The 1,153,433-nt window shown below is 38.7% G+C and overlaps 3 protein-coding genes, 1 non-coding gene and 4 pseudogenes across 9 annotated transcripts; 4 read left to right on the top strand and 4 right to left on the bottom strand.

Moving 5' to 3' along the window:
• Nucleotides 1-194,677: 194,677 nt before the first annotated feature.
• On the top strand, nt 194,678-330,010 carry FAM13C (family with sequence similarity 13 member C). The gene is given in 15 exon segments (XM_037803805.1): nt 194,678-194,829; nt 201,018-201,074; nt 204,184-204,385; nt 250,712-250,830; nt 279,211-279,274; nt 290,979-291,012; nt 291,015-291,062; nt 306,079-306,289; nt 307,467-307,605; nt 311,876-311,957; nt 313,326-313,537; nt 321,368-321,463; nt 322,774-322,970; nt 324,802-324,903; nt 328,343-330,010. Coding segments are annotated over 15 exon segments (1,749 nt in total). The 5' UTR covers nt 194,678-194,767; the 3' UTR covers nt 328,467-330,010.
• PHYHIPL (phytanoyl-CoA 2-hydroxylase interacting protein like) lies at nt 329,656-779,449 on the bottom strand. Of its 4 annotated transcripts, XM_037803807.1 has the most exons (8): nt 778,692-779,449; nt 657,349-657,504; nt 516,521-516,644; nt 408,060-408,116; nt 340,465-340,661; nt 338,425-338,599; nt 335,491-335,608; nt 329,656-330,896 (listed from the first exon to the last, which is right to left on the bottom strand). In XM_037803807.1, exons 4-8 carry the CDS (start codon nt 408,070-408,072, stop codon nt 330,362-330,364), a joined length of 1,038 nt encoding a protein of 345 aa, XP_037659735.1. In that variant the 5' UTR covers nt 408,073-408,116; nt 516,521-516,644; nt 657,349-657,504; nt 778,692-779,449; the 3' UTR covers nt 329,656-330,361. The 4 variants fall into 4 exon arrangements, with proteins under 4 accessions (XP_037659735.1, XP_037659737.1, XP_037659736.1 ...); XM_037803809.1 differs by lacking the exon at nt 408,060-408,116 and having other exon boundaries at nt 778,692-779,447; XM_037803808.1 differs by lacking the exons at nt 657,349-657,504; nt 778,692-779,449 and adding an exon at nt 608,743-608,842.
• LOC119509801 lies at nt 550,694-551,561 on the bottom strand (annotated as a pseudogene).
• On the bottom strand, nt 611,285-611,970 carry LOC119509802 (annotated as a pseudogene).
• An 18,864-nt stretch (nt 779,450-798,313) lies between the features above and the next one.
• On the bottom strand, nt 798,314-1,152,603 carry BICC1 (BicC family RNA binding protein 1). 3 transcript variants are annotated; one of them, XM_037804390.1, is made up of 22 exons: nt 1,152,132-1,152,603; nt 1,033,275-1,033,321; nt 946,204-946,273; nt 851,230-851,309; nt 848,590-848,748; nt 847,330-847,383; nt 846,607-846,801; nt 846,133-846,384; nt 835,113-835,244; nt 832,619-832,805; nt 830,683-830,844; nt 829,915-830,111; nt 829,644-829,776; nt 828,320-828,476; nt 826,233-826,398; nt 823,603-823,642; nt 823,051-823,205; nt 815,748-815,904; nt 812,639-812,799; nt 806,244-806,343; nt 803,408-803,486; nt 800,826-800,954 (listed from the first exon to the last, which is right to left on the bottom strand). In XM_037804390.1, the coding sequence occupies exons 1-21, from the start codon at nt 1,152,319-1,152,321 to the stop codon at nt 803,431-803,433; spliced, it is 2,850 nt and encodes a 949-aa protein (XP_037660318.1). In that variant the 5' UTR covers nt 1,152,322-1,152,603; the 3' UTR covers nt 800,826-800,954; nt 803,408-803,430. The 3 variants fall into 3 exon arrangements, with proteins under 3 accessions (XP_037660315.1, XP_037660316.1, XP_037660318.1); XM_037804387.1 differs by lacking the exon at nt 803,408-803,486 and having other exon boundaries at nt 798,314-800,954; XM_037804388.1 differs by lacking the exon at nt 803,408-803,486 and having other exon boundaries at nt 798,314-800,954; nt 826,233-826,395.
• LOC119511015 lies at nt 958,192-958,298 on the top strand. Its single transcript, XR_005212107.1, has one exon. It is a non-coding gene; the product is annotated as a U6 spliceosomal RNA (small nuclear RNA).
• On the top strand, nt 1,039,099-1,042,537 carry LOC119510708 (annotated as a pseudogene).
• LOC119511049 lies at nt 1,076,594-1,076,716 on the top strand (annotated as a pseudogene).
• Nucleotides 1,152,604-1,153,433: the final 830 nt, after the last annotated feature.

The following is a 1,153,433-nucleotide window of genomic DNA, read 5'->3' as shown; positions in this document are numbered from 1 at the left end:
TTTTTTAAAAAAAATCTGTTTTGCCAGTCCCTGCCTTTTTATTGGAGAGTTTAATGCATTTACAATTAAAGTATCTACTGATAATGCAGAACTTTCCTCTGCCATTTTGCTCTCAGGTCTTTTTTGTTCCTCAATTCTTCCAATAATGCCTACTTTCATATTTATTTATTTTTTAATCTACTATTTTGTGTTCCTTGTTATTTCTTTCTGGATGTATTCTTCAGATATTTTCTTTATGGTTAACATCGGGCTTAAATTTAACATCTCAAATTTATAACAATCACTTTTTAAATACCAACTTAACTTTTTTTTTAAATGCAATTTTATTGGGATATGTTTGTATACCAGAAAATTATCCAGAGTGTACAATCAATGGTTCACGGTGTCATATGTGGTTGTGCATTCATTGGTTGTACAATCAATTTTTGAACATTTTCTTGATTCCCCCCCCAAAAAATAAATAAGGACATCTAAAACATCCCATACCCCTTACCCCACCCCCCCACAGTATTTATTTATTTTTTGTCTTTGTTTTCTTACTCATCTGCCCATACACTGGATAAGGGGAGTGTCAGTTACAAAGTTTTCGCAATTACACGGTCACTCCTTAAGAGCTATATAGTTATACTATACACGTCTTCAAGAATCAAGTCTACTGGATTACAGCTCTACAGTCTCAGGTATTTCCTTCTAGCTATTCCAATACACTTAAAACTATAAAGGGATATCTATATAGCACATAAGAATGACCTCTCAACCCCATTTTAAATCTCTCAGCTGCTGGAACTATTTTGTTTCATTTTTCTTTTGGTCAGGAAGGCTTTCTCAATCCCATGATGCCAGGTCCAGGCTCATTCCCAGAGTCAAGTCCCATTTGCCAGGGAAGCCTCATTTTTGACCGGAAGAACTACATGATGTCTCTGTCTCAGTCTTAACAAGCAAAAGATCCTTAAATTTCTCTGGTATATCACATGGGAAGTTTCTCCATGAGTTGTATAAAGGAAAACCAACCTAATTCCAATGGAGAAGATATTTGTGAGCTAAAGCTAAGGTTGACAGAAACCATGGTCTCCATGGAAGGGTGGAAAAGGACCAAGGGCTGTGGGTACAGAGTCATTCAAAACAGCACATCATGCTTATTTAAACACCACTAACCCCAAAGAACAACTGGGTGGCCCCAAGTAAATGAATTGATTCTCCCCAAAAAGTACGTAAGTGAATGACAGGGTGTGCCAGTCTGAATGTATTATGTCCCCCCAAACGCCATTGTCTTTGATGTAATCTTGTGTGGGCAGAGGTATCAATGTGTTGATTAGCTTGTAATTCTTTGAGTGTTTCTGTGGAGATGTGCCCCACCCAACTGTAGGTGATAACTCTCATTAGATAATTTCCATGGAGGCGTGGCTCCACCCATTCAGGGTGGGCCTTGATCAGTGGAGCCATATAAATGAGCTGACATAACAGAAGGAACTCAGTGCAGCTGTGAGTGACATTTTGAAGAGGAGCTACAGCCAAGAGGGACACTTGAAGAAAGCACAGGAGCTGCAGATGAGAGACAGTTTGAAGACAGCTGTTGGAAGCAGACTCTTGCTCTGGAGAAGCTAAGAGAGGACAAATGTCCCAGGTGCAACTAAGAGTGACATTTTTGAGGAACTGCAGCCTAGAGAGGAACATCCTGGGAGAAAGCCATTTTGAAACCAGAACTTTGGAGCAGATACCAGCCACGTGCCTTCCCGGCTTCAGAGGTTTTCCGGACACCATTGGCCATCCTCCAGCGAAGGTACCCAATTGCTGATGTGTTACCTTGGACACTTTATGGCCTTAAGACTATAACTGTGTAACCAAATAAACCCCCTTTTATAAAAGCCAATCCATCTCTGGTATTTTGCATTCTGGCAGCATTAGCAAACTAGAACACAGGGTCATAGTTAAATTTTCATCTGGGACAAAATCTCCATCATGTGGAATAATTCAATGGGATCTTTGTTGCAAAAGAAACTTCACAAATAATCACTTTTCCCCCCCAAAGTAATGGATAATGAACATATTTATTAACTTATTTTTATATGTACTTTAAAAGTTGGGTACTTTGTTTTTCTGTTCGAAAAAATTCCCTGAAAAGGACTTTCTTGATTAGCAAGAGCTGAGAAGCACTGATTACCAAAGAGAACACCAACAAGGAAGAAGTGAACCTCTGTCCATTTACATATTATCAAAGTGCAAATATTTTCTGTATTACTTTTCTTCTGCTCTGTGACACAAACTTCAACACCTGTATTATCTCTCACCCTCTATGGGTTTGGATTCCAGACACTGCTGACCTGGGACCTCTGCTCGGAGTTTCCCAAGGCTGTACCAAGGCACCAGGTAGGGCTGTGCTCTCATCTGAGGCTCAGCTGGGGGAGGATCTGCTTCCAGTTTCACGTGGTTACTGGCAGCATTAAGTTCTTTGTGGACTGTCAGACAAGAGCCTCGGTTTCTTACTCATTGTCAACCAAAGGCTTCCCTTGGTTCCTTGCTAAATGGGCCTGCCCAGCATGACCCCTTGCATCCTCAAAGCCAGCAACGAAGCAAGTCTCCTCTCAAGACAGCATTGCAGTCTCATGTTACATAATTGTCAAGGGCTGGGCTGGAGAGAGAGCTGAATTGCTGGGACTCGAGGTGGTCACTTACTGGGATAGCATAAGCAAGAGGTCATTAGAACGTGCTGGGTCCCCCATGTCCCATTTGTCCCCACGAATGGTGCTGGGTGGGATTCAGATGTATCAGTGCAGTCAGGGGGCTGACACACTGCCAAGGCAGCCCCAAAAAAAATGCTGCTGCCATTTTACAGACCCAGTGTCTGTGGGAAGCAGGAGAGAAATGGACTAGGAATGGAAAAGTACTGAGTCAGAGTGGAGAAAGTGACTTCAAGGCCCCCCAATAAGGAGATCTCTGCAGTGGCACCCGGGAAGGGCCTCAGAAGGCCTCCAAATGGAGGCATCTGGACTAGGAGTGCGGCTGTATGTAAGAGCTTGGCCTGCCTGGGGTGAGGTGGGGGGATGAGTCTCCCCCATGAAACCTGCCAGGAGAAGCTTTTGTAATTGCCTGTGTCGGGCCTGAAAGATCACACATAGGCTTTTGGCCTAGAGTTGGACTCCTCAGTGATCACAAAAGTGACATTTCATCACCTTTGCCACATTCTATCGTTTAGAAGTAAGTCACAGGTCTTGCCCAACTCTAGAGGTGGGAGTACACAGGACGTAAATATCAGGAGGCAGGAAACATTGGAGCCAACTTCGAATATGTCTGCAACAGTCCCTTCACTGTTCTCTAACCATTCACATCCCTCCCATATGCAAAATGCATTTCCCCGCTCCCAAGACCCCCAAAAGGCTCCATAATGTCCGTAACACTATTATTTAAATCTGGCCAGAGTGCAGATCAGACTGCCTGAATGTAGTTCCTCTGACAAGCTGTGAAGCTACAGAGACAGATTATCTGTTCCCAGCACACCCCATACACAATGGTAGGACTGGCAGAGGACAATGGCTATAGACATTTATGTTCAAAGAGGGGAGAAATAGAAGGGACAGAAGAATCAATGTTTCATACAAATTCTGAAATCCAGCCAGGCAAGTGTTGGGAGTTTCTTGATTTAAGTTTCAAAGCCTGGGCCCAATTCTCCATTGTTCTCAGCTCTGTCCTCTGGGGTCTTGGTTCCACTTTCTGAGTCATCCTCCCTTTTTCATGAAACGTAGCTCGGGTTTGCAGCAGGAATAGTTTTATCATCCTGCTTCCTGCCAGAAGAATTGTGGGTGTCCAATGGCCTCCATTCATTTGTAACTTTCTTTCCCTTTCCGTCCAAGCTGGTGGTATTTTTTGGTGAAATAGCTTTTGGAAACTTGATGAGTCATCCAAGGATTTCCTCAGGCTTTACTCCATTAGACACCCACAGATGGTTCTGAGATAAGCCCTTCACCATCAGATCCTGCTGAAATAGATGGCTGAGTACTCTATTTGGGGGTCTCAGGAGGCAACAATTAAGGATAGGCCACAGCTGCAGTGTTATCTGTGGCTCCGCTGGGGAAGGAGCTGTTTCCTAGGCCATGTGCTCACTGACAGCATTCAGTTTCTTGTGCGGTATGGGACTGGGGGCCTCAGTTTTTTGCTGGTTTTAACCTCGATTCCTTGCCAGATGGAGCTTCCTGATATGGCTGCTTGCTTTCTCCCACTAACTTAACTTTAATGGCATATAGAAACATTGTTCCTATACCCCTCTGTTCTGGTTTGCTAATGCTGCCAGAATGCAAAATACCAGAAATGGATTGGCTTTTATAAAGGGGTTTTTTTGGTTACAAAGTTACAGTGTGAAGGTCATGCAAATGTCCAAGCTAATGTGTCAACAATAAGGTAACTTCACTGAAGGAAGGTCAATGGTGTCCGGAAAACCTCTGTTGGCTGGGAAGGCACATGGCTGGTGTCCACTTGCTCCCAGGTTGCATTTCAAAATGGCGTTCTCCAAAATGTTGCTCTTGGGGTGTTTTGTCCTCTCTTAGCTGCAGCTCCTCTTCAAAATGTCACTCTAAGTTGCTCTCCAAAATGTCACTCTTAGCTGCTCTGTGGTCCCTCTGTTTGTGAGCTCCAGTGATCTAATCAAGATTCACCCTGAATGCGCAGAACTACATTTCCATGGAGACATTCAACCAAGAGGTCACAGCCTAATCAAAGGTGTCACTCACAGTTGGATGGGTCACATCTCCATGGAAACACTCCATCAGAAGTTTCCAACCTAATCAACATGGATACATCTGCCCCTACAAGATTGCATTAAAGAATATGGCTTTTTTTAGGGGGACATAAAATATACAAACCAGCACACCCTCCATCCCCCCAGCTTTTTTTGTACTTATTACAAATTATATCTCTGTACATTATATGTCCCAAAACCTAAATATATCATTAATTTTTGTGCATTTGCATTTTAGCCCTGTAGGAAGTAAAAAATGGAATTACATACCAAAAATATAATAAAATAATACTGGCATTTATAATTACCCATATGATTACATTTACCAGAGGTCTTTATTTCTTTATGCTGCTTTGATCCACTGTCTAGTGTTCTTTCCTTGTAGTCTGACAAACTCCCTTTAACAATGATTGTGGAGCAGTTCTAGTGGTAAAGAACTCCCTCAGCTTTTGGTGACCTGGGAATGTCTTAATTTCCCCCCATTTTTTTGAAAGAAAGTCTTGCCAGGTATAAAATTCTTGGTTGGCAACTGTTTTCTTTCATCACGTTAGTATTTTATCTCACTGCCTTCTTGCCTCAATGGTGTCTGATGAGAAATTGGCACTTAATTTTATTGGCACTTTTCTTTTGCAGCTTTGAGAACTCTCTGCTTGTCCTTGGCATTTGACAGTTTGAATCCTATGTGTTAGGGTGTGATTCTTTTCAAGTTTATCTTGTTTGTTGTTTTTTGGCCTTCTTGAATGTGCATATTCATGTCTTTCATTAAATTTTTGATGCTTTCTGCCATTATTTTTTTGAATATTCTTTTTGCCCCTTTCTCTCTTTCTTCTTCTTCTGGGACTCCCATAATATGTATATTGTTGTGTTTGATGGAGTTACAAAGGTCTCTTAGGCTTTGTTCACTTGTTTCATTTTTTTTTCCTTCTGCTCGATAGCCTGAGTCATTTCAATTTTCTTGCCTTTGAGGTCATTGATTCTTTCTTCTAGCAGCTCCAATCTGCTGTTGAAACTGTCTAAGGAATTTTTGATTTCAGTTATTGTGGACTTCAATGCAAGTAATTCTGTTTGGTTCCCTTTTAAAATTTCTATCTTTTTTATTGAGGTAAATTGTTTATTTATCATTTTTCTGATATCCTTTCTCTGCATTTTGCTTTATCTTCTTGAGCATATTGATCATTAAAAAAAATCTTTGGTATATCAAAAGTCTGGTATTCTTCATTAATGAGCCATTGTTTACTGTTTTTGTATTTTGTAATCTTTTTTTGTACACCATACATTTTAATATTTCAATCTGTTAACTCAAGGATTTAGTCACTGAGCTGTCTCTTCCTTAATTCTGTATCCAACTGGTGACATGACAGGGATTTCTTTAAATGCCAGGGGCTGGGAAAAACAAATGAATGCAAAAAACACCTTTCATATTCTTTTCAAATTGACTCTGCTTTAGCTGGCGCTCTCCTTCAGAGTTTAGTTCTCCTCTCAAGAAGATCAGCCTAGGGTAAAAATGAAGTGCAGTGTCCTCTCCATATTTTCTGAGTCTGTATCTTGTCCTGGGCTTGTGCTTGCTTGTGGTTTTAGGAATCCCCCATTTACAGGAATCCAAATGTCCTCTTTACTCCCTATGGAATAGACTTTCCCCTACCCCTCGTGCTCTACTGTATATGTTAAAGCCAGTAATCCTTTACCCAACCTGCTTTGACTCAATTGTTTCTTCTATTGCTTTAGGTGTCTATAAACTGCTTCTGCCTGCAGGGCAACTTCTGGGAGGGTGAACCCTAGAGGAGTTTCCTTGTCCAGTCTTTCAGGTGGCCACCCAATAGATTGGCACCAACACACAGATACCCTAGTAGGTGCATAGTGGTTACTCTGCTCCCTCCAGAACTGGACCAAGGACTCACAATGGGAGTGCCAGCTGGCTCCATACTGTTTGGGAGGGGCTTGGGGAGGAGCCAGCAAGGGTGCCATGAGCTTCTCTTACTGTTGATAAAGCTATGTTTTCTTGATTTGCCATTTGCCCAGTTATTGCTACACTTTAACTGTTTTCTGGAGTTTTGAGGAAGATGGCTCTGACAGTTTTTTCTAGATGTTCAAAAATTCTATGGGAAAATGGCACCCAGAGCATCTTACACTGCCATGTTGTTCAACCAGAAGTAAGTTGTTGAATTTATTGGCATAAGGTTATTTACAATATTCCCTTATTATTTTAATATTTGTAGAATTGGAAGTGATATCATCTCTCCTATTCCTGATAGTGGTAACTTAGGTCTTCCCTCCTTTTCTCTGGATTACTTTAGCTAGTCATTTATCGGTTTTATTAATCTCAGAGAATCAACTTTGATTTCATTAAATTTCTCTATTGTGAATGTTTTCTTTTTCACTTATTTCTGCTTTTTTCTGTACTATTTACTTTCTTCTGTTGAATTTGAGTCTTATTTCCTCTTCATTTATTAATTTTTTAGGTATACACTGAGGTCTTTGATTTTAGACTTTCTTTTTTTGCATATAGGCATTTAGAGTGCTATAAATTATCCTCTAAACACCTTTTTACCTGTACCCCACAAATTTTGATATATTGTGTTTTCATTTTTGTTTTGTTTAAAATAATTTGTAATTTTCCTTTTGATTTCCGTTTTGACCCATGGGCTATTTAGAAGCATAGTTTATAGTATCCAAAGATTCACAGTTTTAAGTAATTTGATTATGTGTCTTTTTCTAATTGCTTTTATGTTCCTTTTGATTGGCTTTATTGATCTGTATGTGTATATTTTTGACCAAATTTGGATATATTTCAGCTATTATTTCTTCAGCTTTTTTCCCTGTTCCCTTTCCTTTGGAAACTCTACTTAGAAATATATGAGTTGGCTTGAAGCTCTTCCACATCTCACTGATCCTTTGTTAATTTTTTTCTTTCAATCTTTTTTTTCTGTTTCATTTTGAATAGTTTATATTGCTATGTCTTTAAGTCCTCTGATCTTTTTTTTCTGCAGTGTCAGAATTCTCTTTCTGTGCATCACTTTCCTGTCTTGCACTGTGACTTGCAAGCTCTGTCTTGTTTGGTCTCCTCAGGCCCAGTTCCATCTTCTCACCTCACAGATACTGCCAGACTCTGCTTGGGTCCACTTGCCTTTTTCTGAGGCCTGACAATTTTTTCTAGGCTCTAAGCTGGGGCAATTGTATGGCTTTCTTCATTTGTTTCCCATCTCTCAGGGATCACTGTCATTTGATGCTTTTTAACAAATATCTTTAAGATATTTGTTTCTTTTTTCTAGTTTTTTAGTTTTGGATGGGAGGGTAAACCTCTATAAGTCCACAAAAATGCTGATCTATTTTTAAAAGTTAAATACAAACATTAAATTTTTCATATAATTAAGAACTCTTCATTTATTGAAGGAGAGTGACTTATTATTATGTAAATTGTTCAGAGGCAGGGAGTAGGGTCCGCTTAATCATGAGAAAAAACAAAGCAAAGCCAAATGAGCCAAATAGAAGCGATTGCTAGATCATGCTGGTCAAGTAGAGACAACTCCCCGCGTCTCCATGTCTGATTCTTAGTTTCGGAACCTCACCAGCTAGGACAGCATCAACTATCGATCTGGTGGGTTTGCTTTTTGAATGTTTGAGAGAGTGCAAACACATACCAATGACGTTAATAATGTGGCTGGGAAGGCGAGAAATGGTACAATGGTTTGTCTCAAATAGAGCTTTTTCTAGTGTGTATTCCATGAAATCCTGGTATATCACATGATGTTAGTAAGCATTCAAAAACACCAACCGCAAAATACAATTTCATGGTCAAATAAGGTTGGGAAATTTATAAATAGTATCATCATTAATAGGGATTTACAATGTACTTGTACTCTGAGCATTTTTGCAGTTAACTTTAAGTCAGATAATCAAGGACTTTTATATAATTTTTCCTTGTTTTTTTTTTTTTTTCTGAAATAGCTGTAGATATTTTAAAAATTTGCAAATAAGACATCTGACTGTCCTAACCAGAACCAAATTCGTATATTTCCTAAAATTATGAAATTCAAATTTGCATATATCTACAGTCATTGAACTGATATTGCTTTTGATCCAAGTCCTCAATGAGGAAATTGTAACCTGAAACAAGAAAAAAATATTGCTTGCAAAGTGAGCAAGATCTCAAGAATATCAAATGTAAAAAAAAATGCAAGATTCAGAATTTTCCAGGCATAATGGTTCCATTACCCACCATTATGTTTAGGGAAGCCTGGGTACAAACTAGACATTCAATAAATGCTTATTTATAGGTTCATTCATTCAATAAATATTCATTTAACACCTACCATGTGTTAGGGCATGTGCTAAGCATCAGATACATGAAGTCAAATAAAAATTAGTCCGTGATAGAAAGGACCTCACAATCCTTAGGAATGACTAGTGAATAAATAATTATTGCTGGTTAATCCAGAAGGAAGTTTTCTCTCCCTTCTTTCCTCCCTCCCTTGTACCTCCCTTCCTTCCTTCCTTCCTTCTCTCCCTTCTTCCCTCCCTCCCTCCCTCCTTCCTCAGATATTAATTGATCACATATTGCATCCAAGCACTGCTCTAGGGTCTGGGGGACAGGGATAGGTCTCTGCCCTAAAGAGAAAATGATTTGATGGAGTAGACAATTTAGAAAGTATTGTATACTCTAGTAACAGAAGTAAACAGTGCTCGGGAGCATGAAGCAGGGCAACCTAAGCTGGGGCATCAAGGACACCTTCACTGAGGAAACGGAGACCTAAACAATAAGTAAGGGTTAGTGACATGAAGGCAGGTGGGCAGCAAGGGTGTCTATGCAGAGACTTGCATGGAAGAGTTCTGAAGGTGGGAAGGAATATGGTTGTTCATGCACCACAGATAGTCAGTGTGGCAAGTAGCTAAAAATAAACTGGAGCGAGAGATGGGATTAGATAATACTGGTCTTGCAGGCCATTTTAGGATTTTGGTTTTTATTTTAGGAGCAGGAGGTAGAAAGAGAGTGACAAAAGCAGATTTGCCTTTTAAAATGATCCTTCTGTAATTATACTACGGTTACATGAGAGAATGGCTTTGTTCTTAGGAAACACACTGAAGGGTTTAGAGGTAATGGAGCATGACATATGCAATTTACTTTCAAATGATTCTGAGAACAACGTACGCGTGTGTGTGTGTGAGAGTGCGAGCACGCAGGAGCGAGGGCATAACTGGGTTAAAATGGAAACTGTTGGGAAGTCTGATAGAGGGTATGTGGTAGTTCTTTGTATTACTCTTGAAACTTTCAAGTTTGATATTATATCAGAATCCACCCCCTCCTCCATCACTTTGGTTGTAGTGTGGAGAACAGATTGATAGATTGCAAGGGTCCTGTGAGCCACTATGGAGACAGAATTTAGGAGGTAAGTTCAGCCAGTAACAGGCAAGAGAAGCTGGTGGTCTCTGGTGGCAGCAGCGCTAGAGATCACTGGAATGATTAGTGCTGGTGTTTGGGGAGGATGGGAAGCTCTGCTTTCTTTTTCCTTTTCCTTCTGTTTGGCTTCCAAGAACAGGGGCAGACGCTGGGGGGTTGTTAAGTGAGAAGGCATCCGAGAAGGCTTTTGGTTGCCTGGCTGTTGATTGACAATCCCTAGAGGGGCATGATCAGAGGTGATATGGGTCTGGTCACCTGGGAACCCAGGTCACCAGAGAAAGAGCAGTTACACTGTTTTCTCCACACAGTTTGGAAAAGGTTAGTGTGGGTCCCCATTTCTCTTTACATGAGAGGAATTGATGCCTGTAGGTTTTCATGACCAGGCTTGTTTTCTCCCCACGTTGCTTTCTCAGCACATGAATCTCACTCCCCATCAACATCACCCATCTCAGCTGCCACAGAAAATATGTGGGTTTTCTCCTGGGTGTTCTGACAGCTGAGAAATTTGTCAGGCCATGCAATGAGAGCTGTTTCCTTGCAGTGATCACTCCTTGGTAGCCTTGATATTTCTGGAATGATCTATGAGAGACAACACATTGTGAGAAATAATGACCATCTGTGATGAGTAGCAGACCAGAGTCTTATTCAGTGAGTTACATGAAACTCCAGTGTGTGCATTTTTAGCCACAGAGAATGCAAATTCCTTATTTTTACATAGCCCTTCTATTCTCAGCCCACTTTGTGATGAAGTTAAAGAAAATGAAGTTAAAACGTTATTTTAATGCCATAAATCTCATGCCCATCTTGTCAGTTTTCTAATTTTGAACTGATGTGCAGTAGTCAGGACTTTTGTTTACCAGTGACAGAAACTTAATTTAAAGAAATTTAAGCAAAAGGGAAAATATTTTTGGTTAACAGAACCAGGAAATCCAGGGATATATCTTGCTTTAGGCATGGCAACTTGCTGTTACTCTTTTTCTTTTCTTTTTTTTTAAATTATTTTAAAAATAAATTCCATGTCATTCATTTCTTTTCTTTACCTTTGAAACTCTGATCTTTTTCCAACTCATGATAAGAGATCCCAGAGAAATAAGTGCATCCTCTCTGAGGACTATGAGTTGTGGGTCCACCGTGGAGCTTAGCTCACACAATATGAATTAAAACTGGGGGAAGAGTTGTTCCCCAAAGAGATCCAGAGCAATTTCCCTGACAAAAGCTTGTCCACTCCTTGATATAATTTAATAGCTGATGGAAAGGAAGAGTCAAATTAATTATGTGGATTAAAAATAGAAGCAGTTAATTTTGCTGTCTCTTTCTCTGAAAGGAAGAAAAGGCACATCACATCTTTAGTGACTGTCTATGAAAGCAATAAAGCTTGGAGGAACTTGTAGAGCAGGCCTTTGGAACAGTGATGCTGCCCATTCCAGGAGCCCCAGGGCATTATGGCTGATTTTCATCTCTTCCAACAGAATTTCTATAGTGGGCTGTAAGAACAGTAATTTTTCTCCCTTTTATCCTGTAAATCTATTATATTTTATTTAATGCAATATATCCAAAATCTTATTTTTAATATGTAATCAATAAAAATCATTAATGAGCTATTTTGTATCTTTTTGTTCCTGTTAAATCTTCATAACGCAGTGTGTATTTTGCATTCACTGCACATCTTAATTTGGACCAGCCACAACATTTCAAGAGCTCAGGGGTTAAATAAATATGGCTCCTGGCTGCCATGCTTGATAGTGCAGCTATAGGTTGGACAAATCCCAATCAAAATCCCAGCAGATATTTTTGTAAAATTTAACAGCTAATCTTAAAATTAGAGATGGAAAGGGTCCAGAATATCCAAAGCAATACTGAAAAAGAAGAGGAAAGTTTGGAGGACTCACAACACCTGGCTGCAAACTTTACTGTAAAGCTCTGGTAACAAAGACAGGGGCATTGGTATAAGGACAGATATAGAGATAAATGAAGTAGATATAAAGCCACACATTTACAGTCAACTGATTTTTAACAAAGGTGCCAAGATAATTCAATGGGAGAAAGGATAGTTGTTATTGGTTTTTGTTTTGTTTTGTTTTGTTTTTGACAAATGGGGCTGGAATAATTGAATATCATTATGCAAAAAGAAAACAAAAAAACCTTAGACCTTGTCCTCAAACCACACCAAAATTAACCCAAATTATATTGCAGATCAAATTTGTAATCTTCTAAAACTATAAAAATTCTAGAAGAAAACGTAGAAGAAAATCTTTGTGAACATAGTTTAGGCAGAGATTTCCTAGAACACCAAATGCCTGATCATTAAAAGAAAGGTTGGTAAACTTGATGTCATCAAAATTAAACTTTTGCTCTTCAAAAAACATTAAGAAAATGAAGAGACAGCCACAAATTAGGTGAAAAATATTTCCAAATTATATATCTGATAAAGGACTTGAATTCAGAATATATAAAGTAATCTTATAACCCAATGTCAGAAGACAACCCAATTTAAAAATGGGGAAAAGATTTGAACAGACACCACCAAAAAAAGATACATGAGTGGCAAAACAGGCAAAAATCCTCAACGTCCGTAGTCATTAGGGAAAGATCTAAGGGCTGGTAGAGACTAGAGAATTGAACTAGTGTTAATATCAGCCTGTTGGCTTGGAATGGAGACCACCTTGGTAAGATGAAACTTCTGGACCTGTGTGGTCTCTGTGTGGCCACTCTCTACAAGAGATAGCTCCATGGTTGCCTGAGCTTGGATAAGGCAACTCCCGCAGCAATTTGGTTTGGGGCTAATACTTCAGCAATACTGTGACCTGCTTCCGTGCCCTATGCTCCAACTTTCTTCAATGTGTATTTTCTCCTTTTATCAGGATTTGTAGCTGCAATCAAGTGTCCAATGTCATAGGGAGGATGCAGCTGCCAGCACTAAGCACCAACAGCCTTTAGCATGGAGAGACTAAGCTGGCCATGTGTTCATTGAGGGCACCCTGGAACTCCTTTGTAGGTCAAGCAGTTGAAGGGCACCATTAAGCATCAAAGGCAGCCCTTCAATATCTGTCAGGAACACATCACCCAGTGTCACCCTTTGTCATGATTTTCTTCACTAATCACAAACGTTGATGGCTGAGCCCAATGAGGGTATTGGATGTGAGCGTGTCAGCTTAGGCTGTGAGTCAACGTAGGTCAGAACTTGCAGCTTCCAAAGTGCAGTTTATCCATCAACATGGTCATCATAATGCTGTTATAACTCAGAGGATGCTGTTATAATTGGAGGATTATACTTAAAAATCTTCTTGTAAAGAAGTTTGGAACAACGAAAATTGTTAAATAGTTGACCGTATGAATCATATAGATCCATCTGCAAAATGTCCTGAAATACTCAGAACACCTTTATAGAGAGCCAATTACTGGATACACCTGGGAATGCAGGGCAATGTGAGAATGCCTCTTCTTGTATGTGTGTGAGTGAGAACTTGAGGGCAAGAAAATGGAAGCAATTGTGAGAGAGAGATTTGCCATCCTGAGCATATTGCGAAGAATTAAAGCATAAAAACATGAAAAGATGCTCAACATAATTAGTTTTTAGGGAAATGCAAATCAAAACCACAATGAAATACCACTTCACATCTACCAGGATGGCCATTATTAAAAAAAGGATAGCTGTTGGTGAAGATGTAGAGAAATAGGAAACCTCATGCATTGTTGGTGGGAATGTAAAACAATGGAAAACAGTTTGGCAGTTCCTTAAAAAGTTAAACATAGAACTACTACATGACATGGTAATCCTGCTTCTAGGTATGTACACACAAGATTTGAAAGCAGAGACTCAGACAGATATTTGTACACCAATGTTCATAGCGGTATCATTCACAATAGCCAAAAGGTAGAAACAACCCAAGTGTCTATCAGTGGATGAATGGATAAACAAAGTATGGCATATACATTACAATGCAATATTATTCAGTCATAAAAATGAAATGAAGTTTTGATACATGCAACAACATGGATGGATCTTAAAGATATCATGTTGAGTGAAATAAGGCAGACACAAAAGGAAAAATATTTCATAATCCCACTGATATGAAATAACTAGAATATGCAAATTAATAGACAGAAAGTAGATTGCAGGGTGGTGGGGATGCAAGATGGGGAATGGGGAAATTTTTTTTTAATGGGTATACAATATTTGTGTGGGGTGATGGGAAAATTTTGGTAATGGAAAGTGGTGATGATAGCAAAACATTGTAAAGTAATTAACAACACAGAATTGTATATTTGAAAGTGGTTAAAATGGAAAAGTTTATGTTGTATTCATGTTACTATAATAAAAATTGAAATAAAAGATTTAAAGCAAACAAAACAGCCAAGAACCATCAATGTATCAACAAAGGCTGAGTGGGAGATTGAAACCAAATAATATGAAAGCTCATGGTCATTATCTCCTTCAGTCTCAAGCTAAAAATAAGGTCAGACAGAACAATCTCTGCTCAGAACTAGAGAAGTGGAAAGTCTAGAAAGCAAGCTACTGAACTTGCTTCACTATCTTTTCTCTAAATGTGAGTCAACTACTGCAGATAACCCTGGATAGTGTCACTGGTTGTGAAAGCTCAGGTCAGGAAACATGGCATTACAGAACCTCCTTGAGTCTTGATAAGTCTTTCTCAAACAACCAACTTCTACTTTTGGAGCACCTTATGCTCATGTAGGTGAGATGTTCATATTATTAACAGCAAGTGTGCTGGTTTGAAGCTGTTAGGTACCCCAGAAAATACTATGTTCTTTTAATCCATTCCTCTGGGTGCACACCTATTGTAGGTGGGACCTTTGATTAGGTTATTTCAATTGAGATGTGACTCACCCAATTCAAGGTGGGTCTTAATCTTTTACTGGAGTCCTTTATGAGGATAAAAGAAAAAGCCCAGAGAGCTCAGAGAGAAACATCCAGAGAGCTTGGAGAGAAAGGCCCCAGAGGTGCTAAAAGAGGATCCAGAGAAGCTCAGAGAGAAGCCACTGGAACCAGAAGCTGAAAGCAATGAGACCCAGGAATGAAGGACCAGCAGATGCTGGCCATGTGTCTTCCCATGTGACAGAGTTGTCCCAGATGCTGACGGCCTTTCTTCAGAGTCCAGGTGTCATCCTGTTGATGCCTTAATTCTCATGGCCTAAGAACTGTAAGTTGTAAGTTAATAAATCCCCATCATGAAAGCCATTCCATTTCTGGTATACTGCATTCTGGCAGCTTTAGCAAACCAAAACAGATTTTGGTACCAAGAAGTGGGGTGCTGCAATTTGCAAGTACCAAAAATGCTGCATTGGCTTTATAAATGGATAAGGGGAAGATTCCGGAAGAATTGTGAGGAGCTTGATAGGAAAGGTTTAAATTACTTTGAAGAGACTGTTGAAAGAAATATGGAAGCTAAAGATACTTCTGACGAGGCCTTAGACAGAAATGATGAATGTGTCATTGCAAACTGGAAGAAAGGCTATCCTTGTTTTAAAGTGGCAGAGAATTTGGCAAAATTGAGTCCTGATTTTGGATGGAATGCAGAATTTGAAAGCAATGAGCTGGAATACTTAGCTGAAGAGATTTCAAAATTAAATGTGGAAAATGCAGCTTGGCTTCTCCTTGCAGCTTACAGTAAAATGCAAGAGGAAATAGATAAGCTAAGAACTGAACTCTTGGGTACAAAGAATCCAGAAATTGAAAGTTTGGAAAATTCTGAGTTTTTGGAAAATGAGTCCCCAGAGAATAGTGCCCCATGTGAGGATTTAACCAAACACTGAACCAGCCAGCCATTTCAGGACAAGCCAGGATTGGAGATGGAGTTATCCAGAAAGGATTTGTGGAAAGTCCTATTGTCTGACATTTGGGACCCCTTGTGCTGCATGTGAAACTGATGAGTTTTCTGTGAGGTCTGTATCAAGGGAACCACTGTCAGCCTGGACTAAAAGGGACAGATTGAAGGAAAAATGGCTTCAATGACAGAACCATGGAAGTCAAGGTCTAGAACCAAGAAACCTTGTGCCTTCTGACCCTTATTTGGTTGTGAGCAAGTGACCTGCTCTCTAAACCCCCTTCAACCTATTTGAGCCACTCTTTCTTCCTTAAGTTGTTATTCCATGTACTATTTTCATTCTGATGGGAAAAGATTTGATTATATAAGCAAATTGCTGCAAATGGATTAACTAATTAGGGTGTTACATTCCCAAATGAGAGGGGGAGAAAAAAAGCCTTGTCCAGCATAAGACATAAAAATTCTGGAAATGTCAGGCAATTTGTGTGTGTGTGTGTGTGTGTGTGTGTGTGTGTGTTGTGCTTATAAGGCAGAACATCTGGCTTATCAGGCCCAAACCACAGTTGCTGCCTATTTGCCTGTACATAAATTTACATCAGTTTCAGGCAGTCAGATCAAGTGTTACTGCAATGTTTGAATAAAATCAGGTTTTTTAAGCCCGTGATGAGGTTTAACCAGCAAGCATTTGCCACTCTTAGCTTCAGAGAGCTGATAAAATTAGGTCAGATAAAGTTTTAAGAGTTCATATTGTTTCAAAGCTTACTACAAATTAAGACAGTGTGATACTGGCATGAGGATAGACATGTAGACCAATGGAATAGATTTGGGAGTCAAGAAATAGAAAACATTGGTCTACGGTCTGCTGATTTTTGACTGGGCTGCCAAGACCATTAAACGGGAGAAAGAAAAGTCTTTTCAGCAAATGGGGCTGGGGCAACTGGAGAGCTACATGCAGAAGAATGAAGTTTGATCTTTACCTCATACCACATACAAAATTAATTCAAAATGGATCCAAGACCATTGAGTATATAGAAAAACTCTTACAACTCAATATAAAAAGACAGCCCAATTTAAAAATGGGCAAAGAACTTGAATAGACAATTTCTCCAAAGAGGATATACAGGTGGACAATAAGCATCTAAAAAGATGCTCAATGTTATTAGCCATCAGGGAAATGCAGATCAAAACCGCAATGAGATCCCACTTCTTACCCATGAGGATGGCTAAAATAAAAAAGGTAGACAATGACAAATGGAGAAATCAAGGGATGTAAAATGGTACAGCCACTTTGGAATACATTCTGGAAGTTTCTTCAAATAATTAAACATATTCCATTCCTAGGTATTTTCCCATGAGAAATGTTCACCCAAAAACTTGTATATGAATTTTTATAGCAGCATTATTCATAATAGCACAAAGTAGAAATAACCCGAATTTCTATCAGCAAATGAATGGATAAACAATTGTGATATATCCATACAATGGAATATTACTTGGTCATAAAAAGGAATCAGGTACTGATATATGACATAACATGGAGGAACCTTGAAAACATTACGTGAACAAAGCCAGTTATGAAAATCCACGTGTTGTATGATTCCATTTGTATGAAAAGTCCAGGACAGGCAAATCTTTAGAGACAAAGTGGATCAGTAGTTGCCAGGCACTGGAGTGGATAGGGAGTAGGAGGGCGGTAGTTTAATGGTGTGACTGTTTTTTTGAAGTGACGGAAATGTTCAAAAATTCATTGTGATGTTTGGATGTATCTGAATATAGTAACATCTATTCAATTTTCACTTTAAATGGATGAATTGCATGGTATATGAACTATATCTCAATAAAGCTATTTTTGTTAAAAGAATTTGTGTTGAATGATGGGGGATATTAATTAATTTGTTTATTGATAATGGATCAGGAGGCAGTGGAGGAGATGGAGAGAACTATTTAGGATGTGAAATAATCAAGATTTCATGGATATTCTTTCCAGAAAGCTTCAGGGAACCTTGGTGGCACCGCCTCCTGGGTCTCCACCCCAGCGTTTTGTTCTCAGTAGGGCTTGGCTACCCTCCTCATTTCTCCTTTCTCTCCTGCTACCAGCTGACTCCTTCTTCCTCATAATGTCTCACTCTCCTAACTTCAGCTTGATCATTCTGGTCAGACCTTTTAGTCACAGTTCCTACACTCATGCACTAACTGTTTTCTATGTGCTTTGGTTCAAATTTTTGGGAAAGTTAGTTTGGTTGACTCAGGTTATTGTTTGGAGCAGGGCCACAGAGGATTCTGTGCAGGGATTGGAGTGGTGACCCTTTTGCATCAGCTGTTGCTGAGTGGGCATGTGAGGGTCACATGAAATGGTCACTGGAAGAGCTATAGTTGTCCACTTAGTAGAAGCTCTGAGTGGGGAAGTCACCCTTAGAAGGAGATAGAGTTGGGGCAAACTCAGTGACTGCTACACCAGAGTGAGTTCCATGTAAATTTAAAATACTTCCAATTAATATCTCATTTTATGCACACAACGGTATTGTGAGGTAGGCTCATCAGAGATTATTCCCATTTTACGGACAAGAAAATAGAAATTCAGAGAGAATGCAGTTCGTGGAGATAGGTAAGGTCAACAACTGATTTATATTTTTGATATCTTTTCTCAGTTTTAGAATATTAGAGAGGGGAAATTAGATTCCAGTCCAGCCACCTATCTCCCCACCCCTCACTTGCACCAAGCACCTTGTTTTACAGATGTACAGAGACCCACAGAGGTCACCGTGAGTTGTTTACTGTAGAATTTATCTATTATATTTACATGAAACAAAGTTAGAAACTTCAGATTTTAGTCAATGAAACCTTAGGAAAGTAGCTGGAGTTCACAGTTATAAAAATGTTGGCTGAATTATAAAGCTTTTTTTCTTTTCCTTATCCTAGTGTCTCCTCCCTTTACAAAGGAATAACTTGAGGTCACAGAATGAAAATTTGAGGCTATGTAATGGGATTTTCCTGAATCTCTCAAGAGTCTGTTGCTTCTCTGTATTCTTAACTCTCAATTTAACCAGCAAAACTTGGTTCATTCCAGTTGGGTTCCTATAGCAATCCCAAACATTATTTGATGTTGCTAATTTAACCCCCCATGTTTCTGCAGAAAGCAGAAGTTTTTCTGGCCAGTCCAAGCCTCACCAGAGCAGATCAGCCACTGGACAGAGAAGAGAAATTCCCGAGAAGGGGTCCAGTCAAGTTAGCCTAGGATTTTCATTTGATTTCTGTCATCACAGACAATTGTTTGCAACTCCTTCTCCTTTACTCTATTAAAGGCCTGAGGTACTCACAATTCCACAACAAATACAGTCCAAAAGCACATTTAAAAGCCTGAAGGAAGATTAGGATTTGCAGGTTTCCCTCAGAGATTTAGGTTAGGAATGGCCGTGAGACAGTTTTATTAGTATTTCTTGGCTCCATGTGAGAATCTCGGGCCCCTTCTCTCTTTCAGGCTCTCCTTGCCCAGACATCATGGAGGCATATACAGATGTGCTTTGCTGCCAGGGAAGACAGGGTTGCTGGGAGGGCAGCATGCAACAGATGAGAGGTGGCAGAGCCTCATAAACCAGTGTTCACAGCAAATCCGAGTTGGCTTGCCAAATGTAAGCCAAATTAAGAGTTTAGAAGGAGTGTGTCAAAATAAATTTTAAAAACATAGACCATATGCAATAAGCTGGGGAGCTGGGAGTTCCACTGAAGGAAAATGGTCTAGAACATTCTGAAATTTGGCATATACTAAAGAAGCAAAGGAGAAGAAAATGGAGAACTAAAATGCAGAGAGGGCTATAGTCAGGAGTCCAGGAATCCAGCTGTGGTTCTGCTGGAAGTCTGCTCCCACTAATGACTTCCTAAATTAAATGTCTTTGGCAATTAAATTACGGTTTTGGACTAGATGATCTCTAAAGTCTCTTTCAATTCAATGATGTTGTGAAATTCATGACAGGGAAACTAATTCTGCTCGTGACCACATTCTCTCTCTGGCCTGAATGCAACTTCTGAGATCATAAGTAGAACCTAATTAGCTTGTGTTGAGAAGGTTATTCACAGTGTACTTTAATCATCCTGAACATCTTGTTCTGTTCTTTTAATCTCCTCTCTTATTTTTTCCTGAGGAATTTTGAGACTCATAGCTCATACACTTCATAAACTGGATATCCAGAGAAGTGATACATTTTAAAAAATTGGAATCACCTTTTAATATTTTTGCAAAAATGTATTTAATTCTAGGAAATGAAAAACCAATCTGATTTATACTTTTCTTTGCATAATAATTTAAATGCAGCAAGGCTTGCTTATTGGTGCTAGGAAGAAAAGGTAGACAAGAGCTATATTTATGTGCTTATCTTGCCTTTAAATTAATCTCCCCCCACATTTTTCCTGAGCCCTTTGGTTGCCATAGAAACTGGCATGGCCTCCAACCGAGATTCCTCTGAGACTTAATTGCATTCTGAGTTTCATAAACTCTCTATTAACCTTTTCTTGACAGATATGTGTATGATGCAATATGAGCTAGATTAATAGTTTAGTCTGATGTTTACATTCAGATTTCATGTGCTCAGTGCTCTCTTTCAGCCAATTAAACATACTTATGAAAAATTGCGGTAGTTTTACTGCTGATGTGTTTCTTCCTTTTTAGAAAATGCCAGATATAATATTTGCATGTCTAAGAGATGAGTATTTCTAAGGGATGATTCACAATGGAAGCTGAATATATCTATACATTTGAATATATTGGATATACTGTATGTATCTCTTTATATAATATATATTTGCTATGTGTCAGGCACTATACTAAGTATTTTACATTCATTAACTCATTTAATGCTCATAAGGACTCTGTGTAGCAGACATGGTTATTTCCCCTTGTTTTAGTTTCTGTGACTGCTCAAGCAAATACCATGCAATGGGTTGACTTTAACAATGGGAATTCACTAGCTCACAGTTTTGAGGCTAAAAGAAAGTCCAAATCAAGGCGTCATCAAGACGATGCTTTCCTTCTGAAGACTGGCATTCTGAGGCTGGCTGCCAGTGGTCCTCGGTCCTTGGCTCCTCTGCCACATAGCAATTCACACAGCAGCCTCTTCTGGTCTCTCAGTTCTCTACATGGTTCCATTGAATTTCAGCTTCTTGCTTCCTGTCAATTTGTCTCTCTCTGTCTGAATTTCATTCTGCATGCAAAGGACTCTAGGAATAGGATTAAGAGGCATTCTGATTGAGTTGGGCCACACTTTAACTGAAGTAACTCATCAAAAGGTCCTTCTTATGATGGGTTTACACCCACAGGAATGGATTGAATTTAAGAACATGTTTTTTGGGATGCTTAGCTCCAACCACCACATCCCCTGTTCCGGTTTGTTAGTGTTGCCAGAGTGCAAAATACCAGAAACAGATTGGCTTTTATAAAGGGGGTTTATTTGGTTACAAATTTACAGCCTGAAGGTCATGAAAATGTCCAGTTTAAGGCATCAATATGGGTATACCTTCACTGGAGGAAGACCAGTGGTGTCCAGAAAACCTCTGTTGTCTGGGAAGGTACATGGCTGGTGTCTTCTTGCTCTCAGATTGCATTTCAAAATGGCGTTCTCCAAAATGTCAGCAGCAGCTTTCAATGGCCATCTTAAAAATGTGTCCCTCAGCTGTAGCAGTGAGCTCCTTCTATCTGAGCTTTTTTAGGGCTCCAGTAAACTAATCAAGACCCATGCTAAATGGGCGGGGCCACACCTTCGTGGAAATAATCTTATCAAAGGTATTACCCACAGGTGGCTGGGTCGCATCTCCATGGAAAAAACTAATCCAAAGATAACAACCTAATCAACATGAATAGTCTGCCCCCACAAGATTGTGTCAAAGAACATGGCATTTTGGGGGATGTAATACATCCAAACTGCACACCCCCCATTTTACAGTTGAGATAACTGAGGCTTAGGGGAGGTGAGGGTTCTACAGCTAGTAAGTTGAATAGCTGAGATTATAATCCAAGGCTGTATGACTCCAGAGCTCATCCATTTTGGTTGGTCCAAGACAGTACCTTTGGAACCCACCTGGGGACTGTGTGTAGGGTTCCAGAGAAAGTCTTATTTCCTAGGTGAATTGCTCATGCACTGATACTATCAGGTACTAGGCTAGGGGCAGGAGAAATGGATGGGTAAGTCACAGTCCTTGTTCTCAAGGAAAGTCTGGAGAAGGGAGGAATGTGAGATGGGGAAAAGGACATGAAAATATAGTTACAACTTGATAAGACTTGCAAGAGAGGTGTCCCCAGCAGAAAGCCTCAGTTAAGTACACTGTCGCCCTCAAAGAAAAAATAGTCTGAATATAGAATGATTGGTAAACAAATTCAAACTCTATGGAAAGTTCTTTAAGAATGCCAGAGCCAATCCCATTTATACAGCATAGCAGGGCATCTGCTTCCTCCCCTTCCCACGTATTTCACACCTCCCCCCAAAGCCTTCTCCTGTTTCACTGCAGGCTCCCCCAAATTCTCTCATTAACTTGGTGCATGCCGGTTTTCTTGTCACTTTCCACTCCCCTCTCAATCTCATCTCTTTCTTATATAAATCAACTTAGCCTTTCCGATTGCTTTTGCTTTTTTTTTTTCTCTCATTATCCAAGATTTGTATAATGTAGACAAGCTTGGGATCTGGCCAGAAGCTGGAGTTTTCTTCTTAAAGGAGAGGTGGGTTAGGGAGAAGACAACTCTTTGCCATAGAGGAAGGAATTGGGTGGGGAGTCCAGAGAAGGGAGTGCAGTCTTTCTCACCTGGGGAGGGAAAGAGGGGACTTTTCAGAAGCTGTTCTGGAAGGATGAGTGAGTGTTTTCCAGGTGGGGAGTGGGAGGGAGCCATTCTCAGCTGAAGGAGCAACATGTCCCAAAGTTGGTAGACATGAGCAGGCATGGTGTATTTGGAGAAGAGATGACTCCTTCTGGGATAAATACCAATTATGTAGAAGCAGTAGAATTATAAACTGGCCATTTTCTAGAAGCAAAGAAAGTGGAGCTAAGAGGGTAAGAGAGAATTTAGTCGATTCTTTCCCATTTTACTGTCAAGTTGCTGGAGGCCCCAACAAATGCATTGGAACTGAGTCTTCTCATTCTGTAAGACTGCTTGCTTCATGGGCTTGCTCCAGCCCTTTTCAAAGAGTCCAAAGTCAAATGGTCTGCTGCTAGTTTTAGAGGATGTTCTAACTTCAAACAGGAAGGCCTTTCTAACACATTTTATCCAGAGAAATTTGTTATTCATATTCAACCGTAAATTTAATGGAGAGATTCCTTGAACTCAGATATAACTGGTTTATTGACCTATCTAAACTTGTTAGGGTATGAAATTGAATAGTTAGTTTTCTGTTGTCACAGATCCCGTTGAACTATGTTAGTCTCTCTTCCTTACTAGATAGCAGATCCCTTAATGGCCTCTTAGGAAAAATTAGCAATTTCCTTGTCACTTAGGTTATTAAAAATCTGACTTGTTTGAGATTCCAATCTCACATCTGATTCAAAAATTTTCCCCTGTCACACCCAGGCTTGCAGCTCTAGGGATTCTAGTGATCTGTGTGTGTGTCGTGGGGAGGGGTGCGATCTGTTCTTTCATTCCTCTAGTCCCCACCCCCCCACTGGGGGGCAGAATGAGCTCATTTAGCTTCCTCCCCTCCCTTTTCTGGGCTCTAACCCTTCATTGTGTTGGAACAGGGAGGAGGGAAAAAGAGGACAGGGGTCTCTTACTTGAGTGGCTGGTGGTGGTGGTCTCTCTGCTGGTTGTTGGTGCTCTGCTGGCTGTCACTGACACCTGACCACTTGCCCGCGGTGTGGCCTGGCAAGCATCTAAATGTTGTAAGCATAAGAGGCCCCAAGGGGGAAGCATCCCCAATGCTAGTTCCTTGGCATAGGAGATGAGCCTCTCGTTCAACTTCTCCGACTCTCTCTGCTCCCTGCTTCTGCTCCAGGCTCTTCACCTCAGATTCTGTTGTTGCTGTGGTTTCCTTCTGTAATTGAGATTCCTGGATGGCGAGATGACTAAGCCTTGCTACCTTGAGTGATGTCTGTTTGACCCATGAACCCTCACATATCTTTTCTATTCAAGCAGGGAAAGCCACACTGCTAAGAAATTAAAGATATGAAAAGCAAACACACAGGAAAGTAAGAATTAAAGCTGTCTAAACACTCAGAGAGCATAATCAGTTATGTAGAAACTTCTATGAATGAGTTTATCACAGTTGCAGGATACCAAGTCAATATACAAAAGTTAATCATGTTTCTGTAAACAAGCAATGAGCAATTGGAAATTGAAATATCATATATGATAGCATCAAAAAACAAGAAATACTTAGGAATAAAATTGATAAAAGAAGTTCAGAACCTGTATACTAAAATTACAAGACATTGCTGAGAGAAGTTAAAGAAGGCCTACTTTAATTACATCTAATCATGAATTCATGAGGCCTTCTTGACCATCTCTGAAATTACTGTGATTAAATTGGAGGGTAGGACCTCAAACATGAATGCATGGTGGCATCTTGACAGAAGTCCGTTATGATGGTATTTAATAATCAAGACCATATTTTTATGACTTGGTTGTCCTTGCATAATACTACCCATTATTTGCTGGGAAACTAAAACAGGGGTGTACATAATTCAACATTTCCCAAACTTGTTTGACTACAGAATTCCTTTTATCTGCAACATCTCATTGGATTTGTATTTTGCAAAGTGTGCTTTGAGAAATACTGCCCAGGGACAACTCAACAATAGGGACAGCTTGTCATCTTTATTTCTCCTTTCCCTTTTCTGCTCTACTTTTTCCCTTTCAGCATCATGTTCTTCCTTCACCTTACTCTCCAATAAATATGCCTTCAGTCAAACAGTACCTTCGTAAGCTTCCGTCTTTACCTAAAGTTTCCCATGAAACACCCAGCCTTCCTCAGGGAGGCCAGAAGCATAGTGATGAACACATTGGCTCTGGCATCCAACTACGTGGGTTCGAATCTTGTTAGTAGTTTATGCAACTTTTTAGCTGAATCATCTTGGGCATATTGTTGTAAGGATTAAATGAGAGTCCATATAATGTACCTAGCACTGTGATGCACACTTAAGTGTTCAATAACTGACACATATATATATATTTTTTTTTCCACTCAATCATTGAATCAACATTTATTGAAGGCCTTCTAAGTGCCATGCACTTGGCTGGAACTGGGATAAAATGATGGAAAAGATCCAGCTCCTGTCTGCGAAAACCCATGGTTTATAATATTCTTGCCGTTTTCTATGATCTTCGTAAAGTAGCATAAAGCCCACTGGACAAGGTGTCAAAGGCCTGGCTTTTACTCCCCCTGCCTTTGTGTATTTGATAGCTTCATTTTCCTTATTTATGAAATGGGGTGAGGTGTGTGTATGTGTCTCACTGGATTGTTGGAAGGATATATATAGAGAGAAAGCAGAAGGATACCTTACAAATATAGGTATCGTATTTGTGAAAATGTGCCTGCCCAGAGTTCCATTCCCTCGGGTCCCTACTTAGACACAATCTGATGCTTGTACTGGAGTGATTTTGTTTTATTTTATTACTTAATTTAATTTAATTCAATTTTATGTTATTCTCTTTTCTTTTTACTTCTCTCAGCAAGATTTTGCATTTCAACCTAAGCCTTTGGAAACTGAATCAAACTAGATTATAATGGAAGAAATTCAGGAATGGTGGAAGAGCATGAACAGGTCATACCTGGGGTGCAAGGAGCCCCTTTTTTTGCTCTTTACTATACCATGTAGGCAGTGGGCTTTTTTGCTTATGTATATGGTCAGCCTCACTGCTGTCCCCTATAGGGTATGGGAATTGGTTGGGTATAGGTGGGTAAACTTTTAGGTCAATATTTTGGAAGGGTGAAGCAAAACTGCTATAGTATTGTAGCTACTTCAGGAAAAACAAACATGGTTTTTAGCTTTATCTTGTTTACTTTCTAAGTAAAAACACTTTTGTGAGTCCTTTGGAAAAAAATGTATATTGCTACAACCAGGCTTTGTGCAGTACTTAATAGAATACTACCAATGAGAAAATAGTCATTACTTTTTTTAAATGAAATTTTATTGAGATATATTCACATACCATGCAATCATCCAAAGTGTATAATCAGTTGTTCACAGTATCATCATATAGTTGTGCATTCATAACCACAATCAATTTTTTTTGAAAATTTTCACACTCTAAAAAATATAACTAAAAATAAGAATAAAAATAAAAGTGAAAAAGAATACCCAAAACATCTCATACTCCTTTTTCCCTCCAATTATTCATTTACTTTTTGTCCCCTTTTTTCTACTCATCTGTCCAGACACTGGATAAAGGGAATATGAGCCACAAGGTTTTCACAGTCACACAATCACACCATATGAGCTATGTAGCTATACAGTCTTCTTCAAGAATGAAGGATACTGTACTGCAGTTCAGTAGTTTCAGGTACTTCCTTCTAGCTATTCTAATAAAGTAAAAACTAAAAATGGATATCTGTATATTGTATAAGAATAACCTCCAGAATGACCTCTCGACTCCATTTGAGATCTCTCAGCCACTGAAATGTTACTTTGTTTAATTTCTCTTCCCCCTTTGGGTCAGGAAGTTTTTCTCAATCCCACAATGCTGGGTCCAGGCTCATCCCCAGGAATCCTGTCCCATGTTGCCAGGGAGATTTACACCCCTGGGTTATGTCCCATGTAGGGGGTAGGCAGTGAGTTTACCTGCTAAGTGGGTTTAAAGAGAGATGGGTCACATCTGAGCAACAAACGAGGTTCTCTGAGAGTGACTCTTAGGCACAATTATAAGTAGGCTTAGCCTCTCCTTTGCATTAACAAGCTTCATAAGGGCAAGCCCCAAGTTGAAGATTTGGTCTACTACAATGGTAGTCCCCTGTGTTTGCAAGAATATCAGGAATTCCCCAGGTGGGAAGTTTAATGTTTCCACAATTTTCTCCAGGCCCTCAAGGGGGCTTTGCAAATACTTTTTATTCTCTGCCCCAGTTACCCCAGTCTGTTTGTCTGAAAATATTTTAAACTCTCCCTCATTTTGGAAGGACAGTTTTGCTGGATATAGGATTCTTGGTTGGCAGTTTTTCTCTTTCAATATCTTAAATATATCATGCCACTGCCTTCTCACCTCCATGGAGGTTATTCTTATACATTATATAGATATCCCTTTTTAGTTTTTACTTTATTAGAGTAGCTGGAAGGAAGTACCTGAAACTACTGAACTGCAGTACAGTATCCTTGATTCTTGAAGATGATTTCTACTGAGAAATCTACACAGTCTTATTGAGCTTCCTTTGTATGTGATGGATCACTTTTCTCTTGCTGCTATCAGAATTCTCCCTTTGTCTTTGATGTTTGATAATCTGATTATTGAGTGTCTTGGAGTTGGTCTACTTGGATTTATTCTGTTTGGGGTCCATTGCACTTCTTGGATCTGTAATTTTTGTCTTTCATAAGGGGTGGGAAATTTTCAGTGATTATTTCCTCTGTTATTGTTTCTGCCCCTTTTCCCTTCTCTTCTCCTTCTGGGACACCCATGACATATATATTTGTGCACTTCATGTTGTAACTCAATTCCCTGAGACCCTCCTCATATTTTTCCATTCTTTCCCTATCTGTTCTTTTGTGTGCAAGATTTCAGATGTCCTGTCCTCTAGTTCCTGAATCCTTTCTTCTACCTTTTCAAATCTGCTGCTACATGTCTCCATTGTGTTTTTCATTTCTTCTATTGTGCCTTTCATTCCTATAAGTTCTGTCAATTGGTTTTTTTCAAACTTTCAAGTTCTTCCTTATGTTTGCCCAATGTCTTCTTTATATCCTTCATCTCTTTTGCCTTATCTTCCCTCAACTCACTGATTTGATTTTTTTTTATTGAATTCAGTTTTATTGAAATACATTCACATATCATACAATCATCCATCGTATACAATCCACTGTCCACAGTATGATAACATAGTTATGTGTTCATCACCACAATCCATCCCTGAATATTTTCCTTACATCAGAAAGAACCAGAACAAGAATAAAAAATAAAAGTGAAAAAAGAACATGCAAATCATCCCCCCATCCCACCTCATTTGTCCCCTAGTTCTTATCCCCATCTTTCTACTCATCCATACACCAGATAAAGGGGGTGTGATCCACAAGGTCTTCACAACATTGATTTGATTTTTTAATTGATTTAGCATATTTGTTTGAAGATCTTTAATTAGTTGTTTCAACTCCTGTATCTCATTTGAAGTGTAAGTTTGTTCCTTTGACTGGGCCATATCTTCATTTTTCATAGTGTGATTCATAATTTTTTGTTGTCTAGGCATCTGGTTTCCTTGATTACCCCAATCAGATTTTCCCAGACCCAATGGGTCTGTGTCTCAAGAGGCTATATTCAGTATCAGGTTTACCTGAGGATGAGACCCAGAAGGTTGTCAAGACTTTCCTGTGAGGCCTCTGGACTCTTTGCTTTTCCTATCCTGCCCAGCAGGTGGCACTTGTCAGTCTGCAGCTTCCAACAGGCATAAAGAGGAGTGGTGCATTTAATTCTCAATGGACCCTGTCCAGGCCAGGGACTGAGGGTGTCAGAAGCCAAGCTCAAGCTGTTTCTGTCCCCAACCACCCCAGGCCCTGGGGTCTGAGTTCTCTCAGGGAGGGCTGCCACTTGAACTGCCCCCTCTTTTCTTAGGGAAGATAAACCCTTTAGGGAACTATCTTCTACATTTGAGTTTTTCCTTTGACTCTCTATCTTAACTCCACCCTTGCCTGGGTCAGTGCTGACAATTGCAAATGTCTGAGGCTTTCTCTAATGAGCTACTTAGAATGAGAGAAAGAAAAAAGGAAATCAGAAGTCCCCTTTACAGAGCCAGTCCCCAGCCCTCCAGTTCACCAGGCAAGAACCAGAGATGGTACCTGGTTCTGTGTGCCTCTTTTCCAGTATTGTGAGCTCAGTTGACTCCAAAAGCCTCTGTTTTATTTATATATGTATTTTTTTTTCCATCAACCCCACCTCCTCTCTGCCAGGAGGATGCTTGGAGTTCCTTTCCTGCTTGTTCCTGGTTTATCTGTGCTCGTAACATGTATTCAGTAGTCCAGATTTGTTAATTGAAACTGCAATTGGAGGTTGGTTGAGCTATATTCCCTTCTTCCCAGCAGGGACTGCTGCTTTTTCCCACAGTGAAGTTTTCCAACTCAGCCTGCCATGCTAGTGGGGAAAGGGCACCAGGCTTGCTGTTTAGGGGCTTTACTTATAGTTCTATGCTGCAGTCCCAGCCCTTCCACCCACTCCAGACTGGTGTATGATGTCTGTTTGGTCACAGATGTCCCCTCATCAATTGTTTCAGATTATTTTCTAGTTATTCCTGGTTATTTACTAGTTGCTCTAGGGTACTAACTAAATTTCATATCTCCCTATGCTGCCATCTTGTTGGCCTCCTAGCAGTCATTACCTTTTAAGCTACTAATATTTCAGCATCATCGAGAAATCATACCATGGGAAGATTCATTATATTTTCATCCTAAAAAGTGATTGTGAACTATAAGAAGAAATCGGGCAGGCTTCATGTATCTTACTCTGTGAATATCGTAGGTAATAAGACTGAAATTTATTATCTAATTTATATCTAATTGTGATGCTGGTGCTTGACACACCCTACTCCTATGGGATTGAAGGCCATCAGGGCAAAGGTAAGTAAATAACAGGAAGGTAAAAAGGAAATTAGAATAGATGTGGTCCCTATTAAAATCTGTTTTTGTGTAAACAAGGAATTTGAACTTGATTTTCTGTCTTTTCTCTTAGCCAAAGAACTGAGAAGTGGGAAGCAGGCAGTTGAGAATTCATGAATTATTCTGTAGGGAAATGTTTATGTGTTTTCAGCACTCGCCTCCTAGCAGGAATTTGCCAGGTCTTGGAGAATGTCACAGCACTGTTTTATTTGAGGACAAATATTAAAGAAATGTGTTACTAGAGTTGGAGTAAAATCAGAAAATAATTTTCAACCTTTTTCTTTTTATTTAAATCACATCTAGAGGGAAAAGATGGATCGCTGATTGGCTATGTGAAAATGCTAATTTCTTGTGGAAGCATATTCGTTTCTAAACTCCAAAACTTCCAAATTATTCAGTGAAAACTTGCAGAAACAGAGGCTAAAATGTATGCTTTATCTTGCTGTCAGAATCTTTTCTTCTTACCTCTCCTCAGAGTACAAGTTAAGTTCATCATCACTATCAGTTTCTCCTTCAAATATTTACTGATGTGTAAGGGATGCTGAGTAATATTGTATAGGACACAATCTTTTAAATAAATAATTTTACAATTTTAGTTGGGGAGATAGTCATAAAAAAATAAGGCTACTATTATTAAGTACTGGCTATATTCAGGTCCTGGACTTAGAGCTGTTTCCTTATTTAAAGGATTATCAAGGTATGATAACTATTATCCCCAAAGAGGCAAACTGACTTGCTCAATGTCACCCAGCAAATAGCCCTAACCGTGGTCAACCTGACTCCATTGTCCATTCTCTCACTCATGGGCAGAAGCCATACAGGCAGCCAGAAGCCAAAATGACAAGTGAAAGGGCCGAGTCCTGAAACCGAAAACAGTCCCAGTGTCCACGAAGAGTAGAACAGAAAAACAAACTATGATATGTCCATGCAATTGAATATTACTCAGCAATTAAAAGGAGCAAACTCCTGTAGCACCTAGCAATATGGATGAATCTCAAATGCATTATGTTGCGTGAAGAAGCCTTGCACAAAAGGGTACATACTATGTGATTCCAATTATGTGATGTTCTAGAACGGGCAAAACTAATCTATGGTGGAAAAAAATAATATGGTGCCCACCATGTGCTAGATGCTCAGTTAGGAACAGGGCACTGAGCTCCCTGACCTTTGTTGGTTCAGGGTGATGGAAGCAGATCCAAGACTTGTTCCTTGCATGCTTGTTCCTTTTCTGCTGGGTAATCACAGCTGGGAGTGGAAGGGCCTATAACTGCCACAGGTGTTTGCTCACCATGGTTTTGCAGCACCCGATACAGTATATGGCTCATAGCAGTCCCTCAATATATATATTTGTAGAATGATAGAATCCACTCAAACTGGGTATGTCTACATGTTTATGTTCATTATCCCTGAATTCCTGCAATTTGTGCCCCATAATTTAGCTCTTGATTGTATACCATATGGTAATGTTCTTTGTGTGTCATTTTATCATCCAAATCATCTATACTAATGCAGTGAACAAGCAAGCATGAGAGTAAATTGACTTGAGAGGTTCTGAGGCGATTATGGCAATGTGTAGCTAATTAATATGATGGCACCAGTGATTCTAGAATTGCTGGAAGTTTGTGATGACATTTCAAACCAAGTACTCTGCTAGGCACTGAGGCAGAACACAAGAGAAGCAGAATGCATGGTCCTTGTGTCTGAGGACTTCCCTTCCATATTGGGAAGATAAGATAAATAAAATGCAGGAACACACTGTTGGGATATGTACTAGGAACCTCCCTGTTCTCACTTTCTGTGCTCATGGTGATATTGCCACTTGACCATGACACTCTTTCCTAGTGCTATGGGTTCAACTGGGTCCCCCCAGAAACCTGTGTTCAAATCCTAATGCCCCAGTCCCATGAACATGACCTATTTGGACAAGGGTCTTTGAAGATGTCATTAATTAAGATAAGGCCAAACTGGTATAGAAAGGACCCTAATCCAATATGATTGGTGTGTTTACAGTAGGGAATTTGGATACAGAGACATACAGTACAATGGAGAAGAGAGAGGCAGAGATTGGAGTGATGTATCTATAAGTCAAGGAACCCCAAGGATTGCCAGTAAACTACCAGAAACTAGGAAGAGGCAAGGAACTATTCTCCCCTGTAGTTTCTGAGGGAGCATGGCCCTGCCAACACCTTGATTTTGGACTTCAAGCCTCCAGAACAGTGAGACAATACATTTCTGTTGTTTCAAACCATCCAGTTTGTGGTGCTTTGTTGCAGCAGCCCTAGGAATCTAAGACTGCTGGCTCAGTAGTCTCCCACACAGTCCTCCAGTCAGCCACACAAAACAGCTGGAACTGGTAGTTGAGACCAGCACAGAAAGTACAAGAAGATGAGGGGAGGCAAGTCATGACCTGATTGATGTGGGTTTCAGAGGTCAGCAGAGCCTTCGCAGCGAAGGTGAATTGATCTGAACATGAATCCTGGCTTCACATGCTGGGACCCTGTACCAGCAGAAGGTTTTACCACCTGGAGCATCGCAGTCACTTCAGCCTCAGCACCTCTCCAGAGGGCTGCGCTGTCCATTGGCTCCATTCTGGTGCCGAATCCTCCAAACCGAAGCTTCCCCCTTGGTGAGGCCACCGTTGGCCGTGGAAGGGAACAAGGTGAGGTGTTAGGGGATGGGTCAGGGTTACAGTGGCTTGTCATAGCACAGCAAAGGTTTTCTGTCTTTTTGGTGCTGTCTGCTTAGTGTGCTTAGGCAATGATTGCCCAAAGTGAAGCATCTCTGAGAGCGGAGCCATCCTGTGTGCTTCTGCTGCTAGTCCCCACACCGCGGAATCTTCGGAGCAATGGGAGCTTGTCTGTGCTGGGAACAGGGCCGCAGGGTGTGCGATGCTCACGTGATGTCTTCCTGTTAGGCTGCTGACAGTCTGGTCTTTAGAGGCAGGTCCAGAGAGATGGTGCCTGTGCTTCAAAGTTGTTTGTTGTGTTGGCTTGTTTAGTGGCCAGTCTGCTCGGAGAGAGGGAGAAGAAATTGCTGTGTCAAGGTTCTGGCTTTAACACTTTTTTTGTAGCCACAGAATTGTTTCAATAATGAAGGATGAAGGCTTTTCCTTTCAACTTTAAAAAAAAAGCAGCAGAGCTTTCTGCTTTAGCCACCACCAACTCCTCATCTAGTTTTATTTTATACTTTGCTTGCTTCCCAGGAGTACATGAGATGGCTTGAAATAAAAGCAAATGTCAAGACTATTGAGGAAAAAAAACCCAAAAACGTGGGGAGTTTTGTCTCAGGAGTTTTTTCCTTTCCTGTTCTTGGGTGTCCTTGGGGAATTTTTCGGATGCCCAATGCTACAATCTCACCTTCCTGGCAACGGCCTGAGCTCCCTACCTGCTCTCATCTCCCCCTCTGACACCTTGCCAAAAAATTTACATTTTGAAATAGAATTCTTGTTGATCTAAAGGAGATATTCTCTATTGTAGTCTAAGGTTGTGTGAGGGTCAGGGAGAGAGAGGATTTACTGGGGAGGGTCTTTGCTAGACCACTTCTCATATCACAGGGCCACAACTTATTCTGCTAAGATTTAACTTTGACCCTAGCTTTGATTTCTGAAATTGCTAATTTCAAAGTTTTCCAGTAGGGTCAGTGTCTATATTGAAAAAAAAAAATCTCTTTTCTTAATTAAAAACAAACAAACCAAAACCTAATTTCTTGCTGTGAAACCTCCCCCAACATTAGTGCCTTAATGTTTTTTCTAGAACAGATGATAGATGAAGCCAAAGGATACAGCCTGGTCATAAAAGACATATTGATTCAATCAGAACACAACTGCAGAGTAAAATCTAAAAGGTGACTCAAGAAATCAAGATGCTGCTGAAGCAGTTTCTTGACCGGGAATCTTTTGGCTGCTTCTAGTCTCAAGTCCTTTCATTTTGCATTTTGGGAAGTGACTCTCAAATTAAAGCCAAAATCTTAAATGCACAAAGATAAATCAAAAGCTGTTTGCTACAAATTCTATTTCCCTTGAATCAGTATCCAAGAACCAATTTCTCATATGATAATTTTGTGTATTAATGAGAAACAGAATTAATTGGGTTCTAAAGGGGCCAACTTTAGCTGAGTTTAGAGGAAAAAATACTTTGGAGCCAGAAAGGACTTTAAAGAGCATCTAATTTAATCCCTTCATTTTATGGGATCATAGTGGGCGAGAGCCTGGCCTGAGCAACGCAGGATTGTGACAGCACCCCAGACTCCTAACCCAGTGGTCACCGGGGCATGGGCAGGTCAGTTCTGCAAACTTTCTGACTGTTAACCACAAGACTGTCTGCCATTATTTACAAAGGAATGTCACAAGGACAGAGATTTTATTTCCTATAACTGATGGTCGGCAATAAAGAAATTATGTCACATGTGCAGCATTCACACCCAAAAGGACTTCTTTGTTTAAATAAAATGTGAAAGCCAGTGTGCTGTTTGATCAAATTCACCTGATGTCCTAGGTGGCCTTGTTTGTGTAAAGAGGTTTAGTGAGATTTGCACAGTGTGCAAAGCCTAAATCAAAAGACACAGATACTGAACCCAGAGGAAGGAGGCCCTGCCAGATGAGACATGGCATTGGTGTTAAGAGCAAATCAACAACACTAAAAAGGAAATATTGAAAGGGCTTGCTGCAGTAGATAGCGTACGCAGTGATAGATCACGAGGTTACCCGGCTTGCAATGTGCAAAGGCTGTGAAACAGGCCAGTCCTCAGAGCTGGCTGGAAAGCTTCAGAGATGCCAGACACTGAAGTCCCTGAGGCCACGGACCCCTGCTCTTTCCTTCTTTGTCACCTGGGGAAATTGCATGTGGCTAAGATACAAACAAATGGCCTGTTCCCTTCCAGGTTTGTCTGACCCTCTGTATAATAATCCAGCTAATGGATTAGTTTGTAAAAACTGCAAATGATAAAACCCAGTTACTTTCATTTGTATTTTTGTGATAGAGACCAATTTGCTCCCCCCACACCATTTTTGTAATATACATATTGCAATGTCCAATAAGGATTTTTTTTTATCATTTTACTTTAAGGCTTACATTGAAAGATGTCTGACATCATTGCTCTTCTCATCTGTTATTCAATATTGGATGTATTCCAGCTGGACAGAAAGACAGACCTATCTGTTTTCTGTCTGACTCATTGTTGTTAACAGTTGTCAGGGAAGTAGAAACCTTCTACAGTCTATTGATGTGTTCCAGCTGTGCAAATCTGGAAACTGAATTTCCACTGAAAAAAGGGTTGGTAACTCTTTAATGTCCCTTCCATTAAAAAAAAAACAAAAACAAAAAACCATAAAACAAACAAACAAACAAAAAAAACGTTTGACATCATGGGATGTCAATTTTCAGTTTTCAAAAAGGATTAAAATTGATAGTCCTGCAAACACAATTGAGTTACACTGAAAAGAGCTTTAGGCCCTAAAATAATTGCTGGAATTCATGCAGAACCTTTCAGAATGGCTCTGAACACACAGCCTCCAAACCAAAGACATATTTGATGCATTGATGGCTTTTATTTTTATTTTTTAAAACAGTTTTGAGACATAATTTATATACTGTCCAATGCACATTTTTGTGTGTTTGTGTATTTAGAATTGTGCAACCATCACCACTATCTAATTCCAGAACACTTTAATTATTCCAAAAAGAACCCTATTCCCTTTAGCAATTATCTTCCCAATACTCCCATCCCCCCTAGACCTAGGCAACCACTGATTTACTTTCTGTCTTTATATATCACAAAAATACGAATGAAAATAAATGTCTGTTCTGGACATTTCATAAAAATGGATCATACAATATATGGTCCTTTGGGACTGGCTTCTTTCACTTAGCATGATGTTTCAAGGTTCACACTTGTTATACCATATATTAACACTTCACCCCATTTTGTGGCTGAATAAGATTCCATTGTATGGAAATGTATATTTTTCTTATCTATTTATCATTTGGTGAGCATTTGGGTTTTTCCACGTTTTGGCTATTATGAATAAAAACTGCTAAAAACATTTGTGTACAAGTTTTGGGCTTCCAGTCCACTGGCACCAGCCAGCAGAAGGGGAAAGAGCAGGGGAAGGTGCTTCCTAATTGTGTCACCCAGAAGTGGCACCATCCTTTCTGTTTATGTTCCGTTGATGAGAATTTGTTGCATGGCCCCACATAGATGAAGTATATGGACATTTAGTCCTGGCTAGGCGGAGCTTCTCAGTGGCAAGTGTATGCCCTGAAAGGGGAACCATGAGTTTTGGGGGAACAAGTAATCTTCTCTGTCCACAGAGAGGTTTTTAGTGGTATGATCACTGTTATTTTGATGGCCTTTTGCATTTTGCCAAATTGTTACCCCTCACTTTGAAATAGTCTCATTTTATTTATTTCTGATTATAAAAGAATGCATACTTTTGGTCTTGGTCAGTTAATTGCAATAGTCTATCCATGGGACAACTTGAGAACTAATGTATATTCTATAATAATTTAATTTTTCTTGGGCTATTTTTGTTTTGTTTTGTTTTTGGTTTAATGTTTACACTACTCTGGTTAATTATTTTTGACTTCTGTTAGTATGTGGAGCAATTAGTTGAGCCCTTGTCAGTGATGCCACGTGAAATAGCAGGAAGAGATTGGCTCAATCTAATCTGAAAGGATTAAAAGAGAGCCAAGAACCAAACAAATTGGGTTTTCTCCAAGGAGACAGAAGAATTGCAAAAATATCAGCTTAACTATGGGATCTTATTCAAAATGTAAAATAACTTAGTATTATCTGAAAAATGTTTTCATTTATCATTTTTCTTGAGCTAGTTATTTTGTATATAACTGCTGTAGATTTCAAGAATGATTATAATTAAGATGTCTCTCTTTCTGGATGAATTCTTTTTGGTGCTTCTTTCTCAAAGTTTCTAAGACTTAAGCTTTTGCTTAAAATACTTCCCCCCACCTCTTCCCCCCAACCAAGAAAAAAATCAAAACAAAACCCAAGTGTTTTAAGTGTTATTTTGACTGTAATATTGTAGTTAGAAAAATAGCAAACATTTCTAGTCAGCCAAAATGAGTCTCAATTTTATTTGCCCCTATTCGTATTATTTTTCCTTTGGGAAATTAAAGAATATGATAAAGTTAATGAAGAAAAAGAAATTTGGGATCAGGTATAGATGCTTAATTGGATCTCTCCTAGATGACTGACCAGGCAAATTTCACAGTATAAGGGAGGGAAGCTGCTGAGGCAGAATAAGGGAATTGTGCAAGATTCAGTCATTCATTTGATTCATTCATTTAATAAATATGTGTTGAGCACCTGCTGTGTGCCAAGCATCATTCTAGGTGCTTGGGGTACGTCAGGGAACAAAACCGACAACTGTTCCTGCATTTGTGAGACTGACATTTTAGTAGGAGTTGATGATAAGCATTATAAGTAAGCAAATCACATATTCAATTAAAATGTGGTACAGACTGAAAATTAGCACAGGATAAGGGGATTTTGAGTGCTGGGGATGGGGCTGCAATTTTAAATGAGGGGGCCCTGGTAGGCCTCGTTAAGAATATTACGTTAAGTGCTGAAGGAGAAGGTTGATGAGTCAGGCACTTATCTGAGGGAAGAGATCACCAAGCGGAAGGGACCAGGACAAAGTCCCTGAGGCAGGAGTGTGCCTGGGATTTGAAAGGCAGCAGGAAGGTCAGTGTGGCTGGGCTGGAGGGAGAGAGGAGGTGGAGGAGGGATAGCAAGTGATGAAGTCAGAAAGGAAACGGGATGTTAGACAGATAATTTAAAGTCTTATAGACCATTGTACATTGTAAGGACTTTGTCTTTTGTTTTGAGAGAAATAAGGACCCTTCAGAGAGTTTGGGGCAGGGGAGTGTCGTAATCTGAATTACATTTTCACATGATCATCCAGGCTGCTGGGCTGACAATAGCATTAACATTAGGGAAACAAGCATGAAGGCCAGTTTGGGGCTATTGCAATATTCCAGGCACATTAGAGCAGGGAGGTGGCCATGAGGGTGATGAGAAGTGGTTGCATCATAGATATATTTTGAAGTTAGTGCCCACAGGACTTCCTGATGGATTGTATATGGGGTCTGAAAGAAGGAGAGGAGTCAAAGATTTTGTGCTAGCATGTATTATTGTCAAAATATTTGCTGTACTGTCCTACTGGGCCTGTCCCTCTGGGAGAAGTATCCTTGTACTCCACTGACATGAGGCTTGGACTTGTGACTTGTTCTGCACTTTCCAGCAGAATCTTTACAGGTTCTACCATCTCGCTTTTGTCCCCTGCCACGAGAAAGGCAATGTCCTGGAGTTGGGGGAGAGGGGCACTGTTCCTTCCCTCTGGATCCTGGAGAGAAGAGAATGTGGAACAGAATTACGGCCCACCCTCAACCTATGTGTTAACACGAGTGAGGAATAAATGTTGTAAGCTGCTGAGATTTTGGGTAGTTTGTTACTGTACCGTAACTCAGGGAAAGCTCGTGGAAACCGATGCTTTCAAGGATTTTGTCATGAGCAACTGAAATGATGAGGTTTTCATGGACTGAGATGGGAAGACTGTGGGAAGAGCAGGTTTTGAAGAGAGGGTTAGGAGTTCAGTTTGGAATATGTAAAGTTGGAGATCTCCATCGTACATCTAGGTGGTGCTATTGAGTAGGCAATTGGGTATAAGAATTTGGTTCAGGCTAGAGACAAAAATTGGGGGCTCCTCAGCATCAAGTCAGTAGTTTCAAAAGCAGTGGGATTGGGTGAGATCATGAAGTAAATGACTATAGCTAGAGAAGGATTCCATTTGAGATCATTATGGACCTCATCAGGAGTATTTTCTCTTGAATTGCAGTGAATGTGAGAGAGAATATGGAGAGAGATTGAAACAGCAAGAATAGCTAATTTTTTTTGAGTTTTTCTCTAAAGGCGAGCCAAGAAATTGGCAATAACTGGAGGAGGAAATTGGATCAAATGAGGGCTGTTTTAGTAGGATAAAAATATCAGGGCATATTCTGTTTTTGAATAGTTGAGAACCACCCTTTTATTTCCCTTGGCCAGTTTATCAGTTTCAAAGAACAGAAAGATGCTAGCATTTCCTGTACATTTAAAAACATGCTGTACAGGGCACTAAGCACATTCACAACCATGTTGTGGTGAAGTGACTTAATTAAAGTCACAGAACTAGTTCATGGCAGAGCTGAGATTCAGTCCTTCGTCTTGATTTTGTCAAAGCCCATGCTCTTTATTCCATGGTAATTGCCTTCCAAGAAAGTGAAAATGTTCTGTGAACCAAATTCCACAAACATTTCCTGTATTACTTCTCAAAAGCAAAGTATGGAGAGATAAAATTGCCAATAGAAGGTGACTTTGTGTTCACCACATCATTGTCCAACCTTTACCATTAGTCTAGGTTCTGCTCCTGTTGACCCTTAAATTAAAAGTCCCTACCCTACCTGAATTGTCATATTAAACTCACCAATTGGTGCCATCTAGAAAGCTCCAAACTCATGAAATGCAGGTGAAAAATTCAGTTTTTCCTTTGTTCAGGCCAAGATAACCAGGAATCAAGCTAATAGTTTACTTTAAAGTCTGGTAGCAATTTCATGAATTCATAATGATGATTAAATATATATGATATAAAGCTTAAAATTGATGTCCTGGTGCAAAAGCTACTTCTGCTTCTGTTGAAAAGATGACAGAGATTGCAATCTCTGTCTTACATTGGATAAACATGGGGAAGCATCACATCTTCAAGATCCGGAAAACAATGGAAAAAAACTTGGTATGAAATAAGAGGAAATTTAAAAACCTCATTGCTATATAAGAACATGGCCCTGTACAAGATCTAGAGATATTGCTTTAATGATTAAAATAACGTAAATGTGTAAAGATGAAAACTTTTCAGAAAAATTTTTAATTTTCTAACAAAGTTAATTTTATATTCCATTTCACTACAACCAGACTCTCCTATATTTCTCTCATTAGTTTTTTTCATGTTAATGTCCTAATATACATGAAGATGATGGTATTAATAATTTGTGGTTATGTTATAAATGTATCATTTCAAAGGTTTGAGTTTGATTAATGTTCCCCCTCATGGTTAAGATTCTGCCAGCTGGTTTCTTGCTTAGGTAAAAGGAAAACAAACTAAGAAAATGAAGAATGAAGCAATGCAATTTGAAAAAAAATGATTGCACCTTTCTGGCTTTAATTTGAATCAAAAAAGAAAGAAAGAAAATTGGAAGTGTTAGAATGTTTAGACAAAAAATAAGTAATAGATGAAAACAAGTTAAATGTATACTCTAAGTTAAATTCAGTTACAGAAAAATTATTTCAAGACTATGTCCCAGTTTGGAGTACATTTGGTAGACTATATGCTCATTTTTTTAAAGCATAACATTTTTCTGATTCTGTAAAAATGTCAGGATGTCCTACTTGCTTATCATCCTTCTTCTCATAGATGTGAATGGAATTAGCTGTCCTTTGGTTACCAAGAAGTCCAAATGTGCCCCTATTTAAGGAAGGATGAATGATAGAGAACCAGAGGTTGTTGCAGAGGTGGAGAAGAAAGGGAGCATAGACCAGAGGCAATGCTGCTTGACAGAAGGTTCTTTTCCTTCCAAATTAGCACCATGCCTCAGACTGTAGATTACATGCCCTAGCATCCTAGGGCTAGGGTGGCACGTGGGGAAAACATTTTTTTTTTTTCCCATCAAACCTGGTTGTGAATTCTAGTTCTTACACTTGCTAGTTATGTGAATGTTGCAAATTCCTTAACCTCTCTGAGCTTCTGTTGCCTCATCTATAAAAGAAAGTATTGACAATATTTTCTTCCCTAAGCTAGGATCATGTAAATAAGAGTAAGCTGCTTCATGATGCTCAAGGTGCAAGATGACTTCTTTTATGCTGTAAATAGATTCTACCTCTGAGCCTCACTTTCCAAGGTCAAAACCCAGTGTCAATACAACGGGGTGGTGAGTGTTCAAGGCCATGGGTTACCAGTCTGTCTTGGTCACTACTGGAGTTTGTGCAAATGGATGACTCTAATCATAGTAGAGAGCACCGGAGGGACCTTACTAATGCTCCCCAAGGATCTTTGCACCCCTAACCCCCCGAGGCTCCACTTCCTAAAGGAGCTGCAACCCTCCCATTGTAGACCTCCACGGTTTCAGGGGAAACCATATGGGGGGTTAGGATCCTTTTCCTTCAACCCTTTTCCATCCACCCAGCCTAATCTCTTCGAGGGCCTTGAAAAAAATAGGCCTGTTAATTCTCCAATGGGATGAGGGAAGTACGGATCTCCAGGATGCCAATACTCTCTTTATTTGTGATTGTAGCAGGGATAACAAGGTAGCTGTTTGGGATTGAATCATAACCCCCACAAGACATGTTCGAGTCCTAATCCTCAGTGTGGGTGTGAACTCATTTGTAAAGGGATCTTTAGATCCTAACCCCAGGTCCTGTGAGTGCAGATTCATTTGTAAATAGAATGTTCAAAGATCCTATTAAGGTGAGGCCAAACTGAATCAGGGTGGACCTTAATCCAATGTAACTAAAGTCCTTATAAACAAAGGAAATTGGACACAAAAGCAGAAGGAACAGGAGAACACAGGAGACAGATTGCCATGGGATGGAGGCAGAGATTGACTGCCAGCAGGCCACCGCCAGCATGCTACAGACTTTGGAGAAAGCACAACCTATCAATCCCTTGATTTTAGACTCCTGGCCTCCAAACCTGTGAGACAGTGAGTTCAGTAGCTAAATTCTCAAGCAGGTTATTCAGCCACATTAACTTTTAAGAAAATTGCCCAGCTGTGAAAGCGACATAGGTTTTTGTACTTCAGCTACAATCCAGTGAGAACTTGAGTGGCTTAATTCATACTCAAGTCAAGTATAGTTTGGGAAGAGATTTTTAGTAAAGCAGAGGAAGGAGGACAGAAGAAAGGAAAGAAGGGAGAGAAAGAGAGAGGGAGGGGAGAAGGAGGGAGAAGGAAGGAAATGAAGAAAAAGATGAAATTTTTATTCCCCTTAGAAATGTTCCATAACCTAAGGAAAATTACATCCTAAAAGTAAATGAACCTGGTGAGGATGTGAAATACATTGTTTGTGGAAATGTAAAATGGTACAGTCACTGTGGAAAACAATTTGGCAGTTCTGCAAAAAATTAAACATAGAGATACTGTATGACCCAGCAATTCCACTCCTAGGTATATACTCAAGAGAAATGAAAACATATGTCCACTTAAAAACTGTGCATGAATATTCATAGCAGCGTGATTCATAATAACCCCAAAGTGGAAACAACTGAATGTGTATCAACAAATGAATGGATAAAGAAATGGGGTATATCCATATCCATACAATGGAATATTATTCAGCCACAAAAAGAATATTGGTAGATGCCACAACATGGATGAACCTTGAAAATATTATGATAAGCGAAAGAAACCAGACACAAAAGCTATATGTTATATGATCCTATTTATATGACATTTCCAGGATAAGCAAATCTATAGAGACAGGAAGTAGATTAGTGGTTGCCAGTGGCTGGGGGCCTGGGGGAGCTGGGAGTTATTGTTAATGGATATCTTTTGGGAATGATGAAAATGTACTAGAATGTATTGGTGATGCTTGCACAATGTTGCGAATATACTGAAAACCACTGAAGTGTACATGTTAGGAGATAAATTTTATGGTATGTGAACTTAAATTCTCAATTAAAAAAAAGAACCATATAGAATTTCCAGAATTCCCACCAGCCTTGCGGATGCTACATTTCACAGGAGCCTTAGCTAATAAGTTAGCTAAACTTCACTTTCCATTCTGATTCTTAAAACAAAATGGCAAGGTTTGTGTATTATTAACCCCATTCTATAGATGAGGAACTGAGGAGGCTCAGAGAGGTTAAGTGACTTGGCTGAGGTTTTGTGGTAGGTGTACTAACTGGACAGCAGACTGATGAAATACCTTTGGGAGCACAGGTCTTGTGAATTCTATTCTGGAGTCTTCTACCACTCCTTGTGGTCCTGGCCCTGTGCCCAGTGTGATTTCACCTTCTCAGTAGGTTTGTTCTATTTGTGAATCTGGCTGCTGAGGTTCAGGGTCATTCGGGGCTAGGAGGAGAATGTCCCGGCCGGCGGGACGTTCAATGGAAGGCTCCAAGTCCTGTGAGGGAGGAATGGTATGGGACAAGAGACACGAGGAATGACAGCAAGACAAAGATTCTGATCAAGCTGCAAATCTTTATTGAAGGGGCAGAGCACATATACTCTAGGAGAGACGGGGAGTGGCTAGCAAGGGCGGGTGGCGGTCTAGGGTTGGCTGCTGCTGTTGCTAGGGCAGATGGCAGATGTAAGGCTAGCACAGGATTGGTAGCTACTGTTGCTGGGGTAGAAGGCAGATTGTAAAGCTAGCACTCTAGGCGCGAATCTTAGGCGCGAACGGCTATCACTTCCGTAAAGAAGGCTGAGGGCAACTTAAGCCGTTATTGCATCAGCCCTAGCGGCCATGTTGCATATCTCCGGCATCGCTGAGGGTGGATTTTATACATGCTACCTTAATTGTCCCCAACATCTCCTCCCTTTGTTTTTCAAAAGGATGGAGGAAGAATGCTGATCGAGCACTCTTTTGGCATTAACCTGCTGGGGGAAATAGAGGCCTCATTCCCCAAGTTGTTTGTGGCTCTGTTTTTCTGGGGAGGGGAGGTTTTTTGGCAGAGCAAAACCCCTATGCAAATGAGGCATATTTCTCGAGGAGCTCGAAAATGGCCTTTAATTATTTTGGCCCTCCTTTGCAGTGCTTTGCCTCGCACCCAGCGGTACCAATCATAGCATACGCTAGAAGCATATTTTCGAGTTATATGCTGCTCCCGTAGGAGGGGGTTTCTTACCCATAAGGGTGGGTAGCAGTCAGATGATCTGGATCCAAACCCTGGTCAGCGAGGTGAAGCCGGTGATAATGCACTTGAATAGGCTTGCTTAGGGCAGAGTCAATTTGGTCCTTAACTAGCTGTACTATTCTTTTTATGGCCCAAGGTGCAAAGGATATTATAAGGAGTATGGTTACTAAGGGGCCTAGTATAGGAAGGAGGTAAGGGAGGATTCCGTTAAGCCCCCAGGAGATACCCCCTTGGGTTTCTCGCTCACGTTTGCGATTTTCAATTCCTTCCCTAAGTTTGGTCATAGAATCCTTAACTATGCCAGAATGGTCAGCGTAAAAGCAACATTCCTCGCCCAGTGCAGCAGAAAGCCCTCCTTGCTTAAGGAAAAGCAGATCTAAGCCTCTCCTGTTCTGGAGAACAACCTCCGATAGGGACGTAAGGGATTTTTCAAGATGGGTAATGGAGGTTTCAATGCGGGCTAAATCTTCGTCTATAGCAGCTCTTAGGTGGGAGAAGCCTTGGTTTTGGAGAACGATAGAGGCAATTCCGGTGCCTAGGCCAGTAATACCTAAAAGAGAAGCAATAATAACAACCGTAACAAGTTCTCTTTTCTTTCTCAGCGTGGCTGGAGATTGCGCGACCAAGTGGTGATAAAGGTCTTCCTCTGTATGAAAGAGGACATGGGGTAACACAGCCACTAAGAGGCACATTTCCCCTGTTTCAGTTAGGGCTTTTGCTGATACGCAAGGAGTAAGCCCCATAGAAGAGCACAGCCATTTTGCCCCTATTGGGGGAATATAGAATTTACCTTGCGATGGAAAGGACGACTGTGCACAGGCCTTTTTTAAGGAGGCGGAAATGTTACCAATACAATGCCCAGAGTGAAGAACGGATTGCATGGTGAGACCGATTTTTTTGTTTGCATTCCAAGGACATTGGGGAGGATTGTCTTCGTTAGAAATATTAAATGAGGTATTAAGGGCTACAGCGTCATAATAAGGGGGCTTGCCAGAGAAACATAGCCAACAACTGCGAGTAAGGTTAGGCTGGGAGGAGTTTAGAGAGAGAAAGGTGGCTTGTAGCACTGACCAAAGTGAGTTATAGATTGGCTTAAGCGCTGTGGAAGAGCTTGAGGGTGACAATGTTGGGAAGTTAGTAGGAGAAGAAGTAGCGGGATGACTTTTGCTAGGCGTGCGAGAGGTAGCGGATTTGCGAGGAGGGGTAGTTGGGGGCGGGGGCGCGAGCACCACATTTGGCCCAATGGCGGATGGTTTTTGCTGTACTGCTTCCTTTTTTATCATGATAAGACTCCCTGGGTCGACTCCTTCCAAATAGATTCTGAAGCCCCAGTTTCGACCGATTAGCCAAGAAGGATCAGTAGGGAGCTGTACGGTGAGATTTAGTTTTTGACAATTGTATTTATCGTAATAAGGATTGATGGAATGGTCATGGGGCTTGCAGCCAAGAGGGGCCCATTTTAAAGTTAGGTAATGATCAGGGGCGAGAGGTTTCCAAGTAGTGGCTAATGTTTCACACCCCCAGTATGCACAGTAATATTGGTTGGGAGTATTGCAGTACTGTTTCCCGGGGTTTGAGGATGGGCACATGTAATACTGGGCTTGGTTAAGGCAAGGTGTGCCCTCCGGGAACAGGATTAGGTCACAGGCGTAAACAACGAAGGAAGGGCATCCTGCGGTAACGTGGGTTTGCACAATTTTGGAATCTTCCCATCGTTCTAGGGTCCATTTCCAAGGCTGGTGGGGATTGGGATCAAAGATAGCGATAACTTGGCTCACTAAGCATACTTTGCAAGAGAAAATGTAAGGTGGCAACTTTAAATGGCAGTAGGCTTAACAATGCCATACTAATAGGGGCTATAGGTTTTTTTTTTTTTTTTTTTTTCCGTTAAGGAAAGCAAGCTAGCAGAATGATGCACCCTACAACGCACAAATATGTTATAGCAAGCAGGATTCTTTCTAACGGGTTCCAATCTTTTGGGGCAACGGTTGCTAATCCGGCTGCAAACAGCAAGGCCAAAAGACCAATTAGTAAAAGCCAATAGTAATTCAAGTGGTAATTCATGTGATTAGTGATGGAATAAACCTGTAAGCAGGGCTTCTTTCCACTTCCGGTTGTGTGCGGGCTGGTCGTCTCCGGATGGGTTATAGCAGGAGTATATTGATGCGCTGGAAGAGAGAAGAAAGATATTTTTCTCAGGGAGAGGCTTCTACCCTGGAAAGGTTATCATTAAGAGGAGGGGAGGGAAGCGTCTCAGGGGTTTGTTTCGGCAATGAGGAATTAATATGTTTTATCAGCCGTTCTGGAAGCCAGCGAGGACCTTCCCTCTTTTGATCGTCCCTCTTTTGATGCAAGCAGAGCCTCGTCCCCAAATAATCATGGGGTCAGGCCCATTCCATTCTGACGTTAAGGGGTCATGCCACATAACAGTGGCTTGTTGCGTTTGTGTTTTAGGATGCCAATGTCTGTCAGCTGCAGATTGTCCTTCATCATCCAGAGTTAGGAAGTTAAGAACAAAAAGAGCATGATGTAAAAGGTCTCGAGGTCGTTGTTTTGTGAGATTGAGAGTGCTTTTGACTAAGCGGCACAGGGCATTTTTTAAGGTGCGATGTGCTCGTTCTACTATTCCTTGCCCCTGGGGGTTATATGGTATTCCCGTAGTATGCTTAATTTGTAATTGTTGACAGAAGGTTTGAAAATTTTTTCCAGTATATCCAGGCCCATTGTCTGTTTTAATGATTTTAGGTTGGCCTAAAATAGCGAAGCAATGTAGTAAATGAGAAATAACATGCTTCGAAGCTTCTCCTGTTTGCAAACTAGCTTGAATAAATCCACTATATGTGTCAATACAAACATGGATATATTTAAGTTGCCCAAAACCGGCAAAATGGGTGACGTCCATTTGCCAGATTTCATTTGGAATGAGTCCTTTTGGATTGACTCCCAAATGAGGGACTGGCAGTTGGGTCACACAATTTTTGCAGGTTTTAACAATTTCCCTTGCTTGTTCCCTTGTAATATTGAATTTTAAGCGAAGGGTATTTGCATTTAGGTGGTGTTGAGCATGGGCTTGAGAAGCTAAAGTTAGAGAATTAGAAAAATTAGGACATATTAATTGGGTGGCAACATCTGCCATTGCGTTGCCTTCCGTTAAAGGGCCTGGCAGGTTTTGGTGGGCACGGAGGTGTCCTATAAAAAAGGGACACTGTCGTTTAAGAATTAGTTTTTGTAACTTTGAAAGTAAGGGAACTGCATTGGTGGATGGTTTGATAAATGGAGTTGTTTCTAATAGCGGTACAGACTGAGCTATATACGCGCTATCAGTATACAAATTAAAAGGTTGGTCTTGGAGATGGGAAAAGACCTGCAGGACTGCATAGAGCTCGACGAGTTGAGCGGAGGTATAGGGAGAGTGCATGGAAAATGCCTGGCCTTGGATGACATATGCTGCGGTCCCATTTGCTGAACCGTCAGTAAAGACCAAAACAGCAGGGTTTATTGGTTTTGTTTTGGTGACCTTTGGGAAGGTGAATTGATGGATTTTAGTGAATTGGATTAACGGATCGCTGGGGTAATGGTTATTAATATCACCCAGAAACGAAGAGCATGCGATAGCCCATTCATCGTCGGTTTGGAAAAGCCAATGGATTTGATCTTGGGTGTACGGGATGATAAGGGAATCAGGGTCTTTTCCAAACAACTGGCGACTAGTTTGTCGGCCTTTAGTTATGAGGGCAGCTATAAGAGAAATATACGGTGAGAGCACCTTTGTTGGAGTAGCAGGGAGGTGAACCCAGAGCAATGGGTGACCTCACCCGTTTGGTGATTTTAAATTGGATTGCCAGAATACACCTGTAGGTGTATGGGTTGTGGCAAGAACTATAAAGACTAAAGGCTGGTGGTAGCTTATTTGATAGCAAATTTGATTTTGGATAGCCTGATTGATGATGGTGAGCGCCTGCCTTGCTTCTGGAGTTAGGTTTCTGGGAGAGGAGGGGTTTGCGTCTCCTTTTAGAATATTATTGAGCGGCACAAGAGTTTCAGTGGGTAGCTTTAGATAGGGGCGAAGCCATTGAATATCTCCTAAAAGTTTTTGGAAGTCATTTAATGTTAAGAGATGGGAGATTCGCAGTTGAATGCGGAGTGTTAAAACTTGCTGGTGCCAAAGTTCGAATCCTAGATAGGAAAAGGGATCTGAAGTTTGTATCTTATTAGGGGCTATTTGAAGACCTTTTGCTGTTAGATGTTTAAGAAGGTTCTGAAAGCAAGAATGCAGTTTAGATATGTCCTGGCCTGCTAATAGAATATCATCCATATAATGGAGAATGTAAATTTGTGGCCATAGTTGTCTGACAGGGTTAACGGCGTCAGCAACAAATTTTTGACATAAAGTTGGACTGTTGGCCATGCCTTGCGGTAAAACCTTCCATTGAAATCGAGGCATAGGGCCTTGAAAATTAATTTGAGGGACACTAAAGGCAAAATATTGTCTATCTTCCAGGTGAAGGGGTATGGAGAAAAAACAATCTTTTAAATCTATAACTATTTTGTGAAAATTAATAGGGATAGCAACTGGCGAAGGGAGGCCAGGTTGCAGTGCTCCCATAGGTACCATAGCTTTGTTTACGGCTCGCAAATCTTGCAACAGTCTCCATTTACCTGATTTCTTTTTTATGACAAAAATAGGAGTGTTTCAAGGGGACTGAGTGGGTTCAATATGTCCGGCATTAAGCTGTTCCTGTACTAACTTTATAGCCGCGAGGGTCTTTTCCTGAGTCAGAGGCCATTGATCAACCCACACTGGTTCCATAAATTTCCAGGAAATTTTTTCAGCATGGGGTACAGGGATGTCAATGGCCGTTAGGATAAATTTTGGGAGAGCCCAAGTCCTGTTCTAGCCGTATTAGGTGTTACAGAGATGGGCAGTTTTATCCCTTGATTAGTTTTGCCCAGGCCTTTGCCAGGGAGAAAATTCATTTTAAGCATTTGAGCAGTGACTGTATCACTAGGGCTGCACATAAAAACCTTCATTTGATTTAATATATCTCTACCCCAGAGATTAACGGGGAGATGGGGGATAACATATGGTATAACTGTACCAGTGTTTCCTTCCTCATCCTCCCATTTTAGGGTTTGTGAACTCTGTAAAGGATTTGTGGCTTCGCCTATTCCTTGTAAGTGGGTGGCAGCGGCTGTAAGAGGCCAGGATTTAGGCCAGTGATTTGAAGATATAATTGTGGCGTCAGCCCCTGTGTCTAAGATACCTTCAAATGATTTACCATTTAATTTTAATCGTAAGATGGGCCGATTATGGGATATTGGCTGTGCCCAAAAAATATCGGAGGATCCAGGGGCCTCTGTAGGGCGCTGGAGTTTTTTGAAGTTCGAGTTGACATGCTGAACGGGGAGTACTATAAGTTGTGCTATTCGAGTGCCAGAAGGAATAGAGATAATATTGTTTGAGGTGGCTGCGATTATTTGTATTTCACCTCTAAAGTCATTATTTAGCACACCTGGGGTGATTTGAACTCCATGCAGGGTGACACTAGCTCTTCCTAGAATCAGACCAAAAGTATTAGGGGGTAAAGGTCCATAGACTCCTGTTGGTATGAGGAGAGGACTGGTTTCTGGGGTTAATATTGATTCGGAGGTGGTACAGAGGTCCATTCCTGCGCTCCCTGCTGTTGCTCTCCATAAGTCTGAGATATAGCAGCGTGGTTTATGGTCAGGAGCGCGGGTACTGCGACTGGGGATGGCTGAACAAACCGTACTGCCCCTGGGTTCGTTCTGGTTGGGGCCTGGGGCCGGCCCCATTGGGAGTTTCCCTGGGGCTTAGGCTTAAGGGGTTGGCCGTTTATGTCTGTCTGAGAATGGCATTCAGACGCCCAGTGAAACCCTCTTTTACAGCAGAGACAAATAGAGGGCGGCAATAGGGGTTTGTTGATAGTGGGTAAGGGGGAATTAATCCGCGGCACGGGGCAATTTTTTGAGAAATGGCCAGGTTGCTTACAGTTATAGCATGTTGGAGGCCTTGCTTGTGCTGCAAAATTTTTGTGCTGCGCTGCAAAATTTTGAAGAGCGGCGCCAATAGCTATTCCAAGGGTTTGAGTGGGCCCGATGCCAGAACAGAGCTTTATGTAATTATTAAGATTGGTATTACGAAAGGGACGGATTGCTGCTTGGCAAGCAGCGTTAGCATTCTCATAGGCCAGGTGTTTGATAAAATCACTTTCGTTTTCGCTAGCCCCAAATAAACGCTCAGCCATGTTTTGCAGACGGCTAAGGAAATCGGTATATGGCTCATCAGGCCCCTGTCTTAATTTAGCGAGAGAGGCAGTGGCGGTACCCTTTTGCGGAAGTTTTTTCCATGCCCTAAGCGCAGCCGTTTGTATTTGCGCTAAGAGACCTGGGGGGAATTGAGCCTGCTTATCATTTTGATGGTAGGGACTTTGACCTAAAAATTTATTTAAGGTCCAAGTTTTAGAAGTGGTCTTACGGGCATTACGGGTGGCATATTTTTTACAATGCTCCTCATATTCAGATTTCCATAACAGGAAATCACCGCCAGACAAGGCAGCTCTGGCTAGCTGGAACCAATCGTTAGGAATAAGTTCCTTTTCACTAAGGCTTTCCAGCAGGGCGAGCGTGAAGGGGGCGGTAGCGCCATAATCACTCACTGCCTTTTTTAATTTCTCTAGATATTTTAGACTAAGTTTTTTATATTTAGCTGTTGAGGTGGAACTAGCTTCCTCCTGCTCTCCTTCGCTAGAGTCGGGGGAATCTGATTTATTACTCTCCTCGCTATCGCTACTAGAATCGCCATTTTTGGAGCCGGCGACACCATTTTGGGAGCCGGCGGCGCCATTTTGAGAATCTTGAGTCTGACTACGCGTAACCGGAAAAACATAGGCGTGGCGAGTACAATGGAGGCGCGATGAGCGGGCGTTTTCTGGAAGCGCAAGGGCTGCAATGCTTTGAGTTGCCGACCAGAGGTCGGCGAGCAAATCGGCGGCATGCTGCCGCTCCTGTTTAAAAGTTTCTCTAAAATTATCGGCGTGTAGCCGGAGATTTTCTGTGGCTTCTTCTAAAGCGCAAAACTGAGATAAGGGTGTGACTGGATAAAAATGAGAATATGGTTTGAGAAAATCGGGTGCATAAGGGGGTGGCCGAAACGGAGGAAGGGAGTTATCCTCCAAAGAGGGAGAAATTCTAACCTCCGGTTCCTCCAAAGAGGGAGAAATTTTAGCCTTTGGTTCAATTTCGTGCTGATCGGGCGACAAACTGACTTGACTGGTTGGGGTATTTGGCCTATCCCTGTTAGAATTTTCGTTTAAGGGATATTCAGGCATGTTAATAATTACTGAGCCGCACGCTGAAGCAGGGTGAGAGTGCTCTCTCAAAGCTTCCTCTCCTAATTTACAGAGGTTTTGAACGTCTGGAGCTGAAGAGTGGACTTTTAGAATTTCATTAATTAGGTTCCAATAAGAAAAGGCAGTAACCGGGACCTTTTCAGGACCAAAGGTTCGAAAATAATCTTTTAAACAATCTCCGACTCTTAGCCAGCACTGGTGGGCTATAGTACCTTCTTGAGGGAACCAAGGGCAGGTTTTTAAGAGGAAATTAAAAAAGCGCGTCAGATCTTTTTTCTTTACTCGTGTTCCTCGTGCCTTGAGTGATTGCTTAACTTGACTAACATATAATTCATGTTGGGAAATTCCTTGTCCCATGATTAGGGTGGGGGCTTACCTTTTGTTGCTTTCTTTTCTTCTTCTTCTTTCCTTTCGCCGACACTGATCGACTGGTGAACAGATCTGTCTCGCGAGCGCGCTTCCCCGCGGCGATCCCGGGTGCGGTGAGTGTGAGGTACCTCTCTCCTTGAGTGCGGCGTTCCGTCTCTCACAGAATTCAGGGCCCCACGTTGGGCGCCAGTTTGTCCCGGCCGGCGGGACGTTCAACGGAAGGCTCCAAGTCCTGTGAGGGAGGAATGGTATGGGACAAGAGACAACGAGGAATGACAGCAAGACAAAGATTCTGATCAAGCTGCAAATCTTTATTGAAGGGGCAGAGCATATATACTCTAGGAGAGAGGGGGCGTGGCTAGCAAGGGCGGGTGGCGGTCTAGGATTGGTGGCTGCTGTTGCTAGGGTGGAAGGCAGATGTAAGGCTAGCACAGGATTGGTAGCTACTGTTGCTGGGGTAGAAGGCAGATTGTAAAGCTAGCACTCTAGGCGCGAATCTTAGGCGCGAACGGCTATCACTTCCGTAAAGAAGGCTGAGGGCAACTTAAGCCGTTATTGCATCAGCCCTAGCGGCCATGTTGCATATCTCCAGCATCGCTGAGGGTGGATTTTATACATGCTACCTTAATCGTCCCCAACAGGAGAAGATCCTGGGAAATGAGAACGGCTCCTCCTATACTGACCTCAATAAGTTCTCTGCATTACACTGAACCTGTTTCTCCATTGTTCTGTTGGGGTAGGAATGGTAAGTGAGGATAGGAGAAAAAGTTGGAATGACATGAAAGAACATACATGTGGGGCATCCTCTCTGAAATGGGCTCAAGGATTGGAGAATTAAAGCTGCCAAAAGGGAAGCTAGAAGGCTTCCTGTACACTCCTTCCCCACCTCACATACTGAGGCAACCTGCTTTTTAGGGTTCCTTTTCCACACAGCCCCAAGCTCAGCCATCAGAATTTTTGCTTTCAGGAAATGATCTCTAGGAGAATTCTCAAGTTGTGGTGCTATTTGCTGTTTGGAAAATGAAATGCTGAGCAGACTAATTGCCATGATGGATTTGTTAGCCAGGGAGAAATTAGCATCGAGGTTTTGTTTAAGGGAATGTTGAGCCAATGTAATGCCTGCCAAAATTGCTGTTCTCTAATGAAAGTAGTATATGCTTCTGGGTAGCTCTGAAGACTGCAAATTACTTCTTTCCCTTTGAGGTGCCTGACAAATCAGAATACTCATCTCCTTGTTTTGCTGCATGTTAACAAAATGAATTAGTTGGGCGATGGGTCTCTAAGTAGTGAAGGGCAATTTGAGTTATGCGAAAAGACACAGAGTTGGAAACAAACATGTATTTATGGGGCACTAATGAAGTGAAAAGAATACCTGAAGTCAGGGAAGTTAAATGCATGCTTTTTCTGTCCTTTCAGATATGGAACTTTGCTTTTCTATAACAATCAGATTCTGCAGACTGCTTGTCATTTGTCTGTAAAATGCTAAGATTTCTGGCACTTCTTCAAGAAGGGGGTGCTAAAAAGAAAAGGAGAGAGTGGGTCAAGGAAATCATCAATGCAGTCAGCTTAGATAAAGGGAAATACAAAATATGGTCTTTTCATACCTCTTAAAGGGTAGAATAGGGTAGATTAAAGCCACAAGGTAAAGCATGGGTCTTCGTTAGTTAATTTATTCAATTAACACTTATTGAGCACCTACTTTGCCCCAGACACTGTTCTAGACATTGGAGATAAAATAGTGAACAAGACAGATAAGTTCCTGCTTTCAAGAGCTCATATTCTCCAAGCTAGATATTTAGAATTGATTTGTTTTTAGAATTGTCCTAAAATTGGGTCTGCATTTGTGGATGCTTTTAAAAATGAGAAATTGGCTCTTGTTAGAAAAAATCTAGACAGGTACATAGTACTTATAAAGTGCTCTGGGAAAACCAAGGAAGGAGGGATTGTCTGGACCAATGGAACAAAAGGAATATTCTGCACAAAGGTGCAGAAGACTGGTATCTCATTGTAAAATGATAAACAGCTCCTTGTGGCTGATACGTGATATGTGGGGGGTGGGGGTTCACGGGTGGTACAACTGGACAAGTAAGAAGACTTGTGGTTATACTAAAATATATATAAATGAATAAAATATCTTCTTCAGGGAAAAGGATAAAAGTGATTCTTTTGCCTTTTGTGGGAGGTGAATTTTCTGTTAAAAGTACATCTTAAGACATTACCAAAATTTTCTTCCAAATTTGCATTTATCCACCCACTTTTGTTTTTTTGGTGGTTGCAAGCTGACTGTCAAGCAGGTTTTTGCAGGCATAAAAAGCTACAGTTATAGAAATGCATCACTACATTGGAGCAAAGGAATCACTAGTGGTCACAAGGATACATATATAAATTTTTTTCATCGTTTTTGAAGCTTTTATAACCACAGTCTTTTACTTAACCAAAAAAGTCTGTAGTAGAGTCAGGCTAAAGTACAAATTACAAGGAGAAATTAATGTGAAGAACATGCTCAGGCTACTTCATTGTCTCTGTGAGCATCTGTTGGTCATCAGAGACTCCGCATCTGATATCCCTGCACCTCATCCTAAATGTCAGACAGTGGCTACTCTGGATTTATCTGAATTTTTTACATAAATGCTTTTTTCTTTTGTTCTTGTTTACTTCAAATAAAGAAGGCTTGAAGCACTGTCTTCTGAGTCCTCATCTGACTGTCAAGCATGGTCCGTCTAGGAATCCATGCCCTGTCCTGCCATTTCTGCTGGACCACACATGAGAAGGATGCTGCCTCTTTTTTATTGTTGTTGTTTTCCCCAAAGGACACATTCTCTTTTGTCTTTTTCCCACACTCTCATTTAAAAAAGCATCACTTGAATCAGGACTAGCAGGAGGCATCCAGGAGGAGCAGCTGCTGAATTAGCATTGCTATCTGGAAACCCAGGCTTGAACCAGGCTTGGAGCAACACGAGTCCAAGAATAAAAACCTGGCTCTCACATGCTGACAATCCTAGGTAATCCCATGTTGGGGATACTACCATGTGCTTCTTTTGAAGGAAGAATAGGAAACCTACTAAAACACACCAATCTCCTTGAAATGTCTACAGCGACAGAGCAGTGAGAATATTTGCTTTGCCTCATTCAGTCATTCATTTCATTCATAGAGGACCTATGAGCAAAAAACCGAGAAGAAATTCTGCTCCAGATTGTAGCATCAAATCCTGCCTGAGGTTCCAGTTGCCATACTGATTTCAGACTTGCCAGCTTCCGCACAACATCCTGTTTTGTCCGTGCTTCAAATTGTGGCTTGCTGTTTGCTCCCTTTTTTCCCTTCATTTTTCTCCTGCTTGCTCCTCCCATCGGAGACCCAATTTCAAATACTTCCCTGATTTTTCTGCTTTATTTCTGAAATAAGGTCTCACATGCTGTCTGCACAGAGTAGTCTTCTCACTACAGACCTCGCTATAATTGACTACCTGTAAGCTTCACACTGGTGAACTTCTTTTAAGAGCAGCCCAGTAAGGACTAAGTATCCACCTGACCCCCCTATTGGCCGTAGATTCTGTTCAGTGAACTCTAAATATACATTTAGTTAATTCTTTCCAGGACTTTTGGTCTAATATCCAAATTTAAGCCAATAACCTACTAAAATATGTCCACTATTTCTCATCTTTCATCAGTCTTTAGCACTAATATCCAGAAATATCCTGGATTACAGAAAAATCATCCATTCTAACAAGACAAGCATATGGCCATAGATGTTATGCAAATTCCATATACCATTGAATTTGCATGATGTTTTACGCACATATACACAGTTCAATAGACATTTTTTTTTTAAATATAAAAATTCAGGCGAATCGATCGGCCACCCATTCTGCTAATGATTTCTTTTTAGTTCCCTTTGCCATTGAAAATGTGTTCATTACACCACTTAATCTATTGCTTATAAAGGGGCATTGATTGATTTCCTTAGCATCTTGGTTATTGACATTGTTAGTTTCACAGAAAGTTAGATTTGGAGGGATCATAAAGGGCATGTAATTTCCCTTATTTTACAGATGGGAAAAGTGAGGCCCAGAGAGTGTAAAACTTGGCCAAGATCACACCACATGAATCATGAGGGCTGCAACCAAGTCTTTTGTGTCTCAGTCAAGTCCCAGGTGATCTCATATCTACCTGTGGACTGGCTACATCGTAACACCTGGGGAACTAGTGAAAAACAAAACAAAACAAGCAGATTCCCTGACGAACATGGCATATTCTGAGATAGAGCGGGCCTGGGGAGGAATTGGGGAGTCTGTATTTTGAATAGCTCCCCCTATGACAACTATTTAGGAAAAACTACTCAGAATGCTATCTATAAAAGAACCTAGTCCACCTTTTGGCCACAAACTTAAGAAGGATCATGGGTAATCAAAAACTGCCCACACCACAATTTTCATCAAAAGAGCAAAGGTATAGCCTAGATTGCTTTTCCCAAATTTAGTCCAACTTCAAAAATTAAAAGAGCAAAATAAATGCTTGAGTAGTATGTAAATAAAAAAGATGCAAAGCTACAGACTATAAGAATTTTGGCTGATTATGTCCAAGAATTCAATATGGAAAACTGCACAGTGGCTAGCAAATGCGCTGGTTCTTTGTGCAGTGAGCCCTGCAAACACCAGTGGTCAGTGGCCCACTAACAGAATCAAGGTCTTAGCCATTTGCCCTTCTATCAATGCCATGCATTGTATCTGCTGATTTGCCCCCACTGCCTTCCTTCACTTTTCCTTTCTCTTGCAAGTGTATCAAGTGAAGTGAGCTCCCGAGCAGAGTGTGTGTTTTGTGACTGCCTCATCTTAGGTACTGATGACAGGCATAGTTCAGACTACACTTACCTAGAAGAATGCAGCTTAGAAGGCATAAATCATGTTACAAATGTGAGGTGTACAAACCAGAGTCAATTATTGTACATCATTGCCTCCACCAATTATCAACATCCAGTCTTGTGGACAGGCCATTCCGAAATGTAGAGGGAATTGGAAGGTATTTGTTGAAATGAGTGATCCCTAAAACATCAAAAAGATAATTAGATCATTCCAACATCTTTATCAGAGTTGTTTAGAAGAAAAATTGAGGAACGTGACTAGGGAATCTGGGAGAGTTCAAAGTTTTTTTAAAAACCATTTAATAAGTTGAACTCAAAATGATGAGTGCATTGGTGGGAAAACTCTATATTTTGCCTCTACATTTTTGCCTCTTAATTATAATTACCAGTAACACATGACTCTTCCTGCAATGCAAAGGTGAATGCATGTCACAATGAAATTCTGTACATTTTGGTAGTAAAACAATTTTTTCCCCAGTGGTTGAAGAAACGTACTGATTGACCCTTGATTATTAAACCAGGAAGTAATTTGGAAAGATTTACTCACTCCCTGATTTTACAATTCAAGAAAGGAAACAGAGTCCCTGAGAAGTTATGTCTTACCCAAACAGAACAAATTCCTAGTTTACTGACCCTTAAATTCACCATTTGTTTCTTCCTCCTACCTATGTCTCTGTAGGAAAAGAGAAAGAACTTAAAGTTTTTGAAATTCTTTTCAAGTGTTGGTTTATAAGATGGTGAGGAATTTTTTGCCAGCCTCTGCAAGTTATTTTTCTAAATTTATTTATTTAATTATTTAATTTATTTTTTAGAGAGTAAATTTCAAAGAATGTTATGGGTTACAGTTCCACAATTTCAGTTATTTCCTTATTGTGAAGTATAACATATATACAGAAATGAGATGACTTTCAAAGGACAATTCAACAAGTAGCTATAGAGCAAATTTCAAAGCATGTTATATGTTACAGTTCCACCATGTCAGTTATTTACTTCTAGCTATTCTAGTACCCTAGAAACTAAAAAAAAAAAAAAAAAAAAAATTATATCGAGATTCAGTATTTGTAATCCTATGTTAAATCTTATCTTGTCAGTTGCTACCCCTCTCTCTCATTCGATCACCTTCTCAATCTTCAGGGATATCTGGACAGTGATCAGCCTAACTTGTTCATACTGAAAAGGGGTGTCAACATTACAGGGAAGGGGGATGCATTTGGTTGATGTTCTTGAAGAAGCTGTTGCTTCTGGGTTTTGGGACTTAAGGAGATTTAAGTTTCTGAAAACTAAACTTAATGAGTGAAACTTTTATAGAGTCTCAGGGGCCTATAGGATCTTTAGGATTTTGGGGACTATTGTTGATTAGGTCTTGGCATACTATGGGCGTTTGGAATATCTAGCTGGAGCTTGTGTAAGAGTAACCTCCAGGATAGCCTCTTGACTCTATTTGAAATCTTTCAGCCATTGAAACCTTATTTTTTTACCTTTATTTTCCTCCTTTTGGTCAAAAAGGCACTCTCAATCTCTTGATGCCAGGGCCAGGCTCATTTCTGGGAGCTGTGTCTCTCATTGCCAGGGAGATTCACTCCCTTGGGAGGCTGGTCCCATATAGGGGGGAGGGTAATGAATTTATTTGCAGAAATGGGCTTAGAGAAAGGCCACATGTGGGCAACAAAAGAGGTTCTCTGGGGGTGACTCAGGAATAATTATAGGTGGGCTTAGCCTCCCCTTTACAGCCATAATTTTACAAGAGCAAGCCTCAAGATTGAGGGCTTGACTTAGTGAGTAGGGGTTCTTAATTTCACATAGCGTATATTTTGTCCAAGATAAAAAATCAATGTCTCACATTATCTTCACTTAATTGTACAATCATAATTACTCTCAATTTTAAACAATTGTCATAAACCAAATCACTCCAAAGCTCTTAACAGCCCTTTATTATTTATCCCTAGTATTGGTTGATACCGGTAAGGTATTCCTATTAAACATATTCTGTAATATACAATAGGTAGTTTTTTCCATAACCACTCTATTGTTAACTCTTTGTACCAGTGTCATACCTAGAAGTAGATCATGCAAGCACTTATTTCTATTTTAGTGCTAGTATATGAGATACATACTTTTAAACAACCCCTTTCAATCATGTTAGCCTTCAATGCAGTACTGATACTTAAAATTCTGTTAATGAACTATCGTCACCTCTGTCCATCCCATACCTTTAAGTTCACCCTCATTAACCTGCCTGTACATATTAGGTAATCATTTCCCCTTCTCTAGCATCTATCTATCTACTAGTTCCCCTATATTCTACATTACAACAAACTGATTTTACATTATTCAGGGAGTTCAAATTAGTGATAAAATACAATATCTCTCCTTTTGTGTCTGACTTATTTCACTCAGCATTATGTCTTCAAGATTCATCCACATTGTCATATGTTTTAGGACCTCGTTCCTTCTTACTGCTGCATAGTAATCACATTTTGTTTATCCATTCATCTGTTGAAGGACGCTTGGGTTGTTTCCATCTCTTGGCAGTTGTGAACAATGCCACTATGAACATTGGTGGGCAAATGTCTGTTCGTGTCACTGCTTTCAGATAGATCTTCTGATATATACTGATAAGTGAAATTGCTGGATCATAGGGTAACTCGATATCTAGTTTTCTGAGGAACTGCCAAACTGTCTTCCACAGGAGCTGTACCATTATACATTCTCACCAGCAATGAATAAGAGTTCCAATGTCTTCACATCCTCTCCAGCATTCATAGTTTCCTGTTTGTTTAATTGCGGGATACTGATTACGTGCTTCAACTTGGCGGGCCTGGGCCGGGGGACCGGATCCGCCCCTGGGGAGGGTGGTGGGCACGGGCGGTAGCGCCCTCCACAGCCCCCCGGGCCTGAGAAAGTGGAGTTGGATGCAGGCCCCATTTCCTCACCCAAAATATCTTGCCCCATGTTGGGCGCCAGGAAGCTTGCCAGAGAAAACCGCCCCCCTTATCTTGCCCGCCACCCCTGTTGCCAGAGCAACTCCCGCCACTGCCAGTGCGCATGCACCGTTGCCAGAGCAACTCCCGCCCCTTTTTCAAACAACCCCTGCCCTCTATGCCAGCCTATATAAACTTGTACTCTCCCCTAATAAAGGCTCTTGGCTTTACCCTCCTCAAAAAAGTGTCCCGCCTGTTTCCTCTCTCCGCCCTCCACACCTTGCACGCCACCGCCGGGGACCTGGCCAAGTCCCCCGCCTCGCCCTCGCCTCTGGGAAAGAGCCCCCGCCGCCGGTACCCTCCGAGCAACGCCGAGAGCCGAGGGTTCAGCAACCGGCCGCCCCCCGACGCATTTAATGATAGCCATTCTTATTGGTGTGAAATGATATCTCATTGTGGTTTTGATTGGCATTTCCCTAATAGCTAGCGAAGATGAACATTTTTTCATGGTGTTTTTTTGTTTGCTTGTTTGTTTTGTTTTGTTTTTTGTATTTTCTCTTTGGAAAAGTGTCTTTTCATATCTTTTGTCCATTTATAATTGGGCTGTTTGTTCCTTTGTCATTGAGTTGTAGGATTTCTTTATATATGCTGGATATCAGTCTCTTATCACATATATGGTAACCAAATATTTTCTCCCATTGATTTTGCTGCCTCTTAACCTTTTTGACAAAGTCCTTTGAGGTACAGAAGCTTTTGATTTTGAAGAGTTCCCATTTATCTATTTTTTCTTTCATTGCTTGTGCTTTGGATATAAGGTCTAAGAAGCTACCTCGTTTTTCTAGGTCTTGAAGATGTTTCCCTACATTATCTTCTAGGATTTTTATTTTACTGTCTCTTATATTGAGGCCTTTGATCCACTTTGAGTTAATTTTTGTGTAGGGTGTGAGATAGGGTCCTGTTTCATTCTTTTGGATATGGATATCTAGTTCTCCCAACTCCATTTGTTGAAGATACTGCTCTATCTCAGTTTGGTGGATTTAGGGGCCTTGTCAAAATCAGTTGACCGTAGATCTAGGGGTCTGTTTCTGAACTCTCCATTCAATTCCATTGATCAATATGTCTCTTTGTGCTAGTACCTTGTTGTTTTGACCACTGTGGCTTTATAGTAGGCTTTAAAGTCAGGAAGAGTAAGTCCTCCCAATTTGTTCTTCTTTTATAGAATGTTTTTGGCAATTTGAGGCCCCTTTCCCTTCCAAATAAATTTGACAACTAGCTTTTCCAAGTTGGCAAACTAGCTGGTTGGAATTTTGATTGGAATTCCATTGAATCTGTAGATCATTTTGGGTAGAATTGACATCTTAATGACATTTAGCCTTCCTATCCATGAACATGGAATATCTTTCCACCATTTAGGTCCTCTTTGATTTCGTTTAGTAAAGTTTTGTAATTTTCTGTGTAGAGGTCTTTTAGATCCTGGTTTAGTTTATGCCTAGGTACTTGATTTTTTTTAGTTGCTATTGTGAATGCAATTTTTTTCTTGAATGTCTCTTCAGTTAGGTCATTTCTGGTATACAGGAGCATTACTGACTTTTGTGCATTAATCTTGTATCCTGCCAATTTGCTGAATTTCTTTGCTCAAGTGGTTTGTCAGAGATTTCTCAGGATGTTCAAAATATAAGCTCATATCATCTACAAATAATGACAGCTTTACTTCTTTTCCAATTTGGATGCCTTTTATTTCTTTGTCTTAAAGGATTGCTCTGGCTAGAATTTCTAGCACAATCTTGAATAATAATGGTGAATGTGGGCATCCTTATTTCATTCCCAATCTTAGGTGGAAGGCTTTCAGTCTCTCACAATTGATACTATGCTGGGTGTGGGTTTTTTCATATATGACCTTTATCATATTGAGGAAGTTTCCTTCAATTCCTACCTTTTGAAATGATTTTATCAAAAAGGATGTTGAATTTTGTTGAATGCTTTTTCACCATCTATTGAGATGATCATTTGATTTTTCCCTTTTGGTTTGTTAATGTGTTGTATTATATTGATGGATTTTCTTATGTTGAAGCACCCTTGCATGCCTGGAATGAACCCCACTTGATCCTGGTGTATGATTCTTTTAATGTGTCTTTGGATTCAATTTGCAAGTATTTTGTTGAGAATATTTGCATCTATATTCACTAGGGAGATGGGCCTGTAGTTTTCCTTTCTTGTAGTATCTTTATCTCATTTTGGTATTATAGTGACATTAGCTTCATAAAATGGGTTAGATAATGTTCCTTTTTCTTCAATTTTTTGAAAGAGTTTGAACAGGAATGGTGTCAGTTCTTTTCGGAAAGTTTGGTAAAATTCCCCTGTGAAGTCATTTGGCTCTGGGCTTTCATTTTTAGGAAGCTTTTTGAGGAATGATTGTATCTCTTTGCTTGTGATTGGTTTGTTGAGGTCTTCTATTTCTTCTTGGGTCAGTCTGGGTTGTTCATATGTTTCTAGGAAGTTGCTCATTTCCTCTAAGTTGTCTAGCTTGTTGGCATGCCGTTGTTCATAGTATCCTCTTATGATATCTCTAATTTCTTCAGGATCCATATTAATGTCCCACCCCTTCTCATTTCTGATTTTATTTGGGTCTTTCTCTTTTTGACTTTTCCAGTCTAGCTAAGGATTTGTCAATCTAGTTTATCTTCTCAGAGAATCAACTTTTGGTTTTATTTATTCTCTCTATTGTTTTTTCCTCCATATCATTTATTTCTGCTTTAGTCTATGTTATTTCTTTTCTTCTACTTGCTTTAGGGTTTGTTTGCTGATCATTCTCTATATTCTTCAGTTGCTCAGTTAGGTCTTTGGTTTTAGCTCTTTCTTCCTTTTTATATGTGCTTTTATAGCTATAAAATTTCCCCTCAGCACCACATTCACTGCATCCCATAGGTTTTGATATGTTGTGTTCCAATTTTCATTTGTCCCTATGTATTTACCAATTTCTCTCAATTTCTTCCTTGACCAACTGATTGTTTAGGAGTGTGTTGTTTAACTTCCACATATTTGTGCACGTTCTGGTTCTTTGGTGGTTATTGATTTCTAGTTGCATTCCATAATGGTCAGAGAATATGCTTTGAATAATTTCAATGTTTTTAAATTTATTGAGGCTTGTTTTGTGCCCCAGCATATGATCTATCCTGGAGAATGTTCCATGAGCACTCTAGAAGAATGTGTATCCTGGTAATTTGGGATGTAACACTCAATATATGTCTATTAAGTCTAATTCATTTATCACAGTGTTTAGGTTCTCAGTTTCCTTATTGGTCCTCTGTTTGGTTGTTCTATCTATAGAAGAGAGTGGTGTATTGAAGTCTCTTACTATTATTGTAGAAATGTCTATTGCTCCCTTCAGTTTTGCCATTGTTCATCCTCATGTACTTTGGAGCACTTTGATTGGGTGTGTAAACATTTATGATTGTTATTTCTTCTTGGTGTATGATCCCTTGTATTAATATAAAGTGTCCTTCTTTGTCATCTATAACATCTTTGCATTTAATGTCTATTTTGTCTGATATTAATATTACTACCCCTGCTTTCTTTTGGTTTCAGCTTGAGTGGAATATTTTTTCCCCACCTTTTCACTTTCAATCTCTGTGTTGCTGGGTCTAAGAGAGTCTCTCATAAACAGTATATTGATGGATCATACTTTTTAATCCATTCACATTCAAAGTTATTACTGTGATGGCAGTTTTGAACCAACCATCTTATCCTTTGGTTTTTATTTCTCACATCTATTTTTTCCCCTCTTTTTTCCTTTAAGTTACCCTTACTAATAGTCTTCAGTTCTGTGCCCTTCTCCAGACCCCACTCTCCTTTCTTTCCTTCTTTCTTTCTTCCTTTCTTTCTTTCTTTTTTTTTTTTTTTGTCCAACAAAACTCCCTTTAGTATTTCTTGCAGGGCAAGTCTCTTGTTAACAAGTTCTCTCAGCATTTGTTTGTCTGTGAAAATTTTAAACTCTCTCTCAGCTTTGAAGGAGATCTTTGCTGGATAAAGAATTCTTGGCTAGCAAGTTTTGTCTTTCAGAATCTTAAATATGTCATACCACTACATTCTCATTTGCATGGTGCCTGTTGAATAGTCAGCACTTAGTCTTAAGTGTTTTCCCTTATATGTGGTGAATTGCTTTTCTCTTGCTTCTTTCAGAACTTTCTCCCTTTCAGCATTTGAGAATCTGATTAGTATGTCTTGGGGTGGGTTTATTTGAATTTATTCTATTTGGAGGGCATCTTTGATTTGCAGATTTATGTCATTTAGAAGGGTTGGGAAGTTTTCCCCAACTCTGTCTTCAAATACTCTTCCTAGCCCTTTACCCTTCTCTTCTCCTTATGAGACATCAATGATCCTTATATTTGTGTCCTTCATGTTGTCCATCATTTCCCTGAGATCTATTTCAAATTTCTTGATTTTTTTTCACCATTTGTTCTTTTGTGCATTTGCATTCATATGCTCTGTCCTCTAGTTCACTTGTTCTTTCTTCTGCCTCTTCAAATCTGCTGTTTTGTGTCTCCAGTATATTTTAAATTTGATCAACAGTATCTTTTATTTCCGTAAGATCTGCTATTTTTTATTTTTTCTTTCAAATTCTTCTTTATGCTATTCTAGAGTCTTCTTAATATCCTTTATGTCTTTAGACAACCCATTGAGGTTGTTTTGGAGATTTGTGTGTACTTTGATTAAATGCTCCAAGTTCTGTGTCTCTTCTGGATTTTTAATTTGGTTGTTTGGCTTGTCCATATCTTCTTGGGTCTTCATGTGCTTTGTGATTTTCTTTTAGCTTCATAGCATTTGTTTATCTTGATAAGGTTATTTTGGGAAATGCAGCATTATTTGAACATTTATATATATTTTTGTCAGTGCCCCTGCTTGCTGGAGTGTACTTTCCCAGTCTTCCCAGCAGATAGTGCTCTTAAGTCATCTGTCATCCTCAAGCCAGCTTGCCCCCAACTTCACCTGTGCACTGGGCTGGGTCTATATCAGGTGGAAATCCAATCAGCGCACCAGTTCTCCATATGCACTGGGGACTTCCAGGCCTGAGGCTGTGTGGTGTGGGCCCTGTACAGTTTGGCAGGAAGTCTGCTCAAGGGCACCATGGATCTGGTTATTCCCAGGCCTCTGAGTGGATCACTCTCAGTCTGTGGGGCTGTGCATCTCAGTCTCCAGCTCAAATGTGCTCCGCTTCTGCCTGCTGTGCTCCTGGGAGCCTCTGTGGTGTGGGATGGGCTCCTGGTGCTTCTGTGTGGCACCCTCATCTTTCCCTGCCTCCCACTCATTCACACCATGGGCTTCCATGGAGGGAGAGTAAATGCAGTCGACACTGGTCCACTGTTTCCTGGATTTCCTCAAAGGAGCTCCCAGCCATATGACTGAGGAGGATTATCTTCCCAGCTAATTGCTGAGATAGGTGCCTGGGAGTGGAGAGCTGCTCCCTCCCCTGCTCAGTGGTAGTCTCACTGCTGCCAGCCCACGGTTGTGGTCCTGGCTGAATAAACTCACCCCATCCTTTGAGATGCAGTTTCTCCAGTTTTTTGTCCTAGTCCCCACCTCATATTATAGAAGACACTCTATGGCCACCACAGCCTGAATGTGCTGTCCTGGGTGTTCTCTGCCTTTTCTCTAGCTTCTTTTGTGGAGGATAAGTTTGCTCACTTCACCTATTCTGCCATCTTTCCGGAAGTCTAATTTTATTTTTTAAGCAATACATTATATTTTTAAATTTTGCACCTGGGTTATCTTCTGTTTAGAATGGGCAGATGTTTAGTAGTCTTTGAATACTATAATACAGTCCCTAAGCAGCTTGTAGGTGAGACTCTTGGGTTAGATTTTTTCATGAAAGTATTAAATTGACAGATAATGAATAATTGAAATTGGTATAGATTGAACTCTGGTAATAGGTATTTAGAGCATACACTTCACAGTAAATGCTCATTTTTTCCTCTGAAGAAAATTACATGGGCCTCAAGTGAAACTCGAGTTCATTTGAGCTTTGATATGTATTTTTACACAAAGGAGGAGAAGAGAATATGTATTTATGCCTGGGAGGAGGAGTCCTCATCCATCCAAAAGGACCCAGAGTATGGGTTTCCTTCCATTTCGAGTAAGTCACTGCTGGGAGAGAGTGTTGGTATTTGTGACTGCATCTACTCTGAAGGTTCTACAGAGTTCAAATTATGTATTGTGCAGCTTTGGCTGGGTATGAAATTGGATGAGGCCTAATTATTTGATCATGCTATCAAAAGCTTTTTGTTACTTCCTTTTCCTCAGCTTTGTCTTATACAATAACAAGTATTTATTGGATTCTTAAGGCCTCTGGGAAAAAAATATTTTACCTTTTATTTTTTGTAAGCAGGTCTATGGTCTGATCAATCCTTTTCATTAAGCTCTTTCGTATGTCTGACCTAAATTTCTCCTTACATAGTATAAGCCTTTTTCTTCTCATTTCTGAGTAGGTATATGTGGAGTTAGTTGCTGTAGTTGTGTCAGTTTCAATAGAATTTCAGCAAATGATCACTTTATTACTTACAGAGCACACAGGGTCCAAAAAAGCAGGGGAAGAGATCCCATCATGGCTGGTCTGCCAGGGAGGCCAACTGCTTGGATCCGGGTCGGTGGATGGCAGCTCCACATGCCCCACTTAAGGTTGGGAAGAAGAGACAAATCTGTGCTGCCTCTCGAGGGTGGGGTATTTATACAACCCAGGGCGTGGGGCCATGCCAGGGAGAATTTCTGCATTGATAAGCAGCTGGGGATGTTGTTCCTGGGTTTAAAGTATGGTCAGGTGACTCCAGGAGACCTCACATCTCCCCTGGGCTATGGAATGGAAACATATTGAAACATCTGCCCACAGTAGAAAAGAAGGGGGAGGTACGAGGAGTAGGTGAGGGCTAGTACTTGGCCACTAGGTGGGTAGGTGATTCCCCAATACAGCAGCCTATCTGTGACACTTAGCAAGCATTTCATTGTCTAATTTTAGGGAGGAAAGGAATTTATTACAGTAAATCAATATTATTTGTAATAAAAATTTATTTGCTTTACTCTGTAACAATTTTGAATTGAAGTTTGGCATGTGGAGGGTTAAATCATGGTTAAGACATGGTTAACCTGCTGCTAGCCCCACCTGAAGGGTCTGTGGATTACCAGAGCCACTGACTAAGAGCTGCCTCCTATGAGACTTGGCACCTGGCACCTAGAGACACTCACAGCTGGAGAAATTATATGCTAAGTTTACCTGCCCTACTCCACTTCTGGTCCCAGCCCAGAGAGAAGGTGAGCAGAACCTTGGCCTCCTGCATTTTAAAGGCTGCCCATGACTGGCCATACTCTATCCATGCTTATTTCAATAAACTCACAAATTAAGTGTGATGATACAACCTAGCAATTTGGTTTTGCTTTAAGGTTCTTGTAACTTAGTGTCATAACTACCAAAATTTGGGGATGCTGCCTCCGTATCTGTCTTACTTTGGCTAAGCCACTTGCCTCAACACTAACCTTTGGCCTAGTTGATCGGTAGCTTTCCAACCCTGTAGCATAAACTCGTCCAGAGCCCAAACCCACATCTGTGGCTGTCATCCCCACATCTCACCCAAAAGCCACAGCTGGTCCTGAATGATAAGCTAACCATCCTCGTCACCTTCAGACCCCCAATCCCTTCATCTTTCTGTATGCTAAACTAACCAATCCTTGACACCCGTGAGAAATCTAACCTCCATCCCTGGATTGCAATAAAGGCACAAACCATGGATCCTCTTGCCACCCAAGCCAATCTCCTATCAGCCCCTCATGGTACCCCCCTTTCTCTCTGGGACCTGTGAGTAACAAACTGTCTTTTCCCATTGGTTTCCCATTGTGTTGCCCCTCACCTCCACTGGGACCCAAATTTAAAATCCAACTTGACTAATTCAAAACACACAGACTTGCAGAACCTTGAGCAATTTAGGCAGGGCAGCTTATATAAACTATGGCATAGCAATACAATGCATAAAAGAAATGAGGTAGACCTATATATACTGACGCAACAATATTCTCAAGGTAGACTGTTGAGTGAAAATAGAAAGCTATAAAACCATGTGATAACTATAAAACAGTATGATAATTTTCTTTAAGAAATGATATCACATATTACAGATATGTTTATATGTATGTAAGTCTATAATAAAAGATCTAAAAGGTAACACATGGAACTGATAAAGTAGCTATCTCTGGTAGTTATGTCCAGAAGTCAAGTAGACCTCTAGCCCGTTCTGTAATGTTTTAACTTTACAATAAAAATGTGGTGGTAGGTGGAATTCTAAGATGGCCCCAAGATCCCTGCCCCCTTGCATACATGTCTTGCGTAATCTCTGGGACTGTGAATTTGATGGCTTTTCCTCCTCTGTGATTAGATTCTTAATTACTCCCATGACTAGGTTATGTTATACAGAACAATTGACTTTAAACAAGGGAGATTATCCAAATGGCCCGACCTAATCATATGAGCCCTTTAAATCAGGGTCTAGGGGTCAAAGTCAGAGGAAGTTAGAGATTCAAAGCACAAGAAGGATTCAAAACAGAAGTTTTGTATTGCTGAGGGGGCCACATGTCAAGGAATTCCTACAGCCTCTCTGGGCAAAGAGTGCTCCCTGTCTGACAGCCAGCAAGGAAACAGTGACTCAAATCCTGTAACTGCAAGGAACTGAATTCTGCTGCAATCACATGAGCTTGAAAGAAGACCCTGAGCTCCAGATGCGATAAGCAGCCTGGCCAAAACCTTGGCTTTAGCAGGCGAGTCCCTGAGCATAGAACCCAGACATGCCTGCCTGCAATTCTCACCTACAGAAACTGAGATAGTAAGTGGATGATGCTTTAAGCCACTTAAGGTTGTGATAATTTACTATGTAGCAATAGAAAACTAATACAGACATATTTATTAGTTTAATTTTTAAAAATTGATTTAAAAATAATAAAGTTTAGTTATCTTTTTAGTTTCCCAGATGCTAAAACAAATACTATACAATGGGTTGGCTTAAACAACGGGAATTTATTGGCTCACAGTTTTGAGGGTAGAAGTCCAAAATCGAGGGATCAGCAGGGCAATGCTTTCTCCCTGAAGATTGTGGCATTCTAGGGCTGGCTGCCAGTGATCCTTGGTCCTTAGTCTTTCTGTCACATGGCAATGCACGTGACAGCATCTTCTCCTTTCTCTTCTAGTTCAGTTTACTTCCAGCTTCTGGCTGCTCCCCGTGGCTTCTCTCTCTGTGGCAATTTCCTTTGCTTATGAGGACTTCAGCCGTATTGTATTAAGGCTCACCCTCATTCGGCTTGGGCACCCCTTAGCTGATAACATCTTCAAAGGTCCTATTTACAAATGGGTTTACACCCACAGACCAGGGGTTGGGACCTGGACATGCTTTTGGTGGGGAGCATGATTCATCCCCAACACTCTATAAATGCTACCTAATTGCACTTAAGCCCACCAGTGCACTGTGGATCCACTGGGAATTAGCACCTTAGCGGTCACTTGGTCCAACCCCCTAGAGGCTGGCTCTGATTTATAAGTGGTCGGCTAGTTGGAGTGTGCATCCTCCACAACAGGGAACTGACAATGCAGTAGAGACCACCCTCCGTTTCAGACAGCTGTAACTGCTATTAAGTTCTCTCCTACAATTTGTGTTTTTGCCACATTCACTTTTGGCATTGGCTTTGCCCTTTGCAAAGTTCTCTCATAACTGCTGGTCCTTCAAACACTCTAAGACCTCATTCATATCCCCTGTAATCTCCTCAAAGCTGAACATTTTCATATGGTCTCATTATTCCACAATATAAAAAAACAAAATAAAACAACAAAAATCTTTCTTCTATAAGATCCTCACTCTCGTTAGAGAAGTGGTTCCGATTTATAAGTTGAATATTAATTTCTCATGGTTAACTTTTAGTGGAGATACACATTTCTCAAGGGTTCCGGGAAGTTGAGAAACAAAGTAATTTTGTCACCAAAAGATTTATGAATCAGTAATGATGAGGTTTTTTCAGTGCCCTCAGTATAGGGGAATGCAAGAGCTTGTCCAAAACAAATAAGAACAAGGCGTTTCCAGTCTACTTAGCAAACGTTTTATATTTGACTGCTTAGAGAGTGACTTTGTGGCCATAGCCATTGCCTATAGCAAAATCAAGTATCTCAGAAATGAAATAAATTAGAAGCTTTAACAATCTAATCATCTTTCTGATACTTTAGTCCTTATTAAAATACTTTAGTCCTTATTAAAATAATCCCAGGGTTTCTTTGAGCCCCTCTGGTGACAGGGAACTCATTACCTGATATGGCATTCAGGTCTATTTAAAATTTTTTTCTCATAATTAGAAACTTGTTTTTATATTGATTTTAAATATACTTTCTTTTAATTTTTTTTTAAATTCACAATCCCAGTTCTGCCCTGAGACTAAACATAGATCCACATAACTCATCTTCCTTTCAGAAGTTTAAAGGTAAATCTCATGTCCTCTTAAGTTTCCTGTTCCCAGCTGAACACCTTCAATTCTTCTACATTTAATTAAGGTGCCCAAGGGAATATGAATTTTATTTTGTGCATATGAATGTGTGTGTGGTGGGGGACATACTTATTCTGTCTCTTATTGAACTTGCTTTTCATTTGGGCTGCTAATAAGACATTGCTGAGTCTTCTTGCTCTCCTGCTTTGTTGCAGAGAGCCAAGGAGAAGTGAAAGTGCATGGTATTAACGGTTTATCAGCCAATATGAAAGCACTTAAATGAAAGTCATTTCATTTCATTCTCCTCCTAACTCCTGTGTGAAGCTTAGGGTCTACCCATTTGACTTCCAGAGCCTGTTACTGGAATCCAATTATCAGTTTCTAGTCATTGTTGCAAAACTTATTTCAGATATCAAAAGGTACAAAAGGCACAAAATTAAAATGATTCAAAAAGATAATAAAAAGTAACTGTCCCTTGCTCCAGTGCCCAAAGCACCCAGTGACAACACTGAGACAACACTGTCATACCTTGTGTATGCTTCCAGAGATTGTTCTATGCATTTACAAATATGCATATTATATATATATATATTAACACAATGCCAAGACACTGCACATACTCTTCTGCAACTTTTTTTTTGTTTTACTTAACTATGTATTCTAGAGATCTCTTAACATCAGAATATATAAAGTTGCCTTGTTCTTTTTAAAGTATGGTATTCAACTGTATAGATGTATTCTAATCATTTAATGATTCCCTGTTGGTAGATATTTAGGTTATTGCCTGGGTGTTTTTGTTTTTTGTATTTTGTACAATTACAAACTACACTGCAAAATACTTTTATACACATGTCTCCCTCAACAGGAGCAAGGATATGTCTAGAACGAGACTTCTCAAACTTTGGTGTATGTAGAATCACCTGCCTGGCTTGTAAAAGCACAGTTTTAGGTCCTATCCCTGGAGTTTCTAATTCATAGGTCTGTATGGGGACCCGAGAATTTGCTTTTCTAGCAAGTCCCAGGTGAAGCTGACGTTGCTGGTCCAGGGTCCCCCACTTTGAGAACCATACTCAAGGCTATCCAGAATGGAATTGCTCTATCAAAGCTGTATTCTTACTTTTGATAGATTTCACCAAATTACTCCTCCTAGAGGTTGTACCAAGCTAAATTCCTTAAAGTAATGTAAGACGAGGTCTGGTTCTCGCTCCCTTGTCTTATGCTTTCAACTTTTTTATCTTTGCCCATCTGCTAGGTGAAAAATACGACATTGTCTTGAGATCCATGGGGAAGGAAGCAGTGTGATCTTGTAAGAAAGAGCAGTAAACTGGAAATTGGGAGACCTGGGCCTGGGGAAGTTACTTCTCTCACTGAATCACTTTGGTCAATTCTTAAGTTCCTGGTGCTGGATATCCCCATGTGTAAAAAGGAAGTAACAAAGATCACTAGGTCACAAAGCTACTGGGAGTGAAAGTGAGTAAATATTTATAAAGCACTTAAAATTGAGCGTATAACAGGCAATCTCAGACTCTGGTTCGATATTGCCTGTGGGTGGCTAAGCTGTTTGTTTTACATGCAGAAAATATTGTTTTGAAACCAGCTTGATGTTTCACTGTATTCAGTGAATAGATGGTATCTATTGTATAGATGCAATCAATTGACTAATGAGTTAAATACCAGAAATATCCTCACCCTAACAATCAGACCAGTACTTGCTTTACCAAACAAGTGGATACCATAACCTGGTCAAGTTAACATGTGAAATTGATCATCCCAGGCCCTAAACCCTAAGCAGTGGCTGCATCATTGCATGTTTAAGAAATAAAAAAGGCATAGATAATAGATAACTACATTGTCTGCCCCAAATACAGGTTTCTACTGCAGGAAATCTGCACATCAACACTAATAACCCATGGGCTGCTCTGGCTGGGAGGATGGCAGCTACTGTATATGTAGGATCCCAGATTTGGGGCTGCGAAAGGAGATTTCCCTAAGCAAAGGTTGATGCTCACGGAGGATCAGTGTTACATATGGGGATGGCACCTTAGGCCAATCCTCAGGTCCGGTGAGCCTGCTCCTCTTCCCTATCTTGGGATTAAATGTGCAGTTTGAGGTTGACTGGGTCACATAGGAGCTGTGTGACCTTAGAAAAGTTACTTACCATTTTGGGCCCCATTTTTTTCCCAGCTGTAAAGTGGGGGTATTTATATTCCCCTTACAGGGTTAATATAAGAATTAGGTGAGGCAATGGATATGCAATTCTTAGCCTAAGATCTGACAAGGATAAACCTGCAATAAATGGTAGCTGCTGTTATTATTTAAGGTAGACACCCTTCTCTCTTTTTTTATCAGAGAGGAATTTTTCTTTTTTCCAGTAGCTACCAGATCTCCCTTCTTTCTCTATGGCCAGAAGAGTGTACATGGCTATACCTAAACCACATTATTTGTTGATTAACTGAATGAGTCCTAGACTGGTTCTCAAAGGTTAGATTCTGCAGCCTGCAATTCTTCTGTCAAGAAACCTACTGTATTCCAATGATACACACTCAGTGTAGGCCTTAGGTATCAAACCAGCAAACAAGCATGGATAATAATGGCCACAACCACCACACTCTGGAGCAGGTTCTGGTTCTCAGAAGGTGGGATTCCACTAAGGACATTGTAACATACATGAACTTTTGCATTTTCCCCCAACTCCTCCCTTTCCCATGGGTCCTAGAGAAGAGATGTTCTATTAGTTAGCTTGAGGAAACCAGCAGTGGTGTCAGAAGCTATGCCTTGTGAGATAAACAGCACCACCATCAGAAGTTATGTCCAGGAGAAAAACATAAAGTGTTGTAGAAGCTTGATAGACCAACTTGTAATCCTTAATTTGAATGCATACACAGTCAATTGTACTGCACCAAAGCCTCAAGCCCACCTCCCTTTGTTCAAATCTTATAAAACTTTGCCCTGTCTTCTGGTCAGCGTGGACCATCATAGCAAGGAATTGCTGTCTCTCCTCCCACCACGAGGATGAGGACCCCACATAAGCCCCAAATAAATGCTCTATTTTACTTGCCAAGCTGGACTTGTCCGAGTCACTCTTTGGTCTCTCATACCCCCGCAGTTCGTGGGGGGCTGTCTTATTACACAGCCCCTCGCCTTACTCGGAACAGACGTGGATGAGCACATGGCTGTGTCACGGGTGGCCTGTCTCACATTCCCAGGCCACCTGCGGTGCAAATGCCCAGCTGACGTATTTCTCTCAGGCAGATCCATGTGGGCCTTGACCTCCCTGAGAAGGGCCTTAACCTGAAACCACATCACTGCCCAACTTTGCAATTAAGCTCATTAGATAAAAATGTTAACCTTAGAAAAATACGTAGACAGTAATGGTGGCTTGTAATTCCAACCCCAGAAATAACCAGTACTAACAATCCTCCCGGCTTCATTATTTGCATATGCTATGATATAATAATTTTATATTTTATTAAATAGGATTTCAGTTAAATAGAATTGAATTAATCATAATCCTTGATTTTGGATACACTGTCGACACAATGATATCCTTGTGAAGCTCTACTTTATGGTATTACAACTATGGAAGCTGGTCTCCCAAGATAGCCCCCAGAGAACTAACCTCCTGGTACTCATGTCCTTTTGCCCCTCCCACATTTAATCAGTGCTGGTTCCAGGACTCATCTTAACCAGGAGACAGCAGTAGAAGGGAGGCTGCGCCAGCCTTAAGTCCAGATAACTTCTGTTCTTGCATATTGAGAGCCCTGTGGCATCATGTAAGAAGTCCAGCGATCCTACTGGAAGGGCCATTTGGAGAGACCAGGTGGATTGGTCAGTGGAGAAGGAGAGGCCCTGAGACCGCCCCCCCACCCCCACCACAGAGAGAGAGAGAGAGAGAGAGAGAGATCAGAACCCCACAGTAGAATGTTGACTACCAAGTGGTACATCTGCCCATGGGCTTCTCCCCCCCCATCTCCTGCCTTTGCCAAAGAGGTAACCACATCCTGAATTTTGCATTTGGTGAATTTTGTCATTCAAATTTTGTGAGTTTTGCAATTTTATCCCTCAGATTTTTACTAAAATTTATGTATGTTTTTTGTACCTACTGATAGCCGTATTCCACTGACTGACTATGCCACAATTTTTCCATTCTTCTACTAATGGACCTTGAGATAGTTTCCAGGTTTTGCTCTTAAGAAAAAAGTTGCAACAAGCATTTTATACATGTCTCCTAGTGTTTATGCACCAGGGTCGTTCTTGGATCTATACCTAGGAGTAGAAGAGTTAGGTTGTAGGATATAATGAAGTTTGATTTCACAACATAATTTTAAATTGATTCCATCCCTCCCCCCCCTTTTTTTTTTCATGAAAATAGAACAATATTTTATTTTTCTACAATTTTCCTTAGGTGTCATTTCAGGTCAGTACTTTCAGAGCTATCTTATTCTCTTCTACTTCAATACATCAATTATATGGATATGCTGTGATTTATTTACTCAGTTATCTATTGATGGGTATTCATAGCGTTCCTAATTATTTGCTGTTACAAATAAAGCTGCAACAAATATCCTTTTACCTTTTTTGGGTACACACATCTAGGAGAGAATTTCAAAAGAATACATTGCTAGATGTTGAATTGTTTGATTGAAATACATAACATTTAAATTTTAAGAGATATTGTCAGATTACCTTCCGTAAAGTGATAATGATTTACAATTTCTTTTGGAGGGAATGAGACAGCCTTCTTTGTTACGTCTTTGTCCATACTGTGCCTCGTTAGATTTATACACTCTTTCAATCTGATTCATGAAAAGATTGTTTTAATTTGCAATTCTTTAGTTATTAATGAGACTGGACATATATTCATATGTTCATTGACCATTTGTTTTTATTCACTTGACAATTGACATTCATGTTATTTAAACATTTTTTTCTATTAGATTTCTTATTTATTATGAGCATTTTATACATTACCCCTCTCTCTGTCATATTATGTATAGCTAATTTTCTTCCCTGTGTACTGTCATTTGATTTTATTTAAGATTTTTAAAAATTAAACATAAAATTGTAATCCTCATGTCAGTATTTTTTTTAATAGCTCTGAGATTTGTATAAAACTTGGAATGACTTTTCCCTCCTTAAGATTATAAAATGTCATGTGCTTTTTCTTGAACTTTTACAGTTTATTTTAAATTTAAACATTTATTTTTAAATAATAAATAAGGAGGGATTTAGCTCTATTTGTTTCTTGTTTTATGTGTAATCTTAAGCATGTAACAGGCCTTCATGTATAATTAGAACAATAATTCATAATCATAGAACTGTTAAAAGGATTGAATAATGTCTTTTAAAATACGTGAAAAAGAGGACACTGTACAAAGAGATGGCACTGGGGATTTCTTTTGTGGTGAAGGGACAGTCCTGTATTTTGATTGTGGTGGAAATTACACAAATCTGTTCATGCAGTAAAATTACATAGAATCACATACATAACACCTGAACAGATAAATGAATGCAAATTTTAAAAATAGCGAAAACTGAATGAGGCATGTAATCTAGTTAAAAGTAATGTACCAACGTCATTTTCCTGTTTTTGATATTGTATTACATCTATATAAGATGTCAGCACTGGGGGAACCCAGGGGAAGCTAGAGGAAGCTTGGGGAAGGCTACATAGGATTTGTTTTTACTTGCTGAAGTCTATAATTATTTCAAAATAAATGTTAAAACATGTGGCATAGTGCCTGGAGCATAATAATCCACCAATAAATGTGAGTTCCTGTCCCCTCACTTTTGCCCTAACCCTGTCTCTTAGTGCTCAGATTAAATGTGAAGTATGTGTGTAAATATGGGTAAGTGAGGCTGGCCCCTGGCCTGTCCCTGGGTGGGGAATAAGGTGAGGGGAGAATAATCAGAGTACAGAGCTTGGACCCTGGCTGCCAATCTAAAGAGTTATCCTTCCGTGCTCTCAGCCTAGCATCTATGATGAGAGCTAGAGTGCTGTTGAGTGCAAGCTCTCGGGGCTGTCAATTGCTCTTTATTGTCTCCTTTTCTGCTAATATGGGACAGGAAAACGACCTTGGCAGTTCTGTTTCCTCTGGGTGGTGGCTCTTTGCCGAACCAACCAAGTCAGGTGCTTGTAAATTATTTTGCAATGCAGATTTGTATCAGGATGGAAAGGATAGTTCTGTCATTGTGAAGATGTCATTGCGGTCATGCCTCTGGTATATCCCCGGGTCCCCCAACACATTTCTTCTTCTTTTCTCTAACCTGCATCTCAGATGTTGTAGAAACGATATGGATAGTTGAATACTTACTTGGCACACAGTTACTCAACCGAATAGCTCTGTGCTGTCTCCTCCATTTTATAGATGAGGAAACAAGCTGTGAGTGGGGAAGCTAAGTGGCAGGGTCAGAATTTGAACCCAGGTCTGTTCAGTGGTGAGCCTATCATGTGCTATCTGCCTGCTCTACCTCCTCTCATGTGTAGTAGCAGTGGTAAAGGTCAAAGGCAATGGTGTGATCTGGGTGACCTAGATGTGGCATTTGTGCTTGATGATTGTCAGTTAGTCTTGGCAGAACAGAATGAGTCCTCGGTGTCTCTCCTCCTTTCCTCCAGGGTGCCTCTCTGAGGCAGGGTTTGTTGTTGAGCCTTGCCACTCGTGACTAGCATCTCACCCTGAGAACAGAATCTCAGGTCCGGAAGGGTCTTCTATGTCAGTGCTTATGTTTCTGTTTCCTAGAGGGAGGGAACCAAGGGAATGGGAATGTCAGAAGGAGAAGTGGACTCAGGCCACCACCCAGCACTGAAGGGCAGAGAGAGCTTGGCTTTTGGCTCAGATCCCAGCCCTTCCATTCATTTGTTCTGAGACTTTGGGCCTTAGTAGCTGGATGGTCACCCTCTTTTCTATAAAATAGCTATCAAAACAAAAGGCAGTGCCCTCTAATGCGGGATTTCCTCCATGTGCCTGATATGATGATTTAAATTTCAGATTCCTAGGCCCTTCCCCTAGAAAATCTAGGTAAGAGGATGGAAGTTGGGGTCCAGGAATGAGGCTGGCCAGGATATAAACTGGAGAGGACCTCATCTGACCCAGGAGCACCCCTCGATCCCAGTGTTACATATTCCAATGGTAGGTAGGTCCTGTCCACTATAGCTTACCCAGGCACGAGGAGGGTCATTATTTAAGGCTCTCAATGCCCTCCGGCCCCCATGCCCAGGCAGGCTAACAAAGCAGCCAAGGCCAAGTACTTACTGAACTTAACTGCTGCAGAACCCAGACATCTTTGGGTAACATTCAAATAGGCCTTCAGACCTGCCATAGGACCTATCCAGATGGCACATAACTGGGAATTTGGCTATATGGGTCAGCGAGGAGAAGATGGGGCCTGGAACTGAAGTGGAAAGAACAGAGTGCTAAGAAGCAGCAAGGACAGTTTCAAAAAGGAAAGCAGAAAATGTCCCAATGTGAATAGGAAATTATAATAATAAAAATCGTTCTAACGTTATTGAGTGCTTTGTCATTGTCTGAACTGCTTTCTACAAAAGTGAGGATTTTTCAAAAGTCAAAATTAATTCCTTGACTCTCATTTTCACTGACAATGCCTCAAAGGACAAACAGCCTGTTCATGCCCTTCCAAAATGAGCTGGCCCTCAATTGTCCTGCACACGGTTGCTGTGCTCTGGTTTGGTGGCAAAAGCTTCAGGAAGTTATCTCCCCAGTGTATGGCCTATACATCATATGCTCATCAGAAGAGAACAAAAGAATGCCAAATGCATCATTCCATTGCTTAGCAGATGCAGAGTGAACAGCATTTGACAGCAGGTCACAGTCTGTGAGGAAGAGTGACTACATTGGGAAATAACATATCTGACCCGTGGTTGTTGCTGCCACCTCAGAAATTGAAATGGGAATGAGTCACAAGAATGCCAACACCCTTGGGATAATAATTTTTGTGCTGTGCCTGCCTCTCATTACCATTGCTTTTATATCCACTGCCCAGAGGTGGGAGGTGGCTCCATTTGGATGTAGATGACAGTTTCAGGATGATTAGTTATTTGAAAAATATGTACTTGGGTTTTAAGCATAACAAATGTATTTTAAAGGGAAATTTTAATTCTATAAGAAAGTGGAAGAGAATTTTAAATTAAACAAAATGAAAGAAAGGGAGTTTCTATAAATAGCCCAGAAATAGATGCCTCCCCAAGCCTCTCCCTCTGGGGTGAGTGCTCCGGGGAAGATGGTATTTCTCAGACTACTATCCTTTAGATGCTTGCAACAACTTTATTAATGAGAGATAAAGGTCCTTGAGAGAATAAAAATTAAAAGAGGTCCAAGTAACTGTAAATATGACATTGGAAGTCTGAAGGTAAAGCAAAACCATACACATTCTACTTGACTCTCATTCTAAAGAATGGCACAAAGACCAGGATGAACTCAGATCCTCAATGGATGATTTTTGTTGACCATTTTTTCTGCCCTAAATTAAGTCTCCTATTTTAAAGAGATCACCCTGCAGGGCACATAGACAACTTGGTAGTAAGAAGCATTTTCTGTATTCTTTAAGGAATGCTATGAATTGGTCTTCCAGAAAAGACTGGAATAGAAGAAATAGATTAAAATGTTTTTTTAGAAGAAAGAGGTGTTTCCTTTTGGTAAGCTTGAGTTCCCTCCAAAGCAAAATTCTTGAATGAAGTGTTAAATAGATGATGCAAGAAATAAAATCATCACTTAAGGTTGATATGGGTTCAACCCAAGGGAAACATGTTCCACGAAACTAAGTTCCTTCCTTGATAGGGTTATTAGAGCAATAAATTTGGAGAGTGCTTTGATGTAGTGTGGCTGGACATTGAAGAGGTCACTGATGATGTCTTTCTTGCTATCCTTGTAGATGAAATAAATAAATATGGGCTGTGTTACAGTTAAGTAAATTTGTTATTGATTGCCCAAGAATGATGAACTTGGAAATAAGTCTCTAGTAATTTGCCACAGGACTCGACTCTCATCTCTGCCTGATTCATCATTTTATTAATGATTTAGCAAAATATATTAGTGGCAGGCCAGTCAGGTTTCAATGAGGTAAGAAACTGGAAGGATATTTAAAGGAGAGACTGTGATGAATGAGTGAGTATCTAAAAAGTCTTGACTGTCTTAAATGATAAACTGAAATCTAGCAAAATAAAATTGAAGTGGAATTAATGGAAAGATCTGTGCTTGACTCTAAAAATGTAGCTGTGGCAATGTAGTTTAAGAGGTCCAGATCCTGGCCCTGCCACCTATCAGCTGTGTGTCCTTGGACAAGCTACTTAACTTCTCTGTGCCTCATTTCCTCGGGTATAAATTGATGATGATAAAAGTAGTTGTCTCTTGGTGTGTTAGTAGGATTAAATGAGTTAATATCTACACAGTATCTATGAAATTAGCACAAAATATGCAGTTATTATCATTCTTGTTGCAGCAAAGAAATGGTTTTAGACGACTCAGTTTTCAATGAGTTAGTGGTATAGTGGGTCTGAGAAGAAAGGTGAAACTTGGCTTTTATTGATATAATTATTGTTTAAACTTGGGTACCTGAGAAAGCACAGCCTGATGCAAAAGCTTGTGTTCTGTTTTTTCAGGGTAGTGGGGATGAAAGGAAAGGTGAGTGAGGCTGGCGAGAAGGAGAGACTTTAAGTGGGTGTCTTTCAAGCCTGGCCACAGCTTCATATCAAGAAGAACTGATGGTTAGATCTTGTGAGGTCTCTCAAGTTGTCTTCCATGAGGCCAGTGGACAAGGTGGCTGGTCTGTCGTGGGGGAGGAAGTAGGAGAATTGAACTGTGAGCTCCAGTCTCGTGTTGGCCAAATGCTTGTCCTGTGGGTGTAACCTGGGTAGGCACTGAGCAGGTCTGCAACATCTCCAAGTCTCAGAATCACAGCAAGTCAAGAGATGCAGGGTGTGTGTGTGAGAGAAAGAGAACAGGGCGCTGTCAGGTTGCACCTGTGCAAACTTGATCAGAGAACATAGATGCTGATCACTGCGGCAGTTAGAACAATTGGCCAGAGGCTGCGAAGACAGATGTAATGGTTAAATTCATGTGTTAACTTGGCTAGGTTGGGGTGTTCGGTTGTTTGGTCAAGCAACCACTGGCTTGATTGTTACTGTGAGGGTATTTCATTTATTTAAATCATTGGTCAATTGATTGTGTCTATGGCTGATTATATCTGCAGTCAACAAAGGAGATTGCCTTCAGCCCTGAGAGATGTCTCAGTCAATCAGTTGAAGGGTTTATAAGGAGAACTGATGATTTCAGTAGCCAGAAAGAATTTCTATTTCTACATCAGCCAGTCAGCTTCTCCTGGAGAATTCATGGAAAACCTTCATCAGAGTTCTCAACTTGCGGCCCCATCTTATGGAATATGGAATTGCCAATCCCCAAGGTTGCATGGGACAATTCCTATAAATCTCGTAATATTTACATACACATCTGTGAGTTCTGTTCCTCACTAATAAAACAGGGGAAGCCAAGATGACCTGAAGAGGCCCATAAGAGGTGTCAGATACAGCTTTAAAGTCCAGAATGAGAGAGGTGGGGTTCTAGTTCCCCTGAGAGCTAGTCAGTCCACCCCTGAAGATCTGTATTCAGTGGGTAGGAACTCATCATGAGAGAGGAAAACAAACTGAAACATGTCCAGGTGACAGGGTTCAAAATCATGTACCTAAACACTGGAGTAGTGGAGGGGGGTCACTGGAGTTTAGTCTGGGAAAAAGCCTCTGTGTGGACTAGAAGGCTAGAAAATATTTTCAGGCATCTTAAAACCTGTTAAGTATTTTGTCTGGAACTAATGGATGGAAGTGACAGAAAGGCAGATGTTAATTCAATGTGAAGAAAAGCATTCAAACAGCCCCAGGGGTACACTGATGGGCAGTTTGGTGAGGTAGTGAGTTCTCCTAGTTGGTGAGGGAAATTGTGTAGACTATTTAAGCATCGAATGACAAGTAAACCAGCTGAATACTGGGGTCCTGTATAAACGAATCATCAGGAACGCTAGGAAACCAAATGCCTTTTCAAAGTGCTTCTGGTGAGAAAGGTGTTTGATTTCTTACTTTACAGAGATCTGTCTAAGGAATCACAAAAGTTACTATAGACAAAGACGAAGGCTAGAGAGAGAAAGACTGGCAGCCAGGTTTGGAAAAGCATGACTGTTTTAGCTGGATTGTTCTTAATAAAATATTCATTTGATATTGAGAGTCCAAAGTGAATAAAATCTATAATTCCGTATTTTACAAGGTATACAGTTTGGCTACATTTCATATAGCTCCTGAGCAAGCTTTTTTGCAAAGGATCTTTTTTTCATGTTTTGTTCTCTTTATCATCGTTTAAAACATGAAGGAATTGGAAATGTGTAGCTACTTAATTTAAAATTCAGAAGTGAATGGGGATCCCACATACCAAATGTTGTGAACCACCAACCCTATGCGTATCACCAAAGGAAACACACATAAATTTGTATTTGGATTTTCTCTCATTCCTTTCTGTCTCAGGACAGAAATTTGGTAAATAAATATAGCTTGTTTTTAATGCAATTTTATTGAGATATATTCACACACCAAATAATCCATCCAAAGTATACAATCAATAGATCACAATATCATCATATAGTTGTGCATTTATCACCACAATCAATTTTAGAATGTTGTCATTACTCCAAAATAATTGTCGCTTTGAGAAGAGGTTATATCCAGCTGCAGAATCAATCTCTTAATCAGAAGGAATTTTACAATTCCAACTATTTCTGATGCATGAATCCTCCTTAACAAAATTACCCCCAAGGATTGTCCTGCTTTTGCTTGAATACCTCTGGCAACAGGGAACTCGTTATCTCCTAAGCCAGGAATTCTACTATAGGGTAGCTCATCTCAGAAAAGTTATTATGGTGAAATGTATTTGTAAATGTAAAATGTAATGAGGGGGGAAAAAAAAAACACAGCAAGAGGTTAGCCACTTTACAAAAGAAATAGCCAGACATCCCTCATGGAAAAATTGATTTACTATAGGATGTGTATTGCCAAATAGTTAAGCTTAATGATTTTCCAAACCAGTGGGCACTCTATGAAATAAAATAGAGCAGTGTTTCTAAAGTTGCTTTTCTCAAAAAGCACCAATTGTTAAAAGTTCCAACACATTGCAGATCATACGTGGTCCTTCAACACATACTTAATACACAGCTGGCTGCACAGAAGCTCACTATACAAGTTCAACTACTCGCAAAATGACCCACACCCTGTTCAGTTAGATGAGTTCCTTGACCACTCACTTGGAGGTCCTGCACTGACAAGCTGTGATAAGAGTTATGTATTTTATTTACTTACTCTCAGTTTCTGTATTTATCTTTTCACATACCAGAAACAAATGTTTGAGGATTGATTCATTACCAGATCTTCCTCTGAATGCCACTGAAGTCAAGAATACACTAGAGGGTTCTGTTGTCTTAATGTTTATTCCCAGATATCCAGACATTACTTAGCTTTATGGGAAAACAAGAGTCATATGTATTTTTAAAAAATATTTATATTAAATTAGTCTCCATTCAGTTCCTTCCTTTTCCACACTGCCACCAGTGCAGGCTCAACAGGTCATGTTGTTTTTTTTTATCTAACCTGTTGCTGCTTAATATCTGATAATACAGTGCAAGTACATAGAAATCAACTGTAAGGAGAAATTTCTAATCCTACAAAAGATGCAAGATTTAACACAGATGATAAATTGATGTTGAACCACTGGACAAATTACGCTTGAGCATTGACAAAGAGGATCTGGAAACGATGGTAGAGAAAATCAGCAAGAGCTATGACATGACAAGTACTTCAAAGAAAGATAGTTGACTATTAAAATATTAAGAGAAGCCCTTTGGAAAGCTGATGAAACTCCCAAATGTTTTTGCAAAAATGATTCTCTTCATATTCATGTTGCAGAAGTAAAATATATGAGAAAAGAAAAAATTATATATTAAATAATCAATAAAGCAAAGCAATGAGTGGTTAAGAATGAAAATGAATGGTGAAACTGTTAATTTGCTTCATTTTTTCATTCATTTTTTCATTCATTCCCCAACTTATTTTAGAAAGGTAATGATCCAGACCAAGTTTAACTAGGTTTCAGGGAATGAGGGAGATCAATTGAGGCTGGAGTGGTTACGGAGGGCTTCTTGGAGGAGCTGCAAGGTGAGGCGGTCCTGATGGTGATGTAGGATTTCCATGGAATTGTGTGGGAGGAATGAGAAAGTTACTCCATGCAGGAGCATCAGTATGGCCAAAGGTAAGGTAGTGGGAATGACACCCTGGGGTTTGTAGGAAGTGATCACCTGGTGGGAGTAATGGGACACCTGATGGTATCTGGAAGAATGGAGACATATTACAAAGCACCTTCAGTGTCCATCACTTTAGTCTTTGTTCCTGGGGTCATAGACCATGTGGAACCACTGACGTTTTTCCAGCAATGGAGTGACAGAAAAATGGATTCTAGCTCCTAATTAAGTAATACATCACCATGGCATTCGTCCTGCAGAGGAGCAAATCCCCACCATCTATCCTCTGTCTGTCTTGTGAACAGACAGTAAAGCTTTCTGTGACTTTGCTTTGTTTATCCCCACAACCCCATACTCTCTTTCCTCTATTTCTCTCACTCCCTGTCTCCCTTCATTGTTTTACGCCCCCCCCCCCCCCCGTTTTCTCCCTCTGTCTCCCATCTGGCCTTCCTGTTACTTCTCTCCTTCTCCTCCTCTGTCTTAATTCCTATTAAGAGCCCACAGTGATCTTGCTCCAGCAAGGGCTACATAAAACTTCTCTAGCTGACAGTGAATTTCATGTTTCTTGTGTCACCGTCTGTTTCTTTGTTGCTGCCTTTATTTCTCTAGAAATGGAGTGTGCAGTGACTCTGCAAACATATTCCACATTTAAGAAAAAGAAAAGCTATAAACGCATCAGTATGGTAATGGGGAGAGCTGGCTTTAGGATTCCTCAGCAGATTTCTGTACCAGCCCTATTCTTGTTACCTTCTGGAGAAACATAAATTTCAATTGCTGCTTGGCCTATTTTTATCCCATAAAGCTTAAGACATAAATTCTTAAGGTTATAGAATTTTTCTTCCAGGTTTAATACTATAAATTGTTGGTTGTAGGAAACCTGGGAGAGAAGACATGAGTTTGAGAAAAATTGGTTGATATCCCCAGAGCATTAGGTTGGTGGGGTAAACTAGATAAACTAAATTCTAGGAGGGGAAAGCCTCGTAGCCTGAGGAGAGATTCCAGAGGCAGGGATTGGGTGACAGTGACATTTTTGGATTGCCAAAAATAACAACAACATTGAGGGAACTCGTGCAGATAATTGTGTCATTTTTGAAAGGTTTTGTGATGCTTGAGAATTTCATAAGCCTTCTTGAAATAATTAGTGATTGGTGATACTCTTAAAATGCTTATAAAAACAGGTTCTAATACCCCAATGTCTTATCCAGTAATACTTCATTTACGTAGTAACCTTGAAAGCGAGATGTACACACAAATTTCTTTTCCTGATAACTAACACTCTTTTCTTGATTTGAGCCATGTTGGATGTAAAGACTTCTGAGGCATTTTGCACAACTTCATAACTTCCTTCTCAATAAAATGTATCAGCATGTTTTGTATGAAAGTACAGAAAACCCAAATTGTCTTAAACAAGAATAGGCCTCTGTTGGGTCTTTTAACAGAAAAGTCTAGAGCGTGGGCAGGTCCGGCATGAACTGATCCAACGGCTCAGGGGCATCAATGAGAGCTCAGTGTTTTTCTGTCTCCTACTTGGCCCTCCACGCTGTGGACTGCATCTCCAGGCTAGCTCGTTCTACAACAAAAGACAGCTGCCAGCAGCTCTGGATGCTGCTCCCTCGTTTACTCCAATAGGAAAAAAAAAGTGACTTTCCACAACCATCTAACAAAATGCCGAGCTGCAGTCTGATTCAGCTAACTCAGGTCAAGTCTGCCCACCGCCCACCAAACACCATGGCCGGTGTAGAACCATGCACTGACTGGCTGGTGCCTCGATTGGATGCCAGTTCTTGCCTCAGTTGCTGGAGCAAGGGATGAGCAGCAGGTTACATTCTAGAAGCGTAAAAATTTTCTGTGTACTAATGGTTCATCTAGTTGTGATACTCAGAGCATCTCAGTATTTATCATTAGTAAGCAAGTACAGTGTAAAAGCCTGCTAGAAAAGGGAGAAGAGTGACTGACAACTGTTAAAACCTTAAGATGCATACATGAGGGTCCACTGTGCTATTTTCTCAAGTTTTGTGTATATTTTTAATTTTCCGTATAAAGAGTAAAGAAATTTTTTTTAAAGTCTGAGGATACTGTGGTTTTCATGCATTTTAGTATTATTTGAAAAGGCCTTTGGCCAGTTTTAGCCTATATCTCCAGAAAAGCAGAGCCCATGTCCAGGTCTTAGGTTATTTATTTAGGGAAGTGATACCAAGGCTCAGGTGTAGGAGTCCAGAAAAAGTGAAACAGGGAAGTGGGAAAGCTGGTTGCTGCTGTGGGCACTAAGGAGCCATGTAGAATGAATCTCAGAATTGCTTCTTTCAGGCAAGAAAGGGCAGTGTTTATCCAGGGACTCCCGTTGGCCAAGGGCAGCTCACACTCCCAGCTCTGCACATGCATCAGAATGGCTGAGAAGTTTCCAGCAGATGGCAAAAGAGCCTCGGGTGCAGCTGTGATGAGTGGGTCAGCTGAGCAAGGTGCTGTCAGGTTGCATCCAGGTACAGCTCCTGCCACAACAATAGCTGGAGTAAAAGGCAGGCAACAGGGCACACTAAATGTCTGATACAGTAGCACGGCCTGAAAACTTGGCTTTGTATTTCCAAGGACAGATCTGCTTCTGGATTCATGCCCATGATAGAGGAACAGAATCAGGTATTCTTTGCCCTTACATTCAGTCATAGGAACCATATGTAGCAAGATTTTCTCTGAATATGGAAAAATTTGATGTAATGTTTTCTAGCTTCTAGTCTTCCTCCTCCTCCCACCATCCCCAGCCAACAGTTCACCTTTGGAATTTTGCTGCAGGACATTAATGCTCCAGGAAACACACAACCATGTGAAAGGCCCAGCTCAGTGGTGAGGGATGCTGTATTGCCACTAAGAGAGACAGAGGGGATGAATCGCTGCTACTTAAGAAAATGTCACATCCTGTGTTTTCACCAAACACCTGGAAACCACAGGGTACACATATCACAGTTTCCCTTCTGTTTTTCATTTCCTCTGAAGTATATGAAGGACAAATTATATGGTTCCAATTAGTTGGTAAATATAAATTAGAGGTTGAAAATATGCCTTGAGCTGCTATTTCTACATAATTGATTATATTTTGGGATTTGGGGTGTACAGTATTATGTAGTAGGATTATTTTGAATCCTTTAACTAATTCACCTGTGTTAAAAGTTAAAGACTCCAACCCCTCATCACTTTTCCCATCAGGGTATAACTGGTAGAGAACAGACCCAGGAATTGGTGGGGATCGATACATCAGCATTATGAACGGTGTCCCAGCAGTGCCCAACACACAGGGCTCCTGGGAAAGGCTGGGCTGGAGGAAATGGCCAAGAGTGGGATCAAATTTGGGACATCCTGTTAACATCTGCTCACACTGAAGCCTTGACCTACTGGTGGGAGAATTGGAGGAAAATTAGACCCTGAGTTCACTCACCCAACAAGCTAAGTGGAGGACCCTGACTCCTCACATAGAGCTTTGCTGGCAGATTCAAAGGCACCAGAGACATAGGGACCTTCAGCTTTGTGTGCAGGAAACAAGCCATGTCCACTGTGCCTTCTGCTTGGGAGCAAGAAAGGGAGGACGGCCCACTGGCCCTCACAGTTAAGGAGTGGGGATTTATGATCCCCTACTTGAGGGTGGAATATTGACGTAAATTGGAATTCTTCTGCATGGGACAGTAATCTAGTCTTCCCATTTACTTATTTATTCATCGTTTATTTATATCACTATGAACTCATGGATATTTATTTTATACTTTGGATTATAATGCAATAGCATTTCATTTTGTTGCTTATTTGTTCCAATTTTGGGCAATTGGGGGCTCTTTCAGTTGGCATACCCTCTTCATTGTAGGTGGTACTTGTTTGTTTCTTTGTGTTTTTTTTTTTTTTTTTTTTTTTTAACACTTCCTTACTTCTGGGCACTATGTGATGTTCAAGGCTCCTCTTGTATATTCCATGCACCAGTCCTATTAGCCATTTTTCCAAAGATCGCTGCTTCCTTTTATTGAGGAATGGTAGAAACCAATATCTGGGTGCTGGGTGCATTTGTTGCTACCAGAGTGTCATTGCTTCTAGGCCCTTTCAGCTGACCAAGCAAGGTACTATACATGTGGATGCTAACTGGTATATATGCACTTATATATAAATTTTTCTATATGTAACCATCTGTATCTATATTAAGTTAAACATGAGTTCTTACTGATAACCCCATTTCTAATCCATTACCAGATGGATCATTCTAGTTTCCTTCCCTTGCTTATATGGAAATTTCCACTCCAACAGTGAAAAACCTGGTTCTCGCCATCTGCCATTCATTTACTTAATTGTTCAATTCCAGTATACATATATAGCAGTTTTAGAATTGTTAACTCTTATCCCTCGTAGGCAAAAACTTGATCAATTAGATCCGTCAACAGTGCTCTGTTCGGTTCCTTTTGCCTTTAGTCTTACAGACTCATTTCTTTCCTAAGATACTGAGGTCAGCAACCCTTCCCCTTCTCCTTAGACTGTTTCATACATTTGTAATACAGTTAGATTCTCTTGTTGCCACCTGCATTTCTTCCTGGGATCCCCCTACTTCCTAAAAGATTTTTTTTTTTAATTCATGTTCATGCAGGCTCATGCTTTGTGCTGTGAAGTCCTAAAGGTTTCAAAAAATGCAAACTGTGATATGTCCACCATTGCAGCATTATACAACATTACTACACAGCCTTAAAAAAATCCCCTGTTCTTAACCTGTTCAACCCTCCTTCACATCTCCTGAACCTCTGACAAATACTGATTTCTTAATGTCCATGGTGTTGCCTTTTCCGTAATGCCATATAGTTGGAACCATACGTTATATAGCCTTTACAGACTGGCTTTTTTCACTTAGCAGTATGTATTTAAGATTCATCCCTGTCTTGACATGGCTTTTAAGCTCATTTCATTTTTTTTTCAAAGAAAGAAAGAGTTTATTGCTAGACACAAAGCAGCCGATCAGATGGCCTAACAGCCTAAAAATCTGTCTCTTGGATATATTTTTTTTAATTGAGATTGTTCACATGCCATACAATTATCCATAGATCCAAAGTGTACAATCCATTGCCCGTGGTACCATCATACAGCTGTGCATTCATCACCACAATTAATTTTTTAAAATTTTTTGAACATTTTCATTACTTCAGAAAAGAAATAAAGACAAAAAAAAAAAAAGGAAACTTAAATCTTCCCTTACTAACTACCCCCTCCTCCATTATTGACTGTCAACTCATAGTATTGGTATAGTACATTTGTTACTGTTGATGAAAGAATGGTAAAATACTACTAACTGTAGTATATAGTTTGCAATAGGTATACTTTTCTCCCTATATGCCCTCTATTATTGACTTCTAGTTATAGTGTCATACGTTTGTTCTAGTTCATGAAAGAGATTGCCAGTATTTGTACAGTCAATCATGGACATTGCCCACTACAGGATTCACTGTTTTATATATTCCCATCTTTTAACCTCTAACTTTCCTTCTGGTGACATACGTGACTTTAAACTTTCCCTTTCTACTGCATTCACACACCATTCAGCACTGTTAGTTATTCTCACATAATGCTACTGTCACCTCTGTCCATTTTCAAACACTTAAGTTCAACCTAGTTGAACATTCTGCTCATAATAAGCAACCGCTCCCCATTCTTTAGCCTCGTTCTATATCCCGGTAACTTATATTTCATGTCTATGAGCTTACATGTTATAATTAGTTCATAGCAGTGAGACCCTGCAATATTTGTCCTTATGTGTTTGACTTATTTCACTCAATATAGTGTCCTCAAGCTTTCTTCACCAACCTGTTTTTTTAAGATGGTTTTGTTCACACCCCATACATTCCATCACACACCCATACATTCCATCCTAAGTAAGCAATTGATGGTTTCCTGTATAGTCATGTATTTATGTATTCACCACCCTCACCACTATCTATATAAGGACATCTCTATTTCATCCACAAAGGAGGAGGAAGAATCAAAGAAGGTAGAGAGATGAAAGAAAAAGAAAAAAGAAAGAATAAAAGCATGACAGCTAGGAAGCAACAAAAGGAAAAATAGCATTAAACTAAAATGGAATAAAGAGTCAGACAACATCACCAATGCCCAGAGTCCCAAACCCGTACTGTATGCCTCCCTCTTTTAGGCATTTAGCTTTGGTATATTACCTTTCTTACAATAAAGGAAGCATAATACAATGTTTCTATTAATTATAGTCTCTAGTTTGCATTGATTGTATTTTTCCCCCAATGTCACCCTATTTTTAATACCTTGCAAGGCTGACATTCATTTGTTATCCCTCATTTAAAAACATATTTGTGCATTTTATCACAATCTTTGAGCACTCTAGGTTTCGCTGAGTTATACAGTCCTAGTCTTTATCTTTCTTCTTTCCTTCTGGTGTCCCACATGCTCCTAACCTTCCTCTTTCAACCATACTCACAGTCATCTTTGTTCAGTGTACTTACATTGCTGTGCTACTATCTCCCCAAATTGTGCTCCAAACCTCTCGCTCCTGTCTTTTCCTGTCTGTCTGTAGTGCTCCCTTTAGTGTTTCCTGTAGAGCAGGTATCTTGTTCACAAACTCTGTCATTGTCTGTCAGAAAATATTTTAAACTCTCCTTCATATTTGAAGGATAGTTTTGCCAGATATAGGATTCTTGGCTGGTGGTTTTTCTCTTTCAGTATCTTAAATATATCACACCACTTCCTTCTTGCCTCCATGGTTTCTATTGAGAAATCCGCACGTAGCCTTATCAAACTTTGTATGTGATGGATCGCTATTCTCTTGCTGCTTTCAGGAGTCTCTCTTTGTCTTTGACATTTGATAATCTGATTATTAAGTGTCTTGGCATAGTCCTATTCAGATCTATTCTATTTGGGGTATGCTGTGCTTCTTAGATCTGTAATTTTATGTCTCTCATAAAAGACGGTAAATTTTCGTTTGCTTTCGTATTGCTTCTGCCCCTTTTCCCTTCTCTTCTACTTCTGGGACTTACATGCATTTTATGTTGTCATTCAATTCCCTGAGACATTGCTCATATTTTTTCACTCTTTTCCCTGCTGTATGTCTCCATTGTGTCTTTCTTCTCTTGTGTTGTGCCTTTCATTTCCATAGATTCTGCCAGTTGTTTTTTCAAACTTTCAATTTCTGTCTTATATTCACCCAGTGTTTTCATTATACACTTCATTTCTTTTGCCATATCTTCTCTAAACTTTTTGAATTGATTTAGCATTAGTTGTTTCAATTCCTGTATCTCAGTTGAAGTGTAAGTTTGTTCCTTTGACTGGGCCATAACTTTGTTTTTCTTGATGTAGGTTGTAGCTTTCTGTTGTCTAGGCATCTGGTTTCCTTGGTTACCCCAATCAGGTATTCCCAGACCAGAACAGGCTCAGATCTCAGAAGGGGGCAATATTTGGTATCAGGTTTCCCTGAGGGTGTGTCTTAGAAGACTGACACACCCTGTGAGGCCTCAAGCAACAGTGCTTTTCCTAACCTGCCCAGCAGGTGGTGCCTGTCAGCCTGTAGCTCCTGACTGGTGTAAGGAGGTGTGGCCCCCTTAGTCCTTAGTTTCTGTTTTGGCTGTTTTCCCCCAGGCTCTGGGATCTGGTTCTGAATGGGAGGCCAGTAGTAGGGCTGGGCACCACTTCCTTCCTCTTAGGGAAGATACAGCCCCTAGGGAATTTTCATTTGCATTTAAATAGGCTCTTTGTCTCTGTGACTCTGCTATCTCCATCCTTGTCTGGGTCAGAGAGCTGTGAACTGAAAATGGCGGTGGCTTTCTCCACTGAGCCGCCCAAGTTGAGAGAGAGAGAAAAAGGACAGAAAGCCCCCCTTCAGGGCCAGTTCACAGTCCCCCCAGCTTCACCCACCAGCCAGAGATAGCACGTGGTCCTCTGGGCTCCCCCTCCCGGCACAGAGAAGTCAGCTGACTCTTTAAGGCCAGTCATCACTAAAAGCTTCTGTCTGCTTGTTGGGGATTCATAGCTTGTATTGAGCAGTCCATGTTTGTTAATCAAAACCCCAGTTGGAGCTGGACTGAGGTATATTCGCTTGTTCAGAGAGTGCTGCTCTCTAACACAGTGAGGCTTTACAGTGCAGCCTGCCATGGGGGAGGGGCTCTCAGTGCAGTTCTGCAGCTTTTACTTACAGATTTTATGCTGCAATCTCAGGCATTCCTCCCAATCCAGTTTGGTGTACAATGTGTGGATAGCCCTGTTTGTCCCTGAGCAGTTATTCCAGATTATTTACTAGTTGTTCCTGGTTGTTTATTAGTTGTTCCGGGGGAATGGACTAACTTCCAGTCCTCTCTGTGCTGCCATCTTCTTTCTCCTTCTCATTTCATTTTAAAGCTGAATAGTATTTCATTTTATGGATGTACCACAGTTTATCCATTCACCTATTGAAGGACATCTGGATTGCTTCCAGGGCTTGGAGACTATGAACAAAGCTTCTATAAACATATGCATGCAGGTTTTTGTGTAGACATAAATTTTCAACTCAATTGGGTGAATACCTAGGAGTTCAATTGATGAATAATGTGGTAAGTCTGTGGTTAGTTTTGTAAAAATCTACCAAACTGTCTTCCAAAGTGACTGTAACATTTCACATCCCCAGCAGCAAGGGGTGAGAGTTCCTGTCTTTATCAGCATTTGGTATTGTCAGTTTTTTGGATTTTAGCCATGCTAACAGTGTGTAGTGGTATCTTGAGGTTTTAACTTGCTATTTCCTAATAACAAATGATTTTGAGCATCTTTTCATATGCTTGTGTGACATTGAAGTGTCTTCTTTGGTAGGTGTCTCTTCAAAATTTTTGCCCATTTTTAACTGGGTTGTTTTTTTACTTAATTTTTTTAACTCTCCCTTCCTCGTTCCCCCAATCTCCTTGTTAACTTCTAATTTGCTTTCTGTCTGAGAATTTGCTATTTCTCATCATCTCTTACAGGTGGTATCATTCAATGTTTGTCCTTATGTGCCTTACTTATTTCACTGAGAAGAATGTTTTCAAAGTTATTCCATGTTGCAGCATGTCTTATAACTTCATTATTTATCATGGCCAAATAAAATTCCATTGTGTTTTTGTACCACATTTTGTTTATTCACTTGTTGGACACTTAGGTTGTTTCCACCTTTGGGCTATTGTGAATAGTTCTGCTATAAAGATTAGTGTACAAGTATTTGTTTGAGACCCTGTTTTCACTTTATTGTGTGTTATTTGTTGGGTCATATGGTCATTCTACATTAAACTTTTTGAGACACTACCACTATGGCTGCACCGTTTGACATACCCACCAAAAATGCACTAGAAAATATCCACATCATAGCTATCCTTATGGGTGTGAAGTGGTATCTCATTGTAGTTTTTATTTGCTTTTCCCTAATGGCTAATGATGTTGAGCATCTTTTCATATGCTTATTGGCCATTTGTATATTTTCTTTGGAGAAATGTCTATTCAAGCTTTCTGTCCATTTACTGAGTTGTTTGTCTTTTCATTGTGGTATTGTAAAAGTTCTTTATATAGTCTCCATATTAAGCCCTTATCTGATACATGGTTTGCAACTATTTTCTCTTATTCTTTTGATGGTCTCTTCACTTTCTGGGTAATGTACTTTGATGCAAAAGAAGTTTTTTATTTTGATTAAGTCAGATTTACTTATTGTTTCTCTTGTTGCTCATGCCTTGGATGTCTTATCCAAAATACATTTCCAAGTCCCTGGTCATAAATATTTGCCCCTAAGATATTTTCTAAGAGTTTTATAGTTGTAGCTCTTATATTTATGGTGATCCATTTTGAGTTGATTTTTGTATATGGTATGAAGTAGGGGTCTGATTTCATTCTTTTGCACATGGATATCCAGTTTTCCTAGCACCAAATGTTGAAAAGACTATTCTTTCCCCATTGTATGTATTTAGCACCCTTGTCAAAAATCAATTGGTCATAGATGTTTGGTTCTATCTCCAGACTTTCAGTTCCATTTCATTCGTCTATTTGTTCTATCTGTTCTATCTTTATGCCAGTATCATGCTATTTCGATTACTGTAGCTTTGTAATAAGTTTTGAAATTGGAAAGTGTGAGTACTCTAAATTTGTTCTTTTCAAAGTTGTTTTGGGTATTCAGGCCCCTGCAGGCCTGTATGAATTTGAGAATTGGTTTTCTGTTTTGTCAAAAGGCTGCTGTAACTTTGATAGAGATTGCATTTAATCTGCACATCATTTGGGGGAATAATGACATCTGAATATTATTAACTCTTCTACTCCATAAACAGAGGATGTCTTGCCATTTACTTAGGTCTTCTTTAATTTCCTCCAGAGAGTTTTGTAGTTTTTGGTATACACTTCTTATATCCTTGGCTAAATTTATTTCTAGATATTTTGTTCTTTTAGATTTTTTCATAAATGGAATTGTTTTATTGATGTTCTCTTTGGATTGTTAATTGCTGGTGCATAAGAACACATTTGATTTTTTGTGTATTGATCTTATACTCTCCCAATTTGCTGACTAGCTCTGGTAGTTTTTTTTTGTGAATTCCTTTGGATTTTCTACATATAAGAACATCTCATCTGCAAATAGAGATAGTTTTACTTCTTTCCAATTCTGATACTTTTTTTTCTTTTTCTTGTCTTTCAGGCTTCTGCCAGTGCACATATGTTAAGGATTCCTACATATGCTTTGAAAATTGGTCATCTTGTCTTTATGTGGTGCCCCTCTTTATTCCTGACAGATTTCCTTCTTTCTGTGTCTGCTTTGTCTACAGTTAATATGGCTACTCCAGGTTTCTTTTTATTAGTGTTAGGATGATATATCTTTCTCTAAACCTTTACTTTTAACTTATCTGTGTTTTTAGATTTAAAGTGAGTTTCTTGTGGCAGCATATAGTTGGGTCTTGCATTTTAATCCACTCTGGTAGTCTCTGCCTTTTAAATGGTATATTTATACCATTCACATTTAAAGTGATTATTGATGCAGTTGATTAATATCTACCATGTTGTAGCTGTTTTCTATTCATTGCACTTGCTCTTTGTTCATTTTCCTTCTCTCTCTCTCTCTCTCTTCTCTTTTTTTCTGGAACTTCTCTTCTTTTAAAGAAGCAGTTTATATGATTCCACTTTCTCTCCTCTCTTAGCATATCAATTATATTCTTTTTAAAAGTTTTGTGGTGGTTTCCCATTTACAGTTAACTTAAGTCTACTTTCAAATAACACTATAAAACTTCACAGACAGAGCAGGTACTGTGTAACAGAGTATTCCAAATCCTCCCTCACATTCACTGTAATATTGCTGTCTTTGATTTCATTTATCCAAGTGCTATAGTCAAACAATACATTATTACAATTATTAGTCTCAAGAAACCATATACCTATTAGATTAAGAATAAGAATGATAAAAGATTTTATTTTATCTCCTTTATTTCTTCTCCAGTGCTTTTCATTTTTTGAATTTAGATCCAAGTTTCTGATCTAGATCATTTTCCTTTACCCCTAAAACACTTCTTATAACATTTCTTGCAGGGAAGATCTGCTAATGATGAATTCTTTCAGTTTTTGTTTGTTTGAAAAATCTTTATTTATCCTTCACTTTGTAAAAATATTTTATTTTGAAATAAATTCAAACTCACAGGAACAGTTGCAAAAACAATACAAACTCCATACACAGAACTCCAGCATACCCTGACTCCCCTCTCCCAATACCCCGATCCACCACCTTTAACATCCTATCACACCACCATTTCTTTCTTTCCCTCCCTCCCTCCCTCCCTATCATCCATCATCTATTGCTCTGTCTTCTGAACATATGACAGCAGGCTGCACACATCCTTGAGCAAACAATATAATTCACATATACATTTCCCAGGAACAAGTACATTCTTTTATGCATTCCCATTAAGCACAGCTAAGAAGTTCAAGAAATTCAGCATTGATACAAAGCTTACATTCTACATTTCCCTTTTTTTTTCTTATATCCCAACTGTGTCCCTTTGAGCCTCCTCTCCGCCATCCTCAGATCCCATCCACGATCATCCTTGGCATTTAATTGTCATTGTCTATTTAGACTGTCTTTTTTTTTTTTTCCGCTTGTGGAAACATATACAGCCTAAATCTTCCCATTCCAACCCCTCCCTAGCATTCCATTAGTGGGATTAATCACATTTAAAATGTTGCAATGCTATCACCTTCCCACCATCCTTTACTAGAAATTTTCCTTCACCCCAATCAGAAACCCTACACTCCTTTCTTAACTACCCATTGCCCCTTCCCCCGCTTCTCATGACGCATACTCTATTTTTCATCTCTGTGGTCATATTCTCTGATAATTTCTTTGTGTTTACTGTGAGGCTTAAATTTAACCTCTTAAATCTATAACAATCTTGTTTTTCTTTGATACCAACTTAACTTCAATATGACACATAAACTATGTTCCTTTACTCCTCCATTCCCCCACCTTTATGAATTTCTTGTCAAAAATTACATATTTTACATTGGGTCCAAAATCACTGATTTATCATTACAGTTTATGTATTGTAGATCCTGTAGGAAGTAAATAATGGAGTTACAAATCAAAAATGCAGTAGTATTGTTATTTATATTTACCATGTGATCTTTACTGGAAATCTTTATTTCTTCATGTGGTTTCAGTCAATTGTTTAGTGTCCCTTCCTTTCAGTCTGCTCAATTCCCTTTAGCATTTCTTACAGGACTGATCCGCTGGTGATGAAGTCCCTCAGCTTTTGATTATCCAGGAATGTTTTCATCTCCCCTTCATTTTTGTCCTCCAGGTGTTTGTGAATTCTCCAAGTCTCTGATGGTTATTGACTTCTATTTGTATTCCATTGTGGTCAGAGAATGTGCTTTGAACAAATTCATTTTTTTTTTAAAATTTATTGAGGCTTGTTTTATGTTCCAGCATATGGTCTATTCTGGAGAAAGATCTGTGATCACTAGAGAAGAATGTGTGTCCTGGTGATTTGGGATGTAATGTTCCATATATGTCTGTTAAATTTCTCCATATCTCTCTCTCCTTTCTTTGTTTCTCTGTTGGTAGGGCTCCCTTTAGTATCTGAAGTAGGGCAGGTCTTTTATTGGCAAAATTTCTCAGCATTTGCTTGTGAAAAATTTAAGCTCTCCCTCAAATTTGAAGGAGAGCTTTGCTGGATAAAGTATTCTTGGTTGGAAATTTTTCTCTCTCAGAATTTTAAATATGTCATGCCGCTGCCTTCTCACCTCCATGGTGGCCACTGAGTAGTCGCTACTTAGTCTTATGTCGTTTCCTTTGTATGTGGTGAATTGGTTTTCTCTTGCTGCTTTCAGAACTTGCTCCTCCTCTTCAGTATTTGACAGTCTGATCAGAATATGTCTTGGAGTGTGTTTATTTGGATTTATTCTATTTGGAGTTCCCTGGGCATTTATGCTTTGTGTATTTATATTGTGTAGAAGGTTTGGGAAGTTTTCCCCAACAATTTCTTTGAATACTCTTCTAGACCTTTACCCTTCTCTTCCCCTTCTGGGACACCAGTGAGTCTTAAATTTGGACGTTTTATTTTATCTATTATATCCTTGAGATCCATTTCTATTTTTTTAAAATTTTTTTCCCCATTCTTTCTTTTGTTCTTTCATTTTCTGTTCTGTGGTCCTCGAGGACACTGAGTCATTGTTCAACTTCCTCTAATCTTGTATTATGAGTATCCAGAGTCTTTTTAATTTGGCCAACAGTTTTTTTTATTTCCATAAGATCTTCTTTTTTTTATTTACTCTTGCAATTTCTTCTTTATGCTCTTCTAGGGTCTTCTTTATGTCCTTTATATCCTGTGCCATGCTCTTGTTGTTTGACTTTAGTTCTTTGATTAATTGCACCAAATACTATGTCTCTTCTTTTGATTTGGGTGTTTGGGATTGGGTTCTCCATATTGTCTGGTTTTATCATATGCTTTAAGATTTTCTGTTGTTTATGGCCTCTTGGCTTTTGCTTTACTTGATAGGGTTCTTTCAGGGCCTATAAAATACCAATCTCTAATTTGTCAGATCTATAGCTTGGTGGCGTACACTTTCTCTAACTAACCAGCAGATGGCGTCTGTGAGTCACCTATTCCCCTCAAGTCAGTTCTCCCCAGCTTTGGTTTTGTGGTGTGTGGGGGTCTGATTCTTGTGGGGTTTGGTTGGTGCACCAAGTTTGGGTGTGTTGTTGGTGCTTTCCACCCTGAATGTGGGGTGTGTGTCTGAGCAGTTAGGGAGGCAGGGCAGCTTTAATAATCAAACCTCCTAGGTGTTCCTGGAAATTTAAAGCTGTTGCATGAGTCCAAGCCTTCACCTCAGTCCCGCCATAGATCATCTCTGCCACTGACCCACAAGTCCCTGGCACTGGCATAGGGTCTCTGGGATTTCCAAGTGGGTGCCCCTTCTCAGCCGTGCTCTTCCAGGACCCCTGCCAAGGGAAGGCTGTACCACTTCACAAGTGCTTGCCGGCCCTCTAGGGAAGCCCTGTGGTGCCGGGCCATGCAGGGGCATTCCCAGCCTGCTGTAAAGGTGGTTGAATGGGGCATGTTAATTTCCTCCTCTTCACACAGCTCCGCCTTCCTAGCTCTGGGACCATTAGCTGTGGGTGCCCTAAAGGTCACTGTCCTTGGCCGATATTGTGGCATGTGCGTGGTGCTGCAGGAATCAATCCCTGTCACACGGGGTTTCTTGGCATGGCTCTGGGCTGTGGGTCCGGCCCTGGTGGGGAGTGTCCCCAGCCCGCAAGGGAGATGGTTGCAAGGGGCATGGTTTCTTTCTCCTTTTGGCTCCCCTCTGCCCCATGGCCCCGAGACAATCAGCAGCGGGTGTGGGAAGGGCTATCCTCCATGCCAGACACAGGCGTTGATACAGCCTGCTCCTGCTATGCTTCACTGCGCGGTTCTCCCCGTTGTATCTGCAGCTGCTCCCGGTTTTTTTTTGTTTTTGTTTTTGTTTTAAAAAAGAACTAGTCCATCTCCAAACGCCAACCCATGGTTTCCCCATATGACAGCGTGGCCACCGGACTTTCAGCTGGCTTACTCACTCGTTTCGGAATGCAGACTCCCGGTTTCACCAAATGCACAGTACCTGTGGATTTAGCAGACCTTGTCTAGCTGGTGCATTGCTGGAACTGGTGTTCTGGGCCACTTTCTGGCTTTTATCTAGTATTTTTCAAGGAGGTGTTTTTTTGCTCTGTCTTACCTAGCCCACCATCTTGGGTTCTCCCCTCTCCTTCACTTTTAAAGGACAGTTTCACTGCATATATAATTCTAGGTTGGTGGGGGTTTTCTTTAAATATTTCAATCTACTATTTTCTTTTGGCATGGTTTCTGATGAGAACTCAGCTGAAATTTTTATTCTTTTTAACTCTATAGGTAAGATGATTTCTTTTCCCTTTGGTTTCTTTCAAGATTCTCTATTTGCCTTTGGTTTCTGCACATTGAACATGATATGCCTCAGATGTAGATGTTTTGATTTGCTTGGTGTTCTCTGAACCTCCTGCATCTGTGGTTAGTCTCTGTTATTCTGTAAAGTTCTCTGTCATGACTACATCAAATATTTTTTCTGTTGTATTCTCTCTTTCTTCTCCTTCTGATATTCCAGTTATGCATATGTTATATATTTTTTAGTTGCTTGATAGTTTTTGGATTTCCTGTTCTGTATTTTTGCATTTCGGTTTGGGAAGTTTCTATTGGTACATCTTCAAGTTCAGTGATTCTTGTCCTTAGCTGTGTCCAGTCTACTGAGGAGCCTATCAAAGGCACTCTTCATTTCTGTTATAGTTTTTTGATTTCTTGCATTTAATTTTGATTCCTACTTAGAGTTCATCTCTCTGCTTACATTACCAGCTGTTCTTGCATTTAGTCTACTTTTTCCATTAGAGCCTTTAAAAAATTAATCACAGTTATTTCAAGTTCCTTGTCTGATAATTTCAAAATCTGTGTCATATCTGAGCCTGGGTTTGGTGCTTCATTTGTCTTTTCAGACTGTCATTTTGCGTGTCTTGAATTTTTGTTGAAATCCAGTCATGATATATCAAGCAGTAGAAACTGAGATAAATAGGCCTTTAGTGTGAGGTTTTATGATAATCTAGCTAAGAGTTGGGCTGTATTTAATGTTTGCTGTAGCTGTAGTTGCCAGGGGCTTCAGGTTCATCTAGTTTCCTTGTCTTTGTCTCCCCTGTTGTCTTTAGTTTTCCTTAGAGACTCCTTAAATGGAGTCTGAGCCTCTCAGCTCTTTCAGGGGTAACCCACTATAATGCTGGAGCCCTGTTCATGTTGTTGTAAAGAGTAGGGGAGAGGATCATTCTATATTATTTTGATTAAATCTCAGTGTTTTAGGGGACCTGTGTCCCCTTGGCTGTGTCCTTCACAAATGTTTTTTACCTTTCCCTTTTCTCCCCTACTTGGGTGAGACAGGAAGACTAAAGGGGCCTGGAATTGGGTAATTGTCCTCTGCCTATGTCAGATAAGGCTCTGGTAAAGTGTCTTTGCTAGAAATTAGACCTTTGTTATGGGAAATGCACTGGGCATATATCAGAATGCTTTCTTGTACCCTTTCCTTGCCAAAGACAGGAGATGATTTTTCTTGGATCTTAACTATGGGAACCAAATGGGGTTGGATGAAAAAAACTCATGAAAATGTGATGGCCCCCCTGAGAGTGCAGCCCCCCGAGTTTCTCACTCTTAATCTGGTCCACACTCAGCTATCAGCAATTCATCAAAATTACCTTTTAGTTGTCCTTACCAGTTTATTACTTTGGTGGCTTTTGTTCCCGCTAAACTGACCTTGGCTATATTTCTCTGTATTGGCCTATCTCCCCAGATTTTAGGGCTGCAATTTGCCCTGTGACCTCAGTTCTCTGATGGACCAAGAAAAGTAATTAATTTTCAGCTTTTTCAGCTTTTTTCTTGTTGTAAGAATGGAAGTGATGACTTCCAAACTCTTTTCATGTTGGAGCTGAAACCAGAATTGTCTTTAACATTTGCTTTTTAGTTTTCAAAAGCTCCTTCAAACAGGAGGCTGTGACTAATGGCCTTTTATAAATCTAAGGTACAGTTATTGTTAAAATGTGAATTTGAAAGCCTATTGTCATCTTGGAAAAGGAAGAAAGTTATTACTGTATGAATGGTGAAAAAATAGCTTGCTTCTACTGCCTGGTTGGCTAGATAAAGATGTGCTCTCAATATAGATCACATTTAAACCTTCTGAATTTGAGGTGAAGCGATTGGAAAGATGTGAAATTTTGTCACAATTAGAGTGTAAGTGTAACAGCATGGATCCCTTATCCCCCTTTGGAAGGTTGCAGAGAGGAACCCTTAAAAATATTCTACCTTTGGCAAAATGTACAGCAAATAAAATAGTATTTCCTCTGGCCCTGCCCCAATCTTCAGGCATCAAACAAAAGGAAGTGAAAATGGAAAACAACAGCATATCTGAACTACCAGGAAATATAATTCAAGCTTGCTGGCTGGAAAATTACTTGAAGAGTGCATATGAAGTCTTAAAGAGGACTTTAACAGAAACAGAGCCAGTCTAATTTGTTTCCAATCGTGTCTGCAGTTCTATCAGTGAGAAATAAAACATGTCACCCTGATGAGATTAGTAGATATTCAACTAGGCTGCAAAACCATGAAATTTCCAATGGAGAGAGACCTGCAGGGGAGCGCTGGGGTGATTTACTCTGTAAGATTTTATCAGAAGCAGCCAGAGGGCAGCACAGCAGTTTGGCTATAAATGCCAAAAAAGCTCTCTAAACGGACCCTTATGCCAAAGAAATGAACTACAGATGGTGTTTCTTATTCCAGGTTCACAGATGCCTCCCACAAATACCAGACAAAGATACAGTCAGGCATTCAAATGAGAATAAGAATAAACATCTAGAATTCAGAGAAGCTGTCTGAGAAAAAATGGCAGTAAAACTTTGATCAACTGATCACAGAAGCCAGCAGAAACCTGGGCACATAGAAGGTAGGTGACAAAGATTTATCAAATAGTACTCTACTAAATAGAACCACCAGTTAACTGGAATCCTTTAAAAGAAAAGTTAAAAAGCAAATGGGTTTATGGCTTGTATATAGTTTTTTGAAATTTGCGGCCTCAAATACTTTTTAGAAACTGTTCTTTCAGTCCAGCTTTAGCCCAATGGCTGATACTGTCTGCCTGTGTATCTTCAGAAGGACCCTTGAAAAATTAAAGTATCAAATGATGACCCTCAACCCATAAAACTCTATTTCATTGCCTTCACTATATCTATACCCTTAAGAATGTCTCAGGCATTTCAGAAAGTTAATTTTTTGCCTAATTCTAAGGTAATCAGAAAATCTGCTGAATAATATTCCATTATTATTTAGTATTTTAGTTAATGCATTCTTTTATCCAATGTCCTTTGGTCTAGACTACAGTGAAGTAAAGAGTCAAATATTATCTTCATGAGCATTTGGGATGTAACATTCAGTCTATGAAACAAAGTGGGTTAGCATGAAGATTAACTCTTCTTAGTTACAGCAACATAATAAATTGAAACCAAGCATACAATCACTAAGAGTCTGCCAAATTCATTCATTCATTCAAGTAAGGTTCAGCTTTTCCAGATGTTGAGGCATTCAAATATTAGCAGATCATCTGGTTTGAGTTGCTTGGTTTCTGCACTTTGCAACTGCTTGACATATATAAAAAGAACTTTCCCTAAGAAGAAAGTGGCCTCTTAAATGTCACTGTGATAGAGAAGCATGTTTTTCCTTCTCTGACAACTGCCCCTCTTAAGTCTGGGCCCCAGACTTTCCACCAACTGGCCTTACCTTAAATGATGTTTTTGACCAGTCTAGAATCTATAATTAACAAAGACAAAAAGCCTTGGTTGCTTCTGATTCATGTTAAGGTCAATCAGTGGAAATAATAGTTCTAGGCCAATTTATGAAGGCCCAAGAATGTCAGTAGTTACTCATTTTGGAAAAAGGAACAGATAAAAATAACAAAGATAGAGGCAAGGGTTTAAGGCTTAATATTTTGAGGTTTCTTTGGTGGTTGTTATGCTTTGGTTTCCTTTAGGAACAGCTGGCATGTCTTGAATTCTTTCAAAACATGAATGTAAAGACAAGAGATTGTTTAATTTGATGACATATGGAAAGCTACTTAGGGATCTTTAACCTTTTGCATTTTAAAATGGTTATTATTGTTATCATTAATGCTATTACCCCCATGTCTGGCATTATTTTATTTAATGCTTTCTTTCAACAAACATTTCTTAACATCTACTAGTGCAAAGCTCTGATGTGACTGGCCTCCTCCTCCCTGTTCTCTTACCCATTCCTTTTCAGGCAAATGTTAATAACCATTAGCCATTTTTGGCATTTGTTATTATTTATTCAATAATGTTTTTTGTTTAAGTATAAGGGAATAGAAGTGCAAACCCTGTCCATGGTCTGAGCTAGTCCTGCGTAAAATACTGAGGCACAAAAATGCATTCTTTCAGGAGGAGGTGGGCACCATCCCTCCTCTGCTTTCAGTATCATCCCTCCCCTAATACATACCCTCTTCTGGTACCCCAAATCTTCTTTCTTTCCCTGCTACATATCTGCATCCCAGACCCAAAGGACTTTACTAATCTCTCCAAGATCTGCCCAGATTAGCTTAGAGTGGCCTCTCTGTTATCATTCAAAGACATTTTCCTAATCACTGGGAATATTTGAAGAGTAAAAGCTTTTGAGATCCAAAGCAATAAATCTCTAATGCTAAAATGTCACCTTACTTGAGGGCTTGCTGGAGAAGGATTTCTTTTTGGCCAGAGGATTGGTGCACCTCATTTCACACCAAGTCATCCATTACCCTCTCCCTATAATTAAGGCACATCTGGCTCTCTTTGTTTATAGTAATTGACAGCTGAAATTCCTTCAGACTCTGGCCTGCATACATTCTGGGAGCAGTGTATTCAACTGATGTGGAAGGGAAAAGAACAAATTCGCTAAAACTATACTTAAGAGTCCAAGTGTTAATCCTTTCAATAACAGATTGTTTTGTTTTTGGATTCTGCACCAGCTCCAGGTTTCACTTATGGTAGTTGTGGATTATATAGTACTTTCAGAGCAGAGGTTGGATTTCTACTGATTCTAGTGGTTAAGAGATATTTGAATTCTTATCCCCTTCCTTGCATTCCTTAGGAGGCCTCTGCTGCCACATGTACACAGGAAAGTTCTCTTTGAAAAACTGAAATTAGTTTTAGGCAGCTTGAAGAAGAGCATGTCTTGCTTTTCTGCTTACCCAGAAGGATTTGGAAACCATTTTCCATTTATCTATATAGTCTTTATTTTCCTTACAGAAACACCCCACTTTCTAGAAATACCAAATAGATATTTGCTGAAATCTGAATCATGATGAATTTTGTGTCTGCTAATAATAATATTATCGTATGTGCAGTAGGAGTAAGATATTTCCAATTTAGGAACAAGGCTTTTTCTGCAGGAGGAACTGCCATGTGGGTTGGACTTGGGGGTTGTTCTTGAATTATCTTTTTGTGGAAATAGATCCATTTGCCAATTTAACTCCAATTTGTATATCTCTAGGTTTGCTGCTGAAGAAGGAGGAAAAACTAGTTTCTTTAATATTTTTATAAATAGTTCACCTGATTGTGTTTTGAAATCAAAGAATTATAGTATCTGGAGCCAGCAGGAATTACAGACCATAAAGTCTGTGGGTCCTTAGCCTGGGATACTTGGAAGAATGTTGGGAGTTCATAAAACCTCTGAAATCATTTGCAAACTGTGTGTGTGTATATTTTCCTGGGGGGAAATTTTCAAAGCTTTCATTAGATTGCCAAAGGAATTCATGTTTTAAAAATGGGGAAAAAATCACTTAAATTCCTCATTTTATAAAGGAACAAACTGAAATCCAGAAACCTTGCCCAAGGTTAGTAGAGCAAAAGTTAGACGCATCCTCCACCCCAAATCCTCCTGCTAGGCAATTGGAACCCCAGGGTTCTACCCAGTGGTGGACTGGCCAGTGTTTAACATCCGCCTCTCCAAGTTACACAAATATAACTTCATTATAAATTTTATTGACATAAAAGAAGTAAAGCACATAATATGCAAATAATAAAATAGTACAAGTCACTTTATTATAAATTCTATATACATATAACTTCAGGTTGATTTGCTATTTCTTGCAAAATCCACTATCAATTTTCATAATTCTATTGCCAGCAATAGTGTCACAAAATCAGACTATTATAAAAGCTTCATTATTATCCAATTCAGCAAAGAGGTCACTTTGTGTGTAGTTCCAACATAAATGTTGCTGGATATACAAAAGTGAAACCACTCATTTGACAATGATGTGAGTTGACTTTGCTGAATTTGATGATTTTCAAATACTGTGATAGTCACAATGTAATGACTATAGACACACTCATTTTAAAGGTTAATTTGCACTATTAATGTTTTCTTCATTACTTTATTTTTAAACCTAGATAATCAACCAGACAAAAGCCCTGATTCATAGTGAACATTTGTCAATTTCCATGGTGTAAGTATCCCTCTGTGGCTGATTTCAAGCCACCAATGAAATATCACTGGCTGAGGAGTTGGTAATAAATGCTTTGTAGCACACATTATATAGTTGTTCACTATTCAGATACCATAGTTATTACTTCAGTAGCATAGATAATAGTAAAATGTAATACATTATTAGGAAGTGAATAATTTTGCATATTTGTTACCCTTGTTTTTAATATAATTTGATTGTAGGTTTATATAATTTAATTTTTGATAATAGCTGTATAATAGCCAGTTTGTAACATTCCTGACGTTTTAACAATTGGCTCTTGTCTAACCCACCACTGGTTCTGTCCCTGCAGTGGGTTTTTGTTTATGTTTTACCAAAAGATGAAAAATCCAAATTGTTTTAATGAATGCAATGATTTTTATCTATCTTGGTATACTCTATTTTGAATATTCAAATCCTAACCCAATATAACTTTCAACGTCTTTGATAAATTGAAATATAAGCAAAGATTAGGTATTATTTAATTTCTTCTTTTGCATTTTCCAACCCTCTGCATGGCAAATGTATTATTTTCATAGTAAAAAACTCACATTTAATTTTATTTTATAAAAAAAATCACATAAATCTCTATGTTTATAAATCAATTAATTTTTGACAAGGGTGCCAAGACAATACAATAGAGAAAGAATAGTCTTTTCAACTAATGGTGCTGAACAAGTGGAAAACCACATGCAAAGGAATGACGACAGATCTCATATCAGAAATTAACTCAAAATGGATCAAAGACCTAAACATAAGAGCAAACTAAAAAACTCATAGTAAAAATCATGGGAGTATATCTTTGTGTCTTTGACTAGGCATTGGCTTATTAGAAATGACACAGAAAGCGAAAGAAACCAAAGAAAAGTAGATAAATTGGACTTTACCAAAATTAAAACTTTTTGTGCTTCAAAGGACATTATCAAGAAACTGAAAACACAAGCCTCAGAAGGGGAGACTGTATTTGCAAATCATACGTATGATAAGTGTTTATTACTCAGATTCTATAGAGAACTACAATTCAACAATGAAAACACACACATACACACAAACAATTATTTAGTTCACTGGTATATTCGCGGAGCCTAAAACTGCCTGTGACTTCATAGGTGCTGAATAAATTGTTGAAGGCATGAATTAGAGAGTCTTTCCAAATTATAAGGCCTTCTTTCCCAAATTCCTACTCTTTTATAGATCCTTTTTCCTGCAGAAAGATAGTTCCAATTTTTTTTTTAGCAAAGCGAAGCCAAGCATATGTAAATATTCTAAAATCATTTATTGAAAGAGAATCACAGACATGGGTCTACAAGAGACATATACATCAAAGGAAAACAGTATCAAAAGCATTATAAAAGAGAGGAATGTTAGTAGAGAGGAGATGCAAGGGAATCAGACGTGAGAAATACCAGCTCACCAAATAAAAGCACAATAGGTATTTAAAGGGAAAAATGCAAGATTTCAAAGGTTACTGATTCATAACAGTCTGAACTTGTGGAAAAAACTAATTTCTCACAATTGTCATAGTCAACACCAGGTATTTCTTCAGATATCAGTATAAAAGTCGGGGATAAATTTATTTCCTTGAACAGGAAATGCTCAATGTTTCCTTTATTTCAGGGACCAGAACTAGACAAGCTGACCAGTTATTTTTGTTTTTTTCTCGGTGCAGAGTGTATTGTTTTCTCTTTCTTTTTGAAGGAGGGTCATAATGTACCAAATTTATAATGGCATAAAGGCAATGTGTCAGTTTTCTTTCACACGCCTAAACAAAATGATTTGGAAAGATTAATTGTAAAAGACTAGCAAAGATTCATTTGGCAACCACAATCCAAAGGAAAGCATGTGTCACTTTATTAATATCAGAAAAAGTCTGATTTGCACCTTTGTGAATACTGATATTGATGATCAAATAAATTGGGAGAGTAAATAAAAACTCCCACAGGATATTCTTTGATGGAAACAGATTGGCCAGAGAAAGAACTAGATTTGGTTAACAATCAGTTTATTGTTATTTTGAATTAATCTATTGATACCTTTCATAAAGTCCAAACTTCAGTAGTGGAGGGAGGTAAAGCAGTTGTCAAGCTTGTGCATGATTATGAGTAAGTCTGCTAGAATATTTGGTAAATTGAAATGTTTCTTTAAAGCAATATCTAAACCTCACTAATACATGATTAGTATTTTGGTGTTTATCCTTCTTCTCTTTCTGTGATATAAATGATGTAATGTGTACAGAAAGAAAAATAAAAAGTATTTTGTAACTAAGAAAGCTTGACCGAGGGTCAGAGATCGATTGTGTCAGTACTTGGTTAATCTCAGCTGTGTTTATCCCTGTGCATGCCTGGAACCATGATGCTGTCCCATGGCTAAACCTAAAAAAATGTACTCTATTCCTGTGCTGGGGTCTAAGACAGATCAGGAGCAATCTGCACCAGCTTTTCAGCATTGTTTATAGGAAAGTACCAATAGATTATTTGCACTTGGTTTCTGCTTTTGAGCCTGGCCAACAGCTTGGTTTTGGCTATATGACCAGTGGGATAAAAAAGACCCCTTTTGAAACAAGTGGTTCTCTTGAGATCAGATATCATCCATGTATCTTGCTGGTATATAAGCTGAAGACAAAGCACATCCAGGCAAACTGAGATGTGCACCTGAAGCTGCACCTGGAAATTTCATTCCTCTCTGGTGCTTACCTGGTCCTTATTTCTCCGTCTGTACTGCAATCCTTTACCTATCAAAGCCTTACATGGGTAAACCCTGAGGAACTCTGTGAGTTCCTTTATTTATCTGATTGTGTATAATTGCTGCAGCAATGTGTCAATATTACTTCCATGCACCTAAACGAAGTAACACAGAAAGATGGATTGTCAAAGAATAGGCAAAGTTACATTTGGCAACTGCAAAACAAAGAAAACAGGTATCACATAATTAATATCAGAGAAAATTTGATACGTGGATAAAAGCATTAAATGGGACAAAGAACTTACCATTTTATAAATAGTAAAATTCACAGTGATAATATAACTGTGAGTCTTTTGAAACAAATACTTATAGGAACGTTACTTTAAGACAAAATGCAAAATCAGAAAGGTAGATGGCAATACGCTCACTGAATGGCCCCTCTACCTGTGTCCCCTTGGCCCTGAGGCCAATGTAGCACAGCAGTTATATTCTCAGGCTCTGGAGGCAGAGAACCAAGGTTCAAATACTAGCTCTTTCATTTTCAGCTATTCAAGTTACCTAATCTCTCTAAGGTTTTTTCCATATAGCCAAAATGGGGCTGATAATAATAGTACCCACTTCAAAAGTTATTGTTTGGGCTTAATGAGATAATATATGTAAAAGTTCCTGGCATATAGTAAGAGCCAAATAAAAATTAGATATTGTTGATTTAAAAATTATTGCAACAAACCTCATTTGATGACTAGTATCTTTTCCCCCAAAATCTTTCTGGATGTTCTAGCCATTGGGATTGAGGAAATGAAAATTTACTTTTTTAACTCCATTTACTCCATAATTTAAGAATACCATCACATAGAAGGGAGTTTCCAACAAAGTAGACTGCTCTCTTTAGATGCATGGTTTTAAAAAACAAATTGCTTCTTACAACTCTAGCCCCCAAAGATACTCTGTTGTATCATATTCTTATTCCCCTATTTAGATGGATTCCCACCAAGCTTTTAAATCGCGATGTCTAAGTACATGGAACATAGTGACTGGATTCTCTTGTCCTTATTCACTTTTTGTCACCTAACAGATGAAAATCACTTGAGGATATGTAACAATTTTACATGTCCTTTGGAGTTGAACCCAAGAATGGATGCCAAAAGCCACAATTTAGTACATAAACATCTTTGTAATTTTATTTGTACATGTTTTATTGACCAAAAACATTCTGCTGTGGAAAATGATATTCCACCCTTAAAGACTTTGTTGGGAGCATTTAAAAAAGACAAATGACAACTATCCTTCTCTTCTACTTTGCACTAAAAAATCATTACTAAATTAATTCATTATCTTTGGAGAGCTACATATGTGAATTAAAATGCCATCATTCCATTTTACTGCATATAACCTTATTGCCTCTTTCATTTTTCTTTTGAGACCTATCAAGCAAATTCTTTGGGGAAGTTTGAATTTGAGATAATGCTTCTATTTTCACTCACAAAAATTTAATTCCTTGCTGGCTATGTTCAAAGGGAACTAGAGTCAACTCAAGATCATTATAGAATAAGGAGACCTAGATTTTTTTTTAAATTCATTTTATTGAGATATATTCACATACCATGCAGTCATACAAAACAAAGCATACATTTGATTGTTTACAGTACCATTACATAGTTGTGCATTCATCACCAAAATCAATCCCTGACATCTTCATTACCACCCACACGAAAATAACAAGAATAATAATTAAAGTGGAAAAGAGCAATAAAAGTAAAAAAAAAAAATACTGGCTGCCTTTTTTTGTTTGTTTGTTTGTTTTCCTTCCCCCATTTTTCTACTCATCCATCTATAAACTAGACAAAGGGGAGTGTGGTCCATATGGCTTTCCCAATCACATTGTCACCCCTCATGAGCTACATTTTTATACAATCGTCTTCAAGATTCATGGGTTCTGGGTTGTACTTTGATAGTTTCAGGTATCTACCGCCAACTACCCCAATTCATTAGAACCTAAAAAGGGTTGTCTATATTGTGCGTAAGAGTGCCCACCAGAGTGACCTCTCGGCTCCTTTTGGAATCTCTCTGCCACTGTAGCTTATTTCATTTCCTTTCACATCCCTCTTTTGGTCAAGAAGATGTTCTCCATCCCACGATGCCAGGTCTACATTCCTCCCTGGGAGTCATAGTCCACGTTGCCAGGGAGATTCACTCCCCTGGGTGTCAGATCCCACGTAGTGGGGAGGGCAGTGATTTCACCTGCCAAGTTGGCTTAGCGAGAGAGAGAGGGCCACATCTGAGCAACAAAGAGATATTCGGGAGGAGGCTCTTAGGCACAATTACAGGGAGACCTAGCCTCTCCTTTCCAACAACAGTCTTCCCAAGGGCAAATCCTGGGGTAGAGGGCTCAACCCATCAAACCACCAGTCCCCTATGTCTGTGAGCACATCAGCAACCATCGAGGTGGAGAAGCCCAATACCCCTGCATTCTCCACCAACTCCTCAAGGGGGCTCTGCATATGTTTTTCATTTTTTTTTAATTAACTCTTTTTTTTAAAATCAACTATATAAAAAATAAAAAAAATTAAAAAACATATAATAAAAAAACATTTCAAACAGACCATAACAAGGGAGTAAGAAAAAGACAACTAACCTAAGATAACTACTTTACTTCCAACATGTTCCTACTCTACCCCAAGAAAGTAACCTAATATAGCAACATTTCTGTGAACTTGTTCCTACTATACCCATCAGAAATTAACAGACCATAGTCATTCCTGGGCATTCCCAGAACGTTAAATTTACCCACGATAGCTTATCTGTTTTTATTGGATTATCATTCCCCATTCCTTACTTGCTCTCTGTCACTAGTTCCCCTACATTCTACATTATAAGCCATGTGTTTTACATTTTTCAAAGTTCACATTAGTGGTAGCATATAATATTTCTCTTTTTGTGCCTGGCCTATTTCGCTCAGCATTAGGTCTTCAAGGTTCATCCATGTTGTCATATGTTTCACGACATCATTCCTTCTTACAGCTGCATAGTATTCCATCATGTGTATGTACCACATTTTATTTATCCACACATCTGTTGAAGGACATTTGGGTTGTTTCCATCTCTTGGCAATTGTGAATAATTCTGCTATAAACATTGGCGTACAGAGATCTGTTCATGTCACTGCTTTCAAGTCTTCCAGGTATATACCAAGAAGTGCAATCGCTGGATCAAAGGGTAACTCTATATCTAGTTTTCTAAGGAACTGCCAGACTGACTTCCAGAGTGGCTGAACCATATACAGTCCCACCAACAATGAATAAGAGTTCCAATTTCTCCACATCCTCTCCAGCATTTGTAGTTTCCTGTTTCTTTAATGGCAGCCATTCTAATTGGTGTGAGATGGTATCTCATTGTGGTCTTAATTTGCATCTCTCTAATAGCTAGTGAAGCTGAACATTTTTTCATGTGTTTCTTGGCCATTTGTATTTCCTCTTCAGAGAACTGTCTTTTCATATCTTTTGCCCATTTTATAATTGGGCTGTCTGTACTATTGTCATTGAGTTGTAGGATTTCTTTGTATATGCAAGATATCAGTCTTTTGTCAGATACATGGTTTCCAAAAATTTTTTCCCATTGAGTTGGCTGCCTCTTTACCTTTTTGAGAAATTCCTTTGAGGTGCAGAAACTTCTAAGCTTGAGGAGTTCCCATTTATCTATTTTCTCTTTTGTTGCTTGTGCTTTGGGTGTAAAGTCTAGAAAGTGGCCGCCTAATACAAGGTCTTGAAGATGTTTTCCTACATTATCTTCTAGGAGTTTTATGGTACTTTCTTTTATATTGAGATCTTTGGTCCATTTTGAGTTAATTTTTGTGTAGGGGGTGAGGTACGGGTCCTCTTTCATTCTTTTGGATATGGATATCCAACTCTCCCAGCCCCATTTGTTGAAAAGACCATTATGGCTCAGTTCAGTGACTTTGGGGGCCTTATCAAAGATCAGTCGGCCATAGATCTGAGGGTCTATCTCTGAATTCTCAATTCGATTCCATTGATCTATATGTCTATCTTTGTGCCAGTACCATGCTGTTTTGGCAACTGTGGCTTTATAATAAGCTTCAAAGTCAGGGAGTGTAAGTCCTCCCACTTCGTTTTTCTTTTTTAGAGTGTCTTTAGCAATTCAAGGCATCTTCCCTTTCCAAATAAATTTGATAACTAGCTTTTCCAAGTCTGCAAAGTAGGTTGCCGGAATTTTGATTGGGATTGCATTGAATCTGTAGATGAGTTTGGGTAGAATTGACATCTTAATGACATTTAGCCTTCCTATCCATGAACATGGAATATTTTTCCATCTTTTAAGATCCACTTCTATTTCTTTTAGTAGAGTTATGTAGTTTTCTTTGTATAGGTCTTTTACATCTTTGGTTAAGTTTATTCTTAGGTACTTGATTTTTTTAGCTGCTATTGAAAATGGTATCTTTTTCTTAAGTGTCTCTTCAGTGTATTCATTTCTAGCATATAGAAACATTACTGACTTATGTGCATTAATATTGTATCCCGCTACTTTGCTAAATTTGTTTATTAGCTCTAGTAGCTGTATGGTCAGTTTCTCAGGGTTTTCGAGTTATAAGATCATATCATCTGCAAACAATGACAGTTTTACTTCTTCCTTTCCAATTTGGATCTCTTTTATTTCTTTGTCTTGCTGGATTGCCTTGGCTAGCACTTCCAACACAATGTTGAATAACAGTGGTGACAGCGGGCATCCTTGCCTTGTTCCTAATCATAGAGGGAAGGCTTTCAGTCTCTTACCATTGGGTACTATGCTGGCTGTGGGTTTTTCATATATGCTCTTTAGCATATTGAGGAAGTTTCCTTCAATTCCTACCTTTTGAAGTGTTTTTATCAAAAAGGGATGTTGGATTTTGTCAAATGCTTTTTCAGCATCTATTGAGATGAACATCTGATTTTTCTCTTTTGATTCGTTAATGTGTTGTAATACATTGATTGATTTTCTTATGTTGAACCATCCTTGCATGCCTGGAATGAACCTCACTTGGTCATGGTGTATGATTTTTTCAGTGTATCTTTGGATTTGATTTGCAAGTATTTTGTTGAGAATTTTTGCATCTATATTCATAGGGAGATAGGCCTGTGGTTTTCCTTTTTTGTAGCATTTTTGCCTGATTTTGGTATTAGATTGATGTTAGCATCATAAAATGAGTTAGGTGGTTTCCATTTTCTTCGATGTTTTGAAAGAGTTTAAGTAAGATTGGTGTCAGTTCTTTTTGGAAAGTTTGGTAGAATTCCCCTGTGAAGCCATCTGGCCCTGGGCATTTATTTGTGGGAAGCTTTTTGATGACTGATTGGATCTCTTTGCTTGTGATTCGTTGATTGAGGTCTTCTATTTTTTCTCTGGTCAGTCTAGGTTGTTCATATGGTTCCAGGAAATTGTCCATTTCCTCTACGTTATCCAGTTTGTTGGCATACAGTTGTTCATAGTATCCTCTTATAATTTTTTAAATTTCTTCAGGATCTGCAGTAATGTCACCTTTCTCATTCATTATTTTGTTAATATGGGTCTTCTCTCTTTTTGATTTTGTTAGTCTAGCTAGGGGCTTGTCAATCTTGTTGATCTTCTCAAAGAACCAACTTTTGGTTTTATTTATCCTGTCTATTGTTTTTTTGTTCTCTATGTCATTTATTTCTGCTTTAATCCTTGTTATTTCTTTTCTCTACTTGGTTTGGGATTGGTTTGCTGTTCATTTTCTAGCTTCCTCAGTTGATCCATTAGGTCTTTGATTTTGGCTCTTTCTTCCTTTTTAATATATGTATTTAGTGCTATAAATATTCCCTTCAGTACCACTTTTGCAGCATCCCATAGGTTTTGGTATGTTGTGTTTTCATTTTCATTCATCTCTATATATTAAGCAACTTCTCTTGCTATTTCTTCTTTAACCCACTGATTGTTTAGGGGTGTGTTGTTTAACCTCCAGGTATTTGTGAATTTTCTAAGTCTCTGATGGTTATTGACTTCTAATTGTATTCCATTGTGGTCACAGAATGTGCTTTGAGTAATTTCAGTTTTTTTAAGTTTATTGAGGCTTGTTTTATGTCCCAGCATATGATCTATTCTGGAGAAAGTTCCATGAGCACTAGAGAAGAATGTGTATCCTGGTGATTTGGGATGTAATGTTCTATATATGTCTGTTAAATCTAATTCATTTATCAGATTGTTTAGGTTTTCAGTTTCCTTATTGGTCTTCTGTCTGGTTGATCTATCTATAGGAGAGAGTGATGTGTTGAAGTCTCCCACAATTATTGTGTAAACATCAGTTATTTCCTTTAGTTTTGCCAGTGTTTCTCTTATGTATTTTGTGGCACCTTGACTGGGTACATAAACATTTATGATTGTTATTTCTTCTTGTTTAATTGCCCATTTTATTAGTATGTAGTGGCCTTCTTTGTCTCTCATAACATTCTTGCATTTAAAGTCTATTTTATCTGAGATTAATATTGCTACACCTGCTTTCTTTTGGCTGTAGCTTGCATGAAATATTTTTTTCCATCCTTTCACTTTCAATTTCTTTGTGTCCCTGTGTCTAAGAGGAGTCTCTTATATGCAACATATTGATGGTTCATTTTTTTTTTGATCCATTCTGTGAATCTGTATCTTTTAATTGGGGAGTTCAATCCATTTACATTCAACGTTATTACCGTAAAGGCATTTCTTGAATCAGCCTTCTTATCCTTTGGTTTATGTTTGTCAGATATATTTTTTCCCTCTCTATTAATGTCCTTTAACATACCCTTACTGCATCTCTTTAGTACTGAACCTTTCTCCATCTCTCTCTCTCCTTTCTTTGTTTCTCTTTTGGTAGGGCTCCCTTTAGTATCTCAAGTAGCAGGTCTCTTGTTAGCAAATTCTCTCAGCATTTGTCTGTGAAAAATTTAAGCTCTCCCTCAGATTTGAAGGAGAGCTTTGCTGGATAAAGTATTCTTGGTTGGCAATTTTTCTCACTCAGAATTTTAAATATGTCATGCCACTGCCTTCTCACCTCCATGGTGGCTGCTGGGTAGTCACTACTTAGTCTTATGCTGTTTCCTTTGTATGTGGTGAATTGCTTTTCTCTTGCTGCTTTCAGAACTTGCTCCTTCTTTTCTGTATTTGACAGTGTGATCAGAATACGTCTCAGAGTGGGTTTATTTGGAGTTTGCTGGGCATTTATGATTTGTGTATTTATGGTGTTTAGAAGATTTGAGAGGTTTTCCCCAACAATTTCTTTGAATACTCTTTCTAGACCTTTACCCTTCTCTTTGTCTTCTGGAACACCAATGAGTCTTATATTTGGATGTTTTATATTATCTATCATATCCCTGAGGTCCATTTCGAATTTTTTGGTTTATTTCCCCATTCTTTCTTTTGTTCTTTCATTTTCCATTCTTTCATCTTCCAGGTCACTGATTCATTGTTCAGCTTCCTCTAGTCTTGTACTATGAGTATCCAGAATCTTTTTAATTTGGTCAACAGTTTCTTTAATTTCCATAAAATAGTCTATTTTTTATTGACTCTTGCAATTTCTTCTTTATGCTCTTCTAGGGTCTTCTTTATGTCCTTTATATCCTGTGCCATGCTCTTCTTCATGTCCTTTATATCCTGTGCCATGGTCTCATTGTTCATCTTTAGTTCTTTGATTAATTGCTCCAAGTACTGTGTCTCCTCTGAACTTATGATTTGGGTTCTTGGGCTTGGGTTATCCTATCATATGGTTTTTTCATATGCTTTAAAATTTTCTGTTGTTTTTGGCCTCTTGGCATTTGCTTAACTTGATAGGGTTCTTTAGGATTTGTAGACCAATTAAAACACTTATCTCTAATTTGTCAGATCTACAGCTTCGTAGTGTACATTTTCTCTAACTAACCAGCAGGTGGCGTCCCCGAGCCACCTATTCCCCTCAAACCAGTTCTCCCCTGCTTTGTCTTTGTGGTGAGTGGGGGTGTGAGTCTTGTGGGGTCCAATTGGTGTTGCCCACCCTGAATATGGGGCGTGTGTCTGGGCACTCGGGGGGGGGGGCAGCTCTAACTGTCAGATCTCCCTGGTGTTCCTGGAGATTAAAGCTGTTGCAATAGTCTAATCCTTCAGTTCAGTCTTGCCACAGTTTGTCTCTGCTGCCGACCCACAAGTCCTTGGTATTGGCGTATGGCCCCTGAGACTTGCAAGTGGGTCCCTCTTCCAGGCCGTGCACCCCCAGGTCCTCTGTTGAGGAATGACTGTGCTATGTCACAGGTGAGTGCCATCCCCTCAGGTGGTTCTGGGCTGCAGGCTGTGTAGGGACATTCCCACTCTGCTGAAAGGATGGCTGAATGGGGCATGTTAATTCACAGTGCTCTGCCTTCCCAACTCTGGGACAACCAGCTGAGGATGCAGGGAAGGCTAATATCCACGCCTGATTTTGTGGTGTGTGCGTGTGTTGTTGGAAACACTTTCAGTCACACTGGGTTGTCTGGGACAGCTCTGGGCTGTGGGGCCAGCGACTGGCAGGAGTGTTCCCTGCCCACCAGGTAGATGGCTGTGAGGGGACACCCCCCTTTTCTTGGGAAGTTGTGGTGTTTAGTGAATTTTCTCAGCCATTGGACTTATTGCCTTGTGTCTCAGAACTCTCTTAGTTCTACTCTTGTCTTGAGTTGCCGAAATTGCAAGTCTTTGAGGCTTTCTGTATTGAGCTTCTTAGAGTAATTGTTGTAGAAAAAGAGAAAGAGATTAAAAAAAAAAAAAGGGAAGGGCCCTCCTTGCAGTTCTAATGGTGTATTGAAATGCTAAGAGACAAGGAGATTAGGGCCATTAAGAAACACTCAAGGGAGCAGAGAAACCAGTTTTTCAGACAAACTCGCCTTCTGGATTTGCATATGAGCTTGACTCAGCCTGAGCTCTGCCTTTCCCCATTCTGTGTTCACCAGAACTCCAAAAAGTCTCTGCTTTTATTTTGGGGTTTTCCTTGCTGTTTTTGCTATCCCTATCTCCTCTCTGCTGGGCTGGCTGCTCCTGGATTCTCTGGGCAGGGGTGGTTGCAAGGAGCCTTTGGAGAAAGTTCACAGATATTACATTAAATGACCCCTTCCCCTTGCTTCCTTCTTTCAATGTAGACTTAATGTCTCCACTTTTATATAATGGCCATCTTGCATCTTTGGACCTCATAAGAAGGTGCTCAATAAAGATTTGTAGACTTGAATTAAATTTTTTCCCTTTTTTTCCTGTTGGTGAAGGTGCTATTAACAATACAACCCCCCCCCCCCCAAAAAAAAAACAAAAACAAAAAAGGAATACCATTCAACCTATACTTGGGTGCTTGCTTTGTGCTAGGCTTTAGGCTATACCCTGTGGGAGATACTGATGCCCAAGATACAGTTTCTGTGTCCAGGACCTTACATTATAACAGAGAAGACAGCCATGGTCAAAATAAAGTATAAGGTGGGGCCAAACTTCAAATAAAGTGCTGTGGTGGTTCTTACAACTGGAGAAAAAGCAAACAAGAAGAACAAAAACACCAGAGTCTGGTTTCATTTAGTGGCTGAAAGAAAAATCTTTCCTGCCCCTAACTTCCCAGGGTCCATGCTTTATTTTCTGGGAACCATGTTCAGAAGGGACCCTTATGGTGTGAATAACAATTAGCAACCTTAACTTTGATAGCACTGTTCACTGGAAAATTAATAATGAATGGTTAGAGGCACTGAAATTTAAAATCCCTGAGTCATTATTTGGCTTCTCCGAAGTACTTATCACACCATAAGTTCATATAAAGAAATTATTCCTATAATTTTATAGCTAAATCTGAATGGGAGTATGAGATTGATGGGAATCAGACCAAGTCTTTTGAAATAAAGGAGCCTATGTTTTGAGGGACATAAATAAAAAATAAACAGTGTGTCCTTTTCAAATGGAAAGAGGTTTAGAGAATGTTTTCCTTAGGAACTTTCAAAAGTTTATCAACAATAAGCAATATTTGGCTTGGTGTACACCATCCTTTGAATGCCCTTGAGAGTGAACAAACTATCAAATCAGGACTGGCTTAAACCTCTTCTCGTTGGACCATCTCAAATCCATTGTTGTCTATTGATCGTATCTGCAATTGGAGTTGGAAAGTGTGAGAGGAATAGGAAATGTATTTTTTATTGGCTATTTACTGCTTAAGAATATAATGATTTTTGGCAATGACCATATCTCCTTTCTCTAAGAAAAAAGAAATAAACAAGGGAGCCTTTTAGGTTATCTTTGGTGGTCACAAATGGGCAGAAAGCAGAGTAAAAGCCCTTTTACATAAGTGCTCTCACTTTATAATCATACCCAACTGTCTGAAAATGTTTTTTAAAGTTCTTATTGCAGCATAAATGACACTACAGATATGGTGAACTAATAAGTTCACTAAATAAGAAGAGATTGAATACAGCCAATTATCAAAGAATAAGGCAGCCAATTATCAAAGAATAAGGGGAAATGAACTAATAATTCTAAAATTAACCAAGTCATTTACAATTTGTAAAATTAGACTAACTGGCATTTGAGGTAATCTAGGACTATCAATATGGTTGAACTAAACATTCAATATGACCTTATTCCCACTCTTACTTTAAAAGGAAGCTTCCTGGAGATGAAGCTTTCCATGTCTGTGCATTGCATTCGCTTCTGCCTGAACTCAATCTGTCCTTTCTGTGGCTGGTGGTTTTCATAATTTCCTGACGGGAGAAGACATGAAAGCCTCAGACACTACGATGGTCTGAGCAAAAAAAAAAAAAAAATGGTTGTGGAACAATCAATGTTATAACAAAATAAAATATCCACAGTCATGTGGGGCTTCTGCTTTGCCTAAACCTCCAGTTTTCTTCTCCACATCCCAAGAGCTAGATCCCTTTTCAGCAAGGAGCAATTCCTTATCTTATGATCAAATTCTTGCCCATCAGTTATCCCACCTTTACCAGAGGGGAGGGCCATCGTGCAGGTTCCCTCTTGCTCTTCCATCTGCTCCGGCAGGGGGCATGTAGGTGAGTTCAGAGATTTTTGCTCTGAAGGCTTAGACTTCTCTTCCTGGGTGGAATGGCTCAGGCCTTGTCTTAGTTTGCCAAGGCTGCTATGACAATACGCTGGTTGACTTCAGCAACAGGAGTTTATTGTCTAATGGTTTTGAGGCTAGAAGTCCAAAACCATGCTTTCTCCAGGAGTCTGTAGCATTCTGGTGCTGGCTTGCCATAATCCTTGGGTTCCTTGGCTTGCATCTTTGCCTCCATCACGTGGCTTCTTTTTCTGGCTTTTACTTCTGCTGCCATCAGAAAACATGGTCTTTAATAGTTACACCCATCTGATCCCACATTAAACAGAGAAATAAATCTCTTTGTCTTGGTGAGAAGGTGAATTTTATTGAGAATGCATGCATCCACAAGAAATTGGAGGAAAATCTTTTCAAGACCAGTTTGAAGTGAAAAAGGTGATTTGGGTTTTTATAGCCCAAAGAGACAAAGAAGTGGCAAGGGTCCAGAAGAAAACAGAAAATCAGAAAGAAAGGGAAAAAAAAACAAAACAACAACTAGGTACAAGTCACAGGATTCATTAAAATTGAGTAATGTTACCTGCTTCATTTTGTTTGGTCAGCATTTCCTGTTATCTTTTATATGTTCTCTTCTCTTTGCTGACCATCCAGGCTTTCATCTTGTCCTTCATAGAGAGGAAGGTGCTGATTTTTTAGTCCATATGGTGTTTCTGGTACCATTTCATCCTGCTTTGGATGTTATCTTATCCCTGCAAGCAAAGTGGGAAGGTCTCATTGATGCAACCAGGAACAGAGAGTAAACTTTTGAGATTAGATCACAGCAAACTATGCCAGTAAGTGCTTTTAGGCCTGAAACGAATCAAAGCTGCTTGAGTGAAGTGATTATAATAAACGTCTCTAGCTACCAAAGACTATACTAAGCATTCTCTAGCTAAAGGGTTATATTGAGCATTTTCTCAGCTATCCAGCTATCACTTCCACTCATTTGTTTGTGTTATAATAAATGTCTCTAGCTACCAAAGACTATACTAAGCATTCATTCTCTAGCTAAAGGGTTATATTGAGCATTTTCTCAGCTATCCAGCTATCACTTCCACTCATTTGTTTGTGTTGTCCAGATTTCCTCCCCTTATAAGGACTTCAGTCATATAGAGTAAGGCCTACCCTGATTCAATTTGTCCTCATTGAAAGAGGATCTTTGAAAATCCTATTCACAAAAAAGTTCACAACTTAATTAATGATAATATCTTGAAAATTCCTATTTACAAATGGGTTCACACCCATAGGAACGTGTATTAAGACTCGAACATGTCTTTTGTGGGTGACATGATTCAATCTCCAGTAGGCCCTTTCCTGCAAACTAGCTGTCTACACAGGTGTCTGTGAGAATTCAGGATTTAGCTTCAGGAGGCAGGAGAAGACCAAGCCTCTTGCTTGAATTCAGTTCTACCACACCTCAGGCTTAGGGGTGTCCCATGCTGGCTTAGAGGGTACTTTTAAATTTCAATCTCACCATTGTTCCTTGAGTAGGAGGAGCCTTGTGGAAGCAGGAGGGAATGGGTGGTAACCCTTCACATTGCTGATGCCTGGATGTACCAGCACTGAATAGCCTCAAACTGAATTATTCCCCATAAGAAATGTAAATTGGTGTGACCAGCTTGGATAGCCCTGTGGCAGTATCACATAAAGGTGGATAGGCACATATCATGTGGCTCTGGATGTAGGGCTGCAGACGCTTCCACATATCACAAAAAGCAATGTCCAAGAAAGTTTGTTGCAGCTTTGTAATAGCAAAAAAAAAAAAAAAAAAAAAAAAAGGCTGAAAACAACTTAAATATCCATCAATAGGAGAATGGATAATTGTGACCTGTACATACACTAAAAAGTTATTCAGCAGTAAAAAGTGAATGAGCTAAAGGTCCCATACCCGTTATTTATAAAATACTATATATTTCATGAAAACAATGCTATATATTTCAATGGGTGCATGCCTATAAATTAAATTAATGAAAATGAGAGACATTAAATTCAGGGTAATTATTAATTCTGAGTGGGGATACCATGAAATAGGATCGTGGAAAGGTGCAAAAGGGTTAATGTAATATTTTATTTTATTAGATCATGTGTGGGATACACAGATGTTTGTTATATTATCCTATGTACTTTTTCATATATCTGAAATATTTTAGTTCTAAGATTCTTCCAAAACCTCTAACAGATTCTACACATATCACATATTGATCATTTATAAAAAGAGGGATATGTTTTAGATCTAAATACAAGGAATGACATCTTTCTCTTGAGGAACTCTTGTGTTTTCTCTTCTCCAACAAGGTAAATCAGTCAGGAACAGGTTTTCCTTTCCCAGCTGCTGGAAGCTCAGAGCCACATTTGAGCTTCAGCTTCAGTTCCCAAGCAGGGCCCAGGGCTTCTGCACTCTTCTTTCTCCCTGAACTTGATTTTCCACCAAAGTGTGATTTCCCTTGGCCCTGAGATTGTTTATTCCATTTTACTCTATTTTATCATATTGTGAGCCTCTTCACATTCTTTGAGGAACAAAATGAGTTATAAATAAAAATACAAAAATTATTTTTATGTTCTCATTTTCCCTCTGTTCACATAAACATTATTTCTGCCCGGGACTGCATCTGTCCTCTTCACCTCTCTGCACCCTGGTGTCTGGCATGGTCTCTGGCACATGGTGGGATTTCAATATTTGCTAATTAAATGAGTTAATATACCCACAAATTCATGTTTAACAAGGTCTCAAATTTTACTCAATATAGCTTTAGTAAACATCTTGGGGAATATAGTTTTAGATGATTTCCTAAGGCTATTTCTTCAGGGGTAAGATTACATGGGTCAAAGGATTAAAGACCATTAAAATGTTTTCCCAAATTGCTCTCCAAAAAAGCTTTTTATCAGTTTATATACAGCTATGAGCAATGTATGAGGGTATCATATTCCAATAATGCTGTCTGTGTTAGTGCAGTATTTTGTTTTGTTTTCATGTGCAATTTAATAGATGTAAACTTATAGTTTAATGCAGAGCTATAAATATTCTAATTGTTAGTTTACCTACCATTTGTATCATCTCATTTTAAATCACTACCATTTTTATGGTGATCCTCGTGTGCTCTTGTGAATCAACTCATCAGACTTTTCCATGCCTCATCATAGATGTTCATTATTTTTTACAATCCAGCAGATAAAAATCATCCATGGAAACTATTGATGCTTCTTAATTCCCAGAACCACCTGTACGACCCCTTTGGACTTCAGTTTCCTCACCTATAAACTGGAGATAATATCTACCTTGGAGGCCTGTTGGGAGGAATAAAGTCATTTATGTAAAATATTTATCACCTCATGGTACATAGCAAGTTTTTTAAAAAATTATTTTCTGTAAAATTAATGTTTATAGTTTAGATGAACCTTGAGTTTATTCTTGGTATGTGTTTATAAAGAACAAATATATATTAATTATGGATTATTTTGGTAATCCATCTTGAACTATCTTAAGCAAAAGTGGGATTTACCATCAAAGGGTAGAATGATCGGGAAGAGGAGACAGCAGGTATTCAGCTGGGCCTTCCAAGCATAGGAGCCAACGACCCTAACGTTGCCAGGATGTTCTTTCCTCAACTCTTTTTTCTGGTTCTCCATTCACCTGAGCTCTGGTCTCTTTCTCCACAGGTGGACTTTTCCCAGACAACTGCCAAAAGCCCATAAATTTTACACCTTGCAATTTCAGATTCTGAGGAGAGATTTGGCAGAACAGTCTCTCAGTTTCCAAGTCCATGTACTTTAGGGAAGGGCTTTTTGGTGCAGCTTGGCTTAGGTGACCCCACCCTAGGTCCAGTCATGTCTGGCTGAGGTAGGGATGAGGTTGTGTCACATAAGAATGTGGCGACTTCTACAGGAATGTCAGGAAAAAGAGGGTACTATTCCTCGAAATAAAGAGGGACAGTCAGTGTTCACCATAAAATGGTCTATGAACTCCTTGGTAGAGTGGGGAGACCCTTTGGAGACTCAAAATCTCTTCTCAGCAGGTCTCTAGTGAAACCATGACTAGAATGAAGAATAAGGTTCTAAGTCAGGAACACTAAAATAGCAGCTGGGTAAGTGGGTGCTGTATAAGAAAGTTACCTGTCCTCTGTGTGTGTGTGTACATGTGTCTTGCTAGTTATCCTCCCTGTTCTGGTTTACTAAAGCTGCTGTTATGCAAAATACCAGAAATGGATTGGCTTTATAAAGGGTATTTATTATATTACAAAGTTACAGTTCTAAGGCCATGAAAGTGTCCAAACTAAGGCATCAACAAAAGGACACCTTTACTGAAGAATGGCCGATGGCATCTGGAACACCTCTGACAGCTGGGAAGGCACATGGCTGGTGTCTGCTGGTCCTTTGCTCCCAGGTTCTGGTTTCAAAGTGGCTTTCTCCAAAACATCTCTGAGCTTCTGTCTCTCTTAGCTTCTCTCTCTCAGCTCTTGTGCATCCTTGCTTGTTCTCCCAGGGCATTTCTCTCTAAGCATCTGGGAGTCTTCTCTTAGCTTTTCTGGGGTAAACTGTGAGCATCTCCAAATGTCTTTCTGTCTGCATCTCAAGTGTCTCCAAGCATCTGGGTCTGTGTCAGCTCTCTTAAGGACTCCAGTGATCTAATTAAGACACACCCAGAATGGGTGGGGTCACACCTCCATGGAAATGATCTAATCAAATGGTCTTACCTACAGTTGGGTGGGTCACATCTCCATGGAAACAACCTAATCAAGTGTCTCACCCTAATAAAAGACTAATAAGTCTGCCCCCACAAGACTGCATTAGAGAACATAGCTTTTGTGGGGGCATAATAGATTCAAACCAGCACACTCCCTCAAAGTGCTCAATAAATGTTGATTGAGGAAAATTTTCATAAAGTGCCAAACATAATTCCTGGCCCATAATAAGTGCTCAATAAACATTTGTTGAATTAATAAGTGATTGCAAGCCTGGGTTACACTCTGGGTGTGATTCTAAAAATAAGAGTGAAATGCTACCCTGATGTAACTAGGGAAGAGAATCCAAACAATGGGCAACACAGGAACCAGTATAATCCATGCAGATAGTGCTGAGCAATCAACAGCAACTCTAGGTAAGCAATTCCAGCCCACGCTGAGACAGTGTATCAGGGGTGACTGTGAGATCTGCACAGCACAAGCCAGTCAAGGCAGAAAGACAAACTACCTGAGGTCATCCCACTATGTTCTCTCAGGGGGCCTATGGGTCCTAAGTCCCTGTAATCAGGAGAAACTGGTAATGAGTCCACAGGCAATGACTTGCTATCATCAGTATCAAATGTTTTTGGTCTTCCAGAGAAGAACTATTAATAGCTGCAAAAAAGAATCTGTACATATGAGCATTTAATTCACTCCATCTTCTCTAGACTTTTTTCGATCTAGACTCCATAATAGTGTATCACTTCAATGACTCTTCTGGGTCCCGTGATTCTTCTGCCTCTCTGATCTTTTGCATGCCCATCCCTGAATAAATCCAAAATATATGCCTTTTCTGCTCTTATGTGCAGGTTCTCTTGAGCACATCATACAGTGAGATGGGGACCACCAAAAAAAAATCAAGGATTTTCAAACTGCACTGGGCCCATAGGCCTATTTTACAGCCCTCTTGTCCCTGATCATTTTCCTTTCCCATTCTCCTCTGGTGCTGTTCTAAGCTTTAGCCTTCTCCTTCAGTCTCAATGACCTAGGCACCTATTTTCCTCCAAGAAAATTAAAGCCATGTGGTGTGAAGTATCTCAATTTTCTACTTCCCCTCCTTAACCTATATCAGTGGTTGTCAACACTGAGTGCACGTTAGAATTATCTGGTGGGCTTTTATAAAAAGCCTATGTCTCACCCTGATATTCTGATTTCATTTGTCTGGGCAGGGCAGGGGCATTGGTATTTTTATAAAGCTCCCCAGATGAGTCTGTGTTCAGCCATAGTTAAGAACCACTGAACTATATCCATTCTTCCTTCATTCTCCCCAGTGTCTGAAATAAGATGTCAATGAGGTCAAAGCAAACTTCTTCCAGAATGTTTCGGTCTGTCTGTTCAAATGTATTGATTCCCTTTGTTGATGGATGGGGAAATCTGGGCAGAAACAGTAGACCCACAGGCTTGCACATAAGTCTGGTCCACTGAGCCACTCAGATACGTTACTCCTTCCAGATAACTAGAAGAAAGCATGACTTACATGGCAAGTGCAGATAGTGTCTGAGAAGGCAGGTGAGGTACATGGGCAGTACCTGAGGTTCTAAATCTAGCAAATAGCTAGGAGCACAAGTTTGGGGTCCATCAAACCAGTTCACTTCCTGCTCTTCTTCCCACCAGGTGTATGATATTAGCAAGTTCTTAGTTCCTCTGTCTCAGCTCCTCTGTATCCTTGCTTCTTTCTCCCAGGACATTTCTCTCTAAGCATCTGGGGGTCCTCTCTTAGCTTCTCCCAGGAAAAACTCTTGGGCTTCATCTCTTAGCTTAGAATCTCCAAATGTCCATCTGTCTGCATCTCCAAGCATCTCCAAGCATCAGCAAGCAACTGGGTCTGTGTCAGCTCTTAGCTTCTCTCTTAACTACTCCAGTGAACTAATCAAGACCCGCCCTGAATGGGTGGGGCCACACCTCCATGGAAATAATCTAATCAAAAGTATCACCTACACTTGGGTGAGTCATATCTCCATAGAAACAATCAAAAGTTCCACCTTAATCAAAAGACTAATAAATCTGCCCCCACAAGATTTAATTAATGAATATGGCTTTTTGAGGCCATAATATACCCAACCAGGCCCAGAACTTCCAGTTACTTCTGCGACACAGTGAAGACTATACCTCAGAGCTATCCCAAAGGAGGGAGCCAGGCATCCACCAATTTTTGTCAACCATTTGTTGAGGGCTGTTCTTAGGCACATTAAGCCCTCAGCAGTTCTTGCCTGCTCTGGATGAAGAAGGAGAGGGCTTTGGAGGCCAAAGAAAATCCTCAGGTTCGGTGTCATGGGTGCTTGTTAGTGGAAGTCACTGGTACCCTGGATTGAGTGTGAGAGTTATGAACAGGCAATGGCAGCAGCTGCTGTACTTCTCTTCCTGCTCCTACTTCAGTTCTGGAGGTGCCAGAGGCAGTCTTATAGTGGAGAGAGAGGAACAGAAACACCTGCCTGGGAAATAGACAAGAATCCAACTGTGTCCTCCCCTCCACTAAAGTCCCAAGTTGAGGGAGGGGAGAGGTTCTAGATTTGAATGGAGTCTGTAATTTTTACTTTTACCAGAATTGGGCATTTTAATGCCTAAAATGAGTATTCTTGGGACTAAAAGACCAGAAGGTGATTTGTTTCCTGACAGTCACCAGCAAAGTTATGGACCTGTCCTAGATTTTGTCGAATATGTGGAGAAGAACTTCCTCAAAGGAAGGGCTGAGTGGGCAGTGGAGAGTGGAAAATGTATTGGTTTTCTCATTGCATGAGTCCCACTTGTTCTACTCAGCTAAAGAATTAAAAATTCAGTTATCCAGATCTTTAATCTATAGAATATCAAATACTAGCACGAGTCCCAAACATTTATTGAGAAATTTCCATGAGGCCAACTCTACATCAAGCACTATGGGGGATATTGTGCAGGCCTATCCTCACCCCTAAGTGGTATTCACTGCAATCTAATTGGGAGTCAGGACTGCTGGCAGAATTTTCATTAATGACTGAGCAATTATATAATCTCAAGGACTTATTCTTCATCAATATTGTTGAACTATTAGTAATCAAATAGACCCTTTAATTCCTGCTGATACAGCAAAACATTAATTATACTTATTGGTTATTATCAATGCTTTCAAATTTCTTAGTGGGAAAGAGACTTAAGGTAAAGTACAATCACAAATCTGGGTAAGATTATACCAAGTATTGGCTATTTAACTAATTTGAGTCTATAATCTCCCCACATGATTTTGTTACTGGGGATCCTGAAAGCAACTGAGATGGTTTGTTAGACTCAGATGTATCATGAGGTCATCACAAAATAGGCTATCAAACATTTTCAATAATATTTTCTCCTAAAATTAATATCAACACAAGTTTTCAAACAAACATTAAGTCACTGAAGTTTATATAAAGAAGAATATGGAACACAATAACATGCTTTTCGTCCAACTTTCAGTATGAAAGTACTCAACAGAAAAGCAATCCTGATCCACACTGGATAGTATAGCTCTTTTCCTTGGCCTGCTTCAGAGTGAACTGATGTCTTTCTGGATGGCCCTGAGACCCCTAGATAATCTAAGGCAGGGAAGGAATAAGGACAGAGGACAAAATCCCCCTTGGACATGGGTACAATGCATGTAGAATTGTCAACCATATTATAGTGATGGAATGCCTCGGATGGAGGAGGAGGGCCTTGTGGCATAATGAAAGAGCAGGGGTTTGCTGTTAGACAATCTGGGTTTGAGTCCCACCTTTTCCCCTTACTCTTTATCTGATCTGAGGCAATTCACTTAACTTCTCTGTGTCTCTATTTCCACATCTGCAGAATGGGGATGACAATAAAACTGAAAGCGATATCCTAGGTTCTGGTTCATATACTCAGTGTGCCTGTCGAATGGGGTGGCAATCAGAGAGCTAGTGAACCTGAAGGGAAGAGAAGTAAGTCCCAAAGTGAGATATAAACTAAAGGCCTTAGTTATATATGGTAGCCCCACTCTGAGAACTGATTTAGTAGGTCAAGGAGGAGATCCAGGGAATAAAAGCTTCATGGTAATTTTTGATGTGTAGCCATTTTGAAAACCACTGAGTTAGAGGGATGGGGCTACCAAGAAAAGTTCTTCAAATAACTGTCATACTTTGGCTATGAAAATGAGACAAATTCAGCTGTGATCAGGAAGGAAGAAGGATAAAATCTTAACATGTGGGGTTGCACACAAAGCATTTAAAAACCATGCTTGTCTTACAGATCTAACTGGGAGATCCATGTAAGAGTAAATTTGCTCTCCCAAACTGGCAGTACCCCTGAGGTCCCCTCAGTTTCTGGAAGATAGATATGCTAAGCAAGAGAAGCACAATCTGCCTAACTGCTCCTATCCCAAATGAAAATGGATGGGAATGTTTATAAATATCAAAGTGTTGCATTATTGTGAGATGGCAGGAACAGCCCATTGTAGAGTGCAGTGGACTGGACTTCAGCATTTATCTACCATCCAGTCTTTGTTAATGCAATATAGCATATAATTACTTACTGAGCACTTTCAAGTTGGCTTCAAGGTTGATAGCATTGTTATCCCCATGTGAGGAAACCAAAGTTCGATGAGGCAAAACATCTTGCTTAATGTCACCAAGTCAACAGGAAGCAAGTTCAAGCTAAGACAAGATTCCAGTTCTCTTTATCCCAAATCCAACTATAAGAGCACTTGCTCAAGAGAGTGATTTGGGCATGTCCAATAGCCAAGTCTTGGATCCAGTCAGAAAAGACATTAGGGAGGTAAAGAATGCCAAGGATTGGGAAATCGCATGAACAACAGAGAAGAGAAACAGGAGGATGCTGGCTAAAGCATCTAAGATGTCAGATAAATAGGAGGATAAGAGGTAAGCCAGAAAGTTTCTATCATCCAAGAGAGGAAGTCAGCAAGAGGCTGGGAAGCCCTGAGATTGTGACTCTCCATTCTTGAGCAGATATAAGGCTTGATAGTAGAGAGGATTCTGACCCTCACCAAACAAAAATAGTCTCTTTCACATTAATTACTACAGTTAAGTTCACAATAAGAGGAAATGTCAGTCTCATTAGTTGAATAGCAGTTGCATTCAACTCAACTGATTCCTTTTCACTTTTAAATTAGGTGCTTGGTGTTACCCAGACAGAGCCTATCAGTTTCATAAGTTTGAGCTACTGAGTTGTCTACCCAGTTCCTCAAGAAGTAGTATTTAAATACAACTATCTTAAGCAACAAAAACCATACCAACCATATCCATTAAGCACATCTGATTTTGCCATGGACGCTATCAAAGTCCAGTGTATAATTTGGTCCAGCATCATATTCACAGAGCAAATAGGTCCAGAGATGTTCAGTCGTTTTTCCAGAACCAGGAATTAAACCTGTTTCCAGATTCTCGTGGTTGACCAGCCTTTTATTGTTCCAAGCCAATTAAATAAATCCTTGAGAATAGTAGATATGGTTATGGTTAGTGTTTTGGATTGTTCTGAGAAAATATTTTAAATTTAGTAATAAATGCAATTAAAGAAACTTCATTATAAATGTGTTCTCACTTGGAGATAGTGATTCATAAGCTTGTTTGCTTCATGACTCATAGCTATTGGAAAAGAACAAGATTCCAAGGAAAAATTCATTTTTATTCAGAATTGGTCAGTTTTTTAATCCATTTTTACCTCCTGCCTTTTGAAAAAGAACAACAACAAAAAACACTATAACCAGGTAGAATGCTTTAAAAAGCATCAATATATAAATTGTCATTACCTAAATTGCATAATGATAGAACTTCTTAATTGTGCTCATACATACAAGAATTGATAATAGTTATTATTGAAAAAATAGATATAGATGAGAGATTTTTAAAAAATAGAATTAGGAGAGTATTATAACAGATAACTATTACTCATTATAAGTATTTCCATTGCTATGACTCATTCTTAATCCAGGTGTCATTCAGAACCTGCAGTACATTTTGAAGATTAGATTTGTCATAACACAAATTGGAATGGGTATCTTAAAGTATCAGAATTCATTCAAATTGAGAGTGCACTAGATTGTGGGGTGAGTAATAAAATGTGCAGGAGAAAATTCTCTTGAGATAATAAGCCTCCCTCAACAACTCCTAGAAAAGAAAAACAACTTGCTGTAAAAATATATCTTCTGTTGGCTTCCCAAGTAGGAGATTATTTAAAGGATATTCAGTATTTGACACCAATGCAGAATCTCTTCTTGTTCTTTTCATATTTTTTCTTGCCTCCTATTGTAATCTAGGATGAAAATGAAAATGGAAAACTTGCATAAGTCAAGTCAGCTGCAAGTAATAAAAAAGAATTGGCAAAATCTCAGCTCAGACTAGATTAAAAAGAATGAGTGACTGGCTTATACACCTGGGAAGTCCAAGGGGAAACCAGACATGGTTTGGTTCAAGGACTCAAAGGATGCTGGCATCTTTGGGTATCTAATGGGTGCCCTTCGCTCAGGTCTACTTTCCCCCATGCTGGTCACATTTGGAGGCAGACTCTTTCCTGAAAGTAAGAAAGATTACTTCATCCAACTTCCAATCTACCAGTTTAGCAATCTGAGGGAAACAGAGTACTACTTTTCCAATAGACCCAAAGAAGCACTGGGTCTCCCATGGGACTGGCTTGGGTTACATGCTCACTCCTGGATCAATCACCGAGGCTAAGGAAATGGATGAAGGTAACGGTCAATCCTGAAATGTGACTACCATACTTGGGGGTGTGGCAGAGAAGCGAGGTCTAGCCCTCTGTGACCCACCTCTCCTGAGAGCAGAGGAAGGGAGCCACGTCTTCTCATACTGGAAGAAGAGATAGGCAAGAACAGTTGAAGTTTACTGCATAGCCTGATGATTACCAAGTTTTTGACCTCAAGTTCTCCCCTAGAGCCCAAAGCAAAATCTTCTTTCCTATAACATTGCTCCTGAAGGGCAAAATGGATACTAGAGGCCCTCTCTCTCTCCTCTTGACAGCCTCTGTTGTGCCTTCATCTTAATCAAGCCCTGGGCTCAAATTCTCCCTGCTTTACCTGCCCCTTACTGGTTTCATCACATCCCACTTGGCCAACGAAGTAACAATTTTCTCTAACCCGCCTGGGGTGCACCACTATTAAACTTAATATGAAAGAATCTAAGCAGATAGTGAAGAGGGAAAAACTGATTTTTCTCCCCAACACATTACATGAATTCATGTTGATTACATTTCCTTTTCTCAGAGAGTCTAATTCCCTATCAGTCTGTAGCTACTAACACAAGTACAAGAGACTGTAAATGGTGTAGGATTTAAATCACACTGTAGCATAATTTATCTTTGCTGACAATCCTGATGTGCCAGACTTATCTTTTTCAAATGGATGTTGCAACAGTTTTCTTAGATTTAAAAGAATTATACTGTTCAAAGAATGTCAGTGCTCAAAATCAGATAATACATCAAATGGAAGAGGTGAATTAATAAAAGCTCTGCCATGGTTTTACTCCTTAAACTTTTCTCCTTAAGGAATTTATAGAGAGTCTCCAAATGGAAAACAGATTGATGAATATTAACATTTATTTAACATCTAGTTCATGTTTTCTGTGCAAACCAGAATTCAACTCACTGTTCAGATGAGTGTCTGCTTTGTTACGTCCCTGCTGTGTTAAATGTTTGGAAATTGGATTGAATTCACAATGAAGGTGCTAAGGCATTTTGCTCTTCTGGAAACTGAATACAAAACCGCAGAGATGACAGTTTTTAATTTCTTTTGGCTGTAGCTTCCCAGATTGTCATGTTCTATGCGTACAGATGCCAAGTACCCGCTCCCAATGAGAAGGATGGACTTGGCAGGTGGCCAGTGGGTTTAACTGGAAGATTCTTCCTGTGCTGGGCTGAGATGAGGCCCCAGTCACTGGCATAACATTGGAGCTTGATTTGAGTGATGACTTAGAAAGAGACAGCATTGAACAACTGACTCACCAAGTGAGTCACCCTTGCTGAACTGTGCACTTTCATTATCCTCAGAAAGCTGTAAAGAAATCCTCTCATTGCCTTCCTGATACAAATGGAAATGCCTAGCATATTGATGCTGCCCCTAGTTTACTCTTTGGATAGAGAACAATCTTCACCTGGGGAGGGTGCCAAAACCCTGCTGGGGCAAAATTGTGAAATGGGTAGCAATTATCTTCCAGCAGCTTTTCTCAAGACCCCTTGTGTATATTTATCCTACATCTCAGAAACATAGTCTGTTCTCTCCCCTCCCCTCCCCTTCCCTTGTGCACACACATACTCCCAATTACTTCCTGGGTCTTAAGAGTGGGGCACAGGGGCTCTTACCAGGTGACATCTTCTGCTCTGAAACTTTCCCCACTCCCTCTCTCCCTCTGCAGCAAATTAATCTGTCCTCTAAGTCCCTCTCCCTTGGCCTTGCTAAATGATTGAAGTTAATTTGATAAGGATAGATTTGAGTATTGGGTTAGGTAGTTGATAAGAGATACTTACATAGTATTAGAGAAACAGCATATGGAAGACGCAAAATTTTCAATCAGGTTGGCATATGCATGCTTGGGACCTCCATAACTACTATTTGGAAGGCTATCTTGCTGCAGTAGAAAGAGCACTGACCAGCAGTTAGGCAGACTGTGTTCTCCATCTGGGTGATTTTGAATAAATCGTAACTTTTTTGAGATTAGGTATTCTTAAACCATAAAAAAGGAGAACTGATACCTTCCTTTCTTACTACAGTGGCCATCTGCTGGTTTTGCCTGCTTGGCAGCCATTTTCCCTCCTTCTCAATTTTCCTTCGTACAACCCACACAAATGCACAACACACACACACACACACACACACACACACACAAACACACAGTCTGCACTTTGAGGGAAACCTGGACCCTAGTCAGTGCAGAACAGTTAGAGTTAGCCTAGGTACCCTTAGTATGACTACTTGAAAAGAGGGGAGCTCTTTCCACCAGTAGCTTCGAGTCACCATCTTTTCACCATTTGGGGAAAGCTGTACACCTAGGGCACACCAGGTTAGCAACCCCTGAAGAAGGGTGCAATCAGCACTTTCTCTTAGACTCTATTGACCACAAGATTAGCTCTCATTGGGTCAGAAGCCCCCCCCTTGAATCTAATTATGTCTGTTACCACAGCTAGTCCTAAATTTCAAGATCCAGTATGTTCTTCTGTTTGCTTGAGCTAAGTATGAGACGGGATTCTGCCAGAGACAAGAGGTCCCAATTAATACAGCTCAAAAGAACAATAACAAGAATTCCATGAACAATGATTCTTGCTCCATAGCAGGGTTTGGCAAACCTTCTGTAAAGGACCAAATAGTAAATATTTGAGGCATTGCAAGTTATAGGGTCCCTCACAACTACTCGGCTTTGCCACTGTGGTGAGAAAGCAGCCATAGACTGTGCAAAAATGGATGAGGGTGGCTGTGTTCCAATGAAACTTTATTTCTGGACACTGATATTTGAATTTTGTATCATTTTTACATGTCATTAAATATTATTATTGTTCTGAGTTTATGAATCATTTAAAAATGTGAAAACCATTATTAACTCACAGACGGTATATAAACAGGAAGTGGGCAGTAATCTGCCCAACCATGTCTACAGAAATAATCAACTTCAAGAATCCTAGCAATTATTTTTCTGGAGATAAAAAATGTTCGATTAACAAAGGACACTTAGAGCTCTGTCTAGAATCACTGGATCAATCATTTATCAGTGATTCTGGGTTTTGTTTTTTTTTTTTTTTTTTACCAGCCTCACAGCTAACGTCTATCCAGCTGATAGGATTAGCCTCACAATAAATTTTATTTGAATGTTCAAATGACCCAAACAGTCATATCCCCAACCCAGTGGCCTTTTAAATTATATAATCTACCAAGACAGTGAATTGAAGAGACCCACACTTTAGCAAACTCATAGATGTGGTAAATAAAAACTAAAGATACAACTCTTAGGGAATAACATTAAAAAGTACTTATCCATCAAGAAGAATAATTGCAACTGATTTATGATCAAGATCTGAATAAAAAGGACAGTGGCTAAAAGAGGAAGGTAAAGTATGAAAGAAGAAACTCTGGATACTGAAATAGCAGATTTACCAATGTAGAGTTAATTATCATTATCATTAACACTCTCCTATTGTGTGCATGGCTATGTGCTAGGAGCTATTTACTGATTTAAAGGTACATAAATTAAACAGATAGTTATATGGGCAACTTTATGAGTTAGTAAATTAAGTAATTTCAATTGAAGTTTGTTCAGGGACTTAAGACAGAGAGAAACAAACATTAAGATTTCCAGATAATGTTCAAGCATGTGAGAGTCTGAATTTTCTCATAAATTAAATAACCCAACATCCCATTAGCTCTCTTTTCAAATGGTTACGGGAACTGTTGTTCATGGATTATCAAATCAATCTGAACAAATATAATTGAAAGACATGCTGAATACTTGAACTGACTTAAAAGTAATCTTCAAGAGCTAACCCTAAGGTCCACCTTTCATATAGACGAACTCCTTAGCTGAAAAACACCTTTAAAATAAACATAGGTGTGAAGCGAGAGAGAAAAATGCTTGTATATCAAAATACCCTGACTCTAAAATGAAAAGCAATTCCATTTAAAATTAAATGCCCTTTATCCTCTGTGCAGTACTTGAATTTTATTAAGATAGATATGTTCTTTACACCAAATCCAACTTAATACCTATAAATAAAGCAGACTGGGAGAAAGTGATCCTCTATTTTCTTTTGTTGCAAGGAAAATCTGAGTCCTGAGAATTGGTGGCTTTTGTTTTGATTTTTTTTTTTTTTTTTAACTTTAGAGCAGCAGAGTTTTCTTAGGCCTAGGACCCTTAATTCCTGTTGGGGACAAAGGGACAGGGAAGGCAGGATATCAGTCATATCAGCATTGGGCAGTAGTTTCTACAAGTAAAGACCACTCATGGTGAAAGAGGTGCTTAGATGCATAATATTAAAGGCATGCCTATTCTTAGCAAGTAGAATGAAAACACAGTGGTAAAATAATTTCTAGTACCAACATCTTTCCCATCTGTTTTTCCATCATTTCTAGACCTAAGTGCCTAAAGTGCTTTTCAAGAAAAGTTCGCTCAAAGTTGCCTCCTTTATCTTTTCTATTTATTTCTCCTTTTTCTATTCTAAAATCACTGCTCTGACCTTGTTACTTCCCCACTGAAAAATTCTCAGAGACTCCAATTGGCTTTAGGGCACTTAAAGTTCAAACTCCTAGCACAATATTCAAGACTCTCCACATGGGATTTGAACTTGCCTTTCCAAAAAACTAGGTTTCTACCAGTGTCCATCAGACATTATTAGGACACTCAATAAGAAAATTTCACAATTCATGGTCATGCCCTGTCTTGTTCCCCCTCCAAACCGTTTTTCACACAGTTTCTTCCCATACCATCTGTTGACATTCTATTCATCCTTCAAATTTAGTTCAAATGTCACTTACCCTAAGAAACCTTCCCAGATCCCCAGCCAGGATTTTGCTCTCATTGTGTTCCCACAGCACTTCTTTATAGCACCCATTTTACTCTATGTTAGATTATTTTTATTTGTGTATTTTTTTACATGCCATCTCTCCTACTATAAGACAAAGGTGTTTGAGGAGAATAGCCTCAATTAATTATTGCCCTAGAATTTTGCCTTAAAACCCAAATAGTTCCCAATATGCTTTTTGTTAGAAAATAAGATAATGTTTATTCTCTTTTCTCTTTCATTTTCCCTCTTTTCATTTATCGCCTTCATTTCTTCTCTCAATTTTCTTTTTTGACTATATTTTTGCCCTCTCCAATTCTGTGAGCTTACTTCTTTTCCATTTTCCTTGTTCTTTTTTTTCTTACCTGTTTCTTCTGCTTTCATTTTTTTATTCCTCTGCTTCTTCCTTCTCTGCCCTTGATTTTTATCTTCAATGTTGCAGGTTTAGCATAATTTTTTCTACCATCTATTTGCCTATCCTTTGATGTTTTTTACTGGAAAATATTTCCATGTTCTGAATCAAATTTTGGCAATGTATAATTATTCAATAGCTTATTAATTCATTTTATTTTATTTCATTAAATAAATATTTATTGTTTAATTACTATGTACCAAATACTGTTTTAAGCACTAGAAAGCTAAATTGAATAAGACTAACAAAGTCACTCTTAAAGAATTTATCTTATCAGCAGTTGAGGCAAAGGAGACACAGAGGGAAAAGAAATCCCATTAGGAAACAAAAAATGTTCTATATTGATGAGTTTTAAGTATAAAATTTAAAAATAGACCTTAAGTGACCAATTCACAATCCCAGCAATGCCAGGGTTATGGGTATCATAAACAAATGTAAAACTCAAGAGAATATGTGCTGCAACTCTTTTCAGGTATCAATTACTAGACATTATGGGGCTGTTATCCTTGAAAGGAAGGAATATGTTCCTGTGCTGCTCACATGAGGTGAGCAACTTATTTACCCTGGATTTCTGATTAGGAACACTTTCCAAGCCATAGCACAGTGAAGTAGAGCCCAAACAGAGACCAAAGGTGTCTGTGCAAGATAGGAGTTAAGAGGTTTGTGGTGGCTGGAATTTGTGAAGCAGATTAGTAAAGAGGAAGCAACTGTTTAGAAATGAAACCTCATAAATAAGTCTTGGCCAAATTCTCCTTGAGCCACTGGCTGAATACTAAGCTCTGTGCTCACAGGGCACGACTCCATGTGACTCAGAAGAGAACAATTCCTTAAGGGCTATGAGCAAAACAGAGATTCCAGGAGTTGTATAGGGTTGGGAAACATCAGAGGTCCAGTGAGTCAGAGTGGTGGGACCTTGCTGAACACATTGGGCATTCAGTTGAGATGACAAAAAGCCACATCTTAGGGATAGGCCTGTTCTAGTCCTAAAATAAGAAATTTTGAACCAAGCCTAAAACCAAGCCTAAAGAGAATCATATCGAGCCACTAGAAAGACTGTGCAATACAGACTTTCAGTAGTGTAGCATCCTCAATGCCTAGCATAGAATAGAGAAGTGTCAGTCCCACTAGGACTTTCCCATACAGTCACCCATCCCAAATTGCTGCTAGAAGTCTGAAATCCGGGTGTTGGCAGGGCTTCCTCTGAAACCTGTAGGGGAGAATACTTCCTTGCCTTTTCCTAGCTTCTGATGCTTTGTCTACAATCCGTGGGGTTCCTAGGCTGGCAGCTGCAGCACTTCAGTCTCTGCCTCTGGCGTCACATGGCATTCTCCCTTGTGTCCATCTGTGTCCAAATTTCCTCTCCTTTTAAGGATGCCAGTCACTCTGTATTAGGACTCAGGATAATCCAGTCTGGCTTCATCTTAACCAATGACATCTTCCAGAACCCTATTTCCAAATAAGGTCACATTCACAGGAGTAGGGTTTAGGACTTGAATGTATCTTTTTGAGGGACATAATTCAACCCATAACACCCAATAGAATACATTATCAAGAGGACAGGGACTCTTGTGTGTATTTTGACTATTGCTAAATCCCAAAACTTGGATCAGTGCCATTCAACAAATATTTGATGGATGAATTAATGAGGACCACCTATTATTTCTGAGCTGCATCTCTAAATAAAGTGATGATACTCACTACCTGCCTCTCAAAGCAAGGTTTATAGAGAACAATTGGTATATTTGCCAGGCAACTTTACTATGTAATTTTCAGTTGAAGAAACTCAGTTTTATTTACTGAGGAGGTGAGATAAAGGAAGGGTAAGACTTACATCTGAGATAGGAAACTCAAAAGACAATGGGGGCCAAGTGGAGAATATACACAAATGCAACTAAGTGTAGGATAGAAATATTAACTCCACATAGCCAGTCTAGATGGGACAGCCGCTACCCAACTGCTGCGTAGGAGTGCAGACACCATTTTACCAGACCCAAGGAGCTTATTTTCCTGGTTTCTCTGGCTAGAAATATGGAGTTTCTAACAAAATTATTCATGTGCCACCTAGTCTGGGACTAAGGCTTACCTTCAAAGGAAATGTCAAGAAAGCAAGAAAGGAAATGATGGGAAACTCACCCTTGTACTGTCACTTCAATTTTGGGTCCCTTCCATAATCTGTCTGCTTTTTATAAGTTTTGAGTGTCCTCAGATAGATGTTTATGTATTTTGTGCAGATTTTTAAATTGTAATTAGTGAGAAGGTAGGCTTAGGAAACCATGTTGGAATTAGAACTTCCATTATAGTCATTTTTATTGAATTCAGAGTTGACTCTCATGCTTTTCACAAACATGAGTAAGTTTTCAGTTTCCTTGTTTTGTGGTATACCAAGATGTTCCAGGCTCATCACTCATCATGTGTGTATGTGTATGTATATATATATGTGTATGTATATATATATGTGTATGTGTATATATATATATATATATTTCTCCATATTTGGAGCCAAAGAACCATGGTTTCTCTTAATTTAAAATGGCATTACAATACAATATATAGGTTATAAGGGCAGTTGCATCAACTGGGCTGGTTATTGTTTTTAGGTCATTGTAGTAGCTAGAAGTAGGAAACTTTTAGAGAAATAATACATTATGAGTTTATAAGATATTTTCAACTTTAAATTTGGATTACAGGATTTTATTCAATTCTTTGTTATATTTTTATCTCATTATCTCTTACCCCACTATATTGTTTCTTCATTAGATTAATATATTTATTTATTTGCTTTGTTTTATAATCTGCACAATACTGTCAAAATAGCGATAACATTATTATTAGCTAATATATGTTTACAGAGGATGGTTTAATATTTCTTTTCAGTTACTTTTATCCTTCTGATATATTCCACTAAAAATCTACAATCAAAATACCATGTTTAAAAATCTCTTGAAAACTAATAAATGACCACAGCAAGGTAGCAGAAAACAAAATCAATATACAAAATCAGTTGTATTTCTATACACTAACAAGGAACAATCTAAAAAAGGAAATTAAGAAAACAATTCCCTTTAGCAATGGCAACAAAAGACTAAAAAACTTAGGAATAAATTTAACAAAGGAAATATAAGGTGTATGCCAAAAGCATTATTGAAAGACATTAAAAAAGACCTAAATAAATGGAAAAAATCCCATGTTCATAGACTGGAAGACAATATTATTAAAATTGCAATGTACAGCAACTAAAAGAATCAAATCTATAGTAATAAATTTAACACAGAAAACAACAAATCATTACTGAAAGAAATTTAAAAATACCTTAATAAATGGAATGCTATTCCATGCTTATAGATTGGAAGAATTAACATAATTAAGATGCCAATACTACCCAAAATAATTTACGGGTTTAGTGCAATCCTAATCAATATTCCAACAGTTTTCTTACAGAAATGGAAAAGCTAAGCATCAAATTCATATGGAAGAACAAGGGACTGCAGATAGTTAAAAAAATTGTTGAAAAAGAAGAACAAAGTTGGAAGACTTACACTTTCCAATTTCCAAACTTATCACAAACCTATAGTAATCAAAACAGCGTGGTGCTGGCCCAAGGACAGGCACATAGACCAATGGGAATAGAAAGCACAGAAATAACACCCCACACGTCTACGGCCAACTGATTTTTGACAAGGGTGCCAAATCCATTCAGTGGGGAAAGAATAGTCTCTTTAACAAATGGTGCTGGGAAAACTGGATATCCACATTTTCAACTAAAAGAATGAAGGTGGATACTTAACTCATACCATATACAAAAATTAACTCAAATGTATCAATGACCTAAATATAAGAACTAAAACTATAGAACTGTTAGAAGAAAACATAGAGAAATATCTTCAGGACCTTGTAGAAGGTAATGGATTCCTAGATTTTATATCAAAAGCATGAGCAACAAAAGAAAAGACAGATAAATTGGACTTCATCAAAATTAAAGAAACTTTTGTGCATCAAACATCATTATCAAGAAAGTGAAAAAGAAAACCAAGAGAATGGAGAAAATATTTGGAAACTATATAGCCGATAAGGATTTAATATCCAGAATATATAAAGAACTCCTAGAAGTCAACAACAAAATGACAACCTAATTTAAAAATGGGCAAAGTTCTTGAAGAGCAATTTCTCCAAAGAAGATACACAAATGGCCAACAAACGCATGAAAATATGCTCAACATCATTAGTCATTAGGGAAATGCAAATCAAGACCACAATAAGATACCATGTCATATGTGTTAGGATGGTTGTAATAAAGATGAATTGCAAGAAATGTTAGCAAGGATGTGGATAAATTGGAATCCTCACATATTGCTGGTGTTAATGTGAAATAGTGCAGTCTCTTTGGAAAATAGTTGGGCAGTTCTTTTTGAAAAGTTAACATAGAATTGCCATATGATCCAGAAATTCCACTCTAAGGTATATGGCAAAGGGAATCAAGGGATTTGCTTCCTCCACTCAGATGGCTTTTATTTCTTAGGACAATCCTCCTTGTTTGACTTTTGTCTCTTCTCAGAAGAGTACGAGAGAGGAAGAAAGCAATAATCTTCTGGAAATAGGGAAGGGAGACACTGAGAGCCTCCTGAACATGGATAATTGTATATACTCTCAAGCAAAATTGGGGAGTGGAGGAAGGTACTTACATCTAGTGATTGGTATATCAGACAAAATACTTTAAGACAAAATTGTTAGTAGAGACAAAGGAAGGGCATTGTTCTGGTTTGCTAATGTTGCCGGAATGCAAAATACCAGAGATGGATTGGCTTTTGTAAAGGGGGTTCATTTGTTTATAGAGTTACAGTCTTAAGGCCATAAAGTGTCCAAGGTAAGGCATCAACACAGGGTACCTTCACTGGGAGGATGGCCAATGACATCTGAAAACCTCTGCTAGCTGGGAAGGCACATGACTGGTGTCTGCTCTGGAGTTCTGGTTTCCAAATGGTTTTTTCCCAGGACGTTCCTCTCTAGGCTGCAGCTTCTCTCCAAAATGTCACTCTCAGTTGCTCTGAGTCCCTCTGTCTGTGAATTCCTTTATGGGACTCCAGTGATCCAATTAACACCCACCCTGAATGGGCGGGGTAAATGTTTCACTCACAGTTGATTTAGTCACATCTCCATGGAAATACTCAACCAAAGAATTCCAATCTAATCAACACCAATAATGTCTGCCCACACAAGATTGCATCAAAGAACATGGCGTTTTGGGGAACATAATACATCCAAACCAGCACAGGCATCTTACATTGAAAAGTGTGTCAGTATATCAAGAAAATGTAACAATTACAAACATGTATGTATCTAACAGAGCATCGAAATACATGAAGCAAATGCTGCAAGAATTGAAGGGAGAAATAGACAATTAACAATAATAGTTGAATTACTCCACTTTCAATGTTGTATAAAACAATTAGGTTGAAGATCAACAAAGAAATAGACTTGAACAACACTATAAACCAACTAGTCCTAACAGATTTCTATAGAAACTAACACGGCAGAATACTAATTGTTCCTAGGTGCATATGGAACCTTCTCCAGGATGGACCATATGTGAGGCCATAAAACAAATCTCAATAAATTTAAAAGGATTGAGAACATACAAATATGTTCTCCAATCACAAAAAAATGAAATTAGAAATCAATAGCATAAGAAATGTTGAGAAATTAAACAACACATTTCTAAATAACCAATGGGTCATTGAAGAAATAAAAAATTTAGAGTATACTTTGGTTTGAATGGAAATGGAAAAACAATGTATCATTTTGTATGTATGTTATATTTCAAAATAAGGAAATAACTGAAACTATGGTACTGTAACTCATAACATGTTTGGAAATTTCCTATATAACTATTAGTTAAATCATACTTTGAAAGACATTACCTTTTTTACAATAAGGAGATAACTGAAACTGTGAAACTGTAACCCATAACATTCTTTGAAATTTGCTCTCTAATTACTTGTTAAATTGCACTTGGAAAGTTATCACTTCTATGTATACATGTTATATTCTATAATAAGAAATAAAAAACTTATGAAATGCAGCTAAAGAGGTACTTAGAGGGAAATATTTAGCTATAAATGCCTATATTAGAAAGAAGGATTTCAAATCAATAATCTAGCTTTCTACCTTAAGAACTAGAAAAAAAGAACTAACTAAATCCAAAGCAAACAGAGAAAAGAAGTAATAAATATTAGGGCAGAAATGAATTAACAGAGACTAGTAAAACAAGGGAGAAAATGTAGCAAAACCAAAAGTTGGTGCTTTAAAAATTTCAACAAAATTGACAAACCTTTAGCTGGATAGAACAAGAAAAAAAAGGGAAGCACTCGAATTACTAAAATCAAGACTGAAATAAGGGACATTACACACTGACATTACAATGATGAGGGAGAGAGTGATTCCATAAATCATTTCTGCCTTGGGCTGGACAGGCTTAGTAAGACCTGCGCTCAGTGATTAAGGAGGACATAATGATTGAGGCATGGCTGCCTGATTGGCGGGGTTTGTGAACAGTTATCTGCAGGCCAAATTGAGCTGGCAGATTTTTTTTTTTTATTGGGAATGTTCAGATACCGCACAATTATCCAAAGATCCAAAGTATATAGTCATTTGCCCCTGGTACTCTCATGCAACTGTGCATCTTTCACCACACTTAATTTTTGTTCAATTTTTAGAATCCTTTCATTACTCCAGACAAGAAATAAAGTGAAAGATGGGGAAAAAAAAAAAAAAAAAGAAAAGAAAAAGAAAAGGAAACTCGAATCCTCCTATATCCCTAACCAACTCCCCTCAATTGTTGACTCGTAGTGTTGGTACAGTATATTTGTTACTGTTTATGAAAGAATGTTGAAATACTACAAACTGTAGTATATGGTTTGCAATAGGTATATATTTCTTCCCTATATGCCTCTCTATTATTAACTTCTAGTTGTATTGTCATACATTTGTTCTGGTTCATGGAAGAGTTTTCTAATATTTGTACAGTTAATCATGGACATTGCCCACCATAGGATTCAGTTTTATACATTCCCATCTTTTGACCTCCAACTTTCCTTCTGGTGACATATATGACTTTAAGCTTCCCGTTTCCACCTCATTCACGTGCCATTCAGCACTGTTAGTTATTCTCACATCTTGCTACCAACACCTCTGTTCATTTCCAAACATTTAAGTTCATCCTAGTTGAACATTCTGCTCATACTAAGCAACCACTCCCCATTCTGAAGCCTCGTCCTATATCTTGGTACCTTGTATTTCATGTCTATGAGTTTACATATTATAGTTAGTTCTTATCAGTGAGACCCTGCAATATTTGTTCTTATGTGTCTGGCTTATTTCACTCAGTATATTGCCCTTGAGGTTTTGACATCAACCCGTTTCTTTTTTTAAGGTTTTGTTCACACCCTATACATTCCATCCTAAGTAAACAATCAATGGTTCTCTGTATGGTCACATATTTATGTGTTCACCACCTTCACCACTATCTCTATAAGCATCTACATTTCTTCCACAAGGCAGGAGGGAGCATCAAAGAAGGTAGAGAGGGAAAAGGAAGAGGAAAAAAATGACAGCCAGGAAGTAGCAAAAGGAAAAGCAACCACAAATCAAAGTAGGGTAAAGAGTCAGACAACACCACCAATGTCAAGTGTCCAACACACCTTCCCTATCCCCCCCTCCTATTTGCATTTACCTTGGTATATGGCCTTTGTTACATTAAAGGAAGCATAATAAAATGATTCTGTTAGTTACAGTCTCTAGTTTACATTGATTGCATCCCTCCCCCAATGCCTCCCCATTTTTAACACCTTGCAAGGTTGACATTTGCTTGTTCTCCCTTGTAAAAGAACATATTTGTGCATTTTATCACAATTGTTGAACACTCTAGATTTCACCAAGTTACACAGTCCCAGTCTTTATCTTTCCTCCTTTCTTCTGGTGTCTCACATGCTCCCAATCATCCTCTCTCAACCATATACATAGCTATCTTTGTTCAGTGTACTTACATTGCTGTGCTACCATCTCCCAAAATTGTGTTCCAAACCACGCACTCCCGTCTTCTCCTATCACTCTGCAATATTCCCTTTAGTATTTCCTGTAGGGTGGGTGTCTTGTTCACAAAGTCTCTCATTGTCTGTTTGTCAGAATTGAGCTCTCCCTCATATCTGAAGGACAGCTTTGCTGGATATAGGATTCTTGGTTGGCAGTTTTTCTCTTTCAGTATCTTACATATATCACACCACTTCCTTCTTGCCTCCATGGTTTCTGCTGAGAGATCTGGCAGATGTTTTTCAGCTGGCTTACCCAGTGATTTTTTTTTTTTTAATTGCAAGAAAATTAGTGTTTTGTAATAATCAGTACATTTCACATTTTTAAAAAATTCTGGCTTCTCTAGAAAAATCTAAAGTTTAGGCAGCCATTAGATGGGGCCAAGAAGCATCATGCCCTATAGAGGGGACACATATTTCCAGTTGGTTGCAACCCCAAGCAGACCCTTTTATCTTAGGCCTGGCCATTTCTCTCTTCTACTCAAACTTCTAGTCCTTTTAAGCATTGAGTTTTCAATCTCTGTTTACAGAAACAGATCCATGAGCCTTTCACCCCAATATTCTGGGTATGACAAAAGCTCATTTTTCTTAGTATCAACCTCAAATGATAGTTTTAGAGAATATCAAATCCAACTCTTTTTACTTCTCTTGGCAGATGTGTAAAACAAAGTCTTTGAACATAAAATCCTTTCCCTATGTTCACACAGCCAGCTAGTGGCAGAGCTGGGAGTAGAACCCAGGTGTGTCTGCCAATTCCTTTCCACTACACTCGGCTAACTTTCCATGTCTTCTAAATCTTTTTGACAACTGTTTTGCCCTAATGATTCGTTGAACTGTGAGCTCCATGTATTAATAGTCTCTGTGTAAAAAATGCCTCCTTTTAAATTGTCTTAAATTTGCCTCTTTCCAGCGATGATATAAAGAAATTTGGTCAAAAAAATATTCACCCCTTCTCTAGAGTTTCTTATTTTTATAGGGTCTGATCATTTCCCCCCCAGACTTTGTCTTTTGGAACAAAGAATTCTGACTTCTCAGTGCTGTCTGCCGTGGCTTGTCTAGAGTTGAGTGTGCCATAGATTTTATGTTTTATGTTAGGGAGACTCGAGGGCCCTAAGGCTGTGAGATTGCTCACCAAACCCTGGATGCCTCCTTGCAAGGACCACTCTGACTTCAAGAGGCTCAGCTCAAGAGCTGTTGCCTGGGCTTTAGCCCCTTCCACTGGGGCCCAGCCTGTGGCTCTGCCATTTCTTTACAGTGATTTCTCTAAACTTCAACTTTTCATTTTGATGGCCTTTAAACATAATTTTACTTAATCCTCTTTCTATTGGTGTTTTTTCCCATGTATTTTCTACTTTTACGTTTTTATCTTTTAATTCCTGTTCTTAATCCTTAATCTCATAGATTTATATGGGTTTTGTTAAATATTTTATTTCATGGCGTTTTATCCTTTATCTGTTTTGCTTTTAGGTTTTTAGTTTTTAATCTCGTTGACTTCAAGGCTTTAATACTTTATTTTAAACATCATTTATTTTCTGATTATTTTTAACTGTTAATCTTTGTTGGGATTTTTATTCTCCCATTTTAACTTGTACTTTGTTCTTTTTCTTTTCTATTTCCCTTTATTCTCAGTGTTTAGTGTTACTTTCTCTTTAATCTCCCTTTCGTCCTTAATTATTTAAATTGATTATATACTTGTCCTTAATTAATTTTTCCTCACACTGACGAGGAGTTGATCACAATGGTTGTAGCCACAGAGAGGGCTTGTACTGGACCTGGGGGGAGAGGGGAGGGAGGGGCTGAGAGCTTTCCTCTCCCCCCGCCCTGCCCTCACTGACCCCTTTGGGTAATATCATTTGCTCATCTTTCATTGGATTGTTTATCTTTTTCCGACCATTTCATGAGAGCTTTTAACATTTACTTATTTACTGTTTCCCACAGCAGAGTTATTCATCCCCGGGGACCTGAATCCTAAGTTTAGTTAGCCATGACACAATAGAGCTCTGCTCAGAATCAAGGGGAAGAAGAAAACTGATTCTCTTTGGAAAAAAAATTTTTTTTTTTTGTAGATTGTAGGTCACAACATTGTTTTTAATAAAGCAGTTTTACTGCTAACTCTCTTAAGTAAGTAACTTCAAATAAAGCACACACACATATGCATTACATCAATAGCATTTTTTACTGAATTCTGTGGAATTTCAAAGAAAGACCCTGAAGGCACTGATTGGGATAAGGCATATGCTGTCAAGACTTGCACATGACTGCCAGTGCAGATAAATGCTCATGTCCTGCTCAGCAGGGACAGCCCTACTTTCCTCTCTTCAGTTAATTCTGGAAATTTCCAAATCCCCTGGGTTATATCATGACAATATTGAATAAAGACATTTTTACTGAGCCTCAGATTGTCAATTTAGTTGGCAAGAGAGGGGAGAGGAAGATATTGGGAGGAGAGCATTTTTTATGGTATATCATAGTCACTTATAATCTTTAAGGAACTTTTCACTTTTAAGTATGAGTACACACATAATTTATTTTTCAAAATTAATAATTGAGGAAATAACAGTTGAGAAAATGTATAAAATTTTTTTACGTGTGGTGAAGAAGACAGGCGGCCTGCTGTATATGAGACGACCACGCTTAAGCTTCTTCACAAAGATTTCTGTGCTTCTCTGTTTTCTATCAAGTCTTTAACCTTTTATGATGAGTATTTAATTAAAATTTACCAGTTGCTCACCTGCGTTTCTTCTCTGGAGCTGGTGCTTCCTCCATGTTGATGCTACTTTCCCTTTCTCTAAGTTGATCTTGATGTGCTTGAAAGAATATCAAGTCAAAATGGTGACCTAAAAACGTAAAACCTTTTACTCTAGAATATGATATAATTATATGATATAATTAGCTTCAGGAAGCTACAATAACACTAATACAAGGATAAACACCAGCTTAGAAACTGGTAAGCAGATTAAGTATCCAACCTACATCATTCTTGTGTCTTTGGCAAGAATACAACTGACGTGACAGGTTCCTTGGGAACAGAGTCTTAGATTGGATAACAGTGACTTTTTTCAGATACTCTACTTCCCCAAGAGCCATCTAAACTTACCATCATCTTTCTGTCTTCACCTCAGGCCCCCATCTGTGGAACAATCTTTTAGATGCAGATGTATTATTAAATGAAAAAAAATTTTTCAAATATAACTATGAACTGAGATGATGGTGGTGTACATAGTAGCATAGGAAAATAACTCACAGAATCTTCACTCCCAGCGCCACTGCTTTGCAAGTGTGTCATCTACACAGACTGATATAAACAGTGCCTCCTGGGCTTGTACAACTCTAGCATCCTACGTCTCTATCTTTGAGGTCAGCACCATCTTTTGAATCAAGTTATCCTTTTCCTTGGTATGATTTCTTTTTTCCTGGGATAGGAAATACATAACACTTTAATATGTAGCCTAATCATCCCGGAGTCCATTGTTCATTTACAGACCAGGAGCTCAATGAGCTGAAAGAAGTAAGGTGGACCAAAGCTTTAAAATTCTGTTGAGACCTGTTGTTATCCAAAGCCTGTTTAAAACTCTGCCCCTCATGCCTCAATGGAAAAGTTTATACCTTTACTCTCTATCAGTGTTTTTTATTTGAGTTTAAAATAGGTCTATCTTCATTGCATTAAAATAAATCTTGGTTTGGAGTAACAAATGACAACCAGAAAAGACCACCCAAGCCTTTTCCTTAAATCAAATTTAAATATTATTATAAATTTAAGATCACCTTAAAAACCCTCAGGTTTAACAGATTGATGGAAAAAAAACTGAATTTGGATAGCATATGTGGTCATAAGGGCAGGCTGTGGAGTGCAAGTGCTGGTTTATGAAGCTAAGATCTTAGTGGCTGTATGGCATGAAGAAATCAACTTCTCAGTTTTATTAATCAAACTCAACACTCCAAACTTTGCGGATCTGAAGCTGCTTGCTAACCAGCTCTTTCATTGCATAGTTGACTGAACAATCAAGCAAACAGATAATATTACAGTCCAGATAAAATGCTTTGGGGAGATGTCTTGCCAATGAATTCACCTTCATCAGTGTAATGGCAGAGAGCCATTTGACCATACCCAGAATGTGCTCTATTCCAGTGTTTCTCAAACTTCTAAATATACTCTAGAAGGTCCATTATTTTCTGTGGGAATTTTAAAATGATTTTTATATTCATTTCAATGAAAAAAATTTTTAAATAAAATAAACTCTCATAAGCACAGTCTGGATTATCTGGATGATACCCGGATAAATAAGGATATCCATGAGGATATCAGTGCCCATGCTAGCAATTGTTTTAATGTTCTTGTAGCAGGATGTTAAATTGGAAGTTTACGCAGAGATAGCAAGCAGTAGTGGAATCAGATAGAAAGTAGTTAGGGGGACCAACCACAAAAAGCAAAAATTTTAAAGAAAATATTCAATAATTGGTAATGACTTTTGGACCCTCCTCCCAGATGGAGGGAAACAAAGGATAGAAAGTGTGGAGATGATGTAAAGAAATTTTAAGGATTTATTTGGAGTGAGCTAGGCTTGAGTCTCTCTCTTGCACACTCACACACACACACACACAACGGGGAGTGGAGATGCTTCTCCCATCATCATAAATATAGTGAGGGATTATGCAGGCTGTAATAACTCATCACTTAATATTAAAATATGGGTGCTGAGTGGGTGGGCTGGTTCATGACTCATACCCAAAAGTCAACAATAAGAGCCTATAATGACTATTTTTCTTTATAAAGAACACATATTAGGTGTAATAATGCAATAATATAATATTTCATTTCATTTTTTTGAAAGGACATCCTTTACTCTGCCAAAATGAAAGGTGTATCATCTTATTTCACAATTCATATAAAACATATGTTTCTTTCTTGGTAATTTGCAAATCTGGGCTTTTGGGGCAGGGTGCTAATAAAGGAGCTCACAAATACCATTTACTCATCAGTGCCTGGAGAATTCTTTTAGAACTAATGGGAAAAGTCTCAGTGCTTCAGTTTCTGTATATCTGCCAATTTTCCCCAACTTTGGTTCTATGCAAATATCAGTTTGGGGCTCAGCTGATGAGTAAAAACGAGTTTAAAATAAATCGTTTGTTTTTGATACATATACAGACTCAAGATGACTGTACGTGTCAGGTTGAATGCCATGTTATTTATGTTTAATCAGATAGCAGTTTTCGTCACAGGAGTGTGTTCTGTCCATTGTTCCTTCTAAGTCAAAGCTTTATGACCTGAGATGTGCCTCCCTACCATAGAGGATAAGATGATAAGCTTTCTTTGATATGCAGATATCGTGATTTTATTATCACAAACCAGCAGTGCCCCTAATAGATAACCAAATTAGCTCTGGAATTACTGCCAAAAAGAAGGCGTTCAACTCAAATACTTAACACCAAATATATTCTTTTTGGATGATGAGATTTGCCCCACCATTTAATGGTTTTCTCACCAACACTTCAATAATATGACAAGTTTTAACTCTTCAATTATGTTGTATTATATTTGGCAATTTGTTACTTTGGGGGGTTAGTATATCAGAGTATACAATTTAAATATTCTCTGGTTTTAGTGACAGTTGTTTTCATTTAATGGCACATATGGGTATCTGATGATTGAAACATTTTTCCAGGCTAAAAGTATTATGGCTATAATCTGTGGTACAGAATTGGGAGGCTCCGTTGTCTTTTCATATGTGCACTGAAGACTCACTAAAACCTCTTGGGGAACCACTTGGCCATGGCCAAGTCCCTATCTCAGCTCAGAGGTAAGGTGAAGGATTCTGGTCAGTCTCTACGTTTCTCTTAATATAGCTCTAACCCATCTTGGTTGACCATAAATATACATCTCCACCCCTCTCTGCATTGTCTGAAGTGAAAAAGCCTTAGCAATGAGTAGTAAATGTACCTATTTACCGTTAATGTTATCCCCGAATCCTACAGTTTCTCCCAACATATGATGGACAAATAGAACTGTCTTGCAAGTGGGCATCCTGAATACTTATTCAGGGAATTGAATCTCAGAAAGGTGAGAAAGTGCCAGCCTTGTGAAGGTGAAGTCTAGGATGGGGTTGCTCCTGGCAGAGGGAGCAGAAAGAGGGAACACTGAGGTGAAAATGAGCCTGGCATTTTCAGGAGACAGTGGTGAGGCTGATGTGGCTGCAGTGCAGGCTGAGGATAGGGACTGTGTGGTCTGAGAGGGAGGCAGGGCCTTGTACACTACAGTAAGGAGTTGGCATTGTTCTAAGTGAAGCCAATGGGAGGTGCAAAGCAGGGAGTGATGGAATATGATGGAATTAATCTTTCAACAAGATCACTGACCATTGTGTGGAGAATAGAAGCAAGGGTATCCCTTGGCCCTGGAATGGTTTCCATCATATGGAAGTCATTAGACAAATATTTCTTGAAAGAAGACTTCAAACTATAATACATTAAAAACTGTGGCCATTGTAACCTTTAAAGAAAAAGTTTTCTTATTCCCCAAGACCAGTGTTATCCAGAGCATGAAGTGGATATGGCTTGTTCTTTCATGAGTTTGGAAACAAAATTCTTCTTCACTTTGGAGGGGCAGCAAGCCAATCAGACAGGAGTGTAGTTTAGCCAGTGCAGGGATTATTTCTCACTTCTGTACTTCGTTATTTACCACACACCATTTTCATAAGCATGATATTTAGACCAGAAAGGGAAGTCCATTTGGGAAAATTTGTTCCTAAGGTGCCTCAGCATCCTAAATGAATTAAAACACACACACACACACACGCACACACACACACACACACACACACTTAGCTGGAAGTTTAGAGTAATTGCAACCCAGGTCTTGACAGTGAATACCCAAGCCATCTATGGCTCTGTCTGTCAAACAGTTTTCCACTATTTGGAAGTGAAAAATCTTCACTGGAAAATTGTTGTGTCCACCCCTACCCCGGCTATGCTTCTCTAGCAGGGGCTACCTGATGTAATTCCTCCCCTCCTGATCAAAAGTGTAGCCATTACCCAAAGTGAGCCAACCAGAGTGACTCTCTGAGATTTTTCAAATTGAGACAAAAGGGCAGAGGGAGCAGATGAAGTTAAAGGTGGAATTCTAAGAGCTGTCAATGGTCATGACAGGTCATGCAAAAAGACTGTCTGAGAAAATGAAGTTAATATGGTAAGAGAAACCAAGGAGGGGGGGAAGGGGGGGAAAGAGAGAGTGAGAGACAGGGAGAGACGGAGAGAGAAGGAAGGGAGGGAGGGGAGGAAAGAGGGAGAGATGGAGAGAGAGGGAGGGAGGGAGGGAGAGATACAGAGAAAGAGAAAGAGAGTGGAGGAGGGAGAAACACGCACTAATTAGAGAGGGAGGGAGGGAGGGAGGGAAAGAAAGAGAGAAAGAGAAAGAGAGTGGAGGGGGGAGGAGAACATGCACTAATTATATTCAAGGCATTGGTTTCAGTTGTCTCTGAGGCCCAACTGCATCCCTCTCTCCTTACCAAAATTTCACCATGAGACCATTAATTTGTCTTTTAGCCTACAGGCTAGCTTCAATTGGGTCTCTTTCACTTGAAACTTTAAGTCCTGCCTATCAAAGGGAACATGACTTCCAAGATTAATGTCGTTCAAGACTTATAAACATTTTGGTGGAACAAACAAATTGCCAATCATCCTCCCATAAAATTGCTTTCCCTGCTCAGGTGTGCTGTCAGCATCCTGCACTGATGCCTGGTTTTAGAAGCAATTCTATAACTGTTATAATTATCTCAAGAATTTCGAGGATATTGTACATGACATAATGTCCTCTTTCTAAAGATAAACAAGATTAATTTGTTTCTAATTGGAGGCACTATGTCTGTTTTTGAGGGATAACATCATGTTTCGGTGAAAGGAGCACAGGATTGAATTCAAAGCACCAGAGTTCACACCAGACTCTTCCACTTACAAAAGCTGTGAATACTTGGGAAAAGTAAGTACATTTGTAAAGTAAGGAAAAATAATGTGTTTTTCACATTGTGGTTGTAAGTCAATATATGTGCAAAGTGCTTTGTAAACTAGGAACCACAAATCATAATAATTCACCAATTCCATTCCCACTTTTACCTTGACTTTCCAGGCAATTTTGTTTAACTTTTTTTCCTGCTACACTGGAGCTCTGAATGGTGCTGCTTGGAGAAATCTGTTCCTTGACAAGAGCAGTTGGTTATGAAAAAAAGAAAATATTTGAGATGTGGGTCAGCAGTTCAGTTGCCTTGGTAGGATGGAGGTCTTTGCCAGTTAGCTTCAAGCCTGGGCTCTGGGTCCTTTGTGCAGATCAAAACCAAGGTCAGCAAGGGTTTGAGTGTTTACAGAAAAATAATTTAATTTGGCTCACCCAAGGGCTTATTTGGTTACTGGCATACAGTCTGCCTGTATTTTAAATCAATAGAGATTTTGGTTCAAACCTTGGATTTCTCCCTTCCTTCTGATGTGTGCTTATTGAAGAAATTATGAAAAAAATAGCGAAAATAGTCATACAAAATAAGAGTTTACTTTTTAATTCTCCTATGCAGAAATACTCACTGCTGCTATGAGTTTCTTTTCTATACATAATATATTAATGTAGTTGAGCTTGTACATGCATACAATTCTGCATCCTGGCTTTTTAAAACATTACATCATGATAATTTCTCAGAGTCAATAAAATGCTTCATAAATTTGGTTTTAATGGCTATGTAATAATCCATAACAAAGATGTACTGTTTATATTTAATCATCCCATTTTTAGATATTTAGCTGAATTCATAATTTTTTGCTATAGTAAATAATGCTGTGCTTAATAGTTTTGTTCATAAAAATCAATAGACTTGTAAAAAGAATGTCCAATTTATTTTTGGTGCTTCTTTTACTATATGTGGAAACTCTTCTACTTATAAGGAGATTAGTTCTGAAGGTCATATGTAAATAATTTCTTCTTAAGTTCAAAGGGATGAGAAGAGCTAGTGCCATCTGTTGGTGGTAGACAAAGACAAGGACCTTGCTCTGGCTCGTGGTTTTGTTTGTCTCTCTAACCAGGTCTCTAAGTTGAGAGGTTGTAAGCAGGTAAGCCTCTGTGCTACATTCTTAGATATTCGGTCTGTTTCTGAGCTGTTGTATACAGCTATCCATTTATCCAATTTGATTTCTCTTTTATTCACATAACATGCTGCTATGATTACATAAATAATACATTTGTTGCCAAGACATGGACATTGTAGGAAATTATGAAGAAGGAAGGTAAAATCATCTATAACTATGCCATGCTTAACCTTCTGATATATTTAGAAAAATACGTGTGTTTCTGTGCATCTCTATTTTTCCCTCACCAAATCAATCTTTTACTATAAATGTGTTTTGTTTATCATGGCATTTAAAAGATACTTAATAACACGTCACTAATGTTGTCCAAGACAGTACATGTTCTCTGAAAACACAATTTTAAAACAATTGTATTCTTGTTTATAAGTCTTGGTCCAGACTTATTAGCTTGTCTAGATAAAATGCCAAAAATGAGACTATAGGATCATAAGATAATATATGCTGCTAAGAATGCATTGCTCTGTGTTTTATCAGTTTTAACAACTGCTGTGTATTTTACCAATTTCCATTCCCACCAGCAATGTATCAGAATACTTGCATATCATGTGAATTTTAGCAGGCCTGGTGAGACAAAAAAGACAGAAGTTTCAGAGGATCAATTACCACACTCCTTATGGAATTCACATCCCCACTACCTCATATAAGAGCGACAGAGCTCATCCTTTAGAGATCAGTGCTGCTTGCACGCATTTCACATCTGGGTATATGAGTTTCTTGGTAGTTTAGTGGACAAACTTTTGCTCTGTGTCCTCTCACCTCCCCCAGGTGCATGATAGGGTAATGAGAGAAGTGTAGTTGGTGCATGGAGTATATGTTGTGCTACGTGGAAGAAGCAGGCATGAGGTCAAACTCTACTAACTCTGTATCTTTGAGCAAAGTTTAACCTCTCTGAGCCTTCATCAGCACATGTATAAAGCAGAACTGACGATGATGCCTACTTCACAGGGTTGGCATGAAGATTGAATGGAATAATGTACATGAAAAGTAAACTGTGACGTGTGAAGTACTCTTTCATTGTTGGCTAACAACCAAAAGATTTTTTAAAGTTGAAAGATTGGATGCAGGGGTATCAGAAAACAAATACCAGTTTTGTAATCTACTCACTTGTAGACTACAAAGGCCTCAGATCCAATGTTCTGTTCCATCTTGGGATTTTGCCCATGCTTTTGGCACTGGTTTCACATCTTGTAGAAAATTTATCTTTGTAAGAATGCAGTGAGTTTATATAACTAGACATTTTCTCATTCAGTAGTGAACATCCAACTCTGTTAGGTATTGTGCAAAGACCTAGTTATAAATATAAGTAACAGTCTGGTGTGTGAATCAGATGTTAAGCACAATCTTGTGGCCATATACAATTTACAAAAGTAAGGAAGCAGTTGATCAGTTCTGACTAGTGTGACGGTAGGGCTTGGAAGATCACAAAACAAGAGGCACTTGACTAAGTCTCATATATGCAAAGATAAGAGAGAGACATTCTAGGTTATGAGGACAACATATATGCAAAGGCAAAGCAAGGCATGCTTGAAGAAGACGGGGTATGGTGATAAGGCTAAAGCAGAGCAGGTAAAATAGATTTTCATTGGGAGTGAGGGAATTTAATCTGGGATTTGTAGTGGGTGTATGTTGGTCTGCACAGAAACTATTTGGTGAACTACCCCTCTCATATTCTTAGTTCAAGACATAGAAATAGAGCTGACCCCATCTCCTGCCTTGAGTGGCAGTTGATGTGTCTTTGATTAATAAAAATGGGAAAAGTCAATTATTTGATAAAAATATAATGTTGCATTGACAAAACCTTGCAAATCGTAAGGGTTGTGGAGCAAAATAACAAACGGTTCAGAGAAAGTTTGAGAAACACTAACCCATATGTTGATAAACATGCCTCCGGCTTTAATATTCAATTCAGCACCATATGTATTGGGGCATAGACGCGAACATGAGATATTTTATTTATGGAAGAAGGTACATAAAGTCATATTAACTAGATAGTTAGAACATTAATGTTATGTGAAGGAGTCTTCAAAAAGAATAGGCCAACCAATGGAAATGGTGTGGTCCTCTAAGCTTACACATTTATTTTGGGTCTCAGCTATTTAAATAATTTGGGTTAGAATTACTCTTTCTTTCTAGAATACCTGTGTCCTGGAGTCAAAATATATTTCTGTAGTCTTTGCCTAACTTTTGGTGGTGGCAAGCTGGTGAATAAATTACTGACAATGTAATAAGGAACAGAAAAATATATTTCTAACTAGTATTCCTGGATCCCTTTGGAGTGGGTTTGGCTGTCCCCATAAGTCTTGGTTGTAACAATTGTGAAATAGGGAAGTAGCCAAATTGTGAAAGCTCTTGAGATTTAAAAAAAATTTTTAACCCATCTTAGACAAGTATCATCAAGTAATTTTTTTACTGCCACTTTCTTTGCTTTGTCATTGTCCATTAAAATGCAAGTCAACATTCTCTTTATCTAGTATATGCATGGATGAGTAGAAAAATGGGGATGAAAACTAAATGAAAAATAGGGTGGGATGGGGGGGATGATTTGGGTGTTCTTTTTAACTTATATTTTTTATTTTTATTCTGATTCTTTCCAATGTAAGGAAAATGTTCAGAAATAGATTGTGGTAATGAATGCACAACTATATGATGGTACTGTGAACAGCTGATTGTACACCATGGATGATTGTATGGTATGTGAATATATTTCAATAAAACTGAATTTAATTAAAAAAAATGCAAGGTCAGCTTCCCATCTGACCACATGGGCAGAACAGGGGTGGAGGCAGTGGCTGAAACAGCGTTGGCAGCTCCGGTTGATAATGGATGAATGATTTTTGAGGCACAGAGTTCAGACTGGGTAGGACTCCCAGTGAGTTAAAATTAGGAGGAAAGAGCATCCAGCCTGGAATGCTAACTTTTCCAGGAATAATAAAAGCTACTGATGTCATCATTGTCAATGCTTGGGCCATGGTTATTAATCTTAAAGTTTCTCAACGGTCTGCTGAGAGTGAAAAAATAAACAGTGGTTCTTTTTGGGCAGGATTGAACATAGGACTGAGTTCAGAGGAGTCCTTTCTAATGCCATCAATTTGAAGTCAAGATGAAAGATTTTCTAGTCCTTTCACCCAGCAGCTACATGGCGATAAAATTATTTTCACTGAGAGATGTGCAAAGCTATAAAAAATTTATAGGTACAAAAAATACTTTGTTAGAGATTTGGCTGAGGGAAAGAGATTCTCTGTGTTTCTGAGTCACACTATTTTGCCTATTTCTTTTTAAAAGGGGAAAAAATGGGCCATTTTAGCTCGACACTACAGAGATGAAATAAGCTGGATCCAGCTGTCTGAAGCATCAGAGATTGCAGCTGGCCAATCTCTAATTATAGAATCTCTAATATTGGTGATGTAAGTGGCTGAATCTGTGGTTTGACTTCTATGATCCCTAGCTGGTTGAAAAGCTGGGATTTTTAGATAATATTTTTTTTTCCCTCTGAACAATAAACTAAACAAATTTAAATCAACTTTTGTGACAAATATAATTAAGGAAATGCAGTTGACATTTTTGTCCCTTTTGTAGACCATAGTATGCCCTAACCATGACTTTGGATGAAGCTATTAAATCTCTTCCCATGCGATTCAGTCCAGAGCATTTAGCTCTGGCATCCTAAGGTATTTTGAGTGGCAAAGGTCAGCATTAGCAATTCTGAGTTTCAGAGAAAGTTTATTTCTCTAATGGTTTGTGTGTTTAGAAAAGATCTCAGACAGAATTATCGCATTTCAACATTACTCAACTTTTCATTGCCTTTCTTGCTCTCTCTGTCTCCCCATATTTTGACTGAATTTGCAGACTGGTTTGGAGAGGAATTTAGGTAAGTTAGCAGTGTCAGGAAAACCTTGGTTAGCTGGGGTTACCTGATGATACCCCTCAACTTGTCACTTTAAGAGAAGGAGAGAGAGCCTAGATTTGTAATGTTAAATAGATCTCAAGAAGGTCCCAAGATGGCCAACCAGCCAGCCTCCCCTGTCATCTTTGCATATAGTGTAACACTATCATGATTAATGTTTGGAATGTTGCTCAAAACACTGAAATCCCTTTAGGTATCATAGAGTCAATATCAGTATACTCTCTACACAAATTCATCAACCTAGACTCAGAAACAAAAAAGGTTTTTAATTTGGTTTGAAGTGAAAAGAGTTTAATTGCAAGCAAGTCAGGAATTTTATATAATCAGTATCCTCCATTCCCTAAAATTTGTAGCGAGACATTATCTGGCTATTATGAAAATATAGAATATAATTTATATTTTGATTTTGCAAATAGCCCACTATTCTTTACCCTCCAAACTAATCTGTTATTAAGCAATCATCAATCCTGAGGCAGAAAATGTGTCTTCTCCTTGATACACTAGAAAGCAGAGCCTGAGGCAAGGATTAAAGTGCTGAAATTTTATTTGGGAGGTATAAGCTTGGGGTGGCAAGGGTGAATTAAAAGGGAAGTGAGTCACAGAAAGATATGAAGCTATGCAATGTGACATATTTCCATGTTGGCTACCACTTCTTGATGAGACACAAAGGGAAATGGTAAACCATTCAGCAGGGGTGTTCACTTAGCATGAAGGACTTCTACAGCAGGGCTGTGAGGAGGACATGCACCTCAGTGTACTCTATGGAAGTGGGAAAGGAAGGAAGATCTATCTTTCTGGCTCTCTCCTGTCCCCCATTTCCCACAGGTCAAGTTTCACTCTGCAGGGAGCTAACTTCCCACCCTTCTGAATTGTCATTAGGCCCTTTGGGAAGCCCAAGAAGTGACTGTGTCCTGAAGTAAACGAGTGATTTGGTGTGAGAGGCTTAGGGGCCATGGAGGCTTAAGGATTTAACTTAGACCTTCCATCCTGGGGGCCTGAGTGAAGGTGACAGCAGTGGCACAGCCCAGGACATTGCTTTGGGAAGAAGGGGGCAGTCAAGCCCATCTGAGAAGGCTTACAAGGTTTGCTGATGCAAAATCCTACTGTCCAGTTTGATACTTTGTAATGTGAGAAATTCACAAAAGTAAAAAGATAAAAGACGATGTATAAAAATGAACATTGTGTAGGAAACTTGACTAATTCAGAAATATTTGTGAGAAGCGGGTCTATTCACCTTACTAGCGAATTCAGCCTAAAAACATAGGAAAGTACGGAAGCCAAGGAGCCCTGAATTCAAGCCCACGCTTTGCAAGTCAAGAGCTGTTTGACACTGGCTAAGTTAGTTAATATCTTTGAGTCTTAGGCTCCTCATTTATGTGTGTGTTAGATATTTAAGGACTTTTCAGCTCTAAAATTCACTGATTATGTAATTTTTAGAACTCAGTGTATTAGTTTCCCAGCTGCTAAAACAAATAACCATACGATGGGTTGTCTTAACATAGGAATTTATTGGCTCATGGTTTCTGAGGCTAGAAGGCTTGCATCTTGCCAGGGTTGGTATCTTCTGGCTGGCTAGCAATCTTTGGAGTTCCTTGGTTTCTCCGTTACCTGGCAATGCATATGGCAGCATCTTCTCCTTTCTCTTCTGGCTTCCATTGACTTGCAGCTCCTTGCCTCTCCCATGGCTTCTCTTTCTGTGTCCAGTTTCCTTCACTCATAAGGTGGGCTATATTGGATTAAGGCCCACCTTCTGTCAGTTTGGGCACGTCTTAAGTAATAACATCTTCAAAAGTCCTTTTTACAAATGGATTCCCACCCACAGGACCAGGGATTGGGACCTCAGCTTGCCTTTTGTGGGGGACTTGATTTAATCCCCAACATTCACCTACCAAAACTGTATTATAGAGTGGTAGAAGGCCTTACTCCACCTACAGTTAAAGCTGAACATAAGAAATTTACTTAAACTTGCAGCAAGATAGATGTACATTACACAGATTTACTGATGAGAGTGAAGGAGACTGAAAAATGATTTCTGGAAGAGGTTAGGAGACAACGATACCCCTGCTTTCTAACTCCATATATACTTCTCATGTAAAGCAGGGCTAGTCATTTTGGGCCGTGATACAAGATGCCACTATAATTCCAGAAGACTAATCGCAGAAACTCTATATTTTATGTTTGGTATGTTTGTTGTTTTAGGTATTGTTTGGCAGTTTAAATGTTTGATCTGCTAGAAATAGGGACTTAGAGCAGAGAAATGAAGCCACCAAATGAAAATAAAGATAAAGGAGAAGAAATCAGGGAGATGGATTTGGAAAAGTTAGCTGTTGTTACACTAAGCAACATGTGATTTTCCCATCCTATTCAGTCTTTTTTGATGCTGTTTATTTTAAAAGCTGATGCTGTTTATTTTACCAATACTCTTGCTGGATTCTTTGCGGTGATTCTCTTGGCATTCTTGTCCTCTTGCCCTGGTTGCTTTCTATCCTACTGCCTTTGTGTGACTGTTGATGTGTTGATGCACAAATTCCAACCCTAAATGATCTCAGCTTTGCCAGATATAGACCTAGAGAACAAATCTTCTCAGAATATTATGATTGGGTCTGAGTATGTACACCAGTATAATCTGATTATACAATATATTATAGATGCATGAATAATAATTATTATCCCAAGTTGGCATTTGTTCTGATGTGAGAAAATGTGTGAGGTTGAGAAGTTTTGGAACTTATGTATAAAATAGTAAACATAAGAAATAGGAAATATTTGGTCATTTAGGTGCAATAGAATTCCTTTGATATTTTTGCCCAAATATGCCTACTCAAGGCAGTTTAATACTGGGTCAATCAATTTGCCATCATCTTTAGACGATATCTTTGGGTCCCAAACCATGTTCATGCACGGGTCTGTGCTGAGACTTTTCTCTCCTTGACTAGTTAGTTTCTGATGGCCACAAGAATGACAATGTGTTTGGAGCTAAGGAGCAGCCATATTCCACACTAGGGACAGAGAATCAAAGGAAGCCAAATTGCAGAGGGGTGGGGATGAGAAAGGGAGAGGGAGAGGGAGAGGATGGCATAGATACTCATTGAGGAGAACAACTGAGAAAGGGCAAAAGAATATAAGTGTTAGTTGTCCTTATTATCTTGATCTAGACTATAGATTACAAAGTGGTTAAATCCAGCCAATAGACACATTTTATTTGACCTATATAATTTTAAAAAAGTAATTACAAACAGATATTTTATACTTATTTATATTTCTAGCTCTTTTTTTTTTTTTGGTTAAAAAAAATCGCAATTTCTGGCACTATTGGACCCATATTCCTTTTGGGCAATGATCGGCTGGAGTCGAGCTGATGTCTTGTTGTAGACAGAGCATGAACTCTGCGCAGCTCTCCACAGTCACCACCATTCCCTATTACATTCCTCCCTGTCTGCTTCACTTGTTTAGGATTGATGCCTGCCTGACCACTTTAGGTTTCTGAGTTAAAGACTCATAGGAAACTCTTCTGCGGTCTAGTCACCTTTAAATCTTTATTTGCTCCAATCTACCTGGCTCATATTGACTAATGGTGATCAATGAATAAAGATACTGCTGGAAACAGGCCTGTTTTTAACATTTGAGGGGTCTTGGGCCAGAGTCTAGATATTTAAAAGCTATGAAGCAAGTTAGCAAACTGTTAAGTAAAATAGATTCAATCTGCCTATTGTGGCAAATATATCTTCAAAATAACACAACAATTATACATTTTAAGCTATCACTTTAATAGAACTATATGCTGCAAAATGTCAATGATGGCAGGACTTTATTTTTGCATGTATATGGGTGTTCTGTCAATGGGCTGGTGATGTTTGGATGAGTAGTAAAATAAAGAGCTACATAGTTTATAAATTGTTTTTAATTTATCACATAAAATTTATATATCTCACTTTAATTTTAGCAAAATAATTAAATATGTTGTTATAATCAAGATTTTCAAATAACTTGTGGTCTATTTTCAACAATGCCACATTTTTGTGGCAAATTATTGTAGTTTTTAGGTAGTTTTTTTTTTTTAAATTAATTTCATTTCAGAGAAACTACACTCTCCTAAAGTAGTAGCAACTGGAATTGTCAAAAGAATTCTTAAAGCAATATTTTGATTTGGAAACAAATTAAGAATTTTATATAGCATGTTTAAACATTGTAATAGGATTGCATATGATAAAATATCACATGAACAATTACAAAATGTTTTAATTTCATTTTAAAATCTGTAACACTCATTCCTTAATTTTCACTATCTCATAAAGCAATTTCAAATCCATTCAGTAACATAAAGAATTGCTGTCATGCTTCTTGTGTGTAATGTCTTTAGATATAGCTATGGTGTGTGCACATATTTATGTTTGAACCACATAAGTAAAACTACAAAAAGACAATTTTATGTGGTCCAACCTAATACATATTTAAGAGTTAAATGAACTGTTTAATGTTGTAAAATGTTCCTCAGCTGCCAATACCTCACTAGTTTAGTGAGCACCTCTAGAACTACAATTTGGAAAGAAGAGGGACAAAGTGGGTACTCAGCACCACTGGAAAACACTTCCTTATGCAAGAGTCTAGTGCATTTGCACTGAAAGGAAGGATTGACAAGTTAACCAATTTGTCTTTTCTCTTACCTAAGCTCTTCTGCCATTCAAGTGCTCCCAGCATTCTGAAGCAGGGTCTATGGAAAAACATACAAGCTGCCAGGTCATTTGATGCAGTCGCCTTTCTTTTCATGTAAGACAGGAGATGTGGTGAAGTGTTTTCCTATTAGATGCAAGAGTGAATGTTTAGGGCCATAGGTTACACTGAGCCAGTGCTGAGCTGTGGGTACAGATGGACAGCAGTGCCCACATGTTCACTAATGGTCCTTTAAAGCATGTGTCCAGGGCAGTGACACTGACTCTCAAATTCACTTTACTGAGCTGTGGTTCTAATCATTCCAGTGTCCTGTGCAAAAATATTTTCTGATGCATGGAACATAGTTGAACATAGCATTTGGGGACCTAGATGATCAGACCCCTTTGCAAACTTCTGGCCCTACCTCCTATTCTTCACCTTTACCATCCTTCCTGAGGGCAGAGATTGTAATTAAAAAATAATAAATTCCTCAGCCAGACCTATATGCACATAATTTTCCCTGTTTATAAAAGCTTGTGCAATTACATATGGTAGAAGAATTTGAAGCTTGGCAAGAAGCAATTTCTTCAAGATTCCCACCCAAGTCTGGCTCCAAAGTTGGTGCTCCTTGCCCTATGGCAGGCTTCTCTTATAAACCCAGAAATGGAGACTTCCAGGGAAGATGGTAGAGTAGGGCACTTCAGGACTCATTTTTTCTGCCAAAAGAGCTATTAAATGGGGAGGTACTGCTGAAACAACTATTCTGAAACTCAGAGAGGCCAGAAGAACACTGTACAGCATCCAGGCAAGAGCAGGAGAAAGAGTCTGGTAAATTACAGTAAAGAACTGTAAATTGCTCTTTCCACACAGTGGCTATCGGCACCCATTTCCTACTCTCACGACAGGCCATCCTGGGATCCAGCCTCTGCTAGCTCACTGGTGACAGAAAAGGACATAAAAATCCTCTTCCCCCCAAACAGAGGTGTACACAGTCAATCACTGATCATGGTTTTTGATTAGTGAATTTGGATCACTGGGTCCTGGCTCTAAGGGCAGCCATTGTTTCAACCCTTCCTGGACAGCGGTGGAGGTGGTGAGGATTTAAAGATACAGGGCTTCCTCAGGGCTGCATGGGAGTTAACTGAAGCAATTCATTTTCTGGGCATGCCAGGAAAGTTCAGCTTTGGGGAGCCAGTGGAGAAGTATTTGGTACCATTTCTGACCACCTTTACAAAGCCCATTGGAGCTGGTCTGTGCCCTCTTTGGCTGAGTAAGGCCGAATTGGGAAAGTCCTCCCCAGGGTGGTTCTCTTCCCAGAATTTGCCCTCCAGGTGAAAGGAGTGTGAGACAATGGAAGTAGTATAAAAAACTATAGTGGCAGACACTCTGGGACAAAGTCCTGACAGCTTCAGACAACTGGGAGAGGGAAGTTTGTTCCCTGGGAAATAAAGGAGACAACCAAACTCCTGTAAACAGGCGATCTCCAAAACAACTAACAAGCAAAACCTAGGATAAGACCAAGACAGGGAAAACCCTGCACAGTGCATTCACTTTTGGCAGAACTTCCAGATTGGAGGGCTGAAGCTCAGGAAAAAAATCTGTCTTGTATTCAGCTGGTTAGAAAACCAAAAAACAGACACACAAGTAACTAAATCCCAGAGTTTAAAATATTAAAACGTACATTGTACAACAAAAGAGTACAAGGTGAACAAAGAAACAGGAGATGATGGCCCATCCAAAGGAAGGGGATAAAAATACAGAAAACACCAGCAAAGAAGATGAGAATGTGGACATACCAAAAAAAGCTATTAAATAAAGATCTTAAAAAATGCTTAAGGAGGTGAAGGGAATTACAGAGAAAGAATACAGGATACCAGAAGAACAATGAATGAACAGTATGAGGGTCTAAGTAAAGAGATAGAAATTTTAAAAAGGAACCAAACAGAACTACTGGAGTTGAATAATACTGAAAGGAAAAATGCCCAGGAGGATTTCAAGAGCAGATTGGAGCTGGCAGAATAAAGAATCAGTGAACTTGAAGACAAGACACTTGAAATGAGGCAGGCTGAGGAACAGAAAGAAAAAAGAAATATTAAAAGTGAAAATAGACTAAGATAGCTATGGGACATCATCAAGCACACCAATATACACGTTATAGAAGTACCAGAAAGAGAAGAGAGAAAGGGCAGAAGGAATAACCAAAGAAATAATGACAGAGAACTTTCCAAACCTAGCAAAAGACATGAATATGCACATCCAAGAAGTTCAGAGAACACCAAAAAGGATAAACATGAAGAAAAATACATCCCATTATATATTGATTACACTATCAAATGCAAAGAACAAGGAGAGAGTTCTGGAAGCTACAAGAGAAAAGCAACATGTTATGTACAAGGGAGTTCCAATTCCACTGCATGCCAATTTCTCATCAGAAACCATGGAGGCAAGAAGGCAGTGGGTTGAAATACTCAAAGTGCTGGAGGAAAACAACTGCCAGCCAAGAATTTTATATCCAGCAAGATGCTCTTTCAAAAATGAGGACGAGATTAAGACATTCTCAGATAAACAAAAACTGAGGGGCAGAAGCTGCGAGAAAGGGACTCACACAGAAGCTCAAAAAGAAAGCCACAGACAGAGCAACAGAAGCTGAAATCAAAGAGACCCAGGAGAGAAGGGATAGACCTGCAGACACGCCTTGTGCTTTCCCAGATTGCCAGCAGCCTTTCTTCTGGAAGAAGAGATCATCCTCTTGATGTCTTGATTTGGACATTTTCACAGCCTCAGAACTACTCATTATTATGTGCAATGGAGTTGAAGTTCCAGTTAATGTTTATCTCACTGATTTTTCAGACACATTTTCAGATTTGGAGATTTTTCCACCAAGATGCCCAGTGGGTTTACCTGCCAGAGACAGGACAAAATAAGACTGTTCATGAACTCTACTGGACTGTAAGGATGCTGTTACCTGGATAAAGAGGAAGTTCAAGCAAATCCAGATGACTTGCATGCTTATCATCACATGTTGATAATGAGAATGCTGTAAATCTGAAGAGGGAGCCAAGACAAAGACATAGTCAGGCCTCATGGCTTAAGGACAGAGTCACTATAAGAATTGCCTCCAATATATTATGAAACAATATATGATGAAACTGACCATATATTTGAAAAACCCACAGCCAGCATAGTACTCAATGGTGAAAGACTGAAAGCCTTCCCTCTAAGATCAGGAATGAGACCACGATGCCCACTGTCACCACTGTTATTCAACGTTGTGCTAGAAGTTCTAGCCAGAGCAATCTGGCAAGACAAAGAAATAACAGGCATCCAAATTGCAAAGGAAGAAGTAAAAGTGTCATTATTTTCAGATGATACGATCTTATATTCGGAAAACCCTGAGAAATCGATGGCACAGCTACTTGAGCTAATAAACAAATTCAGCAAAATGGTGGGATACAAGATTAATGCACATAAGTTAGTAATGTTCCTATACATTAGAAATTACCTACCTGAGAGATACTCAAAAGATTCCATTCTCAGTAGCAACTAAAAATTCAAGTACCTAGCAATAAACTAAATAAAGGATGTAAAAGACCTCTACACAGAAAATTATATAACTTTATTAAAAGAAATAAAAGGGGACCTAAAGAGATGGAAAGATATTCCATGTTCATGAATAGGAAGGCTAAATGTCATTAAGATGTCAATCCTATCCAAACTGATTTACAGATTCAATGCAATTCCAATCAAAATTCCAACAACCTACTGTGCACACTTGGAAAAGCTAGTTATCAAATTTATTTGGAAGGGAAAGATGCCTCGAATTGCTAAAAACATTCTAAAAAAGAAAAACAAAGTGGGAAGACTTGCACTTCATGACTTTGAAGCTTACTATAAAGCCACAGTAGTCAAAACAGCATGGTCTTGGCACAAAGACTGACATATTGATCAATGAAATCGAATTGAGAGTTCAGAGATAGACCCCCAGATCTATGGTTGACTGATCTTTGATAAAGCCCCCAAAACCACTGAACTGGGACATAACATACTCTTCAACTGTTGGGGCTGGGAGAACTGGATATCCATATCCAAAAGAATGAAAGAGGGCCCCTACCTCACACCCTACACAAAAATTAACTCAAAGTGGGGTGAAGACTTCAGTATAAGAGAGAGTACCATAAAACTCCAGAAGATAATGTAGGGAAACATCTCCAGGACCTAGTAATTGGAGGTAGCTTCTTAGACCTTATACCCAAAGCACAAGCAATGAGAGAAAATATAGATAAATGGGGACTCCTCAAAATCAAAAGCTTCCGTACCTCAAAGGAATTTGTCAGAGAGGTGAAGAGGCAGCCAACTCAATGGGAGAAAATACTTAGAAATCACATAATTGATAAGAGACTGATATCTTGCATATATAAAGAAATCCTACAACTCAGCGACCATAGTACAAACAACCCAATTACAAAATGGGCAAAAGAAATGAAAAGACATTTCTCTGAAGAGGAAATACAAATGGCAAAAAAAAAAAAAAAAAAAAAAAAAACAACATGAAAGAAAGTGCATTTTCACTAGGTATTAGAGGGATGCAAATCAAGACCAAAGGGAGATATCTCACACCAATTGGAATGACTGTCATTAAACAAACAGGAAACTATAAATACTGGAGAAGATGTGGAGAAATTGGAACTCTTATTCATTGCTGGTGGGACTGTATATTGGTACAGCCACTCTTGAAGACAGTTTGGTGGTTCCTCAGAAAACTAGATATCAAGTTACCCTATGATCCAGCAATTGCACTTCTTGGTATATACCCAGAAGATCTGAAAATAGTGACACAAACAGATATTTGCACACTGATGTTCATAGCAGCATTGTTCACAACTGTTCACAAAAGAGATGGAAACAATTGAAATGTTCTTCAACAGATGAGTAGATAAACAAAATATGATGTATACACATGATGGAATACCATGTGGCAGTAAGAAGGAACGAGGTCATGAAACATATGACAACATGGATGAACCTTGAAGACATAATGCTGAATGAAATAAGCCAGACACAAAAGGAGAGATATTATATGTTACCACTAATGTGAACTCTGTGAAAATGTAAAATAAGTGTCTTTTTATAATGTAGAATATAGAGGACCTAGAGATAGATAGAAGCTAGTGAAGGGGGAATGATAATCAATATGTACAGATATGATACTGAGGGTGATCTTAATGGTATAAGAATGGTCAGGTGTAACTATGGTTTGTTAATGGGATTATAAGTATCGGTGATGCATTAAAGGCAAACATGTTTGTAAATAGTTGTTTAAAAGTATGTAACCCACAGAGTAGTACTGCAATCCTCAGTAAGTTTTAGCATGATACACTTATAAGGTATGACACTGGTACAGAGGGTTAACAACAGAGTGATATGAAAAAAACTACCCATTTCTTATTAAAGACTATATTTAATAGGAATATCTTACCAACTCGGCACTAATACCAGGGATGAATAATTAGCAGCTTATAAGAGCTCTGGGATATATAAAAAAAGAATAAAAACAAAACAAAAAACTGAGGGAGTTCATTAGCACTAGACCTGCCCTACAATCAATGCTAAGGAAAGTTTTACAGACTGAAAGGGAAGGACACTAGACAGTGGTTCAGAGCAGCATGAAGAAATAAAGACCTGCAGCAAAAGTGACCATCTGGGTAATTATAAATGCCAGTATTGTTGTATTGTGTTTGGTGTATAACACCACATCTTACTTCCAAAAGGTGCTAAAATGCAAATGCATAAACGGTAATGATAAATCAAGGTTTTTGGACATACAATGTACAAATATATAAGTAGTAATAAGTACAAAAATGTGGTGGAACAGAGGAATATGGAAAATGTATATGTGCATGTTATTGAAGTTTAGTTGGTATCAAACCAAATATGATTGTTACATATTTAAGATGTTAAATTTTAACCCAGTGGTACCCACAAGGAAAACAGAATACACGTTCTTTTGGAGTGCAGTTGGATCATTCTCCAGGATAGACTGTTTGGTCACAAACAATTAATGAATTCAAAAATATTGAAATCATACAATGTATATTTTCCAACCACAATGGAATGAAGTAAGAAATCAATAATAGAGGGAGAAATAGGAAAAACACAAATGTGTGGAAATTAAAGAACATACTCTTAAACAACCAGTGGGTTAAAGAGGAAATCAGAAGTGAAATTAAGAGATATCTTGAGGTGAGTGAAAATGAAAATACAACATACCAAAACTTATGGGGTGCAGTGAAGGCAGTCTGAGAGGGCAATTTATGGCTCTAAATATTACATTAAAAATGAAGAAAGACTTCAAACCATAGAACTAACCTCAAAACTGGAAGAACTAGAAAAAGAAGAGCAAACTAAACCCAAATCAAGCAGAAGGAAGGAAATAACAAAAATGAGAGTGGAGAGAAATGAAACAGAAAAAAAAAATAGTGAGAATCAAGAAAATCAAAAGTGGATTCTTTTAAAAGATCAATAGAATTGACAAATCTTTAGCTAGAATGATAAAGGAAAAAATCAGAAATGCAAAGGGGACATTATACTAACCCTGCTGAAATTAAAAGGACTACAAGTAGATACTATGATCAACTGTATGCCAATAAATTAGATAACCTAGATGAAATGGTCAAATTCTTAGAAACATACAAATGACCTATGCTGACTCAAGAAAAAATAGAAGATCTCAACAAACCAATTACCAGTAAAAATATTGAATTAATTATAAAAATCCTCCCAACAACAACAAAAAAAGCCCAGGACCAAATGACTTCATAGGGGAATTCTACCAAACATTCCAAGAAAGACTTAACTCCAATTCTGTTAAATTCTGCCAAAGAACTGAAGAAAAGAGAACCCTACCTATCTCATTCTATGCAGCCAACATCACCCTCATACCAAGACCGGATAAAGATACCACAAGAAAAAAAAACTACAGACCAACATCTCTTGTGAGTATAGATGCAAAAATCCTCAACAAAATACTAGCAAACTGAATCCAACAGCACATTAAAAGAATTATACACCATGATCAAGTGGGACTTATCCAAGGTATGTAAGCTTGGTTCAATGTAAGGAAATCAATTGATGTAATATACTACATTAACAGAATGAAGGAAAAAAAACATGATCATCTCAACTGATGCAGAAAAGGCATTTGACAAAATATAGCACACTTTTTTGATAAAAAACACTTTGAGAGATAGGAATAGAAGAAAACTTCCTCAACATGATAAAGGGCATATATGAAAAGCCCACAGCTAACATCTACTAAATGGTGAAAGACAATGCTTTTCCTCTAAGATCATGAATAAAACAAGGATACCCATTATCGCCACTTGGGTATTCAACATTTTACTGGAAGTTCTTGACAGAGCAATTAGGCAAGAAAAAGAAATAAAAGGCACCCAAATTGGAAAGGAAGAAGTAAAACTTTCTCTATTTACAGATAATATGATCCTATATACAAAAAATCCTGAAAAATGCACAACAAAGCTCCTAGAGCTAATAAATAAAGTGGCAGGGTACAAGTTCAACACCCAGAAATCATTACTGTTTCTATACACAAGCAATGAACAATAAGAAGAAAAAATTTAAAAAATTCCATTCACAATTGAAAATAAAAGAATCAAATATCTGGGAATAAATATAACCAAAAATGTACAGTAAACTACAAGACATTTCAAAAGTAATTAAAGAAGACCTAAATAAATGGACGAATATTCCATGTTCATAGACTAGAAGAGTAAATATTGTTAAGATGTCAGTGCCACCCAAAGCAATTCATAGATTCAATGCAATCCCAATCAAAATTCCAACAACCTTTTTTTTTGAGGAAATGGAAAAGCCAATCAACAAATTTATATGGAAGGGTAAGAGACTCCAAGTAACTATAGCCATCTTGAAAAAGAAGAATGAAGTCGGAGGACTCACATTTTGTGATCTTAAAACTTATTATAAAGCTACGGTAATCAAAACACGTGGGACTGGCACAAGGACAGACATATAGACCAATGGAATCTAACTGAGAGCTCAGAAATCAACCCTCACGTTATGGCCAACTGATTATTTTACAAGGTGGCAAAGACCACTCAATTGGGAAAGAATAATATCATCAACAAATGTTGCTGGGAAAACTGGATCTCCATATGCAAAAAAAAAAAAAAAAAAAAAAAGGAGGACTCTACTTCATACCATATAAGCAAAAATCAACTCAAAATGGATCAAAGACCTAAATTTAAGAGCTAGAACTATCAGACTCCTAGAAGAAAATGTAGGGAATCATCTTCAGGACCTTGCGTTAGGCAATGGTTTCTTAGACTTTACACTCATAGCACAAACAACAAAATAAAAAAAAATAGATAAAAGGGCCTTCATCAAAATTTAAAGCTTTTGTTCCTCAATGGGCTTTATTATAAAAGTAAAATAACAACCTACACAATGGGAGAAAATATATAGAGACCATTTTTCCAATAAAGGATTCATATCCAGTATATAAAAAGAAATCCTTCAACTTAGCAAAAGACAAATCCAATTTATGAATGGGCAAAAGATTTGAATAGACTTATCTCCAAATAAAATATACAATTGGCCAGAGAGCACATGAAAAGATGCTTCACATCATTAGCCATCAGGGAAATGCAAATCAAAACCACAATGAGATACCATTTCATAACCGTTACAATAGCCTCTATTAAAAAAAAAGGAAAATGAAAGTATTGGAGAGGATGAGGAGAAAGGAACACTCATTCATTGCTGGCAATGTAAAATGGTTTAGCCACTGTGGAAGACAGTTTGGTGGTTCCTCAGAAAGCTAAGTATAGAACTATCAGATGACCTGACAATCCCACTGCTAGGTACATACCCCCCAAATTGAAAGTAAGGTCTCAAACAGGTATTTGCACACTGATGTTCACAGCAGCATTATTCACAATTGCCAAAAGATGGAAGTAACCAAGGTTCCATCAACTGATGAATGCATAAGTAAAATGTGGTATATACATACAATTGAAAACTATTCAGCCATAAAAGGGAATGAAGTCCTGATACACATGACAATGTGGATAAACCTTGAAGACATCGTGTTGAGTGAAATAACCCAGACACAAAAGGATAAATATTGTATGATTTCACTGATTTGAAACATTTAGAAAAGGCAAACTCATAGAGTCAGAATATAGAGTATAGGTTACCAAGGGAAAGGGTGAGGATAGGAAATGGGAAGTTTAGGCTTAAAATGTACAGGTTTCCTATTTGGAATGATGGAAATGTTTTGGTAATGGATGGTAGTGTTGAGAGCACGACAGTGTGAATGCAATTAACATCACTGAAATGTATATATGATTGAGATTCATAGGGGAAATGTTGGACTATACACATGATAATAGAATAAAAGTTTAAAAAACACAATCCATGGAACTACACTTCACAGACAGCAAGCCCTAAGTTAAACCATGGACTTCAATTAATAGTACAATTATAAAAATATGCTATCATCAATTATGGCAAACGTTCCACACCAATACAAGGTGATGGTGGTGGTGTGATGTGTTTTATGCATGATTGTTTTGTAAACCAGCTACTTCTGTAATAAAGAAAAAAATTTTTAAATAAAAAAATTTTTTAAAACACAGAGATGGCCCTTCCCTTCTGCTCAGCTACTCCTTGTTGTGCATTTCAAAGTGTTCAACTAATGTTTGCAAACTGCATACACTTGTATTTTTACCAGAAACAAAAAGGAGTAGATGTTGAAAGCCACCGCATCTTTTCATTACACATTTTTTTTTTCCTTCAGAAGAATGACTTAATTTACTAAACAGGAGATGACTTAGCACATCCCGTTGCTCTTGCCACAAAGGCCACATTGAATTTGTACTCTCGGTTTCTCTCTGCTCCTGTTATTATGGTTTAGATTGGCTGTTTGCCCAATAAGACAATGATTTCTCTTCAGGGCCCTTTCAGATTCTAGATAGTCCTCAGCTTTTTTTATTCCAGCATGTGACAGTGAATTGCTAGCATGAGCATGACTGCCTTGGCTTTTCTGAAAATGTAAGAACATAGCAACTGAAAGTTAAAACATTATATATACATAAGGATTCTGGTTATTAGAAATTTCATCTAATTCCAGACCATTTATATGAGCTGGATACCACTTGGCAACTTCTAAAAACAAGCAATAATTTAAAGTACTCTAGCAAAAACAGTAACAACATGAACACTAAAAGTGAATTGGGGATAGATGTCACTAAAATCCAAAAATCACGTACACCCACAGAGCTTACTGTGAATGTTAACATGACTTCACTATTCTACTGCCTTCATTAATATAACTTTACTATTCCACTGCCTTCATCCATGTGAATTCACTATGCTAGGAAAATCTTGCCTGGGAAGAGAAAAATTGCAAATAAATTTATTGTTTGTTTTAGGAATTTCCTATAAAACCCATTTAAATGAGCATCTAACTATTTAACTCTTCAATAGATAGCATCAAACCATTGTTTACTCCCCAACAGTCTATGAACCCTTCCCCTCAAAATCTTCACTTCAAAAATGCTCACCTTGAAAATCCTCATCTTGCTCTATCCATGTATTATAAGTTACGACATCATGATCCTTACTTCATCTTAATCAAACCCCTCTCCCCTTGAGAGGTCCATCTTAAACCAGATTCAAAACCTCTTAAGTGTCCCAATTTGCTATCCCTACTTCAAGATGACATTAAGACTCTGGCAAGGTAGTATTCTCCCTTGTTGAGTAAGAATAAATTCAGCTTTGTCTTGTCAATAGGTTGTTTTGGTCATATTTTCAGGGAGCCAGCATTCAACAAAACAAGAATGACTAAATATTGATAATTGATAAAGCTGGGTGATAGGCATATGGGAGTTTATTATACTTGTTCTCTTTACTTTTGTGTATGTTGGAAAAGTTTTTAAAAAAAGAAAAAGAACGCTTGAGTTAAAACCTAACTGGGCTGGAGGCCAAGGAAAGTAGCTGTTGAGTGAGTGATGAAAGCTCAAGGCAATTTGATAAATAGACAGCAAAATGTAACCCAGGCATCAGCTTCCTATAGCTGTATGGCATGGTCCCTCAAGGTAGTACAAGGCAGACCCCTGTCTATAAACACCATTCTTATGAGCACTTATTATTAATCTGTGGGCAGGAGCATCTGTGCATTGACTCCAAACCCTATAGAGTGTGAAGTGGATCATCTTCTAATGTGTTACTTCTTATGATAGTAGGAAGAAGGTAGATAATAGAGAAATAAGACAAGGGCATCTGTAGAGTTTTAAACAGATAGGAATTAGGCAATAGGGAGTATCCCAGGGCTTGATTAGAAAGCTGGACATGTCCATTGCCTCTTAATTTCCACACATACTCTGCCTGCCATTCTTTTCAACACTTCCTTGGATACAACTCTTCTTCTTAGTTTTCTGCTCCTGAGCCTTCTCTCACATCTCAGTAGCCTCCAAACCCTTCCTTTCTTCCACTTCTGCTCCAATCCTTCAGTGATTATAATGTTGGGAGATGTAACCTCCATCCCCTCAGCTTCTTCCCATTGAAACAGTTTCATGAATGGCAGAGATGTAGATAGCCAGATGAGTACACAGACGCCAATTTACCCACAATATAGCAGAAATTCAAGTCACTTTCAAAGGAAACTTGAGGTAAACTACTAAAAAAGAACCATCCTATTGCCCAAAAATAGGATACAGTTTTCTGATTGAGTTGTAGAGGCATCCTGGAAGTGCATAAGTAGAACCTATAAGCTAATATTCTGTATAATGAGCAAATCTATATTTAGTAGTATTATAATACCAGAAATTCAAAATGTCATCCATGGGCCAGTCCTTTACCACTTTCATTAAGTTACTTATTGTGCTGATGTTGTCATTACCTATATAGGAGGCTACTGAGATGTGAGAGATGGCTCAGGAGCAGAAAACTAAGAAGAATGAGTTGTATCCAAGTTACAGTTAACTTCCAAGATTTTTTTCTATGTATATATATATTTTTTCTTTTTTCTTTCTTCACTTCTTTCTTTCCTCCTTCCTGCCCTCCCTTCCTCCCCCCCCTTCCTTCCTTCCTTGTATACAGTGCCTGGCACCTAGTACTCTCTCAATGTAGTTATTATTTTTACTTTTCACTGTAACTGTCTTTGAAAGCCATATCTGTGAGGCATAAGCAGATGAAAGGTGTGTAGTAAAAAGTTTGTCCTTACCCAAAGAGTGGTCTGTACTTTGTTCCTAGCTCCTGGGAGGAAACTTCTAAATGCTTGCAATTTCCCAAGTAATAGTAATGTCTTTGTTAGTCATGGTGGGCCCCTCAGGTCATAACTGATAGTTTATGCTAATGAGGTGACTCCTGGTGGGCCTCTAGAGTCACCAGTCACACGATATCAGCCCATCCTCTGGAGGGAGATGGCTAAAGACCAAGTTCAGCTACATGAGCAAGCAGTCCATCAATCAATCAATCAATCATACCTATATAATGACACCCAATAAAACTCTAGACTTGGAAACGTGGGTAAGTTTCCCAGGTTGGCAATACTCCATATATAATGTCACATATCAATTCCAGGAGGTTAATATGTCCTGAGGACAATGGAAGCTACACATTTGGAACCTCCCTAGATGCTGATAAATGTGTCTATTCCTTTGGCTAAGTTTTATCTGTACCCTTTCCCCATAATAAACCATAAAGGATGATAGCTTTCAGTGAGTTTTGTGAATCCCTCTAGCAAATTACCAAACCTGAGGGTGGTTTCATGTCAGAATTGAAGGAAGTCTTGAGAACTGTGCCCTGTAACTATGTAGTTGGGCCCCACCTCCTTGAAATTGATGTCAGAAGCCTTGGCAGTCTGGAGGACTGTGCCTTCAAGCCTTGCAGTTTGGCTAACTCCAGGTGGGTGTGTCAGGGGAAGTGGGATTTGCTAGAACAACCTTGACACACTGAATATGTGGTTTTGGAAGAGAAAGGGTGAAAGGGAAAGGGTAACTAATCCTTGATTCCTAGATGGCTACAGGTCACACATTGTATGGAATGGCAACTGTAGTGTGATCAGTTACTGCAGGTAAACTTTACCAATGGAATTTAGAAATGATGGCTCCAACTCCTGTGGTGTTGGCTCATTGGATAATTAGGAAATTCAAAGTAACAAGAAAAAAGTGTGATTTATAATCCCTTGGGTATTGTTATCTGTAATAACTAAAATGAAAGTAAGGAAGAGTGTTAGGGTGGATCTCAGTGCTTGGCCAACCTTGAATTCTTGCCAGTTTGAGCTATAGCCTTTAGCTCCAGGGCCCTACCAATAGGTAAAATTAAAATGAAAGCAAAAGAAGATGTCGGGGAAGATCCTTACAGTGGACCAAACTTTATCCTGGTAGAATACATCCTCAGGGCCTCTACCAAAGGACATATGGAAGTAGATCTTGATGCTGGGCCAAGCTTGTATTCTGGTCAATCCAAGCTATAGACACTAGCCTCAGAGCCACTTCTCAAAATGGCAAAGATATGCTGAAACAACAGAAGAAAGTTAGAATGATTGATAAGAGAACAGGCAAAAACAAAGGGGAAAGAAGAAACGGAGAGTGAAGGGACTTGTACCACTGGAGTGAAAATATGTAAATATTTGTTAAGGAGTCATAGAGATAAAGCAGGCACTGATAATGTCAAAAGAAAAGTCTTAATGCAGCTGATGGACTGTACGATCTGGATGGATCAATCAGAGCCCCTTTTGGCCCCCCACATTGAAGGGCCCTAAACAAATATGCTTTATTCCCCCTCGTTTGGCAGAGTCTGGAAAGCTGCAAGCAAAGACAAAAAAGAGAAACCTGACCTCCAATTGTCTTACCCGGAATCTAATCAAGATAAGGACTGAGAAGAGGGCCTGGGTCCCTTGGTGACCTAAGTCCATACACATATGAGTGGGTAAATGGCCAGGGAGTGGAGAAGAAACACTTCTGGGACTCCTTAACACAGGAGCCCTGTGAGCTGTGGTTCCAAAATCTGTTGGTAAAGTCCTAATGGGGGCTACAGTTAGATTGGGAGTACATAGGAATAAAAGAGTTGATAGGATTAAGGTGATAGTTTGGATGAAAATGTATGTCTGAATAAGCTTTATATAAAGTGGTTACATCCCCTTTACCAGAATGTGTTATCGGAAATGGATATTATGTCTGCCTGGGCTTTGCATATCTGGCAGTTGATACAAATGCTCAAACACTATAAAGGGACCAGAACAGAACATATCTGAACTGATTTGTACCAACTAGTCACATTTCTTCAGATCAAAGAACATATCTTATATTTCGTAAGTTCAATAATGGGAAGAGAGATATCCTCAGAGTAATGGTTTGCCAGAGAATTGCAACAGGCAATTGAGACATTTGATGGCTAAAATGCAGAGAGACAAAGGTAAGAAGGGTTGGCTTACACACCTTCATTAGTGTGTGCTCACACTTAACACGTGGGACCCAGGGAAGGTTCCCACTAGATCGATTCCTCCACTTTTCTGGTGGGTCTGGGGAAGAAGTGGTGGGGAAGGTTGCTATTCAATTCTCCTCATTGGGGGTGGGTGGGGCCAGGTGATGATACGACAGTACGGTTCTTCCCATGAGGGAAAGATGGTGGTACTACGCTACTTTTTTTTTTTTTTTCTTTTTTCCCTGCATCACCTCAACTTTCTTTTTTCCTATTTGATGCAGGGCTTTAGTTTCAAGTACCCAAAGCAGCGATGATTCTTAATCAAGAAACTGTATCTATACCTTTAAACCTTTATGTCAGAATTCCTGATGGGCTGGACTATCCCTTCACCCCATCTGGCAAAATTGAGGTTGACAATGAATGCAGTTGTATTAGTTGTATTGCTTAGTGGTAGAAATAGTCCACTAGTTTTGTACCTAGGAACCCTACCTGAATGGGAGTGGACTGAGGAGGAGGCACTTGCTAGATTGGCGTTGCTGCTGACAGTCTAGACTAGCACAGTTGTCAAACCTAATGAACCCTTCCAAAAGTGGGAAAGTTTGACTATAAATAGAGGAGGAATAGTGGCTGAAGGTAAAAAAATGTATAAATGGGTTATACAGTGAAGGAAATCCAGTATTAAATCCAGTATAATGCCAGTACCTCAAGAGAGACTCAGAGCAAGAGATAATCTCATCTCTTAGTTCAATTATAACAAATGCTGAAAGAGGGAGGCCATATGCTGCTAGGACCACTGCTGGTTTGGGAACCTGACAAGATAGAATGGAAACCTGCAAAGCTGAGTGACATCACTTGTGAGTGACATCATTTGGTCATATGATACGATGATGGGCTGGACCAGTTGTTAATGACTTAATGGGACTCAAGTAATATGCCAGTTATCTTCTGATTTATTTTGCAGGTTACTACTACCACACTGGATATTGTATAATACTGGCATCATTGGCAAGATTAATGATTTTTTAGTTATTTTTCCAGTATAATTGGTAGCTGATACATTCACTAAGACTTGTTAATCCACATTTGTTAGCTCACTGGGGAAAGGGTTTGGGTGAGGAGGAGAAAAGGGAAAGGCAGAAGAGAGAAGGGAGGACAAAATTATAAGATTTTTCTCTCTTGTTACTGAACAAAAGCAAATTGCAAAATTGCTTCATACTTGGATTTTATCCAGTGTTTATATAGCTAGCTAATACTGGCTTTGTTAGCAACATGCTCTAAGCTAGTAGCTCTTACTCTTTTTTTTTCTCTCTAAGCCACACAGGATGGATGACAGCTAGGGTGTGGGACTTTCCCATCAGTGTGCCAGGGTTACAGACAGATCCCAGTGGAATTGCTGTAACAACTCCACCCCCTTCAACTCCACTGAAAAATGCAGTTAGGGAAGCCTATAAGGGAGAGTAATCCTATTATGGAGACTAACTTGGACTGCACTAATTTATTACTTAAAAATTGAATTATTCATAAAAGTCAATATTTGACAAGTGACTTGCAAGCTGCAACACACCTCACAACTAATCATGGCATGCCAGTGTATTGAAACAACACTGTTGAAGACTGTTGCTTGAATTATCTAAATTAAGTAACTAGATTTTTTGTTCCTTGAAAATATCAGATACCTTCCCTTTCTTCTTAATAGCTATCTTCTATCCACCCATTTCTCACCCAAAAAAGGATGGATTACTGGTCTATTGAAATGAGAAATATAACTATCTGCTGTCATGACCCTAAGAATAAGAAAACCAACCATAGTTATTCCTAGAAGTGTCATTTAAATGTCTGTTTAAAGGTAGCCACAAATTCTTTGACACCTCTCCCATCAAAAGGTGGATCTATTACCCTGCCCTTGAATCTGGGCAGGTTTGTATCTGCTTTGACCAATGAAGTATGCAGAAATGATAACTATGTCAGTTCTAGGCCAAGCCTTTAAGTGGATGGGCAGCTTCTGCCTTTATCTTTTGGAAGTCAATTGCCATATAAGACCAATTGTCCTAAGACAACTATGGTCTTGAGAAGCTCAAGCCACATGGAGAGGTTCTGAAGGATGAGAGGTCAAGGAGCATTGAGTTATTAGATATGTGAGTGAAGAAGTCATCTTTGAAGTGGATCCTCTAGTCCCACTTGCCCCAGCTGACACTACATGGATAAGAGATGAAGTGCCCAACTAAACCCTTCCTGAAATTTTGACCCTCAAAATCATAAGCAAAATAAAATGAGTATTTTATTACATTAAAACAGTAGATAACTGTAACAGTGCCCATGAATTGAGAAGTTTAAAGAGATGTAGAACATCATGTTGTAAGCACACAAAGTCATTCATGTAAGGAGATTCTGTGTTAAAATGTGGGCAGGTTTACATGGACTGAAGCTCAGCTAGCATATGTAAAGAAAAAGGATGCTATTAAGACTTAAAAAATGGAGGTATAGCTAAATGGAATTGTCGGACAAGAAAGAAGAATTTGGAAACATTTCTCTGAAGATGTAGGAGGATTTACGGGGAGAAAATACCCTTTCTCCTTCACAGACTGGGAGAGGCTTTGCTGAGCAGGGCTCAGGCATCTTGGAAATGTCCCAACTTATGTGTACTCAAGGAAGTGTGATGCTTTCCCTTTTCAACTGGATGACTCATTACATCACTATCTATGTTTGATTTGAGCTGCAGCTATACCACTTTGCTGGAAGACTGTGGAAGACAGAAATGCCACTCCCACCTTGAGTGACTAGTGCCTTCATGCTGCTACTTGGTAACCCTAACAACCATGAAGTCCCCCTGTGCTATCTTTTACCCTAGCGGCACCTTATATGTAGGGCCCAAGCCCTTTTCTTCTTTACTTCTCTCCCCACCTACCACACCTAAGGCAAAAAAGAGAATTTCAAATATTCTGGAATTTAAAATATTTAATAATTGTTTGGTGAAATCTTTCCTGATTTATAAAAGTAAAAAAAAAAAAGCATTATGAATTTAATAGAAGTATATTTACTGGATGTATACCTTTTTGGAAAGACTGTATCCACAGAGTAATGACTATATGAAACTGGAAGGGATAGCCTACATAATTTTTTCTAAAATGTATATTCTAAAAGTTCTTCAAGGTTGGATTTAATAGTATGAAATGGAAGATCAAACAATATATAATTCCATAGGAATATATGAAAAGTTGGTGTTTAGGTTCAACAAACCAATTTCTCTCCTTCTTGGTTGTACAAATGTGGCTCTAGAGAATTGGATGACTCCCACAATCAGTCGTCAGTGTGATATAACCACCAAAACCACTCCCATTGATCTTGGGCTACATGAAGAGTATAACATTCAGAAGAGGGAGTTGCAAGTCCCTTTTCCCTGTTCACTTATTGTTCTAATTTGCTAATGCTGCCAGAATGCAAAACACCAGAGATGGATTGGCTTTTATAAAAGGGGGTTTATTTGGTTACACAGTTACAGTCTTAAAGCCATAAAGTGACCAAGGTAACACATCAGCAATTGGGTACCTTCACTGGATGATGGCCAATGGTGTCTGGAAAACCTCTGTTAGCTGGGAAGGCATGTGGCTGGCATCTCCTCCAAAGTTCTAGTTTCAAAATGGCTTTCTCCCGGGACGTCCCTCTCTAGGCTGCAGTTCCTAAATGATGTCACTCTTAGTTGCACTTGGGATATTTGTCCTCTCAGCTTTTCCGGAGCAAGAGTTTGCTTTCGATGGCTGTCTTCAAACTATCTCTCATCTGCAGCTCCTGTGCTTTCTTCAAAGTGTCCCTCTTGGCTCCTCTTCAAAACATCACTCACAGCTGCACTGAACTGAGTTCCTTCTGTTATATCAGCTCATTTATAGGGCTCCACTGAACAAGGCCCACCCTGAATGGGTGGGGCCATGCCTCCATGGAAATTATCTAATCAGAGTTATCACCTATGGTTGGGTGGGGCACATCGCCACAGAAACACTCAAAGAATTACAATCTAATTAACACTGATACCTCTGCCCACACAAGATTACATCAAAGATAATGGCGTTTGGGAGACATAATACATTCAGACTGGCACATTCCACCCCCTAGACCCCAAAATGACGTTATCTTTCCATATACAAAATAAATTCATCCCACAACAAAATCACAGAAACTTAAATCATTTCAGTAACAATAGTTAAGTATAAAATTCCATCAAAATCAATTATAGGCGTGGTCAGTCCTAAGGCATACTTTTCCTTTAGCTATGGATCTGTGAACTTAGAACAACTTATGTGCTTCCAATATACAAAGAAGGGACATTCATAGGATAAATATTCCCATTGCCATAAGGGGAAAGAGTAAGGAAAACAAGGTTAACAGGACCAAAACAGTTCCTAAAACCCGCAGGACAAACTCCATTAGACTTCAAAGTCTGAGAGTCATTTACAGAACGACGTTGCATCCTTGGGGCTTGAGAGAGCGGGAGTCTAATCTGTCCTAAGGGCCTTTTCAGCAGCCCTTTCCTCTCCAAATGCTGAGGTGAATTCTCCAACATATCCACACATTGGGGAGACCACCTTCTCGGCCCCACCCTCCTCAAACATCGGGGCAGCTCCCGGATTCCCTTCCATCTCCAGGGCACATGATCAATCCCTTCAGAACAGTGGCATGGCAGCCAGGCTCTCCCCAATTCCCCGGGAATGTGCTCCACCCTCTTTGAGGCTTGGGGTGGCAAGACATTTCCTGAGCATCGAGGCAGAAGGCCTGCCCTCGACCTCCAGAGCAAACTCACCCTTTCCATGCATGTGGGATGCTCTGCTCTCCCAGCCTGAGACCTCTTGACTCCAGACCTCAAACCTCCATGGCTCTGTCTTTGAAGAAATTTTTCCTTCAATTTGTTCCTTGTCTGTCTTCTCCAGTCTAGACCAGCAACAGCTCTATCTATAAAGATCTTGCAAAAATTCTGTTGGCTTCGCATGAAGCACACAGGGGTCAAAGCTGTCAGACAATAGGACTTGCCACAAATCCTTTCTGCTTAACTCCTTTTCCGATTTTGGCTTGTACTGAAATGGCGGCTGGGTTCCATGTTTAGTTAAATCCTCATGTTGGCTGTACCTTCTGGCGATCCACCACCTGGAAGCCTGGAATTTTCCAAACCATCAGTTTCTTGTTTCTTTGAATCCAAGAGTTCAGTTCTAAGTTCTCTCTCTCTGCTCGCATTTTACTATAAGCTGCAAGGAGAAGCCAGGGTACATCCTCCACTCGTAGTCTGGAGATCGCCTCAGCTAAGTATTCCAGGTTGTTGCTTTCAAATTCTTCCTTCCATCTAACACCAGGACTCAATTTTGCCAAATTCTCTGCCACTTTATAACAAGGATCACCTCTCTTCCAGTTCACAACAACACAGTCATCATTTCTGTTCAAGCCTCATCAGAAGTATCTTTAGAGTCCATATTTCCACAGAGTCTCTTCAAAGCAGTTTAGGCCTTTTCTATCAAGCTCCTCACAGTTCTTCCAGAAACTCCCCATTATCCATTTAAAAAGACATTCCAACATGTTTGGTATTTGCAAACTCAGCAGAACAACCACCCCACTTCTCTGGTACCAAAATCTGTTCTAGTTTGCTAATGCTGCCAGAATGCAAAACACCAGAAATAGATTGGCTCTCATAAAGGGGGTTTATTTTTGGTTACAAAGTTACAGTCTTAAGGCCACAAAGTGTCCAAGGTAAGTCATCAACCTTCACTAGAGGATGGCCAATGATGTCTGGAAAACCTCTGTTAGCTGGGAAGGCACGTGGCTGGTGTCTGCTCCAAAGTTCTGGTTTCAAAATGGCTTTCTCCCAGGACGTTCCTCTCTAGGCTGCAGTTCCTCAAAAATGTCACTCTTAGTTGCACTTGGGATATTTGTCCTCTCTCAACTTCTCCGGAGCAAGAGTCTACTTCCAACGGCTGTCTTCAAACTGTCTCTCATCTGCAGCTCCTGTGCTTTCTTCCTAGTGTCCCTTTTGGCTGTAACAGCTTGCTTCCTCTGTCTGAGCTTATTTAGTGCTCCAATAATTTAATTCAGATCCACCCAATGGGAGGGCCAACACCTCCTTGGAAATTATCCAATCAGAGTCATCACCCACAGTTGGGTGGGGCGCATCTCCATGGAAACACTCAAAGAATTACAATCTAATTAACACTGATAGGTCTGCCCACACAAGATTACATCAAAGATAATGGTATTTGGGGGTCATAATACATTCAAACTGGCACACTTATCAAACCACACTTGGAATAATATGTCCAGTTTAGGGGCTATACTTTACAAGGACATTATCACACTTTATCCAGTGCAAAACAACCAAGAAGGATGCTGAAGGAAGTCTAAGTCATATCATATGAGAATCTACTGAAGGAACTGGGGAATATCTAACTTGGAGAAGAGAAGTTGGAGTAGATTAGTTCAGAGGGATACTCGGCCAAAGGTGGAAGTAATATGAGGCAGGAGAGGGCTTAGTTGGAAAAAAAAAAAATCAAGAATTGGAGGAGACCAATAAAAGAGCTTTATGAGGTGTGGATTTCTGAAACCTAAAGTTAGTCAAGCAGCAGTTGGGCATTGTTCAGGAAGAAGCTTAGTTATTAAAAATAGAACTTGACAAGATAACCTCTGGGGTTCCTATAGAATCACATAAATAGGAAAGGTGTATTTTGTTATGTGAAAATTTAGGATAAGATTTTAGCAATGAAATGTATATTTCCCAGGATAATTTTTATTATACTTGCGTGCTCTAGAAAAATAATCCCACGATCATGTCCACATCTTGCTCTCACAGCAGACATTGCTGAATAATCAATCCCAGCACCCGTTCTGGTGGGATTGAAACCACACCTTAGAAACAGTGTTCTGGCCAGCCATTACCATCAGCCAAGTTGTCATAACAGCATGGAATGTGTTTGCTATACCTGAAAAACAAGTCAAAGGAAGGGAGTGCCTAACTGGATAAGAGATCCTTCTTCTCTGAAGATATCTTGTCCTAGGAAAAGTCCACTTAAAATGAAAGAGGATAAGAGCTTCTGGGGAAGATGAGGGAGTAGGGAGTGTCAGGACTCATCCCTCCTCCAAAACAGTTAGTAGACCGGTGGGAAATGTCTGAAACAGTGGTCCTAGGGCTCTGGCATTCTGGGCAGTGCTGTAACAGCATCCCAGGAAGAGCAGAAGGAAGAGGCTGAGAAGCTGCAGTAAAGGACAGTGAGGAGTTTGCTCTGTGGTGGCTGCTGGCACCCATCCCCACCCTCGAGGCAGGCTGCCTCAAGGTCCAGTCCCTGGCTGACTGCTGCAGGTGGAGAGAGACATGGAAATCCCCAAGAACAGGGGGTGGCAAAGCTGAGCACTGATCATGACTTTTGATCAGTGAATTCAGGCCACAGGGTCCCAGCTCTACTCCTTCAGCCTGGACCACCCAGTCTGCTGTTTTAGCCTGTACTGGACAGGGATGGCCACAGATATTGCTACAGCCCTGCTCCTGATAAGGGGGAAGGTGGTGGAGGTATAGAAATGCAGGGCCCCCTTAGAGCTGTGGGGAACAGTTTGTTGAAGGGCACCATCTGCTGGGAAGGCCAGGAAAGCACAGCTTAGGGAAGTCATCATAAAGGCTTTTGGCATCTTTACTGACCCTCTCTCCAGGGCTCTTTGAAACTTGTCTGATACCCATTTGTGGGTCCCTGGCCTTGTTTTGGCTGAGAAATGCTGCCTTGGGAAAGTCCTCTCTGGGGTGACCCCCATCCCAGAATTTGCCCTCCAGCAAAAGCAGCCAATGGCAACAAAAGGATTGTAAAAAAACTACAGAGGCAAAAAGCCCCACACAAAACAGATCAAGATTCCCAGATCAGGACCAGAGGAATGGAAGCTTTCCCTGGGAGTGAAGCAATTGCACAGATAGTGCAGTTTTGAAAATTGTGCCACAATCCACGGCAAGAATCAGACAAAGAAGAGCTGAAAAAAAAAATCTGATCAATTAATCACAGGCAATTCTAAAGGTCTAGAAAAAGTTGAACCTAGTGTCAAAAAAGAGCCTTAATTCAAAGCCAATCAACAGTAAAACCCTAGGCAAGAGAAACCCTTCAAGTAAACTCATCAAGATAATCAGAAGCCTAGATATCAGCAAAAAATCACAAGCCATATTAAGAAACAGGAAGATACAGCCAGTCAAAGGAACAAATTATACCTTCCAAGGAGACACAGAATTTGGAACATCTTATCAAAGATGTTCAAACAAATATCCTAAATCAATTTAAGGAGATGAAGGAAAATGTAACTAAAGACATAAATGATATTAAGAAGACACTGGGTGAACATAAAGAAGAATTTGAAAGTATAAAAATAAACAACAGAAATGATGAGAATGGAAGCCACAATAGAAGAGATTAAAAGTACATGAGAGGCATACAACAGCAGATGTGAACAGGCGGAAGAAAGAATCAGTGAACTAGAAGAAAGAACAATCACAATCTTACAGGTAGAACAATGAATAGAAAAAAGAATGGAAAAAATTGAGCAGGGTCTCACAGATTTGAATGACAATACAATGTGCACAAACATACATGTCATGGGCATACCAGAAAGAGAAGAGAAGGAAAAAGGGGTAGAAAGAAAATTTGAAGAAATGATAAGCCCCAAATTTCTCAACTCTTATGAAAGACATAAATATACATGTCCAAGAAGTACACTGTACTCCATACAGAATAAATCCTAATAGACCTATTCTGAGACACATTCTAATCAGAATGTCAAATGCCAAAGTTAAAGAGAGAATCCTGAAAGCAGCAAAAGAAAAGTGATTCATCACAGCAGACTAGATGCTGATTTCTCATCAGAAACCATGGAAGTGAGAAGGCAGTGGTATGATATATTTAAGGTGCTAAAAGAGAAAAAACCCCTGGTCAAAAATTCTTTATCTGTCAAAACCATCCTTCAAAAATGTGTTTAAAAATTCACAGATAACCAGAAACTGAGAGAGTTAAGTAACAAAAGACCTGTCCTAAAAGAAATACTGAAGGGAGTTCTGCAGACTGAAAGGAAAAGATAGGAGAGAGAGAGGCTTGGAGTAGAGTGTAGAAATGAAAATTATCAGTAAGAGTAACTAAAAGGTAGAAAAAGAAACAAAAGTAAGATGTGACGTATAAAAATCAAAGGATAAAATTGTTGAAGTACTACTTTACAGCAATAATACTGAACATTAATGAATTAAACTCCCCAATCCAAAGATAAGAATTGGCAGAATGGATTAAAAAGTATGATTCAACTCTATGCTGTCTACAAGCGACCCACCTTAGACACAAAGACAAAAATAGGGTGAAAGTGAAAGATTGGAAAAAGATATTCCATGCAAGCAGTAACCAAAAAAGAGCTGGGATAACTATAGTAATATCAGACAGAATAGGCTCTAAAGGGAAAACTGTCATAAGAGACAAAGAAGGACATTATATAGTAATAAAAGGGGCAATCCACCAAGAAGAAATAACAATCATAAATATGTATGCACCTAACCTTGGTGCCCCAAAATACATGAGGCAAACATTGGCAAAACTGAGGAAAGAAATAGACACCTCTACAATAATTGTTTGAAATTTCAATACGCAACTCTCATCAATGGATAGAACATCTGGACAGAAGATCAGTAAGGAAACAGAGAACTTGAATAATATGAGAAATGAGCTAGACCATCAGACATATAAGAACATTGCACCCCCAAACAGCAGGATATACATTATTCCCAGTGCACATGGATCATTCTCCAGGAAAGACTACATGTTGGGTCACAAAACAAGCCTCAATACATTAAAAAATATTGAAATTATACAAAGCACTTCTCTGACCATAATGGATGAAGCTGGAAATTAATAACAGGTGGATAACTGAAAAATTGCAAATATATGGAAGTTAAATAACACACTGTTAAACAATCAGTGGGTCAAAGAAGAAATTGCAAGAGAAATCAGTAAATATTTTGAGACAGATGAAAATGAGAACACAGCACATCAAAGTTTATGGGATGCTGTGAAGGCAGTGCTAAGAGAGAAATTTATAGCCCAAAATGCCTACATTAAAAAAGAAGAAAGAGCTAAAATCAAAGACCTAACTGCATACCTGGAGGAATTAGTAAAATAGCCAACTAATCCCAAAGTAAGGAGACGGAAGGAAATACCAAATAGTAGAGTATAAATAAATGAAATTGGAAATAAAAATAACAATAGAATTAACAAAACCAAAAGTTGGTTCTTTGAGAAGATCAATAAAATGGCAAACCTTTAGCTAGACTAACAAAGAACAAACAGAGAAGATACAAGTAAATAAAATCAGAAATGAGAAGGGGCACAATACCACTGACCCCACAGCAGTAAAAAGGATCATAAGAGGATACTGTGAACAACTGTGTGCCAACAAAATAGACAACTTACATGAAATGGACATATTCCTAGAAACACATGGACTCTAGAAGAAATAGATCTCAATTACAGGTAAAGATATTGAATAGGTCATCAAAAAACCTCCCAACAAAGAAAAGCCCAGGACCAGATGGCTTCACAGGTGAATTCTACCAATCATTCCAAGAAGAATTAATACCAATCCTGTTTATACTCTTTCAGAAAATTGAGGAGGAAGTAACACTACCTAATTCAGTCTATGAAGCTAACAACACCCTAACACTAAATCCAGATAAAGATATTACAAGAAAATAAAATTACAGACCAATTTCTCTAATGAATATAGATGCAGAAATCCTTGATAAAATACTTGCAGATCAAATCCAGAAGCTTATTAAAAGAATTGTATACCATAAGCAAGTGGACTTTATCCCAGAAAAATCAATTAATGTAATACAACATGTTAAGAAATTGAAGGGGAAAGAACTACATGAATATCTTGATTGATGCAGAAAAGGCATTTGGCAAAATCCAGCAACCTTTCTTGATAAAAACACTTCTAAAGATAGGAATAGAAGGAAACTTTCTTATGATAAAGGACATTATGCAAAACCCACAGCTAACATCATACTCAATGGGAAAAAGACTGAAAGCTTTCCCCCTAAGATTGGGAACAAGACAAGGATGCCCACTGTCACCACTGCTATTCAGCATTGTGCTACAAGTTGCAAGAGCAATAAGGCAAGACAAAGAAATAAAAGGCATCCAAATTGGGAAGGAAGAAGTAAAACTTTTCCTGTTCACAGATGGCATGGTCCTATATATAGAAAGTTCCCCCCCAAAAAAAACTCCATTCAGACTATTAGAGTGAATAAACAAGTTCAGCAGAGTGGTAGGATACAAAATCAACACTCCAAAATCAGGAGTGTTCCTGTACACTAGTAATGAGCAATTTGAGGAAGAAATCAAGAAAAAAAGTTCCATTCGCAATAGCAACTAAAAGAATCAAGTATCTAAGAATAAATTTAACCAAGGATGCAAAGGACTAATACACAGAAAAATACAAAACATAAAAGATATCAAGGAAGACCTAAATAAATGGAAGGATATTCCATGTTCATGGATTGGAAGACTAAATATAGTTAAGATGTCAATTATCCCCAAATTGATTTACAGATTCAGAGCAATCCCAGTCAAAATTCCAAGAGCCTACTTTTCAAAAATAGGAAAACAAATTATCAAATTTATTTAGGAGGATAAGGGGCTCCAAATAGCCAAACACATCTTGAAAAATAAGCACAAACTTGAAGGACTCACACTTCCTGACTTTAAAGCATATTACATATCTACAGTGGTCAAAACCACTGGCATAAAGATGGATATATTGACCAATAGAATCAAATTGAGAGTTCAGAAATAGACCCTCCCATCTGTGGTCAATTGATATTTGACAAGGCTGCCAAGTCCATTCAACTGGGACAGAATAGTCTCTTCAACAAACGGCCCTTGGAGAACTGGATGTCCATATGCAAATGAATTATAGAGGATACCTATCTCACACTTTGTACAAAAATTGACTCAAAATGGATCAAAGACCTAAATATAAGAGCCAGGACCATAAAACTCTTATAAGAAAATGTAGGAAACATTTTCCATATCTTGTGTTAGGTAATGTTTTTTTTTAGTTTACACCCAAAGCACAAGCTATGAAAGAAACAATAGGTAAATGGGAACTCCTCAAAATTAAAAACTTTTGTGCCTCAAAGGACTTTGTTAAGAAAGTGAAAAGGCAACCCACTCAATGGGAGAAAATATATCCAATAAAGGTTTAATATCTGGAATATATAAAGAAATCTTGCAACTCAACAATAAAAAGACAAATAACCCACTTTTAAAAATGGGCAAAAGACTTGAGTAGACATCTTTCCAAAGAGGAAATATAAATGGCTAAAAAGTACATGAAAAGATGCTCAGTATCACTAGCTATTAGGGCAATGCAAATCAAAGCCACAATGAGATATCATTGCACACCTATTAGAATGGCAGCTATTAAAAAAACAGAAAACTACAAGTTTTGGAGAGGATGTGGAGAAAAAGGAACACTCATTCATTGCTGGTGGGAATGGAAAATGGTGCAGCCACTGTGGAAGGCAGTTAGGCGGTTCCTCAGGAAGTTAAGTATAAGTTGCATATGATCTGGCAATCCTGCTCTAGGTATATACACAGAGTACCGGTAAGCAGTTCTTGACTTGAACAGACATTTTCACGTTGATGTTCATAACAGCATTATTCACAATTGCCAAAAGATGAAAGCAACAACAGATGAATGGATAAATAAAATATGGTATATACATATATGCTGAAATATTATTCACTTGTAAGAAGGAATGAAGTCCTGATACATGTGACAATATGGATGAACTTTGAGGACATTCTGTTGTGTCAAATAACCCTGACACAAAATACAAATACTGTTTGATCTCACTGATATGAACTAATTATGATAAATGAACTTGTAGAATTAGAATCTAGAATATAGGCTGTCGGGATAGAATGACGGTAGAGAGTGGGAAGCTGATGCTTTAATTTGTGCAGAATTTCTATTTAGGTTGATTGTAAATGTTTAGAAATGGATAGTGGTGATGGTAACCCATTATTGTGAGTGTAATAAACCACACTGAATTTTGTTTGTAAATGTGGTTGAAAGGGGAAGTTTTAGGTCGGGTATGTTATTAGAAGGAAAGTTAAAAGAGAAAACATTGAACTGTAACACAGAGAACCTTTTGTGGGTGATGTACTGTGGTTAATAGTACAAATATAAGAATGCTCTTTCATGAATTATAGCAAATGTAGGACACTGTTACAAGATGTTAATGATAGGGTATCAATATGGGAAAAATATACCTATTGTAAACTATGGACATAATTAATAGTAATATTTTAATATTCTTTCATCAGTTGTAACAAAAGTACCACACTAATGCAAAGTGTCAACAATAGGGGGTTATATGGGCATCTTGTATTTTTTACGTGACTTCTCTGTAAACCTACAACTTGTCTAATTAAAACAAATAATAAAAATGAAATAGGAAATAACATTTTATAGTAAATAGAACATAAGGGGCAAATGGAGCTTTATCTTGGAAAGTAAAACTAAATTGTCATTCATTCATTTAATTCTGCAAATATTTCTTGGGCAGCTTCTATTGTCAGATACTGTTTTTGACCGTCAGTCCTCAGAGAACTCACATTCTTGTCAGGGAAGCAATTATTAAACAAATAGACAAATAAATAATAGATGCTTGGTACTGACAGGTCCTGTGAAGAAAATTAAAGCAGAATAAAGTGATAGGAGCTGATAATTTGGGAAGGGGAGGGCTCCCTGAGTAAGTGCATTGAGCAGAGTGAGCCAAGCAGATATCTGGGGGTGGGGTTCCAAGCAAAGGGTACAGCAAATGCAAAAGGCCTAGAGCAGCAGCAGGTTTGCCTGTTGTAATAACAGCAAGGAGGCCGGTGTGGCCGAGATAAATTCAGAGGAATCTCCAAGGTTAGGGCAGGTAGGACCCAGTAGGCCAAGGTAAGCAGTAAATAAATTATCAAATATATTGCATGTATATTCTGGCTGTCTTAGTTTTCCAGTGCTGCTGTGAAAAAGTACCATGGACTAATTGGCTTCAACAACAGGAATTTATTGTCTCATAGTTCTGGATACTGGAAGTTTGAAATCAAGGCATCAGCAGAGCCAGGCTTTCTCCAAAGCCTGTAGCGTACTGGTGGTGGCATGCTGGGTCTGGACATCCATAACTCAATCTCTGCTTCCGTCGCACAGCCTTCTCTCTCCCTGTCTCCGCCTGTGTCCACATTTCCTCTGCTTATAAAGAGTCCAGTCATATTGGATTATGGCCCACCCTGATACTGTTTGGCCTCATCTTAACTATTAGGACTGAGGATTAGGTCTTGAACATGTCTTTTGGGGGACATAAGTCAATCCATAACACTGCATATAATTGTACAGTGAACTAATTCTTAGTAAAGAATAAATCATGCCAAAAAAAGTATATATTTTTTTCTGAAAAAACTTAATAGTTCAAAATGATAATCTTTATGTTTGATACTGCAAAATCATAAACGTTAACTTTAACCAACATTTACCAAATTCTTAAGGGCTTCATAAATTTAAGGGCTGCTCTTAATCTTTTGATATTTTGGCTCATTCTCTTTTGAATTAACATGTGGTCATCCTTGCCAATTTTTATTCTTTGGTTGTCACTGCCAAAGATTCACTTGTCACTGGTTTTGAAAGTGATTCAAGCTGTTCTCCAACATCACTTCCATTGACTTGTCGAAATCCTGAATATTTTGCAAGAATTGGAATTTTACTTAGTCATCAATTTATAATGTATCCACATTTTATTGTTGGAGGAATCAGAGAGAACTTGTCAGAGAAAAGTGAACTTGATATACACTAGTTTTAATTGAGAGGTGGGTTTGAATGAGGATCAATATCATAGTCTCTCAACAATATATACTTTTGGTATCACCACTTTGCTTCCCTGGGCATCTTTGAATCTTCAGGGGCTCAGATATTGACCACTCAGGTAATGACGCTTCTCTTATAATAACAGATACTGGAATTGGCTAGGTGAAAGATTACAAGACAGGGAGTCAGGGATTGCTCATTTTATGGAAAATTATCTTTTCAGGCAAGTGTCCTCTCTTTCTGCAGGGAAGGCTGGTTCTTCTCAAGGGTACTGGCAGGAAGCAGCGAGTCACGGTGTCCAGGCCAGTAGAGCACGACTCTATTGACTTCCAGGCATTGTAATGATTCTGGCTCCTTGCCTCAGGGTCTTGCAGACAGAAATTTCTCAGGATTGTCCATTCCTCCAGGGATGTGTATTTTAAATTGAAGAGTTGTAAAGTGAGCACAAAGCCATTCTGGATTGGGCCCATTTCAGTTTAGATGAAGCACGCCCACATTTAGTAAAGTTTTCTTTTTCATTGCTTCCCTTAAAAAAAGCTATGTAAGCATTGTTCCATTATTGGAAATAGAAAGAAAATATCACCTGTAAGCCTACTAGCTGACATAACAGTTTGTTCATCCTGTTTCAAACTTTATGTTGTCATATTCTTAATTATGTCATTTAATCTTCATAAGAACCCATGATAATAGGTTACTATTATCTCCATTTTACAGATGAGAACAGTGAGGTATAGAGTGGTTTCCAAGTTCAAACTACTAGTAAGTAGTAGGTCTTGAATCTGTCAGTCTGACTCTGGAAACTCATCCTGGCCCACTACACTATTGTTTTATATTCTACATATAGCCAAGTCAATTCATTAGAATTTAAATTTTTTCCAATTACAATAGATTATTAGTATTAAATCTGGAATTCAGATGTTAGTTTTAAGAGCACCGGTAGAAAAACTAAAAAATGGAGACTTCTAACATTCAAGTGAATAAACCATATTTAAATCTAACATCTTCATTTTGTCCTTACTCAACTTGTATTGAATAAAATAGGGTTGTACATATAATGTATAATCATATAATGTATATATACACACATAGTTACACTATAAACACATTGAAAGCATCATGGTAGGGTCTGTGTCTTTCTTGTTTGTGGCTAGAACAGTGGCAGGCGTGTCATTTGTTTATTCATTCATTTGTTCAGTAAATAAAGTATATCAATTCATCTATTTTGCTTTTTTCCCCCCGATATACTCAGGAGCTCTTTTCTCAAAATTCCTAGTTCAACCTAAAGTTAATAGACAGTACATAAAAAAAAAAATGTTTTAGTCTTCAGTGGTTTGAGAAACACTGGTTTAAAATGATGAAATACTTTTCTTTGCTGCAGAATCTCTCAGAGCTCAATGTGCATTGTGTAATGATAATATGCATTCTTTCAAAAATTTACTTTTGACTATATAACTCTTTCTTTTTCTTTTCCTGGACCATCTGGGAGACTAGAATTCCACCGAGGACCCTTCGGGAAATGCTGTTCTAGAAGTTATGTCTTCAAAAACAGAAATGTTTGTTTTTCTGCTTCTCTTTTTGAACTCTCCTTGAACTAAGTTTAGTCAACCTCAGGATCTCCAAAATAATCAGATGTTGTATGATTATTCATCAGTATTGACCTATTCCAAATTGAATAGTATAGTACATAAAAAGGAATGAACACTTGAAAAGCCACTATAAAGACAATTTCTAAGCCTGATTTAAGATGAAAACAAATAATGTTGTAAGAACTGATTTAGAAATACAAATTATAGGTTACACACTGCCAAATTACAGGGTTTTTTTCTGGGACACTTTTGTGTTTTTAATCATAATCAACTGTATCAATAAATTATTTTGATTATGAGGACTACTTAAAACCTAATTTTGTTCCATACTATTCTTGAGTTGAGCATTCTTATTTCTTTTCTGTGGACATTTATTGTATACCTGAATTTATTGAATACATTTGTTGTTTTGTTTAATTTTCAAAGGGCCCACATTATAGTGAGAAAAGTATGACTTTTCTCTGCATTAGAATATTTATAGTCAGTATCATAGCCAATTAGTAAAGGGGGTTTTGGAAAACTGGCAATCTTTCAAGGTGTAGAGTTAAGAATGCTGAGTATAGACATCTTTACCAGTCTCAATAAAATAGAACAGACCTCAATTTGTGATGACTAAATAATGAAGACAAATTTATAGTGAAGAGTCCATGTCTTGGCACTCCCAAACCTAGCTTATATGAGACAGTGGGTGGTGTTGGAGTATATATATACATTTATATACTTTATATTTAAACATTTGCGGGACAAATACGTCTAAGCTTATTTGAGTCCATAAAGTTTAGGTATAAGACCATATTAAGCTTTTCTTCAGAAGCTTTTAAAAATATTTTGAAAAAGGAAAGTAAAATTGCAAAAGACCTTATTGAAACCTGTTTTTCTTTAAAAACTCAATTTTGGTTTGTCAAAGTATAATTTTAAATAGTTAAAAACATGACTCATAGAAATATAGGTCATGTGTCAAAGATATCTTATTACTGAGGACACCTATAAGGTGGTAAAGTTTGTTTCAAGAGCACTCAGGATCTGTGTATTTATAGGCACTTAGAAAGAATGTTAGTGTCAGTTTGTTAGATTAGATGCAAAACTGGTTACATTCTACAGAGCAATAACACTACAGACTTTGAAGTTATCTTTTCTTCTGGACAGACTGCAACTGAGAAGTTAGAATATAAGGGATAATTATGATTACTTAATCATATAGATAAACCTTTTTACTTTCTGGTATATTAGAGTAGACAGAGGTAAATACCTGAAATCTCTGAACTGTAAGCCAGCTGCCTTGATCTCTGATAATTGATTGTCTAGACTTTATCTTGTGCCCTGTGTGATTGTGAAAACCTTGTAAATGACCTTCATTTGTACCCATTTTATCTGTTTTTTTAACTTTAAAGTCTTATGACTTATGACTAATCTAAAGATAGCCCCTAATGTTTATTAATAAAGGGCCTTGGGTCAGGCCAGAACTAACCCATCCTAATTCCAAAGTTATCTTGATAACTGAAACTGGATATAACCAAAATGGGCCTGCCCGACATGTGCAATAACTTAGAGTTTAACCTATAAGTGACCTATACCTCATAATACTAAAAATCATGCCTATCATCATATCGAGGCCACCATTTTCTTACATACATTCTGTGACTAAGCATGTAATCAGTCTGCACATGCTCAATAATTAGATCACCTCTAATTACATCATCTGGGGTCATTGTACTCATAATCCTAAATCTGCTCATCTTTTGATACTATAAAACTTTCGGAATTACTGCAGATCGGGAGACAAATTTTTAGGCCAATAGGCCTTCTGATCTCCTGCTTTCCGCCTAGCAATCAACTCTTTATCTCTGAAATCCCAGTGTCTCAGGAATTGGTCATTTGAGGGCATCAGGCAGAGAACTCACGGCTTTTGATCCCTAACAAGATTGGACAAAATTTGCAAGTTAGCATGTAACTTCACAGATATTATGTCTGAGATCTAAACACTAGTGAGTAGCAAAGTGAAACACAAGTAAATTCTCCTAGAGAATTAATAAATCCTTTGCTAGACTTGTTAAACAGTCTCTTAGTTTTATGACACTGAAAGATCATGCTCCTCCCCTTATTTCCAAGTTTTGGATAATTTTTCAAATTATCCAAAAATAAAAATTATGGACATTTTGGTGATAAATTAACTCATTTAATTAACTGATTTGGATTAAAAAAAAATCCCACCATCTCAGCTGTTTCTGAGAGTGGAGAGATTAAAAAAGTGGGGAGAGGATGGTGGGCTCTTTTTAATTCAAAACTTAAAATAAGCATCTAGCACAGATGAGCGCTCATTCCATACCAAGGTCAACACAGCAGGAGAAATGACTAGGGGACAGAGGCAGGGCAACCATCCTCAGGGGAATGAAGAGAGTGGGGGCCTGATAACCCCTCCTCCCCCAACAAGGCTGCATTTATTTAAAGGGGGGGACCTTTTGTGCCTTTGATTCGTCCATCCATTGCAAAAGTGCTTGTGGACAGAGCTCGGTGGGCTGCTCCTGAGAGAAGCAAGTCGCACCCCTTGCACAGTCCCCTAGTGACTAGCTAATGCCCGTAATAAATTTCTCCACTCGCCCTGCGTGGGCTCATTCACAGCTCTGTCGTCCAGTGCCGGGGCGCTTCCTTTTAGGGACTGAAATAACAGTGCAGACAGATCGAGCGTGATGCAGAGAGCCCTCTTAGAGAGGCCCTTTTTTCCTCCCCTTGGCAATAAAAATACCGTACACAATAAAACAAACAAACAAAAAAACCCACGAAAGCAATATCCCCCCTCCTCCTTCTCGTCCCCTCCCCGATTTTTCTGAACGATGAATGTCTGCGAGCCTGCAGCCCTAGGGAGAGTAGCTCAGTAAAATTGGTAGGAGACGTCTGGAAGAAAGCAAGTCTCCTGGGTCTCTCAGCACCTGGACAAAAAAACAACCCGTTGGGCAGTCCTATTCCCAGCCCCGGGAGTGGCTGGCAGCAGAAAGGCCTGGATTAAACGCGGCGCGTGGACTGGCGAGGCCGGGGTCGCGAGGTAACTCCAGGTGTTCCTTCTGGGGATCCGGGGGTCCCGGGGTCCCGGCCCCGCCGTCGCGCACTACTCAGCTCGCTCCCCGCAGCCTCGCGCGCTGCCGGGCTTTGTGGTTCGCCGGTGCGGCTGGGCCCCTGCTGGGGGTATCGTTGCGAGCATGTGCAGACAGCAGTCCAAGGTAGAGCGAGCGTGCCGGGCAAGCCCTGAGATTTGCCTTGCAATGCCATGTTTGTGTATGTGCTCTAACTCCCCGAGAGCAATCAGGGAGACGGCTCCCCGGCCGGACTTAGCTGATGTTTTCTTGTTTCTGTTTCAGCCTTCAGGATAATTCCTTCGGCAGCACCGCTGTGACAGAGTAAGTGATTCTTGGCGTTAAAATAAGACTTGCATGCCTTTCTCTGGAAGCAACTACTATCTTGAAGGTACGGTCCCCAGCTGCTCGTTGTATTAGATGCATTGTCTCCCTGTTATCTGGGGCTGAGAAGATCGCGAGACATGCTGATTGATGGGGCCCAGAAATCTTTATAGGTTAAAATCAGCCTTTTAACAGCAGCGAGAGAGATATTAAGCTGCATGTGTGCGGGAGCTGAATGCTCCAAGATATGTGTCTTTGGAGCTAACATTTAAAAAAATCTGTTTGACATGTTAGAAAGGAAGCTTTGTTGTATTTTGCCAACATTGGTGTCAGGTTTCATGGAGTGCACACTGTATATATTTACAACAAATAGGAGATGGATGTGAAATTACTTGAGCTGAATGCAAGCATGTTATAAACAGGCTAAACTTATCTTCACCATCTCTTGTCTCCAGATTTTTAAGACACAGAAGAGTAAACTTTTCTTGAATGTTCTTTGTCATTTTTGTTTTCTGAACTAAAGACCTGATTATAGGGATAATGACTAATCTGGTCCTAAGGTAAAAGCCATTGATTAGGGCAACTAACCCCGTTTAAACCCGAAATGGAGTGCAATATTTTACAAAAGGCCAGGAGGCACAGTATTATTTTTATTAGATATTTATAGTTCATGGCTTAATGCTCATCATGATCTCTTCCTTATTTTACTATATTTACTATACACTACATTAAAATTAATAGATAGTATGTTTTGCTAATATTATATGTAATTTATATGTGTGTGTTATATATGTAATATATATACTACATCTAGTAATCTTTCTCTAGACTAACTCGGGATGTTTACTTCTGGGACCTTTCTGTAGAAGTCACTCTAAACAGCTTTTCAGGAAAAAGGGTTGTGTAGGTTTGTGTACTTAGCTACATTAAAAACAAACAAACAAAAGAACAAAACCCAAAAATCAATGCTGCATTTGACATAGAAAGTCCAAACAGGTTGGGAGCTGTTTGCTAAAGTTCCATGGAAGACTGATAAATAGATATGATTTGAATGTCTAGTCCTACTACTGCCACAGTGACTTGGTGCTTGAGGGCCAAGATCTATAGCACTTCCCAGTCCCTCTTGTCCCCCACATTCTTTTGTTTCTCTGTTTGGATGCGCTGTTCTTTTAGTGTCCAGCTTTGAGCTCACTTAAGTGGAATCACTTTTTTAAGAAACAGGATTGACTTTAGAAGAAGTAGTGCAAAATACTCATTTGGGCCCACATCTTGTTAATGAGATTGCTTGGTTTAACCAGAGCTGCTACTTTGCTTCTCTAAAAGTCTGAGAAAGAGGGAGGTCTGCATGCCAAGGAAAGCAGGCCAACAAAAGGCGAGGCCTTCCTGGGTCAGGTGCACAGGTGCTGCCCTCTTCCCTTTGCTGTACTTACAGGCACCAAATGCTTTCTGGGCCTGATTCTTGAGAGCCCTGTGCGGCCACATCCCCCCAGTCAACCATAGGCATAGCGCTTCAAAATGGAGGCACTTAGTTCCAGATTTCACATGGCAATTTTTTTTTTTCTTAAAAGTTTTACAGTTAAATGCTGGGGAGGGTGGCACCTTGTCTTTGGACACTCCCCAAGGAGTTCTGATTGCATAAGATCATGTTGTTACTTTCAGAAGAGTGACAGTGATTTATTTTAAAATGCACTAAGTGACAACTGGAATGCCATCTGGCTAATTTACAAAACCTAAAGAGCATATTTAAAACATAACGAAAACTTCACGTGTGTAACGTAGCACAGACCAGGGTCATTTAAAACTAGTCTTTGTCTCATATAATGTTTTCTCCTTTCTCCTTTCCTCTGTAACATGAACCTTTTTTTTTTTTTTTTCTTTTTGGTTCCCGGGACTTGACTCTGTAGCCAGCAAGACCAGGGTGCACAATACTGAGATGTAGGCATAGCAGGTGCTCAATAAATATTCGGGTGAGACTTTCACATACCGAGCAGGCACTTTCTTCAATTATGTTTTGGATATAAGAACACTTCTTCTTCCTCCTGCCTCCAATCCCAGTCCTAAAATTCACCCTCTTATTTTCTTCAGTGCCTGAAGTTCCACCTAGAGATGATTTCTTTTGGATTATTGTCTCTGGCAATGACCCTTATTAAAATGGAAATTAAAAAGTATGTGTCCCTGGGAGGTGGATTCAAGTTGTTATTAGTACTTTAATATAAACTACTCTATCAACTATTCCTTGCCAGCTGGGGGTCTTAAAAGATTCCTAGGGAAGCAGAATTGGGAGGGATTCAAGGACAGATTTTATTCACTTCTAGACTTTTCCAGGCTTGGCACTGTCTGTGCAGCTCTGGACCAATTCAGTTTCTTTTTTTCTATCCCAATTCTTCCAAGATTGGAATGGCCTTGGCCTTTCCTTCTGTGTCCACTGCACCCTTTTATCCATTATTTTTCCAAGGTCATTTTGGATGTTGCCCTGGCCTATGTGCAATTTGAAATGAAGCCTGGAATGCAATGAATTCTGATCGGTTACCATCTGCTTCTGTGGTTCTCAAACCTAACTCATCACCATAATTAACTGGAGGAGAAGGGACTTGTGGAAAATTCAGTTTCCCAGGCTTTCTCCTCAAGTGGGAACTCAGATGGGCGATTGTGTTGGAGTCAGCCTAGCATTGGACTGGGTTTTGGAAACTTTTAGGTCAGTATTAAACTTTATAGAAGCATACTCATTATGTGGGAGAGGGGCAGTCAGGTTGAAAAACTCACTCTCCTGGGTCCCACCCTCAGATAGTTGATCTAGTAGGGTTGGGCAGAGGCCTGCTCTTTTCAACAGGCCCTCCAGGCAATGCTAATGCAGATGATTCTTGGAGAACCCCGTGGTACTACAACCCCATGGTTCTACAGCTGAATAAAAGTCCCCTTCTGGCACTGAAGAACTACATTTTTCTAATAAGCAATCTGAGGCCTTTCTTCTTATTTATCCTAAGTTGGAAAAGAAAACCTTCCAGGAGTGCTTCTTTCACCATCATTATGCTAAGAAACAAGTGGTCCTCTCTCAGTTTATTGAGCACTGTACTGTGAGCCTTGGGGAATATAGACTGAAGAGAATATGTGGTTCCAGCTTTTCTGGACACAGTGTGATGGAGCAGAAATGACTCTGGCTTCACTGTTTTATGCCTTGGAATCTAGGGCAATTCCTTAGCAATACCTTCTTCAGTGTAATACCTTCTTGCCTGAAGGTAATTCCTACCTCAAAACATTGTCAGGCTTGAACAAGATAATGTGAGGAAGAAGGTGAGCTGTGAAGCACCATACAATTTTTTGTTGTTGTTTGTGGGTTGATAAAGGGAGCAAAAGTTGGAATACAGACCAAAGTACCAACCTGAGCATTTCACAGAGAAATGAATACAAGGACCAGGCAATACTAATTAAGGAATCTGTGACTTCAAATCTAGTTGATGAGAACTACAAAGAAAATCATTTAATGGAGGTGCATTTTACACTTTATTTGACATGGGCAACAATAAAAATCATTTTATATTGCAATCTGGCACATATACGTAATTTAAACAGGTTTTGTGAAACAACATTTAACTCTTAATAGTTGATATTTTCTATTCAGTTTCTCTAACAACAGGAACAAAAATACTGGTTGCTACTATCTAATTTCAAAACCTACTAATAAGTCATAATCTATAGTTTGAAAAACACTGTATTAAAAGAAGTCTTGAATTTATGAGAGGGAGACCTTTAAAGGGATTGGTCCTTAAATTCCTGTGGAAGGCTGTAATGTAGGAAGAGAATACCATGCTCAAGATCAGCTGGGCACTTGGTTTGAGTTGATTTTCTTCTTGGAGTAGGGGTATTTAGATGTGGATCCCCTCTGTTAAATCCACTTTTATAATTGGGCCGGCCAGTATCATACATTTGCAAGAGATGGGGATACTCCTAAGCAAGGAATCAATAGAACAATCAGAAAGGGGGTTTAAATTGAATAGAACTTGATGATCTTCATCAAAGTCAATGAAAACTCAACTGAACTAAAAAGAGCTTGCATGTGTGCTGCGTAAGCCAGTAGAGAGATCTATTTCAGTTGCTGCATCTGTGAGCTTGGAATTGTGTTTCCTTGAGTGATGACTGGAGGCCTTAAAATTGAATCAACTAATTAGGTCCAGCCTCTTGCTTCAGAAGTCATCTGCAACTTCGCATGTTTTGGTGCTGTTCCATTTTAGCTAATTGTACTTTGAAGAGAAAGATTAATACATCAATCAGGGAAAATATATGTTTTTGCCAAAATCTCCCAACAATAGGTATTGTTGAGCTCCAGGGTTGGATCTCTGGTTGAGCCCTAGTTCTTTGGGAGAAACAATTCTAAATTTCTGTTTTTCATTGATTTTGTGTGTTGCTAGGTTACTTCTATTGGGAAACATTTTTATTCACATTATAAAGCCCAGATGACCCAATGAAGCAAATGTCTCTAATGGAGGAGAACAAGGCAATACTTGTGAATTTAATTGTGGTTTTTCATGATATGGGCAGAGTGGGTTATTGGCAGTCAAAAATGTGAAAGCAAGGCAATGTAGTTCATTTTTTTAAGAGAAGCATTTTGTTAAGCCATCCGATTTTTTTTTTACCTGCCAGAGGGAACAAAATATTTTAGTAGGTAGAGAGGTTAGAGTCTGTCGGTTGTCTTTGTTTAAATCACTATAAAAACCATAATTCAAAAGGAATCATAAAGTAAAAGGATTGGAGCTGTCATAAATTTGATCTGTAAGAAAATTATCTATCATTGCTATTGAGGGATTTTTAAAAATTTAAAATTGTTTCATATAGTATTTATACTATATGGTTATTTTTATTTTTATTTTTATTTTAATTTTTGTCTTCTAGTATATTATGGAATCTCTGAGCTCAGGGTCCTGGTCTTTTTCAACTTTGTGTCATTTAAAAGCCATGCTACGCAAAGCTATGCAATGTGGGTTTGGGTCTGTGTGGATTCCCACATTGTTTGTAACTTGTTTGAAATTGGGAGTAAGCATTTAATAACTCTTATTGGAATTTATCATTGGCATGACATTTTTTCCAAAAGTATCCGTCCACCATGGATTGGACATACAGATACGAACTGGTCAGTCCTACAACTCGGAGTTTGAGAAGCATAGCTGCAATGCCTAATACAGTACCTGAAATGCAGTAAATGGTCAATAAATGCATCTTAAATTATTTCAGAGACCAGACCTGCGGAGGAGCCAGTTAAGAATTCAATTCAAGTATATTGAGTGTCTACTCTGGGTCATGCTGTCCTAGGCACTGTGGTGGTACATCTGGAAAAAGAAAATACAGTGATTTCTTCTCATGAAAATAACAATGAATTAAAAAGTTCTCAGTTGCAAAACAATTAAACCCTGTGTAGCAAGCTATAATTGGTTAGCAAAACCTCCGAATGAAGAGTAGACATGTATGCATTAAAGTAGGAACGCAATGCAGCATGACTTGACCGTGAAGTTTCAAGGAGCTTGTGGGACCTGACTTGGACAGCGAAGGATGAGTAGTAGTTGAAGGTGGATAAAGCATTCCAGACTGGGGTGAGGCTGGTGTGGGCTGGCTGAGAACAGGGACAATTGCTCCATCTGGCACACAAGTGAGAGGGTCTGTTCTCAACATAAATTCCTACTCCGGATTCCCGTAGCCAGTGTGGAACACTGGAGATTTTTCAATATGGAAGACCAAGAATTTTTCATAAGGTAAATCCAGAAGTTTTGTGAGAAGGAGGGGTCCAGAAAGTCTGGGGGCCACTTTGGAGGCTCCTGGGGTCAGCCAAATGGGAGTCGCATGGTATGGAACTGGCAGAAGCAGAGGAAATGCAGAGGGGCATATAGTTAGTCTCTTTTGAGCTAACTGCAATCCACCCATCTTGGTGCCTGGGGACGCTTAGGTCCTTTCTAGGGTCTTGTTAGTCAAGGTGATACAGAGCAGTGGCGGGAAATGAGCTTTTTTAAGCTCACATGATAGGACGTTACTATCGTTGCTGGCCTGGGAGACATATTGGGAATGGGAGCTGGTTTGGGCAGCAGTAGTGTGGATTGTTACCTTTCTCAGTTTAACATGCTGATCTTGAGATAGTGCTCGATCAGTGCTGCTACTGCTGTGCAGACAGTTGGATCTGATGAGGCTTTTGATCCTTTCTCCAGGTGTGACGAAGACACAGTCTCTCTACATGAAGACCAGACTCATTGCTCCAGTCTCAGGTAAGACCCCCCATTGCTAATCGCTTATATTTGAAGAAGAGGCACCAACTGGGTCTGGTGTTTTTAGTCTCTCCTTTGCATTCTAATTATTTGTTCTTATGTCACATCTACTAGATTTTCAGTTCTCGAAGGAGGTTTGTTGTGTCCACTCTTAGATCCTCTCCCTCCCTGGCCTTACCCTCTTAGTAGCCAGAAGTGAGCTTTAACTATAGGGAGTGTTCAATAAGTGCCTATTAAATTGAGCGTTGTTTAGCCCATCTTAGCGTTCCCATCACAGGCCCTAAGGAAGAGGTTCAGGACACCAAACGTGTCTGGAATAAGGTCTTGGCCATGGGGGGGCTCATTGTGGCAAAACCTTCCCAGTTAACCATTTCTTCAACATTTACTTTGTACTAGGTACTTTCACATACATTTCATTACTTTATCTAAGTGACTGAAAGGAAGTTGATGTTTCCTTCTTCATTCTATAGATGGGGAAACTGAGGCTTAGAGGAATTAGAGTTTGTCCAAGATAACATAGCCCCTGTAGGCAGAATTTGGACCGGGATCTGTCTGTCTCCAAAGTCTACTTTTTGGATAATAAACATTTATTGAGGATCTGTTTTTTTTTGGCTGGAAACCTTTCATGATGTTGAGGAGAGAAAGACAAATCCCTGCTTCTGGGAATTCAGTCTACTGGATGAGATAGACAAGATTATAGAAGATGGTGACACCATGCATTAAGCACTATTATGCTAGAGGTAAACATAGGATTCAGTTAGAAGGACCCCAAACAGAGGGGTCTGGGATGGTTTCCTGAAGAAGATTACACATGGTGCATGATTTTGGGTATGTGTGTAGGGGGGGGAGTCTGAGGCTAAGGAAAGGATGAGACCACCAAATCTAGGGAACAGCCTACTGGAAAGCCACAGAGGGTAGAGGGAATAGTTTGAGCTGAATGGATAGCAAGTGGTTTAGGATGGCAGGGACCCTGAGAGCCTGAGAGCCTGGTGGGAGCAAGGAGGCCAGAAGAGGAGGTAAGAAAAGAAGCTGGGGAGATAAACAGAGATGAGATTTCAACAAAGGCTCCTTTGCCTTACTAAGGAGTTTGGAATTTATCCTGGAGGCATTGGGAAGACTGAAAGGAACTCTTGGTTTTTTTTTTTTGCAAATAGCCACTTGCCTAAGGCCTGCATGAGGGTAACAATAGCTATCATTTATTGGATTGTGGCCTTCAGCCAGCTTTTCTCTGGTAAGCACTTCACAGAGACAGTATTATCTCTCCAAGGTAGATGGTACATCCATTTTACTGATGACGAAATGAGAGGCAAAATGATGTGGCCCAAATGACACTACTAATCAGTGGGAGAACACTTGCTCTTTCGGGACACCATGCTCATTCTCAGTCTATGATTTATTCCAGTAAGTAGTGGCATAAAATTCATAACCTGTACTTTTAAACTGTTTGGGGGATTCTGGAAAAATATGTTGCAAATGTATTTCTAAAAATGACACTTCAGGTATTACATTTATATAACGAGAAAGAAGCCTTAGCCTGCTCCCCGCCCTTCCTTGCTCTCCAAGTTAAGAAGGAAGATGACGTTTATAAAATTTGGGGCCCCTTGAAAACATGATGTAAAAACAAAGTGCAGCTAATAATTTCTCCTCGAATAAGGAACATTTAGGTAACAATAAAGGCAGCTCTTCTTCCTTTTGTTTCTCACACTGGAACATAGGGTGTATGGATGAGTGTTCTTTGTTTCTAGTGAGAGAAATGCACTTTGAATGAACTAGTGCAGTTTCCCATTCATGGTTTGATACTGGTTTTCAACTGCATTAGTGACTTAGAAATTTTTTTGTAACTGTAAATGATATTAAGGAAAAAACACAACCAGTTTCACCGGCATTGACTTCATTATTTTCGGTTCCCAACACTGAAGAAGTGTTCACTTGCTGGATTCTCCTTTACCAAGAGACTTTAGTCCTATTTCATGAGGTTTTATTTTCACACCTTGCTCAACTGTATCCTGGTATCTGTCATGATGTTTGCTTTGGTCCTTTTCCAAAAACTAATTGGCGCTCATCTTCCTCTGATATCAACTTAGTGAAAGTTTCCTTTTATTTGTGGGACTGTGCCTTGAGGAGCGGGTATAAAATCTCTCTTTTGCTGGTCTTACTCCTTGGCCATACGCATCCCCGGGCCGTGAGAATCCCAGCTCGCCTTGTCAAAAGAGCTTTCATGGGTTCTGGAAAGGGAGCATGAGGGCAAAACACCATCTGTGGGAAGTTGCTGCTTCTAGTGAATTGCATGATCCAGCACCAAATGATTGCCAGTGGGTTGAGGATACTGATGTTGATCATATAAAGAGAAAGCCCTCTTTGATTATGTCCCTGATTGCTTGAATTCTTACCAAAATGAAAATAAAGTGCATTTAGAGTTAAGTGGGAGAAATGCCTTGAAATAAGTGTGTTATGGGGTCAGTATTTTTTGGGAAATTCAACCTGAGGACTATAGTATTGAATTTGAGTGATGGGTGAAAAATACAAGTGCTGTCCCAGCACTGTGGGTGTGAAGGTAGTTCCAGCCCATGCCCAGAACCCAGATGCTGTGATCTTCAGCTTTGCGTTCATGGCCGTGTGCGCATGAATATTACATTATTCAGGTAATATGCATCCTATTAAAATAGGTATTTATAAGCATCATGGCTGGAACCTAAAACACAGGCCCGAGAGCATAACAGTTCAGGGTCTAAGGGAATTGGCCCTTGTATCAGACAAGTCTTAGAGTCTTAATCGATAAGGCCGGCATGATAGTATCTATCCTGTATATCTCACATTTTTATCGTGAGAGGAGAATATGATAACACGCGAAAGCACTTTAGAGTATAGAGAATTAAAAATATAAAAAATATGTCCACCAGCAAAGATTGAAAGGGAATGTAGAGTGATATAAAGAGTGACATTCACAATTCCTTAGGTTCTTTTTCTGTAAATTGTCTAAGTCTATACTACAAATTTTGCAAGGTACCCTAAAAGTACAGCAGTGATGAATATTGCCAGCCCCCTTTTCCTCATAGTAGTTTATTAATTTTTTGGTGCGCTTTCTAAATTTGGGTCTTTCCTGTTTCAGAGATGAAAACAATAAAGAAAATTACCCTGACCCCAGCGCTCTCCTAGAGGAGTTCCCGCCGCCCGCCCGCGAGCCGCCGCAGCATGTAGAGCCGAGCGCGCTGGTGGACAGTGTGCTGCGACCCACCATGGGCAACTTCAAGTCCCGGAAGCCCAAGTCCATCTTCAAAGCGGAGACTGGGAGGGGCCCCGGAGACAACCAGGTAGCGGGCTCTCCCTCTGCCGGCCTCTGTGCTCTGCGAGGGCACCCCTCTGGCGGATGGGTGGCGGACGTTTTGCAGGAGGTGGTTGGGGTGAATTGTCACTGAGCGCTTGGCTGACCTGAGAGGTGGGACTGCTCTCCTGGTCCGGGCAGTCTGGTAATGCAGTGCCCTCTCAAAATGGATATTCTTAAATACTGGAATGAGACACTGATTTAGAGGAGGGACTGCTTGTTCTTAGTGGGGGAAGGTGGAGGAGGGTCTGTCCTCTATAACTCTTCACTTATCCAAGATGATACAGCTCTAGTCCCAAACTTGGGGATTCTATTCCACAAATCAGAAGTCCCAGATTGACCTGGAACCATTCTCCTTCGGCTGCTATTTAGCATCCTGCGTGCACTCAAGTGTACGTGAGTGTGTATGTGTGTGAAGTGTCTGGTTCTCTGAGGTCAATATGCCTTTAAGTGAATGAGCAAAGCTCATTTTCAATTAGATTCTGTGAATAAATTTACATTTATAATTCTTTTTACTTTTTTTTTCCTTGTTTGGGGATGTAGTGAACAATGTGAGTTTTTATCTTAAAAATCTCTTAAGTAATATATGATTCTTTTAGAAGAGATTAAATGAATATAATCTAATCTTTCTAGAAGGTTAATGCTCCCAACGTTGAAATTATACTTGTAATGCACCTAACACAGTTTTGGGGACATACATGCTCCATAAATGTTAACTTTGCTTTTTTGTTAACTTTGAAAATAATGTGGGGCTCTCTAAGTGTAATAGGTTAATTAGGTAGGAACTTTAGTCCTGTTCTCTTTAGCAAATGGGCATGAGGTGATCTTCCTTTTAGAATAACTTTGACAATTTGACCTTTTAATTTTATTATGGGACTTGTAATTTTTATCTCCCTCCTTCCTTGGCATTGTAACTTCCTTATTTATTAAGTCAGTTTTGCGGTGAGTTGAAAATGCCCTCGACATACGTGAAGCTGTGTTGTGATAATCTTCAGATGAGTATTAATCTCACCACAGACAGAGATGAGTCTGAAATACCATCTGAGCTCCAATAAGCTTGAGAGCCTGCCTTTTACTGAATGTACCAGCACCTGTCCAGTTGAGAATGCCATGCTGGGGACGATACAGGGACCCAGACGGGGCTGCTTCCTACATCTCACTGGTCTCAGGAAGGCTCTGATCTTGAATCTCCCTGCCGCGCTGTCCCCTGTGACCTTGCGGGCTTCAGGGTGTCCACCCATCCCTCCTCAGGGTGCTCTCTTTCCTATGCTGTAGTCTGACCTCACGGAAATTAGAAAGCTGTCACTTGTAATAAGGTGCTAATGGGGCATGTAATTCCCAACCTGTTGTCCATACACTGGAACATTTCAGGAGAGAAACACTTGTATAGTCTTTGCTCATAATACACCATTGGAATCCTGGACCGAGGTAAAATTCCCAGTTCATTTCTAATATCTCTATTTACACAATTAGATTTATTTTTCTTAAAATGACTGAGAACTTTGATAATACTATTTTAGATCTTCCACATTAGGGGGAAATTTGTAACACTCGTTCTTCCTATGTGCTTTGGGGAGAGAGAATTAACATCAGTTGAGTAGTTACTGAGAACTGAACACATAAAAGCATATTATTAATAAAACCTGCTTTTACATATTTGAGTATTTACTCTGTTCCAGGCACATACAATGTTTTACTACAATCCTATGGAATAGGTATATTATCTTTTTGTGCAGATGGGAAGATAAGGATCAGAGGGATCAGGTAACTTGTTCAGCCACTATCTGGAAGAACTTGAGAAAAATGTCTTGTATTCTCCACAAAAGCAGAGTGTTTCTGCCCTCTTACACCTTAATTTTTATATAAAACCTGTGATTTCTCTCTGGTACTTTTTTTCCTTTGGTGATGTATTGTTGCTAAGCAGTAATTACTTATTTAGAAAGGACAACTTTGTAGAGAATTTCATAAGTGTGTATTTTCTTGTCTGCCTTAAAACTTTGTGACACTGGTCACTAAAATCTAGACAAATGTTGTTGAGTGAATGTTAGCTTCACTAGAATATAAGTTCCTTGAGGTCAGCTTGACTATTGTCAGCCAACTTATCTTCAGTCCATCTTGTCTGTTGTATCTCCAGCACCCAGTAGTCACTTAATAGTATTTGTTGAATAAGTCAAAACTGGTAAGAGAGGCATGATTGTGATTGGTATCATTATTATTATTACTATTTTTGTAAAATGTAGTTATTATCTCTTCATTCAGTTGTTAATGGATAAATTTTAAAAGAGGATATAATCAGGGCTCCTATGTAGTTATAAGATAAAGATGTGTCAAATATTTTATTTAATGCATTAATTAATGAGGGAATAAGTAAGACATCGTGACCAGTTCAAAAGAAAACAGAAAGTACCACACATTTGTAGCCTGATAAGGAACGCTGAAATAAATTTACAGATGGATGCACAATTGGCAAAACTTGTAATATCCATAGGGTTCTGGTCAATTACATTCCACTGGACACAATTTACATTTCTGTAGTCAGGAATTGTTTGCATTGCCATCAGGTTCTACCATTTAACTTCTACCACTACAGAGTTGTAAAGTAGCCTAATCATGGACAAACAAAAGCAGAGATAATCCAGATGGATGAGCTAGCCCGGACACTCACTGAATTTCAAAGTCTTTTACAATTTTCCTTGTGATCTTAATAATCTCAAAGAAAGGTTTTTTCTTGTTCACAGAGTAAGGCTGGTTTCATTAGGCTTGACCTTTTATTTACATAGTCATATCAAGAGTGTTAATATACCATATAAGCTCACTTAGGTGTCCTTTGCAAAATCTAGAGCCCTACAATATTGAATAATTGCAATGTCTCTCTAGAAATATTGGTTAAGAATTTTGGATTGGACTTTCAGTGCCTCTATTATTTGCTATCCCAAGGCTAGGAAGCCAAACCCAAGGAACTCTCTCCATCAGATTTCACTAGCAGTACCTATGTATGCGTTTGGGTGAATTCCTCCTTCTTGAGGTTCCCAAAATAACCCTAGGTCCTGGCCTCAAGAAGCGACTGTCCTCACCACTTCTACGACTGGACACCAGCAGCCAGTTTTCCTAGAAGGGCTTTGTAGGCATTGGCTCCCTAAGTAAAGTTATCAATAGCTTCCTAAAAGTGGCCTGTTCTACCAGTCTCAGATATGACATTCTATATAAGGCTTTGGTTGCATAATTGATTTTTCTGTTTATATCCTGGTAAATAGGGAAGACAGATGATTATTGAACATATGCAAATAACCATACAGCCATGTAAAGTAAGGACATAGTACAAGTTTCTGAACTTTGGGGGTAGGTGAGACTCTACATAAGCAGTCTACTAAATTGTTATGAGTTTCAGATAGTTGAAGCAGAAAGGGAAAGGACTTTTTTATATATCCGTAAAATAGAACATTGAAACAACAATATTCTAAATAAATAACTACAATAAAATTAATCTTATCAGTCCATTTGGGCCTATGTAATTAATTCTTGTCCTGCTTGCCCTTGGGTTAGCAGTCTCAAGATGTCATCAGCTTCTGACTAAAATGAGTTCTTGCAGACACCAACTCAGCCCACTAGTATGGTGAATGTAGTCTAAGTGATGTCATCAGAAGGCCATCCCCAAGAGTCTGTTCTTTGAAATGTTAATAGTTAGAAGTATCTGGTACATACCTTTACCATGGTGCTCTTGAGATAGTTCTTATTTGTTGAAGATACAAACTGTAGCCCAAAGTTGATGATAGCAGAAGCTTCAGGCACACATCCGAGTACAACAAAACTGTCTATGGATGACAGAACTGTAAATTACTGCAGTTAATTTATTATGAATAATTTTGAGATGTGAAACGTCTGATGGGTATTCATAATAAGACTAATGTATAATATGACATGCAAAACAGATAATAAAACTATTCCAAATAATTAGATGAATGTCTTGAAGGATATGAGTAAGTTAGCCTATTTTCAAAGAAATCAGGGAATGTTACTTCTGATTTTATAAAAATGGGTGAATATAATTTTTATAGAGGAAAAAAATCTTGAGATATAATAATCCTATGACATTTTATGTATTTTATATGTGTGTATATATATATATGTATATATATATGTGTATATATATATATATATATATATATATATATATATAAATGTATACAATAGTCCAAGCATATATAAAAAATCAAGAATATATCAAGAATATACCAAACTAAGACTATACTGAGACTATCAAGTAAAAAGATTCATCAAGTCTGGAGTAGGTCCAAGACATCTGTATTTTTATTAAAGGTCATCAGTAAGTATTATGTGCATGCCTTATTGAAAACCACTGGCCTAAATAATACTAGATGAAAATTAAAGAGGTAAGGCTTTGGACAATTCACCATTTTTAATAATAACCAAAATTATCACTGATGTCAGTATAGTGTTGTCTAATTTCATAAGGCAAAGCTCCAACAGGACTTGGACAAATATAGGGAAACTTGATAGAACTATTTCATAAGAATTTTGCTCACAGGGTAAATGTTACATTGACTAGATTTACCGTGTGGTGTGTAGAGAGATTGATTCTGTTTGTAAAGCTGGATTTGGGAAACTTGAGTTTATATGACAGCTACAAATCCTGCCCAACTGTTACCATCATTGAGACAATAAGTTCTAACTTTGCTCTGAAATCATCACTCCCCCAAAACACTTGTGAAGAACTTATTGGCACAACCCTTATGAACTTAAAAACAACCCTCTGTGAAGCTGAAGGGCACCATTGTAAGAATTTAGCTATAGCCATTTTCTGGTTCTCTTTTCTCAAACTGTATATTCACTACCCCAGAGTGGCTCTTCGGTCAGCTTCTAACCAGGTTGGGCATGGAATTATAAGGAAGGGAGGAGGTGCCACATGAGAACTTTGAAAGTTTTGACCTAATGCCCCAACTTTCTTACCCTTCCAATCAGCCCCCAAATCAGAATCAAAAGTGCAACTTATGGTGGGTAAGGTTCAAATCCCACATCCAGCAACTTTTCTTTAATCTTGGTCTTGGCCATTTCTATGAGAAGAAGCCATGGATAGAGTACCAGAATCTGAAGTTTTTTGTTCATGTATGAATGACTGATTCCAGTTTTGAACCCACTTTGAATGATTTAAACAAGGAAGATTTAGACAGGCTTACTTTGAAGAAGTTAAGATACTTGCAATGAGGAGACTATTTATTTGAACCATGATCAGTTGCCATTTTCCTTTCTGCCATTTTTTCCCCTGCCTTCCTTTGACAGTGGGCTTTGCAAAAGATTGGCTTGGATAGGGACCCATTTAATGACCTGTCCCCTGTGATATTAATACCACAGTTCGTTGATATAATAAGTTTGAAGTAAAAACAAGATGTGTGAATCTGTGCTAAGCATAAACTCCTGGTCAAAGTAGACTCCGATCACACTTTGCAACTGTGCGAAATGTCTCATTAGGTAGCAAGCACACTTCCTAGGAAGGAGAACTAATTCAAGGCATAGATTATATGTTGTAATATTTTGTGAAAAATTCAAAGTGACTCTTGTATTGGTCTTCATGCAAGTCATAGTACAGATGCCTGACCTCCTGAGCTGGAGAAGATAGACTTGACTAACATCCGACTTCCTGTGTTGGACCTCATAACTGTCCAGAGGATGTTTAGCTTTACCATCTTATCATCCTCCCTGCCATCTGGCATCATACTGTGCAATATCCTTCTCTCCTACCCTTTGGTGGTGAAATATGAAAACAAATCCAGACTTGGTAAGGAGAGACTTTCTTAGAAAAGATTATTATAAGGGGGAAAGGGAGTCTTGCAGTAGGGGGAGGGGACTGTAGCCTCTGGAGAATACTCTGATCATAAAGACTGCCTGAGTCTCAAAAGGTGAGCCAAAAGGGTTTTTTCTTATATAGAGAGGAAGGAATTGAGTATAGCAGAGTGAAGATATAGTAGATCTGAGAATATTTTACACTGAGACCAGTCTGTTCCCCGAGAGGGACTTTTAAAGTGGGTCTGTTTGCTGGCTAGGCTGAGGGTGGGCCAAAATTCCAGGGCCTGGAGGAAGGAAAGAAGCTGAACCAAAGTTTGGTTAATAAGAATTTTGTTCCTATTACTCAAGAGAACAAGAAGTACACTAATCACTTATGAGGCAAAGAACAGGAATTTAGAGGGTCTGTATCTGGTCTTTTCACTGGTAAACAAAGGGTCATTCCTAAGTCTTATCTAAGTTATATGGGGAAGGTGGTTCTTTGCTGTAACCTGTTTTCCTAAATACAAAGTGTGGGGGATTTTTTTTTTTCTAACGTTCATTGTTTTCCAGGACCACAGGGCTCAGGTAAGATTTAGCATTGTCTGGGTGTTTTAACAGTGGTAGATTGTGTCTTATCATCCTCCCTGCCATCTGGCATCATGCTATGCACCATTTTTCGGTCCACCCCTCTGGTGGCTATTTGAACAGAAGACAAAAAGTAGGAGGCTCTGTGGAGGGCTTTGCTGCAGTGAGCGGTGTACCGTGAGCACATGCTAATTCACTTCCTTGGGGAGACCAGCTGTTCCGTCTGCTGTACATCAGTGTCGTGTTTCTTCCACTTGGCTCCAGTAGAAGAGGCTGGAGAGAGAGCCAGGTCTGCTTGTGAAAGTGGTGTTTTTATCTTTCCACAAAAATGAATACCTACAGGAAAAATAACCTAACTATGAAGTATCTACTAATGTCTGTTTTAGGAGGATATAGGTCTTATATTTTCTGTTTTAGACTCTGAAGTGAAAGAAAGATGATAGTTAATTCAGGTTAATTTTTCACCCCAAACAGAGGTATGATTCTATTTGCAGTTATGGATCTACTTTATGTACATTTTTCTTAATATATTGCTAAACCACTGAACAACACTCTAACAGTAAAAGCAAGAAAATCATTGTAGCTGATTGATTTTGGGATTGAAAGCACTGGAATGCTAAAATGGACCTCAAATAGAATCTTACCTGCTCTCTAGTGAGAGGTAGACTTTTAAGTTCTGAATATGCCTTTGAGGGTTTGCTTCTTAGTGTGTTGAAAGCATGAATTCACTGTGATTCTAACAGTTTGTCTTGCTTAGGTAATTGTTTTGACACAGTATTTTGTGTTTTATTATTTCTTATGCATGATTTTGCAGCTCCAGTGTAGACTGATTCCATTCCTGTTTAGGTATGGATTTTTTGGAAGACCTTGTACTGGTTGAGAAGAAAAGCGATCCTCCAAGTTTGCTTTCTGAGTTGCCCTTTGTTCCTCCAAGAGTTAAATTGCTAGGATTTAGAGGGTCAGGGCTCTGGGAAATGTAGACTCCTTACATTTGAAGCCAGCTGAGTAAATGTGTGGATTCACTGGTTTCTCATGGTATATCAGATTCTGTTGCTCCCTTTTAATTACCAACCAATTTATCCTTCATGATTAAACTGATTGTCCTGGCCCGCGGGACGATCAACGGAAGCTCCAAGTCCTGTGAGGGAGGAATGGTATGGGACAAGAGACACGAGGAATGACAGCAAGACAGGTTTCTGATCAAGCTGCAAAATTTTATTGAAGAGGCAGGGTATATATACTCTAAGGGTGGAGGGAGTGGCTAGTAACAACAAGTGGCGGTCTGGGATTGGTGGCTGCTGTTGCTAGGGTGGAAGGCAAACATAGGGGGATTGGCAGTTGCTGTTGCTGGGGGTCTGGGATTGGTGGTAGCTATTGCTGGGGTGGATGGCCAATGGGCGGCTACTGTTTAGGCGCGAACTAGCTACTGCTTGGGCGGGAACTACTGTTACTTCCTAGAAGAAGGCTAATTATAGCTTAGGCTGTTCTTGCATCAGCCCTGGCGGCCATGTTGCATGTTACCGGTATCGCTGAAGGTGAATATTATATATGCTACCTTAATTGTCCCCAACAACTGATGAAGAAATATACTTTTAGAAAAGAAGCTACAATGTTTGCTAAATAATCTTATTACTTTTTTGAAATATACATATATGTTCAGCTTAAATACTGACTCGAAGGACTCTTTAAGTGATATGCTGTGTTTGCCTGGGCATTAAATCTAAAAAATTTAAAAACCTGACTCTCAGATGTAGTTTAAATTCAAAATAATATAACTGGTTTGAGACAGTTAAGTTTACCAGGAATGAGGAGTTTGAAAATTGGCATTGTAGTTCTCAGGGCCACTTTATCTAATTAATACTCCATCTGTGATGGAGTTACAGAAGAATTTTTCTTAAGAAAATGAACAAGAAGGTATTGATGATACTGATTCTTTTGAGTGCAGCATTGGAGGATGGCAAGGCTTGATCTCTCTACTTATATACTGCCTGGAATATTTAACAGAGATGGGGATGGCTTCCATAGAGGATGACTGTTAAAATCGTCTGTTCTGCCTCTTCCTTGACTATGTATTTTTGCATAGAGAAATAAATTATTATTTAAATAATTTCTGATTTTCTCTACATAGTCCCAAAGACTAATCAGTCTGTTGTCAAGACCTACCGACACATGGAAAGAAGAGGAACATCCAGGGGATACCTTGGTGCCTGTTGACACTTGCTGTCCCTCCATTGGGTTCCAAGACTTGAGATACCATGGAGAAGTTTCCTTTAATAAACTCCGGAGATAAATATTTGAGTAGTGAGAATCCCTAGGTGCAGATGGATATGGGTTCAAATTCCTTCTCAGCCACTTAATTTCTGTGTGATTTTAAGCATCCACTCACTTGCTCTTTTTCAGTTTTCCTATCTATAAAGTGGAGATGATAACTGCATCTACATCAAGAGGTATTGAGAATTAAAAACAACATTGGCATAAACAACACAGCAAGTTTTAAGGTTAACTGGCATAAACAACTGTCAGCAAGTTTAACTGCCTGCCCTCTCAATCAGGCTAGGCTGGGTTCTGCTGAAATAACAAATAAACCAAACCTTGGTGCTTTAAACCAAAAAAAGTGCATTTCTCAGACATGCTACATAAACATCATTGGTAACCAGCAAGTGTCTGGTTATTGAAGGACCCAGGCTAACAGAGCAGTTGCAATCTTGAACGTTGCTGGGTTTTGAGTCTGAGTGGAAGAAATAGCTCTGGATGCCCCACACCAGCATTTAGAAGCTCCAGGCCTGAAGTAACAGCATTACCTTCTCTGCTAGTTGCGTGCAACCCCACACCCTCATCCCATAACAGAAGGGACCAGGAATAATCCTAAAAGAAGGGAGCACGGAATCCCGGAGAACAGTATTAACAACTCCACATCCCTTTACTCAAAATAGGAGATAACCTGGAGCAGAATGAAGTTAATTAGTCTTTTTTCTCTTCTATTCCTTCGCAATGATGAAGTTTTAGTGTTATTAATGCAAAGGACTAAAAGAAGAAAAATAACATTAATTAGGTTAAGTATCACTAATGGATATACATGCGATTATATTCTTGATTTGAACAGAAATTGGGAGTTTTGTACAAACATCCCCTAGTGGAACACCTGCTTCATTATTATGGGGCAAAAAAAGAAGTAGATCTAGTTATTGATTTCTTCTCTTGTTGCCAAGTGAAACTTCAGAGCTCATTAATTTTGTTGTTATTGAGAAATAATTAGATCTTAACTCTTACCAGAAGGTTGTAGTGACTCTAGGTTACTCTGACCAACCTGCAGGGCTGTGATTAGGAGACATTTTTTAAGTTTAATCCAAAAATATTCCTATAAGAAAGAGGATTTGACAATTTGGATATTGTCAGATATGGAAGCTGAATTTCTGCATACACACAGATATGCAAATTCATATTCTCATGTATGTGGTGATATTTATCCAAGAGCAGGGTGTTCTTTGGGCAAAGCAGACAGCTTAGCAAGGACTTAGCCTGTTTTGGAGCTTGGAAGCAAAGCTGCTTGGGAAGTCTGGAGAGCAGAAACATAATGAACTGACATTTTGGGTAACTAAGACTTGCCAATCTAAACTTTATCAAACACGGTTAAATACCACTTTGGGACTGAGATGTAACATATCAACCCCAAGCCCGCAATTTTATGCTCCGTATTTTGTAAGAGATGCAGTTGCCAGATAAAATATGGGATTCCCAGTTAAATTTGAGTTTCAGTTAAACAAAAGTACATTTTTATTTAGGGTGAGAATGTGCCAAATATTGCATGGGACATACGTATGCTAAAAATTATGTATGTTTATGAGAGATTCAAATTTAACCAGGCACACTGTATTCTTATTTGCTGAATCCGGCCAACCTATTGAGAATAAATGGCATGAACATTTAACCAAACTAAGGTAGAAGTAACTAGTTGCACCTATGTAACCTGAGGGCTGTTAGGATCTTTTTGTTTCTTTGATCCTTCTGGGAAGTTAAGGATTCAGCAACCTGTTTAGGTCTAGGAGGCTTATTACGGTATTTATTTTATCTCTTTAGTATTCAAGCAGCAAAAATCATCCTGGAAAACATTGCCCACTCTCTCGGGGGGATAAAGCTTTGAAAACTGGATAGAAGTGCTCAAAAAGTTTGAGAATCTTTGCCCTCAAAGTCTGCAGACAACCGTCCAGAGGACCTCAGTTGCAGTCATCAGATCAATAGAAGGCTAATTTCCCAAGCCAGCTTCTGTGTTAAAATTCATTATCAAGGGCAACGTAACTTAGGCCAGAAAAAGACAGAACAAGCACCGTGTTTTATAGGCATTAATCCTACCGGAGAGATGCATCCTGGAGGACTGCTGCTTTGAAAACTGCTACTCTAGGCTGAGGCTAGTGTCGCCCAGGAGGATGGTTTTACTATTTTAAGCATTATTTTATTCTGTAGTTACCTTCAGGCACAGGAAACTGATGGTCTGTGACTCACTAGGAACTTTGTCTCTACACCCAACAAAGCTCAGCTTGGTTTTGTTAGGAACTTTTGTCCGCTGCGCCCTCTGAAACTTTACTGCCTAATATGCTGTAACCACAGTTAGAGGATTTCTTGGAGGACTAAAGATGTCCATGCTGCCTCTTTTGCTCCTTATTGTGCTGAGCTACAATGTTACGGTTGCTTGGCTCAGTAATGTTGCTGTGTGCTGGGGGAAGTTTCATTAGGAAAGGTCAGGATGTTAAGATTTTTAGGCTTTTCATGTGTAATTGACATTAAATACTTGATATCAGGTTTTAAATGGCTCTAAATCAGTTGGCCAGTGTGGTGGTGGCTGGGGTTGTTTCTTCCTGTGTTTGAATTCAGAATACCCTGGCTGCTCTGAAGCTATGACCCACTGGATTGAAAGACCCCCAGGGGAAAATCATTGTATGTTGTGCCTGGGAGCCCCAGGAGAGCATCATCCCTCCCACCTCTGCCCCCTGCCCGCTTCTCCCCCCATTACCCGCTCATTCTCTTCTCAGCTGTATTGAAACTGACATTTGATTTAGAAACACCACGAGCCTGGTCCTCTGAAGGCCCGAGTATCGCTCTCTCTGAAAGACAAAAAGATTGAACAAAAGCCTGAATTTGTGTAGTTCTAAATATAAAACTGGCAAATACTGTTTGAGGCTTCTTCTTTTTAAATTTATTTTATTTATTCTTTTACTGGTTACTTATAAAGACTTCGACAGCTGTGGCCTTTTCTATCTGATGTGAAATATCAGGATGGAAATAGAGAAAAAAATACCAACTGTTAAATCTCTAGTCTACCTCTGCCTTATGCTAAAAGACAGAATGGGAATGCAGCGATGGTTTCTCACTGTGATGAAGAGTCTGGGAGGAAGGAGAAGGATGTGGGAACTAGAGCCTTCCCCAGGCAGTGTGTGGGACAGGAACGGGGTGAGCTGCGTCACATCCTGTGCAGTCTCGGTGTTTCCGGTTTGGGGGGTTTGGGGGGGACCCAGGTTTGGGGGGGACCCAGGTAGGCTGTCTGTCAACAGGTAATCAACTCAAGATTCATCCACATTGTTATATGCTCCGTGACTTTATCCAAGAAGTCTTATTTTTTAAATGAATTTTTAAAAAGCAGAAAATGCAGTAGCTGCAACAGTTCTCAAGTATTATTTTATTTTCCTATCATTGAAATTTTCATTATTTGGTTAAAATTTCAGAAACAATGTACCTAGAATTTGTTACAGTGTCTGGCTGTAATGCTGTACCCCTGAACACATTTCGTTGATGAATAAGGAACTTTTGAAGTTGCTTTTGGCTTCTCCTTGATTACTTGTAAGCTAGTTGCTAACTGTGATTTGACTCAGAGCCTTTTAATGTTGTATTCTTTAGAAGGAGGGTTTTTCATTGCAAACAAGACTTAAGAGAGCATCTTTAGCCACACTGACCCACAAATAAGCCTCAGTTACTTACTTTGAAATGGATTATTGTAGTCAGTCACCTTTTTTAGCTGTAGTGATATTGGGACCTATACATTTTCATACACATTTAGACTGGCCTTTTCTTTCACTATTTAAACTATCAGTTTCACTAATAACACCTTCCTTTGCAAAAAAAAAATCAGTCAATTTTGGTTGATTTGTCAAATCTGGTTTAGTAACATGGTATTTCATCAGTGGTATTGGACTGAGTGTGGCTGTCCTTGGGCCTCAGTTTTCCCATTTGTAAGTTGAGGCGGTTCCTGAAGTTAGACTGGATTTCCTTTCTGCACCAGGGTAATGGCTAGGGGCCAAGCAGCTTATTACACAAAACAAATAGATAATTGCAAGTTTCTGGATATGGACTAAACTGTTCACTTTTCATGTAGATCCACTTGCATTTTCAGACATGGCTGGTGGATGAGCTGAAGGCTTTCATACTGAACACAAAATCTCTCCCAGGTGTTCTTTCCTTGTCAGTATCACTGCTATAGCCCTGGAGACCTGCAATAATTATGAAAATATTCCTTCTATAGCACTTACCATGTACAGCCTTGTCTTAAGTGCTATATATATGTTAGTTAATTTAATTTTCCTGAGCCTCCTATGAGGTGCTGGCACTCTTATTCCCTTTTTTTATAGATGAGGAAACTGAGGCAGGCAAAGAGAATTTAAGTAATTTGCTCAAGGCCACAAAAAATGAATGACTGACTAAATGGTATTAGTAGGTATTATGTGATTTATTTATATGGCTGTGTTAAAAATTACTTTGTCCTTTTTGTTGATCTGGGGGCAAGGGATGGATTAAACATACGTTGGTCCCTCAAACACACACCAAATGGGTGACCACAGAGTTTGGATGTGTCTTTGACCTTGGATGATAAGGCCTTGCTAGGCTTGGAAGAAGTGAGGACTGAATCATCTGGTTCCTCTCATTTTATGAAGAATATATAATCTTTGATAGAGGAATAAATAGCAGATGGATTTCATGGCACATACTGAGAAGAGATGGGGGGGAAATAGAGATATTTTAGTGACATCAGAGCGCCTTTGTGGGGTGTGTGCTGGGTTTGGATGTGGTTTGGTAGTTTCATGTGAGTCGATCTGGGGCAGCAGCAAGGGAGAACTTTTCTTCAGGACTGGTGAGTTAGGGCTGTTGTATTCGAGTATATGTACTTGTGCTTAAAGTGGCAAAATTGTCAGCTGCTGGTATTATTTGGCTGGTGTTTGTTTATTTTTAGGCTACTGGAACCTGGCCAGTTTATGGAAGCTAAGGTAGCTGGACGACCAGTGATTCAGGCTTAGTAGCTGCTTCAAAGATGGAGAATTGGCTATAAAGTACAGTTGATACTCATGATTTGTGGATTCCATATTTGTGTATTTGCCTACTTGCTAAAAATATTTTGTAGACCCAAAATCAATATTTGGGGCACTTTTGTGGTTCTTCCTGGACATGCACAGACTGGCAGAGCACCCAGTGTACACGCTCCCAGTTGAGGTCCAACCAGGGATGCCCTACCTTCTTGTTTCAGCTCTCAGACTGTCAACAAGTGGACTTTTCTTAGTATGTTTAGTGGCACAGTTTTCATTTTGGTGCCCTTTGCTGCCTAAAATGGCCCTCCAGCACAACGCTGAAGTGTTGTCTAGTGTTCCGAAGTGCTAGAAGGCTGTGATGTACGAGTTCGTTCAGGTATGAGTTATAGTGCTGTTGGCTGTGATTCTGTGTTAATGAATCATTACCTTATTTAATGAGCTCCAATTACCTGCCCCCTAATGTGATTTATGACAGAGGCTTTGTTTAAAGATTGCTCTAAAATGCTTTGAAGGCCAAGATGCTGTTCCTAGATGGAGTTAAATTGGGGGTTGTCTCGAAATGGCTAGATAATCATTATATGCACATTTAACTAGGAAGGCAAACATATAAGGTATCTTTATACAGAAACACACATATAACAAGGTTATGTATTGGTCCCTTGAGGAAATGTGGCCAGAGATTTTTCCCAGGGGCAATGGGGCAGTCTTCCCGGTGACTTTACAGAAAACCTAACTATCCCAAATACAAAAATTGAATAAAGTTGGAAAATAGGTGGAATGTATGTTCTTGAGGCTCACAGATGTATTTACCAGCTTGTACAGGGTGTTAGTTTTATTATCAACTTTGGCTACGGTTGGGTAGTAAGATGCGGAACTTATTTATCTTCAGATCAGGTTTTGAACTAATACGGTGATTCAGGGCTCTCTTTTTTCCTGTAGCAGCAGACATTTTAGGGTGTCCACTGCTTGTCAGCTCCTGAATCATTGTGGCCTGTGGACACCAGGAGTGAGATGGGGTGCTTATGCTTGAGGCAAGTGTATTATCTTGGTTATCCCTTCTGCAAATGGAGTTATTCAAAGGATTAAATGGGGTAATCCTTGTAAAGCATGGCCTGAAATGCCTGGCACATAGTAAGTGCTCAATAAATTTTAGGGCGTTAGATACTCCATGGTTATTATATCATAATAAATTGTCGTAATAGTGAGAATGAAAAGTTCCTAACCTCTTAGGAAGGACTGATTGTTCTGTGGCCATGGTTACCAGTTGCTGTCAGAACTCTTTTGCCCCTGTGTAAATGGATCAGTAATTTCCTTTAGCAATCATGCTTCTGGAAGCTAGCCAATCAGTGACAGGTCCCCCCTCCCACACACAGGCACTTGTAAAGTGAGCCAATCAGCAACAGCTTAATTCTGCTGAATAGGCTTAGCCAATCAGCAGCATTCTCACTCTGGCTTCACTTCTGCCTCTAAAGGTTAATTAATGCTTAAACTTTTCTGATTCTGGAAACCTTCCAGTCCCTAAACTCTAGGGTTCCCAAACCATGTATAAGATCAGCTCTCTCTGCTTTGCTTGGGGAGAATGTCTCTCCCTAACTTAAGCAAGCAATAAATTAAGCTTTTTCTTCATATATTGAGAAGGGACCTCTTCCTTCAACATCTGAGGTCTAAAGTGCTAAGGGAACACAAGTGCGGTTATGAGGAAGACTTCACTCATGAGATGATTTTTGGCCTGAGATGTGAAATAGGAGTTATGTAAGTAGAATTTCAGGCGGAGGGAGGTGTTCTATGCTGACGGAACACATCATGAGTGATGACATGGAAGATAATGGCAATTCAAGAACTGTGGCCTAATTTGTCATCCCTGGACTGCAGGGTGTGGAAAGGGCAGGGTGATGGAAATTAGACTGGAACAATTTGTAGGGGCTGGTTTGTAAAGGGCCTTCAATTCTATCTTAGGGAGTTATGCTGTTCTGATGCCTTGCAAACATGTTTCTAAGTTCTAACAGCAGAGGAGACTGGACTTTTACCATAGAGGGAGTTTCTCTGTAACCTCCATGTAGGGGATATTTTGGCTGCCCAGCTTCTGAACTCTGTTCTTATGCTTGGAGTATTTCCCACAGTAAGAAAAAAGCTGGAATTTGGTTTTCCAGCCTTCCTCTCAGCGAGGGCATGAGTACAAGCTACCAGTCAGATGTGTCTACCCCAGACTTGGCATTGAGGTCTAAGATCTGGGGATCACGGGGAGCTCTGGAGGTGACAGAGGTTGCAGGAAGAAATGAGATCTGGAGTTGTGGCAGCCAGGGTGGCAGTGGGGCCATTGTTTAGTGTGTGGCGTGAGCATTCCACACTGCAGAATCTGTATTTTATCAATCCTCAGATTCACATTTCCCATATAAGTGAATATTTCTGAAATGAGGATGCTTCTTACAAACAATGTCATGTCTTAGTTTGAAAAGCAGTATTGTTTATATTTTTCCTTAAAATAAAAAACAGTCTGTCTTCAAGTCGGGGGCATCACAGATAGGGAGTGCTCAATGGCAAAGTGTCTGTACTAGATAAATTCTGAGCACAGCTTTCAGCGGGTGCCTGTCCTTGTAGCCCCATGCATGGTTCTCCAGCCCTTTGGGTTATTATGAAAACCTCTCAATGCATTCATTCTTTACTTAAATTAGTTTAGTGTTAATGGTAGTTTGGAGCTAAAAACCCCAGAAAACCATGTTCTTAAACTTAATCCATTCCTGTGGGTGTGAACCAATTGTAAGTAGGACCTTTTGATGAAGTTACTTCAGTTAAGGTGTGTCCCAACTCAATCAGGATGGGTGTTAATCCTATTACTGGAGTCCTTTATAAGCAGAATGGAATTCAGACTGATAGGAAGAAGCCACTGGAAGCAGGAAGGTGAAAGTCAATGGAGCCCAGAAGAGAGAGGGGAGGCCAGGAGAGGCATCTATGTGACAGAAGAGAAAGGGGTCGAGGATCCCTGGCAAGTAGTCCCAAAATGCCAGGCTTCAGGAAGAAAGCATTGCCTAGATGATGCCTTAAGTTGGACTTCTCCTAACCTCAAAACCATGAGCCAATAAATTCCTGCTGCTCAAGCCAACATGTTACATGGTATATTTGCTTTAGTAAGGAGGAAACTAAAACAGTGTTGGCCTATTCTTTAAAACTAAGGATCTTAACTGGTACTCTCTTGTTATCTCAAAAAGTCTTAAGAATACTGTAGTCCATTAGACTATCTGTTTTAATGGAAAAAAAGTTGTTTTCTCTAAATCATCACTTAAAATAGATGTCTTATGAAGTTATGCCATATTAATAATTCATCATTCAGCAACTGTTTATTGAGTGCTTCTGTGATATGTTGGAGATGGGGTCCCATAAGACAGTGACTCTCATGAAGCTTTCATCCTGATATGTATCAGGGTCTCACAGCCCCCTGGCACAGCATCTAATGCCCATCATTCCAGTCCTCCGGGGACTTTAACCCAGGTTTAGAACCACGTGGCTCTCAGTCACTGAAGAGCTGGCAGGCAATTTAACCTAGGGAACTGATGTGACCTGATATGCAAAATTGCTCCTTATGGACTTTCTTCTTCAGTTATTCTGAGCATCTTTTAAAATGCAGTCCTCATTCTACTGAATGGAATTCAGTTTCCCTTTAGGGTTTCCTGTATCTTGAAGCTCTACGGAAACTAGTTCGGAGCAGGGGGCTGTGGTCTTTGGGTTGGAGATGCCAGATATCTGTTGAGCTCTTCTAAATACTCTTGAGTTCAAGTGTTCTGAAATGAAGCTTTCTTCATTCCAGATAATGGCTAAGTTACCAAATTAAAAAAATTCCTCGGTGTAAGTGGTGCTACAATTAGCCGTATTCCCGGGTCCACATAATAACTGTTTTTCGTGGGTTCTCTTTAACTGGAATATTCAATTCAGTCTAAAAGTGTGATCTGAGCTTATCATGCAGAAGGAAATATGCTTTCTAAATGGAGACCCTTCTTGAAGAAAGCCTTAACATATTTTACTTGTGGGTGAAGAGTCTGATAAAAGACTTGGAGATAAACAGGCTTATACCTGTTGATTGGGAAATTAGACACAGAGGCTGTTTGTGCAGCCTTTGATCAGATCAGGGTTGAGCTCTGTAGAGTAGTTAGTTGCCTACTTTGTGCTAACGCTGGAGTAAAGGATCTTATAAGAGGGAGCTAATATTTTGCATCTTTTTGGTACCCTCCCAAATTCTTAGTATTTGAGGACATGGCCCCTCAAACTTGGCATCCTTTAATTACTGTTAAAATGAATGTGAAGCCATTATGCAAGTAAACGTTAGACATTCACAAGATACCACTATTTTCTGTATGTATATTTTCTTTAGATATCTTAGAATACTTTTCTTGTCAGGATTTACTTATTGCTGTTAATTTGTTTTTACTTTAAGCTAATATATTACATAGTATTATATTTTCATCTTTGTTTATTTTAACCACAGCTCTTAAATGCTTTCTCAAATAAGTTTTTGAGAAATTAAAATCCATCTAGACATTTCTGGTTTCTGAGATAATATTATTTCCCCCTTTTCCATCCTCTACCTTCTACAATTTCCCTCACAAGGAAAAAAAAAAACAAGAAAGCAGCAGTGCAACAGAACCATATGTTTTAAGGATGGAAGAGATCTTCTGATGCTTCCACAAAGCCTTTAAAAGGAGAATGTTGGCATGCCATGGTTTTCTTTTATAGTAAGTTGTCCACATTTTATGAGAACAGTTAGACTTCCCTTAAAATCCTCAATGACTAGTTCAAAAGACTAGAAGGCAGGCAAGTCCCTTGTATTTGCATGAACATATTTGCAGCTAGTGTTGAGAGCTGCAAAGTGCCCCTGTTTAATGCTGTGTTTTGTTCAGCACTTGGATGAAGTCCAGTGCTATGTAGGAAGACCTAAAGCTGTCATTTGTTCAGAATTTGTAAAAAAAAAAAAAAAAAAAGTCTGGGTTGAATTTTATATGACCATCATCCATGAAAAATTGTTAGGCATAATAATAATGTAGCCAGGAGAAGAACTTAAAACCTAATTTTTTCCAAATACTTAGATGTGATGCCCTCATTTAAGAAACATACTTGATAAGTTATGCTAATGGATGGGAAAGCAGTTTGAAACATTTACGTACTACAAATGTAAGCTGCTGTTAGTATTTGGCAGTTTCTTATTTATTCAGTAAAACAGCTGTTCAAGACCCTTCCTTAGGCCAAACTTTTTTACCCTCATTCCAGATACAGAAATGAGCATGCAAGTAATTAGAAACTGGTGTTTTAGGAAAAATATTTTTGGTTCCTACTTTTTGGGAATTCAAGCTAACATTCCCCTTAAATTAGTCCCCATCTTTAGAGTTTTTATGTTGTGTAGTTTTTGGTGTGTGTGTGTGTGTGTGTGTGTGTGTGTGTGTGTGTGTGTGTTGGGTTTTCTAAATCCACAAACTACTTTTACCTCAGTGCTCAGCAGATGTAATGAATGAATGAATCAATAAATCAACAAATATTTTTTAAGATGCTGAAGCTGAAGCACTTTGAGAGAGTGAAAGAAAAGCAGGGGACAGGTGTCCCTTTGGGTGCTCGTTTTAACCAGGGGACATAATCCATGTGCACCGATTTTGCATATACTGCAAAACCAGGCAGTACAGGATTAAACACTGCAGAGAAAGAGAGGGGAGTCCAGAGTGAGAGTGACAGACTGTTGATGAGGCCTGGGGTCACTGGAATAGATGAGATTTGATCCGATCCATGGGGTATCAGTAAGAAAGGAGGGTAGCAGGCATCCCGGGAATGAGGAAACTGCTTTCAGGAAGCAAAGGGTATGAGTTGAATGAGGGTCTGGGAGGAAAGGGAGCTTCTCAAAAGATATTTCGCATCTTGCGGCTCTTGTAATGATTTGATCATACATTATTATCATAGAAGTTAGGAAATGGGGATGAATGTGCACTGATGCAACAAAAAAAGTCTACAACTTTTTTGTTTTTTATTTTTATTTTTGAATTTTTTCCAGAGTGATCACCCGCTTTGCTTGTGATCATGGTCCCACAGCTTGAACTGTCCCTTGCACTGTAGAATGTGTTCAGTAAATATTTTCATAAATGTATAAGTAACCATCAAAGGGACACAGCGTTTATTAATAACTGGAATTGGAAGCCTCCTTTGCCCTCTTGCTTCTTGGATGTGGAGCTTTCTCTGAGTCTGAAGATCCCTGCTTCTCCTTGTGTCTGACATTTAGTGGAGATGCTGAGTGGCTGGGATAATTTTTGTGATGGTAATTTTGGATTTTTCTCATGACTGTTTTGGGAATACAAGAATAATTTGATTCTTGCTAAACTAAATAAAATAAACAAGGAAGTTTGTGAAATCAAACATTAAGGGGTATTTGAAAGCAAAGAATGACAAAGTTTAATGATTTCAGAAAATAACATGGTAGAGATTCCATATCAACAGGCTGTTCATTTTCCCATGGAAGAGAGAAATAAATGTGGTAGTCTCTGGGATGCACTGTTGTATAGTTAGGAAGAGGTTTTAGAGGGACCTTAAACCTCAGCTCAAAGGGAGCTGATTTTTTTTGTATTTTTTTAACCATAAAGTCATTCATGGTATACAATCACCTGTTCACAGTATGATCATATAGTTATGCATTCATCACCAGTCTATTTCTGAACATTTTCCTCACATCGGAAAGAATCAGAATAAGAATAAAAAATAAAAGTAAAAAAAGAACACCCAAACCATCCCCCTCATCCCACCCTATTTGTCATTTAGTTTTTATCCCCATTTTTCTACTCATCCATCCATACGCTAGATAAAGGGAGTGTGAGCCACAAGGTAAAGGGAGCTGATTTTAAAAATACACCAACATTTAACTTATGTTAAAACCACAGACATTGGAATTTCCAATTCTTAAAATTGTAGTAATATTTTAACGTTGAAATAAATCACTAGCCCCTGTCTGAGAGAACGAGCAGCTTAGAAGGGGGTGCAGACTTGACAGGGGTGCTATTTTACCTTCCCTTCATGCCTCTGAGCCATGAACAAGACCCAGTTCTTGTAGGAAGGCGAAAGTATGGGCTGCCACATTTATAGGTGCTGACCCACTGCTCCAGGCATCCCATTTAACGATGATTTTAGATTCCTTATTTATAAAAATTATGTTTTTAATAAAATTGAATGTAAATTGACGGTAAGAAACAGTGGCCCTAATTTAAAGAACATTTTTTAGAACATCTTAAAACAGGAATTATACTGTAAGTGGACTTTTACTAATATATAATGTTTCTTTTATGGCTTTACTCTGACTTTCATCTGGAGTCAAAATCCTATAGCCATCTGTCCATTGAAACAAGCAACAAGTAGGATCAGGCAGTAAATTTCCTCTTGAAGCTTCTGTGAAGCCCACTCTGCATTTTCTTCCCATCTCTCTCATTCTTCATTGCAGTCTCCTTTCCATCTGCCTGTCTCTTAAATAGTTTAAGAATCAAACACATACTCATTAAACAATTCAAGCAATAGAGTAGTTATATATCTACATGTCCCACATAAAAGCAAAGGTATTATATAATAGCAGAAATATCTCTATTAGTCTGTCCCCTCTGTGTCTCCTTTAGAATCTTACTATATTTGCTCTTCTGCTGCTTGTTTTTTTTTTTTTGTTTGTTTGCTTGTTTGTTTTATTTAACAAATAGATCATCGGACCCATCAGTATTGGTGTTCCTGAGGGTTCTGTCCCGGGTTTTCTCTTCTCTCTCTGCACTCCCTGTTTGAAAGGTCTCGGCCCCATCCATGGTTTTAGGCATTCCCAAATATCTGTTCCCAGCCACAGTTCTCTCTCTGGGGTTCCAGGCCATGTATTTACAGTGACTGCTTGGATGCCCCATGGGAACCGCGCACCCAGCTCTCCCTGTCTCTGTCTGAGGGAGCAGCTCTATTATGCATCCCTCTTTCCAAGCCACCTCTGTAATTCATCTCTTGCCTGAGCTGTTGGAATTGCCTGACTATCCTCCCTTCTTCCACTCCCCCACTCCTCCCAATTCTAATCCATTTGGCTCTCAGGCCCCCGGTGTTCATCCTACAGTGAAACTGTAAACATTTCTCTCTGACTTACAGTACTCAGTGACTTGCCATTGCCCTCAGAATAAAGCCCAAGGTCTTTACAGGGCTCCTAGTATCTGGCCCCGACCATGCCTTGCCTGCCTCATGGGTCACCATCCTCATCTTTGATCCTAACCCCAAATATAGTCAACCAGTTTGAGTTCTTTGAACATGTCATGTTCTCACTTACACGTATTTCCCTTGGTACATTCTGTCTCCCTGTCTCTCTGTTTCTTCCAGTTGATGCTTCATTCTTTGGGCTACCTCAGTGATACTTCTTCCCGGAACTGGGCCTAGCGTCATTCCTATATGTTTCCAAAGCATCTCACAGTTACCCCTGTCCTATTGTAGCATTTATAGTATTTTACTGTATTTGCCAGTTTATGGTTATGCCACTGCTGCCCCTCCACTACTAGACGGTGAGTTTCCTGAGGCTAGGAAGTAGGAATATCAGGAAAAGCACAGAACCTGGCATCTGAGAGGAACATTACAATGATGATTGAATGATGTCAGAAACTTAGGAAACCCATAAAGCTGAAGAGATGGTTGAATCCTAGGACATATTGTGATCAAACCCAGGAATGCTTACTAGCCTTGAGGGATCAGGCTGCTTGTCATGTAAATGTCATAAAATTGTCATAAAATGACCTGAGAAATGATCAACTGATTCAGCACAACTGTAGTTTGGGTGTTCAATGCAATTTATTTGCTTGCTTAACTGCTAGCTGCCAATAAAACCAATACACAACAACCACGTCAAGGACACACAAACGTTTAAAGATGGAGGATATCAGGAGCTCTAAAGTCTGTCAGCCCTGGGGCCGACACAAGGTGAGTGTCTATAAGGAGAGGTCTCGGGAGCTGGTCCAGTGTGGCATCAGTGAAAGGCCCAAAGTCTCCATGTGGCAAGGATGGCAGCAAACCTCATGGCATAGCACCAACATTGGAGCCAGGAGTCGGGGCGGCCGCTGTCAGTCTGTCTCTACCTGCCGCTCACCGGAATGGGGTCCGCTCTGGGTTTTATTGCCTTGGAGGTCTGGTCGTCAATATTCTTATTGAGGGAGTGTCCCTCTGGCAGGCATCAAGCCCGTCCATATGAATGTCCTTGCATGAATGTCTGATTATCACTTGCTACAAAAACATGTTTTTTCCAACTTGTTTAAAGTCTAATTGTGGGCAACATGTTTGCAGTGCCTTGGGGATTCAAGGTCATTAATATCATTTCAATACACAACACTGGTTCAAAGCCGGTTTCAGGGCGCAGGTGTGGCAGTTTGAGATACCGGTGCTATGAGAAAGTAGAGCAAAGTGGTCATGACCAGAAGCTGTTTGCCTTTTGCTTTCCTTCTGCTTTGCTCTGGTTGGGACTTTCTGTAGACTTAGCAATGTGCTGCTTTCCTTCTGCTTTGCCCTGGTTGGGACTTTCTGTAGACTTAGCAATGTGCTGAAATTGGAGTGAGCCAGGGATTTGGAAGTGTGCACAAAGCCTAACTCCTGAGAGGGGCAGGAACAGAATTGTAAGGTTTCCTGGAGAGAGGTTCTTAGATTTGGAATAGCCAGTTATCAAAACACCTTCATAATCCTCGCCCTCTTCCCTCCAAGCCGGTGTGAGCGCATATTAAAGATGAGATTTGAGTTTCTTTTTGAATATCCCTCATTTCAGAGTCCCTGTGTCCATTATCTACATGCTGCAGAGGAGGAAGAAACAAATGCTGAGAAACTAAATGCTGGTGATTCTCTTTTATGCTCTATATGCTATTGATTTTTTTAATGTAATTTTATTGAGATATATTCACACACCATTTAGTCCATCCAAAGTATACAATCAGTGGTTCACAGAATCATCACATATTTGTGTATTCATCACCATGATCATTTTTAGAATATCTGCATTACTCCAGAAAAAGAAATAAAAGAAAAAGATCCCCAAATCCCATACTTCTTAACCCTCCCTCTTATTTGACCACTAATATTACCCTCTACCCAATTTTAAGACTTTCAGTAGAGGTAGGTTAACTAAGATAGTGTAGTATTGCCAGAGATGGAGTATATAGATCAGTGGAACAGGGCAAAATACCCAGAAGTACATCCATGCAAACATGGGCAATTGACTTTTTTTTTTTTTGCTTTGTAGTTCTACAATCATTATCAAAGATCAAGGCTATTGGATTACAGTTCAACAACTTCAGGTATTTCCTTCTAGGTATTCTAATACACTAGAAACTTAAAAAATATCTATACAGTGGGTCAGTAGTCACAGTCATTTATTAAATCCTAATTTCTCAGTTATACCCCCTCCCTCTCATTTGCTCTTTCTCTCAATCTTCAGGGATATCTGGGCAATGACCATTGTAACTTCTTTGTGTTGGAAAGGGGTATTGACTTTATGGGGTAGAAGAGTGAAACTGGCTGATGTTCTTGGAGAGACTGGTACCTCTGGGTTTTGGGGCTTATCTGGCATAGTATCAATCTGGAGGCCTTATGTTTCTGAAAACAATAAACTTACTAAGAAAAACTTTTATAGAGGCTTAGAGCCCAGTGCACTCCTTACAGTTTTCAGGAATGCTGTTGGTTGGGGCTTGGCATACTGGGATAGTTTGCAATATCTGGCTAAAGCTTGCATAAGATTAACTTCCAGAATGACCTCTTGATTCTATTTGAAATCCTTTAGCCACTGAAACTTTATTTTGTTTCATTTCTTTCTCCCTTTTTGTCAAGAAGGCATTCTCAATCCCATGGTGCCAGAGCCAGGTGTACCCTGGGAGTCATGTCCCATGTTGCCAGGGAGACTTACACCTCTGGGAGTCACGTCCCATGTAGGCGGGGAGGTGTGTGTTGAGTCTATTTGCAGAGTTGGTTTAAAGAGAGAGGCCACATCTGGGCAACAAAAGAGGCTCTCTGGGGGTGACTCTTAGGCATGATTACATGCAGGCCTAGATTTGCCATTGCAGAAATAAGATCGAAGGCTTGGCTTATTAAATTGTGTGTCCCTAGTGCCTGAGAGATTATTAGTAATTCCCCAGTGGGAAAGTTTAATAGTTCCACACTTTTCCCCAGTCCCTCAAGGAGATTTTGCAAAATTTTTTTAAAATTTTCTGCCCAAAATACTCTGGAATGTATCCAGGTACAGTATTACATTAACCTGTACAGAATAGCAGGATCTCAGTCCCTATTCTAGGTGCCATCTATTTACGTTGTTTTAAATAAACTGACCAGACCAGGCAGATTAAATTAGATAGTATTCTACAGAAAATTTAAATTTTGTACAAAATAAACATCTCTTCCTTTGGTCTCACACAGAAGTTGAAGTTTTAAAATACAGGTAATGTCATCCTTTACTCTGAGTTATTATTTACCTTAGCCTAACCAGGTCCATTTCTGTCATATGTCTAATTGGAGTTTGATCTCTTGTTCAGCTTCTTTTTACAGTTGCTGTGTGGAGTAATGCTGACTTTCAGAACTGCAGAACTCTAACTCTGAGTCTCAAGTGTCACACAGATGCCCAATGTTCCAGGGAACTACCAGGTTATACACAAAGAGCACAGCATCTCAGAATTTAGAAATAAGAGTCAAAACTCAGGAATAGATGCAACTGCTGTAAGAGCTTACAATCTAGGAACCTTTGTGATAAGCCTTATTTGAACATTCTGTACTCCTTAATCATCAATTGCCCAATATCAGCCCACTTTTTAATCCCCTGATAACCTATGCACTTGAATTCAATTCTCAGAATTTGCTCATTATAGTTAGTTTATATTAGTGAGACCATTCATTATTGTCCTTTTGTTTCTGGCTTATTCCACTCAACATGATGTCCTCAAGGTTCATTCACCTAGTTGCATGCCACATGACTTCATTCCTTCCTGCAGCTGTTCAATATTCCATTGTGTGCATATACTATGATTTGCCCTTCCATTTATCAGAGGATGTGCCCTTAGACCACCTCCATACATTGCAAATCGTGGATTATGCCGCCATAAACCCATTGTGCAAATGCCCATTTCTGTCCCTGCTTTCAGTTCTTCCAAGTCTTTGACTGATAACGGGGTTGCAGGATCATATGGCAACCGTATGCTTAGTCTCCTGTGGAGACACCACACTGCCCTCCAGTGGGGCTGTACCATTTTACTTCCCCAACAACAGTGAATGGTATATCTCTCTCTTCACATCTTCTCCAGGACTTGTATCCTTATAATTATTTTTTAAACAGTTTTATTCACACACCATACAATCCATCCTATGTGTACAGTCAGTAGTTCCTGGTATAATCATATAGTTATGCATTCGTCACCACAATCTATATAAGAACAATTCTGTTTCTTCCACAAAGGAAGAAGACGAGAAAAGGAAAAAAAAGAGAAACAACAACAACAAGAATCTCATCCCTCCCTTAAATCCCCCTCTTATTGACATTTAGCTTTGGTAAATTGCCTTTGTTACAATTAATGAAAAAATGCTACAATGTTACTGTTAATCACAGACCCTAGTTTGCATTAATTAAATTTTTCTATATACCACCTCATTTTTAACACCTTGCAATGGTGACATTCTGTTGTTTGCCTTCAAGTAAAAACTTACTTACATTTGTACATTTAATCACCATCACTGTCCACTCTAGGTTTTGCTATGTTATACAGTCCCAGTTTTTATCCTCTATCTTTCCTTCTGGTATCATACATGCCCCTAGCTTTCTTCTTTCAACCATACTCATATTCAGCTTTTGTTCATTATACTTACAATACTATGCAACTATCGTATCGTATTGTGCTATCCATTTCTAGATTTTGACAGTCAATCCTATTGAACATTCTGTACTCCTTCAGCATCAAGTGCCCAAACTCTACCTCCTTTCTACTCCTAATAACCTGTGTTCTCAACTTGAACTCTCAGAGTTTGCTCATTATAGTTAGTTCATATTAGTGAGACCCATACAGTATCTGTCCTTTTGTTTCTGGCTTATTTTGCTCAACATAATGTCCTCAAGGTTTAGCCATGTTGTTGCATGCTTCATGTCTTTATTCTGTATTTCAGCTGCATAATATTCCATCATATTGTATACCACAGTTTGGTTATCCACTCATCCATTGACAGACATTTGGGCTGTTTCCATCTCTTGGCAATTGTGAATAATATCACTATAAACATTGGTGTGCAAATGTCCATTTGTGTCCCTGCTTTCTGTTGCTCTGGGTATATACCTAGCAGTGGAATTGCTGGATCATATGGCAATTCTATACTTAGCTTCCTGAGGAACCGTCACAGTGCCTTCTAGATTGGTTGCACCATTCTTCATTCCCACCAACAGTGAATAAGTGTGTTTTTTTTCTTCATATCCTCTCCAGCACTTGTAATTCTCTGTTTTTTCATTGTGGCCATTCTAGTAAGTGTGAGATGATCTCTCATTGTGGTTTTGATTTGCATTTCCCTAATAGCCAGTGAAATTGAGCATCTTTTCATGTTTTTGAGCCATTTGTATTTTCTCTTTGGAAAAGTGTCTATCCATGTCCTTTGCCCATTTTTAAATTGGGCAGTTTGTCTTTTTGTTGATGAATTGTAGGATCTCTTTATATATTCTGGATATTAACCCTTATCCTGTATGTAATTTCCAAATATTGTCTCCCATTGTGTAGACTGCCTTTTTACTTTCCTGACAAAGTCCTTTGATGCAGAAAAGTGTTCAGTTTTGAGGAGATCCCATTTATCTATTTCTTCTTTCATTGCTTGCACTTTGGGTATAAGGTCAAGGAATCCACCTCCTATCACAAAATCCTTAAGATATTTCCCTACATTTTCTTCTAAATGTTTTATGGTCTTAGCTCTAATGTTTAGGCCTTTGATCCATTTTGAGCTAATTTTTGTATAAGGCATGAGATAGGAGTCCTCTTTCATTCTTTTGGATATGGATATCCAGTTCTCCAAGCACCATTTATTGAAGAGGCTTCTCTGTCCCAGTTGAGTCAAATTGACTGCCTTATCAAAGATCAACTGCCTGTAGATGAAAGCGCCCATCTCTGAACACTCAATTAGATTCCATTGGTCAGTACATCTATCTTTATGCTAGTGCCATGCTGTTATGACCACTGTAGCTTTGTAATATGCTTTAAATCAGATAGTGTGAGACTTCCCATTTCCTTTTTCTTTCTCATGATATTTTTAGCTATTCAAGGCCCCCCGCCCTTCCAAATAAAATTGAGTATTGGTTTTTCTATTTTCACAAAGTAAGTTGTTGAGATTTTAATTGGTATTGCATTGAATCTATAAACCAGTTTGGGTAGAATTGAGATCTTAACTACATTTAGTCTTCCAATCCATGAACACGGTATGTCCTTGCATTTATTCAGATCTTCCTTGATTTTTTTTTTTTAATGCAATGTTTTGTAGTTTCCTGTGCATAGGTTGGTTTTTTTTTTTTTTTTATGTCTTTGGTTAAATATATTTCTAAATATTTCATTCTATTGGTTGCTATTGTAAATGGAATTTTTTTCTTGATTTCTTCCTCAGATTGCTCATTACTAATGTATTGAAACACGACTGTTTTGCATGTTTATCTTATATCCTGTCACTTTGCTGTACTCATTTATTAGCACTTGTAGCTTTACTGTAGATTTTTGGGATTTTCTACATATAGAATCATGTCATCTGCAGACAGTGAAAGTTTTGCCTATTCTTTTCCAATTTGGATTCCTTTTATTTCTTTTTATTGCCTAATTGCTCTATCTAGAACTTCCAGCACAATGTTGAATAACAGTGGTTGTGGGCATCCTTGTCTTGTTGCTGATCTCACAGGGAAAGCTTTCAGTTTTTCCCCATTGAGTTTGATGTTAGCTGTGGATTTTTCATATATTCCCTTTATCTTGTTGAGGAAGTTTCCTTCTATTCCTATCCTTTGAAGTGTGTTCATCAAGAAAGGATGTTGAATTTTGTCAAATGCCTTTTCTGCATCGATCAAGATGATCATGTGGTTTTTCCTCTTTAATGTATTGATGTGGTGTATTATGTTAATTGATTATCTTATGTTGAACCCCCTTGCATACCTGGAATAAAACCCACTTGGTCATGGTGTGTAATTCTTTTAATGTGCTGCTGGATTTGATTTGCGAGTATTTTGTTGAGGAGTTTTGCATCTATATTCATTAAAGAGATTGGTCTGTAATTTTCCTTTCTTGCACTATTTTTGCCTGGCTTTGGTATTAGGGTGATACTGGCTTCATAGAAGGAGTTGGGTAGCTTTCCCTCCTCTTCAGTTTTTTTGAAGAGTTTGAGCAGGATTTGTACTAATACTTTCTTGAATGCTTGGTAGAATTCTCATGTGATGCCATCTGGTCCTGGACTTTTCTTTTTTGGGAGCTTCTTGATGACTGATTCAAACTCTTTTACTTGGAACTAGTTTGTCGAGGTCTTCTATTTCTTCTCAAGTCAATGTTGGTTGTTCATGCTTTTCTAGGAAGTTGTCCATTTATTTAAGTTGCCTAGTTTGTTGGCATGTAGTTATTCTTTGCTATTGATTTTTACTTGAATACCACCCCCACTCCTGGTGTTACATTTTGGTAACTGGGACTCTGTTCCCACCAATTTGCATGGGATACTTTTCAGTTCTGTAGTAAACTTGGTTTATTGATCCACAGTGGGAAGGTTTATTATCCACAGTGGAACGAACTGTGAATTTGGGTTCAGACTGGAGTTAGTATCTGGTATCTTCAGCTCATTCATGTGATACAGTGTGGTCTGACTTTATGCAATTTTGAATTAAGTATTGATATAAAGCATTAAGTCTCTATGCGATTTGAAATAATAAAGCTCCTCTCCCCCAAATTTATCAAGAATTGCAAGGTTTCAAAGTTCTTTTGGCCTATTGAATTATGCACTGCTTTAGCTGGTGACTAGAAACACCTGATGTCTTCTGTCTTGGCAATAGTCTGAAAATACATATATCTTAGATTATGCAAGGTCTTCAGGAAGGCATCTTGCATGAAAGGAAGCCTTCCTGGCCTAAATAAGTTAACTGTCTGGATGGATGAAATTCACTTGATTTGTCTCATTGTGGATAACCAGGGGACCTGATCCTACTTCCTAGTGTTGAATGAATAAGTGTGAGTTCAAAGTGCCTAGTTTAGTGCCTGGCACAGATCAGGCACTCAGTAACTGTTATTAGATTCAGTAAGTGGATAAGATAGGCAACATATTTTGAATGTCTTACTTTCTGCTAGAAATTCTCACCACAAAGTGTAAACTGGGTAATATGTTTATTTTATAGATAAGGAAATAGAGCAAGGGGAGATGGGATATTTACCCAAGGTCACATAGCTAGGACATGGATATGTATGGATTTTGAACCCATGTGCTGTCTTCCTCCATGTTTTACTTTATTTCTTTGTTGAAGTAATGACTAGGGTAGCCAGAAATTATTTTTAAAAAGAATTTTAAAATTATTATTTTCTCTAAGTCCTCTATTTCTTAAAGGGCCAAAACATTTTAAGTAATAGACACAATTTTTCAAAAGAAATTTAATTCAGCTCTTCCAGGGCCTTCTTTCTCCTCGGATATGAAATAAATATAATGATCTAATAGGTCTTGTAATCAAGGGAGTAAATGTCTTTCAAATCCCAAATTATCTAGAAAGATTATAAGTTAATTTCACAGGCTTGTGTAGGTTTGAGGAAATAAGAACCCTGGGGTGGTATAGAATAGGGTAAATTGACTACACTTTCCCCATGTTGGTCTTAAGAGCTGAATTTATATGCTTTTGCAAACTAAGGAGGCATCAAATGTGTCAGTCATGTAGTAAACAGAGCTTTTGGGAAGAACGTGCTTTCATAAATGCAAGGTATTGTTATTGGCAATGGAGTGATTCATTTTAAAACCACCTAATTTAAGCCAGCCATTGAAGTAAATAAAGTTCATTCAACTTTGAGCTAGAATGGGCACAGGAAAAACCTCAAGTGTGAGAAGCTGAAAAAAATTTAATGCTTTGATTGACTTCTTTCAGAAGGAAGTTTTAGAGGATGCTGACATCTTTGAGTCCTAACAGTGTAAGTCAAGAACTGAGATTAGGATGGAAAATTCTTTTCTTTGTTCTGGGCCAAGGATTTGTATAAATGGGGAATTTAGAAGGACCTGAGGCAATGGCTATGCCTTCAGATTAAAACTAGATTCTCTGGTCCTTCCAATTCCAGAAAGCTCAGCTAACTTTCCCTCAACCAGGCCGGGGTTTTGCGCCTTTCAAGCTCTGTCACTGTCTACACTATCCTCACCTCTGCCCGTGGATACCCAAATGACAATATTTATTTCATGGACAGCTTTCTTAGGAAATATCTCAGAGCTTAGTCAATTTGATTGCCTCTGCATATAGCAAAGAATCAACAGATCGCTCCACCAAGGCAGGATTTGACACATATGGGAGGTGAGATAGAAAGGGTGAGGAAGCTGGCTGAGAGCTGGGAAGAGATGTAGGATGACTCTTCCGACAGCCTGCCCAGCCCGGCTTCCCTGGCCAGCTGATAGTAAGACAGTGCCAGAGGAGAGGGGTCTTCACTCCTTCCCTCTTTCACCTTGGTCAGCTTGGACCTGACTTTCTGACACATTAACACAGAAATAAGCAACTCAGAGCCAGTCCTCTTGCAAATCTAGTCCCTGTCGAACAGTAGATTTTAAACTTCTTTGAGTGCAGGGATGTCTTACTCACCTTTATGTACCCGCCACCCCCGCCTACTATCAAAATGCTTGGCATATGGTAGGCGAGATTTTTGAAAAGTAAAAATATATTTTAATTATGATAAGATGAACATGCTTTAATGTTCTAGAATTTTTGAGTTAGGTGTTTCTGCCAATTCCAAACAAAGATGTAATAAATCTTAAATGGGCCAATATAATCAAATCTTTTCTTTAATTCTTTTTCAAAAAATTTTTATTATGATAACATATATACAACAGAAAATTTCCTATTTAAACCACTGTCAAGTGTACAAATCAATGACATTAATTGTACTAACAATGTACAACCATTACCACCATCCATTTCCAAAACATTTCCTCACCCCAAACAGAATCCCTATACCCATTAAGCAATATCCCTCCGTTCCCCTTTCTCCTCCACCCCCAGTTATGGCAATGAGTAGTCTACTTTCTGTCATTATGAATTTGCATATTCCTGGTATTTTATTTAAATGCGTTCATACAATTTGTCCTTTTGTGCCTGACTTATTTTGTGCGACTCGATGTCTTCAAGGTTCGTCCCATGTTATAACATGTATAAGGACTTCATTCCTGCATGTATATGCCGTATTTTGTTTATCCACTCATCTGTTGTTGGACACTTGGGTTGCTTCCACCTTTTGGCTATTGTGAATAATGCTACTGTGGGCACTGGTGTACTGATATCTGTTCAAGTCCCTGCTTTCAGTTCTTTGGGGTATGTGCCTAGAAGTAGAATTGCCAAGTCATATGGTAATTCTATGTTTAACTTTCTGAGGAAACACAATAGAGTTTTCCTTCGTGGCTACACCATTTTGCATTCCCATCAATGTTGTGTAAGGAATCCTATTTCTTCACATCCTTGCCAGCACTTATTTTCTGTTTTTTTGAACAATAGGCATTCTAATGGGTGTAAAGTGATATTGTGGTTTTTGATTTACATTTCCCTGAGGATTAATGATGCTGAGCATCTTTTCAGGTGATTGTTTGCCCATTTGTATATCTTCTTTGGAAAATGTCTATTTGAGTCCTTTGTCCATTTTTAAATTGGGTTGTTTATTTTTTTGCTGTTGAGTTGTAGTTCTTTGGATATTCTAGATATTAAACTCTTATCAGATATATGTTTTGCAACTATTTTCTCCCATTCTGTAGATTGTCTTTTCACTTTCTTGATAATGTTCTTTGCACAAAAGGACATTTAATTTTGATGAAGTACAATTTATCTATTTTTCCTTTTGTTGCTCATGCTTTTGATGTCATATCTAAGAATCCATTACCAAATCCAAGATCATGAAAATGTTTCCCTATGAGGAAAGAACTTTATGGTTTTAGCTCTTATATCTAAGTATTTGATCCCTTTTGAGTTAATTTTTGTGTATGCTGTGAGATGGTGGTTCATCTTCATATTTTACGTGTGGACAGCGGGTTTCCCCAACACCGTTTGTTGAACAGACTGTTTTTATCCCATTTAATGTGCTTGGTGCCCTTGTTAAAAATCAGTTGGCCATAAATATGTAGGTTTATTTCTGGACTCTCAGTTCTATTCTGTTGGTCTATATGTCTACCCTTGTGCCAGTACCATACTGTTTTGTTTAGTGTAGATTTGTAGGAAGTTTTGAAATTGGGGATTGTGAGTTCTCCAACTTTGTTCTTCTTTTTCAAAATTGTTTTGGTTTTTTGGGGCCCTATGAAATTTCATATGAATTTGAGGTTTGCCTTTTCCATTTCTGCAAAACATGCTGCTGGTATTTTGATAGGGATTCTGTTGAATATGTGGATTGGTTTGGGTAGTATTGACATCTTAATAATATTAAGTCTTCCAATCCATGAACACCTGATGTCTTGACATTATTTAAGTCTTCTTAAATTTCTTTGAGCAGTGTTTTCTTGTTTTCAATATAGACTTCTTTCACCTTTTTGGTTAGATTTTTTCCTATATACTTTATTCTTTTAGTTGCTATTGTAAATGGAGTTTTTTTTACTCAACTTCCATTTAGTATCATTCACTACTGGCTTGTAGAAACACAACTGACTTTTGCATGTTAATGTACTCTGCCACTTTGTTGAAATTTTTTATTAGCTCTAATAATTTTCTTGTGATTCTTTGAGATTTTCTCTATATAGGAACATGTCATTTCTGAATAGAGATAGTTATACTTCTTCCTTTCCAATTTGGATGTCTTTTGTTTATTTTTGCTGCCTAATTCACCTGAGTAGGACTTCCAGTGCAATGTTGAATAGTAGTAGCGAAAGTTGGCATGCTTGTATTGTTCCAGATCTTAAGGGGAAAGGTTTCAGTCTTTCACCACTGAGTATAATTTTAATTGTGGGTTTTTCATAAATGCCTTTTATCATGTTGAGGAAGTTCTCTTCTATTCCTCTTTTCCTGGTTGTTTTTATTATGAAAGGGTGTTGGATTTTGTCAAATGCATCAAATTGAGATGCATCAATTGAGATGATCATGTGGTTTTATTCCTTCATTACATTAATGTGGTGGATTACATTGATTGGTTTTCTTATGTTGAATAATGCTTACATTCTTTGGATTGATCCTACTTTGTCATGGTGAATAATCCTTTTAACAAGCTGTTGGATTTAGTTTGTCAGTATTTTGTTGAGGATATTTGCATCAGTATTCATAAAGGAAATTGGTCTGTGATTTTGGTCTCCTGTGCTGTCTTTATGTGGCTTTGGTGTCAGAGTAATTCTGGCCTCATAGTATGAGTTAGGTAGTATTCCTGCCTCTTAAATTTTTTGGAAGCATTTAAGAAGGATCAATGTTAGTTATTCTTTGAATGTTTGAAAGAATTCACCAGTAAAGTCATCTGGTTCAGGAATTTCCTTTGTTAGGACGTTTTAGATTACAGATTCAATCTCTTGTAGGTTTGTTGAGACATTCTGTTTCTCCTTGAGTCAGTTTGAGATATTTGTGTGTTTTAAGAAATGTGTCCATCTCATATAGATTGCCTAATTTGTTGACATACAGCTGTTCATAGTAGTCACTTATAATCCATTCTACTTCTGTGAGGTCAGTAGCAATGCCTCCACTTTCATTTCTGATTTTAATTGTTTGCACCGTCTGTCTCTTTTTTTAAAATCTCTTGATCTAGCTAAAGGTTTGTTGATTTTATTGATATTTTCAAGGAACAAAATTCTGGTTTTGCTGATTCTCTCAATTGTTTTTCTATAATCCATTTCATTATCTTCACTCTAATCCTTATTGTTTCCTTCCATATGCTAACTTTAGGTTTTATTTGCTCTTCTTTTTTAGTTAAGATATGAAGTTAGGTAATTAATTTGAGATTGTTCTCTTTTTTAGCATTTTTGTACTGTGAAATCTAACATATATACAGAAAAGTGTTAACTTTCAAAGTATGATTTAACAAGTAGTTAGCAAATTTCAAAGAATGTTATGGGTGGCAGTTCCACCATTTCAGTTATTTCCTTATTGTGAAATATAACACATATAAAGAAATGTCATAACTTTCAACGTACGATTTAACAAGTAGTTATATAGTAAATTTCAAAGAATTTTATGGATTATAGCTCCACAGTTTCAGTTATTAACTTATTGTGAAATATAACATCTATACAGAAAGATGTTAACTTTCAAAGTACAATTTAACAAGTAGCTATAGTTATAGCCTATCTTGTCTGTTGTTAATCACTTTCTTGATATTCAGGGATATTTAGACAGTGATGACCCTAACCTGTTCAAAAGGGGTGTTGACATTATGGGAAAGGGGGCTGCATCCAGTTGATGTTCTTGAAGAGGCTATTGCCTCTGGGTTTTGGGACTTATCTAGTATAGGAACACTGGAAGTTTTAAGTTTCTGAAAAAATAAACTTAGTGAGTGAAACTTTTTATAGAGTCTCAGAAAGGGACCTAGGGATTGGCATACTGTGACCATTTGGAATATTTAGCTGGAGCTTGCATAAGAGTAACCTCCAAGATAGCTTCTTCACTCTATTTGAATTCTCTTAGCCACTGAAACCTTATTTTGTTTTCTTTGCCCCCTTTTGATCAAGAAGGCATTCTCAATCCATCGATGCCAGGGCCAGGCTCATTCCTAGGAGTCATATCCCATATCTCCAGGGAGACTCACTCCCTTGGGAGTCATGTCCCATGTAGGGGGGAGAGTAATAAATTTCTTTGCAGAGTTGTGCTTAGAGAGAGAAAGGTCACATCTGAGCAACAAAAGAGGATCTCTGGAGGTGCCTCTTAGGCATAATTAGAGGTAGCCTTAGCCTCCCTTTTATAGCCGTAAGTTTCACAAGAGCAAGTCTCAGTATTGAGGGTTTGACTTATTAAGTAGGGGGTTCCTAATTTCACAGAACATGTATACTGTCCAAGATAAACAGTGTTTCACATGGTCTTAAATTAGTTGTACAATCATCATCACTCTCAATTTTAGACAATTATCATAATACAAAACACCCCCAATGCCCTTATCAGCCCCTAATTATTTATCCCTAGTGTTAGTGTGGTACTAGTAAGGTATTTCCATTACATATAGTCTATAATATGCAATAGGTAGTTTTTCCCATATCTCATTCTATTGTTAACTCTTTGTACCAGTGTCATACCTTAGAAGTAGATCATGTAAGCACTTATTTATATTTGTAGTACTAATCTGTGGGATACATACTTTTAAACAGCCCCTTTCAATCATGTTCGCCTTCAGTGTGGCACTGATACTTACAGTTCCATTAACAAACTATCATCACCCCTGTCCATTCTCATACCTTTACGTTTACCCTCATTAACATGTCTGTACATGTTAGATAATCATTCCCCCTTCACTAGCTTCTGTCTATCTGTAGGTCCTCTATATACTACATTATAAGACACTGATTTTACACTGTTCAGGGAGTTCATATTAGTGATAACATACAACATCTCTCCTTTTGTGTCTTACTTATTTCACTCAGCATTGTCTTCAAGGTTCATCCATGTTGTCGCAAGTTTCAGGACCTTGTTCCTTCTTACTGCTGCATAGTATTCCATTGTATATATATACTGCATTTTGTTTATCCACTAGTCTGTTGAAGGACACTTGGATTGTTTCCATCTCTTGGCGATTGTGAAAAATGCTGCTATGAACATCAGTGTGCAAATGTCTGTTCATGTCAGTGCTTTCAGATCCTCTGAGTATTTACTGAGAAGTAAAATTGCCAGATTGTAGGGTAATTCAATATCTTGTTTTGTGAGGAACCGCCAGACTGTCTTTCACAGTGACTGTACCATAATACATTCCTGCCAGCAATGAATAGAGTTCCAGTTTCTCCAAATCCTCTTCAGCATTTGTAGTTTCCTGTTTGTTTAATGGCAGCCATTCTTATTGGTGTGAGGTGATATCTCATTGTGATTTTGATTTGCATTTCTCTGATAGCTGGTGAAAATGAACAGTTTTTCATGGCTTTTTTTTTTTTTTGCCATTTGTATTTCCTCTTCAGAAAAAATGTCTTTTCATATCTTTTGCCCACTTTATAATTGGGCTGTTTGTACTATTGTCGTTGAGTTGTAGACTTTCTTTATATATGCTGGGTATCAGTCTCTTTCAGATAGGTGGTTTTCAAATATTTTATGCCAATGAGTTAGCTGCCTCTTCACCTTTTTGATAAGACCAATATGCAAAAGTCCTTTTGATTTTGAGGAGTTCCCATTTATCTATTTTTTTCTTTCATTGATTTTATGTTGGGTGTAAGGTCTAAGAAACTACCTTCTAGTACTAGGTCTTGAAGATGTTTCCCTATATTATCTTCTTGGAGTTTTATGGTACTGTCTTTTACATTGAGGCCTTTGATCCACTTTGAGTTAATTTTTGTACAGGATGTGAGGCAGGGGACTTCTTTCATTCTTTGGGCTATGGATATCCAGTTTTTCCAGCACCATTTGTTGAAGAGCCTGTTCTGTACCAGTTCAGTGGATTTGTGGGCCTTATCAAAAATTGGTTGACCATAGATCTTCGGTCTATTTCCAAACTTTTGATTTGATTCCATTGATCAATGTCTACCTCTGCGCCAGTACCAGGCTGTTTTGACCACTGGGGCTTTATAGTAGGCTTCAAAGCCAGAAGTATAACTCCTTCCACTTTGTTCTTCTTTTTTTAGAATACTTTTGGCAACTTGAAGCCCCTTTATCTTCCAAATAAATTTGATAACTAGCTTTTCCAAGTCCTCAGAGTAGGTTATTGGAATATTGATTGGAATTCCATTGAATCTGTAGATCAGTTTAAGTAGAATTGACATCTTGATGACATTTAGCTTTCCTATCCAAGAACACAGAATATCTTTCCACCTAATTAGGTCCTCTTTGATTTCTTCTAGTAAAATTTTGTAATTTTCTGTGTAGAGGTCTTTTTACATCCTTGGTTTATTCCTAGGTACTTGATTTTTTCAGTTGCTATTGTGAATGGAATATTTTTTTCTTGCTTGCCTCTTCAGTTAGGTCATTACTAGTGTCTAGGAACATTACTGACTTTTGCTTGTTGGTCTTGTATCCTCCACTCTGCTCAATTTATTAGATCAAGTAGCTCTGTTATCAATTTCTCAGGATTTTCCAAATATAAGATCATATCATTTGCAAATAATGAAGTTTTACCTTTTCCTTTCCAATTTGGATGCCTTTTATTTCTTTGTCTTGCTGAATTACTCTGACTAGTACTTTTAGCACAATGTTGAATAATAATGGTGACAGTGGGATCCTTGTCTCATTCCTGATCTTAGGGGGAAGGCTTTCAGTCTCTCACCATCGAGTACTGTGCTGGCTGTGGGTTTTTCATATCTGCCCTTTATCATATTGAGGAAGTTTCCTTTAATTCCTACCTTTCAAAGTGTTTTGTTGAATTCTGTCAAATGCTTTTTTCAGCATCTATTGAGATGATCGTTTGATTTTTCCCTTTCAATTTGTTAATGTGTTGTATTACATTGATTTTCATATGTTGAACCATCTTTGCATGCGTGGAATGGACCCCACTTAGTCGTGTATGATTCTTTTAATGTGCCTTTGGATTCAATTTGGTATTAAGGTGACGTATCTTCATAAAATGAGTTAGGTAATGTTCCTTTTTCTTCAAGTTTTTTTAAAGAGTTTGAGCAGGAATGGTGTCAGTTCTTTTTGTAAAGTTTGGTAAAATTCCCCTGTGAAGCCATCTGGCCCTTGACTTTTATTTGTAGGAAGATTTTTGATGACTAGTTGGATCTCTTTACTTGTGATTGGTTTGTTGAGGTCTTCTTTTTCTTTTTGGTCAGTCTAGGTTGTTCACGTGTTTCTAGGAAAATTCCCATTTCCTCTAAGTTGTCTAGTTTGTTGGCATACAGATGTTCATAGTATCCTTTTATGATTTTTAAAATTTCTTTTGGATCCATAATAATGACCCCATTCTCACTTCAGATTTTGTTTATTTGGGTCTTTTCTCTTTTTGACTTTGTCAGTCTAGCTAAGGGTTTGTCAATATTACTGATCTCAAAGAAACTACCTTTGGTTTTATTTATTCTCTCTATTGTTTTTCTGTTTTCCAATAATTTATTTCTGCTTTTATCTATGTTATTTATTTTCTTTTACTTGCTTTAGTGTTTGTTTGCTGATCATTCTGTAGCCTCTTCAGTTGTTCAGTTAGGTCTTTGGTTTTAGTTCCTTCTTCCTTTTTAACGTATGCATTTAGAGCTAAAAATTTTCCTGTCAGCACTGCTTTGCCACATCCCATAGGTTTTGATATGCGTTGTTCTCATTTTCATTCATCTCCAGATATTTACCAATATATCTTGCAATTTCTTCTTTACCCCACTGATTGTTTAGGAGTGTGCTGTTTAACCTCCATATATTTGTGAAAGTTCTGGTTCTTTGGTGGTTATTTATTTCTAGTTGCATTCCATTATGGTCAGAAAATACGCTTTAAATAATTTCAGTCTTTTGAATTTATTAAGTCTTGTTTTGTGCCCCAGTATATGATCTATCCTGGAGAATGTTCCATTAGCACTAGAGAAGAATGTATATCCTGGTAATTTGGGATGTAATGATCTATATATGTCTGTTAACTCTAATTCATTTATCACATTGTTTAGGTTCTCAGTTTTCTTATTGGTCCCCTACTGGTTGTTCAATCTATAGAAGAGAGTGGTGTATTGAAGTCTCCCACTATTATTGTAGAAATGTCTGTTGCTCCATTCAGTTTTGCCAATGTTTGTCTCATGTACTTTGGAGCTCCTTGATTGAGTGCATAAACATTATGAGTGTTATTTCTTCTTGGTGAATTGTCCCTTTTATTAATAGATAATGTACTTCTTTGTCTTTTATGACATCTTTGCATTTAAAGTCTATTTTATCTGATATTAGTCTAGCTACCTCTACTTTCTTTTGGTTGCAGCTTGTGTGAAATATTTTTTTCCATCCTTTCAGTTTTAATCTCTTGTCTAAGTTGAGCCTCTTGTAAACAGCATATTGATGGATCATACTTTTTAATCCATTCTGCCAGTCTCTATCTTTTAATTGGAGAGTTTAATCCATTCACATTCAAAATGATTACTGTGAAGTCAGTTCTTGAACCAGCCATCTTGTCCTTTGGTTTTTAGTTGTTGGGTCTAGTTTCCCCCCTTCTCATTTTTTCCTTTAATTTACCTTTACTAATACTCTTCAGTTTTGTGCCCTTCTCCAGAGATCTGTCTCATTTCTTCTTTTCTCAGCTGGTAGAACTCCCTTTAGTATTTCTTGCAGGGCTGGTCTCTTGTTAACAATATTCTCTCAGCATTGTTTGTCTGTGAAAATGTTAAACTCTCCCTCTATTTTGAAGGAGTTTTTCTGGGTAAAGAATCCTTGGCTGGCAGTTTTTCCCTCTCAGAATCTTAAATATGTCATACCATGGCCGCTTTATCTCCATGGTGGCTGCTGAGTAGTCACTACTTAGTCTTACATTGTTTCCCTTGTATTTGGTGAATCCCTTCTCCCTTGCTGCTTTCAGGACTTCCTCCTTCTCTTCAGCATTTGACAGTCTGATTAGTATATGTCTTGGAGTGAGTCCATTTGGATTTATTCTACTTGGAGATTATTGGACTTCCTTGATTTGCATATTTATGTCATTTTTAAGGATTGGAAAGTTTTCCCCACTGATGTCCTCAGATACTCTTCCTAGCTCTTTACTCTTCTCTTCCCATTCTGGGACATCAATGATTCTTACATTTGTTCACTTCTTGTTGTCCATCCTTTCCCTGGCATCCCTTTCAAAGTTTTCAGTTTTCACCAATTGTTCTTCTTTGCTTTCACATTCAGTTGCCTTGTCCTCTGGTTCACTTATTCATTCTTCTGCCTCTTCACATCTGCTGTTGTGTGTCTCTAGGGTATTTTTAATTTTATCTACAGTACCTTTTATTTCCATGAGATCTGCTATTGTTTTATTTCCTTTTTCATATTCTTCTTCATGCTCTTCTAGAGTTTTCTTGATGTCATTTATGTCTTTAGCCTACCCATTGAAGTTGTTTTCAAGATTTGTATGTACTTCTTTGATTAATTCCTCCAGCTTCTGTTTTTCCTCCAGCTTCTTACTTTGGTCATTTGACTTGTCCTTGTCTACTTGGGTCTTCATATGCTTTGTGATTTTCTGTTGGCTTCATGGCAGTTACTTATCTTGATAAGGTTATTTTGGGAGATGCGGGATTATCTGGACATTTATTTAAAATTTGGCAGAACCACAGCTTGTTGGATTGCACGTTTTGTGTCTTCCCAGGAGATGGAATTCTTGAGCCTCCTCTTATCCTCAAGCCAGCATTTCCCCACTGGGCCTACCCACTGAGCGGGTCTCCAGTCAGTACACTTGTTGTCCATATGCAGCCCTGGTGGTGGGGACAGGCCCTGTGCAGTTCAGCGGGGAGTCTGCTTTATGGCACCATGGGTCTGGTGATTCCTGGACCTCTAAGTGGATCACTCTCAGGCTGTGGGGCTGCGCATCTCACCCTGCAGCTCAGATGCACCCCAGTCCCTGTCCAACGTGTGCCTGCAAGCCTCTGGGAAGGAGGAGGGGCTCTTGGTGCTTCCATGTGGCACCCTCGTCTTTCCCCACCTTCTGCCCATGTACACTGCGGACTTCTGTGGAGGCAGAGTAAATGCAGTCTAGACAGGTCCGCTGAATTCCCAGTTCCCTCATGGGAGCTCCCAACCACAGTGCTGTGAGGGGTTATCTCCCCAGTGAATTACTGGGATGGATGCGGGGAGTGGTGAGCCACTCCCTCCTCCTCTTGGCGGCTGGCTCCAGCCACCAGACGCTGGTGGCAATCCTGGTTGAATAAACTCACTGCATCCTTTCAGACATAATTTCTCCACTTTACACCCAAGTCCCCACTATGTATTGTGGAGATCCCTCTCTGACTGCTTGTACCCTGGAACCACTGTCCTGGGGGCTCTCTGCCCTTTCTCTAGTTTTCTTCATGGAGAAGTTTGCTCTGCCTCACCTATTCTGACATCTTCTTGGAAGTCCCCTTTCTTCTTTTTTAATGTATATAAATAGAGCTCTAAATTTCCCTCTGAGCCCTACTTTTGCTGCATCCTGTAAGTTTTGCTATATTGTGGTTTTGGTTTTTTTCTTTACTTATCCAATGCTCTAATTTTTGTGGTAGGGGCATGGAGAGAAAAGGTTAATTCTTGATCACCCATGAGTACATTATCTTCTATAAGAACTTTCTTTGGCTGCCCTTTTTATCCTTGACAGGCTGTTAACTTTGTTAGGTAGTAGAGTCAACTGGAACAGATATTTTGCCTAGTGGGTGAGCCCTGGTCTCTTGAGTGTCTGACTAAATCCCTATTATGGAGGTAGACACACATGATGGGTATTACCACCCTTTTTTTTGTAAAGGAAATTGATATCCTTTTTTGAATAAATGACAATTAGTAGCATAATACCTTTAAAGGTGCCACTGTTTTCTTAATTGAATGGAGTGTATACCTTTTCCTCCTGTCTTCCTTCTTTAAGGGAAAGCATGAAATTATTTTTAAAATCTGCGATAACTAAGGATTGAGTTTTACTCCCCTATTTCTTATGATATTCTTGCATCTTCAGCTGCCTTTTCTAGGTATATCCCCCGGACCAGACTTCTTTTGTGTCACTCATAGTAGAGTGCTCCACTGAGCATGCTTCCGAGTTCCTTGATGCTAACACATACATCTTGTCGCACTTTCACATTTCTGAAATTTGAGTTTGTCATAAAATTAATGGGTGTACTTAATGTGGTATAATTTTTTCCTATAATGCTCTATCTAAACAAATTAATTATGGCTCTTAGAATTGATGGCATTTTAGAATAGGGGAGAGGTAATGGTGTTTTAGTTATCTGTTGCTGTGTAAACAAGTTACCCCAAGATTTAAAATAACAATAATCATTGATTAACTTCTCATGGTTTCGGTGAGTCAGGAATTCACCTAGGGCACAGTAGGGAGGTCTTGTCTCTGCTCCTTGATGTCTGTGGCCTCAGCTGGAAAAATTGAAGCCTTGGAGTTAGAATCAAATGAAGGCTTACTGATTCCCATGTGGGCTTAGCTGGGGCTGTTGGCCCACACACGGCCTTTTCATGGAGAGATAATGGAGTGGAAGGAACTAACTGAAAATCTCTACTCCGTTTCTTGTGAGTAAAAGATTTTCCAAGTTCATAAGGAAGAAAACATTCATCATTCTCAGAGAGAGGGTGTAGATGGGTTTCTGATCCCAAGGGGTTTTGAAGATCTGGAATTTGGAGCATGATCTTCTTTTTGGCATTGGCATGGGCTGCACCTATCACATGCCTGTATTTCACATCAAAGCCTGCTCTATTGATCGATATCCAGGATAATTGTACTCAACTCCTTACTTGATCTTTACCACCACCCCCATACAGGCTTGAAGTTTGAAATTCTTAGTGAGCAAAGAAGCATAGCTGACAGTGCTGCTTTCTTCTCCATACAGATAACAGACTCAATTGTCAGTTGTCCCCAAATACTTCTAATCCACCCATTTCAGAGAAATGTTCTGTTCTTGGAATGCTCTGAGACATTTGAGCTAAGCAGATTAAGGAAGCATTTTCTCTGAGCTGCTCTCGTTCACCTCAAAAATAAATCTTTAGATTCAAGGGAGTCAAGTAGTGTGTGGCTTATTTGTTCTTGGTCCTCTCTTTTTCCCCCTTTCACTTCCTTGAGGGTTCAAAGAATTAGATAAAATACTGCCTTTGGAAAAAAACAAAAAACTACTAAAAGGGTAAAATTTTTAAAAAATGGTCATTGGTTGTTTAAACTTCTTAGAGATTACAAGTGCCATTCTGAAGGCCTAAAAGTATTGAGATTTTGAAATATGATATTTAAAGTATCGTTATTAGTATAGAAACCTGAAGCAAGCATTCTACCATTAAATAGGTTTTCTTTTGCTGAACTCATTTAAATCTCCAGCAATTCCCTTAGCATTAGTTTCAGAAAAATATTCTGGGATATTCTGAAGGAAATTTTTATAAAAAGGATATTATCATTATCAGTAGTTATCAATATCATTATCATTAGTTATCAGTAATCATTATCAATAGTTAACATCCGCTGCATGCCTCCAGGTGGCAGGCACTGAGACAGACACTAATGACATATTGCTTAACAACTTTGTGGTTGGTGATACTATCCCCATTTTACAGACAAGGAAACTGACACCCAGATAATTTATGTAACTTGTCACATACCTCATGAGAAGCAGAGCTGTCTCACTCTTTGGGAAACCACTGTTTGGGAAGAACTTAATCAATATTGGTTACCTGCAGAAACTTTCAAAAGAAACTAAGTCTAGAGAACCAGTGCATACTAGTGAGAAATTTTCATATGAATTGCCTTCTTACCTAAAACTGGAGATTGGGAAAAATTGAATTAAAGAAAACTTCTTGGTAGGCATAATTATTTTTTCCTTTCTTTCAGCTCTGCTCCCAATCTCCATTTCCCCCTTCCTCTTTAATCTGAAAGGCATTCATATGATTTAGTTTTGGAAGCTTGGAATTACTATTTTGCAAATAGCTCCACCAGTTTATTCTAATGTTTGTGGAAAAACTTCTGAAAACCTGACACATTGGCACCTTTTACTGACTTCAACCCACACCCCTAATAGAGGGACTGGGTCTATGCTTACACTACAATATATTGTACAGTCACCCAAATTCACTGCATGACTTGGATGCATTGACTATCCAATGGTAGCCATCTGGATTTACTGAATTTCTGAGTGAAATAAGTGATTTTGGTTTTAGTATCTCATTTTTCAGGTAAAGAGGGGTCATTTTTTCCCAAGAAAAATTGTCAGAGGTTTGGAATGGCTTAAAGACTGTTGTTTAACTGCTGGACATATATAAAGCTTTCCTTTTTAGTGGGTGTGTCCTTGTATTGTATCCAGATTGTGTTTTAGCTTGGGTGGTGTTCTGGTTTGCTAATGCTGCTGGAATGCAAAACACCAGAAATGTATCGGCTTTTATAAAGGGGGTTTATTTGGTTATAAAGTTACAGTCTTACAGCCATAAAGTGTTCAATAATTGAGTACCTTCATTGGAGGATGGTCAATGGCATCCAGAAAACCTCTGTTAGCTGGGAAGGCACGTGGCTAGTGTCTGCTCCAAAGTTCTGGTTTCAAAATGGCTTTCTCCCAGGACATTGCTCTCTAGGCTGCAGTTCCTCAAAAATATCACTCTTAGTTGCTTTTGGGGTATTTGTCTTCTCTTAGCTTCTCTGGAGCAAGAGTCTGCTTTCAATGGCTGTCTTCAAAGTGTCTCTCATCTACAGCTCCTCTCTCAGCTCCTGTGAATTTTTCCAAGTTTCTCTCTTGGCTGTAGCAAGCCTGCTCCTTCTGTCTGAGCTTATATAGTGCTCCAGTAAACTAATCAAGGCCCATGCTGAATGGGTGGGGCCAGACCTCCGTGGAAATTATCCAGAGTTATCACCCACAGTTGGGTGGGGCGCATTTCCATGGAAACAACCTAATCCAAATGTTCCAACTTAATCCCCACTAATATATCTGTCCCCACAAGATTGCATCAAAGAACGTGACTTTTTCTGGGGGACATAATATATACAAAGCAGTACAGGTGGTTTTACAATATCCTCCAGTAAGTTCAGCCTTCTGGTGTTTTTCTAAATTAATGAGTGGATAGCATCATGGGATTGCCCATGTACTGGTTTCTTTGAATGCAGTGTAGCCAGTAGTAATTATGTGTGTTGGCAGGGGTTATGCATGAGAGAGAGAAGAGAGAGATATCAGTATGTTTGGGATTTGGGGTTCATTAAAATGGTCTGTTCTTAGTTTTTAGACTAACTTAAATGTATGTCATTGCAGAAAATTTAGAAAATACAGATGCTCCCCCCCCCCCAAAAAAAACACAACAGTATAACATGTAAGAATGAGTCACTGTTAAGATTTTGGTTTCTATCATCCCAATTTGTGTGTGTGTATGTATGTGTGTGTGTGTGTGTGTGCACATACATTCATACATGTTTGTTTGCAAAAAATGGGCTCATGCTATAGATATTTTTCTAGAAATTACACTTTCAGATATATGTCATCATTAAATGCCCTTCTACAATGTAATTTTCAATAGCTATGAAATTTTCTTTGAATGGGTATATCAGATCTTTAAGACATTTGTTTTTTTTTTTTTTTTTTTTTTCTGGGGTAACTTCTGTTCTCTAATCTTTTAGGAATTGACTGATAGAAACAGGCTTTTTACAGTTTGGATCACTAACTGACTCCCTCTCCCCCACTAAAATCAGGAGAATGTGTTATATCTTGCTGCTCCTCTGCTCTGCGACCGACCCCCAGCTGAAGAATCCCATGGAACTGACTGCTGCTGACAGCTCATCTACTTTTGCCGTTGCTTCTTGCAGGAGACAGAGCATGTGGTGCCCGGCCAGTCGGAGTGCCAGGGGAGAGCAGCAACGCCAGCTCATGAGAGTCCACAAAACAACACCTTCAGGTGCCAAGAGACAGTGTGCCTTCCACCAAGGTGGGCCCTTTGTTGTCAGAAGTTGTGCTGTGCCTGGGGTGCATTTCACAGAAATGGTAGTGCGAGCACCTGCCCCCTCCACATAAGAGCCAAGGCTTCCTGAGAGTCAAAGAAGCTGCTTGAAAGGGCCCAGGAGGAGAATCATGGGGTCTGGGTGTAAGAAAAATTTAAAAAACCTCCTTTCTTTGTCTCCAGTTTGAAGATAATCAGCCTAAAGCTCAGAGAGCAGTGACGGGCGGGGCTGTCTGTTCCTTTGGCCCTGTCTCATTCTCGGCTGGAGGTGGTTGGGCTTCCCTCCGTGATACGGATAACCAGTGATGACAGTGCAGCATCATGCCCAGGGCTTTTCACATAGTCTCTCATTTAGCCTTCACTAAATTTCTCTGAAAGCCAGCACTCAGCCCCGTGTTAAGGGAGGGGTAGGGAAGAGGGGCTGAGGCTGCAAGACATTTAGTCCCTTACCTGCTGTTGCATAGGTAGCAAAAGGCTGAGCCAGAATTTGAACCTACAAAGGAAGAGTGGGGCTAGTGGGCTGACTTAAATGGTGGCATTAAGTCCTGAGGCAGCCCCCAGGCTGACCTCTCTGGTCCACTAGACTTGCTGGAGCTGGCTCTGGATACAGGCTGGAGTGGGGGTGGAAAGCTGCCTGTGGAAAGCTTGGCATGGCATTCTGATGGGAGACTGGCATTGCAGCTGTCTATGGAAAATCTCTTCTGGAAATAAACAGAAGAAAGAATTCAACCCCTAGTTGTGTCAGCTATCTTTGTAAGATCTTGTGTATGGATGATATCATAGCCCTCACTCAATGGAAAAGGAATGCTGTGTTTCTGAGCATGACCTTTAGGGTTTTTTTTTTTTTTTTTTTTTTTTTTTTTTGTAGGGCATCAGAGTCTAAATGCATCAACAACAACAGAGAAGATTGGTTGTGCTATGTAATTGTGTTTTAAAATACCCAATGTACTAAATTTAGAATCATAGCTCCCCAAAAGGTTAGAGGGGCCTCTAAAGGTATGGTGTTCTGCTATCCAGTTGGATTCCTGGGAACCTTTTGCAACTCTCCTGGCAAGTTGCCATGTCTTACCTGACCTTAGGGAACACCAGTTGGACTCAACCTTGTTGTTTCCCTGCTGATCAGGATATTCTCCCTCCGATTCGAGGCCTTATTGTAATAAAGCTTTTTCAGGCTAGCTAGAATCAGCTTAGCAAGCAACCAGACTGATGACTGCCTCTCCCAGGAAGAGTAAAGCCAGTAAGACTCACATGCATATTTCAAAATAGTAAGAATCAAAACAAACAAAGAAACAATAAAATGAAATCAGTCTTATTTTTATATGGAATGTATGGCGGCCCTTTGGGGTGAATATTGGACAATGGCTGATATGGGAAAAGAGCAACTAACCTTTTCAGTGATGCTTAAAACCACTTTTTATCCCATTCCCAGTGGGGAAGGTAATTGGTATTTGTACTGTTTTCAGAGGGCAAGTCAGAAATGTTACTGGATTCTGTGGTGGGAATATTCACATCTGAATAATTAAGGACCAACAGTAGTGGGTAAGATGAGGAAGCATTATGAGGAAACATACAGAGAAGCAATTCTTAGATTTTGGAGGCTTTACAGCTTTATTCAGATTCTCAGAGATTAATGCCACTTTTGCTCAGGAAATAAAAAGATGCACCAGAACAGAAAAGCTGGTGTAAAATTTTAGGAGGCTCATAGACCTCCTGTGCTTGGCAGGTTAGGAAGGAAGCCAGGTTTAGGGTCACTGTGCAGCCTCCCCTTATTAAGCCAGTGTTAACTTCTAGTCCCACAAGGATCGGCTGCTTCTTGCAAAAGCAGATCTGGTCTCTCTTCCTCCACACCTTAGGAAACTTCCACATGATCCCACATATCCTGTAGGCCTTCTCTCCTCTTTCCCCGTTTGGCCTCAGTTTCCCATTCTCATAGGATTTAACTCATTGAGCGAGATCAGCTGAAGGTAGTCTACCATCCACTTAATTAAGCTTTTAAAAATTCAGTACTGAAAAACTGTACCCAGGACTTGGCAAGTGTATTTATTTATATGCGTGGCAACAAGATATGATTCACATGAATTTTACAACTAACATTATGGAAATTCCCACAAAGGTAAACTTCCTTGTTACTAAGTGTAGCTTTCATGCTAGCTCGGAATCAGTGATTATCTATGCATACCTTGCAGTAAGGCCGGTGCACCACTGTCTGTATATGCCAGTTTCTATTAAGTCACAGGCCAGGAGAAGTCTGAGGCTAGCTATGTCCAGTACTGTTAGATTTAGTATTTAGATAGGGCTGGTAATCTTTAAACTACAGAGTTACTTACCACTACCATGGTGGCACCATCCAAGGACATTCTAATGGAACTTAAAACATTCCATCTCAAAATATTACAGGGCTTGTGAAAGTTGATGAACTGGCGAAATAAGATCTGAAGCTAAAAACAACTTTGAATCAGGTAGCTCACATTCCTGGCAGCACTATTCTGTTTAAGCCAGCACATGACCAGGTGCAGGCGTTTCATGCCTGGTAAGATTGTGATAGAGACCTGATACTGTAACAGGACCCTCTAGACCTGGGGCTGCCTCAGGGTGAGGGAAGAAGCCAGGTTAAACCAGGCAGGTGTAAAATGCCACCTTCTTGGGGATGGGGGAGAATGCAATTAATATAATGAACACCATGGGAGAGGGAAGAAAGATTTTTCTGCAGCCAGGAGTTGTTAAGGGGTCACACCTCATTTGGGTGAACTTCGAAGGAGGAGTTAAACAGTCTTCAGCGAATGAATCCATCCAGAAATGAGATTTGCAAGCTGAGTGAGCTCATGAAGTGGGATGGGTGTTGATCTTCCCATGCATACCAAGGAGAAGTAGTTTTCTACCCATTTGTCTTAAAACATTTTATGTCTTGGACTCTTTCTAGCACAAGGAGCCTTTATCTATGGCTGTAGATGAGCTTTACGGAGGTCTATGAATATTTTTGCCAAAGTGTGTACTTTTGTGTAAACATACAATAAAATAGTTTTCTATTGTTGCTGTGATGAATTACCACAAACTGTGGCTTAAAATAACACAAATTTATTACTTCGTGTTTCCGCAGGATAGAACTCCAACACAGGTCTCACTGGGCTAGAATCAAGGTGTTGGCAGGGCTGCATTCCTTTCTGGAGGCTCTAGGGAGAATCTGTTTCCTTGCCTTTTCCATCTTCCATAGGTCACCCACATTCCTTGGCTCGTGGTCCCTTCCTCCATCTTTAAAGCATCTCCCTGCCCCTTTTCTATAGTCACATCTGTGTGTGACTGTGGTCATATCTGTACGGCCTGGAGAAATAGCTGGATTGCACTATTTTAAAATATTTTTAGTTAATATTGTAGTCAGTATTTTAAAATCAGGATTTTATTTTTATAGCTTTTTTGGCTTTCTTTTGAAAAATTAAAATAACTAACCAGTGCCTACATTCCTACAAAGCAACAATTAGCTGGAACTGAGGAGCAGCTGCCCTTCTAAGATGAGTAATGAGCACTCCATTTTTTGACAATTCCCCACCCAGCTCTCCCCGTTTAGTTATGCTCTTTGCCTGGCTCCTGTAGGCATTTGATTTACAAAGTCTGCTTCAGCACTTTTCTTCCAGGTCACTGCTGATCCTGGGGACTCTGAGAGGTACCTGGAGCTTAGTCTTAAGGTAAAGGCTGATAGTGTCTTCCTGGCACCTTTTCCAAGATGATGTGTTTACAGTTTAACGTGGATCTCCAGTGCACCTGAGTGGAGGGGCTTGGGTTTTCTAGTACTCAGCAGGCTCCTCAGGACTCCTGGCACTTTCAAAGCATGTAAAATTATAGAACTGCATTTAGTTAGAGCTGGAAGAAGCCTTAGTAATACTCGTTTAATACAACCCCATCAGTCTCTAGTTTGACACCTAGATAAACTGTGATTTGCTTAAGCTCTTACTCTCCTTGGTAATAGAATCAAGAAGAGCACCATCAATCTGTTGGGAGCAGCCGTTTGATGAATATGTATCAGTTTGATTGATTTTTGTAGCTAAAGTTACTGCCAATCCTGTAAACACTTGGCTATGACAAAGGGGAATTTATGAAAGTAAAAGAATACTAATGAAGTTGGGGACTTCTTATACAGCTAAGTAAATTTACTTTTGAGAGTGATTAACTCACGTGTGTTTAAAATATTATATTAAAATTTATGATGTTAAACCTTTTGTCTTTAAAGACCTTGTCTGTATAAACACGAGCTATTCTATAGCACTGTCTTGCTACTAATTATGTTGGCTGCTACATTTGCAAGTTCATTAGCCTCTTATTCTGGAAGTCCCCTGTTATAGGGGGTTGAACACCAGGAATATTAGCAAGGATAATGGCCTTTGATGGCTTTGACTATTTTTGTGACATTCCAGGTAAAACAAAAACTAGGGGCATAGTTGCTTTATGAAAAGAGGAAATTTTTTTTGGCAACAGCTCTCCCATGGGGTATAAATACTTTCGTCTTCTGCTTTTGAGCTAGCCAACTTGGGTGTGTGTATTTTAATAGATAATTGTTTCTTTATTTTTAAACATTTATCACAGAGGAAAGCAGAGACAATGATTTCTATTAAAAAGAGGAAGAATGAATAAAGAAATTTTTAATAATGTAAAAGAAAAGATCACCTTCTTGGATTGAAACAGAGGAGTGGTCAGCATGTCATCCACCTTTCCCATTAGTTCTCAGAGTTTTTTGTTTTGTTTTGTTTCTTTGTTTATTTTTTAACGGGAGGGTGAGGTAGGATTAAAAAAATAGCTCTTGACAAAGTTTTGAGACTCCCTGGTATCTGGTTAGGCAAGAATGGGTTCTAACATCTCTTCTTTTGAGTGTACTATATGGGAAGGGAGTGGGACACCTCCCCACACACACCCTAATTCCAATAAAGAAACACAGGTCTTATCTCATACCTATCGGGTGACCTTTTCACTTCACTCAGATCTCTGGGGGGTTGAGTTGGATGATTTCTAAGGCCACTTTCTGACTTAAATTTAAAATGCTCAACACTGTAGTTGTTTGAACAGTTAGCCATGGAAAGACTTTATCTTATTAATACAAGCTCTTGCAGTCAGAGCTAAAAATAGTTCCCCTAATGTGGAACACAAAAAATCCCACACCAAATCCTTAAACTGATGATTGAAAAATAGCCCACACTTGATTATTTTGGGAATAACCCCCCCCCCCTTTTTTTTTTTAAGGAATCTGCCCTTGGCCACTTGATAAATTGTTAGTATTACAACCAGATGATGATTCAGCATAAGGATAAAAGGGAAACTCAGATACATTCTCTCATTAAAAATAATAGTACTAGTACTAATAAAATAGGTGAAACGTGGGGATATTGGAAAATTCAGCAAATCCCAAGGAAATAAAATTGCCTTGTAATTTTATCACCCAGATATAACCACTGTTACCATTTTAGTGTACATTATTATGTTGTTGCTGTTGTTTTAGTGTGGTCATAAAAAAGAATCATGCATGCAAAGGGCTTCCTGATGCAATGGGATTTGAATTGTCTGGAAGCACTATTTATTTCAAGCATGCCCAGGAGTAGAAAGCTAGACAGTGTATTCTGACTTAATTTTTTACCCAATATTTATACATAATTGTGTGGTTATTAACACAAGACCAGTAAGCTGTGTATTAGAGTAGCAGGTTAACTGTCACAAAGGTGATGAGTTCATTTCTAACTACAGTGAACAAATAAGATTTTCCATAACAAACATTCTAACATACAATTTTCTGTAAGAACATGTTTTATGAGCTTTGGTTCCATCACTGCCTTCGAAGTGATATGCCTGGGAGATCAAACTCTACACTTAACATCTGAATATCTTAAGAGAGCTTCTTGGCCTTACCTGGAATAAATTGAACAGAGAAATTGTAATAATGATTATAAGATACAGAGACTATATAAATTTAAAGCTAGTTAAGAAATTTGACAAGCTGGTTTAATTGTTCTGTGTTCCTGAAGTCACTGGAATGTAGCTGTTCTTCAACTTAGTCTTCTTTATCTTCTTAGTACGGGAAAGGTGACCTCACTACTTTGGTCCTAGTATTTGTCAACAAGGTTATTCCTTCTTAAGACTTTTTATTAACATTATGTGTGTGTGTTTATATAGAAATGCCATTATTATATAGCAAATAGAATATATAGTATTTAATATATATTTTATATAAGGTATTTAATATGTCTTGAAAAGAAATAACTTTGTTGACATATACTAAATGTATAGTATATATAGTGGTACATACAACTCTCTGCCTCTCTATTTTTTCTTTTATTTTTTACCATCTGGATTAATTTATTTTTTGGAGTTAATTTTTTACACATATGTGTGTGTATACATATATGTATATATACAATCTTAGGGACACATTACTGTGTAACTTGTTTTTCCACTTTTAATATTGTATTTTTCCATATCAAAATATTCTACATCATATGTAATTGTTGTAAAGAAGTCCATTCTGTGGCTATACTATCATTTATTTAACTAATTCAAATTATTGGGCATTGTCATTACTTCCAGGTACTCATCATTATAGGTATTGCTGCAGTGAGCCCTTTGTAGAAAAATCTTTACGTGCATCTTTCGTAGCTTTCTTGGTTTTGGGTTTAAGGGTCCAAGGCTATCTAGGCATAGAATTTGAAATGGTTAGCTGAAATGAGATTTAGGATGTAAATCTTTCAGTTATCTGATCATGGAAGAACATCAAAATGTAATGGATAATTGATAATTTTGAGAGAACTAGACTGGATTTGTGTATGTGTTGGAATCATAGGATAGTGGTTCTTGTTGGAATATTTGAACTAGTACAATCGAATCCCCTTCCCCATATACTAGATATTTCTATTTCATACACTGGCCCCCAGTTTTCTAGTTCAGATTGTGCTTTGGGCAAAGTTCCTCTGGCACTAACATTCCCAGGGGACATTTGAAAGTCACATGGAATAATTCTTTCAATAATAATCTAAGGGCTCTGGTATCTTTGGCTATAGCCCACTGGATGTCACTTAGCAGTTCCAGTTGGAAAATAGTCCCCAAGTTTCCTAATTGCCCCCAAAGGGGATGTACTACCACTCCCTTGGGAAATGACAGTCTGCAGGATTTACTTCTTATTTCAAACTATGTTTTATGGGAGTCTTTTTTAAAATGAGCACATGTTCATAATGTACTTATAAATGGAAAAAGCAATTACATAACAGTATTGCCATGTGATCCTGTTTTTGTTTAATATATAAATATGTACAGAAATATACCTGAAAGACAATACTATATTGGTAGTTACTTCTGGATAGAGTGATGGTGGGTGATGTTTAAAATATTCATTGTGCTTTTGTTTTCCAAGTTTTTCCCATTGAACTCCTACTAAATTTGCAATTGGGGAAAGTTGATAAGTTTATGCATACAAAGAAAATAAGAGCACATACTGCCCCAGATATGGAATGTATCACAAACTTTTTAAAGTCTCTGCAATCATATTAAATAGCTTTATTTTCCCTGTTTTTCTTAAAAGTGTTGTATCTCGGTCTGGGGCAGACAGGAATATTAGAGAAGTATTAGGAGAGGGTGGATTTGTTTTGGTTACCAGGGATAACTTAAAAGGAATTTTGAATGGTTCATGTGGCTTTTATGGTTTGGGTTTATTGAAACCCATATATGGTTTGGGTCAAATTAAAGGTGATTTTTAGGGTCACATTAAGTTTAAACCAAAATTTGCATCTTCTACTCCTCTTTCTTTGAATGTTTCACTCTGTGGGTAAAGGCAGAAGAAAGTCCCTTCTCACTCCTTGAGCAGAACAAGCCTCTTGGGGGCCCAAAAGTACAGTGTTCCACCCTGCAGAAGGCAGAGACAGAGGAAAACACAGGCCCCAGAGAAAAAAGGCTGATAAGGGGTGGAAGCAGGAGTAATGCCAGATTTCAGAGACTTCTTAGACAATGTCTTGAATTCAACAGCAACACAGAAAACAATCTTTGCCATGCCCAGCCTGTTGAATAAATCCAAGGAAACATGTCTAATATACAGTAGCATAAAGAGCAAGGGTCTTGGCCATAGACAGGCCTGAATGCTGATTCCAGTTGTGCTACTTCCTTGGACAAATTCCCTAACGTCTCCGGGTTTGTTTTTTTCAGGTGTACTATGAAAAAGGAAATGAAACACTCCATGTCCACCCTCAGACAGGGCCAGGCCTGCAGTAGGTGCTCAACAAACTCTCGTTGTTCCTCAGGAGACTAGTTTCTCCTTTTCAGGCGGGTTTCCATCCAGCTCCACGTTCTGGTTTGTGACTGCTCGCACATCCCACTCACTGCTCTTCTTCCATCTTCTCCTCTGAAATTGCCTAACTCCGTTCCTGTCTCAGAGCCCAGCTCAGTCCTTTCTTTCCATGTAGTTCTCTCTTTCCACTTAGCCCATGTTGATTTCTATAGTTAGAACATCTTCAGCTGAACGGGGCACATGGCCAACCTCGAGTGCTCAGACTTTTCTCTTCAAATGGGATGTCAGCCTGTTTCCTTATAATTCTCTTGACGGTGTACAGTTGTCAACACGGTTCTGAATTCATAGCTGATCAGTGGTTTAGTCAAGTTTATGCCTGTTGATTTTTTTTTTATTTAAAAATTTTTTTATTTGTTGAGATTGTTCACATACCAATTATCCAAAGATCCAAAGTGTACAATCAAACAGTCAGTTGCCCCCGGTACCATCATACAGCCATGCGTCCATCACCACAATTAATTTTTTGTTTTCAGTTTTTAGAACATTTTCATTATGCCAGAAAAAAAATACAGACAAAAAAAAAGAAAACTCAAATCCTTCCATACCCTTAACTACCCCTCCTCCATCATTGACTCATAGTATTGGTATAGTACATTTGTTACTGTTGATGAAAGAACTTTAAAATACTACTAACTGTAATTAGTTTGCAATAGGTATGTTTTTTCCCTATATGCTCCTCTATTATTTTTCTTTGATTTTTCAGAATAGTATTTAATTTTCAGATATTTATAATCATCTTACCTGATATCACAAAATACTGGCTGTGTTATAAATTTTACAGATGAGGATATTGTTGCACTATTCTCACCATACATAGATTGCAGAATAAATCTGAATACAGGTCAATACTTCCGCTTCTTCCTCCTTTGTATATTTACAAACATGCCTACATATAACCCTTGCTATTCAAATTATTTTTATCTGAACCAAGGAACTAAATGCATTGAGATAATTTTGTTTTGTTTATAGGAATTCTCACTGTAAACTATAGAAGCTTAAGGATCAGAGAGTAAATAGATTTTTTTTTTTTTTGCGAAACCCTCTATCTGAACTCAGAAGCTAAAATCGTTCAGTATTTTCCATTAACTATGCAATAAATAGCAAATCTTGGGTCCACAATTAATGTTCTTTTGTTTCAGTGTATGAAATAGAAGTTAATAATTGCCACTTAAATTTAGTGGTTCAGTGACTACAATAACAGATGCCTCTCCATATATAAATAGACATTTTCACCAACACTGTTCCCTATATGCCTTTGCTCTATATATCCCATGCCTATCTCCAGACAATGGCATCTAATCTACACCAACCAATAAAACATAATTGAGAATACACATTTTTCAATGGTCTCAAAAAGTGTAAGAGTATTCCTTTGGATTTTCAGAAGATGTCTATATTTTCTGACTTAAATTTAATAGTTTTTAATTAGTCTTAGTCTAATTCCTGTTTTATTAATTAGAAAACTAAGAGTCATCTTACAAGTTAAGTGAGATGACTACATTTACAATCAGCAAGTCAGAAAAGTGAGGCAAGTATCTTCATCTTCTGACTTCCAGTGTTTTAGAAAGAATGCCATACCATAAACCTGAGTTATCCATTTGAAATAGACTGAAAGAAATGGTAGCATGGAATAGGATGTGATGCCAAGTATGTTTTCTCCTTCATAATGTCACCATTCTGCAATGTCTGTTTATTCCTCTTTGAAATAAGGAATTAAAAATAATTTAATATATGGTTGTGTCTTATGATGACTATGATGATAATAAAGCCAAACTTATGTTCAGTGGTCACTATATGGCTTAAAAAGGCATCTTCATCTAATATTACAGAACCTTTCTCCATCTCTCTCTCTCCTTTCTTTGTTTCTCTGTCAGTAGGGCTTCCTTTAGTGTCTCAAGTAGGGCAGGTCTTTTATTAGCAAAATCTCTCAGCATTTGTTTGTCTGTGATAAATTTAAGCTCTCCCTCAAATTTGAAGGAGAGCTTTGCTGGATAAAGAATTCTTGGTTGGCAGTTTTTCTCTCTCAGAATTTTGAATATGTCATGCCACTGCCTTCTCGCCTTCATGGTGGCTGCAGAATGATCACTACTTAGTCTTATGTTGTTTCCTTTGTATGTGGTGAATTGCTTTTCTCTTGCTGCTTTCAGAACTTGCTCCTTCTCTTCAGTATTTGACAGTCTGATCAGAATATGTCTTGGAGTGGGTTTATTTGGATTTATTCTATTTGGAGTTCACTGGGCATTTATGCTTTGTGTATTTATGTTGTATAGAAGGTTTGGGAAATTTTCCCCAACAATTTCTTTGAAAACTCTTTCTAGACCTTTACCCTTCTCTTCCCCTTCTGGGACACAAATGAGTCTTATATTTGGATGTTTTATTTTATCTATCATATCCCTGAGGTCCATTTCGATTTTTTTGATTTTTTTCTCCATTCTTTCTTTTGTTCTTTCATTTTCCATTTTGTCGTACTCCAGGTCACTGATTCGTTGTTCAGCTTCCTCTAGTCTTGTACTGTGAGTATCCAGAATCTTTTTAATTTGCTCGACAGTTTCTTTCTTTTTTTTTTTTTTAAGTATTATGTTAATTGTGGGTTTGTTTCTTCTTCTTTTTCTTTTTTTTTTTTTTCATTTTTATTGAGATTGTTCAGATACCACACAATTATCCAAAGATCCAAAGTGTATAATCACTTGCCCCTGGGTACCCTCATACAGCTGTGCATCCATCACACTTAATTTTTGTTCAATTTTTAGAAACTTTTCATTACTCCAGACAAGAAATAAAGTGAAAGATGAAAAAAGAAAAAAAGAAAAGGAAACTCTAATCCTCCCCTATCCCTAACCAACCCCCCTCAATTGTTGACTCCTAGTATTGATATAGTATGTTTGTTACTGTTTATGAAAAAATGTTGAAATACTACTAACTGTAGCATATAGTTTGTAATAGGTATATAGTTCTTTCCTATATGCCCCTCTATTATTAACTTCTAATTGTATTGTCATACATTTGTTCTGGTTCATGAAGTGATTTCTAGTATTTGTACAGTTGATCATGGACATTGCCCACCATAGGATTCAGTTTTATACATTTCCATCTTTTGACCTCCAACTTTCTTTCTGGTGACATATATGACTCTGAGCTTCCCCTTTCCACCTCATTCACACACCACTCGGCACTGTTAGTTATTCTCACGTCTTGTTACCAACACCCCTGTTCATTTCCAAACATTTAAGTTCATCCTAATTGAACATTCTGCTCATACTACGCAACCACTCCCCATTTTTAAGCCTCGTCCTATATCTTGGTACCTTATATTTCATGTCTATGAGTTTACATATTGTAATTAGTTCCTATCAGTGAGACCCTGCAATAATTATCCTAATGTGTCTGGCTTATTTCACTCAGTATATTGCCCTCGAGGTTTTGTCATCAACACATTTTTTTAAATATGGTTTTGTTCACTCACCATACATTCCATCCCAAGTAAATAATCGATGGTTTTCTGCATGGTCATACATTTATGTGTTCACCACCTTCACCACTATCTATATAAGAGCATCTACATTACTTCCACAAGGCAGGAGGGAGAGTCAAAGAAGGTAGAGAGGCAAAAGAAAGAAGAAAAAAAAAATGACAGCTAGGAAGCAGCAAAAGGAAAAATAACCTTAAATCAAAGTAGAATAAAGAATCAGACAATACCACCAATGTCAAGTGTCTAACATGCCTCTCCTATCCCCCCCTCTTATCTGCATTCACCTTGGTATATCACCTTTGTTACATTAAAGGAAGCATAATACAATGATTCTATTAGTTACAGTCTCTAGTTTATGCTGATTGCATTCCTCCCCCAATGCCTCCCCATTTTTAACACCTTGCAAGGTTGACATTTGCTTGTTCTCCCTCGTAAAAGAACATATTTGTACATTTTATCACAATTGTTGAATATTCTAGATTTCACCAAGTTACACAGTCCCAGTCGTTATCTTTCCTCCTTTCTTGTGGTGTCTCACATGCTCCCCACCTTCCTCTCTCAACCGTATTCATAGTTACCTTTGTTCAGTGTACTTACATTGTTGTGCTACCATCTCCCAAAATTGTATTCCAAACCACACACTCCTGTCTTCTATCACCCTGTAGTGCTCCCTTTAGTATTTCCTGTAGGGCAGGTGTCTTGTTCACAGTCTCTCATTGTCTGTTTGTCAGAAAATATTTTGAACTCTCCCTCATATTTGAAGGACGGCTTTGCTGGATACAGGATTCTTGGTTGGCGGTTTTTCTCTTTCAGTATCTTAAATATATCACACCACTTCCTTCTTACCTCCATGGTTTCTGCTGAGAGATCCGCACATAAGTCTTATTAAGCTTCCTTTGTATGTCATGGATCGCTTTTCTCTTGCTGCTTTCAGGATTCTCTCTTTGTCTTTGACATTTGATAATCTGATTATTAAGTGTCTTGGCGTAGGCCTATTCATATCTCTTCTGTTTGGAGTATGCTGCACTTCTTGGATCTGTAATTTTATGTCTTTCATAAGAGATGGGAAATTTTCATTAATTATTTCCTCTATTATTGCTTCTGCCCCCTTTCCCTTCTCTTCTCCTTCTGGGACACCAATGATACGTACATTATTGTACTTTGTTTCATCCTTGAGTTCCCGGAGACGTTGCTCATATTTTTTCATTCTTTTCTCCATCTGCTCCTTTGCGTGTAGGCTTTCAGGTGTTTTGTTCTCCAGTTCCTGAGTGTTTTCTTCTGCCTCTTGAGATCTGCTGTTGTATGTTTCCATTGTGTCTTTCATCTCTTGTGTTGTGCCTTTCATTTCCATAGATTCTACTAATAGGTTTTTTGAACTTTTGATTTCTGCCGTATACATGTCCAGTGCTTCCTTTACAGCCTCTATGTCTTTTGCAATATCTTCTCTAAACTTTTTGAATTGATTTAGCATTAGTTGTTTAAATTCCTGTATCTCAGTTGAAGTGTACGTTTGTTCCTTTGACTGGGCCATAACTTTGTTTTTCTTAGTGTAGGTTGCAATTTTCTGTTGTCTAGGCATGGTTTCCTTGGTTATCCAAATCAGGTTTTCCCAGACCAGCACAGGCTCAGGTCCCAGAGGGAAGAAATATTCAGTATCTGGTTTCCCTGCGGGTGTGTCTTAGAAAATTGCTCCACCCTTTGATGCCTCGGGTCACTGTGCTTTTCTGCCCAGCAGGTGACTCCTGTTAGCCTGTAATTCTTGACTCGTGTGAGGGGGTGTGGCCGTGTTCCCCCAGGCTCCGGGGTCTGGTTCTGAATGGAAAGGGCCCCACCCCTTTCCTCCTAGAGAAGACAGACCCCTCAGGTGGAGGTCATTAGCATTTCAATGGTCTCACTCTCTGCTTGTGCTGTCTCTGCCCTTCCCTGAGTCACAGCGCTGGAAACTTAAAATGACTGGGGCTTTCTCCACTGAGCCAAAAAAGAAACAGATAGTCCCCTTCAGACCCAGTCAAGGCGACTCTCCGGCTCTCCCAGGTCAGTCGTCACCCAAAGCCTCTGTCTGGTTTTTTGGGGATGCGTACCTGTAGTGAGCAGTTCACACTCGCTACTTAAAACCCCAGTTGGAGCTCAGCTGAGCTGTATTCGCTTGCTGGGAGAGAGCTTCTCTCTGGCACCACGCGGCTCCGCAGCTCGGGCTATGGGGGAGGGGGTCTCCTGACCTGGTTCCGCAGGTTTTACTTACAGATTTTATGCTGTGTTCTCGGGCATTCCTCCCAATTCAGGTTGGTGTATGATGAGTGGATGGTCTCGTTTGTCCCCCCGCAGTTATTCTGGATTATTTACTAGTTGTTTCTGGTTTTTTGTAGTTGTTCCAGGGGGACTGCTTAGCTTCCACTCCTATGCCGCCATCTTGCCCCTCTGCCCTCGACAGTTTCTTTTATTTCCATAAGATCATCTATTTTTTTTTTATTTACTCTTGCAATTTCTTCTTTATGCTCTTCTAGGCTCTTCTTCATGTCTTTTATATCCTGTGCCATGCTCTTCTTCACGTCCTTTATATCTTTGATTAATTGCTCCAAGTACTGCATTTCCTCTGATCTTTTTTTTTCCCCTTAATTTTATTTTTTATTTTTTTTTCACTTTTTTTTTTCATTTTTATTGAGATTGTTCAGATACCATACAATTATCCAAAGATCCAAAGTGTACAATCACTTGCCCCTGGGTACTCTCATACAGGTGTGCATCCATCACACTTAATTTTTGTTGAATTTTTAGAAACTTTTCATTACTCCAGACAAGAAATAAAGTGAAAGATGAAAAAAGAAAAAAAGAAAAGGAAACTCTAATCCTCCCCTATCTCTAATCAACCCCCCTCAATTGTTGACTTGTAGTATTGATATAGTACATTTGCTACTGTTTATGAAAAAATGTTGAAATACTACTAACTGTAGTACATAGTTTGTAATAGGTATATAGTTCTTCCCTATATGCCCCTCTATTATTAACTTCTCATTGTATTGTCATACATTTGTTCTGGTTCATGGAAGCGATTTCTAGTATTTGTACAGTTGATCATGGACATTGCCCACCATAGGATTCAGTTTTATACATTCCCGTCTTTTGACCTCCAACTTTCCTTCTGGTGACATATATGACCCTGAGCTTCCCCTTTCCACCTCATTCACACACCATTCGGCGCTGTTAGTTATTCTCACATCTTGCTACCAACACCCCTGTTCATTTCCAAACATTTAAGTTCATCCTAATTTTACATTCTGCTCATACTAAGCAACCACTCCCCATTCTTAAGCCTCATCCTATATCTTGGTACCTTATATTTCATGTCTATGAGTTTACATATTATAATTAATTCCTATCAGTGAGACCCTGCAATAATTGTCCTTATGTGTCTGGCTTATTTCACTCAGTATATTGCCCTCGAGGTTTTGTCATCAACCCATTTTTTTTTTTAATATGGTTTTGTTCACTCACCATACATTCCATCCCAAGTAAATAATCAATGGTTCTCTGCATGGTCATACATTTATGTGTTCACCACCTTCATCACTATCTAAAAGGGCATCTACATTTCTTCCACAAGGCAGGAGGGAGAGTCAAAGAAGGTAGAGAGGCAAAAGAAAGAGGAAAAAAAAATGACAGCTAGGAAGCAGCAAAAGGAAAAATAACCTTAAATCAAAGTAGAATACAGAATCAGACAATACCACCAATGTCAAGTGTCTAACATGCTTCCCCTATCCTCCCCTCTTATCTGCATTTACCTTGGTATATTACCTTTGTTACATTAAAGGAAGCATAATACAATGATTCTATTAGTTACAGTCTCTAGTTTATGCTGATTGCATCCCTCCCCCAATGCCTCCCCATTTTTAACACCTTGCAAGGTTGACATTTGCTTGTTCTCCCTCGTAAAAGAACGTATTTGTACATTTTATCACAAATACTCTAGATTTCACCAAGTTACACAGTCCCAGTCTTTATCTTTTCTCCTTTCTTCTGGTGTCTCACATGCTCCCCACCTTCCTCTCTCAACCGTATTCATAGTTACCTTTGTTCAGTGTACTTACATTGTTGTGCTACCATCTCCCAAAATTGTGTTCCAAACCATGCACTCCTGTCTTCTATCACCCTGTAGTGCTCCCTTTAGTATTTCCTGTAGGGCAGGTGTCTTGTTCACAAAGTCTCTCATTGTCTGTTTGTCAGAAAATATTTTGAGCTCTCCCTCATATTTGAAGGACAGCTTTGCTGGATATAGGATTCTTGGTTGGCGGTTTTTCTCTTTCAGTATCTTAAATATATCACACCACTTCCTTCTTGCCTCCATGGTTTCTGCTGAGAGATCCGCACATAGTCTTATTAAGCTTCCTTTGTATGTAATGGATCGCTTTTCTCTTGCTGCTTTCAGGATTCTCTCTTTGTCTTTGACATTTGATAATCTGATTATTAAGTGTCTTGGCATAGGCCTATTCGTATCTCTTCTGTTTGGAGTACGCTGCGCTTCTTGGATCTGTAATTTTATGTCTTTCATAAGAGATGGGAAATTTTCATTAATTATCTCCTCTATTATTGCTTTTGCCCCCTTTCCCTTCTCTTCTCCTTCTGGGACACCAATGATATGTACATTATTGTACTTCATTTCATCCTTGAGTTCCCGGAGACGTTGCTCATATTTTTTCATTCTTTTCTCTATCTGCTCCTTTGTGTGTAGGCTTTCAGGTGTTTTGTTCTCCAGTTCCTGAGTGTTTTCTTCTGCCTCCTGAGATCTGCTGTTGTATGTTTCCATTGTGTCTTTCATCTCTTGTGTTGTGCCTTTCATTTCCATAGATTCTACTAGTGGTTTTTTTGAACTTTTGATTTCTGCCGTGTATATGCCCAGTATTTCATTTACAGCCTCTATCTCTTTTGCAATATCTTCTCTAAACTTTTTGAATTGATTTAGCATTAGTTGTTTAAATTCCTGTATCTCAGTTGAAGTGTACGTTTGTTCCTTTGACTGGGCCATAACTTTGTTTTTCTTAGTGTAGGTTTTAATTTTCTGTTGTCTAGGCATGGTTTCCTTGGTTATCCAAATCAGGTTTTCCCAGACCAGAACAGGCTCAGGTCCCAGAGGGAAGAAATATTCAGTATCTGGTTTCCCTGCAGGTGTGTCTTAGAAAATTGCTCCACCCTTTGATGCCTCGGGTCACTGTGCTTTTCTGCCCAGCAGGTGATGCCTGTTAGCCTGTAATTCTTGACTGGTGTGAGGAGGTATGGCCGTGTTTCCCCAGGCTCTGGGGTCTGGTTCTGAATGGAAAGGGCTCCACCCCTTTCCTCCTAGAGAAGACAGACCCCCCAGGTGGAGGTCATTAGCATTTCAATGGTCTCTCTCTCTGCTTGTGCTGTCTCTACCCTTCCCTGAGTCACAGCCCTGGAAACTGAAAATGACTGGGGCTTTCTCCACTGAGCTTAAAAAGAAACAGATAGTCCCCTTCAGACCCAGTCCAAGGCGACCCTCCGGCTCTCCAAGCCCAGTCGTCACCCAAAGCCTCTGTCTGTTTTTTGGGGATGCATACCTGTAGTGAGCAGTTCACACTCGCTACTCAAAACCCCAGTTGGAGCTCAGCTGAGCTATATTCGCTTGCTGGGAGAGAGCTTCTCTCTGGCACCACGAGGATTTGCAGATCAGGCTATGGGGGAGGGGGTCTCACAACTTGGATCCGCAGGTTTTACTTACAGATTTTATGCTGTGTTCTCGGGCATTCCTCCCAATTCAGGTTGGTGTATGATGAGTGGATGGTCTCGTTTGTCCCCCCCCCCAGTTATTCTGGATCATTTACTGGTTGTTTCTGGTTTTTTGTAGTTGTTCCAGGGGGACTGCTTAGCTTCCACTCCTCTCTATGCCACCATCTTGCCCCGCCTCCTCCTCTCATCTTTTGATTTGGGTGTTTAGGCTTGGGTTATCCATATCGTCTGGTTTTTTCATATGCTTTAAAATTTTCTGTTGTTTTGGCCTCTTGGCATTTGCTTAAGTTGATAGGGTTCTTTTAGGATATGTAGGCTAATTCAAAGACTAATCTCTAATTTGTCAGATCTACAGCTTGGTGGCGTACACTTTCTCTAACCAGCAGGTGGCGTCTGCAAGCCACCTATTCCCCTCAAGCCAGTTCTCCCCAACTTTGTCTTTGTGGTGAGTGGAGATCTGATTCTTGTGGGGTCCAATTGGCGCACCAGTTTTGTGTGTGTAGTTGGTGCTGTCCTCCCTGAATGTGGGGTGTGTGTCTGAGCGGTTAAGGAGCGAGGGTGGCTTTAACAGTCAAACCTCCCAGTGTTCCTGGAGATTTAAGGCTGTTTCAAGAGTCTAAACCTTCAGTTTTGCCACAGATTGTCTCTGCCACTGACCCACAAGTCCTTGGTACTGGTGTATGGTCCCTGGGATTTCCAAGTGGGTCCCTCTTCCAAGCCATGCCCTTCTAGGGCCTCTGCTGAGGGAAGGCTGTGCTACGTTACAAGTGCGCACCATCCCTCAAGGGAAGTTCTGGGGCACTGGGCCGTTCAGGGGTGTTCCCAGCCTGCTGAAAGGATGGCTGAATGGGGTGTGCCGATCTCCGCCCTTTTGCACCGCTCTGCCCCCCTGGCTCTGGGACAACCAGCTGTGGGTGCGTGAAAGGCCACTGTCCATGCCAGACACTGTAGTGTGTGCATGCGTTGCTGGAAACACTTCCTGTTGCACCAGGTTTCCTGGCACAGCTCTGTGCTGTGGTGTCAGTGCTGGGCAGGAGGATCCTCAGCCTGCTGGGAAGATGGCTGCAAGGGTCGTGGTTTCTCTCCCCTTTTGGCTAACCCCTGCCTGCCTCACTCTGAGACAATTAGCAGCGGGTGTGTGAAAGGCCCTCGTCCACACCAGATACTGAGGCGTACCCACAGGTTATGGAGATGCTGTTCCTGCCATGCTTCCCCCTGCAATCCCCGCTGCCATGTCCGCAGCTGCTTTTGGGCTTTTAAAAAGAACTAGTGCAACTCCAAATGCCACCCCATGGCTGTCCCACACCACAGCGTGGCTGCCAGACATTCAGCAGACCCGCTTACTCGCCCCGGGAACACAGACTCCCAGCCTCACCAAACGCACAGTCCTTGTGGATCCAGTAGACCCCATCTAGCTGGTGCATCGCTGGAACCGGTGTTCTGGGTGACCCTCTGGCCTTTATCTAGTATTTTTCATGGAGGTATTTTTTTGCCCTGTCTCTCCTAACTGCCATCTTCTGGAAGTCCTATTCCACAGTTTTTACTTACAGATTTTATGCTGTGATCTCGGGCATTCCTCCCAATTCAGGTTGGTGTGTGAAATGAGTGGATGGTCACATTTGTCCCCCTGCAGTTATTCTGGCTTATTTACTAGTTGTTTCTGGTTTTTTTAGTTGTTCCAGGGGGACTACTTTGCTTCCACTCCTCTCTATTCTGCCATCTTAGATCCTCTCCGCCTGTTGATTCTTAGGTAGACAGTCCCATGGAATTTTGGGTTATGTTCCGTAGCCCCATGCCTCTGTTAGCTATATTTTGTACAATCCGCTAATATAAGTAGACCTTTCAAAAGCCCTAGTAAGTCTTTATGCACACTGGCTGCATTGCCATGCTTCCATAACCATCCCTCATCCAACCCACATTCCCTTCATGGACCCACTTTCCTAGGCCTTAGTTTCTCTCCAGTTGAATCTAAAACTATGCAGACCTTGAGTCAGTTGTTTTTCCTGAATTTCCAGCTGAGACTCCAGTGATTTGGACCCTTCTTTCTCATCTTGGACATGTGCTTAAGATCATCCTAAAGAGTCTTGTACAGGAGCTAGGACCAAGAAATCCTGGGTGGCTGTGGGTTGTGTGTGGTGGAAAGGTGGTGATGAAGGAAGTGGTCCTCTTCAATGTGCTTGTTCTTGCTGAACTTGCTGATTTTGTTTGTGCACTGCAAAGGAGACCAAGGCTATTGCCTGCCAAATAGTTGTTTGTTGGTAATGGTAGCATTTGTAAAAGGAGAGGTGGTTGGTGTATTCTCCATAAGCAACACAAACTGACTCTGTTTGACTTAGGCAAGGACGAGGGGTCTACTGGGAAGTGGAGTCTAGACCCCGGGAAGGACAAGAACCAGGCCTGTACCATGGATCTCTGGTATCTCAGCAAGCTGGACTTGTCTTCCTGGATGATTCATTGCCAATTACCTTCCATTCCTCCAGGTTTCAAATTCCAAGGCTAATTTACTGACTGGCCCAGCTCCTGCCACATGTTCATCCTTACACATGGAATGGTGGAGGGATACTTCCCCAAAGGAGAGGTTGTTGTCAGAAGAAGTGGGATTGGGTATGAAAAGTGTGGGGCAGACAAAATCAGTAAGTGGTGTTGAAGTGACTTGGGGGCATGAGGAAAGAACTAGTTTTAAGGTAACTGCAAAAAAGGGTCTGGTCTGCCTGGTCGAACTTGTGTGTGATAAAGGCCTGGTAGATACCCCTCAGATGAACACTGATCCCAGTGTGTTCATCTTGTGCCAAGACCACATCAGCAAGGAAAAGTTTGTATTGAAGGCATGTATGGCATTCATTGTTTGTTTTAAAATTGGATGATAATGAGAATCCTAACTAGTACATGTTTCAGGGGAAAAACAGGAGAATAGCAGGTGCAGAGGTGCCTGCTTATTCAAGACAGAGGTTGATAAGGCTGGACTATAGTGAACTGTGGAGAGAATGTATTAAAATATGGCAGAACAGTTGACAGTGGCCAGGCTGCATAGGGCATGGTAGCCAGGGTGTGAATTTTGAATTTTCTCTAAGTCCGAGGGAAGCTATTGGAGGTTTTAAACTGGGGAATGGCCAGGTCAGATTTAAAACTTTAAAAACCCACTCTGGAGAAATGGGAACCCCTATGCATTGCTGATGGGAATGTACAATGCTGCAGCTGCTGTGGAAGACAGTTTGGTGGTTCCTCAAAAAGTTAAGCATAGAATTACCATATGATCCAGCGATTTCACTCTTAAGTATATACCCAAATGAACTGAAAGCAGGAACTCGGACACATACATATACACCAGTGTTCATAGCAGCATTATTCACAATAGGTGGAAGCAACCCAATTATCCATCAACATATGAATGGATAAATAAATGTGTAGCTGTATAATGGACTATTATTCAGATGTAAGAAGAAATGAAATGCTGATACATGCTACAACATGACTGAACCCTGAGACATCATATTGAGTGAAATAAGCCAGGCACAAAGGGACAAATATTATATGATTCCACTTATATGAAATACCAGAATAAAAAAATTCATAGAGACAGAAAGTAAATCAGAGGTTACTGGGGACGGGAGGAAGGGAAATGGGGAATTATTAATGGGTACAGAGGTTTTTTTTGGATGATGTAAAAGTTTTGGAAATAGTGATGATGGTTGCACAATATTGTGAAGGTAATTAATGCCACTGAATTGTATACCTATGGTATGTTACCACAATTAACACACACACACGCACACGTACACACACACACACACACTCACTGGGTACTGTATAGTGGGGAAGCCGGGAGACCTTTTGGAGCCTAATGCACTGCCCAGGTGAGAGATGACTCTTTCTTTTTGGGAGAGAAAGGAAACCTTTATTGGAACTGGCATCATTTAGCTTGTTTAATATTAATGCCTACTCAAATCCTCTGTGCCTTTTTTAAAAAAGTTCTTGTGTTCCTAGAGCTATGCTGATGCATAATTTAAAAGTTGAGTGTTGGAAGGCAAAGTATCAGTTTAATACCACAGTATCCAGTGCAGTGGCTGTTTAATAAATATTTATCAAATACTAATCTGCCATTCTAATTAGGTTTTTCTCCCCCCATCCCCCCATAGTCAATTGTGATACCCTGAGTCCTTCATTGCATCTCTAAATGAACTAGATCTTCATTTGTGTGATTATTTTTTTGCTTTGCCCAAATGTAAGCTTCAGAAAGACAGGGATTGTGTCTACTTTGTTCAGCACTTTCTTACTTTAGGTTGCTCCTGAAAGCAGAGCCTGATCAGAGGATTGGGGTACAAGGAGGTGATCCCCAGAAGCAGGGCGAGAGAGAGAGGAGGAGGAAGAGCCAGTAGCGGTTGTGTGACTGAGTAGGTTACCACTGTCAGCATCTTCTTGAGGAACTGGGTATAAAGTAGCCTCTGAAATTTGGGGCACCAGAGCATTCTCCACCAGCTCCCTGCCTCTTGGCTGAGGGTTTCTCCCAGGGAGTTAACTTTCACACATCCGGTCTGAAGGCCCTAGGTCAGCCTTGGAACACCTTGAGTCAGAAAAGTGAGGAAACTTGGCTGGTGCTTGAGGTGGGGATAACGCGAGTGAGCAGGATTATCCTTAGAACAGAGCATCTGCTACAGTGTCTGCCACATCCTCCATGTCTCCTGGGCTGAGTTCTGCCAGGTGCAAGGAGCAGGCATCTAGTAATTATTTACTGACTGAGTGAATGACATAAATAGGTGATGCAAGCCAAGTGCTTTGTACCCTGCTCAGCTGTAACGTGCTCAGTAAACCAGGTGCTTCAATCACTGTTGTGATAATTTATTATTAGGGCCTCTCATCTAGCTCGGTCCCTTTGAACAAAACTGCTTTATCCCCTGTCCCCAGTATCCCATCCCAACCTCTTCTAGTTCACAGAGTGTTTGCAGCCACACTCAGATGACTTCTGTCTCCTTCCCGCTGCCCGTTCCAACGCTGACCTCCCAGGCCCTGACTCAGTGCTGTCCGCTCTCCAGGCCTTGGCCTGGTCCTGGCTGCTTTGGGGCTCTGTTCCACCCCTGAGTGAGGAGTGGTACCTATTCCAGGGTGGCCGGCTGCCTCGTGTTCTGGGTTTCTTCATGGTGTCTCCAGGGACATAGCCCTTACTTCTGGAATGCGTTTCCAGGGAGGCCAGACCAGAAACACCCAGGTCAGGCCTGGGCTCCCTGATGTCCCTCACCTGTGCCCTTTAGCCACTGTCCTCCCCCCAAGTTGTTGCACCTGGAGTTTAAGGATAATTTTTCCTGATTAGAATCCCCTGGAGTTCTTGTTAAATACAGGCTATTTCCTCTGGAAATTTTGATTTGGTAGGCCTGGATTGGGACACAGGAATCTTGTTTTTAACATTCGCACTGGTTGTTTCTTATCTTTGGAGAAGTAACGAGTGGGAGGTGAGGGGTGAGGCTTGGTTCCCAGCAACTGGAGAGCATTTTTGGGGGAGCGGGGAGGTGGGGGGTGGGGTCAGCATCCTTATCCTCTCTGTGGGAGTTCACTGACCTGGAAAAGTAGATACATGATTGGAAAATCTGTTAATGAACATCTACTGAATTCTAGTTGTTTTCTGCCAGTGGTCTCTTTAGGAAGATTTTAAAACTCTGTGCCTTGGTTTCTTTATCTTTGAAGTTGGCTGCCCCTGTCTGACCTCAGTCCTCTAGCACAGACATTTGGTAAGTACCAGTAGAAGAATGTCTTTAATGTGGCTGAGCACTCCCTAGAGAAAGGGACTTTATAGTTACTGGTACTGAGGGTTGTTATTGTTGCTAATAATATTACTGAAATTTATTGGCATCTCTTCTCTGTCTGCATATAGAGCTATTGTTTGTATATAAAGAATGTTTTGCTCAGAGAGTTGTCCTTTGGGATATACCTTTTGTTTTCAGAAGAATTTCAGGAAATAGCAGTCGTGCAGCTGGCCAGCGCGCATTCAGGTATACATTAGTGCAGCTCAAGCATTGCTTTCTAATACAGAGTCTCAGCTTAATGCAGTGGAATATCTTGAACGCTTAAGATGTGATTTGTGGCAGGTACTGTTCAACTTGAATGCTGATTCTTTGCAGGTCACTTGGAAAAGTTTGTTGGGTGCTCTCCTTTTACTCTTTCTGCCCAGGTTTTCTGTATTGTGAGTTAGAAAGCCACCTGCTAATTTTTAGCAGGTCTCAGGGAAGTTTCTTCTTATGGAAATGAGGTCGTGCATCCTGCTGGCCCGGCTAGAATGCTACAGGTTGGGGGTGGAGGAGGGAGTGTGTGTTGTCTCATAATCATACACACTCGGGGATATATTAGAATGGACAGCCTCCCTTAATCCTGGCATGAATAATTTATTAAATAAATTTGTGAGTCCCTACGCTATGTCCTATGCCATACTTGGCTGTAGCAATAAAATGTTAACAAGACTCATGGTCGCTATCCCATAGGGCTTACATATCATGAGAAAGAGACAATCAAATAATTAAACAAATAATTAGGAACCGAGAAGTGCCACACAGCAGAAATAGAAGATCAGAATACAGCAAGAACATATAAAAGGGAGACCTGATTGGGAGCTCCCTGGTTTCTAAACAAAGAACAAGAAACTGAAAAAATGCCCGTGTAGCTGGGGTGTAGGGAGAAAGGATGACACAAACTGAGGTTGATGTGATGGACAGTTGGTAGATATTTGAAGAGTTTTGGTCTTGTATGCAGAACGGTAGTGACACAGTCATTGTGTGGGAAATGGTTTGAGCAGGGGGTGGAGAACTGGGAACCCAGGAAGAAGCAGTCGTCTTCCAGGTAGTCCAGATGAGAGATGATGGTAGCTTGACCTAAGGTGGAGATGGAGGGGAAAGGACAGATTCAAAAGTTATTTGGTATAAGAAATTGATGGACTTGGTAATAAATTGACTATTGGGCTTGAACCAGAGGAAGGCATCAAACTCTCAGATGTCTTCCATGAGCAATTGGATAGATGGTGAAGCTCTTTGAGATAGAGAACACCAAGCAGGGAGTGGGAAGGGAATCCACTTTGGAGGGAAGCATTATCAGTTTTCAGTTTGTGACATGCTGAGTATGAGATGCCTTTGACACATCCAAGTAGAGAGACAAAAAGGGTCAGCTCCATAATCTGGAGAGGTTTTCCCTGGAGGTAGAAATTTGGATCATTGGTTCATGGATGGTAACTGAAGCCACTGGTGTGGATGAAGTTGCTTAGGAGACAGTATGGAATGACAAGAGGGTTTAGGATGGGCCTTGAGGAACATTGTCTGGTGGGCTTGCAAGAAGAGGATGAACTTGGGAATTGTACTTCAAGAAAATAGGAAAAGCAGGGTCTGTAAGGGGACCATTACAGTGTTTCAGTGTGACCCAGATGACTAAGGAATTTCTACTCTAATTGGGCAAAGAATGTATATATTGAAGTAACTTGTAAGTTACTTAACTTTCCTTCCTCATGTGTAGTCTCTGCTTCCTTGTGTGTTAAAATGATGTTATCTCTGTTATGATGAATGCTTGCTTCATAAGGTTGAGGGGTTAAAGTGCTTAGCAGTGTGCCTGATGCATAGTGAGTGCTCACTCACCAATCGGGGCACGGTTGTTACTGCCCAAGGACAATCAGCCTGCAGCTAGTTCACACTGAGGTCTTTCTGTAATCTGCTTCCACCCTTGCCAAACTGCTTAAGTAGATGGGGTGCCAAGTGAGAGATGGCAGTGCATGCAAATAGGTGAGTAATGGCAGAAGCCTGTTGACTGAGCCACGCATTTTAATACAAATCCTTTAAAAGGTATGCTACCTGAGACCTGCTTAGTGGCCCTAAGTAAGGATGTGCCAGCTCTTATGACTGTTTCTCTCCTTTAGTTTATTTATTCACAAGGCTTCAATTATTATCATTAATGAAGTATATCATTAATTATCAAATTTATATAATTCTATTATGGCATTTTTGTATAATGTGATGATAGAATTCCTGTTAGTTTTAATATAGCTACCAGTAGTGACAAGCGTGTTTCACATTCTGAGTTATCCAGTGAGGGAGCTAATATTATCTGCACTTCACAGATGAGGAAACTAAAGCTTAGAGAGGTTAATATCTTGCCTAAAGGTACACATTGAGTAAGGGGTAGACGAAGAAGTCACTCTTGGGTCTGATTGCTTCATTTTTTCATTTATCCACCCATGTTCTGATCTGGTACCAAGTGCCAGGCACTGTGCTTGGCTCTGACAACACAATGAGAAAAAACCTGCTGCAGAACCTGCCCACATAACCTTACCTCTGACTACTGTGCATCATGATCTCCCGCATCCATTCTCTGTGTGGAACACACTGGAGAGGTTCCCCATTATAGGGTGAGCTGGCTAGATGTTTTCACTTCTATATTCAACCTGACCTCACACTTGAAATATCTAAAACTGAACACATGACTGGTTTCTCTTTGTGCCTGATGCCTTTTACCCAATAAATATATCACCTAACTTTTTCTCTATATATCAGAAGAAACACATCATTTTCCTTGTCACACAGGCTAAAAAGTTTGGAATAATTTTGATTATATCACACTTTCAATCCATACCAAAGACCTCTTGATTGCCATTTTTCTTAAAAATGTCTCTCTTATCTGTCTCTGCATCTCCATTTCCTCTCCACCATTCTGATATCTGCTCTTGTGTCCTGGTCCTTGATTTACTGAAATAATCTCTAGGCTGTGTTCTAATTGGTTTTATGCTCTGCTTTTGAAGGATGCACTGTGCTATTAGACCCACCAAAGGCATAGATAGATTTTGCTTGTTAATTTATATCTCCCCCAAACAGAACCTGGCACATAGTAGGCATTCAAATGGTTATTAAATTAAATTAAAGCATCTTTGATGATTCAGGCCAGCGGTTTCCAAACTTGTTCTGGGTGTTTATCTAAAGGGTTAAGAGTAATTTTCCTGGAAGATAATGTGACTATATTACATGTAGGCTGTTCTCTGCATCCCCATAATATATTAGATATTTTTAACAAAGTACATGTCTAGTTTTTCCATTAAGGTCTGCTACTTGTTTATTTTACCATCTGCTGTCAGTCTTCAACAGGAAGCTGCCACAAAGTCCTAGAGAAATTAATCATTGAAAGGTACAAACTGGTAAATAAATATTCTTTCTGGTAAAGAACACCACTGTCATTTTTGTGTTGCTACCATACGGCTGTAGGAGCATACATAGCTTGAGAACTACTGTAGGTTACCAAGAAATTATGAGTGCGCTGTTCTAGATGGTACTGGGTACGATGGGTTCAACCCTATTCCCAAGAGTTCTTCCCCACCGCTCCCCCCAAGTTGTGGGAAAGAGCTCTGTGTTTTCTGGAGCCCTGGGATCATTGTTGTGGTACAGGGGGTTGCTAGAGAGCTGATGCGCGCCCGCAGTCTTCTTCCTCCCTCCCGTTTCTCCCTTGAACTCTCCGTGAGCCCATGGTTGGGAGCCTTAGTCTTCCTTCCCAGCCAGGAGGGAGCTGCTGGTGGGTTGTGCAGGCTTGGTGGACATGTTAACCCAGTCCTTCAGTTTGAACCTCACAACTTGTTTTACTGTTTCCTAAGTTTCCCCATTAGAAATAGTTTGCACAGTTAGCAACGCCTGTGGACTGCAAAAACTTTGCCCTCTTTTGGAATGTGTTGGAGAAATTGGGATTGCGACATTTAGAAATGTGCATCCTGATATTTAGAAGTCATTAATCTTGTTGACCATTCAGAGGACATACATGCTTTCTTTAGAGGCAGAATAATAACTGCAAATAATTATATCCGAAAATAAATCTTTTTATAAATGGCTTAACAGTAAATTTTGTATTCATTAAGATAGCTGGCCTTTTTACAAGGATAATAGCTATAATTTGATATGTTTATTATAATAATAGCATGCGAACTGTTGGAAAAAGTGTTGAATGTTGTCTAATAGGTATCGGTGGACCACAGAATTTAGAGGTAAGCGTCTGCCAGTAGTGGGGTTTTTATTTTTAACCCACCCTCCCCCGCAAAAACAAACAAAACAAACAAACAAAAAAACAAAAACAGACTCATTAGATTATGCAAGTCCTTTTTTTTATTATTGGGTAACTACATTGTGGCAAAATCCAACTTTACCATGGCAGCAATTACCATAACATTTATTGTTTAGTTGAGATAGGATAGAATTTCTAAAAGTTATTTCAATGAAAGCATGTCTTTCTGTAACAATTGTATCAGAACACATTCATTCATTCAAAACTTATTTATTGAACTAGCATTAGTTACTGAGGAACTAGCATTAGGTATTGTCCACTAAGTAGAAAATGGACAAAATAACAATTTTGGGGGCTTAACTTTTAGTATGGGGACACCCAAATGCACGTATGATAGATCAAGTTTCAGATAGTGATAAGTGTTACGAAGAAAATGTAGGGACAGTGCAGTAGAGAGTGAGGGGGAGGGCTGCTGTCAGTTAGGGAAGGCAGGAAGGCCTCTTTGGAGAGGGGACATTTGAGCTAAGGTGATGCTTAAATGATAAGAAGGTCAGTCATATGAGGAGCTGGGGGAACAGCAAGTGCGAGGTTTGAACAGGGAGCAGGCACTGTGGGCTCAAGACCCGGAGGCCAGGGAGGCTGGGGTGGGACGGGGACAGGGCGGTGGGGCAGACAGGCAGGCGGGATTCAAAGGCTGCCAACTTTCTAGTTTGAATTCAAGTCTGTGGGCAGTGGGATACTACTGAGGGTTTGTAATAGCGGCCTGGGGAGATTTGTTGCCAACAGCTACACATGTGCACTGTTGAAAGGTTTCTTTTAAATGAAAATAATTTCCCTTTGTATTTTCTAGAATAGACCAGTGCACTGCCATTTGGCCAAAGGATGCCTTTGAAACTCAGCAGGACTTAAATGAGGTAGGTGCAGTCATTGCTGGTTGTATGAACACAAATTAACTAATCATGAAAATTATTATTCTTTTTCACCAAAGAATTTTTCTTCTAATTAAAACTGAATATTTTGGTGACCTCGTCATGCTTGTAGTTCTTTGTTCCGTTGGTAATGTTTTTCCTTACTCTGGAGGAAACACATTTAAAATGTTGTTTTTGAGCCAGCTAGCCATGTCATGGAACGAAACCAAATTTGGCAGTTGTTTCATTAGTGTCTTTCAACTTTGCTTCAGGATTCTATAATGATAACTACGATAGTTAACACTTGTAAAATTTTCTCTTAGTTTTATTTTATTTGCATTTCTATTTTTTCAAATGGCTTTTCCATTCTTAAGCATAATCATGCTTACTTTTTATCCACTGAGCATGATGCATTTTGATGTTTGCTATAGCTGTCTTAGTGTGTTTTCAAACATGAAGCTGTAATTTCCAATCCAAGTGGTTTCCCTTCAATCTGGACATCACAATGTTAATTAGTTTGTCCTAGACTTTCTTCAAACTATGTAATTTAATTATCCAGTTGGAAATCAATAAGATGTAATCAGGAACCATGTTACTATGAATGCTTTGGTTAAGACATTGGTTTGGAATACACTGTCTAATTTCTCTTCCTCTCATTGAATAATTAAGGAGCAATAGTTGGCATGTCTAATTAGGATCATAGCAAAAAGAATGAAAATGGAAGAGAGATGATGGGCTTCAGGCAAATTGTTTATTTGGTATTTTTAAGATACATTCTTCCCTGCCTTTTCTTTTATGGAAGAACCCCTAATAACATTTCTTTATGTACCAGAGTTCTATGGAACACAGATGGGAAACACTGTCTTAATATTTTAAATTGAAATTAAAAATAATATATACATAAAAGTAAACAAATTCTAAATATATAGCTGAAGGAGTTCTTATAACATATATAAGCAGCACCCAGATCAAGACAGAACATTATCAATACCCCAGACTCTAGTTACTACTCCCTTATAAGGATAACTGTTATTCAGACTGACATTGATTCATTTTGCTTCTTTTTTGAACAATTATAAATGGAGTGTATATACCCTTTTGGGTTTGGCTTCATTTGCTCAATATTATGTTTGCAAGATTCATCCATGTTTTGGCATGTAGTTGTACTTTTCATTCCCCTAGTTGTAATAGTATCCAATTTTATGGTTGTTGCCAATTTTTTTTTTTTACAATTATGAACAGTTGTCACTGATTGTAATTTATTTTTATTATAGGCTGTTTTCTGGCCTTTTTGTACTGCTGACTTTTGTAGGAGTATTCCTTCCATATGTAAATGGAAATGTAAGGTAGAATTTTTTTTGTTATATTAGCTCTCTGTTGTTTTCTGCTCCTTTTAAAAATTTATCCCTTGACCCAACATTGCATTTATCCGAAAAGAACCCATGAGTTCCATATCTTCTCTCTTTTTACCACTCCATCGTGCAAGTCTAAAGTCAAAAAAGAGTTTCTTGAACCTCATGAGAGGCACAGTATACAAGTATTTTCCAGATGTCTCCATGGACCTGACATTGAGTATAAATAGCAACAATTATAAGGTGCTTCATTGGCTTTATATTTTCCCAAACTTTCACATCTGGTATTCCACTGTTACTGTTTGGACTTCTTACTGGTGTTTGCTCTGTCACAGATTAGATGGAGCTCAGCTATGGTTTGGTTTCAGAGCTAGTATTAGGCCCAAGATCTCCTCTGCAGAGTGTGGTGATACACGGTGTACAAATCTTTGTATGAATATCTGTGTGCTTGTTTTCCTCATGCTTTCCTAATGGGCTGGAAAACCCTCTCAGTTCTTGTTTCCACTTGGCATGAACAAAGACTTGATTCCTGCCACTCTCCCTTTCTTCTGTCAATCCAGGCCTTCCAGTTTTTGACCTTGGGTTTCCTGATATGATTGATGTCTCTGGTCCATGTTTTTTTGATGCTGCTGGGCTACGCTATAAGGATTTGTTTCTGAAAAAAAAAAAAGTTAAATTCCCCTCTTGCCGTTCATCTGAGTTGACCAGCTAATTCACCTGGAGATTTTATTTGACGGACTGTCCTGAATCCTGTCTGGAAAATAGTCCAGATTTGAGATCTGTCAGTGTCTCATTTACCTTGATCCTTGGTCTTTATTATTCTTCCCTGGCCACATAATTTATAAAAATTCAATAGATCAAAAGGTGCTTGAAGGATAAAATAAGAAACTATTCTTTTCTCTCTCCACATTCAAATAGATCCCTTTCCTGACCTCAATTTTGATTAAGAAAAATAATAGGTATATAAAGAAAACTGATGAGCTTCCTTTTCCCTGAGCAAAAGTGGCATATTGGATCCCCAAACTTCTTTTTCCCACTCCTTAGTCTGCTTCCCAAAGAACATGAAATCAGCTTCATTTAGTGTTTGATTTGTAAAACTGGGGCAGGAAATTATGTATTGGGTTGGCTCTAGGAGTCTTCAGTTTTAACACTCACTGGTTCTATCCTTTTTCACTTCCCTGGTGCTTGTAGAATTTATTCCTAGGTTCCCATCAGGGATGCAGGAGGCACACTGACTGAGTTGCTCAGGGACGAGGCCTCCTCAAGGCCCAGCTCCTGAGGGCCTGGACTGGAGTGAATTAAAGGGTAAACCTTGGATCTATAACCACAGTTGTTATTCGACCAGGGTTTTTATTTATCTGGGTATGAAAGAGATCATTTATCCACCTAAAACTGTGTGAAACTCTCATCTTTTCTTCACATACTGCTGGTACCCCTTATTTGTTGAATTATGGTAATTATAATAACTCAACATTTGCCTCCACATTAGAGATATCTTCCTCCTTAAAGCTCATGAAGAAGCCTGAAATTAATTACATAATTTTATTAAAAGTAGAACAGTTTGCACATTTGAAAGAATCTTTTTTGAGTAGGACACAGTATGTACATGTCTGTGTCCATGTATGTCTATGTGGAGGATTTTATTGCCTTCATATTACCATTTGTAGTTGGATATATAGATCTTTCAGCATTAAGCCATGTCAGACCTCCAGACGGTACTTACTGTTGTGTTTGAGATGGATTTCTCCCTCAAAATTGTTTTAATTTTGAGAAAATGGTTTCACAAGATGCCTTTTTACACGTCTGATACTCCTGAGTTGATTGAGTGGTATTATTTCTGGAAGAACAGGCAGCTGTACTTCTCTGTTTAATTGCAAACCCAGTCTGTCGAGTTGGCCCTTAGTTCACGATTGACTGATGATTTTTTTTTTAAGTATCTGGGATTCTCTCCTTGTGACTGAAAGTCAATTCAACCTGGCTTTAATAATAACAGGGATTTATTGACTCCCAGCTGAAAGTTCAGTATAGGGATAGGCTTCATGCATGGCTAGATCCAGGGATTAAAAATTTGTCAAGAAGATGCCATCTCTCTCCCTCTCTTGACTCTGCTTTCCTATATTATTTCATCTTGAGGTAGGCCCCTGTCCAGGGACACATTTTTACAGCTAGTAAATCTGATGTGTATTAATTTTCTATTACTGTGTTAGCAAATTATCAAAAACTTAGCAGGTCAAAAACCACCCATTCGTTCATTCATGGTTGTGTAGGTCAAAATCCGGCTGGGTGTGATTGGATTCTCTCCTTAGAGCCTCACAAGACCAAAATCAAGGAGTCAGCTGGGGTAGGTTATTATCTGAAGGTTCTTCGAAGCTCCAGGTTATTGGCTGAATTCAGTTCCTTGAGTTGTAGGACTGAAGTGCCCATTTCCCTGCTGGGCTGTCAGCTGGGGACAGATCTCAGTTTCTAGGGCTGCCCCCATTCCTTGTCACATGGCCCTCTTCATCTTCGAGTCAGCAACAGCCATGGACTCCTTCTTGTGCTTTGAGTCTCTCCAACTTCCTCTTTTGCTACCACCTGGAAAAATGTCTGCTTGGGTCACCTAAGAGGGTCAGGCCCATCTAGACAATCTGTGCATCTTAGGTCAACTGACTTGGGACTTTATATTTGCAAAATCCCTTCATAGCAGTATCTGGATTACTCTTTGATTAACCAGGTACAGGAATGTTGGGAGTCATCTTTGGAATTCTGCCCACTACACAGCGGAAGAAGCATTTCTCCTCCTCCTGTCTAGCTCTGAAAGATCCTATACTTGAGTCTCATTTGTCTGCCTTGGGTCACTGCCCATTTCTGAACAAGTCTCTGTGACCTTGGATTTGGAATAAATTCATTGGCCTAACATGGGCCGTATTTCCAACTTTGGATCTGGGAGCACCATAAGGTGGTTAAAAGCATGCTGGGCTGGATAATATTGGTTTCTTTTTTTTTTTTTTTGAACACCCAAACCATACCCCCCCAACCCACCCTATTTTTCATTTAGTTTTTGTCCCCATTTTTCTATTCATCCATCCATACACTAGATAAAGGGAATGTGATCCACAAGGTTTTCACAATCACAGTCACCCCTTGTAATCTACATTATTATACAGTTGTCTTCAGGAGTCCAGACTGCTGGGTTGGAGTTTGATAGTTTCAGGTATTTACTTCTAGCTATTCCATAATATTGGTTTCTGGGATCATGATCTCCCTGACTGCAGGACCACTGTAGGATGCCCCTTGGCATTCTTCTGGTATGGTTTTCTGAGTTAAGATAAAGTGATCCTGCTCCCTACCTACATTTCCTACAAGAGAAACCCTGTATTAACTCAGCTAGAATGGTGTCCTATGATTGATTTAAATTTTTTTTAACACATTTTTGTTGTCTGTGTCAATGAGGACATTCCATAGCCAACATGGTCCTGGTATAAATCCTAGATCTCCTTCCCAGTTGAATGAACTGTACAGTGAAGAAACTCTGAAATGCTTCCAGGCCCGGTTTATTCTGCCCCTTTGTTCCTCGGAACCATCCAGCCTGGCTTGTTTCCAAGGGGACAAGGTCTGTAGGCCTCATCCTGAGGAGAATTCTTAGCGTAGTCTTGGTGGAAAAGGTGGAAGCCATGCCAGCAGCTGCCCGTATTCTTCCTTGTCTGAGAATTAACTTGGAAGAAAGTCAGAGGTGTTGGGCTGAGAAGTTATGGCCTTGCTATAGCTGACCCACCTGTGTTTGCTTGCTGCCATCCCCATCCTCCACGGTCTGCTGCAGCTTTATCCTGTTGGCCTCTGCTCTTTCTTATAGATGACATTGCTATCTTTTTTTCTTATTGCTCATTTTTCATTCATTCCTCGTCACTCTACTAATTTCCTACTCACCCATGGGTGGCTGGAAGGGGCCCTGTCTATAGTTCAGAGTCTCCCTGTGTCGTAGCCTGCATTGGTCTGTGTCGTAATTTTCATTGCTTTGTAGCAAACAGAAAAAAATAGGAACAATGTAGTAAGTTTTTCATATAGCTAAAGTCTATGAACAACTCTTTAATTCAGAGATTGTTCAAATTTTCATTTTGTGATGAAATGAGTTGATTTTGGCTTTTCTACATTTTCTCACTTACTGAAATAGAAAGTTGACAGCCTTCATATATAACTGCTTCCCCATCCCCCAACTTCTACAAAATATTGCCGCTGGTCGTAAGACCAAAAATTTACCCAGAGCCATAAACTTTTGGGTATTTCTTCTAAAGAGTAATTCTTTCTTTCAGTAGCATTTATTGAGAAGCAAATATGTACCCAGCTCTAGGTTTGGTGTTGAGGTGGGGGTGTGGGGCTGGAGTGGAAAAGGGAGCTGTGTCATCCCCACTTTCCAGGGGTTTATGGAAACACACATCAACTACTGATTTAATAACCCATAGTCTGGCTTTCCTGGCATTGGTATCGTTTGCCCTTTCTAGGACATAACTGGCTTTCTTAGACTATAAAACTCAGGTTTTAAGGCAGGCAAAAGCTGAATTTCCTTGTTCTCTAACAAAAGATTGGTGTTTGAGGAAATGGCAAATACTTTCCAGTATGATCTGCCACCTTTACAGGCATAGGGAGGTAATATTTCATATGGTATGTGACTTGATGATTTATGGTAGAATAATGATTGACTTTTAATACCCATTGAAATTTAGAAATTGAAGGAGTTAAGATAGTGTCATCAGAAAAAATAAAGGGCCGTTGTCCAGCAGTTAGATGGTTTACTCAGGGACACAGAATGAGCCAGTGGTAGATTTGGGACTAGAGGCCTCTGTGGGCCTTCTACTGCACCCACATCTTACTCAAATTTTGTTCTTAAGCAGAATATTTTTCAGAGCTAAAAGAAATTGGGACAAAAATAGCCACAAAGAGGTAACCATATGAGCTGCTACACAGACTAGATTTGTGGACTTCAGCCCTTGTAATACAATTATGATCTGGAAAAAATTATTAGGGGGTTTACCCATCTCAGTACCTGTGCTTTTGGCTGTTTAAGCATTATGCACTCTAAAGAGAAGCTGTTGAAGTCCGTTCTTGAGTTGTAAATGAGACTGTAGTTTTAGAAAATCAATGCCTTATATTTAGAAAAACTCGGAGTCCTGATTTAAAATGTGAGTTTATAAAGGTGCTTTATCCCCTAGACATCTTATTTTTTAATTATTTAATTAGTGAACATAACAGAAGGATATGACAATTAGGTGAAACTAAGGACAGGCTTGCCCCCCTTCTCAGGATGAAATAATTTGGCTAAAAGGAAATTTGGTTTGGGTTCTTATGTGCTGTTGCTACGTTGCTCTTGTTTTTTAAAAAAAGTGCTGACAGGCCCCGGATCCCTTGTAGATAGAGGGCTTTTTGAAGTGATGGCTTATCTTTCACATTGAACTTTTCAGTAGGGAGAAAGCACGCTGACCATCCCAAGCAGCAAGAGGCAGGGAGGGGCTGAGCCGAGGGGATCTTCCTTCGGTTAGACTTGGCTGCAAAGTGTGCTAGGACAGAAGCACCTCATTCCCCAGAGGGATTAGCAAAAAGCCCCTCTTCCTAGGGGCCTGGTAAATTTGGCTTTATTCTTGTAGACATTACAGTTGGAAGAAGTTCCAGTTCTTTTGGCAAGAACATCTGAAGTACAGCACAGAGATCAGGAGGAGCCACTGCCTTGCTCCTGAGCTTTCCAGCCCCTCTCTACTTCCCAGAGTGGAGGCTCTGTTCTCAAGGGGAGAAACGAGGTCAAGAACCTCATGAGGGTGTCAGAGGACTGGGACTCAGGGAAAAGCAGTTGTCCCAGGGCAGCTGAAGTGTAGCAGGTAACCAAGGCAGGTGTTTAGGGTGGATCAGGGCCACAGGGAATAGGGACATGTTTCTCAAAGTGTGGACCAGGGACCTCCGGCATCTAAAATGGCCCAGCTCCGGACCTACTGATTTTGGAATCTCTGGGGGTGGAACTGGGCTGGGAGTATGCAGCTTAACAAACTCCCCTGTGATTCTTAGGCCATGTAGTTTCTGAATCAGAACGGCAGGGGGGCTTGAAATGTGGATAATTCAGAGGGGCTCCCAAAACATACTGCATGAAGGATCCATAGAAACAAAATGACTACACAACATTGTTGTAAATTGATTGGCTATTGTGCGACACACTGGGATAGTTAGGATACAATAGTGAACAGTGGAGGTGTGGTACCAACCCTCATGGAGTTGGAACGAGCAAATAAACATGTGGAGAAATAAAATTACATGTCTTAATGAGTGTTAGGAAAGAAAGAAACAAGATGCTAAGAGAGAAATAAAATTAGATGAGGAAAATGACAGAACATAGACTGTGACAGTAACTATATCTGATTAGGTCCTGGTGGGGTGCGAGTGAGGGGTGGGGCAGAATTAGCAGCTGGAAAGGAAGGTTTGTGTGTTTGGGGAGGAGGCGATGGATGCTCAGGAAAGAGTGGTAAGTAGAAATGGGGATGTTTGGAGACCCTGTAGTATCCCCAGTGTTGAACGGATTTCCTATTTAATTTTGCTTATATCACCATAGTTTATACACAGATCTTAGATAGATAAAGGAGGGGGCGGAGGGGCACTAAGCCTTTTCATATCAACTAAATGTAAGCTGCCCAGCTCTGCAGCTGGTGAATTGCAGACGAAGCCACCCTAAAATAGTATTTAACAATCCAGCCTGAGTGGGCGTTCTCTATTCCAACCATACTAAAGTGGGACCTGGGTAATTGTAGAGGACAGAAAATGACTAAAGTGTTTTCTAAAACAAGCAGCATATTCTCCATTATGTAAAAGAGAAAAATTAGCTTTTAGAAAACCACACCTAGGTTTCACAAACTTCCCTCTGTCTTCCTTCTTAATCGGGTGGGAGAGTTGGGGAATCAGAAGTGGTAGTTGTTCTCTAGAGGACCCATTAGTCCTTCCTCACTCAGTTTTCCTGAAGATCCCAGAGATGCATTCACTGAAACCTTGGAAGTAAACCTGGAAAAGTGCTAGCGTGCTGGCCCCGAGGGAGGAGCTAGGGCAGCCTCGCAGGGAGCTGAAGTCTTAGTTAAGAGGAGGGCTAGATTGAGGTAGCACAAGGACTCAGCTGTACTTTCCTTCTTTTTCCTGTAGGGGAAAAAAGCACATTCCTGCATTAAAGGTCGGTTAGTCGGGCATGATGGAATAGTGAAACAGCTGGTGACATACTCTCTTCCAGTGCTCCCTATTTCCTCCATAGCCCTCTGACAATAACTGTCATTCATGCTTGACGTGTTTACTTATTCATGAGCTGTCTCCCCCTTTTAGATCAGAAGCCCCACGAAAAAAGGTGCCCACATCAGCCTTGTACCTTGAGTCCAGTGCAGCTATTTGTGGGCTGAAATCTGCCAGCACATCCGAACCGCGTGCATGGCATTCCCTCTGCTCAGGGACAGTTCTACGAGGCTCAGTCCGATAGGAAAGGCTGAACATGTCCCCTCGTCCCCTGGAAGGACATGTCTTGGTTGCTTATAGGGTAATCCCCCGCCCCAGGGTTCCAGTTCCAACTTGGTCATCAGGAGAGGCATCCCCATGGGCCCCCACCACATGGGGTGTCCAAGTCCCCACTGACATTCAGAAGGCTCACAGGTGTCCTCTGCTTATCTAGCATCTCAGAGCAGAATCGACCAGCCACGCAAATAGATCTCCTTTGGCACTTGGAATCTTGTTTCTGCTTCAGGATGAACAGGAGAAGATAGGACTGGAAGATAAATAATCTGCAACCAGGTCACAAGTATTATACTTCATCCCTTGTGGGAGTTGAGAGGCTTCTGTATGTTAACTCCAGCATACGTCTATGCAGTAACTATATTATTTTGGTTTCTTACCTCTTTGTGTTGCATGAATACTTGGTTCAGTTCCACAAACGCTGCCCAAGTACCCACTTGGTATTAGGTTTGATGCAACCAACCTCAGTAGGTCTGTGTTTGCTTTTCTTTCCCTGAAAGTTAGAAGGGAACTTAGAAGTTATCCAGCCTGAGATCCTTCCTTGGTAAACACAGGAGGTGAAGGGAAGAGAGTCACTGTCTCCTAGTTGATGTAGAGCTTGTCTTGCCACAGGGCTGGAGCTCTTCCCAGCAGTCTCTGGAGTTTAGAGATATTGATAAGCACGACATCCAGTCGTTGAGTGGTGCTGTGCAGAGTGCTTTTTACGCTTTTCTCATTTAATTCTTAGAGCAGTCCCATAAAACAGTTGCTACTGTTACTATTATTACCTCTTTTTACAGATGAGGAAGTTAAGGCTTAGGATAGCCAAGGTGCTCACCTGAAGTCAAATGCACATAGTACATAGAAACGAGATTCCCTTCTGCTCCTGTGTGAATCCAGAGCCCATGCCACTTTCTGCTTTGTGGAATATACAAGACCACATAAACGTTTGAGAGAGACTGCCGGTTCCAGGCCCTCTCTCTAAATGTAGGGGGGAGCTGGCATTACTGCTCAGTTGTTAGGAGCCATATTTAGAATAGCTTCACTCTTTTTGAGAAGTCACTCTGATTTCTAAGGTCCTCCAATAGGAAGCTTCCTTGGAATCCTGTTTGACTCTCCCAGGTGTTTGACTGCCAAATCCTTCTAGAAACTTGGTGCCCTTGCTCCTTCTGTACTTCCTGCTGACAGCCTTGAACTCTTGCTTTTTTCCTGAGCTGCTGGGAAAACATCCCCCAAAGGGGGAGTCTGCTTTACAAAAAAAAAAAAAAAAAAAAAGAGAAAGAAAGAAAGGGCCTGGACTCAGATGGTTGCTTCATCTGACCTGTGGGGCCCACCCAGCCTGAGCACAGGAGCGGGGAATGGAGGATGTGAGGGGGATATGCAGAGCAGGAGCAGCAGCGGAGGGTTGAGGGTCCTTCGTCTCTGAGAGTGGCCCAGGAGGGACCTGAGCCTGTTTAGGCACCCGCTGCTTTCAAAATGACCAAGAGACAACACATGTGAGACATGCATCAAGCCCCTTTTGAAACCCTGCTGTAGGTTCATATTTACTCACATTGACAGAATGGAAGAGGGTGCAATGCTGCTGCGTGTGGAGCTGGGTATTGTGTGGATGGGGAAGTTGGATGTAACAAGGTGTGTGGAGTAGATGTTTATGTGAGGTAGGGAGCCTCGTTGCAAAGGGGCTGGGGGCTGTGGGGAGGTCGAGAGTGTGGGGGGTGGTAAGGGGTGGGGGGTTGTGTGGAGTAGAGTGTGAGGGGTGTGTGGAGTGGCTGGTGGGGGTAAGGGTGGAAAGGGGTGTGGGAGCAATGCGTGGACCGCAGTGTGAGGGTATGTGGGGGGTAGGGTATGATGGTGGGTGGGGCAGGAGGGTGTGTGGGGAGTAGAGTAAGGAGAGGCCAGGATGTGAGTGTGGATGTGCCGCGGGTTCACGGTGGAAAGAAGACGGTCGCGCCTGCCTCCTCCCGTGGGTGGAGAAGCGGCTTCTCCCTGCGGTGCTCTCCAGCCCTCGCGTAGCAGCGCGGGGCCGGGGACTCACTTTCACCTGGTCGGGGGAGGGGGGTGAACGTGCTCGTTATCTGCATCACGGCAGGATCCATGCGTCAGTCTGGATGACTTTGTTCTTATTAAGCGCCATGGGGGCAGATTTAAAATGAGAAATGGAGGGAGTGGGCGGGGGATTGCTCTGGGGGCTGTGAAAGATAAATTGCTTCCCCCTCGGTGGCTGGGCTACAGTAAGTGACCAAGCTCGTCTCCCTGGACTCTGCTGATGATAAAAGGCAGCTGCAGCCTTCCCAAGTGAGGGAAGTAACTTTAGAAGCCGCATACTCTCCACGCAGACCCAGACGCCAGTGAGGCACCGAAGCCCGTCCCCGACGCCAGGCGCCTCTGCAGCAGTAACTCTTTGTGCACTGCGGTCGACTGCAGTCCGCCGCGGAGGGACGATGGCTTTTATGAATGGTAGCCTGGGAGGGACCGACTGTCATCGCTCCTGATGTCAGCACACTGAATGAAACACTTGCACAGCGTATAGCTGCCGGCACCCGGGAAGCAGATGCTTTCTCGGATTGGTTCGCCGAGCGCAGCGTCTCTTGCTGACGAAATCACCAGCCCCATGTGTCACAGATAATCCATACACGTTAGGGTTTAAATGAGGCAGAAAGTCAGGCTGCATGTGCAATAATGCGTATCTGATGCGGGCACAACCGGCTCTCCCTGCAGCAGCTGTGGCCGCGACCGCCTTCCCTGCCGGGCGCTGCCCACCCACCCGTTGTGCTTAGGCATCTACTTAACTAGCCGATGTTCTGCTTCTGCTGGCAGAATTCCTTGCTGAAGCTCCAAGCCCTCGAACCTGATCTGTGCTCTGCATTTTGACAAATCAGGAAGAAGCTGCTCAGGTGCATGCAGTCAAGGACCCAGCCCAGAATCGACTCAGAGCGTGCTGGAGGAAGGGGCGGAGTCTGCAGGTAAGAGCTGGGGGATGCCCTCGTTTGTCCTCTCAAGACAGTTCAGCCTCTGGCTGTTTACCCTAAATCTGGCCCTCTCTGGGAACTGGTGCCTGGGGCTACATGAACACTGAAGAATTGTGTCTGAGTTACACGGAGGGTTGGGAGGGACAGGGGAATTCAGATATGCTGCCCTAAAGTAGAGCTTTCTCTTCAGCTGGAGTCTGAGTCCAACTCACATAAATGGGTCTCAGGTGAGATGCTCCCATCACAACTTTGAGTCTTCATTTTCCTATGCGGTATCCTGTGAGAAGGGAGTGGTGTACTTATTTTACCTCACCAGACCTAGGTAATTCTGTGCTACCTTGAAACTCTTGATGTTTTTGAGGTATGGTGGGGATGGGGGACTTTTAACAGGGCTACAATCATATATTCTGCTATCACTTACAAGATGATCCATCAAACACAGGGAGAGTGAGGTGAGTAGAGCAGCTCAATTCTTATCCTGTATTAGCTTGTTCTGGCTCTGCATTTCTTTCTCTTTTTTTTTAGCATCAATTTCCGTTCAAAAAGTCTTAGAATTTGGTCTCATTTGTCTGTTAGTTTCTCCAGTCTTAATCCTGAGAATGGTAGATTGACTGGCAAGGAGAAGGCAAGTGAATACTTTCAGACTTAGCAGGAAGGAAACACTAATTACATGAGTAGCAATGAGATCACAGTTTATCTGATACTTCTAACACAAAAGGGTCAGAAGTTTACAGACTGGTTTCTGGATGGATGATAGAAATAGGCTCAGGTGTGTTTGTTTCATGAGACGTTCTGTATCTTCAGGAATTGAAGGAAGAGATTTGCAAAGGTAATTTATTTCTGTGCCATTAGTAATAATACATTTAAGATATCACTATTTAAGAAAAGACCTACATAAATTAAGCAGACAAAACAGTCATCTCCAGTGTTTGTAGATTAATAATTGTGGCTATTATAGCTAATAATAGTAACTACTACTATTATTAAAGACTTTCTGTGAGCCAGGCACTGTTTTAAGCATTTTGTATGTGTTTTAGTAAATCGTTAGAACAACCTTTGAAAAAATGCTATTCCTATTTTATAATAAGGACACCACAGTCTAGAGAAATTAACTGGCCCAAGATGGCACTGCTGGTAAGTGGTAGAGTACTACCCTGGATGCAGGTGGCCAGTTAGCTGTGACCTTGTTGCCTGGACAGCCCCCTTGCTCTGTTGGCCATTGTGTTTGGAATGAAATACAAGTGAAATTGGGTAGGATCCAATGTCAAACCAATTGGGGAATAAAGTAAGATTAGATGTCTTTCTTCTTTCCCCAATCCCATATCCCACTCTCTGCAATCAAACAATATATAAAATACATAAAGCACTCTTGAGCCAAATACAAAGAAACTTTTGACTTGTCTGCTGTTTTGGATTAGGTATACCAGTGACTGACAAAGAATGATTGTTTAATAAAATAGTTGTTGCATGTTGGATAAGGATATATTTCATTTTTTTTTTAAATCATGACTTGTGTGTATGTCTCCTGTTTCTCTGAATATCAGGAATAGTTTTGCATTTTCTCATTCTGGATGGACAGAATTTTGGAACAATCCTGTAAAATGAAATACATGCTGGGTTTATGTAGGAGTTGCCCGCACAAAGGAACCAACAATACATTCCATGTTAAGTTTCAACTTGCAGAAATGGGCAGAAGGCGTCTTTCAGAGGAGGTTTGTGGGCTGGATGTTGGGTTTTCCAAAATCAATCTGAGGTGTCCCAAAACCCTTCCAAGGGATTCTGTGAAGAGGTTTTCAGTGTGTGTGTTAGGCTCAAAATCCCTCTAACTGGGTTAGCGTCCTTTTACAACTGAAGCAAGTGTTTCTGGATGACATTAGTAAGCATTCTGTTCTGTGGTGGTTGAATAGGAAATGGAAAAAGTATTATCTTTTCAACTGCTTGTCATTTTCAAAGTGTGCAGAAGGACTGTTTGGTGTTCCACTTGACTAAGTGTAGTAACCTCTGTTCCATCTGAACAAGAGTGATGGACAGTATGGAGTTTTTGGCAAAAGCTGTCACCAGAGATAAGTGGAGACTTGTTATTAGAAATAACAGTTTCACAGAAGTACCTAATTAATTCTTTTATTCTCAATCTTGATTTTCAAATTGAACTTCCCATTTGGATAAGACCCTTGATATTAATGATGATAATACAGAACACTGATGTGGTATATCTATTTACAGTCTTTAATTATTGTTCTAAAGAATTCTAGGTGGTTATGAGTTTCTTTCTAATGCTGAAGCTGAGATGAGACAGAGTCAAAGAGAACCTGACCTCTCTTGTATTTGAAGACTTTGTCCTCTTTGCCAGAATTTCCAATTATTTGGTAGTGCTCAATAAACCTACAGATGTCTGAGCCCCACCCCAAAATGCAAAATTAAAATGTAGAGATGATGCCTGAGAATCTCCAGGTTTGAAAAGCTCCACTGGTGATTCTGACTTCCCAGCAGGATAAGGAATACTGTTTGGAATACAGTCCTCCTCCAGGGCTGCCTTGAAATGTGTTCTTGCTGCAGGTGTAGTTTCTAACTGGATTTCTAGAACAGGTGAACCTCTCAGGTATCATAATCAGTGGGACTGGTCTTTCATATAACTGGGTGTTCTCTCTGGCAGGTGTCTTTGGAAGTCGGGGGAGGGGGTCTCCATAAGTCAGAAATGTATGGGATTTCCAAACATCTTTTAGAAACTTTCTTCATCATGGGGGTATCTGGGTGTGATTTCTAAACCCTACCTGAATCCTTTTGTATTTTTCAGTCTGTACTACCTGTTGCTTTAAAAAGTGGCTACTACTGTGGAAAGTAGTACTCCATTTGTTTACCCTAAACTGGTTCCTTTAAAACAGTAGTTTCCAAATGAGGTCGACTTTGGCCCCAGGAGACATTCAGCCATACCTCTTGACGTTTTTGGTTATCACGACTTGGAGGGAGGGGGAGTTGATACTGGCATCTAGAAAGTCAAGGCCAGGGCTGTTGCTAAACATCCTGTAGTGCACAGGACATCTCCCCACAACCAAGAATTATCTGGTCCAAAACGTCAGTAGTGCCGAGGTTCATAAACCCTGCTTTAAAGGCCTTCAAGTGATTAACAGCAAATTAGCTGACACTGCCCTCTGCCCTCATGTCAGGTATTGTTACAAGGATTTTCTTACTTTATCCTCATGAGAACCCTGAGGTAGTACCATAGTTATCCCGAAATTGAAGATGAGGAAATAAACTTGGAGAGTAGACAAAACTTGCGGAAGTTCCCATAGCTCCTGAGTGGTAGGAGGTGGGGGTGGGGGATAAGCTAGGGACCCCCTGGTCTGACTCCATAGTCAAAACTCTTCACCCCGTAGTTGTAATATTCCTTAATTCAGAATTAAGTCCATAGCCCGCCTATATGCATTATACATAACTAGTGGGTTTTGAAAAACTCATTTTGCTTATCCACCCCTGACTTTTTGTCAGAGCTGAATAGACTCAGATTTGTAATTGATTAACCTACTACAGCCTGTCTTTTCCTACAGTCAATTTAGCTCCTCTGATCTAAACCATCTCTAGGTCCGTGGCCCTTTCCTGACCTGCAGTCCGAAAGGAGTCAGATAGGTTTTTCTTTTTCCTTAAATATGGCCAGAGGTAATACAGATTTGCAGAATATTACCATTGGGGGAAATGGGGCAAAGCATACAAGGGATCTCTCACTATTATTTCTTTTATCAGCAAATGAATCTACAGTGATCTCAATAAAAACTGAATCTCTAAAAAAAAAGAAACCAACATGGGCACAAGGGTGTTCTGTCAAATAATTACAAAATAATTGTAGTTTTAGGATTGTTTTTCAAACTTGTCTTCATGATGCATGGAATTTTCTTGGCTTTTATGTCATAGGAGTATATTTTACAGGAGCTCCACAAATCCCACTTACTATGAAACTAATAGTTTAGTGCTTGTGATTTAAGAGTAGTTGGATTAATTTTCTTCAACCACATTATCTGCTGACCTGCAGTGAAGGTCATCTGCCACTATTGAGTGTTTGCTTAGCCTTCCTCTGAAAAATATCAACGTCATATGCAGACAGACGTCACTCTGTACTTCCTCCTCTGCGTCATTTCTGAAAATGTAAAATAAGATTAATCCAGGATCCATTTGCAAAGATTAGTACTGAGATGTCTGTTACAAAAATATTAATTAAACCCTGCCCTTTGCTGCACGTTGTTAAATGAATTTTGTATCCATTACAAAACATTAAACCCATGATCATATTGGTTTAAACAACAGCTGGTATGAACACCATGCTATAGATTTCTTGAAAGCCCACATAAGTTCTTCTAATTAGTTCTGTTTTGTTCAGAAACATAGCTCCTTGCAGAACTCCATGTGGTGACCTTGGACATGTTATTTGACCTCTGCATGTCTGAGTTTCCTTTTCTGAAAAAATGGGAAAACCAGTAGTACCTACTTCTTAGTATTGCTGTGGCAGTGATTTATGGCCTGATACATGTGAAGCTAAATTAATATATATATCCTTATTATATAACCTGGACATTATTGCCATATTCAGAACTATGTTGTCCTTCCCCCGCATTTATCTTTACATATCTATATCATAATGTCTAACTACTTTCTAGGTGTGGAAGTGACATTTAGTATTGTTCGTTGCTTAAGTCCTCTCTAGAGTCTTGCATGTGATTGACATTACATTAATTCCCTTGAGCAAAAGTTATTTATAGCAGCAATAATCTATAAAGCTGATGGTTGAATAATTACTATCTGTTAAAATTGAAGCTACATTTATTATAATAAAATCTATCCTGTACTAAACTACGACATAACTCAACTGGAAATGATCTTTACTATTCAAATTTTTTCCTGATACTTTTATAAAATAACTGTCTTCGTAGTCTGTGAAGGTAGAACCTCATGTTAACTCCTTGTTTTCCAAAGGAAGCATTTTTTTAATGATTTCAAAATTTGTTGATGAAAGGGCAATTCAGTCCTCTTGAAGCTGTTTCCACGACTGCCTTATGTGTGAAGGAAAAATCAATACCACAGCCCAAATTATCGGGTGATTATTAAAAAAAAAATTAATTCAGTTCTTAGGTCAGGCCAAGTACTGTTGTAACATGCGTCATCTCATTTGTCCACCCCACAACTCTTTGCAAATGAGGAGTCTGAGGTCTGATCAAGGATTCCATAGCTGCGATTAAGTGGAATCACGGACCAAGATCAGGTCTCTGACCCCCAAAGTTCAGGCTTCATCAGCAAAGTTACAGTCATTTTTAACAAGCCTTTCTTCTGGTTATGTTGGCGTCATCTCTTCATGCCTGTAAAGAGTGCAGTCTCGAAGCAACCAGGTGACATGCCTATAAGCTTGGTGTCCGATGCTGTCCTGGGCGCCACCCAGAGCTGGGTGGACGATGTCTTCTGTCTCTTCCTGTTCCCTGAGAATCATGTTTCTGTGGCTTCATCTGTGTGGCGCTAATTCAGCCAAACCAATGCGACACTTGAGGTTACTAATTCTTGACTGTGTTTCCTGACAGACTTTAGGATGAGCCTGGTGAAAGTACTGCCTATTTTGTTGGCTGGAACATCCTTCAGCAATCTTCCTGTTAGCTTTGTATATTCAGTTCTCCTTTTGCTTCTCAAAGCACATCTGCTCATAATGAAAACTTCCTTTTGAATGTGTGGCTCAAGTCATCTTAGTAGCAGATTTTTATCCGCTATACCACTGAGGCGATCAATTGTGCCAGAATCGATTAAAAGACCTAGGAAGTTGATTAAGCTGAAAAGTGACCCAGAGGATGCTTTTGAATCTTTGATGCTATCCTGCCTGAGGCCTGCTCTTTCCCTGGCCCCCCTGGCTTAGCTCAGCCAATGCTCTGCATCTTGGGCTGCGGCTGCTCAGCCTGATTGCAGTCCCAGCAGCCAACTCCACGTCTGTGACACAGGGAGGAGAGGCCGGATGTTCTCAGAGATGAAGCATGTTCACTGCGCATTTCCCGTGGTTATTTCTCAGCTGTTACTTGACCATATGCAGATAGGCAAAAAAAATAAGTCCTGACTAATCAGAGGAAAAGTGAAAGATTCAGGCATCTGATAGGTTTATTTGGAAGATTTTTTTTCTTTCCTCCATGAATAGGGCATTTGAATTGGTGCCGTAGGGAAACTGCCTCCGCAAAACTGAATTATACCTGCTTTAGGTGTTCTACTACAAAACAATACAAAGAATGAATTTCTTCCTTTTCCTGACAGGACAGCACTCTGGGGGTCTTACACCTTCTCTGTTTTCAATGGGGTTCCAGCTCCTGTAGCAAACAGCACAGTTCTGATTTAGGATAGAAGTTGCTAACTCCTGAGATCTGTCTTCCATGGGCCGGAAGAAGTTTACCCTCACTGCATCTTTCTTTGCAGCCAACTGAACATTTCTTACTATGACTCTCCCTCCTTCTCACCCAAACCCACCACGCTGGTCTGTCTCTTTGTTTTTCTTCTCCTGTGGCTTTCTGGATGCTTCTTTCTCACCACCTAGCTTGCTACTCTGCTTTCCTCCCTTCAGTCTAGTATTCTGTTTCCTCTTTTTTTCCTTTGTTATTTTCCTTTGCTAATCTGGCCATGGTATGGAATTAAAACCTATTTAAGATATTGATTGAATTTCATTATGATACTTAAAATTTGGGTGAGTTTAAATTGTTTACACTTCTCAAAATACCTTAAACCACATGTTGGCCAAATAACAATGGGATTTTCTTCTTATTAATATTACTTTTTAAAAATAAAAGTCTTTAATTGTTATTCTTCCCATTGAGACAGTGAAAATAACAATAACATACTTTAATTCTTGAAAAAGTCTTTTATTAAAGTATATATGAGTTATTTTTGGACTTCTAAAATAACAGAGACAATATAGCCTGAAGCTTTAGGTATTTCTGGGATTTAAGTATTTACTGGGCAAAAAGTACGTAATTTTATTTCTGAATAAAAAATATTCCAGAATTATCATCCTGTAATTCCCTAGGAAACAGGAGTGGTAGAAATAAATTCATCTTATGAACTATCCAAAAACCTAAAAGATTGTAACAGAAAACACAGAAGCAGGGGAAAAAACGTAGAGTTGGGCTGAGGCCTCTTGATCCATGTAGCTTTCTGGTTTTGAGGAGGATTTTGGAATTCATCATTGCTCAGCAAACCCAGGGCCCTAATCTATTAGCCATGCCTTTTTATTGAAATCAGTACATAGATGCTTTCAAAATGAAAATGAGGCTCACTGTCCTGTCCCCCCTTCCCCCAATCTATAAGAGGCCTGGGGGGAAAGTGTGCTGAGATTGAACACAGTTCGACTTTTCTCTCCTGAGTTCTGTACCTGCACATATCTGAGTCTGCTGGGCACCTCCACCTGAAAGCCCAAAAGTGCCTCTTAACTCAGTGCATTGGGAACTGGACCTTCTTTCCCTCTGCCAGCCTGTTCTCTTCCTCAGTTCCCTGACTAGGTGAAAGGTTCTACCATAAATACAAAACAACAGTAACGTTTATTCGTAGATTATTATGTTCTTGTACCCCAGGCACTGTCCTAAGCACTTGACATTCCCTTATGAGGTAGAGACTATCATTATACCCCATAAAATAGGGCATGGCATGCAGTAGATAGTCAATAAACACTTGTTGAATGAATGAATGAGTGAATAAATGAATTTCCGTTATATAAACGGGAAAACCGAGATCAAAAGAGACTAAGTAATGTGTCCCTGATCATACAGGCAATAAGTGGCAAAACCGGGACTTGACTAGGTTTTTCTGTCCCTATAGCCTGTGATCTTGTCCATGATGGCAACCTGCTTCTTGGGATCTGCAGGATGTTGTTTTGCCATGAAATCTAGCCTGTCTTCCCAGTGACTGTCTTTTTCTCTTCTAGTGCCCTGTCATTTGTGGTGACCATCCACAAAAGGGTGTTTGGGGCGCTGGCCTCTCCCACACTCAGTCATTGGCCCTCATACCCATCCTGCGTGTCCTAACGTTGGTGGCACCTCTTCTCCTTTCTCAGTGGTCTCCAATCAAACAAGCTCGTCTCTTTCCCCGCCCTAGTTACTGGAACCCTGGCTCCAGGTTTACAGGAGTTTCTCTCCTCTGACTTGGAAGCTCACTCCCGAGTGCCTTTAGGCACTTCAAATTCAGCATACCTAAAACCGGACCCATCACACATCCATCTGTTGTTTTGTCTTTCGCTTTTGTTTTAGCAGCCCTCTTCTTGTGTTTCTGTTGTCTGGCCAGAGAGAGGATGGCCAAGACCCTGATGCTTAAGCTTCACTGGAATCATGAACATGCTTTTGGCTCATTTAGCTTTTACTACCAACAAAGGCCAACGTTTGGCATTTTGGAATGTATCGGAATGCTTGCTACCTAGGAGTCCACCATGATGGGCAAAACCAAGAGTACAAATTAGCAAACCCTCATGACTATAGCTAATTGATGACTCAGTTAAATCTCCCAGTCCATCCCAAGTATTTGCAGACAGAGATTTATTTATATTTTGCATTGCTTTAAAATTTCACATTCAAAGACGTATTTTGAAAGACGTATTTTAAAATCCGACTGACTCATTTAACAGCTGTATTCTGCCTGGGGTTGTAGCCAGATCTGAAGTGGTCTCTTGGCCTTCCACACTGATGATAATTATTTACATTTTCTGTGTTCCTTTCTGCTCAGTGAGCGGGCTGCCAGAAACACTCTTAGGCTCCCCAGGTCAGAGATGTGGAATCTTCTGCCATGGACACTGGTCAAACCCTCCTCGAAGGGATTAACGTGGTTATACCACCTTCCCTGCTGAATAGAAAATGGCAAGCATATTGCTACCAGCCTCAAATGGTCATGATGAAAATTAAACATGTGCGAAAACTCAGTAGAAGTTTGAGGACATAGAGAGTCACTCTGCTCTTATATGTCTCTTTATAATATGTCTATAAATATTAGATATGATTATTCTTATTTATACATAAGGAATGGCAGGAGGGACAACATGTTGAGGAGTATATTGGTTCTCATTTCCCATATTAACCCCAACAGGGACTCCTAATGAAGTTGGTCTTCAGTAAAGGAAGACAATGTTCAAGTTCTTTAATTATATAATAACAATGATTAAAATGATGATTCTCATGCTGACTATGTTAAGCAGTTTCTATGGCTTATTATAGTGCTTCACCACATGTGATATACACTTGGTGCAGAAGTGAACATTGCTAGTTTTAATAGGGATTTATTTTAATGTATATTAGTACAAAAATATAATTAGCACTTCAGGTTTATGATTTCTTGGCCATCATAGCTTAGGATGAAGCTGATTTTTTTAAATGTGGTTGAATTAAGAAAAATATGTGTATATGCACATGTATGTGTATATGTATACTTACGTGTAGTTAAATAGGTTTATGTGACTATGGCAACAATTTTTTTAGGGGGTCCATTTTGTTTTGCTTCACCCTCACTGAGTCTTGTGAAGCAGGGACCATTATTCTCCCATGAAGAAACCAAGGTTTAGAAAGGTCTATCATTTCTAAAGTCCCGCTTAACAAACAGTAGACCTGGGATTCAAACTCACAACCTTTCTTCTTTAGTATTCTTATGCTTGGGATGCTTTCTCACTTCCCTTCTCAGGAATGTTTTTTATGTTTGTCATTGCATTTTATTTTGTTTTATTTTTTATTTTATTTTATTTCTTATTTTATTTTATATTTTATATTTTTATTTTATTTTATTTTTTATTTTATTTTATTATTTTATTTTATAATTTTAATTTTTTTTCTTATCCTTTGGTTTATGTTTGTCATATTTTTCCCCTCTGTCTATTAATATCCTTTATTGTACCCATACCGAATCTCTTTAGTACTGAACCTTTCTCCAAGTCTCTCTGTCCTTTCTTTGTTTCTCTGTCTGTAGGGCTCCCTTGAGTATCTCCAGTAGGGCAGGTCTCTTGTTAGCAAATTCTCTCAGCATTTGTTTGTCTGTGAAAAATTTAAGCTCTCCCTCAAATTTGAAGGAGAGCTTTGCTGGATAAAGTATTCTTGGCTGGAAATTTTTCTCACTCAGAATTTTAAATATATCGTGGCACTGCCTTCTTGCCTCCATGGTGGCTGCTGAGTAGTCACTACTTAGTCTTATGCTGTTTCCTTTGTATGTGGTGAATTGCTTTTCTCTTGCTGCTTTCAGAACTTGCTCCTTCTCTTCTGTGTTTGACAGTGTGATCAGTATATGTCTCGGAGTGGGTTTATTTGGATTTATTCTATTTGGAGTTCGCTGAGCATTTATGATTTGTGTATTTATGTTGTTTAGAAGATTTGGGAAGTTTTCCCCAACAATTTCTTTGAATACTCTTCCTAGACCTTTACCCTTTTCTTCCCCTTCTGGGACACCAATGAGTCTTATATTCGGACGTTTCATATTATCTATCATATCCCTGAGGTCCATTTCGATTTTTTCAATTTTTTTCCCCATTCTTTCTTTTATGCTTTCATTTTCCATTCTGTCATCTTCCAGGTCACTGATTCGTTGTTCAACTTCCTCTAGTCTTGTACTATGAGTGTCCAGAATCTTTTTAATTTGGTCAACAGTTTCTTTAATTTCCATAAGATCATCCATTTTTTTATTTAGTCTTGCAATGTCTTCTTTATGCTCTTCTAGGGTCTTCTTGATTTCCTTTGTCTCCCATACTATGGTCTCATTGTTCATCTTTAGTTCTTTGAGTAGCTGCTCTAGGTGCTGTGTCTCCTCTGATCTTTTGATTTGGGTGCTTGGGCTTGGGTTATCCATATCGTCTGGTTTTTTCATATGCTTTATAATTTTCTGTTGTTTTTGGCCTCTTGGCATTTGCTGAACTTGATAGGGTTCTTTTAGGATTTGTAGACCAATTGAAGTCCTTATCTCTAATTTATTAGATCTACAGCTTCGTGGAGTACACTTTCTCTAACTAACCAGCAGGTGGCGTCCACGAGCCACCTGTTCTCCACAAGCCAGTTCTCCCCTGCTTAGCCTTTTTGGTGAGTGGGGGAGTGAGTTTTGTGGGGTCCAATTGGTGTACCAAGCTTGCGTGTGTAGTTGGTGTTGCCTGCCCTGTATATGGGGCGTGTTTCTGGGCAGTCAGGGAGGGGTGGTGGCCCTAACAATCAAATCTCCCTGGTGATCCTAGAGTTTTAAAGCTGCTGCAATAGTCTAATCCTTCAGTCCTGCCACAGTTTGTCTCTGCCACTGACCCACAAGTCCTTGGTATTGGCGTATGGCTCCTGAGACTTGCAAGTGGGCCCCTCTTTCAGGCTGTGCACCCCGGGTCCTCTGTTGAGGGATGACTGTGCTATGTCACAGGTGAGTGCCGTCCCCCCAGGGCAGTTCTGGGCTGCTGGGCTGTGTAGGGAGGCTCCCAGTCTGCTGAAATGATGGCTGAATGGGGCTTTGTTAATTCACACTGCTCCACCTTCCCAACTCTGGGACAATCAGCTGAGGTTGCAGGGAAGGCTAATGTCCACGCCCAGTTTTGTGGTGTGTGCCTGTTATTTGAAGCACTTACGTCACACTGCGTTGTCTGGGGCAGCTCTGGGCTATGGGGCTGGCGATGGGCAGGAGTGTTTCCTGTCCACCAGGATGATGGCTGTGAGCGGACACCCCCCTTTTCTTGGGAAGTTGTGGTGTTTAGTGAATTTTCTCAGCCACTGGATTATTGCCTTTTGTCTCAGAGCTCTCTTAGTTCTGCTCTTGACTTGACCTGCCCAAATTGCAAGTCTTTGAAGCTTTCTGTATTGGGCTTCTTAGAGTAATTGTTTTAGAAAAAGAAAAAAGGATTAAAAAAAAAAAAAAAGGGCCCTCCTCAGAGATCTAATGGGTTATTGAAATGCTAAGAGACAAAGCAACCAGGGCCATTAAGGAAAGGTCCACAGGGCAGAGAGATCAGCTTTTCTTTGGGATTTGCATATGCGCCTCAGGGCCTGAGCTCTGTCCTTCCCCTTTCTATGTTCACCAGAACTCCAAAAATCCTCCGCTTTTATTTTGGAGTTTTTCATGTTGTTTTTTTTTCTATGTCTGTCTCCTCTCTGCTGGGCTGGCTGCTCTCAGATTCTCTGGTGTCTGGTCTCAGTCTATAGATTTCGCTGATCTCAGCAGTTCCACGTTTTCATGAGTGTTGTATGAAGTATGCCCAAAGTCAGATTGCTGTGTGGTGTCCAGTCCACGCAGTTCTTGGCTTTCTACCTACTTTCCTGGAGGAGTAAGTCTCCCCCGAAGTCCGTCTCAGCAGGAGGACCACCATTAAAATACTCGATGGCTGGGAGCAGGTAGTGCTTGCGGAGCCCCTCGAAGTAGGGCCCTAAGTTAGCTGTGCCCTCAATCACAAACACCACGTCGGCCACGAGGCCCCCAGTGCGGGTCGGGCCCTCCGACCCGGGGACCATGGTCCGTGCCGCAGCCACCACCGCTGCGACTCAATTTTAATTTTATTATTTTATTAATTCACAGCTCTGTGAGTTAGATGGCTAAACAAGGAAACAGAGAGATCAGGAACTTGCTGAAGCTCCCAGAACCCTTTCTCTAAACCATTCTGCATTACACAGTGGGCCCCAGCAAGCTGCCTCTTACTTGGAAAGAAAAAGTAAGGTACCCCCAGGGAATCCTCAGAAGCCCCTGAGTTTATTTAATATTGCCATAAGCTTCTCCTGTTGGGGCACAGCCTGGGAGGGAGCAGGGCCTGGGGCTTGGGCTCTGTTCCCACGATGGCAGCAGGCCCGGCTGGCTCTGAACCCACCCTGGCCTCTTCTGAGCATGGAGCGCCATAATTCTGTCTGTGTAAATGCACACAGATAGACGCATACCAGGCTGATTTAATTAAGCTGTTTCTTAACTGAAATGGTGAATTCAGACAAAGAACTGTCAAATAACCACTTTGTGTCTTTACTGGTTTCCAACTGATTGCTTTGGGATCTTTCAGGCTGATTATGTCCTTCAGTGGTGCATTTGATAGGTTGGGGGTAGGGGGACATGTTTGGGGAAGTTGGGGTGTTAGACAGCTCTGATAAATTAGGTTTGTGCCCAAGGAAAACAGATGCCGTGTGAATGGAGATTTTCAGTTAGTACTGCAATGTAGTTCAAAAGAGCAATTCATAGTGCTCTGTGATTCTATGAGGTTATATCTTAGCACTCTGTGGTTTTCAGAACTCTCTTCCCGGTTCTACTTCACAGCATGACTAGGAACAGACGTGCCTCCTTTCTGGCATTATAAACCAGCACCCAGGGAAATGGGGGGATCCCTGTTGGTTTTGATCCTGGGCCACTGCTAGGCTGAAGTCCCCAGACCATTCTCATCTCAACAAAAATATGCTGGTCCAGGTGCTAGCTAAAGGGTCCCTTCCTTCTCACCGTTATCACCGGAAGATAAGAGGGAATATGAATAAAATGTCTTTCTTTTTAGAGCCTAATGGTTTAAGAAAATAACTCAGTGAGGACCCCACATACATCCTGGTGGATTTTGAAGGTGATTGGCTAGTGTACGCTGTGAGTTATTGGTTAGACTGTTATCCCTGTTACTCCTTAGGGCTCCTGCCAAGCTGCAGGGACTTCTGGGGAAAGTTTCCTCGCAAGGGTGTTTTCTGTGGTGACTTGGTCACATACCAGCACGCCTTGCCTGCCACACTAGCTTTCCACAGTCTCTGCTATTCCTGCCCAACCCTCACCACCTCCGTTTCTGGGCAGCCCCAGCCGCAGGCAGAACTGCTGTCCGAGAGCTTCAAGGGCTCAGTGGGAGGCGTGTCCACCCTCACGGTCTCTAACCCCACGAGGAAGAAACCAGGGGAAACACACAAGGACATAATCAGACATTTGATGTTACTCAAAGCAAATTGCATTTCAAGCTCTAGAAAACCCGAGCCATTCTAAACCTGATTACGATTCATACCTTTCCAAATTGTGATTAATGTTTATCTTGGAAGAGTGGATTGTCACTGTTTTCAGATTCTGCTTATTCATCCAGCTAATCTCCCTTTGGGGAAGTAGCAGTAAGAGAAAGCTTTAGGTTGTCCTGACTTGTCTGTTGGGCAAAATGGAGAAGGAGTTTGTTTTGGCTGCTTCTTGAATACCACCTTACGGAGCCCCAGGTTGGAGGGGCTCCCCAGAGGCCCCCACCCCTGCCCCAACCCCCTGGCCACAGGACTTTGGGGCTGACCCAGGAGTGGGGAGCTAATGGGCAGACTTCAAAGGGAAATGGTAATCCTGAGATTCCAGGTATCAAGCTGGCTAGCTGGGGAGAGGGTTTAGAGTTGGCTTTTGTTGGTTTTGTTTTTGTCCAGAACACTATATAAAATTTCCAAGAAGAAAATAGAATCATTCCTAATTCTATCATGTTTTACAGTTCATACGTAGCTTCTTAGATCTTTCAATGCATTTATTTGTAGACATAAATGTATGCTTTTATATAAAATAGAATTACATTTTTAAATTTGTGTTTTCCATGTAGCATATTCTAAACATCATTTCGTGTTGATGAGCAGAGTTCTCCATTTTTAATGACCATGGAATACTTTTCTGTCTGGAGCCTCCTCCTCCCTCCCATCCCTTCTCTCCCATCCTTCACTGACAATACTGTTTTTCCTTTGCTTTTTCATAATCTATCACCTTTTGCTCCAGCTCCATTTAATGATTTCCTTTTTATGCACTCTAACTTTTTGTAATATACTCTCCAACATATGCAAATAGTATGAAATAAAGAGAAGAATTTTGCAAAATTTGGGCTATGTCGACTCTTTAATTCATTATGAAATAGTGTGTTTCCATTTTTGTTGGTGACTTCGTAATATTTTCTATCCAGGTTTTGTGAGAACAAATAAGACATTATTTTGAAAGCCTTTCATATCCCCAGAAGGAAGAGAGGCAAGCCATTATAATGAATGTTTATGTTCTTTATTTAGGAACATGACAGTCACAAACCCTCTGTCACTTCTAAGTCGTGATGATTTATCCTGTTTCCCAGACCCTGTGCCAGTCCACAAAGACTGGCAGAATGAAGCCAACAGTGGGCCTGAAAGCCTCCAGTCTGTTGGGACCAGCAGGCTGCTTTATCACATCACCGATGGTGACAATCCACTGCTGTCGCCGCGATGCGCCATCTTCAGCCAAAGCCAGAGGTTCAACCTAGACCCTGAATCGGCCCCTTCTCCACCCAGCACTCAGCAGTTCATGATGTAAGAAAGCCTTATTTTGTTATTATCTTTGTTTTATATGATTTTTCAAATACTGCATTTAAAACTGCAGTGAAGTGTGTGTCTGAAATAGTGCAAGCATGCCTACCAAATGCAATTGTAAGACCTGAACAGTGAATGACAGAAGCAATGCAATTTCTAGTTGAGAATGTTCTTTCAGGCCTTAACGTCTTAGGAGGAAATGGTCATGGGATACAAGCTACCCCAGGGAGTCACATGTTTTAACATATTTGGTGAAATGACTTGAGTCCTAAATAAGTATATGTACATGTGAATATTAGGATTACTATTTTTTGATGAGCTCACTCGTCTTGCTATATCCACAGTAGTCTCAAAGGATGGATTGTGGGAACTCTTGAGAGTTACCCACTTCAAATTCTTCTTAGATTCTAGAAAAGTGGTCCCTTACAGTGGCTGCCAAAAAGGGAGGGGGGGGAGTCAGATGTCTCCCCCTTTACACACCCATTTGGAATTTGCATTTGGGACTGGGGTATGGGAGGGGAGCGGGGTTGTGTTCTTTTTTTTTTTTCTTTTTTTTTTTAATTTCCACAAATAATTTTGATGCATAGGTAAAATTCAGAAGCCCTTGGGTAAAAATATGTCCAGAGCATCCCTGGTTTCTCCTTAATATTAGGCATTCATGAGTTTAACCCATCCTGCATCCACACGCTTGAGGGAGTGAGGAAATTAGTGCTTCTGCATGTGAAGTGTCATGTGAGCGTACATGTTTTCTGGAGAAAGGGCCCATGCATTTAATGAAATTTTCAAAGGCTCTGTTGAGTCAAGAAAAGTTAACCACTCGCCTAAATCTTCCTTGCTAATGTTGGTAAGTAGGATTGTGTATCCCATTTAGGATGATGCCTCAACAACACTTTCTCTTGTTAGTCTTAAATTGGCCTCCTCCATGCTTCAGGAAATGCATTTCCTGGGCTTAATATTCTGACATTTGTATGTTAAAGCTCCTGATAACACTGCTCGCGATGAAGTTCTGATCAAGGGTCACCATTGATGACCAGATGCTACCATAGTAGACTCGTCAAATAATGAACTGCTCTCTGGACTTCTCTGATGATCCAGGAAGCTCGTTTTGTGGGCCAGCAGCTGTATTTGCTGGAAGGCCATTGGTTTTGATGCTCTTTCCCTTCCCATAACATCACAGGCCCCGAAGTTCCTCACGGTGCAGCTGCAGTGATGGCAAGGAGCCACAGACCATTACTCAACTCACCAAGCACATCCAGAGCCTCAAGAGGAAAATCCGGAAATTTGAAGAAAAATTTGAACAAGAAAAGAAGTACCGGGTAAGGATCCTGGGGTTTGAAATAAGAGCAGATTCTATCAGAGGTGTGTGGGTTTTCCTGAGTCTCTGTCTTTTCTTTTTGGGCTCCCCTCTTTGCCAACTAACAGCATTGTTCCTGTTGGCCAACCTAGGGCCTATCATAAATCAAGTTCCCTGTCCTGGGTCTGTCTTGTTCTCAGATGCTGTCAGTTGATCTCTTTCGAGATATTTCCTGGTAATGAATTACAATTCTTATTCCCAAGCTAATTTGACTATTGATCCCCTCCTTTTCTCCCCTCCTTATTATCACTAGCATTCTAGGACCAAAATTTGGAAAACTTTTGAATTATGGTCTTATTTTTCCTTTAACCCTTTCCCATTTGCATTTTGAAAAGAAACTATTGAGGACCTAAAGGGCAGAATCTCTAATTATGGAACAGACCAGAGGGAGAGAGCGTTTTCTTTGGCAGAAAAGCGCTTATTGGTGGAAGAATGGGGACATCGCAAATGACACTGTAAAGGTCACTCTAAGAACAAACCTTGCTAAATCCCTTGCTGTCAGAGAGTCACCAGTCTTTGCACTGGTGCTCCAGCACTGCAAATTTGAACCATTTTTTTTTTTTTTCATATAGGAAACAATAGAGTCATAGGTAAGTATCCCAATGGCCAATGCTGGTTTTTATTGATTTTCTTTAATAGTTGCCATGACATAGGGAAAAACCATATTTATGTAGAATTGCACAGAGATATTGGGTCTTGGGCAGAGGGCCCAGAACAGCTTGTTATTAGAATAAAAAAGAATGGGGAATAAGCTCTTGTACATCTTGAAATAGTTAAAAGCTCGCTATGCAGAAGGCAGCTGGAAGGTCCCTGTGGCTTGTGGGCTAAGTTCTGGGGAGTGAGGTGAGTAGGTGAAATCCATCTCTTCTGATCTTCCTGTTCTGAGCTTCCCACAATGGCCTCAAGTTCACTAGAAGAGAACTGTTAAGGAGTGGGTTTTTGCTTTGCAGAATGGAAAAAAATAAACTTTCAAGACATTCATATTGAGAGTGTTTGAAAATTCTCCTCTTTCCCAGGAGTCAAGAAGTCACAGATGCTTACTCTCCCTTACAGGGCAGGCAGGGGCCATCTCTGCCTTGTTAAAAAAATGAAGGGAAATTGTATGCAATTCTCTGCTGAAGTTGTCTACCTGCAGCCACAGACCCTGTGACTACTTCTCCCTAATATAACAGCCACCTGGCAGCTGCCTGTTTTGGAAGAGGATTTCGCCTGCCACTTCCTGCATTTGTCTGGACAGCTTTTGAGCCAGTGCAGAGACACACACACACTTAAACACTCACAGAGGCAGACGGATGGATTCGGGATCAGTAAGGGAAGCGAGGCTTCAGGGTCACAGAAGTCTCCAGTGTAACCAGAACCTTGCGTGTCTCAGGAAACAGGGCTTCCCCTTGCCCTTCCTGTCAGGGAGGCAGGCTGTGGTTAGAGGTTTGACATGTCAGTGGGCTCTAATTGGGTGCTGTGGGTTAGTCTTCCCTTCCTGGCAGCCTGACTGTGGAATTAATAGCACCCACTGCTAATTTTTTAATCTGAGCTCCTACTGGGCCTGTGTGCTATTCTAATGCCTGTGCACAACACACATCTTTTCCTCTCTGTTGGATGGAACCATATCATGTCCCTATCCAAAACTGTGCTTATTCCCTACAATTTGATTTATATTTGACTTATCATTGGACTCATGGGCCTAGAAAAGGCTGCTTTAGCTAGATGTCTACTTTCAGTGGAATCAGAGAATATTATAATTGGAAGAGATCAATCCATCTCATTTCTTATTCAATGACTGAGGAAACTGAGGCCCAGAGAAGGGAAGTGGCTTTCTGAGACCCATACAGCAAAGAATTGATCTAGCCCAGCCAGCTCAGGTTCTTTTTATTCCCAATCCAGAAAACTTTCCAAGGTGTCTTGTGAGCCATCTTTGGCAAACCACAAATCTGGTTCATTGGTTCCCCAGTTATGTGGTTCAGGGGCCCCATTTTAATCGTACTGAGCAAAACAGAAACCACATAACTTCTGTATATATGGCCGTAGGGATCTGTTATACCAGAATATTTCAGTTCAGAAGTGAGAAGGCTTGAAGAGCCACAGCTTGTATATGAAAACTTCCCATGTGCTGAAAGCTGCCATCCATGCAAGCTTGATTTAACCTCTGAAAAGCTCCCTCAAGGGTAGGGAAATAAAAAATTCATTTCAGAAATTGATTTCGATCTTTAAAATACTTTGTCAGGAAATTCAGCCTTAAATATCTCCAAGGTCCTATATGCAGTAGTGAAAGCTCATTTCTTTGATGCTCACTGACTCAGTGTCTTAGGTTTGTTTGATTGTTTGTTTTGTGTTTTTGGTTTTGTTTGTTGGATTGATTGTTTTGTGTGTGTTTTTCTTGTTGTTGCCATATTTCAAAAGATAGCATTAATTGTGTGTGGAGGATTGAGATGGAGAGTTCTGTGAGGATTTTGAAAAACCAAATGTAAAACATTTGTCATGTGAATGAACTGTTACCCAAAAAGAAGCAAAGAAGCCATTTCATGAAGAATTTTGTAATTGTAGCTATATATTAGGGAAGTAGCACAGTGTGCCATTCTGGCCAACCACAGGTGGGCCGAGCTAAGCTGTTTGAGAGATGGGGGGGCCCACGTGTAACTGTCCATGGACCTGACACCAGGGCTCCCTCAGGGAAACCGCAGTCCCCTGCCCAAGCTCTCCTAAGACTTTCATGTCACTGCTGAACTAACAGGGCCATGCCTGTGTTTCACACTTCTATACCTGATCCTATGCACCTTTGATGAGCCGTCACTAAAGTACCTGCTTTTCCCCTTGAACTTGAGAGGAATGTGTTCTCCATCTATCTATGTCTCCCTCTTACCAACCAACTGCTGTTGCTACGTGAATGCAGTAGATCCTTAAAGAAACATGGCAGAGTCCGAAGATGTGGTCACTGTGTATACATCTCAGGTTGTTGTGTTTATGATCATAGCTTGTTGAGGATTGCTATATAGCCCCTTGAGTATCCTCAATTCAAGTCACCATTCATCTTGGGCTTGCATATAAGTAACATGGTGGCCTCAGCCTGTGTAAGGAGGTTTCTCACTGATCTCTTATGGGTGGCAGGGGGTAAGGGGATTAGAGTACGCTTGGTTATCCTCCTCTCCTATTTTCTCTTTTCTGTAGAAAGTCTACTTTTATGCTCTGAAAAGGAGAAATCAAGAAAATCAAGGTGAATTATTTGTACTGAAAATCATATCTTTCTAAAATCAAAATATATTCTTATTGCCACATACAAGTTATAAGGCTACTTGGTAGACATATGTATTCCTACATGTATGTTTCTCCAATACAGATTTTTGGTATTCCTATGAAGGTTTAGTAGTAACATTGCTACTATTACCACTACTGTCAGTGGTAATAATACAGGTAGTAGTAGTACTACACTAGTAGTAATAACAGCAACAACAATTGTAATTCTAGCTAACATTTCCATTGTGTTTAGCAAGTGCCTGGAATTATTTTCAGGGTTTTACATGTATTAATTAATTTATCCCTTACAGCGACTCTATGACTGAGCTGCTATTATAATCCTCATTTTATAAATGAGGAGACTGAGGCACAGAGAAGCTAAATGACACCCAAGATCACACATGTGATGAAGTTTAATCTCAGTGGTAGTCCAGTATGAGATTGAGTCTATAAATAGTGAGAAGATTAGAAACCTGGGTATTGCCTTGACAGACTGACTTCACAGGACTATTGACAGGTTTTAGAGATCCTGGGATCTCCTTTCTTCAGTATGGACTTGATCTACAGGAGTGAAGTCTTCCAGTTTGCTCATCTGTATTCCGCAGACAGGTTGTGGTCACAGCCGCATGTGTGAGCCACGGGCGGGGAGTGGGCGCGGGCTTGCGTCAGTGCAGTCGCCCGGCATCGCGGTGGGGTGCAGGTGGCCCACTGGGTGACTGAGGGTCAGACCGCAGGGGGCACCGGCTTGGTTAGAGAAATGCTGGGTGGCCAGGTGTGATTAGAAACAGTGTCTGCTGCAAGGATTAATGAGAGGGAGGAGGTCAAGAATGTTTGCTTTGTTTTCCGGAAGTGACTCCCTCAGCTGGAGTTTTAGGCCTGAGTTTCTTGCTTAGCTTTATGTGCTCTGCACTCTGTGTGGCTCTGCTGTTTAAAAATTTGTTTTTCCTTTTCTCTCATTTTCTCCCTTCTTTTCCCTCCCACCCACATTTTTCTCTCCCCCACAGCCTTCCTATGGTGACAAGACTTCTAATCCCGAAGTCCTGAAATGGATGAATGATTTGGCTAAAGGTCGTAAACAGCTCAAAGGTAAATGCCAGCCACGGGTCTCTTTTCCCAGAAAGGAAGCAGTTAAAGTAGTGATCATGTGCTCCAGGGCGATTTGGACTCATTTCTACCTGTGGTCTCTTGAACCTTGTTTCCAGCTGAGGTTGGAGGCCCCATCTTGAAATAAGGGGTCCAGGATCTCCTTTGCTGTTGGGCCCCATTTAATGAATCTCCTTACAGACTCTGAGGCACTCCAGCCCCCCAGGTGGAATGAGTCACCTCCCTGGGTTATGGGATGCATGGATGTTAGAGATCATTTCCTCCAAATACCCTGTTGTTCAGTTGAGGAAAGTTATGCCCAGAGAGAGGGAGGGGTCATGAGCCTGGGAGGTGGTGGAGCCAGGTGTTAAACTTGGTTCTCCCGCCTCCTGATCCAGTGCTCTCCCTCTGTCTCCCTCTTTAGAGATAGTGGTGTGAAGATCAATTAACTCTAAAATCCATTTTTAAAAAACTAGCATTATTTATCCATAAAAATTTTTCTTCTTCTCTCCACCCTCTTATTTCAATTCTTTGAGTTATGGGAATTTTTCCAAATTTCTGGAAGGATGGAAACTAAAGGACTAGGAGGGAATATTAATTCAGTGGTATTAAACTGTAATGATATAGCAGGTTAATAAAATATGCAGTTTTTAGACACCAAGCCAGAGTCTAACTAAAAGACAAACAAAATGAGCTATGTAATTGAGAAATCATTATAAATGGTATCACTCAAATGAATAGTCCCCTAGTATATTCCAAAATGTAATTCCCCAGTAAATCCCAGGTGGCATTTTTATTTTTAATTGTGTTTATCCTAACATCTAAAGCCACACTGCAGTCATGGTGATTCTTGGATTTTTAAAGCTGGCATTGGACAAAACTGTGAAATCTGTCAGACTGGGGCTGGCTCTCCCATCTCCCCTACGCATCCCCTCATGTGTCTCCTTAGGTATCTGCAGGGGTAATGATTTCCAGAAGTACCTGCATTTCCATGGGAGACTTCTGACTACCCAACTTCAGAATCCCAACTGAACAATTCTTTGAGTGCAGAGTTTCAGGTGCTACAGTAGGTTGTAGATGGAAACTTTAGGGGCCTTTTCCTCTGAAATCGAAGCTACCCGCTTACTCCCGTACACGATCCTCCACCTCCATGGGATCCCGGCCCCCAGAGCCCCCAGTTTTTATACCTGATTGGAAGCTAATGCTGTTGGCCCTGGTTATTAAATTTGGCTTTGGCCCATGGAATGCTATCATTAGCTCTGTTTATTTCCACCGACTTGGCATCAGAGGAGGGAATCTCCCAGGGGCTCCCTGTTCTTGTAAAGACCAGTGACTCTTCTTGCCCATGGTAACTCATGGAGTTTTTCTCAGAACTAAAGCTGAAGCTTTCGGAAGAACAAGGGAGTGCTCCCAAAGGTCCATCTAGAAACCTGCCCTGCGAGCAACCCACAGTCCCCGGAGAGAATGGGAAGTCAGAAGCTGCAGGCCCTGAACCAAGCTCCTCTGGAGAGGAGACTGCAGATGCCACGCTGACACGCCTGAAGGAGAAGAGAGAGCAGCTTCCTCCCCAGGAGGATGCTCAGGTACCTCATGTTGTCTTCACAGGGACCTGACGCTCCCCAGGGTGACAGTGAGATCATGGTTTTACTCAGTTTTTGTCAGGGCACTTTGATAGCACATAAACCTCTTCCAAAGACTGGTGCTGGAGTTGTAGTCAGATAAGTCCTTGGTGGGCTACTGGCCATGACATGAGTGTTGCCACATGATTCCAAGATATGTTGCCATTCTGGAGGTTATAGAGTTACATGCTGACAGGAAGCAATTGGCAGAAACACTAGAGTACATCATATCCCTTCCTTCCCCAACTTTTTCCATCATAAGTTAGCAAATGTAGCTACAACTAGGGAATAAGCATGTTGTATAAAATGAGAGAGAATTCCAGTTATAGTTCCATCTTCCCTTATGTTTTATAAAAAAAAAAATAAAGCCAAGAAGGATAAATGGTAAGGAAAGAGGTCTAGTATTTTATATACTAAACAAGAGAGGTATGGTTTCGTGGGGAGTGTTAGGTTGGAACTGAAGACTTCAGCTTTAGATATCTTACTTTTGAAATCTCTGTGAGACATCCAAGGAGAGTTGTCATCTAAGCATTTGGATATATGAGTCTGGAGCTCAAAGAAAAGACTTACTAAATTATATTTTACCAACCTGATAACCCCTCAAAGCTATGCTTATGTTTCACTTTTGGCAGGGAACCTTCCTCTGTTCCTTCCGGCCCCAACCCTAAGACTGGCTTGGTTGCCTTTCCTTTCTTGAGTGGGAGTTGTGGTTACCCTATCATAGCTCCTATCATGCTGTATGCCATAGTGTCTCACACTACACATTAAACCTCTTGACTAGAAGGCTTGTTTATTGCTCATGATCACCGTACTATACATAACATGTATTGAGTAGATTTACTGGATGAGTAGATGCATGGACAGATGAATGAACAAACCAGCCTGTTTAACTGTGGAATGAAGTCTTCCTGAGGAGAATGCTGCCTTTATCCCCTCTTATGCATTCTCTGGTCTTAATCATAAGGTTGCAACATGTGCCAATCCCAAAAGGCTCCTCCTAGGGTGCCCCTAGACTAGTCCTTTACATTGAGTCTGGTGATCTACAGGTGGAAATGGGCCCTTGGCTACCTCTGTCTTCATGAAATACCTTTAGACTCAAAAACAACCAATGTGTGTTGTAAACAGTGAATAGAAGATTTTCATTCACTTGGCCAACATATCTCCTCCCTCCTCCAAATATTCTGGACTTCTGTGTTAGCCAGTGGTTAACTTCTGGTTTTATACATATACATGTGGGTTCTCCATACTTCAGTGCTTTTGAGGGCATTTTCTAAATTTAATAGTTACTTTGACCACAATCTATAAAGACAGCTGAGTGAACACCCAAGTCCTAATTCTTTGTTCTATTCAGTTGATCACAGTGGCTAAGGGTGATTTGGAATTGGTATAGTAGATTCAGAGCAGGACTCAGCATTTGAACCTATTGCTTTCTAACCATATGCACCTGGCAAGTAAATTAGTTTTCTAAGATTCAACTTCCTTATCCTTAACATATGTATAAAACCTACTTATATAATTATTGTGACAATAAGGGAGATGCCTGGTTACTGGTGGGCAGTCATTCATTTGCAAAAAGATTTGAGTGCCTACTATGTGCTGTGTACTTGGATAGATGTTGGACATAAAAAATAAACAAGGTAGAGAGTGTAATGAAGATCCCTGCTCTAGGGGGCTCAGGTTATCTCAAGGGTTTGGGTCACAACCAGAAATAAACAACTCAATAAAAACAACCATTACAGACTTTGATAAGTACTATGCATAGAATTAAACAGTGTGATGTGATAGAAAATAATGCGCATTGTTTAAAGTTTAGATGAGATGAGGAAAGCTAAAGAGGTGACGTTTAATGAAGAATCAGCATGCAAAGAGATCAGGAAAGAACATTCTAGACAGATGGAACTGTAAGCATGAAATGAAGCCTTGGAGCAAGGAGGAGCTTGTCACATACTTTGAATTTTCAGGTTTGTGTGCTGAGCACAGAATGGCATGGAATGAAGTCAGAAAGATAGATCAGAGCCTATCCTGCAGGACATTTTAGGCCATAGAAAGTATTGGGGAGCTGTTTGGTTTTAAGGAAGAAGTGAAATGACTTGATTTACATTTAAAAGATCTTTTTGATTGCTGTATGGAGATGGGTGGGTTGGACTAGCAAAGTGGCGTTGGAGATGGAAAGAAGTGGACATAAAGTATATTTTGTAGGTCAAAATAACATGCTGAAGCATTGGATGTGAAGAGGGGAAGGAAAGCAAGATCCAGGATGGTAACAGGGCCATTTACTGAGATGGGAAAAGGAAGGAGGAGCAGATTGGGAGGTGGGGACAGAAACCCAGGAGGACTGTTTTGAATGTGTTAATTTTAAGGTCTTTGAGGAATAGAGAGACCAATCTTCCCAGTTTGCCAGGGACTTGGGTATATTTAGCACCGTAAGTTCCGTGTCTGGGCAAACCGGGATGGCTGGTCAGGCTGCTGAGGCATCTAGATGCATCTGCCAAATAGGCACAAGCAAATGAGAGTCTGGAGATCAGAGAAAAATGTCTGAGTTCTGTAGAAGTCATCTTTGTATAAATGGCAATTATATCTATTATTTTGATGAGGTATCTGTTGAACTGTTTAATGTGTCAGAATCCCCTTTAAATAAACCTAGTAACTATAGTAGGCTAAAGTTAGCCTTCTAAATAGAGAGCATCTGTAGTGGAACATGGAGGCCTTAGTGTATAAGCCGCAGTTTTTTTTTCCTGAGAGGGCTTAGCATAGCAAACCTGTAAGCCAGAAGGTGGGTCTTAAAGAGGAGTACAGAGGCCATAGCAGAACCAGAGGGAGAAGGATAAAAATCTTCAAAGCAGCTTGTATTATTCCTGACTCCTCAGCAAATTCATCAGCATTTGAGATAATCTCCTGAGGTCCTGCTTCTTTGAACTCAAACTGACAGATGACTTTCATCTAGGGTCCCTGCCTTACTGCTGAAAATGCATTAAATATTAACATTTTCAAGATGAAGAATTATCTCTTTTTTAAAGAGAACTTTATTATGGCTCTTCATTTCTGATTTTTTTGCTTTTGGTGTTAGAGCCCGTAGTATTGCCTTGTCAGTTCAGATACTATTGAGGAGCAGTTTTCTTCTTCTTTCATCTGTGGATGATTTTTGGAGTGAATCACTTCGGGGTATCCATTGTGCACTGGAAATGAGTCATCCCATATCTGATTGTAGTGCCTACTTATGCCCTTCCTTTTGAAAATCCTGAATTGGTGCTGACACATATGTCTATTTTATTGCCCTTTCCAAGAACTGTGGGTGGGGTCATGTGCATAGTGAAAATTACCTAGTGGATGAGTAATGGCCGTTTCTTCTTCTGGTCCTCCACCAACTGCAGTATCTTTGAGGATGGAAGTGTATTTAAAAACAAACAATGTCACAATTCTTTTATTTTTAAAAATCAAATAAAATTTTAAGAACTGATTAGTAAATTGTTGAAGGTTAGAGAGAAGGGAGACTTAGCAGTAAAGCACACCAAAAGGAAAACCCCATCAAGGTCTTTCTGCCTACTGAGCTTTTTTATTTAATGTTTTGAATAGGTGATACTTTCTTAGATATCTGGAAAAGAAAATATAAAAAGTCATACAGTAAAAAGGCTCCTTACCACTCCATCTGCCACATCCAGCTCTGAGGTCTCTCACCCCCAAACAGATAACTATTGCTATTATCATCTTATGTGCCCTTAAGAGTCTCTTCGTGTAAATACAGGCAAGAATCAATGTATATTCTTAGGTTACCCCTTTAGAAAACTAACAGTCTGTACAATTATGTATCCTTCGTTCACTCTGAATATTCTGGAGAGCTTTTCATATCAAGACATGGAGAGCTAGTTTCTCGTTCTTTTTAAAATTTTTTTAGTTTATTCTTTAATACCATCATGGTATTCCTTTTTTTACTAACAGGCAGCACTGATGGTAACCTCAGGGTCAATTAGTTTGATAGCTCAACTAATACTTAGTGTGCCTGACTCTGTGTCAGGAACCTTTATATGTGATAACTAATGAAAAGCAATCTTCATACTGCATATAGGAAACTAAGCTTCAGAGATTACATAGTTTTCCATTTGCTAGCAAATTTTGAAGTTGGTTATCTGAACTCATGTCCTCTAGTTTCAAGGCTAATACTAATCTACAATGCCCTGCTTATAAATTTGCTTTGTATACTGATCTTCATTATTGATTTTCCACACTGTTTGACTAGTTACTTCAGTCAAATAGTTAGACTTCTTCCCCATATAGTATACGAGGTTGGAGATACTTAAAAACAGAAAAATCTTAGCAGAACTTTGTGTCTAAAGCTAAAGAGTAATAGATTTCCATCATTTATTCTGTAGCAAGAAGAATGTCAGTTTTACTTCTTTCCTTGAAAGAGAGCCTGTTTATGGGAATGATTAGAGAGAATGATTTTATTTATAAATTTTAGTGGTTTACTCTGAAAGAATACATGGAATAGTGGTTTGGAGAGGAAACAGAACAGGTGTGGTGGTAAAAGCACTTAAGTTGTGGTAGTTCTTTCCCCCAAACAACTTTCTGACCATAGCTCAGAAAGAAACCAACCTGGGCTGGCAACTCAACAGTTCTGTCTCCTGCAAAGCCAGCTTATTTGGGAGCTGTTATTCCAGATCTTAATAATTTGGATCACTTATTGAATAGGGAGCCAGGAGTTTTGGTATTGCAAACTTGTCAAGCTCTCAACAAATCATATAATATTGTGTTCTGTGCACAGTCCTCTCTTGCTCACCCTCCTCTTGGTGTTGCCCCTTCTGATGACATAATAATGGAGACACAGGAAGTAAGGGGAATTATCTTTTGGGGTTTATCTCCTTATATTTATCTGTAAAATCTGACAACCCATTTATACTCTGGATAGCTCTAGCTGTTTCAGATTACTCCACGTAGTCCTTGCTTCCTCCATTAACATAAAAATCAAAAGTTAGATATATCGTGTGTACCATAGACGACCACTAAAATGCAATTGGGGAGTTAGTAACAGAGAGCCATTGAATTTGGAGGAGAAAATTGTTTGATTCTTAGCAGTATATGGCTGAAGAATAGCAAAGTCTGATGCATTCTGGCCCCTCCGAGTTGGTGTATCTATCTAGCAGACCTCCCCTCTTGACTTATTTTCCTTCATGAAGATGAACTTTGTAGGTCTCCTCCAGCTTCTCTCCATGAGCCTGTGAGTAGAAGATGCTATGCCTGGCACATAGCTCCACCACTCACCCTTCTTCCTCAGGCAGTCTGCCTTCCTGGCCAAGTCTAATTTAAGGATGAACACTTAAGGAATTAGAGCTCAGACAATATCTTTTCCTTAAGGCCATTGAACCTTTATGTCTCCTTTGGAGACTGCTTCGGGTAATGATTTTAAGATTGAAATCCTGGAATCTTTAGATTGAAAGATCAGTGCATGCATTGTACATACACCCTAATTCTCATCTAGCATCTGTGGCAGATACTTTCCTACAATGACATTCATCATTCTAACTTTCTTTTTGGTCACTCTCTTCTTTTTTCTCTTAGGATTAAATTTTTTTATTATTTTCCTGCAATTTTATTGAGATATAATCACATACCATACAATCATCCAAAGTGTAGAATCAGTTGTTCACAGTATTGTCATATAGTTGTGCATTCATCACCACAATCAATTTTTGAACATTTTCATTATTCCAAAAAATAAATAAATAAAAATATGAATAAAAATAAAAGTAAAAAGGAACACCCAAAACATCCCATCCCCTCCATCCCCCTCTATTATTCATTTACTTTTTTGTCCCCATTTTTCTACCTATGTGTCCATACATTGAATAAAGGGAGTGTGAGCCACAAAGTTTTCACAATCACACGGTCACACCATATAAGCTATATGGTTATATAATTGTCTTCAAGAATCAAGGCTACTGGATTGCAGTTCAGCCTTTTCAGGTATTTCCTTCTAGCTATTCTAATACACTAAAAACTAAAAAGGGATTATCTATATAATGCATAAAAATAACCTCCAGAATGATCTCTTGACTCCATTTGAAATCTCTCAGCCCCTGAAACTTTACTTTGGTTCATTTCTCTTCTCCCTTTTGGTCCAGAAGGCTTTCAATTTTAGGATTAAATTTAATTTTTCTAGAATCCTGTGTATATACTAAAAATAAATAAAATCACAAACAAAATTGTATCAGAGAGATACCAATAATAGTTAAATGCAGCATTTTCTGAAGTGCTTTCTATTAGTATATAAGTCCCAATGAGATATGCATAAAAAACATTATTTCAATGTTTTCTTAACTTTCTGGATTGAGATTTTTTTCTCTACCACTATTAAAGTCCCATGGAATACATTTTGATAGGCATTTTTTTTTTCATGGAAAGATGTAGCATGACTAAGAAAGTGTTTAAGGAATGATTGGGCTGACACATGAAAACCTCCTGGGGTTACTTAACCAAGGCTTCCACAGAGAGAGGTGATCTTTTTTTCTACTGAGGGAAAAGAAAAAGAAAAAGAGGCTCATATTGTAGCTTCCGGAATTTATATGAAGGCAGTTAAAAATTGGAGTCCTTTTTAGCATACAAACCTGCAAACCTTAGGTGATAGATTGGTAGTGGGGATGGTAATGTGTTGGATACTTTGAGGAATGTGCAATGTGATTTCTGTCTTTAAGAAATCTTGAATTTATTTGGGCAGACAAGGCTGAAAACACAGAAAATAGTTAAGGCCTAGATATGATATAGAGGAGTTCAGAGAAAAGGGAGATCAGTAGGGACTAGTTGTGGTTCTCAACTGGGATGGGGGTAAGGTAGCATAAGAATAACTGGGAAGCTTAAAAAATACATATGCCCAAGGCATTTCCTTTTCCCTCAGAGCCAGATAGCACTCTTGGGCATGTGCACTTTGATAAAAGATAACCGTGTGATTATGCTATGCACTATTTATACCATATCTCTCCCATTCCCTCTTGAGTGAGAACCACTGGACCAGAGTGAAAAAGGGAGGCTGTGAGGAGTAGATGTATAGCACAGTAATGCAGGACACACAGTAGGGAGACAAGCAAGCCAAGCATAGGAGTTTGGGCTGGATGGATGGATGGATGGAGAAAAGGGGGGGGGGGACTATTTAAATTTTTATGCACAATATGACCTGTTGGAAATAATGCTTAGGGTCAGGTCATACAGCAGAGGTACATAGAATGGCTCAGTGGGCCAAAAGGTTATGGAATTTTTTAGTGGGAAGGAACCTCTTATATATGTAGGAAATTGATGGTGCAGAGAATTTAAATGTTTTGTCCATAATAATCTAGTTAATGTTAGAGCTATGCAATAAGATGGTATATAATCCAAGCAGGTAGTGAAGAAGACCTTGGTCAAGATTAGTGTTTGTAGATTTAATAACAAAAATTCAGATAAAATAGATGTTTCAGAGAAAAAACTTATAGGTCTTTCTTGTTCACCCACTGGTTTTTTGAGAATGAAGAAGTAATTAAAGAAGATCCTCCTTACTATTTAGGCATTGCAGATTCATCAAGAAAACTTTAAAACCATCTTTCTAAATGTGGACCTGTCCTTTAAGAAACCTTCTGAGAAGTAAATTGGCATGTGCTTTATATAGTGTCTTATAAACGGTTTTCCTTTTTCTAATTACTGTTCCATTATAGAACTGTAATCCTTTACTTTGAAGCCTAAGACATTTTTTTTTTTTTTGCCTGCTAAAAATACTGATATTTTGATGCTTGTTTGAGAAAGAAACAATAATTAATTTCCTGGTTTTTTCAGGTAACTAAGCAAGACAAGAACCTCATAAAGCCTCTTTATGACCGATACAGAATTATCAAGCAAATCTTGTCAACGCCTTCTCTTATCCCAACAATTGTAAGTCAGGACGCTTGCATTAAGCAGAAACCTGTACTGGTGCTTTGTACTGATGTTTGGTTAGGGAGGCAGCATTATGAGAGTTATGAAGGAGCCATTTGTCAGTGTATGCTGCCAAGACCAGTTACTATTTCACAAGGTCGAAATGTGGTCTTCCCAAGTCCCAATACTATATTTAAACAATGGCTGATAATTAGGACACTGTGAAGCAGGAATATATAGCACTTATATTTTTGAAGTCAATTTTAACATTTGCTTTCATGCTTGGGTGGTGAGAATAGACAATGGATTTCAGTTTGGCATTGTCCAATTTACAAAACAGCTAGACAAAACAGTCTTTCTATTCTGTGCATGTTGGGTAATTTTTCTTCTTTAATAAGAAAGTTGACAGTATATTCTTTGATATAATGCAAAATATTTTTGGTACCATTTGAGCAATAGTATGGAAGATCTGAGTAGACTTATTTAAAAAAAAAAAAGAGTGCTGAAATTGAGTCAGACTACTTTTAAAAATTAGTGAGTCACAGGAATATGGAACTACAAAAGCATCACAAATCCTACTCCATCAGTATCAAAACAGTCGCTTGCTCAAGATATCAATATAAAAAGGGATATTAATATAAACTTCAGTATATGTCAGTACATTTATATACCTATATTTTAAAGCCATAAAGCATAATGATTCATAGTCTTTGAAATTTCTTCATTAAGAAAGCATAATCTAAAATGGAATATGAATTTCAGATTTCCTTGCAAGAAATTCTTTTAGTTATGATCAGAATTATTACAATAGGTTAAGGAGTACTCCCACTTTGCTTTGGCCTTTATAGAGTTCTTCCCTAAATTTGTCAATTTGCTAAGTGTCCTTCTTATCTGAATGTGGCACACATCTGGACCTGATTTGGGTTATTTCTGGATGATAAAAGGTATCCATCTCATCCTAACCCATGTCACTGGTATGGACCTGGGGCCCACAAGGTCTGGGTCAAAGGGAGAGACCACTTGGAAGTGGGGCCCAGAAATGGGCGCAGATCTTGAATGGCCATGCTGCTTTGACTTGGCAAACATAAACTTGGTGAGCATGTTAGCCCAGCTTGAATGCTTCTTTGCTCCTTAGTTCTGCAAATATTTTAATGTGACTGAGAAAGCATTCCTCTTGGTTGCTTCCTGCCCTGTCCTCATTAAGCACAGGAGATCACCTACTGGTTTTTATGCTGTCCACTTATGGTTCTCCCTTCCTGATTTTCCTTCCTCAAGAGGCACTTCACATTTTTTGACTTTCTGTATTTAACTCTGCCTGTGATAAGCAGGAGGAAGAAGACTCCGATGAAGACTATCCACAGGGAAGCCAACAGTCCTCTTCGACAGATCCAGTATCTCACCTTCTTGTTGGCGACCACCTTACCTACTCCAATGAGACTGATCCTGTTAGGGTCCTGCTGCCAGATGAAAAGAAAGAAGTCAAACAGTCAGCCCTCTCCATGTCCAATTTACATGAGGCCTCCATGTGAGTGTGAATCCTAAGTGTGGCATCTACTTCTACTTTCTTCTGGTCTCTCTTATGTGCACATGAGAGCTCTTAGAAGAGCTCTTAGGCTCTCTAAAAAAGTGTTAACCACCAAAGAGTAATCCTAAAAGAATGATCTGGTTGTTCTCTTAACTGGAGAATTGAGAAGATAAAGTCATGAGGAACCAAGGCTCCCAATAACATTTTAAAGATGCCATAAATGCTGAAGCTCACTTTGCACTGGTCACACCTCTTTTCAGCAGGGTCTGGTCCGGGTTTAATTCTTAGAAGTGTGTGAAGCAAAACTGGCCCTTGAAAATGCTGGACTGAAAGGGGGTGGGATCCTATGTGGGCCTGTATCTTGGTTTCTTCCATTTAGATAAAATGGTTTCTCCAGACTGAGAATCCTCTTGGCCTTAAGTAAATGAGTTGCCCTTTGTTTCCTAATGGCCTCTTGGGAGCTATTTGGATTTTCATTAGTATTATCATTATTGTAATTATTATCATTATTCAGTGACTGGCATTCCTCTTGATAATTTGGCCATCTTTGGTTTCTATATTGCAGCCAGATTGAGATTTTATACCCCAAGGTAGGGATGGAATCACACAAATCTTTGAGGTGGGACCACAAAATCTAAGTTCAGATTTTGATGTGCCTGTAGAATTAGTTGGTACCTTAATTTCACTTCACATAAGAGTAACTTGTTTTGGAGCTTTTATATTGAGTAAATTTAATTTTCTGATTATTTAGTTACGTAGCATAAAGTCCTTATTTCCTTGTGTGTGTGTGTGCGCTAAAGAAGTGGTTCCTAATTTTTACAGCGTGTTGGACTTTTTTGAAAGCATTAGAATCTTTTCTTAGAAAACGGCTATATATAATTTCAGAGAGTTCAGAATTACTGAAACCCATATGCAGGTTCCCCAGATTAAAAATTCCTGTTCAAAGTATATGACTCTTCTCTCCTGTCTGAGGAGAATGAAGTGAGTAGAATTTGAAATGTAAGTGTACCTTTCTTCTGGGGCTTCGTTTTATTCCCCAAGATATGACCATTCTCCCTGTTTTAGGTTTCCAGCTGCTAAAACAAATACAGATAATGGTTTGGATTTCAGAGGCTAGAAGGCTTGTTTCCTCCCAGGATTGGTATCTTCTGGCTGGTCATGAATTTGGAGGGTTCCTTGATTTTTCCATGGCATGGTCTCCTTTTTCTGGGTTCCACTTTCTGGCTACTTCCTGTGGCTTCTCTCTGTGGCCTTTTGTAAAAGGCCTTCAGTAATAGGATTAAGATGGGTCATGATTCAGTTGAGCCATACTTTAACTGAAGTAACGGCATCAAAAGGTCCTATTTATAATGGGTTCACATCCACAGGAATGGAATAAGATTAACAACACATTTTTCTGTGGTACATAACTCCAGCCTTTAGATTAGAAGGGTTGAATTTTCTTTAAAGTCTCTTCCTTTTGTGCCTCTTATGTTCAGTTTATCACGATTGTTTATGATGATTGTTTCTTCGGAATGTCTGTACCCCTCTCATCTCTTCATACTGCCATTACCCTCACAATTTCTTACAATGGACTCAAAACTAGTCTCCTTGCCTCTTGTCTGTCCTTTTAATTTCCTATGACATTACTTTCATAAGATAATTTCCTCTGCTCATGTGTTCCTACACCATGGTCATGGTGTACACGTGCTGTACTTATTCAAAGGAGACTCTATATGGAGAACACTTCAGAGTCCTAATATGCTTTTACTGATCAGATAAATCTGCTCTTCATGATGTCTCAATTAGGCCAGAGCTCAGTAATAGCAAATTTATATTTTACCTGTTAAAGGCCTGTACTTCTTGACCATCTCCGAGAAACTAGAGCTGACAAGAAGAGACTTCGGAAAGCCTTAAGAGATTTTGAAGAACAGTTTTTTAAGCAAACAGGAAGGTAAGTGTGGGAAGAAATAATTTTAAGCTAATATTTCCTAGGGAATTATTGTTAAGAATGAGCTCCAATGTTTCTGTAGGAATGGGGAATTTACAGAAGGTGCTAATAATTCTCATACTGGTCTAGACCAGGATTTGTCCAATGCAACATTCTGATAGTGCCATTACCATGCTTTGTGAGAGGCTGGAAATGTTAAATATTACATCAACCTTTAAAAAATAAGAGAAGTTTGCTGAAACACCCCTCACTTTGCATCATCTCATTTTAACTGTTGAATTTATCTAACCCTTTAAAAACAAAACTTACTTGATTTTTTCAGCCCAGATCACTTTTTGGTTCTTGATTACTTAGTTCCACAAGTTATTCCCTACTTTATTAAATTAGAATTCTTCTGTTAAAAAAATCTCCTTTAAATGTCAAAATAATTATTAAATATATTGGAACAAAAATTCATATCTGTTATTTCTATCCCTTAAATAAATGTTTAAGTATAATCTCTATTGCCAACCAACTCTCTAAAACCAAGATGTTAGAGCATAAGCATTGGGGTCAGTACTGAACTGGCCCCTTGGTATTCTTCTCCATCTAGGCATCTGCCTTTCCTGAATTGCTTTTAGTTTGGGAGCCTGAGAATTGCCCATATGAACATGGATTATCCTCTAAAGGCACCTGAAAAGCTTTGTATACACACCTCTTAATCATTGACAGCATTCCCATTTCAGCCTTCCTGGGCCATTCACTAGGACTGAACTTATTTAAGTCAGGAGCTTTTTACATTCAGCAAATACAGATGTAACCCATCTAGTTTTCTACATTGAATCTTCTTTCCCAGTTGATTGCTACAAGTCTAACTTACTTATCTTGTGGCTAGCTTTGTGATTTGGGGCAGGTAACTTCCTCACTCTAAATCTGTTTCTTCAACGCAAAATATTAAGCGCTTCATATGATGGCCATGAGGACCAACAACAGATAATATATGGGAAGTGTCTGGCATAGCACAGAAACTCAAATAATAGTCATTTGTTGATGGCACTTATCATTATTCTGCTAATATTAACTAATCTCATGGAAAATGTATGATACTGCTAAATTTAGAATATAAAACATGATTTCTTATATCTGTTTTTCTATTTCCATATCTTTTTCTTTTCTTTTATAACACTTTTATTCATATTTCTCTGTAAGACTGTCTTTGGAATAGTGACTTTGTACTATCTGCTATACTATGTTTTGGGCATATATGTGACTTACATTAAAGTTTCTGATCTCTGCCTCTTTTAGATTAAAAGAAAACCTTGTAGGAATTTTTCAGTCAGGGAAATATTTGGGGAGGTATTATCAGTATTCTAAATCAATATAGTCTTTATATATGACCAGAGAAATGAGTTAAACACTTCAGTACTTGCATAATTTATTTTCATAATTTTGGGTTCCCTGAGTAAATTTTCATTTTTTATCCCTTTGAACTCAGGAGTTTGTTTTAAATAGTTTGAGAACCCCTCACTGTGCTAGTAGTCCTGTCTAGTAGATTTGCAGTGGGACTTGGTGTATCTTTTGATATTCAGGGAAGCTATGTTTTATATACAGTATTCTGCTCCTGTTAGTCCTAAACCCATTTCAGCTATGCCTATATCTGTTCAAGAGGTTGTTTGCCCTCTTGTGGTGATATATTTCAACTAATTGCAAAAACCAGTGATATGATGTAACTAAAATTAAGCAGTGAATGGCTGGGAAGTATGAATCTTAACCTTGTTTTCCTAAGACATTTTATTGAAAAGGTCTAACCATCCATAGGTATAAAACAGCCATACTAATGGACTACTAAAATTTTTAAGGCTCTGTAAATTTTCTTGGTAATATTTATCATGCACAAGACATGCTTATCATGTAGATGACATTATTATTAGCAGTTATGTACCAGGAACTGTGTTAAGCCCCTTAGCCTGCTTTAAATGAAGGAAAAACTGCTTCAAGGAATATACAGCAAAAAGTTTCATTCTGGGCACAGCACTCTTGTGGTAGTTTATTTTAGTGGTAGTATTGCCTATTTGTAAGAAGGGATGGCAAGTGTAAATATATATAAGGAGGAAGTATTCAGATGGGGGTAAGTACACAATGGAATATGCAGGACCAGGGAAAAGTCTTAATGGATTACTAGTGTTTCCCTATAAATTAGACCATTTCTTTACTTAGATCTGTTTTGCAAAATTAAGATTGTATTCAGGCACCCAGTTATAAGTTTGGACCATAGCACAGAATGGAGGCAAAGGAATTATGGTATATAACTTACATAACATTTAAGAGAAATCTTGTCTATGTATTTGTGTGCTATTCAGAGTTCTGTACTAGAAATTCCAGGGCAGTGAATAGCGGTTCAACAGAAGTAGATTACATTCTGAGACTCCTCTCCTTATACATAACATTAGCATGTTTTTTTTAATTTGTGAAAGACATTTTAAAACATATTTATTTGTATCTAATGGGAAAACAGAAGGGGGTTCCAGATAAAACATTAAATGTTTGCTACTTTACCCAGTTGCAGACATACTAATATTACTAAGATTAGCGAGCATCTGCATTCAGTTGCAATCTGTGTTTTCTACCCCTTTATTTCAAAGTCATGGCTGAAAGTGTTTTAAAAACAATTGTCTTCTTGGTTGGTAAGATGGCCAAGAGCATTCTGAGACCCTGCAGCAGTTAATTCCCTTTAGAAAACATATCCTGGCAATGTTATGTTTATGGTAAGGCAACTATTTTAACCCCAGATGGTATCCAGTCATTCTTCAGAGTAAATGGCAAGAGCATGCAATAGTTAGAATGCATATGTAGAAAAATCACTGCATGGTCATAGGTCTAGTCTTATTAGAATTCGTGTGCAAAAGAGAATCATTGTAATTTAGACTTATAATTTGCTTCTGTGATGGTAATGCTTAGTAATTAGCAGAGTCTGGTAATATAATTACAAGAAAACTTGCAAATGTTTCAGGTTTGTAAAGTAGCCACTAAGCTGTCTTCCCCGTCATAAATTTCTGTAATCTAACGTGTGTGTTTTTAGATTATCATTTTTAAAAAACTTTCACTATAAGGGCTGAATCTTTTACATAGGCATGGGATTGTGGGTAGGTAATGGGAAAATGACTGGAAAAGGAATGTTGTGAGGGTTCTGTTTTTGTTTTTGCTTTTTTTTTTTCTTTTTTAAACCCTAAATCTTTTCACTTGCCCCATTGTCGTATGTCTATGCGCTGGACTATGTAAATCCTCAAAAAGTACTCTTATATTGATGGAAGAGGGAGTGAGTGAAAGGGAAGGTAAGGAAGACATGATACAAAAAACAAGTAGAAGCTGCTGCCCTGTACCTTCTCAAGTATGAATTATTAAAAAAGGGTTATTAATGATTTGATTCATTATGAACTAATAGTCTATATTTTCCTTTTTATAGAAGTCCTCAAAAGGAAGACAGGATCCCAATGGCAGATGAGTACTATGAATATAAGCACATAAAAGCCAAACTGAGGCTATTAGAGGTCCTCATCAGCAAGCAAGATGTGGCCAAAACCATTTGAGCTATTTTGTGATTACTTTCACTCAAGAAAAAGTCAAGTTTATTTTGCCCTGCCATTTCTGTAAGTAGTTTTGACACACTGAAAATTGAAGCACTTTAGTGGTAGTATTAGCTGTTTTTAAGAAGAGATGGCAAGTGTAATTATATATGAAGAGGAGGGATTCAGATGGGGGAAGAATATAAGTGACAACAGAATTGGAAAAGAATTCAGCCCCATCCATGACAAGGGGAACTCAGTTAATATAATTTCAAAAAATATATATTTTATCAAGCCTAAATAAGACAGAGGATCCATATGTTCAATGGACCACTTGTTAGGGAAAGTCTTACATGTAGTGTCCAAAGATTGCTTATGGGAATGTATGGAAAAGAGGATGATGTTTGAAAAGTGAGTGGATGATTTTTGAAAAGTGAGTGGAAAGTGGGAAAAAAATTCTGCTTTTTATGTAGAAAGGAATACAGCTGGTGAGAAAGATATTTATTTGGAGTGTCTAACAGATTTTTATGTGATTTAAAGAAAAATCTACATTGTCTCAAGTCTGCTAGACTTTCAGCACCCTAAATTTTACTAGAATGTCACTAATTTCTATATTAAAAAAAAGCACATTATTTTATGTTAGTTTTACATTTACCAAAGTTCATTCTGATAGCAAGTACTTTGTGAATTATCTTTGTTTATAATAGATGTTTATATTAAATATTGCATTAAAATTTGAAAATAGGTATTTTGGATAGCTATGTGTCTACAGTATATAATTTAATGTGATTACTGTTATGATTAAACTTTTTGTGTACTATTTTTCAGTTGCGAATATGCTTTTTTCTTAATAGTCCAAGGTCTATACTTTGTGAAGTCAAAAAACTTTCTCATATAGTTGTTCTTATTTCTGTGGAAAATGAAAGGTTTGGAAATTCTTGGTATTGTTTGCTATGAACCTTTGAAAAGAAGGCACAATATTTGATTTGCTTCATCAACTTTGTGTGGACTGTTAACCTATGTTATTATTTTGCTTCTGTAAAATTAGCAAAAAAGATTGACATTTTCTTTCATGTACCAACTATCTTTGTATTTCTGATATGGTTAATCCTGATGTTGAAGAAATTCACATTTTCATATCATTTGGATGAGATGAATACTAGTTCAAAAGCAGAGTATTTAGCTGATATTTTACAACTGTAATGAAGCAGAATAATGTCCTCCATAAATTGGTTTAATTAAAGTCATCTTCTTGTAACAGACAGACACAATTATTTGAGCTTTACAAACTACATCTTTGATAAAGGAAATGGTTTCATGACCTATATACAATTATTACTATTAAAATGTAACTATATTCTATATGATTGTAAATATTTTATACAATACAAATAAAATATTTTTCTATTATATTTATTATGTTGAAACAGCTGTTTCCTGTTAGCTAATATAAATAACATAAATAACACTGTTGAACAAGTGGGAAGTGCTGACAAGTCTAGGTTTCAAGATTTAACTCATGCTGCAATTACACCCTTTCATGCGGTTTGGCGTTATCTCAATATTTATTCAGTAGATTAAAATGAATGCATATGTAAACACCATTTATAAGCCATTTTGTATTTTGCTAAAGCGGTCTATATAGAATTATGTTTGGCATAAGGAAACAAAAACATTGCAGCATCTAGGCAAATAAAGTGTCAGTAAGAAAAATGAGTATATTTCATCAATGAAAGTAGTGGGAAAGGTAGGGATTAGGAAACACTAAAATGACTGAATGACATTTGAAAAGTGGAAGTTTGCTTTCGGTAACAGCAGCATGTGCATGCTTCAGAGCAGAACATCTGGTAACGAAAATGGACAACAAAGTATCAATGCTCCTACAGGAAGAAGAGGGACTGAATAAGAAAAGTGAACATTTAACGTCCAACACTGATATTACAGGTTTTACAGCTGGGATCTTTCTTTGCATCTGCAGTAGACAAACTCATGAGCTGATGACCAGTGATTTCTGCCACGGTGCCCAGAGAGAGATCCACAGGGTCAGTATAAATGACTTCTAAAATGACATCCTGGGCATGATGGTAAACCAGCACCCCATCTTCTTCTTTACAGGTCAAAAATGTATTATCCTTAGAATTTAGCTGAGGCAGGCGCTGCTTACAGAATTCATCTCCTGGTGATCCAACAGGAGCAATAACAAGAATCACATAATGGTAAGCAGTGTACATACAGTAGAAGTCCCCAAAGTATAAGTTAGTATTGGGGTTAAAAAGTTTTTCTGCTGCTATCTCAAACCTGTATCTTCCATAAGGTGAATCCTGGGGTGGTTTCCCAGTATTGAATTCAGTGCTGCAACTGAAGAAGATGCCTTCTAATTTTCCACTGATGGGAGAACCATGGCTACCACTGTTATCCTTGACAGAGGGCTGCATAGCATTCCCATGATGCTCTCTACAAGAGAAAAGAAACGGTCAGTGCTTGATACAATAGTGGTAAAGCCACTGATTTGTAAAATGGTGATTTGCCTAAAGGTCAGCCATCTAATGTTAAAGTCCTGTATGCCCATCTTACTGTCAGATCAAGGAGAACACATCTTTTGATATTACCTATAGATGGCCCAATTCTAGTCTTGACCCTAAGGTAAAGATATGCTTCTGCTACAAACCTTAGAGATCTTTAACATAATTTCCTGGCCAGAAAAATCAAACTGGAATTACAGATCTTATAGCTGAAATCACATCCACTGTATGCCTACTAGGTTTCAGAACTGTTTCAAGTCTGCCAGAATTTGGTCATAAAATGACTGCTATCTGCTTGTACTGGCACAAGCATTTTGGTTTTTGTTTTGTTGTTTTACCGACGCACAGTTTTTTAATCAGGTTCTCCTGTGTTTTGCTTAAAACAGTGCTGGTTATTCTCCTTTTTGGCCCTCTCCAGATCCATTCCCTGCCCTATTCATACTCCCATGTGTCCTGGGATTCTATTATCCTGTTCTTCTCTGCTGCTAGTAAGCACCAGCAGGTGATCTAGTGCAAGAGGAGGTAAAGCCTTGGCTATGTCTTCCTCTACTTCCTCTATGCCTGAGAGCCTTGTGGTTTTGGCAGAGCTGGGTGCATCTCTATTTATCTCTGCTTACTGCTTCTGCTAGGTGGCCCCTGTTTACCTTCCCAAAGATATTAAAACCTTTAATTTCTTGATAGTTGGCTTTTGATGTCCTAAATCCTACCTACCCCTCTGTAGACTTTGATAATTCTCAGATTATGCCTTCTTTGCCAGGTCCCGAACAGCTCCACAAACATGACTTGGGATGAAGGGCACATGCTACCATTACCCAGTCAACATGCTTCTTAGAGCTTCTGGGTCAGTGAGGTGCACCCAGGATGTGCCGCTGGCTTCAGAACAGCAATGAGTCTCAAATTCTAGTACCTAAGAACCACTAGGGAACATACTAAAAATTCAGATTTAAGGAAAGACCAAGGCACTGACACTGACTGGAGGAGACTAAGGAAACATGAGGAATAAATCCAGTATGGTCTCCTGGACTAGGCCCCATATTCTTCCCTCCTGATGTTTGAAGATTCCTTCTTTTAACATGTCCTTTCAATTTCAAAAACTTTTTTCAGCCATTCTTTTAGGATAATTTTGCTGATGACACATTATTAGTTTTCCTTCATCTGAGAATGTTTTGATATCCCCTTCATTCTAAAATGCTATTTTCACTGAATATAGGATTCTGAGTTTGACACGTCTTGCCATGTTTGAAAAAGACTGTGCCGCTTCCTTCTGGCTTCCATGGTTGCTGATGTGAAATCCACTGTTGTTTGACTTGCTTCTCCTGTGCAGATGAGGTGTCATTTCTATTTCACTGCTTTCAAGATGTTTTTCTTTGTCTTTAGTGTACAGGACTTTATAATGTGTCTTTTCATCAATTTGGGGGGAGGGGTGGTTATCCTGGTTGCTCAGCTTCTTGATTACATAGTTTTGCTATTTGCAAAATTTGGGAATTATTTAGCTATGTCTTTGAATACTTTTTTCTTCTCTCCTGTAACTCTTATGATGTGACTGTTACAGTCTCCCAAGTCTGTGAAGCTCTATTTTTTTTTCAGTCTAATTTTCTCTTTGTTGTTCAGATTGGGTAATTTCTGTCATTTGAACTTCAAATTCACTGAGTCTTTCCACTGTTGTCTTTATTTTTCTGTTGAACTTATCTATTGAGTTTTAAAAATTTTTCATTTCTACAGTTGTGATTTCATTCTTTATTTCTTTGCTGCTTCCATTTCCATTTGTTTCATGTGTTTGTAATTGCTTTTTGAAGCATTTTGATGGAGACTCCTTGAAAATTTGTCAGATAATTCCAAGATCTGACTCATTTTTCTCTCATTCATGTTGAGATTTTCCTGGTTCTTGATATGAATGGGATAGTTTGAGGTTCTGGATATTTAAAAAATCTATTCAAGCAGGCCTCTTCTGATTTTGTCCAGATGAGGAAGTAAGAGTGGGACATGCTGTGTCATTGCTGTTAGGCAAGGGGTGGAAGTCCAGGTTTCCCACTCAAGTATCAATGACATAGGCCAAGAGGCTTATTACTACCAGGTAGATGTGGTGGTTTAGGCTCCTCACTAGGCCTCAGCAGACACAATCTGGTTGGGAGTGGTGTCTCATTCCTGCTCTCCATGTGGACTATGCAGATGCTGAGATGTCAAGCTTTGTTATAACTGCCCTGTGGTGAAAATTCTAGCTCCCATTAGGCCTCCTCTGACATCACTTCAGTGGGAGCTGGGGAGAGAATGGGCATCTCGTTGCCATCAGGAGAGGATGCAAGTACAGACTCTGCATTCAGCCTTCTCTGATACCACCAGGGGCAGGTATGGGAGGAGTAGGTGCCTCCTTAGAGCTAGGTGAGGGTGGAAGTCTCGGTTCTCCACTAGACCTTGGATGGCAGTGCAGTTTTTTTCCCCATGGTACTTGGCTGGAGAAGGATGGTTACTGTCATAGTTTTCTGTCTTGCAAGGCCTTTCCTGTCCTTGGGATAGAGAGAACAGACTTTAGGGCGAGGGGGTGGAATATTTTTTATGTGCACCCATTGGCATTTCTGTTGTCAGCTTCTCCAGCACATAGTCTGGAATATAAGAGATGAAAAGAAAGCCCAAAGAACTCATTGCTGCATTGTTCCTTGAATCTCGAGGTCCCTGGCCAGTCTTCCTTTCTCTTTCTACCTTGCGGAATCTTTTTATTTATAAAAGCAATATAATGGAGTTTTTAGCTCTACTTAGCGAGAAGGATAGGAAGAAGTATGTTCACTCCATCTTGTCTCCAAACATTTTTACCCTTGTTGCATTCTCATTAACAGAACCCAAATGCCAATATATGTCTCTACACTGATCTACAAAGTACAGAGCAAATATTCACATAGGAATCTACACAAGGAAATGTATCCTAAAACAGTGACAGAATATCAACTTTCAGGATTTAACATGTTTACCAAATTCAGCAGATTCCTGAAGAGAAAACTTTCAGATATAGGAAAGCATTTTAAGGACACATCAATAGCTTCATCCTGTTTGGCTACCTAATGAACATGCATGTTTATTAAGAGATAAAGTGGTGTTTTCATGTGGGCTAAGCAAAAGCAATGTTCACTCAGGAATTCATTCTACATGGAGTCAATCTGTCTAGGGTTTTCTCATAATTTATAATAATCAGGCAAATGAAAGTTTCCTTCTATTCAATCACTCTGAATAACAAAACATTTAAAATAGATTCTGATACCTATTAGAGTTCATTATTAAAAAATCAAGATCCACTGAAGTTAATGTCTACTATTCTCTTAATAAGACTTGAAAGAATTCAGTGTTGAAAAATTGTACCCATGCCAAGATATAATTTACATGAATTTTACAAATATGGAAAATCAAAGGTAAATTTCCTCATTACTAAATATCTTTCATGCTAGCTCAGAAGCAACTATTATATGTACTTTTATATGTTTATGTGATATATATATGTGTGTGTGTGTGTGTATATATATATATATATATATATATATACAGAAACACACACATAATTTTTTCCATCTTCCAGGTACTCTGTCCTTACCTTTTGAAACCAGGGACCTGAAAACAAAGGCCAGTTCCCACCCACAACACATAAAAAATCTTAGAGAAATGCTGACCTCCAGTGGCCGCCTAAAATAGACATTAACAATACTTCAGCAGTCTAAACCTACCCTACTACCAAAGATGTAATTATTTACTCTGGTCTTGTATTTCTTAGACAACAACTATAGTGGAATTTTTATTTTCAAATTAGATGCTTGACAAATATAAACACCATTCTTGCTGAGTATATATGGTCATTCCCAATCAATAACTGACAGGTACTATAATTTGTGGTTTATCTTTCCATTTGTAATCTCTAATGTAGGTGTCACCTGCCAACAATTATATAGACTTTAAGGTAAATAATTAACCAGTGAAGAGAATAGTGGACTGAAGTGTGTACTTATTAGATATTCAAACAAAATACAGGAATGGTTTTTACCATAAAGCTACATGAGAACAAGATTTTGCAAATTCCTTCCTTTGAAGAGAAATCCACTTCTCTTCCTCTGATTTCCTTTGAATGTTCCAGTTCGGGCTGCTTTAAATGTGGAACCATGACCTTGATTTAAGAAAAACTAGAGAACTATTAAATTTCTTTAAAAAAGCTGCCTAAATTTTTTCATACACAATCTGTCAACTTAAAAATCTTTTAGAGTCTAAAGTGTGACCAAGTCTCTAAGAAAGATACATTATAGGAATTGCTGTACTAAAGATTCAGAAACCTATATAGCATTTGTCATTTTAAAAGTCTTAGTCTCACTTTAAAGCACATATCTGCCTATATACTTCCCTGAAATTTTCTTCCAATACAGAAGTGCCATAACTATTAAGACTACCTGTGGTATAGAGGTCTCTTGACTTCTTGATAACTGCTTCTAGAAGTAAACATAGGCTAGAATTTTGAATGGTATTTAGTAAAACAAATTACTAGTTTTGATTCTTACCGAATATAGTCAAAATACTCTTTGTGCTGGTTACGGTAAAAAACAGAAAATTTAAGCATACGTCCTGCAATCACTTCGGCCTTCTCCAACAGTTGTGTTAGATGAACTTTTGAATAGTCTGCAAATATTTACAAAAAGTTGATTATTAAAAATATAGTGCCCAAAGTCCCAATTACAAGCTAAAATACAAAAGACTTGAAAACCTAAAGCACCTGTCAAAATAATCTGATTCTTTTTATCAACTTTTTGTTTTGAACATTATTTGAAAATTGATTTCAAACTGCCGCACCAGAATCTAATGAAAACTTATTAACACTTTCCAAAAAAAGACAAAGGGCATGAAAAAGAAAATTCCCATGGCACCACAGTTTATTTGTGGACTCACTGCTTTACTGGCTCAACAAACACTTAGAACAGAACATAGTATGTACTAAGTACCACACAAAATTAGATGATCAGGTTAAAGCATAAAAAAGATGTTATTCTTCCTTCAAAGAGTAGAAGACATATGTATACAGACTATTACCAATTATTATGGTATTAATATTTTAAGCTTTGTGTAAACAAAGTTTTATCTCTGTCATCCATGATACCAGAAGTACATTATGTGGCATCTTTGAGGTCATGCATTGTATCTGTCACCATTTTATTTCCAATACCTTGCATACTACCTAGAGCACAGTTTGTGCTCAGTAAATACTGAATGCATTAGATGACCAGATTAAAAAACTAATTATAGGAAATACCTTTTTCAAAATGTACAAAGTCAAGAGTTACTGATAAATTTTGGTGAAAACATCTCCAAATTACTCTGATAAACTGAAACAAGGTTCAAGCTTAAGTTCCCCTAAGATTTTTGTCATGGAGAGAAAAATGCAAAATAATTTATAGAAGAATATTGTGACACATTTAAAAGCTGGTATTTTATTATTTATCCCCTAACTTCCCTAGAAAAATTGTGGGGCTATAGGTAAATAAAGGAGCAAAAGGGAAAAGATGACTCTAAATGAAAGTAACAAGACACAAGGATTTTCATGATGGACATTCAAATAATTAACTAGATTACAGAATAAATATAAACATACCTAATATCTCTATCTGTGTATATATATACAACTGTGTGTGTATTTGTGTGTTTATTTCTGAACTGCAAATGCCAAGGTTTTTCCTTAAGTTAAAGAAGAAGTAACACCTATTTCTCTAATATCATACAGTGTTTTTGCAGGCAAATTATAGCTTCCTTTAGTGGACAAACAGTATGATACTGTTTGGTACAGTCTTATTCAAAATAACACATTAAAACAATGTCAAAAGAGACTGTGCCTATGTGCTTATTTAGATTAAATTTCCCTAGTAAGGCATAATGAAAGCAAGCAGAAAGAAATAGAGTAAAAAGAGTACATATGAGGTAGATTCCAAAGATGAATTTTAATTCAGGAAAAAATGAGAGGAAATACTAATTATAATATGACAACAAGTAAAGGTAAAAGTTGTGTCTGTGGGAAGAATTCTTTACTTCCCTGTTAATACAATATGGAAATTTTTAGATATTTCATTATTGATTATTGAACTATGATTAATACCATATTTCATCCATTCCAAAATGCATCTTTTCACATTTTAACATCTCTGGCATGCAACTGACAATAAATATGATAAGAAAATACTATCATAGTTTAATTGGCACTATTTTTTTTTAGTGATGCATACAATAATGTGTAATCTTACGGATGATAACATTTTAGACATGAAGCAATATGGTACCAAAGATAGTATTTTCTTTGCTCGCAAACATTGAAATCCTTAACAAATACAGATGTTGTGATCTTTAGCAACTTCCTTGCAGGGTAAAATTAAAATCACATAGACTTAAAATTTCATTCATTCAACATACCAGTATAAGAAGTTTACACTGAGTTCGAGGTTAAAAAAGAATAGAGTAAAGCAGTAGTGAGCATGTACTGGGTTTAAAATAATACAAATGTGAAGCCACGGGAAAGAAAAAACCGAATTATCTGAAGGATGCCTCCTCAGCCAGGTAATGTTGCTAAGCAACCTGCAGTAGGACAGGCCAATTGTTGTTAAGGCTTTTTCTGCAAGCTCCTTAATGATGAAACAAACACTCAGCTTCTCCCTACAATTATTTATAGGCAACAATCATCTAGACAAAGAAGAGGAACAAAGCATACAAAAGGAGAGGATGACAGATGTACTCAGTTAGAGATATCTTTGTATCCCTTCAACACCTATCAACTTGCAAATTCTAAGTGTTCAATAAATGTTTGTTTCCCGAATGAATGAGATGATTTCCAATCTAATGGAATATTAAGATATGGTTCAAGATCAAAGAGGATGAAGGATGAGCTGTCCACATCGGATCCCCCAATGAGGTTTTTTTAATGAAGCAAACACACATGCACCCCACATAGAACATGGGCTTAAAGATAGCTCTTCTTCAGCTTTTTCAGCATTCAAGTGAAAAATTCAGTAACATCTCTGACAGGGACATTCACTGCGATCTGTCCCCATTCCGCTATATTAGAGAAGGATGTTCCTGACTTCCTTCTTCCAGTAATACCTGTGAAAATGCTAAAAAAAAGAAAAAAATAGCTCTCTCTCTAAAAATGAAGCTCAAAATATGCTGAATGTATTTTGAAACTGCATTTTTTTTTTTTTGGCAAAGCTTTCACTTTGAAAAACCAAACTATAAATTCAGCAAAAATCATCTGATGCCATTACTCAGGTTTTGTTACTAAAAACCTCAGCTCTCTCCAATCAATATGACGTGGTTTATTGTTACAGAATGCTACTGACAATGCAAAATGACTAATGCCATACATATAACTTTATAATTACAAAATAATTTTTCTGTAATTAGCTTTCCAGGAATTATATTAAATAATGCTTTTCTATATTTATAACTACTTCTCTTACCTGCTGTGCAGAATTCTATAATTTCGCTCCATTCAGACACAACATAATCACCATCAACTTGTTTTGATGCCGTCTGCACTGCAACTGTATATTCAGTTCTTGGGCTCAAAAACCAGTGTCCACGGACAGTCATAGGCAAGGGAACAGCTTTTGCCACCAATTTTGTTGGAACATCCTAAGGAAAGAGGAAGAAGGGAGGAAGGAAAGAAGACAGGAAAGGAGGGAAGGAGGGAACAAATTAACTAGGAGCATATCTTGAATCAAATGTAAATAGTGGGGAAGAACTTATTAAATTACTAGCTGATTACAGAATTTTCCTGATTGAAGAAATTTAACAATCATTATATTCAAATCTCATTCTCCATATGTAGAACCTAAGGCCCAACTGATCAAGTGACATGCCTGACATTATACAGCTGGTTTGTGACATAAATGTACTTATATTTTAGATCTCTTGATTTCTAGTATATTGTTTGTTCTTCTCTGTACATGATGCTCCTTAAGAATTGCAACATTCTCTTAAAACTTTACAAAATAGATAAAGGAGATACAACACAATTTTAGTATTTTAAAACATTATATTTGCTTAATTTATACCAGAGTAGCCTGTTACTAAATGTTTTATATATGAAAGGAAAGAAAACAGTTTAAATAAGTATTTTCTAATGTTTTCAAAATTCTGTTTCACATATAAATGAGGTAGCATTTGCTTCATCTATATTCAGGTATGGAGCCTATGTGTCACAGAAAAGTTGAGATACTTCTAAACAACTCTTCTTAAGCTTATTAAACCTGCTGGTTGAATATTCACTACATTTCCAAGGATATGGTAATCTAAGTATGGAGTGAATAAAGGGGGTCAAATAAAGGGGGTCATATCTTGACCTATTCATCATTTAATGTTAAATATTTCAAAGCTATCTCAAGAAGGCAAATATTAGCAAAGAGAATATCCATTAGCAGAAAGCATAATCAGAACTGGAATGGGGAACAACAGTGACTGGTCAATCTTGCTCTCTCATCTTTAGTATTTATAAACTTCATGTACTTTAGCATGTATAATTGCACATCCAGTAAAATGCAAAATTTCCAGACAAGGTAGGACAGTTACCTCCCAAAGATTTCTCAAGTTAAAACTTAGTATCAGTGTTTAAAAAAAAAAGTTTTTCACCATAGGTGAACACACTGACAGATAAGAAAGAATACTTTAACCAGATAACTGTTATAACCTCGATAGCTATTTATGGAGTTATCAAAAGAGATGCATGTCACGTAGACTTCAGAGAAGTGTTACGTGTCTAAATCAGCTAAGGGTTAATTTCCACCCTCAAAACACAAATGAAATTTCATTACATAAAACAATTTTTAACCCTGAAGTGTTTTAACAATTACCAGAAAGGTTATAAGCTGATTCCTCTTTTGACAGTTATTATAGGGAAAAAACTGTGCCTCATTGGAAAACTATGCATACTCTTCTGGTTATGTGCTTCTGATTCTATGGAAGCTATTTATAACCCTGTAATTTGTAGATAACTGGTGTCACTTCATTTATTCTTGCCTAAAGACATGCAAATGAATTCTGTCCAGTGGAAGGAGGATGACCCTCACTCCCACCACCTTTAATGGAAAAACCAGTTCTGCCTTGACCTGTACATTCATTTCAATATTCCTGACCTAAAAATGTATCTGTTCTTTAGATAATCCTCTGGACTGTTTAGCAGACCTCATCAGCTTCCTCATTAATGAGTTAAATAAGACCTTTAAGACATGTTCCTTATTATGTCTGTATGAAAATCATGATTTTATCTTTTTTTTTTTGAAAATTATCAATTAACAATATACAGGGCCTTCCATTTTCTTACAAAATGTCTTAGAGGGATAGGGTTATCACTCACATATAATTTTTATTTCCCCCAAATATTATCAAATCATTAATAAAACATTCTTTCTTTCAAAATGTCCTCATACTTTGAATGTTTTTGAGATGCAAATGAATGTGATTTCATATAATCTATCATAATGTTGCTATTAGGATTTTACCTTGTGTTTAAATTTATTGGAATTCTTGTTCTCCTTCTTGTTCAGATCAATGAAATAGTGTGTAATACGGTCCTTTGATTTTGAATCCATTTCCCACAAAATCTTGAACGAATCACATGTAATGTTGCTTATTTTGATGTTATGTGGAACAGGAAGTTCTTCCATTTCTGCTATGCCACTGTCTTGTGATTTGTTCCCTGAAAGGAAACAATGAGCAAAAAGTTAGTTTTCAACCAATGGATTTTTCCAGTTTGGAAGGTCATTGGCTATGTAACCTATTTCTGAACTTATTCATCTAATTATTGAATCTGCGATTTCATTTTGTTCATTAAGTAATTTGAATGTTAATCCTAGTAAATAACTTTTATATGTTCATATTTCCAATAAAAGGTAGAGCTGACTTAGTCTTCTCCACCTCTACACTTTCAATTTACTCTATAAAAACACTGTGGCTCAGACTTCCTAAACCTCAAAAGGCTAGGCTTACATGGTAATTTCCTTCTAAAAAGCCCCAAAAGACCACTTTTCCTACATGAGCAGTAGACATTGCTCTAAAGTAATATCAGGTGTTTTAAGCTACATAACTTCAAAGAAATGTTGATAATGAAAGGGTGTGGTCAAATAAAAGAAACATTTCTTAAGAAATCTATATCAGTGACAGGCTAAAAAAACTGTTCTTCCTCCTCCTTTTTGGAAATATTATATAGAGAAGCAGCATTTAATGGTTATATTACATACATAAATAATAGTGAAGGATCATTCACTTAGAAATTACTGTATCAAGGATTACTCTAGCAATCTTTTGCCTGTGATACCTTGATAAATTTAATTTTGAATGCCTAAACAATAAAGACTAAAAGAGAAAATACAACTCCATGGTGATCAGTATCATTAAAATCTTGAAGAATTGATCTGACATTGGTTACTTTAAAGACTGTGTCTCTACATCCCTACTTAGGGCAAATACTAACAGTTTACCTAACAGTATAGAGCAGTGTATGATGGATGAAAAGACAAAAAGAGAAAATACCAATTTCCCAGGTTTGTTTCATGTATAGAAAATATATAATGGAATCAAAATTTGATCTTCTCTCTACTTCCCTTTCCTCCAAGCCAACTTAATGTTTGGATGCTCCAAAAGAGAAAATTATAAATGTAATTTTCATATGGTGAAAAATGCCAAGTCATTAATCAGTTATATAATTTGCTCCTTAACAGAATAAAATAGCAAACATTCATCAACAAATAATAAAAACAACAACAAAAATGCATGCCGCCTTACAGAAATACCTTTTCACTTCTAGGAAGGAGTGTTCTTCTTTCCCCACCCTGCCCCAATCATCTGTATAAAATTTTGACAGTTCCCACCTTTGGTAATTCTTTGACCCATGTGGTCTCATTTCAGGCTGTGTTATGGCCAGAGGAACCTAATGGCAATCAAAAACTGATTTCAAAATAACTTAGGTTCTTTACTTTTATTTATTGAATGTTACTACTTAAAATCCCTTTCTTCTCCCTGTGTACTTTCCTCACACCCTAGGCTTCTCCAGATTCTCTCTCCACCATGCTTCCAGAAACAGTACTACTTCATCTTTCTCTCTCTTCCTCATTTGGCCTCAAAACAAGCCCCAAACTGCTTCTGGCCTAAAGGTTTTCAGAGGTCAAGGGCAGAGAACCAAATGGAATCATCTTTAGCAGCCTTGGGAAAAGGCATTAAACACTCAAACATTAGTAATTTGTGTCCTATTTCGAAAAGCCCACAATCCAATCTATTATTCTGATTGCAGCCATACAATTCTGGGAATTGTGGCACCCAGAAAGGCATGTTCAAGTCCTAATCTCTATCCCATGTATGTGACCTAATTTGAAAATATGGTTTTTAAACATATGATTAGTTAGGATGAGGAAAGATTGGATTAGGGTCTAATCCAATATGACTCGCGTCATTATAAGAGGGACACAGACAGACATAGGGAAGAATACATGTGAGGACAGCAGCAAAGAATGCAGTGTTGCAGCCAAGGAATGCCAAGGGTTGCCGGCAAACCACTAGAAGCTAGAAAGAGGCAAGGAAATATCGTCTCCTACAGATTTCAGAGGGAGCATTCCTTGCTGACACCTTATTTCAGACTTACACCCCCTGGAACTGTGAGACAATAAATTTTGGTTGTTTTAAGCAACCTGGTTTGTAGTACTTTGTTACAGTTGTCCCAGCAATATTTATTGAAAAGATTGTTCTTTCCCCATTTTATTGCCTTATGGGAGTCCTGTCCCTCATTGCCAGGAACACTTACAGCCCCGGGAGTCATGTCCCATGTAGTGGAGAGGGCAGTGAGTTCATTTGCAGAGTTGGCTGACAGAAAGTGGCCACATCTGAGCAACAAAAGAGGTTCTCTGGGGGTGACTCTAGGCATAATTATAGGTAGGCTTAGCTTCTCCTTTGTAAGAATAAGTTTCATAAGGGCAAGCCCCAAAATTGAGGGCTTGACTTATTAAATTGGGATTCCCTAGTGCTTGCTGGAATATCAGGAATTCTCCAGGTGAGGAAGTTTAGTATTTCCACATTTTCCCCCAGTCCCTCAAGAGACTTTGCAAATATTTTTTTTTTTAATTTTCTTCCCAAAGTACTCTGGGGTACATTGGGGTATCATATTAACCTGTACAGAATAACAGCATCTGATTCACCATTCTAGGTTCCAAGCACTGACCATACAGGGTATTAGAAAGTGTGCTACAGAGAATTTAAATTTTATACCAAACACATGATCAGATCTTAAATACCTTAAAAGCAAGAGTGTTTAATGAGAAAGTAACTTGAGATTATCAATGAAAAGATTAATTCCCTTTTAAAAGTCTACTACTATGCAAGTTTTTAAACATACACCATGTAAAGTGAATAATATAATGACCCTCCCACATACCCATCACCGAGCTTCAATAATTATCAACATTTTGCCATTTTTGTTTCATCTATTTATCAACCCACCTTGCATTCATTTACCTTTTCTTTCCTTGATAACTTTTTATTTGACATAATTTCAGACTTAAAGAAAAGTTGCAAGAACAATATAAAGAACTTACATGTAAGCTTCACCTAGATTCTCCAGTTGTTAATATTTTACCAAATTTGCTTTATTACTGTCTCTTTTTGTCTCTCTCCTCATCCCTCGTCTCTACTCTCTTTATATACAGAATACATGGACATATATTTTTTCTGAAGCATTTGAGGGTGAAATACACACAGGATGGCCCTTTACTCCTAAATACATCAATGCATATTTCATGAAAAGAAAGATATTTTCTTACACAACCAGAGTACAGTGATCAAAATCAGTAAATTAACATTTTCTAGTCGTATACCTCATATTTCATTATTTGCCAAAAAAGGTTGCCCCATATAGAAACAATAACAAAATCTGACCTAGGGTGCAATTCAGATCACACATTGGATTAACTTGTCATGTTTCTTTAGTCTCCTTTAATCCCGTAACAGTTCCTCAATCTGTCTTTTGCGCCATTAACAGTAATTTTATAGAATGTTCCTCCACTTCAGTTTGTCTGATGTTTCCTCATCATTGAGGCTTTTTTGGTGTGTGGGAGGAATACCAAAGAAATAACTTTGTATACACGATGTCATTTTGTCCTATGAATGGAAAGAACCATATAGATTGGAAATGGTGATATGAGTATAAACTTGGGGTTTTAAATAGATAAGTACAGAAACAGATACAGATACAAGGGTATGTATGCATACATATGCATGCATTTCCTAGCCCTAGCCATTAAGAGGCCTATTTCAGTTTCCTAGGATGTTTAAGCATATACCATGAAGTGGTACAGCTTAAATAAGGGGAATTTATTCACCCACAGTTTTGAGGTCAGGAAAATTTCCAAATCAAGGCATCATCATCAAAGCAATGCCTTCTTCCTGAAAACTGGCTGCTAGGGATCACTGACTTGTCTGTCAAATGATGATGGAGTCTGCTGGTCTGATTTCTCCCTTCTCTTTCAGGTTTTGTTGATTTCAGCTTCTTGATTCTGTGGCTTTCTCTCATGTCTGATTTCATTCTGTTTATAAAGGACTCCAGTAATAGGATTAAGACCCATCCTGATTGAGATGGGTCACACCTTAACTGAAGTAGCCTCATGAAAACGTCCTACCTACAATGGGTTCATGCCCACAGGAATGGATTATATTTAAGAACATGTTTTTCTGGGCTGCATACAGCTTCAAACCACCACAAGACCCTGCAAGTAATGACACACTCTAACAGCAATGAGCACACCTAGTACTCAGATCTTAGTTCCTAAATGCTATTCTTCACTAAAATGAACCAGAGCTTTTTAGAGAAACAGCTCTACAGCTGGAAAACTGTAAAGTAAGCTTGGAACTCCTTGTTAATGGTAGAAAGTAAAAGTGCTTGAAGAATGAGGATGACATGCCAGATGTACACAAAACCCAGGTTGAAGGGCTTTTACTAGCCAAATGTGAGGCAAGATGAGAAATGATATATTGATAGTAACCCACTGAATAAAATAGGAATCCATAAGCCTCTGCTGTTCTAAATAAATAAATGGGGAGAGAGAAAAGTTCTTCCTTATAGGAGAATACAACTAATAAATATAGATGGAATGATGGAATTAGAAAACCACCATTTGGCAAACATATAGTAACAACTGATTCAGGGAAGAACCATCAGTGGATGCCATAGCTAGTGGGATAAAAGTTTGATGAGAAACAGCCTTAAAGTATCTCTCTACAAAATACTTATTAATTACAATGGGAAAAATACATTGGAAAAACCTGACAGGCACTACCTTAACCAAATGATCTTTCAATTTTTCTGTGTTTGAAAATTTCATACTTTTAATATAGAAAAATGTAACAGCAAGATTTACTCAGTTTATTTTTCCTTCCCATGTGATTGTTATTCATTTGAAATGCAATTTTTCATTTCCTTTATTTTGAATGTATACACAATTAACAATGTTCCAAAAAAAACTTTACAAAAATTCATACTCAGAGAAGTGTCACCTCCCCATCCCTACTTCCACCCAGCCTCTGATATACCATAAGCTATACATGTCATAACTTGTATAGCTTATGGTATTAGTTCCTAGCATGTGTGTAAGACGACTGGACTGGGTCATTTCTTTCATGATATCCCTGGCCAAGGGAGGAAATTTGTTTCAGGTCCTTCCTTTCTATTCTTCCTGTTTCTTTCCCGAGTTCAATCAATCCTTGTTTCATTTCTTCCTTTCCCTTTCATTCTTTTCTGTTTGTTTTTTTTAATAATCCAGGGAGCTTTTTCAGATATCACCAGTTATACTTGCTCTTGTGAGTATGTGTATATTTCTGTGCAATGTTATCACATGTATAGCTTCATGTAAATACCACTACAGTCAACATGCAAACTTGTTCCATCACCACAAGGCTCCCTTTTGCTATCCCTAAATATAGTCACACCTACCCTCATTCTCCTTCCCAAACCCTAATCCCTGGTAACTACGAATCTGTTTTCCATATCCACAATTTTATTATTTCAAGAATGTTATACACACACACACACACACACACACACACACACACACACACACACACAGTATGTAAACTTTGGAGATTCACTTTTTCTACTCAGCATATTCCCTTGAGTTCCATCTAGGTAATTGCATGCATCAACAGTTTTTGTTTCGTTTTTTTTTTTTTGCTGAGTAGTTTTCCATGGTATGGATGTTCCACAATTTATTTAACCATTCATCCACTGAAGTATATTTGGGTTATTTTCAGTTTAGAACTATTAAGGATAAACTTTCATAAGAACATTCATTATAGGTTTTTAAATGAACTTAAGTTTTCATTTCTCAGGGATAAAATACAATTGTTCAGTCATACGGTAGGTACATTTTCAGTTTTAAAAGAAACTGTTAAACTACTTTCTGGTGGGGCTGTGCCATTTTACATTCCTACCAGCAATGCATCAGTATTCCCGTTTTCTTGTAACCTTGCCAGCATCTGTTGTCACTATTGTGATATCTTATAGTGGTTTCAATTTGCATTTCCCTAATGGCTAATTGTGTTTAAAATCTTTTCATGTGCTTATTTGCCATCTGGCTAATTCTCTTCGGTTAAATGTCTATTCCTGTCCTTTGCCCATTTTCTAATTGGATTGTTTGTTTTTTTACTGTTGAGTTTTGAGAGTTCTCTATGTATTCCTGATATAAGGCCTTTGTCGGATATGTCATTTGCAACTATTTTCTCCCAGTCTATAATTTGTCCTATTACAGGATTTTGCACAGAGCAAACAATTTTAATTTTGATGGGGGAGAATTAATCATTTTTTCCTTTTATGGATTTTGCTTTTAAGTCTACAAACTGTTGGCTTAGCTCTAGACCCTGAAAAAAAAAATTTTTTTTTCCTAAAAGTATTATGGTTCTACATTTTACATTTAAATCTTTTAACCATTTTGAGTTTTTTGTGTAAGGTGTGAGGTTTAGGTCCAGGTTCTTTTTTTGTTTTTTTTTTTTGTTTTGCCTATGCATGTTCAATTGCTCCAACACCAGTTGTTGCAAAGGCTATCCTTCTTACACTGAATTGCTTTTGTTCTTGGGCATATCTGTGTAGGTCTATTTCTGGGTTCTCTTTTGAAGGCATGCAGCTCAAAAATGCATTGGTTCTGTTCACTGATCCTGTCACAAACTATGAAATTGTTATTGGACTTAAGATATCTTCACATTTTTTATTACTCTATCTTTCAGGATATTCTAAGAGTCTTAATCATCACTCCCACAGAATTTAAAACCTAAGAGAGATTCACCAAGAATCTCAGTATCTAAGTAGTCATTGTATTTATCCAACTTGAACCCTGCTAGTCCTGTCATCCTCTGGGCTGCTGTCTTCCAAGGGCTTCCTTGTTTGTACCTGGGTATTCACATTTTATATGCCATCTTCTGAAGAATCACCATTCTCTCCTTCATTTTGTGATTTTCCTTTTGCTTTAGCAATAGACATTTTACTTCTTCTTAACTTAGCTCTACCTTGTCTGGCTCATCCTTGGCCATGATGCAGTGGATCCAGTTCATGGAGGTCACCTAGTGGCTGTTGGTTAATAGTCTGCGGCTTGAGGATGTGCCATGTGAAAGAGGTCTGTGGCAGAAGCAGCTGAAAATTTTTTGTTGGCCATTAATATTTCTTTTAACCAGAATGTTCCTTTGTAATTTTTTTTCTGTGCTTGGTCAGGAATGATATCAGGATTATGCTAACTTGATATAATTAATTGGGAAGGAAACAGTATCTCCTTTTTTGTGTTCTGGAATAATTTAAATGGCAGAGATGTATTATTCCTTGAAATCTGAAAGAATGCCCTTGAATTAACCCAGAATCATGTTAGCTAACCTCCAATTTAAAAATGATGGATTTATCATAGGACTATTTCTTCTACTGCAAAAATGTAAAAAAAAAGAAGAAAAAAGAAATGAAATGAATAAAGTATAAACCCACAAAAGAAAGAAGAAATGGAGAAATAAAGACTTTGTGAAGACACATGGTAGACAGAAGAGTGAGATCTGATTTAACAAGGCTGAGGAAGTTATAAGTGCCTACAAAGGGGAAACCAACAGAAGTTGGCCAATTGCACTGTGGCACTCTCAAGAGGATCAGCATTTGCCAGCTTCACAGTGATTTTCAAATTTATTAGCATAGATTTGTATAATCTCATTTGTACAGAGTAAAGCTTCTGAAAATTAGATTATGGGTGTGATATCTAAATCTCTACTTCCCAGCTATGGCCTTGGAAAATTAATTCAAGTTTATCAAACTTTGATTTTTTTTTGTGACAAAGGATAACAGTAATAATTTAAATTTCAGCAATTGAAATGATGGACTCCTCTCCCTCCCCAATCATGAGGAGGTAGAGGGAAGGTATGAAAACAACAGTGTAAAAAGATTTTTCAACGAACTCATGGAAGAACATGTGACATCTCATAAGACTACTTAGAAGATGAGGGAGCCAGAGTAATAAATCAATAAATGAAGACTTTTTCTTTTATGCTTCCTTTTGCAATGTGTGATAATAGCTCCTTTTGTATTCTTAAATTTGTGATTGTGTGTGCACATGGATTCTCCCCTTTTTTCCTTAAAATAGACTAAGTAGGAACTTAGGAATTTACTTGTAAAGAAGGAATACAATTTTTTTTTTTAATTACACTGCTTTTCTCTAACTAAATGATAAATTCTTTCATTTCTTCCTCTAACTTTTCTAGTTTGTTCTGTTGTCATTTTGGTTCTTAAACTGAATGCTAGTTAATTTAACTAGACAAGAATGAATACTTAAGAATATTTTTATGACAACTTTGCTTGGATTCCAAAATGCTTTTTTCATTATCATTATTTTTTCTATTTTATGTTTTCAATACATTACGCTTTCAATTTTTTCTTTGACCCAAGTGATTATTTTTAAATATTTAAGTTTTTTTTTTTTCTCTTTAGGCTTTTGTCATTTATCTAATAGATTTACAGCATTGTATTCAGAGAATAAGATCTGTTCAATTTTCTGTTCTGAGATTTTAGAATTTAAGTTTTTTGGCCTAATAATTATATTTGATTTTTACAGATGTTCTATAATCACTTGAAAAAATGTAGGTGTTTAGGGTACAATTTATGTATAAATTTACCAATTTCCTAATAGTTTCCTAATTATTCAGAACTTCCCCATTCTTATTTTCTTTTTGCCTACTTGAAGTGCCTTTCTACCATTGTATTTCAGCTCACTTCCCCTTTTGTGTCTAAAACTTTCTGCTTTATCTTGATGCATGTATATGTTTATGACAGGCATAGCTTCACTGGGGAGCGTAGTCCTCCTAAATTAAAAATAATTTCATCTATCAATAATTGATAGATGTAATATACTAACTTGTGTGGAATATCTTTGTTTATTTCTACACTTTTTTTTTCTTTAAATCTCTATGGTGATAATTATATCCCACCAGCATAAGTAAACACTATTAGTTACATAGTAGCTAAGAGTATGAGTACTAGACAGACAGACATGGGTTTGAATTCCAACTATGCTACATAGCTAACTGACTGTAGAAATATTCTAAGTGTATTTCCTCACAGGGTCAATGAGTATTAAATGAGTTAACACAGATATGTCAAACATTTACTATAGTAACTGACATGTAATAGACAATAAGTGTTAGCCGATTTAACATGACATTGATATAAAGGGCAAATTAATTCATTCAACCCTCTGGCTCAATTAATACATAACTCTTCTAATTCACTCTAGATTATCAACATCTCCAGTGATCTTTAACGATTATTTTTTCTTTTCAAATTCCCCCAATTTACTAACATTCATTAGTGTCCAGATTTATGGAGATGTTTTTGAGTAGATCCATGCATGTTCAGAGAGGCTATAATTTCCTAATTTTGACATAACATTTAAATGTAAATAATCTTTAATTACTTCATGATTCTCAAATATACTCCCCTATCACTTTATTTTTAATACCAAGTTACTTTGCAGATCACATCTGATTTCCTGCCTTTAAGGTCTTGTAGAATTTTACAGCTTGCCACCATGCTTGTTGCATTCTTCCTGTCCACAGGACTCTAGTTTTTATTTTGCACAATACATCATATTTTGTTATCCCTCTTTTCTAAATATCTGATCCTTACACCCTTCTTTAAAAAGTATTTCTTTCTTGCACTTAAGTTTATAGCACTTCCTAATTATTTGTTCATTTTTCACAGTTATTTTACATCTGAATCATTAATGAAGATTTGTTTAAAAAAGCAAGTGTTTCCTAATACCCGTAGTACCCAAATGGCATTTCACCCCAAATTCAGATCTTAAAATCTGTAATTATTCTATGAGTAGAGTTCCTGGATTTGTTTTAAATCCATGTGACAGTACTTTTTGATTAAGGAATTGTAATTCATTCATCAGAGCATTTTACAAGATACTATTTAATTTTTCACCAATGATGAAACTGCACATTTATTCAATCAGATGCAGAGTTTTAGAAACCTCCTGATAGTAAAGCTTTCTCAAAGCTTCTCATTACTCTGGATGATAGGAGTTACAAATGTAAGACACGGATATCCAATATCACAATATTAGGAAAACAGTTCTGCAAAGAACAATCTGGCACCCAAATATTAATGAAAACTTTCCCTCTCTGTAAATGCAAATTATCTTGTCAAAAGCAACAGAAAGAGAACACTCTGGAATTTCAAACTCTGAAACCCAAAGACACCAATATTCAAAAGAATTTAAATGTAGTCAATTTACAATGTCCATGGAAGTTAGAGCTTTGAGCTTTTATGTGAAACCAAGAAAATCTATTTATCTCTGTGATGCTCACCCTTCACTTACAGCACTACAGATTCTCCAATTCACAGAATAAACACAAAATTCTGACTACACTGACATCAGAAGCAGCCCAAAATTAATGCTTCATGAACCTTTTTATAGGCTTATCTTTCTTAGCCATATCTCTGTTAAATTCCAAGTTAAATTGTCTAATCAATTTTAAAAGAGATGTGATCATGGCCCCGAAGTTAACTAAAGCATTAGCAAATGAGCAGCAAATGAAAAAGTGAAAGTCATTCAGTGTCTTATGTGCAGTTAGACTACTCAAAGTATATGTAAAAAACAGTGAATAAAATAGCAAAGCCTTTTTTTTCTCTCTCCTTATAAAGGCCAAAACTGTACCAGCAATGATAAACTGAAGGCATTTTATTAAACATGTTTTAAAGATGAGATAAATGTGTTCTTTTATTTGTCTCACTACTCAAAGAACATTTTAATTATTCAGAGAATAAGGCTGAAACACTTTTGCAGATGTTCATGCGGTAAAACAGATATACTTTTCTAAAGGTAAACAGATATCTGTAACAAAAGAAACAATTTTCACAGAAAAAACACTAGATGGCAATTCAGGGCGAGGGGAGGGGGGACAGTTCTCTAGTCCCAGTTTTCCCTCTAACTGGGCAAACGAAGGTATATGTTTCTCTGTTAACTATTAATGCACAATCTTTAAATACAGCATTGGATCAAAGCCTCTTAGTAACAGAAACATTTATTAAGGACTTATGTGTTATGTAGTATTATGAGTGTTTTATATATATTTTTAATGATCATAAAAACTTATGAGCTAAGTACTATTATTATTATTACCATTTTAACAGAGGAGAAAAACTGAAGTACTGAGAGCTTGTGTTACTTGCCCAAGGTCAAATTATTGAAGTAAAGGGCAAGATTTCAACCTGGGAGGCCTGGCAGTGGGCTTTAGGTTGTTAACCACTGTACTACTGCTGCCTTACCACAGTTGCTATAGAACTAGCGGTAATGTTTTAGGCAAATCACTTAACCCTCACTGTTTCCTTATTTGTAAAATTAAGAAAGCTGGTCTACATTATCTTCTCTCTAAAATCAATGCTAACTACAAAATTAAGAAAACTTAAGGATATCACAGCCTTTATTGCATGGACTTAGAAATCACACAAAGTTTTAGAATCAGCTATCTCTGCAAATTCTAATTCTGTGATTTGGGGAGATTACTTACATTGTTTGTAATCAACTGATTCATCTTAAAAATGGGGAAAATGATACCTATTATCACAGGAAAGGCAAATTTACCAGGAAGCTAATATGCATAAGCTTCAAGGGCCCTTCCCTTGTACTTGTTACTGATTTTGTATCCATAATTTTGTATTGTTTTTCTCAAAAATGATCCCCCAAATGGTATAAGCTTCCAGCACCACAAAACCTGGATCCCATCTTTGCCTATAATAAGAAAAATGAGAATATGTAGGCCTAGTATGTTCAAGAACAAAAGCAGCTCATTAACAGTGACTGGGGAGTTGGATGGCTCAGCACTGGCACCGGCACCTTTCAGTATGATTTTAATGGGTCTTCTATTAAATGTCAGAAAATTATTCTTTTGATGGTCAACTGGAAAGTAACATTGAGTGAAAACAGTATAAAAGTTTGATCTTAGTTCAAGGTAAGAAAGGTTTATGCTGGCAATATACCTGAATCCATGGATATAATGGATAAAGTGTTTTTATGTAATAAGCATCTTAAAAAGAAGTGTGTCTCAAATGAAGGTAATAATGATGGAATGCTATCACAGCTATTTAATAGGAAGTAATTAATATTCCAGTTTTCCTTATATTTCGGCTATAAATCCTAAGTATATTAAAATTACCCAAATTTTATTTTAAAATTTTAATAATGATTTATAAACTTGAATTCATTATTACCATATTTTTAGGTATTTTCTCCACATTTGTCCCTTTATTGTGATGCACAATAAATTTTTGTAGAAATATTTAAAAATACAAAATACATCAATAATATACTTATATCACAGATATCAAAGATGCACAGAAGCAGCTAAAACATTTCAAGATTAAATATTTCTATGAAATACAAATATCATAATTACATTTTAGCCTGGGTCTATCCTATATAGAGAAAAATGAGGATGAAAAATATACATTTTTTCTCTATACTAGAAATTCAAATATTTGCATTTAAAACACATGAGTTATTGCCAAATTAGTCATTTTATTTTATTTCAATTTTCACCAGCATATGTGTTTGCAAACATTAGAGAATCTATTGCATGATAAAGAGTTTTTTTTTTTTAACTGCAGCTCTATTTGTATTCTGAACATTACTATAAAATTGATCAGCCACTGAAATTTATCTTCTACATAAGAAGAACAGATCAATTTTCCCTATCCCTTGAGATTCCCTTTATACTTGGAGGATAAATATGGCTCAGATGCAAAATAAACATCAAAAATAATCTGTTTCTATAAAAGCTAGCCTAGTTTATAATATATCACTTGCTAATCACTTGATAATATATCAAGGTTATCTTAATAAAAAGGCAAAATCAGTTCTCCATAAGTAAATATATAAATTTTTAGGATTAGAATCTCTTTCCAAGAATGATGAAATAATGATCACAAACTGTTTTCTCCAGTACAATTAGGAGGCTGATTGACCTACATGTACAACAGACATACACTGAATGCATAAGTGCAAGAGGATCAATGATACTAGTGTTCATGTTTTTATGGAGCTTAAACTACAATCTAATAGAGGAGCATTTGGGTTTTTAAAAACATCTTTATTGAGCTGTAATTCACAACCATAAAATTCACCCATTTAAAGTTTACAACTCAATGGTTTTTAAGTATATTTACAGAATTGTGCAACTATTACCCCATGACTCAAGAAAGAAACCCTGTACTCATTAGCAGTTACTCTCCATCCTTCACCCCAGGCCTAGACAACCAGTAATTTACTTTCTATTTCTGTACATTTTCCTACTGTGGACAATTCATATAAATGGAATAAAAAAATGGATTAATTTTTAATTTTTTTTTGTCATTGGCTTTCCACTTAGCATAATGTTTTCAAGGTTCATCAACATTATAGCTTGTATCAGTATTTCATTCCTTTTATTGTGGAATTATATTCCATTGTATTCTTACTTTGAATCTTTCTGCTTATCCATTATCAGTAGCTGACCTTTGGGTTGTCTGTACTTTTTGGCTCTTATAGTAATGTTTCTATAAATGTTTACGAACACATTTTTGCATGGATATATGTTTTCATTGCTCTTGGATATATACCTAGGAGCAGAATTGCTGGGTCATAAAACTAAGCTTAACAATATGAAGAAGGATTGGTTTTAAGGTAAGAAACCATATTTTATAATGATATATGTTGATTGTCTTTTAAGTCTTTTTCATTAGGCTCACAGCTCCCGTACTCTGGACCCCAAAAAATATACAGCTACCACATGTAATCACAATGGACGCCCTTGCAGGAAGTCCAACCTTTAGAATCTTGAGGATGTCTTGCTCACCACTGTGTCCTCTATATATACAATGTCTAACCCACAGAAGATATTAAAAATGTTTACTATATGAATGAATCCATGCATGAACAAATATCCCAAATGGAATTTCTCTCTCTCAAAAATCTGTTTGCGCTTCTATATTTTCAATCTGCTTCATCATCATAAACTTACTCTCCTCCAAGGTGGATATGCATCAATTAACTAATCCTCTCAATTCTTCCTTACAAACATAGAGCTCTCAGATCTGATCTCTTAAGCACATCTACACAGCCATTACCATATATAAGCTACTCATGATCTCTCAGTTTTTCTAACTCTGATTCAAATCTCTCTTCATTAGGTCCATCCTTCACACTGTTGTCAGTTGGCTTAACAAAAACAAAAAACGTTAATATTACCTCCACATTTTATACATCCTCCTTGGCTCCTTAGGGTCATCAGGATAAAATCCAAACTCTTTAGCTTAAAATATGAGGATCTTCAAAATTTGGTCTTAACCTTAATTTTTACTCTCTCCAGTTTTCTTTTTGCCATGTGTTACATTGTTTAAACTCATTCCTAGGATGAGTAGGTCTTTTTATGACTTGGTGGCTTTGTTTTAAATTCCCCTTTTCCCTCCTATTTTTCCCTGACAGATTCCTACTCACCCTTTAAGGTACATAAAATATTACAAATATAATTAAGAAATCTAGACTCCCTAGGCAGAATTAGCTGCTCTTGTTTCTTTGCTGCTATAACATTTTATTCATAACTCTGCCATTGCACTTACAAAGTTGTACTGTAATTTATCTATTGTAATTACAATCTAAATTCTTCACAATATTACAAATTTCTTGAGGTTAAGGACCATGTTTAGCTTATCTTTACACCCTAACCATGTCTCACAGTGCCTAACGTATAGAGATGTTTAAAATTATTTAATGATTGAATATACCTTTTATGTAGAAGATTTATCAATAAGAATATATTAAATTATTTAAAAGCAAAAACACAGAGCATAATCAATATTAAGGGAGAGGGAAATTAAATGATAGTATATGCCTCTGTATACAGGGCTACAAAAAAAAAATAGAGCAAATCAACTACTTAAAAAGTTCTGAAAGCACTGACCTGTGAAATAAATGATAAAAAGTATTCAGAAATAAAGGGTAAGCTACAGTTGCTTCTAAAAGCTCAGAACAACAGTTCTGAAAACACTGTTGTGTGGATCAGATGAATCAAAAATCTAAATATAAGATATGACACTTCTCAACCAGAGTTCATCAAAACCTAAAACATAAATTAAGTCAGATTAAGCACTAAGTATGGGAAAAAAATTGCAGGACATGAACCTTATTATCTGTATTCATGTTCTTGCATCCAAGCAGCTGACTGTTGGCTGAAAGAGATCACACCAACTGAGCTGAATGTTTTCACCTCAGTTTTTAAGAGAAAACCTCAAACGGGCAATCAGCAATACCCAATCCACATCGCTATGAAACTACCTATTTTTCCTTTCTTCCCTTCTATTACACTGGAGAAAGTGTCCCTCATCTTATCAATGACAATCTTTTCATTGATACCACACTTTGCCTCCTCCAAGATTTAGTTTCTTCAGTTATTCCCTTTTTTCACAGCACTGTTTTTTCTCCACATGATCATTTTCAAATGCCTATTCAAATTTATGTATCTATGCATATATATGCATATACACATAAATTTTAAATCCCTTCTCTATGCCCTTCATAATCTAATTTTTCCAAACAGCTGTCAACACGTTAGAACTCCATTTCTTCATACCCCATTCTCTCTTAAACCCAATCAAATCTAGTTTCTGCCTCTACCACACTCCAACAAAAGTCATCTTATGTCACCAATAAACTCCATGGAAGTAAATCAAATGGATACTTTTCAGTTCTCCCGACTGTATCTTTCAACAGCATTCTATACAATTTACCATTTGTTACTTTTTTAAACATTCTCTTAATTTTTCCTCATATCTCACAAACTGCTCCGTGTTCTCCACACCTTTGCCTAACCACAGAAGTTAGTGTTTCTCAGGGCTCTACACCAATGTTATTCAAGATAACTTTCTGCAATGACAGAAATGTCTTTATTTGTGCTCTTTGGTATGTTAGCCACTAGCTACATGTGGTTATTGAGCACCTGAAGTGTGGCTAGTGTGACTAAAGAACTAAAATTCTAATTTTATTTAAGTGCAATAAATTTAAATTGAAATAGCCATATGTATCTAGTTACTATTTTACCAGACAGAACAGCCCTAGAGAAAGTCCTTAACTTCCAATTTATATCTCAAGACCTGAAATCTATTTGACAACTCCACCTTGGATGTCTCACAGACATCTCAAATTTAAAATATCTTGATTTTTTCCTTCCAAATCTATTCCCTAGCCCAGTGTTTCCCCATTTTATAGATGGCAGAAAACATCCATGCAGATGCTCCATCCAGAAATTTCAGACTTTGACAACTAATACAGGTTAACTGATCTTTTTTTCAATTCTTCCAAAACCCAAGCTTCTTTCTCCCCAAAGGGAGTGCCCCCCTGCTTTATCTCCAGTTCTTTGAAATATTACTCCTTTTCCTCCTTCAGGTTTCAGCATAAATATTACCTTTCTGAAAAGCTTTATGTGACCATCCTATCTAAAATAAGTTTGTCCAACCTACTGCTGATATTCTCCTAAGTGCTTTGTTTCCTTCACAGCACTTTCATAATTTCTCAATGCTATCACTTATTTGTTTATTTTAATATGGCTTTCCCACAAGCACATAAAATCCATGAATTCAAGGATCATGTCCACCTTGTCACCAATATTTTCAAAGTGCTTAAAATTAGAAAAGAAAATGAATAAATTAATGTTTAAAAGAAGCAGTCCCTTCCTCAACCTCATAATGAAGACATCTTTATGCTTCTAAAATACCACCTGATGAAGTGTTAAAAGAAATTTAATCATCATTTAATTTTTAAAATCTCATGATAAATTATCAAACATTTAGGGTGATTGTCAGCTACCAAACAGCATGTTTTTCTAGTACTGCTCCAGTAACCTATTAGAAGGCAACAGTGCTTTTGCAGAGTCAATGAAGTTAATATGTACACTCTAAAATATACATATGGCACTAAAATGTTTTGCTATCACATTATGTTTGTAAATCCTACCATCCCAACCTCAAGAAATATGCTATCGCAGGCACAGACAATGACAATGAGCAAGAATTTACCTCTTCAAATAAATTTTTAATTTGTATAATGGTTTTGAAGACAAAAGGCATACACGATATTCAAAAACAATATTCAAAAAGCGAAGATGTGTGTGGTAAAATGTTTACCATCTACCTTGTCACCCAGCCACTCAATTTCCCTTCCCAGAAACAATCGCTATTATCAGCTTTTCTGTGTACACTTCCAGAATATTTAATGCATATAACCTGGTTATCTGGTAATTTTCCTGCACTGCCCAGTCTTGGACTCCACTATTTTTTTCAAGGAGACTTGGTTCTTTTTGGAAGAAAACAGCATTTCAAGACTCTAGTGTGGATACTACTCATGTTCATTCCTATTGGGATGGTCTTTTTCCTAGCCTTTGTCAGTTGAGAGTGCTAGGAAATATTCCATTACTTTATTTTTTAAGAGAAAATTCACCATAAGTTCAACTTATACTTCTAATTTATTTTTAATTCATTTTATCTTTTATACTTCTAATTTATTTTTAACTTACTTTATATTTTATTTGTACTTCCTTTCTCTCATGCCTGGTAATCAAGGGGACAAGGAAAAACAGAATTAAAGTAATTACTTACTCAATTTTTAATCCTACAATTCATATATAACAGTCTAAGAACAGCCACCAAGATACTACCAACAATGATTACTATAAATAGCTTATAAGGGTTTCCTTCCTGCTGTTTTTTCCATAAGGCATATATCATCAAGGATAGATAGTCTATATGCTATGTTTTCAAGCCACTTGGAATATTTCCTGTGTGATTAGGCCACCAACTGGACACATTTTGAGGTTCATTTGTTTCATTTTATTTTACATTTTTAGGGATTTTTTTTTTTAACCTTTATTTTACTGCAATCAAATTTATCAGTCTTTTTGTTATGCTTTCTGGGCTTTGTGTCATACCTTAAGGGTCTTCTGCATTCCAAGATGATATATTTTTAAATATTCATTCATGTTTTCTCCTTGAGATTTTATGGCTTCACTTTCCAAATGTTTAAAATTTTGATCTGTGCAGAATTTATCTTATGGAACAGGAATATTTGGAAAATTCACAAATATGTAGAAATTAAACACACATTCTTAAACAACCAATTAGAAAATGTTTTGAGATGAATGAAATGAAAGCATAACATATCAAAAACTATGGTATGCAGCAAAGACAGTGCTGAGATTGAAATTTATAGCTGTAAATGCTTACATTAAAAAAGAAGATTTCAAATCAGTAACCTAACTTCATACCTGGAAGAACTAGAAAAACAAGAGCAAACTAAATCCAAAGTGAGAAGAAAGAAGTAATAAATATTTTTCAGCAGAGATAAATAAAATAGTGAATAGAAAAACAATCGAGGGAATCAATTAGCCAAAAGTTATTTGAACAGAGCAACAGAATTTAACAAACCTTTAGCTAGATTTACAAAGAAAAAAGGGAGGACACAACTAAAATCAGAAATGAAAGATGGAACACTATTGCCAACCTTAAAAAAATAAAAAGGATTATAAGAGGATACTATGAACAATAGTATGCCAAAAAAATTAGCCTACATGAAATGGACAAATTCCTAGAAACAAACAAATTATCTAAATTGAGTTGAGAAGAAAGAGATAATCTCAAGAGACCAAAAAAAAGTAAATGAACATCCAAAGCCAGGTGGCTTCACTGGCAAATTTTACCAAATGTTCAAAGATGAATTAACACCAGCGCTTCTCAAACTAGTCCAAAGAATTAAAGAGGAGGGAACACATTTTGACTCATTCTATGAGGGCAGCATCACCCTAATCTCAAAGTCAGATAATGACAGCACAAGAAAAAAATTATAGACCAATATGCTTTATGATTATAGATGCAAAAACCCTCTACCAAATACTAGAAAACCAAATTCCAAAGCATATTAAAAGAATTATGCACCATGACCAAGTGAGATTTAACTCAGGAATACAAGGGTGGTTCAACATAAGAAAATCAATTGATGTAATATATACCACATTGATAGAATAAAAGAAAAAACACGTCATCATCGCAATTGATGCAGGAAAGGCATTTGAAAAAACCCAGAACCTTTCTTTGATAAAATACTCAGAAAACTAGGAATAAAAGGGTACTTCCCCAACATGATAAAGGGCTTTTATGAAAAATCCACAGCTAACATAATACTCAATGGTGAAAGACTGTGAGCTTTCCCCTAAGATCAGGAACAAGACAAGGATTCCTGTTTTCACCATTGCTATACAACATTGTACTGAAAATTTTGGCCACAGCAATTAAAGAAGAAAAAGAAATAAACAACACCCAATTGGAAAAGAAGTAAAACTTTCCCTATTTGCGTATGACATGATCCTACATAGAGAAAATCCCAAAGAAACCACAAGAAATCTAGAATAAATAAATTCAGAAAAGTGGCAGGATATAAAATCAACACACAGGATAAGTGGTATTTCTATACACCAGCAATGAACAATCTGAAAAGGTAATCAAGAAAACAATTCCATTTACAACACAAGTAAAAAAACGAAATAGCTAGGAATAAATTTAACCAAGGATGTCAAGTCCTTGTACACAGAAAACTATAAATTACTGCTGGAAGAAATTAAAGAAAATATAAATAAATGGAAAGATATTCAATGCTCATGGGAAGACTTAATATCATTAGAGGTCAGTACTACCCAAAACGATTTACAGATTCAACACAACCCTGATCAAAATTCCAACAGCTTCCTTTGCAGAAACGGAAAAATTAATCATTAAATTCATATGGAAGGAGAAGAGGCCCTACATAGCTAAAATCATCTTGAAAAAGAATGAAGTTGGAGAACTCACACTTCCTGATTTCAAAATTTATTACAAATCTACAGTAATCCAAATAGTGTTGTACCGACACAAGGCAGACATATAGACCACTGAAATAGGACTGAGAGTTCAGAAATAAACCCAAAAATCTATGGCCAATTTATTTAAAACATTTTTTATCATGAAATATACATGCAGAAAAGTGATAAATTTCAAAGTACAGTTTAACAAGTAGTTATAGAGCAGATTTCAAAGTATTATATGGGTTACAGTTCCACAATTTCATTATTTCCTTCTGGCTATTCTAATACTTGAGAGACTAACAAGAAATAATACAGTGATTCAGTAGTAACAATCATTTGTTAAATTCCATCTTCTCTGTTACAATTCATCCCTCTCATTTGATCCTTCTCTCAATCTTCAGGGATATTTGGGCAATGACTATTCTAACTTGTTCATGTTGAAAAAAGGTATCAAATTATGGGGTAGGGGGATGCAACTAGTTGATGTTCTTGGAGAGACTGGTGCCTCTGGATTTCAGGGCTTATCTGGCATAGGAAAAATCTGGAGGCTTTTAGTTTCTGAAAAATAAACTTAGTGACACTTTTATAGAACCTCAGATAGAGCCCTGAGTATTCTTTAGGGTTTTCAGGGATACTGCTGATTGCGGCTTGGCATACTATGGCAATTTTGCAGTATCTAGCTGAAACTCCGAAATAGCTTCTCAACTCTATTGAAATCTCGTAGCCACTGACACTCTATTTTGTTACATTTATTTCCCCCCTTTTGGTCATGAAGGCATTGTCCATCCCATAATACCAGGGCCAGGCTCATCCCTGGGAGTCATGTCCCACATTGCAGGGAGACTTATACACCCGTGGAAGTCATGTCTAACGTAGGGGAAAGGGTAATGAATGTATTTGCAGAATTGGGCTTAGAGAGAGAAGCCACATCTGAGCAACAAAAGAGGTACTCTGGGGGTGACTCTTAGGCATAATTGTAGGTAGGCTTAGCTTTGCCATTGCAGAAATAAGTTTTATAAGAGCAAGTCTCAAGATCCAGGTTTGGCTTATTAAATTGGGAGTCCCTAAATTTTGAGAAAATATGAAGAATTCCCCAGGTGGGGAAGTGTAATAGTTCCATATTTTTTCTCCAGTCCCTCAAGGGACCCTGCCAATACTTTTTTTTATTATCTGCCCAACATACCCTGGAAAGTATCAGGGTATTACATTAAGCTATACAGAATTATAAGATCTCATTCACTATTCTAGGCTCCATGTGTTTAGGTTGTTTAAATGAACTGGCCAGACAGATTAATTTACATTTTGTGCCTACAGAAAATTAAAGTTTTGGACAAAATAAACTTCTCTTCCTTTGGTCTCAAACAGAAGGTGAGTTTTGAAATACAGACAATATCATCCTTTACCCTATATTCTGATTTACCTTAGTCCCAACCTAATCAGCTTCATTCTTATCTCTAATTGAAGTCTGATCTCTTTTTTGGCTTCTTTAACAGTTGCTGTATAGAGTAATGCTGACTTTCAGTTTCATATCCCTAAACCTGAGTCTTAGGTGTCACACAGGTACCCAAGGTCAAGGGAAAATTACCAGGTTATACATATAGAGCACAGCATCTCAGAATTTTGAAATAACACTTAAAGTTCAAGAATAAATGTGACTGCTGTAAGAACTTACAATCTAGGCCCTAATTTTCTTATAAGTACTTTCTAAATGAGACCATGTAATATTAGTCCTTTTGTTTCTGGCTTATTTTGCTCAATATAAAGTCCTCAAGGTTCATTCACTTCACTGCATGCCTCACAACTTCATTCCTTTCTGTAGCTGCATAATATTCCATCACACATCACATGTATTCACCACAGTTTGCCCTTCTGCTTCTCTGTGTACCCTTAGGCTACTTCCATCCATTTGCTATTGTGAAAAATGCTGCCATAAACATCAGTGTGCAAATTCTATTTGAGTCCCTGCTTTCAGTTCTTCCAAGTATATTCCTAGTAACAGGATTGCTTAATTGTATGGTGACCCTTTTTCACCATTCTGCTACCCTACCAACATTGAATAGGTATACCTCTCTTTCCACATCTTCTCTAGCACTTGAAGCTTTCTGTTTATTTATTGATTTATTTTGAATCTACAGATTTTGTTGAGATATATTCACATAGCATATATTCTATCCAAAATAAACAGTGTCTCACAGTATCCTCACTTATTTGTACAATAATCATCATTCTCAATTTTAGACAATTTTCATTGCTCCAAAGAGAAAACAGATAAACACACCCACACCAAAGAGAAAACCCCAAACATCCCATAACTCTTATCTCCTCCCCCCAATTATTTACCCTGAGTATTGTTGTGGTACTAGTGAGGTATTCCATTAAATATAGTCCATAGCATGCAATAGGCAGTTTTTTCCAATATACAACTCTATTATTAACTTTTTTTGTACAAGTGTCATACCTTTAAAGTACTTCATGTAAGAACTTACTTATATTTGCAGTGCTAATCAGTGAGATACATGACTTTAAACAATCCTTTCAATCATAATCACCTTCAATGCAGCACTATACTTATAATCCCACTGATGAAGTACCATCACTTCTATCCATTTCCATACATTTGAATTCAACCAAATTAACAAGTCTGTACATATTAGGTAACCACTCCCCCTTCTCTAGTTTCTGTCTATCTCTAGGTCCCCTGTATTCTACGTTTTAAGACTCTGTGTTTACATTTTCTAGGGAGTTCCTATTAGTGAAGTCATACAGTACCTATCCTTTTGTGTCTGGCTTATTTCACCCAGCATTGTATCCTTAAGGTTCACCCATGTTGTCATATGTTTCATGACCTCATTCCTTCTTACTGCTACATAGTGTTCTACTGTACATATATACCACATTTTTTTTTATCGACTCATCTGTTAATGGACACTTGGACTGTTTCCACCTTTTGGCGATTGTGAACAATGCCACTATGAATAACGGTAAGCATATGCCTGTTCATGTTACTGCTTTCAGATCTTCTGGGTAAATACCGAGAAGTGGAATTGCTGGGTCATAGGGTAACTCAATATTTAGTTTTATGAGAAACCACCAAACTGTTTTCCACAGCAGCTGTACCATTAAACATCCCCTCCAGCAGCGGATAAGTATTCCAGTTTCTCCATCTCCTCTCCAACATTTTTAGTTTCCTGTTTAATAGCAGCCATTCCTACAGGTGAGAGATGATATCTCATTGTGGTTTTGATTTGCATTTCCCTAATAGCTAATGAAGATGAACATCTTTTCATGTGCTTTTTAGCTGTTTGTATTTCCTCTTTGGAAACACGTCTATTCATATCTTTTGCCCATTTTAAAATTGGGTTGTTTGTTCTTTTGTTGTTGAGTTGTAGGATTTATTTACTTATACTAGATATCAAACCCTTATCAGATATATGGTGTGCTGGTTCTATATATTATGTCCCCCAGAAAAAGTCATATTCTTTAAGGCAATCGTGTAGGGGCAGACGTGTTAGTGTTGATTAAGTTGGAACCTTTGGGTTAGGTTGCTTCCATGGAGATGTGACCCACCCAACTGTAGGAGGTAACCTGATTACATAATTTCCATGGAGGTGTGGCCCTGCCCATTCAGCGTGGGCCTTGAGTAGTTCACTGGAGCCCTATAAAAGCTCAGAAAGAAGGAGCTCACTGCTAGCTGCAGCTGAGAGACATATTTTGAAGACAGCCGATGGAAGCTGATACTGACATTTTGGAGAATGCCATTTTGAAATGCAACCTGGGAGCAAGCAGATGCCAGCCAGTTGCCTTCCGGGCTAAAAAAGGTTTTCCGGATGCCAATGGCCATTGTTCAGTGAAGGTACCCTTCTGTTGATGCCCTACCTTGGACACTTTATGGCCTTAAGACTGTAACTTTGTAACCAAATAAACCCCCTTTATAAAAGCCAATCCATTTCTGTTTTGCAAATGGCAGCATTAGCAAACTGGAACATACGGTTACTAAATATTTTCTCCCATTGAGTTGGCTGCCTCTTCACCTTTTTGACAAAGTCCTTTGAGGCACAGAAGCATTTGATTTTGAGGAGTTTCCATTTATCTATTTTTTTCTTTCATTGCTTGCGCTTTGGGTGTAAGGTCTAAGAAGCTACCTCCTATTAAGAGGTCTTGAAGATGTTTCCCTATATTTTCTTCCAGGAGCTTTATGGTACTGACTCTTATATTTAGATCTTTGATCCACTTTGAGTTAATTTTTGTATACGGAGTGAGGCAGGGGTCCTCTTTCATTCCTTTGGCTATGGATATCCAGGTCTCCCAGCCCCATTTATTTAAAAGACTATTCTACCCTAGTTCAGTGGGTCTGGGGGCCTTGTCAAAAATCAATTGACCATAGGTCTGGGGATCTATTTCCAAACTCTCAATCTGATTCCGTTGATCAGTAAGTCTGTCTTTGAGCCAATACCATGCTGTTTTGACCACTATGGCTTTATAATAAGCTTTAAAGTCAGGAAATGTTAAGTCCTCCCACTTCATTCTTCTCTTTAAAGATGTTCTTGGCAATTTGAGGCCCCTTTCCCTTCCAAATAAATTTGGTAACTAGCTTTTCCAAGTCTGCAAGGTATATTGTTGGAATTTTGATTAGTACTGCATTGAATCTATAAATCAATTTGGGTAATATTGACATCTTAACAACATTTAGCCATCCTATCCATGAACACAGAATATCTTACCACCTATTTATTTCTTTGATTTCTTTTAGCAAAGTTTTGTAGTTTTCTGTGTAGAGGTCCTTTATATCCTTGGTTAAGTTTACTCCTAGATACTTGATTCTTTTAGTTGCTATTGTGAATGGATTTCTTTTTCCTCTTAATTGCTTCCTCAGGTCATTACTAGTGTATAGGAACATTACTGATTTTTGCACATTAATCTTGTATCCCACCACTTTGCTGAATTTATTAGCTCATGTAGCTTTGTCACAGATTTCTCAGGATTTTCCAAATATAGAATCATGTCATCTGTAAATAATAAAAGTTGTACTACTCTCTGATTTGGGTGATTTTTAAATCTTTTTCTTTCCAAATTGCTCTAGCTAGAATTTCTAGCACAATGTTGAACAATAGTGGTGATGGTGGGCACCCTTGTCTCATTCCTGATCTTAGTGACAAGCCTTTCAGTCCCTTTCCATTGAGTATGATACTGGCTGTGGATTTTCATATATGCCCTTACCATGTTGAGGAAGTTTCCTTTGATTCCTACCTTTATGTAGGGCTTTTATCAGAAAAAGGATGCTGAATTTTGTCAAATGCTTCTGCAGGCAGCATCGATCAAGATGATCATGTGATTTTTCCCTTTCAATATGTTAATGTGTTGTATTACACTGACTTTCTTACGTTGAACCACCCTTGCTATCTGGAATGAACCCCACTTGGTCTTGGTGTATAATTCTTTAATGTGCCTTTGGATTTGATTTGCAAGTATTTTCTTGAGAATTTTTGCATCTGTATTCATTAAGGAGATTGGCCTGTATTTTCCTTCCTTGTAGTATCTTTATCTGGCTGGGGTATTAGCATAATGTTAGCTTCATAAAATGAGTTGGGTAGTGCTCTGTTGTCTTCAATTTTTTGGAAGAGTTTGAGCAAGAATGGACTTAGTTCCTTTTTGGAACATTTGGTAAAATTCCCCTGTGAAGTTATTTGAGGCTCTGCATGTACTACTTTGATTAGCTGTACCAAATTCTATGTGTCCTCCAGCTTTTTAACTTGATCATTTGGCTTAGCCATATCTTCTTACATCTTCATGTGCTTTGTTATTTTCTGCTGATTCTTCACACAAGATTATCTTAATAAAATTCTTTTGAATGTTGATTTCCCTTGCTCACCTAAGATTTTATAGTTGCATGGGTTTGCACTGAAGGTCCCCTTTAACATTTAGTCTATCATTAATTCCCAGTCAGACCAAGTCCAAGGCCTCCCATGGGAGACGCAAATCTATTTGGACTTCTGTAGAAGATTTGGCAGAACATAAATTTACCAGAGTGCACTTTGCCAGTCTTCCCAGCAAACGGCACTCTTGAGCCACCTCTTCCCCTCAAGGCTGCTTTTCCCTAACTGCCGGCTGGGCGGGGTCCAAACCAAGTGAAAGTCCAGACAATGCAGCAGGTCTCATCCGTGCTGAAGACTGCCAGCTCTGGGGATGGGGGATGGGCACAGTACTCTTTGGTGGAGAATCTGCTTGAGGGTGTGTTCTAGTTTGCTAATGCTGCCAGAATGCTAAACACCAGAAATGGATTGGCTTTTATAAAAGGGATTTATTTGGTTACACAGTTAGAGTCTTAAGGCCATAAAGTGTCCAAGGTAATGCATCAACAATTGGGTACCTTCACTGGAGGATGGCCAATGGTGTCTGGAACACCTCTGTTAGCTGGAAAGGCACATGGCTGGTGTCTGCTCCTGAGTTCTGGTTTCAAAATGCCTTTCTCCCAAAATGTTCCTCTCTAGGCTTCAGCTTCTCTCCAAAATGTCACTCTCAGTTGTTCTTGGGGCATTTGACCTCTCTTAGCTTCTCTGGAGCAAAAGTCTGCTTTCAAAGGCCGTCTCCAAAAGGTCTCTGTAAACTGCAGTTCCTCTCTCAGCTCTTGTGCATTCTTCAAAGTGTCCCTCTTGGCTGTAGCAAGCTTGCTCCTTCTGTCTGAACTTATATAGTGCTCTAGTAAACTAATCAAGGCCCAGACTGAATGGGCAGGGCCATGCCTCCATGGAAATTATCCAATCAGAGTTATTACCCACAGTTGGATGGGTCACACCTCCATGAAAACACTCAAAGAATTACAATCTAATCCACATTAACATGTCTACCCACACAAGATTGCATCAAAGACAATGGCGTTTTGGGGGACATAATACATTCAAACAGGCACAGGGTACAATGGGTCTGGTGATTCCCAGGCTTCTGAGTGGAAAAACCCTGGGCTGTGGGGCTGAGAGTTTCACCTTCCCCAGCCCTTAGCCAGCTTGTAAGTGCCCTGCTATTCAGCGGGCTGCAAGATCCCTGCCCACCATACACCTGCAAGTCACTGTGATGGGAGAGGAGCTCTTGGTGCTTCTGTGTGGCTCTCTCCTTTGTTCCTGCCTCACTGTCCATACATGCCATGATCACCACGGACCTCTATGGAGAAAGGACACAGGTAGTGGAGCACAGAGTGTCTCTCTCTCCTGCTAATTGTCTGATCAGCTCTGCTCTGCATCTCCTCTCCTCCTGAGGGGTGGGCCACCCAGTCTTCCCCCAAACCAGGCATCTACAGTGGCCTTCCTGGAATTCCACCAACTTATTTAGACAAGGGTGCCAAGTCCTCTCATGGGGAAAGAATAGTTTTTTCAACCAATATGATGGGAAAAGTGGATATCCACAAGCCAAAGAACGAAACTGGACCCCTACCTTATACTACTGAGTATGAAAATTAACTCAAAATGGATCAAGAATCTAAATATAAGAGTTAAAACTATTAAACTGAAGAAAACTTAGGGAGATATCTTCAACACCTTGTATTAGGTCATGGATTATTAGATTTTATACCAAAAGCATGAGCAACAAAGGAAAAATTGAATTGTATTTCATAAAAATTAAAAAAAAAAATTTCCACAAAGATATTATCAAGAAAGTGAAAAGACAACCTACAGAATGGGAGAAAATATTTGGAAACCCTATATCTGACAAGGGTTTAATACCCAGAATATAAAAAGATCTCCAAAAATTCAACAATAACAAAAAAATAAACAACCCAATTTTAAAATAGGCAAAGGACTTCAACAGGTATTTTCAAAATAAGCTATATAAATGGCCAATACATCTGAAAAGTTACTCAGCATCATTAGCCATTAAGGAAATTCAAATCAAAACCATGAGATACTAGTATTTTTGAAAATGGAAAATTACATGTGCTGGCAAAGATGTAGAGAAATAGGAACACTTATTCATTGCTGGTGGGAATGTGAAATTGTACAGCCACTGTGGATGACAGTTTGCCAGTTCCTCAAACATTAAACAAAGAATTACCATATGATCTGGCAATCCCTCTTTTAGATATATACCCAAAAGAACTGAAAGCAGGGACTGCAACAGATATTTGTATATCAATGTTCATAGCAGCATTATTAACAGCCAAAAGGTAGAAGCAACCCAATGTCCATCAACAGATGAATGTATTAATAAAATATGATCTATCCATATAATGGAATATTGTTCAGTTGTTAAAAGAATTAAATTCTGGTACGTGCCACAACATGGATGAATCTTGAGGACATCATGTTGAGTGAAATAAACTAGGCACAACAGAACAGAAATTATATGAAATAACTAGAGTATGCAAATTCACAAAAACAGAAGGTAGATTACAGATTGCCAAGGACGTTGCAGGCAAAAAAAGGGGTGTTAATGCTTAATAGGAACAGAGTTTCTGTTCAGAGTAATGGGTAAGTTTTGGTAACAGATGGTGGTGATGATAGCACAACATTGTGAATTTATTTAATACCAATGAATTGTATACTAGAAACTGGTTAAAATGAGAAATTTTACATTGTAACATACATATGAGTATGTTACAATAAAAATTTTTAAAAAACAATATATGATAAATCTTTAACTTTCAACTAAAATTCCAAATATACTTATAACTCTAAAAGTATCGAGGCTCAGACTCACCTTCCATATTTTTGATTTACAGTTTTAATAAATCATTGTAATATTTTGTTTAATTCCAAATTTCATTATTCCAAGAATGAAACTGGAATGGGGAAGATACTATGACATTTTCATTCCTCAAAGTCATTATCTTCATAGAGGAATTAGTCAAGGAAGATTTGCCACTTACCCTAACGAGAAAGCCGGTATCAATTATACCCAAACTCTTCTTCCATGATTCATCCCACAAGAAAACCCAAATGCTAATTAAGCCCCAGGCACAACCCTGAGTAGCTAGCAATAAAAGCACAAAATGCAATTTTATTACTGGGCCCAGAATAAAATAAAAAGTATTGAATATAAATAAGGTACAAGAGGAACAAAAAAGAAATAAGAAATGTTAATCAAAAAAATAAGCAACTGTACTTTAAGACTGAATTTAAAGGAAAACAGGCTCTGGAATTGTTGAAGGAACCAACATGTACAAACCTACACAAGTAGGCAAGAAAACAATATGGTAGCATAGTCAGAATAGAAGACATAAGTTGTGGGAGAAGAGTGAAAGTAGGGAATGCTGGCCCTGGCAGAGGTAAAAGAGTTTGCACATGGAAAAGCAGTTCACTTTGAAATTGTTGACATTTTGGAAAGAAAACACATGGAATTATAGAAAGGAAAAGAGCACAGATAACTAGTTAGCCAGGTGAGCTTGGTGAACTATGGGGTGACAGTGCTAAAACCAGTCAACAAATACGTTGCACTTGAATTGAGGTTTTGGAAAAACGAAGACAGACACTGAAAACGTAACTGTCAAAAAACCACAGTTTTAGACCTGAATTAAGAAGTGATTGGAAGTAAGAGAGGCTGGTGATGTGCAGATCATCAAGGAGCACACAGAAATAAGAGTTATAAAGCTTTAAGAGATAAAATCAGATTAGACCCATGAAGAGAAAGAACTGAAGGAATTTTATCTTAAGATTTTATGTTGAGAAAGTCCCTAAAGTTCAGGGCCTGAAGAATTGGAGAATAAATGAGAATATCTTTTGAAAAGAGGACTATCATAGGGGCAGTGGATAGCAAGGTGTTTTTAGATTTGTGGTGTTGTTTTAGTCCCTTGATAAGCATTTAAATCAAGCTTTCATACAGACAATTAAAGATTTTCTTAAATTGTTTGTTTACCTATAGAGCACAGGGAATTCATCTAACTTGCTTCATACAGCATCACATTAAAAACACATTTAAGGAATGTTTTTGATGATAAAAAATTATATAATTATGTAACAATCATAATATCCATCTTTGATTATGTTGGATGGATTAGTTAGATATACTCACTGTATAAAGCAAGATGTGTAAAAATACAATGAATATAATAAAAATTTGATCTTAAAACTTTTTGATCTTGTACCCTTATATGAAAAAATATTGAGTGTACACATAAGTACAATCATTTCTTTATAAGTTATATATATATACAAAACAGCAATTTAAAATGATACAATACATATTTTTAAATAATTTATTAACAAAATAAAAACCTTTTACTAAAAATAGGTATTTAGATATGTGTCCTTATTTATAAAATCTTGGTCAACCTTTTGTGATAGAGCAATTCAAATGACTGGTTCTAAATTTGATTTATTTAGATACTTGGTTTTAATGGCTGTCACAGTTAGAAAAGATACCATGAGAACATCACTAATTATGCTTACTAAACCCTAATATTTTTCATTCCTCAATTCCATACACCAATTATACAAAGGTAACCCATGTATATACAATATATATGATACTTTAAAATAGTAACCATGCATTCATCCATATATTTAACATTAATACAACTGATTTTTTCTTATTTTAGGTGATCTAAAAATAAATATTAATAGAAGTTCTATAACTGTCTTTTATGGTCCAATGGATTATTTTGTATATATTCTGGCATTCATACATACCACTTTGATGATCATGACAATTTATTCATGGTATTTACAAAAGACATATAACACTTTTTAAAGTCCTGACATTTGTAAATATAATTAAAACATATAATTTCCCCACAAAATGTAGTAGAGTACAACAGAAAAATGGAAGTGACCCATGTGCACACCCTTAATGATAATCAGGACAATAAAAATCATGTAGAAAGAAATTTAAGTAAATTCTGGCACCAAAATAAATTATATGATACCTTAAATTACATCGTTAGTAAATAATATTAGTCAATGAAAAATTCTGGAAAACTTTTTAATTTAATGAAAATTATTCTTTTGATTAAAATCCTTTTTCTTCTTTCTGTTTTCTTACATCAATACACTTAACTTTCTAAGGAGTCATTTTTACTTAAATATAATATGTTTGACATTTCACAAGATTTCTGTGTGCTCAAAGAAAGGTAAAGAATAATAGAGGAATTACGATAGAAATGCTGAGCAATAAGCTCTACAAACTCACAAGTAAATAACATCAATGCAGCCTCCCAGAGTGCTATTATAATTTGTCAGCCAAATTACAATTTAGTCAAACTTTGATATGGCCTATAAATAGATGAAACTACCAAATGTTAAGTCTTTGAATGTCCAACATCTAATATATATTACTTCCCATAAAATATTCAGAAATAATTTTAGAAGTTACTCTTTAAGACAATTTAGTTGATATCACATTTCACTGCCATTTTGCATTCTGTCAAATTCCTCTGAAGGAAACAATTAAGAACACTAGTGAAATGACAGAATGCTATTGTAGGAAAAATAATTATTCCATGATTAATTTGTTTTACAAATTTAGATTTCATATTTCAGATAATATAAATATGGTACATCTGCATTTTAAGGAGCTCTGGAAATAAATACATATATACTCATGATATATGTTATTTGTGCTAAATAGCATTATGCATGTATCCAGGGAAATATATTTAAGCTTTTCATTAAAATATTTTTACATGATGATGAAAGTAAGTAGTCTTTGTATATCAGAAAATTAAAACTGCAAAGTGTTAAAAATAGAGGCAAAGCTCTCCACTAGGGGTGTAACTCCCAGGGGTGTAAGTCTCTCTGGCAACATGGGACATGACTCCCAGGGATGAGCCTTACCCTGGTATCAAGGGATTGAGAAAGCCTTCTTGGACCAAAAGGGAGAAGAGAAATGAAACAAAATAGAGTTTCATGGCTGAGAGGTTTCAGATAGAGTAGAGATGTCATTCTGGAGGTTATTCTTATGCATTATATAGATATCCCTTTATAGTTTTTACTGTATTGGAATAGCTAGAAGGAAATACCTGAAATTGTTGGACTGTAATCCAGCAGCCTTGATTCTTGAAGATGGTTATATAACTATGTAGCTCTTAGGGTGTGACTGGGTAATTGTGAGAACCTTGTGACTTACACTCCCTTTATCCAGTATATGGACAGATGAATAAGAAAACAAAGACAAAAATAAATAAATAATGGTGGGGAGATAAAGGGAGGTTTTGGTTGTTCCTTTATTTTTATTCTTATTTCAGATTTTTTTTGGAGTAATAAAAGTGTTAAAAAAATTGATTGTGGAATGTACAACTATATGATGAAACTGTGAACCACTGTACAGTTTGGATTATTATCTGGTATGTGAATATATCTCAGTAAAATTGCATTAAAAATAGAGGCAAAGAAGCTGCAATAAAAAAATCTTTCAAACTAATATGGGAGCAACAAAAAAAATTTAACAGGTGTTAGTCTATTGAAGGGCCTAGGAATATTCATGAAGTTCTTAAAAATATTTACATAGGGGACAATACACTTGTACAATACACAGTGCAAATAAAAGGTTTAGGAGAGGTGGCTACATTGTATTTGGAACATTTATCATTATTTCAACTTCAAATTTTATTACTGTAAATGTTATCAATAGAATTTAAATTTGTAAATCTCTTAGCAAAACTAGTAGTATGAACAGCAAATTCTAGAACCACTGCTATTTTTAAATATATATATATTTTATTGAGATTGTTCACATACCATACAACTATCCAAAGATCCAAACTGTACAATCAATTGCCCATGGTACCATCATACAGCTGTGCATCCATCACCACAATTAATTTTTTTTTCAATTTTTAGAACATTTTCATTACTCCTGAAAAGAAATAAAGACAAAAAAAGGAAACTCAAATCCTCCCATACCCTTAAACATGCCCCCCTTCATTACTGATTCATAGTTTTGGTATAGTACATTTGTTACTGTTGATGAAAGAATGTTAAATACTACTAACTAGTGTATATTGTTTGTAATAGGTATATTTTTCCTAAGCGTCTCTATTATTAACTTCCAGTTATTGTGTCATACATTTGTTCTAGTTTGTGGGAGAGATTTCTAATATTTGTATAGTTAATCAGGGACATTGTCCACTACAAGATTCACTGTTTTATACATTCCCATCTTTTAACCTCCAACTTTCCTTCTGGTGATGTACATGACTCTGAGCTTACCCTTTCCACCACCTTCACACACCTTTCAGCACTGTTATTCTCACAACATACTACCATCACCCCTGTCCATTTCCAAAAGTTTAAGTTCACCTTAGATGAACATTCTGCTCATGATAAGCAACCGCTCCCCATTCTTTAGCCTCATTCTATATCCTGGTAACTTATATTTCATGTCTATGAATTTAGATATTATAATTTGTTCCTATCAATGAGACTCTGCAATATTTGCCTTTATGTGTCTGTCTTATTTCACTCAATATAGTGCCCTCAAGGTTTGTTCATCAACCCTTTTCTTTTAAGATGGTTTTGTTCACACACCATACATTCTGTACTAAGTAAACAATTGTTGGTTCCCTGTATAGTCACGTACTTATGTATTCACTACCATCGCCAGTCTCTTTTTAAGGACATCTCCATTTCTTCCACAAAGAAGGAGGGAGTCAAAGAAGGCAGAGAGACAAAAGAAAAACAAAGAGACAGAAAATGAAACAAACAAAAACCAAACTTGACAGCTAGAAAGCAACAAAAGGAAAGATAGCATTAATCTAAAGTAGAATAAAGAGTTAGACAATATCACCAATGCCAGGAGTCCCATACCCTTCCCCTATTCCCCACCTCCCCATATGCATTTAGCTTTGATATATTGCCTTTGTTATATTAAAGGAATGTTTCCATAAATTATAGTCTCTAGTTTGCACTGATTTTATTTCCCCCTCAATCCCACCCTATTTTTAACACCTTGCAATGTTGACGTTCATTTGTTCTACCTCATGTAAAAACATATTTGTACCTTTTATTACAATCGTTGAGCACCCTAGGTTTCCCTGAGTTACACAGTCCCAGTCTTCATCCTTCGTCTTTTGTTCTGGTATCCCACATGGACCCAACCTTCCTCTTTCAACCATACTCACAGTCATCTTTGTTTACTGTACTTACATTGCTGTGCTACTATTTCCCAAAATTGTTTTCCAAACTTCTCACTCCTATCTTTTCCTTTCTGTCTGCAGAGCTTCCTTTAGTATTTCCTGTAGAGCAGATTTCTTGTTCACAAACTATGTCATTGTATGTTTGAGAATATTTTAAGCTCTCCCTCATATATGAAGGATAGTTTTGCTGGATATACGATTCTTGGTTGGTGGTTTTTCTCTTTCAGTATCTTAAACATATCAAACCACTTCCTTCTTGCCTCCATGGTTTCTATTGAGAAATCTGCACATAGTCTTATCAAGCTTCCTTTGTATGTGATGGATCGCTTTTCTCTCACTGCTTTCAGGAGTCTCTCTGTCTTTGACATTTGATAATCTAAGTGTCTTGGTGTAGGCCTATTCAGATCTATTCTCCTTGGAGTATGCTGCGCTTCTTGGGTCCATAATTTTATGTCTTTCATAAGAGATGGGAAATTTTCATTGATTATTTCCTCTATTATTGTTTCTGCCCCTTTTCCCTCCTCTTCTCCTTCTGGGACACCAATGACATGCACATTCTTGCTTTTCCTTTTGTTCTTAAGTTCCTGGAGACATTGCTCATATTTTTCCATTCTTTTCTCTATCTGTTCGTGTGTAGGCTGGCTTTCAGGTACCTTGTTCTCCAGTTCCTGAGTGTTTCCTTCTGCCTCTTGAGATCTGCTGTTGTATGTTTCCATTGTGTCTTTCATCTCTTGTGTTGTGCGCCTTTCATTTCCATAGATTCTGCCAGTTGGTTTTTCGAATTTTCAATTTCTACCTCATGGAAGCCCAGTGTTTTCATTAGATGGTTCAGCTCTTTTGCCATGTCTTCCCTAAATTTTTTGAATTGACTTATTATTAGTTGTTTAAATTCCTGTATCTCAGTTGAAGTGTAATTCTGTTCCTTTGTCTGGGCCATAACTTGGTTTTTCTTAGTGTAGGTTGTAGTTTTCTGTTGTCTAGGCATGGTTTCCTTGGTTACCCTAATCAGGTTTTCCCAGACCAGAATGGGCTCAGGTCCCAGAAAGAAGAAATAGTCAGTATCTGGTTTCCGTGAAGATGTGTCTTAGAAAATTGGGTACACCCTGTGATGCCTCCAGTCACTGTGCTTTTCTGCCCAGCATGTGGTGCCTGTCAGCCTGTAACTCCAGACTGGTGGAAGGAGGTGTGGCCCGTGGCTATTTTCCCCCAGGCTCTGGGGTCTGGTTCTGAATGGAAGGCGGGTATTAGAGCTGAGCCCCACCCCTTTCCTCTTAGGGAAGATAAACCCCCTAGAGAGAGGTCATTAGCATTTGAATAGACTCTGCCTCTGCTATCTCCACCCTTGTCTGGGTCAGAGCACTGGGAATTGAAAATGGCTGAGGCTTTCTCCACTGAGCTGAAGCAGGGACAGAAAGCCCCCATCAGGGCCAGTTCACGGCTACCCTCCAGCTCTTCAAGGTCAGTCATCACCAAAGCCTCTGTCTGCTTGTTGTGGATTTGTAACTCACAGAAAGCAGTTCACGCTTGTTAATTAAAACCCCAGTTGGAGCTCAGCTGAGCTATATTTGCTTCCTAGGAGAGAACTTCACTCTAGCACCACAAGGCTTTGCAGCTCAGGCTGTGGGGGGAGGGGGCTCCCAGCTTTCATCCATTGTTTTTACTTACAGATTTTATGCTGCAATCTTGGGCATTCCTCCCAATTCAGGTTGGTGTATGATGAGTGGACGGTCACATTTGTCCTCCCACAGTTATTCCAGATTATTTACTAGTTATTCCTGGTTGTTTATTAGTTGTTCCAGGGGGACTAACTAGCTTTCACTCCTCTCTATGTTGCCATCCTAGAACCAATGCTTTTTAATCAGGAGGCTTTTTTTTCCTCTTTAATCACTAAAAATAACAAACCAAAGGGCTATATCAAGCTCCAAAGAAATTAAAATTGGATATACTGAAACAAGAGTTCGCTCTTTGTATTGTACAGTTCTATGGGTTCTTTCAAATGCATAATGTCTTGTATTTACCATTAGTGTCATACAGAATGGTTGCACTGCCCTAAAAAGCCTTTGCACTCTACCTATTCCTGCCTCCCTACTTCCCCCAACCCCTGGCAACCACTTATCTTTTTACTCTCTAGTTTTACCTTTTCTAGAATGCCATATAGTTGGAATCATACAGTATACAGCCTTTCAGTCTGGCTTCTTTTACTTAGCAATATGCATTTGAAGGACAACGTGGCTGCTTCAATTTTCTGACAATTATGAATAAAGCTGCTACAAACATTCATGTGCAGGTTTTTGCGTGGACATGTTTTCAATTCATTTGGGTAAATACCAAGGCGCACAAATGCTGGATCATATTTTAAGACAATGTTTAGCTTTGTGAGAAACTACCAGACTCTCTTCCAAAGTGTTTGTACCATTTTGCATTCCCACCATCAATGAATCAGAGTCCCTACTGCTCAACATCCTTGCCAGTGTTTCATGTTATCAGTGTTTTAGATATTTTCTATTCTAATATGTGTTTAATGGTATCTTGTTGTTTAAATTTGCAATTCCCTGACAACATATGATGAACAACTTTTCATGTGTTTTTTGCTATCTGTATATTTGTATTGTGAAGTGTCTGTTCAGATCTTTTGCCCTCTTTTAATTGGGTTGTGTATTTACCATTTAGTTTTAAGAGTTCTTTACATATTTTGGATATGAGTCTTTTATTGGATATGTGCTTTGAAAATATTTTCTCCTATTCTATGGCTTGTCTTTTTATTCCCTCAACTGTGTCTTTCACAGAGCAGAAGTTTTTAATTTTAATGAAACCCAACTTAATTTTTTCTTTCATGGATCATGCTTTAGGTGTTAAACCTAAAAGTCATCACAAAACCCAAGGTCACCTAGATTTTCTCCTATGTTGCCTTCTAGAAGTGTTGTAACCTTTACCTTTACATATAGGTCTATGATGCACTTTGAGTTTATATTTGTGAAAGGTATTTGGTGTGTGTCTAAATTCAGTTTTTTGCATGTGGATGTTATTTCAGCATAGTTTGTTGAAAAGACTATCCTTTTTCCAATGAATTGCCTTTGCTTCTATGTCAAAGACTAGTGAACTACATTTGCATAGGTGTATCTCTGGGCTCCTTATGCCGCTTCACTGATCTATTTGTCTGTTCTTTTGCCAATATCACATTGGATTACTGTAGTTTTATAGTAAGTCTTTAAGTAAAACACTGTCAGATCTCTGACTTTTTTCAATATTGTGTTGGCTATTCTGTGCCTTTTGTTTTTCAATATAAACTATAGAATTGGTTCGTCCATATTCACAAAATAATGTGCTGGGATTTTAATGGAGATTTCATTTAATCTATAGTTCATATTAGGAAGAACTGACATCTTAATAATATTGAGTCTTTCTATCCATGGACATGAAATCTCTCTCAATTTATTTAGATCTTCTTTGATTTCTTTCATCAGAATTTTGTACATTTCCTCATAGACATCTTAAACATATCTGTTGGTTTTAGAACTATTTCTTTTTTTGGTGATAATATAAATGGTGATGTATAACTGCAAATTCCAATTATTCACTCATAGTATATAGGAGAACAACTGACTTTTTGCATATTAACATAATCTTGCAACCTTGCTATAACTGCTTATTAGTTCCAGAAATTTCTTTTGGATTTTCTACATAAACAGTCACATCATCTATGAATGATGACAGGTTTATTTCTTCTTTTCCAATTGTATACCTTTTATTTCCTTTTCCTTCTTACTGCATGTACTGGTTTAGATGTATTATATCCTCCAAAATGGCATGTTCTTTGATGCAATCTTGTGCGGGCAAATGTATTAGTGTTGATTGGGTTGGAATCCTTTGATTGAGTGTTTCCACTCAGTCAACTACATTGATTGACTCAATCAACTACGGGTGAAACACTTGATTATTTCCATGGAGATATGGACCTCACCCATTCAGGGTGAGTCTTGATTTAATCACTGGGGTCCTATAAAAGAGCACAGACAGAAAAGAGCTTCGTGCTGCAGCTAAGAGAGACATTTTGGAGTTGGCCACTGAAAGCAGACCTTTGCTGACACTTTGGAAATGCTAGCCCAAAGTTTGCTCCAGAGAAGCTAAGAGAGGACAAAACACCCCCAGGGCAACAATTTGAAGAATGCACAGGAGCTGAAAGGGGAGCTGGAACACAACCTGGGATCAGCAGAGGCCAGCCATGTGCCTTCCCAGCTAACAGAGGTTTTCCAGATGTCATTGGCCTTCCTTCAAATGAAGGTATACTCATGTTGAAGTCTTAATTTGGACATTTTCATGACCTTCAGACTGTAAATTTGTAACAAAATAAACCCGCTTTCTGGTATTCTGCATAATGGCAGCATTAGCAAACTGGAACACTGCATAAGCTAAGATTTCCAGAATGATGCTGAATATGAGTGGTAGGAGGAGACATCCTTGCCTTGTTCCTGATCTTAGGGGAAAAGCTTATAGTTTCTCTCCATTATGTATAATGTCGGCTGTAGGTTTTTTATACATGTTCTTTATTAAGTTGAAGAAGTTCCCCTCTATTCCTAGTTTGCTGACAGATTTAATCATGAATCGGTATTGGATTTTGCAAATTCTTTTTTCTGCATCTATTGATATGATCTCATGATTTTACTTCTTTAGCCTGTTGATGTGATAGATTATACTAACTGATTTTTAAATATTGAACCAGCCTTGCATACCTTGGAAAAATCCCACTTGGTTGGGGTATAAATTCTTTTTATACAGTGTTCAATTTGATTTGCTGATATTTTGTTGAGGATTTTTATATCTATATTCATGAGATACAGATCTATAGCTTTTCTTTGTCTGGTTTTGGTATTAGGGTCATGCTGGTCTCATAAAATGAGTTAGGAAATATTCCCTCTGCTTCTATTTTCCAGAAGGGATTGTAAAGAATTCGTAAAATTCCTTAAATATTAGGGTAGAATTCACAAGTGAAACCATCTGGGCCTGGAGTTTTCTGTTTTAGAAGGTCATTCATTATTGATTCAATTTCTTTAACAGATATAGACCTATTCAGGCTATCTATTTCTCCTACTGTAAGTTTTGGTATACCCTGTCTGTTCAGGTTTGCTAATACTGCCATTATGTAAAATACCAGAAATGGATTGTCCTTCATAAGGGGGATTTATTAAGTTACAAATTTTCAGTTCTGAAGCCATAAAAGTGTCCAAACTAAGGCATCAACAAGATGATAACCTTCAATGAAGAATGGCCGATGGCATCCAGAACACCTCTGACAACCGGGAAGGCATGTGGCTGGCATCTGCTGTTTCTTTGCTCCCAGGTTGCATTTCAAAATGGCTTTCTCCCAAATGTCTCTGAGACTCTCTTAGCTTCTTCAGGAACTATGCATCTAAATATCAGGGTCCTCTCTTAGCTTCTCCAGAGCAAACTCTGGACTAGCCTCTCCAAATGTCTCCAAGCATCTCCAAGTGTGTCAGTGTCAGCTCTTAGCTTCTCTCCAAAATGTCCCTATCAGCTGCTCTGAGCTCCTTCTGCTTTTCTGAGCTCTATTTTATAGGACTCCAGTGATTAAATCAAGACCCACTCTGAATGGGCAGGGTCCATATCTCCGTGGAAATAATTTAATCAAATGTTTCACCCAGTTGATTGAGTCACATCTCCATGGATAAACTAAATCAAAAGATTCCAGCCTCATCAACACTAATACATCTGCCTTCACAAGATTGCATTAAAGAATATGGATTTTGGGAGGACATAATATATCTAAACTTGCACAGTGTCTTTCAAGGACTTGGTCCATTTCATCCAAGTTATTAAATTTGTGAGCATGGAGATGTTCAAAATACTATTTTATTATCCTTCTAATGTCTAGTAGTGATGACCCCTCTTTCATTTCCAATAGTAATTTGTGTCTTCTCGTTTTTCTTGGTTACTCTTGCTAGAAGTTTATCAATGTTAATGATCTTTTAAAAGACCCCATTTTTTGTTTTGTTTTCTCTATTGATTTTCTATTAATTTCAATGATTCTGCTCTAATTTTTATTATTTCTTTCCTACACTTTACTTTTGATTTACTTTCCTCTTCTTTTTTAGCTTCCTATGGTGGAAGCTTAGATTATTGATTTTAGATCTTTCTTCTTTTTTAATATATGTATTCAATGGTATAAATTTTTCTTGAAGCAAAACATAAAAATAAAAAAAAAAAAAACATAGCTCTAGTCCAGTCTGATCTTTTAAATTCAAACCAGTAAATATATACTCAAGTAAAAGTTTACAAACACACATCTTATATACTTCTGTGCTACTTTCAATTAGTTGCAGGCAACGTTCCAGTGCATCTGTTTGGTCCTTCCTCTCATCAAAACAAATTAATTAGATTAAGGGCTTACTATGACTTTATGCACTTCTCTAATTATGTTTGTAATACAGCTATTCTAAATTTGGGGTAGAGATACATGTTTCTGGTATAGGTAATGAAATAATTACCTACATAATTAGAAATGGATCCCTAGTTAAAAACAGGAAATGATACAAAAAATTAACAATGTATATTCTGAGATTGATTAGGCCCAATAAGTTTCTAAGCCTTACTATGTTATTACCAGTTGATCTTTCAGCTAGTATTGATCTTTCTAGCAACTATGTTTATAAGGAAATAAATATCCTTAGTCACTCAAAGCTAAAATAAAATGATAGTCATGTGTCATTAAGATTTACTTTGTAGTGATAAAAACTGAAAAGCTCTCATTTGGTTTTATATAAGGTTTTGCAGTGCAGCAATACAGTCTCTGACAAGTTACATAATTTTGAAACAAACATAGTGCACTTGAAGATACTATAAATCTGAGAATTTAAATGGACTCAAAACAAATTATTATCACCTATGAGGAAAAGCTACACATTTTGAGGGGGATGGGGGTGGAAAAGCTTATAAATCTTCCATTTCTGTTACTGTAACAAATACATTAAACGAGTAAGGTATTGCTAAAAAATGAAATAAAATATGGGATCCATGTCTGAAAATTCAAAGAACACAAAAATTATTTATCACATATCTTGATTAATTCAATTGCTGATATTATATAAAATCCTTCCAGTTTAACTAGATGAGAATATGAATGTGGCATATCTCTCCATGTTTTTGCAGAATTTTTTTCTGATAGATAAATTCAAGGATGGTATACTACTCTATAAAACAACACACAATAAGAAGAAAATTTTAATATCTAAATTAGTTCTTAACACACCATCCACTAAAATTGTCAAAAATGTTGAGACACTCTATTAGAAGTTAATAAAATAAAATAACTATCAGGAGCAGCAGCTCTTGTAAAAGCTATTGCCAATTTTCATCAAGTGGTAACTGTATATTATAACAATTAGATTTTAAGATATTTCCAACAGTTTTGAATAATCAAAATATTGTTTGGATTGAAGCCTTTGTTTCTGAGCAACCTGAAATGTTACCAACAGAAAATTTCAGAATTCATTTTTCATAGCATACTTAATTGGGTGTCCTAAATCAAGTTGCAAATATTTCAAAAGAAACAATGGATATTTTTTATCCATAAAAACAAACTTTTGATAAATATTTTCCAAATACAGGTAACTTGGGCAAACCAATTTGATTATCTAGCTCTTTAATAAGCAGAAGGAACCCAATTTTACAATATAGGTCACAATGTTACCAAGCTTATAAATACAGATGAATGACAATGATCCTTGAAGTTAGGATTCATCATGCAAGTAAAATAAATTCAACTGTTCTGAAACTTTAACAGAGATCACCACTAAGATATGTAAGTATTTTTTAAATGTTATCAATGACTATGTCGGAATATTACAAAATACACTATTTTCTCATGGAACAATGAAGAAATATATTGACTGAGGAATCAATCTTATCACTTCCCTCCAAAGGAACAATTATTAATTAACATGTCAGTATCTTTCAAGATTCAACTTTGGAAAAAATTCTACTATTTATTTTTAAGTCCTCAATCAATTTGTAGAGTATCCTGAGAAGGGAGTACGAGTTATAAACCATTACAATTTGCTACTAGTTATTTGTATGAAACAACTTTAATATACACAATGCAATTAAAATAAAGACAGAAATAAAGTGCATGCTGAAGCTGACCTACAATAGCAATTTTCAAACAAAGCTGCTAACTTTAATTTCTCATATAACCACTGATTGACTATTTGATAAATGTTATAAAACTGAAATGAGATAAAATGTATACTAATAAAATGCTATACTTATTTGTTAAAGTTTGCAAAATGTTTTTTTAATTTAAATAAAGATTCTTTACTAATTAAAACTAAAGCATTTTAAATCTACTAAGAAGATAAAGTCCAAATCTCTAATCCTGGAATGATCTAGCTAGCCTTAAGCAGCTCTCAGCTTATTTTCCCACCAGGTACATTTCCTTCCTCCAGCAGTATCAAATGGCACGTATTCCCAGAATGTAAGTGACTTCATGCCCCTATAAGCTTTTCTGTCCACCAGAAATGCTCTTCTACTTCTTTCCCTGGCAAATTTGTCTTTTATTTTTAACACCCAGAAAAATGTCACTTTTTCTATGACACCATATGAAAGACAAGACAGAATTAACCACTTTCTCTTCTATACTCTGTTGCAGTATTTAACACATCTATCTATTAAGTATATTGTCTCCCTAATTGGACTGTAAATCCTTTGAATGCAGGAACCAAGTTGCATGTATTCTTGTATTCTTATTTTTCCCCTTGTTAGCACAGACCCTAGGGTTGGAATGCATGTATAACAAAATAGTTAAAACATCAGGCAAGTAAAAACACAAAAAGAAACAAAATGAAAATCTTAACTGATTAAGGCTACTACCTATAAATTAATTATTGTACAAGAATAGAATAGCACTATCCTCCTACCAGTGCTATTCAAAGTGAGGTCAACCCAAAGTGATGGTATGAAAACTATCTTTTACCAGTCTGTGATGAGATAAAGATAAAAATTTGGTTTAAGCATTTAGAACCTTTTATAGGAATTTGAAAGAATGATTTTTTGTCTGTTGAATATGATTTAAAAATTATCTTGTATTTTGTATTCTTAAATTTCATTTCTATACAGTTCATTATTATATATTTATAAAGTATCAAGTCAGTGACAGATTGGAAATAAAAACAAAACAAAACAAAACTGGTCTTTTACCACAGATAGCTTGAGAATCATTACACTGGACTACAGAAAATAAAGATAAGACCTTGACTTTTTCAAGGAGGGTATGGTTTAGAAGAAAAGCTATAATGCATACATAAGTTTTTGTAATATGTGTCAATATAACCATACATATTTCTCAAAGCTCCCATCATTATCTTTGAAACTTGTTTTATATGGCTATTGTAGAATTTTGAGTGTACCTTGAAATACTAGTATGTAACTAGCATTTCTTTCTGAATTTATTTATATTAAGGCTAGATTTCAATCTAAAACTAGGATCTGTTTCTCTCACTGCGTATCATACCCAATGGCATAGAGGGCCACCCATCTTTGACCTCACATAGAACTGGCTTAATGCCTGGTAAGGTTTTCCAGCTTTCCATAGCTCTAAGTGACTCGCATAATCTCAAAATCCTGATCGTATATAAGAACAAAATGAGATTACAATTTTTTCTAGAAGCTCTTCTTTCAATATTCTTATTCCTATGAAAAGATAAACTTATTTTTTCAATCTTCTACATCAGGGGTCAGCAAACTTTTTCTGTAAAGGGCCAGATAAGAAGTATTTAGGATTTGTGGGCTATGTTATTTGTCACTACTACTTAACTCTGCCTTTGTATCAAGAAAACAGCCATCGACAATATATATAAGCAAATGGGCATGGATGCATTCAAACAAAACTTTACTTACACAAGAGGCAGCATGCTTGTGGGTTTGACCCAAGGAGCATAACTTGCTGACTCAAGTTCTACATCATAGTGTCTCAAAAATGCAGCTACTAAAAGCCTATCACATAGTAGATGCTCAAAATTATGTGATTCTTATTTTCATTCGTCAGCTTTTCAAATTTTAAAGCTGAGAGATTACCAACATGTAGGCTTAAGGAAGATGAGACATTACTTTTCAAGAAAAACAAAGTAAATATATTGAAAAATCTTTTGTGTCTTCTCTTTAATGGCTTATTTTTAGGGAAGCTATAAGCCTTTGATCATATTAATAGATAGCAACACTCCCACAGGGTATAGAAAACAAAAAGACAGATTTATTTACACTAATTGCCAGAAACACTACAATAAATAGATATCTAAAAACCCCGACATAGCAGTCCCTTTAAAATAAACCACCAATTTGGCCCAAATAATCATAATATCACAAACAAAACTAACTATAATTCAGCATACTATACTCTTCATTCAATTCACATCTATTAAACATCTTCAAAATGCAGAGCTCCTGACTGCATTTTTAACAAACCTGTATTGTAGATTTACTTCATCTTTGGGGTTCAAAAGTGGCCCTTCCCAGGAGTTGGCCTTTCCTTTCCTTCGCAGGTTGAAACACAAACCTCATTAGAAGTCACTCTAAAACTGAAGTCAGTTCCTCATCTATCCTTTTTCACCTAAATTCTAGTCTCCCTAGTGGATTATATGTTTCTAGGAATGATTCTCCTCCCCATTCTAGAACTCTTCTCAGAACACAAGAAGAATTGCTGAATGTTTAATATAAGTTCCTAGGGGGTCTCTAAATGTTAGATTCCAAATGTCTTAACATAATTCACATGTACTTTTCACTTTATACTCAGTCCTTCTAAAACTGTCTCCTAAGATTCCAATACTATTTTTCTGCAGATGACTCAAATAATCTCTACAAAATTTTCAATAAAGCGTCAAATGGTTAGTTTTCTTTTATATAGTAATGACTTTCAATGTATTATTGCTAGAGTATAGGTAGCCTTTGAAGAGTGGAAATCAAGAAAAAGGAGTCTAAAAAGAATGTGAGTTGTCTTTTGGGGATCCATGTTGAAATGCTAATAAAAAGGCAGAATATATTATGGTTCTGGGTGCATTATATCCATGAGAGACAGAAGTGTCCCTGGAGAAAAGGTTTAGGACATACTTAGATGTCCACTGACACCTTAAGTTTGATATGCAAAAATTTAATATCATCCTATTGCATAACAATATTTTTCCTTTCTCCTTCCTCTTAATGATTCTTTTTACTTCCCAGACTTAAAATCCTAAAGTTACTCTTGATAACTTTGTTTTCCTAAAAATGCAATCAATTATGAATTCTTAGTAATTATTGGATTTTTTTCATACCACTGCCACCTCCTATCCTTACCTATAGAGAATATATTGATGCTTATTACCTATTTTTCCTTCCTAGCCTTTCCAACTCGTCTATATGTATCTGCTAGAATTCTTCCTCCAAAACTGATTTTACCTCTGAAATGTGTATACATAAACATATAGCTTACTCAGTAAGTCACTGTTTAGCTACTGACTAGTAATAATAACATATTTTAAGCAATCAAAGGATGAGGCAAATGTTTTATATTAGTAAAAATTTGAATATTCAAAAAATTGAATTTGAATATTCAATAAAGGGCAAAAAAGATTCTTATAGAGAAATTTAACAGAAAATGAAAACAAAACTAAGAAAGAAACAAATTCTAAAAGGCAAAATTGAAAATATGTACCTACTAAGGACAGAGAAGGAAAACCAAAAACTAGGAGGATTACGCTTGCTGCATAAGTAATAATGGATGTGCAGCTGCTGCTAATACTGGAGCCCAGGAAAAAAATATAAACGTGATCAGGAACCAAACTCACATAAGTTAGAGAAAAAAGCAAAATTGGGCCTAAATGAGGGGAAAATATTAGCAGAGATAAAACCAAGTACTTGGAAGTTGCCTAGATAGTGAGTGATTCATGGGGAGTGAATTTCTTACCTGACTACCTAGGCAACAAAGCAAGTTGCTAGTGTTACTACATAGGAAACATCAGTCATTCTACCACTGGAGGGAGTCTGGACACATATCCTTTGATGTGGCTTTTACTCTCATAACTTCCTGATCTTCTCTGGGAATGAATTAGAACCCCTACCAAGAATATGAATTGGTTTAACATGATCTGATGGTTCTGAAGCTTTCATTTGTTTTGTTTTTTAATTTACTTTTCTTATGTTTAATACCCACTAATGAAAATTTACATCACCTGTATAGTCATATCTGGGTCAAAATGAAACCACAGGTCACATGTGCTAGTACAGATCTATCCTTAGAAAAAAAAAACACAAAGAAAAAATTGTAAAGCAATACAGAGGAAGTTCTGATGAAAATACCTATCCAAAGCAGGTGTCAAGGTCACAAGGCATATGAAAAGCAGCCAACAGTAGGTATGAACTGAAGCTGAAAACAGATGTTAGGATTAAGCCTGGCAAGGATATTACTGATGGTATAGCGAAACAGAAGTAAGGGATGAGACACTCACTGTGATTTTAAAATGTACTATTCTTTTATAGATCAGAATTTACTGTTTCAATTAAGTTCTTATGAAGCTGAAGTGATATAAGAAGAATACCCTAGCTAATCAACACACTGGAAGAAATTATGAAAAACAACAAAGATATAAACATTGGCAAAAAAAAATACAGAAAGCAGTTCAACTCAGAAATTATATGGAGAATAATATTCCATTCACAATAGTTATTCTTCTATATTTTGTGCCAATAATTATGATAAATTCTATATAGTATTATTTCATTTAATTATTTCAGTAATCCTACAAGATTATATCCATTTTGTATGAGAAATCTTGAAATCTTGAAGCTAAAACAGGTTAGGTAATTTGCTTAAGGTTACACATCTGACAAGAGTTACTATTCTAACAAAGGTCTGCCATTCTAAAACGGTACTGCCACTATGCTATACTGTATGCCTGTGAGAATGAGTGATGACTACTATATATTCTTTTAATAAAGACTATTAAAGGTAACAATTCTGGGTACTCTTGCTAAATGTTTGCTTCAGAAAATGTCATTGAGGATTATCTAACACAGTACTGTGCTACTAGGCATTTGTGCTTCTTTATGTTTCCAAAGTTAAAATTTGTTTAATTGACATGTCAATAAACATAAACAAGGAAGTCCCAACTGACGTATAACTCAAATAGGTATGATAAAGTTCAAATTCAAAGGAATCTATCTTTCTAAATATGTAAAAGAGAGAAGATGTTTTTGTTTGTTTTTCATTTACCCCAAAGAACTATGGCTAAAGACAAAGACAGGGAACTCTATCAGCTTCGGTCTTTGTAATTCCTTTAAAACCTATTCCCTTGCTGACTAGCATCATAAACTCCATAAAGTGTATCCAAGGCAGTCATAAAAGGCCCTAACCATAGAAGTAATTCTTGCTAAAGCTAGGAGGCCTTGGGGGGTATATTTAAGTGCTTTACCACAAATTAATTTTGCCTTTTCTTTCTATTATAACAAGGGTGCAGGGAGTGTGGGTGCACATAAGGCAATATATAGATAAATCTTAACTTTTGAAATAAGGAAAGGAAAGTGGAAATATGTATATGCATGATAGAAAGGTAAAGAGTAGCAAAATACAGAATTCTGTTGGGATAAGGCTGTTTTGTATTGTCACAGGTCAGTGAGGGTATGAAGTAGCTACACGAAGGAACAGGAAATGGGTGCCCATATCATTAATGCTTCCAAACAAGAAATTGTGTTTTTTTTTCCTTTCATTACAAAAAAAAAAACACCAAACAAAAAAAACTACAGTTAAAGTATATCATATATTTAAGTTGAAGTATATCATATATTTAAGTTAAGTATATTTCAGCACAGTAAATATGGAGGGACAGAAACATTTTCTTACTTAAAATAGGGATTCCAGAAACCACTAATCAATAGCACATTTTCAGAAGGTTTTCTAATACTCTATCCAGAATCTTCAGTTTGAACTATAAGTAATACCTAGGCAGTGACCCTGTACAAGTAACCAAAGTGCACATACCCAGTACCACTTGGACTCTATCTCATATTCTTCAGAGATTATTTATACTTTGAGAAATATTATGAGTTGTCACTAATAATGTCAACACATTAATTCATAGTAAAATAAGCAAATAATAGACAAGAAATAAGAGAGGAGATCCAAGAAAACATACAATACACAAGACACAGTTATGTTCATCAGCAGCTACAGCTCCTAGTTAATGCAATGTGTATTACATTATAAATAAAATAGAAATCTATGATTGGAAAGGGTAAAAGGAAATGTATATTTAACAATCAATTACATCATATTTTTCCCTATTCTACTTCCTTATTCCACTTCCAAATAATTAATATTGCTCTCATTCTTTTTACCAAAACAAAATTAACAGCTGAGTTTTAAAAAGTGAGGAAAGTAATGAACAAACGAGACAAATTTATTTCTATGATCATTAAATTATGAAAATATAGCTCCTATTAAGCATGTAAAGAGATCTACCACACATTCTGCCACATTCTTATCTTTCTCTGTTTTATATTTACAGAAGTAAAATAATGGACATAGAAGGAGGAAGGGAAATGAATGGAAGGAAGTGAAGCGTACAAAGAACATCTAGCTGAAATTTCACAATTTCCCAATATAAAATTAGGCTAAATAAGGTTTGGTTGACAAATTTAATATACTTTATACACTGTTTTGCAAAAACAATTACATTATCCCCCCTAAATTATTACTATAAAGCCGAGTTAACATTTTTGGAATTGAAATGTGAAGGAGGATTACAAGAAAAAAAAGTTAACATTTAACAACCTCTCTACACCAAGTTGTTTCCAAAATTGTACACATATTCTAAGAGAAGAGTTAGCACTTTGTATTTGTTGGTTTAACTTTTTTATAAAATGAAACCCATGTTAAGTAGTCTATGTTGATTCAGTTAGAAGTCTATAATAAGTAGCAATTTCATAGATACTGCTTAGTATTAGCATCCCCTCCACAATTAAGTTACATAATTTGCTCTTTTGCTGGATTCCTTAATGTGAATAGGAAAAACTAAAAAACGTTGCCAGAATAAAATAGCTGGTACTCTGGAAGAGACCATATTAAATATGGCATTTTTTTCTTGCATTCTACATTAATAACCCTGTAAACTTTATTTTTTAAAAACTTTATTTTCCCTAAAAGTCTTTGAAATATGTGGTAAATGCAAATTTAAGTATTGAGATTTATGAGAGGCAGTAATGAAATATCTATTTTTAATTACTACTGGAATGAGCTTTTGATAAATCACTGAGGTAAAAAAAATGAATTCCACCTTTATTAGACTCTTCTCAAACCATTTTAAGAAAATTAAAATCTGTTTACAACTTTAAATGGCAACATTCCAAAAATACATTTCATGAAAGTATAAACTAAAGCCCACGTGACTTTCATGAGGTATATTTAAAATAATCTTTATAGTCTAATAATGCAACATTATATAATGAAATACCAAAACAATGAAGTTTTTTTAGATGCCATAAATATGTGTACCTATCACTATGGGGACAAAAATAGTCTAAGAATAAAGAAAATATAAACAACCTATTGAGAATATTTATTTATTCACACCACACCTATTTCAGAAATTATTCAAAACAGCTTTGGTTTCAAAGAGTTTCCTAAATTTATTGGTAAAACAAGAATTTAGTGCTCAGTTGCCTAAATGAACCACAGAGCAACACCTAGCCAAATTAATACCATTTAAATGACTTTAGAAAAAAGACCTCTGCTCCCTATTTGGATTACATATTGATAAATTTTACGACCCTATTGTGAACATATTAACATCTCTACAGAATCTTGGTGAATAACTGTTTAAAATAATCCTGTGCAGTTAAAAATTAAATTCATTTATAGCTAACGTTCAGTTTCTTCCCGACAATATGTAAATTGTTCCTTATTTGCCAGATGTACAATTTTACAATTATTTGGCCAACCAATTACAATCAGATGATTTCCCTACAAATTAAATTCTATTCCACGTTTCTGAAACAGCGTTGACTCTCCAACTATTCCAACTAACCCAGAAGCACTTTACCTATATTGCACACAGAACTAGCTTAGCTCCTTAAAGCTCACACCTGTGTTCAATCAATTTCCTTCTTCAGGGGACAGCCAACTTTAACAATAGGATAAAAAGACTTCTCATTAACACACAATGGTGAGTACTCCCGCCTATTCTGAATCACAGCAAATATATTAGGGTAAGTATTCGTTTAGATTTCTGACAGCCTCTGAATCAACAGTCCAGAACCACAAAGCTTGTGTCTGTCCTTGGTGCTGAAACACTTTTTCCTTTCCCTTCCCGTCCTTTCCCTGAAAAACTGTCATAACAATCCCATTTTAAGGGGGATAAAGTCTTCCAAATTTGGGGAGTCTGACGATGGGAAGTTTAAAAAAAGAAACTGGTAAGTTTCTGGGCACAGGATGCTAACTAGTGTTTGCTGGGGGTGGGGTGAGGGAGAGTGCTAGGGGCATCCAGAGGGCATTTCCCTTTCCGTGCCAGGAGACTTAGGAAACCCAGACTGCGGCAAAGATTACAAACGCTTCATCCCCGGCAGGAGCCGCGGGTTCGAAGCGGCGTCCTCGCGGGGCAGCTCCTCCGCCGGGACCGCGCGGGCGAGAGGCGTCGCGGCCAAGGACCACGGCGACTTTGCGCGCCGAAGAGGGAGCCCCGGGGCCCTTTTGTTTCTGGGATCTGAGGGGAGGGTGGGTGGGCGGAAGGGCGCCAGCACCTGTATTTATTTGCACAGGGGGAACAACAAAAGACCCTGCCATCCCGGCGAGCAGCGTCGGCGGAGCCGGGGCGGCCGCGGCGCCTCGGCGCGGGCTCAGCCCCTGTCCTCACGGTCCTGGCCGCTCTTACCGTCCCGGTCGCATAGCTGAATGGCCTCCAGGCTGAGGTTTTTGATCACCTCTTCACAAGGGCTGGTGGGGCTGTTGAGGGCATGATCCAGGCGCGGCACCTCCATTTTTCTAACCCCCTCTCAAGCCCGCCTGCTTCGTTTCCAGTCTCTCTCGGCGGGCCGGATGGGAAAGAAGGAGGAGAAAGGGAAGGCGAGTGGCGGAGAGAGAGAAGGAGGCCCGGCACGCCGCGCTGAGAGGCCAAGGGTTAGCCGTCGGGCTGGAGAGCCGCGGCCGAGGCGACCGCCGTGGCAAGAGCTCGGGGGACTGTGCGACTCTGAGAGACCGAGCGAGACCCGGCGCGAAGGCGGGAGGCGCGCGTTCCCGGAGGGGAGGGGACGCGGAGCGCGGGGAACCTGAGGCAGGGGCAGAAACAGCGGCGCGCGCGCGCACGCGCGCAGGAGGACGCGCCCACCTACTGGTTCGCCGCGCTTGCCCCTTTCTCCCTCCCCGCCTCCGCACCCGCACCCGCACCCACACGCTCTTCCTCCACCACGCAGGCGCCCCCGGCTGCCCTCGCGCCGCGGCCCTCACACCACCACACGTGAGGCGTCGGACTGTGGAGCGCGCGGGACTTCCGCGCGCCGCGCGCTCCCCTGCCTTCTCTCCTGGCGATGGCGGTTTTTTCTCCTTCCTCACGCTGTTAGGCGGAGCCCAAGTTGGTAATGAGGTGATCGCACTGAAAAGATAGGCCGAACAATCTGGCCGTTTCTCAAGGACTGGAAAAATAAGGGCCCTGACCCTTTTTATTGAGGTATTGAAGCCAGTGGGCTTCCTGCGTCCCCTCAAGACCCGGGGCTACTTGCTGCTCCGCACTCAGCTTGCTCAGGCAGAAACATCTGCGTCTGGGTGAAAAATGAAGCGAATTATCTGGGGAGTTGTAGGGGTTTAGGAACGAAGAATTGGGGCACCCCAAAGGAGGGGCAAACATGGGAGTTCGGTACAGCCAGAAAGGTGAAGTAATGAGAGGATGCCAGCCAATATGCTGGGAGGGATGCAAACGTGCTTCGTAAGTGGACAGTCACTCTCATCAGATGGACTTCCCTATTTAGCTTCTTTCAACAAATATGTATTGAATACTTAACTGCCAGGCATTGTTCTGGGAGCTAATAAAGAGGGGTGGAATGGGGAGAGAACAGTCCCTGGACTTATGGATATGGAAGGACCTTTGTTGCCAGAACAGAAAATAAAGGCTGACCTGTGCATCCTCAAGTTACCCTGAACTTGTATGCCCATTGATTGCTTTTAATGGCAAAGATTCTGCAGTGCACTTAGTGGACTTGCAAATGTTTTTAAAACAAAATAGAAGTAGGTCACAGCCTATTGCTCCCGTTTACTTCACTGGAATAGCTTTTAGTTTTGCTGCCATCACATGATCAAAAATAGTGCCCCCACCCCTTCCTTAGTGTGTATGCTGTTGGGAATTCAAGTTCCTTTTTATTGATTTTCCAATTTCAAACATGAATGTTAACCAATAAAGTCACAATCTACGTAAGATGGCTGTCCTTTCCAGTCACATCCATTTAGCAACAACATGACTAAATCTAGTTAATCGACGGTTCATAAAATGTAAGGACTAGCTTAAGGTAAAATAAGCCTTTGAGAAGACTTGGCACAACTGTAAATTGATAAAAATCTGGGGAAGATAACTAGGTATCTTAAAGTGAAATGCCCTTATTATGAACTTAGGTATTAACAAAGATGGATATCCTACAGTTTAAAAGAATTCTTTTGTCAAGGCAAGGGTGTCCCCAAAGAGAGGGTAAATTATTACCTGTCAATAGATATGACAATGAAGCCCTTATTGGTCAATTTCCTGTGTCCTAAAGCCTGCCTCTGTAGGATTAGAAATCAGTACTATCAACCCAACTACAATGGGTTCATCTTTAAGGGTAGTCTCAAATTTACAAATCACAAAAGGAATTGTGTTAACCCAAATACAACTTATTGATTTATAAATGAGAAATATAACCCATGCATATAATCACAACTAAAACTCATAAAAATATTTATTAAGCAACTGCTATGTCCAGGACAATATGCTAGGTGTTGGAAATTTGGAGTTCAAATGTATCAGGAAAAACAGACAATTAAAAAGTAAAACCATGATGGGTGTTATGAAAGAGAAACTATGGGAGATGTGAAAGTGCACAAGGGTCCTAATGTAGACTAATTAGTCAAGGAAAGCCTCAAATAATTTTATCTTAAGGGAATGGAAAATTATTGGAAGGTTTTAAATGGGGAATTAGCATGATTAATTTGTAGGCCAGAATATTTATGTAATAGGAAAGGGAATAATGCTTTGAAAATTATTAATTTGGCTCCCTAGATATAAGACCTATTCAATCCAAGGCACCTTTCTCCTGAGGATTTGGATTGTTACATAAGGAATACAAAGAAAAAGAGTTAATATTTGACTTTTGACATTCAACATAGGATATTTTTAGCAAGTTGCTAGACTTCAAAAGGAGGCAGTGTCGAGAGATAAAATATAAATGTATTTATAATTTAACATATCAAGGTTAGGCCTGGTGGACCAAATGAATGTGTTTCTTTCTCCTTTTGTGAAGAAAAGATATCCTAGTCAACCTTAAGGATTAGGCTTGAGATTGATATCAGAAAGATGGTGGCTATGAGGTAGACGAAGAAAATTCCATTCTCTTTGACTCAGGGAAATGTTTAAAATGGATAGAAGAACTCCAGAGGGCAGCCAACAGCATTTTGCCTCACTCCTGCCTTCATGATTTGGAATGAGGGGTTGTGGCTTTAGAAACATCCAAATAATTATGGGAAAACTCAAGGGCAGAGGTATCATTGTTAAGCAGAGGGAGGGCAAGAGTTTACTTTCCAAATTGTTGAAAGTTTGTGTACACAGAGGTAACTGAGTTGAGAGCCTGCAGACCTGCCATGAAGCCTAATGTTAAAGAGCAAGGTGATGATACTTTAGCAAAGACTGTGGGGTGCACTTTCTAGACCAGAGCTATTTAGAGTACAAAAGAGATGAGACCCAGTCAGTCAGAGAGGACAACCATGACCTGACCAAACCGAAAAAAACATAGATCATGACGCTAGCCATCAAGTTCAAATGCAAGACCAGAAGCAACCAGACATATGAGGATGTCACCTCAGAATCCAGAGGAGGCAGAAGATAACATTCAAATCCAAGGACCCTATGTCGCAACACTTCAAAGTAATGGAAGCCCCTCCCCTAATAATCTCAAATACCATCTATAATAGGATCTAGGGATAAATGTGGAAATCTGAGAAATTGAAGATATTACCTAAAGAAATGGAATTTTACCTAAAGAAATTGATTGAATACTCAATGAACACTGTTACCTGGATTAGAATGAAAAAGCATTATTTGCTGTTTCCCATATGTCAGTGAATAAAATTTAACTAATGTGACCAAATAAGTTGTAGATCAAATGAAAGTTCTGCCTTTTCATACCTAAGGTAAAGTGTAACTGCAATCCCCATACATTTACATTACTTGTTAGCCTGAAGTGTCCACCATTACAGTCAAAATCCTACCCATCATTTCAAGCCCCAACTCAAATGGCACATTCTCCATAAAGATGATTCTCTCCACCAAAAATCTTTTTTATTTTCATGGGTGTTCTCTTAAAAATATAATCATATTATGATTTTCTAAGCTATTAGTGTTCATGAACAATTAGATTGATTTGAAACGACCTTAAATATATACTAATTCAGTCCCATTAGCCAATGCCGAGTCCCTTGACAAGAAGTTGTTTATCTTCTAATAAATAGTCAGTTAAAATCCCCATGAAGTAATCCAAAGTCTTCATTCTGAGCCAAAATCTGCCTCCCTATAAGATCAAAACAAAGGTCGTAATTTTCCCCTCTGTTGGTCATACGCAATAATGATAATCCTTCTTCCTCCTCCTGCCTATATTTATTCAATGCTCTAACTAAAAACTCCCTAGTTTTTTTAAACATTTCTGCTATTGCATTGTTCTGAGTCCTATCATTCTGGATACTCTCTTTGGATAGCTCCAATTTTTCTAAGACTCCATAGGTGAACACACCAGATACAGAAATATAAGAAAATAAAAAGGGAAAATATAGTGGGCTATCGCCATCTTTGTTCAATATGCCAGGCACCTGTAATGTAGCCCAGGAGCACATTAGCTTTTCTGACATTGATAACACTCTGCTCACATATCTTGAGCTTGCAATCACATAAAAACCTATACCTCTTCCCCCAACATTTATTTCCCCTGTGATATTGTAAATTTTAAGCACATATTTTGGTATTTTCACAGTGAAAATACTTTACGATTTGCTGAATTATTTGACTGAACTTCAGTACTTTGAACGTGTTTAATTATATTGCTGCGCCTAGCCTGGGATTTTATCAAAGCCAAAGAAAAAGTCTTTTTGGTAGGCTTGTAAGTGCTGGGGAATCAGAGATCATTCTTACATGGCCCATAGCCTCAGGCACAACCCTGGTTTTTATGGCTAGACTGAAGGCAAACAGTGAATACCAAAACCATGGGTAAATAAAGAAGGATTCTTCCTTTGTTTTCATAATACTATCACAACTTTTTCTAAGCAGTTTTTATAAATGGCAGGGCAAAAGGAAACTCATAATTGACTGAGTTAAAGTGGAAAGCCACTCAAATATTCTAAATTATGTTGTCCTGGCTCAAGTTGAGTAGTGTCTGCACTTATGAGTATCAAACAAGATAATGCTTATGAAAGCACTGTATGAACTATAAGGAACCTTACAAGACTAGAATATTATTATTATTGGACATGAAGAACCACATTAAGAAAGGCTAGCTGGTCAATTTTACAATATACACTTTTGGGAATGTTTTAATAGCTATTTTAAAGTACTGAGAACTTGCATATTTAGAATATCTTTACGGTTCAGTATGTTGGGCTTTTAAAAATTATGCCAGGTTATGTTTGCTTTTGGTTTTATCTCAATGGTAGATTTTTTCCAAGCCCATAAACAAACACTAAATATTGGATCCCTCCCTACTATCTGATTTCTGTACTCCTAATTTTAAATCACTAAACACTGACTGGGGTAAATAGAAACCTATGAAGACTTGGCCTGTTACAAATTGAAGCTGTTAAAATTCAGCTTGCTTGATGATTCAATGGCTAGTTCAAACCTTATCTCCTTTAAACTCCCAGTGCTGTTCTCACTTTCAAAAGATGATCTCACCCTATACTTGGGGGAAAAATGAAGGCAGAGTGAAGTTTCTCATTTTGTTCTTTTCTTTAGCTTATGACTTCTTCCCTCACCTGTGCTCTCCATTCAGTGCTCCTGTAATGCAGGATTGAGTTAGCTTCCAACTTATACTCCCTCTCACCCAGCCTCCCCCACCTCCAGCTTCTTTCTCTCTGGCTTTAAACATTGTCAAATTTCCTTGATCTTAAAAATTATCTTACGTAAACCAAACAGCTACTATCCAATTTCTTTATTTTCTAATAAATGTAGATGGCCTACTGTACATTGATATATAAGTGTTATTACTTCATTGTATCCTTTTAAAAAAATTCTCCTACAATTTATCACCCATCTCCACTATTCTAATCCTTACTCTGAAATGTCACCTTTGGATTTGGTAAAATTTTCATATTACCAAAATATATAAAGACCTTTATCATCTGCATCCTCTTTGGTATTTCAGCAGTTTTATTTCCCATGAAATTCTGTAACCCTGAATTCTACTGGATCTCTTCCTATGTGTGCTTAGTGTTTATCTCCTCTATCTTTTATGCTGCCCTCTTGAGGGTAGGTGTTCTTTAAAGTTCAGCCTCTGACATTATGTTCTTCCCTGCATAAAGTCATTTCCCCTGAGAATTCATGCATTCCCATAAATTCTCATTTCTTCATAATGCGTTACTTCTCACCTTTGTCATCAAACTCCTCTCCCAAGTTCTCAACACTAACCAAAAGCCACTGCCCTAATTCAAACCAATAAACATTTTCTAATTAATCATAATCATTTCGAATTAATCAATCCCTCCCCAGAACTGGTTCCCTTTTCTAACTTCCCCCATTATGGTCAATGGCATCAGTATCCTCTTAGCCACCCAGTATCACCCCACTTTCTGATTTTCACTTTTCCTTTTTAAATGAAACTATCCTTAAAACAATTGAAATTCTTGTGCATTGAAGGGAATTATCAAGAAACTGAAAAAATAAACTGCAGAATGTGAGAAAACAATTTCAAACCATATATTAAATAAGGGTTTAATACACAGAATATATAAAGAACTTGTTCAGTGCAACAACAAAAAAGACAAACAACCCAATTAAAACATGGACGATGGACTGGAATAGATATTTAACCAAAGAAGATATACAGATGGCCAACAAACACACAAAAAGATGTTCAACATCATTAGCCATTAGGGAAATGCAAATTAAAACTAAAATGAGATACCATGTCATACCCACAACAATGGCTATTATTTAAAAAACAGAAAATAAGTTTTGGAGAGGATATGGAGAAATTGGAACTCTAGCTTATTGCTGGTGGGGAAGTAAAATGGTACAGCCACTGTGGAAAGCAATATGGTGGTTACTTAAAAAAGTAAATACAGAATTACCATTTGATCTGGCAATTCCACTTCCAGGTATATACCTACAGAGCATGAAAACAGTCTTGCCAACAGATACTTGTACACCAATATTCACAGCAGCCCTCTTCACTGTGGTGGCTTGGAGCTATGTATCACAGGAAAACATTTTTAAACTTAATCCATTCCTGTGGGTTTGAATAGGACCTTTTGATGAGGTTACTACAGTTAAGATGTGGCTCAAATGAATCAGGATTAATCCCACTATTGAAGGCCTTATAGGAGGCCAGAGAGAGAAAGTCAGAGGGAGTAGTCAGAAGCTGAAAGTCAACAGAACCTAGAAGAGAAGGGAGAAACCAGGAGAGACCATCATGTGCATTGCCATGCGACACAAAAGCCAAGGATTAAGGATCACCAGTGGCCAGCCCCAGAATGCTACAATCTTCTGGGAGAAAGCATCTCCTTAATGACACCTTGATTTTGGACCTCTAGTCTTAAAACGGTGAACCAATAAATTCCTATTGTTTAATCCAACCCAATGCATGGTATTTGATTTAGCAGCCAGGAAACTAAAACATTTGCAATAGCCAAAAGGTAGAAACAACCCAAGTGTCCACCAACAAATGAATGGATAAAATATTTCACATAAAACAATAATATTCTATTATTCTGTAAGAAAAAATGAAGTTATGATATGAGCTGCAACATGAAAACATTATGCTCAGTGGAATAAGCAAGGCACATGAGGGCAAAAATTGTATGATACTACTTATAAGAGATGACTAGTAATAGCAAATTTGCAGTGCTAGAAAGCAGATTAGACATTCGGGGGGATGTGGGGAGGGGCAAAGAGGAATGTTTGTAAGATTTTTTTTTAATGAAAAAAATTGCAATTCTGCAATATTTCTTGGACACATGACTCTTCTTTTCTGAATTTTAGAACCACCACCCGCATTTAGGTCCTCATCATTTTGATCAGATTATTGAAATTGCCTTTATAGTCTACCTGCCTCCCTTCTATAATCTTGCTGCTACTAACATCAATCCACTAAAGCACTTTGTTAATCAGAACTTCCTCAATACATTTCAATGGCTACCTATTTTTGTTCTGTAGTTAATGGGGAGCTACTGATTTTCAGGTAGTTATGTGACAACTGAAAATGTGTTATAAGAAGATCAATCTGCCAATGTTTCATCGGATGAAAGGAATGGAGGAAGACAGGATTTTAGGAGATTATTCCAGTCCAGGCAAGAAATATCAAGGCATTATAGACCAGACAGTAGATTGGGGATAGAAAGGAAGCAATGGATTTGAGAGAGTGATGTTATATTGCAGTGTTTCCAACACTTTTAAAAAAAAAAATCACAAAAGGAGATTTTCTTCAATATTTTGATATTTAAAATATAACATGTTCATTCTCATAATACTGATGGTTATATACCACAAATATTATCATACTGTTGTACTAAAGTACAGCCTCATTTGGCATATAAAGCAAGTAAAAAGTATCATATACCTTTTTTTCCTGTGTTTACTACCCAATAGTTATTTTCCAATGATAAACATGTAGACTGTCCCTAAGAACTAAAGCAACATCTAGCCTTTACTACATTATCTATGAATAAACAAATCTCAACTAAAAATTGACTCTCAGAATAGATAACCAGACAGCTTGCCTGTCTTGGAATATTCTCTACTGTTACCAGTCAAAATTTAAAAACCATGGCTTCTATAATGATGAACATATTTTAGTTTCCCCAAACTTTTTAAGGTGAAAGAATGCCTATAGGATCTCTAAAAAGCCCTTTCATTTTTCAGAATGCCCAACTCCTTCTCAGATTGTACTATATCATCAGTAATGTTATATAGATCATATCTGCCATACACTAATTAGTGTGATAATAAACCCTAATTTAACAACCACATTTTGACTTGAAACTTCCACTGTAATGTTTGTGTAAATCCAGTAGTAGTCCACACTACATTCAAATGGAGTTTTAACTTTCCTAACTCTATCCAAACTAGGCCTGTTCCAAGATACATAATTAGAAAAATTTCAGGGTAGGCAGAGGTTTATTAAAGGATTAGTCAATAATATCCAATGAATGCTGATCCGGTGCTATGCACATATGTGTATGAATGTATATTTTTATGTGTATGCATTAAGTCAGCTCTGTCTTTACCAGCACCCCCCCCCCAATTATTACTATTAGTCTAAAATGCAGATACATGGAGTTGCTTCCGATTAATTGTTCTTATTAAGAGAAGACAACATCATAAAGATAAGCCCCGTTGCCAAGCCCAAAGGCTAGAAAGTAACAATAGTGAGGGCCCTGAGACAGACAGAAATCATCTATTTCTAAAAAGGGTCTCCATCATTAGGAGACATAGATGAAACTATTTATTATTCCATTCTGTGTTCATATTCACTGTATAATATTCATAAAAGTGTCATATGCTTTCAAGTATTACAATTGCTTTTCTAATGTTTGAAACTTCTTCACAATAACCAAGCCAAGTTGTATGTGAATACCTCTAGTAACTGCAAAACTACTTTGTCTGAAGGTAGCCTGTTCTACCTTCAGAGAGCTCTAGTGGTCAACATTATATGAAACGAAAAACTTCCTCCTCCTGTCAATTTCTTGTCTACTGGTCTTGGAGATACAGAGAAAAGTTCATTCTTCAATACATGACATGCCTATATATGGTAAAAACATCTATCATACTTTTCTGATTCTTCCCCTCTCCATTAAATCTTTCCAAATCCTGCAGCTCTGCTTCAAAAAATATTTTTTTTTTGAATTCTTTTGCCATCTTATTTTCCCCTGAATATGTTCTAAAATTACACATTTCCCTCTTAAAATATAATTCCAGAATGAAACACAATGCAACAGGGGTGATCTGATAACAATAGACCAATTTTATAGCCCAGATGGCTATAAAACTTGATTACAAATAAGTACTTCTAAATTAATTACCAGTTCATTCATGTTCAAAAGTGTTCTTTGATTGTTACTTGACAGTCATATGGCTATTCATAATCGTAAAGTCCTTCATAATAACTTTCATTTTTTATTCATCACAACAACCTTCTTCAAGTTCTGTGTTTCTAAGCTGAAAGAAATGCCTACAGGTCCCTTTTTTTTTTACAATTCATGGATGATATTAACACTAACTATGCTTAAAATATCACAAATGAAAATAACTACCACAGTGTAGCTGCATTTTATGTAGTCTCTTGGTTACTCTAGGTTTCCTAAGACATTTAAATCAGGCTATGTTGTGAAGCTTGATAATAAGATTTTCTATTCATGATAAGTGTCATATAACCACAAAGTATCTGTGGATTCACACATTTTGTGGGACAGATCATGGGCTAATCTTCCATAGCGTGGAAAGTTGTTGACAGCCCATGAAATGCAAAAAGAAGCCTTATTTCAGATATTCACAGAGTAAACCTGACAGCCTCATAAGGATTTAGTTGACACTGCAGTAGTGATAAAAGAGATTTCTTTGGTCTCTCATGTGATACTACTCTTATTACAGCACAGTTTTACATTGCTTTTGCTTTTCCTCCACAAAAGAAAAAATGCAGCTAAAACAGTGATTTGACTGTTTAAGATATCTCAAATGGAAGAATTAAGGGCCCTTAATCAAACATAGCCAAAGAGCAACTAAGCCTATACAGACAGTATTTAGACATTAAGCCTACAGAAAAGGTCCTAATACTTCAAGGAACCAGACTGATACAAATATGAAGATAAATTCTAAGCTATCACCTGGCAAAATTGAGCTTTAGAGACAGTCAGGCACATTTAGTGCATTCTGCATTCTAACCCATATTATTTCAATGACTTACAGTCATGCATCAATCTGTCTTTCTAGATCTTTTTTTCACTTATATCATAATAGCCAAATACCCCTGTGTATATTAGAGAGGTGACAGGAGGAAAGAACAAAACAAAACAGAAATGACCTCAACAGGATCATTATAGGCCCTCAGTAGGCAACTCCTCTGTTTCTCTATTAAGGATGTCTTTATTTATGTGACCCCAAGCAAACATTTACTTCAGGAAACTTATCAATTAAATCAAACCAATTTGTCTGGTAACATAAATAAATCAAATGTATAATTTCATTGATACTTTTTAAATACTAATTTGAATGTCTTATTGAAACAGTGCTAAAGTTTCTTAAAAAACAGCTCATAATGACTTTGTCCCATGTCTCTATAAGGGGCTGCCAAACAACAGCAGTAGAAATAGTACAAATGACACTTGCCCATCTTACTGTCTTGTGGAAGAGCAGCAAATTCCATATATGCAAGACCTATGTTGTTTTTTTTTTTGCTACCCTATATGTAGACGTGAGATATACTGTTTCTGTTTCAAAGCTCCTATCTTTTCATATTCTTTCCCATTTCTAAGGTTTCAATGTCTCTGTCAAGATAATGGCCCCCAAATGACTTGAAAGGGTACACTTGTGGAATTGTTTATACATTTGAATCAAAAGATAATTTAAAGCTTTCAATTTCACCCTTCACCAAATTAATCTGGTTTTTTTTCCCCTCAACTCCACAGACTAAAAAGAATATAGGGGGAGGAGGAACCTAAGATGGCGACTAGGTGAGACAGAGAAAAAAACACCTCCGTGGAAAACACTAGATAAAAAACCAGGAAGGACCCAGAACACCACTTCCAAAGTAGCACCAGCCAGACAAGTCCTGCTAAAGCCACAGGGAACGTGCGTTTGGTGAAATCAGGAGTCTGCATTCTGAAACGAGTGAGTGAGTAGGCTGATCCATCGGCCATGCTGCAGTGGGGGGAGACGCTGGGCTGGCGATTTTGTTGTTGTTGTTGTTGTTGTTTTAAAAAAGAGAGAAGCCCAGGAACAGCTGCAGATAAGACAGGAGCGGTCTGGACTAACGCCTTGGTGTCTGGGGTGGAGGATACCCCTTCCCACACCCACTGCAGATTGTCTCGGGTCCAGGGAAACAAAGGGGAGAAACCCAGCCTCACGGCCATCACCCCAGTGGGCAGGGCTGCTCCTGCCTGGGGCCCAGCACGCAGCGCAGAGCCGAGCCAAGAGGCCCAGCCTCACAGCCATCACCCCAGCAGGCAGGGCTGCTCCTGCCCGGGGCCGAGCGCACAGCACAGAGCCCAGCAGAGAGGCCCAGCCTCGCAGCCGTCACCCCAGTGGGCAGGGCTGCTCCTCCCCAGGGCTGAGCACAGCACCAAGCCGAGCTGAGAAGCCCAGTCTCGCAGCTGTCTCCCCGGCAGGCGGAGCTGCTCCTGTCCAGGGCCGAACACACAGCACAGAACCGAGACAAGAAACCCAGCCTGACAGGGAGTCTTTCCCGCAGCACCGCTCACACGACACAATATCGGCCGTGGACAGTGGCCCTGAATACACCCACGGCTGATTGTCCTGGAGCTGGGAGAGCGGAGCTGTGCAGAAAGGGGGAAAGTAACGCATCCCATTCAACCATCTTTGAAGTGGGCTGGGAACGCCCCTACACAGCCCGGTGGCCCAGGGCTTCCCTGGAGGCCAGCGCTCACTTGTGACGTGGCACACCCCCCCCCCCCCAACAGAGGTCCTGGAAAAGCACAGCAGGGAGGGGGGAACTGCTTGGAAATCCCAGGGAACCTATGCCAATACCAAGGACTTTTGTGTCAGCGGCAGAGAACAGCCTTAATTCTCTGGGAACACCTGGGAGGTTTGATTGTTAAACCTGCCCTTCCTCCTTAATCATTCAGGCACACGCCCCTCATTGAGGGCAGACAGCACCAACAACACACCCAAATTAAGTGCACCAACTGGACCCCAAAAGAATCAGACCCCCACATAACACAAAGTTGGGGAGAACTGACTTGAGGGGAATAAGTGACTCACGGACACCATCTGCTGGTCAGTTAGAGAAAGTGTATGTCACCAAACTGCAATTCTAACAAATTAAAGATCAAGTTAAGCAAATGCCAAGAGGCCAAAAACAACAGAAAATATTCAAGCATATGTAAAACCAGACGACATGGAGAACCCGAACCCAAACACTCAGATCAAAAGATCTGAAGACACACAGGTCCTGGCAGAATTAATCAAAGAACTACAGACAGGCAAAGAGAGCATGGCATGGGATATAAAAGACTTGAAGAAGAGCATGGCACAGAATATGAAAGACATAAAGAAGACCCTAAAAGAGCATAAAGAAGATATTGCAAGAGTAAATAAAAAAATAGAAGATCTTATGGAAATTAAAGAAACTGTAGGCCAAATTAAAAAGACTCTGGATACTCATAATACAAGATTGGAGGAAGATGAACAACAACTTAACCTCCTCGAGGAGCACAGAACAGAAAATGAAAGAACAAAAGAAAGAATGGGGAAAAAATTGAAAAAAATCGAAATGGATCTCAGGGATACGATAGATAAAATAAAACGTCCAAATTTAAGAGTCATTGGTGTCCCAGAAGGGGAAGAGAAGGATAAAGGTCTAGAAAGAGTATTCAAGGAAATTGTTGGGGAAGACTTCCCAAACCTTCTACACAATATAAATACACAAAGCATAAATGCCCAGCGAACTCCAAATAGAATAAATTCAAACAAACCCACTCCAAGACATATTCTGATCAGACTGTCAAATAAGGAAGAGAAGGAGCAAGTTCTGAACGCAGCAAGAGAAAAGCAATTCACCACATACAAACGAAACAACATAAGACTAAGTAATGACTACTCAGCGGCCACCATGGAGGTGAGAAGGCAGTGGCATGACATTTAAAATTCTGAGAGAGGAAAATTTCCAGCCAAGAATACTTTATCCGGCAAAACTCTCCTTCAAATTTGAGGGAGAGCTTAAATTTTTCACAGACAAACAAATGCTGAGAGAGTTTGCTAATAAAAGACCTGCCCTTCTTCAAATACTAAAGGGAGCCCTACTGACAGAGAAACAAAGAAATGAAAGAGAGATATAGAGACTTTTAACAGACATATATAGAATATTACATCCCAGGTCACTGGGACACACGTTCTTCACTAGTGATCACGGATCTTTCTCCAGAATGGACTGTATGTGGGGACATAAAAACAAGCCTCAATAAAATAAAAAATATAAAAATGAATTTGTTCAAAGAACATTCTCTGCCCACAATGGAATACAAATAGAAGTCAATAACCATCAGAGACTTGGAGAATTCACAAACACCTAAAAGATAAAAATGAGGGGGAGATGAAAACATTCCCAGACAATAAAAAGCTGAGGAACTTCATCACCAGTAGATCAGTCCTAAGCAGGCTGAAAGGAAGGGACACTAAACAATTGACTGAAACCACATGAAGAAATAAAGATTTCCAGTAAAGATCACATGGTACATATAAAGACCAATACTACTGTATGGTTGATTTATAACTCCACTATTTACTTCCTACAGGATCTAAAATACATAAACTGTAATGATAAATCGGTGGTTTTGGACTCAATGTAAAATATGTAATTCTTGACAAGAACTACATAAAGGTGGGGGAATAGAGGAGTATAGGAACACAGTTTACATGTCCTATTAAAGTTAAGTTGGTTTCAAAGAAAAACAAGATTGTTATAGATTTAAGAGGTTAAATTTAAGCCCCATGGTAAACACAAGGAAAGTATCAAAGAATATGACCAAAGAGATGAAAAGTAGAGTAGGGGTTCCAAGAAGTGGGGGAAGGGGCAATGGGGAGTTAAGAAATGAGAGTAGGGGTTTTGGTTTGGGGTGAAGGGAAACTTCTAGAAATGGATGGTCGGAAGGTGACAGCATTGCAACATTCTAAATGTGATTAATCCCACTAAGGGAATGCTAGGGAGGGGTGGAATAGGAAGATTTAGGCTATATATATCCTTTCAAAATTGAAAAAAAAAAAAAAAAAAAGACAGTCTAAATAGACAACAATTAAATGCCAAGGATGATCCTGGATGGGATCTGAGGCCAGAGGAGAGGAGGCTCAAAGGGACACAGCTGGGACACAATGGAAAAAAAAAAAAAAAAAAAAAAAGAAATATAGAATGTAAGCTTTATATCAATGTTGAATTTCTTGAACTTCTTAGCTGCATTTAATGAGATTGCATAAAATAATGTTCTTGTCCATGGGAAAAGTATATGTGAATTATATTGCCTGTTCAAATATATGTGCAGCTTGCTCCCATATGTTCAGAAGATAGAGCAATAGATGATGGGTGTTAGGGAGGGAGGGAGGGAAAGAAAGAGTGGTGTGACAGGATCTTAAAGGTGATGGATCAGGGTATCAGGGGAGGGGGGTCAGGGTATGATGGAGTTCTATGTAGGGGGTTTGTACTGTTTTTACAACTGTTCCTGTAAGATTGAACTTATTTCAAAATAAAATTTATTATTAATTAAAAAAAAAAGAATATAGGGGCAGGGAGAAGTTTTTAACATCATTGGCTTTAATACTGTAATCAACCAATGTAAACACCATTGGTTTGATTAATTCAATTTCACAAAGACTTTTTGTGCTTCCTGTTTGTAAGGCACTGAGTGCTAGGGCACAGAGAAGTATAAGACTGTTCTGAGAGTGAATTTACCCATGAAAAGATAACAGTCTACTGACAGTGAGGGGACATCAACCTCACACAAATAACCTTCATTTCATGATATGGTACACATTACAAACTTTTTTGGTCAGAAATAAAGTCATTGACAGTTTTGTGGAATGTCAGTGTATAGACTAAAAAATATAAAATATTTTATCCTAGAAGTTCAATCTTCTCCTTCATTTTCTGTGTTGTTGGTTTGTTTTCCACTGACCTATACTTAGCATTCTGTATAACAAGTATTTAGAGGAGAAGGGTGACTGGAGAAGGAGTAGAGAGATGAACAAATATTAAAATTTTATCAATTTTATCATCTGTAAATATTGCTGTTTCACCTTTTTAAAACAGAGTAGAACTTAGAATAAGGCAAAAGGTGGAAAATGCTATAGAAGAGGAAGAAATCATGTGCCATGCAAGCACAAAAAGAGGAATAAATTAATTTCAGCCAGGAGAAATCTATGTGAATAAAACACTTATCCTAAGTGCTATAAATACAATAAACTAAAGTGCCATCAGGTTGCTCTACACTGTCCTCAAGTGTCCAGGCTGTATATTGTACTCAAAGAACTGCTGAGTCAACCATTTTAACCTATAGTGGGATCCACAAAAGCATTTATTTTACCCTAAAAACATTTTTTTTTAAATTTTCTGTTGATGTTATCAGAGAAAGATAGTTTGATTAAATGGCCCAATATCAACATACTCAATAGGCTCTTTTAATGCGCAGGAAGGATAAGTACTTAATGTATAGTGAGCATTTAACAGTAATGAATATGACACCAGTTATAGAGCCAACTTTAATTTCATTTAATGTAATGAAATCACATGTGTATACTATAAAATACCTCATTATTATTATAAAGCCAATATTGTGAGTCTTCTTTATTATTTTACCTAAATATAAGAATCACTTATTTTTAAAAATTCTGGGCTTATAAACATAGATTCAACTCTGATTTGAGTGATTATCTAGCATATAATAAATTTTGATTTTTAAGTAAAATTATCTGATATTGCTTCCTTACAATATATTCCAGGACTGCTGTTTTGAAAATGTCTGATGCTATGTGTCTCCTAAAAATATAAGAATTATTTTTCTATTAATTAAAACCATAGCAATTACCATGCTTATAATGTCAATAAGTCTCTTCTCTCCCCGTATTGTCAAACGAAACATGGAAAAACAAACTGGACCTGTTTTATATATGCTGTAAACAGGATATATAATCCTTACAAAATATACAAAATATAAAACAGTCTTTGTATCTCAGCCTACTACGTTACGGAATTGTCTTTTCATCTTTTATACCAATTCATATACCATTACAAGGACTATTCATTCTTCTCTTTACACAGTATGACTTCTGAGCTTTTCCTAGGTACACATCACTAAAAGATAAATCACACTTTCTCTTTGATAACAGGATGAAGTTACAGTTATTAAAAGATAAAAATATAAGTAAATATTTCTAATACATTTATGATTTTTTTCTAGTTAAAAGATAAAAAAAGGATACTTACTAAGCACATGCATGTCTAGTCCATCTCATGTTGATTATAATTTCAAGGATATTAGAACTGTAAGTGACAAAGAAATCACCAGTTTTCATAAGATCTTTATTACATATCATTCTATATAGTTTAATACACATGGCATTCAAAGCTAAAATGGGAGGTCCTTTCCTTTACCCTGAGCTTGGACCACTGATGCCTATATTCAGACTCTGTCTACACACTTCCTAAACCATACCCTATATGACACACAACTCCTTGAGAAATAAAGCAATATCTTAAATAATGACAATATGGAAACTTTGAGAGTTAAACAATTCATTTTTAAGAACTGAGTTCAATGGAAATGGTTCAGAACTCATAATAATGGCAGATAAAATTTATTGAGAATTTATAGGCAGTGATCTAAGCACTTTACATGGATCAAGTCATTCAAAACAACCCTACAAAGTAAATATTATTTTTATCCCCATGTTACAAATAAACAAAACAAGCACAGAGAGGGTAAATAAATTGCTCCAGCTTATGTGCTTGAGTTTGAACTGAGGCAGTTTGGCTTCAGCATATTATTTACCTTTACATTTAACAAAAAGAAAAAAATATATATATATACATACACACACACAGAGAGAAAGGGAACACATATGTTTATGTGCTCAAATCCAGTGTTTTTATTTTCTTAAGAAAGAAATACTGGGTCTAGTTTCACAACTTACTACTGTAGTTAAAATATTCACAGAGGAAGAAAAATCACTTCATACTTTCCTTACCCACTGGGGAAAGAAAAACAATAGTCATTTTCAACTCTTTCCAGTTTGATATAGTTTCTTGAATTATGGCCTATTGGTAATTTTTATTTATTTACTTTTTTTTTTTTTTTTTACGGTGAAAGGGTTTGGAGACTAGTGACTTGGAGCTAGGAGAATGGCTAAAAAGTTAGACAGATTCACATTTCCTCCATCCTCAGCTTAATCAGCTGCAGAGTTTCATGAAACATTTTGCTTCTATTTTAAACAGAATAGATTTTTATTTCCTTTTTTATGAAACAAACACACACTTATGCCCAAATCCTTTGAGTGAGCTATGATTCTAGGTCCACCAAAGCTATAGCTTCAACTATAATGACAAAAATTTCGAAGATTTTGCAGTTTGATGCAGCCTCTGGGGTTATCTACAGCAAATTTGCTGAAAATACAAAATGAATGAGTATTTAAATACACTTAAAAATAGCAAATTGTAATCTTGAGACTCTGAAGTAATTTCTCTGATGATGTTTACTTAATTACTATTCATACTGTACCTGCTCAAGAAATGATGAGCCATCTATCTTTAGAACTATCCATTTTAGGCTATTTGCACACATAGAAGTTAACCAAGAAAAAGAAACAAAACAGCAACCTGATCATTATGCCTATATTATTTTCTCCAATGCAAAGTAGAAATGAAACTTGATGACATAATCACTTGTTATTTTATCTACATAGGAAAAGCATTAGACTGATAGTTTTGAGATGCTGGTAAACTCACTCTACAAAGGCCTGATTTGTAATGTTCGCCAGTTTTTGTGGTATAAATATTCCCACCATGGTTGATTTCAAGCTACCAATGGTTTAACAACTGCTTCACAAAATTCCTGAAAATTTAGTTATCAACTCACCAGATACACAACCAGATACATGATTCTGACTTATTTACTTAGTCCCAATGATGATGACTGCAGTAGACTGATTGCATTAATGGACCCAATTCTTTACCCTTCATGTATCTATACCCTTTGCCATGTAACCTCATAGTGCCACCCCACTCCGATTCTGGACCCAGCCAAATGACTTGCTTTGACCAACAGGATGTTAACAGACATAACACAATTAGAAGCTTGAAGGAAAAAAAAACCAAACACTTGCAAATTTCTACTCTTGCTCTTGAACCTCTGCCTTTTCCATGAGAACTTTCCTGGACCAGCAGAGCCAAACTGCCCTAATCATCCCGATGATAACATCCTAAACCAGCTGACAGCCAACTAGTCCCAATACATGTGAGGGTTCCTAGCCAGGACTAGAAAATCTGTCTACCTGACCTACTGCTGAGTGCAGATACATAAGCAAACCAAGCCCAAGTCTCCAAGCCCAGTACAAGGAAGGTGAACCACAAGAACTTGTGAGATAATTTTTTCTGTTGCATTCACTGAGGATTTGTGGTTGTCTGTCATGTAGGATTATCTTGATAATAGATAATTGAAATGATGTTATTTTTTGACAAGCTTCAATCAGGATGATGATAACTTGTAAAAGAGGCAATGTAGTTTGAGAAAAGAGAAGTAACTTTGGATCAGTCAAACCTGGGTTTGAATCTGAGAACTATGATTTATACGTGAATTGCTCTGAGAAATTTATTTAACCTCTCTGTGCCTAAGTTTCTTCATTTACAAATTATGGGTAATTATGCCTGGAGGGTTATTGTGCAAATTAAATATAAGAAAAATGTTTATATATGTGAATATAATAGTGATTAAGAGCACAGATTTGGAATCAGACTCCCTGGCATTGATTCCTAGCACCACCATTTCAATATTTCAAAGCATTGAGAATTATGTATTTGCACTTACAGTATATTTTGTAAGAACTATCTACATTAAATTTTATAAATAAAATAAAGCACCTGGCACACAAGAGTATTCATTAAATGTTAACTAATTTGTAGCAAAACTATTTGTTTACTAAATTAAAATGAACCTGATATTCTGGTAAAATTAGTTATCATGCCAGCAAAGATTATCTGAGAAGGGAACACAGTGGCCAGGCAAGATCCAGTCAATGTTTGTAGAACATTGTAGAAAAATTAATCTCCAGAAAACAGGACCATCAAATCATTATTCTAACAGCTTCCATGAAGAACCTTAATTTCAACTTGGGACACATAAGTATGAATTTGGGGGATGTGTTTAAATTTCTAGCAGGGATAGACATATTCATGCAACATATTCATGCAAGCTAGCTTCTCTGCTAAAGGAGAAACTGAAGGAATTGAGGAATTCCTGTTAATATTCTGGAGAAACTGAAGGAATTGAGGAATTCCTGTTAATATTCTGGATTAGGCATCTGGATAAAGGCTCTTTCTTAGGATGAAAAAAATATTCAGAAAGCAGGTCACAAAAAAGACTGCAGGAAATAAAAGGGAATCAAAACAAAAATCAAGGGTTTAACATGGAGTAGAATCTGCCAAAGAGCAGAAAGAAGAGTAGACATTCCCAACAGTGAAACGTGAATTGTACATTCTGAAGATGACTCAGCATTCCTTGCTTCACAGACCAAGAAGAAGAGTCCAAGGAACGAAAGGTGTTTGGAATCAAGTTACCAACTCTTGGAGGAAGAGAAATACAAGGTAGTATGTAGCTCCTTAATGAAAAGTAGAGGGTGGTGGTAAGCAAATATAGAACTGAAAATGAATTGCCATTTGGAATGTGTGCTTTTTCCCTGCGGTAGCCATCTAAGATACATCAGCAAGCTTGCCAAGATGCATGAAAATTACCAACTGCTCTCCAAGGTGACAGATTTACATAGAAGGAATGAGTAAGCCGGAAGAAACCGGGAACACAGTTTTAGTGACTTGGAGGTTTGGGAAGGAAAAAGAGAAGACTGTGGGGGAGGGGGGAACAGATGGAATTAAATATTAAGTTGAAGGTTGTAACTCTGGCACAAAAAGCAGGAACCTAAAGTGAAAACCTGCCTATTCAGATAGCACTGGTTATATTTTATTTATGGTGGCTTGTTATACTAGAATGATGGATTCCTGGTAAAGCATGTAAGCAATGCGATACCAGGGTGATCATACATGACAAAAGATTTAATCTAATCAAGAAAGATCAAAATTAAGGAAAAAAATATACCATGGAAAAACTACAAAATTAGACATTTTGGAAAATATATAAAAAAATCATATTGGGTATCTAACCTTTCTTAAGAGAAAATAGAAATGAGAATCAGGAACAAAGAATTTCAGCAAATATCACACTGCCTAAAACAAGAGATGCACAGTAACTATTGGTAGATTATACATACAGGGCTATAGGAACCTTTAAAATAATGTCTATTTTTAAAAGCCTGTAGAAAAGTAAAGTTAAAATTTTTAACTAAGAAGGAAACCACCAAATTAGACACCCTAAATGAAATGGACAAATTCCAGGAAACAAAAAAATTACTAAACTGACTCAAGAAGAAATAGAAGATCTCACCAGACAATCAACAAGTATAGATATTGACTCAGATCATACACCAACCAAAAAAGAAAAGGCCAAGAGCAAGATGGCTTTACTGGAGAATTTTACCCAATATTCACAGAAGAATTAACATCAATACTTTCCAAACTCCTTCCAAAAACTGAAGAGGGAGGACTTTCTAATTCATTGTATGAGGCCAACATGACCCTAATACCAAAGCCAGATAAAGATATTACAAGGAAAGAAAATTATAGACCAATATCCCAGATAAGTATAAATGCAAAAATCCTCAACAAAATACTACCAAACCAAATCAACTGCACAAAAAAAGTATTATACACCAGGATCACTGGGATTTATCCCAGGAATGCAAGGGTGGTTCAGCATAAAAATCAATCAACACAAAACACAGAAGAAAAAACATGTGATCATCTTAATTGATGAAGAAAGCTCATTTGACAAAATCCAGCACCCCTTCCTAATAAATACACTCAGAAAAATAGGAATAGAAGGGAACTTCTTCAACATGATATAAAAAAACCAGCACTAACATCATACCCCACAGTGAAAGACTGAAAGCTTCCCTCCCTCCAGCCCCAAATATCAGGAGTAAGGCAAGGATGCCTACTATCACTATTACAATTTGACATAGTACTGGAAGTGCTCACCAGAACAATTAACCAAGAAAAAGGAATAAACGGCATGCAAATTGGAAACGAAGAAGTAAAATGATCTCTATTTGCAGATGACGTAACCCAAAAGAATCTACAAGAAAGCTACCAGAGCTAATAAATAAATTCAGCAAAGTGGTGAGTACAAAATCAATACAAAAAAATCAGTGGTGTTTCTATATACCAGCAATTAATAATCAAAAAAGAAAATGAAGAGGGTTCTGGGAAGGTGGTGGATTAGGAGAGACAGAGCAAAATTCTTCTCCATGAACAACACTAGATAAAGGACAGAAAGCACTCCAGAACAGCAGTTCCAGGGTTCCACTGGCTGGGCAGGAACTTCTACACCCCTAGTGAGTGCGTACTTGGAGAAGCCCAGAGACTGCATTAAAAACCGGTGAGTGTTCTGCCCAGAATGCTGTGGGGGAATAGGCGGTTGGAGCTAGTGGATGACCACGGAGAGGAGCAACCAGAGGTAAGCAGCCTTCCACACCCCGGGCACCCTCCTCACCACTTGGCTCAGGTGATAGCCCATCGCAGACCCGTGGTCCAGAGCCCGTGACAGGGACTGGCAGTTGGAGCAGGAAGATGAGTGTGTAAGGAGGCAGCTTTCCATGCCCAATGCAGCCATCTTTGCAATTGGCTGGGGAGAAAATCCTTCACAGTCCCATGGCTGAGAGATTCCTTGAGGGAATTAGGGATTTGGTGGGCTTGTGATGGCATCCACTCTTTCTCCATGGAAACTTGCGGTGTGCAAAGCCTAGAGGCTGGGGAGCTGCACAGAAGTGCCAGGAGCCTTCCCCAATCCCAGGGACTCATGGGCATATGGCAGACAGAGACTGTGGGGCATTTGAGCTAGCAGGTGAGACACACAGCCCCAGACTACTCTACGTGTAGCCCTGGTAAGGGCCAGAACCACTGTGTCCTGGAGTGGACTCCATGCCAAACTGCACAGGGCATGCCCCCCAACCACAGGGCTGGCAGTCCCCAGTGCACATGGAAAACTGTTGCACTGACTGGACTTCCACATGGTTTGGATCCCCACTCAGTGAATGGATAAAGTTGGGGGAGAACTGGGTTGAGGGTAAAAGGTGGCTCAACAGCGCCATCTACTGGTAGGTCAGGGAAAGTGCACTCCACCAAGCTATAGCTCTGCCAAATTATAGATAAACATTCAAATAATCCTCAAAGAACCCTATTGAGATAAGCAAATGCCAAGAAGCCAAAAACAACAGAAAATTATAAAGCAAATGAAGAAATAAGAATATATGGATAACCCAAACATCCAAATTATAAAGCCAGAGAAAACACAGAACTTGGAGCAATTAATCAAAGAAAAACAAGCAAACATCAATGTCATGGCTCAGGATATAAAGGACATAAAGAAGACCCCAGAAGAGCAAGAAGAAGAATTTGCAAGAGTAAATTTAAAAATAGTAGATCTTATGGAAACAGATACTGCTGAGCAAAATAAAAATATACTTGAGACATGTAACAGCAGATTTGAAGATCTGAAGATGTAGAAGAATGAATTAGTGAACACGAATATAAGATGATAGGATGTGAAAATACAAAAGAAAGAATGGTGAAAAAAACAGAAAAATTTGAAATGGATTTCAGGGAAATGATGGATAAAATGAAGTACACAAATATAAGAATCACTGGTGTTGCAGAATGTGAAGAGTAAAGGGCTGGGAAGAGTATTCGAAGACATTGTTGGGGAAAACTTCCCAACCCTCCTAAACAACACAAATATGCAAATCAGAGATGCCCCAAATCCAAATAGAATAAATCCAAATACACCCACTCCAAGACATTTTCTGATTAGATTGTCAAATGCTGAAGGGAAGGAGAAAGTTCTGAAAGCAGCAAGGGAGAAGTAATTCACCACATACAAGGGAAACAACATAAGACTAAGTACTGACTACTCAGTGGGCACCATGGAAGTGAGAAGGCAGTGGTATGACATATTTAAAATTCTGAAAGAGAACAATTGCCAGTCAAGAAATCTTTATCCAGCAAATCTCTCCTTCAAAATTGAGGGAGAGTTTAAAATAAATGCTGAGAAAATTGGTTAACAAGAGACCTGCCCTGCAAGAAATACTAAAGGGAGTCCTACCAGCTGAGAAAAAAAGACAGGAGAGAGAGGCCTGGAGAAGGGCACAGAACTGAACAGTATTAGCGAGGTTAACATAAAGGAAATAAAGAGAGAGAAGGAAAAAACAGATCTGAAAAATAAAAACCAAAGGATAAGATGGCTGATTCAAGAACTGCCTTCACAATAACATTGAATGTGAATGGAATAAACTCCCTTATTAAAAGATACAGATTGGCAGAATGGATTACAAAATCTGAACCATCAATATGCTGTTTACAAGAGACTCATCTTAGACCCAGTGACACAAACAGATTGAAAGTGAAAGGATGGAAAAAACTATTCCATGCAAGCTACAGCCAAAAGAAAGCAGGGGTAGCAACACTAATAGCAGATAAAATAGACTTTAAATGCAAGGGTGTTATAAGAGACAAAGAAGGACACTATAGACTAATAAAAGGGACAATTCACCAAGAAGAAATAACAATCTGAAATGTTTATGTACCCAATCAAGGTGCTCCAAAGTACATAAGACAAACATTGGCAAAACTGAAGAAAGCAATAGATGTTTCGACGATAATCGTGGGAGACTTCAATACACCACTCTCTCCTACACATAGATCAACCAGACAGAGGAACAATAAGGAAATTGAGAACCTAAACAATGTGATAAACAAATTAGACTTAGCAGACATATATATATATATAGAGCATTACATCCCGAAATCCAGGATACAAATTCTTCTCTAGTGCCATGGAACTTTCTCCAGGATAGATCACATTCTGGGGCATAAAGCAAGCCTCAATAAATTTAAAAAGATTGAAATTATTCAAAGCACCGTCTCTGACCACAATGGAATGCATTAGAAGTCAATAACCATCAAAGATCTAGAACATTCATAAATATCTGGAGGTTAAACAACACATTGATTAATAATCAGGGAGTCAAAGAAGAAATTGCAAGAGAACTGCTAAATATCTAGGGATGAATGAAAATGAGAACACAACATATCAAAACTTATGGATGCAACAAAGGCAGTGTTGAGGGGGAAATTTATAGCTCTAAATGCATACATTAAAAAAAGAAGAAAGAGCTAAAATCAAAGAACTAATGGAAGAACTGAAGAAGCAAGAAAATGGACAGCAAACTAATCCTAAAGCAAGTAGAAGAAAAGAAATAACAAGGATTAAAGCAGAAATAAATGATATGGAGAAAAAAACAATAGAATAGATAAAGCCAAAAGTTGGTTCTTTGAGAAGATCAACAAGATTGACAAACCCTTAGCTAGACTAACAAGGTCAAAAAGAGATAAGACCCAAATAAACAAAATAATAAATGAGAAGGGGGATATTACTGTGGGTCCCGAAGAAAATAAAGAGACCATGTCAGGATACTATGAACAACTATACGCCAACAAACTAGACAATTTAGAGGAAATGGATAATTTCCTAGAAACATATAAACAACCTAGACTGAAATGAGAAGAAATAGAAGACTTCAACAAACCAATCACAAGTAAAGAGATCCAGTCATCAAAATGCATCCTACAAATAAAAGCCCAGGGCCATATGACTTCACAGGGGAATTCAATCAAATTTTCCAAAAAGAATTCACACCATCTACTCAAACTCTTTCAAAAAATTGAAGAAAATGGAATGCTACCTAACTCATTTTATGAAGCTAACATCACTCTAATACCAAAACCAGATAAAGATGCTACAAGAAAGGAAAACTACAGGCCAATCTCCCTAATGAATATAGATGCAGAAATTCTCAACAAAACACTTGCAAATTGAATCCAAAGACACTTTTAAAAAAATCATACATACATCATGATCAAGTGGGGTTAATCCCAAGCATGTAAGCATGGCTCAACATAAGAAAACCAGTCAATGTAACACAACACATTAACAAATCAAAAAATCAAATGACCATCTCAATACATGCTGAAAAAGCATTTGACAAAATTTACCATCCTTTTTTGATAAAAAACACTTCAAAAATTAGGACTTGAAGGAAACTTCTTCAATATGATAAAGGATGCATGTGAAAAACCCACAACCAGCATAGTACTCAACAGTGAGAGAGCGAAAGCCTTCCATCTACGATCAGGAATGAGACAAGGATGCCCACTGTCACCACTATTATTCAACACTGTGCTAGAAGTTCTAGACAGAGCTATCCGGCAAGACAAAGAAATAAAAGGTGTCCAAATTGGAAAAGAAGAAGAAATACTGTCATTATTTGAAGATGATACGATCTTATATTTGGAAAACCCTGAGAAATCAATGACACAGCTATTTGAGCTAATAAACAAACTCAGCAAAGTGGCAGGATACAAGACTAATCCATATAAGTTAGGAACGTTCTTATACACTAGAAATAACCTAACGGAAGAGACACTCCAGAAAAAAAATGCATTCACAACAGCAACTCAAAAAATCAAGTACCTAGAAATAAACTTAACCAAGGATGTAAAAGACCTCTACATAGAAAATTACATAACTTTACTAAAAGAAATGAAAGGGGACCTAAAGAGATGGAAAGATATAACATGTTCATGGATAGGAAGGCTAAATGTCATTAAGATGTCAATCCTATCCAAACTGATCTACAGATTCAATGCAATTCCGATCAAAATTCCAATGACCTCACAGACTTGGAAAAGTTAGTTGTCAAATTTAATTGGAAGGGAAAGGGGCCTCGAATTGCTGAAAACATTCTAAAAACGAAAACAAAGTGGGAAGACTTACACTTCCTGACTTTGAAACCTACTATAATGCCTCAGTAGTCAAAACAGCATGGCATTGGCACAAAGATAGACATATTGATCAATGGAACTGAATTGAGAATTCAGAAATAGACCCCCAGATCTTTGGTCAACTGATTTTTGATAAGGCCCCCAAATCCACTGAACTGGGAAAGAAAGTCTCTTCAACAAATGGGGCTGGGAGAACTGGATAGCCATATCCAAAAGAATGAAAGAGGACACCTACCTCACACCCTACACAAAAATTAACTGAAAGTGGATCAAAGATCTGAATATAAGACACATTACTATAAAACTCCTAGAAGACAATGTAGGAAACATTTCCAAGACCTAATATTAGGAGGTTCCTTCTTAGACCTTACACCCAAAACATAAGCAATGAAAGAAAAAATAGATAAATTGGAATTCCTCAAAATCAAAAACTTCTATACCTCAAAGGAAATTGTCAAAAAGTTGAAGAGGCAGCCAACACAATGGGAGAAAATATTTGGAAACCATGTATCTGATAGGAGACTGATATCTTGCATATACAAAGAAATCCTACAATTCAACGCCAATAATACAAACAGGCCAATTAGAAATGGGCAAAAGATACGAAAAGACATTTCTTCAAAGAGGAAATATAAATGGCTAAAAAAACACATGAAAAATGTTCACCTTCACTATCTATTAGGGAGATGAAAATCAAAACCACAATGGGATTATCATCTCACACCAGTAAGAATAGCTGCCATTAAACAGGAAACTACAAATGCTGGAGAGCATGTGGAGACATTGGAACTCTTATTCATTGCTGATGGGACTGTATAATGGTACAGCCACTCTGAAGATGGTTTGGCAGTTTCTCAGAAAACTAGATATTGAGTTACCCTACAGCCCAGCAATTTCACTTGTCATGATATACCCAGAAGATGTGAAAGCAGTGACATGTAAAGATATTTGCACACTGTCCTAGTTTGCTTATGCTGTGGAATGCAAAACACCAGAGATGGATTGGCTTCCATAAAAAGGGGGTTTATTTGGCTACACAGTTACAGTCTTAAGGCCATAAAGTGTCCAAGGTAACACATCAGTAATTGGGTACCTTCACTGGAGGATGGCCAATGGCGTCTGGAAAACCTCTGTTAGCTGGGAAGGCACATGGCTGGCGTCTGCTCCAAAGTTCTGGTTTCAAAATGGCTTTCTCCCAGGACATTCCTCTCTAGCAAGCTTGCTCCTCTTCAAAACGTCACTCACAGCTGCAATGAGTTCCTTCTCTTTGAGTCAGCTCATTTATATGGCTCCACTGATCAAGGCCCACCCTGAATGGGTGGGGCCATGCCTCCATGGGAATATCTCATCAGAGTCATCACCCACAGCTGGGTGGGGCACATTCCAAGCAAATCTAATCAGCACCAAAACATCTGCCCCACAAGACTACATCAAAGATAATGGCGTTTGGGGGACACAATACATTCAAACTGGCACACACACCAATTGTTCACAGTGGCATTATTCACAATTGCAAAGAGATGGAAACAATCCAAATGTCCTTTAACAAGTGAGTAGATAAACAAAATGTGGTATATACATACCATGTAATACTATGCAGCAGTAAGAAGGAACGAGGTCATGAAATATATGACAACATGGATGAACCTTGAAGACATAATGCTGAGTGAAATAAGCCAGACACAAAAGGAGAGATATTGTATGTTACCACTAATGTGAATTCCATGAAAAATGGAAAATAAGTGTCTTGTAATGTAGAATATAGGGGACCTAAAGATAGGAGCTAGTGAAAGAGGAATGAAAATCTAATACATACAGATACGATAATGAGGGTGAACTTAATGGCATGGGAATGATCAGATGTGACTATGGTTTGTTAATGGTATTATAAGTATGAGTGACTGATTGAAGGCGAACATGTTCGTAAATGGTTGTTTAAAGGCAAGTAACCCATTGAGTAGCACCACAAACCTAAATAAGTGTTAGCATGACATACTTAGAAGGTATGATACTGGTACAAAGGTTCACAACAGAGTGGTATATAGAAAAACTACCCATTACATATTAACACCTACATTCAATAGAAATATTTTACTAACACTACACTAATACTAGGGATGAATAATTAGCATTAACACCTACGTTTAATAGAAATATTTTACTAACACTACACTAATACTAGGGATGAATAATTAGCAGCTGATAAGAGCTCTGGGATGTATGATGTTATGATAATTGTTTAAAATTGAGAGTGATAAGGATTGTACAACTAAGTGAAGACAATGTAAGAAACTGACTGTTTATCTTGGGATAGAATATATATTCAATGAAATATACCTACTACTTAATAAATCAAGGCCTTGACTTGAGGTTTGCTCTTGTGAAACTTAGGGTTGTAAATGGTAGGGTGAGTCCTCGTATAATTATGCATAAGTGGCACCTCCAGGGAACCTCTTTTGTTGCTCAGATGCAGCCTTTCTCTCTCTAAGCTCAACTCAGCAAATAAATTCATTAACCTCCCCACCACCCAGGAGGGACATGACTCTCAGGAGAATGAATCTCCATGGTGACCTGAGACATGATGCCTAGGAATGAGCCAGGCCCTGGCAGCAAAGGATTGAAAATGCCCACTTGATCAAAAGAGGGGGGAAAAAAGGTAACAAGCTGTGGTCACAGTGGCTGAGAGATCCCAAATAGAGCCGAGAGGCTAACCTGGAGGTTTCTATTAAACAAGCCTCAGCTAGACATCCCAAATGGCCAAAGTACGCCATGCCCTTACCAAAAGTAGTCCCCAAATGTCTATGTCCCTACCTCAGATTTATAAAAGATTCACTCACTAAGTTTTACCTCTCAGAAACTTAAATCCACCAGAGTGTTCCTATGCCAGACAAGTTCTAAAATCCAGAGGCAATAGCCACTTTAAGAACAACAATTAGATGCAGCCCCCTTCCCCATACTGCCGACACCCCGTTTCAATATGAACAAGTTAGGGTGCTCACTGTATAGACACCCCTAAAGATGGAGAAAGAAATTGAGAGGAAGCGGTAGCAACAAAAATGATAAGACTGAACAAAGGTCTATGAATACTGAAACATATATATAAATATATATAAATATATATAAATATATATATATATATATATATATATATATATATATAGATGATGGGGTGTTGGAATAGGAGGTAAATGATATGGTGGAACTGTAAACTATAACATCCTTTGAAATTTGTTCTATAGCTGTTCGTTGAATTGCGCTTTGAAAGTCTTCACCTTTCTGTATATATCTCATATTGCATTATAAGGAAGGAACTGAAACTGTGGAACTGTACCTCATAATTTTTTAAATTACCTATATAACTTCTTGTTGAGCTGTACATCGGAAGTTAACACCTTTCTGGATGCATGCTATATTTTATAATAATGGAAATAGCTGAAGTTGTGGAACTGTGACCTATGATAGTCTTTGAAATTTGCTCTCTAACTACTTGTTAAATCATACTTTGAAAGTTATCACTGTTACGTATACATGTTAAAGTTCATGATAAAAAATTCATTAAAACAAGGAAATGAAGACAAAAATTCCATTTATAATAGCAATATCTAGGAATAAATTTAACCAAGGCTGTAAAGGACTTGTGTGCAGAAAATTACAAATCATTGATGAAAGAAATTAAAGAAGACCTAAGTAAATGGGCACATTTTCTGTGCTCATGGATGGGAAGACTTAACATCATTAAGAAGTCAATGTTACCCAAAGTGATTTACAGATTTAACTCAATTCCAATCAAAAGTCCAAAAGCTTTCTTCACAGAAATGGAAAAGCCAATGATCAAATTCTTAAGGAAGAAGGGACTCTGAACAGCCAAAACCATCTTGAAAAAGAACAAGGTTGGAAGATTCAAATTTCACGATTTCAAAACTTATTACAAATCTAAAATATTGATTACTCTGTGGTATTAACACAAGGACAGAAATATAGACCAATGGAACAGAACTGGGAGTGCAAATAAGCCCACCATCTATGGCCAATTGATTTTTGACGTGGGAGCCAAGTTCACTCAATGGGGAAAGAATAATCTCTTCAACAAATGGTGCCAGGGAAACTGGTTATCTGAATGGACCTCTACCTCACACCATCTATAAAATCAACTCAAAATGGATCAAGGACCTAAACTGAAGAGCTAAAACTGTAAAACTCTTAGAAGAAAACATAGGGAAATATCTTCAATACCTTGTATTTGGGAATGGATTCTTAGACTTTATATCAAAAGAATGAGCAACAAAAGAAGAAAAAAACATGAGCAACAGATAAAGATGTTCAGATAAAGATGTGAGACTCTCTCTGCTTATCTTGGGCAGTATATATGCTATGTGAAATTAGGAATCCTCTACTTAATAAGTCAAGCCCTCAATCTTAACACTTGTTCTTGTGAAACTTAGGGCTGTAAGGGAGGCTAAGCCTTCCTATAATTATGCCTAAGAGGCACCTCCAGAGAACCTCTTTTGTTTCTCAGATGTGGCCTTTCTCTCTTTGTAGTTCCAACTTGGCAAATAAACCTCCCCCATATGAGGGACATGACTCCCAGGGGAGTGAATCTCCCTGGCGATGTGGGACATGACTCCCAGGAATGAACCTGACCCTGACATTGAGGGATTAAAAATGCCTTCTAGACAAAAAGGGGAAGAAAAGGTAATAAGATAAGGTTACAGTGGCTAAGAGATTTCAAATAGAGTTGAGAGGCTATTCTGGAGGTTTCTCTTATGTAAGCTCCAGCTAGATATCCAAAATGGCACAGTATGTCAAGCCCTAACCAACAGTAATCCCAGAAAACCTAGGTCACTATCTGAGATTCTAAAAAAGCTTCATATGCTAAGTTTATCTGTCAGAAACTTAAGTCCACTAGAGTGCTCCTATGCCAGACAAGCTCTAAAATCCAGAGGTAACAGCCTCTTTAAGCACAACAACCAGATGCAGCCCCCTTCCCCACAACGTCGACACCCCTTTTCAACATAAACTAGTTAGGGTGGTTACTGCCTAGACAGCCCTTAAAAAAAAAAAAAAAGATGATCAATATCATTAACCTTTAGGAAAATGCAAATCAAAACCACAACGACTTAAAATTTCACACCCACTAGAATGGCTAATAGTAAAATAACGGAAAATAGCAAGTGCTGGACAGGATGTGGAGAAAAAGGAAATTAGTACATTGTTGGTGGGAATTTAAGATGGCACTGATGCTATGGGAAAAAATTTGGTGTTCCTCAAAAAACTAAACATAGAATTGCCATTTGACCTGGTAATCCTACTTCTAGACATTTTTCCCAAAGAATTGCAAGCAGGGACTTGAATAGGTATCTGTACACCAATATTCATAGCACCATTATTCATGATAGCCCAAAAGTGGTAACAACCCAAATTGTCCATCAAGAGGTGAATGGATAATCAAAACGTGGTATATAGGTACAAGAGAATGTTAATCTTAAAAAGAATGAAGTTCTGATACATGCAACAACATGGATGAACCTTAAGATATCACGTCAAGTGAAATGAAGCAGACACAAAGGGACAGATATCATATGACTAAACTTATAAAAAACAGCTGGAATATGAAAACTCATAGAAACAGAAAGTAGAGTACAGGTTACAAGGAGCAGGAGGGAGGAAAATGGGGAGTTAATGCATAATGGGTATAGGGTTTCTGTTTAGGGTGATGGGAAAGTTCTGGTAATGGATGATGGTGAGGGTAGCACAACATTGTGAATGTGATTAATCCCACTGAATGGTGTGCTTGGGAGTCACAGAAAGTTTATGTTGTATACATCTTTCCACAATTAAAAAACAAAGAGCAACTAAAGAGACAATGGTAAGTATATGCAATACGTGATCCTGGATTGGATGTTGGAGCTCTCTGAATGGGTTTTGTATTATTTTTGCAACAGTCCTATAAATTTTCAATTATTTCAAAATAAAAAGTTCAAAACAAATTAAACTAAGAAATGAAAATGGTCTTATAAATACCAAGATTTAGTGAGACTGACTTTATGAACTGGAATATGGCAGTTGTTAGGAGATGCAATCTGCCATGTGCCATAAGCATTCCTGCACTCTCGCTTGGTATGACAAACATGCAATGCTCTGCCCTTATTTTGCACAGGCAATTCCTTAGATTTGTGTTTGGAGTGAGCAACTTTGAGGGATGAGTTGATGTCTCTCTCTAGACAAACAGCAGGCTTCTTTCCACCTATTAAAAAAGTCATAAATTCTCCAAGCTCAATTTTCCTCTCCTGAAATACAGCCCACTGTGTAGCAGGCATTCATCTGGGCCCACCTACATCACTCCTCTGGGATTTGAAGGGCTTGAAGAACCTAAGCAAACCAACAGGAAGCTCTGGCTACTGCTTTGCCTTAAGTGATAAAATCCTTTTCTCTGGACCAGGAAGCTTGTGTCTTCTGGCAGCATCCATGAAACAGGAAATGTTAGCTTATTAGCTTGTAGGCAGGGTAAAATCTCTTTTACACTTCTGGACAGCAGAAGAAAATATCTTTTTCATTAGAAACAGTTCTAACATGCAATGAAACAGTAATGTCAAAAAGAAATTATTGAATATAAATTCCCGGGTAATTTTGTTTAATCTATGTCTTGAAAGCTAGTGAAGAATTAAATGGAATGAGAGTTTTTCTAGTTTTATTGGTGTCCTTTTGCTCTATGCAATTCTACTGAAATTCAGTCTTGAGTGCTTTATATTTTTCAATGGAGTCTTGCTGAATTATAACCATTTCTGCTTATTTGGCCTGGGTACAAGAGAGTATTAACATCTTGGTCTTGATTTAATAGTCTTCACCAAATTATTAAAAAATGCCTGCACCAGTCACTTATAATAAAATATAAACCATATAAGTTAAATAAATTATGGTATTAAAAAACTATGGAATAAAATATCAAATAGAAGAACACTTAATGATGAGATAATGTTCACAGTAAGTGAAAAGGAGAGCCTGCAAAACTGTATATACCATTAACTTCCAAATTATGAAATATCTACCTATTGATAGTTACAATAAAGCTTAGGAAGAAACGTATCAAAATGTTAACAGTATTGGGATTTAAGGTGGGTTTAATTCCTTCTTTGTATTTTTCAAATTCCTACAGTAAAAAATGTATTATGTTTTATAATCCAGAAAGTTCTTTAAAATATCAATTCATTACAATCTGTATTCATAGCTCATCTTTAGTTGTCACGCAAGACGTGTGGCACATACAATAAAAAGTAAATTACCCTTTCAAGAAGCACAAAGGGAAAGCATTGAGGTGGTGATGACTGGAATGAGATACATGGCCACTGAAAGATTCTTACTTGTTTTTAAGATATGATTCTTGATACATGAACATGATTTTATGTTGAGGGGTAGAAGCTGGTAGAGGTGTAAAGAGAGACAACCTGAGGATCATGTATTATACACTACTTCTCAACACACACTGTGCATCAGAATCACCATGGGAGATTTTAAAGACCATTAATTCAGGCCGCACTTTTCCCCTACCCCAGCCTTCAGCTTAGTTTTCAGTTGGTCAGCAGCAGGGCACAGGCACTGGCATTTTTAAAAAAAATACCCCAGAGGTTTTCAATGTGCAGCTAAGATTCATTGAGATGAGATGATCAGGTAGAAACAGAATCAGGAGAATCAACAGGAATTAGATAACACAGAAACCATGGAAAAGGATTTCAAAAACTAGGTTGTGATCAAGAGGGTCAAATGATGGGATGATGGGAGCTCATAGAGAGGAAACATTAAACAGGGAAAAGGTACATTCAAGCTTGGGAGGCAGAAAGAGCCAGGGTTCAATGTCTTCTCCATCACTCGCTAACTGTGTCAGCTGTGAAAATCATATTCTCCTACTAAGCCTCATTTTTCCTCACCTGGAAAGAAAAGATAATATGAATCCTTCTTGATTTTGCTTGGTTGTAATTATGAATAACATACATATACATACACAAACACATGCACACATACATAAAAGCTTACAAAAAACAGATGCTCAATAAATAGCTATAATTTATATTAGATAATTGATAAAGGAATGGGACTAGATTATTAGGAAAAATAGAATTATAAAAAATAGTAAAAGAAGGTATTTTCTATTCTTAACATTACGTAATCTCTTAACAAGCACTCACCATGTGTATATTAGTTAAGGTTCTTTAGGCAAACAGAATCAACGAGAGGTATCTATGGCTATAAAATTTATAAAAGTGACTCACCCAACTGTGGGGATGCAAGAGTCCGAATTCTGTAGGGCAGTCAGCAAACTGTCAACTCCAAGGAATAGGTCCGATGAACTCCTCAGGAAACGAACCAGCAACTTTGACGAATCCTCAGGAAATGAACTGGGATCTTCGACGAATGTGTTCGATGAACTCCTCAGGAAACGAACTGGCAACTTCGACGAACTCCTCAGGAAACGCTTTGCTGGGCAGCTGAAGAAGAAGTGAAGGTCCTCTCTCTGTCTTGCTTATAAGTCTTCAACTGATTGGATTAATCCAGCCAATTGCATTCTCTCATTGTGGAAGACACACTCTTCTGTGAGTCATCAGTCACAGCTGCAGCCAATTGACTGATAATTTAAGAAACCAGCCTGTTGGTTTACTAACCAGCCACAAACGTTCTCGCAGCAATTGTTACGCCAATGTTGCTTGACCAGACAGCTGGGTACTATCACCTGGCCAAGTTGACACATGAACCTAACCATCACAATGTGCTAGACACTGTTCTAAGCAACTACATGCATTCACTTATTTGATCCTGACAATCCTTTGACGTGACTACTATTGTGATTCCCACTTTACGAATGAGAAAACGAGAGCAATGTGTTATTTCCTCAAATCCACAAAGATACTAAGTGTCAGAGCCAGGATTCAAAGCCAGACTGTCCAACGCTAGTGTTCACAATTTTAAACACTCTTTTTACACTTCCATTCTTTTAGAAACAATGGTGTGTTACTAGCTGTTTAGTCTGTGACAGTGAATTCATATTCCTTTCTTCAGTGATTATAGAATTTCTAAATGCTGAGTTATTTCTGTTAAGACCATTCTGGACACCAGTTTTCTACCAAATAGGCTCTTCTATATTGCATATTGTTGGTCAACACTCAGCATTCTTAGTAAATATTTTTGCCTTCCCAATGATTGGTTAGAATACAGAATTTGCTTTGGGAATCCAGAGTAAGACATCTGGGAGGTGTTAATAACAGTTACTTGATAACAGTCCTGATAAATTCAGTGGATTTTTATTTTTTGACATGGTGGCCTACAATGTCATGTAGACATTCTCTGGTGGCCTCATGCAATGGAGTGCTGAAGTCAGAACATATCAGCTAGCAAGAGCATACTGTTAAATTTTCTGGAATTAACCTCTCTGTGCCTTAGTTTCCATCTCTATAAAATGGAGATAATTGGATCCATTTCATATAGTTGTTGTACACATATAAATGAGTTAACGAATGTAAATTGTGCAGAAAATTTCCTGATAAATGGTAGGTGTTAAGTAAATATTTGTAGTTACGAAAGGTAAGGGTTTTCGCCCCCAGAAATAACGGCGATTTGGGTCCATCATTTCTTGCTCACTTTCAGTTGAGATTTGTTCCTCAAATAAGAATGTCTAAGCTACTCATATACTATTCTGTAGGATAATTTAAACTTTAGGGAAAGCATGTCCCAAACTACTATTCTTCAATTTTTAGTTATGCATACTTTGTATGAGCTGTTGCAGTAGAAAATGGACAAACATAGTGGAACTGGAAATTTATTCAACTGATCTGAATGTGCCACAGGCAAATCAATTTGCAGAGACTCAGCTGGATCATTAAGAGAGCCAAGTAAATTGAGTCCTACGTAAGCAGGTGGCTTGTTTAATCATAAGTCAACAGAGCCCTTGGGATGACCAATTTGGGTTCAAAATCCAAAAGGGCAGCACAACATTGTGAACATAATTAACAGCAATGAATTATACATATCTGAATGTGGTAAAAGGAGAAATTTTACATGGTTTAGATGTTATTAGAGTAAAAAAAAAATTTTAATGCATGGAATTGCACAACACAGTGAACTATGGATTATAGCAATAGTACAATTATGAAACTGTGCTTTCATCAATTGTAACAAATGTACCACATCGATGCAAGCTGTTAATAAATGGGTAGAATACAGGAAAAGAAAAAGAAACAAAAAACTTACAAAATCAAAATCCAAAAAAGGCAAATGAGTGACTTTTCCTAAAGTGTGCAGTGCTAATATTTTAAAATTTGATTGAAGAACTGAGTATCTTTATTTAATAGTTATTGTATAATTAAATATACATGATCCCAATGGAGATGTCCCTGTTTTGTTTTTTTTTTTTTTCATTTCTCCATTATCTGGTGACTCAAAAGAAGTAATTATGGGTGAGAATAATTTGATTTGAGATTTTCAGATGTAACCAAAGTTTAAAACAAAAAAAAAAAAGCCCTATATAAAGAAAAGGACAATTTAGTGGTGTTTTATGAAATGCTAATGGCAGTAGCAATGTAGAATTACTTTCATTCTATGTTATTAAGAAACTCAGTAGATGCATCTATATTGTTGTATTCTCTTCTTAGAGGTTATAATTATTAATAAATATTGAATGTTTTACAGATTCCTAGGTGATGTGCTTCCACAAGAGGAAAATTATGGGCATTTGCTCACTAAGTTGTTCTAAACATGAATCCCATACATTGTTACTCTTATTACATTTTTGTCACATGAACAAGTTTAGATATAAAATACTAAGTCAATTCATTATCATTATTGGCTTATAACGATAATGCAAGATTTTTAATTCAAACACCAATTCTCAACTTTGAGCAAAGGAACAAAATTACCACGGTACTGAAAACTATAGATTTAAAAACACACACAATGAATTCATTTGGTGCTGGATCTCTAAGTACAGCCAATATGATTCATGTGGATGACTTAGGAAAGGGGTGGTAGTAGTATCTACAGGGAGTCCTTCTTCCCCCACCAGCAAACTGTAGTAGTTTCCTTAGGGCTTCCATAACAAAGCAGCACAAACAGGGTGGCTTAAAACAATAGAAACATATTCTCTCAGAGTTCTGGAGGCTTTTAGGGAAGAATCTTTTCTTGCCTCTTCCTGCTTCCAGGGGCCTCGGGCATTCTTTGCCTTGGAGACATGTAACTCCAGTCTGCCTCTGTCTTCGCACGGCCTTCTCTCCTGAGAGCCTGTCTGTGACCCTTCTCCTCTTCTTATAAGGACACCAGTCACCAGCCACATTAGGTTAGGGTCTATCCTAATTCAGTGTGATCTCACCTTAACTTGATTGCATCTGCCCACATCCTGTTTCCAAATATGGTCACATTCACAGGTACTGGGGGACAGAACTTCAGCATATCTTTTGGGGGGACATAATTCAACCTGTACCACAGACACAATCAGAATTAAGAAATTGATTTAATTTGTTTTACCTGCTGGGTTCTCTTTTTCTTTCTTTAACCCAGTCAAGTAGACATTTGAGTGTAGGGAGAAATTTCTTTTAAGAAAATGTATCAATAAGGTATAGGAGTATAGCAAAGGTCCTGAATACTAAAGAGTCAGCAATCATTTCAATGTCACTATTAGAATTTTCTTTACCTTAGGTTACAGAACAACTTTCTTGTAAGTCAAAACTAGATTTTCTTGTGAAATTCATTCTGGGGTGTGCGTGTGTGTGCACGCATGTGCGTGTGCATGTGTTTTGAGTGGTCGCATGGTAGCTCTGTAGTCTTTTTACTTCCTTAATGAAAAGTTGAATATATCCATATGATCCCAAGAATTGCTCATTCTCTAAGACTAGACAGACACTCTGTAGGAATACATACTCTAGGAATAGGCACCTCTTGCCTCCTTATTGTCTTTGTCTTCCTTCCTTCGACCTTCCTTCCTGTTTCTCTGACTGCAGATTTTAAATCCTGTGCATGTATCTGTCCTGTTTATATCCTGAGAAAGAGAAGGCTTACCTTCAAGGCTGGTTCAGGCACAGCAGACATTTTTTAAAATGTTCTTGAAATGTGTGTCCTCCTGCCACATCAGACTGAATTTATCTGAAGTGGAGCCATACACATATGGCAAGATGTGCAAGACCTATATTCTAAAAACACTGCTGAGAAAAATTAAAGACTATATAAACAGAGAGAGAGATACACCTTGTTCATGGGTCACAAGATTCAATATTGTTAACATATTTTAACCATATCATCAGGGATATTGTCAATATTTTCTTTCTTGTAATCTGTTATCTGGTTTTGGAATGAGAATAATGTTACTCATAGAATACATTGGGAGGTATTCCCTCCCCTTCAATGCTTTGCAAGAATTTGTGTAGAACTGGTATTATTTCTTCCTTAAATGTATTATACATTTCACCAAATTCATCTATAGAGTCAATATAATCCCTATAAAAATCTCTGCTGACTGTTCTTTCTGGTAGAAATTGGCATGCTAATTATAAAGTCCATGTGTAAATACAAAGAACACAGAAGAGGAAAATAACTTTGAAAAAGAACAAAGTTGTAGGACTAACACTCCTTGATTTCAAGACTTAGTATAAACCTACAGTAATCAAGCAAGTTTCATATTGGCATGATGATAGCAAACAGATGAATAAAACAGAATAAGGAATCCAGAAATTGGCCCATGCATATTTGGGGAACTGATTTCAGACAATGATCTGAAGGTAAGTCAGTGGAGAAAGGATCATCTTATCAAGAAATAGTGCTGGAACAACTGGAAATTTTCATGCAAAAAAAAAAAAAATGAACCTCAATCCATACCTTGCACTATATTCAAAAATTAAAATAAAAATAGATCACAAAACTTAAATGTAAAGCCTCAAACTATAAAATTACTAAAGGAAAACAGGAGAAAACCTTTGTGATCTTGTGTTAGGCAAAGATTTCTTCAAGATGACACCAAAAGTGTAATCCATAAAAGTTAGACTTCATCAACATTAAAAACTTCTGCTCTTCAAAAGGCACTATTAGGAGAACGAAAATGAAATCCACAAATTGGAGAAAAAGTTTAAGAGCAAATATCTGATAAAGATCTGTTGTCCAGAACACATAAATAACTCTCAAAACTCAATAATGAGGAAACAAACTACCAATAAAGATATACAAATGGTAAATAAGCACTTAAAAAGATGTTGAACATCATTAGTGATTAGGGAAATGCAAATTCAAACCATAATGAGCTACTCCTACATACTATTAGAATGGCTAAAATAGAGACAGATTTTACCAAGTGTTGACAAGTGTGTGGGGTTACTAAAACTCTGATACACTGCTAATGGGAATGGAAAATGGTACAACAACTTTGGAAAACAGTCAGCCAGTTTCTTCAAAAGCTAACTATGGAGGCGGGGCAAGATGGCAGACTGGTGAGCTGTATGATTTAGTTACTCCTCCAGGAAAGTAGGTAGAAAGCCAGGAACTGCGTGGACTGGACACCACAGAGCAATCTGACTTTGGGCATACTTCATACAACAATCATGAAAACATGGAACTGCTGAGATCAGTGAAATCTGTAAGTTTTTGCGGCCAGGGGACCCACGCCCCTCCCTGCCAGGCTCAGTCCCGTGGGAGGAGGGGCTGTCAGCTCCGGGAAGGAGAAGGGAGAACCGCAGTGGCAGCCCTTATCGGAAACTCATTCTACTGATCCAAACTCCAACCATAGATAGACTGAGACCAGACACCAGAGAATCTGAGAGCAGCCAGCCCAGCAGAGAGGAGACAGGCACAGAAAAAAAACAACACGAAAAACTCCAAAATAAAAGCGGAGGATTTTTGGAGTTCTGGTGAACATAGAAAGGGGAAGGGCAGAGCTCAGGCCCTGAGGCGCATATGCAAATCCCGAAGAAAAGCTGATCTCTCTGCCCTGTGGACCTTTTCTTAATGGCCCTGGTTGCTTTGCTCTTAGCATTTCAATAACCCATTAGATCTCTGAGGAGGGCCCTTTTTTTTTTTTTTTAAATCCTTTTTTCTTTTTCTAAAACAATTACTCTAAGAAGCCCAATACAGAAAGCTTCAAAGACTTGCAATTTGGGCAGGTCAAGTCAAGAGCAGAACTAAGAGAGCTCTGAGACAAAACGCAATAATCCTGAGATTATTCACTAAACTGAGAAAATTCACTAAACACCACAACTTTCCAAGAAAAGGGGGGTGTCTGCTCACAGCCGTCATCCTGGTGGACAGGAAACACTCCTGCCCATCGCCAGCCCCATAGCCCAGAGCTGCCCCAGACAACCCAGTGTGATGGAAGTGCTTCAAATAACAGGCACACACCACAAAACTGGGCGTGGACATTAGCCTTCCCTGCAACCTCAGCTGATTGTCCCAGAGTTGGGAAGGTGGAGCAGTGTGAATTAACAAAGCCCCATTCAGCCATCATTTCAGCAGACTGGGAGCCTCCCTACACAGCCCAGCAGCCAAGAACTGCCCTGGGGGACAACACTCACCTGTGACATAGCACAGTCATCCCTCAACAGAGGACCCGGGGTGCACAGCCTGGAAGAGGGGCCCACTTGCAAGTCTCAGGAGCCATACGCCAATACCAAGGACTTGTGGGTCAGTGGCAGAGACAAACTGTGGCAGGACTGAACTGAAGGATTAGACTATTGCAGCAGCTTTAAAACTCTAGGATCACCAGGGAGATTTGATTGTTAGGGCCACCCCCCCTCCCTGACTGCCCAGAAACATGCCCCATATACAGGGCAGGCAACATCAACTACACACGCAAGCTTGGCACACCAATTGGACCCCACAAGACTCACTCCCCCACTCACCAAAAAGGCTAAGCAGGGGAGAACTGGCTTGTGGAGAACAGGTGGCTCGTGGATGCCACCTGCTGGTTAGTTAGAGAATGTGTACCCCACGAAGCTGTAGATCTGATAAATTAGAGATAAGGACTTCAATTGGTTTACAAATCCTAAAAGAACCCTATCAAGTTCAGCAAATGCCAAGAGGCCAAAAACAACAGAAAATTATAAAGCATATGAAAAAACCAGACGATATGGATAACCCAAGCCCAAGCACCCAAATCAAAAGATCAGAGGAGACACAGCACCTAGAGCAGCTACTCAAAGAACTAAAGATGAACAAAGAGACCATAGTACGGGATACAAAGGAAATCAAGAAGACCCTAGAAGAGCATAAAGAAGACATTCCAAGACTAAAGAAAAAAATGGATGATCTTATGGAAATTAAAGAAACTGTTGACCAAATTAAAAATTTCTGGACACTCATAGTACAAGACTAGAGGAAGTTGAACAATGAATCAATGATCTGGAAGATGACAGAATGGAAAATGAAAGCATAAAAGAAAGAATGGGGAAAAAAATTGAAAAAATCGAAATGGACCTCAGGGATATGATAGATAATATGAAACATCCGAATATAAGACTCATTGGTGTCCCAGAAGGGGAAGAAAAGGGTAAAGGTCTAGGAAGAGTATTCAAAGAAATTGTTAGGGAAAACTTCCCAAATCTTCTAAACAACATAAATACACAAATCATAAATGCTCAGCGAACTCCAAATAGAATAAATCCAAATAAACCCACTCCGAGACATATACTGATCACACTGTCAAACACGGAAGAGAAGGAGCAAGTTCTAAAAGCAGCAAGAGAAAAGCAATTCACCACATACAAAGGAAACAACATAAGACTAAGTAGTGACTACTCAGCAGCCACCATGGAGGCAAGAAGGCAGTGGCACGATATATTTAAAATTCTGAGTGAGAAAAATTTCCAGCCAAGAATAGTTTATCCAGCAAACCTCTCCTTCAAATTTGAGGGAGAGCTTAAATTTTTCACAGACAAACAAATGCTGAGAGAATTTGCTAACAAGAGACCTGCCCTACTGGAGATACTCAAGGGAGCCCTACAGACAGAGAAACAAAGAAAGGACAGAGAGACTTGGAGAAAGGTTCAGTACTAAAGAGATTCGGTATGGGTACAATAAAGGATATTAATAGACAGAGGGGGAAAAATATGACAAACATAAACCAAAGGATAAGATGGCTGATTCAAGAAATGCCTTCACGGTTATAACGTTGAATGTAAATGGATTAAACTCCCCAATTAAAAGATACAGATTTGCAGAATGGATCAAAAAAAATGAACCATCAATCTGTTGCATACAAGAGACTCATATTAGACACAGGGACACAAAGAAACTGAAAGTGAAAGGATGGAAAAAAAATATTTCATGCAAGCTACAGCCAAAAGAAAGCAGGTGTAGCAATATTAATCTCAGATAAAATAGACTTCAAATGCAGGGATGTTTTGAGAGACAAAGAAGGCCACTACATACTAATAAAAGGGGCAATTCAGCAAGAAGAAATAACAATCGTAAATGTCTATGCACCCAACCAAGGTGCCACAAAATACATGAGAGAAACACTGGCAAAACTAAAGGAAGCAATTGATGTTTCCACAATAATTGTGGGAGACTTCAACACATCACTCTCTCCTATAGATAGATCAACCAGACAGAAGACCAATAAGGAAACTGAAAACCTAAACAATCTGATAAATGAATTAGATTTAACAGACATATACAGGACATTACATCCCAAATCACCAGGATACACATACTTTTCTAGTGCTCATGGAACTTTCTCCAGAATAGATCATATGCTGGGACATAAAACAAGCCTCAATAAATTTAAAAAGATTGAAATTATTCAAAGCACATTCTCTGACCACAATGGAATACAATTAGAAGTCAATAACCATCAGAGACTTAGAAAATTCACAAATACCTGGAGGTTAAACAACACACTTCTAAACAATCAGTGGGTTAAAGAAGAAATAGCAAGAGAAATTGCTAAATATATAGAGATGAATGAAAATGAGAACACAACATACCAAAACCTATGGGATGCAGCAAAAGCAGTGCTGAGGGGGAAATTTATAGCACTAAACGCATATATTAAAAAGGAAGAAAGAGCCAAAATCAAAGAACTAATGGATCAACTGAAGAAGCTAGAAAATGAGCAGCAAACCAATCCTAAACCAAGTAGAAGAAAAGAAATAACAAGGATTAAAGCAGAAATAAATGACATAGAGAACAAAAAAACAATAGAGAGGATAAATATCACCAAAAGTTGGTTCTTTGAGAAGATCAACAAGATTGACAAGCCCCTAGCTAGACTGACAAAATCCAAAAGAGAGAAGACCCATATAAACAAAATAATGAATGAAAAAGGTGACATAACTGCAGATCCTGAAGAAATTAAAAAAACTATAAGAGGATATTATGAACAACTGTATGGCAACAAACTGGATAATGCAGAAGAAACAGACGATTTCCTGGAAACATATGAAAAACCTAGACTGACCAGAGAAGAAATAGAAGACCTCAACCAACACATCACAAGCAAAGAGATCCAATCAGTCATCAAAATCTTCCCACAAATAAATGCCCAGGGCCAGATGGCCTCACAGGGGAATTCTACCAAACTTTCCAGAAAGAACTGACACCAATCTTACTCAAACTCTTTCAAAGCATTCAAGAAAATGGAACACTACCTAACTCATTTTATGAAGCTAACATCAATCTAATACCAAAACCAGGCAAAGATGCTACAAAAAAGGAAAACTACCGGCCAATCTCCCTAATGAATATAGAAGCAAAAATCCTCAACAAAATACTTGCAAATCGAATCCAAAGACACATTAAAAAAATCATACACCATGACCAAGTGGGGTTCATTCCAGGCATGGAAGGATGGTTCAACATAAGAAAATCAATCAGTGTATTACAACACATTAACAAGTCAAAAGGGAAAAATCAATTGATCATCTCAATAGATGCTGAAAAAGCATTTGACAAAATCCAACATCCCTTTTTGATAAAAACACTTCAAAAGGTACGAATTGAAGGAAACTTCCTCAACATGATAAAGAGCATATATGAAAAACCCACAGCCAGCATAGTACTCAATGGAGAGAGACTGAAAGCCTTACCTCTAAGATCAGGAACAAGACAAGGATGCCCGCTATCACCACTGTTATTCAACATTGTGCTGGAAGTGCTAGCCAGGGCAATCCAGCAAGACAAAGAAATAAAAGGCATCCAAATTGGTAAAGAAGAAGTAAAACTGTCATTGTTTGCAGATGATATGATCTTATATGTAGAAAACCCTGAGAAATCGACGATACAGCTACTAGAGCTAATAAACAAATTTAGCAAAGTAGCGGGATACAAGATTAATGCACATAAGTCAGTAATGTTTCTATATGCTAGAAATGAACAAACTGAAGAGACACTCAAGAAAAAGATACATTTTCAATAGCAACTAAAAAAATCAAGTACCTAGGAATAAACTTAACCAAAGATGTAAAAGACCTATACAAAGAAAACTACATAACTCTACTAAAAGAAATAGAAGGAGACCTTAAAAGATGGAAAAATATTCCATGTTCATGGATAGGAAGGCTAAATGTCATTAAGATGTCAATTCTACCCAAACTCATCTACAGATTCAATGCAATCCCAATCAAAATTCCAACAACCTACTTTGCAGACTTGGAAAAGCTAGTTATCAAATTTATTTGGAAAGGGAAGATGCCTCGAATTGCTAAAGACACTCTAAAAAAGAAAAACGAAGTGGCAGGACTTACACTCCCTGACTTTGAAGCTTATTATAAAGCCACAGTTGCCAAAACAGCATGGTACTGGCACAAAGATGGACATGTAGATCAATGGAATCGAATTGAGAATTCAGAGATAGACCCTCAGATCTATGGCCAACTGATCTTTGATAAGGCCCCCAAAGTCACTGAACTGAGTCATAATGGTCTTTTCAACAAATGGGGCTGGGAGAGTTGGATATCCATATCCAAAAGAATGAAAGAGGACCCCTACCTCACCCCCTACACAAAAATTAACTCAAAATGGACCAAAGATCTCAATATAAGAGAAAGTACCATCAAACTCCTAGAAGATAATGCAGGAAAACATCTTCAAGACCTTGTATTAGGCGGCCACTTCCTAGACTTTACACCCAAAGCACAAGCAACAAAAGAGAAAATAGATAAATGGGAACTCCTCAAGCTTAGAAGTTTCTGCACCTCAAAGGAATTTCTCAAAAAGGTAAAGAGGCAGCCAACTCAATGGGAAAAAAATTTTGGAAACCATGTATCTGACAAAAGACTGATATCTTGCATATATAAAGAAATCCTACAACTCAATGACAATAGTACAGACAGGCCAATTATAAAATGGGCAAAAGATATGAAAAGACAGTTCTCTGAAGAGGAAATACAAATGGCCAAGAAACACATGAAAAAATGTTCAGCTTCAGTAGGTATTAGAGAGATGCAAATTAAGACCACAATGAGATACCATCTAACACCGGTTAGAATGGCTGCCATTAAACAAACAGGAAACTACAAATGCTGGAGGGGATGTGGAGAAATTGGAACTCTTATTCATTGTTGGCAGGACTGTATAATGGTTCAGCCACTCTGGAAGTCAGTCTGGCAGTTCCTTAGAAAACTAGATATAGAGTTACCATTCGATCCAGCGATTGCACTTCTCGGTATATACCCGGAAGATCGGAAAGCAGGGACACGAACAGATATCTGCACGCCAATGTTCATAGCAGCATTATTCACAATTGCCAAGAGATGGAAACAACCCAAATGTCCCTCAACAGATGAGTGTATAAATAAAATGTGGTATATACACACGATGGAATATACGCGGCAGTAAGAAGGAACGATCTCGTGAAACATATGACAACATGGATGAACCTTGAAGACATAATGCTGAGCGAAATAAGCCAGGCACAAAAAGAGAAATATTAGATGCTACCACTAATGTGAACTTTGAAAAATGTAAAACAAATGGTTTATAATGTAGAATGTAGGGGAACTAGCAGTAGAGAACAATTAAGGAAGGGGGAACAATAATCTAAGAAGAACAGATAAGCTATTTAACGTTCTGGGGATGCCCAGGAATGACTATGGTCTGTTAATTTCTGATGGATATAGTAGGAACAAGTTCACAGAAATGTTGCTATATTATGTAACTTTCTTGGGGTAAAGTAGTCACATGTTGGAAGTTAAGCAGTTATCTTAGGTTAGTTGTCTTTTTCTTACTCCCTTGTTATGGTCTCTTTGAAATGTTCTTTTATTGTATGTTTGTTTTCTTTTTAACTTTTTTTTCATACAGTTGATTTAAAAAAGAAGGGAAAGTTAAAAAAAACAAAGAAAAACAAGGAAAAAAAAGATGTAGTGCCCCCTTGAGGAGCCTGTGGAGAATGCAGGAGTATTAGCCTACCCCACGTCGATGGTTGCTAACGTGACCACAGATATAGGGGACTGGTGGTTGGATGGGTTGAGCCCTCTACCATAGGTTTTACCCTTGGGAAGACGGTTGCTGCAAAGGAGAGGCTAGGCCTCCCTATGGTTGTGCCTAAGAGCCTCCTCCCGAATGCCTCTTTGTTGCTCAGATGTGGCCCTCTCTCTCTGGCTAAGCCAACTTGAAAGGTGAAATCACTGCCCTCCCCCCTACGTGGGATCAGACACCCAGGGGAGTGAATCTCCCTGGCAACGTGGAATATGACTCCCGGGGAGGAATGCGGACCCGGCATCGTGGGACGGAGAACATCTTCTTGACCAAAAGGGAGATGTGAAAGGAAATGAAATAAGCTTCAGTGGCAGAGAGATTCCAAAAGGAGACGAGAGGTCACTCTGGTGGGCACTCTTACGCACACTTTAGACAACCCTTTTTAGGTTCTAAAGAATTGGGGTAGCTGGTGGTGGATACCTGAAACTATCAAACTACAACCCAGAACCCATGAATCTCGAAGACAGTTGTATAAAAATGTAGCTTATGAGGGGTGACAATGGGATTGGGAAAGCCATAAGGACCACACTCCACTTTGTCTAGTTTATGGATGGATGAGCAGAAAAATAGGGGAAGGAAACAAACAGACAAAGGTACCCAGTGTTCTTTTTTACTTCAATTGCTCTTTTTCACTCTAATTATTATTCTTGTTATTTTTGTGTGTGTGCTAATGAAGGCGTCAGGGATTGATTTAGGTGATGAATGTACAACTATGTAATGGTACTGTAAACAATCGAAAGTACGATTTGTTTTGTATGACTGCAGGGTATGTGAATATATCTCAATAAAATGAAGATTTAAAAAAAAAAAAAAAAAGCTAACTATATGTTCCAGCCATTCTACTCCTTATATTTACTCAAGAGGAATAAAAGCATCTGACCATATAAAGACCTGGAACAAATGTTCACAATGGAATTATTTGTAATAGCCCCAAACTGAAAATACCCAAATATTCATCAAGCGAATGGATAAAAGAAACTGTGACATACTCATACAATGGAATACTGTTAAGCATACAAACAAGAATGAACTATTCACATACACAACAACACTGATGAATATCAAAATAATAATGCTGAGTGAAAGAAAACAGACAAAAAAAGAGTACTTACTGATTCCATTTATATAATATTCTAGAAATCACAAACAAATTTATAGACAGAAAGCAGATCAGTGCTGGTCTGGAGATGTGGCAGTGGTGGGAAGGGGGTGAGGAGAAAACTGGGAGGGAGGGTTTACAAAAGAGCATGAGAAAACCTTTGGGAATGATGGACACGTTATTTTGATTGTGTTGATGGTTTCATGGGATATACGTATGTCAAAATATATAAAACTGCATACTTCAACATGTATACTTTATGAATGTCAACTATACTTCAATAAAGCTGCTAAAATTATGCATTTTATCTTGCCAAATATTTTTTACATCAGAAATTTTACCTGTTGGGGATAAACATTAAGTAGTTCAAAGGGCATTACAGATTTTCTTTTACATTTACAACTATAAAAACGATAGTGATAATGAGGACTCTAAAAAGTTTATTGCTATAGAATAATTTTTATTTCAGAAAAAATTACTTTATTTTCCATCACCAAACAAAAAGATGTCAGCTGGAGAGCAATTTGGTGAAACAATGATTTCATCAGAGTATGAAAGATATTTTGGCTTACTGCCATCTCTGCAATGCATAAAGATAAATGAAAATATAATCTACAGTGATGCTATACTTAAATTTGCATTCCAATTCTTAACAAATTTATGAGCATAATGTAGACCTTTGGACACCTGGGAAGATTTACGAATAAACTTAACTTGGCAAACATAATTATAATTTGAAACAAATAGGGTTGGGTCATGACCAACTGACTTAAATTCAATGATTGAACACTGGGGACTATTATAATAATATCAATAGGAACTTAACCTAGAGAAACTAATTTTATTTCTCCTAAGAATAATAGGCCTAGAAGACACTATTACTAAAAGAGATTTAAGCCCAAATGCAGAATGTTGAATGAGGGTATTTATATGTAACGAATGAGGAAACTCTGGACAGGGGACATGCTGCCCTAATCTCATCTGCATTTGCTTTTAAGGACACCTTCTTCTCAACTGTCTCTGTCTCCTTTGAGCACTCCAAGTTCTTTATTATATTAGACAGAAAGGAAGGAAAACAAATTGATGGAAGCAGAACATCTACAACTCTCCTACAATGATTTGTCAAGGCAACTCACTGCACAATCCATTACCATGCCAGGTCTAAACTTCTGTTGAGTTGGCAATAATAACTTATATAGCCTGGAGAATAAGAATTCAATGAAGTTATTAAACTTTTTTCACTAAATATTAGTATCATATACTCTTAAACCCATGAAATTATGTAATAAAAAATAATAATAACCAGCATTTGTCAGGTACATAGAATGTGCCAGGCATCCTGCAAAGTACTTTATACAGTATATGTCATACCATTTAATTTTAATCCTCACAAGATCAATCAGGTCTATGTTTTCTATTTGTCCTCATATTACAGAGAAGGAACCTAAGGCACAGAGAAGATAAGTAATTTGCTCTGGATCACACAGCTATTATGTTACCAAGTCATGATTTGAACCGGGAACTCTGACTTTAAACCACATGCTTTTTTCACTAAACATGATTTTCTATTTCCTCTACCAATTTCATTTGGAACCACCTGAAACTTGGAGTCAATCAGGAAGAGTTATCAACTGAGTATGTATCAACCGTATTTCTGAGATGTAAGTAATGTAGCCAAAATCATGTCAAAAACCTGAGTTGAAGTAGGCATGAAATGCCAGTAGAAGATCATCTGGGGTATGAATGATATGACTGAACCTGGGGTTTTCTTTCGTTTGTTTGTTTTTGGAGCAACTCCTTTCTTTTGGAAATCTACTAAATAAGAAAAACATGGGACAACCTCCTATGATAGTGTTTCTAAAACATGTAAAAGGTAATATATATTAAATCCTTAGTACTAGGAGTTTGGTTTATTATAATATATAATATTCCATTATTATAACATGGCAATATAGAATAGACTTTATAGGACAAAAGTTGGCATGATTACTATTTTTATTACATAAAAAGAAATATACTTTAAAAAGATAATTATAGCTAGTTATAAACCCAAGAAAAATGAAAACGTATGTCCACACAAGAATTTGTCCACAAATGTTCATAGCAGCATTATTTATAATAGCCAAAAAATGAAAACAACCCAAATGTCAATCAACTAATGAATGGGAAACAAAATGTGGTATATTTATACAACAGAATATTATAAGTCAGTAAAAAGGAACGAATATTGACACTTGCTAGAAAATGGCTGAACCTTGAAAACAAGTGAAAGAAGCCAGCCACAAAAAGACCACATATTGTTTGATTCCATTTATATGAAATCATTATACGATTCCATTATATGAAATATCCAGAATAGTCAACTCTATAGAGATGCTGCCTAAAGCTTGGAAGCTTGGTGGGAATGGGTAGTGACTGCTGATGAGTATGGATTTTCTTCTGGGAGGAACAAATAATTTCTAAACTTAGATTGTGGGGTTAGCTACAAAACCCTATGAATATATCAAAAAGTATTGAATTGTACACTTTGAATGGGTGAATTGTATAGTATGTGAATTATACCTCAATAAAGCTGTTTTTAAAAGTAAGCATATAAACAATACATATATAATCAAACTACATCAAGATAATGTGCAAAACAAAGAAACTCCTCTAAAAAATCAAAAACAAAAAGAAACAAAACTCTATGTCTTAGGGGTTACACATGAGGTACCAAGGCTCTGGACACAATCAGGCCTGGGATTATTTTGAGATCAACTTCACCTCACTTTGCTGGATGCCCCTCCCCAAGCTCTGCAGGGCTTACCTGGATCTTTAAATTCCTATCTTATTTTTTTCTACATTTGACCTTATCTCTATACCTAGTAAAATGCATTGCATATAGCAGGTACTCAGTGAATGATATCAATAATAATTTAAAGTAAAATCTTCACAGCTGTTTCTGAATTGAAAATTAATCCATGCTCATTGTAAAAAATAAATCAGAAGTGTATAATACACCCTCTAGAGATAACCAGTATGGTGCATGAACATCCCTTCAAACTTTTTTCTGAATATAGACTAATGTACTTTAAAAAGAAACAAAAATGAGATTAAAAAATAAACAAAAAAAATTACATGTCAAGTTGTTGGTTTAATTACACAGAGAAGAAATCTCTTGAGAAACTTTAAAACTCAATAATTTGAATTACTTTCTTGGGAGCTACATCCTTAAGAAAAAAAAAAGAAAATTTAAAAGATATTTAGTAATCATATGGTACTGGTATTTTTAATTGATATGTATATGTATTAGGCTCTCACATAATTCATTAACTTAATTACTTATTAGCTTTATCCATAAATAATTATGATAATGCTTTTAGGAAATATTTCAGTGCAAGTGAAAAGAGATACAAATATCATATCAAATACTGAGAGTTAATGAAAAATCCTATAATCTTAAAATTTAATTTTTAATACCAGTGTGAATTTATGATGTATTTTCCTTTAAAAGAAAAAAAATACTTAGGTCTGGCTCTGTCCACTGAAAAACTCCTGGAAGCAATTTCATCCAGTGGCAATAATCACTGAGCCCCATCTGAGCTCTCTAAATACTCTTTCCCACTAAAAGGAACCAAGGCTCCTTAGAGAAATGGTTGATACCATGTGTTGGCAAGAAATAGACGAGTTCAACTTAGAACATCCTTTCTTGCTGGAAAGCAAGGAAATAATCAAAGGCCACTGTGGTTGTCTCGAGAGGAATCAGAAAAAAAGACTATTACAGGCTAAATATGAGTATTTGAGCATCAAAAAGAATAAAAACTTCAATGGATTGATTTAAGTACATTAAAATCCATGAGTTCAAAACAAAACTTTCTGGTCACCTTAAAGGGTTAAGAGCACCAAATCATTAACTCAAAAACTGGAAAATAAAAGGGGGAAAAATAAAGCATTTATTTTACCCTTGCTATACAAATTGTGTAACCAAATAGTTGATGAGGAAAAGTTGTTCTTAATATAAGAATTTCAGCTAATAAATGCAGCAAGAATGACAGAATGAGGAAATAATCAGCTTGCAACATCTAATGAAGTAATGCTTTCAAGGATGCTAAAACAACGGAAAGATGCATGAGGCTGATATACACTGATAAATTTTAAATTACAACCAGACATTATGTGCCTCTTGACATGATTCAATCAAAAGAATACAGCACCAACTAATAAGTATTCATACCAAGAAAACTGGACTTGAATTCAGTTTAGCATCTACATTAATTACCATTTTGCAGGAAACAGAGAACAGAGGAACATGCTAAACAGCAGCCTAAGGATGCAATAAGCAAGTACAGTATGAGGGAAATTCTACAAGATAAATGAGCCAGTTTCATCAGCAAATAAAAGGCAAGAAATAGGGTAAAAAGGGTCCCTGTAGATGATTAAAAGAAACCTAAGAGACATATTAACCAAATTAACTAAATGCAATCTTTAGCTCTCATGTGAAGTCTGATTAAGAAAACCACTTATAAAGAGACATTTTTGATACAATCAGAAATTTGAACTCTCAACCAATATTAGATAATATTTAGGAACATAAAATTTTGTTATATATGATAATGGTATTGTGGTTTTCTTATATTTTAAAGTCACATATTAAAGAAATGATAAATATGGATTAAACAACATGATATCTGGGATCTGCTTTAAAATACTGTAGTATTTCAGATGAGGAAGTATGTGTGGGGACAGATAAAACAAGATGGTCTAATGCTGATCAACGCCGAAGATAGGTAGTGGATACATTTTATTATTCTCTCAATCTATATATAAAATTTGAAATTTTTCATAAAACTTTTTAAAAAACAAGTTTGACATCTGGTTTAGCAATTTATGTGCTAACAACCTAGAAACTTTCACCATCTCTAAGAGCTCAGTACGGGCCTAATGTGTGACAGAGTGACTGACAATTCTGATGCAATTTTAGGCAGAATTAATGAAAAGAGTTTCCAGACACAAGAATCCATTGATCCAATGCATCTCCACACCTTATTACACTGTTGTGTTCAGTTCAAGTGCAAGACTTTAAGAGGGATATTAGAAAAGTAGAGTGATTTTGGAAAAGTATGGGCACAAAAGAAAATGTTTTGAAAACCACTTCAAAAGAAATGGATTTACACTGAAAAAGAGGGAATTCAATCAGAATCAGATTTGCATATACTGTATCTTACTTCAGAGGGAAAAACTAGAATCACTGGGTAGAAGTCATAAAGACAAAAAAAGTATCTCAATACAAGAAATTAAAGTGGTCTAAAAATAAACTGCTTCTTGAAGTGCTGTGTGTCTTGTATCAGTAAGTGATCGGGCATACAGAGGTCAACAATCTGGCAGGGATATTATATATAGGAGTACAGATTGGAAGAGCTGTTAGGCTACTCAGCTTCTAAGATTCCTTTCTTCTCAAAGATGCTGATGCTAAATTTACTCCAAGAAAACTACCCAATAGGAAATGTACCCAATTATGGTAGATTTTGTTTCCAAAGACAGTCCCAACTTTATCTCCCATTCCATAGGACCTTTTTTAAGGAGACCTTGTCACTTGCCTTACAAGAAGTGAAGCCTCTTTCCCTGATGCATGAATCTGGGCTATCCCTGTGACTGGCTTTGATAAACAGAATGTGGTGGAAGTGAGATTGTGCAACTTCTGGAGCTGGGCCTTAAGAGATCTTCAGCTTCTGCTTCCTCCTCCTTAGAGCCCTAAACCAACATGTAAAGAGGTCCAGCTACTCTGCTGGAGAGAACATGAAAAGACAGAGAGATTCCCATCCAGCTACTAACTGTTCCAGTCATCCCAGCTAAGCTGCCAGATATGTTAGTGAAGCCATCTTGGACATTCTAGCCCGGGCTGTTTCAGTGTTCCAATTGAGCCCAGCTTCCAACTGACCCATGAGCTGAATGCAGCCATAGGAATGACCCCAGCCAATGCCACATGGAGAAAAACCCCACCCAACTAAAGTGCCTCTGAATACCTGACCCACAGGATTTTGAGCCAATAAAAAAGTGGTTGTTTTTAATTGCTAATTTTGGGGAAGTTTGTTATGTAGCAGTGGATAACCTGGTATACACCAGGATAAAAAAAAAAAAATAACAGATGTGGTCTTCACCTCTCCCAGACTTCCATCTATAATTAAGCCTGGTTTAAATACCACAAAAATGGCAATAAAACAATGGACACAGTTTATGTACAAAACCAGTAAGTGCTTGCTTCACCATCCAACTAGCTGCAGGTGTGTGAAGACTGGGGAAAGGTTCATAAGACTGAACCCAACGACACCCTGCAAAGACTTCTGTTTGGATCTGAGTGAGTAAGATGGTCTCTACCTGGCTAAACTCAGGTCTTACAGAAGGGTATGAGAAGAAGAGACACAGCTTTAAAAAAAACTTTTTCCTTACCTGCTGAACAGGTGGGACATCAGCTTTATTATCATTTTCTTTCCTTTATGTTTTTTCAGAGAGAGACAGATGCAGGTGTTCAGAAACCACCAAGAACAACAATAAAAAAAATAGTTGCATAGACTTGGGGAACCACGCCTACGTGTTCTTTCATTTCTACTACTCCCACCATTATTATCCTCACTGTATACCACACAATCCTATATTCTCTGCCGTGGACACAGTCATCACTATTCCATCATCATCATCATTGCAGGAGGAAAGACTGGAGTGGGAGATAATGAACCCAAAGGAAGAAGATGAGGATATGGAGAGATGGGCACAGCGAAGGAACAAGAGAAGAGAGAGAGAAAGTGAAGGAATGTAAAGAACTCCTGGTGAAGACTGAGACACCAAGGGGTGCAAGGACCATAAAAATAATATGATGGCATACTATGTGCAAAGCATTTTGCTATTTATAAAGCACTTTAGTGCACTTTATCTTATTTAATCTTTATGACACTTGCTAATGGGATTTTATTATCCACATTACATGGATGAGGAAATAAAGATGAAAGTATATGATTTCATCATTAATTTTTTCTATTAAAATATTTACTGAATGCCCACTTTCCACCATTCACTATGCCAAGTGCTGGAAAAACAAATGTTAGGAAATCAAGAAACCATTATTCTGCAATGAATTCAAGGAACATGTTACATGAAAACATAGAATAAAAGGACTTGATCAGGTCAGATTATTCTGATTACAGGTTTTTAGACAAACACATTGCACAATTACCTTGCCTGAATCTGTCATGAATCTTTTTTTTACCCAAATAAGGTTGCACATTAAGGAATCCATAAGATCTTCAAACCTCTCTTGTATTTTTAAAATTGAATAAGATTTCCAAGGAAGAAATTAATTCTTGCTTTATTTTTATACACAGCACTGCCAGCCTTTACAACACCACCATCGTTCAACATTAGAACCTGTAGCCTTTAGCCAAGAAGTGGCTAAAAAGGTCACTTACCACAAAAGCCTATTCAAGACACAATAATTTAAACACCACTTACCTGCCCACTTCCGAAAGTATCATTCACAGCCTGACAGCATGAGATGATTAAACTCTGTTCCTAAAGTTTTCCTTTTCTTAGCCTTCTCAGAGTAAATGACAGTTTTATGCACCACCAGATATAAGGGACTCACAAACGTCAGCTCCAGAAGAAAAGCACACAATAAAATCCACTGAATATCCAATAACATTTCTACTCTAAGGTCATAAAGCCTAAATGAACACCTTCCTCTCAACCCCAAATGGTTTCAGATTGTTAATTCATTAATCGTTCTAAAAGCTCACAGCCAAGGTTGATAAGAATAAACAGGAAACTAAAATACAAAGAACTGAATTGACACATTCTAGGTTCCCCAAATTGAAAAAGGAACCAGAGTACTGAAGCTCCTTTTCCTTAATATAGACATTCGACAAGGGCTTCTGAACAAAATGGCTAGTATTGACCTTTCCTAGAAAAGTACATTTTCAGTGAAAGTGCTAATTAATCTATTTAATAATTTGTTTCTCTACCTTTCATATGTTACTTGGGAAATTCACATATGGTATACTCTGTAGATGTTAATTATTACCCAAAAAGTTTCAGTTTGGGAATTTTGTAATAATTCTCATTTTATATTATTTTGATAAATATTTTTCATGTGACAATATTTGGATGTGTTCCAATAATTCTATCTTTTCAGCATGCCCTAAAGTAACTCATCTTCTCATAGACTTTTGGTCTACCACCAATCAATTCTTATTTTCTTAAAAACAAGTCTAGAATATTGAATGATGCTAGAGATTTTCAAGAAGAGATCAAGGCAAAGAGGGACAGCTCCACAAGAGAAACTGAGATCGTGGCTCCTTTTACTTTCATCTTCTCCTCCTTCATGGGATTAATACCACCTTCAGAATATGTGAGGAACATTCAGATAAGGACTCTGATCTTAAAACTCAAATAACGTGCCTGTAAGGAATAGGTACAACCTGTATATTTTACTTGATATTTAAACTTAATTTTGATGACAATATTGAAATTAACCATATTCTCCCACAAGCCCTTGTGTTAAAGGACAAAAGGAATCCCATCTACCAACATTTAGAGAATGAGACTTCTGTTTTCCTCTCAAGGATAACCTCTACATATTTTTTAAAATGAACAATGCTTCATTAATTTTCATCTTTCTATGTTACATTTTCCTCTTTCCCTTCTTTCTTTCCATATCTACATCTTTATCTTCTATATCCATATCCAAATTTTATCCATAAACATATTTATATCTGTATTTATGTTTCCTTCCTTAATCATCTATCTATCCCCTTTTCCTAAGAAACATTTTATCCTCTTTATTACAATCTGAAATTTAAAAACTAAGATTTTCTTCTAATTATAAAAGCAATACACATATATATACATACATACATATATATAGTCATTGTTGGATATTCGGAAAACATGAAAAAGCATGAAGTAGAAACTAAAAGATTACTTATAATACCAAACATTTACAGATAATTACAATTAACAACCTACAGAAATCCCTGTAAAGCATCCTTTTTATGCACATGTTTTTCTATTCAAAATTGGGAACCAGCTACATATTCCATAGGCCTTTTAATTTCACATTTATTATGAGCATTTTCACATGTTAAAAAATATTCTTTGGAAGAATATTTTTAAATTGCTGCATAATATTTTATTACTTCAATTCATCATAATGCCTCTAATCATTTAGGTTTTTCTCCAAAATTTTGCTTCTTTAAATAATGCTCTAATCTTTGTATATTTATTTTTGTTAACATCTTAATTTTATTAGGGTAGATTTTTTAGCATTAACATATATGGTCAATTAAGGGTATATGTCAAATTCCTTTGATACATGTTACCAAATTCCCCCTGAATACTTAATGTACTCTCAACAGCCGTGGATAAAAGTGCACATTTCACCAAATCTTTGCCAATATTCGTATTCCTTTTAATCTTTGCTGATTTGGTGGTCCAAAAGATGAAACTTGTTTTAACTTAAATGTTTTGTTACTAGTAATAGTGACCACTTTGTCTTCATATTTATTACTTGTATTTCTTCTTTCAAAATCTTTATCATGTGCCCATTTTTCATTTCAGTGTACATATGTTTGATATTGATTTTTATGAGTCTTTTATATATTGAGGTTAGTAATTCTTGATAGTCTTTGTGTTGAAAATACCTGTTAACAGTTTCATTTTGTTTAAGCTTTTTTGGGATAAATCAATGTGATATTTTTATGCAGTCAAATCTGTCAATTTATTTCTGTTGTGATTTTTGTTCTTTGCTTTTATGTGCATCCAAGCTCTTTGAAAAGGGAAGTGACACTGTTTCCATTTTACCTCCAACATGCCCATAAAACTACTCTTGCTAAGGTAATTAGTGTCCTCCATATTATCATACTCATTGTTTTCAATCCTGCTGAGACTTCATCTGTAAGTTTATGTTAGAATTTAGTGGATAATTCATGTTATCAATGATGTGTGCTAATTTTTTAGATATAGCAATGATATTGTAGTTATGTTTTTAAAAGAGTTCTTAGATTTATTTATCATTGAAATGAGACAATGTCTGGGATTTGCTTCAATATAACTTGGAGTAGGAGTGGTGGTGGTGAAGATGATACAAGAGTAGCCTTTGATGACTTTTGTACCTGGGTGATGGTTATATAGGGGTCCATTTTTTTCTACTTCTAGTATTTCACATTTTCCATGACAAAAAAAACCTATTGCTACACATGTACATTTTGATATCTTTTTATACCTAAATTCAGCATGTCTAAGATAAAACTTTTCAATTATCTGCCAATACTGGACCTTCGTCTGACTTCCTAATCTCATAAATTAATGGCCTCACTGACATCTAGTCATAGTCAGCCAAGCAAAAACTATTGGGATCAACTTCGATTCTCACTTGTTTTCCTTCTTCCACGTTCAATAAAACATCTAATCCTTCTGGCAAGTATTCTTTGAAGTCTGACCCTCCCCTCCATTCCTAATACTTCAGTTCCTCACAATTCTTTATGTACACTATTGCAGTAGCCTTTATTCTGCATCCAGGCTTGCCCCACTTAAATCCATCCTTGACATGGCATAAGAGTCTGTGAAAGACCTGATCTCAACCTACCACCTCAAACCAATTTGTTGCCTCACTTTGATTTCACTTTACACCATAGTACAGTGGCTCTCAACTGAGGAAAGTGATGGCTGGAAAGATATAATCACCAGTGGAGCTTTTACAAATATACCAACCTCCTGCCAGTCCACAGCCTCACCTTTGATGACTTATCAGAGTGGGTTGAAAGAATAGAAGGAAATGGATTTTTTTTAACCCTCCAGATGATAATGAAACATGATACTGTTCATTCCCCTGATGGAGAATGATTTTTCTTTGCTGTTCTTTTTCTAGCTTCTCAAGGTGGAAATTTAGGTAACTGGTTTTAAATCCTCCCCCCCACCCCCACTTTTTTTTTTCCCCAACAGAAGCATTTAAAGTTATGACTCTCCCTTTAGGCACCACTTTAGCTACATCCCACAAATTGTGATGTGTTATACTGTCACTGTCATTCAATTAAAAATATTTTCTAATTTCTCTTGTGATGTCTTCTTTGATCCACAGATTACTTAGTAGAGTGTTGTTTAATTCCCCAATATTTAGAGTTTTCCTAGAAATCTTAGTTATTGATTTTTTAATTCCACTGTGTTAAGAAAACATACTGTGTAGGATATAACTCCTTATGGGGGAACATACTTGAAAATATTGTGTCTTCTGCAGTTATTGGAGTATTATTTTGGTCTCAGTGGTTGATAGCATTGTTTCAATTTCTGCCTTTACTGAATTTTACTGAATTTGCTGAGAGGGGGATGTTAAAATTTCTAACTATGATCAGGAAATTGCCTAATTTCATTTGCTCAATACTTGTTTCACATATTTTGAAGCTCTAAATTAGGCATAACATTTATGATTATTACTTCTTTCTTCTGAATTTATCATTATGAAATGTTCCCTTTTGTCTCTGGTAGTACTCTTATCCTGAAGTCTGTCTTATTTTATCTGATATTAATATTAATAGACCCCCCCCCCCAGCTTTCTTATGCTTACTGTTGCATTATATATCTTTTTCAATCCATTTACTTTCAACCTGTTTATGGATATTTAAAGTGCATTCTTGCAGAAAGCTTATAATCTTTTGATGAGCATACAGAACCTCTACTAATTGGATTTCTACTTCATTAACATTTGGTGTAATGGTTGGTATGTTTGGATTTCAAGTTAATGTTTTATTATTTGTCCCCTGTTTTTTCCCCCTTTGTTCCTACTTTCCTACCTTCTTCTGGATTACTTGAATTTCTGAGAATATCATTTTAATACATCTATTAACTATTTAGCTATACCTCTTAAAAACATTACTCTATGGTTTATAATATACACAGTAAACTTTTTTACCATCTTAGCATTAATACTACTTATTATAAAATGTAGAAACCCTGTACCTGGATAGGTCCATTTACTACAACTCTCCATCTTTGACACTACATTTGCCATATTACATTTACAAATTTAAATCCCACAACACAACGTTACAACTTTTTAAAACAGTCATAGTATTTTAAGAGCAAAAATAGTTTTTTATATTTGCCAATATATTTACCATTTCAGTTTATCTTCATTCCTTCCTCAAGTGCTAAGCTTCTGAGAACTTGCTTTTAGCATTTCTTTAGTGCCTGTCTACTAACAAGGAATTCTTTCTTAGCTCAAAATGTCCTTATTTCACCTTCAGTTTTTTTTTAATTCAGTTTTATTGAAATATATTCATAAACCATACAGTCATCCATTGTATACAATCAACTGTTCACAGTATGATCATATAGTTATGTGTTCATCACCACAATCTATTTCTGAACATTTTCCTTACATCAGAAAGAATCAGAATAAGAATAAAAAATAAAAGTGAAAAGAGAATACCCAAACCATCCCCCCATCCCACCCTATTTGTCATTTAGTTTTTACTCCCATTTTTCTACTGATTTTTTTTCAATTTTTTAACTTTGTTTATCAAAAAATTAAAAACAAACAGGCAAACAACAACCAAAAAAACCCCACAACATTTCAAACAAAGCAATGGATTAAGGAAAACAAATAACCTAAAATAACTACTTTGCTTCCATTATGTTCCTACCATACCCCAAGAAAATTAATAAACCATGTCCAAACAGAGGAGTAAGAAAAACAAATAATCTAAAATAACTACATTGCTTCCAACATGTTCCTACCATACCCCAGGAAAATTAACAACCCCTAAGAAAACAATGGAATAAGAGAAAAAAAAAACCTAAAATAACTCTATTGCTTCCAACATGATCTTACTATATCCAACAAAGTTTACAAACCATAATCATTCCTGAGCATTCCCATAACCTTGAGATTACCCTCCATAGTTTATCTGTTCTTATTAGATTATCATTCCCCCTCCACTAATTGGTATCTCTAGGTCCCCTACATTCTACAGTATAAAACATTGTACATTTTTCACAGAATTCACATTAGTGGTAACATACAATATCTCTCTTTTTGTGCCTGGCTTATTTTGCTCAGCATTATGTCTTTTTTTTTTTAATCTTCATTTTATTGAGATATATTCATATACCACGCAGTCATACAAAACAAATCGTACTTTCGATTGTTCACAGTACCATTACATAGTTGTACATTCATCACCCAAATCAATCCCTGACACCTTCATTAGCACACACACAAGAATAACAAGAATAATAATTAGAGTGAAAAAGAGCAATTGAAGTAAAAAAGAACACTGGGTACCTTTGTCTGTTTGTTTCCTTCCCCTATTTTTCTACTCATCCATCCATAAACTAGATGAAGTGGAGTGTGGTCCTTATGGTTTTCCCAATCCCATTGTCACCCCTCATAAGCTACAGTTTTATACAACTGTCTTCGAGATTCATGGGTTCTGGGTTGTAGTTTGATAGTTTCAGGTATCCACCACCAGCTACCCCAATTCTTTAGAACCTAAAAAGGGTTGTCTAAAGTGTGCGTAAGAGTGCCCACCAGAGTGACCTCTCGGCTCCTTTTGGATTCCCTCTGCCACTGAAGCTTATTTCATTTCCTTTCACATCCCCCTTTTGGTCAAGAAGATGTTCTCCGTCCCACGATGCCGGGTCTACATTCCTCCCCGGGAGTCATATTCCACGTTGCCAGGGAGATTCACTCCCCTGGGTGTCTGATCCCATGTAGAGGGGAGGGCAGTGATTTCACCTTTCAAGTTGGCTTAGCCAGAGAGAGAGGGCCACATCTGAGCAACAAAGAGGCATTCAAGAGGAGACTCTTAGGCACTAATATAGGGAGACCTAGCCTCTCCTTTGCAGCAACTGTCTTCCCAAGGGTGAAACTTATGGTAGAGGGCTCAACCCATCAAACCACCAGTCCCCTATGTCTGTGGTCATGTTAGCAACCATGGAGGTGGGGTAGGCGAATACCCCTGCATTCTCCACAGGCTCCTCAAGGGGGCACTACATCTTTTTTTTTTCCTTTTTTTTTTTTTTTTTTTTAACTTTCCCTTCTTTTTTAAATCAACTGTATGAAAAAAAAGTTAAAAAGAAAACAAACATACAATAAAAGAACAATTCAAAGAGACCATAACAAGGGAGTAAGAAAAAGACAACTAACCTAAGATAACTGCTTAACTTCCAACATGTTCCTACTTTACCCCAAGAAAGTTACCTAATATAGCAACATTTCTGTGAACTTGCTCCTACTATATCCATCAGAAATTAACAGACCATAGTCATTCCTGGACATCCCCAGAACGTTAAATAGCTTATCTGTTCTTCTTGGATTATTGTTCCCCCTTCCTTAATTGCTCTCTATTGCTAGTTCCCCTACATTCTACCTTATAAGCCATTTGTTTTACATTTTTCAAAGTTCACATTAGTGGTAGCATATAATATTTCTTTTTTTGTGCCTGGCTTATTTCGCTTAGCATTATGTCCTCAGGGTTCATCCATGTTGTCATATGTTTCACGAGATCGTTCCTTCTTACTGCCGCGTAGTATTCCATCGTGTGTATATACCACATTTTATTTATCCACTCATCTGTTGAAGGACATTTGGGTTGTTTCCATCTTTTGGCAATTGTGAATAATGCTGCTATGAACATTGGCGTGCAGATATCTGTTCGTGTCACTGCTTTCCGATCTTCTGGGTATATACCGAGAAGTGCAATCGCTGGATCGAATGGTAACTCTATATCTAGTTTTCTAAGGAACTGCCAGACTGACTTCCAGAGTGGCTGAACCATTATACAGTCCCACCAACAGTGAATAAGAGTTCCAATTTCTCCACATCCCCTCCAGCATTTGTAGTTTCCTGTTTGTTTAATGGCAGCCATTCTAACCGGTGTTAGATGGTATCTCATTGTGGCCTTAATTTGCATCTCTCTAATAGCTAGTGAAACTGAACATTTTTTCATGTGTTTCTTGGCCATTTGTATTTCCTCTTCAGAGAACTGTCTTTTCATATCTTTTGCCCATTTTATAATTGGGCCGACTGTACTATTGTCATTGAGTTGTAGGATTTCTTTATATATGCAAGATATCAGTCTTTTGTCAGATACATGGTTTCCAAAAATTTTTTCCCATTGAGTTGGCTGCCTCTTTACCTTTTTGAGAAATTCCTTTGAGGTGCAGAAACTTCTAAGCTTGAGGAGTTCCCATTTATCTATTTTCTCTTTTGTTGCTTGTGCTTTGGGTGTAAAGTCTAGGAAGTGGCCGCCTAATACAAGGTCTTGAAGATGTTTTCCTACATTATCTTCTAGGAGTTTGATGGTACTTTCTCTTATATTGAGATCTTTGGTCCATTTTGAGTTAATTTTTGTGTAGGGGGTGAGGTAGGGGTCCTCTTTCATTCTTTTGGATATGGATATCCAACACTTCCAGCCCCATTTGTAGAAAAGACCATTATGACTCAGTTCAGTGACTTTGGGGGCCTTATCAAAGATCAGTCAGCCATAGATCTGAGGGTCTGTCTCCGAATTCTCAATTCGATTCCATTGATCTATATGTCTATCTTTGTGCCAGTACTATGCTGTTTTGGCAACTGTGGCTTTATAATAAGCTTCAAAGTCAGGGAGTGTAAGTCCTCCCACTTCGTTTTTCTTTTTTAGAGTGTCTTTAGCAATTCGAGGCATCTTCCCTTTCCAAATAAATTTGATAACTAGCTTTTCCAAGTCTGCAAAGTAGGTTGTTGGAATTTTGATTGGGATTGCATTGAATCTGTAGATGAGTTTGGGTAGAATTGACATCTTAATGACATTTAGCCTTCCTATCCATGAACATGGAATATTTTTCCATCTTTTAAGGTCCCCTTCTATTTCTTTTAGTAGAGTTATGTAGTTTTCTTTGTATAGGTCTTTTACATCTTTGGTTAAGTTTATTCCTAGGTACTTGATTTTTTTAGTTGCTATTGAAAATGGTATCTTTTTCTTGAGTGTCTCTTCAGTTTGTTCGTTTCTAGCATATAGAAACATTACTGACTTATGTGCATTAACCTTGTATCCCGCTACTTTGCTAAATTTGTTTATTAGCTCTAGTAGCTGTATCGTCGATTTCTCAGGGTTTTCTAGATATAAGATCATATCATCTGCAAACAATGACAGTTTTACTTCTTCTTTTCCAATTTGGATGCCTTTTATTTCTTTGTCTTGCCGGATTGCCCTGGCTAGCACTTCCAGCACAATGTTGAATAACAGTGGTGACAGCGGGCATCCTTGTCTTGTTCCTGATCTTAGAGGGAAGGCTTTCAGTCTCTCACCATTGAGTACTATGCTGGCTGTGGGTTTTTCATATATGCTCTTTATCATGTTGAGGAAGTTTCCTTCAATTCGTACCTTTTGAAGTGTTTTTATCAAAAAGGGATGTTGGATTTTGTCAAATGCTTTTTCAGCATCTATTGAGATGATCAATTGATTTTTCCCTTTTGACTTGTTAATGTGTTGTAATACATTGATTGATTTTCTTATGTTGAACCATCCTTCCATGCCTGGAATGAACCCCACTTGGTCATGGTGTATGATTTTTTTAATGTGTCTTTGGGTTCGATTTGCAAGTATTTTGTTGAGGATTTTTGCATCTATATTCATTAGGGAGATTGGCCGGTAGTTTTCCTTTTTTGTAGCATCTTTGCCTGGTTTTGGTATTAGATTGATGTTAGCTTCATAAAATGAGTTAGGTAGTGTTCCATTTTCTTCAATGTTTTGAAAGAGTTTGAGTAAGTTTGGTGTCAGTTCTTTCTGGAAAGTTTGGTAGAATTCCCCTGTGAAGCCATCTGGCCCTGGGCATTTATTTGTGGGAAGATTTTTGATGACTGATTGGATCTCTTTGCTTGTGATGGGTTGGTTGAGGTCTTCTATTTCTTCTCTGGTCAGTCTAGGTTGTTCATATGTTTCCAGGAAATTGTCCATTTCCTCTACATTATCCAGTTTGTTGCCATACAGTTGTTCATAGTATCCTCTTATAATTTTTTTAATTTCTTCATGATCTGCAGTTATGTCACCTTTTTCATTCATTATTTTGTTTATATGGGTCTTCTCTCTTTTTGATTTTGTCAGTCTAGCTAGGGGCTTGTCAATCTTGTTGATCTTCTCAAAGAACCAACTTTTGGTGATATTTATCCTCTCTACTGTTTTTTTGTTCTCTATGTCATTTATTTCTGCTTTAATCCTTGTTATTTCTTTTCTTGTACTTGGTTTAGGATTGGTTTGCTGTTCATTTTCTAGCTTCTTCAGTTGATCCATTAGTTCTTTGATTTTGGCTCTTTCTTCCTTTTTAATCTATGCGTTTAGTGCTATAAATTTCCCCCTCAGCACTGCTTTTGCTGCATCCCATAGGTTTTGGTATGTTGTGTTCTCATTTTCATTCGTCTCTATATATTTAGCAATTTCTCTTGCTATTGCTTCTTTAACCCACTGATTGTTTAGGAGTGTGTTGTTTAACCTCCAGGTATTTGTGAATTTTCTAAGTCTCTGATGGTTATTGACTTCTAATTGTATTCCATTGTGGTCAGAGAATGTGCTTTGAATAATTTCAATCTTTTTAAATTTATTGAGGCTTGTTTTATGTCCCAGCATATGATCTATTCTGGAGAAAGTTCCATGAGCACTAGAAAAGTATGTGTATCCTGGTGATTTGGGATGTAATGTCCTGTATATGTCTGTTAAATCTAATTCATTTATCAGATTGTTTAGGTTTTCAGTTTCCTTATTGGTCTTCTGTCTGGTTGATCTATCTATAGGAGAGAGTGATGTGTTGAAGTCTCCCACAATTATTGTGGAAACATCAATTGCTTCCTTTAGTTTTGCCAGTGTTTCTCTCATGTATTTTGTGGCACCTTGGTTGGGTGCATAGACATTTACGATTGTTATTTCTTCTTGCTGAATTGCCCCTTTTATTAGTACGTAGTGGCCTTCTTTGTCTCTCAAAACATCCCTGCATTTGAAGTCTATTTTATCTGAGATTAATATTGCTACACCTGCTTTCTTTTGGCTGTAGCTTGCATGAAATATTTTTTTCCATCCTTTCACTTTCAGTTTCTTTGTGTCCCTGTGTCTAAGATGAGTCTCTTGTATGTAACATATTGATGGTTCATTTTTTTTGATCCATTCTGCGAATCTATATCTTTTAATTGGGGAGTTTAATCCATTTACATTCAACGTTATAACCGTGAAGGCATTTCTTGAATCAGCCATCTTATCCTTTGGTTTATGTTTGTCATATTTTTCCCCTCTGTCTATTAATATCCTTTATTGTACCCATACCGAATCTCTTTAGTACTGAACCTTTCTCCAAGTCTCTCTGTCCTTTCTTTGTTTCTCTGTCTGTAGGGCTCCCTTGAGTATCTCCAGTAGGGCAGGTCTCTTGTTAGCAAATTCTCTCAGCATTTGTTTGTCTGTGAAAAATTTAAGCTCTCCCTCAAATTTGAAGGAGAGCTTTGCTGGATAAAGTATTCTTGGCTGGAAATTTTTCTCACTCAGAATTTTAAATATATCGTGCCACTGCCTTCTTGCCTCCATGGTGGCTGCTGAGTAGTCACTACTTAGTCTTATGCTGTTTCCTTTGTATGTGGTGAATTGCTTTTCTCTTGCTGCTTTCAGAACTTGCTCCTTCTCTTCTGTGTTTGATAGTGTGATCAGTATATGTCTCGGAGTGGGTTTATTTGGATTTATTCTATTTGGAGTTCGCTGAGCATTTATGATTTGTGTATTTATGTTGTTTTGAAGATTTGGGAAGTTTTCCCCAACAATTTCTTTGAATACTCTTCCTAGACCTTTACCCTTTTCTTCCCCTTCCGGGACACCAATGAGTCTTATATTCGGACGTTTCATATTATCTATCATATCCCTGAGGTCCATTTCGATTTTTTCAATTTTTTTCCCCATTCTTTCTTTTATGCTTTCATTTTCCATTCTGTCATCTTTGAGGTCACTGATTCGTTGTTCAACTTCCTCTAGTCTTGTACTATGAGTGTCCAGAATCTTTTTAATTTGGTCAACAGTTTCTTTAATTTCCATAAGATCATCCATTTTTTTATTTAGTCTTGCAATGTCTTCTTTATGCTCTTCTAGGGTCTTCTTGATTTCCTTTATCTCCCGTAATATGGTCTCATTGTTCATCTTTAGTCTTTGAGTAGTTGCTCTAGGTGCTGTGTCTCTTCTGGTCTTTTGATTTGGGTGCTTGGGCTTGGGTTATCCATATCATCTGGTTTTTTCATATGCTTTATAATTTTCTGTTGTTTTTGGCCTCGTGGCATTTGCTGAACTTGATAGGGTTCTTTTAGGATTTGTAGACCAATTGAAGTCCTTATCTCCAATTTATCAGATCTACAGCTTTGTGGAGTACACTTTCTCTAACTAACCAGCAGGTGGCGTCCACGAGCCACCTGTTCTCCACAAGCCAGTTCTCCCCTGCTTAGCCTTTTTGGTGAGTGGGGGAGTGAGTCTTGTGGGGTCCAATTGGTGTACCAAGCTTGCGTGTATAGTTGGTGTTGCCTGCCCTGTATATGGGGCGTGTTTCTGGGCAGTCAGGGAGGGGGGGTGGCTCTAACAATCAAATCTCCCTGGTGATCCTAGAGTTTTAAAGCTGCTGCAATAGTCTAATCCTTCAGTTCAGTCCTGCCACAGTTTGTCTCTGCCACTGACCCACAAGTCCTTGGTATTGGCGTATGGCTCCTGAGACTTGCAAGTGGGCCCCTCTTCCAGGCTGTGCACCCTGGGTCCTCTGTTGAGGGATGACTGTGCTATGTCACAGGTGAGTGCCGTCCCCCCAGGGCAGTTCTTGGCTGCTGGGCTGTGTAGGGAGGCTCCCAGTCTGCTGAAATGATGGCTGAATGGGGCTTTGTTAATTCACACTGCTCTACCTTCCCAACTCTGGGACAATCAGCTGAGGTTGCAGGGAAGGCTAATGTCCACGCCCAGTTTTGTGGTGTGTGCCTGTTATTTGAAGCACTTCCGTCACACTGGGTTGTCTGGGGCAGTTCTGGGCTATGGGGCTGGCGATGGGCAGGAGTGTTTCCTGTCCACCAGGATGATGGCTGTGAGCGGACACCCCCCTTTTCTTGGGAAGTTGTGGTGTTTAGTGAATTTTCTCAGCCACTGGATTATTGCCTTTTGTCTCAGAGCTCTCCTAGTTCTGCTCTTGACTTGACCTGCCCAAATAGCAAGTCTTTGAAGCTTTCTGTATTGGGCTTCTTAGAGTAATTGTTTTAGAAAAAGAAAAAAGGATTAAAAAAAAAAAAAAAAAACAACAACAACAAAAAAAAAAAAAAAATGGGCCCTCCTCAGAGATCTAATGGGTTATTGAAATGCTAAGAGACAAAGCAACCAGGGCCATTAAGGAAAGGTCCACAGGGCAGAGAGATCAGCTTTTCTTCAGGATTTGCATATGCGCCTCAGGGCCCTTCCCCTTTCTATGTTCACCAGAACTCCAAAAATCCTCTGCTTTTATTTTGGAGTTTTTCGTGTTGTTTTTTTTTCTATGCCTGTCTCCTCTCTGCTGGGCTGGCTGCTCTCAGATTCTCTGGTGTCTGGTCTCAGTCTATCTATGGTTGGAGTTTGAATCAGTAGAATGAGTTTCCGATAAGGGCTGCCACTGCAGTTCTCCCTTCTCCTTCCTGGAGCTGACAGCCCCTCCTCCCCCGGGACTGAGCCTGGCAGGGAGGGGCGCGGGTCCCCTGGCTGCAAAAACTTACAGATTTCGCTGATCTCAGTAGTTCCACGTTTTCATGAGTTTTGTATGAAGTATGCCCAAAGTCAGATTGCTTTGTGGTGTCCAGTCCACACAGTTCCTGGCTTTCTACCTACTTTCCTGGAGGAGTAACTAAAACATACAGCTCACCAGTCTGCCATCTTGCCCTGCCTCTCCACCTTCAGTTTTGAAGGGAAATTTCACATGATGTAGAATTCTAGGCTGACCATTTTTGTCCTTTCAGCATTTCAACAATTTTGTTCTACCGTCATATGGCCTCCATTGTTTCTGGTGAGAAGCAAGTGGTCAATCAAATCATTGTTTTCCCTGTGTGTCATTTTCCTCTGGCTACTTTCAATATTTCTGGCTCTCTTCTTTCCAGAATTACTTCCCAGGCCCCACATACCCTCCTATACTTACTTTCCACTGACTGAAGTTTTCCTGCACTTACCCTCCGGTTCCTCCAGCCAGAAAGACTGGGAGTTTGCTATTGGAGTTTTAGTCACCCATGCAGTGCCTACTGTGACCTCTGGCTAAAAGCCTTTCTTTGCCTTGTTAATTCTTGCTCCCTGATCAAGATTCAACTTCATAAACATCTTTTCTGTGAAGCTTACTTAAGTCTCTAGATACAAGTGAATGTATACATGAGTTAGGAACACATTTGTTGCAATTAAAGAAAATACCACTACAGTGAGTTGAGCAAAAAAGAGATGTGTTTTCCTCCCCTAATACGAAATTCAGTGGTAAGCAGTTTGAAGTTTACATAACTGCTCAGATAGGCCATTAGGGACTTATATTTTATTCTGTTTGCTCTTCTATCTACATAAAACTTTTGTTTTTATGGTTTCAAGATGAAATTTGTATCCCTCAGTATTACATGCAATTTTCAGGGAAGCATAAGAGGCAAGAAAACTGGTAGGGGGACTAACTCATCCTGGTTTGCCCAGGATGTTCTCACTTTTAACACTGAAAGTCTCAAGTCCCAGGAAACTTCTCAGTCACTGGCAAACATAATAGTTGGTCACCCTAACACCTAGGAGAAGGACAAAGGCCTTCCCTTTATGTATCATCAGTCAGATGTGTGTCACATGGTCATCTCTACCTATAAGGAATGCTGGAGAAGTATTTTTTAGCTGGGCATGTTGCAATGCTGAATAGAATTAATGTTCTCTGTTAAGAAAGAAGGCAGAATGTATATTAGACAATGAGTAGGGTCTACCATAGTGCCTTTTCTTTGTGTCCTTACTGCACCCAGTCTACAGTGCCACATTAGACTTTCCATACACATTAAATTCATACAGTTAGCCCCTAGTAATGTATTTATCTTTGTACCACCATTATCAAGCATGGTGCCTGACATATAAATCTTAGGAGAACTAAAAATCACATGGATTTAACTAGGCTGGTTTTTGTTTTTCATGTATAGAAAAAAAAAAAATTCTATAGGATTTAAAATTGAAAAATGGAGCCTACTCATCCTGCTGAGATAGTACCTGATTAACCTGTGGTCAGATCTCATGTTTGTTAGGTTTAGGCCCTGGGCCCTCACCCCACCCCTGACCTTAGAAATTCCGCAAATCCGCTATGAGCCACCACCCCCTGCCGTCAGGAATTCTGCAAGTCTGCCATAACGTTTAAAGTTTTAAACTTTCCCGCTCTCAAGTTCCCGCTCCCAAGCCAGCCAATCGAAACCTGCCAGCTACCCCCCTTCCCCAAAGTAGCCACTGAGAAACTGCCAACCTAGACCTGCCAGCTACCCATCTCTGGACAAAGAACTTCCCGCCAACCATCCCACATAAGCCTCACTGTTCCCCTCGCTCGGGGCTGTCGCCATCTTAGGCTTCAACCCATCTGGTCACGTCCGGACAATAAAGCTCCTTTGATGGAGTTTTGTTCTCTTCTCTTTCCGACTGAAAAACCTAACAATGTTCACAAGTTTGGATTATTCTTAGACACAGCTAGATTTCCTGGGTCATGACGTTAACAGTCTAGGTTATTACCTCCAGGGAATGATAATCCAGAATTTACTTAGATCCTTCCCTAAGAATGGGTTAATGAAATACTGATATCACTCTTGGTTATTTTACCAAGCCTTTAAAGTAGCAGTTCAATATTTATGTTACCAAACAAACTACATATGGTAAAAAGTAAAATCAAAACACATATTGTTTTAATGTTTTTAAATATAAGCCCAAACAGTAAAATAAAACAAGTTCAAAGGAATCTCAACATTCTCATAGTGCCAGTTAATAAAGCAATAAGTTAAAATGCAGATATGTTGAAGTTAAAAAAAAAGGACATTCATTTTCATTTATGTTAAAAACACTAAGAACAAAATTTAAATGTTGATGTTTTCAGGAGGAAATCTACATCTTTTATGTGGGTAGAGTTGTCTTAATCAGACTGCTACTGTTTTCAAAGGAGTCTGATGACATATAACAAGTCATCAATATGAGTTACAAATCTAAGGAAATTAAAATGTATTTCTAGCTTGTTCACTAATTGCTTCCTTCAAGGCGTAAAATAGTATATCATAGCCTTAGGAGCAGGATATAGATCTTTCCATGGTAAACATAAAACTAGTACACAATTTGGCTAACAATTATGTAAGGTCTTTCTTATATACCCTGACATTATGCAAGCATAGTTAGAGATGTGTAGCACGTGTACGGTAGTGTAAAAACACGAAACAAATATAATAGCCACTGACAGTTTCTTTTTTCTTGCTTCATTTTTTCCTTCCGAGTTTTGCCACGAACCTATGATCACAAAGAGTGAATACTAATAAAGTAATCCCCACCTTTTAAACAAAGCAGTTTTCAGATACTTTTTTCTCCTGCCTAAGAATTCTTTGACACAAATGTCTCAGGAGTGTTTCAGCAATGTAAAATTTGCTTCTTCATGAAAATGAAAACAAGTAATTCATTTTAATACTAAGGGTCTCTTGGGCCAGAAATGAAGTTTATTTTCAGCAATACTCCTTGACCCCAAGATTCCTAAGGAGCCAAATTAACATAAATTACAATGAAATTGTCTTGCCTGAAGGGCGTGGAAATAAAACCTGCTAAAAGGCATGGCATCGAGATACGGGGATGTTTGTACAGAACATGGCCCTCAATAAAGTTTTATAAGTGATTAATGGAAGAGGCCTGATAGTTCCCAACCATAAAACTTCAATGGTGACCCCATGTCAGGTCCATGCTGTCTTTTCCTCTATAGCTATAGCCTACTCTGAGTCTTGAAGAGTTTTCTCCATCCTGAAATCCTTAACTGTAGTCTCTGGAATTCATTCCTCCACTTTTGAATCCAACTCCAGTCTGAGTCCACATTTTGAATATTATCATGTCTCCCCAGTCAGTGCTCTTAATGAAGTTATGTTGTTTTCCCAAAGTCCCTGTATTTTCAGTTTTCTATTAATGATAAAAGAGAACTATCATTTAGGAACTTTTTTTTTTAATCTCTCTCAGCTCCTGGTAGCTCAAACAGCAGAAATACATCACATGAATCATACTGGTGCACCACATCTTCAATTCTGAGGTGGTTTGATGTGCAGAGATTTGGTGATCTTTCTATAACAACAAGACAGTAAAATATAAGGAAGCTCCTTTAGTAAATTATTCTTACTTGTGAAATTGCTGTTACATTGGCACTTCTACCATGTCCACAATCATCAGAACTCTTATTTGGATAGCTGCCAATGCAACCGAGACTTTGGTTTTACCCTTCAAAGTTTTGCATTAGATTAAAGCACAAAGCGGCTAGTTGCCATGTATCAGGGACATACATATAAGCATATATACTACAACTATACCTTCCCTCTTTATATTTACCTCATCACATCTTAAACGCAATGAATATTTGTAGTAAACTTTAAATAATGTCAAAGAAGGCATCATTTGTCTTATAGTATATGGAAGGGACAGAAATTAGGGAGAGAAAAAATTACTAATGTGGTTAAGTGAGTGCCAAATATTACAAACTGGTAGAAACTTCAGGTTTTACAAATATGCCCATAGGCTCATATCTGCTTTATAGAGAGGGATACTACATGGATTTTATTATAACCCCACAGCCCAGCCCAGTTGCATGATAGTCAATAAAATGTTCATGCAACAATATAACTGGCTAAAGGATTTTTTTTTCATTTTCCAGTCAGAAATGGTATTTGTGTGGATGTAAGAGTAGAATTTATTACCAGGTAGAGAGAATACTAGATCTGGAGTCCGAAGAACAGATTTGAGTCTCTGCCACCTACTTTTTGTGTAACCTCAAGCAAGCTATGTCACCTCTCTGAACTCCGTTTTCTTGTTTGAAAAATGGAGACTGAAATCCTTATCAGAGTATGTAATAAAGAGTAAATGACATAAAATGGGAGGAATTGCTCTATAGTCTAAAATGGTCATGAAAGTAGCATGACATTACTTATGGTGGAGTAATAAAATGTATTTAAGGTTTTGGTTTTTTTTTTTTTTAATCTAAGAATAACGATTCTCCAGAATCTTTTCATACCTGGAAGTTTGTTCACATAAAAAACATAGAGTCTTAAAGTTCAAAGGGATCTCAGAGATCAGATTATGGTCTAACGTCCTCATTTTATAATTGAGAAATCTGATGACGAATGATGCTAAGTGCCTTGATTAAGATGGCATTGCTCTCCCTCTCCCTAGTCATTGTTCAAATGGATGAGCTGTATTTATGTGCAAGGCATAGCCTCTTTCCAAATTCAAAAATTTCATTTTTATTTAAGTATTATATACATTACTCTGTCTCACTTTGATAAGTCATGGAAAAGCATTTGTCAAAACCATTCTACATAATGGATAAGGAGGCCTAGAGAGAAACACAGAGAGGTTAAAATGTCCTATCTTTGGGTATTCAACACATTCAGGATAAAACCGGGGAAACACCCACACCACACAGCCCTATAACACCTCAGTTTGCCTTTTAACATGCTTCCAAAGCTATTTTCAAAACGTCATCAACATATTATTTTAATTCCCTGTAAGTTTAGAAAGTTAAGATTCCCAAGTTTTTAAAATATTCTCACCTGGAGAATAATTTTTTTATCTACCATCACCCTCTTTGGATCCACAGTCCTTTCTCTAGCCTAAAAGAACCACTACATTACCTCCTATCATGTGTGATATGTTGGTTTCCCAGGATACTCTATTCAATTTGACAATCAGATAGGTATGCCTAAGGCGCTGACATCTCTAGAAATGCTGCTGTAGTTGACACTGCTTTTACAAGATGTGTATCCAGGAATTAACTTTTTAATCCAGTTTTATTCTTGTTTTTTTACTGATGATTTGCATTCTTTTGCCCCTCCTTATCTTGTGAGTAGTATTAGATATCAAAATATTCCTCTTGGTTGATTAGTGGTTGTGGTAGGAGAAATTACTTTGTGAACACATTAGAATTTTATTTACCGCTGCTTTGTTGGCTTATTGATTGACTACATCCTGTTAAAGCACCTGAATGTAGCTGAGGGGCTTTGTTGTATTAGAATCTGGCTGGGTTTTGTGTGTGTGTGTGCGTGCGTGGTGGTGGGGGTTGGCTCTGTGGTTCCAACTAGTTGGCACAATTGGTACTATTAATTTGTTGAGAAACACAGATGCGGTTTCCTGGTATTCAGAAGCAAACAAGTCTCTCTGCTCTTTTTAGCTGTTCCTTTTTTTTACCCTGCTAAATCGATGATGCATGGTTGCCTTTTCATTGTTTGTTGAGGTTTATTTAGTCACCTCTCTCTTTTATTCATTAGACAAACAAGGAGTAGATGATAAATAGTCATTGGGAAAATAACGTGTTATACAAAAATACAACAATGTGCTTCACAGAAAATGGCATGTCATAGATGCATTGTGACTATAGTAGAACAACTGAAAGATCCTTTGTGCCTAGGGAAAAAGCATCTCTTAAAAAAAAGCCATGAGGAAGACAATTTAAGCCTGTTTTATAGGTGTTTTACACTGGACAAAAGAATGACTAAACTTGCATTTGATCATAGTCCCAATGCATTTCTCTTAGAGAAATATATATATTTCTATGATAGCACTTAACACATTGATATTACCTCTTTGCCTGTGTCTTTCCTAGAGTAGAATCTCCTTGAAGTCAAGGATTTCATCTCAGCTAGCCTTGTTTTCTCATCATTTAGCATAGCACATGGCTTACAGAAGGCTCTCAATAAACATTTCATGTAGTGAATCAAATAAAACTGCTCAGTGGACCTGGTTTTTACTAAAGTCAGCCAATAAATTCCTTAAATATTGCAAAAGCAGTACTTTATTCCCCTATGGCTCATACATCAAGACATGCATTTAACAGTACACAAATAGGGATTCTTCTACCCAATTGTACTGAGTATACATAGATAGGATCTTAGGAGGAACTGAAATTTTGAAGCAGGTTTGAAAAAGGTCAGAAATGACTAACTTCTGGATTAATTACATCTATGAGAATGGCTCAAAAGGAATCTTTATGCTCCAGGAAACGAAAACATTAATTTAAGAATATGGAAGGCTAAAGCACGGTCAACCCAGTGTTTTCCTTCCCTGATGAAAGAAAAGAGGCCAGATCAGAGGTACTACATTAGATGTAAAGTAGGACTATGACAGTAAGGGAAAGAAAATGCACGGGTAGGGTTACTGAAGAATGAGGTAAACTCTCTCTTTCAAAGTAGGATGGACATGTTTTTCAAAATCATATTTGATGATTTAATGTTTCATATTTGCTTTAGTTCTATTCATGACTCCTTTGTAAAAAATTTTAAACCTATATTGAAATAATTTTAGATTTACCCAAGAGACAAAAAGATAGCACAGAGAGTTACAATATACCCTTCACCCAACTTCTCCCAATGTTAACATCTTACATAATCATGGTATATTTATCAAAATTAAGAAATTAAAAATGGTGCAGGACTATTCACTAAACCATAGACTTTATTCAGATTTCCCTGTTTTTTTTGCTGATGAACTATTTCTGTCCCAGGATCCAATCTAGGATCCTACATTGCATTTAGCAATTCATGACCTTTTATATTTCACTTTGAATCTTAAGATTTATTTCACTTTGAATCTTAAGATTTATGCTCTATAGAGCGTAAATAGCCAAATCTATTTCGTGATTTTAATTCTCTGTACCTTCTGTGTTCATCGTCCATTCACTGAGTGCACTGGATGTCTAAAGCTCTTTCTTTCTTGATTGGCTGCCTGCTATACACTCTACAATTCACAGTCCCTCTTCACCCCTTTCTCTCTGCCCCACCTCCTCCAGCCTCCAGCCTTCACCCTCTGTAACTGGCTCTCTCTGAAGACACCTCACCTCTGATCGGAAACAATCCACACAAAGTATGTCAGCTGAAATGTGCAATTTTCCCATTCCCTTATGTAATCTAGGCCCTGACAGAAAAACATAAACAGAGGTTGTCAAATCAATCTGACAGCACTGTTAATATTATACTTAATTTGTACTCTTAACATAAATGGATTGAATATTTTAATATTTTCTTAGAGTCTAGGATTAAGTAATAACTTTCTCTCCTTCCCAATGTTTATCATTTGAAGAAGCCAAGGTTGTTTTCTGCAAATAATTATTTGCTTTAGCCAAGCCAACAGTCAAATGAGGGTATAAGATTTTATTCCAGTCTCTTTACCAGAGAATACTGGAGTCCACAAATTGGCTGTACGGTGTCCCTGTCCATAAACCATCAAAATTATACATGTAACATTTTGTTTCTAAATGTATTTTTTTCTAGGGAGGAGGGCCCACAATTCTCATCAGATTATTAAAAGTATCTCATGGCACTAAAACGATGAAGAAGCATTTCTCTGGGGCTACGGCTATCAGGAATCTTCATCGCCAGTTAGGTTCGCCTTCTAAATTTTAGTGCTTTAGTGCAAAAAAATGTTTGGAGTTATAAAAATAAAAACATGTAAAATAACTCCAAATGCCTTAAATTCACAACACAAATGTTCTTTCATTACCCCATACTAAAGGAATTTAAAGTTCATTGTGATCTCTATTCATTATCTTTCTATCTCTATGTCCTTTTTATGAGTAAAACCTTTCTTTTATCCCTTGATTTCCAGAATCTTTTCAAGCATGGTTATTATTTCTTCTGCTGTTGCCTGGCTCTGTTTCACACGCCATTCTCTCATCCATCATTCTGTACCCCATTACTTTTCCCTGACAAGACTGCTTGCTGGGCATTTTCCCAGACCTCCTCCATTCTGCTCCCTACACCTCCGCCGGCTTGTGGGAAGTGCTCAAGTGCTCCGGCTAACAGAGTGTGTAACCATGGGGACTGCCAGTGCCCATGGAATACCAAAAACTCCATTCTGCAGAAAAAATTAGCCTGACCTCTTGGATTTCCTAAACAGAGGGCAAGATATGTCTCTGGGTAGAGTTAGAAACTGATAGCATGGAACTAAATGTAAACATAAAGCAAACAGACTCTTCCATTTTATATGAGAAGGCATACTTCACCTCGTCACTCATCCATCCACAGTCAGGCAAAAGGCTCCTATATTGGTTCTCATAGAGATAGCTCCCCATCCCAACCCCTATAAAAAATTGTGTGATATATAAGCAACTTCATTTTGTTGCCTAATATTTTGTAACAGATATAAAGGTTTATTCTCAAATCTGGTTTCAAATGTAAAATATTGATTGTGAGGCAATAATACAACACACCACTTTTCTTAACCCCCTCAAGTCTGTAACTCCACGTCAGAGCCAGACTGATCTTTACCAAATCACATATCTTATCTTGTTACAACCCTGCTTTAAAAACCCTTCAATACATCACAGGATGGAGAACATCTTCTTGACCAAAAGGCGGATGTGAAATGAAATGAAATAAGTTTCAGTGGCTGAGAGATTCCGAATGGAGCCGAGAGGTCACTCTGGTGGGCACTCTCATGCACAATATAGATAACCATTTTTAGGTTCTAATGAATTGGAATAGCTAGCAGTAAATACCTGAAACTATCAAACTGCAACCCAGAACCCTGGAATCTTGAAGATGATTGTATAACAATGTAGCTTATGAGGGATGACAATGCGATTGGGAAAGCCATGTGGATCACACTCCCCTTTATCTATGGATGGATGTGTAGAAAAACGTGGGCAAAAAAAAAAGGCGCCAGTGTTCTTTTTTACTTTAATTGTTCTTTTTCACTTTAATTTTTATTCTTATTACTTATGTGTGTGTGGTAATGAAAATGTTCAAAAATTAATTCTGGTGATAAATGCACAGTATATAATGGTACTGTGAACAACTGATGGTATGCTTCATATGACTGCATGGTATGTGAATATATATCTCAATAAAATTGAATTAAAAATAAAAAAAATCCTTCAATAGCTTGGAGATAAAGTACAAACTCTTCACTAGAGCTTCCAGGGCTCCTAATGCCCTGCACTGCCTACCTCTTGGGTCTTATCTCCACATTACTCCCTCATCTTCTACCTTGCCATGCGGAGCGTCTCTCCTTAAAAGAGTCTGGCCCTCCTTTACTCACTGTGTTCCTTTAGACTGCTTAGTCATTTCTCTGGATTATTTGTCCTTTTGTCTATCTGATTTTACTCATTCTTTCCATCACAATGTGAATGACACTTTCCTATGTACCAGGGTTATAAGCTCAGGGTCTAAAGCAGTTTTGAGTAGTTTTGATCTCCAGATTGGGTATTACAATGTAGATGATTCAGACCAGAGAATTGGAAGTATAATCAAAACTTACTATGGAGATGAAAAATGGTGGTTGGTGGAGAAAAAAGCTGAATTACCTGCTGAAGCCATTTGAGGAAGGTAAGAGAATATCCTTGAGATCAATACACAACAAAGTGAGGATTCTGCTCTGGTATAGGAGAGCCACTGCAGATTACCACAGAAGAGGTTTGTGCCAGTTTGAATGTATTATGTCCCCCAGAAAAAGCCATATTCTTTGATGCAATCTTGTGGGGCAGACATATTAGTGGGAATTAAGTTGGAACGTTTGGATTAGGTTGTTTGCATGGAAATACACCCCACCCAGCTGTAGGTGGTGACTCTGATTAGATAATTTCCATGGAGGTGTTGGCCTGCCCATTCCGGGTGGGTCTGAATTAAATTACTGGAGCACTATATAAGATCAGACAGAAGGAGCAAGCTGACACAGCCAAGAGGGACACTCTAAAGAATGCCCAGAAGCTGAAAGAGGAACTGCAGTTTGAAGACAGCCGTTGAAAGCGGACTCTTGCTCTGGAGAAGCTAAGAGAGGACAAATAACCCAAGTGCAAATAAGAGTGACATTTTTGAGGAACTGCAGCGTAGAGAGGAACATCCTGGGAGAAAGCCACTTTGAAAGAGAACTTTGGAGCAGACACCAGCCATGTGCCTTCCCCGATAACAGAGGTTTTCCAGACACCGTTGGCCATCCTTCAGTGAAGGTACCCAATTGCTAATGTGTTACCTTGGACACTTTATGGCCTTAAGATGGTAACTGTGTAACCAAATAAACCCCCTTTTATAAAAGCCAATCCATCTCTGCTGTTTTGCATTCCAGCAGCATTAGCAAACTAGAACAAGGTTATTATTCCCTGAACTGCCTAGTCAGTGACTACTCTAGCAAAAACATTAAAACAAGGGCAGGCTCTGATCCATGGGCCCAATGGTCTACTGCCAACAGAGCCTCAGCTTCGTCCAGATCTCAACATATATAGCTGGAATCAACTTAACAGAATTATGGAGGTACGAAGAAAACTAGTGCTACTGTATGCTCTCAAGTTCTGTATTGGAAAGAATTAGGTCTTTCCATATATAAGACTGATTAGAGGACCAATATTTAACAGAGGCCAAGTTGGTTGGAATAGTATAGTTTATTGATGATCAAATTCTGTGACCGATCCCAATTCAGAACTCTAATCTAATTTGTCTAATTAAAGAGTTTTTTTATGTTTTTATAGCCCAGGCCTAACATTTATAGACCAATAGATAATTTAGAAGATGTAAGCAGCTAAAAAAAAGGAAAAAAGAAGGCACCTTCCATCCCACTAAAATTTAGACCAACACCCTCAAAAAATCTGTGTCTGCCTGCACACACCAAATGGTACTCTCATCTGTGCCAATGATACATGACAAGCAGAATTGAATGTTCATCTCCTGAATATCTCGGAATCCCTGGCACAACAAAACTGACATCAGCTTCACTTTAAACCATATTGGGTTTAAATACAGTTCTTTTGGCCCTGTGGGTTCCAGGCTACATTAACCCAATTTTGCAATACCATAAATTATGCTAAAGTGAGGTTAAGGCTAAAACAGTTTAGATACAACTTTTTTTTTTTTTTTTTAGTTTCCATATGTAAGTCCCATTACCTAGAAGAACTGAGTCAGCTGCAATGTAGTTAAAACTGTTTTCCTAGGTTCTATTTGTGAGCTCTATTGTCTAAAAGAATTGACTCACCTATGAGGGATGTGTGACGATATCTAAAGAGCCATTTTTTCACTTATTGGCTCAGGTCCCTGACAATGGATGAGCTGCAAAGTGCAATGTGTTAGAAAAGTGATTTTGCAATTTACTTCTCATCTGAAACCAGAGATACAGTTCATTCTCACTTAACAGACAAGCAGACTTTGAAATGGCTTTTCTGAGGTCCTATCCTGAGTCAACAACAGAATAAGCACTAGAATCTGTGTGCCTGAAAGGCCAGGCTTTTATCATATCTTCTCTCAGGCCATTCTTCCCCTTGAAGAATATTATCTCTTATTTCCAGAATGAACAGATCAAAATAATTGACTCCAAAGTATCTTCCTGATGCAGTGTACCATAGAAATGTCCCTATAATGAAGCAAATGGAAAACATAAGCATTCTTATTGTGCTAATTATTCATTGAGCAGTGGGCCACTCAATTTTGAAGTGGACTTAAAAGGCTTTAAATAAATAATCCACAGTGTGTATTTGGGACAGAGGCGGTCAAAGAAAGCTGAGAAGGTATGAGGTAAGTTAGGAAGAAACAAATTGAAAACTCACTGAAATCTGAAGGAAAAGAAAAATAACTCAAGCAAGTCTCAAATGTGAATTGTGAGGTTTAGCTAACTGTGCTGCCAAAGCTCAAAGTAGAGACACATGTTCTCAGGGCTGACAAATGGAGAAAAAAAAAATGTTGAAGTAAGGAGGCAAAGTTGGAGGAGCTCAGTGGGAGCCTTCAGAGACCCAGAAAGAAACAAGGCCCTTTTAACCCTGGGAAGCCTGCCTGGCTTGAAGAGTGGGAAGTATCTCTGGCTAGAAGCCCATGGCTGAGGTTTGAGGATTTGGAGGGAGGATGAGGCACAAAGGAAAACCAGAGATTGAGAGGCCTGAACTTGGGAGTCCTTCAAGACTCAGGAAGACTCAGGGAAAGTTTCACAATTCCAGAGAGGTGAGGAGAAGCTAGAGACGGCCAAGGGAACAGAGGCTCCTGGATCTTGTTGGGGAGGATAACTTGGTGCGGGCAAGATTTTTGGCAGGATTTTAAGTGTATGGCTGTAATTTCCCCTCCAGTTTCTGGAACCTAAACAAAAGAAAGAAGTATCTCTTTCAATTTTATGGAAACCTTTGGCGGGACTGCTGCCCCATAATTCAGTTTCCCTCTGTTTATCTGTATGTAAAGTAACACATTGTTTCCTGTAGTGAAGGGATTTGGATTTTCAGACAGCACAGAAAAATTGCACTTTTCAACTGCAATTATAACACTTTTTTTTTTTTTTAAACAACTGTCAAAAGTCCATTATTGGAAAATCAATTCTTTATCTGATTTCCAACAACAAATTAGAGATACTCAGCAAGTGACTTTCAGGACACTATGGAGTGTGATTTTTATTTTATTTATTTTTATTCTTGGACCAGGCATTCTTCCAGAATCTTTGTTGCATCTCCTTTTTTCTCGCCACACATATGTCATTATCTAGGTGAAATTCCCACTTCTAACATTACCACACTATTTACCTTCTGGAAAGATGTATTCCTTATCTCTTTAACATGAAACCAAATACTCTTCATAAGAGTTGTAAAAGAGCTTGGTTGGCATTTCCCTGATGAATAATAATATTGAGCATCTTTTTATATACTTATTTGCCATTCACACTACTCACACTGGAATGGTTCAAATTAAGAAGAAAAACAAAAATAAAAACCAAGTACTACCAAGTTACGGCAAGGTTGTAGAGCCACTGGGACTTTTATACACTGCCTTTGGGGAGGTTTAACAGTTCAGCCACTCTAGAAAATGGCTTGAGAGTTTCTTATGAAGTGTTAAGTTAAAAAAAAAACAAAAAAAAACAAAAATGGCCACTTACATTGGAACCCCTTTCCAAGAAAGATTTTCCAGAAAATAAAAAGAATTTCTGAATAAATGGAACAATGGAACACACCCTAAAGAATTGCAGACAAGCAACACTTCTTGATAAACCAGTTTCAGTCCAGTAGAGATAGCTTATCAGAATGGACAAGCATACCATACTATCAATGCTCCCCAATCTGTAAGCCAACCCCCCATGTAAAATGGAAACTTAAAATTCAACCAATCAGAACATTTGCTCACTTGCTTCCATAAATGTACTAAAAAACATTTCCCTTTCCACTCTCTAGGTGAGCTCTTTCCTACATGTAGTTTGGATGCTGTCTGATTCATGAATCATAAACTGCTCAAATAAGATCCCATAAATAATATCTTCTCTAATATTTTATTATAACAAAAGTTAAATATACACTTACCATAAGACCCAGCAATCACACTCCTAGGTATTTATACTAGAGAAATGAAAACTGTGTTCACACAAAAACCTGTACACAATGTTTATAGTGCATTATTCGTAACTGCCCAAAACTGGAAACATCCAAGCATCTTCAATAGGTGAATGGATGAAGAGACTACAGAAAATTCATAGAATAGAATATTACCCAGCAATAAACAGGAATAAGCTATTGATACATACAACAATATAGATGGAAAAAAAGTTACATATTGTGTGATTCCCTTTATATGACATTCCAGAAAAAGCGAAACTATAGGACAGAGAACAGATCAGTGGCTACCGGGATTATAGGTTTAAGAGGCAGAACAAGGGAATGGGGTGGGGGTGGATATGTATCCTAATAATAATGACGGTTACATGACACTAGGCTAAGATTCATAAAAATATACATACGTCAAAAAGGTGAATTTTAATGTGTGTAAATTAAAAAAAGAAAAGGAGGACTTCCTGGGTAGATGGCAGGGTAGGGAGCTCTAGAACTCAGACCTTCCACCAAAACAACTATTAAGCAGACAGGAACTGTCTGGAATAACTATTTTGGAACTCCAGAGCTCCAGAGAAGAGCAGGAGGAAGAGGCTGATAAATTACGGTCAACAGGCTTCTGGAAGATGGCGGTTAGGAGAGACAGGGCAAAATATCTCTGTGAAAAATACTAGATAAAAGACAGAAAGTGACCCAGAACACCAGTTCCAGCAACGCACCAGCTGAACAAGGTCTGCTAAATCCACAGGGACCATGCACTTGGTGAAACTGGGAGTCTGTGTTCTGAAATGAATGAGTAAGCCTGCTGGATAACCGGCAGCCACAATGCAGTCTGGAGAAACCGTGGGTTGGCGTTTGGAGTCAGGCTGGTTTTAAAAACCCAAAAGTGGCTACAGACACAGCAGCGAGAATCGCACAGTAAAGCGCAGCAGGAACTGTGTCCCCACAAACTGTGGGCCCGCCTCAATATCTGGCATGGATGATAGCCCTTTGCGCACCTGCTGCTAATTGTCTCAGAGCAAGGAAGGCAGAGGTTAGCCAAAAGGCGAAAAAAAACCACGCCCCTTGCAGCCACCTTCCTAGCAGGCTGGGAATGCTCCTGCCCGGCACCAGCGCCATAGCCCAGAGCTGCGCCAAAACCCAATACAGTGGGAAGTGTTTCCAGCAACACATGCACATGCCACAATATCCGGCATGGACAACAGACTTTAGCGCAACCACAGCTAACTGTCCGGGAGCTGGGAAAGTGGAGCTGTGCAAAAAGGGGGAAATTAACATGCTCCATACAGTCATCTTTTCAGCAGGCTGGGAATGCTCCTACACAGCCTTGAGGCCCAGAACTTCCCTTGAGAGACAGTGCTCACCTGTGACACAGCATAGTCTTCCCTCAGCAGAGGCCCGAGGAGGGCACGGCTTGGAAGAGGGACACACTCGCAAGTCCCAGGAACCATACGCCAATACCAAGGACTTGTGGGTCAGTGGCAGAGACAAACTGTGGTGAGACTGAACTGAAAGTTTAGACTCTTGCAACAGCTTTAAATCTCCAGGAATACCTGGGAGGTTTGATTATTAAAGCCGCCCTCCTTCCCTAACCACTCAGACACACGCCCCACATTCAGGCAGGCAGCACCAACTACACAGACAAACTTGGTGCACCAATCGGACCCCATAAGACTCACACCCCCACTCACCACAAAGACAAAGTTGGGGAGAAGTAGCTTGAGGGGAATAGGTGGCTCACGGATGCCACATGCTGGTTAGTTAGAGAAAGTGTACTCCATGAAGCTGTAGATCTGACAAATTAGAGATAAGCGTTTGAATAATCCTACATATACTAAAAGAACCCTATCAAGTTAAGCAAATGCCAAAGACCAAAAACAACAAAAAATCTTAAAGCATATAAAAAAACAGATGATATGGATAACCCAAATCAAAAGATCAGAGGAGACACAGTATTTGGAGCAATTAATCAAAGAACTAAAGACAAACAATGAGAGCATGGCACAGCATATAAAGGATATGAAGAAGAATCTAGAAGAGCATAAAGAAGAAATTGCAAGAGTAAATAAAAAAAAGGATGATCTTATGGAAATAAAAGAAACTGTCGACCAAATCAAAAAGATTCTGGATACTCATAGTACAAGATTAGAAGAAGCTGAACAGCGAATCAGTGACCTCAAGAATGACAGAATGGAAAAATGAAAGAGCAAAAGAAAGAACAGGGAAAAATCAAAAAAATTGAAATGGACCTCAGGAATATGATAGATAATATACAACGTCCAAATATAAGACTCATTGGTGTTCCAGAGGGGAAGAGAAGGCTAAAGGTCTAGGAAGAGTATTCAAAGAAATTGTTGGGGAAAACTTCCCAAACATTCTAAACAACATAAATACACAAATCATAAATGCCCAGTGAACTCCAAATAGAATAAATCCAAATAAACCCACTCTGAGACATACTGTCACCAGATTGTCAAATACTGAAAAGAAAAAGCAAGTTCTGAAAGCAGCAAGAGAAAAGCAATTCACCACTTACAAAGGAAACAGCATAAGACTAAATAGTGACTACTCAGTGGCCACCATGGAGGCGAGAAGGCAGTGGCATGAAATATTTAAAACTCTGACAGAGAAAAATTGCCAATCAAGAATTCTTTATCCAGCAGATCTCCTTCAAATTTGAGGGAGAGCTTAAATTTATCACACTCAAAGAAGTGCTGAGAGAATTTGCTAACAGCAGACCTGCCCTACTTGAGATACTAAAGGGGGCCCTAATGACAGAGAAACAAAGAAAGGAGAGAGAAAGATGGAGAAAGCTTCAGTACTAAAGAGATTCAGTATGGGTATGTTAAAGGCATTAAGAAAGAGATGGAAAAAATATATCTGATAAACATAAACTAAAGGATAGGATGGCTAATTCAAGAAATGCCTTCACAGTAATAACGTTGCATGTAAATGGATTAAACTCCCCAATTAAAAGATACAGATTGGAAGAACAGATTAAAAAATATGAACCATCAATATGTTGCATATAAGAGACTCATCTTAGACACAGGGACACAAAGAAACAAAGTGAAAGGATGGAAAAAATACTTCACGCAAGCTACAGCCAAAAGAAAGCAGGAGTAGCAATATTAATCTCAGATAAAATAGACTTTAAATGCAAGGATTTTAGGAGAGACAAAGAAGGCCACTACACACTACTAAAAGGGGCAATTCAACAAGAAGAAATAACAATCATAAATGTTTATGCACCCAAAGTGTCACAAAATACATGAGACAAACACTGGCAAAACTACAGGATGCAATTGATGTTTCCACAACAATTGTGGGAGACTTCAACACATCACTCTCTCCTACAGATAGATCAACCAGACAAAAGACCAATAAGGAAACTGAAAACCTAAACACTCGGATAAATGAATTTGATTTAACAGACATATATAGAACATTACATCCCAGATCATCAGGATACACATTCTTCTCTAGTGCTCATGGAACTTTTTCTAGAATAGATTACATGCTGGGACATAAAACAAGCCTGAATAAATTTAAAAAAAATTGAAATTATTCAAAGCACATTCTGTGACCACAATGGAATACAATTACAAGTCAATAACCAACAGAGACTTAGAAAATTCTCAAATATCTGGAGGTTAAACAACACACCCTAAACAATCAATGGGATAAAGAAGAAATAGCAAGAGAAATTGCTAAATATAGAGAGGCAAATGGAAATGAGAACACAACAGATCAAAACCTATGGGATGCAGCAAAAGCAGTACTGAGGGGGAAATTTATAGCACTAAATGCATACATCAAAAAGGAAGAAAGAGCTAAAATCAAAGAATGAATGCAGCAACTGAAGAAGCTAGAAAATGAACAGCAAACTAATCCTAAACCAAGCAGAAGAAAAGAAATAACAAGGATTAAAGCAGAAATAAATAACATATAGAACAAAAAGACAATAGAGAGAATAAATAACACCAAAAGTTGGTTCTTGGAGAAGATCAACAAGACTGACAAGCCCCTAGCTAGACTGATAAAATAAAAAAAGAGAGAAGATCCATATAAGCAAAATAATGAATGAGAAAGGTGACATTACTGTGGATCCCAAAGAAATTTAAAAAAATTATAAGAGGATACTATGAATAACTGTATGGCAACAAACTGGATAATGTAGAGGAAACAGAAAATTTCCTGGAAACATATGAACAACCTAGACTGACCAGAGAAGAAATAGAAGACCTCAACCAACCCATCACAAGCAAAGAGATCCAATCAGTCATCAAAAAACTTTCCACAAATAAATGCCCAGGGCCAGATGGCTTGACACGGGTATTCTACCAAACTTTCCAAAAAGAACTGACACCAATCTAACTGAAACTCTTTCAAAACATTGAAGAAAATGGAGCACTACCTAACACATTTTATGAAGCTAAATTCAATCTAATACCAAAATCCGGCAAAGATGCTACAAAAAAGGAAAACTACAGGCCAATCTCCCTAATGAATATAGATGCAAAATTCTCAACAAAATACTTGCAAATCAAATCCAAAGACACATTAAAAAAATCATACACCGTGACCAGGTGGGGTTCATTCCAGGCATGTAAGTATGGTTCAACATAAGATATCAATCAATGTATTACAACACATTAACAAATCAAAAGGGAAAAATCAAATGATTATCTCAATAGATGCTGAAAAAGCATTCAACAAAATCTAACATCCCTTTTTGATAAAAACACTTCAAAAGGTAGGAATTGAAGTAAACTTCCTCAACATGATAAAGAGCATATATGAAAAACCCACAGCCAGCATAGTACTCAATGGTGAGAGACTGAAAGCCTTCCCTCTAAGATCAGGAACAAGACAAGGATGCCCGCTGTCACCACTGTTACTCAACATTGTGCTAGAAGTGCTAGCCAGGGCAATCCAGCAAGACAAAGAAACAAAAGGCATCCAAATTGGAAAGGAAGAAGTAAAACTGTCATTATTTGCAGATGCTATGATCTCATATCTGGAAAATCCTGAGAAATTGACGATACAGCTACTAGAGCTACTAAACAAATTTAGCAAAGTAGTGGGAAACAAGATTAATGCACATAAGTCAGTAATGCTTCCATATGCTAGAAATGAACAAAGTGAAGAGACAATTAAGAAAAAGATACATTTTCAATAGCAACTAAAAAAATTAAGTACCTAGGAATAAACTTAACCAAAGATGTAAAAGACCTATACAAAGAAAATTACATAACTCTACTAAAAGAAATAGAAGGGGACCTTAAAAGATGGAAAAATATTCCATGTTCATGGATAGGAAAGCTAAATGTCATTAAAATGTCAATTCTACCCAAACTCAATGCAATCCCAATCAAAATTCCAACAGCCTACTCTGCAGACTTGGAAAAGCTAGTAATCAAATTTATTTGGAAAGGGAAGATACCTTGAATTGCTAAAAACACTCTAAAAATGGAAAATAATGTGGAGGACTTACACTCTCTGCCTTTGAAGCTTATTATAAAGCCACAGCAGTCAAAACAGCATGGTACTGGCACAAAGATAGATATAATGATCAATGGAATCAAATTGAGAATTCAGACATAGACCCCCAGATCTATGGCCAACTGATCTTTTATAAGGACCCCAAAGCCACTGAACTGGGACATAACAGTCTTTTCAACAAATGGGGCTGGGAGAATTGGATATCCACATCCAAAAGACTGAAAGAGGACCCTTATCTCACACCCTACACAAAAATTAACTCAAAGTGGATCAAAGATCTCAATATAAAAGACAGTACCGTAAAACTGGTAGAAGATAACATAGGGACACATCTTCAAGACCTTGTATTAGGAGGTCACTTCCTAGACCTTACACCCAAAGCACAAGCAACAAAGGAAAATATAGATAAACGGGAACTCCTCAAACTTAGAAGTTTCTGTACCTCACAGGAATCTGTCAAAAAGCTAAAGAGGCAGCCAACTCAATGGGATAATTTTTTTGGAAACCATGTATCTCACAAAAGACTGATATCTTGCATATATAAAGAAATCCTACAACTCAATGACAATAGTACAGACGGCCCAATTATAAAATGGGCAAAAGATATGAAGAGAAAGTTCTCTGAAGCAGAAATACAAATGGCCAAGAAACACATGAAAAAATGTTCAGCTTCACTAGCTATTAGAGAGATGCAAATTAAGACCACAATGAGATACCATCTCACACCAGTTAGAATGGCTGCCATTAAACAAAGGAAACTACAAGTGCTGGAGAGGATGTGGAGAAATTGGAACTCTTATTCATTGTTGGTCGGACTGTATAATGGTTCAGCCACTCTGGAAGACAGTCTGGTAGTTCCTTAGGAAACTAGATATACAGTTACCCTTCAATCCAGCGATTGCGCTTCTCGGTATATACCCGGAAGATCTGAAAGCGGTGACACGAACAGATATCTGCACGCCAATGTTCATAGCAGCATTATTCACAATTTCCAAGAGATGGAAACAACCCAAAGGTCCTTCAACAGATGAATGGATAAATAAAATGTGGTATATATACACAATGGAATACTACGTGGCGGTAAGAAGGAACAATGTCTTGAAACATATGACAACATGGAGGAACCTAGAAGATGTAATGCTGAGTGCAATAAGCCAGGCACAAAAAGAGAAGTATTATATGCTACCACTAATGTGAACACTGAAAAATGTAAAATAAATGGTTTATAATGTAGAATGTAGGGGACCTAGCAATAGAAAGCAAATAGTGAAGGGGGAATGATAACCCAATAAGAACAGATAAGCTATCATGGGTAAATTTAACATTCTGGGAATGCCCAGGAATGACTATGGCTTGTTAATTTCTGGTGGGTATGGTAGGAACAACTAGACAAAAATGTTGCTATATATTACGTTACTTCCTTAGGGTAGAGTAGGAACATGTTGGAAATAAAGTAGTTATTTTAGGTTAGTTGTCTTTTTCTTATTACCTTGTTTCAGTCTGTTTGAAATGTTTTGTTTTTTTTTTTTTTTTTTTTGGTGTATTTAAACAAATTTTTTTTTAGATATAGTTAATTTAAAAAAAAAAGAAAAAAATGCAGAGCCCCCTTGAGGAGGTGCTGGAGAATGCAGGGGTGTTGGGCTTCCCCACCTCGATGGTTGTGGATGTACTACAGGGGACTGGTGGTTTGATGGGCTGAGCCCTCTACCACAGGAATTGCCCTTGGGAAGACTGTTGCTGCAAAGGAGAGGCTAGGCCTCCCTGTAATTGTGCCTAAGAGCCTCCTCCCGAATGCCTCTTTGTTGCTCAGATGTGGCCCTCTCTCTCTAGCTAAGCCAACTTGAAAGGTGAAATCACTGCCCTCCCCCCTAAGTGGGATCTGACACCCAGGGGAGTAAATCTCCCTGGCAATGTGGAATATGACTCCTGGGAAGGAATCTAGACCTGGCATCGTGGGATGGAGAACATCTTCTTGCAAAAAGGGGGATGTGAAATGAAGTAAGTTTCAGTAGCTGAGAGATCCCAAAAGGAGCTGAGAGTTCACTCTGGTGGACATTCTTATGTACTATATAGATAAACCTTTTTAGTTTTTATTGCACTGGAATAGCTAGAAGTAAATACCTGAAGCTATCAAACTGCAACCCAGAACCCTTGAATCTTGAAGACGATTGTATAACAATGTAGCTTATGAGGGGTGACAACGTGATTGGGAAAGCCATGTGGATCACACTTCCCTTTGTCCAGTATATGGATGGATGAGTAGAAAAAAAAAAGCAACCAGTGTTCTTTTTTACTTTAATTGTCTTTTTTTTATTCTTATGTGTGTGTGGTAATGAAAATGTTCAAAAATTAATTTCAGTGATGAACACACAATTATAATGGTACTGTGAACAATTGATTGTATGCTTTGTATGACTGCATGGTATGTGAATACATCTCAATAAAATTGAATTAAAAAAAAAATACGATCTACAACTCTGAAATGCTCTCTCCGCATGGTAGCTACTGGCACACATCTCCCACTCTCTAGGCTGGCTGCCTTGGGGTCAGATCCCTGACTGGCTGCTGATAACAGAAAGGAAGATAAAAATTCTCTTCCCTAAGAACAGGGGAGTACACGGCCTGCAGATCACTGATCATGACTTTTGCCTAGCAAATTCAGATCCCTGACCCCCGCTCTGGGGGCAGTTATTGTTCGAATCCTCCACAGACAGAGGCAGAGGTGGTGGAGATTTAAGGACATAGAATTTCCTTGGGGCTTCAGGAGAAAACTACCCGAAGGGTAGAAAATTACCTGCAGGGCAGAAAAGCTCAGCTTTGGGAAGCCATTAGAGAGGTTTTGGGCACCTTTCCTGACTCCCTTTACAGGGCACTTTGGAGCTAGTGTGCACCCTTTTGTGGAACTTTGGTCCTGTTTTTGCTGGGAAAGACTAAATTGGGAAAGTCCTCTGCAGAGTGACTCTCCTCCCATAATTTGCTCTCCAGGCAAGAGCAGCACAAAACAATGAAAGGAGTGTAAAAATCTATAGAGAAGGACAGACTAGGACAAAAGTCTGCTGCTTCAGATACCTGGGAGAGGGAGGTTTGTCCCCTGGGAAAAAGAGGGGATACCCAAACTCCTGTAAACAGGGGAACTTTAAAACAACTAATAAGCAAAACCCAGGACAAAACAGAGGCCCAGTAAGACAGGGAAACCCCTGCATAGTACATTGCCTTGCATAGACTTCCTTGATAGTATGGCTAAAGATCAAGAAAATCTACGTCTTATCAATAGCTGGTTATAAAATCAGGAAACAGGTATCCCAGGGAGTAAATCCCAGAATTAACATTTTAAAATACTAAAAAAATTGATGGCCCTTACAAAGGAAAAGGATAAAAATACAGAAAAAAAAAAAAACAATAAAGAAGACAAGAATGTAGACATACCAAAAAAGCCTTTATAAAAGGTCATTTTTAAAATGCTTAAGGAAATGAAGGAAAGTACAGAGAAAGAACTACAGGAGATCAGGAAAAAAAGAGCAATATGAGAGCCTAGGTAGAGAGAGAGAAATTTAAAAAGGACTCAAACATACACTGGAGTTGAAGATCACAATAAGTGAAATGAAAAATGCCCAGGAGGGTTTCAGGAGCAGAATGGAGCTGGCAGAAGAAAGGATAAGTGAACTTGAAGATAAGACACTTGAAATGAGTCAGGGTGAGGAACAGAAAAAAAAGAAATATTAAAAGCAAAAATAGCCTAAGACAGCTATGGAACACAATATAGCAGACCAATATATGCATTATGGGAGTCCCAGAAGGAAAAGAAAGAGAGAAAGGGAAAGAATAGTCAAAGAAATAACAACAGAGAACTTCCCAAACTTGGCAAAAAAATGTGAATATGCTTATCCAAGAAGCTCAGAGAACACAAAACAAGAAAAATATGAAGAAAAATACACTCCATCATATACTGATTACACTATCACATACAAAAGACAAGGAGAGGGTTCTGAAAACTGCCAGAGAAAAGCAACATGTTACATACAAGGGAATCCCAATGAGACTGAGTACCAATTTCTCATCAGAAACCATGGAGGCAAGAAGGCAGATAAATAAAAGCTAAGGGAATTTATCAGTAGACCTGCCCTACAAGCAATGCTAAAGAAAGTTCTTAAGACTGAAAGGACAGGATACTAGACACTGGCTAAAAGCAGCATAAAGAAATAAAGATCTGCAGTAAAGACAACCATTTGGTTAATCTGAAATGCCAGTATTATTGTATTTTATTTTTTGGTATGTAACTCCAATTCTTACTTCCTACAGGTGCTAAAAGGCAAAGGAATATAAAGTAATTATAAACCTAGGTTTTTGGACATACAATGTACAAAATATAAATGGTAACAAGTACAAAAAACGATGAGGGGACAGAAAAAGTATATGTGCATGCTACTGATGTTATGCTGGTATTAAACCAAATATAATTGTTATATATTTAGGATGTTAAATTTTAACACTATGGTAACCACAAGAAAAACATGAAAAATACATTCAGATAAAAAGGAGAAGGCACTCCACATAGTACAACACAAGAAAGCAAATACATATAAAAGCAGGCTTTAATAGAAGTAAGGGATAAAAAAAGCATAAGACTTACAAAGGTGAAAGAGCAAAAGGACAGAAGACAGACCGATATTATCAGTATGAATTTAAAAGTAAATGGATTAAACTCTCCAGTCAAAAGGCAGAGATTGACAGAATGAATGAAAAAGCATGACACAACTATATGCTGTCTGCAAGAGACTCACATTAAAATAAAAGATACAAGTAGGATGATGACAGGACGGAAAAAATATACCATGCAAGTAGTAACTAAAAGAGAGCTGGGGTGGCTACACTAATATCGGATAAATTAGAGTTTAAATTGAAAACAATTACGAGGAACAAAGATGATCATTACATACTGATTAAGGGCACAATTCAATATGAAGATGTGCCCATTTTAAATATATATGCACTAACAGAAGAGCCCCAAAATATAGGAAGTAAATACTGACAACACTGTCAATAATGGATAGAACATCTAGTCAGAATATCAATAAGGTAGTACAGGACACTAGACCAACTAGACCTATCAGACTTATATAGTACACTGCACCAAAGAAAAGCAGAGTACCAATTGTTCTTGAGGGTGCACTGATAATTTCCTAGGATAGACCATATGCTGGATCAAAAAACAAAGTCTCAATAAATTAAGAAATATTGAAATCGTACAATGTATATTTTCTGACCATAATAGAATAAAGTTAGAAATGAATAACAGACGGAGAAAGGGAAAATTCACAAATATGTGGAAATTAAATAACATACCCTTAAACAACTGATGCATTAAAGAGGAAATCAGAAATGAAATTAAGAAGTATCTTGAGGCAAATGAAAATGAAAATACAACATATCAAAACTAATGGGATGCAATGTCAGCAGTGCTAAGAAGGAAATTTATACCTCTAAATGCTTACATTAAAAAGAAAGAAAAGACTTCAACTGAGAGACCTAATTTCAAAATTGAAAGAACTAGAAAAAGAACCAACTAAATCCAAAGCAAGCAAAAGGAAGGAAATAACAAAGATTAGAGCAGAGATAAATGAAACAGAAAACAAACAAACAAACAAACAATAGAGAGAATCAATAGAATCAAAATTTGGTTCTTTGAATAGATCAACAAAATCTACAAACCTTTAGCTAGACTGACAAAGACAAAAAAGAAGAGAATACAAATAACAAAAATCAGAAATGAAGAGAGGGACAATAATACTGATCCCACTGAAATAAAAAAGACTATAAGTGTATACTATGAACAACTGTACAACAATAAATTACATAACCTAGATGAAATGGACAAATTCTTAGAAACACACAAGCTACCTACATGGTAGATCTCAACAAACCAATCCCTAGTAAAGAGACTGAAACAGTAATGAAAAACCTCAGAACAAAGAAAAGCCCAGGACCAGGTGGCTTCACAGGCGAATTCTATCAAACATTTCAAGAAGACTTAACTCCAATTCTGCTCAAAGTCTTCCAAAAAATTGAGGAGGCAGGAATACTCCCTACCTCATCCTACAAGGCCAACATCACCCTCATTCCAAAGCCCAGATAAAGATACCATAAGAAAAGAAAACTACAAACCAGTATCTCTTACGAATATAGATGCAAAAATTCTCAACAAAATACTGAATCAACAGCACATTAAAAGAAATATACATTATGATCAATATACGTCATGATTTATCCCTGCTATGCAAAGTTGGTTCAACACAAGAAAATCAATTAATATAATACATCATATTAATAGCATGAAGGGGAAAAAAAACACAGGGCCATCTCAATCAATGCAGAAAAGGCATTTGACAAAACCCAGAGCCTTTTCTTGATAAAAATACTTAGAACACCTCCTCAACATGGTAAGGACATATACAAAAAGCCTACAGCTAACATCCTACTTAACAGTGAAAGATTGAAAGCTTTCCTTTTAATATCAGGAACAAGACAAGGGTGTCCATTGTTAACACTGTTACTCAACTTTGTAACAGAAGAACTTGTCAGAGCAATTAGGCAAGAAAAAGAAATAAAAGGCATCCAAATTGGAAAGGAAGAAGTACAACTTTCCCTATTTGCAGATGATATGATCCGATATACAGAAACTCCTGAAAAATTCACAAAAAAGCTCCTAGAGATAATAAATGAATTCAGAAAAGTGGCAGGGTACAAGATCAACACCCAAATATCAGAAGTGTTTCTATATATAAGCAATGAACAAGCCAAACAATAAGTCAAGAAAAAAATTCAATTCACAATATCAACTAAAAGAATTAAATATCTAGGAATAAATCTAACTAAGGATGTAAAAGAATTGTACACAGGAAACTACAGAACATTGCTAAAAGAAATCAAAGACCTAACTGAATGGAAGGACATTCCATGTATATGGATTGGAAGATTAAGTGTCATTAAGAAGTCAATACTACCCAAAGCAATTTACAGATTCAATACAATCCCAATCAAAATTATAACAACCTTCTCTGCAGAAATGGAAGAGCCAATCACCAAATTAATACAGAAGGGTAAGGGACCCTGAATAGCTAAAGCCACCTTTGAAAAGAAGAATGAAGTGAAGGACTCATACTTCCCAATCTTAAAACTTATTACAAAGTCACAGTAATCAAAACAGCATGGTACTGGCAAAGGACAGACATGAGACAAATGGAATCGAATTGAGAGCTCAGAAGTCAATCCTCACATTTTCGGTCAACTCATTTTTGATTTTTTTAATTAAATTCAGTTTTATTGAGATACATTCACATACCATCAATCATCTATGATGTACAGTCAACTGTTCACAGTACCATCATAGAGTTATGCATTCGTCACCCGAATTTATTTTTGAACATTTTCCTTACGCCAGAAAGAATAAGAATAAAAAATAAAAGTAAAAAAGAACACTCAAATCATCCTCCCTATCCCACCATATTTTTCATTTAGTTTTTGTCCCCATTTTTCTACTCTTCCATCCATACACTGGATAAAGGGAGTGAGATCCACAAGTTTTCACAATCACACTGTCACCCATTGTAAGCTACATTGTTATACAATCGTCTTCAAGAGTCAAGGCTACTGAGATGGCATTTGATAGTTTCAGGTATTTCCTTCTAGCTATTCCAATACATTAAAACCTAAAAAGGGTTATCTATATAGTACGTAAGAACGTCCACCAGAGTGACCTCTCGACTCCATGTGAAATCTCTCAGCCAGTGAAACTTTATTTAGTTTCATTTCGCATACCCCTTTTTGTCAAGAAGGTGTTCTCAATCCCACAATGCCGGGTTCAGATTCATCCCCGGGAGTCATATCCCGTGTTGCCAGGGAGATTTACACCCCTGGGAGTCAGGTCCCACATAGCGGGGGAGGCAGTGAGTTCACCTGCCAAGTTGGCTTAGCTAGAGCGAGAGGCCCACATCTGAGCAACAAAGAAGTACTCAGGGGGAGACTCTTAGGCACAATTACAAGCAAGTTTAGCCTCTCCTTTGCAGCAAAGAGCTTCATAAGGGCAAGCCCCAAGATAGAGGGCTCAGCATACCAAACCATCAGTCCTCAATGTTTGTGAGAACATCAGCAACAATCCAAGTGAGGAAGTCCAACACTTCCGCATTTTCCCCCAGCTCCTCGGTGTATGGCCAACTGATTTTTGACAAGGTGGCAAAGAACACTCAATTGGGAAAGAACAGTCTCTTCAATAAATGGTGTTAGAGAAACTGGATCTCCGAATAAGAATAAGAATAAGAATAAGAATAAGAATAAGAATAAGAATAAGAATAATAGGAATAGGAATAGGAGGAGGAGGAGGAAGAGAAAGAGGAAGAAGGGGATGGGGGGAGGAGGAGGAGGTGGAGGTAGTGGCGGTGACGGCCGAGGAGGAAGCAGAGGTGAAGGCGGAGGAGGAAAACCCCTACCTCACACCATATACAAAAATCAACTCAAAATGGATCAAAGATCTAAACATAAGAGGTATAACTATCAAACTGTTACAAGATTACATAGGGAAGCATCTTCAGAACCTTGTGTTAGCAATGGTTTCTCCGACTTTATACCCAAAGCACAAGAAACAAAAGAAAAAACAGATAAATGTGACCTCCTCAAAATCAAAAGCTTTTGTTACTAAAAGGACTTTGTCATGAATGTAAAAGGACAACCTATATAATGGGAGAAAATATTTGGAAACCACATATCTGATAAAGGATTAAGATCCAGAATACATAAAGAAATCCTTCAATTTAACAACAAAAAGACCAACAATCCAATAAAAAATGGGAAAAATACTTGAACAGACATGTCTCCAAAGAAGATATACAAATGGCCAGAAACCACATAAAAAGATGCTTGATATCATTAGCTATCAGGGAAATAACAATAAAAACTACAATGAGATGCCATTTCCCACCCATTAGAATGGCTGCTATTTTTAAAAAATGGAAAATAACAAGTATTGGAGAAGATGTGGAGAAATATGAACACTCCATTTCTGGTGGCAATGTAAAATGGTACAGCCACTGTGGAAAACAGTTTGGCTGTTCCTCAGAAAACTAAGTATAGAATTACCATATGACCCAGAAATCCCACTACTAGGTATGTACCCAAAAGAATTGAAAGCAGGGGCTCGAACAGATATTTGCACACTAATGTTCACAGTGGCATTACTTACAATTACCAAAAGACAGAAGCAACCCAAGTGTCCATCAACCAGTGAATGGATAAATAAAATGTGGTATATACATACAATGGAATATTATTCAGCCATAAAAAGGACTGAAGTCCTAATACATGTGACAACATGGATGAACCTTGAAGACATCATACTGAATGCAATAAGCCAGACACAAAAGAACAAATATTGTATGATCTCACTGATTTGAAACCATTAGACAGGCAAACTCATAAGTCAGAATCTAGAATATAGGTTATCAGGGGATGGGGTACAGATAGGGAATGGGAAGTTAAGGCTAAAATGCACAGGATTCCTGTTTGGAATGATGGAAATGTTTTGGTAATGGATAGTGGGGATGGTAGCACAACATTTTGAACACAATTAACAACACTGAAATATATATCTGAATATGATTTAAAGGGGAACTATTAGATTGTATATGTGGTTACTGAAAAACAATTTTTTTTTAAATTCATGGAACTACAATACACTGTGAACCCTAAGTTAAACCATGGAATTAATAGTACAATCATAAAAACGTGGTATCATCAGTTGTAACAAATGTTTCACACCAATGTAAGGTGGTGATGGTGGGATGGTATGTAAGAATCCTATATTTTATGCATTATTGTTCTGTAAACCTACAACTTCTCTAATAAAGGAAAAAAAAATCACTTAAAATTTTTAAAAAAAGAAAGAAGGAAGGAAGGAAACAAAGAAAGAAGCAAAGAAAGGAAGGTTGAAGGAGTTGGTCTTTACCAATTAAGGTATAGTGGCCACTACCCAGATTAGCTCCTTAATTGTAGATATTCACACTTTATCTAGACTTCTATATTCTATCCTGAAATGCTTATTTAATTCATTGGAAAGCTGGGACTCAGATTCAGCACTTTTGCAGTCATCCTAGTTCTCTTCTACGAGCAGACAACTGATGGGAGGTTTCATGATTGCAAGGGAAAGAGCTGCATTTGAAACGAGTTTTAATTGATTCCTTCGAGACAAAGTTCACATCACATGATTTATTTTGTTTTGCTTTCTGTCAATAGCAGGAGGTCTTGATAAGCCAGAATTGAGAATAAAGAAGTTTGCCATGCAAAGTGAGATGACACCCCTCTCCCACTCCCCTACCCCTGCCCCCAGCCTTTCCCTTTCCAAGTATTTATTTGCATTTGCTGGGTCTTCTTAAATCCACCTGACTTTAGGGAAGGATAGGAGGCAGGAGAAGCCAGGTGGTACGAAGGGATGACAGAGCCACTGACAGCCAATTTATCGTTAGTTAAGAAAAAATCTGGATCACTGAGAGATTCAGCAACAGGGCCTGAGGATAGGTGGGGAACAGGTGGTTAGAGTACAGAAAAGTAACTAAAAACCTACTCCAATGGTGAATATTCTGAAAGAGCTGTGGCTGGGTCCTGGTAACTCTGCTTTGTTATTCTACCTCCACCTAAGCAGCACACAGAGAAGAGAACCTTCTCTCTCTGGCTTCATAAATGGCTGCAAAACTGCATCATTAAGTGAATTTGGAGTGGTTAGACCAGTGTCAATCAAGTGCGTAGAGGCAGAGGCCAGGGAAAAGGTAAAGCTTACAGGGGTCAGCTGTAGAAATTCCAGGAACAATGTGGAATGAGTTGACACTAAGGGGACCCTCCCTCCCCTCCCACCTTTGTGGCCCAAACAAATAGAAAACAGAAAACCTGGATAAAAATATAACAAAAATATTTAATGAAATGCAATAAAAAAGAAAATGGTATTAGAAATAAATAAGAAATATGAAAACAGGAGAGTAAACATGTTGGTTAACATCATGATGACTGACCAGTGGGAGTATTATTCCAAAATAGAAGCCCAATGGCCAGGAGGTTGGGTTTTAGTGCCCATGCAAGGGTTTGAAATGTAGCTTTGCCCCATACCAAAGGCTGACAGCTGGAACGGAGACCCTTACTCAGAGGTAGGATGTAGAAGGGGTTACCCCCTCTTTGAAACTGGGTCTAGAAAAACTCAGCTGCCCAGATCAAGAAAGTGGGAAGCTTATCATTAGTCAGGGGCTCTGGGTGAAAAAGAAAATTGGGGGACAAAATTAAAACAAGGAGAACTAAAATTCCGGGAAATGATTTCAAGCAAGTTGAGTGAGCTTGAGAGAGGGGCTGTAAGTGTGGCAGCTAAGAGCAGGAACTCTGAAGGCAGACTGCCTGTGTTCAAATCCCAGCCCTACCATTTATGGGCTGTGTAATTTTGGACACAGCACTTTCCTTAATTTTCTCATTTGCAAAACGTAGATAATAATAGAGAGCCTATCATCAAGGGTCTACTCATCAACATTAACTCATTTGATATCTCTAAAACGTTTAGAACATTGATTTTAAAAACTCTTTTAGGAAAAAGGATTTGAAGGGAACTTTCTTAACCTTATTAAGGTTATTTAGCAATTCTCTGTAAAGTCAAGAACAAAATAAGAATGCTTATTTTCCTGCTTCTCTTCAGTGCTGTGCTTTACTGTTATAACTAGACAAGAGAAAAAGAAATAGCACTGATGATATTTTCCTTTAAATGAAAATTTCAAATTACAGACCAACAATTAAAATAAGAGTTCATTAAGGTTGCTATGTATAAGATCAAGACAGAAGAATCAGCTGAATTCCTACATACAACTTCAAAGAACAATTACAAAAATGTGATGATAAAAATGATCACAATTGAACCAGCAACAAAAACTCTAAGATACCTAGGAGTAAATCTAACAAATGACATATAAAATTGTGATGGAAAACATAAAATATTGTTGCAGGTCATAAAGAAGACCTAAATAGAAAGGTCTTGGTCAATCAAAGGGGAAACTCAGTATTATAAATGTCAGTTCCTTCCAAATAACTTTTACATTCAATTAAATTTCAGTCTTAACCCCAACAGGTGTTGCTTTGTTTTTGTAGAATCTTACAGGATGAATGTAAAGTTCATATGGACAATAAAGAGTCAAGAATAGCTGAGGTAATTTTCAATAAGTGAAAAAGAGAAGATGTGATGTGCCACCCAATATTTCTTTAGGAATGAAGGACTTACTGCCCCAAATGCTGGTCTGTCAGCTGCTTCATATATTACCTCATTTGAAAAGAGTCAGCTAGCCCAAAGCCATGTCCCCTGTCTAGAGTGGCTCATTAATGCTGGGATATAAAGGCTGAGCTCTTTTTGTCCCACCTGGGGACAACACTGAAAGGCCATCCCAGCTCCAGAGTTGCCTGTGGGATTGGCTTAGGTCTTCATCAGGACTAAATCACAGCTCAACTTCTCCCCCTGCCCAATTCTGCTTCCTTCCCTTTCCAGTTTTGATCCTAAGAGGAATCCCTAACAAACCTCCTCAGGGGACCCCACCTTTGACTAAGGATTTTCCCTTTCAGATATCAGAAACTTTTTAGAAAGCTAGAGTATTACAGGTAGCATAGTGTTCACAGGATAAATGAATAAATTTTAAAAAAAGGTACAGAAATATAACTCTGTGTATGTAAGAGGTGACAATATAATTAAATTGGAAGAGGATGAACTATTTATCAACAGTCCTGGGACAAGTGTCTACTGATTTGGAAAAAAAACAATTAGGTCCCGTGCCAAAACATTTCCATAAGGAACAAATACCTAATTGTAAAAAGAAAAAAAGTAAACTGATCAATACAGGAGAATATCTTTACGATAAGGCAGAAAAGAATATCTTCAACAAGATGCAAAGGTTCCAATCATAAAAAAACAGACTGATAAATATGATTACATTTAAATTTAAAATTTTCGTGTGTAAACAGACAAATCAAAAACTTGGAAAAGACATAAGTAACACAGAATTAGTACTCAGAATATATAAAGAACTCCCACAAATTAGTATGAGAAAGAAAAATTACAGATAGAAAACTGACAAAAGACATGAACTGGAAATTTGCAGAGGAACAAACACAAATGGCCAAAAATCTTAAGAAAAGATGCTCCAACTCACTAATAATTAGTTAAATATATATAAGGAGACAGTATTTTTCATTCTCAAGAGAAGCACAAATTAAAGAGTGCAAATATAACAAATGTGGGGGAAGATGTGAGAAAAAGAACAGGGTCCTTTTTGGAAAGAATTTGGAAATACCTACAAAATTTTATGTTTGGTATATGCCCTTGAGAAACTCACAGAAATCTTCACACAGTGACATAGATAAGGAAGAAAAGTGCCACCTTGTTTGTAATTCCAATTATTTGAAAACAACCTGCATGTCCATTTATAGAGGATGAATAAATAACTGGAGTATATTCACAAGATAATCTACAACAAAGTGAATTAAACACATTTATAGGTATCAACAAAAATCTAGAAAACATAATGTGAAATAAAAAAATTGAATGAAGATACCATTATTTAACAAATTTGAACTTGTGAAACAATATTGTATACAATTTACAGAAAAACACTTAAGTGGCTAATATTTTTAAATGTCTTTGAAAAGAGAAGAGAATGAGAAGGGAAGTCTTCAACTGTATTTTGCATTTCATTTTTTATGAAAATTATCTGAAATGAAAATAATTTGTATATGGCAAATGTTGATATTTCTTGATTCTGAGTGGTAGATACATGTTCTATATTCCTCAATTTTTGGCATGTTTGAAATATTTTATTATATAAATTTAAAACAAAATTAAAAAACAATAGCAGGTGGCAGAAGCCAGAAGTGAGCAGGAGTCTAGACTGGTTTTTGTAAGCATTTGTAAAGCAACCTTTGGAGAATTTTGAAAATAGTAAATCTTCATTAGTAACAGATTCTATATTTGTGAATTCTCCTACTTACTAAAATTTATTTGTCCCCGCCCCAAATCAATACTGGTGGCACTTTCACAATCATTCATGGACATGCACAGAGTGGTGAAATTTTGAGTTGCCCAACATACATATTTCCTGCTGAACAAGGTGACATTTTGCCTTCTTGTTCCAGTCATCACACTGTAAACAAATGACTTTTCATGGTATATATTTCCATGGTATATTATACATATTTGTGGTAGATTTTTTATAACTTCGTCCTTTTTGTTGGTGATTTTGCTAATTAAAATGGCTCCAAAGCATAATGCTTAAGTGCTGTCCAGTGTTCCCCCATGGAAACAATAAATTATTATGTTAAAATGCCCTACCCTTTTTTCAAGGGTCAGAAAATTCTTTCTGCTTCATGGGCCCTTCCCTGACAGCCTGACGTAATGGCAGATGCTTTGGATCAGGGATTCAGGAGATTTGGGCTCGGTGAGGAACTGTTTAAACTTTATGTGGTTGAGCTGTTTAAGCTTTGGGCAAACAAGTTCTAAGTCTTGTTTCCTCTTGGATAAAATGATGAGTTACGTTCCTTGGCTCACTCCCATCTTATCAGTCTCTGATTCTTTGGTTTTCCCTTCTTGTAAGTTGAGTAGCCTTATTAGTTGGCCTAGAGATTTGACACTTAGCATATATGAATTTTTATCAATTTCATCCTTTTGTATTTGTGCTCAATATTCCCAAATATATTTTTTACATCCTTGAAAAGCAAACATAATATACTATTTTGCATTATACAGGAATAAAAAGCAAGAGCTATGTTTTTTGGCTTTCGTTGAGACTTGTGTTATATCTCTGGCACTAAAATAATTATCATAAAACTTTATAATAATATGCAGGATGTCACTGGGCCTCATGAAGTTTTCTAAGATAAACGAATCCTCTTGTCTAGATTCAGCAGAGATAATTTTAATGTTTGTTAGTAAGTTTTTTATTTTTCCTCCCAAGAGCATTTTCTGGATTAAAGTCTTGGTGTATTTCTCAAAAGCTTTCCTTTGCTGATACTTTGTCAGTTTTTGAAATCTTTCACCTTTCTTTCAGAAAAGTGAAAGTAATGCTAATTCTTCTGGCAAAAGAACCCCAGGTTCAAGCTCTTCATTTTCAAATCATGCTCTTCATTGCATCTAGATTTCTCTGACATCCTCTGGCTTCTAACAACCAGCTTACTGAGATCTTCCTTTGAGAGAAAACCACCACCAGAATCCCAGACTTTAGCCTCAAACAAACATTTAGCTGCTTCTTGTCCTCAGACTTTGAAAAGCTCCCAGGTTGAACTCCATGCATTCAACTAACCAGAAAGAGACTAACATACAGTTCTGTGATGATGCCATCAGCCTAGAAAGTTGTTTTGTACTTTTGGCATTGTACTTTATGTTAGTAAATAGATATAAAGATGAGGCTTATGACACATGAATTACTTACCATTCAATTGTATTCAACTCCATGATTCAACTGATTCATGATTCATGGAGCAGAGATTTTTTTTCTAAGTATAAAAAGTCCAAATTTAATCTGCTCAAGGGCCCAGGATTTATGGATAACGTTTGCAGTTCAGTTGTCTCTCATAGTCTTACATCCAATATCATTTTGTATTTTTTGTTGATTTTTAAAGCAAAAGTTATAAGAGAATATGGATTCCTTGGAATTCCTATATATTACTGCCTAATTGCATTATTAATACTGGATACATACAAACAAGTCTAAGATTCTTCTCTTAGGTTCTGGAGACTGGAAGCAGGTTAGATTAGTGTCTTGATGAAAAGTTTTGGCTTTCAATCAGATGGCTTGTGATTCATATCTCTGCTCTGTCACTTTCTAGCCAGGAGTTCCTAGGCAAATCACTTAACTTCTTTAAGCCTAAACTTCTTTACCTATAAAATGGAGATAATAAAAGAACACACTTTATAAGTTTTCTATGAGCACTAAGTGAAGTAGTGCATATGAAAAGCAGTAAGCATATAGCCTAGCACATAGTAAGTGCTCACTTAATATTAATGGTTACTATTTTGAACTTTGAACAATAATTTTTGGTAATGGGGAAGGCACCCTGAGGAATGACAGAGACTGTTGGGTGCAGTGATTACAGTGCAACATGAATCAGGTCAAAGGACTCAAGGTTCAAAATGCAATTTCACCTGAAAGACCTTGGGCAAAAAGGTCTTTAAAAAATACCATTGGTTGGCCCAGTTTCCCTTTTCCATATCCTCTCTGAGATGCTTCCTTCTCCTCTTCCTTGCTTTATACTTTCTTTTTCTTCCCTTTATCACAAACTATCCTTAGAAAATAATCTATATATACTCATTGATACCCTAGTCAATGTGTTCCTTCTCTATGCAGCAATTTATTTTTCAGTACAGTCATTCAGTGGGTACTGACAGACAATTTATCTGTTAAAGGAACTTCAGGTATCAGGGGCTGACAATGGGAGAAGGGAATTCCAAAATGTTTGGAGATTTCCAATGACCATGAAATATTTTCTATGAGTGTTCTTAATTTCTGGCTTGGTGTAAAGCTGAATAGGTTAAAAAAAAAATTTAATCTCACGATACCCTATTCTTCTTAGTTGTGTGACGAACAGAACAGGTTTTCTACATTAGGTTTAAAATATTTTTCTTCTTTTGGAAAAATTTTCTACTTACTTCCTAAGCTCAGTCTGGCAACAAGCAGAACAAAATAAAAGTCTCAATCTTTCTTTCTAGGCCAGCTCTGTCATCCTGTGTCTACACATCTGTTTTGTCATCATACACTCACACAATGGAACATCTGGTCCCCTAGGACTACGGAGACATTGTGGAATGACTGTGCTCAGAGTTAGGGACCTGATTTATGGATCTAGTCCTAACCCTAGTCCTGCGATTGGCACCCTTAATTCCCATGCCTGTAAAAGTAAGAGTAGATACTATATTCTGAATGGCAAATAGGGTTTACACTCCTATTCTGAGTAATTGGAAGTGGCTGCCTGAGGTACTGAGTTGAAATAGCTGAGACAAGAGTGTTTTGTGGTAGATTAGCCACCAGCATGGGAGAGAAGAATAAAGACCTTCATGCCAGATGCCTGCCATCCCTGAACTAGGCAATCACAAGCATCTTTCCAGTTCTGGCGTCATGTCAGGCTACAATTGATTCACTACTGAATTATGCTGATTACATTATTACCCATTCTTTCCAGAAGAATATGAGGCTCTGTGAATAAGTTTTTTAAAAGTTAAAGAAATGCACAGAAAGGAAGGGGCAAAGAAAAGTAAAATAGAAGAGAAAGCAAGTATAAGAGCCAACTCTGAAATTCAAGGTTTGATTTTAATCTCTCTAACTGTATTCTCTAATACTCTATCCTCCCTCTCCAATTAATGCCCACAGACTGCTACAAAAGAAAAAAGGGGTCACACAGACCTAGCAATTCTGTGTGAAACCCTAGACGCTTCTCAAATTTTCTTATGAAAATGTCTGGTAGAATCCTTAGATTTGCTGAGGGTTTTGTGTGATGCTTTTGCTGTCTTACTGAGTCAGGCTTCAGAAGAGCAATCAAAATGATTGTGCTGTTTAAGATTTATCAACAGAAATGATCAAATATATTACTTAGGTCTCATGTGAGGGCATTCAAAGCTTTATTGATATCTACACTGCCCTTAAATCCAAGTTACCCAATATATAGCACTGGATGAGCACAGTCAAGTTGGGGTAGAGAAGCAGACATGCTCTAAACTACTCAAAGTTTTATAAGGTTAGGATAATATTTTATCTTTTAGATTTTGCATTAAGAATATATAAAAATAAGGATAGTGGGAAGGAAGCATGCTTGTTAGTGATATATTTCTTGAAGCTACTCATGAACCATTTTGCAAAATGGATTTTAAAAACTTCTTTCATTTATACGTTCAAACAAACATTTGTTCAGTCAGACTCAATAGGCTATTCCTCTCTCTAAGATACTGTAGTCTTTTTTTTTTCCAGTGATTCCTGGGTTCTTGTCTTTCATTCTATCAAGTGTTATCAGGTTACTCTCTAAAAAAAAATGGAGGAGGCTTCTGCTTCTGGACAAAAAGAAGTAACAGGAACCAATTTTGTTCTTCTACCTAAAACAACTAAAAAAATAAAGTAAATGAAGAAACAATTTTCAAGATACTGGATATCAGGCAATGAAGGACAGTGATCCCTAAGAGACAGAAAACAAATGAGGTGAGCCCTATGACTGCCAAAACTTGCTTCCTTGATAGAGTTTCTAGGCCATGGCTCAGTAAGAAGAAACACAGGCAGAGTCTGCCAAACCCCTTGATTTGATGAGATGGAACTGAGAGTTTGGGGAGACCAAGGAAGACACAGTCTGAAGGCAGAGTTCTGGAGAGAGCATTCTGCAGAGGGAGGACCCTGGAGATCTGTGGAGGTACCTCCTTGAGTATTCAGAATAATGATCAGGGCATACATGTGCAAAAATTATCTGAGATTTGGGAAAGAAATCCCCAAAATTTTTAGAGGTAACAATAAGCAGATTCTACACAGCCTCCTGCCAGTGAGGAAAATCTCATAATTTATGGGCCATTGCAGATAGTACAGAATAATCTTGCCTCAGTAGTGGGGAACAATTAGGCATAGACCAAACACTGCTCAGGGCTTGTCCATCCCTAAAAGCAATAGTCAAAGGGATTAAACTGTTTCCAAATTACTTAACTATATTCCAGAACAAAGCTCAACAATAGCTATAGGAATACAAAAGTATCCAGCACCCAAGAGGTAAAACACACAATATTTTGCATCCAATAAAAAGATTACCAGGCATGCAAAGTAGGAAAATACCATCCATAATGAGGAGAAAAACCAATCAATCAAAATTGACCCAGAACTAACACAGATGTTAGAATTGGTTGACAAGGTCACTAAAAGAGTTATTATAACTGTATTTCAGATGTTCAACAAGACAGAGAAAAAACTGAACATGTTAAATAGAGAAAAACACATAAAAAAGACCCATATGAAACTTTTAGATACAAAAACCAGAAGACAAAATTGTAGAGATAAAACCTAGAAGTAAAACACACTAATGGGATTACTGGCAGATTAGACATTACAGAAGTTTAGGGAGTTGAACATATAACAATAGAATCTATCCAAAATAGAGCACATAAGAAAAAAAAAGACCAAAAATAAAAAATAACAGAAAATCAGTAAAGTGTGGGACAACTTCAACTGGATTAATATATATGTAACTGGAATCCCTGAAGGAGGATGAGAATCAAAAAGGGCAGTTGAAGAAATGAAGGCAAACATTTTTTTTCAAATTGGTGAAAACTACAAGCTTTTAACATCTAAGAAATGAAAAAAACCCAAGAACAAGAAATGTGAAGCATACTACACAAGGGATATCATAGCAAAATTGCCCTAAACCACTAAAAATGAGAAAATTTTAAAAGCAGCCAAAGTGTTACATTACACACAGAAGAACAAAAATAGGGATGATAGTAGATTTCTTGTCAAGAACAACGTAAGGGGAAACAATGAAGCAACGTTTTTAAAGTACAGGAAAAAGTGAAAATATCTTTCAAAAATAAAGGTAAAATAAGGGAATTTTATGACAATACAAAGGCTTAGAGAATTCATCACCAGTAGTCATGCAGAAGGAAAATGATACCAACTGGAAAATAGTATCTACACAAAAACAATAAAATTTGTTTCTTATTATTGAAATACATGTAAAAAAGATAATTGACTACATAAACAAAAAGAGTAACAAGGGAGCATGGGGTTTACAAGACACGTAGCATAGTAGCAAAAAGACCAAGAGGTAAGAAATGGAAGTGAACTATTATAAGATCCTTATACTATATCTGAAATGGTATAATCTTGAAGGTAAACTGTGATAAATTAAAGATATATGCTGTAACCCTAAAGCAACCACTAACATACAAGATTACAAAGATTGCAGCTAATGATCTAACAAAGGATATAAAATGGAATAATAAAAAATATTCACTTTATCTGAAAGAAGACAGAAAAAGAGAAAAGGGGAATAAAGAACAGATGGGTCAAGGAGAAAACAAACAGGATGGTAGATTGTAAATCTTGTAAATCTTGCCATACCAATAATCATACTGTGTGTAAATGGTCTAAATACCCCAATTAAAAGGCAGAGATTATTGTAATGAATAAAATATTCAGACCCAAATATATGCCGGCTACAAAAGACCCACTTTAAATGTAAAGACACAAAGAAGTTAAAAGTAAAAGTATGGAAAAAGATATGCTGTGCTATCCTAACAAAGGAAAGCTGGAGTGGCCATATTAATATCAGACTGAGTAGATTTCAGAACAAAGGATATTACCAGGGATATATAGGTTCTTTCATAATGATAAAGGGGTCATACACTGCTGATGGAAATGGAAAATGGAAAAAATCCATTTGGAAAATAGTTTAGAAGTTGTTTCTAAATCTAAACATACACTTACTGTATAACCCAACCATGCTACTCCTTGATATTTACACACGAGAAATGAGAGATCAATGGTTGCCTGAGAACAATGAGGTGGGTGGGCAGGAGGAGAAAATGGGCAGGGAGGAAGGGAGGGATCACAAGTAATTTTAAGAGTACTAAATGTGTTCCTTTCCTTGATTGTGGTGATAGATCCATGGCTGTATGAATATGTCAAAATTTATAAAACTCTGTATTTTAAACATGTGCAGTTTATTGTTTGTCAATTATATCTCAATTATGCAGATCAAAAACAAGTGATATGTGATAGAAGATATCACCTCAGGGCATCAGGATGCCAGTGTTTCACCACTTCCTCCTCTCTACTTTATACCACGAGCATTACCATTTTATTTTATCAGCAGAACACCCAACTTGAAAACTGTCTCAGAAGCAGGCAGATGCTGACTAGGGACCTAGACTGAGTTCATATTAATTAAATATGTTATCCAAAAGTAATGACTATTCATGTTGGCTTTAGGTATCTTTCTGGGCAACTGTAATTGTTCACCTGTTTAAACAAATATATGACTTCACTAGAACTCTCGTAAGCCACCAAAGAACAATTTCAGACTTTCATTGTGGTATGACTGTAAACAAAGACACAGACTCCTAGAGCTGGAAAGGACCTCAGGGATATCTAGCATGCTGCTTCCTTTTACAGAGGAAGAGACTGAGCTTCAGTGGAACAATGAGTGACCAGCCAGAAGCCACGCTAGAACTAGAATTAGAACTTGTGTCTCCTTACTCCCTGAAAAGGTGCTCAGTATTTCAAAATTCAGAGGACTTCATTATAGAGACCATTCACTAAATACCTGTTAAACTCAGAATGGATATCTAGATTGAACTAGTGACCTCATACTCTCCCATTTTAAAACACTCTGAGTTATAAAAGAAGTAGCAAACTCTGGTGCTAAAAATCCACCCCTCCCATATACCCAAATTAACAACTTTCCATTTTTTAAACAGAGACAATAGGAAGAGCATAAACTGCCCTTATCTCTCTTCATTTCTGCTCTGTTATATTTAGGGGATGGCCAATTTATTTGGGTTTATGGAAAAAACTGGGCTGGTGCAAACTGCCCCGTTCTCATCTCCACTTTTCCTTTTTTAATTGTGTCCTGTACCTGATTTTGTCTACCTTGATTTATCTTTTTATTAAATTGCTGACAATAATCTTTCCAAGGATTCAGGGAGCACTCAGTCATTATTCTCAAATTCTAAGCTATTCAAGGTCTAAATTATGCATAAGGGCTGCCAAAAGAAAAAGAAAAAGAAAAAGAAAAAGGATTAGTGCACAGCTACTGACCCAGCATAGGAAGTGGGGAAAAGAATCTGAGCTTCAATCAGTTAAAACTGGTACAATCATTAAGAAACCACAGTAAACAGATATACAACAGTTGTGGTTCTTGCTATGAATGAGCACATATAAAACATTTCTCAGTTCTTGTTCTTTTTTATTGTGACATTGTTTTATACGATACTACATAAACTTAGTCTAAGGAGAAAAGGCTAAATTTTTGTGGTCAAACTTAAGTCTAAACTTTAATCTTCTGACACATTCTGTACACAGATTTTCAGAAATTCTGATGGAATCCCTGGAGATGGGGAAGTAGGTTTAATTGCCATAAAAATCATGTATTCTGCAAAATAACTGGTGGCCAAGATTGTCTGCAATTATGCTACAAGCAGTGGTTCTCAAATTTTAGGGTACATAAGATAAGAGTCACAGGGCATTCTCTGGCCCTTCTCCAAGAAATTCTGATTTATTTGTCTGGGGTAGAACCCCATATATTCACTTTTTAACAAGTTTCAAAAGTACATTTGCTGCAAGAGATTTCTGTTGATAAAAATTGCTCAAACTCCACCTGTACTTAAAGTGTACATGGGCATATTCAGTGTTTAAGGAGCATGATGTATACAATCTATTCTCAAATATTTAAAAAGACAGATTTCAAGATAGAGATAGAGAGATCAAGAGAGAAATAATGATGCAGCAAATGTGGTAAAGAGTTAAAAGTTGGTGAATCTGGATATCTGGGTGAGGGTATATTGGAGTTCTCTGTATGGAGTTTCTATTATTTTTGTAAGTGTCTTATAATTTTTAAATTATTTCAAAGTAAAAATTAAAAACATTGAAAAAACTCTCCTTCTTTGTTGCTAGCAAAACATTGGTTAAAATTCCAGCTACACCTAGAATAGGGACTGAGATCTTGCTATTCTGTACAGGTTAACGTAATACCCAGGTACATTCCAGAGTAATTTGAGAGAAAATTAAAAAAAAGTATTTTCAAAGTTGCTTGAGGGACTGGAGAAAAAACTGTGGAACTTAATAGTTTAATAACTTCCTAACCCGGGGAATTCCTGATATTCTCTCAAGCATTAGGGACTCCCAATTTAATAAGACAAGCCCTCAATCTTGAGGCTTGCCTTTATGAAACTTATTTTTGTAATGGCAAAGTTAAGTCTACTTATAATTATGCCTAAGAGTTACCCTCAGAGAACTTCTTTTGTTGCTCAGGTGTGGCCTCCCTCTCTCTAAGCCAAATTCTGCAAATTAACTCACTAATCAACCCCCCATGTAGGACATGACTTGTAGGGATATAAGTCTCCCTGGCAACGTGGGACATGACTCTGAGGGATGAGCCTGGCCCTAGCATCATGAAATGGACAATGCCGTCTTGACCAAAAGGGGTAAAGAAATGAAACAAAACAAAACTTCAGAGGCTAAGAGACTTCAAATAGAGAGGTCATTCTGGAGGTTGCTCCTATGCAAGCTTCAGCCAGATACTGCAAATTGCCACAGTATGCCAAGCCCTAACCAACAGTATTCCTGAAAACCCCAAAGGAATACCCTGGGCTCTACCTAAGACTTTATAAAAGTTTTACTTATTGAGTTTATTTTTTCAGAAACTTAAAGCCTCCAGATTGTTCCTATGCCAGAGAGGCCCCAAAACCCAGAGGTGCCAATCTCTCCAAGAACATCAACCAGTTTCATTTCTCTACCCTGTAATGTCGAAACTTTTTTTCAGCATGACAAAGTTAGAATGGTCATTGCCCAGATATCCCTCAAGATTGAATGATAAAATGAGACGGAGGAATTGTAACTGAGAAGGTAGAATTTAACAAATGATTATGACTACTGAATCATTTTATTAATATTTCTTTTTAGTTTCTAGTGTATTATAATGGCCAGAAGGAAATACTTGAAGTTGTTGAACTGTAACCCAGTAGCCTCAGTCTTTGGTAATGATTGTATAACTATAAAGCTTTTATCTTATGACTGTGTGACTGTAAAAACCTTGAGACTGACACACCCCTTTATCCAGAGTATGGTTAGATGAGCAATAAAATAAAGACATGCGTAGAGAAAAAAAAAAAAATCAATGGGATAAATTATTGTCCAACAAAAAGATTAGATTTTACTAGGTTAATGTGATTTTGTCTCTATTATCCAATTTTATGCTATACTATTATAGTACTTTCATAACAAATATTTAAATGAGTATTAAGGATTTGAGATATAGAATCATGCCATTAAAATAAACTTGAGTCGGGAAAAAATATTCTAGTTCCATTACTTACTAGCTAGGCATCCTTAGAAAAGTCACATGACCGTTATGTAGCTCATCTTTAAAATAATAATGAAGGGTTGTTGTATTAAATGAAATAATTTCTGTAAAGTGCCTGATTCACAGATGATCAATTAATGCTAGTTTCTTTCTAAACACATACCATGTTCCTTCTCAATCTGACCCTAAACTAGAATGTATCTCTCCCTTAATTCTTAAGCTGAGAATAACCAACTGCACATATTTGAAATTGTAAAAAAGCATATATTTCAACTCAAATGACCAGGTGCTAGTCCCAGAAATATTTTTGCTATATTTAAATGACTAAGACATGACAGAACATTAACGTATGTATACAAGTAGCCATGATATAAAAGTCAGCTGATATAAGATTTTGAAACTTAGTCAAGTAAAAAAAATGTCATCAACAGCCCGTATTTATCACCCTGCCTTGGGTCCTATTTTTCAAAGTGAAAAGAATTGCTTTAAGGATGAGTTAACAAGGCATAGAGCATTTCTGCTTATAGAAAATAGTGCAGGGAATATCCCTGTCTCTGTTTGACATGTCTTCTGGTCACTCGTCTTTTCATGCTCATTCATAGGTCTTAGATCAAGCAATTCTCTGACACATTAGGATTTAACACAAGCCCTTTACATACCCAGGCAGCAGAGAGGAATATTTTTCAAAAAGACGATTATGTTTGCACCAATAGCCAGTAATGTTGAGAAGCTCAGCATCCCAAATGAGTACATAGGATTCAATTCTCTGAAGTTTATGAAAGTCTTTCTCATTATTTATCAGCGTTGAATCAATGCCAAAGAGATTATTAAAATATTTAGCCAGGGCCCTTCTAGACAGAGCTCCAGATCCAAGGTTCTTCCCATATCCTGCCAAACCTGCCAAAGCCTTCCTAAGCCATATGCTTACAAAACCATACCCCTTTAGCACTGCTTCACAAAACATTGGAGGAAAGCATGCTAAGCTCATATGCACATTAAAAGAGGGTTAGAAGTACAAACTCACATTTTAAATGTTCAATTTTTATCAAAAAAATCATATAGATAAAAAGTTTAAAAAGTCAAAAAATGCCAAGCAGCTAATAATAAGAAACAGACCCCACCCCCTAGCAATATTCTCCCTACTCTCTGGAGGTATCTGGGTCTTCTAGTATTTATCTTCATGTCTCCAAATAATAATTTGAGGTTAAACTTTAGCTTTGCAAATATGATTCACTAGTGAGCAAAGTAATACACTATAATTTTATTTCCCTCCTTGAATATATATTTTTTTGTTTTTCCTACTCACTGTATCTTTTTAAAGAATTTCCTTGGTTTTCTCTGTACCTATACTTAAGTCTTTCTACATCCTCTGGTAGCCAGCATTTCAATACAATTGCCACAAACATAACCGGTCAGATAACTTTGCATTTGCATTTTTTCTGGAGCCCTTTCTCCTAGAGTCAATTTGGGCTTCCTATTTTCACTTTAAACTGGTTGTTTAAAAGGAGGACTACACAACTCTTACCTGGGACTGCCTTTTGCCAATCCTGTGTTGGATTCTGCATCCTGGTATCATGGCTTCCTTTTTGGTTTTTACTCCTTTCTTTTGGGGGAGGCTAACTCATTTTTAATGGCCTGATTTTTAAGTCCAATTCCAAAGAACTCTTGAAATAATGACTTCTCTGCCTATATTTTAGAGATACCTAAAAGTATAAAATTAAACTAATTTACTCTTTACTTTAATGGTGGTTACTGATACTGTCTCTCAAATGAAAAAAATCAAAACTACCCAATAGAAGAACGTAAAAATGGTGAATAGCTTTCCAGATGGAAAAGCCAAAGGCTGGAATATTACCAATAGAAAAGGCTTGAAAATGTGTATTTTTCCTCAAGTTCTATAAGGTTTCTCTTATAGCTGATTGTCATCTGATTCCAGTAATTCACAATAATTGAACACCATGTACAAGCAATAAGGAAAAATCAATTTGGTTACCAAGAGAAAAAAAAATGAGCTATAGACTCACTGGAAAAGTTTATAAAGCCTTCTCTGTATGGTTTAGTTATTGGTTTTTATTCTTGAAATAGCATCACTGAAGCACAAAAAATGCCAGTAATAGGGGTCAATGTTCAGTCAGATACCAAAAAGGTATCTCCAACCAACCAGCATATGGTGTTACCAGTGTCCTGTGTTACGGTAAAACTGCAGCTTCAAATACAGTAAAACTATAGCTTCAAATAAGCATGTGATGCCTCTAACTTTTCCATTAGGGAAACTTAATAAGTTTCTTTTGACTGAAGTGTTAGAAAGGTGTGATTCTCAGAAATGAAGAGTCTAGATACCTCAAACTCCATGTGTTAAAAAAAAAAAAAAAAAGATACTCTTGAAAGGAGACAAAATGCACATTAATTTCAGAGGGTTTTTGCTATGTAAAACTCTTGGGTGAATAGGCGAGAAACTATGTTGAAATGGGTAGAGATTACAAGTTCTTGTTGAATAGAATACACAAATAGTCAAGGACCAATTTCAAGGTCATATGGAAAGAAGGAAACTATTACCTCCTAGACTTGGGATCAGGCCAGTTGAATTTTGCCTAACTATTTACAGGAAAGTCTGTCCTCCCTGTGTGACCTATGAAGAAGCAAAAAAAGGCAAAAGGAGCACTAACTTTTCTAAGAAATGTTGATACGTAGCCTGAATACCTGTTCCTCAAAGGTTACCTGCTTGTTCCCTAAAGTACAAGCAGACACTTGCAGCCTTACCATGCTCCTTTAAAGCCATCACCTTTTCTAAGTGTCAGTTTTAAAAACTGAAAATAGCATTACTTTCCAGAATTGTTCTAAAAAATGAAATCTCACAAATAATAAACTGTATTTACAACACTATTGCAGTTTCTTAAATATGCATGCCACAAATGTAAGATGTTTCGAGCAGCCCCCTACACTTCTGAAAACATATCCCAAAGTTGATGTGAAAAAGTCAAGAGCAAGTTTGGATAATGGATGGTGGCAAGGGCAGCACAACATTGTGAATGTAATTAATACCACTGAATTGTACACTTAAAAATGGTTAAAATAGGAAAGTTTGTGTTACATATTTATGTTATCACAACTAAAAATAGACGGATTTCAAGGAATTTATAATCCAAAAAGCCACATTAAGGCATAAACCTATGAAACCTAACAAAGCAAATAATGTCACAAATATTAAAAGAGAGAAATAACAATGCCTGCTAATAACTGGATGCTTACCATGTGCCAAGCATGATGCCAAATGTTTTTACATTCGTTATCTCATTTAATCCTCACAATTTTGTGAGGCAGAAACACTTCATATTATCCTCATTTTACAGATGAAGAAACTGAGATGTAGAAAGGCTGAGTAACTTACACAATATTAGACAGCTAGAAAGTGGTAGACGAAAGTTTGGAACCAGAAAATCTAACTCCAGGGTTTACGTTATGGGTGCTCAGAGCCACTGCCTTATGTAATGGACAAACAAGCACAATGGTTGTTCAGAGGAGCTAGTGATTATTGTGAGAAGTGATGAGCAAAGAAAGAATTCACAGAGATGGTATGATTTCAGGCAGCCCTGGACAGAAGTTGGAATGTAGAAAAGGGACCTGGGCTTGGAGAGTTCATCTCGGGAATCTCAGTACTTCAGAAGTCCTGAGAGAAACTAGATCAGTGTGGCTGCAGATCTTTCTGTCTCTGCAAATTTGCTATTTCTAAATATCTCATAAAAGTGTCACCATACAATATTTGTCCTTATGTGCCTTGCTTCTTTTACACAACATGATGTCTTCAAGATTCATCCATGTTGCAACATATCTCAGAACTTCATTTCTTTTTACAGAGAAGTAATATTCCACTGTGTGTACAGAGCAGGCTTGTTTGCTAATGGACACAGATTATTTCCATCTTTTTGCTATTGTGAATAATGCTGCTATGAACATTGGTGTGCAGATATGTGTCTGAGTCTCTTTCTTTGGGGGACATACCTAAGAGTGGAATTGCTGGATCATATGGTAATTCTATATTCAACTTTTTGGGGAACTACCATATTGCTTTTCACAGTGGCTGCACCATTTGACAGTCCCACCAACAATGCGCTAGACTTCCAATTTCTCTGATCCTAACACTTGTTATTTGCCAGTTCTTTAATAATAGCCATCCTTGCGGGTATGAATTAGCATCTCATTGTGGTTTTGATTTGCATTTCCCTAATGGCTATCTATCTTTTCATATACTCATTAGCCATTTGTATATTCTCTTTCAAAAGATGTCTGTTCAAATCCTTTGACTGTTTTTGGAAAATGGGTTGTTGAGTTGTAGGAGTTCTTTAAATATTCTGGAGATTAAGCCTTTATCAGCTAAATTGTCTGCAACTATTTTCTCCCATTCTGTAAGTTGTCTTTTTACTTTCTTGATAGTGTTCCTTGATGTGCTAAAGTTTTTAATTTTGATGAAGTCCAATCTATTGTTTCTTTTGTTGCTCATGCTTTAGGTGTCATATCTAAGAAACCATTACTGAATCCCATGTCATGAAGGTTTTGTCTCCATGTTATCTTCTAAGAGTTTTATGGATTTAGCTCTTATATATAAGTACTTAATCCATTTCAAGTTAAATTTTGCATATGCCATGAGATAGGGGTCCAACTTCATTTTTCTGTATGTGGATATCCAACTTTCTCAGCACCACTTGTTGAAGGCACTATTCTTTCCCCATTGTATGTACTTGGCACTCGTCAACAATCAACTAGCCGTAGAAGTTTAAGTCTATTTCTGGACTTTGAAATCTATTCCATTGGTCATTTTGTCTATCCTCATGCCAGTACGACCTTATTTTGATTACTGTAGCTTTGTAGTATATTTTAAAATTGGGAAGTGTGCATCCTCCAATTCTGTTCTTTTTCAAACTTATTTTGGCTATATGGGGCCCCTTATAGTTTCATATGAATTTGACGTTCAGCTTTTCCATTTCTGCAAAAGAGGCTGCTGGAATTTTGACAGCGATTTTGTTCAATCTGTAGATACCTTTGAGTAATATTGACATCTTAACTATACTAGGCCCTCCAATCCATGAACACGGATGCCATGCCATTTATTTAGGTCTTTCATTTCTTTCAATGGTGTTTTGTAGTTTTCAGTGTACAAGTCTTCTATGTCCTTAAATTTATTCCTAGATATTTTTTCTTCTAGCGACTACTGTAAATGGAAATGTTTTAATTTATACTCTTCATATTATTCATTGCTAGTGTACAGAAACACAGATTTTTGCATTTTAATCCTGCCTGACACTTTGCTGAATTTTTTTCCATTAGTTCTAGTGGTTTTCTTGTGTATCCCTTTGGATATTCCATATATAGGATCATGTCATCTGTGAATAGGAATAGTCTGACTTCTTCCTTTCCAATTTGGATAACTTTTATTTCTTTTTCTTGCCTAATAACTTTGGCTAAAACTTCTAATACAATGTGGAATAGTAGTGGTAAAGCAGGCCTTCACGCCTTTTTCCTGATCCTATGGGGAAAGCTTTCAGTCTTTTACCATTGAGTATGATGTTAGCTGTGAGTTTTTCACACATACCTTCATCATGTTAAGAAAGGGCCCTTCTATTCTTACTTTTCTGAGTGTTTTTATCAAGAAAGGGTACTGGGTTTTGTTAAATGCCTTTTATGTATTAATTGAGATATTCATGTGGGTTTTTACTTTGGTTCAATTTATATAATGTATTAAACTGATTGATGTCAAACCAATCTAGCATTCCTGGGATGAATCTCACTTGATCAAAGTGAACAATATTTTTAATATGCTACTGGACTCAGTTTTTTAGCATTTTGTTAAGGATTTTTATATCTATATTCATAAAGGAAATTGGTCTGTAAATTTTCTTTTCTTGTAATGTCCTTATCAGGGCCATGTTGGCATCATAGAATAAGTTAGGAAGTGTTACCTCCTCTTAAATTCTTTGGAAGCATTTGAGAAAGGATTAGCGTTAATTCTTCTTCAAATGTCTGGCAGAATTCACAAGTAAGCCTATCTGGTCCTAAACTTTTCATTCATGGGAGGTTTTGATTATTTGATTATAGTTCTACTTGCCATAGATCTATTGAGGGTTTCTATTTCTTCTTGAGTCAGTGTAGGTAAATGTATGCTTCCAGGAAATTTTACATTTTGTCTACATTATCTAATTTGTTGGCATACATTTGCTTATAGTATTCTTTTATAATCCTTTTCATTTTTATAAATTCAGTAGTGATATCATTTTCCTTTTAGTCACTTGCATTTTTCTTTTTTTTTTGTCAGTCTAGACAGAGGCTTGTCAATTTTATGATTTTTTCAATAAAATCGTTGACCTCAATTGTTTATCTATTATATTTATCTCTGCTCTAATCTTAATTATTTTCTTCCTTCTGCTAACTTTAGGTTTACTTTGGTTCTTCTTTTTCTAGTTGCACAAGATGAGATCAAGTTATTGATTTGAGATCTTTTTTTAACATAGAAATTTCATAGTTACAAATTTCTGAGCACTGCCTTTGCTGCATTCCATAAATTTTGGCACATTGTGTTCTATTTCCATTCCTCTCTAAGTAGTTTCTAATTTCCATTGTAATTTCTTCTATAACCCATTGGTTTTTCAAGAGTATGCTGTTCAATTTCCAAATACTTGTACATTTTCTAGTTTTCATTCTGTTATCTATTTTTAGCTTCATTTCATTATGGTTGAAGAAATTATTTTGTACGATTTCAGCTATTTTTAAATTTAGTAAGACTGTCTTTTATCCTAATATATGGTCTATCCTGAAAATTTATGCATGTGCACTGAGAAGAGTATGTATTCCGGTGCTGCGGGTGAAGTGTTCTGTAACACTGGCTGAATCACACCTGTGGCATACTGAGAAAACACTGATACCCTGATACACTTTAGTGGGTTGAGATTCTAATTTGCACCAGGTTAGGAATCACTGTGGGTCTAATGGGAAAAAAGCTTTTCCACAGGCTCCGTGGCAGCACACAGAAGAGACTGAATGCAGGACAATGTGGCTGGCAGCAAAGATGGCCAAGGGGAACTTCAGGTGAGATAAGATTTGGATTTGGGAAACACTGGATTAAACAAAGTTAAACAGATTTCTCTACTACACAACTTCTCAGAATTGCTAGTAGTCTAATGTGTTGTAAATCTCCAAGAGGTATGTATTGCATACAGTTTCCTGAAGGTATTTTTACACAGAGCATATTAAAACTCTCATGTTTCACATTCAGGATACTACTTGCAAGTATGCCCATTTAAATGGACTAGATGGTAGGAGTGCTGAAATGGGGCTGATGGAAAAATTTTGTTCCAGAAGATGACTGGTAATAAATTGAAAATTGAGAGCTCTCTTAATCTCTGAAGGATTACAGAAGGGACCTCAACTTGGAATTAATGCCTGTATACATAAATGTCATGTAATACTATATTTTTCTATTTAGTTTTGTTAATTGACTCTTCACCACTTAAAAGAGAATTAATGATTTATTCCAGTTTCCAACAGAAGGTACATGTTTCAATATTTTTAAATGTAAAATATAATTGCAAGAGGAATTATATTCATGATCTGTGCTAGAATTAAGGCTAGAGATCACTAACCTTTTGGGGACAGCCTGTGTTCTTAATCTGCTGAAAAAGAACTGATAGTTAATGTGTACTAGAAGAGGATTACCTTTTAGAGGAAGAATTTGAGGAAAACTCATTTAGGGAGGAAATCAACTATTGTGAATGTCTTCCTGTACAAATATGATTGCAAAGATTACTCACTGATTAACCTTTGCATATTAAATATGTCTAACTGGAATTTAAAAGTCATGAGCCTATTTCATTTATATGGCTTTTGAAAACATTTTGACCTATTTAGGTTGTTGCACTATAAGCCTTAAGGCAGGAACTTTAGAGGTATAAAAGGGAAGTCACATTTATTGTACTTCCTGGGATCCTGATTGAATGGGTCCACTTTATTATTATTATACATAAGCAGCCCCACGTCTCGGTTCTCTCAGTTCTTTAAACAAAATAAGTGAACATTTATTGAATGCTTCTAAATTTCAGAATAGAAGTAATATCTCAGGTAACCCTCACAACAACCCAATGAGGCAGTTATCATTAACAGAGAGATTAAATATTTTTCCTAATATTACACAACTGGTAAATAACTAAACTAGTACTAGGATGCATGTCTGCTGACTCTAGTGCCTAAGCTCATGTTAAAGGATAATTTTTAACAAAAATAAAATCATGACTCACATACAAATATAAAATAAACATACGAGAAATATTTTATTTAACTCATTAAATAAACAACAAAACCAGTAAAATGTATGTCTTAGTTTGCCAGGGCTACTGTATCAAAGTACCACAGATTAGTTGGCTTAAACAACAGGAATTGACTGTCTCATAGTTTTGGAGGCAGAAGTCTGAAATCAAAGTGTCAGCAGGGCCATGTTTTATCTGAGTCTGTAGGATTCTGGAAGTGGTTTGCCAGCAATCCAGGACTCAATCTCTGCCTCCATCACACAGCCGTCTCTCTCCTCTATGTCTCCTAATCCTCCTACTGTGTCCAAATTTCCTCTGCTTATAAGGACTCCAGCCATATTAAAACAACCCCCCTCCCCCCACTCCCCGATTCAATTTCACCACATTTTAACTAATACGATGTTCAAAGATCCTATTTACTAATGGATTCACAACCACATGACCAGGATTAGGACTTGAACATATCTTTGAGGGAGATATGATCCAATCCAAAACAGTGTTACAAGCCATTCAAAAGAGAATCCAAAAAACAGACATCATTACAGATCAGAAATGATGAATTTACAAATGGATGCAAGACTACCTGCTTTCACCATGGGGGTGGTAAGTCTTTGAACTTCCAAGGGACAAAATTTATTTGCATGTCTAAAGGCAAGAATTACTTTTTTTGTTATGTATTATCTATAAATTACAGAATTGTAAAATATCTCAAAGGCAATGACTCAGAGTCTCCACAGAACTGGAAAACTTGGAAAAGTGTGCTTTCAACAATGCATATATACTGGCCAGGAGCCCTGTATGTAAACATAATAGACCATACCTTTAGTATAGCAAGGCTGTATGCTTAAAAAGAGACTTTGTCTTTCTAATATCTGCTTGTACTTGTAGCTACAAACATCTCTGATACAGATTTAATTGCTGGCTTTTAAATTTTTTTTTTAATAACAAGTATTTGGATTTCAAAAGCACATTTATATCAAGCAATTCTTGTCTTCCAAACTGGGATATCAAAGTCAGCAGCATTTTTAGAGTCCCACTGAGGATCAAGGAACAAATCAGGTCTTAAATTGAGTTTTGAACTATGACATAACAATTCAGCTAGCTGTGCTCATTGAAGACAATTATTAAAATCCTTCTGAGGGTTCAGTCTTTTCCAGTAGATGCAAAGTGTTTAATGAACTCCTAAAGGTAACACAGAACTCTTTTTAAAAACCCTTTGAGTGGTAATTGTCAGAAATAGGTAAAAATATTAATTAAGTTTAACAAATGTGCTATTCTTAGTTATCTCTTCTCTTTCCTCTCAAAAGAAAAAAAAAGGGCAAGAATAAAAATACAAAGAATTTGAAGACCATGGATATGGATATATTCACCAAATAATCAACAGGGCTTATTATCCCTGAGTTTTAAGATTATGATTGATATGTGTGTGTGTGTGTGTGTGTGTGCGTTCTAATACAATTTTATTGACCAAAACAGATGGCAGGGCTAGAATTGACCTGCAGGCCATAGTTTACCAACTACTGGTTTAGGGCATGGGCTCTGGAGTCAAACTTCTTGGGTCTGAATCCAGGTTACACCTCTCACTATATGAGTGACTCTGGATGAATCATTAAAAATTTCTATGACTTACTTTTGTTATCTCTACAATGGGGATAACAGTATCTACTTGGAGTTATTGGAAGGATGCTTGCACACTACCCAGAGTACAGTGCCTGGCAAACAGCAGACTCTCAACGGGGGTTAACTCTTACTATTCTGTTTTCAACCAGAACCTTTTGAAGGATGGTCACATCACTCCTCTGATGGAATACTCAGCAATCTAGTAAGGTATGCACAACAAGGATGATGTCTTAACCCCATAGGTTGGCCAAGTTGATTGTTGTTGCTTTTTTTATTTCATTTCATTTTTGTTTATCAAAAGACAACAGTTTTCCACAGAGACTACATACCATCTTTGAAATAATAATGCAGATGATTTTAAAGAGAAGTATAAATAATACAAAAATAAATTTGATGTTGGAGAAGAAAACTAATGAAATTCTATTTTCCAGCAACTAAATCTCCACCAAAAAAAAATGCTTGACGCTTCTAGATTTCAATGCTCATGTGCTGTTTTTTTGGTCTATTTGTTTCTCTCTGACTCCCCAAAGGGGAAAGACTGATGCTGAGAGTAACATAAGCAAAGAGACAGAATCCTTTTGTTCCTCCTATAGTGAACTGGCTAACAAATAGTTGATAGTTTTTCAAGAACACAGCCACGTCCTGAGTTTCCAAATATTTGGCCATAAAATGCTGATGGCCACAAATATCTTTATAAGAGCAAACTCTCTGCAAAGAGTGCAAACTGAGCCCACGATCAGGAATATGCACATTGCCATTAAATCCAGCTAGTTTCCCCTAATAGAAGCTGGTTTCCCCCAGCACAGCTGGCTAATTACAAGCTCTATATAGACAATTTTTCTCTCTTTGGAACTGTTTTGGAATCCTTAGCCCAACTCTTTTTTCTTCCTACAAGCTCTGAAAAATCATGCCTAAATACTTGAACTTCTGAAACCTTAGGGAAATGGGAAGGGGAGGGGAGATGTGGAAATAAAGGTAGATTCTAATTACATGATAAGGGCTTCTGTGGGTGAGTGAGGTTATACAAAGGCTGGACTCCAAAATGAGAACTCTAAAATGCTAAGCTCCCCACCTCTGGTCCAATCAAGTAGTCACAAATGAGAAAGAAACTTCATCATATTATGGTAAAATACACACACACCACCATCCAGAGGGGGGGTGGAAACATAGTTTAAATTCTGCATTACTATAATAAAAACAAAAGAATCTTTGGCATTCTGCAGTGGTTTGTGCTTTCTGAAACATTTCCAAACAGCTTATTATCTAATCACTTAAGTAAAACTCAGTAAGATAGCAGAAGAGATATTCTTTTCTTTTGATAAAAGAAAACAGATCAGAGTTCAGTTAGTGACAGAGGCAGAAAAAAACCATCATTCCTGATTCCAAATCTAAGGTTCTTTCCATTAAAGTGAATTCCCCTCAGCACTGCTGCCACCAGCATTTCCACCCAATACACCGTCTAATTATATCCAGATGGCTTGTGAATCTCCTCCACTTCAATCTGAGTTAATGTGGAAAACGGAGAAGTCTGGATTAGCAAAGGATATCAGAATCATCTTTCCTTACCGTAAAAAGCCAGTCTTCTCACATAAGTGCATTAGCACTTTTAGCACATCAGTAGCATGCCACAGCTCCCCAAAGCATTGTTTTTAATTAAATGCACAAAACCCCAGAATAAAAATAAACTTACTAACCCCCCACTGAGGAATAGGATAATTTCCTTATAGAATAACCTTCATGGACTGATGAGGTTTCCTCACTAATATTTATGTAACAGCCAATGCAAACAACTTAATCGCCTGGAGGGTAAACTGTAGGACTCCAGAGGCAAATGTCGTCAAGAATATCCAAGAAGCTTCCAGGATTCACTGAGCCTTTGAGCATGGGGGTCTAGTGCTCTGGTTTGGAGGCAATCCACCTGGGTTCAAATACATGGAGGTTGGGTGATATGAGGAAAACTGCTGAACCCCTCTAAGCTTCAGTTTCCTAAGCATTAAAAGTGAAGATAACAATATAACCTTCTTCACATAGTTGTGGCAAGGATTAAATGAGATAAAGCTCTTATTCCATGCTCTACATGAGAGCATTCAATGCTTAATATTAAGGGAATATTATCTGAGCATCTCATTAAGCTGCATGGCACATAAAATGTCCCCATTTTTACAATGGGAGAGAAAACAAAATGTGTAGCTTAGTATTTTATATAGGTCAGGCATTTTAAGTATTGCTGTAACATTTCAGTGTCAATGTAGTTGTAGTTGTGATTGTAACTGTGTCACTTTCACTTTGTGTTTAATAATCAGGACTTAAATAAATGAAGCATTCAAACCAATTAAAATGCAAATGATGTCAAAGGCTGTGTGAATTGTTGAAATAAAAAGAGTGAACCTAAAAATTTAGTTGCCACATAGAACAAGGTAATAAAATTGGCACGCTCACCTCAAATCAATGTAGGATGCTATACTGTGTCTCAAATGCATGTTAAAAAAAAGAAAAAAGAATGTGTCACATCAAAATCATGTTGTTAATTTGTTAATTTTATTAGTTTTGTTTATATTTCATTTGTAAATGTATTTCAATCTCATATAAGTACTATAAGAGTTCATATAAATATATAGATAAACTCACTTCTTGGTTCTTTTAGGTTTTTTGAAGATTCTTTAGGAATTCTGCAAAGATAATTGAGGCTTCTATAAATAGTTTTATTTCTTTCATTCCAATCTGCATGCCTTTTATTTCTTTTTCTTGCCTTATTACACTGGCTAAGACCTCCAGTATGATGCTGAACACAAGTAATATATTTCATTTTGATGGGAATCAACTTTTATTCTTGGTATGGGTTTGCTTCTCCTTGTCTTGTCACTATCTGCAGACTTGTAGAGTTTGTTTGATCTACTGATCTGGCATCCCTTGCACAGACCAAGGAAACCATCTTAAAGCAAAAGAGGTACACCAATGAGCACATAACAATGGGATCTACTGGTTCTTTACCATCCAGAAGCTGCCAGTCTGAAACAGTGATGGATCTGACTTGGAAATGATACCCAGTGAAGATGGGGCCCCATCTCCCAGAATCCAGTATACACAGTAAATCAATGATCATTATACAGTACTGTATCTCCAACTGATAAAATACATACATCTAGGAACCAAGGAATAAAAACAGGAATGGCCTTGCTTACCTGCTTCCCGTCACTGCTAGTGATCCACTCAGGGATTTTTTGCTTACCATTCCCACATCTTTGGGTTCTGCAGGTTTATAGGGAGCACAGCAAGAGTTGCACTGACCTTCTTCCAAGGCTCCTTCTGTTAAGAGACAAGTAGGCAAGAAAAGAAATTACCACCCTAGCAGGGATATTGGCTGTAATCATTAGGAGGAGATAGGGCTGTTTGTGAACATTTAGAAGAAACACTATAAAACAAAAAGACTTGCTAATCTAGAACACTACTGTCATTGATTTGAATTCCAATACTTATTTTTTAATCATTTTCTTCACCTACTGTGTGCTTCCAATAGGGTCAGAGGGTCTTAAATGTCCAAACAAGTTGAGAACACAGCTACAAGACATCAAACTTTCGCCTACACATCTTGGTGAATAGGGGATAGAGGAAGAGTGAAAGATAGATTACCAAGCCAGAGGTAGTAATGATTGGTGATGTTCAAGTTCATACAAAAATTTATATCTTTCAATCATTGATTAAGCAGCAAAGTGATAAATATGTGGAGAGAAACAAAGATCAATAGGATAACAGTTTATCTTCAGCATTAGTTACTCTTTACTTTTCTGTCCTCACCATCTTGACCCACCCCTCCTACCTGTCAAGACCCGTCTTTAGAGAGGGTGTTAAACCACTGCCTGTTCTTTCTCACTCTCTTTATTTGTTTTATTGGTCTCTCCAATTTCATGAGGGCAAGAAACTATCTGTCTTCCTCACTGTTTTATCTCCAGCACTAGCATAGCATCAGTGTATGACACAGAGGTCCACTGAATTTACTAAATGCATGAATGACTTACCAATTTTAAACCCATACAACGGAATGCTATTCTATTTAAAATTATGCCATAAGTAGATAATTATTTGCCATATATTATTAATTTGTAAAAAAGAAAAGAAAAAAAGGTTATAAAATAGTATGTGCAGTATTATCTCATTTTGAAGGATTTGATCAAGAAGATTAATACATAAATAATAATGCTGGTTGTCTCTAGTACATGTGAATAAGGGGATTAATATTCTTTTCCAATATTTTACCTGTATTTTCTGTTTCTCTATAATGAAAATGTTTCTTTTTAAAAAATAAGGTTAAAATTTATTTTAATATCAACGACAATGAAAAAATTCACCTATTGAGACTTACTCAATAAGATTTTTGTAAGATTGCTATAAGATGTTTGTCTACATGGAAAAACAGATAAAGTCATTTTGTATGTGACTGAAAATGAAGTAACATATACTTACCTCTAGGACTGTGGGTCACAAGTGATGGCACTTTTGCCTTCTCAGGGAACATTTGACAATGTCTATAATCATTTTTGATCAGCATGACTGGGTGAGGTGCTACCAGCACCTAGCAAATAGATGCCAGGGATGCTGCTAAAACTTCCTTCACTACACAACACAGCCCCCCCCGAAGAAGGAATTATGCAGTCAAAATGTCAACAGAGCCAAGGCTGAAAAACCCTGTTCTAGGATAATTCATATTTTGATGCTGGAAGACTCTCCGATGGCAAAAATACAAGACTTTAGCTACAGGTCAGTGGGGAAATGTTTTGGTCACCACATATGTAACAGCTCACTCTGACAAAAGATAAGTCTTGCATTTATTCAAAATGGAATTCATAAAAATATATTTTTAAGATCTTCCTTTACATTACAGTTGTGTGTGCATGTGGCTCATTATACAGAAAGGAGAGGCACTATAAAGGAAACAACTAAATAAAATAAGTTTATTTGGCTATTTTCATTTTGTAGGTTCATGAAAAAGGTAAATTACTGAGGTGACAGCAATCCCTCGAGGGCCAACATAATGCTAACAAAAGGCTCAGTTTTATCAGTCAGATATCCAAGAGAAGGTCCTGGCAGTCGGGATGGCTGAACACTTCACAAGGAATGGTCTACTTTTTCACTATCTAAAGATCTTTAAAATAGAGACTAGGTGGAGGATTGGGCATACCTCTAAATTCAAGTGCATTTAATTTGTAAATCACATTTATTAAGGGAAACTACAAGATATGACCTAGAAGACTTACAAGAGCACGTGTGCACATTTAGTTGCTGTTTGACTGCATTAATTGATTTCTGTTATCTGCCACAAACTCGGTTTGGCATGTAGTACCTTTCCAAGAGACTGACTTCTCTCTATTCCCATAGACCAACACCTTTTCTGAGATTACTGCAAAAGCATTCTAACTGGTCTCTCAAACTCTACTTTATAATGTAGATGCTACTCATGAATCCAGGCTAACCTGAGTGTTAGTTCCCTCAACCACAAAATGAGGAAAATATCTATTTCACAGGGTGATAATGAGAATTAAATGAAATTGCATATATAAATCACCTAGAACAATATTGAACACATCATAGATACTCAGTAATAAGAACTTAAAGTGAAAATGCTCCTGCTAATGGAGTGATGACTTTCACAAGCCCCCCCAACCCATGTGTTTAGGTTTGCATAAAATACTTATATAAGACTGTGTCTGAAATCCAGGGAATTTACCAAAACACAAGCACAATGAAACTCTAGCTCAGAGGAGCATAAAAATTATTTGCTCAAACCTCTTTCCAACCCCTTCCATTTTCTGGGAATTAATAGATCTTGGAGCAGTGCAAAACACCATCTTGAGTAGAGATGCCTTTTTTCCTAAGCTGTTTAGTCTCTGGGCAACAAGAGTAACTCAACAAACAGAAAAATAGCTTTCCTTCCAGTCACTTCCAGAGGCAATGGAAATACTGACAGTATTAAATCTGAGACAACAATCTATTCATCAGAAATTAAAACTTGTATTTATTGAGGTTTATCTTTTTGTACTTACCCCTCATGCCAGCCCTAAAAATAGCCATTATTGACACTATTTTACAGATGAGGAAATTGAGGTTTAGTGACTGTGATTTGTTCAAGGCCAAGGGGCCAGTAAACTACACAGTTTGGATTTAATTCTGGGTCTCGGTCTGACTCATTTGCAGACCGCCTCTCAGAAGTAATGTGTTAGAATGCAACAAGATAATCTAAAATCTATTTAATCTGTCCAGAGGCAATTGAATGTTGAGTAAAAATTAAAGTTTTTCCTTGGGGCAGATATAATCATTTTCTTTTTTAAACAAAAATGCAAAATAGTTAACTGATGGGAGCACTTCCTGGTTGTGCTAAATTTTCTTCTGCTTCACTTTTAAACTCAGGACATATTGCTTTTGCCTACATTTCCCTCTCCATGGCCAATGATTCAGTAGTTGTATGTTAGGCCAAAGGAAGGAAGGAATTACCCAAAGGGACATGGATTGTTGCCTAACTTCCAGACTCCATGCGTGTTAAAAAAATTTACATTCCCTGGTCCAGCCGTAAGTCCTATCTCCCTTTTCTCATCGGACGCACATATCTCATGAATTCAGTTGAGATGCAATAAAAACACAGATTATTGCTGGGATAAACTACTTGCTACTAAGGAATAATCATTATTATAGTTAACACTGACCCTTAAAATGCCTAACTAAACAGAACTTGTGACTATTTTGAAAAGAAATCACTGCTTTCTTACTTTCCCCTCCAATTTTGAAAGTCATTTTCCCTGTCTTTGCTTGCCCTGGCAGCTAGTCAAGACTCCCATTCATTGCTATTCATTCTCTTTATTATATCTGCAACATATTTGAATAGTCATAGTTCTTTGCTCAGCTTTGTAATTAGATGAAGTGATGAAAATAACTTTGAGTTCAATTTTCTCTGCATAAAAATAACTCTTTGAGTCTTCTGATGTAATAAATTATAGACAACTTTAGGTGGGACTAGATCTAAAATTGGAGTCTTGATTATGGCCAGATGCTTCTAAGTGGTATCAGAACCATCTTTTACATTATATTCTTTAGCTGCAGGCTCAGATGTTTTACTATAATTAATCTAACTAGGAGATGATGAGTCCAATTGATGGTCAGTAGGGCACTGATATCATTTTCCATACTAACTCATATCCAATAAATACTCTGAATTCCAAATAGCTTATCTATAAAGTCAAGGGGTTGGGGACTAAACCCTAAAATTCGTTTCAGCTCCACTGTTTGCAATTCTATTTACCTCAGTTTCCATATCCAGATATGTAATGCAACAGGTCACGATGGAATCTGGGTCCTGGGATTTTTTTTTTATCTCACATTTCCTAAAAATGTGTCAGGAGGGAATAATCTTGTCCCTTCACTCAGCTTACTGGATATATTACATGGTACTGGAATAAATATCTGATTCCTTACTATGAAGTACTTCAAATTGATTCAACAATAAAAACAATAATAAATAATATATACCTTCATAGTACTGTAATTTACAAATTAAATTTGGGATGGCAGGTGACCTAAATGAGTGAAGCTGGGTGGAGACTATGGTAGATGAGACAGGGCATGCATAAGAGTGCACAGACTTTAATATCTGATGCACTTCAGCAATACACAAGATAGCTTTTTATTTCTTGCCCAAATCCAAGGCTTTGAAATCTGAATGAGAAGCAAACCCCTTGATGGTTGGAAGGTCATCTATAAAAGTCCCTGCGAAGAGATGAGTGACCGCAGAGAGTCAAGTTGCCTTTATTCCCCACCAACCCCCTCTGTGCATAAGGGAAACAAGGGCTCTTGGGCCAGTTTTCATTAGACAAGTGCAAAAGAACTGGAACATTTCCTTACTGAAGCACAAAGGCCCTCTGCCTCTTTTGTTGGCTCAGAAGCTTCAATAGGCCTTGGAGTTTCAAAGGTTTAACCAGCGGAGTTCCAACTGGGCTGGGATAGAGTAGTGCCTGGATATTGAGTAGAAAAGCAAGTGTCTCTGCCCACTCAGTAACCCCAGGCTGGAGGGATCTTCCTACAAAGACTGAAACACAATGTTTTATGATTTGTGCCATCACAAGAACAGCAGAGAACCAGGTGATGAAATACCACTTTACCCTTCACTTTCAAACAACTATCTATTACTCTGACAACCTTTGAAAGAACATAAACAACTGTACTTAAGGACCTACCAAAATTCATTCCCTAGCATCACACATTCAGAGCAGGCAGCTTCCTTTAAAAAGCAAAAAGACCCAGGCCATTCTGGCTCGTAGTTAGAGAGTCAGTGATGGACAGATACATAAAAGCTGAGTTAAATGAAAGGGGAAGAGAAATGAACCATTAGAAAAGGGCATCTTAGCCCAGAGAAAAGTCATGGAAGAGGAACCGGGAGAGAAAGCTCCATTGTTTGGTATTCCCAGCTCTTAGCCAAGTCAGGGGGAAGACAGAAGATGATCAGCATACAAAGAATCCACTTACTGTCAATTTTTGTTATACTCCATTATGGTTAAGAGGCCAGATAGACTTTCCTTCTCCCTATGATACTGAGAGGGCGGCAGTTATTTTTAAAGGATAATTACAAAGAGGTGACAGTGCCAGATATAACTCACTAACATCCCCTGGCACGATCCCATCACCCAATCCCTACTCACATAAATTAAACTACTAAATCATTCTCTTAATTGTGTCAATCAATTCCACAAATATCTACGATCTACTATACCTACTATAGACAAGCCACTGTGGAAGGCTCTGGCAGTATAAAGATAAATGAAATGTGAACCTTGTCCTCAAATAGACTGCAGTACAGAGAATGAGACAAACTACAACCACAACAGTGGCAGCATGGTATACTGGAAAGAACTTGGCCTTCAGACGTAGACAGAACTGGATTTGAATCCTGGCCCTTCTACCTATTATGTAGCCTAGCTAGCTGACTACATATTATGCAGCATAGTTAGCTCAGTTTACTCACTCCTAAAATAGAGACAACTGTATGCATAATGTAGGGCAATTTTACAAACTAGGAATTCCATTTATCAAGTAAAGTAGGTGTTCAATAAGCAGGCATTAGCTGTTCTGAATACCTTTAGTTTGTTGCTATGGATCTACTCTCTACCCCTCCCAACTCTGTTCTGTGACCCAGGAAGCTGCCCTTTATAGAGTATATCTATGGATTAAATTTTTCTCTATTTTTCCTCTGGTTTCTGGCTGGGTTCAGCCAATTGAGGTCATGGGCAGTAGACTGGAGGGCAGTAGGATTGTGAAGTTTTTTATGTATTCCCCAGGCTCCCTGCTTGTGGAGTTGCTGTGGATCTTTCTACCAAAAGCCACAGCTGTAAGATGGTCTTAAGCCTTAAGAAGACCTTAAGAGGACCTTCTCCATCAGCTACTCTCTCTGAGTTATGTAAATGATCCTTCCCTTTCCCTAATCAGCGCTAGGATAGTAAGGCTTCTTGATGCTACCAGCACCAGATTACTGTACTATCCCTTGTTGCTTCCCCTAAACCCTGCCTTTACCTTTGTTTTATTAAACTCTCATCCAACTGCCCTATTGGAGTATGGCTTCTGTTTTTGGCTGACACCTGATTGATACAAGTACCATTTATTCATGTAGATGACAACATGCTATGAGGACATAGGAGGAACAAATAAACCATCCTGGAGGATATCAAGGAAATAACTAAAACATCTTCTAAAGGACTACCTGAAAATTGGTGAGAGCTAGCAATGTGAAAATAGTGGGAAGAGGACATTCCAGGAAGAGGGAGTAGCCATATGCAAATCTCACAGGCAAGACATAACTATTTTTTGGAAAACTTCAAGTGTCTCAGCTTGGCTGGAACTAGAATAAGAGACAGGAGGATGGCATGAAGCAGCTGAAGAGGTAAATAGGACCAAGGTCACAAAAGACAATTGTATGACTTTCTCCTAGAGGCACTGAGATTAGTCTCTTTAACACAGACTATTAAAGAATTTAAACCATTTAAGCATTTTAGAAAGCACTATAGAGAAGGGATTGGAAAGGCACAAGCCTGAAGACAAAAATATCAAGTAAGCAATCCAGGTGAAAAAAGTAAGATAGCCACAAAATGGAGAAAATGAGATGAATTTATTAGCTATTAAAAAAATCAACTACATAAGATTTAATGAGCAATTAATTTAAGAGTGAGGGAGAAGAAGTCAAGGATGACCCCCACTTCCAAGTTTCATCCCTTTGTTTAGTTCTGATCTTCTCTTGTATAAGATGAATTGTTTGCCCTCAACAGAACTCTGAAAGACAAGGAGGGTTTTGACTTGGGCAACTTGGTGACCTGTTGTACAACTGCTCTTCAGAAAGAGACAAAATTAAACCTTAACCCAGTGGTGTGCTAGAGCTATCTCACACCAGCTTCAAAGGGTCCATTATGCAAATTTCTTCCAAACTTCAGGCTCAGTGACATCACATTAGTAGTTGAAATTGGCCACTGTTGGGATATTTACACCATGGAAATCATCAAGCACTGCAATCAAGACGCTTTTTTCCCTCCCAAAGAACCAGTTGTTAAACATTTACTAGACACCACTGGTTAAGGTCATTTCACAAAGGGAGGGATACCTCTACTGTGATGGCAGAATTGAGGTCTGACTAGAGTGAAAAAACCTATACCAAGATAAATATTTAAAAAACAAAAACAAAAACAAAAACAAACCTGCACCAAGACCTGTTACACAAACCAGAATCAGAGGGTAATTTGCAAGTTCTGAATGAAATGCATGTTAGTAGGTTTTCTGCGACATGTCTAAGAAGAGCCTGCTAAAGATGAATAAGTAAGTTGGCACCAAGAGGGAAGAATTTTAAACAGCTCAGGTAGTAGGTAATTGAGGTTGCTACTCAGTAACGAGAAAGCACAGTAACTTAGCCAGGGATCAGAAACCAGGAACATCACATGAATAGGAATTAACTCAAGCATGAAAGATGGGAGAAAAGTTATATCAGGGAAAAACCAGAGAGCCTTTAAAATGGTGGTAGCATGCCTTCTTGCAAGTCTTTATTAAAGACACCTTTTATTTTCTCATTGGGAAATTGCTTTGGAATATATCACCATCCCCACCATCAAGGCATCTTCCAGAGAGTAAAGCAGGTGAGAGTCTAGAGAGGTGTCCATGATACAGGGCAGATATAAGATGAGGTAATGTGCATAGGCAACTCATGGGCTCAAAATAATTCAGTAAATCTCAGTTCCAGTCAACCAGGAGGTGGAAGTCCAAGATGGGCCAAAGGCCATTTCATTTTACTTTATTACGATGAGCAAGACCAATGTTCTAGTTACTAATGCTGCCAGAATGCAAAACACCAGAAATGGACTGGCTTTTATAAAAGGGGGTTTATTTGGTTACACAGTTACAGTCTTAAGGCCATAAAGTGTCCAAGATAATGCATCAACAATCGGGTACCTTCACTGGAGGATGGCCTCTGTTAGCTGAGAAGGCATGTGGCTGGTGTCTGCTCTGGAGTTCTGGTTTCAAAATGCCTTTCTCCCAGGATGTTCGTCTCTAGCCTTTAGCTTCTCTCCAAAATGTCACTCTCAGTTGCTCTTGGGGCATTTGTCCTCTCTTAGCTTTTCCAGAGCAAAAGACTGCTTTCAAAGGCTGTCTCCAAAAGGTCTCTGTAAACTGCAGTTCCTCTCTCAGCTCCTGTGCATTCTTCAAAGTGTCCCTCTTGTCTGTAGCAAGCTCGCTCCTTCTGTCTGAGCTTATATAGTACTCTAGTAAACTAATCAAGGCCCACGCTGAATGGGCAGGGCCACGCCTCCATGGAAATTATCCAATCAGAGTTGTCACCTACAGTATGTTTGGTCACATCTCCATGGAAACACTTATAGAATTACAATCTAATCAACACTAAATACATCTGCCCCCACAAGACTGCATCGAAGAACATAGCACTTGGGGGACATAATACATCCAAACCAGCACAACCAGCTACATCATTTACAGGATCCAGTGTAAAATAAATAAGGTCCCTTGTCAAAAATTATTAAGGGTGTCAAGAGAGCAACAGAAAAGCCTTAAAGCAAGCACATGCCTATGAAGCAGGCTTTGATGATGGGGATGGGTCACTGTGGTAATCATGAAATTTGACCTAACATATTACTTCCTTCTATTTAGACCACTCTCTCTTGCATTATTCACCTATAAGTGAACTTTGGAAGACAGGAAGCTATTAGCTCTTCGGCTGGAAATGCAGACTCCATGGAACCAGGAAGCTTAAGACTCAAGAAACAGGATTTCAATGATGCTTGGTGAGTGAAACATCATAGAAAGTGGCAAAAATTTTGAGAATAATCATGACTGATTCCAAGTGTGATTAGCTGGATGGTCTAAATGCTGTAACACCACAAAATTTCAGTGAGTGCAAAAACAATAGCAGTTTCTTTCTTGCCCACATCACAGTCTAGTACAGGCCAGTGAGGCATTTTGTTCCACAGTCATTCAGAGATCAAAGGTCCTTCCATCTTGTCAATCCACCTTCCTCTAGGTCCTCATAGTACACCCCACTTAGTTGGTAGATGAGGAAAGAGAACAAGGATCCTGTGTGGGAGGTTTTCAGGGGTCAAGCCTGGAAGTGGTGCCTATCACTTCTACTCACATTCCTTTGGCCAGAATTCAGTTATATGAACACATATAAGAGGAGACCAGAAAGTGTGGCTCTGTGCCCATGAAGAGGAGAACATGAACACTGATGAACACTGGCAGTCTCAGCCACACAAAGACTATTGGTGCTGGCTCAGGTTCAAGTGATCAAGAGCAGTTCTGAATTCTATGCTAGAGAAGAATTCCTTCCATCTGTCTTTCCTACATTAAACAATTATCAGTAGCCTATAATTTGCAGGCCTGCATTAAATACAGGGAATTATAATGATGTCAAATCACAGAGGCAGCACTCTCAGTGAACTAGTCATAGAGGAGCAGTAAACTGAGGACGATACCCATGTGCCTGCTTTAGATGGTGCTGCCTGTGGACTGATATGGCTCCAGCTTCTCAGAGCCCAGCCCTTTAAGACCATCCTGGGCTCTCAGTATCCATTTGCTAAATTAGAAAAATGTGGGTTTGATTGAGTAGATGCCAATTTTCCCAAAATGTGATCTTCTCTCAAGAGTTTCAGTGAGACCCTATCAAGACCAAACATTCTTGAAATGTGGGAATTTGAACAGGTGATCTCTAAAGCCCCTTTCAGCTCTGACATTCAAGATGTTATGTTCCTGCAATTAAGCAGAGCCAGGAAATCAGGTAAGAAGGCTGGACAGGAACCAGGAGTAATGTGGTAATGGGGGTTGGTAATAGCAGATTGGAATTCAGGGGCAAAAGCCAGAAGGATGGAGATCTTGCCAGAAGAATAGAGAGCCTACTGGGACAGTGACTTGGGATCTATTTTCTGACTTAAATAAATATTGCTTTATGATAATTAAGCAGGTATGTGAATTTTAACAGTGCCTGGAGCTCACACTCTCAAATACGCAGAGGTCCTCAAACTTTGTAGTACATAAGAATTAAACCAGGAGTTTAAAATGCATTTTCCCTCATCAGAATTTCTGATTCCATATGTTAAAGGCAGGACCAGGAATATGCATTTTAACAAGCACTTCTAGGCGATTATGTTTGCGAATCTTGAGATGGTGAAGAAGCTCGATGGAATCAGGCTTCACAGGCCATTTCTCTCCCGTAAGATGTCATGTGGTAGACCAGAGGTGATTAGCATCCTTCTGTCTTTGTTTTTAAAAGCTTATTAGTGCTGTGGGCTTGCATTCCCAATCCCATTGCTTTCCTTTGCTGCCAGCACTTGTAGAGTAGTATGATAAGAAGGGGAATCAAAATAAGTTTTTCCAGCTGGATCTTTGCGTTGGCATACATCTGGATAAAAATTAGTGGAGACATATCAATCCAAGAGACAGCTGTTTCCCAACAGCTGGTTTTAACACTGTGAACAACACATCTGGATTCAGGGCTCATTATTCTCTTATCTGAGTTGGACAAGTTAGTGTCACAAAGGCAGTGTTTTTCTCACTTTAGACAGTGTGCCAAAGCACTCTCCCAGTCAGGTTAACTTGTACTCAGAGCCACATCAAGAGATGGAAATTAGGTCCACTACTACAGACCACAGACCAGGGCAGCTCAGAGCTTCAGCTGCTGCTAAGAAGGCCCTGCAGCTCATCACATACATTTGGCTCATAAAGTCACCACCAAAATGTGGTGTGGGACTGACTTTGCTCCTTCCACACTTCCCAGACTACCTAAAAAATTTTTGTTTTTTGCCTTTTAGGGTCTTCCCTAAGCCATACTTTAGCCAGGTTTCATCTAGAAACAGAACTTAAGGTGGGGCTAGAGTACACTTAAGGAACCATCAGATTCACAACATTGTCAAGAATAATATCTATGACCTCAAATCCCACCCAGCAGCCCTATCACACCACATATTATTATTCATGAAATTAGTTTTTTGCTTTGCTTTTACAATATGGGTGGATAAGTCTAAGTAAATAAATCTAAAACACAGGAAAAGATGATTCACAAGCAGAGGTTTCTGAAAATATTACTGGCGTACCTACCCTTTTGTGTTGCAATCTGTATCTGTAGTTTTAGCTGAAATCAGAGACTGCCAACCTTCCTCTTGAATGTGGCAGACTCCACAGTTAATAGGGGCCTCTGATGACTAATAGAGAGGACCATGCCATCAAGTCATGAGACTCTGGGTTTTGAAAGAATGGGGATCTGGCTGAAACCCAATTGCAGGAAAAAGGAAATTGACTGTAAAGAGTTCCTCAATTAAGGGACAAATTTTTGCACACTATTTTATTCCTTTACTGAGAAATTCATTGTATTCCACTCACAACTCACCTTGATCTATGTGGAATTACTGCCATGCTGACCATTGCCCAAGCACCCAGGACCACTCCAGGATCAAAGTAAACTGAATCTTCAAGTTTTTAGATTGTCCCATTCATTGCAGGAAAGCAGGGAGACAATCTGGAACTTGTGGGAGGCTACTATATATGAGTCACTCTGACTTCCATCCACAGATCAGGAAGTAATATTGCACAGATTATTATGATTCAGAAAGCAGCAGAACCAGGAAAACTTTCATATCCCATGTCTACCATATCAACCAGCATCTAGCAATGGTTGAAGTAACATCCTTACAAGTGGCTTCCTCAATGAGAGATAGGGCCCTGTCTTCCACTGGGACTTGCAGGGGGTTCAGATACCTGAATCAAAGGAAGGATGGGCAAAACAATGGGGAATGGGACACACTGATGCTTAATTAGCATAATTCACAATTTTGTGTAAAGAGGGCTCTAAACTCACTCATACATTCAACAATATTTACTTAGGTATTATGTACCAAGCTCTATGCTAGTTGTTGAGAATACAATAGTAAGCAAGACTGCCTATGGAGCACAGTGGATCTCATAATCTCATGCGTTAACTGCTATAATTGGGTCCTAAAGGAGTCTATAGGATGGGTAGCCAATGGAGGTTTGAGAGATCAGGAAAGCCTTTCAGGAGAAAGTTACCTTGGCAAGTCACATTTTGGGGCCTTGGTTTCTTTATCTTTAAATGGGAATAATAATAATATTACCTTATAAAGTTGAGTTGAAGATTAAACGAGATGATATATATAAGGTACTTAGCATAGTTGCTGGACATAAACTCTCCAAAGATTCAGCTGTTACTGTTATTTTTGTTACGGTTAATTCTCAAACTATTATTACTAGCAACTTACTGCTGTCATTGTTGTTATTATCATTTGGGACTTTAAGAGCGGAGAGGTGAAAGTTAGGGGAAGAATGGAGACCATGCCAGGCAAAGGAAAGAGCATTATGAGGGGCTACAGGCAAGAGACATCAGAGCTTAGGGTAACTGGACATACAGTATGTGAAGGGTATAAAAGGTAAGTGGCAAGAGATGAAATGGAGACATCAACAAGACTCTGATAATGAAGGCTTTGTAAGCCAAGTATAAAGAGTTTGGCTTTTACTCCAGGAGTCACTGAAGGATATCATGTAATGGGGCAACATGATCACACACAAACAAACACAAATACACACTCACACATACATATTCATACAACTTTCATATCCATAACTTACAAATCATGTCAAAATGCAGTTGGGTCTTAAAGATGACATAATACAAACCTTTTATTTTAATGTTGAGGAAAATGAGTCCAAAGGGGTAACCTAACCTAACCAGAATGGTAGTTCTGAACTACATATCTTTTGACACCTGATACCTTGGTTTCTTTCCACCACAGAACACTGCTTTCCTTTATACTCTCCATTGTTACTATGCTGCTGCCAGAAAAGCTGGGAAGATCTCAGGTTAATAGTGTCCCAACTAAGCTGTTTCTTCTCTAAAGATCTATAGACACCATTGAACTACCTCTAAAAATCAGACTCAAATTTCACAATATGTGTCATAGTGAACCCTTGGCAATCCAATGGTTGATGCTTTAAGTGCTCAGTCATCTCCACACGAGTGTGGATCTGGAGCAAAATTTCACGGTGTCACTGTCCTCCAACCCCCACCTCCCCTCTTGCTTTCGTAAAATTTTAAATGAACATGAAGAGCAAAGAGAAAGTTGTCCTAAAGGAGCACTCTGCAAACTTCAGGAAAAAATCTTGTTGGAGAATGTATTTGCCTTGGTGCTGATCCTGGGTGGTTTTAGGGCTTGACTGTATGTAATTATTTTGCTAGCCAGCTAAGTTCAATTCCTTGCTACCCTGAGCTGCCTTCATGAATCAGACCACCAGACTGTAATTCTGACGCATCCCACACCCACTAACCCGCCCTTCCCCCAGAAAGCTTTCGAGGGCAATCCCGATTGATTTTCCATCTGCCAAGAACAACTTTGAATGCACAACTAAATGTACATGCACTAGACATTCTTCCTATAGAAATGCCTTCATTGAACTGCAACTTAATATTACACTTTCAAAAATTATAGTTTGATATGAGAAATGGTCATAAAAAAGTATCCCCTATAGAACTGCTGTTGAAGATATTGTCTGTTATTTAGCTTTATGACATTTATTCTTCTGATTAATTTCTCCAATACTCCATGTCAGGAAGAAAGTTCATCTCTTCTGACAAGCAAGTATTTTTCCCTTATATTAGAATGAGAGTTATATATACAACTTTATGTATCCTCTCCCTTTTTTTTTTCTTTTTGGTTTGGCTGAAAGGAGCTCTGAATTTATTGTAAACTTATTTACTGTCAATAGCTCATCCCTGGCTTACTTCTCTATTTCTTTAACTTGTTTCCACTAACTTTCCAGATGAGCTGAGTGAGGAAGGGGTCATCTACAGAAAGATAATCAGGTTGAGGCTGGGGATCAGGTAAGATCCCAGAAGTGACAATTGCTTTTAGGGCAGTCACTGGACTGTCATTTGATGGAAGGTTTTTATCCCCTCAGTGAAGTCCTTGGAGACTTGGAACCTTCCTCTATGTGACGTGTGATTCCCTTTCCATATTTATTTTAAATTCCATGTAGAAATATATATTCATTCAGTGTAAAAAACTTGAAATTACTTGAGGAAGAAGGAAGATTGTAAATTATATATAAATGGTCATGAATTATAAATACTTATCATTAAGATTTCAGCAATCATAAGTTCTCTCCCTGAGATATGCATTAAGCCCACCACCAAAACAAAGTGGCCATGAAAGAGGGCCAACAGGCTCTAAGCTGCTACAGTTCTTATCCTGTGAACAACTTATCTGTACCTTGAGGGTGCTCAGACCCAGTGACACAACCTGAGAGTGGAGAGAAAACCAGGAAATCATGCATTTGAACTCTAAGCCTTTAGCCTTGCCTCAAATTAAAGGAATACAAACAGCTGCTCACTTTTTAGAACTGCTTCTAAGAAGAGGAGGGGTGAAAAGAGAGCAAGAAATGGAATGTTCTTCAAGCTATGCAGCTTTCCTTAGGGTGTTTTTGTTTGCTAAGCTACTTATTTCATTTCTTATTTCAAATCTGTTAGCTTGAATAGTTGTGTGACATCAAAATGACAGAGAAGTTACTTTAACTTCCCCCATTTAGGTGACCTCCTGTCATTGTTCCTTTGTGTTGTCCCAATTCCTGACATAAAGTGCTGGCAGGATGGGCATAAGTGTGTACTGTCAGGCAACTGATTGTATATCACTGACAACAAATGCAAGAGGAGTCAGAGGAAGAAGAGGCTAAAGGAGTAGCTGAAGAAGATGGGATTTGAAGAATGAGGAAGCTCTAGTTTGAGAGGGAGCAAACTTGAGGAAAGAATGGTTGGAAATGAAAGTGCCTGGGAATAGTGTGAGGATGGGTGTGAAGCAATGAGCATTTGGGTGTCTGGTGAGATAGGAAATGGAGAATGTGTAAAAAATAAAATTTGAGGTATTGAAAAATAAGACTGGATATATAAGTTGGGATTAGACTATCAAAGGCCTTATAAATGCAGCAGTGTTTCTGGGTAAATTTATAGGGGTATGCAGTATGGATTAAAGACTATAAAGATTACAGCAAGGAAAGAAACCAAGGAGCTGTTTTAAAGATCCAGCAAGAGATAAGGTGAGGAGCAAAGGGTTCTTGCACTAGGGTGATGACAATAAAAATGGAGAAAAACAGCATGCTTCAAGTAGAAGAAAGACCAAGCATTTGTTGAGCACCTATCACATGCCTGACCCTTTACATGCATTATCTTACTGCTCACGACAACCTTGAAAGGAACTAAGATTATCCCATGTCTACGAATAAGAAAGAAGAGTTAATCAGCTTCCAGAGATTCAGTCAACTATTATGAATAGCTAAGATTTGAATTCAGTGCTTTCTAACTCCAAAGACTATGATCTTCCCATTTCAACTTTAGCTCCCCAAGACAGACATCTCAAAGAAATGCTGGCATTTGTTATCAAAGTCCATATCTTACTAAAAAAAAAGGATGTTTCTGGAGACTCTAGGTTTTCTATCTGTAATATAAGAAATAAAAATGATGTCATGGATGAAGACAAAAAGTTAGAAAAAAAAGGGAAATTTCAAAAAGAAAAAAGGAAGAAAAGATAATAAAAGAATAATAATCTTTTCTTTGCTTGATAACTTTGTTCCAGGTGCTGTTCCAAGCACTTTACCTGCATTATCACATTTAATACTCTCAAAAATCTTATAAGGTAAATGCAATTATTACACTCATTTAGGTTAAGAAGCTGAGGCTTGTTTGGAGAAGTGAAGGAATGTGCCTGATGTCCTGGCCTGGGAGCCCCCAAAGTAGAGCCTGAGAGACAAGGGTTTGCCTGCCAGGTAGTTTATTTTTGGAAGTGACCTTCAGGAACAGGAATAGGGGGCTGGGAAGTCTGAAAGAGGGAAGCAAGGACAGCCAGTCTAAACTATGTAATTGTCACACTCACTGAATAGGCATCTGGGTCTCAACACCCCCTGGGAACCATCTAAGAATCTGAGGAGAAGACACCACAAAACTGTACTCAAGAGACAGAAGGAAGGACTATTTATCAACTGGCTCCAAACCCCTGCACTTCTAAGTTTGCACATGAATCAGAAGGTTGAATAGAACCTATTCATAGGTTCCTACAGGTGTCCCATGTGGTGGTGATAGAGCAGAAGGAAGAGATATGGGTACAACTGGACCAAGTACAGTCAAGGTAGCTGTCACAGCAATGGCAGGAGCAAAAACGCAGGCCAAAAGGATGCAAGATGCGGCACAAGAGATGTTAGGAAACATGCAAGGTCATGGCAAGAGGCAGAACTAGGATTTAAATACCGGCAGTCTGACTCAGAAGCCCAAGCTCTTACACCAAGGTTAAAACACAGCTTAAAAAGCCTCACTGTCAAGAGTTTCTGATTTTGTAGGTCAGAGGTGGGGCCAGAGAATTTGCATTTTTCTTAAGTTCCCAAGTGATGTTTATGATTCTGGTCCAGGGACCACACATTGAAAGCTACCGTCTCACATGACACTTTATTATGACCCCTTGGCAAGGGTCTCTAAGATCAACAAAGGTGAGATACATACATCACTTTGGAGGTGGGGCACCCAATTCACTGACATTCAAGTTCTCAGGAAATGGCTTAGATGCCTTTCAAAAGGAAAACTTACCCTCTACATGCAAAACAAGGCTTAGACCTGTGTAAGAAATTACAAGACTGATTCGAGAGGCTCTAGATGATTAAAGAAATATGATGTACCGTTGCCCTTCAGGCAGGAATCCTAAAGAAATAAGTGTGAAACTTGGAGAGTCATGAAAATACAAGAAGTTTGGAATATGATAGAGCTTACTCTTCGAAAGAAAGCATGAATGAGAGAGCAAGAGAGAAATTCAGGCAAATGCTGTGGTTAAATCTACAGTGCTCCATAATAAGCTCTTAATCTTTTCTAAATTTACCACATCCATTAAATAAGAATGCAAAGATACATAAATACAGTTACAGGATACAGTTCTTACTTTCAAGGGGTTTACAGTCTAGTGAGGATGAGACACAAAAAAGCAATGGAGTTAAAAGACTACCTGGGAAGATGGCAGACTGGTGAGCTGTATGTTTTAGTTACTCCTCCAGGAAAGTAGGTAGAAAGCCAGGAACTGCGTGGACTGGACACCACAGAGCAATATGACTTTGGGCATACTTCATACAACACTCATGAAAACGTGGAACTGCTGAGATCAGCGAAATCTGTAAGTTTTTGCGGCCAGGGGACCCGCGCCCCTCCCTCCCAGGCTCAGTCCCATGGGAGGAGGGGCTGTCAGCTCCGGGAAGGAGAAGGGAGAACTGCAGTGGCAGCCCTTATCGGAAACTCATTCTACTGATCCAAACTCCAACCATAAATAGACTGAGACCAGACACCAGAGAATCTGAGAGCAGCCAGCCCAGCAGAGAGGAGACAGGCATAGAGAAAAAAAACAACACGAAAAACTCCAAAATAAAAGCGGAGGATTTTTGGAGTTCTGGTGAACATAGAAAGGGGAAGGGCAGAGCTCAGGCCCCACCTCAGGCCCTGAGGCGCATATGCAAATCCCGAAGAAAAGCTGATCTCCCTGCCCTGTGGACCTTTCCTTAATGGCCCTGGTTGCTTTGTCTCTTAGCATTTCAATAACCCATTAGATCTCTGAGGAGGGCCTTTTTTTTTTTTTTTTTTTTAATCCTTTTTTCTTTTTCTAAAACAATTACTCTAAGAAGCCCAATACAGAAAGCTTCAAAGACTTGCTATTTGGGCAGGTCAAGTCAAGAGCAGAACTAGGAGAGCTCTGAGACAAAACGCAATAATCCAGTGGCTGAGAAAATTCACTAAACACCACAACTTCCCAAGAAAAGGGGGGTGTCCGCTCACAGCCATCATCCTGGTGGACAGGAAACACTCCTGCCCATCGCCAGCCCCATAGCCCAGAACTGCCCCAGACAACCCAGTGTGACGGAAGTGCTTCAAATAACAGGCACACACCACAAAACTGGGCGTGGACATTAGCGTTCCCTGCAACCTCAGCTGATTGTCCCAGAGTTGGGAAGGTAGAGCAGTGTGAATTAACAAAGCCCCATTCAGCCATCATTTCAGAAGGCTGGGAGCCTCCCTACACAGCCCAGCAGCCCAGAACTGCCCTGGGGGGACGGCACTCACCTGTGACATAGCACAGTCATCCCTCAACAGAGGACCCAGGGTGCACAGCCTGGAAGAGGGGCCCACTTGCAAGTCTCAGGAGCCATACGCCAATACCAAGGACTTGTGGGTCAGTGGCAGAGACAAACTGTGGCAGGACTGAACTGAAGGATTAGACTATTGCAGCAGCTTTAAAACTCTAGGATCACCAGGGAGATTTGATTGTTAGAGCCACCCCCCCTCCCTGACTGCCCAGAAACACGCCCCATATACAGGGCAGGCAACACCAACTATACACGCAAGCTTGGTACACCAATTGGACCCCACAAGACTCACTCCCCCACTCACCAAAAAGGTTAAGCAGGGGAGAACTGGCTTGTGGAGAACAGGTGGCTCATGGACGCCACCTGCTGGTTAGTTAGAGAAAGTGTACTCCAAAAAGCTGTAGATCTGATAAATTGGAGATAAGGACTTCAATTGGTCTACAAATCCTAAAAGAACCCTATCAAGTTCAGCAAATGCCACGAGGCCAAAAACAACAGAAAATTATAAAGCATATGAAAAAACCAGACGATATGGATAACCCAAGCCCAAGCACCCAAATCAAAAGACCAGAAGAGACACAGCACCTAGAGCAACTACTCAAAGACTAAAGATGAACAATGAGACCATAGTACGGGAGATAAAGGAAATCAAGAAGACCCTAGAAGAGCATAAAGAAGACATTGCAAGACTAAATAAAAAAATGGATGATCTTATGGAAATTAAAGAAACTGTTGACCAAATTAAAAAGATTCTGGACACTCATAGTACAAGACTAGAGGAAGTTGAACAACGAATCAGTGACCTCGAAGATGACAGAATGGAAAATGAAATCATAAAAGAAAGAATGGGGAAAAAAATTGAAAAAATCGAAATGGACCTCAGGGATATGATAGATAATATGAAACGTCCGAATATAAGACTCATTGGTGTCCCGGAAGGGGAAGAAAAGGGTAAAGGTCTAGGAAGAGTATTCAAAGAAATTGTTGGGGAAAACTTCCCAAATCTTCAAAACAACATAAATACACAAATCATAAATGCTCAGCGAACTCCAAATAGAATAAATCCAAATAAACCCACTCCGAGACATATACTGATCACACTATCAAACACAGAAGAGAAGGAGCAAGTTCTGAAAGCAGCAAGAGAAAAGCAATTCACCACATACAAAGGAAACAGCATAAGACTAAGTAGTGACTACTCAGCAGCCACCATGGAGGCAAGAATGCAGTGGCACGATATATTTAAAATTCTGAGTGAGAAAAATTTCCAGCCAAGAATACTTTATCCAGCAAAGCTCTCCTTCAAATTTGAGGGAGAGCTTAAATTTTTCACAGACAAACAAATGCTGAGAGAATTTGCTAACAACAGCCCTGCCCTACTGGACATACTCAAGGGAGCCCTACAGACAGAGAAACAAAGAAAGGACAGAGAGACTTGGAGAAACGTTCAGTACTAAAGAGATTCGGTATGGGTACAATAAAGGATATTAATAGACAGAGGGGAAAAATATGACAAACATAAACCAAAGGATAAGATGGCTGATTCAAGAAATGCCTTCACGGTTATAACGTTGAATGTAAATGGATTAAACTCCCCAATTAAAAGATATAGATTCGCAGAATGGATCAAAAAAATGAACCATCAATATGTTACATACAAGAGACTCATCTTAGACACAGGGACACAAAGAAACTGAAAGTGAAAGGATGGAAAAAAATATTTCATGCAAGCTACAGCCAAAAGAAAGCAGGTGTAGCAATATTAATCTCAGATAAAATAGACTTCAAATGCAGGGATGTTTTGAGAGACAAAGAAGGCCACTACGTACTAATAAAAGGGGCAATTCAGCAAGAAGAAATAACAATCGTAAATGTCTATGCACCCAACCAAGGTGCCACAAAATACATGAGAGAAACACTGGCAAAACTAAAGGAAGCAATTGATGTTTCCACAATAATTGTGGGAGACTTCAACACATCACTCTCTCCTATAGATAGATCAACCAGACAGAAGACCAATAAGGAAATTGAAAACCTAAACAATCTGATAAATGAATTAGATTTAACAGACATATACAGGACATTACATCCCAAATCACCAGGATACACATACTTTTCTAGTGCTCATGGAACTTTCTCCAGAATAGATCATATGCTGGGACATAAAACAAGCCTCAATAAATTTAAAAAGATTGAAATTATTCAAAGCACATTCTCTGACCACAATGGAATACAATTAGAAGTCAATAACCATCAGAGACTTAGAAAATTCGCAAATACCTGGAGGTTAAACAACACACTCCTAAACAATCAGTGGGTTAAAGAAGAAATAGCAAGAGAAATTGCTAAATATATAGAGACGAATGAAAATGAGAACACAACATACCAAAACCTATGGGATGCAGCAAAAGCAGTGCTGAGGGGGAAATTTATAGCACTAAACGCATAGATTAAAAAGGAAGAAAGAGCCAAAATCAAAGAACTAATGGATCAACTGAAGAAGCTAGAAAATGAACAGCAAACCAATCCTAAACCAAGTACAAGAAAAGAAATAACAAGGATTAAAGCAGAAATAAATGACATAGAGAACAAAAAAACAATAGAGAGGATAAATATCACCAAAAGTTGGTTCTTTGAGAAGATCAACAAGATTGACAAGCCCCTAGCTAGACTGACAAAATCAAAAAGAGAGAAGAACCATATAAACAAAATAATGAATGAAAAAGGTGACATAACTGCAGATCCTGAAGAAATTAAAAAAATTATAAGAGGATACTATGAACAACTGTATGGCAACAAACTGGATAATGTAGAGGAAATGGACAATTTCCTGGAAACATATGAACAACCTAGACTGACCAGAGAAGAAATAGAAGACCTCAACCAACCCATCACAAGCAAAGAGATCCAATCAGTCATCAAAAATCTTCCCACAAATAAATGCCCAGGGCCAGATGGCTTCACAGGGGAATTCTACCAAACTTTCCAGAAAGAACTGACACCAATCTTACTCAAACTCTTTCAAAACATTGAAGAAAATGGAACACTACCTAACTCATTGTATGAAGCTAACATCAATCTAATACCAAAACCAGGCAAAGATGCTACAAAAAAGGAAAACTACCGGCCAATCTCCCTAATGAATATAGATGCAAAAATCCTCAACAAAATACTTGCAAATCGAATCCAAAGACACATTAAAAAAATCATACACCATGACCAAGTGGGGTTCATTCCAGGCATGCAAGGATGGTTCAACATAAGAAAATCAATCAATGTATTACAACACATTAACAAGTCAAAAGGGAAAAATCAATTGATCATCTCAGTAGATGCTGAAAAAGCACTTGACAAAATCCAACATCCCTTTTTGATAAAAACACTTCAAAAGGTAGGAATTGAAGGAAACTTCCTCAACATGATAAAGAGCATATATGAAAAACCCACAGCCAGCATAGTACTCAATGGTGAGAGACTGAAAGCCTTCCCTCTAAGATCAGGAACAAGACAAGGATGCCCTCTGTCACCACTGTTATTCAACATTGTGCTGGAAGTGCTAGCCAGGGCAATCCGGCAAGACAAAGAAATAAAAGGCATCCAAATTGGAAAAGAAGAAGTAAAACTGTCATTGTTTGCAGATGATATGATCTTATATCTAGAAAACCCTGAGAAATCAACGATACACCTACTAGAGCTAATAAACAAATTTAGCAAAGTAGCGGGATACAAGGTTAATGCACATAAGTCAGTAATGTTTCTATATGCTAGAAATGAACAAACTGAAGAGACACTCAAGAAAAAGATACCATTTTCAATAGCAACTAAAAAAATCAACTACCTAGGAATCAACTTAACCAAAGATGTAAAAGACCTATACAAAGAAAACTACATAACTCTACTAAAAGAAATAGAAGGGGACCTTAAAAGATGGAAAAATATTCCATGTTCATGGATAGGAAGGCTAAATGTCATTAAGATGTCAATTCTACCCAAACTCATCTACAGATTCAATGCAATCCCAATCAAAATTCCAACAACCTACTTTGCAGACTTGGAAAAGCTAGTTATCAAATTTATTTGGAAAGGGAAGATGCCTCGAATTGCTAAAGACACTCTAAAAAAGAAAAACGAAGTGGGAGGACTTACACTCCCTGACTTTGAAGCTTATTATAAAGCCACAGTTGCCAAAACAGCATGGTACTGGCACAAAGATGGACATGTAGATCAATGGAATCGAATTGAGAATTCAGAGATAGACCCTCAGATCTATGGCCAACTGATCTTTGATAAGGCCCCCAAAGTCACTGAACTGAGTCATAATGGTCTTTTCAACAAATGGGGCTGGGAGAGTTGGATATCCATATCCAAAAGAATGAAAGACGACCCCTACCTCACCCCCTACACAAAAATTAACTCAAAATGGACCAAAGATCTCAATATAAAAGAAAGTACCATAAAACTCCTAGAAGATAATGTAGGAAAACATCTTCAAGACCTTGTATTAGGTGGGCACTTCCTAGACTTTACACCCAAAGCACAAGCAACAAAAGAGAAAATAGATAAATGGGAACTCCTCAAGCTTAGAAGTTTCTGCACCTCAAAGGAATTTCTCAAAAAGGTAAAGAGGCAGCCAAGTCAATGGGAAAAAATTTTTGGAAACCATGTATCTGACAAAAGACTGATAGCTTGCATATATAAAGAAATCCTACAACTCAATGACAATAGTACAGACGGCCCAATTATAAAATGGGCAAAAGATATGAAAAGACAGTTCTCTGAAGAGGAAACACAAATGGCCAAGAAACACATTAAAAAATGTTCAGCTTCACTAGCTATTAGAGAGATGCAAATTAAGACCACAATGAGATACCATCTAACACCGGTTAGAATGGCTGCCATTAAACAAACAGGAAACTACAAATGCTGGAGGGGATGTGGAGAAATTGGAAGTCTTATTCATTGTTGGTGGGACTGTATAATGATTCAGCCACTCTGGAAGTCAGTCTGGCAGTTCCTTAGAAAACTAGATATAGAGTTACCATTCGATCCAGCGATTGCACTTCTCGGTATATACCCGGAAGATCGGAAAGCAGTGACACGAACAGATATCTGCACGCCAATGTTCATAGCAGCATTATTCACAATTGCCAAGAGATGGAAACAACCCAAATGTCCTTCAACAGATGAGTGGATAAATAAAATGTGGTATATACACACGATGGAATACTATGCGGCAGTAAGAAGGAACGATCTCGTGAAACATATGACAACATGGATGAACCTTGAAGACATAATGCTGAGCGAAATAAGCCAGGCACAAAAAGAGAAATATTATATGCTACCACTAATGTGAACTTTGAAAAATGTAAAACAAATGGTTTATAATGTAGAGTGTAGGGGAACTAGCAATAGAGAGCAATTAAGGAAGGGGGAACAATAATCCAAGAAGAACAGATAAGCTATTTAACGTTCTGGGGATGCCCAGGAATGACTATGGTCTGTTAATTTTTGATGGATATAGTAGGAGCAAGTTCACAGAAATGTTGCTATATTAGGTAACTTTCTTGGGGTAAAGTAGGAGCATGTTGGAAGTTAAGCAGTTATCTTAGGTTAGTTGTCTTTTTCTTACTCCCTTGTTATGGTCTCTTTGAAATGTTCTTTTATTGTATGTTTGTTTTCTTTTTAACTTTTTTTTCATACAGTTGATTTAAAAAAGAAGGGAAAGTTAAAAAAAAAAAAAAAAGAAAAACAAGGTAAAAAAAAAGATGTAATGCCCCCTTGAGGAGCCTGTGGAGAATGCAGGGGTATTCGCCTACCCCACCTCCATGGTTGCTAACATGACCGCAGACATAGGGGACTGGTGGTTTGATGGGTCTACCCTTGGGAAGACGGTTGCTGCAAAGGAGAGGCTAGGCCTCCCTATGGTTGTGCCTAAGAGCCTCCTCCCGAATGCCTCTTTGTTGCTCAGATGTGGCCCTGTCTCTCTAGCTAAGCCAACTTGAAAGGTGAAATCACTGCCCTCCCCCCTACATGGGATCAGACACCCAGGGGAGTGAATCTCCCTGGCAACGTGGAATATGACTCCCGGGGAGGAATGGAGACCCGGCATCGTGGGACGGAGAACATCTTCTTGACCAAAAGGGGGATGTGAAAGGAAATGAAATAAGCTTCAGTGGCAGAGAGAATCCAAAAGGAGCCGAGAGGTCACTCTGGTGGGCACTCTTACGCACACTTTAGACAACCCTTTTTAGGTTCTAAAGAATTGGGGTAGCTGGTGGTGGATACCTGAAACTATCAAACTACAACCCAGAACCCATGAATCTCGAAGACAGTTGTATAAAAATGTAGCTTATGAGGGGTGACAATGGGATTGGGAAAGCCATAAGGAACACACTCTACTTTGTCTAGTTTATGGATGGATGAGTAGAAAAATAGGGGAAGGAAACAGACAAAGGTACCCAGTGTTCTTTTTTACTTCAATTGCTCTTTTTCACTCTAATTATTATTCTTGTTATTTTTGTGTGTGTGCTAATGAAGGTGTCAGGGATTGATTTGGGTGATGAATGTACAACTATGTAATGGTACTGTAAACAATCGAAAGTACGATTTGTTTTGTATGACTGCATGGTATGTGAATATATCTCAATAAAATGAAGATTAAAAAAAAAAAAAAAAAAAGACTACCTGGTTAACTTATAGAGAAAGGAATTATCTCTGAGCGTAGAAAAGATAGCCAACTCTGCCTCAGAGAGTTGAACAAAGGTTTCAACAAGGAGGTGGTAATCAATCTTTATTTGAAGGAGGAATGGAGGTTGCCATGTAAAGGAGGCAGGAATGAACATTCTGAGGAGAGGAAACACCATGTGCAAAGGCATCATCAAGGCCCTGGAAAGTGTAGGGGACATTGTTAAAAAACTCCTTGATCTGAGTGCATCAAGCACATACACGAGCCAACTAAAAGGTTTGAACTTTATCCAGTAAGCAAAAGAGAAGGAGGAGACATGTAAAAGCAAAATTCAGCACAAGATTTATTTTTTGAGATTTAATTTTTTAGAACAATTTCTAGATGAAGTATGAAAAATAAAGTTGATTGGAAAGATAAGATTCTGAACCCCAACAACAGCAACAGACATAGAAATAAGAAGCCATAGTGGAGAAGCAAGGAAAGATCAGAATCTAGAATCCAAATGGATGCTGGAAATGGGACAGAAGGGAGAAAGAGGACTCCAGGAGCAGGGCATTAGTTAAAGTTCATACACAAATGTGTGAGTCCTTTTTCTGGCTCTCAGGGTAATGCGCCATCGTCTTTCCCACAGTGCTTGAAGTTTTCTTATTTTGTTTTTAAGCATCTAGATATAAGTATCTCAAAGAGACTATGGCAAGGTTTCCCCTACTTCTCTTTGCAACTACTAGTTATAGGGAGAACAAATGTTTCTCGGTCAAATAAGGCCTTCTTTAACATGCACTGGGATCCTCTAAGTAATCCCCAATTCCCTACTTACTTGGCCCTAGAGGCCTTTTTTCACAGAGCATCTCTCAAGTTTAAGACATTCAGGAGCTCTTCCTCTTGGGCAGCCAGGTGACTCTTAGGAGAGAGCAAACTAGATGAGGGATTTAGAGATAGTCAAACCTGGGACAGTATCCCCATTTTGCCCTTACTATGTCTTATGATTTTAGGCAAATTATGTATACTCTGGGTCTCAGTGTGTTCACCTATGAAGAGCAAATAATGATGCCTACTTTGCAGGGTTGTTGTAAGGATTCAAAAAATTATAGGATGTATCTCACACTTTAGCAATAAATTATAGAGAACTGTGAAACTGGGATGTTGCTTAGTTTCAGAAACTGAGTGATACACATTTTTCACTGACTTCTATGCATTTATATTGAGTTAGTGACTATTAAAAGACAAGTTTCACTTGGAGAGCTGTGAAATTGGTATGTTGCTTAGTCTCGGAAACTAAGTGAGCTGTTCATTTTATACTGTGACAGTTCAGAATTTTAGCTGATACCATTGTTCCTGTTCTAACTTTTGATCAGTTTGGGGATATCCTTATCCCCCTTTTCATTCTGGTGCTTTAAATCTTTACCTTCTGTTCATCTTCATTCTGTTTCAATGTACTCTTCACATTGTTTGCAGGTGTTATTTGTGCTTACAGCTACCTATTGTGTTTTGCTCTTGGTTTATTTTGCTCTTATTTATTGAACCAAGGGGTTCAGTTCACAGGAAGAAGTTCAAATGGTCTAGGGTATACATCTAGACATTGTGGTTTCTAGGATCAAAAATGATAAAGTTAGGAAAGTTTGCTTTTCAAAAAAAGTCAAGCACAGTGAGAGATCTGGAGAGCTGATTCTAGCACTATTTCTGTTCAGTTCCACAGCTCAGGACCCAATTTCTGGTTTGCTAAGAAGGAATCCTCATAAAGCTAAATCACAAGCATGTTAGAAAAAATAACTAGTATGACCTTTCCAGGTTGCACTGAAAATGATTAACAGGCTGGCAAGAGTATAGATGCTGACTTAACTGAAACATCACATAGCTGTGTTTTGTTCTGTTCATGAGATTCTAATCCAGTTAATAAAAAACCATGGTGCATATTTGTTCTAATATCAAGTTCTCAGCTTCCACTCAAATTTTTTCACAAGCCAAAGTAATTTGAAACTTTAGTACACTAAGACTATCATGGGTCATCAAGATTAATTTCAGTCATGTGCTCTTTTATTCTGCAGCCCCAAAATTTTCCATGGTTCCCCATTGTTTACTGAATTAAACATAAATTGTTTAAAGTGTAATTTCAGGCTCTCCGTGAGCACCAGGGAGCAAAGGGAAACAACATTATGTTTCTTAAGCCAGAGCCTCTCAAACTTTAAAATATATACAAACGACCTGGGGATTTTGATAAAATGTGATTTTGATTCAGTAGGTTTCGAGTGGTGCTGCTCCAAGCAAGGCCATGTCAAGATCTTAGGTGATAGGGAATTAAGGAAGCAAGGAAGAACCTTAAAGCATTAAATCCCAGGGGTAGGAAACAAACAAGTTCCCAAAAGAAAACAGGAATTAAAGACGAAGCTTAGAGAATGCCGAGAGATCTTCCCTCCAAGAGTGACACTCTTTCGGACAAATGTAGGGGGCCTCAGTTATTTGACCTTACTTTTTCTGGTTTATATTTCTCTCTGCTCAATAACTTCATACCAAGATTCCTAGGGGTTTGGGACTAACAGTGTAAAACCACTTGAATCTTTTTCACCAACACTGGAGCTATGTTCTAAGAAAGGGAACGTGCCTTGACTTTTCCATGCTTTGGAAAAGATCCCCATCTTACTGCAGTAGAGGTTAAAGCAATCTTCCTCTCCCTTTGGTTTGATAATTTTAATCCTAGTATTTAGGGGCCTGGCCATCAGTAGCAAAATCCAGTCCAAGGTCACCTTGGAGCTTTCTTATACACTGAACTTGTTACAAGATTTCAGAATCCTAAGGCAAGTTAGGATAATAATTTACTAAATATGTACCATGCAATGGATACCATAATAAGGGCTCTATTATCCTATTTGAATCATAGTATGTGAGTCTTGAAAGCATATCTATTTAATTGAACTGAATGTCTTATAAAATAATACTAAAATCTTCTTCAGAGTTTTAGTTATAGCCTTCCTTTGTATAGATGGTACAAGGTGGTTGTACTTTTTTCTTTTGTCTGTTATTGGATATTGACTGTTAAGCTTCTCTTCATAACTGTGAGAGAATCAGACTCAAAAATAATTACTGTGGGCTCTTTGTCTATAACTGAAAGTGATTTTGAGCATTAATGATGCATTTGAAGTGTTCTTAATTTGGTGTTTGGAAAAATACTGTTCTAAAAAGTTTGAGTCCCTGGCACCATTATTCCTTCTAGGATTTTACTCAGCTCTTTAATTGAGTCATTTTCATTTTAATCAAACTGTTGCCTGGAGCTGTGATAATACTGTAGGAAGTCTTGGTATGGATCTCACCTTGCCTAGACATGGTTAATACTCCATTTTGAAATTAAATCTGTGGGTCATGTTTTCCTTCACTGCCTTCCAGTGAGGTAAAACATTAATGATAGTTAAATTGGGACTTGCTTACTTGCCTTTTTTTAAGAAGAGTCCAAAAGTTAATAAAATGGAAATGTTTTCCTCAGTGAAGCTTGGTTGTAATATTTAACTTCCAGTTGGTCTCTGGGGCCAGGTATACAAGGAAAGCTTTCCCCAGGGTATGGAATTATTTCAACACGGATGCTTTGGGTCATGGCCTCTACTGCAGTGGTTCTAACCATGGCTGCTGGGAGATTTTTGAAAGTATAGATCCTCAGTCCCCACCAGAGGTCTAGTGAATAAGAATCTCTAAGGTGTGGTCTGAACATCTGTATCTTAAACCACCACCACTGACAATCACCAGCTCACTGAGAGATTTCTGTGTCCAGCCAGGATTGGTGACTACTACTCAGAGCAAGGAAATGGGCCCAGCTGATCAAAGAATGGAGGAGAACCATTTCTTTACTTGGCCAAACAGTTCAGAAACTCAGTTATTTTGTCCTATCGCTGCCTCAGGTATGAGTCCCCTCATAGGTGAATGATTACCTAAAAGTTTCTAACGTGTGCTCTGGGGTGCACCTACATCAGAATCTCCCACGAAGCTTGTTAAAAAAGTCAGTTCCAGGGCTATATGCTGGACTTACTGGATATGAATTTCAGTTTCTCAAAGATCTCTGCTTTTATCAGGGATTCTCAAGGGATTTCCAAACACAATGAAGTTTTAGTACCTCTCTCTACATTAAATAACAATCAACTGCATGGGTGGATACTTTACTGAATTGTCTGATTATCTCTGATCTGCAAGAACCATCAGGATGATTCTAAGGAGCTGATCTCAAACATTTCAAATAACAGATTCCCCTTAGTGAAATCTATGGATCCACTCCCTAGCAAGCTCTGCACAGCAACACATGCAAATTTTACATTTTATATTTTAAGAGGTTCACAGACTTGGGGGCAATTCATATATGCCAGATTAAGAATTAGGACAGACTGACTTGATCAACTTCAGGAAGTATTTTGTCTTGATGGTTCTATTCCAGGGTCCAGCAGAACTAAGGAGATGGAGAGAAGACTGGCTTAGAGAGCTAGTGTGGGAGAACAGAGAGGAGGAAGCCTATGCCAGAGTTAGGGTCTGGTCAACATGGTGCCCAGCCCTAATGGTGGCCTTCCTTTATAAGACCCATAGACCCAGAGTATGCAGGAACACTCTTCTTTCTCGTGACTCAAAAGGACTGTGATAGGTAATAGGGGTTCCTTAATGCAATAAACATTTTTAGCAACAACTGTTTGTCAGGTACTGCCAGAGGCTGGACACACAAAGATGGATAGGACACACATGCTGATTTCAAACAGTTTATAGCTAGCAGTATATTCTATATCACTGAGTTTTTAAACACTGAGATGGCCCTTCTAGAAACCTCACTATGATAGTGATGAAATACCTAGCCAAAGACATATAGTTTCAGAGATTTGCTTGAATGTTCCCATTTCCTTCCTCGGTCCAGTGCTCTATGTGTTTCTCTGCTGATCTTTGCTCCACAGCTCCATTCCCAGTTCTCCATATCTGTCTCTCTCTCTAAGTCTGATGACCCATTTGGATTTCCTTCTCCGGCATACCAACTTCACATATCCATAGGAACATGTTCTAACTGCTCCCATGGAGTTGGTGCCTCTGGAGCTTCTGTCCATTAACATCAACAGTCCTGGCTTCAGAATACCCAATGGCCCTGAAGTTCCTGACCTTAGGGGAAAGACACCTTCATTCATAGATTCAACAATACTGAATATGCTGGATACTACTCTAGGCATGGGAATACATCAGTGAGAAAACAGACAAAAATCCAAGGGGCATAAAGTTAACATTTTAGTAGAGGCAAACTCACAGTAAATGCATAAAGCTATAAACACAAATACATAAGTAATGTGTCAGGAAAAGTTATGTATAAAAAAGCTAGAAAGTATACCGACTGTTTGGGATGGGGTTGTGCCTATGTTTATGTGACATTTAAACAAAGATGTAGAAGAGATGAGGAAAGAAACCATGAGACAATCTAGGAGAAAAAGCATAGTAGGCAGAGAAAAGAGCAAGTATGAAGGTCATAAGGCAGAAGTATGGCAGGGGTGTTTGAGTGGAGCTGGAAGAGATTAAGTAAAGGGATAAGCAGTAGTAAGTTGAAGTCAAAGAGTTAATGAAAGCAGAAGGTCCTATAAAGACTGGCTTTTTCTCTGAATGCAGTGGAAATCTATTGGAGAGTTCTGAGCAGGAAGGATGAAATGATGACTTATGTTTTAACAGGAACTTTTGCACTGAAAATAGACTATAGGTGGACAATAATGGAATCAGGGAGCCCATTTAGGAGACCCTTACAATAAGGTAGAAGAGAAATGAAGGTGGCTTAGTGAAGTGAAGATGGTGAGGAGTGGTTGGATAATGCATATATCTTAAAGTTACAGGCAGCAGCATTTGCTGATGATGAAATGTGGACTATAAAATGTAGAGAAGAAGCCAGGATCACGTCAAGGTTTGGGACCTAAGCAAACAGAAGATTGGAATTGCCATTTGATGAAATGGGCAAAATTATACTAGGGAGAAAGTTTAGGGGTTAGATTTTTGGGAGCTTTGTAACCATTAAGTTTGAGATGTTTAGGAGACCTAAAGGAGATGTGGAATAGGCAGATAGAGATATCAGTCTGCATTTCAGAGGAGGAGGCCCAGACTGATGAGTCATCAGCTCACTGCTGGATATCCAAATGGAAGGTAGATTGAAAAGAGGCTCTAGTTTTGGCCCTGGAGGCACTCAAGCATGACAGGAAATGAAGAAGAACCAGCTAAGAAAACTGAGAAGAAGTAGGTGAGGTAGAAACTAAAACAGGAGAGTAATGTTGTCCCGGAATCCCAGGAAAGAAGGTGTTTCAAGGAGGATGGAACCATCAACTCTGTCAGATTCTGAAGATGGGTCAAGAAAAATGAAAAGAGGATTGAGCTTTGGATTTAGCAACACAGAGATCATTGGTGGCCTTGACAAAGCCATCTCTTGCAGTGTAGGGATGAAAGCCTGCCTGTAGTATATTCAAGAGAAGAGGAAGATCTAAATTTGAGTTAAGTAATTATAAACAAGTCTTTTGGTGGCTATAGCACTAAAGAGAGGTGGACAAATTGTGTGGCAGCTACAGAGGATATGACAGTCAAGAAGGAGGGTTATTAATGATTAGAAAATTTAAGAGAAATTAACAGCATGCTTGTTGGAAGACAGTTTTCTTTGGGTCTCTCATATTTATGCAGGTCTTGTGAGCAGACATTGATTGCTTTTGTTCTAGGCTATCCTTTCAAGGATATCAATATTGTGAACAGCCTTGGAAAATAGAGTGTTTCCCTCTAAAGCAAAGGACAGACATGCTTACTTTCCAGTAAAATAAAAGATTTTGTTTCCCTAAGCTCAGTGTTCCTCTCCCGTAACACCACACACAGTGTATGCAGGTACCATCTGACCCTATTCACATCACCCTTTGGAAAGTGGAGCTTGGGGAACCAGCAGAACAAAATGTTGATCTTCTGTCTACTATTATTACTGTAAATAATAAATTCCTTTCTTTCTGGTCCACAAATCTCATGGCTTCAGCCAGTAGTCATGTGGCAGACTAACAGAAGTTTGCAAGTAGGGTAAAATCACAGACACTTCACAGTCCTTGATACTGGTATATTGGTAAGAATGATCCAGTGGAGAGAGGAAAAAAAAAAAAAAAAAAAACTACTGATGCAGGAGATAGAGGAAAGAACTTCTGGAACAATGCTTTGAGCGGGTGAAAAGGACTGGGATCTAGTGCACAAGTACAGGAGCTCAAATCTTTCTGCCACAGTAAGAAGAGAAAAGGCAGTGTAAATGGATAGAAGTAGGTAGCTGTATAAGCATGGTTGTGGATTGTGTGAACATTCTCTTAACATTGCTTTTGTTTTCTTAATGAAATAAGAAGCACTGTCATTAGCTGACAGTAAGGATGAGGAGAAGGTGTTGGAGACTGAAGAGAGAGGAAAAGGTATAGTCTGTATGTGTGGGAGAGAGAATGGTTAGAGAAAACGGTTGAGTTGATAAGCATTGCTACAGTCCTATTCTCACTAGGAATCGGAACTCTTAGCAGGATACACTCATACTTGCCCTTTATGAGTCAATCATAATAAATTAAAGCTAATGACGCTTATCCTCTAGGCTTTAATGAACTGCTGTGATAAACAAGTCCCCTTTCTCACCCCAGGAACAGCTGATGCACAGTCAAATCAGGTGAATCCAATTCACCAATTAGGCACCAGCACTTGTATCCAACTGCTCTAGGGTATTATGTCTCTGTGCAAATAAAGCTTTAGATTCACATTTAAGTAACAAGTGGCTATCCTGTTTACACTGTGAAATTTTAATTGCAGTACTAGAGAATGCCTGCTCAATTTGCATGTTTTATTTGTGATATTCTGTCTTCTAGCTTACTGGACATTTACTTTACTTCCAGATAATTATTGGGCCTTAATTAACCATCCTTATTAACTTTATGGGAAGCACTGCAGCATAACCATAATTTCTTACAAAAACATGCTTGTTAATACAAATATTATACTCCTTTCACCCACAGAGAAGAGAAAGGCAAAACAGGCAGCATTCAATTAGATCTAGTTGAACTAATTTCTTTTAAAGCCCAGACACGTGGACCAGTCCTCAGTGTCATGGTGAGACATCCTCACCAAGGCAGCTGTCTTGGCTGGGCAGCTTCTCAATCAAAACATTCAAGCCCCAGGCACTTTTTAAAACTAGCAAAGTGTGCCAAGAGGGAACATAAAGATGCCTGTATTTCTCAAACAGTCTTTATTCATTCAGGAACTCTCTTGATATCTTTATTTGTTGTGATGATTCAATTAACCAACCAATAGGTACTTCTCACCACCTCCCACTGGTCCATGTTGCTTTGAGTCGAGATAGGCAGGCTCTGCTGTGGTCATAAACATCACTCCCCTCCCCACAAATCTCAGTGGCTAACATAGTGAAGCATTATTTCTCACTAATGTTAAGTCCTATGCTGGCTGGGCGGCCCTCCTTCATCTTTTAGCTACTCAATCTATGTGTAATCCCCCAGGTTGCAATGGCAGGGCAAGAACCACCTAGAAGTCCGAGCAGGATGTATTTGCTAATATCACTTGTACGAATATCACGCTGACCAGAATCCAGTACGTGGCCCTAACCCTAAATGTCAGGGAAGCTGGAAACTGTTAAGGAACATGTGGGTGGGTTGGGAAGGCCTCACAGTCTCTGTCACACTGTGTCAAGTGCTGAGAAGGGGCACAGGAAAGAAGGCAGCTAAAGTGCCTGCCCCGAGAAGATTTTAATCTATTAGGGTGGTGAAAGAGAAAGCAACTTGATATTCACCAAGTACTTCCCATGTCAGGTAATATGCTAGAGGTATTAGGTCTTACAATATTTCAGTTCTTTCTTTATTTATTTATTTTAACTTTTCAGGTCCTTTATTTGGCTTCTTAACTTATTCCAGCAAATACCAAAGCAGCTCAATTATAAAATCATAAAGTGAAGGTAAACTGGCTCCCCAAAAGGGAGATGTCAAATTAGCAGATGTCAAATCTCTATGAGACATTGAAAAAAAATTTTTGATTCTTACAATGGTGAGTTTTCATTTGAGTGTGTTCCTGTTTGTTTTACGAGCTATCTCCAAAAGTGGGTTTAAGTGATCTCCTTCTGCCAGCTTCACAAATCCAATCTGATTCCAAAAGTTCCAATCCCTTGAAAAAGCAAAGTCAAACGCTTTCCTTGGAGGATTTCTTCTATGAATGGTCTTAATTCCAATACAGCATCAATAACCAATGTTACTTCATCTTTGTTTAGTAACTGCATCCCTAGCAGGTTAATAAGAAATGTACCCTCACTGACCACGGCTTTGGCCAGCTGATTATCTTTTTGTATTATTGCATTTTGCAGACTCTTAATTCTGCTTGTAATCTCTTTGTTGATGATAGTTGGATTGATAATCCTTTAGCTTTTTTTCCCTTCTTCGTTTCATCTTTCCTGTTCCATTCATTTTCTTGACCTCTCCTTGAATTTATGTGAGGTACATTAGTGATTCCGTAATCATCTTTTACATCTACAGCTGCAAATGGCTATCAATCAAAGAATCCATAATATTGATTTCCAATTCCTCTGATTTTTTTTTTCTTGATGTATTTTTTTCACACTCACTGGAATTTATTCCTCCTGCTCTGGGGTGCTCCATGGTGTCCTCTTGGTGAGTCTGAAGTGGGCTAGAGGCCGGCAGGGGGACAGCCAGGCCTATGGAAGACCCTAGTGCTGGGAACCCAAGACCCTGGGGCAGCAGCTGCAGAAGACACATGCTGGGGTCAGGCTCAGTTCATTTTCAAAACAGTGGATTTATCATTCATCCACTAATTATTGAGAACTACTCTGCCCCCATGATTGAGATTAGCACTGGATTTCAAGGATGACTATGACTCAATCCCACTTTTCCAAGAGGAGGGAGGAAGACAAACAAGGAAGCCAAGTCAGTATAATAAAGTGTGATAAGTGCCACAATAAGCTAAGATGTTTCTTAGGAGATAATGTCTAAGCTAGATCCTCCAAAACAAGCAGTGAACAAAAAGAAGAAAAAACATGGGAGAAGGGCATTCAAGGCAGAGGAACCAGAATGTGCAAAGGTCCAGTAGCAATAGAGAATCTGACACATTATGCAAGCAGTTCAGTCTGGCTGGAGATAAAGTTCAAGGTAGGGGAGTAGAAAGAAAAGAGGATGGAGGACAAGGAAGGGACCTGATCACACAAGGGCTGTGAAATGGATGGAACTTTATCCAGAGTCAAAAGGAACAAAGTGAAAGGTTTAAGGAGGGAAGTGATATAATCAGAATTTAAGAAAAATCAGAATGGAGCAAGAATTGAAGGACAAGATTGGAATTAGGAAGTCACTAAAGTAATTTAGGTAAGAAAGGGTGGCAGCAATAAGAATGGTAGCAGACATGGTGGTGAAGAGAAGTGGGTGGGTTCTAAAGGTATTTAGGAGGAAAAATTATCTTCACAATTATTATGATGTGACAGACAACAGTAAAGGTTGGATGGTGGCACATAATAGTGAAAGGGGAACAAGGAAGAGGAACAGATTTGGGTAGAAGATGGGTTGAGAGTAGGAAAATTCCTGAGCTGGACATCCCTGTGAGGCAAGTCAGAGCTTTTCCTGGGGAGATGGATAGCAACGTAGGCCAAGATCCCTGTGTTCTGTAGCCATATCCTACTGCCTACCAAAGAAAGCCTCACTAGCAAAACTGCTGACACATTATTTAGTACTGAGTGTAGCCAGAAGACAGAAGGGTCTTGAAGGAGGCAGAACTTGAGCTAGGTCTTTGAATGATAGAATTTGGAGAAGCAAGTTGTTGGGAAGGCATACGAGGCTGGGGGGATTATAAGAGGAAAGGTGAGGAGGGAGAATGAGCATGGCTTCCTGGAATAGACAGTTCAATTTGAGAAACAGTGAGAGAGAAGACGGAATAGGGCAGGTGAACACAGGTGATGGAAGGACTTGGCAGCCAAACAGCAAGCTTTCTACTGTGCCATCTTGCCAAAATGGTGAGGCCTATTTCCCAAGGGCATTTCCTGATCTCTCTAGGTATGAACAGAACTATCATTCCACAGTGCATACTGAATGAAAGAATGAATGAATGATGAACGAATAAACAAACAAAGGAATAATTACAAACTTGGATCATCAAATCATTACAGCTTCTTTTGGGCCCATGAGTTAGCACTTTTGTTCATGCACTGTATACCTTTTATTCTTTAAATATGAACATGAAGCTACTTTTTAAGAAAAAAATTAAAAAAAGATTATTTTACCTTTTTATTCTGGTTTCAGGGAAGGCACCACAGAAAGCCCCCTAAGCCATGTGTCAGGACATTCTGGTCCTGTCATTGTTGTCACCAATGAGCTGTATGATCTTGTTCACCAGGCCTCCCCAAGCTCTGATTTCTTCATTTGTAAAATAAAGCACCACACAGGCTGTCTTTAAGGTTCCTTATAGCTGTATTACTTTATAATTCCCTCTTAGTCTTTATGAGCCATATTTGATGAATTAGTCTCCCTGTGCCACTCAGCTCCAGTCATGAGAAGGCATTGTAAAGAGCTGGATTTTTACTATGTTTTCACAATGTCAAAATAACAATTCTTTTAATTCAATTAACCAAATATTCAGATATTTTCACAGCTGGCCTGAATTGAACTATACTTGGTTAGGTGCCAATTCTGTTTGACTTCCATACTAGTTCTACCAAATCAGACTAAGTCCAGTGAGGACACCTGGTTTGTTTAACTTACTTCAACAGCACCTAAAGAGGTTTGTTTAGCCAGGGACTTCAGAGTAGAGGTTCTTAAACTTTAATGGGCTTAAAAACCACCTGCATGAGCTTGTGAAAATGCAAGTTCCTGGGCCCTAACTCAAGAGTCTGGTTCTGAAGTACTGGGGTGGCACCCAAGTCTCTGCATTTTAACAAGCCCAGCTAAGAGACTGATGGAGGGGTCTGCTGGCAAATATGTAAGGAACACCATCTTAAAAATAAGAAAAAGGTTTGTTGAGAAACATTAAATCAACACCGTATGAATTATGTATTGATTCATCAGCCATTAACTTAATGGCAGGTGTTTATGTGACTGCAATTATTGGGATGACAGGTAGCCAGGATTATTACATGACTCTGAAATCAGCAACAAATCACTCTGAGAACAGGTTGGTGAAGTGCACAGCTCTGAGTGGCCACCAATATTTTGTCTCATTCTGGCTCTATACTGTGCTGCTCTGTCCCTAATATGTGTTGTCTGCTTCTTAACCATGATCATCAGTTTACACTGATGCTAATACACTCTTGAGGAGAGGTCCATCTGTCTCCAAGAACCCAGTCCTGGTGCAGGCTCTGTGCCTCAGCCATGGAGTACATCAACTTCCTTGCATACTCTCTGCCCTATCTTCCTCATAGTTGCTCCGTTTTCACACATAACAGGTATGGCTCCTGCACAAGTTGATACACAGGTAATGGTTGCTTCCAAATGTTTTAAAGTACAACTGAGGCCTTTTGGGTTCCCCCAACAATATAAAGCCATGATAGGCAAAGATATTTTAGTGTCTTAGTAATCAGGCAGGCCCTATCTCTGTGCAAATCATTTTCCCCACTTTGGTCGCATTTACCAGAATCAGGTTATAGAAACAATATTTCCCTGTGCAAATCATTTTCCCCACTTTGGTCACATTTACCAGAATCAGGTTATAGAAACAATATTTTCTCTATTGTGTGTATTGCCTTGTGAAAGAGGTATGGCTTCTGGGGGCACACAATAAAGAAAACAAGAAGTACAAGGGGAATTTTAGCTGTAAGAGCTAGAACAGATTTCCTCATCAGGGCAGCTCCTTTTGTCTCCAGTGAAGAGGCCATTTTCTGCCTTGTTCTTTGTTGCGAGTGAATGGAGAAGCAGCACTCCATGGGAACAGGCATTGTTGACACACATCAGGCATTTAGGCTTCGATTAAGGGAAAATGAAAAGAATATTAGATGTGGCAGGCAAGGGAATGGCGATGGAGAGGACTACAGAAGACAGGAATTAGATCTCAAATGGGCACATCTTTGCAGGGGGGAGTAATATGTGGCTGGAGGGTGATGTAGAGGTATCGTTGTCAGTCCCCTTAAGATCCAATTACCCCCATCAGCTGCAAAGATCCCACAGCAAGCATCACCAAGCAGAGAGCTTTCAGAGTCCAAGAGTAATGCAGCTCTTGCACAATTTTGGTTAATTCTGTAGTCTGCTCTTCTCCTATATCCCCCAAGAGGTCCAAAATTCAGCTGAATTTCAGCCCAGAATCAAAGTGTTTCCAAATCTCTCCTCCAGTAAATATTTTTAAAAGATGTTTGCATCTATTACATCTCCTCTTCAGAAGCAGTCTGTGAAGGAGACAGGTACTGTAAGAAGTCTCAGTTTTGTAGATTAAGAATCAAAGGTCCAGTAATTTTTCCTGAAGTCCATCAACTACTGACAGTGGAGAGATGCTGAGAGTAACCTCCCCTCTTCCAACCAAGTCAAACTGCAGGCTTGGCTGTGGAGAGGTAGAGGCCTATTTTCTTTATCCCTGCTAGACCAAAAGCATGAAAGAATAAAAAAAAAAAATAAGATATGACATATCCAGCTCAATCATTTCAAAGATTGTGGTCAGATATTGAGTGGTCTGTTGATGGCAGATCTGTGAACATGAAATCATAAAAGGGGGCTTTAATCTGGAGGTAATGACAAACTCAGAGTGGGAAGAATCAATAGATTATTACGTGAGTCACTGAGCACTGTTATGAGCAGTAGCCTTCCACAGCAAGCACCTTTTTGGCACAACAAAGCAAGATAAACAGGGCTTCTTGTTCTCCAGATCACAGGAATTAAAGCTATTACCATGTTGGGCAGAAATTATTTCTAAAGCATTTCTTTATCACCTTTCTCCCAGCTACTGGGGCAAAGAACAAAGGCAAGTATTCTCTTTCAAACTGCTCAGCATAGACTGTTCAGCACCAGTTAGTATTTCATCAAACCTCTAGTAAGAATTGGACCATTTTGGACTTATATAATGGTGTGAGTTTAAAGTTTCTGACCCTCAAAAAAAGTCTTTTTCAATAGTACACATTTATAAGAGCTTGAACCACAACAGACCATATTGTCTCTTTTAAAAGAACTGAACATATATATTAGAGCACAAGAGTAATGATAATCCATTTAGACTTCAGCAAGGTTCTTAATAATTTTGTGATGGAAATCCCTGCAAACTATGTAGATACGTGGATTAAAAAGCTGAAAATGAAATAGTAAATAATTGGTATCTAAAAAGACCTAGACTAAAACAGTGCTGCCACCTATTACCTTTCTCCATTCAAAAAATAACTTCAACTGATGTATATTTTACAAATCATATAATTCATCCTTTTAAACAGTACAATTCAATGATTTTTTTTTAGTACATTTCCCAAGTAGAGCATCATCACCATAAATCAGTTTTAGAATATTTCCATCACTCAATAAGGTCTCTCATGCCCATTTTATGGGTTAATCCCCATACCTATCCCCCAACTCATCCCAAACCAGGCAACCACTAATCAACTTTTTTTGTCTCTATAGCTTTGCCTTTTTTTGATATAAATGGAATCATACTATATGTGGCCTCTTTTGTCTGGCTTCCTTCACCTAGCATAATGTGTCTAAAGTTCACCAACCCCCGTAGGATGTATCAATAATTTGTTCCTTTTTTACTACTGAAAAATATTCCTTTGTATGGATATATGCATTTTGTCCACCCATTCATCAGTGGATGGGCATTTAGGCTGTTCGCAATTTTGGGCTATTATGAATAAACCTGCTAAGAATACTGGTGTGCAAGTCTTTGTGTAGACATATGTTTACATTTCTCTCGGGTAAGCAAATATTCTTTTTAGAACTTTTCTTTACTCATCCTCACCTCCTTTATTGTGGAATTCCTTTAATGTGGTGAGTTAGGTCACTCTATGCTTTCATCTTGACCCTGATCCTTTCATTAGAAAGTCAAAGTAAAAAAAGATGGTGGATCAGGTAGCCAAGGGTTATCTGGGAACAGAATTCCATCCCCTACAGGAGCTAGAAACAAGACCATCCTCAAGAAAAACAAGAGCAGAAAAGCGTGCAAAACATTTTATTTAAAAACATTTTAAATAGTGATAGTCGTGTTGTATTATGGTCGGTAACATTCGCCCTTCATTTTCTCTCATATGTATTTCTAATCCAGCACCCGCAGTGGGATCACTATATTTTCCTTAAACACAAAGTTCCCAACATTAAGGCATTAAAATAAAATGCAGACTCCTTAGCACCTTTTCCCAGGTCCTCCTCTATGCAATCCCAACATAGCACAATCAGTCAGGATTTCATCAGAGTCCTTGTTGGATAGTTCAAGAGAAGGAAATTAACACTCCTTACAGTAAAGGTCCTCATTACAGAGATGCTGGAAGAGCTGCAAGGACAAAGGGAGTGGTGGGAGGCAACACAGAGATCAGCAAGAGCAGAAAGCTGCCACCATCCTTGGGAACAGTGGGAAAGAGGAGTGTTATTAGAGCAGGCTTGCTTTGGAATGATGGGGGAAATGGCTCCTAGCTGCCAGAAACATCACCTAATGCAGAGAAAGAAGGGTTGAAATTCCCTGGTTTTTATGTCCTCCTGTTCTCCCATCTCTAGCCAGCACATCTTTTTGGCCAAACCAAGCTGCAAACCAGTTGGCAAGAGAGCCTGGGAAGCAGGGCACGGCAAGGCAGGGAAAGGAGGAGAGCAAATGCAAAAGTCCAGCTCTGTCTACCTACTGGCCTTAATTCACAGTTTTCAGAATGTACATACCATGAATATTCTGGCCTCCTATAAAGAGCTGGTACAAATGAACATAAATTTCCTGCGCCTCAAGAATTCTAGTGCTAGAAGGGCTGTGATCGACCACAGGGCAGTGGTTTTCAGAATCTCCTGGGGTGCTACTGAGAAGAAATCAAAGCAGCTCTGCTTCTTTCTGTTTTACATGCTAAAGCATCTTAGTAAGAATCTCGCTGAATGAAAGAATCTGTGGTTTTAAAAGGTAAATATTCACTGGTTAGTCCAGCTCTGCATTTTACAAATGGGGAAAATGAAGCATGGAGAGTTTAGTGAACTTTTCAAGGGCTTGCTGAGCGTCCTCCCGCAGCACAGACCTGTTTGTTCGGGAGAGTCATAACTCAGGTCATCACCAACTTCCACTCTAAAGTTGTAGTTCTCAACCTCTGGTATCCCTAAGAATCACCTGAAGAATTTTAAATATATAAGTAAATGCCTTCCTTCCCCCCACATCAGAATATCCAGGGTCTGGGCCCAGACATAGTTTATAAAGTTCTACAGGTTCGTAGGTACAACCCCTAGAACAAATGATCTAGGGAACTGTTCACGTATCACCAAGACTCCTCAATCAGGAGCAAATTCAATTATAATCAGCCCACCTAACATTTGTATAGCACTTGCCCATTCATTATTTAATTTAATCATCCCAAAACCCTAGGCAATAAATTGGGAAGGAACCTAACGCTTGCTAAAGGTCTCCCAGCAGAGAGTGACCCAAGCATTAGAACACAGGTCTTCAGAGTGAAGCAGTCCAGTGCGCGGCCTCACCACTGCAGGTGACCTTCATTACTCCAATTACTGTGGCAGCAGCAGGGCCGAATGCATCTTAGAAAGAGTTTCAACAGAGGAACCATATATCATCCCTATTTCCTTAAGCATTATGAATCTCATGAAAACAGTAGCAAAGGAATGTTTCTCCAGTTCCAGGTACATCTGCAATCTACAAGAAAACCACCGACTCCAAAAACCTCCCAAAATGATTTCAGGGAGTCCCTAGCACTGCATCTCAAATGCTGGGAAGATTATTATCCTTTCTGCATCAGGCAGGGATCACTAAGCTCTTCAACTCAGAAACTCTAGCTACAGGGCTTTCTTCTGACCTCAGAGTTCATATGTGTGGGTCGTCTCCCATTTCTCCCACTCAGGGAAGACTGGTCAAGCAGAAGCCACAATTCTTGTGCTACAGTATGCACTTCCCCAGCCACTTGAAACATGGGAAATTATTCCTCACTCCCTTCATGTTTGGTCTGTGATATTGACCAGTAATTAGCCTAAGTACTCTCAAAGTTTTCATTTTTGGTGTTTCAAGTTCTTATTTTTACTACCTCTTCTCCCTAGCTGCCCTCCCTTCTGGTACCAGCTTACTGCCTTTGGATCAAGTGTGAGTTCTTCGGCTTCTCTTCAATTAGGATAGTCTTTCTCTGGAGACTCATGGGTCCTACATGCAAATAAAACCATGGTGAGCTGTAGCACTGGATTTCCAGAAATGTCAAAAGAGACTGTAGATACAAATAGACAATAAGCAGGAACTGTGACCCACTAGCAGCAGTAAATCAGACCAGAAAACTACCTACAATGATCAGTATGGGAGCTGGCCACTATATATAGCAAACACCCTGTGAGGTCAAACTACTATCCCGGTAACAACTGACACAAAACAGCCAGGACTTGCTCAATACCTGGCAGCTTCCCTAATTTTTGCACATATCCCTTCTAATTTAGAAAAAAGCCAAATATGCTCCCCAAATGCATCAGATAGGACGCCCAGCTTCTAGTTAGCCTTCCTCCAGCCTCCCTATGCCTACAGCCTCCAACAGGGCATACCTGAAAGCTTCCACTTTTTTTCCTTCTTAAATGTTTTATTTTGAAATAATTTCAAACTTACAAGATAGCTGCAGAAAATAACACAAAGCCCACACAGAGAACCCCAACATACCCCCCCACCAAAATACCCAAATCCATCAATTTTAACATTTTGCCACATTTTCCATATCATTCTATTGATCAATCTAGCTACCTACCTATTTTCTAAACATTTATCTATTTTCTAAACATTTGAGAGTAGGTTGTATAAATCATACTTCTTAAGCACATAATACTTGCATGTATATTTCCCAAGAACAAGGATATTCACTTACATAACCACTTTAAGTACAGTTATCAAGTAAAAGAAATGTAGCATTGTATAAAGTTTACAGTCTATATTCTAATTTTTTCCTATGTCCAAATAATGTCCTTTTGAGCCTTTTCTCCTCCATTATTAAATCCAGTCCAGGATTATGCATTGTATTTATTGTCACTGTCTCTTCAGTTGTTGTTTTTTTAATTGTGGAAACATATATACAACATAAACTTTCCCATTTCAACTACTCCCAAGCACACCATTCAACGGGATTAATCACATTCACAATGTTGTGCTACCCTCACCACCAGCCATTACAAGAACTTTCCCATTGCTCCAAACAGAAACCCTACCCCTATTATGCATTACCTCCCCATTCCTCCCTCTACCCTTCCCCATAAACTGTATTCTACTGTCTGTCTCTGAGTTAACATATCCTAGCCATTTCATATAAGCAGAATCACATAATATCATCCATTTGTGTCCTATTTCACTCAACATGATGTCTTCAAGTCCATACATGTAGTGGCATGTATCAGAACTTGATTCCTTTTTAATGCTATGTAATAGTCCATTGTATGTCATTGTATATAAATACCACATTTTGTCCATTCATCTCCAGATAGACATTTGGATTACTTCTACCTTTTGGCTGTTGTGAATAATTCTGGTTAAGCACTGGTGTACAAATATCTGCCCTAGTCCTTGCTTTCAATTCTTTTAAGTATATAGCTAGAAGTGGGGTTACCAAATCATATGGTAGTTCTATCTTTAACTTTAAGGCATTGCCAAACTGTTTTCCACAGCAGCTGTACCATTTTACATTCCTATAAACAATGCACTAGGGCTCCTATTTCTCTGCATCCTCACCAGCACTTGTTATTTTCCTTTTTTAAAATAGTTGTCATTCTAGTGGGTTTGAGGTGGTATCTCATTGTACATTTTGATTTGCATCTCCCTAGTGGTTAATAATCTTGAACATCTTTCCATGTACTTATTGGCCATTTGTATCTTTTTTTGGAAAACTGTCTATTCAAGTCCTTTGCCCATTTTTCAACTGAGTTTTCCAACATAAAATTTTCTCACTCCCCTGCCTGCCTGTGAGTCTCTGCCAAATGCAAGTGATGATAGCTGACTCCCTTGCTATAGCAAGCCCTGAATAAATAACTTTTGTTCTCCTTCAGGTGTTTTGTTCATTTCCACAGACAATTAGAAGATGAGATCTCATCTACATTTAGCTAAGTATGAATTTGCCGTAAAATCAAATTAACTAAAATTCCCAATTCTCTGAGCATTCAGGTTAACCAAGATATTATTCATAAATTATGAGGCAGATACTAATAGTCACAAATATTTATTTATTCTAAATTAGAAACCAATTAATTGTGGCAGGGTTATGACTATTTAAATACAGTTTACACAGCGGATTTCAAGTATCGGTGAGTATGAAAGTCATCTGGGGACTAATCAAAAATGAAGATCTCTGACCTCTTCCTACAGGGGCTCTTAATTCAAAAGGCCCCAGGCAGGGCCTATTTGTCCTGTGAATCTGCTCTTTGGTAAGCACCCAGGTGATTCTAACTGAATTGGATCAAACCATACCCAGAGAATGACTAGTCCTCTAAATCTGAACTGCTGGGAAGCTTTTCTTAAAAAGCCTTCACACAAGATCAAATAAGTTGTGGGATCTATGAGATTTTTTTTTCTTTTTCTGCTTTGTTTTCAATCACCAGTACCCAGAAGATTATGTAACACACAGGTACTCAACAAAGTATTGTTAAAAACAGGATCAAATGAAACTTCATTGACTTAATCTGTCAAATTTTATATTGAATTGATTTATTATTGCATAGCTATGGTTTACATGTTTCAGATTAACCAGATTAAAGGGAAGTGGAAATAAATCAGAATTTAGATGCTCTCTAAAAAAAAAAATAAAAAAAGCCTTCACACAGGGTCCACTCCAGAGCTACCAAATTAGAATCTAGAACAAGATTGGGTGGTGAAATACTGATGGAGTGTCCCTGCAGATTTTAAAGATTATCTAGTATTGGGGACCACTGTTTTATTTTTTAAAAAAATTAAAAATCAGTATCAAAAAGTAGGAATAAATTATTTGATTTGTGGGCCAGGCTTCCCATAACTCTGACTAAAAGAGAGGGAAATAGGCTTTTCTCCACAAAGATGAAAATTTATTTAAGATCTCAAGTTCCTCAATAAATGTGATACTCTGATGATTTATCCTAAAATGATAACATTGGATGTTCAAGAATTTCTCACAGATTTGAGTAGTACATTTCCCTTTCTCTCACCCTAGATAAAGCTTTTACTTAAGCTTCAGCTCCAATGGACATCAAAAGCCCTTGCCAAAGCTTGGCTCCAGAGTTCTGGAAGTCTGCTGCTTTTCTCTGCTTCATGTAGCCAGATTACTCTACTAGGTTGAAAGGTTCAAATAAGGGAAATCCTTATCATTCTCCTCAGTCCCTTTGTGGCTGCTTTCTTGCCTCTCTTTTCTATTAGCAATTAGAAAGAGAGATTAATTTTACGTATTATCATATCTCCCTACCCAGATACCAGGACAATGGTCTAAAAGAAACTAGTATGTTTAAGGAGACAATGGGACAGAATGTTTAAAATCAAAACTGCCCTGGAAAATGCAAAACATATGCTTTCCTTGGTGTGAAACCCTGCGATTTTCTCATCTTCAATTAGCTCTCTCAGCTGTTCCAAGGACGCTTCCCTCCCCCAGGTGCGTACCAGCTGCTATGGGTACCTTAATCAATTTAAATACAATGTTGAGGATTGCTCTGCACCTACTGCCCTACAATTTATAAACTTGGTTCCAATACAAACTGCTTTGACAAGCAGACTTTGAAAGACTGGAAGCCTTCCTAACCTCTAAAGTACATTTAAACATGGTCAGATTTAAATGATTTTCCTTCTTCCCTCACTCCCTCCCCTCCCCTTTATTCATTAATCCACCTGCTCATTCTACAAACATGTACGAAGTGCCGGGGTCTGTATTAGGGTCTAAGTACAAAGATGAATAGCGCCGTCAATCCCATGGTCTGCAGGAGGAGAGAGTAAAACATATAAACAAACCAGTCGTGTTAATTATGGCTGGATGCCAATAACTACAGTAATGTGAAAGAGAACCTATGGAAACCCATAGGAAGAACAACTTGCCTGGGGAAAGACGGTGATCCAGGATTGTCTTTCCAAGGCGTCTCTCGAAAGTTACACAGGAGTTTGCTGAACTGATAAGGCAGGCAGGTGCAGAACGGAACAGAGTGGCTTGAGGAACTGAAATTTTCTCAGAATGGCTGAAGCTCAGGGTGCAGGAGGCATGAGACTAAAAGGTAGATGCAGATCATGAGCATGCTTATGAGGAGCATGCTGCAGATGCAGGTGCCACTTAAAGAGTCTCCTGCAGGATAACTGCACAGGACCTTCGGAGTGCTGCTTGTGTAGCCTACTCCTTCCGCGGGTGAGCTGCTTTAAAGCCTAGTCTGAAAGCAGCCATCTTCTCACGAGACCTCATAACCCTGCCTCCCGAGCCACGGTCATTGGTCTCATGATGGAGGACAGACAAGCAGTGGACCAATCAGAGGACCTGGGCTCCCCTGCCTCGGTGATTGGCCAGGGGCTGGGTACATAAGTCAAGCAGGCTACGCTGTAGGCACGTGTTTCGTGTTAGGGAAATGATGAAAAGCGGTTAGAGCTACCAGCGGCTGTGACCCTACCAGTGCCTCGTAGACAAAATAATTTCTGGCTAGAAGACACTATGCAGATTTTGGCCCACAGAGAGAAGCAGAAACATGAACCACTGAGAGACTTGTGATAGCTTTCAGTGTCGTCCTTCTAGTCCCCTGCGGGATACTGATTACGTGCTTCAACTTGGCGGGCCTGGGCCCGGATCCGCCCCTGGGGAGGGTGGTGGGCACGGGCGGTAGCGCCCTCCACAGCCCCCCGGGCCTGAGAAAGTGGAGCCGGATGCAGGCCCCATTTCCTCACCCAAAATACAACCATTAGGGGAAGCTTGCCGGAGAAAACCGCCCCCTTTATCCTGCCCGCACACTCCCCGTTGCAAGAGCAACTTCCCCCACCGCCAGTGCGCATGCACCGTTGCCAGAGCAACTCCCGCCCGCGGCATACAGCTTCCGCGTCCTCTCAGAACCAATCCTAGCCTTTATCCCCTCAGCATTACCATTTAAGGCCCTTTCACCCCTACACCAACCCCGCCCTCTTGCCGCCTTATATAACTTGTGCTCACCCCTGAATAAAGGCTCTTGGTTTTACCCTCCTGAAAAAAGTGTCCCGCCTGTTTCCTCGCGCCGCCCTCCACACCTTGCACGCCACCGCCGGGGACCTGGCCAAGTCCCCCGCCTCGCCCTTGCCTCCGGGAAAGAGCCCCCGCCACCGGTACCCTCTGAGCAACGCGGAGAGCCGAGGGTTCAGCAACCGGCCGCCTCCCGACGTAGTAGCTGCGACCGCAGTCCCCAAAGCGGTCCTGATTCTTACCCCCTTCCTAAAACTTGGTTGGTCAGAGACGCATTTCCACTGTTTCCCCATGTCCCACCCCCATTACCCTTATCATTGCTTGAGCTACTCTGAATCAGGTTTTTGACGGTGGCATCCAGGGGCTCTGATTAATGATGAGATCCACCTTCGTCTTTCCTCTGCCAGAAATGCCCACAGCACAAACCCCCTTCCCACCCCACCTCCACATCAGAAAATCTCTGCCTAAAGCCCCTCTACGTCTTAAGACACCTTTGTCCAAAAATCCCATTCACAAGAATACTTGGCTTAGGAAGAAAAGGGGTGGGGCTGTTCCTTGCAGGAGATTCCTAATTACAAAAAAAAAATAAAAAAAAATAAAAAGGATAGTTGTAAGGATTTCCCTTAAGGATTTGCTCAAACTACTAAGGCAGTTCCACAAAAGGGCAAAAGGTATATTTGTAACTCCAAAACAACAAGCAGACAAGAGCAAGGAGTCACTTAGAGCCTCTCCCATACCATCTACCAGATGCAGAGACTCAATTTAGAAGTTTAAACCTGTCATCTTTATTTCCACCACACTAATACAGCAGTAATGCAAATGCACATGATTAGATGTGCATTTTAATAAGATTTTTCCAGTTTGATTCTTGGAGAATCCCTGTGCTCTAATTCTTCAAAGTGGGTATAAAATGAGTTTATCCAGTGCATGGTTAAAAGAATTAGAAGTCATGCCTGTTTCCGGGAAGAAAAAAAAAAACACCAACCAATATGGACAGAAATATTCAGAATATATATTAAGCTATTAAGTCCATGACAATACTTGATGTAAATGAGCAAAGAGGACTGTGCATTTGTTCTCTAGGCCAAAGATCAAATGCTTGAAAATGTGTCCTGGTACTAAACTCTGGTTCTGTTTATCTAGAGAGAAATAGGTGGTATCTGTGAACATTAGGGACCAGTTTAGAAAGGCCTTTGCAAGGAAAGCACTGAGTCACCCAAGTAAGCTGACTGGAGTCTGGCTGTCTCCTACCCTGTGCAGATAATGCACCAGGGCACCAGCCTCAGCTTCTAGAGGCATTTTGAGGGCAAACCCCAAAGAGACTGCATTCCTGTAATCTGGCCTGAGTGTTCCCACAGCACAGAGGGAAGTGAGACTATCCCAGACTTGCCAAACCCCATCTGAAAAAGCACACTGGCGGCAGCCTCTTCTCCCACGGATTCTGGGAGAAGATCCAGACAGAAGCACTTTATGTGGGACAGATGAGGCACCACTTTAGCATCCTGTTTCCTCTCCTGGCAGGGGGCATTTTTCTTTTTGTCTATTGTAAAAACTAGAACTCGATCGTCTTCCTAGGACACCTAAAAGATGGAAATCAGCAACTGAGGGAAAAGCTGTTAAGGTTATGTGAAGGGGACAGGGAGAAAGGAAGGAAGACGGAGAAAATACTTCAATTTAGGTCAGCAGTGCAAACCCCAAGTGTCATACTCCTACTGACAAGGGACCCTAGGGGGAGGCTGAGATGGGGCAGGCTCCTCAAGGGACGTCCATTGGCAGAGGAAAGAAGACCTTGGGAATTGTCGGCACCACCTGCCACGTTTAGGATGAAAGTCTCCTGTTTTTATCTGAGGATGAAATAGTTACCTTTTCAGTGACAGGGAGCATTGAAACTGCAATTGAAATGAAAATCCATTCTTGCTGGTTGGCTGTGTGGAAGCCCTTTTTCCTCATTCTCTGACTGCTCCTCTGCAATCTCTCACAGACCCTAAATTCAGGCCAATATATAGCCAACTACAAAGGTTTTATTTATTAAAAATAGTTTTATTATTGTTTTTTTCTAACTATACATGCCCCAAGGAGAATGCTTGGTTAAAGGAACATTTTACATTTTGACACATAGTGCCACATTGTTCTCCTCAAAGGCCACACCAGTTTGAGCAGGCACTAAGGATATATAGAAATTCAGGTTCCCCATACCAAATTCATCATTGTCATTTGACCATATTTATACTGATTTTTTTGCATTCATCTTTTGCCTTATTTTCCTATGGAATCAAATTTCTCTCTTTTTTTCATAGTTTCTTTTTTATGACACTTGGGCTTTTCCTATCACAAAAGTATGTGAAAAGATATTTTTTTCTAACACTCTTAGATGTATATATGTATTCAAAGCTTTGATCCACCTGTAATTTAATGTAGTGAAAGGATTTGCAGATTTATTCTTTTATAAATGCACGCAAGAACTGTTATTTCAAAGGGCTGTTTTATGCATAGGCTGCAAGCTTTATGGTATAATTTTGTATTTCTTCCACATGAGCACTAATGCCAGAAATTCTACTGTGTGACACTGGTTTTTCATTCTCGTCTTAAAATACAAACATTCTGTGGAGAGGAAATACCTCAAAGTTTGGCAGTCATTTCTTTGACTTACTGTAAACTGAAGCTTTTCTGGGAGAGCTGCACAGGGCATGTGGATGGATTTGCAATAAGGAGGAGGAAGAGAAGGCATTTGCAGAGGAAAAGAGACATGAAGGCAAGAATGTGGCTTGCTGAAGTGTGGAGCAAGTGGCAGGAAATGATGAGCCATGAGGCCAGATGGGAAACAAGAGCCAGATCCTGGCGGGTCTTATATACTATGTTCAGAGGCTTAGACTTTCTCTTAGAGGCAGTGGGGAGCCAAGGAAGTGGTTAAGCTTGGCAGAAACATGGCAGATTTGGGCTTGAAGTAGATCACTCTAATGGCTCTGTGGATACTTTATTTGGGTAGCAAGGAGAAGGAGAACCCCACTTAGGACATTGCAGTAGTTGATGAGAGTGAGCCAAGGGATTATAGAAATATTTGTGTGGTCAAATAAGCATGTGAGGGTAAAGAAAGGGAAGAGACAAGGATGATATCCAAGTTCGTAGTTTGCCAACTGGGTGGATGGTACAACCAACCTAATGACACAGAGAATGCAAAAAAAAAAAGGACTGGTTATTCCCCGAGAAAATACAAATTAAATTCACACACACCAGAATGGCTGATATTTTAAAATGCTGACAATACCAAGTGTTGACAAGGAAGGAAAAACCAGGACTCACATACACTGATGGAGTATAAATTGACTCGACCCTTTGGAAAAATGGAAGCATCTACTAAAGTTAAGCTTATGTGTAACCTGGACCCAGCAATCCCACTCCTGGGAATGTACCTGACAGAAATTTGTACATCTGTTCACCAAAAAACATGTACAAAAATGTCATAGCTGTATTATTCACAAGAGCCTCAAACTTGAAATAGCCCAGAAGTCCATCAATAGTAGAATGGAAAAATAAATTGTGGTTTACGAATACAATAGAATACCACATAAGTATTAGAATGAATATGCTAGAGCTACATACCACAACATGGATAATCTTCTGAACATAACATTGAGGTAAAGAAGCCACACACCAAGGGAACACAGTATATGATTACACTTACATAACATTCAAAAGCAAGCAAACCTAATCTACAGCATTAGTGGTCAGGATAGTGTTAGTCTTAGATGAGGGAGGATAATGACTAGAAGGAGGCAATGGGAGAGCTACTGGCTGCTGTAAGTTCCTATTTCTTGATCTGAGTGCTTCTTCCACAGGTTCTCACTTTCTAGAAATTCCTTAAATATACTCTTATTGTTTTTATCATAAGTATGTATGTTAAAATTCAATAAAATGTTTTATAAATTCCTTTATAAACAGAGTCATGTTTGTGCAGAATTAGTTCAGTTTGGGATATGCTGAATTTTGAGGTGTCTGTGGACAAAAATAATGGATCACTGGATATATGTGTCTGAATCTCAGGGCAGGAGAATGTACAGCAGGTAAGGGATCTTAGCAACCCTGTGGAAGGAAAATGTGAATGAGGAGAACACTTGACCTTGGATGTAACTCTGAGATACATTAGCTTTTAAAATGTGGGCAGAAGAAGAACTCACTAGGAAGATAGGAAAAAACAAAACAAAACAAAACAAAACACCGAGTGCCTAGAACCAAGAGCAGGAATTGTTAAAAAGCCAAGAGTAAAAATTTCAAGAAAGGAGTAATAGGCTGAGAGGCTCAATGGAGTGAGAACCAGGAGATCATGGCTGACCTTAGCTGGAGGGGTTTCTGTGGGACGGATTGCAGTGACCAGCTGATTTACAGTGGGGCTCTGACATTACTGGTGATGACTTTAAAATGCAGCTTTCTGAGAAACACCCTCAGAGATTATGGTTCTGTGGATCTTGCTTGGGGCTCCGATGATCCCGAATTAAGTAGTCCCTTGATCACACCTTGAGAAACTCTGGGTTAGAATATACCATGTGTCATCTGTGGAGCCTACAGCTGCTTTCAAAATGGGACATGTCAAGTGGTGTCTTTGCATTTCAGTTTACTTGTTTTATTAAAATCAGGATATCAGTACCTACTTGATAGGTATGTAAGTGCCTATTATGGAATTTTTCCCTCCTTTTCCTGCTATATATATATATATAAGCCTATGATATTCTCTTTCCTGAAAGCAAATGAAAATATAAGACTGATAGTGCATACAGTGCCAGAAAATAGTGTCTAATGGAAATCTGATTTTGAGCAATTTACCATGTTAATTCCAATAATTCCTGAACTGGCATTTATTGCATCCTGCAACAGTACCCGATGATGGTACTCAGAAATAGCCCAGAATAAAGTTCTTTTTATAATGGAAAATGGAAAGCCTGAAGAGAATAAAGAAGGAAATAATTGAAACATGCATTGAGAAACTAGGTGTATTATCAATAGGACTTATGGGCATTGAGGAGGCCCTACAGCCACTAATGATTGCTTAGTAATTCTTGGAGGACTGAAGGAAGCCCTGGGCACTGGGAAAGGTGACATTATGCCTTAGTGCAGTGTCGTTCCATAAAAACCAGTTAATTTACTTTCTTTGTAGAAAAGATACTACAAAATTTAAAAAAAAAAAAAAAAAAAAAAAACTAAACTAAACCAAACTAATCAAATAGTAGTGCATAGCTCATTCCATTATGAAGCCATAATAAATAATTTTAATAATAACTACCTGAGCATTCTATGGACCAGAAATGATGCTAGACACTTTTATCTAAATTTTGCAGCTGAGTAAACCTGAGTTTATAGTGGTTAAGTAACTTACTCAAGGTCATAACTGAGTCTATTTGATCTACTGCCTCTGCAAGGGCTTCGACAACACTTTGGATTCTGTGTATTTGTACCCCAAGGAGAAATGGAATAGACTAAGTCCTGAACCCATTGTACTAGGTAGAATACTTTCTTAATATGCCAAGAAAACGGGATAAAAGAATCATATCTGTGGCCTAGGCTGGCTAGCTGTTACCAAACCTATTACCTCTTCCTCCTGGGCATGGAGCTAGGCTGCATTTCCCAAGCTACTTGCAGTGAGGTATGGTCATGTGACTAAGTTTCTAGCTAACAGAAGATGTGTTAACGTGATGTGTGCCACATCTAGGGCTAGCATAAAAGCCATAAGAGGGAAGGAAATTGAGTCTCTCGATCACTGCCTAGAGGAGAGTCATCCTGCTGGTCAGGGATACCCATTTCAGTTTTTATCTGAACAAGAGAGAATTTCTGTTTTGTTAAACCAATAAAATTTGGGGGCTTATCTTTTACAGCAGTTAGAATGACCTTGGAGGACTTTTTCCTTGGTGTCAGACTGAGCACTCCTGAGATCAACATCAGCAATCATTAATTAAGGTGGCAGTTAGGTCAAAGTTGGCAAGGGCTGCCAACACCTTTAAATCAGGAATCAAAGTTGGTGCAGATTGCTTGTGAAACAGTCCCTCAAAATGAAGTGGAAATCCAATAATTATAAAGAATACAACTGGGGGCAAACTCAAACTTACACATGTATATGAGGAGGAAAACTGACTAACCATGTTATTGCTGCAAAAAAAATCTCATTCAAAATGGAACACAAGTTGGAGATGAATAAGCAATAAAGTGGCTAGCTTAGATGTAATTATTGGTAAATAGACACATAAACATATGCCTAATGGGACAGGAAGAAGAAAGTCACATTGATACAAGAATGGGGCAGGGAGGAACATTTTGAAATTTGAGGGCTATTGTCCACAGTTCAAAATCAGTGATGGATTGCACCAAAAAAAAAAAAAAAGAAAGAAAGAAAGAAAAGAAAAGAAAAAGCAACCTGAAACTAGATAGGTGAGCATTAAAATTTTAGTTTTATTGAACATTCCTGAGACTTTGACTCCAGGGTAATCCCAGTTTATGTCTGTTATCTAGGCCTAATTATTAATAGGGCCCCTTTTCTTTCTCCAGAGTGCCCCAGTTTGAATGATAAATCATATGATCACCTTTGTTTTGAGCTAAGCTCCAGGAGCTCACTTCAGACTTCCCTGTACCCTCCCACCACCTGATGCTCTTTAAGGGCTGTCACTACCACAAGCACCAACATGAAAGTTAGGTTGATGAAGCAGGAAACAATTTCCTTCTCTTTTAACTTCATATGATCACTATTTGATTACACTTTGAGATGAGTTTGATACACTTTCACCTTCTTCCACCCCTATTCACAAGAGAACACAGATAAAAGCATTTTCTTAAATACATGTAACAAAGTCTACTGTCACAAACTCAGAATAAGCTTCATAAACAACTAGCTTCTTCTATTTCTTTATTAGTAGTACTGAGGGGAATAGACCAACTATTTTTAAATGAAAATCATCAAATTTTACCTGGCATATTCTAAATAACCCCATAGCACAAGGCCTTGAGTTATATTAACAGACATTTTGAAGATGGTGTTTATTGGAGTGCACCCCAGGATGTAATTCTGAGTGATGCTTAATCTCTTATAGCTCTTTTCCAGGATGAGTTTTTTGTGGAGAGGGAAGCAACTAAACATTGTCACTTTGAAATATTTCCCATGGTAAAGCCATTATAGCCATTGCTTTGGCTTTAATTCTCAATTCAGGCTACCCAGAGCCCTGGGGAATCTAAGTAACAGAATAAATATGATGTAACTTTTTGGACATTCAATTTTACTTGATGTGTATAATTTAACTTTTTAATATATTATTAAATGGGATGCAAAATGTACGTGAATTTTTAAGATAAGAGACAAGTTTCCAAAGATTCTCTCCCATTTCTGGTGAACACGTTGTGATTCTTCCCAAGTCCTCTAAATATTAGGGTAGAAAATTGGAGAAGCACTGCTCTAAGGTAGAGCACTTTCAGGCCCTGGTCATCCAATCATCTGTTTGTTACTGTGGTCCCAAACTCAATGGACTGTAATATACTGTGTGGGTTAACAAGCAAAAGCTTTGGTATTGAACAGATCTGGTTATTATCCTGGCTATGCCACTTACCAGCTGTGAAACCTTACATAAGTGTGAAATGGGGGCAATAATAATGCCTAATTCATAGGTGTGTATTGACTATTAAAGAATGCATGTAAATTGCTCAACACAACACCTGGCACATAATAACTACTCCAAAATTGTTCATTTTTATTATTTCTTGAGAGTTCTTTTAGAACTATTCAGTGGAGCTCCCTGACGACCCAGTCTGTACAGTTTTGCTCTACAAAATATAAAAGGAGATGTGTAGAAACTGGAAGTGATTCTGAAAAACAAAAGCAACAACAATAACATTTTTTAAAAAAGCAGGGAAGCTATAAAGAAAAATGAGAGGAGCTGGTATGTTTTTAGCTTGAAGAGGAAGTTAAAAAGTGACACTGGCATTCAAGTGTAAGAACTATTTTAAGGATGAGGCTGACAAGTTGTTTTCCATTTCTACAGGGTTTAGCACAGGTAAATATTACAGCAAAATAACTTGATTTGGCACAAATAAGAATGTCTTGTCAGGGAGAGTGACAACACTAGAACAGCATACTAGAGAGAGTATGGATGTGTCAGCCTGGGTGCATCTAAAATTATCCTGGTTAATTTAGGTGAAGATCTAGTTGTTGCTGTCCTGGTTGGCATTTCAAAGCAGAATCCCAGAGATCAGTTTTCAATTAGTTCAGGGATGCAGTTTTTGGTCAATGCATATATCTGGTATCTGCACCATACCATACAGGACAGTGGTATGTATCCAGCTTCTGGAGACACATTTATACAAATGAAAGTGATGTATAATTGGACAAATAGTCTTTGATCTAAAATAATGATGATAACGCTAATAATAATGGCTAATATTTAACAAGTACATTACTACTTGAAAGGTCTATTCTAAGTATGTTACATGTCTTATCTCTTTCTATTTGAATAATTAGCATTTGCACTTAATTGTATGAACTGCTTTAATCCAGGTATATCTCAGAACTTTCATATTGAATCATATATTAACATATTATATTAAATGAATGACAATAAAAAACACCCTACCTAATCAATTCTACCCATCTTCCATGCCCAGATCAAATGGCTCCTGCTCTGTGTAAGTTGCCTGACTACTCTAATATCTTATAATTTCTTTTTCTCTGAACTCACAGCTTTTATCCTCAAAACCATTCATATGGAATTTAATCAGAACATTACTTTGAGTTTTTGTGCTGTTGTTTTGTTTGACTATTCAGCTCTTATTCCTTTATTTAACTTGTCATGGAAGTCACATCTTCCAAGGCTAATCACAAAATCTTCAGGGCAAGAAGCTATAGTAGGAGGAGCTAAGATGGCGGCATAGAGAGGAGTGGAAGACTGTTAGTCCCCCCGGGGAACAATTCATAAATGACCAAAAAACTAGTAAATAACCTGGAATAACTGCAGGGAGATAAACGTGACTGTCCACTCATCATCCACCAACCTAAACTGGGAGGAATGCCCGAGATCACAGCATAAAATCTGTAAGTAAAACTGCGGACCCGTGCTGAGAGCTGAGAGCCAAGAGCCCCTCCCTCACAGAAGTCTCGTGGTACTAGAAAGCAGCACTCTCTCAGCCCAGCTCCAACTGGGGTTTTAATGTTAACTGCTCAATACAGACAGCGAATCCTCAACAAGCAGACAGAGACTTTTGGTGACAACTGACCTTGGGAGAGTCGGGGACATATCTGTCTCAGGACTGGGAGCCCAGAAGATTAGGTGCTATCTCTGACTGATGGGTGAATCTGGGAGCTTTTCTGTCCCTTTCTCTCTCTGTGGAGAAAGCTTCAGCCATTTTCAGCCCACAGCAGTTTGCAGTAAAGACAGGCTCAACCATTTTAAAATCAAAGCACTTTGATCAGCAGAGTTAAAGAAACAAAGAACTTATTGATATGCAGATGGCCTCTCTGGAGGGGGCATGGCTTCCCAAGACGAAAGTGAGGGGCCCAACTCTACTGCCCACCTTTCAGAACCAGACCCCAAAGCCTGAGGGAGGAGAGCCACAGGTCACACCCTCTTACACCAGCCAGTGACAGGCTGACAGGTGCACCTGACAGGCAGAAAAGCACAGGTGTATCAATCCTCTAAGAAAAACCATCAGGGAAACTAGATACTGAATATTTCCTCCTTCTGTGACCTGAGCCTGTTGTCATCTGGGAAAACCTGACTGGGGTGGCCTAGGAGGTCAGATGCCTAGACAACAGAAAACTACAACCTACACTAAGGAAAATGAAGCTATGGCCCAGTCAAAGGAACAAACGTACACTTCATCTGACATACAGGAATTTAAACAACTAATGCTAAATCAATTCAAAAAGTTTAGAGAATATTTTGCAAAAGAGATAGAAGCTGTAAAGAAAACACTGGGCATACATAAGGCAGAAATCAAAAGTTCAAAAAAACAAATAGTAGAATCTATGGAAATGAAAGGCACAACACAAGAGATGAAAGACACAATGGAAACATACAACAGCAGATCTCAAGAGGCAGAAGAAAACACTCAAGAACTGGAGAACAAAACACCTGAAAGCCTACACGCAAAGGAGCAGATGGAGAAAAGAATGAAAAAATATGAGCAACGTCTCCGGGAAAGCAAGGATGAAACAGAGTACGATAATGTACGTATCATTGGTGTCCCAGAAGGAGAAGAGAAGAGAAAGGGGGCAGAAGCAATAATAGAGGAAATAATTAATGAAAATTTCCCATCTCTTATGAAAGACATAAAATTACAGATCCAAGAAGCGCAGCGTACTCCAAACAGAAGAGATACGAATAGGCCTACGCCAAGACACTTAATAATCAGATTATCAAATGTCAAAGACAAAGAGAGAATCCTGAAAGCAGCAAGAGAAAAGCGATCCATTACATACAAAGGAAGCTTAATAAGACTATGTGCGGATCTCTCAGGGAAACCATGGAGGCAAGAAGGAAGTGGTGTGATATATTTAAGATACTGAAAGAGAAAAACCGCCAACCAAGAATCCTATATCCAGCAAAGCTGTCCTTCAAATATGAGGGAGAGCTCAAATATTTTCTGACAAACAGACAATGACAGACTTTGTGAACAAGACACCCGCCCTACAAGAAATACTAAACAGAGCATTACAGAGTGATAGGAGAAGACAGGAGTGTGTGGTTTGGAACACAATTTTGGGAGATGGTAGCACAGCAATGTAAGTACACTGAACAAAGATAACTATGAATACAGTTGAGAGAGGAAGGTTGGGAGCATGTGAGACACCAGAAGAAAGGAGGAAAGATAAAGAATGGGACTGTGTAACTTGGTGAAATCTAGAATATTCAACAATTGTGATAAAATGTACAAATGTGTTCTTTTACGAGGGAGAACAAGCAAATGTCAACCTTGCAAGGTGTTAAAAATGGGGAGGCATTGGGGGAGGGATGCAATCAGCATAAACTAGAGACTGTAACTAACAGAATCATTGTATTATGCTTCCTTTAATGTAACAAAGGCAATATACCAAGGTAAATGCAGATAAGAGGGGGGGATAGGGGAGGCATCTTAGACACTTGACATTGGTGGTATTGTCTGATTCTTTACTCTACTTTGATTTAAGGTTATTTTTCCTTTTGCTACTTCCTAGCTGTCATTTTTTTTTCCTCTTTCTTTTGCCTCTCTACCTTCTTTGACTCTCCCTCCTGCCTTGTGGAAGAAATGTGGATGCCCTTATATAGATAGTGTTGAAGGTGGTAAACACATAAATATGTGACCATACAGAGAACCATCGATTGTTTATTTAGGATGGAATGTATGGTGTGTGAACAAAACCATCTTAAAAAAAAAAAAAAAATTGGGTTGATGACAAAACCTCAAGGGCAATATACTGAGTGAAATAAGCCAGACACATAAGGACAAATTTTGCAGGGTCTCACTGATAAGAACTAACTATAATATGTAAACTCATAGACATGAAATATAAGGTACCAAGATATAGGACAAGGCTTCAGAATGGGGAGTGGTTGCTTAGTATGAGCAGAATGTTCAACTAGGATGAACTTGGATGTTTGGAAATGAACAGAAGTGTCGGTAGCAAAATGTGAGAATAACTAACAGTACCGAATGGCGCATGAATGAGGTGGAAAGGGGAAGCTCAGAGTCATATATGTCACCAGAAGGAAAGTTGGAGATCAAAAGATAGGAATGTATAAAACTGAATCCTATGGTGGGCAATGTCCATGATTAACTGTACAAATATTAGAAAACTCTTCCATGAACCAGAACAAATGCATGACAATACAACTAGAAGTTAATAATAGAGGGGCATATAGGGAAGAAATATATACCTATTACAAACTATGTACTATAGTTAGTAGTATTTCAACATTCTTTCATAACCAGTAACAAACGTAGCATACCAACACTACGAGTCAACAATTGAGGGGGGCTGGTTAGGGATATGGGAGGATTCGAGTTTCCTTTTCTTTCTTTTTTTTTTTAACTAATTTATTTTTTTTTCTTTTTACATCTTTCACTTTATTTCTTGTCTGGAGTAATGAAAAGGTTCTATAAATTGAACAAAAATTAAGTGCGGTGATGGATGCACAGCTGTATGAGAGTACCAGGGGCAAATGATTGTACACTTTGGATCTTTGGATAATTGTATGGTATCTGAACAATCACAATAAAAATTAAAAAAAAAAAGAAGCTATAGTAGTCCTATGCTGGGTTTTGTTTTTTGTTGTTTGTTTTTTGTTTTTTGAGGGGGTGTGCTGTTCAGCATCCATTTTCCAACCTTGAAAACAGCAGCCTATTTTTCTTTTGGAAAACTCTCCCTCCCACTGTGTGCACTCTTTACGGGACAGTCAACCAAGGTTTCCTGTCCTTCTTCTTCCCAAGGGCAAGTGTCTCAAGTTAGGCTAGTTGGAATTTCATTCCCAGGGCTTTGAAATTTGAACAAAGTGTCTCAGCAGTGGGGAAAATAGTTGATTTACTCTAGGTTACTCTAGTGACCTAAGGAATTGTCCAACTTTTCCTACTACCTTGGCCCCCTATACCTACCAGATCCTGTTGTGGTCCCAGCCTGCTATTCCAGCCCTTCTCTGAACTACCCAATAGCCTTGCAATAAGTTAGCCAGACTTTTGTTACTTTTGCTGACCACCAAAGCACACTCACCATCACAGGGGCAAACCTTCTACCTCTCTGTATAGCCCACCACACAAAGCACAGGGCTTGGCACAGAGTAGGTGTTCGTGAGTGAAGTTTTGAAGAACTTAAATGGAAAAATAAACACTGACAAAAATAAATAAGATCAATGAAAGCATTTTATAAATAGATAAGAGGTATAACAGTTCCAGAGGAGGGCACCAGGAATGCTACACTGGTGATAAAAAAGTTACATAGTGAATTTCATAATCCAAATGTCCACCCTAGCTGCCTTGCTGGGCTTATTAAAGCATCTGAGAGAGACAAGCGGCATACTCTGCAAAATCCCACTAAGACTCCCTAAGCATGCTGGTTGGGCATTCTAACTTCTAGAACTCCCAGCACTTCCTGGCCCAGAGGGGTCTCCTTTAAGTAACGTTAAAGAGCTTGATCTAAGCCAGAATGAATGATGCCCACTGGATCATATGAGGGATGTGTGCTATTTTTACATCATCAAATGGATTTAGCACAGTCATGCAAATGTATACTACTCGGGGCTGGAAAGAAATGAGGACAGAGCTCAGAGAAGTCAGGCAGAGGTCAACCATGAGACCAAAATAGAAAGCAATACCCACAGCAGTTATACTGCTGCACACATCAGGTAGGGAGTTCAACCAGATGACCCCTAAAGTCTCTTCCAACTCAGACATTCTTTGCTTCTACTTCTTTCAGCATTCATACTTCTACCTCTCAGAAACAACTTACTAAGAGGCACTGGGTGAGTGTAGAAAGGCTGTTGAAAATTATATTCTGGCAGTTTGCTTTAAAAAACAAAACAAAAACAGAGACCTAAATTGGTTTACAGATAGAATTTTTCATTCAGCAAAAATTTATTAATTGATGTGCAAATAACTGTTCTAGGTGCTAGGAGGAAGGGCGGGCAGAGAAGCAAAGAAAAATAGTTACAGCTGTTGTTTATAAGTAGCTAATAATTACTGAAAAAGGAGCTGTACCACTCTGTGTTTCCTTCATAAAGCAAGACACTCCTTGCAAGCAGCAGCAATTCACAAATTAATCAATGTAAAACTAAGATCTTTTCTTGCTCTCAAGGAGCTTTCAATTCTTTATTCATTCAATGATTCAGTCAACAATCTTTAGTGACCAATTTCCATGCGCCAGACTCTGTGCCAAGTCCTGGAGGTACCAATGTGAGCAAGATAAATAAGGCCTCTGCCTTCAAGGAACTTAAAGGGGACCTGGGAATGACCTAAGCCTCCAACTTGGTTTTATGATGTCAGTTCTTAATCTCCTCTAAGCCTTTATCATCCTAGAGTCACAGTGTTTAACTATACATTCTAAAAAATCAAATCTGGATCAGGTCATCTCCTCTGCTTAAAACTTTTCAATAGCTTCCTTCAATGTAAAAATTAAACTTCTTGGTAAGATAAAAAAGACCTTGCATCGTCTGGTTCTTGCCCATTTTCATTTGAAGGGCTTCTAAATGGCTGGATGGCAGCCGCTCATAATCTAATTCAACCTGGACAGATTGCATGCAGTTGGTGTAATAAGCAGGCTGAAGTGCTAACAGCAAGCTTATCACAAATACCCCATAAGTATTCTGCTATCATGTCTACCCACTGATTTGTGGGGGTAGGTGGGTAGGGGATGTAAGAATGATCAAGAATTGAAGCCCATGGAGATTGAAGCCCATGGAGAACTGGATCAAAGGCAGTGTGGAGATCTAGGACAAATGATTCACCTTTTATTGTTCCAAGGCAAGCACTCTAGCCTCAGTGAAATAGTTATTTGGATGGATGAAGATTTTAAAAATGAGAAAATATGATATCCTGAAAAGATAATCGTGGCAAGGTTTTTTATTGCCTTGCTAGACCTTTGAAGTACTCTCTGGACAGTTACTTGAGATGTTCTTAGATCCTCTTAGGCTGCCATTGAAGATTGTGGGCAGAATTCGACCCTTTACCTGATAGATGTTCTGAACCGTAATGTACTTCAAAGGGTCTATGACTTCTGCTGCCATCCACATAACATTCATCAAATTCTCTAAGGAATGTATAATTCACTAAAGTTTAGGAACCTATGGGCATAATCCCAATATTGAATTCCAGTTCTCTTTGTTAATAAAAGAGCAAGCCAGATTCCCAGATTAGTATATGAAGCAAGAGGTCACTGAAATTCTAGCTTATATAATAATGCAAAATTTTGAGTGGCCAAACCTCAATTTCTTTAGCTGTAATTTAGAATATGAATACTTATTTCACAAGGTAATAAATGAAATAATGTATACAAAACATTTAGCATAGTGCTTAAAACTTGAGAGACACTCAAATAATTATTATTATCTCTGATTTTCACATTAGTTAGTGTCCATGAAACTATGAACTTCATATGGGGAGCCATTTCTTTGCCACTCTTGTCCTTTATGAAGAACATTCTTCTAGGTTATCAAAGCCTGTGTGAAAATATAGAGCATTAGAGCTGCAAGGAATCTGGGGGAACCTCCTTGTTTTAGGGACAAGTATGCTGAGGACTAGAGACTTGTCCAAGGTCACAAAGATAATTACTGGCAAAAAAAACTGGGTCTTGACCCCAAGTCTCCTGTCTTCTAGCCCAGTAGCTTTTCTGCGGCATTAGTATTATTCTAAATTGTGAGACATACCCCTAATCAATACTTTAATATATATTTACTGAACACCAACCTAAATGAGTCTAGAGCTGTGCTAAAATCTAAAGAAGTATGAGACATATTCTTTATAATCAAATAATTAAAATTTATTTATCATTATAATTTATATTATCATATAATGAATCAATGAATAATTTATTCAGCATAAATATAACGAATCAAATTGCTCCTCTCACTGTAGACTTCTTTCTCATTCCCTTCTTCAATATTATTTTTGAATGTGACTTTTTATGTTTCTGTCTTCAACTGTTAGAATAAGGGAAAGCAATTACACACATGAATTCTTGCTAAGCAGTTAATGGCTAATTGTTCCTATACAGAAGGCTCCATAGTTAGGGACAGGCACACATTCATTCCCTTACACACATCATCCAATTAGATTTCCCAATAATCTACTTTATAGATGAAGAAGAGGCAATGAGACATCAAATAACTTGCCAAAAACCTCTCTCAGAGTCCAAATCCTGTGTTCCCACCACACAGACTCCTTTGAACTTTTTTACTTTACTATTATTCCCTAGAAGCAAACTAAACAAAAGGACAATGCATGAATATGATGCATATAAATTGCTTAATTAGCAAGAATTGATTCTACAAATATTTGTTGGGCACTGGTGGTTTCCCAGGTTGTATCACAAGAGGGTAAATTAGAGCCACGGTAACAGCCATGGATGGCATTTCACTCACTCCACCCCATATCCTCACTCAGGTAACTCCCTTACCTGGGGCCTGCCTGTGTTTGCGAGCTAGTCCTCTCAGCTGCTGAGAGTCCTCAGTTGTTTCTTCTTTGCTGTTTTCTTTGTTCATCTTCTAGGGTCATCAACCTAGCTGTGCAGACTTTTTTTTTTTTTTTTTTTTAAATTAAATTCAGTTTTATTGAAGTACATTCACACACCATACAATTGTCCATGGTATACAATCCACTGTCCACAGTATGATAACATAGTTATGCGTTCATCACCACAATCTATCTCTGAACATTTTCCTTACATCAGAAAGAACCAGAACAGGAATAAAAAATAAAAGTGAAAAAAGAACACCCAAATCATCCCTGCATCCCACTCCATTTGTCCTTTAGTTTTTATCCCCGTTTTTCTACTCATCCATACGCTAGATAAAGGGGGTGTGATCCACAAGGTCTTCACAATCACACTGTTACCCCTTGTCATCTACATTACTATATAATTGTCTTCAGGAGTCCAGATGCACAGACTTTTTTAAGCTCTAGAAGTTACCTCAAGGAGGATAAGTTTAGTGCATCCTGATTTGTAATATTAAACTGGTTGCAAAGCCATGTGGCCTTGTGCTCTGAATGTCCTGTAGAGGTGTAAGTGAAACTTTTTTTTATTTTAATCTAAGCCCCAGGCATGGGTTCTAGGACATTTGAGTAGCAGAGGAGGTGTGGTATACAGTATCACCATCCTCACTGAGCCTGGCCTGTGGCCTACAGTCACTCCTCTACTTGGAAGAGTTCTTGCCCAAGAGCATCCTCAGGCTTTCATGCAAACAGAGCAGGTAAACCAGTCCCACCGACCTCCAGAAATGCTGAGTCCTAATAAGAAGGAGGCTTAGGTTCTCAAATGGTTAATTCTATCACTCCTTCAGGGTGTGGAGGTGCTGTGGATACAAAAGACCTCAGGACCCCATTCCCACCAGCAAGAAGTGCACGTTTTTCACCTGCTAAACCAGGATCTCTCTGGGGTTTATCCACCACATTAAACTCATCCTCTGTCTCAAAGGCTGAAACAAGAGATTCTGAATACAGTGTGGCTGAGAAATCACCCTCTCTCCACCAAAACACCTTTTTTTTTGAACCAACATTAATTAGCACTTGCTATGCATCAGATACTGTGCTACATTCTTTACATATGTCATTTAAACCTCAAAACAGCCTAATTGTGCAGGTATGAAAATTGAGACTCAGAAGGATTAAGTAATTTCCCTAAGGTCACCCAGGTCTTACATAATAGAGCTGGGAACAGCACCCATGTCTGACCACAAAGCTCTTTTTCTGACTAACTATGCTACATTGCCTTCCTTTAACTGTCCGTTTAGCACTAATTTCTGAAATGCAAAATAGATAAAAGGACAACATAAGTAAGAGGAATACAAATGCAAAATTAGCATGAGTAAAGTGTTCATTATCATTTTCATGTCAAGCCCATTTCTGTGACTTTTCCATTATAAGAGCATTTTAGTTGATGAAAATTCAAAGTTGCACCATTTGCTAGTTGAAGCAAGAAAATGTCAATAATCCCACTTTATTTAATTAATTTAGATATGGCTCAGGCAAGTACAGCTGGTACTGCTATTCTTAGAGAGGAAGGACCGAGAAAAAAATATTTGTGTTAACAAACAGACTCAATCTGATTCAGGAGATGACTCCACCACCCCAGGTCCGTCGCCAGCCCCCTTCGTGCTCTGCCCCTAACAAATCATCCACTGCAAACTGTGCTGGAGAGATGAATGTGAGAATGGAATTAATCAAAATAAGACGAAGGACCAGCAGTCTATCACAGGTGGCAGTTTGATTAATGAAAGCCAGAAAGCAGCTAGCACAATTTGGGAAATCAATGAGACCCAGGTGAAGGCAAAAACACTGGGAAAGCTCTAGCGCTTCCTAGGGAGAAAAAAAAACAGTAGAAATCCTTTGTATGTAAGACCCTTCGACCTGAGGATGTCAAAGCATTTCAAAAGCAATTTCTTTTATTCTTATCTCTGTTATAGAAGAATCAGCACAGAGACATTAATGTAACTTTCCCTCTGGGCTAACGGAAGAAACAGGAACAAAGAAGAGAGAAAAGGAATCAGGGTTCTCACAACTTTCCTTGTAATTGATGATTCTGTGAATAGGCCACCAAGCCTTTTAGAGTTGTTTTGATTTATCTGGTTGTAGTTAACTTTGGGGGCATCTGCCCAACCCAGAGTGGCCCTTTCATCAGAACTACCCACTTCACTCACAGAGGCAAATCCTGGCTGCCAGGTTTGTACTGCGAGCCCTTGCCCGCCCCCACCCTGGCCATGGGATCATGAGTGGGCACCTGACCTAAGTGGGGCCAATCAGATTTTTTCTTGGACTCAGGATTCAGGGAACCACTAAATATGTAAACCATGCACTGTCAGGTGAGCAGAAGCAAAGAGACAGTCTGCAGAGAAGGAAGTCGTTGTTTAGAGAACTGAACAGGTGTCTCCCTTGGTTCCTGACTGCTTTCCATTCCCGGTTCCAATCTCCTGTGAGACCTAGCCACATGGTCTGTCTGCCTTTAGATTGAGTGAAGACTCCTGAATCCTATTAAATTCTTCTCTCCATCTTAAGTTAGCTTAAGAGGGTATTTGCTACTTGCAACAACAAAAAAATAATAAGAACTTCATGGATGTATCTACTGAGTCCACTTTCTTTTCCTTGAAACCTCTGCCTTGCCAATCTCTTTTAGCTCTTCCCCTACCTTTATTTATTTCTCAATCTCTATTCCTTGTGCCTTTTTTTTTTTTTGCTTGCTCCCTAAATAAAGGTATTCACTAATGCTCTGTGCTCAACTCACCTCTCTCTTTGGCTACTCTGTCCTTTCTTGAGAATATTACCTTTTTCCCATGGTTTCAATCAATACCCACTAGCACCTGAATCCCAAATCTGTATCTCTAGCCCTGACCTCTTGATTGATATTACCTAGCCACTCTGGATATCTTTACAGGCTCCTCAAACTCAAAAAAATCTAAAATCACTCATTGTCCTTTTCCTCCTCTCAAAATAATCTTCTCTTGTTTTTTTTCTGTTAGAAATTGATATTATGCTCTTACCAGTCACCCTAGCTGGACACCCCAGAGTTATTTTCAAATGCTTCCTCTTCCTTATCCCCTTATCATAGTTCAGTCTTCATCATCTCTCAGACAATTTACATAGCTTCCTAAGAATTTTCCCTTCTCTGGTAAAATTTCGTGTAACCACACCCAGCCATTGCCAGTCCATCCTCTATACTCTGCCAGAGTTATAATTCTAAGACAGAAATAAGCCCATGCCATTCTTATACTCAAGAAAAGTTGACGGATCTATATTTCCTATAAAATAAAGCCCAAACTCCTTTTGATGGAATACTGGAAGGCTTCAGAATTGGGCTTCAAACTACCTTTAAAGCCTCACTGCCCATTCCATACTAAGCTACCTGCTATTTCTCAAACATTTTATAATATTCATCCATTCATTCAATTATCCATCCACCCACTTATTTAGTATTTGTTGACTACACCATAAGTACTTTGCAAGGAACAGGGTGATAGCCATGACAAATTGTAATTTGTCTCATAATTGCCTAGAAGGAGTTCCCTGCCTAGGAAGGGAGACAGGTAATTTTGGTTTAGTGAGCCTCCATATCTTAGCCACGTTGTTCTCTTTGCTCAGATGTACTTCCTCAACCCAAGAAGTTGCTCCCCATCCTTCAAAACCCCAACTCAAATGCTACCTCCTCTCACTCTCCTGGAGCCTGGATTACTCATTCACTATTTCCTCAGAGCTTTCTATCCATAGCACATTATTGTAGCATGGTCTGCATTAAAATTACACTAGTGAGTGTCTATTTTACTATTTACTGGTGAGCTTATTGAAGATAGTTTGTTCAATAAATATTTGTTGAATCTTGGAATAATTGATGACCAAAAATTCTTATTTGGATATATCATGCTAGCTGAAAATTTTTCTTTAGAGCCAAAGATTTGCACTTTACCTAATAATCAAATTGGACTTACTCAGTAGAACCTATCTCATAGTTTACTCTGAGGGTCAAATGAGTTAATAAATGTAAAGCTGTTATAAAAATGTCTAGTGCATAGTAGACACATAAAACAGCTATTCATATTATTAGTATTACAGTAGTTAATCTAACTAGAAAATGGCCAATTTCACTTTCACAGGCTTTCAAACTTGAGAGTATATAGAAACGTGGAGATTTTTTAAAATAACTTGTTGAAAAATAATTTACATACCAAATAAATCACCTATTCTGATCCTATCAGTATGCGGTAAACCATGAGTCTGATATTTCACAAGCTCCCTAAGAGTGTCTATTGTAGGGTTCCAAGGACCACATTTTTAAAACTCTGGTCTAGACATTCATCCTCGTGTTGACAAACCTTCTCTTAGCTCATATTCCAACTGATGCTAATAGAACCCGGGGTCACACTACCTGTATAAAGGACGCCACAGGGTAGTGGATGAGAATGTATATTTTGGAGCATGACTTCCTGTGGCTGAATCCCTTGCTCTGCCCCTTACTCACTGGGTAACACTGGGAAGTGGATCTGTCTCTTCTGCAGAATAAGGACGATAATAATAGTACTTTTCCCATAGGGGCTTGTGAGAATTAAATTAGTCAATTCATGTAAAACAGATGTGTGCCTTGTACTAATGTTAGGTAGTTATTTTTACCAATAGTTGGTCAGAGGAGCAGGCAACTGGGAAATGCAGAAAGGGAAAAGAAAAGAAATGTGCAGATCTGATGAGATCAAAGAATTTTCTGAGACTTGGCAGAATCTGAAAAGACTGTTTTCAAATAACAAGGAGAAAAGCACATGTCTGCTGAGCAACTGATCTTTTAATAGAAATAAAATGGTGCTTTGGAGTCAAGGAAGCCCTTCACTGTCTCTCTCACACCCTGTCCTTATGGCAGGAGGCTAATCTTGTCAGTTCTCTAGCTACTGTCTGGGCCATAGAGATGTGAGTGCCTCCAGGGCAGGACAGCTGGAAAGGGGTGAGTTCAGACTACTCCCAGATGAAAGAAATCAGTGATGATGTTCGAGACAACCGGGGCATTTGCCCTGTAACCCTTTCATGCCTCATTTTCTCTGATACCTCTTGCCTTTGGCAGGATGTGCTGCAATACCCTGTGACTATGAGGATATGTAAGACCTCAGGAAGGGGTAAAGGACTGTATAATTGTGCACATGTCTTGACCCTCACAGCTGCCAAGGCTATCATGACAACCTCAGGAACCACTGAGAGAAAAATGAAGGCAGTGTTGGCATGGGATTGGAAGGCAGGGTGGCTCTAGGTTGCTAAGGATGTTTACAGGTGGGAGGAAGTCCCTGTGATAGCTATCCCTCCCACCCACCTCACTACCAAGAGCCCACCTCGGGAACCACCCCAACACCACTATCTCAAACCCCAAACCTGGCACCACACCCTCTGGTGCATACTAGCCTTTCCCCTTAGTTGGTAAAATGCATGCAGGGAGTGGCAGTAACATTTATTGTATCCTGGTAGGAAGATTGTTACTCTAAGCAATATGAATCAGAAATGCATTAGGTTCTATACATAATAGGACATAATTTATATGATTGTCCATGACTGGAAAAACTTTATGATTTTTTTTTTGGTAGAATATAATATATTAAGGTGGTAGGATTAGGCAAAAAATGAGCTAGTCCATAAGAAAAATGTTTCTCCACCACCTGTTCAAGGTATACAGTCTTGAAAACGGAGAAGGAACCACACAGGCCTTGAAGAGCTACAGTATGTTAGGGAGAGTCGGGCCCTGTGACTGAGAGTTGATGAACATTTGGGGCTGGGAATAAAAGATTTGCCCTGGGTTACACATTTGAGATCCTCTTGGGCATGTTGCCTGCTGATGCGTCTCCGTCAGTTTAAAGAGCAGCATAAGCATAGCAATGTCTGTGACAGCCTATGTCTTCTGCCACTATAATTGAATGGCAAAACCCTGGAGTGGAGATTGGAGCTTTTCTTCCTGGTAGCTTTTGGGGGCTCTCTTGTGGCTGGCCTTTTGGGTAGCTCACTTCCTTAAACACTCATCCTGTCCCTTGCTTGTGTCTGAGAGTCAAGCCCAGCTAGAAAGGGTAGATTGACAGAGACAGATTAGAAACAAAAGGGAAAAATACAAACTGAGCAAATCAATTTTTTAGTTTTAAGAAATCATGATTTTATAGAGTTCAGGATTTTACTGCCAAGATTATTAAATAGTGCCAAAGACTTTTGGCTGACACGGGTTAAAAGACCCTCAAGCTTCTCTTAGTGTCCTCAATCCTGAACTGCTGGAATACCAACTAGACCCAGCTTCTTCTATGTATTAGGAGTAAGGCAGAATTTTCACAGATTCTCAGTCTTTCCCAGGGCCTGGGTGGTATAGTCCTGAGCTGGCTCCACTTCTCTCACCCCGAGCTACCCATCATTTCAACAGCTCCTCAGCACTGTCCAGTCCTCCCTGCTACCTGACTCCTAAGAGAGAAAGGCTTCACTATCTGGCCCGAAGACTCCTATTCTAGGCTTCTGGGAACTAAACATGAAGCAAATGGACATCATATTTGTCCCTTTGATTCTGTATAACCTAATTCTTATTCTCACTCATAACTTTTTAAAAAAGTTTTGATGAGGCCATATGGGGCATTTTCTCTATTTTAAAACTCCAGTTACCCTTCAGAGGGACAGTGTGGTAGAACAGAAAGAGCTAGTGTCTGGAGTCAGGCAGTTCTGGCTCCAAATCCAAGATCTACTCCATACTAACCATCTTGAGCTCTCTGAGCCTCAGTTGTCTCATATATGAAATGGAGATAACAGTAGTTATTAAGTTTATTGGGAGCATTAAATAGGATTATGAATGTAAAGTACAAAAAGGGGGCTCCTCAATATTAGGTTCCCAATCTCCTTGGTCCCTCTGGGAAAGCTCAGCTTCCTCCTGCACCATCACAGATAATGCGGGCCACCTTCTCTATCTGCCAGTGTCCACTTCATGTCCCCCCTGCTTTTCTTACTTCAAAAGTTCATACTCTTGCTGGGAGGTCATTAAAAATCATGTTTTCTTGAAGCATATTTAACAGGAGGAAATGAAAAAAAAAATGTATTCTTAAAAAATGAGTTAGAAAATATACAGTATGACTCTAGTTTTCAGAATATGATATGCTATACATTCATGTATATTATATTTGGGGGTTTCATAACTTCCCCCACCTCGTTAAGAAATGGTAGCTGGTCAGTAAGACACCAGCCTTTTTTATTCCTGCTGAATTGTGACATTTGTAAGCTGAGTAGAAGAGCAGAACTGCCGACACAGGGGAAACATCCAGAGGGAGAAAGGATTTAGCTAGGAGCTAAATAAAGAATTGGAATTTTCTGAAGCCAAATGTGTGCTCTGTGGGGCAACCTCTACTCCTTTCCCTCATCTGCTTGAAATTATCAGTACAATAGCAATTTCTCATTGTGTATGGAATACTACAAGGTTAGGGGGCAGCAGAGGAGGGAGCCAGAGGATGCTGACAGGATCCAACCAAATATGAGAAGAGACATACTCACACCCATTTGCACACACACAAATTCACACACACTCACAGTCATACCCTCTTACATACACTTGTACATTGAAAAAGGATTAGGAAAAGATGTAAAAATGTTGGTGGTGATCATCTTCTGTAAGTGATATTTCCTACTGAACTCAAGTTGCCTCTTGAGCTTAGATTATTTGCCAAGTAGAAATGATGGACCTATGGTGAGCCTTAAAAGGAACCAAAGTTGACCTGGGTCAGGGCTCCAATCCCCCTACTTGCCTGGTACTTGGTGCTTACAGTCATTTCATAATAGAAGAATAGTCTTTTCAAATTTGAAGTTTTATAATTTTCCAATACCCCATTTTTCTGATCATACAACAAGAACATTCTACACTAAGAGGACATTACTTTTCCAAGAGATACTTACCCAAAGCTATACATAATTAGTACCAGATTCAATCTTGGAAAACTTGACTCCACGTTACCTCTAAGCCAAACTGACTCTCCTTCTTATTTCATTGCTTTTGGCATGCATGAGCATTAGGGAAAAAAAAGTGTGTGTGTGTGTGTGTGTGTGTGTGTGTGTGTGGAGCATGAGAGAAATTACATACAAATACATTCTTTTCTTTCTTGAGGATGCAACAGTTTGTATTTTCATGCCAGAAATATCTCCAAAATAGGAACCTCTACCAGAGTTAACCCAGGATGGAGCTGAGACTTAGGAAAGACAACCAGGAAGATATGTTCAAGATGCAATTCTTAGAATGTAATCCTTCAAATAAAGGCCTCAGACATCATGTAAAACCTTTAGGGTCCAGGACCCAGGAAGAGCAGATTTCCTCTTAGGAATCGACCAACGTTAAGACTACTTGGCTCGACTACTGCATGACTTGCAGCCTCTCGTGATGTAGCAGGCAGATATTTTCATTTTCAGTAGTGAGTCCAGCCCCATTCTATGGGCAGGCCAGTCATGGGGCATGTAAAGTCTCCTGTCCAAAGGGGGACTGATTGGATAGGTGAGGGTCATTTGCTTAGTCCATCCCTCTTTCACTTCTAGTCCCATAGCTAAATGCAATGTACCATTCTCTTCTTGCTTCATCCATCCATAATTTCACCTCTGTTTACTTCATAATCATTGTCTCTGGACAAACACAAAACACCCAAGAGACAGGCACAAAACACTCAAGAGACAGGCAGGGCCTAGAAGGAAAACTAACAAGAGTAATATGTCTGCCCTTCTAAAAACAGAGATTATCCTATATTAATAATTAAAGATCAGAGAAGGACAAATGCAAATTTAACACTAGAAGGGTCCTTAATTAAAGATTTCAAACCAGTTTTATGGTGCTGAGTAACTCCCTGGATGCTTGTTAAGGATCTGTGACTTGTTTTTCAAAAAGACTTAGACTTTCAGGGCTTTTGTGAAATTGCAAATCTTTAACATATTATGTATTTGCGCAAAGGCTTTCTTTCTGTAGGCAACCTAATTCTCCTCTTCAATTCCCAAAGTGCGCTCTCACTTTCACTCCAGTGCAGGAAACATTTCCAGTGTTAAAGCTGCATGGCAGAGCGGAAGGAACACAATGCTGAAGTCAAACAAACTGGGCTCCATTCTCAGATCTGCCAATACCCTGGTGCTGCTGGCTCTGTGCCTCAGTTTCCTCATCTGTAGAATGGTGTGTGTGTTGGAGGAAGGGTGTGGTAAGGATTGAGCTCACTGCTTGCAACAGTGCCTGTCATACAGTAAGAAACGTCTGCTAACACTACTATCAGCTCAAGTGTCGGAACCAGACAGGGTTCTTTGTTGCCTTCTGGAGTTGAAAAACAAATGGCTAATTTGACATATCTCAAAAGAAGAATGAGAGAAATATTATAACATCCATCTCTAATCTTACTTTAGTACTCCATTAACACTGTATTATTATTTTGGAGTCTCCCAACCATTTCTGCAGATTTTTTTAAAAAAATTCATGGACCATAGGATTCAAACTGGCATAATTCTTGCTTCATTATAACTTGCCATATGTGGGCCTGTTCTCTATATTTAGCCTACGTTGCCAAAGTGCCAGGATTTTTGAAAATTTACATCTATTCAAAACTGTTTGGCTTGCAGAGGAAATAACAGGCCCAGAAAATTTAACACACTTGCCAAAATAGAGCACAGACCCGGATTTAGATTTTCTTTTTCTTTAACAACTAGTTTGAGAGAAATTTACATATGACTCAAAGAGTCTCAATTTTTGTAAGCTACCCCCAAAAGATACATTTAACTGTGCGGTTTGTTGTTACCTGACTGATTTCTTCATAAACTTTTCCTAAAAATATCCCTTGGTTAGTCACTATATCTGTAGCTATATTTATTTTCTCATGTGGCAAAAGGTTAGGAAGAGACTGCATATTTTAAAAATGCTGTCTAAATAAGTACTTGGCTTAAATCTTATCTCAGTTTTTTAAAAAATTAAAAAGGTTTTTTTTTTTTATTGTAGTGATTGATTTGGGAGGGGTTTTTAAAATTAGTTTTTATATTATTTTTGGTGGTGGTGGTTGTTTGCTTGCTTGCAATAAATGAGCTTATTTTTCTGGAGAATCGTCTTGATAAGGTAGCTGTAGAAATGTTTTAGAAATCCCACAGAGGCCTATGAAGAATGCATTTTAACAGCGGCTCCACCCACAATAGAAGTTTAAAAACACAAGACATGTACACACACACACACACACACACACACACATTCATGATTGCAAAGCCTGGGTCTCTGTCCTGATTTTGACTGAAGAACCTGGGCGGGGAGCAGACCCCCCCCCCCCATACATTCCTGTTCCTGTTCCTTCTGCAGATCCTTCCTTCCCAACATCTTCCCTGTTGACTGTGCTGGAAAGTCCACTTCACCCAGGTGGGTCACTGGCATTGAGTAATCTCAGCCCAGTCTCAGTGATTTAGCCAGAGGGACAGGAAGGGGTGTATTCTTGCCATGGGCACCCAAACTCACCTTTTTGGACCCATGGTCACTCAGACCACCCAGAAAACATCTCCAGGTTTGGTTCCCCAGACACTGGTGCTGCTTCTACAGTGAGGATCGGGCTTTTGTCCCCGCAGTACCCGCCAGGGGGGTGCCCGTGGCTCGGGGATATCTCAGCACTCCACATGCTTATCTGGTAGTGAGTGAAAACCTAGAGGGAGACAGTTGTCAGCTGAGCTATTGACAATGCAACCACTGGAGTTAATGATCTTGAAAGATGTAATAATAGACTTCACCCAGGAAGACTGGTCCCTGCTGGACACATCCCAGAGAAAGCTGTTCAGACATGTGATGCTGGAGAGTAACAGTCATCTGGTCTCAGTGGGGCATCCAATCTTCAAGAGGAACTATGGGGAGAAGGAATTGGATTTTTCCAATCCCAGAATTCAGAGACAGAATTCTCACATTAAAAAGAATGTTAGTATATGAAGTGAATTGCCAGAAGATTTTACTCACAGATGCAGAGTAACTTAACAGATGTTAACTCACAGTGGAAATAAATCCTACCTCAGCAAGCTTGTTGGAAAGGACCTCAGTGACCAGTCATCTGTTAATAAACAAAAGCAAATATTCACTACAAATATATCATATGACTGTCATCTAGTTGGTAAATCCTTGATTGACAGCTCTGGCCATACACATTACAATGGAACTCACACTAGAGAGAAACCATATGAATGCCATCTATGTGGGAAAGCTTTCATTCCACATTCTGCCAAGAGACAGCATGAAAGAACTCACACTGGAGAGAAACGATATTTATGCTACCTATGTGGGAAAGCCAATATTCTATGCTTAGGCAACATGAGATGAGTCACACTGGAGAGAAACCCTAAGAATGTCATATATATGGGAAAGCCTTTGCTTAGGCTTCTAACATGAGAAAATATGAGAATATACACACTGGAGAGAAACCATATGAATTCCATGTATGTGAGAAAGCCTTCAATCTTTGTTCTTATCTTAGACAACATGAGAAAACTCAAACTGAAGAGAAACCATATGAGTGTCATCTATGTGAGACACCCTTTTGTCTTTATTATTTTCTTAGACTACATCAGAGAACTCACACCGGAGAGAAACCATATGAATGCCATGTATGTGGGAAAGCCTTCACTCATTTTTCTTCCCTGAGACAATACAAAAAACTCACGCTGGAGAGAATCCATATGAATGCTATCTGCATGGGAAAGCCTTTAATCAATGTTCTGCCCTGAGACAATATGAGAGAATTCATATGGAGAGTGACCCTATGAATGTCACTTTTGTTAAGAAAGCCTTCATTTATCATCTGCCTTTAGAAAACCTGAGAAAATTCAATCTGCAGAGATACCATAAGAATATCAACTATGTGGGAAATCTTAGTTTATTTCTGTAACCTTAGTATGACAGAAAACAAACTGGAGAGAAACCCTATGAATGCCATATATGCAAAAGGCTTCATTCAGTCACTATTCTTAGGTGACATGAGAGAACTCATACTAAAAAGGTTTTTTATATGGATGAGATTTCAGCCCTTGAGTAAATCTTTAAAAATGTCAGAAAACTCACAAACTGGAAAAAAAACAAAAACAAAAACAAAAACACTGTAATCAATCTGGTTGAGCTTTTACTCATCTGGAATACGGCGTCAATCTAAGCCAAATTAAACTGGAGAGGATCAATATAAATGTCATCTCTGTACAAAAGAATTTAGTATACGGTCATACAACATAAAGAAATCATAATATACATGTTATGAAAGTGGAAGAGTCTAAATCCACTGCTCTACCTGATAGAGAGACAAGTGTTTACCAGAGGATGAAGCCCCTTGAGAGAGTGCCAGAAAATGCCAGCTGGAGATGTTATTCATGAAAAATTACACAAAATCATTTATTCACACAGCAACACTTGTAAGGAAAGTGTGAATTCACCTGGTATAAAACTTTTGCATCATGAATGAAAGCATATCTTAAGTGATCACTCATTCCCTAGCATTAATATTCTTATGCTGAGGAAGCCACAATCCTAAAGTCAATTTAGGAAAATCATCAGTTATATTTCACATCAGAAAATTCATAGTGTTAAATAAAATCTTTTCTATGGATATTTTAGCACTCAATTCAGCAACAAGTTAAGAATTTTTGAACAAAACTTACTTTTGAAATTATGTATGATGACAATGTCAAATTGTGAAGCGTCAATGGTATCGTACTGAATGATAAATTTTGTAAGAAGTAAAATGACTGAGAAAAATTCCATAGATTAGTATTTGCATATTTGTAAGTAAGAAATAATGTTGCTGAAAATCCAATATGTTGGCCATGTTTTAGTTTTGTTTTATGCAGTTCTAAGCAAAAATATGTGAATCAAATATAAAATAATTGAATGCTAACTCAGTCACTTAGAATATAGAACTATGATTCTTAGCTATTATCTCAGAATTATATATGATCATGGCAAGGATGAAAACACATGGATAAATATACATAATTTAGAAGTAGAAAAAAAAAAAAAACATGGCTGGGACAACTTGCCTCATGCCCTGATGCCACCAAATTTCTCTCATGCCTCTTGGCTGGGTCTCCCTGATGACCATCTTGCAGCTCAGTAACCCCCAAACTGACTCCACAGAATCATCCCATGCTTCCCGCTACTCTGTTTCTAACCACGAGCCGCCACTTAGTTGTAAGAATTTCACATTGTTTCTGTGTTCATTTCTACTTTATGAAATGGTTCCAGGACCTGGGCCCCTATGTTGGTTCCCTGTGACACAGTCCCTGTGCTGAAAGTCTATTCAGTACAGCAGTTTTCCCAGGATGAAAGCTTTTACTACTGTCAAACTCTCCTAAGAACTAGACTGTCGTGCCTCATCCGGATTTTGTTTCAAACCTTCCTTATACAAGCTACTAGCCTGTTGACCTGGATCACTGCCCATCACCTGCGCGTGGAGCTACTGCTGCTGATTCTTCCCTGCCACTTACTGAGCATCTATTTTGTACCAGAGATCATAACTGGCATTTAACTTACTACAAGGAATGTGAAGTATTATGGTTAAGAACACTAATTCTGAAGACGGGTTTCAAATCATTTAGAGCAAGACATTTAATGCTGCTGTGCCTCAATTTCCTTATCTACAAATTGAGGATCGTAATGCTAACAACTACTTAGGGTTTCAGTTAAGATTCAAATGAAGTAATAAATACAAATCACCTCAAAATTGCTTGGCATTCGGTGAATGTTATTTGTAATTATTATATGCTTGGGCACTTAGAAATCTCTTAAGAATTCTGTCACAGAAATTTTTATAACCACCTCACAGATTAATAAGGTTTAGAGAGGCTTAGAACTAAGTAACCTGCTCGAGGCCAAATAATAGAGCTGGGATATGAACCCAGGTCTAACTCTAAGTTCATTCATTCAACAAATATTTGTTGAAGGTCCACCAGTCTTGGGGTGCCTGGCACATGACACCATGACGGTAGCCCTTCATCACACATAGCCGTGTTGGGCACTTCTCCCTCTAGTTATCTCCATCCTCATAAGCCTATTTATCTCCTGTGACCACAGGATCTAGGTAATTGTTCACCAAAAATGTGAGATGCATTATTCTCCCATAAAACTCTCCCGTATGTGATCCTTCCGGTCTATTTTCCCTACTGCTGCTGTAGAGAGAGGGAAGTCCTAGAGAAAGCCCAAGTTACAGGACTGAAGGAACTTGGGTTCCACAGTTGCTGCTTGTAACAAAGCCCTCAGGAGAGCTGCTTGACCAGGAACACCTGTGCGGCTTGTTGCAAAGAGAAAAGAATACTTACTGTGTTAAACCACTGAAATGCAGGACTTTTGTGACAGCAGTTAGCCTGCATTGACTAATACAACCCCGAAAGTGCGCGTATAATTCCAAGCCTGGGTCCATTCTTGAACCTTGTGCTCCAACTATGCTGAACTACTTCCAGATCTTGCTCTCTCTCATCTATAAGCCTGTGCTCCTGTGGTCCCTCTGTGTATCAGTTGGGTCCTCCAGGAAACAGACACTGGGAAATAGACAGGAGTTCAAGTGGTTTGTGGGGTGTTTTAGTTTCCTAGTTGCTAAAGCAAATAGCACCCAATGGATTGGCTTAAAAATAGGAATTTACTTCCTCACAATTTCAGCGGCTAGAAGGCTTGTTACTTCCCAGGCTTGTTATCTTCTGGCTGGCTGGCAATCTGGGGTTCCCTAGCTTTCCTGTCATATGGCAATGCACATGGTGGCATCTTTTCCTTTCTCTTCTGGGTTCTATCAACTTCCAGCTTCTTGCTGCTCTCCATGGCTTCTCTCTGTGGCCTTCTCTAGCATGCCTCCAATAATAGGATTATGACCCATCCTAATTCAGTTGGCCACAACTTAACTAAAAATAACTTCACCAAAAGGTTCTATTTACAGTGGGTTCACACCCACAGGAATGGATTAAGATTAAGAACATGTTTTCCTGGGGAATGTAATTCACTCCCCAATAGGGGTTAAAACCTATGACTGATAAAAGGGGTGGAAGAAGAATAAAGTCCAATCAATTCACACCACAACTCAGACCACAGTGCAGGTCAATTCAGACCACAATGCAGATCTGACACTTACATTGGATGGCGAGGTAGAGCCTCAGATAACCCAACAGGGAACTCCAGAGCAAAGATGGCCTGTTAGAATAGTCCCATGCTGGGCAGAAGTGGTCAGTCTCCAGTATACCTGCTGTGCTGAGTTATTGACTGGGCTGCCTGTAAAAAAGATAGGCCAGATCCTGAAGGTGCTGCAGTTGAATGCTCACCTAACTCACTCCTTGCCACTGAATGGCAAGTTCTTTCTTGAAGGGAGATCTGAATGGTACACTTCATGGCTGCCTATATAGTATCTTTTCTCCAGAAGTCAAAAACTCCTATTCATCCTTTAAATCTTCCTCCAGGAAGCCTTTTCTAACCCCCCAAATTCAATCTGGTTGCTGTGGTTGCCAGAGTAATGGCTCCCAAAGATGCCACACCCTACTTCCTGGAAGCTGTGATCATATTAGGTTACATGTCGTGATGGTTAGGTTCATAGGTCCACTTGGCCAGGTGATGGTGTCCAAGTGTCTGGTCAAGCAAGCACTGGCCTAACCATTAGTGCAAGGACATTTGTGGCTGGTTAATAAAACAGAAGACTGGTTTATTAAATCATCAATTGACTGCACCTGTGACTGATTACATCAACAAAGGGCATGTCTTCCGCAATGAGAGAATTCAATCAGCTGGATTTAATCCAATCAGTTGAAGACTTTTAAGGGAGAAGAGAGAGAACTTTCTCTTCGTCTTCAGTCAGCCATCCTCTCCTGAGGAGTTTATCGAGGACCTTCATTAAAGTTGCCAGCTTGCTGCCTGCCCTACAGGATTTGGACTCGTGCATCCTGCCCTACAGAATTCAGACTTGTGCATTCTGCCCTACAGAGGTTGGATTCATGCATTCTGACCTACAGAATTTGGACTCATGCATCCCCACAGTTGCATGAGACACTTTTATAAAATCTCATATTTACCGATATCTCCTATTGGTTCCATTTCCCTAGAGCACCCTAACTAATATACATGTCAAAAGGGAATTAAGGTTGCAGGTGGAATTAAGAGTGCTAATAAAATGACCTTGCTATGGGGAGATTGTACAGAATTATCTAGGTGGGTCCAGTGCAATCTTAAGGGTCCTTCTAAGAGGAGTGGGAAAAGAAGAGAACCAGAGTGATATGATATAAGAAAGATTCAACTGGCCATTTTTCACTTTGAAGATTGAAAGGGGCCATGAACCAAGGAAAAAGGGCAGCCTCTAGAAGCTGGTAAAAACAAGAAAACAAATTCTTCCCCAGAATCTCCAAAAAGGAATGCAGCACTGCTGACACTTTGATTTTAGTCCAATGAGACCCATTTCAGGCTTCTGACATCTAGAACTACAGTAGAATAAATTTATGTTGTTTTTAAGCCACTGAGTCTGTGATAATTATAATTTGTTACAGCAAAAATAGGAAACCAATACAGGTGCCCACCTCATTTGTCAAACAACCTGCAATTCCATAATCATGGCACTTTCTGTGCCCTTACATAGTAGGTACTATACAGCCTACTCCATTCCTGACAATTCTGCATGAATATACCATGTTGGACATTGACAACATGACTTCTAAAATCATTTCTGTTTCTAGTTATCTCTAGTTCACAATCACACAAATAGAAGTTTAATACTACTTGCTTTTCAGACAAGTTCTGGGCACACAGTAGGTGCTTCATAAATAGTTGCAGAATAAAATAATGTATAGTTGCGCCATTGTCACAAAGCAGTCTTTATATGTTTGCATGATTGTTTGTTGGTATATTATGACCAACAAAAAAATCCCAACTACAGTTAATCTCACAGGACTAGAGGAGGGGGCTGGAAAATCCAAAATAGCATATCATGTCTCAAAAAAATTTATTTTTGGTTTCAGAACACCTTTTGCTTTCAGCAGATCCATAATTATTTAAGGATTACTATTGGGGTCATACCCTTAAGATATAGCTCCAAATCATATTTGATTTATTCCCCTAAATTAAATTTAGAGTAGGTTGGTTTTTCAAGACATTTACAAACCCTGACCACTGATGCTTGCTTAGTCTCCCTTGTTGTTGGGGGAGAGGAGGAGATAAAGTAAAAAGGTGCCAAAGACAAGTCAAGGTGTATTGGTTGGCAAGTCAGGCAAAGCCTCACAGATCAGCGTAACCTAGAGGGTGTGGTGGATTTTTGTGTGTTTTACCTGCTCAGCTTCCATTCTTCCTTTGTATGACATTAGTACCTCTACTTTCCATTTGAGAACCACCCTGCTCCCCTTCTTCATCCTTATGAACTGGGAGGGGCTGTCCCCACCCTTCAACAGCAGTGGAGGCCTAGGGCCTAAGGTGCATTCACATCCCTGGTCCCAGTGATCAGTTCATATTTAGCCACTTGACCCAAATAAAGCCAATGAGATATTGGTCCAGGGGTTTAATGGAAGTGTTGGAAACAGGGGTTCTCTCTTTTCCCTCTGGAATGTTTTAGAATTCAGGACTAATTTAGATCTGTTGGCAGCCATTTTTTTCAGGACAAAAGGAAAGCCTGACTAACAATGGAGCTAATGGGGAGGTAACATGTAGCTTAGAGACAGAGAAAGAGAGAGCCCTCACAAAATTATTCAAGTACCTTGACCTGGCTCACCTAAAGGCTGTGCCACTTTGAACTTCTAAGCTAAATGAGCCAGTAAATTCCTGCTTTTTCTTAAGCAAGTTTGAGTTGCATTTCTGTTACTTCAAAATCAAAATTTCTTGATGAACACAAGGAATCATCACATCCTCACAGATCCATATACTTCAAATTGAGGTCTTTAGAAACGATTAGACACAGGAAAACTGACTCATTAACCAAATTTAAAAAGGACTGACTATATAATCCATAATGCTAATTTAATAGACCTTTATAACGTCTAAAGTATTCACATCCTCTGTTGAGGGCATCCACATCCAAGAATTAGGTTACTTGAAAAACCAAATCACAAGTAGGAATCAGAGCAAAGAAAGGTAGCTAATTTTATCTAGGCCAAGATGAAATACCATGATGAGCACTGCCACCAAGAGAATACCTCTTTCTTACCTGAATTTGAATCTACTAGATTCAGCACACTTCTTCTCTGGACAATATCAGATACTCCTCAGACGTCCTTTTTATGCTTGAGGTAGACTATCCTTCTATTCACAGAACCTAATCAATTATACTGACTTTTGTTTTTCTCCATTCAATTAGATTCCATTTCCTAAATTACAATCACATTCACTTTCTGCCTCTACAAATCTATGCCCTGATCACCTTGGTAAATATTACAGCTCTTTTCATACTTTCCAGACATACATTTGCAGGAAAGGTCTTGGTTTGCACTCACAGATGGCCAATTTCACCCATCAATTGTGTTTTTAGTAGTTTAGCTCACAGACGGCAACACGAGGAGGGGGCACCTCACTATCACTCCAAGTATTGCCTATAAGAGGGAAGCCAATCAGGACTTAAGAAATTTCTGTACTTCAGGGTTGTCAGCTTTCTAAATCTCCTGGGCCTCATTTATTTTAATCAAGGTAAAATGCATAACAGTGAAATGTACAGATCTTAAGTCTATAATTCAATGCATTTTAACAAATATAAATACCTATGTAACCATACCTCAATCAAGGATATAGAACATTTCTATAACCACAAGAATTTCACAGGGACCCATTTCTAATATCCAAAGTTTCACAGACTCTAAGCAATATTAGTTGTACTTTTAGTATCCATTGATTGCGAAAATATTGATTGATACAAAGCTACTATTAATTTGGTAATGTTCAACATAACTATTTTAATTATCACAAGAGTACTGAAATATTTGAATAATAGAATACCTTTCACGTATATTGAGTATATTACTTATTTGGTAAACAGACAATGCTTAGTGTCTCTGATGATTCAAATACCTTTGGAAATAACCTTCCAACCACCTTCTGGGTTCTCATCTCATGGATTGTCAGCTCTACTTTAGATATCCCTCAATGATATGATTATGAACATTTGGTTGAAAGTTTAAAGGTACATAACAAAGTACAAAAGGATTCCCGATATTATCATGGCCTTTGGCATCACAGTTCACAGAGGGGTAAAAGTCAAGTGCATGAATGCTAAGATCCTTCTCTGCCATTTATTAATTATATAAATATTATCAAGGATTAATCCTCTTCAAATTTCAGTCCTTTTTTTCTGTTAAATTGGAACAATGACCTACCTTATAGAGTTTTTATGAGGATCAGATGAGACAATGTGTGAATACTTGGAAAGCCCTAGATTTCATTTTTTATTGCTACTTACTAATAAATATAGTATTTGAAGGGATATATTTCATTGAAGTACTCCATACATGGTTCTTTTACCTGGCAAACCACATGCTAGCCTACATAGGTAGAGTCCCTTAGCACAGCGCAAAACTTTCCTTCTTCAATAAAGGTTAATGGAGTTTAATCTCAATCAAAAAATCTCAGCTCAATCACATTAGACATTCAGAACTGGACTATGGAATATTCCATAGAGATAAATCAGAATTGTACAAATGAGGAAAAAAGACCAAAACCTGTAGGTAATATACCCAAGTCGACACAAACCACTGCAGTAATGTGAGGACTCAAATCCAGTTTTTCTGACACTTCAGCTCTTTTGGCTGCTACTGATGAATAAATATAGCATTTTAAGGTCTATGTCTTGCTAATGTGTTTTCCATTATATCATCAAACCAACAAACACTAAAGCTTCTCAGGACCTTCTCTGATATGTAGAATCATATTTAAAAGTACATGACTATGTAAAATTACCTTTCTGACAGTTTCCACTGTTCTGGTATTTCTATCTGAGGAGTATTTTAATTGCTCAAGAGACTAAAACATTTGCTCTCTCTGCATTTCTATAATTCACTTGCAGGATAGAGTTTGTCTGGGATTGGCTGGGTAGTTAACAGCCCTAATAGAGCATGGCAATTTCAGAAGCTCTGCCGCCACCATTCTCCACCTGTGAATGAGTCCTTTAGAGTAACAGCTGTGCTCTGCCTCTGATGTCCAGGGGTTTAGTAACCTCCTAACATACCATGGAGTCCCCAGGGGAAAAAGTAAACTGAACGATTTCAGAGTCACCAGGGCTGAATAGCAGTTGAAGCAACATGCACAGTTAAGTTGTAAAACACACCTAGGGAGCAACAAATTTGATTTTCTCTGTCTTCAAATCTACAAGGGTAGAAATGAGAGGGACGGCAAAAACAGAAGCCAACTTTATATTTCCAGTATTCCACTCATCTCTGGCCCCAAGGTCTGATGTGCAGGTAGCAGAGTTTGATTATTAAACTGAGATGGAAATGAACAATGCTGCCAAGTTGGCCCCACTGTCATCAGATATGCTATAATACATGTTGAAAGGCTAGTCGAAACTTCTGATGGCTCCTAGGTGAGGCAAATATACTTTTCATTAACCCAGAGGAGGAGAGCAATATTGCCAGTAACATGGAAACGATTGTGTTGGACAAACTCTACTACTAAAAGTACAATTAACAGCAGCCCTGCCATCTCAACATCATCATAGCCATGTTTTCCAGAACTGTTCAATATGATTAATAATAAAACTTACTAGACCTATTTGTATAGATTTTTACCTATGCTCTCCTTGTGACTGCAAATTGCATCTATTGAAGCCTACAAATTATAAACGTAATGAAGTCCCAGATTAGAGATTAATTTCTGATTTACCCTATAAGCATACCCTATCCAACAAAAATAGCTACCATTTGTTGACCACCCACTATTTTTCAGACAGAAAAATACTGTATTATATATATAGCTCATTGCTCTTCGCAAGAACTCCACAAGGTTGGGATTATCAACAGCATAAAAATGAGGAAACTGAGGCTCAGGCAGGCTAAGTAAAATTATACACAATTACTAAGTTGGTAAGTTGGAGAGCCAAGGATAGAATCCAGGGGTGGTTGATCCCAAATTTTAACTTCTTTCAATAATATGCAATAGCATTTTGGTATATGGTTCAATACCAGTTATTTATCTTTCAAAGGCGATTTCAAGTCCTACCACTTCAATGAAACCTTCAAGTGTTCTCTTCTATTTCCTAGAAAAACCATGGGCTACAGAGTCCGACAGACCTAGTCTGAGTTCCTCAGCTCTACCACTCATTGATCATTTGAACTTGGATGATTCATTTAACCCCTTTGAACCTCAGTTTCCTTGTTGTAAAATGGGAATAATGCTGCTATCTTATGGCATTTTTGAGAGGATAGAGGGAGACGTCTGAGAAGCATGCATTTAGTGTCTGGCACATGCTAGTAGCTAGTATTTACTGGGTTATATACTAAGCAATTCAAGGAAACGCAAATCAAGGACGTGCTAAATTCAGTCTTCATCAGTGGGATGCAAAATCACTGTTCCTTCATGTCTCTTATATGCAAATCTCCCCACCTGCTTCCTTTTCTAGGATGCTGGAATGATGTACGAGGAAGGCTTCTCAAGTTAGTGAGATTGAAGTAATTTTCTATATAATATACCACAAACAGATTTAGAAATGTCAATTTTAGATTCTGTGATGCATATTCAAATTTTCCATGCAATAGATTAGATAGTACCATGACTAAGTTGAAGGGCCAGTGAGCTAAAAATACTTCCTGTATGTTTCATATACTGAAATATTAATAAGGCAGAAAATCAAAATGAGAGCAATTTATGGATTCTCATGTCTCCTGATTACAGGCTTGTTTCTGTGGATCTAATTCCAGACAACGAAAAGAACGATAATGGAAAGGAACACAGCAGGGAAAACAAGAAAGACAAAAGGAACAGAAAAAAAGAATAGAAGCAGCATCAAAATACCCTCATCTCTGTAAAACAACACTATTATAGTCCTTCTTCTTAGCAGAATCTCCAGCTGAGCTCCTGGGCTGCACTATAAAAAATTGGCAACCTTCATATACTGCAGTGCATCACTCACTGTATATTTTACCAATTGGAAAGAAAGCTTCAGTTTGCATTTTATGGAACTCTGGTTTGGTATAACTTTTAAGTGCTGTTTAAGGGCTGAGTTCCCTGAGACAACTAGAGGGTCTCTGCTTCTCCCACCTTTTTTGGATGCTGCTCAGTGTGATTGAGAATGCTTATCCCTAGAAGTCAGCTGGTGTGCTAGAGAAAAAATCTTTCGGCTCCAAACTGAGAAGCCCAGTGATGGAGCTGTGAGGCCATGACAATTCCTGATGACATGGTGGAGTTTCTCAGGGTTGGTAGGTGGAAGGAAACAATGCAAAGAGAATGGTAAATCCCATCAGAGGCTAAACAACAACTCTGTTTTAACCAGGTGTCTTTATGGTGCCAGTGACCAAAAAAAAAAAAAAAAAAAAAAAAAAAACCTAACTCAAATATGTAAGCCACAGGGAAAATTGATTGGTTCACATTACCAAAAAGTCAAAATCAGAAATACCTAGATCAGATGTTCAAGTCATGTGTTTTCCACTCCTTCTCTCTCCATCTGCTGGCCAGCTTTCCCCCATGTTGCTTTTTGCTTAGGCAGATCCTCCCCAGTGATGGCACAGCTGGCCACAAGCAGCATTTAAACTTACTTTCAATTAGCTTGAAAACCTCATCCAGAGGGGCTCACTTCTTAATAATTCCAGCAGCAGTCTGGGGCCAGGTCTGGGCCATATACCCTGCAGTAGGTATGAGCAATTCTTTAAAGAAAACTGAGATTCTGTTACCAGAAGAAGGGAAAATGGATTTGGAGTGGGTAAAACTGAGCCGACCAACTTAACTGCCAGGCCCTTAGATCCTTGTTATCATCCACTAGAAGCAGACTTGTCACAGTTAGAAATAAGCCCTTATTTACCCCTTTGCATGTCAACTCATAATCTATGATTTCTCCTCAGGAAGATATCAAAGACATTAGGATACACAAAAGATTCTGAATGCAGTGCCATTTTGAAGCTTGGACAGAAAAACCAGCATAAATGAAAAGTTCTTCCTGTGAGTTTGCTGACACAGGGTTGTGTAACACCCATGCTAAATCAAACAGCACACTTGCATAACTTCACGCTAAAACAGGGATGCATCAGCCAATTTCATGACAGGAATTGCTAGCTTTGGGTAGGGACCCAAAGCTTGTGAAAATGCCTTCATATTTCTGACCTCTCATGTTGCTTGCCATTTTGCTGACCACATAGTAACCACCAATACTTAGATTATTGATTCCCATGATTTAAAAATAAGAACTTTTTCTAACGTAAGATTTTATAAATGTCTTAGGATAGTTGTTGAATTTCCTGCCTGTAGTGACTGAGAAAATACATAACATCAAATAAATTTAGTAATATTTACATCATTAAAACAATTTATATCATATTGATTATAATAGCACCTATTTATATGTGAAAATGGATAGTACTGGTATGTGTAGGAGGTATTATTTATTCACTTATTCACATGGATTTGTAGATAATTCCATAAACTTGTTGGGTAAACAGGGTCCAGACATTGGGTATAGTTGATTCAGAATGATTTTTTTGTAGCTCCAGTGTTTGTTTTAACTCAGAAGATGAATTCCTCCAAATGTAAGGTCAGAGCCCCACATCCAGCTTCCCCTTTCCCTCTGTTTCCATGTCACTTAAATAACTAGCTCAAAGTCTAACTTCAATAGAAAGAGAACCAACTATCCAAGGGAGTTGACACGAGGCTTACTACCTAGATGGTGAGTTAATACAGCTTCCAGACACTGAAAACCAAAGTGACTGATTCAAGTCATGTACTCTATGTAAAAGACATTTGTCAAAAAGAGAAGAACGAAAAACACTGATTTAAGACCTATTTTCCAAAGAGCAATGGTGACTGTCATCCAGAGGTACAGCATTTCACTTTGAATCAGGACACAAACAAACAGGATACCAGCAAGGAAACGTTTATTCTAAAATGGAGATTTGCTCAAAGAAGTCAACGTTTAATGTGAAGATATTGTCTGAGGTTGCACATTTGACAGTGGGGCTGGAGACTGCATTTAGAGTTCACTGCAAGTGCTTTGTGTCACACTCATCACTCTGTGTCGTGCTCTCATGGGCTCCTGATTTCCCTCCTAAATCCTCCCCCCAACCTCCCAGATGAGGCAGAATGGAGATGAGAGAACTGGTCAGAGGGGGCTAACTCAAGATTTTAATCCTAGGTGCTAAAATTTTCACTGATCTTTTGGGAGGAAAACAGTAAGTTTAAAAGAATTAAGAAAAATTTCAATTTTGAATTGCCTTCCCAAAGTCACAAGCTTTCATGGTTAAAAAATTCCAGTACTAATTTGCAGACAAGTGTCCGATATTTGAGAACCAGTATGCTAATGTAGATCTGGGTCCAAAATAGTACATTAGACTCAAAAGTTTAGTAAAAAAGAATGTTTTAAAAGGATGGAGTTAAATTTTATTTCTTATATGCAAATAGTTTGTCATGGTGTTGAAATGACTGCTTTATTCTCAGTGTAACCACTGCCATCTGGGGATGCTAATACCTAAAGTTTATGATAATTAAGAACATTTGTAATGAGACTGAAGCTGAGAAGTCCAGTTCTGCCATTAACCAGCCGTATAACCTTGGGCAAGTCATTCAACCTTTCTAAACTACACTTTCCTAACTTGTGAGGTGAAATTACAAATCTATAAGATAATATTAAGGTTATTATGACATAATTAATGTAAAAACACTTAGCAAAAGTGTTTAACATGTTAAATACTCAACAAATGGTTTCTCTTATTGTAGATGAGATAGGAGACAGGATATCTTAACAAGGGGGTCCTTTGAGACCCCTGCTCTCATCCCAAACAGTACAACTTTGTCTTTATCTGTCCAGATTCTTCTCTTGCCTCATCCTCAAGGGAATTTTGCCAAAATAGCCCCTAGCCTGTTTGTAAGCATAGGCAGAACCACATTAAACAAAACAAAAAGAGAGGAAAACAGAGGCAGAGTAGATCTACAAAAGAAAAAGCTGAAGGCGTGGGGGGTAAGAAGCCACACAGGCCCATGTTACTTGAGGACAATGTTTTGGTGTTGGCATGTGAGACTCTGGAATACTTTTGGCATCTGAGAAACTGGAAAAGAAGCAAAGGAAGTTTTTGTTTTAATTTTAATTCCAGTAACATATATACAAACCAAAATTTCCCCCTTTTAACCACATACAAATACATAATTGAGTGCTGTTACTTACATTCAAAATATTGTGCTACCATCACCACCATCCATTACCAAAACTTTTCCATCACCCCAAACAGAAACTTTGTACCAATTAAGCATTAACTTCCCCATTTCCTACCCCCACTCCAGCCTCTGGTAACCTGTATTCTAGTTTCTGACTTCATGGATTTGCTTATTCTAACTATTTCATATCAATGAGATCATAGAATATTCATCCTTTTGACACCTGGCTTATTTTACTCAACATGATATCTTCAAAGTTCATCTATGTTGTCATATGTATCAGAATGCCATTCCCTTCTACGACTGAATTGTATTCCACTGTATGTATACACCACATTTCGTTTATCCTACTCATCAGTTGATGGGCACGTGTGGAAGCAAAAGGATTTCTGAAAGATGTCTTATCATGGATTGTAAATTGAATCTACTGTAAAGATCTTTAAGAGATGAAAGTAAAGATTAGCATTCAGTAGCAATTTCCTTGCTTTCTGGACTGGGCTTTTTATTGTAACATTCTGTAGTGAAGGGACCATATGGCGCCCCAGTTTATACTTGGTTTATGTGTTCACATTTCCTGAATTAAGTGGCACTTCTCTAATGGTGCTGTGACTGGTTTGCCCTAACATAATTGTTTTTCTTCTCAACCTCTATATGGATTGGGTGAACTACACTTTAACCTTACATAAGTGAGTCTTCACTCTCTTATCTCAGTTACCAGGCTTTTTTTCAACAACACGCCCCCCATAAAATAGCACTGGTCTCAGTAAAGGAAAGTGCAGTAGCCCATAGTACATACTCAGTCTTTATTGCTGCTAAGCTATTATTGCTGGCCAAGCCTTAGCCAGGTTGGGGAAAATGACTAGAGGGGGTAGAGTAATATGAGAGTTCTTCGGGTGTCAGATTCTTCTACAACAGTGAAGTACCCAAGAAATCACTGGACACCATAATTTTGGGGTTAAATTCCCAAAGTTGCAGTATGGATTTCTCTTTGGAATCAAGCATCAGAATTCTTCTTTATGGATCTGTTCCAGGTAATTACACTGTCTTGCTCAGAACAAAACACTGACTGTTAGAGAGCTTTGGGTACTATTGAACACCTTGAATTTACTTAGTGACAGAAAAGATACCAGGGGTTACAGTGGAAACAGATCACTTTCACATATTTCAAATATATAACTGAACTACGAACACAATCCAAATGTTTCAAACATTCAAAGCATTCCCACCCTGACCCATCCTTCAAATAGCATATTTAAGACAGATGATTACATGGGCCTCTAAATCACTCTTGTATAATCAATTAACATCATTCCACCAATAGACAATTTAAACATCATCAAGGCAATCTGTTTTCAATTACCAGCCTCACTAATGGCCTTTTGATACTAATGCTAAGGGAAGTATTAGAAGTTTATGTGTTGTCTCAGGGCTTGTATCCATTTTCTACACAGGAGCAAAATGATTCACTGCTGTTATGAATTGTCTCAGGGATTTTACCTTTCCATAAAAAATGTACAGGTAAAAAAAACCCAAACCATCTCATTTTATACAGGAAACTTCAAGTATTCACTCTATTTTCCACACAAATCAGAAGATCTATCTAAGCTCCTAAAACCAAGGACTTTGTTGTGTTTGTCATAAATAAGTCAGTGGATAATCATAAAGCACTTCTTGGCAGTAACTAAATCAAGAAGATCAGTGATGTCCAGCCTAAGTCAGCTATAAATTTTATGGGAATTTTTTAAAGAGGCCAAAGAAGGTAGCTTATCAGTATTTTGTCTTGCAGGGTCAAATGAGAGAAAGCAGGAGGGAGACAGAAAAAGGAATCTATGGCTACCTGGTGGTTTGGAGAGGGGGAAAAAGTGAGGAAGGAAAAATAAAAGCAGATCAGAAGCTAGGTAGCCAGAGGCTTATACAGCCTTTAGCTTAAGGGCAAAAAATTTAAGTATGATGTTGTCCTTGAGAGAAGCCTATAGAAAGAATTCTGTGCCAATGTGGCCTTGGCAAACATAAAGAAGGATCACAACTTGGGCATTTGGGGTGAAATATAAGAAAGAAAAGTAAGAGAGGTGGAGACAGAGAAATCGATTGGGTAGAAACAGCAGATTACAGAAAAGAAACCATACCCTCAAGATGATACCAGAGACAACGCATGATTATTTATGAACCACGTTTCCTTCACCAATCCTGAAAACTCTTATACATAGTATGCAGTGAATCAAGGCTTGTTGTTCCAAGTTAGATTAGACATTATTTTAATTCTGTTAGTAAACCTTGGGCAAATACAAGTCCAGAATGATGATTTTTGAAGGACAAATTAGGAAGAGGGAGCTGCATGGACAGAGCCAGGCAGATGGGAGCTTTGACAAAGGACTAACACAGGTAACAGTGTTGACATGTATCATTGGTTAATATCACACAGTTGGCAAGGAATCCTTAAAGCAAGAGGAACCCGTGTTAATGCAGAAACCAACAGCAAGAAGAACTCAGTCTTTAAGCATTGGTGTTCAGTTAGCCTGACCCTTGGTAAAAGATTAAGCTCGGTTCCTCACCACTGGCCTTTACATGTGTTCTCACAGATATTTCTGCATCTCTGGCTTTTGCCTTTAGTGATACCTTTAACTTTATCATCTAAGATCTTGTCATGTCACTTGCTTTCACTGTGTCAAAAAAGGAGGTCACAGAAATGTCTTTTCTGAAAGAAAATTTTTAATCCACAAACTCATCCCTATTACCTTTAGGATCCCTTTTAAAATTTCCCATGATAAGCCAATGGGAAAAACCTTAAAGAATCTCAAGGCAGCTGAGTTCCATTTCTTTTTTAATTAATTATCCATAAAATAACAGAGCTGTGCTTTCTATAGAAACAAGGATTCTAATAATATTTAACTGCAGTGTCCTGTGCAAGTGAAAGAGAGGAATATTCAAAGTAGCAACAACATTGTTTAAGTATGGATTTGGGACAATGAGTATACAATGCTACTATTTTTCCAGAGTTCTGAAGGAAAGAGAAGAGTTCAGAGCTGCAGGAAAATTATTAACATTATAAGTACGGCAAAAATTAGGACAATTTTTAAAAATTAGATCCTTTTTGATTAGCACCTGAAAAATTTCTACTTACAAAAGAAGAAAAAGAATGAAAAAAAGAGAGCAAAGACAAGAAAAGAAATAACTGACATGAAGAGACAAGAGATAAGACAATTCAAATAATTTATTGTAATGAACAGAAATCAACTTTCCACAATGAAAATATTGTAAAGAAAACATAGCAAATACTTCATGTAAGAATTCTAATTTCAAAATTCACTTGCTTGAATTCAACTTCCAATGAATGCTTCATTGTACCCTTTAAAGAATTAAATGTTCTTACCTCTGTGCGTCAAACCCCAAGCCAGCCATATTGTTTATGGGTAAGATTTTCTACAGGTCTCTCAAAAAAATGAAGAAAAAGAATCACTGGAGTGAGAACTAGAGGACTTAGGTTCTTGCCCCGCTCTTGAACTAGCTTTTAACTAACATACTGAATTGCATTTTTTGGTAAGAGTTTGGTAAAAGTTAACCAGATGGATGAGTCTTCTGAATTGGCATCTTAGGACCAATCCCTTTACTCAGGGTCAGCATCATAGGTGTTTAGTTGTGTAGTCTCATGGTGCCCTGCACTTAGAAGGGCCCTGGGCTTGGTTTAATGCTCAACTGCCACCATCTTGAAATTCTTAATTTTTTAGCAAGGGTCCACATTACCATTTTGAACTGGATCCCTCAAATTATATAGGCATATCTTATATATGTTAGGCATATACATATGTTGAGATACTTTAACACTGCCCAGCCTCTGCTCCCTTATCTGTAAAAGCAGTATTGGACCATCTCTAGCATCATTTCCAGCTCCAGGATATGACGATTCAAATTCCTTGGGATTGTCTAGCATTTAAGGAGCACAATGCCATGATGGCTCTGAAGAGGTTTTTCCAGAATTGCATTTCCAGAACATGTTTTCAGACTCTAAGTTGGTCATTATTCCAAGATGAAAGAAACTGTAGGAATTTACACATTGGGGGATTATCCTGCTCTTTTCTTCTCCTAGTAACCAACCTCTCATTACAGTGCCACTGATCACTCACATGTTGCCACAAGAATGCCTCAAACAAACCACCCAAAACTCAGAGACTTAAAAAACAGCCATTAATGATGCTCACAAGTCCACAGGTGGCTAGGTTGTGTCAAAGCAAGTCACAAAGCTAATCCAGATTCAAAGGGTGCAATAAATAGACCCTACCTCTTGAAGGGAGAAGCTACAAAGTCACATCTAAGGTGCATAGATACAGACGGAGAAGAATTGGAGCACATTTGCAATAAATCTGCCACACTCGCAATAGTCACAAGTTCTACTTTGCACCCCAATAATATATTGCTCTGTGATCCTAAGCAAACCACTTGCCTATATAAGTCTCTCTCCATTGCCTTGTCTGTATAAATGAGGGCATCAGACCAGAATATCTCTAAAGCCTCTTCTGCCGTGACATCCGTATAGCCTCCAACTCTTTCTGTTCACACCTTAACCCACCTTCCTCCTCCTCTGGACCACATATCTGTCTCTGCATCTTATAGGGCATTTAAACATAGATGGATCTAAGTGACTGATTTTTCATCTTTGATCGATAGAGCTTTGTCAGGCCCTGAAGACATAACTCCAAAAACAAGAGTTCAGAATTCTGAGGGGAAAAGGTTTAGGAACCACTCACGGCCCAAAATACATTGCGCGGCTCACTGCGAGCCTTTGTGCTGGAGCAATGTTCTCTTAAATAAATGAGAGGGGCAGCCTGTTCTTGCTGAAGCCTCAAGGTCCTGTCAGCTTTATTCTTCCCAATTTGCATGGCTTTAAAAGACAGAACCATAAAATTTCACTCCAAAATTAACCCTGGCAGTCAGATCTTTGTTCAGGCTAGATAATTTTAATCTATCAAAGTGACTAGAAGACACATTAAATTTTTTTCCTTTCTTGGGGTGCCCCTTTGCTCTCTATACCTCATAGTGTAATGCTTTCTCCCAGTAAGCTCTCTGATGGTGCTCCATGTGGACCCAGATCTCATTTTAATTTTTTTTCCTAAGAAAATCATTTACACCCAGGAACTATTGCTACCGGGATCTCCACTCCTAATGCACAGGAGCAGCAAATGCACCAGAGATGGACAGGCGTGCTGCCTGCTCTTGCTGGCACGTGGAGGGTTCTGCTTTTGCGGCTGGTTTGGGGAATGGGAGATAAATTTGGTTTGTACCATTGTGTTTGTTTGGTTTTTTTTCCCGGACTTAATACTTTTTTTAAAAATTGTTTTGATGCATCAAGTACAAGGAGAAAAGTGAAAAATAGATATTTTAAGTGACATAAGAATATGGTATCCCATTCCAGCCAGATCCATGCTTAGATTTTTCGTAAGTTTCCATTCTAGTCATAGTATTAAGCATAAACACAACTCACAAACGACATGAAACAGTAAAAACAAAGACCTCCTTTGCTTCTGGAAAACAGCTGAGAAATAACAGAAAATTCTTTGAGAAATGCACAAAATCCTTTTTTTTTTATAGTAGCTAATATGCCTCCCTTAGGCATTAGACACATTTTTGTTTAAAACATTAATAATGCAGCCATACTTTTACTTTTTATAAAAATCAAGCCTCCCAGTAAAAATGGTATTCACCATACTAATCGTTAAATTCCTTCACTAAAAATGTAGTTACAATATACACACCAATTTCTAACCTCTTAGAACATTCTGCACAATAGATTTTAGTCAGTGGAATTAATAATTTCTCAGAAAAGCAGCACAGCTTCATCTGCAATATGATTTTGGTAGACAACCATCTTGTTTTCCAATAAAAAGATTTCATGAGCAGAAACACTGGACTCTGAGGTTTTATTGATCAAGAGAACATTTCTGAGCAGCTTCTGAGCAAACATTTCTCAATAGGTTGATCACAGATCTGGAGTCTTCACTCTTCATAAGGGCACTGCCAGACAGAAACATGTTAGCTCCTGCCTCTGCACATTTATGGACAGTGTCAGGACCTACTCCACCATCAACCTCTATATCCAAAGATGGGGACTGTGTCCTCAACCAGTGAACCTTTGGCATCATATCTTACATGAATTTCTGCCCTCCAAACCCAAGTTCCACTGTCATAACCAAGGCCATATCTACCTGATTAGCCCATGGTGCCAAATACTCAACTGCAGTTCCTGGTTTGATGGCCAAGCCAACCTTCATCCCATTCTCCAGAATATCTTTGATCAAAGCTCCTGGGTTCTCAGTAGCCTCAAGATGAAAGGATATTGGTTGGCTCCTGCTACAGCCATTGGCTTTACCCACTGTTCCAGCCTGGACACCATCATGTGCATGTCAAAGAAAGGGTCCTGGCCTAGCTGCTTTCAGAGGCTTTCTACCACAGGGTGACCAAAGGTGATGTTGGGAACAAAATGCCCGTCCATTACATCCAGGTGCAGATAATCAGCCCCGGAGTCCAGCATCCAGAGGCACTCTGCCCCTAAGTTGTCCAGGTCGCTGTTGAGGATAGACAGACCGATCTTGCAGCCAGACGTCATGGTGCTGGTTCCCAGGACTGTAACATTGTGTTTTAGGGTGCAAACCGCTTTTTATGCTGCCAGATATGCCCTTTGTGCATTCATTTGTTTTTTACTGTCTCCAAAATAAATCTGTATCTTCAAATCAGGAAATCATCCACTAGGCCAAAAAAAAATGAAGGGTGATGACAGAGGACCAGCCGGTCTGTCTTCCACGTGCTGACTGCCCATTTCCCCTTCATCAGAGGCTTTTTGTCATTTTGCTGCAGGTACCACTGTTGGCTTCAGGTTGGAGCAGCACAGTGGACTCTTTGGTCCTCAGGGTAGCCTTTGGAGGTCATTGATGTTTGGTCATCAATCACCTTGTATACCCTTCAGCTTCTTTCTATGAAGTCTAGTGCTTTGTTTAGATTCATTTCTCCAACAATTAAGCAACAAAATAGAAATGCAGAAGTTCTAGATCAAGGCTTATTTGATGTGGAATGGGAGGAGCATGGGGGAGTGGGAAGTGGTAGTTTGGCCCAGCCTCACATTTAAAAAATTCCTCATATTTTTGCTCTTATCTATAAATTATGTTACATTTACCATCACAGAGATTCAGAACTAAAATAATTCATTCTTCAGCTTCAATCTTATGACCCATTTTGCTTCTTGTATCCTTTAATGTTTTTAAAACTATAATTATTTTTTAAATGGTATACTCTTGTGGTATATTGGTTGTGGTAAAAAGTTTTAATTTATTCAATGTAAATATTTAAAATACACCATAAACTTTATCACCTTATTTTGTTTATTTTTAAAATAAATCCAGGAAACTCAAAAATTGGAAGTTTCTGGAGCTTAATCTCTGAGAGACTCTGCTTTCAATGAATCAGTTTTGTTTCTTTGAATGTTACCAATCTCTTTTCAAGAAAAACAGAAACATGGTTCACATGTTTGGGGTAGGGGTGGGGAGCATCACCAAACCGAGTAAAATCTAATGAGGTGCTTAAACCCTAGAGAAGCGAGAGAAGCGTGGGCATGATCGCCTCCTATGGAGTGACAGGACACACGATCTAGATAGCGGACCTTACTAGTGTCTGTGCATTTCCTTCCAGAGCTCCTCTTAGCTTCCTGCATACCAATGTCCTGGCTCAGCACACCAGGTCATCTGTGACCTGGTTCCTGACCACTGTCCACTCTTTCTCCCTCTGTTCCTCCACCCAGAGCCTTTGCTTTAACCATATCACAAGATTTGCAATAGCCTCAGAGATGCTGGTACCACCTCCACACCCACACACCTGCTGTTATTCCAGCCTGAACTGCCCCATCCACTCACTCCTCACAACAACTTATTTATCATGGAAACTCTTATCTATCCTTCATTAATCAGCCTGCATCTTACACCTCTGGGCTCAGGCAGAAGCCCCGGAATATTTCTACTGATTTTCAAACTATATTATAATTTTTGCTTTATATGTCTCCCCCACTAGACTGTGAGCTCCTTGAGGGGAGATTATAGTACTTGTTTTAAACGCATTTGTAGCATAATGCCCAACACACAGGAAATTCAATAATGAATAAATGTGTGAATGTGTGGGCCACATTCCTGTTAGAAATGCAGAATCTTGGGCCCCACTCCAGACCTACTGAATTGGAATCTGCATTCTAACAATATCCCCAGGGGATTCTGTTGCACATTAAAATTTGAGAAGCGCTGATCCAGCTTACCCTGATAACTCACTTCTGTAAACACCTGGAGCACTGATTGTCCATGGCTCTGTGTGTTTTGCGTGGTGGCTTGACATGTTGAGTGTATGAGTGTGTGCAAATGCTTATACATGCTCACATCCTTGCCCCTTTCCTAGAAGGCCATACAGGGACTCTTGACATTACCTCACAATTCCTCTTAGCACCCAGCACTGGACTGTACCCAAAGTAGGTGCTTGGTACAAATTTATGCAAAAATCTAAGGGCCACTGAAGAAAGCATGCCACTTAAAACTATGGGATATATGTCTCTAAAGCAGAGCAGCCAATATCATACTAAAACCTGAGGCTACTGGGAAGGAGATAAGGTGAATAACCATACTTATGAGCATCAAGTAAAATGTGAATTCTTAGTAAACATTCGTGATAGCTCCCACCAACTTGGTCCCCAGCTTCTACCACTGTCCTTGAAGGGACATCAGGCAGTCCATTAGGACCAGATTTCCTGATTCACATTTTATATATAACTTCCCTTAATCTCATTATGTCTAGAGAGTTAGTACTTTTGATTTTATCTCTCAACATCTCATATTCTTTCTTTGGACACTCATTTCATCCCACATTCTCTTGGTTTTTCATACTTTGCCATTTAATGGTTGCAAGCATTAATGCTGAAAAAAACAATTGATAGTTTACTATTCACTGCATTGGGTAGCACAAATAACACGTCTGTCGACTGATGAGGGGCAAGAGAAAAAAGCTAAATGTAGCAGGCAATATTTTTTCCTGGAAAAAAATATCCCATAAGAAGATAAAATCTACTACCAAAGCAATGGACAAGGGAGGTGCTGGAGAACAATGATGCAGGGAGGAAAAAAACATAAGCTTTCATTGTGATTCTATTTGTATAAATAGATTTGTCACTTACAATACTTGTCACTTACACATATTATCTCATTTAACCTTGTTAACTGAAGAAGTAGGAATTATGACCCCAGGTTTACAATGAGGAAACCAAGTTTCCTAGGCTTTTTCACTTCTATACAACTTGTCATGGAATTGGCTTATGCCATCGCTTCTTTTAATAAGACTAGCTAAAGATACCATTTTGCTCATTTCCCTCCTTCCTTATCCTTCTTCTACGTTCTCCTTCTTCTCATGGTATCATATACTTTATGATGTCATGGTCTATTCAAAAGTGGAGAAAGTGACTGAAAGATTCTAAGATGTTAGCATGTTATCCTTTTCTAAGGAGACTGTGGAATAAGCTACAATGGATAGATTGCCAGTGGATGAATACCAGGAGATTACTTGGTTCCTGTAAGGCTAGACACTAATCTGTACACTTTGCCTATACTTACAGCTCTAGATATAGCTCTTTTGCAGCTCTAGATACAGCCCATTGTTTCACTGCAAAATCAGTCACACCTGTCCAGTATTCTCACTTTGCCACCTAGCTACGCTCCTGCACCCAGAATTCTAGCCTCAGCGACAGCACCCTTCAAAGCACCATGCAACAACCTCCACATGCTGGTGGCCTTGCCTGCTAAGTGAAGCTGTCTCTGCCTGGCACCAGACTTGCCTTCCATGAAGACAAGTCAGGTCTACACTGAGTGAGTAAGCACAGAAGCCTGGGGTGTAAGTGTGTACACTTTTGAATCGCACAGTAACATTGTCTTACTTTGTCAGCATTCTCTAAGCATAATTCTAACTATGCCCTTAGATACTCAAAAGAAGGAAAATACTTACAATGAAGTATTAGAAAGCTATCAGTCCCCCAGAGAAAGTAGTTAGCAAATGCCAAGAGGAGCTGCAGACATCCCCAAGAACCTATTCACTCCAGAGTCCTTTGTCATCACTGCAGCACCACGCAATGATGGACTCATGGTAGGCAGTCAGCATCTGTGGGGACACAAAGAGTCATCTCTCCCTGGATTTCACATCACCAGAGATGATGGAGTAACTGTGGTGAAGGTCTACCCTGAGTCACTCCACTCAGATCCTGCAGCCCTGTTGTCTCATCTTGGTGAGAACAGGGGTTTCTCATCACACTTCCAAAGCCTTGAAGAGCTTTGGATTCTGATAAAGGACCTGGGCTTAAACCCAACTCTACAACCAACCAGCTTTATGACCCTAAGTGAGTTACACAACTTTTCTGTGCATAGGTTTAAGTGAGATAAATTAGATGAAGCACATATTATAGTGCCTGAATCACATAATAAACATTAGCTGTTGATATTTTTATTGTTATTATTGCATTTCTAATAAACAGCCTGGACAAAAGCTTAGGTCCTCTGATAGTCTCTGGGAATTCTCCTCTGTTCTAATATACTACAGAACAGCAAACTATGGCCCATGTGCCAAATCCGGCCCACCACCTGTTTTTGTAAATAAAGTTTTATTGGAACACATATATGCTCCTCTTTTACATATAGTCTATGGCTGTTTACACTCTACATTGGCAGAGTTGAGCAGCTGCATGATAGTGACTGTATGACCTGCAAAGCCTAAAATATTTACTAACTGGCCCTGTACAGAAATGTTTGCCAACACATTAAAGATGAAGAATGCGCCATAATAAGATAAACATTAAGACAGAAGTAAATTCTGCGAACAAAGATTTGACACTGTGAAAAGGCCTAGACATTGGTGTGAAAAGACAGCAATTCAAGTTTCACCCCATGCCTCCTTCAATGGATCAACTCATTGCAACTTGAGCCTCAATTTCTTGATCTGTAAAATGGAGATAATACCCATATTGCATATTGTGAGTGAGGATTAAACAACTTACATTCAAGTCCTATAAACATTAGCTAATTAATTCATTCATTCATTTGTTCGTTCGTTCATTCATTCATGTGACAGACAGATACCAGACCAGATATAGAGGATTCACAGTAAAAAAATCAACATAATCTCTATGCTTATGGAACATACCTACTAGCAGGGAAGACAACATACTCAATTTTAAAAAAATGTATTTAATAACTAATCAATCTTGGTACAGTTTATATGTAATATATTCTATTTGAATTGTGAAAGCAAACACTATAGAAAATTGCCTATATTTATAATTTTACCTTTGTCTCAGCCTGAGTCAGAGATAACAAATTGTACATCTCTAAGTATTTAGTTGGTTATTTGCTTTTATTCAAACAATAGATAAGCTCAGTTCTTCAAAAGAAACACATTTACAGAGTTAGACAACTTGTCTGGTGAATGTGACACATGCAGAGATGCCCACGGGATGATTTGAGCTTTTGTGCATTTAGAAAAACAATGTTCAACCATGCAAAATGGTGTTCTGTAAGAAAAACCCAAAAACTAAATACAAAGACCCATGAATCCAGTATGGACTTATAAAACCCAACTAACAAAAAGGAAATAATGCCATTGGATATTTTCTGGTTGTTATTTTGTTTCTGTTTTTGTTTTTGCAAATTGGATAGCATTACTTCCTGGAAAATTGCAAAGAAGAAATAGGCAAAATAACTTTGATTTTTTTCAGTGTTCACTTCTAAAACATGTTTCATTTGATTGAAAAAGAATTGCTTGTTTGTTCTAATTCTAGGCCAATGTCCCACAATGCTTTTTTATGTCAATTTGTCTAGAGTAAATATGCATTAAGAACACATCACTCCTCACTAATTTTATTAATGTTTCTTTGAGTTTTCACTCCGCTGTAGAAAGACTAGTAATTTGTTAAAGATTTATAATTTAGTATGAGATCTGCCAATTTCCCTATCACAAGGGTATCACTCTCTTAAGGAAAAAGAAAAAAAGAAGGTTCCCAAATGCTGCCCAATCTAGAGGCATGTCTCCCAAGTCAGTCATCTGACCATGGTTTACGCCCCATATACAAAGGGATAGTCAGTGCAAAAGCAGAAAGTGAAAACTAGAGGCTGTTGTCAAATTATCAGCCATTATGCTCATATTAATAATCACTGCAGCTGTCTGAGGCTCAAATTAGCATCTATGAGACAAGTTGAACACTTCCAGTACTATTTAGAGCCATTTCTAAGAGAACCACAAAAGTGTATGTTGAGATCTTTTGCTAGATGGCCTTTAAAATAAAAATTTCTTCAGAAACCCAGACTATGCTTTTGGGGGAACATCAACATTGGTATACCTGATCAATCTTCATTTCCAATTAACTAGATACCCCCAAACCTGGATTTGCAGGCACATTAACTTACACATACGTGTGCTCATGTGCATGCATGTAAATCCTTGTAATCTAAAAGAGGAAGAGAGTTTTCCCTTGGAGAGGCACACTTCTCACTTAGCCAGTACCCCTTAATGGGGCAATATTATTTCTGGCTGCTCACACGGGCATTTAAAGGGAACAATCATTTCCAGCAAAGACAATAATTCAGGTTGGAGCCAGGTATGTATATCTCTCTGATCTCCAGGGTTCAGGAAGAGGACCAGCATCCCTCCAAAGGAACTGTTCCAAATGCATATTAACTGCCCAAAAAATGAATCTGTCTTGGGATTTGAGAAAACCTGTGACTGGATACAGATGAGCTGGCAGTGAGTAAGTCAGTCATTGAGTCAACTGGCCCAGAGGGACCCGACAACGTTGACTTTGCAAACTGTACTGCTAAGATTCTTCAGATGGCCTCTTGGGAGGCATACGGGAGAAACTTTCTGTGTTAAGTTCCTGAAATGAGCTTGCTGAATTGCACAGCAATTCAGCCCAATAGCTGGGAGTAAACGAATTTATTCACCAAATAAGGAGGGACAGCTAAATATGTTATTCAAATGGCAAGTTCATTCCCTCTGACAGTTTCAATCTAATTCTTTAAAGTCCTAAGTAATTAAGGAGGTGAGTATGCTATTCCATCATTCCCTCCACATTTATACTATTGGGAAACACCAGACATACAACTGGGAAGTCAGAAGTCCTGGGTTCTAGTATCAGTTCTGCCTTCATTACCTTTTTCTACTTCACTGGGGTATTCAGAAAACAAGTGGATACTATATACAAAAATGTTCTGAAACATGTATTTATTTACTTATTAAACATTTATTAACTCCCTACTATGTGCCAGGCATAGTCACTGAAATTTCACCCATTATGCAGAACAATGCTGTGAGATAAGTATTATTACCCCAATTGTGCAAAGAAAATGAGCCTCAGAGAACTTATATAACTTGCCCCATAAAATACAGTTATGACATGAAAAAGCTGACATTCAAATTCAGACCTTTGCAGATGAAGTCTAGGTTCACTTGCAACCATATCAAGTTGCCTCTAAAGTTACACTATTATATTAAAAGAAAACTAAGACTTAAATGTCATGTATAAAACTCCCAGTTAGCAGTTGACATAAGCGCTTTAGCTCAGTGCCCTAAACTTCTTGTGTGGGATAAGTTTCTTTTCATTTGCTTGGAGCCTGGTGGGATGGTTCTCACAGGCAGCTCCTTACTAGTACATGGAGAGGGCAGGGCTGCTCCTGCAGGACCCTCCCTGGGATTTCCCACCAAGAAGAAGGTGCAACGATGAGGAAGACGGTGACAGGATGGGCTTGGAGAGTTCCCATGAAGGCTGCAAGATCCATGAGTAGCTTCACATCTTCTAATTGAGAACCCTTCTTTTCTGAGTGTGGGCTGTGGGAATTTTATGGTGTCCTAGTGGAAACGTTTAGGAGGAACTTTACCCAGTGTCCCTTAAATTTCAATGTGTAGGAAATCTCTAGCTCTTAATAAGTAATGCCAACCTGATTGTAACCTAAAATCTTTTAGTATATTCATCCTATACAGAAAATCAGGGGTATTTAGTTACATATTTTCCCAGCTCCCCTACAATTCATAATCTTCCTTTTTTCCAACAATGATATTTCAGACTAATGCGCACAACCTTAAGTCCACAGAGGAATATGAGTCAGATAATTCTATCTAGTAGCAAGAGTCCATCTCAAAAGCCAGCTTACCTTCTGTGTGCATCATACACACACAGAGGCCTATATCCACTATGAAACTTCCCCTCTACAACCCTATAGCCTTTCAGAGCCTTATTTCAGGGCTGGGAAATCAGCTGACATAAGCTCAAAATGAAATGCAGGACCAAGAGTGTTGGGTCACCAGGCTCTCCCTTTCCCCGGAGCTGGCTTCTGAGGGCCCGATCCAGGCAAAGGCCCTGGCTTCATCTTAGCTGGTATGGCCCCTCATTGCAAGAGGAAGAGCTGCCACATGAAATGGCTCCCATTCCTTTAGAATACCATCCCCACAGCCAAAGTCAGAATCAATTTTTATTGCCTTTACTCCCTAGAACATTTTTCATGTTCTCTCATCTCCAGGGAACTTCCTTTACAACCTTTATAAATGTGAAAGCAAGACAACTTTGGACCACACACCTGCAGGGTGGAGCTAGAAAGAGATAAAATAACATTCACTCATTCAGAAACAGAAGACTTTTAAATATCATATGGAATGAATGTGTTTGGACTGCTGACAGCTAAGGAATGGAAACCCTGATTCCTCTCTCTCCATTATCTCAACCCTTCTCATCTCCCTTATATATAGAAACAAAATCCAGAGTATGCATAAGAGGGTTCTCTTAAAATGAACTGCTTAAGTTAAACTGCCATGATGCTAAGGAGCCACTTAGAGCACCATAAGAGACAAGGGGTATTGGTCGGGTCTGGCCAGGTTTGGGAGGCCCTACGAATTCTCCTTGGTGATGATAATCTGCCTTGCTCCAGGCTTAGTTCTCTTCTGTGATGAGAACCCAACTTGATCCAGCCCTTCCTAGGGTTCTGTTGCTCCTGACCTCATTTCCTCCTTGTTATCTCTACTTCTTCTCCCTTTCTCCATATACTTACCTCTATGATCCTGATCCTGGATCGAGGCAACCTGACCCCATATATTCCTTCATTGACAACTTGGAATTAGAGTTGTCCATTTAAAAAAAATCATGGCCACAATTACCATTGGCCATAAATGCTAATTAAGTAAGAACTCAGTCTATTCCTAATCAAAAACCAAATGGCAAAGATGTTTCTTTTGTTCCAAGTTTTACAAGGACTTAAGAGCAATTGGGTTGGAACTGGATTTGGGGGTTTTCCTGAAATAATTTCTTTGTCACAGAAAAAACAAATCAAAATGTTTCCAAGGGATCCCATGATGCCTCTTGGCCTCTTTGGAATTCTGTGCTTTCTCACGCTGACATTCAGGTACTGAGGACAAAAACTGATGGCTGTGAGAATCCAAATTCTTGTGGTCAAATAAGTATTCCAATGTGTGGGCAGGAAAAGGAGCTCTATAATAAGCTGTCTTCATGTGTACTTTGATTGATACATCTTTTTTATTTTTTTTCCTCTACAAACTGGTCATTTGTTCCCAGGATATCTGTCTTGTCAGTTTAATTTAATGCCTATCAGTCTGGTGATAGAGAAAGTGATGAGATGTCACCATCCCTTCTTTCTGAGTAGAAGTACAACTATGTAAAGAATAATTTATAGATTTGTAAATGAAAATGTGGAAAACGGATCTCAAAAGTGTAGCCAATGCTGGTCTCAAGGGTAAAACAGCTTTAAACAAAATGGAGGCAGCTTTGCTCGGTTATCAGAGAGAGAAATTTTGAGAAGTGTGAGACCTTAAAACAAATGACCAACTAACTTGGAATGTTGAAGGATAAAAGATATAAAAGATTTATTTATCCCCAATTTTTTCACTAATTTTTACCAATACCAAAGTCATATTCCTTCCAGAATAGCCAGCTTTTATAATTATTATAGACTGATGATCTTCATCTTAAGAGCTCAATTCAGATAGGTTTGCCTTTGAGAAGTGGATGCAGTTAAGTTTAAAAAAAAAAAAAATGTTCATTCATCAACATATTTACTTATGTTGTTTTATTTAACAACTCTTTATCAGGGATCAACTAAATGTTGCTAAGTACTATATTACAAAAAAAAAAAAAAATGAAATTGATATCCTTTTCTATTTCCTGGTAACAAATTACTACATATGGCAACAAATGAATAAGAAGTTTTTTACAGATGGTCGAGGAAATTCCTAGTCCTCTCTCCTCCATAATGCAAGTACTTCTTTTCTGATCAAAACCAGCCACAAAACCTTTAATAATTGGCTGGGGCTGGAACCAAGGCTGAAGTTAAACCACCAGCCTTCAGAAGATAGAACACAACTGAGGAATGAATTAGTCTTGGGAATGTTTTTAGCAGGTGATTGCAGTTAGGTTTTGATTTTCTCATAAGGCCTCCAATTTCATGAGGTTGTTTACGGAAAATCTAAGCAGCCTGTGCAAGTTCCTCAGTTTAGTCAGTCTCCTTGATGATGGAAACCTCCGTTCCAACATCCTTCACATGAATCCCTACCTGCCCTTTCTTTAATTGAACTTTTAATGGTTTTCCCAGTAGATCAGAGCTTCTTAGACATTAAGTGTGCATGAGAATCGACTCAGAAAATTGGAAACTACAGATTTTTCAGTGCTATCCTTGAAGATTCTGGAGTGGGTTTGGAGTAAAGAACTCAGCATTTTCCTTTCATTTTCTCTCCTTTTCTCTTTTTCATTCCGTTTGTTTTTGTTTTTTCAATGATTATTTCTCTCTTTCTGTCTCTTTCTCATTGTCTGCATCTTAGGTCTGCTACAAGCCCCCAGAGTGTTTGAGGAATAATAAAATGAACTTCACAAACACCAAATATTTCTCCTCACAAGCATTACTGAGCATAAAAATTAATGAATAAATAAATAAAAAGATATGAGAAGAACACAGTCCAGTGATTCCCAGACCCGATTGTACAGTAGAATCACCTGAGGAACATTTAACAAAAACTACCCCAGACCACTTAGATCAGACTCTCTAGCAGCGGAGCCTCGCCCTGGTAAATTTTATTAGCAACCCAGGTGATTCCCCAGGTAATGGGCAGGCAGGGTTGAGAACCCTTGGTGTAGTCAAAGTGTACTCCTGCACAGACCGGGATGCACAGTGGTCCCCTCTGTTCCTCACAGGGATGATCCCAAGGTGGTGGCAACAGACAGCTGCTAAGGGGGGATGAATCCACCGAGGCTGAGAAGCACTTTGGAAAGGGCTCCTAGACTTTTACCCCTCGGGCCCTCCCCCCACCCCACGTAAGGAAAGCCTCCTGCTATCCAGCAAGCCATGCCCTCCAGGCCCAGCTCCTGGTGTCCTGCTCCTGACATTTTGCTATGTCTTACTTAGGCATCTGTCCTATTCTGTGTCTGTGTTAAAGGTGAGACAGCCTCTTGCACAACCAAACTCAGGTATTTTCCATTTATGTCCCTTTAGGGATTTCCCAGGAGCATTACTGGCCATGATATACAACAATCATCTTTCTCTCTTTTTCATTCTCTGGGCTGTACATTAAAGGGCAGCCACAATCTATTCACTTTGCCTGTCTAAAATTTCATGAATTATCTTTCTAATTAATTATTTCTTTATTATAATGAATTTAACTGGATGGAGGAGTCACTCCAATCCTGCAAACTGCTTTTTGACATTTTTACCTCAAAGAAAAGAGAACTTAGAACTGTACAATGGTCATACAGAGCTAATATTGAAAATCCATTACCTTTAATTTTTAATAGCTGCATCAGACTTCATTAAATGCACCAGTTTAATTAACCAGCACCATTCTGAGGAACACTTAGGTTGTTTCAATCTTTTACTGTTACATGCAATCACGGAATGGATATATTTCTACATAGTCTACATATGTATGTTCTAGAAGATTTGTAGGACAAATTCTTAGAAGTGGAATTTCTGATAAAGGGAATATGCTTTTATAATTTTGAGAGTTACAGCAAATTGCCTTCCCCAGAGTTGTACCCGTCACTCTCCCACTGATGGTAACTGAAATGGCCTGCTACTCATATCCTCACCAATGCAATGCAGTATCAAACTATTTCATCTTTACCATTCTGGTGCAGGAAAATGGAATATCACTGTACTTTTAATATGCATTTCTTTCATTATGAGTGAGGCTGGACATCTTTTCTGGTTAAGAACTCTTTGTTGTCCTGTGAACTATTTTTTTTATATCTTTTCTAACATTTTACTGGATTTTTAGTCTTTTTTTATATTTTATTATGTATAATTAATTAGGAAAATTAGTGTATTGTCTATGGATATACTTAGATGTCCATTTTGGCATTATCTGTGGGTTTTCTTCCTGCAGTTTAAAACATTTATTCCCATAAATATATTGATAGCTTTTATGATGTCTAGAGTTTGGGTCATACATAGCAAGACATTTCCTTCTCTGCAAATAAATTTTGTTTTCCTCTAGCACTTCTCTGGTTTCTTTCTTTTCTTTTCTTTTCCCCTCCCTCCCTCCCTCCCTTCCTTCTTTCCTTCCTTCCTTTGCTGAACAATCTGGTTTTCTCCACTGATAAGCAATGCCACCTTTATCATACATGAAATACGTGTGTATATTTGGGTCTATTTCTGAACTGCATTTTAGTCCCTTAATTTGTCTGTCTATTGATCTAACAGTACTACCTTATTTTAATTACTATCTTTTCACAATTTAGTATCTGATAGGGCTAGGTCTAACTTATTACTCTTCTATTTCATAATTCTCTCTAGTTATTATTGCTTCCATATGAACTTAGGATCACTTTACCTAGTTCTAAAAAAAATCCTGGAGGAACTTTGTGATTACATTAAACGGATACATTAAATTAAGGAAAATTAATGAGTATTAATTTTTACATTAATATACAATATACATTAAATTAACAAAAATTAATATTTGAGTCATTCCAAAAACAAGGTAAGTGTTTTCATTTATTCAAGTCATATTTTGTATCTCTCATTAATGTTTTTAAGTGTTCTTCACACGAATCTTCCACATTTCTTGTTTAAGCCTAATTTTTAGTTATTTTATGGTTTTTTAAATATTTTCAAAGAGATCTTTCCTTTCTTTATAAAGGATTGGTTGGGATTTATATATATTAATTGACCTTGTATACTAATTTTATATCCAGTGTTATTTTCCAAGAAAGATGAAGGACCAGGAGACAAAGCAGTACAAAAAGTTATTAGGGGAGTAGATAGAATACAAACATGTTTGCCAACTCATGAATATCAGATTTCTCCTTTCCTCCTTGAATCTTAAAATGTATTACTCTAGAATCTAGGCAAGGAAGTTTAGATGGTGACATTATTTACCAAGTGAAGATATAAATCGATTCTAAAAGGTTTTAGCTAAACTCATAGATTGCAGCTCAATAATCAAAAAAGTAACGAAGTGGTTAGGCTGGCATTCAAAACCTTCTCTTAGCAGGCCTGACTGCCTGGTCCACTCACTCTTAACACTCCTCAGCATCATGACACAATCACCTGCCAGTCATGGCAATCCCCCTGCAAGATGTGACACCCGCTGCCACTGCTTGCCATGCCCCTAAAGTCACACTCATGTTCCACTGTGCATGGTACCTTCCCATGTCCTGCTATCTCTTAACACTTCCAAATCCTATCCTGTCTTTGAAGACTGATGTGTCCTCTGTGAAACATTCACATATCAGCACTGTCTGCAGTCTTCTCCATGACATTACTTATTAATTGTAGCATTTGTCTCCAAGTCATTACCTGATTTTGGAGTTGGACGTTCCAATTTTTTAGGTTCCAGCCATGCCACTTACTGGTTCTATCATCTTGGATACATTCACGAACTTCTCTGAGCCTTGGTTTTCTCCTATATACAGTGATGGTAGTAATAAGAAACCCACCTCTCACCCATGGTCATTATTAGGAATAAATACACTTAAAGTATCCCCTATTTGAGGTAAAATATATATGTTTCTATGTGTATGTTTTTTTTAATTCTGTGATTTAATACCTACGTGCTCTCAGTAAACATTTAAAATGGAAAGTGGTATCAAAATATGAAGTATCTAGTGATAAGGAATCAGAGTCACAGAACAGGTATAGCCAAAAAGTCACTCAACAAAGTGAAAGAAAAAGAACCCTTTTCCTGCTACTCTGGAGGGATTCGGAAAGGGAATAGAAGAAGAGAGAGTAATTTTTCTCCCTTCGTTATTCAGATGATGGGCTCAATCCACAGTGGGCTGCACTTTTCCACCAGGAATAGCAAGCTTCATTCCAAATGCCAGCGCTAACGGATCGTGACTGCCCGCCCAACGCTGGCATTAGCTGGGAATGGCTGATTGGGCGCAAAAAGGAGAAGCGGCAGAATGAAAGGCATGTGTTGGCTATTCTGCCCTCAGCTTTGCACCCCCATCTTGGGAAAATAAAAGGTTGACCTGCCACCACTACTGACACTGGATTTTTCCAAATCTCTGTTGCTATTAGCCCGACTATGCCTTAAAACCTACTTGCATTCAATCTGCATCCTCAGTGCCTTATTAGAAATATAGACCACCCCCTCAGGGAACTCATCTAAATGGTTGCAATTTAGTCACCTGACAGTCATCTATTGTTCTTACAATGTACAGAACACTCTGTGCTGGGGGATGGGGAAACCAATAGCATTTAGTAAATACCTGCTGCATGCCAGGTACTGTTTAAGGCCCTCTGTGAGCTTTTTCATTTACTTGCCAAAAGCTCTGCAAAGCAGGTATTACTCTGCCCATTCTACATACAAGGAAATTGAAATTATTGGGGTCAAATATGTTGCCCTTTAACCTGTAGAACTCATTTCACTGTGGCAAAATGCTCCACCCTCAAGGGGCCACTGTACTTGACCCACTGTTCCACCGCAAACTAAAAGTTGCTTCTTGATTGTTGAGTCAGATGACGTGCAAGGGCCCTACCTGCAGATAACAGAGCAATTTCAAAGGCCTGGAACCCTTCAGACCTGCCAATTAGGAGTGTTAGTAATTTCTCTGTTGACTTCACATAGAAGAGAGAGACTGCCAACTCAGAACAAGCCTTGGGAACTTTGCAAGATTTCTGCATGATCTAAATTTATACTGCAGGAGCTGCTAACAGTTATTTTATTTAAGGCACTCTGGATCGCAATCTCCTTAGTTTCATTACTCCCAATTAAGCTTATGTATGCTCACAAAGCATCATTACATGATTTAATGACAGAGCATTTTGAATTATTTATATGCCGACATTTTATAACATAGTCTAGGTGCCTCCCACTAAAATTAGGACTGCTTTTTATAAATGCACAAATGAAGGTGGATATGTTAGTGAAGTTCCACTTCCATGAAGTATCCCCTATTTGAGGTAAAATATATATATATTCCTACATGTATTTTTTTTTAATTCTGTGATTTAATACCTACGTGCTCTCAATAAACATTTAACTGGAAAGAGAAACCTGCACATCTCAACCTCATGAAGCTGAGTAGCCTGAATAAATTAAATCATATTCAGAGATTAATTAATTGCTTTCCCTTTGCTGGTTACTGGTGATGGATGGGGTTAAAGGTAGGTCATCATTCCACTGCAGCCGCAACTAAATTTGAAGCAGGGAGGTTGTTAAGGTTTTCAAAAAACAGAGCAGTTTATTTTAGCTGGAGTTAATTCCATGGTGAATCAAGTGAGAAGAATATTCAGCTCTCCCTGAGGCAAATGAGGTTACCATGACCCCTTCCAAAGTGTTAAGTGGTTCCTGGAAGTATAATTTTATGTAACATTTTATTATATTTTACTCCCAGAGTATTTTTCACTCACAAGACTGTGAAGGCAGGTTCCCTACTCATCTCCTCTCTCCCCTCCAACCCAATTCCTGGGGTTTAGTCCTGCATCCCAAGTTTGCAATTCTCTCAGTCAATGTTCTCCAGAGAAACAGAACCAAGAGGGTGTGTGTGTGTGTGTGTGTGTGTGAGAGAGAGAGAGAGAGAGAGAGAATAAATAAGTAAATAAATAAATAAAAGCATTATTTAAGGAATTGGCTCACGTGATTGTGGGGGCTGGCAAGGCTAACTCTGTGCAGCTGGTGGGAGGCTGGAAATTTTGGGAGGAGTGATGGGGTCATCCGTCATCCTGGTCTGCAGGGGAGGCCAGGGAGGGGTAGTGGGTGTAGCCTTGAGGGAGAAGGCCTTCTGATCCCTGGAACCCTCAGTTCTTGCCCTTAAGACCTCCAACTGATTGAATGAGGCCAACCCACATTATAGAGAAGAATTTCCTTTGTTTATTTAATCCCGTCTACAAAATACCTCCACATTAACAACTAGGCCAGTGTTTGACCAAACTGGATACTATAAACTAACCAAGTTGACAACATAAAATCAACCATCACATCACTCCTAATCTACCTCCTAATCTCTTCATCCTCCACCCCTCAAATACCTTCTCACCTCCCTTCCAGAAGTAGTTCACCAAGGCTTGACTTTCTTGCATTCTAACCCGATCATCAAAACTCATCTGTCCTATGTTCTATTCTTTCAGGGTTTTGCTCTCTAAATATGATCCACAAGTTAATGCTAGGTATAGATGGCTGATGATAGATCAATGTATCACATTTCAACAAACAATTTTTGAATTAAAAAAAAAATTCACTGATTGACTTTGTGTAAAACACAATACGTGCTGCAAGAGGGAAGCAAGGACGACTGAAATGTTGCCTTGCCCTTCTCTTATTTTTTTCCTAGTCAAAACAACAAAATGACATCATGCAATGTGATCATCCTCTCAGTCTTAACTTCAAATGAATTGGACTCTCCAAAATTAAATATACTTGAAAGGACAATGATTAGCTACTAGTGTGACTATTTGAAAAAAATATGCCACCAATTCTGAAGGTACATTCCAAAAGATGTAGTTGCTTTGGTTGAACGAACAAACTTTGGTACATCTGGGCAGATATGGATTCAAATCTAAGCTTGCTGGATGTCTAATTTGGTAACTTGGCAAATATTTCTAAATCTCAGATTTCCCCATTTGTGTAAAGTTGATAAAATTATCTTTCTCATGGATTAATAGACAAGATTAAATGGCACATAGATGTCCTTGCCATCTTAAGTAGTTTAAGATGTAATGTTTCTCAAGGGTCAACCCTCTTCTACACTTCTGTAAGTTTTTTAAACAGCACAAAGAAAAGGATATTTCTTCATAGTCATGCCTCCTACAGGTGACCAAAGACCCACTCTTTGGCAATCTGCCACTTAACTGCACAATCTAAAACATAATTAAGTGATCTGAAAACTCCCCATAGAGTAGAACAGCTGGTCTTCTATGAAACTCTTCATGCCCACAAATAATCAGGGCTGAAAGATAATAGTGGAATGTCAAACCTACATCCTAGCTCTCCCCTGGGTGAATCTAGGCATAGGCAGCTCTCTGCTTTCAAGTAGGAACCATATTCTTTTCAAAGATGCTCAAGGCCAGATTGGTGTAAACCATGCTTGTGCCAAAAATAGTCTTGGAACTTTTGGACATACCCTCATGACCAAGAGGACTAATGGCTCCTCAGAATCTTATGGCAGGGCAGGGGCGGGGGGTGCTTTTCCAAGGTTTTCTAGAGCATGGTCCTGTTATGTCTTGCTGCTATCTAGAGAGCTTACCAAGCATTGCTGCCGTCTGTTTGAGTCCCAGTTTGACACATTATTTTGGGCCAGTTGTTTAAAATGCTAGAGGCTCAGTTTCCACATTGGGAGAGTAATAATCACCTCATAGAGCTGTTATGAGAAATGACAGAGTGATTAGGTGGTGAGATGACATAATAAACCTGTCTGAAGCAGTGAATACAGCCCCTGGTACATGAGTACTCAGCAAATTCTAGTTTTCTTCTTTCATCTAGCTCTAATCTCAGATTCAAGAACTGTCTTACCCACAGCCACATAAATTTCTATCCATTGACGTAATTTTAGAGGTAACAAACAATTTACTATTTCCCAGAAAAACAATCAAACAGAGCAGGACTGATTTGTTGATTCTTTCTACCAGAGCCTCACATGACTCACCTTATTTCACTTAGGTTTCTGAGCATGTGTCCCCTCCTCAGAGACATCTTCCCTAGGGACCCTAACGTAGCTCCCTTCCACATCACTTTTTTAAAGCAATTTTATTGAGATATATTCACACACCATACAAACCATCCAAAGTATACAATCACTGGTTCACAGTATCATCATATAATTGTGCATAGATCCCCATGATCAATTTTAGAACATTTTCATTACTTCAGAAAAGAAATAAAAAAGAAAACCTAAATCCACATCACTTTCTGTCTCCTTACCCCACTTATTTTTCTTCATGGTACTTCCCACTACCTGAAATTACATTATATATGTATCTGTTTATTCCCTGCCTTCCCCCACTAACACAGATGCTAGTGACGGCAGAGACTTTGTCCATCTTGTTCACTGTAGTTCCCCCAGCTTAGCATTTAGAACAGTGCCTGAATATGTTTGGGAGGTACTTGGTAAATATTTGTTGAATAAATGAATAAAAGATATTTTAAATTCCACAACCAGTCTTAATTTCTTTCCCTTAATGCTTTATTTATAACAAAAAAAAAATAATATATTAAGCACTTACTCATCCTCTGGACCCTTAATATGTAAATAGAATAATTTAACCTTCCGAACATTCTTTAGGATATAGGAACAACTGTGATCTTCTAATACAGGTTAGAAAACTAAGGTTTAGAGAGTTTAAGTCATTTGCCCAAAGACAGAAGTACATTTGGGATTCACTTTAGGTAATTTGACTATAGAATCATATGTATCTACACAATTTCCTCCCCAAAACCCTGGTGCTTCTACACTTAAATTCTACTGCACTGTGAACTGCCTATTTCATGTCAAAATGCAAATACCTCTGGGAATGGGTAATATTTAAACTGTTGTTAGTCATTTACCCTCTTTGGTGCATGTCAACTTGGGAATAAGGTTGGGAAGAGGGAGACAACTTGGAGCTCTGAGCACCAACAGGACAGCACAGCTCTGGGAGATTGGTGGTTTGACAATACCTCCCTCAGGTATAAAAGAAGTCAATCAGATACATGATGAGAAATTGCCAGAGATTTTTTTTCTCTCCAGTGTCATTTCTTCCTGCATTAGTGAAAATACAGGAAAAGGTGTTGGCTGATTGGATTTGAGTATCACCTTGCAATCACAGACTCGGCGGTTCCCCACAGGACAGAACATAGCCAGCAGGTCACTACGATCACAGCGAATAAGACACAGATGCTTAGAAAAGGAAAGAACAAGCATAATAAGGCACCAGGTTGGCTCTTTACGTAGGTAGGAAGGAAGACTCTTTCCATGTTGTAATTTGAGAGGCACCACAGGCTGCTTGTTCCAAAAATCTCTGTCTTAAGTCTTAGTCTGAGATTTCCCCATTATGTCATTTCACTTCCAGGAAGAGACTATCTCCAGAAGCCTCCCTTGCTTGAGAAGGCAAAAGTACATAATAAGCATGGATTCTCTAGCTGTTACCATAGTAACTAGAAGCAAAGCCCTGAGGGGATGAAATACTGGGCAGGTAAATTTTCATGAGGATAGAAAGGCCCAGAGTGAAAGGTTACACAAGGTGGCACCACAATTGGTAGCCCTGGACAGCCATGGGGCAGTCACCTATAAAGCAAAAAGTTACTACTCATTTTAGTCAGGTACAATCCTAAATTTCTCCATCATAAAGTTAGCCATTGCTTACCTTGAAATGGTTGGCTATTGCTATCTATAACAATGCATGGGTTTTTTAATTCTTAACCCTCCTCATCTTCTACTCCATTTCTAGGAGAAATACAATTTAATTTTCTTGGACAAAAAAAAAAAAAAAACAAAACTCAGAATCTACCTTCAGCCTTGTATATAGAAGTCAAAGAACACTGACCAGGTATCTTTCTTCCTATAATCCCACATATTCATCTGGGACAATGGATTCTAGGAGGGAATAGATTGCAGATAATTTAAAAAATTTGAACTTTAAGAAAGTCATTATCCTTCAAATAAAGGTTTCCAATGCAAAAATAAGTCTTATAAACATAACATTTTAGAGCAGGGAGGACCTCAAAGGTCTTCTAATTTCATCCCCTCCTTCTACAACAGAGAATGCTGAGAGCCAGAGAGGTTAATTGTGTCCTCTAACCACCTAATCACTCTGTCATTTCTCATCGTTGTTAGGAAAAACTCCAGGAATTCCCAGTGCCCTCCATTTGTACACCCTGAAAAATCAGTTTGCATATCAGCAGGAAATGTCAGCATCAAGGGCAAGAATGTTCAATTTGTTTGTAGTAAAAATAGTAAAGAGATAACATGTATTAAGTGCTTATAATGTGCCAGGAATTGGGGCTAAATGTCCTACCACCAGTATCTTCCTTACTACCCAAGATCATCTTAGAAATTACGTTTACTACATTTTAGAGATGAGGACTTCAGAGTTAAAAGAAGTTTAGAGTTTAGACTCAAACTCTGACTCAAAGTTATTGCTCCATACCACGATTTTCAACCATATTTCCTGGCTGTTCTCATGTCTCACTTTACTTATAGAAAACCAGAGATCCATAGTCAACTCTCTTCATGAGCTTAATGCCTCCTTCTGACAACTAAAGCCATCCCTAAGGCAAATCACCCACCTCTATCCATAAAACCCCATTCCCTAAAAATTCACTGTTTAGCATACCTTTTTTCTGATTATAAATGTAAATTTATACAAAAAAAAATTTAAACACAGACAAGTATAAAGGAGAAAATTAAAATCTCCTGTAATTATACCAAGGATCATATGCAAGGAAATCTTATTTTTTTTCTTGTACCTCAAAGACCACTATTTTCCTTTAAAAAAAAAAAAAAACCATAGCCTCTGTTATTTTCTACGTTTCATTTTCCTCAAGGAAATTCATATAGTGAATGGTCACAATCAAATATTATTTATTCTTTAGTTCATTCAACTTAGACAATATTGCTTGAATGTCTACTCTGTGCCAGACATTTTGCTAGTTGCTGGAACTAACAATTAACGGTTATTATTCCAATGATTGTTAAAGACAGGCTCTGGTCCTGTGCATATGGAACCTACAGACTAATTCTCTGAAAGAAGTTTTCAAGGTGTTTCACCTGATCTAGCCCCCAAAGATATTTGCCCTTATCATGGCAAATATATTTCACATGTTGGGATTTTATGAATTTCCCTCCTTAAAGAGTCTTCCCATCCAGGACATTTCAAACCTTCCCTTGGTGCTAAACTGGCAGCCTTACATGTAGAGGGAACAGAAATGGGCTCTTGTGCTTGGAAATCCTTTGACATGGACAAAATTTACCATTAGTCAAACAGAGCTAAGGCTGATTGAAATGTTTGACTAGAGCTCAGTCTAAGCAACATAGGATGGGACCTTCTTTCCCAAGAACAGATGTTTATGGAATGAGGCTTTGGGAAACCTGAAGTTTGTAGGGATGGAGGAGACACCTTATAAGTCAGCCAGGGGCTCTTAGTTTCCTAGGGCTGTTGTAACAAATTATCACACACTTAGAGGCTTACAGCAACACAAATTCATTCTCCTACAGTTCTAAATGTCAGAAACCTGAAATGGGTCAGCAAGACTGCCTTCCTTCTGGGTGCTCTAGGGAAAAAACTGCTTCCTTGCCCTTGTCCAGCATCCATAGGTCACCTGCATTCACTGGCTATTCCCCTGCATCACTTTGGCCTCTATCATCACATCTGTCCTGATTCTAACCTTCCTGCCTCTCTCTTATAATGTACCTGTGATCACATTGGGCTCACTTGAGTAACCCGGTAAACTCTCCCCATCTCAAGAACCTTAACTTAGTCACACGGGCAGAGCTCCTTTTACCATGTAAGGTAACAGATCACGGTTCTGGGGATTAGGATGTGGAAGCCTCTGAGGGATGGGGCTAGGGCACCATTTGGCCTACCACAGGCTCTAAAGACAGACTTGAATATTTCACATCTTGTGGAACTGAGGCTCTCTGCAAGAAGGGCTGGTATCCCCCCTCTCACCTTCTTTTCTCGCTCCTCTCCCTACAAACTCTCTCCTGTCCTTCCACTCCTTTCTCTTCACCTGGATCAAGGCCTGCGCCACCCTTTCTAGGCTTTTCGTTCCTCCCACCAGCCACAGGACACTGGCAGCAGAGTTCAGTCACCAGCTACTCTTCCTCATTCATTTCACCAGAATCATCACCACTCTTAGCAGCTCAAGGACCTCTTGGGGAATTGGTTTCATGCTCAAACTACCTACATCAGGCCCTTAAAGGAGATTTAGTCATTGAACATTTATGTCAACCATTTAACTACAAATTTCTTGTTGCTTAATTTGGGGGAAATGAACTTAAGTATAGGGGTCTGTTCAATTTGGGGAGGATGAGCCAAGAATAAAGGTCTGTTCTTCTCTAGCATATGCTATGTGAACATTTTGGTAGCCAAAGTAAGCCACTGGAAAAGCATTTCAAGGCCACATAAATCTTACACTCAAGCCCATTTCATAGGACCTAGAAAATTGTATCACTGCTGACCTGTTTGCCTTTCCCCATAGGTTGAAAGCTCCTTAGCAGAAGAGACAAAGTCTAAGAGACTCTCAGAGTCTAAATCAAAGACTACTACTTTGATTCCAGTGTTGTTCCAGCAGAAGGAAAGCATCCCAAAGCAGAGATGGCAATTAAGAGGCGTACCAGAGACCGATACCCTTCCACACCCAAAACAGATATCACCTACCCATCAGTCAATCACTGTTCCTCCAGAGCCTGAATCTGGCCCTTTCCGACTGAGTGTTCCAGTCAGACACTACCTCTCAACTAGAGTTGGCAAGCAAATCAAGCTCTGTTTGTCCCTATACTAGAAAGTCAATGTCCTACTGTTTCCAGACATTAAGGAAAATTCCGTCTACTGCAATCCAGCAATAAAACCATCTGATGCTTAGAACATCGTCTGAGATCAATTTGTAGAGCTTGCAAAATTCTGGGAGAAGCTAATTCAAAAGTGAAGCAGTTTCTTCATTCTCCCTTTTTTCTGTTTGAAGACCTAGGGTGGGGGTCCCACCTCATCTTGGGGCCTCCAGCTCTTCCTCTGGGGAGATGAATAATGGGGGCTTTTTCCCCATTCCTTCCATGCTTTGAACTACTGCATTAAATATGCAGCCCCCACTCTCCAGCTTCTGCTTTTTCTTCTTTAATTATGTGACTCTCCTCCTCTTTTCATCCAGAATCCTGCTAGGCCCCCAAGAGCACCCTCCCCGGGGTTTACTTGGCAGTATTGTCAAACTCTTCAAAGGCCAGGAAGAGAAAGAAATACAAGCTCATCCATCCCTGTCTCTTTTTCGCCTCATGGTTTCTCCTCACAATAAGCAGCCTCAGAGGTTATCAAATACCCCACTGTGCTTTGACAGTTATTCATCTATTAAAGCCTCTGATTGCCTGGCATAATTCTGGACTGGACTCCTGCTCCATAAACATGGCTTCTCAACTATTTTCATGCACTGGCTTGCTTTACACCAGGGCTTGCAAAGAGAAAGGCAAAACCCCACTATTTCAAACAGCTCAGTGACAGGTGAGCCATGCATATCAGAACACGGAAGGAGGGGTGGGAACAATGTGTGCTACTATGTGTTTACTGTTTATTAAGAGAAAATGATTTACGGGGCTGAATGCCCACCATTTTAGCTAGGATCACAGATCTTTCCCTCTGGATCAGGGCCACTGGAGTCTGCAAAATCCTGGGAGAGCCCGAATCAAAAGAGCAGATCTCTTTTCAGTCTCCCGATTTCATTTCAACGCCTTTCTCATCCCCAGTCAATAAACCAGCTGCGTGCTCTGCAACGAAGCACATTCATCTCTGCTCTGAAGGTCGCTGCCTTCAGAGGGGAAACGGGTTTTTAGCATGGATACAAGCAAGCTGATTGCCTTCCTTCCAAGGTTCCCGCGCGGGAACACCCGCCTGAGTGCTCTCTCCGCAGCTGCGAGTGCAGCAGCCGCGAGGTCACGCCGTGGTGCGCAGGGGTCGGCGGTGCAGGGACTGATGGCGCCGGGACACTGAGCGCACAGCCACTGCGGCACACGGCGTGCAATGGGGCCGAGTCAGAGCCAGCAGCCTGCATGCAGCTGCGGAGCCGAGAGCCCCTGCGTGGGGGAGGCTGGGACCGAGGAGGCCAAGGAGGTTAAGGGGATGCTGAGAAGATTCTCGGGGCTTTCCAGGCAGGTCATGTGTGACAATGGCAGAGCCCAGAAGTGTGAGTCCAGAGCGCATGGCCCGACCCCTGCCACATCACTTACGTTTTGCAGCATCATTTAGAAAAACCTAGGGTGCTAGATTTTTTTAAAATTATTATAATTTTCATTTTGAAAAAGTTTTTAAAAATCACGAAAGAATATAAAACTGTGCATACTTCCAGCTAGAAGAGACCACTGTTAATATTTTGTAGTATTTGTTTCAAGTCTCATTCTAAAAATATAAAGTAAAGCACAAGAGATGAAGATAGACACTTTTCACTTCTTTCAACCTCTCCCCTCCCCTCCCCCAGAAGGACCAATCCATGCAAACTTAATGTGCTTCCATCCAATCCGTTTTTAGACTTTGACCTATATATAAACAATATAGAGACTATATGATATTAGGGGTGCATTTCAAAATGTGTATCATTCTGTGCTTCTGTTTAGCAACTTGTAATTTCCACTCTATATTGAGATGTTGGGCTGGATCCATGTTGTTCCGTACAGACCTGGTTCATTCATTTTAACCACTGTATGATCTTGGATTCTGTGATTCCTAAGCCCCAACCCCGAGTCCCACACTGGGTGGTTCTCAGCCTGCACATTAGAATCACCTGGGCACTTTTAAAACGCAGATGGCCAGGCCACAGTCTCAGAGAGGCTGGTCCCATTGGCCAAGGGTTAAGCCTGCTCATTGCCTTTGCTTGAAATCTCCTTCCATGATTCTCAAAAGCAGCTAGAATTGAGAGCCCCTGCTGCTCAGGATTCTGTGATTCCAAGGAAGAGAACTGCAAATGGCTGCCATGCCTCTCCTCGTAGATTAAACACAATCTAACCTCCTCTTACAGAATTATGCCAACCAAAATGAATTCACTAGGGATACTCCCCAAAACCTGCTGACAGCTGTGCCTGGGAGGTGACAAGAGTCTCTCTTCCTTCCTCTTACTGCTAAAAAAAAAAACAAATGGTGTTTGTGGGCCCCATCAATTGGCTTGCCTGCCTCTAATTCCTGGCAGAAATGGAGATGTTCCTATTGCAGAGAAAATATCAGGGTGATGACCCCATCAGGAAAGGAGAAAACCACAGAGAATGGAATGTACAGGGAATCAGAATTACTCTCTTTTCACCACATCACAGCATGAGGGGAAAGAAAATACTGCCAGCCAATTCTGCACAACATAGACAACCCTGCATCCCACCACCCCCAATTTAGGGGGTTCTAGGCTCATCCTCGTCCTGGAAAGGCATTTATTAAACAGCCATTTGTAGCTTTAGTAAGAGAGAGGAGTCATGCACATCTGGACCCCGCCTACTCAGGCCCAATCTTTGGGACAGAGTTTAGGCACCAAGGTGACCTTGAGAAAATCTATATGGTAGCAACAGAGGAAATTACCTGGAAAGAATAGCAGTATGATACATTTTATTAATACATTTAACAAATAGCTCCAGAGTGCTTATTAGGTGCCAGCCACTGTGCTAGGTCTTGGGAACCACATGGGCCCACCAGTTACAGACTCTGCCCTCCAGCCTGGGAGCTAGGCCGGGGAAGCGGCAACTGAATAGAGAATGTGTAAAATGTGCTGCTGCAGAGGAAGTACAGGACACTCTGGGAAAGAAAGAGAAATCAACTCCATCTTGGGATCTCAGGAATGCCTCCTAGAGCAGTGCCTTCTGCAGTGAGCATGCAGAGGATCCCCTGGAGCTGCTGTCCTTGCTCCAGAGTCTCAGATTCAGAAGGTCTGGAGTGGGGCCTGAGAATCTGCTTTTCAAACAAGTTCCCAGAGGACTCAGGCTGCTGTCCAGAGGCCACACTAAAAGAGCCACTGCCCAAGAGGAAATGGGTCTGCAGCTGAGTGGCTCACATGGGGCCTCACCCAGGAACTTGTTAGAAATGGAGAATTTCCAGTCCTGCCCTAGACCTATGCAGTCAAAATTTGCATTTTAAACGAGATCCCCAGGTGATAACTATGCACTTTAAAGTTTGAGAAACCACTAGTTTTCAAACTTGGCTTCACATTGGAGTCAACTGCAGAACTTAAATATATATATTGAGGCCTGTATCCCACCTCTAGAGATTCTGATTTAATTGGTAGAGGGTGTGCCCTGGGCATCAGAATTTTTAATGCTCACCCGATGATTCTAATATGGAGCAAAATTTGAGAACCACTGGCCTAAGCTAAATGCAGCCTGAGTAGGAGTTAGCCAAAGACAGGGTTGGAAAGTGTTACAGGGAACAGAATATGCACAGATTCAGGGAACAGAGAAAGCAAAGTTGGTTCAGTGAACAGAAAGAGGTTGGGTTTGCTCTGAGTATGGGGGGGAGGGACGAAGGGAGGGAGGGGAAAGGGAGAGAGAGAGAGGGAGAGAGAGAGAGAGACTGAGAGACAGACAAGATACAGGAGTAGGTTAGAGAGGCAAGTGGTGGAAGACTCCAGAATGGAGGTTTTCCCTGATTGTTAGACATACTCAGATTTGCATTTTAAAAGGGATCATTCTGTTGGCCCTGTGGAAATAAGCCTGGAGGGGTAGGAACAATATGCCTGTTGTTAAGACTGGGATTTCTTTGACTTAGACTGAGAAACCTATACTGCTGCTCTTAGAGAGAATTTTTCCTTTTAGGGAACACTGCTCTTTAAACTAAAGATGGGAGCAAAGAGACAGACGTGGGGACAAAGAAAAACATTGACAAGCAAGATATAACACTACATTGGACTTCCATAGCTCAGTTAAACAAATATTTATTGAGCTCTGTGTATCAGGTCTGGTGCTGTGAGGGCAGAATCCAGATTCCTGCTGCTCTGACTTAGCAAAGGGTTGCATGGTGGGGTCTCAGACAAGGGAGTGATTTTTCCAAAGAATTGAAGATTTGACAGTGCTGTTAAATAGGAGGATTCTGTGCCATCCAACTCCACTTAAGCCCTCAGCTAAACCATCAAACGGCCCCATTCATGCCACAGCTGCAGGATTCCTGAGGTCTTACCAGTGGGTGCTGGGAATGCAAACGAAGGCTCAGTCTTGGCTTCTGACACCCTGTGAGCTTTGAGGAAGGAAAAGTGGGCATTTGTTAGGGGAATACCCACAAAGGCACCACAGGAGAGGGGACTGAATGCCCCACAGGATTCCAGGAGAAATGCAAAAGGCTGGTGTAATCCCTGCCATCCCGGCTTGCGTGACCTCACTTGCTCGCTGGCTATGGAGGCAGCTGGCGGGCCCAGCCGGCACACTCAGGGCCCCTAAACAGAGTGGAGGTGGCAGCTCTTCAGGAAAGAAGTGGGTAGTCTGTAACCCACAAGGTAAGGGCTGTTAGGCCAAGCCATGTTCAGTAAACAAAGGCTTTGCAAGGCAAGGAGAAGATAAAGGCATCTTTTGCCAGAGTTTCCAGGCCATATCTCCCCATATGCACCTGAGAGGGAGTTAGTAAAGAAAGAGAAGTGGTGGGATAGAAGTCCCTTTAGAAGCCTAGAGAGAGCAGAGAAAAATCAAACCCTTTCTAGATCATTCTTTGTGGAATCCAATCCTCCCAATAACTCAGATAATGTTCATTTGTCCCTGTAATTTGATTCTGCTGCCAACACTAGAGATAAGGTTGCTTATGTTATCTCAAGAGCCAACTTCAGGCATCACTTACCAACCCCCCTCCCTCCATATACTCTGGATATTAGAGCTTTTACACATTGGGAAGTGATTTAGACCAAGCCTGGAGAGCAACATTTCTGGATCTCAGCACTACTGACACCTTGAGCAGGATAATTCTTTGTGGGGGCTTGACCTATAGATTATAGGATGTGTGGCAGCATCCCTAGCTTCTACCCACTAGATGCCAGTAGCACCCCTTAGTCATGACAATCGAAAATATCTCCAGGCATTACCAAATGTTCCCTGGGGGACAACATTGCTCTACCATCCTTCCCATCCCCCAATCCCTGTCCTTCTCCCCAGTCTCCCCTCCCCACATTGAGAACCACTGGTGTAGAGGGAAGGGAGAAGAAGGTTTTGATATGAAATCCTTCAAGAGAACAGAAGAAGGATTGTTAGTATTTGTTGCTTAGAATTAGCAGTTTCAAGTCCAGGAAAGAAGCCTCAAATGACCATAGCTTTAGGTAGGACTTTTCACCTTCAACATAAAAGAAAAGTCCTGTATAAAACTGAAATGGCAAGCCTCAAGTGTAGTCACTCAATTCAGTCAAAGCAGTCCAATGGTTGAATGCAGTTAATTAAACTACATTCAATGGACATTGTCTCAGCTTTGACAATGTGTTAAATATTGTTCTAGGTGCTCACACGTTCCACACACTATTAGAATGATTTAAGAGCAATAGCCCAAATGACTGCCCATGAGAGGGGTTTTCTAGTGTTCATGGAACTGCAGAATACATAAGCTATTTTCAGCTGGACTCTGAGATTGAAATGACATTTGCCATACCAAAAAAATTTGATATGCTTCTCTCATTATCATAGTGCACAAAAACTGTCTGATCCCACTAAGAAGCCATAACTGCCAAAGCAAACAGATACAAGAATTCAGGAGACAGAGGCGGGGGGGAGGAGAGGGAGGGAGAGAGAGAGAGACCTACTGCAACAAGCAGCTATCTTCATTAAGAAAAACTGGCTGCATTAAAGAGAAAAAAATAAAATGGCTTACAGTAGGAGGAGACGAAGGCTTGGCCTTTTGAACAACTTGAAAAATACCTAAGCAAAATGTGAAAACATTCTCATTAGGACACACACTCCATAAGGGCAAGGCATGTTGTTTCTCTTTTGTTCACAGTGGTACCTAGACCTGCATCCCCAGTGCCTAGTACAACGCCTGACATTTGTTGAATGAATTCTGCAGTTACTAATAAGGGACCCAAAACAAGAAACAGAATTCCAGTGCTGTCCAGACACTCTGGGACCCACAGAAGATACAGACTGTACTATCACTAGAGGACCATTCCCTCAAAATGCTCAAAGACCATTGGGATGTGCCCAAATGACTCAGAAAACAGTTTGAAGGAGCTTGCAATAACAGAATTTGAGCAAATGGAGCAAAAAAAGAAAAGTGAGGGTGTTGGATTATAAAACATTGAAGAAAAATTAATTCATGAGTCTATGGTAATACTCAAGAAGAATAAAGAGATGGGGAACAGGGTGTGAAGAAAGGTCTTTTCTTTATAGAATATGGCAGGTAAGAAAGGAAAAGGGATTATTGGATTAGAAAATCTTCATTTTCAAACAATCTAATCCTTGCTTCAAGCACACGTCATCAATGTTTCTAAAAACATTGGCTGAAAGGTCATTAGGGAACAAAATATGCAGGCATTCTCAACTTCACTCCACAGATCATTTATTACAAAGGGAAAAGGAAATTTACCATGGAGCGATCTGGTAGATTCTAACCTAAACAAGTGATCAAACTTAGCATCACCCATAATGTAATATTAGGTGCGCCATCATTCAGTGGAAAATATTCAATTAGTTATCAAATGCTGCATAACAAATATCCCCAAAACTCAGTCACTTAAAACAATAGTTATCATTTATTTTTTATCACATTTCTGCACAAGAATTTAGGAAGGCTTTGGCTAAATAGGGTCTCCTATGAGGTTGCAATCAGATATAACCTAGGATTATAAATATCTGAAGACCCCACTGGGGATGGATGATCCACTTCCAAAATGCCACATGGTTGACCAGTTGGTGCTAGAAAGTTGGCTCCTCTACACCTGGACCTTTCCACAGAGGCTTTGAGTGTCCTTATGGCATTGCAGCTGGCTTGTCTTTGAGCTAGTGCACCAAGAGCTTATGGTGAAAGCTTCAGTGCCTTTATGATCTAGGTTTGGAAATCACAGATCATCACATCCACCATATTCCACTGGTCACAGAGGCCAGCCCTGATTCAATGTGTGAGGCGTGACCACCAGGAAGTGAGGACATGGGGTCATCTTAAAGGATGACCTCCACAATCTTTCCTCTTGTACTTCTGACAAAAAGGTTTAAACTGAAACCAATCAAAAGGAAATAATCAGGCAAATCCAGCATGAGGGACAGTCTACACGACAATTGTCTCAAACTTTTAAAAGATGTTATAAAAGATATTTTTAAAAAGCAGAGGTTTTAAAGTTTTCAATTAAAGGACACCAAGGAGAAAGGACAGCCAAATGTAATGTGTGATCCTTAGTTTGCACCTGGAATGAAAAAAAAAGCTATAAAGGACACTAGAGGGACAACTAGGATAATCTAAATATGGACTGTACGTTAGACAATATCATTGTATCAGTATGTCCACAAAATTTTATACAAGAATGTTCACGGCAGCTATATTTATAACAGCCCCAAAATGGAAACAGCCCAGGTGAGGTGGATAATCAACTGAGACATATTTAGATAATGGAATAGTAGTCAACAATGAAGAGAAGTGAGTAACATGGATACATGTTGCAACATGGATGAACCTCAAAAAACATGAGAGAAAAAAGCTAAAACTAAAAATGTATATACTGTGTGACTCCATTTACAGGAAGTTCTAGACTATCCAAAATTAATCTATGGTGATAAAAATCAAATCAGTGGTTCCTTCTGCAGGTCAGGACGATTAATTTGGAAGGGGCATGAGGGAACCTTCTAGGATAACAGAAATGCCCTTTGTCTTGATAGAGTTGTGGATTACACAGCTATATGCAAAAGTCAAACTTATTGAGCTGTACACCTACAATCTCTGCACTTCACTGTATGTAAAAATGTATTTAAAATTATATCAGTGTTAAATTCTTTGAAAACAAAAATGATACTGTAGTTAGGAGATAAATCCTAAAGTACATATGGGTGAAGCATCATGATGTAATCAACTTTCTCTCAATATTTCTGGAGGAAAGAGGCTGATAGAAAACAAATGTGGCAAAATGCAACAACTGGTAAGTCTAGGTGAAGGACATACAGTAATTAGTTCATTGTACTCTTTGTAAACTTTCCTGTAGGTCTGAAAATTTTCAAAACAAAAAGTTGGATGGAAAAGAAATAAAGGAAACAAAACAAAACAAAACAAAAAAAACTCTTCCCTTAGCTATCATTTCCTGAGAAGAAGAATGGGAAACTTAAATAAACTGTGACTGTATATTCTCTCTAGTTTGTTATATGTGGGGATGTACCATCTTTCTATACAGTTTGTATCACGGAATGTGTTTAGCTATTCACTCATCCTTTTGAAGGGCAAACAAAAAATCACAGTCTCAGAAGAACATTGGTAAAAGGGGGTGGGAGATGTGGGGTAACTTCCAGCAACTTGCTGGGCTACTACCTGAACTTACCCGGGTCACATCTAACATTTACTAAACACACACATGCCCCCATTTATCTAAATGTTTAATATTTTTCAAATCCATTCATCTGCCTGAACTGTGTGCTTCCAAGACTTCTGCACAGACGGAGTTGGCAGTTCAAATGATCAACACTTGATCTTATTTGTATTCCAAGATTGTCAAACATAAACTGGGTCCAGAAGAAGGCAAACACGAGTTGATGGAGCACATGCAATAAATGTCACAGGTGAGAAAGGGAAGGTGCATGGCCTGTATTTGGATGGCATTCCATGGAGAGAAAAGGCAGAGCAGCTTTAATTCACCATGTAAATTATACAGTTGGTCAGAATGTCAGAGGAGGGAGAAAGCAAAGATGCAAATTTACAGGATAAATATATGAAAAGAAAAGGATTTTCTAGGTTCAAAAGAGACTTACTACAAAGATTTGTTTAAAAGGAAATGTATTTTAGAAGATCCAGGTACCAAATTTGGGTAGTCTTGACTCAAAAGGCAATGAGGAAAAAAAATTCTGTTGCACAGTGCTCATGCCTGGTGAAAAAGTGAGGACACCAGATGAAGTTCCTTGGCTTCAGCCAAGTTTTAGGGGCACCAAACAGACATACCCTAGAAAAAAATACTATAATGCAACTCTGTATGGTTGCCTGATAGTGAGAAAAAGTTGGTTCTTTCCTGAACTACCTTCTGTTTCTGAAGTGCTAGCAACAGTGGGAAGGGGCTGGCCATGTGATGCATTAAGAATTGTGTGAAATTGTGTTTTTCCACGAAGATGGTGGGGCTCTTAGTGAGAAACCTAGCTGGTTCTATGCACAGGTTGAACAGGGAGTCACAAAGCATGGCTCTTGAGAATGTTGAAGAGTTCTCCAACCCTGGCTTCAGATTCCCAACACAGCTTCACTCCTAGGGGCTACTAACAATACACTGACTTTAGAATGCTTTCATTGTATCAAGCACTTTCACATACTCCTCCACGTTTGAACCTTACCACTCTGTGAGGTATAAAGAGAGGAGACTTTAACCTGTGCTTTACAGATGAAGATATTGAGTCTTAAAGACATTGAGTGTTCCCTGAGGTCACATAGCTAAGACTACAGTTCTTTCTTCTGATTCCTCTCTGCATTATGCTGCTGGACAGACAGGCAGGACATGAACACTACTGCAGGAAGATGGCGCTGGGAGTGTCTTTCAGTCTCCCTCTCAAAATGATGACTTGGACAGATACTTGCTGGGCAAAAGATGTCTGGCCTTGGGGGACAAATAAAAAAAGAGGTATGTTTCATATGGAAGCAACTATTCATTTTGGCCAAAAGAACCTCAGGCATGGGTGGAGAATTCCAGTAAGAACACAGAACCTGGGATTGGATGTGAATGAAGCAAATGGGTAAAAAGAACAGATCCTAGACCAAGATCTGTCTTTAGGAAAAGGACTGTATCCAACAGGTCACACCAAAGACTACATGTCCATTACACCCTTTAGCCAAGGGTCATCCGAGATAGCATTTTACTGTTTCTTCTCAGGGGAATTGACTGTCCTTGAAAGTATCCATTTAAGCAAGCTAAGGTAATAGTGACTGTGCAACTAAACCATTTATTTTTAATTCACTGTGTTCCTCCTGCTTGCTTTAATATGCAGTGTGGAGGAAACTGTACCTCACTGACAATTGGGAGAAGTGGTCAAGTCACAGCCCTGGCAGGAACTCCCATGTGATCTTCAGCCCCTCTGAGTTTGTTCAATTACCTGGAAACTGAGGGAGATTTGTTAAAATAAGCCCTCCTAGGTCTAATATTCTGTCATCTCAGGGGACTCTTCAGTCTCTCCATATCTGATCTTTCAAATTTACCTCATCAATGCACTTTCCTGCATTTTCTTCTTCCAAGGATAGCCAGGGACATGTGGACACATAATATGCAAAGGAGCTCCACTGTCTTAATGATCTCAGTTCTGTTGGACAAGTGTTTCTAAGCCTGATTTCCACTTTCTAAAAAGCTGCTGGCATTTCTTCTCTTCTTTCCCCTCAGCATGCGGCCACAATAATGTCTGCTCTGAAGGTAAGGGGTCTTCGGATCGTCAGAGAAGCACTGGAGGCTCCTCTCCGGAATCTTTACAGTGGACCTCTTGGAGGCAATGACATGCTTTCAACAACATGGAGTACAGCAGAGGCTGTTTGTTACTACCACCTCACAGAATGGCTTGCTAATCATTTACTCTCTGTGTAAATTAGAGTGGTTATCGAGTGGAGGAGTAAGGGAGCGGCATTTTATTAGTGCACTGAGAATTGTACACAGCTCTGGGTAGCGCATGGTTATGTGCAATGAGTGGAAGGTCATCCCTCATGTCTCCTGTGGTGTGCAAAGTCCTCTTAATTGATAGCACAACCCATGACTGTCTCTAAAGGGGGCAGATTTTAGGCCAGAAGGAAAAAAAGTGATACACCCAATAGGGGTGGGGTAGGTGGCATTTTGATCCACTGATGGGTCAAGCTTACCATAAGCATTTTGCATCTACAAAAAAAGGGGCTCTATTTGAAGCAGTGTGACTGACTGACCTACTGACAAGTCCTCATTTTTATCATCCCTAATTTATTTTGCTGCCTAGGGGAGGGGGCATGGCTGAGTTGATAAAATAAGTAGCCTCGTGAATTTTATGTGTAAGTATGTTCAAAACTAATAGTACAATTATATCTGGAACATAAATATTTATGAACACTAATAAAACTGTCTAAGACTCTGGCTTACATCCCTAAAGAGATCCTTGTTATATTTATAGTAACCTACAGTTAGACTTGTGGTTAGATCAAGCAAGGAGATGGGTAAACATAGATGGCTGGCCACTGTGTTCTGCCAAAATGCAGCCAGGCTCTGACAAGAAATATTTCTTGATTTCTTGCTAGGTGGTCTAAGAATATCACTAGAGCTAAAGAAAACCTCCAGCAGCCCTGAAGCATCTCTGAATTCTCACACACAGAATTGTATTATGCAAATATGCTTAGTTCCACATAAAGGCAGTGAGGAAAAAAGTCACTGACTTTGGATTTTGCATGCTTTAGAGCAAATGTCTAGGTACACAATACTTGTTATTTGCAGTATCTAAAACAGAACTGGTGTGTGTGTGTGTGTGTGTGTGTTTGTGTGTAGTAGTTATTTAAGCTCACGGATATTTCCTTAATGACTTTGTCTACCTTCAACTTCCTGGGCACTCCCAAGATACACAGTAGATCATGGATCTCACTTTGCTTTTAAATTGTGACTGCCCGTCTTTAGCTTGTAATTCTTTAAAATCTAATGCCTGGTTTTACAGCCAGAAAACGCATAATAGCATATTGTTCGCTCCCTCTACTGAGTGGAAACACACTGGGAGCTAATTCACAGTGTCATTTGCTAAGTGGCCATGCAGCCATGTTATTGAAGAGCCAAGATTTTCAGAGCAAAATGGTTGCTTAATTGATATGGAGTTATGATGTGGAGGGGCCACCAGGCAAAACGAGAGGCAGCTCAGGCCCCTGCAGCCAAGCTCGTGATTGCTTCTGTGAACATTACTGCAAATTGTTGTACTGAAAGTGGCAAGTCCAGTGTCTGGCACACAGGTAACTATGATTAGTGATGATCCACATCAAGGAGAATAAAGCAAATGGCACAAGGACATGGCTGAGATTACTGCGGCACTTTGGCAGGCTAGTTGCTGCTATATTGGGTGCTGGCCAGCAGAGGATGGATTAAATTCTGGGTATGTTACTCCCAAAGAGGCAAGGAATATTCTTTTCATCTAAACTGATCCAAGGCAATATTGATTATCAGATTTCCAAGCCCCACCCCTCCACATCCCAGTCAAAATGATCTGTTCTCGTATTACTGGACCAGCTTCTTTATCCACCAAGATGCTAAGTAGCTAATTGGATAAAAATTACCTTTGCTAATGGCATCATAGTAGAAATCTAATAATTCTGTGTCAACAGGTTTCCCCTTCACGTTGGCTAGAAGGCCTTGAGAGACCTAGTCCCCACCTCACCTCATACCACTCTCTGCCTGGTTCTATGGCACAGCCATACTGGCTTCTAGCTCCTAGAATGCTCCGTACACTTTCTTGTCTATGAATCTTTGCACATATGTTTCTTCTCTTGGGACACTTCTCCTCCAACCCATTTCCCCTTTGCCAAGCCAAGCCTCACTCACTACTTTACGAGCGAAGTTTTTCCTGATCCCTTTCCCTCCATGTTACATGGTCTGATAACACCCCGTACTTCTCTGTAGACCCTTTCCACAATTACGTGTTCAGTGGCACATCCATTTTGGAATCACTTTGGAAGGTGACCTTCCTGAGTACAGGACTGTGTATTTTTTGTTTATCTCTCTATCCTTAGCACTTAGCCTAGAACCTGAAATACAGAGGATACTTGATCAATAGTTGCTGAGTGAATTAATAAATGAAAGTGAGTGAGAAAATAAATGCCTGGTTTGTTCCAATGGACATATTCCCTTTCAAAGCATAGTTATAAAGGATGTCAACTGTGCAAGTATGAAATCCCCACCAGGTTTAATGGAAACAGAGAATCTTTGTCCAGGAGTCCATAACTTGGCTGGGGAAGAGCAATGTGGTTTTTTTTTATGGCCATTATATTGTACCTACCTGGACATATTTCATTGCCACTGGGACTACCAGGATCACAACTTGGTATCAATTTCAGACTATGATGCGAGTCTGCCATCTACTGGTCATGAAGGGCAGTACTGTGAAAACTTATTACAAGACATTTTCATTTTCTCCTGGATCTCCTGGATTTGTTCAAGCTGAGAGGGACCTTGATTGCAACGAACTCAACCTTTCATCTCATGGAGAGTAAATGATGTACCCAGAGCCATACGGTTAATCTGTGGAAGGGTCCCAATGCTTTCATCTAGACCTCCTGACAAAACCAGGCTCTTTTTTGTTCATATCCTTAATTGTAAATTCTGGAGGCTTCCAGAAGTACAGCTGGTCAATAGTGCTGTCGTTAATTTTTTCCAGAGGCAATGGAACAATTGAGAGTTGTTCCAAGTCACATGCCAGGAATCTCCTACCCCCTTACATAAAGCGCCTCACATCTCAAAAAACAGAGGCTCTGATTTTCTGCACTCTATCTAAGGATTTCCTGGATCTGAAAACAGCTGTATGGGATCATGTGGGGAAGACTAGACTTACAAAACTTGGAATTTCACACCAAAAAGTTAGGCAAGGATGTGGTGCAAGACATGTGTTTAACGCCATTGGATTGCTTGCAATTAACAAGGCTTGGAGGAATTAGAAACATACCAGATGTTCATGTTTCAAAAAGCCATGATCTTTCATGGAAAAGCTGACAAACCATAACTGAAAGAGCTAATAACTTCCATCCTAATAAGAAGAGACAGTATCAGTGTCAAATCTTCCAGAAACTCTTTCTCTGTGAACCTGGCAGAATTGGCTACAGAAGCACTAGGTTTTCCAATATATATACATATTTTTATTTTTTAAAAAACCCCACGAGGATGAATTTAACCACAGTTATCTTTTCATTTAGGTGTGGTTTGCATGGAAACATGCCTCAACATTCCTTGGATCAATGGTAAAACAAACCAAACAACAGCTCACTACCTGCCAGGAAGGGTTTCGTCTTTCCCTAACAATTCTCAGAACCAGGCACTTCGGGGACTGGACTTCCTGAAATGAAGGAAAAAAAGATGTGGCTGCCTGGCAGTTCTCACTGGGTACTCCGGAAAAATTTCCCTGGAGCTCTATGGCTCTGGATGTAATTTCTAAATCTTCTTTATTCAAAATAGTACTGCTAGTCAATCAGCATGTCTGGCCTCGTCATTTTGGCTCCATATCTTGGAAAAGTTTAACATCTTTATTTCACAGCACTGGGATGACTATTGTCCCAGCAAACATGGTAAAGATAATGGTAGAGGGTCCCAAAGGGTTAGGGATCAATTGAAATACTGGATAAGTCCCTTCAGGGTTTGGGGGAAGAAGTCATCCTATTGAGAAAATAAGAAAAGGCTAAGGGGAAAGTCAACAGTCATTCAGTTAATCCCGTCTCATGATCATCTTCCCTCCAGCCTCAAGGGCTAGTGTGCAGAGCAGTTTTCACCATCACCCCCCCCCCCCACCCCCAGATGTGGTCTGGAATGTTCTCGGTTTAAACTGGGATTCCTGTGTGCCCTTTACTGTCCCAACTCAGTGCTGCCGCTCAGGGCCAAGGCACTGTCCTGATGGCAGGATTATGATACAAGTGACAAGTTCTCCCTTCATAAGACCTGTGAGGGGCGAGGCAGCTGACAGCCCCTCCACTGTTCCTTCTTTCTTCCACATCAAGAGATGCAGGCAACGGGAGCCTGTGGTTCTCCCTTTCTAGAGCTCCCATCGCTTCACACCTGACATCTTTCCTTTTATCTCCACCTGCTCCTCCTGTTATCTACATTTATTCCAATTCATTTTCATATCTTCCCTGACTCATACTGCTGTTTCATAGTCATCAATCAAGGTCAAACAGTCTGGATTATCCTGGCAGGCCTGAATTGAGGCACCAAGCTCAGTAAGACTGTTGACCAGCTGTAGTCCTCCTTCCTGGTCCTACAGGTAGGGTATGTTATGACAGTAGTGGGATTTTCCTGCTGAGAGCAGCATAAATAGTAAATATTCTTTTGAGAATGTTTACATTTCCTCCCAAATTTTGCCTTGCCTATAACCTCACTTAATTTAGGCTTAATTTGAATGATTTCCAAATAAATTCGTATCCTGAGCCCATTCGTATGGACAATCTGATTTGACTGCATGTTTGTTTTCAATCAGTATACAGTAATGTTTAAATTTTGGGCTCTGGCTCCAGGCTGCCTGGGTTCACATTTGCCACTTCCAATCTGGGAGACCTACACAAGTTACTTACCCCATCCAAAACCCGGGTTCTTCATTTGTAAAACACAGATAATACTAGTACCCGCCTACCAGGATGTTGTTAGGCTTAAATGAGATACTACACAATATGCTCTTCGCATTGTATCTGGTGCATTGTAAATTGAGTTATTTTTAAATATTTAAAGCTACCATTTTCTATGGCAGTCATTTTAACATTCAGTCTCATTTAATCATGGTTACTTTGTAAGTAGTATTTGAATGTCCCCATTTTATGGATTCAATATTCTCCTCTCTACACAGCTTTCTCAGGGAGAATTTATTCAATCATATGTCCAGGAATCTGGAGGGAGGAGCAGTGTCCTCTTCGTTCCAGGTGGCCATTTCCGGACTATTACTCTTACATTTTCTTGAAAAAACCCCTGCTCCGCTGGGACTCATGCTTTTGGTTCTACCAACCTCTACTCCTCTTTGTTCCAATTAACTACCAATTCCTGGTCTCTGTACCCAGATCCTAATGACAACATCCGGTGTGACTTCAACATCTGCATCAATACCCAGCATCCTGGCTGCTTAGTTCCTTGATCTCTTCATCCCCGATGACCTTCTCCTCTACTCCAAACTTTGGTCACCTGTTTCATCGCTCCCCCCTGGCTTACCGCCCAGCCGTGTGACTCCTCAGATGCTCTCGTGGAACTCCTGTTCTTCCAGGTGCTCCTGTGGCTCCTGCAGTTGTTTCAGTTAAGCCAGGTCTTTGAATCTTTGGACCACCCTCAGTTTCTCACTTACCAGTGTCTTCCCTTCTTCACTGCCTTCCCCATTCTACTTATAGTCAATGTTCTGTTATTTCAACCACTCCCCAGTTTCTTGAATCCCCTTGCTCCATTGTCCTTTCATTACACCTACTCTCTCTTTCTTGGTGAACTAACTACTGCCCAAGGTTGCTGAGCATCATGGCAGAAAATTCAACAGGGCAGGGTGTTGCCAGTATATGTTCCCGTTTAGCTTCATCAACAGATGCAGAACACTGCTGAGAAATTCTACTGTGCTTTAATCAGTTCTCTCTCCTGTGCCCCACAGTAATGATTCCATACTTTCTACACGGCTGTCAACCCTCCAGCTTCCTTATTTCTCCTCAATACTCAAAGCAGATGGAATCAACTTCTACTTCATAGAGAAAATAGAGACCTTTGAGGGGCTATCCCTCAACCTTCCACCACCAAACTTACAAACGTGTTTATGCAGCCATGCTTCCACCGTGCCTCCTGCTGCCAGGGAATAGGGGTCCTTATTGCTAAACAAGGCTCCCCACCCCTCTAGATAAGGCCCTGCATCCTATTTGCTCCCAAAGGGAGGGGAAAAAAAGACCCTGCCAGGCTTTATCAGGGAGGGAACTTACTCTATAAATTATTCCCTCTCCTATTTTAAATCTCTTACTCCCTACAGGATCCTTCCGATTGGCTTTTAAACATGTTCAAGCCGTTTCCATCCCTTAAACCTGAAAACAACCTTGAAAAGTGTATTTGCATTTTTCCATTTCACATATTAGAAAATGGAAGCTCATGAACATTAAGGAGGAAAAGGCATATTAGGGCCAGAAACCAGCATACTGTGGCCACATTTTCATTGTGGGGCCACGCCATGTTCTGTGGCAGCTGCTCCTGCCGAAATATTAAGACATTCTCATCTGTGGGCTGTGTAGATCCCTCTCTATTTTAGGAATCATCACTAGTGGATTGGATTGATTTCTTGACAAGCCAATCTGCTGATCAGTGATCCAATGTTGTGACTTCCCCTAAGGCCCCAAATGATAAAGGGAAGTAGTTGGCTAGACCTAATCTGTACTTTGCTTGCTCCATCTGTAAAGTGTAACTGATAATATATCTTCTTCCTACCTTCTACTATTATTCGCCTCCTACTCCCCACCTCCATTTCTCATCAGCAATGTAATAAAGATGGCAAATCTCTCCCGTATGGAAGGTTTTCAATTGCTGAGGGGGAAGGTGGTACATAAGTGCTCAATATAGCCATCTTTTTTGGGAAGCTAACTGTGCCTATGCTGACAGAAAACTGATGTGGATGGAGCTGAGTACATTTTCTTTACAAGGGAAAAAATAGAGCAAGAAGAACATTAGGTAAATATCTAGGGAAAAGAGTCAGAGAAGACCCAAGTAACAATGTGGCCAAGAAAGTAAATCAACAGCCACTGCTGTAGCTAGTTGTGTCTGCCCTTTGATAATATTAGACCCAGGAGGGAACAAAGAGGCATATAGAGTGTGGGATATAATTACTGGAAAGAAGGAGAAATGGAGAGGAAGTTAAGGGAGTGTGAGTCTTACAAGAGAGATAAAAAGAACAAGATAAAAAAAAAAAGAAATGTAAGCCAACAAAACTAATCTCTCCTTGTCAAAAAGAGGTGATATGGGGCATAGAAAGAGACCAAATGTTTGGTTGTTGAATGTTACTTTTCCAGCAAAGATAAAGACTCTAAAATATAGGACTAAACTAAAAAACCACAAGACTGAAATGAAAAAAAAAATAGTATTCTGCTTTTAACAAAGGAGTAATCAGAAAGCCTGAGGTAAAATTAAATTTGAAACTAAACTGATACAAAGTCTAAGGTGTAGAAGTGTAGACAGAACTGGTATTAAGGTCACATCCTGGATTTTCTGCTAAATTAACTAAGTAGCTATGTGACTTTGGGCAATTCACACTTAATCTAGCTGGATGTCAAGTTCCACATTTATAAAATTATGGAGATTGACTAAATCAGCTTTTCTCAAACTGGGAGTCATGTTCCATTTTAGTGAGAGGTGTTACTACAGAAGACTGAGTGAGCATGGGAACAGTGTGGAAAGAGGACAAAAGCTCGAGAAGTACTGGACTTTCTCAAAGATTCTTTCCAATTCTATAATTCCATTATCTCCAGAATAAATACTTTCAGGTTCTGGCTTGCGGCCAAATTCACCTTTGTAAATTCATATAATTAGGTTGGCTTAAGGGACTGTAGAACATAACATCTTTTTTCTATGCACTTAACTGAAAACCAAAGGGAAAAGAAAGGACAACAATAGCTGGCAGAAACAAAGGTATAATCTGTAGGAAGTCAAAGTCCCTTTTATCTTACTCTGTCTTCAGATAAACAGCGATGAGGGGACAAATAGCTTTCTAATTACTGCTGTACAGGAAGTAAGTTGCCTGGGGTTAGGGGCACCATTGAAGGTAATGAAAAGCAATCAGCCCTCAATCACTCTTTTTGTTAATCAGCCATAGAGACCAGGAACCCACTCCAGCAGATCCAGCAGGTCCAGCAGATCACAAGTAAGGGAATCAATCCAAACTTCGAAAAGGTAAATGAGAACTTTGCTCCTATGTGAGGTGGCACACAAGGCCCTCCATCCTCCAGGGTCCCCACCTACCCCATCAGTCATCCTGCCTATCCCCCAAAGTTGTCCATCCCCTATTCTGGGAATTTATATATTATCTTACATAGCAAAAGGGATTTTTCAGATGTGATAAACTGTATGCACTTAAAGATGGGGAGATTCCTCTGGATTATCCGGGTGAGTCAATCTAATCGCATGAATCTGTAAAAAGAGAGACTTTCCCAGCTGTGGTCAGAGATGCAACAACAGAAATAGGGTCAAAGAGATGCTATGTTTTTGGCATTGGAGATGGAGAAAGGGGGCCATGAGCCAAGGAATATGGGCAGCCTCTAGAAGGTGGAAAACACAAGGAAACATATTCTTCCCTAGAGCCTTCAGAAAAGAATGCAGCCCTGCCTGTCTAGCAAGACCTGTGTTGGACTTTTGAACCGTAAGATAATAAACTTGTGTTGCTTTAAGACACTAACCTTGTGGTAATTTATGGCAGGATTAGAAAACAAATTCACTGCCCCACCTCCAGGTCAACTAACATTCTATGCCCCACATTGCTTGTAGTTCATTGAACATGCATCTAAGTTTTCTTCTTCTGTGTTTTGGCCCATGTTACTTCTTCTAGCCAGAATGTGTTTCCCACATCTCTTCTTTTCACCTTGTGAGGACCGAGGGCATGGGGCTCCACCCCCTCCTCCATTATGATATACACACAGCCACCTACATGACCAGGAAATAGACCCTGGCATTAATACTTCCCTCCCCTAATCACATAGTTTCTTGTTAGAAACTCTGTTGTCACAACCTTTATAAACCACCACCCCACCCCACCCCCAGTTGGCACTCCTCTCTCTCTCTCTATGCGGAATGGTGGAATGCTGACTTCACTCTCCTGACCTGCCGCCATCAGGAAAAAGTATCTCCTGTTTTGTAAGTCCCTAATTAAACTCATGGGTAACTCCATGCCAGGCATGTTCTTTGGTCTTGGGGCTAATGTGGGTTGGAACACAACTCTTATCTAACATGTATCCTGATGAAGATATTTTTCTATTAACACTTAGCACAGTCACCCTCCTCTTCTAGAAAGTCACAAACTACCTCTTTCTTTCCCATCACTCCCATCTCTCCATTCCCATCAGACTGTGCAGATGTCCATTCCAGCACTCTGCTGAGTGTGGTTGTTTACTGTCTCCCCATCTTAGAATGGATGCCCCCCAAGTGCTAAGGTACTAGCAAATCCATCTTAGAGTATGCTTTGGATGGAAAAATGAATGAGAAACAAGCTTTGGGCAACATATATCTTTAATTATCTTCCCAAACCAAATGGGATAACAGATATGAAATACCCCCGATTTATAAGCAACACTATATTTCTAATACTATATGTTTATACTTTCAAAATTCTTGCTCACTCCAAATCTATTTGGCTCTGAATTACACTAGGATTCAAAATGCTACTATCACCCTCCATGCCTAGAGGTACCTAAACTTTCACAAGAGGAACATATCCTTATAACCAGATGTTTTCCTGGGGTTTATTTTGAAGCTCAAAGTTGGAAAATAATTGTACTGGGCTATTGTGGTCCTGGAGAAATTTCTTCACTCACTTGTGTTTCTGAGAGCCAACAATGATCTTCTTTTCAGCTCAGACCTCCTTCTCCATTCAGTACATTCTATGTTCCCATGGGGTGCTGTTACATTCACCAGACCATCTGATCCACACCCCTAGGTTTTTAGTCATCCCTTGACTCCTGAAATAACTAATCTCACCTTGTACTTGGGGCAATTCTCTGGCTTTCCAGCCTCTCTCAGGACTGTGCTTCATATTTGGGACAGAATCCTACCCTCACACCCACCATACCAAGTTGAGACTCTGCTACAAAATTATTCCTTCATATTTGTTAGTCATCTCTGACTTGATGATGCTTGGCCATACATCATGGAAGAGAATGTAAAGCCAAAACTTTTTTTTAAACATAGATTATATAAACAGCATCAAAAATTAGTAAATAAAACTGAAGAAATACAATGAGCAGTGTGGCTGACAATAAGAGAACTGAAGAAAAAGGAATTACTGCCTCTATGTGGCTAAGGTACAAGAAAAGTAATAGAGATTAAAACAAGGAGGCAAAGAGGGGGAAAAGAGAAAAAAAAAAACCACTGGCTAAATATTAACATGGATATTTTTCTGCCATTAATACTCATGTATTATTGCCTATTTCCTAGTAACCCCCATTTTCTGCTATGTACTTCACTATTATGTTACTATCATAAAGATTCTTCCATTTCCACCCCCCCAATAAATACAAGAGGGAGCAGAGAGGACTAAGCCAATTCCCTTGTTTTAGTTTGCTAATGCTGTGGAATGCAAAACACCAGAGATGGATTGGCTTCCATAAAAAGGGGGTTTATTTGGCTACACAGTTACAGTCTTAAGGCCATAAAGTGTCCAAGGTAACACATCAGTAATCAGGTACCTTCACTGGAGGATGGCCAATGGCGTCCGGAAAACCTCTGTTAGCTGGGAAGTCACGTGGCTGGTGTCTGTTCCAGAGTTCTGGTTTCAAAATGGCTTTCTCCCAGGATGTTCCTCTCTAGCAAGCTTGCTCCTCTTCAAAATGTCACTCACAACTGTACTCTGTTCAGTCTCTTTGGGTCAGCACGTTTATATGGCTCCCCTGATCAAGGTTGGCCCTGAATGGGCAGGGCCACGCCTCCATGGGGAGTATCCCACCAGAGTCACCACCCACAGCTGGGTGGGACACATTCCGAGCAAATCTAATCGGCACCAAAAGTCTGTCCCACTAGACTACATCAAAGATAATGGCGTTTGGGGGACAAAATGCATTCAAACCGGCACATCCCTTTTCTCAGAATACTCTCATATCCCATGAGATTTAACAAATGATCCAAAATAAAGTGTTCCACAGTAAAAAAAAAAAAAAAAATTTAAGTCATGCTGGGTTAAGAATAGCAAAATTAAACAAGAACTTACTCAAACCTTTATTATTCTAATATGCCATATGACTCAAAGTAAAGAGTTTACACCATAAGTTCATTTGGATAGAAACCCCTTTGTCAAAGGAACATCTATTAACATCTTGAAGTTCAGTTTGGAAATCACTGCCCTAAACAATCCCTCAAAGTACATGATGCCTGAAACATAGTAGATTCTCAAAAAGCATGTGATTGCTGAATGAAAGCCAATACTTCCAACATGACCAACCAAAACCCTTCCCCACAGCATTTCTCTAACAGCAAATGCAAATGGGTTCAGTGAACCATCCATTTTTCTTAGCTCCAGAAAATATTCACAGGCAGTAAAACAGAATACTTTGGTCCAGAGCAAATGCCAATTGTTTGAAAAGATGCCAAGCATTTCCTAATATTAATTATACCCAATGTTCTTGACATTCTATTTTGGCTCACTGCACTCATGTTGGGTAGCAGGAGGAGAAAATGATGTCAAACAGAAGGCATTTCAGAAGATACTTGTAAGAACCCAGCAGCATCTCACTAGAAAGTCTATATGTGTCAAAAAATGTCATCCAAAATAATCCATCAAAACCACAACAAACGTTTGGCTGAGGCCAATTAAACAAGGGGAAAATCACATAGAGCATTCCAGGTCTCTGGCCCTATTTCTGGCCTCAGTTCTGGGACTTTCAAACTATTTGTTTGAAACTAAGCCCTTTGAATGACTATTGAACTTAGTCTAATTTTCTGATGACAAGAGATTCTTAAATGCTTTTGTCAAGTTAGTCAAATAACCAAATTGTTAAGCAACAAGCTTGATGTTTTCTTCTGCAGTGCATCAACTGGTTGACTGAGTATATTGATTGGTTGTTTTGGTTTCCTATCAATACAGTTTAAGTACTGTCAGCAGTTAAAATTCACCCCCTGCTAGCATTTTCTCCAGGTTTTTCCAACTTTCTTTGCATTTAAATGTGTTTTTGCTCTGCTATTACCTGGGTAGTCATGATGAAAAACATCACCCATTTAAGGCTTTCCCTGTCTTTAGCAGGTTTTATTGTTCTGCTTTGTGTTACAACTCCACATGACTGGAAGAGAACATAAACAGTATAATAGCTTAATTATATGTTACCTGTACTGTCCTCTAGTGATTCTTGGTTTGGTCTCCCCTGCACTTCTGCTTGTCCTGCACTGTCTTCAGGATAAAGTGCAGATGGTCTGCCCCAATTTGGAGGCGTGAATGTTGTCATCCCAGTGATCCATCAAATAGCAGGCCAATTCCTGCAGACTGAGTAGGAAAAAAACAAGAGTCAATAAGACGATCAGAGTCAAAAGCCAAGTCAGGAACTAGGACACATTGTAGTTGAAATAGCCAGAACGCTGTATCAATACTAGAGTGCAAATGTCATCTCTAGGGCAGCAAGATCACATATCTGAGACAATGACAAATATTAGCTCTCTTTCCTCGACCCCTCCACCTTCTTTCCTCTGTTTTCTACCTATACCTTCAAACGAAGGTTATTTAAATGCTGCTTATTCTACCTCATACTGGCAAAGAGGAAAAAGCAATGAACTCAACTCTATGAGACTAGAGAGTCCAAGTGACACTGATGGTGTTTAACTGATCACCTTTCCAAACCATCCCTGGTCTCATGCATCCTTTTCCTGTGCACAATGCTCACTTAGGATGAGCATTTTGTTCTCTTTATTTCCCTTCCTAGAATGCCAACTCTTCCTTTTTCTTTCTGCAGGCTCCCCTACTTAACATTAGAGACCCAATTCAAATGGGTCTCCTCTGCAAAGCTGTCCAGATTACTCCAGACCTAATCAACTCTATGCAACCAAAATATTATCCTTATGCCTCTGCAGTAGTACTCTATATATTTTATTCTTATTTGTTACATGCCTGTCACCCCATTAGAGTGTTGAGAGTAAAGACCACGTCATATTCATCTTTGTGTCCTCAGTGTTTAGCAGAGCATCAGTAGAAGAGTTTGGGTAAGAATGATATTAATTTTCTTCAGTGTTTGGTAGAATTAATCTGTAAAACCAATTTGCCTTGTAATTTTTTTAGAGAAGTGTCCATATTTTCTATGTTTTTTTATCAAAGAATTTTTCAAGAAATTTGAACATTTGATCTATATTTTGCAATTTATCAGCACAAAGTTGCCACAGTACTCTTTTATTGTATTTTAAATGTCTGTAAAATTTTTATTGATGTCTCTTTTATTCCTGATATTGATAATTTATGTTTTTTCTTATTTACTCTTGATAAGTCTTGCTAGGGTATTTTTAAAGAACTAAATTCTTCTGCTGTTAACTTCTTTCTATTGTATTTTTGTTTATTATTTAGTTGATTTCTGATTTAACTCTTCTTACTGATATCTTTTCACTTAATCTTTAAGATTAGTTTGTTCTTCTGTTTCTAGCTTCCTGAGATGTTTGTTTAGGTGGTTGATTTTCAGCATGTCTTATTTCTAAGGCAGGCATTTTAGGCTATACATTTGTTTTTTGCTTTGGCTACATTCCCACATCTTTAAATGTTGTATTTTCATTGTTATTCAGTTTAAAATATTTTCTGTTTTAGATTGTTATTTCTTCTTTGGCTTATGGGGTTTTTAGAAATGTATTAGGATATTATTTACTTTCCTATGATTGGATATTTTCTAGTTATTTTTCTGTTTTTAATTTCAAGCTTAATTCCACTCTTGTCAGAATACAAAACATTAGATGCTCACCATTTTGAAATTTTCTAAGACCTTCTTTATGGCCCAATGTGTAGTTTACTCTGGCAAGTATTCTATATGTTCCTGAAAATAATGCATTTTTATTGTTTTATGCTATACTCTTCTATATAGGTCAGTTAGTTCAAGTTTGCTAATAATTGTTCAAATTATCTATAGCTTTATGCATTTTGTCTGCTTGCTCTACTTATCACTGAGAATTTTCCCTTTATCAGTTTTTTCCTTATATGTTGTTTTTGCTTTATATAGTAGGTGTCTGTCTTTTTATGAAGGATCTCTATCACTAAATGTAGTACCTTAAAGTTTACTTTGTCATATTAGAACAGCTATATCAGCTTTTTGTTGTTGTTGTTGTTAGTGTTGCATGACATTTTTTCCCCATACTTTTACTTTGTCCCTCTGTGCTTTGTATTTCAAGTTTGCTCCATGTATGGGGTAAATATAATTGAATTCTGTTTTTCTGTATATACTCTAAAAATCTTTGTCTTTTAACTGGAGGCTTTAGTTCATCTATGTTTAATGTAATTACTAATACATTTGGGTCTAGATCTCCATCTATTATCATTTTCTATTTATTGCATGTATTTTTGTTACTTTTTATACTTTCTCAAACTTTTTAAATGAAGAAATTTTATATTATTTTTCTGTTTTCTCCCACAAACAGTGGTTTTAGTAATGTTACACATTTTGACATGCATTCTTAACTTATGGCAATCTACAATAATTATATATTTCAAATCACAAAAGACTGTTATTAGTTTTCTGAATAGTTAAAATTCATTTAGATTTACCCACTATTCCCTCTATTCTCAGTGATTTTAGTCCTTTCTGCATGTTTTTGGTTCCATATGAGATCATTTTTTTCTTTTTCTGCATGAAGTTCTCCCTTTTGTATTTCTGTTTGTAGAGGTCTTCTGTCACTTTTTGTTTGTTTAAAGCCTTATATTCCCTTTACTTTATGAGAATATTTTCACTATATGTAGAATTATGGATTACAACATTTCTGCTGAAAAGCCAGTTATCTTACTGGTTTTTGTTTGTTTGTTTGTTTTTGAAGGAGGTTATCCTTTTCCGGATACTTTTAAGATTTTTCTCTGCCTTGTTTTTAGCAGTTTAAATATAATGGATTTCGATGTGGGTTTTCTTGTGTTATTCCTGCTTAATTTTCATAGCACTTCATAACTCTGTAAGTGTGAAGTCATCCAAGAGTTTCAGAAAAATTCATGATCTGTATTCTTTCCAATTAATTGCTTCTGTTTCCTTTTATTTCTTGTTTTCCTTGGAATAGCAATCACACATAGTTGTTATTTTAAACATCAATCATATTTTTTTGTATTTTTTTGTATTTTCAATCCTTTTCTTCACCATGTGTTTTCATCTGAATATTTTCTACTAACATATATATCAATTTAATAATCCATTCTTAGACCATGTTTAATCTCTTGAATTCATAATATCTGAAATAGTATTTTGAAGTACTAGAACCTTTATTTGATTCTATTCTTCTCTATAGATACCAGTTTCTGAAAAAATTCTTTTAATTTTTTTGTGATCATATTAGTCATAGTTATTTTAAATTCCTTATATTATAATTCCAACATCTGGATCTTCTTCAATTGTTAGTTTTTTCTCTCCTGGTTTTTGGTCATTTGGTCCTATTTCTTGGAATTCCTAGTAATTTTTCATTGAACGTCAAACATTTTGTATGAAAAACTTGTAAGGTCTCTGGATGAAGTAATCATTATTCTTGGAGGATTTAATTTTTTCTGTCAGGCAGGTAAAGTACATGAAGATCAATTTGGTCTACTCAAGGTTGGCTTTAAATTTTTGCTAGAGCTAGTTTGTGGCATAATAAAGATGGCCTCAAATTCTTTGACGCTCCTCCCATTGAGTTGAGGGATTTAGATCTATTCCCCTTAAAATAGGGTAGGTTTTCTAACTACTTGTTAAATTACACTTTGAAAGTTATCATTTCTATGTATATATGTTATATTCTACAATAAAAAATAATTTTAAAAACTACATTTATTACAAATTATACAAACACAAACTGTTATCCAAAATGTATAAGCACTAAAAAAAAAAAAAACAGTATGAAAATGTTCTTGTTCAAGTATATTTGATCAAGAATTTATAGAGCTATCCTCTAAAGCCTTTGGATTTGGAAATAAAATTTCTTGTGTAAGATAGGAAAAAAAAAAAAAAAAAAAACCTGAGTGGGTTCCGGGACTGCTTTAACCAATGTAATATGGCAGAAGTGAAGCTGTGCCAGTTTGGGACCCAGGTTTTTAAGAGACTGGCAGCTTCACTTCCTGTCTCTTGAAATGCCTATTCTGGAAGAAGCCATTTGCCATATAAGAATCCCCCTACTCTGGTGGAAGCCATTCACCGTATAAAGAATTCCAACTATACTGATATCCCATGTTGTGAGGAAGCTCAAACTAGTCATGTAGAAGGACTTCCGTAGAGATAAATGCTCAACTACTTCCCAAGTATCCCAGAACTCCACCTCAGACCTCAGTCACGTTCAGATGACTCCAGCCTCTGATAGTATCTGACTGCCATGAAGGACACCAAATAAGAACCAGCCAGTTGAGTCTGTTAACCCCTAGAACTGAGAGAGATAATAATAATAAATTGTTGTCTTAAGCCTCTAAGTTTTGGCATGTTTTGTAATAAAATAGTAACAGATAACAGGAACATGGTCTGTTTCAGGGTTTCTATAATGCTATGACTTAGCCCTAACTTCGTGAATTCCCTTTCTCAACTGATAATGCAAACGTGTTTCCCAGGAGTTCTCTAAATTTTCAGGCTCTGAACTCCAATCTCTGTCTATCAAGTGCTGATGACTGCCAAAATCTCTAATCAGATATATAGTATACAAGTTCCTGCTGTCTGCCTACTTTATTCAGAGATTTGCCTTACTTTATCTCATGTAAGCACAACTACAAGTCAGTAGATTCCTCAAGGGGAAATTTCATGCTGAATTTCAAGTTCTTTTCTCCAAGGCTCTGTCCTTTCCAGGACTTTGGCTCCTCAATTCCCAGCTACCTTGGCAGTTTCAAGCTCCAGTATCTGTTTCCTCAGTCTAGTGAGACTGTCAAAGCCCCAGGCTTCCTTTACCTGCTCAGCTTCTATTCCCTGATCTTTGAATTGGGAAATGAATCAAGGGGAAAAGTGAAAGAACATGTGGACTCTCCACAGTAAACTGCCCTTCTTTCCGAGTTTTTGGTACCTCAAGTCTTTGCTGACTAGGTTGCTCTCCAGAGCCTTCAAACCATTGTTTTTCCAGATTTTATAGTTGTTGTGGCAGGAAAGTTAGTTTGATTCAAGTCATTTCGTTATGCCAAAAACAGAAGTCCTGGGGGTCAGGAACCCTATCTAATTTTATATTTGGAATGACCCAGTGCTTGACCAGTAGACATTCAGATATTCTTAAAAGTCTTAGATACTCTTCTATCATTGCTTTAAATTCATTAAATACTCCTCTTATGACTCTGCCTACTTGCTCCTGCACCATTCCAACATACCCACAATTCTGAAAGCATAGAGACTCAAGACTGGATCCTAGTTTTGCTGAAGTTTCAGCCATGAAAGGATAAAAAGAGAGCCATATCACGTATCACTGCTCTCTGTTGGTCCATCCTACAATGCTTTCTGCCTTGCTCGCCACACATGGTAGAACTATTCTCAATCCACATATTATATGTCATCCACTTTGTGTAACTGGGTATCAAGTCCCAAGAATTACTCAGGGAAGTCTCAATCTTTTGTCATTATTATTATTTTCTGCTCACTGAAAACATGTGGAGACTGCAAATAACTTTTTCTGGAAGTAACTCAGAAGGAGGTCTTCATTTGACCTGATATGACCAGGAAGGAGCTAAGCCTGCTCTGGTAATGTCAATCATACATTGCAGCATATGATTTCCCTGATTCTGGCCTCTTTTTTTCCTATTTTTAATGCAATTTTATTAAGATATAGTCACATACCATACAATCATCCAAAGTGTACAATCGTTCACCATATCACCATATAATTGTACATTCATCACCACAATCAATTTTTTGAACATTTTCATTACTCCAAGAAATAAAAATGAAAATAAGAATAAAAATAAAAATAAAAGCATGAAAGGACACCCAAAACATCTCCTCCACCCCCGTTATACATTTATTTTTTTGTCCCCATTTTTCTACTCATCTGTCCATACACTGGATAAAGGGAGTGTGAGCCACAATGTTTTCACACTCACATAGTCACACTGTATAAGCTATATTGTTATACAATTGTCTTCATGAGTCAAGGATACTGGATTGCAGTTCAACAGTTTCAGGTATTTCCTTCTAGCTATTTGAATTCACTAACAATTAGGAAGGGATATATATATATATAAAATGCATAAGAATAACCTCCAGAATGACCTCTTGACTCCATTTGAAATCTCTCAGCCACCGAAATTTTGTTTCATTTCTCTTCCCCCTTTTGGTCAAGAAGGCTTTCTCAGTTCCAGGATGCTGGGTCCATGTTGATCCGTGGGAGTCATGTCCCACATTGCCAGGGAGATTTACACCCCTGGGAGTCATGTCCCATGTAGTGGAGGGGAGGGCAAGGAGTTTACCTGCAGTGTTGGCTTAGAGAGAGAGGCAACATCTGATCAAATAAAGAGGTTCTCTGGGGGTGATTCTTAGGCACAGTTGTAAGTAAGCTTAGCCTCTCCTTTGCAGTAACAAGCTTCATAAGGGCAAGCCCCAAGATCAAGGGCTTGGCCTACTACAATGGTAGTTCCCAATGCTTGCAAGAATATCAGGAATTCCCCAGGTGGGGAAGTGTAATATTTCCAATTCTTCCCAGTCCCTCAAGGTGGCTTTGCAAATACATTTTTATTCTCTGCCCAAACTACTCTGGGACACATCAGGGCTTCATGCTAACCTGTACAAACCAACCAGATTTCACCCTCTATTCAAGGCTCCATGTTATTATGGAGTTTGAATAATATTACCATACAAGTTAAATTATACAGTGTGCTACAGAAAATACACATTTTCCACCAAACAAATATCTCTTTCTTTGATCTCACATAGAAGTTGAAGTTTTAAAATACAGTCAATAGCATCCTTTTCCCTTTAGTCTGGTTTACCTTAGTCCTAACCATTTTGTTCATATTTCTAATTAAATTCTGATCTCTTTTTCAGCTTCTTTAACATTTGCTGTATGGGGTAATGCTGACATTCATAGCTGCTGAACTCTGGCTCTGAGTCTCAGGTGTCACACAGATACCCAAAGTTCCAGGTACTGACCAGGTCATACACAAACAGCTCATCTCTGAATTTGGAAATAATCATTACAACTCATGAAAAGATGTAACTGTTATAAGAGCTTACAATCTAGGGACCTTTACCACAAGCCTTCCCCTGATAACGTATGCTCTCAGATTCAATTCTGAGAGTTTGCATATTACAGTAAGTTCATATTAGTGAGGTGTTAAAATGTTTTTTCTTTTTGATTCTGGCTTATTTCCCTCAACATACTGTCCTCAATGTCCATTCACCTAGTTGCATACCTCACAACTTTGTTTCTTCTTGCCACTGCTCAATATTCCATTGAATGTATACACCACAGTTCACCATTCCATTTATTGGTCAATGTACCCTTAGGTCACCTCCATCTCTTGTGAATCATTAATACTGCCATCATAAACACCAGTGTGCAATGTCCATTCATGTCCTTGCTCTCAGTTCTTCCAAGTATATAACCAATAACAGGGTTGTAGGACCATATGGCAACCCCAAAGTTAGCTCCCTGTGGAACCACCACACTGCCCTCCAGAAGGGATGCACTACTCAACTTCCCTACCTACAGGGAATAGGTACATCCCTCTCTGCACATTTTCTCCAGCACTTGTATGCCTCTGTTTATTTTTTAAACAGTTTTATTCACACACCATACAATACATTCTTAGTAAAAATCAATGATTCCTGGTATAGTGACATAGTGATGCATTCACCTCCAAAACCTATATAAGGACATTTCCACTTCTTCCACAAATAAAGAGGAAAAGGAGGGGAAAAAATGAAGAATAAAAATATAAAAGATAGAAGAAAAATAAAAATAAAGTAAAATACAATGAAAACGTCAGACAACACCACTACCACCAAGAATCCCACATCACTCCCGTATAACTCTCTCTTATTGACATTTGGCTTTGGTATATTGCCTCTGTTATAATTAATGGAAGCATCTTACAATGTTGCCATTAACTAGACTCTAGTTTGCATTGAGTGTATCTTTTCCCTTGTACCATCCACTTTTCAACACTTTGCAATGCTGACATTCATTTGTCCTTCCTCTTTTAAAAACATTCTTATATTTGTACATTTAATCACAATCATTGTCCAATCTAGGTTTCACTAAGTTATACAATCCCAGTCTTTATCTTCTGTCTTTCATACCAGTGTCATACATGCCCCTAGCCTTTCTCTTTCAACCGCACTCACACTCATCTTTGTTCGGAGTACTTACAATATCGTGCTACCATCACACAGTATTATGCTATCCATTTCTGGATCTATAAAATCAATCCTGTTAATCCTTATGTACTCCTTCAGCATCAAATGCCCAATTTCCAACCTCTTTCTATCTCCTGATAAACTGTGTTCTCAACTTTAATTCTAAAATTTCACTCACCAATGTTAGTTCATATTAGTGAGTCCATAGAGTACCCATCTTCTTGTTTCTGCTAATTTCACTCAACATAATGTCTACTGTCTACCATTTTGAGTTTTCAAATTTATATGTCATATTTTATTTTATTTTATTTTCCCTCTCTCTTTTTACTCTCACTGATAGTCTTCATTTCTACTCTCTTCTCCAAACTTCCCTCTCCTGTCTTTTCCTATCTACTGGTAGTGCTCCCTTTACTATTTCTTGTAGAGCAGATCTCTTGTTGACAAACTCTCTCAGCGTCTGTCTGAAAATATTTCAAACTCTCCCTCATTTTTGAAGGACAGTTTTTGCCAGATATAGAATTATTGGTTGGCAGTTTTTCTCTTTTAGTATCTTAAATATATCATGTCACTGCCTTCTCACCTCCATGGTTTCTACTGAGAAATCCGCACATAGTCTTTGTATGTGATGGATGGCTTTTCTCTTGCTGCTTTCAGAATTCTCTTTGTCTTTGACATTTGATAATCTGATTATTAAGTGTCTTGGAGTAGGTCTATTTGGATCTATTCTGTTTGGGGTATGCTGTGCTTCTTGGATCTGTAATTTTATGTCTTTCATAAGAGATGGGAAATTTTCAGTGATTATTTCCTCCCTTATTTCCTCTCTTTTCCCTTCTCTTCTCCTTCTGGGACACCCATGACATGTATAGTCATGCACTTCATTGTTGTCATTCAATTCTCTGAGACTCTGCTCCTATTTTTCCATTCTTTTCCAAATCTGTTCTTTTTTGTGCAGGATTTCAGATCTTCTGTCCTCCACCTCCTGAATCCTCTTCACCTCCTGAAACCCTCTTCAAATCTGCTGCTGTATGTCTCCATTGTGTTTTTCATCTCTTATATTGTGCCTTTCATTCCCTTAAGTTCTGCCAATTGTTTTTTCAAACAGATTTCTAGTGATGATAGAAAAAAAACATAGTTGGTTAGAAGTGAGAAACGAATATTCTTGGAATATAGAAAGCTCCAAGAAAAAGTTGAGCATGTGTTTATTTCTAAATCTGCCAATTTTCTTTTGTTCTTCCTTGTATCCCCATAATTGTCACCCTTTGCTACTTCTCCCTCATTTGCTCTCCCTATTTCCTTTTGCTTTTTCCCTTCTTAGCTTCCAGTGATGGGAAGAGCAGAGTAGAGTATAACACCTACTGGTAACATTTTCCAGACCATCCATTTTATGTAACAGACTCTGCATGAGTATTAGACATAATAATGCTAATTAAATCCTGATAATTAGATTTATAAAATTGATAGGAGCAACTATGCTTAGTTATCTACAAAGACTTTATTGTGGTGTGCAAACATCTTTTAAGTTAGAAACCAAATGGAAAGCATTTTATCAGGACCCAGGTTTGAACTAACTATCTCTTGAAATTGATTGCTGTGGATTTCTTTAATTTTTTGTAAGCAAAAGAGCTTCAGAGTACTTTTCTGCTTTTTTATTTTAACTATTTGTGGAATTGAATATAACTTGAAGTCTAGTCTTTCTACCAATCATAGGGTGGAAATGTTTGTGTTTTCCAAAATTAAGAAGGCCAGAATCAGAGGTGAGGCAAGATGGCAGCATAGGGAGGTATGTAATTATTTAGTCCTCTGAAACAACTAGCGTATAGCCAGGAACTAGGAGTAAGTAGTCTGTTGGGGGACATCTGTGACTGAACACACATCATACACCAGGCTGGAATGGGTAGAATGGCTGAGATCTCAGCATAAGAATTGTAAGTGAAGCCCCCCAAACTGCAGAGCAGGTGCCCTTCCCCCACTGGCATGGCAGGCTGAGCTGACACACTTCCCTGTGGGAAAAAGAAGCAATCCACTAGGAGAAGGGCAAGGTAGCTCAACCAAGCTCCAACTGCAGTTTTAGTTAAAGAATTTGGACTACTGAATCTGTTTGCCTAGATTCTGTAAATTACTTCCTCATTTCCATGTTCATCTTTACTGTAAGGCCATCTTTTGGGCAGCACGTTGGATTTTATCTTTCACTGGCTTGAGAGGCTGGAGATGTGAAACATTTTTAATTTCCCAACTTCACGTTTTGCAAACTGAGCACTTCTTCCTTTAGTTCATCTTCCTTTCTGTGTGTGTACTTTATCATTTATAGCAGTAAGCAACCAGTTGCTACTTTCAACATTGTGCCTAGAGAACCTGTTAGTCAAATTTCAAGTTCACTAGTACATGCTCCATCCTCCATGATTCCACAGAGGGCAGTTTGCCTGTGATTTCATTACTATATATAACATCAGTCACCATTTTTCCAGCCTCCCATAAGAATTTCCTCACCATTTTTCTAGTCTTAGCTTTCAATTTTCCCAGCATTTTTCCAGTCTCTACTTACCCCAAATACCCAAAGCCAATGCCAAATATTTTAGGATTTTTTTTATGGGCATCGATTTCTGTACTAGTTAATTCTGTGCAAGACATCAGACCTAAAACTTGGCTGAAGTTTTTAATCTATAGGTTGATCACAGAGTTTTCTGACAGTTCTTTCTTGGGCCCCCTCTTGCATCCATGGTCAGCTGATGGTTTAGCCAAGGGCACCTTTCTGGAGGTTAGCTCAGCTCTCCTCCTTGTTCATCTTCAGCCTCTGGCAGGACATTTTAGCCTTGTCCTCATTGGAGAGGAAGGGCTCCAAGAGATCAGAAGTCACAGGTCTCTAGAGATCCAGGCTGAAAACTGTCACATCATCAATTTCCACCACATTGTATTAGCCAAGGAAGTTACAAGGCCAGCCTGTACTCAAAGGTGGAATATTCGTTTCCCACTTCTAACCAAATATGTTTTTTTCTATCTTCACGAGAAATCTGTTTGCCTAGATTCTGTAAATTACTTCCTCATTTCCGTGTTCATCTTTACCCTAAGGCCCTCTTTTGGGCAGCACCTTGGATTTTATCTTTCACTGGCTTGAGAGGATGGAGATATGAAACATTTTTTATTTCCAAACTTCATGTTTTGCAAACTAATGGAGCAGCAGAGTCACACTGAAAAGAGCAGGGATGCAGGGAGAGATGAAAAATGTGGTGGTGGCAGTTTTTTTACAATTGACCTACCACAAACTATGACAAAAGCCAGTACACAGGGTGAGCAGGGAGCAATGAACCAGTAATGTTGGATGCAGGAAAGGCTTCTCAACTTACCTAGATTGAGATAAGTTTAATAGGATGAGCAGGAGTTTGGCAAATGAATAAAAGAGGAAAAGCATTCTAGGCAAAGGGACTAGCATGTACCAAGACATTAAGATAAGAGAAATCTCAGTAGGTAAACTTTGGTACGTACTATTTTTCTGACTTGTAATGCCCTCTCCTATCCTATCCTCACTCTCATGCCCTTCTTTGCCTTGAAAAATTTCCAGCTTTCCTCTGAGAAGTCTTGCATAATTCTCCCTACTCCTTCTTTGATCTTTCAGTGTAGCCACATGTGTCTTTGGCACCAGAGAAAGAAAGACTGGATTTGAATCTCATTTATTCTTCTACCTACCATCTGAACAACCTCTCTGTGATTTCATTTCCTCGTCTGTAAAACGGGGATATTAACTTATAGGGTTATTGTAAGAACTAACTAAAATAATGCATGTAAGTTTCTTACAGCAATGCCTGATACTTTGTAAGCTCCCTATAAACACCAGTGACTTTTATCGTTGTTACTAATATTGTTATTATTATTGAGAACTGCCAGTTTGCAATGCTGATCAAAACTTGTCCTGCATGTTACTTCTTTTTTTAAATCTTCATTTCATTGAGATATATTCACTTACTATGAAGTCATAGAAAACAAATTGTACATTCGATTGTTCACAATACATTCATCACCAAAATCAATCCCTGACACCTTCATTAGCACACACACAAAAATAACAAGAATAATAATTAAAGTGAAAAAGAGCAATTAAAGTAAAAAAGAACACTGAGTGCCTCTGTCTGTTTGTTTGTTTCTTTCCTTCCCCTATTTTTCTACTCATCCATCCATAAACTAGACAAAGGGGAGTTTGGTCCTTATGGCTTTCCCAATCCCATTGTCACCCCTCATAAGCTACATTTTTATACAATTGTCTTCGAGATTCATGGGTTCTGGGTTGTAGTTTGATAGTTTCAGGTATCTACCACCAGCTACCCCAATTCTTTAGAACTTAAAAAGGGTTGTCTAAATTGTGCGTAAGAGTGCCCACCAGAGTGACCTCTCGGCTCCTTTTGGAATCTCTCTGCCACTGAAGCTTATTTCATTTCCTTTCACATCCCCCTTTTGGTCACGAAGATGTTCTCCGTCCCACGATGCCAAGTCTACATTCCTCCCCAGGAGTCATATTCCACGTTGCCAGGGAGATTCACTCCCCTGGGTGTCTGATCCCACGCAGGGCAGAGGGCAGTGATTTCACCTTTCAAGTTCGCTTAGCTAGAGAGAGAGGGCCACATCTGAGCAACAAAGAGGCACTCAGGAGGAGGCTCTTAGGCACAATTATAGGGAGGCCTAGCCTCTCCTTTGCAGCAACCGTCTTCCCAAAGGTAAATCCTGTGGCAGACGGCTCAACCCATCAAACCACCAGTCCCCTATGTCTGAGGTCATGTTAGCAACCATTGAGGTGGGGTAGGCCAATACCCCTGCATTCTCCACAGGCTCCTCAAGGGGTCTCTACATATTTTTTTCCTTGTTGTTTTTAACTTTTTTTTTTAAATCAACTGTAGGAAAAATAAATAAATAAATAAATAAAAATAATAATTAAAAAAAATACAATAAAAGAACATTTCAAAGAGACCATAACAAGGGAGTAAGCAAAAGACAATTAACCTAAGATAACTACCTTACTTCCAACATGTTCCTACTCTACCCCAAGAAAGTTACCTAATACAGCAACATTTCTGTGAACTTGTTCCTACTATACCCATCAGAAATTAACAGACCATAGTCATTCCTGGGCATTCCCAGAACATTAAATTTACCCATGATAGCTTATCTGTTCTTGGATTATTGTTCCCCCTTCCTTAATTGCTCTCTATTGCTAGTTCCCCTACATTCTACATTATAAACCATTTCTTTAAAGTTTTCAAAGCTCACATTAGTGGTAGCATATAATATTTCTCTTTCTTTACCTGGCTTATTTCACTCAGCATTATGTCTTCAAGGTTCATCCATGTTGTCAATGGTTTCACGAGATCGTTCCTTCTTACTGCCGTGTAGTATTCCATCGTGTGTATATACCACATTTTATTTATCCACTCATCTGTTGAAGGACATTTGGGTTGTTTCCATCTCTTGGCAATTGTGAATAATGCTGCTATGAACATTGGCGTGCCGATATCTGTTCGTGTCACTGCTTTCCGATCTTCCGGGTATATACCGAGAAGTGCAATCGCTGGATTGAACGGTAACTCTATATCAAGTTTTCTAAGGAACTGCTAGACTGACTTCCAGAGTGGCTGAACCATTATACAGTCCCACCAACAATGAATAAGAGTTCCAATTTCTTCACATCCCCTCCAGCATTTGTAGTTTCTTGTTTGTTTAAGGGCAGCCATTCTAATTGGTGTGAGATGGTATCTCATTGTGGTCTTAATTTGCATCTCTCTAATAGCTAGTGAAGCTGAACAATTTTTCATGTGTTTCTTGGCCATTTGTATTTCCTCTTCAGAGAACTGTCTTTTCATATCTTTTGCCCATTTTATAATTGAGCTGTCTTTACTATCGCCATTGAGTTCTAGGACTTTTTTATATACGCAAGATATCAGTCTTTTGTCAGATACATGGTTTCCAAAAATTTTTTCCCATTGAGTTGGCTGCCTCTTTACCTTTTTGAGAAATTCCTTTGAAGTACAGAAACTTCTAAGCTTGAGGAGTTCCCATTTATCTATTTTTTCTTTTGTTGCTTGTGCTTTGGGTGTAAAGTCTAGGAAGTGGCCGCCTAATACAAGGTCTTGAAGATGTTTTCCTACATTATCTTCTAGGAGTTTTATGGTACTTTCTTTTATATTGAGATCTTTGGTCCATTTTGAGTTAATTTTTGTGTAGGGGGTGAGGTAGGGGTCCTCTTTCATTCTTTTGGATATGGATATCCAGCTCTCCCAGCCCCATTTGTTGAAAAGACCATTATGACCCAGTTCAGTGACTTTGTGGGCCCTATCAAAGATCAGTCGGCCATAGATCTGGGGGTCTATCTCTGAATTCTCAATCCGATTCCATTGATCTATATGTCTATCTTTGTGCCAGTACCATGCTGTTTTGACAACTGTGGCTTTATAATAAGCTTCAAAGTCAGGGAGTGTAAGACCTCCCACTTCGTTTTTCTTTTTTAGAGTGTCTTTAGCAATTCGAGGCATCTTCCCTTTCCAATTAAATTTGATAACTAGCTTTTCCAAGTCTGCAAAGTAGGTTGTTGGAATTTTGATTGGGATTGCATTGAATCTGTAGATGAGTTTGGGTAGAATTGACATCTTAATGACATTTACCCTTCCTATCCATGAACATGGAATATTTTTCCATCGTTTAAGGTCCCCTTCTATTTCTTTTAGTAGAGTTATGTAGTTTTCTTTATATAGGTCTTTTACATCTTTGGTTAAGTTTCCTCCTAGGTACTTGATTTTTTTAGTTGCTATTGAAAATGGTATCTTTTTCTTGAGTGTGTCTTCAGTTTGTTCATTTCTAGCATATAGAAACATTACTGACTTATGTGCATTAATCTTGTATCCTGCTACTTCGCTAAATTTGTTTATTAGCTCTAGTAGCTGTATCGTCAATTTCTCAGGGTTATCCAGATATAAGATCGTATAATCTGCAAACAATGACAGTTTTACTTCTTCTTTTCCAATTTGGATGCCTTTTATTTCTTTGTCTTGCTGAAATGCCCTGGCTAGCACTTCCAGCACAATGTTGAATAGCAGTGGTGATAGCGGGCATCCTTGTCTTGTTCCTGATCTTAGAGGGAAGGCTTTCAGTCTCTCACCATTGAGTACTATGCTGGCTGTGGGTTTTTCATATATGTTCTTTATCATATTGAGGAAGTTTCCTTCAATTCCTACCTTTTGAAGTGTTTTTATCAAAAACAGATGTTGGATTTTGTCAAATGCTTTTTCAGCATCTATTGAGATGATCATTTGATTTTTCCCTTTTGATTTGTTAATATGTTGTAATCCACTGATTGATTTTCTTATGTTGAACTATCCTTGCATGCCTGGAATGAACCCCACTTGGTCATGGTGTATGAATTTTTTAATGTGTCTTTGGATTCGATTTGCAAATATTTTGTTGAGAATTTTTGCATCTATATTCATTAGGGAGATTGGCCGGTAGTTATCCTTTTTTGTAGCATCTTTGCCTGGTTTTGGTATTAGATTGATGTTAGCTTCATAAAATGAGATAGGTAGTGTTCCATTTTCTTCAATGTTTTGAAAGAGTTTAAGTAAGATTGGTGTCAGTTCTTTGTGGAAAGTTTGGTAGAATCCCCCTGTGGAGCCATCTGGCCCTGGGCATTTATTTGTGGGAAGATTTTTGATGACTGATTGGATCTCTTTGCTTGTGATAGGTTGGTTGAGGTCTTCTATTTCTTCTCTGGTCAGTCTAGGTTGTTCATATGTTTCCAGGAAATTGTCCATTTCCTCTACATTATCCAGTGTGTTGCCATATAGTTACTCATAGTATCCTCTTATAATTCTTTTAATTTCTTCAGGATCTGCAGTTATGTCACCCTTTTCATTCATTATTTTGTTTATATGGGTCTTCTCTCTTTTTGATTTTGTCAGTCTAGCTAGGGGCTTGTCAATCTTGTTGATCTTGTCAAAGAACCAACTTTTGGTGATATTTATCCTCTCTATTGTTTTTTTTGTTCTCTATGTCATTTATTTCTGCTTTAATCCTTGTTATTTCTTTTCTTGTACTTGGTTTAGGATTGGTTTGCTGGTCATTTTCTAGCTTCTTTAGTTGATCCATTAGTTCTTTGATTTTGGCTCTTTCTTCCTTTTTAATATATGCATTTAGTGCTATAAATTTCCCCCTCAGCACTGCTTTTGCTGCATCCCATAAGTTTTGGTATGTTGTGTTCTCATTTTCATTCGTCTCTATATACTTAGCAATTTCTCTTGCTATTTCTTCTTTAACCCACTGATTGTTTAGGAGTGTGTTGTTTAACCTCCAGGTATTTGTGAATTTTCTAAGTCTCTGATGGTTATTGACTTCTAATTGTATTCCATTGTGGTCAGAGAATGTGCTTTGAATAATTTCAATCTTTTTAAATTTATTGAGCCTTGTTTTATGTCCCAGCATATGATCTATTCTGGAGAAAGTTCCGTGAGCACTAGAGAAGTATGTGTATCCTGGTGATTTGGGATGTAATGTTCTATATATGTCTGTTAAATCTAATTCATTTATCGGACTGTTTAGGTTTTCAGTTTCCTTATTGGTCTTCTGTCTGGTTGATCTATCTATAGGAGAAAGTGATGTGTTGAAGTCTCCCACAATTATTGTGGAAACATCAGTTGCTTCCTTTAGTTTTGCCAGTGTTTCCCTCATGTATTTTGTGGCATAAACATTTATGATTGTTATTTCTTCTTGTTGAATTGCCCCTTTTATCAGTATGTAGTAGCCTTCTTTGTCTCTCACAACATCCCTGCATTTAAAGTCTATTTTAAATCTGAGGTTAATATTGCTACACTTGCTTTCTTTTGGCTGTAGCTTGCATGAAATATTTTTTTCCATCCTTTCACTTTCAATTTCTTTGTGTCCCTGTGTCTAAGATGAGTCTCTTGTATGCAGCATATTGATGGTTCATTTTTTTTTTAATCCATTCTGCGAATCTATATCTTTTAATTGGGGAGTTTAATCCATTTACATTCAACATTATAACCATGAAGGCATATCTTGAATCAGCCATCTTATCCTTTGGTTTATGTCTGTCATATATATTTTCCCCTCTCTCTATTAATATCCTTTAATGTACCCATACCGAATCTCTTTAGTACTGAACCTTTCTCCAAGTCTCTCTCTCCTTTCTTTGTTTCTCTGTTGATAGGGCTCCCTTTAGTATCTCAAGTAGGGCAGGTCTCTTGTTAGCAAATTCTCTCAGCATTTGTTTGTCTGTGAAAAATTTTAGCTCCCCCTCAAATTTGAAGGAGAGCTTTGCTGGATAAAGTATTCTTGGTTGGAAATTTCTCTCACTCAGAATTTTAAATATATTGTGCCACTGCCTTCTCGCCTCCATGGTGGCTGCAGAGTAGTCACTACTTAGTCTTATGCTGTTTCCTTTGTATGTGGTGAAATGCTTTTCTCTTCCTGCTTTCAGCACTTGCTCCTTCTCTTCCGTGTTTGACAGTGTGATCAGAATATGTCTCGGAGTGGGTTTATTTGGAGTTATTCTATTTGGAGTTCGCTGGGCATTTATGATTTGTGTATTTATGGTGTTTAGAAGATTTGGGAAGTTTTCCCCAATAATTTCTTTGAATACTCTTCCTAGATCTTTACCCTTTTCTTCCCCTTCTGGAACACCAATGAGTCTCATATTCGGACATTTTATATTATCTATCATATCCCTGAGGTCCATTTCAATTTTTTCAATTTTTTTCCCCATTCTTTCCTTTGTGCTTTCATCTTCCATTCTGTCATCTTCCAGGTCACTGATTCATTGTTCAACTTCCTCTAGTCTTGTACTATGAGTATCCAGAATCTTTTTAATTTGGTCAAGTTTCTTTAATTTCCATAAGATCATCTATTTTTTTACTTGTCTTGCAATGCCTTCTTTATGCTCTTCTAGGGTCTTCTTGATATCCTTTGTATCCCGTACTATGGTCTCATTGTTCATCCTTAGTTCTTTGATTAGTTGCTCTAGGGACTGTGTCTCTTCTGACCTTTTGATTTCGGTGCTTGGGCTTGGGTTATCCATATCGTCTGTTTTTATCATATGCTTTATAATTTTCTGTTGTTTTTGGCCTCTTGGCATTTGCTGAACTTGATAGCGTTCTTTTAGGATTTGTAGACCAATTGAAGTGCTTATCTCTGATTTATCAGATCTATAGCTTCTTGGAGTACACTTTCTCTAACTAACCAGCAGGTGGCGTCCACGAGCCACCTGTTCTCCACAAGCCAGCTGTCCCCTGCTTTGCCTTTGTGGTGAGTGGGGGAGTGAGTCTTGTGGGGTCCAATTGGTGTACCAAGGTTGCGTGTGTAGTTGGTGTTGCCCGCCCTGTATAAGGGGCATGTGTCTGGGCGGTCAGGGAGCAGGAGCGGCTCTAACAATCAAATCTCCCTGGTGTTCCTGGAGTTTTAAAGCTGCTGCAATAGTCTAATCCTTCAGTTCAGTCCTGCCACAGTTTGTCTGTGCCGCTGACCCACAAGTCCTTGGTATTGGCGTATGGCTCCTGAGACTTGCTAGTGGGTCCCTCTTCCAGGCCGTGCACCCCCTGGTCCTCTGCTGAGGGATGACTGTGCTATGTCACAGGTGAGTGCTGTCCCCCCAGGGCAGTTCTGGGCTGCTGGGCTGTGTAGGGAGGCTCCCAGTCTGCTGAAATGATGGCTGAATGGGGCTTTGTTAATTCACACTGCTCCACCTTCCCAACTCTGGGACAACCAGCTGAGGGTGCAGGGAAGGCTAATGTCCATGCCCAGTTTTGTGGAGTGTGCATGTTATTTGAAGCACTTCCATCACACTGGGTTGTCTGGGGCAGCTCTAGGCTATGGGGCTGGTGACGGGCAGGAGTGTTTCCTGTCTACCAGGATGATGGCTGTGAGCGGACACCCCCCTTTTCTTGGGAAGTTGTGGTGTTTAGTGAATTTTCTCAGCCACTGGATTATTGCCTTTTGTCTCAGAGCTCTCTTAGTTCTGCTCTTGTCTTGAACTGCCCAAATTGCAAGTCTTTGAGGCTTTCTGTATTGGGCTTCTTAGAGTAATTGTTTTAGAAACAGAAAAAAAAAAAGATAAAAAAAAAAAAGCCCCCCTCGCAGATCTAATGGGTTATTGAAATGCTAAGAGACAAAGCAATTAGGGCCATTAAGGAAAGATCCAGGAGGCAGAGAGATCAGTTTTTCTTCGGGATTTGCAAATGAGCCTCAGGGCCTGAGCTCTGCCCTTCCCCTTTCTATGTTCACCAGAACTCCAAAAATCCTCCACTTTTATTTTGGAGTTTTTCTTGCTGTTTTTTTCTATGCCTGTCTCCTCTCTGCTGGGCTAGCTGCTCTCAGATTCTCTGGTGTCTGGTCTCAGTCTACCTATGAGTGGAGTTTGGATCAGTAGAATGAGTTTCCGATAAGAGCTGCCACTGCAGTTCTCCCTTCTCCTTCCCAGTGCTGAAGGCCCCTCCTCCCACGGGACTGAGCCTGGCAGGGAGGGGCGCGGGTCCCCTGGCCGCAAAAACTTACAGATTTCGCTGATCTCAGCAGTTTGACGTGTTCATGAGTGTTGTATGAAGTATGCCCAAAGTCATATTGCTCTGTGGTGTCCAGTCCACGCAGTTCCTGGCTTTCTACCTACTTTCCAGGAGGAGTAACTAAAACATACAGCTCACCAATCCACCATCTTGCCCCGCCTCCTGCATGTTACTTTTTAAGTGTTCCCTTCTCCCCTCCTAGACAAACAAGGTCCTAGACACTGGAACTGAGTGGGGGTCACAGGTGACTGAGATGGGAGTAAGGATGAATCAAGGCTGGCTAGTGGCTGCAGAGTGTGAGGCAAAGGCAGATTCAGGAGCCCTCATGTTAGGTGAAATCAGGACAGGGATCAATATGTGAATATTGAGGGGGCTAAGTGAGATATATCCGAGCAGAAATTAGTGCCACTGGAGCAAAGCAAATAGGTTTGGGAGAGAAGATAGCAGACAAGTCCTGAAGAAATCCCCTTGGTAGCTGTAGGGCAAGCCAAGAACTTTCTATAGGGTGAAGCTTAACAGCATTGCAAACTGGCAGTTCTCGATAATAATAAAAATATTAATAACAATGATAAAAGTCACTGGTGTTTATAGGGAACTTACTAAGTATCAGGCATTGCTGTAAGAACCTTACATGCATTATTTTAATTGGTTCTTACAATAGCCCTATAAGTTAATATCCCCATTTTACAGATGAAGAAATGAAATCACAGAGAGGTTATTCAAATGGTAGGGAGAATAAATGAGATTCAAATCCAATCATCCTGTCTCTGGTGCTGCCTTCCCAATTAAAATAAAACCACTTTGAAGGTGTTGCCCATAGACTTTAACTCTTGCATATGTCCACATAGGGCCGAGTATACAGAAGTTGCCTAGTATATGGCTGACTGGTTAAAGAAATCTCCTACACTTTCCCATTTCTTTCTTTTACCCTAAACACATCATGCCTGGAATACTCAATGCCATGTTTTTTTACTCCCTCCTGGTTAGTGTACACTCCAGCTAGATTTCTTTATTAAAATACCTGAACCATCATGTTAAATCCCAAACCATCAATGGCTCCTAGAGACCACAGGGCTTGTTATCCATTGACATCTATTTCTAATCTCTTATTCCTTATAAACTGCACAATGCTGATTTCTCAAAACTAACCCCCCAAATAGCAGTATGGCCTCTGGAACCTTCTCTGTGCATTCCTACATTCTCCACTTCTTCACAGTTTCATATCCATCTACCAGCACACACCAAAGTTTATTTTTTCAAAAAGTGAGTTTGTATACCTACTGTGTGCTGGTCCTCAACTAAGCATTAACCACAACAATGAACATGATGAACAAGGTTCCAGAACTCCCACACATTGTACACCAGTAAGTGTGTTTTTCTCCCCACATCTCTAACTTGTCACCCACATGTCACCACATGCCCCGATGTAGCCTCAATAAGTTCTATTCCTTTGAGGTCCCAAAGGAATTATCTCACACAGACTAGAGATTACGTTTATGATTTTTTCTTCCACAGTGCCCAGTCTACTACTTTTGCTTAGTAAACTGGTATTCATTCATTCACTCACTATGCTCAACACTTTACTCAGACTTCCAGGTTGTGACACTAGATGACCTTCTCCCCTTGCCCCCCAGGTTAGTCTATAACTTGGCCAGTCAAAATCTGTAGATTAAAGTCTTCCAGAAGACCTCAAACTTTTATCTGATAAAAGTTGACTTCATCACTTCTTCACCCAAAGTATCTTTATATCAAGCTCTAGCTGTTTCAGTTTTCTGTGTTTCTCACTATAGGCTATTAACCCCTTTTCCTACTGGATCAGATAAGTTACTGAGAGCAGATTTCCTCAACACTTAGTTCAGGGAACCCAAAAGGAAGCACCACAACTTTGCAGATTTGGAGCTATAAACTGACTCTCCTTTCCTGCCTTTTCTCCTCCTCCCCCCCCCCCCCAATAAAAAACTGGGAATGCCTACTCTAATCCATTGACCACAAACCTGAAAGCAACTCTGGAAACAATTAATCAACCCCAAATATAACCAAAAGACATTCCCAGAATAATGACTACTTAATGCCTATAATCTGATTCAAAATTTTAAGCTTTTTCAAAAAGTAAGTTATTTACTACAAAGAGATAGAATCAGAATCCACCGTCTGCCATTTAATTTACTTGGTGAAAATATAGCATCTTACACAAATACTTTGGGCTTTCAAGGATGATCAAGATTACAATATTATCAATAAAGTTAATGTCTAATTATAAAAGAATGGTTAATTAAAAATAAAAACAAATAAAAGTTAGTATTATACAAGCATTAAATTCATGTTTGTAAATCAAATTTAATAGCATTGGGAAATCCTTACAATCTAAGAGTAGGTAAAAAACAACAGAACACAGAAGAGTGTATAAAGTATGTCAAAAATACATGCATACACACTGAAAAGGGTTGAAAGCACATACATCAAAATATTAACAATATTAATTTCTTTTACTATTTGCGTATTTTCCAAATTTTTCAATGTCAATATCTGCTCACCTCCTAAAGCTGGTTATTTTTTTTCTTTAGGAACCACCAAGCAAAATATGCAAATGGCAAGAAATTGGCTTCAACAGTTCATAAATGTGCTCATAAAATTGCTCCCTATCAGAATAATAAAAAGCAGTCCATTATTTTTGTGAGTTATTTCATTTTTCTCTAAGATAGGCACAATCTTAAATTTATCTTAATCAATTTCCTCAAATTAAGCTACTGCAAGGCCTACTTTCCTCTGTCTTGTTACAAGTGTTATCAGCGAGTCTTTAATGAGAAATACAATTTAACAAACACAAAGGACGAAGCCTGAGCAATGCAGACAGCGTGATTCGCTTGAGCTCTCCTAACATCCACGATAGGACTTTCTAGAACCAAACTTCTGTGCCCTCCATTAGTAGTCAACCAATGGACTCATGCATGACAATGAAAAAGCAGTGCACAGCCTATCAACACATTTAATTTTTCTTGTATTATCCAAGACCATAATGCCTCTCCCAGTTATACCTAGTAAAAGCTGAATGGCAAATGAAGTTTAAAAAAAAAAAATGTATTTGATGGGAAATGTATTTCTCAGGTAGATACAGTGACAATGTATTCCAAGAATCATCAATAAAGGAAAAAGCTATAACCTGAGGAGAAAGGAAAAGGCAATACAATACTTTAGTGTTAACCAATTTGCCTTCACATGTCCCCTTGCTGGTTTTATAATAATTACTATATATAATAAAAATATATACAAAATTGAATTTTTTTTTACCCCCCACTTTCCAAATAGCCCATAGTATTTTCATATTCTGCCAGGAACATCAGAAACAAAAGATAGAGAAAAAAAGTGCTTTCCTCTTTGGTTTCAAATATAACTCAGAAGTTTTTTAGAAAATGGGATGGGATGAAGGATGGAAACTGAAGCTGTTCTACTTTAGGGCCACACAGTGAGGTTTCCTATGCTTGAAGGGATAGATCCACACGGCCACTCAGCAGTCCACTGTCACATCCTAGCTGCAGAATGCAAATTACATTAGGTGTTTCATGCTTCAAAGAGCTTGGTGTTTACCAAATGAATTGCATTTGTGGCCAGAATATTAATGACTATTATCATAATGGGCCCAAAATTATCCTTCAGTGAGTCATTTCACAAAAGTTGTCATTTACAAAAAAAAAAAAAAAAAAGTTAGTCAAGGGAGGTTCATTTTCAAAGCTAGATTTTTTTTTCCTTCATGGTTTAACAAGCTCTATTTTCCCTCAGAATGTCTGTATTGATGAAGTTCAATGCCTATGCTAGGTTTCACCTACAGGGTACCTACAAATACATAAAATTCTCAGAATGTTAAAAGGGAATCAATGGATACTCTTAGGGAAATAACCAAAAGTCAGTTACACACAATCTCAGGGCATGGGAAGTCAAGAATCTCTATTTTGTTATCTTCTTACCTGGGTCATTTTTAGACCCACTAAACTCAATATCACTGCTTTATAAGAGAATATTTTCTTTTGGAATAAACTAGTGAGAAAATCATAAAAATCAGTACTAGAAAAATTATCTTACCCCAACTCCTCCACTGCCAGAATATTTGGCTGAAGGTCTTGCTGAATGAAAAAGGTTTTCCTGGAGAGGTGCTTCAAAGGTGTATTTGACCTCATTATACAAATCACAATGATATTTTGAGATACATTTTCATTTAAGAATCTTTTAAATTAAATTTAGGATGTTTTATATTCTATATTTGGGCTTTCAAGAGATGTGCCTGCCTGAAATCTAAAGTCACATCTAAGTCTACAGGTGCCAAGAAAGAAGAGAATAAACATAAGTGACAGAAGGACCAGAAATGGAATACCAGCCTAGCTGCCAACACACATACCAGAAATCTACCCCAGACAAATCCAAAGGAAAATGAGTGAGTCTTAGGTTCAGATTCATGTTTCAAAGCCAACCCTGATCTAAGACAGATGGAGAGTTAAGTGTCTCAGACAAGTGAAAGAGGATGACATAGAAGAGAATTTCCCAAATTTGGTAGTATGTTTGGATCACCTAAAGATCTTAAAAAAAAAAAAAAAAACTCATTTCCTAAGCCTCAACCAAGTCTTACTGAAATAGTGTAGAGAGCTGCAGTCAAAAATTCTTCTTAACTGATTCTCAAATAGTGCAATAGTTTGAAAATAAAGATGTATCACACCCTGACCCTAATCATTACAAAAATAATTTAAAATATATCTTTTATTGTTGATTATGAGTTATTGTATTTATAGGTAGAAAACTATACAAACCTTTTAATATAATGTGGTGCTTTTTAATTTTCAGATTTTTTTTCATGATCCAAATTACCATGATTTTCATATCAGAATATATGTCAGATATTGCTGTATTTACCATGGACCAAGAAGGAATGGGAGAGCAGGCACCCTGGACTAGGTTCACCCATTGGGACCAAGCAGAGACCACATGGTGGACTCAGCTGTAGGTACTGGGAATACACTGAGGTCAATAAGTACACCATGGGTGGAATGCAGGGGGTAAGATTATGGATAACAGGCAGGATCCTTAAAACAAGAATTGTATAGCAAACAAGAAAAACGAGTGACTCAAAAGGGTTAGTCCAACAATAGGTAGTTCAACAGGTGAAACATGAAGTTCTAAACAGGCAGACAAATGCACATGATTGGAGAAGTCTGAGAAGACTTGTCTGAGTCTCAGCCACTGGGTTCAGAAGAAAGATATCAGTCCCTAGAAAAAGAAAAGATGAAAACAAGTACAACATAATTATCTCAAAGGAAAAAGTTACCAATCAGACTATGAAAATAGTGGTTTAAACCTATAATCAATAAAATAAAATAAAATAAAAGCAGTCAATAGAAAAAGACATTAAGATAATTTAGAAGCAGAATAGCAAACAAGGACTTTAAATAGCTATTATAGACTTATTCAAGACTTAAAGAAAATATGGCAATAAAGAGTAAATTGTTAGAGAAACTTAGAACAGAAATGGAAACCACAGAAAATAACTAAAAAGAAATTCTACAACTGAAAGGTATTGCAACTGAAGTGAAAAAAAAAAATCATTGAATGGGTTTAACTGTATATTGGAGGCAGAAGAAAACAACAAAGTTAAAAACAGATCAATAATAATTTATCCAATAGGAAGAACACAGAGACAAAAGTGAAAATTAAAAATACTTCAATGGTGTGTAGATAATATAAAGTAGTAAAATGTGCATAATTGGAGTCTGAGAGAGAGTGAAAGGAGAGAACAGGGCAGAAAAGTTATTTGAAAAGCCAAGGGGCCAGATTAATATGATGGTATGAAATGTCCTTGGGAAAGTTTCCCCTAAAGGCACTTGCTTGTAATTCTGGAGGATAATAGGGACTGGAGAGAAACTCCACAAACTATCAATCAAAGAAAAAAAAAAAAAAACCACCAGAGAAGAAGGTGGGAATCTGTGACTTGGGCATACAAGTTCAGACCCCTCCACTGTGTGTGGTCTCAAGCAGCTTAAGAGTCACAGGGCAGTAGCACTCTTGCCTGGGTACCTCCTGCTGTGGTTGCTAACAACAGAGCCACTCGAGGCAGCAACTTAGAGCCCCATGCACAGTGATCCAAGGCCACGTAGACCCAAAGCAAGGCCATAGCATCAGCAAGTATGTGCATTCAAAGCAACTCCCAGGAAACAAGTGACTCATGGTAGAACTACTGGTAACCAGTGCAGACTCACAACTCAGTCCCTAATTGCTGGTGCATCTAAACAACAACAACAATGACAAAAAAAAACAGGAATTTTTGAACACTGATCCCATCTGACTCACTGGGGTGGGATACCCTAATGTGGAAGTCACTGGAGGCAGAAAAATCCCATGGAAAAAGGGGAAACTGAAGGCAGAGCAGACCTAGGACTGAAAGCTGAAGTGAAAAGGCAGCCCTAAGGGTAGAAGAACAGTTGAGCAAATCATAACCTCTGGGGAGGGAAATTTGCATAAAAACAAAGAAAACAGCCCAGGACTCCTAGAGGAGGACAGAGGAAAGGAAATCATCTCCTGGAGGGGAAACAGTCACACATAATAGGGAAATTTTAAAAGTTGCAGCACATGCCCAGGGTAATAGGCAGATGCAGAAAGATATGAGAAAATCTGAACTGATAAACACAGGCTGCTCTAAAGGCTCAGTTAAGTGGGACCAACCACTGAAGAGGAGCCTTAACACACAGCCAATCTACAACAAAACCCAAGGCAAGAGAGCACAACTGACTTCCAGAGTTAGCACATCAAAATAACCTAATGCCCAGACATCAACTAAAGATCACAAGCCATTCAAAGAAACAGGAAGAAATGGCTTATTCAAGGGGAAAAATCAAAACTTCAGAGGAAACATAGACATTGAAACAACTAATCAAAGACATTAAAATAAATCTCCTAAAATAAAAGAAGGAGCTAAAAGAAAACATGGATATAAAAAAATGAAAAATGGATGTAGAATTAAGGGTATTAAAAAGACAATGTTAACAAAAAGAAGAATTAGAAAGCTTCAAAATAACAACATAAAAAAGCAGTAATGGAGATTAAAAATACACTAGGTAATTGAGCTCTCGTGTGTCTGTCGTTCACACAGACACGTCTCGTGTCTCGTGCAGGCCACGTCTCGTGCACGTCTCGTGCAGGCCGCGTCTCGGCTGGCGGGAGCTGGTCACTGACCTGGCCTGGGGGTGGAGAGCTTTCCAGAGGGGAGGGTGTCTGCCACCCAGGCCCCTGTGAACCCTGGCCGCCCTTCATCTTGAGTGGGGTGGGGGAGTGTGCTGGCAGCACCTGCCTAAGGATACCAGCTTTGCTCACCTACTGCCTGTCTGGTTGTGAGTGAAAATCCAAAGGAAGATAGCTGTCAGCTGGGATATTAACAATGGAACCACAGGAGTTAATGTCCTTCAAAGATGTAGCTGTAGACTTCAACCAGGAGGAGTGGGCTTTGCTAGACACATCCCAGAGAAAGCTGTTCAGAGAAGTGATGCTGGAGAATATCAGTCATCTGGTCTCAGTGGGATGTGAGGTCTACAAATCAAATGTGTTTTCCCAGTTGGCAAAGGGAGATGTAGTGTGAAGAGAAGGAATGGAATTCCTCCAAAACCATTGCCCAGATATCTCACACTCAGAAGAATTCCTTTAAATGTAATTATTTGCATGAAGATTCCACCCTCAGATCCATGGTGACTCAACATGCATCAATTCCCATGAGAAAGAAACCATCTTTAAGCAAACCACTTGGAAAAGTCCTCAGTGATTTGTCATCTTTTAATAAACATAAGCAGATTCACACTAGAGGTAAATCCTATGAATGCCATCAAAATGCTACAGCCTTCACTAAATATGCTGGCCACAAAGAATACAATAGAACTCAAAATGGAGATAAACCATACAAATACTTTCTATGTGGGAAAGCATTCATTGGATTTACTGACTTTTGACAACACGAGAGAACAGACACTGGAGAGAACCCCGATGAATGTAACCTATCTGGAAAAGCCATCAGTCAATCTTCTAGTCTTCAACAAAATGAGAGTACTCACTCTGGAGACAAACCCTATGAATGCAATACATGTGGGAAAGCTTTCATTTATTATTCTACCCTTAGAGTACATGAGAGAACACACACTGGAGAGAAACCCTATGAATGCCATCTATGTGGGAAAACCTTCAGCCAATATTCTAATGTTAGACAACATGAGAGAACACACACTGGAGAAGAATGCCCTGAATGTTATCTATGTGGAGAAACCTTCAGTCATTATTCTCATCTTAGCCAACATGAGAGAACACACACTGGAGAAAAACTGTATGAGTGCCATATATGCTGGAAAGCCTTCAATGGTTCTTCTGCCCTTAAACGACATGAGAGAACTCACACTGGAGAGAAACCTCATGAATGCCATAGATGTGGGAAATCCTTCATTGATATGTATGCCCTGAAACAATATGAGAGAACTCACACTGGAGAAAAACCCTATGAATGTAATCTGTGTGGGAAAGCCTTCACTCAACCTTCTAATCTTCAACATGAGAGAACTCACACGAGAGAAACACTATGGATGTAATTTGTGTGGGAAAGCCTTCACTCGACCTTCTAGTCTTCAACATCATGAGAGAACTCACATGGGAGAGAAACTCAATGAATGCTATACATGCAGGAAAGCCTTCATTGATTTTTTTACCCTTAGATGACATGAGACAACACACTGAAGAATCCCATTGAGTGCGATGCATGTGATAAATCCTTAGTTTGATATTCTTATCTTAAACATGAGAGAATGCATGCTGGAAAGAAACCCTATGAATTCCATACATGCCTTCAATTATTATTATCTTAATAGGGAATGCACACTGGAGAGAAACCTATGAATGCCATGTATGTGGAAAAATCTTCAGTCAATATTCTAATCTTACAGAACATGAGAGAAAAAACAGCTGAAGAGAAACCTTATGACTGCCCTACATGTGGGAAGTCCTTCATTGTTTTACCCTCAGACAACATGAGAGAACTTAGTCCGCAGAGAAAACCCATGAATGTCATCTATGTAGGAAGCTTTTACTCATACTTCTGCCCTCAGGCAACATGAGAGAATGCACAATAGACAGAAGCCATAAGAATGTCATCTGTATGGGGACACCTTAATTTTTCTAAACTTAGGTAACATGAAATTATTCAAACTTGAGAGGAAACCTATGAATGTCATCAGTGTAGGGAAGTAGTCAGTATTCTCACCTTAGATGGAATGAGACAAGTCACACTACAAGTATTGAATATGGAACAGATTTCAGCCATAGTTTTAAACTTTAAACACATCAGAGAATTTACACACTGAAGAGATGCTAAGTAATCAATACAGTAGTGCCTTTAGCCATCAGTACTATTTTAGTTAATATAGGGAAACCTGTATAGGAAACCACCCATAGGAATATCATTTTTGTAGCAAAGTGTTATTTGCTAATGCGGCTGGAATGCAAAACACCAGAAATGGATTCGCTTTTATAAAAGGCATCTGCTTGCTCCCAGGTTGCATTTCAAAATGACATTCTCCATATAAAAATGTAGCTTATGAGGGGTGACAATGTGATTAGGAAAGCCATATGGACCACACACTCCTTTGTCTAGTTTATGGATGGATGAGTAGAAAAATGGGGGAAGGAAAAAAAGACAACTAGTGTTCTTTTTTACTTTAACTGTTCTTTTTCACTTTAATTTTTGCTCTTATTATTTTTGTGTGTGTGGTAATGAAAATGTCAGAAATTAATTTTGGTGATGAATGCACAACTGTATAATGGTACTGTAAATTGAAGGTACACTTTGTTTTGTATGCATGGTATGTGAATATATCTCAGTTAAAATGAATTAAAAAATAAAACAACCGTATGGCCACTATCCAGTGTCATGCTTTTAAAAAATGTATTAAATTAAAAGATGCATTAAATATTGCTGCCAGGTGCATAATTTATGTTAGAAATCTTTAACATAATCCCTTTATTTTAATCCTAAATCTATAACAATCTGGAATAAATTAATTTAGAAGTAGTTGATGAATGCAGTGAAGTGGGAGATTTGTGCCCTAGTAACAAAATGAATTTGTATTTATAGTATCTAATAACACTGGCAAAGATTAATAAAAATATTTCTTCTACTTGTGAAAAAAAATACACTAGAGGTATACAACAGCAGATTTGAACAGGCAGAAGAAAAATCTGTGAACTAGAAGACAAGACAATCAAAATCAGTCAGAAGAAAAGAGAAAAGAATTTCTCATTTCTGATTTTATTTATTTGCATCTTCTTTTTTTTTCTTGTCAGTCTAGCTAAGGGTTTGTCAATTTTATTGATTGTCTCAAAGAACCAACTTTTTGTTTTATTTATAGTGCTGTTTTTTATTCTCAATTTCATTTATTTATGCTGTAATCTTTATTTCTTTCCTTCTGTTTGCTTTGGAGTTAATTTGCTGCTCTTTTCCTAGTTCCTCCAGGTGTGCAGTTAGGTCTTTGATTTTCTTTCTTTCTTCTTTTTTAATGTAGGCATTTAGGGCTATAAATTTCCTCTCAGGACTGCATTCACTGCATCCCAAAAGTTTTGATATGTTGTCTTCTTGTTTTCATTCATCTTGAAATATTTTCTGATTTCTCTTGTAATTTCTTCTTTGACTCACTGATTGTTTAAGAATGTGTTGTGAATTATATTTGTGAATTCCACATATTTGTGAATTTTCCAGTTCTCTGCCTGTTATTGATAACCAGCTTCATTCCATTATGTCCAAGGAAAGTTCTTTATATAATTTCAATCTTTTTAAATTTATCGAGACCTGCTTTGTGACCTAATATGTGGTCTATCCTGGAGAATGATCCATAAGCACTTGAGAAGAATGTATATCCTGCTGTTTGGGGTGCAATGTTCTGTAAATGTCTATTAGCTCTGGTTCAATTATATTATTCAAGTTCTCTGTTTCCTTACTGACCTTCTGTCTAGATGTTCTATCAATTGAGAGTGGTGCACTGAAGTCTCCAACTATTATTGTAGAGATATCGATTTCTCCCTTCAGTGTTGCCAGCATTTGCTGCATATATTTTGAGGCACCGTGGTTAGGTGCATAAATATTTATGATTGTTACTTCTTCTTGGTGGATTGCCCCTTTTATTAATATACAGTGTCATTCATTGTCTTATATAAACAGTTTTTTATTTAATGTCTACTTTGTCCAATATTATATAGCTATACTGCTCTTTCCTGGTTACCGTTGCGGGGAATATCTTTTTCACTTTCAACATATTTGTACCCTTGGAACTAAAGTAAGTCTCTTTTAGACAGCATATAGATGCATCATATTTTTTAATCCATTCTGCTAATATTTGTCTTTTGATTGGGGCATTTAATCCATTAACATTCAATGTTATTACTGCAAAGGCAGTACTTCAATCATTTTATCCTTTAGCTTTTATATGTCAGATCTTATTTTTGCCTTTTTACCTTTAGTTACCCTTACTGATATTCTTCCCTTCTACACTCTCCTCCAAACCTCTCTCTTCTGTCTTTTCCTACATGCCTGTGGCACTGCCTTTAGTATTTCATGTAGGGCAGGTCTCTTAACAAACTCTCTCAGTTTCTGTTTATCTGTGAATATTTTAAACTCTCATTTTTGAAGGTCAGTTCTGCTGGATAAAGAATTCTTGGGTAGCAGTGTTTTTCTTTCAGTACCTTAAATATATCATACCACTGCCTTCTCAGAGTTTGGTGTTTTTAAATCCATTACGATAATCTGTATTCTTCACTTGAAGTATAAATCTGTTTACACTGAATGTAATTACTGATATAACTTGTTTTTATGTCTGTAATTTTACCATTTTTTCTGTTTCTCATATGGTTTTTATTTCTTTTCTGGCTTCTTTGTGCTCTTCTTATGGATTAATAACTTTATTATTTCAGTTTTCTTCTTTCAGCTAGGAGATGTATAATAAATATGATTTTTGCTATTCTTTTAATGATTACCTTAAAGAATGCACTATGCATTCCTGACTTATGATAGCTAATTTAAATTATTACTTTACCACTTCCCCAATACCACCTTAGAAAATTTTCACTCCTTTATTCTCCAATACAGCTTTCATTATTGTTCTCCTGCATTTTAGTTCTAAATATATTTAAAACCACATAACCATTTTAGGGTTTATTTATGCTTCTTGCAAATTTGTTCTTTCTGGTATTCTCCATTAACTCCTGCATTTCCATGTTTTCATCCATGCTCATTTTCCTCCTGCTAAAAGAACTCCCTTTCTTATTTCTTCAATGCAGAGCTATTAGAATGGATTCCTTCAGTATTTGTCTGAAAGTGTCTTTACTTCACTTTCATTTTTGATGGATATTTTTCTTGGGTATATAATTTCAGATTGGCAGTTTTCTTTCCACTCCTTGAAGACCTTTTCACATTGTCTTCAGGAGTCTATCGTTTCTATTGAGAAAAAGGCTATTAGAATGTAAATTCTTTGACATTAGTTTGTCTTTTTTGTTCTGGAAACTTTAAAAATTTTATCTTTGCATTTCAGGAGTTTGACTATGAAGTGCCTAGGTGTGTGTGTGTGTGTGCATGTGCACATGTGTTTCATTCCTCTTGGAATTTGCTAACATGCTTGACTCTTAGAGTTGATGACTTACGTCAGTTTTGAGAAATTCTTGGATACAGTCCCTAAGAGTATTACTTCTGTTCCACTCTCTTCTCTGTATTCTGAGACTGCAATGACACACACATTAGACCCTTTTAAGAATGTCTCACTCAACTTTTAAGTAATATCTGCTTAGGTTTTCTTTGTCTCTGTCTGATTCTCTTTGGATATTTTCTACTGACCTATTTTTATTCACTGATCTTAGGTCCTTCTCTGTCCAATCTGTTACTAAATCCATCCATTCAGTTCTTAATCACAGATACTATATTTTGTAATTTCATAATGTAAATTATATTCCTTTTTAAAATTCCAATACTCTGGTGAAATTCTTCATCCTTTAATCTATTTTATCTTTTCACTCTGTTCTCTTAAACATGTTATTCATAATTTAAATCCTTATCTGCTAATGCTATTATCTAAACCACCTATAAGTCTTCCATTGCTTTATTTTTTAGATTATCTATTATATTGTTTTGCCTCTTCTGATGTCTCATAATTTTTATTTTATGCCAGAAAGTGTATATGAAGGAACCATAGAGGCCACAGATGATGTTATAGGGTTTTTCCTTTCCTCAGTTGGATAGGGTAAGGAACTACTCAACTGAAACCATTCAGAAATTGAGATCAGTCAGCTCTAGGTTTCAGTTTTCCTAAAATTCATTCTACCTCTGATTTTCCACTATTGCTAGGACAAGATGTTAGGGATTGAATCATGTCCCCCACAAAAGGCATGATCAAATCTCAACCCTGGTCCTGTGTGTATAAACCCATTTGTAGTAGATATGATCTTTAAAGATGTTTTCAATTAAGGTGTGTCTTATTCCAATATGGCCAAAGTTCTTAACAGCAAAGAAAAGTTGCATATGAAGAGAGACACCACAGGGAGTAGCTAGAAGCTAGAAGGCAATGGAACCCAGAAGATAAGGGAGAAGATGCTGCCATACACATTGCTATGTGACAGAGAAACCAAGGAACCCCAAAGATTTCAGGCCATCTAGAAAATACCGAATCCAGGAGGAAACAAGCCTTCCTTCCTCTGAAACTGGACCAATAAATTCCTTTTGTTAAGCCAACCCACTGTATTGTATTTGTTTTAGCAGCCAAGAAAGTAATACATATGGCACTCCAGAGTTTTTGGTTTAGAGTCAAGTGAAGTTTCTGTCTTCTTGGCTCTACCAGACTTCAGGAAGTTCTACTTTTCAGTTTAGCTCTAGCCTCCTGACGTAGCTTCAAAATTTGTCAAATGCTTAAGGGAGAGACCAGCAGTATGTTAGAGGTATTTCAACACTCCAGCCCTGCGTGAATGACAAAATCTTTAAAAATTTCCTTCAGTAACAGCCAGCTACTAGGACCAAATCTAGGTTTTCAGCCTCTAGCTGTCTTCCCCTCAGAAAGTGCTCCGAGGTACGAAGGGGATTCATATCCTCAGTGTTAATTCACTGCTTCCTCAAGGAATTTCATCTGTTGCCCAATATAATTTCAGGATTCCTCAGATGGAACTTCGTTTCATAAGCACGACAGAAGATTTCATTCTGCCTCTCATGTTTGTTACTATTATTACCACTACTACTTTTGTTTAGCTCCTAACTTTCTATGCAACCTTAGATTTAAACAAACGTTCTTTGAAGAAAACTGACCAAGTGTCACAGGTGCTTAAAATCTCCAGTTTTAAAGGATTTATTGGTTTCTCTATATACAGGTAGCAGCCTTCTGATTAAGTCAAGCCCAGTTTATCAGCCTGCACCTTAAGTTGGCAAGTACCCCAGAGAAAAACTATCAGCTAATTGCCCACTCACCACTAAATAATTCTCCCCTATCTGGAATTTTAGTTCAAATAACCCTTATGTTTCCACATCTCTCTGAAGTTTTAAAAAAAATGATTTTTATTATTTGTCTGGCTTTTTCTACTTTTTGTCAGCAGGAGCATAATTCTTTAAATCCTACCATGGCCTACCATGAAATATTACATCCTGTTTGGAAGTGGAAGCCACCTCACCCATTCTTTGGGACATCATTGTGATGTGGCCCTTTAGAAAAGCTGAGGTAAATGAGAATCTCCATAATATTTATCTTCATCTATACATTAATTTCCTTACCTTTTAACAAGTATCTATACTTGCAAACTGCTTAAATATGTTTGCCCAATGTTAGCTGAACATGATTTTTATATAAGCATGCTAACCAAAGAATATTAAAGCATCCAGTAACCACTTGAAAACTTCATGGTTAGTTTAGAAATGACAGGTGAAAAGAGGCCATTTATAAGAACATGTTTATGAACATGTCTTTGTTCAATTTGTTTTATTGGATTGTTTGTCTTATTGAGTTATAAGAATTCTTTATATATTCTGGATAATTCCTTAATCAGTTATATGTTTTATAAACATCTTCTTCAATTATGTGGCATGTCTTTTCCTTGTCTTAATGTTGTCTTTTGAAGAGCAGAAGTTTAAAATTTTGATGACATATGGTTTATCAATATTTTGTTTTATGGATCATGCTTTTGGTGTGTGTATAAGAAATTTTTGCCTAACTCTAGGTCACAAAGTTTTTCTCCAATATTTTCTTCTCAAAGTTTTATAGTTTTAGCTCTTACATTTAGGGGCTAACATTCATTTTTAGTTGATTCTTTTGTTTGGTACAAGGTTTGAGTCACGGTTCATTTATAAAAACATTTTTTTCACATATGGAGATCCAATTGTCACTGCACTGTTTGAAAAGACTCTCCTTTCCTCATCACACTGTGTTGGCACCTTTGTCAAGTATCAGTTGACCATATGATTTATTTCTGAACACTCTAATCTGTTGATCTATATTCCTTTTTGCGGGTGTCTGAGCTTGTACCTCGGCTTGCCAGGCCTGGGCCAGGGGACCTGATCACTCCCTGGGGAGGGTAGTAGGTACGGGCGTGAGTGCCCTCTGCAGCCCCCCCGAGCCTGGGGAGCGAGGTCGAGGCAGCTTCCTTTTCCTCACCCAAAATGCCACTGGCAGGGGAGGCTTGCCGGAGGAAACCGCTTTTCTCCCAACTGCCCTTTCCCCGCTTCCTTATCTTACCCACTCGCTCCCTGGTGCCAAGGCCACTCCTGCCACCGCCAGCGCGCATGCCCGTGGCCAGAACTACCCCCGCCCCGCTGCAACGGTTCCGGCGTTCTCTCAGAACCAATCTTAGCCCCTATCCCTTCAATATTGCCATTTAAGGCTGCTTCACCTCCTTTCCAGCCCTGCCCTTCTTACCAGCCTATATAACCTGTAATCACCCTTGAATAACTCTCTTTGGCGCATACTCCTACTGGATGAAGAGTGTCTTGTCCCTATCGCCGCCCTCCATACCTTGCACGCCTCCCGCCGAGGACCCCGGCCACGTCCTCCGCCTCGCCCTCGCCTCCGGGAAAGAGCCCCCGCCGCCGGTACCCCTTGAGCAGCCCCGAGAGCTGAGGGCTCGGCTACCGGCCGCCTCTCCCCCTAGAAGTAGTAACCGCGACCGCAACTGGTGCCCCGTGTGAGGAAGCATCTCCACACAACAGTTCAGCAGGTCGATCGCTCGCCCGGACGCCTCTCCAGCTTCCCGTTTCCTCGCCTGCAAGGTAGGGCCGCCTCTCCCTCGCCGCTTCCGGAGCCGTAGGAGGTTCACTGCTCCGAAGCCGCTCCTCCCTTCCCCCACGCTCTCTTCATCCAGTAGGAGTGTGCGTCCTTATGTATGCGCACTTCTATGACCCCCGTTCCTCCTAACGCTCTCCCTCTTCCCCTCCATTACTTTGCTGTAGTTCTTTGTATCTTTATTTCCTCATTTGGTGCCGTGTGCCTCTTTGCAACCACCCCCCCTGACTGCTCCCGTTGCCAAAGGGCACTGCTTTCTGCTCTCGCCGTCTCCTTCGGCCTTGCGGCCACAGCTTATCTCATTCTCTCTGCTCGGTAAACAACTCCTCCTCCTCCTCCCTGCCAGCCTGCCGGCCCGGCTCGGGAGCAATCCCCCCTCCTCCCCCCTCAGCTATGGGTAATCGTATATCTACATGTCAGGCACCTCAAGTTCGTGCTCTGGCCGGTCTCCTAGATACGCATCGCTGTAAAGTGTCTGTCCGGCAGCTGCAGGTGTACTGGGACCTCCTGCTGCCTTTTAACCCATGGCTCACCACTTGCCATCTCTGGGACCCTGTTACTTATGATCGTCTTATTGATCGAGTCACTAATGCCATGGAACATGAGAGCAAGCGCTTCCCTCCCGGCTTGCTCCCCACCTTGATAACCATCCGCTCCTGCCTTCAAGGCTCCCTCCCCCCTGATCGAGGCCCCGTTAAATCCAGGCGATGACATCAGCCCTAAGCTGGGCCGGAAACCACATATGCTTTACCCCGCCCTTCCACAGGGCGGAGCTAGTCCACCATCTTGTGTCTTAGCCACGCCCACCGCGCCGCCATCTTGCGACGCTTGGGGCCTCCCACTCCCACCTCCCCCTTCGGCGAGCTCCCCCTCGGAGCCGCTACCGGCAGCTGCCGCCGCTCCTTCCACCCTGCCGACTAACAACCCCTGGCTGCCTTCTACACCTCAAGGCAACCCTTGGGGCAACGCTCCCCCTACCCCCACTCCCGCGCCAAGCCTTCTGCAAGCGCGTCCTCCTTTCTCTCGTGCTTTTCGCTGCTTTCCTCTTAACCTTGCCCCCACCCCACAGAAACCGTATGACTGGTATCCCATTGACTCAGATACTATCAAGCAGCTTCGCAGGGCCGTCAAGGAGGACGGGTTAGGTAGCCCATACGCTTCCCAAATACTGCAGGATCTCGGCATGGACTATTGCATCCCCCAAGACTGGGCCTCGCTTGCCCGTTCCATTCTTAACCCCGGTCAGTTTGTTGACTGGCGTGCTCACTTCCAGGCAGAAGCAGCTCAGCAAAGTGAGCAAGACGCAGCCCTTGGAGTCTATCATCCCCCTGAAGCCTATTTGGGCACTGGAGCATTTCTAAATGCGTCTGCTTATATTAATGTCCCTGCCACCTTCTGGACTATCCTCAGAGGCATCGCCTTACGCGCGTTTGCCAATTGCTCTGCCTGTCGGCCTAATAAATTCACCAAGCTCTTCCAGGAGCCGAGTAAGCCTTTCGCCACCTTTGTCTCCAGAGTCGAAGAAACCTGCGCTCGAAAGGTAAGTGATCCCCAGACCCAATATTACATGTGCCCATCCTCAAATCCTGAAAAATCGCACTGTAATTCCCCCAACGAGTACTACTGTGCATACTGGGGGTGTGAAACACTAACCACTAATTGGAAGCCTCCTGTTCCTGATCATTACCTTACCCTAAAGTGGACCCCTACAGGGTGCAAACTCCCTACTGTTAACTGGCTCGGCCAAGAAAGTAAGGGATCCTGCACACATCTTAATCTTACAGTGCAGCTCCCCACTAATCCCCCCTGGTTACGCGGTCAAATTTGGGGCTTCAGAATCTATGAGAAAGGAACCGACCGAAAATCACTTATTCTTATAAAGAAGGAGGCTGTAAGCCAACCATACCAAAATACTGCTTTAAAAACACCCTCTAGCATAGGTTCCAACCAAGTCATTAACCCTCTTTTTCCACAGCCCTCCAGCCGCACCTTAGCTCCAGCTAAACGCACGTCAACTACATCTCAAACCCCACCACCCCAGCTTCCTTTGCCCCCTTCTTGTTATTCCTCTCCCCTCCTCAGCCTCATCCAAGCCGCCTTTACCTCAGTAAACTCCTCCAACCCCAATTTTACCTCATCCTGCTGGCTCTGCCTCTCCACCTCTTCCTCTCTATACGAGCCCGTTGCCTCCAACCTCTCCTTTTCAGAAAGCACAAAAAACAGCCCCTTGGAATGCAATTGGAATACCTCTGCCGTCCCCCTGACTTTTCATTCAGTCTCCTATACGGGAAAGTGCGTCCGCCCTCGCTCCAGTAACTCTCCCGACCTCACTGCCTGTGCCAGCTACTCATTTCCCAGCAGCTCTGCCAAATTTCTTATTCCTCATAACTCCTCCCAATGGCTCTGCTCCTCTACAGGACTTACCCCCTGTCTCAGCACGAATGTCATCAATGAATATAAAGAAACTTGCCTCCTAATTGTCCTTATCCCTAGGGTCTTATACCACAGCGAAGAAGACTTCTTCCTCCGTCTGGAAAAAACTGCGGCTCCTGCCCCACTGCAAAAGCGAGAGCCCATCACCGTCCTTACAATTGCCTCCCTCCTAGGTCTTGCCGGCGCTGGCACCGGAATCGCTGCACTAGCCAGTCAAGACTCCGCCCTAACTCACCTCAGGGCGGCTGTTGACGAAGACATTCATCACTTACAAAACGCTATTTACCATCTAAAAAATTCTGTCAATTCCCTCTCTGAGGTAGTGCTCCAAAACCGCCGAGGTCTTGACCTTCTCCTCCTCAAAGAAGGAGGCCTCTGCGCCGCCCTAGGAGAAGAGTGCTGTGTTTATGCCAATTCCACAGGTCTCGTCGAGGACAGCCTAAAAAGAGTCCGAGAGGGACTGGAAAAGCGTAAAAGAGATCGTGAAGCCACCAGTTATTGGTCCAGTTTTTTCACTCCCATCCTCCCATACATCCTTCCTTTTCTTGGCCCCCTATTAATAATTATTCTAGCTCTCATCTTAGGACCCTGCCTCATCCGCAAAATTGTCCAGCTTGTAAGAAAACAAACGGATGCCATTTTTTCCTCGTTCGTGCAAATCCAGTATCAGCAACTCGCCACCTCTGACGCCCCCCACTCCAAGATGACAGCCAACCCTCCGCAACCTCAACGCCACCGGTCGACTCGCCGACCGCGAGGCCCTTCTCAATCACCTGAACATCGCTCTCGCCTCGAGTTCCAGCTTCTCTGAACCCCTGAACTTTAAACCCCTCACCTTCGCCCAGCCCGCTGCAGCAAAACCATTGTCAAGCGCCCGGGCACCACACCACCACTGAGCTCCAGCCTCGCTGAGCCACCGTCAACCCCTTTTTCCCTTCCCTAACCTCCCCCTTCCCTCACCCGTAGTGGGCCTCTCCGGTAAAGCCTCTTCCTCTAATTAGAAAAGAAAGGGGAATTGCGGGTGTCTGAGCTTGTACCTCGGCTTGCCAGGCCTGGGCCAGGGGACCTGATCACCCCCTGGGGAGGGTAGTAGGTACGGGCGTGAGTGCCCTCTGCAGCCCCCCCGAGCCTGGGGAGCGAGGTCGAGGCAGCTCCCTTTTCCTCACCCAAAATGCCACTGGCAGGGGAGGCTTGCCGGAGGAAACCGCCTTTCTCCCAACTGCCCTTTCCCCGCTTCCTTATCTTACCCACTCGCTCCCTGGTGCCAAGGCCACTCCTGCCACCGCCAGCGCGCATGCCCGTGGCCAGAACTACCCCCGCCCCGCTGCAACGATTCCGGCGTTCTCTCAGAACCAATCCTAGCCCCTATCCCTTCAATATTGCCATTTAAGGCTGCTTCACCTCCTTTCCAGCCCTGCCCTTCTTACCAGCCTATATAACCTGTAATCACCCCTGAATAAATCTCTTTGGCGCATACTCCTACTGGATGAAGAGTGTCTTGTCCCTATCGCCGCCCTCCATACCTTGCACGCCTCCCGCCGAGGACCCCGGCCACGTCCTCCGCCTCGCCCTCGCCTCCGGGAAAGAGCCCCCGCCGCCGGTACCCCTTGAGCAGCCCCGAGAGCTGAGGGCTCGGCTACCGGCCGCCTCTCCCCCTAGAAGTAGTAACCGCGACCGCACTTTTCTTATGACAATACTACATTGTTGTGATGTTTACTATTTTTAAATAAAGCTTAAAATGTTTATGAGCTAACTATAAATATATTTCACCTACTTTGAAGTTAGTAAAGTTTGAGTTGCAAAATGTTAAGGCATAAAGGCTTAAATAATTTGAGATATTTAAAAAATACTAATTTGTAACAAATTAAACAAATGCTAACAAAACAGAGAAGAGAGACTTTCAAGACCAAAATAAAACCTCATATTGATAGAGAACTGCAGAGAACTCTGAAGAAAAAAGAAAATCATTGAAATTGAGGAAAGGGAGAAATGGTAGAAGACTTGCCCAGAGTTTGCCTCACTGGCTGCACAGAAGATCATCAGGAAGTTTTTAAAGTGTCACTGCCTGATCCTCAACCCAAAAGATAGGGATTGTTTTGGGACAGGATGCACGTTGAGAACAACATAACTATCAAATGGATACTCTATATATAAAGAATCTAAAAGCATAATCATTTTAGAGGGAGTATGAAAAAATAAATAAAGAAGTGAGGACTACAACATAAGATATTCAGGAAGAAGCTAAATAACAAAGAGTTATGCCATTATTTTTAATGATTATTAAGATCTGTAGAATGGCAAACATTGGCCAGATACAGGTATTTGATAATTAAAAATCTGCTCTCTACCTGGTAGACTAGAGGAAGTTATTAAATATTAATAGCTACCATTTTTTAAACATCTCAGTTTGGGTTATCCCAGAAGCAGATCCTGAGTTGATGACTCAATGCAATTATTTTCTTAAGAAACACACAAAACAAAAGTAGGGGAGTGGAGAAATGATAAAAGAAAGGGAAGGAAGCCAATGAAGGATGCATTGTTTAGCCATCTACCCCTGTGAGTGGCTGGATCTTAATCCTATAGAGAAACCCTGGCAAGGCTGCAAGACACAAGCCTCAGAATTATCCTGAGGGGTGAGGGAACTGGGGTATTTATGCACCACCACCTGAGAGTCACAGTTTGAGGGGTGCTGGGGGGGTCATTAGTTCCCAGGTACTTCTGACTTCTGAGGCTTCAGAAGTAGTTCATTGGCAAAGAAATGCATACGCTGGCAGTTGGAAGTCCACCAATATACATGCAATTGGTAAAGTCTAAGGGGAAAGGGTGTGGCACACACAGATCATGAAGCAATGTGCTAGGGGTTTTGAGGTTCTATTTTATGTATTATTTATAATCTTTACTAACATTGCAAGAAGTTTTTTTTTTCCCATCTTCACTTTGAAGAAAAATAATTACTGTGTGCCTCTTATGAGCCAGGCACTGTTCTATTTAGGGATAGAGTGGCGAACAACATAGACTGGGCATATGCTCATGTGGAGCTTACAGCATAGTCGGGGAGATTGGCAAATGTAGAAACCAATACAGCATCAAGTGTAGGTAGGAGAAAAAAAATAAAGCAAAGAAAGATAATCAAGAGTGACAAGAGACGCTAATTTATATAACTAGTGTAGGAAAGTCTATTCCTAATATTCCTAAGAGATGACTTTGAGAAGAGATCAAAGTGCAGCAAAGGAGCAAGCCAAGTGAATAACAGAGAAAAGAGAAATTCCATACCCCCAAAGTAGATCTGTGCTTGGGGGGGGGGTGGACAGCAGTGTGAGGAAGCAGTATGTCTACAGCAGAGTGAGCCAGGGAAAGACTGATTGGAATGAGGAGAGAGGTAGAGCCTCATAGGCCACATCAAGGATTTTATATTTAACTTTATGTATAGTTTTAAGTGCAACAGGTAAGAGAGGAAGAAGGAAAACAAGTTAGGAGTCTACTGCACTAATTCTGGAATAATTGGGGTATTAAATGACTCTCCCAAGAAGACAGAATTATTAGTTGTTCAATCCTCAATTCAAACACAAGTCTGTCCTTCCAAGCTGATGATCTTTGCATGATGTCAGGTCCCTCTGCTTTACAGCTTAACATTTTCATTTCTCCAGAACTCTTTAAGCATGGGCATGATGAGTGATGTTTCTGCCAAATCAAACAACAAGGAAAAACAAGGGAAATCCCCCCAAACTGATAAATAAAGAAGAAATTTTGACAGTCTGGATTTAATAAGCTGTGGTGCCCTATTTTTTCGAATCCTGAGAAGCATGAACTTGTGACTAACACTTCACTAGTATCTCTGACTGCCAACTCACAATATTATCTTACAAGACTCCCAGACTCACTAAAACCTCAAATTGCTGCTTTTCTGCCTGAGTGCTATGAGGTGAAAAGAACCCAGTCATCTGTTTCCCCAAGCCTGAGATATTTCGTGAACCTGCATTTATTTCAGGAGATGTTTTCTTTCCTTTCATGGAGACTAGACTTTGAGGTCCCAAAAGTCAGCATAAAACCTTTGAAAGAGCAGCCTTTTTCATCTTGCTAACAACAGAGAAAGAATGGAAAGAAAGAACCTAACAGTAAGTGGACATAAGGAATAAAAGGAATGACAGGGTAATTTCATTTATGTTTTTCAGCAAAGAAAGAAAACAAGAATAGCTCTCACACTGTAATAATTACCTGGTTAGCATTCTGGAACCTTGCTGGGCTTGTCATGTTGCAGGACTATTGATGCGGCTGCCTGCCAGGTGACTTTGGTCTAACCAGTGACAGGCCCATGACTCCTGAGGCTGCAGATCAGCTTTTTTTTTTGGCAATAATTGTTTTTATCATACTGTGTGAAAACCAGTATCCAATTATGAAAAAACAGAAATGTCTTTAAGAATTAAGCTTGCAGGCTTGGTGCCTGTACACTCCAACAAAGGAAAGCAATATTTTGTGCACAAATGTGAAAAATCTAATGCTAACTCTCCACACCTGCTTTTTTTTTTTTTTACTTTTTTTTTAAATCATCATTTTATTGAGATATATTTACATACCACGCAGTCATACAAAACAAATTGTACTTTCGATTGTTTACAGTACCATTACATAGTTGTACATTCATCACCTAAATCAATCCCTGACACCTTCATTAGCACACACACAAAAATAACAAGAATAATAATTAGAGTGAAAAAGAGCAATTGAAGTAAAAAAGAACACTGGGTACCTTTGTCTGTTTGTTTCCTTCCCCTACTTTTCTACACATCCATCCATAAACTAGACAAAGTGGAGTTTGGTCCTTATGACATTCCCAATCCCATTGTCACCCCTCATAAGCTACATTTTTATACAACTGTCTTCGAGATTCATGGGTTCTGGGTTGTAGTTTGATAGTTTCAGGTATCCACCACCAGCTACCCCAATTCTTTAGAACCTAAAAAGGGTTGTCTAAAGTGTGCGTAAGAGTGCCCACCAGAGTGATCTCTCGGCCTTTTGGAATCTCTCTGCCACTGAAGCTTATTTCATTTCCTTTCACATCCCCCTTTTGGTCAAGAAGATGTTCTCCGTCCCACGATGCCGGGTCTACATTCCTCCCCGGGAGTCATATTCCACGTTGCCAGGGAGATTCACTCCCCTGGGTGTCTGATCCCACGTAGGGGGGAGGGCAGTGATTTCACCTTTCAAGTTGGCTTAGCCAGAGAGAGAGGGCCACATGCAGATCAGCTTTTACAGTGTCCCGGGTCAGGCATCACCAGCACTAGCTCTCCTGATGCTCATTCAAGCAAGTGTCAGTACTGGGGAGGTGGCTCGTCCCCCTCTGTTCTCTCTCCTCTCAGAGATGTAATCATCTTCCTTGATTGCCTAAATCAACAATAAATCCTTCCACCATTACCAAAATACTTGAAAAACATTGGTATGTGGGTCCCGAGTAAAAGCAGAACCAACAATCTACAACAGTCTAAATACATGGTTCCTCCATGGCCCTCGTGAGAGGGATGAAGGAGAGCAAGGCAGGAGGAGAGAGCCCGACTGCCCGGGTTAGAGCCCAGCTCCTCCACTTACTAGCCACATGGGCAAGGTCCTCAGCTTTCAAGACTTTTCAGTTTCCTGATCTGAAAAATGGGGAGTATGATAATAGTACTTACCTAGGCTTTTCATGAGTTAATATAGAAAACAATTCCTGGAATAACTGTCCCCATGATGATATATATGCACATGTAACCTGATTGACGCTCACCCTCTGCCAGCCCATGCTGCCAGAATTCTACTGGCCCAGTGTCCCTGGACTGGGCTGAAGAAATGCATGCCACCTAATTAGAAGATTCCTGGAATCACTCATGCTGCCCTGGAAGTCTCAGCCAGGCTTTCGGGACCCAGAATTGTTGCTCCCAGGTGGTGTCAATCCATGGCCTGAACAAGGATGGATTGGAATTGTCCTGGGGAATTCCTAGCCAGCTAACAATAACCTATCAATAACTCTTTCCTGCCATGGTGAATTATTCGGACCTCGCCAATTGCATGAGAGAAGAGTTTTGAAGAGTAACCAAAGGACATAGGACAGCACCTGGCACAGAATAAGTGGTAAGTATATAATTGGTGGTGGTTGCTGTTGCTGCTAACCCTCTGGAAGAGAGACAGTGTTCAATCTAATTCTCACCGTTTCCATAAGCCCAATGCATTGCAACAATAATGGAAACAATCAAATTATTTTATGATTTTAAGACTGAAAAAGAGATTCTATATCTATGCAAAAGAGCCCTAGAAATGGCTGCGTAAAATTTCAGATTTTGACAAGCTACACATGAAGAACTGAGAAGTAATTGGAGTTTGAAAGAGAACTTATATAAAGTTCATATTTTAAATGAAATGTACATCTTGTAGGAAATGATTTTTTAAAGTGATAATCCTTGCATCTTACTTACATCCTCTGGGACCAATAAGATACTAGCATATCTCCAAGGGTATCAGCAGAGTTTCTCTTTTTTTTTTTTTTTTTTTTTTTTACAATTTTTTTTATCACATTCTTGCAGCCAAGCTTTTGAGCAGTAAGTATTTAAGACGTTAACAGGAAAAGAGGGAAAAGGGAGAAATGGGAGTAGGAGAGGGGGATCATCTGTCAGTCTCCCTAGTGAGCCTCCTGCTCCTTGAATGCTGGACCTCATCTCTCCAGCCTCAGGGTCCTCGTACATGAACAGACATGCTATCAGCCTGCCAAATAACCTTATTTGGCATTCAGAAAACTCACGTTCTTCCTTCCTCAGATCTGTAAATCAAACTTAGAAAGATGATAGCATCACTGGGGCAAACAAAGTCTCCTTATACTTAGTGTAAATTGTAATACCAATAAGGTCAAGCAAGAAGTGGGATCAAAGTCTCCCAGACCAATGCAAAGATTGATTTTCACGGGTGTAGAAAGCATTTAATGCACTCAGTGAGGCCTGAAAGAAATGAACTGAATTTTTTTTTTTCATCTTGTCAGAGATAAGGAGGTCTTTGCCCATTGGACACAGGTCTCTTTGCTTTGTACTGGTTTCAGGCAAATAATTAGTATTTTCTAATGTTTGTTGGATGAATGGTTTTCTAAATCAAGCTCTGGTTTCTTTATGTTTTTAATCCTTATTACCATAAGCTATCAAGTAATTTTTCATCCTGACTTTTCCTGCCATTCATTATAAGCAGCCTTTTCATTACTTGGGTATCACCAGCCACACATGCATCTGCTTAAATATTGTTTTTTAACCATAATCTTGTATATATCCGCATTCATCCTTGTAGTCCTGGATATGCTGTCAAAATGTCAAGGAATAGCAGTTTGGCTTGAAAATTTAGGTGTTTATGAAAAAAGAAAACTAGATCATTAGGGAAAGAAGAGAAGTCAGGGAGAAAACAAAAAGCTTTGTTTTCCACTGACATTATTCAATGAAGCCTTTAACATGTAGCCAATACTATCTAAATTTATAAAAGTTTAAATCTGCATTCTTGAAACTTTTGATATTCATCCCCAAAAGCAGGCCACCAATTTTAGTTATACACACACATACACATTTTTTTAATCAGAATTTACCAAAGTAAAATAAAATGTTTTCTGAAAAGTTTTTCCAGAATAAACTTATTTTACTAATTTTATTTTAATAAAACATATATAATAATTTACATATTATGGAGGAAGTTACTATTGACAATCTTCCACCAAGGTATGTTGGAAATGTGTGCATATAAAATATCAAAATTATAAAGTGTTAGAGCATGAGTATCAGAGGTGGTGGCTGGGTTCAAATTTTGGCTCTGCCACTTAACCTGAATAAGCTATTTCCCCTCTTTAATCCTCAGTCTCCTTATTGACAAAATGGGAAAAACAGTAGCTTCTAACCACAGTGTTGTTATGAAGACTAGACTCAACAAATGTGGCAAAGTGCCTGACCTAAAACAAGCACTCAGTAAACAGCACCTATTATTTTAAGTGGCTCATCGATTAAAAAGGTCTTCAAATTTTACTTAATTTGATAGACCCAAAGACTGCATTCATTGTCGTACTTATTTCAGTTCAATAAAAATCAACTTTAGACCTAACAGCAGAATTGGTCTTTGCTTTCTATTTAGATTTAGCCTAAGGTATACATGAAAAGATGTTCAAATTTACCAGAACTTATGCAAATTAAAATAGAAAATACCCTTTTCTTCACTCTGATTAACAAATGTAAAAATGAATGCTAAATCTTCTGGTTGTCCTGGGGTACACTATGGGGAACCGGGTCCCTTTCTAATGTTGGCAGAAATCTAAATTGGCACAAACTTTCTGGAAGGCAATTTGTCAGTATATATCCAAATCCTTAAAATGTGTATTCCCTTTGATGGGCAAAGACATATAAACAAGGATGGTCACTGCACTATTATTTATGACAGCCTCAAATTAGAAACTACTTAAAAATGGGTGCAATTTAATGATATTGGGTTACATCCATAAAGTATAATACAATGTGCCACTCATGAGAATGTTAGTTTTGATATAGAAAGATGATCAAATGAAAACAGCATTATTTCAGAACGGCTTAATTTTTTTTTGTAATATGCATGTATAAACATATGTGCATAGAAAAAGTCTAAAAAGCCACACATAAAAATATTAGCAGTGGTTATACCTGGGTAATAGAGTAACAACTGATTTATTTTATACTTTTCAGGAAAACATGGGCTTTTTACAAAAGAAAATTACTTTAGTAATCATAGAAACATCAGTTAATAAAAATTTAATCCAGAGAAACCCTTAAGTCTATAGAAAAGCATCATGGTACTAAAGTATTAAGCAACAAAGAGCCATTAAAAAATACAGCTTTATATGTACTTTGGCGTTTTGTTATTCCCTAGGCAAATGGTCTTCAATATGGGCAGAACAATCTGATAGAATTTCATTCAGGGAGGCTCCTTGGACCTGCACCTGGAATAGAATTGTGGCTTTCTGTTTTGTTGCTCCTACAGTCACCCATATCCTCAGGAAAGTTTATTTCAGTTAATGCTCCTTCTATCTGGCTGCTAGCTATAATTTGAAATTCATTGAATTGTTGACATGGTTGACCTGGGCTAGCGTGATTTAAGGTTAACAGGACTAAAGGTCAAAATGAAAAAGAAATTCTCCAGTATACAAGAAAGGCAATCAAAGAAAAACTCTTCCAGAATAGTAGAGATCATGAAAAGCTGTCTGTCTTCTGCCAGTAACTCCAAAATTCTAAAGACCCATATATTTAACCAGTCCTAAATCATGGTTAAAGTTGAAATGGGAGGAATTTTTATAAAAGGAGACTGACAACCAAAAACCAATGATCCAAATTTTACATTTGGTAGGGAAGGGTACTCAGGGGTAGATGGGTAGGTAGCTGTTTAAATAAAGGAACATTTAGTTTTGATAACATGAAAAATATTAAATTTCTGAAAATTAGCTAATAGAGGACCCCCAAAATTAAAAATAAATTATTTGAGGGTGTCAGAATCAAAACATTCACTTAGAAGTTTGTTTTTTTTTTTTGTTTTTGTTTGTGAAGAGTAGGCTATTTTAAGGAAGCCTCATTTTACCTTCATATGTTCTTCCATGTATATTTAAGTTATGGTGGCCAGGGAGGCCCTTTTCAGAAAATATCCCAATAGAAATTTATTTGGGCCATTGATATTTGCTAAGGACAAGTTAGAATGTGCCAAGATGAATGTTTTAATAGAATCATCACAGTGGTGATGTCTATTTGTAAGGGGAGAAGCAAATGAGAGTGAGTTGAAGAGAGAAATATTTGGTAGAGAAGAGGACAAAGACAGGAAAGATACATTAACCTAGGAGTAAAGAATTCTGAGTTCTTCATCCATATCTATAGATAAATTTCTAGCTCTCTCAGTCTCTGATTTATCATTATAAATAGAATATGTGAATTAGATTACGTGGGAAGGTCTTCAATGCTGTAATGATTCCTTATTCTCGGCTTCTGTGGTCTGCCATTTTATTTGGGATGGCAACCTTACAAAATGACAAAATTCAATCAGAGGTTGCAGAAACAGGCCATCCAGAAAAATCCATCTCTCTTCAGCAGACTGCTAGGCACCTCACACTAACGTAACACAGATAGATAGGGTATGATCTAGGAGAACTAAGTACTCAAATGCAAATGACCAAGCAACTGGAAGCAAAGACTTCTGCCACAGACCCAGTGAAAAAAACCCCAGAGTAATACCATAAAGAAGGTAGCAGTTTATATAAAAATGACAGACTACCAGATTTAGATGATCCAGAATTTTAAATGGTTGAGATAAAGAATATGCCAATTGGTGCCTACTCGTGGCATTTCTTTAAATCATGTTCCACCTTAATTCAGAGGTTAATAGCATTCAAGCAATTAAAGGCTACATGTTAACTTTTTAAAGGGATGCTTGAGCACAGATACACACCTTGGTGTCTGTCAGTTATCTTTCATGTCTGGAAAAGTTAAAAAGGGAAATCTATTCTATCCAATAACAAGAGAATCATCCACCACAATGTCTCTTAACCAAACCCCATGAATATTCCCTAAGCAGAACTAACACTAGCCATTAAAGATGCATCTTCTAAATGTAACTTACTATGTTACGGCCAACACACAAGCACACATGAGGAAAAGTAGCAGGGGCTTGACATATTCCATGTCACACACCAGTCTTCCTTCCTTCATGTCCTTTGCCTGCCCTTCCTTCCTTTTTTTCCCTTTAAGCAAAAGCTACTGTGAAATTTCAGGACATTTTTAAAGGAATAATTTTATTCACAAATTACTTATTTTTACAGAACATTTCCCCCAGCAAAGCCTGGAGAATTGATTTAATAGGGTGCATATTTTTAACATATTGATAAAGAACCAATTTGGCTGATGAAATAATTTTTAAATAGTTTTAGACATTGGCCATCTAAATTTCAATAAACGCTTTATCGCTTTACCACAGAAAAGTTTAGTGAAAATGCTTAGAAAGAAAAAAATAATGAATAAATCAAAAAGAGTTCACTGGAATTGAGGACAGAGAATTTAAAATAGGAATGTACACAGGCAATAAGAAAGATCTGGTGAAGCAGAGCAAAGACAGATTCTAAAAACCACTTCCTATCACAACTCTATAGATGTGCTGCAGGATATACAAGAAATAGAGAAAATATATTCATTTTATCCTCAAATGATATAGGACTAAGCAGCATCATAAAAGTCACACATGCAGAAGAAAAATATAGTAATCCTAAAATACAATGAGTGACTTTACTGTGTGACTCGAGGTGCCTGAGAAATATTGTATGGGGACAGGGGTAAATGCTTTCCTGAGCTGGAAACCACATGACTACCACCAGTGCTTCCAACTCTTCAATGACTCCTGATTTCCTACCATAGCAAATCCTCCACTGTACCCCAACATGCACTCTTAACAATTTCTGGTAGAGTCTGTTTCCTCTTTGCCCACAGCTCATCAGGCTCATCTAGGCCTTCGGTCTGATTGAACTTCCCTCCATCCCACCTCTCCTCCACCACTGCCCATTCTTTCAGATATCCTCCTCTCCTCATCTAAACCCAACCCAAATCCCACGTCTTCATGGAAGTTTTCATGGCCACTTCAATCTGTGTTGATCTCCATAGTTTCTGAATTACTGAACATCTAGTATGCTCTTCTGTCTTTGCCTCTCACTGTTCCTATTATGAGTGGTCTCTTCAATCATAGAGCTCGTCTTTAAAGGTACAGATGTTAAATCCCATGTCTATTTTTTATTATTCCACAATATTAATTACGTGGACTGATGGCTACCAGTTGAAGGGCCACTACCTTCAATAATAAAATATAAATATTCTACCTCTTTCATATCATCAACATAGCTGAGATTTTTGGCATGTTAATGGTTCAATTTTCACAATTATCTAATTAGCAAATATTTATCGTGTCCCTTCTACATTCTAGGCACTGTGCTATTTGATTGAGTTACAGAATTAATAAGACTAAGCTTCATAATTTAAAAGATAATCCTGGAAATTTATATAAATAGGGTTTTCAGTTTATAAAACAATTTGACATTTTATCTAATAATGCAGTAGTATTCCTTATCACTGGCATTCAATGGAAACTAGTAACCTGCCAATCATTTTCCAGAAATCACTACCAACCTCAATGGATCTCAAAGGCTGGAACCTCTCATAACATGGAAGCCTCAGGATAATAAATGTTTTACACAGTTGGCTCAGGGTTCAAGAGTGAATGAGCCTGGAAAAAACTGCATAGCCTTTGATGACACATCCTCAGAGGTCACATAGAGTTACTGTCCCCATTCTCTATTGGGAGAAGCAATCTGAAGCCCATTTACATTCAGGGAGATTGGACATAGTCTCAACCTATTAATGGAAGAAGTATAAAAGCATTATTGGCCATGTTTTCTTTTTTTCTTTTTTCTTTATTAGACAAGTTGTGAATTTACAGAACAATTATGCATCAAATACAGGGCTCCCATATACCACCCTATTATTAACACCTTGCACTGGTATGGAACATTTGTTACAATTGATGAAAGCACATTTTTATAGTTGTACTAATAACTATAGTCCATGGTTTAACTCAGGGTTCAATGTTTGTGTAGTTGCATAGATTTTTTAAATTTTTATTTTGCTACTATATATGCAATCTAACATTTCGCCTTTTAATCACATTCAGATATATACTTAGTGCTGTAAATTACGTTCACAATGTTATGGTACCATCACACCATCCATTACCAAAACATTCCCATCATTCCAAATAGAAAACTTGTACATTTCAACTCTTAATTTCTCATTCCCTTTCCCCACCCCATCCCCTGGTAACCTATATTCCAGTTTCTGACTCTGTGATTTTTGCTTATTCTAATTATTTCAAAACACTGAGATCACACAATATTTGTCCTTTTGCATCTGGCTTATTTCACTCAACATATCTTCAGAGTTCATCCATATTGTCACATGTTTCAGGACTTCATTCCTTTTTAATGCTATTCAGAATTAAATTAATATTATTCAATATTCCATCATGTGTGTATATCACATTTTATTGATCCATTCATTGGTTAATGAATACTTGGGTTACTTCCATCTTTTGGCAACTGTGAAGAATGCTGTTATGAACATCAGTGTGCAAATAACTCTTCAAGTCCCTGCTTTCAATTATTTTGGGTATATAACTGGAAGTGGGATTGCCAGGTCATATGGTAGTTCTATATTCAGCTTCCTAAGGAACCACCAAACTGTCTTCCAATGGTTGCACCAGTTCACATTGCTACCACCAATGAATGAGTGTTCCTATTTCTCCGCATCCTCTCCAACATTTCTTTTCTTTTTTTTTTTTATAGCAGCCATTCTAATGAATGTAAAATGGTATTGCATTGTGGGTTTAATTTGAGCATCTTTTCATATGCTTTCTGGTCATTTGTATTTCTTCTTTGGAGAAATGTCTATTCAAGTCTTTTGCCCATGTTTTAATTGGGTTGTTTGCCTTTATGTTGTTAAGTTAAAGGATTTCTTTATATATTCTGGATATTACACCTTTATTAGTTATGTGGTTTCCAAATATTTCCTCCCACTGTGTAGTTTTCATCAATGCTTCTTTTTTAAAAAATGCAATTTTATTGAGATATGTTCACTCACCATATCATCCATCCAAAGTATACAATGGCTCATAGTATCATATAGATGTGCATTCATCGCCACAATCAATTTTAGAACAGTTTAATTATTCCAAAATAAAGAAAAAAACAAAAATCAAATTTGGAAGCAAACACCCAAAATATCCCATCCCTCTATCCCCCCCCCATTATATATATATATATATATATATATATATATATATATGTTGTCTTTATTTTATTACTCATCTGCCCATACACTGGATCGAGGTAGTATCAGTCACAAGGTTTTCACAATCACATGGTCACACAATAAAAGCTATATAGTTGTACAATCATCATCAAGAATCAAGTCTACTGGATTACAGTTCAACAGTTTCTAGCTATTCCAATATACTAAAAACTAAAAAGGGATATCTAACTAATGCATAAGAATAACCTCTAGAATGACCTCTCAACTCCATTTGAAATCAGCCACTGAAACTTTGTTTTGTCTCATTTCTTTTTCCCCTTTGGTCAAGAAGGCTTTCTCAATCCCATGACGCCGGGTCCAGGCTCATCCCTGAGGGTCATGTCCCACGGTGCCAGGGAGACTTACACTCCTGGGAGTTATGTCTCACGTAGCCAGGAGGGTAGTGAGTTTATTTGGAAAGTTGGCTGAGAGAGAGTCAGCCATGTTTTAAAGACATCACATCCCATATCTCTTGTACACCTGAGATACCAGACTTTTCTGTGCATTTCCTTCTATCAGTTTACATCCCAATTCTCCACCAATGAAAATTTTAATACTTGCATCCCTACAGCAGGCCAGGGACTATCCACCCTCTACCCACCATCAGTGATGGAGTTCTCATTGCCAGTCAACAAGTGGTGATCCGGCTCCAAAATCCCATTTTAGAGTCTGCTTCTGAGGATCACATCTGGTTCCAACTGTTACAGCACTGGATTCCCAGCACACACTGACTCTGAGCTCTGCATGTGGGAGATCTGTTGAGGAATGTTTTCATAAACAATATCTGGGAGGCTGTATAGTAAGAAAGATTAGGCAGAGGGAGAAGTCCAACCATGATGCAGTTGCAATGCCTTCCATGAATTTTACAGGGAGCTCTGAAGTGGGATGACCCTTCAGAGAGGTCTGTGATAGAGGCAAGAGAACCAGGCCTTTTTATCTCTGCATCCACCAGTCTTTGGATGCATGACAGGGAATAACCTTGGGTAAGGCAGTTTCAATAGGTTGAGGGCAATTTCCAGAATAGGGTCATACCCCTGAGCCATCAGCAGTTAACACTTCTGCCAGCTGGCAGGAACTAGTGTCTAAACAGGGAATATGGTTGGTTCACCACCATGTTCACTTCAGGTCTTTTTATATTTTACCAAAGAAAGCTTTTATGACCCACATTTAATTTGCTAGGGAAGAAAACTGCCCTTTACCCTTAGTCTTGCCCTGCAATTGCCATTTGGTTTAATTTCCAGTCCAATATGTTTCAGATGTGCCACTTAAGTAATCATATAATAGTGCATATCTGTAGAAGGCAATAGATACTGCCCTCAGCTCATAGCCTGGAGGCAAATAATTCTAGCTGCAGACCACATGATTCAAATATTTTAAGCAATTCATTGGAAAAGAATACCCTTGTTTTTCTGTTCTGTGAAAAATAGTTGACCCTCCGCCCACACATTCTTCACCTCTGAAAGAGTTCAAGTTTGTGCTGTTTCCTGAAACTAAGCTTAGAAAATTATGCGGACTGTTTTCTTCCTTTCAATTCAGGAGGAAACAAAATTGGTGGCAAAATTCCCAAAATAGCATTATTAATTAACCCTTATCAAGGTGAAATCAAATTTGTGGTTGATCATTATTGTTTTCCCTAAGATTGCTTTAGAAAGACTTGTTAAGTGTTACCTCTCCTTAGAAAGAGCAACCTGATGGATAGGTTTTTGGAACTCTTCTGGACTTTTATTTTCAATCAGAAAGATAAGTGTTAGTTGTAGACACACCATTAAAGTTCAAGTAACAGAGGATAAATGAGGTCGAATGGAGGGAAACTATTTCTCAGTAACAGTAGCTGACCCTGAAGTGAAGGTCTCCTAAAATTCTGCTCCAGGTCTCACTTGTCTCATCCTGGTCCTGGTCCTGCTCAGCACAACTGAACAGGAGTCAGATGTTGAAGTGGAACAAGTTGTATCTACATGGAGTGTATATTTAACGGTTCATACTAAGTCTTGGTCCTTTTTATAGTCCTTCTTTTAGTGGTTCCTTATGCAAAGGGCACCACAATTTGTACAATAAGTCTCAGCTAACATGGCCACAACCACTTTGACTAGGAGGCTGACATCTGAGGTAGAGGCAGTCACCGATGGCCTGTGGCCTCTGAGGGGTTTCCCATGAGACCTCTGCTCAGCAGGGGCATTTCATACTAGACAGTAAAGTTCAAAACCAGTCTAATCATCTTTTGGAGAGTTTGAATGGGATTTACAGCAAGAGTAAGCAGACAGCTAAGCAGCACCAAGTAGGAAATCTCAGAGAAAGTGGCAAGTAGAGAGTAGAGAATGAAGTAGAGAGTGGAGAGAGTGAGGTGGTAGCCGAGTAGGAGATAGAAGTCCATGGAGACTGGCCGAGTTGAAAAGTTAACTCCAGAGCTTCAAATGCTACTTGACTTCTCATTAGATTACTGGCACCAGACTCCTAGTCTGCTCTTGTAGCCTAAATTTTGAGGATTAATGCTTTTGCTTTCATTGAAGAGTGACTATTCAATACTGAAATGTGTCCCTTTGTTTCTTATTCCTTCTAACAAACTATTAATAGAAATAAACTGCTCATTTTTCTGTTCATTTCAGAGTTGCGATTCCAAATGCTCTAGATAAGCCTTTTGTCCTAAAATATATTTCCCAGCTGCTTGACCACAGTTTCTAAAATTCCATGATAGGTGATTCAATTGTTTGGGTACTAGAGTTATTAAATGCAAATACACCTGGAAGGGGAACATTTTGAACTGCTGCCAAACAACTCCTTATTTTGTTTTAGTTGCCTATAGAACATGAAGAAAAGGTCCTAATGGGAGGATTATCTGATGGGGGAAAGCAGAAAGACTCTTCTAGAACAGCTCCATGCAGTAAACCAGCCTCACCAAACACCAGGGCTGGGTCCAACTCAGTTCATATTCCCAACTTAGCTTGCTTTATTTGGCTTGAAATACATTTCCCTCTTCTAAGAGTTGACAACTTAGATGGCAAAATACCATCTATTTTAAAAAGTGTTAATGTGCCTGTTGACCAGACCAGACCCAAGGTGCCACCCTGGTGTCTTGGCATATGCAATGAGCACAGGATTCTGAATCAGAGAGACCTGAGTTAAAATCCTGACCACTCTGCAGGGCTATTATGAGAAACAGAAATAAGAGAAAGATACCTGGTACAGTTCCTGGTACATAACAGGTCCCCAGGAGATCACAGTTATTATACATGAATATTATCAATACCCTGGATAGTAACATGAAACTTCCCTTTAAGTCTAAACTCCTCTGCCAGACACCAATGGGCCAATCAATGTTCATTGTTCACTGTTTCCCCTTACCATCAGGCTTGTCTTTTTTCTATCACTTTCATACACAGTAGGCTCTTTAGCCTGTCTGCTGACTTTGGGATAGTAAATGATAATGCTGTCATATCATTGACACAGAATTTGATAGTTATAAATGGATTTTCCATATTTGATCTCAATTTGATCCAGTGAAATAGGTATTATCATACCTGCTATAAAGAAGATAAACCAAGAGCCAGAAAGTTTACATAACTTATTAAGGTACTCTAGTAAGTAAATGATGGATTTCAGCCTAAATTTCAAGCCTTCTGATTTCAAAGCCCACAGGTTTTCTCAACCCTGGCTGTCTCTTTGAATCACCTGTGGAAAAATAAATTTGATATGGGGTTCCACCCCAGACCAATTAAATAAAAACGGCACTGGCCTGAACATTTGGATTTTACAAACCTCCACAGTGATTCTATTGCTGAACTAGCCCATACTGCCACTCTTGCTGCACCTTTCACCTGTGGTGTCTTCCTGTCCTCTCATATTTAAAGATTCACCCATCTTAAAGTTCCATGAAAGTCCTGACTCTGCTATGAAACTTTCCTCAATGTAGGTAGGCCATCCTTCTTTCCCTTCTGGATCTCTTTTTATGCTCATTAACAATTCTATCCAATTACCAGTTTATCTTAGAAATCAGAGAATCTACATTTTGGAAAGCACTTCATATCTTCAATACCTGTTGTTCTAAAATGAGGATCTGAGGACTTGTTCTTCCCAGGACTCATTGCCATGACAAAGAGAAAAATAAGGACCACATAGTAGACAAAAGACAGTTTTCTTTTGGAAGGACTGATCTTTAATATGAGATTATTTTTGTGCCAATATGCCCTTTGTTTTTATGAAATAATGGTGATAGTTTTACTAATGTGCTCATTTTGAAACACAAAAATTTGACAATCTATTCATGCGTATAAAATTTATTTTAGATATTTTACTGGCCTGTGAAATACAAATTTCTGGAAACCAATATTGTCCAATCTGCTCATTGTACAGATAAGAAAACTGAAGCCCAAGGACAAGAATGATCTAGCCCATGTTCCATTTAATGTAATGCTTCAATTTTATAAACTTATAAAACAGTAAAGTTTAATTGTGCCCTTTAATCTACATGCAATTCTGATCAGGAATGTAAGGAAAAGAAAATTGGAAAAGGAGAAGGTTGAAGGGGAAAAAAATTTAAGGCACCTCTGGAATAGTGACATAACAGACTAAAATAAACCAAATAGAAACTCTAGAACTGTAAAATATAGTAACATGAATTAATTCAATGGCCAATGACAACAGCAGATTAGATATAGCTGAAAAGATGATCAGACAACTGGGAGATAAATCTGAACAAAATACTCAAATGATAGAAGGTTAGAAAAAAGATATAAGATATAGAAAGAAGAGTGAGATCCAGAGTGTACCTGTTGTGAGAGATAAGAGAATGGAGCAGAGAGGGAATTGTAAGAGTTTTCTGAGAGTTTTCCAGAACTATTAAAAGATATCAAGTCACAGCTTCAAGAAAGACAAACCAATCCCAAGCAGGATAAGTAAGAAGAAATACACATCTAAATCCATCATACTAAAAGTAAAAAAAATTTAAAAAAAGAAATCTTAAAAGCATTTAGGACAAAAAGATTATCATCAAAGGAGTGATAAATTGATGATGACTTCTCAATAGTACAAACGAAAGCCAAATGACAGTGGATTGATATATTCAATATGGCAAAAGAAAGCAATAGCCAATCTAATATTTAACATCTAGCAAAAATATCATCCAAAAATAAGGGCAAAATGAAAACATTAACAAAAATTTCACAGAAGTCCAGCAGAGTTCTTAATCTTTTCTTGAGACATGGTCCATTGGCACATGGGTGAGTCTTATAAACTCTTTCTCAGAATAAGGTTATTCAATGCTTTAAATAAAATATTTAACATCCCAAAGGAAACCAATTTTATTCAAATACAAAATATAAAAATCAAAATTTATACTATACTGATGTTTTGTAATAGTAAATAACATCAATAGTAATTTTTACAGCAATTTCTAAGTTGTAAACTAAAGTAATTTCTAACTTCAGTAATTTCTAAGTCATAAAAGTTCATAAAAGTTTAACACAGGGAGAGATGTCATCAACATGGCAACATAACACATCTACTGAAAAAATCTCCCCAGAGATTCAGTGAAAAAAACAAAAAAGGACAAATCTCACTTGTTCAGCACTTTGAAGGAAGGTAAAGACTGAAGAAGGATTCCACAAACACGGATTTGAAAAAAGAGAAAAATATCAAGTAGGAAACTTTCATCCCAGACCAGCCTGTCCTCTTCTCTCCTCCTCACACACAGCACGGGAAGTGTCCAGAGGCAGTGGCCAGGATGCTTCCCACCTCCCATAGGGGACACAGACTATAAGATCTCCCATAGCAGTAAGAAAGGTCCCCACATATATCTAGACACAGAGACCCAAGTCCACAGAGATACAGGGCAGGATGCAAGATGCCGAGGAGTGCTGATTACAAAAGGGCAACAAGGAGGAGCTTCCAAAATGGAGGATTAAGGAAGGAATGGTAAAACCTACTTCTCCCCCTAAAGCAGCAAGTAGCCAGGCAGAAACTATCTGAATCAATTGTTTGGGGAACTGGGAGACAGGGAAGGATATTGTAATGCCCAGGTCAGAGCAAGATGAGAAATCTGAGAAAACTTGGTCAGAGAAGGTAATTCTGGCCAGCTCCTATTGCCAAAACCCCACCCTTGAGGAAAGCAGCTGTGGGAAGCCCGATCTTTGCCTGGTGGATGGCTGTGGACTAGGGTGACTGCAGGACCCCTCTGCCCCAAGTACAGAGGAGGTCACAGTCCAACACTGAGCCAGACATTGGCCAGTGAAGTGAGAAAATAACCACCACATCACCCCCGGTTTCAGTTCCCCCTGGTCAGATGCTGCTGGGCTCTGAAGAGCATGATCTGCTGGGCAGGACAGAAAGTGCAGGGTAAAAGAAAGCAGGACTTTTTAGAACCTCTCCAGACCCTATACCAGGCTCATTGGAGCTGAGTACCCAGTCCTGTTTCGGCTGGGAAATACTGATAATCGAATAGTGAAAACAGTGCCCTAATAATACAAACCAAAGCATCAACTAAATCCTAGACAAGAGAGAGTAGCCAACCCTCAGAATAGACCCATAAAGATAATAAGATGAGCAGATATCAGCAAAAAATCACAAGGCACACTAAAACACAGGAAGAGATGGCCCAGTCAAGGGAACAAATGAAAAAGTGAAAGACACAGAATATGGAACAACTAATCAAAGATAGTCAAACAAATCTCCCATATGAACTCAAGGAGAGGAAGGACAATATGCATAAAGAAATAAAGGATATTAAGAAGACATCAGGTGAGCATAAAGAAAAATTTGAAATAATACATAGAAAACAACCGGCTTCATGGAAATAAAAGACACTGCAGATGATCATCTACACACAACAGCAGATTTGAAGAGGCAGAAGAAAGGATCCATGAGCTAAAAGACAAAGCAACTGAATTCAAACAGACAAAAGAACAAATGGAGATAAAAATAGAAAAATTTGAGCAGCATCTCAGGGAAAGGATTGACAATATGAAGCACACAAACATACATGTCATAGCTGTTCTGGAAGGAGAAGAGAAGGGAAAAGAGCCAGGAAGAATATTTGAGAAAATATTGACTGAAAATCTCCCAACCCTTATAAAAGACATAAAAATGCAAATCCAAGATGCCCAATGTATTCCAAAGACAATAAATCTGAATAGCCCCACTCCAAGACAAATACTAATCAGACCATCAAATGCCAAAAAGAAGAAGAATATTCTGAAAGCAGCAAGAGAAAAGCAATTCACCACATACAAGGGAAGCCAAATAAGACAAAGTGCTGATTTCTCATCAGACACCATGGTGGTGAGAAGGCAGTGAGGATATGTTTAAGATACTGAAAGACAAAAATTGCTAGCCAAGAATACTCTATCCAGCAAAACTATCCTTCTTAAATGAGGGAGAATTTTAAATATTTACAGATAATTTGAAGCTGAGAGAATTCATTAACAAGACACATGCTCTACAAGAACTACTAAAGGGAGTTCTGCTAGCCAAAAAGAAGACAGAAGAGAGAGGCTTGGAGGAGGGTACAGAGTTGAAGAATATTAGTAAGGGTAACTAAAAGGATAAAAAGAGAAGAAAAAAATAGATCTGACAAGTAAAAACCAAAGGATAAAATGGTTGAAGTAAGTACTGCCTTTACAGTAATAATATTGAATGTTAATGGATTAAACTCCCCAATCAAAAGACACAAATTGACAGAAGGGGTAAAAAAACAAAATATGATCCATCTATATGCTGTTTACAGAGACTCATTTTAGACATAAAGATACAAAAAGGGTGAAAGTAAAAGGATGGAAAAAGATACTCCATGTGAGCAGTAACCAAAAAAAAAAAAAAAATAGACTTCAAATGCAAAGCGTTATAAGAGACAAAGAAGGATGCCATATATTAATAAAAGGGACAATTCATCAAGAAGAAATAACAATCACAAATATTTATGTACCTAATCAAGGTGCCCCAAAGTACATGAGGCAAACATTGGCAAAACTGAAGGAAGTAATAGATGACTCTACCATAACAGTGGGCAACTTCAACACACCACTCTCTTCAATAGACAGAACATCTAAACAGGATCCTAAATAACATGATAAACTCTCCAGACCTAAGAGACATATCTAGAACATTATACTCCAAAATAGCAGGTTATACATTCTTCTCAAGTGCTCATGGAACATTCTCCAGGATACATGACATGCTGGGGCACAAAACAGGTCTTAATAAATTTAAAAATACTGAAATAATACAAAGCACTTTCTTTGATCATAATGTAGTCAAGTTGAAAATCAATAACAACCAGAAAACTGGAAATTTCACAAATATATGGAGGTTAAACAACATGCTCTTAAACAATCAGGGAGTCAAAGAGGACATTGCAAGAGATATCAATCAATACCTCAAAATGAATGAAAACGATAACATAACATGTCAAGACTTATGGGATGTAATGAAGGCAGTGCTGAGAAGGAAATTTATAGCCCTAAAGGACTACATTTAAAAGAAGAAAGAGCCAAAACCAAAGACCTAACTGAACAAATGGAGAAAACAGGAAACTAATCCCAAAGCGATCAGAAGGAAAGAAATAACAAAGATTAGAGCAGAAATAAATGAAATGTAAACAAAAAAAGAGAAAGAATCAATAAAACTGAAAGTTGGTTATTTAAGAAGATCAATAAAATTGACAACCCCTTAGCCAGACTGATATAGACAAAAAGAGAGAAGATGAAAATTAATAAAACCAGAAATGAGAGGGACTCATTACCACGGACAATGAAAAAATATTATGAGCAACTGTACACCAACAAAATAGATAACTTAGATGAAATGGTCAAATTCCTAGAAACACACAAACAACCTACCCTGACTTAAGAAGAAATAGAAGCCCTTAACAAACCAATCATGAGTAAAGAGATTAAATTGGTCATCAAAAACCTCGCCAAAAGGAAAAGCCCTGGAGCAGATGGCTTCACAGGCTAATTTTAACAAGTATTCCAAAAAGAATTAATGCCATACCTGCTCAAACTCTTCCAAAAAAATTGAAGAGGAGGGAATACTACCTAACTAATTCTGTGAAGCCAACGTCACCCTATACCAAAGCCTGAGAAACATACTACAAGAAAATTAAACTACAGACCAATCTCTCTAATGAATACAGATGCAAAAATCCGTAACAAAATATTTGCAAATCAAATCAAACAGCACATTAAAAGAATTATACACCACAACCAAATGGGTTTTATTCCAGGTTTGCAAGGCTGGTTCAACACAAGAAAGTCAATTACTGTAATACACTACATTAACAAATCAAATAGGAAAAACTGCACAATCATCACGATTGACGCAGAAAAGACATTTGACAATATTCAGCACCCTTTCTTGATAAAAACACTTTGAAAGGTACAAATCAAAGGAAACTTCTTCAACTTATAGAGGGCTAACAACTTGGTATCTATAGCTAACACTGTACCCAATGATGAGAGATTGAAAGCTTTTCCTCTAAGATCAGAAACAAGACAAGGATGCCCACTGTCACCATTGTTATTCAACATTGTATTAGAAGTTCTAGCTAGAGCAATTAGGCAAGAAAATGATATTAAAGGCATCCAAATCAGAAAGGAAGAAGTAAAACTTCCACTATTTACAGAAGACGTGATCCTATATCTAGGATGTCCCTTAAAATCAACAACGAAGCTACTAGAGCTAATAAACGAGTGCAGCAAAGTGTCAGGATACATGATCAACACACAAAAATCAGTGGTGTTTCCATACACTAGTAATGAGCTATCTGAGGATGTAATGAAGAAAAAAATTCCCTTTACAACAGCAACCAAAAGAATAAAATATCTAGGAATGAACTTAACCAAGTACATAAAGGACTTGTAAATAGAAATTCAAAAACATTGCTAAAAGACCTCAAAGAAGACCTAAAAAAATAGAAATGCATTCCATGTTCATGGAAAGGAAGGCTAAATGTGGTTAAGATGTCAATTCTACCCAAATTGACCTACAAATTAAATGCAATTCCAATCAAAATTCCAACAGACTACTTTGCAGAAATGGAAAAGTTAGTTATCAAATTTATTTGGAAGGGTAAGGGGACTTTAATAGCCAAAAACATCTTGAAAAAGAAAAATGAAATGGGAGGACTCACACTTCCTGAATTTAAAGCATATTATAAAGTCACAGTGGTCAAAATAGCATGGTACTGGCATGAAGATAGACATATTGATCAATGGAATTGAATTGAGAGTTCATAAATAGACCCTCAGATCTATGGTCAATTGATTTTTGACAAGGCTCCCAAGTTCACTCACCTGGGAAAGAACAGTCTTTTCAATAAATGGTGTTGGGAGAACTGGATATGCATATCCAAAAGAATGAAAGAGGACTCATATCACACCCTATACAAAAATCAACTCAAAATGGATCAAAGACCTAAATATAAGAGCCAGGACCATAAAACTCCTAGAAGAAAAGGTAGGGAAACATCTTCAAGATATAGTGATCGGTGATAGTATCTTAGACCTTACACCCAAAGCACAAGCAATGAAAGACCTCCTCAAAATTGAATACTTCCATGCTTCCAAGTAGTTTTTCAAAATGGTAAAAAGGCAGTCAATTCAATGGGAGAAAATATCTGGAAACCACGTATCTGATAAGGGTTTGATATCCAGAATATAAAAAGAAATCTTAAAACTCAACAATAAAACAAACAAACAAACAAAAAATGGGCAAAGGAGATGAACAGACATTTTTCCAAAGAGGAACTATGAATGGCAAAAAATCACATGAAAAGATGCTCAGCTTTACTAGCTATTAGGGAAATGCAAATCAAAACCACAATCAGATATCATTTCACACCTAGTAGAATTGCCGCTGTTACACAAACAGGAAACTAAAAGTGTTGGAGAGGATGTAGAGAAATTGGACACTTATTCTCTGCTGACAGAAATGTAAAATGGTACAGCCACTGTAAAGGACAGTTTGGCAGTTCCTCAGAAAGCTAAGTATAGAGCTGCCTTACAACCCGGCAATCCCGCTTGATATATACCAGAAGACCTGAAAGCAGGGATGCAAAAAGATATTTGCACACTAATGTTCATAGTGGCATTATTTATAATCACCAAAAGATGGAAACAACGCAAGTGTCCATCAACAGAGGAATGGATAACAAAATGTGGTATATACATACAATGGAATATTATAGCAGTAAGAAGTAATGAAGTCCTGAAGCACACGACAAGGATGAACCTTGAGGACATTATGTTGAGTAAAATAAGTTAGACACAAAAGGACAAATATTGTATCTCACTAACATAAACTCGTTACATATAAACTCACAGACAAAATCTAGAATATAGATTACCAGGAGACAGAATGAGACTAGAGATTGGGGATTGGTTGTCAAATAGTGCAGAATTTTTAACTAGGTCGAACTTAATTGATTGGAAATGGATAGAGGTGACGGTAATACATTATTTTGAGTATAATTAACAGTGCTGAATTGTGGGTGAATGTGGGGTAAAGGGGAATTTTAGAGTCATATATGTCACCAGAAGGAAAGCTGAAGTTTAAAACATGGGAATGTATAACACAGTGAATCTTGTGTTGTTTGATGACTGTGATGAACAGTACAAATATTAAAAAGTTCTTTCATGAAGTACAATTAATGTACAACACTATTATAAGGAGTTAATAGAGGGGTATATGGGGAAAATGTACCTATTGCAAACTATGGACTAGTTAACTAATATATTAATATTCTTTCATCATAAGTAACAAATGTACCACAGCAATACTAGGGGTCAATAATGGGGGGGACATGGGATATGGGATGTTTTGAGTTTTCTTTTTTATTTTTTTTGGGGGGAAGAGTAATGAAAATGTTATTGATTGTGGTGATGAATGCACAACTATGTGATGATTGTGTGAACCACTGATTTTATACTTTGGATGGATTATATGGTGTGTGATTATATCTCAATAAAATTGCAAAAAAAAAAGTTTATCACCTTCAGTTTAGTCAGAAAGCTACTGTGCTAAGTTTCTCAGGCAGCAAGAAAGCAGATCAAGGCAATCGGCATGAAAGCAATAAGGTGGCTTTAAGTTGATAAGGCACAGCCAAGAGGCAGGGGTTGGGGCCAACCATATCATAAAGTGGATCTTACCCTTAAAAAAGGGAGTAACAATAAGCAGTCAATCGACACTTGCTGCCTAAAAAGAATGTGCAGGTTATGAGTGTATAACATCTGTATTACAAAATACCCTGGAAAAGAAACCTTTCAACATTTTCTTATTAATGTATATATGCAAGAAAGCCAAATGACTCTCTCCCCCTCCCATCTCATTCAAAGAAAATAAAATTTTGCCTGTGGTTTTCAAATGCTTTTGCCTACTTTTGAATAAGAATTAGACTTCTCAAAGCATTTAGCATCTACTCATAAGGATTTCATTTTTATGCAGTAGTTATCAGTGCTACTTCTGACAGAGCAAGTTGATGGTACTTTTGTTCAGATTGTACAGGGGAAAACAGAAATACTGTATCATAGCAATGAGATACCAGTTATTTATAGTACTCCATTAAATAGTCCATTCCTGATATACTGTGTTAATTGCTTATCTGTGGGCTTAAATACTTGGTCCTTCTTCCTATCAGCTCAAACATTAACAAGAAGAATTAATGTCTGGATGAGCACTTGAGGATGTTGAACATGTGAAGAGCTTTTAAAGCTTTGAAGTGTTGAGTTTATTATTTCGCCAGGAATAAAAACTGCAACCCCCTCTGCTCGTCCTTATGGGTGAAGCTGCTTCCCTTGCTCCAATGATGGGGTCAATGCAGCTGGCACATGTGGGTACATGTTTTAGGATGGGCATTCTCTCCTGGGGCTTGTTAACTAGCTTGTCTTCTTCCTCCCCTAATGGGACCAAGCAGAACGAATAATCGATTTCCGAATTGTGCTAGACCAAATGTACACTGTGCACTGATTCCCCACCTCATGCATGCCCTATCCAGGTGGATGAAGATCAACATTGTAAACAGAAATATTGTCCCTTGTTTCCTTTATTTCCTCAATCCAACTCCCAAAACATTTTGAGTCTAGAAATCTGATCTTCAAATGTCCAAATTTATAATTTCTAAATTACCTTGTGGCAGGAAGCAAAAGAAAATCAAATAGGCTCTGAATGCAACAAAAAGGAACCCCAGCTATTATATTATCAATGTGGCTTCTGATAGCTCCAGCTAGTGAGACTGTGTGGCTACCCCTCACAAAATGTGTGCAGGTTTCTTCTGGGGCATCATTAACTGGGAGGGGCCTGCCAGACAGGAACAGGGAGTTGATCTAATCCCTAACGTGCCAAAGAAAGTGTGAGCTGTTTCAGATCAAACTACAAAATCCCTATAATCAGAATAACATTCTCATTTCTTAAATTTTGACCTATGTTACCTGTGAGATTTGGATTTATTATGAAGGTTTGAACAAACAGAACCATGTGCGTAGATTCTATTAAATGATCTTCATTTTGCCTTATCTTGCAACAATGCAGATCTAACACAGATTACAATGAATTTCATGCTGAAATGCTCAGGCACATATCAGAACATTCTCTTCCTTCTGTGAAAACAAAGAACAAAACCCCCCATTATCCTTAGGGCAACTTTCTATTCAGTAATGGCATCTGAAAGAACTGGGGTGACAACAACTGTGGTTTATCTACATTGAGAATGACCAAAGTTAGTGAAGATACAGAGTTCTGCCACAGTGAGAGGTTCCTGAACAGGCAGCCCAGTTTGGCCTTGTTTATTCACAATGAAATCATAAGTCTCCTGTTCCCATCCTTTTGCTGCCAAAGACCTTCCCACAAAGTAGTGCTAGCTAAGTCAAGTGTTGCTCTACTGCTAATAACCACTTACTTTTTTTGCAAATGTTCTGAGTGGTGCCATAACCAAGGCAACCAGGAGAGGCACTATATAGTCAGCGGAGCCTTCCCTCCATCTATTCGAACTATGATGGTGTCTGCACTCACCTCACTCTTACGGTAGCAAGAAGTACACATTCAGCAGAAGCCTTCTCCCAATGCTGTCAGTTTCTCTATCGGCTCTCAAGGACTGTATACTTTTCTCTACATTTCAGTAAACTTACGTTATTTCTTCTAATTAATCTTCATATTTTCCTCCTTCAATAGATTACCCATCTGATCAATATTGTTCATGCAATATATTTAAAAATCAGCAGAAAAAATGTACTCACAGACCCACACATACACAAACACCCGTTCTTCCCTTGCTGCCAATGAATGTGTGCACTCCATGCAGGAAAAAAAACACCACCTTGACAGACATTTATTCTGTAGGCATTTTCCCTGAATGAAGGTCAGACAGACTTTCCCATGAGACCACATTTGCAGTAATGGGACTGTTTGGGAGCTGGTTTGGAGCTGTTATGTACCCCCAGAAAAGACCCTGTTCTTTTAATCCACTCTTGTGGGTACAAACCTATTGTGGGTGGGACCTTTTGATTAGGTTGTTTCCATGGAGATGTGACCCAGCCCATTCAAGATGGGTTTTAATATCCTTTACTGGAGTCCTTTATGAGACAATAAAAGGCAGATAGAGTTGGAGAGAGAGAGCAGTGAGAGAAATGCCCAGAGAGGAAAGAAGGACTCACAGGAACTGGGGGGGCGGGGGATGGGGGAAAGGAGAGAGGGAGAGGAGGTGGGGGAAGGGGGATGGGGGAAGAGCCAGAAACTAGAACCCAGGAGAGGAGCAGCAGACAATGCCACGTGCCTTCCCACATGACAAAGGAACCCCAGATGCAACCCCAGATGCCAGCAACCTTTCTTCAGAGAAGGTATCCTCTTGTTGATGCCTTAATATGGATATTTTCACGGCCTTAGAATTCTAACTTGTAACTTAATAAATCCCCATTGTTAAAAGCCAACCCATTTTCTGGTATATTGCATTTTGGCAGCTTTAGTGAATCAAACCATGGACATAATCCACAAAAATACCACGTACCTCCTTTCTTTCTTATCTATACTCTTACTTCCATGGTGGTTTCACTCATTCTCTTGACTTTAAGTACTACCTATATAATGAGGATTCTCAAATTTGTGTATGTGGCCTGGCACATTCTCCTAAATTCCAGACCCATATACTCACCTGCCTACTTGACAGTTGTACTCAGATGTCTATTAGGAATCACAATGTGAACATGTACAAAGAAACAGAGCTCCTGATCTCACTCCCAAACTTCTCCCACCTTCAGCCATTCCCATTTCAGTTAATGATGACTCCTTCCAGTTTCTCATGCCAAACTTGGGTTCATCCTTGATGCTTCTCCTTCTCTCATCACCACACATCCAGTAAGTCATTAAATTCTATTAGCTCTACCTTCAAAATATATCCAGAATCCAAAACTTCTTTTATCTCAACTACTACAAGCCTGATCCAAGTCACCATCCTCTCTTGTCTGGATTAGTTCAATTGCCTCCTACCTGTGTACCTTTCTACCCTTGCAGCTTATAATGGCTTCTCAACATATCAGCCAGTGTGGGCCTCTTAGAACTGAAGTTAAAATCTGCTCAAAATTCCCCAGAGGCTTCCCGTGTCACTTGGAGTAAACATTGAACCCTTGCATGGCTAACCAATGTCCAGCTGATCAGGTCCACTCTCTGACTTCTTCTCGACTCTCATCCTCACTTCATCCTAGTCATACTGTGCTCCTCTTCAAGGTGTTAAACATACTGTTCCTCTTCTGGAAACTTCCTTCTCCCCCCATATACCCATAGGGCTGGCTGCCTCATCAACTTTGTTTCTTTATTTGAAAAAGGAGAAAGGAGAGGAAACTAATCTAAGAAAGGGGAAGAGGAAGTGAGCAAAACATTGTATGACTGATAAAAATAAAACCAGGCAGCTATATCATTGTCCAGGGGAATGTTAGTGATAGGCAAAAAACAGAGAAACAGAGACCCAGAGAATCAAAAATGGAAATAGAGAGATATCTAGAAGGGTGAACAGAAATAAAATACAGGCAGTTTTCTCTAATGAGACTTTATCCCCAAGGCCATGAGGGATCCAGGTGGCATAACCTCAGGGGTTCCTTTTCTGTCCAGATGAGCATTAAATTGGTGAATTTCACCTAAAGACCCTCTCACCTAGGGAGAGAAGCTGTAAAAATATTTATTGGTTCACAGAGTTCTACTGGCTTGTAAGAAGGCTTTTGCAAAATGAAATCCAAATATTCATTCTCTTTCTCCTCAGAGATTCTAACTCAGAATATTCTGGAAATTAAGCAGGCCAGAAAAGGACGACTTTTATCCAAATATTTATCTTAGTAGAATGTTCTTACCCAGAATCATTCAAATATGCTTTTAAATTATTTGAAACTGGACATAATTATATATATATATATATTCTCAGGGTCTTATTTTACTGTACTTATTAATTTTGTAAATAAGGGGCCAATGGAGAATAACCATTTAAATAAATGAAGCTGAGAAATTGCTATTTGGGATATTAAAAGCAAATTCTTTCCTTCTGTGGTAAAAACTAGAATTTGTCTTCAGCAGGCAATTTTAGTTATATAAACATAACACAAGTGTCCCTATCCATTTTTCTTGGAGAATCCTGCTTCAGACTAGATATTAAATGTTCTGTTTAATAATATAAACTAGATGTGATATTTTTACAGATTAAGACATTTTCCCCTGACATCTCTGTCTACAGAAAAGTGTATATTGTTCTTATAAAGTAGGGGTATGCATATATGTGTGCTCTCACACACACTTGTGTGCTATATCCAAGGACAATCCACAAGAAATTGGAAGCTGAGACTGCGTGATGGCCGAAAAGCAGAGAGAGCATATGTGGAACACCATCACCCCGTACTGGAGGCAGGGTCATAAAACAGACTGGATGGCATTTGCCAAATTCTGCTCTCTGCTGAAACCCCCAAAATGGCATCCTTCTGATCACAGTAACTCTGATATTAGGAAACAAGTTGTTAAATACTTCACTTGCCTTATCTCTTGCCTTGGGGGCCAGACCACATCCTATAACAAGAGTGAAGCTGTCCTCTAAAGGAAATGTACACCGCCTGTCACTCATCTAGGAGAGAGGGAATGACGTCTCTTCTCTATGGTTGTGAACAGTTGAGCCTGAATTCTGGGAACTTCTGATCCAAGGCATCCTTGCTGGGAGGAGGTAGGCTTAGTTCTGGAATATGGTGGCAGGCCAATGCTAAGTAAAGCACCCTAGTAGAGGGACGTTTTTAATGGCTCGAGAGAGAGAGAGATGTCTATATCCAGTTCTAAACCTTCCTTTCTGCATTGTACTTTTCTTCTCAGGTGACAACCAACCAGAGCCAGGTTTTAGAATATTTAAATGTTCCTGGGAAATCCCCAGGAATTACTTGGAAAAAGGAATTCATTAGAAAAATGGACTTCAAGATTCATCAAATAGGAACTCAGAATACTGGTGTTAGAGAGGGATTCCTTCTGAAGACTGAGAAACTCATGGAAATCTGGGGGCCCCTTAATTGTGTGAAGGTTGCCAAGTTTGGAGTCCCGAAGATCTACAACCTGCATTAGAAGAGGGGCAGTGTTCAGCAAGGAGTCTTATCTCTAGTCTTACTTCGTACCACCCTAGGTAGGAGGTCACTGGATGGATTAAATGCAAAGTCAGAAGTCACTTTGCACTAAGTTTTGGGGGGTAGTTTCAGCGTGTAACCCAAATTCTGTAATTCACAATAGCATCATTGAAACAGGAACAAAACACTTTTTCTGGTTTTGCCATCACTAGAGTCTTGGTTTTCCAGGGCGGCTGTAACGAATTACCACAAACTGGACGGCTTAAAACAATGGAAATTTATTGTCCCATAGTTCTGGAGGTTAGAAGTCCAAAATCAAGGAGTCAGCAGGGCTGTGCTTCCTCTGAAGTCTGTAGGGAAGAATCCTTCCTTGCCTCTTCCTAGCTTCTGATGCTAGGCAAAGCCAGCAATCATTGGCTTTCTTGGCTTGAGGCAGCGTAACTCCCAACTCTGCCTCAGCTGTCACATGGCCACCTCCCTGTGTGTGGCTCCCTTCTCCCCTTCTTATAAGGACACCAGTCATATTGGGATTAGTATGACCTCATTTTAACTTGTCTAACTCCATTTGCAGTGACCTTATTTCAAAATCAGGTCACATGCACTGGTTCCAGGAGTTTAGGACTTTCAACATATCTTTTTAGGAGACAACTCCACCCATAACAACTGGTATTTATGCAAATGCTAGCCTGCCCCACCACCTCTGACTGCTCCTACAAACTTCCTTAGAGAATTCATCACAGACTCATTAGCCTGTCCTCTCAGCTATAATTTAAGATCTGTCATCTCTCTCTGATACTTTTCACGCTATTGAACGGAATGCTCAACTTCCTGGCTTTTTGTCTCCAGTCCAAAGTAAGCCTGTCTGTTCCATATTCCAAAGACTTCATCAAGTCAAGAAAGTTCCCCTTCATCCCCATTTGTGCTATATAGCATTGCCTTCTGCTCTTCTGGTCTTATTGAGGCTTTATTGATTTTTTTTTTTAACTTCCTCTTTATTGAAGTCATCTTTTCCCAGAAACAATCCATAATGCTGCAAGGAATGATCAGAGGATTATTGTGAGGCAGACACTGTACTGTACTCAGAATTACCTCTGCCCTCTGACTCTGACCTGTTTTTCTTGGCTTGAATTTGTGAATCCAACTCCCTCTTCCAGTTGGATGAGTTCTTTCCTATAAAGTGTCTTGGGGAACAGCCCTCCAGGTCCTCAAGATGTGTCCAGACCATAGCAAGGCTAGGTTCTGACGGTCATGGGGTAAGGGCATTTTTGGTTGGGAACAAGCACATAAAACAGCTGCCACCTTTGGACTATGTCTTGCTGTCTCACTATTAACATTTCATTTCATATTTCATACAGTTTTAGCTGTTTTTTTTTTTCTCCATTACAGTCTTAACCGTTAGAAGATGGTACTTTTGGAGAACACAACCACCAACCCCCTCTGCTCCTCTTGCTTCCAAGCTACCTTTATGACTCAAATTCATCTGACTTCTAAGGCAAACAGCCTGCTCAAGCTGGAAACCCTATGACAGGAAACATAAAAACTTCTCCCTAATGTAAGTTTCTCTCTTACATTGGACTATTCACTAAGGGAAGATGGTAGGCAGTACATGTACCCTTTAACCCCTGATGCTCATCTTCCAGAAGAGGATACCAGTGTGGATGGGTATGCAGTTAACAGTTGGGTTACATGGCAGGATCTTCAAACCTTGAATCCAACTGAGCAGTTGGATCATTTACAAGAGATGAGTGGCACAGAATCATGGTGAACATAGACTAACAGTATACTGACACTGAAAAGAAATTGTGTGCTGCATTATTTAGAAAGTCTCCCAGTATTACAGATCAGCTTCTTCTAGGACAGCCCTTGATGAAGGCTGGAGCGTCTTGATGAAAAATAGAGAAGAAAGAGAAAACAAAGAAGATGCAAACAGCCAAACCTTCTACTTTATAGTTGGGACTCCAGCCAACCCTGGAATGGATTACAGAGTTTTCCTATAAAATGTGGCTGGTTACCACACAGGACTTTATTCTTTAAAAATGGGCATCACATGGGTTCCAAACTGTTAACACACAAGCCTGCATTTCATCTTCAATGAAAGCAGGGAAATCTACCCCCATATCTGTTCCTCAAATTATAATAATCACACAGAAAAATCTCCCGACACGCTACTCCCACCTCCCCCCCCATTCTCTACCTCTATTTTCTTCAGATACGTTATTCAGGAAAGAAATAAGAGAACAGGAGAGACAGCGTGATGCAGGGGGTGCATGGGGTGGGAGAAGAAAGAATCTTAATATTCACCAGCCAAATCAGAGCCCAGAAAAAATCCAAGTAAAAAGGAGCCAGCAGGGTGTAGCCTAAATGCTCTGTACACAACAGCACATTCAGAAATCATAAACCTTAAACATTCTTTAATGTCAACCAACATTCTCTCCAGGCCTCTTTATCTTGCTGAACACCAAAAGGTTAGCATCCAGCCCTGGGTGACATTATCTCTAAGTCTGGAAGCCAGAAGGTGAGGCAGAGAAGGATGAAAATACCAAACTCAGTATTTGTGCTCAATAAGTTTCACTGACAAAGGCAAGGGTATCTTCAATCATCTGGGCTCGGAGGGAGCTTTTCTTATAATATTGTTGTATCTGTAATAGCTACCAAAATTTAATAGGAGTCTATTATCTGTGGGATTGCATTTAAGAAAAGAAAATGGGACATTATCCTTTCAAAGAGATACAGTAAATCTTGCCTTCCTACTGATGTCTGGGAGAGCCAAGGAAACCACCTGAAGCCAAGGCTTTGAAGAACAGGGAGATTCATTAAGAGATACTTTTGCCAACTACTGGCTGATGTGGATAAGCAGATAGAATTAAGCAAGCAGGTCACTTAAGAGAGTCTCATTAAGGCTCAACTGACCTACAGAATTCAGTCACTTCCCCATCAGAGTAAAGGACACGGGCTTTCTGTCAGAGTTAACTGCAAGATGTGATGGATTTGAGCATAACTTTTAAGTAAACTCTAACAAACCTGAATAAGAAAATGAAAAAATAAACAACAATAAGCACAAAAGAGGAAACAAAACAATCCATTAGCCATTTTCCACATTTATAACCATTATAAACTTGGGACTGTAGCCATCCATTAACTCATCCACTCACCGACCTTACTAAGAAAATGTATGTCACATGTTACAGTAACCTCATTTATGACTGACCACTTGACCTGAAGACCCCTCCTCCTCCTCTGCTGGTCACCTTCAAACTGTCCCTTTTTTGCTGCTACTTTTGGCAAGACCATTCTTTTCTTCGTATTTTCCCTTGCCTTCCCTTGGCTACTCCCAATCAAAGATCCCACAAGTATTTAATGAACACATGCTACTGACATAACCTCACACCTGCCTCCAATGGGCTCAGCCATCACCCTTGATGATATCTGAATCCCTGAAACTGAAGATAAAGAACATCTCTACAGAACCACCCAGACTCTCTACCATGTGCCACCAACAGATCTTCAAATGAATGTGGCTACCTGACTTGCAGCCTGATCTGACCCCAAAAGCCATCCCCCCTACCTCCTCCCCACTCCACCCCACTGCCACCCTAAATCAGACTCTACCCCCAAGGGCTCTGCCAGGTCACCCTGTCCCTCAAATAAGTCCCTCTAATTCCTATTCACCTTTTCACAGACACACCTGTAACTATCACAGCTAGACCTAAGTTGGAATAACCCATTTAAGAATTGTAATGCAACACCCCCCCAACATATAAAATCATGAAGTGCAAACTTAGACTAGAATTTCTCAGACAGATTTCAGAAAAGGTGCTCTACTACATTTCACCACTGAAAAAGCAAGAGTATTTTAAATTGTTTTAGCTTCTGCTTTTGGTAAGACAGAGCTAGGGTGAAAAGAGGTCACAGAAACAAAAGGCTGGTGAGTCAGGTGTGTTTACTTTTTTGTGGCTCTGCTAACAGCAGGGACTTTATATGCCTGGAAGGCATGAGTGTTCCAATTGCCTGGTTTTTATTTTGAAAGATGAAAAAAAGAAGGTCTTATGTAGGCCACAAGACTGACCTTCTGAAAGTCTGAACATGGGAGACAACATAGGATGGTAACTGGAACATCAGGATTCCAGGCCAGCAGTGTGACCTTGGGCAAATCCTCAGCTATAAAGCCAGGGAAAGAAGTGTACTTATATCATTTGCTTGGAGTGAGCATTAGCACAGTTAGTGTTTACTGTTAAGTCATATTATTATTATTGTTATGAGAAAATGATGATTTGAAGCAAAGGCTGGCAACCCCTTATCTGAAAAGCTTTGTGCTTCTCCAAGAGAAATGGATTAGAAGTCCTCAAGGTTTGTTTTCAGTTCTATGGCTCTCTGACTGTCTATGCCATTCTTTGTGTATGAACAACGACAACAACCAAACGAGTGGCCCTTTGTTGACCCCTGATGAGTTAAGCAACGGACTAGTCTTTGACACATATTTTCATTCAAGCAACTATCCAATGGAGTGTGCATTATCATCGTCATTTTACAGATGAGAAAACTGAAGCTCAGAAGAACAAGTAAAGTGCCAGAGGCTATACTTCCAGATACTAAGATTCAATCTAGAGACTGAACTCCAAAGCCTATGCTCCTTCCAACGGGCTGCCCTTTTTATATGGAAACAGATGAGTCACTCGTCATCCTCAGATGGTTTTCCAGGAGTGGGGTGTCTTTTCTCCCGTTGGTCCACACTCATTTGTGAGGTCTCTGGTGACCAATAACAATGTTTAAACGGCATGCATCTGCAACTTGGTTGACCAGAGGGGGACTGCCGGCCACAGCAGGATTGTCTCAGGCTCATCTCACACACTCAGTCACTCAGAGCAACTGAACCACAGACACTTGGCTGGTGAAAAAAGTAAGTAAAAGTTTTAATAGTGTGTGGGTTTGGCACAGGTCAATAGCTTTTTGAAAGCTATAAAAAACAGGAATACGGATTGTAAGTGTTTTTGCCTTTAAATAATGAAAGTCTGGCCCTACTGTCTATGTAACTACTGCTTCCTAGGCCTTAGAAACAGGCAGATAAAGCCACGGGTAACAGCTACAATGGAAAACATCTTTGGATAAATTCCACCAACTATAGTCACTGGAACCTAGAGTCTCTTCCCCTCCCTTAGCAAAGTTCCCAAATGCCTCTCTGTGCCCCTCAACAGCCAGTTAAGTTTGTTTGCTGGCAACTTCGAAGTCACATTTCACCACACCACCCGCCAGCATGACTGGTGAGCCGCCAGTTAGGTCTGCCAACTTCGGTCCCACAACTGCAAATCCTCCTGCTGCAGAACTGCCCTTCCCTCCAGACTGGGGCTTAGGCTTGTTTATATTGGGGCTCTCTAAAGGCGGGCAGCCTGTTTTCTTTTAATCCCCTCTTGAAGAAACTGGGACAAGTTTACTTAGGATTAAACTGTATTATATTTGAATGGGACAACCCAGCGTCACAAACAAAACTATACCCCCAAGCTGACCATTGAGAATGTCCCAAAAGAGAACTCTCATTTCTCAGAAGAAAAGCCTGATCCAATCAGAATATTCCCTCTAGAACATGACTCTCAAGATGTGTCTGGCTTTCTCCTGGTGAGCTGAGCACGGTCCTAGGAGCCCAGAACTCATCCTTATTCATTTCTTAAGGGTGAATAATGAAAAATTCAGTGGCCTCATCTTTATGTAAAGCTAACTGCTACTTAACAGTGCACCTCCAGAGTGATGTATCAAAAGTTTGATACAGAAGTTACTCTGTGCTTTTTTTTCCCCTCTAGAACAGAATAATCAGCAAAATAATAAAAATATCAATCTTCCTCATGCCCCTTACAGAGATGCTGTCATCTTTTCTGGGATTCCTGGCAGGAGTCAGCCTTTTTGAGTTTGAGGATGTATGGAGAATCATGCTAATATGAGACAAATGTTATTCCCAGGCATGACTTGGAAGCTACAGAATTCAGGGATCTGAGCCCAAATGACTTTTGGGGTCTTATCAGTACTACAGATGAATGGAAAGTTTAAGACACAATTAGGGGAGGAGAACCTAAGATGGCAGCTAGGAGAGACAGGGCAAAAAAACACCTCTGTGAAAAATACTAGATAAAAGCCAGAAAGTGACCCAGAACACCAGTTCCAGCGATGCACCAGCTGGACAAGGTCTGCTAAATCCACAGGGACCGTGCACTTGGTGAAACCGGGAGTCTGCATTCTGAAATGAGTGAGTAAGCCACTGAATATCTAGCAGCCATGCTGCAGTGTGGGGAAACCAAGGGCTGGCTTTTGGAAGTAGACTAGTTCTTTAAAAAAAAACAAAAACCCAAAAGCGGCTGCAGATACAGCAGCGAGAACCACACAGTGAAACACGTCAGGAATGGGCTGTGGGAACACCTCAATATCTGGTGTGGAAGATAGCCTTTCATGCACCCGCAGCTAATTGCACCGGAGCTGGGAAGGCAGAGCTGTGTGAAAAGGGGGAAATTAACACACCCCATTCAGCCATCCTTTCAGCAGGCTGGGAACGCCCCTACACGGCCTGGTGGCCCAGAACTTCCCTTGAGGGATGGCGCACACTTGTGACATAGCACAACTTCCCTCAGCAGAGGCCCTAGAAGGGCACAGCTTGGAAGAGGGACCCACTCAGAAATCCAAGGGACCATACGCCAATACCAAAGACTTGTGGGTCAGCGGCAGAGACAATCTGTGGTGAGACTGAAATGAAGGTTTAGACTCTTGCAAAAGCCTTAAATCTCCAGAAACACCTAGGGAGTCTGATTGTTAAAGGTGCCCTCCCTCCCTAACCGCTCAGACACGTGCCCCACATTCAGGGTGGACAGCACCAACAACACACCGAAACTGGGTGCACCAATTGGACCCCACAAGAATCAGACCCCCACACACCACAAAGACAAAGTTGGGGAGATCTGACTCAAGGGGAATAGGTGACTCGCAGATGCCATCTGCTGGCTAGTCAGAGAAAGTGTACGCCACCAAGCTGTAGATCTGACAAATTAGAGATTTGTCTTTGAATAATCCTACATATCCTAAAAGAACTCTATCAAGTAAAGCAAATGCCAAGAGGCCAAAAACAACAGAAAATTTTAAAGCATATGATAAAACCAGATGATATGAATAACCCAAACCCAAACACCCAAGTCAAAAGTTCAGAGGAGACACAGTACTTGGAGCAATTAATCAAAGAACTAAAGAAAAACAATGAGAGCATGGCACAGGATATAAAGGACATGAAGAAGACCCTAGAAAAGCATAAAGAAGAAATGCAAGAGTAAATAAAAAAACAAATGATCTTATGGAAATAAAAGAAACTGTTGACCAAATTAAAAAGATTCTGGATACTCACAGTACAAGACTAGTGGAAGCTGAACAATGAATCAGTGACATCGAGGACCACAGAATGGAAAATGAACAAAAGAAAGAATGGGGAAAAAAATTGAAAAAATTGAAAAGGACCTCAGGGCTATGATAGGTAAAATAAAACATCCAAATATAAGACCCACTGGTGCCCCAGAAGGGGAAGAGAAGAGTAAAGATCTAGAAAGTGCATTCAAAGAAATTGTTGGGGGAAAACTTCCCAAACCTTCTACACAATATAAATACACAAAGCTTAAATGCCCAGTGAATGCCAAATAGAATAAATCCAAATAAAACCATTCCAAGACATGTTCTTATCAAACTGTCAAACACTGAGGAGAAGGAGCAAGTTCTGAAAGCAGCAAGAGAAAAGCAATTCACCACATACAAAGGAAACAACGTAAGACTAAGTAGTGACTACTCAGCGGCCACCATGGAGGCAAGAAGGCAGTGGCATGACATATTTAAAATTCTGAGAGAGAAAAATTTCCAACCAAGAATACTTTATCTAGCAAAGCTCTCCTTCAAATTTGAGGGAGAGCTTAAATTTTTCACAGACAAACAAATGCTGATTTTGCTAATAAAAGACCTGCCCTACTTCAGATACTAAAGGGAGCCCTATCAACAGAGAAACAAAGAAAGGAGAGAGAGATAAGGAGAAAGGTTCAGTACTAAAGAGATTCAATATTGTTTCGTTAAAGGACATTAAGAAAGAGAGGGAAAAAATATATCTGATAAACATACACCAAAGGATAGGATGGCTGATTCAAGAAATGCCTTCACAGTAATAACATTGAATGTAAATGGATGACACTCCCCAATTAAAAGATATAGATTGGCAGAATGGATCAAAAAATATGAACCATCAATATGTTGCATACAAGAGACTCATCTTAGACACAAGGACTCAAAGAAATTGAAAGTGAAAGGATGGAAAAAATATTTCATGCAAGCTACAGCCAAAAGAAAGCCCGAGTAGCAATATTAATCTCAGATAAAATAGGCTTTAAACGCAAGGATGTTATGAGAGACAAAGAAGGCCACTACATACTACTAAAAGGGGCAATTCAATAAGAAGAAATAACAATCATAAATGTTTATGCACACAATCATGGTGCCACAAAATACAAGAGACAAACACTGGCAAAACTAAAGGATGCAATGGATGTTTCCACAATAATTGTGGGAGACTTCAACACATCACTCTCTTCTATGGAGAGATCATCCAGACAGAAGACCAATAAGGAAATTGAAAACCTAAACAAACTGATAGATGAATTTGATGTAACAGATATAGAACATCACATCCCAAATTACCAGGATACACATTCTTCTCTAGTGATCACGGAACTTTCTCCAGAATAGACCACATACTGGGACATAAAACAAGCCTCAATAAATTTTTAAAAATTTGAAATTATTCAAAGTACATTCTCTGACCACAATGGAATACAACTAGAAGTCAATAACCATCAGAGACTTAGAAAATTCACAAACACCTGAAAATTCACAAACACCTGGTAAGCAACACAATCCTAAAATAAATGGTTTATAATGTAGAATGTAGGGGAACTAGCAATACAGAGCAATTAATGAAGGGGGAACGATAATCCAATAAGAACAGATAAGCTATCATGGATAAATCTAACGTTCTGGGAATGCCCAGGAATGACTATGGTTTGTTAATTTCTGATGGGTATGGTAGGAAGAAGTTCACAGAAATGTTGCTATATTAGGTTATTTTCTTGGGGTAGAGTAGGAAAACATTGGAAGTAAAGTAGTTACATTAGGTTAGTTGTCTTTTTCTTAATCCCTTGTTATGGTTTGTTTGAAATGTTTTTTTTATTGCATATCTTTCTTTAAAAAAAATTTTTTTTTATATAGTTAATTTAAAAAAAAAAGAGTTAATTAAGAGTTAAGGACAATCAATGCAATATATCATACTGGAGTGGATCTAAGAATGGAGGAGAAAAGCTCAAAGGGGGCATAAGGAAAAATTGGAATATAGAATTTAAGCTTTATATCTATATTAATTTTCTTGAATTAACTGCAGTTAAGTTAATGACATAAGTGAATATCCTTGTTCATAGGAAATGTACGTGGAAGTGTTATGAGTTCAAGGAGTACGATGTATGCAACCTGCTCTCAAATGTTCAGAAGATGATAAATGGGTAGACAGATAATTGATAGAAAGATAATAGATATGATTGAAAGAAAGGGGGGAGGGAAGAAGGAAGGGAGGGAGGAAGGAAGGAAGGAAAGAGAAAGAAAGGTACTGCAAAGGTAGCAAAATGTAAAATTGGTAGATACGGATAGCTGGGGGTGGGGGGGTGTTGGAGTTCTCTGTATGAGGTTTGTATTGTATTTGCAACTGTCCTATATGTTTGAAATTATTACAAAATAAAAATTAAAAAAAAAAAAGACACAATTAGGAAGGGTAAGGTCTAGGGTAACCTGGGGGCACACATGACCGTTTCTAAAGGGAACCTGCAGCTGCCACTCAGTTCTAGCCAATTAGTGCCATCTAGAAATACAGGTCCAGAACTGCCAGATCAAATTAAAATAAATCTGGAAATAAAGATGTTATAGGAAATTTTAGTTTTCAAATGGTGATAAGTAATGTACTTTTTCTTAAACACTTTGTGAGACAACACTTTGTGGGCCAAATAAAACATATCTGCGAGCCAGACCTGGCTTGCTCAGTTTTGGACTCAGTCCTAGTCAATGTTTCCCAAGATATAGTCCAAGGACACCTGCATCAACATCATTTTTTAAAATGGAGATTTACAGGCCTCACCCAAAACCTGCTGAATCAGAATCTCTGGAAGTGAGACTAAGGCATCTGTACCTTTAAATAAGTGTTTCAGGTGGAAAAGGGAGGGGAGAGTGGCTCAAATTCAAAATATTAGCTTTTCTGAGACTGGGAAATCTGACAGACATATTCCCATATCACAAATAATGCTATGAGAGCTGACAAGCTCTCTAGCCTCTTCGTTAGGTCTTCCCCATCTTTATCATCTTATTTATCATTCGATCATTTAGCAGATATTTATTGAGTTCCTACTATGTGCCATGTACTGTTCTAGGAACTGCGGCTGCAGCACTGAACAGAAGACACTAAATTCCCTGCTCTCATGGAACCAAATTCCAGTGGAGAGAGACAGACAGGAAAGAAGGTAATAATGTCTAGTAGGTTTGATGGTGATAAATGCTAAGAGGAAAACAGAGCAAGGACGAAGAGGAATTGTGTGTCGAGGGGGTTTCGGAGGAAGGAGTTGCAATTTTGGACAGGATTTTAAGAAATAGGTCCACTGCTTTGAGCTGAGAAGTGAGACTGAGAGAAGGCATTCCAGGCAGAGGGCACAGCAGGCAGAAAGGCCCTCAGACATTTTTAATATTGCGAGAAGAGGAAGAACACGGAGGACAGAGTAGCTGAGAACAGTGACAAGGGGAGAACAGTAGGAATTGAGGTCAGAGAGGGAAGAGGGGTTGGTCAAACTGTGGAGGGGCTTGTGGGCCAGGGAAGGGTTACAGCTTTTATGCTGCGAGAGGAAGGAAGACATTTGTTGTTTTTTTTAAATTTGCATTATGTTAACATATATAACACAAAATAGCCATTTTATCCATTTTTAAGATACAATCCAGTAGTATTAAATTCCCAATACTGTGCTGCCATCCCCACCATCCGTCACCAAAACCTTCCCATCACCACAGAAACTATACCCATTAAGCATTGACTCCTCATTTTCCCCTCTCCCTGGCCCCTGATAACCTCCAGTCTACTTTCTTTCTCTACACATTTGTTTATTCTAGATATTTCATGTGAGTGAAGTAAGTCCTTTTGTCAGCCAATTTCGCTCAGAATAATGTTTGAACTTCCTCCACACTGTAGCATGTAACAGAACTTCATTCCTTTTTATGGTCCAATACTATTCCATTGCACAGATACACCACATTTGTGTATCCATTCATCTGTCGATGGACACTTCGGTTGTTTTCAACTCTGGATATTGTGATAAATGCTGCCATGAACACTGGTGAAAAAGTGTCTAAGTCTTTGTTTTCAATTATTTGGGGTATATACCCAGGATTGAATTGCAGGGTCATGTGATGGTTCTATGTTTACACTTCTGAGGACACTGGAGGGTTCTGAGCAGATAATGACAAAACTTTTAGTTTAAGGATATATGGTAAGGTGATGAAGAAGGAACAGTTTAAAAGTTATTCTAATAATTCAGGTGGTTTTGACTATGGAGATAGTGGTAGAAATGATGAAAGCAGATGAATGTCTGGATGTGTTCTGAGGTAGACACAGACTTGCTGATCAATCAGATGTGAAGTGTGAGGCAAAGAAGAGGCAAGAAGGACTCCAAGGTCTTTGGCTTGCACAGTTATTAGAATGGAGTTGATATTTCCTGAGATGGGGAAGATAGCAGGAAGGCTAGGATTCAAAGAGTATGTATCAGTTTTACTCCGTTTTGGACATTTTAAACTGGAAATGCCTATTAGATATCCAAGTAGAAAGTTCACGTAGGCTAGTGAGTATGGGTTCAAGTAAGTCACCATTACCATAATAATCTTAACTATAACTTATGGGTACTTACCACATTGCCAGCTACGCTAGGTGCCCTGAGTTATTTGTCATTAAGCTACCCCCAAAACACCAAGGTGGATATTATTATTCCTGTTGTACAGATGATAAAACTGAGACTTTGTCCAAGGTCACACAGCTAGGATCCAATCCCACATCCCACTCCAGGGACCATAACCTTCCCCACTGCTTCGTACTACCTTTAATCCACAAGCCCCCATTTTCCCCAAACATACTATTCTATGTATCTGTGCCTTTTCCCATGTTGTTCCTTCTGCCTGAAATACTCTTTCCCACTCAAACTCACTTTCTCCATCTGCATAATGTCTAGCCATTCATCAAGACTTAACTCAAGGGTCACCCACCCGCCAATAAGAAGCCTTCCTTGATTCCTTCTCTTGCCTGGATTAAAGCCTCTTACTCTATGCTCTCAGAGAGGGCTTCAGCCATGCCTGCAGAAGAAATCATCAAAATGTAATTGTTGGCCTGCTGGCCTTTCTTCTCAATTAGGCTGTAAAGTTCATGAAGAAGGAAAGCACATCTTATTCATCACTTTATCTGTAGATCCTTGGCACCCAACCTATTTCCTGACAGGTATCAAGTAAATGTTTGTAGAATGAAGAAATGAATGATGTGTAAAAGGAAGCAGAGACAGCTGGGGACCCTAAGAAGGAACACTGAGAGAGACAAGGAAGCAACTAAGAGAGGACAGAATTACAACAGACATGAGCAGAGAGGTCTGGTCAATGGTGTTAAATGATGCAGGGATACTGATGAGGAGAGACACTATTGGATTCACTGGGGAAAACCCAATGAAATCCTCAGAGGATAAGCGGTGTAGTAGTTTGGAGAAAGGTTTCATTTTTATAAATTTCTCTGATGTTGACTGTACCATCTGAAACAACATCACGGAGAACATGCAATCTGAGCTGGGAATTAAAGGACGGGTAGAATTTGAGTAGGTGTGTATGGGGGAAGAGGGGTATAAGGATGACTTGTGAAAAAAAACGGCATAAAAGGATCCCATCTCTAAAGTAAGTTGGGGAGGCTATCAAAGACTAGATGACAGGGAGTAATTGGGTGGCCCAGGTATGGAAGCAAAGTATTTAGTTCCAAACAAAACATGACTACCCTAGTTTCTCAGCTCAATTCTCTGCCTCTCTGACAGCTTACCACCCATCAGCAAATGAACACAGAAGAGTGGCTCTCAACTCTCTAATAGTCAAATCACTGTGATGTATAATTTACGTGTCATTTCTTTTGATGAAAGAATGATAGAGTTTAGACATATTGCAAATGATAAAAATACCAAATCTGATGGTAACTCATCTTTTTTGCCTCTTATTTCCTAGCCAATTCAAAAGTGACCCAGACTAAACATTTTCTTCTTTGCTTACCTCGGAGCCTCAAAATAACTTTGCAATGGATAACAGATGCTAATTTCTCCTTAAAAAATAAAATTAAATGGTATACTACCAATTGAAGCTGGCTAACTATTTCACATACATTCCTGAACTTCTAATATAAATGAATCATCATTTGATATTATAATTTAAAAAAAATATGTTGTCTTAAATATATGCTCTAACATTCTGCTAAACCACTGCATTTCTTTCATAATCTCTAACACAAGCTATTTGAGTTAACTGCTTTTCATAAGAACAATGAAAGAGATTGGAGACCTTCGTGCATTCTACCAAATTACAGGGCAGGGTTCAGTCAATTCACAGTGCTAAGTGGGGTCATTTTTGCAGTACTAACCTAAATTATAGCTCTTTTTAAGACCTGGCATTTCCATAGTAACTGCACAAGATTTCAACGACACACAAATCACAGTAAATATGGGACTGAAATTCATTAACTTCTTAGTTTTACCTTCTACATTTAATACCTTCCATCCTGCAAATATTTAATGGAAGGCTTGAATTCAGGAAGCAAAATGGTGTCTAAGTAACCTGCCATAGTCTGTGGATTTAATGAGAGCCCAGTAGACTTTTGAAAAATAGAGCTGTTTTTCCACCATTTCATTTCAGAGATTCTTTTGGTTATTTAGGAAGAGAGAACACTAGCATTTCCTTCATGGGTAAATGGACTGCAAAGGCTCCTGGAGGAATTCTAACCATCCACAGTTGACCTAATGAAAATTAGCACTTCTGCCAGAGCGCCCTTGTTTTCTGGGGTCTCTCTCCAGTCTTATGAAATACAGCTGGTGCCTGGTTTATGAAATTTGCAGATGTATGCCTTTGGGTAAAATTGTCTTCTTCAGGCTTGATGAGACATTTTAAACACAGTTCACATTTCATATTCAACTGTGACATGACAAAATGTTTAGCGGTCTTTCTTAACAGGACAGTGACGTATTAAAAAGAAAAAGCGACCTACAATGACCTCCCTTGCCTTTCTCCCTCCTAAAGCGAAAAGCAAAATGGAAAACAATGCAGCTGCTTCTCATTCCCCATTGTGTCCTCAGTTCAGCACTGAGAGCCCAGAACCCCGTGTTTTGGGAGTTCAAAATCATTAAATTTTTATTTATATTCTAATCTCCACACCTGTGCTTCCAGAACCCAAAGGGTAAAATGGGGTCCAAGCAGCCCCAGCAATAGCAAGAAACACAGGCGATCCTGGCTGAAGTTGTGAAATTGGCAGAGAATATGCAGAGCTTGGCACCAGGGACCAATAGTTAAATGCCTATCACCTACGGCCCCTTCTGCCAGATAAATCAGGTTTGCCACATCCTAACCTGAGAACTGTAGAGGGGGAAAGACTCAGATGTGAGTTAGTAGAAAGAAATGAATTTAAATCCTCATTATTCCACCCACTGAATGTGTGGCCATTTTTATCTCCCTGCACCTTTGCTGTCACATCTTTGAAATCTTTCCCACCAGGGTTTTGGAAGGATTGAATACCATGATATATTGGAGGCATCTCAGAATGTGCCTCAGACAGCCAGTGTTTATTAAACAACTAGGTGAATCTGAACAGCTAAAGTTTGGGTGCCCAGGCTTGCTTCTTAAAGAAAAGGAAACCAGAACTCCATGGCAACATCTAATGAAGGCTATTTTAGAACCTGAGTTGGAAAACAATTTAGATGCATTCTAGTCCTGCCACCTCTTTGATGAATGATTTTGTTTCTGTATAATCTCCCTCAGTTGCTACTTATTCCAGTCTCTCAGGTAAATTTCCAAATACCGAGGCACTGCTACTTCATAACCAGCCATTATATTGTGAGAAATGTCACTTCATGATCAGCTATTTAATCGTGAGAAATGGAAAGAGGGAAACAATTTTGAGGTTCTACTTTGTATCCAGCACCTACATAGACATTATTATGTTTATTCATAAAATTATTCTGTGAAATCATTATCCCAGTTTTATAGACTAGGAAACTGAGGCTCAGAGGAGAAATAATTTCCCAAACTCCCAAAGCTTTGGTGCTATAGACCCCACAGAAATAGAAAGGATTATAAGAAGATACTAAGAATAACTGTATGCCAACAAATTAGACAACCTAGATGAAACGGACAAATTGCTGGAAATACACAAACTACCTACACTGATTCTAAAAGAAATAGATTGCAAGAATTCAACAAGTAAAATAATTGAATCAGTAATTAAATCATCCCAACAAAGAAAAGCCCAGGGCCAAATGGCTTTACATTCAATGTTTCAATGTTACCAAACATTCCAAGAAGAATTAACACCAAATGTTGCTCAAACTCTTCCAAAAAATCAAAGAGAAGGAACAGTATCTAAATTCATTCTATGAGGCCAAATCACCCTCATACCAAAGCCAGCTAAAGATATCACAAGAAAAAGAAATTACAGACTGTCACAGCCCAAGGGGGCTTTGCCAGCCAAAAGATCAAAGAAGATGCTGGGCATTTTCTGAAACATGAACTTTATTTGGGGCTTACTCACAGGGAGGCAGAAATCAGCAGAAATCAAATGGCTTTTTTCTCGCCGGGTGGGTACCGCTATCCCAGGGAAGTTGGCCGTGCGATTGAAAGAGGACGGAAAGCCAGTTATAAGGGTTTAAGACAAAGACATTCCTAAGGGTGGGAGAGCATCCTGTGACATGAGGGTGGTGCCAGAAGGAAAGAATTATAGGATGGAGCTTTGTAATTTACCACACGAGTGATAACACTTGGGGGCTGGGAAGCAGGTAGATTAGATTAACATTCTTGCTCTTTGGTGGGACCAAGAGTTTCTCACCTCCTGTTTACTTCCCATTTAAAGTTACAATTTACCCTTTTTCTCTTTACTGGCTTGCAAAGATGATAGGTTAAACATTAGCTGCCTAGGTCATGCAGACTGCCATGCGCCAAGGTCCACAGGACTGTTTTCTTCAAGCCAGGGGCTGCCACACAGACCAATATCACTTATGAACAGAGATGCAAAAATCCTCAATAAAATATTAGCAAACAAAATCCAACAGCACATTAAAAGAATTATACACCAAGATCATGTGTGATTTATCCCAAGTATGCAACAGTGGCTTAACATAAGAATATCAATTAACATAATAAACCACATGTGCCAGTTTGAATATATTGTGTCCCCCAAATGCCACTATCTTTGATGTAATCTTGTGTGGGCAGATGTTATCAGTGTTGATTAGACTGTAATTCTTTGAGTGTTTCTTTGGAGATGCGCCCCACCCAGCTGTGGGTCATGACTCTGATTGGATAATTTCCACGGAGGTGTTGCTCCGCCCATTCAGGGTGTGTCTGAATTAAACTACTGGAGCACTATATAAGATCAGACAGAAGGAGCAAGCTGCTACAGCCAAGAGGGACACGTTGAAGAAAGCACAGGAGCTGCAGATGAGAGACAGTTTGAAGACAGCCGTTGAAAGCAGACTCTTGCTCCAGAGAAGCTAAGAGAGGAACATTCTGGGAGAAAGCCATTTTGAAACCAGAACTTTGGAGCAGACACAGCCATATGTCTTCCCAGCTAACAGAGGTTTTCCGGACACCATTGGCCATCCTCCAGTAAAGGTACCCAATTGCTGATGTGTTACCTTGGACACTTTATGGCCTTAAGACTGTAACTGTGTAACCAAATAAACCCCCTTTTATAAAAGCCAATCCATCTCTGGTGTTTTGCATTCTGGCAGCATTAGCAAACTAGAACACCACATTAACCAGAATGAAGAAAAATAAAACACCACATGATCATTTCAATTGATGCAGAAAAGGCACTTGGCAAAATCCAGTACCCCTTCTTGATGAAGACACAAACTAGGAATAAAAGGAAATTTCCTCAATAAAATATTAGGCACATATGAAAAACCCACAGCTAAAATCCTACTTAATGGTGAAAGACTGAAAGCTTTCCCTTGAAGACCAGGAAGAAGACAAGGATGCCCACAGTCAGGACTGCTATTAAACACTGTATTGGAAGTTCTACCTGGAGCAATTAGGCAAGAAAAAGAAATAAAAGCATCCAAATTGGAAAGAAAGAAGTAAAACATTCCCTATTGTAGAAGATGTAATCCTACATGTAGAAAATCCCGAAAAAATCCACAACACCACTATTAAAGCTAATAAATGAATTCAGTGAAGTGATGGGGTACAAGAGCAACACCCCAAAATCAGTAGTATTTCTATATACTAGTAATTAACAATCTGAAGAGGAAATAAAGATAAAATTCTATTTACAATAGCAACTAAAAGAATCAAATATCTAGGAATAAATTTAACCAAGGATATACAGGATTTATACATTGAAGACTACAAAACATTGCTAAAAGAAATCAAAGAAGACCTAAATAAATGGAAGGACATTCTATGTTCATGAATTGGAAGACTAAATATTGTTAAGATGTCAATTCTACTTAAAGCTATATTGCAATTCAATGCAATCCCAATCAAAATTCCAGCCACCTTCTTTGCAGAAATGGAAAAGCCAAATATCAAATTTATATAGAAGGGTAAAGGGCCCTGAATAGCCCAAACTATCTTGAAAACAAAGAACAAAGTTGGAGGATTCACACTTCCATTTAAAAATTTACTACAAAGCTACTTTATAGTAATCAATACAGCCTGGTTTTGGTACAAGGACAGACATATGGACCAATGTAATTGAATTGATTTTATAAATAAACCCTCTCATCTATGGCCAATTCATGCTTTTTTAATTTAATTTTATTGAGATATATTCACATACCATACAATCATCCAAAGTGTACAATCAATTGTTCACAGTACCATCATATAGTTATGCATTCATCACCCCAAACTATTTTTTGAACATTTTTCTTGTACCAGAAAAAGTGAAAATAAGAATAAAAAATAAAAGCAAAAAAGAACACCCAAATCACCCCCCCCATTTTTCATTTAGTTTTTTGTCCCCATTTTTCTACTCATCCATCCATACGCTGGATAAAGGGAGTGAGATCGACAAGGCTTTCACAATCACACTGTCATCCCTTGTAAGCTACGCTGTTATACAATCACCTTCAAGAGTCAAGGCTACTGGGTTGCAGTTTGATAGTTTCAGGTATTTATTTCTAGCTATTCCAGTACATTAAAACCTAAAAAGGGTTATCTATATAGTGCATAAGAATGGCCACTAGAGTGACCTCTCGACTCTATTTGGAATCTCTCAGCCACTGAAACTTTATTTTGTTTCATTTTGCATCCCCCTTTGGTCAAAAAGTGTTCTCAATCCCATGACGTCGGGTCCAGATTCATCCTGGGAGTCATATACCACGTTGCTAGGGAGATTTACACCCCTGGGAGTCAGATCCCACATGGGGGGAGGGCAATGAGTTCACCTGCCAAGTTGGCTTAGCTGGGGGGGGGGGGGTTCACATCTGAGCAACAAAGAGGTACTCAGGGGGAGACTCTTAGGCACAATTACAAACAGGTTTATCCTCTCCTTTGCAGTAACGAGTTTTATAAAGGCAAGTCACGAGACAGAGGGCTTGGCACACCAAATCGCCAGTCTTCAATGTTTGTGAGAACATCAGCAACAATCCAGGTGAGGAAGCTCAACACCTCTGCATTTCCCCCCAGCTCCTCAGGGAGGCCTTGCATATATATTTGTATTCTCTGTCCAAATTACTTTGGGATGTGTCACCTATACAAACCTACCAGGTCTCACTTCCTGTGATTATGGTATTTGAACAAACTGTGTGAGTTAAATTGTTTAGGAAATACAGATCCTGCACCAACTAAACATCTCTTCCCTTGGTCTCACATGGAATTTGAAGTTTTAAAACAGCCATTATTGTCTTTTACCCTGTGGCCCAATTTGCCCTAGTCCTAACCACATCTGCATCATTCATATCTGTAATTGAAGTCTGGACTTTTCTTCAGCTTTTTTAACAGTTGCTATACGTGGTATTACTGACATTCATATCTGCCAAGTTCTAGCTCTGAGTTTCAGATGTCACACAGATACCCAAAGTTTCAGGGACCAGTGAGGTTATACACAAAGGGATCAACATTTCAGAATTTGGAGATAGCCATTACAATTCAGGAACAGATGTGACTGCTTTAAGAGCTTACAATCTAGGGACCGTTACAGTAAGGGTTCCCCTGATAAGCTGTGGTCTAAGATTCAATTCTCAGTTTATACACTGTAGTCAGTCCATATTGGTGAGGCATTATAGTGTTTGCCTGTGTTTCTGGTGTAGTTCACTCAAAATGCTATCTACAGGATCCATTCACCTCCTTGCGAGTCTCACAGCTTCACTCCTCACAGTTGCTCAATATTCCATTGTATGCACACACAACAGTTCACCATTCTGTTCCTCAGTCGATGTACCCTTAGGCCACCTCCACCCATTGCAGATCATGCATACTGCCTCCATAAACACCAGTGTTCAAATGTCCATTCATGTCCCTGCTCTCAGATCCTCCAAGTATATGCCCCCTAATGAGGTTGCAGGACCTTATTAAGGCCAACTGATTTTTTTTAATTGAGTTTTATTGAAATATATTCACATACCATACAATCATCCATGGTATACAATCAACTGTTCACAGTATGATCATATAGTTATGCATTCATCACCACAATCTATTTCTGGACATTTTCCTTACATCAGAAAGAATCAGAATAAGAATAAAAAATAAAAGTAAACAAAGAACACCCAAACCATCCCCCCCATCCCACCCTATTTGGCATTTAGTTTTTGTCTCCATTTTTCTACTCATCCATCCATACACTAGATAAAGGGAGTGTGATCCGCAAGGTTTTCACAATCACACTGTCACCCCTTGTAATCTACATTAATTATACAATCATCTTCAGGAGTCCAGACTACTGGGTTGGAGTTTGGTAGTCTCAGATATTTACTTCTAGCTATTCCAATACATTAAAACTTAAGAGGTGTTATCTATATAGTGCATAAGAATGTCCACCAGAGTGACCTCTCGACTCCACTTGAAATCTCTCAGCCACTGAAACTATTTGGTCTCATTTTGCATCCCCCTTTTGGTCAAGAAGATATTCTCAATCCCACAATGCGGGGTCCAGATTCATCCCCGGGAGTCATATCCTGTGTTGCCAGGAAGATTTACATCCCTGGGAGTCGGGTCCCACATAAGGGGAGGGCAGTGAGTTCACCTGCCGAGGTGGCTCAGTTAGAGAGAGAGAGAGAAGGCCAACTGATTTTTGACAAGGATGCTAAGTCCACTCAGTGGGGAAAAAATGGTCTCTTCAAAAATGGCACTGGGAAAACTGGATATCCATTTTCAAAATATTGAGGGTAGATACCTTTTTCATACCATATACAAATATTAACTCAAAATGGATCAAAGGCCTAAATACAAGAACCAAAATATAAAACTCCTAGAAGGAAACGTAAGGAAGCAACTTCATTACCTTGTATTAGGCATTAGTTTCTTGGACTTTACACCAAAAGCCATGAGCAACAAAAGAAAAAAAAAATAGACAAATGGGACCAAATCAAAATTAAAAACTTTGGGGAATCAAGGACTTGAACATGAAAATAAAGAGATAGCCTACATGATGTGAGAAAATATTTGTAAACCACATATCCAATAAGGGTTTAATATCCAGAAACTAGACTATAGGTTACCAGGGGGGAGGGTAGGATTAGGGAATGGGGAATTAATGCTTAATTAGCACAGAATTTCTGTTTGGGGTCATGGAAAAGTTTTGTATGGATAGTAGTGATGGTAGCACAACACTGTGAATGTAACTAACACCAATGAATTATATATTTGAATGTGGCTGAAAAGGGAAACTTTAGGTTCTGTATGTTACTAGAATAAAATTTTTAAAATGTATATATAATATTGTACAACACAGTGAACCATAATGTAAGCTATGGACTAGTTAATAGTATAGTTATAGTAGTATTCTTTCAACTGTAAGAAAAGTAGGTACCATATTAATGTAATATTAATAACAGAGAGGTATGTAGGAACCCTATTTTCTGCAAGATTTTTCTGTAAACCTACAACTTCTCTAATAAAAAAAAGTTTAAACAAAAAACCCAGCAAAAGTAACATACATACTTAGGAATATAACTATTGTATCACTTAAAAATATCATAAATTGATCAAATTTAATAGAACTGTTCTTGTAATTTGTAACATTTTAACATGTCTGCTCTTTATGATGATGGATAAAAGCATAGGTCTCATCTTTTTATAACTCATACCTTCTCTGAGTTTAATGCTTGTCTTTGTCCTCTCATATGATTAGGTTAGAACCCCAGAAATCCATTAATAGAGACTCTGAGCTATACTGTCTACAGATTCTGAAATAAAAGCTAAATCCATGTTATTCTCAAAGAATAACATGGGAGATAGTCTACAAGTGAGGAATGCCAAGGTGACAATCTCTTATTTGCCTTGATCTCCCCAGTGCCTGATACACAGTGGTTGTTCAATAAATAATTGATTAAAAAAGCATAATAAATTCATTGTAGTTTTGGGCCTCAGTGATTTATTGTCACCTTTTTTTTTTTTTTTTTTTAATTTTTAAGCATACCCTATTGCCTTTTATAAAAATGTGGACAGGATATTTTAAGCCAAGGAGTTGAGATGTTACCATCATTTAGGAAAGATAGTGATTTCTCTTAGTTTACTCTGGTTTGAAAGACAGTGGTCTCATTTCCAATGGGCTCCCATAAAATTCATTAGTATTTGAAATTCACCAGTTTTTCCACAAGGTTAACAATCATTTAGCACTCAGTCTTCCACTTAACTTTGTTTCCTGACTTACAAAGAACCAATTAGATGAAAGATTTTTCCAATATGGTCAGGATCTGGGAAGACAAATTCTACCATGTATAGTTTGAGGTTAATAAAAACACCTCTTGGGTAGGTTCCAGGAAAGATGGTGGAGTAGGGAACTTCAAGACTCATTCCATCCTCCAGTGCAGCTGGTAAACAGCCAGCAACTGTCTGAAACAACAGTTCTGGAGCTCCAGAGGCCAGAAGAACACTGTACAGCATCCAGGGAAGAGCAGGAGGCAGAGTGATAAACTGCAGTGAAGAACTGTGAATAAAGCAATCTCCACACCAGTGGCAGGTGATGTCCATCCCTCATTTTCATGTCAGGCTACCTTGGAATCCAGTCTTTGCTGGATGCTGCTGTCAGAAAAGGACATAAAAGTCTTCATCCCCAAGAATGGGGACAGGGAGTGCAGCCAAGCACTGGTCATGGCTTTTGATTACCCAACTCAGATAGTTGGGTCCTAGCTCTGAGGGCAGCTATTGTTTCAAGCCACCCCAGAAAACAGCAGCAGGCAGCTTCTGTTTCAACCCTGCCCCTGGAAGCAGGGGTGATTTAAAAACACAGTGCCTTCTTAGGGCTGTGGGCAACAGTTTGCTGAAGGGTGGCTCTTCCCCAAGAACAGGGGAGAAGCATGGCCAAGCACTGATTATTGCTTTTGATTAGCATATTCAGATCCCTGGGTCCCAACTCTAAGGGCAGAATTTGTTTAGCCTACCCAGACAAAAGCAACTTGTAGCATCTGTTTCAACTCTACCTCCAGTAGGGGTGGAGTTGGTGGAGACAAAAGTACAGAACCTCCTCAGGACTATGGGGAACAGTATGCTGAAAATTGCCAGCAATTGGGGAGCCATCAGAGAGCTGACTGGCATCCTTCCAAGTCTCCTCCCCAGGGAACTTAGGAACCAGTGTACACCCCACTTCATAAGTCCCTGCCCTCTTTTGACTGGGAAATACTGACTAGGGAAAGTCCTCTGCAGGGTGACCTTCCTCCCAGAATTTGCCATTCAAGGCACAGAAAAGCACAGAGTCAAATAATAAACAGAACAGATCAACATCCCCAGAGAAGGAATAAAGGAAAGGAAATTTTCTCCTGGGGATGAAATAGCACAAATAGTACAATCTCAAAAACTGTACCATATATCCATGGCAAGAATAAGATGATGAAGAGCTGAAAAAATCTGATCAGTTAAACATGGGCTATCCTAAAGGTCTAGAATAAGTTGAACCAAGGGTCAAAGGAGAGACTTAACACACAGCCAATCAACAATAAAACCCCAGGCAACAGGGAGAAACTGACCTCTAGAGTAAACAAAAAGATAACCAGATACCTAGATATCAGCAGAAAAATTACAAGCCAGGACAATCCAAATCTTACATACAGAAGAACATATAGAGAAAAGAATTGGAAAAATTGAGCAGGGACTCAGGAATTTGAATGGCAGCACAAAGCACATAAATATGCATGACATGGGAGTCCCAGAAGGAGAACAGAAGGAGAAATGGGCAGAAAAAATATATGAGGAAATAATGGCTGAAAATTTCCCAAATCCTATGAAAGACATAAATGTATATGTCCAAGAAGTACAATGTACAAACAACAGAATAAATCATAATAGACCTACTCTGAGACACATACTAATCAGAACGTCAAATGCCAAAGATAAGAGAGAATCCTGAAAGCAGCAAGAGAAAAGCAATTTGTCACATACAAGGGATCTGTAACAAGACGAAGGGCTGATTTCTCATAGAACACCATGGAAGTGAGAACAAAGTGGTATGATATATTCAAGGAACTGAAAGAGAAAAACTACAAATCAATAATTCTTTATCTGGCAAAACTGCCCCTCAAAAAATGAAGGGAGTTTAAAATATTCACAAACAAATTGAGAGAGTTCATTAACAAGAGATCTGCCCTACAAGAAATACAGAAGGGAGTTCTGCAGGCTGAAATAAGGACAGCGGAGAGAGGCTTGGAGGAGAGTGCAGAAATGCAGATTATCAGTAAGGGTAACTAAAAGGGTAAAAAGAGAGACCAATATATATACAGACATATAAAAACTAAAGGATAAAATGGGTGAAGCATGGACTGCCTTTACAGTAATAACATTCAATGTTAATGGATTAAACTCCCTAAACAAAGACACACATTGCCAGAATGGATAAAAAGTATGATCCAACTAGGCACTATCTACAAGAGACTTAACTTGGACCCAAGAACACAAATAGGCTGGAAGTGAAAGTTGGAAAAAGATATTCCATGCAAGGAGTAACCAAAAAAAGAGCTGGGTAGATAATAATACCAGACAAAATAGACTTTAAACTTAAAACTGTTTTAAGAGACAAATAAGGACACTATATATTAACAAAAGGCACAATCCACTAAGAAGGAATAACAGTCATAAGTACGTATGCACCTAACCACAGTGGCCCAAAATTCATGAGGCAAACACTGACAGAATTGAAGGGAGAAATAGACATCTCCTCAAAAGTGTTTGGAGATATCAATACACCACTCTCATCAATAGATTGGCCTCCTAGACAGGATCAATAAGGAAACAGAGACCTTTAATATGATAAATGAACTACTTCTAACAGACAAACACAAACATTGCACCCCTAAACAGCAGGATATACATTCTTCTCAAGTGTGCAGGGATCATTCTCCAGGATAGACCACATGTTGGGTCACAAAACAGTCTCAATAAATCTAAAAAGACTGAAACCATACAAAGCACTTTCTCTGATCATAATGGAAGGAAGCTAGAATAACTGGCAGAAAACTGGAAAATTCATAAATATGCAGAAATTAAACATGACACAAACAATCATGGACCAAAGAACAAATTGTGAGGGAAATCAGTAAATATCAAGATGAATGAAAACAGAGAACACAATATATAAAAACTTATGGGATGCAGCGAAGGCAGTGCTTAGAGGAAAGAAATAAAGATTAGAGCATAAACAAATGAAATTGAGAACAAAAACAATAGAGAGAATTAACATGAAAACTCGTTTTGTGATAAATGAAACTGACAAACCCTAAGCTAGATTAAAAAGAAAAAAAAAAAAAAAACCAGAGATGCAAATAAATAAAATAAAAAATGAAAGGGCAGACATTACTACTGACCCCAGAGAAATAAAAAGAATCATAAAGAAGATACTGCAAAGAACAATATGCCAACAAATTAGACAACTTAGATGAAATTGACAAAGTCCTGGGAACACACATACAGCCTACACTGACTCTAGAAGAAATAGATGACCACAACAGGACAATTACGAGTAAAGAGATTGAATCACTTATCAAAAACATCCCAACAAAGAAAAGCCCAGGACCAGATGGCTTCACAGGTGAATTCTACCAGTCATTCCAAGAAGAATTAATACCAATTCCACTCAAACGCTTCCAAAAAATTGAAGAGGAGGGAACAGTAACTAAGTCATTCTATGAGGCCAACATCACTCTAATACCAAAGCCATATAAAGATACTACAAGAAAATAAAATTACAGACCAATTTTCTCTAATGAATATAGATGCAAAAGTTCTCAACAAAATACTTGCAAATTGAATCCAACAGCACATTAAAAGAATTATAGGCCCTGATCAAGTAGATTTTATTCCTGGTATGCAAGGGTGGTTCAACATGAGAAAAACCAACGTAATATACCACATTAACAAATTGAATGGGAAAAGCCACATGATCATCTTGACTGATGTGGGAAAGGCATTTGACAAAATCCAGGATTCCTTCTTGACAAAAACAGTCCAAAAGATAAGAATAGAAAGAAATTTCCTCAACATGATAAAAAACATATATGAAAAGCCCACAGTAAGCACCTTACTTAATGGTGAAAGATTGAAAGCTTTCCCTCTAACATCTGGAACAAGACAAGGATGCCCACTGTCACTACTGTTACTCAACATTGTGTAGAAGTTCTGGCCAGAACAGTTAGGTAAGAAAAAGAAACAGAAAGCATCCAAATTGGAAAGGAAGAAGTAAAACTGTCACTATTTGCAGATGACATGATTATATATATAAAAAGTCCCCCAAAAATCTACAACAAAGCTACTAGAGCTAATAAGCTCAACAAAGTGGCAGGATACAAGATTAGCACACAAGAACTGAAGTAATGAGCAATTTAAGGAGGAAATCAAGTAAAAATTCCATTTACAACAGCAACTAAAAAAGTCAAATATCTAGGAGGAAATTTAACCAAGTACATATAGGACTTGTACACAGAAAATTTTAAAACATCACTACAAGACATCAAAGAAGACCTAAATAAATGGGAGGACATTCTGTGTTCATAGATTGGAAGACTAAATATCATCAACATGACAATTCTACCCAAATTGATGTATAAATACAAAATAATCCCAATCAAACTCCAATAGTCTACTTTACAGAAATGGAAAAGCCAATGATCAAATTTATTTGAAAGGGTAAGGGTCCCTGAAGAGCCAAAACCATCTTGAAAAAGAACAAAGGTGGAAGACTCACATTTCCTGACTTTAAAGCATACTGCAAAGCTACAGTGGTTAAAACAGCATAGTACTTCCATAAAGATAGATATATTGACCAATGGGATCAAATTGAGAGTTCAGAAATAGATCTTCCCATCTATGGTCAATTTTTATTTCACAAGGCTGCCAAACCCACTCAACTGGGGCAGGACAGTCTCCAGCAAATGGTGCTGGGAGAACTGGATATCCATATTCAAAAAAATGAAAAAGGACCACTACTTAACACCATATAGAACAATTAACTCAAAATGAATCAAAGACCTAAATATAAGAACCAGGACTATAAAACTCATAGAATAAAATGTAGGGAAGCATCTCAAGATCTGGTGGTAGGCAGTGGTTCTTAGGCTTTACACCAAAGCACAAGCAATAAAAGAAAAAGAAAAATAGATAAATGGGACCTACTCAAAGTTAAAAACTTTTGTGCAATGGACTTTGAAAACAACATATCTGATAAGGGTTTAATATCCAGAATATACAAAGAAATCCTACAATTCAACAATAGAAAGACAAGCAACCCAATTTAAAAATGGGCAAAAACTTGAAAAGATATTTTTTCAAACAGGAAATACAAATGGCCAAAAAGTACATGAAAAAGATGCTCAACATCAGTAGCTATTAGAGAAATGCAAAGCAAAACCACAATGAAATATCATTTCACACTTACCTCAATGGCCAATATTAAAAAAAAAAAAAAAAAACACAAAACTGCAAGTGTTGGAGAGAATGTAGAGAAATAAGAACACTCATTCCTTTCTGCTGGGAACATAAAATGGTGCAAACGCTGTGAAAGACAGTTTAGCAATTCCTCAAGAAGCTAAGTATAAAATTACCATGTGATCTGACAAACTTGCTACTGGGTATATACTCAGAAGAACTGAAAGCAGGGCTGCGAACAGATATTTTACACACTGATGTTCAAAGCCTCAATATTTACAATTGTCAAAAAGATGGAAGGAACCCAAGTGTCCATCAACCAATGAATGGAAAAACAAAATGTGGTATATACATATGATGAAATATTATCCAGCTCTAAAAAGGAATGAAGTCCTGGTGTGTGCAACAACGTGAATGAACCCTGAGGACATTATGTTGAGCAAAATAAGCCAGATATCAAAAGGCAAATATTGTATGATTTCACTGTTACGAACTAATTATAATTGGCAAACTCACGGAGTTAGAGTCTAGAATATAGGTTACCAGGAGACAAACTGGGGTTTAGAGAATGGGGAGTTGATGCTTAACTTGTACAAATTTTCTATATAGGCTGATGGAAAAGGTTGGGAAGCAGAAGGTTGTAACCGTAGCACATTACTGTGAACATAGTTAACAGTCCTTAACTATATGGGTGAATGTGGTTAAAAGGGGAACTTTAGGACGTATATGTTAATAGAATAATTCTAGTAACTATATCACAGTGAACCCTATTATAGATGAAAGACTACAGTTAAATGTACAAGTATAACAGTGTTCTTCCATGAATTTTAACCAATGTCCAACACTAATGCACAGTGTTAATAGGGATGTTTATGTGAAAAAATAAACCTAATGTAAACTATGGACGATAGTTAATACTATTTTAATAATCTTTCATCAGTTGTAGCAAATGTACTGTTAAAGAAAATACAGTTATAAAAGAGTGTTATCAACATTGTAACAAATGTTCCACACTGGTACAAGTGTTGGCGGTGGGGAGGGGTGCATATGGGAATCCTGTATTTTATGTAGGAGTGTTCTCTAAACCCATAACTTCTCTAATTGAAAAGTTTTTTTTTTTTAAATCACCCCTTGGCCCCTCTTTTCATCCTTGGGTTACATTTCCCGTCACTCCAGTTGCCCATAATTGAAACACGTGCCCAGGAATTAGGGAGTTGGCAAACTGCAAGCAACTTCCGTTTGCTGTGAGCCTGCCTTGTCTCAATTGTCTTTCTGAGCTCAAAACAACAAAAAATGAAAAGCCCCAGGGGGAATGACAAATCTTAGATATCTCCTTCCTTGTTTAACTTTTCTAAAATATTTTCCTTGGAGAGATCCTAGAACAAGTTCTCTTTCAAGGCAGCTTCTTTGCCCCCTGTTCTTTCCAGACCTCCTAAGAGCTGACCAGGACCAATTTCCCCAATGTGGAAGGAAAGGCTGACTCTTAGTTCTCCTTCAGAACCATCTGCTTCTTACTGCTTTGCAACTCACCACTCATTCCTAATCACTGTCTCCTCCTCTTCTTTCCTGTCAGATGTATTTTCAGTCTTGTTTCTCCCCCAGAAAACCTAAGCCATGAGATCATGTGCAAAGATGGGATGGTCACAGGGATAAAGTTTTTAAGAATGCTACCACATTTCCTAGGGGCTGGCGAGGATTGTCAAACTATAAGAAACTGTGTCATTCACTAGTACATAAAGAGAGATGGCCATGCTTTCTGAAAATACCTCTGCACCTCCAGAAGCTAAATAAATCCTCAAAAAACAAAAAGCAGCTTTTTCTTATCTTAAGAGCATTTCCCGTTTCTCCCATGATTTAGTTCATAATTAGAGATTAGCTGAAGTAGTATAAATGTGCCTTTTTTAGTTGCCTTTTTAAAAGTATGCCAGAACTGTATATCTTTTCAAGTTTTTAAAGTGTATGCTACCATTTTATCTCATAAGTAATGTCTTTATGATTCATGATGAAAATTTTCTAATTTCTTGCACCAGCCACAGGTAGATATTCAGCTATTTATTCATTGATTCAATAAATATGTACCGAATGCCTACTATGTGCCATGACCAGACGATATATTAATGACCAGGTGAATATGTATGACAAGCCTATGGATTTGGTTCATCTGGAATCTACTTAAATTGCTGAAGTGGCCACCTCCTAACTATCAATGCTATAAGTCTCTATAAGTCAGTGCTGATTTAATCCAGAGTTCTCCTATTTTTTTGTTAAGTATGTATAAAGACCCTATTTGGTAAAAAAAATAAGAAAAATTGGTACCCATAATCTTAAATGTTTCTCCACAATCCTAATACAGATTCCTGGCTTCTGGGTTAAGGAGTTCAAGGACTTTGTCTTTACTTCCATGAGTCTCTTCCTCTCTCTAGTTTAAAATAGGGGGGAGTCTTCAAAATCAAAGACTCCAACTTGCTCACATGTTTCAGGGATGAAGATTTAAAAGGGGTTAAAACAGTGATCCTCAAATTTGGTTTGCAAGTAGACTCACCTGGGTTGTTGTTTTAAAGAGCTTTTTTTCAAATTAAACCATTTTGTATTCTCTACTTCCATCCTGACCTTTACAGGTCAGTGCTTAGTTTATTTGCTTTTGTTGTTGTTTTAGATTGACTTTTTATTCTGGAATAATTTTAGATTTACAGAAAAGTTGCAGAGCTAGTACAGAGAGTTCCCGTATACCCTTTGCCCAGTTTCAGTTTCCTCTAGTGTTGTCATCTTACACTAATTTAGCGCATTTGTCAAAAAGAAGAAACCAACATTGGTACATTATTATTGACCATAATCCAGACTTCATTTAGACTTCACCATATTTTCCTATCATTGTCTTTTTTCCACCTCAGGATCCAATTCAGGGCACCACATTGCAATTAGATCTCAATCTCCCCCAATCTTTTTGGCGCTTTGACAGTTTCTCAGTCTTTCCTTGTTTTTCATGACCTTGACGGCTTTGAGAAGAACCAGTCAGGTATTTTAGAGAAAGTCCCTCAATTTTGGTTTTTTTTTTAAATGTTTTTCTCGTGATGGAGTTTTGGGTTGTTAAAGAGAGCTCCACAGAGATGAAGTAACCTTCTTATTATTTTCTAGTGCTAAAGACTTAAATTACTTAGGATAGTAAAGTTGGTATGAAGTCAGTGTGGAGATAAGGAAAAGACACATAGTGAAACAAGTTAGTTCTGTGGTTGCTCACAGTTTCCAGAGAAGTAACACACCTCACAGGGAACATCCCGGACGCAGGACCACAGAAGCAGAAGAACTGAGGAAAACTGGGCTGCAGCCCTTAGTGGAGTCGAGGGTGGGGCATCAGCAGCCGGGCAGTCAGGCATGCGATTGGTGCGTGGGTGTTTGAATTTGGCTCCCCAGAGAAAAGTAACAGGGGCTTCTGGGCACTGGGGGTGAGGGAGCCTTAGGGTACCTTAACTTATGGGAGCAGCTGGAGGGTGGGCTGATGTGACAGCAAAACACGAAAATGGCTTTTTGCACTTGAGATTAGTAATACACTCATCACATCATTTCAGGGCTCCATGAGAGCCACCTGACATCACAAGTGACCACCTTCATCACTAGAGCAAAGTAGTGTTTTCCAGGTCTCTTCCTGCAAAGGTACCATCTTTCCCTTTCCCTCCTCTATTCTTTGGGAGCAAATCACTAAGTCTAGCGCCACCTCCTGGAAGGGGACTATCTATTTAAGTTGTTTGGAATTCTTCTGTAAGAAAGATTTATCTTTCCCCTTACTTATGTTTTTGTTCAATTGTTTGCTTTTTTTTATATCAGTATAGACTCATGATATTCATTTTATACTTTAGGTTATAATCCAGTACTACATTATTTATTTTGTTGCTCAAATTATTCCAGTTTTGGCCAATGGGCATTCTTTCAGCTTGACTCCTGTGCTCCCTTGACGTGCCCCCATCCTTTTATTTCTTCAGGCACTGACTTACTTTCTAGTACTACAAGATGCTGCAGGCTCATCTTGTATTTTTCCTGCCCAGCCCAAGATTCATCCATTTCTCCAAAGAGGCATGCTATTAGAAAATTTTATTGGTGCGTGCTAATTAGAAACCAAGATCCAATGTCTCTAACTCTAATCTAGCACCACAAGGTTCATTCTAGCCTTCCCCTCTTGCTTATCTGCAACTTCCTTCTCTGATGGTGAGAACCTGACTTCCACCATCCACCAGCCAATTAATTATTTGTTTGATTCCAATATAAAGCAGTTTCAGAATTACTAATCTGTACACCACCTGGGGGCATTTTAAACCGCCTACTGTCCAGGGTGCATGTGAGAGCAATTAAATCAGAATTTCTGAGGCTGCAACCCAGGCCTTAGCACTTTAAAGCTCCCCAGGTGGTCCCAATGTACTGACAGGTTGAGAGGCTTTTTTGCTTGAAGGGTCAGTACACATGGGTGAGATCTTCCTTGCCCATCTGTCTCAGGCTTGGGGTTGCTTCCAAGTGGAGGGTGCCGGCAGCTCACTATCTCCCTAGATAATCTGCCCTTCCCAGTAACAGTTTGACATGAAGGGAAATTTTACTCTCTTGGGCTTTGTCTCTGAGGCTTAAATTTTTGGGGGATGGCAGATAGGCTTTGGACTGGACTTCTCCCATCAGCATGAATAATCTGACTCTGGCATTGTTGGGGAAAAATAGACAAGCCTGCCTCAAGTCTGCTTTACTCTCAAGTTTATTTAAGCCTAATATGTTTGGAGGAAAGTGTCTATGAGGCATGTCCCAGCTCAGATAACTAGTGTCACATTTTTCAACAATGGTTTGTCTAATAAGACCTCATCTGGGACTAAAGCATAACTTTGCCTCTGTCTGCCTTGCTTTGCCTTTGTTGTGCATGTGCCATACAAGTGAACCCTTTCGGGGGGGAGTTGTTGATCAAGCATGAGATTTTGAGGTTCCTGGGTACCCTAGCCTAAATGGATACAATTTCTTATTAAAAAATTAAACATTAGTAGACGTTAAGTTATGTATCATTCTTATGTACAAATTATTTTTAAAAACTTAGGTCATAAAATGGCAGCATAGAGGGGAGTGGAAACTAGTCAGTCCCCCTAGAACAGCTAATAAACAACCAGGAACAACTAGTAAATAATCTGGAATAACTGCAGGGTGACAAATGTAACTGTCCACACATCATACACCAACCTGGATTGAGAGGAATGCCCGAGATCACAGCATAAAATCTGTGAGTAAAAACTGCAGACCCAAGATGAGAGCCCCTCCCCCACGGCAGCCTGAACTGCAAAGCCTCGCCATGCTAGAGAGCAGCATTCTCCCAGCAAGTGAATATACCTCAGCCCAGCTCCACCTGAGGTTTTAATTAACAAATGTTGACTGCTCAATACTAGCTACAAATCCCCAACAAGCAGACAGAGGCTTTTGGTGATGACTGACCTTGGAGAGCCGGAGGACCTCTCTGGGAGGGAGGGGGAGCCCAGAGGACCAGGTGCTATCTCTGGCCAATGGGTAAAACTGAGGGTGGCTGCAGACTGGCCCTGAAGGGGGATTTCTGTCCCTTTTTCAACTCAGTAGAGGAAGCCTCAGCTATTTTCAGTTTTCAGCTCTCTGACCCAGACAAGGGTAGAGATACCAGAGTCAGAGAGACTATTCAAATGCAAATGATATCTCCCTAGGGGGTGTATCTTCCCTAAGAGGAAAAAGGTGGGGCCCAGCTCTACTACCTGCCTTCCATTCAAAACCAGACCCCAGAGCCTGGGGGAAAACAGCCACAGGCCACATCTCCTTACACCAGTCTGGAGCTACAGGCTGACAGGTGCCAACTACTGGGCAGAAAAGCACAGTGGCTTGAGGCCTCAAAGGGTGTATCAATCTTCTAAGACACACCCTCAGAGAGACCTGATACTGAATATTGCGCCCTCCTGAGGTTTAAGCCTGTCTGGTCTGGGAAAACCTGATTGGGGTAACCAAGGAAACCAGATGCCTAGACAACAGAAAATTACAACCTACACTAAGAAAAATGAAGTTATGGCCTAGTCAAAGGAACAAACTTACACTTCAACTGAGATACAGGAATTTAAACAACTAATGTTAAATCAATTCAAAGAGTTTAGGGAAGATATGGCAAAAGAGTTGAAAACACTTGGCGTATATAATGAAAACACTGGGCGTACATAAGGTAGAAATTGAAAATTCGAAAAAACTAGTAGAATCTATGGAAATGAAAGCACAACACAAGAGATGAAAGACACAATAGAGACATACAACAGATTTCAAGAGGCAGAAGAAAACACTCAGGAACTGGAGAACAAGACACCTGAAAGCCTACACACAAAAGAACAGATAGAGAAAAGAATGGAAAAATATGAGCAACATCTCCAGGAACTGAATGACAAAACAAAATACAGGAATGTACATGTCATGGGTGTCCCAGAAGGAGAAGAGAAGGGAAAAGGGGCAGAAACAATAATAGAGGAAATAATCACTTAAAATTTCCCATCTCTTATGAAAGACATAAAATTACAGATCCAAGAAGCGCAGCATACCCCAAACAGAACAGATCCAAATAGACCTATGCCAAGACACTTAATAATCAGATTATCAAACGTCAAAGATAAAGAGAGAATCCTGGAAGCCCCAAGAGAAAAGTGATCCATCACATACAAAGGAAGCTTGATAAGACTATGTGCGAATTTCTCAGCAGAAACCATGGAGGCAAGAAGGAAGTGGGGTGATATATTTAAGACACTGAAGGAGAAAAACCACCAACCAAGAATTCTATATCCAGCAAAACTGTCCTTCAAATCTGAGGGAGAACTTATATTCCCTGACAAACAAACAATGACAGAGTTTGTGAACAAAATACCTGCTCTACAGGAAACACTAAAGGGAGTACTGCAGACAGAAAGGAAAAGACAGGAGTGAGAGGTTTGGAACACAATTTTGGGAGATAGTAGCACAGCAATGTAAGTACACTGAACAAAGATGACTGTGAGTATGGTTGAAAGAGGAAGGATAGGAGCATGTGGGACACCAGAATGGAAGAGGAAAGATAAAGACTGGGACTGTATAACTCAGTGAAACCTAGGGTGCTCAACGATTATGATAAAAGGTACAAATATGTTTTTACATGAGGGAGAACAAATGAATGTCAACATTCCAGGATGTTAAAAATAGGGTGAGATTGGGGGAAGAATACAATCAATGCAAATGAGACTATAATCAAGAGAAACAACAATATCCTTCCTTTAATGTAACAAAGGCAATATACAAAAGCAAAATGCTTATGGGGGGGACATAAAAGAGGGGTATGGGACTCGACATTGGTGATGTCGTCTGACTCTTTATTCTACTTTGATTTAATGCTGTCTTTCCTTTTGTTGCTTCCTAGCTGTCATGTTTTTTTTTTTTCTCTCTCTCTCTTTCTTTTTTTTCTTTTGTCTCTCTACCTTCTTTGACTCTTCCTTCTTCTTTGTGGAAGAGATGGAGAAGTCCTTATATAGATAGTGGTGATGGTTGTGAATACATAAATACATGACTATAAAGGGAACCATTGATTGTTTACTTAGGACGGAATGTATGGTGTGTGAACAAAACAGTCTTAAAAAAAAAGGTTGATAAAGAAACCTTGAGGGTACTATATTGAGTGAAAAGACAGACACATAAGGACAAATATTGCAGGGTCTCACTGATATGAACTAGTTATAATATGCAAACTCATAGACATGACATATAAGTTACTAGGATATGGAACGAGACTAAAGAATGGTGAGCGGTTGCTTATTGTGAGCAGAATGTTCAACTAGGGTGAACTTAAACATTTGGAAATGGACAGGGGTGATGGTAGCATGTTGTGAGAATAACAGTGCTGAATGGTGTGTGAAGGTGGTGAAAAGAGTAAGCTCAGAGTCACACATGTCACCAGAAGGAAAGATGGAGGTTAAAAGATGGGAATGTATAAAACAGTGAATCTTGTGGTAAGCAATGTCCATGATTAACGATACAAATATTAGAAATCTTTCTCATGATCTAGAGCAAATGTATGACACTATAACTAGAAGTTAATAATAGAGGGGCATAAAGGAAAAAATATATCTCTATTGCAAACTATATACTACAGTTAGTAGTATTTTAATATTCTTTCATCAACAGTAACAAATGTTCTATACCAATACTATGAATCAATAATGGAGGGGGGCTAGTTAGGGGTATGGGAGGATTTGAATTTCCTTTTTTTTTTGTCTTTATTTCTTTTCTGGAGTAATGAAAATGTTCTAAATATTGAAAAAAAATTAATTGTGGTGATGGATGCACAGCCTTACGATCGTACCATGGGCAACTGATTATACAAAGGTGCACTGTACTCTGTGGTAGAACAATTCAAAGAATTGATTGTTTAAAAAAAATAGAACTTCTGACATGTAGGCCCTGTATCACCTCAAATTTTGCTTCACCTTGCTCTCAGGCCATAACATTTACTCTGGAAATCCTCCTCAAGCTAACACATTTTTAAGACAATAACCTTCAAGCTTTAAGTTACTACTCTGTAAGCTAGTAATTAACCTTTAAACTGGAGGCCTCGCTAGGAGGGTGGCTGCGGCCTTGCCTTTCGGAGCATGGTTCTTTAAATAACCAACCGGCCCTTTCTTGATTTTGAGCTGGGGGTCCTTTGCGGGTCCTCCCCAGGGAAGGAGTGGTTATGCCTCTGTTTCAGGAAACACTGTGGCATCCCCAATCTTTTTTTTTTTTCCATTAATCTGATGCCATCTACTTTATATTTTCCAGGATTTCCTCACAATTTTCTGGTTTCTGCTGTTTTTTGTATTCCAGCACTCTAATGTGATCACATTGTATTTTCAATTAATATATTTCTGTTGTTTCCATAGTCATTTCTGGATATTCGAGGTAGATGTATGTACTCAGGCACCATTTTAAACAAGATTCCAAAAAATATCATCTTAATATATTTTTTCCACCCCTTAAAAGCACTCCCCTTTCCATAACTTCTAATAGAAATCACTGGTTAGTTATCAACCAAATGACTGAAATGGAACATGTTTATATTAGATTGTATATACTCTAGTAATATTACCTTGACAAATATTTTTTTCATTTTTGTGAACCAGACTAAATCACTTTTATGTTATTTGCCTTTTGTGGAAACCGAAACTGAATATCTTCTTTCTTTCAAAATTCTCTTAATTAGTATTTTCAAACATCTACTATTTAACAATTTATTCATGTTGGTCCTGAGAAAATGTGAGCTCTTTAAATAAATTCTAAATCCAAGGAATACTAACTTACCTACAGTGTAATTCAGCATAATTTTACATGTATTTTGGTATATTATTACATTTTAGGAAAAAATCTCTAATTCCAGATATATTAAATATGAAAAATAAAACTATAAACTTATTATAAGAAAGTAGTGAAACACATATTAATGAACTTTTGATTAGAAAAGTCATAAAAAATCATAAAAAAACATAAATCAAAAGAAAGTTATATATAGAGAGATATTATTTTTACCAGTCTTTATGTTTTTTTAAAAGGAAACAAAATATCTGTCAAACATGTCCATCAAAATATCCCTCTTTCAAAATGGCAAATATAATACAATGTATGTAAACTTAAAATGTATATTGTTTATAGATAAGTATGTACATTGGTTACTACTGTGGGTTGGGGTGGGGGAGCAGTAAAGAGTAACAGGGAGAAGGGACCGGGGGTGGTGGTCAAAGGGGCTGGAGAAAACTCTGGGGATTGGATGCTGCACGCTTATGACGTCCCTTTCTAGCTTGTCTGGGAATGGAAGGAGAGTCACAGTGTTTCTTATAGCTGGAATTCTTCACATGGTCTAGTTTCTGCCGAGCAGAGGCCTCCACGTGCAATTGCCACAGGGAAGTGAACATGATGAGATGGGGATTCTGTCTGCAGAAACCAGACCTTCTGGTCAGAATGCTGGTGAAAACATGTGATGCTTCTGAGACAAGGAGGCAGAGTTTTAGCTTCCAACCCCAAGTGTCCAAGATGCTGGAAACAGCAGTGGTGCTTCTGCTGCACGAACACCATGGCATGGTGGGTCAGGGCTTCTGGCTGACCTAACCCTGGCTGTGTCATGTCCAAGCCTGGTCCTCTGCCCTCCTCGAGATTCCCTATTCCCATTAAACAAATTCCTTTCTGCTTCAGCTTAAGAGAGTGGATTCTGTTGTCTGCAAAATCATAAGAACAGTGACATATACAGGGATTTAGTTTTATCTATTTTGCTTAATTTCTTAAAAAATAAAAAAGCAAATACAATAAAATATTAATTGTCAATTCTATGTGATGAAATTTAAATTAATTGTTCTTTGTAATTTTAAGTTTTCTTTGTCTTCCTCAGAAAATCTAATCTCTGTATGGAACATATGTTAGTTCTCTACTGACCTGATTAAACAAACATTTATGACAGGAAACTGTCTACTCAACGCAGAAAACAACTACTACACATGTCCCCAAAATTATCCATTCATTGCCTATCTTCTCATGTTTTCCTGTACCGTTCCTAGTTTATTAATAATTTCCTAAAATTAAACCATCCTAAGGATATTCCTTTCAAAGATGCATGAGTGTTTGCCTCTTAATTGCCTTCACTCTTTAAATATTATAATTCCCACCAGATTCACTCATGGAAGTCAGCATTTCAACAACTTTTCTCATCATTGCACCAACAATTATCCTGTGTTATAGAGTGGTGATCAGTTCTGAACAAGGTTGTAATCTATGCATTCATGCTATACATAATCAATGAGGTGACAAATGTCAAGCTCTATCTTCCTCATTAAATCCTTGGATGATGTGACTTTGTCAAATTACTTGATTTCTCTAAGTATCATTGTCCTCATCTATAAAATTGGGACCTAGCCTGCAGAGCTAGCTGGATGGGGCCCCCAGTTTTTGACAGGTTGAGTTTGAGGAGCCTTTACTAAGTGGAGAAATTAGGTGATTGTATATCTGTTTCTGGAACTCATATGAGAGGTTATGGTAAGGGATAGAAATTTGAAATTCATTTATACATGCATATAGTTGAGGCCATGGGCATGACTAAGATTGCTTAGGGAGATAGTGTAGAGTAGAATGAGACGGGGACCTAGGACCAAGTTTTAGGAACTCCAACATTTAGCGGCCAGATACAAGAAAATGAGCCTTCACTGGGGGCTAAGAAGGCAAGGTCAGAGAGAAAGGGGGAAACCAGCAAAGAGGGGTATCATAGAAGCCCAGGGAAGTGGGAATAATTAACATAGTTTGTGGTCAAGTAAACTGGAATGAAATTGTCCAATAATTTTAATGGAATGAGGTTACTGGGAAGGTGCCAAGGGTAAGTGGATTGAGGGAGAAGTGAGCCTTTCTTTTAAGATGGGAGAGACTTGAGCATGTTTAAATGTGGATGGAAAGTGTCTAGTTCTACATTTCCACTGTTCCCTCGACCTGAACTATCTCACCTCCATCTCCATCTACTTAATTTACATATCCTTCGATGATCCATTCTTTCCTTTTTGAATAATATTTTATTCAGGTTTTAATTACAGAGAACTGAATTTATGACAACTAGCTTAATATAGGCTATAGGTGAGCATAAGTGATTAATACAGAATATTACATGGATTACAATATCATTGCTGAAGAAGTAGACTAAAATCTGAGCTTTCTGTAATAATTTCCATAGAAGCACCACAGAGCAGGGTTTCAAAAGGACCTACTGCTTTGGTCACATCATATATCTATGTACTGACCAACCAGCTTAGGAAAAAAACTACAAATATACTCTCTTCCTGAGAGGTAACCAGTCAACATGTTTCAAATTGGTGCTTTTCATTCTAATAGAAATTTTGGCTCATTCTGAACATTATTAGATAGAAGCATGGAAGATATAAAAAATATTCTAATTGAAATTCTAGAGGTGAAGACTACAATGTATGAGATGACAAATTCACTTGAGGGATTAAAAGCAGATTAGACATTGAAGATAAAAATATTAGTGAAATTGAAGACATAACAATAGAAACTATCCAAAATGAAATACACAGAGGGAAAAAAAGACTCATTTAAAAAATGTAAAGAAAAAATAAATGGACAAACCATCAATAAGATGTGCAACAATTTCAGACAACCTAATATATATATATTTGCAGGCCCTGAATGAGAAGGAGAGAAAAGCAAAAATAATAACTGAAAATAACCCAAATTTGATAAATTATAAACTCTCAAATCCAGGATGCTCAATGAACCCCAAACACAGGAAACATAAATAAAATTATAACAAGGCACACAATTAAATTGCTTAAAATCAGCAAAAAATAGAATATCTTAAAAGTATCCTGAGGAAAAAAACACACTTTACCTATTTAACAAAGGTAAATAAAGATTTATTGAGACATACAAAAGCTGAGAGAAGTTTTCACTGGCAAACCCACACTAAAAGAAATATTCAAAGAAGTCCTTTGGGCAGAAGGAAAATACTAGATACAAATATAGATCTACACCAAGGAACGAGGAGCAGCAGAAATGGTAATTATGTGTAGAAATGAATATGACCTTGTTCTTACATATTACAGCTCTAAAAGACAGTTGGCTTTTTAAACAAAAATAATTACCATGTAGTGTGATAAGGAAGTAAAATGTATGCCATGGCTCAAAGGCCAAGAGGAGAGAAAGGGAAGGCCACCATTTCTTACTGATTTGTAGGAGCTCTTTGTATATTCCAGATGTGTATCCTCTGTCAGGTGTATGTTTTGCAAATGTTTTCTCTTCATTAATAGTTTGTTTTATTTTGCCTCTAGTGTCTTTTGACCTGTAGATTTTTATTACATTTTAATGTAGTCAAATTTATCAGTCTTCTATTGCATAGTCTGTGCTTTTTGTCTTGTATAATAAATCTTTTCCCACTACTCCTAAGGTCATAAACCTATCTCCTAAATTTTCCTCTAAAATACTCTCAATGTCTTCATAATATTCATTTTTTCTGTTTAAATTAGCCAGAGATGTTTCAACTGGTAAAAAGAATGTCTTGCAGGGGGAGTGCGGTGATAACTTGCTTTTCATTGAGGAATAATCCTTCTCTGTTTGGGAAAGTCATCTTCTCTGACCAGGCACCAACCCTCAGGAAGCTCCCCCAAGGTGTGGCGAGTGAGGAGGAGGGCCACGGAGGCAGCCCAATCCCTCTCAGCAACCCCAGCAATCAGAAGGTTGACACAGGCCACAGCTCTATCACCCGCCTCCCGCCCCCCAGTCCCTGCAGTTACCCAAGGTCAACAGCCTAGAAGGAAAGTAATTTATGCCCAAGAGAGCGTAGAGCCTTCTGGACGCATGAGAAGGAAAGAGAGAACATCCGGTGAGAGTCCAGCTTCCCAGAGCCATCAGACCGCGCTGGGGATTGTTTCACCAGCAGCTGATTAAGGGCCTGCTGTTTTCAGTGTCTGAGCAAGAGCTGCTTAAATTTCCCCAGTCAATATATTTCTATCATTATTCAAGGTACTCTCCATTTTATTTCCTCATTCATCCTCTTTTGGAGGTCACATTCAATTCTTAATGTTCAGCTAGCCTCCTGACTCCTTTTTCAAGAAATAAATATTTCATTAGCAGAGGGGACTGGAATCTGTATTCAGTCTCAAGGACAGACTCTGACAGAAGCAAAAACAAAGAAGAACAGGTTCTGGAGGTACTGAAACATCAGCTGAAACTATTCTCTTAGATTGATGATGATTCCATTTTTTAAAATATCATCTGAAAATCCCTTACAGAAACTTGCTGGTTACTTCTTTAACTGCCTCAATTCTTTTCCTCTTCCTGCATAATCATACCACCTTACATTTACAGTATTTTACATTTATCATCCCAATTCCTGTGCCACACCCATTTTATTGGATTATTCTTCAAAATAAAAGTAATTTTCAATCTACTATTTCCTCTCTGAATGGCTTAAAAGAATAAGAATATGTATCAGATTGCATAGTTTTGAAGTACAACAGTGACTTGATGAAAAAAAAAATCCTTTAAATTATCTTTTCTCTTGACATAGTCTGCTAATAATTACAATATGATTTATTTTATTTCTCAATGTAATGGAATAAATTGTATTTTGTTTTGCATTTGAGTAGACCACGTACCAGAATGCTATTAAATAATCATAACCAGCCTGTTGTTTTTGTTTTGGACTTTCTTACAGCATGAACTGCAAGGGGTGATGCAACATTTTCTCCAGTTGGCCCTTGTATGAAATTCTAACACTGAACTCAAAATTCCATCTCAGCTATGGTTATGTGAGGTTCCGGTGAGGTTACGTGAGGTTCTCAGATCCAGTTAATAGTTGTTTACAAATCACAAACAGCCACTGAAGCCTTGGCAAGGAACCATTATTAAAAGGCTTTGGGTGAAGTTGAACCCCAGGGGACTGGAGATCCCACACCCCAGCCCCTCAGAACATCCCCACTGAAACTGCACATTCAATCAGGTTCAGGCTAGAAGAATAGGGAGGGCTCTCTTTTTCCAGGAACAATCAATGTTTCCAGAAAATAGGGTGCTTCTCTAGGAAAGAGAAAGTAATATGGAAGGAAGTCCTTCTACAGTTCCATCAGAAGGAATGGTTTGGCTAAAGCCTTCTTGTCTCCCAAGAGATACTGTATTCTCATTTTCTGTTGACCAAAATAACTTAACTAGCAACATTATCAGAACCCTACACAAATGTCAGTTTAGCTGCCTTGTTTCCTAAGTTCCCTCCTCCTCTTCCCCTATATTCTCCTGGCATCCAGAACACTCATACTTTTCCTTGACTGCCCAGCTACTTTCCCTGCCATTTGCACAGGCCAGGACTCTCTGAGCATAACACTCTCCCCTTATAAAATTCCTTGCCCTGTTCCCATGATTATGTTGTCCTTGAGAAGGACCAAAGATAAGGGCATGGGGCAGTGTGGAAAGAGTATGTCTTCTAGAGCTCAGAGATCCCCCAGGGTATCCTACCCAGGCTGAAACCCTAGTGTCATGAGGGACTGGAGGGGAAAAAAGCAAAACCTAAAATTACAGGCTATGCCTGAATATAGGGTGAAACAAAACTACCCTAAACAGTGAGTCACAGTTTCCAGAAGAGTTTCTGTTTTTCGTTGTACTATAAGAAACTGAGTGATTTGTGTTCTTTCAAAGGAATGTTCCACAGTCCCTAATGCACAGAGAGAGCATGGATAAAGTACAGAGGCAATACCAGAAGGGACAGAAGAGGCCAAAGGAGAGGCGGGTCTAACAGCCATGAATTAGGCCTTCTCATCTAAACATGGCACAGACATGACCTGAAAATTGCCTCCACACTGCTTGCTCAAGGCCCTAGGATTGCTTGCCTGGAGAACTGCAATGGGCTCATAATAGATCCTCAGCCTCCAATCATCTGGCCCAACATTATATGCCACACCCAGCTATCTTTCCAAAATTAAACTCTTACATGTTACACAATCTCCTGCTAAATCCATTACTGGCTCCCCATAACTTTCTGAATCAAACACAAAACTTCCCAGATCTGGATCCCACCCCCTCCTAAGCCACCTTCCAAAGCCAGACCAAAATTCTTGTGGCCCCTGAATGTACCTGTTGTTGCCCATTTCTGTGGCTTACACACGCTGCTTCCTCAGACATTCCTTGATCGTCCCTGAGTCAGCTAAGTGTGATTGTTCCTCCCTGTTCTATGTCCCACAGTAGGACTCAGTGTCCTCTCCTGGGCACACCTCTGTCACAGATTTGTGACACAGTCCTGTCATCACTGATACGCTTCTCTGTCTCTCTCACCATCATGCAATGCGCATACACTGCTTCTCTCCGACCCGCTATCATGATGCAAAGTGCATGCGCATGGCCTACTGTATGTGGTTAACAGGCGTCCATTCAAACAGCGGGGTAAGAAGGTGTGATCTCAGTTACACACCCATAAACCCACCTTGACTTTCAGCTTTCAGTTGGTATCAGGCAGTCTAGTGGGGTGAATGGTGTCTCCCAGAAAGACAAGCCCATGCCATAACCTCCGGAATCTGTGAATGTGACCTCGTTTGGAAAAAGGTCTTTGCAGATATAATTAAGTTAAAGATCTCAAGACGAGATCATCCTGGATCATCTAGTGGGCCCTGAGGCAATGACTAGTGTCCTTTCAAGACACACTGAGGAGAGTCACAGAGAGAGAAGAGGAGAAGGCCACGTGAAGATGGAGGCAGACGTTCGAGTTCTGCATATACCAGCAAAGGAAGGCCTAGGCAGAGGAGAAAGGAAGGCTTCTCCCCCAGCACCTTCTGATAAAGTGGAACTTCTGGCCTCCAGAACTGGGAAGAGAAATATCTGTTGTTTTAAGCTACCCTGATATTTGTTTATTTGTTTTAAATCACCATCTGTGGTGATTTGTCCTGGCAGCTATGGGAAGCTAGTACAGGTAGCGAGAAGTGTGAAGTGTAAAGGCAAGAAAAACAAGGAAAGGATAGTACCCATATGTGATCTGCTCTATCAAAGACTCAGGAATGTGGCTCAGGACAATTGTCTAGACTCCATTCTCAGTTCCTCCGGCCTTCTGGTAAAAACAGAAGCCAGTGAAAAGAATGCAATTAGGCATGTGAGGTTAAGATGTTTATACTAAGGGTCTTTCCCACGTGGTGACTGGCATGGGGCTCACTCCTGTTTCAGGGGTGCCCCAAGGGAGCACTGGCCTTTCCTTGGAACCATGGTAGAGGGTCAGGATGGGGTCTCATTTCTTGGCCACTCAGAAAATGAGATATCAAGCCTGAAGACTAGGTGTTCCCAAAACATTAGAGCAAGACAAGCAAATAGACAACATGATGCTGTGTGGGGGGTCTTTGGATGAAGCCTTTGTGAGTCAGAGAAGATATCAAGTGAAAAAATAGGGGAAGCACAAGGCCACGTCTTCCAAGCAGATGACAGAAGGGATGGAGGCCCAGGCATGTAGTGACGAGCAGCATCCAGAGAAAGACCACAGTGCCCGGCCCAGCAGGCTCTCCTCCAGACACTGCACAGAGCTGGCTCCAGACAGGCAAAAGCATTCATTTATGGTTGGTAAGGAATTGCAGGGTTGTAACCAAATCCTCTGAGAGTTGGTAAACAATTTCATGACTCTCAAAAAAACCATGCTTTGTTACAAAGGAAGGCTGTATCTGCCCACAAGCTACTGGGCTCACACAAACTTTTCTAGAGCATCCCTTGGCACTGAAGTGCCAAAAGAGATCACAGATGTCAATTTTAATAAGCATAAAGGTCACACACGCTGCACCCTAATCTGGAGCAAGGACAGTCCAAGGGCCAGGTCTGACAATCCCAATTACTGCCAAATAATGAATGTGGCCAAATAACTCTGGCATCAGATCTACATTCATACATCTATACACATATACACACACACACATATATATATACACACACACATATATATACACATACATACATTCACGGATGGGAAAATATCAACACATCAAGCAAGTTGTATGTGTCAGGTATTATGCTGGAAATTTTACCTAGATTATCTCATTTAGTTCTTATAGCAAGCCTATGATACATAACTTTACAGATGAGAAAACTGAGGCCCAGAAAGATTAAGTAAATATCCCAAGAACACACCACTAGCAAGTAGTAGAGTGGCTTTTGAAGCCGTTATCTGTTAAATTCTTTCCACTTGCAATGATAATAGTAATCATCATTATGGCGAATGCTTACATAGCACTCACTCTGTGCCAGGCACTCTCAGGGCACTTTACACATATATGTTAATTCATTCCATCCTCATGACAACCTTATGAGAAAGACACTGTTATTATCCCCATTTTACAGGTAAGGAAACTGAGGCCAGAGAGTTTAAGTAACTTGCCCGCAGTCATACGTATTAAGGGGAAGAGCTGGGGTTCAAACCCAGGGAGTCTAATTCTAGAAGCCAGGCCTCCCACACATTCTACTATCTCTAATTTCAAATACTCTGAAACTAATTGCTTTTCAAAACTTCAGACAATCTAGACAGAGTATGTCACAAAATCCAAAATGGCATAAATAAGCCACTAAAGGGCAACATGCCTGACGACAGTCCTAGGGGTAAGAGAGGTGACAGACCGAGTCACTAAACCAGGATGACCCAAAACTTCTTGCATTATTATAATTCTGATGTTACTTCCACCATGACACCTCACCTCAGCCTGACACTTCCTGTTGGAACTCTGGGAATAAAGGGCACCTGAGGAAGCCTCAAACGTTCTGGAGACTTGTAGCCTCCAGGGTTGAGGCAGGCTCTGCTTCCAACACATGCAGCGGCCCCTGCTGTGGGACTCCCCCGTCCTGCTTCCTTGCAGTAGGGCTGAAAGTCGGGAAAGAGGTTTAAAATTGACAAATGCTGAGCATGCACTTCACAGGGGGAAGAAAAGCTCAGTCTAAATGGCTGGCTTGGCTCCCTTATCTCCCAGGGCCACTTAGAATGTGTCTCATTAGGCCCTTGGCCATCTCTGAAGAGTGGGCTGCTGAGAGAAGGAGTCAAGACATCCAGCAGCCATGGAGGGTGGTCAACCGTCCTAGTTTGCAGAGGATGGAGAAGTTTCCAGGGATGTGGGAGTTTCCCTGCTAAAACCAGGATGTTTGGCCACCTCATACTCATGCTCGAGTCAGCAAGAACCACTGGGATTCCTCTTCGCTCTGTGGCATTCCACACCATGCCATGCTAGCCAGTCACCACTGTGGGGGCAGCTGGTCATGCACACGTGTTCTGACTATGAGCATTTTTTTTCACACCCACTTCAGCTTTCCTGCTATACTCCCAGCACCCATTGCCTTTAAACAGCTGCTTTATTGGCAGGCTGATCTGAATAAATCAGATGAGATTAATTTTGCTAGTTGCTGCCCCTAGCCAGAGGGAGGTAGAGTTTCCTGGCTTGTGTTTAAAATTTAAACCCATCTGCCCTTGAGCTGCCGAACCTCAGAACTCAGTCACCAGATAAGCTGCTATAGACCTGCGAGGGGGAGGTCAGATGGAATGATGACGTATTTCACCACTGTAGAAAGTCTTCATTGCAAAGTAGGACCTGGAATTGCCCCCAGTGAAAAGTGTTGACGAGTTGTTTGGCATTAAGTTGTTCAATCCCTGTATGTAATTAGATTTCCAGGAGTGTCTGTCTTGTGGGCAGGACCCCCAGCTGCTCCCTAGGAATCCTGAGGATCTGGCACCTTAGTGCATGAGCATTTGAAGTGCAGTCAGCACCACTTAAAATCCACCATTATAATCAAGGCTGAGCACTCAGCAAGAGGCATGAGCCGTGCCTTTAAGAGATGCCACAGTGTAATGAGGAAACTGATGTGTGCATGTGCACGCACACACACACACGCACACACACACACACACAGTCCTGCGTGGCCCCAGTGATTATAGATGTCAGGAGCTGTTAGCACAGAAACTCAAATCAGACCCATAGGAGATAAGGGGAACCAGGTGTGAATTCAAGCACCAAACTCCCTGCCAACTGCAGCTGCTCCATTCCACTGATTTTGTGTCTCCTACACTTTGGGAAGGCATATGGGTGCCCTGGGTGTGGTCCCACACAATGGAGAGGCCCACTCATCCTTCAAATGTAGGTACACACCCCCCTCCCATCTTCTCCTCTACCCTGCTCACAGCCACTCATGCAGTTCAGCCCCAGGGGCATAGCTGTCTTCTCTCTGGCAGAGGTGTGTGCTGGAGCCCCACAGTCTCTGATTATATCATAAAAATCCAGTCCCGAACAGATGGCCACCTCATTCAGAGTGGGCTCCGTATCAGGCCAAGATAGGGCATTAGCCATCTAATGAGCAATCTAGCAAATGAGGTTGAACATGCAAGTATCATTCTTCATTTAAATGTCCCAGCTGTTGGCTCCCAGGCTGTGGGCAGCTGCACAGGCTGGGTTGGGCCTTAGTGTAGGGAGTGAGAATGGGGAAGCCTCTCAGAGAGCAACCAGGGCACCAGATGAAGTCAGACAGCATGACACATGTTTAGAGTGTAGAGTCTCCCAACTGCTTATGAACAAAGGGCAGGTAGGCAAACTCCTACCCTGGAAATACCATTAGAGAGAGAGTGGAAAGGAACAGCCACCTCCATGCTGACAAAAGCAGGATTTTGTTCTTTTTTTTTAATTGTCTACTGCAGTTGTTCTCAAATTTTAGCTTTCAGAGTATAATTTGTAGGGCTTATTAAGACATAGGGTGAGTCTGGGGTGGGACCTGAGAATTTGCATTTCTAATAAATTCCCAGATGACACTGACACTGCTGGTTCCAAGACCAAGCTTTGAGCAACACTGGTCTGCAGGCATATATGTATGTATGTATGTATGTATGTATGTATACATGTATGTGTATGTATGTGTGTATCCTGTATAAGAAATATCTTCTCCAGACCCAGTTCACATAGAAATTGTTGTAAAGTGCCATACATGAAGAGAGGGATGGAGATACCCAAACAACACTTAATCAACTAATAAATATTTACTGAGCAGCTTCCATGTGCAAATCTAGGTCCTAAACTCCGTAGAGATTAAAAACGAGTGTCACTTAGAGAGGAATGTCCTGGGAGAAAGCCATTTTGAAATCAGAACCTTGGAGTAGATGCCAGCCACGTGCCTTCCCAGGTGGCAGAGGTTTTCCAGATGCCATCAGTGTTCTTCAGTGAAGGTACCCTATTGCTGAGGCCTTTGTTTGGACACTTTTATGGCCTTAGGACTGTAACTATGTAACCAAATAAACTCTCTTTATAAAAGCCAAAAAAAAAAAAAAAAAAAAAAAAATGAGTGTCAGATAACAGAGGGCTTTAAATTGACAAAATCATTCTGGAGGGTAGATACATAGATACATGTATCTTTAAAGATTGCCACCCGTTCAACAAGCAACTCCATGTCTAGGAATTTAATCTAGGAAAATGTTCACTGAAGCTCTTATAAGGTCAAAAGGTAGAACTCTAAATGACTAACATATACAAATCTAAGTGACCAACATACATGATTACACACACATACCTCCCATGCTTCTCTAGGCCTCTGGTTTTCATTGGGAGCTCCCCATTGCAAAGCATTATCCAGCCCAAAGTGTCAACAGTGCTGAGGCTGAGAAACCCTGCTCTAACTCACTTGCCAGAGATTCCAGTGGAATCACATTCACTGTAACAACTCTCATTTCATAGTAGAGTCCCCACCTGCATAATGAACAACCTTATTCCCCTCAAAGTCTCATGCCATTACTTCTGAAAGTCCCAGGGGCTGTCTCAGATGAATTCAGGTGCAGTTCATGGAAGCTTTCCCTTTCTGCTCCTGCCCCTTGTTTTCCAAGAGAAGCCCCCAGGGAGCAGTGGCCCACCCTGCACTGCTGCCCAAGCTCCCCAGGAGAATGCAGACTGGGGCTCTGTGGTCCTCACGCTGGTGCACCTGGAGCTGGGGAATGCAGTCCTCATAGTGTCAAACAACCACAGACAACTATGCAGATTCAGGGGGATTCCCCCTCCTTCATCTCTGTCACATTTAGATACCTGGACACCAAAGCAGAATAGCCTGTGAGAACAGTTCCTTAGTCTGCCTTCAGATACTCTCTCCATAAGGGTCCAATACAAGATTATGGGGTATGGGCAGGAAAGCAACAGTCCAGAAAAGCCTGTGTTGTCTTCTCCTATCTCAGGCACCTGAACCAAACCCTCTTCTCCTACAGCCCAAAATCTGAATGCAAATAAACTTTTGCAAATCCACATGCCCACACATACAAACTCACAGAGTAAGAGTTACAAGTTCAGAGAAAGGTACAATTATTCCAGTTTACGTCCTCCACAGTAGCCTGGAGAGTCTCCTCACCATCAGCCCCACGGGCCAGACTAGTTCCTATTCCTTTGCCTTTGCTTATCCTCCCATGGAAGGTCTCCCCACCTTGCTGTACATACCTAAGTCTTACTATCTTTCCAAATCTAGGTCTCATCTCCTCCAGGAAGCTTTCTAAATCAACTAGGATGTATTTGGCTATAAGTAAGAATGTGTCTGATTTCAAGTGGAATTCTTTGAACAGTTAGGGGTTTTATTATTTCATGTAAAGAGAAGCCTGGAGGCAGAGAGAGGCAGAACCGAGCAATTCAACAGTTCAGTGACTCATTTCCAGTTCTTCTGGTTTTTGTCTCATGGTCACAAGATGGCTGCACAGCATCTCACCTTCATGACAACATCCAAAGGCAGGAAGTAAAGAAGAGGTTCCCTGCCCTTCCTTTGTTTGGGGTGTAAGAAGGAATTTGATTAGAAGCCTTTTCTTTTTGTTCAGACAGAAAATCTTTCCCAGATGTCCCCAGTAGATATATCTTTACATTTCATTGACCACAACTAAGCTAAACCATTGGGATTACTGTGATTGCCTTTATACCAGTTGTGGGTCATCCCTTAGGGATGACGGAGAGGCTGCCTTACCTTAGCACATTGTTGTGCCATAAAAAGAAAAGCACAGGTGCTTTGGGAGTACAGGGAAGGAGACTGTGGCTGATCCTCCAGAATGCAGGGCAGGACCAAACCATCAAAGAATCTGGAAGTAACTGACGACAAAATCACATCAACAAAAGTGAACCTGTCCAAAGAGATACAGATTCAATGTCACCAAACCTTGCTCCTTTTCCATCATTCACCATGCAACAAGCTCAGTGGCAGGTGCCACAACGGAGAGAGAGAATTTCAATTTCTGTCACTCTTGATAGCCTATTGTCTCCAAATTTATAAATGGCACCTTAGGGAAGGTGGAAACTGAAAACAAAAATGTCTCTCATGAGCTATCACTGTCACTTCTTCGGCGTTAACCAGCCTTCCCCAGGATGGGAAGGGGTCATGTTCCATAGTCACATCTACTCAGAATCCCTGAGTCCCACGAGCAGAAGCTGGAGACTCACCCACTAAGCACTGATTCCTGGAACTCAGGAACACTGAACAAAGCAGATGCAAGGGCTGGGCCAAGAGCAGAAATGTTTTCTGACTTCTAACCCATCAAACCCAAGAAAAAGGATCTTATAAACATTTTTCAGGGAGAATAGGACACAGGAATCTTTTTAAAGCCCTTATGTGATTGACTTGGAATGGCCTGCAGGCCCCCTCCCACTCCCAGCTGCTCTGCTCTCCGAGTTCACCAAATTATCATCATCACCCTCATCACTGCTCATATTTGGCAAGGGCCTCCATGTGCCAGGCATTCTGCTAAGGGCTCTGCACACCTTTATGCTATTTAATCCTCACAACCCTCTGGGTTGGGTTCTACTGTCATCTCATTTTTACCAATGAGGGCATAGGCTTAGCGATGGAAAGCAGCTTGTCCACGTTCATGTGCCTGAAGTGGCCTTGGCTGGAACCATGTCAAATGCTCTGAATTATGCTATTTGGCCTCAGAAGGTCTGTCTTGTTCATACTGCAGAACCTGGCACACAGTACCAGCACCCACTTCTGAGATGATTTTGGAATGGACGGATGCAATAGTGTTGCCCTAGGTGAGCCTCTGCTCATACAGAATTAAAAGCCAGACTGTCCTCAGGACATGAAACAGAACAGAGGAGTGTCTATGGTGTGCTCCCTACTCTGGGAAATAGCTGGTTTGGGACATCTCAGAACCATTTCATGGACGAAAAAAAAAAAAATTGAGGACAGAAGAAGCTCATTGCTAGTGAAGACCAGAGTTTGAAAAGAACATAGACAACTCGGTTTCCAGTTCTAATCCCTTCTTAGGCCAATAAAAGTTCTCATTGGTAATACGCTATTTAGCAGCTCTAACTCCCAATACACTCCAGAATGATCATCAACTGCCCAACTGTTTCCACTTATGTTGTATTTTTGTCCTAAATGCCACTTCCCCTTTTCAGTTTGAGGCTAGTCTCAATAATTCTTATTGGTTTCATTGCTTGGGCTTTGACACACACATCAGACCAAATATCAGCACAAATATTGTGCACAGAGCAATTACAGCAGATGGGTCATGCTGTGAAATGACACCACACTGCAGCAGTGTGTGCCTTTAGCCCATTTCAAGAACAGATTCTGCATTGGGAAAAAAAATTAATTGGATTTCACATGTCTCTCATCCGTCCGCTTCCTACCTTAGTTGAGCCTCCTCCACTATGACCATGGGGTGAAATGACATTTGTTAAGCAGCAAGCTGAGGAGAAAGAAATGCTGGGCACTTTCCCTTCCCTGTCTGTAGCCATCTCCTTGTTTTCCATCAAGTACACTGAACACAACTCATGTCGGCAGGAATTTGCCGAACTCTTACTGTTCACCAGGCATTATCTTAGGCACCATCCTAGGTACCAATGCGCGGATGGAAAGAAGAATGGAAGCTACTGTCTGTCCTCAATCACTGCACTACCAGGCAGTGCTTGATCCACCTAGAGGGAGGCACACAGGATACAGGAATTCAAAGGAGAGAGATCCTTCCGCCGCCCAGGTCTTCCAAGCAGCTGCCTGGACGAGGTGCTGTTTGAATTGAGATGAGAGCGCCTGGGAGGGCAACCCAGGCCAAGGGAAGGATAGGAGCAAATCCACAGAATCAGGGGCAAGTGCTCACGAAGTTCCCGCTGTTTAATTAGGCTGGAGGCAGGGCGAGTCTTGGAAGAGGAGGCTGACACAGCAGGAAGGATCTTGGAAACAATGACGAGGGGCTTGGCCCTTGACCTGAAGCTGTGCGGAGGAGCGTCGAGAGGGGCGTGGCCTGCTGCCGCCTGGTGTTCTCGGGAGGTTCCGATGGGCGGGAGAAGTGTTACTGGACATTCCCTCCCCTATATCCAAGCCTCCCCGGAGCTCTTGTCCTGGAAAGGAACAGCGGCGGTGTAATTGGCAGAGCCTCCAGCACTCGCTTTTTCCGCCGAGGCTCGCGGAGGGAATCCAGGCCCTGGCGTGTCCGGCCTCTCCTCACTTCCTGCTTCCGGGCGGAAAGGACCCGGCCGGCCCCCAGCGGCGAGCGCAGAGTCGGCTCCGTCTACCCAGCCTTCTAGTGTCATGGGAGGAGAATAAGGTGCCTCACTTTATCTCTTGGTCCAGCTGTGTTCCCAAACTCAGTTTTGTCGGAGAAGCCTTCTTTAGGAAAGGGAGGAGGGGGCTGATACTAAGCATGTAACAAGCTCTTAATAAAAAAGCTCTCGATTTCCCATTTACACTGTTCTGTGCTACCTTGCTGCTCTGCTCCCACTCTCCCTGCTGGGTGGGTCCAACCCATCCTCCTGAGGGAATAAAGAGCAAGGGAAAAGCTACAGAGACTGAAATTCCCATTCCCCTTCCACCACAGGAGAGAACATGTCCGTCGCTTCCTTCCAGTGACTCCTCCAGACAGCGATGCTGTTAAGTCGACCGGAAGCAATATGGGTGTGCAACTGCGTGACATTGACATTACCCTGACTTCTGCAAAAGTGGTAAAAACAAGATATGAGCTTTACCCGGGAACTCTATCAACCACACATGCAAACAAACTATGCAGCTCATAGTCTTCCCCTTAACCACATTCTTGATATCAAATCCATCGCTAGACTTCTCCTCATGTGGTGACATCTCTATTGAGTATTTAATTCATCTGCACGGAGGCATTTTTCTCATGATAATGGTGAAAATGACAACATGAGGGACCTCGTGTCCGAGGTGCATGTACCGTTACTGCAGCAGCACCCCTATTCTGTTAACCTCCCCCAATGCTCTCGGTTCACCAAATTTTGTGGTTACAGGATTCAGATATTCTGTAGATCCTTCTCCTTATTTTGTTTGTCCACACAGTCTTTTGTGATCTGTACACATTACCCTGAATCTATTGGCTTCCCCCATTCTCTTTCTTCTTACAAACCCCAACACAGTCTACCTTCTAATTAAGTTGATTCCTTGTCTGATGAATGCTGCTTTCTCAATGGATATCTTCCTAGATATCTTAGCTCCCTCGAAAAAGGCACCCACCCATTCAGGATATTTTTCCTACCCCTTTCTTTTTTCTCTGATCTTATTTTGCAGAAAGTAATAAGATACTAATAGGAGAATAATGAAGACCATGGCATTGTAATTTCCTCCCTCTAAGCTATTTAAAATATTAACTGTTCCAATCCCTTCTTCCAAAGATGATATTCTTTTATTTCTTTTGCTGCCTCCAAAGCAATATCTTTTGGTCTCCATAGCTTTGATCTATTTCTTTATCCTATTCTCCTGAACAATCAAAGTCCAGTCATTGCCCAGAGTATTTTTAATTGTTGGGTCACCTGTTCTAAATGTAAGTTTTCTTGACCCTTGGTTACCTGGCAGTTGAAATGCAAACTTTCTTGTTTTCATTTCACTTCTGTGCCCTCCGTAGTGCTAAGAGATTGTGGGAAATGTTCCACTTGAGATCTGTGACTTACCTTGCTTTCTGACTCGAGAAGTGCTAACAGCAGCTTATGTTGTCCCTGTGGTCAAGGAACCAGTTCTCTGCTTCTGCCACCTCCTCTGCTACAAACAGCAGATCCTGCTGTGCCTGCTGGTCCTGATCCTTCAGTCTCTCTTGAGCTTGGCATGACAGCATCTTGCTTCATGCCCCTGCTGGGCACCATCTGCTTAGAGATGGCTTATTGTCCCTAAGATGTGAGATGCCAAGGGACCCATGTGGCCCCCTTACATGTGTAACCCAGAAGTATGTGGCAGCTGACGGGTGGGGGAAAGTAACTTTGACCAACAGGATATGGGAGGCAGAGGATGAATTCTTTTCCCTTTCTCTGCCCCTGCCCCCAAAGGATAGTTCAGAGAAGCAGAAGTTCCCTATAGACTCTCAGAAAATTTCTGCAAAACCCTGAGGTCATCTATTCACAAAGCTGTGTGCTGCCGTCCTACCTTCCCTGCCTTTATGCTCACTTCTCGCCTGTGGATGCACGTCCAATAAAGTGTTAATACCAAACGTTTTGCTCTGGCTGTTTTCCAGTGAAACCAAGCCAAGAAAGGAACCACAACGACCAGTTGGAACACTGGGGACTTAGCATCTCCTCTAATTGTAATTTTACACCGTTGTTAATGTAGTCATCAAAAATTTTGTAAAGGCCTTCATGCCACATTCCTAATGTTCCTTCTGCTCTAATTTACCCCTAGGTGAGTGCTTAAATGAGGAACTTAACAACCCTGTTCCATAAATCCTCCAGTCTAGCCCAGGATGCTTCCTTGTTGCAACTTAAAGCCAGGTCCACCCTGTCCTCCTGGCATGACCTGAGAGCCTTGTTCAGGGTTGCCACTCCAGCTCCCCAGAAAGCTGTAACAGGGACTTCATGTCCCCCTAAAGGCACCCAGTGACAACCTCACAGCCCTGATAGTTGTGTTCAGAATTGGGCCACATCTTGGCCCAAATCCACTCAGCTCTCGATAAAAGTGTCTGGTTCCAGGTATCCCTGGTGTGTGTCCAGTGTGAGTTCCCCAGGCCCTGTCAACTTCTGTCCCAGATGGAGTTCACACATTTTAGCCCAGATTAAGTGTAAGTTACCAGAACCATAACCTAATAAAGAGCAATTTGTATCACCATGGTTTGGTTAGAGAAAGGTCAGCAAGGCCCAAACATACACCTAGTTGTTCTGCTATGGTGACACCAACTCATCCTGGAGTGGACACCAAACCCATACGGAATGTCTCACTGAGCACAGTTGTCACCTTAAGTTGCAGCTTCCTTTGCCTGAGATCACCGTGCACATATCAGGAATAGCCAAAGTGTGTGGAAAGCAATAATAGATGATGATTCTGGCCATTGTTCAGTAGCAATGGACATGTGACAGTCACTGTGATTCATCCTTTACATATGCATTACTTAACTTGATGATCGTCAGTCTTCCACAGACCACCTCTTACGGGAACACAGTAAGCACCTGGTACCCAGAATCATGTAAAGGTTTAGGAGAATCATATTGCAAATCTATTCTTGACAAGACAATAGCTGACGCCTGACTTATGTTCCTTTGTACCAAACTATTATTTCTGGATGACATATGAACAGGCACTTTGAGAATTAAAAGCATTTCTTGCCATTTACACCTAAACGGGACTTTTTCTAAATGACCTGATTTGACTTGAAAGCAAAACCACCTTGTTAGGGAAGGGGGAATGTGTTGGGGAACTTCTTGGTCCCACACCCATGGCCATGGACCCAGGAGGGGAAACTAGAGGCTACTGGAAGGCTGAGGGAAAACCAAGTGCAGAGTCTGTCAGGGATTAAGTGATTGTTCCACAGTTTTCTCCACAGATAAACTTGTTTCTCTCCTATGACTAAGCATGCAAAGGGGGAGGGGAATTGGCTATAGCATGAGAGATTTAAGTGGGGTATAAGGACTCTGAGTAGTTCCAACCACAAAGGGCCACAGCTTGTTGTTCGCTTATATTTGAACCCCTAAAAGCAGTTGTCCCAAGTTGCTACCAGCTTAGAATTTATCTTTCCCATTTCCTTTTGGGTCTTTGCCTGCATCTTTGTTTTGGAGAAATACTAGAAACAGCAGAGGTTGCCGATGGTCTTAGATTATAACTTCAGACAGGAGTCTGAGTTACAATTCCCTTGGAGGGTGAACTGCCAGAAGTCTCAAGCAAATGTCACTGATTCCATAAATTGACCACATCTGAAGTCTGCCTTGCCTCTTTCCACTGTCTGACCCCAATATCAAAACAGGAGTGGGCAGCCATTCTCATCCTAATTAATCCCTCGCCGCTGTGTCACTCTGGTTGAACAACAACTGGAATTATTTAGAGCTCCCTGGGATGTGAACACCTCTTCCCATTTGTTCAGGTGTTGGCAAGCCAGGAAGAGAACTGTTACTTGACATGCTCTCAAGATTCACTGTCTTCCTTCCCAGCCACTAAATGGAGAGAGTGACCAGCCATTTGCATTGATATGAGCAGGTGTGAGGTGCTGATTCTTTCAACACTGTGCAGCAGAGAATGGAGACTGCCCACAGGGGCCCGGCAACATCTGGGTTACACACATACCACGTGCACTCCAGAAACACTCAGTAAAGATTTTTTAAATGCTAAAAATCCACAATCAAGATGGGGTGTAAAGGCTCATAGAAGAGAAAAATTCAAAAACAAACTCTAAAGAACCCATTATGTGGACTATGAGAATGCTGCATGGTTCTTTGACTACTGGCTCTTCCTTTGCCTCTATCTGACCTTCTCTCTCAGCCTGTTCCAGGACTGAAACTGAACAGTTATTCCTAGAAACAGGGCACTAGAAGGTGCCCCCTCAAATTCTCTTCCCTCTTCTGTGCACTGTATTAGCCAGGCTGATGGGCAACCAGGTAAAGCTCAGGGGCCATGCAAGAGAGGGAGGTTGCTCAGAAGGCCCCTGAGGCCTGCCTTCTAGGACAAACACAATCCTGCTGTCATCAGTGTAGCGTAGGAGCCCTGACTCAGGAACCAGAATCCCATGAGCTGCGTGACCTTGGGCAAGTTACTTCACCTCTCTGATCCTCAGTTTCCTTACCTGTAAAATGAGGCTAAGAAAAGTACTAATCTTTTAGAGGGTATTGTGGGGATTAGATGTGTTACTATTTGTGAAATGTTCAGAACATCCCTGGCACATATTAAATAGTTTATGCTATATAAATGTGTGCTACATAAAATACATAACTAAAACAAAAACAAATCATGAAAAAGAGGAAGGCAGCCCTGACATCCAGAGCTGGCCTGGCCTTCACAGGCAGGCCTTGGTGTCTCCTGCTGAACATGAACGGTTTTGCAGAACACCAACTTCAGACAAGTCCACCATGTGACCGTGACGGATCAGGACAAACACAAGCCCTCTCCATAATCATGTCTGAGCACAGACAAAACATGAACATTGCCTGAACCAGAAAATACCAAATACTACCCCACTCTAATGTGGCTAATGTGAGTGGCTGCTGCTGCTTACCAATATAGCTTTAGCCTCACCTAGGCTTCCCCCATTATAGATAAGATCTATTAGGAAGCCTGATCAAAAAATTACCCTTGCTTCCTGACAGCATCCGATTCACAGCAAAATCTCTTTCTTAAACCCTCTCCCAAATCACCTAACACACACCCAAATCCCATCATTACTCTTCTCTAATGCCTTCTAACTGATGCCCACGGGTCCCCGGGGCATATATTCTCCCTCGGCAAAGAGTAAGAAGTCCAAGCTGACGGCGATAGGTTGTTCCTAGTGGTCTCTGCTGGAGGGCACTGACAGCCACCTTGTGTGGAAAACTCATTTCAGAAGAGGCAAGGAATCCTATAGGTAAGATTATGAAACATGACATTTCTGTGCAAATAGCTTAGTAATTGTTTTTTCTAACAGTGCCTGCAGCATCGCTCTAGAGAGATCACTGAATGGGGCATGAGGGAAAAAGGGATTAATACTTCCTGAGCACATCCTAATTGACAGGCACTGGGTGAGGTTCTTAACCCAAATTATTTTACTTATCCTTAGAATAACCCTGGGTATACATATTTGTTAACTAAATTTTACTGATGAAGAGACTGAGGGTCAGAAAGGCCAAATAACTTGGCAAAACTAATCATGACTTGGTAAGTGGCTAAATTCATGCCAATTCTTAGCCAGTAGTGAAGCTAAATTCCATCAGATCACTAGGAGGAGCACGGCAGAATATGTGCCATCAGACACTTTTATAGCAATGCCGATGGAGGGATTCAGAGAGAAGTCAGGGGGAAAAGGTAAAGGTGGGAGCAGAGGAGACCTGGCTCATTCCCTGCCCTCTTCTAACTTCTTGTGATAGTGACAATTTTTTTCCTGATTTGGGTGAAAATGCATGCAGGAACCACAAACCTTATATTATTTTTCATGTCCAGGCTTCTTTAGATTTCATGGCAATTGGAGAAGCCAGAGCATGTGAATCCCTGCAGTGGGCTGAAGTGCCAGGAGAGCCCCTTGCCGGGTTCACTCTCCATGAGACTCTTCCAGATCAAGTGTTTCCAACACACAGCAGAGGAGGTGCCACCACTTCTAAGCTGTACACTCAGCTCCATGAACCTTACCTGCACAAGACGCTTTCATCAGAACTTTTCTGTGTGGCCTGGAGTGGAGAGGCAGCACAGAATTCCATGCTCCAGAGACCCAGAGATGCTCTATTTTTAAGTCATTTCCCAATCTTCTGATCATAGTCCCCCTCTAAAAGCAAATAGGCAATTTGTGACCAGCTGAATCTACCCACATTGCCCTGCATCATTTGTAGCAGCAGGTGGTGAAGAGTGCTATGTTTAAAGTCAAGGAGTTAAATCACAGCTGGTCTCCCACTGGCTCTACAACCTTTGGCAAATTACTTAACCTCTCTCTGCATCAGATTTACCATCTGCCCAGGGGGATGACAATAGTGCCTTCCTATAATGGATTTTTTTTCCCCTGCTATTGTCTATTCCACCTTCGTCCACTAATAGCCCTCCTTTGGAGCCACCACTTCCCCACCGAGCCCAGGTGCCTCTTTGGGCTGGACCCACCACCAGGCTCCAAGTGTGGGCCTGTAATCCAAGCATGGTTAATCAGTCATAGACTGGTTCAGGGATGATCATGTGGCCTAAAATAAACCAATAACAATCAGCTTTGGGACACTTAAGAGAGTATCATGAAAGACACATTCCTTCCCTAAGTTTGGAGCTCCTGGCAGCCACCCTGAGGAGGCCCAATTGGTGAATAAAGTGACAGAAAAGTAGAAGTGAGAGCTGGAGAGAAACAGGATTCCTAAGAACATGAAATACTTGGATCTAGCCCTGCCTGAAGCCATTCCCAAAGCCACTCCTTGGTGTTTTCAGTCACATGAGCCAATGTGTTTCCTTTTTGCTTAAACACATTTGAGGAGGGTTACTGTCACTTGCAACCTAAGGAATGCTAATAAGTTATCTCCTAAAGCTATTGTGAGGAGTAAATGAGATAATCCAGAAAAAGTACTTTGCACAGTTTATGGTACAATGCAAGGACTCAATCAATGTTGGCGTCTTTTATTCTGCACTCAGGGTCAGCAGCCAGCCAGCCATTCTCAGAGCCTGGTGAGTGCAGAGCACTCCGGATGGGAGTGCCACCCCTCAGCAGGCCACGCTGACCACAAACCCCTCAGCACTTGGTGAAAACCAAACATCCGTGTCTTCCTTTCTCCTTTGAGTTGCTTCTGATCTCTGCAACTCTGAGAGTTTAGCCACGTAATATTCCTCCCAAAGTCCTGCCTATATCCTCTAACTATATCATCCGACCTCTCTCTTCCCTGACACAAGTCATGCAAAATCCAGGATACACTGGAACATAAATTATGAGCTAGATACAGGGTTCAGTAAGCAATTCTAGATGAGGGTTTTCACTACCCTTTGATTGGATAAACACTACCTCCATCCTGCCTAAGTCTTGAGCAAAAGGATACGACCAGCTCCCTTGTCTCTCTGACCTGCTCTGTCCTACTTCAACATCTAATTCCTCGACACCCACCTGTAATTTTATTCCTGACGTTCCATTTGATGGGAGCACGTGGTGGTTAGTGGGAGAGGAACAGAGCATTAGCATAAAGACCACAAACGAGGCAGATTATCCAAGGAGGAGGAGGAGTGGACCTCCTGGCTCCATTGGCAAACAGCACCGGACAGACAGAGGCCAAGACTTGAATGGCATTCACTGGCCAAGCCACATGCGCTTTCAAGTCAGTCATTTATTCACACACACAAAGCAGGGCCCAGCTTAGCAGGAGGCCAGGGAGGGAGGATTCTTTTATGATTCCGGCTTCCCTAAAATTGTCCACAAAAGTAATAAAAATAAAATTATATGCTGCACATGTTATTTATTGGAGCCCAGTTCATGGGCCAAGTATGGCTCGGAGGGAGCTCTACTTGTCTTCCAAGAAGGCGAAATGAGCCAAAGGACAGGAAGCATCACTGTTCCAGTGAGAAGACCTATGCAAATTCCTCCAAATCACCTCTCCCCATTCATCTGGCTGCAAACTTTAATGTGACAGTCAACAAAAAGGGGAAGGAGTTAAACTAGCCAAATGCTCTGAACTTTTGTCTGGAAAAATACCAGGGGCAGGACCTGCGATGTCATTTGTGGGTCCCAGCGCAGCATGAAAACGTGGGGTCCCTTGTTCAAAAACGATGAAGGATTTTAAGAGAGCAACAGCAGAGCATCAGCCCAAGGGCAAGAGCCACCTGAGCACAGAGCGCTCTGTGAATGTACAAGTCTCCTGCCCTCTAAGCCGGCCCTGCCCAGGAGAAGGGATTCATTAAGCAAGGCCAGAGGGATAAAAGGAGGCAGTTGCTCTGGATCCCTATCTCCACTTCCTGCTTTTGTATGTTAGGGAACACACTTGTCTCAGGCCAGAGACAGATTTAATGGTGGACTTCAGGTACTGTGACAGTCCGGGAAGAGAAATGTTTTAGGCCCTGGCAGTGGGTGGGCTCCTGAACAAACAATGGTTGCTGCCTTCTCGATGTGTTCAACACATTTTCTGCTCTAGGCTACACCAAGAATTTCCCCCTTAAGAAGAAAATAGTTGGCATCCAAGGAGAGAAACATGTGGTTGATTCAGGGCAAATCATTTCTGCTTTGAGGAACTTAAGGACATGGGGGTTTGTGGGGGGTTTAGAATGCAGCATGCAAACAACAGCTTTAATGGCATGGACTTCAAATTTAAAGGGGAAGGGTCCTTCGCTAATAGGGGGACAGGAAGCCAGACTGAAGGGGGAATTATAACAGTTTTATTCCTTCCAAGTACAGGGTCCTCCTGCTAACCTGTTTTTTCAAACTACTGCCCTATCCAAATCCTTAGGGTTTTCTGTTTTAATAACTGGCTTTGAATTAACCTGCAATCAAACTATAGGTAGTAGATATTCCTAAAGTCCAAGGGAGCTTAAAAAGGGTGTTTTCCTCGGGACTGCCCCATTCAGAACTCTTATTTGCCCTTTTATCTATGCTTTGAAGAGTGGATTTGCCAAACAAAAGCAAATTGCAATTTAGTCCCTTCCTAAAGTCTTTTAAACAAAATCTAAAAGACTGTTAGACTCAAATTTAGAATCATCAAATAAAGCTAAAGATGAAATTAACATTTAACAAAGGTCCTGTCCAATGGTTCCAAAGACTGGGCTTCCAGCCCTGATGCAACAGAACTATTTGGGAAGCTTTTAGAAAAATACAGATTCCCTGGACCTTCCCCAAGAGGTTTGTTTCCAGTAATTTAGGGTGGAGTTGGGGAATCTGTATTTCTATAAAATTCATTGGTTGTAATTTAATAAACATTACAAACAAATGTTTGGCCAAAAGCATTACACGTCAAAAGACCAAGTACCAAATAGGATGAATATTTGTAACTTATATACGGACCTGGGGCTGGGACCCAGAGGTGAGATTTTCTTCATACAAGAACTTGGCACAGGCTCCAAATGCATATGTGCCCACACAACACGCCAGATTTGGTAATTTGGGTACATGGTGTGTGTGTATTTATTTATTTACAAAGGAACATTTTGTGTTAAGGCTCTGGTGGTGGCTCATCTTAAAATTTGCATGGGCAGGTGAAATCACTGCCCTCCCCCCTACATGGGATCAGACACCCAGGGGAGTGAATCTCCCCGGCAACATGGAATGACTCCCGGGGAGGAATCTAGACCCGGTATTGTGGGACGGAGAGCATCTTCTTGACCAAAAGGGGGATGGGAAAGGAAATGAAATAAGCTTCAGTGGCAGAGAGATTCCAAAAGGAGCCGAGAGGTCACTCTGGTGGGCACTCTTACGCACAATATAGACAACCCGTTTTAGGTTCTAATGAATTGGAGTAGCTGGTGGTGGATACCTGAAACTGTCAAACTACAACCCAGAACCCATGAATCTTGGGCGATTGTATAAAAAATGTAGCTTATGGGGGTGACAATGGGATTGGGAAAGCCATAAGGACCACACTCCCCTTTGTCTAGTTTATGGACGGATGAGTAGAAAAATGGGGGAAGGGGAAAAAAAAGAAAGGGCATCCAGTGTTCTTTTTCACTTTGTTCTTTTTCACTTTAATTTTTATTCTTATCATTTTTATGTGTTTGGTAACAAAAATGTCAAAAATTAATTTTGGTGATGAACACACAACTATATAATGGTACTGTAAACAACTGAATGTACACTTTGTTTTGTATGACTGCATGGTATGTGAGTTTATCTCAATAAAAATGAACAACAAAAAACCTTGCATGGGGTCCCCTATTCTTCCCATGGTGGGGTCAGTGCTCTTCTGCTGCTCCTTCCCTTTCACCCAGCTAACTGGGAGAAATCCTGAAAGGCCTGAGCAGCCCTTAGAAAGGAAGCTGCACAGAGAGCCTGCCATTTCAGGAGTCCTTTTTTGATGGAAGCAGTTCCTACTGCATGGCCAGAGGCACAGGAAGCAGAATACATCCAAGTTCCCCAGAAACCAACCCAGGGATTGCGTTCTTCTGGGTAGTGGCTGGTAGGCCTTGCTGTAGCATGTCCCCCAATTTCCCTCTATCCCTTAGCAGTATTTTACTTGGTCCCTCTCCCTTCTGTGTGAACAGTTGGTGCTCACAGCCCCCAAAAGCTTGTAGTTGGGTTGTTACCATCACTCCACATGGCCGCCCTGTTCCCTACCGGCAGGTGCATTGGTTCCGACATCCTCTTCACAGAGCCGTCAACAACTTTCTCTAGGCTGTAGGCTAGAGTGACAGGTGTTTGCTGCTGAGAATGTATCTATCCCTGCCTGCTTTGGGTATTGGAATGATTCCTTGGTTTTAGCAGAATAGTAAATCAATTTCCAAGAGCATCCTAGAGAGGTAAAGTTCTAACATTTAATAATAAAAGATAGCTGCAAACAAAGTGGACTGGATTAGCCTTGCAAGGGTGAAAATGGCAATAGGCTTGCCTCCAACATGCTGTAAAATCACGTCTGACTCTGCAGGCCTCTGCCTTGGAATCCTGCAAACCACCATCTTGAGGACATCAAAGGAAATATTTTCCACTTGTAGAGCATGCCAGATCCTAGAGGTATTGCCACACAAAATAAACTCTCCTCCAAGAAATAGCCTGACAATGCTATTTCTCTAAATTGTGGGAAAGCATAAATAAATGGGATGAAGTAGGATGGAGAAATCAGCAGAGGGAGAATCTGGATAGCTTAAATGCTGGGAGAGCTGCAGTAGTAGCCCCAGGGTTGGCAAAAAACAAAAACAAAAACAAAAAAAAACAAAAAAAAAACACACAGAAATCCAATGAAAGGTACATTTACAGGGAGAGCATATGGGAGGTACATTTTGGTATTTCACCAGTAGAGCTGTATAACTTACTGCATCTTAAAGATACTTGAAAGCACATCTAAGTTCTCTTGATGCTGGCACAGCTGAAAAAACGTGCAGATGACACTTGATAATTCCATGCATATATATCTATATCTATATCTATATATATATATAAATATATATATATATATTGGATTTTTGGTATAGAATCAGTTTTTTTTTTTTTGCAAAATGCTTTTTTTTTTTTTTTTTTCATTTTTATTGCGATTGTTCAGATACCATACAATTATCCAAAGATCCAAAGTGTACAATCACTTGCCCCTGGGTACCCTCATACAGCTGTGCATCCATCACACTTAATTTTTGTTCAATTTTTAGAAACTTTTCATTACTCCAGACAAGAAATAAAGTGAAAGATGAAAAAAGAAAAAAAGAAAAGGAAACTCTAATCCTCCCCTATCCCTAACCAACCCCCCTCAATTGTTGACTCATAGTATTGATATAGTACATTTGTTACTGTTTATGAAAAAATGTTGAAATACTACTAACTGTAGTATATAGTTTGTAATAGGTATATAGTTCTTCCCTATATGCCCCTCTATTATTAACTTCTAATTGTATTGTCATACATTTGATCTGGTTCATGGAAGTGATTTCTAGTATTTGTACAGTTGATCATGGACATTGCTCACCATAGGATTCAGTTTTATACATTCCCATCTTTTGACCTCCAACTTTCCTTCTGGTGACATATATGACTCTGAGCTTCCCCTTTCCACCTCATTCACACACCATTCGGCGCTGTTAGTTATTCTCACATCTTGCTACCAACACCCCTGTTCATTTCCAAACATTTAAGTTCATCCTAATTGAACATTCTGCCCATACTAAGCAACCACTCCCCATTCTTAAGCCTCATCCTATATCTTGGTACCTTATATTTCATGTCTATGAGTTTACATATTATAATTAGTTCCTATCAGTGAGACCCTGCAATAATTGTCCTAATGTGCCTGGCTTATTTCACTCAGTATATTGCCCTCAAGGTTTTGTCATCAACCCATTTTTTTTTAATATGGTTTTGTTCACTCACCATACATTCCATCCCAAGTAAATAATCGATGGTTTTCTGCATGGTCATACATTTATGTGTTCACCACCTTCACCACTATCTATATAAGGGCATCTACATTTCTTCCACAAGGCAGGAGGGAGAGTCAAAGAAGGTAGAGAGGCAAAAGAAAGAGGAAAAAAAAAATGACAGCTAGGAAGCAGCAAAAGGAAAAATAACCTGAAATCAAAGTAGAATAAAGAATCAGACAATACCACCAATGTCAAGTGTCTAACATGCCTCCATATCCCCCCCTCTTATCTGCATTCACCTTGGTATATCACCTTTGTTACATTAAAGGAAGCATAATACAATGATTCTATTAGTTACAGTCTCTAGTTTATGCTGATTGCATCCCTCCCCCAATGCCTCCCCATTTTTAACACCTTGCAAGGTTGACATCTGCTTGTTCTTCCTCGTAAAAGAACACATTTGTACATTTTATCACAATTGTTGAATACTCTAGATTTCACCAAGTTACACAGTCCCAGTCTTTATCTTTCCTCCTTTCTTCTGGTGTCTCACATGCTCCCCACCTTCCTCTCTCAACCTATTCATAGTTACCTTTGTTCAGTGTACTTACATTGTTGTGCTACCATCTCCCAAAATTGTGTTCCAAACCATGCACTCTTGTTTTCAATCACCCTGTAGTGCTCCCTTTAGTATTTCCTGTAGGACAGGTGTCTTGTTCACAAAGTCTCTCATTGTCTGTTTGTCAGAAAACATTTTGAGCTCTCCCCCATATTCGAAGGACAGCTTTGTTGGATACAGGATTCTTGGTTGGCGGTTTTTCTCTTTCAGTATCTTAAATATAGCACACCACTTCCTTCTTGCCTCCATGGTTTCTGCTGAGAGATCCACACATAGTCTTATGAAGCTTCCTTTGTATGTAATGGATTGCTTTTCTCTTGGTGCTTTCAGGATTCTCTATTTGTCTTTGACATTTGATAATCTGATTATTAAGTGTCTTAGCGTAGGCCTATTCGTATCTCTTCTGTTTGGAGTACGCTGCGCTTCTTGGATCTGTAATTTTATGTCTTTCATAAGAGATGGGAAATTTTCATTAATTATTTCCTCTATTATTGCTTCTGCCCCCTTTCACTTCTCTTCTCCTTCTGGGACACCAGTGATACATACATTATTGTACTTTGTTTCATCCTTGAGTTCCCAGAGATGTTGCTCATATTTTTTCATTCTTTTCTCCATCTGCTCCTTTGCGTGTAGGCTTTCAGGTGTTTTGTTCTCCAGTTCCTGAGTGTTTTCTTCTGCCTCTTGAGACCTGCTGTTGTATGTTTCCATTGTGTCTTTCATCTCTTGTGTTGTGCCTTTCATTTCCATAGATTCTACTAGTTGTTTTTTTGAACTTTTGATTTCTGCCGTATACATGCCCAGTGCTTCCTTTATAGCCTCTATCTCTTTTGCAATATCTTCTCTAAACTTTTTGAATTGATTTAGCATTAGCTGTTTAAATTCCTGTATCTCAGTTGAAGTGTATGTTTGTTCCTTTGACTGGGCGATAACTTTGTTTTTCTTAGTGTAGGTTGTAATTTTCTGTTGTCTAGGCATGGTTTCCTTGGTTATCCAAATCAGGTTTTCCCAGACCAGAACAGGCTCAGGTCCCAGAAGGAAGAAATATTCAGTATCTGGTTTCCCTGAGGGTGTCTTAGAAAATTGCTCCACCCTTTGATGCCTCAGGTCACTGTGCTTTTCTGTCCAGCAGGTGAAGCCTGTTAGCCTATAATTCTTGACTGGTGTGAGGAGGTATGGCCCTGTTCCCCCAGGCTCTGGGGTCTGGTTCTGAATGGAAAGGGCCCCACCCCTTTCCTACTAGAGAAGACAGACCCCCCAAGTGGAGGTCATTAGCATTTCAATGGTCTCCCTCTCTGCTTGTGCTGTCTCCACCCTTCCCAGAGTCACAGCCCTGGAAACTGAAAATGACTGGGGCTTTTTCCACTGAGCCAAAAAAGAAACAGTCAGTCCCCTTCAGACCCAGTCCAGGGCAACCCTCCGGGTCTCCCAGGTCAGTCGTCACCCAAAGCCTCTGTCCGATTTTTGGGGATGCGTACCTGTAGTGAGCAGTTCACACTCTCTACTTAAAACCCCAGTTGGAGCTCAGCTGAGCTGTATTCGCTTGCTGGGAGAGAGATTCTCTCTGGCACCACGAGGCTTTGCAGCTCGGGCTATGGGGGAGGGGGTCTCACGACTTGGTTCCGCAGGTTTTACTTACAGATTTTATGCTGTGTTCTCGGGCATTCCTCCCAATTCAGGTTGGTGTATGATGAGTGGATGGTCTCGTTTGTGCCCCCACAGTTATTCTGGATTATTTACTAGTTGTTTCTGGTTTTTTGTAGTTGTTCCGAGGGACTACTTAGCTTCCATTCCTCTCTATGCCACCATCTTGCCCGAGTCCCTCCCATGCACATATTTTTGAATAAATGTTTAAACTTTCTATCATGAAAAATTTCATATAGTAAGTTGAGAGAGTAGTATAATTAAGTACTTCTTAAAAGAGTGGTATGTCGATAGGAGTCAGTTGAAGAATTGTTTGTTTCTGGTCTGCCATACAGAAAGTGAGAATAAGCATCTAGAAATGTTTATAGCAGTTTTATACTGCCACAACCTTTGTACTAAATTTTACAAATGTATGGGTCTGCAAAGAATTGAAAGAAAAAAAATCTGGCTTTTCACTATAGTTTGAGCAGCACTGGTAATAATAATGAGAATTCATAATCACATTGCCTAGATTTAAATGTTAACAAATTGACAGAAATCCAAAACACTTCATACAGAAATACTGTATGAAGAGGGCCTATAATTAGGCACCAAAAGTTTAGATTTTAAATAACTTCTTTAACTGGCTTCTTCTCCTTGTTAACATCATTGCCTTGAATGTTGTGTGACCAGAAAGTAATGGGTCCATTTTTTCTGTATTTGTATGTCCTATTGCATGGATATTCCACGAAATTTTTATTTATACTAGGCTTATGACAATAAATGGGGGAAAATATCCTTATCATTCCTTTGAGAATCTTTTCTAACCAAATTTTATGTTCTCTGATATTCAAGTTTTTTTTAAAACCAATTCCTCATTATTTTGGAGTGCTTGGTTTATTACATACATGACAGGTTAAAACTACAGTTTTCCTTAAAGCCACACTGTCCTCACACTTTTCTGGTGGAAATATTTAAGGTACTTTTATGTAGATTTAAACTTTTAAATATATAAAGAAAGGAATAGGATGGAATTTAACTGCAATTTGTGAAACAAAGTAGAATACCTTCTTATTGTGGAAAATCCATAGGAAGAAGTTATGCAAGCAACTTCATTAGGCTGTGAATAATGCCAATTTAAGATCCTTGCAAGTAGGGGAAAAAATGAGGAAATGTCAGCTACCCACACTAACAAACATATACACCTAGAAAACTATTCCATAGTGATTTTGTATCACATTGCATCAGTGATTTGGACAATCAATTGTGCTTCAGTGAATATTTTGTTTGAACATAAATTGTATTCTAGGTATTTTGCTAAAGTCTTTTAATGTCTAATTCCCACAGCCTCTCTGTTAAGAATTAAGAAGCACTGAAGACAGTAAGTTCAGTCATTTGTTTTCTCTGGCCTTGGAAAAAAGGGCCACACACACCAAATTATTGAGCTACTCTTTTTTTTCCTCTAAACATATCCAAGCATTCTATTATGAAATTGAAACATTTCAGTTACTGTAATTTTTTCCTAAAGGTTTTGGTTCTCACACTGAAATTCTGCCTCCAAAGTCAGATTCAGAATCCAATTCCCAAAATCTGTTCCAAAACACATTCGTGGCCTAACCCTTGAGAAAAGGGAGCTGCAAGCTCCACTTGCCTCCTTTCAGAATGAGTCAAAAGTATTTTAAAAAGCAACAAAAACGTAAAATCCCTTAATGAAGTGTTTTTGAAGCATCCTGGCCACGTCTGTATAACAGTCAAATATCTAACTCAGTTCACTTTTTAAAGTGGAAAACAACTCAACTCAACATGAATACTGGCAAATGTTTCCTTCCAAAAGAAAAGAAAAGGCATTATACACACATAAAAGAAATTGGTATCAAATCCTGGGGGTGGTGGGCAGAAAGAAGGAAAGGGGGAGAAACTGAGCCAAACCAGGGGGTTGGACTGAGGAGACCTTCCGAGAACAAAATGCCACCTGCCAGTAAGGAGAACCCTCTGAGAATAACACAATTAGGTTCAAGGTATGTGAGTATTAGTTAGCTACTAACCTGCTCCACCAACATGGAGAAACACATTTAAACACTCTGGTGACTCAGGATTAAAAGAACAAAACAAAGCACAAGTGACACAGAAAGGGGTGACTTCTGTACGAAGTGTGAGGGCCTGACCTGGACCTCAGCAGAGGGTTCTGACTTCTGGCTTGGCCAGCTGGAGGCTGGGTTGCTATGACTGGAGTTTACAGATCCCTAATGACCAACTGTCTGGCACAGGAAATGCGCTCTCCTTTCAGAGGAAGAAGGCAGATGAACACAATGAAGATCCCTGAAAGGGCAAAGAAACCCCCAAGCAGGGAAGGGAAAAGCCAGCTAGTAATTACAGTGGCTGTTCTTTATTCTCTTCTTACTCTGTGAGCCATACAGAACAATTCACACATGGCCTTCTCCTTTCTCTATCAACAATACCAGGAGGTGGGTATGATTTTCATTTTACATTTGAGGATTCTGAGGCACAGAGTAATTTTCCTGAGATCTAAAGAAAATGTTTACGTTTTTGTAAAACTACAAACTCTAATCTTTTCACCTCCCAGCCAGATAACCTGAAAGTTATCTGGAAGGCTGTTCAGGTGAGGGAAGGAAGCTGATTTAGCCAGAGCAGTATTATAGGAAAAAACAGAATTATGGCTTCTGGCAATTACTGTAATGTATATAATACATGTACAAATGTCAATTTTTATTACGAAAATTAGGTTAAATGAGCTTTAATATATTTGAACTCATGTATAAATCACTTTAGTAAGTACACAAGGTAGGATAAATTCTGAGCTAATTAAAAAATATATACCAGATTTACATACCTAAGGGAGTGAAGTTCTCTTGGAAACAGTCATCTAAGGAGACTCCATATATTCCACTGCCAAGAGTATCCTGCGAGCTCTGTTTTTGGAATGATCTTCCAAATCCTACTGCACTTTTGGAGTATCCTCGGTGGTACAAATGCATGTTCCTTCAAGATAAGCCTGATTTCTAAAAACTGCAAAGTGTCCTGGAGTAAAATCTAAGAAGTGCTAGGTCTCTAAGCATTATCATAGTAGGTTATAACTATAGTGCAGTGGAACATCACCCTTTTGGTGAGGTTCCCCTTTTGAGAATGTGATTAAACCTACGGAACCTAGAAACAGGGAGAAAGGGAGGAGAAGACACGTATTTTACATTTGAAAGCACAGGTCTGTTTCTATGATATGAGTACTTTCAACAATTACATCAAAAACTGGGATTTCTAGACAGCTCCCAAGAGTTCCCTTGGGGAGGTGATACAAACACATGGAGGCCCAGGTTAAAGGGTGGGGATGTTTCCTCCTCCCAACCCTCATCTGCTCCACCTTTCTCCATTTAGAAGTAAGCTCACTGAGGGCAAAGGTTTGTTTAATTAACTGCTGGGCCTAGAAAGGGCCTGACCCTCATTAGGCACTCATTAAATATTTATATAATGAATGAAATGATGGATAATTTACTATTGGGTTCACAGGTAAGATTTTCATTTCAACAGAACCCGTTTGCTAGAAACAATTTTTAAGAATCATTGGCATAGGGAATTCAAGTGGAGAAATCCCTGGGACCATAATGAGTGGAAGGCTGTTTTTTTGTTTTGTTTTGTTTTGTTTTGTTTTTGCAATTTAGACAAATCTCAGGTTAGTAATAGGTAGCAATTCTGTTTCAGAATGTGTTCTGTCAGAATCTCAGCACTTGGCACTGGAACTGCTCAGCATAATGGTCAGTCTCTGAAATGGGAACCTGGGTCAAAAAGTCCAGCATCACTTAAGTATGGAGCCCCTTTGATGATGGATGAGGTTGTCAAAGTGGTCATACACTTGAGTCTTTATAAAAGAAAGAATAAAACCCATTCCATTACTTTTTTTTTTTTTTTGTATGTACCTATGAGTGGTCAGAGAAACAATGACTGATTGCTGGTCCTGGATTCATTGGCTAAAGTAAGTGCCTTCACTTTTGGTTGAAAATGGGCGCCGTCAATGCAAAGCAACAGGACAGACAGTGCATAATAATTCTGCTACAAAAATGTCTTTGAATTCTGCTGAAAATAGAAAAAAAAAGGTTTTCTTAGAAAATAAAGACAAGCATAGAGTTTACATGTAAAGATTTTTAAAAAAGAAACATTTCCTCTATCAAGGGCAATACAAAGGGGTTATATAAATTTTATTTTTCATGTAACAATTGATCAGAAAATATTCCCATTTTCAATGTTTAATTCCATCTCTCGTTTTTAAAAAACCGCTAAAAGGACAAAAACCCACACAAAAATACAATCTGTATCTGTTCAGTATTCACAGATAACCGGTCACTATTAAGGCACAGACTGATTAAAAACTAACATTTATTCAAATAATCCAAATATTTTGTGCATCAAATAACACTGACAACACCGTACACTGTAGTGTCGAAGTCCCTTCATTGCTTCAAGAGAAAGTGAGAAAAGTAATTTCCAGTGTTTTAATTTATTTATTTATTTTTAGCCACCCTATTTAGTTTAGACTAACTGGGAAAGTTTTCCCTTTGGCATAATATCAAAGCACTGTTCATAAAACCAATATTGACTTAATACTGCATAGTCATCCCTTCTTCCTCCTGTTGAAAATGAATGGTAACAAGCTAGGAAAAGAGCTCCAAATGATTATTTTATTTGGGAAGGTCTTATTAAAAAAAAAGGTAAAATTTGGAGCACTGGGGAGTTGCTGAACAGGAACAAATGTGGCATTCATACCTTTGCTGAGTGTTTAGTATGAAGCATTTAAACAGTCACGAAAGGCAGGGAGCAATATCTGATCATCTGCGTACGTGTGCACAGAATTATTCCACTGCCCTTGCAAAGAGAATGGTTTAGCTCTATATCGTCAAGCAGATACGGTTTGCTCTGGTTTAGTTTGGGTTTGGGAAGCCCTGAGAGACAGAGATGATTGATAATTTATGACAGACCCACTGCCTATGCCTTCAAGGTAACCAATACTATTTTCTAGAGTGAACAACTTATTTCTGTGTGCAAAATGTCTCTTCAATTCTTGTTCTTACTTTAATGGTTAAAACTTAGCCATGGAAAAATGTCAGAAGTATTTCTTATCCCGCATCTGTATAAAAATCCCCAATTGTAGTGCATGCCTATCTAATGCCTTCTGCTGAGAGCACATGGGAGTGGTTTATGTCCGTGCAGAGTCTAGAACACTTTACATAAATAAGTCATTACAGTACAAGTAATTCACAACATTTCCTATGGGAACATTTTCCAACAAATTAACATACTTGGAAAAAATATTTCTTTAAGGAAAGAGAGGCACTTAGTGATTTTCTTCACGGATTGAAAACCCTTCATAAATCCACAATAAGATATCTGTAAAGACCCAGGAAACAATGTTGCCCGATTTCTTGGACTTTCACAGTATAGATTGTAACAATGAGTCTAGCCACTTAGAAGTCTTTTTTTTTCCCGTCCCTTCAGAACTCAGCCATCTTTATAAACTATGGTTCTAGAGACTTAACGTCTTTCTGTTCTCAACAAACATAAGTCTACTTCAAGCAGACAGATATGGTTTTAGGAAAGCCCTGCGACCACATGGAGCATAATTAATGCGTACATGATAAGGACCATAATCTATTTCTCCTCATTATGGCAACAGTGCTGTCTTGTCAAATGATTATTTGTCTTTTTAAATAAAGTGACAATCTAGGGCTCCAGTTATTAAATGCCATCCATTCTCTACCATAAATCTCTAGTAGATATCAATTTAGTCAGTTATGTACTGTATGCTTATAATATCTAAAAATAAAAGTTTGATATAAATAAATGTCCTTTAGTGGCAGTATACTAAAAACAGCCCTTTGCTTTCAACCATTAAAATCATTTTAGCAATACAGGCAGCAGCTAAATATGATGACTGCAAAGGGTTAATATTGCAAAGTCCATTTGGTCTTTCTTTGCACCTGTTACAGTGAACTGGGTTCATTGCTAAGTGTTTCTAGAATGTGGATGTAAATAAACAGAACTGGTCCAGAACCAAGTGGAGTCACATTTCCCAAAGTCACAGAATATTCTGCATAGAAACTAGTATCCAGTACCATTTCAAATAAAATTTGATGCAGTCAGAAAAATGTGACTAAATTAGAATCGTACCAATACATCAGGTGACATGAAAATGAGAGACAATTTCCACAGGACAAGAAATCAGAACGTGTAAAGTGCTGAAAGACCTCAATAATTACTTTAAAGCAGTACCAGAAAATTCCTCTTTGATTATTAAAAAAAAAAAAATCCCAAAGTACCAAGACAAAACAAGCAAACAAAATAATGTCTATGATTTCTGTCATCCCAGATGTCAATTTATCCTTCATTTTAAGTAAAAAATCAGTGCATATGTTATACAGGTAAATAAAAACAGGAAAAATAGCCCTATCCTCATATTGCAAATTTTGTCCAATTGCCATTTTTTAAAAAAAGTAATCCACATTAGGTGTTCCGTATGACGACATGAGAACATCTCTCTTTTCTTTTTTGGTACAAAATACAGGTGTGAATAAGATGCTTTGGTCCTGACACCAGGCACCCAAGGTGCTGAGGATGGTGTGCAGTGAAGGTGCGCACAGGTTTCCTGTGTCCGACTTTACAGTGAGTTGCGGGCACGTGCCTAGAGGGTACTGCTACCAGCGGCCACTGACACTACCAATGTCTGTGTGATACTGACGGGGCAGCCTTCCGCTCGCGCCGCCTTCCAGGAAAGAGGTGCGTGCATTTGGTGGTTCAAAAAGCTTTCTTCGGTTTTTATTTAGTTCTGGAGAGAGAGAGAGAGAGGGAGAGTATTGTTAGGAGCTCCATGAATAAGTTCTGTCTTCTACAGAACATGACATTAGAGCTCATAAAATGGTGCCATGGTAGGTTTTTGGGGCAAAGTCAAAGTGTCGTAGAAAAAGGCAAACTTTTTAATGGACAGTTATGACATTTCTGAAATATTAGAAAGCCTGATATTAAAGGTAGCATATTGGTGGCCTAGAAAACCCAGGAGAGCAAACAGTTTCTATTGAAGTTTGTACACTATCTGGAGGATATATCAGAAACATCTAAACTCTAGATAAACCAATTAAACAGTTTCCCCCACCTACCCCAAATGCCATTTCTGAGGCAGAAGGGGCAGTCAAAGCTGGTGAAAGGTACATGTAAGCATGTATTGTCAATGACACTGAAAATTAGTACTGCTGTTGAACACATCCATGCTGAAAAAAAATGATCATTAAATTATTTCTAAAGTCAGACATGAAAAGAAGACCCCACACCTCAACATGAGGATATCTAAGGGAGATACCCTGGAGGGGAGCACCCCCCTGGCTCCACAACTGATGATGTCTACACTCCTTGAGACAGAAATAGTTATATGAAGAAGCAGATCAGCAGCTGGTTTCTCTGGGTATAAAGTCAACAGTAAAAATAATTGGGAAATTAATATTTGAAAATAACCACATTCCTAGTTTACAGGGAAAAATTGAGATGCCCTGTTTTAATTTTGAAGAAACAACAGTGTTCAGAAAACATGGTTTAGTTTGTCTTTTGCCACCTATAAACTGTTAACCCCAAAGGCAGAAAAGTAATGGAGGCAGCCTACCTGTTTATGACTATGCAACCTCCACCCCTACACACAAACCCTCATATCAGCTGATGTAACTCTTTCTAATGAACTCATACAAATAAATAGAATTGTCAGACACTGGACACTGGGGTTTCTGATAGCCACCAAATATAAATATATTGATACTTATTCAACTTCAAATAGATTAAAGGGATTATACAGTTGCTTAACGTTATGCTTATTTGGGGAGGGGGCCATTTGGAGCAAGTAATTCAACACCTTATATTTATATGGCATGCAGTCCTTTCTCAACCACAATCGCATACAATCCTCTGATGAGTTTTGAAGTTACATTGTGAGCTCTGGCCAGCTACAGTCATGCTGAGGATGCCAACAGATTCAGAAAGGTTGTAACTGGTCACAGTTGGTTAAGGCCATATGGTCAGACGAGCTCCCATCTCCCAGTCCCCTTAACACCTCACTCCACTGCCTTCCTATAGGGGCGACGCATGAGTAGAGACCACCTCTCGTTTGTTCACATGTAGATCTTAGGGGAGAAGAAAAATACCAGTGCTTTACTAGAGCTTATTATATGACAGGCACTTTACATTCACTTTGTCCTACTCAAATCCTCCTTAAGGGGTAGACAACATTATCATTCTCCATTTCATAGATAATAAACCTGAATTTAATAAAATAGATGCAGTAACTTTCTCAGGGCCACACAGCTGTTCAGTGATGGTGCTGAACCCCACCTGCCTGGTGCAGAGGTCTCTGCCCTGGGCTACCCCGACCCATCGGGCAGAGAAGACCTGCCAGAGCATCAGAGACACAAGCTTGAGAAGTCAGTAGTTCCCAGGATGCCAGATAACAGAGCTTTACCCCATAGTAAGCAAACCACACCTATTTTTTAAATGGTGAAATGCAGCTTAAACACTAAAGCAGCAAAGAAGAAATCTTTACAAGCAAAAGCCATGCAGGCATGCACATGGATGGCTACTGTTTCAAGTTCTTGCAGAAATAGTAGCAATGGCATTTCTGTTAAAAGTTGAACACGTGTATCTTGTTAAAAAAATCACTTCAGAAATTCAGAAATCAAGAAAGAATTGAGCAGATATGAAGGCAAACTTACAGAGAAGGTAAGAATAAATGAATCCCTCTAAGTAGAAGCCTGGGCAAGTTTTATCAACTACAAGCTGGCAGACTACCTTTGGCTTCCATTTTGTCATAGGGAAATAACCCGTGAATGAGGAAGACATTCCCATATTACAGAGAAGGAAAATGAAACGATTATATCAAACACCATTCTCCTCTAGCATATATAGCTTGTAAAATTGAGCACATGAAAACAATCTGGGCCATTGAAGACAATTTTTTAAATACATATTGACAACTTTATTCCCAAAAAATCATATTGACTAGATCTTTGAAAGAGTAAAATGATCATGAGAGAATTCTTCAATTCCCTAAAGATGCAGTTTCTAAGAGAGTACAGGTATATAAATCCCCAAATGCGAAGCACAGAAGCAAATCTTCCAGAGAGGTTATCAAGGATCAAGTTCTACTGAAGGACTTTTTTTTTCCTTCTTTTTTTAAAATAAAAAGCAAACGCTTTCCTCTGATTTTTCCAGTAAGCCTGAGGGATAGTTTGGGAAAATACCAACCTTTTTCTCTGAAATTCCAAGGTTCACACAATCCTGGCAGCTCTCAGGATCTTGTTGCGGATCTGAACAGAGTCACAAACTAAAAGAACAGGTCGGGAAATGTTAGATCTACCTGAGGCTGAGGCGGGAAGCCTGTCAACAGGACTCCTTTCACTGAGTCCCTGTACTTTTAGTTAACTATTCACTAGGATCCTGGGAGAGAAATATAGAAACTTTCCAAAAAGTGCGGATTTGGAGGGAAAAAGATCAAATTTACGCTCTGATCCATTTCTATTAGAGATAAATTTTATCTCCTCCAATAACATTAAAATAAATGTCTTCAGGCCCAAGATTAAAAACAAATCAAAAACCTTATACTGAAAGAGCAACTCCAGTTACAAGTTTAAAGCCTATAAAATTTAAAAAAAGAATTTTGAGCAAACTCTGTCTCCAACCAAGCTGTGTAACCACAAGACAAACATGAATCCAGGCTGCCCAGCTATCCTGCACTTATCTGGAAATGCAATGCTCTGAGGCTACACATTGATGTCTTTGTTATCAGCTGAGCTGAATCAGAAAAAGAAGCTTTTTGATGAAGGGTTTTTGAATAAAAACTTGTTACTTGCAGAGAAAACTACTTACTAGGTTCAAACAACTGCACTCAATAAAGTAAGGCCAAACCATCCTTAAAATAGTCAAATAATTCACACTGTGCATTGCATTCATAAGGCATCTTATTCAAAGTCCCTAATTTCCCATAAAAGCAAGAGGACCTGTAAACCCCACTGAGAGAGGCAGTCTTCAGAAGTAGTAAGTATATAACCTCAATGGAACCACACTGAAGAAAATGACTGTAGAAAATATTTTTTAACAGAGGATTCAAAACACCTCCTGTTTCCTACCCTACTACCCAACACCCACCTCCCACATCACAGATGCAGTCCTGGGTAAAGCTACTAGTCACCCATCTAGAACCTATGAAAGTATCAGAGACATTTGCTTGTTGCTAAAAGCTCTACAGAGTTTGAAATTGGGTTGGTGCACAAAGAAATAACTTAATTCTCATACTGTCACTGACATTCCATGAATCTCTAGTGAAAGAATGAAGTTCTGGAACACAACCTTTGCTATTTGTTATAAAAGTGCTAGCCTGTAGGCATATTTTAACAGTACAGGCAGGTGAATATGTGAGTTAATTAAATTTCAGGTAGTATATCAACTTCATTTTCAAATTAATAAAAGAATGTGAAAGTATATAAAGTTAATTTGAATCTAGGAATAGCTCTCTGAGGCTGAGCTTTAGGGCAAATAAGTTGGAAAAGACTATGTGATTGCCACAGATGGCTAAAAAGAAAGAACAAGGAGTATCCTGCTAATACAATACACTGTCAAACAGCAGTTTCTCTATTTTCATTAAGGTGGACAATGTATCACATGAAAGGATAGATCTTAGAAATGCCAAGCGACTTTACAAGATTATCTATTCCAATCCATCTTCAAGGTATACAGACTAAAACCAAAAGAGTTTGGAAGCTCACCCAAGGGTGTGTAACTTAGCGGAGGCAAAGCCCAGATCTCCTTATTTGAATGCAGTGTTCTTTTTCACTATCCCAAGCTGGCTTTATAAGCAAACAGGAATTAAGTGCCCCTATGGCATTCCATTAATGCAGCCACTTGGGTACACAGGGAGGAAGACTTTTCAGTCTGATGTGTAGACCTCTCTTTTTCCACATGGAAGCCTAGCAGGGAAGCTCAATGGCTGGAGTTCCACTCCTATTCAAAAGCTGCTCTGCTTATATTTGCTTCAGATGGTGAGTCTATACATAAGATTTCCTGGGGGTTGGGAGGAGCAAAGGATGGAATCTGCTGTAAAGTAAAATGGAAAACCACTCGAGGTTTTAAATTTTAATTGATCCGATTAGTGAATGCTGTTTGGAAAGGACTTTCACCATTGGATGCAACTGCTGACTTCACAAAGTACAGCCTACAAGTTCAGTGTACTGAAAAAGCAGTCATTTTCTCACTCCAGAACTTGGTTTCTGCCAAATCTTTGGGGAGACTGGCACATATATAAATTTAACATTTATGAACTTTATTGGGAATTCTTCAAAAAGTAACTCCATTTTTTCCAAAATGTCTTTCTCATCTTTCTATATACAACTCTTTGAGGTATATCAGTGTGTACTTGCCCACTCCCAACTCCTCATCTGGTTCCATTCCTTTCAAGCCAGAGAGGCATCCAGTAAATACGTATAGAGTATTTCTAATACACAGAACATGTAACAGACACACAAAGAAGGTGATCCTTCATTCTGCAACTACATTCAGGATATCACACCCTTCTGTGTCTCTCAAATTCTGTTAAAACCTTGGAAAAAACTAAAACGCATTAAGACAAATAATACTGCTAGGATCCAAAATATACCAATGGGCATTCTCTTTTCTCTGGCACAATGATCTCAGTTGGTGTGCAAAGTCATACATTTGAAACATGACATCCATTCAAGAATAATTATTTACTAACTCACTGACTACCGCTTAATACAGTCACAAAAAAAGAGAATTAAACGTCTCCCCTATCCTCATTTTCCACCTAGGGCAATTTTGGTTCAGCTCTTTCTGAAGAGATCTATTTTAAGGATGCACGTCGTCAAGGCAAGTTTGTAGGCAATGCCTTAATGAAGGAGGGGATGTTCTCAGCATTTATCACGATGCTGGCAGAAGAACTCTAAGGCCACCACTAGCAAGATACGAGGGTAGTAAGCAAGGAGCTGTTAGGCAGAACCAGCCCTACCACCTGAGACCACTGGCAGAGTTATTCAGATTTCAAAATATGAGTGTGAGCATTTATATTCACCTGAGATTGCAAGCAGCATTTTCCTTCTGGCACCAAAAGTAGTAATTCCCAGCTCCTTCAGATCCTGATCCGTGAGAGTGAGAAACGTCTGAAGATCAATCTGTGGGTAAATAAGATAATGTATAACCAATATACTGAGTATTTATTTTCTTTGTCCTAGTAGGATCAATTCATCATTATTTTATTTATTTATTATGCTCTGCCTGCTTCCAAAAAGGAATGGTGGTGGCACGAACCTAAGAGAAAAGAGCTAAGTAATAAAGGTGGGGAAACGGAAGTGTTGATTTTAGCAGAAGACTTAGTCTAAGCCAGTGAACTACTGTAATCATGATAAAACTTAGCTCTGAGCATTCTGGCAGCCAGGGCAAAAAGAGGAAGACAAAGGATAGCACAGTTTTTGTGAGTTGTCCCATAAAGGGAGAAACATTTCTTAACTCTGGATTCTGAACTGGTTAAGTGGATCCTTATGAGAAGGAAATGAATACCATGGTGATATCTTCCATAGTATTCTACACAGGACTGATAAAGAATTCCCAGACATCAGACCCATGACTTGCTTTGCCCAGCCAAGCAGACTGTCTCTGAAAGTGGCACAAAAGCAGTATTCCCAGGAACAATATAATTGTACTCTCTGACATCAGCAAAAAATTGCTGAGGAAAACAGCCTGGGGATCCCTATCTTCCTTTGAAGGCAATGTGGAGGAACTGAAAGGCAATAGGCTCTGAAGGCAGAGACTGGGGTTCATTCAGATCTTGACTCTTTCACTATTAGCTTTGGGCGCTGAGGGCTAACACTACCACATCTTGCAGGGCTTTTGTGAGCACTGGATAAGCCTGGAGAGGTAGAGCAGTGGGCTCACCAAACAGGTACAATAACTAGTAGCTCTGGTGAGCAATAATGTACATAAATATATCATCTGTGAAAGTCGCTAAAGGAATCTTGAACATAATTAAGAGAAATTATATCTCAAAAGGTTACTTGATGGGGAATTTTGTTATATCAGATTTGAGTATTAGAAAATATCCTCCATCAGAGAAGAGGAAAACCACATTTTAACACAGCAGAAACAGTAAAATATACTTTGCATTCAAATAATATTGAACACAATTTGAAATTTTGTTTTGGTTTTGAAGAAATATCAGATTTGTAAAATCTTAAGGTCATCACTTATCACAGCTCTAGAGATATGTTTATAGAAATTCTATTTAATAGAGACTCTTTAGTTCTGGGCATGACAAACTTTTTCTTAAAAGGCCAGAAAGTAAGTATTTTAGGCTTGGAGAGTCATATAGTATCTGTCATAACCCCCCAACTCTGCTGCTCTAACTCAAAAGCAGCCATGACACAATACATTAACAAATGAGTGTGGCTGTTTACTGATCAAACTTCATTTAAAAATCAGGCACTGGGTTCTATAGGTTGCAGTTTGCTGACCCCTGCTCTAGTTAATAAAATTTGGGTAAAGCTACAATGGCTTTATACTTTCATGTTTTCTTCCTTCTTAGAGTAAATAAATAAATACCTTTAATAAATTTTATTTATATCCTTTTTAAATTATGAAATAAATATAGATTAGAAACAAATACAGAATATCAATTAATAACATTTAATCTCATACTTTGAGGCCTTCTGTTTTCTGGACAAGTTACAAATACTTCTGCCCTTGAGCTTCCAATCAGCCACTCTCATCTAACCAGAAAGGCTTAATTAAATGGATTCAATTCTTTAATGCATTGATGATGAAAGTGGTACTCAACTTAGAAAAATCCTTGGGTAAATGAACACTAATTTAGATTAAAGGGAACTAAAACAAAATCAATACCCTGAAATCAAATATACGTAAGACAACCTCTCAGGGTATAGAAAACAAAAAAGTTCAGCAATTAAACTTAGTAATTTATTGAACCATGGGCAATAAATTGAATTTATGATACAAAATACTTAGTAAAAACCTAGGTTTTTATTGACTGATACATGCCTGGGAATTATTGACTTAGTTAGATGTTGTCTAACACTAAATAAAGCCAAATAGTATCAAACTTAGACCATGTCTAGATTTGAACAAGAGATATATTTAAAAATATTCTAATTTTCTATTGCATTGGCTTTGTCATCTCTTAGTAAGATGAAACATCATTGGAAAGAATCATGCTCAGGTCTTTCTTTTTATGCCAGTGTATAAAGGCTGATGAGTTTGACCCAAACCCATGGTAGAGATGGTTCAGAAGATACCTTAGTTCTCGTTTCAGTTCAGGCAAAACTCAAGCACTGAATGAATGAATAAATTAACATGAGAAAAAAAAAAAACCAGTATATTCTGTGGGGACAGATGTGAAGTGACTAGGATGGGGGTAAAACCCAGAAAAAAATACTGATTTCAGATACTGTTATTTATTTTTGAGTGACACAAGTAAATATAACAGACTAAAGAGTGAAGTTATGTTAAATACAGATTTATTCCTGACTTTGGGGAAGCTGTGAATCCAAAAGTTTCCATGGTCTTTCAGATTAGGTCTTTTTTTTTTTTTTAATTTAATAAATTTTATTTTGAAATAAATTCAATCTTACAGGATGAGTTGCAAAAACAGTACAAACCCCATACATAAAACTCCATCATACACCGATCCCCCTTCCCTGATACCCCGATCCACCACCTTTAAGATCCTGTCACACCACCGTCTCTTGCTTTCCCTCCCTCTCTCCCTCCCTCCCTCCCTATCTATCATCCATCATCTATTGCTCTGTCCTCTGAACATATGAGAGCAAGCTGCACATATCTTTGAACAAACAATCTAATTCACATATACCTTTCCCATGGACAAGAACATTCTTTTATGCAATCTCATTAAGCGCAACTAAGAAGTTCAAGAAATTCAACACTGATATAAAGCTTTACATTCTATACTTCCTTTTTATTTTCTTGTGTCCCATCTGTGTCCCTTTGAGCCTTCTCTCCTCCATCCTCAGATCCCATCCAGGATCATCCTTGGCATTTAATTGTCATTTATTTAGGCTGTATTTTTTTTTGTTTTTCCAATTGTGGAAACATATATATAGCCTAAATCTTCCCATTCCACCCCCTCCCTAGCATTCCATTAGTGGGATTAATCACATTTAGAATGTTGCAATGCTATCACCTTCCCTTCACCCCAAAGTTTCCCTTCACCCCAAACAGAAACTCTACTCTCATTTCTTAACTCCCCACTGCCCCTTCCCCCACTTCTTGGAACCCCTACTCTACTTTTCATCTCTATGATCATATTCTCTGATACTTTCTTTGTATTTAACTGTGGGGCTTAAATTTAACATTTTAAATCTATAACAATCTTGTTTTTCTTTGATACCAACTTAACTTCAATATGACACATAACCTATGTTCCTATACTCCATTATTCCCCCACCTTTATGTAGTTCTTGTCAAAACTTACATATTTTACATTGAGTCCAAAACCATTGATTTATCATTACAGTTCATGTATTTTAGATCCTGTAGGAAGTAAATATTGGAGTTATAAATCAACAATACGGTAGTATTGGTATTTATATTTACCACGTGATCTTTACTGGAAATCTTCATTTCTTCATGTAGTTTCAGTCAATTGCTTAGTGTCCCTTCCTTTCAACCTGCCCAACTCCCTTTAGCATTTCTTATAGGACTGATTACTGGTGATGAAGTCCCTCAGCTTTTAATTATCCGGGAATGTTTTCATCTCCCTCTCATTTTTATCCTCCAGGTGTTTGTGAATTCTCCAAGTCTCTGATGGTTATTGACTTCTACTTGTATTCCATTGTGGTCAGAGAATGTGCTTTGAATAAATTCATTCTCTTTTTTTTTTTTTTTTTTTTTTTTTTTTTAATTTTATTGAGGCTTGTTTTTATGTCCCAGCATACGGTCCATTCTGGAGAAAGATCTGTGATCACTAGAGAAGAATGTGTGTCCCGGTGTCCTGAGATGTAATATTCTATATAAGTCTGTTAAAATTCTCTATATCTCTCTCTCCTTTCTTTGTTTCTCTGTTGGTAGGGCTCCCTTTAGTATCTGAAGTAGGGCAGGTCTTTTATTGGCAAAATCTCTCAGCATTTGTCTGTGAAAAATTTAAGCTCTCCCTCAAATTTGAAGGAGAGCTTTGCTGGATAAAGTATTCTTGGTTAGAAATTTTTCTCTCTCAGAACTTTAAATATGTCACGCCACTGCCTTCTCGCCTCCATGGTGGCCACTGAGTAGTCACTACTTAGTCTTATGTTGTTTCCTTTGTATGTGGTGAATTGCTTTTCTCTTGCTGCTTTTAGAACTTGCTCCTTCTCTTCAGTATTTGACAGTCTGATCAGAATATGTCTTGGAGTGGGTTTATTTGGATTTATTCTATTTGGAGTTCGCTGGGCATTTATGCTTTATGTATTTATATTGTGTAGAAGGTTTGGGAAGTTTTCCCCAACAATTTCTTTGAATACTCTTTCTAGACCTTTACCCTTCTCTTCCCCCTTTGGGATACCAATGACTGTTAAATTTGGACATTTTATTTTATCTATCACATCCCTGAGATCCATTTTGCTTTTTTCAATTTTTTTCCCCATTCTTTCTTTTGTTCTTTCATTTTCTGTTCTGTGGTCTTCGAGGAGGCTGAGTTGTTGTTCACCTTCCTCTAATCTTGTATTATGAGTATCCAGAGTCTTTTTAGTTTGGCCTACAGTTTCTTTAATTTCCATAAGATCTTCTATTTTTTTTTATTTACTCTTGCAATATCTTCTTTATGCTCTTCTAGGATCTTCTTTATGTCTTTTATATCCTGTGCCATGCTCTTCTTCATGTCCTTTATATCCCAGGCCATGCTCTTGTTGCCTGTCTGTAGTTCTTTGATTAATTGCGCCAAGTACTGTGTGTCTTCTGATCTTTTGATCTGGGTGTTTGGGTTCGAGTTCTCCATATCATCTGGTTTTATCATATGCTTTAAGATTTTCTGTTGTTTCTGGCCTCCTGGCATTTGCTTTACTTGATCTTTAATTTGTCAGAATTGCAGCTTGGTGGCATACACTCTCTCTAACTAACCAGCAGATGGTGTCCGTGAGTCACCTATTCCCCTTAGGTCAGTCCACCCCAACTTTGTGGTGTGTGGGGATCTGATTCTTGTGGGGTCCAATTGGTGCACTTAATTTGGGTGTGATGTCGGTGCTGTCCACCCTGAATGAGGGGTGTGTGTCTGAGCGGTTAGGGAGGAAGGGGAGCTTTAATAATCAAAACTCCCAGGTGTTCCCGGAGATTTAAGGCTGTTTTCTGCTGCTGACCCAAAAGTCCTTGTTATTGGTGTAGGTTCCCTGGGATTTCCGAGTGGTTCCCCCTTCTCTGCTATGCTCTTCCAGGACCTCTGCTGAGGGAGGGAGGGCCATGCCACGTCACAATTTCACACCGGCCTCCAGGGAAGCCCTGGGATGCTGGGATGTGCAGGGGCGTTCCCAGCCCACTTCAAAGATGGCTGAATGGGACGCATTAACTTCCCCCTTTCTGCACAGCTCCCCCCTCCCAGCTCCGGGACAATCAGTGGGTGTATTCAAGGCCACTGTCCACGGCCGATATTGTGGCATGTGAGTGGTGCTGAGGGAAAGACTCCCTGTCACACTGGGTCTCTTGTCACGGCTCTGTGCTGTGGGTTCGGCCCCAGGCAGGAGTGCCCCCGCCCGCGGGGAGATGGCTGCAAGTTGTGCATTTTTTTTCTCCTTTTGGCTCCCCTTTGCTCCCCTGGGCCCGAGACAATCAACAGTGGGCATAGGAAGGGGTATCCTCCACGCCAGACACCGAGGCATTAGCCCAGCCCGCTCCCGTCGTATCTGCAGCTGCTCCCAAGCTTCTTTTTTTTTTTAAAGAACTAGTCCATCTCCAAATGCCAACCCACCATTTCCCCACACCGCAGAGTGGCCAAGGGACTCTCAGCCTACTCACTCACTCGTTTCAGAATACAGACTCCTGGTTTCACCAAACGCAGGTTCCCTGTGGATTTAGCAAGACCTTGTCTGGCTGGTGCTACTCTGGAAGTGGTGTTCTGGGTCACTTTCTGGTTTTTATCTAGTATTTTTCACAGAGGTGTTTTTTTGCCCTGTGTCACCTAGCTGCCATTTTAGTTTCTCCAGATTAGGTCTTTTAGCTAAAACTGTTGCAAGACTACTACAGTGCAATTTTGCAAACACAGTTTTCTATATTTCTGTTATCCTGTGTTTACTAGTGGCATCAAATAAATAAGAAATGAGATGACATTTTTCTCAGCAGCAAAAACAAGCTACGAGGCTTGAATAAATGCTCAGTGAAAGCACAGCCATAGGTCAATGAGTGATTTCATTCTAGAAGTCGTCATGCATACAGACAGAGCAAAGATACCAGAAAAACAAATAAATAACGACTGACCTCTTGCTGCTGGAAGACGTCTGTGTACTTGCCCAGGCCTAGTTTGCTGAAGAGTTCAGGGAGGTCAGAGCCTTTGAAAGAGCTGTTCAGGTTACAGCCATTGCTTCCCGTCAACGAGGAAATGCAGTCCATGTAATTGCTACTGCTGAGATAGTGCTCCGCTGAAAGGCAAAGGAGAGACGGGATGCAAGTGTCCAAGTCCAGAAAGAACACAGTTTAATTAAAAGTTTTAATCACCCAAATATTTCAGATTTCACTGTTTGGCTGCACAGAGCAGCAGCTGCGGAAATACAGCAATCCTTTACTGAAATATAGGCTTTTCATTAAGGAAATGCTGGTTACTGTATTCAGGGAGGCCCTTATCATTTAAAAGCCTACACTTGGGAGGCAGCAATTCTAAGCAGCAGTGCCTCTGTAGTTAATAATCATTAATAATATTCCCCCTAAGCATTCGGAAACATTCACTCTTTAAAACTGATTTGATGTGAATTAAATGAGGATGTGGAAGGAGGATCCCTGAGACACAATAAAGGTGTAGAAAGTTATTATATAATAGGTCTCGTCTCCCTTTGGTTGGGAGTCTGGCTCTCTGCTTCCACACATGTGCTTTCCTGTGGCCAAAGGAATCCTATCATATTGCAACCTATAAAATCTCATTCTCTACAAAAAAAAATTATTTGGACATATTACAGAGTACTTTCAAAATTCAGAGCAATATATGGAGTGATAAGAATGATGCTGAAGTCTCTGGATTTAGTTCATAGCAGCAGCTAGTCTGTCTTTTGAGAAAAGTCCTAAGACAGCAATGGGGGTGGCTTTGGCCTAGCACTGTGATTGACTTGGTGGGCACAAATTTCTCCACATTTTCTGTGGTTCTCAGACCCAAGGACATGCAGGGCCAGGTGACGGACTAGGGAACCATCCCAAGTACTTGACCAAACATTCCAATGCACTTCAAGAGCTGCTACCTGGCCACTCAGATCCTAGTAAAAAGATATCCATTTACCACATCTAAGAATCTTGTTCTCCGTTGTTTTGGGTGTTGCTAATCACTTTCCCCAGTTGTTTTCATCTCCCAATTGAGAAGTCCTTTATATATTATAATCCCAAGTGGAGGTAATTTCTTGAGCAAGTTTCTCTCTCTCTCTTATCTCTGTTGGGACAATGTGGAAAGGACCCAGACCAAACCCTGAGGCCTTGAGCCCTGGAACACTCTACCTTTAAAGGTGAGGCAGAGACCCCAAAGTCATCAAAAAAGATTGAGAAGAAGTAACTAGTAAAGTAGGAGGAAAAGCTGAAGCAAAAGGAAAAGCCAGCTCCTGGAAGGAGGAAGTGGCCAACTGGTCAAAGGTGGTGCAGAGCAGAGTGCGAAGAGCAGCACACTGCAGTGACCGCTGGACTTGATAACGTGGACACACTGTGTGTCCTACAAACAACCAATGCACTTTTTAGAGAGTAAAACGAGGGGGTGGGAGTACTGATAATTTCCCTAGAACAACTGGTGTAAAGGGAGATGCCCAGGAAAACCCAGCCATTGGTGACCTTGACAAAGGTGTTAAAAATCTTTCAAAAACTGTGCTGTTCCTACAGTAGCCACTGACCACCTGTCGCTACTCAGCACCTGCAATGTGGGTGATGGGAACGGAAACGTTCTATACATGTTAAAAAAAACACCAGATTTCAAAGACTTCAGACAAAAAAAAAGTAAAATAGCTCATTGTTTTTATACTGATTACATGTTTAAATAATAATATTCTGCATTTGTTGGGTTAAATAAAATATATTACTAAAATTAAAAAGCAGAAGTTTTAAAATAAAACATCCCTAAAGATAAATGTTTATTTTAGTGCATAAACTTCTTTACATTTCTTTCAAGCTTATGTATAGTACTACATTCTCTTTTTAAACTACTTACACTCTCAAAATATCTGACAATAGCCAAATAACCAGGCTTCTTTAGTCATTCCTCTTTATTAACGAACCCCCTCGTCTCAATCCTAATTCTGAACATCAATTCAGCTAAGTAGTAGAGTCAATTTTAATTAGCCATATTAAATGAAGGGAAAGGAGATAAAGACAGAAAAAGAGAAGCACAAAACTAATTTATACTGGGCTCTAGGATGGAGATCATTTACACCCCCAGATCTGTGCCTGGCACTCAGCCATTGTTCAGCCTGCTCTCACTGTCATAACTAACAGGAAGTCTCCGGGCTACTACTGACAGTACACTTGGAAATGAATGAGCTGGCTGTGCTTTCTTATTTAGACTTGGCCAACACCATGACTGGTCTCTTCAAATCTGAGACTCCTGACCACATGGCAGACTTGACTGGTGATAAAAGTTGGCTGTTAGTAGGTGTCTACTAGGTTCATTTAACTGCCTTTCTCTAGTCTTCTCACACTCCAAGCTGTGTTTTAGAATTCCAAATTGTCAAAACCACCCCTAGGATCAGGGTCATATCTTGTGAATACTATGTCAATTCTTGTCTGTTTATCATTTACACAGCCCAGGAGTGTTGGTATAATAAACAAAAATTAAAACTTTTTTTCTGTTTATGTCCATTCAGCTAAATCCTTCTCTTCACCTTTAGTAGCTATCCACTGGCCAAGCCTTCTTCTATTGTCCAAGATGTTAATTTGATCACATTTGCCCATCTCCTTTCTTTACGTCACCGCCTTTTCACTATCTTCTGGATGTTTATGTGTACGTGCATTAATCATTCATGCATTCATTCCATAAACACTTAATGAGCACCTACTAGATTTCAAATACTCTGCTAGACTTGGGAATAAATAATAATAAGACACATGCCTGGCCCATGGGCACTTAATGTTTACTGAATGAATGAATATGGACCCTGACTTATGGAGCTCGAATTACATCTCTAAATGGCAAGTGCTTGAGTGAAAGCATGTACGACTTGCAGTGAGATGAGAGGACTAAGCGTTACCTAGAGCAACAGGGAAGGCTTCTGATGGGGGGAAGCTTGAGTTACACTAAGCACTTGAAGGCATGAAGACCAGAGTTATACATTACCATCACCACAAACCACAAAAACAAATTTTAGGCTGATTATATTGAGAAGTGTGAATAAATGTCAAAGCTCACTTGATTTGTTCTGTTTACGCTTGGGGTTGCCCACAGAAGCTGCAAATTCACTGTGACTTGCGGGCCCTAGTCCGTTTCGGTCTCTCCAGTTATCAGATTCACTTCCACTTCCCAAGTGTTCACGACTGTTGGCCCTCGAGAGGGACAGTGATGAGCCCTGTAAACAGCCAAAGCCAGATAAGAAGACATTTAAAAAGGTGGGTATCCAGTGTGGGAGGAGAAAAGAATTCACAGCAGGTCACTGCCACTTTCTTCTACTGCCAACCACTGCAGTTACCCACGAATGCTGACTCTCAAGCAGAGACTGAGGCACCTTTCTAGAGCCTTTGTCCTCAAGCAGCCAAGGACACTGTCAAATTTTTCCTTCATTTAAGGGAGTTGATTACAAGGGCACCCAGCATAGTTCTGAGAAACCCTGGAATGGAGAATCCTGTTAAGATGTGAGAAAGTGGGTACTGAGATTCCTCCCCATTTTTTGGAAGCACAAAGCTCATCTTCCACTGGGGATAGCAGAGATTTTCTACCCATATCATTTTAGAAAGAGTGATGTTGTAAAGAGTAACAGCTGGACCCAATGCTTTGAGAGGAACTGAGCTCCCAGACTAACTGAGTCAGAGATCTGTTGTAATTCACGCTGTTACCATTACACAATCTTTCCAACAAATTACAAATAGCTGGAATAATTCATTTTTTTCATTCCCCTGAATAATGATAATAATAGTAGTAATAATTTAAAGCTGTTCAAAGTTCGTACTGAACATGCATTTATTCACATCCTTATTTATTTCATTACCTACTAACTATTTTACATATACTTTGTACTGTGTAGAGTATTAAAGTCAAGATTTTCTGATGCTCAAAGCTTTATGTTCACTGGACAATTCCAAGAAAATTACTTAGTCTTCATTTCTATAAACCCACTTAATTACATCCTGCTGTAGCGTCACCACAGCTGACTACATCCTCCTTTCAACACTTCCTTCTAACTCAATGTATTCTTTAGGCTCTTCCTCCACTTTTTCACTCTTACCCAGGGGCTGGAACCCCTTCTTTTGTTTCTCTACACTTTCTCACTAAACAATTTCAATCTCTTTCAAAGCTTAATGATGGCTGATGACTCTCAAATTTCAACCTCCAGATTTGACTTCTCTGCTGAAATTTAAAATCATAGAGCTCCCAATCTGAAACCTCCATTTTACTATCTAACAGGCATTTTAAACTTAGCATGCAGAAACCAAATTGTTGATTACCTGTCCCCACCAGTTATCCCCAAACCTATCCTTCTCCCAGAATTTTTATATCTTGCAGGTATTCTACCATTCACCCAGCTGTACAAACCAAAATTCTAAGGGTCGTTCTCAATTCCTCCTTCCCTCACCACATCCAATCCACCAGCAAGTTGTATCAACATCATGTCTAAACAGACCACAAATTTACCCATTTCTCTGCAATTCTGTGTATGACTGCTCCTAACAGCCTCCTGACTCCCCCCTCCCACACACACACACACATACCTCAATAGATGAATTTTATTGCATCTTTAAAATATCACACCTAAGTCTGGCATCTTGTTGTTTCCATAGCTGGACAAGTCTCACACCTTATTCATCAGACCACTGATCTATCCCTTTTCAGAGACACAAGACCATCCTCCCAATTTTCTGATATCCTTGTTTTTAATTGCAGTGGCTTGCTGAATCCAAGGAGCTCAAGGAGTTCAATGTCATTTCCTTCATGAATTAACTTACCTTTCTGGGCTCTAGATACTAAAGCAATGGGTGGCCTCAACCAAACCCTGTGGATATACATTTTTCACCCAAGAAATTTCATATTTCAACTAGGGACTCACTCTCTTGAATAAAGACATTGATGGGGGAAGTGAGCACACACAGACTTCAGGTTGTAAGGAAGCCCAGCACCCCGAACATGTTCTGAATATGACTATGATAATGTAAGCTATAGCCAGTTCCTTTTGATTTCCCCATTTGTCAACTGAAGCCTCTTCTTTTTTTTTTTCCAAGGAGATTGTTCTACATTGATGTGACTGAAGCCCCCTTGCAGTGCTCCTCTGGGGCCCTTCACAGTAACTGTGCATCCCTTCAGCATGATGTCAACATTTTCTGCAATGTCGACAGCCTGGTTGCTAAGAATGGTCTTCATTCTCGCAGTACCTGCAGCAAAGAGACCCTAACTGGCTCTCTTGATTCCACTCTTGCTCCCCTATAATCTATGTTCCACAAAGCAACTAGATTGATTTCTTAAAAACACAAATTAGAACAAGTCCCGCCTCTGTGTAAAGTCTTGTAATGCTTTTCCATTGCACTTGGAGTAATATCTAAACTCTTTACCATGGGTTGAGGTGGTCCATAACCGTCTGCCCCACTCTCCAACCTCATCTCCAATGCTCCACCACCCTCGCAGCCTTCTGCCACACAAACGCACCAGACAGTTATAATTTTAGGATGGCCATGCAACTATTCCCTTGGCCTAGAAGAAGTCTTTCCCTAGATCTTTACAAGGTTGGCTCCTTCTTGTTACTTAGGTCTGGGGTTTGAATGTCATAGATGACTCAAGGCTTGCTATGACCACCCAATCTAAAGCAGCCTGTTCCATTGTTATCAGGGGCTTACTACCAAATGTCTTCTTGTTTACCTGTATTGTATCTCTCTATATTTACCACCAGAGAGAAGGCTCTGAACATGAAAGCAAGAACCTTACACTTAAGCACGGTATCTCTAGTGCCTAGAATAGTCTCTGGAACAGAGAAGGTGCTTAATAAATATTGTGGAATTACTGAATGAACCCTGTGGATGCCCTTCACTGACTTTTTGGGAGGGACACAGGGAAAGGAAGACTCCTGGGACCAAAGCAATAGCTCTTTCAATTAAAACCATCTTTATCCTTATATTTCAAACAAAAGATAAATCCAGTGCAGCAAGGAGAATAAGAACGTGCTCAGAACAGGTAATTATCAGAAATATTAATGAGATCACCATGTGGTATTTACTAAAAACAAAAACAAAAACAAAAACAGTCTGCACCTAAACTCTTTTTGAGTATATATAACTACCCACCTAAATCAACTTAACTCATACAAACAAGAGCTGGCTAAACATGGTGATATCTAGAAACACTAAGTAAAACATGATCCTGTGACACCAGCTTGAAGGAAGAATAGTTCACTGTGCTCTTAGATTTGTAAGACTTAAAATACTCAGATAACCTTAATACTGTTACTGCTGGAGGAAATTCAGAATCATCTTTGATTCCCAATGCAGCCTTTTATTTGCTATAGAGAATATGGGACTATTATTTACAATTTCAAGAAACAGGTGGCCAAAAAAAGGGGAAAAATTCCAAATATTTGTGTATCCCTATAGATATGACAGAAATATTACAGCTTTCTGTTTGACCTTTGGTGTCCCAGGGTAACTTCAAGTGGATAGTATGATATTTTTGAGCCTCAGAGAAAACAAAAAAAGTCTGAGAGTGCCTGCTCCTTATTGAAGAGAGTCCTTTGGAATGGGCTTAATTTCTCAAAGCTGTCCTAAAACTGGAAACAACTGCTAATTGCTCAAGTCTAGGTTCTCAAGGATCCTGAATACAGAGCTACAAGTATCAACTTCTTGCCTTAGGCAAAACTCCCAGAGCAGGAGAAGCTCCATCCCTTGTACAACTGGTGCACAGCCACATCTCACAAGGACCCATTAGCCAAATATGCTCCTTCTCATAGATCACAATTCCACTTATCCACTCAGTTTTATTTTTCTTGGGGAAAAAAGTAACCTTTAATTAAAAATACTAATGCTATAAGCAGAAATGTGGCCTAACATTTAATAAAAAATTTTAAATTCTCTCCACTTTTCCCCAGGTCCTCTCCCACCCCACCTTCTCTCCAACCTCTTAATCCAAAGATGCAATCCTGGCGTCCTGTCCTGCTTTTAATCCTTCTGAGCACTAAAGGGGAAAGCATGCAGATGCAGGTGGCACCTAAGGCAGAAAATCAGATAACGCTACCTGAAGGACCCTTTCACCCCATTTCAATGGATTTGGGATGTATGAGGAAGAGTTCAAATCCTAGGTACCAGTGAAAATCTAGAATACCATTTGCAAAAGAAGTTTGATAATGTCTTTCCATCAGCAATGTTTAAAGGGGCAGTGAAGAAGAGCAGGCTGCCTGGTGATCACCCAAGCTCTGATCTAGCTGGTCACACCCCTGTCTTCCAATGTGAATGGAGCACTTGACATCAGGCAGGAAGGCAAAGCAGTAGCAAGAAAAGCCACAGGAGAGGCCAAGTCAGAGTCCCTGCCCCTTTCCTTCTCATGAAAGGTGGCCTATCCATCCCTGGGCAAGTGCTGGAACAGGAGAGTCATTCTGGGTCCCACGCCCATTTCTGCTACCATTCCCCTTAGTGCTACCTCATTTTAGAGCAGAGTTTCCTGAGGCATCAGGATCATTACTAAGTGCTTGCTGAAAACGCAGACTCCTGGTTCCCACTCCCCACCTGCAGAATGAGATTCTGCAAGAAGAACCTGCATTTTTATCAAGTTCTTCAAGTGACTGTTATTTGCGTTCAAGTGTGGTAAGAGGTCCCCAGATCATTTATTTATCACCTTTTTCTATGTACCCTTCTTGGTTAAACTACTGGAAAGAGAAGTACAATGATATTTTGTAAAATGAGTTACAGTCCTTTCTCTGACACTTACTGACCCTGACCTTGAGGCAAATTGTTCTGGGCCCCTCTTTCCTCATTGGGAGTTTGTGGGGATTGAAAAAATAAATAAAAGTATAAACCTCAAAGAATTAAATGAATGTTATAATAATTATTATTGATACATTATGTGTTCATACAATATCTAGTGGTATTCTCTAGGATATAAAAAGTGTATCTAGTTTGAACATGGAGACTTTCTTCCACTAATGAGCATTCGTATACATAATCTCGTCTTTCAGCAAGCCCTTGGTTTTCTTCAGGGATAAAGCTCTCCAGTGGAAATAAAAACAGCTGTCAAAAGTTACTGAGAATTCACCACTCACCAAGCTAAGCACTCCTGCCCTCCCTGAATAATTCTCACAACAACCCAAATGAGGAAAGAGGTTCAGAAGAGTGAAGTCATTCACCCAAATCTGTACATTGGGTCAGTGGTGATGTGCTGGTTTGAAACTGTTATGGGCCCCAGAAGAGACATGATCTTTTAATCCAATCTTGTGGGTGGAAGATTGGGTGCTTCCATGGAGATGTGACTCACCCAACTGTGGGTGCGACCTCTGATTAAATTATTTCCTTGGAGATGTGGGTCTTAATTAGATCACTGGAGTCCTTTAAGAGAGCTCATGGAAACAAGGAGCTCAGAGTTAAGCTGAGAGAGACATTTTGGAGAGAAGCTAAGGTATGTAATCCAGAGTTTGCCCCAGGGAGAAGCTGACCCAGACGCTTGGACATGCAGACAGAAAAACTTTTGGAGATGCTAAGCTAGGAGAAGAAGCTCAGAGTTTGCCCTGGAGAAACTAAGAAGACCCCTAGATGCTTAGAGAGAAATGCACTGTGAGAACAAGCTAGGATGCACAGGAGCTGAGGGAGAGAAGCTAAGAGAGACAGAAGCCCGGAGACATTTTTGGAGAAAGCCATTTTGAAACCAGAACCCAGGAGCAAAGGACCAGCAGATGCCAGCCATGTGCCTTTCCAGCTAAGAGAGGTGTTTCGGACGCCATTGGCCTTTCTTCAGTGAAGATATCCTCTTGTTGATGCCTTAGTTTAGATACTTTTATGGCCTAAGAACTGTAAATTTGTAACCTAATAAATCCCCTTTATAAAAGCCAATCCATTTCTGGTATTTTGCGTAATGGCAGCTTTAGCAAACTAGAACAGGTGGCTGTCAGACCCCACAGCCCGTGTGCTTGACTACCACACTATGAAATGTCCCTCATCTTCAAACAGCTCTTTATAATGTTGGTCTTAGAGACTGTTGGTCTTAGAAGTGAATTAGCATTCCCAAGGTTAAAGATTTCACCTTAGAAACTGCAGAAATGCAATCAATAATCTAACATTCCACTCTGACAAAAGCAAGGGTAGGAAAAACAGACCATGGGGTGCCTCAGCTTAAAAGCCTACAAATTAGCACAGCAGTGTTCAGCTCTCTGCCAATAAGAGGAGACGTTTATTTTCTCTCTGAGCTACAAAGGCAGAAAGGGGGATGTACCTCCTCAAGCCTCAACATTTCTCATAATGATTCCTAAGTTCTAGCTACAGAAGGCAACCTCAAGTTTTAAATATAGCCTGCCAGGTTGCTACTGTAACTGTGACAATGAAATTCACAGGACACATGCTCTTTTTAGTATTTCAGCATTATTTTCTTTTTCCCTTGCTCAAAGAGACAAAGAAAAAAATAGCATGTTTGCTTTTGCTTTTCATCAACAGTCTGATTTAATACAAAGAAAATGGGTGGAGAAAAGAAAGTCAGTCTACAGATGCTAGTTATTAGACTAACAATTATGAAACCCTCAACCAGTATTTGTTTTTAAGCCTACGGCAATCTGGCTGAATACTGTGATTCTTGGATTAATTATTTTCATCCAAGTTTGGGTTTGCACAGTCTCCCAGAATTGTGTGTTCATGTGCGCTCTGTCTGTACCCCCACCCCTACTCCCAAAAGGTTTATAGCCAAAATCTGATATTCCCAAATTGAAAACGCCTTGCTTGGTGAATCACGTGTAGCCTGGCTGACTATGGAACTCTGAACCTTTTCCATGTGGTAAGAATGCCAGTTTCTTAGTCTCTCCCTGAATAGTGCAGCCAACATCTGGGAAACATAAAATTTTGGACCTCTTGTTTGAGATACTTCCTACTGTGTTCCTGGCAAATCTGAACACACTGAATTCTTAGTTCATATCTGAAAACCTGTTTTTGTTGAATATTTGCCTTTTTCCCCTATGTTGGCCCTGCTAGTGATACCCTTGGACAAAGGGACTCTTTATAAACGTGTTTAGAATATTACATCTGCCCTTTGCTTAATTTCAGCCTTGCTCTATTATTTATGACCCCTCCTTCCAACAAAACCATATTTACCCAAATTTACATGTCCTTAATAATAGCTGAACAACTTTGAGAGAAGACAGATAAAAGACCATAATATATAAAATTGCATCAACTTTCAAACAACATGGTTACAGGAATGGAAATAAGAACTAGTTAGCACTAATCATTTTTTTCTTGTGTATAAAAAGAATGGGAGTGGAAAGATGATTGTCCTCTTTTCCTGAGAGAAAAGACAGGAAGAATAGTTATAGCATGATTCTACGAACCTCATAAGTGGTTGTCATTGTGGGTTTATAGCACACATGATTGGCTCTTCTCAGCTCCTTGATAGTTTCAGCCGGCATGGATTTAGAAAACCCCAGGCCACTCCAGGTATTTGTGGGTGTTCTGACCTCAGTCACCACTGGTTTCTTTAACATAGCTTTGGAAAAAAAGAATATAAAACAACATGCTTGGTATTTTTAATGTTATTACTTAAATAAAATACTGATGAGGATTGCTTTTTTGATCCATACGAAATTATCACTGAATGTTATTTCTTAACACAAAATACCTAAAAATATCTTGATAAGACATTTCACCCAAATTAATGGCAAATTAGAAAATGCTACATGATTTCTTAATGGATCTAATGCTAATCTATTCAGTGAAACACATTCAATCCCTACAGTACTTGTGCAACTTGAACCTAAACATTCTGGGTTTCTTTTTATGGGTGCAACTCCAATTTCTCAATTCACCAGGAATACTTGAAAACTAACTTTTATGGTTCTACTGATTAAGAAAATCAAAGTATAGACTGTTAAGGTACCACATACCTTTGGTTGCTAACAGCTTCTTCTGTTCATAGTCAAATGCCTGAAAATGAAACCCAGAGAAAATATCTTCATTGGCAGTCTATCCCAAATGTCAAGCCAATGCTCCATGATTGGAGAAGATAGGTTTTGACTTTGGCCTATGAATTTGCATGGGCCAAATGCTAAGCTTCACATTATGTGACAGTAATCCAAGACAAGTGTGATATGTTTGCTCACAAAACTAATTAGAATAATAAATTACTATATCTGACTTTAAGTTGTGGCAATAACAGGAATTAGGATTTCTTTCAAAGAAGAAGAAAAAAATACCTATTTATGCTGAATATTTAGCACACCAGGACCAATGTATACTAAAGCACAGTGAATAATCTAACAATAGTTATGCTAAGTTCCAAAATAATACCACATTACCAAAATGCTTTCAGGTATCTATTCTCCCTTTTTGTTTCTAAAATCCCCTCTTCAATTAGATAAGCATGGACTACAGTGCTATGATGTCAAGACAACTTAAGAAATTATTTAACCTAATTGACAAAGTCCTTCCTTTGGTTAGCTGTAATCTACAATGACATTAAGCAACATGATAAAATTCAATCAAGTCATCTTTCATCGCACAGGATTGGGATAGCAACATTCACTCATTCTAGTAACAGTGACTTGAATGACGGGGATGCAGCCAGGTCTACGTACGGATCAAGGCAGGTAAGAAAGTGGTCCAGATGTAACTACATTGCAAATGTTGACCCACTGTTATCAACTCCTCAATTTAAGGACAATCTAAGACTTGATTTAAGGGTGTCCCTAAGACCTGACCAGGTGATCAAACACCAGCTGGTAAGAGCCCTTTGGCTCTTCTGCCAGGAGGACTAGTCTACCACAAGCCGGATGCCCATATAATTTACGGTCTGAAATGGTATACTTCTGAAAATGAAATGTGCTGGAAATAATAACTAGCCAGGATGGCTGTTACAGACAAACTGTAACATATGATAACCCGAAGAATATGGCAGGAATTCGAGAAAGCCAGACTTTTAGACAACACGGTTTGATGATGTTTTTGAAATCCTAGGTCTAAAAGGCACTGGGATTTAAAATCATCTTTTAATTATTAATGTCCTAGGGCAAGTTGTGGGGAGAACCTATACTAATTTCTTTGATAAACGATGGTTAAAGTGCTGAGCTTTACAGAAGAATACAACGAATCAAAAATAATCTAGGGTCTCAAAGCACTTACAGTCTCAGAAGTGGGTAAGAGAAATAACTATAAAATAAATCAGGGAATGAGATAAGTGTGAAAAGAGAGCTGAAGATATAGCACTCCAGGAGCAGTCAGGAGGCAGATCATTTTCAGCCGAGGGAGTCAGGGAAGTCTTCTATCTTTCTCCCTGTCAGCTTTCCTTGGTCCTTGTCAATGCTCACTGACTATTATCATTGATTTCCTAATGACATCAAGACTCAGCTATTCACTAATGGCATAAATACATCCATTTAAGTTGAAATTCTATCGTCAAAAATACTCTCATCCATCCTAAAAGAAAGTCACCTAAAATTGGTTCACTCTAGGTATAAACCTGATGGAAATGAAGACAAGAACCACAAGATAGATGAAAGCCATAAAGGGATCACAAAGGAGATTTGATATTCCTTAGATGGGAGAGTATTAATTTATATTAACAAGAAATAAACTCACCAGAAAAAAAAAATGTAACAAATATCTCTTTTTTAACTCTGACACACATTAAAGGCCAGGGCTTTTGTAAAATCATCCATCTAAAAACTCTGAAAATGTTTGAATGAGAAGGTTTAAAATACAGACAAGCAGAATCAAATGGTAGTCTGTATTGGAATTATAGAGGTATAATGTATCTATGGATTAATTTCTTTGACACATCTAAAACAGCTTCCTTTGTTTCTAGAATTTTGTGAAAAGTTTTTCCTCTTTGGAGGAGTGATAAGTCTACCCAGTATTTCTGATACTGAAATCAAGTGCTTATAGAAATTTCACAGTTTATACTGTGATCTATATGGAAATCAACTTTATGAATTTCATGGTCAATAGTCTACTTTGAGTAATTAAACTGATACTGTGAAGAAGGATACAGAAAAAAGTCCCTGTTGAGGAAGCTGTCTCAAAAAATCACAAAAATCTGTGAACCAACACAATCATCAATAATATTCAGCATCTATTTTCAAAGAACACTCACATTTTTTATATAATTGACTCTAAATGGCATCAAACAAATTTATCATCTCCATAAACAGAATATATCTATTTATCTAAACCATGTCATGAGACACTAATACTTAGAAACAAGTGTCTCACATTTATCTAAACATTTTTAAGTAACAGATGAATATTATTTGCATAAGACATAAACAGTCCATCATATGCTGTTTTTAATATTATATTTTAAAGAACTTTCCTCAATTAAGCTAAATCCTGCATTTAATTTTTAACTTTTATAGCAAAACCAATTCCAAACCACGGCATATACATTTAAATTCCATGTTGACTGGTGCTCAGAAGGAAAAATTAATCTCTGTTCTACTGCTGAACACTCATGGAATTCTCCATGCCCTTAGCCAAGCACCCTGCGTTAGGAATGATTTTACTACTTTATTACCATTACCTGCATGTTGACATATGACGGCCGTGGGGCAAGGCGGGCTCTTTCCGAGTTCTGCTGGGCGGCGGCAGCCCTCTCTGCAGCACGCTCACTCCCAGGAGCCTTCTTGTCAGCCAAAGGGCTTTCTGAAGCACTCAGCTCAGGGTCTGAGAGCAACCTGTCAGTGCTGCTGCGAAATACAGTGCAGAACTTAACACTATTCTAGCAATACAAATGCACTGAATGTTCACTCTGTGCCACATTTACTTTGTGATTCGCTATTCTCAACTATTTACTATCTCATTTAATCCTCACAACAACCCTGTGAAGTAGGTACTATTATTATCCCATTTGACAGATGAGGGAAGTCTTCCTCAAGGTCACAACTCTGGTAAGTGGTAGAACTGGAATTCGAACCCAGGCATTCTGGCTCTAGAGCTAGAGCGAGAATATATTCACACATGTTATATAGAGCACATACACATGTACAAATAAGATTTCCAATTTTTACACATCAAGGAGATAGCAGTGAACTAGGAACACAGAGTCTAAACAGAGATTCAGCTTGTCTGAAGGCATGCAGATGACCAAATTTATGTATATGAAATGCATATGATATTGATAACAAATAAAGGTAGCAGATAAATAAGAAATGTTCTCCGAAGGCTGTTTATGGGCAGAGCAAAAAAGTGCTGCTTGTAACAGGCAGAAATTATATATCAATTACAACAAGTTCAAATCCAACTGCATATTAGGATCAAATAAAATAAGGATAAGAAACAATATCAGTTAAAGAGTTGATCTGTTCATTCATACATCCCTTTATTCATTCAACTATTTGGTTGCTGTGCCAGGAGAATGCAGAGATATTTGAAAGGGCTGTTGCAACAGAAAAAGAGGCGCAGTGAACTTTATTTAACAAAAGGGGAGTTCACAGAAGACATCTGTACTGGGATTTGAATGGCATCTGCAAGTTCATCGGTGCAAAAGATCAGGAGGGTGGCAACTCAGAGCGAAGAGCACAAGCCATGGAAAAGAGCACGCAACACAGACCACTGGTGCTTTTTAAGCCAGAGTGTGAAAAGATCAGACCTTGTTTTTGAAAAAATTACTGGCAGCAAAATAAAGGACTAATCAAGTTGATGAGAGACTGGAGGCACAGATACCATTCTGGAGATTGCAGATGACAGGTCAAGGAGCAGGGATAGACTTCAAATACAGGGAAGACAGCAAAACTGTATCCCTATCCTAAATAATACTAATTTGGGGTATTAGTACAATATAAAAACAGACAGATCAGAATTGGACAGTAATAAATGATCAATAACTAACTGACCCAAGAGTTTATAAAATCAAAAAGGATTTTGATAAGAAAAGGAAGGAATAAGAATTGACTTATATTTCCATAAAGAAACTCTGTAAGGATACACAAGAAACTAGTAAGAGTAGAGGAGATCAAGTAGAAGGAGATGGATGGCGATAATAGTTTTCAACATATTTTTCTAGACATATTTAGACAGCTTATTTGAAAAAATAAAAGGAAAAAGAAAATGGAGTCTGATAACTTACTTGTAACTGTCCTTTGGTAAAGGAGTTATATTTAATGTAATGTACACATTTATACTCAATGTGATTTGCAAAAATAAAGTCATGATACTGTAAAGTATTTATTACCAAAGTTTGAAATTACCTACCTTCAAAAAGGGAGTCCATGGCTGAAGAAAGAAATTCAAAGTCACAAGAAGGAGAAAAAACAGTGGGAAAATTTCAAATAGCAAAAATGAGACAGTAAAATTGGCCCGCTGATTACTAAAGAGCAGAGAACATTAAACTTTCAGAGCTACAGAAGGTTTAGAGGACACAGATGTAAACCCAACCAACTAATGGGGGAGGAACTAAAGAGAAAATATAAAAGGATAAAAAGTTAAAAATATTATTCCTTAATTAAAATTTTAAAAAGAAAAAATGTTCATAAAGGGAAATGAGAAAGCCCGTGGCTAAGATCAAACCTCACTTAACCAGAGTATCTAAACTACTGAGTTTAAAACAAATTCAATGAGTTATACACTTTTCTTCAAAGGAGCAAGGGCTTTTAAGATTAAAATACATACTGTAAGTGCGAGTTTTTTGTGCCGTGCAACAGTTCTACTGTTTGCCTCTTGGCACAGGAAACCTTGGAGGGACCCATCATCTGTTTCAAGTCACCAGCATTTGCAGAATGGGAAGGACTTCGGGGCATGCCTACTTCAACGAAAGCATCATTGCAACCTGCAGACAAGAAGAGAAGATAGTGAATATCTAAACAGCATCACTGCACAGTAGAAAATCACCTGCAATGGAAACAAATTATAAAAACATTATTAGCTGGATGCAGGCGTAACAGCTTTTAGCTGCAAAGAGGACATATTAAATTCAGGCTGCCACAAAAACTCAACAGGAAATTTGAAAAGACCCTCATATTTTTTGAGGAAAAGAGGTTATTAAAAAAAAAAAAACTCTACTGGGGAAAAAAAAAAAATATATATATATATATATATATAATCAATCCTCATTATTCAAGGATTCTGTATTTGTTAACTAGCCTACTCATTAAAATTTATATGTAACCCCCAAACCAACGCTTGCGACACTTTCAGTCACTTGTGGATGTGAGCAGAGCAGTGAAAGATTTGAGTCACCCGAAACACACGTTCCAAGCTGAGGTTGAACATGGCCACACTTTGCCCTCATAATGCAAATGAGTGTCATTTTTATAGTATACAAGTGCCACCTTTTTTGCATCTTTGTGCTTGTTGATGGTGATTTCACTGTTTACAGTGGTACTCAAATGTAGTGCTAAAATGCTATCTGGTGTTCCCAAGCCCAAGGCGGCTGTGATGTACCTTATGGAGAAAATACACATATTAGATAAGCTTCATTCAGGCATGAGTTTAAGTGCTGTTGGCCATTAGTTAAATTTTAATTAATCAATGATATACATTAAATAAGGTATCTTTAAACAAAAACACACATTATATATTGATTGGCTGGCAAAAATGTTGTAACCAGAGGCTCACAGGAACCTAACCCTATACTTCTAGGAGTAATGGCTCAATATCTGCTAATTCAGTGCTGGCAGTGACTTTATAGAACAGAGCTACCACAAATAACAGGTATCAACTGCATACAGCAAATGGGTGTTTTTCTGCCACACGATTATATTCTCTTCAATTAAGGAGTTTCCTATTTAATGAGAAAGTGATTCTTCCTGTGGAAACTGCTTTTCAGTTTCTTTCACCATATTTAAAATACTGCCATTCCACATACTTGAGGGAGGCTGAGTCATCAGTTAGCAAAAACCAACTCAAAATCAGTCACTGCAGAGACTCTATACAACCTGCTTTACCCAGGTAACAAACCAGGCTTAAATTCAGAATGAAAGATGTAGTTTCCAACCTTCTGGAGGGTTTGATTTGGGAGATGCTTGCTCAGACCCAGTTGTCTGTCTGGATGGATCACCATGATTTGCATTCAGCACTTTTTCTCCAAGTGATGAAGTGGATATTGCACCATATTTTATGTTTGGAGACTGAAATAATAATAGAAAATAATAGATATGGTCACAATTTTACAACTTAAAATCATCCAGGTGAAGGTTTAAAAATGCATCAGTGGCTTATCTCTTACAAATGGCATAGATCACATTACCCCAGCTGAAGGGCACTACCTGTGCATGTCCATTTAAAGCAGCTGAGATTTTTTTGCCTTCCGTCTGCATACTGTTGATATGGACATCAACAGGAGTCAAACCAGGAGGAGGAGACGGAGCTGTGTGACCATAGGCGGGCACTCCAGACAACAAAATATTGGTTAGCGTGGCTTGGGCAGTGGATGGAATCATCAGGTGTGGTATAGCAGAAAATCCTGTAACAACAGTTCATGAAGACAGACATTAGAGGAGGAAAAAAAAAAATCAAAATCAGTAACTGTTATATGACAATCAAAAACACCCTTTTTGTTGCTGCTAATTCAGAAGAGAACTCAATCTTTACACCTCTCTGTAAATAGGTTTAACATTAAAAGCACAGCAGAACAATATTAAAATGGAAGGACATTTTAGAGAATATTTAATGCAAGGAGAGAAAACCAGCTAAAACAGCATGTGAAGTGGCTAGCAAGCAAGTTAGTCAAAGAGAACCTAGGTTTCCTAGTTACCAGGCCAGTGACCGTCAACGTGACTTTGCCCTCAGCACAAGCAGGCTTTTTTTCCCTGATCTGCTCACCACACTGGAAGACTATATTTTACTTTGATGAAAATTTTACTGTTTTGTTGTACTTCATTTCAACTAATTTATATAATATAGAATTTATATTTGGCTGGAGGATGCTTTTGACTATAAAGTTTCACTATGGAAGCTGAACAATAGTAAATTTTAGTTAAAAATTTATACTACCTAAGAATACATGCCTTTTATTATACTTAAATGACACTCACCTGTGGCACTTGATGTATTAGCAAGTGGGGGTGCCCATAATGTGGGACTGGGAGTACCAGAACTTGGACTTTGCAAAGGACTGACAGAGCTATTAAGAGCATTCAGGAGTGAGTTTGGGGTGGCTGAAGTGTTTAGAGATAAGGTAGTGGGCCCCAAGAGACCTGTAACAAATAAATGTAGTCAGTACACATATTTATTCAAAATGTTAAAGATAGCACCAATATTGATATTTGGAATGCATATTGATATCATCTAATTTTCTCTAAATATAAAATATGGTGACAGATTACCTTCTTTCAAGTATTCACATGAGGTTTTGCATGACACTACTTCCGGTGCAGGAATTAGCTTATTGACAAAGAGATGCTAATCTGAAAATGGAAGATATGTGCGCCCAAACCAGGAAAGCAAGCAGGGTCATTTAGCACCACCAGTTAGTCTGCATTCATTTCAGCTAGCCAGGATGAACAAAATTCTGCTCAAGTAGAAATTCATTTTTATTATTTTGCAGAATTTACTTGTCATCTGCAACCAAACAAATCTTTTTCACACCACTTGCAATCATTTGTGAGTAGGCGAATGCCTCCCTAGAGTAGAATGGATCCATTTGGCTCCTTTGCAGACAGGTTGAGCAACCTTGAACATTGCTTATCTGTATGTCAAAAAACACATCTGCCTCCTTTCAGTTCCATATCAGTGCATTTGAAAACCTTCCTCAGGGCAAAAAAAAAAAAAAAAAAAAAAATTGCCTTTGTTTGTTTTTCTTTTAAGGATTCAATGTTTGAATTAAGAAAGTGAGATTTCCATTAGGGCATTTAAAATATGCTCTAAAATAAAATGTGGAACTGTACACAAGTTTCCAGGAACACATATAAAACATTAAGTGTTATGGAATAGGTATAACCATGAAAAAATTTAAAAATTCAGTAACTCCAAACCCTGAATCACTTATTTTCTCTTTAATGCAGTTCCTGCTGCCATACCTGACTGGCACTTCCCGACTCACATGTAGGTGATGCTACTCTGACTTTGGTTGGGTCTCCAGTGGAAGGGACAACTTTGGGAGTTGTCTAGGCAATGTCTAGGCAAAGGCTACTTGGAACCTTAATCATACTACATTTTTAAAAGCAAGAATATCAGAAATGTTTTTAAAAGACTTTTTTTGTCTGTCGAAAAAACACTTGTACTTAAATAAGACAGACTGATTTGTTAGGGTTATTGTGTTAATTTTTTATATAAAGGTAACAGAAAAATGTGCAAGAAAGTGAATCTAATCAGGAAGCCATAATGAGGCAATAAATATCACCTTAACTACTGAAATGGTTCATCCCATTTTCTTAAAGAATTAAAGCACTGTGATGGTGGTGTTCACTAATTTTCCTATCCTTCACCTTACATATAAATGCAGTTTTATCTGTTTTCCTTGGTGGCCACGGCTCAATTTCCCTTATGCCTGGGTGATGCAGGAATAACTGTTGGGGTAGGTGCTTTGCTTGCTTCTCCCTCCCCTTTTCCTCACCCCGCAAAAGATCTGCAATTACTTTTTGAAAAGAAAACTGGATAATCTTTATCTCTGGGGACTGATGGCAATATTGCAGATGCAAAAGAGAACAAACAAATAAATTATAGTCTGCCTGCTCGCTTCACTCCCAATGGCATTCTTAATTTAGAACAACACAGCCCCTGAAAATAAAAGTCACACCTCGATTATTTATGCCTACGCAGAAGGAATCCGAGTAACAAAAATACATAGATTGCAACAACAAAAAAAACCCAAAATGGATCAATTTAAGCTTTATTGCTTTTTACCTGATCTTAGGGTTTGAAGAGGGAAAAGATCAGCCTTTAAAATGTAGACCCAAATGGTAGAAAGAAAGGGACCTGGGTAATTATTCCCCCAGTGACTGAGAACCATCGTAATAATAAATTTTATACCTAGTCCAGTGAGTCCGAGGCCTGCTGAAGCTAAGATATCCAGGCTGGGACATGCCAGGCTGGCAGGGCACGATGCTGAGGATGCACTGGTTGCTATGGTAACCCCACTGCTTTCAAGTCCGAGGAGACATTTCCTTGCTTCATACATATTTAAGGCATTTCGCTCAACACTTTTCACAATCACAGACTATGAAAACACATAATGGGAAAAAAAAAAGTGACATGCAAGTAGTCTACAATGAATTGGGGGGAGGGGAAGCAGGACATGAATATGCTAATAAGAATTCCACTCAGGGGATATATTAATGCTGCTGTAAAATCAACTGCAAGTATTCCTTCAGTTTACTCCTTTTGGTAAAACTGTAAAATGTTAGTTACCATTTACTGGGTGTGTTCTGTGCTTTAGTCACGGTCATTGTAGTTTACCCTTATTCCAATTCTCGCCAAAAACTTACGGGGCGGGAATTACTATTCATCAGAGGGTCAGCAAGGTTAAGGGACTTACTCAAAGTCGTGTCACAGGTATTGACGGCAGCACCAGGAACCAAACTTGGGTCTGTCCCTACAGCCCCTTCTCTTTCATAGCCTCTTACCTCTGCATTAAAGCTTCCATTATCTCATCATTGCAAAACAAATTAAACATGTCACCAGATACAGACTGCATAATAGTCACTCACTTTTGACATTCATGGTCTACTAGTTAATTAATAGACCTTTAGGTGTCACTATTCCTCACTGATGACATACCTATGGCAAAGCTTACAGTAAAATAAATTTCTCAACAATAAATTCCATCTCAATGGATTCATCTAGAAAATTGGAAATGTGAACCCAAGGGAGAAAATTTGTGCCTGAGGAGGCATTAAAGTAGTAGTCAGAACCCAGGCCAGCGAGGTACGTTGGAGGGCTTCAGAGTCCCATCTTTCCGTGACCTCTGCTTATTTCTTTCTGAACACCAAAAATTCTTCCTGTGCCTGTCCATCTTTATAATCATATATCCTCGAACTTCCTTTCTGTCTTTATCGTCTAGTCCTGGAATCTATAGTCACTACTCAGCTCAGATTAGTCAAACAGGAAGCTTCACAATATAAAAAAATTAATGTCCTATCCTCTAACTTTAAACTCAATATATCAAGATCACTTAGAATTAATGCTATACTTTCCTTTCAGGTTTTCTTTTGACTAAGGCAAGACTGTTTTATCTTAAGCTGGAGAGTGAACACATTATTTATACATATCCAAAATTATATATATTATACATACACATTATGTATATATGATAAGATTTAGAGTTTAGAAATTTTAAAAATGGAAGGTATAACTGCTTGGTGTTTCACCTACTATAATAACTTAGGGACCCTCATTTGGTTCAGGAATTATTTTTTATTCTTTTTCCTTTTAAAATTTCCATAAACTTAATACAATTACATTTTACAAAACCTCATATTTTGAAGAGCTCTTTAAAATACAGAAAACAAAACTAAATAACATCCATGTACCTAACAACCAGAATTAAATAAACACTTTTTTTTTCAGTTTTGATTTGTGTTAAATAGTGAGATGAACATTCTTATTCACTTTCTTCTTCCTATTTCCCTTCCTCCTTCCCCAATGGCAATTCATCACAAGTTTGGTGGGTATCCTTCCCGACAATACTTTACAAAAATACATAAATAAATGTTCCAATTCAGTACATGTTAAAATGCAAGTTGCTTTTTTTACTTAACAACATTCTTCTTCTTCAACTCCTTGTACAGGAGGGTTTCTTCAGGGTGGATAAGAGAAGCAGAATTGCTGGGGGTAGGGTATCAGTATTTTCAGTATCATCAGATGGTCTCAAATTGCTCTGCAAAGTGGTTGTGCAAATTTACTCAACTATATTAATCTAGGAGCATTCCTCTTTCCTCACATTCTCACTAGCACTTAACATCAGATTTACCCTTAAATTTTTACTCTACATGTAGCTACTAATATTTTGCAACATCTTAGAGGAGAGGTTTTAAGAAGGCTGAACTTGGACAACTTGATACTTAAAGAAATTATTAGGGAATAGTCACCTATCTTTAAATTTCTAAGGCAAGCACACATAGTAATCACTAAATATTTTCTTAATTGCACTGAATATGTACACACACACACACACACACACACAAACATGCAATGCAATGCTTACCTTTATTAACTCAGTGGTAACTAAGTAAAACTTAAAGTACCAGTCTGCAAATTAATAACAAATGTTTTCTCTTTCATTCTCATATATTTGGAAAAATAATGATTACTAAAAATGGACTCCAAAAACAAACACATGTACAAAGAAAACGTCAATAATGAATGATACAAATTTATATTTATATAAAATAATTAAATATAATATATAAAACATTATACAGAATATAGTTACATGAGTATGAAAATATATACACTTGTATGCAAAATAAAAGCATACAGCATATAATATTATATGTAGTTCTTTGGGTCCAAACTCTGAACCAACCTTGCTTGGCTGTTTTGGCTTTGGTTTAATGCTAATGAAGACATCAAGCTGTTCCATCAACTGAGCAATGAACTGTGGATCTACTTCAATTTCTTCCTTCATATCAAACATCAACACAAGAGGAAGACAACCCTAGAAAATGTCACAATAAGACGTGTAGGAGGTAAAAAATTAATCACTTAAACAATTGATAATTTAGCAAGCTTACAGACAATGTAATATTTTACACTTTTAAAGAGTAAACTAAAGTATTAAAGCTAATTATATACCTCTTTGATTACAGGGCTGGTGTTGGGATAGCACTGAGGAGAAGAAACTATTTTTGGAAAACGAAATGTGTGCCGTAAGTCTCAGTTCTTGGCCTTGAATTTTTCTACCCATTCTCACCTTAAAAATGTTTCCATTCTCTGACAGCAATTTTGTTAGTGATACCAGAAAACAGATCATCAACCATGTCAAGGACACTAACATCATGCCTTTGCTCAACAACATACAGTGGTAGCTTTTCATGGTCTCCTGATGAAATCCAAACCTTCATCAGCATTTAGATCTCTCCATACTTTGGCTCCACCTTGCCTGTCCCACCATAAGTCTGACCCTTTCTACGGCTAGGCCAGCCTCTCAACTATCCTTCAAATGGATTCTATACATTGTTATCTAACTTATCAAAAGGCTTTTTGCCAAAATGAGCCCTATTTATCTTATAATACAGTTCAAATCTTACCTCCTTCCTGAAACAAACTGCCACTATTGTCTCTTCTTTATCTCACATTTTAGCACTACAGAGGTTCAACAAGTAGTTTTTTCTCTGTTTTCTTCCTGGCACACATTTTTTCCTAATGCATGGCATACTCAGGCCTAACCCAACGACTATCTGATTCTGTTCATAAATACCAGGAGAAGCTACCCTCTGACATATTAGGATTAAAATGAAATCATGAGAGGCGGGGCAAGATGGAGGAGTGGTGAGGTGTATGTTTTAGTTACTCCTCCAGGGAAGTAGGTAGAAAGCCAAGAACTGTGTGGACTGGCCATTGCAGAGCAATCTGACTTTGGGCATACTTCATACAACACTGATGAACATGTGGAATTGCCGCGATCAGCGAAATCTGTAAGTTTTTGCGGCCAGGGGACCCGCGCCCCTCCCTGCCAGGCTCAGTCCCGTGGGAGGAGGGGCCGTCAGCGCTGGAAACGAGGAGGGAGAACTGCAGGGGCAGCTCTTATCAGAAACTCATTCTACTGATCCAAACTCCAACCATAGACAGACTGAGACCAGACACCGGAGAATCTGGGAGCAGCCAGCCCAGCGGAGAGGAGATAGGAATAGCCAAAACAGCAAGAAAAACCCAAAAAATAAAAGCGGAGGCTTTTTGGAGTTCTGGTGAATATAGAGAGGGGAAGGAGAGAGCTCAGGCCCTGAGGTCATATGCAAATCCAGAAGAAAAACCATCTCTCTGCCCCCTGGACCTTTCCTTAATGGCCCTAATTGCTTTGTCTCTTAGCATTTCAATAACCTATTAGATATGCCAGGAGGGTCCTTCTTTTTTTTTTTCAATCTTTTTTTCTTTTTCAAAAACAATTACTCTAAGAAGCCCAATACAGAAAGCCTCAAAGACTTGCAATTTCGGCAGGTCAAGACAAGAGAAGAACTAAGAGAGCTCTGAGACAAAAGGCAATAATCCAGTGGCTGAGAAAATTCACTAAACACAACTTCCCAAGAAAAGGGGGGCATCCTCTCACAGCCATCACCCTGGTGGACAGGGAACACTCCTGGCTGTCGCCGGCCCCATAGCCCAAAGATGCCCCAGACAACCGAGTGTGACGGAAGTGCTTCAAATAACATGCACACACCACAAAATCGGGCGTGGACATTAGCCTTCCCTGCACCCTCAGCTGGTTGTCCCAGAGTTGGGAAGGTGGAGCAGTGTGAATTAACACACCCCATTCAGCCATCCTTTCAGCAGAATGGGAGCCTCCCTACACAGCCCTGCAGCCCAGAACCGCCCTGGGGGGATGGCACTCACCTGTGACACAGCACAGTCATCCCTCAACAGAGGACGTGGGGGTGCAAGGCCTGGAAGAGGAACCCACTCACAAATCTCAGGGGCCATACTCCAATACCAAGGACTTGTGGGTCAGCGGCAGAGACAAACAGTGGCAGGACTGAACTGAAGGATTAGACTACTGCACCAGCTTTAAAACTCCAGGAACACCAGAGAGATTTGATTGTTAGAGCTGCCCCCCGCTCCCTGACCGCCCAGACACATGCCCCATATACAGGGCGGGCAACACCAACTACACATGAAAGCTTGGTACACCAATTGGACCCCACAAGACTCACTCCCCCACTCACCACAAAGACAAAGCGGGGGAGAACTGGCTTGAGGGGAACAGGTGGCTCGTGGACGCCACCTGCTGGTTAGTTAGAGAAAGTGTACTCCATGAAGCTGTAGATCTGACAAATTAGAGATAAGGATTTCAATCAGTCTACAAATTGTAAAAGAACCCTATCAAGTTAAGCAAATGCCAAGAGGCCAAAAACAACAGAAAATTTTAATGCATACGAAAAACCAGACGATATGGATAACCCAAGCCGAAGGACCTAAATCAAAAGATCAGAGGAGACACAGTACCTGGGGCAATGAATCAAAGAACTAAAGATGAACGACGAGACCATGGCACAGGATATAAAGGACATGAAGAAGACCATGGCAAAGGATATAAAGGACATCAAGAAGACCCTAGAAGAGCATAAAGAAGACACTGCAAGAGTAAATAAAAATATAGATGATCTTGTGGAAATTAAAGAAACTCTTGACCAAATTAAAAAGATTCTGGATACTGATAGTACAAGATTAGAGGAAGTTGAACAACGAATCAGTGACCTGGAAGACAACAGAATGGAAAATGCAAGAACAAAAGAAAAAATGGGGAAAAAAATCGAAATGGACCTCAGGGATATGATAGATAAAACAAAACATCCAAATATAAGACTCATTGGTGTTCCAGAAGGGGAAGAGAAGGGTAAAGGTCAAGAAAGAGTATTCAAAGAAATTGTTGGGGAAAACTTCCCAAATCTTCTAAACACCATAAATACACAAATCATAAATGCCCAGTGAACTCCATATAGAATAAATCCAAATAAATCCACTCCGAGACATATTCTGATCACACTGTCAAATACGGAAGAGAAGGAGCAAGTGCTGAAAGCCGCAAGAGAAAAGCAATTCACCACATACAAAGGAAACAGCATAAGACTAAGTAGTGACTACTCAGCAGCCACCATGGAGGCAAGAAGGCAGTGGCATGACATATTTAAAATTCTGAGTGAGAAAAATTTCCAACCAAGAATATTTTATCCAGCAAAGTTCTCCTTCAAATTTGAGGGGGAGCTTAAATTTTTCACGGCCAAACAGATGCTGAGAGAATTTGCTAACAAGAGACCTGCCCTACTTGAGATACTAAAGAGAGCCCTACAGACAGAGAAACAAAGAAACGAGAGAAGGAGACATGGAGAAAGGTTCAGTACTAAAGAGATTCAGTATGGGTACGTTAAAGGATATTAATAGAGAGAGGAAAAAAATATATATGACAAACGTAAACCAAAGGATAAGATGGCTGATTCAAGAAATGCCTTCAAGGTTATAACGTTGAATGTAAATGGATTAAACTCCCCAATTAAAAGACATAGATTCACAGAATGGATTAAAAAAAATGAACCATCAATATGTTGCATACAAGAGACTCATCTTAGACACAGGGACACAAAGAAATTGAAAGTGAAAGAATGGAAAAAAATATTTTAAGCAAGCTACAGCCAAAAGAAAGCAGGTGTAGCAATATTAATCTCAGATAAAATAGACTTTAAATGCAAGGAAGTTATGATAGACAAAGAAGGCCACTACATACTAATAAAAGGGGCAATTCAACAAGAAGAAATAACAATCATAAATGTTTATGTACCCAATCATGGTGCCACAAAATACATGAGAGAAACACTGGTAAAACTAAAGGAAGCAATTGATGTTTCCACAATACTTGTGGGAGACTTCAACACATCACTCTCTCCTATAGATAGATCAACCAGACAGAAGACCAATAAGGAAACTGAAAACCTAAACAATGTGATAAATGAATTAGATTTAACAGACATATATAGAACATTACATCCCAAATCACCAAGATACACATTCTTCTCTAGTGCTCATGGAACTTTCTCCAGAATAGATCATATGCTGGGACATAAAACAAGGCTCAATGAATTTAAAAACACTGAAATTATTCAAAGCACATTCTCTGACCACAATGGAATACAATTAGAAGTCAATAACCATCAGAGATTTAGAAAATTCACAAACACCTGGAGGTTAAGCAACATGCTCCTAAACAATCAGTGGGTTAAAGAAGAAATAGCAAGAGAAATTGCTAAACATATAGAGACGAATGAAAATGAGAACACAACATACCAAAATCTATGAGACGCAGCAAAAGCAGTACTGAGAGGGAAATTTATAGCACTAAATGCATATATTAAAAAGGAAGAAAGAGCCAAAATAAAAGAACTAATGGATCAACTCAAGAAGCTAGAAAATGAACAGCAAATCAATCCTAAACCAAGAAGAAGAAAAGAAATAACAAGGATTAAAGCAGAAATAAATGACACAGAGAACAAAAAAACAAGAGAGGATAAATAACACCAAAAGTTGGTTCTTTGAGAAGATCAACAAAAATGACAAGCCCCTAGCTAGACTAACAAAATCAAAAAGAGAGAAGACCCAGATAAACAAAATAATGAATGAGAAAGGTGACATTACTGCGTATCCTGAAGAAACTATGAACAACTGCATGGTAACAAACTGGATAATGTAGAGGAAATGGACAATTTCCTGGAAACATATGAACAACCTAGACTGACCAGAGAAGAACCAGAGGACCTCAACCAACCAATCACAAGCAAAGAGATCCAATCAGTCAGCAAAAAGCTTCCCACAAATAAATGCCTAGGGTCAGATGACTTCACAGGGGAATTCTACCAAACCTTCCAAAAGGAACTGACACCAATCTCACTTAAACTCTTTCAAAACATGGAAGAAAATGGAACACTATCTAACTCATTTGATGAAGCTGACATCAATCTAATATCAAAACCAGGCAAAGAACCAACAAAAAAGGAAAACTACCAGCCAATCTCTGTAATGAATATAGATGCAAAAATCCCCTACAAAATAATTGCAAATCGAATCCAAAGACACATTAAAAAAATCATACAGCATGACCAAGTTGGGTTCATTCCAGGCATGCAAGGATGGTTCAACATAAGAGAATCATGTATTACAACATATTAACAAATCAAAAGGGAAAAATCAAATGATAATCTCAATAGATGCTGAAAAAGCATTCGACAAAATCCAACATCCCTTTTTGATAAAAACACTTCGAAAGGTAGGAATTGAAGACAACTTCCTCAATATGATAAAGAGCATATATGAAAAACCCACTGCCAGCATAGTACTCAATGGTGAGAGACTGAAAGCCTTCCCTCTAAGATCAGGAACAAGACAAGGATGCCTGCTATCACCACTGTTATTCAACATTGTGCTGGAAGTGCTAGCCAGGGCAATCCGGCAAGACAAAGAAATAAAAGGCATCCAAATTGGAAAGGAAGAAGTAAAACTGTCATTGTTTGCAGATGATACGATCTTATATCTGGATAACCCCCAGAAATCAACGATACAGCTACTAGAGCTAATAAACAAATTCAGCAAAGTAGCGGGATACAAGATTAATGCACCTAAGTCAGTAATGTTTCTATATGCTAGAAATGAACAAATTGAAGAGATACTCAAGAAAAAGATACCATTTTCAATAGCAACTAAAAAAATCAAGTACCTAGGAATAAACTTAACCAAAGATGTAAAAGACCTATATAAAGAAAACTACATAACTTTACTAAAAGAAATAGAAGGGGACCTTAAAAGATGGAAAAATATTCCACGTTCATGGATAGGAAGGCTAAATGTCATTAAGATGTCAATTCTACCCAAACTCATCTACAGATTCAATGCAATCCCAATCAAAATTCCAACAACCTACTTTGCAGACTTGGAAAAGCTAGTCATCAAATTTATTTGGAAAGGGAAGATGCCTCGAATTGCTAAAGACACTCTAAAATAGAAAAATGAAGTGGGGGGACTTACACTCCCTGACTTTGAAGCTTATTATAAAGCCACAGTTGTCAAAACAGCATGGTACTGGCACAAAAACAGACATATTGATCAATGGAATAGAATTGAGAATTCGGAGATAGACCCCCAGATCTATGGTCGACTGATCTTTGATAAGGCCCCCAAAGTCACTGAACTGGGTCATAATTGTCTTTTCAACCAATGGGGCTGGGAGAGTTGGATATCCATATCCAAAAGAATGAAAGAGGACCCCTACCTCACCCCCTACACAAAAATTAACTCAAAATGGATCAAAGATCTCAATATAAAAGAAAGTACCATAAAACTCCTAGAAGATAATGTAGGGAAACATCTTCAAGACCTTGTATTAGGTGGCCACTTCCTAGACTTTACACCCAAAGCACAAGCAACAAAAGAAAAAATAGATAAATGGGAACTCCTCAAGCTTAGAAGTTTCTGTACCTCAAAAGAATTTGTCAAAAAGGTAAAGAGGCAGCCAACTCAATGGGAAAAAATTTTTGGAAACCATGTATCTGACAAAAGACTGATATTTTGCATATATAAAGAAATCCTACAACTCAATGACGATAGTAAAGACAGCCCAATTATAAAATGGGCAAAAGATATGAAAAGACAGTTCTCTAAAGAGGAAATACAAATGGCCAAGAAACACATGAAAAAATGTTCAGCTTCACTAACTATTAGAGAGATGCAAATTAAGACCACAATGAGATACCATCTCACACCAGTTAGAATGGCTGCCATTAAACAAACAGGAAACTACAAATGCTGGAGGGGATGTAGAGAAATTGGAACTCTTATTCATTGTTGGTCGGACTGTATAATGGTTCAGCCACTCTGGAAGTCAGTCTGGCAGTTCCTTAGAAAACTAGATATAGAGTTACCCTTTGATCCAGCGATTGCACTTCTCAGAATATACCCAGAAGATTGGAAAGCAGTGACACGAACAGATATCTGCACGCCAATGTTCACAGCAGCATTATTCACAATTGCCAAGAGATGGAAACAACCCAAATGTCCTTCAACAGATGAGTGGATAAATAGATGTGGTATATACACACGATGGAATACTACGTGGCCGTAAGAAGGAACAATGCTGTGAAACATGACAAAATGGATGAACCTGTAGGACATAATGCTGAGCGAAATAAGCCAGGCACAAAAAGAGAAATATTATATGCTACCACTAACGTGAACTTTGAAAAATGTAAAACAAATGGTTTATAATGTAGAATGTAGGGGAACTAGCAATAGAAAGCAATTATGGAAGGGGGAATGATAATCTATTAAGAACAGATAAGCTATCGTGGGTAAATTTAACTTTCTGGGAATGCCCAGGAATGACTATGGTCTGTTAATTTCTGATGGGTATAGTAGGAACAAGTTCACAGAAATTTTGCTATATTAGGTTACTTTCTTGGGATAGAGTAGGAACATGTTGGAAGTAAAGTAGTTATCTTAGGTGAGCTGTCTTTTTCTTACTCCCTTGTTATGGTCTCTTTGAAATGTTCTTTTATTGTTTTTTTCTTTATTTTTTTTTATTTTTTTTAATTTTTTATCCAGTTGATTAAAAAAAAAAAAGTTAAAAAAAATATGCACAGCCCCCTTGAGGAGCTGGTGGAGAATGCAGGGGTATTGGCTTCCCCCACCTTAATGGTTGCTAATGTGCCCACAGACATAGGGGACTGGTGGCTTGATGGGTTGAGCCCTCTACCACAGGACTTGCCCTTGGGAAGACTGTTGCTGCAAAGGAGAGGCTAGGCCTCCCTATAATTGTGCCTAAAAGCCGCCTCCTGAATGCCTCTTTGTTGCTCAGATGTGACCCTCTCTCTCTAGCTAAACCAAAGGTGAAATCACTGCCCTCCCCTCTATGTGGGATCAGACACCCAGGGGAGTGAATCTCCCTGGCAACGTGGAATATGACTCCCGGGGAGGAATGTAGACCCGGCATCGTGGGATGGAGAACATCTTCTTGACCAAAAGGGGGACGCGAAAGGAAATGAAATAAGCTTCAGTGGCAGAGAGATTCCAAAAGGAGCCGAGAGGTCACTCTGATAGGCACTCTTATGCACAATATAGACAACCCTTTTTAGGTTCTAATGAATTGGGGTAGCTGGTGGTAGATTCCTGAAACTATCAAACTACAACCCAGAACCCATGAATCTTGAAGACGATTGTATAAAAATGTAGCTTATGAGGGGTGACAGTGGGATTGGGAAAGCCATAAGGACCACACTCCCCTTTGTCTAGTTTATGGATGGATGAGTAGAAAAATGGGAGAAGGAAACAAACAAACAAACAGACAGAAAAAGGCACCCAGTGTTCTTTTTTACTTTAATTGCTCTTTTTCACTTTAATTATTATTCTTGTTATTTTTGTGTGTGTGGCAATGAAGGTGTCAGGGACTGATTTTGGTGATGAATGTACAACTATCTAATGGTACTGTGAACAGTCGAATGTACAATTTGTTTTGTATGACTGCATGGTATGTGACTATATCTCAATAAAATGAATACTAAAAAATAAATAAATAAATAAATAAATAAATAAATAAATAATGCCTAAAACTGTAAAGAAAAATAGCAATATCAGCATAGTATCAAGAAATATAATGGTAAACACTAAGATAAATAATTAAAAATTTTTAAGGTGGTTGCCTCTGGAGAGCAGGAAATTAAGAGAAGGATGTTTTTTGAGGACCACTGTTTTCATGACAAGCTTTACAGAACCATTTGATTCTTTGAATTCTATACAAATGTAATTTTATAAAAAATTACTTAAATTTCAATGAAATGCAGGTTATATCATAACATGTAAAAATATATAAACATACACAAACATACAAACATATATGTATGTGTGTGAGAGGTCTGTAAGGATTATCAACAGTTAATAATTCTTATTCCTGAGGAGTGTGATTATGTCAGTGGGCAACAGGAGGAGGAGTTTGGGGCTGGATTGACTCATGTCCCCCAGAAGGGCATGTTCAAGTTCTAACCCCCAGTCCTCTGGGTATGAACTCATTTGTAAACGGGAGCTTCAAAGATCCTGATAAGACCAGGCCAAACTGAATGGGAGGGGGGGAGGCTTAATCTTACATGACTGTTGTCCCTATGAGCAAAGGAAATTTGGACATGGAAGTGGAAGTCACAGGGGGAGGCTGAAGGAGACAGATTGCCATGTGACGGCAGCAGAGATTGACTGCTACAAGCTACCACCAGAACAATGCAGACTTTGGAGAAGGTATGGCCTGCAGTCACCTTGATTTTGGACTTGAAGTCTCCATAACTGTGAGACAATAAATTCCTTTCATTTAAGTCAACCAGCATGTGGTATTTGTCATAGCAGCCCTGGCAAACTAAGGCAAGGACTTCTATTTCATCACTTTAGCACAATTTGGTTTTTTGAATGCACATATATATTTTATAGAAACTAAAGTTTTCATAAATAAAAAATTATATAAATTATCCATTTTAAATAAAATCTATTGTGAATCAAAAAAAAAAAATGAAATCACTATGTACCATTTTTCCTGCAGATAAAAGTAATTTATATAAGGGTCAGTGCTACAAAAAAAAAGGTAATGTTATTTAATATAGGTTAAAGCCTTTTACTTTCTGTCTCCCTTCCCATTTCTTTCAGTACTGTAAAATAATAGTCTAACTGCACATCTTTATTTTTGGCATTATGGTTGGAGTATTAATATGAATTGAAAATTGCACAAAATGCTTGAGAACATTTGCTAAATTCAAAAGTAACATCTAAAGAATGAAAAGCATAAAAATATATATATAAAGGGTAATCACAATAATCCATCAATATGAATATGCCATCTGACTGGTAAATATATTAAAAATAGCCTGACAAAGTAAGCTTGACTTAAAAAAAATTCCCAAACTTCTTAAAATTATGTATTATATTCCTTAATGATTATAATGAGGTCTCATTTGTCAGAGGAATAGAATAACATTACAAACTATGATTTTTCTGAAAGTTCCTCAAAAACAAATTCTGTGAGTTAATAACAGTAAAGGTCACACCTGAAGCTTACTGATTCAAATGCCACTAAAGGTCAAGCAATGAACAGGAAACAAAACGGTGCTTTTAATAAGAATATTTGTGGGGCCTGCATCATGTCCATCCATTTTGTTAACATACAATGTTTAAAAATGAATACATAAAGGACAGAAATATTACAAATTATAAATAGAAAGCAGTACTGAGTTGTAATATACAACTGGATCCTTTTCAATTAGTGACTCTCAAATTTGTGGCTTAATTTTTTTTTTAATTAAATTTAGTTTTATTGAAATACATTCACACACCATACAATCATCCATGGTATACAATCAACTGTCCACAGTATGATAACATAGTTATGTGTTCATCATGTGGCTTAATTTTTTTAAATTGTATCAGAGATTTATGAAATTTACAACTGTTTCAGGCTACAAAAATTTATGCCTTTGTGGTTTAAATTTAAAAGGTTGTTTTTACTTTTCTGATACATAAATGACTTCCTTCATCAAATGCAAAAAGCAAACTAATACCACATCACAGACGAAAACAATTATGTCCCATCCACGCCACAAAATATGGTCAATTATTTAATTGTATTCTATTCCGTGTTCAGTCTAAGTAAAAAAAAAAACAAAAAAACTCATGTAAATTACTAATCTCTGTAATGAAATTAAACCTGTTGAGACACTATGAACTATACTGTTTCAGTTCATTTCATTATTTCTAGAGTGCTGTAACACACACTGTACCCAAAGAGGTAAAAATAATTGTATCACTGATGTCAAGAAGCTTACCATGAGATACTGCCTTGCAAGACAGACAGACTCAATGGTGCCCTGGAGGTAGACGGTGGATTTCTTCTGTGGATTACTGGGATCAGGAAAGTGGATCTGAGCACCCGTTCTCTGCATAATATGTTTGATGTTGCTCCCATTTCGACCCATCATGAAGAGATGATGCTGAGCTGCAATATCGAGTTGTGTGCTCACAGGAATAGCGGACGCCAGGCTCCCAGCGAGATGTTCTAACAGCATGGCTGTTCCTTCCTAAGGAAAAAGGTGTGAGGAAAAACAATCCTATAAAATAACTATCCATATAGATGGAAAGATTCTATTGCATTTTTAACAAATACAGAAAATACAACCTACTCTATAAACCAAAATGTGATACAAGAGACAATTCTGGAAAACAAATTAGTCTAGTATCTTTAAAAATACAACTTGCATGACTTGTACACTTAAAATGTTTGGAATTGTTTAATCATTTACCTTCACAGCACTAGTGTTATTCTGAGACCCTCGTACTATGACAGTAGCACCGTACATTCGGGAACGCTGTTTAAATGACACTGAAATGTTGTACGTTTGGGATATGTGCTGAATGGAGGGTGAATTAGGGTCAGGTACCGGTTGAAGAATTCCAGCAATTGGTAGCTCAAACATCAGCACCAAGGGAAGCAGCTCCTAAAATGAAATGATGAGAGCCCAAAGCAGATATTTAAAGCATTATACATTTAGACATGTGTCCAATTCATTAGTTATCTTCTGAGGACGGAATTTTAAAACATAAATTATTTTCTATTATAGACTTAAGCTAGGGTAGACTACATAAAGTTTCATATATGAAAGGAGCCTTTTGTGAAACTTCAGAGTTTGTGATTTCTATTCCTTGGTGCATTTCTTCTTAGGCCTCTTTTTTTTTTAATCATTTCAGAATCATCAGAGAAACTGAGTCAGATAATATCCAGAACATCTCTAAGAAACATCTTCAATGGAAGAAAGTTTATAAGTAATATAGAAACTTATTTTTTTAATCTGCAATAAAAAATTAGATAACAAATGCCAAAGCAGACACTGAAACAACTTTTGCCACTATTTCCTATTTATTACATGTATGAATTGGTTATAAAATAATAAATTATGATTTTGTTTTAAAGCCTAACCCAAATGTCACTGACAGTGATCTACAGTATTAAAGTAAAAAATAGTTACCCGAATTCTAACTCGGGCAGATTCCACTCCTGCAGGCTGCCCTGCTATAGATACCTGCAGAAGGAAAAAAATACAGAGATTTATTTTAATTGAGCCTATATCTGCTTTTCCAGGTATCGATATCCCTGCTACTCCAAATGTCATCTGGGGACAAATAGCATCAGCATTATCTGGGAGCTTGTTGAAAATGAACATCTCAGGCCCTAAACCCAGACCTGCTTAATCATTTTAACAAGATCCTTAGGTGATTTGTGTCAACTGATGTACATCACCCCCTGGATTTACATAAAACCTTAACACACTCCATGAGGCCATCCCACCCCCTTCATAATTACCCTTGCTCACTGCATTCCGTAATAGCTGGTAATAATTGCTACCCCAGCCCCCTCTGGGACCCCCTGGATCTTCCCATGATCTGTCAACTACAGAATTATCTATCAGGGAAGTGAAGGTTCCAGGACACTACTCTGGGGTGAGATGCCAAACCAGCTGCTAAATATTTCAAATACTGTCCTAGCTCTTCACTATGGCTGTCGGTCTGGTCCCTTGTGTAGGCATCCCACTGTCACTGTGAGTCCCTGCAGACAAAAGATGATATCTTATTCATCTTTGTTGTCAACACAGTTCCTATTATTTGTGATTAACTTTGAAGGGAGAAGCCTTCCAAATAACACAAACAACACCATCTATTCTTCAAGTATTGAAAGTGCTTTCATGTGGGCAGGTGAGTTTCATTTGTTTCCAAACAGAACAACTAGAAAGAATGGGCAGAAACTGGAAATAAACATAATTTGGTCAACTAAGGAAGAGGTGAATGGAAGAACTGGCTTCTCTGGGCACTCATCGATCATCTCTCAGAAAGTAATCTGGGGTAGCCTGGGAGACCACCCGTTAGGATAATAACCCAAGACATAATCCAAGCAGTGAACAGGTGCTTGGACTAGACAAAACCTCAGGCCCCTTCCTGAATGACATGCTTTCTGAGCCTTCCTTTAGAGGCTCTCATTTTATGCAGTCATCACATCCTCCCATCTTCTACCAACCATTTAGGGATCAAGTGGTTAGGGCCCACTTACAACTTCTCTCCTGAACAAAAAGCAGAGAGAACATCTTCAACCTCCTTGCAGGGGTTGCACAATCTATACTACATGCCGTCTGTATGATTATTGTTTTGTTCTCATCTCTCAAAAAAAGATAAACATCCTGAAAATTCAGGCTGTAATTCAATTCCATAAAAGTTCATGGGAAAAGACAAGTCACCTGGTTGCTTTTTTCTGCTTGGTTATTCCTGTTGGAATCTGGAAAGTGGATGTGGCACCCAGTTTCTTCCATTACTTTTTTAATATTGTTACCACCTTTGCCAATTACATGTGAATGTTCTGTATGTGAAACATCCATCTTCAAGGTGACTCGATTGCTCTATGTGGAAATAATGTATTATTACTCAATGCATGAAAAAAGAAGGATCAACCCACTAAAACACTTTTCCACTAAGAGTTATAGGATTAATTAAAAAAAGTGAGCCAGCAGGAAATCTTACAGATTTCTTAATGAAGATCATCTTAATCTACAAATGTTCGAAATACTACTCATTTATTTTTGCTATAAAAAAAGGAATTCTCATTTCAAAATAAATTTGTCACAATGAAAAGATATTCTCTTTTCCAAGATAATGGTTTAGAAAGTAAGCTTTAAATAAAGCCCCCTACAATTAGAAATGACTAATTTTCTCTTTAATAGACATTATTAGTGAAACATTTAGTTCAAATAACTAAAAACAGATGAAAACAAAAGTACAAGACTGAAAATGTACATGCTAATAGGACTATGGGACTAAGATGATAAAAAACTAGAAATAAAAATAAAGCTCAAAACTGTGAAATAAGGAAGAATTTACAAGTGTCGTTTTCATAATTTATATCTTAGCTGCATTACTAAAAAGCAGATCTATTATTCTGGTGGTGGGAATAACGGTTAGGAAGAGATCAAAAAGCATAAATTTCTAGTAGAGAACATGGCTTAAATAAGCAAATACAAAATAAAATGTAAAATTCCAAGATACAAGAATAAAAAAAATTGCAGTCATCCTGGAATCCACGTACATAATTTTAGGAAATTCAGTGTTGTAAAACTGTAAAAACTAACATGAAATCTTTTCTTATTTATACAAATATTGAAATTCTTCAGTCATTAGAAAGTAAAAGTAAAAAGTCAAAATACAAGATGTCAAAATATCTATAATTTTTGAACTTCTGGAGTCTTAGATTTTAAATTGATACCCATTAATACTTTGATTTTTAAACTTAGTTCTTTCAGTTTAACCTTTGAAATACAGGAAAAGACACATCCACGTTTTTAGAGAATATAAGTCTGAAATATTTAATAATTATAAGGCATTGGATTCTTAAAAATTAAAAAAAAAAAAAAAAGAACAAAAGAAAGACACAGGAAGAGATTGGAAATCATTCCAGTGAAATACCAGGCAGCATAATATAATGCATAAGAGCCAGACAGCCTGGCTCTGAATGCCACCTCCCCACTTATCAGTTCTGGGATCTTGAGATGATTACTTAATATCTCTGAGCCAAGTTGGTTATAAGGATTAAACAAATTAATATTTGTAAAATGTAAGGTGCATAGCAAAGTGCCTGGCACATAATGAGTGCTTTACAAATTTCTTTTTGTGCCAACACATACCACTATATACAAAATCATTCCCAAATGCCTCGTTGCTCAGATGTGGCCCTCTCTCTCAAGCTAAGCCAACTTGAAAGGTGAAATCACTGCCCTCCCCACTACATGGGATCTGACACCCAGGGGAGAGAATCTCCCTGGCAACATGGAATATGACTCCTGGGGAGGAATGTAGACCCATGGGATGGAGAACATCTTCTTGACCAAAAGGGGGACATGAGAGGAAATGAAAAAGCTTCAGTGGCAGAGAGATTCCAAAGAGCTGAGAGGTCACTCTGGTGGGCACTCTTACGCACAATATAGACAACCTTTTTTAGGTTCTAATGAATTGGAATAGCTAGCAGTAAATACCTGAAACTATCAAACTACAACCCAGAACCCATGAATCTTGAAGAGGACTGTATAAAAACTTAGCTTATGAGGGGTGACAATGTGACTGGGAAAGCCATGTGGATCACACTCCCCTTTGTCTAGTTTATGGATGGATGAGTAGGAAAATGGGGGAAGGGAAAAAAAAAGGCACCCAGTGTTCTTTTTAAACTTTAATTGTTCTTTTTCACTTTAATTTTTATTCTTACTATTTTTGTGTGTGTGGTAATGAAAATGCCAAAAATTAATTTTGGTGATGAATGTACAACTATATAATGGGACTGTAAACAACTGAATGTATGCTTTGTTTTGCATGACTGCATGGTATGTGAAAATATCTCAATAAAAATGAATTAAAAAAAAATGTAAGGTGTGTAGCAAAGTGCCTGGCACATAATGAGGGCTTTACAAGTGTTTTTTCTGCCATCACATACTTACCGCTATATAGAAAATCACTCTAGTTTTCTACTACTGCATCATAAAGTCAAATATGTTAAATTTTGTGACTTGTGTAACTTACCCTGTACTAATCAGGGCCACTGTTTCTGAAGATGACATTTACATGTATAACATATATACATATGTACATAAATAAATATATACACGTACATAGATACATACAGATATATCATATTGTTCAATTATCTAACAGGAGAGAATCTATTCAAATTTTACACAGAACTTTATATCCATTGTAGAATTGCATGTGCTTATTTTTAAACCCACCATTACTTTTATCCTGGTTTTTTCTTCTCCAAATTGTTCTTTCACAACATCTTGAAGTAGCCCTTGCAGAGCCAAGGCTCTGAGATCTGAGTCTCCTTAATATTCACTTACTTTTGTGTCCAAGACAGACATGATCATTTCCTTGGCTTCTTTAACATCTTCTTTCTTTCCAGAAACCTTAATATGGGGATCTATAAGAAATCAGAAACACAGTACTCACATGAAACCCCAAACTTTCTGCTTTTAAATTAATGTTACAGTATAAGAAAAGAGATTCCATAATTAATCCAATATTTGATTCATTGTAGAGGTGTTATCACTGTCACAGAAAGAGGAATATGGAAAATATCCCAACTGTGCATTTATCTGTGGCTTTTTTCCCTTCTGAAAACTAGCTAAATCATTTAACCTTAAATTCAATTGCAAAATAAGTATATCATATAATTTTTATAAACACATAAGCCATCTATAAATTCAGTTTATTAACTGAGCTCTTGCTTTGTTCCAGGCCCTGTTCCATTAAATGCATTAGCTCTTGTAATCCACCCCACAGCTCTCTTGGGTAGTCTACAGAGGAAACTAAGGCAAAGAGAGGTCTGGTAACTTTCCCCAGAAACTACTTGGAGGTTGATTATTACAATCCAATGTATTCCAACTCTAGATCCATACTTTAAATTATGTGATGACTTAGTTTAAAAGATATTCTTACAAGTCAAGGTTATTGAGGAAAAAAATTTTAATTTTCAGTAATATTTAATTTAGCATTTATTCAGAATTAGCATTGTATTAGTAATAAATGCTATATCTATTGTTTATTATTATTACTGAATTTTAAAAAGGAAAGCATTCATTCATTCAACAAATATTTTCTGAATATCTATTATGTATCAAGCAGTGTTCTAGCTGTTGGGGATATAACAGTGAAGAACAAATACCCTGTCCACATGGAGCTTACAGTCTTGTGTACAGAGACAGAAATGAACCAAATAAATAACTTAGCTTGTATATTAGAATATATATATTATGAAAAGAAGACAAAACATAGCAAGATAAAAGGATGAGGAGCACCATGCGTGGGTATGGAGGGAGGAGGGGGGCAAGGCCCCTTTGAAATGTTGCTGAGGGAGCTAAGCCGGAGTCTTCCAGGCAGAGGGAGACATCAGAGCTGAGGCCCAGGGTGGGGATATGTCTCTTAAATTCTTCACTCAGGTTTCAGGTTGCCCCAGAAACCTAGGTGTTCTATTCCCCTACAGGTCAGCCTGATGTAGGCCACGACCTGCAGGGAGTTCTATACCCATTAGCTTTAGTGATAAAGCTGAATAACACAGAGATTATTGTCATAATCACCACAATCACCCTAACCCTTAGGAATGCCTACCATGTACTCAGTTCTTCAAGGCCTTTATATACTGTGCTACACCCCTCACCCCAAGACAGACAGCAAACGTTTACTGAGCATCTTTCACAATTAACAAGCAGTTCTACCTCAGTCCTTTAAACTCGGCTAACCAATCAATACTCATAAGGAATCTTAATCACCTGGTGGGTGATAGATTTCACGTGGTACTGTGATCGCTTCACACGGCAGTCCAGTCAAAAATCAATGTCATGGTGAGCACACCATATTCTTAAGGTATAATTGGGCGATAAGAATAGAAAAAGGAAGGAGGGGAACTCTTAGAGCTTGGATGGTGAAATCAGAGTTCACAGCAGTGTCCAGGGCTTCAGAGAAGAGGACTGCCCTGGCCTCCTGGGGACACTCCAGCAGCCATGCTCCACTGGGTCCCTGCCATCACCCTGTGTCCTGCCAGCTTCTCTTGGCTTTAGGGGTCTCTTTATCCTGTTCTTACTTCCTCCTCTGACACTTGCCTTCTCCCATATATGAACACTATGAAAATCAAAGGCCCTAAGATGGGTTGAAACTTTCACAATGTTTAAGTATCAGGTATTATAAGGGGAGGAACCTAAAAGCAGGGCCAACGGGATTCCCAGCCACCACAAGGAGGGAGAGCATCGTGGAATCCCACCACTTTCACATCCGTTGCTCCCTAACGCATCCTAACAGGACCGCCTCTTCTCTGTAATACTCTAGCCAACTTGTGCCACAGTTATATAAACAGAGTTTTCACCAGTAATTCTTATTATATTCATTATAACTCTCCTAGGCAATATTTACATGAAGAGCTATCTACATTCAAAATTTCAGTCTCAATTCTGCTTATCTGGTTTAATTTATTGTAAACTGACACTGATGTTAATCTGTATTGAAAATGTTCCCTATCACAATGGGTGATTAGAACCCAGTGTTTCTCAAACCATGCCTGCCCATAAGACTCATCTGCAGCACTTGTTAAAATACAAGTTCCGAGGGGAGGCGGGGCAAGATGGCGGACTGGTGAGCTGTATGTTTTAGTTACTCCTCCAGGAAAGTAGGTAGAAAGCCAGGAACTGCGTGCACTGGACACCACAGAGCAATCTGACTTTGGGCATACTTCATACAACACTCATGAAAACGTGGAACTGCTGAGATCAGCGAAATCTGTAAGTTTTTGTGGCCTGGGGACCGGCACCCCTCCCTGCCAGGCTCAGTCCCGTGGGAGGAGGGGCTGTCAGCTCCAGGAAGGAGAAGGGAGAACTGCAGTGGCAGCCCTTATCAGAAACTCATGCTACTGATCCAAACTCCAACCATAGATAGACTGTGACCAGACACCAGAGAATCTGAGAGCAGCCAGCCCAGCAGAGAGGAGACAGGCATAGAAAAAAACAACACGAAAAACTCCAAAATAAAAGCGGAGGATTTTTGGAGTTCTGGTGAACATAGAAAGGGGAAGGGCAGAGCTCAGGCCCTGAGGCTCATATGCAAATCCCGAAGAAAAGCTGATCTCTCTGCCCTGTGGACCTTTCCTTAATGGCCCTAATTGCTTTGTCTCTTAGCATTTCAATAACCGATTAGATCTCTGAGGAGGGCCCTTTTTTTTAATCCTTTTTTCTTTTTCTAAAACAATTACTCTAAGAAGCCCAATACAGAAAGCTTCAAAGACTTGCAATTTGGGCAGGTCAAGACAAGAGCAGAACGAAGAGAGCTCTGAGACAAAAGGCAATAATCCAGTGGCTGAGAAAATTCACTAAACACCACAACTTCCCAAGAAAAGGGGGGTGTCCGCTCACAGCCATCATCCTGGTGGACAGGAAACACTCCTGCCCGTCGCCAGCCCCATAGCCCAGAACTGCCCCAGACAACCCAGTGGAACGGAAGCGCTTCAAATAACAGGCACACACCACAAAACTGGGTGTGGACATTAGCCTTCCCTGCAACCTCAGCTGATTGTCCCAGAGTTGGGAAGGTGGAGCAGTGTGAATTAACAAAGCCCCATTCATCCATTATTTCAGCAGACTGGGAGCCTCCCTACACAGCCCAGCAGCCCAGAACTGCCCTGGGGGGATGGCACTCACCTGTGACATAGCACAGTCATCCCTCAACAGAGGACCTGGGGTGCACAGCCTGGAAGAGGGGCCCACTTGCAAGTCCCAGGAGCCATACGCCAATACCAAGGACTTGTGGGTCAGTGGCAGAGACAAACTGTGGCAGGAATGAACTGAAGGATTAGACTATTGCAGCAGCTTTAAAACTCTAGGATCACCAGGGAGATTTGATTGTTAGAGCCACCCCCCTCCCTGACTGCCCAGAAACACGCCCCGTATACAGGGCAGGCAACACCAACTACACACGCAAGCTTGGTACACCAATTGGACCCCACAAGACTCACTCCCCCACTCACCAAAAAGGCTAAGCAGGGGAGAACTGGCTTGTGGAGAACAGGTGGCTCATGGACGCCACCTGCTGGTTAGTTAGACAAAGTGTACTCCACAAAGCTGTAGATCTGATAAATTAGAGATAAGGACTTCAATTGGTCTACAAATCCTAAAAGAACCCTATCAAGTTCAGCTAATGCCACGAGGCCAAAAACAACAGAAAATTATAAAGCATATGAAAAAACCAGATAATATGGATAACCCAAGCCCAAGCACCCCAATCAAAATATCAGAAGAGACACAGCACCTAGAGCAGCTACTCAAAGAACTAAAGATGAACAATGAGACCATAGAGTACGGGATACAAAGGAGATCAAGAAGACCCTAGAAGAGCATAAAGAAGACATTGCAAGACTAAATAAAAAAATGGATGATCTTATGGAAATTAAAGAAACTGTTGACCAAATTAAAAAGATTCTGGACACTCATAGTACAAGACTAGAAGAAGTTGAACAACGAATCAGTGACCTGGAAGATGAAAGAATGGAAAATGAAAGCATAAAAGAAAGAATGGGGAAAAAAATTGAAAAAATCGAAATGGACCTCAGGGATATGATAGATAATATGAAATGTCCGAATATAAGACTCATTGGTGTTCCAGAAGGGGAAGAAAAGGGTAAAGGTCTAGGAAGAGTATTCAAAGAAATTGTTGGGGAAAACTTCCCAAATCTTCTAAACAACATAAATACACAAATCATAAATGCTCAGCGAACTCCAAATAGAATAAATCCAAATAAACCCACTCCGAGACATATTCTGATCACACTGTCAAATACGGAAGAGAAGGAGCAAGTTCTGAAAGCAGCAAGAGAAAAGCAATTCACCACATAGAAAGGAAACAGCATAAGACTAAGTAGTGACTACTCAGCAGCCACCATGGAGGCAAGAAGGCAGTGGCACGATATATTTAAAATTCTGAGTGAGAAAAATTTCCAACCAAGAATACTTTATCCAGCAAAGCTCTCCTTCAAATTTGAGGGAGAGCTTAAATTTTTCACAGCCAAACAAATGCTGAGAGAATTTGCTAACAAGAGACCTGCCCTACTAGAGATACTAAAGGGAGCCCTACAGACAGAGAAACAAGGAAAGGACAGAGAGACTTGGAGAAAGGTCCAATACTAAAGAGATTCGGTATGGGTACAATAAAGGATATTAATAGAGAGAGGGGAAAAATATGACAAACACAAACCAAAGGATAAGATGGCTGATACAAGAAATGCCTTCACGGTTACAACGTTGAATGTAAATGGATTAAACTCCCCAATTAAAAGATATAGATTCGCAGAATGGATCAAAAAAAATGAACCATCAGTATGTTGCATACAAGAGACTCATCTTAGACACAGGGACACAAAGAAACTGAAAGTGAAAGGATGGAAAAAAATATTTCATGCAAGCTACAGCCAAAAGAAAGCAGGTGTAGCAATATTAATCTCAGATAAAATAGGCTTTAAATGCAGGGATGTTTTGAGAGACAAAGAAAGCCACTACATACTAATAAAAGGGGCAATTCAACAAGAAGAAATAACAATCGTAAATGCCTATGCACCCAATCAAGGTGCCACAAAACACATGAGAGAAACACTGGCAAAACTAAAGGAAGCAATTGATGTTTCCACAATAATTGTGGGAGACTTCAACACATCACTCTCTCCTATAGATAGATCAACCAGACAGAAGACCAATAAGGAAATTGAAAACCTAAACAATCTGATAAATGAATTAGATTTAACAGACATACACAGGACATTACATCCCAAATCACCAGGATACACATACTTTTCTAGTGCTCATGGAACTTTCTCCAGAATAGATCATATGCTGGGACATAAAACAAGCCTCAATAAATTTAAAAAGATTGAAATTATTCAAAGCACATTCTCTGACCACAATGGAACACAATTAGAAGTCAATAACCATCAGAGACTTAGAAAATTCACAAATACTTGGAGGTTAAACAACACCCTCCTAAACAATCAGTGGGTTAACGAAGAAATAGCAAGACAAATTGCTAAATATATAGAGACGAATGAAAATGAGAATACAACATACCAAAACCTATGGGATGCAGCAAAAGCAGTGCTAAGGGGGAAATTTATAGCACTGAACGCATATATTAAAAAGGAAGAAAGAGCCAAAATCAAAGAACTAATGGATCAACTGAAGAAGCTAGAAAATGAACAGCAAACCAATCCTACACCAAGTAGAAGAAAATAAATAACAAGGATTAAAGCAGAAATAAATGACATAGAGAACAAAAAAACAATAGAGAGGATACATATCACCAAAAGTTGGTTCTTTGAGAAGATCAACAAGATTGACAAGCCCCTAGCTAGACTGACAAAATCAAAAAGAGAGAAGACCCATATAAACAAAATAATGAATGAAAAAGGTGACATAACTGCAGATCCTGAAGAAATTAAAAAATTTATAAGAGGATACTATGAACAACTATATGCCAACAAACTGGATAATGTAGAGGAAATGGACAATTTCCTGGAAACATATGAACAACCTAGACTGACCAGAGAAGAAATAGAAGACCTCAACCAACCCATCACAAGCAAAGAGATCCAATCAGTCATCAAAAATCTTCCCACAAATAAATGCCCAGGGCCAGATGGCTTCACAGGGGAATTCTACCAAACGTTCCAGAAAGAACTGACACCAATCTTACTCAAACTCTTTCAAAACATTGAAGAAAGTGGAACACTACCTAACTCATTTTATGAAGCTAACATCAATCTAATACCAAAACCAGGCAAAGATGCTACAAAAAAGGAAAACTACCGGCCAATCTCCCTAATGAATATAGATGCAAAAATCCTCAACAAAATACTTGCAAATCGAACCCAAAGACACATTAAAAAAATCATACACCATGACCAAGTGGGGTTCATTCCAGGCATGCAAGGATGGTTCAACATAAGAAAATCAATCAATGTATTACAACACATTAACAAGTCAAAAGGGAAAAATCAATTGATCATCTCAATAGATGCTGAAAAAGCATTTGACAAAATCCAACATCCCTTTTTGATAAAAACACTTCAAAAGGTAGGAATTGAAGGAAACTTCCTGAACATGATAAAGAGCATATATGAAAAACCCACAGCCAGCATAGTACTCAACGGTGAGAGACTGAAAGCCTTCCCTCTAAGATCAGGAACAAGACAAGGATGCCCGCTGTCACCACTGTTATTCAACATTGCGCTGGAAGTGCTAGCCAGGGCAATCCGGCAAGACAAAGAAATAAAAGGCATCCAAATTGGAAAAGAAGAAGTAAAACTGTCATTGTTTGCAGATGAGATGATCTTATATCTAGAAAACCCTGAGAAATCGACGATACAGCTACTAGAGCTAATAAACAAATTTAGCAAAGTAGCGGGATACAAGATTAATGCACAGAAGTCAGTAATGTTTCTATATGCTAGAAATGAACAAACTGAAGAGACACTCAAGAAAAAGATACCATTTTCTATAGCAACTGTGCCGATTTGAATGTATTGTGTCCCCCAGATGCCATTATCTTTGTGGTCTTGTGTGGGGCAGACCCTTGGGTGCTGGTTGGATTTGCTTGGAGTGTGCCCCACCCAGCTGTGGGAGATAATTTTGATGAGATGTTCCCATGGAGGCGTGGCCCCACCCATTCAGGGTGGGCCTTGATTGGTGGAGCTATATAAATGAGCTGACTCGGGGGGAAGAAGGAGTGCAGCTGTGAGTGATGTTTTGAAGAGAAGCAAGCTTGCTAGAGAGGAACGTCCTGAGAGAAAGCCATTTTGAAACCAGAACTTAGGAGCAGATGCCAGCCACGTGCCTTCCCAGCTAACAGAAGTTTTCCGGACGCCATTGGCCATCCTCCAGTGAAGGTACCCGATTACTGATGTGTTACCTTGGACACTTTATGGCCTTAAGACTGTAACTGTGTAGCTAAATAAACCCCTTTTTATAAAAGCCAACCCATCTCTGGTGTTTTGCATTCTGCAGCATTAGCAAACTAAAACAGATTTTGGTACCAGAGAAGTGGGGTGCTTTTTGCTGCTGAGTTTGCAAATACCAAACATGTTGGAATGGCTTCTCAAATGGATAATGGGGAGTTTCTGGGAGAGTTGTGAGGAGCTTGATAGAAAAGGCCAAAACTGCTTTAAAGAAACTGTTTGTGGAAATATGGACTCTAAAGATACTTCTGATGAGGCCTTGAACAGAAATGATGAATGTGTTGTCGCAAACTGGAAGAAAGGCGATCCTTGTTTTAAAGTGGCAGAGAATTTGGCAAAATTGAGTCCTGGTGTCAGATGGAAGGAAGAATCTGGAAGCAACAACCTGGAATACTTAGCTGAGGAGATCTCCAGACTACGTGTGGAGGACATATCCTGGCTTCTCCTTGCAGCTTATGGTAAAATGCAAGCAGAGAGAGAGAAACTTAGAACTGAACTCTTGGGTTCAAAGAGACCAGAAGCTGATCGCTTTGAAAATTACAAGCTTCCAGGGGGTGGAATCCCAGAAGCTACAGCCCAACGTGAGGATATAACCAAACACTCAAGAAAAAGATACCATTTTCAATAGCAACTAAAAAAATCAAGTACCTAGGAATAAACTTAACCAAAGATGTAAAAGACCTATACAAAGAAAACTACATAACTCTACTAAAATAGAAGAGGACCTTAAAAGATGGAAAAATATTCCACGTTCATGGATAGGAAGGCTAAATGTCATTAAGATGTCAATTCTACCCAAACTCATCTACAGATTCAATGCAATCCCAATCAAAATTCCAACAACCTACTTTGCAGACTTGGAAAAGCTAGTTATCAAATTTATTTGGAATGGGAAGATACCTCGAATTGCTAAAGACACTCTAAAAAAGAAAAACGAAGTGGGAGGACTTACACTGCCTGACTTTGAAGCTTATTATAAAGCCACAGTTGCCAAAACAGCATGGTACTGGCACAAAGATAGACATATAGATCAATGGAATCGAATTGAGAATTCAGAGATAGACCCTCAGATCTATGGCCGACTGATCTTTGATAAGGCCCCCAAAGTCACTGAACTGAGTCATAATGGTCTTTTCAACAAATGGGGCTGGGAGAGTTGGATATCCATATCCAAAAGAATGAAAGAGGACCCCTACCTCACCCCCTACACAAAAATTAACTCAAAATGGACCAAAGATCTCAATATAAAAGAAAGTACCATAAAACTCCTAGAAGATAATGTAGGAAAACATCTTCAAGACCTTGTATTAGGTGGCCACTTCCTAGACTTTACACCCAAAGCACAAGCAACAAAAGAAAAAATAGATAAATGGGAACTCCTCAAGCTTAGAAGTTTCTGCACCTCAAAGGAATTTCTCAAAAAGGTAAAGAGGCAGCCAACTCAATGGGAAAAAATTTTTGGAAACCATGTATCTGACAAAAGACTGATATTTTGCATATATAAAGAAATCCTACAACTCAATGACGATAGTAAAGACAGCCCAATTATAAAACGGGCAAAAGATATGAAAAGACAGTTCTCTGAAGAGGAAATACAAATGGCCAAGAAACACATGAAAAAATGTTCAGCTTCACTAGCTATTAGAGAGATGCAAATTAAGACCACAATGAGATACCATCTAACACCGATTAGAATGGCTGCCATTAAACAAACAGGAAACTACAAATGCTGGAGGGGATGTGGAGAAATTGGAACTCTTATTCATTGTTGGTGGGACTGTATAATGGTTCAGACACTCTGGAAGTCAGTCTGGCAGTTCCTTAGAAAACTAGAAATAAAGTTACCATTCGATCCAGCGATTGCACTTCTCGGTATATACCCGGAAGATCGGAAAGCAGTGACACAAACAGATATCTGCACGCCAATGTTCATAGCAGCATTATTCACAATTGCCAAGAGATGGAAACAACCCAAATGTCCTTCAACAGATGAGTGGATAAATAAAATGTGGTATATACACACGATGGAATACTACGCGGCAGTAAGAAGGAACGATCTCGTGAAACATATGACAACATGGATGAACCCTGAAGACATAATGCTGAGCGAAATAAGCCAGGCACAAAAAGAGAAATATTATATGCTACCACTAATGTGAACTTTGAAAAATGTAAAACAAATGGTTTATAATGTAGAATGTAGGGGAACTAGCAATAGAGAGCAATTAAGGAAGGGGGAACAATAATCCAAGAAGAACAGATAAGCTATTTAACATTCTGGGGATGCCCAGGAATGACTATGGTCTGTTAATTTCTGATGGATATAGTAGTAACAAGTTCACAGAAATGTTGCTATATTAGGTAACTTTCTTGGGGTAAAGTAGGAGCATGTTGGAAGTTAAGCAGTTATCTTAGGTTAGTTGTCTTTTTCTTACTCCCTTGTTATGGTCTCTTTGAAATGTTCTTTTATTGTATGTTTGTTTTCTTTTTAACTTTTTTTTCATACAGTTGATTTAAAAAAGAAGGGAAAGTTAAAAAAAAAAAAGAAAAACAAGGAAAAAAAGATGTAGTGCCCCCTTGAGGAGCCTGTGGAGAATGCAGGGGTATTCGCCTACCCCACCTCGATGGTTGCTAACGTGACCACAGACATAGGGGACTGGTGGTTTGATGGGTTGAGCCCTCTACCATAGGTTTTACCCTTGGGAAGACGGTTGCTGCAAAGGAGAGGCTAGGCCTCCCTATGGTTGTGCCTAAGAGCCTCCTCCCGAATGCCTCTTTGTTGCTCAGATGTGGCCCTCTCTCTCTGGCTAAGCCAACTTGAAAGATGAAATCACTGCCCTCCCCACTACGTGGGATCAGACACCCAGGGGAGTGAATCTCCCTGGCAATGTGGAATATGACTCCCGGGGAGGAATGTAGACCCGGCATCGTGGGATGGAGAACATCTTCTTGACCAAAAGGGGGATGTGAAAGGAAATGAAATAAGCTTCAGTGGCAGAGAGATTCCAAAAGGAGCTGAGAGGTCACTCTGGTGGGCACTCTTACGCACACTTTAGACAACCCTTTTTAGGTTCTAAAGAATTGGGGTAGCTGGTGGTGCATACCTGAAACTATCAAACTACAACCCAGAACCCATGAATCTCGAAGACAATTGTATAAAACTGTAGCTTATGAGGGGTGACAATGGGATTGGGAAAGCCATAAGGACCACACTCCACTTTGTCTAGTTTATGGATGGATGAGTAGAAAAATAGGGGAAGGAAACAAACAGTGTTTTTTTTTTACTTCAATTGCTCTTTTTCACTCTAATTATTATTCTTGTTATTTTTGTGTGTGTGCTAAGGAAGGTGTCAGGGATTCATTTAGGTGATGAATGTACAACTATGTAATGGTACTGTAAACAATCTAAAGTACGATTTGTTTTGTATGACTGCGTGGTATGTGAATATATCTCAATAAAATGATTAAAAAAAAAAAATACAAGTTCCTAGGCCTGTTAACAGACCCAGGAGTCAGCATTTTATACGTTTTCCAAGTGCTTAAATTAAGTATAGAGAACAACAGATTAAGCCACATAAAAATTTTAGTTGTAGTCTCTTATCAGCCAAATTTTCAGTAATATTTAATTTAGCATTTATTCAGAATTAGCACTGTATTAGTAATAAACGCTACATTAATTGTTTATTCTAATAAAATAAACTAACAGTAAGTATGCAGTAGTACGGTAATCTGAAAACCTATTACTTCACCTATTACTTTACAGGTCGAATAATTACATTAAAATTCATAAGCATCTGTAGGACAGGAAACCTTAGATCCAATTTAACAAAAATCTGGTTTTCCACTATTCTTTGCATCAACAGAACAATAAATAAAATTAAAAACAAAGCCTCTATGAAAATATACCTTATTTTAAAATGAAAGAGCACCATCTAGTGACCAAAGTTATAAATTATCAATGGTTATAAATAGAAAAGTGTGTGCATGCAGGCAGACACACATACATACATACAGAACACATGTAAACACATAACATTGTCTCCAGTACCTGAGTTGGTGCCTGTATGTAAAATGGTCTTTGTTTTAGAAATCAAGTCTCATTAGGACAAAGAAAAACAAACATTACAAAATTCTGGTTTAGATTGCTGAGGTGGCCTACCAGCACTGTAACATCATACTTTTATTCCCTCTTTCGTCCTTGCTTAAAAGAAATATACAAATGTGTGCTCTTATTCCAAGCTGAACTTTAGAATTACTCACCTTAAATCCTGAAATATAGTTCTCTGCTTTCAATGAGTGTGACAGTTTAAAGTTCAACCTTGTCCATGAAATACAATAAGGAAGGTGGTTTAATCCACACTCATCTTAAAATACTTGACATTAAAGTCAATGTATTAACCACATTGATAAACATAAAAATGAGGAAAAGATTAGCTATAAAGTCTGGAGGATGACAGACAAATGTCCCCACCCCCCAAATTAACTACTTCAAGGGGCAATGTGAATTTCGGCATGCAAGCTATATATAAATGCGCTGAACATATATATATATATATAGATATAGATATAGATATATAGATATAGATATAGATATATCTCCTTATAATAAGTCTTTAAGTTCCCTAGAGGTAGGGCCATGTTTTACTTAGTTTTGCAACCCCCACAATGCCAACTAGGTGGTAGACACTCAATAAACTGTTGGCAAATGGACTGATGCTCCTATGTTTTAGGAAATCGTTGAGTGGCAAGTGATAGAAGTCAGAAGGAAGCCTGAACTTCATATCCAAGGAGACCATATATATGTCCTGAACTTCCCAAAATAGTTCCGACTTCAAAGATAATGATCTCAGAACCTCTATAAAAAAACATAGAGAGCTTTCAAACTAATATTAGTCTAGATATTTGGTGCTTAGCTTCCTGCACTACCCATCTGCTCATATCCCTTTGGTGTCACCTAAGGAAGAGCAGACAATCAGGGAATAATTCAACTGTCACTGAGTAATGTAAAGCTGTAGGGACATGGGTATGAAATGGGATTTCGTATGAACATACTGCAAAAGAGAAAAGAAAATGTCTTTTTTTTTAAGCTGAACCTTTGAACAAAAATGTTCTTATGACTTCCATGTGGAAATCCATAAGGACTTGATAAGGCAACAATTGTTTTCATAAGAACACCTGCTAAAAACCACATTTTCAATAAAAATAAATTTTGAAAAGAGTTGGAACACTTATATGAACAAAAGTGAAGTTTAGTTATGGTTTTAAAAGATTATCTCTTGGTACTCTGGTTTTTACTACCCGGTTTTCCATCCCCGGAAACATTAGGGGGTATTTTACTGCCATTTCCTCCTGTTCTCATACCTAAACCTCCTTCCCACTCCACACCTAGACCACAGCAAAATCTATAGGAAGTACTCCTATCAGCCATTTCACTGTATTTATGATGCAGAAAGTAAGTAATGTGCTATTGACATGATGAATGCCAGCCATAAATCTCTCGCCAATGTTTGTAGGTACTTTTCAGTCCCCATGACAGTACTGCTGAGAAAGATTCAAACCCCACCCCAAATCACAAAAATTCTTTTATTCTCAGCATGTTCTTTTAGGGAGAGAAAAAAAAAAAACGGAAAAACACTTGTTTGACTAACCTGACTCCTCCTACTCAAAAAACCTCCAAAACAAAGATATTATATTAGTGTTGCAACTCATTTATGGGAGGAAAAGTTTCATATCATGGTTTAAAATCAGGATGACTTTGGTCTTAAGTTCATAGAGACCAATGGACAGAGTTTACCATCTATACAGTCTGAGGTCTTTTCAGTTTTGTTTAAAGTTAATTTTCTTTCTAAAAAGTCAACCTCTAAAGCTGTCTAACCAAGAGGGACATTAACTGGGGCCTGGGTCTTGACCCACCAATTTCAGAGATGGTCAGACTGAGGAACATCTCCAACTACTTCTGAAATCCCTGCAACCCTTGCAAAATACATCGATAATTTGGCAACTGGTTCCAAAGTGGTAATGGACGGATTGTTTATATACAGAAACCTGTGGCCCTACGCTCAGGATTTTGTCAAACAGCCAATATACATCAAATATCAGAAAAGGAACGTGCATCTCAAGGGAGTTGGGTGACTTGGAATCACATAGGGAAAGGTTAGGAAATCCCACAGATTATCACAGCGAGTATTAACATTTAATGATGTTGACTTTGCCACCAACTACAGATTCTTCTCCTTATGCTGTGGTGAAAATATGTGAGCTCCAAAGTCATAATGATAAATTCCAAAAAACAAGCTCTGTCATACACCTTGGAAAAATTACTGAATTTCTGGAGTATAGTTTCTTTAAAGAAAAAAAAAATGAGAGTTTGGTATGATCACTGCTATACAGTCTCATAAATCTAAATTACTTGGAATAAAACATTACTATGACGTTCTTACTCACAGTTAGCTAACATGATAATCAACTTTACTTTCCAACATTTTGCTATCTCATGATAAGGAGCTCACCATAAGCAGCATAATCTAAAATGTTTCCAAGAACCTTAAGCTGTGAGAGGTAAACACATGTGTCTGAAATAACCATCTGTTTCTGTGGGGAGGAAGAGCAGCCTCTAATCCTCGGCAATGGATCCACAACTGGCTTCAGAGACAGCCAGCTTGGCCTTTCCTTTTGTTTTGCATGCTCTAAGACTGTGCAATTTCATATCAAAGTGGATGAAGTGGAACATTCACCCCACTGGCATTTCCTGAATAATGTGTTTTTATGCAACAAACAAAATGCGCTGACAGCCCCATATGGAGATGGGATTCGACTTCAAACTCTATTTTGAGCCATGCCACAGCCCAAGATTAGATGCCAGTCAATACGTCCGCTATTTTGATCGCTTTTCCTTTAGGCTGACAAGTCACTTTCATGATCAGCAAAAGTGAATTCATCTCACAGTCAACAGCCACTGCCAATTTTTTTCTCTGAAACAAAAGAGTTTTGCTTGGATTCATGAGAAATAGACTTTCCTCTTAAACAAAAAGCTTTGTACATGTCAAATAACTTATCAATATCACCTTTTTAAAAATGAAGATACACACTTTATCAAAAGATGGGGAAAACCTGAGATGACTCATTAAATCTGCCTGGAAATGATTTTAAAAGGCTGAAACTGGACAACAGAACTCCAATGCACTATATGCTTATTTTGTAGCCAGTAATATAGATTCCAGATTCTTTGAAGGAATGCTTTTTGACAACAGAATTCCAATAAATTGAGCTAGAATAAAGGGCAGAGAATGTTTTGGAGATGGGCTAGAAGAGGACACTATTTCCAGAGCTCAAGTTATACGTACTTAAGGTAAAATGTTGTGAGCAGCCACAACACATCAGGCATTACAACTGGGATACAGGGAAAAAATCTTTTGCAGGCATCCCCTAAACCAATTCTGTTGCTTTAGGATAAGGCACAAAATCATACTTCTTTATCCTGTCTTAAAACAAAAATTAATCTTCTTAATAGCCAGACTAGAAGGGGAATAAACAGTGGGAAGTATGGAAGCCAATGTAATTTAAATTCAAAAACCTAATTTTCATGACAAAATATTTCCATCAGTATCCACAATCCGTCTACATACCATGATGGCCCACAATAACATCCCGTTGAAAGTCCATCTGATGGAATGGAACTTAATACTCAGCAGAGAAACAGAATAATCTTGACATGATAGTGATATGAATAAGTCAAAAGAGAAACTATGGCAAGCTTCTCAAGGGGTATTTCACTTCAACTATTTGGCAGTGATTGGAGATAAAAGTGCCCTCACCACTATGATAATGAGCATGTCGGGCAAGTTCTTGTTGAATGAAAGGGTTGGGAGGCATATTCCCATACCAAGATGAAAGCTATGCAACCTCAACTCAGTAGAAAAGAGCTACCAGCTTCAGAGAATCCAAAGTAAGCTGGAAGACAAATGAGAGCTTTTGCTGATGGAATACTGGTATTTCCAACACAATCTGCAATAAAAGAGTTCGCAATATAATAAAGCTGCATTATTAGAATTGCTCTCCACTGACCTTACAACTCTAAGAGGAAATAAGGCACAATAGAAGATGACGTAAATTGGACACATAAATTGGACACGTCTCTTTTTCTGTTAAGATTCCTATAGCCTTTATCAAAGCTGTTTGTTTAATCAGAAACAGGGTTAGGGATGCAGCAAAAATCTAGAAATAATCTAAAGGAAGCACAACAAAATACAAAGTACAAAGCAAAATCAAGGCATGCCAGATGAAATAAGCAAGAGCATATTATTTAAGGAGTGAGAGAATTAGAGAAAGGTAAACTACCTTATCTTATAAACCACCTTATCTTATTCAGCCTAAACTAAACTCCATGCATAACTGCAGAGTTGCTGTTCAGGTAGAAGGATTTGGATTTTTCAGAAAAAATCCAAAGCACAAGAGAAATCCTGCTTTGGAACCCGAAGGGTGAAAAATGAAAGCTAAAAACACAAAGCCTAACTCAATTAGTTTCCTGCAGTCTTCTGGCATCAGTGCATTATATTCCAGAGATAAGAGAGAGGATTCTGGGAAGGGGGAGGAAAGGAAACTAAGTGCCAGGAGGAAATCTGGAATCGTCAGAATGGTTTGTATATAACAACTCTAAGAAAGCACCGTTAGTGCTAGATTACTGCAAGGGAGGACGTGCACATACGTGTGAGCGAGAGTTAAGCAATGCTTATGCTAGTGGGAATGAAGTCACACTGCATGACAAAAACCCAGTAACACGAGGACCCAGAATGACAACGGGCATATAACAGAATGCTAAACTGAACACCAACCCTCTGGAATGGAAAAGAAACCCCAACTGGATGCCCCGCAGTCTATTTAATAAAGGAGGGGGCACTGAAGTGGGGATAAAGGAGTGTGCCAGGATACAGCATCCCCAGAAAACTGTACTGAGATAACAGCAAGTTATGCAAGAATTTCTAGGAGCCAGAAGTGACTAATCTTCATTCTCTCTCCAAGGAATGCCGATGTTCACAGTATACATGATGGGTCCCAGAGGTATGCCCGTGGTCCAAATCCAAATCGCTGTAATCTGTGGCCAGGGCCGTTTGTTCCTTGTTACAACAGCTGGAACTATTCGTGAAAAATCTTTACACACAACTGCTGGCTGCCATTAAAGACTAAGCAACCACGAGTTTTAGGGTTCACAAAGATTAGAAAAGGAAAGTCCCGTAAATGAAGACTTGACCACATCACGCCACATATTTAATCTTTTTGTTTTATGGACAGCCTACTATGAGAAGAAATTTAAGAACTAGAAATTCTGTCTTTGAGAACATTGGAGGAACAATTAAGGGAATATGTAGGAAACAGCAAAACCCTCAGGGCTGCAGTCCTAAAAATAACCTACCTATTGAAACTGGCATTAAAATTCTCCACCTTTCTCATCTTTGTTCTAAGATCTAGTGAGAAAATCTTATATATTGCAATTAAGAGCAGTGAATTATGGGTTCACACACCCTGTGTGTTAAAGACTGTTTTAAGCTTGTTTGTGATCTCATGAAATTTAGCAATTTTCACATTAAGCTAAATGGGCCTTAAATAAATTCATTCTGAAAATGCTTATCTTCTTATTCCTACTTTCTACAGATTAGCTGAACAGCTGTTAAAAGTTTTTTATGAAGCCTCATATACTGGGAACACTCAAAACTCTCCCCTCAATTATATATTACTTGTCTTTCTCATACCCTTTGTTAAGTGTTTCCACTAAGCAAGTAGGAATCAAAGGTCTTAATCTCTCAGTCTTAAGAGACTTACAGCTTTATGGGTGAAAAAATTTTAACTGTCAAATAACTTCAAAACTGTTCCTTTTATTTTAAAAATAAAGTTATTTTGAGGCCTAACAATTTCTAAATCAGGATTCACCCTCTAAAATTTGCCAAAAGGTAATACTCCTGCTTAAATATCTTAAATAAGGAAAAACTTTAGAGTTCTGTATTTAAAAAATGGCTTATCTTCTAAATGCAAGAAAGTATAGGCTTCTTACTAAAAATCACAGAAAATAAACATCACCCTCATTAGTTAGGTAAAGGTGACCAATTAGTGCTATCCTTTTTAACAAGAAGGAAGTTTTTCCTAAACACATTTTTTTTCCCTCTACAAAAAGCATATATACATCAAAAACTAAAACATAACATATGAATCCTTCCATAGGAGAATAGGCAAAAGACATGGATAAATAATTCAAAATAAAAATGGTCAATAATTACGAATAAAGGTCAACATTACTAAATAATCTTTTTATTTCTAAAACTGGCAAAGATATTTTAAATTATAAGGTCAACAAGAATATAGTTAGACAAAAACTCTAATATACTGTGAGTAGAAATAAACATTGGTATAAAATGCCTGGAAAGTAAGTAGGAAACATTAATGAAGAGTCGCAATATCATCTCATTTTAAGGATACACATACATACAGAGGAAAGAAAAGGAAAACAATCACATTACTTCTCTTACTTCTAAGTAAGAGGGTCATGAGCAACTTTTACTTTATTTATACTTCCAGCTTTTCTGTACTTTACACAATGAACAAGTACAGAATTTATAAGGTGGGAAAAAAATACTCAGACCTAACAGATTATCAGTCTCATTAAAGACTGAGAAGATCAATTCACTCAAATTATATCCTTGTACTTTAAAACAAAATATATTTAAGTCAGAACTTCTCATTTTCCAAGAACAATGTTTCAAGAATTCCCTTAAAATTGAGACCTTTAAATGTTAGTAGTAATGACAACAGTGCTTTCTCATTTAGACAGAAAAAGTTCCTTCTTTCTCATACACAATTCTTTGACAGGCTTTTTGCCATGTAGCTTCTCAACTCTCTTTTTATTTGTTGCGCCCTTACCCTCAATATTTTATTAACATACCTTGGCTCTGATCACAGACTTCTCCAGTGAAACTGAAACAAGAATATATAATGATGGGGCTAACTTCAGTTTAAAAGACATGGCTGGAACAGACTCCAAAGAGCTGGTGAAGGCTGTATGTTTACGGCCACCACTGACTACAAACAGGATTCTTGCAAACATTTATGGCCACATCGCTCTTCTTCTTCAGCAATGGTTTCCAAAATAAATGGAAACAAGAGCAATCCTGGTAGTGGGGGTTTAGAGCTCTTTCTTGAAAAAATTCTCCAATGCCCCTCCAGATGAGGATACTTAGAAAAGCAATATTTACATATTATTCTCAGGTTGTGATTAAGTCATCCATTAATGGAAGTAAATAATAACCTCAAAGGACAGCATTTTCCTAACAAATAGTTTCACCAGAATTGCAAATGACAAGAACTTTTATTTTCTTCTCAGCCAAAAAGTCCAGAGATTTTGAAAATGGTAGCGGACACTTGAGCTGTTTATGCTCCAACTGTACACTCTCTGCCTTGCTTTGTGTCCAGAAAGCTGACCCAGCATCTCTGGCAGTAGCCACGTTGCTCCATGATTATAACTTCCACAAGGAAGTCTCTCGCCACAGTTCCCTTTCCACTGAGCTCCCATAATACCTGCCCTCCTCTTGTCTCTTCTGCCCTAGGGTGATAATGGCTTCTAGCTGCAGCTAGTTTTTCTGCCTCATCATCTACTAATAACTGTTTGTTCCTTTAACCTAATCCACACTTCTATAAGTAACCTCTCTGTTAGAATTCAAACTCTTTGGAGTTAATTCTGTTTTCTGCTAAACCATAAATGATACAACCCTTTTTCTTTCTACAACGCTAATGCCTTTTCTTATTTCCAAGAGAAAGTGGGGGGGGGGATGGGGGTGGTGGTGCAGAAAACCACATTCAGTACTTGTGCTGGTCTCTTCTCAGGAAAAAAGCACTAACTTTTAGGAATGGATTCTATGCCTTATACAGATTAATAATAACATTCCTTAGGTCTCAGCAAGCACTTTTTCAAAGGATTTTTTTCTTATTGTTCAATACAAGTCAATTTCACATCCACAGCAGAGAGCCATTAGTACAGTTTTCTCTTTATATTCTTCCCTCCCTCTCTCTTCTTCTATGCAAAGGCTAAGCAAATGCAATTTCATCATGCGATCATGTTTATTCTGTTATGTTGCTGGAAGTATCCTGGCACCTTCAGATGTTCCTTGATAAATGTCTGTTGTAAAGTTTATAGGACCTCTGAGAAATATGCATGTATCCAGCAGCATTCTGAATATAATATAGTATTTTTCCTGGTTTTTACAAAACTTTTACCTCTAAAGGCATCTATATGTCCCCCCCCAAATCCACTGATGCGTGCGTGCGTGCGTGTGTGTGTGTGTGTGTGTGTGTGTGTGACTTTCTTACTGGAGTAGGGAGTTCTATAGATGATCTTTGTGGAGTCTGTGAACCTGTATAATTACATACTACTAAAATGTATACATGCACCCCAGTAAATTTTTCTGAGTGGATTTATAGTTTCTCAAGAAGACTAATGCCACTTCTCCAAAAGGTTAAGAAGTCTTTGTTTAAGTAGTATGGAATTTTACTAAAACATTGAGAGCATCTTTTAAAATATTTTAAGGATTCAGTTCTGGTTTGACATTACTGCAAGCTGACATTTGTCATCTATAAAATCTATTCATAAATTTTCAACATTTTAAATATTATTTTGGCAATTACATTTAAAACCTGAATGCTAATCAATAAATATAACACTAAATTTAGATTCATCATTACTTTTTTCAGTCATTATAAGAGACACATGAGAAAATATTAATGGAAAGAATTCAAGGGTGGTGGGAAAAGTAAAAATTGGATTTAGTTCTTCAACTCCCTCTCTTTAACAATACATTATGGAGGGGCGGGGCAAGATGGTGGATTGGTGAGGTGTGTTTTAGTTACTCCTCCGGGAAGTAGGTAGAAAGCCAGGAACTGCGTGGACTGGACACCGCAGAGCAATCTGACTTTGGGCATACTTCATACAACACTCATGAAAACGTAGAACTGCTGAGATCACCGAAATTTGTAAGTTTTGCAGCCAGGGGACCCACACCCCTCCCTGCCAGGCTCAGTCCCGTGGGAGGAGGGGCCGTCAGTGCTGGGAAGGAGAAGGGAGAACTGCAGTGGCGGCTCTTATTGGAAACTCATTCTACTGATCCAAACACCAATCACAGATAGACTGAGACCAGACACCGGAGAATCTGGGAGCAGCCAGCCCAGCGGAGAGGTGATAGGGATAGCAAAAACAGCAAGAAAAACCCAAAAAATAAAAGCGGAGGCTTTTTGGACTTCTGGTGACTATAGAAAGGGGAAGGGCAGAGCTCAGGCCCTGAGGCTCATATGCAAATCCAGAAGAAAAACCGTCTCTCTGCCCCCTGGACCTTTCCTTAATGGCTCTAATTGCTTTGTCTCTTAGCATTTAAATAACCTCTTAGATCTGCCAGGAGGGCCCTCCTTTTTTTTTTTTTATTCTTTTTTTCTTTTTCAAAAACAATTACTCTAAGAAGCCCAATACAGAAAGCCTCAAAGACTTACAATTTGGCCAGGTCAAGACACGGGCAGAACTAAGAGAGCTCTGAGACAAAAGGCAATAATCCAGTGGCTGAGAAAATTCACTAAACACCACAACTTCCCAAGAAAAGGGGGGTGTCTGCTCACAGCCATCATCCTGGTACACAAGAAACACTCTTCCCTGTAACCGGCCCCGTAGCCCAGAGCTGACCCATACAACCCAGTGTGACAGAAGTGCTTCCAATAACATGCATACACCACAAAATTGGGCGTGGACATTAGCCTTCCCTGCATCCTCAGCTGGTTGTCCCAGAGTTGGAAAGGTGGAGCAGTGTGAATTAAGCCCCATTCAGCCATCATTTCATCAGACTGGGAGCCTCCCTACACAGCCCAGCAGCCCAGAACCACCCTGGGGGGACGGCACTCACCTGTGACATAGCACAGTCATCCCTCAACAGAGGACCAGGGGGTGCATGGCCTGGAAGAGGGACCCACTCGCAAGTCTCAGGGGCAGCACGCCAATACCAAGGACTTCTGGGTCAGTGGCAGAGACAAACTGTGGCAGGACTGAACTGAAGGATTAGACTACTGCACCAGCTTTAAATCTCCAGGAACACCAAGGAGATTTGATTGTTAGAGCCGCCCCCCTCCCTGACCACACAGACACACGCCCCATATACAGGGTGGGCAACACCAACTACACACGCAACCTTGGCACACCAATTGGACGCCACAAGACTCACTCCCCCAGTCACCACAGAGGCAAAGCAGGGAGAAATGGCTTGAGGTGAACAGGTGGCTCGTGGATGCCACCTGCTGGTTATTCAGAGAAAGTGTACTCCACGAAGCTGTAGATCTGACAAATTAGAAATAAGGATTTCAATTGGTCTACAAATCCAAAAAGAACCCTATCAAGTTAAGCAAATGCCAAGAAGCAAAAAACAACAGAAAATTTTAAAGCATACGAAAAAAACAGGCGATATGGATAACCCAAGCCCAAGCACCCAAATCAAAAGATCAGAAGACACACAGTACCTAGAGCAACTAATCAAAGAACTACAGATGAACGACGAGACCATGGCACAGGATATAAAGGACATGAAGAAGAGTATGGAACAGGATATAAAGGACATCAAGAAGACCCTAGAAGAGCATAAAGAAGACACTGCAAGACTAAATAAAAAAAATAGATGATCTTATGGAAATTAAAGAAACTGTTGACCAAATTAAAAAGATTCTGGATACTCACAGTACAAGACTAGAGGAAGTTGAACAACGAATCAGTGACCTGGAAGATGACAGAATGGAAAATGAAAGCACAAAAGAAAGAATCGGGAAAAAAATCAAAAAAATCAAAATGGACCTCAGGGATATGATAGATAAAATAAAACGTCCAAATATAAGACTCACTGGTGTTACAGAAGGAGAACAAAAGGGTAAAACTCTAGGAAGTGTATTCAAAGAAATTGTTGGGGAAAACTTCCCAAATCTTCTAAACACCATCAATACACAAACCATAAATGCCCAGCGAACTCCAAATAGAATAAATCCAAATAAACCCACTCCGAGACATATTCTGATCACACTGTCAAATACAGAGGAGAAGGAGCAAGTTCTGAGAGCAGCAAGAGAAAAGCAATTCACCACATACAAAGAAAACAGCATAAGACTAAGTAGTGACTATTCAGCAGCCACCATGGAGGCAAGAAGGCAGTGGCACGACATATTTAAAATTCTGAGTGAGAAAAATTTCCAGCCAAGAATACTTTATCCAGCAAAGCTCTCCTTCAAATTTGAGGGAGAGCTTAAATTTTTCACAGACAAACAAATGCTGAGAGAATTTGCTAACAAGAGACCTGCCCTACTGGAGATACTAAAGGGAGCCCTACAGACAGAAAAACAAAGAAAGGAGAGAGAGACATGGAGAAAGGTTCAGTACTGAAGAGATTCGGTATAGGTACATTAAAGGATATTAATAGAGAGAGGGAAAAATATATATGACAAACATAAACCAAAGGATAAGATGGCTGATTCAAGAAATGCCTTCACGGTTATAACGTTGAATGTAAATGGATTAAACTCCCCAATTAAAAGATATACATTCGCAGAATGGATCAAAAAAATTGAACCATCAATATGCTGCATACAAGAGACTCATCTTAGACACAGGGACACAAAGAAATTGAAACTGAAAGGATGGAAAAAAATATTTCATGCCAGCTACAGCCAAAACAAAGGAGGAGGAGCAATATTAATCTCAGATAAAAAAGACTTTAAATGCAGGGATGTTACGAGAGACAAAGAAGGCCTCTACAAACTAATAAAAAGGGCAACTCAACACGAAGAAATAACAATCATAAATGTTTATGCACCCAATCAAGGTGCCACAAAATACATGAGAGAAACACTGGCAAAACTAAAGGAAGCAATTAATGTTTCCACAATAATTGTGGGAGACTTCAACACATCACTCTCTCCTATAGTTGATCTCCTATAGATCAACCAGACAGAAGACCAATAAGGAAACTGAAAACCTAAACAATGTGATAAATGAATTTGATTTAACAGACATATACAGAACATTACATCCCAAATCACCAGGATACACATTCTTCTCTACTGCTCACGGAACTTTCTCCAGAATAGATCATATGCTGGGACATAAAACAAGCCTCAATAAATTTAAAAAGACTGAAATTATTCAAAGCACATTCTCTGACCACAATGGAATACAATTAGAAGTCAATAACCCTAAGAGACTTAGAAAATTCACAAATACCTGGAGGTTAAACAACACGCTCCTAAACAATCAGTGGGTTAAAGAAGAAATAGCAAGAGAAATTGCTAAATATATAGAAACGAATGAAAATGAGAACACAACATACCAAAATCTATGGGATGCAGCAAAAGCAGTACTGAGAGGGAAATTTATAGCACTAAATGCATATATTAAAAAGGAAGAAAGAGCCAAAATCAAAGAACTAATGGATCAACTGAAGAAGCTAGAAAATGAACAGCAAACCAATCCTAAACCAAGTAGAAGAAAAGAACTAACAAGGATTAAAGCAGAAATAAATGACATAGAGAACAAAAAAACAATAGAGAGGATAAATATCACCAAAAGTTGGTTCTTTGAGAAGATCAACAAGATTGACAAGCCCCTAGCCAGACTGACAAAATCAAAAAGAGAGAAGACCCATATACACAAAATAATGAATGAGAGAGGTGACATTACTGCAGATCCCCCCAAAATTAAACAAATTATAAGAGGATACTATGAACAACTGTATGGCAACAAACTGGATAATGTAGAGGAAATGGACAATTTCCTGGAAACATATGGACAACCTAGACTGACCAGAGAAGAACCAGAAGACCTCAACCAACCAATCACAAGCAAAGAGATCCAATCAGTCATCAAAAAGCTTCCCACAAATAAATGCCCAGGGCCAGATGGCTTCACAGGGGAATTCTACCAAACTTTCCAAAAAGAATTGACACCAATCTTACTTAAACTCTTTCAAAAAATTGAAGAAATGGAACACTACCTAACTCATTTGATGAAGCTAACATCAATCTAATACCAAAACCAGGCAAAGATGCTCAAAAAAAGGAAAACTACCAGCCAACCTCCCTAATGAATACAGATGCAAAAATTCTCAACAAAATACATGCAAATCGAATCCAAAGACACATTAAAATAATCAGACACCATGACCAAGTGGGGTTCATTCCAGGCATGCAAGGATGGTTCAACATAAGAAAATCAATCAACGTATTACAACACATTAACAAATCAAAAGGGAAAAATCAAATGATCATCTCAATACATGCTGAAAAAGCATTCAATAAAATCCAACATCCCTTTTTGATAAAAACACTTCAAAAGGTAGGAATTGAAGGAAACTTCCTCAATATGATAAAGAGCATATATGAAAAACCCACAGCCAGCATAGTACTCAACGGTGAGAGACTGAAAGCCTTCCCTCTAAGATCAGGAACAAGACAAGGATGCCTGCTATCACCACTGTTATTCAACATTGTGCTGGAAGTGCTAGCCAGGGCAATCCGGCAAGACAAAGAAATAAAAGGCATCCAAATTGGAAAGGAAGAAGTAAAACTGTCATTGTTTGCACATGATATGATCTTATATCTGGAAAACCCCGAGAAATCGACGATACAGCTACTAGAGCTAATAAACAAATTCAGCAAAGTGGCAGGATACAAGATTAATGCACAGAAGTCAATAATGTTTCTATACGCCAGAAATGAACAAACTGAAGAAAGACTTAAGAAACAGATTCCATTTTCAATAGCAACTAAAAAAATCAAGTACCTAGGAATAAACTTAACCAAAGATGAAAAAGACCTATACAAAGAAAACTACATAACTCTATTAAAAGAAATAGAAGGGGATGTTAAAAGATGAAAAATATTCCATGTTCATGGATAGGAAGGCTAAATGTCATTAAGATGTCAATTCTACCCAAACTCATCTACAGATTCAATGCAATCCCAATCAAAATTCCAACAACCTACTTTGCAGACTTGGAAAAGCTAGTTATCAAATTTATTTGAAAAGGGAAGATGCCTTGAATTGTTAAAGACACTCTAAAAAAGAAAAACAAAGTGGGAGGACTTACACTCCCTGACTTTGAAGCTTATTATAAAGTCACAGTTGCCAAAACAGCATGGTACTGGCACAAAGAGAGACATATAGATCAATGGAATCAGACTGAGAATTCAGAGATAAACCCCCAGATCTATGGCTGACTGATCTTTGATAAGGCCCCCAAAGTCACTGAACTGGGTCATAATGGTCTTTTCAACCAATGGGGCTGGGAGAGTTGGATATCCATATCCAAAAGAATGAAAGAGGACCCCTACCTCACCCCCTACACAAAAATTAACTCAAAATGGATCAAAGATCTCAATATAAAAGAAAGTACCATAAAACTCCTAGAAGATAATGTAGGGAAACATCTTCAAGACCTTGTATTAGGTGGCCACTTCCTAGACTTTACACCCAAAGCACAAGCAACAAAAGAAAAAATAGATAAATGGGAACTCCTCAAGCTTAGAAGTTTCTGTACCTTAAAAGAATTTGTCAAAAAAAGGTAAAGAGGCAGCCAACTCAATGGGAAAAAATTTTTGGAAACCATGTATCTGACAAAAGACTGATATCTTGCATATATAAAGAAATCCTACAACTCAATGACGATAGTACAGACAGCCCAGTTACAAAATGGGCAAAAGATATGAAAAGACAGTTCTCTAAAGAGGAAATACAAATGGCCAAGAAACACATGAAAAAATGTTCAGCTTCACTAGCTATTGGAGAGATGCAAATTAAGACCACAATGAGATACCATCTCACATTGATTAGAATGGCTGCCATTAAACAAACAGGGAACTATCCAAATGCTGGAGGGGATGTGGAGAAATTGGAACTCTTATTCATTGTTGGTGGGACTGTATAATGGTTCAGCCACTCTGGAAGTCAGTCTGGCAGTTCCTTAGAAAACTAGATATAGAAATAACCCTTTGATCCAGTGATTGCACTTCTCGGTATATACACGGAAGATCGGAAAGCAGTGACACAAACAGATATCTGCACGCCAATGTTCATAGCAGCATTATTCACAATTGCCAAGAGATGGAAACAACGCAAATGTCCTTCAACAGATGAATGGATAAATAAAATGTGGTATCTACACACGATGTAATACTATACGGCAGTAAGAAGGAACGATGTCCTGAAAGATATGACAACATGGATGAACCTTGAAGACATAATGCTGAGTAAAATAAGCCAGGCAGAAAAAGAAAAATATTACATGCTACCACAAATGTGAACTTTGAGAAATGTAAAACAAATGGTTTATAATGTAGAATGTAGGGGAACTAGTGATAGAGAGTAATTCAGGAAGGGGGAACAATAATCCAATAAGAACAGATAAGCTATCGTGGGTAAATTTAACGTTCTGGGAATGCCCTGGGATGACTATGGTCTGTTAATTTCTGATGGGTATAGCAGGAACAAGTTCACAGAAATGTTGCTATATTAGGTTACGTTCTTGGGGTAGAGTAGGAACACATTGAAAGTAAAGTAGTTAGCTTAGGTTAGTTGTCTTTTTCTTACTCCCTTTTTATGGTCTCTTTGAAATGTTCTTTTATTGTATGTTTTTTTTATTTTATTTTTTTAATTTTTTTAGTTTTCATACAGTTGATTTAGAAAAAGAAAAAAGTTAAAAAATAAATAAATAAAACAAGGAAAAAATATGCAGAGCCCCCTTGAGGAGCTGGTGGAGAATGCAGGAGTATTGGCCTGCCCCACCGTGATGGTTGCTAACATGCCCACAGACATAGGGGACTGGTGGTTTGATGGGTTGAGCCCTCTACCAGAGGATTTGCCCTTGGGAAGACTGTTGCTGCAAAGGAGAGGCTAGGCCTCCCTATAATTGTGTCTAAGAGCCTCCTCCCGAATGCCTCTTTGTTGCTCAGATGTGGCCCTGTCTCTCTAGCTAAGCCAACTTGGCAGGTGAAATCACTGCCCTCCCCCCTACATGGGATCAGACACCCAGGGGAGTGAATCTCCCTGGCAACGTGGAATATGACTCCTGGGGAGGAATGTAGACCTGGCATCGTGGGATGGAGAACATCTTCTTGACCAAAAGGGGGATGTGAAAGGAAATGAAATAAGCTTCAGTGGCAGAGAGATTCCAAAAGGAGCTGAGAGGTCACTCTGGTGGGCACTCTTACGCACAATATAGACAACCCTATTTAGGTTCTAATGAATTGGGGTAGCTGGTGGTGGATACCTGAAATTATCAAACTACAACCCAGAACCTATGAATCTCGAAGACAATTGTATAAAAATGTAGCTTATGAGGGGGGACAATGGGATTGGGAAAGCCATAAGGATCACACTCCCCTTTGTCTAGTTTATGGATGGATGAGTAGAAAAATAGGGGAAGGAAACAAACAAACAAACAAACAGAAAAAGGCACCCAGTGTTCTTTTTTACTTTAATTGCTCTTCTTCACTTTAATTATTATACTTGTTATTTCTGTGTGTGTGGTAATGGTGTCAGGGATTGATTTTGGTGATGAATGTACAACTATGTAATGGTACTGTGAACAACTGAATGTACAATTTGTTTTGTATGACTGTGTGATATGTGAATATATCTCAATAAAATGAATATTAAAATATATATATATATTATGTACTTTATTAGAGTGACAATCCTACAACCTCTATCCTTCTGCTACACGAATAAATCTTTATTCAACGGATGATATGAAATCTTGTTTCAGAACTGATATAAATTCCTAGAATTGTATCAACTGGAATGGACATCAAGTTCTAGCCTCCCTTCCCACCCTTATCAAGGTTCCCGAGGGCTCACCTTGAGCCAGGCATATCCTATAAGACAGAGTTACAATGAAGAGGACGAGGCCATCCAAGCCTTATAATAGGCCACAGATTTTTAACTGTCCCACCACAGGCATGCTTCTGCTATGAAACACTCCTCCCAAACTATCATCTAGACTGCCAAAAAACTTTAGCAACAGAAAGTACTCTGCTTTACCAAAGAGCAAATAGCCTATGATTTCCTATCTCCAGGCCTCTGTGCCCACTATTATCTCTGCCTGAAACATCAGGAACTGCACTGTTCCCACTTCTGGCTCTATCCATCACAAACCTCACCACCTTAAGGTCAACCCAAATGTCATGTTTTTCCAGGTCCCTGCAAGTGCAAAGTAAAGCTCTACCTCTGCTGGCTTCCCATACACTACTCAGTTCTCTAATAAATCCTCTCATATACTACCCTATTGTCCGCATACCTTCCATTTTTCCTTAAGACCAGGCGCCCTTATCTGATGGGAGACACTCTGCCCATTTTACATCCTCCACAGACCCTAATATTTACTGACTCTTAAACACAGGCATTAGATAACTATATTTGGATTTCACCAGTGATTGCTGTCTCCTTCCCCATCATTGTTATGCCATTTGTCCTCTGTTCCTTCACACTTAAAAGCCCACTCCCCTTAGCACATCCTTTAGTTGTTTCTTCTGTGAATTGACTCTAAGTCAGGCAACTTTAATTTTATGAATCCTCAATGCCTGGCACAGGGTATGGAATGAAATAGGTACTCAATACATATAGACCATCCAGAGGATTAAATAACATCACGGGGGATAAAGCAATGGGCTTAGCAGAGTGTCTCTGACATAGTAAGCACCCCGTATTTTTTTTAGCTATTATTATTGAAGTAACAATCGCTACAACAGTCACCAGCCTAGCTCTTCTCTGGACATATTCTTATTTGCATTTACCTATTTTAAAAGATATGCTCTGATTAGCATAGTCTAACAGATCTTTCTAACCACCCAATCCCTCTGTTAACGCTGCCCAAGAAGCCACTTTTCACAGCACTGCAGCCACATCTCGTGCTGGCCCAGAGTAACTCTGAGCAACCAAAACCCCAGAGCTTTCTCATATCAATTCACGTTAAGCCCTGCATTTCTCCGCCCTGGAATGCAAGAAAAAAAGGGCAAAAAATTCTTTTTTGTTTTGGTTTTAGTATAAATTATATTAAAATATCTCATATTAGCGTTATCTTAGTGCTTGCATTTTCTGTTTTGTATTTTAATGGGAAACTCCTACTGGACTGTTAGCATCATCCTCATAAAGAGATATATGATTAACAGGAATCCAAAGATATATTCTTATTCTCGGCTTTTTAGAGAAATGTTTATATGCTATTTGACACTTGATACGTTTATTTTCCCTCCCTTTTAAGGAGTATTAAGAATGTACAGCATATCAATGTGATAACTTCTTGGTGAAGATAGATTCTTTCTGTAGTTCATGAGGATAACATTCAAACAGAGAAAGGCAAGAATAAAAATAGGATGTGTTCACCATGCCATCAACTCACTGTTCCCCCTCCAAAAGAAAAACAAAAAGAAAAAAGAAAAATATCATACGATCATACTAGATCATTATGACACAGCAGGAATTCAGAAACCTGAAAATCGATAAAGACTAATTTAGTATACAACCCTAACATCTCTGCAATATATATGTATTTCACAGAAGAGACTCTCAATGATACCTATGTATTGAAAATTAAAGCAAAGGAATTTTAAGTGAAACTTTCAAAAAACTAGGTCATATTTGCTAAAGATCATAAAAAAATTACTTAGAAAATTTTCTGAAATTTTTATTTTGTAATTATAATTTAAAACTTAAGAACTGGTTTAGACAGTTTTGAATGAACATATAATAAAGAATTATAAACTTTTACGTTTTTAGTCCTACTTTGAAGTTCTTCAAATATTCATAAGTACAGAAGCCCCCAACCTAATATTTTAATACTTCCTACTATACTGCTCACTTTAGGAATTACGCCCCAAATTCTAAACATTTGGGGATTCTCTCAGTTCTCTAGCTGCCAAAATAAAAATGTGGTATAGTTTGAGAAGTACAACATATAAGGAAAGTTAAACCCCCCAAAAAAAAACCTTCCATAGTCACAAAACGATTTAAAAAAAAAAAAAAAAACCCAAAACCAACAACAAAAAAATCAATCCCATGTCTTTGAATTCCAAATTGTTTATGTAAATACAGTCAAGTCAATCATGGTTCAGAAAGTACTAGTTAAGATAGAGGCAAATAGGATTTCTAAAATCAAAGAACATATAGGATATGATACTTATATTCATAATGGTATAAATGACATAAAATACTTCCCTAATGAAATACAGGCATAAAAAAGCATTAAAATATGCCATGATGGGCTTTTATTGTTAAAAAGATATCTCATAAGTTCCTTCGGTTGATGACTCTGAGATGATCCAAATTTATGTTTTACAACACTAAAGAAATATAAATATCTATGTTATCAACAATAAAACATTTTTTGCCCAGTCCTTAATTACTCTCGGCATCTCACTTCAAGGGGAATGCCAAAACAAAAAGTTATCCACATGGGATCATTCTTCCTCCGTATTATTCCATCAAGTTCCAGTTTTCCTGCCAGTCAGCACTCCACCCTCACCTCCCACCCTCCCATCCCCATAGCACTATATTCAAGACTAGAATTGGCCTTAATCTGGTTCACAGATTGGTTTTTCTTGGAACATTATGCACCACCAACCACCTCTACATCTACCAGACACTAAGCAACAATATAATTGGAGAGGGATAACAATGCCCTGCCAGAAACTATCAAGATTTTCAAACTTGCAGGAGGCAGTTTGGAGGACAGGGGAGTCACTAAAATTAAACTGAGCCAAAAGGGAATAATTTCTGTGCTGCTTCCAATGATGCTGACTGGAAAGATTTCATAGGCCCTAGTGGACTAACTTTTAGTGTGTTCTTGGAAAAGAGAGGGTGTTTGGATTGACTGGCACCTTTAAATGGTCCTGGGCCCCTCTCTAACACCTGTTTTTGTTGATTAAATTTTAACTGCACTTTTTCTTTTAGGGGGTGAATTCAGGAGGAGAAAGAGAATTAGCATCAGCTTTCCCAACATGAATGTCAAGTGTAGAAGCATTAGAGGTACCCTTTTAGAGCATGAGAAAAGACAAAGCCTTTCTCCCCTGGGTGCTTAGCTTAGAATCCAAAATTTCAGCTGGAAAAATGTTAGACTGCCTTATTTGTGCTCTGGCCTATCCAAAATTGCTGTCTAGATAAGTTTTCAAATCTTAGATATTAATGGGATCTTCATATCCTTAATAGACTACATGTTTCAAGATTCACACTGTGAGTTGATTATACGCAACCTCATTAAATATGTAAAGTCTTAAACTAGGCTGGGGTCTACCTTTAGTTTGGATATGAAGAAAGTGCCTGATAAGTAGATGAATGTGAATAAAAATATTTGTACAAAAAAAAAAAAAAAGATTTCCAAACACCAGCAGGTCCTTGGCAAACTCAATTTACACACAATTTATACACATTTAATCCACAGGCTGCCTATCCCAAGGAATATTAGCCTATAATTTGGTCATGTAATCCAAAGGATGGAAAGAAAATTTCTTTCAACAAAAGCTCTTGGATTCAAAATTTCCCAGTGTAGACATTAACCTGACTATTCCAGATTAGTAACTATTTACTAAAATGTAGGTCCTCATCTGTTGCTTATTCCAGACAAGTGGATTATTTTTCTAGGCCTATTACCCCAGTCTTGTTCCCTAAACATCCCTGAATTTTGGCCCATTGATTTTACGTTTTTATCTCCATCAGGCAAGGATTAAAAAAATGAAAGACATAAAATTTAAAACCCGCTTTCTTGTTTTAGGGAGACAAGTGGAAAATTTAGAGCCTGTAACAAAAAAATACATATGAAATGACTGATCGATTTTCAAAGCTCCATGTTTCTCTTCCCGAGTGTACTCTGTGCTTACTCAGATCTTTTTTGCCCTTCTGCTGTATCAGTACACACACATATCACCGTCTTCACTTCCTACAAAATTTTACTGCCTCACCTTTATTTCTTTTGCTTTTTCATCTACAAGTGAATTTCAGATCCCTTTCTTTGCATGCCTTCCATGGTAATACATCTCTCTGTCAACAAGGTGTCCAGAACAGAATGCAGCATTTCAAATACAGACTTTTTTTTCCATAGTCATATAAATCACATTTTTCCCTCTTCTGATGCTGAGTCTAAGATCTCTGAGTATGTAAGCTGAATAATTATGGATCCCTAATGGGACTGTGTTTCTGGCAATACACTGCCATTTTTAGCTCTCTCTGCTTTACCATTTGTCTAATTAAACATTCAAAAGTCTAAAGAAAGACAGCTGGTTATTATCAGAGTATTTTAGGTATGAGTTCTGGTTCTACCCATGGGAATTCGGTTTCTTCACTTGCAAAATGGTTTTGATAATAGTGCCCACGTCATAGCAAGTGCTTAGTAAATGTTGGTATGTGTGATTATACCTGCACAATTCTGGGAACTCCCAAAAAGCACTTATCTTTCAGCGTGTTTCTAACTGTGAGTCATTGCTTCGTACTCCTTGTTGGTCTCTTTTCCTTCTGTCTCTGCCTCTGCTCTTCCAGGTGTGGTTCCCAGGGTACCCCTGTGGCATTCTTCTCTTCCTCCATATCTCTTGCCTGGGTAATTCATTTTGCTTGTGGATTTAGGTCTCACCTAATATCTGACGCCGCCCAATTCCAACTTCAGCCTTGCTTCCCAACTATGGTTCTGGCCATCTAAGTAAACGACTTCTCACTATCCTCAAGTTCTTCACTTTCAACATGCAAAGCCAAAATTCATTACTGTCCTCTCTCCTCTTGGGAGTAATGAAGATCTCTACAGTTTAAGAAGGAATGTGTTTGTGGAAAGAGCAATTCAAATGTTAACAGATTACCAGTACGTGGTCCTGTCCTGCCTATAATTACAAACACTGGTCTGTGCTCAGAACTGAACTCTTCCTGGATCTCTCCAACGTGTGCAATTCATCTTCAGCTGCACTGGCTAGTGTGGTGCTGTCCATTATTAGGAAGAGCTGTGCTTATTTTTTCTTTGAATAATTCCCAATTTATTGGGTCTACTTCTATTTCAAAACATTTTCTTCCTTCATCTAAACCAGATGTAACTAGTCATTTGTGATGCTGTCTCTGGAAAAGCTCAGGGCCATAGTTTTATACTTTTAAATTCACCTTTGAAGGTTGAACAACTCATGCTATTCGCTACAGTGGCTAGTGATTTAACATTTAAAAAAAAGAAGAAAAAAAGAAAAAAAAATATGTGAAGCAATGATTTTTCCTCCCAGTCTCCAACCTTTTAATAGTTATTACATCTTTTAAAAGTTTATTCATTATTTGGGCAAAATGGGGCAAGTATGAGGATTTGTCAGAATTACCTCTGTGTATTAGGAGGCAAATCATGTCATGTTAACAATTCAAAACTCAATAGTTTCTCCTATCTTTTTCCCGATTCATAAATGTGAAAGGTCACAGGGCCTGGAAACAAGTATAACAGAGCTGTCTCTCCATTTTATACTTAGAACCTATGAAATTCAAATGGACAAACTTTCTACTCCATTACTCCATTGAGACTGACCAGTATACGGGGATTTGCTTTAGCAACAATGTACTGACCATACTTGTTTAAAGAAGCAATTACTTAAGTTGTATGATGTCCTCATAAGGCTGATCTGGAAAGAGACTAATACTTTTTGCTTTTTGAAGTTTCCAAAGTAAACTTGCAAATTTGGCCATTATTAACTTCCATCTCACAATAAAAGCTCATGTCAAATGCCATGTAAAGAAAACTTTGAGAAGAGTGTGTAAGGAAGTTTAGTAGTATGCATACCTCCTGGCACTAGAATGGCCCAACCCAACAACCAAGTCACTCATTTAGTGAGACAGGCAGGGCCTTACCTGCAGCAGGGCTCTCTGCAGACCCAGAGTTTCTAAGGACTAATGCCTGGCACTCAGCAAACTATTCTTCCATTTACCATGTAGTGTGGGAACAAAAGAATACATAGTGCTAACTACATTTTGGGCCAGATACCACTATATATAACATATGATGCAAAACCTTACGGATCTTGATTCTGGCACTTGCACAGTATGCTTTAGATACTTTTTTGTTGTATTCAGCAAACCTGATCATTGCATTCTCTAATCACAGGCATTCCCATCAAGCTCATCTGCAAATCAGATCTCATGTCTGACTTTTACTTCCTCACTTCTGTGGCACCTAATACATTCTCTTGTTTTGCTCTCTTTAAGTTTCCATGATTTTTGTTTTTCTATGTTTGTATATCACTTGCTTGGCCTTGAATTTGATCAGACCTGTGAGTCTGCCACCCACAAATTTCTTTTAGAGTGAGATGAACTGGCACATACCAGTTTGGGTGCAGAGCAGACGCAGACTCTCTCCAACATGAATCAACAACAGTGACGTGTGGGGAAACTAGTATCATGAAGGAAATCAGCACCAAGTTAAAAACAAAGAGCTGAAAAGGAGTTTGTTTCAAACTGAATCCTAGACTTTTACCTCCCAAAGGTGATTTCTCTAATTTGACCTATCTTTCATCTCACTTCAGGTTGCCAGTTCTTTTCTAATGAAAATGCTTCATGAGAAGTTTTTTCTAGAAAAATCATTATGGAAATAGTTGAGTTATTAGCGACTGATAGCACTAAAACTCATCAGCTCTTGAATGTGTTCATGGAAAGGATTATGCAGGCACTTTTTCTAGACCCCTGAGGATGATGACATACTCCAAGAATCAAAGATTCCCACGCCAATGCTCGCTTTGCAGTCTCCAGGTCTCCAGAGGAGCAGCCCCAAATCACTTTTTCTTCTCACACAGATTAAAGGAATCAGCAGCCTTAACGTTTGTTTGTTACTCATGCTTTCCTAACAACCCTCATCTACAGGGGTACAACTCCTTTTCCAGCTGTATGATGACATGCAAGCACACAAACACTTCCACATTTCTCTAAGGGATTTTATCAAAAGAAATAAAGGGGGACAGATGGAGCTAATTAATACACAAGGGGAATCACAATAACTATCTCAAAAAATCTACATTGAAATGTGTCTCTGCTATTTCCTTTAAATGGGAATTGATTTGGGTCCCACGGAGCTTAAAGTCTTCCATTGACTCATTTCTTAGTGTTTCTCACTAGCCCCCCACCTGCCCCCAGGATCTGTACATCTCCTTTTTCCTTAGTGGTCTCCATCTGTATCTCAGCATCTCTAGTTTCATACAAACTCACCATTCAGGTCATAAATTCTTAGTCTCTTACCTTACAAAATTTTAAACCATAGATTTAAAGAATGAACTTGGCATTTTTTTTTTAAAAATAACAGTGAGTGAAGTCTTTGTAAAGGAGTAAAATAACCTTTCAACTTTCAGAAAACAAGCAAAGGAGGCTGTATGTCTCTTCTCATCTAGTTCCTCTGTGTCATGAAATGTTCATTTATACCACTCATAACTAATGTAAGGAAATAATAAGCAAAAAAGATGACTAGGCGTCTCCAGTGGAAATCTATGCCTTGTTTGGAGCACACACTTCCAGGTTCTCTGATTCTAGCTTTCACTGCCTTGGAACTATTTGACAACTCTGTAAGTTTCAGGTAACTGAGAACAATGCAAAATAATTGTCTATAGACATGCAAATAAATTCTGTCCCCTGGAGGTTCAACTGACTTCCCTGTCCCCTTCCATTAGTCAATTTCAGATGCATTTGTAAAAAATTCATTTCAACATTCCTTCATTCCATGTAAATTTGTGCTTCTCCGTTGAATGGTTGTAACATCTGCCTGGTTCCCTCATTAATAATGACATAAATAAAATTCTTAACACGTGTTCATTTTATATCAGTATGAGAGCCATGATTTTCTGTTTTTAAAAAAATTACTCTTTAACATTAAAAAAATGTCCAATGCCATGAATAAGGACAGTTTAAATCCCCTTACAACAGATTCCAAAAGGATTTTTTTTTTTAATAACAGAAATTTCTCTGCATTGAATATTAGTTTAAATAAATGACTTAGAAAACTTATTCTTTGGCATTTGGTGGTGATGTATTTATTGTAGCGGAATTTCATGTGGAATGTACATGGGAGTTCCTCTTTGGAAGAATATATAATATATGACTTCTAGGGTTTAACAAGAAGCAAAACTATTAAGTGTAGATACACTACGGATCTGGAGAATAGTGGAAACTGTCATTTGGGACTCACCAATCTCCTGAATGAATGTAATTTACAGTAATTTAACACCCTTGATAGAATAGAGTTCCTTGAGAAAACCATTCCCAGTCTCAGACCTGGCAACAACCAGGCTCCTTTTAACTCTACTCTCTCTTTCCACAATGTACAGATTCTCAGTGGACCTACTATTAAAACCTGAAACAGGACTATGAACATGTTTGCTTCCACGTTATGGAAAGCAGCTTTTAATATTACTCCACGTTTCAAATTACCACAACTCCCTCCTGAAGTGAACACTCTTTTTCACTCCCTTGCCCTCCTTAATATAATTCTATTTTTTAGGTTTCACAAAACTGAAGGTCAACACTTTCTTTCACACCATAGGAAAAAAAAGAGTAGAAGGAAAGTATTGCCTTAACAACAAAGAGCAATCTAGTTGTTTTCACTCCTTCCTCTTTTGATTTGTAAGAGCAGAAGAACATTTTACAGCACTATATAATATATAAGGTAAATACCCAAAGCTGGTGGTATCAATTCTTTCCATGTGCCAACAAAAGGACTTAAAATGCCTGCTTCATAGATATTTAGCCTGGGGTTCTTTATCTAGAAAAGTTTACAAAGATTTTAGATTTTACAGATTTTTGTCTAAATTACAGTATGGTCACAGTCCTCTAATTTAAATATTTTAATAACTGAAGTTATTTGTCCTTGGAATCTAACATTGGGCTTTAAGCAAGGGCCCAGCTTTTTTTTGAAAAAAAAAAAAAGGAAATCTCATTGCAAAAAATGTTCAGCTTTTATTATTTTTAATTGAAGTTTCCTTTCTCTGATCAGACTTTACAGAACTTAATAGTTTCTATTTCTGAGTGCAACAGAAGTTTTTAACAGGCAAGAAATAAAAGAGTCTAGCCCCATTTGTTTCATTTTCTTGGTGAGAAAAACTGGTTGATTATTCCTGAAGCTTGATGATTTTGGGTAATGATCTACAAGGTTGAAATGGAATTACTATCAAGTCCCACAGTTGGGTTACTAGAACTAAGTTTGTCTTTGTGCTTTTTTGCAGTTGGGAAGAAAAAGGAACAATGGGCTGCCTTTTTGTCACTGCCCCAACAGGGCAGAGGAAGAACAAACTAGATGAACCATGTGCCAAGAATTATGCTAGTTGCTTTGCCATGGAATTTCACCCAATAGCAGCAATATAAATCCATCACAAATACCATTTTTTAAAATTTGTAGAATAGAATTACAATTCGGTGGGAGAGGAGGGCATTAGAAATCATCTAACAACCATTAAGCACCTATGGTGAGGGGTTCCAACATAATCTCATTCCTAAGAGTTTATGTGGCACATGCTGAACACACACTTTGGGAATCAGAAGCTTATGAACTGATTACATTCTATTAAGTCTTTTTATTCATTAGTTGCTTGACATATACAACATGTTTTCCCAGCCAAAAAAAAAATATCTTTTTTTAAAAATGGTGGCTCTGGTCCTAGGCTTGGCTCACAAAGGCTTAATAATCCACAGGGTGACTGACAAACTAGATGTATAATTTTTTAAAATAGTAGAGGAAAAAAGTTGCAAGTGCATAACTGTCAGTACATTATGTCTTCTACAAAATGGCTTTGGAAACCAAGTACCATTTCTAAGGTTGTTTCACATGACTTGTTTCTGAGATTGGGAGCGCAGCTTCCCCTTGTGTTTTTCAGGGTTGCTGACATCCAAGAAATTAAAATCCTTTGCTGTGATATAGGAAACGCCTTTGATGTGAAGGTCACTCACATACAACTGATGTGAGTTGGAGGTTTCCAGCTTAAAAACGGGCTGGCTCTCTCTCTAGCTAAGCCAACTTGAAAGGTGAAATCACTGCCTTCCCCTCTACGTGGGATCAGACACACAGGGGAGTGAATCTCCCTGGCAATGTGGAATATGACTCCCAGGGAGGAATGTAGACCTGGCATCGTGGGATGGAGAACATCTTCTTGACCAAAAGGGGGATGTGAAAGGAAATGAAATAAGCTTCAGTGGCAGAGAGATTCCAAAAGGAGCTGAGAGGTCACTCTGGTGGGCACTCTTACACACACTTTAGACAACCCTTTTTAGGTTCTAATGAATTGGGGTAGCTGGTGGTGGATACCTGAAACTGTCAAACTACAACCCAGAATCCATGAATCTTGAAGACAATTGTATAAAAATGTGGCTTATGAGGGGGGACAGTGGGATTGGGAGGGGGGCACAGGGATCACACTCCCGTTTGTCTAGTGTGTGGATGGATGAGTGTAAAGGTGGGGGAAGGAAACAAACAAACAAACAGACAAGGGCGCCCAGTGTTCTTTTTTACTTTAGTAGCTCCTTTTCACTTTAATTATTATTCTGGTTATTTTTGTGTGTGTGGTAATAAGGGTGTCAGGGATTGATTTTGGTAATGACTGTACAACTACGTAATGGTACTGTGAACAATCAAACGTACGATTTGTTTTGTATGACTGCGTGGTATGTGAATATATCTCAATAAAATGAATAAAAAATAAAAAAAATTAAAAACGGGCTGGGATGCATCTGTTTTGATGGCATATCTAGTTCTAACAAACTTCACTGAAGAGCAGCCTAAACATACATATTCTCATTGAAAGCAGTTATCTTACATCTCAGCTCTGTTATGCCCTTTATTCTTCAACCCAGAATACCTGTGGAGTGCCCGATCTGGACAGGTTTTAGTCCATCTGAAGGGACACAGGTGCTGTGAGTTAAAGGGTCTGGTGCCCTCCCCACTCCTCTTTATGGAGGCTCTGCTAACTGAAGCAGCTGCCAAAGAAACCTCAGTTGCAGACCCTAAATATACATCTACTTACTGAATGTGAGGTCATAAGCTCCACCCTGACATGAACCCTATGATATTTATTTTTGAGTCCTTAGCACTTAATTCAGTGATAGTCCACTAGAGGCACTTTAACAAGTGCTGTACTTTTGAAATCCCACATCTCAATTATAGGTGCATTTTCCAAAAGAAAACCAAAAAAAAACAAAATATGATGTTTGGGCAGATGAATGGGTACTGGCAAAGAACTGTGATGTCAAACACTTCCTACAGAATAAGTATTATGATTTCAAGGAACTTATTAAAAGCTATATTTTGTAGTTGAAAAATTTTCACACACTCACAGGCAAATATATGTATCCAGAGAACATAACATACATGTAGTATTAACATTCAATAATTAGGCTGATTTCATGTCTGGGCCATAGAACTGTCTCAATATTTTACATATACCTCTTCTATGTCCTACAATATTATAAATTACATATAATATACATATAAATTATACATGTAAATTACGTTCAACACTGTGTATTTTAATGACATATGGTTACTTCAATGAATAAAAAAACTTTTTTTACAACAGTAAATTAAAGCACCAAGAAAATAAGTTGAAATTTTTTAATGTTAGCACCAGTGAGAATACATTGCAAATGCTGTACAAGTATTTTTCACTATCTAAAACTATGACACTGCTGAAATCCAACTGCAAGAGATATCATCCCATCTGAATTTCTCAGGTCCCTTAGCTTCAGATAGCAAAAGTTTGATAGCAACATTTGCATAGCAAGGTATAGGGATTAGAAAATTATTTCTTTTCTTCAGTTTGTGAGATGGATCATTTTAAAAAGGCATTTCAATGTTACCAAAGTACTAGAATCAGAAATATTTGCTCAAATATAGTTCTGTTTAATATTAAATTCCTGCTTTTCCTCACAGAGTAATTAACTGCTAACTTAATATGTCATTACAGTTACTATGGAGAACATTCTGGCAAAAACAATAGTAGGTGCAAAAGAGTCCTAAAGACTAACAGCCTGTGTGGGAAGGAGAATGATCAAAGGGAAAACTTTTGGGGTGGGTACAGGGCAAAAGGAACCAGGCAAACAGAAACTTTGGGCATCCTGCTAAAAAAGCAAGGAGGTACATGCAGTGACCTACTCCTAAATATAGGAACAAGCTTAAAATAAAAAAAATGTCAATAAAACCTGTGGGAGGTAAAGGCCACTGACTAAAAATCACTACCACTCCCCACTCCACACACACACACACACACAATATCACAGAACAGCACATTTAGTTTCACAAAGGAATGCCTGTGGTTTTTCAAGTAAGTAGCAATCCGGTCAACTTAGGAAAAGCGAAAAGGAGAAAACAAAAAGAAGACTTTCCAATTAGTTTTTAGGTGAGAAAAGCCACTGTTTCTAAGATAAGAAAGGAAATAAAGAGAAAAGAGATAAGTTTTTCAAAGGAAAAGATGAAAAACTTTAAGAACCAAGTGAAAACGGAACAAGAAGGGACAGTGAGGTTCAAAGGGTGATAACAGGCAAAGGTATAAAGAAATGTGAGGAAAACAAATTCAGAGGAAAATGGAAAAAGCAAAGGTGGATGAGAACAGACACAGATAGCTCATGAGCACCGAAGGGGAAAGTGAATAATCTCACAGCTAAAACAGCAGAACTGAGATGACTAATCACCAAGTAGTGGAAAATGTCCACAAACAGTGTCTTCATCTCTCAAGTTACTCAAGAGAGCAGGTGCAGCTGTTGCAGAGAAACTTTCACTGTTAACGCTATGGAATCTAATTCAGACTCAGCACCACTGTAAATATCTTCCCAAAACCCAACCTACATTCACCTTCCAGAATGTCATTTAATACTTATGCCAAAAAGAAAAAAGTAAAAAAAAGAAAATATATATATATATAAGATCCTGGAATGCATGTTTAAAACACCCTTTCAGACCTACTGTTTGTTTTTCCATTTGTCCATTTAGAATTTTGGGTTTCCATGAGCTGTGTGAAATTGTTCTCAAAGACCTCAAACAGAAAATCCCTAATGCAGAGGAAGTGGTGTAAAGTTCCAGAGCCCAGTGAATTCTCATTAAGTAAATAATTCACCAAATGTATTGTAATGTGAAACCCAATCAAATGTAAAACGAAAGCATATGAAGAGCCCTTGTTGTCTACCTAGGAACCAGCTTCTCCTGGTTTATAATTTGACAGCCCCACTGCCTCTGAGACCATGGTGTGTGGAAGCTGTAAGTCTGAGTGTAATTTGAAAATGCTCTCATCTCCGTCTTTTCCCAGGATGACAAGAAGCAAAAGTAAAAAGTAGCAGAAGAGATTGAAAGCAGAGTGGACAATATAAGGTATGTCCTAGCAGTCAAAAAAAGAAAAAAGAAAAAAAGAAATCAAACCATCCACAGTTCATAAGGCAAAAATAAGGGTGTCTGTTTACCTCCTTGTATTTGTACTTTGTTTACGTTAAACAGTCACCAGGCCCAGAACAACTCTCTCCATCAAAACAAACATAAAGGAAATCCTATATCCTGGACACAGTCGGTTTTCAAAATTTTCAAAGTCAGGCTTCCACATACTAACAGTTCCAGTTTACCTGGGAACTTTCAGAGAAAGCAGGTCTAACCCAACATACAATGGCTGCAATCCATACTGTAATTTGCCTGGTATTGCAAACAATCAACTTCAGGTCTTAAGGGACCCTCTTGCAACCTTACTGCCCAAGGCTAAGTACCAATGGCATTCAGAATGCTAAAGGAAAAGCATTTTCATGTTCAAAGTCCCTTTTCAGACATTTTTCCTCTCAAGATTATCTAGAGCATTTTACACACACACCCTTCACACGTTTGTCCCTAAAGCCAGTACAGGGCCCTGGCCAAAGGAAAATTTCCCAGCCACACCCGAGGAGTCCCTGGGCTTCTCTGGGTGGACCACCAGCTCCAGACACCGATGAGACATTCCTTCAGCTCCCTGCAGTGTTGGACGTGTACTGAGCAGAGGCTGACAACCTTTGGCAAGTTACGGAGGAATGAGAATAGAACTGCAAGAGACTCTGGACTTCTCTCAAAGAGGAAACGCCCACTTTAAAGCAGCTGTGGGTTTTCTTAACGTGTGGCTGAAGGTGCTTTGTCTGTGACTGAGATTTGCAGACCCCCATGTTTTTAGCTTTAGGATTAGTCTAGTTTGCTGATTGAAATACTAGATTTATTCAGAGTATTTCAAGTACTATTCAACTCAATCAAAAAGTCTCTTTCTACTTCCAATTAAAGAAATAAAAACTTCCTTTCAATGCTATTCACCCTAATATCACAATACACCATTTTTAGTTAAAGATGTGAGGAGACAAGAACAAAAATTAGCAGTGTTGTACAGAGCTATACTATAGCATTAGATGAACAATTTGATCCCTCTGGCAATAAAAAATTCTTTAGTGGTCAGTATATTCTGATTTTCAGAGTTTTTAGAGTGTTATTATAGAATCTACACTCCTTAAATACCTCCAGCCTCAAAACTGGTTTTAAAATCAGAGATCAATGACAGAGAAACACAAAAACTAAGCCCTATCACATAGTAACCATGTTGCGATACCATCTACTAATGCTCTGCCAATTTTTAAAAGAAAAAGGAAGGAATAAAAGGAAAAGACAAGGAAAATAAAAGATAAATATAGAGTAAAATAGAAAGGAAAGAGAAAGGGAAGTGAACAAAGGTTTTTGTCTATCAGATATTAAGACATTACAAAGTCTAAGAGATAAACGGAAAAGAACGGTAATTCTAGAAAAGTGGCATCACAATCCAGATTATCTAGAAAGTGATCCTAGGAAAATTAATTATGGAAATAAAATTAGATTCATAATCCACATTCTATACAAACATACATTCCAGATGGATCAAAGGTCTACATGTGAAAAGTAAAATCAAACAGAAAAAAAAAAAATTAAGATAACTTTGAGATACTGGGATGGTGGGAGACCATCAGAAGCAGTTTAAATATCCATTACCAGAGGTATGAGAGATGAAACACCATGGAGCCCTTCATCTTCCCCACTTCTTCCTGACTGCTTGGAATCCTGTGGCAGCTACAATCTTGTGAACACAAATGACAAGCATGAAGAAAGCCAGCACACAGCAGTAGGAGAGGAAGCCCTGGGTTCCTGAACACCACTGTCATTAGTTGGTGAAACCCGCCCTTCACTGCAGACCTCCACATCCTGTGATGTGAGCACACTTAAGCTGTGCTTTTGAAAGCTCCTGTTCTTGACAGCCATGAATGAAAGTGCATGATCAAGTAAATGTTACGCATCCATGGTGTTCCAGTTTGATAATGCTGCCATTATGCAAAACACCAGGAACAGACTGGCTTTTATAAAGGGGTTTTATTGGATTACAAATTTAAAGTTCTAAGGACATAAAAGTGTTTCATCACTTGTTGAAGGCATCAACAAGAGGATACCTTCACTGAAGAAAGGCCAATGGCATCCAGAACACCTCTGTCAGCTGGGAAGGCACATGGCTGGCGTCTGCTGGTCCTTTGCTCCCGGGTTCTGGCTTCAAAATGGCTTTTTCCAAAATGTCTCTGGGCTCCTGTCTCTCAGCTTCGGTGCAGACTTGCTTGTTCTTCCACGGTGTTTCTCTCTGAACATCTGGTGGTCCTCTCTTAGCTTCTCTAGAGCAAACTCTGGGCTTCATCTCTTAGCTTAGCATCTCCAAACATCTTTCTGTCTGCATCTCCAAGTTTCTCCTAGCATCAGCATCTGTGTTGGCTCCTAAGCTCTAACTACTCCAGTGAACCAATCAATACTCACCCTGAATGGGCGGGTTCACACCCCCACGGAAATAATATAATCAGAGTTCTCACCCACAGTTGAGTGGGTCACATCTCCATGGAAACACTCAATCATAAGTTTCCACCCTAATCAAAAGACTAATAAGTCTGCCCCCACAAGACTGCATTAAAGAACATGGCTTTTCTGGGGACATAATATATCCAAATCGGCACACACAGAAACAAAATAATGCCCACCATTGAGGTTTTTGAAAATATGTCTTAATAGACAACACAGACATGTTTTTGAAAATGGTCAAAATTAATTTTACAATCAATGGTTCCCCTAACACATTTGATGGAAGATACCAGCATCAGAGGAAGACAGAGGAGGAAGACATGACAAAAGAGAAAGACAGTGGTTTGCAGCCAAGTCAGATGTTGGATGCAACTATGTTTCAAAAGTTAGATGCTGGATGCAATGACATTAGAGGAAAGCTGTTCTTTCTTTCGCCATCGCTTGTCAAGGCCTGGTCCAACTGTTGCTGACCCAGGGCTGATGGACTCCAAGGAGAAATCAGCCTTGGATCCTCATACCTTGCAATTGTGCCAGAGAGTCAGGTCCACCTACTGAAACCTTTGGCATGGAGATATTAAACCTCTAAGTCCCTGAGCAATTCTGATATCAAAAAGTTCCATACCGGGGAGGCGGGGCAAGATGGCAGACTGGTGAGCTGTATGTTTTAGTTACTCCTCCAGGAAAGTAGGTAAAAAGCCAGGAACTGCGTGGACTGGACACCACAGAGCAATCTGTCTTTGGGCATACTTCATACAACACTCATGAAAACGTGGAACTGCTGAGATCAGCGAAATCTGTAAGTTTTTGCGGCCAGGGGACCCGCGCCCCTCCCTGCCAGGCTCAGTCCCGGGGGAGGAGGGGCTGTCAGCTCCAGGAAGGAGAAGGGAGAATTGCAGTGGCTGCTCTCATCGGAAACTCATTCTACTGATTCAAACTCCAACCATAGATAGACTGAGGCCAGACGCCAGAGACTCTGAGAGCAGCCAGCCCAGCAGAGAGGAGACGGGCATAGAAGGAAAACAACACGAGAAGCTCCAAAGTAAAAGCAGAGGATTTTTGGAGTTCTGGTGAACACAGAAAGGGGAAGGGCGGAGATCAGGCCTTAAGGCGCATATGCAAATCCCGAAGCAAGGCTGATCTCTCTGCCCTGGGCAACTTTCCTTAATGGCCCTGGTTGCTTTGTCTCTTAGCATTTCAATAACCCATTAAATCTCTGAGGAGGACCGTTTTTTTTTTTTTTTTTTTTTTTAAATCCTTTTTGCTTTTTCTAAAACAATTACTCTAAGAAGCTCAATACAGAAAGCTTCAAAGAATTGAAATTTGGGCACGTCAAGTCAAGAGCAGAAATAAGAGAGCTCTGAGACAAAAGGCAATAATCCAGTGGCTGAGAAAATTCACTAAACAACACAACTTCCCAAGAAAAGGGGGGTGTCCGCTCACAGCCACCATCCTGGTGGACAGGAAACACTCCTGCCCATCGCCAGCCCCATAGCCCAGAGCTGCCCCAGACAACCCAGTGTGACGGAAGTGCTTCAAATAACAGGCACACACCACAAAACTGGGCGTGGACATTAGCCTTCCCTGCAACCTCAGCTGAATGTCCCAGAGCTGGGAAGGGGGAGCAGTGTGAATTAACAGAGCCACATTCAGCCATCATTTGAGCAGACTGGGAGCCTCCCAACACAGCTCAACAGCCCAGAACTGCCCTGGGGGGACGGCACTCACCTGTGACATAGCACAGTCATCCCTCAACAGAGGACCCGGGGTGCACAGCCTGGAAGAGGGGCCCACTTGCAAGTCTCAGGAGCCATACGCCAATACCAAAGACTTGTGGGTCAGTGGCAGAGACAAACTGTGGCAGGACTGAACTGAAGGATTAGACTATTGCAGTAGCTTTAAAACTCTAGGATCATCAGGGAGATTTGATTGTTAGGGCCACCCCCCCTCCCCGACTGCCCAGAAACACGCCCCACATACAGGGCAGGCAACACCAACTACACACGCAAGCTTGGGACACCAATTGGGCCCCACAAGACTCACTCCCCCACTCACCAAAAAGGCTAAGCAGGGGAGATCTGGCTTGTGGAGAACAGGTGGCTCGTGGACGCCACCTGCTGATTAGTTAGAGAAAGTGTACTCCACGAAGCTGTAGATCTGATAAATTAGAGATAAGGACTTCAACTGGTCTACAAACCCTAAAAGAACCCTATCAAGGACAGCAAATGCCACGAGGCCAAAAACAACAGAAAATTATAAAGCATATGAAAAAACCAGACGATATGGATAACCCAAGCCCAAGCACCCAAATCAAAAGACCAGAAGAGACACACCTAGAGCAGCTACTCAAAGAGCTAAAGATGAACAATGAGACCCTAGTACGGGATATGAAGGAAATCAAGAAGACCCTAGAAGAGCATAAAGAAGACATTGCAAGACTAAATAAAAAAATGGATGATCTTATGGAAATTAAAGAAACTGTTGACCAAATTAAAAAGATTCTGGACACTCATAGTACAAGACTAGAGGAAGTTGAACAACGAATCAGTGACCTGGAAGATGACAGAATGGAAAATGAAAGCATAAAAGAAAGAATGGGGAAAAAAATTGAAAAACTCGAAATGGACCTCAGGGATATGATAGATAATATGAAACGTCCGAATATAAGACTCATTGGTGTCCCAGAAGGGGAAGAAAAGGGTAAAGGTCTAGGAAGAGTATTCAAAGAAATTGTTGGGGAAAACTTCCCAAATCTTCTAAACAACATAAATACACAAATCATAAATGCTCAGCGAACTCCAAATAGAATAAATCCAAAAAAACCCACTCCGAGACATATACTGATCACACTGTCAAACATAGAAGAGAAGGAGCAAGTTCTGAAAGCAGCAAGAGAAAAGCAATTCACCACATACAAAGGAAACAGCATAAGACTAAGTAGTGACTACTCAGCAGCCACCATGGAGGCGAGAAGGCAATGGCACGATATATTTAAAATTCTGAGAGAGAGGAATTTCCAGCCAAGAATACTTTATCCAGCAAAGCTCTCCTTCAAATTTGAGGGAGAGCTTAAATTTTTCACAGACAAAGAAATGCTGAGAGAATTTGCTAACAAGAGACCTGCCCTACTGGAGATACTAAAGGGAGCCCTACAGACAGAGAAACAAAGACAGGACAGAGAGACTTGGAGAAAGGTTCAGTACTAAAGAGATTCGGTATGGGTACAATAAAGGATATTAATAGAGAGAGGGAAAAATATGGCAAACATAATCCAAAGGATAAGATGGCCGATTCAAGAAATGCCTTCACGGTTTTAACGTTGAATGTAAATGGATTAAACTCCCCAATTAAAAGATATAGATTCGCAGAATGGATCAAAAAAAATGAACCATCAATATGTTGCATACAAGAGACTCATCTTAGACACAGGGACACAAAGAAACTGAAAGTGAAAGGATGGAAAAAAATATTTCATGCAAGCTACAGCCAAAAGAAAGCAGGTGTAGCAATATTAATCTCAGATAAAATAGACTTCAAATGCAGGGATGTTTTGAGAGACAAAGAAGGCCACTACATACTAATAAAAGGGGCAATTCAGCAAGAAGAAATAACAATCGTAAATGTCTATGCACCCAATCAAGGTGCCACAAAATACATGAGAGAAACATTGGCAAAACTAAAGGAAGCAATTGATGTTTCCACAATAATTGTGGGAGACTTCAACACATCACTCTCTCCTATAGATAGATCAACCAGACAGAAGACCAATAAGGAAATTGAAAACCTAAACAATCTGATAAATGAATTAGATTTAACAGACATCTACAGGACATTACATCCCAAATCACCAGGATACACATACTTTTCTAGTGCTCACGGAACTTTCTCCAGAATAGATCATATGCTGGGACATAAAACAAGCCTCAATAAATTTAAAAAGATTGAAATTATTCAAAGCACATTCTCTGACCACAATGGAATACAATTAGAAGTCAATAACCATCAGAGACTTAGAAAATTCACAAATACCTGGAGGTTAAACAACACACTCCTAAACAATCAGTGGGTTAAAGAAGAAATAGCAAGAGAAATTGCTAAATATATAGAGACGAATGAAAATGAGAACACAACATACCAAAACCTATGGGATGCAGCAAAAGCAGTGCTAAGGGGGAAATTTATAGCACTAAATGCATATATTAAAAAGGAAGAAAGAGCCAAAATCAAAGAACTAATGGATCAACTGAAGAAGCTAGAAAATGAACAGCAAACCAATCCTAAACCAAGTAGAAGAAAAGAAATAACAAGGATTAAAGCAGAAATAAATGACATAGAGAACAAAAAAACAATAGAAAGGATAAATATCACCAAAAGTTGGTTCTTTGAGAAGATCAACAAGATTGACAAGCCCCTAGCTAGACTGACAAAATCAAAAAGAGAGAAGACCCATATAAACAAAATAATGAATGAAAAAGGTGACATAACTGCAGATCCTGAAGAAATTAAAAAAATTATAAGAGGATATTATGAACAACTGTATGGCAACAAACTGGATAATGTAGAAGAAATGGACAATTTCCTGGAAACATATGAACAACCTAGACTGACCAGAGAAGAAATAGAAGACCTCAACCAACCCATCACAAGCAAAGAGATCCAATCAGTCATCAAAAATCTTCCCACAAATAAATGCCCAGGGCCAGATGGCTTCACAGGGGAATTCTACCAAACTTTCCAGAAAGAACTGACACCAATCTTACTCAAACTCTTTCAAAACATTGAAAAAAATGGAACACTACCTAACTCATTTTATGAAGCTAACATCAATCTAATACCAAAACCAGGCAAAGATGCTACAAAAAAGGAAAACTACCGGCCAATCTCCCTAATGAATATAGATGCAAAAATCCTCAACAAAATACTTGCAAATCGAATCCAAAGACACATTAAAAAAATCATACACCATGACCAAGTGGGGTTCATTCCAGGCATGCAAGGATGGTTCAACATCAGAAAAACAATCAATGTATTACAACACATTAAAAACTCGAAAGGGAAAAATCAATTGATCATCTCAATAGATGCTGAAAAAGCATTTGACAAAATCCAACATCCCTTTTTGATAAAAACACTTCAAAAAGTAGGAATTGAAGGAAACTTCCTCAACATGATAAAGAGCATATATGAAAAACCCACAGCCAGCATAGTACTCAATGGTGAGAGACTGAAAGCCTTCCCTCTAAGATCAGGAACAAGACAAGGATGCCCGCTGTCACCACTGTTATTCAACATTGTGCTGGAAGTGCTAGCCAGGGCAATCCGGCAAGACAAAGAAATAAAAGGCATCCAAATTGGAAAAGAAGAAGTAAAACTGTCATTGTTTGCAGATGATATGATCTTATATCTAGAAAACCCTGAGAAATCAACGATACACCTACTAGAGCTAATAAACAAATTTAGCAAAGTAGCGGGATACAAGATTAATGCACATAAGTCAGTAATGTTTCTATATGCTAGAAATGAACAAACTGAAGAGACACTCAAGAAAAAGATACCATTTTCAATAGCAACTAAAAAAATCAAGTACCTAGGAATCAACTTAACCAAAGATGTAAAAGACCTATACAAAGAAAACTACATAACTCTACTAAAAGAAATAGAAGGGGACCTTAAAAGATGGAAAAATATTCCATGTTCATGGATAGGAAGGCTAAATGTCATTAAGATGTCAATTCTACCCAAACTCATCTACAGATTCAATGCAATCCCAATCAAAATTCCAACAACCTACTTTGCAGACTTGGAAAAGCTAGTTATCAAATTTATTTGGAAAGGGAAGATGCCTCGAATTGCTAAAGACACTCTAAAAAAGAAAAACGAAGTGGGAGGACTTACACTCCCTGACTTTGAAGCTTATTATAAAGCCACAGTTGCCAAGACAGCATGGTACTGGCACAAAGATAGACATATAGATCAATGGAATCGAATTGAGAATTCAGAGATAGACCCTCAGATCTATGGCCGACTGATCTTTGATAAGGCCCCCAAAGTCACCGAACTGAGCCATAATGGTCTTTTCAACAAATGGGGCTGGGAGAGTTGGATATCCATATCCAAAAGAATGAAAGAGGACCCCTACCTCACCCCCTACACAAAAATTAACTCAAAATGGACCAAAGATCTCAATATAAAAGAAAGTACCATAAAACTCCTAGAAGATAATGTAGGAAAACATCTTCAAGACCTTGTATTAGGAGGCCACTTCCTAGACTTTACACCCAAAGCACAAGCAACAAAAGAGAAAATAGATAAATGGGAACTCCTCAAGCTTAGAAGTTTCTGCACCTCAAAGGAATTTCTCAAAAAGGTAAAGAGGCAGCCAACTCAATGGGAAAAAATTTTTGGAAACCATGTATCTGACAAAAGACTGATATCTTGCATATACAAAGAAATCCTACAACTCAATGACAATAGTACAGACAGCCCAATTATAAAATGGGCAAAAGATATGAAAAGACAGTTCTCTGAAGAGGAAATACAAATGACCAAGAAACACATGAAAAAATGTTCAGCTTCACTAGCTATTAGAGAGATGCAAATTAAGACCACAATGAGATACCATCTAACACCGGTTAGAATGGCTGCCATTAAACAAACAGGAAACTACAAATGCTGGAGGGGATGTGGAGAAATTGGAACTCTTATTCATTGTTGGTGGGACTGTATAATGGTTCAGCCACTCTGGAAGTCAGTCTGGCAGTTCCTTAGAAAACTAGATATAGAGCTACCATTCGATCCAGCGATTGCACTCCTCGGTATATACCCGGAAGATCGGAAAGCAGTGACACGAACAGATATCTGCACGCCAATGTTCATAGCAGCATTATTCACAATTGCCAAGAGATGGAAACAACCCAAATGTCCTTCAACAGATGAGTGGATAAATAAAATGTGGTATATACACACGATGGAATACTACGCGGCAGTAAGAAGGAACGATCTCGTGAAACATATGACAACATGGATGAACCTTGAAGACATAATGCTGAGCGAAATAAGCCAGGCACAAAAAGAGAAATATTATATGCTACCACTAATGTGAACTTTGAAAAATGTAAAACAAATGGTTTATAATGTAGAATGTAGGGGAACTAGCAGTAGAGAGCAATTAAGGAAGGGGGAACAATAATCCAGGAAGAACAGATAAGCTATTTAACGTTCTGGGGATGCCCAGAAATGACTATGGTCTGTTAATTTCTGATGGTTGTAGTAGGAACAAGTTCACTGAAATGTTGCTATATTATGTAACTTTCTTGGGGTAAAGTAGGAACATGTTGGAAGTTAAGCAGTTATCTTAGGTTAGCTGTCTTTTTCTTACTCCCTTGCTATGGTCTCTTTGACATGCTCTGTTATTGTATGTTTGTTTTCTTTTTAACTTTTTTTTTTCATACAGGTGATTTGAAAAAAGAAGGGAAAGTTAAAAAAAAAAAAAAAAAGAAAAAAGACAAACAAGGGGAAAAAAAAAAAAAAAAAGATGTAGTGCCCCCTTGAGGAGCCTGTGGAGAATGCAGGGGTATTCGCCTACCCCACCTCCATGGTTGCTAACATGACCACAGACATAGGGGACTGGTGGTTTGATGGGTTGAGCCCTCTACCATAAGTTTTACCCTTGGGAAGACGGTTGCTGCAAAGGAGAGGCTAGGCCTCCCTGTATTTGTGCCTAAGAGTCTCCTCCTGAATGCCTCTTTGTTGCTCAGATGTGGCCCTCTCTCTCTGGCTAAGCCAACTTGAAAGGTGAAATCACTGCTCTCCCCCCTACGTGGGATCAGACACCCAGGGAAGTGAATCTCCCTGGCAACGTGGAATATGACTCCCAGGGAGGAATGTAGACCTGGCACCGTGGGACGGAGAACATCTTCTTGACCAAAAGGGGGATGTGAAAGGAAATGAAATAAGCTTCAGTGGCAGAGAGATTCCAAAAGGAGCCGAGAGGTCACTCTGGTGGGCTCTCTTATGCACACTTTAGACAACCCTTTTTAGGTTCTAAAGAATTGGGGTAGCTGGTGGTGGATACCTGAAACTATCAAACTACAACCCAGAACCCATGAATCTCGAAGACAGTTGTATAAAAATGTAGCTTATGAGGGGTGACAATGGGATTGGGAAAGCCATAAGGACCAAACACCACTTTGTCTAGTTTATGGATGGATGTGTAGAAAAGTAGGGGAAGGAAACAAACAGACAAAGGTACCCAGTGTTCTTTTTTACTTCAATTGCTCTTTTTCACTCTAATTATTATTCTTGTTATTTTTGTGTGTGTGCTAATGAAGGTGTCAGGGATTGATTTAGGTGATGAATGTACAACTATGTAATGGTACTGTAAACAATCGAAAGTACAATTTGTTTTGTATGACTGCGTGGTATGTGAATATATCTCAATAAAATGATGATTTAAAAAAAAAAAAAAAAAAAAAAAGTTCCATACCAATATATTGAAAACGCCATCAATGCAACGCCAAGTAACAAAAACCTCTGTTTAACTCAACAACTTCACAATAGCATGAATGCCACATCTTGAGCCAACCATACCTCAGGCAAGCTCTTTCACACTTTCCAGTGCCACTGAAAAAATGCCTTAGATTCAGAATTAGAATTATAACAACATGGGTTGTTTTTGTTGTTGTTTTTGCCACTCTTTTTCCTTAGCTGAAGCAGTATAAAAAAGAAAAAAAAAAAAAAAAAGGAAACAACATTCAACTCTAAGTAAGTCTAAAAATAAGCAAGATTGCAAAAGTTCAATAACTCATGCTAAATCAATGTGAGGTGTACTGCAGAGAAGGTTATAACAGAAGAGCAGGCTTGTTTCCATTTTATCACTTTTTTTTTTTTAAACTTGGTTTTCTGGAAAAAAATAAATGCACCCTGTAGGCACATTACATGTACAATCTCAAAACCCAAATAAATCATATCACCTAAAAATACTGAGCTTATGGATTTTTGGTTCCAAGCCTACATGTGAATGGACATATGCTTCAGGCACTTTAAAAACAAAATAAGGGAATGAAACTGAATTTTAATTGCCTCTAAGGAACAAAACCTGAAGTTTTCATGGTTCAATAAAGGAAAATTAAAAATAAGTAGAGTATGTATTCTGACTAGCAGTAAGCAACAGTTACATTTTAAGTTGTATTATTTTCTGGGCATTGAATTGTTTTTCTCTAGCAGTACTGATTTGCTTGCTGTAGTTATGACATTTTGCATCTTAACTGATAACTGTATCTAAGACATGGATTCACACACACATAACACTCACACAAAGAAACACAAAAGAATTTCCATTAAGCATGGTTCTTCATAAATATAAAACATATTCCAGATATTATTAATGAAGTAAGGTCTTGGTTAAACTTTAAGGAAATGTATGGCTGACACAGTGGGGGTTTTCTCGATATCTATATTTCCACTACAAATATTTACCAGTAACATCTCAAAATTGATAACACACTAGGCAGCATGACACCAGTCCGAATCAACACAGAAGAGGCATTAAGAAATGTTTGTGTTCAGTGTTTCGGCAACTGTATCTTTTACGTCAAAATCACTTTATAGTACAGAAATTTTAAAAGGAGATTTCTGGTAAGTTAAAGGGATGGATGAAAGGAACAAGAAAACCAGCCTTAATTTGGAGCTTGCCACACTTCCAGGTTTTACTGAGTTAAGAATTGTTCCTGAACACCCATAGTTCTGCTACAATTTTACGACTATTGATTTGTGTGTGTGCATCTTCCATTTAAAACCTATTCAATCAGCCCTGTGATAAATGGTTTATACTCTACAGCTATTCTTCTAGTTCATAAAGTCTTAATTTTTTTTAGAGAGAGAGAAGAAAAAAACTTGGGAAGCAAAAGGCTTTCCCAAGGAAGAACACAACCACCAAATAGGAATCAGCTGTGTTCAATAAGAATCCTCTGTGTAAGAAAATAATTGTGATTTCAAAAGAGTAAAAACAGATTCCAATTAAAAATCACGTGTTTCAGATTTCCAGAATTTTTTTTTCCTAAACAAAAATCTTTACTTGGAAGTGTTAACAGTTGACTGGTAATGGTAATTATGATGTAGATGTGAGACAGTTGGAAAAATCTTCCACTCAGTCCAGCTTATGGACAGAAGCATAACATATAATACACAGTATGTAGAGTTTTTCACCCATCATTTTATTGATTGTAAGATGCATGTTTCAACATCAAGGAAGTAGTGACGCAACAATAGCTTTTGGTTCTGTGGAGGTCAGAACATAGTTCCATTGTCTGTGCCTGGGCAATCGGAACACAAAGGTGCACATTTTCGCCTTCTGGAATCAAAATAAATCTAAAAGAGCTCTCATAATCAGTATAAAATAATTTCAAATGACAAGAAAGCACTGTGTCATAGCTTAGTTGGTAACATTTTTCCTTCTCTAGTGCTATATATGTTTCTTACAATCAATGGCATTTTAGAGTCTGTGAAATAGGGCATAAATACATTCCAGATAAAAATTACTCATCCATGACTGGTGATTCAAATTTCCTGAGTATAACTTTACCATAACTGGCCATTATGGTCCACACACAACAGAAACCCCGCAGTTACCAGGCTTCTCCTGCAGTAGCTACTATTCTTGCTGTCCTGCTGTTGGGAACAAACAGTTCACAATGTTCTAAAGATTTACTACATGTCCCGGACTTAAGGACTTTCTTGTTAGACTCTCTCACACCATAACTCATTATCCTCACACTGTTCTAGATTTGAAACTTATCCATCCTTCAAAGTCCATGTCAAATACCACCTTCTCTAAAGCAGCCTTTTCTGATCTTGGCATCTAGATATAGTCTCACACACATATCCCAACCTGCCCTGTGAAACAACCCAAATATTATGGCTGCCCAGCAGGTGAACCTAGGTTTTGTAGACCCACACTATGTTTTCACTTGTTTATTTTTAGCTTGAGACAACATCAAAAAAAAAAAAAAATCCATATTTTCATTTATTGAATGTCTGGCTCCTATGACATCTGAGGTTGCAATCCTTAGAACTGGAGGTCTCTTAATGGCAGATATTTTATCTTACGCATCTTTGTACCGCCATAATAAATATTTTATCAACACGTTAAAATAAATATTTACTTCTTTAAGAAAAACTTTCTAAAGTATTACAGCTTTGGAGGATGCTCTGTAAAAGTCATAGTTAAACAAAAATGTCTTGAAATACATTGAATTAATACATAGTGGAAAATGTGGTGCACTTTCATTTATAGATATGGTTGTTCTGTTTTTGCTTGCTTGTTTTCTGTAGAGTTAGACTCAAGGGAGGAGACAGACTGAAAACCTATGAAGAGTCCTGGAATGTTTACAGAAATGGTAACACCACACTTTGCAGAAACAGACTACTACATGTCATAAACAGGTTTAGAGTTTTGGCAACCGGTAGAGTTAATGCTTCTGAAAGAAATTAAATTGACAGATAAAAATGAAACACTACACAGCAGCTTTCAAAGAGCTATTTTTAAAAAAAACATATAAATGTTTAGGTTATTTAAAATCTGTACTCCCCAAGAAAATGAACAAAAGATTGTAGACACTTAAAATTTCTTCCATCAATTTTTTTTTTTACTTTTTTTTTAAGTTGGTCAACAAAGTTCATCCTTGCATTTTTTTTATTTTTCAATACAGAAATATAATCAAGGTGGATATTAAGGAAACATGGTCTTCAATGAAGACACTAGTAAGAAAAGAATATGACTTTACTAAGTACAAGTTTACTCTGGCACCCCAAGGCTGAAGTTAATCTTCATAACATCTAAGAAGGCTTTAATAAACAACTATATCACTTGATATTTGTCTTCTTTAAAAAGAATACTTCCTTCATGATCACAGCCACCAACCACAATGTGTGGTCCCATGAACCTCAGCAGCTGACAGGAGCAGCAATAAATCACTTGCTTTCTGTTGTGGGGAGAATGTCATTGCGAAATGGAGAGAAAAGAGTGAGCCAGGAGCTGAAAGCCACTGTCTCAAGCACTACTCCATTGCCAGAACCATGGCTATTGTTATTGGCATTCACTTTTCCAAGAGAGAATGAGTTATTTTGCTGTTGTTAACATATCAGCTGATTTTAATTTTTTTCTTTAGTGAGTTTTATGAACTCAGAACATATTTCTCCCACCACCCCCTTTTTATTACATATAATTATTGGGAGTGCTGGTAAATGCACATGGTGCTAGAAGGCACTGGTTCATACACAACAGTTTAAGGAAAGGGAAAGAATGCCTATTTCTCCCACATAACCCCTGCAAACTGAATCAGTCTAAGGAAAAAGGAGAACCAGAATGAGGCAGAAGTACAACCAATGGCCATCAGGTTTCTCACCTGTAAAACTGGGACATCATCTACTCAACCATTTTCCCCTTCCCACAATCATACATCTGCCAAATTTTGATTAAGGACAATGTAGGTGTATGTCTTGCCCTGTCCTCTGTGGCAGAGACAGCGAGCAAGCAAATCTCTAGGGAATTCTTTGTTATCTAAAAGGTTTGAGCTGCTTTACCCTTCAAAATGCTATGAGAGGCTACATAAGATAATTTTTAAGAAAATATGTGTAACTGTAAAGCACCTTGCAAATGTTAACACATTTTATTTCATTGTTTTGAGTGCCCACTCCAAATTATATTTTGTGTATTTAGGTCATATTTTATGTATATAAGCAAGAAAGAAAATTTCAGTAAGAAAAAAATCTCTCTAGGATAAATCTTAACTACTTTTAGCAAACCTTCAGAGACATTACCAAATGGGACTGCCAATGTGAACTGCCACAAAATATATGGCAAGTGAATTATCTCTAGTCTATGTGGCTGAAAAAAAAGCATCAGCACATAATTCTTCCCAGTTCTCCCTTCAGCCCCTCTCATGTCTCTTACAACATATGTGCTCTAAAATAGAACAGAATCATGGAAATATATAAACATCTATCCTACTAAAGTAGGGTAGCAAGAGGTAAACATGGAAAAGTGAGGAAATAATACACTGCACACCCCCCCCAAAGATGTCCACATCCTAACCCTCAGAACCTGTGAATGTTAGGTTACATGGCAAGTGAGAATTAAGATTGTAGATGGAATTAAGCTTACTAATCAGATGACCCTAAAACAGGGAGATTACCCTGGATTATCCAGGTGGGTTCAATGTTATTACCAGGGTTCTTCAGGAAGGAAGATGTGACTATAGAAGAAAGGCACAAAGCAATGCAATGTTGCTGGCTTTTAAGATGCAGGAAGGTGGCCGTGAGCCAAGGGACGTGAGTGTCCACAAACAGAGATGGGGTTCTCTAGGAAAGACAATTGAATCTCTGTGACACACATGGGAGACCCACAAGGTTCTTGAAAATTTTAAAGCCAGCAAGAACACTGCTGTCTTGGACCAAAAGGGATAGAGATAGAAGAAACGAAAGAAGGCTTCTGGACTCCCAAAAGTCTACAGGCAGGAAATGGGCTGATAACACTACTCAACTAAAAACATGTGCTATATTTCATGAAAAAAGAGGAAGGATGATTCAGAAGGCAGAGCCTCAAGCCATGGAGGATTATTTCCAGACCTTAAACTTAATGGAGTTTGCTGGATTTCAAAATTGCTAGAGATCAGTACCTCCTTTTCTCCTCCCTTTTCTCCCTTTGTAGTAACTGTTAACCTGGGCTTACTGCATTATTATATTTGGGAGCAGATATCTTGTTTCTTTTGTTTCACAGACTCCAAGATGGATCATACAAGAATTTTACCAACACCTAACTGAGAAGATGAGATTTGGGACTTATGAAATTATAAGATAAAGATGAGATTTTTTACTTCAAGTTGATGCTACAATGGGAGGAGACTTTGGTGACCTTGGGTTGGGGTGAATGTATTTTGAATGTCAGATAGACATTTATTTTGGGAAGCCAGAGAATGGACTGTGATAGGCAAAACACTGGCTCCTCAAAGACGGCCACATCCTAATCACTGGAACTTGCAAGTATGTTAGGTTACATGCAAAGGGGAATTAAGACTGCTGATGAATTAAGGTTGCTAATCAGCTGACCTCAAAATAGGGAGATTATCTTGAATTATCCAGGTGGGCTAAATGTAATCAAAAGGGTACTTAAAAGTGGAAAAGGAAGGCAGAAAAGGAGAGTCAGAGGAGATGTGATTATAAAAGAACGGAAGGGGGTCAAGAGCCAGGGAATATAGGCAGCTTCCAGGAACTAGAAAAGGCAAGGAAAAGATTCTTCAGCCTCCAGAAGGGTACAGTGTGCTGCTAATACCTTGATTTTAGCCCAGTGAGATCCATGTTGGACTTCTGGTCTACAGAAATAAAAAATAAAAAAATTTGTGTTGTTTTAGTCACTAAGCTTGTGCTAATTAGTTATAGCAGCAATAAAAAACTTACACACTTAGATATTTCTGATATATTAAGTCTTATATAATCCTGTGAGACAGGTATCATTATTATCCCTAGCACACAAATGAATATACTGTGGCAAGCAAAGTAAGTAACCTGCCCAAAGTCACAGAGCTGGTAAGAAGCAGAGCCAGGATTCAAACCCAGTACTCACACCCTTAGCTGGAGCTTTATACTGCAAAAGAATACTCCATAATCAAGCAGATCATGTGGTTAAAACTCTAAGTTTTGTGATAGTCATTGTAGAATTAGAACCATCATGTGATCAAAGGAAGTGAAATAATCTGTTATAACATTTAATATGGATGTAGCAGATCAGGGTCCTAAGAAAATCTAATTTAAGCCTTGACTGAATTTGTGGATTGAGCAAATAAAAATACACTTGTGATAAAAGTTTATCGAAGATGGCAGACTGGTGAGCTGTTATGTTTTAGTTACTCCTCCAGGAAAGTAGGTAGAAAGCCAAGAACTGCGTGGACTGGACACCATAGAGCAATCTGACTTTGGGCATACTTCATACAACACTCATGAAAACGTGGAACTGCTGAGATCAGCGAAATCTGTAAGTTTTTGCGGCCAGGGGACCCGCGCCCCTCCCTGCCAGGCTCAGTCCCCGGGGAGGAGGGGCTGTCAGCTCCGGGAAGGAGAAGGGAGAACTGCAGTGGCAGCCGTTATAGGAAACCCATTCTACTGATTCAAACTCCAACCATAGATAGACTGAGACCAGACACCAGAGAATCTGAGAGCAGCCAGCCCAGCAGAGAGGAGACAGGCATAGAAAAAAAAGCAACACAAAAAACTCCAAAATAAAAGCAGAGGATTTTTGGAGTTCTGGTGAACATAGAAAGGGGAAGAGCCCTGAGGCGCATATGCAAATCCTGAAGAAAAGCTGATCTCTCTGCCCTGTGGACCTTTCCTTAATGGCCCTGGTTGCTTTGTCTCTTAGCATTTCAATAACCCATTAGATCTCTGAGGAGGGACCGTTTTTTTTGTATTTTTTTTTAATCCTTTTTTCTTTTTCTAAAACAATTATTCTAAGAAGCCCAATACAGAAAGCTTCAAAGACTTGCTATTTGGGCAGGTCAAGTCAAGAGCAGAACTAGGAGAGCTCTGAGACAAAAGGCAATAATCCAGTGGCTGAGAAAATTCACTAAACACCACAACTTCCCAAGAAAAGGGGGGTGTCTGCTCACAGCCATCATCCTGGTGCACAGGAAACACTCCTGCCCATCACCAGCCCCATAGCCCAGAACTGCCCCAGACAACCCAGTGTGACGGAAGTGCTTCAAATAATAAGCACACACCACAAAACTGGGCGTGGACATTAGCCTTCCCTGCAACCTCAGCTGATTGTCCCAGAGTTGGGAAGGTAGAGCAGTGTGAATTAACAAAGCCCCATTCAGTCATCATTTCAGCAGACTGGGAGCCTCTCTACACAGCCCAGCAGCCCAGAACTGCCCTGGGGGGACGGCACTCACCTGTGACATAGCACAGTCATCCCGCAACAGAGGACCCGGGGTGCACGGCCTGGAAGAGGGGCCCACTTGCAAGTCTCAGGAGCCATACGCCAATACCAAGGACTTGTGGGTCAGTGGCAGAGACAAACTGTGGCAGGACTGAACTGAAGGATTAGACTATTGCAGCAGCTTTAAAACTCTAGGATCACCAGGGAGATTTGATTGTTAGAGCCACCCCCCCCCCTTCCCTGACTGCCCAGACACACGCCCCATATACTGGGCAGGCAACACCAACTACACACGCAAGCTTGGTACACCAATTGGACCCCACAAGACTCACTCCCCCACTCACCAAAAAGGCTAAGCAGGGGAGAACTGGCTTGTGGAGAACAGGTGGCTCGTGGACGCCACCTGCTGGTTAGTTAGAGAAAGTGTACTCCACGAATCTGTAGATCTGATAAATTAGAGATAAGGACTTCAATTGGTCTACAAATCCTAAAAGAACCCTATCAAGTTCAGCAAATGCCAAGAGGCCAAAAACAACAGAAAATTATAAAGCATATGAAAAAACCAGACGATATAGATAACCCAAGCCCAAGCACCCAAATCAAAAGACCAGAAGAGACACAGCACTTAGAGCAGCTATTCAAAGAACTAAAGATGAACAATGAGACCATAGTACGGGAGATAAAGGAAATCAAGAAGACCCTAGAAGAGCATAAAGAAGACATTGCAAGACTAAATAAAAAAATGGATGATCTTATGGAAATTAAAGAAACTGTTGACCAAATTAAAAAGATTCTGGACACTCACAGTACAAGACTAGAGGAAGTTGAACAACGAATCAGTGACCTCAAAGATGACAGAATGGAAAATGAAAGCATAAAAGAAAGACTGGGGAAAAAAATTGAAAAAATCGAAATGGACCTCAGGGATATGATAGATAATATGAAACGTCCGAATATAAGACTCATTGGTGTCCCAGAAGGGGAAGAAAAGGGTAAAGGTCTAGGAAGAGTATTCAAAGAAATTGTTGGGGAAAACTTCCCAAATCTTCTAAACAACATAAATACACAAATCATAAATGCTCAGCGAACCCCAAATAGAATAAATCCAAATAAACCCACTCCGAGACATATACTGATCACACTGTCAAATACAGAAGAGAAGGAGCAAGTTCTGAAAGCAGCAAGAGAAAAGCAATTCACCACATACAAAGGAAACAGCATAAGACTAAGTAGTGACTACTCAGCAGCCACCATGGAGGCAAGAAGGCAGTGCCACGATATATTTAAAATTCTGAGTGAGAAAAATTTCCAGCCAAGAATACTTTATCCAGCAAAGCTCTCCTTCAAATTTGAGGGAGAACTTAAATTTTTCACAGACAAACAAATGCTGAGAGAATTTGCTAACAAGAGACCTGCCCTACTGGAGATACTCAAGGGAGCCCTACAGACACAGAAACAAAGAAAGGACAGAGAGACTTGGAGACAGGTTCAGTACTAAAGAGATTTGGTATGGGTACAATAAAGGATATTAATAGACAGAGGGGAAAAATATGACAAACATAAACCAAAGAATAAGATGGCTGATTCAAGAAATGCCTTCACGGTTATAACATTGAATGTAAATGGATTAAACTCCCCAATTAAAAGATATAGATTCGCAGAATGGATCAAAAAAAATGAACCATCAATACGTTGCATACAAGAGACTCATCCTAGACACAGGGACACAAAGAAACCGAAAGTGAAAGGATGGAAAAAAATATTTCATGCAAGCTACAGCCAAAAGAAAGCAGGTGTAGCAATATTAATCTCAGATAAAATAGACTTCAAATGCAGGGATGTTTTGAGAGACAAAGAAGGCCACTACATACTAATAAAAGGGGCAATTCAGCAAGAAGAAATAACAATCGTAAATGTCTATGCACCCAATCAAGGTGCCACAAAATACATGAGAGAAACACTGGCAAAACTAAAGGAAGCAATTGATGTTTCCACAATAATTGTGGGAGACTTCAACACATCACTCTCTCCTATAGATAGATCAACCAGACAGAAGACCAATAAGGAAATTGAAAACCTAAACAATCTGATAAATGAATTAGATTTAACAGACATATACAGGACATTACATCCCAAATCACCAGGATACACATACTTTTCTAGTGCTCATGGAACTTTCTCCAGAATAGATCATATGCTGGGACATAAAACAAGCCTCAATAAATTTAAAAAGATCGAAATTATTCAAAGCACATTCTCTGACCACAATGGAATACAATTAGAAGTCAATAACCATCAGAGACTTAGAAAATTCACAAATACCTGGAGGTTAAACAACACACTCCTAAACAATCAGTGGGTTAAAGAAGAAATAGCAAGAGAAATTGCTAAATATATAGAGACGAATGAAAATGAGAACACAACATACCAAAACCTATGGGATGCAGCAAAAGCAGTGCTGAGGGAGAAATTTATAGCACTAAACGCATATATTAAAAAGGAAGAAAGAGCCAAAATCAAAGAACTAATGGATCAACTGAAGAAGCTAGAAAATGAACAGCAAACCAATCCTAAACCAAGTACAAGAAAAGAAATAACAAGGATGAAAGCAGAAATAAATGACATAGAGAACAAAAAAACAATAGAGAGGATAAATATCACCAAAAGTTGGTTCTTTGAGAAGATCAACAAGATTGACAAGCCCCTAGATAGACTGACAAAATCAAAAAGAGAGAAGACCCATATAAACAAAATAATGAATGAAAAAGGTGACATAACTGCAGATCCTGAAGAAATTAAAAAAATTATAAGAGGATACTATGAACAACTGTATGGCAACAAACTGGATAATGTAGAGGAAATGGACAATTTCCTGGAAACATATGAACAACCTAGACTGACCAGAGAAGAAATAGAAGACTTCAACCAACCCATCTCAAGCAAAGAGATCCAATCAGTCATCAAAAATCTTCCCAGAAATAAATGCCCAGGGCCAGATGGCTTCACAGGGGAATTCTACCAAACTTTCCAGAAAGAACTGACACCAATCTTACTCAAACTCTTTCAAAACATTGAAGAAAATGGAACACTACCTAACTCATTTTATGAAGCTAACATCAATCTAATACCAAAACCAGGCAAAGATGCTACAAAAAAGGAAAACTACCGGCCAATCTCCCTAATGAATATAGATGCAAAAATCCTCAACAAAATACTTGCAAATCGAATCCAAAGACACATTAAAAAAATCATACACCATGACCAAGTGGGGTTTATTGCAGGCATGCAAGGATGGTTCAACATAAGAAAATCAATCAATGTATTACAACACATTAACAAGTCAAAAGGGAAAAATCAATTGATCATCTCAATAGATGCTGAAAAAGCATTTGACAAAATCCAACATCCCTTTTTGATAAAAACACTTCAAAAGGTAGGAATTGAAGGAAACTTCCTCAACATGATAAAGAGCATATATGAAAAACCCACAGCCAGCATAGTACTCAATGGTGAGAGACTGAAAGCCTTCCCTCTAAGATCAGGAACAAGACAAGGATGCCCGCTGTCACCACTGTTATTCAACATTGCGCTGGAAGTGCTAGCCAGGGCAATCCGGCAAGACAAAGAAATAAAAGGCATCCAAATTGGAAAAGAAGAAGTAAAACTGTCATTGTTTGCAGATGATATGATCTTATATCCAGAAAACCCAGAGAAATCGACGATACAGCTACTAGAGCTAATAAACAAATTTAGCAAAGTAGCGGGATACAAGGTTAATGCACATAAGTCAGTAATGTTTCTATATGCTAGAAATGAACAAACTGAAGAGACACTCAAGAAAAAGATACCATTTTCAATAGCAACTAAAAAAATCAAGTACCTAGGAATCAACTTAACCAAAGATGTAAAAGACCTATACAAAGAAAACTACATAACTCTACTAAAAGAAATAGAAGGGGACCTTAAAAGATGGAAAAATATTCCATGTTCATGGATAGGAAGACTAAATGTCATTAAGATGTCAATTCTACCCAAACTCATCTACAGATTCAATGCAATCCCAATCAAAATTCCAACAACCTACTTTGCAGACTTGGAAAAGCTAGTTATCAAATTTATTTGGAAAGGGAAGATGCCTCGAATTGCTAAAGACACTCTAAAAAAGAAAAACGAAGTGGGAGGACTTACACTCCCTGACTTTGAAGCTTATTAGAAAGCCACAGTTGCCAAAACAGCATGGTACTGGCACAAAGATAGACATATAGATCAATGGAATCGAATTGAGAATTCGGAGACAGACCCTCAGATCTATGGCCGACTGATCTTTGATAAGGACCCCAAAGACAATGAACTGAGTCATAATGGTCTTTTCTACAAATGGGGCTGGGAGAGTTGGATATCCATATCCAAAAGAATGAAAGAGGACCCCTACTTCACCCCCTACACAAAAATTAACTCAAAATGGACCAAAGATCTCAATATAAAAGAAAGTACCATAAAACTCCTAGAAGATAATGTAGGAAAGCATCTTCAAGACCTTGTATTAGGCGGCCACTTCCTAGACTTTACACCCAAAGCACAAGCAACAAAAGAGAAAATAGATAAATGGGAACTCCTCAAGCTTAGAAGTTTCTGCACCTCAAAGGAATTTCTCAAAAAGGTAAAGAGGCAGCCAACTCAATGGGAAAAAATTTTTGGAAACCATGTATCTGACAAAAGACTGATATCTTGCATATATAAAGAAATCCTACAACTCAATGACAATAGTACAGTCGGCCCAATTATAAAATGGGCAAAAGATATGAAAAGACAGTTCTCTGAAGAGGAAATACAAATGGCCAAGAAACACATGAAAAAATGTTCAGCTTCACTAGCTATTAGAGAGATGCAAATTAAGACCACAATGAGATACCATCTAACACCGGTTAGAATGGCTGCCATTAAACAAACAGGAAACTACAAATGCTGGAGGGAACGTGGAGAAATTGGAACTCTTATTCATTGTTGGTGGGACTGTATAATGAATGGTTCAGCCACTCTGGAAGTCAGTCTGGCAGTTCCTTAGAAAACTAGATATAGAGCTACCATTCGATCCAGCGATTGCACTTCTCGGTATATACCCGGAAGGTCGGAAAGCAGTGACACGAACAGATATCTGCACGCCAATGTTCATAGCAGCATTATTCACAATTGCCAAGAGATGGAAACAACCCAAATGTCCTTCAACAGATGAGTGGATAAATAAAATGTGGTATATACACACGATGGAATACTACGCGGCAGTAAGAAGGAAAGATCTCGTGAAACATATGACAACATGGATGAACCTTGAGGACATAATGCTAAGCGAAATAAGCCAGGCACAAAAAGAGAAATATTATATGCTACCACTAATGTGAACTTTGAAAAATGTAAAACAAATGGCTTATAATGTAGAATGTAGGGGAACTAGCAATAGAGAGCAATTAAGGAAGGGGGAACAATAATCCAAGAAGAACAGATAAGCTATTTAACGTTCTGGTCTGTTAATTTCTGATGGATATAGTAGGAGCAAGTTCACAGTAATGTTGCTATATTAGGTAACTTTCTTGGGGTAAAGTAGGAACATGTTGGAAGTTAAGCAGTTATCTTAGGTTAGTTGTCTTTTTCTTACTCCCTTGTTATGGTCTCTTTGAAATGTTCTTTTATTGTATGTTTGTTTTCTTTTTAACTTTTTTTTCATACAGTTTATTTAAAAAAGAAGGGAAAGTTAAAAAAAAAAAAAAAAAAACAAGGAAAAAAAAAAGATGTAGTGCCCCCTTGAGGAGCCTGTGGAGAATGCAGGGGTATTCGCCTACCCCACCTCCATGGTTGCTAACATGACCACAGACATAGGGGACTGGTGGTTTGATGGGTTGGGCCCTCTACCACAGGTTTTACCCTTGGGAAGACGGTTGCTGCAAAGGAGAGGCTAGGCCTCCCTACGGTTGTGCCTAAGAGCCTCCTCCCGAATGCCTCTTTGTTGCTCAGATGTGGCCCTGTCTCTCTAGCTAAGCCAACTTGAAAGGTGAAATCACTGCCCTCCCCCCTACGTGGGATCAGACACCCAGGGGAGTGAATCTCCCTGGCAACGTGGAATATGACTCCCGGGGAGGAATGTAGACCTGGCATCGTGGGACGGAGAACATCTTCTTGACCAAAAGGGGGATGTGAAAGGAAATGAAATAAGCTTCAGTGGCAGAGAGAATCCAAAAGGAGCCGAGAGGTCACTCTGGTGGGCACTCTTACGCACACTTTAGACAACCCTTTTTAGGTTCTAAAGAATTGGGGTAGCTGGTGGTGGATACCTGAAACTATCAAACTACAACCCAGAACCCATGAATCTCGAAGACAGTTGTATAAAAATGTAGCTTATGAGGGGTGACAAGGGGATTGGGAAAGCCATAAGGACCACACTCCACTTCGTCTAGTTTATGGATGGATGAGTAGAAAAATAGGGGAAGGAAACAAACAGACAAAGGTACCCAGTGTTCTTTTTTACTTCAATTGCTCTTTTTCACTCTAATTATTATTCTTGTTATTCTTGTGTGTGTGCTAATGAAGGTGTCAGGGATTGATTTGGGTGATGAATGTACAACTATGTAATGGTACTGTGAACAATCGAAAGTACGATTTGTTTTGTATGACTGCGTGGTATATGAATATATCTCAATAAAATGAAGATAAAAAAAAAAAAAAAAAAAAAAAAAAGATATAATGCTGAGCAAAATAAGCCAGGCACAAAAAGAGAGATATTGTATGTTACCACTAATGTGAATTCTGTGAAAAATGTACAATGTTTTATACTGTAGAATGTAGGGGACCTAGAGATACCAATTAGTGGAGGGGGAATGATAATCTAATAAGAACAGATAAACTATGGAGGGTAATCTCAATATTATGGGAATGCTCAGGAATCATTATGGTTTGTAAACTTTCTTGGATATAGTAAGATCATGTTGGAAGGAATAGAGTTATTTTAGGTTTTTTTTTTCTCTTATTCCTTTGTTTTCTTAGGGGTTGTTAATTTTCTTGGGGTATGGTAGGAACATGTTGGAAGCAATGTAGTTATTTTAGATTATTTGTTTTTCTTACTCCTCTGTTTGGACATGGTTTATTAATTTTCTTGGGGTATGGTAGGAACATATTGGAAGCAAAGTAGTTATTTTAGGTTATTTGTTTTCCTTAATCCATTGCTTTGTTTGAAATGTTGTGGGGTTTTTTTGGTTGTTGTTTGCCTGTTTGTTTTTAATTTTTTGATAAACAAAGTTAAAAAATTGAAAAAAAAATCAGTAGAAAAATGGGAGTAAAAACTAAATGACAAATAGGGTGGGATGGGGGGATGGTTTGGGTATTCTCTTTTCACTTTTATTTTTTATTCTTATTCTGATTCTTTCTGATGTAAGGAAAATGTTCAGAAATAGATTGTGGTGATGAACGCATAACTATATGATCATACTGTGAACAGTTGATTGTATACCATGGATGACTGTATGGTTTGTGAATATATTTCAATAAAACTGAATTAAAAAAAAAAAAAAAAGAATGTAAAAGGCATGAACCATACAAGAAAAAATGTGATAAACTGGAATTTATCAAAAAAAAAAAAAAAAATACACTTGTAAGATCCTCTCAATTGGGCAACCTTTCTCATTTCTTCCAATCATCAAACCCACCCATTAACTCTAATTAACTTCCTTTCCAAGGCTGAATTCCTATAGGCACCCCTGCTGACCTGCAGTGTCCTCCACTTCCGGTGACACTACCATGCCTTTCTGCACGAATCTTTCTCCTTGACTTTCATCCATAAGGGGAGACTGTACTGAATACCAGAAACAGACGTGAATTTGACACAGCAATCTTAGCACAAATGGTTTCTACCTACTATAAGGATATACAGCCATAAGATCATAAAAATTTTATCATGGAACTTAAGATTTATATTTCTCCCTTAATGGGCAATTAAATAACATAGAATTAATGATAAATAAATACAAGAATAATTGTCACCTCTAGAAAAATGATCCTATTAAAATTCAAAAGATAATGGTTAATGAATAAACAGCTTTTTCCCTAGATGGCATCTCATTAATCATGCCTGCGTACCAACCTAGGTTGTTACAAAGCTTTAAAAAGCACACATTACGATGGCTATTGAACTAAGACACTAACACTTATTTTTTTAATTCACATCTTTCTAAAAGATTTATGGCTTCATCAAGTGTGAGCTTAAAACTTAAAATTTTCTTTGACAAGAAACGTAGGGGTGGGGGTAATGCCAGAACATTGGGAAATTTTATTAAGTACACTACAAAACAGGCATGATTAAGATGGCCATCTTCCGTTATGATTAAGAACTTCAAATTTTTCTATCATGAAACAATCCTATTTTTTCCAACTGAAATAATATTTACTTTTTAAGTGAAAATATCACTTTAAATACATAATACAGCATGACTTCATTGTTCAATTTTTTACCAGTTCACTTATAAAAATATTGCAATATTATTAAGCTCTTAAAAATGATTTTGAAATATTTGTCCACACAACACCTTGAAAACGCTAAATTCTTCTGCCTTGGTTTATTAGGATAGCACTAAGGATAAAAGGAATTTTTGCAGCATGAATATTTCACAGCAAAGATGACACTCAATACCTGCAATAAGTTTTGTTGCCATGGGGACCATCTAGGAGAAAGCATTTAAATGCCAGAATTTCAAACACTTTAAAACAGGGCCTTAAAGTCTGGCTTCACTTATAATTTGGAAATCAAAACTGCAGTAACCATTTTTATTTTGAAAAAAAAATATATAATCCATCTGCTTAAAAGAAAAAGTACTGACTTCGCATTTAAAGAAGTCTTGAATTTCCTTTTCATGAAAAATTCTGACACTAGAGCATACCAAGCACGGGGATTTTGCTGCCTAACAGGCGCCCTGGAAACAGAAGTGCACACTGAGCTTGCACTAAGCTAGCATGATGGGACCAGGGCTGAGAAGTTCGGCATTACAGCTTCTGGCTCCTTGTTTTATTTCTGTTGGTAATTTAAAAGAAATTCAGCTAACTGCATCTTTAAGCTTACCTGAAAATCCTTAGAAAATTTCAAATTTTTCCCCCCAGATTATGTTGAAATTAAAAATCCAAAGTAGAGATAAGAGTCCCTGGTTCCCAATTAGATGGGTGCATATGTACACTATTTTATCACCTCAAGATCCACTGGCCTAGTAGACTCAAACTAGTCCACTGAAGTGTGTGGACAGTCTAGTACTGACTGAGAGACTTGGAGATATTACTTCCTTAAGAAATCAGATATCACAAAGTGCTCTACAATTTGGCCCCAGGCCACCTTATTTTAAGCTTGTCTCCCACTTACTACTCTATGAACCCTACACTCCAGCCAAATTAGTCTGCTTACAACAGTATTTCATAAATATACTGTGTGTCCTGTCCTACTGACCTTCCCTCGAAGTACGTGCCGTCTGAATGCCCTTTGAGCCATCAATCTACAAGCTGTAAATCATCCGTAAAGCCATGACCAATGCCCACCTACCTGGCAAGAATTTATATAACTATCTTATTCATATTGCTTATTTGACATTTACTGTATGTTCCTCAGAGTATTCATGTGTCTACCTTACCTCTCCATCAGAATACTGACCATTTAAAGAGGGGGGAGGGGACTGTGGCACTTGATGTAAAAGTTTAGCTTTCAAGTGACTTGGAGGGCAATTATGATAATGGAAGGAATGGCAGAAAAAGAAGGATTTTAGATTTTTAATGAATTAATATATCTATTAATACTGCAATATAAACCTTTGAGTATATCAAGCCAAAATCTGTATTGGATACAATACTGGAACAGCAATTTTTAAAAAAATCACACAGATAACCTTACGGCAGAGGTGAACAACTCCTGAGAATACCTCTGAGATGTAACAATGCATTCACGTGGACACTTAACTTTTATCAAGAAATTCTGGAGAATATAATTCCCTCAAAAGAAAATAATTAGAGTTATTTTCCACCCTGAAGTTTTCTTCAGGCAGTTTTCTGACAAAACTATACACATAGTGACTAGTTTCAAAGTGACTAGTTTTCTGACAGAACTATACACATAATGACCACTTTCAAAGTGACTAGATTGGCCGTTTTGAACAATTTAGAAACTTTCATTTAAAGCCATAATAACAGTGAATATCTAAACTTTAATGGCCCATTTTATAACAGAAAATGTTACAGTTCTCGTCAAGTCCAAAAATATACCTTTCATTTTTTTGGTTTTCCAACTGCCAACTAGACATCTCTACCAAGTACCTCAAATTCAGAAAATCCAAAGCTTAAATAACCACCCATTCCATTTCCACACAAACAAACCAAAAATAAACGTGTTCCTTCGCTCATATTTCTTATTTCAGTTAAAAATCCCAACGACCATGGTCCTAAAACCAGAAGCCTCTAAGTCATCCTTGATTTGTTTCCTGGCCTCAACACCTAAATTCAAACATTTCAAGAGGAAAGCAGTATTATGTAAAATAAAGAGCATGGGTTTAAATACAAAGATCTTGTTATTAGCTGTAAAACCCATGGATAAGACATTTAATCTTATTAAGTCTCAGTTTTCCAGTTAATAAAAGTGAGGATATAAAACCTTTCTCAACATGAGTCTTTTAAGAAGTCTCTTTAAAATAAAATAATGTAAGCTTCAATTAACAAATAGGTTTTCAGAAATACTTCTGTTAGTCTACATTGTTCTCTTGAACATTCACAAGACGTGATCAAATTAAAGGTTATAAGAAATAATGTAATTAGGGTAAAAACTATTTAACTTTGTTTAATCTTTTCTTTTCCAAACTTATTTGACCACAGTATTCCTTCCTAAGGAATACTGTGTTAAAATATCTTCTTAAAAAAAAATCAGTTGAGAAATACTAACCTATTCATGGGGCTATCACGAGGTCTACATGAACTATTTATAGATAAATTTCATGCTATATCATACACATTAGATAAATATTAATTTAAACCCTTTCTCTTGCTGAAAATCAATTCTATCACCTAAATATCTCATGGCTGACCTCCTTTGTTCCCATTTTTTGCTACCACAGTTCCTCTCTCTCTGGATTACTGCCAAAACCTTCCAACCACTCCTCTATTCTCTCCCTTCTTCACCTGATCCTCCACCAGGAAACCTTTCTACAGAAACAAATCTGAATATGCCTTCCAGGTAAGAACAAATTCCTAAGAATACACACGCTTCTCAATTTAGTCCCAAATCTTTTTCTAGGATCTTGACATCCCCCTCCGCATTTGAGACTATTCTTGCACAGTTCGGTGGCAGTGTCCACACTGTTAAGTTTTTATGAGACTGTTCCTGAAATACATGTGCCTTTTCACATGTCACTTCTTTGTCTGTAAAAGCACCCCACACCCACTCCTTTCTCCATCTGGCAAACAATTCACCCTTCAAAGCCAACTCAAATGTCACTTCTACTATGAGGTCTTCAGGAATAAGTCATCCTCCTGTAGACTCTCATGGCACTTTGTTCTCAACTGTGTCCTGTGGAGCTATTAAACCTTGGGAACAAAAGTCAAAAGGAATAAACAGTGATTTAGAAACTATCAATTCCTAAAGAATTTTTTTTTTGTTTGCCAAAATTTCAGCCACTCTGTACCATCTCTTGATTACATGCATACAGACAAATTAAGATCCAGGAAAATAAAAAGGAAAACAAAAAGCCTCAACAAATCAGAAACCACCAAATTTATCCAAATGAATCAGAGGTGATCTCATTTTGAAATACCTGATAGAGTCTTGACAATTTTTAAATGTCAAGACTCCCGGGGAACAGCCAAAAAAATTTAAGACTCTTATAAGTTTCTAAAGAATAATTTCTAAATTGTAACAGTCTTTTCTTTATTCATGTGCAAAACTTTTAGAATTCAATGGGGAAATAAACCTCTATTTCAAAAATTAACTTTGAAATTGGGAAATAGAAACATATGCTATTTCCAGGCACTGGTCATAATAATAATAGCTCCCATTCGCAGACAGCCTCCTGCCAGGCCTGCAGATTCCTGCATTGAATCTCACAGCCACCTAGTGAAGAAGGAGTCATTATTCCTATTTTACAGATAAGGAAACTAGTCAGAAAGATTATGTAAACCCATCTAGAAATAGGTAAGGACTACTTATATTAGTCAATCATAAATGCTCCATATTAAACAATATTTTCACCACTGTGATGACTCACCTGAGCTATCTGGTATGGGATTTTTCACAAGAGTATGAAGCATCAGAAAAAATAACACAACTACACTCATTGTAGTACTGAGTAAAGCATTATCTAATTTAATCAGATAATTCTTCATACTTTAAAAATTTTTTTATGAGAGAAGGAACAGTTGCAAGCAAAATAATTTTTAAAAATTTAAATGCTGCCCCATTTTGTTGAGTCAACCTCTTTGTGAGTACCTATTATGTACCATATACTGCTCCGCAGGGATGCAGTATGTACAACACCATCCTCCATACAGCTTACACTCTAACGGGGAAAAAAGAAAATAAACAATTACAGGTGTAATGGATACTACAAAGGAGGAGAAACGTAAGATGCTTGGGATTGCTTAACAGAGTTTAGTTAGGTGAGAGCTTTCCTACGGAAGAGACCTGTAAGATAAGATTTGAAGTTCTGTCCAGGAGTTAAGTCGGCAGAGTAGGGAAATGGCAAACAGGAAGAGTCCAGGTGAAAGAAAAAAACAGAGGAGGCAGGGAGAGGTCAAGGGTGGATGAGAAGAGGTGCAGGGTGGGGAAGCAGGGCTCAGTGCCCCAGGCTGCTGGCAGTGCTGCTGGCTGAGCCCTCAACTGCCGGCCTTCTTTGGGGTTTTCTTGGAAGAAAACCCATAGCTGCTTTCAGTGACTATTTGACCCACGGCTCTGAAGGCCTGGCTTCTCACCCCAACTTGGGAGAGCTCTGAAGGGCATTCAGCTCCAAAGCCACCCTTGGGGGGTTCTCTGGGACTGCACTGCAGCTTAGCTTCTCCTGACCCAATCCTGGCTTCTTCTCCTCCCTTTCCCTCTGCAGGTGTTGATCTCAAGGGCACGCCCAAAAAATGTCTTGTACTTTCAACTCCCCCTCAGAGTCAGCTTTCCCATCCTGCAATCTGGCGTGAATTGGGATAAGAGGCTAAAATGTGGACAGAGGACAGCTCATTCAAGAATTCAGTCTAGGGATTTAAAATAAAGATGTGACAATATCATTAATAACATTATTAGAGGTGACCTCATAAAGAAGATAAGAGAATATAAAAAGGAAACCTCAAGAAAAAAATAATCACCCACTGTGCAATTTCTCCCCTAGCCTTGAGGCCTGGTGACCATCACAGTGTGCCTACATGAAGCTTTTTATGGGAAGGAAGTTGCCTTAAATTCTGATATACTAGAACTATGGTTCGGTTTGTGTACTGGTGGAAATCCAACCCCGGCACGCCATACTATGATGCTTGAAGGCCTTAGGTTGGAATACCAGTGGCCTAAGATGGTTTTCATTAAAAAATACTTATATGGATCCACATGAACCTAAGGATAAAATATATTCCATGTGTCACAGCAGCTATTTTCTGGTGGACACACTATTACAAAAAGAAAAGTAAATCCTTTTATGCTAATATGACTTTGCAATTTTATTATTACATGCAATGTAAGAGTCACACCAGAAAAAACTTATTGAAAATTTCTCCCTGTTGCCATTATTTAATATTTCGCATTTTACTCCTTTGGTGGCTCTACTGCTTGGTTTACAAGTTACCTAAAACATGTTAGCAAATAAGCCATAGTTCTGTCAAAGATCAATTTATGCAATATGACTTTTCGAATCCTTCTTAAATGGATTTACTTCTAGATGTATCTTGTCAAAAGGAATTAACTTTTTAAATTTATCTGCATTTGCTGAATAAAGTCACCTTAAAAATCAAAACAAATTGGCTGTAGTGTAGCAGATGGGATTCAAGTAGAGTAAGGAATGGAGGACAGAACAGTCCAAGCGTTTTAGTCCAGGTGACAGGTGCAGCTGGACTACAGTGATGGAGATGGGGAAAAGCAGACAGCTTGGAGTGATTGTGGCGGCCACCGAGGGGCACTGGTCGGATCTCCCTTTAAGAAAGAGCTTGCCGTTCAGCTGCAAGGAGGGTAGTTAGGAGACAGATTCTAGCTGCAGGGCCTTCAGGATCCACCTCAGCTTTGAAGCCCAGGCTACCCTCTTCCTGAGAAACCACAGCCAATCTTTGCTCCAGAGCTCCTGTTGGGCTGGAGGAGGCATTGTCATAACTGTGTCACAGTCTGAGGTCTCCTGACTCAATCTTGCTGCCACCACCACCCCTTCACCGCCAACCACCTTCCACAGGTGTTAGATCTGAGCCCTGGACTAAGGCTCTCCTTGCCCAAGTCTGCTTCTTTCACAGGCATTCCTCCAACCGACTCAGTGACGCTTACCAGGTAGAATCAACAGTGCTTTATGCCTGATGTAATGCAGAGTGAGGGAGAAAGAGGGGTCAAGGATAACACCTCAGTTTCTGGCTTGAGCACTTGAGATGGGAACAATGGGGGTGGTGAGGTTTAGGGGTGGAATCTTGGGAGGAGATCATGAGTTCATTTTGGGTCAGGCTAAGAATGAGAAACCTATGAGAAATCCATTTGAATACCATGACCTAGTAGTACAAAGAACATAGTCTGGGCATAAGACTAGAATTTTGTGAATTTTTTTCCAGCTCAACAATATTCACTGGTGACCTTGTACCTTTTACTTCATTATGAATCTCACAGAGGTGACTGATTTCGTATGTGGGTTCTTAATCTCTGAAAGATATAGGTTTGAATACCAGCACTTATTAGTTGAAGAGTTCCCCAAAGAGCCAAGTGTCACTTTTTCAAACATAAAATGGGGTGGTAATCCCCAACTGGCACGGTGGTTGTGACCCAGCAGGGTGTCTGAGATACAGGGAGCACCTTAAAAAATGTTTATTTTGTATACTTTTTCTTATATCAGTTAACAAATTTTTTAAATACAAGTAATCCTAATCCCTTTATTTGACCCCTATAATTGCAAAGGTAACAAGGTTTGATAAAAACCACCCTAGGAGGGACTGGGCCCTGGAATGCTTCGCTTGCATCAAATGGCTCTAAAAGTGTGTGGCACATTACAACTGAAGGTGCCCTCCCACTGCACAGCAGCTGATCCAGAGAGGGTGATTATTTCTAGTAACAGAAGTTGGGAGAAGAAAAATAACCCCTGACTATAGCATCCTAACAGGAGACTACATTTTTCAAGGAGGGTCCACTGCAGTCAGAACAAAGCAATGAGCTCTAAAAAGAACAAAATCTATCACATCACAGACAACACATGTTTGGAAGAAACTGTTTTATTACTTTTTTTTTTTTGTATAGTATAAAAGGAACAAAAGAGCAATTTACTTCTGCTTAACATGGATATGCTATATCCTTGTATGATTTTTCACTGTCTAAGTCTGTCAGAAAGGCTATTGTGATTTATTTCTGGGAGAACCAGAATTTGTACGGCAACTAGTGAAGGAATGAAAATTCATTCCATAAGATCTGTTGGACTGACAGTTACAGAAACCAAATCTGCCTGCAGATGTGGAAATGCACATGGCTGATTGTTTTTTGCTGCCCATGTGCTACACACCATATACTACCCAGTGTTCCCAAAACACTGATTTAATACTTAGACAAAGAAAACAATTTCTTGATGTGCTAAAAGGTCAAGGAATGCCTGAAGCTGCTGGAGACAACTTGGCAGCAAATCCCCTTGAAAAATAAGTTTTTGCTGTGAAAAATGGATCATTTGCCTTTTCACTGGGAATTTTTTAATTCACTTTTCTCAACTAATATAAAATTACCACTGATTTCCTGAAAATCCAAACACAATTTTAAAGCCCCCAAATTATGATGACAAAGAAGTATTTCCAATTTGCTTTAGTGTCAAGCTAAATGAGGAAAAACGTCCAGGATTCCCCCAAATCATAATCGTTCCTCCTCATTCAGTTCACATATATGGTGAGCAGAAGCAAAGTATTTATTGACTCCATATGGATACTTGGAAATGCTAGCAATTGTGTTTAAAACAAAAATAAATCCAACTCTGTCAGCGTTTCAGGAATTTATAGCCAAAGACCACAGTCAAAATGTGCCAAAAATCTCATTCTAACCAGGAAGCATTTTCAAACTTTTCCAGAATGAACATTTTTATCATAATGATCACAGACTCTGAGGAGTTTAGTTGAACACTGGCACCTGGATGGAAAGAGTGACCTAAAATCTTTGCCAAGCTGGAAAGACACAGAGAGGGGGTGTTTACTCCCCAATAGCTGCAGATGATTAGATGAACAATTAAATACAGCCCTGGCTATTTCTGTCCAGTTTCCCCCTGTGAAGTTTAGTGACAGCCACAGACTTTTCCCATGGAAGGAATCCCCTAAGAGGTAGCTCCTACCTGTGTCTCCACTTTACAGATGAGGCATCTGAAAGGTTTACAGAGGTTTCATAGGTGGTGCGTAGCTGAGACAGAAGTCCAACAGACACAGTTCTGGATCTAGGTTCCATGCTCCTAACCAACATCCTATACTAGAATGAAACATGTTAACGCAGAAAATGAAGTTCTTCCAAAATAATGAAGGCTAGTCAAGCATGCATTCATGGTGCCAAGTTGAATGACTATCAACTGTAGTGTCCAGTTAGCAATTTCACTTACTTGGTCTTAGCTGAATCTCAGAAGTTAAGAAAGCAGGTCACCAAAAGAATAGCTCCCAAACCAGCATCAGCAGCAAACCACAGGAATGGGCTGAGCCCACGGCATCAGTGACCGAGAATGCCTGGGGTGCTGTGGCTATTCCAGATGAGACTGGGTTCCTACCATCATCACCTCTGTAACAAAAAGCTCCACCAAAATATGTTGTGGCCACTGTGCCTGAAATTAGTCCTCTAGTTTTTAAGCCAGTGTGCTCTCTAAGCAGGAAGCTAAGCATTTAAGAGTAAGGGACAAGGACTAGAAGAGAAATAATATTTCATATATTAGAACATAAGAAATTACCCTCAGAGTGAAAAGAGGTGTTACGCTCACATGTTCAATCACAAACTTTCTGAATACCTACTATGTACTAAGCCCTGCCCCAAGTACTAGTGACTGCTTCACAAACTCCTATTCTCAGTGACTCACAGAAATGAGAAGAATTACAGTTTTACAGAGTTCAGCTTATTTTAACCACATCATGACTCTAATCTCCCTACACATTAATCTCTCTACACATTAATACTTTGGGTTAAACATCACTTGATTAAGAAGCCATTTGCTGATATTATTCATGTGTGCTTCTCAATGAACAGAAATCCAGTTTTAAAATACTGTATTTAAAATATAAAAAGAGACCCACTTTTTAATAGAAACTTCCTATGAATCCTTCATAATTCTGAAGTATGAAAACCATGTTTTAACTTAACTATCTGGTTAGACACTTTGGACATTTATGCATGAAGCATTCTCAAAGACAGGTGAATGCATAAAATATAGCCAAAACTGTGACAATTAATCATGTCTACATTATTTTTTCACTGAACCATGGAAAATTCCATTTTCTCAGTAAAATTCAATTGGATTTTGTAACCAAAAGAGCAAACTAAATTTTATCATCTTTCAAAGGTAAATGTTAACATTAGTGAAACAGTTATAAAGCTCTTTAAGACTAGCATTTATGCTTATTTTTTAAGCAGTTACTTATAGTTCTGAAACAACTTCAAGATCCCTCGATCTTCCACCCACACACATACTCCTCCTTCTCCTGAACTCTAAACTCCACCAAAATCTAGAAGGAAAAAAATTTCATTTTATATTACAACACTCTGACGATCTGATTTTCCCTGGGGTAAACTTTTTCTTTTGTACATAGACTAAAAGATATTTCTCATACATTAGGTTACTCAACCTTAAGAAGCAACTGTAGAGCACTCCAGGATAATAGGTATACATTTTTACTGTAATTCTAAAAAAAGGGGGAGGTCAATTCTAATTACTCCAAAGAAAAAATGCAACCACTTGATTTCTTTTCAGTGTGTAAGTCATAATTAAGGATGGGTCAGGGCTGCATAGCTTTTTCCTGTCTGTGCATATGACATGTAATAAAAACATTATCTGCTGAAACTAGAAAGATCTAACCACTGAAGTGCTCAGAAATATACATGTGCTACCTGAGAATTCAGCATCAGTGCCAGAGTTCTGTTCCAGCAGCTCTAAGCACTGGGAAGAAGACGGGCTCTCTAACTGAGTAGACTGTGGGGCAAATCCCAGCCAGAGTACCTTTAAGTTGTGTAAACATCTGTAAGTTCTTCAACTTCTCTGGGCCTCTGTTTCTGCTTTTGAAAATGAAGATAATAATGTTCACTGCATAGGACTGCTATTTGTAGGAGTGAGATAACTTCTAAAATGCATATAAACTAGTGCCTGACTCAGTGTTCAACAAATTATAGTTTTATTTATTACTACTATTATTATTGTTGCAATTATTATTATTAGTGAAACAGGTTAAAAGATTAAGCCCATTGTGAATAGCAGTACAGCTTTATCTGGATGAAAATAGACATGCTTATCATCTGATCTCATTTTTATTTATAATTCTTCCAGTTTGTAGGTTGCTAATATACAGTTAGTCTCATAATTTAGTGATCCTCACAATCTTTAGGATTGTTTAGTAAAATCACATTGCAACCTTTCAACAAGCAAAAAGAAACCTGTTAATGAGTTAAAACTGAGTAAAATGGAAACAGTATCAACATGTTCTGGAGAATGTCAGTCTGTAAACCAAAGCCTACAGAGCCTGTAACTCACCAAAAGACTCTGCCTCCAAAGCAAGGGCTTCAGGGGCTGCTGGAGGTGGGGGAAGGCAAGTAGTGCTGAGCCTAAGTGGCCACCTGCTCAGTGCCAGAGACCAGGAATGGAGGCTACAGGTGAAAGGGCAGAAAATATACCTTGCAACTCCTAGGAATTCAGTGGAAAACTCTAGGTTGGCACAGGTCATAACTTCTGACGTGCTGGAACAGGAAGATGACATGAAATGTCCACTGGGGTGAGGGACTGAGCACAGCCAGAGAGATGGCTAGGTCAATTCTAACCAGTACTCACATATTTGGTTATTTGTAAAAGCATACACACACACACACACACACACACACAAACTTATAACATGGCCTCCCCGGACCCACACACAGAGTGGTTCTCTTTCATCCAATACTATTCCATTTCTATAGGAAGTATATAATGTTATTTTCCTCTTTGCAAGGAGCCACAAGATTATATAATGAATAGAGATTATGGAAGTAGGAAGTTATGAAGTGTCTAGATTATGTAACATTTAAGAAACATGGATGCATTTATTTTCTTTCAACCTATGATGTAATTCTCACCGGAAAACATGCATAAGTTATGAGGTGTTTGCACATGTAACATTTAAAAACTGACTTGCAAAAACACTGATCTGCTGTTATAGAAGGCATTCTTCCATACATGAAACTCAATTACTAAGGGAACATTAGCTTGGCTGCTGAAAGTCTTAAAATCACACAGAATTCAGTAAACTAGAATCATATTGATACTTTCCATCTTACTTGGTTTTTAATTCAACAATAAGTTTCTTTTTGCTTGTTTAAAGGGTACAATTTGATTTTGTTAAATAATCCTAAAGATGCTGAGAATCACTAAATTATGAGACTAACTTTACATTAGTAACCTACAAACCCAGCTATAAATTGGACCTCATCACAATCCAGATCACTACACCTCTAAGACTTTACATTGTCATTTCCTTCTTTGGCTACAACCTTCTACAAATGCAACTCTTGGATATTCTCAACTCTTTGTGTTCTCCAGGGTTATTATAGTTCCCAGTTCCCTGCCTTCTCTCTAAGCTTCTCTACCAGCTTCAATTTTCCCCTTGCCATTCTAACCTCAAGGTTGACCATTTTGCCCTCTCATCAAACACCCTAAAGCCCCACTGCTCTGGCTTTCTGCCATACCCATCATACCACTCAGCCAACCACGGGTAAGCCCATATCTGCTTTCTCTACTTCTCAGTGACCAAAGAACTGGAAAAGACATATAACTCCCCTAGGGAGCTCTACTACACATTCATACCCTGCACCCTCAGTTGTATACTCAATTCATCTTGGCAAATTGTTTATTCATCTTTACTGCATTTTCCATAATGCAATGGAACAGCTGTTCAGCTGCTCTGAACCTTCCCCAGCTTCTTCAAGTTTTCAAACCATCCCTCTATACTCCTAGGAGACTAGGAGATGGCATTATTGCCAAATAGGAGAGAAAAGTTGAGGTAACTTATACTGATTTTCTCCACTTTACATCAAATCTCTCATTATCTTTATACTTCTCTCCTTCTTAATAACTCAGGAAAAATCTGTTCAAACCAGTTTAACAAGCTGTTTTTTTTTTTTAATTTATTGAGAATCTACTACACACTGAACATTGTGCTCAGCATGTATCTGGCAGAATTAATGACCTCTACCCAGAAGAGTCGAATGAAGGCTAAAGAAACCAGAAAGAGAAATAGTTTATTTTACTATAATAAGCAAAGTGTCAGTGGAAGCAACAAGCCAGGACACCACAAGAAGACTCTCAAGGTAAGGTGGATAGCCCATGGCTAGTGAACCCCAGCTCTGACACTTTAAGCCTAAATCTATCCTTGCAAGGGACAGCTCCATTCTAAACTCTGTCCTCCTATTTTCCCTAGTATAATCTCTTCTCTATACTTTCTCAGCCCAGCTCAGTTGAGTGGCCTTTATTCTTATAGGAAAACAAAAACCAAAACAATACAATTAAAAAAACTCATTTAACCTCAACACACTAATGCTTCAAGCAACCACTCCAACCCTTGCCATTTTCTTTCACGGACAGGCACCCTTAATATCAGTTGCTGCCCCTTCCTTCCCTGATCTTCGTATTCTAGATTCTGTTATTTATGAAACTGATCACTCAAAGATCACTGATGGGTGATCTTAACTTAATTTATTTTACTTTCCTGCATATGATGTTTTCTACAATAGAGGTGAGTATTTTTTATTTAAAAAAAAAAATGTTCCTAAAAAGAACTCAAGTTTTACTATTTTATTACTTAATTCATATGATTGCTGAGAATATATATGGAGTCTTTAAAAGTTATTAAATGATAAACAAACAATACATGTTTTAAATTCATTTCAACAGAATTTAAGAATCTCTACCAGATTTTAGGAGGAAAAAAAAAATCAACAAATCCTTTCCCTTCCCTTCTAGAATAGGCTCCAACATGGAACATGGAGCGAAGGAAAGCCAGAGTTTCAGTTCCTGAGAATGCAATGGTCTAGACCACCCGTGTGAACGCATCTTCTCAGTCAAGCATCAGTTCCAAATGCTGAGGAACCCAGGTATGATGGTTTATGGAAACTGGACGGATTCACTGCTTCCTTTAGTTAGAAGCAATGTTCTTGTCATCTGTCTACAAAACTCCATCAACCGCTGAGTTTTCATATATCTGGATTATTAATGTGATCATGAGGAAAAATAGGAAAAGAATGAAATTCTAATGTTTTTTACTGTCAAGTAAATATTTCAAAATCCCCATGGAGCACACTTAACAACTACATTGTTAGTAACGGAAATATTTTTCCTAACTTGGCTCAAGTCACTGACCGGGATTTTCAGGAGAGTACAACGAGTTGACAGAAACGATCGTATGGTTGGGTCCTTTCCCGTGATCGTCCATCAATGCTCTCCAACCTGGCAAGAATTGTGACCGTGCCGTCAATGGCCTGGGATTCCAAAACCACCAGGATGGGGTGCAGGTGACAGGGCTCAGGACTCCTGCCCAGTTCACATGCTGAAATCCTTTTTCCTGACCTGTCCAAGTCATGGGTTTCCAGACCATTTCTCTCTTCTTTCTTCTCTCCATAGTGTGTGTATTTTCCTTTTTGTTGACAATGATTTAACGTGCCTGGAAATGTTTCCAAGTGCCTATATTCCACTTGGGATCATTCTAATACTTTTACAGATGGTTTGAAGCACTTTTTTTGCAAAACGAGTTATGAACTCTAAATCATTTTGCCATGTTTCTGTATTGATATTTTATATAAAACACATGAGATGACTGCAGTCATTATTCACTGGACATCAAGTCATTAACTAACCTGGAAAAAGACAGTAACTCCATTTTTCCATGGCATAATGATGATCCCAATCATGCAGGATACCCACCTTAGTTTGGGTTCCCCACAAAATATCAATGAGACAAGGACCTGGGTGGACAGTTTATTTGGGAAGTAATCCCTGGAAGCACAAGTTAGGGAGTGGAGAAAGTATGAATGAGAAGAGGGAGAGCTAATAAACGGAGTGGTATGGTTCAAGAGTCACTTTTTGGGCTCAATCCCTGTGGGAACATTCTGAGGAGATATGAATTGTGTGTCTCAGAGCTGTCTTGCTGAGGGAAGGGGCAACAGGGACATTTGTTTTCTGACGGCAGCCCTTCCTTGATTGAAGGCTGCCCTGGGAGCCTCTGATCACTGACATCATCACCAGCCTCTCTAGACTGCTCTGCACCAGAGGAGTAAGTGTCCACAGTGCTGGAAAAAGTGCTCAGTAAGACAAGCAGAGAGACCTGGGCACTTAAACCGGGAAGTGGGAAGCTGTCAATGTGCATGGGAGAGGCCCACTGCAGCTGCAGGTGAACTCAGAGGCAGGCCAAGAGCCTATCAACAGCATCTGCTACAGCAGCCAATCCCCTCATTCTTACCTTTTATCAAGTCATCACACCCTGCTGATGCATCTTTCAAAAAGTCTTTCTAATCCTGCTGTCATTAAATATGATCTACTACACTCATCTTCTAGTCTTTAATCCCTTCCTACAACAGCTATCTCCTATGACCACCCCGCACCCCCAGAATTTCTACTGTCTACAGGATGGAAGAGGTTCCCCTGATTTATGGCCCTCACTGATGTGCCTACCTGTACAACCTTATTTGTTACCTGCTCTTCCAACACCTTCCCATTGGCCAACGAGCCTCCTCTCTTCTTCCAATACACAATGGTCCTTCTCAACTTTGAGCCTTTCCTACGCAGAATGTCCCATCCCTTCCCTTATTAAAATTCTACCCATCCTTTGAGATCCAAACTAGGAACTATCAATTCCTGAGGAATATTTCCGGTGTCCGTAGCTCACACCCTTCTCCCCTCTGAACTATTCTAGTTATGATGGCAAGCAATTTGATATTTAAAGGTCTCTTTCAGCTGAGTAGGGTAGAAATCCCCAGCCAAACTCCAAGAATCCAAAGAGCAGAGACTGAGATCAAGGTTTTTTTCTTAAATCCCTCTAGCAGTCACTATAGCACTAGGTATGATAGTGTCGGAGCCCACAGACCAAAGACCACCAGGAACACACTTGTAGTCAAATAAAGTGAGGTTTCTCTAGCTTGCTGCAACAAAGGGGAGAGTACACGCAAGGAACTGTGGCATCTTAAGAGGAACGTTCACAGAAGCTTCTTATAAAATTTGGGTTTGTTCTAGGTGATTTCTGGAAGGGTTAAAGAAAGTGAAGGCCAGTTTTGGATTGGGAGCTGTCAGGAAGCAGGAACAATTAATTATCTTGGAGAGTTTAATCTAGAAAGCAGAGATCCAGTGTCATCACTGGCAAAGAAGCAGGAGTCACTCATGCGAGTCAAAAGAGAGGGATGTTCAATTACTTTTGCGGATGTAGAGTGTTCTTGTTCAGTCTTGTTTCAGACACAGTCAAGGTGCAACCCTGCTTGAGTATTTATATTCTGAGACAGGTATTTATGTTCAGTTGGGAACCTCACGGCCTAGCTGTCAGTTGCCAGGGCCAAACATTACTTAAACAATACCAGATTGACATAAATCATTGTTGAGTTAATGTCAAATTTATTCTAACCCTCAATGAGAATGTAAAATTTAACTGCAAATCTGTAACTCCAAATTCCTGGCAGGCACCTGTGCACACAGAAGGGAACAACATGTGCTGGTCTTTGACATGGGTCCATGAGCCCACAGTCAAGAAGGAAAGGCAAACGCATAGTATGACCGATACATGACACAGAGTGTGAAAAGTGCCAAAGCCTAAGTATGTCTAAGATAATGAGAGAGCACAGGGAATGCAATATTATACTCCATCTGGTGTGTGTGTGTGTGGGGGGGGGGGGTGCTGGTGAAACTTTCCAGGAGGAGACGTCCTCTGAGGTGGGATTGAAGGATGGATAGGAGCTGACCATCTGGAAAAAGAAGGGCAGAATACGCCCTTCCACAGCCAGCACAGCACATGTGAGGGTGTGAACCGGCATAATGTTCTGAGAAGCAAAACATAAATTAATATTTCTAGAATAAACTTTACTCAAAGCACTCAAAAATATTTTTGCTTAGAAATTTAATGAATTTTGAAACTCTAGACAATCTAGATACTACCATTTATAGATATAGAAAGAGTGTTCACATAACTAGCCTATGAAATAAGAATCTATTAGGTGTTGGCCCAAGGAGAAAACAGGAGGATTAGATTAAAATATACCCATTTGATGGGAAAAGCAAGAGAAATAGAGACATACTGTTTAGCATCAAATATTTACATCTTTGGTGGCTGAAAGTCCTTTCCTTTCTTCTCCCTCAGTTTCCTGAATCCACATACACCTTTGAGCTAAGTGAAATAATCAGGTCTCCCCAATGCTGTGTGCGATTTGAGAAAGGGTGTGGACCCCACAAACAAAGGAAGCATGAGGCACTTCTGGAAAAAAAGTACAGTGTGGAAAATAGTATTTGTCCTATTAAATAAACTGGTTGTTGAAGAGGAAGTAAATTATACCAAAAACTGAAGACTTTTTATTTATGGATTCAATTCTAGAAATGGAGACAAGGTAGAACTGGAATGCATGTAAACCGAAATAACATACTTAAGTGTCTGTCACTTGAATACAAGGGACTGGGAAAAATTTCAGAAACTTTTTTCACTAAAATAAGAAACCAAAGCACAAAGCATAAAAATAAAGCTGAGCAAATTACTGGGTGTTCTTTCTGTTATACCAAGAAAACTTAGGAATTTGATGACTTCTGCATAATATTGAAACTATTTCTCAAACCTTGCCAAACAAACAAAACCAAATACTTTAACATATATGTTATTAAACTGAAGATCTCTTTAAATAGTTTATTTTGGAAACCCAATGTCCTAAAACTTGATGCATATCTTTTCTATGCTTCTTCAAAAATTAACATATTATTATTTAAGGTTGAGTCATTTCTTTCTAGTTTGAAATAGAAATAATCCACAAATTACTTGCAAATAAATATTAATGGTGAGAAAGCAATTTGGATAATACAATTAGAGAAACATGTACGGAATCAAACTTCTAAGTAGAAAAAATTATTTTAAAGTCTTTATTTCATTAGGAAAAAAAGATGAACAACCCATTAGTTTACAGAAAGGATATGTACAAACCGACAAAAGTGAAGACAAACAATTCACAGAAGACTACAAATAAGTATTCCATTAAAAAATGAAAAATGCTAAACTCTGCTATCATTTAAGGAAGTGCAAATGACAACATGATTCTTTCCACCATTTGGACTGGCTGAGGATTGCTGGCAAGGATGGGAGGGAATAGCTGTTTTCCTTTCCAGAATCCAGTCCCTGGATTTGGGAGCCATTTGGGAGGACAAAGTGGCCATCCTAAAAAAATTAAGTTCCTCATAGTCTGTATACCAAGAACTGTATTTGTAAGAATTTATCCAAAAGAAAAAGTCATACAAGGAACCTCATAAATTTGAAAACTTTTGCACAAAAAGGAGGAAACAACTCAAATGTCCAAACAGATTTGTTGAAATACATTGTGATCTACCCATACCCCACATACAATAGCATTTATACAGCTACAAAAAGAATGATGTTTATATGTATTTATATATGGAATATGTCCTCTCATTAAGAAAAAAAATCAAATTGCAGAAATGTGTGCATGTAGAGTTAGCCAATTTACATAAAATAATATTATGTAACTATTTGCATAGGGCAAACAGCCAAAAAACATGCATATGCTGTGTTTTCATTTTATTTTTATTTCAGGCAGGACTTAGTTTGCTTTAAGAGTAATTTCTGGCACAAATATATAAAGGGAATGTAACTCCTCATTCCTGAAATCTCTCTAACACTGTTTGAAAAAAATGTCTGTTAGTACCAAGGTTTGTAGAAGAATGTCATAATAAGCTACAAACCATGCTTTAATGGCATTAAAAAAAAGACATTTTAGGAAATGAAGGTGTCACTAGGATTTAAGTTATTTTCTTTAATGAGAAATGCCACATGGTAGCTCAGTAATACCTGCAACTGCAAACAGGCTTCATGAAAAAAATTAATTCCTACTGAAAGGGCTGACAGATGTCACAGAATTCTGCCCTGAATTCCATGACCGACAGAGCAGAGGAAAACTGGGGAAAGGCCACACAATATTTGGGAAACCATCAAAAATTGGTGTCCATCTCCAGGCCAAGCTAGGAGATTACAGCACCACTGTGGTGTACAAATACGGTCACAAACCTTAGGAACTGTCACAGTTATCACAACTACACATTCCAGCATGGTAAACTAAATGATTCAAAATGGATTGCAAACTGGCTTTTAAAATGTGTAGACCTACCATCCTACTACTACGGTTTATCTTTTACTAAATTCTGTTAATTCGCCTATGCTGTCACGTACTACACTCTTCCTTCAGTAGTCTTTAATATAGATAAACTATCTTGTTGTTAATGCTGCAAAAAGGGAAGCAGGTGAAATGATGCACCATGCTTCATGAAATGTGCTAATCAGAATGTGAGCGCTGGGCAGAGAGAGGTCTCCTGATATTAAGCCTGGTCCTCTAGCTCAGCATTTCTCAACCTTGGCACGACTGACATCTTGCACCGCATAATTCTTTGTTGTGGCAGCGCCTGGTGCACTGCAGGATGTTTAGCCAGATCCCTACCCTTTACCCTCCAGATGCCAGAAGCATTTCTCCCACAATTGAGACAACCAAAAAATGTCTCCAGACATTTCCAAATGTCCCACAGGAGACAAAATTGCCCCAGGTTGAGAATTACTGCTCCAGCTTTTATAAAATTATATAAACCCCAGCGAAATCATTAATGGGTCCTGTAAAAGAAAAGGAAAGATACTATGGAAAGCACACACCACAAAACGATAAAAATAATCCTAGGTAAAGTTTTTAAAAAGACAGACATCCAGGAAGCTAAAACCTGAGTAGGAGGATTGCCTTCCTACTTGAAGCAGATATTTAAGAAAAATATTCACTCATCATCATTAGCACCTTGGGCACTCTATGGCGTAGAGGAAAACATCTTGAGCTTTGAAATCAGGTTTCCTATACTAACTCCATCATTTAAAACTGTGTGGCTTCGAATTAGTTATATCCTCTCTCTGCTTCAGTTATCAATAATGGGGATAATAATCCTTACTTCATGTAAATTGCTGTAAGGATTAAATGACAGAACACAGTAATGCACCAGGCACATGCGCATTTCAGGGTTGGCAAATCATAAATATTTTCCCCCCTCTCCTTATGGGGCTTAAAAGAGAAGAGCTGTGATGGGAGGGGTTCCAGGACAGCGTTCTCCTCACTAAAGGCAAGGGGACGAGTCAAACGAGGGAGAAGGCGCCTTCCAAGAGGGGACAGCAGCAGTCACAGCAGGCAAGCTTAGAGGAAGACTATACCATTCCCTTCCTGGGGAATAACAAGCTGTGTTTTCCTGTTTAACTCAGTCATCTTTCTCACTTAGTTTCACTTTTTCTCTTTCCTACCTCTCCATTCTATTCCCAATGTTTCCTTACCAAGTCAACGGAAAATATCTATAAAAACAAACTAACTAAAATCAGAACAAACCAACAAAAAACTGCCAGAAACATATGGTTGTTTCAGGTTTGTAAGGGAACGAGAAACACTAAGAACATCTTCCTCCCTAGACCTGGTGTAGGAGAGAGAGAAAAAGAGCCTGGAGGCAGCAACTAGCTTGCGGCAATTAAGAGATGAGCAAGTCAGTCAATCTTTGGAGCCCTCGGAAGGGGAACCAGCTGGAGGTGAAGAAATTAACCTCCTGCTGGTAGGGCACAGACTTAGTCACCTCTCCTGCAAAATGGTGCATGTTGTGTGTGCTCTCAAGCAAGGATCTTGAATTTATACTTTTGGAACTACCTACAAATCATGCCTTTCATATACAGAGACACACTGACAAACTGAATATTAAGATACATGTTGAATTTATTGCTCAATTATACTGGGGGCTCTGAGAGCTAGAAATGGGCCAGGTCTCTGCCCTCCACCAAGAGTCCTAGTTCAACCATGCTCTCTGGCCAGAAAGACTATGAGAACACTCCAGACAACTTAACCAGTTCTTTGTCTGAATTCCTACTCTTGGCATCTGATCAGCATTCACCAACAGATGATCAGTCATCACTAATAACATATGGAAAAATGTTGTTACTTTCAAAGATTTAAAACAGAAAATAAACAAAAACACTCCAAACATAACATTCTAAGATTATTGTCCCTCCAAATCTATATCCTAGAAGTTGTTTAGATTAGTGAAGTAACACATTAAGAAATGAAATATCAAATTAAGATTTAGAAGCGAGTATTTTTTAAAATGTGCAGTTATGAGTGGTTTCATGTTTTTAACTGTTAAATCTCATTCTCCCCAAAAGTAGAGGCATAATATACAAGAAAAATGAAGTGCTAACCTCAGCGCAATTCCAGGTCTTCGTCTAATTTCCACAGGTCATAGACCAGACATTATGAAACTGGGGCTGACTAGGATCAGCTATACTTGGCAATGGTCACTGAAGGGATACCACATCAGAAAATACCCTAGGAAAGGTAACTTCTCACATAGGTGTGACTAAGAAAAGGCATTACAGTATAGTGATTAGGATTTGGAGCTCCAGAAACAGACTTAACTGAGTTCAAGTTCAGAGTCTGTTACATACTGAATGTATAACCTTGGGGAAGTTATTTTACTTTTATCTGCTTTAGTTTCCTTTATCTGTAAAATGAGAATCCCACCACCTAATTCAAGGGTTGCTATGATAACTAAATAAGAATGTATGTAAAACATTTAGCATAGTGCCTGGTCCAGTAGATTTCAACAAATATTAGTATCTACTACTATTATTTAAGTATCAATCATGTAACCAAATATTAATTAAAATAACCACAAGAAAAAAAAAACTCTGGCCTGGAAAACAACCAGGAGGCTGGGTCTTTTGAGTCTCTACAAACCTACCAACAAGGGCACACAAGTTTCACTCATTCAGGTGCCCCATGAATGACAAGGATCGGGCCACATTCCCTGAACTCCTTCCACTTCCCTCTCCAAGACTACTCAGAACCACTAAAGCGAGCTGTAGCCACATCAGCTTCACCCACAGTCACGTTCCACATTTGTACACTTAAGATGTCCACAGGAAAGTTATCAATGGTTGACATTTTTCAAACAGTGAAATGCCAATCGTGTATGGAGGCCATGATTCTCAATCTTTTTCCTACCCAACACACCTTGGGGATATACCACATTCCCATAGGTATTAGTGATTCCACTATAATCACGATTGAGTGTATGTGTAGGGGAGGGATGACACAGTCAACAAATACTGACTGAGCACCAACAATATGCTGGTTACAGTGCTAGGGATACAGCAATAAACAAAATGGACATGTTCTTTCCCTTTGGGGAGGTGACCATCTAGCACTGTATTCTCCAACCTTTCTCTGACTGTCACCTATTTCACATTATGACTTATTTCACATAGTGATATAAGCGTGCATGTGTGTGTTTGTGTATATATATATATACACACACACATACACACACACATAAAAAGAAAACATATGACAAAGTTTCATGAAACAATACTAGTTGTGCCTTTTACATGCTGGTTGTGACATTTTTGACACAAATGGTTCACAAACCCCTACTGAAAGCACACTGGTCCAGAAAGCCATGGCCTGCTTTTTCTTTGCTCTCCCCACTTTGAGCACTGCTACGCTAAAAGGCCTCTACTAGTCCAAAAGGAGCACCCATTGCAAGTACACTCAAAAAAACATTTTCTCCTGGAAAAAAATGAAGTGCTACGATTTTCTCATGGTGAGATTTTCTATTAGATATCTGCTTGTTCTGATGGAATGCAACCCAAAATACTAAAACATCATGGAGTTTTGATGATTCTCCTGTTTACTCTGTGAGGAAAAGAATGGGCCAAACTTGGTGCCAAAAGGCCTCCAAACTGTGATAACGTCAAGCGATCCAGTCAACACCTTCCAATCCACTAGTCCTGTGGCGTACTCTTGCAGAGGTAAGTTTCTATCACTTAGTTTAACTCTGCAGGGTAAGTTCTTCCCAGAACAAAAGAAAATAAAGCTTTACTGATGCTGACCTCATTTATTTGGAATTTGACATGAAAATTTTAAACAATTTTTACCCAGATTTACCCTTGCCAGTATAAGAAGAAGCTGATAAGCAAGTTAAGAGCAAAAACACAGAAAGAAACACGTTATTTAACAGTATAAACTTGTCTAGCATCATGAAGCTCGCACAGCACAGACATACCATCACGATAAACTCTCATTACAAATCATTTTTATCTATTTGTTAAGTCAGCTCTGGCAGGACTTCTATTTGGCAAAACAGTCAAATTGTTCAAAGTGCTATTTGTACTTTAATGAATCGGCATTTATTTTTAAATAGGCTGTGATTCAGAATAGCATATTCAAAATTCTAATGAACTCCTGAAGTTTTCTCTTAGTAAGGTTTTACAGTATTAAAACCTTTTATCCTTAAATACTGGCCTCAGAGTACAAACCCCAGATTTTTCCTATGCAGAGTCAACTGTTCTAGGATTCTAGCGTTTCCCAGACACAGCTTTATTTTCTTCCACTCAAAATAATTTTATGTTACATAGAAGAAATATCAAGTATTGCTTCATTTCTCTTAATCATAACCCCATTAAGATAATACTAGCCGCCTATTTAAATATCCATTATATCGAGCATTACATTCTTAGTTCTTTATGACTCTAATGAGGATTCAACTATCCAATAATTTCAAACATTCCAGGGATTTTTAAAAAAAAATTTCTATAGTCTCTCAGTTTATATCAGCAAAACATGCACTTCCCCCAAATTCTCTTCTCTGCTTACTAAATGAAAATTATAACATTACATATTTTTCACTATATTCTATCTAGAATATAGCTAAAGGGGAGTGGAAGGGAGTGAAAGGGAAGGAGGGAAGGTAAAAAGAATGGTAAGAGTGAGAAAGGGGAAAAGACGGGTAGAGAAGAGAGGACAAACACCAGATGGTCTTTTACCCAAAAGTATATTTAACACAGGCACAGACCAATGAGGTCATGGTCACTCTAAAAGTATCCATGTTACCTGACTACAAATATGACAGAAACTTAAAATTAATGAATCCATAAAAGTACAGCTCTTCAGATACCAAGATGGACACTGTCCAGGAAAAGTGACTGCTGATGGGCTTTGCCTGCCTGTTTTTCAATAGTGGTCATCATCCATTGCCTTACTATCCATCGCCATACTAAGGGTATTTCCATATCAGATAGTGAGAGTTTTGTTTCCCAAACTCAGCTTGACCATAAGAACCACCAGAGGAACTCATTATATATGGATACCTTCCCAGTCCCATCCCAGTCCTACTGAAACAAAATCTGCAGAGAAGAATCTGAATTTAATAAATTTTGGCCATTCAGGCTGTTGGTTTTCTGTCTTTCTGCCAGGCAGCATCCCACCGGCACTCTGACCCAAAGAGCCTTATAGCCATAAAGGATTGATTGCATACAAAATAAAGTTTAGACAGGGCTAGTGGAAGTTAATTTGAAAAACACAGGACTAAATTCCAATAAGAGAAAGAAGGGGGCAGTCTGTAGTAACAGTTGCCATGAAAAATGTTTGTCTAGACTCAAATATTCAACCAACAGACATTATAAAACTAGAAAGTGAAATATAACACAAACCCGTGGCTATATTGTCTCTCTATCACAGTTTGGGGATAATCTGTACATTCTAAATATTCTTACCACAGTGGTAAATGAAGTATGATTACCTAAATGCATTCACATACTTTGGTCTCTTGAATAATAATAGTGTGGAATGAAGACAACTTAAAGACCAATAGTCTTTCCTCTACAACACTCTGGAGTGAGAGGATGGCCACATGAGAGGAAAGAGCAAAGTATTACCCTCTAAAATTCCTTCCGCCATTTTCATTTCACCCTGACTAAACACAAATTATATTCAAACAAACTTCATCTCTGAATTCAACCTTTTAAAAAAATAATATAGGAATACATATATCAAGGATACTGGCCAAGAACTGATTCAGCAGCTGTGTGTTTAAGTAATAAAAGGAGCTCAAGCAAATTCTGAGCAGTAAATTCCTCTGAGGCAAACTTTTGACTCTCTTTCTTCCTCTTTCTCTCTCTCTGTCTCTCACTCTCTCAGCACATTCTGCTTTGTATATTCACAGCACTTGATGAATAATAAATAATAAAGAACTAAGCCTGGAGGGATCAATCCTTAGGCACAATTCCAAAGGTTAAGTTTAACCATGTGGAAATTATACTACATGCCCTCAAATGTGCTGCTAAGATATTCTTCGTTTTAAAGCAGAATATAGAATCAAAATGTGGAATAAAGTAGACCAATCTGCATGGGTGGGTTATGGGTTAGGTGTGTCAATTACCAGAAACTAATCTATTTCACAAGAAAACTTTATTCATCTTCATAGTATCTAAAATCCCTAAAGTGGTAAACATATTTTGAATAAAAAATTAATCACTTCTCAATTTCTCATGATCATTGGGGGAGGAAGGAATGGCTAACGCAAGACAATAAGCCATCCAAAATTATCTGTAATTGCTTAATATTCATGTTTCCTTGGGGGTTTTCTTTGGGGATTGCTCAAATTACATTTTTATTAGGCTAGTAACGAAGTTTATTTTCATTCTTTAAGTAAAATTACCTGACAATAGAGAAAGAGGATGAAGTTTATGTTCAAGGAAAATTTTACTCAAGTATCAGGCCAGGGATTTTAAAATGACCAACAGACAACCAAACAGGTAGCTAATCCACTAATGGCAGTTTCTTCTGCATAATGGGTATAAAATACCCCCAACACGCCACAAAGATTACTGAAGAAGATTAATTAAGAATATATGCTATAGCACTTAGCAAATGCAAGGTTTATACAAAGATAAGGAATTACACTTGGAAATTCATCAAGTCTTCTTACGACTGTTCAGCATATAAACTTCCCAATTCTTTTCCACCATGATCACAAATAAAAAGGTAACAAGATTGGAGTTTTTGAAGTAATTTAGTCAACCAAACTAACTAACAATGCTCAAAAGGGTCACAACAATGACTGTAAAATAATTTACACCCCATTTGATGAGTCATTCTAATAAAAAGAAACTAACATAAGGCAATCTGGACTAAAATGGAATGGAAATTGAAGAATCTTCTGTGTTTAGTATCATTTAGCAATAAAAATCAGGGGGAAAAGAAGCAGCAAATATGGAAATAAACAGCAACAACAAAAAGTCTGAGCACAATGGATAATACTCAGCATGCACAACTATTGTTTTTTGAATTGTTTGATGGTTTTTTGCCATTAGCTCCTGATGACCACATGCAACTGCAGTATATATAATGAAATATACACAACAAAATTTTCTGAGTCTAAGGTCATACTTTAAAAATAAAAACGATTCATAAAAATATATACTGGGAGGTCACATTTGAAAATGCTATGTAAACTGCGAAGAAAACTTAAGGATGCCTATACTTCCACACCTGACCATCCATGCATTGGGCAGTGTCCTCCAGGATAAGGCAAGGAAGAGGCCAAGCAAGGGAAACACGTGGCTTAAAAGAGAAATCTAGTGGATTCTTAGCTGTCTGATAGATGAAAAGCAGAACTCAAGAAAGGAAATCTGAGTCTGTTTATCATACTAGAGAGAAAACAAAACAAAAACAAAACAGCCATTAAGTCTACAGAACTTAAGTAAGAACCCTAAAGTATAAACAGTAGGAATTTATGTGTTGAAAACATGTTATAACATGATAGTTAACCATGACTCAAAGCCAACTATTGAATGGGGATCTTGAAATCCTAGGTTGCTATGGTATTTTTAAAATAGCATTTCTATTACAGTAGTAATTTTTAAATTTTTTCTCCTGTTGTTGCACAAAAAGACTACATTATTTTTAATTATGGTAATCCTCCCAAAATATTACTATTTCACAAACATTTATAGACAAATGAGATAAGAATAAAGTTTGGTTTCTCCCTGCAAACCTCAGTTATCAAAATCACCAATTTCTCCATCCTTCACAATTTACCTTTCTTGGATTTGGCACCAATCTTCAGTTTTGATGGCCAAGCAATCTGCGTATTTGTTTCCTCCATGATCTATACCAAAAGAAGAAAAAAGAAAAACATTGACTCAATTAAGAACTTTTATTTAAAGATAAGACTTTTCTCAAAACAAGATTCCATTCCTCATGTCTCTAGTCTCATGATGACACAACAAAATAACCTCATTTTAAAACAATGCAAAAAAGAAAAATAATTTTCAAACCTTAGGGGAAAAAACAGATGCATTTTTAAAAGTCTTTAATCTATCAGATATATTTAAGTATCTTTTGCAACTCATGTTCCCTCTCCACGATCCTCCAGAATTTTAGCACAGATGCAACAAGACCAAAAAGTACATGAACAAGTAATTAACACAACTTGATGCCAAAACCTTCAGAGAGGCTCACACAGAATAAAATTCCCCAAGACAATCGCCAGCGGATTGCAACACACCAAACATAATCCTTGTAATATAAAACTACATGAGTTAGGCCATACTAAATGAAGTGTTTTTGTTTTTTTCTGGGCAGAAAAAACTTGCTTTAGGCACATGTGTATTTCATTAAAATTTATGAAAAGCCACTGAACATGATGTCACATCATTAAGCAGCCACCCTCTTCATCCTCTGCCTGGTCCAAAATGGCATTTTTGCCACAGTTCCCTCCCACTTATACATGCAGCTAACACTGGCCAGGAGGATTTGAGACTCAAACGTGCCCAAGACACAAAGAACAAGCTAGGGAAGCAACGACTGCAGAGCCAAGGAGGTGGACAGTAAAGAAGTAAAGAAAACAATAAGTAACCAGAAAACGCTCATTCTTTGTTCTTCTCTCATTTCGTCAAATGAATTCGATAGATTAATGTATACTTTTGTAACATGAATACAGAATTAACCAAACAACTAAGCAAATTAATAGGCAAATAACAGGAACTATCATTTGTTAATCACTTGAATTAGAGTGGGATATGTATTCTTTAATAAGGATTTAGAGTTAACTAAACAAGTATAAGTGAAGAGAGCTAAACATATTAACAGCACTGTTCTTAATAAGTACCTTTTCCCCTCAGCATGGTCTATGTCCTGGGGCCAAGGCTAAATAGTTAACATGCAGCATACGCCATTTAATCCTCTTAATCACAGCACAAAAGGGTTTTCAGCAGATGTTTCAGACTGGCAACCAGCAGATGCATTCTGTCTACCCATCATAAGGATTTTTAACACTTGAGGCAAGATTTTAAAATCCGAGAATTTACACAGAAATTCAGATTTTTGGTTCTCTTGAACACTTGGCAAGCTAGCACCTGGAGCCCATATGTCCACGTGACAGCCCTTGGCTGGCACCGAGGAGAAGCTGTCCCTTTAGTCAGGGCAGGGAGGCTCCAGGGAACTGGCAGGTCCCCAGTGTGCCTGACACTGAGGTCGAGAGCATCTGACGGGCCATTTATCACGGCCCTTACAGTACTGTTTTCCAAGAGGAGTCTCTATCAAAAACTGAACTGAGGCCACACTGTCTTCACCAGGTCCAGGAACCGGCCAGGTCTCTGACGGAAATGAGTTTGTTCCCCCTTCAGAACCTGGCGCCACCTCCTTTCCAGTCACTCTCAGCCCCGCACCTTCTCAACTCCTTCCAATAACATGCCCGGCAGGCTCCCCCATCAGCATCTTTGTGCTTGTTCCTTGCTCTCCCTCCCCCAGAACTTCTCATGCTTCAGGTTTCAGGTGAAATGCCACCTTTCCAAGTCGCCTTTCCTTTTTACTCTTGTACCACCCCAAACCAAATTATTCTCTCCCACCTCGCTGTGTTTATTTCCCTCCTAACCCTTATCACAATCTGAATTTCTCTTATTTTCTGGGTTTACTTGTTTATTGTCTTTGAAAAATAAGTCTTCAATCTATCAGAAATATTCAAGTATCTTTTGCTACTTGAAAGTAGAAAAAATAGAAAGTAAGCTCTCTAAGGGCAGGGACTGAATAATGCTCAGCACAACAGCAGCACCAGTAAACATGTGGTAAAAGAATCCTCCTGAAGTAGGCTTCTTTATTTCCATTTCACAGATAATACTGTTGATTCAGTGGCTAATACCTCATCCAGCTAGGAAGTGGCAGATCTAGGATTAAAACCCCATTCTGCCTCCAAAGCCCGTGCTTTAACCATCATACTGTACTGGACAAAGGGACTCTATCTTTTTAAATCACACACACACACACACACACACACACACACACACACACGCACGCACGCGCATTTGAAAATATACCTTAGAATTTTAGACCACTGACAATTTTAACATCCACAAATATTTATCAAGAGCCTACTTAGGTGCCATAAGTGTGAGAGCCCACCATGAATTAGAACACAATTCCTGGTGTCAAAGAGCTTTCAGTCAAGTACAAAGAGAAATAGAAAAGGGCAGCTACCTGACAGTGGGCTGAGTGCCAGCACAGGATCAGATCACAAGGGCGGGTCACCATCCCTACTTTGAAGGTGAGAGTAGGGTTGGGGTTAGTAAAAGCTTCTAAAAGATAAAGATATAACCTAAAAAACTATCTTGAGTTCTGAAGGCCAAGTAAGAGTAAGTTTATGAATGAGTTTGTTAGTCACTAAATGAGGGCAGGAGGGCCCAATGAGAAGGGATTTCTCACTGGACACATTTTATCAGCTTATTAGTTCTAGCTACTATAAATACGTAGATGATCAATCCATGTTATCCACGATAGTGATGTTCTAGAAAGCTGCCGCAAACACTGAATTAGCAAACAATGAACCATAATCCTGCGGAAATACAGGGTTAGGCTCCCGCAAGCCTCTGGTCACAATATTTTCATCAATCAATCAATACACAGCCTTGTTTTATGAGTGTTTCTGTTTAAAGACACTTTATTTAATTTATATTATTGATTCACTAACATTGAATTCATGGCCAAGAGCATTCTAACCCATGGCTGGAAAGCTTATCTAACAAACATGAGGCACATTACAGCCTTCCTGGGCTTAGAAACGAGCCAGCACTTCAGCACTATGCTTGGGGGCCATTTTAAACAGTGAAATCAACAAAAATCTTGTGTTTGCTTATTAAACACCAATTGGGGCTCAGTGACAGAAAATAATATGCCTGAGATAATATCCTAATAAAGTGGGTAATATCATTATGTTAGAATGCCTACTATGCTCCTGGTGTTTTTCACACACTCCTTCCAACCCTCTCACCAATCCAGTGTCTCCATCATGCAGTGAGAACTGGGGTTCGGAAAGACAGTGTCCAACCTACCCACTATCCCACCATTACACTCCTGGATGCGAAGTTTCAGAGGAGGGCAAGGTTATATGAGAGTACATGGAAGTGGACCTGGCCAGTCAGGGGAGTCAAGAAAATGCTCATTGATGCTGAGACCTCAAAGAGGACAAAAAGTTGGCCAGCTGGGAAAAGGTGAAAGCATCCCAGGCAGAAGAGGAGAACATGTGGAAAGGTCTGGAAGGAGAGGGGCAGGTAACTCAGAGCACAGCTGAGATGTTTCAAGGCTTGCTGCCTACATCCAGGGAGGGAACGTTATCTTCTGTCTTTTTCACCCTCCCATCACTCTGCACATGAATATGCTCAGTACAGACTCTCAGACGTGACACAAACCAAAGCTCTCAAGTACCTGGACTTGGCTGTCACTCACTACAAATTAACTCTGGCCACTGGAGTGACTATGAAGGGGCCATACTCATTTCACTTTCAGGAAGTCAAAATCCTCCTAAGAAGTTATCAATGAAGCCTTTCAAGCAATCACCTACAACGACCACAAGACAGTTCCTCCAGCTCTGAAGTTGTATACTGTTAATTGGTTTCAACCTCAGCCATCTAGGGAAGTGGTAGAGTGTGAAGTGGTCCATATGAGCAGAAGGAAGTACAGTTCTCATAGGGCATGTGCATGGAGGTCTGTCCAGGAACCCAAGTACTTAAGCTGGATTACCAGAGCAGGAGGCTGACAAGCACATCCCCTGGCAGGAGTGGGATGCAGTGGGGAGGAGGGTACAGAGGCAGGAATTAGACAGGAACCAAGTCAGAGATGCAATCTCCAGCAAGATATGCAAAAAGATGCCCTAGATGGTAATCAAGGCAAGCAACCAGGGGCAGTGGAAAAGGTGAGGCCAGCAGGCTGTGGCTGAAATCAAAGAAGCAGAGACAGTGATAAAGTAGCTGCCAGATGAAGGACAGAGATAAAGCCGGGATTTCACTTAAAGGCAAATAAGAGCTAGAAAGTTTACAGGTGAGTTCCACATATTTATAGTAAGTAAGGAGTCCTAAGGCTTCCAGACAACCTGACATAAGTGCTTACTTTCCTTTGCAAAGAGACTATGTGTATGAGTTAAGAACAGTGGAAGGTCACAAGTGATGTAAAACGTCACTGATTAGTCTGGGTTGTGAACGAAGCAAAGTCCCTAACACCTCTCAAGACTTAGCACTTTGTGAATGGAGATAAGCAAGTGAAAACTAAAAAAGAAGCTGCTAGAAATCCCTTACCATCTTCACAAAATCCAGACAGGGTTAACTGAGAACTGTGAGAATTAAAGTCACATTTAAAATAAGTCACAAAAACAGACAGACTGAAGCAGTTAATTTTGTGGAACTTACAATGGATGAAAACACGGACACCTTTTCAAGAGAATATTATGTATTTTTCACAATCCAATTAATTCTTACAAAACCTGACAAAGGAAATCATTCCCAGGAATTCACGATATGCCTTAATTTTTAATCAAGTCAATATATCATATTGAAATGTTTGGTTCGCATTCAAAGAGTAATTCAATCAATTGGCTAACTCTGACATCACCCCCCCCCCCCATAAAAAAAAAAGATGTTCGTGTCCCCATTTGTGTGAAATTTGATCTTAAGTTGGAAGCGTGCTCAAAACTACTAGCGGTTCCTTATGGAAATGACACTATAAATACCATGATAAAACCTTAGGTTATCAGCTGAACTAAGGAATGCCAAGGTATGCAAAACTATAAACTTCTGAGAAGAAAACAACTATCTCCTGTCTTAGGGGGAAAAAAATTGTAAAGTGAGTTCCAGCGGGTTTTAAAAAATCTTATTTTTCCCTGTTTCCACCTTCAAAAAATCGAAACTTAAAGAACAAACTTGTGATTTTGAATAATTTTCTATAAACATTAAATCACACCTTAAATATTTTAAAGATTTTTCCTCTAACTCATAATTATGGATACTATATGTTGATGCCATTTCAAACAGATCAGTTTCTACTTTGGGGCTTCCTCACTGTCAAAAGAATCTCTCAACTCCTATCTCACATCTTATACAAAAATTAACTTAAAATGCATCAAAGATCTAAACATTAGAGCTAAGATCACAAACCTTTAGAAGAAAATGTAGGGAAATATCTTAAAGATCTTGTGGTAGAAGGTAGTTTCCTAGAACTTACACCCAAAGCACGAACAGTGAAAAAAGAAACAGATAAATGGAATCGCCTCAAAAGTGAACACTTTTGTGCATCAAAAGACTTTGCCCAGGAAAGTAAAAAGGCAGCCTATGCAATGGGAGACAATATTTGGAACCACGTATCAGACAATGGTTTAATAATCAGAAAATATAAAGAGATCCTACAATTCAACATCAAAAAGACAGACAACCCAACTGAAAAATGGGCAAAAGACATGGACAGACACTTTTTTAAAGAGGAAATACAGATGGCTCAAAAACCTATGAAAAGATGCTCAACTTCACAGGCTATAAGGGAAACGCAAATCAAACCACAATGAGGTATCATCTCACACTTACTAGAATGACCATTATAAAAAAAAAAACAAACCAGAAAATTACAAATGCTGGAGAGGATGTGGAGAAAGAGGCACACTTATTCACTGTTGGTGGGAATGCAGAACAGTACAGCCACTCTGGAAGGCAATGTGGTGGTTCCTCAGGAAGCTTAGAATTGCCTTATGATCCAGCAATTCCATTACTAGGTATGTACTCAGAGGAACTGAAAGCTAAGATACAGACAGACATTTTTAAACTGATGTTTAGAGCGGCATTATTCACAATTGCCAAGAGATGAAAACAGCCCAAAATGTCCATCAAGAGACGAGTGGATAAACAAACTATGGTACATATACATAATGGAATATTATGCAGCTGTAAGACAGAACAAAGTCACAAAACATATAACAACGTGGATGTTGTTGAACAACATAATTTTGAGCAAAATTAGCCAGAAGCAAAAGAACAAATATTCTATGGTCTCACTAATATGAACTAACATTAATAAGCAAACTTAGAGAGTTAAAGTTGAGAACACAGCTTATCAGGAAGATAGAAAGAGGGGAGAGATTGGGCATTTGATGCTGAAGCGGTACAGAATGTTCAACAGGATTGTATAGATCCAGAAATTACACAATACTGTGTGATGGTAGCACCATATTGTAAGTACACTGAACAAAGAAGAGTGTGAGTATGGCTGAAGGAGGAAGGCTAGGGGCATGTAAGACCCCAGAAGGAAAGATAAAGACTGGGACCATATAACTTAGTGAACCTAGAGTGGTCAGTGATGGTAATTAAATGTGCAAATATAGGAAAGTTTTTACATGAGGGATACAAAATGAATGTCAACTTTGCAAGGTGTGGAGAATGGGATGGTACTGGGGAAGAAAATACAATCAATGCATACTAGAGTCTATAGTTAAGAGTAACATTGTAATATACTTCCATTAATCCTAACAAACGCACTATACCAAAGCTAAATGTCTATAAGAGGGGGATATAAGGCAGAGGTATGGGATTCTTGGTGGTGGTAGTATCTGAACTTTTAAATTTATTTTATTTTTTCTTTTATTTTTTTTTATTCATCATTGTTTTCCTTTTCTTTTTTTTTTTTCTTTTTTCTCTTCTTCCCCTTTCTTTGCAGAAGAAATGGAAATGTCCGCATATAGCTTGCAGTTGTGAATGCACAACAATGTGATTACACTGGGAACCACTGATTGTTTACGTAGGATGGAATGTTTAAAAAATAAACAGAGGGATATACATGCTGGAGAAAATGTGGAGGGGGGATGTACCTAATCACAGCTGGTGGGGAAGTAGAATGGTGCAGCCTACCTGGAGGGCACAGTGTGGTGGTTCCACAGGAAGCTAAGTATGGGGTTGCCATAGGGCCTTGCAACTCTGTTATTGGGTATTTACTTGGAAGAACTGAGAGCAGGGACGTGAATGGACATTTGCACACTGCTGTTTATGGTGACAGTATTCATGATCTGCAATGGATAGAGGTGGCAAAAGGGTACATCCACTGATGAACAGAATGGTGAACTGTGCTATATACATACAATGCAATATTGAGTGGCTGCAAGAATGAAGGTCTGAGGTATGCAACTAGGTAAATGGACCTTGAGGACAGTATGTTGAGTGAAATAAGCCAGAATGAAAAAACAGACATTATAATGCCTCACTAATATGGGCTAAGTATAATGAGCAAACTCTGAGAATTGAATCTGAGAACACAAGTTATCAGGGGAAGGCTTATTGTAGTGGTTTCTAGATTGTAAGCTCTTATAGCAGTTATACATATTCCTGAGGTATAATGGTTATTTCTAAATTCTGAGATGCTGAGACCTTTGTGTATATTCTGGTTGGTCCCTGGAACTTTGGGTATCTGTGTGATACCTGAGACTCAGAGCTAGAGTTCAGCAGTTATGAATGTCAACATTACCCCACATGCATAACTATATGATGATACTGTGAACAACTGTACACTTTGAATAACTGTATGGTATGTGACTATACCTCAATAAAACTCCAGGGATAAAAAAAAACAATCTTCTCTCAATTCTACCAATCTCTGCTAGATTTCTTTTACTGCTCTCATAAGATAGACAGTAATCCTTTGCATCATGAGGAAAGAGATTTTGGAGGAATACACCTAAAAATTTGAATAAATAATTCTATTTTAATTTAAATTTCTGTTCTCAGATTTACTGCACTCATTATTTACAGGTGGGCAATAACTGAAATGTAACAATTCTTATGCTAATCTCAGATTTGATGATTAGCAAATATTTATATTAACAAAAGGATTTGGCCTAAGAATATCAATTTTGGAATATATGAAGCAATTAAAATTAAAAATTCACAAAGAATAGATATTTTTATAGCTCACCTACAAAAATTCTTTTTCATCATGAAAAATCTGATGAAGAGAGCAAGCTATGGATATGTAACAGCTTTGGAAGCTGAAGAGTCATCTTAACTTTCTAACTGATATATGTATTTCATAAACAGGAAGCAATGTTGCCTCATCCAAGACTAATAGCACTGCTTTTTTCCCATTAAAAAGGTACCTAATAAACATGACATTGTATGTTACTGTTATGGTTTTAGTTTCTATGGGGGGGGGAGGAAAGAAGAGATAGGAAGGGGGTGTAATGTTTAAATAAACTGAAATTTGGAATTTTTTAATTGGAAGAAAGTTCTGTCTGCTATTGAAAAAATTTCATCACAGATTCATAATGAATCATTTAAATAAGTTTACTTTCCTAAAATAAATTTCTAAAATAGAGTAAAATAAACAAAATCTAATCAAATTCTACAAGTAGTTTCATCTATGATAAAAATAATTTACATTTATACTCTTCAATGCTCAAGTCATAAAAGATTTCTTCCATTTCCAACAAATTCCAGATTAGTACACTGTATAGAAAGAGAACGTATCTGCCAACGTTCACTATACTACACATTTTGCAGGTTTGCAGCAATTATAGGATAACATCTTACAGATGATGAAAACCTTTGCCAAACCAGCAAATTCTACTAACATGCTTATTTCACCAAGCATGTGAAAAGATGCTCAACATCATCAGCCATTAGGGAAATTCAAATCAAAACTCTGCAATACCATTTCACACCCACTAGAATGGTTACTATTTAAAAAATGGAAAATCACAAGTGGTGGAGAAGATGTGGAGAAATAGGAACATTTATTCATTATTGGTAAGAATGTAAAATGGTGTAGCCGCTGTGGAAGACAGTTTGGCGTTTCCTCAGAAAGCTAAGTATAGAATTATCACACCAACCAGCAATCCTCTAGACATATATACAAAAGAACTGAAAGGAGGAACTTGAACAGATATTTGCTCACCAATGTTCATAGCAGCACTATTCACAATTTCCAAAAGATGGAAGCAACCCAAGGGTCCATCCACGGATGAATGGAAAAACAAAATGTGATACATACACACAATGGAATATTATTCAGTGGTAAAAGGAATGACGTTCTGATACATGTGACAACACAGATGAACCTTAAAGACACCATGTTAAGTGACATAAGCCAGACGCAAAAGGACAAATATTGTACAATCTGTCTGATATGAAATAATTAGAATAAGCAAATTCATAAAGTCAAAATCTAGAGGACGAGGACAGGGTTGGGGTAAGGAACAGGGAATTAAGGCCTAAAATGTATAGAGTTTCCACTTGGAATGATGAAAAAGTTCTGATAATGGATGGTGGTGATGGTAGCACAACATTGTGAACATAATTAACAGCAGTGAATTATATATTTGAATGTGGTTAAAAGGGAAGTTTTACAAATTATATAATTACAAATTTTATAAAGTGTATGTATGCTACTAGAACACAAATTTTGAAAATATCCACAGAACGGTACAACACAGTGAACCCTAAGTTAAACCATGGACTATAGTCAATAACACAATTATAAAAATGTGCTTTCATCAAATGTACCAAATGTATCACACCAATGCAAGGTGTTAATAACAGGTTGGTATATAGGAACTCTGTATTTTATGCATATCTTTCTGTAACCCTACAACTTCTCTAAGTAAAAAAACAACTCTTCAATCCAGAACACATCTGGATCCCAGATTACATCACAGAGCTTACCAGTCCTAGGGCTAAAGGCTACCTAAAGCCCACTCATACGTCCTCACTTTTTAGTAATGAGAGCCAGTACACATTCATATTGTTCAAGCCAGCCTGTTACTTGAAGCTGAATGCCAGGTGGACACACCTTCCAAATAACGTCCTCCTTCTGATTTTCATAGTTTGTTCAGACATCTGTGCAAAACCTTGTCGCTTCTCCTCTCCCACAGCTTCTCCCCTAACATTTCTCAGCCCCTCGTAAACCACCACCACCAAAGCCAGTCAGTTACAAAGACCTAGTGATTCTCTTTCCAAAACTGTTTCCAGAATCTGAGACCATTTTCCCATACAGATAATTACCACCCATGAACACATCCACAAGGTTTCAATGCTGGTGGCAGCACTTCCAGCTTTTTCCCCTTAAAGTCATGACTCTGATAGCTGCCTCCCCTAATTCAAAAGCCACCCAGTGACTATTCACTTTCTTTTAAGTTAGGCAAACTCCTGGACCTAACACTAAGAATGCCCATAACCAGCCACACCAATCTCTTTGGTTTTACTTTCCTTAGTTCCTTCTACTTTCATTGACATGACTGTCCTCTGTCCTGAAAACACACCCAATGCTTTTCCATCTTTACTGCTTTATTCAAACTGTTCTATTGTTTCACTGTCTCCTTCTGCTGAATTTCTACCTTGTTCATCATCAAGTGTAAAACTTCAAGGTACTCTCAATTGGATGTAATCTCTGCCTCCTTTGAACTGCTATCTCATCTCTCTTATGCCAGTTACAATATATTACTATTATATTTTAATTGGCTCAACCCCCCTGACTGGAATACACAGTCCTTGAGGCAAAGTCTGTTTTACTTATGTAAACCGGGTCCTCTTGACAACAACATCCACCCTCCTGACAAGACAAAGAGAAGATATTCTGGGTTTCATTTGCAAGAGGATTTCAACTCCTAGAAGAGCAATCTACTGTCCTTTTTGGGACCTAGGGTGGAATCACTTCCCTTTTAGAGAATCATGTTTCTAAATCAAGAGTCCCAGGCAGGGAACAATTAGGGATGAATGGGCACAGTGCATGCTTTTAATCCAAATAATTATTCATTTCCCCTAAGAAATATACACTCTCTTATTTTCTTGGAATTCACTGCCCCCTCACTCATATTTCCCCTGGAGGTACAGATGTGTAATTATTTTACTTTCCTTTTAGCTCTACCATGAGAAAACCAACAGAACAATGACAGGATAAATGGCAAGTGATGTTTGATCTCAGGATCAGGAAAGTAGTAGGGAGTGGTGGCTGGCTGCAGCAAACAGGAGTGAGTCTGTCACCACCTCCAGGTAGTGTGTGGAGGCTGGCCCAAAGAAGCCAGATTTTCAGATTTTTTCAAGAAAAGCTAGAGAACCAGATTAGTATGTAAAATTGCCTTGATTTTATAATGTAAATTTATTTAAAAATTGCTATTCAGACCAACACAATAGGGCCCCAACCAAACCTGCCAAATACAACAAACAAAGTAGTCTGTACTCCATGCTTACCAGGGATGGGTAAAACAAACAAACAAACAGGCATGCAGTCATGCTCAACAAAGTAAGAGGGTGCTGCTACCAGAGTGAGAAAATCTTAGACCTGTGGCATTTTATGACTAGCCAGGCTTTGATCTTCTTGGAAAAAAAAAGTAGACAGGGAGTTTTATAGCCCAGCACAGACTCAGGTTCCAGGGTTTTGGATGGGGAGTCCTAGGGCTAAAGGCTGCCGGAAAACTGAATTCAGTTAAAGCCAAAGGCAAGAGTTATATGTAAGTCCAATGAAGCCTAAGGCAAGGTTTATAAGTGAATCCCTTGCACATAGTACAAATTCAATAGTACTTCCTGAATAAATGTTGTAAATGATTCCTTCCCAGAGGATGTCAGAAAATAAAGTGTTACCCTACTGAACTTGGTGCAGCAAGGTAGAAAATAACTAATGTACTCTAAATGTATTTTTCTGCAAAAGTAATTTAAATCTTTCTCAGGGAAAAACGTGGAATCCATAAGAAGTTATACTAAATCAAAGAATTTCTACATTTCAAAAGTGTATTTAGTGCTCGCTTTGGCAGCACATATACTAAAATTGGAAGGATACAGAGAAGATTAGCATGGCCCCTGCGCAAGGATGACACGCAAATTCGTGAAGCCTTCCATATTTTGGGGAGTGCTACAGGCTGATAGGAAAAGACAGGAGAGAGAGTTGGAGAAGAGTGCAGAAATGAAGATTATCAGGAAAGGTAAAAGGAGATAGAGGAAAAAATAAGATATGACATATAAATTCCAAAAGACAAAATGGTAGCAGAAAGTACTGCCCTTACAGTAATAACACTAAACGTAAATGGATTAAACTCCCCAATAAAAAGACACAAACTGACAGAAAATGGATTAAAAAACAGGACCTATCTATATGCTGTCTACAAGAAACTCACTTTAGACACAAGGACAAAAATAGACTGAAAGTGAAAGGTTGGAAAAAGATATTTCATGCAAACAACAACCAGAAAAAAGCGGGAGTAGCTATATTATCAGACAAATTAGACTTCAAAAGTAAAACAATTAAAAGAGACAAAGAAGGACACTATATATCAATAAAAGGCTCAATTCATCAAGAAAACATAACAATCATAAATATTTATGTACCAAGCCAGAATGCCCCAAAATTCATGAGGCAAACACTGAGATCACTGAAATGAGAAGTAGACACCTCTACAATAATAGTTGGAGACTTCAATACACCACTCTCATCAATGGATAGAATATCTAGACAGAGGATCACTAAAGAAACGAAGATGTTGAATTGCATGCTAAATGAACTAGACTTGACAGACATTTATAGAACACTACATCCAACAACAGCAGGATACACTTTTTTCTCAAGTGTTCATGGAACATTCTCTAGGATAGACCACATGTTGGGCCACAAAGCAAGTCTCAACAAATTTAAAAATATTGATATTATATGAAACACTTTCTCAGACCATAATGGAATGAAGTTGGAAATAAATAAAATTCACAAACATATGGAGGTGAAACAACACCCTCTTAGAAAACCAGTGGGTAAAGGAAGAAATTACAAGAGAAATTAGTAAATACCTTGAGGCAAATGACAATGAAAACACAACTTATCAAAACTTATGGGATGCAGCAAAGGCAGTGCTGAGAGGGAAATTTATTGTCCTAAATGCCTATATTAAAAGAGAAGAGAGAGCAAAAATTGAAGAGTTAACTGTTTACCTGTAGGAATTAAAGAAAGAACAGCAAACTAACCCCAAAGCAAACAGAAAGGAAGAAATAACAAAGATTAGAGCAGAAATAAATGCAATTGAGAACAGGAAAACAATAGAGAGAATCAACAAAACCAGAAGTTGGTTCTTTGAGAAAATCAATAAAATTGATGGATCACTGGCTAGGTGTGCCAGTTTGAATGTATTGTGTCCCCCAAATGCCATTATCTTTGTGGTCTTGTGGAACAGACGTTTTGGTGCTGGTTAGATTTGCTTGGAATGTGCCCCACCCAGCTGTGGGTGGTGACTTTGGTGGGATACTCCCATGGAGGCGTGACTCCACCCATTCAGGGTGGGCCTTGATCAGTGGAGCCATATAAAGCATGCTGACTCAAAGAGACTGAACGGAGTGCAGCTGTGAGTGACGTTTTGAAGAGAAGCAAGCTTGCTAGAGAGGAACGTCCTGGGAGAAAGCCATTTTGAAACCAGAACTTAGGAGCAGATGCCAGCCACGTGCCTTCCCAGCTAACAGAAGTTTTCCGGACGCCACTGGCCATCCTCCAGTGAAGGTACCCGATTACTGATGTGTTACCTTGGACACTTTATGGCCTTAAGACTGTAACTGTGTAGCTAAATAAACCCCCTTTTTATAAAAGCCAACCCATCTCTGGTGTTTTGCATTCTGCAGCATTAGCAAACTAAAACACTAGGCTAACAAAAAAAAGAGAGAGAGTGGATGTAAATAAATTCAATCAGAAATGGGAAAGGAAATATAACTACTGACCCCGCAGAAATTAAGGAGACAATGAGAAGAAACTATGAGCAACTATATGCTAATAAACTACACAATTTAGATGAAAAGGACAACTTCCCAGAAAAGCATAAACAACCAGCATTGACTCAAGAAGAAACAGATGACCTCAACAAACCAATCACAAGTAAAGAGATTGAGTCAGTCAGCAAAAAGCTGCCAAAAAGGAAAAGCCCAGGACCAGATGGTTTCACATGTGAATTCTACCAAGCATTCAAGAAAGAATTAGTACCAATTCTGCTCAAACTCTTCAAAAAAATTGAAGAAGAGGTAAAGCTCCCTAACTCATTCTATGAAGCCAACATCACCCTAATACCAAAATCAGACAAAGATACTAAAAAAAAAGAAAATTATAGACCAATTTCTTTAATGAATATAGATGCAAAAATCCTCAACAAAATACACGCAAATTGCATCCAGCAACATATTAAAAGAATTATACACCACAACCAGGTGGGATTTATTCCAGGTATGCAAGGTTGGTTCAACACAAGAAAATCAATTAATGTAATACACCACATCAATAAATCAAAGCAGAAGAACCACATGATCATCTCGATTGATGCGAAAAGGCATTTGGCAAAATTCAACATCCTTTCCTGATGAAAACACTTCAAAGGATAGGAATAGAAGGGAATTTTTTCAATATGATAAAGGTGATATATGAAAAACCCACAGCTAACATCATACTCAATGGGGAGAGACTGAAAGCTTTTCCTCTAAGATCAGCAACAAGACAGGGATGCCCACTATCACCATTGTTATTCAACATAGTGCTGGAAGTTCTAGCTAGAGCAATTAGGCAAGAAAAAGAAATAAAAGGCATCCAAATTGGAGAGGAAGTAGTAAAACTTTCACTATTTGCAGATGACATGATTCTATATGTAGGAAATCCAGAAAAATCTACAGCAAAGCTACTAGAACTAGTCAGTGAATACAGCAAAGTGGCAGGCTACAAGATCAATATGCAAAAATCTGTAGTGTTCCTATACACAAGTAACATGCAACAAGAGGAGGAAATCAAGAAAAAAATCCCCTTCACAATAGCAACCAAAAGAATCAAGTATTTAGGAATAAACTTAATCAAGGACACAAAAGACTTTTACACAGAAAACTATAAGAAACTGCTAAAAGAAACTGAACAAGACCTAAAAAAAAATGGAAGACCATACCATGTTCATGGATTGGAAGACTAAATATAGTTAAGATGGCAATTTTACCTAAACTGATTTATAGATTCAATGTAATAACCAATTCAAATCCCAATGACTTACTTTACAGAAACAGAAAAACCAATAACCAAATTTATTTGGAAGGGCAAGGTGCCCTGAATAACCAAAAATATCTTGAGAAAGAGGAACGAAGCGGGAGGTCTCACACTACCTGACTTTGAAGCATATTACAAAGCTACAGTGCTCAAAACAGCATGGTACTGGCATAAGGACAGATAAACCGACCAATGAAATCCAACTGAGTGTTCAGAAGCAGACCCTCGCATCTATGGACAACTGATCTTTGATAAGGCAGTCAAGCCAAAGCAACTGGAAAAGAGCAGCCTCTTCAATAAATGGTGTTTGGAGAACTGGATATCCATTTCCAAAAGAATGAAAGAGGATGCCTATCTCACACCTTCTGCAAAAATTAACTCAAAATGGATCAAAGACCTAAACATTAGCACCAAGACCATAAAATGCTTAGAAGAAAATGTAGGGCAATATCTTAAAGATCCTGTGATAGGAGGTGGTTTCTTAGACCTCACACCCAAGGCGCAAGCAACCAAAGAACAAACAGACAAATGGGATCTCCTCAAAATTAAATACTTTTGTACATCAAAGGACTTTGTCAGAAAAGTAAAAAGGCAACCTACACAATGGGAGATGATATTTGGAAACCACATATCAGATAAAGGTCTAATATCCTGAATATATAAAGGAATCCTACAACTCAATAACAGAAAGACAAACAATCCAATTAAAAAATGGGCAAAAGACATGGACAGACATTTTTCTGAAGAGGAAATACAAATGGCTCAAAAACATATGAAAAAATGCTCAACTTCACTGTCTATTAAGGAAATGCAAATCAAAACCACAATGAGCTATCATCTCATACCTACCAGAATGGCCATTATCCAAAAAACAGAAAATGACAAGTGCTGGAGAGGATGTGGAGACAGAGGCCAACTTATTCATTGTCAGTGGGAATGTAGAATGGTGCAACCACTCTGGAAGACAGTGTGGAGGTTCCTTAGGAAGCTAAATATTGGTTTGCCATATGACCCAGCTATTCCATTGCTAGGTAAATACTCAGAGGAACTGAAACTTAAGACACAAATAGACATTTGTAAACCAATGTTTATTGCAGCATTATTCATGATTGCCAAGAGACGGAAACAGCCCAAATGTCCATCAACGGACGAGTGGATAAACAAACTGTGGTATATACACATGATGGAATATTATGCAGCTGTAAGACAGAACAAAGACATGGATCATATAACAATGTGGATGAACCTTGAGGACATTATGTTGAGTAAAGTTAGCCAGAAACAAAAGGACAGATTCTATATGGTCTCACTAATATGAACAGACATTAATGAACAAACTTTGGGAGTTAAAAGCTGACAACACAGGTGACCAGGAGATAGAAAGAGGGTAGAGATCAGGCATTTGATGCCGAAGGACTACAGAATGTTTAGCAGGATTGACTGTATAGATCCAGAAATAGATAGCATAATACTGTGTGATGGTAGCACAGTATTGTAAGTACACCAAACAAAGATGTCTGTGAGTAAAGCTGAAAGAGGTGGGATAGGAGAATGCATGACACCAGAGGTAAAGATAGATGATAAAGACTGGGACTGTATAACTTGGCAAAAACTGGAGTGGCCAATGACTGTTACTAAATATACAAATATAAAGATGTTTTTGCATGTGGAAGAGCAAAAGAATGTCAACCATGTAGAGTGTTCAAAAAGGGATGGTATTTGGGAAAAAAACATAATCAAAGCAAATTGGAGTCTATGGTCAACAGTAACACTGTAATATACCTCCATTAAATGTAACAAAGGCAATATGCCAATGCTAACTGTATATGAGAGGGGGATATAGGGGAGGAATATGGGACTCTTGGTAGTGGTGTTATTTTCTGTCCTTACTATTATATTGTATTGTATGACATGTTATTTCTCTTATCATCTTTTTTATTATTGCAAAAAGAAAATTTTTTTCCTGTAGTAATCCATATGTTCAAGTGCTGATTGTGGTGATAAATGTACAACTTTATGATGATACCATGAACAAGTGATTGTGCACTATGGATGAATGTATGGTATGTGAATATAACTCTATAAAATTGTAGGAAAAAATATATATAGGAGTAAAAGTGTTGGAGAAAACATGGTGAGAGGGATGTACCTATCTACTGTTGATGAGCAGGTAGAATGGTGTAGCCTTTCTGAAGGTCAGTGTGGTGGTTCCACAAAACGTTAAGTATATGGGTACTATAAGGTCCTGCAACCTCATTATGGGGTATGTCATTTGAAGATCTGAGAGCAGAGACATGAATGGACATTTGCAAACTGGTGCTCATGGAGGCAGCAATCATGATTTGCAATGGGTGGAGGTGACCTAAGGGTACATAGACTGAGGAACAGAATGGTGAATTGTGGCATATGCATACAACGGAATATTGAGCAACTACGAGAAGGAGTGAAGCTGTGAGACATGCAACGAGGTGAAAGGATCCTGTACACAGTATTTGAGTGAAGTACACCAGAAATAAAAGCAGGCACTATAATGCCTCGCCAATACGGACTAACTGCAATGTGTAAACTCAGAATTGAATCTTAGAACATAGCCTAACCTGGCCTTCATTATTGTAATGGTCCCTAGATTGTAAGCTCTTACAGCAGTCAACTCTATTCCTGAATTGTAACGCCCATCTCTAAACTTTGAGATGCTGATCCCCTAGCGTATAACCTGATTGGTCTCGGGAACAATGCGTATCTCTGAGACACCTGAAACTTGGAGCCAAAGGTCGGCAGATATGAATGTCAATATTAGTGCATACAGCAACTGTTAAAAAAAAGCTGAAAAAGAGCCCAGACTTCAATTAGTGATATGAATGAAGCAGATATGGTTAAGACTAGGGCAAACTGGGCCAAAGGGTAAAGGTCGAAACTAACTGTTACAAAACGTCAACTTCCTTGTGAGACCAAGGGAAGAGATGTCTATTTGGTGCAGCATCTATATTTTCTAAACAGTATAAGTCTACAGTCAGTTTGTTCAAACACCATGATTGCACGGTGCTTTGAATAGGAAGTGAGATATGGTGGGTTGGTACAGGTTAGAGTGAAATAGTGACACATCCCAAAGTAATTTGGGCAGAGAATAAAAACTATATTTATAGCCACCACCCCCCCCCCTCCGCCAAAGAGCTGGGGGAAGGTGCAGAAGTGTTGGACTTCCTCACCTGGACTGGTGTTGATGTTGTCACAAACATTGGGACTGGCGGTTTGATGTGCCGAGCCCTCTACCACGGGACTTGCCCTTGTGGGGCTCGTTACTGCAAAGGAGAGGCTAAACTTGCATATAATTGTGCCTAAGAGTCTCCCCGAGTACCTCTTTGTTGCTCAGATGTGGCCCGCCCTCTCTCTAACTGAGCCACCTCGGCAGGTGATCTCACTGCCCTCCCCCCTATATGGGACCAGACTCCCAGGGGTGTAAATCTCCCTGGCAACGCAGGATATGACTCCTGGGGATGAATCTGGACCCGGCATTGTGGGACTGAGAGTATCTTCTTGACCAAAAGGGGGATGCAAAATGAGACAAAATACTTTCAGTGGCTGAGAGATTTCAAGTGGAGTCGAGAGGTCACTTGGGTGGACATTCTTACGCACTACATAGATAACACCTCTTCGGTTTTAATGTATTGGAACAGCTAGAAGTAAATACCTGAAACTACCAAACTCCAACCCAGCAGTCTGGACTCCTGAAGACAATTATATAAAATGTAGATTACAAGGGGTGACAGTGTGATTGTGAAAACCTTGTGGATCACATTCCCTTTGTCTAAGGTGTGGATGGATGGGTAGAAAAGTGGGGACAAAAACTAAATGACAAATAAGGTGGGATGGGGGGATGGTTTGGGTGTTCTTTTTTTACTTTTATTTTTATTCTGATTCTGATTCTTTCTGATGTAAGGAAAATGTTCAGAAATAGATTGTGGTGATGAATGCATAACTATATGATCTTACTGTGAACAGTTGATTGTATACCATGGATGACTGTATGGTATGTGAATATATTTCAATAAAACTGAATTTTAAAAAAAAGTGAATTTAATTGATCATGAAAATTTCCAAACAAGCTACTCGGAAGGCTTAAGTGCACTCATGTCACAAGGAAGACTTGGCAAGACAAACTTGCAGATATACTGACATTTCATTCATCTGCACCAGTGCAGAACTGGATTTGGCAATATTTCAGATGTATTTATTTGATACTTAAAATAAATCTTTTGAAATAGCTTTCCCCTTATGGATTTTTAGGTTCTGAAGTCTAAAGAGAATCTGATTAAGTCATTAAATGTTCCAAACCCTGGGTTTAAGAAATCAAGATTCTCTCAATACATCCTCAGTTTCTAATACCTTTTCATATACGGTAAGATGGCATGTAATTATCATGCATTATGAAACATGAACCAGTTGGTGGGGTTTATTTCCATCCCTACACACTCAGTTTTAAAACAGGGTGAGTGTGAGATGCTATGCTCATCCCAGGGGAAACAATGATGGACAAAACAGCCATGGCCCTGCTCACACAAGGCTTACAGTACAGGGAGGAAAACAACCCAACAACAACCTTCACCAATGTATAATTACGAAGCATAAGAAGTTTCATGAAAGAAGCCTACAAGGTGCAGTGACACCATCTAACAGGGCAACCCTGTGTAGCCTATTAGTTAGGGAAGGCTGCCCTGAAAAAGTGAGCAGCAATATGAAGCAGGGTGACATCTAAGAGGGTAACACAAATCATTCCAGCATTCATTCATTCACAGACATGTACTGCATTCCAAATGTGCCAGCCATTGCATTCAACATTAGGTATCTAACAGTGAATGGAATTTATAGTCCTTGATCGCATTTACAGTCTACTAGGGGAAACAAACAAAAACATTAAAAAGAAGAAAAGTATAATAAATTGTCTACAATGAGGGGAGGTTTAAAAAATAAAAAAGAACAGGATGCTCTGAGACAGAACAATGAGAGGGGCTAGACTTTATATTAGGTGGGAAGATCTCTCTGAGGAAGAGATATTTAAGTCAAGATCCGAAGGATGATAAGAAAAGGGAGGCGAACATTCTAGGCAGAGGGTACAAAGTGGACAAAAGCCCTGACACAGGAGGGAACTTAGTATTAAATGAACTGAGAAAAGGCCAGAATGGCGGGAGAAAGTGGCAACAGGTGAGATAGAGAGAGAAGAGCCAGGCCATACAGAGCCTTGGAAGCCATGATAAGGAAGTCGGATCTTATTCTAAAAGCATTAGGAAGACAATGAAGAATTTTCACTGAGGCAGAACGTGAACTGGGTTGTCTTTTAAAGATCACATTGTAGACAGCAGGCACGGGGAGCAGAATGGGAGCAGGGAGAAGAGTTAGGAGGGCAGTCATCCAGGCAGGAGATGATGGCCAAGTGGACTAGAGTTATGGTGACAGAGATGAAGAAAAGTGAATGAAATCAAAATGTACTCTGAAGGTAGAACTGACAAGACTAGTGACTGGTTTTTACTTGAAGGGGCAGGGGGGAAGGATGAGGGAGTTATAAAGATGGCTACCAGTTTCTGATTTGAACAACTAGATGTCTTTGCCACTCACTGCAACTGAAAAGTAGGAAGCAGAAAAATTAGACTGAGAAAATAAGAGGTAAGTTTTAGAAAAGTTATGTTTAAAAAGTCTGTGAGCCATTGGAGTGGATTTCTCTACAAGTGGAAATATCAAGTAAGATAAGGTTACAAGAATCTAGTGAACAAAAGTGAAAAAAAACCTGGAAATATACATTTGGAATTACATAGATAATACTTAGGGTCATGGAAATTGAGGTTTTCAATAGGGAGAACATGAAGAAGGGACAAAGGTACTCAATGCAAAACTAACCCTTGAGAAATCCCAACATTTAGCCATTGCATAGAAGATGCTGAACATATAAGAGGAATGAGCTTCCAGAAGGATAGAAAATTATGAAATCATAGAAGTCAAGGGAAACACTTAAGGGTTGATTTTCATACAGCATTTCCCGCAGAAAAAAAGGGCTGAATGCTACTGAGAAATCAAATAAGATGAGAACCTTAAAGTATCTTTGGATTTTGGAAATACTGAGATCATTGGCGACCTTGACACAACCATTTTAGTGAAAGGATGAGGACAGAAACCAGGTTGGAGTAAGTTGAAAAGAGATGGGGGGTGAAGAAGTACAATGTCATGAGTAGTCAGCTCTTTCAAAGGAGAGTGGAATGTGTGGTCAAGGAAGGTATGGCAATATCCATTTTATCCCAGTTAAAATTCCAAATTTTTAGCTGCACATATGGACACCTAAAATTAGAAGTACCCTGCTTCCTCAAAAATAGGTGTGGCTATGTAACTAAGTTCTGCCCAGTGAACTGTTAGCAGATGCTGGGAATCTCCTTATCATCCAGCTGATGGGTGGTTTTATCCCTTTGTCTATCCTGCTGGTTGCACTGTAATGTCTAAAATTCCAGCTTGGATCATGAAGATAAGGGCTTATCTCAGGGGCAGTAGGGTGTAGCAGCGGAAGCAACTTGGGTTACTGAAGTTTTTGGAGAACACAACTGCCATACAAGACCTGGACTGCCTTGCTACAAAAATTTTCATGAGAAACGGCCTCTGTACTTACTTAAACAAGAGTTACTTTGTTTTTCACTGATTTGCAGTTTCTTGTAGATAATTCTAGTCTCAACTAACACAGAACGTTTTGTTGTTGTCTGTTTTTAATGGCAAGACAGCAAAACACAACTGTGTGGACATGAGGGTGATCTAATTAGAAAGAGTGACACAAGATGGGGTGGAGGTTAAGTCCTAAATGAAAAGGACAAGGAGCATGCAAAACCAATGTCGACAGAAAGTCAAAAACAAGAGAAGATGAGGGAGGAGTTAAATAAGGCGGAGCCTTGCAAACTAGGATAAGAATTTCACTTTTTATCCTAAGAGCAATGGAAAACTACTAGATATTTTTTAAAAGGCCATTAATGTAATTAAATGAATATATTGGCAGTAGTTTGGAGACTAGAATGGAGAGAGGACCAAGAGAGGTGGCAAGGAGACCAGTGAGGGGATTGGATTATCCTGGCACTCCAGATAAAACATGGTGACAGCCTCAAGTAGGATACTGATTATGGCACTACAGCAAAGCAAGTAAGTGTTAAAAAGATAGCTGCAGAACTCAGTGACGTTATATGTGACAGATCCCGACCAGGGAGCAGTCAAGAGATGACACAATGAACTGGACAACATGGTAAATAGTGGTGCCATTTACTGAAAATGGGGACTTATGGAAAAGATACACACTTGGGTGGGCTCAATTTTGAATAATCTGATTTTTAAGTCCCTATGGGATAATCAAATGGAAATGTCACACTAGCCAAAAATTGCAAACAGCCAGGTGTCATAAAGAAGGGAATGGACAAACAAACATGGTAGGTTTCATACAACGTAAAACTACTCCTTAATGAAAAGGAATGATATACTGATACACGCAACAATATGGATGAAATACACAAACATTATCTGAGGGGAAGATGCCTTACACCACAGAGTCCACACTGTGTATTTCCATTTATATGATATTCTACAACAAGCAAAACTAATCTATGGTGAAAAAACGTGGAAGAGCAGTTGGGTTGCCACAGCAAGTGGGGGTGTGGGTGGGATACTGGGTGTGGATTTGGGGGGGGAGGGAAAGGAGGAGACAGTCTCAAGTGAAGGCAATGTTCTATATCTTTAAGAGTTTGCATTACACAGAGGTATATATTTGTCAAAACACACTGAAAGCTACATTTACTTCATGTCAGTTTAACATCTTAAAAAAAAACAGCTATGAATAAATATTGAACACATTATTGGTATGCATGCTGAAGGGCTGAAGTAGTGATATCTGCACCTTACCTCGAAACATGTCAAAAAATAAGATAGATTGATGAATGGAGAGAGGGATGAAAGATGGATACTTATGTGATAAAGCAAACATTTAAAAATTGATTATAGAATTTAGGCAGTGTATTTGATAATCCCTGAAAAATTCTTTCAACTTTTCTGTACTTTAATAATAAAATGTTAGAAAAAAATTAAGTAATCAAACTGCATTTTTAAAAGCATTAACTAAAACCTTTTAATAACGTAGACAGAACACACACTTCTACCTTTCTTTCCTTCATATCTTCACTTTTATTGTGAATCAATTAATCTTTACTCTTAAGGAATTTATAATCAATTACAAGGAAAACTAATATTCCAATGCTATTTGAAATCACTATCAAAAGCCCAAGTAGAAAAATTTTAACAAATGTTAATCAATGAAACCATGCTAACTCAGGAAAAAAAGGAGAAAATTCCAGTTAATACAGGGAAAATGGTGGTCATTGTAAGTTATCTAACATTTTAACGGATCCTGTTTTATTATTTTTATACTCTGGCAGCTCTTTAGGACCTATTTAATAAGTAAATAGCTACTTATCAGTGGCATACCAAATGTCACATTATGTTACCCATTAAAGTATTTTTAAATGTTTCTCTAGGAATAGTGTGTATACCTTAAATTTCAAGAAAACTCAGGCTTTTACTTGCAAAAATTAACAACTATAAAATTATTAAAAGCTTAAATTTTACTCATAATTTACCTTCAGAAAATCAAGTCCAATTGCTAATTTTAATAAAAATTTAACTGAATTTTCATAACCAACTACAAATTAAAATGTTCTAAAATGACAACAAAAGAGTTGTCTTTAGTAGCACAAGCATTTTAAATACTTACTCATATACACTACTTGGGAAACTATATGTTATCATTCATTTTCAGCAGATGAGGTTTGATTCTTAACACACTGTCTGGTGAATAGTCTAAGCAAAGCAGTTTTCCATACTATACATATCATCAGCTTGGACTTTACATAAAACTTTTACAATCCTTTAAACCCTCCAAATGAAAGGTTTATTAACCCATCAAATAAATACCTAGACACTCTCTCTTCTGCGAGCTCCATGGTTAAAGTGAAGAAAAAACAAAAGCTAAGTGAACCCAAGGCTGGTCTGATCTTTAAACTCTTCTTTAGTCTGATTAGGAAACCTGCTATTGAACTTTTGGATGCACCTACCAGTTTTACAAGTCCTTAGGTCTTAGGTCTTGGCTTACTTCTTTTAACTGGCCCAAAACAAAGTGCATCAATAAACATGGTAAACAAACACCAGAACTTCATGTCATCAATAAATGTGAGTTTTCCCAAATAAAAGAATGTCTAATTACACACTACCTCCATTTAAACTGATGCAATCATTGGAATGTGTGTTCTTTAAAAGGGCAAATGAAGTAGTGTAAAGCCCCCATGGGACCACTGGGATACAGGCTGTTATGCCAAAGTTCTGAGATTTCTTTTCACCCAGGGTCAGACCTAATGGTGAGACTCAGAATATTTTGAATTCATCTGGCGGGGTGGGGGGGATGAGTAGAAAGCATAAGTCTTAAGTTTATTGATATTTTCCCTTTCTCTTATAAGGTCATTCGACAAGGACCAGAAGTTCAGCAAGAGAATTCAACAAAGAAAGAACAAGGAAAAGTCTTTAAAACTCCTTCTTGTATAGGTTGGTACACCTAGCCCAAGTCAATTATACACTGACTGGAATCAGAGTATCTAAAGAAAATGTAAAACTCCCATTTTTTCCAAGCTAAAAGGATTCAGGGAATCTTCCAAAAGAACTTGTACTTCTTGTCTGAACCCTGAGAGCTTTCTTAAAAAGTACAAGACCATAAAATACTTGATTCTACATAAACTGTTTACTGTCAATTTTTTATTTATGATGTTCTAGAAAAAGGTAATTTACAGTAAGCTAAGATGAGACAAAGGGAAATAACATTTACTAAGCACCTGGTGTACATCAGCATTTCATAAACATATGTACATTATCTCCACCTCATCCGTACAACCTTTTACAGCAGGCATGATCCCCATCTGACACTTAAAAAGAAAGTTTAGAGAGATCAAAGAGCTCACTTAGGATCCTGGAGCTGCAAGTCAGGAGGGTTCCTCAGTCCTAACTGTCCCTTAGCTAGCTACATGTTCTCGTAAATGTAAGTCACCTCTCCGACATTCCATTTCCTCACACACAAAATAAAAGGATTCAACTAAATTTTTAATTACATTTAAAGGTATATGTGTTCCTTTAGGGACTGATGATGAGTGGTCAGACCTATTTCATCCTCTACATCTCTATTCTATCTTTCTTTCCTTTTCTAACTTCACTGTACTTCACCCTTTCCACAAGAAGGTAAGAAAAAGATTCAGCAAAAAAGATGGAGCAAAGGTCGTATTTTTATACTAGATAATATATCTGATTTTTAAAGGAAAAAAGGTCTTGAACAAAGAAGTTGAAACTACTTCCTAAAATTAGATACAATTTTTCAGAAATTTCCATACTTTATGCTATATCCTTCCATGTTTACAGTAAACAAAATGAGAAGCATTGACTTTATAAAATTCCCTAAATGCCTCACATCTTTACTGAAAAAAAAATATAAATCCCTATTGTGTTATCATAATAAGAAGTTTGGTGAGAAAAAGCCATTAATACCAACTGAAAAAGTGTAATGTCTAGACCCAATTTAAATCTGTCGTTCTTTATGAGTTAATTTTTAAAGGACTAGAAGGCCAAGGAGAATGAGTAGTTTCTTCTGTATTCTTTTTCTAATCCACAGAGCTTCAATGTACATAGCAATTAGTTGGAAAATAAAATTGTAGTTGGATAAGTAATAATCCTTGCCTATCTTTTTTTTTGTAAGTCAGTTTTATTGAGATGTATTTACATACCATACAATCATCCTCAGTGTATAATCAACTGTTCACAGTACCATCATAGAGTTGTGCACTCATCACCAGAATCAATTTTTGAATGTTTTCCTTACTCAAAGGGAAAAAAAAAGGAATAATAATAAAAGTAAACAAGAACACCCAAAGCATTCCATCCCCCCTCCATCCCACCCTATTTTTCATTTAGTTTTTGACCTCATTTTTCTACTCATCTGTCCATATACTAGATAAAGGGTGTGTGAGCCACAAGGTTTTCACAATCACACAGTCACACAAGCTACATAGTTATACACTCGTCTTCAAGAATCAGAGCTACTGGAGTGCAGGTGAATGTACCTTAACTAGTAGATTTCTGAAACATCAGAATAAGCAATCTTTTTTTTTTTTTTTTTTTTTTTTTATTTAGAAAGTATCTTTATTGGGGACTTTTTCCTCACTGGCTTACTTTCTTTGCTCTCTCTCTTTCCATTGCCCTATCAAGACACTGAATTACCAGGCTTTTGTTTCCATTTCACAGGGTTGTGAAGCGTCATGTAACACCAAGTGTCTGTAGGAAAAGGATCAACAAAAAGTGGCTCATTAGAAAACCTTACTTGTGTTTTGTTTTTTTGTTTTTTTGTTTTTTTTTTATCTTCATTTTATTGAGATATATTCACATATCACGCAGTCATACAAAACAAATCGTACTTTCGATTGTTTACAGTACCATTACATAGTGGTACATTCATCACCTAAATCAATCCCTGACACCTTCATTAGCACACACACAAAAATAACAAGAATAATAATTAGAGTGAAAAAGAGCAATTGAAGTAAAAAAGAACACTGGGTACCTTTGTCTGTTTGTTTCCTTCCCCTATTTTTCTACTCATCCATCCATAAACTAGACAAAGTGGAGCGTGGTCTTTATGGCTTTCCCAATCCCATTGTCACCCCTCATAAGCTACATTTTTATACAACTGTCTTCGAGATTCATGGGTTCTGGGTTGTAGTTTGATAGTTTCAGGTATCCACCACCAGCTACCCCAATTCTTTAGAACCTAAAAAGGGTTGTCTAAAGTGTGCGTAAGAGTGCCCACCAGAGTGACCTCTCGGCTCCTTTTGGAATCTCTCTGCCACTGAAACTTATTTCATTTCCTTTCACATCCCCCTTTTGGTCAAGAAGATGTTCTCCGTCCCACGATGCCAGGTCTACATTCCTCCCCGGGAGTCATGTTCCACGTTGCTGGGGAGATTCACTCCCCTGGCTGTCTGATCCCACGTAGGGGGGAGGGCAGTGATTTCACCTTTCAAGTTGGCTTAGCCAGAGAGGGCCACATCTGAGCAACAAAGAGGCATTCCGGAGGAGGCTCTTAGGCACAACCATAGGGAGGCCTAGCCTCTCCTTTGCAGCAACCGTCTTCCCAAGGGTAAAACCTGTGGTAGAGGGCTCAACCCATCAAACCACCAGTCCCCTGTGTCTGTGGTCATGTTAGCAACCATGGAGGTGGGGTAGGCGAATACCCCTGCATTCTCCACAGGCTCCTCAAGGGGGCACTACATCTTTTTATTTTCCTTGTTTTTCTTTTTTTTTTAACTTTCCCTTCTTTTTTAAATCAACTGTATGAAAAAAAAGTTAAAAAGAAAACAAACATACAATAAAGAACATTTCAAAGAGACCATAACAAGGGAGTAAGAAAAAGACAACTAACCTAAGATAACTGCTTAACTTCCAACATGTTCCTACTTTACCCCAAGAAAGTTACCTAATATAGCAACATTTCTGTGAACTTGCTCCTACTATATCCATCAGAAATTAACAGACCATAGTCATTCCTGGGCATCCCCAGAACGTTAAATAGCTTATCTGTTCTTCTTGGATTATTGTTCCCCCTTCCTTAATTGCTCTCTATTGCTAGTTCCCCTACATTCTACATTATAAACCATTTGTTTTACATTTTTCAAAGTTCACATTAGTGGTAGCATATAATATTTCTCTTTTTGTGCCTGGCTTATTTCACTCAGCATTATGTCTTCAAGGTTCATCCATGTTGTCATATGTTTCACGAGATCGTTCCTTCTTACTGTCGCGTAGTATTCCATCGTGTGTATATACCACATTTTATTTATCCACTCATCTGTTGAAGGACATTTGGGTTGTTTCCATCTCTTGGCAATTGTGAATAATGCTGCTATGAACATTGGCGTGCAGATATCTGTTCGTGTCACTGCTTTCCGATCTTCCGGGTATATACCGAGAAGTGCAATCGCTGGATCGAATGGTAACTCTATATCTAGTTTTCTAAGGAACTGCCAGACTGACTTCCAGAGTGGCTGAACCATTATACAGTCCCACCAACAATGAATAAGAGTTCCAATTTCTCCACATCCCCTCCAGCATTTGTAGTTTCCTGTTTGTTTAATGGCAGCCATTCTAACCGGTGTTAGATGGTATCTCATTGTGGTCTTAATTTGCATCTCTCTAATAGCTAGTGAAGCTGAACATTTTTTCATGTGTTTCTTGGCCATTTGTATTTCCTTTTCAGAGAACTGTCTTTTCATATCTTTTGCCCATTTTATAATTGGGCCGACTGTACTATTGTCATTGAGTTGTAGGATTTCTTTATATATGCAAGATATCAGTCTTTTGTCAGATACATGGTTTCCAAAAATTTTTTCCCATTGAGATGGCTGCCTCTTTACCTTTTTGAGAAATTCCTTTGAGGTGCAGAAACTTCTAAGCTTGAGGAGTTCCCATTTATCTATTTTCTCTTTTGTTGCTTGTGCTTTGGGTGTAAAGTCTAGGAAGTGGCCGCCTAATACCGGGTCTTGAAGATGTTTTCCTACATTATCTTCTAGGAGTTTTATGGTACTTTCTTTTATATTGAGATCTTTGGTCCATTTTGAGTTAATTTTTGTGTAGGGGGTGAGATAGGGGTCCTCTTTCATTCTTTTGGATATGGATATCCAACTCTCCCAGCCCCATTTGTTGAAAAGACCATTATGACTCAGTTCAGTGACTTTGGGGGCCTTATCAAAGATCAGTCGACCATAGAGCTGAGGGTCTATCTCTGAATTCTCAATTCGATTCCATTGATCTATATGTCTATCTTTGTGCCAGTACCATGCTGTTTTGGCAACTGTGGCTTTATAATAAGCTTCAAAGTCAGGGAGTGTAAGTCCTCCCACTTCGTTTTTCTTTTTTAGAGTGTCTTTAGCAATTCGAGGCATCTTCCCTTTCCAAATAAATTTGATAACTACCTTTTCCAAGTCTGCAAAGTAGGTTGTTGGAATTTTGATTGGGATTGCATTGAATCTGTAGATGAGTTTGGGTAGAATTGACATCTTAATGACATTTAGCCTTCCTATCCATGAACATGGAATATTTTTCCATCTTTTAAGGTCCCCTTCTATTTCTTTTAGTAGAGTTATGTAGTTTTCTTTGTATAGGTCTTTTACAACTTTGGTTAAGTTTATTCCTAGGTACTTGATTTTTTTAGTTGCTATTGAAAATGGTATCTTTTTCTTGAGTGTCTCTTCAGTTTGTTCATTTCTAGCATATAGAAACATTACTGACTTATGTGCATTAACCTTGTATCCCGCTACTTTGCTAAATTTGTTTATTAGCTCTAGTAGCTGTATCGTCGATTTCTCAGGGTTTTCTACATATAAGATCATATCATCTGCAAACAATGACAGTTTTACTTCTTCTTTTCCAATTTGGATGCCTTTTATTTCTTTGTCTTGCCGGATTGCCCTGGCTAGCACTTCCAGCACAATGTTGAATAACAGTGGTGACAGCGGGCATCCTTGTCTTGTTCCTGATCTTAGAGGGAAGGCTTTCAGTCTCTCACCATTGAGTACTATGCTGGCTGTGGGTTTTTCATATATGCTCTTTATCATGTTGAGGAAGTTTCCTTCAATTCCTACCTTTTGAAGTGTTTTTATCAAAAAGGGATGTTGGATTTTGTCAAATGCTTTTTCAGCATCTATTGAGATGATCAATTGATTTTTCCCTTTTGACTTGTTAATATGTTGTAATACATTGATTGATTTTCTTATGTTCAACCATCCTTGCATGCCTGGAATGAACCCCACTTGGTCATGGTGTATGATTTTTTTAATGTGTCTTTGGATTCGATTTGCAAGTATTTTGTTGAGGATTTTTGCATCTATATTCATTAGGGAGGTTGGCCGGTAGTTTTCCTTTTTTGTAGCATCTTTGCCTGGTTTTGGTATTAGATTGATGTTAGCTTCATAAAATGAGTTAGGTAGTGTTCCATTTTCTTCAATGTTTTGAAAGAGTTTGAGTAAGATTGCTGTCAGTTCTTTCTGGAAAGTTTGGTAGAATTCCCCTGTGAAGCCATCTGGCCCTGGGCATTTATTTGTGGGAAGATTTTTGATGACTGATTGGATCTCTTTGCTTGTGATGGGTTGGTTGAGGTCTTCTATTTCTTCTCTGGTCAGTCTAGGTTGTTCATATGTTTCCAGAAAATTGTCCATTTCCTCTACATTATCAAGTTTGTTGCCATACAGTTGTTCATAGTATCCTCTTATAATTTTTTTAATTTCTTCAGGATCTGCAGTTATGTCACCTTTTTCATTCATTATTTTGTTTATATGGGTCTTCTCTCTTTTTGATTTTGTCAGTCTAGCTAGGGGCCTGTCAGTCTTGTTGATCTTCTCAAAGAACCAACTTTTGGTGATATTTATCCTCTCTATTGTTTTTTTGTTCTCTATGTCATTTATTTCTGCTTTAATCCTTGTTATTTCTTTTCTTCTGCTTGGTTTAGGATTGGTTTGCTGTTCATTTTCTAGCTTCTTCAGTTGATCCATTAGTTCTTTGATTTTGGCTCTTTCTTCCTTTTTAATATATGCGTTTAGTGCTATAAATTTCCCCCTTAGCACTGCTTTTGCTGCATCCCATAGGTTTTGGTATGTTGTGTTCTCATTTTCATTCGTCTCTATATATTTAGCAATTTCTCTTGCTATTTCTTCTTTAACCCACTGATTGTTTAGGAGCGTGTTGTTTAACCTCCAGGTATTTGTGAATTTTCTAAGTCTCTGATGGTTACTGACTTCTAATTGTATTCCATTGTGGTCAGAGAATGTGCTTTGAATAATTTTAATCTTTTTAAATTTATTGAGGCTTGTTTTATGTCCCAGCATATGATCTATTCTGGAGAAAGTTCCATGAGCACTAGAAAAGTATGTGCATCCTGGTGATTTGGGATGTAATGTCCTGTATATGTCTGTTAAATCTAATTCATTTATCAGATTGTTTAGGTTTTCAATTTCCTTATTGGTCTTCTGTCTGGTTGATCTATCTATAGGAGAGAGTGATGTGTTGAAGTCTCCCACAATTATTGTGGAAACATCAATTGCTTCCTTTAGTTTTGCCAGTGTTTCTCTCATGTATTTTGTGGCACCTTGGTTGGGTGCATAGACGTTTACGATTGTTATTTCTTCTTGCTGAATTGCCCCTTTTATTAGTATGTAGTGGCCTTCTTTGTCTCTCAAAACATCCCTGCATTTGAAGTCTATTTTATCTGAGATTAATATTGCTACACCTGCTTTCTTTTGGCTGTAGCTTGCATGAAATATTTTTTTCCATCCTTTCATTTTCAGTTTCTTTGTGTCCCTGTGTCTAAGATGAGTCTCTTGTTGCAACATATTTATGGTTCATTTTTTTTGATCCATTCTGCGAATCTATATCTTTTAATTGGGGAGTTTAATCCATTTACATTCAACGTTATAACCGTGAAGGCATTTCTTGAATCGGCCATCTTATCCTTTGGTTTATGTTTGTCATATTTTTCCCGTCTATTAATATCCTTTATTGTACCCATACCGCATCTCTTTAGTACTGAACCTTTCTCCAAGTCTCTCTGTCCTTTCTTTGTTTCTCTGTCTGTAGGGCTCCCTTGAGTATCTCCAGTAGGGCAGGTCTCTTGTTAGCAAATTCTCTCAGCATTTGTTTGTGAAAAATTTAAGCTCTCCCTCAAATTTGAAGGAGAGCTTTGCTGGATAAAGTATTCTTGGCTGGAAATTTTTCTCACTCAGAATTTTAAATATATCGTGCCACTGCCTTCTCGCCTCCATGGTGGCTGCTGAGTAGTCACTACTTAGTCTTATGCTGTTTCCTTTGTATGTGGTGAATTGCTTTTCTCTTGCTGCTTTCAGAACTTGCTCCTTCTCTTCTGTGTTTGACAGTGTGATCAGTATATGCCTCGGAGTGGGTTTATTTGGATTTATTCTATTTGGAGTTCGCTGAGCATTTATGATTTGTGTATTTATGTTGTTTAGAAGATTTGGGAAGTTTTTCCCAACAATTTCTTTGAATACTCTTCCTAGACCTTTACCCTTTTCTTCCCCTTCTGGAACACCAATGAGTCTTATATTCGGACGTTTCATATTATCTATCATATTCCTGAGGTCCATTTCAATTTTTTCAATTTTTTTCCCCATTCTTTCTTTTATGCTTTCATTTTCCATTCTGTCATCTTCGAGGTCACTGATTCGTTGTTCAGCTTCCTCTAGTCTTGTACTATGAGTGTCCAGAATCTTTTTAATTTGGTCAACAGTTTCTTTAATTTCCATAAGATCATCCATTTTTTTATTTAGTCTTGCAATGTCTTCTTTATGCTCTTCTAGGGTCTTCTTGATTTCCTTTGTCTCCCGTACTATGGTCTCATTGTTCATCTTTAGTTCTTTGAGTAGCTTCTCTAGGTGCTGTGTCTCTTCTGCTCTTTTGATTTGGGTGCTTGGGCTTGGGTTATCCATATCGTCTGGTTTTTTCATATGCTTTATTATTTTCTGTTGTTTTGGCCTCGTGGCATTTGCTGAACTTGATAGGGTTCTTTTAGGATTTGTAGACCAATTGAAGTCCTTATCTCTAATTTATCAGATCTACAGCTTCGTGGAGTACACTTTCTCTAACTAACCAGCAGGTGGCAGTCCACAAGCCACCTGTTCTCCACAAGCCAGTTCTCCCCTGCTTAGCCTTTTGGTGAGTGGGGGGAGTGAGTCTTGTGGGGTCCAATTGGTGTACCAAGCTTGCGTGTGTAGTTGGTGTTGCCTGCCCTGTATATGGGGCGTGTTTCTGGGCAGTCAAGGAGGGGGGGTGGCTCTAACAATCAAATCTCCTGGTGATCCTAGAGTTTTAAAGCTGCTGCAATAGTCTAATCCTTCAGTTCAGTCCCGCCACAGTTTGTCTCTGCCACTGACCCACAAGTCCTTGGTATTGGCGTATGGCTCCTGAGACTTGCAAGTGGGCCCCTCTTCCAGGCCATGCACCCCAGGCCCTCTATTGAGGGATGACTGTGCTATGTCACAGGTGAGTGCCGTCCCCCCAGGGCAGTTCTGGGCTGCTGGGCTGTGTAGGGAGGCTCCCAGTCTGCTGAAATGATGGCTGAATGGGGCTTTGTTAATTCACACTGTTCTACCTTCCCAACTCTGGGACAATCAGCTGAGGTTGCAGGGAAGGCTAATGTCCACGCCCAGTTTTGTGGTGTGTGCCTGTTATTTGAGGCACTTCCGTCACACTGGGTTGTCTGGGGCAGTTCTGGGCTATGGGGCTGGTGATGGGCAGGAGTGTTTCCTGTCCACCAGGATGATGGCTGTGAGTGGACACCCCCCTTTTTTTGGGAAGTTGTGTTGTTTAGTGAATTTTCTCAGCCACTGGATTATTGCGTTTTGTCTCAGAGCTCTCCTAGTTCTGCTCTTGACTTGACCTGCCCAAATAGCAAGTCTTTGAAGCTTTCTGTATTGGGCTTCTTAGAATAATTGTTTTAGAAAAAGAAAAAAGGATTTAAAAAAAAAAAAAAAAAAAGGGGCCCTCCTCAGAGATCTAATGGGTTATTGAAATGCTAAGAGACAAAGCGACCAGGGCCATTAAGGAAAGGTCCACAGGGCAGAGAGATCAGCTTTTCTTCGGGATTTGCATATGCGCCTCAGGGCCTGAGCTCGGGCCTAAGCTCTGCCCTTCCCCTTTCTATGTTCACCAGAACTCCAAAAATCCTCCGCTTTTATTTTGGAGTTTTTTCGTGTTGTTTTTTTTCTAGGCTGTCTCCTCTCTGCTGGGCTGGCTGCTCTCAGATTCTCTGGTGTCTGGTCTCCGTCTATCTATGGTTGGAGTTTGGATCAGCAGAATGAGTTTCTGATAAGGGCTGCCACTGCAGTTCTCCCTTCTCCTTCCCAGAGCTGACAGCCCCTTCTCCCACGGGACTGAGCCTGGCAGGGAGGGGCGCAGGTCCCCTGGCCGCAAAAACTTACAGATTTCGCCGATCTCAGCAGTTCCACATTTTCATGAGTGTTGTATGAAGTATGCCCAAAGTCAGATTGCTCTGTGGTGTCCAGTCCACGCAGTTCCTGGCTTTCTACCTACTTTCCTGGAGGAGTAACTAAAACATACAGCTCACCAGTCTGCCATCTTGCCCCACCTCCAGCAATCACTTTTGATATGTTTGTCAAAGGATTTAAATATTAAATAAAAAGACGGGTTAAATAGGACTTAATGACTGAGATAATTCTGTTGTCTTAGTTAAAATTCCTTGGAGGGGGGAATTTTATTTACTGAATAATTTACCGTGTATTTAAGAAAAGATGATGTTAATATCATCTGAGCATCTACTGTGTGACATGCAAGGTGGGAGGCTTTATGTAGATTGCCTTAATCCTATAAAAGGTAAGCATCACTATCCCATTTAACAGGTCAAGAAAAAGACTCAAAAACTAGGTAATTTTCCCAAGGTCACACAGTTAATAAATGCTGTTGCTCTATTTCCAGCTCATATGTACCTGAGTGAAAAACCTAAGCTCCTTATACATCACATCCCACCTATTATAAGGTAGGCCAGGGATTCAAAAATTATGAAGTCACACACAGCATCCTATGAGAATTAAAGTTTTGAGTGAAGAAACAAATGTAATTATGATACAATATGTCAACTGCTACACTGGAGGTGAGAGAAGATAATGACATGAACTTGCACTTCCAGCAACAGAACTGGATATTCTGATAAAAACCATTTAAGAACACAGCTTAAAACACTTAGAAATATACAAAAATGCATCTTAGCAAAGTAAGAAATTCCTTAGCAACCAGAAATGACAAGAAAGCAATAAAGGGATAAGTACAGGCTGCAGCCAGCATTTGCCATAGCAATGTCTACCAGTATCTTGTGGCCCAAAGCCTAGATTTTAACAAACCACATTTAGAGAACAGAAAACAAATTTCAGATCATAGACACTCACATAAAGCCCCAGAAGATTAAATGAAATAAAAATTCCCCTTACTAACCAACAATGAAGATGACCATCTGGCCTTGCCTTGGTGGGGTGAGGGGGAAAAAGTTTTCCCCTGAGAATTCTTAAACACAAATCTATATTCATGTACACCTGGGGACAGAATTCACAAAGAGAACAACAACAAAAAAGGTGTGTACAGTAATCCTAGGTTCAGGCTGTACTCCAGAGACAGACACAGACACTTTTGAAGGAGCAAAGCAATTTAAATATGGGCATTAAAGAAGTCCCACGGATAAATTTCCAATGAAGATGAGCACAGAATTAATAAACCACTAAAGATATGAGAGGGAAAGCCATGATTTATGTGAGAAGATAGAAATAAACTACCAAAAAGAGAAAAAGATTCTCAAATAATGCAGATTTTAATAATATGACAGAATAGTTATGTTTAAAGACACAAAAGAGGTTAACAAAAGAATGTTGAGGGAACAGGATACTATCAAAATTGACCATGCAGATTCCAAAGATAATTAATTAGGAGAAAGTCAGGAACACTGGGAAAGCCCCGTTTCTGAGGCTCTGGAAACAGGGCCTACCTAAACAGAGGCTGGACTACAAGGGAGAACACAATCGACCCTCCACCCCACCAGGGAACTTACACCGAGTAGTAACAAAACAGCAGTCTACCTCCGGAGGAGAAGCAAAATCACAGGGCGCCCCTCTGTGGCCCAGCATGCAGGGTCGGCTGAAAGCCGGGGTAGGTTAGAAACACTGAAACCCTCCTGCCCTCCAGGTTCCCACTAAGCTCAAGGCAGCAGTCTGCTACTGGAGGAATTTGAAGCCTGTGATGCACTCAAGGTATCAAAAGCAATAACAAACCTCAAATCCAGCTTAATAACTGACCATACTGACACAGTTCCCTACGCTAAGAGCCTGAAAGAAAAACAGAAGTGTGCATTTATGAGTATTAACATTATTTATTTTTATTGTTTTTTAACACACAATACTTGACATTCAAATAAAAACTATTAGACCTGCAAAAAAGTAAAGAAAAAATACACTGTCAAGACATTAAAAAAAAAAAAAAAGCCAAGAAACCAGACCCAGAGATGGCACAACTGTTGTAAATATCAGGCAGGACCAATAAAATAACTATAATTAATTAATATGTTAAGGATTTAATTTAAAAGATGATTAACATATATTGGGGGGGTGGATTTCACACAGAGATGGAAACAATAAAAAAGTTAAATTAAAATGCTAAGAAATATAAAATAAAGCCACACACTGGGAAAAAGTATTTACAAAACATATATCTGATAAAGAACCTATATCCAGAACTCTTACAACTCAATAAACAACCCAATAAAAAATTAGCAACATTTTGAACAGACGCTTTCACAAAAGAAGCTTTATAAATGCCCATAGTAATGAAAAGAGTCTCAAACCACAATGAGATACTACTAAACACCCACTAGAATGGCTAACACCAAAATGATAAATAATACCAAGTATTGGAAAGACGTAGAACAACTGGAACTCTCATAACACTGCTGATGGGAAGGCAAAATGGTAAAGCCACTTTATAAGAAACTGCCAAATTGTTTTTAAAAGTGAAGCACACTTACCATATGACCCAGGAATTCTACTCCTGGGCATTTATGCAAGAGAAATGAAAATATATGTCCATGCAAAACCTTGTATGTGAATTTTACAGCAGCTTCATTCATAATAGCCACAAACTAGAAACAACTGAAATGTTGACCAACTGGTGATGAATTTTTAAAATTGCTCAGAACCAAAACAATGGACTGCTAATAGACCCAACAACACAGATGAATCTCAAAGTACAATGCTAAATAAAAGAAGACTAAATTGTGTATGATTCCATTTACATGGCAGTCTGGAAAAGGTAAAACTGTAGGGAGAGTAAAACAGATCAATGGTTATCAGGTGCTGGAGGTCAGGGGTAAGAAACTGTTATTTTCATTAAAACTTATAAACGGCATCTTCAAAACCATCTACAAATTAAAATGGTACCTTTCATTTATTTAATCAACAAATGCTGAGTAGCTATAATGTGTCAGGCACTATTCTAGACTGTACAAAAAAAGAGCTTTCATTTACTTGCACACGTTCTCATTTTTAAAATATAACTCCTGGGAACAAATGGAATAAAAACTCACATAACAGAACTTTTCCACATGCAATTGAGTGTAATCATTTGAAATTCTCAGTACCCTTTCTGTCTTCTTACCAGATTTAAACAAAATATCCCACACTTTCTCATGATAATTTATAACACATTTATTTGGTTGAACTAGATGAAACTACAACATAATCTTTAAAAAAATGGTTCTTTCCTATGTTTCCATGGATAAGGACTTGGAAGCAAGGAAGCTGTAAAAGCAATCATGGTCATGTCACACCTTCTCATTATACTAGAAAACAACCATTGACAATTTCTAATTAAAACACCTGATTTGGGGAGTGAACTTACATCACTTTACAAGAGCTTTTCCAACCTCCAGACTGAAAGTTTTTATTCATCTTGTAAATACAGATGATTGCTATGGAAACTTAGCTGACATCTACATTTATATTTGTAATCCAAGTGCAGCAGCAAAAAACTAAAAAAACAACACATTTCTTCCCTTTTGTAGTTAAAAGACTTTCATTTAACTTCCTTCTTTATAATTAGTGGAAAACATGAAAATCCTTCTAAAAGGACATTTCATTCTGGCATTCTATAATGGAATATCCTTTTGTCAGAGGTACTGTTTTACACATTGTAATTCCCACAGATAATGTTAGAAAAAAATTATAAATTTTGTGTTTTAACACTATCCTAATTTTTTAATAAGTCATTGGGACTTTTACACCCTTCTAGTAGAATATTTCCATAACCTGTGTCAGTGGTTTTCCAGCCTAGAGGAACTACTAATTCCAAAGTCACTGGAGTTTTCTTCAGGTACACTGGATGAAAAGTACTACTCAATACACATGCATACACTAAGACAGTGGAGCTACACAAATCACATGTGTTTCCTAAAGGACCCCTTACAGAAAATAGTACAATGAACATAAATTTAGAACAAAAAAGATGGAATAGTTTATTTTTCACTCTTAACAATTTTTAAAATTCAAAATAGAAAAGTCTGTAAAGTTAAAAAGCAGAATTATCTACATTTTTCCTCAAACTATCCTATAATTTTTATGCCTTTGCTCTTTAATTTGATATTTTAAAATTGTGTCAAATCTTAAACTTAGAGAATTTAATCTTTATTCAAATGAATAAATACTACAAAGCCTCATATTTCAAAATCCAAATTATATCAGATTCGAAATATGTATAAGTGCAAAAATACTTAATCCAATAATTTAAGTAAGCAAAATTTACCTTACCCTCTAACTGACTTGAGATATTTTCCACTATGCAAGTGATTGTCTAAGGAAAACTTGTGCCTTATAACCTTTGCAGAATGAACTCAAAACCCGGACAATGCATAAGTGGGTAATTATATACCTTGATTTTAATTGTTTAAATCTAAACATCATTAATAAAAGCATCCAACTTAATCTTCAGAAAATGAAAAACAGATGACAACTCTTAGATCATCACAAATCACACAGGAACGGAATTTATGCTTCAGATCACTCCTAGGAATTCTATTACCAGATTTGGTGCTTTGGTTTTTATAATCTAGACCAATGGCTCCCTAGCACATCTTCCTCTGGTTTTCTGAAAGGAGGTAGGGTTGGGCTAGGAGATGCCTGACCTCTTTAAAACGTCATCAAACTCCAGAGGCAAGGGACACGGGCCCGCCTTGATAGCAATGCTGCTGGGAGGAAGCCAAGGCCAAGAAGGCATGAAAGAACTTCAGAAACTGAAAGAAAAACCAAAACTCAGCATGTGAGCATTTTGAAAATCATAAATTTCAAGAGAAGGCTCTCTTCCCTAAAAAACCTGACAGCACCAGTTCCAGTTCACCCCACTTTGGAAAACACAAAGGAAATGAAAACCATGAGAATAAAATTCAGCTAATAACACCCCACTATGTCTCACAATTAATAAGAATTACCTCTATTCCACTTATGGGAGAAATGGACAAATCATAAAAAGAGAAGATGATAACAAGGATATATCTTTCTTAAATCTTAACCACTTCATGAGGTTTGAAATACTTTAAAAATACATAACGTATATAACATGTTAAATGCAGGGGTTCTCAACCTTGGGAAATCCATTATTACTACACCCTAGGGGGACCTTCCCCTTCCCCTTCCCCTTCCCTCCTAGCATGAAGCCGCTGAAGCCTGAGGCTGTGGGACTGGAAGGGGTGGGGGTGCCATGCAGATGCATCAAGGAAGGCAGACAGTGGGGAGAGCACAAAAGAGGCAGAAGAAGCATTCCAGAGTAGTTGAAATACACTTCACATTAAGCAAAATAAATAAATCAATTAGGCAAAAATTAAAAGACTGAGGATAACGGGAGTCAGGTTCCTCACTTTCTGAGAAGATAGAAGGCTTGAAAGACCACTGAAGTATTGGGTTAGAATTCAAAGTATCAGGATGAACTCATCTTTTAAAGTTACATAGATACAAATGGATATAGAAATAGCTATAGACACACGTGTATATGTATGTAATACATATTCAAAGACACAGACACACACACACATATATTTCCTATTTTTGTTGGCTGAGAAGCCATAAAAGCAATATACCTAAGTGGCAAGAACCCACCAAGACCCAGATCATAGTTTCTAATTACCATTCTTCACTCAAAGGAATAGGACGAGGGCTAGGACAGTGAAGTTACGAGATAATCCTGGAACATCTTCTTGTGCCAGAAAATAGGAAAATGCTCAAAGTATGAGGGGAACATGTCAAAAAGCACAGAAGTCCACTTGAAAGAGCTCCTAACAGACAAATCTGGGACAACGTGAGCATCAAAATAAATCATGAGAATATCAGATTACACCCAATGAATAAAATTAGAATCCATGAACCCACAATGTTATAAACAATAAATGAATAAATCAATTGATAAACAGGAAGAACCAAAAGCTATTCCTTATAGTAGAATGCCAACTAACAAACGTAGACAGAATAATGAAAATAATCACGACTTGGCAGCTATCACAAAGGTCGTCTGAAAAGGAAAGGGCTATTAATGAATGCTAAGGCTCACAAGTGGAGAACTTATGAAGAAAAGGATATTAGCATAATATGGGAACATCTCGTCACAAAATACTAATTAAATACAAAGGGGATAATGGTGACTATATCGTGGAGAAACTCAACATCCACCACCTGGACCAGGGGATCACAGCCATCATCACCAGTGGTGGCATGGATCGGCATGGTACCTTCCTGAGGGGGGCACTGAGAAAAGCCCACGTTATTTCTGCCAAGAATGCCTGGCCTGCGTCTGGTCATAAGAAAACACTGGATGGTCCACGTTGAGAACTGTCCAAAAGAATGAAAGGTCTGTCAAGGACATGAGAAACAGGGAAAAGACGGAGGAGGGTGATGACAACTAACTTCAAAAAGTGTTCCTGTATATAATTCTGGCTCAGAAAGGAAAAATAGGTATTGTTGGGACAGTTGGTAAAATGTGAATGGGCTTTGTGGATTTGGTTAATCGTTTTGTGTCAATGTTGATTTCCTGAATGATAATTTTTCTTTCCTTCCCATCTCCCCTTACTTTCCCAACCACCAAGGAAGGGGAACAGTAAGGGGGATAGAGACCGAGTCTAACAGCCAAGGAAGAGAGGATAGTAAGCAGGAGTCACAAAGGTGGAGAGGAAGGAAGCTATCAGAGTTTTAATTATAAATATATACTTAATAGAGAAGTCTCCTCTTTTGGTGAGGCCCTCACTATAATATTTATGGATGATGGGTCATCATGTCACAAAAAGACTACATAGATAAACTGACAGATAAAGAGTGGAGAGAAAATTCAAAATAATGTTAAGAATTGGGAATCTGGGTGAAGCAAGTTCTCTGCAACATTTCTGTATGTTTGAAACTAATTTACAATTAAAGCATTGAATATTAAGAAATATCTGAGGAGTTTATTAAAAATCCCAAAACCCAAGGGTGACCTTCAAACCAATTAAATCTCTAGAGGGTGGGGATTAGGGAGCAGTATTTAACTCTGTGATAGTTAATTTTATGAGTCAACTTGTCACCCACACACGTCTCCTTAAACTATAATTAATCTCCAAATAAAGACAATAACATAGTCATATTTCTGCCTAACATGATACAACGATCCTGCATACAACAAAAAATGCACCCAAAGTTGAGAACTGCTTGCCTTATCCCTGTTCGGTACCAAGTATTTACTCAGTAAACGGCTGACACTGTTGCTGCAACTACTGTATTTCTCATGACCTTACAAGTCTATCTGCAAAACGTAATTCTGTGTATTGAGAATTATTTTTCAAGAGGGCAACGCTGAACAACTGTGATATATCTTAAGTAGAGAAATACAATACAAGTGATAAGGTCCATATTATTGACAGCAAACACAGGAATAAAAGACTATAAGTAAACCATTAATAATGATGGGGAAGCAAGTGTTTACTATCTCAAATAGTTATCACAAAACAATTACTGAATTTGATCTCAGAGAAGAATACAAATTATTACCTATGCTATTTGCTTATAGAATCCTCAGAAATTACAAATAAAATATCTATTTAAATAGAAAACAAAGTGGATGTCATCAAAATGGCAACATAAACACCTACTGAAAACTCCTCTCCAGAGAGTCAATGAAAAAAAGGACAATTCTGAATTGTTTGAAACTCTAGAGGAGGATATAGACTGGAGACGGACCCTGTAGATGCTGAAAAGAAAAAAGAGAGGAAATATCAGGTAGGAATCCTCCGTCCCAGACCACCCGGTCCTCTCCCTTCCCCCTCACTCAGGCTCAGTGCGGGAAAGGCACAGAATCAGCAGACGGGAACCCTCCTACCAGGGACACAGATTTAAAAATCTCTCACAGCAGGGAGATACAGCCTCAGTGTTTGAAGACCTGGGGGACAGGGGAGGACATCTCAAGGCCCAGGTAACTGAGGGACAAAGAGACTGAGAAAACACGGACAGAGACTGTGTTTCCAGCCCTGGGTCTGAAAACCCTTCCCCCACCCCTGAGGGAAGCAGCAGTCGGCGACCATTTCCTTACCTTGGGGATGGCTGTAGCACTAGGTTAGTGAGGGCAATAGTTTCCCACAGGTATAAAGCCAGATTTTGGCTGGCAAAGTGAGAGCATAGGAATCCCACAGTTTCAGCTCACCTGTATAGATGCAGCCTGTGCTTGGAGGCAGAGCAGCCTCTAAGGACGATTAAGTTACTGAATGGCACCATCTGCTGAACAGTCCGGAAAGTGCAAGGGAATAAAGATACTTTTAAAAAGATGCTCCAGAGCCTTTACTGGAACTACAGGAGCTGGTCCATATGTCCCGCACAGAAATCCAGCCCAGTTTTGGCTGAGAAACACAGACAACCCAACTGTCAAAGCAGGGCTCTAAAATGAAACCAGGTTTTCCTGGCCAGTGGAAAACAGAGCACCTCAGGAAGCCAGCAGATCTATATTACCACACACAGTGAACTTGCTGAGATGCCCAGTGCCTACCTCTCATCCCTGTGGCAGGCCATAGTGGGTACCTGATTGTGGAGGAAGACTGGGGGGGCAGAACCAATCTGAAAACTGGTCAGAGAGAGAAACAAAGAAACACAGAGATCTAAGAAAACCCAAGGAAAAGAAAGAAAACAACCTTCAGAATAAACTAATCAAGACAGTCAGATGCCCAGACAGCAAAAGATCACAAACCACATCAGGAAACATGAAGATATCACCCAACCAGAGGAACAAACTAACACCTCAACTGAGATTCAAGATTTGGAACAACTAATTAAAGATGTTCAAACAAATCTTCTAAATCAAATTGAGTTGAAAGAAAATGTGACAAAAGAGATGAAGGATATAAAGAGGACACTGGGTGACCATAAGGAAGAATTCATAAGGTTGAAAAAACAAATGGCAGAACTTATGGGAATGAAAGCCACAATAGAAGAGATGAAAAACACAATGGAGACATACAATAGCAGACTTGGAGACGCAGAAGAAAGCATTACTGAACTAGAGGACAAGACATCTGAAATTCCAAACACAAAACAACAGATATGGAAAAGAATGGAAAAATACGAGCAAGGGCTTAAGGAACTAAATGACAACATGAAGCACACGAATATACATGTTATAGGTGTCCCAGAAAGTGAAGAGAAGGAAAAAGGGGCAGAAAGAATAATAGAGGAAATAATTAATGAAAATTTCCCAACTCGTATGAAAGACATAAAATTACACGTCCAATAAGTGCAGCATCCCCAAAAACAACTGATCCAAACAGACTAACTCCAAAACACTTACTAATAAGATTTCCAAATGTCAAAGATAAAGAGAGAATTCTGAAAGCAGCAAGAGAAAAGCAATCCATCATATACAAGGGAAGCTCCATAAGACTAAATGCAGATTTTTCGGTAGAAACCATAGAGGTGAGAAGGCAATGGTATGATATATTCAAGATACTGAAAGAAAAAAAACTGCCAACAAAGAATCCTATATCTGGCAAAACTGTCCCTCAAAAATGAGGGAGAGGTAAAATATTTACCGAAACACACTGAGAGTTCATGAGCAGGAGACCTCTTCTATAAGAAATACTAAAGGGAGTGCTACAGACAGATAGGAAAAGACAGGAGAGAGGTTTGGTGAAGAGTGATGGAGAAAAGTGTATAAATGAAGACATCTGGGCATCAAAAGAGGCTAAAGATCAGGCAATTGATGCTGAAGGAGTACAGAATGTACATCAGGATAGATTGGAAAAATCCAGAAATGGATAGCACAATACTGGGTGATGACAGCACAATATTGTAAGTACACTGAACAAAGATGAGTGTTGAGTACAGTTGAAAGAGGAAGTTTGGGGGCATGTAGGACAACAGAACGAAAGATAGAAGTTAAAGACTGGGACAGTATAACTTAGTGAAACCTAGAGTGATCAATAATTGTGATTAAATATACAAATATAAGAATGTTTTTACATGAGGGAGAGCAAATGAATGTCAACTTTGCAAGTGTTGAAAATGAGATGGTATTAGGGAAAAAAATACAATCAATGCAAACTAGAGTTTATAGTTAACAGTAACATTGCAATATGCTTCCATTAACTGTAACAAAGGCAATCCAAAGCTAAATGTCTGTAAGTCAGGGATATAAGGCAGGGGTATGGGATTCTTGGCTTTGGTGTTGTTGTCTAACCTTTTTGTTGGATTTTAATTTCTCTTTTGCTGTTTTTTAGTTTTGGTTTTTTTCTTTTTTTGCCTCTTCCTCTTTTCTTTGTGGAAGAAATGGAAATGTCCTTATATAGATAGTGGTGGTGAATGCATAATTATGTGATTATATGAGAACGACTGACTGTTTACTTAGGAAGGAATGTATGGTATGCGAATAAAACTGCTAGAAAATAAACAAAGGGATACAAGTGCTGGAGAAAATGTGGAGAAAGGGATTTACCTAATCACCACTGGTAGGGAAGTAGAATGGTGCAGCCCATCTGGAGGGCAGTGTGGTGGTTCCACAGGAAGCTAAGCATGGGTTTGCCATATGGTCCTGCAAACTTTTATTGTGTATATACTTGGAAGAACTGAAAAGGGGGACATGAATGGACATTTGCGTGGTGGGGTTTATGATGGCTGTATTCACAATTCACAGTGGATGGAGGTGGCCTAATGGTACATCGACTGATGAATGGAATGGTGAACTGTGGTGTACACATACAATGGAATACTGAACTGCTACAAGAAGGAATGAAGTTGTGAGATATGCAACCAGATGAATGGATACTGAGGACAATATATTGAGTGAAATAAACCAGAAATGAAAAGAAAAACATTAGAATGCCTCACTAATATGGACTCACTAATTTTGTGCAAACTCTGAAAATTGAATCTGAGAGCACAGATTATCAGGGGAAGGCTGATATCTATTCCTGAGTTGTAATGGCTATCTCTAAATTCTGAGACGTTGAGTTTCGTTGTATATAACCTGGTTGGTCCCTGGAACTTTGGGTATCTGTGTGACACCTGAGACTCAGGACCAGAGTCTGGCAGCTATGAATGTCAGCATTACCCCATAGAGCAAATGTTAAGGAGTCTGAAAAAGAAATCAGACTTCAATTAGAGATGAACGAAAAGGACTTGGTTAGGACTAAGGTAAATCAGACTAAAGGGTAAAGGATGATATTGACAGTGTTTTAAAACTACACCTTCTTCCTTCAACCAAAGGAAGAGATGTTTATTAGGTGCAAACTATATAATTTAACTTGTATGGTCAGTTTATTCAAACACCACAATTACATGGGACTTTGAATAGGGAGTTAAATCTCGTTGGTTTGTACAGGTTAGTGTGAAGCCCTGATACATCCCAGAGTAATTTGGGCAGAGAATAAAAACATATTTGCAAAGCCCCCTTGAGGGACTAGGGGAAAATGTGGAAATATTAAACTTTCCCACCTGGGGAATTACTGATATTCTCACAAGCACTGGGGACTACCAATTTAGAAGGCCAAGCTCTCAATCTTGGGGCTTGCACTTATGAAGCTTGTTACTGCAAAGGAGAGGCTAAACATATAATTGTGCCTAAGAGTCACCCCCAGAGAATCTCTTTTGTTGCTCAGACTGAAATAAGTTCCCAGATACATCGTTAAAGTTAACAACAAAACAAGCTGCAAAGCAATGTGGGTGTATAGTATGCTACAATTTCTGTAGAAAGAGAAGAAATGAATACATATGTTTTTACATATAGATAATATATATGTATTGCTTACATTTACAAAAACTGTCTCAGGAGCATACAAAAGAAATTGATATCAGTGATTACATGCTAGGAAGGGAAGAGAGACTGAAAAACTTGTAACTTTATAGATTCCTTTTTGTACATTTTGAATCCTGAATTCTGTAAATACATTAACATGTAAACAAAGCAACTTCACCTTCAGGAAATCTACCTATGCTAAGGTAAGTTTTATGTCTCCAGACCATTCCCACCCATCTCCATAATCACTGTGCACATATAAGTGGTGCCTTACAAATCACAGGAGTGTTCATTCAGTCAACAATTTTGAGTTCCTACTGGGACGCAAAAAATACCACAGCGACTGTTCTCTTGGAATATATGTAAAAAAATGAGAGGAGTTTAAAAAAAAACAAAACAGCAGTTCCTGCCTTTATAGTCCACTTGCTATCTGGATATAGCACATGTATTAAAATACAATGAAATACTTAAAATGCCTTGAGTTATAGATGGCGCACTACATAGAACACTTCAAACAATGGTCACCCTCGTGATCAGAGAAGACTTGGTGAAAAACACGGTATTTGACTTGGCCTTTGAAACATGGTGTATCATGTTTCAAAGAAGGATAGCATTCAGATAGATGGAATGGCATGAATAAGTGGCATCTGAGGAGCAGCCAAAGCCCATTCTGGCAACAGCACTTGGTTAACAAAGGGAAGCTGAGGTAGATGAGGCTGGAAAGTGAGGGCAGCACAGAAGATTAAATTATTCAGGAAATTCCAGCCCCAGGACAGTACCTAGCTCATAAGAGATCTTCAATACATGTTCAGCATTACAGGTCATGATAGAGACACTGTCAAGATTATTAATTTTGTTTATGCCCAGACGCAATTAACCTTCTGCAATTTACTAAAGGTTGGAAGTAGTCCTGGCAGAGTATGGTGATGTCATTTATTTTAATTCTTTCAGCTGGCTGTGAAAACTTAAAGAAATTGATAGAGTAATATCTCAGATCAAGGAATTTACTAGAACCTCTGTGATTCAAACAATGATATTTTCTGAGATCAAAAATTCATATGGGCTAAATATGTGCTTGCTGCAACACAGCAAGAACAATGACACTTGCTCAAGGACGCATAGTGCCATGACTCAAGCAAAACCCGAGGACCAAACAGGTGCAAACAAGAACATGACTTCAACAGTTTTCCATGCTAGACTATTCTGAGTTCAAACCTCCCATATCTTGAAAAAATACTGAATTACATTTTGTCGAAAATAAGGCCACACTTTCAGAAGACAAGCACCCAATCTGATGCTTATGAAAGGGGCTTTGATTTTCTGCTACTGCTTTTGGTGTGCACAATCTTAGTGTGAGTGTGATTTATTGACTATTTGTCCCATCAGTGGGGCTGTTTAAAAAGGAAGTGAAAACAAACCAGATGCAGGAAGATGATGCAATATTCCTGGAATTTTGGAGATAACTCCATGAATCCCAAACTATTTCTGGCTACTTGGTCAAGCTCAAGGCAGTATTTGTGTTTGTCCACCTCAGTGGAAATGTGTGTTGTTTTGTGAAAAAACTGACAGCTGTCACCAGCAGCAAAAACCATCAAAACTGACTTACTGTGACTAAATACACTCCACATTTTAGAGAATAAGTTGCCTTTTAAATAACATATTCTTCTTTATTTTATTAAAGTAAGCAATGATTAGCTCTAAGGCAGTAACTATGCACAATTGTGCAAAGACTACTTATCTCTGTGTCCTTTTGTATTACTGGTTAAAATCCTTATTTTGGACAGCCAAAAAGTTCTAGTACATGGAACACAGTTATCAAGGACACCTCCACTCAGCCTCCACATTTACAGATTTCTAATGATGAAGCTTATTACTAACAGTAAAAACTAATTTGAAGGAAGAAAAGAACTAACATAGTTTTGGCCATGTGCCATACACAATGCTTGTTTTCTTCTACTTCACATTCATTGTATGTTTGAGAGTCATAAAACAAATAAGTAAAAATCAAGCTACACTCCACCAGGTTGCAGCTGTATTAACCTCTCCAAAAATAAATAAACTCACGGAAAAAAAATAGTTAAACAAGGTAGCACTCTAAGGTCCCTTCCAATTCTAAAATTTTAAGTATCCATAATATTAAAAATAATAATTCTAACGTAAAGTATCAATACATTATATAATTGACAATTTTTAAATGGACAATGCTGCAAGATTCCAAAAAAATAATAAGCATTTATTGAACACCTATGGTGGGCATATTAAAAAACTACCAAGAACACAAGTAAGAGTAGATAACTTTTCTGGAAACTACTGAAATCACACAAGCATACATATGAATGTGAACACACAATTTCTTTGATTTGCTTTACTACAAATTACTATCATACACTTGGTTTATGAGGACAACAAAGAACTCTGGATACTGGTTTTGGAGCCCCAGCCCTACACCAAAAGACAGCAGTGAGGTCTGTGCGTTATCATGTTAATTCTGCTATCTCTAGGGACCAAGCACCCCTCAAAACCCATGACTCCCAAGTTTCCACTTACCCAAGTAATGGTGGTAAATTATCTTTTTAAGGCCCTCTATTAACTGTATTTGTAAAATCATAGAGCCTTACAACTGGTAGAATCACTGTATTTTTCTAATCTAGCTCCTTGATGTTATAAAGAAAATGACTTCTTTAGAGAAGGTAAAACAGCTTTGCAAAGAAACGCAGCTTCTTTTGCTTCTCAGGATCAACTCATTTTTCTTCTGAACTATTAAATAAGAATTTTAATTATGCTTTCTGTCCCAAATGATTATTAAATTTGGAATGGACCTTTGGGTGGTTCCTTAAAATTTAATAACAACTAACTTTATTGAGTAATTGACATGACCTTTCAACCATCTCAATCCTGTTATCTTCAGAAAAATTCACTTTTATCTTAGTAATGTATACCCTTGCCAAAACTAGAGCAAGATTTCAAAGTCTGTAGAAAAGCTATAGTCTTTCTCTTCCATATAAACTCAGGGCCATAACTTATTTTCAACCACAAATTCTATTTCAGGCAGCAGATTAAAAAGGCTAAAGCTTTAATAACATGTTTTGTTTACTTGGCAACAGCACTCTGGATGCATTTATTTCACCATGAAGATTTAATATGTCTAAAAAGCACATACGAAATAAAAGCAAAAAACGAAGAAGCCAGAGAATCTCAGGAGGAAAAATTATAGGAGAATAATAAAGCATAAGGTAGGATTAGAACACAGCAATTCATGTCACAGGCCTTGAAGAGTTACTACACTGGGAGCAAATTTCACTCCTGTCTCCCTCAAGCAAAGAGAAACCACATTCATACAGGCTTCACCCTGACTGTAATCTTAAAAGTAAGTCAGTTTTCAGGTAGGAAGCACAGTTTGCTGGTACTAGATCTGCAAGCAATTTCCCCAGGTTCCTCACACAGAAACCTGTCTGGGACACAGTGGATGACGCCCTCCAGATGCTGGCGTGTGCCAGATCTTTTCTGCTCACAACCTCTCAACACAAGCCAATGGCACAGTGCCAAACAATGGCGAGACACACAGCTCATCTCACTGGGCCAAGGGAGCACATGCAAGGAAGGCCTAAGTCTCCCTCAGAGAAGAGTTCTGGTTTCACTCCAACTCCCAGACAAATGGGCAATTACAGTCTTAAAGCGTAGGGCCCTGGTCACAATCATTCTAGCCTGGAAAGTGTTCAAGGTAGGCACACCTCACTGCCTACAAAAGTACTGTGAAGCTGGGGGTGAAGTAGAGATGGAGTCCAGTAAATTTTTAGTCATCCTGAAAGTATGATTAAACAAACGCTAATGGAAGTTGTGCCATTAATATTTGTACTTCTCCAAGGTATCTTGTAAAATTTCAAGAATTGGCTGCAGGTGGTTTCATCTTTTTCTGCTGAGACATCTTTTAATCTTGGCTTATTCATTTTTAATAAAGGGAGTTCCAGGTTGATTTTTAAAGCTTATAAAAGTATACAAAGAGGCTGAGTTTCACTGAAAACTATACATCAAGGAGGGATGAATGAACACGGCATGCTGTAAGTAATATGAAATCCAGTAATAAGCAAGTCTAATTTAGCAAAATAAGTCATTTCAATAAAACCTGCTCTGTTTCTAACACAAAATAGTTTAAGGTCTGGAATTAGAGCCCCAAACCCTTTTTAGCTGTAAAGAAGATGCATCCAGTGTTCCATGGAAGACAGGCATGGGCCACAGAAGAAAGGGGCATTTTGGTTGGACTGCACACCTCTTCCATAGCACAAACATTTGAAGGGTGATGAAGGAACCATTACTCAGTGGTAGTACCATGAACCCCACCATCACTGCTTAACCATGCTCTCTGGAATCTCTCTTTACCATCTCTTAACATTAAGTGTTCAAAAAGTTCCATTCATTTTCAATTATTTAAAACTCAGTCCAGGGACAGAAGAAGATGGAGGCATAGAGAGGAGTGAAATTTAGTTAGTCCCCTGGAGCAACTAATAAACAACCAGGAACAATTAGTAAATGATCTGGAATAACTGCTGGGGGACAACTGTGACTGAACACACATCGTGCACCAACCTGGATAGGGAGGAATGCCTGAGATCGCAGAGTGGAATCTGTGAGTAGAAACTGCAGACCCAAGCTGGGAGCCCATGTCCCCATGGCAGCCCGAACAGCAAAGCCTCTCTGTGATAGAGAGCAGCACTCTCTGAACAATCGAATATACCTCAGTCCAGCTCCAACTGGGGTTTAATTAGCAAATGTGGTCTGCTAACTGCAAGCTACAAATCCCCAATAAGCAAACAGAGGCTTTTAGTGACGACTGACCTTGAAGAGTCAGGGGACTTCTCTATCCCAGGAGGGGAAGCCCAGAGGACCAAGTGCTATCTCTGGCTGACAGGCGAGATGACGGGCCATGGACTGGCCCTGAAAGGGGGCTTTCTGTCCCTTTTTCTCTCAACCTGAGCAGCTCAGTGGAGAAAGCCTCAGCCATTTTCAGTTCACAGCGCTGTGACCCTGACAAGAGTGGAGATAGTGGAGCCAGAGAGACAAAGAACCTATTTAAATGCAGATGAAAACTCCCTAGGGGGTGTATCTTCCCTAAGAGGAAGTAGGTAGCACCCAGCTCTACTACCCACCTTCCATTCAGAACCAGACCCCAGATTCTGAGGAAAACAGTCAAAACAGAAACTAAGGAGGACACACCTCCTTACACGGAGTCAGGCACTACATGCTGACAGGCGCCACCTGCTGGGTAGGTTAGGAAAAGCACAGTGGCTTGAGGCCTCACAGGGTGTGTCAATCTTTAAGACACACCCTCAGGGAAACCTGATACTGACTATTGCCCCCTTCTGGGACCTGAGCCTGTTCTGGTCTAGGAAAACCTGACTGGGATAACCAAGAAAACCAGATGTCTAGACAACAGAAAACTACAATCTACACTAAGAAAATCAAAGTTATGGTCCAGTCGAACAAACTTAACACTTCAACTGAGATATAGGAATTTAAAAAACTAATGCTAAATCAATTCAAAAAGTTTAGGGAAGATATGGCAAAAGAGTTGAAGCATATAATAAGGTAGAAATCCAAAGTTCAAAAAAACAAATGGCAGAATCTATGGCAATGAAAGGCACAACATGAGAGATGAAAAACACAATGGAGACATACAACAGCAGATCTCAAGAGGCAGAAGAAAAAACTCAGGAAATGGAGAACAAGACACCTAAAATCCCACACACAAAAGAACAGATAGAGAAAAAAATGGAAAAATATGAGCAAAGTCTCAGGGAATAGAATGACAACATGAAACGCATGAGTGTACGTGTCATGGGTGTCCCAGAAGGAAAAGAGGAGGGAAAAGGGACAGAAGCAATAATAGAGGAAATAATCAATGAAAATTTACCATCTCTTATGAAAGACATAAAATTACAGATCCAAGAAGTACAGTGTACCTCAAACAGAATAGATCTGAATAGGCCTATGCCAAGACACTTATTATCAGATTATCAAACATCAAAGACAAAGAGAGAATCCTGAAAGCAACAAGAGAAAAGTGATGTATCACATACAAAGGAAGCCTGATAAGACTATGTGTGGATTTCTCAGCAGAAACCATGGAAGCAAGAAGGAAGTGGTGTGATATATCTCAGATACCTGAAAGAGAAAAACTGCCAACCAAGAATCCTATATCCGGCAAAACTGTCCTTCAAATATGAGAGAGAGTTTTAAATATTCTCTGACAAACAGGCAATGACAGAGTTTGTGAACAAGATACCTCCTCTACAGGAAATACTAAAGGGGGCACTACACACAGAAAAAGACAGAAGTGAGAGGTTTGGAACACAATTTTGGGTGATGGCAGCACAGCAATGTAAGTACACCAAACAAAGATGACTGAGTATGATTGAAAGAGGAAGGTTAGGAGCATGTGGAACACCAGAATGGAAGAGGAAAGATAAAGACTGGGACTGTATAACTCAGTGAAACCTAGAGTGCTCAAAGATTGTGACAAAACATACACATACGTTTTTTCATGAGGGAGAACAAATGAATGCCAACCTTGCAAGGTATTAAAAATAGGGAGGTACTGGAGGAAAAATACAATCAATGCAAACTAGAGACTATAATTAACAGAAACATTGTATTATGCTTCCTTTAGTGTAACAAAAGCAATATACCAAAGCTAAATGCATGTAAGAGGTGGACATAAGGAAGGGGTATGGGACTCTTGGCATTGGTAATGTTGTCTGACTCTTTATTCTACTTTAATGCTATCTTTCCTTTTCTTGCTTCCTAGCTGTCATGTTTCTCTTTTTTTCTCTTTCTTTTTTCTTTTGTCTACCTTCTTTGACTCTTCCTCCTGCTTTGTGGAAGAAATGGAGAAGTCCTTATATAGATAGTGGTGATGGTGAATACATAAATACATGACTATACAGGGAACCATTGATTATTTACTTAGGATAGAATGTATGGTGTGTGAACAGAATCATCTTTAATAAAATGGGTTGATGAAGAAACCCTGAGAGCACTATATTGAGCAAAATAAGTCAGACACATGAGGACAAATATTGCAGGGTCTCACTGATATGAACTAATTATAATATGTAAACTCATAGACATGAAATACAAGTTACTAAGATATAGAATAAGGGTAAAGAATGGGGAGTGGTTGCTTATTGTGAGCAGAATGTTCAACTAGGTTGAACTTAATGTTTGGAAATGGACAGAGATGACGGTAGCACATTGTGAGAATAACTCACAGGGCTGAATGATGTGCGAAGCGGTGGAAAGGGTAAGCTCTGAGTCACGTATGTCACCAGAAGGAAAGCTGGAGGTTAGAAGATGGGAATGTATAAAACTGTAAATCTTGTGGTGGGCAAAATCCATGATAACTGTACAAACATCAGAAATCTCTTTCAAGAGCTATAATAAATATATGACACTATAACTAGAAAATTATAGAGGGGTATATTGGGAAAAAATATACCTACTGCAAACTATATACTATAGCTAGTATTATTTTTAACATTCTTTCATCAACAGTAACAAATGTACTATACCAAAACTATGACTCAATAATGGAGGGGGCTGTTGGTTAGGGGTATGGGAGGATTTGAGTTTCCTTTTTTTTTCTTTATTTCTTTTCTGGAGTAATAAAATGTTCTAAAAATTGAAAATTTTGTGATGGATGCACGGCTGTATGATGGTACTTGGGACAACTGATTGTACACTTTGGGTCTTTGGATAATTGTATGGCATGTGAACAATCTCAATTAAAAAACAAAAACTCAGTCCAGTGCAGTGTAACAGTCCAAACTCACAACCAATTCAAAATTAACCCCACTCCCCATTACAGCTCAGGAAACACAGGGCGGGTCAAGAGAGAGAGAGAGGAGAGAGGAAAACGAGGACTGGGAATGGGGGTGCTGTTCTTTCCTCCCTTCAAATCTCTTCTGGGTTCTAGACTATTTAGTAAGCAGTGACCAGCATTTTTTTTTATGAAACAGAAGGAAAAAAAGAGAGAAAAATATCAGGGTGCATTAAGCATAAGTATTATTTCATCAAACTTTTTTTCAGGCATGTATTTAAATGTACTGGGTAAGTGTATTTCTTATTGTTGGTTGCAGTAAAAAAAGTTTGAAAGCCCCATCTTTTGATTTCTGATGATGGAACAGGACAATATAGTGGTTATGGTCTTGGGAGCCAGACTACCTAGATTCCAAGTACAGGTACTAACTCTCTTCGTGCCTTGGTTTCCTGGGTATGCAAAATGAGAATAATGCTGGTAACCTACACCATGAGGTTGTTGGGAGGATTCAATTAGTTAATACATGGAACGCCCACAGACTGATGTCAGAAGAGCTTAGCTAATTTGGGAAAGAAGGGACAGAAGAGAAAGCAAATGCTTCCTTACTTACCGTGCAGCAGCTATTCTCTCTCCACTGCTTTCCTGTGCTTCTCTGACTAATTCTAACTGGCTATTGAAAGCCTCCACAGGAAGTCTGCAGGTAAAGCTCTCTTGCAGGGAATCCGTATGAGTTTTTCAGGGGCAACCATGAAGTTCCCCATAGCACACTTACCTGACATGAGAGGTCAAACATTCCCCATGTTCACTTACCCCCTGACACCAGCAGAGTATCTAATGGTCTCCTGTTACTGGACTGCCCTCATCTGGCAGGTGGTAGGCTTCTTGGGTGGGGCAGCAGAGAGAGCTCAAGCCTAGCAACCTGCAGTGATCAACTTGACCCACACTAACCTATGGGATAACAGGTTGCATCCATGGTTCCCCCTTTGGAGGGACATTTCTCCCCTTTTTAACCTCACATAGGCACAGAACACATCAGTAAGTCTGTCACTTGAGCAACTGTGTAACCAGAAAATGAAACACTGGTCTCTTCCTGCAGGCATACCCAATTTGTACGAGAGGCTTCCTTGGAAATTCCCTTCTCCCAAAAGGTCAACCTCTCTCCTCTTAAGGTGATTACTCCATTTCCCACCAGCCCAACATCCCCAATGACTCTCCACTTCGTTCTCCTTCTTCAATCTTTTTGGGGTACAGTTTACAGGAAAGCACCCTGGGGTGGTTTGTAGTACAGACTATTGATATTAGGGCAATTTCTAATATTAATAGGTGTAGAGGAGAAGTGTGTGGCCTCCAAGCATTGGCAGTTCTTCTGAAGCTCTCTTGTGAATGCCAGGGCCACTAAGCTCCCATTCTGAGTCCTACTTGTCAATTACAGGGTAACAAGAAAAATCTTACTGAAAAACCCAAGATACTAAAATGCATAGCAAAACTACCAAGAAAAAAAGAAAAGGAGAAAGAAAAGAGAGAAGCCAAGTGATCAGAAGTCATCATGATTAGGACTACCAAGCAGCAGTATGCCCCAACAATGGAGAGGATTGGAAACAATGCAGAGGCATGCCTACAGACAGGGGGCCCAAAGAGCTATCTGTACCTCAGTGCTCTGGGACCTTAAGATACGTGTGTCCTTGTGTGTGCACGAGTATTAGAGAGAGAGGCTGAACATGGCATTAACTCTATACCATAGGCTTTGAAAGCACAGGCCATTTCTACAGTAACAAACTAAGTCATGAAATAAAACCGTGTGTGTGATAAACTGGATTCTCTGGCAAAAGGCAGAGAGCAAAAAAGTATTTAAAATGGTGTTCAAGTTTGCTAGAATGCAAAACACCAGTAATGGATTGGCTTTTATAAAAGGGGATTTATTTGGTTACAAAGTTACAGTCTTAAGGCCATAAAGTGTCCATTAACAAAGGGTACCTTCACTGGAGGATAATCAATGGCGTCCGGAAAACCTCTGTTAGCTGGGAAGGCACGTGGCTGGCATCTGCTCCAAAATTCTGGATTCAAAATGGCTTTCTCCCAGGACATTACTCTCCAGGCTGCAGTTCCTCAAAAATGTCACTCTTAGTTGCTTCCAGGGCATTTCTCCTCTCTTAGCTTCTCCAGAGCAAGAGTCTGCTTTCAACAGCCATCTTCAAACTGTCTCTCATCTGCAGCTACTCTCTCAGCTTCTGTGCATTCCCCAGTGTCCCTCTTGGCTGTAGCAAGCTCACTGCTTTTGTCTGAGCTTATAAAGCGTTCCAGTGAACTAATCAAGGCCCATGCTGAATGGGTGAGGCCAAACCTCCATGGAAATTATCCAATCAGAGTTATCACAGGTTGGTGGGGCACATTTCCATGGAAACAACCTAATCCAAACATTCCAACTTAATCCCTACTAATATGTCTGCCCCCACAAGACTGCATCAAAGATAATGGCGTCTTGGGTGACATAATACATCATACTGGCACAAATGGGAAGCACAAGAAAATTTTGATGGATAAGTACAATTTTGGAGCCTGCCTCCATGTACAATGTGCTAATATGAGAGCAAAGCTAAGAGAGGATAGTTGTTGAAATATTTTTATATATTATGAGATCTGAAGCTACAAAGTACCATACCCTTCCCTAAAGAAGATGATTTAAGTCATTTTCTATAGTAGGAGAGGGTCTCAGTCAAAAGTTCAGACACTGCCCTTAGTTGGAAAAGCAAAGTATTCTTTGGTTGGTTTTTTTCTTCTTTTGTTTTAGTTTTTTAATGCAGCTGATTGTGTCATGTATATTTCTGAGAACCTTTTCAAATTAAAACAAGTCACTAAAACACTGGATCAAGTTAAAAAAAAAAACCTCAGATGTCATAAAACTGGAAAAAATGTTGTGGTTTCTGGAAAACACAGTGCTGAATGCAGTGTATTTTCTGAAGAGTTTACAGCACTTACAAAATCAGTTGATAATGGCAATGCTTGTCAACTTTTGTCTGCAATTCTGGTCAAAGATAAATACAGAAGGGAGCTAGAGAAAACTTGAGTTTAGTTTCAAGTTTGCAGAACTATGCTTCTCTCCCATGGTAGATTTTATTTACACACACACATACACACACACACACACACACACACTCATATATTTTGTTTGTTTGGAGAAAACCTTCCTCAAATCCCTTCAGCACACATTCTTGTCCTTTACACCCCATACCCCATCAACAATATAAAAAAATAGCTGCGAACAGCCAAAGAAGATTTTGTGACTTGGAAAAGTCATGTTTTCAAAGCGTTGACAAACCACAAGTCCCAGATTATTGTGAAGATGATGGCTTTCAGGAGTGTGGAAAATCACCTCGGGAAAAGAACTCCTTTAGTCTTTGATTACTATGCCCACTATGATTCATTTTTCTGTATCCTAGACAGTTAGTATTTTATAGTATTAAAATATGTCCTAAATCATGAATTATCTTTAAGTTCTTCCAAATTTCTGCAATAACCTAAAGGCCAAGGATTTCCGATTCTCTAAAACAGCAAAGTATTTACAACACCATGCTATTTCCTGACATAGCACACTTCCAGTGTTTTATGAACAAAATTTCTTACAGTAGGATTTTGGAATCTTCAGTCTTCAATGGTTATTGCAGGTAAAAGTCAATGTTTGATGTTCCTTTTCTTATCAAATAAAACATTTTCATATTGTTTAATAGGGACATTGATTAAATAACTTCCTGGTCACTAAATAGGATGTTGTGAATCTATATTTACAAACAAGAAAAGTTGATGGATAGGAAAAAGAGAATACAAACTAGTTTACAAAGTAAATGACAATTAAATAAAATTGCATGTATGTGTACATATCACAGGAAGATGAATACAGAGAGACCTTCAAAATGTGTACAGTATCTTTTGAGAGGAAATTTGGCTGTTCTTGACTTTCTGCTTTATATTTTCCTATCCTCTTTTATTGTTTTTCAGTAAGTACATACCATTTTTTACTTTTAAAAAAGCTACTTCTCCAAATATAATATAAACCTATATTCTATTATATTTAAAACTAGCATGTAAACACCCTAATTACTTAATTCAAAAAAAAATCAGGAGTAGGCAGAGAGAGCTGTGTCTCCCAACTGCAGCATTACCTGTAGCATTTTTCACAAGAGAATCTCCCCTAGCCTAAAATAAAATTGTTTCTTCTACAGTTTCTGCTAGAAGTTTCCTAAAGGGTTCTATGCAGGAGGCACACAGATGCCATGCCGGTCTCAATCAAAACGTTCCAGAAACATGAGACTAGATGAAAAGGATTATTAGCCATGAAATCCATTTTTACTGCAATCACCTTAGCCTAATTTCTATGTGATGAATATTCAAACAGATAATGCAGACAGCCAGCAAGATCCTTAAGCTTTTTTGGAAGGACATATAAAAGTCATACTTCAGTAGGAAACGTGGTAAAGCTAATTCTGTTACTACTATGGAGAATTTTAGCCCAGATAAATAATAGATTGTTCATTCCTTAGAGATCAAGTTCAATTTTATATTTTACATTCTTATTATCCCAACTGCATGTCTATTCTATTTGAGAAAGTTGTAAGAAAAGTTATATTTATCAGCATTTTGCTCCCATTACGACTGACACACTTAAAAAGCTCTTTTAAACGTGTATCCTTCAGAACTACCCTGCATTTTCCATGCAATAGTAAATAACATAGTACTGTTCTTAGGAAGTTGGTCTGGACAATCAGTGCCAAAACAAAACAAAACAAACAAAAAATATAAGTAAGTGGGAGAGACTTTGGTTAAACAATTCTTTAAAAATTTTTTTCGCACATCTAATCATTATCACAGAAAAACAAGTACTTCAGATTCAGTGACACTGCTCCAAATTCATCTGGAAAAGCTGTTCAAGTAAATGCTGATGATAACTGAGCATGTAAAATTTTTGTTCACTTGCCTAAGGAAAGAGAACGATACAGTAAGTAACCAGCAGGAAAAACAGGAATCAGAAGAGCACCAAATAAGAGGCAGCTGTTCCTGGCAAGATGATGATGTTGTCTTCATATACTTCCTCTTCACCTCTGAGGCAGTTTAAATGATCTGGCCTACAACTCTTGACCACATGCCTTTTCTTAAAATCAGTCAAACTGGCCTACTGGGGAAGAAAGTTTAACTTCACTACAGGCTCAGAATGCCAAAGGGATTGCTGGCTAAATTACTCTGTATTCAAAGTTCTAACAGTAATAGAAATTACTACAATTTCAAGCCAGAATCACAAAACTTAAATCGAGAAACCAGCCAGGTTGGATGCTGGGGTAATGTCCCTTGTGTTTGTTGAAGTCTGCCTAGCAACTACTGGCAATTTTTGAAAGCACGTTCATCCTGGAAAAATAAATACTTGCCAAAGTGCCAATATGGTTCTAATTGCTTGCACACCTTCCCCCCTCCCTTTAAAACTTATCATCAGCTTTCCTACCTTGACCTAAGATAGAATAAATTGCGTGTGTGTGTGTGTGTATGTGTAGGTGTCTGTGTATGGGGATTTCCTTTGTCCATATAAAGGAAATGCTATGTTTAGACACAGACTACACTTTTAGAATATGTACATAATACTAGATGATGAACTTTTGTTCTTATTAAGAACTGACTTTTAAAAGTAATCTTGCCTCTGGCTTAAAACATATATAGGCATATTAAAGATATTTCCAAACATATACTAAACTAGCAAAATTATGGAAAGAGATAATCTACACATTGTTTTTAACTTAAATTTTTAATCAAAAGGACATGGTAGAAATATGATCAGATTCCAAATTTCTTTACATGGATTTTTTTTTCTTTTTATAAGATTGCCCTTCCTGACAACATTAGCCAAATTAAATTCAATTATATTTTCAAAGCTTAAGCAAATTTAAATGTCAAAGCAGGAAAATACTTGTTCTTATCTAGTTTTTCCAATCACTTTAATGTGGCCCTGGATGTACAACTCAATGGAATCTTAAAGGGAGCCAGCTGTGGAATGCCAAAAAGCACATGTATGCAACACACATGGTGTTCAACAAAAACCAGAGGCTTACCAGGCAAGGGGGAGGGGAGGGTCTATTTCCGTGTTCCAAAGGCTAATAGAAGGAAAGGCTGCTCCCTGGACATTCTTAGGGATTTGGCTCAAAAGCGCTAAACTATCTCCTTTATACAACAGCTTCTTGGTCTCAGGTAATAGATCAGTGCAAGGCGCACAGGCAGTGGTAGCCTTGTGAACCTGGCCAAGTCAGTCAAATTCCCACAGCCAACTTCCCGTCTCTAAAATAAGAATAAAGATCTAGGGTTTCTGTGAGGATTAAGAGATCTCCTCTACAGCAAGTACCTTAGCACAAAGCCTGACACTTAACAGATACTTGGAAAACAGCAGCTATGTAAGTGGTGCTATTGTAAGAATTATTAGTAATAAAATAATAAACATAAAGGCCAAATAACCACTTTATCTAACTCAGCTGGGAGAAATAATACCCACAGAGGATTATCTGATAGCTATATAGCTCATCCTACATATTCTAAATTTTCTAACCTTACAGATTTGCTTTAACTCATATTAGCACATAACAAGAAGCAACCATATTATTTGCTAAACTGGAACTTAACCAGAAACAACCACCCTGTGGTGGGGTGGTGGCTGCTGAGGACAGAGCCCACTAGACACATTCAGCAGTGTCTCCTTCAGGAGACTCAGAAGCTCTGCCTAGGTAGGTTACTGTGCCGGTAAAGCCTGTGAACTTCCTGAACCACTGACTGATATTGAATCTCACGGCCCTTGTGATTCTTACAAAGGGTCAGGTTTCCTTTCCAACTTTGGCCACGGGGAGAATCTCAGATCTCGATGTTTACGTGTGTGAACAAACCTTATTATTCCTCACCTCAAATTATTTTCCTACTTTCATTTTCCCTTCACATCAATTTCTTATTTCACTTACTTTTCAGTCTGTGTTACCAAATGCAAATTGTTATGCAACAATCTTTTTTAGAATAAGGGACGATGTATTTTAAAGCTGGTCATCAGGATGCACACTAAAAACATAAGAAGTCTATGGTCCAGTCTAAACCAGCCTAGCTTGGGTTTGGCAGTCTCAGAAAGATCTCTCTAATGGACAGATGGTGATAAATGACTAGGGGAGGAAACCACATCAGGAAATACCTGAGAAGTCTGACAAAATTAGATGCAAAGGAAGAAGACAGCAAAGAGCTCTGTAATGAGAGGCAATCACATGAAATCATGGAGTGTAGCCAAATGGTCCTGGCCACAATACTTGTCACGTAAGCGAGAATATTATCCCTCCCTCAAACACTCATGTCCCCATCTGAGTGGCACCATCACAGAGTCTTCAGAGAACTGACCAACTGCAGAGATCTTAAACTTCCTGGATTTTAAACTGAGAAACCCAACTCAGCTTTCCTTCAAGTGATCTTCTTAGCTGAAAAAGCCAGAGGTGATGTCCTAGAGAAGACAAGCCTGGATTACAGACACCATTAGTAAATTAACACCTCATAGGTATTGAGGTAAAAGAATAATAAAGAAGAAAGATACATATTTTCAGGAGGATGTGAACAAGTGATTTGTCCAGTGAAATGCTGGGTTGTGCCCAATATCACTTTCCATGAGAGACCTCTGGCTGCATAGAGGGAGACAAGCAGGACCCTTGGAGCAGAAATGATGACTGCCCAGACTGGCCATGAAGACAATGTTCTGCAAATATTTTCAAGTCACCAGGAACTCATTATGGAAAAAGTTCCACAACATTCCAGGAATAATGCCAGCCTAGAACTCATCTCTCTGACCTCCTCCCCTGCCCTACCAGAGTCACTCATCTCCAGCCTGGAACACAACACACATGTATTTAATAAACATTTCAGGGAAGCCAGGCTGAGTTCAACACGTGACAGTGCTCAGCTCATACCCACTAGCACCTTCCACAAAGAGGGAATAAGAAGCCACAGCGAGTGGCTGCTGTTCTTTTTAACCCACCCCTCTCACCCCTCACAAAATGCAGAGACCTCCTCGTGCTTCTTTCTTGGCATTCAGCCCCTACCAGCTATTTAATAATTCTTAAATGCCATCTTTGAAGCAACTATTCACTGTTGCTCTTTAGTCACTGTTATATTAACTATTCACTGTTTATTTAAATGTGTGAAGTTGGTGTCTAAGAGCCCTGGCTATTTCTGCTTTACTGTAAATTTGTGGCAAAGTTATTATAATTTCAAACTTTGTCTTTCCTTTCCAACATATTTTAATTTTTCCTGTGAATGTGTGGCTATCTTAACATCAAAATACTGCTACTTCATGGCAAGAATACATTAAATGAGGTTTTCTGTGTATAACATTATTAACCATGTGGCCAACTCATTCTCCATTAGGAAGGGTAAAAGCTACTGGTTTACTAAAATACAAGTGGCAAGCTTTGCTGTATTATTAGAACTTAAAATTACAGATGATTTGTCTCCTAAAGATGAATCAATACTTAAATAGCCCAGGGTACGAGGGCACCATTCTATTCAGATCTCGTCACTGCTTGAAATGTATTCGGTAACCGTATTCTGTTCAGCGAAAGCACAAAATCGACCTAGATGGCGCCAAAGCATCCCCTAACCAAGGGAAGACTCAACAACTGCCTCTAAAACTGCAACAAGCTGGAGAAAAATTCCAACATGAAGAAAGGGCACGACAGCAAAACCACAACTCAAGTGTTGCTCTGATTTAAAAGGCAAACAAACCCCTGAGTCTGTATAACACAGAGACAGCATCCCTAAATCATTTCCTGGGGACTAGACTGTTTAGATGGGGTTAAATCTTTCTTCCCCCAACTTTGGTGGCTCAATTAAAAGAAATTATTTACCAACTGTCCTGGCATCACAGGTGATGGAATAAAACATCAAATGAGATGCTCCATTGTTCCTGCTGAAGCTCAGCTGAAAGGAATGTATTAATGTTTTGGAAGAATTGTAAAAGAATTCCAATAAAGACAATAGAAAGAAAATACAATTATGTCCTTAATTGGTAAGATTTCTTAAATGTTTTGGTCTGAGAGAGCAAAATACTGCTTTTAGAAATTTAAATAAATTTCATTTCAAGTAAGTTACAAGAAAATAACTAAAATTCAGCTACCTCCCAAAATTGATCTTTAAAAAAAAAATTGACATTCTTTCTTACTTGATGCATTGATCCATTTAATAAACCCCTCCCTATTTCAGTCTGTTGTATGTTTCTTTCACATATGTGGTATAATCAATTAACTGTTTTACTAGCTTCTTTCCATTTTGTCTACATCCTTCACTAAGATTTCTGGTCACTCCATAATGTCCAAGACCATGTCTGAATTGTTCAATACTGTATTCCTAAAGCTGAACACAATACCTGGCACGTATTGAAAGGCTCAAACAATGTTAATAAGCGAATTTATCACCCCATTCATTAATTCAACAAATACATACTGAGTACCTTTACTCCACAGCTGCAACGAACATCTTCAGATTTAACAAATATCTATAAGCTGCATATATTAAACTTCTTTGGGCTCAGGAATTGAAACACACAAGGGGGGAGGGCACTCTGTAATTTAGAATCTAGCAGAACTTATAATACCTTACAATTTAACATGTAAAGAAGCCACAATACAGCTTTCTTCAATATGGATAAATACTATTTATTACATTTCATGATAGCCCTACCTGTTTATAATTACACATTTTAGTGCACGTGCTCTACAATAACTTTGGTTTCTTCCTACAAAATAAAAACCTTTCAGTACCTAAATAATAAATAAAATCTGCAAGGAATATTATCAACAAACCAAAGTAGAGCATATGATATAAACCTGAAACAAAAACTATGTTATGGACTTGATTCCCTTTCTAACTTAATCCTTTCTGAGAAACTTAACATTGCTATATTTACTGTACATTGTTTTCCCTAGAAGAGAAAATGCAAAATAACGTTGTCTTATGTTTGATGAAAATTTAACATTTCTATTCAAAATTTAGTTAGCAAGAACTAGTTATGAGGCTTAGGGCAAATCATGAATCCCATGTTGCACCTGACCCTTCTTCTCATTACCAGATGGCTTTTGAGACAATTAACCTGGATTAATTTAAATGGTAGGCCCACTTATCTACAACTTTAAGAACTGAAGACTTTTCTGTCGCTTCACTGGGGAGTTTAGGAAATAAAAGACTTGGCAATGTAAGAGCTCTACATAAATCTTACTTGAAGAACAAAAATGCCTTATGAGCTGCTACTTGGAATGTTTTTTGATTTACTGCAAACACTAATAACATGAATACAGATCATACTTCTGTGCCTCAAAACACAGAGTTTTAGAGCTTCAGAGACTTATGGTTATACCCTTTCCTTAATGGATAAGGAACTGGGGGCCCAGAAGAGAGTTCCCACATGGGACTATCTCCCTCTTCTTACTCCTAGCCCTCCTCTTTTTACACTGAGGGGCCTTTCTCGTTGCCACCTTGCCCAGAACCACTGGGGAGGCTGATGTGACACACACAGCTCTTTGGAAGAAGGGAACTTCAAGTCTGTGAACTCTGTATAACCCACATATTAATGCACATGTGGCAGTGAGTTGCTGAGTCCAGATCTCAGAAGCACTGAGACCAAAAACAGGGACTGGGATAGTTAGGGAGGAAAGAGCCTGAGAGAGCCATAGGGAGTTTAGAAAGCAAGAACTAAATAAATGAGGCTTGCTTCCTTTAACTGCACTTTGAATTATTCCAAATTCAGAACCATACTTCAAAAAGAATGTACATATCCCCATTCTAGACATTTTCTCAAAAGGCTTTTTTTTTAATGTTCCTTAGTAATTTACCATAAAATATAGGTGTTACTTCCTGTAACATTAAAATAATAAGAAAACTTCTGACTTATAGGTTACTCCACATGAATTCACCCACTAATTTGGGACTGCAAGTAATTCCCAATAAGTTGCTATTCCCTGCCTTGATCTCTCTCCTGAGTTTTCCACTCAACATCTCCACCTTGAATTCGAAGACAACATATTAAAGTACTTTCATTTTTCCCTCCAAAATAGCTCTCCTGCTAGATGTTACTGTGCCTGTCATTCTCATATCAGAAACCTTGAAGTCATCTTTAATTCTTTTGTGTCCTCCTTCATTCCACTAGATTCTATCGAGATTTTTCATTCCAATTTCCTCATATCCATTCCTTTCTTTATCTTCCTGTTCTCACACCAGCCCAAAGTTTCCAGGCCTTCCTCACCAAACAAATCCTTTTTAAGTGGTTTTCCTTGAGCACCACAGCACTTAGTCATCCAACCCCCTCTAGTCTAATTGTCCATTACACCACTGGTGCCTATCCTGATCCCCAACAAAACACCTCCATTCAGAGTCAGCAACAGACAGAATCTAATACCCCATCACGTCGGTGCAAAGGCCTAACACTGTGCCCTACACTCAACATGTAGCAAAAGCTGCCACAACGATAATGCTCTGCACCTTCCAGTACCCTAACCAGTAGGCCAACAAGCTAGACAAGGGGGAGTTAATAAGTGGCCTTTGAAGGACGTCAATCACCTCGGAGCAAAGTGGCTGTGAACCAAAAAGCTAAAAGTAAGGCATGCACAAGGAGAGAAGACAATGCATATCAGAACCAAAATGGCAAATTCTTGCAGCTGAGACACAAAATGTTCCTTTGGCCACAGAGAGAACTGGCAGCTCCTGAACCAAGAAGCTGCTTGGATTTACTTTTTATCCCATCCTGCCAAGCAAAAGAGAAATATTTTTGCATCCAAAATGAACGTTCGGTTTACCCTGATATTTCTTTATTGGTAGCAAACCTCATCCAGTCATGGCCTACCCATTCCTGACAATTTATCATTTCCTTAAAAAGAAATAATATTTCTAATAGTGCCCATCTAAACTATTACATGAGAATTTAGCACCACTAACTACCACTATCTAAAAAAATCTCCACTAAGGAAAAAACACTTTTTATTCTAAAATGCAAAACATATAATCATATTTAAACACAAACACCCAACAAATGAAATGTTTTCATCATATAAGATTTGGGAGTAGTGCTTTCAAATAAATGTTAAAATCACTCTGTAAACTGAGAAGAGTTGCCAAAAATACTACAGAACTGTGTGTTTTTTTTCCAAGCAACTAAAGACATGGAGACTCTCCCTGATACCTAATATGCCTTTCAGTGCTCCCTCAACCTCAAAGATCTGAACACTGATGTGGAAGCATCTTCTCTGAAGCATCACATTTGCTCACTGCCTCACCATTTGTAAAGCACTTTTGAGTGCATTATTTCAACTGATTTTAACAATGATTCCAAGAGGAATTAGCTACATATTAGAAGTAAGTGAACTGAGGCTCAGCTGTCAAACAACTTGCCATAGATTTCACAGAAGGTGACTGCAATGGAGCCCAAACCCAGGTCCCATAGCTTCAAGTTCCATCTTCTTTCTAGTATTGCACATCTTTTATTTGTGTCTTTCACTGATTGATTAAAAACGATGGCATGGCAAGAAACAGAGAAGGGAAGTGAGGAGGAGAAGGAGCTAGTGATGTGCCTAGAGGAACACACACTGTACACACGTCTGGGACATCCAAGTTCTAAAAACTCAGCTTCCACAACCCATGTCCATCAACAGAAGAATGGATAAACAAAATGAGGTGTCTACATACAATAGAATATTATTCAACTATAAAAAGGAATGATGTTCTGATACATGCTACAAAATAATTTTTAAAATAAAAAAAAAAAACAAACTAGTACCCTAATATTAAGGCCTTACCTCAGAACAATTAAATCAGAATCTCTGACTTTGGCATCATTTATAAAAATTCCTCAGGAAAACCTGCAGCCAGGGTTGAGAACACTGCTCTAGACTAATATTTTACTAGCACTAAAATGGTTAAGTAGAGTTAGGGAAATGGGAAAGGGAACATGAATTCCAGCTAATAATTCAGCTGAAAAATCCACCCTTGAAAACCTGAGATATGGGTGTATTTCTTCTGTATATGATACTGGATCACAAATATTCTTGGCCTCTTCTCGATAATAGTTCATCATTACACTGGTGGTTTAATGCTAATACTAGAGTAAGCTGAACTGACAGCCAATGATTTATCTGAGGGAATCTTTAATTTTATACAAAGAGAATCAAATTTTCTATTACTTGCCAAATTTGAATCATTGGTATCTTTTTTCTCAGAAGTTTCAGCTTGACTTCCATAAAACACAGCCATAACTTTCAACTGTTTTCCTGGAAAATATGTTTTATAAAACTGCATGGCATAGGAGATGCAGAACAGTTAAATGATGCTAAGCATTCATTTTAAAGTCATCATTCTGAACTTGGCAATTTTATAATCCAAAATATATTGAATGTAATGTTTCAAAGCATAGTTAAAAGTTAATCTTCCTAAGAATGCATCTATCTCCAGGAAAGTAGAGGAAAGAACAAGGTTAACAATATAGCCCAAAACCCAGCACTAATGAAGAAGTCAGATGCCTCTAAAACTACTTTTGCAAAATATTTGGTCATTTTGGCTATCATTATTAATTCTCATCATCTTTCTTTAGACAATGAAAAGAAACACTATGATCTCCTAACTTTAATCTGGATTTCAAAATCCTTCCACTCCTCCTCTCAACCTTTAACTTGAAGAATCTGTGAATGATTAGCTCTGATGAAATGATATAATGATACAGATAAATTTTATATAATTTGTGTTCTGGCCCATATGACAGAGAAATAGTCTCTCATGTCCCACATTCTGCCTTGGAAGAGGTGCTCAGTCGTTCCTTCTGTGGGACACGCCTTTCCATTTTGCTCCCACTGATTTATTTAGGTAAAGGAATCATAGGACTGGTGGACATCTTAACCTAATCTAAACGCTGATCTGTTCAGAAACGCTTGCCGAGAGCCTTCCCTAATCTTAACCAACATACTAAATATGCTCTTCTTACAAATCCCTTGAACCTGACTCACTTTCTCCTCAGAGAAGCCTTCCTTGATTCCCTACAGCAGAAGAAATCATTCTCTCCCTTCCCTCTATTATAAGTTCTTGCCATGCTGTACGGCACTTCTCTGTTGCTCTGGAGGGTGACTGTGTCAAAGACAGGGCCTTGTGGCCCCTTTTTTCCCTCTAAATCCCTGCATCTGACACACACACACACAGGGCAGGAAATGTTTTGTGAATGGCTCCTTGGCTTCTCTGAGAAGTCTGAACGTAGTCATTCATTCTAACTACTTCTTACAAGCATCTTTTCCCTTCAAATTGAAAGCTCTCTGAAAGTAGAATTATTTCTTCTTTAGGATTCCCAGGAACCTAGAAAACAGCAGGAGACGTTTTGGATTCACAGATTATGAGGTGGTTCATCATCTTTTTAATATATGAAAGGGATAATAAAATGAAATGATATTTGAATGAGAAGAAAAATGTAGCCAACTTCCAATTAAGTGCTGAAAAATATTACTTCCTTGATTTTAATACTTCGCTTTCAATTTATTGGCTGAAACCAAGAAAAGCTTAGTCTCTCCAAACCTACCAAGGTAGGGAATTTGCCACGAAGCTTCTCAAACAGCACCTCCTACCGACTTCACATGAATTCAGACCACTGTCTTAGAAAACGTCGCAGAAAAAATAAAACAGGAAGAAGTTCTATTGAAGAAAACAACTGCAAGCTAGCTGAGTTTAAAGTTTTCTTACAGGGGATTATGGTTTCCCAATAACTAACTCTACAGTAAACATAAGGCACATGGGAACTGAACTGTTTTCTTCATTTCAAAAAGTAATTGATGGTAAATTCAGGAAAGAGGACCAAGAAGGAAACACAAAAGCCTCTACATTTTTGCCTTACAGTCAGTTTCATCTCTGGTTAAATTCTCTTATTCCCTACCTACCATCAGTTTAACCATTAATGTACAGAAAATTTGAATGACTGGATGATAATCTAGGGTGACAAAAGTTAAGTACTAAAAAATAGTAAATGTCAAAGTAAGGAAATACATACTTATTCACTTCTCCTAACTGTTCTGATTTCACCGAAAGAAGAAAAAAAAGAATGTAAGGGGAAAAAAGCTAATGAAGTTTATTTTTTTCACCATTTATAATGCCAAAAAGAGAGTTTTAGAGAGGAATTTATGTCCAAAGAAATTAAAAAAAAACTGAAAGGGAGCCAGTTTGGGACAAGCCACATAAACATGCAAAATGAGAGAGAAACATTCAGTATGTTTAACAATTTGATTCAAGGATCATGTTACTTACAGAACATAGAGTAACAAAGTGTTTTCCTTCAACATTCTTAATAAAAACTAAAAATGTTCATATGTTGTACTAACCCCTCTGCATGTTGCCATAAAAAGGATAACATTGATTAAAACAATGTTAATGCCAATGATGGAGGAGAAGGAGGAAATCTAGACATGTAGGAAAAAAAGCCCATAATAAAATCTTTTTGGAAAATGAGGAGGACAGTATTTGCTTTTTCTACCTAAGATGTTAATAGCCATGGTCGTATTAGTCCTTGAATAATACTGGTAATTCGCTAGGAAAAAGAAACACACCTTGAATAAGAATACTACCCACTGAGAGTGTTCCTCACACACACTGGTATATAGCTTGTTTTAATATTTTAAAACACTCTATGCTGTTGCTGTTATGTACACATTTCAAACGACAGGTTTTGGGAAAATGCTTATGTCTTGCCTGAACAGCACTGCTCCTTTAAGTATAACTTAGTTTGAGCCACTTGAGGGATTAAATGACTCTAGAAATTTTTTTAAAAGTGTATGTGCATAAAATCTTTGAAGAAAGGATGATTGTGCAATTATTCAAATAAGAAAACACATGACTTCTATGCATTTGTTTGACTCGTGATTACAGGGACTGGCAGAGAGTTTCCCTATGACATCAGAAGGGGAGAAGACTGCAAGGACACCTGCTGATCAGAACCGGACATCACCAACTGTGACAGCTCCAGGTAGGGGCATCTCTCATTTCTAATAGATCTGCTTCTTTCCATGAATTTTGCTCCATGATCCCCCTCTGTGGATGGGTTTCCTCTGTTGACTCACAGCTTCTTCTCCCTCATAACTCCAGCTTTCTTGTGGCCAATACACTTAATATAATCTTTCTTATTCAGTTCCCACCTACCATTCCAGGTCTTAATTTCCTAGTTCACTCAGGATGAATCTAACTCACCTGACCTTTTGGAGTCACCAGGACCACCAGGACCATGGCCACTGTCCACAGAAGGTTCATTATTCAGTCTTGTACCAACAACTTGGACCAATCAGGTGTGGCTGGAAGAACAGGGAAACAGAGCCAGGGGTGCAAAATGTAGCTTGCTCCTCTCCTTTTTCAGGGTAGGGTATGTGAGAAGGGAGGCACCATAATCACATAAACTACAAAATATATAAACTAAAAAAGTGCTATTCAGAGACAAGGCAAGGTAAAAGAGTTGAATTAACCAAAGGACAAATTCTAAAGCAAACTATTTTATCTAAACAAAGTGCGAAATACTAAACCCTTTAAGCAAAAGGCTAAGAGGAAGAGTCCTAAAACTGAAGGAAAGACTGATTCATGGGATCATCACTGTAAATCTCCTAGATAGAATGACCAACCTTACTGGGATTCGGAAGCCTCAACTGTTGAAACACAATATAAAAGAACATAAAATCCACTCCATTTATTCACTGTATTGATTTGCCTCCAGCCTTTTGGTAGTTTCTCAAACATACTACAGCCAGAGCCCTACTTAGCAAAACTTGCAGCTTTAACCAGAATTTCTCTCACCACAGAAGCACAGTCCACCCAAGAGGCCATGATCATTACTGATTTAAAGAAAAACATTTAGCTTTTATTAACTGACAGTCAATCATAAAGTCAGAAAACTACTCAAGTCCTGGCTGCCACCAACTAGCTGTCTGATCCTGAAAGAAATAAATTCAAGACCATGGTTTCCTTGTCTAAAAGAAACAGATACCACAACAACCAGCTATAAAATGTATTTATCTCTTCTGCGAGTGCTTTTTAAATCAGTAAAGCTTAAATCTCTTTAGTAGAGAGCGTCTGAATGAGACTAGAAGGCACTGCACTGATCCCATCATTTTATGGCCAGTGGCCCTGTGGCTGAGCCATTTACCCTAAGTGTTCACAGCGAAGACCAAAAGAGAACCATACAAGAGTTTTATCAAGTCACTGTCCAAACCAGGTGAAATCTTTGAGAGCGATGCTTTCCACACTTTCATATTCTGGCCACAACATCTGCAACATGGCCTCCAAGCAACTATCAGGTCAAGAGCTTTGAGTAAGACACCCAAGCCTCTGTGAGCCACTGCCCAATGGGCTTTTACCTGCCAGTCTGAAGTCAGGACGTACCCTCATCTCACGGTACACACCTAACAATGACACTGGAGCCAACCATTCCTCTTCAGGTAAGTGAAGAGCACCAAGAAATGTCAATTCTTCATGTCTGTGCCCAATTCAGCAGTGCCTGAAGTTTATATAATCTTTAGCTACTTCTGGATCACATTCATATCATGGTCTTATGGCCCAAGTAGAAATGTACTGGTGAGGCTGCATTCAAAATACTGTACCTAGATATTGTTACCACATTTAAAATGAGGTGTTGATCCTCTTCCTGAAAGTGAGGCAAATAGTGAGGGATCTGAAAACTAAGTCACGGAATAAATAAGAAACTAAGTACCTCCATCCTGAGGAAAAGAAGGCATAGCAATGTTGCTTTAAAAAAAAAATCAAATTTCTTTATAGCTCCAAATGACAAAACAAGGGCAAATGGATGAAATAAAGGAGAAAGACTTTCTAAAGATTAGCAAAGATAACCTAACCACCCTGTATGCATGTGAGACCTGTTTTGTCTTTATAACTGCTGTAAATGATATAGAAGATACTTCAGTACCTGATGGGAAGCAGAACCAAATGACCACTTAGGTCCCTTTCAACAATAATAACATATGTTCAATAAGTTGATAATTTATGGCTCCATGACTGCACCCTTTTTTAGCCATTACAGTTTGCGTTATTATGTAAGTGTGTAGTTGCTGATGTTTTTGCTTTTTAGTCCTAATTATAAAACAGAAGTCCATTGTAGAAAAGGATAGAGAAAAAATAAAAACCAACTATAATCTCACCAGTAAGACAGTCACTTGTTAAACTTTGGGCATAATTCCTGCCCAGCCATTTTCTAGGTGCATAAACATATATAACAAAATTTGAATCAGACTGTTTATATGCATTTGGTCTGGATTTCTGCATTTACCTGGCAATCAATTTCCTAAGTCATTAAATATTTACAAAAAAAAAAAAAAAAAAAAATACATGATTTGTAATGGCTACATATTTATCTAAATCTAAACTCTGGATTACCGTATTTCAAACATTACATTGAACATTCAGTTAGTTTATAACTTCTCACTATTATAAATATACTGCCACACTGAATATCTGACTGCCAAAACATAGACTACAAAGCAAATGCATAGCTCCTATGATTGGATCTAATTAAAGGTAATCCTTTCTCAAAAATATTTAATGCCACTATCTCCAAAAATTGCTTCCAACCCATACAGAAATGTTTAAATTTGTATATTAGTTTTTTCTTTTAATTTTGGTTTATCTGTGTAATGTAGAAATTTTTCTGAGTTTTTATCATCGACCATAAATAAGGCAAGTTTGTATGTCAGAATATTTTTCAACTAAGGGAAATGTTGAAACTGCAGAAATTAAGGTAAGCACATAATCCATTCGGGGCAGGATTTTACAAAATAATTTACAAATCTTCTTAAACTACCACCAATATATCCCTTAATTGGACTTTGTATGGTTACTCCATCCTAGGTGTACTGCAAATCGGAATCAAATTCAGAGTTTCCCTTAAAAGACCTAGTTTCGTGAATTCAATTTTATGAATTCATGGTCCACTGCTTTCAATTTTGTTTCAAGAAAAGAGATCATTTTAATCAAAAATTTACACCATACCAGATGTTGATTTAAGATTGTTATTATTCATTTTAAAAATCTTAATAGCAATTAGGTTGCATTCACTACCATCAGAACATACACTTTAGAAATAAAAGAGGGCTCATGGACCAGAACTCTGTCTCCTGAATTCTGGTATAGTGGTTTTTAACTTATATGATGTTTCTCATCTCTGATAAATTTAATGAAAAATATAAAATAATTTTCATGTAACAGACAATAAAAATCAATTAGAATTTAAAAAAAAAACAAAGTTTACAAGAATCTCAACGATGTACCCTGCTTCCATGGTTCCAGAGAGAGGAACAGAACAGCAGATAAGGTTTTCATAAAACAGTTGCCTGAAATTACTGCCAAAATAAAAGCCAAGTATCCTTATAGCACAATTTGATGCAGGTGACTCGAGAACATGGTAAGTGAATATAATTTTATCTAACACCCAGGCTTCCCATGTTCAAATGAACACAAGGATGGACGTTAGAAGACTAGAAGAGTGGATGAGCAAGTCACCACCTTTTCTCACTAACCACTATCTACTAGACCTTTGATAGAAGACAGATAGCAAACCATAAGATATAAAAATAGGATCTTCAACAACTTACCAGAAAATGACTGGACAAGCCGCCTTTTGTTTTATTCCTTTTTGCTAAGTCTTACAAACAGTCAGTTATCCCTATCTAGCCAGCACATGACCACAGAATTCTCTCATTGTAGCTTACTCTAGGTTGGAATCAGTAATAAGAACTCAGTGTCCCTGATTGTTAGCTTTAAATGTCCACTGATGATGACATCCATTGGTGAGAATCTTTACCCAACTTTGGTACCAACACTGTAATACTACACAATCTTCTCAGCAAACCTTCAGAACCCACTATGACATAAAATAGAGACTCTTAAACTGCATACCCTTTTGTACTTCTTGAATTTTGAACCAAGAGAATGTATTATTACCTATCAAAACAATACTAAAATTAAAAGTTAAAAATATCATAATTTATTTACATTGAACTTAAACTTTTATGTTCAAGCATAAAGATTCATTGTTAGAAAAAGTACATCCATAGGCTACAACTTTCTATTACTAGAGGAATATGATTCATTCAATATACACAAAATAATGGCCAAGTAGAGAGAGTAGAAGCAATTTTACAATTGCTGCCTTCCTCTAATAAAAAGATTCAAGTAGTCCCCACAACCAGTTAATGCATTCACTTTGAAGTAGAGAGGGGGCCAAATATTCCTTTCACCAAAATTTTCCCAAGAAGACACCACTTGCTATTTTCCAGTCTCAAAATGCCAAAAGTAATCTGTTTGCCTAAAAAAGAGGAGTTTGGGAGTGATAAAAATACACCACATAAGGAACCAAGAAGTATCTCATTTATGTCAGTCCTATCTGTTAATACTTGTGAAAAGCAAAAGTTTATGGGTTAGTTTCTATAATGTCTGACATACAGAGTATAATACAGTTCTACATTTAAAATTTCTGATGTGTATTTTCGGACAAAATGCTGTTTATGCAAAACCCTAAACAATGGAAAATTTGCTTTCCATCCTTCATGATCCTGACTGCATTTTGCCTCATTCAGTCACAGATTCCTAAAACATTTTGCTGCTTTGATGAGTCACATTTGTAATACAATCACTGTATCTGTCCCCACCTAATATACTGTAACACATTTTCCCTTCCAAGATCTGGCCACAGTCATTTCACAAGAGGGAGTAAAAAGAAACTGATTAAAAGGAAACAGGGGAGGCGGGGCAAGATGGCAGACTGGTGAGCTGTATGTTTTAGTTACTCCTCCAGGAAAGTAGGTAAAAAGCCAGGAACTGCGTGGACTGGACACCACAGAGCAATCTGTCTTTGGGCATACTTCATACAACACTCATGAAAACGTGGAACTGCTGAGATCAGCGAAATCTGTAAGTTTTTGCGGCCAGGGGACCCGCGCCCCTCCCTGCCAGGCTCAGTCCCGGGGGAGGAGGGGCTGTCAGCTCCGGGAAGGAGAAAGGAGAATTGCAGTGGCTGCTCTTATCGGAAACTCATTCTACTGATTCAAACTCCAACCATAGATAGACTGAGACCAGACACCAGAGACTCTGAGAGCAGCCAGCCCAGCAGAGAGGAGACAAACATAGGAAAAAAACAACACGAAAAACTCCAAAATAAAAGCAGAGGATTTTTCGAGTTCTGGTGAACACAGAAAGGGGAAGGGCGGAGATCAGGCCTTGAGGCGCATATGCAAATCCCGAAGCAAGGCTGATCTCTCTGCCCTGTGAACCTTTCCTTAATGGCCCTGGTTGCTTTGTCTATTAGCATTTCAATAACCCATTAGATCTCTGAGGAGGGCCGTTTTTTTTTTTTTTTTTTTTTTTTTAAATCCTTTTTGCTTTTTCTAAAACAATTACTCTAAGAAGCTCAATACAGAAAGCTTCAAAGAATTGAAATTTGGGCATGTCAAGTCAAGAGCAGAACTAAGAGAGCTCTGAGACAAAAGGCAATAATCCAGTGGCTGAGAAAATTCACTAAACAACACAACTTCCCAAGAAAAGGGGGGTGTCCGCTCACAGCCACCATCCTGGTGGACAGGAAACACTCCTGCCCATCGCCAGCCCCATAGCCCAGAGCTGCCCCAGACAACCCAGTGTGACGGAAGTGCTTCAAATAACAGGCACACACCACAAAACTGGGCGTGGACATCAGCCTTCCCTGCAACCTCAGCTGAATGTCCCAGAGCTGGGAAGGGGGAGCAGTGTGAATTAACAGAGCCCCATTCAGCCATCATTTGAGCAGACTGGGAGCCTCCCAACACAGCCCAGCAGCCCAGAACTGCCCTGGGGGGACGGCACTCACCTGTGACATAGCACAGTCATCCCTCAACAGAGGACCCGGGGTGCACAGCCTGGAAGAGGGGCCCACTTGCAAGTCTCAGGAGCCATACGCCAATACCAAAGACTTGTGGGTCAGTGGCAGAGACAAACTGTGGCAGGACTGAACTGAAGGATTAGACTATTGCAGCAGCTTTAAAACTCTAGGATCATCAGGGAGATTTCATTGTTAGGGCCACCCCCCCTCCCCGACTGCCCAGAAACACGCCCCACATACAGGGCAGGCAACACCAACTACACACGCAAGCTTGGTACACCAATTGGGCCCCACAAGACTCACTCCCCCACTCACCAAAAAGGCTAAGCAGGGGAGATCTGGCTTGTGGAGAACAGGTGGCTCGTGGACGCCACCTGCTGGTTAGTTAGAGAAAGTGTACTCCACAAAGATGTAGATCTGATAAATTAGAGATAAGGACTTCAACTGGTCTACAAACCCTAAAAGAACCCTATCAAGTTCAGCAAATGCCACGAAGCCAAAAACAACAGAAAATTATAAAGCATATGAAAAAACCAGACGATATGGATAACCCAAGCCCAAGCACCCAAATCAAAAGACCAGAAGAGACACACCACCTAGAGCAGCTACTCAAAGAACTAAAGATGAACAATGAGACCCTAGTACGGGATATGAAGGAAATCAAGAAGACCCTAGAAGAGCATAAAGAAGACATTGCAAGACTAAATAAAAAAATGGATGATCTTATGGAAATTAAAGAAACTGTTGACCAAATTAAAAAGATTCTGGACACTCATAGTACAAGACTAGAGGAAGTTGAACAACGAATCAGTGACCTGGAAGATGACAGAATGGAAAATGAAAGCATAAAAGAAAGAATGGGGAAAAAAATTGAAAAACTCGAAATGGACCTCAGGGATATGATAGATAATATGAAACGTCCAAATATAAGACTCATTGGTGTCCCAGAAGGGGAAGAAAAGGGTAAAGGTCTAGGAAGAGTATTCAAGGAAATTGTTGGGGAAAACTTCCCAAATCTTCTAAACAACATAAATACACAAATCATAAATGCTCAGCGAACTCCAAATAGAATAAATCCAAAAAAACCCACTCCGAGACATATACTGATCACACTGTCAAACATAGAAGAGAAGGAGCAAGTTCTGAAAGCAGCAAGAGAAAAGCAATTCACCACATACAAAGGAAACAGCATAAGACTAAGTAGTGACTACTCAGCAGCCACCATGGAGGCAAGAAGGCAGTGGCACGATATATTTAAAATTCTGAGTGAGAGGAATTTCCAGCCAAGAATACTTTATCCAGCAAAGCTCTCCTTCAAATTTGAGGGAGAGCTTAAATTTTTCACAGACAAAGAAATGCTGAGAGAATTTGCTAACAAGAGACCTGCCCTACTGGAGATACTAAAGGGAGCCCTACAGACAGAGAAACAAAGACAGGACAGAGAGACCTGGAGAAAGGTTCAGTACTAAAGAGATTCGGTATGGGTACAATAAAGGATATTAATAGAGGGAAAAATATGGCAAACATAATCCAAAGGATAAGATGGCCGATTCAAGAAATGCCTTCACGGTTTTAACGTTGAATGTAAATGGATTAAACTCCCCAATTAAAAGATATAGATTCGCAGAATGGATCAAAAAAAATGAACCATCAATATGTTGCATACAAGAGACTCATCTTAGACACAGGGACACAAAGAAACTGAAAGTGAAAGGATGGAAAAAAATATTTCATGCAAGCTACAGCCAAAAGAAAGCAGGTGTAGCAATATTAATCTCAGATAAAATAGACTTCAAATGCAGGGATGTTTTGAGAGACAAAGAAGGCCACTACATACTAATAAAAGGGGCAATTCAGCAAGAAGAAATAACAATCGTAAATGTCTATGCACCCAATCAAGGTGCCACAAAATACATGAGAGAAACATTGGCAAAACTAAAGGAAGCAATTGATGTTTCCACAATAATTGTGGGAGACTTCAACACATCACTCTCTCCTATAGATAGATCAACCAGACAGAAGACCAATAAGGAAATTGAAAACCTAAACAATCTGATAAATGAATTAGATTTAACAGACATCTACAGGACATTACATCCCAAATCACCAGGATACACATACTTTTCTAGTGCTCACGGAACTTTCTCCAGAATAGATCATATGCTGGGACATAAAACAAGCCTCAATAAATTTAAAAAGATTGAAATTATTCAAAGCACATTCTCTGACCACAATGGAATACAATTAGAAGTCAATAACCATCAGAGACTTAGAAAATTCACAAATACCTGGAGGTTAAACAACACACTCCTAAACAATCAGTGGGTTAAAGAAGAAATAGCAAGAGAAATTGCTAAATATATAGAGACGAATGAAAATGAGAACACAACATACCAAAACCTATGGGATGCAGCAAAAGCAGTGTTAAGGGGGAAATTTATAGCACTAAACGCATATATTAAAAAGGAAGAAAGAGCCAAAATCAAAGAACTAATGGATCAACTGAAGAAGCTAGAAAATGAACAGCAAACCAATCCTAAACCAAGTACAAGAAAAGAAATAACAAGGATTAAAGCAGAAATAAATGACATAGAGAACAAAAAAACAATAGAAAGGATAAATATCACCAAAAGTTGGTTCTTTGAGAAGATCAACAAGATTGACAAGCCCCTAGCTAGACTGACAAAATCAAAAAGAGAGAAGACCCATATAAACAAAATAATGAATGAAAAAGGTAACATAACTGCAGATCCTGAAGAAATTAAAAAAATTATAAGAGGATATTATGAACAACTGTATGGCAACAAACTGGATAATGTAGAAGAAATGGACAATTTCCTGGAAACATATGAACAACCTAGACTGACCAGAGAAGAAATAGAAGACCTCAACCAACCCATCACAAGCAAAGAGATCCAATCAGTCATCAAAAATCTTCCCACAAATAAATGCCCAGGGCCAGATGGCTTCACAGGGGAATTCTACCAAACTTTCCAGAAAGAACTGACACCAATCTTACTCAAACTCTTTCAAAACATTGAAAAAAATGGAACACTACCTAACTCATTTTATGAAGCTAACATCAATCTAATACCAAAACCAGGCAAAGATGCTACAAAAAAGGAAAAACTACCGGCCAATCTCCCTAATGAATATAGATGCAAAAATCCTCAACAAAATACTTGCAAATCGAATCCAAAGACACATTAAAAAAATCATACACCATGACCAAGTGGGGTTCATTCCAGGCATGCAAGGATGGTTCAACATAAGAAAAACAATCAATGTATTACAACACATTAAAAACTCGAAAGGGAAAAATCAATTGATCATCTCAATAGATGCTGAAAAAGCATTTGACAAAATCCAACATCCCTTTTTGATAAAAACACTTCAAAAGGTAGGAATTGAAGGAAACTTCCTCAACATGATAAAGAGCATATATGAAAAACCCACAGCCAGCATAGTACTCAATGGTGAGAGACTGAAAGCCTTCCCTCTAAGATCAGGAACAAGACAAGGATGCCCGCTGTCACCACTGTTATTCAACATTGTGCTGGAAGTGCTAGCCAGGGCAATCCGGCAAGACAATGAAATAAAAGGCATCCAAATTGGAAAAGAAGAAGTAAAACTGTCATTGTTTGCAGATGATATGATCTTATATCTAGAAAACCCTGAGAAATCGACGATACACCTACTAGAGCTAATAAACAAATTTAGCAAAGTAGCAGGATACAAGATTAATGCACATAAGTCAGTAATGTTTCTATATGCTAGAAATGAACAAACTGAAGAGACACTCAAGAAAAAGATACCATTTTCAATAGCAACTAAAAAAATCAAGTACCTAGGAATAAACTTAACCAAAGATGTAAAAGACCTATACAAAGAAAACTACATAACTCTACTAAAAGAAATAGAAGGGGACCTTAAAAGATGGAAAAATATTCCATGTTCATGGATGGGAAGGCTAAATGTCATTAAGATGTCAATTCTACCCAAACTCATCTACAGATTCAATGCAATCCCAATCAAAATTCCAACAACCTACTTTGCAGACTTGGAAAAGCTAGTTATCAAATTTATTTGGAAAGGGAAGATGCCTCGAATTGCTAAAGACACTCTAAAAAAGAAAAACGAAGTGGGAGGACTTACACTCCCTGACTTTGAAGCTTATTATAAAGCCACAGTTGCCAAAACAGCATGGTACTGGCACAAAGATAGACATATAGATCAATGGAATCGAATTGAGAATTCAGAGATAGACCCTCAGATCTATGGCCGACTGATCTTTGATAAGGCCCCCAAAGTCACCGAACTGAGCCATAATGGTCTTTTCAACAAATGGGGCTGGGAGAGTTGGATATCCATATCCAAAAGAATGAAAGAGGACCCCTACCTCACCCCCTACACAAAAATTAACTCAAAATGGACCAAAGATCTCAATATAAAAGAAAGTACCATAAAACTCCTAGAAGATAATGTAGGAAAACATCTTCAAGACCTTGTATTAGGAGGCCACTTCCTAGACTTTACACCCAAAGCACAAGCAACAAAAGAGAAAATAGATAAATGGGAACTCCTCAAGCTTAGAAGTTTCTGCACCTCAAAGGAATTTCTCAAAAAGGTAAAGAGGCAGCCAACTCAATGGGAAAAAATTTTTGGAAACCATGTATCTGACAAAAGACTGATATCTTGCATATACAAAGAAATCCTACAACTCAATGACAATAGTACAGACAGCCCAATTATAAAATGGGCAAAAGATATGAAAAGACAGTTCTCTGAAGAGGAAATACAAATGGCCAAGAAACACATGAAAAAATGTTCAGCTTCACTAGCTATTAGAGAGATGCAAATTAAGACCACAATGAGATACCATCTAACACCGGTTAGAATGGCTGCCATTAAACAAACAGGAAACTACAAATGCTGGAGGGGATGTGGAGAAATTGGAACTCTTATTCATTGTTGGTGGGACTGTATAATGGTTCAGCCACTCTGGAAGTCAGTCTGGCAGTTCCTTAGAAAACTAGATATAGAGCTACCATTCGATCCAGCGATTGCACTTCTCGGTATATACCCGGAAGATCGGAAAGCAGTGACACGAACAGATATCTGCACGCCAATGTTCATAGCAGCATTATTCACAATTGCCAAGAGATGGAAACAACCCAAATGTCCTTCAACAGATGAGTGGATAAATAAAATGTGGTATATACACACGATGGAATACTACGCGGCAGTAAGAAGGAACGATCTGGTGAAACATATGACAACATGGATGAACCTTGAAGACATAATGCTGAGCGAAATAAGCCAGGCACAAAAAGAGAAATATTATATGCTACCACTAATGTGAACTTTGAAAAATGTAAAACAAATGGTTTATAATGTAGAATGTAGGGGAACTAGCAGTAGAGAGCAATTAAGGAAGGGGGAACAATAATCCAAGAAGAACAGATAAGCTATTTAACGTTCTGGGGATGCCCAGAAATGACTATGGTCTGTTAATTTCTGATGGATGTAGTAGGAACAAGTTCACCGAAATGTTGCTATATTATGTAACTTTCTTGGGGTAAAGTAGGAACATGTTGGAAGTTAAGCAGTTATCTTAGGTTAGTTGTCTTTTTCTTACTCCCTTGTTAGGGTCTCTTTGAAATGTTCTTTTATTGTATGTTTGTTTTCTTTTTAACTTTTTTTTTCATACAGTTGATTTAAAAAAGAAGGGAAAATTAAAAAAAAAAAAATGAAAGAAAAAAGACAAACAAGGAAAAAAAAAAAAAAAAATATGTAGTGCCCCCTTGAGGAGCCTGTGGAGAATGCAGGGGTATTTGCCTACCCCACCTTCATGGTTGCTAACATGACCACAGACATAGGGGACTGGTGGTTTGATGGGTTGAGCCCTCTACCATAAGTTTTACCCTTGGGAAGACGGTTGCTGCAAAGGAGAGGCTAGGCCTCCCTGTATTTGTGCCTAAGAGTCTCCTCCTGAATGCCTCTTTGTTGCTCAGATGTGGCCCTCTCTCTCTGGCTAAGCCAACTTGAAAGGTGAAATCACTGCCCTCCCCCCTACGTGGGATCAGACACCCAGGGAAGTGAATCTCCCTGGCAACGTGGAATATGACTCCCGGGGAGGAATGTAGACCCGGCATTGTGGGACGGAGAACATCTTCTTGACCAAAAGGGGGATGTGAAAGGAAATGAAATAAGCTTCAGTGGCAGAGAGATTCCAAAACGAGCCGAGAGATCACTCTGGTGGGCACTCTTACGCACACTTTAGACAACCTTTTTTAGGTTCTAAAGAATTGGGGTAGCTGGTGGTGGATACCTGAAACTATTAAACTACAACCCAGAACCCATGAATCTCGAAGACAGTTGTATAAAAATGTAGCTTATGAGGGGTGACAGTGGGATTGGGAATGCCATAAGGACCAAACTCCACTTTGTCTAGTTTATGGATGGATGTGTAGAAAAGTAGGGGAAGCAAACAAACAGACAAAGGTACCCAGTGTTCTTTTTTACTTCAATTGCTCTTTTTCACTCTAATTATTATTCTTGTTATTTTCGTGTGTGTGCTAATGAAGGTGTCAGGGATTGATTTAGGTGATGAATGTACAACTATGTAATGGTACTGTAAACAATCGAAAGTACAATTTGTTTTATATGAAAAAAAAAAAAAAAAAAAAAGATGTGGAGAAGTGGTGGTGAGCCCACAAATTGCTACATTTGGGAAAATAATCTGTATTTGTTAAAATTTAAAACAGTCATACTGTTTGATCCACCAATTCCCTGTCTGGGAACTTGTCCAGCCAAAATAAAAGCAGGAGTACATGAAGACAAGGATGTTCACTGAAGCACTCTATTTAACAAAAAACAAAACTGGAAGCAACCTAAACACCTATTAGTGGGAGAAGGTCTGGATAAATTAGTCTACGTGCCTACCATAGAATGTTAGCTACCAAAAAGAAGGAAATGTTGTGCGTGGATATGGGATGGCCTCTAAGTCATGGCATTAAGTGAAAAAAGCAAGATACAGAACAGTATACAGTATATGCACAATACGTATTTATTGTTTCTTTATTATATGTGCATATATTATATATTTATTAGCATGTAAAATGGGAAAGACCATGTATATAAACATTTGCTTATCCATACTTAACATGGCTCTGAAAGGACTCATGAGAAAGGTAAGGCTGGTTGCTTCTCAGAAGACAACTGGTGGCTGGAGGAGAGGGTGGGAGGAAAGCACATATTTGAATGCTCTTATGTTGCTGGAATTTTGAACCATGTGTTGTATCAGTTATTAAAATTTTAGGGGAGTTAATCAAAAGAAAGATCTATATATATTGACCTGGAAAGATGTCCACAATATATTGTTATTTGAAAAAAAAGCATGTTTCGGAACAATAAATGAATAGGATGATTCCTTTTCATTTTGTAAAAAAAAAAAAAAGAAAAAGAAAAAATGAAACAAAAGACCTCTAACACGCCACATACACATATATTTGCTAAAGCATTTGAAGAAATGAATATTTGAAAATATTTGAAAAAATGAATATTTTGTGAATATAATTATCACCAGTGAATTGTTACTTATAAGTTACTTATAAGTAGTTAAAACAGGGAATGTTATGTTTAATATAGTTACTGCAGTAAAAATTTTTTAAATAAATTTTTTTCTTTATACATGACAATGCATAACTTCTGTAATAAAAAATAGTATTAAAAAAATAATAAAAAAAAAAAAAAAAAAAAAAAAGGAAACAGGATAGACAGTGAGTAAACCATGAACAACTGTCCAAAGAACTGTTTTTAAAAAAATAAAATAAATTTTAAAACCCTGGCAGATTGTTTCCATGTGTATCAAGTCACCATGAGGGTGGACAAAGTATTTAAAAAGAATATTGATAAAGCTATAACCATTGCCTTCTTTGAAAGTGTTTTTAGCCAAAGAAAAAGTTGAGTTACTGGAGAACTTTACAAAGTTTTAACACAGGAAAACATCTGAGATGTATTCAATGCAAATAATTTGTAATCCCATTAGCCAATCAGAGAAAACTAAAAATCACTTTTTATACATTTTTAATATACATAGAAAAAAGACCAAGGGTGTATAAACAGATCTCTTTCAAAAGTGTGATTACAGACTACATTTTCCCTCTATTTTGCAATATTATATATTATTGTAGAAAATTTATAAATGACTTGTAATAAATAGATTTAGTATAAATTACTATATTAAAGACAGATAAAATCTATAGATCAAATTAAGTACAAAAATGTGAAAAATTACACTGAAGTAGAAAATATAGTAAATTGTTCTACAGAACAATTATTTCCATTGAAAAGGTTTCAAAGAATTCCACATGAAAACACACTTGGATTACATACATTTTTTTTTCCTAACAATTATTTTTGGTGAATAGTGCCTGCAAAATCTATTTGCCCTCCAAATATCCCAGCCCCCAACCACTAACCCACCACTGAGGTTAGGGAAGGCCATGTGACTAAGTTTTCTCCAGTGGAAATATGAAAGGAAATGGCACATGCCACATCCAGTCCTGGGCCTGAAGACGGCACTCCCTTCCCCTTTCCCACCACCTCACGTCTGGATGTGGTGGTGACCCAGCTTCAATGAGAGAGACGGGGTCCATTCCTTAGGGAATCACAGAGCTATGTCTTAGAAGGCACCTGGGTCCCTGGATGAAAGCCTGGGCACAGCGACCCACCGAGCTGGAGTACCCTTCTTGGAATATTACATCAGAGCAAAAACGTGACTCTGGCCTTCAGGTCACTATATTGTTGGATTTCTCTGCTGTAACAGGTTAGTCTTTTGCCTAATAGCATTCAGGAGCAATACAACATTTAAAACACATGTAGTAAAACAGTAAATAGAAAAATGGACAGATCTCAAGCAGAAAACAGTATCAGTAACTCTGAGGGAGAAGTTTAAGTCTATAGTAAACTGAACAACCACTATTATAGCTTCAAAGTTGAGACAATATATTTGATTACTATTGTTAAAATACAATTTAAATCCTTCACAGAAATCTTCCAATTCTTACTCTGGAACATTTTTAAAATTTTAATTTTCAATTTAATTTTCTTTTTTTTAATTTCAAAAATCTGTAATGATTATAATAACTTTAATCTGGAATAATGTAATCAATATAATCATATGTTATGATTTTTACATATATTTTATATACAAAAAAGGATAAAGTAACACATGAAAGTCTCATACCTCTCCTCCAATCCTCTCTCCTTGGGGAAAGTCACTATGAAGCTGGGTAGGTATCCTGCCAAACTTAGAAGATCTTTTTAAAATAGCAAGGGTAGTCAAATTTTAAATTCAACTAAAGAGAGTTGTTAATACTGGTTTATTGTGCACACCCCAGAATCAAAATAAAAAACATTTCAATAGATAAGCATATAGAGCTCATATTTGATCTACTCTGGGAGAAGAAAAGTAGTTCTTCAAGGATGCTAATGAGCAGAACTGTGACCTCTTTCTTATTCTTAATGTTTCCCAGAGGCATTATGTGAAATTGGACTACATGTTACTAGAAAAAACTCCTGGAGGACAATTCAATACTTCTCCATTACTTCATTCTCCTGTAGATGAACCATAATATCTACTTCTGTCTGGTTAAAACACTGAAAATTACTCTTCTGGAATCTGGGATGATTGCCCTTTATTAAGTTACAGGTTTTTTCCAGGGTGAGAATCCAAATTCTACACTTGTAAATCAAGAACACACTGTATAGAACCAAATAAGTAAATGATGAGATTAAAATGCCTCCGGTTTATTTATTCAAAAACCTCATTAACCTGCAACCAAGAATGCAATCTACTTCTCCAACGCATAGTTTGTGGGACGCAAACGTGTCTCTGTATTCAAACATGTGTTTCCATTTAAACTGCTGGAATGTATATATGGGTCCACAAAGAGTGATAAATATTAGCAAATCTTCTAAGAATGAAGGTCCTGTATGACCGCATACATCGTGTTTTGATTCAGCTTTTATATCTCTGAATCAAATAAAGCTGAAGAGTATGCTTTTTACATCTATATATGAGTTAAAGTATAAGAATGAAAAATAAATCGTTCCACAGATAGCATCTATTTGTACTATCACGGCCAACACAAGGCAAATCTGTGGTTTGTTTATTATTACTTTTAATACTCCTGGAAGGGAATGCAGATGAATGATGGAGTTGACAAAAAGGAGATCAGAGAAGGCAGGAAGAGAATGAGAAGGCTCATAAAAGCCAAGGGTTGGATGACTCTCTAAAACACTATTTAAAATCATCTGTAGTCACTAATGTTTTTACATTCTTCCCTTCCTCTAGGACACCTGTGCATTTTTTCCTCCATTCATGCTTTCTGGATCCCAACACAAGGGCTCTGAACAATAAATCCAAATGAACAAAAGAAAGAAAGTGAATTCAAGGCAATTTCTTTGAAAGGACAGGCATATTCTCTCATTTAAAACACTTCTTTAAGAAATAGAGCTGAGTAGAACTAATCAACTGCCCTTTAAAGTTTCTCATATCCATTTTTTAATCAGCTCCATCCTCTATTTCTCCTTGCTGTATATGACTGACCAGACATGCCTCATTGAAGGTCAGACCTTTTAGAGTATGGCAAGGGACAGAATGGGCATGGTTATCAATCATGATCAATAGGTCTAGGGCATGGTTATCAATCATGATCAATAGGTCTAGGGGATATCTTCTGCTGATTATATTACCCTGCCCACCACAGTCGTGCTTACCGGTAGTAAGGAATGCTGTGAGGGACCCCACCAATTCACCTTCCAGGTCAGGTATGCATTTGGGGAAGGAAGAAACATGGGCCAGCAGTTTGTAAAAGAAGATAATCAGGACAGCATGTTGTTCTATGTGTAAGAAATTAATCGGGCAGCCCTCAATGCCACGTTGCTTCTTGGCCTCCAAGCAAAAACTTCTTTAGAGTTGCCCATAAAAGAGCCTTCTTAGAATGGTAAAGTTCTATCCAGTATCTCCCTTTCCTCCCCCCAAGTGTTTCCAGCTATCCTATCAAATTGTATCCCCTTCATATGGAAGGAGAGCTCACAGGGGCTTCTAGTACAGGCATATTCCCCCTTAATTATCACCAAGGCAAGAGATAAACAGCAACTTACCTTTTGAAAAAAGTCTTCTCCACTTTTGCCTTTTCCTTCAGCGGCAGCTGTAAATAAAAATGTATACATTTAAAATAGCTTCTTTTTTTAATCTACATATTCAAAAAACTACCAAGTATCAGTTATGAGAATACAAAGGTAAACAAGATGCTATTCTTGCTCTCCTAAAGCTCAGGGCCTGCTAATATGCCTCATCTGTGAAGCAAAGTTGAAAAAGAATGACTGATTCAATCAATTACAATCCTTCTTTAGATAATTTTGCATTCCTTTTCTTGTCTAAAAACTCACTAAACTATTTACACACACTGATGAAAACGATCTCGTCCTTACACAGTAAAGAAACTACATGAGCAAATGCAACTATCAACATCATCAGCCGTAGTGCACCACAGCCACTGATCTGTAATCAATCCCACACATGACGCTACATTTTCAGTCGCTGGTTCATCTAACATGGCCTGGTTCTGAGCTGTTTCCGTTCTAGGCCTTGCAATGACTGTATAATCAGCTCAGATTTCAGTTGGCACCATATGCTCCTTTAATCACTACTTCTTTCATATATAGAGAGAGAAAGAACAACATGAGAATTAGACAGTGATGATGAAGGTCATAGCCAACAAAACTTCAATGGCGATTAATTAATAGGTCACTGCATCTGAACAATTGTTTTCATATATAAATAGCAGTCCACACATACTGAACAAATCCAATTCTCTATGTTCAAAAGTCCTGTGACTCTATGAACATCTTTTATTTATTTGGGGAAGGAGGTGAAAAATGTGACTAAAAGGAGGGAGGGGACAGAGTCAATAGCATCTTGCTTGTAAAAGGCTCATAGTACATCTTCCTGAGGACAAACATCAAATGGGACTCCGATTCAAGGGTGGGATGGAAGAGAAGTTAACTAAAAAGCAGGAAGAGAATGATGCAGTGGAAGCCCCGCTCCCATCTTCCAGGACAAGAAAAGAAGCTGGAGCAAGAACTCCCAGAAACAAGTCTGGAGGACTATGGTAACTCAGCCACTGCTGGGCAACACTGCTGCAGGGCAGAGAGAGAGAGACAGTGAGAGACACAGGGAGAGAGAGACAGCGAGACCAGAGTGCAGGTGCAAAACGGTAGAGTAGGAAGTTTTAAAAACGGCTCCCTCCACTAGAAAAAATGAAAAAGCTGGAAAATGAGACTGGAATTAACTAAGCGGTAACTCTGGAACCAGAATGGACATTTAGAGGGAGAAAGATACTGCTGAGGGTTCCCTTTTGTAAGGGTAAGCATGGACCAGTGACTGGCCCCACTGCCCATCTCCACAGCAGCAGCAACAATGGCTGGATTCTGGATTCCAGGAGCAGCCAGCTGGGCCAGGGCTGGCAGAGGAAACCTCCCCCTTGAAAAAATGGGACTGAAAGTCGAGGCTGGTCTGGAAAATCCATGAGGGACCTCCAGTCTCATGGCAGTGTCCACCTGGACTTAAAGTGTGGTTTGGGTTTTGTTTTGTTTTGTTTCTTCTCCTGTGCATTGGTATTTCCTAGTGTGGCAGACCCCTCAGGGCAGAGCACAGACCCTGGCCTCAGTTTCAGCCTTCTCTGCAGCCACAGCCTCTGGTCTCACATCAGCAACTACCAGGACTGAACGACCCAAGTACACTTTCTCAGTGGTTGGGTTTCTTCCTTTCTCTTTCTCATGTTGTTTAGTCTGGTGGATCCCAGAGGGCCCAGCACACAGCAGGCTCAGTTTCTCTCAGAATCATTCTCTTCTGACCACAGAACAGATCTGCAGGGACATAAAGAGCCAATGCACCTTTCTCTCTCTCTCTTTTTTTTTTTTTTTTTTTGCTAAGCTTTATATTTTTGGGTCTGAAGGATCCTTGCAAGACAGGACACTGGCATAGGTTTCAGAAGTGAAAGAAGCAGCTTCTGACTTCCCATTTGACATATCTGGCAAATAACAAAAAACTTGGAGAGGCACAATGCACTACATTATTTGTTTTCCTTGTTTTGTGTATGTCTGTGGGGGGGTGGTCTCTTTCTTAATTTTTTTCTTTGCTTTTCTTTTTCCTTTTCCTCCCTCCTTCTTTCCCTCCTTCCCTCTCCCTCACTTCCTCTCTCACCAAACATTCAAATAAGAATTAATATCAATCCTTCTCAAATTCTTGCAAAGAATTCAAGAGTAGGGAACATTTCCTAATTCCTTCTATTACTCTGATACCAAAGCCTGGTAAAGACATCACTGGAAAAGAAAATTACACAACAATTTCTCTTACAAATATACACACAAAAAACCCTTAAAAATTACTAGCAAACCAACTCCAATGGCCTATTAAAAAGATTATCCATAGGGACTGAATTGTGTTTCCCACAAAAGGCATGTTCAGGTCCTAATTTCTGAACCCATTTGTAAACAGGACCTATGAAGATGATATTAGTTAAAGTGTGTCTGAATTGAATGAGGGCCATATGGCTGAAGACCTCATGAGCAAAAGAAATTGGACACAGAAAAAGAATCCACAGGGAACAATCAGATGGTATAAGTCACAGAACCCAGAAGAGAAAGAAGACACTGCCAAGTGCATGGCCATGTGACAGAAAAGCCAAGGATCCCGAAGACTGTTGGCCAAACAGAAGATACTGACATAAGGAGGAAGCAAGCCTTCTAGCCTCTGAATCCATGGGCCACTAAATTCCTGTTGTTAAGCCAACTGATTGTATCGTATGTGCTTTAGCAACTGGGAAACTAAATCAATGACTAAGTGGGATTCATGTCAGGAATGCAAGGGTGGTTCAACACACAAAAAACAATCAATGTAACATACTAGATAAACAGAATGAAGGAAACAACCACAAGATTATCTCAGTAGATGCAGAAAAGGCACCCTTTCTTGATAAAAACACTCAGAAAAGTAGGAAGAGAAAGGAACTTTCTCAACATGATAAAGGTTATTTATGGGAAACCCACAGCTAATAACATAGTGGATGGTGAAAGATTTAAAGCTTTCCTCCTAAATCAAGAGCAAAACAAGGATGTCTGCTTTCAACACTGCTATTCAATTCTGAACTAGAAGTTCTGGGAAGGGAAGTTCTGGGAAGGGAAGTGAAGTTCCGGGAAAGGAGGGGAAGTTCTAGGAAGGGAAGTTCTGGGAAGTTCTGGGAAGCGAAGTGACGTGACGTGACGTGACGTGATGTGACGTGAAGTGAAGTTCTTGGAAGGGAAGGGAAGGGAAGGGAAGGGAAGGGAAAAGAACTAAAAGGTATCCAAATTGTAAAGGAAGAAATAAAACTATCTCTATCTGCAAACAACATGATCTTATATGTTGAAAACCCAAAGGAATCCACAAGAAAACTATTAGACCTAATAAATGAATACAGCAAAGCGGCAAGGTCCAAGATCAATACACACAAAAAAAAACTGTTCCTATATACTAGCAATGAACAATCAGAAGAGGAAATTAATAAAACAATTCCATTTATAAGAACAGCTAAAAGAATAAAATATCTAAGAATAAATTTAACCAAGGATACAGAAGCCTTGTATACTAAAACTACACACACTACTGTAAGAAAATAAGACAACCTAAATAAATGGCAAGCCATCGCAGGTTCAGTGTTTGGAAAAGTTAACATTGTTAATATGTCAATATTACCCAAAGCAATCTACAAATTCAATGTAATCCCTATAAAAATTCCAGCAGCCTTTTTTGCAGAATTGTGAAAACTGATCCTCAAATTTATATGCACATGCATGGGGAACTGAACAGCCAAAACAATCTTAAAAAAGAATAAGATGGTTGGAGGGCTCACAGTTACCAATTTTTAATTGTATTACAAAGTGACAATAATCAAAACAGTGTGGTTCTGGCAGAAAGGTAGAAAAACAGATCAGTGGAACAGAATTCAAGGTCCAGAAACAGACCCACACATGCATAGCCAACTGATTTTTGAAAGGGTGCTAAGTACACACAGTGGGAAAAGAATAATTTCTTCAATAAACGGTCTACAGAAAACGGGAAATCCACATGTAGAAGAATTAAATTAAATCCCTACCACAAACCATATTCAAAAATCAACTCAAAATGGATCAAGCCTCTAAATACATGACCTAAAACTATGAAACTAATGGGGGAAAATATTCATGACCTTGAATTTGGCAATAAATTCTTATTTACGACATCAAAAACACTAGCAACAAAAGAAACAAGAGATACATTTGATTTCATCAAAATTAAAAACTTTTGTGCAAAAGAAATTATTTAAAAATTGAAAAGACAACCTACAAAACTGGAGAAAATAGTTTCAAACCATATACCTGATAAGGGCTTAAGACACAGAATATAAAAACAAATCCCACAGCTCAACAACAAAAAGACATAAAAACAAAATTAAGAAATGTGGAAAGGGCTTGAAGAGACATTTCTCTGAAGAAGATACACAAATGGCCAATAAGCACATGAAAAGATGCTCAACGTCATTACCTATTAAGGAAATGTAAATTAAAGCCACGAGATAACAATTAACTCACACAAAGATTACTATTACTAAAAACACTGAATATAAGTCTTTAAGAGGATACAGAGAAATGAGAACTCTAGTGTACTGTTGGTGGGGTTGTAAATAGCTAAAGCCAGTGTGGAAAGCTATACAGTGGTTTCTCAAAAAGTTAAATATGCAAATACCATTTGACTTGCAATCCCATTACTAGGTGTATACTCAAAGAGTGTAAACAGGGTCACAAACATCATTATTTTCAACAGCATTATTCACAATGGCCAAAAGCTGGAAGCAACTCAAATATACATCAACAAATGCATGGATAAACAAAATGTGGTACAGGCTTCTGGTCGACAACGATGGTAACATAAGATGATTCAGGATGCCACTGCCCCACAATCTTTTCATAGCAGGCAAAAACTGGCAGAGCCATCTTCCTCGGAACTCCAGAAAAGAGTTAAAGGGCTGCAATAACTGGGCCAGTGTCGAATCAAGAAAATGCAAAATTCAAAAATGCAGCACCTTGCTGGCCCCCCCACGCCACCCCCCATCTATCCAGAGCAGTGTGGAGCCATCCTGAGCTACACATGTGGGTGACGGCCTTGCTCCGGAGGAAGCTGAGTAACCCCTATGCAAATACCATGGTGTCTATATGCCAGGGCCACCCTATCAGGTGGCAGCCTGAAAAACTGAACCAGGAAACTCTTCTACTTGCCCTCCCAGGACTTGCCCCGCAGACAGGAGCAACTTGCAGACTCCTATATCAGTGTAAGAAACACTAAGTCACAGCAATGTGGGATAAAGGATTACCTCATTTAAGTTATACACTAGCGCACCAGGAGGAGAAGAAATCCTATTTCATAGGACATAGAGGGGGCATTCGAATTCCTGTAAATAGGGGAATCCCTAAGGTCACAAACACACACAACCCAGAACAAGACACAGCTTCAGAAAAGAAGCTGTGTGTTCTACTCTTCACTTTCACCTCTGGATGACCTTCTTGATATAAGGGATAAACTCCCACAAGAGAGCACCAGCCAATGCAGTGCCAATTTGCAAAGACTATGAAAGGGTTTTGTTGTTGTTGTTGTTTGTTTGTTTTGCTTTGTTTTTGTTACGCTCCTGGCCCTTAAGGAAATCTCTGTTATATCAACAGCTGGAACAGAAAGTTCAGGGACTAAATCCCAGAGCTAACACTTTACATATTAAAATACACCATGAGCAACATGAGATTGCAAGAGAAACAAAGAAACAGGAAATGATGGCCCATCCAAAGAAATAAGATAAAAATCCAGAAACCATTAATGAAGACCAGACTGTAGACATAGCAGCGAAAGAGTAAAAAAATGATCCTCAATATGTTCAAGGAGATGAAGGAAAACATGAGAAAGAACTAAAGGATATCAAGAAAACAATGAATGAACAATATGAGAATTTCAATAGATACAAATTTTTAAAAGGAACCAAACAGAAATAGTGGAGCTGAAGACTGCAATAAATGAAATGAAAACTTTCCTAAAGGGTTTTAACAGCAGAGAGGAGCTTGCTGAAGAAAGACTCAGTGAACAAAAAGACAGGATAATTGAAATGATTCAGGGTGAGGAATTGAAACAAAAAAAATGAAAAGAAAATAACAGAGCCTAAGAGACATGTGGGGCACCATCAGGCATACCAATATACATATTATAGGAGTCCCAGAAGGAGAAGAAAGAGAGGAGCAGAATAATATTCAAAGCTGAGGGAGTTTATCACCACTTGACCTGCCTTACAAGCAATGCTAAAGAAGTTCTTCAGACCAAAAGGAAAGCAGATGGAACTGGCATAAAGACCTCCAGTAAAAGTGACCACATGGGTAATTATAAATGTCCATACTATTGTACTGTATTTTTTGGTATATACTCCACTTTTTACTTCTTATAGATTCTACAATGCAAATGCATAACAAGTAATGATAAATCTATTATTCTGGACATACAATGTATAAAGATATAATTTGTAAGAAGTGCAATAAAAGGTGGGGCGATGAAGGGGTATAGGATCAGTGTACCTGTATGCTAGTGAAGTTAAGTTGGCATCAATTCAAACATGATTGTTATAGATTAAGGGTGTTAAATTTTAGCCCATGGTAGTCAAAAAAAAAAAAAAATACACACACACACACACACACACACAGAAGGAAATGAGAAGGGATTCAAAATGGTATAAACAAAAAAAAATAATAATAATAACTATGAAAGCAGGCATTAATGGAAGAACTGAGGGACCAGAAAAGTGTAAGACTTACAAGCATAAAATAGCAAAATGGTAGGCAAAAGTCCCTCATTATCAGCAGTTACTTTAAATGTAAATGGCTAAAAGTCTCCCATCAAAAGTCAGAGACTACTAGAATGGACCAAAAAAGTATGACTGAACTGTACGCTGTTTACAAGAGATTCACCTTCAATTCAAATACACAAGTAGGTTGAGAGTGAAAGTATGGAAAAATATACCATGCAAATAGTAACCAAAAGACACTTGGCATAGCTATAGTAATACCATATATAAAATAGGCTTAGAGTCAAAAAACTGTTACAAGGGACAAAGTACGTCACTATATACTGATAAAGAGATCAATTCAACAAGAAGACATAATAATTATAAATATATATGCATCTAATGGCACAGCCCAAAAATATATGAAGCAAATATTGACAGATGTCAGGTAAGAAACTGATGGTTCTACATAAATAGTAGGGCACTTCAATAATGAATAAAAAACATAACAATAATAAATCATAAATAGAACATCTAGAAGAAGATCAACAAGGAAACAGAAGACTTGGATGATACTATAAACCAAGTAAAGCTAATGGACGTATACACAACACTTCACTCAACAATAAGAGACTATACATTTTTCTCTACTTACACATGGATCATTCTCCAAGATATATATATTGTAACATATATTAGGTTACAAAACAATCTCAAATTCAAAAATATTCAAATCATCCAATGTATCTTCTCCAACCACAATGGAATGAAGCTAGAAATCAATAACAGAGTGAGAACTGGAAAATTCACAAATATGTGGAAATTAAAAATCAGTAGTTTTCATACTCTGGGAATGAATAATCTGAAGAGGAAACCAAGAAAAAAATCCAATACAACAGCAACTAAATAAATCAAATATAAAGGAATAAATTTAGCCAAAGATGTGAACAACTTGTATGTGGAAAATTATAAGACACTGCTAAAAGAAATCAGAATGACCTAAAAAAATGTAAGGACATTCTGTGCTCATAGACCAGAAGACTAAATATTGTTGATGTCAATTCTACCCAAAACAATTTACAGATTCAATGCAACCCCAATCAAATTACAACAGCGTACTTTGAAGAAATGGAAAAGCCAATCACTAAATGTAAATGGAAGGGTAAGGGGACCTAAAGAGCCAAAACCTATTAAAAAAGAAGAATGGTGGAGAACTCACATTTCCTGATTTTAAAACTTACAGTAATCAACAGCATGGTACTAGCACAAAGAAAGACAAATAGATCAATGGAATCAAGAGTTTAGAAACAAACCCTCACACTGGTTGTCCACTGACTTTTTACTACAGTGCCAAGGCCACTCAATGGAGAAAGACTAATCTCTTCAACAAACGGTGCTGGGAAAACTGGACAGCCTTAAGGAAAAGAATAAAGGTGGACCCTACCTCACACTACATGCAAAAATTTAACTCAAAATGGATCAAAGACCTAAATATAAGAACCGAAACTACAAAACTGCTGGAAGAAAATACAGGGAAGCATCTTCAGGACTTTGTGTTAGGCAGTGATTTCTTAGACTTTACACCGAAAGCATGAGCAGCAACAAAAGAAAAAAAAATGGTAAATAGGATTTCATCAAAATTTAAAGCTTTTGTGGCTCTCTGTCAGCATGTAGCTGGGGGTATGTGTGGGGTCATCGTGTGGGAGGACGGGCAGGGCCGGGTGATTTGAATGAGACCAAGACAAACTGGAGCCGGGCACTGGCAGTGAACATATCCTGCTGAGAGGTACTGAACTGCAGTGACCAGTGATAACCTAAGTCGACAGGACATGCTGGCATGGATCAACGAGTCTTTGCAGTTGAATTTAACAAAGACTGAACAGTTGTTCTCAGGGGCTGCCTACTGTCAGTGGATTGACATGCTATTTCCCTTGCTCCACTGCTTGAAGAAAGTGAAATTCCAAACTAAGTTAGAAGATGAATACATCCAGAGCTTCAAAATACTACAAGCAGGATTTGACAGAACAGATGTTGACAAAATAATTCCTGTGGACAAATCAGTAAAAGAATTTCAAAACAATTTTGAATTCATTCAGTTCAAAAAACTTTTTGATGCAAACTGTGATGGAAAAGACTATGATCCCATTGCCACTAGAAAAGGTCAAGAAATGGCAGTGGCTCCTCTCCTTGTTGCTCCAGCTCTGAATAAACCAAAGAAACCTCTCAGCTCTAGCAGTGCAGTGGCCCATTTCAACAGAGAACTACTGCATCTCCTAAGGCTGGCCCAGGGTTGGTGAACAAGACTCCACGTGTGGGCAATAGGGATGAGGAACCAGCTGAGTTGATGCAGCAGGTCAACATACTGAAACTTACCATCAAAGACTTGGAGAAGAGAGACCTCGTCTTTGGAAAGCTAAGGAACACTGATTTGTCAGAATGAGGGGAAAGTGACCCTGTACTGACATTCTCTATGCCATAGATGAAGGCTTTATGATACCTAATGAAGAGGGCCCACGAGTATTGACAACCTGAACCAGCAGAGCAACATCCAAATTCTTCACTCCAAATCATGTGCTTAACTACAAAATACTCCCTTGTACTATTCTTAGAGGACTCACTGGTTTCCTTTCATGAAAAAAAAAAAAATACCTCTTAAACAGTGCACTTTGCAGAAGTTTCACTCCTTTTCCCTTAAGTTAGAGTTAGGAGCTCACACCCGGTAGCAGGGCAGTATTAACAGCCAGTTGGTTCACCTAGGAACAAAGAGGCTGACCCAGGGGCTCACCGTGTGGTTGCTGGAAACACTGACTACTGAAGACGGTGTTTCCACGTAATACATTGAGGTGGAGATCTCAGTAGAGAAATGGAAAGACTGAATTGAATTTTAAGCTAATGTTTGTTTTAATAAATGCATGCCTTAAGAGTATTTAAAATGTGCTTCCATATTTCAAAATATAAAATGTAACATGACAGATTTTATGTGTTTGTCATTGTGTTTAAGAAGGAAGGGCCAGATCTTAGAACCTTTGGAACCTGCTGTTCACAAGCTTTTGCAGGATTGCTTGAATCCTTTTAGGGCTAGACCCTGACCCAAAAGTTAAGTTGCTCTGTGAAGCCATTTAGTGTCACTGACGGTTGCCATCCCTGCTCAAAAGCAAGAGACATTGCTGCCTGCATGAACACAGGGTGTGTTTAAACCCTAAGATATCTGCATTAAAGAGCTCAATTTTTATTGAGTATTTCTCATGATGATTTTTCCCACTATCTCCCAAATTTCTGTGTATTGTGTTTTTTGGGAAATTAGGTGTGTCCAGTTTTTTAATCTAACAACTACTTTTGGGGACTTGCCCCCAACTCTGGGATTTGAACAGAGGTTGTACCCCATTTTACTTTTAAGTTTACATTTAACATGTTCCTCTTCTCTGCTCCCCTTGCCCACTATGGACTACTCTTTGGCTCCTAAAAGTTTGCTGCTGAGAGATCACAAGCAGGCAGGAGATCATGCTGCAAGTTCTTTCTGGACCTCTGGGCAAAGAGAATGATCAGTGAAGGCCATTACCACCCTGAATCTGCAAGGCTGGGGTGTTTTAAATACCTACTATCCATAGCTTTCCACTGCTATCAAAATACTTGGCCAGTGCACTAATCTCTTTGAAGATAAATTTGTTAGCATATTACTAAATGTTAATTTTCTTTTGCAGAAAATACAGTATCATGACTGATTTAGTTATAAATATTTCATTCCTTAACACTCTCATTTGCTTTTGCCCAGAGCCTATTCAGTCCCTTTGACAGAATTCTGCAAAATGTGTGTCACCCACTACTGAGATTGTTCAGCCCCTGATGGATTTGCATTGATTTGTTTCTGGTGGCAGTTTGTACTTAGTGTGTAGAGAGCAGGAATTTTATGATAAAATTGTTGTGTAGTACATGCTCTGCATGGAATTGAGAGGAAAACCCATATTCAGTGATTAACAATGTCAAAAAAGATGCAAGTAACTAGCCATTGTTCAAATGACAGTGGTGCTATTTCTCTTTTGTTGCCCTAAAATTCTATCTTAGGAATTTCAGACTTCTGTTGCTGTAAAATTCCATTTTATTGGGAACCTATTTTCTACCTGGTCTTTCTTGACAAGGTTTCTTCCTACTTTAAACAATTTCTAATAAATAAAAACAGTTCCTAAATAAAATTGTTTATTAAATTTTAAAGAAAGACTTCATCATGAAAGTAAAAGGACAACCTACACAATGGAAGGAAATATTTGGAAATCACATATCAATACTGGCTTAATATGCAGAATATATAAAGAAATCCTACAACTCTACAAAAATAAGACAAACAACTCAATTAAAAAATAGACAAAAGATTTGAAGAGACATTTCTCCAAAGAAGATATACAAACAGCCACAATCACATGAAAAGATACTCAATACCATTAGCTGTTAGAGAATTGCAAATCAAAACTACAATGAGATATCATTTCATACCCACTAGAATGGCTATTTTTTTTTTAAATGGAAAACAAAAAGTGTTGGAGAGAACGTGGAGAAATAGCAACACTCATTCATTGTTGGTGGAAATGTAAAATGGTGCAGCCACTGTGGAAGACAGTTGGGCGTTTTCTCAAAAAGTTAACTATAGTACCATATGACCTGGCAATCCCGCTTCTAGGTATATACTGAAAAGAACTGAAAGCAGGCACTTGAACAGATATTTTCACACTGATGTTCACTGAGGATTATTCATAATTGCCAAAGGATGGAACTAAATCAAGTATCTGTCAACAGATGAATTGATAAATGTGGTGGTATACATACATGCAATGGAATATTATTCAGCCATGAAAAGGAATGAAGTTCTGGTACTTGAAGACATCATGTTGAATGAAATAAATCAAAACAAAAGGATAAATATCATATGATCTCACTGATATGAAATAATCAGAACCAAATTTATAGACTCAGAAACTAGAATAAAGGTAACCAGGTGCCAGTTTGGGGATAGGGAATGGGGCATTAATGCTTTATGGTACAGTTTCTGTCTGGGGTGATAGAAAATTTTGGTAATAGTTGGTGGTGATGGCAGCACAACACTGTGAATACAATTAACACTACTGAATTATATATTTGAATGTGGTTAAAAGAGAAATTTTAGGTTGTATATATGTTAGTAGTTAAAATTTTAAAAACAGGACTGTACAGCACAGTGAATCCTAATGTAAACTATGGACTACAGTTAATAGTATGATTATAATACATTCATCAATTATAACAAAAGTATCACACTAATACAAAGTGTTAATAGGAAATACTGCAGGGCGGGGAGGGGGGACTGTACATTTGAACCTTGTATTTTCTGCATGATTGGTCTGTAAACCTACAAATTCCCTAATAAAACAAACGTGGTACATACACACAATGGAATATTCGGCCACAAGGAAAAAAGGAAGTTATGTGACATGTTGCAATATAGAAGAACCCTGAAAACATCATGCTCAGTAAAACAAGGAGACACATAGGACAGAAATTGTATGCTATCACTCAAAAAAGATCACTAGAAATAGCAAATGTGCAGAGATTGAAAGGAGATTAGAGATTACTGGGGAAGGGGGCATGAGAGGAGGAAAGAAGGGAAAGGGAGACTGTTTGGAAAAAAAGGAAAAAGATCTGTGGTTGCCATGTCTTAGGGGTGTGGGATGGAGGGAAGGGATGAGTAAGTGGAGCATGGGGCCTTTTAACTGCAGTGAAACTATTCTGTATGATATCATAATAATGGATACATGACATTTCACATTCATCAAAGCCCAAAGAACTGAATACACTATAGTGGACCCCAATAAAAAAGAAAAGAAAATGAAGGGACAAGCCACAGACAGGGAGAAAATATTTACAAAACCCTTATATAGTGGACTTACGTCTAAAATACTGGAAAAACTCTTACATATCAATAAGACAAATAACCCAGTTTTTTAAAATGGGCTAAAAATTTAAAAGACACTTCACTGAAGATGATTTAAGGTTGGAAAATAAGCACATATAAAGATGCTCAATATCACTATTCATTAAGAAAAGGTAAATTAAGATGAGATGCCACTAAAAAAAATCATATTTGTCACTGAGCAAGTTTTGACAAGCAGCTACTACAATTTTGACATTTTGTTATGTGGAGCATTCAGTATAAAAATAAAAAGTCCTCCCAAGATGTGTAGGATAGCAGTTTACAGGGTATTCGTTCTCAATATAAATGTAGACATTTAAATTTTTCATTTTACAGACTTAGAAAATAGCAAAGAGACATTCACTCTTTTATTCCACAAATATATAGGTCCCATGACAGGTGAGTCAAAATTGGCCTCATTCAACTGACCCATATGGTCAAAGCCACCCAATTAGTGAGATAAAATCAAAATTAAAATTCAGTTCTACTGACAATTTTCCCAGCGATCTTTTCACGGTCATAACTCTATCCAAATTAAACTTTTTGTACATTTAATTTAGCTGCTCATATTCTAGAAAATGCATTAAAAAGCTAGTCCTTTTATTCTTAACCCAACGTTACAGCTGGACAGCTACTGTTAGACCTACATACTAAAGTGCACTTCTCAGTAGACCTACTGAGAGTTAGATTACAAGAAAAAATATCAAGTATGATAATATCTGGACTCAAATGGTTTCCTTTTCATTATATTTGGAGGGGAAATGTTGCCTGTTTAAGAGCCAACCTATACTTTATGTCACGGTACTCCCTGACCTTTGAAGTCTGATTATGTTTTGTGGTAAAACAGTTCTACTGCACCAGACTTAGCGTTCTAAACTTGCTACTCTTTCATCTTTTTTATTCCATGGTGACATGAATACACACATAATGATTTAGTAGGTTTTCCTAACTATCTTTACAATATGACTTCTTTCTGATATTCCAAAATTTAATCATTTGAATGTAGAAATCCTGGGTTATTTCTGCCAATGAAAGCAACTGTCTTCATTTTTATGACATGGAACTCCAGTAATAAATTACTTCAATACCTACTGAAACATGGCTGGCTAAATGTGCAGGTAAAGCATTTCATAGTTTAAGCTGAACAATTCATTTTTATGTTTATTAAAATTTCTCCAATGCTTGGTCATATTTTATTTCATAGTTTTGCTTCACAAGAAATATGGGATGGCAAAAGCCATCGCCAATAAAAACAGCAAAAGTTGAAACAGGTGTAAACTATTACAGTCCCCCAAACTACAGGGCAAGTCTAGTTAATTACTGAATTAAGGGAGAAAAAAGCTCAATTTTAAATTCTTCCTATGGGACATGGAAACTTCTGTTTAAATATCCTTTTCATTCTGAAATGCTTTTCTATTATAACATTTGATGCTTTAAGAAGTCAATTCTGAAAATACAAGGAATACATACTCCATATTTAAAACACAGTATGGAATATCTTTAAAATACCTTTGATAAGCAATGGTCGTTTTTTGTGGAATTTGAGCAATAAAAAAAACCCAAGTTCAAATTATAAGAGATAAGTGAGAAACAATTCTACAAATCTTTAACAAATCATAGTGTCCCTTTCCTTCTTTCAACATGACCCACCTGTAGCACCTTTAAATAAGAGGTTGCTGCATCTTTAGGTCAGCTGAAAGATAAATGTAACCATTTAGGTAACCTGATTCTCCTGCAAAAACATTTTACTCAAAATTTAAAACTATTCACATACTGTAGCAATCTAATCCATACACTGAAAGAGCTATGTCATGTGTTTGTTTATCTTAACTACTTCAGAAAACTTCCCTGACAATTTGGCCACTGACAGAGGAATCAGCATAAGATGGAGAGGATGCAAGATTTTATACATTCCTAAAGTAACATTTTATGTTCATGAATTATATGTAGCACTTTAGGCCTGTATGCAAAGCTCTGAGAACTGCCTAAGGAAATAGTAGACATTAAGTCTATTTTTAAAAAATTTTTTCACTTCTCAATTAAAAGTTATAGCCATCACTCAAAAACTCAAGCCAATTAAAGAACAATACAAACTATCATCTGAATGTCATCTATCATAATAAGTCTGAGGCTTTTCAGACCCCATCTTTCCTAAAACTTCCCACCTGGTTTCTCAGAGCCCACTGTGAACAAAACAAATTCACCCGCCCTGAAAAAATTATACAGGCCTGTTACAAAAAATCAAGAAGTAGACAAAAATAAAAATAATTTTTATTTCAACAGTGGCTTGATCAAGGATGACTTTCTTCTTCACTTTAAATATTTCCTTGAATATTGATTTATTTTTGTAATATATTTAAAATATATCCAAAATGTAAGATGAAGTTTTTTAAGGAGACTAGAAAGCAGAATGTACAGAATGATCTCAATTCTGCATAAAAGTATGTCTATGTGCAAATACAAACAAAAATATATACATATGTATCTATATTCATGGATATATAGTGTATATGCTAAGAAAAAAGGCAAAGAATAAACACCAAAGTATTACCAGCTGTTATTTTAGTGGTAGAATTAGTGGGTTATTTGTCACTTCCTCTTTTGTATTTTTCAGAATATCTTTAAATAGGCTTTTACTGCTTTTTCATTAGGCAAAAATCATTTTAAAATATCCCTTCCCATTTGAAAGTGTACCAGGGTTTTCACATTACTGGTTTATCATGGCATCGTTTTCAGTGCACAGTGTGTAAGGTGATCTGGCAAAAGTATGAAGGTCAAATGTGGATATAAGCTACCTAAGAGAACAGAATAATCAATGCACTATCAGAGGCAGGTAAAGGACAATCAATAAAATCATCAGAGGACATCATAGCCTTACTTAGCCTAGTACTTTCTGGATAGAAACACTGATTTTGTACAGCACTCGGAAATGTCAACAGTTCATGCCTATAGTAAGAAATTTCAGAGCTTAAAGACACTAAATTCAATATTTGGAAAACCTCTGTGATTCACAAGCAAATCCAATTACTAGTCAAAAGGAGAACACTCTAAAATGTAGACTCAAAAACAGAAAAATTTATGAATATCATTTCTAATCAAGAACTGTCAAAAAAAAAAAAAGACCACTTTGACTGAAGGGTCACATCAAATAAAACAAGGAATAAAACAGGCAATACCTTGCGAATTTATCACATTTTAAAAGGGCTCTACGGCCAAGAATATGAAAGAAAAGAGAGAGATTCTCCATGATAATCTGGGCCAAGAGCATTGGGCCATTAAATGAACCACACCAATAATCCAAGATATCCTTTGAGACTACTGTTTTTTATTTCACTTCCCAACAAAGTTGTAACAGAACTAAAAAGAAGGACAAAGACTAGGGTGGCCAGGCAGAGGAGTCCTGATCTCTTCTAACAGATAGAACCACTGCTGCCTCTTCAAGGCTTATGTCATCCAACCCCAAGAATCGGGTCCTTTGCAGAGGACATTTCTCCAAAAGGCCAATTACAGGTTTTTTTTCTCCCATGTTAAATCTCACAGGTGGGTAAAGCCCTGCCAACGCTGATACCCAACACTGTGAACGATCCAGGATAGGGGAGGCACCGCAACGCCCAGGCAAAGCAGCAGGGAGCAAAGGCCAGCAAGGTTCTCTCTATGCTTGGTTTCAAAAGCATCGAGTGTAGGAAAACTGATATTCAGAAAAATCTGAGAACATCTAAGTTCTATTATTCAGTGCTTCAAGCAACTTGCAACTTGAACTCTTCAACTACCTCTGGCTAAAAGTCTGTTCAGACTTCACAATTATTGGCCAGACAATGAAAACTTCCTTGTGGACTGATGACCCTAAAGTACGTCAATGAAAGTTCAGTCCAACTGATTAACAGAAACTTTGGCCACGCCAAATCTCTTGCTGTCAGACCTATTTCTTCTTACATAAGCAATCCCAGAAGTATCACTGAGTCTGGCCTGGGGTTATAACAGTATTTGACAACTTTGGGTATTTACATAATATCAGTTTATTTAAAAAACAAAACAAAACAAACAAACAAAAAAACTCTACACACTTCTAGGTTTATCAAAAGCTAACAAATTCATGGCCTTGATGTAGCTTAATGGACTTACAAATATCTAATACACCACAGTGAGCTTATGCTAGCCTTCTGATAGAGTTACACTGTCCAGTACAGTAACCACTGACCACATGGAGCTGTTGGGCACTTGAAATGTGGCTAGCCTGAATTCAGATGTACTCTAAGTGTAAAATACCCACAGATTTTGAAAACTTAGTACAAAATAAAAGAATATAAAAACCTCATTCATAATTTTTTGGTTACATGTTGACATGATAATATTTTTTAAATAAAATATATTATTAAAATTAATTTCACCTGTTTTGTTCCATTCTTTTTTATGTGGCTACTATAAAATTCAAAATTACTTTTGTGGCTCACGTTATATTTCCACTATATAACACTGTTATGAAAAATAATTACTTTGCAGTTAGCCAAGGAAGATTGAAAAGATTCTAGTAGAGACCATAACCACAGGCTATGAGAGTCTGAAAACAAGGAATATTTCCAAATAGTAGGAGTCAGCAGCTTGAAATCAAAGCTGTATCTGTCTTAACTTCCTGGGAACATTCTGAGAGAGGAAGAAAAAGGTTGGTTGGTATTTGGAGATGTCGTGGGAGTCTTAAAGAATTAGAGCAGTTTGAATAAAACATATAACATTAATAATCATTTCCTTAATATCCAGCTTTGGCCCCAAACCATGAAACTATTAAAGAGTTTATATGTATGGTTATTTAATGGAATGGAGTTTATATCTCTTTTGTGTTTGTAATAATACGGCAATGGGCGAAGCTAACTTGTCCTAAATCAGAACCAAATGTGTTCCAGGCATGTTTGAAGTTCAGGTTATACACTGAAATCTGTGACAGGATGGTCTTTCTAGCTATTTTCCCCACGTAAGTTAGTTGCCTTCATTGGGGGCTACTACTATTGATCTTTATGCTAAATGACCCATTTATTAATTCATTTACACAAAACTTATTTAGCACCTGAGTCATATCAAGAAGAGAGAAAAGTTGGGGAAGTCAGAAATCTGGGTTCAATTCTAGTTTGCCATTTATCAGCTGTATAACTCAGAGCAACTTGAGTCTGTTTTCATCTCTTAAATAGGCAAAAAAAAAAAAAAAGCACCCTGTAAGCATTTAATAAATGGAAGCCATCAACATTGACCTCAAGGAACTTTAAAGATGAAAAAGAAGATGAAAAAGAAAAATGACAAGACTGAAAGGCTGAACATTACAAAAAAGTCACAGACACTACAGAATCGGAATTCAAAGAAAAAACATAATAGGGGCTTTTGAGCTGATTATTTAACCTGGGAAAGGATTAAAGCACGGGGAGATGGAGAAAAGGAATTCTGGGCATAAAGAATGGTATGAACACCCAGGTCTATCTGATTGCATAACTTTGGTTTTCCCCTTATATATGCCTCAGAGCACTTAAAGCAGCATCTTGTGCCGAGCAGAGGCAGTGGGCACAGGCCAGCAGAAAGGAAGGGGATCTCTCCAGGGCTGGGGAAGCGAGTGCCCTCAAGATGGCTCACACTGATTTACCAGAGAAGTACCACTCCCCAGAGGGGTGTCTGGAAATATGTGGAAGTTTTGGGGGGCAGGGGGGGGACTGACCTAGGGGGTGAGGGGAACAACAGGCCACGGTAGGGGGGCATTTAGAGCCCAGGGCCAGGGATTTCACAAGCCAGTAGAAATCAATGAAGAATTGTTCCACCCAAAAGGCCAACAGTCCCTAGTTGAGCAATACTGGGTGGAGTGGTTCTTTTAGGAACATCCTTCCTTCTAAATAGTACGTATTTATGCTACCTCATCTTTCTGCACTGTTAGTGACCTGGACTTACTGAAGGACCAAATACTGCCATGGAAACTAGGACAGCTCTTCCCACTTAGAGTTAAAATTTGCTACTGAGTACCCCACCTGTCTGGTTCTAAGGTATCATTCCAATTCAAATGCCTTCCCTGCTGGGAACTGCACTGTCACAAGATGACCACATAGCAGTTACTCACCTTGAAACTACCAGTGCACTGACATTTGAAGGTCACTTCCTTGCTGGTGACCAGTCAATAAATCCCACCAATGCAGAAAAGGTTTTAGTTCCTCACTCTAAAATATAAGTAAGAGGAAACAACGTAAGGGGGGGCGGGGGGTGGGGGGCAAATAAAAACAGGAGGGAAAAGGATAGTGTATTAGTCAGGGTTCTGCAGACAAACAGAACCAACAGGAGATATCTGTAAATATTATGACATTTTTATATGAATTGTCTCATGCACCTGTGGGGATGAACAAGTACAACTTCTATAGGGTAGGCTGCAAGCTGAGAAACCTTATAAAAGGTTTCCGATAAATTCCCAAGGATAAGCTGTCTAGCTGAAGTAGAGACGAAGTCTCTCTTCTGACTACTGAAATCATCATTTCTCCTTTTAAAGTCTTCAACTGATTGGATGAGACTTCTCTCACTGTTGAAGGCAGTCTCCCCAGTTGACTGTAGATGTAATCAGCCATACATGCAATCACCTTACTGATGATTTAAGTCTACGAAATGTCCTCACAGTAATGATCAAACCAGTGCTTACTTGACCAAACAACTGGACACCATAACTTGACCAAGCTGACACCTGAACTTAACCAACACAAATGGAGAGGAAAGAGACAAGGAAAGGAGAACACGGGAGGAAGAGGGGGAAAACGAGAAGAAAGGCAAAAGGTGGGGAGGAGAGGAGGGAGGAGGGAGAAGAGAAGAATGAAGGACAGAGATGAAAGTGGAGGAGGGGGTGGAGGATGGAGGAGGAGGGAAAAAAAGGAAGGATGGGAAAGGAGGGAAAGGGGAAAAACTTTAAATAAAACCTACAATTAACACTATCAGAAAGAGAAGAAAAACAAGGTCTCCAAACAAAACAAAGCAATTCTCCTTTTAAAAGGGAAATAGAGAACAAAAAATAAACCTTGTAAAATAAAATTTTGATAATGAAAATAAAACAAGTCTATTCAAGATTTAGAAGATAAAAAAATAAAATCTCCTAGAAAGGAGAACAGAGGGCAGATATAAAATAAAGGAGGAAAGACGGTAAAAATAGATCAATCTAGGAATGCAAAACAAATTCCCAGAAAGAGGGAATACAGAGAAACTGGAACTGGGAAAAAAGCATCAAATAAATATACAAGAAAATTCCCAGAACTAAGAAATATAAGTTTCCATACTGATAAAGCCCACTAAATTTCTAGCTAAGTAAATGAAAGAAAAAACAAGACTCATATAAAGGCACATCACACTGAACTTTGAAATTCCAAACACCTGGAATAAAAATATCTTAAAGCCTTCCAGAAAGACAACAGGTAATTCAAATGGTATCAGGCTTCTCATGCACACCATGAAGAGCTACATGACAATGGATAAAGTCTTCAAATTCTAAAGGAAAATTATTTTCAACCCAAAATTCTTCACAAGGCCAAACCCTCAGTTCATCAAGTAGGAGGACATCATGATATTTTCAGGCATGGAAGGTTGCAAAAAAAAATTACCTCCCTAGTACTTCCTTTATACTATAAGAGATCAAGTGCTACAAAAAAGGAAATAAGCCAAGAACTGAGAGACTTTCCTCAATGTAGGAAACTAGGAATTAAATACAGAAGAGAGGAAAAAGAGAATTCCCAGGATGGAAGCAAAGGAAATTCCTTGGATACAGAGAAGTTCCAAGATGACAGCTGTGCAGCCAGCCCAGAAGGCAAACGGTATAGGGTGGGGCAGGACAACAGGATCAAGGAGGAAGGTGGTCAAGAAAGAGAAAAAAAAAGTAACTGATTAATTGTATGGAAAATTGTATGAAGAGGATATAGAGTGTGTGGAGAGAATGTGTGATAGGTATAAAGAATAAAAAAAAAAAAAAAAGAACTGCAATCTTTGCATACTCCTTGGCTTGTCAGGGAACAGAAGCAGCACAGATAACACAATGTAAACACCGAATATTGTGACTTAACATTTAAATTCTGATTTAACTTTATTGGGAAGAGGAGGGGGAAAGTGGTGAGCTAAATCCTTTCTACCATACAAAAGTACAGTAGAAAATGTCTGAAGGCAATAAATCAAGAGAAAGCAACAAAAATAGACTATTTCCAAAGATGAAGAAACAATATGAGAAGAGACTACTACGGGTATAAAAAGTGGCTGTACCTGAAGAAGAGAACATGGTGTTGTGGGGAAGGGCTGCAGGGTACCAAGTTTATCTTATAAGCTTTTTATATATTCTTCCATTTTTAAACTAGATATATGCATAATGTGACGCTAATTTGCAATATACTAGCAGGATTTCAGCTCAGTACTCAGACCACAGAGAGAATGCAAAGACCATTCTAAGTACAAGGTAGAGCTAATGTTCATACATGATTTCTAAAGATGGAAATTATGCTTTTGCTTGTTTTCTTTGATCTTGACATAATAGTATTTCTATTTATATATTATTTTAAGAGAATCTGGCTCAAATTGAATGGTCTAAAATGTCAAACAAACCATGAAACAACAACAAAGACATTAGTTGTTAATAGCAGCCCACAAGGCAACAAGGAGCAAGGCTCGGGAGTCCTCCGTCCAGCCTATCCCCTTGTGCCTGGACAGTGCCACACCAGGAAAGCACTGGAATAAGAGGTGGCATTAAGTGAACTGCCCTAAGGCAACAACACGTGAGTCCTTTTGCCTTTCCCTCTGCTTGGCAATGCAGAATCCAGTCAGAAAGCAGACGCAGAGAAAGGCAAACGGATGGAAAGGTACTGGGGCAGACAACTGCAGCAGCATTCAAAAGCAAAGATGTGCCCTTGCACATAACAGGTACACAAGAGCGGAACTATTTGAGCATCATCAAGAAAAATTCCACAGGCCTCCCTAATATTGGTGCTACTCACTATTACTTTATATATTAGCTCCAAAACTAAATAAGTACCTAGTTACCCACTTTTCTATTGACTTGCTTTATGATTTTAGAAATTGTACCAAAAGAATATTACCAGCTTCACACTCCTAATGAGAACTGTTATTGAAGACTAATTTTCACCTGAAGAAGGATTCTGTTAATGTACAGTTGATATACTTTAACTTTCCACACAAAACTAATCTATAAACTACCAAATGGGACTATTAATCTGTATGATCTTTCCATAAGCTCTTAAATTGCCCATAGTGGATGCTCCCACTATAGCTCAAATGACATGGGCTGCTTAACCAAACATACCAACTGGACCACAGTTACCTAATACAATAAATCTAGTGGAATATACTGGGAGAGAGTGATACTCATTGAAAAATTGGATTCTTGGTCCCACCCACAGATCCCACTGAAGATGAATCTTTGTGGAAGCCCAGGAATCTGCATGTTTATAAACATGCTGGGTAATTATTATATGCAATAATGTGTCCTTGTGTCATCACTGGAATCACATGGTGACATCAATACTTTTTATTTCCTGTCATTCAAATTGACTTTCTAAAACTCTAACCACTTGCCTACTGCTGTCTATCCCACATAGCATCTTAACCCCAGGACTTCAGGGAATATGATTAGTCTAAGGCAAGTAAGGAATTTAAATCTGACAACATAAATCATTCAAGATACTAAGGCCATGCCAGTGCTTTGAGTGTTTAACATAATTTATTACAACCAGAGAAGGTGCTTCTCAAGCATAACTAAAGGATGGTAGAAAAACATCTCTATCCCTCTCTAAACTTGCCCAACACGATACCTGTTGAGCCAAGACTGCCTCACGCTATATCTCATTGGAACAGGTCTGAAATACTCAGATAATAAGCAGGTGCCCAGTGGTCCGTGAGGATTTTTTCCTTCTACTCAAGAGGACCAAGTCTATGAACTAAAGGTTTAAGGATTGAGTGTAGATATGCAAAAGAAAGGCAACAAAGGTACTGTTCCAAGGAGATCTGACCTACAAACCCAACAGGTCTTGCTTCCATAGCTAGCTGTATAATTTGACCTTCTGGAAAATGTGGCTTTGCATAATCAAGTTACTAAAGATCAAGGCATTCTCATTCAGAAGGCCTAGGAAAACATTCAGGGGAGCTCTTATTTCTTAAACTCAGCAGTTTGCTGTCAATAAATCACAAGCCTACTTTTATAAAATTAAACAGATTCCCCCCACCCATCCACCCAAGACATTTAGTTTGAAAAAGACAGACTCTTTGAGGGCTAAGCCATCAATTTTCATCCCTGAAAAGAATCATTTGTTTTTGTGAAAGCTGATCTAAATCTAACATCTGATTATAATTTATTCTACTTTAAGTCCTGGTTTGTTAACAAGAATTCGTCTTTCATCATATTCAGAAAACCACCTTTAAATGTGGTTTTCATCTCAAACAATGCTTGAAGAATAATTTTAAGGTAATAGTCTTTGGCCTAGGATAAAAGATATAACAGAGTTGCCTCAATTTCCTTTCATAAAATAAGTGCATATTTTTACGACGTAAACACAGCAGTCATATTCTAAGCCATCACTTCATTCTTACTGTAACTTTGCTTAACTTTGGTTAAGGAGTCAAATTCTATCACAATTAAAATAAATCTGTTAGAATAGAATAGAGGCCCTATATGTGTTTATCTCCTTGAACAGTTCTATCATCTTAGCTCCTTTTTGCACTCTATTTACTTTGGAAGATTTAAACTAATTTTTCTACTTAAATTCAATGAACCAAAATGTCTTATCTCAGGCTTAGATTATTCACCAGTCTCACAATAGTCAAGCCTTTCTAAAAAGGTAATGAAAGTTTCTTTTCCAGAACTGGATTAAAACAGATGACAGTGATCTACCAAGTTTGGGCTCATGCTTGAGGCACTTACAACAAAATTTACAGTGTAAAAATTCTCTAAAATAACTTCCTGATTCTGCTAAATCTTTTCAGGTTAATTTCAGGAAGGTCTGACATAAATTCTTGATCTTTAATAGGTGAGATACAAACTGATATCCATCTAGTATTTAAATTAAGCATTTAAAGATTTCATACCAAGTGAAGGTTTTTAAAAACATACAAAAAGTGTGAGTAAAAAAAATTAATAAATGACAGCAAAACCAGAACGACCAAGTCAAGCTGCCGTGGGCATGCCTTGCCTGCCTCCCAAAACATCCACCTCCCTCTTCACCAGCCACGTGACTGGCTCCGATTAGTCTGACAACAAGTGCCTCCCATACCCTGGTGACAATAACTGGTTCAGGGATGGGCACATGACTCATTTGGGCCAATGAGGTGCAAGGAGGCATATGCTGAAGTTTTCTAGGAAACCAGCTCTCTGGCTTCATTGGAGCTACTGGGAGGAATGCCCTCTCTTCTCATAGAAAGGTTCGTACAGAACTGCTTCAGCCTTGTTGGCTAACATGAGAGAAGCCAACCTGCGAAGGAGGCAGATGACCAAGGAGACAAGAAATGAGAGAACAAAGAGAAATGGAGCTGGAATCCCATGGACATATGACCCTCTGAACCTAACCATACTTAAAGTGAGAACTATCAGTTACTTGAGGCAATAAAGAGCCTTTTTGCTTCATCCACTTAAGCTAAGTTTTCTACAGCTTGCAACCATCAACAAACATGGAAAAATACTCAATTACATTAATAATAAATGAAAAATAATACAGAACAATTTGGTATCACTGGTCACCTATCATAAGCCCAAATTCAGTAATAGCATAAGCACTAGTAAGGATGTACAGTGCTTGCACACCAATGGAAGTATAAAGTCATGCCATCGTTTTGGAAAATAATTTGGTTTATATGATGAATAACTATAATTTCCATGTACCTGAGCCAGTAATTCCATTTCCGGAAAGCTGGGTCCGAAAAATATAATTCAAAACATGAAAAAAAAAAAGCAAAAACCATTGGCACAAACATGTTTCATCTAAGTAATGCATATAATAAGCAAATATATGGAAAAAACAATATGAGAATTAAGAAAATTTAGATATAGGCAATTATTCAAACAGTTTAAGGTCACCTGAAAAGATGATTAGGATGACTTTGAAACAATAAGGAAAACTGATTATAATAAACTATGCATTTAAAAAAGAGAGAATTTTACATCCAAGAGTAATTTGGGCAGAGAATAAAAAGGTATTTGCAAAGCCCCCTTGAGGGACCAGGGGAAAGTATGGAAATATTAAACATCCCCACCTGGGGAATTACTGATATTCTCACAAGCATTGGGAACTACCAATTTAGAAGGCCAAGCCCTCGATCTTGGTGCTAGCCCTTATGAAGCTTGTTACTGCAAAGGACAGGCCAAGCCTCCTCGTAATTGTGCATAACAGTCACCCCCAGAGAACCTCTTTTGTTTCTCAGATGTGGCCTCTCTCTCTAAGCCAACTCTACAGGTAAACTCACCATTACCCGCCACCACCCCCTGCCATGGAACATGACTCCCAGGGGTGTAAATCTCCCTGGCAACATGGGTCATGACTCCCGGGGATGAGCCTGGACCTGGTATCATGGGATTGAGAAAGCCTCCCTGACCAAAGAGGGAAGAGAAATGAAACAAAATAAAGTTTCAGTGGCTGAGAGATTTCCAGAGGAGTCGAGAGGTCATACTGGAGGTTATTCTTCTGCATTACATAGATATCCCTCTTTAGTTTTTAGTGTATTAGAACTGCTAGAAGGAAATACCTGAAACTGCTGAACTGCAACCCAGTAGCCTTGATTCTTGAAGATGATTGTGTAACTATGTAGCTTACATGGTATGACTGTGTGATTATGAAAACCTATGGTTCACACTCCCTTTAGTCAGTATATGGACAGATGAGTAGAAAAATGGGGACAAAAAATAAATGAATAATAGGGAGGGATGGGGAGATGGAATGTTCTGTGGGTTCTTTTTTACTTTAATTTTTATTCTTATTTTTATTTTTTGTGGGGGTAATGAAAATGTTCAAAAATTGTGGTGATGAATACACAACTATAAAATGATACCGAGAACAACTGATTGTACACTTTGGATGACTATATGGTATGTGAATATATCTCAATAAAATTGAATTTTTAAAAAAAGGTATGATTTTTTAAGGTCATAAAATCATATTTGCAGAATTATTCTATTATTTTTTAACTATACACACAACTAGGACCATTCATCAATGGCCAAAATGTGTATGCTTGGGAAGAGTATGATTAGGAATTAATTATACTTTATTTCCCAAATTTTCTTTAAAAATGACCTTAAAAAGTGTATATATACACATACATAAAAGTAAATGCCACTTACGAGTGTTTATCATGTCTAATCATTTTTAAATTACCTATTTATGAGAAAATTACATGAATTTTCATGTACTTATATCTAACTAAATCAGGTAAAAAAAGACTGATTTCCAAAGGATATTTTAAGATTACCAAAGTCAAAGTGAAAATACAAAACAGTACATCTAGCCCAAATTCTCCATCTGTCCATCTGGGCTGGGATCCTTACCTTCTAGGAGGTCCTGCACAGGCTCTCCCCACTGCTCCAACTGTCTCAGAGACAGCCGGAACCTCTCCATTTCCTGGCCCTGACTCCATACAGGCTCTCACCACATAAAATGCAGTCAGCTTAATTGTACCTATTCAGTGGCTATAAACAGATCTCTACAGCTGTGGGGTTTCCAAATAAGCACCTTTTACGAGCATGACCACAAGCCAACACAAATGATTTTGAAAAATGGGGTGCTATTATGCTAGCAAGAGCTGGGAGTCAACTTCTCAAATTAGTGCTTCTGTATGAACTCTCAAAAACACCCCTCACACTGCTATGCAGAGGCAGTGAGAGCAGAGGGAGGAGCAAAATGTCCACCTCCAGCAAACAGGAAACAGTAACTTGATGCATCTTCATGCAATGTAAAGCAATTCTGGAGCAAGCTTTATACAAAGAACTTCCAAAAAGTTAACGAATCACAAAATATAGAGAAAGGCAGGTGTGCCCTCCTACCCCTCTTCAATCTGACTTTATGAAAGACAATCAAAATCACATTGGTATACGAGGAGCTGAGATGGCAACATAGAGAGGAATGGAAGCTAGTTAGTCCCCCTGGAACAATTAATAAACAACAGAAACAACATGTAAATAACCTGGAATAACAGCGAGGAGAGAAACGTGACCGTCCACTCATCATACACCAACCTGAATTGGGAGGAATGCCCGAGATCGCAGCATAAAATCTGTAAGTAAAAACTGTGGACCCGAGCCGAGAGCCAAGAGCCCCTCCCTCATGAAAGCCTGGTGGTACTAGAGAACAGCACTCTCTGAACAAGCGAATATACCTCAGCCCAGCTCCAACTGGGGTTTTAATGTTAATTGCTCAATACAGACTGTGAATCCCCAACAAGCAGACAGAGGCTTTTGGAGATGACTGACCTTGGAGAGCCAGGGGACATACCTGTCTCAGGACGGGGAGCCCAAAGGATCGGGTGCTGTCTCTGGCCAACGGGTGAATCTGGGGACAGAAGATTGACCCTGAAAAGGGACCTTCTGTCTCTTTCTCTCTGTCAACCTGAGCATCTCGGTGGAGAAAGCCTCAGATGTTTTCAGCTCGCAGTGCTTTGCAGTGAGAAAGCCGCAACCAATTTAAACTCGCAGCACTCTGACCCAGACAAGGGTGGAGATAGCAGAGTCAGAGAAACAAAGAACCTATTTATATGCAAACAACTTCTCTCTAGGGGGCATAGCTTCCCAAGAGAAAAGAGGTGAGGCCCAGCTCTATCATCCGCCTTCCATTCAAGGCCAGACCCCAGAGCCTGGGGGAGGAAAGTCGCAGGCCACGCCCCTTACACCAGTCTGCAGTGACAGGCTGACAGGCACCACCTGCTGAGCAGAAAAGCACAGGGTGTGTCAATCCTCTAAGACACACCATCAGGGAAACTGGATACTGAATATTTCCTCCTTTTGTGACCTAAGCCTGCTCTCATCTGGGAAAACCTGATTGGGATGGCCAAGGAGGCCAAATGCCTAGACAACAGAAAACTACAACCTACACTAAGAAAAACAAAGTTATGGTCCAGTCAAAGGAACACTTACATTTCAACTGAGATACATGAATTTAAACAACAATGCTAAATCAATTGAAAAAGTTTAGAAAAGATATGGCAAAGGAGATAAAGGCTATAAAGAAAACACTGGGCATACATAAGGCAGAAATTGAAAGTTTGAAAAAACAACTGGCAGAATCTATGGAAATGAAAGGCACAAAACAAGAGATGAAAGACACAACGGAAACATACAACAGCAGATCTCAGGAGGCAGAAGAAAACACTCAGGAAATGGAGAACACAGCGCCTGAAATCCTACACACAAAAGAACAGATAGAGAAAAGAATGGAAAAATATGAGCAACGTCTCCGAGAACTTAAGGACAAAATGAAATACAAGAATGTATGTGTCATGGGTGTCCCAGAAGGAGAAGAGAAGGGAAAGGGGGCAGAAGCAATAATAGAGGAAATAATCAATGAAAATTTCCCATCTCTTATGAAAGACATAAAATTACAGATCCAAGAAGCACAGCATACCCCAAACAGAATAGATCCGAATAGGCCTACGCCAAGACACTTATTAATCAGATTATCAAACATCAAAGATAAAGAGAGAATCCCAAAAGCAGCAAGAGAAAAGCGATCCATCACAAAGGAAGCTCAATAAGACTATGTGCAGATCTCTCAGCGGAAACCATGGAAGCAAGAAGGAAGTGGTGTCATATATTTAAGACACTGAAAGAAAAAAATCACCAACCAAGAATCCTATATCCAGGAAAACTGCCCTTCAAATATGAGGGAGAGTTTAAAATATTCTCTGACAAATAGACAATGAGAGTTTGTGAACAAGATACCTGCTCTACATGAAATACCAAAGGAAGCCCTGCAGACAGAAAGGAAAAGGCAGGAGTGAAATGTTTGGAACACAATTTTGGGTGATGGTAGAACAGCAATGTAAGTACACCGAACAAAGATAACCATGAATATGGTTGAAACAGGAAGGTGAGGAGCATGTGGGACACACCAGAATGAAAGAGGAAAGATAAAGACTGGGACTGTATAACTCAGTGAAACCTAGAGTGATAAAATGTACAAATACATTTTTTCACGAGGGAGAACAAACGAATGTCAAACTTGCAAGGTGTTAAAAATAGGGAGGTATGGGGGGAAAATACAATCAACATAAACTAGAGACTATGATTAGCAGAATCGTTGTATTATGCTTCCTTTAATGTAACAAAGGCAATATACCAAGGTAAATGCAGATAAGAGGGGGGCATAGTGGAGGCGTATGGGACTCTTGGCATCGATGATATTATCTGACTCTATTCTACTTTGATCTAAGGTTTTCTTTCCTTTTGCTGCTTCCTGGCTGTCATGTTGTTTGTTTGTTTCGCTCTTTCTTCTTTCTTTTTCTTTTGCCTTTCTACCTTCTTGACTCTTCCTCCTGCTTTGTGGAAGAAATGTAGATGTCCTTATATAGATAGTGGTGAGGGTGGTGAACACATAAATATGTGACTTCACAGGACCATCAATTGTTTACTTAGAATGGAATGTATGGTGTGTGAACAAAACCATCTTAAAAAAAAATGGGTTGATGATGAAAACTTGAGGGCAATATACTGAGTGAAATAAGCCAGACATATAAGCACAAATGTTGCAGGGTCTCACTGATAGGAACTAATTATAATATGTAAACTCATAGACATGAAATATAAGTTACCAAGATATAGAACAAGGCTCAAGAATGGGGAGCAGTTGCTTAGCATAAGCAGAACATTCAACTAGGATGAACTTAAATATTTGGAAATGAACAGAGGTGACGGTAGCACATTGTGAGAATAACTAACAGTGCTGAATGCCGTGTGAATGTGGTGGAAAGGGGAAGCTCAGAGTCATTTTTGTCACCAGAAAGAAAGTTGGAGGATAAAAGATGGGAATGTATAAAACAGCAAACCTTGTGGTGGGCAATGTCCGAGATTAACTGTACAAATATTAGAAATCTCTTTCATGAATCAGAACAAATGTATGACACTAATGACACTACAACTAGAAGTTATTAATAGAGGGGTGGTGGAGGTGGGGCAAGATGGCAGACTGGTGAGCTGTATGTTTTAGTTACTCCTCCAGGAAAGTAGGTAGAAAGCCAGGAACTGCGTGGACTGGACACCACAGAGCAATCTGACTTTGGGCATACTTCATACAACACTCATGAAAACGTGGAACTGCTGAGATCAGCGAAATCTGTAAGTTTTTGCAGCCAGGGGACCCGCGCCCCTCCCTGCCAGGCTCAGTCCCGGGGGAGGAGGGGCTGTCAGCTCCGGGAAGGAGAAGGGAGAACTGCAGTGGCAGCTCTTATCAGAAACTCATTCTACTGATCCAAACTCCAAACATACACAGACTGAGACCAGACACCAGAGAATCTGAGAGCAGCTAGCCCAGCAGAGAGGAGACAGGCATAGAAAAAAAACAACACGAAAAACTCCAAAATAAAAGCGGAGGATTTTTGGAGTTCTGGTGAACAGAGAAAGGGGAAGGGCCCTGAGGCGCATATGCAAATCCCGAACAAAAGCTGATCTCTCTGCCCTGTGGACCTTTCCTTAATGGCCCTGGTTGCTTTGTCTCTTAGCATTTCAATAACCCATTAGATCTCTGAGGAGGGCCCGTTTTTTTCTTTTTGTTTTTTTTTTAATCCTTTTTTCTTTTTCTAAAACAATTACTCTAAGAAGCCCAATACAGAAAGCTTCAAAGACTTGCTATTTGGGCAGGTCAAGTCAAGAGCAGAACTAGCAGAGCTCTGAGACAAAACGCAATAATCCAGTGGCTGAGAAAATTCACTAAACACCACAACTTCCCAAGAAAAGGGGGGTGTCTGCTCACAGCCATCATCCTGGTGGACAAGAAACACTCCTGCCCATCGCCAGCCCCATAGCCCAGAACTGCCCCAGACAACCCAGTGTGACGGAACTGCTTCAAATAACAGGCACACACCACAAAACTGGGCGTGGACATTAGCCTTCCCTGCAACCTCAGCTGATTGTCCCAGAGTTCGGAAGGTAGAGCAGTGTGAATTAACAAAGCCCCATTCAGCCATCATTTCAGCAGACTGGGAGCCTCCTTACACAGCCCAGCAGCCCAGAACTGCCCTGGGGGGACGGCACTCACCTGTGACATAGCACAGTCATCCCTCAACAGAGGACCTGGGGTGCAGGGCCTGGAAGAGGGGCCCACTTGCAAGTCTCAGGAGCCATACGCCAATACCAAGGACTTGTGGGTCAGTGGCAGAGACAAACTGTGGCAGGACTGAACTGAAGGATTAGACTATCGCAGCAGCTTTAAAACTCTAGGATCACCAGGGAGATTTCATTGTTAGAGCCACCGCCCCCTCCCTGACTGCCCAGAAACACGCCCCATATACAGGGCAGGCAACACCAACTACACACGCAAGCTTGGTACACCAATTGGACCCCACAAGACTCACTCCCCCACTCACCAAAAAGGCTAAGCAGGGGAGAACTGGCTTGTGGAGAACAGGTGGCTCGTGGACGCCACCTGCTGGTTAGTTAGAGAAAGTGTACTCCACGAAGCTGTAGATCTGATAAATTAGAGATAAGGACTTCAATTGGTCTACAAATCCTAAAAGAACCCTATCAAGTTCAGCAAATGCCACGAGGCCAAAAACAACAGAAAATTATAAAGCATATGAAAAAACCAGACGATATGGATAACCCAAGCCCAAGCACCCAAATCAAAACACCAGAAGAGACACAGCACCTAGAGCAGCTACTCAAAGAACTAAAGATGAACAATGAGACCATAGTATGGGAGATAAAGGAAATCAAGAAGACCCTAGAAGAGCATAAAGAAGACATTGCAAGACTAAATGAAAAAATGGATGATCTTATGGAAATTAAAAAAACTGTTCACCAAATTAAAAAGATTCTGGACACTCATAGTACAAGACTAGAGGAAGTTGAACAACGAATCAGTGACCTCGAAGATGACAGAATGGAAAATGAAAGCATAAAAGAAAGAATGGGGAAAAAAATTGAAAAAAGCGAAATGGACCTCAGGGATATGATAGATAATATGAAACGTCCAAATATAAGACTCATTGGTGTCCCAGAAGGGGAAGAAAAGGGTAAAGGTCTAGGAAGAGTATTCAAAGAAATTGTTGGGGAAAACTTCCCAAATCTTCTAAACAACATAAATACACAAATCATAAATGCTCAGCAAACTCCAAATAGAATAAATCCAAATAAACCCACTCCGAGACATATACTGATCACACTATCAAACACAGAAGAGAAGGAGCAAGTTCTGAAAGCAGCAAGAGAAAAGCAATTCACCACATACAAAGGAAACAGCATAAGACTAAGTAGTGACTACTCAGCAGCCACCATGGAGGCAAGAAGGCAGTGGCACGATATATTTAAAATTCTGAGTGAGAAAAATTTCCAGCCAAGAATACTTTATCCAGCAAAGCTCTCCTTCAAATTTGAGGGAGAGCTTAAATTTTTCACAGACAAACAAATGCTGAGAGAATTTGCTAACAAGAGACCTGCCCTACTGGAGATACTAAAGGGAGCCCTACAGACACAGAAACAAAGAAAGGACAGAGAGACTTGGAGACAGGTTCAGTACTAAAGAGATTCGGTATGGGTACAATAAAGGATATTAATAGACAGAGGGGAAAAATATGACAAACATAAACCAAAGAATAAGATGGCTGATTCAAGAAATGCCTTCACGGTTATAACGTTGAATGTAAATGGATTAAACTCCCCAATTAAAAGATATAGATTCGCAGAATGGATCAAAAAAATTGAACCATCAATACGCTGCATACAAGAGACTCATCTTAGACACAGGGACACAAAGAAACCGAAAGTGAAAGGATGGAAAAAAATATTTCATGCAAGCTACAGCCAAAAGAAAGCAGGTGTAGCAATATTAATCTCAGATAAAATAGACTTCAAATGCAGGGATGTTTTGAGAGACAAAGAAGGCCACTACATACTAATAACTTTCCCCAGAAAAGATCATATGCTGGGACATAAAACAAGCCTCAATAAATTTAAAAAGATTGAAATTATTCAAAGCACATTCTCTGACCACAATGGAATACAATTAGAAGTCAATAACCATCAGAGACTTAGAAAATTCACAAATACCTGGAGGTTAAACAACACACTCCTAAACAATCAGTGGGTTAAAGAAGAAATAGCAAGAGAAATTGCTAAATATATAGAGACGAATGAAAATGAGAACACAACATACCAAAACCTATGGGATGCAGCAAAAGCAGTGCTAAGGGGGAAATTTATAGCACTAAACGCATATATTAAAAAGGAAGAAAGAGCCAAAATCAAAGAACTAATGGATCAACTGAAGAAGCTAGAAAATGAACAGCAAACCAATCCTAAACCAAGTACAAGAAAAGAAATAACAAGGATTAAAGCAGAAATAAATGACATAGAGAACAAAAAAACAATAGAGAGGATAAACATCACCAAAAGTTGGTTCTTTGAGAAGATCAACAAGATTGACAAGCCCCTAGATAGACTGACAAAATCAAAAAGAGAGAAGACCCATAAAAACAAAATAATGAATGAAAAAGGTGACATAACTGCAGATCCTGAAGAAATTAAAAAAATTATAAAAGGATACTATGAACAACTGTATGGCAACAAACTGGATAATGTAGAGGAAATGGACAATTTCCTGGAAACATATGAACAACCTAGACTGACCAGAGAAGAAATAGAAGACCTCAACCAACCCATCACAAGCAAAGAGATCCAATCAGTCATCAAAAATCTTCCCACAAATAAATGCCCAGGGCCAGATGGCTTCACAGGGGAATTCTACCAAACTTTCCAGAAAGAACTGACACCAATCTTACTCAAACTCTTTCAAAACATTGAAGAAAATGGAACACTACCTAACTCATTTTATGAAGCTAACATCAATCTAATACCAAAACCAGGCAAAGATGGTACAAAAAAGGAAAACTACCGGCCAATCTCCCTAATGAATATAGATTCAAAAATCCTCAACAAAATACTTGCAAATCGAATCCAAAGACACATTAAAAAAATCATACACCATGCCCAAGTGGGGTTTATTCCAGGCATGCAAGGATGGTTCCACATAAGAAAATCAATCAATGTATTACAACACATTAACAAGTCAAAAGGGAAAAATCAATTGATCATCTCAATAGATGCTGAAAAAGCATTTGACAAAATCCAACATCCCTTTTTGATAAAAACACTTCAAAAGGTAGGAATTGAAGGAAACTTCCTCAACATGATAAAGAGCATATATGAAAAACCCACAGCCAGCATAGTACTCAATGGTGAGAGACTGAAAGTCTTCCCTCTAAGATCAGGAACAAGACAAGGATGCCCGCTATCACCACTGTTATTCAACATTGTGCTGGAAGTGCTAGCCAGGGCAATCCTGCAAGACAAAGAAATAAAAGGCATCCAAATTGGAAAAGAAGAAGTAAAACTGTCATTGTTTGCAGATGATATGATCTTATATCTAGAAAACCCTGAGAAATCGATGATACAGCTACTAGAGCTAATAAACAAATTTAGCAAATAGCGGGATACAAGGTTAATGCACATAAGTCAGTAATGTTTCTATATGCTAGAAATGAACAAACTGAAGAGACACTCAAGAAAAAGATACCATTTTCAATAGCAATTAAAAAAATCAAGTACCTAGGAATAAACTTAACCAAAGATGTAAAAGACCTATACAAAGAAAACTACATAACTCTACTAAAAGAAATAGAAGGGGACCTTAAAAGATGGAAAAATATTCCATGTTCATGGATAGGAAGACTAAATGTCATTAAGATGTCAATTCTACCCAAACTCATCTACAGATTCAATGCAATCCCAATCAAAATTCCAACAACCTACTTTGCAGACTTGGAAAAGCTAGTTATCACATTTATTTGGAAAGGGAAGATGCCTCGAATTGCTAAAGACACTCTAAAAAAGAAAAACGAAGTGGGAGGACTTACACTCCCTGACTTTGAAGCTTATTATGAAGCCACAGTTGCCAAAACAGCATGGTACTGGCACAAAGATAGACATATAGATCAATGGAATCGAACTGAGAATTCGGAGATAGACCCTCAGATCTATGGCCGACTGATCTTTGATAAGGCCCCCAAAGTCACTGAACTGAGTCATAATGGTCTTTTCAACAAATGGGGCTGGGAGACTTGGATATCCATATCCAAAAGAATGAAAGAGGACCCCTACCTCACACCCTACACAAAAATTAACTCAAAATGGACCAAAGATCTCAATATAAAAGAAAGTACCATAAAACTCCTAGAAGATAATGTAGGAAAACATCTTCAAGACCCGGTATTAGGCGGCCACTTCCTAGACTTTACACCCAAAGCACAAGCAACAAAAGACAAAATAGATAAATGGGAACTCCTCAAGCTTAGAAGTTTCTGCACCTCAAAGGAATTTCTCAAAAAGGTAAAGAGGCAGCCAACTCAATGGGAAAAAATTTTTGGAAACCATGTATCTGACAAAAGACTGATATCTTGCATATATAAAGAAATCCTACAACTCAATGACAATAGTACAGTCGGCCCAATTATAAAATGGGCAAAAGATATGAAAAGACAGTTCTCTGAAGAGGAAATACAAATGGCCAAGAAACACATGAAAAAATGTTCAGCTTCACTAGCTATTAGAGAGATGCAAATTAAGACCACAATGAGATACCATCTAACACCGGTTAGAATGGCTGCCATTAAACAAACAGGAAACTACAAATGCTGGAGGGGATGTGGAGAAATTGGGACTCTTATTCACTGTTGGTGGGACTGTATAATGGTTCAGCCACTCTGGAAGTCAGTCTGGCAGTTCCTTAGAAAACTAGATATAGAGTTACCATTCGATCCAGCGATTGCACTTCTCGGTATATACCCGGAAGATCGGAAAGCAGTGACACGAACAGATATCTGCACGCCAATGTTCATAGCAGCATTATTCACAATTGCCAAGAGATGTAAACAACCCAAATGTCCTTCAACAGATGAGTGGATAAATAAAATGTGGTATATACACACGATGGAATACTACGCGGCAGTAAGAAGGAACGATCTTGTGAAACATATGACAACATGGATGAACCTTGAAGACATAATGCTGAGCGAAATAAGCCAGGCACAAAAAGAGAAATATTATATGCTACCACTAATGTGAACTTTGAAAAATGTAAAACAAATGGCTTATAATGTAGAATGTAGGGGAACTAGCAATAGAGAGCAATTAAGGAAGGGGGAACAATAATCCAAGAAGAACAGATAAGCTATTTAACGTTCTGGGGATGCCCAGGAATGACTATGGTCTGTGAATTTCTGATGGATATAGTAGGAGCAAGTTCACAGAAATGTTGCTATATTAGGTAACTTTCTTGGGGTAAAGTAGGAACATGTTGGAAGTTAAGCAGTTATCTTAGGTTAGTTGTCTTTTTCTTACTCCCTTGTTATGGTCTCTTTGAAATGTTCTTTTATTGTATGTTTGTTTTCTTTTTAACTTTTTTTTCATACAGTTGATTTAAAAAAGAAGGGAAAGTTAAAAAAAAAAAAAAAAAAACAAAGAAAAAAAAAAAAGATGTAGTGCCCCCTTGAGGAGCCTGTGGAGAATGCAGGGGTATTCGCCTACCCCACCTCCATGGTTGCTAACATGACCACAGACATAAGGGACTGGTGGTTTGATGGGTTGAGCCCTCTACCACAGGTTTTACCCTTGGGAAGACGGTTGCTGCAAAGGAGAGGCTAGGCCTCCCTATGGTTGTGCCTAAGAGCCTCCTCCCGAATGCCTCTTTGTTGCTCAGATGTGGCCCTGTCTCTCTAGTTAAGCCAACTTGAAAGGTGAAATCACTGCCCTCCCCCCTACGTGGGATCAGACACCCAGGGAAGTGAATCTCCCTGGCAACGTGGAATATGACTCCCGGGGAGGAATGTAGACCCGGCATCGTGGGACGGAGAACATCTTCTTGACCAAAAGGGGGATGTGAAAGGAAATGAAATAAGCTTCAGTGGCAGAGAGAATCCAAAAGGAGCCGAGAGGTCACTCTGGTGGGCACTCTTACGCACACTTTAGACAACCCTTTTTAGGTTCTAAAGAATTGGGGTAGCTGGTGGTGGATACCTGAAACTATCAAACTACAACCTAGAACCCATGAATCTCGAAGACAGTTGTATAAAAATGTAGCTTCTGAGGGGTGACAAGGGGATTGGGAAAGCCATAAGGACTACACTCCACTTTGTCTAGTTTATGGATGGATGAGTAGAAAAATAGGGGAAGGCAACAAACAGACAAAGGTACCCAGTGTTCTTTTTTACTTCAATTGCTCTTTTTCACTCTAATTATTATTCTTGTTATTCTTGTGTGTGTGCTAATGAAGGTGTCAGGGATTGATTTGGGTGATGAATGTACAACTATGTAATGGTACTGTGAACAATCGAAAGTACGATTTGTTTTGTATGACTGCGTGGTATATGAATATATCTCAATAAAATGAAAATTAAAAAAAAAAAAAAAAAAAAAAATACATAATGCTGAGCAAAATAAGCCAGGCACAAAAAGAGAGATATTGTATGTTACCACTAATGTGAATTCTGTGAAAAATGTACAATGTTTTATACTGTAGAATGTAGGGGACCTAGAGATACCAATTAGTGGAGGGGGAATGATAATCTAATAAGAACAGATAAACTATGGAGGGTAATCTCAATGTTATGGGAATGCTCAGGAATGATTATGGTTTGTAAACTTTCTTGGATATAGTAAGATCATGTTGGAAGCAATAGAGTTATTTTAGGTTTTTTTTTTTTCTCTTATTCCTTTGTTTTCTTAGGGGTTGTTAATTTTCTTGGGGTATGGTAGGAACATGTTGGAAGCAATGTAGTTATTTTAGATTATTTGTTTTTCTTACTCCTCTGTTTGGACATGGTTTATTAATTTTCTTGGGGTATGGTAGGAACATATTGGAAGCAAAGTAGTTATTTTAGGTTATTTGTTTTCCTTAATCCATTGCTTTGTTTGAAATGTTGTGGGGTTTTTTTGGTTGTTGTTTGCCTGTTTGTTTTTAATTTTTTGATAAACAAAGTTAAAAAATTGAAAAAAAATCAGTAGAAAAATGGGAGTAAAAACTAAATGACAAATAGGGTGGGATGGGGGGATGGTTTGGGTATTCTCTTTTCACTTTTATTTTTTATTCTTATTCTGATTCTTTCTGATGTAAGGAAAATGTTCAGAAATAGATTGTGGTGATGAACGCATAACTATATGATCATACTGTGTACAGTTGATTGTATACCATGGATGACTGTATGGTTTGTGAATATATTTCAATAAAACTGAATTAAAAAAAAAATAGAGGGGTATATAGGAAAAAAATATATACCTATTGCAAACTATATACTACAGTTAGTAGTATTTCAACATTTTTTCATAAACAGTAACAAATGTACTACACCAATATTACGAGCCAACAGTGAAGAGGGGTTGGTTAGGGATATGGGAGGATGTGTTTCCTTTTCTTTTTTTTTTTTTTTTCTTCTTTGTCTTTATTTCTTTTCTGGAGTAATGAAAATGTTCTAAAAATTGAACAAAAATTAATTGTGGTGATGGATGCACAGCTGTATGATGGTACTGGGGGCAACTGATTGTACACTTTGGATCTTTGGATAATTGTATGGTATGTGAACAATCACAATAAAAGAAAATCACATTGGTAAAGCAAGAGTGTTGTTTGGGGGACAATCAAATGACCAGAATTTATGAAGAAATATTCTCATGAGGAAAATTCTCTCTTATCCATCAGCTCCTGCCCTTGAAATGAAGGGATAGTGATTTCAGAAACAGCTCCTTGATCAGGCAATGATCTCATACAGTATCCAACTTTCACTAGACAGGAACAAGAGAATGGGGTGAGAGGGGAGAGAAAGGACAAGTAAATAAAATTTGGAGGAATTTTTTTTTAATTCTTTGAAGGACTTACAGTTAGGAAGAAAATCAATGTCACTGCAGACTATTCTCTGAATATATTATCTCAAAATCTGTCTCCAACCCTCCCCATCACTACCCCTTCCCCCAAAAAAGGAAAAAAAAAGAACAAACAACAAAAGAAAGGGCAAACAATATTATTCTGATTTTAACCAAAACTAAGATGCAATATAAATGAAATACTGCATATATTTCTGATCACCGTAACTAAAGAAAGGAAATTATGTCCATAAAAGGGCAATTAATATAATCAATGAGATGGATATTTTTCCTCTAATAAATTTTTTGGTGGAAATTTTCATTCCAGGAAATAGAAGCTGAAGAGATTATAAAATCACATTTACAAAATGACAAAAGATGTAGAGAGAATACAAAGTTTGGTCATACTCTTGAAAAATAGAGACAATTAACACCATTTCTTGAAAAGCATTATTAAGCACTACTTTATATATATAATATGAAGCCAGTGGTGCAGGCTAGAAACAGAAATACAAGAATTTAGAGTAATTCATTCCTTCAACAATCAACAGGGCAGCACTGCATGTTAAGAAAAGCTGAGTGTCTGCAAGGTAAAAGAGCACACACCTAAACTCCTTAGGAGACACCAGCCCTCCTAAAATGTCTGTGGGTGCAAAATATTCAAAAACCTGGTACAACGAAATTTCTCACAGCATCTTCCGACTCTCCCGGCCAGTTAAACTACATGATCAGTAAAATGAATCTGCTTTCCAATCCTGACCAAGGGAAAAGGTCCCCCAGTCACACTCACAGAGAATACCACACTGTCCTGAATCCTTCCTGGCAGTTCTTATCTGTTCATGGCTCGATGGCACCTTCAGCAATGGTCAAGAGCACACACGGCTGCAGCACCTTCAGAGTGCGTGATGCTGAACACAGGTGGAGCAGAAAATTGTTGCACCAGGTGTGACTAATGAGGGGTATTTCCCAAAAGTGTGGAGTGTCTATTTAGGTCTTTGAGAGAAGGGAGAAGTGAACTAGTAGAAAAGAGAATGATCAGAAGACTAGAGATCACCCACGGTCAAAGATCAGTTCCTTCAAAACACAACTCTTTTAAGTCTTTTGTTAAGGTAAAATACACTTTTCCCATTGATTCCTAAACATGGCCAGATGGTTATATTCTATACATCTGCATAATCTCATGTGATCTGTGGATCATTTACCAGGAGTTGTCTTATTTTATAGACAATTTAAAGAGCCTATAAAACTACAAGAAGGGATACGGAACAATGGGAAAGAATCTTAAATGCTAAGATAAGGGGACTCACTTTCACCAGAGAGACTTGGAACACCTTCCGTTAGGCTCTGGGTTTGCAATGAAAGAAATCTTTTTTAAAATTCTTAAAATTCTCAAGCTTCTTGCTCTCAAACAAGAGAGAGACTCACTTCCCAAAGCATCCGTCTTCACAAGAAATTCAAGTACTGTAACTATCAAGGCCTTCTTCAACACACATTAAATTTCTTGACAGTAAATGGAACTGAAAGCACCACAATTCTTTAATTAAGGAGACATTTTAAGGGATGCACTAAAACGGGGAGAGATTTGTGTTTAATAGACTTCCATATAATGAGTCATTTCATAGATAGAGAGCTCTAGGATGGGAGCCAAGGACCAACAGACACAACTCCTTGGCACAAGCAGCTAGCTTACATCCAATCTGTTTGGAGATGTCACGATTCCTGCTTCAAGCCAAGGCCAGACTGAGCATCCCTAGGGGAAGGGATCAGCACTTAATCCTTAGTCAGCAATTACACTGGTTTTGGAAACTCTATGTATAAAGATGGATTTATCCTTAGTAAAAACAGCCCCAAACTCCTCTAAGCCAATTAAAATCAAGTTTTCTGCACCACACTTAATCCACTAGCAATAAATTTAGCAGAGACAGAACAACATCCTATCCATAACCCCACAGGACTGATATTTATTGTTAATCCCATATGAATAAGTGAAATTTTATGCTGTAAATAATTTCAAAAGGGTGAGGGTGAGAACAAAAGTCATCTATAATGTAGTAACTAAGAATTCCTCTTCACGCCACCATGCACCAGCTGTACAACATGGAGCAAAATTACTTAACCTCCCCACACTTGAGTTTCGTCTTATGTAAAATGTGGAACATACCCATAAATTTTAGAGTGGATTCCCCCAGAAGCAGACCCTGTGACAAGTATTTCAGTGAAAGCAGTTTCTGTAGAAGGTGATCCCAGGAAGCACCTGCAGGGAAGTGGGAAAGCAAACTGAGAAAGGGAGGAAAGAGGAAAGTTAATTTCAAGTGAGTTTGTGAGGAGGCTCCCTCTGGGGACCACAAGGCCAATTCCACTGAGACCTTTCAGTGACTATGGAGAGGTGGCTCAGAACTGTCCCCCCAAGGGGCTCGCAAGCTGGTATTCACCCACCAATTCCTGCCTGACCCTAGGTGAGGACAACTTCCCTATGAAATAACTCTTTTGGCCACAGCACCCTTGGGCAAGAGTCACAGGTTCCAGGGTGACCAACTGGTCTTGGGTTTGCACTGAAAGCCCCATCTCCCAGGAAACCTCTCAGTCCTGGTCAAACCAGGACAGCTGGTCACCCTAACCAGTGCTTGTAGTAGTCTTCCCCATGCAGGACAGTGAGTGGCCAGGGAGTGTGGGCAGGGCACAGCCAGCATCTGCTCCACCACCACAGTAAGGATCCATGCGGAGTGCTCAGCACACAATCAGTGTTGGATGTTAGCTATTTTTTATATTCAAAGCAACATGGCAGTCTCGCGATCTACTCTTTACTGCATGGGAGCCCTGCGGAGCCTGTGCCATGGTGCACCTCACATGCACCCCACCCTCTGGTGCTGGGTCTGCTGGAGAACACAGCTGTACTCGGCCTGCCAAGGCCCTGCCAATGCAAATGGCTCAGGAACCGCACAAAGGAGAATGCCTTTCTCACCTGCTCTATTGCTAAGCTGGAAATTCAAGTTAGACATACAAGAGAACTGACAATGTCAGAAAAGCTGAAGCTCTCTTAACCTCCTCATCACCTACACTCTCCCCTCCTCTGAGAAACTGACTGATGTACCAAGGGCCTAAACACTCTAGGCCAACAAGACACATGCTTGTATACCACCATGCAACCCCATGCATTGCGGATGTGGTTTAAGGACAATGAGGATTTCTAATCAGCTCCCCTTACGAATAAAAGGCCTTGACCTTTAATAAAAAACAGGCAAATGAATGCACGTTTACAATTCAAAGGTATAATAAAATATTTAGATAACCTGTATTCCTTTTGTTTATGATTCCCCAATTTGACCAACTTTACTATGTTTTAGTCACACTGGAAAGGCACTTCTACCTCACAAAAACCATTCTCACACCACTTCTCTAGGTCTAAGTGGGTGTGTCTGTTCAAAGGTATCCTCCCAAATATCTATGTGAGATTATCTCTGAGGATGGCAGACAAGAGACAGAGCTCTAGGGTTCCATTCTGACCACTTTCTGATCATGAAATGGAATGCACTATTTCCAACAATACACAGAAAATACACACACCCCTATCAATTACTGCTAACCTTTAAACACACCCCAGGATTATGCAAAAGCCAGGAGCTTAATGAGGATCTGACTCATGGTCAGAATGAAATGGAGCCTCTAAGCCACCCAAAATCTATTTTATCTTAGTCTGCCACTTTATCCCATAAAACAACATTTCAATATGTCCTAACTTCGCATTGTAACTATATCAATAATGTTTATTTACAACAATATACAGCTGGCAGGTTAAAGTTCAAAGCACTCAAGCCATTAACGAATATTAAACAACCTTATCATCTCCTTCCACAAACTTTATGATACGAGCTTTAAGCAAAACCATACACTGATATGAATAAATTACTCAAGAATACTGTCCTTTCCATAAGAATTTAAATTCATTTTTAAGGCTCTATTATACTCCATACTCTATTATGAAAAAACCTACATTGGAAAATATCTACATATATATGCACTGACTTCAAATTCTGAAATGAAAAGTATTTTTTCTTTTCCCTGAAGTTTCTAGACACTAGGACCATAGAAATTTATAACACAGGTACAACATGCATTTGCTATACTTTTTGAGAATATTCAATTCTGCTATTGAAGACAGGAAAATTAAAGGGATGGAGGAAACTCATAAGATGTGTTAGGCATAGGTAAATAACAAATCATGTCAGATAAAGCAAGTAAAGAATATGTGTGAGTCAGAGGACAGGGGTCCAAGAGGTTCACAACGAGATCAAATGGCCTACCTGTGAGTCATATGACATACGATAATTAAAGTAGAAAAATGGGAAGGAAAAGAGGAAGGAGGTAGTTCTCAATTTATAAAATATAAGCACTGATGCTTTGTACTCAAATTTTTATTACTGTACTCAGAAAATAAATCACTTCCTTAAGTATTACCTTGTTGTGCATCGAAATATGTCCAAATCTTTGGATATTCTAATGACAAGACCTGTCACTAAGACCAGCCCAAGAGTGATCAGAACCAAGTGAATCAGAGCTGCCAAAAATTGAATTTTAAAAATGACACAGACTACCCAAACATTGCCTGCCAATGCAAAACCTTGGTAGTGTTCGCAGCCCGTTGCTGGCACAGTTGCCCTCAGGGACCTTGGAGACAACCCTTTCCTGTTGATGATCATGTCTGACTTCCTGTCGTTCCCAATCTAGACCCCAGACAGGCGTGTGAGGTGCCTTTGGAAAGCCCAAGGGTGCAGCAGCCAGGGTCCAAATATCCATCCACACCAAGCTTCAAAACAAGGAGGACGTGATTAAGGTGCTACACGGGACCAAGTTCAACTTTCCTGGCCACCAGAAAATCTCTATATCCAAGAAGCGGGGCTTTACCAAGTTTAATAATGAGGAATTTGAAGAAATGGTGGCTGAGAAGCACCTCATCCCAGATGGTTGTGGCATCAAATATGTCCCCAGTTGTGGTTCCCTGGACAAGTGACCATCTCTGCACTCATGAAAGCTTTGCTAGCACTGCCCTCACCCGACTTGTTCCCAAAAACAAACTACTCCCCGCCCATCTTAAAAAAAAAAAAAAAAAACCAAAGGAAATAACAGCCATCTCCAAAGTTATCCAAATACATTACTCCAGTCTTATTAAATACCACAAATAAATTATTGAGCTCATTCACACAGCATTAAATCAACTGAATTCCACTTGCCTTGCTCTACCTCTACAACGTCACATTACCACTTGCCAAGTACAGCTGTAAATTAGAGCTCTAAGGTGAAGGAAATTACTGACTATATGGGTGGGATTGCACAATGATTAATGTTTTTCTTCTGAATTGTCATGAACAGAATAAGAAACACTGTCTTGTTGGCTTTTTTAAAATGGTTCCACACTGGTTTTTAAAAAGATATACTGTATATCTGCTCTGTCTGTCACTGTATTAACAAAACCCTAAAATAGAGTGACAAACTCAGTCCAATTTGCCCAGGACTTTCCCAGATTAAAGCATTGAAAGTCCTATGTCCAGGGAAATTCTTCAGTCCCAAAGAATATAGGTCACCTATATTTAGAGACCAATGAAGGGAAAAAAAAAAAAAAAAAGGCAGACATGATTCCTGCTTTTTCTATTTGTTTTTCCCTTGTTTTTATTTATTTTTCTTTATCAGGACCCTAACAAAACAGAGGCACATGAAAAGATGAAGACCCCACCTTGAAAAACTCCTTAGTCTGTATTTTTCATATATCTCTCAAAGACTCTATTAATCTATATCTGTGGATCAAGAAAAAGAAAGCATTTAAAAACAGTATTAAAATTGCAAATGTGTGACAGTAAAGAAGCTGACCATTAAGTGACCTGATAGCATAAACTAATAAATATTTCAAATATAAATATTACCATTATTGCTGAATAATTATTCTTTTTGTGGCTCTGTGAAGTAATCCTATTTAGAAAAGCACTATTATTAAAAATAGCTCAATTAACACTTTTAAAGGATGTTTCAATGTATAAAACTTCCAAGATTATCAGGCAAAATTATCTAAGGCTTTGTATCATCTTTATAAAAACAGGACTGTAAAAAGATTCTTATTACCACCTTTACTTAATGAGTAAGTACAACAGAAAAATTTTACTGATTTCAAGACAAGAAATAAATCTACCATTTATTTTTTTAAAGGAAAATAAAATTATTACATATTTCTAGCAATTTTTTTGCAAAGATACTTCAAAACTTGAATTCCAGCTCCCCCCTTCTCTGATTAAAAACTTTCCTAAAACAAAATGCAGTAGTTGTCACATAAATGTTTTCTTACTTCCACAATTAAAGACATCCTAAGCAGCCTTAAAAATCTATTAAACTGCCCTCCCCCCTACGTGGGATCAGACACCCAGGGAAGTGAATCTCCCTGGCATCGTGGAATATGACTCCCGGGGAGGAATGTAGACCCGGCATCGTGGGATGAAGAACATCTTCTTGACCAAAAGGGGGATGTGAAAGGAAATGAAATAAGCTTCAGTGGCAGAGAGATTCCAAAACGAGCCGAGAGATCACTCTGGTGGGCACTCTTACGCACACTTTAGACAACCTTTTTTAGGTTCTAAAGAATTGGGGTAGCTGGTGGTGGATACCTGAAACTATTAAACTACAACCCAGAACCCATGAATCTCGAAGACAGTTGTATAAAAATGTAGCTTATGAGGGGTGACAGTGGGATTGGGAATGCCATAAGGACCAAACTCCACTTTGTCTAGTTTATGGATGGATGTGTAGAAAAGTAGGGGAAGGAAACAAACAGACAAAGGTACCCAGTGTTCTTTTTTACTTCAATTGCTCTTTTTCACTCTAATTATTATTCTTGTTATTTTTGTGTGTGTGCTAATGAAGGTGTCAGGGATTGATTTAGGTGATGAATGTACAACTATGTAATGGTACTGTAAACAATCGAAAGTACAATTTGTTTTGTATGACTGCGTGGTATGTGAATATATCTCAATAAAATGATGATAAAAAAAAATTTACATGTGAAAAAAGAAACAATAAAAGTAGTGGAAAAAAAAAATCTATTAAACAAAATGGTATAAATTCCAACAAAATTCTTCTGATACTGTTTGACCTTGAAAACTACTAGTTCTGTTATACATTGAGGTTAATTTCTCTTATTTGCATTCCATTGATAACTAAGGTTTTCAAATTTAATGAAAATGTTGACTGATATTGGTAGGAAAGGCTTGTGGTATGGAAAGCCCAAGAATTCAAAGCATAAGATTGTGGGTAAAATATAATGCAGTCAATTCTCACATAGGTATGGAACCAAACTGGAATGAACGAGAGTGAGTTACAGTGTATCCATTCTATTATCCAAAATACTGGATAACCCAAAAAACTGTTCCTTTCATACTCTGTAATACATCCAACCCTCTTCCTCTGCCCTGTACATTTACCTTTCAAATAATTACACTCCATTTAAGCTAAATTAGCCTGAATTACCTCTGAATACACACCAACTCAATCAATTGGACAGAGCAATCCAGAAGCAAACTACATGGAAAGAGGGGAGGGACAGGCATGCTTCACAAATGACTCAGCAGTTGGAGAGGAAAAAGAAATTCCATTACTTCAAAAGTTAGGAAGGGTTAGAAATGAGCACTTCCCATTAGCCGCCCCCCCACCCCCACCTCCTGAAAGAAGGAAGTCTGGCAATGTTAAGATGACCTCCAACCGAGAGCCCTGAATTTCTGGGTCTGGGGATAGACTGCAAAATTGGAGCTATACAGCTAGGAAAAAACTTTTCCCCATCAGCCAGACTTTGGGATATGACCACTGTTACATGGATCATTACTGTTATGGTGCTTGCCATGAATGAATGCCTGGATGCATCTAACTACTCTCTTAGTGGGGATAACACTAGTTTTACTGTGGGTTTGAGGCCACCTCAGCATCACCAGGTACCAGAGGGCAAGCAGCATAACCGAGGGCAAGCTGAAGTGTCTGCTTTCCATCATAAAGGCGACTAGCCCCCTTGGGATAGAGCTTCACTTTCAAACCAGTTCTAAGAGTGTCCCCAGAGGCACAGCTGAGTCAAGGTGGCAGGGCAGCAACTGAGCTCCGCTAAGAAGGCATGAGGTCCACAAATGAGCACAGCCAGGGCTCAGCATGGCAGAGCACCAGGGGGCACAGTGTGGGAGTCTGGGGCTCATCAGTTCTCAAAAGAGTTCCAGTCTGAAACTTTATGAGCCAGAACTTTCATGAGGAAGAAACCCATAAGAAATCTGGGTATCATGAGGATTTATTTCAAAATAGCCACTTTCTGGGCATTTAATGTCTTAAAAAGCAGTGCCAAGGTATGCCTCCCCTCCTCTGTGTATGAGAGGAGAGGGCGCTGAGTGCTGGCTTTCAATGAGGAGAGGGGAAAAGGTGGTGTAGGGAAAATGTTGCACACCTGCAAGTCACAGGAGGTTGGATTCCTGGACACACAGGTGGAGGGGAGCATGAGTCAGACACGAATTCTTGTGATTCTCTGACTTGGAGTGTGGGGGACGGGAGAGGACAGCAACCAGGGGTCCCTTGCCCTCTCCAGCATTTACATCAGGAGCTTCTTGCACCAACCCTTCCCAGTCTCCATTCACCACACACTTAGGGAGACGTGATATCCAGGAGAGTCATCCCCAAACACTACAATATTTTCGGCCATCAGGAAGCAATCATTTCCACTGGGCTTACTAAGACAGGAATGTAGGCTATTATTTTAGGAAGATTTTCAACAGCCAGAAGCAAAAGGGGAGAAAAAAAACTCTGCATGACTATTAAGAAGAAAAACAGATTAACCAGAACGTACTTTCCCCCAAGTTTCCTATCATTAGGGTGGTGTATGGGAATACAATGTGGGCCCGAGACCAGGGGACATGACTGTATTGGGGAACAGAAAGGCAGATTACAGAATTTATTGGTAGAGAAGTAAAAAACAAAAAGTTCAAAAATACTCTCTAAATGAAGAGAAAAAATGATGCTCAAAAGTAAAGATTTAAAGTTGTAACATTACTGAAAATGATTTACAGGAAAAAAGGAAAATCAGAAAATTGGGATCACAAACCAATAGCTCTTTTTAATAAGAGAACATTTTAATTGTCCTTATCCCCATCCACCTTCTTCAAGCCCTTCATAAAGTAAACAAAATTTTTTTGCCTTATGACTAAACACAAAAGCGTTTATCATTTCAGTAGAAAAGTTAAACACAGCTACAGTGAAATCTCCTTTTAGCCCTCTATTAAGGAATAACTTAAAAGTTAAATAGGAAACATTCCACATATACGTAATTAGAGAATGCAAAATGTGATTTTTTTTTAAAAGCACAAACACAGCTTACTCTAACTGAAACGGTTGCCCATTCAGAAATATTTTTTGCACCTGGAATAAAATGATACTTTAATCACTTGGAGTGATTCCTTCTTTGCTTCCACCACTGTTATTACAAAGAGATAAGGTTTTAAGAGCATATCTTGGTGTAAAGGACCATGGTTTCAAAACTAGGTATATATATTTTAAAACTCAAAGCAGCTTCAGAAAGATTGCAAAGAACTAGTAGAGATCCAGAAAGCACTGCAATGTAGCCAAAAACCTTTGGATAAATAACATCTGGCATTAGTGGTCTGCTATACTTGAGTTTCTCAACTTCCTCTCTGGAGAAACTTAAGTCCCTTTTGGCCTCGCTCTGATTTCCTTAAAAATGTTTCTGGAAACAGATACTTCACCATCTTCCATCTTGTACATCTGAAGGACTGTAGGAACTGTCGAGAAACTATACTGCTGCAAGTAGGCGCTGATACATCAGGCATGTTACAGCTCTCACAAGGGCCCACCTCAGTCTCAGCTACCCATCTTTTAAAACCACAGCAAATTTGCAAAGAGCAAGAGGTTTTGGCATCATACTAATATGGGTTCCAAGCCCAGCCTCATTGCTTACTAGCTGCAAGACCGTGGACAAATATTTAATTTCCATTAACCTCATTTTCCTCTTTGCCCTCCCTCTTGGGTTTGCTGTGAGGAGTGAGTGAGGTTATATGAAAAGGAGCCAGCCCCTGCCTGGTGCATGGCAGACACCCACTAACTGGGGAGAGCCCAGGGCAACCCCAGCACTGATCACGATAAACACAGATCCCGTCTGAGACTCGAGCACCTTGGAAACCAGCTGCTTTATCTCCTACAGCCTCCTCTGTCCCTGGCCCACCTGTTTGTCTTCCCTTTTTTCTCACTCTTTGTCTCAGCTGCTCCCCCTTCTGACCTGCTACAGCTCTGTCTCTCCCCTTATCCACAAGTCTTTAATAAAACAACTACGTTCTAAGAACCCCATGAAAAAAATAAGCAATCATTCATTCCTTCCCTTAACTCAAACCATCTGGAATAACTTTCATTCCCTCTCTCTAGTGTGCTATTTTCCCCACCTCAAACAAGTAAGCCAGAGGTGATATCTTGTTAAGAGAGAAAATAAGATTCGGCAAATGTTATCTGAACTGATGTTTGAGTGATTTTTGTAATAGCAGTGATTCTTTTTAATAGTGTACTTTGAATATACATACCTTCCTTACTTTTCTAATATAGTTGACAAATTTAACCTGTTTAAATATTATTTGAGGAAGCAGAGAAGAATAAATGAGAATCTCGAGTTTAAACTGAGGTTGAGATTGGGGGAGGGACAGGGTAAAATGACTGAAATTCCAGGTTTGAATGACATGAGAAGCACAGGGCAGTAACGGGCATCGCTGCTACTCAAATAAGGTCCACTGACCACCGCCGGGGCATGAACTGAGTGTCCCCGGTCAGTGAGGAGATAATACAGAAATTGAGAGTAAGCATTCAGACACTTTTATAGTAATATGAAAGAGAAAGATTTAAGTATATGGAAAGAAATAAAAATCTTGGAGCTTGTATTTTGTATGTCTGTTGCTTTTCTAGTAATTTCCATTTTTCCAGTAATTCATTTTATTGAATATTACAAAGTATATCACTAAAGATTGGAAATTATAAAACATGGGCCCTACACCATAGATTTGTTCCTGAAAGACTTCGGAGAGACTTGCTTTGACCCTCATGGTGGGCATAAAGATTGTGGAGACTGTAAATATGGTTAATCAGGGGTCAGGTGACAGTCTTCCAAATCCACCCACTCTTTGTAAAATATCTTCCACATAGGGTGAGAAAATGAAATGACTATCTTGAAGTAGCCTATTTAAACCACATGCCAAAAAAAAAAAAAAAAAGACACAGGAAATCCTATCACCTACCAAACATTAAAACATTACAGTGAAAACCAGATGTGAGAAGCTTTGAAAAATCACCCAAAGCTACAACCCTCTACAAACAAGTAATCTCTTACTGTGAAGATGAATCAACAAAGAATGCTTCGCTCTCCCTGAATTCTAACTTGGAACAGGAGGTAGCCATGATTTATGGTAAACAAAGACATACAATGAAAAAGAATCATCACATAAGCACAGCCACCAGAAGACCCTTATTTAAAAACTGGCTGCACTAGCGGCTAAGGAACTTCCAAAAACTCAAAGGTGAACCCTTTGGAAACTCAGTTTTCTTCAACTGTAAAATGGAGACATTACTTACTTCTCAGGGCCAGCATGCAAAACAAATAGAATGGATGGTAGGGTACTTGTTAAAACCAAGGAGCAGTGGTTCTCAGAGTGTTGTGCAAGGTCCCTTAGGGGGTCCTTGAAACCCCTGCAGGGAGTCGGAAGGGCCAAAATTCTTTTCCTAGTAACAAGTCATTATTTGCCTTTTTCATTCTCATTTTTTCGTGAGTGTACACTAGAATTTTTCAGAAGCTACATGAAGTGTGATATTACAACAGACTGAAAGCAGAAGGAGATAAGAAAATCCATCTCTCTTACACTCAACCAGATATTAAAGAGATTTACAGAAATGTAAAACAACATTACTTCATTGAATTTTTTGTTTTGGAAAATATAGTAATTTTTCATTAAAAAATAATTTATTTTTATTAACACGCAATGTATTCATTATTTTGTTTAAATGAAAACCTATATTAAAATTTCCTCAGTTTTAATTTCTAATACAGTAAATGATGACAGCTATAACCTTCACAAGTGAAATTATCTTTGAGGTCCTCAGTAATTTTTAAAATGTAAAAGGGTCGTAAGACCAAAATGTTTGAGAACTGTTGCTGAAGGTAAAAGGACTCTGTATGCTATAACACTCTATTCAAATATATAATTAAGCTTGTATATGCTAACATATAATACATTAATATGCATTTATTTTTCATGCAAAGAACAAGTTTATTGGACTACATTATGCATTTTATCCCAATTCCAAGGTACCTCTGGCCAAGAAAAGAGCAAACTGAAATGGCCTGTTATCTGGAAACCATATGTCTCAGGTTTTTCAGGACAGTCTTAACATCAAATGTGTTTCTAATTTTTCCCATCAAACACAAAAATGTTCATGTTTCAACATTTTTGTATTCAATGTATCCCCCAATCTGATTCTCACATACCAGGAGAATCACTAAATACCTCCTATTGTGTTGTCTATAATTAACTTTAAAATACTTCAGCACAGTTCACGTACCAAATACGTTGCTGGGTTTTGACCCACACCCCAGGAGCAATAGGTTACTACTCCCCAGTCAAGAACACACCCCACAAGTGCTTCGACAGCACCCGAAAGCCTCCACTCAGAAGCACACACGCCCAAGGTGGCGTGCATAAGTCTGGCTTATCTTTCATAACCTCATGAGGTTTTGTTTATTAGCAAAATGAACATGAGCAATTATGTTGACCCCCTAAGGAGAGATGCTACTTGACTAACCAGGAAAGACGAATCAAGTAAGCTCAGTGGTCCAACCCCTTTGGAATGGCACCCTAGCTTGGGATTTTGACTCTGACCCAATGACCAGAAGTAAACCATGCTGACTGAACAACTTCCCTTCCACCTCCAGTGAACGTTTCTGGCCAAGGACTGCAGGAGTACTCAGAGGACAGAGAGCTGGGACCTCACTGAGCTCACAATATAGTGACACATCGGGGCCCTGCTCATTAATAAGGTTTACATGTGAGGCAGAATTCCACGTGAGATTCACTATTGCAGTAATACACTGCCTGGTAACAAGACTGTTAAGAAGGAAACCTATGGTCCTCACATACCTTATCTATTAGGCGACGGATATCTACCAAAAAGAACTGAGTAATAAACAATCAAGTTGGTTTAGGACAGTCAGCAAAACCTCTTTCAGACCATCTGGGCATCAGAAATATCTATTTCTTCTTGTCCAGCACTATCATCTCACTGCTAAGAACTACCTAGAAGGGGCTCAAAAGCTGCAGGGATACTGCCTTGCAAAATCTCTATCTTCAGTAATGACAAAGACTAAATTCGATTTTCCATTTAATGAAATTCAGAATCAAGTTACCTTTCCTTGAAGAATCTAGTACCTCTTCTCGCAGGAAAAGCAGTCAACGGAGTATTCACTAAAAACCTCAGCATGCTCAACAAGCCCTCTGAAACTGAAAACTGGGCCCAATACCACAGAATATGGAAATACAGCTCAGGGTACCCCTGCACAACCACTAAGACAGCCCTGCTTCCAACGGGGAAAGAGTGTGGGGCGGGGGAGATGGAGCAGTTAATACAGAATCCAAAGTCAAATATAAATTATCTACTTTGGCTTCCCTCAATACTGATAAAAAATTATCTATAGTAAGCATCAAATCTTCTCTCATCCTCAAGATGATAAAAATAAACCAAATACCTATATGATCTACCACACTGTAAAATACCATGCTATCAAAGAATACTGAATGACAACAGAAAACATTCAACATTTTGCAGAAGGTGGGGAATGGAACCACCTGCTATGTCTAGCATGATATTTTTTCCTTCAGGCTGTCTGTTTTTCTCACCCCTCCCATCTCCCAGAGATAATCCCTGTTGACATTTTGTCCTTCCAGCTTTTATCTCTACATATTTAAATACAGATCTACATACTATCTATTTATATATGTCACAGATACATAGATTTAAGGGAGATGTTTTCATTTGTGATTTCCCATTTTATGCATTTATTATTTTAAGAATTATAATACTATTTTTAGCCTCCAGATAAGATCCTTAAAACTGGTCTCCATCAAGAGCATCTGTAAAAATAATGTGCTGCTTAACCACATCAGTTAAATTAAACAAATATTTAATTAAACATCTTCTATGGACCAGGTACTTTGATAGGCGCAGTGGAAAAACAATGATTCTTTCCAATAGTTATGCAAGTCTCTGAAATCTCAATACTCCATTCAGAGCTGCTCTGCCCTGACTGAGAGACTTTGGTAAGAGTGGCTTTCTAAAAACCTGCAATGAAACAGAAATAAGAAAACTGAAAGTCTTATTCAATTCAAGCTGTTCCACCTATAGCTACCAGCAAACCTAGATTGCACTGGATTCGTAGCAATGACAGATGAAGGTAAAGGAAATGAGAAATCGGTGGAGCAGATACCTTTGCTGGGTACTGAAAATGACCAGAGTCAAACAAGCATTTGCATGCAAGAACAACAAAAGAAGATCAGCAAGATTTTCGCAAACCCAAAATGGAAATGGTATCATGAAATATTTCACAAACACAGGTGATTAAGACCCTATTTTATGTTTCACATAAAGCAAGAGCATCTGGAAGAGTCCAACCAAATTGCACTTGCTACCCATTTGTTTCTGTTTAGGCTGTGTCAATGCTAAATTGGCAGTTGGCTTAGTGATTCCAGGTTAAATGGGTTCAGGTCTGGGAAACACACACACAGTTCTGGTTTAAGTTAAATTTCCTATATGTACATAACTTCCCTAACCTTTAAGTTTCCAAACTGTATTTTCACAAATTAGGCACATATTCTAAGTTCCACTGGCTCAAATATATTATGGCTAGAAAGTTAAGGGAAAGACAAACATACAAAGCCAAAGTAAGAAGCTGTTCTAAAACTGAAAAGAAGCCTACAAAGATGGAATCAATTGAAATAAGTAACTCTGCATCTGTTCAGAATAGCTCCGCTTCACCCTCTTTCAACACGAGAATTACAGGTCCAGTCATCTTGGCTGCTCCTGCCATTGCCGCCAGCCTATCATGCTCAAAGAGTTCAACATGAGAGTTGGCCAACTTGGAGAACCTTTAAATCTACCAGGGCCAAATCTAAGAAGGCAGCAAGCTAAGAAAAGCACATGTGGGCATCACGTATTTCAATATTACAAGGGAAGACAGAAGATAACCTTAGCCAAAGACAATTGCTTTAACCTTGACATCAGAACTGAACAGTGCATTTATTGTTTTTAAGTCAATATTCCTATGAAGGTGCTTTGAGCAACCCAGAACTAAAAAATACACAGACATTCATCTTATTATTGCTCTCTAGCTAAGCAGTTATGTTTGCTTATTTACTGCCCACTGAAACTGATTAAGAAATCATCTTAAGTTATAGTTCCCAAAGCTAAGATTTGAAGAATGCACAAGAAAATAAATTTCCCCAAAAAAAGCTTCCTAACATTCCATTTCAATTGCAGTATAGGGTCCTCAAGATGTTAAATATTATGACACATACACATGTTCCTTGTGGTGAGGGGAAATACAACAAAAAGAAAAATGTAATGTGCTGTTTAATTAAAGAGGTTTGAGGCTGGAGAACTTTCAGGAAACTCTGTGTAGACAAACTCCGAGTCTCAACGTCTCCAAATAAATGTTGTTGGCTACATAAACTTTATGCCACATATAACTTACTTAAGTTTATGTGCTATTTTCCCCCTTTCGAAGTAACTTTAAAATACACACACAGCAATTGCACTGCACTTTTATCAAACCTATCCAGATTCATTTCCCCACCAGTGAGTGCTATTTGGAGATGGAAAAAATTAAAAGAGCCAAACTGAGAGTTCTAAAGCATAACTTTAAAGGCAGAATGTCTTGATTTGCCTTTTTATAAAAATCTCTCCGTAGGAACACAGAAAGTAAGGTAGTGGAAACTCCACTGCTCTCCACTGCTTCCAACCCACTTCAGGGCAAGCCAACAGCCAGCAGCTTTGGAGCATTATTCCCTTTCCTTAGAAAAAGACCTTGATATTTTCATGTAGTTCTTACAAAGGATGCTCAGATGTGATTCTTACCTTCTATCTTCTATAATTCACTGAGTTGAGAGAAGATGAAGGGGAGGGGGGTGGAAAAAGGCTGGAGAAATCCAAGACAAACATAACACAAAGACCAATTCTTACCTTAAAAACCCTGGCTGTATTTTGGGGATAGAGAAACCTTCTGCCCCCTTGGAGTGGATGTAGTGTGCTGATATGAGCACTCTGTGCACAAGTTTCTCTTCTATTCTGTTTTTGCTGCCCAGAAATCCTTCTTTCCTTTCTTTTCATCCTTGCCAGAAGGATTTCTTAGTTTAAACTTTGGGGTGAAGAGATAACCTGCTGGGAACATTCAAATAAGTGCTACATGACACTTAGCTTCCGAAAGCCTTTGAATGCATTTGACCTGTGCTTAGGGTATGGAGTTCTCAAGAAAAACTCCCCTCTGAAGAGGGCAAACCAAATGTTGCTTACTCAGGGGCATTCCCAAGCCAGACCCTTCCCATCAAAAAAGTCCTGGAGTTCTGTTCTGAACCTGCCCGTCAAATCTGGCCTCCTGAAATTACCACGGAGGGTCACCAGGGATCCTGAGGAGAATGAGGAAAAGCAGGGAATAACCTACGTAGGGCCCTCAAATCCAGTGGTGTGCCAGGGCTTCCTGTGCCTTCATATCTAGTCCATATAAAAACTCTCTTGGAGAAGACACTATTATCACCACTGATTGCACGGATGAGGAAACCAAGATAGAGACATAAGGTAAATTACCTAAGAATTAAAATATCACTGGATGCAAAATTGACACCCAGGAGAAAAGTTTTTTTTTTATCCCCAGATTTCATCCCACCCAACATTCTGAGCAAATGACAGCTCCTGCTATTCTCCAAACAGACCTTGCTCATTCAAACTTCCAAGACTTGGCACTTGCAAGTCCCTTCTTAGAGGGACTTAGTGTCCATAGGAGCCTATTTCAGAATCAGTTTATACTATCTCCTCTAGACAGCCCTTACCGCCTCTCCTGGCACAGCTGGCCAGGCAGTCCCTCAGTAGTAGGAATTTAAAAGCCATATTTTACATAATTTATTTAAATATAAGCAATCTACTAAAATCTCCAACTTTAAACTGCCAGTGGCTGTCTTAGGTTTTGGTCGGCTGTGCAGCAGCCCTGGTCATGGCATTAACAGGAACATAATTCATGAGCTATGAATGAACCTACAAAAAAAAAAAAAATATATATATATATATATATGAATAATCAACAAAATACTAAAATACCAAATCAAATCAGCTAATTATGGGACAGGGGAAAAGTATATATATATGAATATGAAATGATAAGTCACTGTCTTTTCTTTCTCCTCTTAGCTCTCTGAAAGGGAGCAGAAAGTTCAAATCATTTTTGAAGGTTTATGGTAAAGATACGCACTAAAACCTCAGCTCTGTGGAACTTCTGGGGAATAAACCATCATAGAAGACTAAAGCTCTATAACCTTAATAAAAAAATTAAGTTAACCATTTGGTATAGAAAGTGTTCCACAAACATGTTAAACACTTTCTCATCTTTAATAAGGCACAGGAGACATGGTCTAATCCAAAGCATCACATCACATGACTTACCACTGCATGGTACAGAATGGCTGCTGCACCCCTACTAGCTAGCCCCAGACTACTATCATTTTTTAAGTTTTTTTAGTTTTGTTAATTTACACATTTTATAATTCTCCCATCAAGTTTTCAATTGTGCTTGAAGCTGATGAACACAAGGTAAGCAAACTTAGAATACACACAGGTCCCAAATGAGGGCATTTCTCACACACACACGGATAGGAAAGGCCTACCTGCCAAAGAAACCAGCAGAGTGGGCAAAGCAAATGACTGCCAGGAAAGTGGCCTGACAGATGCCACCATCACCAGCCAACCCCTTCTAACAGCAGCCAGTATCTCAGAGGCACAGCTTTTTGCATAGATAATTCAACTGACTTATGAAATAGGAGAATGTGTTCAGCATAGTTCTTCCAACTAAAGCAATTGATAGTGATTATGCACCAGCTGGCAACAAGAAATTAATTTCCATTCTTGGTGCCACAAGCCGCATGTTGGTAAGACTTAAGAAAATTCAGTATTAAAATGAATTTCTCCATTGAAAAAAAGAATCTTTCACTCTTTTGTGCTGCAAGGGCATCCTAAAACACATAAGCAATATTGAATTAAATGGGGAAATTACATCCCTAAACATAACTGAGTTTTGATGAATTAGCAGATATCTGTTACTAAAACCTCTAAATTTAGGGAGGCACTGTTTTAATTTGAATAGATCAAAAATTCCAAGACCATAAATTAAAAAGGTCAGACATTTAAAATCATTGTTTTAATCTGAATAGATTAAAATTCCAAGATCATAAATCAAAAAGATCAGACATTTAAAATCAGTATTTATTCATTCATTCGTTCCTTCCCCCATTCATTCATTATTTGTGCCTTTCGTTAACATGCACTGTATTCTGTACTGGAGATGGAAATGCAAGGGATCCAGTTCTGCCCTCAGAAAAGCCTCACTGTTTGTGAGCAGGAGTGTATTAGTTTCCCATTGTTACTATAACAAATTATCACAAAAAAACACAACACAAATTTATTATCTTACTATTCTGGAGAAGAAAAGTCTAAAATGGGTTTTAGGAGCTAAAATCAAGGGGCTGGCAGGGCTGCTTTTTTCTGGAGGTCCCAGGGAAGAATCTGTTTCCTTACATTTTCCAGTTTCTAGAGGCTGCCTACATTCCTTGGTCCGTGGCCTCTTCCTCAATCTTCAAAGTGCATCACTCCAACCTCTGCTTCTACTGTCTCTTCTCCTTCTCTCTAACTTTGACCCTCCTGTCTCTGATGATTAAATTGGGCCCACACAGATAATCCAGGGTAATCTCCCCACTTCAAAATCATTAACTTAATTGCATCTGCAAAGTACCTTCTGCCATATAAAATAACATTTTCACAGACTCTGCAATTAGAATGTGAACATTTTCAGGGGTCATTATTCTGCCTACCAAAAGGAGACTAACATAAATGAAACCACCAATCTCAGCAAAACCTCTGTGCTTTTTTCCTTAAGTTTTCTCTCTGAATCTTAGTGACTCTTGACATAATTGCTAACCAACTTAGTTACCTGCTTAACCTGGTCACAGCAAAGTGAGCCACAAAGTAGGAGGAAAATGGAGAAGGCTAGGGTCCTAACTCCAGAACCGGACACATAAAAATAAATAGCAGACCCCCTACAGTACCAAAGTAAACATTCATAACAATGATCTTAAACTATCAAGAAAGTGAATGTATCCAAGAAGACAGAGAAGTGTATTATGAATTTCAGAATCACCCACAATTAAAATTGTAAATGTTCTACAGTATTTCAATATGAACTCAATTCTGAAAGTACATAAACATATATATAAATAGGCACAGAAAAAAATTAAAAGACTGCAAAGCTAAACCCAAGGGTTAACAGTGGTTATTGTTAAATAGTATGGCTGAATAGCTAAGATAGAGGTAATTAAAAATCTGTTCTACAATGTTACCAAACAGCCTTCTGATTATTAATTAACCCACTCAGCTTCTGGTAAATGGTTGCCTTGGAACTGGTATTTAGATCACTTACTCATCTGTAAATGAAAAAAACTGCATATTAATATGGTTATGATCAGATTTATGGACACATATAAAAACAATATTTCATAGTTATATGTGTGTAAGTCACAAAGACAAGGCTACAAATGGTCCAAAGAAAGGAATAATAGGTAAGCTTAGCATTAGTATATCCACTCCCTAAAAGATAATAATAATAAAATCAATACCTTAACTTTTTACTCATTTAAACGTATTCATATAAGCACACTTTTCCATTCACAGATGAACAGACATTTACTTATGAATTTCTTATCCCCTTGCTTTACAGAAAGAAGGGGATGGAGAAGTAGTTCAAGAGGAGGAGGAGAAGGAGGGAAAGGATCAAGTGGAAGAAGAGGTGGAAATCTGCCCTAGTTACTTAACTGGACTAGCCTTGCACTACATATAGCCCCTCTTTTTAAAAAATGCCTTCTTCTCCCTACTTTCACAAATTAGTCAAAGAAACCAGCACAGACTCGTCAGGAACTTTCAGGCTGTTAATCATTTTTACAGTCAGAAGCAAAGAGAGATTTACTTAACATGATCAAGTATTCCCAGGTAAAGTATTTTGTCTTTTCATTATAATTTAGTACTGCCCTCCTAGAGCAAGCAACGGTGTGTGTGTCTGTGTCTGTGTGTCTGTGTGTGTGTGTGTGTGTGTGTGTGTGTGTGTGTGTGTGTGTATGTCAGTAGTATCTAGCTGCTGTGGAAGACGAGTAATGGTCAGCTTTCTGACTCAGAGGCTCTCTCTTTCCTAACCTCCCAAGGGACAAGCTTCACAGAGGCAGAGCATTTTTGGCCAACTTGACTGACTAGCTCCCCTGGGGACAGGATGAAAAGAGGCTCTGCTCAGCATTTGTTCAAAGTTCCAAACCTCCTGTAGTCCTCGACTTCTAGTCTTTAAAGATAAGGTCCCAGATCTGTCTTGTTCTCACAAACTGTGTGTTCCAGTTTGCTAAACCTGCCAAAATGCAATATATCAGAAATGGACTGGCTTTTGCAACAGGGGTTTATTAGCTCACAAATTTACAGTTCTAAGGCCATGAAAATATCCCAATTAAGGCATCAATAGCATGATAACTTATCTGAAAAAATGCCAATGGCATCTGGGGTTCCTCTGTCACATGGGAAGGCACATGGCTGGAGTCTGCTGGGCCTCTCCCAGGGTTAGCTTCTGGTTTCTGTTGCCTTCTCCAAAATGTCTCTGGGCTTCTGTCTTAGCTTCTCTCTCTATGCGTCCTTGCTTGTTTTCTCCCAAGGCATTTCTCTCTAAGCATCTGGGGGTTCTCTCTTAGCTTCTCCAGGGCAAACGCCGGATTTCATCTCTTAGCTTCTCTCCTGGTTCTGGTTTCAACAGCTGTCTCCAAAATGTCTCTGGGCATTTTCTTTCTAAGTATTTCTGAGCTCTCTTCAAAATGTCTCTGCCTTTTATCCTCTCATAAAGGATGCCAGTTAACTAATTAAGACCCACTTTGAATTGGGTGGGGGGTCACATCTCCATGGAAATCATCTAATCAAAAGGTCCCACCCACAATTTGGTGGGTCACATCTCCATGGAAACAACCTTATCAAAAGATCCCACCCACAAGAGGTAGGTCTGCCCCCACAAGAGTGGATTAAAAGAACATACTCTTTTATGGGGTACATAACAGATTCAAACCAGCACACTGTGTCTTTAGGCACACAGGTAATAGCAGACACTAAATAAATTATCTAATCATTGATTAATATATGTTCCTTAAATGTGCCTACTTGCTTAAATGCCATATATGAAGTATAAAATTCTAAATGTAAATGCATCTTTCTATATATTTGCAAATTATTTTGCCTTCTGGTTCACTGACATAAAGAGTTAGAATAGTCACATTACATCCAGAGATGAACCAGTAACTTTGAAAAGTGTTAAAGATTTAGCTTACAATGAAAATTTCTGCGATAGCTAGGTGATTTTAAGCAAAAATTGTACATAAGTAAATTGGGCAAGAATCAAAACAGAAAAGGGTGTTAAAAGTGGCCAACACCCAGATTCCTGAATAATTCCTTCTTTCCTAATTCCCATTTACACTAACACTATTTAAAAATGGAAAGTGGATTAATTGTGTGATAAAATACACTGACTGGGTTGACACAATTATTCCTAAAAGTACATCATTTTATAGATTTTCTTAAATACCCAGAAGCATTTGCAGCCCCATTTAACTAAAATCACACAAAATGGTTTTTATAAGCTGTTCTTATAAAGCAGTGGATCTTCCTTACAGACTAGCTCAGGACTAGAATTGACAGGCCAGTGCTCCCCCAGGATGAGCACACGAATGACCTCCATGACACTATAAAGAGTCACTACAACAATCAATAGTTATATATATCCATCTCCAAGGGGAAAAGGCAGAAAACAGGATAATGTCTTGGGTGTCATGGAGTCTGAAAGGTCAGTCCCCTGCTAGGTAAATGACTTGAGAGGCAGCTTCCTGTGACATTACTGGGTATCAGGTTCCTCATTTGTAAAATAAGAGATTACTGTATATACCCCAGTGCTTTGGGGATGGTCAATAAGAAGTGTCTGCCACCACAAAGCCAAGGTTCAGCAATGTAAATACTACTTCTGGTCTCACTCAATGAGCCAAACACATTTTCTCATTTATGCACTTGATTGAGAGCCATGGCAAATAAACAAGTGAGAGCAAAGCACTTTGGGAAAGACTTCGCTTCAAAACTGTTCAATTTTTAAATAGTCCATAAACAGAAAGGAAAAAAGAAGATCGAAAATGACCTGAAGTTCCTACATTGTATCTAAATATATGACAGAACTATGCTGCTAAAACAAAAGTTTTTAATTTCAACCAGATTAAAACATGCTGCCAGCTTTCATTCTTCTCAAGCATTGATCATACAGTTATCAAAAAACATCACAGGGCTTTTCTTTTTCTACTTGAAAGCCAAAACAAAAAGATGTACACAACAAAATGTGACAAGGATTCTACTGAAGATTTACCAATTAAATACATGTTTTTGGTACGCAAAAGTGCCACCTACTACTTAAGACAAACATTAGAAAAACTGCTGCCAACTTTTTTTCAGGAAATTTCAATAATCTAGTCACATCACTAAAACTTTTATCACTTAAAAAAAGCAAGCCTAAGAAATTATTTTTTGCTGTTGCTGAAAGACACCAAAGGAAACTTTCTCTCTATTATTTCTAGATTTAAAATTTCATTTATTCCAAAAAACATATATACAAACTATATAATGACTGCATTTCAATGCTCAAATTTTTCAAATCACACAAAAAAGTAAAGAAGTATGCTGCCATTTTTCAGTTTTGTAAGTAATTTAAAATTTGAAGTTTAGTATATTTCGGCATTATGACTTAACTATGAATATCTGTACTGTATTCTACAGACCTTCAGATAAAGTCATCATAAATCATCCTAAATATAAACAAAGACATATTATTTTTCAAGTTCAAGTAAGAGAGCAAAGGTATAGATGTTTTTATTAACCAAGATGCGTTACGAAGTTAAGAATAACAACGAACAAAACAATCCTAAGAATGTTGCTTGGAGATGATTAAGATTTCAGACAGAAGACATTTTCTCCTGGCCAAGATGGAATAACAGGGACCAGATATACCCTTGCAGCTGAAATAATTAAAAAAAAAAAAAAAAAAAATATATATATATATATATATATATATATATATACACACACACACACTCAAAAACAATGATTTTAAAACATTGGACATAAAGCAAAAAAGGACAGTAATCTCTGACACAGAGAAAATAAGTTAAATGAGCCATACAATTGATCCAGCTTACTTCCTAGAGAGAGTTTCCAGGCTGCAACACAAAGGGGAGGACAGCTAGGTATCCCTGACTTTAGAGACAGAGCCAGAGACAAAGACCAAGATGGCTCGAGTTTACAGGGAAGAACCAGAGAGGAGAAAGCTGCACAGACAGAGAACCCTGGAAATGTGCAGAAGTTGCCCCTGGAGTCTTCAGCTGAGTAGTGATCAACCCATCCATATGCGGAGACTCCCCCAGGCCTGGAAAAGAACCACTTGAGAGGACTAAACGAAACAGTCCCTAGAGTTCACACAGGGCAGCTAGCCCGAGTAGAAGGCCTTGTAATTCACAGGACATTAGAAGGGTTGAAATTATGCTTACTTAATTCTCTACCAATATCCTGTGAATAATAATTCTTGATAAAGGTTCTTTTCTCCTTCATAATCTTATTCAAATTGCAAACTTTTATGCAAAGTGGACTTACTGCCCATCAAGAAGTTCATTTACTCTAATATACAATTTTTCCTTATGTGAAACACTTCAAAGCACAACCAAATTGACCTAATACATTATTTATTTTAGAACTAGTAATGTAATTTCAGAACAGAGAAACTGCAAATAAGTAAAATTTCTCTTTTTCCACTTGCATGCATATACTCATGCCCATAAAAATTAGACATAATCAAGGCTTCCCATTCTGCAGTATGAGAATGGTATTTTGAACACAACCTGGGAGGCACGACTTTTACAATCATCTCAAGTTTATAGTATGTCATAATATTAACCATCCCTCAACAAATCTCAGAATTTCCACATTCTTACAAATAAACTTCCTCATTCTATAATTTCTGTATTATCTAAATAAACATAACTAAGCAAATAAATGCAAAACATTTGGGGGAAAGAACATACAATTCAATATTATTTCTGCATACAAATGCTATCTGAGAATGACAGTTTTGATCCTTGGTTATCGAACATATGCAGAGAGACATACCATTTATAGAACTGATTCTCCAGTGATAACATGGTTGGTGAAATATTTCATTTAACTCTTCTCCAACAATGTTAGGGTTTACTTGAAAAACAAAATTAGGGCTTTGAAGTCACTATATTTGTTCACCACCTTCATCCTTTGCTATTTAATGATTAAAATGCTTTAACTGAAGCCAAAGCCATTTGGCCATCCTTTGAGTTCCAGAGATGCCAGGCCATCAATTAGTTTCACATGAGGGACCTCACTGACCCATATTTGCCAAGTACTCACTGAGACCTCCTTCTAAACGGTTTCTAATCATTATCATGAGAAGAGATAAGAATGGTGATCTGCTCACTGAGAATTCACTGACTTCACATGCAAGAATCTCATCACCTGGACTTTAGCTTCCCTTGATGATCAGAAGAGAAATTTTGCCTGTTACACTGACGGTTTTAAGGCTCCCATCAGCATTACTGATGATTCTACTTTTACCTAACTGGTGGTCAATTCTCTCCCTCACACTACAAATGCTGTTAGAGTAATGATTAATTTAATCAAAGAGGTTAAAATGCATGGGGCCACAAGTAGAAATGTTTAGTATGCTACTCATATCTTAGGGTCAAGCACCTGAAAAAAAGCCAACAGCCTCCATTCTCTTCAGCCATAAAACAGAATTCTGACATCCATGAAGCTGTCACAAAAATATGCACTAAGGAAATGCATTATACCAAGTTTCAAAAGTTTGTACTATATAAAGGTAATTCAAGCAAAAGCATGAAAAGAATCTCAAAAATGCACTTTTTTCCACAAATGATTATCCTAGATCTAAGCAATCTTAGCTAAAATAATGAGTTTACCCTCCTCAGTATAAGTGAGTTACTTATTACTAGCATTTTTATTTATTTATTTTTATTTGGCCAGGCTGTGTATTTTTTATTTTTAACTTATTTTGAAATATTGTCCAACTTACAGAACAGTTACAAAAATAACACAAACGCCATACAGCCAACTCCAATATAACTCAATCCCCCCAGATACCCAGATCTACCAATATTAATATTTTGCCACATTTTCCATATCATTCTATTTATCCATCTATCAATGCATCTATCCATCTATCTATCAATCCATTTTCTGGACACTTGACTGTAGGTTGTATGCATCATGCTTCTTCACACTTAATATTGCCATGCACATTTTCTAAGAACAAGAATATTAACTTACGTATCAAGTTCTAGAAACTTCACATAGATACAAAGCTTATAGACTGTATTCTGGTTTTTTCATATGTCTCAATACTGTCCTTTTGAGCTTCCTCCCCTCCCTTGCTAAATTCCATCCAGGATCACTGTTCTAGTCTGCTAATGCTGCCAGAACAGAAAACACCAGAAATGGATTGGGTTTTATAAAGGGGGTTTATCTGGTTACAAAGTTACAGTCTTAAGGCATAAAGTGTCCATCAACAAAGGGTACCTTCACTGGAGGATGGACAATGGTGTCCAGAAAATCTCTATTAGCTGGGAAGGCACCTGGCTGGTGTCTGCTCCAAAGTTCTGGTTTCAAAATGGCTTTCTCCCAGGACGTTACTCTCTAGGTTGCAGTTCCTCAAAAATGTCACTCTTAGTTGCTCCTGGGGTGTTTGTCCTCTCTTAGCTTCTCCAGAGCAGAGTCTGCTTTCAACGGCCGTCTATAAACTGCCTCTCATCTGCAGCTACTCTCTCAGCTTCCGTGCATTCTTCAAAGTGTCCCTCTTGGCTGTAGCAAGCCCGCTCCTTCTGTCTGAGCATTTATAGGGCCCCAGTAAACTAACCAAGGCCCATGCTGAATGGGCAAGGCCACACTTCCATGGAAATTATCCAATCAGTTATCACCCACAGTTGGGTGGGGCGCATTTCCATGGAAACAACCTAATCCAAACGTTCCAACTTAATCCCCACTAATATGCCTACCCCTACAAGATTGCATCAAAGTACATGGCTTTTTCTGGGGGACATAATATATACAAACTGGTACATTCCACTCCCAGGGCCCCAGAAAAAAATGATCTTTCCACAAACAAAATACATTCATCCCATCACAATATCACAGAAACTTAAATCATTTCAGTAACAACAGTTAAGTACAAGATACCATCAAAATCAATTACAGGCATGGTTGGTCCTAAGGCATAATTCCCCTCTGGCTCTGTACCTGTGAAATGTAGAACAAGTTATCTGCTTCTAATACACAAAGGAGGGACAGTCATAAGGTGAACATTCCCACTGCCATAAGGAGAAATTGAAAGGGAAACAGGGTTTAAGGGACCAAAACAATTCCTAAAACCCGCAGGACAAACTCCATTAGATTTCAAAGTCTGAGAGTCATTAACAGAACGACCTTGTATCCTTGGGGCTTAAGAGAGCGGGAGTCTAACCCTTCCTAAGGGCCTTTGCTGCAGCCCTTTCCTCTCCAAACGCTGGGGTGAGTGTTCCAACATATCCACACATTGGGGAGACCACCTTCTCAGCCCTACTCTCCTCAAACATTGGGGCAGCACCCGGATTCTCTTCCATCTCTGGGGCACACACTCAACCCCTTCAGAACAGTGGGGTGGTGGCTGGGCTCTCCCCAGTCTCCTGGGAATGTGCTCCACCCTCTTTGAGGCCTGAAGCGGCAACACCTTTCCTGAACATGGAGGTAGAAGGCCTACCCTCGACCTCCGGGGCAAACTCACCCTTTCCATGCGTGTGGGCCACTCTGCTCTCCTAGCCAGAGACCTCTTGATTCCAGAACTCAACCTCCATATCTCTGTCTTTGAAGAAATTTTTCATTCAATTTGTTCCTTGTCTGTCTCCTTTAGTCCTGACTGGCAGCAGCTCTGTCTGTAAAGAGCTGACAAAAATTCTGTTGGCTTCACATGAAGCACACAGGGGTCAAAGCCATCAGACAAAAGGAGTTTCCAGAAATCCTTTCTAGATAACTGCATCTCCAATTTTGTCTTGTACTGGAATGGCGGTCGGGTTCCATGTTTGGTTAAATCCTCATGTTGGGCTATAGCTTCCAGGCTTCCACCCTCTGCAAGCCTGGAATTTTCCAACCACAGTTTCTGGTTTCTTTGAACCCAAGTGTTCCGTTCTGAGTTTCTCTCTCTCCACTCACATTTTACTATAAGCTGCAAGGAGAAGCCATGCTATATCCACAACTTCTAGTTTTGAAATCTCATCAGCCAAGTATCCCAGCTTGTCACTTTCAAATTATGTCTTCCATCTGACACCAGGATTCAATTTTGCCAAGTTCTCTGCCACTTTAAAACAAGGATGGCCTTTCTTTCAGTTGGCAATGACACATTCATCATTTCTGCTCAAGGCTTCATCAAAAATATCTTTAGAGTCCATATTTCCACAAACAGCCTCTTCAAAGGAGTTTAGGCCTTTTCTATCAAGCTCCTCACAATTCTTTCAGAATCTTCCCCTCATCCATTTAAAGAGCTGTTCCAACATGTTTGGTATTTGCAAACTCAGCAGCAAAAGCACCCCACTTCTGGTACCAAAACCTGCTCTAGTTTGCTAATGCTGCTAGAATGCAAAACACCAGAAATGGACTGCCTTTTATAAAAGGGGGTTTATTTGGTTACACAGTTACAGTCTTAAGGCCATAAAGTGTCCATCAAAAAAGGGTACCTTCACTGGAGAAAGGCCAATGGCTTCCAGAAAACCTCTGTTGGCTGGGAAGGCACATGGAAGGCATCTGCTTGATCCCAGGTTGCGTTTCAAAATGGCATTCTCCAAAATGTCTGCATCAGCTTCCAACAGTCATCTTCAAAATGTCTGTCTCAGCTCCAGCTCACTCTGAGCTCCTTCTTGCTGAGCTTATATAGAGCTCTAGTAAACTAAACAAGGCCCATGCTGAATAGGTGGGGCCAAATCTCCATGGAAATTATCCAATCAGAGTTATCACCTACAGTTGGGTGGGTCGCATCTCCATGGACACTGAACCAATAGGTTCCAACCCAACCCACACTAATACATCTGCCCCCACAAGAATGCATTAAAGAATATGGCTTTTTCTGGGGGACAGAAATATACAAACTGGCACAATCACATATTGCCCTTAACTGTCATTGTCTTTTTAGTTGTGCGCACTCTTTTTTTTCTTTCTTAATTGTGAGAACATATATACAACTACTCTCAAACACACCATTCAGTGGGATTACTCATATTTATAGTGTTGCAGTACACTCACCACCTTCCATTACTAAAACTTTCCCATCTTCCCAAACTGAAACCCTACACCTTTTATGCATTAACTCCCCATTCCCCCTGCCCTCCTCCTCCCCTGCTCCAGGAACCTGTATACTAATTTCTGTTTCTATGAGCTTGTATATTCTCCAATATTTTCTTTGTTGTTACCATGGGGCTTATATTTAACCATCTAAATCTGTAACAGTTTCGTGTGCCTTGATAACAAATTAACTTCAATAGCACATGCATATCTCAGAGATTCTGTGAGTACAGTTTCAGACCACCACAATAAAGTGATATTGCAATAAATTTTTTTGGTTTCCCTGTGCAAATAAAAGTAATGTTTACACTATACTGTAGCCTATTAAGGGTACAATAGCATTATGTCTAAAAATGCAATGTGCATACCTTAATTAAAATGTGACACAGAGACACAAAAATGAGCACATGCTGTTGGAAAAATGGTGCCTAGAAACTTGCTTCATGCAGGGTTGCCACAAACCTTCAATTTGAAAAAACGCAACATCTATGAAGTATAGTAAAGCGAAGTGTAATAAAATGAGGTATGCCTGTAAACACCAACTATGTTCCTATGCCCCACTGTTTCCCCACTTTTATGCAGTTCTTATCACAAACTACATATTTTTACATTATGAATCCCAAACCACTGATTTCTCATTACATTTTTGTATTTGCCTTTTAGATTCCTGTAGGAAGCAAAAAGCAGAGTTACAAACCAAAAATACAATAATATTGGCATTTATATTTACTCCTATCATTCCCCTTACCAGAGATCTTTATTTCTTCATGTGGCTTCAATTTATTGTCTATTGTCCTTTCCTTTCAACCTGCAGAACTCTCTTTAACATTTGTTTATCTGGAAATGTCTTAATCTCTCCCTCATGCTTGAATGATATTTTTGCCAGATACAGAATTCTTGGTTGGCATTTTTTTTTTTTTCTTTCAGTACATAAATACGTCATTCCATTGCCTCCATGGTTTCTGGTGAAAAATTAGCATTTAATCTTACTGAGGCTCCCTTGCACATAACATGCTGCTTTTCTCTTGTGGCTTTCAAAATTCTCTATCTTTGACATTCAGCAGCTTCATTATAATATGCTGTGGTGTGGGTCTATTTGGATATATCCTGTTTGGAGTTCGTCAAGCATCTAGGATATATGTATTCAGGCCTTCCTTTACATTCCGCAAGTTTTCAATCATCATTTCCTTGAATATTCTCTCTGCCCCTTTCTCTCTTTCTTCTCCCCCTGGGACTCCCACAACATGTATATTGGTAGGCTTGATGGTATCCCACAGGTTCCTCAGGCTCTGTTCACTTTATTATTTCCTCTTTCTGCTTCTCAGACTGGATGATTTCAATTTTCTTATCTTCAAGATCACTGATTACTTCTGCCAGCTCCAACATGCTACTGAACCCCTCTAGGGAACTGTTCATTTCTGTTACTGTGGTCTTCAGCTCTGTTTTCATAATTTCCATCTTTCATAATTTCCATCTCATTTTCCTGATTTCCTTTAGTTCTTTGTCCATGTTTTCCTTTAGCTCTCTGAGCATCTGTAAGAACATTTTTTTTCAAGTCTTTGTCTGGTATGTCCCAAGACTGGTCCTCCTCATCAATGGTTTCTAATGCTTTAACCTTCTCCTTTTCCCAGGCCAGCACTTCCTGTTTCACTGTTTTGTAATCTTTTGTTGAAACATGGGTGTTCTGATATTTTAATGTTTTATCACCAGAATTTAGACTTGAAGCATCTGTTCCTTAAGCATGTATCTGGCAAATGTTATAACAGAGCTTTCCTTGAATGCCAGGAGATAACAAAAAAAAAAAAAAAAAAAACTTTCCCAGTCTTTCCAGATTAATCTAAGTACGTGAGTACGCTCCTTCAGTGCTTATCCATAAATAAGTTTAGAAAATAGCTCAAGGCCAAAGTGTAGGGGTCTCCCTGATGCTTTCTGCACGTGTCAGACATGTGCACATGGTCCTGGAAATTCCCTCCATTTCATAGATACAAATTTCTCCTCTGCCCTAAGAAACAATTTCCTCATGGCCCAGGCACTGCCCTGTATAACCTAAAGCCAGTCATCCCTTGCCCACAACAACCACTTGACTGCTCTCCCACAGCACTGGGTAAGAGAGCTCAGTGGCTGCCTTCTATGCACAGAGCAAATTCTGGGACAGTGAGTCCCTCAGCCACCACCAGACACATGGAACGAGACATGTACGCTCCCAGTATGTTCACGGGGGTTACTGTGTTCATTTCCAAACTGGAACCAGGGATCTACACTGGAAAAATGGGTCAGCTCTATGCCAAGCCCATGAGGGATAGGGGAGGAGACAGCCAGGATGCCACGAGATCCTACTGCTTTTAAGGAGCCTTTTTCTTGATCCGGCGCTCCCGCTGTTAATACAGGGCTGTGACTGTTTTCTGGAGCTTTGAGAAAGACATTTTTGTCAGTTCTTGCTGGTTGTTCAAAGCTTCTATGGGGGGATGGAGCCCTGAAGCATCTCACTCTGCCATTTCATCAGGCGGGACTCTAGTGTTTTTACTTTTGAAAGAAAAATTCTGTAGTATCTGTCACAAAATCTGGACAAACATGCAAATTGAAAACGGTACGTACAGAGTTTACACAGTTAGTTATGTTCTTGATGAGGCACAAAGCCAAAAAAGAAACAAACATAACAGTATTAAACTTATAAGGAAACAAAACAGTGAAATATATTTGTACCTAACATAAAAAAAAGTACATGTAGTTGAATTTATATCTAAATTAAATATAATTCTAACAAACCTTGTGAGGCAAGAGTTTACATGTAATTCCTGTAAGTGCTTTAAAACTCAGGTAGTGAAATCAACATTAATCTTAATTTTTTAAACTAGGGCCTTCATTTTTACCATATGAAATTTTCCTATTTTATGGGTCCAAAAAAGCAAAAGTAATTCTTAATATCTTGTATATGTTATCCTAGCATCCACGGACCAGTATTTTGTCTATCTATGCACTTTAGACTTTCTCTGAAGACTACTGCTATTGAGGGCTGCAATACAGGAAAAATTTTAAAAGTTAGGAACTTCCAAAACTGAACAATAAAGTAAGAGTTCCTCTTGTCTAAAGCTTTTATAACGGTTGCTGTATTTAAAATGAGAATCTATATATTGCATGCTTTTTTTAAAACATACATAACTACAAGCTGGCTGAAGCAATAAAATTTAAGTTTAAGAGCTTAGAATTCTCCAATTTTTATCATACCTTTGTGTGCAGGAAGACAGGAAAAGAACACTGGATGAGAATCCAGAGACCCAAGTTCTGCTCAGGGTTTTACGATAAATTAGCTAAGCTAACTTAAGCCAATCAGTTGAAAATGTCCTCTCTGAACTTCAGCTTTCTTCAACTATAGAATTAGCATGAACTCTACAAATCTTTGTATCTCCTTCTGATTCTAGTATGGGATTATCATTAATGTATTCAATCAATTTCTGACTTCTACCTGTCACCCAAAAAGAAATCTATCATACTGAAAGTGCCCTCAAGAACATGCAATTCCTTTTCATATTAATGACGGAAAATAATAAATAAGGTACCTTTGTTTCAAGTCACCCAACATAATCCAAATTCAAATATAAATGTTTTTAAATCTGTAGGTCTCCATTATCCTCAAATACTGTAGGGTAAACAAGAAGTTAAGACTCCTATCACCTGAGGCATGAACTCCCTCCCATCCAGACCCAGCAGGCTGACATCTTCAAATTCTTAGGATTTTTGTACTTCCTTGACCAAACTTCTAAAACGCTAACCTTGAAAATGACACAAGAAATTTTAGCATACAAAGGGACCATTAAAATCTTCCTGGTATTCATTTTAAAAAGGCTGCAATGTTAGCTTCTAAAACTAGGGGACTCTGCAAAAAAAAAAAAAAAAAAAAAAAAAAAAGTCTTAATACATTTTATAAATGTTTTCAGAATAATTTCTGAAATAAATTTACACAGTACTCTTTGCACTAGACATGTATTTAGTTTTCTACTGCTGCTGTAAAAAAATTACCACAAACCTCATAGCTTAAAGCAACTCAAATTTTCTTACAGTTTTGGAGGTCAAAGTCCAAAATGGGTCTCAATGGGCTAATATCGAAATGAATATTGACAGGACTACATTCCTTCTGGAGACTCTAGGGGAGAATCCATTTCTTTGCCTTTTCTAGCTTCCAGAGGTTGCTCACATTCTTTGGCTTGTGGGCCCTTACCATCTTTAAAGCCAGCAATGGCCAAACAAGTCTTTCTTACATTGCATCACTCTGACTCCAACTTTCCAGCCTCCCTCTTTCACTTACCACCCTTGTGATAAACCCATCCAGACAATCCAGGATAATCTCCCTATTTTAAGGTCAGCTGATTAGCAACCTTAATTCCCTCTTGCCACGTAACACACATACTCACAGATTTTGGATATTAGGATATGAACATCTTTGGGGCCATTATTCTGCCTATTACAATATTTAGTATACACTTAATGAGAGACTCTACTGTCTGCGGAGATGAAGAAACCCTGTGGGAGCCAATTTAATGGGCAAGACAAAAGAATAAAACTACAATTCAGTGGGAAAAACACACAGATAGACACCAAGGGTCACAGAAATACTTAGCAATAAAAGGCAGATGAATAGAAATTTTTTAATAATAATTAAAAATGCAGCTGCCTGATGCCACATGCTGTTAGAGATAATAGTTCTACATACTTGAATATCATCTTGAGGAACATACCTATTATAATATGCCACAATGAATGAGATCACTATTAATCAAAATTTTATAGGTGGGATCTTAAGAGCTCATCTAGTCACTGAATTGAATGATCGATTGAGACACAAGAAATTGTAACTCTTCTAAGATTACTTGGATAGGTAGTTTTAGAAATAGGACTTTAACCTACTGATTTCTTGTCAAGATAATATATAGCATATAACAAAGAGTAAATTTAGTTCAGCTCAATGTATTTAATAAATACCAGTAACAAGTACTTACACTTTGGAGTACCAATTGCAGATTTTTCCAATTATAAAAGTCCTGAAGCTTAAAGGTTTATGAAGATCAATTATTTGGCAAATTCACCTTTGTACAATACCATATTGCTTAAGGATGTTATAAACATGAAACATCATATTCAATAATCTAGTTTACATTACATCAGTGAGACGTTACTAGGTGCTACACAAAGTCCTAGACATAGGGAAACAAAAAAATACCCTGCTCTGATGGATCTTCAATTCTAGTGAAAGGTCAGGGAAAAAGATGGAAAAAAAAAAAAAGAGTAAAGAAGTGTATCACGTCAGGAAGTGTTTGCATTTATTATTGCACGGATATGAAGGAAGACGAGAGCTGTGCATCCTCCATGTCACCTGAAAACACACAAGACATGGATAGGAAAGAGTATATGACAAGATGAAGAAGAAAATAACCTAAAGTCTTAAGAACTTTTCATAAAACATACAAGCATTGTCTTAAACTGAAAGAGGACTCCTTTCTTAAGGCCCTAACTAAAACTTAATATCAATTAAAATCAAACTCAATCAAGACAGTGTGGAGCTGACAAAAGAAGAGACACACACATCAATGGAACAGAATAAAGAGCCCAGAAATAAACTCACACAGATATAGTCAATTGATTTTTGAAAAGGAGACAAAGGCAATTTAACGGAAAAAGGATTCTTTTTAACAATTGTTGATGGAACAATTAGACATTCATATTTAAAAAAAAAAAAATGAACCAAGAAACAGACACCTTACACATTACAAAAAATTAACTCAAAATTAATCATAGACCTGAACATAAAAGGCAAAACTATAAAACTCCTAGAAGAAAACATAGGAGAAAATCTACACGACCTGGGTTTAGTAATGAATTTTTATATACATGCAGCAAAAGCACTATCCATGAAAGAAGAGACAGATAATCTGGACTTGATAAAATTTTTAAACTTCTTCTCTGTGAAAGACACTATAATGAGAATGAAAAGACAAGCCAACAATTGGGAGAAGATATCTGCAAAGCACAGATCTTATATAGGATTTGTATCTAAAATATACAAAGAATTCTTAAAGCTTAAAAATAAGAAAAAATGAATTTAAAAATGGACAAAATATCTGAGCAGAAACCTCACCAAACAAAATACACAGACTTCAAACAAGCATATGAAAAGATGCTCAATATCATTTGCCATTAGGGAGTTACAAATTAAAACAAGATATCAATACACATACATTTTAGAATGACTAAAATACAATACCAAAAGGTGGTATGGATGCCCAGAAACAACAACTCTCATTCACTGCTCGTAGAACTGTAAAATGGTACTTTGGAAACAATTTGGTAGTTTCTTTCAAAGCTAAATGTAGTTTTATCGTATGATCCAGCAACCATGCTCCTTCGGTATTTACCCAAGTGATTTGAAAACTTATGTCCAAACACCTGCATAAGAATATTTCTAGAAGCTTTATTCATGATGGCCAAAATTTGGAAATAAGATATTCTTCAATAGGTGAATAGATAAACTGTCATCATCCATACAATGGAATACTGTTAAGTCAAGGGAAAAAAAAGAGTGTGCTCTTCCTATATCCACGGTATGGATGGATGAATAGAAAAATGGGGACAAGAACTAAATGAAAAATAGGGTGGGAGAGAGGGATGATTTGGGTGCTCTTTTTTACTTTTATTTTTTATTCTTATTTTTACTTTTTCTGGTATAAGGAAAATGTTCAAAAAATAGATTGGGGTGATGAATGCACAACTATATGATGGTACTGCGAACAGCTGATTGTACAGCACGGATGACTGTATGATATATGAATATATCTCAATAAAACAGAATTTTAAAAACAAATAAAAAATAAAAATAAATAAAAATTTAAAAAGAGTGTGCTATATCAAGCCATACAAAACACGGATGAATCTTAAATGCACATGATTAAGTAAAAGAAGCCAGTGGTAAAAGGATGCATATCGTATGATTACATTTACTTGACATTCTAGAGAAGGCAAAATTATAGAGAGTAAACAGATCACTCATTACCAGGGGTTTGGGAGGAGGTGTGGGTTGAACAGGTGGAACACAGGGGATTTCTAGAGTGGTGAAACTGCTCTGTATGAAACTGTAATGGTGGGTACATGAAACTATGCCTTTGTTAAAACCCACAGAACTTAAACACAAAGAGGAAACTTAACGCATGCAACTTTTAAAAAAAATCACTTAGGAAACTGGAGAAACCCAGGAGGGAATGAAGGCTTGACAAAAGAATCTAACTGTACTATAAATGTATGAAATAACCTCACCGAAGTGTGGGGGGTTTGGGGGGAGGGTGCGCTGAGTAACTTTGGAAATGCGTGCATCTGTAACACTTTAGGCAAAAGGAACTGCACACAAACATTGTACTCTGGTTGATAAAGTCTTCTCCACAGAGAGCATGAGTCAATAATTACAAAACCACTATATACAGTATACTGGACTTAAATGATTAAGTAAATGAGTGGTGGATTGTGGGGAACAAGTTCCTCCCTGGTGGAGTGGGAAATTACACACAAGCAAGGGAGAAAACTAAAACAATCCCACATGGTAATAGATTAGAGTTGGAGCCATCACTGTGGACTCATGTTTAGCTTAATATAGATAATGATACCCATACATATATCTATCAATATGTATATACACAAGTTACTGTACACAACATATTTCCTTTCTCCGTCAGTCAAGATAACCTAGAAGCAACAACTTTCTTGTAGCAATGAACATAACTAGGGCCCAGATCTTGGTTTTTAATACCAGTCTCTAATATAAGAAAACCAGGGCTCTTTGGAGAAATGGCTGATTCTAGGGCTGGGGCAGGAAATATACAAGATGAGCCTGCAGCATTGGTAGTTCCAGAAACTAAGGAAGTATATTTTTTAAGAAAACCTACAATGATGGGGGCACATCAAAAGGACAAAGGAGTCAACTGAAAGAGTTTCCAATGGCCAAAACTGGAATAATTTAAGTAAAAAAATAAAGAAGTATCAGATTATAACCCAAAATATAAAATAAATATCCATGAGTCCATACTGATATAAATGACTGAATAAATAAATGGGGGAGAAGAGACAAATATCCCATGCAGAATTGCAAATAATTTATGTAGATGCTTGCTCGCATAATTCCCTGCTCAAGTGTGGGCTAGACATAACAACCTCCTTCCAAAGAGTACAGTATAGACAGGAAGGAAAAAATAAGAATAACTTCACAGTGGAGAAACCTGACTGCGGTCGCAGTTGATTCGTCGGCGGGGGGGGGGGGGGTGGGGTGGCGGCCGGTTGCTAAATCCTAGGCTCTCAGGATTGCTTGGAGGGTACCGGCGGCAGGGGCTCTTTTCCGGAGGCAAGGGCGAGGCGGGGGACTTGGCCAGGTCCCCGGCGGGGTGGCGTGCAAAGTATGGAGGGCGGCGAGAAAGGAACAGGCGGGACACGTTTCTTTTTAGGGTGAAGAAACCAAGAGAGTTTATTAGGGGAGAGTACAAGCTTATATCGGGCGTTTAGAGGGCGGGGTAGCTGTAGAGGTTAAAGGCTTGGATTGGTTCTGAGAGGGCGCGGAGGTTGATTGAAAAGGGGCGAGAGTTGCTCCGGTAACGGTGTCTGGCAACAATGTATGCGCATTGGTGGTGATGGGAGTTGCACTGGCAACCGGGAGTGTCCGGGCAAGATAAGGGGGTGGGGAAAAGGCGGTTCCCTCCGGCAAGCCTCCCCTAACAGTGGTATTTTGGGTGAGGAAATGGGGCCTGCCTCCGGCCTCACTTTCCCAGGCCCGGGGGGCTGCGGAGGGCGCTGTCGCCCGTGCCCACCACCCTCCCCAGGGGCTGATCAGGTCCCCCAGCCCAGGCCCGCCAAGTTGAAGCACGTAATCAGTGTCCCGCACCTGACAAACACTACCTCAGTCAGCTGATCAAGATTAATATTAATAGGGATAGCTCATACTGATAGCATCTACCCTTAATAGGATGTGATGAGAAGGATCTTCTTCCAGCCACACTTCTCTGGTCTTCCTCACGAAAACACATAACCCCAGGCGAATTGTGAGAAAACCACCAGACAAATCCTAACCAAGGGACATTCTGCAAAACCCCTAACCAATACTCCTCAAAACCTTCAAAGTCATCAAAGGCAAAAGAAGTCTTAGACACTGTCACAGCCAAGAGGGGCCTAAGGAGGCATGACAACGTAATGTGCATATCCAGATGGGATCCAGGGACAGAAAAAGGACGTTAAGTAAAAACTAAGCCTATGAATTTACTACAGACTTCAGGTAATAATAATGTATCATATTGGTTTATTAATTGTGATGCTTACAATAGAAGAAACAGCGTGGAGTATATGGAAACTCTCTGTACTTAGAGTCAACTTTTTGGTAAATATGAAACTGACAAATTTAAAGTTTATTTTTTTAAATTCTACTAAAATGAATTACAAATAAAAGATTCTTAACAGCGAAGAAACTAAGAGTCTTCTATTATTTCTCTAAGAATAATGTAAGCACATCTTAAAGTCTGATTCATTCCTTGAAATATTAAAATAAAATAAAAGCAACTACATTTATAATGCAGGAGGCTAATATGTGATCATTTTTGAAAATCTCTCTATCATTAAAAAAAGTACAAACATCTTCTGGATTGCAAAACTGATACTTTAATATTGATTTTTTCCTAAGCATTTGAAACTACTGATAAGAAACTGCATGACAAAAAAAAAAAAACACAGTAACAAACAGAACTTTCACTTAGGTTGAACTGTGGGTGGCAGCTGGAGCTGTGTTTTTCCTGCAACTACCCAGGGTCATTCCGCAGTGAGCTCATTAGAGTTAACTCTTACAGGACTGGTCCCTGCCGACACCGTGGTGGAGGGGATATTCTGTAACCATCACCTGCTACCTGAAAGGAGCAACGAGCTGGATCCATATACTCTACACCAGAGGTTTAAAACAGGTGGTGTTTTATTTGGCCCAAAATTATGGGTGGGTTTTTTTTATTTGAACTTGTTGGCAACAATAAAAATTGGAAAACCATATGTAAAAACTCTGATTTCGTGTGATTAAAATGAAAAATATTTGTTGTATATACATTAATGCAATAGAATCTTTTTAAAAAACTGATTTCTGTCTTCTTTTGAACAATAAAAAGAGCTGACAACACTAGGCCTGCATTCCCACGGGGTAACAACCAGAGGTTGCAAGCAGAAGTGGTCCCTGGAGGCCAGGCCCAGCCGCTGGTTTGCCTCAATCCCCACCACTCCCCATTTTTATCATCCTGGCCCACTTCCCTTCTTACTTAATTTAAAGCTCCACAATCTTCCGCCCTAACACTTCTGGAATCTGAAAAACAATCAACATGCAGACACAGCAGCAATACCTGTAAGCCTAATACAAATAGTAGCATTTTTGTTTCATGACCCAGAAGTACTCTAAATTATAGTTGTAATAATGGGTAACCATATTAAAAATGTCTTAACAATATTAGTTGTTTAATTCTGACACTGGCGGAAAAACTAATTCATCTCTAGAAAATAATTCACAGATTAGGATGGATACATAACAGACAAAACATTATATGAATACACACACGCCAGTAACTCCCACCTATAGACCCTTCAAGGTCTACAAGGACAAACATGGGAAGGACGATAACTCACGAAAGACGCCAAAGCAGGAAGTGAGATGTGGGCACTGATGCACCCTTCTTCTTTTGGAGCTGGAATAAGGGGCAACCCACTTGGGCTGCTGCTTGGAGTGCAACCCTTAGGAGGGTCCAAAACATCTCTAGGGCAGAAATCCATCACTTCAAATGCAATAAGGCAGGGGGAAAAAAAAAAAGAAAAAACTGTGTTTCCCAGAATCCAACTCAGGGAGGATGCAGTACATTTTAAAGAAAACAACTTGAGAATCTTCTTGGGAGAAACAGTGGGCTCCACAGAGGACATGATAAAGAACGTTCTGGAAAGAACAGGACTCGCTGAATCAGGAGGGTTCTGTATTGCTATGTGGAGTACTGCAAATTCAGGGCAGCAGCAAAATTTCTTGAAACTAAAGAAAAAAGGCTGGAAGCTGCCACCAGAGGGCTAATTTCTCTACCCTTCTCCCATGCAGGGCCTGGCCTCTATCTAAAGAGAATGGGCTTAATGAAAAGCACCCCCTTATACTGCCATTGTGCTTCCACTTTGTATCTCCAATAAATATAAAGAAAGAATATGAAGTCGAGCTAGTTCAGCTAGTCACAACTATTCCACTCCAAGAGACAAGATCATGAGCAAATCTCAGATGTAGAAAACCACTAGACCACATTAATATAAAGCCTTACATTTTCCTATCTAAGAAGAAAGTCAAGCAAAATAGCCAAGTAATTCATGGTAATGGGGTTTCCAAGCCTTTAACTTGGTACTAAGCAATCTGAGACAACTAACCAGTTTTTCCAATGTTTATTTCTTTGCTTAGGTTACTTCTAAAAAATACTGTGGTGGCATACTTCCAGGTTAAGAAAACTAGTGCTGCATATCCCATACAATTTTAACTATCGCCATATTATCTTTCAAGAAAGTTCATATCCATTTGTAATTTACAGCCAAGATTGACCTTTCTACATTAATTTACAAATAGTCAAGGACTTGTTTATAAGATTGAGAAAGTCTCATCTCCTAAAAGAGCTGGCCAATGAGTCCTGCTATAGAAAACCAAATATATAAAACTAAAATTTATGTATGAATTTTCATTCCAAGAGTATGCTTAATTTTAGAAAAATAATTCATCGGAGGAAATCTGTAATTGGCTACCTCTTATAATTCATTCAAATTATGTTTCAATTTACATTTTTGTGGAACATAAGTTAAAAAGTTTTCCAATGCACTGTGTTACATTACGTAAGCTCTACTGAAACACAGTCAAGATCTATTTAAGTAGGCACACAGTTTATATTAAATTAACTGAAAGGGCAGCTATTTTGATATTTAAGAAGATACCATGAAGAAATATGTTTTGTTGTCATAATTATATACCTAGACCTATTTTAAAGTTCAGTTCTAACCAAAATATTTTTCTTCCTAAAATATCAAGAAATAATATTATAAAACGGAAACCAAAAACATAAGTGCAGCTAATTTTACAAGAAACGTCTTGAAACCTGTATTAGTTAGGGTTCTCTAGGGGAAACAGAACCAACAGGAAATAGGTGTAAATATGAGATTTTATAAAAGTGTCTCATGCAACTGTGGACACGAGTCCAAGTTGTGTAGGGCAGGATGCATGAGTCCAAATTACGTATGGCAGGATGCACAAGTCCAAGTTCCATAGGGCAGGCAATGAGCTGGCAACTCCAATGAAGGTCTTCGATGAACACCTGGGCACCATCACCTGGCCAAGTTGACACATGAACCTAACCATCACAGTCCACCCTTTGTCAATGTGGCAGCTCTATACACCACCTTAAACCATACTTAATTTCTAAATAGAATACAATAACAGACATATGTTTCACCGAACAATATTCAGCTGTCCTGTGTACAACCGGAAAAACACGCTAAATCTCTCCAGAATATGGTGCAAGTCCTTCAGTAACATTCACTCTTAAACTTCATATCCTCTAACTTAAATACCATGAAATGAACAACACAACTTACGTCATATGATAAGGAGATAAGATAGAGAAGAAAACAAAGATATTTGCTTTATGGACAAATACAAACACACTTACATCAAAACAAGGGGGAAATATTCATGCCATCGTAGTCCTTGTTTCTGTAACTGGACACATGGCTGTAGTTCATATTTTATCACCACCTTCTTCCACTACCCATTCCATGTTCCCTTTACCCTCAGAAAGCACTTCAGCTGGCCGTGGTTCTTTGCCTGGTGGGGTGACCCAAACCTTCATTCCTGAAGTTTCTGGGCCACTGGTAGTCCTGCCTGGATTGGGTTGTTGCAGTTTTCCATTGACTTTAATCACAGGGCATGATAATACTAAGAGACACACTAGGGGATCTCCTGTATTCCAGGAAAACTCTTCTTTACCTCCATCGTGTTGTTGTAGTCATATTTCCCCCCTGATAGTCAAGATCAATCACCCCAGACAGTACAGTAAGCCACTTCCTTGCCTGTTGATTCAGAAGCATAAGAAGCCCACAGTGGCCAGGTGGCAGTCTTAACTTCCAGTTCAATGGGATTACTGCTGTGTTTCCCAGTGGAAGCACTCCTCCTTTTGGAACTAAGACTTGTGGACCAGCAGAGCTTAAAGTTGCAGGGACAGGAAGCAAAAAATTTTCTTAGTAGATCACTAGGAGTGACGGTGAGTAGTGCCACTCCCATTTCCACCCCTTGACTCCTGGACCTGTCAATCCTGGCTATGGGAGAAACAGCACGAGAAAGTGGACACGGATTCAGAGCATACACAGCCTCCTGGAGAACACTGCCCCAGCCCTGCAAGGTGTTGCCACCTAGTTGGCGCCGTAATTGAGTCTTCAAAAGGCCATTCCACCGTTCTATCAAACCAGTTGCCTCTGGATTATGGGGAACATGGTAAGACCAGAGAATTCCATGAGCATGTGCCCATTCTCTCACTTAATTTGCTTTGAAGTGGGTTCCTTGGTCAGAAGCAATGCTGTGTGGAATACCATGATGGTGGATAAGGCATTCCGTAAGACCACAGACAGTAGTTTTGGCAGAAGCATTGCATGCAGGGAAAGCAAACCCATATCCAGAGTATGTGTCTATTCCAGTTAGAACAAATCATTGCCCCTTCCATGATGCAAGTGGTCCAATGTAACCAACCTGCCACCAGGTAGGAGGCTGATCACCTCGAGGAATGGTGTCATATCGGGAACTGAGTGTGGATCTCTGCTGCAGACTGGGCACTCAGCAGTGGTTGTGGCCAGGTGGACCTTGGTGAGTGGAAGTCCACGTTGCTGAGCCCATGCATAACCTCCATCCTTACCACCATGACCACTTTGCTTGTGAGCCCATTGGGCAATGACAGGAGTGACTGGGGAAAGAGGCTGACTGGTATCCACAGAACAGGTCATCTTATCCACTTGTTTACCAAAATCTTCGTCTGCTGAAGTCATCCTCTGGTGAGCATTCACATGGGAAACAATTATCTTCATGTTTTTTGCCAACTCAGAAAGGTCTATCCACATACCTCTTACCCAGATTTCTTTGCTACCCATCTTCCAATCATGTTCCTTCCAAGTCCCTGACCATCCAGCAAAAATCATTAGCATCAGCCCATGAAAAAGTATACAAATGCACTTCTGGCCAGTTCTCCTTCCAAGCAAAATGAACAGCCAGGTGCACTGCTCGAAGTTCTGCCCAATGAGAGGATTTCCCCTCACCACTGTCCTTCAGGGACATCCAGAAAGGGGTTGCAGTGCTGCAGATGTCCACTTTCGGGTGGTACCTGCATATTGTGCAGAACCATCTGTAAACCAGGCACAAGTTTTCTCCTCTTCAGTCAACTGACTGTAAGGAACTCTCCAAGAGACCATAGCTCTGGGCTGGGAAGGAGAACGTAATGTGGCAGGAGTGGAAGCCATGGGTATTTGGGCCACTTCCTTATGCAATTTACTTGTGCCTTCAGGACCCCCTCAAGCCCTATCTCGTATATACCATTTCTATTTTATGATGGAGTGCTGCTGCGCACACCCAACTTTATGGCTTGGCAGATCAGACAACACAGGATAGGCAACTCCAGTCTCATGGTAACTTGGTGGCTCTACTAAGGCCCAAAAGCAGGCCAAAAGCTGTTTCTCAAAAGGAGAGTAGTTATCTGCAGAGGATGGTAAGGCTTTACTCCAAAATCCTCAGAGCCTGCATTGTAATTTTCCTATAGGAGCCTGTCAAAGGCTCTGAACAGCATCTCTACTTGCCACTGACACTTCCAGCACCATTGGATCAGCTGGATCATATGGTCCAAGTGGCAGAGCAGCTTGCACAGCAGCCTAGACCTGTCACAGAGCCTCATCTTGTTCCAGTCCCCACTCAAAACTAGAAGCTTTTCTGGTCACTCAGTAAATAGGCCAAAGTAGCACACCCAAATGAGGAATATGTCATCTCCAAAATCCAAAGAGGCCAACTAGGCATTGTGCCTCTTTTTTGGTCACAGGAGGAGCCAGATGCAACAGATTATCCTCCACCTTAGAAGGGATATCTCAAAATGCCCCATATCACTGGACACCTAGAAGTTTTATTGAGGTGAAAGGCTCCTGTATTTTTGTTGGATTTATCACCCATCCTCTGACATGCAAATGCCTTACCAATAAGTCTAGAGCAGTTGCTACTTCTTGCTCACTACATCCAATCAACATGACATCATCAAATAATGGACCAATGTGATGTTTCGTGGGAGGGAGAAACAATCAAGGTCCCTACGGACAATATTATGACACAGGGCAGGAGAGCTGATATATCCCTGAGGTAGGACAGTGATGGTATGCTGCTGGCCTTACCAGCTGAATGAAAACTGTTTCTGGTGGTCCTTACTAACAGCTATTGAGAGAAAAACATTTGCCAGACCAATAGCTGCACACCGGTTACCAGGGGATATGTTGATTTGCTCAAGCAATGATACCACATCTGGAACAGCAGCTGCAATTGGAGCCACCACCAGGTTAAGCTTATGATAATCCACTGTCATCCTCCAAGACCCTTCTGTTTTCTGCACAGGCCAAATAGGAGAGTTGAATGGGCATGTGATGGAAATCACCACCCCTGCATCCTTCAAGTTCTTAAGAATAGCATTAATCTCTGCAATCCCTCCAGGAATCTGGTATTGCTTCTGATTTACTATTTTGCTAGGCAGGGGCAGTCCTAGTGGCTTCCACTTGGCTTTCCTACCGTAATAGCCCTCACTCCCCAAGTCAGGAAACAATGTAGGGATTCTGCCAGTTGCTGAGTATGTCTATTCCAATTATGCATTCCAGAACTGGGGAAATAACCATAGAATAGGTCTGCAGACCCACTAGACCCACTGTGAGGCGGACCTGAGCTAAAACTCCATCGATCACCTGACCTCCATAAGCCCTTACTTTGACTGGTGGACCAGAGTGACGTTTTAGGTCTCCTGGAATTAATGTCACTTCTGAGCCAGTGTCTAAAAATCCCCAAAATACATGATCATTTCCTTTTCCCCAATGCACAGTTACCCTGGGAAAAGGCTATAGGTCCCCCGGGGAAGGCTGGGAGGAAGATTAACAGTATAAATTTTTGGCAGTGCAACAGGGTCCTTCCCCAAGGGTACCTGGCCTTCCCCTCATTCAAGTGGCTCTGAGTCTATACACTGTCTCAAGTCTGGGAACTGATTAAGGGGCCGTGACTCTCTGTTTTTGTAATTCAAGTTAGACTTTTGTTCACTTGACCTAGAATTCTTCTGCTTATACAGATCAAACAAGAATTTAGTAGACTACCCATCTATTTTACTTCTAGGTACTCCATGATCTACTAGCCAACGCCACAAGTCTCTGCAAGTCAGATTATTTTGACTGCTGCTCTGCGCCTGTTTTCCATTATGGTAGCCACACCCACCTTGAGTCCAGCAATTAACTGCTGCCACGTGGCTTCTGCCAACTCAGGATCCAATTATCCCCATCATGTTTAAGGATTCCAGCTCAGTGACAGCAGTTCCTACAGTAATATCTGACCTACAGAGAAGAGCAACTACAGAGCTCTTCAGAGATGATAGAGCTAGTCTCACAAAAAATTATTCCTCACATTCCTGGTAAAAGGAGTGTCCTCTGGACCTTCCTGAGGTGAGTGAGGTCTTCCATGATAAATCCACTCTAACATTCCAATCTCTCTAAGCCTTTGAATCCCTTCCTCTACCTTATACAAGGGCAGTTCTGGCATTTCAACTTCAGGTAATGATGGCCACCTTTTGATCCATGTTTCAATCAACCACCCAAACAAACTGTTAAAACACTTTCTAACCCCTTGAGCTACAACACTGAATGCAGAATCTCTGCTTAGTGGGCTCACATCAGTAAATTCAGCCTGATCCAACTTTATATTCCTTCCACCATTATCCCACACCCTTAATATCCATCCCCACACATATTCCCCTGGTTTCTGTCTGTATAAGTTGGAAAACTCATACAGTTCTTTTGGGGTATAGCGTACTTCCTCATGGGTCTGTACCTCACCCTTCGGGGTCTGTTGGGACTTCAGTCTAGTCATAGGTCTTGAAGCAAAGACTGGTGGTGGGTGTGGGTCATGAAAAGAATTAGAAGTATCCCTCAAGCCAACTACCTCAGGGCATTCTGTTGCAGATTGATCTGGTAAAACATGATTAATATCTCCAGATAGAAGAGTGAGGAGGTGATTACAAGTTTAGCAGGTACTGAAGGGTTAATCTCCTTAGGTGAAGGTTGGATGGTAGGCTCCTCAGGGCAGACTGGGGGGGGGGGGGGGCTATTTCCTCAGGGCAGACCATTATAGGTATATCTGGCAAAGATTCAGCAGAATCTAGAGTTCCAATGTCCTCACTGCCATTATATTAAATCCACATGTCCCCATCCCAAGTTTCAGGATCCCATTCTTTTCCTATAAGTGCCTTCACTTTAACAGCAGACACCCTGAGAAGTTGAGATTTTAGTTTATGTTGTAAATCTGCTACTCGCACAATGAGACTCTGGGTCTAATTTTCAGAAATCTCAAGTCTGCAGCCACAGGAAATAAGATTTTCTTTCAGGGAACACATAGAAACCTTTACATCTGTCATACAGCATTTAAGTTTCAACTCTGAAGCCTTAAGCTCATCCCTTTCTACTATAACTTTATCTAGCAGATCTAAGAGCAACCAGCCAACAATATTATACCTCAACTCCACAGAACTCTGTTAAGGTGTCAAAAACACTGTCACCAGAGCCTTGCCTTGTACAGGAGTATGATTAGGAGAATCAAATGGTGATATTTTGCGTATCTCCATTGCCAACTCACACCATGGATTGTCAGTGCCATCTTGATTATTGGAAATGGGGTCATTAGTGCCTTTTAATCTAATCAGAGTAGAAAACCAATTGTAAAAGCCCATTTTAAAATTCTGTTTCTCAAGAACCACTCCCGGTACCAAGCTGTATTAATTAGGGTTCTCTAAGGAAACAGAACCAACAGGAGATATATGTAAACATTAGATTTTATTAAAGCATCTCATGTAACTGTGGGAATGCACGAGTCCAAATTCCATAGAGCAGGATGCATGAGTCCAAATTCCATAGGGCAGGCAAGCTGGCAACCCCAATGAGGGTCTTAACTCCCCCAAGAGAGGTTGGCTGGTTGAAGAAGAAATGAAAGTTCTCTCTCTTCTCCCTTAAAAGTCTCCAACTGATTGGATATAATCCAGCTGATTGGATTCTCTCATTACAGAAGACACACCCTTCATTGATGTAATCAGTCACCAATGCAGTCAACTAACTGATGATTTAATAAACTAGCCTTCTGGTTTATTAAGCAGCTACAAACATCCCTGCAGTAATGGTCAGGTCAGTGCTTGCTTGACCAACACCTGGACACCATCACCTGGCCAAGGTGACACAAGAACCTAACCATCACAAAACCCAAGGAATAATTTGTAACAAAACTACAAGAGGAGTTCCAAATAAATTCTCTTAAAAGTCATTCCCTCTACAAATTAACGTTTGATAACATTTCCCTCCATATATTTAAAATTAAGATAAAAAAAAAAACAGGAATCACTTGATGAAAAAAAACTGAGAAAAGTCTACTTTTATTAACGACAGACTAAGTAATATGGACCCTCACTCCCACTGTGATTAACTATAAAAGCATGATAATATTTATTATGATAGCATTAGAGAATGAACAAGAAAGTGAAGAATTACCAAGCCAGGGTACAGTGGAGAACAGAGGCCCTGGGAAGTGAGGGCAGCATTGGGGGCCTTTTCCATGGGAGCATTTGCTGATTCCAGAGAGGCATCTGAAAGCCCAAGTCATGTTCTGACATCCTCTCTGGCTGAATTCCACAGGGTCAGCACTGGAGTAATGTAAGATTACACTGCATTACAGTGAACAGACACATCACAAAAGTGACCAACCAAATAGCCTGCACACATGTGAAAAGATGCTCAACCTCATTAGTAATCCAGGACATGCAAATTTAACCACAATGAGATGATGCTGCACACTCACCAGAAAAGCTATGGCTACAATGAAAAAAAAACTGGCACCACCAATTACTGTCAAGGTTAAGGAGCAACTGGAAAACTCTTAAATTACAGACAGAGTGTAAAATGGTACAACCACTTTGTTAAAGTTGGCAGTAACTTCTAAACCTAAACATATACTTACCATATGACCTATCAACTCCATCCCTAGGTATACATCCAAGAGAAATTAGTCCACCAAAATACATGTACAAGAATGTGTACAGCAGTTTTATTTAAAACAAAATTTAAAAAAACACAAATGATCATCAACAGAATGAATCAATTGTGGTATATTCATATAATGGAATACTCCACAGCAAAAAAACATAAATAAAAAGAAAAAGCATGTATCAATATCAATGGTTTCAGAATAATGATTACCTCTGGAGGACAAAGAATATTGGCAGGGAAAGGACATGAGGAAGTCTTCTGAATAACTGGAATTATGCTGCATCTTTATTGGAGAAGAAGGGGGAGTTACAATGTATGTGCGCGCCTGTGAGGGGTGTATATAGTTTACTGATTATACACTTAAGTTTTATGTGTTTTGCTGTATATTTTTAAACAAGAATTTTTTAAAAGGATGCTCAGAGAATACTATTAATAGTAACTCAAGCCTGGAGATAACTAAAATGACCATCAACTATAACAGAAAGGATAAATTGGGCCAGTTCTGCTTCCGATAAGGGTAAGGTAGTTCTAAACGGACAACTGTATGAACAAAACATGAAAAACTACCCAAATCCAAAGGAGAGTGACCAAAAGCAGGCAGAAAACAGAGGAAAGTCAAAATTTGGAAGAAGAGCATGTCACTTCATAAAATTTCCACTTTTTTGTTTTTTGTTTTTCACCTAAGGGCAGACATCAGGAAGAGGAGAAGCAGCAACTAAAATGTAAACAGAAACTCACAATCTTACAGATTTGGAGAACCAGAGGTAGAGTTCAAAGCAACTACTATAGCAGGAAAATGAGGGGATAAATCCTACAAAGGAGAAAGTCAAAGAGGGGGAGAGAACCAAATTTTCAATGTTCACAATCCAATCCAGAATTATGCAACACAGAAAAATAGAAAATATAACTCATATTCGAGAGAGAAAATGATTGGGAACTTCCAGGGAAGATGGCAGAGTAGGGAGTGCTGGGATGCAGTCCTTCAACCAAAACAGCTGTCAAACAGGCAGGAACTGTCTGAGACAACTGTTCTAGGGTTCTGGAGGCCAGAAGAACACTGTACAGCATCCAGGGAAGAGCAGGAAGAAGAGGCTGATAAACTATGGTGGAGAACACTGAGATGCCCTCTCCACAGGGCTGCTGCTAGTGCCCTTCACCTACTCTTCCGGCGAGCCAACTGTGGTCTAGTCCCAAGACAGCTCGCTGGAGTCAGAAAGGGATAAAAACCTACTTCCCAAAGAACACGAGTGGGCACGGACAATCACTGATGATGGCTTTAATCACTGAACTTGCATCACTGGGTCCCGGCTCTGAACTACTGTTCCAACCCACCCTAGACAAAGCCGGTGGCAGCCATTGTTTCAACCCTGCCCCAGAGAGGGGCCAAGGTGATGGAGATTTAAAGACCCAGTGCTTCCATCAGGGCTGTGGGGAACAATTAGCTAACGGGCTACATTTGCTGGGGAGGCCAGGAAAGCACAAAGCTTTGGGGTTTTTGGTGTCCTTACTGCTCCCCTCCCCAGGACATATTAGAGTTCATCTGTGCCCCCTTCATGGGTCCCTAGCCCTGGATTGACTGGGAAATACTGACTTGAGAAAGTCCTCTCCAGAGTGACCCTTCTCCCAGAATTTGCCCTCCAGGCAAAAGCAACGAAAGTAGTGTAAAAACACTACAGGGGCAAAACAAAAACAAACAGAACAGATCAAGATTCCCAGAGAAAGAACAGAGAAGAAAGGAAGCTTTCTCCTGGAAGTGAAGAAACTGCACAAAAAGTACCATCTTAAAAACTGTACTATATATCCAGGGGCAAGAAGCAGATGAGGAAGAGACGAAAAAATCCAGTAAGTTGAACAGGAACTATTTTAAAAGTCTAGAATAAGCTGAACCAAGAGTCAAAGAAGAGCCTTAACACAAAGCCAATCAACAAGAAACCCCAAGGCAAGACAGAAAAACTGACCTTCGAGTTCAGCAAAAACTTACAAGCCATACTAAGAAAGAGGAAGACATGGCCCAGTCAATGGAACAAATTAAAACTTCAACATTGTACTAGAAGTCCTAGCTAAAGCAATTAGACAAGAAAAAGAAATAACAGGCATTCAAATTGGAAATGAAGAAGTGAAACTTTCTCGATTTGCAGATGACATGATCACATATATAGAAAGTCCAGAAAAATATACAAAGCTAATAGAGCTAATAAACAAGTTCAGCAAAGTGGCAGGATACGGGATCAACACACAAGAATGAGTAACGTTTCCACAGACTAATAATGAGCAATCTGAGGAGGAAATCAGGAAAAAAAAAATCCATTTACAATAGCAACTAATGGAATCAAATACATAGGTATAAATTTAACCAAGGATGTAAAGGATTTATACACAGAAAACTATAAAACATTGCTAAAAGAAATCAAAGAAGACCTAAATAAGTGGAAGGACATTCCATGTTCGCAGACTAGAATACTAAATATTATTAAGATGTCAATTCTACCCAAATTGATTTACAGTTTCAACCCAATCCCAATCAAAATTCCAACAGCCTACTATGCAAAAATGGAAAAGCCAATTATAAAATTTGTTTGGAAGGGTAAGGAGCCCAAATATCCAAAAACATCTTCCAAAAGAAGACTGAAGTTGGAGGACTCACACTTCCTGACTTAAAAGCATATTACAGGGGGAGGCGGAGCAAGATGGCAGACTGGTGAGCTGTATGTTTTAGTTACTCCTCCAGGAAAGTAGGTAGAAAGCCAGGAACTGCGTGGACTGGACACCACAGAGCAATGTGACTTTGGGCATACTTCATACAACACTCATGAAAACGTGGAACTGCTGAGATCAGCGAAATCTGTAAGTTTTTGCGGCCAGGGGACCCGCGCCCCTCCCTGCCAGGCTAAGTCCCGGGGGAGGAGGGGCTGTCAGCTCCGGGAAGGAGAAGGGAGAACTGCAGTGGCAGCCCTTATCAGAAACTCATTCTACTGATCCAAATTCCAACCATAGATAGACTGAGACCAGACACCAGAGAATCTGAGAGCAGCCAGCCCAGCAGAGAGGAGACAGGCATAGAAAAAAAACAACACGAAAAACTCCAAAATAAAAGCGGAGGATTTTTGGAGTTCTGGTGAACAGAGAAAGGGGAAGGGCCCTGAGGCGCATATGCAAATCCCGAAGAAAAGCTGACCTCTCTGCCCTGTGGACCTTTCCTTAATGGCCCTGGTTGCTTTGTCTCTTGGCATTTCAATAACCCATTAGATCTCTGAGGAGGGCCCGTTTTTTTTGTTGTTTTTTTGTTTTTTTGTTTTTTTAATCCTTTTTTCTTTTTCTAAAACAATTACTCTAAGAAGCCCAATACAGAAAGCTTCAAAGACTTGCTATTTGGGCAGGTCAAGTCAAGAGCAGAACTAGGAGAGCTCTGAGACAAAAGGCAATAATCCAGTGGCTGAGAAAATTCACTAAACACCACAACTTCCCAAGAAAAGGGGGGTGTCCGCTCACAGCCACCATCCTGGTGGACAGGAAACACTCCTGCCCATCGCCAGCCCCATAGCCCAGAACTGCCCCAGACAACCCAGTGTGATGGAAGTGCTTCAAATAACAGGCACACACCACAAAACTGGGCGTGGACATTAGCCTTCCCTGCAACCTCAGCTGATTGTCCCAGAGTTGGGAAGCTAGAGCAGTGTGAATTAACAAAGCCCCATTCAGCCATAATTTCAGCAGACTGGGAGCCTCCCTACACAGCCCAGCAGCCCAGAACTGCCCTGGGGGGACGGCACTCACCTGTGACATAGCACAGTCATCCCTCAACAGAGGACCAGGGGGTGCACGGCCTGGAAGAGGGGCCCACTTGCAAGTCTCAGGAGCCATACGCCAATACCAAGGACTTCTGGGTCAGTGGCAGAGACAAACTGTGGCGGGACTGAACTGAAGGATTAGACTATTGCAGCAGCTTTACAACTCTAGGATCACCAGGGAGATTTGATTGTTAGAGCCACCCCCCCCTCCCTGACTGCACAGAAACACGCCCCGTATACAGGGCAGGCAACACCAACTACACACGCAAGCTTGGTACACCAATTGGACCCCACAAGACTCACTCCCCCACTCACCAAAAAGGCTAAGCAGGGGAGAACTGGCTTGTGGAGAACAGGTGGCTCGTGGACGCCACCTGCTGGTTAGTTAGAGAAAGTGTACTCCACGAAGCTGTAGATCTGATAAATTAGAGATAAGGACTTCAATTGGTCTACAAATCCTAAAAGAACCCTATCAAGTTCAGCAAATGCCACGAGGCCAAAAACAACAGAAAATTATAAAGCATATGAAAAAACCAGACGATATGGATAACCCAAGCCCAAGCACCCAAATCAAAACACCAGAAGAGACACAGCACCTAGAGCAGCTACTCAAAGAACTAAAGATGAACAATGAGACCATAGTACGGGAGATAAAGGAAATCAAGAAGACCCTAGAAGAGCATAAAGAAGACACTGCAAGACTAAATAAAAAAATGGATGATCTTATGGAAATTAAAGAAACTGCTGACCAAATTAAAAAGATTCTGGACACTCATAGTACAAAACTAGAGGAAGTTGAACAACGAATCAGTGACCTCGAAGATGACAGAATGGAAAATGAAAGCATAAAAGAAAGAATGGGGAAAAAAATTGAAAAAATCGAAATGGACCTCAGGGATATGATAGATAATATGAAACGTCCCAATATAAGACTCATTGGTGTCCCGGAAGGAGAAGAAAAGGGTAAAGGTCTAGGAAGAGTATTCAAAGAAATTGTTGGGGAAAACTTCCCAAATCTTCTAAACAACATAAATACACAAATCATAAATGCTCAGTGAACTCCAAATAGAATAAATCCAAATAAACCCACTCCGAGACATATACTGATCACACTATCAAACACAGAAGAGAAGGAGCAAGTTCTGAAAGCAGCAAGAGAAAAGCAATTCACCACATACAAAGGAAACAGCATAAGACTAAGTAGTGACTACTCAGCAGCCACCATGGAGGCAAGAAGGCAGTGGCACGATATATTTAAAATTCTGAGTGAGAAAAATTTCCAGCCAAGAATACTTTATCCAGCAAAGCTCTCCTTCAAATTTGAGGGAGAGCTTAAATTTTTCACAGACAAACAAATGCTGAGAGAATTTGCTAACTACTGGAGATACTCAAGGGAGCCCTACAGACAGAGAAACAAAGAAAGGACAGAGAGACTTGGAGAAAGGTTCAATACTAAAGAGATTCGGTATGGGTACAATAAAGGATATTAATAGACAGAGGGGAAAAATATGACAAACATAAAACAAAGGATAAGATGGCTGATTCAAGAACTGCCTTCACGGTTATAACGTTGAATGTAAATGGATTAAACTCCCCAATTAAAAGATATAGATTAGCAGAATGGATCAAAAAAAATGAACCATCTATATGTTGCATACAAGAGACTCATCTTAGACACAGAGACACAAAGAAACTGAAAGTGAAAGGATGGAAAAAAATATTTCATGCAAGCTACAGCCAAAAGAAAGCAGGTGTAGCAATATTAATCTCAGATAAAATAGACTTCAAATGCAGGGATGTTTTGAGAGACAAAGAAGGCCACTACGTACTAATAAAAGGGGCAATTCAGCAAGAAGAAATAACAATCGTAAATGTCTATGCACCCAATCAAGGTGCCACAAAATACATGAGAGAAACACTGGCAAAACTAAAGGAAGCAATTGATGTTTCCACAATAATTGTGGGAGACTTCAACACATCACTCTCTCCTATAGATAGATCAACCAGACAGAAGACCAATAAGGAAATTGAAAACCTAAACAATCTGATAAATGAATTAGATTTAACAGACATATACAGGACATTACATCCCAAATCACCAGGATACACATACTTTTCTAGCGCTCATGGAACTTTCTCCAGAATAGATTATATGCTGGGACATAAAACAAGCCTCAATAAATTTAAAAAGATCGAAATTATTCAAAGCACATTCTCTGACCACAATGGAATACAATTAGAAGTCAATAACCATCAGAGACTTAGAAAATTCACAAATACCTGGAGGTTAAACAACACACTCCTAAACAATCAGTGGGTTAAAGAAGAAATAGCAAGAGAAATTGCTAAATATATAGAGACGAATGAAAATGAGAACACAACATACCAAAACCTATGGGATGCAGCAAAAGCAGTGCTAAGGGGGAAATTTATAGCACTAAACGCATATATTAAAAAGGAAGAAAGAGCCAAAATCAAAGAACTAATGGATCAACTGAAGAAGCTAGAAAATGAACAGCAAACCAATCCTAAACCAAGTACAAGAAAAGAAATAACAAGGATGAAAGCAGAAATAAATGACATAGAGAACAAAAAAACAATAGAGAGGATAAACATCACCAAAAGTTGGTTCTTTGAGAAGATCAACAAGATTGACAAGCCCCTAGATAGACTGACAAAATCAAAAAGAGAGAAGACCCATATAAACAAAATAATGAATGAAAAAGGTGACATAACTGCAGATCCTGAAGAAATTAAAAAAATTATAAGAGGATACTATGAACAACTGTATGGCAACAAACTGGATAATGTAGAGGAAATGGACAATTTCCTGGAAACATATGAACAACCTAGACTGACCAGAGAAGAAATAGAAGACCTCAACCAACCCATCACAAGCAAAGAGATCCAATCAGTCATCAAAAATCTTCCCACAAATAAATGCCCAGGGCCAGATGGCTTCACAGGGGAATTCTACCAAACTTTCCAGAAAGAACTGACACCAATCTTACTCAAACTCTTTCAAAACATTGAAGAAAATGGAACACTACCTAACTCATTTTATGAAGCTAACATCAATCTAATACCAAAACCAGGCAAAGATGCTACAAAAAAGGAAAACTACCGGCCAATCTCCCTAATGAATACAGATGCAAAAATCCTCAACAAAATACTTGCAAATCGAATCCAAAGACACATTAAAAAAATCATACACCATGATCAAGTGGGGTTTATTCCAGGCATGCAAGGATGGTTCAACATAAGAAAATCAATCAATGTATTACAACACATTAACAAGTCAAAAGGGAAAAAATCAATTGATCATCTCAATAGATGCTGAAAAAGCATTTGACAAAATCCAACATCCCTTTTTGATAAAAACACTTCAAAAGGTAGGAATTGAAGGAAACTTCCTCAACATGATAAAGAGCATATATGAAAAACCCACAGCCAGCATAGTACTCAATGGTGAGAGACTGAAAGTCTTCCCTCTAAGATCAGGAACAAGACAAGGATGCCCGCTATCACCACTGTTATTCAACATTGTGCTGGAAGTGCTAGCCAGGGCAATCCGGCAAGACAAAGAAATAAAAGGCATCCAAATTGGAAAAGAAGAAGTAAAACTGTCATTGTTTGCAGATGATATGATCTTATATCTAGAAAACCCTGAGAAATCGACGATACAGCTACTAGAGCTAATAAACAAATTTAGCAAAGTAGCGGGATACAAGGTTAATGCACATAAGTCAGTAATGTTTCTATATGCTAGAAATGAACAAACTGAAGAGACACTCAAGAAAAAGATACCATTTTCAATAGCAACTAAAAAAATCAAGTACCTAGGAATAAACTTAACCAAAGACGTAAAAGACCTATACAAAGAAAACTACATAACTCTACTAAAAGAAATAGAAGGGGACCTGAAAAGATGGAAAAATATTCCATGTTCATGGATAGGAAGACTAAATGTCATTAAGATGTCAATTCTACCCAAACTCATCTACAGATTCAATGCAATCCCAATCAAAATTCCAACAACCTACTTTGCAGACTTGGAAAAGCTAGTTATCAAATTTATTTGGAAAGGGAAGATGCCTCGAATTGCTAAAGACACTCTAAAAAAGAAAAACGAAGTGGGAGGACTTACACTCCCTGACTTTGAAGCTTATTATAAAGCCACAGTTGCCAAAACAGCATGGTACTGGCACAAAGATAGACACATAGATCAATGGAATCGAATTGAGAATTCGGAGATAGACCCTCAGATCTATGGCCGACTGATCTTTGATAAGGCCCCCAAAGTCACTGAACTGAGTCAGAATGGTCTTTTCAACAAATGGGGCTGGGAGAGTTGGATATCCATATCCAAAAGAATGAAAGAGGACCCCTACCTCACCCCCTACACAAAAATTAACTCAAAATGGACCAAAGATCTCAATATAAAAGAAAGTACCATAAAACTCCTAGAAGATAATGTAGGAAAACATATTCAAGACCCGGTATTAGGCGGCCACTTCCTAGACTTTACACCCAAAGCACAAGCAACAAAAGACAAAATAGATAAATGGGAACTCCTCAAGCTTAGAAGTTTCTGCACCTCAAAGGAATTTCTCAAAAAGGTAAAGAGGCAGCCAACTCAATGGGAAAAAATTTTTGGAAACCATGTATCTGACAAAAGACTGATATCTTGCATATATAAAGAAATCCTACAACTCAATGACAATAGTACAGTCGGCCCAATTATAAAATGGGCAAAAGATATGAAAAGACAGTTCTGTGAAGAGGAAATACAAATGGCCAAGAAACACATAAAAAAATGTTCAGCTTCACTAGCTATTAGAGAGATGCAAATTAAGACCACAATGAGATACCATCTAACACCGGTTAGAATGGCTGCCATTAAACAAACAGGAAACTACAAATGCTGGAGGGGATGTGGAGAAATTGGAACTCTTATTCACTGTTGGTGGGACTGTATAATGGTTCAGCCACTCTGGAAGTCAGTCTGGCAGTTCCTTAGAAAACTAGATATAGAGTTACCATTCGATCCAGCGATTGCACTTCTCGGTATATACCCGGAAGATCGGAAAGCAGTGACACGAACAGATATCTGCACGCCAATGTTCATAGCAGCATTATTCACAATTGCCAAGAGATGGAAACAACCCAAATGTCCTTCAACAGATGAGTGGATCAATAAAATGTGGTATATACACACGATGGAATACTACGCGGCAGTAAGAAGGAACGATCTCGTGAAACATATGACAACATGGATGAACCTTGAAGACATAATGCTAAGCGAAATAAGCCAGGCACAAAAAGAGAAATATTATATGCTACCACTAATGTGAACTTTGAAAAATGTAAAACAAATGGCTTATAATGTAGAATGTAGGGGAACTAGCAATAGAGAGCAATTAAGGAAGGGGGAACAATAATCCAAGAAGAACAGATAAGCTATTTAACGTTCTGGGGATGCCCAGGAATGACTATAGTCTGTTAATTTCTGATGGATATAGTAGGAGCAAGTTCACAGAAATGTTGCTATATTAGGTAACTTTCTTGGGGTAAAGTAGGAACATGTTGGAAGTTAAGCAGTTATCTTAGGTTAGTTGTCTTTTTCTTACTCCCTTGTTATGGTCTCTTTGAAATGTTCTTTTACTGTATGTTCGTTTTCTTTTTAACTTTTTTTTCATACAGTTGATTTAAAAAAGAAGGGAAAGTTAAAAAAAAAAAAAAAGAAAAAAAGAAAAAAAAAAAAGATGCAGTGCCCCCTTGAGGAGCCTGTGGAGAATGCAGGGGTATTCGCCTACCCCACCTCCATGGTTGTTAACATGACCACAGACATAGGGGACTGGTGGTTTGATGGGTTGAGCCCTCTACCACAGGTTTTACCCTTGGGAAGATGGTTGCTGCAAAGGAGAGGCTAGGCCTCCCTATGGTTGTGCCTAAGAGCCTCCTCCCGAATGCCTCTTTGTTGCTCAGATGTGGCCCTCTCTCTCTAGCTAAGCCAACTTGAAAGGTGAAATCACTGCCCTCCCCGCTACGTGGGATCAGACACCCAGGGGAGTGAATCTCCCTGGCAACGTGGAATATGACTCCCGGGGAGGACTGTAGACCTGGCATCGTGGGACGGAGAACATCTTCTTGACCAAAAGGGGGATGTGAAAGGAAATGAAATAAGCTTCAGTGGCAGAGAGAATCCAAAAGGAGCCGAGAGGTCACTCTGGTGGGCACTCTTAAGCACACTTTAGACAACCCTTTTTAGGTTCTAAAGAATTGGGGTAGCTAGTGGTGGATACCTGAAACTATCAAACTACAACCCAGAACCCATGAATCTCGAAGACAGTTGTATAAAAATGTAGCTTATGAGGGGTGAACAAGGGGATTGGGAAAGCCATAAGGACCACACTCTACCTTGTCTAGTTTATGGATGGATGATTAGAAAAATAGGGGAAGGAAACAAACAGACAAAGGTACCCAGTGTTCTTTTTTACTTCAATTGCTCTTTTTCACTCTAATTATTAATCTTGTTATTCTTGTGTGTGTGCTAATGAAGGTGTCAGGGATTGATTTGGGTGATGAATGTACAACTATGTAATGGTACTGTGAACAATCGAAAGTACGATTTGTTTTGTATGACTGCGTGGTATATGAATATATCTCAATAAAATGAAGATTAAAAAAAAAAAAAAAAAAAAAAAAAAGACATAATGCTGAGCAAAATAAGCCAGGCACAAAAAGAGAGATATTGTATGTTACCACTAATGTGAATTCTGTGAAAAATGTACAATGTTTTATACTGTAGAATGTAGCGGACCTAGAGATACCAATTAGGGTAGGGGGAATGATAATCTAATAAGAACAGATAAACTATGGAGGGTAATCTCAATGTTATGGGAATGCTCAGGAATGATTATGGTTTGTAAACTTCCTTGGATATAGTAAGATCATGTTGGAAGCAATAGAGTTATTTTAGGTTTTTTTTTTTCTCTTATTCCTTTGTTTTCTTAGGGGTTGTTAATTTTCTTGGGGTATGGTAGGAACATGTTGGAAGCAATGTAGCTATTTTAGATTATTTGTTTTTCTTACTCCTCTGTTTGGACATGGTTTATTAATTTTCTTGGGGTATGGTAGGAACATATTGGAAGCAAAGTAGTTATTTTAGGTTATTTGTTTTCCTTAATCCATTGCTTTGTTTGAAATGTTGTGGGGTTTTTTTGGTTGTTGTTTGCCTGTTTGTTTTTAATTTTTTGATAAACAAAGTTAAAAAATTGAAAAAAAAATCAGTAGAAAAATGGGAGTAAAAACTAAATGACAAATAGGGTGGGATGGGGGGAGGGTTTGGGTATTCTCTTTTCACTTTTATTTTTTATTCTTATTCTGATTCTTTCTGATGTAAGGAAAATGTTCAGAAATAGATTGTGGTGATGAACGCATAACTATATGATCATACTGTGAACAGTTGATTGTATACCATGGATGACTGTATGGTTTGTGAATATATTTCAATAAAACTGAATTAAAAAAAAATGCATATTACAAAGTTACAGTGATCAAAGTAGCAGTATGGTATGAGCCTAAGGGTAGATACATTGACCAATGGAATCGAACCGAGAGTTCAGAAATAGAACCTCACATCTATGGCCAATTGATATTTGACAAAGCTGCCAAGTCCACTAAATTGGGAAAGAATAGTCTCTTCAACAAATGGTTCTGGGAGAACTGGATATCCATATTCCAAAGAATGAAAGAGGACACCTGTCTCACACCATACTCAGAAAATAACTCAAAGTGGATCAAAGACCTAACCTTAAGAGATAGAACCAAAATACTCCTGTAAGAAAATGTAGGGAAATATCTTCAAGATCTTGCATTAAGCAATGGTTTCTTAGACTTTACACCCAAGTACAAGCAATAAAATAAAAAAAAAAAAAAGATAAATGGGATCTCATCAAAGTAAAAACTTTTGTGCTTCAAAGGACTCTGTCATGAAAGTGAAAAAGCAACCTAATCAATGGGGGAAATGTTTGGAAACCACATATCTGATAAGGGTTTAATATCCAGAATATATAAAGAAATCCTACAACTCAACAGTAAAAAGACAAATACCCCAATTTTAAAAAGGGCAGAAGACTTGAATAGACATTACTCCAAAGAGGAAATACAAATGGCTAAAAAGCACATGAAAAGATGCTCAATATCACTAGCTATTAGGAAATGCAAATCAACACCACAATGAAATATCATTTCACACTGACTAGAATGGCCTCTATTTAAATAACAGAAAACTACAGGTGTCAGAAAGGATATGGAGAAATAGGAAACTCATTCGTTTCTGGTGGGAATGTAAAATAGTGCCGCCACTATGGAAGACAGTTTAGCAGTTCCTTAGGAAGCTAAGTACAGAATTACTATATGATCCAGCATTCCCCTACTGTGTATACACCCAGAGAAACAGAAAGCAGGGACTCGAACAGATATTTGTCCAGCGATGTTCACAGCAACATTATTATTAATGCCAAAAGATGGAAGCAACTCAAGTATCCATCACTCAATGAATGAATAAACAAAATGTGGTACATACATACAAGGGACTCTTATTCAGCTGTAAGAAGGAATGAAGTCCTGACGAATGCAACAACATGGATGAACACTGAGGTCATTATGTTTAGTGAAATGAGCCATACACAAAAGGACAAATATTGAATGATCTCACCAATATGAACTAATTATAATAAGCAAACTCATAGAGTTGGAATCTAGAATATAGGTTACCAGGAATGAAGGTAGAGAATGGAGAACTGATGCTTAATTTGTGCAGAATTTTTAATTAGGTTGATTTTAAATACTTGGAAATGGATAGAGGAAATGGTAGCACATTATTGTGAGCGCAGTTAACAAGGCTGAATTATATGTGTGAATGTGGTTGAAATGGGAAGTTGAGGTTCGTGTAGTTGCTAGAAGGAAAGCTACAGGATAAAACATGGGACTGTACAACAAAGTGAACTCTGTTATAGACAATGTCTGTGGTTAGTAGTACAAATGTCAGAATGTTCTTTCATGAACTAGAACAAATATATATCACTAGTACAAGAGGTTAGTAATAGGGTGGCATGTGGGAAAAAATACATCTAATGCAAACTATGGACTGTAGATAGCAGTAATATTTTAATATTCTTTCATCAATTGTAACAAAAGGTACTACACCAGTGCTAAGTGTCAACAACAGGTGGTTATAATGGGCATGTGGTTTTTCCTTCTGGAGTAATGAAAATGTTCTAAAATTGATTGTGGTGATGAATGCACAACTCTGTGATTATACCAGGAGCCACTGACTGGACATTTTGGACTATAAGGTTTATGAATATACCTCAAAACTGCTTTTAAAAAAAAAAAAACTATAGTCGTGGCCAACGAATGTATTTATTTGTCATTTCACTAAACTGTAACAAGACACTACTGTTAAAAACACAAGTGCTATGTGTGAACATAACTCAATATGCTGTGTGTGAATATATCTCAATAAAATTGCATTAAAAAACAAGTATTGTACTTTTTAAAAAAAAGTTAAGGAAAAGAGTCACTGCTTAAAAGCTACTAAATAAATTAAAATTTTAAAATAATCAATTAACCCAGAAGAAAAGGTATGGACAGGGAAACCAAACAAAAAAATAGATCTGAGACAAACAGGAAACAAACAGTAAAATTGTAGATCTATATCCAACTCTACAAATAATTACTTTAACTATTTGTGGACTAACCACTCCAATTTAAAGGCAAAGACTGTCAGAGTAGAAAGAATAACTATGGTATATTCACACAAAGAAAACTTTCAGCAATGAAAATCAATGAACGATAGCTGTACACAACACTACTGACGAATTTCTGACTGTGAGCAAGAAAAGCCAGACCCAACAGAATACGTATTGTATAATTTTATTTATGTGAAGTTTAAAAAACAAGCAAAACCAAACAAAGTGTTTAGGGATTCATATACATATAGATGGTAAACCTCTATGGAAAAGTATAAAAGGCATTTACCATAAAAGTGAGGATGGTCGTAACCTTCAAGGGTGAGGGGATGGGCACGAAGGGAGTGTAACTGGGCTGCTAGCAAAGTTTTCTTTCTTGATCTTAGTAGTGATAATAATTTATTCATTTTGCTACATTTTTTCTATCTGTATTATATTTCACAATTTTAAATGCTGACCACAAAAAGAAAAAGATACTCCTGACTGACAACAATATTTTATAACTAAGAACTGTGAGTCTGAAAATGTTTAGGATGGAAGTAGCAATAACAAAAGCATAAACACCTACATATTTTCAAAAGGGCACTCATAGTGACGATACAAGGAATAATTTTACCCCAACAATTAAATGTCACAAAATTCTCAAATTTGTAAACACAATAAATCATATAATGTGCCTCTTTTAGTCACTGTCTAGCCATGAAACTCATTCTTTGGAATGGATAATAAAAGTTTACCAATGACTAGGCCCATTTCCCCAAAAGGCTTTTATTCCTAATTACTCCAAAAACTTTATTATAGTCTTATGTTAAACATTAGTTTATGACCTTTTAAATAACATACCTTGTTATATTTTGAGTTAATGGACTACTGCACCATTTGAACAGCCAATAGCATGACTGAAAAAATGCTAGCTTTAGTTCAACATAGTTTCCTTATTTCTTAATCAAAATTACTGTGAAAATCATTTCTGTCAGGCCAGTTTCAGGGCCTTCACTATCTTAGACTAAAAAATTCAAGTAGGTATAGAACTTTTTCACCCAAAGATTAACCTCTCCCAACCTCCACATCCTCAACAACAAATACCTAAAATTTAACAACAGCTTTCTTCTTCTCTGTCACTAGCTCCAATTCCCCCAGTCACAGGACTGGGTCCCCCAGGTGCTTTCTCACGTTGACGGGAGGTGGTAAACCCAGGCATGTTGGGCAGGCCACCGAATGCAGAGGACACAGCTCAGGGAACACTTCACCCTCCACTCTGCAAGCCCTGAGCTCCAGTTTCCCTTCTACCGTCCACAAAATGAGCACAATAAAAAGGAACTTTCACCTTGCGGCAATGGAAAAAAATGGTCATTCGAAGACATCTGTTTCCAATCTCCAGAAAATTTAAGTCCAGTACATGTGATTTTGAGATTTTTTTTTTCTTGTTTTGATACTGAATGAGGATAAATTGGTTTATTTCTGGTTCCACCTTTCCAATCTATTAGGTCTTGCAGACTCTGGTGCTGCTACAAATTGCACAAGCTCAAAAACACACGAATAAGAAGAAATCCGATTTGTGGGCACTTTTTTGAATATTTATACAGAGTAGAGTCAGAGATCCTGGATCCTCTTTCCAAATCTAATTGCTTCATCATCATGGCCAACCTTAATTTTTATATTTGCAAAAGTGGAAACTAATTTCTTAAAAGTGCTATGAGATCCTAAGAAATGTTAAAATGTCCAAAGACTAATGGCTTCTTACAGCTAACTGAATAATACTGATTTGTGGAACAAAAGAGAAATATTTAGACATATTTACACCTATATATACACATAACTAGAACCATCCTTGTCGATTATCAAGAGAATTTATTACACTGAAAAATTTTTTCTTATCACCTCTGAGGTACCACATATCCCTAACTGTTTATGTGTATTTGTAAATCTCACAGCTTAACATTTATTTCAATTTATTTTCTTTCTAGATATATAAACACAGATCACACATTTACATCCATATTTCACTGCTAAAGAGAAGTACTGGCCAAGAGGCCTGAAATAAACATTCAAAACAAGGCATATTTTCCAACAGAGGTAAAGATTATAGCAGAACCAACAAGAATGTGCAAGCCAGCAATAATTTAATTTAGTAGCTGAGGCCAAACCATGATAGTCCACTTTAAAATTATGGAAACTCGAGAAAGTGATACTGTTACAATTCTTAACTATGGAATGCAAGAACATTTCTTTTAAACTTCAAGTCCCACAAATCCGTTTTGTGTATTTATTTTTTAAAAGAAAAGTCTATTCAGCACATTTGGGATTTGAGAGCTTGAAAATAACTGAATCCTTTTTCCTGTTATGTGCATGTTAACACCAAATGTAAATGCTATTACAGGGCTCCAGTTACCACAGGACTCTGTCTTCACGAAGCAGGTTTATTTTTATGCAAGTCTCAGAAGGAAATACTCATGGCTCAGGTTTTAATGGATGAATGCTTTCACCCTTATGAATTATAGAGAATGATTCTTTATTTTTTTTTTTAAATATTAACAAAAGATAAAGATCCAGCTACGAGAAGAGACTCAAGTATCTGCTGTTGCTCTTTTGTTTTCAAAGCTTCTCAACGGTCTTAAAAGGTCATGCTCCTTATTTCAAATGGAGTTGAGAAGTCACTCTGGTGGACAGTCTTATGCACTATATAGATAACACCTCTTAGGTTTTAATGTATTGGAATAGCTAGAAGTAAATACCTGAAACTACCAAACTCCAACCCAGTAGTCTGGACTCCTGAAGATGATTATATAACAATGTAGATTACAGGCGGTGACAGTGTGATTGTGAAAACCTTGTGGATCACACTCTCTTTATCTAGTGAATGGATGGATGAGCAGAAAAATGGGGATAAAAACTAAATGACAAATAGGGTGGGATGGGGGGATTATCTGGGTGTTCTTTTTCTACTTTTATTTTTTATTCTTATTCTGATTCTTTCTGATGTAAGGAAAATGTTCAGAAATAGATTGTGGTGATGAATGCATAACTATATGATTGTACTGTGAAAAGCTGATTTTATACCATGGATGACTGAAGGTATGTGAATATATTTCAATAAAACTGAATTTAAAAAAAAAAAAAAAAAGATCATGCCCCTTAAAAAAGCTTGCCTGGGGCAAATATGTCCTATCAGGCAAAAAAAAAAAAAAAGATGACAGCAGACAGGCTTATTTCTGTAATTCCATAATCAACAGTAGTTGTCAAGAATTTACAGTAAGGACTTTTCCTTGGTTTGGAACAAAGGGTATGGAAGTTTTTAAATACTTACATTTCTCTCTTTTCTGAAATTATTTTGCATTTAATGTGTACAAATATACCACATTGGACACACAACTTACACACTTCTCATATCCCACACAGGAGTCAACTCACTTTGCATGGACCATGCCTCGTTTCCAGCTTCCACCGGACGCGTTTCTCACTTCCTGCCCTCAGAGTTTGTTGGATGCCCGTGGGCACCCCTAGGTCTCTCATCTCATACCTGAAAACACAGGAGTAGTAATCCCCACAGGGCAACCCTCAAGACTTCTCAAAAAGAGGACAGAAGCTGATGGACAAATGCTTCTCCTCCTCATCACGTAAGTGGAAGATTCCAGGATGAGTCCCTGGGACTCACCAGAAGCAGCAGAAGCCCTCAGTGGTAACCAACTTGGTCATACATCATTGTATCAGCGTTACCTTCCTCCCTATTTGACTCTCCCTGGTCCCTCAGTTCCCTTCTTGAGATCACTTCTGAAATTAATTAGCTGCCATCAAACCCTTATCTCGTGAGGTGGAGGTGGGTAAGACACACATTAACTAAGTAGGACATTACTCTATGAGTAACCGTTTTGTTCTGTTTTCTGACTAATCATTACATGTCCTTTTCTTCTCTTGCCATGAGATTGTATGCCTCTTAAAGCCAGACAGCCTCATTCACTTGCATAGTCCCATTACATACATTCAAGACGTTGTTTTAACATATGCAACCATTTCCCATTGGATTTTTTTAGACAGTCTCACCAAATGATTTATGAGAGACAATACTCATAAGTTTGGAAGCTAATCATTTGCGCAGAACTCTTTTCAAATTCAAATCCATTTTCACAATGTTATATTGCTCTAGTCATTTTGACTTGGTGAAATCCACTTTCCATAGATAATGCATCTCAAATGTCCATTCGATGAAAATATATTTTTTTGTTTTTTTTTATTAGAGAAGTTGTAGGTTTACAGAAAAATCATGCATGAAACACAGAGTTCCCATAAACCACCCTATTATTAATACCTTGCATTAGTTTTTATAAATGCACTATTAACTATAGTCCATGGTTTATGTTAGGGTTCACTTTTTGTGTTGTACAATCCTATGCTATTTTTTTTTTAATTTTTACTCTAGTTACTTATATACACCTTAAAATTTCCCTTTTTAGTCACATTCAAATATATAATTCAGTGCTATTACTTATGTTCACAATGTTGCAATACTATCACCACCCATCCATTACCAGAACTTTTCCATCAACCCAAATAGAAACTCCAAACAATTTAATCATTAACTCCCCCTTCCCTACCCCACCCCAGCCCCAGTAACCTGCATTCTTGTTTCTGACTCTATTAATTTGCTTATTCTAATTATTTCATATCAGTGAGATCATACAATAATTCTCCTTTTGTGTCACTCCACAGGATGCTTCTACATTCATCCATGTTGTCACATAAAACAGAACTTTATTCCTCTTTTATGGTTGAATAATATTCCATTGTATGTATACCACATTTTATGTATCCATTCATCAGTTGATGGACACTTGGGTTGTTTCCATCTTTTGGCACCTGTGAATAATGCCACTATGAACATCGGTGTGCAAATATGATTGAGTCCCTGCTTTCAATTCTTTTAGGTATATACCTAAATGAAGGATTGCTGGGTCACATGGTAATTCTACATTTAACTCTCTGAGGAATCACCAAACGGGTCTTCCATATTGGCTACACCTTTTACATTCCCATCAACAATGCATGTATGTTCCTAATTCTCCACATCCTCTCCAAAATTTGTAATTTTCTATTTCTTTAATAGTAGTCATTCTGGTGGGTATGAAATGGTTTTAATTTGGATTTCCCTAATACCTAATGATGTTAAGCATCTTTTCATGTGTTCTTTGGCTATCTGCATATCTTTGTTGGAGAAATGTTTATTCAAGTATTTTGTCCATTTTTTAATTGGTTTGTCTTTTTGTTGTTGAGTTGTAGGATTTCTTTACACATTCTGGATATTAACCCTTATCAGATATGTGGTTTCTGAATTTTTTTTCCCATAGTGTAGGTTGTCTTTATTTTTATGACAAAGTCCTTTGATGCACCCAAGTCTTTATTTTGAGGAGGTCCATTTGTCTATTGTTTTCATTGCTTGTGCTTTGGGTGCAAAGTCTAAGAAATCACCACCTAACACAAAGACCTCAAGATTCTTCCATATGTTTTCTTTTAGGAGTTTTATAATTCTCGTTCTTATATTTATGGCTTCAATCCATTTTGGGTTGACTTTGGTATATGGTGTATTTTGCATAAGGACATCCAGGTTTCCCAGCACCATCTGTTAAAGAAACCATTCTTTCCCAATTAGGAGGACTTGGCACCCTTGTCAAAAATCATTTGGTCATATATATGAGGGTTGATTTCTGAACTCTCAATTTGATTCCATTGGTCTTTATGCCTGATCTTGTGCCACTACCATGATGTTCTGATTTCTGAGGCTTTGTAATAAGTTTAAAATCAGGAAGTATGAATCCTTCAACTTCATTATCCTTTTTCAAGATGGCTTTAGCTATTCAGGGCCCCTTACCCTTCCATATAAATTTAACGATTGGTTTTTTCATTTCTGCAAAGAAGGCTGTTGGAAGTCTGATTTAGATGCACTGAATCTGTAAATAGCATTGGGTAGAACTGACATCCTAACAACATTCAAATCCATGAACACAGAATGTCCTTCCATTTATTTAGGTCTTCTACGATTTCTTATAGCAATGTTTTGTAGTTTTCTGTGTACAGGTCCTTTACATCCTTGGTTAGATTTATTTCTAGATACTTGATTCTTTTAATTGCTATTGTAAATGCAACCTTTTTCTTGATTTCTTCTTGTGGTTGTTAAGTACTAGTGTTTAGAAATACTACTGTTTTTTGTGTGTAGTAAATATTTTGAAGGTAATCTTTCTGTTTAGGTAACATGTTTTACTAAATTGTAAATTTCTGAAAAAGATCAAAACTATAGATTTCTACTAATCTTAGGTTTCCCCTTCCAATATAAAATTTTTATTCATTAAAAAAAATCCCTGTGGGTTAAAACAAACATTTTTGCACACAATACCTAATGTGACATTCAAACCAAATACATATTTTGGGTTTTTTTTTTTAATAAAATCAATATAATGAAGAAATTAAAATAAAATCTTGCCAAAATATAGCCTTTGCTTTAAATGGTACCTTTAACCAAAAGCTCAGAATCTAATTAAAGGACCAACTTAGGACATGGAAAACACAAGGTTTAGTGATCTTTTCTGTAAGATAAGAGAAATAACCAACTGTAACCTATTCTTAAAACAACTCTGAAAATTTGTGAAATTTGGACACATAGTTGTCTTTCTTTTTAACTGGGATTTTACTCTAATAAACATTATTGCATTTCACTGCTAAGTTTCTCTGTTTTAGATGTCAGATATAAATCCTGGTACATGAAGCTTGATAACTGGACACCTTGGCAGAGAAAAAGGAAAATCTAACAAAAAGATGCTACTCAAGGAAGTACACAATCTCCTTTGTCCATCTAACACAGTATATCAACACTAAGTCTCTGCTTATTTGATTTACACTGTAATCCCTACTCAATTACTATAGAAACCCTTAAATTTGCTAACCTTTAGTCCACAGAACTCAGGGCACTGCAAACCTGGCTGCCAAGACGACAGAAAGCAGTGCAAGCTGTATTCTGTCCTCCAAAGCCAAGATACTTCAACTGTCATTCCACCATCTTCCCCCTTTGCTGTGAGTGAGGAATCCTGAAGCTAAAAAGGATTTCAAGGGGCATCTAATCCAAAACCTTAAGAGGTTAAACAGCTTGTCCAAGGTGACAGTGTCAAAGGCTAGGGTGAGCCATGACCTCAAATCACCTGACTCCTGGTCATCCACTCTGCTGAGAGGGAAATGATTTATTTCCTGGTAACTCAAAATAGCTCAGAGTGCTTGCTTCGGCAGCACATATACAAAACAGCTCAAAGACCATCCTAGAGCAAGGAGCAAACTAACATACCAGACTACTTTTATTTTTAAAACTGGATTATCTCTTAATCTGAGATGCTTTAAAATCATATTTAAACAAGTATCTGGAGAAGTATTACTGTAAAAACAACATAATCCAGTATCTGCAACTAAATAAATTGAAAAGCTATATTAATCTTGACAACTTTCAATTTCTAAAAGAAACCCAGATAGATGCAGATGAAAACTACTCAACATCAACCTCATTTGACATGAATTAAGGTTTACATATCCTCATTCAAAATGCCACATTACTGTACTATCACTAATAGCACAACATTCTAAACACCACCTGAGAATGAGGGTGAAGAAAGACCTTTTGCATATGGAGAAGTACTAAATAAGTAACCAGAGACGTTTGGTATTTGTTAAGGCCAAGAACATGCCCTAGCTTAAAGTTCCACTCCATGAAGTCTCCAAGTCCACGAGCCCAAAGAGGGACAGATCCATCATAGGTTATTTATACAATAAACGTGGCTGGACTATTTTCATAGCACTGGCCTAGGATGCTGGGGAGGAACAGATGAAACCCACAGACACCATTTACAGGCCACCAACTGTGAACCAGGCATGCTTTATCATTATCACATAATCTTCACAGTAACCCCAGCAGAGAGGTATCATCATCCCTGTTTTACAGATAAGGAAATTTAACCCAAGCTCCTAGAAGGCAGAACTTCGAAACCTATGCATTCTCATAGAGAATTCTAACCCAGGTCTGCCAGGTTCCGTCTCTGTGCCTGCATCACTTTCCTCTGCACTTTGGCAGGAACTGGAGGAACACTCACCTATTCCAGGGGGCAGTTTATCATTCTAGACTCATATCTGATGTCACCACAATGGGTAGGAGTCTAGACTCTACAACCACCTAACAGAAAAACGTGTATCTAGATTCACTTAGAATTCCAAAAGACTCCTGTGCTCTAAATTTAGAGACTTTACCACTTTTTCATCTGTGAAAAAGCATCTGTATCTCACAAAATTGTTGCTGAGCAACTGAGATGATGGAATAGGCCTAAAGATATGAGAATGGAGCCTCACATACAGTAATGTTCAATAAAAGTTGGCTACTGCTTTCAGAAATCACCATCATTCTACAGTAACCACATTACTCAAAATTTCATCATCATGCACAGTTCCAAAGGAGAAAAAAACTACACAATCATGTTCACTATAAGGTGGTCTCTAATAGCAAAAAAATTTTTCAACTGAAACTACTATTATACACCTATAAATTCTAAATTCTAAAAAAGGCCAAGAAAGACAAAAACAAATATATTTAATAGATGCAAACACTGAGAATACAAAACAGTAGCAACTACATAAAACTCTATGCAAAGAGAGAAGGATTATGTGTTGCAAGGCAGAAAAATGAAAATAGCTGTTAGGATGGTGAGATTACTGATGATTATTATCTTTGTTTTGAAAAGTTCCTTTAATATTGTTTTAACACAATGTCTATAATAAAATGAAAAATGTGTTTTTAAATTATTTTGTAATATATTAAATAGCTGTCTAATATACCTAACTTAATGGAAATCTACAGGAAAATTAAATGCATTGTGCAATAGTAAAGAAAACAATCCCTCTCTACAAGAATATATGGGTTTATGCTCCTCCCCCAAAGTCCCTCAAAAGTCACAAGAAACAACAAGCCAGTTATAAATTATGCTCCCAGACTAAAATGCTTCAAGATGGTTTAATAACATGGCAAAAGTACTAACTTCAAGGGTAAAGGGAATCAAAGACAGAAAAGTTCTGAATCTCCTTAACTTTAATTATTTGACCACCACCTGAACTCTCAAAGCATGTGTGATCCCAGAATCACCTACATTAGACATACATAAGATTTTTTTCAAAATGCAGATTCCTGCCATTACCACCCCAACACTCTCAGAACTATAGTCAGAATCTCTCGAAGAGGCCCCGAGTTTGCTTTCTTAAACAAAATCCCCAAGTGATTTCATGCATGCAAATTTTAAGAAACTGATACAAAGACTTACTAACCAGGTAAACTAAATGTCATTTAAAATCTTCAGTGAAACAAGCAAAACAGAACTGTAACTCTAGATTGGTAATTCTACTACTTTCAAATTTCCCACAACCACCAGATAAGACAAGCGAAGTTGTGGAGATCACAGAAACAAGGGGCAGATATACTAGAAAATTCTTGTCTCTTCTACATTACTTGCAAACCTTCCTAGATAATAATTTTGCAAAATGTATCAAGGGCCTTAAAACATCCATACCCTTTGCCCCAAAACTTTCACTAATAAGAATTTTCCCATGAGAATAATCAAGGATGCATAAAGGCGTTTTTGTCAAAATTGTTTGGGGTAGCATTATTAGCATTCATCACCTGCCGTATCGACTCTGCACCTGCCACCGGTGGATACTTTACTCACAGTATTTCTAACCCTCATAGCCTGGAATACAGACACTTTTATGCCCATTTAGAGGAGACTGAGGCTCAAAGAGGCTATTAACTTGTCCCAGGCCACACAGCTAATAAATGACAGACCCAGGATCTGAATCCAGAGCAGAATGAATACAAATATTGGGCTTTTCTCATTGCCTGGCCACCCAAAAATATTCTAAAGTATTGGTATGTTTAAACAAAGTGTGATATACTCTGAGGAATATTACGTTGTCACTTAAAACCATGCTTCAAGACTTTTTTAATGGAAAAATACCCATGATACAATGCTACCTGAAAAAGATGGGAGGGGAAGTATGACCCCAGCTTAGACTACGTCACACAAGGCCAATCTATCTTGTTTTTCTGTCTGTATCCCCAAAGCCTAACACTGGATACCTGGCATATGGCAGGGGCTCAATAAGTATGTGTGGAAAAAACAAATTTTCTGTGAGAATACTTTTAAAGTCCAAGAAAAAAACTCCCAAAATGTTATCGGTATTTATACCTGAATTCTGGACCTAAGGATGACTTTCAATTCTTCTTTTTTATACCCACTTGTATTTTGTGTACTCCATAGTAAGTTTTATAAAAACTTTTATAATCAGGGGTAAAAAAAAACAGCAAATCCTGTTTCAGCACCTTCCTAAGAGATGTGGTTAAGCTCCACATCAACGCAATATGCAGACTAATATGTGATATATCCTATTTACTATAATAGAGACGTTACTTTATAGCTAGACAGCAAGGATTATCATTTTATATGATAGCATCATAAATGGGAATGGGGTTTAATATACTTGGTACAAATATAAGTGCTTTCCTCCCCTATAGTTATTAGTAGCTTAATAAGTAGGAAAAGAATTTATAAATGCATAATATCCACAAAATGTTTCTACTGAAGGCTTTGTACATTATGGATACCTCCCTCAATGGTGGTATCAAAAGGATTAAAAATCAAATGTGGTAGTTGTTGTAGCATAACAGCAAGGGTTTCTTGTCAAAATCATCTCCTGCAAAAGCCATTATAAATTACTATCAAAATTGTATCTTATCCATGGTAGTTTATTATGCATTTTACATAAAGGAACAGATATGGTCACTGTTACCCCATGCATTTTTTAAGTAAGACGTTCATTTTTTTTATTTTAAGTTCAGTTTTGTTGCATTTTTCTATTTTAAGTTCAGTTTTGTTGAGATATATTCACATACTATACACTCATCCACAGTGTACAATCCAGTACCATCATATAATCATGCATTCATCAACCCAATTTCTGAACATTTTCTTTACTCCAAAAATGAATAAAAATAAGAATAAAAATAAAAGTAAAAAAGAACACCGAAACATTCCATCCAACCCTATTTTTCATTTAGTTTTTGTCCCCATCTGTCCATACACTGGATAAAGGGAGTGTGAACCACAAGGTTTTCACATAGTCACACCATATAAGCTACATAGGTATGCAATTGTCTTCAAGAATCAAGGCTACTGGGTTGCATTTCCAAAGTTTCAAGTATTTCCTTCTAGCTATTCCAATTAAAAACTAAAAAGGGAGAGCTATTTAGTGCATAAGAATATCCTCCAGAGTGACCTCTCAACATCATTTGAAATCTCTCAGCCACTGAAACTTTATTTTGTTTCATTTCACTTCCCCCTGTTGGTCAAGAAAATGTTCTCAATTGCACGATGCCAGGTCCAGGCTTATCCCTGGGAGTCATGTCCCATACTGTCGGGAGATTTACACCCCTGGGAGTCATGTCCCACATTGGGGGGATGGCGTGAGTTCACCTGCCAAGTTGGCTTAGAGAGAGAGGCCAAATCTGAGTAACAAAGAGGTTCTCTGGGGGAGATTCTTAGGCACAATTATAAGTAGGCTTAGCCTCTCCTTTGCAGTAACAAGCTTCATAAGGGCAAGCCCCAAGATCAAGGGCTCAGCCTACTAAATTATTAGTCCTCAATGTCTGTCTGAATATCAGTACTAACCCAGGTGGGGAAGTCCAATATTTCTGCATTTTTCCTCAGTTTCCAGGGGGAGGCTCCTGCAAATATATTTTTATTCTCTGCCCAAATTACTCTGGGATGAAGACGTACATTTTTAAATAAACTGAATGAACTATGGATGAGCCAACTGGTACATTTCATTAGCTTATCATTTTGGACAATTTGAAACAGCAAAACATGGCACAAATCTGATGATTATTCTATCAAACTGCCTCTAAAATGACTTCATCTTCTGAATAAGCTTCAGTTTTTTGGCCCAAGTATTCTTGAATGACCTATCTATAAAAAGCCAGAAAGAAAGAAGCATGAACTAGATTGAACCTGTCAATTCTAAAAGAAATTTGAGATGGGTGTGAAGGAGGAGAGAAAAAATATGAATATCTTAGAGTAATAAAAAGTAAAGCATGCACATGTATTGTAGGTCATGTAATTTTCAATGAAAAACAAGTGACAATGAGAAAACAACAGAGGAAAAAGATAATTACAGTACTTGGTAGTCCTGGATCCTATTTGTAAAAGAAGTAACAAGATGAGAATAGCTTTAAACAATCAAAGGTGTTTCTTTCTTTGGGATTTAGGGTTACTCCTGTATTGTGCCAAGAAAGAAATTCAGGTACATATGACCTTATCAAATAATCGAACTTTCTAAGGATGATCAATGCAGGCCAAAGTCTCCAATACAGGTAAGTTTTTTATTAAGTCACGACTTGGAATTTTGGATCACAACGCCCCTCTGCTTTGCCTATTGTCGAAAAACTATGGTTGAATCACTCAGCATTCATTCCAAAATTCTTCTTTGCTTTCCACTAGAGGGTCTGGAAAAAACAGATCATTCCCAGAGTTTCTTGTACCAAAGAGTGGCCAAAGAATCATGCATGGAGGTTCTGGGTGATTCCTTTGTCACATAAAATGGCAAAATCTTGAAAACATGTTTTGCTCCCCTCCCTTTTCACTGCACAGAGCAGAGATGCACCTCAAGCATAGCAACAGCCACACTACAAGCACCACAGGCTGAGGATGGGGGAGAAGAGGCAGGAAGACACTTGGCTCCTGGATGACACCCTCGAGCAGCTATCTGTGGCCTGGACCTCTTAGCCCCAGGCTTCTTGTTAGGTAAGGACAATAAACCCCAGGCTGGTTTAAGCCACTCTGTTGGGTTTTCTGTTAATGCAACCAAATACATTTCTGCCTGTAAAAGTTATCAATATGACAAACCTCTCTAGCTATGTTTTAACATTCCTTTAATTTATCAATGATCGACCTAGCCAAAACTCCACAGGTCTTCATAGAGAAAAGATTCAGTGAAAGAGCCTACATTTACTCAGAATACTTACTCTGTGCCTGTGAGTTTTAACGGGACCATAACCCATCTCATTTCATCCTCCCAACAACTCTAGGAGAGGGAAAGTTAGGACCCAAATCCAGGCCAGTCCAAAAGCAAAGCCTGGCTCTTTACTGACAAGCTCCCCAACCTCTGATCCATTTATTTACTTAGCCTCTAAAGCACTTTCAACCTTCAATTCTACTCTCTGACTCAACTACAGCTCTCTTAACAACATTTCTGAGTTGAGGAAATCTTTCACTAAAAACTGAATCCCCCACACCCCCCAAAATTAAAAGATTAACAAAACAACAAATCCTAGCAAGCATTTGCTTTCTAATGTTTTGAAACCTTCACCCACCCCGTGAGACAGTGCACCTTATGCCTGGCCCTGGGCTAAGAGCACTTGACAGGGAACCCCTCATTCAGAGCTCACAACCACCCAGACCCCAGGTGGGCTATTATTATCCCCTTTTAACAGGTGAGAAAGCAGACCACATGAGCCCAGTCACAGTGCTTTCTTGGAAAAAGCTTTTCTACACACCAAGAATGCCTCAAGTTCAGAGCAATAGATAATTAGAAGGGAGCTTAATTGAAATTGCTGCGAGACTTCAGTAAAAACATCAGGAGTGATTGGCTCAGGACCACTCGAAGAATGAAAAGTACTCAAAGCAAAAACAATTATAACTAAAGAGGGTGAAAAGCTCTCTCATCCTGAGCAAAATCTGGAATTCTACACCCCCGTCCAACAGAACTTTAGTCAGTGTGTACTCATCTACCTTTACAGGCAACTAATTCGTTCACTGTGCCAACTACAAGGAAGTCCAATGATAATACTTAGATTGCTGTGAATGTTCATTAATTGTAAGATCATTTAACTCATTTTCCAATATACTTAACTTTCATTCTCAATATAGGAATGTACACTTCATATATCATAGTATAGAATGAATATCGTTATTATTAATGTATTCAGCATTTTCTATGTGGCTGGCACTGTGATACATATTTGTCTCTTAACCTCAAGACGTAGCCACTACTATTAACACTCCCTTTTTTTTTAATTCAATTTTATTGAGATATATTCACATACCATGTAGTCATACAAAGTGTACGATCAACACTCCCTTTTAAAGATAGGTATTCGGGTGATCAATTTTCCCAGGCTCTCTATTAAAATTTAACACCAAAATTCAAACCCAGATCTGGCCCAGGGCCCCAGGCTCTTAACCACTAAGCTTCATAAAATTATTTGATTCATTCTTGTTGTTTATTAGATTTGAACAAGTGTTTGCTAGGAAACTATGTTAGTTTCACCTTTTAACTTCTCTTCTAGTACCGGCCCCTCAATTTTCATATATTTTTGCTTCATATTTCTTCCTGCTCCCACAAAAAATATCTGTCACCAATTAGAAGACAATTTCCATTAAAGTTTGTTGATATTAAAAATATAACATGAGTTCTACTCTTTTAATCAAAGATGTGTGATAACCTCTGTTTTAGTGGCTAGTTCTGCAGCTCAAGCAAGCCAAGCAGCAGTAGGTGATCTCAGTTCTTCCTGTCACTGTAAAAATGCAACATAGTTTTTAAAGTCTTTAGAAACATTTTCCTAAAAGTCCACAAGATGTCATTCTCAGTTCATTGAAACTGGCCATTTCCCCTCTTGCAACTCCCTCTTTGCTGAAAAATAAGAGACTCAGAATTTTGAAAATACTGATGCTTCTAAATTTTATGTAGGAATTTTTTAGTTTATGGCACACATGTATGTTTTTCAACGTAAAAAGGCAGCTATCAACATGCAAATCTTATGTCTGTCTCTTAGTACTCTGGGGCAAATACCAAGACTCTACCTCTGACTCTTTTGATCCACTTATTTCCCTACTTCTTCCCAGCCTTCCCCCATACCACTCTCCTCCCTCCTTACACACCATAACTCACATTTAATTGATTTAAATGAAGCAACACTATAATCTCACATGAAGCATGAAATCCAAATTTTAAAGGTCAGTATTAAAGAAATTTTAAACGATTTTTCCTTATCATTAAACAATGCTGTCCATGGTATCCACTTCAAGGCTGACTATACCCATCAAAAGCCTAAACCAAAGTCAAAACTAAATTTCCATTTACAAAGGCATTGACTAATAAAATTGATAATCTGCATTTAGATTCCAGCAAAAACGTAAGACACTCTGCATGGTTGGTGCAAAGTAATTATTAGACAAAAAAAAAAATCAAGAAAAACTAGTCATTTTTCTCTACATTTTTTTCCTGGTGTTTTTCAGGTGTATCAATTCTTTTAGGATTCAATGATCATTCAAGAATGAATGGAATTTCATTTCTGTGACCACTACCTTACTGCCCATGTTTTAACCCAAAGAATTTTTGGTTCATTGCGTAGAAGAATTTCTCTACTAACAAAAATACAAACCATTAAAGATTAACTTACCCCCAGGACAATCTCTCTGGAAACAAATTCCAAGCATTATAATCACCAATTTGCAATTTGCACACTGCAGACTTAAAGGCAGACAATCTCATTTATCCTGATATAACTTGGAAACCTCCACATATTAAAAGGCAATTGTAAAAAGAAAAATGTCAAATACAAATTCAAAATAAATCAGAAATCCAACCAGGCAAATACAGACTTTAGCTACTTGGAAGTTTTCAAATGAAAAGTTTTCCACCCAAGAATATCTAATAATATTAGAATATTTTGACTTGCCAGACTTCCTACCTTGGGTTCTATCTTTCCTCTGCAATTATGGAATGTTTTTAATAGGGTAGCATCCAGAATTCTTTTGTTCTCCAAATATTTACTAAGTTTACACGAAATGTCCAGAAACTGTGGTAACTATACCAGAAAACTTCTGCATCCATATATACTTAGGTCTTATCATTGACCAAACATTGTGGCAAGTTTTAGCTTTTTAGACATTATCTCTTTGAATTCTCACAAAACCCGAAGAGAAAGGTACTAGTATCAGTCTCCTTTTCCAGATAAGCAAACTGAGACAGAGAGAGACCAAGGAACTTTTCCAAGGTCACACATGGATTTGAACCCAGATCTGAGTAATTCTAGTTCCCACACTTGCTATAACCACCCGGTATAAAGCACTGAGGTTCATGATTATGCTGGTTCGGGAAACTGGTCTTACTCCTCCAAACCTGATGGTCCCACATAATCTTATAACAGGGAGCATGCATCACAAAATGCCCTGGTACACTGTGAATTGGGTTCTACCATCAAACATATTCAAAGTTTACTTTCTTGGAGGGGGTAATTCACTTGGAGGTGATTTAGGAAAGTTAAGCAAAGTACTATGTTTGAACACTAAAGAATGCTTTGGAGTTGAAAAGTGAATATTTCATTCTATAAAGGTTAAGAAACTCTCCGAAGACTTCCTGTAAAAGAAACTATCACTGCAAAATTCACCACGCATGTCAGGATATCAACTCTCCAAGGAGAATGGCCTTCAAATTGTAAAAAAAAATGCCTCATCCATATTTCATTTAATTAATTAAAAAATAAACCCACGTCTAAAGTTCAGATAATGCACATGGGCCTTCCAGAAGCTAACATCACTGTTGTTACTTATACGTGCCAAGGTTAAAAAGGTAAGGATGACGTGGAATTACTAGGAGATCCGTCTTTCACATCACTCCAACTTCATGCAGAATACAATTGGAAATTTGTTTAAAAGGATGGTATGTGCTCTACACACTCAATCCAAACACTCTCCACAACAATATTTTCCTAACACAAATTTAATATTTTGCTTAATCATCAGAAGAAACGAGGCAAAAAGATCCACGGAACAAATAAAATGACTAAAATAACTTACTGAAACTCAACCAGGGCTTTAATTTCCAAATGCACCTTGCAATATTCTCCTAGAAAGTCATATAATTTTGTAAAAAGAGAGCACACATGAGAGAGACAGACATCACAAACCCTTAGGGTGTTTATCAGTAAAAATAAGCAACAACAGGGATGGGTGTGCAGCACATCCAAAAACCAGTGCCAAACACTCCTGCTATTTGTTTCCACCAAGTTATTGTTTTGGAATACATGTTGTTCTCTCTTAAAATAACCTACTTAATTGTTCTAAAAAGCCACTGCATCTCCACCGAGGGCTGAATCGCTCCCATACTGCAATGCACTGACTGATAAAGCCAAAATAAATTATGCATAAATCCACAAAATAAAGTTTGGAAAATTACAATGCAGGAGTAAGAGGACATGAGCTACTGGATTAATCTTCACCAGTTATCCTTAGTGAGACTAATGCCTGGTCCTCTATGAGTATTTTAAGAATGACAGTCATTCTGAGGAAAATGAGCCAAATAGTGACTATAGGTAGACCAGTAAATAACGTTTTTAAGGGAGGTCAAAATGACCTTGGACATCTCAGCATTCATTCTGAGGAGTCCAATCCTCACATTATAAACCAGAGTCTGTTTCCAGTCCAGTATGGTTTAAGCTGTTTCGCCTGGGAAAGTCCCAGAGAAACTAGGGAGTTTAAAAAAAAAAAAAAAAAAAAAAAAAAAAAAAAAAAAAAAAAAATCCCAAATTGTGAAAGACAAAGTCAGGCACCCTTAGTACAGAAAGATTTTTATGAACTGAGTTTAACTCAGGATATGTTTTATAAGCCCGTCAGGAGATGAACACACACTGTCCTCAAGCACAGCAGCACTGCCCTGCCACAATCCCCACGCTTTGGCTGCTCACCCCCATCCTGGCCCCTCTTGCGCCGGGAGGTGGGGGAGCTCCTGTCTTAAGCCTTGACATCTGCAGAGCATTTCCCAATAGCGAGACAAGGCCCCTCAGCTGGAGGAAGTGGATGCTGACAAGGGGGGAGGAGAGTAAAACAGACAGAAACAGAGCTAGAATTCGAGACTGCCAGCGAATGGCAAGAGTCACGCACACGCTGAGCAGTCACTGTGGGTCCAGATGGCACAGCCCAGGTGTCGGGGCTGAAGTTGGCATCTCCAAAGTCTGGAACGCAACTAGGGCGCGCCCCTACAAACTTGGCCTTCGGCTTTTCTGAACCGGTCAAATTCACAGAGCTCCCGCTGCCTGGAGACCTGAGAGGCGCGGAAGGGTGGAGAGTCCGTGGGGTCTCCACTCCCTGGGTGTCCTCCGAGTCCCTGCTTGGCTCCGCCAGAGAGACCAGAGAGACCAGAAAGCGAAGTCTACAGTGGGCCGGTGTGGCAGGCGCTGGGACACGGAGCGGGGATGTTCGGGAAGGAGTTGGGGGCTCAGGCGGGGAGTCCAAGAAAGCGAGGGGATGCCTACCTTGCAACATGGCCTCAAGTTTCTTCCTGTCCACGCGGAAGCGCTCCTCGCTCCACTCAGGGCTGTGCAGAGGCGCCCCGGCAACCAGGTCGTCTTCAGAGCCCGGCATGGGCGAGTCGGTGCTGCGCTCGCTGTTGGAGCCCGGGTCCGACTGCGCCGCCAGGTAGCCGGGCTCGCCCTGGGCGGCCATGGTGGGCGCGCGAAACTCGGGCTCCGGCTGCAGCCGCTGCTCCGCTGGCGCCGCCGCCAACGCCTCCGCTCGCCGGCCGGGCGCGACTGGCTCCCCGCGTCGCGGCGCTAGCTCGTCCCTCCGCAGCCGCCGACGCCGCCGCCAACGCCGCCGCCACGGAGTACCCGGCGCATCCCAGCCCCGGGCACAGCCCACGCCGCACGCCGCCCTCGCTCCCGGCCCCGGTCCCGGGCTAGTGGCTGCGTCGCCCCCCGCCAGCAACGCCCGCGCCGAGTGAGAGCGCAGCGCCGCCCGCGCCTCCATCAGCAGGGCTCCGGCGACCCCTCCCTGCCCGCCCCCACTGCTACGGCAGCGCGCTCATTGGCCCGGCCGGCCCACGGGGAGCCGCGGCGGGCGGACGCGCGGGCTGGCGGCCGCTGGCGATCGCACACCCTCGCGCGCGCGCGCACACACACTCACACACACACACCGTGTACACGCTACCACTTTAACGGACTTACAAATCCCGTCCCCCAAACATACTCCCATAGTTCTCCAAACACCGACACTCGCCAAGTTCAAGCACAGCACTCTGCTAAACGGACACAGAATGGACGCACCATTTCTCATCTACATTCACACTACGTACACACGACCACTTTTCTGCCCTTACACGTTCAAACCTCGTCCCCCACGCATACTCTTATAGCTCTCCAAACACAGACACTCTCCAAGTTCACGCACAGCATACACCAGAATGCACACAACGAGCACACGAAATTCTTAATCTATGCACACATACCATGTACACACTACCACTTCTCTGCACTTACACATACAAAACCCATTCCACACATATTCTCATAGTTCGAACACAGAAGTCAAGATCAAGCACAACACACTCCTGAAGACTCACGAAGTGACACGCAATTCCCCTTCATTTACATACACACACTACACCCTGAAACTCACCGTTGCAGTGCGCCGCACAAGTTTAAAAGGGGTGGAGGGAGAGAAGAAGGCTTGGAGGAAAAACAGTCTCCATCTCTCCCAGACGTCACCATGTATATTGCTTGCATGCAGTTCATTCTTCCACTAAGGGTTCAAACCCAGAGCCCCCTCTCTCATCTCAA

This window comes from Choloepus didactylus, chromosome 15, assembly GCF_015220235.1.
Source record: "Choloepus didactylus isolate mChoDid1 chromosome 15, mChoDid1.pri, whole genome shotgun sequence".
In the NCBI taxonomy this organism is placed as follows: domain Eukaryota; kingdom Metazoa; phylum Chordata; class Mammalia; order Pilosa; family Megalonychidae; genus Choloepus; species Choloepus didactylus.
Note: the sequence above shows the minus strand (reverse complement) of the source record. Positions and strands in the feature narration are given on the sequence as shown.

Excerpts from the sequence above, each read along its gene's own strand:
- BICC1 (XM_037804387.1), bottom strand. The coding sequence starts at position 1,152,321 with ATGGCCGCCCAGGGCGAGCCCGGCTACCTGGCGGCGCAGTCGGACCCG. Across the intron at positions 946,274-1,033,274 it reads GAGAAGACTTTTTTCAAAAG|ATCATGGAGGAAACAAATAC; the intron begins GTAAGTTGCTGT and ends CTTTTGGTATAG. Across the intron at positions 848,749-851,229 it reads TGTCTGTCTTGGACACAAAA|AGCAATCGAGTCACCTTGAA; the intron begins GTAAGTGAATAT and ends ATTTCCACATAG.
- PHYHIPL (XM_037803806.1), bottom strand. The coding sequence starts at position 391,457 with ATGGAGGTGCCGCGCCTGGATCATGCCCTCAACAGCCCCACCAGCCCT. Across the intron at positions 335,609-338,424 it reads TATAGAATTCTGCACAGCAG|ACTATTCAAAAGTTCATCTA; the intron begins GTAAGAGAAGTA and ends AAATATTTGCAG. Across the intron at positions 330,897-335,490 it reads GAGTATTTTGACTATATTCG|AGAGCATCATGGGAATGCTA; the intron begins GTAAGAATCAAA and ends TTTCTCTTGTAG.